Raw genomic sequence first — 1,080,541 nt, 5'->3', positions numbered from 1 at the left:
GGCCACTGCACCAACTATTCTACCATGGAGATGATAGAACTGCACGAATGAATAATGTAGAATTTAGGCATACCTACTTAAGTAGAAACGTATATGACATAAATTTTTTTTTTTTTTCTTTATTTGGAAGCAATTGAGCTCTTCTCTGAATGGAAGGCTATTCTGCTTTACAATGGTTTACAAAAGTATACATACATTTTTTTAACGACAGGCATAAATAGTTACATTATTAATGATAGAGAATTACATTTTTGTTACACTATACACTAGACATTTACGTTACATTTTTGGAGAAATTCATGTACAATTTTCATAACTGAAATATTTGATTTTGCCAGGAATGAATTATTCGTAAAAGGAGGGTATAACCTGCATTTTCCCAACTTATTCAATAACACTCCTCTCTCCTCGTCATAGGCATCACATTGCCAGACAATGTGGTTAAGATCTTGAGTGGGATGTCCACACTGACACTGAGAGCTATCTACCACTTTAGTTTTGTACAATGATTCGTTGAGACTGCAATGCCCTGTCCTGCTTCTAGCTATTGTCACTATTACATCTCGCTTTATTTTACAATGTTTACTAAACCAAGTTTTAGGAGATCTACTATAAAAGTTTTGATAGTAGTGTGTTCCCTTTTCTTTCCCAAGATTTTCTAAATATTTACCGTTATTTTCGCTCATTGTTTGTTTAAACTGGGCTTTAAAATCTGTGTATGGAATTCTTATATTTTCTGATGGGTATTTTACAGATTTTTTTGCCAATTGATCAGCAATTTCATTGCCATTAATTTCTTTATGTGCTGGAATCCAGTATATCTGTATATTTGTACCGTGTTTGTTACTATTGCTAAATTTGGAAATGTTGGTTCTAATATTAAAAATGTAGTCATTAGTTTTGATGCTGAAATTTGGATTTTTGAGCGAGTGAATCAGACTTAAGGAGTCTGTGAAAATGTTGATATTTTTATTTTTGTAATTAAGTGCAATTTTAGTGGCTTCGCATAAGGCTAAGCACTCTGCTGTATAGATGGAAGTGAATCTGTGGACACTTTTGGTAACCGACGTGTTGGATTGTGGGAAGAACACTGCTACACCTACTGAAGGTGAATCGGGAATTTTGCTTCCATCCGTAAAAATTTGGACTACATTTTGATTGCTAAATTTGGACTTGAATAATAAATCGGGAGAGTCGGAGTGCGATAGCTCCATTCCTATTTTTGTATTAGTTAAAACGTTATATATAATATCTTCATAGGTATAATTAAAAAAGTTGTAGAAGTCTCTTTTTAAAATCAGATGATCAATACAATTTACAGCTTGGATACTTTCTTTTAAAATTTGAAATCTCTTCGGAGTACGATCTCGCGAGTTGTTTGTAGAAATCTGTTGACATTGTATCTCGTATTAGAAGTACGGCTTGACATACATTTTACCAAGAAGTTTTTACATGGAAATTTAGATCTTTCTTCTAGTAATGTTATCTTGGCTTCGGCAAGTAGTATGTTAGTAGGGGTACTTTTTCTTAGGCAAAGAGCCAATCTGATAGCTTGGTTCTGTAGTCGTTCTAACTGTAGCTTTGCTCCTTTATTTTTTGGGAAGTAAATATAGCTTCCATAGTCCATTATGGATCTGATGTAGCTTTTATAGAAAGTTATTAGAGTGGAAGGGTGTGATCCCCACCAAGTACCTCTGAGGAACTTTATAATGTTGGTGGCTCTATTGACTTTCTGGGCAATGTAATTGACATGTTTATCAAAAGAAAGCTTGAAGTCAAAATAAATACCTAGAAATTTGGCTGAGTCAGTTGATTTAATCATCATATCATTTAATTTAATTTGAAGTTCTCCCGGCAGTATTTTGTTTTTGTTGAAATGTACAAATACCGTTTTCTCCGGAGATAGATCCAAACCCAGTTTAAATAGATTATTTCTAATTGTTTCCAGTGCACATTCAATTATATTTTTATCCTGATTGGGGTCTTTAGTTTTAAGGAACAAAGATATATCGTCTGCAAATTGGGAGACTGTTATAGCTTTCGGTATATTGCGAACAATGTGGCTAACGTATATAATGTAAAACAGCGGACTTAAAATTCCTCCTTGAGGAACGCCTTTATATAGTGTCCTCGGGAGATCTATGTTTGAATTAGTATAGATTAATCTCTCGTAGACAAGAAAAAAACAGAATTTAACGAGTTTAAAGGGGCACCCTATTTGTGCCAATATTTCAACGAGAATATCTGATTGAACGTTATTGTAGGCTCCAATCACGTCCAAAAAAATACCTAGCGTATGTTTTTTTTCATTAAAAGATTCTTCAATATACATTGCAACATTTGTTAGGTTATCCGCACAGGAAAAACCTTTCCTGAATCCGGTTTGTGTATCTGGGATAATTTTTTCTCTTTCCAGCCACCAGCGAAATCTATTTGCAACCATGATTTCTAAGATTTTGCAGACACATGAGGTCAGTGCAATAGGTATTAAGCTATCCAAATTAGGTTTATTAATAAAATGTATAAATATGCTTTTCCATTCGTCAGGGAATTCCATGCTATGAAACATGTGGTTAAAAATGTCAAGGAATATATGTTTTATTGGAGTGGGAAGCATATCAATGACTTCATACGTTATCCCGTCCGTTCCAGGTGCGGAATTATGTTGACGAGAATTTAATGCTATGTTTAATTCTATGAAACTAAAGTGAGTGTCGAATAGCGTGTTATTTTTGGTAACAGGGGAAATGTTAGGGTTACTTGGAACCCACGGTGGGCATAGTTTTTCAAGAGCAGCTTCAATTTTCTCTTTATTTTGCATATTTTGTTCAATACTATCGGGTCTAATTTTTATCCATTTGTTTTTAAAAATATTTGCTTTTTCCCATGTATACTTAAGGTCTGTGCTAAAATTGATGGTCTCTGCAAATTTTCGAAAGCAGTCACTCTTTTTCTTTTTAAAAGTTTTTTTAGCTATGGTAGCATTCTTTTTGTATTCAATTAAGTCTTTAAAATCTAAGGTAAATTCCCATTTTTTTAAGGCAGTTTTTCTTTTTCTCTTTACCTTATCACACTCTGAATCCGCGAATAGCGAGTGTTTATAAATAATATTCGGTCAAGCGTGCGGACGTAATAATAAATTATTGTTACAACGTTGTTTACATTTAAGTGTCTCTGACTACAGGGGCGCTTATTAAAAATCAAAAAATACAACGTTGCCAGCAATGGATCACCAAAAAGAAACCCAACAAACAATGTCGTATGCATCAGTTGCTCAAAAAATGCAATTTCCGAAGAAGGAGCAAGCCATCGTTCTAGATGCTATCGATGGCATCTCTATACGAGAATACACACTATCGATCGGGAATAAGGTAGGTCCATGTCATATAAGATATGTATCTAGGATTTCCCAGGGAAGAATATGTATATACTTGAGTAGTGAAGAACAAGAAGATAAATTAACAGTAAATCAAGAAACAGTTAAAATTGGAAACCACATACTAGAAATCAGGCCGCTGATCACCAAATCAAAGAGAATAATAATATCAAACGTATGTCCTATAATCCCACACAGCGTTCTGGAATCAAAACTCAATGAATTAAAGATAAAAACTACATCACGTATCACAAGCATCAGAGCTGGTATTAACAAACCGGGTTATGCACATATTTTAAGTTTCCGGAGACAGGTTTATGTAAACCCAGAAGACACAATAAAACTGCCAGAGTCAATGCAAATAAATTTTGATAATACTCTGCACTGGATTTACTTCTCCACCGAAAAATTGACATGCTTTATATGCAAAGAAGAGGGCCATCTGGCCAAATATTGTAAAACAACTGGAAATAATGAACCTCACACTGTACAATTGCCTGACTCTCTCAATGTACCAAAGGTGTTAACCTCTCTTTCGTTAGAGAGAGAAAATACACTCCAGGAGGATAAACTTGCCACAGATATAGAGTCGGACAACTCTATTATCAACAAGGATACGCCAATCGGTTCAAAAAGGCCGTTGACCAGTCCAACTGATATCAGCAGCGCAGAATTTGATTTTGAAGACACAGTAAAAAGGAATGCAATCTCATGCATTTCTGCACTCCAACAGACACCCAAAAAATCGAAAAAAGTATCCACTGAGGATACAAATGAACTGTTGTTACCTGCCAAGGAACATGTTGAAAGTAACCGTCATAGATTTCCCATAGACTATGAAACATTACTCAGTTTCCTTGTAAAAACGCATGGAAATCCCAATACCGAAATGATTGCGAATGAATTTACTACTGATATAGAAGCTCTTAATAACATGCTCACAGAAATTTATAGCTATTTAAAAGAACGCAGCATTAAAAGTCGAATAACAAGAATCAAGAAAAGACTCAGTAATCCACAATTGAAAGTTTCCAGTGAAGATATTAGTTCGTTGGAAGGACAAGAGGAACAATAACATAATGCATAATTCCAGCAACAAAGTGAACCAATTTATTCAATCTGATATACGTATTGTTTTCTGGAATACAAGAAGCATTCTTAATAGACTAGAGGAGCTTAGAATGATGTTAGATGAAATTGATATTTTTATAGGCGTGGAAACATGGTTAAACGACACCATTTCTCACATAGTTATTAGCTTCCCAGGTTTTATGGTGCTTCGGCGAGACAGGACGTACGCCAGAGGAGGAGGTATTATTTTCATTATTAGAAATACTATAGCTTACAAAGTTATTAACAACCTCATCATTCCGAACATATCCACTGAAGTTTTGGGCATTACACTGACTAATCTTAAAGATAAAATTAATATCATTGCAGTTTATAGGCCCCCTAGCAATAGCGGAAATAATACAAATCTGTCGCTTCAGGAATGGGATCAAGTTTTTAGTAATACTCTATTAGATGATAAAACCATATTGGTGGGAGACTTCAATGCCCACAATGTCGCGTGGAATTGCAATAGAAATGATTTAAATGGTTCTAGAATCATCTACATTTTAGCTGATTACGACTTAATTTTAATAAATAATAATACTAAAACCCGTATTGATCTGCGACGAGGTACAAAATCAAATATTGATTTAGTTTTTGCTTCTCCTAATCTTCTACAACAGATTGTATTAAATATAGATGAAGACCCCCGGGGATCGGATCACTATCCAGTGCGTATTAATTTATCTGTACAAAAAGCAATTTATTTCAAAAAGACTTTCAAGTTGCAGACCAAAAAAACCAATTGGGTTAAATTTAAAAATACAATGGCAGAAAATATTAATGAATTCAAATCAGATTCTTTTCTCAGTTTAAGTTCAGTCTCGCAGTATAAATTCCTCATTAAAATAATTAATTTTATAATAATAATTATTTACCAAGACTAGTGAAAAACAAAATCATATTAAAACGTTGTACAAAGAGGTTTATGGCATATATTGATCAATATGTATCGGTCATCGTTTTCAATATGGGTACCTACTATAGTAAAATATTAAACATTAAACACACAGCTATTATAAATTATTAATTTAATTTAATAAAACGAAAATTTTTATCGTATTTATTTCCCTTTTATTATTTATATCTGGACCGGTTTCGTCCACCTCAGAGGGTCATTTTCAGTAGGAATAAGTACGATAAAAATTTGCGTTCTATTAAATTAAATTAATAATACAATGCATTTTCACCACGAAGTGGCAGTTAACAAAATAAAAGAAATTATTTATTTATTAATAATATTTTATTGATACCACATTTAGAATAAAACTATGACCATAGTCTGGCTGCTAGCGTACTCATTACGATTTTTTATATGGAGCAAAATAGAGATACATTGGAATTTTAAATGATTCAAGTTGTTTAAAAATATAAATGACTTGACTGAAGGTAAAGATTAATAACACCTATGACTAGAGAATTTCATTATTGACGTCATCATTCCGAAAGTACGTTCTTCTTGAAAAAAACTGAATTAGTACGGGACGACTAATATAATATTCCCAAGATCATTCCGACGCTGAATAAATGAATGCGCATTTTTGTCCCTTCCCATTTAAAATGTGGCGCATCGTTTGTCGTTCGATGTTTCGCCACATCTACGTGAAAAAGAAGAAACACGGTGGAAATGCAACAGCGCACCTACCCACTCGTTTCATTGAAATTATTTTAAGAAAGATGAGCTTTTAACTCAATACTGTGACTAGGAACTATGAAAAAAAATGTTCTTACACATATTATGATTACATAATTTTGAAATCAATTCTGAGAAAATGTATTGTAACCAATAGAAAAAATCTTTTTGAAAAAAAGTAAGAAACCCCGCAGGATCGAACCTGCATCTCTCGGGTACCCCGCCGTGCATAGATCACTATGCTAAAGCTGCCATACTAATTACGACAAATTTTAACTATTGGCTCTTATAATACTCTCTGACGTACTTTCCAAATTGAGCTACGATTAGCTACCGGTTTTTGTATTTAAGTTTGAGTATGGCAGCTTTAACATAGTGGTCTATGCGCGGCGGGCGCGATATCCGAGCGATGCAGGTTCGATTCCTGCGGGGTTTCTTACTTTTTTCAAAAAGATTTTTTCTATTGGTTATAAATAATGCATTTTCTCAGGAGTGTTTTCAAAATTATGTATATGTTCAATACTTACAATATTACATTCCCAAATCTTGTGAATTAATCGTTGAATAAAAAAAATAGTTAATTATGATTTATATTGATCTTCTTATTTGTATGGTTCATCTGTATATTATGTAACTATTTAGTTCACTCGGATAATGTAACTTACGCATCAAACGGCCAGGTTTTGCGTCACCTTTTTGTAGGTCTTATGCCGAGTCCATACTGGCAACATGTCGCGACATGCGCGACATGGCGCGACAACCACGTTAAATTTTACGATAAGTATGATAATTATCGTAAATTTCTTAAGCAATTATGATAATTATCGTAAAATTTAACGAAGTTGTCGCGCGACATGTTGCCAGTGTGGACCCGGCATTATGTATGTTTATTTGATATTCTCTCATGACCATATTTTTATTATGTTTCAAACTTTTAATCCGATCTTTGACTTTATGATCCAAATTCGTCATCTGACATTATAATACTAGTGACCTCTTTCACGTTGAATTTTATCAGTCTTTTACATTATATTCTTCTGTGCCAAGGATTCATTCACTTTCGAATAGTTCGGCCATTGACATATATTCATCCAAGGATTCAAGTACTCAAGTACTATCATTAATGACATTGTTGTGCTTAGTACTCAATTTTTCTAATGTTTATTTAGCTTTATAATTTTTTTTTTTTATCTAATTGTGTTAAGTACTTATTTATTTTTTCTTAGCATTTTGCGGAGTTTCTCGCAATAAGTCCATAATATGGACAGTGGTAGCTCATGACTACTCATGAGTCTTGAATGTCGGCGTTCACAGTATTTTATGAATGGTTGAAAAAACTGTGTAAATTTTTTAAAAACAAATCGACCCTCTAATAATAATAATTGCTCTAAAATCTCCTGGATAACATACAGTTTCTAAACAAAACAATAGTATGCTTAAATATTGTTTGTAAGTATAGTAATAAAATATAGGTAGGTAACAATGCTTTTTTTATAAATCAGACCTATATTAAATGACGTGCCAAGATTTTACGAAAATAAGAACTGCTATTTACGTAAAAAAATCCATTTTTCAGTAACGCATTTAATTTTATTAAAAACATAGTAATAATAATTTGAATCAATGGAGTTGGGTACATTAAATTTTTTTGGATCACGGTATCTTTTATTATTCCTATACTCCGACTAATGGATGAATGAGGACTGCTTTTTGATTGATCTCACATCCCAAGCTATTTATTTATTCGGTATAAGTACGGTGGCCATCCATCCTTTATGAAGATGTTTGTCGTTTGTTGTTGAGAACGGGGTCCTTTATATTTATTTTATTTTGAAAAACCGAGATTTGTTCTTTATTTTCAACCCGAACCCTAGAAAATATCGGGCACCTTAGCGATTGGTACCTTTGTGGGAAATCCGCCATTATATAAAAACGATAATTTTAAGGAAGTAAAAATAAATAAAAACGTAAATAAATGTCTCAACATTATTGATGTATTTGCGGGAAAAGATGAGAGCAGATGAGTGTATGCAAGGGAAAGTAGAAGTGTCGTGAACTGGATTCTTTTGTTTTATTGATAAATTACAAAAACAGTCCGAAAACTGTACCTATCTACACTGTTTGCAAATAGTTTTTTTTCATTTACATTATTAAAATAAAATAAAATATTATGTAGTAGGTACCTATAATTTTATTCCACGTATTTTAATGATAATCAGGACCGGTGTTATCCGCACGGGACATTGTCATATTGTGTTTTATTTTAATTGATTGTAACATCCAAATTCTAATAGGCGCCATATTCCATTAATTCTCTTATATACACGAAACAATAATTATAATTTATCATATCAGATATTTTATTGTTTTTGCTTATTTTTGATTGATATCCATGATTAGTACCTACAGATATACTGATACCAGAAAATACACGTTTTTTAAATATAAAATCATCGTGTTTCATCAAGGAAAGATTGAAAACTGGATAAACTTAATAAAATTCTTTCATTTGCTATCAGTTGAAATGACTCTGATTAGAAATTAATACTATTTTTTATTATTATTTTCAAATACAGTGAATACCTATTTTTCTCGATTATCATTTGTCTATATTATAATTATAACCTCATATAGTAGTTAAGTTAATGTATTGTTTTAGTTCCTACTCTGAGAGAAAATTGTGAACACATGTAATAATTGAACTATTTAATGAATTTTGAATAAACGCTGATACCGTGGTGTCAAAAACAGTAGAGTTATCAGAGATAATGATACGAGAGACAGTCTTTGGTGATAGGTGTGTTTACAAAGTGGCAATCGAGAGTGTGATTGTATACGCCCTTGTAATACAGCCACACGGATTGTACGAGGGTAACCGAACCTGCTGAATTGAGAAAACGACACGACAAAAATGTATTAGTAAATGAAACCGGAAACGCTGCTAAGAATTGAATCCAGGATTCTCCGCAGTCTAAATTACGGGTTACATGTCAGCGGTGGTGAACCTATGGCACGCGCAGTTATTTTGCTGGCACGTGAAAGAATCTTAGATGAAATCAATTTGCATTTTTTACAAGAGAATATTGACTAGTATTCATCACACTTGTAATATTGCGCTTGAGTCGGCCAGACGGTCGTTATTGTAATAGTTATGAACAATCATTTGGTTTAAATGGCTCTAATTGTAAATTCACGACAGTCGGATTTTACTTGTTAAATTACTTATAAAACAAGTATCTGATGTAAATCGCTTGTGTATTTAGGTGGTTATATTTTCTACTTGTAAATTCATAAATAAACTAAAGTTGTTGCAGTTTTTCTAATGAATACGTGTGTCAAATCTTCTGCAGAACAAAAATGGCATTTAATTGAAGTTTCACCAATATGCGTCATAACATTACATAAGAACAAAATAAATATCGCATTTAAAATATTGTTTTCTTATTATTTTATTTTTCTATGACTTTATGAAAACGGCAGGACGGAAATAAAAAAATATATTTCCATAAATTTTTATAATCAATAATTAATACCACTAACAGGCATATAATGCAGTCCATACTTTATAATTTACCGCCAATATTAGTCATTGGCACGCTACTCATTATGAATATTTTGGCACGTAAGCATAAAAAGGTTCGCCATCGCTGTTATATACTCTAACCAACTAGCTACGGCCACTGGAAACTATCTTGAACGATGTATTATTTATAAATAATATTACCTAGGTGTTATTTCAATGAACGGTTCCAGTGTTTCTTTGTTCCGTTTGTTTGACAGACTGTTCTGGAATGATGGACTACATATGTCTTTTTCGTGTGGGAGAAAGAAAGTTTAGAGCGGTCAAATCCGTATTATTTATACCTATACATACATTATATTCGAATGGCCGCGTTTCGATTTTGATGCTATGTCAAGTTATGCGAATAACTTTTGAGAAAAATCGCAATACTGTGTTATTAAGTCAGAATATTTTTTCGTGACATAGAAACTTACATATTTGCCCTACATTCCGTCATCTGGCAGTCAAATGGGCAGTGGCGAACCCAGGGGGGGGGGGGGGGCAAGGGGCCCTGGCACCCCCCAAAAATGAAAATTATCAGAATTATTTTAAACATTGAAATTAAAAGCCAATAAACTATACCTTTGGGCTCAGACAAATAAAAACACGGCAAAAAAATGATTTGTAATAATTCTCCAGCACCCTTTTTTGCAAAATTTCTTAGATTTTAATTTCTAACACAAAAATTTCGAAACACTAATGTCAGGTTTTTTTAGAAACCCAATCCGTAATGGAACTGTCAAAAAATTCTCGGTGTCCACCTGAATTCCGGAGTGGTGTAGGTCATGGCTGGGGAAGGCAGACAGGGCTCTAGTCTGGGGGCCCGGGCTATGGGGGGCCCGGCGTGTCGGGTTGACCAGATAAGTGAGATAAACACACATCATAAATTAGCTTTAATGATAAAAAGTCGCCTGCGGCGCTATTATACTTTATGACCACGAACATTTTCAATTACTTATATAATTGTGCAATATATTTTTTGATTATTATATGTCAATACTCGACAGCTCCGTTATTAAGTTAGATGTATTAAAAATCGCCAATAATTCACTGTATAAGTACCCTTAATTTGAACTAAAACACAATTTGAAAAACGTTAATGTAGTGTTTCACACTACCTTTAATCTTAGCGGTAGGTAGGTGGGCCCCAAAATATCCTAGTCTGAGGGCCCGCTTCAGGATGTGGGGACCATGGTGTAGGTACACCGAGTGCAATAGACAAAAAACCGATAAACAAGAAATTAGGCTGTGAAGAAGAAAAAGAGCCTATAGGACTTATTTACATTCTCCTCCTTGGGCCCCCACCAATATTAAATCCTGGGTGCGCCACTGCAAATGGGTACATATTATTATCATAGTATGTACTATTGTGCTATATTTTATATGCAACCAAAAGCATGCATGACATGTTTAAGAAATAATAATAAACGCATTTCATAGTATTCTATTTTTCCCTAATATTAATATACATTAGTGGAGTCGAATAATACGAATGTTAGATCCTTATAATTGAAAATACATAATTACTAAGTGAGGGTTAAGTTCCACTTGTACGACCTTTTTTAAAGATTGTTTTAATTTGTATTTTTTGAGATTTTTCAAAAAATATTTTATTTCAATAAAATAAATGTGACCCACTGGATCGACGAACTCACAAAGATGGGTTAATACTTACGTGACAGCGAATAAATATGTACCAAAAAGAGTAAGAGATGGAGCAGGCCTTCATCCAGTAGTGGATTGACCCCGGCTGGTGATGATGATAATGATGATAATGTAACCAACAATATTTAAGGGATTATCAATTTTTATTCATACATTATTTTTTTTGGTTGTAGGTACGAGTATGACGTATTTGTTGGTTGAGAAATCATAAAGAGTTTTTTTTTAATACTATGTTTATTTAAAACGAATGTTCACTATTAGTATTTTCTTCAGTTTTTATATATCTTTTTAATTTACACGAAAATCTATCTTATTTTCTTTTTAACCATAAATTAAATATTTTTATCGACGATAGAATAAAATTGTCAACACTGGTTGAAATGCTCAAAGTTTTGCCCATAGAAAGTCCTTACATTGCATACTTACTTACCCATTAACAAAATCAGATACTTCGTACATATTATTATTATATTTTGACAAAAAGCTGGTATCATGAAACAGGAAATGAGGGTGACTTTTTTACGACTGTTGGATATGTTCTGAGTTTGAACGCCGTGAACAAAATCTAATGCACAAAAAGTGCCGTGAACCGACTAAGTTTGGGAATCCCTGTCCGATTATCCGATAAGATCTACGGAAGACTGAACTGGATAGAGATAAACCGCGAATAATGACAGGGCTCGAAGTGAGTTGTAGCATTGCCGAAGACAAATAATAACTAGTACATATTATGCCAACAGCACGAAATTATTGCTTTGTCGGTGTTTATAAAATGATCATTGTCAGTCCGAGAAAATTATTAGATCGGTAGTGATCCAGTGTACACGTCAATGTGAGAAGATTGTCACCTCTATCTACAATCTACATGCAAAAATACAATAACTCCTTGAGATGACAACATAATATTCGTAAATAATTTTGACACGGTGTAACTTTGAGGCAGAGAATGATTCTACACTATGTATGTAGGTATTGTTTTATTGAAAAATTGTTCAATTGCTTAATATTTGATAACTACTCTATCTAATATGCGAACATAAGGATGCTGGCTATTTTGAAATATATATATTACATACGTACGAACCTACATAGTTATTTATATATAAAATATTGGCAAGAATATAAATCGGAGGACCATTTTTCAATAAATACAGTAAGTATATAATATAATACCATAGAAATTTAGAAATTTAAGTTATGATAGTAATAGTAACATTAATTATAAGAACACTTTATTTAATTATTAATGTATTTGATTAGTTAAAGATTAAAACTCATTCAATTTTATAAGTGCAGATACTTACATTTTTAATATAACTTTCAACCAATTCATACATTGTTATAATATATACGTTTAATGCACAATAAAAAAGGTAAATTACCAAGTTTGCTCCTAAATTTAATAATTCCACAAAATTTGATTCTGAAGAATTCGAGATTGGCATTTTGGTAATATGGGTATATTATAGGTACGTGATATTAGCATGTGTCTAATACATGAAACAAACTTAATTCGCTTTGAAATAAAACGATGAATAATTAATTGCCTGTTTGCTCATTGTCAAAATTCAACATTTTGTCAACGAGGTTAATATTTATCCCTCTAATACTAATCTCACACTACAAAGTAACGAGATAAGCTTTTTAATCCATGTCACGATTGGTGATACTTGAAAAAGAAACTAATTGGCGGCCACGAAATGACTAAACTGCGGCCATGACCCTATGGGGGTTATCAAAGATAATACCTAGAATCAAATTAGGTTAATTTAAATTATAGACTATTCTCGTTGTTTGACATGTGAGCATTTGTACCAAAAATATAGTACGAATCACTACAAAAACAACATTTCAATTGAATTATTTTCTTTGATCATGTCTTTAATACATATCTACATATGATTGTGGTCATAGAGTCTCCGATTTGGTTGGGCTCAGGTAAAATTATCAGTAAAGTAGAAACTATCCACCGAGCTCTATCCTCAAGCCGAGATGCATAGAATGTTGACGTTAGGTTAAATTGAAAAATAGCTTTGAATGGCATGCAAATATAAAAACAGAAAGACTACCTGAAAATTATTATTATTAAACTATTATTTTATTGACGTGCAAATGACATTTATAAATTATTAAGATTATGTCTGTTTAAATCATGTTTAAATGGTAAACAGTATGAATAATATAATAAGACGCATTTAAAACTGCTAGTCTTTCTTATTTGTATATACAATCAAAATACAAAATAATATTCTTTTGTCGGAAATAAGTAAACGATATTAAAAACTACTTAAATTTATGGTTAAAATATGACAGCTGTTAGATTTTCAGGTTATCCATTGTGCGTGCACATTCGTTTTCCACCAATTAGCCTTTATTCGTCTGATTAGTGATATTCTATGCGCCTCGGCGTTATGTTCTTTATCTCATTTCATCATCCCAGTTTTAATTCGGTGTATTCGATTTATTAGTTTTAAGGTGATTGAGTTTGAAAATTAAATCTAAATAATATATGGGATGCATGTGCTGCTATAATAAAATTACAAATAGCGAATTCCTACTTAAACCGATTGAAAAATGAGTGGTACTGCCAACAATTTGTGAGTCCAAAACTCCACAAATTTTCGTATGACAGGTCAGAAATGAAATGTCATAAAATTGTGATCAACTAGTATATTACCATACTATACTTCTGATGCTATCTTACATTACTAAAATTATGCAAAGAAAATTATTAAGAACCGTCATTTCCCGACATTTCCACAGATACAAGTTGTTTACTAAATGTCTCGCTTGTAAATTTAATGGTCTCGTAAAACTTAAAATATCAGTCTAAGTCCCACTCTATCCTGTCGAAGCGTCTTTAAGCCGGAATAAAACAACACATCATTTCAATAGTAATTTCAGTTACTTACTAATAACGTGAACAACTTTGCTAAATTGTCCGCACAAAATAAATTACGTTCATTGGTTTCGTTCGTGGTATTTGAACAATGATGAAGATCTGTAAATGGTTTTTGAGATAATAGGCATATATTACAAGGGAAGTCACACATACTTAACTATGTTAATTTATCTGATGTCTTATCATATACTTATATAATGATTCATACACATTTTAATGTGTTTATATATTATTCTAAATTATCATCAATTAAGGCATCTCCATTACAATTAAATTTAAACGACATCTGACAAACTGGGGAAAGAGGTGTTGCCTTTTTTAACTTCTGCAATGACATCCTGTCACCTTTGAAGACCTAACAGTCCTAACATGACAAGAAAGAAGTTTTTTTTAATTTAAAATTATTGGGCAACACTCATTTTTATCCGTTCCTCGTTATATCGACACTCACGTTCTCGAATTTGACCAACTTATGATGTTGTCAAGATAATATCCTTCTACATACATCTATGCCGCCTTTCATCAAAAAGTTCATCCTAACATAAATATTTACATAAAATGATTCAGTAATTTTATATTTTTATGCGCATGCATGAATCCACAACTGTTCTTAAGAATGTTAGCTGAAATAAATTATAATCTATGGATAATTAGTGTGATACTCAAAGAAAATGAAACTTGGTATCGTAGAATTAACACTTTTTTGTATCATTGTGATATTTAAATTGATAGAATCTGTTGACAGAATTCAGAATCATTTGAAAGTTATTCAAAAGCCTCCAAAAATAAATCGATCCCCGAAGTATTTAAAATAGAATAAAAGTGGAAAAGGTGCATTGCGGATAATTTGATAAATGTCAGCAAGCGAGCCAATATTTTACAATAATTATATCTGCATGATAATTTTTAAAAGATCTTGGTAGGTATTTTTCACTGCAGAAAAATATAGCATCATTAGTTTGCAGCTTTCAGTGAGATTGACGATATAGCTGTCTACATATTATCTTGATTTATTTAGGTTTCACAAATAATCGACCGTCGTGAGCAGTAATTGAACGCAAGCAAAAAACGAAGTTCATTTTCCTACAATTTAATTTTTGGTCATCGTATATATCGGGAATATCTATAGGTATAGATCATTTCTTCTTCTTTTCTTTTTCTTTCACCCTGTCACGACCCAGTGTTGGGGCATAGGGCAAGCACAAGTTCGCGCCACTTCCCTCGATCCATCGCCAACTTTTGCGCCTTCCGCCATTCCAGACCTGCAGCGCGTAGATCGCTTTTGTAGCACCGATGCATGGTGAGAGAAGGCCAGCCACGACAACGGGTTCATTTAATTGACCGTTTGACTATTTGTTAATTGACCGATCGATCATTTAATTGACTGCAAACTCAATTGTTCAAAATTCTAAATGAGACACTGTAATCACTAGGTATCATTATCACTATAATCACTATTATTAAACGATTTAGGAAACACAAAGTAGTAAAGTCAATACGCAATTATCATTATGGAATATAATATTGAATAGTATATTATTTCAATACTACTAAGTAAATTTAATATATAATAGTTTTTTTTAATAAATTTGTAAATATATCCGCCCGTGCAATTATCGGAGTTCGACTGAAAGATATACTTTATATTTTAAAATGTGGTAGTGATATTATTATGTTTTACTGCAGAAAATAATGATGTATTTTTATTTTGTTACGTAAAACTTTCATGGGATTGACCATAACTATCCACTTATCTTAACTTATTTAAGCGTCCAACATACGCAACTTAAAAATTCAAACCAAATTAAGCCATCATACTGACAAATAAAATCCAATTCATTCAAAACATATTATTATTCTCCACTTTGCTCGGTTCGAGGTTCAGCTTTGGTATAAATTAGTCCTTAGGACCTCTATATTTGCAATGTGATCAACGTCCGGAATAGATAGCAATCTGAGTACATCAGTGGCGAAGACTTCGAACTAAGTGATTATATTTCGCAAAGACTCGACAACAAACATTTTTTAAAATATCTAGCGTTACTGAAACTGAATTAAAAACCACTAAAATATGATGGTAGTTGAAATAATATGTACTTATGTGAACATTTAAATCGGGCAGTGACATCTAACTGGGATGATATCTCTGGATTATTCAAGTCTACTAAACGCGTTCAAAAATAAAGACAGTGGTGACGTTATAAAAAATGCGCTGTAGGCTTAAAACAAGGGAATCAGAGAGAAATTTGCTGCATACTAGAAAAACGATAATGTGATAAATTTAAATGAAAATAAAATTTTAATTTGCCAACTTAAAATCATTCCATATTTAAATAAATTTGAATTATTATTAAATGAAAATACTAGGTTATTAAATTATTTAATGCAAATGAAAACCCTGTGGTTACTTAAAAAAACGCATGATGAAGATATAAAAAAATTAACTAATTCAGACCCGCAAGTATGACTGTCCAAGTAAGAAGTTTTTTTGATAACCCATCGCTCATATCCCACAAATAGGCAATCTATACCACTAATACAAATATCTACCTAATTATAATAGTAATTAATTTCATAAACATGTTGTAAATTTTCCTAGACAGAAGGCAGACCCAAATAGCTATTGGGTAGTCTGGCTATTCAATATACCCCGACACAAGAATAATATACTAATTTATTTGAAGGGCTTTACCAACGAACCCGTACAACGTTTTTAATTACGGCTAAGTCAACAGAATCGATTTCGCGGCAGACGCCAAACAATCGACTGGTGCAAAGGTCAAACGGATATTCGGTGACATAACAACACAGCGACAATGTCAAATGAAAGATAGAAGGCATCTGAGAATGTTTTCAACCATAATTGGCAAGCTTTTATCTATTATACTAACTTCCGATAGAAGACGAAATCTGAAGAAAGATACATTGATTATTAGTATTATTACACACATCATTTTACTGGTCAAAATAGGAACCACTTAAGGGGGGACGTGCGCCGCGTAGGTAGAGATGGAGATTTTATGCTATTTTCAAAGCATGATCCTGGACATTCCTTAAAGGTTGTAGATAATCTATTTATATAATTTTAAAGCCTTATTATCCTTTATATTTATTTTAAACATTTGATGACTGCATAAAGTATTTTTATTACATAAAACAGTATTCTTTTAAACCTCTCGCTCTAATGTTTTAGAATATAGTTATATTTAGGTACATCCATGTGCAGTGGTGTCAATATTTTTTATATTTACGAGTATTAATTTTTAAACCCATTTACAAAACCATTAGTAAAACTGAAAATTCATGGTGGAACTGCATTGTATTGTTGTTTAATTTAATAAAACGCATTTTTTTGTAGTACTTATTCCACTTTAATAAATAAATTTGGACCGGTTTCGTCTACCTCAGAGGGACATTTTTAACTGAATACATTTTTAAAACAGTATTTATCAAACAAAATCAAAAACGATTTTCGAGCGAAAAATGTATTCAGTTGAAAATGTCCCTCTGAGGTGGACGAAACCGGTCCAACTTTATTTACTAAAGTGGAATAAGTACTCCAAAAAAATTCTTTTTATTAAATCAAACAACAATAGGTACTTATACATTATTTATTTTCATGTTAAAAAAAAAATATTTTAAAAACAAATGATACTTTCACAAAAATTGCAAATCTCTGGATCTAAAAATTGGATCGCTTACTATTGTTAATGTGGCCATATAAATAAATTTTATTTCGAAAATGGTTAATGTCTATTTATTTTGTACCTACAAGTTGCCGCATTGTTTTGATAAGAACAAAAATTGAAAGTTTGGGATGAGATACATACTAAGATATGATTCTTAAAAAATGTTAGATTATACCTATTCATAATAAAAAAACAAAAAATACAAATACTGCCCCATTAAAAAAAACGGGGACTATTATTAATAACAAAATTATCTGCATGTTTACGTAGTAATATAGACAGTATTTACTTAATCTAATAAGTTTAGAGGCTTCGTCTTTATTCGTATGTGATTAAGTATATTACCGTAAGTATTAATATTACATAAAAAGATATTTAATATAATACTCGGTTAAAACAATAATTGTATCCCACTAAAGTCAGTACCTGAAGGGGAAAGTAGTCCGATACAAAGTTCATACGGGTACGTAATAGAAAGATTTGCTTTTGCAGCCAGCAAAATGACTCGGCAAACATTCAAACACAACTGCTAATGGTGTTATTGTAGCGATTATTAATTTTATTTGACTTAGATAACGAAATTTAAACGATAATCTTTTAATCTTTGTGACAGATTAAAAAGTCAGACTAAAATAATAAAAGTGTATTAATTTTACCATACACGTGAATTAAATTATAATTTAAGCAATAAAACAATGAAGTCAACAGAAAAAAATGAATTAAACATTAAACTATCATAATATAATAATAGAGATGTGATACAACTACGGGAAACGATTTGAATACAGTAAGTAACAGATTAATAAATATTTTTTTGAAAGAATGCTATGTTTTGAAATCTTGTGTAAGTACTGATGCCTTGAATAAAAATATCAGATATATTTGAGATATAGATACTCGTATGATTGAAAAGTGGACGTTTAAAATAATAAAGGTTTCAAATTAATTTTATTGAAATAACTAGGCAATGACTGCTGAAGCTATTAGGCTTCGGCCACATAGGCAGGTGCTTCGCTAGTGCTTCGCTAGTGCTTCGCTAGGTGCTATGCTTGTCTACTAAAAACACTACTGCCACATTGCACGCTACGTGCTTAGGTACAAATTCATCTGACATTTGGGAGCGCTCAAGTCAACAACGATATGTCACTCTCAAAACTAACCAGGAAGCTACTTCTCACAGAGAATTTAAGTTTAAAATTTCGAAAGTCTCAAATTCGAAGATGTTGGGTGCATACTGTCAATTCATCTCATGCGTCATTATTTATAACCTCAAAATATATGGTGTTTAACGTTTGTCATACTGAAGAAACATCCGCCTTCTTTCAAAATCCATAGACAAAAGCAAAATCACTAGGTCACACAATAAAAATAACCAACACGTTTGTTCGCCGGGAGACTCACGAGGTGATCACGTAGCGAGGCACGTAGCGTGTAGTGTGGCCATTACGATATAATAGTGTGCGTTTGCTCGCTAGGATAATGTCACCTAGCACGTAGCCACCAAGCAAGGCACCTGCCTATGTGACCTTACCCTTTTGAAAATATATTAGTATATTAATAAAATGAAAACAGTAATGCTTAACGATAGATTTAAGCGGTAATTCGTATAATTATTAGTTATATACATTAAGTATTGTCCATATTATAATATATAACCTATTATAATTGTTTTTATTAAGACAGCCTAATTTGATACGGTTTGAAGTTGCCAGATAAAGATTATAATATTTATTTAAGAACGAGTAATAACTTGATTGACAAATCTTCCGTCAAAAATACATTAAACACTGAAGATATTATCAAAATCTCGTGATACGGCGAAAAATATTCAAGGACAAATAATTGATAAAACACGAATGAGAAAATTTACGTTAGAAAAGGCCAACCCGAATCAAAGTGACCGTGATGTTTTTCATTAAAATATTAGTATATCAATAATACATGTCCTATTAGGTTGTGTAATATTTAAAATGTACCTATACATACTTAATAAATGAAGATATTATCAGTCATCGTATTGAAAGCAAAAACAGAAAATTCTAGATTAGGTCTTAGATACCTAGATATTGATAAATATAAAAAAAAATCGTTATAATTAAATGTATAAGGACTGATATATTGAAATAAAAACAATTAAATAGGTACATACGTGTGATTATTATCTACATATTAAACATACTTAAACAAAAATCTAAATTTCGGTTTAAAAAATAATATTATAATTTATTCGTTGTAAAGTTGTATGTGTGTGTATTGTAGCAGTTTTTAGTAATGTACAATGCCGGTTATTTTCTTCTGAAGGTTTATAATTTGCTATGTGATTGATATCACGTAATAAGGATCTTCTAGTATTGCTTCATATACTTGTAAACACGTCATGTTTTTTTTTATACCATGTTCGATCCTAAGAAGATCATAATAATATGGCCCACTCTGTGTATGGCCCTTTACAGGGTGGAGGTTGTGTCAACAGTTTTTTTTTAACTGGAAATGGATATTAACCACTTGATCATTCTATTAGGTCCACACTCTGGGTCCAAGTATACATTGAAAAAAATCATGTATTATTTCGTTACTTTCATTTTTCTAATAACAATTATGCAAATCGATACACCCTATAAAATTTTATAGAACACACTACACTGTATAAGGGCCAAGGGGGTAGACCTAATTTATTTTATTTTTATTTTTGTATTTTAAAAGGATGCTCAGGGCCCTTAAATAGTAAAAAATCATTTTATATGCGGCAAAAATCGATTTTATTTATTATCTTCCAAAATATTGATTTTATTGAAAACGTGTCAAATAAAAGTTAAAATCTAACAAATCTAGTTAAAATTAATTTATCGTTTGTACATTCAGATAAGAACACAGATAATGACTTACTGGTCATGATCCAAGTTGGAGATATCACCTTCGATGCTGGAGTATCCTCTTCCTCGCTCGCAGTCGCTCTGCGTCTGGTCCGAGATGGTGCTACTCGAACATATCCTTCTGTAAGGCTCTGCTGCATCAGGGTGCAACGACATCACACCTAGAGATTTAAATTAGATACTGTGGTAGGTAAGTAGGTATATGTCCATACTGTTTGCGAGATCTGTTGAAGTATCGAATATACCTACATTTCCATAAAAATCGTTTAAAATACCTATGCCATATTTTTTGCATTAAGAAAGGACAAGTTGAGGATAGTTAATGACTATTTTGATTATCATTGAATTATTTAATTAAACGTGTTTTTGACTAAAATGATTAATAGAAATCAGCTTAAAATCGTCAAGCTGCTCAAACACAAATCATAAATACTTACATAATAATTGGTTAAAAAAATAACCAGAGGACAATGTTACTATATTAAGTCAGATACTCATTAGCGAGCCGTAACAGTGACCGTTCCAGATACTGTAACCGACCCTAGATGCGAAATAATTATTTATTAGGCTCGCAAACTAATTATTTGGCGTCCATACTGTGAAATGGGACAACTGGACTCCGGACAATTGGACGCCGCATTGTCGTAGACACGTATAAATACAGAACGTAGACGAGGTATTTTAATTAGTTTCTATCTACTACTTAGTAGTTTTAATTCATTTTACTCTTAACATAATGTATTCTTTATTGCGGATTGAGAATTACCATGCCTACAGCTTTATATAAAATAAAAAAAACTCTTTTTTCGTTGGAACTTAAATATATGCACGATTAAATCTTTATTTACGTCTGCATATTTACATTCTCACCTATACGTACCTAACGTCTATTTATTTTCGAATTCCGTGGCGTCCAGTTGTCCCGACGCCAAATCGTCCTAGACCCTCCATACTGGTTACTATACCTGTAACGGCCGCAGTTACGGCTCGCTAATGAGTACCCGGCATTAGAGAACGTAACCAATCGTAATCAATGTCAACTTTGTGCATTAAGCCGATACAACCAGTGCATGTATTTTAAAAATTTTAATGAGCTACTTATTATGTAATTGAATATAAAACTTTTTATCGTTCTTGGGTCTATAAAACCATTTCTAAAAACTAAGTTTTAAAATTGATTGACATAATATTGATTTACTTATAATATCAGCATCATCATCATCATCAGTAAGAGATGACTGCCATTTCGATTTTTTTAGAAATTTTTTGAATAAGCAACTTACCAACGAATTACTAATTGTATTTTAACAGGTAAATGAGACATTGTTTTCAAAATTAAATGATGCGACATTGTTATTAAAGAGGTGCAAAAAATCGGCTTTCTCATACAACTGAATGAAGCAGGCCAGCAATAGCCGACAACTTAAGAGAAATAGCGACGCAATAAAAAAATGCAGGGCATCACGGAGGATTTACTTTGGTCATTGTAACGTACCCATATAATATAATGTTAACGTGGAAATTTTGCGGCAAATTGATTACCAGCCTGCCTCACCATACTTGCCTGCTTCACCATACTTTTATATAACCTGCCGCCCTTAGGTTATACCCAACAATTATCTTCTAGAACATTATAAAAACTGGAGTTGAGCCCTTACGTTTTTCAAACAATAATTATGTTGTCAATATTGTTATCTGATCTTTTTTGTTTGTAGTATTTAAGCGTGAAATATAAATTTAATCAATTGAAAATTTCCATTTTGTAAAGATTTACTATAAACAACGCTCATACTACTATGGTTATTAATTAATTAAATTTAATATTAAGGCTACCGGTATTGTCGATATGAAATAGATTATAATAATAAGCATACTATGGATTAATTAAACAGCCATATATTATTGAGACATCTTAACAGACAGCTTAAAATGCTTTATTATCATAGATTCATAAAAGATATAAGTGTATAGATAAGTTGATCTGTATGCATAGATATAATAAAAAAATATAAATAGTTGTTAACCTGTGTTACAGTACATACCTTGTAACTATATATTTTTAAAATAATCATAATAAAGTGTCCATGGAGTGTATTATACTTTATCTATATTATATATATGTATACATTCATAGATGGCCCCCACAAGGAGGAGGGGGGGGTTGACAGGGCCCTAGCCTGGGGGCCCGGGCTCAGGAGGGGCCCGGCGAGGCGAGTCGACTAGATAAGTGAGATAAACACACATCACAAATTTGCTTCACGAGTAAAAAAAATGTCACCTGCAACGCTATTTTCCTAAAATAATATTCGATCATATAAATATCAATACTCGACAACTCCATAATTCAAATGGATGTATTATACTATAAAAAAAACACTAAATATACACATTAATTTTACCGCATACACCATTTGGAAAACAATAATGTAGAGCGTCACACTGCCTTTATACTTTAGGATAGGTAGGTGGGGGCGCACAAAAATCCTAGCCTGGGGGCCCGCTTCGGGATATGGAGGCCATGAATTCATTCCTAATCAACGTTTGACAGAATTCAGATGATTGGTTTTGTCATTTTTTTATTTATGCAATCGACAAAGCGCAATGACAATTAGGTACTTCAAAAGTATTTACAAGAAATGTGGATATCTGTACTTAAGTATACATAATTTCGAAGCATAGAAGCAGAAGCATAAATATTATAAAGGAATATAAAAGATATTTATATCGAATGGGTATTGAAACCACAGCGATCGCCGCCCGGGTGCGATGCGATGTAATACATAATATTATTTATATGCAACTGGTAAAGCACAGCACAATATTAAAATTAATTGTGACGGTCGTGGGTACCATTCGGTGCAAATAGTTTCTAATAGATATATTATTTCTGTTGAATTCCAAATTTAAAAGATGCTATTAAATTTTGTGTAATTTTAGTTGAATAAAAAATGGGTTTTATAAGTAGGTACTTACGTCAGTTTTTATCATTAAATATTTAATTGATAGGGTTTACTAGAAAATTTTCGTTGGAAGGTGTCGTGTAATAAATACAAATGACATCTAGCGATGTAACTACGAGGCACACAAAGATGACCTTTAATACAACATACATATTATAAGGACTTTGATGAAATAATATACTTACTAATTTTAGCATTTGCATTTAGCATTTTAAGCATTTGAAAACAAATTTTAGATTATAAATAATCAATTTTTATCAGAGTAGTGTCACAGCACAGGTATTAACAATTATTGTTCTAGATGGTTTGAATAAGAATAGAATTAGATATTTTAATTTCAGTTAAGTAGTATCAAAGTAGGTATATGTATTTGGTAAAATTAAAAAAAAAATAGTAAATAATATTGTCGTAAGTATAAATTTATTCAATGCTGTTAACTGTTATAAATTTTATTCATTTGGTAAAAATATCAAAGATTTGGAGTAGATAGGTACTTAAAACGTATTGTTAATTTGAACAAAATAATGGATTTTTTAAAAAATATATTAAACCTTAATTTAATTAATTAGTTAATATAATATTATTACACAAAAAATGTAATAATAATCAAAAGAAAATTCATCGAATGCACATTTTATGATGTTAATATTGTAAGCAAATCTTAGGATTAAAAATATATTTAAAAAATGGGTCTTGTTTCAGTAAATAATTCTTTTCAATTGGACGTCTTGCATTTGTTTCTAGTCGTCTTAATTGGTATGTATAGCGTTTGGTCTATAAATGCATAATGCCGTCCATTTATTGCAAAGTTACAAACATAATATATGCAATAATTATTTAAAACAATCTACATATAGTTATTAATTTATGTAACACAACATACTTACTAATTATTATAAAATATTATATTAATAATTTATTAACAACAATTACTAGTCTAATAAGTGAGAGAAGTATCTTGTGTATCTAGGTAAATTATTTATATGAGTTACATATCATTAGAATCTTAGTTAGTATATTATGTTATTATTTGTAAGTAATATTATTGCAATATTAATTTGTACTAAATACTTACTGATCAAATCCATTGCGTTGGAAAACGTATGTACAGTAAACAGCTTTACAAAGATATAATTCGAAATTTGAATATGCAAAAATGTTTTGAATACAAAGTTAGATGATTTTATTCACAAAAATTCGATGATTTCACGATTATGACCGAGAAATAGAGTGATATCCTTGCACAACGGCCGATATTTATGTAAGAAGAGAAGTTAAAATTACACTGCAACCCGATTTTAACTGTCAGACGATTTTGAAACCGTTGCTTCTATACTTAGATAACTGGTTACTTCGACTCGAACTTTCTTTGTATCCAGGCGGCAACAAATACAATATTCAAAATAACCATATTCTATTACACTTTGAATAGTAAAATTATTATTATTTATAGTTAAAATGGAAGTAGGAACTAATTTTTTATTATGATTATTTAAAACACGACAAAAAAACACCACAATTTACAACTATTTAATGATAATGATATCTGATTAATTATTAATGGCATTATTAAATGTACATAATATTATTAAAGACAAACCGCACTTTATATTAATTATATTTGAGCAAATTTAGCAATTATAAAATTGCAGTTCAAATCTTATAAATATTAGGTATACTTACGTACCTAAGTAAATCTATTTAAATTTAAAAGATCATTAACTTGGTGTATTAACTACTAAACAATAACAATTTAAGCCACGATATGTTAATCTTTCGATGAGGATTCGGACCGCCCCAAGATATATTAACATTTTCAAGGTTCCTTGAAGTGAACTGCGCGCTGGCATATTATCAAAATCTTCGCTGTCTTCGAATGTGTCATGCAGCGAAGAAATTTAGCAAACTAACGCCATCTATTATTTAATATTAAATTAAATTAAACATCGGACCGCCCCGCGCTAAATTATTGTATGTAATTAAATTATAAAAATCTATAACTGACATTAATGGTTGAAATCAATGATAAAAAACTACTGTTTTAATTTTTTGTATAAATAGCTGTAAAATAATATCACTTGTCAACTGTACCTACTAGATAATGTTTTTTTTTTCTGAAAGGACGAAACCGGTCTTTGTCATTATTAAATTAAGTATGTGAGTTAAGAAATGAATAGGTTTAATTAGCTGATATAATATATTTTTTTAAATTTACACCTTGTTCCCTTCCTTTAAATATTGACAGTTACCATAATAATATATAAACTAGGTACATGCCTAGTCTTAGTGTGATTGGCCCGATTGGGTCGAAGGAAACTGACTTCTCGGGAAAAATCATGAGAACATGTTTATGAGAAAGTAATTGAGGACCAATATTAAAAAGAGACGTTCAAAATTAGCTCATGAAATCATGGGAGATGAGATGGCCCAGTTGCGAATGGTGGTGATAGGCTATGGAAATTCGACGCAAGTAGCGCACACAAAACTTTGTCAGTCATACTTATTTGTTTTAATTGGACTAATAAAACAAATTGCTGACGGTATTGGTCGGTTTTTAAAATTCAATTAAACCAAGCCTAAAGCAAACCATAATATAAATAATAAATAATTCCAATTTAGCCTTGCACTTGCTAGAACCGGTCCTGATCGTTTAATTGGTATTGTGAGTTAATATTATAGTATTATCCAAAATACCTGATAGTAAAAACTAGAATTTGTTTGTTAATAAAACGAACAACAGTTAAGTATTATAGTTTAACACTTACCTACAAAATTGATCCAAAATACCACAATAAAAATATATATACGTTATTTTTCACGAGTAATGACACTTTGCTAGTAGATTAAAATCACCACAAATATCATTTCGCTAGTTTTTATTCTTATTTATTCTTGTATAAGATACTGGATGTGTTATTAAACTGTTTCAAACCTTTAGATAACTACACTTCACTTATCATAACGAAATAAAACCGAGCAAAACACTGCAAACTTCAAGACGACTAGTGCAAGAGTAAAACTGGCGCTCGGTCTGATTTCAAATAAGAAAACAGCGGGTTTCTAAAACAAGTTATATGAATCTGCGCAAAATGTATAGAGCTTGCATGGCCGTCCACCATTGTGCTGTCATTATTTTTAGAAACGCAGTAAAACACTAAATAAAGTTGACAAAATAACAAAAGTGCATGTGCAGTATAAAGACACTTCATTAGAACAAAACGCTGTCAAAGAGAAACAAACGAATGTTGGGTCACTGACCAAACGGTGGCAATTTTAAATATAGAATACCTACAAGAAAGAAGCTATATTTTCGCATCGTCGGTTTCTCTCTATCTTGTTTATATTGCGAATATCTATCTCATGTGTGCTATTTTTTAGTCTGGCAATTTTAATACCTTTTAGTCCTAAATGTATGGTTTTAGCGAAAAACAATATACCTCATTGGTTTTGGTTTCTTGACGGTATCTAATTGGTACAAAATACTATCATAATAACGGTACCAATACAATTAATAGTATGTAGTATGTAATATTAAAATACCATTTTCATCCTAACCAGAGCGAACAGGCCTCTACGACCCTTTAATTACATTTTAATTACCACATTTAAATAACACGTTAATTATATCTAATGGCCAATTACTCCAAACGCGCCAGTCGTGGTGTTGGCACTAAATGAGTTTTAACAGAGATTAATATTAAATTTATTCAAATTTCATAATATGAATAGGTATATTATAATATATTTTTTTTATCGCTAAGCTTTCATCAGAGCTTCCATGCCATCCAAAGAATACAAAAACAAGGAAAGTGGGTTACTCTCTGAGTGTGGCTGTAAGGAGGTACAATTTTCGAGTGTGGTGAAATATTGGATAAACTTAAACAAGAGTCAAAATTATGATATTTTATATATTGAGGTCTGTATAATTTGCATTAACCAACTAGCAAATATTAGCAGATGGTAGTACCACCTGTCAACATTCTGAAACGTTTTTTCCTTGTCGTTCTCTCTCATATGTTTACTGTTTCCGTATTTTAGACTTAATTATTTGTCTGTAAGCTGCTGCATCAGCCTAGCGGAGTCTTTGTTGTGTCCAAGCTTTGTCGAGCATGCCATTGCTGAACTCGTCCATTTATCAAGCGGCGACGCATAGCTGATGGGTCTAACTCATCCATAATAATTCCATTGTTTGATTGAACTGCCTACAATTTACAGTAGGTTACAGCATCTTATCACTATTTAATTACCATTAAATATATTGGATAACATTAAATTCTCGATACCCCCCAATTACTCGATAACATGTTGTTGATTTACTGTAAGCATCTGTCAAACTATTATGAGAGAATCTTTTGTTTTATTTCACGATCCGAATAAAGTAAACGATTCCACAGATTTTTCAAATTTAGAAATTTTTGTATACGGGTTTGTGTCGTTTTCTCTTACACATTTTCAAATGTGTTCTCTCATGCATTACATATAATCCAAGACAAACATGTATGTATAAGGTAATGGTTTCTATATTTTTTCCACTAAAGTAAAGCTTTCCCTTTATCTTTACTCTAATCAAATAATATGTTGTTAAATTATTAATCATATAGAATATAGATAGATACATAAATTTAAATATTTAAAAATAAATAATTTCATTAATTTTTAGTATGGTATTAAAAAGTAATTAAAACAAAAATATTATAAGAAAGTCAGATAATGTCGGTCACCGTTTATTTTAAAGAGATATGTGTAGCACTTCCTCTTGGCAGTGAAATGACCTCCTAAAATGTTGGCAGACATTTTCTCCTTGTTCATTCATTTTTCTCGAAAATCTTCAAATAATTATACGCGGAAAACGTATCGTCGTTCCAAATTATTATTATTTTTTTTTAGAATTTACTTTATGGCAAATCATTTTCCCAGAATGATTACTACTGCTAGCATCGGAGCACAGGTCAAGTACAAAGCCGCGCCACTTTCTTCGGTCCATCACCATATTGTGTCACGCTTCCCGTCATATGCGATCTTCAACGCGTAGATCGCTTCTATAGCAACGCTGCAGAGTGAGGGAGAATCGAACATAAAAACGAAAATCGGGACATTTGTGGCATAAGGAACGGAGTATCGCATTGTCTGGTGGTATTCGGTCCAAGAATTATTACAATTTTATAATAATCTAGTGGATTTGTATTAAAAGAAAAAATAGTAAGAGGTTGAGAGGTAGCATTTTGCAGAAAGAGCTCGCTATCTGAATGGGAATGACTGGAGCAACATTCAACTCGATGCGGAATGTCTGGGACTTACGATTGTACTCGGTCAAAACCAAATGCCGCCTATTCGACGCTTGCATTCTGATGGTGCTGCTTTACGGTAGCGAATCATGGCACCTTACAAAGGCTCAGAGCAACCGTATACTGAGCTTCGAAAACAGATGTTTGCGACGAATACTGGGTGGGTGGTATGACTTTAGGAGCAACGAGGAGATAAGAGAACGCACCAAGCAGTCTCTCATCATGCTGAAAGTGAAGAGGCGATGTTGGACCTGGCTCGGCCACGTGCTGCGGATGCCAGAAGAGAACCTCAACCTAGCTTGCCTGTTCTTCAAGCCGACCGGATTCCGGCGTCCTGGAAGGCCGCTAAATACTATCTACAGAGTGTATACGGTGGAGATACGGGATGCTGGTTTGACCTGGAACGAAGATGGAAGACTGGCGATCGACATGGATTCTTGGAGGCACCGCGTGGTGTCCATATGCTCCAATTAAGGGGCGGATATGGCCAAAGAAGAAAGAAGAAGAGGAAAATATTGCTTAGAAGGGGTCTTGGGTAGTATTGATTTTGCAGTTAATCAACCCAGACTGATAAAGACTCAAGTACTTAATTTTATATTACCCTTCTAATTTTGAATTTTCGCCATTTTCCAAGTTGAAAAAATATTTTGAATATAATCGTTAGATGGCAGTGCTTTTCATCGTTACAAAATTTTCTATATTGAAACTTCGGAAATAAACTTTTTCAAAATATATTAATACTTTTATAACTACAGAAATTGTTTTCTGTAGTTTATTTTATTGGAATTTAGTATCGATAACAAATTTTACAAAACAGTTTTCTTGAGAGAAAATGAGATAGGTGGCGGCAGTAAAGGAAGTTTCCGGCGATTTTTATTAGTTTCGAATTTTGCCACTAGGTCAAATCACTAACATGACTAACTAAACCGAGAATATTATTTGAATCAATCACCAATAAAATGTAATAATATTATGTATGTACATGAATATATTATACTACAGTGTATAAGTACTTATATTTATTTAGATCATACAGAATATTATTAATAAATAATATAGATATTGTATTCTTCTATAATCACGTTCATGTAATTAGCTATGGCATAATAAATACAATGAACTTTGACAGATAGTTGCGGTGACCATATTTATTGGAAAATATAAAGAATAAATCTGAGAAAAATATAAAATCGGTATAAATATACTTTTTAATTCTGTTAAAACAATTTATTTAGAAGATATATTTCAAATATATTTAGAAGAATATCTAGAACCACGAAAACTACACATACCTACTGATGAAAACGTGAGTGATTTAACTACTTTAAAAGTTTAAAGTATCTATAAACTTTATATTAAATGTAAAATATCTTTAATTAAAGAATATACATCTTGCTAAAATTAAAAGTAAAAATTATATTTTATTTAGAAGATATTAACTGTCGTAACTTCTAATTTATAAAATATTCAAGGTGTATAATGATATTTTAGTTAACATTCGACCTAGTATGTCGAACAAAATACACTACAACTAGGTATGTTTTGAGTAACGTCAGAAAAATTTACAACGTTGATTTACTATTTTATTTATTGGTTTATACGATTTAAAATATTATTTCATGGAATTAAAAGTGTAACATAGGTGGTGAATAATATTATGAGGATAAATTAACACCAGCTTTAAATTAAAACCCGATTACTAAATTGAATTCATTCAAAGTATTCAAAATATCCCATTGTACCGCGTGACGCGTAGTATATAGTACGTTCTACAACTTACAACTTTCTACGTAGAAATGTATAGATTCCCAAGTAACCATGTAAAAATGAGTAAGATGTACATACGACTATTTGTCTTACAAAAGGTACAGACAAATAGTCGTATTTGCAAGAAACAAAAATTCAAATATTTGAAAATCTATTTCTCCAAACAATATTTTGTAGGCATAACCAAAAAACAACGAATCCAGCTTTTAAAATAACAATGTGGTGTCAATCGCAACATTGAAATAACCATTTTCTCATTCCAATCTTATTATAATTATTCTTCTTGTTCTAACGCAAGCAAGAAACATACATGAAACGAGAAAAACTTATTCAAAATATTATAATAATGTTTATTCGTAACCACGCAGAAATTTCTGCTGAACTCGTTAAAATGTTGATGCATGCTCCACATACGTAAAACATATAAACACACAAAAAAAACATAAAATAAATCAACTTTCGAATTCTAAAACGTTTCTATTATTGTAAATTGCAATGAGTCAAATAAAGAACAAAAGTGGGTCTCAATTAAATAAATCTAAAGTACATCACAATGAAAAATAAATTAAGAGAGGTCACCGTACAATGTACACAATATTACCGAGAATCATATTCATGTGACGATAGCAAACGACTAGTTTTCTTTAGAATTTTTTTAGTTCTGTAAAGATCCGCTAGAAGCAAACACTAACCCGCGAAATAAATGTTTTTATTATGGTGTTTGCGGGAATCAGAACTAAAATGTGTCTAAACCGCGCGGCATAGTATTATCGGCGGGTTTCCATTATACATAACTCATTCTTATTGTGATAACTCGTTAAACCTTGACGTGAATTAAGCCGTACGCTAATGTGTCTTTAATCGATTTGGTAATAACGATGATATTTCGGCATCCATGATTGTGAATATCGAAACGGTTGCAGGTTATACAAGTCGAATCTGTCATCGGAATAATTATTTTTAAAATTCGTTAAAATAATAATTGGCGTTTAGTGGCTAATGTCGCGGTAAATGGGACAGAACTAAATTTAATAAATGGCGCAGTGTTAATATTACATTTCATTTTATACTAAAATTATCAGTGTGGAAGTATGTTTTAAATCTCTGTTGTTTTTATCGATTTTTTAAACATTGTTCTGTTACAAGGTTTTAGTGATATTTTTTGTGTTGCAGATTTTAAAATCGGTGTCATTGATCGGTTTGATTGACAGTTTTATTTATTAGCACCTTTAAGTTAGGTTTACCCTCTAAAAATAACTATAATCCGGAATAAATAAAATCGAGTTTTATTAATAAAACCTTTATATTATAGACGATATAATAACATAGGTAGGTATGTAATGAATTTAATGAAGAATATAAGTCAATCTTACCTTAATCTTATATACATCTTCATTCAACAATCGATTCATAATCAATAACCCAATAAAAAGTATTAAGTACTATATTGTAATAATGAGTACATATGGTTTAAATATCACAATGATTTACAGCTTAAATTACTAATATTTTTCACATATTAATAAGTAGGTAGATACCTACTACCTAAATAAATACAATTACCTATTAATTATTTACATTTTATATTAAACAACTTTTTAGTTTATTTTACACGTACCTAAGTATTACAAAAATGTTAGTTGTAAAATGAAATCATGTACCTATGTATGCATGCACCCACGAAGTATTTAGTAATACCTGTATGAAGTGAGTCTCTCAAGCAACGGGTGCATTTTCGAATCCTGTGCCTGGAAAAAATCATGTGCTTTTTTTCCTATGTGTGATTGATTCATATCAACAATCTAATGATTTGGACGATTGGCTAACAATCATTCATAATAAAAAAAAGTCTGTTATAACTTCCAATCCATCTCTCTATTCTACTTTGGAGAGAAGAGAGATCATTTTTTCATGTAAAAACTTGTTATTAATAGGTATTAACTTTATTTTCTTTTATTTTGTTAACTGTCAATTCATGGTGGAACTGCATTGTATTGTTGTTTTTATTTAAAAAAACGCAATTTTTATGTAGTACTTATTCCACTTTTAATCAAGAGATTAGGACCGGTTTTGTCCGCCTCAGAGGGACATTTCGTATTCAGTTGAAAATGTCCCTCTGAGGCGGACGAAACCGGTCCTAATCTCTTGATTAAAAGTGGAATAAGTACTACATAAAAATTGCGTTTTATTAAATAAAACAACAATATTAACTTTACATTTAAGTGTACAATTAATAGATAGTAAGTACCCATGTGTTTTATGTTATGTTTCTAGGTATTACGAAATTCATTCTTCTTTGGTCATGGTAATTGATAAAATATAACATTAATATAGTTATCTATTAAATAAATGTTCTTCACAGGTGTTGTTATTAAAATCTTTTATTTAATTATAATAGGTATGTGAAGATATAAAATTAATATTATAATATATGTATATGCATCATTAAAACAGTACTTAAAATATATTACCATAATATGTCAGGGGTAGGGAAACTTTTTTAGGCATCACCTACCATCAACAGATTTATTTAACCTCTTGAGTTGTAAGTTAGATTTTTTTCTTAAATTATGCGTACAATATTCTAAAACTTAAAAAGAGTATTTTTATTCAAAATAACTTAAAGAATCCATTTGTGTGGAGAGTACAGTATAATATAGGTACTATAACTTATGTATTATATTATACGATAATATTTCAAACGAAAAACAAACTGCAGGAAATAAAAAATTACACTTTGTAATAATTATACACATTAATTTTACTTCAGGGTTTTGAGAAATGATGTTATTTTATTTTTGATAAAAGAAAATTAAAAAATGGGACTTTTTATGATACAGAAATTTGGGCACTGTCTTCTGGGTTCAACCGTTTCTGTCCCTGCCTTGTTTACAAGCTCATGATAGTGGAAATCCTCGTCCGTGAAGATAGCTTGTTGCAAATACAGCAGCAGCATTTTAATCGCCCGAAATATAGAAACTTTTGCAGCCTTTGACACAGTTATACGCTTTCTTCTGAAATACAATTCAATCTATACTCAATTTAAATAAATTGTCGACACTAAGAAATCTGTCCCTACAACTACCTAATTAAATTCGCTTCGAGTATGTATTAAATTCTATTTTTTTTAGAATATTATTTATATATAAATTATTGAGCCTTCATTAATTCAAGTTCAATATTTACCCCGATCTCTGCTATATGCATTTATATTGTATCATCACCAATCGGAAGTCGACTACCGCCAGGGTGATCTTCATTTTATCGTCTTACAGGAATCATTCTATGGTCTCAACACGAACATGTGTTGGTATGGTATAATTGGTATGGTTTGCTAGACTACATATTTCAATACGAGCAATCAATACCATTTTTTTATGATTTTACCGAGGCTTTGACTGCGACTCGTTGTCATATCGCCTTTTCTCATCTAGAAGAGGATCCGCCAATCAGATCCTCACTCCAATTCTGTTAAAGAACTTTACGATTTTCCCAAGCTCTTCCGTCTTACCCACCACCAGGACACTTTTCAATTCGTTGACATTCTCAAAGATATCCGCAATTCGCAGCTGTACTCTGTGTCGTTCATACTTAGTGCATTGTACTGCTATATGTACAATGTCTTCCAAAACATCACATTCATCGCAGAGCTACAAGTCGCACCTTCCCATGAGGACATCAAATCTTTTACCCATTGTGTGTCCTGTTCTTAGCCTCAGTATCAGCTTAAACTCATGTCTCTTCGAAGGAGACTCTATAAACCAGGGTACCAAACGTGGGGATGGTAGAATCGACACTCCAATTCTTCTTTTCTAGAGATGTCCTGTGGTGAAAATCTATCCACATGCTTTGGCACATTTTTTTATGGCCTTAATGCAGTCCAGGTTTTCTGGTTTGCAATGTGATATGGCACCCCTGATTGGCCAACTTCTTTTGACAGATCATCCACCCTTTCATTGGCCTCAATACCCATGTACGATAGGATCCATTGAAGGCATAGGTCTCCCAATCAATACCAATAACACTGCGAATGGCCGTACCCATGGTGCCACACGGTGGACAAGTGATTACTAACTACAGAGTTTGCGGTGTTTTAAGAAGCTCAATTACATTGAGCTTCTTTACGAGCTGTTTATTGGCGAATTTACAATCTGCCTGTAAAGTCGCCCAGTGTTATCATCGAATAAGCTAATAAGCAGGTTGTAAACACTCTACCGAGAAAAGTTGAAAGCCGGTCAACTTTACACGCTACACGCCAGCGTGTGGGCCTACTGCGTCTGCGCAGTAGAGCGCAGTACCAACCTCCCGGTAAAAAAACGAACTACGTTCTGTAAAAATAGACGCTGGCTTGTGGCTTCTCAGTGAATGGAAAGTTTTGTGTGTAATCATCAAATCGCAGTAGCTGAATCGCCCGCTTTTAAATTCGCCAATAAACAGCTCGTAAAGAAGCTCAATGTAATTGAGGCTTTACACTGCTACGTTTACCATTGATCTTTCTTGATGATAAGATGGATATTGCTGTAATAAAATGTTATTATACGATAATGTCTCCGAATCGAATCGAGATTTGCTCATTTTGATGCCTCGAAGTCTTTTATATTCGTTGAAGGACGTCAATAATTATTAGTCACCCTATAGATTTTTGAGTATACATCTATCTATAAACATCTTGAAGACTTCAATGTTGTATGACGTTGAATGCTTACCGTGTGATCAAAATACGTGTCGTAGAAACATTATTTATATATTGTGATGAATAGTGATGGCCCATTTTATAAATTGCTATGAATTACCACTGAGTAAACATTGAAAATAAATCGATCATGTCCTATGATAAAATAAATACTCAATACCAATATATAATATACGAATATGTGTAGAAGTGTAGATGCATAGGCATTGGCTCTGATACTCAGGCCTTTCCTATTAGCAAACGATTATTTTGATATGCATTTTACCTATATTTTCTTTATTTCTAATTCTAATATTGAATATACTGTAAAAGTAATAATATAATAATTCGCTGTCTTAATATCCAATTACAATACAGTTATGATCATTGGTCGTATATTTAAAATAATTACATTAAATACTTACAATTTTATTTTGAGCAGGAAAAAAACCCTTACACTAAATAAACTTACCATGTATATAGTTATGAAAAAACAAATTCGCAATATTTTTTCAGCGCGCATTAATAATATGCTTGGATGATAATTGTGAACTTTCCATGACAGTGAACAAATGATAGCAAAACCCTTGTTGAGAATTTGGAGGACGTTTATTGCATTGGCAGATAAAATGACGAACTGACGACAACAAAAATTGTGTTGGCGAAGGAACACGAGTTTTCAATTTACCAACAAAATAATAGTTTAAAATTATTCAATTAAATTGCGCTTATTGTTGCAGTTTTGAAGAAAATATAAATATAATATTACTTGAATATACAACGCATAATGCCCTAATAAACTTACCATGATGGGGCCCAATAAAAAAATTGATTTAAAATTGATACATAAATTTTCCACTTGAACGATTTACCGCTGTTAAAATTTCGTGGGATGTTTTTTTTCTACAATCACAGATATTCAACAACAAAATCATTGCCAGAGGATGAATAGTAAATAATTACTATTTTCTAAGATCTTTTCGATGCGACCTGTTGATTGTATATTTTTTAGTTGAAAACGATTTCGGTGTGAAAATAGATTGTTTGCACATTTTGCAGTCGAACTGGCATTGTTTACACAAAACATTTACTTGTGTGCTTTGCACTGAAGCGTTATTTGCCCTTGAACTATCGAATGTAATTACCTATTTACCTGTATTTTGAGATAATATTGGTATTGGTAGGTATCGGTATTTTCATTGTATATATCAAAAATATTATTTCAATAAAATTTTCATAAATGTTTTGTTTCAATTACCACTTAGCAGTAGCGAAGGGTGGAGGTAGGCTGTTAAGATTCGCCATAAATAGTGCACATTGAACTTTGTTAGTCGTCGGTAAAGTTGTTTTTAATAAACTAAGACTACTATTTACAGGTGTTGGCCAGTTTATCAATTAAACCTTGTCTACCAAACCATAATAGTTTTCGTATATTTTAGGCGATACGACAAAATTGTAGACACTTTTTCATTCATATCTTATTTGTTTTCGTTGGATTAAGAATGCATATTACATATTGTTGATTCATTTTTTTAAATTCATTAAGCCCTGCCCAAACCAAACAATAGATAAAAAAATATTTTTCTATCTATAAAATATCCAAAATTATGTATGATTTGATTGCATAATTTTAAATATTTTATGGATAGACGAGTATTTTCTCGACTATTATCTATTATGGGTTGGTTTCGCAGGGTTTAATTGAATTTTAAAAACTAACCAACACCATCTGTAAATTGCAATCTTATTTCTATGAAAACAAAAATACGTATGACTGTCAAAGTTTAGTGTGCACTATTTATGGCGGATCTTAACAGCATACCTCCACCCTTCGCCACTGCCACTGAAAGCAGCGTTTCATTTATAAATTAATAACACACACGTTTTGTGCGGATACTTAGCAAGTAATTAAAATAATTAGTATACGTACTAATTTACAACACGTAGTAAGGCATAGATAGCATTTCGTGTCCGTTCTAACACCGAATTTAACGATTTTCATTGAATTGATGAGTGACCACCAAGTTAGTGTGATCGCGTGCCGTCGACTCTGAGAAGAGCAGCGGGTTCTGTCAGTATTGGGATAATGCATAATATGATTATGATGAATGATATCGAGTTGGCCTTGGGCCAGATTTGCGAAATAACAAACACTTAGTTTTTTTGGAAATTTTATATTTAGTCGGTACCAATTTTACAAAATTGTGGAAATAGGTACTGAAGCTGAAAATATAATAACTATTTATTATTTTTTTTTGTATTTTTTTAATATCATATCTTTCCACCAAGAAATAACAATTATCCCAAATCGTGTTAAACTGGACTAACTATTCACATCACATCATTCATGGACTCTTGATGATCGCTGATCTCATAAAAGAAGATAGTCGATTTATAGAATACATACGTTTTGTGACTTATATTCAAAAATTTCAATCAGAACCTTAAAAATGTAACAGTTCTGAAACACTATATTAAAAGTGTTATACGTAATAAAATTATTTAAGTACCTACCTAATGGTTTTTTTAATACACGTAAATTATGGTACCTACATTACGTTTTTAAACATTGATATTAATGGTCAATAGTTGGGAAAAATTCTTCATTAAAAGTTCCTTTATATAAAACGAATCTAAATGTCAAAAATACAATACTTCTTGCTCTGAATAACACACTTGCTATATCAAATGTCAATTAAAAATGTCACGGCATTTACAAAGAAATTAATACCTACCAAATTTAGTGTAGATTAGAACCCACGTAGCTATTTAGTGTTTAGATGAATAATTATTATATACATTTTACTAGTTACGTTGGTAGTAAGAATTTGTGGTTTTTATTTTATTTTCTGTCGTGGAGGGCCTCAAACTTGGTGACACGGACCTTTACGTCCCTAAACGCGTCAACATTTGCTTGATTTGGGCCATTGTGAAGACTCCAGCATAATAAATGACAGATGCATCTGTTAATACGTTCATTTTCTTCTTATTTTTGAAGTTATACGATGTATCTATAGTCTATGAGTTATACTTATTTTGGGGCGTTTGGTAGAGACTGAAATTGAGAGCTGCGCGCCTACACCGTTACGAAAGTACCCGACAGTATGAAGTTAGCTGCGAATTAGTCAGCTGTATACAAACGCAAGTTTTATAGTAGAATTGTTCCGTTCAAGGCAACGAATTTAATATTGTCGGCTATTTGCAATTCCTTACGCAAACAAACGATTAAACGTAAGAGTGACAGTTGTTACTTTAAAAATAAAAACAACGAGAAATAATTATATAATTTAGTAATATAAGTTTAAGTGTATAGAAATAAACCAACGGCGCTCCAATAAGCGGCCCTTTTTGTTGAGTGTGTAATTTAACAAGATAATTTAGAGGTGGTCGAAGAATTTAGGATATCACAAGTTTTGTTTTTGTTTTGTTACGCCAAAAACTTATAACGCACGTACATAAGTACACTCACCGATTTTTTTTTCTAAGCGCCGGTTTGATTGCCCTTTCTCTGAATATTTTTTGTTTAATGAAGTTTAAACAGTGTTTTAACAGTTGAGTCGATATTGACATTTTAACTATGGAATACATCGCGTGTGTGTGAGATTCGCTAAGCATTTTTTTTTGTTTTTCTGAGTTTAGATTAAGTTGAGACTGTGTTGATGATTTGTGTGTACACCGCGAAAGGTAAATAATAATGGTTACGTTGGTACATGCGCCAGTGCGATGATATACTATGTGCTGACAGGAATACTAATATTATTCCCTTACTCACTATTGGGATAAGGTTGTAGTTCAAATTTAGCCCTGGTATATTGATTCTTTTTACTGTAGCTAATATAGTTCAAAGGAAGGCATTTTTCATGTGAACATTTTAAGTATATCATATCACACTATATCATCGTGGTAATGTATTATGATTCCTTTCATTGCTTCCGTAATGGAAAATTAAAGACATTAGGTATAGGGAATCCAATCCCGAGCCAAAATTCTGATCCCGGGATTTTGGGATTACAATTTGACAATCCCGGGATCCCAAGACTGGTCCCGGGATTGGCATTTTTTTTCCATTGTTTATATAAAATTTTTATATTTACAAATAACACTGATAAAATCGATCAAAAATAAATCTAGTATAATTCATTCTATTTAAGAAATTTATTGTTAATATTGTATACGTTCAATCTTGGAAATACACAAGTTTAATGGAGTAAATAATATTGTAATATAAATAATAATGTGAATTTAATATGAGATTGCTGTTTCTGATAGTAAAGACATAATGAATGGATTAGCGAGATTTAAAATAGTAAAGCAAATAATCATGGCGTACTTATGGCCTTTCCGCTTCATAAATCTAATTAGTCAGCCAAATATGAAATTGCCGTAAAACGTATGATATCATGGTGGAATTACTTTGTTAAAAGTGCGAAGCATTGTTTTTTTCCAATCCTTCTCATTTTTAATAATTTATGTGAAAAAATAAAATGAATCGGCTACCTACACATGGGTATAAATCAAACTTCATTCAAACTCAGTTTATTTCTAATGTAGTTATTTTTTATTAAAAGTATTATTTCCGTTATATTTTCGCTTTTATTTTATTTCCATACAAATTGATAAAAAAAATCAAACCCGAAATCCCGGGATTATGTTTATCAATCCCGGGATTCATAGGTGTCGAAAATAGCTCGGGATCCCGGGATTGGATTCCCTAATTAGGTATGTTTAATTTCATATTAATTTCTTAACGATATCAAACGTGATCTATTAAAGAAAAACAAGTTAAATAATAATTAATGCGGAATTTTATTATCATTTACGTAATATTAAAATAATTATTATGTTATGTAATTTTTTTCAACTTGCACTTTGGGGCCTTTAGGCGATGCTATTCTTGGGAAACAATAGCCGTTTTTAATTGACCATTACAATATCGCACAGCAATTAAGTACCCACATATTACTATGTATCAATTTGTTATTTTCTTCATCCTATCACGTTTTCACCTTAGTTTACAGGGCGAGCACAAGGTCGTGACATTTCCCTGTCTAGGTTTACCTCTTACGCCTGTTGTCATGCTAACCCTATAGTAACTAACGTAGACTGATATTGTAGCATCGTTGTAAAATAATTTAGAATTAGACTTAAAAATGTTTTTACTTGACATGAAGGCTAGATATATTAAATTTTAATATTAATAACGCAAATTAAAATGCACACGTACTAATGTGTTGGAGTTTGCTTCTAGGCGAAAGGCGTTTTACTTTCGTTACAACACGCCCTACAGCACGTAGACTGCTCTTGTAGCATCGTTGAAAGGTAATTTACAGTTAGACTTAAAAATGTTTTTACTTGACATGATGGCTTGATATAGGTATTACATTAAAATACAAACAACGCAAACTAAAATGCACACGTACGAATGTGTTGGAGTTTGCTTCTAGGCGTAAGGCGATTTACTTTCGTTACAACCCGGTATACGCCCGCAAAATAAGTATGGAGATATGAAAGGTTAATTAGAGAAAAGAAAATGTATTCAATCTTTTAGGGAAATTTATTTATAATTTTATTCTTAAATATTTAAAAAAAATAGGACATATAATATAACAAATACACTATAATCTTCAGTTGATAATAATATATATTTTTTATTATAAACATTGTATGCGTTCTAAATTTAATTTTAAACAGTGTATTTAAATTCTCTTATAACCTTAACACTGTATCTATGTATGTAGGTTAGTCATCAGCTGTTTCCAATTATTAGAATTATCTATCTCAGTACTGACTTCCACGAACAAAGTGTCAGTTCATGCTGGATTATGTTAGCCTAGCTCATTTAGTCTAAGTTACGTTATATTATTACGTTATGTTAGATTATGTATGACTAAGTTTTCATAATAACTGCCCTGGCTTTGACTGCATAAACATCGTGTGGCAGCAGATACATGACAGGTGGAGATAGGGTAACTCAAATAATTGCCCTGACATTTAATTAATTAATCTATAAGCCTAGAAACCAAACTTAAAGTTTTTTAGTCATGGTTTTGTAATTTTACAATCAAGCGCACGTAAAAAATACTATACGTAGATATTGTCCTGCCTCTAATTGACCGCAGCGTGACTGGAACATTTGAAAATGTCAACATGAAGCAATTATTTCCATTGTTTAATATGTCATTGGTTAATAAATAGTTCGGATAAATTGTAATTAATATCTAATCAATTGAATACTATTAGTGTCATATAACTGTTTTTACCCCGTTCAGTTATTTGATAAATTGACGCAAACTTATATTATTTTGGTTGACTGACTTAAGGCACCTCAGTTGAGGCATGATCTAAAAAGATCGTGGCTAGGCAATGCGCAGATTGCGGGTCGCGGGTGAAAATGACGCATGCCGAACGAAATAATACCTATAATTTGTCATATAAATCCAACATGCGTCCATTTAATGTTCTGTTTATTATTCTATTAGTAACAATAATAATGTATTCATCGACATGTTTTCTTTTTCAAGTAAATGGGTAACGTTTTTAGTCATATTTACAAGATTTAAGAATTAATACCCTCGTCGCCATCACGAAACAAATTGACATATTGACACCTCGACGTTCGCTCTCTGAATGCCAGCGATTCCAAAATTTCGTCGCGTCTATAGTTGAAAATTATTTGCCGTTTCACTGATGTATCGTCACACGAATAAATTTATAACTAAACGGAAATTCTAAACAACACATTTTCATGTGTCACACTTAGTTTTAATTACTTAGTGTCCGGAAATCTGTACGTATGCAGTTTGCCGTATCACACTTCACCGTGAAATGTTATATCAGAAATATATGGCCGTATATTAAAGACCATCCAACTTCTTTGGGTCGTATAGAACTGACATAAAATTCATGTCTAAATAAAACACGGTTCTTATCGGTTTACACTTTAAAGGAAGGCAGCAGCAAACAAATTTTGAAAATAGACGATATACTGGATTATTATTTGTTTGGTTAGTTTAGGTTACCTTAGGTTTTCATTCTTGAATTCATGAATTTTGCCAAAATCAGCTATGGAAATTGAATTAATGTCCATATTGAATCTAATAACATTTGAGACCGTATAGTATACGGTCATCTCTTTCCGGCAAAAAAGCTCACGGCGAACTGTACCACGGTGAAATGTTTTACGTACAATTTACATGTTACCAAATTACTTACCTTACGTTCAGTATTATATACAATCAATTTCTCGGTCATATTAAATCTAGCGAATATTTCAAGTATTTACATAATCTTTATCTTTAAGTAAACACTATAATTTTAAAATATTTATTCTTACTTACTATACAGTATGCAAATATTGATACTTGAACAAAGCACAGAAAAGACCTAGGTATAAACTCAAGTTGAATGACCTAAATTAACGTATCACTTTAAAATTCAATCGAAATCGATGAAAATCCACCCAAAATAAACGCTGTATTCATTATCATTAGGGCGTCCCTGTGGGCGTTTAGTGCCCGTTGGGTACCAATGTATGACGGCATTTCTCCAGCGGTTGTCCACCCACCGAGCGACATGCCAGGCCATTGCCATTTCAGCTACTTAGCGACCTATATAACATCGAATACTCTTGTCTGCTTCCTTGTCTATTGTTTTTTTGTGATCTTTACGCGTTATGCCCGACGTGCACCTTTCTATGCTACGTTGTGAGACTCGAAATGTTTGGATTTCTTACATCATAAATAATAAGTAGTCCATGTTTCACATGCATACGACGTGAACGTTGTTAAACACATTGCTTGAACACTTTACGCTTAATACACAATGGGAGGTCACTTTTGAAGAATTCAGGGGCCCAAATGCACTTCATGCCAGTTTGGTTTTGTAAGTAATCTCGTCATACAAGATATAAGAATAAAAAACGTGACATCCGTACGAAGTTCATTGAATATAGACATATGCCTATGCGGATGCAGACATTTTATTAGTTACATAATTATTATATTTAAATATTATCTAACTATAATAATAATTGATGACGAGTTATGATAGATTAAATGCGGAATTATGTATGTAGTTTTTTTATTATTATTCATATTAAGTACTTACCTTTTATGGATTAATTCAGAATTAGCATAGACCATAGATCAATGTTCAGCGATCAAGGGTGTATCATAAGATGTTACGTTAAAAGACAACAATAACATAATAATCATCTGCTTTTGATATTATGATAATCTTTCTTATTATAATAAATAAAACACCGTTTTTTACTAACAGCAGAAGAGTTCTCGGTTCTTTGTCATCTGTATAGGGTACAATTTATAAAGTTGGATGTATCTACCTTCTATTATATAATTACAGAGTTAATCTAAAGATATGGTAATCAAACTATAGCCATATAATCGTAAATTATAAAAAAGCCAACCATATCTTCAAATGAATAATAAATTAAGAACACGAATCGGAAATTCCATAGATTATAAAATGATATTTATTAAAAAAACTGTCACTTTGATCAAAATGACGAATGGAGATAACTGCTCTGATTCCGAACCATTACACCAGTCTTCACTGGACATGGTGGCTTCGCTGACAGGCTCTATGCGCTTGGTTTTGTTACCCGTTCATGTGGCGGAGAAATACAGGAAGAAAACCACATCCTCTGGAAATTTCCTAAAAGAGTTGTAAAATTGGTTCAACCACTTTTGTTGTATTTATTGCATTTAGAAAATTTGTGGCGTCATACTGTCTAAGTGAAGTATTTATTTGTTATAATTTTTAATTTGGCTTATATGCACTCCTCTCTCTCATGGGCACTCTTAACTACTTAAAATCATGTAAATTCAGTTAAAGCACACTTTAATGCATGGCGACTTCAGTCTCGGGTAGCTGTTTCAGAGATTTTTCAGTACTTAATAAAAATACTTGTTCTTCACACCAAACGTAGAGTTCCATTTTACGCCTGATTAAGACCGGGTGTGGTGCGGGGCAGTTGTCGTTTGGTGGGGCCATACCCTTAATAAAATTATATTTAGTGCATTAGAATAGACACTGTATTTTTTGCTGAATCAGTATCCCTGGATTGAAAACCTTCCTTAATTAATACTGTGTCGTCCATATATAAAAAAGGACGACTTTAGTTCTATTATAATATGTCCATAGTTACAATATTATATTGACACATTTTCATTTTAATACGAATTAATTGAAACTCCTTGTATTAATAATATGAGGAAAGAAAAACACATTTAAATTATGGATATATTATATAGATACACACATGGCGTATATTTATGTTTCATTTGTTTTTATTACCAATCTATCTGTTTATTGTGATCGAAAAGAATAACTTCATAAGTCGTAAATAACAAAAAAAACCTATTTCAAATAATAAATATTACGTACCTACTTACTTCCACCATAATTTACTGTAGCTTGCTATGAAAAATTTAAATTGTATTTCAAATAACTTACATATAATAATTGTTTTGCAATATTACAGTGTTGCCAAATTTAAAAAAAATATGACAATATGTAAGGATATAAAAACATAACGACTTGTCGTGAATAAACTGAGTTTATGTAAAGATTAGGGTGTTATATATTACTTGTTCTAAAATAGAATAATGACGTCTCTCCACAAGTGACATAAGTGCCAAAACCGGGAGAAGTGTGTGTGATTTTTGCTTCGCTACTCAGTGCTACCAGTTGAAGAAAATAAGGCGGCAAAATGAAGACGAAGCTGACTTCCGTCGACTATTTGGGGTTCACGGCGGTCGATAGGAGATTCTCAACTTCTATGCTGCCGTGGATACTGCTGGAGATACGGCAAAGGGGAACTAGAGATAAGGTTTGTATAATGAATAAACTTTACTAATAACAGTAATAACGATCATAACTAACGCTCTTGTGGTTTAGTGGTACAACATTACAATGACATACTCGTAATTACGTGGAAGCTTCTGGGTTTTATCTCACTTTGATACATTTACGTTTTTAAGTTTTTACTGTACCTACATACTATTTTCTTCTCTGGCATTGAACCTCGAAATCCTACGATTTTTTGTATCCACTTAAGGGGGACATGCTCGTCGTAGGTCAAAATTGAGTTTTTATTGTATTTTAAAACCATGATCCTGGACACTCCTTAAACGTTGTAGATAATCTATTTATATAATTTTGAAGCCTTATTATCCTTTATATTTATTTTAAACATTTAATGACTGCATAAAGTATTTTTGTTACATAAAATAGTATTATTTTAAACCTCTCGCTCTAATGTTTTAGAATATAGTCATATTTCGGTACATGAATGTGCAGTGGTGTTAAGATTTTTTACATTTATTAATTTTTAAACGCATTTAAAAAACCATTAGTATAATTTATGATGAGATAATTTTAGTAAAATATTCACGATAAAAAATTATATTGATAATCTCTGTGATCCCAAATTTGACAAGAATTAGGTATTTTATTATTCAAAAAATAGGCAAGATTAACATATTTGAAGATAATTCTAAAGATACTCATTATAAGCTATGTCTTTGACCATTCAAGTGTGATAAACATCCTACGAATAATGATTGCTTTATAATAATTATTGACCTAAGAATAAGGTAGTGTTTTTTTGAAATACGCCATTTTTTTGGCATTCCTCAGTGGTTAAGCTACAACATACGGCTGTAGCCATAAATTGACAGACTAAATTTGACTGTTCAAAATTTGGTTTAAAGTATAGGTTTGAAATGATCGTGGGAGCATTTTAACCACGCTTTTTTCATATAATCCATCACTTAACGGTTTTTCATTTTTACCAATTAGGTTTGAGGTAAAAAAAAAAAAAACAAGTAGCTGTTATATTTGAGTGACAGAGTGATACATTTCATTAGGTTTATTGATTGAATATTTCTATTAATAAAATCGAGAAAATACGCATTGCTCTGTCGTCATTATGTTTTAATATTTTATACATATTATATAAGTACCTATATCTATTTTGTAGATTTTATGTGTTTTTTTTTTGAAATTGTTACTTAATTAATTTAAAGGTTTTTTTGTCTTCAAAATAAAACTTTCGCGTACCATGGTTTCGCCATCGCTGGATTAGGTCCATTCTCTGTTCTGGTTAATTTTCCAGGCCTCGGATTCAAACCCGGGACCCACGTCATTATAAGACGACGCGGTAACCGCTCGGCCATCATGGGCGTTTGATAGTTATATAATTCATACATATTATAGTTAAATGGTACTGATAATGAATATAAGCGCACTCCTTTCTGGAAAAGGGTTAATGGCTGATTTTACGTAGGTAAAAACCTGAGGAACTGGCGAGTTTGAAGGTCCCCTTATGAAAATTTTGCATTATTTACGGTAAACTGACATTGAGTGTTAAAATATAAAATTTTGCCAGAATGCTTTTAAACTTTTGGACAGATTTGTTTATGACCATTATTTTTTTCACTCATACTGAAAAAAAATTGGTACTTTCTGGCGAACCGACGCCTCGCCTGCTTTGAAAACTGCCACTACTGTTCGATCCTCCGCTCTTCCTTTATCAGCCAATTACATCTAGTACTCGCAAGTCTCTAATCCACCGAAGTCATGGTCTTCCCGTACTCCGTTTTCCTTCTGGATCATTAAATTTGCTTTGCATTAAGTGTTTATTCATCAAGTGAATAAATTAATATATGTACAAAAAATATTTACCCATGTAAGTGGTGTTATTATATATATAGATACTTATATAATATAAATTATATTTATACAAAAACTACATACTTATTTGTTAGTAAAACAAAGAGACATGGTTAATAATAAATATTATGTAATGTGCAAAAGTCACATGTCAGTCAGTTAAGTATTTAAGTAATAATTCATAAATTATGATAATAGAAAATATCAAAAGAACATTGTAACTTGTAACCTAACATCATATTACTTAAAACAACCGCAGTAACTTACATACTAAAAAACATCTGCAAAAAATGGACCGACATGAACTCACATCTATGACAATTTGTCGAGTAAAGGGCAGACTCATGGCACTGTAGTTCGAATGCGTTGACGCAGGTCTTACTTGACTTTTATCCAATTGTAGATTCTAATCGGATGTATTTGGAATCAAGGACCTGCGTCGACGCCCTCGAGCTGCAGTGACGTGTGTTTTAGCTATAAGCTACCGCTTCAAAAGTATTCACGTAGAATTTTCCTAAAAACTTTGCATATGAGGTGTTATTTCGAATTTTGTAAATATTGGGTACTATAGTTTGTAATGTTTAAATCAAGGCTATGTATTAAATGAAGAACGTTACATTATATTAATTGAGTTAGCATTTACTTGGTATAATTCCATTTTATCCTTCCTGAACCGAATATACGTATAGTATTTAAGCAAAGGCAAACGGCCTATCTGAATAGTCTTGATAATGGTGTTACAACCGAAATAGCTATCGACAAACCTTTTAAAAACCTGTAGAATTTAATATTAATTATATTTTCATTTCTTGAACGTTACATTCTTGAATCTTATAATTAAATTGAAAATCATCTATCAAATCAATAAGATCTGAGCTATTAGAAACTAACTGTTCTTCAATAATATTAATTTGCTGCATTTAAAAATGGCTGTCAAAAGCTGTTCATTGCGAGTAATCTCTTCCCCATCTACTGGAAAAGCCTTGTAATGTATTAGTAATTGGTATTGCAAGTGGCTGATTATGTAGTCCACCATTTAATGACGGAACCCATGGACCCACAGCTCGGGACCAATATTTTAATTTACAATGCCAACATCACCAAACATTGCTATTAAATGAAATATTGTTTGCAGTCCACATCGCCAAAATTGTGCGATTTAATCAAAACAACACCCATATTATGTCGCGCTACTTCCGGCGAAAGTTGCATATGTAATGAATATACAAAAAAACTTGTTTATAAAAATATTTGAAATGTTTTTATACAGATGTATGTAAACAGTTTTTATACATTTGTTTACGGGCAAATGCATATAGGTCTTTAATATGCTTAAGAGTTAAATAACAAAATATTGGGTTCATTACAGCATTTTTTTTTGTTGCAGCTATGTTTAGCTGTCGAGGGCGGCGCGTTACTGGCATACGATGTTAACTTCGAGCTACAATTCACTCACAAGCTTCAGCATATCATGCGGTAAGATAGTAGAAATATTAGTATTGGTAAAAATATTGAAACTGTGTCTATGACGATAGTATATGATAGTATGATAGAGTTGGCAACATTGCTCTGCTGGACGTGACATTCTTTCAAATCTTTTACTAGTTTGTTGTTATTGTACGAGTATAACAAATTCACATGTTACGTTTGAGCATAGAATAACATGTACATACAGACCTACAAACTTATCAAACATGGAAGGGTGAACTACCATCGGACGCCATTTTGAAAATGTCATTCGAATGTCAGATTTTGTCGAGTTACGAGTATTGATTGAGTAGTTTTCGACAGTGGCTACCCTATCCCATTCTTCAGATAAGTTTGTAGGTTTGTGTAACCGACGTAGGTAATTAAAAAGTGTAGACAGGAGCAGTTTTGTGTGAAATAAGATTCAAATATTATTTGAAAACATATTAGCATATTCACTACATTGGCATGGTAGTCATCTAAAATTTAATTTCGTTATTTTATAGAAACCATATCTAATTTAAATGTGTTGGCTTGACTTCTCCTACTTCAAAAACTATAGGTACATATTCATTCGTATACATACAATCAATGTTTTTTCATGGAATAAAAGAGAATTTAAGGAACAAATGAGACATAATTAACATAATATTGGAAAAATATTATGTAGAATTATCAATCGCATACATATTCAATATGATCACAGATGCATTTGCATACTTTCAATCCTCAGAATCTTAATTTTAATCTCGTCTAATAAATTAATAGTAGTATAATAGTAATATAATATTATTAGATTATGTTTAGTATATATTCGATAGTTAAATGCTAGGACATTTGAAAATAATAGATTTAAATAGAATACTCTTCTTAAGTGTCCAGTGATAAAAAGCTGGGTTCTAGATTCCAATTTAATATTTTACTATCGCTATACATATTATATTATTTTCTCATTTTCCTTTAATTTAGATTCACCCAAGTCCAGAGTACTCCAACAGAATTCCTGTACCTCGTCAAGGACTCCAAGGACACATTGCTGTACTGCTTCTTATTCCAGGCGCAATCACCAGAAGAGGTAGGATTTGCCAATTTTATTATTATACATACGATCAGATTTATTTTGATCGGAAAATAAAGCTTTTAGAGAAATTGCGGCAATCCTTTAGCGATGAAATAGGTATCCTCTGTTTTAAGGCAATATACTTCAAGTATCAGGGTCTTACGGATATCTTTCCTGGACGCTTGTTTGTGATGCCATAATAAACATACGATGAAAATTAGGGTTTGAGGATTCGACAATATAATATACTTAGTACATGAAATTGAAAATTTGAACTGGAACCGCCAAATTGTCAATAGTAATTTATCCATTTATACATAATGCGTTACTATCCTAAGTTGAATTAAAATTTTATTAACCTGTGTCCACACCGGTTGACCGAATTACAATACGAGCCCTGAACATGGTAAAGTGTTAATCTTTTAAAGTCAGGCTATCTATCACATTTCCTACATTATAACTAGACAGGTACACACATTATTCTTTGTTTAGTTTACTTAACGGCCCACATGCTCAGCGTACGTCAAAATGGAGCTAACCTAACCGATTTTTTTTTAAAACGGTACATGTTCAAACACGCGCGTTAACATGATCTTACTCCCTATTTCATTTATCGTTTGTCAATTTATGGCTACGGTCGTATGTTGTAGCTTAGCCACTGGGAAATGCCAATAGAAATGGCGTATTTCAAAAAAATACTACCTTATTCTTAGGTCAATAATTATTATAAAGCAAACATTATTCGTAAAATGTTTAATACATTTGAATGGTCAAAGACATAGCTTATAATCAATATCTTTGGAATTATCTTAAAATGTGTAAATCTTGCCCATTTTTTGAATAATAAAATGCCTAATTCTTGTCAAAGTTGGGATCACAGAGATTATCAATATATTTTTTTATTGTAAATATTTCACTATAATAATGTCAACATAAATTTTACTAATGGTTTTATAAATGCTTTTAAAAATTAATAAATATAAAAAATATTAACACCACTTCACATGGACGTACTGAAATATGACTATATTCTAAAACATTAGAGCGAGAGGTTTAAAAGAATACACTTACTATTTTATGTAATAAAAATACTTTATGCAGTCATCAAATGTTTAAAATAAATATAAAGGATAATAAAACTTCAAAATTATGTAAATATATTATCTACAACGTTTAAGGAATGTCCAGGATCATGCTTTTAAAATAGCATAAAACTCCATTTTGACGTACGCTGAGCATGTCCTCCCTTAAATAAATTCGTTCTACTTGTTTTGGTATGTGGTTAAAATATCGTGTCAAAGATTATATTATAATTACATTAACTCATTATAATTTAAATGTTACCCCTTTTGAGTAAAGTTTTGTAGCTCTATTTATTAAGTTAAATATATTCAATGAAAGCCATGTCCGGCTTTATAGAGACTGATAATAATAAAATGACGAGATTATTACTTTGTTCATTAGGTATATAGGTACTTGATGTCAACTGGATTATTAACATTGTGATGCTCGTATATAAATTTACCTATTCACAACTAAACGGACATTAAAGTAATGTAAACATTATACTATGATGTGATTTACGACATTTTTATGTGTTACCTACACATATCGTATGCAATAATATGCGATTCTCCTTGGACCGGGTCATTTTGTATGGCGATTGCAGACTGACCCTGAGCTCATTATTTCTTCACTTTTCGCATAACGAGTTTACCATCAGACCTACAATATGCATTTTGTTTATATGCAAGTGCAAATGTTTTAATTATTAATTTATTCAAAGTGTATTGAAGCCTTTAGGGCAGCGTTTCTTCAACGTTTTACTATATTACCATTAAATAGGTCCGGTCTTGGCGATATTGAAACGATTGAGCCTAATCCGGTCTCGCGCCTATAAATGTTGATGTTTTAATAATATACACTCAATCAAATATTTTATACTATAGCATTTAAAGTTATTGAATAATTAATTAAACCAGTCGACGTTGTAAGTCCGTTGGCGTGTTTTATTTATAATGGTGTAAGTAGCACTGCAGTGCTGCAAAATAGCTGACGATGGTGTGTTGACACTTGCGAGTTCTTAATACCTAAAATTATAGAAGCTGCCGTGATTGCTTCACACTGTAAAACTACATTTTTCAAAAGATCTGCTTCATGAAATTTTACTGCAATGACTCGGTATTTTATAACTACAGGCAATACTACTTTTTGGTACTTAGAGCCTTATTTAATACACGTATTCATATGTCATTGTGCAGTAGAATCATACTCCTTCTTAGATTAAATTAAAAATTAGATTAAACATATTCGGAAAAAACATACTTATTCAAAATAGCTCATTGGCAATGCAGTACAAAATAAAAATGCAATAAAAATAATATCATACCTAATAATTAGTAATTCGCTTTTTTATATTTATTTGCAATATTTCCAGTAAATTGCATTTTATTTATCTTTTTTGGAGGGGAATATACAGGGCTCGAAATGAACCGGAGCGCACCGGAGCACCGTTCCGGTTCATAACATATTTATTTTTATAAAATACCCATAAAATTAGATAAATAGGTTCAGGGACGGTGAAGCTCAAGAAAAAAGGTGTGGAAAAGAGTAATGGAGTGAAGAAGTTAGAGAAGTAAAGGTCCCGAGGGCGTTGAATCTTAGACGATCAAAAGATTGCAGCATTTTATAGCTGTCACGATTTTCAGATATGTGAGGTAACGACGAGAATAGAAAATACTCCCAAATATAATAATTGTCTTTATTCCAATGGAAAGTTGTTTTACGTAGCTAGGATTTGCCTCACGTTGCGGCAAGACTGTTTGATTCCGTCGCCCCTTTTCTCAGCGGCGATGGTAGAAGCTTGAACTACGCACCGTCATAGAATGAAAAGTTTAGTTTGAGGTCGGGATGCTTATATTTATATAATTTATATTATATAATATACTTCGTCAGAGCGAAACATATAATTTTATTTATTACGTATTGAGACTGTTATACCATTATTTATTTTATTAACTGAAAATACCTCACCCAGCGAGAGTTTAGGGTTCTTTCACAGCAAATAAAATGAAATAAAAGCAGCATTATTGTGTATTGTTTATTCGTATTTCATACAAATTTACGGCAAGGTTTATCTTACGTACGTAAAGTAAAGTAACAATGTTAATACATTAATGACAAATTCACAGGCGTACCTTGAATAATTACAAGTACGCCACACTGCTTGCAAATTTTATTGTGGGTACAGAAGGAATATCGATATGTAAATGTTTCGAACGCTTGGTTGATGATTACCGTCTAAGCCAGTGATTCCGAACTTATTTTGTTTGGAGTAATTCTTCATTATTTTGTAAAATATCCGGGAAAACTTACCTGTCTGACATAAATATAGCAGTGGCGAGGGGTGGATGTAGGCTATTAATATCCGCCATAAATAGTGCACACTAAACTTTGTCATTCATACGTTTAGGCAGGGCATCATGAATTAAAAAAATGAACCAAAAATAATTAATATGTGTAAATTCTTAATCCAACGAAAACAAATAAGTATGAACGAAAAAGTGTACACAATTTTGTCAAATCGCTCAAAATATACCAAAACTATTATAGTTTGGTTTAGGCAGTGTTTAATTGATTTTTAAAAAACTACCCAATATCATCTGTAAATTGTAGTCTTAGTTTAATAAAAACAAATACGTATGATTAAAAAAGTTTAAGGTGCACTATTTATGGCAGATCCTAACAGCCTACCTCCACCCTTCGCTACTGAAATATAGGTACCTACTATAAAAAAGAGGAATATGATGCTGATGCGAAACAATTGACGGATTTTATCTGAAAATCTTATCTATTTTGCGAGCTTTTCCAAATTATCGCAGCACACCGGACGCTGGTTCACGGAAACTCAGTTTAGAATCACTGATCTAATCCAACGATGACCGACTTTAGGAAAATACAAAAAATGGCGCAGTGTTTTTTTATTTAACATTTTTTTATTGTTTAGCGTGTATCGGCCTTTACGCCTATTATAACAGTAGGTACTATATCGAATTGTCAATAGTTTTTAAATTGGCTTCAATTCATCGAATCAACAAGTATTGTTTGCACATTTTTCAACGCGCCCGAGGCGTCACATCATTGATCAAATTATTGATATTGATTTCAATAGCGTTCGACTGTCACGCTGCGGGTTCCGGGAACGACTCTGGCTGGATTGTTTTGCTTATTTTTCAATTAGATCCATTGTTGTTTTAACTATAGTGTTATTATCTTCGTACTCAAGCTTGAAGAAGTCAGTATCTATTTACCTAGTGTTTATGTTGTTATTTGTTGCTGTCTGGAAAAGCTCCGTTAAGAGGACGTTCTACAGAAATGGCCTTGAGAATTGAAAATATGATTTTTTAACATGTGGTCCATAATATCTGGTCTACTAGTTAATATAAAACGGTCGTGTCAAAGTTGTTTGTGTTAATAAATTTGCTCTGTGACTGATCCGACTCATATTTCACATTTATTTCATCAGGGCTGTCGAAGACATAAATCATAATATATATTTATAATTTTAAATTTTTATTTATAATATATATTATTTAAGTTTTGTGCATCTAATGCCGGGTCCACACTGGCAACAAGTTAATTTGCTGGCAACCTCGTTAGATTTTACGATAATTATTGTAAAATTTCTTAAGCAATTATGGTAAGTATCGTAAAATTTAATGAGGTTGCCAGCAACTTGTTGCCGGTGTGGAAATGGCTTAATATCCACTGTGGTTCACGTAGTGGCATGGACCTGGTGTTAGCTAATTCAGGAAGTCAACACCCATGATAGAATTTTTTCCAGTTTTGGTTGCATTATATTCCAAAACTCTTCTGTAAAAATCGTTTCCGAGTTTATAAATGGAAATTTCTCGGTGTACATAGTAAACAAACCTACGAATAAAAAAAGACATAAAGGAACATACTGATTCATCGCAGTAAAATCTGGTAATCAAATTCGCCATTTTGAAAAGCGACGATTTTGCGTAAACAAATATCACGTGGTCTGTACGTGTGCGGCAAACTTCGAATGTGTTTGTAATTTTGTGCAAAGTGCGAATGTAATGTTTTCAAATAATTGATATGGATTAATTATACCATCGTATTATTTTCTCGAAATCATAAACATACTATAATAGTATTTGAGTATCAACCTATGTTCAATTTGAATTGGGTTATAATAATAATATACCCGTATATATATCAATAGTATGTTTGCTACAAAATCCACCCAAGTTATCAGTACGTACTTGCACAGGTTTGATTAAAAACCATGATGAAATTAACATTTAAAAAATATGAATGCTTAATATTATTTTGACAGCCCTGTTTTCTGATCGGCTTCATCTCGCAGGTGTTCATAAAATAATAATAATTCTCCGCGCGGCAGAAATTATCAGTAATAATAATAATATTTCTTGAAATAAAATCTCCGATGATTAGTGATTTTTGCGAAAAGATCGATTTAAATTGACGTAGTTACAACGCCGAGGTCCTTTTTATACTGAATTATATTTGAACGGCGGGCTCTTCAGCGGGCCCTTAAGCAATATTTTTACATTTGTATTTTTGATGATCATCACGGATGGTGGTCCGTTTAAATGCGGGTAAAACAATAAATCATCCAAAATAATTATTTAGGATGGACAATGAATGAAATCGAGCTATTTAGTAAAATTTTTTTCACTCTAAATAGTCTAAATCCAAGTGGACGAAAAAACCAAAGTGAACCGTGTAAACATAATAATATGTTCACGTCAATGTTATGGATTTTAAATTGAATTTCTGTTCAAAATGAATTAATTTTCTCATAATATATTGTAGTTTTTTTTCTTTGGTCGTAGTCTACGGTACTATTTCATATTGTTTTTTGACATTATCAGATGATTTTGATTCTTGATCTGAAGCCCATTCATTTAGCCAGGCCTACTGATGCTTTCATGACATTCGCGTGGCGAAGGGTGCCTGTTGAAGGTAGGTAGGCTATGGTAGATAGCTGAAAGAAAGTCTTAGGACAGCCATATTTACGAGACTTGAACGTGAATTTTGTTAATCTTCAGTAGGTATTACTGAAGAATAAATTATATATTACCTTTATATAATAGATATTTCACGAAATAAAAGACAACAGGCACTAAAATAAATATAAAAAGTAATGTTTTGGCTAAGAAAATTCCACTGTATCGGTAGTTCAGCGTTTTGTTGAAGTGACATTGGATCTAGCGCGAAAAAAATGAATATAAGTATATACAATACACGTTAAGCTTTTATACATATAGCCTCCTGTTTTGACATTGCGTGTAATATGTGCTGTTTACAATATGTACGTGTAATCGTTTGTATGCGTTGTATCCGTGAAATGTACCAAATAATTTGATGCTTTTGGCTTTATTAGATTATGTTTGTATTGTAACTCATTACGTATTGGTGGAATTGCTACGTGCCGTCTGGTTGACCGAGTCGACAATCAATTGTCGTTGGAAAATTATAATTTTTGTAGAATATAAATAAATGAAGTTATTAATTAAATACTTTAACAGGCAATTAAAAAATAATTATATTAACAAGGTAGGCTTTAAATAATCATCTAGTATGGAGCCTTCACCACTGTAATATTACGTACGTTATCCACTGGACGTCTCATTTTCATATTTCTCATTGTATTAGTGACATTTCCACATAACAAATAATCATAATTCGTTTGAATTCCAAACTGCATTGCAATTTCAGTTGACGCCATTTTGGAATGTTACCATCCCTATACGCCAAGTGACTATGAAATAGTATAACAAATAATTAATTGCTACTACATCTTTCGTAAACAATACCTTGGGTATATGTCGGTTAACGAAGAGAATAATAAATTAATAATATTCCTTGACCTTTCGCTTTGGTAAATCGTCACAAGTCCTGACGATGGTCATCACAGTGACGCCGGGGAACAACAAATTAATTACAGTAGCGTATTTATTTTGGAATATCATTAATAGGTTACCGGACAAAACAGAACAGTGACAAAACAGAACATGACAAAACAGAACATGACAAAACAGAACAGTGACAAAACAGAACAGCCAGGGGAAAAATGAAACATTAATTTTTATGGAATCTATTAAGGGTAGGTTAGGTCATTATTTCGTTGTACCTAGTCACCCAATCATTTTGAATATATTATTATATTGATTAAGATGAGATATCCTAAGCTTGCCGGCAACACCGAGTTAAGTCCCGTTTATTTGAGGCTTTCTAGCGATTAGAAATGCAGAAATTATCAATTAAATTTATATTTTTCCTGAAAGGTCATAGTTATATCGTATTTATCGATGTTCTGTTTTGTCACTGTTCTGTTTTGTCATTTTCTGTTTTGTCATGTTCTGTCTTGTCACTATTATATTTCGTCATGGAACCCATTAATACTATCGACTGTTACTAGCTGTAGAAGAATTAATTTTACTGACTTTATGACAGATTTGTTTATAAATCTTTTTAGCGACCTAGATTAAAAAGGTGTTACTTTCTGTTTACGTATTAAATTAACGGGTTGAATGAACGTACTGGTGGCATTAAGTATATGTAAAGAAGCGTGTGAGCAATTGGTTAAGCGTCAATTACATTGAGCTTCTTTACGAGCTGTTTGTTGGCGAATTTATAATCTGCCTGTAAAGTCGCCCAGTGTAATCATCGAACAAGCTAACACGCAGGTTGTAAACACTCTACCGAGAAAAGTTGAGAGCCGGTCACACGCTGCGCGCCGGCATGTGGGCCTACTGCGTCTGCGCAGTAGATCGCAGTAGCAACCTCCCGGTAAAAAAACGAACTACGTTCTGTCAAAATAGTCGCTGGCTTGTGGCTTCTCAACGAATGGAAATTTTTGTGTGTAATCATCAAATTGCAGTAGCTGAATTGCCCGCTTTTAAATTCGCCAACAAACAGCCTGTAAAGAAGCTCAATGTAATTGACGCTTTAACAATTTTTCTAAAATGTGTGTTAAGATACTTCCATTTTTCATTTGAACAGATAATGGTTAACATACCTTATCTATAAGTATATAAAATAAATAAAACCTGCTATGGGGTGTTATAGATCATAATATTGTTAAATAATATCTAATAATCAGAAAATGTGAATAGTAAAACACGTTACCGACTTTGCAACTAACGTAATAATTCTACCAGCTGGGTTTAGCTAATGGATACAATATTTTACGTTGTGTATTTTCCATTGTTTAAAATACTATTGTTTACTTATTTTAGCATTAATTAAACGGGAAAATGTATCTTGAAAAATATTTATTTTATTTAACTGCCGGTAAAAATATATATTTAGGAAAATATAGAACGAAAAATATTGCAAATTACGAATCAATTGCAAACTAAAATATAAAGTTTACTAAAATATTTTTTTTTTCGACCATGTCCGATCCTAATAGGATCATAATATGGGCCTCCACAGAATAGAGGTTTGCATTAACAGATTTTGTTTTTTTACGAGAAATGGATGTCAGCCACTTACTCAACCTATTAGGTCCATACCCTGATTCACACACATATTGAAAAACAATATGTGTACTTGCCAGGTCCAGGATTCGAACCTGAGACAAGTTGAAAACATAGAGCCAAAATAATAATGCTAAATAGTATGTACTACAGTGTTTCTACAAATTATACAGATTATTTAGGGTTAACTCCCAAATATACCCCGAATTCAAAATTTTTGATCACGATTTATGCAATGTTTTAAAATCCGTTGTACAACCTTCAACAAAACCTTTTTTATTTATTTTTTCATTGTTATCAAAAAAGGTTAAACACAAATTATTGTAGTACATTAAATAAATTTGTCTTCGATGGTATAGAGCGGCCACCATCTTAAATTCAAGACGTAGCCTTGCCCATCTGCCACAACTTCAATTAAACATCCAGTAAACCACGATTGTTGAGTATACAAGGAACGTTTTTCAGGTGGGCATTCATTTTCTTCATTGAAAATAGTACTGAGTATTGTTTTTATTACATATTGCTCGAGGACCAAAAGGTTAAAACGGTGCAATAATTATGTGCACAAATCAGTAATAATATGGCTTATTAATAAAAATTGGATATGTGAAAAATATCCTCGATTCGCGTCTGTTTAATTGCGGAGGCTGAACGAATCGAGAGACAGTAATTGACCTGTTAACCTCTAATACTCCTATTCTACAAGTAAAAAACGCGAATGATTATGATTAATGAATCTAATACAATATTGTTTCTTTATTTCTACGCAGCGCATCATGAACAAATTTTAATCAACTAGGTATTTTATGAAATTAAGATATGTAGGTGAACATTAGAAAGCATTTTATCATATTTTTTTACACTTCTGGAAGATGTCCATTTATTGTCACTTCAGTTATTTGTGCGAAATCTATGTTTTTGTTCGATTTCGATTATTTTGACATGTGCGATAGTTTTTCTTCTATTATATATTATAATAATATGTACTTAAGTGAGTTCTTAACGACTGTGCACGTTGGTTGATCAATATGCTAAGGATTTAATGGCCATCCATACATTAAAACTATGACTTTGAACCGTGTGCCGTACTAAACTTTTGATGAGTATCTGTTCATGGATATATTATATTTTCACTAAGTATACACAAGTGTGACCGTATATGTTTAAATACCGTACACATACGCTATTAAACTCAGTGAAAATATATTTCCATGAATAGATATCATAAGTTTGGTACGGTACACGGTTTCAGAATAATATGGATGGCCACTTAGGCGCGATATGAGGACAGGTACATTAATTTGAAAATACTACTATTCCTCATGCTAGATGGTACGTTCGTTCTGTTTATTACAACGTTTTTTTACAATGTTTTTATTAGCTTGTATTCTTATTTGTCCGGTGGTTGTTTGTGCGGTACAAATCTTGCAATCGATTTTTAACTAACTTTCCGACTAGCTAGACTATTGAAACTTTAAAAATATATCAGAACACGATGCCAATGCATTATTTTAATACTTTTAGTCATCTTTAAGTAGAATTGAATTCATTTTCAGTTAATTTTGTTTTTATGAAAAGTTATTTCGGAAGAAATCCGTAATCCAATCCACTATTATTGGTTGCTAAGTGGGTGGTCCTAGCAACTAAATTATTAATATATATGTGCGTTACTATGAAAATCAAAATGACATTTCAGTATTCTATATTTGTTTGTTTGTTTGTTTTTTATTTACTTCATATCAAGTACAAGTTTGAGCATATTGAGCATAATGATTCAACAGAAAATTTTAAAACATTGTATATAAAAAGTTATTTTTATCTTGTAATTATTTTTACATTTAAATCGAGATTTATTGGAAAATAATGAATCGGTAGTAGGTGCCCACTTGATGTTTATAATTCTAATTAAATGAAAGTAATTTCGCATTGAAAATTCACAGTACTATTGATCGCATATTATATTAAATACCGAAAGCATTTCTACACAATTTAAAATTCATTCAATGACTCAATTCGATAAAGTACCTATTACACTGTCAGTTATTAAAGCCAAGGTAAACCCAATTTATAAAATTTATGTATGTGTAAGAGATTAATAAATAATGCGGCGATAAACACATTTTATTAAGTACAAACTACTACCAAGCACCTAAACGCTGAATTTATTGAGAACATCCAAAAATATACCTATCTAACAAGCCAATTATTCTTCTCATCAAAATATATTATATGTATCGTTCTTGTACCTATATTAGGTACTACGATAAATTTTGCCTAATAATGTATAACACATTTTTAAATCTCACCATTATTTCGCAAGCGCATGCCATCAAAAGTTCATCTCCGACACCTGTATTAGATTAAAATTTTCCCGAAACAACAAATATGGAGTGTATTATTGATTTTAAAGTACAATTAATAATCTAATACTATTATTATATTTACTTATGCTTCATAAATTTTCTTTAGACTAAGTAAAATAAAAAATATACCATTATTTAATAAATAGACTAAATAACCAGTGGTCACTTATGGCTGTGAGACTCGGTGCTTAACTCAAAACGAAGAAAACAAATTAGCTGTCTTCGAGCGCAAAATACTCCGCAAAATCTTTGGACCCACGTTGGAAAATGGGAACTACAGAATAAAAATGAACCACGAGTTGGAAGAGCTGATTGAACAGCAAACAATCATAAGATACTGTAAGTCCCAAAGACTACGATGGGCGGGACATGTGGAGAGAATGCCTGAAGTTAGAGCACCAAGGATCAAGACGAAGTGGCTACCCCAACGGAAGAGACCCAGATGCCGTCCAAGAAGGAGATGGGCTGACGCCGTGGAAGTGGACTGGCTTCATATAGGAAGACCCGGTAATTGGAGAAGTGTGGCGAGAGACCGGAGTGAGTGGAGAGCGGTTGTGGAGGAGGCCGAATCCCACCCCCGGGATGTAGCGCCGTGGAAGAAGAAGAAGATGCTTCATACATTTTATTTAGACTAAGTACAATAAAAAATATACCATTATTTAATAAATAGACTTTCGGCTAAACTGAAAGATGGTTTTGTTATGTAGTGATCTTATAGTGTTATGGATTTGGATACATTATTTTTACTGATGTACCTATGTAATTAATTGAAATGAGAGATTTACTTTAGTATTTATTCATACACAGTGTGCACGATTTTGCTAATGATATCGGACATATTTTCGTTTGTTGAACAAGACGTATAAAACACAAATCGGACTGTTGGTATATGAAATGCATTTTATTTTAGTACGTCGCTTTGAACAGCTGTTTTATCTATGTAAAGAAGTCGGAAATACACTACAGTGCGTTTGCAAATGATACATAATTAAATAATCTATTATTGAATTTCGTTGGCAGTGCATCAATCGACCTTGGTGATCTAAGTAGCTATGATACAATAAATACACCGGTTAGTAAGTTTTCATGACAAATATTTAGTGAACCTACTTACATTAAAATGTATCAAATATTTTTTTTCTACAAATCAGCCACCTGCAGTTGGTAGATACCTACCGACTCTCATTTTAATTTAATGTTTATTGGAGAACTTGTTATTTTTGTCAAATAAATTGAGAAGGCAATGGAAATATTTATTTAATCAAATTACTTGAGAATAATATGATTTAGATGATATATTCCACTTATAAATTGTATCATGATATTATCGTCGGTGTTTTGTAAAAGGGGCGAATTAACCAAAATGCTATTTTACAGGAGGAGGATTTTTAACTTTTGACATTTATTTGTTTATTACCTGTGGATGATTATAAATATCTAACAAGTTTATAATGAAGCCAAGAAAGAATACTGTCATTATAATAGGCATTATTATAAATAATATTTTAAAAGGCCTAATATGTCGCATTCGCTTTTTATTCGTAATTTTAATTAAATTAATTTTAGTCGATTATCGTTTTTAAGTACTTTCCTGTGGATATACAAATTCGCCGTTTTTACACAACAAAGCTATTGGGGTACATATTGTAGTTTCATTAAAATCTCGATTTCGCCAAAATGGTTGATTCGCCCTTTTTGCAAAACACCGACGTTATAATGTATTTTTCATTTTAAAAATATTAAACGTGACGCTTTGGACGTCTTAAATTAATAATCTTGAATCTCAAAAACACGTTAAAAAATGTTTTAATGACAATATTATGTATAGCTTTTATATACATTTTTTTTAAACACCGTGCATCTGCCTGCAATTATTATTACCATATTATGTTGGAACAGAAATAATGAATGTACCTTAAAAATCAATAACTAAGATTTCTTATTTGGCACTTAATTAAGAAATAGTATCTACCTATCTAAACCTACCTATCTAAATACTAACAAGCATAATTATGAAAAAAATGTTCGTATGTATCTATCATCAATATTGTATTCAATCCGTATCAATACTGTTATATACCGGTATATTATTAACTGTGTATTATGGCATAATGCCAAAAAACTGTAATGCTATGGTAATATACGAAATAAATAAATTAAACATCAGATTTTACTTTGTAACCACGCTGTATGGGCATCGGAAGTATTACATATAAAGCACGTGTATAGTGTTCCTTAAATAAAGAATATAATCTGGAGCGTTCCCGGCTATAGGTACATTGAAGAACATTCGTTTTCTATATATTATTGATTCTATGGTTTCTATACCAAGCTTCCAAAGTAGAATGCAGGAACTCGCTGTAAGTAAGTATCTAAGTAGTAATTTACTTTGATTAATTAAAAAGCTGGTCACCTTTCATTTTGATAAATTTGAGGTACCTATCTCAGATAGTGTAGTAACCACAGAACAGATAATAAATAGAATACCGATAGGCTATATTCAATGCGCCGTATCTTGATGCAGGGTTTTGAATGTGTGAATGTCCTACGAAAATGAAGCACGCATTATGCACGTGCAATAGTGTGTGTAATACGTCAACATTAAATGAGCGTAAATGCATAAAGCGAGAGCAGTTTTCAGTATTCGACGTAAAACGTATTCTTGACACGTGTGTAAGTTTAACCCGAATTCTTCCTTACTCGAGTCGATTACCTACTATCGCCTTACCCGTTATGTATTTCAGTTCCCATTAGTTCCCTGGTAGTAACCATTCAATCCAATTAGTAATAATTCACACGAATCGTTAGCGGATCGATAGCTCAAAAGATAAACGCACTCATTCCGAAAGTGACAGTAAGTTCGAGTCTCAATCTTATATAAGTATCTACTAAAACTCATAGAAATATGTATAGTATGTATATTCAATAGATAATTAGACATCTTGCAATCTTTAAGACTATACCTCAGTTGAGGCATGGTCTAAAAAGATCGTGGCTAAGCGATGCGCGGATTGTGCAAATGAAACGTGCCGAACGAAATATAATGTGTCATATAAATCCAACATGCGTCCATTTAATGTTCTGTTTATTGTTTTATTAGTGACAGTAATAATATATTCATTGACATGTTTTCTGTTTCAAGTAAATAGGTAACGTTTTTTAGTCATCTTTACACGATTTAAGAATCAATGCCCCCGTCGCCATCACGAAACAACATGTTCATGTTCATGATTCATGTTCACAGCTCGACGTTCGCTCTCCGCTTGCCAGCAAGTCCAAAATTTCGTCGCACCAATAGTTAAAAATTATTTGCCGTTTCACTGAAGTTCCGTCTTAATCCCCATAAATATGGTCGAACCGATAGCTAACAACCAATCCTCGTAAGATATCTCGCGCATCGTGTGTTATCTATATTTCCGGCGGAAGACTTATGATTGACCCCTCGCGGTTTTGTAAATATTGTTTCGAATTTCCAATACATTTTGAAAGAAGTTTATGGCTTCAGAGTTTCTTTGGGACCTTGACCGGCTTTCACTAGGGCCACTAGGCCAACACATGATGGCGTAGATTAGCCCTTTGAATCGTATGTCCCAATACCGTGGACTCGTCTGCCAACATCTCTGATGAAAGTTCATTATGAGCCAAATAATGTGAATGGAAAGAAACTGATCAATAACAAGCATTATTACCATTCGCGTGATGCTATCGTCGCCGGTCCAATCTCTCTTGATCCTTCGCCAGTGTTTTTAAATCAATACTTGAACAATCTTCGATCTTACATAATAATCAATTTATATATTTATATCGTTTGTAAATATACTCAGTTTTAAAAGTATTTTTTTTAAATAGTTTTATTCGAAAGGAATGTGAATAGTAAGTGATTAATATTTACTGGCAAAGGTGCAAAGAAGAATAATTAATTACCTATTTTAAAAGCAGTGCCGGAAAAACAAATAAACTTAATTTACGTATAGTTAATTTAAAAAAATATTAATTTAATTGTCTATAATAAACACCACGAAAATAAGTAAATAAATGTTCGAAAGTCATTTTGACATAATACATCCGTAAAAGTTATTATAATTTAAAATTCCTTGAAAGGTTTCAAAGCTAAATAAATTAACCAAAAGTTCCTGTGATTTATACAATAGCAATAATATTATTATAAAAAGTGGTCCAAAAGGTGTACCTAAATGTTTTAAATAAAATATATTTGTTATTTCTGAATACGTAATACAGAGTGTTAAAAAATGCGAGAAAATCTTTGGATGAAGGTTTATTACTCCACGGCTGGCTCGTTGTCAGTCTCCCAAGTCTCCAACTTCGAGTTTTGGCTGGGTTCCATATTGATGGTGCTGGCCTGCGAGTTGGACTTAATCTACTTCCATATCCTGCACAATATCTTTGATGTGAGATTCTGAAGGGTTAAGTGGAATCATGTGACTCATTCATTGCGTTTAATTAATTTTCTTAGGTTCTATAGTAGTAATTGAATTTAAAAAAGTATTACTGATTTAGTTTGGATTTACTCATATCATTATTTATAACTTGAGTTAGCACTTACTTGGTAAAATTTGTATTTATAAAATTAATTTATAATATCTTTGAGAGAAAGGAAAATGAAGATGGGTCCTAAAAATTAAAAATGAGACATTAATTTGATGAATACATCTCTTTACCATCAGATAATTCCCCTAAAAGATTGCATGTTATGCATAATGCTAGTAAGTACCCAGTAATAGTATACCAGAATTTACCACTCGTAAATACATGCAGTGTTACGGCCTCCATTTTGGAAGATGGTATGCCATATTATGGCTTCAATGTATTTTTTATAAGTTATAGTTTTAAATGTATTTCTTTGTATTCTTTTGTTTTTTTTTTTAATCAAAATCAATGTTTTTTTATGAAATATGAATTCCTTCAAAGATGAGGCTTTGTGTATGCATTCCAGTAAATGTTATCACTGCCATTGCGGAAAACAGCGGCTGATTAATTTTTTTCAGACATTTAACAAAAAAAAGACTGAATGAGATTTATAGACAATTAAAAAGTGTCTTGACACAATCATTTAATTAAAAACTTGAAAAATTTAATATACCTTTAATACATATAGGTATATTTTAATGTTCATCAACTTTATATGAAATATTTTTTGATATATCCAGCCGTTAATGAGATATAGACGAAAAACTAAAATTCGTCTGCCATTTTTCATGATGGCGGCTGTAGCACAGCCTGTATGAGTATTAATTATTCTTGATGTGTTACTAATGGGCACTAGTACTATGTAAGTACATACGAATTCTCCTCTTTAGGTGAATTATTTACAATCCTAATAATATGACTGGACCATAATGCGTAAATGAGAGAATCAACGCCTTCGAATAAAATTAATCAATTTCGCACTGAAATAATATAAATATAATAGTTGTTCAAAATTGAATCTTCTTTTGGCTCTCACAAAAAGTAGTGATTTTAGACATGCATCCATTTTTCTTCTGTACACAGATAATATAAACTGCAAATTGTATGAGGTGATATTATAACTAAAGAATTTTCACATAACTTTTATTAATTTTATTTTAGTTATATAATTCTAAAATTAAAATGATATTTGATAATGTTCAATAATATTATTGTTACGATGTTAATAAAGATTGTGACAAATAAATACATACTAATATATTACCCATCTAGTTAAATAATTAGGCGAAATATTATTATTGATTTATGAGAAATGACAGTTGATTATAATGTTTATTCCAAATTCGAGTTCATGTCTTTGACATAATATTCATATATCTGTTCACCGTAATATTGCGATTTTATATGGACGCGTATGTTCTGTTAATTCAGCGGTACGAACCACTGTTCAAACTATGCGTAGGTTCCAATGTTGGTCAGTCGCTTTTTCAAGATCTCAAATTGAATTGTGAATAATAATTATTTAAGTAATAAGAAAAATGGCGAGCAAAACGTGTCGGCATAGAAAAATCTGGCATCTTGTGTAACAAGTTGCAACGAGCACACGTGCGTTGGTATTCAGTGATATTGGACGGCTGCCAATCACCTTCAGTTGACAGTATAATATAAATGTTCGATCTTAGTCAATGAAATAATATAATATAATACAATTAAATCTAAGAACTGCTAAAAATATAAATAAAAGACTACAATAAAATTGCTTCAACATTCTTTTTACTTACTCTAAACCCAGGTGTATGATGATTTGAAATCGTTACCCCATGGTCGCCCATTAGATGCGTGTACAGACGACACGACGCGATATTAATAAATGATTTTGATGCCAATCAAATATTATGTTTTTTATTATCATTCTCTTTAATTGCATTAATTTCAAAGACTTAGAATATAATATTTTATACAAAATATTGTTAAAAAATAAATACAATCTTTAAAGAATATGACACCAAAGTGCTGTGATTTTGGTCGATTTATTCATTAGTATGTCGGTAGTTTGTAGACGACAGGACGTAATAATAATAAACGAAACCACAGTCACAGATACAAAATCACATTGTCCAAAAAACAGTTATCATTAGAAAGATACTGGTAGAGTCTCTCTCAATCCATGCCATTAGCTTGGTAGATAACATAAAGTTCTACAAAAGAGACGAAAAATATGCTCAGCGCTTTTGATTTATCCGCACTCACATAAAATAAACGGATTTACTTCCCACATGCGGCTTACGATTAAGATTCCGGTGGTAGATGGAGTCCTGAGAGCTCTATCGATTGTTAGATATTCATTAAAGTACGGCCTCAACAAATCGTCGCCCCGTTTCGTGCTGAAAGGGAGATATTGTTCACTTTATTGAATTGTCATCAGCTGTAACAAATGTGTGTTATTTCGGTTTTTCTTCAGTTGGCATTGCTATATAATATGATTTACTATTTTTGAAAAATAATACGTATCCAAATTAAGATCTGTTCCACCTTTATGACTACAGTATGTAAGTCTAAATCTTTTACGAACAACATAGTATATACTCTGTACTTTTTAGTTTAAATTTTATTTACTTATACTTTACTTATATTAAAAATAATTTTTAATTGCCTATTAATGTATTTAAATAATAACTTCATTTATGTATATTCTACAAAAGTATACCTAATTTTCCAACGACACCAGTCTATAGGTAGGTATGTATTATAAATATTGATTGTCGAATTCGTTAACCAGACGGCACGTAGCAATTCACCTAATACGTAATGAGCAATAACATAATCTAACAAAGCTAAAGGATTCAACTTATTTGGTACATTTCACTGATACAATACAATGTATAAACGTTTTGTATATAATTTAATTTTTTTTTCGCACTGGATCCAATCCGAATAGGTTGCTTTGACAAAATGCTGAAATACGGATACAGTAGAGTATTCGCGATTGAGAATAATTACTTTTTTATATCTATTTTAGTAATAATTGTCGTCTTTTTTTGTGAAATATCTGTCATAAAAAGAAAAAATACAATATTTTTTGTTACCTACTGAAGATGAGCAAAGTTCAAATTCCAGTCCTGTAAATATCGGTGTCTTAGGATTTTCCTTCAGTTAACTACCACAGTACTTACCGTCAACAGGCACGGTTCGCCACTTGTTCCAAGTATAAAATAAATATTATGACACAAAATGGAATAATATAATATTTAAATACTAGACTGCGAATAGATAAATCGTGTGCTGAAATTCTGGCTAAACGTCGAAAATCGTGGAAAATCGTTCTTAGAATTTTCCTTTTATAATTACCTACTGTTTTATAATTATACATCAGGTGAGTTGGCTTGAGACAAAGTCTCATTATCCGACAAAGGTCGAGAAAGCCGATCTTTAATGACGTCGGAGAGTAAATTAAAAAATATTAAAATATGGCAGACGCTCAGAGATGTCGAAAAAAAGTAATTTTTCTTGGAAGTTGCGACCAGGAAGGGCAAAATAGTCGTCAGTCGATCGCGGCGTGCTCTATTTTTCTTGCCAAAATATTAATGGCTAAGGTATCTATCACAATATAGCTATAGAATTACAAAGCGTAAAGCTAAATTTTATTATTGCGTTAGGTTAGGTTAGGTTAGGTTAGGTTAGGTTAGGTTAGGTTAGGTTAGTGGAAAATACCAATATTTAAATTCAATTTAAGGTCATTGACTGTAAAATATGTTGTATCTGTGTTGTATTAATATCAGTTGTAACATCACATGGCTGTCGTATTTTCCGTCTGAAAATATGAATTACTTTACCTATATGAAAAGTCATTGAAAGAATGTGTAAACCTACTTGCGAAAAAATGTTTAAAATATTTGGCTTCCCACAAGTATCTTACCCTTGGCCCCCACAAGGGGGGGTGGGGCTGACAGGGCTCTAGCCTGGGGGCCGCTCGCTCTGGGGAGGCCCGGCGTGACGGGTCGACCTGATAAGTGAGATAAACACACGGCGCTATTTTATTAACATTTTAAAATGTCTAGTTGTGTGATCCAATTTTTCATTACTGTGTATCGATATTATTTGACAACTCTATAATTCAAGTGGATTTATTCAATAATACAAAAAAATCGCTAAAAATACACCTAATACCCTTTACTTTACCTGCAACAACATTTAGTAAACGATTTTGTAAAGCGTCCCACTGCCTTTAAATCTAGCGATGGGTAGGGGGGCCCGCTTCAAGATGTGGGAACCATGATCTTACCTTAATCCGTATACAAAAAATATAATATATTGAAAAACTGCATAGTTGTATTATAGTTCCCCACCGTGAAGGGTATAATATTCAATATTGTAATGCTCGCCTCTTATTCTGTGAGGCGTAGGCTTAAGTTATGAGGCTAGATAAAATGGACGTACTAATAAATTGTTTTCTCAGTAACATGTTTATTTGAATCCAGTGCATCTGGTCACTGAAGAATTAAGAGAATGGAGGATAACTAATTTTCGTAAAAAAAATATTCTTGGAGTAACTCAATGAGGAGCTCCATAAATTATCAGACTTTAAAAGAAACTAGTAATTACCTTTAGTTTTTCACTGTTTTTATATTCAACCTACTTTATTGTTATAATTTTAGTTAGTGTTTCTCAATAGTCTTATCTTGGTCCACATATTATTATGTAAATATTCTTATACTATGGATTATAATAAGGCATAGGTACATATATTTGGACGAGAATAATATGGTCCATGTTTTATTATTGGGCGTTATGGTTACAGAAGGGAACAAGCGTAACATATTAATGTGCCGTCCGCGTGGAAAGGATTTATATATTGTAGTGGATATGGGTACGATACATCGCTTGGAAGACTGATGATCACTGGACAAATCGCATCACCCAGTCGTATCAAATTGACACTACAGATTCTAAAGGGAGGCCGGTGGATCTATATGATATTTAAATTTAGTGGAAGTTCATTGCAATGCAAGTCTAACCTTGCTGCGCCGTCGCAGCAAGGCAATGCGTTCATCCAGGTGTGGATCGAAATCGGCTGAGCATGATATTAATGACACCTCAAGCATCCGAAAAACATGACGAATAATTTGTCGATTACGAATAATTAAATTTATTATGTAACAAACCATGCGGCAAAGTCAAGGCTGATTGAAGCTTTCTCTAAGTTGTATTACTTCAGTATGACGGCCAAGGGCGTTTTATATTAATTAATTGCCTAGTAATTAACTTGTTTACAATAATGCTGGTCGGTTTAACGGAGCAATTGCGCCATGTAAATGTGTTTGAGTAGGTAATACAATACGACACTAAAACAGAAAAAATAGACTGCATGTTAAAAAATGGCATAATCACTACTTATCACTATCAGCAATTATTATCACGTTACATTACATTAAGCACGTGTTTTGTTTAAGTTTTATTATATAGTATTATCTTGTGTCTAAACTTAATTCTATTGACAATTAGATCTGTTACTCGTTTTACAACCTAATATGGATATACGATAATTATTGGTGTTACGAATAATAATAATAACTGAAAATTCTACCCCGCTTCTTGAGAGAATTTACCAATATAAAGGTGCTTTTAAAATCGATCAGTTTTGCTATCCAATTAGTCTCCGTTCCCGTCGAGCTGTCAGTTAAACTAACGTGTAAAGTAAATCGTCTCTGTTCTGGCAGAACACACTAACTGGAGAATACTAGTTTTGAGTAATTTGACTTTGAAGTTGTTAAAATGTTTGAAATTGCCTATCATTTCAGTTTATTAAGTAATCATAAAAAGGATGACTTTAAAATAAAGACTGTTTATTTATTAAGAAGGTTCCCAGACGGTAAAGTTTGAAATAATTAACATTTTGGTATAACTAACTCAATATGTCATTTTTTCGAATTAGTGTTTTCTGCCAGAACAGTGACGAAATGCAAAACTGAAGCGGCCGACTAAAACCAAAACGGAGACGACACAGGTGGATTTTTTTTTATCAGTTATCGTATCCGTTTTAGAGTTTTAAGGTTGTTACCGAAACAACCATATTAAAATGGTTACTTACTAAATTGAATAGAATTTTGTATGTAATAGAAAGAAAAATAATATAATGCCTCTGGGGCATGGCCCAAACTTTTAAAGAATATTCATCTTCAATTCAAACCCGGAAATATTTTTATTATCGTAAAAGCAGTAGGTATTTATTCAAATTCATTGACCATATTCAAGCGATACGGCCTCACTGTCGTTTATAGATTTGTCCTTTTCAGACTTGGACCAGTCATAAAATATTATATTGATGTCGCGCAGACAAATGGACGTACACTGTCGTCGTATATGTATTTGATTTATACATATTGTTAGTATTTATTATTGGATCCCAATTGAAGTGTATGGACATTGCCAGGGTCGAACTAAACGATATTGGCATTATGAGATATTAGATGTATCTTGGTTACAGAGGCGCATGGCGGGGGGGGGGGGCATGAAAATTTTCAGACTGATTTTAAACATTGAAATTGAAAGGCAATAAACTATACCTTGGGCTTAGGAAACGAGTGGTCATGGCTGGGGAGGGCTGACAGGGCTCTAGCCTGGAGGCCCGGGCTGTGGGGGGCCCGGTGGATCAGGTCGACCAGATAAGTGAGATAAACACACATCATACATTAGCTTTAATAGTAAAAAAAAGTCGTCGGCGCTATTCTACTTCATGACCATAAACATTTTAAATTATATAATTGTGCAATATATTTTCTGATTATTATGTGTCGATACATAATAGCTCCATTGTTAAAATGTATTAAAAATCGCCAATAATTCACTGTATAAGTAGATACCTTCATTTGAACTAAAACACAATTTGAAAAACGTTAATGTAGTGCTTCATACTGCCTTTAGTCTTACCGGTAGGTAGGGGGGCCGTCAGATATCCTAGCCTGAGGGTCCGTTTCAGGATGTGGGGGCCATGGTGTAGGTACACCGAGTGCAATAGACAAAAGACCGATAAACGAAAAATTAGGCTGTTACGTTGAGTAGGTTTATGTATAAGTTAAATGCAAAAATACTTTTTTTGTCCATTTTCAATTAATATTTTGGAACCTCAATAAAAAACCAAAAATCGATGGTGGTGTAAATCAAAAAAACATTTTTTTTCAGTGGAATTCGCCATAAATATTGTAGCTCTCTATACCAAGCGGGTAGGTAGCACAGCCGATATTACTTGAGTAATGTTTTAGCATACTAGGCGCACATGTCCAGCATGGTCGCTGTTAGTTACTTCCAATCCGCCAGTCGCTGATGACACGCTCAACGGTTACCGCCGTTATGCTTCCAATTTAATAAAAACTAGGAGAAACTGTAAAAATATACCGCCATGTATTGTGAAAATATGTAAAAATAATTATATGAAGAAGAAAAAGAGCCTATGGGACTGATTTATATTCTCCTCCTTGGCCTCCCCCTTACATGTTAATTATACGTAAAACATTTCACAGTGAAGTGTGATACGGCGAACTGCATACGTACAAATTTCCGGACACGATGTATTTTGCCTCCCAACGTGTTTTACAAACCTTCTCAGTCATATTTTATCGAATACAAAAATATTTTTCATATTATTAATAATAATAATTATTTCAATCAATAATGTATTATATTAAGGCTATACCTCAGCTGAGGCATGATCTAAAAAAATAGTGGCTAGGCGATGCGCAGATTGCAAATGACGCGTGCCGAACGAAATATAATTTGTCATATAAATCCAACATGCGTCCATTTAATGTTCTGTTTATTGTTCTATTAGTAACAATAATAACATATTCATTGACATGTTTTCTTTTTCAAGAAAATGGGTAACGTTTTTTAGTCATCTTTACACGATTTAAGAATTAATACCCCCGTCGCCGTCACGAAACAAATTGACGTGCTCACAGCTCGACGTTCGCTCTCCGATTGCCAGCGATTCCAAAATTGCGTCGTAGCTATAGTTGAAAATTATTTGCCGTTTCACCGAAGTACCGTCTGAATATAATTTCGTGATGAATCGACGTTGAGTAGATTGCTACCTACTTTTATATCGAAGGGTTATTAACCGCTATTTTTGAGTATTATGTGATACTTACGTTGTATATTAGTATAAAGATATTGATTTAAAAATAAATTATTTGTATACGAAAAGTATATTAAGATGTCAAAGTCTTACGTATGTATGTTTAGAAAACGGGGGGTCAAATTGTATTTGTTTTATCAACAAAGGAACGGGATGGGTGAGTGACGCTCTAAATAATCATATGCATGGTTCTTATTACATTTAATTTATTAAAAAAATACTATTTTAAGTTATACCCATTTGTTGAATTTATTGACTTTTCATTTAAGTAAGTGCCTATGTTTGTATTATCAGCTTTTTGTTTATTTATATTTTGAATCTATATTTTGAATGAGAGTACGATGTGGCTACACTTTTCATTCTTATACTTATATCTAATCAATCAATATTTGATAAAAATCCATTTAATTAATTTGACTTTTGTACGCGACAAAGAAAATAAAGCATCAAGTATTTGACGCACTCTGCGGTTGCTTTATTAAGCAATAGCTAAATACGGGCCTGGATATTATCCATCATTGTTCTGACGACACCGCGTATCATCAAAATCATCTGTCGCAATAAATACTTCGTTCTTCGTGCCTTTATTGGTTTTAATAATAACATTATTAATATTGGTCGTACTTTTCGATTGAATGGCGTTGTGCTACCGAGGTTTTTCAGTACGCTCTGTGACGGCTAAACTGTTAAATAATAAATATTAGTTTTTATATTAAAACATATTATAATGAAGTTTTCGCAGAATCAAATAGTCACCAAACTATGGAGGCCCATAATATGATCTTATTAGAATCGGACATGGTCAAAAAAATAAAAAAATATACAGTAATTAAGTGCTATCGACCGAAGTTTGGTTGCGACCGGTAATTCAAATTCAGTAAATAAAACATTTTCTAATGTGCTATTTGTATTCCCTTTTGTCTTTTTTCCGTCGATAATCAATTATTGAAAGTACCTATTATCGCAGCACTGTTGTATAATAATAAATAAGATTAAATTATATCAGTAGGTATGACTTCAGTGATGACTGATGAGCAACTTTACTATTTTAGCGCGTTTGCACTGCATTAGACAGACACTTATTGCATTTTAATTGCAAGGTAAATGCAGTGAAAGGCAAACCAATTATTTGTATAATAAAAATGATATGTTCCATGCGTTTGATATCAAAAATACACGGACATTTGTATCAGAAAATAAGAAATGCACTGGCATTTACGTAATTTATTGTTCAGATAGAAATATTCAGAAATATGTTTGAACTTTCAAAAAGTTTAATATAGAAAAAGCTCATTTTGTTCACTGAACTGATATTATCTTGGTCGGTATAGTTATGCGATCATACTAAGACACCGGTTTAATTTAATCAATTATTATCAATTTAGAAAGATTAAAATACTTATTATAGTACAAAACAAAAAAAAAGTTTGTTAATAGAAATACAACTAAAATTTGCGTGTTATTTTAAAATAAATGTAAAATAATGAACTATAATCGTTATCGTACAATATAAATTACGTTTAATATAATTTAATTTCCATGTAAAATTACATTTAAATCAAGAGTTATGATTGTTTCTGGGTAATTTAACAGTAAAGTTACTGATATTGTCTGTGTGTTATATTTTTAATGTATATGATTATCTGTGATCGATGTAACAGTATTGCTTAATAATATAATAAGAAAGATATTAATTGAAAACAAACGCGGAATTATTGAGATTTTGTGTTCCTTGTTCGCTTTGGCCAAACTTTTAGCCGGGGCCGAAAAAGAGGCCAAAAATCTGAATTAAAGTGTTTCATTATTATTTGTAGATTTGAAATGGACAATCGTGCGAATTAATGTGCCAGAGCTTTTAGTCGACACTAAATGTAAATGATGAAAGAGAAACGTTTTCCTTTATTGAGAAGATTCACGAGGAGCTGACAATTTTTAATCGCAAAATAATACCGAGAGCAACATTGTTTATAAGGATATAGATATCAACCAATCGGGACAATTAATTTATTTGCATTCACTATAATTTATATTTTTTTCCGTCATTGCTTTCGTTTTTTACATGAAAAATAGTTGCTGGTATTAATTAATTGATATATTTCATTATTAATATTCAATTACCTACGTTTATAGTCATGATTTCTGAAAAGGTTTTCGTGATTTATTTATTTAAAAAAGGCACACTGAGTACATAACAAATTACTAAGATTTTAACAACATGGCATTTAGAATAAAAACAAAGTAAAAAAATATTTTATACTTATGGTTGCGACCACGCATGTAATTGACGGATGCATAGAATTCAAATTTTCCAGAATATCAGGATAGGAAACTATATCACGTGAGAGCATGGAAAAATGCTTTAAGGAGCAGAAGTGACATACGAGCTTCAAGAGAATGAAATGCGAGGATGCCTTGAAGAAAGTTAGTCGGAAAATACTAACTAGATAGAATACTAAATAGAAACTGTCAAAAAGAAAATATTTATATACATTAAATAAATATTTAAGATAAAATATGTGGAATACGTACCTAATACATATTGTTTATTATTTAAATGGTGGCGTCTTCCAATGTGTATAAAAAATCTTGGATTTGTTTTAAATCAAAAAAAAAATATAAAACATTAGAACATGTCGATCTTTAGCATGGTAAAACTACCCCCCCCCCTACTGGCATATTTGCAATCCATATCAAGCTATGGTATTATTAGTTGACACTTGAACTTTAATAATAATAAGTATGTACTTTTTTAATGCACAGTAGAAATGATATTCAATTGCCCTCAGTCTTCTCAAGGAGATACAATAAATAAAATTACTATGGCTATTTTTTCCTGTTTGTGTATAATAAAATATATTTAAACCAAAAGGGGTCTACCGGCCGTAGATATTGACAGACACAGGTTCGCCGGTCTATTTTTAAATACTCACAAATACACACATCGTGTTCATATGGCTGAATAATACAAAATAATACAGCCATACGTTAACCCACTCGGGCCCGTAGAAACAAGGGCATCCCGCAGAACGTCAAATCTATTCCTGGTGACATTTCTAAGCGAGCCGTCGCCGGAGCGCTACCCTCCGGACGCACGGAGTCGATTGGAAGCTTCGAAAAAGCTTTGTTTGTGTTTTTTCTCGTTTACCAGATATCAATCAGTCGGTTTCGCTTGAATACACGTGTGATTATTTTGTGCGGTGAATTTGTTTCGCAGTGTAGCCAGTAATGTGAAAATAATTTATTAATTTAACTGTGATTTGTGATATTGTTCGTGAGCTTTTCTTTTTGAAGGTTTATCCGCTTCTGACTTGTTATAAGGGGTACAATAAGTCTGACAGTTATTATCAATTATAAAGTTATGACAAATGCGTGTAGTTTTGTACTCTCTTCGGTAGGCATCGCTATATTTTTTCAATCGGCATAATACTACGAATTCTACTCATGACAACTTCGCATTTATATTATTTGGATTCAAACATCTAACTCAATTAAATCAAAACTAATAAATCACACTTACAAATAAAAATTAGACTTACGACATAGATAATATTATATAAGTATATACGTACTAAAAATTTAGAACATATTTCAATCATCAATTATAAATAAATCATATAAATTAAATTTAATCTTTCAAGTTAGGTACCTACTACTTGTCAAATGTTGTTGTAGTTGTTTATTGTAAAAGCTTTTTTTAAAGTTATGTCGACAAGTAGATATGTATAATGTTCAGTTAGCCAAGTAGTTTATCAGTGTAACCACATATCTAATATCATATTTTTCAGGTCATTGACACACTAGACACATCCTTAAATATAAGTTTAATTTCCGCTATATGTACCAATTTTATTTTTCAGTATATTTGCTATATTTGGTGATGAAAAATAAAATTGGTAAAAGTAGAAATTTAAAATTCATGTTTTAATATTACTTAGGTTAAGACATACCTACATAAAAGTGAAATATTATTATTATTATGTATCTATTAAATTCATCAAAAAGTAAATGACGTTTAGCTTGGCTACTCCATACGCCATTTTATTTGATGATCAATTCATAATTTATTTATCATACATAAATCGTTAGAGAAAATACGATTTTAAAGTTCTGATGGAGAAAGGTTGTTCTGCTGATCCAATCAACACTTACATGCTTGTAAGTAGGTCGGATAGGTTTTATTCGTAGCAATAATAAACAAAATACGTTTTAAAAATGACAGAATAATTTGTCACATAAAAGTAGATTGTATTCCTTCAAGTGACATTGGATGGAATGGTGGTTCTATTGTTTTTTCAAGCTTCCCTAAAATGAGTATTAGACCTAATGAATTTTAAAATTCGAATAACGGAATCGGAAGTGGCTACATAGTACATAAATGATTATTGGAATATAACCCTTAGGTACACGTTTAATATAATAATAATATGATGAACACGAATTTGAAATACATATTATTTTGCATCATTATTGAAATATAATATGGGTAGAATTCATTTTCCAACCAAATAATATAATATACTATGGAACTTGTATGTATTAAAATTTGTTACTATATATGAGTACCTTGGTATCAAAGTGGGACAAACGCCATCTCCCACTAAATTCATGTTTTAATTGTTTATGGTAGTGCAAGTGATGCTCTTTTCAAAAAATTCACCAAAAGTATTACAAACGGTAGTTTTCATAGAGATTTTTGAGTTTAAAGTTGGTATGTTATATGAAAAACAGACACTTTTCACACATGTTTGTGAGTCTCCTGTAAAATTTTGTAAATGGTTTATGTCCCACTTTGATACCAAGGTACTCATATATATATTGCAATATAGGCGGATTCATTCATATGGAGGTACATATCCAATTTTGTAGCCTCAAATAATGAATTAAAAAATAACGATCTTTAGTTAGTAGGTATCTAATTTAGAATACTTTTATAATGATCCGTACAAGTAGAATTGATTATTTAGGGCAAGCGACGAAAATCATACATAATGTTTCATTGAAAATATTATGCAATTTATGCTTGTATAATGTATTAATCTCATTGAGTTTTCAGAAACCATCTCGCAATGCCTAGCCGTCGCGAATCATGCTTATTCATAGACAGTATATTATTTCTATTTGAGTTCTTTAACATTGATTCATTTTTATGTTGTATATTATAAATTATAACAATACAAATTAATGTTAATATTCTATTGTAGCAGTCTATTTTCAATAATAAGCTTGTAATTTGGTTGTAATATTTTTTAGATTATTAATTTGTAGGTATATTTATTTAGGGTTATTTGAATACAATGGCCTAAATGGAAGAGAAATAAGACAAGGCATATTTTAATTAAGTTTTAAATTACTTTGTGCTTACAACGTAATATTTCCGAAATTTATTAGTATGAAACAAGTATCATCTTATTAAATTTAATTATAGTCGGTATTGTTTTCTTTGCAGACGAAGCATATAATGTAGCACGTAAAAATAATATAAAAATAACTTTTTGTATAGGTACCTACCACGTTTTTAAATTTTCTGTTGAATCATAATATAAACTTGACAATTCTATGTATTAATAAAAACTTTTTAATGTACTTGATAGAAATACTGAATAAATATTATAGAATACAGAAATGTCATTTTGACATTTCATATTGATTTCCATAGTAACGCACGTATATATTAATAATTTAGTTGCTAGGACCCACTTAGCAACCAATAATAGTGAGTAGTAAATATTATTTTTAAGGTTTTTTTCCGAAACATATAAAACAGAATTAACTGAAAATGAATTCAATTCTGCTTAAAGATGGCCAAAAGTATTAAAAGAATGCATTGTCGTCGTGTTCTGATATATTCTAAAAGTTTCAAATGTCTAGCTAGCTAGTCGGGAAGTTAGTTAAAAATCATGGACAAACAAGAAAAAATTTGTCCTGCACAAGAAAAAATCTGTACCGGACAAACAAGAATACGAGTTAATAAAAATGTAGTAATAAACGGATTCTAATTTGGAGACATTCTATTTAACTTTAGGTACTGATTAAAAATTATCACGCGGTCAAAACTGAATAGATTGTAAATAATCAGTTTAATAGACTTTTCAAGTTTTCAAGATTCATCGTTTACTTAGTGGTAATTCATAATAATTTTGTCATAATAAAATAAGTTTGTCACCCGGTAATCACCACAATATATGAAATTTCATAAACTATCTTTTTTATTCAACAAATAATTCACAAGATTTAAGAATGTAATATACATACATAATTTGAAAACACATGTGAGAACTATTTAAAATTAACGTGCTTCATGGAGAATCATAAGAACCGGTAGTTAATTTCGTCACAATTATATATAACATAGATAGATTAGCGGTTAGAGCACATGGGTGCGAACGCGCTGGGTATCAAATTTTTAAAAAAAGTTTTTTTCTATTGTATTATATATTTCTCACAGGTATTTTCAAATTATGTATAAGTATATTATAATTATATAGAATTGTTTTACGACGACATGCGTAGCAAAATTAACGTTAGGTATAGTTTATGTTTTGTTACAATTATTGTAAATAGTTTTACATTTTAATATTAGTTACTTATTTTTGGTGGAAATATATTGTATTAGGTAGTTACTTCGTTTAAAAAAACACAATATGATGTAATGAGTTTTCTACATAACGTTATGACTATCACGATACATCCGTATCATATGGATATTGAAGCGGACGAACCCAATCTGTGGGTATATCCACCCTGTTCTATGCACAAGGCGGATATCGGTGGCTATCGACGGTAGTTTATCATAATATTTATATATTGAGTTATTATAATAATTGTAACAATAAGTTAGCCGTCTAAACTGTCAACACTGTCTATCTCATTCTAAAAGGTAACCCAGCCACAGCCAAGAGAGGAGCTGTTAAAACATAGCACTTATTGACAGTTGAGACAGTTAACTTATTGTAACACTTAACCCCCTCAATACATACATATGATAAACTTCCGTCGATAGCCGCTGATAGCGCCTTGTGTATAGAATAAACCCACTGATCGTTATTACGTTACGTCAAATAAGTATTACATATTGTATGTTTTTTTAATAAACAAAAGAATTGGAAATATATTCATTGTTTTGAATTAACATAGATAAAACCCACCTTATATTTATAATTATATGTGTAAATGATAAAAACGATTGTTTTTTCCTTGCAAGGTAGTTTTATAGAATCTGACATTTATTTACATGGCCTGGGTTGTAGAAAGTATCTAGGGTACAAGTCGGTTTAAAGGAGGCCAGGCGGGAACCGCGGCTATTTTCATAGCCGATTTTGCTCAAATTCATGAATTTAAGAATGAAAACCTAACCTAAGGTAACCTAACCTAACTGAGCCTAACCAAACGAAACAATTAATTCAGTATATCGGCTACTTTCAAAATGTATTATGCACATAGTACTTGTTATAAATTGTACATTGTACATTGGCTTTCCACCAAGATTTTTTCAGAGTTTCCAATATTAACTTACTTAGCTATATTATTAATAGCGACCCCGACACTATTTTTATAAGATAAGACTTTTAAGATTATCGTATTATTATCTACATTCTACAGTATAAATTTGTTTTACTGTTTTACTAAGTAGTATGTTATTGAATTCAAATGGTAATTAATTTCATAATTGCCAACAGTAAAATTAGCAAATGTGGATGCGAAATATTATGTGTCTAAGTGAAATAATAATAATATGAATTATGCAACGTAAAAAATACTTTGTATCCACTGTACAGTGCTACCAGAAGTGCATACCATACTATTAACTACATCATTGAATCACGTGTTTAATTTCAATAAAATCTTATTATAAAAACAGAAAAACTAAAATACGCGTATGTAAGTATTAATAATCCCCCTAGCGTAGAGACAGACCAATAATTTTATTTTATATTATTGTCGGCATTATTATAAATAGATGGGTAGGTTGGTACGAGTATAATGGTCAGTTGGATGAAACAAATTAGCGACATGTGTTCTGTGTTTGATTATTATTAACTAAATTGGTTCCTATCAAGGTAAGTAGTAATTACGATAAAAATAGTGTTGTACAACCTTTTATTTATTAGTAGGGCCATTTTATTCAATGTTTAATTGTGCGCAGATCTTTTCATATAGTTTTGTTTTATATTCGATTTGATTTTTGTACTATCTATTTATTATTAGGAATTTTATTATTATGTTAGTTCACCATGCTCCTCTCTCCCATGGGCACTTTTTATTAGAAAGTCTCTATAAACTCGGTCAAAGCACACACTTTAGGAATCTGCTCCTGAGACATTCTCAACCGTAAAAAAAACTGCTGATGATTCACATCAAACGTAGGGCCTCGTAATGCGCTCGATTAAGACTGAGTGCGGTGCGGGGCGAGTTAGTTTAGCGGGGTCTATGTTTGTTTTGTACGCCAGCCTCATAGGGTACAATCGTCGCAGAGAATGATACTATTATAAACTCACAATTTGACCCATATTCATCGTTATATGCGCAACGAACCAAACTATAGCGAGGGCAACATAACTGTACGCTAATACTATTCAAAAGGGTTGCCGTAGCGTGTTCCAGACTAAAAATAATTTCAGTCAACTTTCATTGAATACTGCTTCAGTTGATGACCTGTAATGTTCAAAAAACAATGTTTTTGAATAGCGCCTATGTCAGCTTAGCAACTGGTTTCAAAAATACTTTCAAGAAGCTAATATAGTTTACACGAATTCAAAGTCTGAGAGAAATGAGGGTAGTTCCTGTGACGTCTCGTGTGGTTAAGATAGGTCGTGGATTTTTTGGGGGTGGTTTAATCTAAGGGGTAACAAATTTCGAAAAAAGATGTGAATAATACATCCAGTAGATTCCATGAAATACTCATATTTTTAGGATACTTATATCAGAATTTTAATATTTTCTTTGTATGGATTCGTTAAAGATAGTGAAATATTAAGAGGTGACGTTATGAGTCAGTTTAAAGGCGGTACTATGCACAGATAGCACTGGCGAAGGGTAGAGGTAGGCTGTTAATATCCGCCATAAATAGCGCACATAAAATTTTGTCAGTCATACGTATTTATTTTCATTGAAATAAGACTACAATTTACAGATGGTATCGGATAGTTTTTAAAATCCTATTAAACCGTGCGAAAACAAAGCCATAATTAAATAATAGTCAAAAAATACTAGTATATCTATAAAAATATCTAAAATTATGCAATTAAATCATACATAACTTTAGATATTTTATATTTATCAATTATAGTCTGGTTCAGACAGGGTTTAATGAATTTAAAAAAATGAACCAACAATATTCTGCAATATGTATTCTTAATCCAGCGAAAACAAATAAGTATGAATGAAAAAGTCGGCACAATGTTGTCGTATCGCCCAAAACATACCAAAATTATTATTTTTCGGTTCAGGCAGGGTTTAATTATTGATTTAAAAAAACTAACTAACACCATCTGTAAATTATTGTAGTCTTAGTTCAATAAAAACAAATACGTATGACTAACAAAGTTCAATGTGTGGATCTTATCAGCCTACCTCCACTTTTCGCTACTGCTAGATAACTGATGAGCAAGATGAATCGTGCTTGCTCATTTTATTTATGTTATTTTTTTTTTGCGCCGTGAAAAGAGAAATATTGGAAACCAATGCTCTACGCCACATATTATATCAATCATATCTGATACACTATGATACGCTGTAAAAAATATAATTAACGGATGGACGTATTCTACCATTTGTTATACTGAATACCTATATAATTTTAACTGGGTCGCGAATTAAATTGCATGTGCGAGTGGTGGTTGTGCGCCACGTGTCTAATGTAACTAATTTTCTCGTCACGTGCTTAATGTTATATTAAATAATCATAGGTTTCGTGATGGTCTTAACTATTGTCGCTTTTTAAATAAGCACCTATTAGGAGTATATACATATACGTCGGTACGTACTAAATACAGTATAATTATTATTATTTGACAATTAATATTTGCAGTACAGAATAATAAAAAATTAACTTCGTAGACTTAATTTAAAAATGATTTACTATATTGTCACTTTTATATTCATTGAATTGGTAACACATTGTAACATGTTGAAATTACGAATTTAGAATTAAATATCTTATCCATATTATTTGGATATAAATGTTAAGTTTTTTTCAAATTTTTTTCCGTTGATTTTTATTAATTAACTTTATTAATTGCCTTCTTTTTATACATACAATGGAAGGACTGTAATGGCTTAACTAACTGAAAATATATTATTTAATATATCCGCTTTATTTGGAGTATAATAACAATATCGTTCGACAATATAAGTGATAAGACCTTTTGAAACTGGAAGTAAATCATTTCATCAGACTCTACTGATTCTGGTGTTTCCCATCCTTATTTCTGCCAAGCCCCACTTCAACGCTTCAAAAATCTCTATGCCCCCCCGAATTGCTTCAAATAAAAAAATGCGCATAGGCAATACTATTTTATTACAAAGTTTTTATTAGCTCGTATTCTTATTTGTCCGGTGGTTGTTTATCCAGTACAAATCTTGCAATCGATTTTTAACTAACTTCCCGACTAGCTAGACATTTGAAACTTTTAGAATATATCAGAACACGATGCCAATGCATTATTTTAATACTTTTAGCTATCTTTAAGTAGAATTGAATTCATTTTCAGTTAATTCTGTTTTGTATGAAAAGTTATTTCGGAAGAAATCCGTAATCCAATCCACTATTATTGGTTGCTAAGTAATATATACGTGCGTTACTATGAAAATCAAAATGACATTTCAGTATTCTATATTTGTTTGTTTGTTTTTATTTACTTCATATCAAGTACAAGTGTGAGCATATTGAGCATAATAATTGAACAGAAAATTTAAAAACGTTGTATATAACATGTTCTTTTTATCTTGTAATTATTTGATTTAACTTTCGTAAGTAAATATGTATATTACGCTACATGTACAACTCGGAAGAAAATTAGTGCGATCCTTGTGATATGCTTCGTCTTCAAATGATTTTCATGATGACATTTTTGCCCCCCAAAATATTCAAATTGCCCCCCGGAAAGGACTAAGGGGCCTAAGCCCCACGTTGGGAATCACTGCTCTAGTCGTAGGAATAGGGCTTTAAAAATATACAAAATAATAATATCTTAATAATAGCTTTGTAGGTATATATTTTTCCAGCGAATACACGTCTTAAACTACATATTTTGAAAATCTCCTAAATAGCAGAGGTTATTGTAGTTTGTTCTTTGTTTTCATTTTTGAATTTTGGAATACCTACTTATTAATTACAGTCTCATGAAAAAAACGTTTTGGATTTATGAGATTCACAAGATAGAACGACGCCATATAAAATTTATTCTGATATTACAGGTACAATATTTAATTTTCTTTTGATAATTTATGTAAATTTAATTACCCTACCTATATACCTAGTTCTTAATAAATATATGGTTTTAATATACCTACTTGTATTGATAAAATAGTTTTTAAATCTATTAAATATATAAAGAGACTTCACGATTTTCCTATTAAAAACAATGGCACTCTAATCCCAATAATTGTAACTTGGAAATTTTAATAGCTGTTCTTTTCTCGCATTGAATTAAGTACTCTCTTTATCTGGAAAAATAACTATTACAATCTTATACCTACATCATTTTTTGGTACTTCTTGATAAATCTCAGTATATAAGCGAAACACGTGTAAAATATTCTTTATATGTGGAAAATACAGATTTTAAGCATAGTTGCTACTAGCCAGGTAAATTTTTACTTCTATCGTCAGGGACTCTGTCAGTAAAAATTATCATAGTATACTTAAGAATTTTAAATGTTAGTTATCCAGAAACCATTATTTAGTATGACTTTCTATGGACTACTAGCTTATAATAATTTTCTTTCGTATCCGCCCTTTCCGATATAGATGACAATTTTGTACGAGATGTGATGTTTAAAATGATGCACTATATTTTCGATGTGATGTGATTAAAAAGTACTACCCAAATAGTATTAATTAATATTAAATTGTGTCCGTAATGGTTAATAACATAATTGTGAAAGAAATCGTATAATAAAAGGCAATAGGCCTGATAAATTCCTATCACTGAGGTAGTATAAAGAAAACATCTGAACAGTGTCGAATTAAGCATTGTGTAAAAGTTTTGGAAAAGTGTACAGATAGTGCTTGTTGTGGAAATCTTCGGGAAATTTGTGGAAAATGAAGAAATCGGCAGTGTATAGAACTGACATGTCAAACGAAGGACAGCTGATAAGTTCTGTCTCGGATGCATCAGCTCTAAGACTTGGAAGCAGGGTAAGGAAATCAGCTTATTATGCAAATCACCAAATTATACACGTCTTTATTTATCATAATATACATATTAATATATCATCATTCATTAAAAATAATAATGTATGATTGAACCCCGTGACTGGTTAAGATTTTTTCACTATAAAATGATGATACCAGAGTTAAATAACAAGATAACTATAATTTATATACAGTCGAACTTGGTTATTACGATCGGAAATAGCGAGATCTCCTATATAATTAGGAAACATTCGTTGAAATTTTAGTTTATGATTTTCTTCATACATTTATTCACTTTTATAACGAGCTAATTTTCTCGGGTATACCGAGCAAAATTGTTAATGTGTCGATCGTTTAAAAACAACATTTTCGACCCTAAGGAATAAAATCCGACCGGGAAGTTAACTAGACCGATGCCGCCGGGATCGGATTACGTTTATGACACTAGTTGTGTGTCTAAGTGCCTAATTGGTGTTTTCGCCGACAACATTGAAAAAGTATCCACGCATATGGTTGAAATTGCATGTAAAAAATCCAAGCTTTGTGAAGTCGGTAGGTACTTACTAGCGCCGGCGGCTCACCACTTCATTACAATATACAACTTCTTTTGTAGTTTAAGAATGCTATGCTTGTTTCGGGGATTTTCACGATGGTTTTCAGATTTTTTATGTTCTATGCTTAAATAGAACACGGCGCGAAAAATATTATATAACGAGTAATGCTTATAACGAGCAAATTCAGTCGGTCGCATAAGGTCGTAATAACCAAGTTCGACTGTATTTATAATTTTATATTTATTTTGATAATATACATCTATTTTTATTATTATGTACGAGTATCATACTATTTTTATTCAATTGAATACACAAAATTTACGAACGCAGCATTTCCTATTGATTGTCTCAGAAACATTCTATTTGAAAAAAAATACAAACAAATTTGTAACGAATGAGAAACCACAAATACTAATGTGATTTCTCCCAGTGATTCTCAATCTGTTAAAAAATCGCAATGTTTGAGGGATTCAAAGAGATTTGTTTTCATAATAAATAGTGTAATATGAATAAACTAAAATGTGATTCATTCGAAAGACAGAAGTTATGTTTATATAAATATCTTCAGAGGTTATTCTAGAACCCATTACAAACAAAATATTAAAAATCTGCGTCGACATTTTTATACACATATCATAATAATATTTGACAATTAATTGTTATAAGTACCTACATAATTATTATGTTTTTGATTCACTTCAGTGGGTTATTATATTAGTCATTCTATACACAAGACGTCTATTGACGGTAGTTTATCATATTTATGTGTTGAGACGGTTAATTTTTACAATAAGTTAACTGTCTAACTAACTGTCAAAAGTGTCTATCTCGCCTTAAAGGTAACACAGCCAAGAGAGGGTCTGTTAAAACATAGCACTTTATGACAGTTCAGAGTGTTTAGACGGTTAACATATTGTAACAATTAACGGCCTCAACACATACATATGATAAACTAGCGTCAATAGCCGCCTTGTGTATGAAATAGCTTCACAGAAACTATTTCGATAAAACATCAATCGTTATTCTGGGACAATATTAAAATTGGGTATAGAATCGTGTAAGGCATTCCCATTTTAAACTTTCCGGCTGTGACGCTCGACGTAGCATGTACACGACGCCATTATGCAGAATTTTTTCACGAGTTTTTTTTGGAATATTAATTATTTTTTTTATTTTTTAAATTATTACTTAAAAGGTCCAATAACTCCAATCCAATGAATATTTTAGTTCAAAGTCGAAGATAATAAGAAAGATATCAATACTGAATAGGTACGTTTCAAGAATCCAAGTGGATTTCGTAACTGTGGAGGAATTCAGAGGATTTCGCGACTATTGCATTGCCTTGATCATTTGAATGAAAGAAAGGAAAATACACTAAGCTATTTATAATGAAAAATGTCAATATTTTAATCAATGTATAAAATATTTATTAATTATTGGCATTCACCACGTCGCGTCATCATCACCAGCGATCATCCTGGATCAATCCACTGATGAATGAATACCTCTCTAAGCTGATTCTGTTTCTCTGATCACGTGCGTTTTGTTATCGTATACATATCTCGGCAACATAATTTACTACGTGGTTCGTTCACTTCTATGTTAAGCACATAACGAATGTTTTAATAAAATAAATACTATTTAACATTATTATGTATTATGTTTTATGTGAGATAAACTGATAATACTAAGTGAATGTGTTTTATAAAAACAATATGAATTACCAACAAATCGACTAAATGTTGAATCTCTTGAATAAATTAATCGTATTAGCTATGTACCCACGCGTACTTTACGTAAAATGGACTATAATTATATTTTTTGAAACCACCATACCACCACGATTGAAAGCTACGTTCTTAGTTCAGTATTAAAAATAATGTAATATAGATTGGCAATTGGCACCTATTCTGCAAGATTTTCCTCTTCAAATATGTGCCAATTAATGTGTTGATTGTATTTTTATAGTATTTTTTGCGTACATTGTCCGATTCTTAGCAACCGTGAATAAGAAATACTATATTATGAAAGCCCTCTCTGTCGCACAGTCTGGCCAGCTGGTCTTCTTTTTGGCACCTTTCCAAGAGCTGTTTTGGCACTCGATCTTCAAGACTTGTGTTTACTAACGGAGTCATTCTTTGTCTCTATCTAGGCCTCTTAATAAAACGATCGCTTATGTTGTTTATGACCCCAAATGATCAGCGACTCGTGCCATTTTGCGAGGGCATTATTCTGTATTTATTTCGTAAAGATTTTCGTATTTATGTTTGTCCGTATATTTCTGGGATTAAGAAAATCGTCTGGTTCACACGCACTTGACTTCGCCCCCCTTCAGAGAGACTCGCCCAAAAATGACTACAAAAATATTTAAATGTGTAAGCATTTAAGAGGATGTATTTCTATGCTATTGTATAATTTAGCATGTTAACATTATACAAATTTATGCACCTTTTTATTAGTAACTTATAATTATTATCGAAGCATCTTATTTTTCCTCATAATTGTGACGTTTCTCGCAATTAATAAATTGCGCGAAAAAACCTCTCGATCAAAACAAGAAATTATTGGCGGGAACGAGTATTCAAACATGTATTGTTTGTTAAAAGTCATATACATAGATATACCGGCATTTCGGAATCAAAAAATCGAGTGAGATCCGGATTGCAAATCCTACTTTTGACCAAACCAGAGAATAGATTTTGTCACATTGTATACAAATTTTCACGTGCATATACCAGCAGTCGTGTTTGACTCGACGATCGAGAGGTTGGAGGTGACCGTGAACAGGCTAGCCGCGAACTCGATGCGTGTGGGTCTTCATCTGAATGCCGCTAAGACCAAATCCATGTGCAGTGCTGCTTGCATCGACGCCGACACTCCTCTGCTGGTTTCTGGTCTGCCCGTCGAGCTGGTGTCCAGATTCAGGTACTTGGGTGCCACGGTTGCCGATGATGGTGGTATTTCTAGTGAGCTTGGAATCCGCATGGGTGTGGCGGGCTCTGCGTTCAACCAACTTGGAGTCGCATGGAGGTCAAGGCTGTATTCTGTGAGGACCAAATGTCGTTTGTTTAACGCGTGCGTGCTACCTGTGCTCCTGTATGGCTGTGAGACATGGCATCTTACTAAGCTTCAAGAGTCACGGCTTTTGAGCTTTGAGAATCGATGTCTCCGCAGAATCTTAGGGGTACATTGGTACGACCGCGTTACAAATATCCGAGTTCGTGAGCAGACACAACAGCCTTCGGTGATTGAAGTTATCACGAAGAGACGATTCAAGTGGCTGGGACATGTATTCCGGATGCCGCCAAAGAGTGCGGCACTTCGTACCCTTGTGGCACAGCCTCAAGGGTTCCGTCGCCGTGGCCGGCCCTCCCTCACCCTGCAGCGATGCTACAAAAGCGACCTACGTGCTGCAGGTCTGACATGGCGGGAGGCACAGGAGTTGGCGATGGACCGAGGGAAGTGGCGCCAACTTGTGCTTGCCCTATGCCCCAATGTTGGGACGTGACAGGGTGAAAGAAGAAGAAGAATATGTATTAAACATATACGTTAAAAAAAATCCTCGATCTCTAGAAACAGAACCTAAATATACATATGAAAGTGAACCCAAAAAGGTTACATACTCAGGTTAATGACTAAATTAGCTATACATCGTTTTGCGTTACAGATTCATTTGTAGAAAACTTTTAACTTTTCCGTTATGAAATTTATTTGCCAGGCTCCTCCAATCCTTGTATTTTTTATGACTCATTATTATTGAGAATCGTAGATGAACAATTACAAAAATTGCAAACAGCAGTACGTATGTGGTGCGTACATTATTTATATAACCAAGTGTAAAAACATTGGCATGCTCGCTACATCATTCAATGCGTTAATTATTCTTTGGTTAATTTTATCAATCATATTAAAACGTTTTGAAATCGTCATCAATTAGTGTTCTAATAGAAAGGCTTTAATGAATCCATCTAGGTTTATATATATATTTGGTGTGCGTATTATTATAGTATAACAACTAATTTTATAATCTATTCTATTCACTTATTAGTTCCAAGAAAATTATACACGCATATCCATTTAATTAGTTATTATGTCTACACTCATATTTCTGACATTTCTTAAGGGTTTTTTTCTGACTCAATTCCAAGAAAGCGTACAAACGCATAGTTAGGGTGACGTGGCAATGATCCTGAGTTTAAAGCGACGACCGTGAGAGGTGAAAGAAAATTTCTTCGTAAAATTTTCCAGACAACCAAAAATAAAATGCATAAGTACATTTTGTATGATTACAGAACATTCTAAAGATGGCTTTATTACAATAATTATTATAACTATGCCACCATATCAATATATTAAAATAAATATAATAATGATATCATTGAAGACGTAGGTCTAAACTAAGAAAATTAATATAATGTGGGTGCACACTAGTCGTTTCTCGTACCTAATACTTTATTCTTTAGCGTGTATCTATAAAAGAAACTTCATATTATAGAAACATCACCTTATATTATAATATATTAATTTGTCTTGGATTATCTGTAACGTATAAGAGAAAACATTTGAAAATATGTAAGAAAGAGCGAGACATGTAAACGCAAATTCTAAATTTGAAAAATCAGAGGAATTGTTTATTTTAATCGGGTCGTGTAAGAAAATAGATGATATTCTCATAATAGTTTGACAGATGTTTACAGCGCGGTAACAGCATAATATTATCAAGTGATTGTTTTATCGATAAATTAGTGTGTTATGCAAGAGATTTCAGGGTAATTATAATATGGATAGGGTGCTGTAACATACTGTAACCTAGGCAACATACACAATTAATTAAAACATGGAGACATTATGAATGAGGAAGAACCACCAGCTAAGCGTCGTCGCTTGACAAATGAACAAGTTCAGCGATGACGTGCTCGGCAAAGTCAGGAGACTCTACAAAGACTCTACCATCGATAAATAATTGAGTCTGAAATACCAGAACACAGACAGTAAGACAGAATTTACACTTATATGTCGTTCGTAAAGAGGGAAGAAGCGAGGGTAATATTTGCTAGTTTTTAATGATAGTCGTATTTATTATCTCAAATATTACAACATTATCTCAGCTCTCAGCTATAATTCAATTTACTGCTGGATAAAGGCCTCTTCGCGATTTTTTCGCGAGTTGCCACGTTATTCCGCCAAACATGATTTTTCTACGTCACATTTTAGTAGTTTTAGTAATATTTTTGTTCATCCAAATTGATTTCAAGCAGTTTTTTTTTGCTATCGCCAAAAAAATTTAATCAACTATCAATATAGACTTTTATTATTAATATCTACTTGTATTTATAGTACGATGATGATAATGTTATGATGAGAAAAATATGTCTGAAAATAATTTTCGTAAGGTATATTTTTTACGCGTGTTTCTTATTACAGCATCATATTATTACTAGGTATAGCATTTTTTTCACGTATTTTTTTTATGTAAAATGATATTGGATACATTTTGTTTTTGAATGTTAAAAATACTCAGTTACATGAAACTTTTTAGATATTTTTGCGTTTCATAACTTGTAGTAAATTATTGCTTATGTGCGTGAACAAATAATAATATAATAACAGATTTCTTAAAGTAAAATTGTGAAGATTTTACATTTTATCAACATCTAAAATGGTTAAAAAGATATGTAGGTATCTGACATAAAAACTAAACGGTTTATAGCAGGGATGGCGAACCTTTTTACTTACACGTGCAAAAATTTCCAAAAATATTATTTTTTGACTGTCTAACGTGCCTAGCAATTTTTCGAGTACCTAGTTTGAGCAGGAAAAAAAAGTTATAGAATATATATATTATAAAAATTATAAGAAATTCAGTTCTTGAGTATTATTACTACAATACCTACTTTTTATTCTTTACGCACAAATTGACACCAAAATCCTTATAGTGGTCTCAAGCATTATAAAATGATTGTAAATCGATCAAAATCAGAGGCTCGCGACATGGCTTACTCCGCCACCTGATGAGGTCAATGCTATAATATTATTATGTGTGACGCATAAAATCTAAGGACCCATCAATGTCATTTAAATTAATTATAATGCATTTTTTTAAGAGTATCAGCTGCCTGTTATTTTTTATACAATGCGATCCGTCATTTATGCATGAATTTCGTCGTTTACGTTTGCGTATCGATTGATAAATATTATTGATAAAAAATATTATTAAAAACCGAAGAAGGTACGCATTTTTAATAACATTCGCGTGTCATGCAAAATCATCTCACGTGCCACTAGTGGCACGCGTGCCATATGTTAGCCATCCCTGGTATTTTAGTACTAAAGTTAGCTTACAATTTTATTATTTTACTCTCCGTTATATTCACTGTAATTCTGAAAAGGTATGTCATTTTGTCAAAACATTACCATAGATCGTTCAGTCCAGAACTGTGTCTTCTTTTGTGATTAAAGGACGCAGTGCATATTAAATTTGTCATTTCGCATGAGGTGATTCACAGATTCCAGTTGTCTTTTCTTATTAATAAATAAGACCCCGAGACTTGTTAAAGTTGTCAGTACGTGCTATATCATTATTTAGTATAGTTTTTTTACTATTATATACGTTGTACCTAGAGTTGGGTTTCGGGAATTTCCCGATGGGAATTCTCGAGAAATTTTCGAGATTTTCCATCCCGAATCTCGATAATTGAAATTTTTTCCATTTCGGGAAATCCCGGATCTTTCTTTATTATCAAATATTAATTGAAAAAACGATTTTCTATGTGAAAAAGATGGACAGAAAACACAAAACGTTCAAAGACTTGTCGGGAAATTTAACACAATTAAGCCAACGTCGACTCAAAATGAGCGTAATTTTTGCAACATCAGGGAATTTTGTGTCTCAAAAGCGTACGCGATTGTCAGACGCAGCTTGTTTTTTTAAATTCCATTTTAATAAGTAATTTTTTGAATTATTTTTGTTTTCCTACTTCTATTTTGTTTGTCTTTACAAAATCCGAATCTAGAGATTGAGATTTTCTCGGGAAATACCCAACTCTAGTTGTACCATTTCGTTTATCATTTGAGTTATTTGGTGACCATTTTCATTACTCTTGGAAGTTGTTTTCCGTCAATGTCTGTACTATGATAATAATAAATGTTAATTTATTGCTTATTTAACTTGAAACTAATCAAACAGCCGTGAAGTTCATTATATACATATTTTCACTTTACTATACCACACATAAGTGTCTTTGAATAATATATTATGACATGTACAAGGTCGCGCCATTTCTCTGTCTAACTTCACGTCCTGCACCTGTCAACCTTGCAGATCGCATTTATAGCATCGTTGCTCGATTTAGATCTTAATATAATAATAATATATCGAAATGCATAAATGCAGGAATCTAATAATATTATGATTGCGACGTGGGTACTCTTTTTCAATGCTCAGGTTGTCGACAGGTTTACTGATACTAGGGATTGCAATACTAAATGAAAATACCAATACTGGTATTCGTAAAATAATTAGAAAAAATAGAAGTAAATATCTACCAATAAATATAATATATGTAAATCATTCATGGTCACCAAGGACGATGAAGGGTTACGGAAGTAAACCAGTCATCGCGTAACCTGACAAAAATTACAGTTCTGTTAAGCCTTTTATGTTAAGTAATTAATACATTTTGTTTCCACTGTCAATACCGAATATAACGTTGTTGTCTGATTTTTAAAACCGGTACCTATTTTGGTATCGAAAATACTGGGATACCGGTATTGCAATCCCTAACTGGTACGAATAGTAAGGTCTTGAAACATATAGTATTATAATCGTTCCGGTTCTGGCTGTACCGATAAAGTTTGTATTTTATTCCGGTTAAGTAGTTACAACTGAAATATAGGACAATACGCGCTGACATACATCTAGTAGATGTTTTTATTGACATTTTTTTTATGAAAATACAGTCAGTCACTAATTCCGAAATCCTTGGATAGTTTGAAACGCAGAATATCAGGATTATTTTATATAATAATTTTTCAACACAGCAAGACAAACTTTTATTTGTTAAAGGAATAATATTTCTAAAAAAACTTCTTATTGGTACCTAGGGATTACCTAGATTTAAAATTGTATATATGATTTCATTAAGTAATTATTAACAGAAAACTACCTACTATATTAATTGAAATCTTGGATTGACCCTCATATCTAAGATTCCCGTATGCGCGCATGGAAATCGAATCGATAACCAATCGAATAAAATATGTTTCAAAATTATTCATTATACTATTCCTTTAATTTCAGGTGAGCGAGTTATTCACCCAGATGAAAGAGCTCTCACCACACGGAGGAAGTCTCCAGTCCCTATCCATCCCGCAGACTTCTGTAACACCTCCGTCTCCAGCATCAGGAAATGTCTCTCATACTTCGTCAGCGTTTAGCGGGAGACGAGGTCATACGGTGGCTACCAATCGAGGCTTCCAGACGGCGCGTGCCCAGCAAACGGCTATTGAGAACCAGCTCTTGAAGAGTGGGGTCGCCGGTGGAAACGGAGGCGTGGCGCAGTCCAGGAGTTACAGTGCTGGATTGAACAAGTCAGTATTATGAAACTATAGATTTCATTTTGTTAGTTTGTGATGTCCTCTTCTCCCGCTTTTTCCTTCCTAGAATTGAGTGTATGGCCAATCCCCATAAAAAGATTCCTCTACTATAATTATGAGGGTCATATATTATCAACCTACTGTCTAAGATAGATGTAGTGACAAAATAAAATAGTAACACTCTCTTAAAAATGACGTATTCATCATCATGATGCGCACGACAACCTGGTGTTAATCCTGGCTAATTCCAGTAGCTAATTTTATCTACCTGTTCCTACTCTAAGTAGTACCTTACTTTCGAATTTTGACTGCCATATAGTCATCGTTAATTTCATCTAACCATAGATTTTTTTGACCTGCCTGTTCTCCTGCAACATTTTGGATAACTCAACATCACTCTCTTTGCTGGATCATTATCCTCAGTGACGTCCCTAGGCAAAATGCCGCCCCTAGGCAGTGCCAAAATGCCACCACATTTTTTTTATACAGTACCTACATTTTATCATCCTTTCGTGACTCATATATTTAACAAATGTGTTATATGGGTACATTACTAACAAGATATACTTATACCAATAAATCTAATTTAAATGCCATCTCTGCTTCAATAGACAATATTGCGAGTCTACGGTTTCAGATAGGTAGGTACATATTTGGATAAATTTTAAATTAGGGATGCACGTGACATTGCTGTTCACCAAGAACGTGACGTCCAAGGACAACGGAAGTAAACTAGACATCGCTAACACGACAAAAAAAGTCCTGTTAAAACTTTTATAGTAGGTACCTAATAAATACATTTTGTTTCCAACCAGTGAGGTGATTTTTTTATTGGAAAGATATTTCCGTTATTACTAAGTTTAGTTAGCTATTTCTATATATACCTAATGATTCTCCTCGATTTGCCGCCCTTTGGGTAACTGCCGCCCCCAAGCGACGCTCAATCTGCCTACCCCCACGGGACGTCACTGATTATCCTTCACAGTGCATATTATTTAGCGCAGAAGCCCAATCGTAACTGATTAAACCATACTTGAATATAGACTCTAAAGCAGGGGTAGTCAACCTTTTTGTACATACCGCCAACTTTTTTATCTCTGTTAGTAGTAAAATTGATTTGACTGACAGTAATATAAATTAGGGAAGTAACTTACTTTATAAAAATTATAAAGCAGAGTTACAGCAAGTTAAAGCGTATAATAATAATTACTTACCAAATACCTACTTTAAGTCAGACTTTCACTAAGTTTGGCAGCATAGATTTTTATAAAACAACTTACTGTAGTTAAATCTATCTTTTTATTTATACTTTGGATACATATAAGCATGAAGTCTTATGAAATTACATTTAATTAATTAAATTATTAATGAGATCCCTGAGGCTGATGCTGCGAAACTAAATACTGGATATCTAGCTTAAGTTTTGTGAGGAACAAACGAAAGTCTCCTCTTTCGGAAATATTCAGGCAAGAAATGAAAATGTTTTTAAAGCTCCTACCGCCCACCATAAAAGCTGGAACGCCCACTAGTGGACGGTAGGGACCAGGTTGACTACCCCTGCTTTAGAGTCTGCATTCCTTCAATAATTTGTTGCCGCTCTTGATGCGTTGTGTGTATTAATTATGGTTTTTATCTTCAGGTCTGGTTCAAGCCTATCAAACGAAAATGTGAACGGGGCGCCCCAAGTTGTGCGCAGTATGAGCAATGCGGCCAATCTGACTTCTCTCTGCGCTGATATATCCCCATGCAACTCGCACTTCTTTGAAGTAAGTCTTTGGATGAGATCTCGTGACCGGAGATTGCAGCAATTCCCATTTTGATGTATGTCTCTGATAGCCCTTATTTAGAAATTGGGAAATCTTCCATAGATTCACAGCAATCATGTTATTAGTAAGTGCCAAAAATCTCACGGAGCTCGGAAAAAATGAATTTCTCATTGGGAACAATATCATTCTTATTTACTACGACAAAATTAAGCAAGATTTCAAGCTTATTGATTGAGATAAACCATTGCAACTAGATAATATTATCGTCATTGTACAGGCCAATTGCCGTAACCATAACTTTTCACCAAGGTGACATTTTGATGGTAATGGACTTATTGCATACTCTTACACGAACTGGCCAATTATCATGAATCCCAAAAAATTATTTCATATCAAAATAATTCAAAACTATTTTTTAAGGGTTTGTAACTTGACAAAAAATATTCCAGCCAAATGCTGTAACCCTCCCTAAACGTAAGCCACAGGGTACGTACAGAGTAAGCCACTCAATTTGTAATAAAATAATATATATAAAATAATACAATAATAAGTAAATCCAATGCCCACAGTTTTTTTTACTTCCCGAACAATTTGATATTTGAGGGTTACGCTACTTGGCCTGTACAGTGACGAATCTACTGTATTTTCTCGGATGTACCTAATAAATACATAATCAAATAATTTTACAGGTGCTGTACATTGGCAAAATTAAAGTGTCTCACAAAAAAGTTCCGGAGACTTTGATAGATGATGCGCTGGCTAAGTTCAGGCAGTTTGAGATGGAGAAGATGAAAGCAGCTCAGATGAGAAGAAACAGTTTGCTGTCAACACAATCTGTGAGTTATCATGGTTTCACATTCTTGTCATTTTTTTCTCAATTTATTTAGAATATAAAATGGAGGGAAAAAAGGAATTTTATAGATAACAACCCTAAAACATTGATTTTTGAAACTTTTGAAATAGAGGAGGTGCTTCTGAGGAAGAAGTAATGATAATAATATGGTCTTTATCCTTAGCTTTCTGAATCATTATTCTTTGACTAGACATTTGTCATATTTTATAGCTCTTAGGTTTGTGATAATTTACTCTATTTTCAGGATTCCGTTGCGAGTGAACATGGTTCCCTAGAAAGTTTAGCATCTCAAAATCTCGCAAGACGAGTAGAGTTTGCACCACTTCCATTACCTCATAGTATTAAAAAGAAGCTTGAAGAACAACAGTCATTATCCAAAGATGATAGCTTAGATCATAGAATAAATGATATCTTGATGACTCCATCACTTACACCATTAAGAGGAGACAAACCTTTCTTTCCCGATGAAGAAGATGAGGAGAAAGTTAATGAGAATAATGCTGAATCTAACATAGAAAAGGAATTTGATGAACTGTCAAAGGTGAGAGTACTAAAAGCTGAACCAGAGAAGAATGTTCCCAAAAATACTTTGACTCTGACCAAAAAATCATTCCCTGTAGCGTTAGAACCGAACGTCCTTATTCTCAATTGGAACCAAAATGAATCCATACATAATCTATCCACATTGACTGAAGATGATAACGAGGGAACTAAGGACACAAACAACTCTTTGCCTACTGAAAATTTGATAAACTTAGGTAATGTAAAAAAGACAAACGATGAAAAAAAAGAACTGCCAGTCGATCTCAATATGAATATAAAATCTGCAATTACACCACAAGAACCAAACAAAATTCATTTTCCAATCAAAGAAGACAAACCGATACCTCCAAAAGATTTAGTGTTGAATCAAGATATGAACGGGAATGTCAAAGAAAAAGATACCGGAAGTGAATTTGTTTTGAAGAAAGAGGTTTCGTTCAAGAGTGACGTAGAATTTGGCAGCACAGATAGTAATCTATCTGAGACCAAGGACTATTTCAGTTCTAAAATAAATGTGGGACGTGACAAACCTGGATTGAAAGGATCAATGATGCCAGAAAATAAGCCCTTCGCAAGAGATAGATCGGCTTCAATTGGAACTTTGGAACTCAATAAGACGCCTATTGCCCAATTGATTGGTGACCAGAATAGAACAATGCTGTTCCAGGTAATTATTTTGTTAGAATTATTCAATACCTTCCTTCGATCTTGTGTATCCAATTTATTGATGAATATTTTCTGAATATTTCATTGATGTTTGTGATTAATGCACCATCTGATACTTTTACACCCAATAACTTCCTTTTACATTAAATGAGTATAAATAATAATCTATGAAGGTACTTCACTGGCACATTAGTTAAATTTTTGTCGTATGTTGTCTTCTCTCCAGGTTGGAAGGTCAGAGCTTCGCCTGATTAGTCCTGATAGAAAGCAAGTCCTCCTTCACCGCCGTCTCAGAGATGTCGCCTCATGTGCTCAAGGAGTCAAGAACATTGACCATTTTGGATTTATCTGCCGGGAACCGGGTCTTGAATGCTTTGCAGGATATGTGTTCAAGTGTCAGTCAGAAGGAGTGGCATGTGATATTGTTGGCGGTAATGAAATTTAGCGTTGTTCAATCAATATTCCATTACCAGCTTAATAATTGTATCAATTAGGTTATTAGATTAGTAATTTTGATAAATTTTCTTCATCATTATTGACACTGCAAATTAATATAGGTCTTGGCTGCTTATAGGAAAAATTTCCACTCCCCACTGCTGCAAGTTCGATCCACCGTCTTAGCAATTCTGTGTCATTTTGTCGAATCACTCTTGCTCATTCTCATTTTTTTAGCATTTCGATTCATATGTCAATAATGGACTTGATGAGGATTTTGTGTAGTTTTATTTAAGTTTGCTTTGGAAAGACTCTTAAACTCTCTGTAAATCGTAGTAGGATTTGTTTGCCGGAGTAATTATTCCGCTAACTTTTGAGAAGTAATACCAAATAATCAATAATGACATATATTTTGTTTATTTTCAGCCATAACTCAAGCTTTTGTGGCACACACAGAAATGGTGAAACAAGGAAAGGAAAAATCACCGATCTTTTCATGTGAACACTGCCCCATGGTCTGGTACCACAAGCTCTGTCAAGACCTAGAAGGTAATACATATTACAACTATTTATGGCAAACGATCATTGATGTTGATTTAACCGTATTTAAATCTATTCTCCACAAAATAGAAATGAGAAATATACACCGATACTTACTTGAATAAGTAAATCTTTATTGCTTATCAAATTTCAGGATTAAGTGAGAAGCGAGTCCATGCAGCGATTTTGCGGAGGATTGAACAGTTGCCTGAAGAAGAACAGGAACAAATCGTCACCAAGTACCAAGGAGGAACGGAAGACCTTTATGAGGTTACATTCAACATTTAATTTCTTTTTCTTATCTGATTCCACTCTTATGAGATGTTAGACACCATCATTGCTACTTTGTCACTCGTGGGTATGAAATAGAACTAAACCATTCTCAGATCTGTTCATCCAAGATGTTTTTCTATTGCCGGCACTTCAACATCATATTGTTCTTACGTTCTTGTTTTCTGATTGAAGAATCAAAATTTTCTGTTCTTGTCTAATATAGTTTTAAATACTTCTATCTGTCAATTCTACTTTATTCATGCATTTAAACGTTTAAAGGTTTGTTGATTGGTGATCTTATCTATACTTTCGTGAACTTGTTAACAAATTATTGAATTACGAATATTTAATAACTACTCAAATTTAATTAGTGGTAGAAAAAATAACATTTACTTGTGTGTTTATTTAACATAGACAGTGACAAATTATAGAAACTTCACAATTATCGCAGCCTATTCTGTACAAATAATATTCAAAATAATATAGGTGAACTACGCATTTTTAACAAATTTACAGCACACCAGAAAAATTAAATTGTATGTTTGAAAAAAAAATGGTATGATACGGTACTAACATTTTTATCCTCCAGATATTTGGTCTGTCTACTGTGTTATTTGTTTGAAACTTGGTTAAAATATTTATGGCTTCATAGACGGATGTTGTGCCACTACTGTAAGCGGTCACACAGTCAATATTAATTAATTGTAGCTCAGTATTAACGGTTTCTTTATTATTCATTAGGTTGGAGAACATAATGCTTTTCTGATGATGCTATTGAGGGCTCATTGTGAAGCTAAACAACAAAGACACGTCCACGATACTGCAGAAAATAGGTGAGTTCCTATTTTTCACGGTTAGAACAACACTGTCTTTTTATGCCTAGTGCAGACCAAAATAATATTATGTCTGTCAACAATTTGTCTCAACACAAATGATCATCAAAAATGCACTTACTAAATGTTTTTTTGAAATCTTTGTTGTGCCGCAATACTACAACCATCATTTGGCTATGATTTTATTGTGCTGTATGTAGTGTTAAGGTCTATAATATAGGGTGCCGAGGGCGTAGATTTATACCTGAAAGTGCAGGCGGTTCCGTAGTTCCCCAGATCACCGTTATGACGTCCATAGCCAAAATATAATGGTAAGGCTATACCACTATAGATAATAATATTCTTAAAGCTACCACAATGTCACAACTATGTGTGTTTGTCAGTTTATTTGCATTTGTTTTTCGTCCGCAGCAGAATACAAAAAATATGAAATGTGTTTATACAAACATTCAACAGGACAGTTTGGACTATGTATTGAATCTTGCATAATATAATGCTACCTTTGCTGTGGATTTATTAAGAGGCTCAGTTTTCTTGGTTTCATGTGTACTAAATAAACTTTTAGGTTAGGGACTTACTTATATTAATAGTTAAAATAATACTATACCTATTTATAGATCTGAGTTCCTGAACCAGTATCTTGGTGGCAGTACCATATTTATGAAAGCAAAGAGGTCGCTGTCCAGCTCTTTTGACCACCTTCTCAAGAGGAAGGCTTCCAAAGATGACTTCGGACAAATTCCAAAGGATTTGCGAAAGGTATAAATACTATGATATATTTCCATAATATTCATTTATTCTTATACTGAGTTTTGCTATAACAGAATTGAAAATAATTATTTTAATTTGATATACAGAATACAAGTTCTTTTGTAAACGAAAATTTGGCAGATGAAAAGATAAAGGGAAATCAAATATACATTTATACGGAATTTCGATTTATGGAGACTTTCCAAGAATAAAAATTTCAGTATACGAGAGTTGGATATATTTAATATATAAAATCTTTTATAGCGATACTATGAAATGTTAAATAATTTTTTTTGTTTTTTCAGGAAACATCTCCAATGCCCCATGCACCCACCCCAACAAGAGACTCAAGCTTGGACCTCCATCTAGACTCTAGCCAGTCAGGCAAAACAAACCCTGTAGCGCCTGGAACCACCAGGCAGAGAACTTCTTCGAATTCTGACAAGGATAACGTATCACAAAATGGCGGTCAGGAATCCGATGCAAATGGACACCATCAAAACGGTCATGAGCACCCTTCGCAGTTGAAGTCACCCATGATGGATATGTAAGTATTTTACTAATTCTTGTAGCTGTAAAATTCATAACATGAGTCTTTAAATTGTATCCAATAAAGTGGAATATACTTTACCTATACTTTTTATTGCAACATGCTTTTGATACTTAAATCTTTTGACAGGATTTTAAAACATAATAAACTGAAATGAAGACTTTTATTGTTTGGCATGTGGAATATAGGACCACTTCTTAGTGAACCATTAAGAGTTCCTGAAACTATGTCTTGAGCTTTACAATTTATGATATGTCTGACGTCGTCGGATTTATCATAACCCAATGCCTGCGATGTGCTGGCCACGAGACACAAATATATCAGCATCTGATAGTGTAAGAATGATGCAAGTTATATAATAAAACACGATTTTTAATTCTCATTTTTCAATTGTTCAAATTTAATTTATTTTAGCTTCATGAAGTTGGGCAGTAGTCCATCTCCGAAAGCCCATTCGCCGGATGACCACAACCGGGACTCCCACCACAAATCTGGCAAAGATTTGACCGCAGAAGAGAGAGATGAAGGCAACCAAGGCTCTTGGCGCCAAGCCATATTCAACAGGATCACTCAGAAGGGAATCGTTGAAGAGTTGGAGGCTGGCGACCAGAGCGGTAATTTAGGTATAGACAGATTAAATCAGAGCATAGCATTTAAATTCTGATTAACATTTACTTAATTTTGTTATACATAATATAAACTTCACTTTTCAGTTGCCGGTAGTGGGACTGAATTACTGAGAAGGCCACCGTCCTTTTCTAATCTCAATCAGGCATACCCAAAGAAGAGAGACAGAGCTGAATTGAGAGAGCTGTGGAAGAAAGGAATCAATCAAGCAATTTTGCTCATACGTATGGAAAAGGAGAATGCTAGACTGAGAGGTAAAGTACAATAATTAATAGTTTTGTATATTATTTAAATTAGCTGAAGTCATGTAAATATCATAATAATACAATAATTGATATGCTAATACAAACTTAAGTATAAGTTGGTTTATAAATTCGTAACTTCAATATACCTACTTGAAGGTTTTTATTTTGTGACCCCAGTATTGCAGGATTAATTCTGAAAAGTATAAAAAATTTGATTTATTGATTTATTATATTAACATGGGATATTACATGAATATTGTTTAAGATGTTTGAAAAAAATCTCTGGGCTCCTCATTGGTGAATGTCATAATCTTTCATTATAACGTTCTACGAAATCATGTGATTGTGAAGATAGGATATGGTTTATTATTACTTATAGTTATAATTAACTAAGTATTTCTTTTATTCAATGAATAATTCACAAAATTTAAGAATGTACCATTCTAATTATTGAACATACATAATTTTGAAAAAAACTTCTGAGACAATATATTATAGCGCTGATGAGCAAATATTAAAAGGCCAATAGTTATAATTTGTTGTAATTAGTATGTCACCTCGTAGCGTAGTGGATAATGCGCAGACTGGGGCGTAAACCCAAGAGATGTAGGTTCGATTCCTGCCGGGTGTCTTACTTTTTTCAAAAAGATTTTTTCTATTGGTTATAATATATTTTCTCAGAAGTGTTTTTCAAAATTATGTATGTTCACTTATATTTATTTTTTTCTAGCTCGCCAAGAAGTGTCTGCTGTGAAGAGGATAAAACTGGAATACGAGGATATAGGAGGATGTGCAAATGAGAATTCAAAGTTGTGGGACGTTCTAACGGCTGCTAGAGACACCAGGATCAGCACCAAAGTTGACTCACAAATGCTTCTACAGGCCATTCGAACTGGTAAACTCTTAATTTAATACATATATTTATATTAGAAACCAGTATTATTGAATATTATTAATATCATAGTGAAGTCTGCGGCAGGCGACCACCGACTCCCGGAGCCATTCGTGGTCCCAGTGGAGCAATAGAGTCTAAGATTTGGAAGAATCATTTCTGCGGAGTGCTGAACCGCCCACCCCCTTTGGATCCCTTTGACATATCTGCAGAAGCTTTACTTTTGGACATTCCCTGAGCGACCGACATTTCCGATTGCCCGCCCACGCACTCTGGCTGCTGGATGCTGGAGCAAGAAGACTGGTGAGCGACAGGGATTCTTGGAGGCGCCGCGTGGTGTCCATATGCTCCAGTTAAGTGGCGGATATGGCAAAAGAAGAAGAAGAAAAATGCAATGGATTATTAAATAATTGAATTTGTTTTTTGCTTTCTAGGAGTACCCCGTGCCAAACGTGGTGAAGTATGGTACTTCCTTGCTGAGCAGTTCTGCCTCCGTCAGCCCCCACCAGACACCAAAAACTTCCCCAACTACGGAACTCCTTATGATGCACTCCTCAAGCAATTGACGTCCCATCAGCATGCCATACTTATTGACCTAGGTATTTATGTTATAAACTATTTCAACAGTAACTTCAACACAGCATAATAAACATATAGAATGGCATTTATTGAGTGTAGTTGTGAAGCTTATGGATCTTCACTTATCTTATGTAGTGCTATCAAACATCTATCATTAAAACAGCTGAAAATTTTATAATATGTATATTATGTGAATAGGTAATTCAGCATTGACTCAAAACGATTGGCTTGTTACCAAAATATAATGTTAAAATTCCATCCCATTATGTTTCACCATGTTAAGGCTATACTTCAGCTGAGGCATGGTCTAAAAAGATCGTGACTAGGCGATGCGCGGATTGTGCAAATGACGCGAGACGAACGAAATATAATTTGTCATAAAAATTCAACATGCGTCCTTTTAATGTTATATTTATTATTATATTCGTAATAATAATAGTATTGACATGGTCTAGTCATGGTATAGTCATTGACATGTTTTCTTTTTCAAGTACATGCGGAACGTTTTTTAGTCATCTTTACACGATTTAAGAATATATTCCTCCGACGCCATCACAAAACAAATTGACGTGCGAACAGGTTGACAATCGCTCTCCGACTGGCAATGCGGCCGAAATTACGTCCCACATACTGTTGAAAATTATTTGCTGTTTCACTAATGTACGCTCTTAACCCAATGCTTACGGGCCGCACAAAATTGTGTTTTTGCTAATTGCTTTTCAAATAGCAAATTAACACGTTAATTAAAAAAATAATTAAAAGAGCCCGTAACCATTGGGTTAATAGCAACTGGCGTCAAAAGTGTCATATAGAAAATATTCAATGTCTATCTTTATTGTTCTATTGTATGTATTCTCAAAAGAGATTTGACATATTATATTATAAATCTATTGTAGAGAGCATTATAAAAAAATATATATACATACTACGTACATTTAGTGGGTATAGAAAGGTGCCTGATCCACTTTAAGATTTTATAATTAACTCGCATCCACTCAAGTGGAATATATAAATTATTCTTGAAGCAATTTATTGAATACATAAATTGCCCTCTCTATTTTACATTACTATTACAAAATCAATTCACATGTTACATCAGCAACCCTATTCTAACAGCTGTGTTAACTTTTAACATCAATTTTTAGTGTCTATTCTCATATTTAAAAAGACGTGCACAGTCATGATTTATTACAACGGAAATAATACAGGTACTAAATTTGATGTTAACAGTTATCATGGCTTTTAGAATACGGGTAAAGGAGTTATCAGAGGTCCAATGAACAAAACATCACCGATAGTAAAGTATTTTATTATAGGTATTAATGGTTGATGTTATTCGATTCCAGGAAGGACATTCCCTAGCCACACTTATTTCTCGTCTCCGATGGGTCCTGGTCAGTTGGCCCTTTTCAACTTATTGAAGGCTTATTCGCTGTTGGACCCTGAGGTTGGTTATTGCCAAGGATTGAGTTTCGTCGCAGGGGTTTTGCTACTTCATGTGAGTACTTCTTTTATTAAGATCACATTCAATATTATTAGGTATTCTTTCAATAAGTTAATAATTGAATATTTTTGTTTATCACAGTTGGATGAAACTGAGGCATTTTTAATGCTCCGCCATTTGATGTTCAGAAGAGGACTAAGACGACAATACCTGCCCGATATGGTAGCGCTCCAAATTGAGGTTTGTTTTTGTCTTAAATTTTTTTGAAAATCAATATGTAAGTATTTAAAATAATAAAAAAAATTAGAAATATTTTTAAAATTCACAGTTAAACTATTTGAAAGAAACTGCTATAAAATGAGTTTGATTTACTTATATCGAATCAATCTTTTTGGTACCTATGGTTATAATACCAAACCAGAACCAGGGGCCAACTGCCTACAGGGGTTCCCTAATAAACTTTATGGAGAGCTCTAGATCTATAGCATCTAACGATATGACCGACCCATTTGAGTCTTCGCGCACTCAGATATTGACTATATTGTACTTAAATTGTTCGCACAGCTCAGAATTGGTATAGTTGCGTCATCTTTAATTTTCTTTTACCGGTCCAAGGATTCTTCAGAATTTTTGTTTTCGAACACTAAACTTGAATAGCCTTTAAAAAAATAACCATAAACTATAATGTACCAACAAGAGGGGGATGTTCAGCAAACGCGCATAATTTAATAATAGTTTTTTTAGTTGTGAATAATTCTATGAATTTATAAGGTAGGTATGTATGTAATTCTTTTTCTTTTTAATGCTTTTAAATATAAATTATCAGAAAATTGTGTTGTACTATAACACTGTACTTCGCCTTACTAAGTTTTCAATATAGTAATATTAAAATGTTTATTAAAAATATGTATTTATACTATTTACAGTTGTATCAGCTGTCTCGTCTACTCAAAGATCATTTACCAGAGCTGTATGACAAGTTTGACCAGTATGACGTATCACCGACGTTATATGCCGCACCGTGGATCCTCACCGTATTTACATCGCAGTTCCCTCTTGGGTTCGTCACTAGAGTTTTCGGTAAGATACGTCGACCTTATTTTATAACCTAAAATGTAATTTGTCAAAAATAATCATTCTATTTAGAATTTTGTATTATTCCATTATACAAAATACATAATCACAACACTGCACAATCTATACAGACTGCATGTGTTTATGCTCACCTACCGGCTGTCATTATGCGCGATGGCTTTATAAATCTATTTAACCAGAGCTGCTTCTTGATCACATGCCCTTGAACCACATTTGAAGTCCTTACTATCCTACCCTATCTTAAGTCAATTATTGTAGTATTTTCTTTTGTAAATAAACCCCTGTTCTTTGAAAGATTTCATAAGGATTTTTCCGTACCACATTCTAAATACGGATTAACTCCTTGTTTCTCGGAGGGTTCTATAAGTCCACTTATAATGTTATAGATGTTTAATGTGTGTCTATTTATAATGTATAATATTTCTGTTTAGATCTGTTATTCCTGGAGTCATCAGAGGTGATATTCCGGGTGGCGATTGCTCTTCTGGACATCCACAAGGATGGCTTGATGCTGTGCGACTCTTTCGAGGAGATTATGGAGTACCTCAAGCACAAGATGCCAAATATTGACAAGGCTATGCTGGATAAAGTTATCAAACTAGTAAGAAGATACATTTATTTAATTATGATAGAGAGATTATTATAATGATACTATGTTTAAAATAAGATTCAATCGTTCAGGCGAGTGACAAGACAGAGCGGGAGCGGGTCAAAGTGATACGGCAAGAGCATTGTAAATTATCTGTGTACCTTATTTTTACTACGCTACTTTTTAAACAATCGACACATTAACAGTTTTAAGAAAATTCTTGACGATTTTTAGCTCGGTAGGTATATCCGATAAGTAGCTCGTTATAAAAGTGAATAAATGTATGGAAAAAATCATAAACTAAAATATCAACAAATGTTTCCTCGTTACATCCGAGATCTCGCTATATCCATGATCGTAATAACCGAGTTCGACTGTATTATATATTATTAATATGTTTTATTAATGTTATATTTTAATTCTGTTTTCAGGCATTCACTCTGGACTTTGGCAGGCAGCTAAATGAATACCACGTAGAGTATAATGTCTTGCAAGAGGAGATGGCAGCTATCGCGCCTAAGATGGCCGCCTTAGCTAAGTTGGAAGTCCGTAATAAAGACCTCATGAAGGTTAATAGACATCTCTCCGACCAACTAGAGGTAATATAATTGCTTGGGGTTATATAAACTAAATATAAACTCAAAAATAAATTTATTAAATTAATTATGCTAATAGTTTCAACAGCCTTTGGTGTCCATTTAAAATGTGATTTCATCACTTTTTTCTCGTGTGGCAGGGCAAACAAAATGGTATAGGTACACATATTAATATTATGTATTTAATTAAATTGTTTCACCTTGCAACAATATTCATTGACTTGACAATGCAACAAGCTAATCCAAGCGGGCTTAAAATGTCAGGAGTATTTTTTATCACTAACATAGAGCCAAACAAAATATTTTAAGTATACAAAAATCTAGTCCATCAAGAGAGTAGGTACAATAAATTATTAGTGCCTCATTTCACCTACAAATTCTATCTAATATTTTTATCTTTTAGTATTTTAATTAAAAATTGTGATGCTATGGATAACAATGCAATAATATTAATATCACTATTTCATTACCATTCCAGACGGAAGTCTTCAAAATCTCATCACTCCAAGCTTCTCATTCACATCTTGAAAGTCAAGTGAAGACTTTAGAGCAGACGGTTGCCTCTTTAGCGAGATACATCGGTACTACTCACGATAAGAAATCTGAACTGCCGAGCGACGTTCGAAAATTATGTCACCAAGTCCAGCAGAATGATAGAAAAACATTTGGAACGCTCGGGCAGAAGTTGGGACAGAGCTTTGCCAGTAAATTCACCTCCGCAGACTTTACTGAGGATTCCGGATCGGATCCTGACGATAACAAATCACGGAAACCGGGCATTTTGAAAACTGGATTGAGTACACCAAATCTATTCCACAAGAACGTCGTAATAGATACCACCAAAAAAGAAGACACCAATGTTAAAGCAAAAAATAATGTAGCGTTTAGTGAACCAGATTTGGATAAGAAAAAGCAGTATCTATCGCTGCAGAAGTCATATTCTTGTAACGCCGGATTGATGGCAACTAGCGGTAATGGTAATAAGGGACAAGAGCAGAGAGTCGATAAGGCAAAAGATGTCAAGCAAAATGATGGAAGCGTTAACGCCGTAAGTAAACTTGCTAGCAATCTAAAAGGATGTCCTTTACGTGTTTTAAATGAAGATTTCGAATATTTTGATCATGATAAGTCAAAAGATATTAAGAATAAGCACGACGATGCTCTCAAGAGCAGCAAATATAGTGACACTTCGAGTATAGCAAGTAGTGTTTCGTCGGGTGTGATGACTCCGACATCTGAAGGGACGGGGAAACAGAAATCGTCAGGATTTTTCGCTCACTCTCACGAACAGATTCGTCAAGAAAAACTTCAAGCCGAACAGTTGAAGAAAGATTTCGACGACAATCTGAAACGACTCGACGCCAGATTATCACCGCAAGTCTCCCACAAGAGCGAAGTGAATAATCATAATGCGTTAGATTCATCAAAGGTAACTGAGAAATTAAATAATGAAAATTCGCTGAAAACAAAAGATGTAATTAATACAGGCAATTTATTGGATAGCGGTTTGGGTACGCCGATTTCTCCAAACGAGAAAAATATTCACAACGTTGAAAGATTCCAACTGAGCCCGAACGGATTGTCTAAGTGCGGCGAGATGGATTTGGGGTCTATTGTGAGCAATCATCCGTTAGTCGGTTGCGATTTGGACATCAAATTCGACGTCCACGCCACTAAACTGAAGTCGCTGAAGCCATCCAGGCTAGGGCAAATAGGTAGTAGAAATTTGAGCATTGAAAGTGGAGATTCCAGAAATTAAATAAGTATTTTGTCTGCTTCTAGTTGGAAATATAGTATATTGCTAGATAAGACATGAAACGTGAAACTTCAAAGATGTAATTTGATAACAAAAAATAATGCTTTCTTTTTAATAATACATGAACAAAAATTATATTTCAGTTTTTATAGAAATTGATAATATTATATTTATTAGTATGCAATAATAATATTATATTGTGTGAAAAGTTGCAGCTTTTTTGACTAAGAGTTATAGTGCACTAAATTATCGTTGCTTTGATGAAGCATTGACTCGGGAGTATACTATTGTTTTTCTATACGAAATTCAGAGTCATTGAAAAAGACATTAGAAAAATAGAGATTGAATTTGTGATGATATTATTGAAGAGCATCCATGTGATTGATGAGAGAATAAACACAATGTTCATGACAATTTTATTATTATAATTACCATAGTTTATGACTTCCCTTTAGATAAATTTATATGAGTAATCCTGGATGAGAAACAAAAATTTAAGGTATTTTAACGTTAGTTGATAATAATATTATAATGTTTAGGTTTCTTATAAAATAAACGTTTGGCACATATGCTTCCCTAAAATAAATTGATGTTTTTCATAACTATTTACAAATTGTATTTCAAAATGTAAATAGGTACAATAAGGGATTGTTCATAAATGTTGCCACAAGATTTTTGGTATTTCATTAAGCTCCATCGTCTCACATTGTCATATTATTTTTTTATCCACCTATTCAAATTACATCACATTTTTCAAATATGCCCCCCCCATTTATTAAAAAAAAAAATTGTTGAAAATGATTAATTTCAGTATAATTTCTCACAGAATATTTTATTCTCAGAAAAAACTCCGTTTATATTTGCTGTTTTTATGACATTGCATTTTATACAATCACATTACAACAGACTCCCTCCTTAGGGCATGGCATCATATATGGACAACCCCTGAAGTTATAATAATAATTATTATAGGTACTGCAAAAAAATAAAACAAAATAGTGTAGCGAAGTCTTTCACTGAATAACCTAAGAGTATTATATAGGTAAAAATACATGCTTATTGAGTAGATAAAAATTAATGTATTCAATTTTGAAATGACGGTAAGGGGTCCAAAATGCCCACTCTAGGGCTGAGGATCTGATCTGAGGGTTCATATATGCTCCACCAGTGCATCCATTCTATACACAAGATTATTATCGGCCGCTGTCGGCGGTTAACGAGGGTAGTTTATCATATGTTTGTATTGAAGTATTATAATTGTTACAATAAGGTAGCCGTCTAAAATGTTAAAACTGTTTATCTTGCTCTAAAATTTAGTACAGCCAAGAGAGGTGCTGTTAAAACATAGCACTTATTGTAATAATTACAACTAACTAATTGTGATAATTGTTATAATAAGTGCTAATACTTCGATACAAAAATATGAAAAACTACCCTCGATAGCTGCCGATAGCGGCCGATAGCAGTCTTCTGTATAGAATAGATGCGCTGGTAGTGGTAATGGTGATTTATATTATAATATTATCACGTTACATTACCTACCTTGCAATTATTGTTTTTATTGATGAATATCCAGACTAAGGTTACTTGATGACTTCTCCATTTTGTATGGATGCAAAATTATATTACTAAATAAATAGCAATATTTTTTATTGTATCTAATCAACCAACAAACATAAAAAAATATTATAATCATTTTGCGGTTTGAGTCTAGGCTACTTTATTAATTGGATGTATTTTTCAAATCATACAGAGACATCTGTATGAAATTTGTATAAATATTATACCAAGGTGTTCGAAGACCATTATTAATTTATCATAAAATCTATAATATATCTCTCTTTAATATGTAATTTACAGAATACTAATTATTGTGATAATTATACCATAAACGGTAGTCTACATTTTATTATTTTATGGAAGTTGTTTCTCATAGTTTTTAAGGTAGGTACTTTCTTTTATGCCATGTTCTTTTGTTACTTAGGTATTATCAATTTACTTTATGTGTTAAGCGCCGGCTAGATGCTCATGTTTTTCGACAAGCTTACCTGCGCAAACCGGTTTGTATCGGGAAGCCCGTGTGTATGGACGGCAAAACTGAAGCTCGCGCAAACCGATAAGCGCTGTAAAAGACTATACCGCGAAGGCAAGTCGCTGCCGTCTAGCCGGCGCATTAAATAATATTGTTTTTTTTTGCTTCTCAATTTCAACATAACAACTAGTGAGAAATCTCTAAAATCATATATTTAATATTCATAAATGGACTCACTCATACAAGTCATGCAATCATTAGTGTTTTATTGGAAATCTAATGTTTTCTTTGTTAAAAAAAACATCATTATTCATATAAATTATTATGAAACAAAGTGATGACAAATGACAAAATGATGATAAAAAAATAATTGTCTATAAAATGTGTTCAATCGTTTTGAAATTTCTGCAGTATTTTTAGATAATAATAAAAATATTTCTCACATAAGAAAATAAATAAAATATTTATTTTAAAGAAGTGATTAAAAAAGAGTATTTTCTTGATATAATATACCTAATAATCTAAACAAAAAAGTACATAAAGAAGAAAGGTATTTGTAAAAATAACATTCAATGATTGATAGTGATAATATTATGAAGTGTATCTGATTTTTACAAAAATAATAATAATTATTTAAGACAGTATCTGATATATTATGAAAAAGTATTATAAAATGTATTAAAGAGAGTGTTTTAAAAATAATGCAATCAAATATTATTATATAAAATGGAATCAGGTATTATTACATTGATGATCTTTACCTAAGAATATTAATTATCAGTGCCATCTATTAAGCTTATCCGTAAGGTTCTGTTTTTAAACTAGGCTTCAAAGTGTTACCATTTTTGTGCAATTTATTTGAATGTTACCATATTTTTCTGGCATACGCTTAAAATAAAATTTAGTCGTATACGTTTGTTAAAACAATGGTATTTATTCTTGAATGCGACTGAATAAAATTGTTCACATCTATTATGATAGTATAAACACATAACCATTAAAGAAACACAAATCACTTTTATTAAAAAAATGTTGAAACACGTTTATTATTACGTACTGCTTATGTTGAATAAATAAAAAATGTAATATTAGTTAATAACATATAATTCCGTTAAGTGTTTGAATAGATAATAGGTAAGTCTCTGCTAAATATATATAATTATTAAGCTAATAACAATTATTTTGTTATTGTGCAAATGAAGTTTCAATTGCTTGTTTTATTATTAATTGTCTTTATGGTGTTTAGTTAAAAATAAAAACGCCATTGATTTTTTCAAATTGTTGTTTTCTTTCCGTTCTCCAAACAACTTGGGCATGATAGGTAAGTATGTAGACTGCGACAATTTTAGCAGGTAGATCGATCGGTGGTGGCGCCAGTGTCACAATGTGAGTATTGCAACCATTTTAATGCTGGCGTTCTTGTTGAGGTTGAAGTCTACATCAGTAGCGAATGGTGGAGGTAGGCTGTCAAGATCTGCCATAAATAGTGCACATTAAACTTTGAGATCATACGTATTTGTTTTTATTGAACTAAGACTACAATTTATAGATGATATTGGTTAGTTTTTAAAAATCAATTACACCCTACCTAACCAAACCATAATAGTTTTAGTATATTTTGAATGATACAACAAAATTATGTACACTTTTTCATTCATACTTATTTGTTTTCATTGTATTAAGAATACATATTACACATATTGTTGTTTCATTTGCCCGCCTAAACCAAACTATAATAGATATATAAAAAATATTATTCTACCTATAAAATATTCAAAGTTATGTATGATTTAATTGCATAATTTTAGATATTTTATAGATATATGAGTATTTTTGACTATTTATAATGGCATGGTTTTGCAGGGTTTAATTAAATTTTAAAAACTAACCAACACCATCTGTAAATTGTAGTCTTATTTCAATGAAAACAAATACATATCTACGTATGACTGATAAAATTTAGTTGGTCTACATAATAATATACTGCGGTTAGATGTAAATTGCACATATTACATTTAGCTGTATCACAGTTCACCGTTAGCTGTCTTACTAGAAAGAGATGACCGTATAGCATTTTTTAGATTTATTTACATTACATTTATTAGATTATTATAACATTAATTTGTATCAAATATTTGATAATAACGCAAAACGTCAAATCATGTGTGTTGTAATCGTTAATCATAAAATCCTGATTAAGAAAAACTAGGCTTACCATACGTATTGGCATTTTGTCCCGCCTATTCTGCGTATGAATGATTGTCAATAATAAATTGTCATAATTGACCGTAGTAGGGTATATGTGATGAGATAGCGGGAAAGGGTGCGAAAAGAGTACATTCCAGCGAGAAGTGCGGACTGGTACAATAAATAAATAAAATAATTTAAATTTCTGCTGCAGAAGGTCTGCATTCTTTTTTTGTACCTATTTTAAATCTAATTTTTGGTGGTTAAATTTGTTTCTTTGCCATATTATATCCCGTTCCTGTCCCGGTTTAGAGTTTCATAATTATGGTAAGCCTAGTTATAACCGTCTATTGTTAGATGAAGACTTCTCCATGGCTGCCACGAATTTTTTTAGATTACTTTAATATTTCATCAGCAATCCACTAATCGAATACTATGACCAAACTCAAAGGTTACCCATTACTTACCATACCAATGAAGTAGGTACCTACTGACATGACAGGAGATTTTTTAGAAATATTAGGTTAATAATTATTGTCTGCAATGAAGTAAATAACAGACAAACAGCTTTTACATCCAGTGTATCGGAAATGTCAGATGTTGTCAGAGCAGACGAAGACATTCATTACCGGTTGAGGGCGGAAATGGTTATTTATCAATTTTTTGTAGTTCCTACCAGTGGTGGAAACTTTACTAAGGAATTATTTAGAACCAACCATATTAAAAATAAATTTTATAGATTTTATAGAAATAGATTTATAATCAGTAGCCCATGGTGCTACTGTATGCTGATTTACCTATAGCAGGTTGGCGAACGTTTTTACATACGCGTGCCAAAATTTCCCAAATATTATTTTTCGACTGACGTGCCGAGCAGTTTTTCATGGGTGAAAAATTTTTTTAGGAATTCTACTAAAAAATGATGATGAATCTAAATAGGTACGATATCACTTTTTTCAATTACGCCATAGATTTCGGTCTACCAATTTTGAAACTGTCTGCCAGAATTACAACTACTAGCTCCACCAAGGTTTTTTTTTCTTATTTGTTAGAGCCATTTTTGTGGGCAGAAATGAAATTTTATTAATTAGGTTGGTTCTTTACGCACAAATTGACATCATCATATCTGAGATCAGATGATACATTCTCTCGCTATTTATAGTCGTCTCAAGTTGTAAGTCGGCCAAAATCAAAGGTTCGCGGCGCGGCTTCCCCCATCGCCAGATGAGGTGAGTGCGATAATATTATATATTACGCATAAAGCCTAAGGATCGACCTATAAAATTATAATATATTTACATTAATCGTAATGCTTATTCTTGAAGAGTATTTGCCTGCTTTTTTATACAGTGCGATCTGTCATTTATTACCATGTTTTTATTAGGTCGTATTCTTGTTTGTCCGGTACAGATTTTTTCTTGTGCAGTACAAATTTTTTAACTAACTTCCCGACTAGCTAGACATTTGAAACTTTTAGAATATATCAGAACACAACGACAATGTATTCTTTTAATACTTTTGGCCATCTTTAAGCAGAATTGAATTCGTTTTTCAGTTAATTCTGTTTTGTATGTCTCGGAAAAAAATCGTTAAAAGTAATATTTACTACTCACTATTATTGGTTGCGAAGTGGGTCCTAGCAACTAAATTATTAATATATACGTGCGTTACTATGGAAATCTATATGAAATGTCAAAATGACATTTCTGTACCTATTCTATAATATTTATTCAGTATTTCTATCAAGTACAATAAAAAGTTTTTATTAATACATATAATTATCAAGTTTATATGATTCAACAGAGAATTTAAAAACGTGGTTTATAAAAAGTTCTTTTTATCTTGTGATTATTATTATTATAGGTTTTATTTTTTCTCTTCAATCGCATGCCATGCAAAATCATCTAGCGTGTCTATATCTAGGTACATTAAAATTATGTATGGTTTAATGGCGTAATTTTAGATATTAGAATTAGTTAGGTACCTATAGATAACCAAATATTTTTAAACTATTATCTACACTATGATTTGGATTAGGCATGTTTTAATTGATTTTTTAAAACTAACAAACACTAACTACATACTGTAGTCTTAATTCAATGAAAACAAATACATTTGACTGACACAGTGTGCACTATTTATGTTGGATCTTAACAGCCTACTACCACCCTTCGCCACTGCCTTATAGTATACTTCATCAACGCATTATTTCTGAAAACGGCCTCTGGAACGAGCCCGAAACGTTGAGGAAAGAAAGAGGAAGAAAACACTGTGGAAACCCAAAAATCTATTACGATAAATTAATAGATACTTAGTAGGTGTTCATCCTTTTTTTTAACCGTCACATATGTAAATAGTCGGCCTTGTTTAAATACGCATTGAATTAATGATGATTGTCCCACGAAGATGCGTATGTAGTGTGAAAAACTCGTAGATCGCCTCTTTGTCTCTGCCAGTCCAGCGTGAAGTGTGACAGCATTACTGACACGGCGGCCATTTGCAGGAGCCCACGTCAACACCGGAAATCCGCTTTGCCGCCATTTCGCGCCTCGCTTTTTCGTAACGCTTTCATGTTGGTATACTAGGTTCTAATTTGTTGTAAAACGAATTAGTACTATACACATATATCAGTTTCAGCTGATCTGATGATAAAACAACGGTGAACTATTTGATTACCCGCAAATTAATCATACTACAAACATTTTAATGACAATGAATATTAATTACCTACCTAGTAGTTCTTCTTATTCTTGTGTCATCCTATTTCAGAGGTTATCAGGGCGAACTTTATTTTTGTTATCTGCTACATAATATTATAACGGTTTAGTGGAACTGTTCTCTTACCTACAAATAACGAAGTTTCTCTAATAAATGCAGCATCTTCCTCTGAAACGTATACCGTTGATCTTTCCTTGGATAATGATTTAATTTAATTTCGCTATCTACCTTTCTTATTAAAAATATAAAGCTAAGTACACATTATCCACGTGGTTTTGACACTGTCCCAAAAAGTATCTACGTCAGCGATGTTGCCAATTGGCGATTTTAGTTTAATAATTAATCCAAATAGCTACAGTATACATAATGCGAATGTAGATATAATTACCTGTGACTATGGTTAATGAATCTGCCTGGGCTGACCAGTCCGGAAAGTTTTTGATGCAAAGACATCTAAGCAAAAGATTATTGGGAAACCCAAGCTGCAGTGGTTGGAAAGCATGGCCCAGGATGCACGAAATAGTAACGTCCCGTGGCGGTTGGAAGTTCAAGTGTTTCATAGGGGTAACACATTATAAAGGGCGGGAAATGAAGGAACGAATATAAATATCCATGTTTTTCATGAATCAGATGTTGTTGTCCCTTCATTAGCAATGATCGACATCTTAAATTTAAAAAAGTATTCAAAGCTTTAAAAAAATCTGACGACATAACTATAATATAATATATTATAATAATAGTGGTTTACCGTACAGGCGACATTTTCACAATATTAAGTGTGCTTTTAAATCCTTCATGTACACCACCACTGGTTGAGAGTAGGTTTAGCAGAAACACTCTAATTCTCAGTAGATGGTGTGTATATATGTCAATTTAAAGATTTTTTGTTTGTTTGTCTGTATAAAATAGTCTGAGATAAATTTGAAACTAAAAATTAAAGGAGACGGCATTCTACATCTACTTAAAGGCGGTACTTTCCCTAGGGACGTCACTGGCATGAGTGATTGCATTTTCGGATTGGAAAAGGATTGCGGAGGATAAACCAGACGGGGGAAGATGACATGAACAATCCAGGGTCCTTCACGAATGAATGATGATATTTATCGGGTCTAGAACGATTCGGAGCCAGAACAATTGGGCGCCACGCAATCGAATGAAATTCGAAAATAAATAGACGTTCGTGAATTACGTACCTATAGGTAGTTTTAAAATACAAATTTATTACATGGTGAGAATTTAAATATGCACACGTAAATAATGATTTAATTGTGCATAATATGTTTAAGTTGCAGCGAGAAGAGAGTTTATTTATTTTTATATTAAGCCACGCATTCTCAATTCGCAATAAAAAAACATTATTTATTAAGAGCAAAATGAATTAAAACTACTAAGTAGTAGACAAAAAACTGATTAAATTTCCTCGTCTACTTTCTGGATAAAATAACGTAACGAACGTCTATCTATTTCATTCAAAAGTGCGGCGCCTAATTGTCCTGGCGTCCAGTTGTCCCATTCCCTATTTATCATTGTTAGTGGTGACGTTGGAGCCCAGATAGATAAAGTGGTCGATTTTCTCGAATGAGTTTATTCCCTATGGTTATATATTGTCATGTATGTAGTAAGGTTGAATCATAGCCACTTTATTTCTTTTAATAAATTTGAAAGTCAAATATTAAGTATACGGTACCGTAACTATTCATAAAACCAACCACACACGATCTAAAAACGAGAAATAGCGTTAGAAAAATGAACACGGGGTCATCACTCGCCGCTTTTGTGTGAAACGCGTACAATTTTTATTATATTGTCTCCTTTTGTCTGATAAGCCATTGTCTATATTATTTTAATACGTGGTGTGCTAACAAACATACAATGGACCCGGCCGGCTCAATGACAGACGTAATTTTTTCCGACATTTATTTAGAATAATAATTAACTTTCGCGGTGCCATTATAAAAACTGAGTCACTTTACGTGGATTTTTCCAAATTATTTACGACATTGGGCCCGTTCGTGGGGTTTCACCGTGTTACGGAATAAATAATTAAACATCCAGAATACTTAGAATCTCCATGACGAGAGCTATTTTTAATTTAGATTCAAAAATCATCCACATTTCATCCAGGCATCGGCAAACTACGCGGAACCCGCGAGTTTTAATCGTATTTCTGAAAAAAAATACATTTTAACGCCTTTTTGAAAATATAATTTGAATATACATCAAGCATCACCAATGAACATTCACAAGCAGTTTTAACGGCCCACATGCCCAACGTAGGTCAAAATGGAGTGTTTATGGTATTTTCAAAGCATTACCCTGAACATTCCTTAAACGTTGTAGATAATCTATTTATATAATTTTGAAGCCTCATTATCCTTTATATTTATTTATATTATAAAAAAAACGATTTTTTTTTGTTTCGGTACATGATAAAATACGCGCGTTAACATAATCTTACTCCCTACTTCAGTTATAGTTTCTCAATTTATGGCTACGGCCGTATGTTGTAGCCTAACCACAGAGACATGCCAATAGTAGCCAAAAATACTACAATATTCTTAGGTCAATAATTATTATAAAACAATCATTATTCGTAGGATGTTTTATCACATTTAAATGGTCAAAAATATAGCTTATAATTAGTATCTTTAGAATTATCTTCAAATGTGGAAATCTTGGCACTTTTTGAATAATAAAATGCCTAATTCTTGTCAAATTTGGGATCACAGAGATTATAAATATATTTTTTATCGTAAATATTTCACTGTAATAATGTCAACATAAATTTTACTAATGGTTTTATAAATATGTTTAAAAATAAATAAATCTAACAACAGTGCACATGGATGTACTGAAATATGACTATATTCTTAAACATTAGATCGAGAGGCTTAAAAAAATACGATTTTATGTAATAAAAATACATTATGCAGTCAACAAATGTTTAAAATAAATATAAAGGATAATAAAGCTTCAAAATTATATAAATAGATTATCTACAACGTTTAATGAAAGTTCAGGCTCATGCTTTGAAAATACCATAAAACCTCCATTTTGACGTTAAGAATTAAGAATCCTTAAGAATTTCAACTGTAAAATTAACACCTGCAATAAAAAAAATGTTGAAAATGTAAAATTTCATTCTTCTCATTAAATTGTTGAATTCAGTTGAGAATCATTTATTTTTTAATATTGAAATTCCTTTTTCATGATAATAAATAATGTATGTAACTTGCGGCCTGCCATTTATTTTATATTCCTAATGTGTCCTGTCATCCAAAAAGTTTGTCCTGGCTTGAATTCCATACCATCATAGAGAATGGGATAAAATTCTGAATCCGCTTTCAAAGTGCAGGAAAGATTCACAGTTTTCCACATTGAGTTCAATACCTACTTCTTCTTTACGTATATAATTTGAAACATTTCAGAATCACATATACTAAAAAAAAAAACATGCTTAAAATGATATCATTAATTTCTTGTATCAGTATGATATCAGTAACGGATTGGAGCACAGATCCGGTTCATGAAATCCAGGAGATTATTGGTCTGTTTTATGGATGAATTAATTTGACAGTCTGCGCTAGGTAGGCAATATAAAAAAAGCCATATTTTTTTTATAAAATGTACCTAAATAAAATAATTACATACTTAAATATGATCATATTTTCGGAAAATTATTGTGTGTTCCGGTTCGTAAAATTTTCCATTTGGAACACTGCTTCTAACAGTATTTATTTAGAAAATAGCTATTATAATAGATAACAAAATACTTAATTAACGATAACAACATTAATATCAAACAAGAAAGAAGAAGAGAAAGTAAGTTTACATGTAATATGAAAGTAAAATAATAAAACAATTATACATTTTAATCTATTTAACACGTCAGCAAACATTAAATGGTTCAAAAAATATATAATGTAAGTCTTTATGGTGTCATCAAATTGATAAATCGAACGATTTCACTACAACATCATGAAACATTACATTCGTCCTAAGATGGGGTAGAATGAAGATCACAGAGTTACCAGTGACATTGGCGGTAAATGTACATACTTAAAATTATACATAATAGGTATATCTAATATTTACCTATATTATGGCGTAGTCTATGTAAGATAAATTATTAATTATTGAATGTTTATATTACAACACGTCTTGATAGTGATTGATGTATGCCTTTTGTAAGGACTGAATTATGATGACTGTAGAAAAATGGTATTCGTTGGGTTGATATTATTACAGCAATTCGGGGCGGATCTTAGCTACCTTCAACAACTCTCTCCACATATGACTACTTTTCAGTTCAGTACCCATACATACAGCCATAATCAGTAGCAATATCCAACCAGGAAATCTTTGGCCTACCTTGTTTATTGTGTCGTCATTACTCTCTTTGCTGGTTCATTCTCGATCAAAACATTAAAATTTAATAATATAAAAATGACTGATCAAAATTTCAGTTTCACGTAAGTGCATTTTTGTAGAAGAAAGAAACACGTCCTTTTTATGCCATCACTATCATACATTTGGGCTACATCTATGTACAAAAAGGTTTTCTTAACAATCATTATAGTACCTATGTACTTTTTGCAATATTTACAACTGTGTTTTCCATTTCATTGAAAAATACAGCCGATATAAAAATATCAATAAATTAATAACATCTGTCTAGGGCAGAGGTCGGCAAATCGTGACTCGCAAGTCACGTCTGGCTCTTTCAAATGCACTCACGGTTCGTCAGAAAGATTATTAAATATGAAAATATAACTACCATATTTGGAAAAAGCCGGGAAAACGAAATATTCAGTTTTTGATTATTATAATATGATACAGTTGTTTCATATTATCTTAATGAGTTTTATGGCAAATTAAAATTTTAAATTACTCATCCGATTGGTTTAAACAAAAAATAATGTAATTTGTATTATTAGAGTAGGTACTGCAGCAATTTTTTTTTTGTGATACAGATTGTTGTTTTTATTTGATTTGGAAGCTTGTACAGGAATGCATAACTTTAGTACAACGGCCCACCCTAATTGAAATTGTATAGTTCATTTACATATTTATTGGACATATTTAATCATCAAGACCTCATTATCAACGATAATTTTTTGAGAAGTCTTATAAGTACCTATAAGTCAAGACAAAGGCAATTGGTAGGCAAATAATATTCTTCTTCCTGGCGCTACAACTACAACCATATTATGTAAGTCTTGGCCTCCTCTAGCATCTGTTTATCTGTTTCCACCCAGCGCATCTATTCTATACACAAGACTGCTATCGGCCGTTATCGAGGGTAATTTTTAATTTTTTGTATCGCATTAGTTAGTTGTACCTAATTGTTACAATAAGTGCTATGTTTTAACAGCACCTCTCATGGCTGTGTTAAATTTTAGAGCGAGATAGACAGTTTTGACTGTTTAGACGGCTAACTTATTGTAAATGTTATAATAAGTGCTAATACTTCGCGATAACGGCTGATAGCAGTATTGTGTATAGAATAGATGCGCTGGTCTGTCTAAAGCCGTTAACCATAAACAATAATTATAAAAGTTTATTATTTTATCCTAGCTTTTGTTACATATTTTCCCAATGCAAATACAAATTACTATTGATGCGAGTACTGAAAATCAGAATATGAAAATCTGGAGAACGTATTCTTCGTCTTCTATTTTTACCGTTTACGCTGCTGACCAGTTTCTCCAAATTGTCCTCTTAATATAAATATATTTATGCTATATTTAGCTATTCTGTGTCAAAAGTTTGCTGACGCAGTACCTACACCTCTTTACAAAATCAAATACTGATGTCAAAGGAAGGTGACATAAGCACGTCGTATTACTAGGAAATAGTACTTATAATATCATAATAACAACGCTTTTGATTTGTTTTGTATGCAGATTACAAATTCAATGTGTAGGTAATAAGTGGATATTAGATTGCCTGACACGATTAAAACCAAATTATTAAATAAATCGTATGACATCAATCTTCAATATCCATGTATTGTTTGACGTATGTTATTTAAATGTCGGGGTTTTCCGATCACAGAAAAAAACAATGATATTCTATCTATATAATATAAGATTACTTTTATTCGATATTTTTTCTGTCAAAATTTGATATCCATATGCTATCCATAATAAAATATTGCTTTTAGAGTTAATACAATTCTTTTTAACAACAACATTATTATAATGTATATATAGCTATATATAGATAATATCTACATCATTTCTCGAGACGTTTACGGTTATTTGTTATCTTGATGTTACCTATTTGGGTTTTGACTTGTAAGACTACGTTTTTCTTTTCTATGAATCTCGATGTTTCGAATTTGTTGCAGAGGATATTCGAATAGTCGCTAACAGTAAACCGATCCTGCAAAATCGAGAAAAAAAGAAGAAAATATATACAAAGAACAGTCAATTCTGTGTTCCCTGGTGATAACCTAAATACCAATTATTATCTATATTTATTACTATAACTGTCAATTCATGGTGGAACTGCATTGTATTGTTGTTTTTATTAAAAAAAATACGCATTTTTTTTGTAGTATTTATTCCACTTTTAATCAATAGATTAGGACCGGTTTCGTCCGCCTTAAGGCTTAAATATAAACAACAATATTATCTATATTATTCGTTTTTTTAAAGGACGTGTCCACAATTATCAGAATTGCTGTCAGTTGGTTAAATTCGTTACCGATTGCTATAGTTACCAAGAGTAATTCGAAAGTCATTAACGTTATTTACTTTATTAATGTTAACTGTAAATAATCTTCTTCGTCGTGTCGGGTCTTCAATAGCAACAATGTGCCGCTCCAGAAGTTGGCGAAGGCAAACACCATTTTCCTCGGCTTATCGGATCTCGTCGAAATTGCAGCTTACTGGGCAAGCCTTGCATGAAAAAAGGTGCTCCATGCTTTGCATTTCACCGCACTCGCAGGTTTAGTCATCGGAGAACCCCCACTTCACCATGTTGTCTCGGGTGCGCCCTATCATGGTTCTTAGTCTGTTTAGGGCTTTCCATGTGCGGTACCCGAGACCCAATCTACGAGACCCTCAGAGGCTAGGTTTGCACCCCATGTGGATAGTCTATCTTCTTGGGACGGTCAGAGTTATATTGTGTCAATATTTTTTATTGGTTAAAATAAAATACAATATCTACTAATAAATTTAATCCATCATGTTGATCATTATCAGCTGAATATATTGTACGGTCCTTATCAGGGAACTCAGAAATAATGGGAACTGAAATACATAACGGGTAAGGCGAAGCAGGTAACCGACTCGAGTAAGGAAGAATCCGGGTTAAACTTACACACGTGTTAAGAATACGTTTTACGTCGAATATTAAAAACTGTTCTCGGTTTATGCATTTACGCTCATTTAATGTTGGTGTATTACACACACTATTGCACGTGCATAATGCGTGCTTCATTTTCGTAGGACACTCACACATTCAAAACCCTGCATAAAGATGCGGCGTATTGAATATAGCTTATCGGTATTCTATTTATTATCTGTTCTGTGGTCCTTATAGTTGTTACTCGTGTAGAATCGTATCCGGAAATTTGTACGTAAACAGTTCACTTATTCGTGCGCCGCGGTACGTGAAACATGAGTTCGTGTAACATTTAATCAAATGACGAGTTCTTCGTTGAACATTTCACCGTGGAGTATATTTGTACGTATATTACATGTGGCCAATTTTATGAGATGTCTTTACTAGGTTAGGTTAGGTTAGGGTTAATCTGATTGGAACAGTACTATTTGCAAACTATCGCCGCATTTTGTAAGATACGTACAAATGTATTCCACGGTGAAATGTTCAACGAAGAACTCGTTACTATGCGAACTCATGTTTCACGTACTGCGGCGCACGAATAAGTGTCCCACAATGAACTGCATACGTACAACTTACATGTCCGTGTAGAATAAGTACTATATAATAATATACTAGCTGCCCGGTACTACACCACATATGAGCAAGTGTGGCGTGGTGAAGATCTGCTATTTGATGATGAAAATAAAATTAGTAGGTGCAGTGGACATTTTCAACCTTTTAATTATATTATATAACAATGGAATATGTATTATTATTAGATCTCAGTATTAATAACTAATTTGTAAATACGGTAGATACTATTATTGTGTCACTAGATTTCAAAATCAGCCAAGTCCATAATAGATGGATAGGAGAAAAACAGGTTTTTGGTTTCTCAAGTACTCAGTCACAAGGGTGAAAGTTTATATTATTTCGAGTACAGAATATTTAAAATTAATAAGTTTCACATTCCGATAGTGCAGAAATGTTAGAAAGTAATAGTTCTTCAGCAATTCATAAAAAAAAGTCAAAAATACCTAAAGATGGACTTGGCTGATTTTGAAATTTAGGACACTTTTAGCTTGTCCAATTCATACGCAAGCCTGCTAGAAGCGCAATTCATGAATCTATGCGCGAGTTGAAACTGAATGAAAATTTTATTTAAAAAAACGGTACATACTGTTAATCAGAATATAATTTAGTATCACACAAACGTTTACGTCTCCGTCTGTAATTACTATCAATGACTTTGGCTAGTCGTGATTTCAGTTCCATATTCGGTCAGTAATGTTATATTAATACATCTATTATGGTGCGACGTGTACCAAAGTTTGGGCATTGCTTCTCTATCATATCGTGATTCATAATATAATGCCAGTTAAATATCAAATTACAGATTAAAAGCATCTTATAATGTCAAAAATTGCATCGCTGACCTCGAGATTTCTTAACGAGATCGGACTGTCGTTTTATTTAAATGTCAATCAAGTAGTAAAACTGGTTCTGAAATAACACAAGTTTAAATTTAAAAACCACTTTATATATCTTTTAACTGTTACAAGTTACTTTTTTAAATTTAAATATATATTTTATTCCACGCTTTCCAACATGGCTTCGAACCGTTATTTTTTTCCTGTTTCGGTTTACGTTCCGATTCAAAAAAAAAAAACGGGTTTTCCGGTTTTCGGTTCAGTTACGGTTCGAAGCCCTGCTTTCCAATGCCAATTCAAGATCATTGTCTTACGAAGAGACCGAAAATGTCAGGACAAACGAAGTCAATACCTTTGCTTTCGCATATCGAAACAAATTACAAAAATCAAAAAAATGTCGTTACGATGTGTAAAAACCACACATTTTAACAAAAATATATTTCGAAATTAACAACAAATACCTATCTATATTGTGTCAACAGCATTCAAGTTTCGTTTCATGTTTGAGGACGACAGCTTCTTCCTTGTAGGCTAGACATAGAGAATTAAAGAACATAAGTACCTTGTAGATGAATTATTTGTTAAATCATTATTTTATATAAAATGGAAATTCGGAGTAATATAATACTTGGAAATTCGGAGTAATATATAAAAACATTAAATTTAATAATGAATGAAATTGTTTTATCATGTTTCAGTTCTCACTAAAATAGGTACCGACCTACATGCAAGTATCTGATAGTTAGAAATTTGATGTTCGTTAAAATAAATAAACTAAATATCTAGCGCTTTTCAACACATTTAAAGCTGTTGGAGGCATCAAAAACCGCTAGTAAAATATGCTAGATACAAGAATTAAGCATTGTATTATTCAAAAAATGGGCAAGATTTACACATTTAAAGATAATTTTAAAGATACTGATTATAAGCTATAATATCTTTGACCATTCAAATGTGATAAACATTCTACGAATAATGTTTGCTTTATAATAATTATTGACCTAAGAATAAGGTAGTATTTTTTTGAAATACACCATTTCTATTGGCATTTCCCAGTGGCTAAGCTACAACATACGGCCGTAGCCATAAATTACGGCTACTGAAATATGACTATATATTCTAAAACATTAGAGCGAGAGGTGTAAAAGAATACTATTTTATGTAATAAAAATACTTTACGCAGTCATCAAATGTTTAAAATAAAAATAAAGGATAATAAGGCTTCAAAATTATGTAAATAGATTATCTACAACGTTTAAAGAATGTCCAAGATCATGCTTTTAAAATAGCATAAAAGCTCCATTTTGACGTACGCTGAGCATGTCCCTTCTTAAGTGAAGTGCTTTGGTAAATAGTATGCCCATCGTTTAGAACATTATGAAATTATTCATTTACAAAAATAATCAGAATTTTACATGCAATGTATGTAGGTAGTTATATATTTTATTTATTTCTATAGATAGCAAACTTATACTCACGTGAAAGTGAATGTTAGGAAAAACATAAAATGATAAATTAATGCAGCTACGTAAATAAAATATGGATAAATGAAACTAATCATTCATTAGCTGTTTTTTTTATTATACTTCTCATTCATTAGTTTTATTCATATAATATAATCTATTGGATTTTTTTTTACTGAATTTACTCAATGTTTCAGATAGTGATCAAATTATTTTATTATGCAGCCTGCATTTGGAGAGCCTTGATTTTTTCCACGAATTTTTTAATGGTACAAAGAATACAGGATCGAAATAGGTTGTTATTTTTTAAAGATTGACATTAGGAAAATAATACAATACTAACTATTTAGGAGAAAAAAGAATTTTGATCATAATAATCATACCTAACTGTGACTATACAAGCATATTATAGCCCAAAGATCAATACTAATTATTATTATCTCGTAAAATCAATCATTGCCCCATCAATATTTCTACCTGTATACAAATATTAATAGATACTATCGACCGAGGGTACTTGATGGAATTTGAATTTAAATTCTAATGGATTTAAGTTTTGTACTATTACATCTGAGTCGTTAGCTAAAATGACTTTTTTAAAGTCTGACATTTATCAATTATGGATTATTAATACCCATTGTCATTTATGTTATAGTTAGGTACATATTATCATTGATATAATATCTCATTAGTAAAGTTAACTCCATTAAATTCCACAGTATTGACGATTTCCATTGCCAACTCAAGTAGAAAGCCGATACATTCACAACGACTGGACCTACTTTTTCCGCCCATCCCTTTGTTGTATATGGATGACCTGTCATTGTTCTATAGACAGAGTGCTCATATTGACGCGTCTGTCGTGTTCATACAGGGAATGGTTTCATTTGGATATATGAGTTACATGATAAATAGCATTAACACACCTTCTACAAAAAATGTAATGCATAGATCAATGCTAGAAATTTTTGGAAATCGATATTACCACCGGTTTTTGTGTGAAGGACTAGTCTGACTTTGACAGCTGGTGAATAACAGTAATGTATATTATTTATAAATGACACTGATAGTTAATATATTTGATTTGAGAATTATTTATAATTCATTTTGAAACGAGAAAGGGCGAATCAATATGTTAACCAATCTGGGATCTGATTTTGACAGCTGAACAACTTTTGTTGCTTGTGCACAAAGATACTCTCAAGCTTTATTAATCTAAAGATGGCGCTGCGATTTCACATCTATTGAATGTATTATTATTGATTATTACCTAATGATCTATTATTAAGGTTTTAAAGATTTATACGCATATTGATTGTATTATTAGTGATAAGGTAGGGGTTTTTTTTATAAACACTTTATTAAGAATATTAAAAATGTATTCGTTGTCAGTGTGTATTCGCCATTGGTGAGTGCGCATAGTACCTGAAGATGCCGAAAAGCAAAACCCGGATCAAAAAAACGACTCATATAGAATAGTAAACAAAAAAAATCCATTAGAATCTGGATACAAAATGTTCGTTATCCCTTCTGGCTATATAACGGCGATGTATTATAATATATTATTTATTCTAGCACGGTAATCATTGAGACGCGCCTCCAGCGATACATATCAAATGCATCGATCTAAGATCTTTATTTTTGATTTATGATCCAAGTCTCGACACCATTAAAACAGAAAAATTACTGGAGACTTGACCAAGCGAAACTTTGGTCCATTTTAATACGGTACTGGTTTTCCATACTATTTCGTTCAAGCCTAACATTGCTTCTTTTGCGGTATTTATTATTTGATTGATCTTTATCCCAAAGTTAATCTCTAGTTCAGAAGATTAGTAATGATAAGCTTCTTACAAAAATAATCTGACATTCAGAAACAACTGTGGACAGCCCTGTGCCAAAATTTCAAGGTGCATAAATTACTACTGGAACAACGAACTACATTTTATAATAATAAATATATTCAGAGCACAAAGCACGTACAAACATCGCTAAAGATTGTTGTCAGGAAATGTTTGGTGACTCATTTATTACTGTATGCAGACATTGTTCCTAATCTGACATCTTGGAAATATAATAAAAAAAACTAGTTCTTTGTTGCTGAGAGAGACTAAAATTATTACGAAATCTGAATATATAATAATTGAATAAATAATAAACGTCGTATTGTCGTATTATAAAATAATATAGTATGTAACTAATATTAAATCTGGTATGTTATGTCATCATATTATTTTAATAACCTTATTAGTTTCCTACTATTTTACCACGTTTTCATTAGCTCGTATTATTGTTAGAGTTAGTTTAGTTAGGTAGACATTTGAAACTTTTAGAATATATCAGAGCACAACGACAATGCATTCTTTTAATACTTTTGGCCATCTTTAAGTAGAATTGTATTCATTTTCAGTAATGTTAATTCTGTTTTGTATATTTCGGAAGAAATTCGTTAAAAGTAATAGTTACTACTCACTATTATCGGTTGCTAAGGGGTCTTAGCAACTAAATTATTAATATATACGTGCGTTACTATGGAAGTCAATATGAAATGTCAAAATGACATTTCTGTATTCTATAATATTTATTCAGTATTTCTATCAAGTACAATAAAAAGTTTTATTAAATCATAGAATTGTCAAGTTTATATGATTCAACAGAAAATTTAAAAACGTGGTATATAAAGAGTTCTTTTTATCTTGTAATTATTTATGTTAACTTCACTCGGGATCTATATAGGTACCTAACGACGTGTTCTTATTACAGCAAAATCTCTTATTTACTGTAATATAGGTTTTTGTCTATTGTATAGCAGACATTAAATTTGGTTTAAATACACGTCTTCATCCAGTATCCAGCATCCAGTTGTGGCCGAGATACTTACTTACTTAAGCTGGCGCTACATAACATGCAGGTTCATCGCCCTCGCTCCCCTCTCTCCAGTTGGTCATTCTCAGCCTCTCTGCGTCCCTCTTGACGTTATCCGCACATCTTCTCCGGGGGAAATCCAGGAATCGAGTGCCTACAGAGGTTTCTTAATAAACTTTATATAGAGCGCTCTAGATCCATAGCATACAACATCGTGGCCGGCCCATCTGCGTCTTCGCACCCGCAAGACATTAACTATATTAGGCTTAAATTGTTCGCAGACCTCAGCATTCGTACGGAAGTGTCACCTTTGGTTTTATTTAATCGGTTCAAGTATTCTTCGGTGAATTTTGTTTTAGAATACTTGTATAACCTTATTTTGTTTCTAACTTTGGATCCAGGTTTCCCATCCATTATAGCTTGCATCTGAATAGACTATTTAGTGAAAATAACGCGCTGAAAATATTTTATATACATCAAAATTCTAATCGGATTTAGAATTAACGTTAATTTATTTATTGCAGAGTAATATTTCATATTTACTTATTTATTTTCTTATGATCTGATTTCCTCCAAGTTACAAATACAATCAAAAGTGAGTAGATATCAATTGATTTATTTTTAGGTCAGGTCAATACACGAAAGAGAAAGTGAGTTGTTTATCTTCTTTGGGGTTTACCACTTTCAAAACTGATGAACAAAATGCACTGCGAATCGCGATTAAGTCATCCGATATTCGTGAGGTCACGTTATTATTGAAGTGATCTGACTTTTGAACCATACTAATATCGGATGTCCAGCTTTCGCGGATTTTTAAAACTTAAATTAAGATAGAGATTTTCTTAAAATACGTTATTATAAAATGAACACGAAGAACTAAGTACACATTATGAAATCTTTAAATAAATAATTCACTAAATTTAATATAAGCTTTTATGAATGTGGATAAAGAATAATTAGCACGGATTTATTAATTAGTTTTGGTTGAAACCTTCTAGGCAAGTTAGGTAGCACTAGGTATACAGTGAATTTTAATTATCTATCAACGGTACGACATAAAGAAGTACTTAGTGATATCTAAAAAAAATAGTTTTTTGAAAATCTAAAGCTTTAGATTCTGGCGTCTTAAGAGTCTAATAATTTTTTTGTCCAAAACTTACAAAATAAATCTTTAATATAAACAATCGAAACATACTTCTTATGAACTGCATACGTACTTATATATTGACGTTTTCTTTGTTCAGTATGATACTTACGACATTTACGACTGGTGGAAACTAGCAAGTTTTTTTTAATGTTGATTGTATCAACAACAAATTTTATTCTATTTAAAACCTCTATTCACGACATCAAGACGGTTACAGGATTTTGAGAGTATAATTATGCATAACCCGACTATTTTCCAATCCAGTAAATTCAAATTCAACATGATAACATTTGGGAAATGAAATAAAATATAAATTGACCCTCTCCCTATTGTGGAAATAACCTTTGTTTTATTTGCATTTAACTCAGTCCAGTCTTCTTACTACATTATCTATGTCCAATATTAATTTTGAAAAAATGAGCATTTAGAAAATAACCGTGATTATTTATTTACACATTATTGCATTATAATTTAAATGTATCTAGCTTGAATCACTTTAAAGCTTAATGGGATGTGACTATCTTATAATTAAATTTCAGTATCAATTATTGCATTCAAACCAAACGGATCTATCACCGAATTTTACATTAATTTTATTGTTTATCATTGCCTATTGTTATGAAGTGTTTTCAAATGCTCAATAGATATGAAAAAATGTACTATATTATTCCTAATGTTCGCCTACGATATGATCAGCCCTCATAGTTCAGTGCGTAAGGCATTATTCTCATCCAGGGGCTCCGGGTTCGATCCCCGTGAGGTCACAATATATTTATGTGATCTTATGGGTGTTTGTGATTGTTTCATTTATATTAGGTATTAGACTTTTGTCATTTGGGCCTCATGATCTGTTGTAGTATTAAAAAGTAACGTTATATTAAAAATTACGGATATATTAAAATAATATATACGTAAATATAATGAAGGAAATTGCGTTAACTCAAAATTATCGACAACCAATATTAATTTAAAAACGACTGAGCTTTCTGAGAAAAGCGATAATGGTTTCTTTATAGATTGTGAGAATACAATGTAGGTGTCGTCTGTAGATTTTTGTGTGATATAATATTTTTTTTTTAAATATATATCTCACAAATAATTTTACACTTAGCACCAGCTATCTATTTTACAAATTGTCTGGCATTCACAAATGATACAATACTGCCACAAAACTCAACTAAACGACGAAGAGAATTTTATTATTTCTCTTCGATAACCAGCGATATTATCTTGTATATAATAAATAATAGTAGGCACGAGTTGTCGGAAAAGTCAATCTCGAAGTGAACTTGATTTAATGAATATTAAGATTGTCGTGCAAATGTCATTCCAATCATTTTTAAACCAAATATATACAATCGCAGTGTACTATGATATATATATTTAAATATATAAAATAGTTTTTATTTTATAACAATATCAATCAGTGGCGCACCCAGGATTTATTATTGGGGGGGGGCCGAAGGAGGAGAATGGAAATTAGTCTCATAGGCTGTTTTCTTCTTCATATAAATATGTTTACATAATTTCACAATACACGGCGATATATTTGTACAGTTTCTCCTAGTTTTTATTAAATTGGAGGCATAGTGGCGGTAACCGTTGAGCGTGTCATCAGCGACTGGCGGATTGGAAGTGAACAGCGACCATGCTAGACATGTGTACCTAGTATGCTTACACATTACTTAAATAATATCGGCTGTGTTACCCGCTTGGTCTAGAGCAGTGTTTCCCAAAGTGTGGTACGCATACCCCCTGGGGTACGGGAAGAGTTTGGTGGGGGTACGCGCTGCACCGGGTTATGGCTACGCCTTGTGCAACAATCATTAATACAACATCCATGCTAGAAGGTTTATCGCATGCGGAAGAAGAGCAATTGTTGGAATTATTAGCTTCAGACGGATTCTTGCAAAATAAATATAAGGAGTGTACTTAAACATCATTTAGGTTGCAAATGCAATATGTGTATCCAGTTTTAACAGAGAAATTCCTAAAATACATTGCGTTTTTCAACTTCATGTCTATGTAAAGTTGCTTTTTCAGCATTTGTAGACATTAAGTCAAAAAAAGGAACAGCCTTTGGGTGTGGATCCGCATCTCAGATAAAATTAATAACCAGGGAACCAAATTATGATGATCTGTCGTTTCAACATAAATAATTTCATCCTTCTCATGGTTTATAATGAATGTTATTTTTTATAATATAACTTTTATTTATATTTTATTATGAATGAATTTTATTTTTCGTTTATTATTATTTGGTTTATGTACTACAAAAGGAATATATTTTGATTGTTATTAAAGTACTTATATGCATTTTTCTTTGACGAGGAGTACTCAGTGTTACGAAAATTATAGAAGGGGTACACAGATGTCGAAAGTTTGGGGAACACTGGAAAATGGACAAAAAAAGTATTATTGCTTTTAAATTATACACAACCTACTCAATACAACACAGCCTAATATCTCGTTTATCGGTCTTTTGTCTATTGCACTCGGTGTACCTACACCATGGCCATCCTGAAACAGGCCCTCAGGCTAGGGCAGTGGTCGGCAAACTGCGGCTCTTTGGCCCCTTGAGTGCGGCTCTGCCACACATGCTCTCTGCCATATTTGACATGGCTACAAAGAAGAAGCAAAGAAAATGGAAGAGGATAATCGTAAATGTAATGTTGAATAGACCGAGACTTCGCGTTTATTCAAAACTTAAATGGCTTACCGACCTTTATTTATGTGTCGGGAAAAATTAGCGCATTCAAATTTAGAGAGATACTACAACTAAAAACTCGTAATTTTGCGCTAAATATTCTGTCGATGATGCAAGGAAGAAAGCAGCTGAGAAGAGTCAAGAAAAATAAAGTTCTGTATTTAATTAGGTACTGAATAAAATCTTTCAACAATGTTAATATTGCAAGTTTTGTGGTTAGTAAAAAGATTTCCAAGAGAGGAAATCAAGAGTAAATTGAGAAATCGATTTATTGATGAGAACCTGGAATCGTGCTTAAAATTAAATCAACAACATACGAACCTGACTTACCCAAACTTTACAAGGAGATGCAAGGCCATTATTCACATTGAGTTTGTCAGTCATTGTCATGATTCAATTTTATGGATACCTGACTTACAATTTAATTTTTATTAATAAATAAGATCATTATTACGTATGATATTCAGTTTTATTCAGTGTACCTACCTATAATTTAATTAGGACTTAAAACTTTAACTAAAGTTTATTAAGTAAATTAGCAGTGTACCTACTTATTACCTACGCATATAATTTCTGTTTAAGAAATTTGGCTCTCAAAGGAAATCTCAATCGTTGTACTGTTGATATTTGGCTCTATTGACTAATGAGTTTGCCGACCACTGGGCTAGGGTATTTGACGCCCCCCCCCTATCCACCGCTTAGATTAAAGACAGTGTGCAACACTACATTAACGTTTTTCAAATTGTGTTTTAGTTCAAATTGAGGGTACTTATACAGTGAGTTATTGACGATTTTCAATACATCTACTTTAATAATGGAGCTACATAATAATCTGAAAATATATTGGACAATTATATAATTTAAAATGTTCATAGTCATGAAGTGTAATAGCGCCGCAGGCGACTTTTTTTACTATTAAAGATAATTTATGATGTGTGTTTATCTCACTTATCTGGTCAACCCGACACGCCGGCCCCCACAGCCCGGGCCCCCAGGCTAGAGCCCTGTCAACCCACCCCAGCCATCACCTATACCACTCCAGAATTCGGGTGGACACCGAGAATTTCATTAGGGAACGGGTTTCTAAAAAAACCTGACATCAGTGTTTCAAAATTTTTGTGTTAGAAATTAAAATCTAAGAAATTTTACTAAAAAGGGTGCTTGAGAATTACAAATCATTTTTTGCCGTGTTCTTTGTTTGCCCAAGGTATAGTTTATTGGCTTTCGATTTCAATGTGTAAAATCATTCTGATGATTTTCATATTTTGGGGGGGACCAAGGCCCCCTGCCCCCCCCCCCCCCTGGGTGCGCTACTGATATCAATACCTACTCTGAGGCTACGTTTTTTGGCGCCAGTTATAGGATGGTTTTATTTATAACTTAGAAACACTTTGGGTCCACGTTGGTCGTCGGTTATAGTATGTTGTAGTCTTTATAAAGTAGAAACACTTCCGGTTATGGTAATAGTATTTATTTCGAGTTCACAGAGATTAATCTACAATGATGACAGAGAATACTTCAAACGATACACGAAGATAGATTAACATGGTAAGATGACTCGCTTGACCAAATAACTAGATGAACTTTCCAAAGGATTAGTTCAGGTCAGGTAGGTATCACATTTGAAAACTAGATACCACACTCATTACTAGAAAAAAATCTCGATAGTGTAAGGTTCTTAGTCTCAAAATAGAGGACCTGCGAGAGATCACCTACGAACTTTGAACGATGAACTTGCCAAAGGATTAGTTAAGTTAACGTAGGTATCACATTTGAAAACTAGATACCAAAATCGAGCTTCAATATTGTGACCATACCTAATTAAGATTTTATATATATTTAAAGAATTTCAAGTTATACACATTAATATGTTTTGTAAAAATCGTTGTTTTTTTAAATTAATATAAAAATTATTAAAACTATTAATTGGTCAGATATCATCTTAATAAACTAAATTTTAATAATAATATGACTATAAAATAATAATGTAATAATAACATGGGACCTTTCTCCTCCATTGGGACCTCTAGGATTTTTCTTAAATTGTAGATTTCTCTTTGACTTAAAATAAAAAATATTTATCTTTTTAATGTTTTCAGATACATATTTATTAATGAATACAGAATACAGACAAATGTCTCAAATTGTAAGCTTCGTATTTTTCCGCTAGGTGCCTCTGGTAGAAAGGCTTGGTTTTCAAATAATTTTAATATTCCCTTGGATAAAATATTAGTCATTGCTTATGATATTATCGCCTATTACTTTCTACAAAATTTCTATGTGCGGAGGTTGAAAACATTAAATTTGGGCGGACAAAAAGGGAACGTTTCTTCCCACTTTGTCGTAACTATACTTTCAATAATAATTTAACTCTAAATAAAACGATAAACGGTTTTTTAAACTGTATAAGAAATTGCAATAATAATTCTGTAATAATAAAAATAAAAATATTAATATCTACTATATTATTAGTAACTCGAGGAAAAAACGTAAAACCTCTAAAGCCAATTGACTCTTTTGTGGGATGTATGGTTTCAGCACAAAGTCATCAAATTAATGATAGATATTAATTTGCTTTATTGAGTTCTTTGACCTTTTGAGCGTGGTGCATTATCTGACCTAAATAAATTCACATGCAACGACTGTATATTATTCTCTTCTCATTATTTCGTATGAAAACGCCAAACAATGGATTTGATTCAAATAAAGTTGCGCACTGATGCATTGATAGTTACCTACGTTACCTACTAAGCCAACAATGTTTTGACCTTTCACCAGCACAATCTTTCATGGTATTAAAATAATAATATTGAATTTTAAAATGGCCGTAAAATAATATTGGCTTTGTTCAGGTCATTTAAATTAACCTACAAATCGTTTCAGTAATAGATTTTTTCAAAAGCGTTATTGACGCTAATTCAACGTCGTTCTTAATTCGTAACTATTAAAAAAAATACTCACTGCTTTTTTATCTTATTTTTTTATGGACAGAATCGATGACTAACAATTAAACGCAACGATTCAGATATAAATTCAATCGTCTCGACGCTTATTTTGATCGGTTCATAATAAATTATATTGTAATGCTGGTGTTCAACAGATAGATACATTCAATAAATGTTATATTTATATCGAAATCAGCCAGGATCAATCCCCAGCTCTTATTACTGTCAATAATTGAACTTTATGTGTTCGTCTATCCAGGCGGGTTTTAGGGTATTCTTGTGGTAGTTTATTGCATCTTGCCACCTTTATTTATTTTATTTTTTTTTAAGAAAACAAAACATTGTGGACATAACAAATCAAAATTCAGGACGTTCACAGCATGAGATTTACACTATAAAAAATATTACTCTCACAAAAGAGAAGAATGATACAAAAAACATAAACAATTTTATACAATAAAATAAAGTTTTAAAAACAAAATGAAAAGTGCATCATTGAAAATGTCTGTCTTTAGGGAGCGCATTTATTAGTGTTGCACCTCTCGCTAATGGTGCCTGATAGGCTTGACTCGAGGAAACAGTTTTGACCTAGAATAATAGTCATGACTGCGACCACGTTGGTGACAGATGCATATAAATTTAAATTATTTAGGACACCAGGATAAGAAACCATTCCTCGTGATAGCAGACGAAAATGTTTCAAGAGCAGAAGTGACCTACGAGATTCAGGAGAGTGAAAAGTGAGCATGCCTTGTAGAAAGGCAGTCGGAAAGTAATCGTTTGACGAATTATTAAAAGGAAAATAGTTGTATGTCTTGAAATAAAGACATCGAAGAAATTTCTTCTGGACGCGCTCTAAAATAAGCTTGTAGGAAACTTCATTATATGATGGCATTTGTCCAAAGGTTTTCCGGCTATGCAAAGGTTCGGAATGATATTTCTAGATCGGGCCAGACGATCGTCATGAGTTATTGAATCTGTTAGTGTGTTCGTGTGATTTGAATATTTGAGTATTTGGTTATGCAGGTACGACTCCTTACGGAGGTCGACTTTTTTTTTTAGACGTTTGTATAATAATATGTTTTCAAAAAGTAACTTTCACACATGATAATATGCAACATTTTATCAGGTGATCTAAAGCCAGTCTTAAAAAAAAATCTTAAATTGGATGTATTTTACGAAACATATCGCAATATTTGAAACAATGGTAAGTATTAATGCAAGATTACGGCTGTCCCTGGATTTCCATGATTCACCTAACCATACAATGAGTGAGTAAACACGTTTTACGCTGTCTGAACACCATAATGACCCCACGTTAAGCCGTGTTAAGAAAACTCAGTCCAGTTGTAAAAAGTTGCTACATCCTCTATGAAGTCTGTCTGACAATATATATGCAATTAGACATAGCCGGGTTAAGACATGTTCATTAGAAAATAATAATTTGCAACACACAATGCCTGGATTAGGAAATTTATTTACAACACTTTAAAATAATCAACAACAAAAAATCAGGACTAGTGGTAAACATTACAGTCATCTGTGAATAAAATTTCATAATTATTTCTTTCTTTACGGAAGTAAGTAATGCATTCGTATTATAATACAAAATAATCAGTGCACGGGATGGAAAATTTTACGAACCGGAGCACTCAATAATATTCCGAAAATACTAATATAGCTACTTATCTATTTTTATGTATATTTTATAAAAATAAATGTAAATGCCCTGAAAATAATGTAACATGACAAAGGACATACTGCGTCGACAATTCAACGAAATCATCATTATTTATTTTTCTTCTTCCTGGCGCTATTACCCTATGTGGATCTTGGTCTCTCCCAGCATCAGCCTTCGTACAGGTTTAAAGACAATCAAGGTCTTTAAATCCAACCCTATTCCTCCATCTTGTATGAGGTCGACAAAATCGTTTTTTTACCTCCGGCTTTTCGAATATCAGTATTTTTTCAAGCGTTACTCGTCCATTCTGTCCAATCCATCACCATAGTCGTACTTTCGAATTTTGTCCGCTATATTTTAATGCGCTAACATACGAAATATTTTTATTCTGCGACATCAATTCATTTCAAACGTTTCAAACCTCCAAGCATGTGTTCAAATTGCTAAGTTCGCCAGGCTACCTCTTTCTTCATAACTCTTCGTTGTATAAACGTCCAATTTCATTGGTAAAGAAAGAGTGACCCATTAACAGATTTAATCAAAAGTCAACGTCTTTAAAAGGATGTTCAAGCACCATGTTTAAAATGATCCAAGGAAATCGCACTGCACCTTCAGATGCTTGATGGGTTTCAGAAAAGAGAAATTCACAGCACAAATACAATTGCAAATGTACAGAATGGTGGAGTCGAGGAAACTCTGTTTTAGAGTAAGTACGTTAAAAAGATATAAATCAAACTGTGTAGTAAACGTATGTAAAGCCAGGTTAAACAAGTTCATTAATAATTAGAGATTTTTCAATTGAAATAATGAAAATAAGCAATTACACGACGTGTTAGATTATCATGGATATAAGCCTTTCATAACCACATACATCTGCTTAATAATATTCATTTTTCTTTCTATGTTATTATATATCTTGCGATTTCAATCACATATCAGACAATGTATCTACACATAGCAAACATTTCTCAACGGAGTAATACCATGTCCATTGTATGGCTGTATTTAATTTGAAATAAATTAAAAAGTGTTATCATTTACTCGGTATTAAGTCATCGTGTATTATTTTGATTGATTTTTTTAAATTTATAATTGAATAAAATATAATTTATTCAAATACTCAGGATGCTTGGCAGTTTCTCGCAAGAAAAACAGCTTTGGTCGCAATAGAATGTAGATTAAATAGAATTTTCGACTTGTACCAAGTAAAAAAACTGACTGGTCCGGCCTTGGAGTCCAGTCACTGGAACGAAAGAATCACTCTTGCGTGTAAATTAACTACCTACATCCTTGAAACTCGAATAACTAGAATAATATTAATTTAACTAACAGATTTAGATCTTGGTATAATAGAATTAGTGCTCACTGTTTGGTCACTTTGAATTGATTAAAGAAACTTCCTCGTTTTAAAATTAATATAATTATGTGTCATAATTAGTTATTAACAATATTATTATGAATATAATATTATCACAAATAACACAAAATGTATCTATTTCATTAGGTTTTTTGGGTTGGAATCTATTCCATTCTTCTCATGGCCCCCACTTCCTGAAGCAGGCCCCCAGGCTAGAATCTTTGGCGGGCTTCCCTACATATCGTTAAAGATAAAGGCAGTGTGATGCTCTACAGTAGGTGTACCAAATGGTGTACGCGATAAAATTAATGTGTATATTTAGTGTTTTTTTTTTAATTTTAATACATCCATAATATGAATTATGGAGTTATCGAGTATCGATACACAATTAAAAAATAAATCTTACAACTACATAATTTTAAATAATAACAATATTGAAGAACAATAGCGCGCGACTTTTTTTTTACTATTAGAGAGAATTTGTGATGTGTGTTTATATTATTTATCTGATCGACTCGCACACACTGGGCCCATCCTGACCCCGGGCCCCCGGGCTAGACCCCTGCCAGCCCTCCTTTGTGAGGGCCATGATTCTTCCTGTTTCTTTCCTCGAGTCGAAACCTTACTTATTTACTACCCAAAAAATTCAATTTAATAACAAACAACCATGACAGTCTCAAACCATATACAATAAAATATATACCGAGGTACTGTAACGGTATAACCAGGATTTTTGGGCGACAATTTTTTGATTTTGTTTTAGTAGATGCAAGCACACACTCTGGGATTTAGGTTAGTAGAAAAATATCCTTCAGTTATTTGTTAATTAAGTGCTATGTGCCATACTAAAATCGGCTACATAACACAACGCTAAGCCCACTTATTTAAATATGTAGGTATGTAAATCATAAAGCATAGCTAATTGACAATTATTATGAAAAAAAAAATGATTTAATAAATTCAAAATTGTACCTATGTTAAGAATGGCCGTACGGTACCTTGCCGGCCATGGACTGTGCCATTGTTTCTCAATGCGTGTTTGGACCTAACAGGTTGAGCAAGTGGCTAATATCCATTTCCCATAAAAACAAACACCTGTCCAGACAACCTCTACTCTGTGGAGGTCCATAAAATGATCTTTTTAGGATCGAACGGTAAAAAAATACTGGCATTTTATTTTGATAAATGTAGATTTAGAGCATACCCATTGAGCGCATCGCAGTCTATATTAATATACACCTAATTTTTTTACCATGTCCGATTCTAATAAGATCATAATATGGGCCTTCACAGAGTGAAGGTTTGAATTAACAGATTTTTGATTTTACGAAAAATGGATGTTAACCACTTGCCCAACCTATTAGGTCCATACTCTGACTCAAACACAAATTGAAAAACAATATGTTTTTTTTCAGATCCAGGATTTGAACATAGGACCCACGCCATTATAAGCCAACGCGTAAGACGTTCAGCCACCGTGGTTGTAAAACCTAATAGTTAATATAATTTCGTTTGATAAAAAAGATGTCATTAAATATCATTTATTTGAAAAATACATGATGCAATTTGAATATCCAATGATAAAATGCATGACAATCTTTTAAATTCAATTATAATTTATTAAAAATCGATAAACATATTGTGTTTTACAGTTCAAAGCGCTGCGAATTTTGCTAATTTATTTTTATCGATAATTTACGTTAAAATATCGGAATGGCTGAAATTAATTTTTAATATAATATATTATATTATGATATATAATTGCATTCAGAAATTATACAGCGAAGGTGTAAGTATCATATTACAAATAACTTATCAAGTTTAATTCGATTAATTAGTGAGTATCAAGATATTAATCGACCATTACGAAAAGTACGTCACGTACAAGGAAAAACTTTACACGTCATTGCAATAAAAAAGGTAAGTAATTCAGGTAAGCATGTACGTAGAAAATTAGTACATTATTGTACAGAATGGTTCAAATAGAAGTCCCTGGTTTAAACTGTGTGTAACTAAAAATATTTATCTCTACCTCATCGTCAGTCTCATGATTGAGAAATGTAATCACTGTGAAATAAAATTCTTGATTAGCTTTCTCCAAAATGTTTCTATATTTGCGATAAATTTGAAAGGCAAATGTTGGGAATGATAAAGATGGCACGAGGCGAGGATGGGACAACTACGAACTATACTGATCGTAAACTAATCCCCATATCCTCGTGAAAGTGTGCCATATCTCTAAGATGGAAGTCACCCAACCACTCGAGAGACTCCTAACAGGCAGAACACGCATAAAATGAAGGGTTAATAAATTTAGATTAAAGTGGATGAATTGTGTAGGAAAACATCCATGAGTTTAAGGTACCAGCCCCCAAAATGGACTATTTTTCGAACTGGAGCGCTCGATATTTTTATGAAAATATTAACATGTTTTTCTAATTTTATAATATAACTAGCTGACCCGGCAAACGTTGTTCTGCCATATAAATTATTTATAGTGAATATTTTGGTTGTTAAATAAAAAATAACGAATGTATCGTAAGTCTGTGGGGATGGGATCTATGATAGAAAGAGGAATAGAGCGCTGTAGACGATGACCGCCGATAAAAACAAAAAAACATCAACCATTCATTTTCTCAATTCAAAATGAGTAATGATGTTCATATTGAATGAATTACCTGTGACAGGATCTCGTTGTTTACTGTTTATGCAATATCCGTCTTGTCCCTTCCAGAAAATTAGCGGATATTGGAGAGCGTCGTATGAACGGTGTGTGTCAGCGATGAACTCCAGATTATTGTTTATTCTTCGAATCATGATTTCTCGCGTCGATGTGCGGTCGCCAACCATGATTCCAGCAATGTCGTCAACAACAGTCGCATTGAATCGACGTACGTGCTCTCCAGCTGGTGTTTTATCTGGATTGATGACAATAGCGTGATTGTCACTTTGCAATTCGTGCATGTGTGCTTTGAAGAATTTCAATAATTCATTGTGCTCATTTAACAGGGCGTCCAGTTCGCCGACGATGCGCCTGGCATTAGGCGAATTGAGGCTATTGTAGCCGCAACGTGCATCCACATGATGGATGTCCTCACCGCCGCGCCCATGAAGTAGATTTGTAAAAATGTATGTGGTTCGTTTGGCATTGGCAGCAATGAGCCTACTTTGTGGTATACTTGGCCTTTGATTTTGAACGTAGAATGGAATTGTTGACCATTTGCCACAGTATTGTGAACTATTTCTGTTGCTCCGGACGAAGTCATTTGGAAGCATGAATTGAATGTGCGAATGGACTTCAGGAACAGGTTTGAATCTGGAACCGTGCCGATGAGCAAGCCGTTCAATGGTTCTGGTGGTATCTCAATTTCTAGTAGTTGCACTTTTCCTGATGCGCAACAAATCCCGGCTGACTCATGTTTGAATTTGAGCGCATGACAATGGGGACATTCTTTGTCCATAGCACCAATCAGCACTTTCGGATGAGCGGAATATTCAATATCTGGCTCGTACTCGAATGCGAGACGAAGGAACGAAGCGGATGTAAATGTTCGATGTACTTGTTGGCGTTGTCGGTCATTTGCTCTGCGTGTGTTAACTACGAACCGGCGCGCTTGGCTCCGTTCCAATTGTCGTTGTTGATTTCGTTCAGCCCGTGCCTCTTGTGATTGAGATGCACGCAATTGCGACATACTTACACGCACGTTTTTGTTATCTTGTTGGATTTGTTCGTCTGTTCTTTCTGCTCTACTATTTCGCATGTTTGTTGCTTTATTATTTCGACGGCCCAAATGACCCCCTTTGCGTCTTACTGGCATTGTGCACTGTAATACACGCACATAAAAATAGATAAATTAAAATAAATCGTACAAAATTTTGCACGCACTGCATTGTGATATGCCGAATGAAATGTCAAAATGACGCGACGCTTCTCTTGAATTCTTCTCGGACGTAGCGCCATCTGTCATTCAACAACATAAATAATTTCATTCTGTTTGAAATACGAACGACGGTTAAATTTGTTCATACAAAAATAATAAAATCGCGATTAAAAAATGGGAAGGTGGGGGTAGGAGAGTGAAAATTTGGGGTTATAGGTATTTTATTATGCCAAATAATAAAAAAATACAAAAAAAAAATTGTCAAAAAAATAAAAGAAAATTTTTCTGGATAGAGATACCCTAATCACCTAGCGGTATGAAATATACTTGTTGACCTATTCTCATACCTAAAAAATATATATAAAAAAATTCATAAAAATCGGTCGAGCCATTTCGGAGGAGTTCGACCACAAACATCGTGACACGAGATTTTTATATATATAGAGATATGCTATGATTTATTTTTTGGTAAATGGCCTACCTAGCTCAGCCGGGAAAAATAAATTTTTCCAATAGGTAAAGTGATAATCTAGAGAATTTTATGGACCAGATATGTGGTCCGGTGCCTTCCGGTCCATTTCGAGGCCTGATGGAGCTTGTGGTAGACAGGGGGGAGTGCACACGTTTGTAGGCGGCCAAGATCCATATTGGGTTATAGTGCCGATCATGATTGCTGTATTCTAATATATTGGTGCTTACTTTTGGTCCATCGTATAATAATAAATTTTAATGTAATTCATGTTGCGTATGCATGTGTTTAACTATGTGTTATACCTTCTCATGAATGTGTAGTTATTAGTGGTATTGAATAAAATAAAATTTGTGTAAGTATGCGTTTAAAATGTGCAGTAGTGTTGGTGGTTGTACCACGATTTAATGCACTTCTATATAACTGAATGCACTTGGATGCAGTCTGATCGACTCTCACTTTCGTGACATGAGACGTGGCTTTATGCAACTGTCACGAATCGACATGCACTCAGATAAAACTGGTTATTTAAAAAGAATACCGTCATACAATTTCAATGCAATACCTACGCATTCTCATAAGGTTCCACTTACTTAAAACATCTAAAATTACGCATTTTGATGTCAAAATTAAAAAAAGTTTTGCGTATTTTCATTATGTTTCTGTCTAATATTTATATTTAAGAAAGGGTCCTTAATATTCTTCATCCTGCAGATTTCTACTACTCGGATATATTATGCCTCACACATTTTACTGTAGGTATAACATCCGGTAGGTACTATGACTTTCGCCTCCAACTCAGTCCTGCGTTGAGGTAATGTTTTATTTAATTATTGATTATTTTTCAAAGTAGAATGCTTTTTGCGGAATGCATATAAAACAGTGTAAAGTATTTATAATGCTCGATTAACTTAAGAAAATGTTTTCCCCTGCATTTTATCACTTTTTCACATGACCGGCTGGTGGCTATAAACTACCTATTAAATAACATGCATATGGATCATCTTTATAATATATTTATGTATTCGTAAACACTACATTATAATTTAGTATTCGAATACAATATAATATGTAGTTTTCTATAACACACGTACATTTTTTTTATGAATATAAGAAAAAAATATTAAAATATTTAAAGCAGTAGAGTTGGCGCATTCTGTAATCAAGATTTTTATAGAGATAAAAGCATTTAAAATTATTGTAGAATGTAACAATGAAAACCATCCTTACGCGGATATTTATAATTGAGATTTAGGTTATTTATTGAAATTTGTTACTCGTATTGTGACACAAAAGCCTATACATTTATGTATCGTATGTTTGAATTCTGCATCTGAAAAACTCATCCAGAGCGAATGCCAATTTAACATAATATAATATGTGTATTGTCATATATTCTATTTATAGTGTTATAGCAACGGGTTGACCAGGTTGCTATAATTATTTTAAAATAAGTAACTAACGAATTTATCTTGTTAAATTACTTTATTTTATTCATTCATTTGACAATAATTGTTGTATAAACTTAAACTATTATAGAATTAACAGGTATTTAACATATTATGTATGGTCGGTATGAAATCTGTAACAAAATGTCCCTCCAATGGCAGGACGCACCTTATTATATAGTAAGTTTTACAATTAATAGACATATTTTATTTGTACATTTCACACGGTCGATGCTTAGGGGAGAATCCCCCTCTAATCAATAGATTTTCACATAAGCATCCTAAATATCGACCCCAGGATATAACATCAAAATTCATTATTATTTCCCACAAAAAACCTATTCTGTAAAATCTCACAATAAATCGTAACTAATAATAGGTACTTAATCTAATAGGTATCCCTTATTTATTGATTTAAAAACATCCCTTACAATATTGACAATACAACATATTACTGCGGGAATCTAGTCAATGATTGACTTACATTGTTACATAACATTATATAATTATATTCAGGGCTCGAAATGGACCGGAACGCACCGTAGCGCCGTTCCGGTTCGTGAAATCTGTAAAGTTATCGCTCCGTCTCGTCGACAAAATAATTTGACCGTCTGAGCTAGATATGCCATATAACAAAAAATCTAGCACACTTATGTTTATAAAATACACATAAAATTTGATAACCATGTTAATTTTCCGGTTCGTAATCTTTTCCATTTCGAGCGCTGATTATATTAGTTCACATCTTATACCTAATAATATTCCTTAATAATAGGAACAGATTTACGTAAAAGTTCCTTTCTTTCTTTAAATGTCGTTTAAGACGATAAGTTCACATTTGGCTGCATTGCTACATTACCATCTAGACGTCTCAGTCCATAATAGTTTCTTTCCAGTACGATACATCGATCCTTTATGCATTTTTGGCTAACCACCCGACGTCTCAATCTTGTGTGGGCGGACAAAAAGTCAACAGTAATCCCCCTTGAAACCCCTGCTCTGAAACTGTCACGTCATCTAACAAGTTGACCGTAATCTTCACGCCCATTGAACTTTTAATGTGGACTTTAAAAACGTAAATGTAGAATCGCAGTGTTACGGGTGCAGCAACGTTGTCAATTGTTTTTTTTTTTTTGAATATTTGGATTGTTCTTAATTTCCATAATACACTGTTTCGAAACGGTATTATAATACTATTAGATTTTTTTTATGAATTAAAATAAAACAAAATGTATTGAATATCAGTTGACAGATGCCTAAGCCAGTGGTATTCAAAGTATGCACTGCGATAGCTTAGGCCGCTTAGGAGTCCGTGAAAAAAATCGCCATTTCAATGCGCTGATACAAAATGTAACATTTTTTGTTACCTATCACGATATAAAAATGGTGATGGCATAAAGCACCACTGATACCATTAATTATTGTCATAAGAAAACCCTCAGGATTATCATGACTGGCAAAAATTCCATTTATGTACGTCATGTTATGTATTGTTTTCAGTGATTTTTATATCGTCGGCTCTTTCTGGAAGAAGATTCATATCTTAGCAAACTTCAGCAAAGTAGTTTTTTAATCCATAGCTATTTCGGTTATTACACGACTAGTCTTAACAATAATTGTGTAATATCTGACAGAATAACCAAAAATGTAATTTGTGGAATTTAATATATGGTTTGTAAATAATTGACAATAACCGCCCCATTGACGTCCTTAGGCAAAGTGCAGCCCTTAAGCAGACTTAGAATACTATCCCCTTTTAATTTTATTATCAAATCGTATGCATATTCGTCAGATTCCTACATATATATTTTATTATTTATTTTCGGCTATCTTAAACAGGCACATGTGCACAAAAATCTTGAAAAATGATATACCTACATATCAACTGACGATTAGACGATTAGAGCATTTCCATGAAACATACTCTCAAACATCGGTAGTTTTAAGTATGGGTAGGTCTGAAGCGCTGAAAAGTTTGTAGATCCCCTTGGGACTGACATTGGGTATTACGATACAACCATAAATTAGTTTTCAAGTTTTATTTTCTACGATTTGTACTTTCTAACTAAATTACAGCATTGACAGCTTTATGGAAAACCGCCACTGCTTTCAAACGTTGTAATATTCGTTCCTTTATTTGTCGTCAGGAAACTCAGAAATACTTAAGGGTAAGCTCTACAGAATTGCCCTTGAGAATTGAAAATATGATTTTTTTATATGTGGTCCGGAATTGTTGGTCTACTAGCAATATACAAAGGTCGCCGACAATGCTTGTGTCAAATGTAAATGGTCTCTAAATTAAATTTAAATCATAAACACGGTCGACGTGAAGACAGAATGGGGTGACCAAAAAATCTAATATAGGTAGGTACGTAAATGTTACTAAATTCAATTTGTTAATCAACTGTTTGGGAGAAAGTATTGAAACCAATATGATGGTGACATTTTCAATTATGTGGTTACCACAATATAAACTTAATAATATATTAATAACTTTTTAACCTGAAATTGTCCGAGAATTAAACATACGAAGGATGTTGAAATGCATATCTACCTACATTTTTATTTCATGTGCTATCCAAAAAACATTAATAATGAATAGTATTTATTTTTAATATTTAGGACCAACATATTAAAAATAATAGGTACTTATTGCGCAATTTTACTTTTATACAACTAGTGAAACAATAGGTAGGTAGTACCTACCATTATTTATGTAAAGCCAATGGACGAAATAATTTATATCATGAGTGCCTAAAAATAATTATTAACATACAGTCACCACACACATTTATTTTTTATTCGCCAGTCGGACTGGCAGGCAAAAAATAGCGTCAGGGCTGTCGAAGACATAATTATTTTGTACTTTTAAAGTTTTATTTATAATATTTATATTATTTAAGTTTTGCCCATCTAATATCCACTGCGGTTCACGTAGTGGCATGTACCTGTTTTTCTGGGGTCAACTAATTCAAAAAGTAAACACCCATAATAGAATTTTTCCAGTTTTGGTTGCATTATATTCCAACTCATTTCCGATTTTATTAATGGAAATTTCTCGGTGTAGGTACATAGTAAACAAACCTACGAATAAAAAAAGACGAGAAGGAACACATTGATTCATCGCAGTAAAAACTGGCAACCAAATTCGCCATTTTGGAAAGCGACGATTTTGCGTAAATAAATATCACGTGGTCTGCACGTGTGCGGTAAACTTCGTATGTGTTTGTAATTTTGTGTATTTTATGTTTGTGTATCATGCATTGTCGGCCATATTTTCCGGCCTTTCTGATTGTCGTGATTTTTTATTCGTAGAAACAAACAGCATTTTTTATTAGTTATATAAAGTCAACTTTGAGCTTTGAGCCGTGCTCACTCATGAATGTAATTCTTCATTTAAGTAAGTCTATATAAATTTTGATGTTATCTTGCAGAGAAAACAGTTATCTGACCTTTTCACTATATTATATACATGCAAATATAATGTTTTCAAATAATTGATATGGATTATATAATATATTCCATCGTATTATTTTCTCGAAATCATAAAGATACTATAATAGTATTTGAGTATCAACCTATGTTCAATTTGAATTGGGTTATAATAATAATATACCCGTAGATATATCAATAGTATGTTTGCCACGATATCCACCCAAGTTATCAGTATGTACTTGCACAGGTTTGATTAAAAACTATGATGAAATTAACATTTTACAAATATTATATTATTTTGACAGCCCTGTTTTCTGATCAGCGGACACGTGCAGCTGTTTATCAAATAATAATGTAAGATTGTCCACAATAATAATAATGTAGAAGGTCGACAATAGTAATAATAATATATTTTTTAAATAAAATCTCCGATGATTAGTGATTTTTGCCAAAAGATCGATTTAAATTAACGTGCGTACGACGCCGAGGTCCATTTCATACTAAATTATATTTGAATACCGAGCTCTTCAGCCGCCCCTTAAGGCTATACCTCAGTTGAGGCATGGTCGAAAAAGATTGTGGCTAGGCGATGCGCGGATTGTGTAAATGACGCGTGCTGAACGAAATATAATTTGTCATATAAATCCAACATGCGTCCATTTAATGTTCTATTAGTAACAATATATTCATTGACATGTTTTCTTTTTAAGTAAATGGGTAACATTTTTTAGTCATCTTTACACGATTTAAGAATTAATACCCCCGTCGCCATCACGAAACAAATTGACGTATTCACAGATCGACTTTCGCTCTCCGATTGACATCGAGTCCAAAATTTCGTCGCACCTATAGTTGAAAATTATTTGCCGTTTCACTGAAGTACCGTCTTAATGGGTAAGGAGAAGCAGGTAGCCGATCTCGAGTAAGGAAGAATACGGGATAAATTTAAACACGTTTGAAGAATACGTCATACGTCGAATACTGACAACTGCTCTCGGCTTATGCATTGATGCTCATTTAATATTGGTGTATTACACACGCTATTGCACGTTTATAATGCGTGGATCAATTTCATAGGACACACAGATTCAAAACCCTGCTTCAAAATTTACTGTATTGGAATATAGCCTATCGGGATTATATTTATTATCTGTTCTGTGTTTGCCGCCTTTCATTTATTGTCGACCCTAAGCAACACGTGATCTGCCTACTCTCAAGGGCCAAGGGACTTTACTAGTAACCGTTAAAACATGTTACATAGATCGACGAATACACCAATATACAAATAAATGCAAAATAAAATAATATAATGCAATTAAACACAAAATATCAATTTCATATTCCCAATCAGAGAAAGTGATTGTGTTTTTTTGATTTGCAATGTTGGATTAGATCACTGAAGATAATTATGTAGATATAAAACAACAAAGCTCTTTTCGATCGATCGTTTCTCCATAAGTAAACTAATAAGTATTTGTATTATTATTCATTCTGTTCATTCATATAAACAAACAGTTAACATACGAATGACAAAGTAGACAGAAAGTGATTTCGATGTGTTGGTGCCATTGTGTTTATGTGTGGTGGTGATGTCTCTCAAACTTTCACGGTCACAATTTCTTTTCAGTCAACAGACGCATTGATCGTCAACCATCCATTTCATAGTCACCCATGTAACTATTTAATACTTTTCATTATTTATCCAGATTATGCTGGAGATGCATTGAATTTCGAGTGATGTTAAATCTCAACAACGTCAATATAACTAACATAAACCAAAACACAACGAAAGTTGAGAAATTGTGAAATAAAAAATGAAAAAATGGATTGCCCTTATTTCGATGTTAAAAAAGTTACAATTAAAATATGAAAAGACAGACGTATTATTTATTACTGTCAATGTTTTGTTTTTGCGCATTTAATCGATAGGTACTAAATATATTTTTTTTGTCGGAAACAAGGAAATGGCATTCAAAACTAGTAATTAAAATAAATGTCTGGTTAAAAAGCGACTGAGGAGAATAATGCGCAACAATTAGTGAGAAAATAATTTATTTACATTTTTCACTATTCGTTAAACAGCCGATTCATTTTCCATAATTCTACCTTTCTACAAGGCATACCCCATTTTCACTCTCTTGACTCTCGTAGATCACTTCTGCTCTTAAGACATTTTTGCCTGCTATCACGAGGATGGTGTTCAATTCTGGCATCCTAAAGAATTTGAATTTATAAGCACATATCAATTACTTATGTGGTCGCATCCATGACATATTCTGGGTCAGAACCATTTCCTCGTGTCATTATCAGGTACCATTAACCAGGGGTGCAAGACATATACATTTGAAGTGATGTGTTGTTTTAGAAATTTTATTTTATTCTATAACATTGATTAGGCTTTTTTCTCTCTAATGAGGGTAATATTTGCTATATTATATTAGAAAAGTAGGAATGTATATTTATTGAACTTATTTGATTAAAATCAGCTTGTTTTCAATTTAAATCTCACGTTGTAAACGTTCTGAATTCGAATTTGTTATGTGCACAATGTATTATCATAATAGATTTTTGGGTTTCCACCGTGTAGATACTTCTTCCTTCTTTTCTCGGCGTCTCATGAGATCATCTCTTGATAATGGCCTCTGCAACGAGCCCGAAACGTCGAGGAACGAAGGAAGAAGTACGCACGGTGGAAATCCAAAAATCTATTACAAATAAAAACAACCGTGAAAGTCTCAAACATTATATTATGCACAATGTTTTTTTTAAATATATATATAAATAAACAGCTAAATTCGTGATACTTTATTAATGCTCTAAGATATATGTGCGGTCAACTTTTTCATACGATTCACAATGCTGGATAGTACGAAAATAGAACAGGAAATTAAAAAATATTTGTCTAAAAAAATGTATTAAAAATCTATGAATGTGAGTATCAGACGACATATTTCCACTTTCACTTCGGTGGGTAGGAATAGTGCAGCGCATGGATAACTGAGGGTATTTTGTGAATTTGTGAAAGCCTTATAATTCGAAGAGTTGGACGTGCAAGTTGCTAGATACATCGATGTTCAGTAATATACTACTTTAATAGAAGGAGAAGATGAAGATTATGGATCTTTATTATTAGGTACACAAAAATATATGTAACGTGATATAAATAGGTAATATGTATTATTAGGATCGGGTATTCTCATGCTGTAGTAGTGGCGGGAATGGGCCAACTGGACGCCAGGACAATTGGACGCCGCACTGTGGTAGACACGTATACAGAACGTAGACAAAGAATTTTAATCAGTTTCTATCTACTACTTAGTATTTTTAATTCAATTTACTCTTAACATAATGTTTTTTTATTGCGGATTGAGAATTATTATGCCTAAGGCTTTATGTAAACTAAAAAACTCGCCAACTATTAAATCATAATATAATAATTTAAATATAAATAATAATATTATATATATTTTTTTAAAGTACCTATAAATAGGTACCTAACGTCTATTTAATTTCGAATTGCGTGGCGTCCAGTTGTCCCGGCGCCAAATCGTCCTAGACCCTTGATAATATCGATACAAGTGGACGAGGTCAATTGCTTTGATTTTGAATCAGCCTGCTGATGGCGTAAATTGATTGAATATCGTGAAAATTAGAATTAATTTCTGATTGACACTTGGATTTAAAGCATTATGCATTTAAAGTATCAGACATAAACCATAATACATACTATTTACTTTGACTATTTTGTCTTTGTATTATTAAAATTTATTATGCCACGAAGACTATTAACTGTAAGTGATGAGTAATTTAATATATGTGAACTTTTTTACTAACGTGGATTAAAAATAAAAATTATAAACTTATTATTTTTGCCCAGAATTGTACGTAACATATTATTTTTGTTTTAATTATCCATGTCAAAACAAAAATTTTATCTCATACTTACCGTCAAATTAAATTAATTTATACATTTTTTGTTAATGTATTATTGTTATATCGCCCTAGATAATAATTAGCCATGTAGTTTTACTAAAAATAATTACCTTCAGAAGTAATAGTCTTTTTATATAATTATAAAATCTTAATTTTTGTTGATAATTTTAATTGATTGGGTGCAAAGAAAATTATTTTGGCAATTTATTTCGAGAACCACTGTTTGATTACAGCTTGAATCTATAAATAATGTTATTGTTATTATTGCCAACGTATCGAAAACAGAGGTCAATACCTTAAAAAACATTACATTGCAAAAGAAAGACTTTTATTTTATTTTTATCTCCGTTTTCTAAATTGCAAAACGAATCTCAATCACCCAACGATTCTTCAAATGAATTATCGACAGACCGATTATTACAGTTGAGGGCCGCGGCTAAGACAGTCAGCTTTGTAGCCATTTTATGAAATACATAATGATAATAATTTATTATGATAACAATTTGACAATATTATTTAGAATATATTAATCGTTTTTGTATATTACTAACGTAATTAAAATCTTCTTCTCTCTATTGTGTAATCTATAGTCTCCAAGATACCTCATCACAGAACTAGATAACATTACATCACCATATTCGATCCTGAGAGGATTATAAATGGGCTTCCACAGAGTAGAGGTCGTATTAACAGATTTTTTTAATGAGAAATATAATATGTAAGCCAATTATTGCTATACCCCCCACACGCTGACTCTAAATACATGTTGAAAAACTGTATGTGAATATATCATACGCCAGATTCGAACCCGGGACCCACGACACAAGACAACACGCTACCGCTCAGCTTTAGTGGGTGGTGGTGGGGGGGGGGGGGGGAACAGAGTATGTATGTGATTTTATCATGATGTAACGATTTGATAGCACCATTAAAATTGATATATTGATGAGTTTATAATTTGGTGGTCGCGCGGCTTAAGCGTTGGACTATAACGCCGTGGGTCCCAGGTTCGAATCCTGGGTCTGGCAAGTATACATATTGTTTTTCAATTTGTGTATGAGTCAGAGTATGGACCTAATAGGTTGAGCATGTGGCTGACATCCATTTCTCGTAAAAAACAAAATCTGTTACAAACCTCTACTCTGTGGAGGCCCATATGATTCTATTAGGGTCGGACATGGTCGGAAAAAAATAAAATATTATCTTTCCTGTTCATATCTACTTTTGGTATATATTAATTTTCAAAATTTTTGACTATGTTAATAGTTAACTTGCGTTTTATTTCCTTTTCGCTAATCGAAATTTTTCTATTATTAAATTAATTATTGAAACTAAATTATTTTGAAATTGCTAAAAGAAGATAAAATAGAAAAATTGTCAATTTCAACATCTGACTCGAGACTTTTCACTGTGTTTTTTAATTTGTCTATGATGAACACAGTTTTTATAATAGTTGGGTTACTTTTTTGTAGTTGTTTATTTATCGAACTATTATTCTATAAAGCGTTGTTGGCCGCTGCAGAATCCTCTGGTGGCCGCACATGAGAACCTCTGGTAACTCTATAGAGATGATCTCATGATTTGTTTATAGAGCCAAGTAAAGTATTGCGAGACGGATATTATAGCACCGCATCTCTTCGTTTCATACTTTAAAAATATCAACAAAGCGACTGACTCGTCATGTTGTTTATACTTCGTCAAAACTGAAAGTGTTCGATATTATTAAATTTTTCCTTTCACTCCTTCATTGGTTATGCGCTTTTATTTTATTGCAATTCATTTTCGACTTTGGCAACACTTTCCCATACAGCACTGGATGATAGTATTGTGCATGAAATGGATGGCGAACCTATGGCACGCTAGATGGTTTTGCATGGCACGCGAATGTTTTATTTTGAAGAGAAAAATATCCATAAATGACAGATCGCATTGTATAAAAAATAGTAGGCAGATAAGACACTCTTCAAGAATAAGAATTACGTTTAATGCAACTATATAATTGTATAGGCAGCGCTCGAAATGGAAAATTTTATGAACCAGAGCGCTCAACAGTTTTGTGAAGATATTTACATAGTTATCAAATTTTATGTGTATTTCATAAAAAAATAAGTGTGTTAGATTTTCTATTATATAGCCTATCTAGCTCAGACGGTCAAATTATTTTCTCCACGAGACGGAGCGATAATTTTACCGATCTCACGAACAGGAATGGCGCCCCGGTCTATTTAGAGCCCTGTGTACAGGTCGGTCCTTAGGATTTATGCGTCACATATAATATAACCACACTAACCTCAGGTTCTGAACCTCGACAATTTGAAATGCTTGAGACCATTGTAGCGAGAGAATACCTCATCTGATCGAAACAATTTTGGTGTCAATTTGAGCTTAAAGAACCAAACTAAGTAATACAATAACTACTAAAAATTTCATTTCTATCCACAAAAACGGCTGTACCAACTAAGAAACAAAAACATGGTGGAATAGTAATTATGTCAGTTTCAAAATATTGGTGTACCGAAATGTATGGCGTAATTTAAAAAAGTGATAAAGCTATATGTGTGCTATGTTCTGTGAGTGGTATCTAGAACACCATCATTTTAATAGAATTTAAAAAAAACTACTTTTTTCCCCATGAAAAACTGCTCGGCACGTCAGACAGTCGAAAAATAATATTTGGGAAATTTTGGCACGCGTACGTAAAAAGGTTCGCCAACCCTGGTCTATGATATTATAAATATAAATCAATGATACTGTTATAAATACTGATATAAATGTCTCATACATTTAAAAACTATTAATATGTTCGCAAAACTATATTGGAACATTTCTTTCTGTCGTTCCCTCGTGGCTGTGAATCATGACCATCTCGGTAAGTGGCCATATTCTATGCGGTTAAGTCTTTTAACCCTTCTGCATGGCTGTCCACATAAAGCTCCTTTACATGATCGTTCCAGCACCCCGACTATTTTTCTCTGGTTCGCCTTTGTTGGAGACTGTCCAAAACCATTAGTTTCAACCAGAGAATCCGGGTCCGTGACGGTAAATTTGTAGCGAAGACATTTTTTTATTTTATTTTTAATACGAAAAAGCAGGTGCGTTGATTGTAAAAGTATTACAATCAGTGAAGTTTCCATAATATATAACATTGTAATTGATTATAATTATAATACACCCATTGTAGACTGTGATAGTTGAAGATAATTATATAAAGAATAGTAAAGTCATAACATAAAATGGAAAGAAAATAATATCGATACATACCTTAACTCTACTGATAAAATTAAATTAACGGATAAATTAACATTTTTATAATAACTTTCGGGTGTTGTGGTATTCAGCCAATTTGGAGTCGCATGGAGGTAAAGGCTATATTATGCGAGAACAAAATGTTTTTTTTTTCAACGTGAGCATGTGCTCTTGTATGGCTGTGAGACATTGCATCTTAACTAGCTTCAGAGGTATCGAAATATAAACTTTTGAATGAATTTATGCCCTCGCTGAACCTGAGAGTACATTGGTATGCCCGCGTTACAAACACTCCGTGATTGAAATAATCACGAAGAGACGTTTCACGTGACTTGGGTGAGTGTTCCGAATACCACCAGAGCGTGCGAGTTTTCGTACTTTTATGCCATAACTTCAAAGGTTTCGTCGCTATGGTTGCCTCACTTTGCAGTGGTGCTACAAAAGTGATAATGTGCATTACAGGTCGCACACGGCGGAAGGCACGAGATGAAGGGATGTACGAAAGGAAGTGGTGTAAATTAATTGTACTTGCCCAGGCCCTATACTTTAATACTAGGGCGTGGCAGGGTGAAGTGAGTAAGTGTAATTAAAGCTGACACCTGTTACCAACACCAAAAATATGGGTTACACTTAGACTGGGTTACAAGTATGGAATTAAGAACATTATAAAATCGTGATTATTAATCGAAAATTTAAGTTGACTAGAGGTAATAATCGGGTGACCTCAGTATATTAAATTATGTGGTATTATATAATTTTGTTTGAGAAATATGACCTCATGATTTACGCCAATATGTGAAGAAATGTTAGCTAGAATTATTATCGAGTAAGTAGGTTAGTTCAGTTCTGAAAACAACTTTAGTAAAATTTACGCAGAAATTTGGAATTTAAATGATGTAAATAATGTGTAAAAATTGTTTCTTTGAATAGTTTTTACAAAGAATTTCTTCAAACGTATTACGAAGCTATTTATCGACTATAATATAAAGATATTATCTTCATTTGATTACGTAGATAGGTACTTTATTTTATTTTTTAACCTTGGTCACATTATTGTCATACCATAGTATTTTCACTATTTGTATTAATGTTTATGTAGTTGCTAAAACGTACTGCAGAGATTTTTATTGCTTAGCTGAAGTGAAATTTTGCAGGTATGGAGGCCACTTTGGATCACACTACTTGTACCTTGGTGTCGTGCATTTATAAGGTGGATGCCATTATTGAAATTGCCTACATGAATGAATGTAGTGCAAGACTGTAAGCAATGGAAGATTTTGGTAGTTCTTTTGTTAGGAGATGATATAAGGGAACAGGTAGGGTAGGTTTGTTTGACTCCAATAATAAGAAGAGTGATGCGTGAATGAAATGAACCCTAGTTTTATTATTTCATTCCAAATAAATATTAATTTAATTATTACAGGTACGTTTACAGATTATAATTTAGATGGGTGAAATCACGGTTATGCGTTTTGACGAATTGCGAAGTCGATCGGGCGGAGTGGAACGATAACCTTACGGTTATATCTTTGATAACTGACTGACATATTGTTTTCATGTACTTAGTGTTTTTATAGTGATTCGATACAATAGAAAATGCTGCTATCACTACTTGAATATTTTGATAATCATGCTTTGTTGTGTTTATAAATAATTGATTTTAATTTGAACTATTAAGCAGTTTTAATAATTAGCAAGATTGATTTTCATATAAACAATTTTTGTGCATATCATGATAAATCGTTGAATTATTTTGCTAAATTAGCTTTCTGTTAAAAATTGATTGATTCACGTAAATCGCTTATTTTGCTATTTCAACAATATTATGTTGCAAGATACATTGTAATTATAAATTAATGGTTTCCTGCCAAGTCATGTGGGTGGTAGGGTATTGACCTCCCTCCAGTTCTATTATATGAAATCAGCCAGAGATGATGATTGAAAGATAATGATATCTGTTTTTAACAATATTATCATTAAATAAGACGTATATAATAAATTATGGCGATAGTAATACGAAGAATTGATTAAACACTATATATAAAAAGTTAAGTCACATAGTGATATTTGAAATCATATAATTTGAATACTGGCAAAGCAACAATCTACAAAACACCCTCCGGTTAAGTATGGTGTATGTGTCTGACTGAAACGTCTCCGAGGAAAGTAGATAATTTTGCAGTATGCATTCTACAGCGTGAGAGTTGGGACTAGTTCAAGCAAGCCCTAATAATTCCATGGGGTCTAGGACGATTTGGCACCGGACAACTGGACGCCACGGAATTCGAAAATAAATAGATGTTAGGTACTTATAGGTACTTTAAAAAAATATATTTTATATTTGTATTTATATTTATATTTAAATGATTATATTATGATTTAATAGTTGGTGAGAATGTAAATATGCAGACGTAAATAATGATTTAATCGTGCATAAATGTTTAAGTTCCAACGAAAAAAGAGTTTTTTTATTTTATATAAAGCTTTAGGAATGGCAATTCTCAATTGGCAATAAAGAATACATTATGCTAAGAGTAAAATGAATTAAAACTATTAAGTAGTATATAGAAACTGATTAAAATACCTCGTTTACGTTCCGTATACGTGTCTACGACAGTGCGGCGTCCAATTGTCCGGAGTCCAGTCGTCCCATTCCCAATTCCATGTATGACGTGAATATGTTGATAAGTTTAAAAACATAAATTCTTAGGGCAGCTATTTGTACGATTGGTTTTCTGTGGTAAATCAGATTACTTACGTATTTTTGAATGCTTTAAAATTTTAGTAAAATGTTTGTAAATTCTCAACAAACTAAAATTAAAAAAAAACATTCCTGATTTACCACAGAAAGCCAAACATACAAAATAGCTGCCCTGGGAATTGATGTTTCTAGACTTGTCAACATGTTCACGCCATATTATGTGGAATTGTGCATCACATAATTAAGTACATCAAGGGTGCCCATACCGTATTCCGTTCAGACATAATAATATACTTACTATATTTTCTTGGATCCCTGAAGCCAGATATCTCATGTATAAACAATATCAGGAAGGAGTTTTTCACACCTGGTTCTCGCCGTCTCCTATTAGTAGTCTAACTAAAAAGAAGTCTTCGAGCTCGAGGACCGGTACCTTGATGGTTCATTGATTGATTTGATTTTTTTAAATTGATTTTTTATGTTGACTATTTGGTACAAAAATTGATAACACATTCTATGTATATATCCAGAAGGGTAACTTAGAATATATTATTTTTGTAATTAAATATTGTGTATAAGATTTAAGAATGCTAGATTGATTATTTTTCAATCGAATCTATTGATGTGATTTTGTTGGTATTCACAAAATACATGTAACCTAATGTTGTACCTCCCCCCCCGCACACTGTTCGAATGTGACATTTTAGTTTAAAAATAAAACAGCTGGTGTCTCAAACAACAAATTTTATTCGACATGTTGCGCAGGTATAATTCCAAAATGTCGCACTAGTCATGTGCAGAAGTGGATTTTTCAATCGTTTCGGCTTTTCACGTGACGTCACTGTTCCGGCATCGCCTCGCTTATGCGTACGGAAAACAGATGCAATATTGAGTCCAATTTTGATTTATGACTTTATTACAGATGTGACGATTCATAATATCTCGTGTGAAAATCAAAATACACCTAATATTCAATTGCGCTGAATTCATGGTTTTAATTAAAGTTAAAACGAACCCTCCGATATAAATTATTCCTCTATATCAGTAGTTACGACATTTAAAATATATTTTACTGCAACACTGTCATACTTTGGCTTAAATTTTGTTTGAGTACAATGTAAAAGTTATACATATAAAGAGTGTGGACTTTGACAGATTATTACAATATGTTTTTCGAGAACATAAAAGCCTGAATTGTAGTGGGCGTTGTGTTTTATGAAACAATGGACACTTTCTGAACCAATATGATTCACGAAAAGAAATGCTTGCAAAATATTATATTATTGCATAAATAATAATACAGGACAATAAATTATATATCACTATGTAATGATTTATTTTATAGATATGTATTTGTAATATCGAATATCAGATTTACATTTTCAACGAATCGAATTCAATGTTATTGATTACTATAATAGTAGTGCGACCCACAAGGAAATGACACACTATTTCTATACTATATTATTATATTTTTGAGAATAATACAGTTATCTCTCAACTATATAAAGCCGTGTCCACATTGGCAACAAGTTGCTGGAAACCTCATTAAATTTTATGATAATTATCATAATTTCTTACGACCGAAATACATCTCTTTACTTTGGTCGAAAGTCGAGTTTCATAGAATATATTAAATTTATCTAATTGGAAATATTATCGAGCTAAAGTGGCTATGCCAAAATCAATATTAAAAATGTAGGTAATTCAATTATTTGAAACAGGTTTATTAAAGCACTTAAATAGTAGGTAAGTATGAAAAATATTGATTCTATCCTATTAGTAATAATACGAAAAACCATCTATATTAATACACATGAAATAATATAATCATGAAAAAAACTACAATTGACCAAATTGTGAACTTAATTGATTATTCAATAAAAAAATGAAAACGTCTTTGTATTTTTTGCATGTATATATTTTTTCAATTTGAATGCATTAATTTTCTAAATTAAAAATAAAGCTTATTGATTAAGATTAAAATTAAAATAAAGTTAAATTTTAAATACTATTTATTACTGAGAAACAACTAATTAAATAATTAATATGCTGTGCTAGTTAATCACTTATTTTTTAATAACAATATATAGCACACAATTTAATAATAATCGGGATCAGTTGCATCCGCTTAAATGGGACATTGTCAACTAAATAATTATTAAATTATTTTTCCACCATGAATTGACAGTGAACACAATTAATGAAAAAAAAAATAGTAAATATGTTATCGATTTATAGTTCAACTAGTGGAATTCAACAAGCGTAGAAGAGGTTTGGAGCAGAATGGAAAGGCCTCAGTGACAGGTAAGTATAGGAATATGTAGGCTTGACGCACTGACTTGACACACGAGTGATTTTGAGACCCCCACGATAACAAATAAATTCAAGACCATACAAAGTATTTTGAATTTGTATAAAATTTACAAATATACCACTTGTTCACAGAACATTGGCATATATATATATATTATAATATTTTTGTGTAAATAACATTCTTGAATTGCATAGTAATTAGGTAACGATAAGTAAGGTTAGATTAAGACCTTGCTTGGTGTCATTGCAGTTATTTTGATATGCTTTGAGCAAAATTGAGCTATCAATTTGTGATATAATTTTACTAATTTTATGATGGCTAGGTTCCCTTATACATCTTTTGGCGAATTGATTGCATAATTTACGCTAAAGAAAATCGCCGCTGGAAAGCCATACAATTTGAGACAGTGGAAGACGTTCACGGAACAGACTAATAAATATAAATGTAAAAATCATCGCCGTGGACCAATATTTTGAAGCAGGGAATTTTATGACGGTGAGGCCGTAAAATTCAAATATAATAAAGCGTGCCGACGGCACTCAATATTGGATGCACGTAACAAACTTTGATGTATATTATTATCATACCGACGTAACTATTAAAATAACATATTCTAACACGTGTTTAAGTTTATCCTATATTTTTCCACACTTGAGATCCGTTGCTTGTTCCACACCCAGTAGGGTAAGCCAGTTCCCATTAATTCTGTGTTACCTGAAGGCGCTTGGCGAGGGAAAAGGGAAGGGAAGGCGAGGGAAGCCAAATTCCGCTTGGGAATATAGCGATGATGGACACTATAGCTTTATCTAGCATCATAAATCGTCAGGTGTTCGAATTTTGAACATAGCTTATGACAGTATAAAAAGTATTGAATGATATTATTATGTCAAATGTCAGCATGTGGCGCTCTCACTCAGAAGACAATTTATACTGGTGGATCTAAGAAGAACTGGATATTTCACATTAAATAATATAAAAACTAAATTTTATAGTAAATGATTCAATTTAAATTATATTACAATTATTTAACTATATTAATACGGAAGAAACCTCTACATATTGTTATTAAACCGGTATTTTGAATTAGTTTCATAATTTTATATGTTTTGTAAACCAGAGAGGAAAACATCGATTTTCCCTAAAATCTGAGGAAACATCTTAAGGAAAAATGTATAGATAAATTTTATTATTAACATTAATAAAATTAAAGGAAGGTAATTAATGATTCATGTTTATCTATTATTCAAAAGATTGGTCCCTCAAAGACGTCATTCGATAATCAACATTATTTTTGACATAGTTACTCCTAAAATCTAAGAAACTAATAATTATACAGTAGATATTAACGTGACGCAGTACTAGTCATATTTATAGATTTTATTTCGTTATAATAATATCACTGTTGTAAAGATTTAAGTATGTGTCTATTGTGTTTTTATAGACACCTACACATTATACTATAATAATATATCAATAGTGATAACACAATCTATTTTATTTAACAAAAGGACACATTTATGTAACTATGTCAAGAAAAAATATGTATTATTTGTCAAAATTCAACAATAAAAAGTCAAGGGAGTGACTAACGTTAACATCGGGTATTGTAGACCAACGAACTGTCAATAATTGTTTGCTATGGTTCGAATGAAGTAGACGCATTATTTGAACATCATTACTAGAAATGATATATGAGTATTGAAATGCTTAATACAGTGAAATCACAATACACCAACGAGCATAAGGCTAAGGCCAGATAGGCAGGTTTGTGGCTACGTTTAGTGGCTACGTGCTAGGTGACATATCCTAGTGAACGAACGCACACTATTCTATCGCAATGACCACGCTGCACGCTTCGCGCTGCACTGCTCGCTACGTAATTATGAGTCACCTCGTGAGTCTCCTGGTGAACAAACATGTTGGTTATTTTTTTTGTCACCTGGTATTTTGCCATTGTCTATCGATTTTTCAAGATGGCGGATATTTCTTCAGTATGATAAACGTCATACACCGTTTATTTTGAAGTTATGAATAATGACGCACGGGATGAATCACTGCCATTTTTAGATTAATAAAGCCTGCTCATAACTTTTTGCACAAGCAACGAGTGTTCCACTTCCATACTATTTATTAATAATGACAGGCAATGACATATCATCCATAGAGAACGTGAGGGGCCGAAGGTAGGACCAGTCGTGAAATGTATCGGCTTTGGTTTTCAGTCGGCAATGGATGAATGCATCCAACAATTTCGAATGTGAGACTTTCGAAATTTTAAACATAAATTCTCTGTAAGAAGTAGCTTCCTGGTTAGTTTTGAGAGTGACATCGTTGTTGACTTGAGCGCTCCCAAATGTCAAATGAATTTGTACCTAAGCACGTAGCCTGCAATTTGGCATTAGTGTTTTTAGTAAACAAATATAGCATCTAGCTAAGGACTAGCAAAGCAACTGCCTATTTGGCTAAAGCCGAAGGGTTTTTGATTTCGCTTGACTTCCTTCATTGAAAAATAAAATATGGGCCGAGGCACACATGTTTATCGGCATGATAGGATTCGTTACAACAATGAATGTTTTATAACCTGTAAAAAACGTTCCATTTAAATTTAAAAGCATTGATTAAAAAAAAGTTTTGCTTTATAAAAAAATTATAGTCACACATTATGTATTTCATTTACCACCCTACATATATATAAAATTCTTTAAATGGACACGGAATTACCATTATGTTACCTTTATTTAAATATTTTAGTAGATTAGAAAAGAATCTATAAAATAAAATATTTCGAATCTGTTTAAAAATCTTTAAAATAATAAAGCACCATTTACGTCGTTGTAAAATTATACAATTTTCAGTTACTAAGTCGAGTAAACAATAGATTATTATAGAAAAACAATCTCGATCAATAGTTATCAACACAAAAAAAAAATGCCGATTTATTGGATACTCAAATAAACTATTATTTTATGGTAATACAACTCCATAAATCTATGCGTAGAATATTAAACGAGTTCTGAGAAATAAATAGACTAAATTTGCATGCTAGTTAAATAAAAATAAATTTATAAACGTTATTTACAAAATATCAAAAAGTAGGTTTTTGTGCCTAAAAAGTATGTTTTTTATAATAAAAGCTTTCGGTTTAGAATAATGTGATAGTGTAGTTTTTGCGATGTGTTATAAAATTATACGATATTTTTTGTTATACCTACATAAAAGTATAGAGTGTTCAAAAAAATATGATCGTGTTTGCTCTTACCATAAAACAAATTATTATTTAAAATTAACAGAGCTTTGGAGGGGAGCTCGGAACATGAGCACGGAGCAGTGGAGCACTGGGGTCTTACCCGGAGCAGGAGCGGAGCCGGAGCACCAAAAATTTTTAGTGCTCCACTGCTCCGGATGTTTTGTTTTATTAATAAATTTTACGATTTGCTGTAGGCTTTGTTTAATATAATTTACCAAAGAAAATGACGATTATTTCAAAACTATTTTTTTTATATTTTTAATATTGTATACAACTAATATATATTTAAGCTTTTTACCTGGAGTGGAGCTGGAGCAAGTATTATGTCCCGGAGCGGAGCAACTCAAAACAGTGTCAGCTCAAACCCTTTGAAAATTAATACTATTTAAATATATTTTTTTAACACTACAGGCAATGATGCCGAATGATAGTAGTGGAGTGAAACAATAGTGTATTAAATAAAAGAGGATGAACAATCATAAACACCCATGTTTAAAAAATATCACATAAATACATTGTGACCTCACCGATAATCGAACTCGTGGTTCTCGCCTCCAACGCCTTACGCAATGGACTACGAGGAGAATACGATAGAGCCTGTTGCCATAAGCTGAGGCATTTAAGCAAGAAATCGTGCCGCCGAGTGTCTACAATATTACCAATACTGAATGCGCGTTTCGTTTACGTGGAAAACTTTAATTTATATTATAGCATATTACTTTTTACACGTGTTTGTGGTTATCCCATAATACTCGAGAATTATACGTTCTTACAACCCCATCAAGAAAAAAACCTGCCACATTTATGTTTGTGTTATGAGAAAATTTATAGAATTAAACTATTATGAAATTTGTCATTTACAGTTAGTTGGTGTTCTTTTCATTAGAACAAAATTTATAATAAAAACAAATGGAGTGATTAATTATTAGACACCCTATATTTAGCGTGAATTTAGTCAATTTATCTTTATTAAACGCTATAACAAGGTTAATTTCATTTTGAAGGTTGTGATTTTATTCTAAATTTTTACATTCGTACAGTAAGCAGCGTTGCCACTTTAGCGTTTTTCTTGTCAGATCTCGAAAATATGCATCTAGGTTGCAAAATTTGCATTTGGCGTATGAGATCAAATCTAGCATTCTTTGATAACATGGAAAATAGTTTAAAACTTTTCATAATAACTAACCTTGCTTTTAAGTCAACGATGTAGCCTTTGGTAAATTGTATCTTACTAACAAAATAGCTGATGTTTCATACAATACGTCTTATTTATTAGTTATGAAACAGTTAATACTTATTGAATGTTGTGAAAATGATGTTGATTATTTTATTATGACTTATATTTTTAAATGCCAATTTCTAGACATTTTTTTAATATTGTGAAAATCTAGCAGTTTTCTGTTATTTCCTATTTATTTTATTACTTACCCAGAGCATATTTTTATGAATGACAATTTAATTGCAACGGCGAGTGTAAATAGGTAGGTACTACCTAATACTAATCCGTAACATGGAAGAGCATTAAAGACATTACAGGTCTTGAATAAAAAATAATTAAAACATACTTTGAAAACGTCTCAGATATTAAATTAACTACTAGAGTAATAGAGAACTAAAATTTAAAGCGATCTGGACGTCGATTAGTAAGAAGGTATTAATTGATACCTTTTTTTCCTACCAACGGTATTTTTTAGTATTATATTATTTTAGGTACGAGTATTTTATGTAAAAACTACTAGTTAATTTCGTCGTCCCGTCGGATGTCGTATTTTATTATATAAACAAATTATAGAATTATATAGATTATTTTCTAGTAGGTCAGTGCTGTTTTCAAATTATGTATGTTCAATTTAAAGAATGTTACATTCTCAAATCTTGTGGATTATTCGTTGAATAAATAAAATTAATTGTTTGACTTCATAAATTTCTATGTTTTTAGATACATATTATCTATTTATAACAGTAGTTTGGGAATACACCGTAATTCAAATTAATATACGTATGTAAAACATAAATTTTCAATCTTATCCATGTCAGAGCATAATATTATGGGTTTCTATAATGTGAAAATTATCTTTATATATTATAATATTATTTATAATATATAATACACATATATTTATATTTGTAATTTGATAATCAAATATAATCAATCACTGATGCATTGAAAATTTACCATCACGGAACTCACTATAATTAATAAGATTATTTTGGAGATTAGCGTGAGAAATTATTAATTATTATGTCTTATTAATACAGCTCTATTTTTTGCCGGTTGTATTATAAAATAATACCCAATCATGTTTTTTTAATTGTGTCTGGTTATAGCATGTAATTATTATAACTGTGTACGCAATTAACTACGATTCAATAAAAGTATTAAAAATATAGTTTCCTGGATACACTTTAGTAAGTTCTTACAAAACTATTACATACAATAATAATATTAAATCAATTTATGCAGATGCGGAATAAGTTTTTTTTTATTAATAATTGATTTTTAATAAATTAAACAAGGTCAATGATTTTAATGCTCTAAGTTATAACTTACTTGAGTCATATGTCTTCTTTCTTCCTACTCCGATATTTTCCGTATGCGGGTATATAAGTAATTATAATTATTGTAGAACAACATAATTATATTACATCTTCAATGATATCGATAAAAATATAATTGACATTTGACATTAAAGAAAATAATTGGATGACATAAAATGAAAAATTTATGATATAATAAATAGCTAAATGTCGAGATATCGATAATATATTTATTATAAAACTAACTAATTAGGTATGAGAGTTTAGCAAAAAAAAAACATGGTAACGTCGCTTTGGTAACGGGGTGGGATTTGGCCTCCACAACCGCTCTCCACTCATTCCGATCTCTCGCTACACTTCTCTAGTTCTTCCTATATGCAGCCAGTCCTCTTCTACGGCGTCAGCCCATCTCCTTCTTGGTCAGCCTCTGGGCCTTTTCCGTTGGGGTAGCCACTTCGTCATGATCCTTGGCGCTCTAACTTCAGTCATTATCTCCACATGTCCCGCCCATCGTAGTCTTTGGGACTTACAGTATCTTATGATTGTTTGTTGTTCAATCAACTCTTCCAACTCGTGGTTCATTTTTCTTATGTAGTTCCCATTTTCCAACGTGGGCCCAAAGATTTTTCGGAGTATTTTGCGCTCGAAGACAGCTAATTTATTTTCCTCGTTTTGAGTTAAGCACCAAGTCTCACAGCCATAAGTGACCACTGGCCTTATAATTGTTTTATATATTAGAAGTTTACTTCTTCGGCCTAGAATTTTCGACCCCACCAGTCGCTTGCAGGCATGACAGCATTTATTCCCGGAGATAAGGCGGATTTTTATCTCTTCTGCTGTCTTATTTTGGGTATTTAGGCTGGATCCGAGATACGTGAACTTGTCCACCCCTTCATATGCATGTTGTCCTAAATATTATAAATAATTATCATAATCAAATAAAATATCAAAATATAAAATATATACACCCACGGAGGTCGCGCGGCTTAAGGCAAATCCTCTACCTTCCAGAGGTACCTTGTACTTTGAGACATTTTTTTGAATAGGTACACAAGATTAAAAAAATACATTCATATTTATAAGTAGATTTAGGCCATCCGCTAATGTGAGTATTCAAAAAAAGACGAGATTGGAACTATATAGCTAATGTATTTCAATGGCGGCTCGCTGACGGCAAGACTAGAATCTCTCAGTTTCAAAACATCCGCGACCAAAACCGTCTTCCGGTCTCTCAGTTTCCAGTCACCCATAAAACAGTGCCTACCAATATCAGTAGATTTGATGAACAATCATATTTTCTTACCAAAATTGGTAGCACTGAACTGTACTAAACAAAGCAATAACAACTCAAGAGGTCAAAAGTTAAAGATGGTCGAACCGATATTTAATTTAAAATATGTGGCAGATGTTGAGAAATACTCCTGCCTGTATAATACAATTACAGGCTGGCAGAATATTCCCGTAAAGATATTACAGAAAAAGTTTAGAATGAAGTAGGAAAAACAATGGGTTTGACAGTTTTGAGGTTATATAATGATATAATTAGGTTTCAGTAGTCCCGTGTGCGGAAAATCAGTCACTGGCCAGTTAATGAGTTTCATCAGCAACCAGTTTGTCGGATTTTAGTTTCTGCGTGAGCGGATGGCCTTATGTATTCTGAACTCAATAACAAAAAAGGACGTCAATGTAAAATTTGTTTAAATCATCATTTTTTTTTTTAAATCGATCGTCATCTAAAATTATATACATAGTGAATTAAATACACAACTAGTTACGCCTTCTTTTGCAGAATTTGAAACACCTCGGATAGATAAAATAGCTAGAATTAATAATTCGCATGAATGATTCACGGATCGGCGGCCCACGCGGACAGTGAAAGAAATGAGTTCGCATCCTTGGTTCAACTGTTTTCTAGGATTTTTTCTAATATGTATATCTGAAGTTTTTTAGAATAATATTTAAATGCTAATTTCTAGACATTTTTTTAATATTGTGAAAATCTAGCAGTTTTCTGTTATTTCCTATTTATTTTATTACTTACCCAGAGCATATTTTTATGAATGATAATTTAATTGCAACGCCGAGTGTAAATAGGTAGGTACTACCTTATACTAATCCATAACATGGAAGAGCATTAAAGACATTACAGGTCTTGAATAAAAAATAATTAAAACATACTTTGAAAACGTCCCAGATATTAAATTGACTACTAGAGTGATAGACAACTAAAATTTAAAGCGATCTGGACGTCGATTAGTAATTAGGTATTAATTGATACCTTTTTTCTTAACAACGGTATTTTTTAGTATTATTTATAATTAATAATATATTGTCATTAACTATTTTCTTCGAATTATTATTCAACGAATAATTCACAAGATTTAAGAATATATCATTCGATTATTGAATATATATAATTTAGAAAAACACTTTCTGAGAGAGTATATTATAACCAATAGAAAAAATCTTTTTTGAAAAAAGTAAGCCACCCCGGCCGGGAATCGAACCCTGCATCTCCACGGGTTTACGCCCCATCCGTCGCATTTAACCAATATGCTACGGCGTGACATACTAATTGCGACAAATTTAAAATTTAATTAATTTAAAATTAAGTTATGTTAATGTAATTAAGTTACTTTTTTCAAAAAAGATTTTTTCTATTGGTTATAATATACTCTCTCAGAAAGTGTTTTCTAAATTATATATGTTTAATATATTGTCATATAAATTAAAATATGAGAATTTTTAAACGTATTTATTATAATATACATTCAGTTACGAAGTAATACCAACATAATTTCGATTTCTTCGTTTTTTAGGAGTGTATAATCCCCAGTTTTATATTAACTAACAGTAATAAATTACTAAATTAACTACACACAATAAAAAATCATTCGAAGGATTTCAACATAATTAATATGAATAAAATCTTGCAATTTAGAGTATTACTTTTTAAAAGTTTCGTATTGAGTATTGAGGTTATGTCAGCCGATGCTTTTATAGTGAAAGGAGATTAAGATGAAATTAGGTTTGAGAGCGACTTAAGTGTTCATTATACTATTATTGTAATCTAATATATAAAAATTATTATTTGTGTGTTTGTTTGTTCGTATTTAATGCGCAGCCATACCGTTCATCCGATTGCGATAAAACTTTGTAAACTTATTGCTTGCACTTGCGGGAAGAGTATAGGCTATACTAATATATAAAAATGAATGTCTGTCTGTCTGTATGTCTGTCTGTCTGTGTGTCTGTCCCGTATGCGTTCCTATACCATTCATCCGATTGCAATGAAATTTTGGTAAGTGGTTGTATGCATACCCATAAAGGTTTCTGAATTAGAAAAATCATCATCTTCTTCTTCTTCTTCATTATATTTTCTTTTATTCGTATGGTTCCTATACCATTCATCCGATTGCAATGAAATTTTGGTAAGTGGTTGTATGCACACCCATAAAGGTTTCTGAATTAGAAAAATCATCATCTTCTTCTTCATTCTATCTTCTTTTATTCGTATGGTTCCTATACCATTCATCCGATTGCAATGAAATTTTGGCAAGTGGTTGTATGCACACCCATGAAGGTTTCTAAATTAGAAAAATCATCATCTTCTTCTTCTTCTTCATTCTATCTTCTTTTATTCGTATGGTCCCTATACCATTTATCCGATTGCGATGAAACCTTCATCAGTTGTTGTGGTAACACCCGCAATGGTTTTTGAATTAGTACAACCATCTTCTTCTTCTTCTTCTATTCGTATGCGTTCCTATTCTATTCATCCGATTGCAATAAAATTTTCGTTAGTAATTGTGCCTACACCCGTAAAGGTTTCTGAATTAGTACAACCATCTTCTTCTTCTTCATTCTATCTTCTTTTATTCGTATGGTCCCTATACCATTTATCCGATTGCGATGAAACCTTCGTCAGTTGTTGTGGTAACACCCGCAATGGTTGTTGAATTAGTACAACTATCTTCTTCTTCTTCTTCTTCTATTCTATATTCTTCTATTCGTATGCGTTTCTATTCCATTCATCCGATTGCAACAAATTTTTCGTCAGTAATTGTGCCAACACCCACGAAGGTTTCTGAATTGGTACAACCATCTTCTTCTTCTATTCTATCTTCTATTCGTATGCGTTCCTATACCATTCATCCGATTGCAATGAAATTTTGATCAACTGTTGTGCTCACGCCGCAAAGGTCTCTGAATTGTTACAACTATTTTCTTTTTCTTCTATTCTATCTTCTTCTATTTGTATGCGTTCTTATACCATTCATCCGATTGCGATGAAATTTTGACCAGTTGTTGTGAGCACGCCCGCGAAGAGTTCTGAATTAGTACAACCATCTTCTTCTTCTTCTATTCGTATGCGTTCCTATACCATTCATCCGATTGCAATAAAACTTTGGTGAGTTGTTGTGCCCTTGTCCGCAAAGGTTTCTGAATTACTACAATCATCTTTTTCTTCTTCTATTTGGATGCGTTCTTATGCCATTCATCCGATTGTGATGAAATTTTGACCAGTTGTTGTGCGCAAGCCCGCGAAGGTTTTTGAATTAGTACAACCATCTTCTTCTTCTTCTATTCGTATGCGTTCCTATACCATTAATCCGATTGCTATGAAACTTTGGTGAGTTGTCATGCGCATGCCCACGAAGGTTTCTGAATTATAAAATCATCTTCTTATACTATTCGTATGCGTTCCTATACCATTCATCCGATTGCGATGAAACTTTTTTCAGTTGTGTGCGGTTTCTAAATTATTATTATATAACATACAAAGTTTGTTGTTTGTTTGTTCCATCCAATTTTGATTTTTTTTTTACTACATATTTATAACATTAATAACGTTTTCATATTTTGGATTCGATATTAATTTAGTGTTCTTATGTTTGACCTTTACTCCTATTATAATTATTTTCATATTGCCATATTGTATTACACAGATATTTTAATATTAAAGAAATAATTACCTCTTATTATTTTTCAAATATCTAAGATAAATATAACCACGAAGCGACCCCGTGCGAAGCCGGGTACTTCAGCTAGTATAATATAATATTCACTTCACAATCGATAAGATACTCTCTATACTGTAACATGCCAATATAATAATATGGAGGAAGGTATCGATTTTCTTATATGAATGCTTATTAAAAATATATTTGAATAGGTACCTACTTGATTAAATAAATAAAGATGTGTCCAAAATTTGAAATTGTGATATAGTGAAATTAGTTGAAAAGAAAACATGATTGAATTAATGGCAATATTTCCTTGTCATGTATTATTCTCTTGATGGAAAGACGTAACTTGGTACATAGTAATTTTATTTTTATTTTAACATTATTTCTATAGTATTTTTCCTTCTAATTGAAGAAATCTAAATAGTAAAAAGTAAATTAGGGTATTTTGTTACTTCGATAATGTTCTCGAACATAGAGCTGAAAGATCAGCCATCGTCACATAAAAGTCATACCACAGAACAGATAATAAATAGAATTCCGATATGCCATACTCAATACACTACATTTTGATGCAAGGTTTTGAGTGTGTGAGTGTCCTACGAAAATGAAACACGCAATTATGCACGTGGAATAATTTGTGTAATACACCAATATTAAATGATCGTCAATGCATAAACCAAGAGCAGTTGTCAGTATTCGACGTATGACGTATTCTTGATACGTGTTTAAGTTTATCCCGGGTTATTTCTTACTCAAGATTAGGTACCTGCTACTTCTTACCCGTTAGGTATTTCAGTTCCCATTATTTCTGAGTTCCCTGAGTCAATTAAATCCAGTAAGGTACCTTTGAAATACATTGGACTTACATATTATTATACTTTGACTATTTTTATTTTATATCATAAGCAAAGGGATTTTTGTGGTATAGAAAGGGTTGCTTTTAAAGGGCATTAACAATAGTATACGGGTAATTTCTTTATTTTTTGTAGCGTCATTTGGGATATTTTTGACACTAACTTTGTACCTAATTTATTTATGGTAGATATTAATTTCTTTTATAATTTATTATGTTATATAATATATATATATTGTATGGAAAAGTAGTAAAGAAAAAAAAAACTAAAGAGATATTTATTCTGTGTAGGTTCTTGGTGCATAAAGTCTGGCGAAACTTTGAGATACCCTGGGTAGCGTACCCGAATAGATTCACAGTAAAATAACAATTACCTACTCGTTGAGGTTAAAAATTTGATAATTAATATGATACTAAAACGCGTTACATGTAAATTGTACGTAAAACATTTCACCGCGGCATAGTTCGCCGTGAGTTTTCTATCGGAAAGAGATTACCGTATACTAATTACTATACGGTCTTCAATTGTATTAGATTCAATATGAACATTAATTCAATTTTTATAGCTGATTTTGGCAAAATTCATGAATACAAGAATGAAAACCTAACCTAACCTAAAAAATAATTCAGTATATCGACTATTTTTGAAATTTGTTTGCTGCTGGCTCCTTGTAAAGTGTAAACCGAAAAGAACCTTATTTAATTTAGACATGAATTTTATGTCAGTAGGCACTATACGACCCAAAGAGGTTGGACAGTCTTTAATATACGGCCATATATTTCTGATACAAAATTTTACGGTGATGTGATACGGCGAACTGCATATGTACAAGTTTCCGGACACGACTAAAACAATAATAAATTGTATATTGATTAGTTTTTCTTAACAAAAATAACGTTTAATTAAACGGATTAGAATAAGTATATCCTTTATGGTTTTAATTCTAGCTTACACTCAATTAAATGAAATATGGCAGAGGATTATCCCTTATATTCATTTATGACAATACACAATTTTTCATTACCCCCTGGGAAGATGATATCGGCGAACGTCAGAAATTCTTGGAAATATTGCATGTTTGCATATCCTCTACCTAAAGAGTTAAACATGGACTAATAGTGAGGAAAATACTTAATTTGAGCGTCTAATTCCGAAAAGCGATAAGTCCACATTTGGTCAAAATCGAGAAAAAAATACGCACGGATTCTTTGTATAATTTTACACAATAAGTATTGATCTATAAATTCCAAAACGCGAAGTCTCGATTTATTACAAAAAGCGCCAAGTCCGTGTTTCATATTATTTAAAGCTTGGTTGATTTCGCGCATGTTTAAGTCAACCAATAAGGGATCGTTCAATATGGAAAAGGGCGTCTCCCATGCTAGAGCATCTGGTAAACTCATGACAGTGCCACGGAAATATGTGACTTATGTGGAATAAATTAAAAAGTGAAGTACAATTAGCGCTACGTCCAATTTTATTTTGCCTATATTTATTACATTTAAGAGTTTATCGGCTGAAACAAATTTGGTTCTAATTTCGACATAGAATACAACGGAAAAAAATTCTTACGTTAAAACAAATAATTGAAGCTTGAAACATAAAAACGTTGTTTCCCGAAAATACTGAATAGTGGACTTGTCGCTTTTTGTAATTAGACGCCTCAATTTTATTTAAAACGATAAATATAACGAAATTTATGGCATAATTCATTGAAATGAAACGGTTATTGAATGTAATTAGTAAAAAATATATTTAAAAAAAAAAACAATTTTATATAAATATCAATGTAATAATAATTGTCGTAACATTGTAAGTTCATGGTTATTTTTTTGTTCAAAAACTAAATTCAATATCGATCATGGATCACGAAGTCGATTCAGGTCACACGGCGTGTAGCAAATATACATTTTTTTATATTACCAGCGATTGTTTGGCCATGTTTCTGAATGAGTTTGCGAACAATGAAACGGGAGAGCAATGAAAACGCGTGATTTTCCGAATGCATTTTGTTTCACTATTATTATTTTCGTGTGAAGGAACTTCACGTTTCTGCAGTAATAATTCAATTGATTTATTAGCACGTAGCGTAACAATGCCGATTCTATGAAACGGCAGACTACATAGATAAGTGATTCCCCACCTTTTTTGTTTTGGTGGAACGCTTCAAGCAAAGAAATAGGCAGGCAGTGATATATCTAGGCAAAATACTCCCTTCTACAACCGAAAAATAACTCCCCCAAATATTGTAAATCTTAATCATACGTAAATTTATTACATCCGCGAAAATTTACATACGCGAAAAATGGACTCTTAAAATCACTGCTAACCTTTTAATTATCTGTTAATTACCACATTTTTTTATTATTTTATTTATTAAGGAAACAAACAGTTACATATTAATTACAAAAATTTAAAATATAATAATGAAAAGTTATTGCAACCAGCAAAGTTTCCATTTATACATTATAATATAGTTAGTTCTAACAAGATGGAGAGTAAGAATAACATAAATATAAAGAAATTACATGAGAAAAATGAGGAGGAATAATTAAATTAAATTAAACATTTAAATAACACGTTAATTATATCTAATGATCAACGACTCCAAACGCGCCAGTCGTGGTGTTAGCGCTAAATAAGATAAATCCAAAAATTACGAGTAGCTCAACGTGACATGTTAAGTTATATGTTAGGGCATCCGTTGTTTGTTCTCCCAAGGTGCACTTAACCTGCCATTGGTAATGCCAATTGGGATAGCAATAACTCTGTTCAACCAAATCACTTCGGATATTGACATATTCCACCTGCGTGAGGATGTGTATAAATAGGTGGCGTTGTTTTATAAATTCTTAAAATAGGATCTGCTTAGCTCATTCAGTGTACTTACTTCCTTGTATCTACATTTTATAAAGATCACAAAATTAATGTAAAAAGAAGCAGACAAGAGTATGCTATGTGATTGAAGTCAAAAAGCAAATGAAATGGCAATGTCCTGGACATGTCGTGCGTGCCGTCATACAGTGATACCGTGGCACTAAACGCCCTAAAATCCACTGGATAGACGAATTCACACAGTTCGGTGGATGTACGCGGTAGCAAATAACTAGGGACCGAGAAGAGTGGAGTGAGCTAGGGGAAGCCTTCGTCTAACAGAGGATTGACCCCAGCTGACTATTTAAACCGTAACAATTTAAAATGAGTAAATTTAATGAAAATCTATTATTTACAGAATTTACGTCGTCCATAACATCAAAAAATCTATTAGTGCACAGATTATCATGTCTACGAAAAAAGTACTCTTTTTAATTTGATATTCCGTATATTGTGCCGCCTTACGCAATGTATTATAAATACTAATATAATATAACAATAGACTACTACAATACGGGGCGCATGTTAAACAAGTGCACACAATGTGCACGCTACAGGCGCCGCACTGCAAAAATCTGACACTCAGGCCTTATGCTTATACATTGGATACAATTTTTACAATGTTCTAAGCAATCTAAGCTAAGCTAATGAATAGGTCAATAAAACACATAGCCGCAAACACCTATTATACCCATACTTCAATAATTTGCTGTAACTGCAACGTTAGTAGATGAATGTCATTGACAACTCACTTCCTCTATTTTCATTCCTTCATTATTCAAACTTGGAACACTCCCATGCTAAGTAAAAAACTCACTGGGCAATTCTGTAATATCTATAAGTATGCATACATAACGCATCAATCATATTTATTATTTTTTATTTTATAAAAGTATGATATATTAAACATATTTTTGTTCTATTGCCAGAAAGGTTTATAGCTGTTATAATATTGAATTTTCGATGAATCCCTGATCTCACGGAATCTTAGTTGGGAATCACTGTTGTACCGATAGCTATAACTAGTACACATATTGAATCAATAGAACACAGCAATATCTTGCTTCATTAGTGATATGAAATAAACTCGAACATTCCGTCAATCAAATATGGATGTCTGGATGTAAATACACGAAGTAATGGATACTGAACCAATAAATTTAATATTATGGGTGGTTAAAAGGAAAATTCCTTGGCGACATGGTGAGTAATACCGACATTTTCAAATCAACGGAAAATGATCAAGAAGTTCTGCGTAGGTACATACAACTAAAAAACTATTGGACATCGGTCACATTATGAAAAGAAAAAGGTAAAAAAAGTCACAGTTTTTGTTTAATATATTGTTATGTATCCGTAACTCCTCTCTCTATGATATCTTTCCAATGACAATAAATTGTCTTTTGTCCAATTCATCGACACCATAAGTTACTAATTATGTAACATGGTTAAAAATATTCGATCGGTGTGATTTCGACTATTGCAATGTAGGTACCTAGTCAATATTATATTACTGATTAACCCAATTTATCAACCCTATTTAGCTGTATTACTACACACATATTATAAGCCCTTGTGGATGAACTAAGCGTCATATTACATTATTATACTATTGTAAATGATTCTGATATCATTCAACTTGTTCAAATTTAACTCAGCTCTGCTCACCGAGTTGTGGATCGAACTCTCCTGAGTTATTTCCCTTTTATTTTTACACCATGTAACTGTAAATTGAGAAATGATGAATAAACATCTCTGGAAGATTAACATCCATCGAGTCTTATTACTGACATATCTACCCCTTCATGCACCTACATGCACACGGTAACCATTTGTGGGTACGAGCGATAGGTGAGCACACCTACAGGTCGTTCTATTTGCAAGCAGGTGTTCATCACTAGAATCAAAGAGCGTAATATCTAAGCATGAAGGATGTACGCAGAGAAAATCCGGCGGTCTGCAGTGGAAGCGATAAGGCGTGATAAGGTAGTGGTCGAGGTGTTCAGTAGCGCCGACTAGATGTAGATATTGCGAGCTACTGCAGGGAGTCATATTATTTCGTTCTACATTATAGTATGGCAAATGTAGTCTCCTGCATTTCGGTGGTTGGTGACTGTGGTTAGTGGTTGTTAAATTGTTCCAGGTAGCGGTCAATAAAGTGAAGATCACTTAGATTTATGCGATGATGACTGACCTCTAATTGAAGATGGCAGTAGTAGAATAAGAACACATATACGCGTATATTATATATATAAATATTAGTGGCGAAGGGTGTAGGTAGGCTGTCGAGATACGAAATGAATGGTGCACATTAAAGTTTGTCAGTCATACTTATTTGTTTTCATTTTACTAAGAATACAAATGGCAGATGGCGCTGGTAAGTTTTTAAAATTCAATTAAACCCTGTCTCAAGCAAACCATTATAGTGGAGGCAGGCTGTGGAGATCCAAAAAATAGTGTACAAGTAATCAGTCGTACTTATTTTTTTTCATTGAATTAAGAGTACAATTACATATAAATGAATAAGGTCTGCAAATAGTGAATCTGGCTTGATTGTATCAAGCATTCTCCTTATAGATAATTTCTGCGTCTAACTTAAAAAATGCACTATTAACTTTTTGATTATTGTAAAGAATAATTCCTGGCTTCGATTCGATCCAATTCGATTAATAATGAATACTAGTAGACATTATGATGTGTTCCAAAAATATGGATATGGTGAGTTACAATAGGTAACAATTATTATTATTAAGAGGAGGCGAGAGAGCAAAAGATTAAAGTCTCAAATAGTGACTCACGCTTTCAGTTGTGATCGCAGACAGCATGCTTCTGATAGACGATTTCTCTCGACATTTTCATGTTCACGAATGAACATAAGCGTGACGATGTAACGTGGTCGCGTCAAGAGTGTTCAATAATTTGTCCGTACATTTTATACAACAAAAAATTAAAAAAATATCTATCTTTCACTTAGTATTCACCATATTTATCTACGCATTTATTTTTTTTAACTTTTATTATATTAATATTAACGAAACAAAATAAATAATATTTACTCAATAATAAGATTAGTAGACCTTGTGGCACTCCAATGACATCCGATATGGCTAAAAACATGAACCATCGAATGGTTGAATAAACGGGTCATGGGCCCTACACCTTGAAGCGGGCCCCCAGGCCATGATCTTTGGTTCCCCCCCTACCTATCACTAAAATTAAAGGCAGTATGGCTCTCTACAGTAAAGTTTTCCAAATGATGTTCGAGGTAAAATTAAGAGAATAATTTTTAGCGATCCACTTGAATTATTGAATTGTCGAGTTTCGACACACATCAAAAATTACATCACATAGCTACATGTTTTAAAACCTTAATCAACAATATTAACCGAAGTAAATTAGCGCCGCAGGCGACTTTTTTACTATGAGGGTCAATTTGTGACATGTGTTTATCTCACTTATCTGGTTGACCCACCACGCCGGGCTCCTCCTGAACCCGGGCACCCAAGCTAGAGCCCTGTCACCCCCCCTTTTGGGGGCCATGAAATGGGTTAACTCCGATGAGCATAGTGCAGGTACGTGATTTATTACACAGGGCAGTCCTTTTGATTTATTCCGTGTGTCCTTTATTAGTGTCTTTTGTCGATTTCTCCTGTAGTTGTAATATACGTGTTTTAGATAGTTTAAGTTTTAGCTTGTTTATGACCAAACGTAATATTCGCTAGCATAGTCATTATACGTGTTTCTAGGTGGCTGGTGGATATACGGTATGCTCGCATATTAATACACATCGCATTCAAAAGATTTTTTCATTAGTATATTATTGTCATTTTAATAAATAAATTCAAATAAATAATTGTTGATAGTTATAACACAATAGTTCAGAAAGTAACAGAAGTTCTCAGTGTGAGTATCTATCGCAAACTCTGTTCAGCATAGACAAAAAGAGGATTATTAAATATTTTTATTCAATACTGAATATACAATCAGAAAACATATTATTATTACGTAGTAGAAAAAAGTCCATGAAAAAGGGTAGTCAAAGACGTGAAACTCGAACCTCACATTTTTTCAATTTATCCAGGTGAGTACTCTTGTCTATTGAGCTATTGGTCTGATCATGACTCTGCAAATCAAAAAGGTAGATCAAAGCTGTTGGCTTTGTTATTAAATCGAGCGAGGTAATGACGTCACTAACACGTAAATTTATATATTTTTAGGTTAAGATTAAAAGAGCTAACAAATTCTATTCTTAATAACACACGTTTTCTAAAATAATATAACACTTATTTTACGGCCCAATACATATATTTTAATATTAGTATATTATAATATCGTCATTTTCTATAGAGAATATACCTGCATATCGATACTTATTGAACCAAATATACTGGAATTGCTTTTATAGATAAAGTCTACTATGAATTCTATATCAGAATAATTATTGCTTAAACAGGTTTAGGATAAGTGAGATTCGTATCATAATCATAATATGCTAACTTGAAAAAAAAACAACGTAACTCAACTTGTTACTAAAGTGTTATTTTTCTATGCAACAAACAATAAATGCCTTTTTGATTTTTGCTTAGCCTTCGTATGTTTAGGTTCAAACTCTATAGAAGAAAGTTGCCTTTAACAGATATACATTAAATCAATTAATTGTATTTTATTATCTAGCCACTATTCCCATCATATTATACTATGTGAATATCTGACACATCACCAACAGTAATTAAATTTGTTTTTGAAATTTTAGTTGGTACCTACCTTAATTATGATTGTGTTAAAAATACTAATATTTTTACGGAAAATATTATGTAGAACATTCTGTTTATTATCTCTTGGTTTACAGTACTGAAAACGAAACTGAATTACCATGCAGTAACGAAGAGGAGCGCTTAATATTATTACATACCTACATAAATTATTATATTAAATCAATTACTATTGTAATTACAACATATGAAATCGAGAGTTTTTAAATATATTTTTATAATATTGTGGCAGCAGAGATAGCAACACAGGCGATAGGCGGAAAATACTAGAACAGGAAACCATAGCAACCAAAAACAATTGAATATAATATCTAACACGAAGGAAAAACATTGGCATTTTTCGTCAGATATTTTACCCATTATTAATGTTGTTACTTAATTACACAAACGATAAATAAAATATTTAACTATTATTCTAAAATGTAAATACATTCTTCTACTTTTTATGCCGTCTTCAAAATGAAGGTAGGTAAACATTAGTTTAGTCTTTCCCCTATTAAAATTTTCTCCCTTAACGAAGTAGGTACATATAATATGGTATGGTCTCAACATAGTGAATGTTAATGTTAACAGACTCTTTTTACGGGTGGTTGTTGCTTGCTTTGGATCAAACACCGATGTAAAGAATGTGTGATTTTTTTCCAGGTACGAGGATTGAATCCACACTCATGATTTAAACGATGGTACTGTATGGATTAAAGATTTTGAAAAAATCCTTCTTCTACCAGGTGGAGCCTTTCGTGGATTGAATTCCTTGAATACCTTCCAAACAATTCACGGTTTGTATGAAAATCAATAGACAAGCGGTCGTTATGTTTTTAGGTTTTATTTCTATTACAGGTGATTTTTAACACCATGGGGAGTATGGATTATATGTGATTCTATTTAACACGAATCTGACACTTCTATAGTATAACCACTGACGCAGATTTTTAAACCAAGAACACGTCTTTCTGGTATTATTTTGCTCTTTATCTTTGCATTTATGATTATCAAAAATAGTGTACATTCATTTGTAATTTTGAATGCGGTAGTCAAAAGCACACTTAAATTATAATGAATAAAAATTCTTACTTGAAAACCTTAGAATTTTTCTAAATATAGATGATTGTCCTTTCAAGTTATATATTTATTACGACGACATCAAAAATATGTAGATTTGAGTGGCCTATAACGTCGTGAGTCCCAGGTCCAAATTCTAGATCTGGCAAGTATATATATTGTTTTTCAATTTGTGTGTGAGTCACAGTATGGACCGAATAGGTTGATCAAGTGGCTGACATTCATTTCTCGTAAAAACAAAATATTATATTATATAAAATATTATATATATATATATATATATATATATATATATAAAATATTATATATTAAAATACTAACCTTCACTCTGTGGAAGCCCATATGATCCTATTAGGATCGGACATGGCCGAAAGAAGAAAGAAAAGAATTAAGGATTGAGTACCTGTATTACTAGTTTAGCCATTTCCAACATTTTTTATAATTAAGTCTGATCACAATTAGAATGTCATATGTCAATAATTCTTATTGCTATTCTCTGTTATCTCATACACTTTAGTAATTAGGTACTACCTATTTATACATTTCAATGATAACACAGATTAACCTCTCCGTTAACAATAATCATCTTACATTCTTTTTCTGTTTTTCTTTCCTGATTTCTTTGAATTTTATATAATCGCTATTCTTTATATACCTATACTATAAATGTTAGGCTTTTTATATTATTATGATGTATATATGTAAAACTTACTGAATTTCTGATTTAATAGTTGTTTATGCGTAGGTATTTACAATAAATGCACATAATTGTTTATTTTCTTTAAAAAAATAATGTAAAACATGAACGCTTGAACACATAAAATCATTTCGTAGATAATTCATTTTTGATAAAATTCCATTTTTATTACATTTTGCTTTTGCGCCATGGTGTTTTTGCTGTATCTGAAACACAACCGTAAGATAGTCGTGGAATTAGTTTAGGGTAAAGGTTTTTAAGGGATGTTAGATGTTCGAAGTTCGAACCAAGACAGACGACTGTATTTTTTAAATTAAATAATTATGTATCAGTTTTCAATGTTTTATTAAACACCCCTGCATAACACCGAGGTTACACAGTCATCGGTGTGCGAATAATTCGTTACTGCAAAAAAAACTGGGCACACGTCTTTACTTAATTTGGTCTTACAGCTCCATCACGATTTGCAGTTGCAGAAAAATCGTAACAAAAAACATTTACAAAAAAGAGATGTAGCACTTTCATGGCCTGGGTTCGATGGAGATAGAAAAAGCAAATAATATACTATTATGTAGTTATCTTATATGAAAAATAAAATTACGTATACAAGGAAGTGTTTAGGTGAGGCACTTACATATTTTTATAATATTATTGATATTACCTTTTATTTAAGTGTGTGGTTTGGTACTCTAGGGTATTTATTAATTGTAGTAATTATTGATATAAAAAACTGTACAGATTACTGAATACTTTTGTGAAAAAATAAAGAATTATTAGTACTTAGATAACACAGTTATTTTACATAAATATATCTTAAGAAACTATTTTTGTTATTCAACGGATAAATCACAAGGTTTAAGAATAAAACTTTATTTTATTGAACATACACAATTTAGGTCCAATAAAAAATGCTACATTCGTAAATTTTGTAAATTGTTTTGTTGAATTAAAAAAATAGTTAATTAAAAATGTAGTTAAAATACTAAATTTCACACTCAGTATAATATAGTAATAATTTATTAAAATATAATGTTATCAAAGATGCTTCCAATAATGTATTATATTATATTTTAAACAAAACATGCATTTATTTCATATTATTAAGCATTTAACTGTTAATTAAATGTTTAAATATAAACAAAAAATAGCAACCGCATGCGCACTGGTTTTGTCACTGCCTCATAGATGATATTTATGAACCAAGATATGAAGCTGAAAATTGATGAGTATAATCCAAAGAATTTTGACTATAAATAGAGAGAGGGGGCCCTTATACGTTATTTCCGTTGATACATTTGAGTATAATTTGGAAAATGCATGGAAAATGGTTATTCTGGTAAGCTTGTAGCTATTTGATTTTCTTCTTAATTTTGTGTTCATTGTGACAACTTACTCGAGAGCAGTTATTAACGGTTTTAGACTACAGGAATTTTTAACTAAATAAATAATATTATAAGCAAAATACCTATTATTACGCCCTAAAAACTGGTAAATCAATGTCATAACAGTAGTGTGAAATTCTTTACAAACTACGAACCTGCAATGCAGTCACTTGTAGTTAACTTAATCGATGGACCAGAGGTTCACCTTTGCTTCAATTTCATTCATCTCTATAGAATTAAGAATTTTTTCAATATCTTCCTTTATCATGTAATAATCAGGCAGTTCTACATTTTTATAAAGCAATTCAATAAAAACCATGCTACCTATATCAAAATAAATCATGATTTATACACTGACTATGACACGTGTCAGGTTAAAATTACATACTTATGTATTATTGCCAATTTACCCACTATGTTAGTGAGTCTGGGATTCTTCAATCGAAGGTTTAATCTAATTTGTAAAGCTTCAGTGTCCTCAAATAATGTACTTATATACATCACAAGAACCTGTGATATCTCGTAATATTCCGTGTTATATCTTCTTTTCACTTTTTCACTTTGCATGACTTTTCTTACATTAAGTATTACCAGATAAAAATTCTATAGTAATTGATTACCTTCAAACAGTTTTAACGTGCGTATATGTAGGTATATTCCCGTACGAGTTAATTGAGCAACAAATCTGTCTTTCTTTGTTGAACTGTTTCCACATTACACTCATGCAATGTCTGTCTATTGTGTTTGAGGTGTTAATGAGTAGATTTCAATATGATTCATGAAACTCGCAATCAGCAATATTTATTTGCTTAATTTAAACCTCTTAACACTTAACTGTAAAAAGCCAGAATTATTTTATACAAAGTATTTTACATACTATTGAAGTAAGAGCTAAATATTAGGCAGAAAGTAGTCGAGAGTTGAAATAAAAACTTCAAAAAATTATTTAGTGTCTGTTACTATGTTTCTTTTTATCATAATTCTATGGATGACAAGCTGAAGTGAATCTTGGCTTCTTACAGCAACTATTAATATCGCCCTTTATCCAAGATAAATGTTCACTAATTCAGTACTCCAAGCATACAGCAGTCATCGATTGCTATTTGTAGCAATCCAATTTTTAGTCGGGCTTTCTACTTCATATCCATGATCATTTATATGGTCTACAAGGTCTGACTGATTAAACTGAATAATTGTGAATAATCTTGAAATACTTATTGTCGTTCATATCATTATAGTACAATTTATATTTTCGTACAAATATTAAAGATGGCTGTGGCCAATAATGAGCTTTATTTTAATGTTATTTTAAGAGTTGCTAATATGGTCAGTAATTTGTATGAAAACACAATACAAAACTGAAATTCGTTGTTTTTAAATAAATATATCTCAAATACACTCAGTTAAAAATGAGCACAACTTATTGATTCAATAAAAAACTGATTGGTAATAATGGCAATGTGATTGAATGATTTTATGCTATTTGTTAATAACTCTGATGGCTCTTCGACTATTTTTCCTTCGTAGAAGTGTTCATATCATACTTAACCCATTTTGTAATGTGAATAATATTCAGTTTTCCGAAGTGTATATAAAAATTGGCGTTAACTACACTTAATTAAGAGTTGATTAATAACTGACATTATTATGAATCCGTTGACGTAGATATTGTTAAGAAGTTCAAGGCCATATAATAATTATCATAATGATATTATATAATATGATTGTAAACTTGACTAGATTATCCTAATTTTATTTTAATGCATAATTTTAGCAGAATTCAATAGTAGGTGACTATTATTAAGATTATGTACACATGTTAAATTAAAAACCAAAACAGGTTTGGAACTAAATGGAAACGTAACCATTTAAATATTATATTTTCTAGCAATATTATTTTTTCTTTTGAACTTTACTTGGTAGTCATGATTAAATTTATAAACTTTTAAATATTTGGAATAGTATTATATTAGTTTAGTATTATATATAAACTTGTAATTTTTCTTCTCTGATACTACTTCTAGAATCAAGATGAATCTTGGCTGCCTCAAGCAGATATCTCTACTCGACACGGTCTTCCGCTCTTCATAGCCAGTCGATCACTCCTAGGGCTCACAAGTCTCCCTGTAGGTCACAAAGTCATCGAAACCGTAGTATTCCTGCATTCCGTTTCCTTTTGGTGGTTTATCGGCTATTGTTTATCTATATAGGTCACGTATTTATAGATATCGTAATTATAATGACATCGCTGGGGTCCCAATAAAACCGCCCGGATATTACCGCCCAGACATTGCCGCCAAAACAATTTAGAAATGAGATAATTTTTATTTTTACATAATATTATATTTTAGATACATAAATAAAAAATAACATGGATAGGGACGAATAAAGATGAAAAAATATAAATTATTTAAAATTAAATTTCAATATAGTATGCGAACTTTTTAAATATTCTAAATTATAAATACTACCATACAAAGGCATTAACCAAGAGGCCATCCATGTACTGAAACCGTATGCGGTTTAGATCCGTGTGCCATACTAAACGTATGATTTTTGTTCATGAAAATAATATATTTTCACTAAATTTGTAAGTGGAAGTGTATGGTATAAACGGATACGATCAGATGCTTATAATATACTTTGTGAAAATATATTTCCATGAACCGAAAATATAAGCTAAGTATGGCACACGGTTCGAAACCTCATACGGTTTCAGTCCATGGATGGCCTATAAGTGTTAAAAGCTGATGATTTTTAGTTATTACTCTACTAACAGCTGTAACCGATTAAATCTCAAATTACACAGATTATTGCCACCAAATCAAATCCGCCCGTACCAGTGCTCATCATTACCGCCCGAACAAATTCACTTAGAAAAAACCGCCCGCAAAAAATATAAAAATAAAACAAATGCTTTTCTGGTTTTTTGAATTGTGTATCGATAGAAATTCACATACTTACTAAGAATTAAACGTTTGAAAAACCAAAAAAGCACCTGTTATATATATTTTTGTATTTTTTGCAGGTGGTTTTGTCTAGGCGAATTTGTCCGGGCGGATAAGCACAGGTATGGGCAGATTTGGTTTGACGGCAATGTCTAAATGGTTTTGTCGGGATGCCCACAACACGACATAAAGAAATAGTTATCGAAAATAATATGTTTAGGACGCATTCTGTTTTTTTTTTGTCATAGTGCATCCGATAGAGAAGAGAATCTGGAGAGATGGGGGTTTTGAGTAGTTTTTTGGGAAGGCGAAGCAGAGGAAGAACATCATCGCGCTTGGCTAAACAAGTGAAAGAGCTCCACCATTCAATAACATGTCCTAATGTAACCAGAGAATCGGAAGGTAAGTTTTGGTTGCGTAAAAATGACTGTGTCGAGACGAGTATACCCTATAAGGTGAAAATAAAAAGTTTATGAAATTTATCAACTTTTATGTATTACCAGATATTGAAAGATTTTTTTTATCAATGTGTTTGTATTTGACTTCTTTTATTATGTATACCTACTTAGTTTTGATAGAACCTAATAAAGTTCTTACATTAATTATGAAATACATTGTTAAATATGAAATAAAGTAGGTATTACATGTCTATGTCTAAATATAATACATGTTTAAGTATTAAATACTACCCAAGGACGAGACCATAATGATAAGTGAAGTTATATTGTGAGAAGGCAATGCTCGCGACACGTTTTTTGATATGATAAAAAAATATATCTACACGTTTTTTTTAAATTTCCGTATCTCTCTTCCTTTGACCATGTCAGGTTGTAATTTTAAACGTAATTAAAAGAAAATCATTACTTCCGGTTTAGACAGAGCACACTTTGGATCTACATCATCTGTGAGGTAATTTAACAGTAGTCATTTTCTCAAGCCATATTCTAAAGAAAATAATAAAAGCAATAAGGTATCCAAGATTCAGGTATATAATCATTGAATTTCAATTTTCAATTTATTTATTTTTATCATATTGTGGACATTACAAAGTATAAGTTTAAGACGTTCACAACATGACATGAAACATTATAAAGAAGAAACACAAAATGATAAAAGCGATAAAAATGAAAATATAAAAAGAGAACATAACATAAACATAGAAAAGCAGTGAAAATACAATAAAGCATCTATAGAAGTACACTGAGTTTGCTAAGGAGACCATATTTTAAGAAATTATAAAATAGCGTTCACATAAACTCACCCTCACGAAAGTGAAATATATCAACGCCCGAAGCAATTTGATTGAACATAGTTATCGCCCTCCCAATTGGCAAAACCAGCGGCAGTTGGTTCTGCACTTTGGCAGAATAAACGTAGCTAAATAAAGATCTCTTCTAAATTGCAGACTGCAGTATGTAAGCATACCATAATGCACAAATTATCATGTTTATAGTGAAAATTATGCCCAGAACTTCAAACTATGATAAATATAATACAACATCTCTTTGTTATGGCAAGCTCTTATTGATGTCATACTTAGAAGATAATAATATTGTTTCATCCAATTTTCTTCCAATTTCATCATTTGAAAGTGTTTCCATGTGTCAAAAGTTAAAAAGGAAGAGCCTTTCAAATAAGACATGAATAAACAAGTATTGGACCTCTCAGGCTATACGCTATACAACAATACATGTCACCATAATAATTGAAATAATAATAATACTAATCAAAAAATCTATAGTAAATAAGTAGAAGTCGAATAAAAAATCGGCAACTATCGGGAATTTAGTAATCTTCAGCATTGCCAGGTGAATCGAAAGAGTTTAAGAAAAAATAAGAAACAGGAATGATGCGTATAAAATGTACCTACATCAATATTAAAACAATAAAAAACACGCACTACTTATATGTAGGTAAACCTATTCAAATGTTCTTTATCAAAGAGTTCGATTACATCTAGCGAGCTGTCACTGTCATATCTAGCAGATGGGCTATTTAAATTAATTAAAAAATTTGTCGCCTTTTCGTTTATGACTTTTTCGGTGTTACCTATTATAATTTTTACACATTATTGCATAACTAAATACTTTTACTCTTCAGCTGTAACCATTGGTGTCTTTTCTTACACTATTTTTTTAGCATCCTACGAATATTGTATAAGATTTCTTTATGCATAAAATTAAATATCATTAGTAAATGTAAGGTTTTGAGTTGGTAGCTAATTTTTCATATCGCTTTTACATGATGACTGTGTGGGGTGAGAACCACATTGTGGTAATAATAAATTTGGAATACATTTTTCATAATTTACGAAGATACTTGCATAAAAAACGCAATGATTTGTAAATCAATAACGCTTCTTTGCTAATTTCGGTGAGATATTTCATGGTAGGGTGTACAATGGCGGTCAAATTTGTCATTTCCCCACATCTCAAATTACACCGCTTTTATCGTCGACACCCGAAAGTTAACAAGTTCAGCATATCTACAAACATAATTGAGTCTTTTTACTAAAACAATCCAGCTACACGCCAAACCAAAAGGCATTACGAAGTCGCGGAAACACAACGACAAAAAGCACTTTACGTTAGTTATGCCACTGTATACCGTAAACCCCCTAACTTCGCCTGTTTTTTTTTTTATAACAATAAGTCGTTTTGCTACCAAAATATCCACCAATATGAAGTCTTATAGATCTTATGTAATGCACAATGATAGTGTTTGTTTGAATTCATATTTAAACAATACTCTTTTCATACTAAATAATACAATAAATCACAATTTTTTATATAGACGAAGTTACGGCACGATTCCCTAACTTCGCCTAACGTGTTTTATTAGGTCCACTAAAAAAATTTGTCTATGGATACTCACGAAATCTATTCAAAAATGACCTTAAGCAAATTCAGGTCTTATGCTAGAGATGATTTGACACATTTCAAAGAAATATCTACGTTGGCGAAGATAGGGATCACTTCAATGACTGTTTCATACAACCTACCAAATTACGCTAGGGCTGCCAAAACCCAAAGCATTATAGTATCATTTTCATGTATTGATTTACATAGTAAATTTTTAATAAAGGAAATATGAGAAAAATTGTTAACTGTTGTTTCAAAGTGATGAATAGTTTTTAGTCTAAACACCATAAAAATTAAAAAAAACACATTTATTTCAAGAAAATCGTTTTTTTGGACAACCCTAAAGCCAGGGGAAGTGTAGGAACAAGTAGTTCACAAAACATAGCCTGACATTGCATACTCAAATAATTGATGTTTTATTATAAATATCGGAAATTGCATGTTACATTTGGCAAGCAGACTATATCACTATAGTATATTAAAAATATGAGGAACCTACCTCTACAATATTCGTAGAAATCAGCAAAAGTTCAGAGGTATTCCGAAAAAATCTCTTCAAACCGGACTTGAAAAAATGGTACTAACACAAACACGGCGAAAATAATGGCGGTTTGAAAATGTTGTGGTGACAGGACGAATATTATCTTTAAAATCGCCGTAGTGGCTTAAAGTGGTGCGATAGTAAAAACATGAGTTTTTAGTGTTTAATTGATTTAGGTGAAGTTAGGGACACTTGGCGAAGTTAGGGGGTTTTACGGTACCAAACTTTAGACAAATTTCAAAATGTGTTGTAGAAATCTTCTTTCAAGAAAATGTAGCCGAATTAAATATAAGTTAAACTGAGGTTAGATGATCAAATTGGGTGAAAATTAATTAGCATTATAGATTTATGTGTAAGTAGCATGATTAACAAAATTATGATTTATTTGCCAGAGCTTTACTAGTTTAATGGCCTAAAAAATAAGGTTTTTTAATATAATAAACTATTATTATTAAGAAGAACTATAATCTGAAATAATCTTAAATAATAGCATTCAAATAACCACGAAAATCAAAACATGCTGTCATTTTTATGTATTTACAAACAATGCTGCTAGCATGGAAAGTAATATTTTTACTATTGGTGCCAATTCAATTGTATTAAAAAAGATTTGGTAGAATGGTTTTGCGGGCCTCGTCACAAGGATAGAGAAAACCTTGCCGCCATATATATTGGAATAGCCAATATGACAAGGCTTCACTGCGTGAATCGAACACCATCACATTGGGGCTTCACAAAAAACCAGAGCACAAGACCAGCGTATTCAACTTAGAGTTTATCTTGCCAGATCTAGCATTTTTGAATAAGCATCTAGCTTTCAAAATATGCATATATGGCGTATGGCGTTAAATCTAGCGTATTTGGACACCGCAAACAGCTTAAAGCTTCTCATAATAAAGCTAGAATATTATAACAGATTTGCTTGACAATAAACGTACTGTTATTTTGCACATTATATTTTATAAATAAAATAATAATGCTTTATGCTACATACATACAAAGTAATGACTAAACTTCATACATTCATTCATTTTATGCGTTATTTTATTAGTTGTAAAACACGAAATTATTTTTCGATGTTTGTTTTAGTAAAAACGATGTTAAGAATTATAACATATTTGTTTGAAATAAGTACTACTTTCTAGACACTTTTTGTATTTTGATAAAATCTAACATTTTTTCTGCTATCTGATATATTTTTGTAAATGACAGTTGACAACACTGCGCAGGATATGTAAGTTTTGAGAGATTTCCCGGAAGCAGACAAGATCCACACCGAATTGTAAAACCAATAATGATGGTAATCCAAAAATTGTGTCGGTAACTATACGTATCAAGGAAGAAATGCATAAAATATCAATATGAATCCGCATCAAAAAACAAGTTCCCATTACGATAAATCAATTTGAACATGACATAGTCTGTTTTTTGCATACACAGGTCGTGTTGTGTAAATAAAAAAAACAAACAACAAACTTGTTGCGTTTTTTATTGCGAGTTCCTTGAGCCGAGATGATTGCATCGAGGAAGAAGAAGATTAAAAATAAATAAATGCTTACATTGCGTTATATTCGGTTTCCGGATTTCAACGAGCAAAGAAACGCAGCGTTTAATACAAAAAAACCTCTTTTCGAAAGTCAATCTTTTAAACAATACCATTTTAACTTGAATATCGCAATCACTTTACATTGTTAGCGTATATTCAATATTAATTATTTTCCCATACATTATGGCCTCACAGAAAAATACTAATTAATCGATGAATAAGTAAAGTTTGACTTCAATCATACAAAAAATACGTAACCACGCAATAGTATGCTTTAGGAACGACGAAGGGAATAAATTTGAAACGCTTTTACCTTAAATTTAATGGAATTATTATATTTTACTCTAAATTTAATTAACCATGTCAAATTGGATTTTAAAAATAGAATTCAACAAACGATTTAAATGGGTGATTTCTTTTTAAAGTTTATTATGTCAAAAAGAAATCACAGTTAAATTATTTTTACTGATTGTTCAATTCATTCCAACAAAATAATCACATAATCTATAGAAATTATTATAGTACCTAGTACAAAAAAAAAATCAAACAAAAACGTTTTCATAACAAATAACACAATCGTAAAATATAGAAATACTTTTGTACTCGTACTTACTACGAATATTTAAGCTATCTATATTTTATAGCTTTAAACTTTTGGTATTTAATTAATTACTTTCACCCTGTCAGGTTTTAGCTTTGTGGCATTTTATTGTGTAGTCGGCTATTGACATGTAGCTACCACAGGCCATATATCGGTATTGTGGCATCGCTACACGATGAGGAAGAAGTAGTTACTAAAGTCGGGCTACGAGAGTGTAGATAGAGTATTCCAAACACATGCCGTATCCATTTGTAGTGATGTGAATTCTACTGAACTTTAGTAAAGACATGTGAAATCATTTTGCATTTATGAGATTAACTACTATTTTTGAATTACTAGAAGATATTAATTGAGTGGGTATCTATGTGGTCGGATTCCATGATTTTTAAAACAATACTTTTTGTTAATTCTACGATAATTAAGTTTTTATGTTGATAGTTATTTCAGGTTATAAGACCCATCTTTAGAACTACGATACGATCACTAATTTTCAAGAACTCCAACTGAACGTTTGCAACTTTCAAGTAACGACAGAAAGGGAGAGTATATTATTGTGTTAATCTAACTTCTTTTCTTCGCTCAACAGTGGCATAATTCATTTATTTTTATAATTATTTATTTCACTAAAAAAATATTTCTACGGATTAGAAAGATAAGTTCACATGTATAGCACCTAATTTGGTCATTTCTGGACCTTTTACAATGTATTTATTGATTCCATATAACTTCTTCATGAGGACAAATCGACGAACCTTGTCACATAGATGCATGAGCTGGATCCATAACACTTGGCGAATTTGTGAATTAGTCCTACCTATTTTTAACGAATGCTTGTGTTTTTTTATACCTAGTAATACAACTTCTGCCTGTCTGATCCAGTTGATCTGTGCTGGAGTAGTTCCATACTGTAGCAAATAACAAACTCTAATTACATGAAAAGGATTTACTTATACTGCTAATATTATTTTATTCTCTTTTTCTAGATGTTTCTTAGAAATAATAATAGAAGTGATGTTATGCTTATTTAAATACCATATTATAAAATAGTTTTTTTCCTACATATTATTATCTCAATAGTTTTTCGAAACATATACATTTATGATATGGAGGAAACCATGCCGTAAAATACCGCTTATATACCCAATTAAATGCTAAGTAATAATTAATGATAAACTGTTCCCCGTGAGAACCAGGTCATTATACATGCTAACCCAGATAAAAGTTAAACAGACGTAAGTTGTCATTTTAAACATATTATAAAGGATCTCAATAAAAAGAAACACACCTGATGTAGAGACCTAAACAAGATTTTCGGAAAGCATTTTGAAACGGTGGTGACTGATAGACCTGTTTGATGATCGGCCACCGAACGTAGGTCATAGTGATTATACAAATACCGTACAATTAAAAATGTATATATTGATAATGAATGATAACGAAGAAGTAAACTTCTAATATATAAAACAATTATAAGGCCAGTGGTCACTTACAGCTGTGAGACTTGGTGCTTAACTCAAAACGAGGAAAACAAATTAGCTGTCTTCGAGCGCAAAATACTCCGCAAAATCTTTGGACCCACGTTGGAAAATGGGAACTACAGAATAAAAATGAACCACAAATTGGAAGAGCTGATTGAACAGCAAACAATCATAAGATACTGTAAGTCCCAAAGACTACGATGGGCGGGACATGTGGAGAGAATGACTGAAGTTAGAGCGCCAAGGATCATGACGAAGTGGCTACCCCAACGAAAGAGACCCAGAGGCCGTCCAAGAAGGAGATGGGCTGACGCCGTAGAAGTGGACTGGCTTCATATAGGAAGACCCGGTAACTGGAGAAGTATGGCGAGAGACCGGAGTGAGTGGAGAGCGGTTGTGGAGGAGGCCATATCCTACCTCGGGATGTAGCGCCGTGGAAGAAGAGATATTGATAATGACAAATTAAAAAAATAAAGAAGTAAGTAGGTATATTATTAGAACATGGCCAAAATGGTCAAACCAGTCCACCTACAGTGAGCTTGATAATATTCTATACAGAATCTCTTCTGTTTTGTTTTATCCAGTGATAATTTTGTTATAGCCTGGAGAAACTTATGATATATTTGTCGCTACATTTCAAAATCAGCCAAGTCCACCTTTGGGTGTTTTTTACTTTTTTGTGAATTGCTGAAGAACTACTGCTTTCTAATATTTCTGCATTATCAAAATTTGGAATTTATTAATTTTAAATATTCTATACCTACTCGAAATAATATAAACTTTCACCCTTGTGACTGTGTATTCGAGAAAACAAAAAGCTGTTTTTCTCCTATTCATCTATTATGGACTTGGCTGATTTTGAAATCTAGCGACACATATATTATGGTTAAATCGAAAGTAGAAGAGAATGAAACTCAATCCAGATGGATGAACCAAATCAAATATACCACCGGTGTTCACAGCTCTGTGAAAAATTATTCGTATCACGATCTCTTCATAAGTCTCATCGAAGAATAAAAAGACTTTTATTTATTGGAAATCAAAAAAAAATACTGTGGTAGGTAATCGTAAGTTTATAATATCATTTACGTTTTGTGAATATATTGTAATGCAACAATGTATTATATTATTAAACAGACATATTTTACTCATATTACAAGGTTCACGTCTGGCTTAATCTCAGTTAGTTACTGAGAAGCCAGATTCTTAGAATTGATATACTTTTATACGATTTACAAAGATTTATAAAGTAGGTACCTATTCAAGAGTCATGTGAGTTCAGTCTGTAGTGTATTGAATTACATTTAACATGATATTTTAATCGGATTATGATGATAAAGCTTGATAACTTTGGTACCTACTTAACTAGCGTGAAATATTCTACAGTTCTCAAATATCCTTCGTTTACATTAATTTATTAATAAATACTTTTTTTCATTAATCGAAACTGTAAAGAAATAATGAGAAGTTTTTTATTAGGTCTGTTAATGATTGTTATTAAAAAGTATCATAATATACTGATATTTATATTATGTGCAAACACACAATATATGCAGCAGATTAATTATTCAAAATCAAGTGTATTGTATAACAATAAATAATTACAAGATAAAAAGAACTTTTTATATACAACGTTTTTAAATTTTCTATTGAATTATTATACTCAATATGCTCAAACTTGTACTTGATATGAAGAAAATAAAAAACAAACAAACAAACAAATATAGAATATTGAAATGTCATTTTGACATTTCATTTTGATTTCCATAGTAACGCACGTATATATTAATAATTAAGTTGCTAGGACAACCCTCTCAGCAACCAATATTAGTCTTTTACTTTTTACGGATTTTTCTGAAATAACTTTCCATACAAAACAGAATTAACTGAAAATGAATTCAATTCTGCTTAAAGATGGCTAAAAGTATTAAAAGAATGCATTGGCATCGTGTTCTCATATATTCTAAAAGTTTAAAATGTCTAGCTAGTCGGGAAGTTGGTTTAAAATCGATTGCAAGATTTGTACTAGATAAACAACCACCGGACAAACAAGAATACGAGCTAATAAAAACGTTCTAATAAAATGTATATAATGCATAATATTTTTATTTTAACTGCTTCTTTTAAAACAAAGTAAGTACGCCCTTCTATTATTGTACAGATAAACCGTTGTAATTACTTATAATTGGCATTAATTAGTTATTTTCATCACAATTAAATCCGCTTAATATCTCAAAACTACCTAATATTTCGAATTTATATTTTTTATAAAATACAGCAAAAATGGATCTTGAGGGAGATCTTTATCCAGCAGTGGATCGGTACTAGCTGATGATGATACTAATGATACCATCAACACATTGTAAAGCCGCAGTCATAAACGTGTATTAATGAATTACTATGTATTTCATTGTCGGAGCCAAAATATGTTCATAACGGTTTTTTCAAATCTATGTAGGAATACTAGTGTTACATAGTTTATAGATTTTAAATAAGAAATACATTTTTTTTTAAATTGATAACCAAAATAAGCACTTAATTATTTATTAATTGTACCTACCTGATAATAAATGCATCCATTATTATGACCGTTAGATACTATAATAATATATAGTTGCAATTCAGATAAAATTCACTATCGGCAGAAAGGTTTTGAGACTATACTATTTTGGTAATTCATTGAAGTAAAAAAAAATTTTTTTTTGACTTATTATGTTTGTTCTATATTTGAAAGGGTAAGTATAAGTTAATGTAAAATGTTTGCTTACTAAGATAAGTAAGTTATAAGTTGTCTCAGTGTCGGGAAATGGGGTCATAGCCCGAAACACATATCAACATCATATTAATACTATCAACCGAAGGTACCTACTTGATGGAATTTGTATCTAAATACTAATGGATTCAAGTTTTGTACTATTCCATTTTGGTGGAATAGTAGAAAACCTAAATCAATTAGAATATAAGTAACAAGATTATTGTAGAATTTATAAAAAAACAAAATTTTTAATGTAGATTTCTACTAAATTAAAGTCAATTCAATTAATAATTAATAAACTCAAAACTATCAGTGACTTTTAACATTATCGAATTTTAATCTATAGTTTTTAATTGCTAATATATAGCCAACTCACCAGTTTGAGATAAACTGACCATCACATTTGGACGCCCCCTCTGTTAAAACGCTGCCCCTCCCCGCCACAGTTACACTGCCTGTCTATAAAACACTCTCATTTCTACCTTATTCCTCAGTCGGATTCAGTGATCACTTCTCATAACCAAATTACATTCATCCTCGAAGTCGTGAAAAAGTAAAGTCTTCAGTTCACACTAAAGATATTTCTCGAGTTACCTCCACAAAGCTTCGTTGAGCTTTCGCGTGTTTTGTCATTTTCTTTCACATTTTTGTAAATTAGCAGATTTCGAGGATGAAGTATACCCCGGTGTTTTTCCTTTTATCTCTGGCCCTCTTCGGGTTCGTGAATGCTGAGGACGCCAAAGCGGAGGCGGCAAAGGACGATGTTAAGGATGTTAACAAATTTGAGCCCTACAAGAGATTAATCCCAGCTGATGTCTTGAGAGGTGAGTTTTGTGATTACGATAAATTCATGAAAAGCTTACTTACGAAGTCGCTTAAAAAAATATTAACCGAATTTTTTTGGTGAAATTACATTCAGTTAAAATAAAAAAATATATTTCATAAAGATCGGAACCAGTTTTTATCTAATAGCAGGACATTGTAAATTGAGTATTTCCTACTGTAAAATATCGAGTGAAATTTTAAAATTTATAAATCAGAACCATATATTATTTTAAGACAAAGGACTCGCTTAGTAAAGGTAATGATTAATTAACTTAATAGATTAAAAGTATTTAAAAAATATATATGTTCTGGGTATTTTAATTTTGATAGATTATCGATGAAATGCCATTTTTGTTTTATATTTTTGTGGTGAAATTATAGTGGTGTCCGCTAGAATTAGAATTTCTTATACGATACGAAATATTTAAATTTAAAATAAAAATGTATAATATACTTATATTAATAGAAATCAGTCAAATATTTTTTGAGGAAAATTGTGTATAATTACATTGTATATATTATAGTTATTGGTTACATATTAAAATAATCCAAAAAAATATATAAACTCTTGATTTGACTTTCCCTGTTCTTTATTGTATTAAATAATAATGATTGAATATTCACTCAACCAAAAGCCAATTATTATGCAATTATTATTAATCAATAAAGTTGTATTATGATGTTATTTTTGCCGCATTATTTTTTATATTATGAATTAATAATACAAATTACCATTTTTTTAAATATACCGTTAGATAATTTATACTTTGTAGTTAAATACTCGATAAAAATAATACCGTTATCGTATAGTTTTATTCTTTGTAATACATATTTGTTTTTGGAGTTATTAGAAATTTTTTTGGTGAGAAAACGTGAAAGTTCTTAGTTGTATTGTTATGCTCTCAATACTAAGAAAAACAATTTAAAATTACTTGTATTAAATACGCGGAGATTTATTATATGGACGAAAAAAATGTGAAAACACATTGAAAATAATGACGTTTAAGTGTAAAATAATTTTGTCTATGTTTGTGATGATTTTATAAATAGCATGTATTTATTTAATTGTAAAGACGGAAAAAACTAAAAGTATCATTGACAAAAATATGAAGGTTATAATAGGTATGTCAAAAATAAAAACAATATTAATGTGTTCCGCCTGTAAAATAATGATTCCATTTGTCATTGTGTTTTGATCGACCATAATTATATCAAAAAAAAAATAAACAATAAAAATGATACGTCACAAAAGTGCAATCTGATTCAACCTTCAATGCGATTTAGATTAAAGCCGATCGCTTGTTTTTGATGTCACTTTTTAGGCAGAGAAATCATCGGAATCATTTTACCGTGCAGTTCGGCCGTGATGAAATAAATAAGATTTAATGAATCATATAGGAGCGAGTCGACATGGCTCGTTGTGTCCGCACTTGAAATCGCATGATTTTTCGCTTCGGTTCACGACTCATCACAGCGCTTTTTGTTGGTTTGAATAAACTCAATAAACACTATGAATTTTCCACGCTTGCTCCGTTGAATGCGATTACAATCAAACGTATCCGGTAGACAAATGTTTCCCAATATATGGCGCGGGTGCGTGACAATTAATTTTTATTATTTTATCACCCAGGATACGTTATTGTCATAATAAAGGTCATTTGAAGATCATTCGCAATTTAAATTGCTCTATTGTGTGCACTTTCAATAACTATACTTTTCACTTTCAACAGTCTACATATAGCGTTTTATTGTTTATGCTATCTAATGCGTATGTATTTATGACACACATTTACAAAATGTACAACTATATTCTTAGAACATAAATAAGTTTGTCAAATATACCCAATCGTTATAATTTAAAAAAAAAACACTGCTACATGCAATATAGTTTTATAAAAAGATACTTTAAAATATTCACAATACAAAAGACATCTAAAATAAATTGATTGGCATGAAAAAAAATCAATGATAAATTGACAATATTTGAATGAATACTTTATATATTATATATTTATACTTACATATTTTAATTTTATGATACTTATATGAATTTATATAATAGTAAGATAAGTACATACTGAAATATACCTACTAATTCCTGTTTAAATAGGTTCATAACCATACTCAACGATAATGACAATCATTTTATTATCTTGTGATAAATTTTCAGTTTAAAATATATATTATTCAATTCGATTTTAATATTAGTAATATAGAAAATAATTATTAATCCATAGTAAATGAATTATAGTCATAGATGACGACTGTTTCTTTGTTTTAATATTACAATAAAATTGACTTTTACATGTAATATTTTACGTATCTTCAGGGAAAGTGATACATTCTGTTTTATTTAGGTTTAGACAATAATAGCAGTTGCGATTAATATACTTTATACTTCGGCGGTTTGCTTATAAAAAGCTTGAGAAACAGTGATAATTTGTGTTAACACTATAAGTCGTTGCTAAAAAGGTAAATGCTATATTTGTTATGCATTAGCACTAATTTATTTAAATTTTTGACGTGGGTTTCAATATTAACTTTATGTATTTGAAGTGATGTAGATATTACACTACCATACTAGAAAAAACAACGACTGTGTTTAGGCAAAAGATAGTAGGCGTGAAATTTTATATTTTAATAACTTACTTTTTTTTTTAAATTTTAATAATATTAAAATTTAAAAAAAAAAGTAACTATAAAGTAGTATATAAATATATATATTATATATATTGAAACTAAAATCAGTAGAGCTTAAGACTACTGATACACACCATTCTTGTAACATATTCAGAAGTCGTTTTTTCATTGTGTTTTGACCCATACTACGAAGTATAAGGTTGTATGAATTGCTGAAAACCATTAGTAAAACTATGTTAGTACTAAAATATTTTTGGGTGACTGTCAGGATCTACACCTGATTGTAGAAAATGTAGAGCCAATTAAGGGCGGACATGCTCAGCGTAGGTCAAAATGGAGCTTTTATTGTATTTTCAAAGCATGATCCTGGACATTCCTTAAACGTTGTAGATAATCTATTTATATCATTTTGAAGCCTTATTATCCTTTATATTTATTTTAAACATTTGATGACTGCATAAAGTATTTTTATTATATACAATAGTATTCTTTTAAACCTCTCGCTCTAATGTTTTAGAATATAGTCATATTTCAGTACATAAATGTGCAGTGGTGTTAAGATTATTTACATTTATTAATTTTTAAACGCATTTATGAAACCATCAGTATAATTTATGTTGACATTATTATAGTGAAATATTTACGATAAAAAATTACATTGATAATCTCTGTAATCCCAAATTTGACAACAATTAGGCATTTTATTATTCAAAAAATGGGCAAAATTAACACATTTGAAGATAATTCTAAAGATACTGATTATAAGCTATGTCTTGGCCATTCAAATGTGATAAACGTCCTTCGAATAATGATTGCTTTGTAATAATTATTAACCTAAGAATAAGTTAGTGTTCAACTAAATTGATGTCTATTAAACTAACAGAAAAAACCGATTTGTAAAAAATATAATTGAGAGTATTAAAGTATAATTATTATAATTGAAGCTTCGTCGATGTATTTGTTATTTAGAATAGATAATCAAGATATGTACATGTCGTAGTAAGGGTAAAATCTTGAATTCAAAATCCCAGGAAATATAATAATTCTTAAATATCGGTAAGTATTAGATTTTGTCAATACTTTTAAAATGACACACTTCTCTTTTGTTCCATGTGTAATGAATTAAAGCCCGTTTCACAATTTTTAATCAAATTTTAAGTTTAAAACCTGTTTGTAGACAACACTGGTTAAAAATCAATTATAAGATAGGTTTAGTCGCCTGTTACCTTGATTATTTGAAAATGGTACTGAGGAATCACCGACCATTACAATTTGATGCGTCACATTCAATTTAAGATAAATAAATCATTAAAAAACGTTTTTAGGCTTCTACTGTACCGATTCGGTCTTGTGGTATGCGTTCTTTTTCATAATCTCAGTGAATGTTATCGCACAATCTTTAAACTTTAAATTGTTTAATTTATATTCATTCTTTTTTCATTGTAGATATAATTCAGTTGTAATCGATAATTTTTTGTAATTTGGATTGCAAAATAGTCACAACTGAGTAATGTATTTAAATTCATTCTAAATTATAAACAAGTTTTTCGATATTTTATTGTACTGAACAACGTACACACCCCGTTTCATTATCGATCATTATAATTAATTAGGTCTTTTAAAATTTCCGTCAACAAATCAATCTCTATTTAATTAAAATAAACTTATAACATCGCAGAACCGTAAGTAAAAATACAGTAAATGGTAATTCATTCTTTTCATATGAGGTACACATAAAATATAATTACAATTCGGTAATTTTAAAGTATTAATCTACATTGAATTTACGATCTAAATTATTATAAAATAAACGCTATTGCATGGTTAATCGGAGTGTAAAAAATACTTTCGCGAATATTTAATAATTAGATCTTTATTGCTTTAAAAATCATATAGTAGATACAAAATCTACTATTAATTTATTTTAAATTTCATTGTTTTGAATTCTTTTACAATAATATATTAAGTCCACTTGCAAAGTAAAATGTAAGTAAGCAAATACTATGGGTAAATTTGCAAAATAATGTGTCTGCTTGTTGGCAGGCAATGACTTTCATTTTTATGCTAATTTCGTATATCTATCTACTCATTGATAATTATTGTAAATTGCAAGTGATCACACGATATATAAATACAGATTGTATTAATTTAATTTAAATATTACTAAAATAACTATAAAATTTGTCGGATAATTAATACATAACAATATAATTGCTTAGATTTAGATACCCAATAAAAATGTTTCCTACAATTTATTTACATTTTCATTGCACATTTATACTAAAATTCTTATAATATATAATATGTATTAACAGTGTTTTTAAAACTTACACTGATTGTAATTTTACCCGTCAATAATTTTAGCAATAAATTGTTTAATTTAAATCAGGAATATATTGAAAGCATTTTATAGTAAGTATAATAAAATTTAATTATCTTGTAGAATTATTTACTAGTAAATTAATAATGTTGTAAGATTCAGTACCTATAACAATTTATAAAAAGTAGTTGAAATAAATTGAAGACTATCTTTGATATCCAGATCAACCACAACTTTGTTTGCGTAAAATACAGAGAGAAAAGATAGACAAATATACACAATGAAAAAATTAGGTATCTAATCCGTACGAACTCATTTCTCTACCTCTGCTCATATTGGAGAAAATTATTTTTTAAGATATTATCGAGAATCGAAATGAAGGTTCATTGAAAGTTGGTACCAACAATATATTATAACTACGCGTTGTTTCATAAATTCTTAAAATATGGTCCACTTAGCTCATTCGGTGTGCTTCCATGCTTTATAATTTATAATTTTTGTACCTTTTACTTTACTTTTCATACGTACTGTTTTTGTGATACTGCATAATATTATAATTATTTCTTCTTTACACTGTTTATTTGTTTTTAAATGTCATGCTGTGAAAGTTTAAAATTTATATTTAGTAATTTTCACGTTATGTAAAAATAAATAATTTTGAATTAAATTGAATCGAATTAACTGATATATAAGCTGTATAAGTTTCTTTAATTTTGCTCCAGTAGTTTTTGGGTTATATCCGAACAAACAGATATATTATACAGACAATTCCTAATTATTGATTTAATCATAATTAAGTGAAACAAATCCACGCATACCTGATAGACAAAGCGTCTAAAGTGAATATTTAAAAGTTCTAAATAATTATGATTGCTGACTTTAATGGTTGCATAAATTATGTATCATTTTTTATCATTGAATAATTATTATGTCAGTACGTGAGCAATTTAACATACTATTGCATAATGATAATTATAATTGACAATATTTATTTGAGTGTTGAAATCCACGTTTTGACGTGTTATTTATTCTGACTTACTTATTCCTTATTAGTAGTGAAACATTTTTTTGTAAAATCTTTTGTGAAATACATAAGTGAGCTTAAAAATGCTTTCAACACTACAATTCCTGGAATGAAGTGTGTTAAAACCGGCTGAGGCAGTTAAACCAGTCACGATTTTGAAAGTACATTCTCATGCAAGTTAATGTTAAATGTACATGTAAGAACTATATCTACCTCTTCTATAGTTAAGTAAGTAGGTAGACCAGTATACTTATGTATTATTAAAGGTATATCTACGTATCTACTCGATAATTTCTTGCTCTTTGCACTGTTGAAATAATCATTTTATATACATTTTGCTTACATAAGTATTTAGCATATATAATGAATGACATAAGAATTTTTTCATTTACTTAATACTCAACAATCGTATAAAAACGAAGATAGTAAAAATATACATAATATCCGCTGATAATATAATATACCTGGAATATATAGTAACCGACAGTAGTTATAACTTCTTATTATGTAAGTTCTCTTGGCTCATAGGCTATTCTTAAAACATCCTTATAGGTAATATTGTGATGAGGTCAAGTAATCCTCATTATTTATCGAAATAGTCATACCTCAATCTCATCTACTATAATTGTTTATAATCTCTGGTTCTTTTAATATCCAGTTTTCAACTCCGTAGACTAAAATACAGCTGATATAATGCTACAATGTAATACTTGATTGCCTTCATCGAGTGCCCAGAGTTGTCTCAATTTCAAAAGAGATGTTTCCATAACGTGATTCTTGCCATATTAATTTTGACCTATAAATTATTATCACGCTCTTGGGCTCCAGTCGTCTTGTGGATGGCAACCGATGTTCCTAGGTATTTCCTAAGATTGTCCGCCGTTTTTACATTGTTGACCTTTTATTTATGCATTTTATTATATCTTACGCCAAAATGTGATAATAGTGTTGTTTGCAGAAAAATATAAGTTGAAATTACAATCGCATGTGTGTGAAAAAAACTTTCGCCCAAAGTTTTGAAATAGTGAAAAAAATATTAGTATCGCAGGTGAATCTAAAGCTTGATATTATACTCCCTCTGATATTTTACTCCGGCATGTATGTGTAAACTGAGACAGAATGAGAAGCCGTAGCAATTTGGCAAATATGATAGAAATTAAATAGATCAGATATGTAAACCTAAGCAGTTGAGTCAATACATACCGTAATAATCATAAATTACCAATAATTAACATCGAATACTTCAATAACTCATTTTTTTTATATTCAGACTGACATAATATAAGAGTATTTGATAAATAATGATAAGTATTGTCTTAAGTACAAAATTATGTTTTAAGGCTTTATGTGTTTTTGTACACATTTGTGTAGGATACGAAGATACATGAAATTATTGAGCTTTCAGCCACCCGTGTTCACCACAAATATTTATTACAACCGCGCGTCGGCCCTCAAAATCTCCAACGTTGGATATCTTATTTATTATAAATATTTAATAATATTGGAATTCGAACATGGTTTAGGTACTTGGTATTATATTATGCTCCATATTGACGATGTATGCTCCATTTTTTATTATAACAGAAATCTATTAAAACCGTTCATAAATAATATGTTTTATGAAGTTTTTTTTTCTATTATTAAAATTTATTAATTAATTAAAATAAAGAATTTAACTCAAACGCTTGTGTCCTAAATACGGTAACCGTTAAAAAACAGTAATTAGGTACCCACTTACTGAGGTAATAGGCATTGCACGACGTTGTATAAGTAATATTAAATTTATATTGATAGATAATCCAAACTCTCACGGTTCTAAAAGTGTACACGGCAGTAAATTATTATTCATTATGTAGAAAGTAGGACAGCAGTAATATACATCACGTAAGTAGTAATAAATAATAATACTATAGTTTGAGATGCACTACAAGCGTATTACTTTATTATTTATTGTACATATTTTTAGTTATATCATAATGATATGATATTTTACTGTATGGTTTATTTAGATATTTTAGTTTTTAGGTATATTAGTTTTTTTGATTAGGTAAAATGTAAGTACCTATGTATTCATTTATTTATACTTGGGCAGTGTATAATATATGTCACAGTCTCGATATAAATTTAAATGGGGACGTTAAAACAATATTATGTCAAATACCTACATAAATGCAAATTTGCAATAATATTTGCATTCGTAATGCAATGTAAGTAGAATTATTTTTTTAACTACATTCATTAAACCACAATGATCTGTGCTAAATCTGTACGGATAGGCAATACGGTTTATATTTTATTTTCAGAATAATATGCTCTGTTTAAAAAAAAATAAGATACTTTACACAAAAGTATTTGCAAGATACAAAGAAATCTGTAATTATTAGTAATTATTCCAAATTTAAAAAAAAAATATATATTTGTAAAAATATGACAATTTTCAGTTGCTATACATTTCATTAACTGAATAGTTATATTGAATAAAAAATATAATTAGTACACACACGATAACTAATATATTGTAATAATATGTATTGTTAATAAACTATTGATATTTTGAATATAAATATACGATTATAAGTGTCTTTGTCGTCGAATTTGGTACAATGATTGGAATTTTTATGTACGAGTACTAAAAATATATTTAAAATTGAATTACTACTACTTAGCATAATGATTCATTCAATAAGATACATAAATTTTTGAACGATGAATTAAATTTAAAATTGAATAGAATGCTTAAATATGATAATTAGTAGGTAGGTATAGGATAAAAAAATGTTAGAAATATTTAAATAATAATTTATAGTAAAACCTAAAAAATCGGGCTCAAAACAGTTGCTATAATAGCACCTGTACAAGTGCATGGATTTTCTGGCACCAATAGTGTGAAATTAAACTATTGCGATAATTACTGTTTACACGTACAAAACGCTGACTGTCTCACCAATCTTATTCTTCAACCGTAGGCGAGACGCGTTATTGTTATTGTATCGTGCTATTTGATTCATTGTGAAAATTGGTAAACGTCAAAATGCTCTGCCCGGCGTAGTTCGTATTTTTTCGCCACTATCATTATATTATTGCGCAGTGAAAATTCAGAAGCCGCTGAACTTTTTCAATCAATGCATGGAATCTTGCAACTTGCACGATAATACGTGCTTACACGTACATTTTTTTGTTATGGTTGCGATAATACATACTATCAGTTAGTAAATCCATGCACGTGTAAACGGGCTTTAATAGTAAAATGTCACTTAAACAATAATTTTATTCATTCCGTCGTAAGGTTACTGGGTGTCGGTGACAGTATGTACAAATTCATAGAATTAAAATCAGTTACCAAACCAAAATCATATTGTCAAGAAACACGTCTTGCCACCAAAGAGGCATAATCAATAACTAAGATCCAAAAAAAAGTACTTAAAAAAAGAATTCTAGGTTTTTTTTTTTAAAGATATTTCATTAATATCACTGTTAGTTTTTAATGCTCTGTTACGTTTTTATTTAGCTGATATTTAAAAAATATATTCGACTTTTTACGAATAGCTGTATATATTATAATTATAGATTATCATCTAAATAATATAAAATGTAAATATTTGCTACTACCTTTATAGTATTAATATTAACATGAGATTTCTCCAATTTTAAATCAGATTTATAAATTTTTAGAGTGGCTTTCTCCTAAAGGCTTTTATTTTTAGCAACAGAATTATTGATAATATATCAATATTGGCAAAAAAACGTGCTGATTCTTTATCTCTTTATAAAAGGTAATAATTCAAGAGAACTTTCTACGATCATTTATTAAGTTGTCTTGAGTGAAGATTTATAATGCGATTTCGCGATTTAAAGTTGAGTCAAGAATGCCATTTTAATCTGAATTATTTATGAACCGCAGAGGCGGAAAAAATAATACAAAACTTGTTCTGCCATACAATTACCGTTTTTGGCAAAGGCTACTTTTAAATTAGGTATCTCAAATCAGATAAGTTAGCAATTATTGTTTTTGACATACAAAAAAGGTAAACATCGGATAGGTAAAAAAAAACTTAATAATGTCAACCGTTATGTGTTTATACACCGAGACTTCATACGGTATTCTGTTTAGTATTCATAATATGTCATAATTATGTTTCTCAAATTCGTTTAAAAAGTATTAAAAAATTATATATTATATAGTTTACAAAAAAATAACATACTTATATTGTCAGTGATTAATTGTATAGTAAATCAATGGAAAGATAAAATTTAAAAAAAATATAGAAATACGTTAGTGAATCAATTGAATTATATTATTAGAAAATTCAAATATTACTGTCTACATCAAAACATATTTTGTATATCTTTTCAACTCATGTCATTAAAAGGATTTAATTTTGTTAATAAGTGAGATTTGAGTTTTCACATAATGGAAGTCAAATCGACAGATTTGTTTTACAATGATAATTATATTGGTAGCCGAATGGTCAGAGCCCAGACTATTGGCTCCTAGTTCTGGTTGGAAATTATTATTCTTGTCAGGCGCGGGATATAAATCCGTGCCCATGACACTAGAGCCAGACAATCTGGCATTAATATCGTCATCGACGTACTTTAAACATAAAAAAAAATAAAAAAAATATTTTTCAGTAAATCTACAAAATAAAAAGTTCGCTATTTCAGAAAATATTAACAAGAAAATTAATTATTTTAAGAACTGCATTCAGAACAATAATACAAAATAGAGATAGCCATTGTCCGGCTATATGAAGTCGTTTTCTTTGCGTAGAACCATTGCCGACTCAAGTAGAAAGCCGATACATTCACAACGACTGGTCCTACTTTTTCCGCCCCTCCCGTTGTTGTCTATGTATGAACTGTCATTGCCTGTCATTATTCTATAGAGTGCTCATACTGACGCGTCTCTCGTATTCACACAGGGAATGGTTTGATTTAAAAAGATAAGTTACATGATAAATAATACACTAGTATTAACACACCTTCTACAATAATGTAATGCATAGATCAATGCTACATATTTTTTGAAAATTGATGTCTATTACCACCAGTTTATGTTCAAAGGACTACTCTCACTTTGACAGCTGGTGAATAACAGGAATGTTTATTATTTATTAAGAACACTGATGGTTAATATATTTGATTTGAGATTTTTTTATAATTCAATTTGAAACGAGAAAGAGCGAATCAATATGTCAAGCACTCTCTGATTTTGACAGCTGAAAAGTGGACCACTCGTTGTTTGTGCAAAAAGTTATGCTCAGGCTTTAGTAATCTAAAGATGGCGGTGGTAGAACGCATATTAAAACCGCAATTTTATTATTATTAACTTACAAATGAAACGTTATTGTATTATACTATCATCTTGCTTCTCAGTACGTCTATCAAATGTAAACATAACGCAGCAACACTTATGCCCAGTTTTTCCCTACGTCTTTGCCTAAGTCAAACCAATATAAAATTTACCGGTTTCACGTTTAGCTTCACTAAGTCAATTATATACGTATTTTATCTTATTCTTGCATATTGCGGAAATTATACACGTGATGTTTTAAGTACCTACTAAAGCAGTATATATTTTTTCTAAAATTTGGTAAGTACCGACACTGATTTTCCAGTAAAAATCACTGAAGGTAATTTCAGTTAGACATTTTTAGTGCCAGTTTTGCATACACCAAACATACAACGTAAATAAAATTCACAAGAGTTTGTATGAAAATTAGTGATTCAAGTGATCCATGGCCCCCACATCCTAAAGCGGGCCCCTAGGCTAGGATCTTTGGCGGCCCCCCTACCTATCGCTAAGGATAATGTGATATGTAGGATAATGGGATAATGTGATACTCTACAGTAGCGTTTTCCAAATGGTGTACGCGGTAAAATTAATGTGTATATTTTGTTTTTTTTTTTTATTTTAATACATCCAATTGAATTATGAAGTTTTCAAGTATCGATAAACACATAAAAATTGTAGATATCGCACTACCACATATTTTTAAATAATAACATTATTGACAGAAAATAGCTTAAAGCAATTACTATTAAAGGAATTTTGTGATGTGTGTTTATCTCACTTATCTGGTCGAATTGCCTCACCGGGCCACTCCTGAGCCCGGGCCCTGTCAGCCCCCCCTGTGGGGGCCATGAAGTGATCCGTTTTTGCTGTCACTTTCTTAAATTTAGGCTCCATCACATTACAAGAAGGTATTCTTACATTTTTGAATAAAACCTATTTTTGTAATAGCAGCTTAAATTATTGTAAAATGTAATTTTAGCTAGCACTAAAATAGAATAATACAATTCTATGCATTGGACTAGAATCTATCTAGGTAATACCTATCAATTTTTAATGACAGGTTTATGTTTTAAATACATTTTATTTAATATATACAATGATTCTGTCACTCGATTAGTTTCGTGATGGATATTTATAATTTACATAATATTTACGTAAAGTCTACATCCGTTGTGCGGTCAAAGAAAGTCAATGACCATAAAGATGTCACATTGTGTGCTTAATCCGGGAAAAACGTACAGTAAAAAATATCAATAAAGGATTACATCACTTTGTTTTATTATTTATTATTCGGCTTGAGTCCAGTTATACCGGGTTAATTCTTTTATTTTTCAACACGGCGAACATACTAATAGATATTATAATCATAATTTATTGTGAATGAGCTCTTAGGTCAAGGCTATTTATTCACTATGGGAATATTTCTTTACACTATTTTTCTTTCTTTAACGATACTATTACATTTTACATATTTTATCTATAATTTTACGTTAAGTTAGATAAATTATCAATGTTTATGTCAACTAATTTTAGTTAACTTTGAACACACAATAAATATTTACACCTAGGTAAGGTACCTTATTTTAAACGGAAGATCCTAAATTCTGGATTTGTGTGCACACTTAGAATTGGAAATAAATAATAAGATTTATTTATTAACCGTAAATTAACAATAATAACGAATTAAATTGAGTAAAAAACATAATAATTTATTCAGTCACCAAGTTAATTAAATAAATCGATTTCAAACTTAGTTTTTTTTCGGGTTAGCTTTTATTTGTTAGAACAGATTTTATAATAATAGGTATATTAAACATACATAATTTGAAAACATCTGATGCATATACACATGAGAAAAAACATTTTGTAGAAAAAATACGACACCCGACGGGACTTGAACACGTATCTGCTTGATTCGCACCAGTATGCTTTTCCAATTAGGCAACGGGCATCTTACTAAATTACGACAATTTAAACTAGTATTTGTTACATGAAATGTTTATCAATTTGCGTTATAATATTGGCTATCGGTTTTAGTATATTAAATTGAGGTAGGTATCAATTAATTCCTTAATTAGTAACCGACGTCGTGGATCACTCCATTATTTATTTATTATTTTTTTTCTACAAAATGATTTTTTCTAGTTGGTATATGCATGATATGTTTTAAAATTATGTATGTTCAATATATAGAATGTTACATTCTTAAATATTGTGTCGTATTCTTTGAATAAAATAAAAAGTTTATTATATGTAGGTATATTATGTTTACTTATATTTTTTTAATAAAATAAAGCAGTTACGTAAACGTATCTATCGTTATATATTTCTGTGCCTAATATGATACTATTAATTGAATTTTTGGTTATATATGACTTGTAGCCCTTTTTTCGTCAACCCTTCAATTTTATTTAAGTATACATATTTAGGTATATTAAAAAATTATGTTTAAAGATAAAATAAATTCGGTATCCAAAATTCTTGAAGGAAATGTCAAAGTATCGTCGAATATAAATCGATTCCACCTACTTTTTTTTAATAAAGTTCAATGACAATTTAAAAAACATGTTTTATTCGCAACGCTAAGAAAAAAAAACGACAACCATGGCATGTTAGGGTCATTGAGATGTATCTTTATGGCTAGACAAAATGATGTCAAATAATTTATACCAGAGTCAAACTATAATAGATTGTATAATAATATATAAATAAAGGCATTCTATAAATTGCTTTCAAAATTATTACATAAGATTGACATAATCTACAATAAAACCAAAATAATAATTATTTACTTTTCCGACTGCATTATTAACGTTATAATTGTAATTGGGTACTTATTTTACCTTGTCATCATGGGAAAACTTTTTAATATACTACTTAAAATGCCTTATCATTACTGTTATTACCTCGTGTTTAATTAATAAATATCAAACATTAAAATACCTTTGTCATTTATTTTATTACATTATTTAGTATTAGTATTTCTATATATTTTTTTTACTTCAAGACTAGTTTTATCCTTCGAATATTATCAATTAGCAACAAAAACTATACAAATTTATTGACAAGTAAGCGGAACATTTAATTACCACATTTAAATAACATGCTAATTATATCAAAAGGCCATCTAATGCCGACAAAACATCTGTGTCGTCAGCGCCGTAAGGATTGTAACACGATGTAATGAACTAAATAGAGTGAATAAATAAACAGTCTTTATCGGCCCACGTGCTCGTCGTAGGTCAAAATTGAGTTTTTATTGTATTTTCAAACCATGATCCTGGACACTCCTTAAACGTTGTAGATAATCTATTTATATAATTTTGAAGCTTTATTATTTTTTATAGTTATTTTAAACATTTGATGACTGCATAAAGTATTTTTGTTACATAAAATAGTATTCTTTTAAACCTCTCGCTCTAATGTTTTAGAATATAGTCATATTTCGGTACATAACTATGCAGTGGTGTTACGATTTTTTACATTTATTAATTTTTAAACGCATTTATAAAACCATTAGTGTAATTTATTACGAGATAATTTTTGTAAAATATTCACGATAAAAAATTATATTGATAATCTCTGTGATCCCAAATTTGACTAGAATTAGGCATTTTATTATTCAAAAAATCGGCAAGATTAACACATTTGAAGATGATTCTAAAGATACTTATTATAAGCTATGTTTTTGACCATTCAAGTGTAATAAACATCTTATGAATAATGATTGCTTTATAATAATTATTGACCTAAGAATAAGGTAGTGTTTTTTTGAAATACGCCATTTTTTTTGTCATTCCCCAGTGGTTAAGCTACAACATACGGCCGTAGCCATAAATTGACAAACTATAATTAAAGTAGGGAGTAAAATGATATTGACGCGCGTGTTTGAACATGTACCGTTTAAAAAATATAAAAAAAAATCGGTTAGGTACATGTTCAAACACGCGCGTTAACATAATTTTACTCCCTACTTTAATTATAGTTTGTCAATTTATGGCTACGGCCGTATGTTGTAGCTTAACCACTAGGGAATGACAAAAGAAATGGCGTATTTCAAAAAAATACTACCTTATTCTTAGGTCAATAATTATTATAAAGCATTCATTATTCATAAGATGTTTATCACACTTGAATGGTCAAAAACATAGCTTATAATAAGTATCTTTAGAATCATCTTCAAATGTGTTAATCTTGCCGATTTTTTGAATAATAAAATGCCTAATTCTTGTCAAATTTGGGATCACAGAGATTATCAATATATTTTTTTTTATCGTGAATATTTTACAAAAATTATCTCGTAATAAATTATACTAATGGTTTTATAAATGCGTTTAAAAATTAATAAATGTAAAAAATCTTAACACCACTGCACAGTTATGTACTGAAATATGACTATATTCTAAAACATTAGAGCGAGAGGTTTAAATGAATACTATTTTATGTAACAAAAATCTGTACCCGAGAAGCATACGGATGCAAGTCCAAAATTTGAAGAAATGAGTTAATGATGACAACTTATAGTTAATGATCATGTTTATCAGTGGCAGAGAGATGCAAGTCCTATCTTAAAGAATAAAGGATTTTCAATGATGTATACGGATGCAACAACCATAACACATTAGAAGCAGAAGGGTGTACATGGACTTGCATCCTTATGAATCAGTTAAATCAGTTGCATTCCGACTCAAGTCCAATGTACATCCGTCTGCTTCTATGGTAACTGTCTATGCTTTTGACTTACGCATCATTATTGATCATTATATTATTGTTTCTTCTCAAAGAGGAAACGCAATAGGTACAAAGCATGTCCCAGGGTGAGTACATTTTTCATTTATAAATTTTGGAAAAAAAGCGATGTTGCTATATGTACTTAGATCTTTATACTGTTTTATCCGTAGCACGTACAATTTTCAATCCATACAATACTAAAAATATTCTTATTTATGTACAGAATATTCTGACTGAAATTGAATTGCCTTCAACGTCGAAGAAATCCCCGGATCAAAATTCAGCAAGGCTTACATTAGTTGATCCAATATACGACTCTGACTCTGACAAAGATCCTGAATAGACTATCAATAGCTCTACCAATTCGGACAATAAACACTTTATTATTCTCCCGGTTCATTTAGAAGAAATCCCCACCCCCATTCGTTTAGAAGAGACTGACAATCTAATTTTGGAAGAATCATCAGCTCAAAAGAAATCAGTTGGGAGAAAACGTGTGATTAATCAGGCTAAATAGAAAAGACAGCGGGCAAAAACCAAACACATTACAGGAGTTCAATACAAGTCTACTGTTAGCAGTAAGTGGATACCGGCCAAAGCATTGCATCGGAGTTCTTAATAACCTATAATAAATGCTTTCTAACTTTTCATTAACATAACAGTATTATACACACATTGATCCTGTAGATCATTGCTCCGCAACCGTTATAACGCGGCACACTAGTGTGCCGCGAGATGTTGCTGGCTGTGCCCCGGCACATTTTTCCGGTAGAAGAAAAAATCAAATGTTGTCTATTATATAAAATACTTTGTGCAAACGCAGACGCAGATAAGCAGAAATATTTTTTTTTTGTAGAGTATGTAATCGAAAAAATATTTATTTTTAAGCACCTTTATTTTCTACCTCTAAATGTATTCATCTTTTTGGTATCTGGATCGGCATCCAAGAATTCTTCGCACCAAATAGTCGTAAAATGGTTAAACAACTACTACTAACAGTCATGTACTGCCAGTCAATTCAGTCAAATTTTCAATTTCATTTTCAAGCATAAGGACTCAAGTCCACTGAAGTCAATAACTATATTTTTAAATATTTTTTTTCTATGTCTTCTACATATAAAAAATCAAAAAAAAAACACAATTCTTATTGAAAATTAATTGATTTTCATAAATTATTTTTTTTATAAATCTGTATAAATATTTTTAAAAGTTATAAGAGTTTAACATAAAATAAAATAGTTTTTTGGCTCTCCTGAACATTTCATGTTTTGGACTTGCATCCGTATGCTTCTCGGGTACAGAAATACTGTATGCAGTCATCAAATGCTTAAAATAACTATAAAGGATAATAAGGCTTTAAAATTATATAAATAGATTATCTACAATGTTTAAGGAGTGTCCAGGATCATGGTTTGAAAATACAATAAAAACTCAATTTTGACCTTCGACGAGCATGTCCCCCCTTAATACGAGTACTATCGACCGAAGGTACTTGATGGAATAAGATTTAAAAATTTTATATGACGTGCAATGTAAAATAAAATTCTAACATATAAGTTAAAATCGCACCAATTAATAAATGATAATAATTTGCATTGCATTTATTATTGGTTATCCAATGTACGAGTATGTATTCCTTCTGTTTATCTACAAAATAATCAATGCAACTGACTTGAAAACAAAATACCTACATGATTTATGTTTGTAATTGACATTGTTGTTTATTCTATAAACATGACTGCTTGTAAATATATATATATATATATATATATATATATGGTAATTAAAAGTAGTTAAATAGGTATATATTATATTATTAAAATTTGTTGATAGTTTGTAAGTTCGATATCTTATTTTTTTACACAATTTGTGCAAATATACGAAGAAAAGTATATTTTTTCTTAAGATATTATAAAAATATTTAAGAAATGAATAAAATATTTTGGGTCTAAACCCACACCTGAGTCTTTTAATGATTTGCATAACAGCTCAGATTTGGATAAATTACCATAACAGCTATAATAATATATTATGCAGGTAAACTATAAATGGAAATCGGTTTTTATAGTTGTATTTACATAATGTTAATGTAGTTTATAGCTATTAATTATTTCGGTAAGTATATAGTTTTCTACTGAGTTTTTTTTAGTGAATTCGAGCATTAGTGGAATAACCTGACGTGGACATAAATTATATTATTACCATCTACTCTTTGACCATATTGTCAGATTATGAAATAAAATACTAGTGTTGAATGAGCTTTTTTGGAGTCCTTGAATTATATATTTATGAAATGTATTCAACGTAACTATTGCACAAGTATCACATTAGTGCAGATTTATTAGTTATGCATATTATATGTTTATTTAATCGATCATGATACCAAACGATATATTACAATACGTATAGTTGTCGCTAATCGAGTAAGTTGATTCTGTCGAATATTATATAATACTCGTATTATCAAGTTGTAATTAAGAGTACATTTCGTATTCAAATTTATGAAACCATCTATTAGAGTATTAGACAATAGTCAAAGTGGTTAACGATTAGATAACCCCAGAAGAAATAGTCTTATAACTTTCACAGAAATCCAACGATACTATATCATCATTTCCTTTTTTATCTTTCTAGATTTCCCCGGAATGTGCTTCGCATCCACCCGTTGCGCCACCGTAGAACCTGGAAGCACCTGGGAACTGGCTCCATTCTGTGGACGTTCCACCTGTGTAGTCTCCAAGGACCAGCCCTCAAGACTTTTGGAGCTTGTAGAGGATTGCGGACCTCTGCCATTGGCTAACCCCAAGTGCAAACTTGACACAGGTATTATATAATTCAAAATACTATTATACTTATTATATTTTTAATTAAAAATGTACATTTTAACTACAGAAAAATTTAATAAAAAGTTTTGCAATATAATTGTGGATATTATCTATTTCGCAATTAATAAATTATTGATACTATTGATGTTTCGATCTAAAATATTATTTTCTCATATCATTGGATTCGTGACATGGATCAAAGATTAACCAAAAATAAGCAGCGTGGCAAAATATTAACCTGTAATATTTGAATAATTCTCTACGGATCAAAAACTTGATTGATTGTGGATTTAAAAAGCTTAACTAAGTTGTTATCTGTCGGATATATTTTATGTAAATTTTAATGGATAATCTTAAAATATAAATTATCGTGACTTTATCGCATATCTTATTTTAATAACTTTTCGGAAGCAACAAAAATATGGAGCTTTCGTTGGAAAAAATTAAGTCTATTTTGAAAGATATTTTATAATTATTATTTTTTTTAACGAAAACTTTATTAATTATGTGTTTTTGTTTAGTAGTTAGTGACTTAATTCTCATTATTTAAATTTAACGTAGTTATGCAGAATGTAGCCAGTCCACAATAATGTCGAGCTGAGATAATGGCACTTTAGAAACAACATGATATTAAAAATATATGTAAAATGCAAAATGTAAAATTGTAAATAGTGTTTTATTTCAATAATAATTTTTTTGCGGCTTGGCTATTTTCAATAGAACGTAGAGAAAACCTCCTCGCATCTGATCTATATATCAAATCTCATTTTTTTTTATTTTTTGTGGACTGGCTACTTTCTGCATAACTACACTGCATACTAGATCGATGATATAGAAATTAAGTTTGAATGTTTTATGATTGCCAACTTTTGCAGAGGAGATGGCACTCTTAATAAGTAATAATATTTTGCGATACCCACTGTAGCGCGACATAGTGGTTAATAATGGCTGGCTTCAGTGACGTCCCGTGGTGGTTGACAAATTGAGCGTCGCTTGGGGGCGGCAGTTACTCGAAGGGCGGAAAATCGAGGAGAATCATTTGATATTTATTATATAGACATAGCTACTTAAATTTAGTAATGACGAAAAAATATCTTTCCATTAAAAAAATCACTAGTTGGAAACAAAACGTTTTAATTAACATATAAGTTTGAAAAGGACGGTTTTTTGTCGTATTCGCGATGTCTAGTTTACATCTGTTGCCCTTCGACGTCCTTGGTAACCAGAAACGATTTGATTTATTAACCAGTACGCACAGAAATTGCATTGGCCGTCGAAACTGAAGATGCACCCCCCTCTTACAGAGCGTCCCACCTACCGCTCTTCGTCCACAATTTAATATTGTTTTCAGTGCCATATATTTTGTTAGTAATGTATCCATACAACACATATCTTAGATATTGGAGTCATGAAAGGATGATAAAAATACTGTATAAAAAATGGGCGGTATTTTGGCGCTGCCAAGAAGCGGCATTTTGACTAGGGACGTCATTGGCTGGCTTATATGATGATGGATACAACAAGAAGAGACAATCATCCAGTATTGAATCAAAAGTAGCTTAGATGATGAAGATATTGAAATATTAATGTATATTTTTTTAACATTACAGAAAAGACCAACAAGACCGCTCCCTTCCCCGTATGTTGCCCAATCTTCACATGCGAAGAGGGAGTGAAACTGGAGTATCCTCCAATTCCAACAACTGGAGCCACCCCAACCAAGGATGCCGAGACATCAGAGAAACCCAAAGCCTAAACGTTTGGGCTAGTCAAAAAAATACTATCTGTCTAATTCTTTAGACTCTCATTGGGTAGAGGCACAAACTATCACCCAAAGCTTAACATCCATATTAGAAGAAATCACACATTTAATCATCTTTTGGAAGTAGACAACGGTATGATTTGGTTCAATATTTGACCAATATCTGCATAAAATTTTCCTCAAAATTTTTAGTTATATTTTAAACTGAAAATTTTGTAAATTAAATCCGTGATAATTTTAAAAGTTAAATTAACAGTTTTTTTTATTTATTGTTAATACACAATGATTTTAATATTTGGTTTATGTCGGTTATTTATCAAGATTTATTTAATAAAGTATGTAGTCATTTTAAATTATTAATTATTATTGATTTTCGTATTCAAATGAAATGGTCGCATTTTTGTATTATATTAAAAAGCATTAAGTAAATAATATCAATATTTCATTTACTTAACTATTCACTATTATAATTGGGATTATTAAAAAACCAATAACTTTGAAAGGAAGTAATAATATATAACATTAAATAACGTATTGTATCTACCTTGAATAGTATTAATGCATTAATTTTAATATTAATATGTTAAACTGCGCCATTTTAATTTAGTTAATAGTTTACGATCCATAATCAGACCATTTCATTTTCAAAAGGTTTCTTTTTATTATTTTTTTACCTATTTTTTTTTGTAAAATTTTGTTTATATTTTTACTACAGTGATTAAATAGAAAAAATATATTTATATTTTATAAAATGGTTGTTTTATTTTTTGATCATCATCATCAGGGGCGCGACAACCCGATGTGGGTCCTGGCCTCCTCCAACAGCTCCCTCCACCTGTCCCTATCCAATGTGGCCGCTTTCCAATTTGGTACCCCCAGAATACGGCAGTCACTGGCAGCTCCATCTAACCAGCGAATCTTTGGCCTCCCTCTTCTTCTACGTCCTATTGGATTGCTGGACATCACTCTCTTTGCCGGTTCATTGTCATTCATATGGTGCACATGACCTAGCCATCGCAGTCTCCCAATCTTAATTGATTGAACTGCGCTGCAATCTACGTACAGTCCGTAGAGCTCAGCATTATATCTTCTCCTCCAATTGGTGCCATCCCTGATCGGTCCATATATACGGCGGAGAATTTTTCTTTCAAAGATGTTCAGGGCTCGTTCATTTCGCAGAGTTAATGTCCAAGTTTCCGATGCGTAGGTGAGCACTGGCTTTACAAGTGTCTTGTAAAGAGTGCTTTTAGTTCGACGAGATAGTAAGCGGGACTTAAAATGTCTTAACTTTCTTTTTTACTGTTAATTTTTTGATACTAGGTATAATTGTATTTTCACCACTACTGGGGACCAGTGGCGATGTGCGCCTATTGGAAAGATTTAGGGAGTGGAGATCATAGAAAAAGAGCACACTTGTCAGGTGTCAATGAAATAAGAAGATAATACGATATTCCTTCTGATGAATATATACACACTAACATTTATTTGTACACACGTTACATTAGAGTTACACGGTAGACGGGGGTCAGGTCACGTAACTTAACGTTCATACAAAATAAATCCGAATTCCTAACAAAATAATCGTATAAATACAATAGTTGAAGACAGGCGGCGCTGTCGCATGTTTTTAACCTTCGATATGAATTCTAAATTCAATACTCGAAGAATCTGACGACAGATGGGTCGATTTTTTTTTAAACTTTATAATGTGTAGACTTTAAATCTTTAAATAATCGCCTAGTAAGGAGTCTTCCTCACTGTGACCAAAATGTAATGTCTTCCCGCAAGTAGTCTTGGCGATCAGACTATTATTTTATTATTACAACGTTTTTCTTAGCTCGTATTCTTATTTGTCCGGTACAAATCTTGCAATCGATTTTTAACTAACTTCCCAGCTAGCTAGACATTTGAAACTTTTCAGAACACGATGCCAATGCATTTTTTTTTACTTTTAGCCATCTTTATTTATAATTCATTTTCAGTTAATTCTGTTTTGTATGAAAAGTTATTTCGACACCATTATTGGTTGCTAAGAGGATGGTCCTAGCAAATAAATTATTAATATATACGTGCGTTACTATGAAAATCAAAATTACATTTCAGTATTATTTCTATCACGTACAATTTTTTTTAATCGTTTAAGCTAGCAAGTCAAGTTTATATAATTCTACAGAAAATTTAAAAACGTTTTATATAAAAAGTTCTTTTTATCTTGTAAATATTTATATTAAGTACCTACTGTACTTCCCTTACCTAAACAATATAAAATATAATATGTTTCAAAGTAAGTTATATTAATAAAAGAAAGTTATATACTGAATCATTACATGACATATAATATTGCAAATACTGCGATGAATTGACAATAATATATAGGTACCTAAGTAAAATGCCCGAGGTTATCAAAAAGGTGAGCCATCTACACGCATGGTGGTAATAGAATACATGAACGAGCAAAGTTGGGATAGTTGGGGCACACTATATCGATGGGTAGTGCTGGAATGACTAAGATGAAGAAGGGTGAGACTTTAGGTTAGTAACTATATTGATATAGAGAAGAAAAGATATATAATAAAAAAAAACCTATAAATACTTACTCATCTATTGATCCAGATATAGATAGGTAAGTACCTAGTGGTGAATTAAAAAAAAAGATGAACAGAAATAAATTTTGAGATTCAGTGGCGAAATATTTTCTGAAAAGCCCATTCACTGCGGACCTTTTAATTAATATTTAATTACCACATTTAAATAACATGCTAATTATATCACTAATGGCCACCTGATGGGCAACGGACCAGTTGCGTTGGACACAGCCAATAGGTTTTAAACAATGTTCAAAATTGGACATGGAAATTAACACGACATGTCTATAGACCTAAAAATTCGCTGAAAGATAATCCAATCGTATAGTACCTAAACTAACTAAATATATTTTTAAAAGAAAGAATATTTTGGTGGTTATTTATTTAAACATTAATAAATGTTTAATAAATGTTTACATATCATTCATTTGGTAAATTAAAAATATGCAATATTTAATATTATAATCTTGAATAATGCCTAGTTAGGTCCCTTTCAGTATAAATTTACACTTAAATATAATTTTATTTTCAAAAAATTGATGTTCTTAAGTTAAACCAAACTATGAATATTTAAAAATCTTTCCTATATATTCGAGAGAACTTATCAAATACTCTATTAAATTAACAATGATAAAATTAATATTCATATAAAAACATGATAATAAAAAAATAATACGTAAACTAGGTGATTTAAAATTGTTATGTCAGAAATGGTATGATATAAAGCAGTCATTTCCAATCATTATTTACTATATTATATACATTATATTATAATACTACTAGAGACATCTAATGGCGAAATACGAAATATTTGAGTTCGATTTTCAGTGAGGTTACAATATTTTATTATGTGATTTTGTACCTACAATTGTTATTACAATTTTATTGATAGATAACGAGTGAAATAAATAATGTTATTATAAAAGATTTCAATAAAAAACTAATACTGAATGCATTTTTGATTATTCATCTTAGATATATATTTTTTTTAAATATGTTTGTTGTTGTAATATATTTTATCACATGACTCCAAATGTCGGCATGAATTCAAATTTATTTGTTTTACATACAGTGAACATAATAGCTAAATATCACAAATTGAAGGCATTCAAACTATGTGCCTCTGCCACCGATTAGTCTCACAATCCGTAGAAATAAAAGTGTATGTTACGGTAGTTGCCATCTACAGGTTTTTAAATGAACCATAAGCATCAAAATATTGAGATAGATCTCTTGAGTTCTGCCATCTGTTGGCGAAATATAAATAGAATTTGCTGAACATACACTAGATTGATAGATAACAAAAAATAATATATTATCTGTCCATTATGCGCCGGCTACACGGCAGCGACTTGCCTGTGCGGCTTTGCCTGTGCAACAAAAACGGAACACTCTCGCGTGGCCACACGGCACAAGTAAAACTGCGCAAACTTCATTACGTCAGAAGTCGCCGCCGTGAAAACATTGTTTTTTGGAATCGCAGCAATGTCATCAAGTGACGATTTGTTTTTGTCACAAGCGAGTTTTCTATTGTTTATTGGTTAAAAAAAGAGAAATAAATCCTACAGATCCAAGTAGACCAAACAATGGCTATTGAGAAGAAACATACACTAGCATATAAATGTATCGACGATTTACGAGACAATCCAGCAGACTGGCGGAATTATTTAAGAATGGTGATACCGAAATTACGAAGTAACATAAATTTGCTAAGAAACTTGTCTCCGTAGTTAAAAGCTTATGTAGGCCATGTTTATAAATAAATCAGTATTTTTTTGCTTAACTATAATATATACTAGTGGCGAAGGGTGGAGGTAGGCAGTTAAGATCCGCCATAAATGGTGCACACTATTTCGTCATACGTATTTGTTTTCATTGACATAAGACTACAATAATTTATTAACAGATGGTGTTGGTTAGTTTTTAAAATTCAATTCTTCTTATTCTTCGATGGCGCTACAGCTCAAGTCGAGCCCTGGCCTCCTCCACCGCCATCTTCTAGCCGGAACGGTCCTCTGCACGTCTTTTGGCTGGCATTTTTTGTAATGTTATCACCATCAAAATTCAATTAAACCCTGCGAAAACCAAGCCATAATAGATAATAGTAAAAGAATACTAGTCTATAAAATACCTAACATTATCCCATACATAAATATGAATATTTTATAGATAGAATAATATTTTTTATCTATTATAGTTTTGTTAGGCAGAGCTTAATGAATTTATAAAAATGAACTAGCAATATTATGAGTAATATGTATTCTTAATCCAACGAAAACAAATAAGAATGAATGAAAAAATTTGCACAATTTTATCGTATCGCCCAAAAAAAATAAACATTGAACAGATGTTGCACGACCGTAACCTTCGACGAACTGAGAACAAGCGAGGCTTGTACCCCGTACACCGTCCACACGCACAGGTTAACTGCGAAAACCAAGTTTGCACAGTTAAAATTTCAAGCAAGTTGAATTTTACGCAGGCCGCACTTTTTGGTTTGCGCTATGTACAGTTTTGCCGTCCACACGCAGGGGTTTACCCGCGCAAACCGGTTTGCGCAAGCAACGTCGTGGTGAAGCATGAGCGTGTGGCCGGCCTTTTATAGTTACTATAATGGGGAAAATATAATAGAATAGATGTCTTCCATTTTGAAAAAAGTATAAGTATTGTTACACCCCCGTATGGTCCCCATTTGGGGATTTCTCTGTGTATCTGGAGAGGCCCGAATCGGTATCAAATCCAACAAATAGTAAAGCGCTGATTACGAAAATAAATAATAAAAATAATAGAGCCGGCAATGCCGTAGCTTATGACGGTTGTTCAACGTCGCCTTTTTGACAATGCTTCTGGTTGAAAGCGAAACACAAGATAGCGGGCAGAACGCTGCAACAGCCAAATCGCAAACACGTACATTTCGTCCTCCGTAAAATAAATTATTACAAATGTAACTATTATATAATATTAACTTAAATATACCTTGCCGTTTCCAAAACAATTCCGGTGTGTTATTTGTTCACCTCCAAGTCCTAAAATCCAGACAAAAACTAGACAACAAAATAAAAGTGACAGCTTGCTATTCACTTGCGAAAATGGAGGGAAATGACATGTGGCGCCCCACGTTGGGCGCCATTGACATATCTGGGGGGTGTCGGGTAGCTTAGGTGGTAGTTTTATCACCCCTCGATAGCACAAAAAAAAATTAAATAAATGTATATCTTTTTTTTTCTTTATTTTTTTTTTAGTATATTGTTGCTTATCAACGTCTTTTATTGTTTGTTACATTTTGACACCTCTCACGTATAATATTATAACTAACAAAATGACGTTTTTCACTTTTTTTTCATTTTTTGTATCCATAGTATGTATTACAGATGATGCCATTTACAGAATTTCAAAATTCGTATTATAAGTGCGATTTTCAAGCATTCCATATTATTGTATCTCAAATTTCTTGAAACTTTTTTCGACGTGAAGTATGGTAACGTATTTAGCGACACTATACGCGGGAAATGCACAGAGATTTTGCCGCGCGGGTGTATTGTTACTGCTAATTACGATACTTTACTTCGGACGGGAGGCGACACACCGCTACCACCACAATAAAATTAACTCGCGGCAAGTGTGCAAAATGCTTATGTTTTATTTATCTTTATTTTTCCCGGAGACAACATACGTGGTGTCTCTTCAAACGGTAATTTATAACTGATTTATTTAAATAACGGGGTGGGCTCTTAACATGCAGCGACCATTGCAAAGTTGTGATTGGTCGATTACCGAAAATGGCCGCCACAGAGTACATGTGTTTACAAAATGCTGAGCCGTTTGTCCACTTTATTCGGCGATCAGACAATTTCAAAGACTGTAGTTTTTTTTGTTTGTTTTGTTTGACATTCCGAAAAAAATGAACCTCCTCGGAATCAGCTCGTTGAGATGTCAAAAGATAGGTGATCTTAATCCAGACGGAACTGCCTTTACAGATTTTAAGAAAATTACGAGCTCGCAGAATTACGATCGATTTAAAAATCGTTTCTAGCTGTTTTTTGTACACCGACTTATACGGTACATTCCTAGTCTAATCTTACATAATATTAAATCGCATATTGGTAAATTACAATTCGTGGGTCGGGATGTGTAGTCAAGTAAGTCACAAAACAGCAAAAATGAGATATGAATGCCACTATACTAAAAAAAAAATCTTTCGTTGTGTGTAGTCAGGCAGTAGCGCACCCAGGGGGGGGGCAGGGGGCCTTGGCCCCCCCCCCAAATATGAAAATCACCAGAATGAATTTACACATTGAAATCGAAAGCCAATAAACTATACCTTGGGCAAACAAAGAACACGGCAAAAAATGATTTGTAACTCTCAAGCACGCTTTTTAGTAAAATTTCTTAGATTTTAATTTCTAACACAAAAATTTTGAAACACTGATGTCAGGATTTCTTAGAAACCCATTCCCTAATGAAATTCTCGGTGTCCACCCGAATTCTGGAGTGGTATAGGTGATGGCTGGGGAGGGTTGATAGGGCTCTAGCCTGGGGGCCCGGGCTGTGGGGGGCCGGCGTGTCGGGTTGACCAGATAAGTGAGATTAACACACATCATAAATTATCTTTAATAGTAAAAAAAGTCGCCTTCGGCGCTATTACACTTCATGACTATGAACATTTTAAATTATACAATTGTCCAATATATTTTCAGATTATTATGTGTCGATACTCGACAGCTCCATTATTAAAGTAGATGTATTGAAAATCGTCAATAATTCACTGTATAAGTACCCTCAATTTGAACTAAAACACAATTTGAAAAACGTTAATGTAGTGTTGCACACTGTCTTTAATCTAAGCAGTGGATAGGGGGGGGGGGGCGTCAAATACCCTAGCCCAGTGGTCGGCAAACTCATTAGTCAATAGAGCCAAATATCAACAGTACAACGATTGAAATTTCTTTTGAGAGCCAAATTTCTTAAACAGAAATTATATGCGTAGGTAGTAAGTAGGTACACTGCTAATTTACTTAATAAACTTTAGTTAAAGTTTTAAGTCCTTATTAAATTATAGGTAGGTACACTGAATAAAACTGAATATCATACGTAATAATGATCTTATTTATTAATAAAAATTAAATTGTAAGTCAAGTATCCATAAAATTGAATCATGACAATGACTGACAAACTCAATGTGAATAATGGCCTTGCATCTCCTTGTAAAGTTTGAGTAAGTCAGGTTCGTATGTTGTTGATTTAATTTTAAGCACGATTCCAAGTTCTCATCAATAAATCGAATTCTCAATTTACTCTTGATTTCCTCTCTTGAAAATCTTTTTACTAACCACAAAACTTGCAATATTAACATTGTTGAAAGATTTTATTCAGTACCTAATTAAATGCAGAACTTTATTTTTCTTGACTCTTCTCAGCTGCTTTCTTCCTTGCATCATCGACAGAATATTTAGCGCAAAATTACGAGTTTTTAGTTGTAGTATCTCTCTAAATTTGAATGCGCTAATTTTTCCCGACACATAAATAAAGGTCGGCAAGCCATTTAAGTTTTGAATAAACGCGAAGTCTCGGTCTATTTAACATTACATTTACGGTTATCCTCTTCCATTTTCTTTGCTTCTTCTTTGCAGCCATGTCAAATATGGCAGAGAGCATGTGTGGCAGAGCCGCACTCAAGGGGCCAAAGAGCCGCAGTTTGCCGACCACTGCCATAGCCTGAGGGCCCGTTTCAGGATGTGGGGGCCATGGTGTAGGTACACCGAGTGCAATAGACAAAAGACTGATAAACGAGATATTAGGCTGTGTTGTATTGAGTAGGTTGTGTATAATTTAAAAGCAATAATACTTTTTTTGTCCATTTTCCAGTGTTCCCCAAACTTTCGACATCTGTGTACCCCTTCTATAATTTTCGTAACACTGACCACTCCTCGTCAAAGAAAAATGCATATAAGTACTTTAATAACAATCAAAATATATTCCTTTTGTAGTACATAAACCAAATAATAATAAACGAAAAATAAAATTCATTCATAATAAAATATAAATTAAAGTTATATTATAAAAAATAGCATTCATTATAAACCATGAGAAGGATGAAATTATTTATGTTAAAACGACAGATCATCATAATTTGGTTCCCTGGTTATTAATTTTAATCTGAGATGCGGTTCCACACCCAAAGGCTGTTCCTTTTTTTGACTTAATGTCTACAAATGCTGAAAAAGCAACTTCACATAGATATAAAGTTGAAAAACGCAATGTATTTCAGGAATTTCTCTGTTAAAACTGGATACACATATTGCATTTGCAACATAAATTATGTTTAAGTACACTCTCTATATTTATTTTGCAAGAATCCGTCTGAAGCTAATAATTCCAACAATTGCTCTTCTTCCGCATGCGATAAACCTTCTAGCATGGATGTTGTATTAATGCTTGTTGCACAAGGCGTAGCCATAACCCGGTGCAGCGCGTACCCCCACCAAACTCTTCCCGTACCCCAGGGGGTATGCGTACCACACTTTGGGAAACACTGCTCTAGACCAAGCGGGTAGCACAGCCGATATTATTTAAGTAATGTTTAAGCATACTAGGTACACATGTCTAGCATGGTCGCTGTTCAATTCCAATCCGCCAGTCGCTGATGACACGCTCAACGGTTACCGCCACTATGCCTCCAATTTAATAAAAACTAGGAGAAACTGTACAAATATATCGCCGTGTATTGTGAAATTATGTAAACATATTTATATGAAGAAGAAAAACAGCCTATGAGACTAATTTCCATTCTCCTCCTTCGGCCCCCCCCAATAATAAATCCTGGGTGCGCCACTGTAGTCAGGTAAGCCGTACGTCTCACCGTTGGCGAGATGCAGTTTCAGTCAAAACATATTTTTTATTTTACGGGGTGTGTACACAGTTAAGTCACATGAGTAGTCAGATAAATCAACATTTTGTTTGACTTACCTTACTACTCATAGTTGGCTTACCTTCAAACGTCATACCTACTCAGTGCTGATTTTGCTGAATCTAACGTATTTTTTAAAATATTTTGAGAAATTTTGAAAAAAAAATAACAACAGAATCTAAGTAAAATAGTCATATTATAATAAATTATGACTTATATAAATAAGTATGTGTATTATTTGTAAATAATAAAAAATATACCAAATTTATCGAATTTGATTTATTTAAATCTAAAAACACGTACACAATATCCAAATTAATAATCTTGCTTCTAGGTTCAACCACATACTCCAATAACTTGTATGTTGACGATTCATTGATAGCATAAAAGATCCTGATTTTAATATTCAAAAATTATTACAGTCTAATTTACCAACATTGAAGAACCACGCCCTTCATGCTCAAATAGTGCTTCCACGATTACACATCACAATGATGTTTTAAACTGTTACCCTCGTTCTCGATTGAGAAGTAATAATCACCAAAAATTTAACTTAAGGGATGATACAAAGCCTTCAGAAATGATAAAAAAGTTGCACAAAATACTGAAAAAAGTTACACAACAAGTACCTATAATGAAAGTTATGAATACGAAAAAAAGTCGTATTAGACAAAGCGAACCAGGAAAACAACATTTTCGCCAACAGTTCAATATTACTTGACTGTTGAACTGTTACGGAAACCAATTTGTAAAGGTTGTACACTAAAAATATTAAGTGAAAGTCACAATTTTTTTGAATATGTTTTGGAAAAAAAATGTGCGACTACTTCCGGTATATTTATTCAAGAAGATGCAAGAGGAAAAATATCTCTAAAAACAAAGATGGCGAAGAAGATAGGCAAATAGCTAAGACACATAAACTCTCAATTCCATCATTATGAGAGTCATTACTCTAGAAGGGACTGTCAGAAAATACTTACCGCCACATTTGACAATAACTGTGATATATTCTCAATATTTGAAGAGTATTAGCTCTAATCCCATCAATATTCGTTTATACGTAGAAATATTCTATGGCATGAACTTAACATTCAAACGGCCAAATAAGGATACTTGCCAAAATGCGATAAACTTAACTTAATTAAGAATTCCACCAACGATGAAGAAAGAAATAAAAATCATGAGGAATTGAAAGAGCATCATGACGAAGCTGACTTTGCATATTCAGCTAAAAGTTGTGATAAAGAGTACTTGCAAGATTTCTCTTGCCAAATTGTAACATTTGACATGCAGCAAAGTTCCCTGGCAAACCTCATTTCTTCCATTCATTCCTTTACAAACGACATTATTGCGACAGTGCATGATTGTGATAATAACCAGGGATATTGCTATGTATGCCATGATACTCTTGCTAATGGAGAAGCTAACGATATCGCTTCATGCCTGTTCAAATACTTAACCAAGGGAATACATGATAATATTAAACATGTGATCATGTATTCTGGTAGATGTGCGGGTCAAAACAAAAATAGCCACGTAGCTGTAATGTGCATGATAGCAATAAAACATTCTGAGTTTTTAAACAAAATTGATCACACTTTTTAGTCCCTGGCCACACACATATGGAGTGCGATAGTGACCATCGCATAATTGAGAAGAAGAAAAAAACATTTGGTGGAACTGTTATGTCCTAGTGATGAGTACTTTAAGAAAGCAGGTGATCTGGGTTGGCAGGTCCTGTATGGTTTGATGATATTAACCTTCCTTAAGTTTCTTATCAGAATTGGGACACTCTGTGAGACTCCTTGATGTAATTCTTCACAGTTTTCTTGTACGGTTATAGACTGTACGTTTTGAAGGTAGTTTGTCAGGAGATTTACCTTCTAGGATGCTTGAGCGGTGGACGTGTATAATTGATGGTGAACACGGGGAAATAATAAGGTTTTACGTAAAGTAAAAGATTACTATTTATTTCAGTAATAATTTTAGTACAAAGTGTTTGACAGACAGAGGTTACGTACTGTACAATGGTTGGAGACTAAAGACAACAGGAATGACATTTCCTGAGATTATATACGATTCACTTTATTGGGTTTTTTAACTTGAACAAAGTCCATTTCATCTGCACGTGTTCATTATGATATATGCTTTACATTAACAAGAAATAACATTTATAACATATATAAATGGTGTAATTAATCCGACTTTGTTTTATATAGATAGATAGATTAGATCTTCTGGCTCGCGGCATTGTAAATAACACTGGAAAATTAATCACACAATTCAAAATTACATAATGAAGCAATTATCGATACGCGCACATTCACAAATTTAATAACCTCACAAACTGAACATTTTAGAAGGCAACTTATCGTTTGAAAATCACGATCAAAATCGCTATTTGTCTACAACAAAGTCTTTCGGTATTATCCGAGGCTGAACGAATCAACTGTCAAAAACGCCATGTTCATACTTTCTTTTGTTTGTTTGTTTCTTGTTTATTGTTTCTGTCATTTGTATCAGAGATGGGGTTGTATACGAATTTTAATTGTTCGTGATTTTCTTTCGTTTTCGTATGCGCGAGGTCCATCGTTTAAATAATTCATCGATATCAGTCAAAAGCCGTTCGATACAAACTGTATGAGAAAATGAATTTTCTTCATAATTTATTTTTTCCGTGATTTATGTGATTTTTTAATAGTTATTCTGATATTCGGAGCAAAGACAAATCCAACAAATCAAAGATCATAAAAATCGGTCCAGCCGTTCTTGAGTTATAAATGGTGTAACTAACCCGACTTTGTTTTATAATATATATATGAGAATATGTACAATACGAAACAATAAACATTCAAGAAAATGTTAATAATTGAATAATAAAGAAGTTGTGGGGAAATTAGTACATAACACTACTAACTACACGACGAATAAAATATCTATTTGTATACCTAATTTGTAACAAAATTTTCATTAAAAATATATATATATAAAATATATACGCGTGTTTGAACATGTATCGTTTAAAAAAAATCGGTTAAGTACATGTTCAAACACGCGCGTTAACATAATTTTACTCCCTACTTTAATTATAGTTTGTCAATTTATGGCTACGGCCGTATGTTGTAGCTTAACCACTGGGGAATGCCAAAAGAAATGGCGTATTTCAAAAAAACACTACCTTATTCTTAGGTCAATAATTATTATAAAGCAATCATTATTCGTAGGATATTTTTTATCAAACTTGAATGGTCAAAGACATAACTTATAATGAGTATCTTTAGAATCATCTTCAAATGTGTTAATCTTGCCGATTTTTTGAATAATATAATGCCTAATTCTTGTGAAATTTGGGATCGCAGAGATTATCAATATAATTTTTTATCGTGAATATTTTACTAAAATTATCTCGTCATTAATTATACTAATAGTTTTATAAATGCGTTTAAAAATTAATAAATGTTAAAAATTTTAACACCACTGCACATTCATGTACCGAAATATGACTATATTCTAAAACATTAGAGCGAGAGGTTTAAAAGAATACTATTTTATGTAACAAAAATACTTTATGTAGTCATCAAATGTTTAAAATAAATATAAAGGATAATAAGGCTTCAAAATAATATAAATAGATTATCTACAACGTTTAAGGAGTGTCCAGGATCATGGTTTGAAAATACAATAAAAACTCAATTTTGACCTACGACGAGCATGTGGGCCGTTAAGTCGGTCCCAATGTGCCCCATTCAATTAGTAAGCCTTTCAGAAATTCTCATAATTTCAAAGTGTAATAAAAATGTTTTTTTTCACTTTCTTAAGTCATAAATATTATTCCGTAATTAGTAAGTATTTAATTAAAAGAATAATAAAATAAACTCTCTTGTATTTGCTAGATAGGTAAGTCCTTTCGTTAAAATAATAACATATTTTGAAATTTAAACATGACAATAATACTGCCTAGTTGTTATTATCTATGTGCAAGACTAATTTAATCAAAATGTATTATGCTGTACTGAAAATAAAATAATGTTTTGAAGTTAAAATATATTGTTTTAGGTATAGGCTTAAGCATCGGCCTATAACATCATCGGTCTCGAGTTCGAAGTGTGGGTCTGAAAAATACATACATACTGTTTTTCAATTTGTGCTTGGAGTCAGAGTATGTACCTAATAGGTTGAGCAACTGTCTGACATTCATTTCTCGTAAAAACAACACCTTTTTATATAAGCCTCCAATCTGTGGGGGACCATAATATGATCTCATTAGGATTGGACATGATCAGATATTTTAGGTGGATACGTTTTTAATTGTAAAACAATTTGTTTTCTAGTGATAGGTAGTAATATTTAATTAAAATATGTCGTTTTCTGCTGGTATTTATTTAAATAAATTAAGTTTATTTATAATTACAAACTAGTTTTTACTCATCTAACAAATTGAAACAGTGAATGATTATAATGATATATCCATATCGTTTTCTATTGGATATTTTGTTTTATATCAAATAATACAATGATTTCAAATTTAAACATTACCTACAACATTGTTTTTTGGGTATCTAAGTAGAAGAGTAATTAAACGAACATAGTTGAAGAAAGCTTGTGGAGGTCTTTATTTTGCGTTGGATTGAAATTGGCTGATGAATCAAAATTAATATTTAAACACTATTACTGAGTAGTTTTTTTAAGTACCTACCTATATTAGTACAAAATAATTATTTTCTATTTTGTTTGTTTTATATTCAATAACAATATATGCTTTTCACATTTCAACACCATACTAGTGAGTAGCTTTTAAACTAAAAATGCATTTACCTACTGCAAATTCCAATATTTTCCGAAGATAAACCAATATATTTTTCGAAACTAATGTACAGCACCATTGTATAATATAGAGCACTATATTGTCAAAAAACTAACTGTGTCAATTTTTATGCTAGAGACCTGAAATTTTTACAGGACATGCACAAAAAATATGATATTATAAAAAGCTAATAAAACTTAAAACGCTATTTTCAGACTTATAATGGTTTTTCTAGGTTACGTCGATAATATGTCTTTTGATGTCTTTTTAGGCGTTTTTTTTTAAGAAAATAAATACCTAAAACATACAAAAACAAATGTATTTTAAACGTAAAAAAACATGCATTTTGAGTATCTTTTTAGGCATTTTTTTCATGTTAAAAAACCATAAAAATTTTTACGTGAAAAAACAAAATATGTCTTTTTGGTGTCTTTTAAGGCGTTTTTTTAACATAAAAAAATTATGAAAGGACTTGTTGGATTTGTATGGATGTTGTATGTTGTATGTTTGATGTTGGATGTTGGATGATATATGTTGGATGTTGTATGTTCTATATTGTATGTTGTATGTCGTATGATGTATGTTGTGAGTTGTATGTTGTATGTTGTATGTTGTATGTTGTATGTTGTATGTTGGATGTTGTATGTTGTATGTTGTATGTTGTATATTGTATGTTGTATGTTGTATGCTGTAAGTTGGATGTTGTAGGTTGTATGTTGTATGTTGTATGTTGTTTGTTGTATGTTGTATGTTGTATGTTGTATGTTGTATGTTGTATGTTGTATGTTGTATGTTGTATGTCGGATGTCGGATGTCGGATGTCGGATGTTGTATATTGGATGTTGGATGTTGTATATATGATGTTGGATGTTGTATATTGTATGTCGGATGTCGAATGTCGTATGTCGGATGTCGTATGTCGGATGTCGTATGTTGGATGTTGTATGTTATATGTTGCATGTTGTATGTTCTATGTTGTACGTTGTATGTTGGATTTTGTATGTTGTATGTTGTTTGTTGTATGTTGTATGTCGTATGTCGGATGTCGGATGTCGGATGTCGGATGTTGTATGTTGTATGTTGGATTTTATTTGTTGTATGTCGTATGTTGTATGTTGTTTTTTGTATGTTGTATATTAGATGTTGGATGTTGGATGTTGGATGTTTTTTCACGCTAAAAATACATTTGTTTTTGTTTGACTTTTTAGGTCTTTTTTATGTTAAAAAAACGTCTTAAAAGACACACCTAAAAGACATACTTCACGTTAAAAAATGCCTAAAAAGATACACAAAAACGCATGTTTTTTACGTTAAAAATACATTATACAACATAATAATGTATTTTTAACGTAAAAAACATGCGTTTTTGTGTATCTTTTTAGGCATTTTTTAACGTGAAGTATGTATTTTAGGTGTGTCTTTTAAGCTGTTTTTTTAACATAAAAAATACCTTAAAAGTCAAACAAAAACAAATGTATTTTTAGCGTGAAAAAACATGCGTTGTTTATCTTTTTAGGCATTTTTTTGTTAAAAAAACATGAAAAATTTTGACGTGAAAATGATATTGTTGGGTTTGTATGGATGTTGTAGGTTGTATGTTGTATCGTCTCTGTTCTGGCAGAACACACTAACTGGAGAATACTAGTTTTAAGTAATTTGACTTTAAAGTTTTTAAAATGTTTGAAATGGTCTATCATTTGAGTTTATTAAGTAATCGTAAAAAGGATGACTTTAAAATAAAGACTATTAAAAAGTTTTATGTAAAAAATAAAGTAAAATTTTCTTATTTTATGTTTATTTTCTTATTTGTTTATAAAAAAACGAATTAGTGTTTTTTGCCAGAACACATTTTGTCTTTTTCAACGGTTCTGATTACACTAAGTGTTATTTAGTGTTTTCTGCCAGGATAAAAATGTAGAATATTCTAAAGCCATTGTCATAGTTTAAGGGAAAAATTTTAGTACGTAAAATTATCTAGGTATTTTTATAAAAAAATGAGATAGATACATACTGCATAGTTAATTCTTATAGAGCGTAGAGATTATAAGTTGGTACATGTGTAAATAATGACAAGTAGAAGACATATTAATAAAGGGAATTTCAGAATAACTATCATTGGTGGAAAAGTAGCATCGTTAGAGTCATCGTCATCAGTCTGAATCAATACACTGCTGGATGAAGTCCTCTCCACTCTCCTGATTCCACCTCTCTCGGTCCTGTGCGTTGCGTTGCCACGTAATTCCGCAGTACTTAACCATTTCATCGATCCAGTGGCCTCTAGGTCTATTTTGCGGACGTTTTGTACCTCTTGGGTACCACTGGATGACTATATATTTTGTCCATCGGTTGCCCCTTTTTCGAACTATGTATCCAGCCTATATTCCATTTGTGGTTTTTAGAGAACACTATTACATCGCAAACTCTTGTCTGTTTACTAATGTGCAACTATAAGTTTCTGGTCTCTCTTTTACTTAGGGTCAATGTTTCACACGCACTTGTGATTACGGGAAGCACACACTGGTTTAACATTTTGCGCTTAAGGAACGAGTCATTTTTGAAGACATTTTTCAGACGGTCAAAAGTATTTTAGCCCAGCTTCACTTTGCGAACAATTTCATCAAATATACATCCACATACAGACACTTGTTGTCCCAGAAAATATCAATTGAGTTACTGCATATGGCTCTTGCAGACGAATCATAAAATAAATTGCATCTCTCATAATTATTACGAAAAAGTGTTTCAGCAGTGGCTTAATAGAAAATTAACCATGTGCATGTAGTCAAGTTAGGTAGTGATTCGTGAAAGGCATGACCATTTCTACGACTAAAAACAAGACTTTCCTGGTTTCCTATTGCCTCGGCTAGATATATCACAAATGAAACAACTGCGTCTTTCATGTTAGATGAGTCCCGTGAGCTTTGTTAGTAGAAACACATATTGAATTCGTAGTTAATTCGAACACGAAGTTGGGTATACAGGGGGTGGAGCCCATACTAGTCACGACCTTCAGCCATGAGGTTCCTACTATTAAGAAGAAGAATGATGCTAACACCAAAGTAACCAATACACTGCCTGGCACCATGCCTATTCATCAAGACAATCAATGGCCAGCGTTAAATAATATACAAAGTCATACTGCGTCTCTCATATACATACGAAACTAAGATGCTCACACAGTGTAATTGTAGTTCCAAGCTAAGAAGTGAGGAGTTGGATTCACTACTACTACTGCTACCGTGACTTTTCGTGTATTACTTGCTATCGTTTTAGGTAGACGAATTACAAAATAGACCGTGTAGGTATATCATTATGTGCAGTTGAATCAGAGGCGCGCTCGCGGTGCCCATCGAGGAGTGGCATGGTGCTATATCTTTTTGTGTATACTATCGTCTCAGATAGACGAATTGCAAATCAAACTTTATATGATTCCGACGAATCCGATGTACTCGCGGGATTCTCATCAAGTACCAAGTTACGGAGGTGAGGATTGGGTGTCATGACCACTTACCGACCTGGTACCATAACTTATCGTGTATACTATCATCTTAAGTAGACAAATCACAGAAGAAAGTATGTCTCTCTGATTATGTATACGGGTTGTAAGGTAACGCACCTGGACTACATGTAAATAATCTTTTAAATGTATTTTATACATCAGTGGCTTGTTGTCGGTTTTGATTAAAAAAAAAATGAATAAATAAAAGGACTGTGACGATTAAAAACAATATTTATTATTGCTAATCAGGCTCTGTCAATCTCTCAGATCATATTGTTTTAGAGACTATAGACACTAAGTCGCTTGCCAGTATAAGGTAAAAAGCAAAAATGGTTCTGGCAGAAAACACTATTGTTGTAGCTTGAATGTTGGATGATATAATTATGTTGGATGTTGTATGTTGGATGTTGGATGTTGGATGTTGGATGTTAGATGTTGGATGTTGGATGTTAGATGTTGGATGTTGGACGTTGGATGTTGTATGTTAGCAACGCCATAAAATATTTCGAAGTATGTGTGTGACATTTGTTTATTATAAATTTGTTTATATGGCACCGCCAGAAAATATTTCAAAGTATGTATGTCACGTTTGTTTATTATTAATTTGTTACCATGGCAACGCCTAGAAATTTTTGTTTATTACATAGCAACGCCATAAAATATTTCAAAGTATGTATGTGACGATTGTTTATTATAAATTTGTTACCATGGCAATGCCTAGAAATTTTTGTTTATTACCCATAGCAACGCCATAAAATATTTCTAAGTATGTATGTAACGTTTGGTTATTATAAATTTGTTACCATGGCAACGACTAGAAGTTTAAGTTTATTACCATAGCAACGCCGTAAAATATTTCGAAGTATGTATGTAACGTTTGTTTATTATAAATTTGTTACCATGGCAACGACTAGAACTTTTTGTTTATAACCATAGCAACGCCATAAAATATTTCGAAGTATGTATGTGACGTTTCGTCGCTATAGGATTTGTTTCCCGAATATCCATTTTTGTCGAAATTGACATTTTAATGCAGTTCAATTTCTTTTACCGAACTCTACCGAAATCATTTATAAAAACAATATATTTTTATCTAGGAACAGAGATATTTTTTTAAAAAACCCGAATACGCCATGTTAAGTTACAATTACTCCGTGGTGTTCTCCCGAATGTCCAACTATTCGTACCTGAATATCCAAGTTAATTTCGGTCGAAATAAATCTCTGGCTGCGTTTTTATTTCCCGAATATGACTTTTAGCCAATCAAACCGCGCTGACGCTGTGCATCTCGCTCCCACATTCACGCTGTCTAGCTCTGAAACAATCACGCCCACTTTCATATTTTTCGGCCGTCCGGGGGCCTCTTTCAAATTTCGTCTTATTGATATTGTTTTTAAAGTTACTATTATTTTAATAGTGAATTCATCAAATTTGAAGAGATCATTTATAGCTGATACATCACCAGTTTGCCATGAACTTATAGTAAAGTTATGGAAGTGAGTATTTTAACCTAAATAACTGCATTTTGTTTTGATAAATGACACAAAATCCCAACGGTTATATGAATTCTACAGTATGACCCGGCAACTACTATGACGTAAAAAATAATTATTATTTCAAATTATTATTAATAAAACAATATTGTTTGTCTTTATTTTACTTTTAATCTAGGTATTTCTATGAAAATAAAGGCGATGCTATTATTTATTTTTGAATGCGCTGATAATTAATATTTTAATTTAATATGTATGTTAGTAACTATTTATTTGGTGAATATTATATACTTAGGATATTGGTACCTACCTAATATTAGCAGCCAATGGTAATTAATTTATAGATGCTATTATTTTGTGTTGTCATTCCAATAGTAATTAATATATAATATTTATTTGGTGGTTTGTAATAAGTTTAATTGTTAATTATAAAAATATATAGATATAATAATAATATACAGATATAATATATACATAATTTTTTTTTTTTTGGAACAAGTATAAATATAAAATTGTAAGCAAGTACGAGTAAGTACCACCATAAAATATTGGAGAAATCCGTGACGTCGGTTAGTAATTGAAGTAGTAGATACCTACTTTTATTTAATAAACAAAAACCGATCGCCGATAGTCGCTTGATTTTGAAGAATACTGATGAGCAGGTATTAAAAGGCCAATAGTTAAAGTTTGTCGTCATAAGTATGTCACCTCGTAGCATAGTGGATAATTCGTGGACTAGGTCGTAAACCCAGGAGATGCAGGGACGATTCCTGCCGGGTGTCTTACTTTTTTCAAAAAGATTTTTTCTATTGGTTATAATATATTTTCTCAGAAGTGATTTTAAAAATTATGTGTGTTCAATTATTAGAATGGTACATTCTTAAATCTTGTGAATTATTCGTTCAATAAAAAAATAGTTAATTACTTAAAAACTGTTTTATTAGGTACTTAATCCGAAAAAACCGAAAAAGCGATTGCCGCATGTTATTATTACATACGAACTTCGGTGATTACGAACATTAAGTATTTAAATAGTAGAAGTAATTATTAACAATTATCGTGTAAATAAATATAAAATTTGAGGCGCGTACTTTTTGACCACTCAGTAATCCGTGGGCCGTGCAGCAATACGCTACGGTCTTAAATCCCGAACGTCTTTATTTGGTCCCGAATATCCATTATTCTGAGAGTGCGCTAAAAATTTCCCGAATATCCACAGTGAGTACTTGTAAATAAAACGTATTTTCTGTGCATTTAATGATTTATAACAGTATATTATTCTTGGAATCTATTCTTAGATAATGTTGCAATCATACAGTGTAGAAAGAATGATTGATACATCTACATATATTTAAATATACGACAATGAAATTTGTTTTTCGTCTCCTGTAAAATTGATATTTGGTCTATTCGGGAAACAAATCCTATAGCGACGGTTTGTTTATTATACATTTGTTACCATGGGAATGCCTAGAAATTATTGTTTATTACCATAGCAACGACAGAAAATATTAAGTAGTATGTACGTATCGTTTGTTTATTATACATTTGTTACCATGGGAACGCCTAGAAATTATTGTTTATTACCATAGCAACGACAGAAACTATTTCGAAGTATGAATGTAACGTTAGTTTATTATAAATTTGTTACCATGGCAACGCCTAGAAATTTTTGTTTATTACCATAGCAACGCCATAAAATATTTCGAAGTATGTATTGATACCGGGGGGAAAAGAAGAAGAACTCACATGTCTTCTGGGTAGATGTCCTGATCCGGTATCACTTCGGGTTGCAGGTCATGTGTGGACATCAGGATCCATAATTCAAGATAAAACACGTCTTTAATTTGACAGTCCTACGTGGAACTACATTTATTTAAGCTAGGGCATAGGCAATCATTGATAATATTACATCATTTTTACATCTAAACAGGTTTTAAATTAGTTACCGCACTGTCTTTATATTAGGGGTCGGTTTATCATTATTATCCCGCGCACTAAGCACTGATTCACTTCTTCGCTCACTAGGGAATTGATTAACTTTCGTTGGGTTTTTGCGCGAGTCACCGATTGGTATTACAACGATTACGGGTTATTAACCGGTTAAGTGCCCAGAGCGTCTTTGGACGCCTTAATTACACCGATTCTTATGTTAATTACTATCAATTAACTAATTGCGGCATAGAAAGGATTAACGATCGATTTAAAAATGGGCCGGGAGCGTCATTAATTGCGCGGGAGCACGCCCCTCCGGCGTGAAACTTATTTCATGTTATCGCTTTGGTAGGTAGGTACGGACTGTCCTTATTTCAAAAATCATCTTTTAATTTTTGGCGGGGTCCATCCTACGGAGGGGAAGAGAAAGGGCAGGTCACCGACAAACGGGACAAACATTTCGGACGGGCCGCTACGGGCCGCTTCTACCCTCGAACCGGGTAATAAAAATGCATCTTTGTGAATGACCGTTTACGAAATGTTATTTGTAATATTTTCGTGTAAGTCAGAGGTTCTAAACATTCTACAGGGAAGTCGGATATATTTTTTTGTTAAATTGCTGATCTAGAATTTGAAACTGTCGCGCCGGGGTCTTTTCTTTTTTTGTCTGGTGACAGTATGTGACGTTTGTTCATTATAAAGTTGTTACCATGGCAACGCCTAGAATTTTTTGTTAATTACCATAGCAACGCCATAAAATATTTCGAAGTATATATGTGACGTTTGTTAAATATAAATTTGTTACCATGGCGACGCCTATAAATTTTTGTTTATTACCATAGCTATGCCATAAAATATTTCGAAGTATGTATCTGACGTTTGTTAATTATAAATTTGTTACCATGGCAACACCTATAAATTTTTGTTAATTACCATAGCAACGCCATAAAATAATTCGAAGTATGTATGTGACGTTTGTTCATAATAAATTTGTTACCATGGCGACGCCTATAAATTTTTGTTTATTACCATAGCAACGGCATAAAATATTTTGCAGTATGTATCTGACATTTGTTAATTATAAATTTGTTACCATAGCAACGCCTAGAAATTATTATTTATTACCATAGTAACGGCATAAAAAATTTCGCAGTATGTATGTGACGTTTAATTATTATAAAATTGTTACCATCGCAAACCCTAGAAATTTTTGTTTATTACCATAGCAACGCCATAATATATTTTGAAAAGTGAATATAACGTTTGTTTATTATAAATTTATTACCATGGCAACGCCTATAAATTTTTGTTTATTACCATAGCAACGCCATGACATATTTCGAAGTATGAATGTTACGTTTGTTTATTATAAATTTATAACCATGGCTCCGCCTAGAAATTTTTGTTAATTACCATAGCAACGCTATAAAATATTTTAAAGTATGTATGTAACGTTTGTTTATTATAAATTTGTCACAATATAAATGCCCAGAAATTTTTGTTTATTACCATAGCAACGGCATAAAATATTTCCCAGTATGTATGTGACGTTTGTTTTTTATAAAATTGTTACTATGGCAACGCCTAGAATTTTTTGATTATTACCATAGCAATGCCATAAATTATTTCGTAGTATGTATGTGACGTTTGTTTATTATAAATTTGTGACAATATAAACGCCCAGAAATTTTTGTTTATTACCATAGCAACGGCATAAAATATTTCGCTGTATGTACGTAACGTTTGTTTATTATTAATTTGTTAACATGGCAACGCCTAGAAATTTTCGTTTATTACCATGGCTTTGCCATACAATATTTCGAAGTACGTATATGACGTTTGTTCATTATAAATTTGTAACCATGGCGACGCCTATAAATTTTTGTTAATTACCATAGCAACGCCATAAAATATTTTGAAGTATGTATGTGACGTTTGTTTTTTATAAATTTGTCACAATGTCAACGCTCAGAAATTTTTGTTTAAAACAATAGCAACGGCATAAAAAATTTCGCAGTATGTATGTGACGTTTAATTATTATAAAATTGTTACCATCGCAAACCCTAGAAATTTTTGTTTATTACCATAGCAACGCCATAATATATTTTGAAAAGTGAATATAACGTTTGTTTATTATAAATTTATTACCATGGCAACGCCTATAAATTTTTGTTTATTACCATAGCAACGCCATGACATATTTCGAAGTATGAATGTTACGTTTGTTTATTATAAATTTATAACCATGGCTCCGCCTAGAAATTTTTGTTAATTACCATAGCAACGCTATAAAATATTTTAAAGTATGTATGTAACGTTTGTTTATTATAAATTTGTCACAATATAAATGCCCAGAAATTTTTGTTTATTACCATAGCAACGGCATAAAATATTTCCCAGTATGTATGTGACGTTTGTTTTTTATAAAATTGTTACTATGGCAACGCCTAGAATTTTTTGATTATTACCATAGCAATGCCATAAATTATTTCGTAGTATGTATGTGACGTTTGTTTATTATAAATTTGTGACAATATAAACGCCCAGAAATTTTTGTTTATTACCATAGCAACGGCATAAAATATTTCGCTGTATGTATGTGACGTTTGTTTTTTTTTAAATTGTTACTATGGCAACGCCTAGAATTTTTCGTTTATTACCATAGCAACGCCATAATATATTTCTAAGTATGAATGTAACGTTTGTTTATTATAAATTTATTACCATGGCAACTTCTAGAAATTTTTGTTTATTACCGAAGCAACGCCATGACATATTTCATAGGATGTATGTTACAATTTTTTATTATAAATTTGTTACCATGACAACGCCTAAAACATTTTTTTTATTACTATAGCAACGGCATAAAATATTTCGCAGTATGTATGTGACTTTTGTTTATTATAAAATTAATACTATTGCAAGGCCTAGAAATTTTTGTTTATTACCATAGCAACGCTATTAAATATTTTAAATTATGTATGTAACGTTGGTTTTTTATAAATTTGTTACCATGGCAACGCCTAGAAATTTTGTTTATTACCATAGCAACGGCATAAAATATTTCGCAGTATGTATGTGACGTTTGTTTTTTATAAAATTGTTACTATGGCAACGCCTAAAAAAATTTGTTTATTACCATAGGAACGGCATAATATATTTTGCAGTATGTATGTGAAGTTTGTTAATTATAAAATTGTTACCATCGCATCGCCTAGAATTTTTTGTTTATTACCATAGCAACGCTATAATATATTTCTAAGTATGAATGTAACGTTTGTTTATTATAAATTTATTACCATGGCAACGCAAAGTAATTTTTGTTTATTACCGTAGCAACGCCATGACATATTTCATAGGATGTATGTAACGTTTTTTTATTATAATTTTTTTACGATGGCAACGCCTAGAAATTTTTGTTTATTATCATAGCAACGCCATAAAATATTTCGAAGTATGTATCTGACGATTGTTTTTTATAAATTTGTTACCATTGCAACGCCTAGAAAATTTTGTTTATTACCATAGCAATGCCATAAAATATTTCGAAGTATGTATGTGACGTTTGTTTTTTTAAAATTTTTCACAATGTCAACGCCCAGAAATTTTTGTTTATTACCATAGCAACGGCATAAAATATTTCGCAGTATGTATGTGACGTTTGTTTATTATAAAATTGTTACCCCCGCAACGCCTAGAAATTTTTGTTTATTACCGAAGCAACGCCATGACATATTTCATAGGATGTATGTAACGATTGTTTATTATAAATTTGTTACAATGGCAACCCCTAGAAATTTTTGTTTATTAACATAGCAGCGCCATAAAATATTTCGAAGTATGTATGTGACGTTTGTTTTTTATAAAATTGTTACTATGGCAACGCCTAGAAATTTTTGTTTATTAACATAGCAGCGCCATAAAATATTTCGAAGTATGTATGTGACGTTTGTTTTTTATAAAATTGTTACTATGGCAACGCCTAGAAATTTTTGTTTATTAACATAGCAGCGCCATAAAATATTTTGAAGTATGTATGTGACGTTTGTTTTTTTAAAATTTTTTATTATAAATTTGTAAGAATATAAACGCCCAGAAATTTTTGTTTATTACCATAGTAACGGCAAAAAATATTTCGCAGTTTGTATGTGACGTTTGTTTATTATAAATTTGTTAACATGGCAACGCTTAAAAATTTTTGTTAATTACCATAGCAACGGCATAAAATATTTCACAGTATGTATATGAAGTTTATTTTTTTATAAATTTGTTACTATGGCAACGCCATAAAATATTTCGAAGTATGTATGTGACGTTTGTTCATTATAAATTTGTAACCATGGCAACGCCTTTAAAATTTTCTTTATTACCATAGCAAAGGCATAAAATATTTCGCAGTATGTATATGAAGTTTATTTTTTTATAAAATTGTTACTATAGCAACGCCTAGAAATTTTTGTTTATTACCATAGCAACGCCATAAAATATTTCGAATTATGTATGTGACGTTTGTTCATTATAAATTTGTAACCATGGCAACGCCTTTAAAATTTTCTTTATTACCATAGCAAAGGCATAAAATATTTCGCAGTATGTTTGTGACGTTTGTTCATTTAAAATTTTTTACCATGGCGACGCCTATAAATTTTTGTTTATTACCATAGCAATGCCATAAAATATTTCGAAGTATATATGTGACGTTTGTTCATTATTAATTTGTTACCATGGCGAAGCCTATAAATTTTTGTTTATTACCATAGCTACGCCATAAAATATTTCGAAGTATATATCTGACGTTTGTTTGTTATAAATTTGTCACAATGTCAACGCCCAGAAAATTTTGTTTATTACCATAGCAACGCCATAAAATATTTCGAAATATGAATGTAACGTTTGTTTATTATAAATTTATTACAATGGCAACGCCTAGTAATTTTTGTTTATTACCGTAGCAACGCCATGACAAATTTTGTAGGATGCATGTAACGTTTGTTTATAATAAATTTTTTACGATAGCAACGCCTAGAAGTTTTAGTTTATTATCCAAAGCCATAAAATATTTCGAAGTATGTATCTGACGTTTGTAATTATAAATTTATTACCATGGCAACACCTAGAAATTATTATTTATTACCATAGCAACGACAGAAAATATTTCGAAGTATGTAAGTAACGTTTGTTTATTATTAATTTGTTACCATGGCAACGCCTAAAAATTTTCGTTTGTCACTGTTCTGTTTTGTCGTGTTCTGTTTTGTCACTGTTCTGTTTTGTCGTGTTCTGTTTTGTCACTGTTCTGTTTTGTCACTGTTCTGTTTTGTCACTGTTCTAATTTGTCATATTCTGTTTTGTCACTGTGCTGTTTTGTCGTGTTCTGTTTTGTCACTGTTCTGTTTTGTCGTGTTCTGTTTTGTAAGTGTTCTGTTTTGTCACTGTTCTGTTTTGTCTTGTTCTGTTTTGTCACTCTTCTGTTTTGTCGTGTTCTGTTTTCTCATTTCTGTTTTGTCGTGTTCTATTTTGTCAGTGTTCTGTTTTGTCGAGTTCTGTTTTGTCTCTGTTCTGTTTTGTTGTGTTCTGTTTTGTCACTGTATTGTTTTGTCTTGTTGATGTTGATGTATTCTAATTTGTCACTGTTCTGTTTTTTCGTGTTCTGTTTTGTCACTGTTCTGTTTTGTCGTGTTCTGTTTTGTCATTGTTCTGTTTTGTTCAGTTCTTTTTTGTCACTGTTTTGTTTGGTTACTATTCTGTTTTGTCAGTGTTCTGTTTTGTCACTGTTCTGTTTTGTTACTGTTCTGTTTTGTCAGTGTTCTGTTTTGTCGTATTCTGTTTTGTCGTGTTCTGTTTTGTCACTGTTCTGTTTTGTCGTGTTCTGTTTTGTCAGTGTTCTGTTTTGTCACTCTTCTGTTTTGTCGTGTTCTGTTTTGTCCTGTTCTGTTTTGTCACTCTTCTGTTTTGTCGTGTTCTGTTTTCTCATTTCTGTTTTGTCGTTTTCTGTTTTGTCAGTGTTCTGTTTTGTCACTGTTCTGTTTTGTCGTGTTCTGTTTTGTCACTGTTCTGTTTGGCGTGTTCTGTTTTGTCACTGTTCTGTTTTGTCGTGTTATGTTTTGTCACTGTTTTGTTTTGTCACTGTTTTGTTTTGTTGTGTTCTGTTTTGTCACAGTTCTGTTTTGTCAAGTTCTGTTTTGTCACTGTTCTGTTTCGTCGTCTTCTGTTTTGTCAGTGTTCTGTTGTCACTGGTCTGTTTTGTCGTGTTCTGTTTTGTCAGTGTTCTGTTTTGTGAATGTTCTGTTTTGTCGTGTTCTGTTTTACCAGTTATCTGTTTTGTCGTGTTACGGAACTTTTGTCGTGTTTTATTTTGTCACTGATCTGTTTTATCGTGTTCTGTTTTGTCGTGTTCTGTTTTGTCACTGTTCTGTTTTGTCGTGTTTTGTTTTTTCACTGTTCTGTTTTGTCACTGTTCATTTTTGTCGTGTTTTTTTTTGTCATTGTTCTATTTTGTCGTGTTCTGTTTTGTCACTGTTCTAATTTGTCATGTTCTGTTTTGTCACTGTTCTGTTTTGTCGTGTTACGGAACTTTTGTCGTGTTCTGTTTTGCCACTATTTCGTTTTGTCGTGTTCTGTTTTGTCACTGTTATGTTATTCATGTTCTGTTTTGTAAAGTTCTGTTTTGTCAGTGTTCTGTTTTGTCACTGTTCTGTTTTGTCGTGTTGTTTTGTCGTGTTCTGTTTTGTCGTGTTCTGTTTGTCACTTTTCTGTTTTGTCGTGTTCTTTTTTCTCAGTGTTCTGTTTTGTCGTGTTACGGAACTTTCGTCGTGTTCTATTTTGTCACTGTTCTGTTTTGTCGTGTTCTGTTTTGTTACAGTTCTTTTTTGTCACTGTTCTGTTTTGCCGAGTTGTTTTGTCGTGTTCTGTTTCGTCACTGATCTGTTTTGTCGTGTTCTGTTTTGTCATTGTTCTGTTTTGTCGTGTTATGTTTTGTCATTGTTCTGTTTTGTCTTTGTTCTGTTTCGTCGTCTTCTGTTTTGTCAGTGTTCTGTTGTCACTGGTCTGTTGTGTCGTGTTCTGTTTTGTCATTGTTCTGTTTTGTCGTGTTCTGTTTTGTCAATGTTCTGTTTTGTCATTGTTCTGTTTTGTCGTGTCCTTTTTTGTCACTGTTCTGTTTTGTCGTGTTCAGTTTTGTTACAGTTCTTTTTTGTCACTGTTCTGTTTTGCCGTGTTGTTTTGTCGTGTTCTGTTTAGTCACTGTTCTGTTTTGTCGTGTTCTGCATGTCACTGTTCTGTTTTGTCGTGTTCTGTTTTGTCATTGTTCTGTTTTGTCTTTGTTCTGTTTTGTCGTGTTTTGTTTTGTTGTGTTCTGTTTAGTCACTGTTCTGTTTTGTCGTGTTCTGCATGTCACTGTTCTGTTTTGTCGTGTTCGTAAGTCACTGTTCTGTTTTGTCGTGTTCTTTTTTGTCACTGTTCTGTTTTGTCGTGTTTGTGTGTCACAGTTCTGTTTTGTCGTGTTTTTTTTGTCACTGTTCTGTTTTGTCGTGTTCTGTTTTGTCACTGTTTTGTTTTGTCGTGTTCTTTTTTGTCATTGTTCTATTTTGTCGTGTTCTGTTTTGTCACTGTTCTTATTTGTCATGTTCTGTTTTGTCACTGTTCTGATTTTTCATGTTCTGTTTTGTCACTGTTCTGTTTTGTCGTGTCCTGTTTTGTCACTGTTCTGTTTTGTCGTGTTCTATTTAGTCACTGTTCTGTTTTGGGGTGTTCTATTTTGTCACTGTTCTGTTTTGTCGTGTTCTGTTTTGTTACTGTTCTATTTTGTCGTGTTTTATTTTTTCGTGTTCTTTTTTGTCACTGTTCTGATTTGTCATGTTCTGTTTTGTCACTGTTCTGTTTTATCATGTTCTGTTTTGTCACTGTTCTGTTTTTTCGTGTTACGGAACTTTTGTCGTTTTCTGTTTTATCATGTTTTGTTTTGTCACTGTTCTGTTTTGTCACTTTTCTGTTTTGTTGTGTTCTGTTTTGTCACTGTTCTATTTTGTCGTGTTCTATTTTGTCGTGTTCTGTTTTGTCACTGTTCTGATTTATCATGTTCTGTTTTGTCACTGTTCTGTTTTATTATGTTCTGTTTTGTCACTATTCTGTTTTGTCTTGTTCTGTTTTGTCGTGTTCTGTTTTTTCAATGTCCTGTTTTGTCGTGTTATTTTTTGTCAATGTTCTGTTTTGTCGTGTTTGTATGTCACTGTTCTGTTTTGTCGTGTTCTTTTTTCTCACTGTTTTGTATTGTCGTGTTCTGTTTTGTCACTGTTCTGTTTTGTCACTGGTCTGTTTTGTCATGTTCTGTTTTTTCACTGTTCTGTTTTGTCACTTCTGTTTTGTCACTGTTCTGTTTTGCCGTGTTCTGTTTTGTCGTGTTCTGTTTTGTCAATGTTCTGTTTTGTCGTGTTCTATTTTCTCACTGTTCTGTTTTGTCGTGTTCTGTTTTGTCACTGTTCTGTTTTGTCGTGTTCTTTTTTGTCATTGTTCTATTTTGTCGTGTTCTGTTTTGTCACTGTTCTAATTTGTCATGTTCTGTTTTTTCACTGTTCTGATTTGTCATGTTCTATTTTCTCACTGTTCTGTTTTGTTGTGTTCTATTTTGTCACTGTTCTGTTTTGTCGTGTTCTGTTTTGTTACTTTTCTATTTTGTCGTGTTCTATTTTTTCGTGTTCTGTTTTATCACTGTTCTGTTTTATCATGTTCTGTTTTGTCACTGTTCTGTTTTGTCTTGTTCTGTTTTGTCACTGTTCTGTTTGGCGTGTTCTGTTTTGTCACTGTTCTGTTTTGTCGTGTTTTGTTTTGTCAGTGTTCTGTTTTGTCGTGTTACGGAACTTTTGTCTTGTTCTGTTTTGCCACTGTACTGTTTTGTCGCGTTCTGTTTTGCCAAGGTTCTGTTTTGTCAGTGTTCTGTTTTGTCACTGTTCCTTTATTTCGTGTTCTGTTTTGTCACTGTTCTGTTTGGCATGTTCTGTTTTATCACTGTTCTGTCTTGTCGTGTTCTGTTTTGTCACTGTTCTGTTTTGTTGTGTTCTATTTTGTCACTGTTCTGTTTTGTCGTGTTCTGTTTTGTTACTGTTCTATTTTGTCGGGTTATATTTTGTCGTGTTCTGTTTTGTCACTGTTTTGTTATTTTGTGTTCTGTTTTGTCACTGTTCTGTTTGGCGTGTTCTGTTTTGTCACTGTCCTGTTTTGTCGTGTTCTATTTTGTCGTGTTCTGTTTTGTCACTGTTTTAATTTGTCATGTTCTGTTTTGTCACTGTTCTGATTTGTCATGTTCAGTTTTGTTACTGTTCTGTTTTGTCACTCTTCTGTTTTGTCTTGTTACGGAACTTTTGTCGTGTTCTGTTTTGCCACTATTCTGTTTTGTCGTGTTCTGTTTTGTCACTGTTCTGTTTTGTCGTGTTTTGTTTTGTCAGTGTTCTGTTTTGTCGTGTTACGGAACTTTTGTCGTGTTCTGTTTCGTCACTGATCTGTTTTGTCGCGTTCTGTTTTGCCAAGGTTCTGTTTTGTCAGTGTTCTGTTTTGTCAGTGTTCTGTTTTGTCACTGTTTTGTTATTTCGTGTTCTGTTTTGTCACTGTTCTGTTTGGCATGTTCTGTTTAATCACTGTTCTGTCTTGTGTCGTGTTCTGTTTTGTCACTGTTCTGTTTTGTTATGTTCTATTCTGTCACTGTTCATTTTTGTCGTGTTCAGTTTTGTTACTGTTCTATTTTGTCGCGTTCTGTTTTGCCAAGGTTCTGTTTTGTCAGTGTTCTGTTTTGTCACTGTTTTGTTATTTCGTGTTCTGTTTTGTCACTGTTCTGTTTCGCATGTTCTGTTTAATCACTGTTTTGTTATTTCGTGTTCTGTTTTGTCACTGTTCTGTTTTGTTGTGTTCTATTCTGTCACTGTTCTGTTTTGTCGTGTTCTGTTTTGTTACTGTTCTATTTTGTCGTGTTATATTTTGTCGTGTTCTGTTTTGTCACTGTTCTGTTATTTTGTGTTCTGTTTTGTCACTGTTCTGTTTGGCGTGTTCTGTTTTGTCACTGTTCTGTTTTGTCGTGTTCTATTTTGTCGTGTTCTGTTTTGTCACTGTTTTAATTTGTCGTGTTCTGTTTTGCCACTATTCTGTTTTGTCGTGTTCTGTATTGTCACTTTTCTGTTTTGTCAGTGTTCTGTTTTGTCACTGTTCTTATTTGTCGTGTTGTTTTGTCGTGTTCTGTTTTGTCAGTGTTTTGTTTTGTCGTGTTCTGTTTTTCAGTATTCTGTTTTGTCCTGTTACGGAACTTTTGTCGTGTTCTATTTTGTCACTGTTCTGTTTTGTCGTGTTCTGTTTTGCCACTGTTCTATTTTGTCGTGTTCTGTTTTGCCAAGGTTCTGTTTTGTCGTGTTGTGTTTTTTTTTTACTGTTCTGTTTTGTCGTCTTCTGTCTTGTCACTGTTCTGTTTTGTCACTTATTTATTTTGTCGTGTTCTATTTTGTCACTGTTCTGTTTTGTTGTGTTCTATTTTGTCACTGTTCTGTTTTGTCGTCTTCTGATTTGTCGTGTTCTGTTTTGTCACTGTTCTGTTTTATCGTGTTCTGTTTTGTCACTGTTCTGATTTTTCGTAATCCGTTTTGTCACTGATCTGTTTTGTCGTGTTCTGTTTTGTCATTGTTCTGTTTTGTCGTGTTCTGTTTTGTCATTGTTCTGTTTTGTCTTTGTTCTGTTTCGTCGTCTTCTGTTTTGTCAGTGTTCTGTTGTCACTGGTCTGTTGTGTCGTATTCTGTTTTGTCATTGTTCTGTTTTGTCGTGTTCTGTTTTGTCAATGTTCTGTTTTGTCATTGTTCTGTTTTTTCGTGTCCTTTTTTGTCACTGTTCTGTTTTGTCGTGTTCAGTTTTGTTACAGTTCTTTTTTGTCACTGTTCTGTTTTGCCGTGTTGTTTTGTCGTGTTCTGTTTAGTCACTGTTCTGTTTTGTCGTGTTCTGCATGTCACTGTTCTGTTTTGTCGTGTTCTGTTTTATCATTGTTCTGTTTTGTCGTGTTCTGTTTTGTCATTGTTCTGTTTTGTCTTTGTTCTGTTTTGTCGTGTTTTGTTTTGTCGTGTTCTGTTTTGTCGTGTTTGTATGTCACTGTTCTGTTTTGTCATGTTCTGTTTTTTCACTGTTCTGTTTTGTCACTTCTGTTTTGTCACTGTTCTGTTTTGCCGTGTTCTGTTTTGTCGTGTTCTGTTTTGTCAATGTTCTGTTTTGTCGTGTTCTATTTTCTCACTGTTCTGTTTTGTCGTGTTCTGTTTTGTCACTGTTCTGTTTTGTCGTGTTCTTTTTTGTCATTGTTCTATTTTGTCGTGTTCTGTTTTGTCACTGTTCTAATTTGTCATGTTCTGTTTTTTCACTGTTCTGATTTGTCATGTTCTATTTTCTCACTGTTCTGTTTTGTTGTGTTCTATTTTGTCACTGTTCTGTTTTGTCGTGTTCTGTTTTGTTACTTTTCTATTTTGTCGTGTTCTATTTTTTCGTGTTCTGTTTTATCACTGTTCTGTTTTATCATGTTCTGTTTTGTCACTGTTCTGTTTTGTTTTGTTCTGTTTTGTCACTGTTCTGTTTGGCGTGTTCTGTTTTGTCACTGTTCTGTTTTGTCGTGTTTTGTTTTGTCAGTGTTCTGTTTTGTCGTGTTACGGAACTTTTGTCTTGTTCTGTTTTGCCACTGTACTGTTTTGTCGCGTTCTGTTTTGCCAAGGTTCTGTTTTGTCAGTGTTCTGTTTTGTCACTGTTCCTTTATTTCGTGTTCTGTTTTGTCACTGTTCTGTTTGGCATGTTCTGTTTAATCACTGTTCTGTCTTGTGTCGTGTTCTGTTTTGTCACTGTTCTGTTTTGTTATGTTCTATTCTGTCACTGTTCATTTTTGTCGTGTTCAGTTTTGTTACTGTTCTATTTTGTCGCGTTCTGTTTTGCCAAGGTTCTGTTTTGTCAGTGTTCTGTTTTGTCACTGTTTTGTTATTTCGTGTTCTGTTTTGTCACTGTTCTGTTTCGCATGTTCTGTTTAATCACTGTTCTGTCTTGTCGTGTTCTGTTTTGTCACTGTTCTGTTTTGTTGTGTTCTATTCTGTCACTGTTCTGTTTTGTCGTGTTCTGTTTTGTTACTGTTCTATTTTGTCGTGTTATATTTTGTCGTGTTCTGTTTTGTCACTGTTCTGTTTTGTCACTGTTCTGTTTGGCGTGTTCTGTTTTGTCACTGTTCTGTTTTGTCTTGTTCTATTTTGTCGTGTTCTGTTTTGTCACTGTTTTAATTTGTCGTGTTCTGTTTTGCCACTATTCTGTTTTGTCGTGTTCTGTATTGTCACTTTTTTGTTTTGTCAGTGTTCTGTTTTGTCACTGTTCTTATTTGTCGTGTTGTTTAGTCGTGTTCTGTTTTGTCACTGTTTTGTTTTGTCGTGTTCTGTTTTTCAGTATTCTGTTTTGTCCTGTTACGGAACTTTTGTCGTGTTCTATTTTGTCACTGTTCTGTTTTGTCGTGTTCTGTTTTGCCACTGTTCTATTTTGTCGTGTTCTGTTTTGCCAAGGTTCTGTTTTGTCGTGTTGTGTTTTTTTTTTACTGTTCTGTTTTGTCGTCTTCTGTCTTGTCACTGTTCTGTTTTGTCACTTATTTATTTTGTCGTGTTCTATTTTGTCACTGTTCTGTTTTGTTGTGTTCTATTTTGTCACTGTTCTGTTTTGTCGTCTTCTGATTTGTCGTGTTCTGTTTTGTCACTGTTCTGTTTTGCCGTGTTCTGTTTTGTCGTGTTCTGTTTTGTCAATGTTCTGTTTTGTCGTGTTCTATTTTCTCACTGTTCTGTTTTGTCGTGTTCTTTTTTGTCATTGTTCTATTTTGTCGTGTTCTGTTTTGTCACTGTTCTAATTTGTCATGTTCTGTTTTTTCACTGTTCTGATTTGTCATGTTCTATTTTCTCACTGTTCTGTTTTGTTGTGTTCTATTTTGTCACTGTTCTGTTTTGTCGTGTTCTGTTTTGTTACTTTTCTATTTTGTCGTGTTCTATTTTTTCGTGTTCTGTTTTATCACTGTTCTGATTTGTCGTGTTCTGTTTTGTCACTGTTCTAATTTGTCATTGTTCTGATTTTTCAATTTCTGTTTTGTCACCGTTCTGGTATTTCGTGTCCTGTTTTGTCACTGTTCTGTTTTGTCGTGTTCTGTTTTGTCACTGTTATGTTTTGTCACTGTTCTGATTAGTCATGTTCTGTTTTGTCACTGTTCTGTTTTATCATGTTCTGTTTTGTCACTGTTCTGTTTTGTCTTGTTCTGTTTTGTCACTGTTCTGTTTTGTCACTGTTCTGTTTTGTCGTGTTTTGGTTGCTCAGTGTTCTGTTTTGTCGTGTTACGGAACTTTTGTCTTGTTCTGTTTTGCCACTGTACTGTTTTGTCGCGTTCTGTTTTGCCAAGGTTCTGTTTTGTCAGTGTTCTGTTTTGTCACTGTTCCTTTATTTCGTGTTCTGTTTTGTCACTGTTCTGTTTGGCATGTTCTGTTTTATCACTGTTCTGTCTTGTCGTGTTCTGTTTTGTCACTGTTCTGTTTTGTTGTGTTCTATTTTGTCACTGTTCTGTTTTGTCGTGTTCTGTTTTGTTACTGTTCTATTTTGTCGTGTTATATTTTGTCGTGTTCTGTTTTGTCACTGTTTTGTTATTTCGTGTTCTGTTTTGTCACTGTTCTGTTTCGCATGTTCTGTTTAATCACTGTTCTGTCTTGTCGTGTTCTGTTTTGTCACTGTTCTGTTTTGTTGTGTTCTATTCTGTCACTGTTCTGTTTTGTCGTGTTCTGTTTTGTTATTGTTCTATTTTGTCGTGTTATATTTTGTCGTGTTCTGTTTTGTCACTGTTCTGTTATTTTGTGTTCTGTTTTGTCACTGTTCTGTTTGGCGTGTTCTGTTTTGTCACTGTTCTGTTTTGTCGTGTTCTATTTTGTCGTGTTCTGTTTTGTCACTGTTTTAATTTGTCATGTTCTGTTTTGTCACTGTTCTGATTTGTCATGTTCAGTTTTGGAACTGTTCTGTTTTGTCACTCTTCTGTTTTGTCTTGTTACGGAACTTTTGTCGTGTTCTGTTTTGCCACTATTCTGTTTTGTCGTGTTCTGTATTGTCACTTTTCTGTTTTGTCAGTGTTCTGTTTTGTCACTGTTCTTATTTGTCGTGTTGTTTTGTCGTGTTCTGTTTTGTCACTGTTTTGTTTTGTCGTGTTCTGTTTTTCAGTATTCTGTTTTGTCCTGTTACGGAACTTTTGTCGTGTTCTATTTTGTCACTGTTCTGTTTTGTCGTGTTCTGTTTTGCCACTGTTCTATTTTGTCGTGTTCTGTTTTGCCAAGGTTCTGTTTTGTCGTGTTGTGTTTTTTTTTTACTGTTCTGTTTTGTCGTCTTCTGTCTTGTCACTGTTCTGTTTTGTCACTTATTTATTTTGTCGTGTTCTATTTTGTCACTGTTCTGTTTTGTTGTGTTCTATTTTGTCACTGTTCTGTTTTGTCGTCTTCTGATTTGTCGTGTTCTGTTTTGTCACTGTTCTGTTTTATCGTGTTCTGTTTTGTCACTGTTCTGATTTTTCGTAATCCGTTTTGTCACTGATCTGTTTTGTCGTGTTCTGTTTTGTCATTGTTCTGTTTTGTCGTGTTCTGTTTTGTCATTGTTCTGTTTTGTCTTTGTTCTGTTTCGTCGTCTTCTGTTTTGTCAGTGTTCTGTTGTCACTGGTCTGTTGTGTCGTATTCTGTTTTGTCATTGTTCTGTTTTGTCGTGTTCTGTTTTGTCAATGTTCTGTTTTGTCATTGTTCTGTTTTGTCGTGTCCTTTTTTGTCACTGTTCTGTTTTGTCGTGTTCAGTTTTGTTACAGTTCTTTTTTGTCACTGTTCTGTTTTGCCGTGTTGTTTTGTCGTGTTCTGTTTAGTCACTGTTCTGTTTTGTCGTGTTCTGCATGTCACTGTTCTGTTTTGTCGTGTTCTGTTTTATCATTGTTCTGTTTTGTCGTGTTCTGTTTTGTCATTGTTCTGTTTTGTCTTTGTTCTGTTTTGTCGTGTTTTGTTTTGTCGTGTTCTGTTTTGTCGTGTTTGTATGTCACTGTTCTGTTTTGTCATGTTCTGTTTTTTCACTGTTCTGTTTTGTCACTTCTGTTTTGTCACTGTTCTGTTTTGCCGTGTTCTGTTTTGTCGTGTGCTGTTTTGTCAATGTTCTGTTTTGTCGTGTTCTATTTTCTCACTGTTCTGTTTTGTCGTGTTCTGTTTTGTCACTGTTCTGTTTTGTCGTGTTCTTTTTTGTCATTGTTCTATTTTGTCGTGTTCTGTTTTGTCACTGTTCTAATTTGTCATGTTCTGTTTTTTCATTGTTCTGATTTGTCATGTTCTATTTTCTCACTGTTCTGTTTTGTTGTGTTCTATTTTGTCACTGTTCTGTTTTGTCGTGTTCTGTTTTGTTACTTTTCTATTTTGTCGTGTTCTATTTTTTCGTGTTCTGTTTTATCACTGTTCTGTTTTATCATGTTCTGTTTTGTCACTGTTCTGTTTTGTCTTGTTCTGTTTTGTCACTGTTCTGTTTGGCGTGTTCTGTTTTGTCACTGTTCTGTTTTGTCGTGTTTTGTTTTGTCAGTGTTCTGTTTTGTCGTGTTACGGAACTTTTGTCTTGTTCTGTTTTGCCACTGTACTGTTTTGTCGCGTTCTGTTTTGCCAAGGTTCTGTTTTGTCAGTGTTCTGTTTTGTCACTGTTCCTTTATTTCGTGTTCTGTTTTGTCACTGTTCTGTTTGGCATGTTCTGTTTTATCACTGTTCTGTCTTGTCGTGTTCTGTTTTGTCACTGTTCTGTTTTGTTGTGTTCTATTTTGTCACTGTTCTGTTTTGTCGTGTTCTGTTTTGTTACTGTTCTATTTTGTCGGGTTATATTTTGTCGTGTTCTGTTTTGTCACTGTTTTGTTATTTTGTGTTCTGTTTTGTCACTGTTCTGTTTGGCGTGTTCTGTTTTGTCACTGTCCTGTTTTGTCGTGTTCTATTTTGTCGTGTTCTGTTTTGTCACTGTTTTAATTTGTCATGTTCTGTTTTGTCACTGTTCTGATTTGTCATGTTCAGTTTTGTTACTGTTCTGTTTTGTCACTCTTCTGTTTTGTCTTGTAACGGAACTTTTGTCGTGTTCTGTTTTGCCACTATTCTGTTTTGTCGTGTTCTGTTTTGTCACTGTTCTGTTTTGTCGTGTTTTGTTTTGTCAGTGTTCTGTTTTGTCGTGTTACGGAACTTTTGTCGTGTTCTGTTTCGTCACTGATCTGTTTTGTCGCGTTCTGTTTTGCCAAGGTTCTGTTTTGTCAGTGTTCTGTTTTGTCAGTGTTCTGTTTTGTCACTGTTTTGTTATTTCGTGTTCTGTTTTGTCACTGTTCTGTTTGGCATGTTCTGTTTAATCACTGTTCTGTCTTGTGTCGTGTTCTGTTTTGTCACTGTTCTGTTTTGTTATGTTCTATTCTGTCACTGTTCATTTTTGTCGTGTTCAGTTTTGTTACTGTTCTATTTTGTCGCGTTCTGTTTTGCCAAGGTTCTGTTTTGTCAGTGTTCTGTTTTGTCACTGTTTTGTTATTTCGTGTTCTGTTTTGTCACTGTTCTGTTTCGCATGTTCTGTTTAATCACTGTTCTGTCTTGTCGTGTTCTGTTTTGTCACTGTTCTGTTTTGTTGTGTTCTATTCTGTCACTGTTCTGTTTTGTCGTGTTCTGTTTTGTTACTGTTCTATTTTGTCGTGTTATATTTTGTCGTGTTCTGTTTTGTCACTGTTCTGTTATTTTGTGTTCTGTTTTGTCACTGTTCTGTTTGGCGTGTTCTGTTTTGTCACTGTTCTGTTTTGTCGTGTTCTATTTTGTCATGTTCTGTTTTGTCACTGTTTTAATTTGTCGTGTTCTGTTTTGCCACTATTCTGTTTTGTCGTGTTCTGTATTGTCACTTTTCTGTTTTGTCAGTGTTCTGTTTTGTCACTGTTCTTATTTGTCGTGTTGTTTTGTCGTGTTCTGTTTTGTCACTGTTTTGTTTTGTCGTGTTCTGTTTTTCAGTATTCTGTTTTGTCCTGTTACGGAACTTTTGTCGTGTTCTATTTTGTCACTGTTCTGTTTTGTCGTGTTCTGTTTTGCCACTGTTCTATTTTGTCGTGTTCTGTTTTGCCAAGGTTCTGTTTTGTCGTGTTGTGTTTTTTTTTTACTGTTCTGTTTTGTCGTCTTCTGTCTTGTCACTGTTCTGTTTTGTCACTTATTTATTTTGTCGTGTTCTATTTTGTCACTGTTCTGTTTTGTTGTGTTCTATTTTGTCACTGTTCTGTTTTGTCGTCTTCTGATTTGTCGTGTTCTGTTTTGTCACTGTTCTGTTTTGTCGTGTTCTGTTTTGTCACTGTTCTGATTTTTCGTAATCCGTTTTGTCACTGTTCTGTTTTGTCGTGTTCTCTTTTGTCGTGTTCTGTTTATCCACTGTTCTATTTTGTCGTGTTCTGTTTTGTCACTGTTTTGTCTTGTCACTTTTCTGTTTTGTCACTGTTCTAATTTGTCATATTCTGTTTTGTCACTGTTCTGTTTTATTTTATTCTGTTTTGTCACTGTTCTGTTTTGTCGTATTCTGTTTTGTCACTTTACTGTTTTGTCGTGTTCTGTTTTGTCACTGTTCTGATTTGTCGTGTACTGTTTTGTCACTGTTCTGTTTTGTCATTGTTCTGTTTTGTCGTTTTCTGTTTTGTCATTGTTCTGTTTTGTCTTTGTTCTGTTTTGTCGTGTTCTGTTTTCTTGTGTTCTGTTTAGTCACTGTTCTGTTTTGTAGTGTTCTGCATGCCACTGTTCTGTTTTGTCGTGTTATTTTTTTTCACTGTTCTGTTTTGTCGTGTATTTTTTGTCACTGTTCTGTTTTGTCACTGTTCTGTTTTGTCACTGGTCTGTTTTGTCATGTTCTGTTTTTTCACTGTTCTGTTTTGTCACTTCTGTTTTGCCACTGTTCTGTTTTGTCGTGTTCTGTTTTGCCAAGGTTCTGTTTTGTCAGTGTTCTGTTTTGTCACTGTTCTGTTTTGTCGTGTTCTGTTTGGCGTGTTCTGTTTTGTCACTGTTTTGTTTTGTCGTGTTCTGTTTTGTCACTGTTCTGTTTTGTCATTGTTCTGTTTAGTCACTGTTCTGTTTTGTCGTGTTCTGTTTTTTCAATGTTCTGTTTTGTTGTGTTCTTTTTTGTCACTGTTCTGTTTTGTCGTGTTCTGTTTTGTCACTGTTCTGTTTTGTCACTGGTCTTTTTTGTCATGTTCTGTTGTTTCACTGTTCTGTTTTGTCACTTCTGTTTTGTCACTGTTCTGTTTTGTAGTGTTCTGTTTTGTCGTGTTCTGTTTTGTCACTGTTCTGTTTTGTAATGTTCTGTTTAGTCACTGTTCTGATTTGTCGTGTTCTGTTTTGTCACTGTTCTATTTTGTCGTGTTGTTTTCTCACTTTTCTGTTTTGTCGTGTTCTTTTTTGTCATTGTTCTACTTTGTTGTGTTCTGTTTTGTCACCTTTCTAATTTGTCATGTTCTGTTTTGTCACTGTTCTGTTTGGCGTTTTCTGTTTTGTCACTGTTCTGATTTGTCGTGTTCTGTGTTGTCACTGTTCTGATTTGTCATGTTCTGTTTTGTCACTGTTCTGTTTTGTTGTGTTCTGTTTTGCCAAGGTTCTGTTTTGTCGTGTAAACGGAACTTTTGTCGTGTTCTATTTTGTCACTGTTCTGTTTTCTTACTGTTCTGTTTTGTCGTGTTCTATTTTGTCGTGTTCTGTTTTGTCACTGTTTTAATTTGTCATGTTCTATTTTGTCACTTTTCTGTTTTGTCACTGTTCTGTTTTGTCGAATTTTGTTTTGTCACTGTTCTGTTTCGTCGTCTTCTGTTTTGTCAGTGTTCTGTTGTCACTGGTCTGTTTTGTCGTGTTCTGTTTTGTCATTGTTCTGTTTTGTCGTGTTCTGTTTTGTCAATGTTCTGTTTTGTCGTGTTACGGAACTTTTGTCGTGTTCTATTTTGTCACTGATCTGTTTTGTCGTGTTCTGTTTTGTCATTGTTCTGTTTTGTCGTGTTTTGTTTTGTCATTGTTCTGTTTTGTCTTTGTTCTGTTTTGTCGTGTTCTGTTTTGTTATGTTCTGTTTTGTCACTGTTCTGTTTTATCACTGTTCTAATTTGTCATATTCTGTTTTTTCACTGTTCTGTTTTGTCATGTTCTGTTTTGTCACTGTTCTGTTTTATCGTGTTCTGTTTTGTCACTGTTCTGTTTTGTCCTATTCTGTTTTGTCACTGTTCTATTTTGTCGTGTTTTTTTGTCACTGTTCTGTTATGTCGTGTTCTGTTTTGTCAATGTTCTGTTTTGTCGTGTTCTATTTTGTCACTTTTTTGTTTTGTCGTGTTCTGTTTTGTCATTGGTCTGATTTTTCGTGTTCTGTTTTGTCACTGTTCTGTTTTGTCGTGTTCTGTTTTGTCACTGTTCTGTTTGACGTGTTCTGTTTTGTCACTGTTTTGTTTTGTCGTGTTCTGTTTTGTCACTGTTCTGTTTTGTCATTGTTCTGTTTAGTCACTGTTCTGTTTTGTCGTGTTCTGTTTTTTCAATGTTCTGTTTTGTTGTGTTCTTTTTTGTCACTGTTCTGTTTTGTCGTGTTCTGTTTTGTCACTGTTCTGTTTTGTCACTGGTCTTTTTTGTCATGTTCTGTTGTTTCACTGTTCTGTTTTGTCACTTCTGTTTTGTCACTGTTCTGTTTTGTAGTGTTCTGTTTTGTCGTGTTCTGTTTTGTCACTGTTCTGTTTTGTAATGTTCTGTTTAGTCACTGTTCTGATTTGTCGTGTTCTGTTTTGTCACTGTCCTATTTTGTCGTGTTGTTTTCTCACTTTTCTGTTTTGTCGTGTTCTTTTTTGTCATTGTTCTACTTTGTTGTGTTTTGTTTTGTCACTGTTCTAATTTGTCATGTTCTGTTTTGTCACTGTTCTGTTTGGCGTTTTCTGTTTTGTCACTGTTCTGATTTGTCGTGTTCTGTGTTGTCACTGTTCTGATTTGTCATGTTCTGTTTTGTCACTGTTCTGTTTTGTCGTGTTCTGTTTTGCCAAGGTTCTGTTTTGTCGTGTAAACGGAACTTTTGTCGTGTTCTATTTTGTCACTGTTCTGTTTTCTCACTGTTCTGTTTTGTCGTGTTCTATTTTGTCGTATTCTGTTTTGTCACTGTTTTAATTTGTCATGTTCTGTTTTGTCACTTTTCTGTTTTGTCACTGTTCTGTTTTGTCGAATTTTGTTTTGTTACTGTTCTGTTTCGTCGTCTTCTGTTTTGTCAGTGTTCTGTTGTCACTGGTCTGTTTTGTCGTGTTCTATTTTGTCATTGTTCTGTTTTGTCGTGTTCTGTTTTGTCAATGTTCTGTTTTGTCGTGTTACGGAACTTTTGTCGTGTTCTATTTTGTCACTGATCTGTTTTGTCGTGTTCTGTTTTGTCATTGTTCTGTTTTGTCGTGTTCTGTTTTGTCATTGTTCTGTTTTGTCTTTGTTCTGTTTTGTCGTGTTCTGTTTTGTTATGTTCTGTTTTGTCACTGTTCTGTTTTATCACTGTTCTAATTTGTCATATTCTGTTTTGTCACTGTTCTGTTTTGTCATGTTCTGTTTTGTCACTGTTCTGTTTTATCGTGTTCTGTTTTGTCACTGTTCTGTTTTGTCCTATTCTGTTTTGTCACTGTTCTGTTTTGTCGTGTTTTTTTGTCACTGTTTTCTTTTTTGTCGTGTTCTGTTTTGTCAATGTTCTGTTTTGTCGTGTTCTATTTTGTCACTTTTTTGTTTTGTCGTGTTCTGTTTTGTCATTGGTCTGATTTTTCGTGTTCTGTTTTGTCACTGTTCTGTTTTGTCGTGTTCTGTTTTGTCAGAACCTAACCTAGCTCCAAATATTTAGAAAATCCAAGTCTCAGAACTTTTTTAGAACTTATTTAGAATTTTTATAGAACATTTTTACTCTAAACTTATAGAAACTTACCTGTAGAATGGTTAAAAATAAAACTACGAACTACCATAGGACGCCATTTTGAAAATTTCATCCAAATGTCAGATTTTGTCCAGTTACGAGTCTTGATTGGGTAGTTTACGACAATGGCTCTCCTATCCCATTCTTCAGATAAGTTTGTAGGTCTGTAACCTGCATTTTATCTACTCAAGGTCTTATAACTAATTTAATCACGGTGAGTAGTATAGTGTGTGGCATTGCGGATTGTTTTGGCATATTCTAAAAATATTACCGTAAATTCTTTTATTTTGTTAATTATTGTTAATTTATGTTGAAACTGCATTGTATTGTTGTTTAATTTAATAAAATTCATTTTTTTGTAGTACTTTTTCTACTTTTAATCAATGAATTAGGACCGGTTTCGTCCGCCTCAGAGGAACATTTTCAACTAAATCTTCCCTTGTTCAGTTGAATATGTCCCTCTGATCTGAACGAAACCGGTCCTAATTTATTGATTAAAAGTGGAATAAGTACTACAAAAAAATGCGTTTTATTAAATTAAGCAACAATAAATATTAACGTAATACAATGACTAAGTGAAAATCTGAAGAAATATTATATTGCAAAACCTTTAGAAGAATGCAATTACGGCTTACGCAATACATAATATTATAATAATCGGTATTATAATTATTCAAACGAATATTTCCAGGGATGTCTCGCATCTACAGATGTACGCCACTGGTATTTTGAAGATGAAATTTCTTACGATTGATTTGATGAAATTCTTCAATGTCAATAGTTTATAATCAAATAGACCAGTTTGGGCAGAGCATCCTCAAAATACTTAAATATCTAAAGAAATAAACAAGTAGGTATATGACATTTTTATCGATATGTAGGTACGGTATTGTTGTACTAGGTATCAATATGATACATTAATTAGAACATAAAACGAGTCAGCGGACAAAATCTTTCAATATTTGTATTTATATTAGTGGTAGGTACGCAAAAGCTATTCGATATTTAATTATGAAAAAACATATTCTACACGCATTTTATAAAAATGGTTTACCATTACTTACCTGTAATAAAAACCCCATCAGTTTTGTAATGCGACCTTTATAATTGCGATTTGCGAATTTGAATTTGTTTGAAGTGGCCGAAAGTCGCGTTATAATATTGGCAAGGTGATTATTTTAATTACAATAATTACCATCGCACCTGAGCTGGCAGAAAAAACAACTGACAAATTGTAGAATTCCATACTAAGAATCATTTGGGCAAAATTCTCCTTAGGATATTGGATTCGTCCACCAATTTAATGTGTTTTTTTATGGGTTGACGGTTAAAAACGTGAGCGGGCCGGAGTTTATTTATTACCATCAATCGCCATGAAATATTTCGAAGTATGTATGTAACGTTTGTTTATTTTAAATTTGTTATCATGGCAACGCCTAGAATTTTTTTTATTACCATAGCAACGCCATAAAATATTTCGAAGTATGTATGTAATATATTTTTATTATAAATTTGTAACCATGGCAACGCTTAGAAATTTTTGTTTATTACCGTAGCAATGCCATAAAATATTTCGATGTATGTTACGTTTGTTTATTATAAATTTGTTACCATGGCGACGAATAGAAATTTTTGTTTATTACCATAGCAACGCCATAAAATATTTCGAAGTATGTATGTGACGTTTGTTTATTATAAATTTGTTACCATGGCAACGCTTAGAAATTTTTGTTTAAAACCATCCAACGCCATTAAATATGTTGAAGTATGTATGTGACGTTTGTTTATTATAAATTTGTTACCATGGCAAGTATGGCAAGTATGGCAAGTATGTTGTATATTGTATGTTGTATTTTGTATGTTCTATGTTGTATGTTGTATTTTTTATGTTGTATATTGTATGTTGGATGTTGGACGATATATGTTGGATGTTTGATGTTGTATGTTGTTTCTTGTTTGTTGTATGTTGAATGTTGGGTGTTGTATATTGTATGTTGGATATTAGATGTTGGATATTGTATGTAGTATGTTGGATGATATATGTTGTATGTTAGATGTTGGACGTTGGACGTTAAATGTCGTATGTTGTATGTTGTATTCTGTATGTTGTATGTATTTTTAACCTAGAAAACATATTTTTTTGTGTATCTGTTTAGGCATTATTTTCTTGTTAAAAAAACATGAAAATTTTTAATGTTTTTGTATGTTGTATTTATGTTATGTGTTGTATTTTGTATGTTGGGTGTTGGGTGTTGGATATTGGATGTTGCATGTTGTATGTTGTATGGTGTCTGTTGTATGTTGGATATTGTTTGTTGTATGTTGTAGATTTTACGTTGGATATTAGATGTTGGATTTTGTATGTTTTATTTTGTATGTTGCATGTTGGAAGTTGTATTTTGCGTATTGCATGTTGTATGTTGTTGGTTGTATTTTTTATGTTGCATGTTGGATGTTGTTTTTTGTATGTTGTATGATGTATGTTGTATGTTGTATGTTGTATGTTGTATGTTGTATGCTGTATGTTGTATGGTATATGTTGTATGTTGGATGTTGGATATTGTATGTTGTATTTTGTATATTGGGTGTTGTATGTTGGATGTTGGATGTTGTATGTTGGATGTTGTATGTTGTATGTTGTTTGTTGCATGTTGTATGTTGTATGTTGTATGTTGTATGTTGTATGTTGGATGTTGGATGTTGTATGATGTATGTTTTATTTTGAAGGTTGTATGTTGGATGTTGTATTTTGTGTGTTGCATGTTGTATGTTGTGTGTTGTATTTTGTAGGTTGTATGTTGGATGTTTTATTTTGTGTGTTGCATGTTGTATGTTGAATCTTGTATGTTGCATGTTGGATGTTGTATTTTGCGTGTTGCATGTTGTTGGTTGTATGTTGTATGATGTATTTTTTATATTGCATGTTGGATGTGTTTTTTTGTATGTTGTATGTTGTATGATGTATGTTGTATGTTGTATGTTTATGTTGTATGTTGTATGTTGTATGTTGTATGTTGTATGTTGTATGGTGTATGTTGTATGTTGGATGTTGGATATTGTATGTTGTATGTTATATTTTGTATATTGTATGTTGTATGTTGGACGTTGGATGTTGGATGTTGGATGTTGGATGTTGGATGTTAGATGTTGTATGTTGAATGTTGTATTTTGTAGGTTGTATGTTGGATGTTGGATGTTGGATGTTGTATTTTCTGTGTTGTATGTTGTATCTTTTTTGTTGTATGTTGGATGTAGTATTTTGCATGTTGCATGTTGTATGTTGTTGGTTGTATGTTGTATGATGTATTTTTTATGTTGCATGTTGTTGTTGTTTTTTGTATGTTGTATGATGTATGTTGTATATTGTAAGTTGTATGTTGGATATTGGATGTTGGATCTTGTATGTTGTATGTTGTATGTTGGATATTGGATGTTGGATGTTGGATGTTGGATGTTGGATGTTGTATGTTGTAGGTTGTATGTTAGATGTTGGATGTTGTATTTTGTGTGTTGCATCTTGTATCTTGTATGTTGTATGTTGGATGTTGTATTTTGCGTGTTGCATGTTGTTTGTTGTTTTTTGTATGATGTATTTTTTATGTTGGATGTTGTTTTTTGTATGCTGTATGATGTATGATGTATGATGTATGTTGGATGTTGGATGTTCGATGTTGTATGTTGGATGTTGGATGATATATGTTGTATTTTGGATGTTGGATGTTGGATGTTGGATGTTGGATGTTGGATGTTGGATGTTGTATGTTGTATGTTGGATATTGGATGTTGGATGTTGGATGTTGGATGTTGTATGTTGTAGGTTGTATGTTAGATGTTGGATGTTGTATTTTGTGTGTTGCATCTTGTATCTTGTATGTTGTATGTTGGATGTTGTATTTTGCGTGTTGCATGTTGTTTGTTGTTTTTTGTATGATGTATTTTTTATGTTGGATGTTGTTTTTTGTATGCTGTATGATGTATGATGTATGTTGGATGTTGGATGTTCGATGTTGTATGTTGGATGTTGGATGATATATGTTGTATTTTGGATGTTGGATGTTGGATGTTGGATGTTGGATGTTGGATGTTGTATGTTGTATCTTGTATATTGTATGTTGGGTGTTGTATTTGGTGTGTAGCATTTTGTATGTTGTATGTTGTTTGTTGTATGTTGTATGATGTATTTTGTATGTTGGATGTTGTATGTATGTTGAAACAGTTAATTTTCCACAAAAAGCAAGAATAATTTGGCAGTTAATGAAAATCTTAAACTAACATCAAATCACGACAAAATGTATTTATCATTTATCGCGGAGCATTTAATTACACATTTAAAACATGCTAATTATATCTAATGGCCATCTTATGCCGACATAACAGCTGTGCCGTCGCGCTGTAAGGAGAGTGAAAAAATAAACAGTCTTAATAAATATTTATATTATTGACACATTGACTGCTGACTAGATAATTACTTTTTAATTACCATATTTAAATAGCATGCTTATTATATCGAATGGCCACCTTAATCGTTACGCGCTAAATAAAATTTGTGCGTCTAAAATCTAAATCCACACCTGTGTCTTTTAATGATTTGCATAAAGCTCAGATTTGGATAAATTACCATAACAGCTATAATAATATCTGTACCTCAGAGGCAGGCGGATGCAAATGCCAAATACCCAATTGTTCAGGAGAGCCAAAAAACAATTTTTATTTTAAACGAATATTCATAACTTCTAAGAAAATATGCATTATAATGATCGTTATTTTTTTTATTCTAATTCAATTAAAGTACTTCTGGAATATGTAAGAAAGGAATAAATATAATACAATTTTATATCTAAAAAAAATAAAATAAAAAACGTAGTGTGGATTTGCATCCTTCTGCCTCTAAAGATATTTTGTTAAATGTGGATTTGTATCTTATTTACCTAGCCAAAATAAAACAAATTATAAGTTAAAAAAAATTATAGGTATAAATATAACAAATTAAATTTAAATTTTATTATGTATTCATCATCATCACCAGCCTGAATATATTCACTGCTGGATGATGGCCTCGCTAATCTCCAAGTTGATTCCACTTCTCTCGTCCCTGTGCGTTGCGTTGCCAAGTTTTCCGCAGAACTTTATCATTTCATCGATCCAGCGGCCTCTAGATCTTCCTTGCGGATGTTTTGTACCTCTTGGATACCACTGGATGAATACATTTGTCCAACGATTGTTCTTTCTTCGACCTATGTGTCCAGCCCATTGCCATTTGATGTTTTTAGCAAACTCTATCACATCATTAATCCTTGTCTGTTCCCTTATCCACTCATTCTTCTTTTTGTCCGTTTGCGTTATGCCCATCATGCCTCCTCCTCTCCTCTCTCCACCTCCTCCAAAGCTTGTTCTCCTGGCTGGTTCTCGTCTAGTAAATATTGCAGACGGTTTGAGAGAATTTTATCTTAGTGGATTATTGGATTTGGGTCGAAATCCCGAAGGCCGAAATCCCGAATGCCGAAATCCCGAATGGCCGTAATCCCGAACGGCCGAAATCCCGAATGGCCGAAATCCCGAATGGCCGGAATCCCGAAGGCCGAAATCCCGAAAAATAAAAAAATATAAACAATAATAATTTTCAACCAGCGGTACCCAAATAGGCGGCGCTTTTTCGAGAGTGTGTAATTTTACAAGATAAATAAAATTGTTTTATAAAAACTATTATTAATTATGGAATGAAGCATATAAATAATTTTCAACCAGCATACCCAAATAGGCGGCGCTTTTTATTGAGTGTGTAATTTACCAAGATAATTAAAATAGTTTTATAAAAACTATTATTTATTATGGAATGAAGCATAAAAATAATTATCAACCAGCGGTACCCAAATAAGGCGGCGCTTTTTCTAGAGTGTGTAATTTTACAAGATAATTAAAGTAGTTTTATAAAAACTATTATTAATTATGGAATGAAGCATATAAATAATTTTCAACCAGCGGTACCCAAATGGGCGGCGCTTTTTATTGAGTATGTAATTTACCAAGATAATTAAAATACTTTTATAAAAACTATTATTATTTATGGAATGAAGCAAATAAATAATTTTCAACCAGCGGTACCCAAATAGACGGCGCTTTTTCTAGACTGTGTAATTTACCAAGATAATTAAAAATAGTTTTATAAAAACTATTATTAATTATGGAATGAAGCATAAAAATCATTTTCAACCAGTGGTGCCCAAATAGGCGGCGCTTTTTCTTGAGTGTGTAATTTACCAAGATAATTCAAATAGTTTTATAAAAACTATAGTTAATTATGGAACGAAGCATAAAAATAATTTTCAACAAGCGGTACCCAAATGGGGGCGCTTTTTCTAGTGTGTGTAATTTTACAAGATAATTAAAATAGTTTTATATAAACTATTATTAATTATGGAATGAAGCATAAAAATCATTTTCAACCAGCGGTGCCCAAATAGGCGGCGCTTTTTCTTGAGTGTGTAATTTACCAAGATAATTAAAATAGTTTTATAAAAACTATAGTTAATTATGGAATGAAGCATAAAAATAATTTTCAACAAGCGGTACCCAAATAGGCGGCGCTTTTTCTAGACTGTGTAATTTTACAAGATAATTAAAATAGTTTAATAAAAACTATTATTAATTATGCTTCTAATTTTCAACCAGCATACCCAAATAGGCGGCGCTTTTTATTGAGTGTGTAATTTACCAAGATAATTAAAATAGTTTTATAAAAACTATTATTTATTATGGAATGCATATAAATAATTATCAACCAGCGGTACCCAAATAAGGCGGCGCTTTTTCTAGAGTGTGTAATTTTACAAGATAATTAAAGTGGTTTTATAAAAACTATTATCAATTATGGAATGAAGCATATAAATAATTTTCAACCAGTGGTACCCAAATGGGCGGCGCTTTTTATTGAGTATGTAATTTACCAAGATAATTAAAATACTTTTATAAAAACTATTATTATTTATGGAATGAAGCAAAAATAATTTTCAACCAGCGGTACCCAAATAGGCGGCGCTTTTTCTAGACTGTGTAATTTACCAAGATAATTAAAAATAGTTTTATAAAAACTATTATTAATTATGGAATGAAGCATTAAAATAATTTTCAACCAGCGGTGCCCAAATAGGTGGCGCTTTTTCTAGTGTGTGTAATTTTACAAGATAATAAAATAGTTCTATACAAACTATTATTAATTATGGAATGAAGCATAAAAATCATTTTCAACCAGCGGTACCCAAATAGGCGGCGCTTTTTCTTGAGTGTGTAATTTACCAAGATAATTAAAATAGTTTTTTAAAAACTATAGTTAATTATGGAATGAAGCATAAAAATAATTTTCAACAAGCGGTACCCAAATGAGGGCGCTTTTTCTAGTGTGTGTAATTTTACAAGATAATTAAAATAGTTTTATATAAACTATTATTAATTATGGAATGAAGCATAAAAATATGTTTCAACCAGCGGTACCCAAATAAGCGGCGCTTTTTCTAGAGTGTGTAATTTTAGAAGATAATTAAAATAGTTTGATAAAAACTATTATTAATTATGGAATGAAGCATTAAAATAATTTTTAACCAGCGGTACCCAAATAGGCGGCGCTTTTTCTAGAGTGTGTAAGTTTACAAGATAATTAAAATAGTTTAACAAAAACTATTATTAATTATCGAATGAAGCAAATAAATAATTTTCAACCAGTGGTACCCAAATAGGCGGCGCTTTTTCTAGACTGTGTAATTTACCAAGATAATTAAAATGGTTTTATAAAAACTATTATCAATTATGGAATGAAGCATAAAAATAATTTTCAACCAGCGGTGCCCAAATAGGCGGCGCTTTTTCTAGTGTGTGTAATTTTACAAGATAATTAAAATAGTTTTATAATAAACTATTATTAATTATGGAGCATTAAAATGATTTTCAACCAGCGGTACCCAAATAGGCGGCGCTTTTTTTAGAGTGTGTAATTTTCCAAGATAATTAAAATAGTTTTATAAAAACTATTATTTACTATGGAATGAAGCAAAAAAAAAAAAATTTCAACCAGCGGTACCCAAATAAGACGGCGCTTTTTCTAGAGTGTGTAATTTAACAAGATAATTACAGTAGTTTTATAAAAACTATTATTAATTATAGAATAAAGCATATAAATAATTTTCAACCAGCGGTACCCAAATAGGTGGCGCTTTTTATTGAGTATGTAATTTACCAAGATAATTAAAATAGTTTTATAAAAACTATTATTGATTATGGAATGAAGCATAAAAATAATTTTCAACCAGCGGTAACCAAATAAGCGGCGCTTTTTCTAGAGTGTGTAATTTTACAAGATAATTAAAGTTGTTTTATAAAAACTATTATTTATTATAGAATGAAGCATATAAATAATTTTCAACCAGCTTTACCCAAATAGGCGGCGCTTTTTATTGAGTATGTAATTTACCAAGATAATTAAAATAGTTTTATAAAAACTATTATTTATTATGGAATGAAACATAAAAATAATTTTCAACCAGCGGTACCCAAATAGGCGGCGCTTTTTCTAGTGTGTGTTATTTTACAAGATTATTTAAATAGTTTTATATAAACTAATATTAATTATGGAATGAAGCATAAAAATATTTTTCAACCAGCGGTACCCAAATAGGCGGCGCTTTTTCTAGTGTGTGTAATTTTACAAGATAATTAAAATAGTTTTATAATAAACTATTATTAATTATGGAGCATTAAAATGATTTTCAACCAGCGGTACCCAAATAGGCGGCGCTTTTTTTAGAGTGTGTAATTTTCCAAGATAATTAAAATAGTTTTATAAAAACTATTATTTACTATGGAATGAAGCAAAAAAAAAAAAAAATTCAACCAGCGGTACCCAAATAAGACGGCGCTTTTTCTAGAGTGTGTAATTTAACAAGATAATTACAGTAGTTTTATAAAAACAATTATTAATTATAGAATAAAGCATATAAATAATTTTCAACCAGCGGTACCCAAATAGGTGGCGCTTTTTATTGAGTATGTAATTTACCAAGATAATTAAAATAGTTTTATAAAAACTATTATTGATTATGGAATGAAGCATAAAAATAATTTTCAACCAGCGGTAACCAAATAAGCGGCGCTTTTTCTAGAGTGTGTAATTTTACAAGATAATTAAAGTTGTTTTATAAAAACTATTATTTATTATAGAATGAAGCATATAAATAATTTTCAACCAGCTTTACCCAAATAGGCGGCGCTTTTTATTGAGTATGTAATTTACCAAGATAATTAAAATAGTTTTATAAAAACTATTATTTATTATGGAATGAAACATAAAAATAATTTTCAACCAGCGGTACCCAAATAGGCGGCGCTTTTTCTTGAGTGTGTAATTTACCAAGATAATTAAAATAGTTTTATAAAAACTATAGTTTATTATGGAATGAAGCATAAAATAATTTTCAACAAACGGTACCCAAATAGGCGGCGCTTTTTCTAGAGTGTGTAATTTACCAAGATTATTTAAATAGTTTTATATAAACTATTATTAATTATGGAATGAAGCATAAAAATATTTTTCAACCAGCGGTACCCAAATAGGCGGCGCTTTTTCTAGACTGTGTAATTTTACAAGATAATTAAAATAGTTTTATATAAACTATTATTAATTATGAAATGAAGCATAAAAATAATTTTCAACCAGCGGTACCCAAATAGGCGGCGCTATTTCTAGTGTGTGTAATTTGACAAGATAAATAAAATTGTTTTATAAAAACTATTATTAATTATGGAACGAAGCATAAAAATAATTTTCAACCAGCGGTACCCAAATAAGGCGGCGCTTTTTAGAGTGTGTAATAATTTTACAAGATAATTAAAATAGTTTTATAAAAACTATTATTAATTATGGAATGAAGCATAAAAATAATTTTCAACCAGCGGTACCCAAATAAGGCGGCGCTTTTTAGAGTGTGTAATTTTACAAGATAATTAAAATAGTTTTATAAAAACTATTTTTAATTATAATAAGTCTAGTAATGGTAAGTACCTTAATTCATAATATACTTATCTCCTTTTCACCTATCGACTATGATTTTTTTAAATATAAAAATTGAAAATGATTTATATACTTAATTTTTCATCAAATTTAAATCGGTCTGAATTATAAATTTTGTAAAATGATCAAAATAAATAAAAAAATAGTTATGAATGAACAACTGATATACCTAGTAAACCAAAGACATTGCACAGTGCTAGTAAACTGAATTTTTTCTTTGAGAAAGTTTGTAATAAAACTTTACGCCATCGATTGGATAACAATATAATAATAAATCATAAAACCTCATATTAATTAATGTAACTGAGCTCAATTAAGAAGTATACTGATGTTTCATGATTTATGTTGACAATAGAATATAATCAATCTATATTTACTTTTCATAATTGGCAATGACATTCATATCAACGATAAAGATTAAAAAACAAAAACAATAATTATTATGGACAGAATTTATATGAAAATTTAAAATCTAATAAGTGTCCCTACTTGTTTAATTATTATAGAAAGGTATTATAAAACTAGATGCACAAATAGAGAAACTCTTTAAAAAAAATAGAAGGTAGGTAGTGACAAAGGAATTGCTCTTGTTTACATAAGTATCTGAGATGCTGTATTAATATCATTTTAGATAGGTAATTACCTAATCATAATTATCAAATGCGCTTGTAATACAAGCCTAGTATATTGATTATATATTTTATAGGAATTTGATTTCTGACGATGAACAGTCCAACGTGGTATTATCTGAGAACGAAAGTGATAAAGCTGTCTTTTATTAATAATTATTAGGTATACATAACATTTCCATTAGTTTTATTAATACGTAGTCATGTTCTTAACTCCATCTGTAAGTCTTCTTTTTTTTCAACCATGTCCGATCCAGGTTTATTTTTTTACGAGAAATGGATGTCAGCCACTTACTCAACTCATTAAGTCCATACTCTGGCTCATACACAAATTGAAAAGGCAATATGTGTACTTGCACAGACCCAAGATTCGAACCTGGGACCCTCGAAGCTATAGGCCGACGCTTAAGCCGCGCGGTCATCGTGGGAATAGTCTTAGTTCAATAAAAACAAATACGTGTAACTGACAAAGTTAATGTGCACCATTTATGTCGGATCCTAACAGCCCACTTCCACCCTTCACCACTGTAAAACCTAGCATCCAATAAAATAACATTTTTTTGTATTTTAACTAATCAATATGTAGGTTTCTTAAAACTCACAATTTAAAAAACCGTCGTAAAATGTGCGCTCGTTCAACACCCGTCTTTGATTATTGTAAGTATCAGATTTTATCGGTATTTTTATCACTAAAATGTAGTGTGATAAGTTTTTTGAATTTAATAAAAATATTTTTGAATAAATCATACTTTCAATATTTAATTTTAAAAAAATCGTGAAATCTCTTTTATTTATATCAAATCTAGCCACTGGCGACCTTTTCGAGACCCAAGATCAACTTGGATTAGTAAAGATATGAAATAAAAATATTGAAAATATAATTATGTACAAAAACGTTGAAGAAAATTTAATTTTATCGCAGTGATTCCAAACCTTTTTCATGTCACGGCACACTTTTAAATTGTAATATTTTCGCGGCACATTGAAAAATACTTAACATGTAGGTTGACCTATAACTTCATTCGGACTTTCAAATTATCGTTTTTTATCCATTTCACTTGAATTTAACCACATCAGAGTTTTGACCAACTAGATTACTAGAGGGACATTTTTATATGTAAGTATAATATAATAGCGATTTCACATTGATTTTATTGAATTAGTAGCCATAATAATTATTCTGAATGATAGCAAATATAAACTCTTCCTTATAATCATTATCTTTAGTGACTTATTATGTCACACTGTTAATTGCATTTTTTTTGAAATAATTCAATCAACATAAATAATATTAGGTTATTAGTTTCAAAGTCGGTAACTTTCATTTATACTTTTATTTATATTGTTCTTGACTCAATTTCTGTGAGTACTATTCCATCGTACATATGTATTTTCATAAAATATCAAATCCAGCTCCGATTGTTAGTTAAATATAATTAAACAGGAAATCGAGTGCAAACTTGAATATATTCATCAGGCTCCATTTTTTATATATGTCAACTCTATACATGATTTTTTATTAATTCTAATGACGTTAAGGATATTTTATTTTACTAGTCGCTTTTCCTAATTGATCAATAATATGTTTGCAAAAATAAAATATTCTATTTGTAGTCCTAAATGTGCTTGACAGCTGTTGTTTGCGAGAGTCTCAAAATGGTGTAATATGCAGGTTACCAACTTTAAAATTAACAGCCTCATAATATGCAAAGCCAGTGCAAAATAGTGAACTTTCAACATAAAAGATAATTTACCAGGGAGAAAATGCTAAATAATGATAAACATTCATCGAAAATATAAAATGCTATGGCGTACATATTTTTCAAAGTAAATTTTTTTTAATACCAAATAAAATTGCGCCACAAGCGACTTCTTTTACTTTAACATACTAGTTGTATAAAAAAAATGTGGGAAAAGTGTATTTTTACTTTTTATCAGAATTTCTAAAATTTATGAAGAAAATAGAATGAAATTCTGCAGTATATTTCTTAATGGTTTCCAATACCCGTGGGGAATCACTATTCCATGGCCCTACTAAAGTTTTTGGTTATAAACATAATCTAAAAATGTCCTTCAGAAGGATTTAATTATATGTATCCATGAATTTTTTTGTTCATTCTATAGTAAATATGATAAATTGTATGTAGGGTTGCAAACTTTTACTCAGATGAATGAGAGTTGAGAGCCTTATTAGCTCTTCTGGGAATGTTTTTTTCCAAGACATTTAAAAAAATGATGTATATCGAGATAGAAAATTATTTTCTTGCTTCATTCCATAATTAATAATAGTTTTTATAAAACTATTTTAATTATCTTGTAAAATTACACACACTAGAAAAAGCGCCGCCTATTTGGGTACCGCTGGTTGAAAATTATTTTTATGCTTCATTCCATAATTATTAATAGTTTTTATAAAACTATTTTAATTATCTTGGTAAATTACACACTCAAGAAAAAGCGCCGCCTATTTGGGTACCGCTGGTTGAAAATTATTTTTATGTTTCATTCCATAATAAATAATAGTTTTTATAAAACTATTTTAATTATCTTGGTAAATTACATACTCAATAAAAAGCGCCGCCTATTTGGGTAAAGCTGGTTGAAAATTATTTATATGCTTCATTCTATAATAAATAATAGTTTTTATAAAACAACTTTAATTATCTTGTAAAATTACACACTCTAGAAAAAGCGCCGCTTATTTGGTTACCGCTGGTTGAAAATTATTTTTATGCTTTATTCTATAATTAATAATAGTTTTTAAAAAACTATTTTAATTATCTTGGTAAATTACACACTCAAGAAAAAGCGCCGCCCATTATGGTACCGCTGGTTGAAAATTATTTTTATGCTTCATTCCATAAATAATAATAGTTTTTAAAAAACTATTTTAATTATCTTGGTAAATTACACAGTCTAGAAAAAGCGCCGCCTATTTGGGTACCGCTGGTTGAAAATTATTTTTATGCTTCATTCCATAAATAATAATAGTTTTTAAAAAACTATTTTAATTATCTTGGTAAATTACACACTCTAGAAAAAGCGCCGCCTATTTGGGTACCGCTAGTTGAAAATTATTTTTATGCTTCATTCCATAATTAATAATAGTTTTTAAAAAACTATTTTAATTATCTTGGTAAATTACACACTCAAGAAAAAGCGCCGCCTATTATGGTACCGCTAGTTGAAAATAATTTTTATGCTTCATTCCATAAATAATAATAGTTTTTAAAAAACTATTTTAATTATCTTGGTAAATTACACAGTCTAGAAAAAGCGCCGCCTATTTGGGTACCGCTGGTTGAAAATTATTTTTATGCTTAATTCCATAAATAATAATAGTTTTTAAAAAACTATTTTAATTATCTTGGTAAATTACACACTCTAGAAAAAGCGCCGCCTATTTGGGTACCGCTGGTTGAAAATTATTTTTATGATTCATTCCATAATTAATAATAGTTCTTATAAAACTATTTTAATTATCTTGGTAAATTACACAGTCTAGAAAAAGCGCCGCCTATTTAGGTACCGCTGGTTGAAATTTATTTTTATGCTTCATTCAATAATTAATAATAGTTTTTATAAAACTATTTTAATTATCTTGGTAAATTACACACTCAAGAAAAAGCGCCGCCTTTTATGGTACCGCTGGTTGAAAATTATTTTTATGCTTCATTCCATAATTAATAATAGTTTTTATAAAACTATTTTAATTATCTTGGTAAATTACACACTCTAGAAAAAGCGCTGCCTATTTGGGTACCGCTGGTTGAAAATTATTTTTATGCTTCATTCCATAATTAATAATAGTTTATATAAAACTATTTTAATTATCTTGGTAACTTACTTACTCAAGAAAAAGCGCCGCCTATTTGGGTACCGCTTGTTGAAAATTATTATTGTTAATATTTTTTTATTTTTCGGGCTTTCGGCCTTCGGGATTCCGGCCATTCGGGATTTTGGCCATTCGGGATTTCGGCCGTTCGGGATTTCGGCATTCGGGATTTCGGCCTTCGGGAATTCGGCCTTCGGGATTTCGTCCGGCACCCTTGGATTTGCATCCTTCTGCCTCTAAGGTAGGTATGGCACTTGCATCTTTATTCTATGCATATCTTGGACAAGGACTTTTATCTCTCTCCCTCTAATAAATAAAGCCTTTAGCATGACGATTCTTAAAAAAAATCATTTTCCCTAAAAATGGAGTTGCATCCGTCTGCCTCTGAGGTACAGATATATTATGCAGGTAAACTATAACTGGAAATTGGTTTTTATAGTTGAATTTACTTATTGTTAATGTAGTTTATAGCTATTAATTATTTCAGTAAGTATATAGTTTTCTACTGAGATTTTTTAAAGTAAAATCGAGCATTAGTGGAATAACCAGACGTGGACACATTATATTATTACCACCTTCTCTGTGGCCATATTGTCAGATTATGAAATAAAATACTAGTAGTGAATGCGCTTTTTTAGAGTCTTTGAAATACATATTATTTTATGAAATATATTTGACGAAACTATTGCTCAAGTATCACATTAGTGCATTATGCATATTATGTTTAATTTAATTGATCACGAGACCTATCGATTTATAATACATATAGTTGTCGCTAATAGGTTAATTGATAACACAATCTCGTAGAGAATTATCAAAGTTGTTAACAATTGCATCATAACCCGAGAATAAATGGTCATATAACTTTCACAGAAACCAACGATACAATAGCATAGCTAATTAAAATTCATCATCATTTCCTTTTTTATCTTTCTAGATTTCCCCGGAACGTGCTTCGCCTCCACCCGTTGCGCCACCGTAGAACCTGGAAGCACCTGGGAACTGGCTCCATTCTGTGGACGTTCCACCTGTGTAATCTCCAAGGACCAGCCCTCAAGACTCTTTGAGCTCGTTGAGGATTGCGGACCTCTGCCATTGGCTAACCTCAAGTGCAAACTTGACACAGGTATTATATAATTCACAATAATATTATACTTATTATATTTTTAATTAAAAATGTACATTTTAACTACAGCAAATTTTAATAAAAAGTTATGCGATATAATTGTGAATATTATCAATTTAGCAATTAATAAATTATTGACACTATTGATTGTTCGCTCAAAAATATTATTTTCTCATTTCATTGGATTCATGATCTGGATCAAAGATTAACCAAAAATAAACAGCGTGTCATAATATTAACCTATAATATTTGAATAATCTTCTACGGATCAATAACTTGATTGATTGTGGATCTAAAAAACTTAACTAAGTTGTTATCTATCGGATATATTTTATGTAAATTTTAATGGATAATCTTAAAATATAAATTATCGCGACAGAATCGCATATCTCATTTTATTAACATTTCGGTAGCAACAAAAACATGGAGCTTTCATTGGAAAAATGTAAGTCTATTTTGAAAGACATTTTATATATTTTTTTTTTTTACGAAAACATTAATAATTATGTGTTTTTCCTTAGTAGTTAGTGACTTAATTCTCATTATTTAAATTTACGTTAATAAATAAGAATATAAACAGTGACATCACTCGCTGGAAAAATCTTGTGGTAACTAAAAGACATTAAAAACTGATCTCAAGGGTGAATCACAATCTGCTAGATCGATGATATAAAAATTAAGTTTGAATGGTTTATGATTGCCAACTTTACTTTTGTAGAGTAGACAGCACTTAATAAATAATATTTCGCGACATACCAAGCTACTGTCGGCGAAATACCACTGTATTGCGACAAAGCAGTTAATAATGACTGGCTTAGTTGATAATGGACACAGCGAGGAGAGATAATCATTGATTATTGAATCTTGATTCTCTTGAGTAGCTTAGGCTATGAAAATAGTGAAATATTAATGTATGTTTTTTTAACATTACAGAAAAGACTAACAAGACCGCTTCCTTTCCCTATGTTGCTCAATCTTCACATGCAAAGAGGGAGTGAAACTGGAGTAATCTAAGTGTCTGTCTAATTCTTCTGAGTGTCTGTCTAATTCTTTAGACTCTCATTGGGTAGAGACACAAACTATCGCCCAAGGCTTAAACATCCATCTTAGAAGAAATCACACATTTAATCATCTTTTGGAAGTAGACAGCAAAATTTTCCTCAAAATTTTTAGTTATATTTTAAACTGAAAATTTGGTAAATTAAATCCATGATAATTTTAAAAGTTAAATTAACAGTTTTTTTTAGTTATTGTTAATACACAATGATTTTAATATTGGGTTTATGTCGGTTATTTATCAAGATATATTTAATAAAGTATGTACATAGTCATTTTAAATTATTAATTATTATTGATTTTCGTATTCAAATGAAATGGTCGCATTTTTGTATTATATTAAAAAGCATTAAGTAAATAATATCAATATTTCATTTACTTCTATTCACTATTATAATTGGGATTATTAAAAAACCAATAGCTTTGAAAGAAAGTAATAATATAATATAACATTAAATAACGTATTGTATCTACCTTGAATAGTATCAATGCATTAATTTAAATATTAATATTATGTTAAACTGCGCCATTTTAATTTAGTTAATAGTTTACGATCCATAATCAGACCATTTCATTTTCAAAAGGTTTCTTTTTATTATTTTTTTACCTTTTTTTTTTGTAAAATTTTGTTTATATTTTTGCTACAGTGATTAAAATAGAAAATAATATATTTATATTTTATAAAATGGTTGTTTAATTTTTTTATACTAGGTATAATTGTATTTTCACCACTACTTAGGACCAGTGGCGATGTGCGCCTTTTCGAAAGATTTAGGCTGTGGAGATAATAGAAAAAGAGCATACTTGACTGGTGTCAATGAAATAAGATAATACGATATTCCTACTGATGAATATATACACACTAACATTTACTTGTACACACGTTACAATAAATTGATTGAAAAAACTATTATAAGTTAAAATTGAGTGATGGTACACAATATCAAAAATCATAAGACAAAATATTTTATTATTTAAAAAAAAAACAATCTATATTTATATGTGATTGCCATAGAATTTTTTTTTTAAATTTATTATTTTATTTTGGACATATTATTATTTTGGACAAAGCTACAGTCATAGATAAATGACATCAGTGAATCTTCCATATTACATACATTCCGTTAGACGGGGGTGAGGTTACGTAACCTAACGTTCATACAAAATAAATCCGAGTTCCTAACAAAATAATCGTATAAATACAATAGTTGAAGACAGGAGGCGCTGTCTCATATTTTTAACCTTTGATATGAATTCTAAATTCAAAACTCGAAGATTCTGACGATAGACGGTCATGGACGTGGACAGACGTCTTTAGTCTTAGTCTATTTTCTTAGAATGTAGACTTTAAATCTTTAAATAATCGCCTAGTAAAAATTCTTCCTCACTGTGACCAAAATGTAATGTCTTCCCGCAAGTAGTCTTGGCGATCAGACTATTTTATTATTACAACGTTTTTCTTAGCTCGTATTCTTATTTGTCCGGTACAAATCTTGCAATCGATTTTTAACTAACTTCCCGGCTAGTTAGACATTTGAAACTTTTCAAAACACGATGCCAATGCATTTTTTTACTTTTAGCCATCTTTAAGTAGAATTAAATTAATTTTCAGTTAATTCTGTTTTGTATAAAAAGTTATTTCGACACCATTATTGGCTGCTAAGCGGGTGGTCCTAGCAACTAAATTATTAATATATACGTGCGTTACTATGGAAATCAAAATTACATTTCAGCATTATTTCTATCAAGTACAAATTTTTTGATCATTTAAGCTAGCAAGTCAAGTTGATGTGATTCAGCAGAAAATTTAAAAACGTTATTTATAAAAAGTTCTTTTTATCTTGTAATTATGTATATTAAGTACCTACTGTACTTCCCTTGCCTAAACAATATAAAATATAATATGTTTCAAAGTAAGTTATATTATTAAAAGAAAGTTATATACTGAATCATTACATGACATATAATATTGCAAATACTGTGATGAATTGACAATAATATATAGCTACCTAAGTTAAATGCCCGAGGTTATCAAAAAGATGAGCCATCTATACGCATGGTGGTAATAGAATACATGAACGAGCAAAGCTGAGTTAGTTGGGTTACACTATATTGTTAGCGCTGGAATGAGTAAGATGAAGAAAGGTGAGACTTTAGGTTAGTAACTATATCGATATAGAGAAGAAAAGATAAATAATTAAAAAAAACAATAAATATTTACTCATTCTATTGACCCAGATACTAGGTAAGTAACTAGTGGTGAATTAAAAAAAAAGTTGAACAGAAATAAATTTTGAGATTCGGTGGCGAAATATGTTCTGAAAAGCCCATTCACTGCGGACCTTTTAATTAATGTTTGAAAACCACATTTAAATAACATGCTAATTATATCACTAATGGCCACCTGATGGACAACGGACCAGTTGCGTCGGACGCTGTCAATAGGTTTTAAGCAATGTTCAAAATTGGACATGGAAATTAACACGACATGTCTATAGACCTAAAAATTCGCTGATAGATAATCCAATCGTATAGTACCTAAACAAGCAAAATATATTTAAAAAAGAAAGAATGTTTTAGTGGTTATTTATTTAAACAATAATAAATACATATCATTAATTTGGTAAATTAAAAATATGCATTATTGAATATTATAAACTTGAACAATGCCTAGTTAAGTCCCTTTCAATATAAATTTACACCTAAATACAATTTTATTTTCAAAAAATTTATGTTCTTAAATTAAATCAAACTATTAATATTTAAAAATCTTTCCTATATATTCGAAAGAATTTATCAAATACTCTATTAAATTAACAATGATAAAATTAATATTCATACAAAAACATGATAATATCATAGACTTTGTGGAGACATGGTGGAGACATTTAATTTAAAAACTTAATTTAATGAAAAAATAATACGTAAACTAGGTGATTTAAAATTGTTATGTTAGAAGTGGTATGATATAAAGCAGTCATTTCCAATCATTGAGCTACTTTTATCAACGATGATAACTCATAATTTAAGAAATAAAAAATATGGATCATTATTGCACATGAATATTTTTTGTGGGTAGGTATTATGTTACTCGGAAGTGAAAAAATGTGGATATAGAGTTAAATTCAAGGAAACATAATGACATCGATGATGTAAAGATATAGTAAATAGTAGATTATTAATAAAATTTGTTTGAAAAATGGAGAATCATTAAATTTGGTTTTCGCTGTCATCATCATTTCAACTATTAAAGTAACAAAAAATACATAAAATGTCAAACCGATGTTATAAAGAAAACATAATTAATTCTGGAATTAATCGTCGCTGTTGTGAAAGGTTTAAATTTCAATGGTTTGTGAATAATATTATTCTATGGTAAAATATTAATGTAATGTAATTAATAAATTCTCTTATGGGGGTTTTGGATACAGGTCCGGTTTTGGGTGATTGGACCGATTTAACCCAAACAGGCTCGTGCCTTAGTCACTATGGGTGTCACAAAAAGTAGCTAAAAAAGAAGCTCGTCAAGAAACTAGTTATTAATAAACTAACTACTAGTAAGTAAATATGACCCACAATTAGCTGTAATAGAACACAATTGCAAAAGAAAATAATTTTTGGTTTTTAAATTCAATCAAAAATTTTAATGTAAAATATTTACTACTCTGTAGTTTTGCTATTTAGATATCATCAGAATGTCAACTAAATTATTAAAAGCGTATTTTTTTATCTTGATAACTGATTAGAACACCTCTGCCTATTTAATAACAGCTTTTTTTTAAAATTATAAGTCAATATTTGAATGTTTTTATGAACACAGGTATTTATTTTAAAGGTTTACTTTCAGTAAAGTATAATACTATAATATGTTATAATATTACCTGTTTCATAATTCCATCATAACACCCTTTGCGAAATAAAAAGTATAGACTATTACTGTAATACTACTAGAGACATCTAATGGCGAAATACGAAACATTGGAGTTCGATTTTCAGTGAGGTTACAATATTTTATTATGTGATTTTCTCAAAGCGCAACGATCGTTTATCTTCTATTACTGAATACACTACTGTCAATGGATATCATAGCTTATTCTAGTGTGAAAAAATATAACTAGAAAAATATTTTGTCACTATTTAAAAAACATATTTTATAAAAATTAGGTATCTACCTACAATTTTATTGATAGATAACGAGTGAAATAGATATTGTTATTATAGAAGATTTCAACAAAAAAACTCATACTGAATGCTTTTTTAATTATTCATCTTAGATATATTTTTTTAAATAATATATTTGTTGTTGTAATATATTTTATTACATGACTCCAAATGTCGGCATGAATTCAAATTTATTTATTATACATACAGTGAACATAATAGTTAAATATTACAAATTGAAGGCATTCAAACTATGTGCCTCTGCCACCGATTAGTCTCACAATCCATAGAAATAAAAGTGTATGTAACGGTAGTTGCCATCTACAGGTTTTTAAATGAACCATAAGCATCAAAATATTGAGATAGATCTCTTGAATTCTGCCATCTGTTGGCAAAATATAAATATAATTTGCTGAACATACACTAGATTGATAGATAACAAATAATAATATTTATTATCTGTATCGCCGCCGTGAAAACATGTTTTTTGGAATCGCAGGAATGTCGTCAAGTGACGATTTGTTTTTGTCACAAGCGTTTTTCTATTGTTTATTGGTTAAAAAAAGAGAAATAAGTCCTACAGATCCAAGTAGACCAAACAATGGCTATTGAGAAGAAACATACACTCGCATATAAATTTACCGACGATTTACGAGACAATCAAAGACAACATTTGCTAAGAAACTTGTCTCCGTAGTTAAAAGCTTATGTAGACCATGTTTATAAATAAATCAGTATTTTTTGTTTAACTATAATAATATACTGGTGGCGAAGGGTGGAGGTAGGCAGCTAAGATCCGCCATAAATGGTGCACACTATTTTGTCATACGTCATACGTATTTGTTTTCATTGACATAAGACTACAATTTATTTACAGATGGTGTTGGTTAGTTTTTAAAATTTAATTCTTCTTCTTCTTCTTCGATGGCGCTACAGCTCAAGTCGAGCTCTGGCCTCCTCCACCGCCGTCCTCCAGCCGGAACGGTCCTCCGCACGTCTTTTCCAGTTCCTGATTTTTAGCAGCTGGTTGGCATATTTTGTAATGTTATCACCTTTTAGTTTCCTGGTTATCACCATCAAAATTCAATTAAACCCTGCGAAACCAAGCCATAATAGATAGTAGTAAAACAATACTAGTCTATAAAATATCTAAAATTATCCAATTAACATAAATATGAATATTTTATAGATAGAATAATATTTTTTTTCTATTATAGTTTGGTTAGGTAGAGCTAAATCAATTTATAAAAATGAACCAGCAATATTATGAGTAATATGTATTCTTAATCCAACGAAAACAAATAAGTATGAATGAAAAAATGTGCACAATTTTATCGTATCGCCCAAAATATAGTCTGTTATAATAATATATTTTATAAAATAAACATTAAACAGATGTTGCATGACCGTAACCTTCAACGAACTGAGAACAAGCGCGGCTTGTACCCCGTACACCGTCCACACGCACAAGTTAACTGCGAAAACCGAGTTTTCACAGTTAAAATTTCAAGCAAGTTGAATTTTACGCAGGCCGCACTTTTTGGTTTACGCGGTGTACAGTTTTGTCGTCCACACGCAGGGGTTTACCTGCGCAAACCGGTTTGCGCAGGCAACGCCGTGGTGAAGCATGAGCGTGTGGCCGGCCTTTTATAGTTACTATAATGGGGAAAATATAATACAATAGATGTCATCCATTTTGAAAAAAGTATAGGTATGTACATTCAAACAAGAAAACTTAGGTCAGGCGCGCAATGGTGGCTTTTGTCACGGTGACAGTTTCATCACTGTATCAAAATACATTGCAGTGTAGTACATGGAGGTGCGCGCACGAAGCAACGTGACGTTGGGGTGACTTTTTAGTTCCTCCAGCCGGCGACTTTTGAGTGACGAAAGTGTCACCGTGTCTGTACTTTTATATGGGCGCCCGCGCACGGGTGACAAATAAAATTGTCACTCAGTAACGCGTCCTCCGCTCAGTTCAACACACTACGCTGCGACGGGAGGACATACAAATAGCCTCAGTATCACTGATTAATCAGAGACATATTATGGCATAATATGATCTGATAATATCCCAACTCCTCTTTTGAATTTCCTAGTACCGTAAAATGCTACGACTTCGCCTTTTTAACACAACATTGCCTAAAACAGTCAAATAAACTTAAGAAAATACCATAATTAATAATGGCAGTAGGTACCTACATATTAGCTTATTGAATTTTGTTTTAAAATAATATATTTGTCTGAATCTGAATTCATTTTGAAATACAAATTTATTTGTTGGTTGTGTAACTGGCATTTTATTGAACTAGGTGTTTTTAAGGAGGAGAGGCATGCCAGCAGAGAACCTAGCGTAAAATACGAAGCTTCCAATTTGAGATTTTTTTTGATAATTTACAATTTCAACTATACCTTTTAATTAATAAATATGTATCTGAAAACATTAAAAATGTTTTTTTTTTAATTCAAAAATAAACTTAGTGCTGAGGTTTAACTTAAGTTTTTCCTTGATTTCAAAATTTACAAAGATATCGTGGTCAGACATTTCAGTCTACCAATTTGTCACCATAGTCTGCCAGAATTACTACTACTAGCTCCACCAAGTTTTTGTTTCTTATTTGATACAGCCATTTTTATATGTAGAAATGAAATTGTTTGTTACAGTTATTTATATCAGTTTGTATCAGTTTTACGCACAAATTGATACCAGATTGCTCCAATCAGATGAGACATTTTCTCATTACGGTGGTCTCAAGCATATCGATCAGAATTATAGGTTCGCGGCGCGGCTTTGTCCGCCGCCTGATCAAGTCAGTCCGTTAACACAATTAACACAGTTAACACATAATAACCGACCTATGCAATTATATATTTACATTAAACGTAATTCTTATTCTTGAAGAGTATTTGGCTGCTATTTTTTATACTTACAATGTGATCTATTATTTATGCATACATTTTGTAGTTTCCGTTTGCTAAATATTTTTGATAAAAATAATGTTAAAACCGAATAAAATACACATGACCATGTTTTGTTCTCTTCAAAATAAAACATTCGCGTGCCATGGAAAATCATCTCGCGTGCCACTACTGACACGCGTGTCATAGGTTCGCCATCACTGTTATACAACATGTCACAAACCCAACAAAATACGAACTTTTTAAAAGAATAAAATATTCCGTGACAACATTATACTGAAATAGATCACTTAAAAATGGCTGTTAAATGGGAAATGTTTAAAAGGGGAATAGATACGATTTGAGATAAAGTGAGACGATCTGGGATGGGTTAGTGGGGGAGGGGGATGCTTTAGTAGGACGTTATTGTATAACATACCTACCTACTGATTGATGCAAGTATCTTTTTACGATCACATTAAAAAACCTACTCGATCACCATACGAATTTTATTAAATAAATAAAAATGCTAATAATATGAGGAAAATCTATTAACACATTTCGTTATTATGAAATAACGATATTATTATTTTAATTTGTCCCTCTACTGTTGTAAGAAAAAAACACCTCCCGCCAAAGATTCGTCGCAACTCAAACCAGTCTATAAAACACTTTCGATTTCACTCTTCTTACTTAGTTGGATTATCAGTGACCATTCTTCATAATTAACCTCATCTTAGGTTATAATAATCACAATATACAAATCGTGAAAAATACAATACACACATATTTTTTTATAAAAGCTTAAAAAAAGTCTGCTTAGAACAAACACGTCGTGCAAATTACCTTTTTATTATTAAAAGTACCTAAATTATAAATTAAAGATGAAGGTTTCTCCAATATTTTTCATCTTTTCCTTGGCCTTTTTTGGTTTTGTGAATAGCGAAGGTACGACCGAGGATGTTCCCACAGTTGATGCTGAGAAAAATAAAAACCTTAGGGTTTTACTGATTCCTGCGGATGTATTAAGAGGTAATAAGTTTTGGTTGTTATTATTTTATTCTTATTAATATTGAATTTGACTAATACAAATGTCTACAGATGCAAACTTTTCTGTAATTCGTATACTCACGTAATACTAGTTAAAGGAAGTAAATTTAAACACATCATATATAGTGTTTCATTAAATACAAAAATATGTGTTCTAATTGATATAGATTTTATGCTATTATATTTGAGTCAGTTTTTGCGACCCGAGTTTAGCCTATCGGCATCTACAGGCACTATGCGTACTTTCCAATGGTAATACAAATGTACCTACACATTTAAATTTAAAATCTAACTCTATCAAGTAGGTACTCGATTGTATTAATTTAAAATATAATAATATGAAAATAGCCAATTATTAATACAAGGTGTTCACGATAGTACACTTAGATTACAAAAGTAATGCACGTCAAAATAAAAATATTAATCTTAGAATAAAATAAATAATACAATTAACTTTTAAAAGCGAATTAGTAAAACTGCGCTTTACTAAAAATGTCTACGTATTTTATTTAGTGAGTGTATTGATTAGTTGTGTAACCTTCACTATTATTGGTGATTGATAATCCTGATACAAGGAAACAATGTTAATCTCGAAGAGGTCATGGTTGCAATACTTGCAACTACGCATGCAATTGACAGGTGCTTATAAATTATTTCATTCAAAACATTAGGCTTTTATAAAACATTAGGCCACGTGAGATTATTAAGAAATTTCAATAGTGTGAAAAGCGAGTACGCCTTGAAGAATATACCATAATCCAAAATTATTAGTTGTTTTTATAAAGTCTTCAACAAAAGATTTCGAAAATTTTCGTTTGCACTTGGTCTAAAATAAGTTTTTTTCGAAACTTCGTCAGATTTCAGATAATGGATCCTATATTCAAGAATACTATGCACTCAAAAATATAGTGTACGTAAGATATTTGTATTATTTTATAGCTTAAATTGTCCTATGATGATTCCAATAAACTAATTTGCATGTAGAGCTGTATTTTTATGATGTAATTTAGGTAATCAACACAACAAATAGACTAAAAATAAAATGAAATGAAATAATATATCGCTATAACCGAGGTTGATCCACTAATAGATAACGGCCTCTGATAAGGCATAGTCCCAATATTGAAGCTCGATTTGATATAAATAAAAAGGATTTCAAGTTATACCTACACATTTATATTTTTATAAAAATCGATGTTTTTAAAATAAAAATATAAAAAATATTAAAACGATGGATTAGTCAAAAATCTGTACGAGAAAAAATATTAAACTTAATAAACTAAATTTTAATAATAAATATGACTATAAAATATAATGTAATAATAAGATGTGGTCCTGTGACAAATTCACATTTTATAACACTTTTTTACAACAGTTTTATTGTAAGTTTATCTTTTACTTAAAAAAAAACTTTTTAATGTTTTCAGATACTTACATATTTATTAATTAATACAGTTGAAATTGTATATTATAAAAAAATATCTCAAATTGCAAGCTTCGTATTTTTTCACTAGGTGGCTCTGTAGGTACAACTCCCCCTTAACACTCGAATAAGGGTTGAAAACCAGGAGTGCCTTATTTATCAATTGAATGAATAATTCAAAATTTCGTTCTACATAGTGTAGAAAATTATTTGCCGTTTCACTTTTGTACGCTCTTAAATCTCCCGATCACGACAGGGTTATTGCAAGCAATATTGACATAAAAATGTTATTATGGAATCAAAATAAAATTGAGATTGATAATAGTGCCTGTGCATGTGCATGGATTTACTGGCACCCATGTATATATTTTATCTACAATATCGCCATAATAACTTACTGTCTACACTTAAAAATGCTGACTGTCTCGCCAATCTCATTCTTCATTCTCAAGAGAGATGTGATGTCGTCATCGTATAAGTGCCATTTGACAGATTGTGAAAATTAATAAACGTTAAAAATGTTTTGCGTGGTGTGGTTAATTTTTTTCCGGCAGGTTTTCCATTACCGTCGTACTGCGCAAGGCACAAGTAACTGTCGCGTGAAAATTCAGAAGGTTCTGAACTTTTTTGATCCATGCATACAATTTTGCAACTTGCATGATAATAGTGTTTATACGTGCATTTTATCACGTTTTTATTAGCTCGTATTCTTGTTTGTCCAGTACAAATTTTTTTTTGTTTGTCCAAGATTTGTATTGGACGTTTGAAGATTTTTAACTAACTTCCCGACTAGCTAGACATTTGAAACTTTTAGAATATATCAGAACACGACGACAATGCACTTTTAATACTTTCAGCCATTTTTAAGCAGAATTAAATTCATTTTCAGTTAATTCTGTTTTATATGTTTCGGAAAAAAATCGTAAAAAGTAAAACACTATTATTGGTTGCTAAGGGGATCCAAGCAACTATATTATTAATATATACGTGCGTTACTATGGAAATCAATATGAAATGTCAAAATGACATTTCAGTATTCCATATTTATTCAGTATTTCTATCAAGTACAAAAAAAGTATTTATTAATACATAGAATTGTCAAGATTATTTATGATTCAACAGAAAATTTAAAAACGTGGAAATGAAAAGTTCTTTTTATCTTGTAATTATTCTTTTTATGGCTGCGATAATACGTACCTACTTACTGTCAGAAGTAAATCCATGTACGTGTAAGTTGGGTATTATACTAACAACAGTATCGAGAGACAGTATAAAACTGCAGACGCAAATATATAATGTAATATGTTATATTACATTATAATATGTGTATGATATTGTGTTATATTCTGAATCCTGCTGCCATACGAGAAAATTACTGAATGATAAAATTTTTATCATCTTATTTTATTTTTTATATTTAATATTGAACATTAAGAATGTATTATTAGCATAACGCCTTTTTGGACGTGAATACCTTATTACAGTTACCAAATTTAGCGTTATTTTATTATTTATTACCGTTATTGTTATGTTATTTTTAATTTAACGTTACCGAATGCCACTGTTAATACGACCAAAGATTTTTTATAATCTCAAAGTCAACGTAGAGTGCAATGCACTTATTAAAAAAAAAAAGATTTCTCTAGATGATATTGCATTTTGTTGGTTTGAAATGAAACAGTTGGTAACTGAAACTTTCAAATTTCTCTTGATTAAATATTATGTACTTACATCAAACGAAAAAATATTAATATATTGTACCTAATCGAATGCTATATACTTTATAATAATATATTGATAATCTTCAATTGTTCACTATTGATAATATAAAACAACTTTCTCATACAATCCACTGCCAAGTTAAATAATCGTTTAGATAAGATTTATAATATTCATTTGATTTCGCATTCGACATCGAATGAATAAACTGGTTTTTGACTTTCAACTACTGCTATTGGTAAAAGCTACATCAATAATTTATTATTCAAAGTCTATTAGCTTGTGTAATACTGAAGGTAAAGATCAAATTCATTAGCAGGTACAATAATAATACAATATATTAATATATTTGTATTTTACCATATATGACAAAATCATGTGAACCCGACGATGGCTCTAAATTAAGGGTAAGCAACCGTCAGCCGCTGGCTTAAGCCGCGTTGACACGGTCCAAGTATGATCCAAGTAGACTTGGATAGGAATAATTAGTATGAAGATGTCTCATCCAAGTGACAGCTTCATACTATTTACTGCTGTCACATGCTGGTACGGCGACAAATTTAGTCCATGGTTTTTTACCTTATTGAATATTTTCAATCATCACTATCTCTATAAATCCAATGATGGAGAGTGCTCCCTCTTTTGTGTGAGTATTTTGAATTATTATTCATTAATCATGCTAATTACAATTAATTCGAACAGTTTCAACGTGTGCATACGTTAAAATTACTTGCGATATACATCCATTGACAATATTTTGAACCAAACTCAACCAGTAGACCATATATAATAAACGTAAACACCAGACATAGATAATAATTAAATAGAAAATTCACAGAGAAAACCACTAAAAATAAAGTACACGCGATTTTGACGTGATTCGAAAATGTGTAGGCCTGTAGAAAATAGAAAAAAACGTTCACTGACTATTGTAGTTCATGGTGTAGCACGATACGCGTGAGATGATCACATTGATGTTTTGGCGATTTTGGCAGATTTTGCTAACTGATAATCATGAGCCCCACATCCTGAACCGGGCCCCCAGGCTAAGATCTTTGGCGCCCCCCCCTACCTATCGCTAAGGATAAAGGTAGTGTGACGCTCAATAGTAGCAGTTTCCAAAATGGTGTACACGGTAAAATGAATGTATTTAGTGTTTTTTTTTTTTACATATTTTAATACATCCATTTGAATCATGGAGTTGTCGAGTACCTACCGACACACAATTTAAAATTTTATAATTATTTATCATACAACCACAAAATTTTAAATAGTAGCAATATTGAAGGAAGCAGTCGACTTTTTTTTACTATTAAAGCATATTTGTGATGTGAGTTTATCTTACTTATCTGGTGGACTCACCTCGCCGGGCCCCTCCTGAGCCCGGGCCCCCAGGCTAGAGCCTTGTCAGATCCCCCCTTGTGGGGGCCATGCTGATAATGTTCGTTTAAAGATTCAAAATATGCTATGGGATAGGTAAGAAAAACGACTTTACATATTTTTAACCCGTATCGGTAGCTTACTGTGACAGCACGTGGCAGCACATAACGTGATGCTAATGTATTTGAGGCATAAGGCGTTGAAGACTACCACTTATTAGATGAAGCCTAAATGTAATCCTGACGACATTGACTTAAAATAACCTGTAAGACATTTCACGTCGAGATTTAATTTGTAACCAATTTCACACTATGATCTGCTATCTGCCAAAACTGGCAAGAATTTCAATACAATTTTGGATTCACTCAATCAGTCGATTTCAAAAATAATAAATACATTTAACATGTAGCTATTGCATATTATATACAGCTGGAAACTTGCATGTGTTACGGATGTTATCGTTTCTTAATTTATTAAAATAAATATAATATTAAGATTATGTAAATATATAATTAATTATAAAACTTTCCTCTTCCATGTAAAGAAAGATCTAGTAATGTTTGAGGAATTATTCATAAAAAACTGGTATCATTAAAAATTTACTGACCTATTACTATGTACTGTGAATCTATTTGAATATTTTAATCTTGTTGTTTGAAATATTCTAGTCAAAAAATTTCCCGGTTTATAAGGACATCCACTAGTCGGAAAATATCCGTGCGAATTTAGAATCTACCTGTAAAGTCGCCCAGTGTCATCATTGAACAAGCTAACAAGCAGATTGTAAACAATCTACCGAGAAAAGTTAAAAGCCGGTCAACTTTACACGCTACACGCCGGCGTGTGGGCCTACTGCGTCTGTGCAGTAGAGCGCAGTAGCAACTTCCCGGTAAAAAAAACGAACTACGCTCTGTCAAAACAGTCGCTGGCTTGTGGCTTCTCAGCGAATGGAAAGTTTTGTGTGTCATAATCACAATCGCAGTAGCTGAATCGCCCGCTTTTAAATTCGCCAATAAACAGCTCGTAAAGTAGCTTAATGTAATTGACGCACAACGTATGAATCTAAAAAGAAAAAATGTTTTAAAACAGTGTAAAAATTAATAATGTTTTATTATTTAATTGAAATAAATCGCAGTTTCTTATACTGTTTTTGTGCTAAGAAAAATATTTATCCGAAAAGTTTATTTTCTAGTACATATTTTTGTAACTTTAATAATAATTATTATCTTTATTACTATATTATTATTATTATTATTATTATTATTAATATTAACATAATTCCTTTAGTTTCCTTCCTGCTGCTAAACTGAACACGGTATCATTCGCAAGGTCCCCACGTCCTGAAGCGGCCCCCTCAGCCAGGAACTTTGGCGGGGCCTTTTACCTATTGCTATGTTTAAGGGCAGTGTGATACTGTGCAGTAGCGTTTTCCAAATGTTATTCAAGGTTAAATTAATGATATTAATACTATAAACCGAAGGTACTTGATGGAATTTAAATTTAAATCCATTAGAAGTAAAATGAATAGTATTCAGTATTTTGTGTAGTACATCCACTTGAATTATGGTTAGTTGTCAGTAAAATATAAAATCACTTGTTAAGTATTGATACAAAATAGTCAAAAATCATCATCATCATCATCATCAGCCTGAATCTATCCACTGCTGGATGAAGGCCTCTTCAAGTTGCTTCCACTTCTCTCGGTCCTGTGCATTGCGTTGCCACGTACTTCCGCAGAACTTTATCATTTCATCGATCCAGCGGCCTCTATGTCTACCTTGTGGACGTTTTGTACTTCTTGGATACCACTGGATGACTAGATTTGTCCAACGATTGTCTCTTCTTCGAGCTATGTGTCCAACCCATCTCCATTTAAGGCTTTTAATAAACTCTATTACATCGCAAACCCTTGTCTGCTTCCTTATCCACTCATTCCTCTTTTTGTCCTTTCGCGTTATGCCCAGCATGCACCTCTCCATACCACGTTGTGCTACTCTAAGTTTCTGGATCTCTCTTTTACTTAGGGTCCATGTTTCACACGCATATGTCATCACGGGAAGCACACACTGGTTGAACACTTTGCGCTTTAGGCACAGTGAAAGGTCACTTTTGAAGACATTATTCAGGCGGCCAAAAGCACTCCAGCCTAGCTTTACTCTGCGAACAATTTCATCAAATATACATCCATCTATAGATACTTGTTGTCCCAGATAGATGTAGCTTTTCACCTGTTCGAGCTGAGTGCCATTGATGAGGATCTCTTTTTTACAATCACATATTTTAAAAAGTTAATACTCTTGAAGGAAAATAGCGCCGTAGTCGACTTTTTTTTACTATTAGAGGAAATTTGTAGTGTATCTTTATCTCACTTATCTAGTTAACCTGCTACACCAGCCCCCCTGAGTCTGGGCCCCCATACTAGAGCCCTGTCAGCCCCACCCTTGTGGGGGCCATGGTAATTTGTTACTAAGATATCTGAAAATCTATATGGATAAATAATATTTGTATTGAAAGTCACGGTTAAATTCCGGGTTAATAAAATTGCAACAATCATTGTCAACATTCCCAAAATTGCAATCAAAATTCTGTGACATCTGCGTTTTACTGAGAACGGGTAGGACAATATCATTCTGCCCAAATGCCTTAATATCATGTGTATCTTAGTGTCGTTTTGCGGTAGTGAGTAGGGATTCCAATCCCGGGATCTCGAGCTATTTTCGATACCTATGAATCCCCGGGATTTATAAACATAATCCCGAAACTTTCGGGATTGATTTTTTTATCAATTTTTATGGAAAATAACATAAAACCGAAAATATAACAGAAAAAATACTTTTAATAACAAATAACTACATCAGAATTTTCACATAAAGTAATAAAAATGAGAAAAATAGGAAAAAAACAATGCTTTGCACTATTAACAAAGTAATTCCACCATGATCTCCTACGTTTTAGGTTTTAGGTCAGTTTCATATTTGGACTAATTAGATTTATGAAACGGAAAGGCCATAAGTACACCATGATTTTGCTATAGGTACTATTTTAAATCTCGCTAGCCCATTCATTAAGTCTTTACTATCAGAAACAGCAATCTCATATTAAATTCACATTATTATTTATATTACAATATTATTTACTCCATTAAACTTATGTATTTCAAAGATTGAACGTATATAAATATTAACAATAAGTGTCTTAAATAGTATAAATTATACTAAATTTATTTTTGACCGATTTTATCAATGTTACGTGTAAATATAAAATTTTTATATTAAACAATGAGAAAAAATGCCAATCCCGGGATTGTCAAATTGTAATCCCGAAATCCCGGGATCAGAATTTTGGCTCGGGATTGGATTCCCTAGCAGTGAGTAATGTTACCTTATGAAGATTCCGAGCAAACGTGTGGTGAAGTATGCATATTTAAAATGCTTGCTGTGTATGGTTAGGAATGACTTTAAAAGTAACGAATATGTAGGTAGATAAGAGAACTTTACTAACTGCGTAGACTCGTATCACAGTTAAAGATGCGATGTTAAGCATAGGTCAGAAAGATACTGCGGATAAAAGAGTTTCAACCAGCAGGGCTATTCTAACATATCACATAGCTACAAAATCAATAAAAATAAGTGATATATAGGTATGCTATATCGACAGTGAATTATCTCGGAATATGAACTGCCAGGCGTGACGTTTTTTTAACTCTGATGGACTCGTTACTTGCTTAGAGCTAGATAAAGAACGACAAAATTAATACTAAAATTGCGTAGCACGCCAAGCCAAAATTGGCATATTACACTCCCACTAGCTGTGAAATGTCATTGATTACGTGAAATATTTTCACGTAATAAAGTCAATATACCATTGCAAAATTTAGAATATACGATGTAGATGATATACCTATTATATTTTAAATGCCATATATTATGGCGAAGGGTGGAGGAAGGCTGTTAAAATCCGCCATAAATTTAATGGTGCACACTAAACTTTGTCAGTCATACGTATTTGTTTTCATTGAAATAAGACTGATTTACAGATGGTGTTGGTTAGTTTTTAAAATTCAATTAAACCCTACGAAGCCAAGCCATAATCGATAATAGTCAAAAAATACTCCTCTATTTATAAAATATTCTAAAATTATGCAATTAAATTATACATAACTTTGAATATTTTATAGAAAAAATAATATGTTTTATCTAATATAGTTTGGTTCAGGCAAGACTTTGAATTTGTGTAAACAATATGTGTAATATGTATTCTTAGTCCAACGAAAACAAATACGTATGAATGAAAAAGTGTGCATAATTTTGTTGCATCGCCCAAAATATACCAAAACTATTATGGTTTGATTTAGGTAACCAACACCATTGGTAAAATTGTAGTCTTAGTTCGATAAAAACAAATACCTACGTATGACTAATAAAGTTCAATGTGCACTATTTATGGCGAATCTTAACAGCCTACCTTCACCCTTCGCTACTGCCATATATACTACAACAATAAAACTGACCAACTACAAAATTCCCGTTCTTAATTTACGTTGAACAGGCGTTAAAATGACCTAAAATAAAACTGTCAGTGGCATGTTGTACATATGCGCTGTTAAGTGTTAACTTTCATTTTAGATAACCACCTTGGATAAAGAATTAACTCGAGATATATCCGTGTAATTTCGGACTTTGAAAAATAATGGGAATGTTTTAATTAAAGTTACTTAGTTGAAAATAGTCCCGATGTAATGCTTTTTCTTCAAGTCAACCAGTGGGTCTATTCTATGCTTATCGACCGCTAAAGTGATAAAGTGAAAAATATTATCAAACTTAGGGTAGGTTTGTATCAAAATATTAGCACTTATTGTAACAATTACACGAAGCCGGTTTTTATTGTTGCAATAAGTGCTATATTTTAACAGCACCTATCTTGCTGCTGTTAAAATATCGCACTTATTGCAACAATAAAAACCGGCTTCGTGTAATTGTTACAATAAGTGCTAATATTTTGATACAAACCTACCCTAAGTTTGATACTATTTATCAATTTAGTGTTCGATAAGTATAGAATAGACCCACAGGTCTCAGTGGCGGGGATATTATGGAGGTATGACGTATGTAGACAGGCGAGTGATGAAGATTCTTGGAGGCGTCGAATTGTGTCAATATGCTCCACCTATGGAGCGAATAAATTTTGTGTAAAGATCAGCATTATGCTAGTTAATTAATTTATTTTCAGAACAGAAGATTTAGAATGACTAGTGTCGACATTTTCTAATGGCATAATAATATTCAACATCTGTCCCTAACATCGCGTAACTGATTTCAAAATCAACCTTTACAAAATTTATTCAATAGATTTTTTTATTTTTATAAAATTACTTATGTGACATTTCACCACTTTTTCTTGGAATTTTAATTTTCTTGTTGCCCTTCGAAGAGAAATAAAATATTTTCAATCATTACCTATTAATTATGACGTATTGCCCTTTATATTGCCCTCTCCTACCGAAAGTTCATCGAAATTAGTTTTTTTTGCAATATATATTAATGAGAAGATCATCAAAATTCTAATAAAATTAAATAGAAATATTAATATTAATATTTTTATACTATCATTCGAAGTTTTAACAGTATGAAACAATGGTATATTATATATTTTGATTTTTGTCAGTAATACTTTTATTAAATATAATATATTATAATTATCTATCCACTGCTGAACGAAACCTCTCACCTAGATAATTCTACTCCTCTCGGCCCTCGGCATTGCCACGTATACTCTAATTATTCCAGAGTGGCAGTATGAGTGATTCGCAGTAGTGTTGCCAAAAACATGCCAGACGGGGTATGAAAACAAGCTATTTGGCATAAAAACGCTAGATTTTATGAAAATAAATATGCCAGTAAATTTACTTATTCTACCAAGAAAGTATCTAGTCAATACCTTTGCTTTCGCGTATCGAAAAAAAGTGCAAAAATCGAAAAAATGTCGATACGTGTAAAAACCACGCATTTTAACAGAAGTAGGTACGTATTTCAAAATTAACAACAAATACCTACCTACCTATATTGTGTCAATGGCATTCAAGTTTAGTTTCATGTTTGAAGACGAGAGCTTCTTTCTTGTATGTCCTACATTGTATACACAGAGAATTAAAGAACATAGGTACCTACCTTTTAGATGTATAATTGTAAAATTATTATTTTATATACGCGGAAATTCGGAGTAATATACAAAAACATTAAAATAAATGAAGTATGAAATTGTTTTAAATTTCTCACTAAAATAGGTAGCGACCTACATGCATTACCTCAGTTGGGGGGCATGGTCTAAAAAGATCGTGGCTAGGCGATGCGCGGATTGCGGGTCGCGGGTGCAAATGACGCATGCCGAACGAAATATAATTTGTCATATAAATCCAACATGCGTCCATTTAATGTTCTGTTTATTGTTCTATTAGTAATAATAATAATATATTCATTGACATGTTTCCTTTTTTAAGTAAATGGATAACGTATTTAGTAATCTTTACACGATTTAAGAATTAATACCCCCGACACCATCACAAAACAAATTGACGTATTCACACCTCGACGTTCGCTCTCTGAATGCCAGCGAGTCCAAAATTTCGTCGCGCCTATAGTTGAAAATTATTTGTCATTTCACTGATGTATCGTCGTAGGTAGGTATCTGATAATTAGAAATTCGATGCGCATCAAAATAAATAAACTAAATATCTAGCATTTTATCAACATATTTAAAGCTGTTGGAGGCATTACAAAACGCTAGTAAAAACGCAACAAGCCAGATGCGTTTACAACAAACTAGACCCCTATCGAAAAATTCTCAACGATGATTCGCAGGTGTATTATTGGTGACGATGAATATTTTTCAATGCAAAGCATGTTTTTTTGTGATTTTACCGAGGCTTTGACTGCGATTCGCTATCATATCGCCTCTTCTCTTCTAGAAGGGGATCCGTCGATCAGCTCCTCACTCCTATTCTGTTAAATAACTTTGCAATTTTGCCTAGCTCTTCCGTCTTACCCACCGCCAGGACACCTCTCAATTCGTCGACATTCTCATAGTTATCTGCAATTTGCAACTGTACTCTGTGAAGTTCATATTTAGGGCATTGTAGTGCTATATGTACAATGTCCTCTAAAACATGACATTCATCGCAGAGTTGCGATTCGCTTCTTCCCATGAGGACACCAAATCTTTTACCCATTGTGTGCCCTGTTCTTAGCCTCAGTATTAACTTAAGCTCATTCCTCGTCAAAGGAGACTCTACAAACCAGGGCACCTCTCGTGGTGATGGTAGAATACACTTACTCCATTTCCCCATTTCTAATGATGCCCTATGGTGAAAATCTATCCACATACTTTGGCCCATTTTCTTTATAGCCTCATTCCAGTCCAGGTTTTATGGTATCCACTGATATGGTACCCCTGAATGGTCAGTTTCCTTTGCCAGATCATCCGCCCTTCATTGCCCTCAATACCCATGTGCGATGGGATCCATTGACGGCATAGATCTCCTCTATTTTTCTTGGCGTCTATCTGGTCAAGGATGTGGTATGCTATAGTTTTACTGTTATGTGAGCGAGTTGCTGCGGCAAGATGTTGTAAAGCGCTTTTGGAGTCTGTTAATATGACAGCGGATTGCGCCGAGAAATCAACGCTTAAAGTGTATTTAATTGCTTCGTTTATTGCGATGAGCTCCACCGTCATTATTGCAAAGCATGTTTAATTTATTCTTTCTTCACACCAATTCTTTGTAAAACTGCTATGTATGTAATCATATCACGCCAAATCAGACTACTCATAATATTGTAAAATGCATTTGATGCTATCTTAATTAATAATACACGATGAGTTAACCGTGTTCTTTGTAGAAATATACATCTTTAAGCAAATACCAGATCCATACGTATATTATGCAATGTCAAATAATATTATAACTTTAAATTTAGAATAGTTACTTAAATATAATTACATAAAACTAATGCAATATTGTGAGAAGTGCAAACAGAACGGAACATTTCTGCTTCCTTGCTTGCACTAATAAGAGGTGTGACATAAATTATCTTTACAGCCTGTTATAATACTACTAACATTACTGAAAATGAGAATGGTTTTATAGTACATAAATATTATAATGAGGTTGCAGTAATAATATAACGAGTTTCAAAACGAAGCAAACTTTAGGTATCTACTCAATTAAATTAGTATTGTAATAACAATCCACAATAATATTATTATACTATGTTACAATATCGTCACCTCAATACTACAACTAGATAACTTAATTTTCACTATTTTTGAGATAACTATTGAACAAGAATTTACATTTCCTTCTCTACAAAATGATAAAACTTGGTAGGAACTGCATTAATTTTATGTTTTAAAATATTAGATAACTTTAAAACCATAAATACATTAAATTAATAAAATAATATATCCACAATATTTTTTCATACAATTGAACATTATTATTAATATTTTGTTCCCAATTAGACAAGCACAACTTTCCATTTTTATTTTAAATAATAATTATAGCCTAGCTAGATTATTTATATTAATCAAGTAAAGTTTAAATTTCATTTTCACAACAATGACCATATCAGAGTTATCTAGTTGTAGTATTAAGCTGGTAACAATATAAATATTATTTAATAAAATTAAACATACTTTACTCATTGTGTAAATGATAATAAATTACGAGTCGTGAGAGATATTATTAAGGCGATGTCTTTACCTAAAAGAGGTGCCTAGCGGAAAAATACGAAGCTTGCAATTTGAGACATTTTTTTGATAATTTACAATTCATTTCAACCGCGTTAATGTGAATTGTAAAATGTGAATTTGTTGAATTGGACTCCATTTTATTATTACATATATTTTATGGTCATTTTGTATTATTAAAAATTAGTTTATTAAGTTTTATAACCATCGCTTAAGAGATTTCTGACTAATTCATAGTTTTAATATTTTTTATATCTATTTTAAAAAACGTCGATTTTCAAAAAAAATATAAATGTGTATAACTTGAAATCCTTTTTATTTATATCAAATTTTATTTAGGTATGGTCCCAATATTGAAGCTTTCTATATTGTAATCATTCATAATAGTATATAATATCTACCTTTCGAGTTGTGTATTATTTTATACAGTGTTTTTCTTTTAATTTTCTTCTAGATTTTCCTGGAGTGTGCTTCGCGTCCACCCGTTGCGCGACAGTGAAACCTGGCGATACGTGGGAACTCGGTGCCATATGCGGCCGTTCCACCTGCATCGTCTCCGAAGACGAGCCCCCAAGACTTCTAGAACTGGTGGAGGACTGTGGTGCTACTCCTTTGCCAAACCCCAAGTGCAAACTTGACTTAGGTAGTAATATTGACCAAGGACATCTTACTTTCTTCTGTCCTATTCTCTTCCTTACCTAAATAATTAATTTAATTTAATGAATGGTTAAAGACAGAATAAATGAAAATATCTGCCAAATTTTAAGAATCCATAATATGTCTACAGCAGAAACAATGATTTAGATTTTTATATTCTGTTCTTGATTCTATACCCGGTGATGTCTTACCCGGATGTAAGTCACAGACCCATGCATGCCGGGCTATAAAAAATAAGTGTGTATACACGCTATACTTTACACTCACTACACTAGGTCGGTTGTTTTAAATAAATTAATATATTGTATACAAAATACTGCCATCTCTTGTAATCCTGGTGACGTTCTTAATCGATATACAATAATTAGTCTTCATGACATACTTTTAATAATTTCTAAATAATAATGTTTCGAAGGTTTTATTTTTTCATAGAAATTTGTGGCCCGCTGGGTACCACTATTCTAATGCATCCCAGCATTTAAAGGGTATATTAGATATATTGTGATATTATATGTAAATTTTATATGATTTACTGAAAGCTAGTGTGTTTTTGTGATTGTTTAATTTATACTACTATAATACGGTCATTGGTCGTCATGGCCTGTTTAGAGTGAAAAAGAATATATTATTATATGAATATAAATAATATACATGTCTGCCAAAAGAGCAATACATTTCTGAGCGTTTTCTGTTTCGTACGTTTGATCAAAAAGTTTTATACTTTTTGGCAAGATGTAATATGTACATATTATTAATACTAAAAAACTTAATGCTTGAAATCAAAATATTCGTCGCAGCACAAAAGTGGCAATAAAAATATGTTTAGTTTAAATTTAGTACACAAAAACTGATTATTTGAGACACAGCAACGATTGCCTAAATTCTTACATTTGTGAATTTGTGGAAACATACTAAGGATCATTCCGTGATTAGCTAATTTTTTTTTTTTAATTTCAGAAAAGACTAACAGGACCGCTTCATACCCATTTTGCTGTCCAGTCTTTACTTGCGAAGATGGAGCAAAACTGGAATATCCTGAGCCACTCCCATCAGCTGTAATTGAAACTTTAGATGAAACCAAAGCAGAAGAAACCAAAGCCTAATAGTTTGGGCAAACAGTTAACAACAATTTAGTTGGGATTATAAATTATATACTAATACGACCTGTTTGTCAATAAATAATCATTATTTTTTCTGACTTGTCTCCTAAAGTTGCATCTACAGTTGACACAAATATTTAGGTATTATCATCCTGATATAATTACCACACATCCTAACTTGACAAGTCATCTTGAATAGAATCAATGTTTAAAAATATGTCGCTCACTACTATATATAAATTTAAATGCCAGTTCACACCGATGTTACAGTAAGGGCTCGGCTCACCTGTAAATGCAGCTTAATGTTGGATGACGTCATCAATGATACGTACACACCAGTTTCGAAGGGTGGGGATAGGCTGTTGAGATCCATCCAGTGTTGCCATCTTTTTCTATGTTGATTATAGGACAAAGGCAAAGACAAATATAGTATAGGAACAATTTTCGACTTGAATCCTTTAAAATTATATATTTTGGCATATTTGGCGCAAAATTATAGTATTTTACATTTTTCGCGGAATCAAAATTATAGTATTGTACCTACTATAATTAAAGTACGGTTGGCAACACTGGATCCGTCATAAATAGTGCACTCTATGCTTTGTCAGTAATATTTATTTGTTTTCATTGAACTAAAAATACAAAATGCAGATGGTGCTGGTTAGTTTATAACCACACCGTCATAGTGGAGATCTGACAAAAATAGTGTACACTGTAGTTCTTCATTGAATTAAGAGTACTCATTGTATATTATGGTGTTGGTTAGTTTTTAAAATTCATATTTCCCCTGCCTAAACCAAAAAGAATGATTTTATGGCATAATTTTAGATATTTTATGTGTAGAAGAATATTTTTTGACTATTATCTCCAATGACATTAATATGGACGAAGCATCTAGAAAATAAAATGACACTCACTTTGTGTCGGGTCTGCCGGATGGCGAAATTCATATTTTAATATCGGTGTCCTACGCTCAAATGAACATTCTGCTTGCAAGCGGTCTGGCGACACCGCTGGGTCTGCCCATACAAAATTTCTGACTGTCAGGTTTCGACTCCACCGTTATTATTGTGTTACAAAATGCCAATGTGCCTAGTTAAAAATTGTAAAAAAATCTACTAAACACTCCAAGAAAGATGGGATATCACTTTTCATGTGTTAGTATTATTTATTATTTATAAAATGCCATTTTAAGATAATGTTTATTCAATGCAATTGAATGACAGAAACCATTGGACAGTCGCCTGTGATGCGCTGGCTCACTTGCGTCTAATCTCCGAAAAGTCGTAAGTAACTGAGAATCTGTTTCTAACGCAATGAGTCATGACACTAATACGCCATTACAATAAAGGTTATATTACTATAAATTCTCGAAGCTTGTATCGCATAATGGAAATGGATACGTCATATGGTCACGTGACATCTACCTATACATCTGTGAATGACTTTCATGCACAATTTCTCGTGCGCGCCGGTATGAAGTGAGTTGTCCATTTAATATGTCATTGATTATCTCTTATAGCTTGGTATACGTTGGTATTAATTGAATTTTAAAAACTAACCAATACCATCTACACTATGTACTCTTAGTTCCATATTATAAACAAATAAGTATGACTAACAAAATTTAGTATGCGCTATTTATGTCGGATCTCAACAGCCTACTCCCACATACTTCACTACTTGTACATTATATACATCAATATTTATTTTAATCATATTGATGTACATGTGATTATTATTTTAATCAACTAAAAATAATTTAAACTAATAAATTATTCTGTACATTGCACATTTTTTGAAGTGAAAATAAATATTATATTATTCTTACGGCTTATTCAAATGTTGTTTTATTTCATAATAAATACTCACCGATTTGTCACCCAGTTCCTCTTACCTTCAGTGACAGATAATAAAATGAAATTTAAACGAAAACACATTTTATTATAACATTTGTGTAACTTCGACCAACAGTAAAATCTTTTACGATTAGCAACATCTATAATAGGTCAGATTACATAATATCACAAGATATCAAAACAGGCTCTCACACAGAAAAATTGATTTATGGGATCCATTTTGAAAAAGATATACCAAATATTTTTAATAACTTTAACCGGTTCTATGCCTTCAGCGAGTTTTCTCGCTCTATGAGGCCGTGCAGGCCGCACATACAAATTTTGCAAGTTATCTCGTTCGATTTCCACTGTCGATTGATTTCCATAATTTAAAAAATTAAACACAGAGTGACATCTGTTTGAATAGTTATGAAATACTAAGTCACAAATTGTCGGTATTACAACGATTTTAGTAAGAACTTCGCTATACATTCAATGTGTGTCGTTAAAAATCTGCGACCTATCAGTTACTGTCATAGTAATATTGTGAGGCATAGAATATATAAGCATAGGCGCCGGGAGAAGGTAGGGATAAGAAATTCTAGCAGGTACTACTGACTTCTATATTTATACTGCCTACTAGGTACATATAGCTTCTCATCACTTTAATCGCTGACCCTCGAAATTTTCCAGTTATATTCCCTATACCCAGACACTTCACATGTTGAGTCTGGCTATAAAAATCTGTCCTGTAGGTATAACTAACGGTGTTCATTGACGAATTATTGCGAGCTGTCGCATCCACAAGTGGTTATCGAATGCGCGTAGCTTAACTGTACTTACAGATATCCAAAATATTTTTTATAGATTTAAGAGGTGCCGGGAGGAGGTGGAGTTAAGGAAATCTAGCAGGTGCTACTGACTTCTACATTTATACTGCTTACTAGGTACATAATTATAGCTCCTCATCACTTTAATCGCTGACCCTCGCAATTTTCCAGTTATATTCCCCGTACCCAGACACTTCACATGTTGAGTCTGGCTGTAAAAGTCGGTCCTGTAGGTATAACTAACGGTGTTCATTAACGAATTATTGCGAGCTGTCGCATCCACAAGTGGTTATCGAATGCGCGTAGCTTAACTGTACTTAAAGATATCCAAAATATTTTTTATAGATTTAAGAGGTGCCGGGAGGAGGTGGAGTTAAGGAAATCTAGCAGGTGCTACTGACTTCTACATTTATACTGCTTACTAGGTACATAATTATAGCTCCTCATCACTTTAATCGCTGACCCTTGCAATTTTCCAGGTATATTCCCCATACCCAGATACTTCACACGTTGAGTCTGGCTATAAACACCTGTCCTTTAGGTATAACTAAGGGTGTTCATTGACAAATTATTGTGAGCTGTCGCATCCACAAGTGGTTATCGAATGCGCATAGCTTAACTGTACTTAAAGATATCCAAAATATTTTTTACAGATTTAAGAGGCACCGAGAGGAGGTGGGGTTAAGAAAATCTAGCAGGTGCCACTGACTTTTACATTTATACTGCTTACTATGTACATAATTATAGCTTCTCATCACTTTAATCGCTGACTCTCACAATTTTCCAGGTATATTCCCCATACCCAGACACTTGAGTCTGGCTATAAACATCTGTCCTGTAGGTATAACTAACGGTGTTCATTGACGAATTATTGCGAGCTGTCGCTTCCACAAGTGGTTATTGAATGCATATGGCTTAACGGTCATAATTATTAAGATCGTTAGTGTCCCCTCTGCGCTGTCTTGACTTTTAAACATGCCACACCTGAATATTAAAGCATACATTGGATGCCCTATATAGTTGTCAACTTGTCAGTTTATGAGTGCCACGGGTGTTCCATGGCCACAGGCCTTCCATGTTGTCGAATGCCGAGAGGAGTGGGGCCAACCCATTTGACAGCCAAATCATCCGGATCACGATCCTCGGCCATGAGATGCTGATGAAGAATAAGAAGCAATGTTGTATTTATCTAAATGATTTGTATTTTTTCCGTTTCTGGGGGGCGTCTGGACCCAAAAACCTTTTGTGTGTGCGCCTGGATCAACCTGATTTATAACCGACATAGTAGATTTTTTTCCAGTGACATCTAGCGGCAGAATATGAAAGTAGCAATTTATAATTTAGCAATACGCATTTATACATTTAAAAAGAAAAGTATTTTTTTTTTATTAAGAGACAAAAACACTGTTGTAAAATGTGTATTCATTGAACATGTATGTTTATTAACTACATAAATCTTTTATGATTATAATTATTCAACATTGAAATTTAGTTTGATAAGTTCTCTCAATGATTTCTATGAGATTTTTTAATGATTCATGGTTACCAAAATGTTTACAAACGTCCAACAGGCAGTCTTTGCCGCTACAGTAGAGTATACGCTTTATAACTTTGCACTTTTTACTACACTGATACGGCCCCCTCTTTGCCAGATTATCTCGCATAAAATTAGATCAAATGATATTCACTTGTATTAATATGTAGTAATAAATAAATAGATAACATATTGACTGTAAAAAGAAAAAAGGGCGTAACCCTCAGTTTTTTCAAAATAGGTTTTAAGCATAATAACCTTGTAGATGACTAAATACACGTTGTGTCCAAAGGATTTAAGGTGACGCATCAGTGAAACGCCAAATAATGTTCAACTGTACGCGCGACGAAAATTTGTACTTGCTTCGCATTCATTGAGAAAACGTGGAGTCGGACGCACGTCACTTTGCTGCGTGATGGCGACGGGCCAATTAATTCTAAAATCGTGTAAAGATGACTAAAAACTTTACCCATTTACTTTAAAAAGCAAACATGTCAATGAATATATTATTATTGATACTAATAGAATAATAAACAGAACATAAAATGGACGTATGTTGGATTTATATGAGAAATAATATTTCGTTTGACAGGCGTCATTTTCACCCGCGACCCGCAATCCGCACATCGCCTAGCAACGATCTTTTTGGACCGTGCCTCAACTAATGCATGGCCTTAAGCTGCAAATGCTGATTTATTATCTAAATTGTGAAGTGGGGAAAACGACTTAACCATCATATTTATTGTTATTCTTTAATTAACTCAATAATTAATATAATATTAAAGATATAAAAACCAAATTATTAATAATCATGTACTTCAAGGTTATGTCTTTTTTGCATTTTAACTTTGACCAAAAACCGTTGTGTGGATTACGCCCTTTTTATTTCCAGAGTCGATATGTAAACAAAATATTTTTAGAATACATTACATCACTTTCATCCTAGAGCCGGAGTGCAAAGTTATAAAGTGGCAACTCTACCTACAGATAATAATTATTGTTACTATGTTATTATTGTAGAGAGGGGTAATATTTTTTTACCTACAAGACGTATAAATTCGTGATGAAAAAATACACCAAGGTAACTGAAATACATTTTGTTTTATTAGGAAATAAGTTTCCACAGTAATATTCCATACATATTCATGTTATGTAATAATAATATGTCATAATTCATTATATTACAATATAATAAATATCATAATGCCTGACATACCTAACATATCAAACTAAAGTTTTTAAAGTATAATGTAATAATATTATATATATATTTTGTGTAATGATGTAGGTATTAGTAATAATATAATTATTTTCATTTTTTACTATCTCTCTAATACAATGTTTCATTTTGCCATCTTCAATAAAATCTCTAATGTCTATTTTTTTTACTAATATAACATTTATTTACAATATTTTCTGCCGCTTCATTCTTACACTTTCAAAACATACCACACCAAAAAAATCTCTGCAGGAAAAAGTAAAAAATATTAAAAACTAAGTAAATTAAATTGAACTAAAAATGTATAAAGAACAGTATAATAATTTATTATGAAAATGATTAAATAATTTCCTTAAAACTTGTAAGTATGCTGTTAATTTCTTCAAATAGTTTAAAAATATATCGAAATAAGTATCTACTAACAAATAATATGCAATTGTAAAATCATTTGTAAATATTTTTTGTGCATAAATAAAACGATATCTCATTTTGTTTGGCTAGTAAGTGTCAATAATTCATTTTTAGAGCATTGGCAAAGATTTCAAATTTTATATAGAGATGGTATTACTATACAAATTGAACCACTGAGCAATATTACTTCGGTTGCAATTATAATGAAAAAGTTAAAATTAATATCCTTCTTAGCGTTTCACATTTTTAAAACTTTAAATCCATTTTAATTGTCATATCCTTTTTGCATCAAGCATTACATTAATTTTCTTAGTTGTAATGATCACTATTAGACATCAAATCATGCAGGGTCTTGAATATTTAGAATGCCAAATAATGAAACATGCCCGTAAAGTATTTGGCAAAGCCATCTATAATACATAATAATATAGATATAAATTTAGTCTATATCACATTTTACAAAAATATTATTAATCATTGAAATATTACTGATGAGACATTAAATTTATGATTACCTGCTACCCATGATAATTTTACCATAGAGACAAATTTGATCTTGCAAATTTTCAAATAATTATTAAAATATTAATTTATAGTGTTGCCCATAGATGGCAATATAGTATTTTGTTAATAATTATTAATTATTTATTATTCTATCGAGAAAATGTTTTTATAACAGATATAACCAATAAAATGTGTTATTATAATATTATTATTGTAACACTTCTAATTATTAAAAGTATATTATAATGAAAGAAATGAATAAATATTGATTGCGGAGTAGATACATACACTATTATCAAAGAATGACAACTATTTCTGCTTATAAATTTGTCTCTCGTGATATAATTATAATTATATTTTGAGTAGCGATTTATAAGTCTCATACTATAATGCAAATACATTGCAACCTACAAATTCTGTCCTTTATAAATTGATATCAGAATATTATTATTTTTATTTTGTTGATTTTTCTATACACAATATTTATATAATATAATATTTTTATGTGATAATCTATTACCAGAATTATTTATGATTATTTGTCCATGTATTTAGATTTCTTTTGAGTTTTGAAAGTAGTGAAATAATCAAAAAATCTATTAGTAATAATATTATTTTATAATCTTTGAAAATCAACGAACAATAAAGTACTTACATTAAAATTACATATATTTTGAAATAATGAACATTAATAGAAATATTATCTGTAGTCAAATAAAAGACTCAACGAACTTGCTAAAGATTGCCATTTTTTTTAACATGATGTATTAAAAAGAAAATAATTTACGTATCGGAAACAGCGACATCTATGAATTAAACAAACAGTCTAATAATTATATTAATTTTTAATCAGATTACATTATTATAAAAAGTCCTTAATTTAACACATCCATAAATATTGCCAACCACATAAAAACTTTGCATTATTAAACTTGTAAAACACATAGGTATTATACATGCACACACCGTGTAAGCAAATTTACATTTCTATTAATAAATGGTCGATTTTGAAGCTCTCTACCAAAAACAAATTAATAATAACAAATATTTGCATTTTTTCAATAATTAGAAATGAAATTTAAAATTATATTAATTTGTTAATTATTATTCTGAATGATTTTAATTTTAAATAAACTTTGAACAGACTGAGAGCTTTCAATTTCGATCACTAGAGGTTTTTCGTACATTTAAACTATATTATAATATCTTACATTATATTCTTTAAGGATTAGTAAATAAATAGACTAGACTCGCAGCAGTAGTTAGATTTATTTTTTGTTGTTAATATAAGCTCTTTTTGTTGGCTAAACAGATAGGATGTGAAAACGTTAAGACAAAACTACAGTAAGTACCTATTATTTTTTATACAGATAATTTTTTCTTATACCGTCTATGTCAAATATTTGGCCACATTATTTTATGAACATATTAAAAGGTATTGAAAATGCTTATGAAGTAACTATAAAGCATTCAATATATTATGTTTGAAATAGAAATGACAATGTAATTAATAATTTAATCAATATGTATGCAAAAACATTGACATCTATGAAATCAAAACATAATTAGTTTAAATAAAACAAAACCCAGGGTAACAAAAATTAAATTTCTATGTCTATTGTATCGAATGATAATGATAATGACAATTAATAAAATAACAGCAAAAATAATATTTAAGTATTATTATATACACGTTAAAATACTTTATTACTATTTAATTTACTTATGTAGGTATAAAACAATTATTTTACAACATAAATGAAATCAAGAGAAATTTCATTTTAATGAATTCACAATTTGTTACCAAATGTTGTAAGGGTGATGTGGATAAAGCTTTATTAACTCTTTAAATATTATTAATAATGACAATTAGACAATATAGAACTGAACCAATACAGTTACACAATACAATGAATCCGAATAAAGTATTGACTAGGTAATAATTATAATATAACTTTACTTTCCATACGTGTGAGTCCCATTGTGATTGAAGTTTGTGGTTTTTTCATAGATGGCAAACGACTTGACTAATATACCAAATTTTTATCACAATATCCTACTACTTATATCCTTTTAACAATAGCTGATTATTTGTACAATAGTTTTAACAGTTATATTATAGCAAATTAATAATTAATATTCCAGATCTTATACATAATTATTTTGACTTATCAAAATGTGTAGTTTATAAGAAAGGACAAATGAATTTAAAACCATCTTTATCGATAGAGTATGATATCATAGTAGGTATATGACACATCACTTTTTATTATTACTCAGCATTCATAAAATTCAGAGATTATGAAACATTTCTTTTTCAATCGTTCATTATAAAAATCAAGGACCATCATTCAATATTATTTAAATAAATGTATAGTCATAAACACTGCTTTTTTATGGAATGTATAACTGCCTTTATCCAACATAAAAACTGGAGAATCAGAATAATAACATTATTATTAATGCAATGATTGAATTTTCAGTATAGACAAAATAGTCCAATCTCATGAATTCCTGGTACTACCTAAATTCAGAAATTAATACTGTAACATTATAATAATATAATATTATAACAGATGATATTTTAAACCATTTTTGCATATAATTTTTGTCGATAAAAAATGACTATTTTAACATCTAATAATATTATTGGCGCAGAACTCCATTACGATGTATATGGTTTTTAAAATAAAGTTATCTAATAAAATTGTCAATATGAAAACAGCATTGTTCAGTTTTGTTTAAATAAGAATGCAAAATTTAACAATAAAAATCCGTTTAACCAACAAAGCTTTTCCCCACATAGAATTTAATATTATTTTTTATGGTAAGTTTCTATGCAGGGGATGTATTTAAATATTCTTTTTACTTAATTTAATCTACTTATTATTCCATAAATAATTATCTATTAAGGTGTGATTGCAGTGTTCCTAAATTTTATTGTAAATATAATTTTCTAAATAAACTGAAAATAAATATTTAATTAGCAAGTACAATAATTATTATCAGTAAAAATAAATTGTTTTTTTCAACCACAATAAATAATATATTAAATATTTATAATTATTTAAATAACAATTATTTAAAAAAAATCAATAGTAATGAAAGTCTTGAATAAAAGAGTTTTTTTTAATAAATTCAATACTTTCGTGACTACGTGAAGTTATTGTATGTGATTGTATAAATATAAAAATAGATAACCATTAAAAAGAAATATATTATATAATTAGCAGCTTTACTTTAAAATTTGAGACTGGGTTGAATAAAAATAATTTATTTTTCAACAAATGGAAATAATTTTAAACTTCACTATGATTAAAACTCTTATATGTAAATTGTTAACATTTAAAATAATTAAATAATCATTCGATTTTCCAGATTATCATTTTTACTAAGTATAGTAAAAAATATTCATGATATTATAATATATTATGTAATTATATTATTATATTGTAGGTACTTTTAGAATAACTTTTTTAATACACATAGACACACATTATGTTGTACAACATAGACTTTTCTTTTTTATTATATTAAAATGCAATGTCTAACATCTAAATCAATGACATTATCAAAATGAAGAATGATTATTTTCATCTCTATGTCACATTTATTATATTATAAAAATTTCAACATCGTGGCACATACATAGTAATTGTAGGCACTACAGTAAATACAATAAATACAACACACTCTTGAATTTAGAAAATTCTAATCACGTTCGTCATATTTAGATACTTACTCAATTTCCAAACGGGGAAATTCACATTTTACAATAATAATTTCCTCTCTTCGACTTATAAACGACACGAAAATTTAACGAGCTTTCTTTTAACATTTTCCTAGAAACACCTTATCTATATTTTCATAATAATATATAGCTTTTCCGATGTTTTTAATTTGATGTAATTTCATGGAAAAAGTTCTAATTGACTTATACAATGTTTTAAATAACGTTTTCCTCTCAGTTACCAGCCACATAAAATTTATGATCGTCTATAAGTAAAAGGCTTCCAGTTATTTTAATTAACAATAAAATAATTTAAAATATGTCAAATAATTAATGCATCATTTGATCCTATCGGAATTAATAAGCAAACTAAATCCGAGAAGGGTTTAAAAAATTATTGTATTGGAGAGTAAATTTTCTTGATAGGGATTTTTGACAACGATATGTATTTTTAACATTTTGTATGTCAGTCTACATTTTTGAATACTTAGTTTACAAAAATAAATACACGAGTTTTAAAAAAAGATATTGTTCGTTAATACCTGTATTTCGATATATTATTATGAATGGAGTTTATTGTTAATATTAAAGTATGTTTGCACGGAAGATGAATAAAAAAAATAACAAAATAAAATTGACTTGATAAAAATTATTACCTACTAGTAGTTTTTTTTTTAAATTTGTATATTAAAAAATCTCATAAAAACATATTTAATAGATATTTGAAGCCTGTTTATTAATGTATCGTATGCATATATTATAAATAAGCATAATATATATAAATAAAATTGTTTAATATAAGATTCCACAAGTATTCATTTTAGGTATATATACATTGAAATATATTCATTTTAAAATATGTCGATAGTTTTTCAGGTATTTTGTAAATAATTATTATGTTACCTATACAATTAATCTCTTTATGTATTTTGTTCTCAAATTGGCAACAGAACAAAGATGAAATAATAATGAATAAATTCATGTTTATTTATACAAATTTATTTTAAATTGCTAGATATATTAATATTTTTACTCATTATACGAAAAAAGCCACTTAATTTCCAACTGATAGTATTCTTGATTATTTATTTTTTATATTTTAACGTCACGTTTTTAATAAAAATAGCTTTACTAAATAAAGAAATCAATGATAGGTATTAATAAATTAAAGCAATGATCATTTGCTAGAAAAAATACCAAATAATTGTCAATGATCAATGTAAATTATCTTTTGACAGTGTTGTCAAAATGATAATAAAATATAACAAAATAACTTAAGTGATACGCTTTATTTGACATTTATTTACACGAATTTACTGAAAAAAATTAAATTTGATAATATGTAAATGGTTAAAATGGTCATGAAAGTAACAAAGAATGATACGAAGTTATGAATTTATTATCGCTGTAGAGAAATTAATGTACGTACCGTGTTGTCACTAAAATATATCTAAATAATGAAGGCATAATACTAAAGTTTTTTAATACATATAGCATTAATTATTTCAAATGAAATCTATTCATAGAAAAATGAAAATAATATGTTCTTATATGGTTAAATATTTAAAGGAATTACTAAATTCTTAAGAACATGACTGAAAACGGTAAAGTCAAAAATATTCTTTTTACTTATCATTATAATAATTATATTTTACAGTTATAATTACAACTTTTATTTTGTGAAAGGTTTAAACTAATTATGGTTAAAGGCTGCAAATTAATATTGATAATATATATTATTTTCACGATGTCAATTTGGCACCTTTAATAAAATACAATGCAATAAAACATAAATTTCTGGTATACATTATAAAAATATTGTCAAAAATCAAAGAATGTGTTTTGTATTTCATAAGCAGAACATTTATAAATTAAACATTTACAAGAACAAACAAATGAATTTGAATTAGTAAAAAAAACAACAAAGTATACCTACAGTTACAGGAAAAAGTAATGTATTAATTTATACATATTAATTTATATATATATATAATTTTCTTCTTTTATATTTTGATCAATATACTTGATTATAATTTATTACAGTACAGTAAGAGCTTCAGAACATTTCTATCTTTTTATATAATATATTTTTTTGTAAATAAAAATACAACATAATACATGGATAGCTAGTAAATTTGAAATATAGTTTTTTTTAAATATAAAATTAAGAAATAGAAAAATAATATATTCATAAGTACTTACTTACAAGTTTTTCAGTTATTTTTAACTTCAAACAAAACGTCTTTCTTTATATTTTAAACAGTATGAAAATATTTAGCAATGTGTGATTATCATAATTACTAAGAAACTACTATAGCACACGATATAAAAATTATGTAACATATAGGTAAATAGAAATGAATTAATAATTACAATAAAATTAATAATTTATATTATTGTGCCAACTTAATTTTGATTCTATAAAACAACGTGAAAATAAATACTCACTTAACATTCTAATAAATACAATCATTCACAGCTGATTCAAATCGATATTTTTTGGATACCATAACCCAACTTTCATATTTTTATATAAATATATTATACTCATTAGTCGGTTGATGAGCCACGCCATGACAGGTATCCATTATGAGCTCACAGATGTCTTCTTACAATGGCCGACCGGCAGCCCAAGATGGCGTGCCAGCCAGTGAACAGCTAACTTCTGTCAATTTACTCAGGTTTTAATCGGTGCCATTGGACTATCGTCTGCCTTGGTTTGGTGATCATATCCTGCCAATGTTTGGTTTCAGATGCACCCGAACCATTTTTACCTGAAAAATAACATTGGTGTTATTGAAAACAGCTGATTTTATCGAGGAAACAAACAACAGGAAACAAACGGTCGAAGTCAAACATTATTTCGTATAATTTTATTTGGTGATTTAAAGTACTAGAAATTTATTATTACTGCAACAAAAAGATAATATTAAATTCATTAATCATTTTTATCATAAGGAACGCCATAAATTGAAATAGATCCTGGCTTTCTGCTTTCTCTACTTGTTCATATACATATATAGACACTTTGCAATTCGATACGTCTGTATACGATGTATATATAGTCTAAGATACGTATGGTAGCTCCATCTAACCAGAAATTTTGCATTGCATCGTCTATTGCACGCCATTACATGTCCATAAAGAACATTAAATTTAAGGGGGGACATGCTTAGCGTACGTCAAAATGGCGCTTTTATGCTATTTCAAAGCATGATCCTGAACATTCCTTAAACGTTGTAGATAATCTATTTACATAATTTTGAAGCCTTATGATCCTTTATATTTATTTTAAACATGTTCAAATACGCGCGTAACATGATCTTACTCTCTACTTCATTTATTGTTTGTCAATCTACGGCTACGGCCATATGTTGTAGCTTAGCTACTGGGAAATACCAATAGAAATGGTGTATTTCAAAAAAATGCTACCTTATTCTTAGGTCAATAATTATTATAAAGTAAACATTATTCGTAAAATGTTTATCACATTTAAATGATTAAAAACATAGCTTATAATCATTATCTTTAAATGTGTAAATCTTACCCATTTTTTGAATAATAAAATGCCTTATTCTTGTCAAATTTGGGATCACAGAGATTATCAATATATTTTTTTATTATAAATATTTCACTATAATAATGTCGACATAAATTTTACTAATGGTTTTATAAATGCTTTTAAAAATTAATAAATATAAAAAATCTTAACACCACTTCACATGGACGTACTGATAATATATGACTATATTCTAAAACATTAGAGCGAGAGGTTTAAAATAATACTATTTTATGTAATAAAAATACTTTATGCAGTCATCAAATGTTTAAAATAAATATAAAGGATAATAAGGCTTCAAAATTATATGAATAGATTATCTACAACGTTTAAGGAATGTCCAGGATCATGCTTTGAAAATAGCATAAAAGCTCCATTTTGACGTACGCTGAGCATGTGGGCCGCTAATTCTTTTCAAATGCATGGTCAATACATTCCAATTTTATTTGATTGGACATATGCAGTTCGTTAAGCTCATAATTATTGTAACATTTTGTAACCTCCAATAATTGTTGCCGTATCTGATAGGGTACCAGATACCAGATAGATACCAGATTAACTAAAAGGCTTAATACCAATAGCTCAGAGCCTATGAACTGCCAAAGGCTCTAAAGTACACAAATAACTGAAAAAACCTATACAAATACTTTGAAGCAGCGCAAACAAAAGCCGTACGTGGCAATGTCGACAATAAGTACTAGATGGATAATTTCAGTTTAATGTAACTGAAATCAGTTGCAACACAAATTACGGTACAGAAAGACATATTTACCATGCACAAATCTATTACACACCGCTGCCTCTATTAATACATTCCCCAAATCACAACATTAAACACATAACATTTTGTAGGAAAATCAAATAATATATTGAAGATGTCTCGTATTACATTCTTGTCTTTTTAGAACCTAAGCATGCGCACAGCTTGTGATTTCTCGACGTTCGAGAATTCTCGAATTCAAGAATATTTTCACTCTCGAGAATTCCTGATTGGTTTATTTATTGATTTCTTGACATTTCTCGAGATCAATGGATATCCTTATATTTATTTTTTCGGCCCAAATTTTCGGCCGATCGAATCAATTTCGACACCTTTTGCTAAGCTTTTCTTGGTAATTTTTTTTTAATCGGTGAATTTAAAAAACCTGTTTTTTAGATTTTGACATAAAAGTCACTAGCCGATTTATTTATTCACTGGTTGCTACTAAGGCCAATTATTTTGCATTTAAAAAAAATGCGGCGTCTTACTGCGAGCGTGAAGATCTCTTCACATAATATTAGCTTCGTTTTCTTTGTTATATAAACATTAAATTCATTTTATTTTTCGTAATTTCCATCTGCTTTTCTCTCCCTGGCAACTGTAGTAACCTCAGTCTTGGGTATTTTCTCCCAGGGCATTCCCAGGAAAAATTGAAATAGATGTTTCACATCGCCACTGTAGGATCCCGTGATACGCTCGATTACGACCAAGTGTGGTGCGGGCGGGTTTTGGTTTGGAGGGATTAACTTCAATGGCCAATTTATAAAATTCTGTTCTGGTCGAGCTATGCTTAACATTTTGTAACTATTGAAAACTTTAAATTCCGCTTCCGGTCGGCAACTCTCTTATTCCGTTCCATCTTGCCCTTTATATTTTATTAATAATTTATCGAATTTTCAAGATTACCATTGGTGATTTATCGAACAATGCGAATTTTGAAAATTCAGAAAAATTATTTCCAGAGATTCGAGATTCCACTTTACTAATAATTTCTCGAGATGAGATTTCTCGATCACAGCCTCTAAGCATGCGTATTACGATTACGACAAATTATGATTAAGCAGACGTAAAATAGTTTTCAGTAAGAAAATAACATATGCCAATATGAAAATGGACTCAGTCCAGGGCCTCTTCAAGTGTAAATCTGGCCCTAACAGTGGATGGAGTCTTATCAACTAATCGATCAGTCACAATTTACTAATTCTCAAATTTCTATACATTTAACTGACACTAGACTAACAGTGATTATGTATATTTTTAAAATGTAAAATCGAAAAGTTTAATTACCACACTTACCAGCCAGTAAAATTCTACCAATGAGCTCGTTCCTGCCAATGTTGTCGAAGTCCATAACCATTACGTCCAGAGAGCACTCCCTGATCTTCTCCCAAGGAACATTGAAGCTGAATGTCTCGTTGAAAACTGGGTTTAGGGTACACTTGAATATGGGAGTTTTACGTTTCTCTATCCTCTTGTCGCCGAATTGCAGCCAAACTTTCACGTAAGGATCTGAAAAAAGAAAATGAAGATATTGGCCAACACTGCAAAATGTAAGTTATTAGGGGAATAGTTTTATGCACAGATTAATAATATAAATATTAGGTAGTAATTTTAGAAATAAAATCTTCAACATTTTCAATCTTTAAATATTTTTTTTTTAAATTTTATTTTTACATACGGTGAAAATTACAAATTATAAATTTAAGACGTCCACAACATGATATTTAAAAACAAAGAAATAATATTAAACAGTGTAAAGAGAAATAAATATAATGCAGTATCACAAAAACGGTATGAAAAATAAAGTAAAAGGTACAAAAATTATAAATTATACAGCATGGAAGCACACCGAATGAGCTAAGTGGACCCTATTTTAAGAATTTGTAAAACAACGCCCACCTATACTCATTCTCACGTAGGTGGAATATATCAACATCCGAAGCGATTTGGTTGAACACAGAACACAGTTATTGCCCTCCCAATTGGTATCGCCAATGGCAGGTTAGTTCTGCTCCTTGGGAGAACACACAGCTGATGCTCACGATTTCTAAGATAGTTATCAGGGACACTCAAGTCAATACTACCAAGAATGGCAAAGTTCTCATTTACACCACGACGTTGCCAAATATTTATATCTTTTAGCATTTAAACTACAGTATATAAGCCAGCGGCGAAGGGTGGAGGTAGACTGGTAAGATCCGATATAAATAGTGCACACTAAATTTTGTCAGTCATATGTACCTATTTGTTTTCATTAAACTAAAACAGCAGCTTGCAGATAGTGTTGGTTAGTTTTTAAAAATCAATGATTAAACCTTGCCTAAATCAAACCATAGTATTTTGGACATGATATGAGCCATCCGATAAAAATAGTGCACACTTTTTTTCAGTCATACTTATTTGTTTTCGTTAAATTAAGATTACATATTACACTTGGTACTGGTTAGTTTTTTAAAATTCATTAAGCCCTGCCTAAACTAAACCGTAATAGATATTAAACCGCAACAGATAAAAAATAATCATAAAATATATAAAACTTTGTGTGATTTAATGGTATAACTTTAGATAATTTATAGATAGACAACTATTTTTTGACCATTATCTAACTGTGGCTAGGTACACGTAAGGGTTTAATTCAATACAATCTGCATATTGTAGTATTAGTTCAATAAAAACAAATATTTATTACTGACAAAGTATAATGTGCAATATTTATGTCGGATCTAAACAGCCTACCTCCACCCTTCGCCAGTGATGTAAGCATACCTAAGCATACCTACTATACATGAAAGATCGGTTTCATTCTAAAGCATCAAAATCATTGTTACATAAAGAGTAAATACGCAGTTAAAATAATTAGTATAATAAGTAGGTATCTGTAGGGCATCATTAGAAAAGGGGAAATGGAGTAAGTCTATTCTACCATCACCACGAGAGGTGCCCTGGTTTGTAGAGTCTCCTTTGACGAGGAATGAGATCAAGTTAATACTGAGGCTAAGAACAGGGTACACAATGGGCAAAAGATTTGATGTCCTCATGGGAAGAAGCGAATCGCAACTCTGCGATGAATGTCATGTTTTAGAGGACATTGTACATATAGCGCTACAATGCCCTAAATATGAACTTCACAGAGTACAGTTGCGAATTGCAGATATCTATGAGAATGTCGACAAATTGAAAGGTGTCCTGGCGGTGGGTAAGACGGAAGAGCTAGGCAAAATTGCAAAGTTATTTAACAGAATAGGAGTGAGGACCTGATCGACGGATTCCTTCTAGAAGAGAAAAGGCGATATGACAGCGAGTCGCAGTCGAAGCCTCGGTAAAATCACAAAAAAGTAGGTACCTGCCTAAAATTATGCTATTTTTAGGCAATATTAACAAGTAGCCGCTTGTATATTATGACAATTAAAAAATCAACGCCAAAAGTAATAAATACTCCAAAATCTGGTACTGTATAAATTTGAAACAAACATAAACCGAGTTACAATGACAGCAGCTGAATTTTAAATAATTTTATTTCGGTCAGCTAGTTTTATATGCAAAAATGTATTTAAAAAACAGAGCTAGGTAGGATTTATGTGATTTTTATGTGAACATAGCATAATGTTGACAAGAATAAATTTATAAATAATGATATAGAGTGAAAAAACTCACAACTCAGCAAAATAAACACGTATGTGATTTATGATTTTCGTTAAATTATTAAAAAAATGTAACGTTATTGATAGAATACAATTTTTATAGCATATTACATAAATTTAATATAATATACCTATACTGTTTCATTTTTGATAGAATTTTTAATTACTTCTCTCCTGGTATATTTGAATTTACGCGCCGTGACAACTTCACGTTAATGGACCAAATGCACTTTTCAGTGCAATTTTAATTAGCCTACAAAATTTAAAGCATTAAAATAAAATGCATATTCATTTTATGAATGCAATTGCAAAACGAAATGTAAATATTTTTTTAAATATCAAATTTTCCGATTTTTATGTGTAAAATTTTAACATTTTGAATGAATAATATTATTTTCAAAATATAAGTTGGTGCCTACATAACTACAAATAAGATGATAGTTTCTCATTTCTAGATTATATTAGTCGGGTAATATTGACCTTCATATATATTTCTGTCCACATTTTTACCAACTTACCTGATATATTAATATAGGTGTAAGAACGGAACAAGCCATATAATATGCATTTACCCTACTGTAAAGAGCTGCAAAAGAAATAAGACTCCACGTCAACCAAGAAAATATAATACACATAATGTATACCTGTAAATGAAGCTCCTTCAAGCTTTAAGCTTCAACTAGTCTTTACGGCTTTGCCTTTGCGAATGTCATCAATGAATTCAAATACCATGCATTAACTGTCAAAACGACGTCAGTCAATTTTTTTAGAAGAATTACTCTGGCACGCAAATCATAGTATGGTTCACAGAGACATTTCAAATTAAAACACATCGCAAAAATAAAAATATAGGTGTACAAAATTCTCATTTTCATCGATCGGAATGTTGGATCTTGAAAACTGAATATCCTTGAAAGGATGATATTAAGAAGAATCTTCGGAATCGGATATATCAAGAAAAATACAACCACGAAATATTATATGCGTGGTTCAATAATTTCCCTATCATCGCATATGTGACTCTATTGTGTAGACTATGTAGAGAATGTCTTGAGGATGGAAGACCTCCAACTACCCAAGAGAATTAATTCTCTTTAATAAACCAGGAAGAAAAAGGAAGATTAGGATACCTACACTGCGATAGTTGAAAGGATCACAGCATATTTCAGGCTGCGATTTGTGAAGAAAATTTACGGCTGACAGAGAGTGGAGACATTTCTCGGATGTGACTTAGGCCTACATTGAGTAGTAGTGTCGATGGTGATGATTTATTTACGTATTTCGGGCTAATAGATAAATTTGTCAATATTTTTTATTTTATATTAAAACGTCTTGATATTAAAACTCTCTCGTCAGTGTCATTACGTACCATTTGCAATACATATTGCAACAATACAATACAAGTCATTATCTATAAAAGTAAATGAATGACACCTATTTTTTTTTTAAATAATGATTTATGGAAACCATCCACGAAGAATCTAGTATTGAAGGTTATAGATTGATAAAATCATGAATAAAGAAATAGTTTTTCTTAACTGTATACTGTATACTTATTTAAATAGTATAAAAATAAAACTGTTATTTCTGTGTAAATATATAAGTTTACTTCTGATTATATTTTTATAACGTAATCAATAACTGTATGATAGAATTTATCGCTATAATTTTGTACTTTGCCCGTCATCGATTTTGAAAATAAAATTTCGCCATGGAAATATGATGCTTCGGGAACATGCCCCCGTAATGTATAACATTGTTTACGTTTTTGGCGCGAAAACTTTTCGCGGAAACGTGCCAAATAAATAACAAAATTACCGACGGTGAAAACAAAAAGTTTTGATTGTGCTTTGAAATTTAACACAGGATGGGGGAGAATTAGCGAACAAAAAAAAAACACGAATAAGTCACTCAGCGAAATGTACCAAATCTGTTCTCGGACAACAGGATTACGAACGTAACTGTTATTTAGGGATGTGCGTAAAATAATTTAGTAGCTACAATGGGTATCTTTGTCGAATAAATCATGTTTTAAAATATGTGCAAAAGAAACGTAAAAATAAAACAATTATAATTTAATATTGCACAATTATATATTTGATGAAATAAGAAATAAAACATGTGGATGGTTTTTTTAATTAAATGACTATATATTAATGTGTATTTTTAGGTATTTGAAGTTATTATGTTAAAACAAAGTATTTATTTTATTATATTGCGAATAATATATAATCTTTATTAAGTAAATTGATGTAAAAAAATATTAAAGCACTGTAATGTGCATTTCACTCACTTCACAATTTTTATCACATTTGTATTGTTTTATCACACTTAATTGTACTGAAAAATAATGTTAACTCTTCAAAATATTAATCAGGAAAATAACTTAAGTAATAATATAAAATAATTGTGTTTTTTTTAATTAGGTAGGTACTGATACCCTTTAAATATATCGTAAGCTATTTGTGTTTTCTTTGAACGCAAAAATACTTAAGTAAATTGAAAATAAAAACGTAAAATTTCCTCTTTTAATCAAAAACAGAAAAAAACACAAAAATTGTTGCAATCATCTGATGTAATCTTGTAATGGAAACCAGTAATCAAACATCCGAACATCCAAACAGCGTAAAAGATTCAAAGTTATTACTACAAATGTGAGTTTTGATCTTCTTGGTGCTATAAGCTAGCGTTTACAAATTGGTATGGCTTGCGTGCAACCACGACGATAATCCTGCTTAAAATAGGGGTTGAACGCGCTTCCAGAATTAATGTAATTTTGTTTACGTATATATATTATATTATTGTTGTTTTGTATATAATATATAACACAATTTTACCCGTCATTCCATCTAAATTAGAATAATGCATCATTTCATTATATGTTGTGGGAAGCTTTGGACTTATTTGTGATAATGTTATTATGATATTTAAGCTTCTCAATGTTGAGGTAATTTTATGGTTTCGTATGTGAAGAAAAGTTATATAATATATATTTTAACTAACTATTTTTTTTATTCAAAGAATTATTCACAAGGTTTAAGAATGTAACATTCTAATTATTAAGCACACATAATTTATATGCATGGGCGCGAAACCCGAGAGATGCCTGATGCTGGGTGTCTTACTTTTTTCAAAAAACATTCTTTCTATTGGTTATAATATATTTTATCTGAAGTGTTATGTACCTATGTGTTTTATATATTTTAATTGGCTCTACAATCTTATGTGAATGTGTGGGTCTATTTTATACACAAGACGGCTATCAGCGGTTATCGATGGTAGTTTATCATATGTATGTATTGAGGCGATTAATTATTGTTACAATAAGTTAACCTTCTAAAACTCGAAACTATCAAAAAGTGCTATATTATTTTAACAACCCTTCTCTTGGCTGTGTTATCTTTTACTGTAAGATAGACAGTTTAGAAAGTTATACCTAAAATATACTCAATATGTAAATGTGATAAACTACCGTCGATAGCCGCGAATAGACCAACTGGGCCGCATCATGAAGAAGTTTCTTAACAGATTTTTATTTTATACACATTGACAAAAAACATGTGATGTTTTGGCCAGAATTGGAATTCGAGCCCAGGACCCACGATTTTATAAGCCTGGCGCGTAGCTGAACGGCCATCGTGGGCGTTTATAAATACGGAAATCTAGCCACAATACAATATATTAGTAAAATTAAAAATACATCTATCGTTACGTTTATACATAATAGTAACCAAGCGGTAACGTGTCGGCCTACTATGTCCCAGTTTCGAATCTCGGACTTGGTAAATAATCACAAGGTTGTTATTTAACGTGTGTTTAGACTCAGAGTATTGATCTAATGATCTAATGGGTTATGTAAGTGACTAATATTAATTTCTCGTAAAGAAAACATCTGTTCATGCCGTGGAGGCCCATTTCATTTTCTTACGATCGAACATGGTAAATGAAAATTATAATTTAAAATAAAAATAACATTTTATTTAAGAGGGAATGAAGAGGTCTTAGCGACAAAATACCATGAATGCAATTAAATACAATACTAATAATAACTTTTATTTTATTAAAGGGTTTTAAAAATTCAATCAACGTGAAAGCGTCAAAACAAAAACAAATATTATTTTTAATTCAATCATATACCTATCCTAAAAAACCCGCTACCAACTTATAATAATTATAATGTGGGTTCGTTGAATGGACTTTTATTATTATTACATATTATTTCAGGAACAATTTTATAATTATATAAACAAAAAAAGCCGTTGGTAGCGTAATAAAAGCATATGTTATGTAATATAATAAAGAGCTCAGGTTAAATTAATATAACGTTAGTTACAAATATCTGCTTATCCTCATGACACAAACTCAACTATTCTTTACGTTGATTGTAAACAAAACGACAAAATTACAAAAAAAAAAAATGAATAAAAATAATTAAAAGATAAAAATAACTTTTTAGATACAACATTTTAAAATTTTCTGTTGAATCATATAAACTTGACTTGACTAGCTTAAACGATCAAAAAAATTTGTGCTTGATATAAATACTGAATAATGAAATGTCATTTCATATTGATTTCCATAGTAACGCACGTATATATTATTTATTAATTTAGTTTCTAGGACCCCCTAGCAACCAATAATCAAAATCAAAATAATTTTTCATAAAAACAGAATCAACTAAAAATGAATTCAATTCTACTTAAAGATGGCTAAAAGTATTAAAAAATGCATTGGCATCGTGTTCTAATATATTCTAAAAGTTTCAAATGTCTAGCTAGCTATTTGTACCGGACAAACAACTACCGGACAAATAAGAATACGACATAAGAAAAACGTTGTAATAATAATTTATCCTAGCATAAAAATAACATTTGCATCACCAGGCGAAAACGAATTATTAAAGTCTAGTTGTCAGCATCAGAGCAAATCTTGTATGTGTGGAAATCATAAAGCATTTTACCAACCTGATTTTCCATTAATGTCTTTGGCCTTAAGGTTCCTGGCCTTGAGCAAAGTGAGGGTGAGAATGCTGTTGCTGGGATGGTAGCAGAGTGAAGTCAGTAGTTCTCCGCATTTGTCCTTTGCCGGTGGCTTTAGGGCCTTCCAGAACGAAGGTTTTTCGCTTAGGTCAACCTGAAATAGATGATATATTATATTAAATAATGGCGAGGTGATTAGAGATACATCTTCGAAATGTCACTGTTTTACTTAGGTATTTTGATAAATCTTGCAAATAAGAGAATATAAGCAACAGGAAGAAAGAGAATATATTATTATGAATGTTCACATACTCGTATTATTGGTAGATATTTTTTTTTAATCAGACGTAGTATAATTATTATATTAGTTGGTGCACTCGAGTAGGCTATAAAAGCAACATAGACATTACGAAAAAACATAATAATATTTTGACCCAATACAACATCACAGATAATTATTAAACAAAAGGCATATGTGAGCAAGGTCTCAACTATATTATGACGATGCTGTTTTCTTACCCTCGATGTTATGTTTAAGTTCTGAAGGTTGCTTTAGCATGTATGTGACATAATATATTTTGGCAGTAATAACGAGAATCACATGTTGGTATTTTTGATGTTTTGTATTATGGCAAAGATATTTCGTAGTTATTACATGGCACTATAGAATTACATTATTGATTGATTTAAGTTTATAATTATGATTACAAGAGAAACGAACGTGCTGCGCGTATCGATTACATTTTTAAAAGGCACGGTGACAGCTTTACTGTGTCGGAAGGCTCAATGACAATTATTCCATTTCCGTTAGGCTATTGTCTATGGTCTATCAATGACCATAGACAACAACATGACAGTTGTAGAGTTATCTACAACACCTCTACAGATGTAAACAGAATAAAAGGTTAATCCTCACGTTTGCAGCTTTTTATATGAACCGCAGCGTACGACTTTTGAGTCCTACGATGTATTTGCATATGAGTTGGGCGCATGAAAACCTTCTTTGTGTCCTATTTTTTATTGCGATCTTTACTTTGTCATCTGCTATCCATCATAATAGTTCGATGTAGCCCATGGCCCCCACAAAGGGAAAGCTGACAGTGCTCTAGCCTAGGGGCCGGGCACAGGAAGGGCCCGGCGTGGCGAGTCGACCAGATAAGTGATATAAACACACATCACAAATTCTCTTGTAAAAAGGTCACCTGCAGAGCTATTTTTCTTCATTGCTGTTATTAATTAAAATTATGCGGTTGTGTGATACAAATCTTAATTGTGTATAGATACTCGATAACTCCATAATTCAAATGGATGTATTAACATATACAAAAAAAAAAACACTAAATATACACATTAATTTTACCGCGTACACCATTTGGAAAACGTTACTGTAGAGCGTCACACTTTTTTATCTTTAGCTATAGGTAGGGGGGCCTACCAAAGATCCCAGCCTGGGATAAAGATAAAGATTTTTAAGCCACAAAATCGTCTTCCTTGGCTGTGTATACCGGTGAGTTGATATTTTATTGGATAATTAGCTAACTAAAGAATGCTGTGATGGAGGATCTACCAATGAGTGTCTCTTTCGATTTGAGTTCTTCACGTCCTTCAATCCTTCATTGAGTAATCAAATTTGAAATTAAAAAAAAAATACAATTTATTTGATATTTTATAAATGCTGTCAACAGAAACACTCAAATCTCCCGGTTTCTAGTAGTATCCATTGTTAGTAATGTGATTCAATTAATTTATATTTTTCAGATGTAATATCATAAATCATCATTCAAAGATAAATTTAAGTATTTTCGTTTTACTTTTAAACAAAATCTTCCCAATATATCATGCAGTTACATTAGTAAGTTATGAGATGTGGTAATGGAGGAAGATGCTTTGAACGCATTTATTTTAAAGTGGCTGCACAATTCACATACACAGTGTGCTTTCGATACCTGGTTTCATTAGCCATATTGTCTACAGGAGGACCTACAATATAAAGAAGTAGGTATTCACCGGAAAAGTCAGACGTGAAAAAATCACTGGAGTAAACCAATTTATATTTTAACAAATGACCATCAGACCAGTATTATCGAGGGTAACGAAGCTGTTTTGATCAGTACAGATTAAAAAATTCTGTACAGAATAATAAATACTACTTACGCGAATTCCCACATCCAAATTTTCTCTCATATGTTCCCGGCCATACAACAATAACATTAAAATGCGTAACAAGTAACACCGAACCAATTCAGTATAGTGTAAATTAAGTATTAGCATCTTAGAAGCTTTCAACGATACGAATATTATTTAACCCATGATTGCAAAAGATATAATTACATTATTGATACACTAGAGTGCGAAAATTATAAGTTGAAGTGTTATAGCCACCGTGATGGTGCTGCGATATATTATGAAAGGATTAAGGCTATACCTCAGTTGAGACATGGTCTTAAAAGATCGTGGCTAGGCGATGCGTGGATTGCGGGTCGCGGGAGCAAATGACGCATGCCAACGAAATATAATTTGTCATATAAATCCAACATGCGTCCATTTAATGTTTTGTTTATTGTTCTATTAGTAACAATAATAATATATTCATTGACATGTTTTCTTTTTCAAGTAAATGGGTAACGTTTTTAGTCATCTTTACACGATTAAAGAATTAATACCCCCGTCGCCATCACGAAACAAATTGACGTATTGACACCTCGACGTTCGCTCTCCGAATGCCAGCGATTCCAAAATTTCGTCGCGCCTATAGTTGAAAATTATTTGTCGTTTCACTGATGTATCGTCTTAAGGAAAAAGACACGTTAAACTTGCCGCATTCTATTTGCCTATACGAATAGCATCACGTAATTATAATATAACTAAATTTAGCATTCAAGCCAGTGCACATAATGAAATACTGATTTTCCAAGGTAGTGGTCGTAATCCAACACTTTCACCATCCCTACCCATCCATATATTCCACTCAAATTACAACTAACTACGAAAAAGATCTTATAGAGATTAAACTATTAGGTATATCATACAATATACGTGTTAGCTTAGTGTATTACTAAGTTCTTCTTTTAAAGTCGGAGCAATCAAAAGGGGAAAAAAACATATGGATGTGATGAGTTTGAGAATTTTCGTGATAAGACTGGTAAGTCGATCTACTCACGTCTTTTTCTTTATATTTTTCAGATAAAGTTCTTTTTAAAACAAAGAAGGGTTTCTCTACATTACTTTGTAAATTGATATAGTCTGACAGGCGAAAGAGTACGGTAGGAACGTGGATTAAGTTGCATGGAAATATTCGATTCTTTTATAATGGAAATTGAATTCGATAAAGGGTTTATTTTATTGACGTATTTAGAGAGAATTATTTTAGTATATTTCCTTCACAAAACAAAAATAGAATTATAAAATGTAATTTGTTTGTCAGACTGTAAATTTTATTTATATACATAATTTTAAAAGACCTCACCACATAATATATATACATATATATATAAGAAGAAGTTAAGACATATTTTGGACTAAGCAGGATTTCACATCTCACATCTTTTGTTCTCTGGGTAATACTCATATGTCATCCAAATCGTCCAAAAATAAAAATAATAATATTATATAAAAAAGTAGATATCATGTAAGAATATTATTGAATACCTACCTTAAATATTTAACTAATAACTTTTTAAAGACTGATATCACTGATATATCTCATTAGTTAACTCCATTAAATTCCCAATAAGTTACCATTGTTTCCAGAATGGACGATTTTACAAGTCTTGAGTGTAGTACGAGTATTTTTATTTTTTATAATTAGTACTAATGATCTATTACTAGGTATTGACGATGGATACGCTTATTTAAGATAATGAAATGTCGGTGGGCCGGACATATCGCACGGCAAATGGAAAACCGCTGGACGAATACAATCATTCAGTGGTACCCGAGGGGCACTTAGCGGCCACGGGGGTGCCCCAAAACCCGCTGAATTGACGAATTTCTCAGGTTTGGTGGAAGTACGTGGCAGAGAAAAACAAGGAACCGAGAAGACGGGAGGGAGCTTGGGGAAGCCTTCATCCAGCAGTGGATTGACCCCGGCTGAAAATATATATACGCTTATCGAGTGTATTATTAGTGATAAGTTACGGGTTTTTTACAAACACTTCAACTATTATTAAATATTTTTATTGTGATCCTAGACTAGGTAGGTGTTAAAGTTTTTACCTACTTATTGAATTAATTTGTTATATAAGTTAGAGTTAACTGTATTCGTTGTAAGTGTGTATTTGACTTTTGGTGAGTGCACATAGCGCCTGAAGATGCCGAAAGGCGAAACCCGGGTCGCAAAAAACGACTCAAATGGAATAGTACAAAACTTAAATCCATTATAATTTTAATAAATATTAATTAAATTATATTGTTCTATTCAGATACCTACTAAATGTACACAATATTTATTATTAATGACAATTTAATTAAATAATAATAATTCGCAAGTTTTTATTATTGGTGAAATCAATCCGCATAAGTTATAGACGGATCGGTGTTTTAAGTACTTATTCGACTAGAGAAAGATGTGAATTGAAATCTCACTTGATCAAACTCTTTTTAGGAGTGAAGTTTATCAAAATTAAGCATAAAATTATTTTAATTTAAGATACTAAGAATATTGTAGCAATGTATGATTGCCCATATTATATTATATGAATTGAAATTTAATTAAAAAGGTAAACTAATGCTAGGTGTATTATTACTATTATGATGATACCGCACGTACAATAACGAAATAGAGAATATTAGGTACTTGCGTTTTGATAAGAAATCTCATTAAAAATAACTATGAAACCTTTGCTAATAATTTAACAGCTAAATTTAATTTATTGTGTATCCTAGGTTGGAAGATACAATTTAAAACAAAGGTGGGATTAACAGAATTAACTGGACCTCATTTTACTATTATTTAGCTTAAAATAGTATACTATATTAAAAGTAACCTTTTCTTGCTCGATTTAATCAAATGAAATATTGTTTGCGGTTCCTTTTATTTGCATATTATTTGGTGATTTTAAAGTAATAACTAATTAAAGTTATTGACGATGCTACTAAAATGTTTGAGTTTTGTTATACATGACTTGGATTTGATAGTTGAGGGATACATGGTAAACAACTGCTAAAGAATAACATTTTTAAGGTTATGTCTTTACCTACTGGAAGCATCTAGCGGAAAAATGCGAAGCTTGCAATTCGAGACATTTTTTGATAATTTACAATTTCAACTATATTCAGTAATAAATATGTATCTGAAAACATTAAAAAGAAAAATATTTTATATTTTAAGTCAAAGATAAACTTACAATTATTGTAAAAAAAATGTAATACAATGTGAATTTGTCGCAGGACCCCATCTTATTATTACATAATATATTAAATTTTAATGGTCATATTTATTATTAAAATTTAGTTTCTTAAGTTTTCTAAGCAGTACCTAAGAGATTTTTGACCAGTTCATAGTTATAATATTTTTTATATTTATTTTAAAAAACATCGATTTAAAAAATATATATAAATGTGTATAACTTGAAATTCTTCGAATCGCCCTAAGGTTAATAAGTATAATATTAATAGTATTGAATTCTAGAAATTTTGTTATTTAGTCTATTACTATTCCACTAGTGTCACCATCCGAGATAACTTTACTGTCACTGTAACTATCGTATTTATGTTAATTGCAAAATTTGATGGAATTATAATTATTGCAGGTATATTATAGGTAATAAACAGTAGTAAAAAGTATGTTATATCATTTGCATCGTTTCATTGAAACGACTCTATCATTTTGCTTTTCAGGACGTAAGCACTGAGTATTTTTGTTCCCGATTGTTTTTACTGATAAATGGATCTTATTTCTTTCCTAGTCTGTGTGGAAATTAGATTAGTTTAATTGTCTTTCGGTTCAATTGGACACACCGTATGTGTGGTCGTATAGTTAAAGTTATTGTATATAACTAAATCTGTTGTACCAAGGACAAGTTAGATACTCACATGGGTCAAGAGAAATGTCAAAACAATACGAAATTGAGTAATATTTGCTAAATGACATTTAGTATTGTCTATTGTATGATGCAATCTATTGTGCGGTTTACCTATTTGATAGGAACATTAAAGTTAAAGCAGTTTTCATAATTTAAAAAAAATGTGAATGTGTCTAACATGTAAGTTAAGTTATTTTTTTAATATTTAAAAATTTAGAAATTGGTTTTACTTATTGATTTATTATATTTATTTGTATAACATAATTAAAATTCTGTATATGAGAGTCAATGTGTATGTCTAAAACTCAATTTAAGATTTTTCAGCTGTTTGACGTATTTATAGATTATTGGTATATTAGAAATTTCAGGTTTATATTACTAATAAATACGGAGTCTAATGTAAAATTGTTTTTAAAAACATGTAGATACTGATCAGCTCATTTAGACCTTTCAAACAGAGTATCGTTTTATATTTTCAAGTATTTTTTTATCTATCGCATATTGTGCTCTACTTTACAATTTACAATTATTACAAATATTGTGTTTTTAATTTTACTGCATACTGTAATCTCGTACATTAGTGGAGGGTTATTTTAAATTTATGGTTTTTAATGTACAGTTAAGGAACAAGAAGGTTAGTTAGATATTGAACCGATCATTATTCTGCTTTTTAAAAATACCTCTATTAAAATATATTATATACATTTTCCATGAAATCAAAAATATTTTAAATAAATTATGTTCACATTAATTAATTATAAATACAAATTTTGAGATAATATAATAATCTGGCAGTGAATTAATGTTTAAGTTTAAGATTAATGTAAAAACTACCTTTAAACTAGGATAACATCGGAGCATGTCAAAATTTTAGAATAAACTTGTTTGTTTCGTGTTTTACCGAACGCAAGTACAAACTAAATAATTTATATGTTTTAATCTAATTTTATATGTATAAATTATGGTGTGAGTAGTACACCCCTGGAAGATTTATAACTATCCGTGAACAAAGGTTTTTGTGTTCCTCATTTTGATAAGTCAAGGGCGGCACAATGTAATCGTTACAATACTTTACTTTAGTTAACGCTTTCGCTGCTGAAGAGATAATGAGATTTTAATTGCCCCCTTTAAAATGCACGTTAATTACATCGATCGGCCGCCTGGTCATTACGCACCGTGTGCGTCTTCCGCGTCCAAAGTATTAATATACCAACATAACTTGTCTGCTCTTAGAATTTAGAACTTAACTCAATTACGATAAAAATATTAAATTCTAATATGTAAAATGTTACAATGTAGTGCCGGTAGATTTTATATAAATAAAAGAAAACTTTTCGTTCATTATCAGTACATAATATACTGAAAAATATATTATAAATTAATACTATATTGAAAAAAAATATTTAATGAAAATTGAAATAGAAGATATTTAAAGAACATTATATTAAATTGCATGTGTAAGTATGGTTATGAAATACACAGTCTTAATTTATATATTAGGAAATACGTAAAATAGTACGTACTTATTTAGCGAATGAAGACATTTTAAATAGTCTTATGATAAACGAATCATGTAGTAAAAATGTGTTTATTTACTGAAGTATTTTAATATATGTACCTACCCATACATGTAGAAAATAAATATAAAATGCGAAGTTTTGTTAAAATTTTCCAGTAAACACTGTTTTTTTAAGTAATTGATATTGTGTATCAATTCAATGTGTATCAAATCAATCAAATTTAATATTTTATATGAATACTTTTATATTAATATATATATTAACGTTGGTTTGAAATTCTACTACAAAATTAAATGATAACCATATTATACATTACACATGAAGCGCCTAGTTTCAAAAGCCCCTAAAACGATTTTAGGTAGTTCTGAGAAAAATGATAAAACTATTTTAGGTAGTTTTGAAAAAAATGAGATAAAATCATATCTATTAAATCTGTGAACTATATAGTAAGTAAAAGCTGATTGTGCCACTCTATGTGCTCTTTTCTAGTGGTTAAAAGGTGTATAGCTGATTACTACCTTAACGACAAAACCTTTTCGAAGGGATCGATACCAGCTCTTCAGTTCTTCTCTTCTATATTATGTGGAGTGTTTTTCCAAGCACCGTCCACATTTCTACTGACCGCTTTCTTTTATGCGAGGACACTTATTTTGTCTTTGTATTTGTCTGTGGTGACGATGGGGTGTTTCAACTATTAAATTTACTTTCTCTTATTCTAAAACGAACTAAATTAATGTTTTTAGTAAATTTGACCATATATTATAATATATACACAATTGAAGCGCCTAGTTTCAAAAGCCCCTAAAACGATTTAGGTAGTTCTGAGAAAAATGAGAAAAAGCATTTTAGATAGTTTTGAGAAAACTGAGAAAAAATCATATCTATTAAATCTGTGAACTTTATGTATTTATTTTTTAATTCGTTAAATTCTAAGGAGTATTTTGGCTTTCCATTTTAGGGGTATTTGAAAAGCACACCTAACCATTTTAGCACGTTTTGAAATTTACCCTAATTTTTGATCACACGTATTGACGGTTTTTGACGTTTCTTAAAGTTCAATCTTTAGCCATCATATAGGTAACAAAAATATCCATTTAAATACATATCTAGCTCAAAAATTTTCAAAAACCGTTTTAGGGGCCTTTGAAACTAGGCGCTTCACATGGTTAAAGTGAATGATATTATATTTCATTTTGTCACGTGGTTATAATTTGTTATAAGTGCGATTTAATACTATTTTTTGTTACTACAGATGTCTGCGATGCTATTAATATAATATAATTATTCCGAGTAACAAATACTTATCCAATTGATAAAATATGACAATACCTACAGAAGAGATACTAAAATACACACAGGTTATAAGTTATTTTGACCTTGCAACACAAATTAAAAATATAATAGTGTTTTAAATTGATAAACGCTAACGGAAGACAAAACATCGATTTAGTGTCACCCCAGTTACCTATTTCATTTTCGTTCAAATAAATTATAATATACCTAGATGTGTCAGTACCATCAATAGGTAGCCGTAGCGAAGGGTGGAGGTAAGCTGTTAAGATTCAGCATAAATAGTGCATACTAAAATTTCGATTTTCTTTTCATTGAACTAAGACTACAATGTGAAGATAGCGTTTGTAAATTTTTAAAATTAAATTCAACCCTGTTTAATCCAAACTATAGTAAATAATATTAAAAAAATATTCGTTTATCTATAAAATATTTAAAATTATGCCAGTAAATCATACACCATTTTAGTTATTTTATAGATAGAAGAATATTTTTTATCAGTTATTGTTTGGTTAGGCAGGGATTATTGAATTTAAAAAAACTTACCAACACCATCTGTAATATTATTTACTCTTAATTCAACGTAAACTAATAAGTATGACTAAATAAGTGTGCACTATTTTTGTCGGATAATCCATAGCATATTTTTCCGACCATGTCCGATCCTGATAGGATCATAATATGGGCCTCCACAGAGTGGAGGTTTGTATTGAGAGATTTTGTTTTTTACGAGAAATTGATGTCAGCCACTTGCTCAACCTATTAGGTCTATACCCTGACACATACAAATAGAAAAACAATATGTGTACTTGCCAGACCCAGGATTCGAACCTGGGACCCACGGCTTTTTAGTCCAACGCTTAAGCTACGCGGCCACCGTGGGTGTACCATACCGGATAATCCATAGCATGTTAATAAACTATTATTGTTTGGTTTAGACAGGGACTTAATTAAATTTAACAAATTAACGAGCGCCATCTGTAAATAATTGTATTTTTAGTTCAATGAAAACAAACAGGTATGACTGACAAAGTTTATTGTGCACTATTTACATTAGAATAGCCTACCCCCACACTTCGCTACTGATAGGTAGTCCTAAATGTTAAGTAGGTAAAACTTGAATAAAATATTAGTATGAATGATATTATGATATAATTTAAAGTGTCACTGAATTTGAAATAAATCCAGAATTTTGGAATATAATGATTTTCCTGTTATTCCACTTTACTGAGATCAACACTAAAAATGCCTGGAGTGACCTGCCTACAAATATGCACATAAATCTCCGACACTACATATACGTCCAGAAAGTCATGAAATATCGCCAAAGTTTCCCATTGCGGCCCTTCAGCTCAGCTTGCCGGGCCAAATTAATCCCGATCCGGCCTTTTTTGGATGCTGTCACGTGGGAGGGCCGCAGGAAATTGAGTTACTAACGAAACATTAACTCTGAACTTGTACAGTACCAACTCAAATGGCGCCAATATTTCGACACGGATGGAATCCGCGAATGAAATAACTGTGTATTGATTTCTGTTAATGAAAATACATTTTAAAATTATTAGATCAGTGATGCAACGATTTTTTTTATTCAACGAATAATTCATAATTAATTAATTTTTTTGTTCAAATAATAATCAACAAGATTTGAGAATGTAAAATACAAATTATTGAACATATATTATTTGGAAAACACTTCTGAGAAAATATATTATAACAGATAGAAAAAATCTTTTTGAAAAAAGTAAGACACCCCCGTAGGAATCGAACCTGCATCACTCTGGTTTCGCGCCCACGTACATAGACCACTATGCTAAAGGTACCATACTTAATTACGATAAATTTAAACTAATGGTTCTTATAATACTCCCCGAAGCGCTTTCTAAATTGAGCTACTATTGGCTATCGGCTTTTGCATTTTACATCAAAGCAGGTATTATTTTAATTACTAACCGACGTTACGGAAATATTCATATTTTTTACCATCCATAAAATTCCACCACACTATATCTCAAAGACAACAGTTTCCGTCAGTACTGTATTATGTGGTTGTTAGTTATACGTCTTTAATAAATGTTTTATTCGAAAACTCTAATTATTTATAATTACACAAAACATATTTCAATCAATAATTCTATACCTCAGAAGGTATATAATTATTTTATTAAAAAACATATTTCGGCTCTGTGGGTCTATTCTATACTTATCGACCGCTAAAGTGATAAATATTATCACTTTATCATATTTGCGTATTGAGATATTAATTTGTTACAATAAGTTAGCCGTATAAACAGCCAAAACTGTCTATTTCGCTGTAAAGTTAACACAGCCAAAAGAGGTGCTGTTAAAACATAGCACGTATTGTAACAATTACAACTAATTTATTGTAATTGTTACAATAAGTGCTTATAGCTAGATAGCTGCCGTAGAAGCCAAAAAGTGGTATTGTGTATAGATTAGATGCGCAGGTGCCAAACAACCCCAAAAACCGAACAAAAAATTAGTAGTTAGCTAATTAGTGATATTTTTTTTTAATTTTTTGATATGCCTTCTTGATAATAATTATTGATCGAAAAGAAATTTAAGAAACTAGAAATCTTAGAATTCGCCCTCATTGATTTTGTTCATTACTGAACTCCATTTGCATAACAGAACCAGAATGTAATTATTGGAATGGATAATAATAATAGTCTCCATAAAAAGTTTTGGTATGATAACTTACATGACATAGTAATCGCCCGTATTATATACTCCTTATATAACATTTTATTAGATAATATGTAAGTCTTTTAATAGTTATTTATTTATTGAATATTAAAAATACGAGTATGTGTGCTGAATTTTATACCAAATATATGAATAATACTATTACCTATATCTAATCATGATTCAATTAATTATATTTCATAACATATTGCTGACGTTACAATGAAAAATAATTTTACAATTAACAAATGAAAAGTAGAAACACGGTGATTTAAATTAACAATGCTATTTCAAACATTAAATTATTTAAAACTGAGTGCATTGAAATGAAAATAATAATTGACAATATCGATTTGCAAATAATAGAGTTGTCACCATTATCAATTCTTGATACATTAATTAATCTGTATGATCATAAACACAAATCAAAAGCTTGCATGACAAAATGAGTCGTATAGTATCAAAAGTAGAACTGTCGCAAATATATCGAAATTTAACTAAGTATGCCAAATATTTATCAAAATTTTACAAAAATTTTATAAAAATTATTTATCAAAGCCTTTGAACATCCGATTTCGTGAACAGATACATGAATCTTTGATGTCGGACGAAAGGCTTGAGATGCTTCACGTTTTTAGAACATGTACTGTGCACCCTTGTGGTACAGTAGCTTGGATTCTCACCATGTAACGATGCTACAAGATCAATCTTCGTGATGCAGGTATTACGTGGCAAGACGCAGTAACAGAATAAAATAACATGATATTGTTCTTGCGATTTACCAAGATTCTGTATCGTGACATGGTTAAGTACGTAGTACGTAAGTAAGTAGTAAAATCTTCTTTTAGTTACATTAATAGTCATAATAGGTAAATCAATTATTATTTAATTTTCTCCTTCTTCTCTGCATCTCACCCTTTTTGATTGAATATTAATATACAGTTTACACAGTATATTTTTTTTATTCAAAATTGTGATTCATGATATTAATGTTTTGTCATTTTTATATCATTACATGAGATAGAACAATACTGGTATTAAAGTACAAATATATTTTTTAATTACTTACTTGACAAAGAGGAAGAAAGACTTCTCCAATTGAGTCATCTCTTGAAAAGCGATCATAGTCGAATACGTGAAGATGTAACACCTGGAATAAATATAATAATACATACTTAATAATGCCTTATTTCATATTTATTTTTAGAAAATTATTATTGAAGCCTAGTCAAATCGGTTACATGTAAGTTGTACGTATGCAGTTCATCGTGGGACACATATTCGTGCGCCGCAGTACGTGAAACATGAGTTCGTATAACATTTTATCAAATGACGAGTTCTTCGTTGAACATTTCACCGTGGAATACATTCGTACGTTTCATACAAAATGCGGCGATAGTTTGCAAATAGTACTGTTCCAATTTAGATTAACCCTAACTTAACTAACCTAGTAAGGACATCTCCATATGTTGTAGCATACGTACAAATATACTTCAAGGTGAAATGTTCAACGAAGAACTCGTCATTTGATTAAATGTTACACGAACTCATGTTTCACGTACTGCGGTTCACGAATAAGTGTCCTGCGGTGAACTGTATACGTACAAATTTCCGGATACGAGTCAAATCAATTTAAATTGTTAAGTAAATATCAAGTATTTGATAATAATTATTATGAAGGTAGCTTAGAAATAATTTATGATTGTTTATATACTAGTATTTATTATGGGTTCTTTAATAATTGTGTTTTATTTTAGTCAATATGTATCTCCTTTGATATTCAACTAGGCATACATTTTCATTGGGTATAATAATATATAAAATGGGTAAATATTATGGACGTTATTGATTTTTGTAAATAACAGAATGATTTTTGGAACGTTACACTGTTTTTACCTCCATAATTTACTACACTTTTATTGTAATCGGCTTTAACAGATTAGCGTTTCTGACAGCAGTCAGTCAGAAACGGAATTATTAACGACTCAACGCTCCCATTTTGTTAAAAATCGAAAGAAAAGGAATTATTTTAAAATAATGCTCTTTTTGATAAAATATGTACATTTTAACATTTTTCAGTTACATATTATGTTATGTTATCGTTAATATTTTGAAGTTGACTTTGATAATAGATACAGAACGGAAGAAAATATTGTTATTTATGCCAATTCTTTGAAGGTACCCGGTACATAATCGTTTACGACTTTCAGATTTTTTTAAAAATTAAAATTCATGTTGTTAACGTCCTGAGAATTGTTATGTCAATGTTTTGTTTTTTTAATAAATAAAATGCGGTATTAGTAGTGGGTTCCTATTTTGAAAATTTTATTAATACTATGTACTCTATGAAATTTGAATTTGATTTCTATTTATTATCAGTTTTGCACTTTTCGATTTGAGTAATATTTACGACCTTGGTTACGTCCTTCAGATCTTCAAATATTACTTGATTCACCAATGTGCATTATTTATAACTGATACAGTAAATAGTAAATAATATTATAATACCAAATTAATTCATTAAAATACCAGGAAGACATCATTATTAAGTTAGATACATAATATGAATGAATTAAGTTTACTATACAATAGACGTAGTAACACAAAAACGTACAAACCCACATTATTTTTGGTTTGCCAAAGGTATACCTAATATATTTTACATTATAAAAAAACATACAAGGTAATTAGTTTACTTCAGTAAATATTAAAAAAAAAACATTTTCAGAATTATTAATATCACAATATTATGTATAACAAAAGATACACAGTAAATTGTATACCATTATATCGTTAGTTACAACTTATTGAGTAAAAAAATTACAGTGTTGCAAAAAAATTAAAAATATGTATTTTAAATCACTTAGTTTACTAAATACATAATCAATGTTTCGATGTTCCAAAAACGATTTATATACTATTTACCAAAATCTAAAAAACTCACCATCTCACGTATTGAACTATCTGTGTCATATTTGTTATCTAATTTCAAATCAGCTAATTCAATTTCTTGGGTTTGGTTTGATTTTTCTATTACACTTAAAAATGATAAACAATACAAAAATATGTTTTTATTTATATTACTTATTATATATATGTGATTGTAATGATGCATAACATCAATGAAAAAACTTCGATATAAAAATTGAAATTAAATATTTGATTTTTTTTTTGTATCTAGCGACGTTTTCTCAAAATTAGATTAATGTGGGATAGTACATTTTTGTGCATCAGTTGAGTCTCATTTTTGAAAAATAAATTAGGTACCTAATTAAATATGCGTAAATCACTCATTAAAAATACAGTTGGGAGTATGTATGTACAATATTTTAATAATTGAAAGTAATTACCCTGCTCTGGAGCTTTTGTATTGGGAACCCTTCAAAGTAAAAGGTCTCGTTCCAACGAGGGTTGAGCGTCCGCCTTTTAATCTTGGTCTCCAACCTATGCTTCTTGTCGGGTAGCAGCGTCACGCGTACGTAAGGGTCTGAAGTGCCACTCAAGTCTTTAGCGGGGAGTTCCTTGCCCTGTAAAATTTAAAAAAAATGCACAGTCAGTATTAATTTAATTATCAATTTACAGCTGCCGATGGAACCCTACATAAAAAAAATATTATTTCAGGCTAGAGAGCGAGTCGAATATGTACGCCCTATATGAGTTGAAGTACGGCAGAGTGGTAGAAAGAATTTAGTAGAACTATTTTAGTTCTTCACTTCACACTGTGTGGATATTATTCATTAATATAAATAGTTAAAATGTTTAGAGATATCAATCTATGTAGTTATTTTTTTTGACTAATTCGCCGTATACGTGAGATTCGGTAGCATCATTTATTAATTTTTTCACTAAACCTATCAATGGCGATAGTATTTAGGAGAATAATAACCTGCGTTCGGTCAATTTGTTTCAGATATTGATATATCGTACACTGAGGTCTATAGGGTCATAACTGCAAATAACATGATCTTGAGTAATTTGAGTTTTAATGTTAACTAATTAACTTAAATTTAATTAATTGCAGTAGACTGCTGAAAAATTCGGCGTTCTAGCACAATAAATATTGTACCAAAGATGAAATATTTTTTAGGCAAAAGGGCATCATGTAAGATAATGCCTCTATATAGATCTGAATTAAAATTTTAAATATAAAATAACCATGGACACAATTGTGTCAGAGGCCACTGCTTTCAAAGTAGCAGTTAATGCCATATAGCATTAAAAATAGATTTTTTTTCTACCGAACTGCATTCATAAGACATTTTTGGGTTATTTTGCAGTTATGAACCTATAGATCTCAGTGTGCGATATTATTTTACTCGCGTGAGAGTTACTTAATGCATGTTCTATTATACATTATAAAAAATGTATATTTAGTTTATTCGGTTTACTTATTTATACGTTAATATATATTATCATATTGTCCTTATAAAAATTTATGTGCGAAATTTTGCTATTTTTATTATTTTACTTAGTTTTCTTTATATGTTTCATAATATCATATCGTAAATCAGTACTGTGACGGTTATAGCTGCGGTTTTTTTCATTTTTTAAGTTTTCTTCCATAATATGTTCCAAATTGTACATTCTTTGATGTAGCAAACTATTAGAGCTGCAACTTTAGTGGTCGCAAAGTAACGTTAAAAGATATCTGGATCTGACCAAATGTGAAAAAAAGTTGATATGGCAATAATATATAACATCAGCTTAAAATTTAAAATAAATAAACTTTCAATGTTTTTAAAAGAAATGACTGAAGTATTGTATTGGAATGCTAATCTCGTTTGTTTTGATATAAAATACTTCAAAATATCCTAAAAACTAACTCTTGTCAGACTGATTTCAAAACTTTGTTTATGCTCTCCTGTAAAATTGTATCACAGTACTGAAATATTTTAAAGATGTTATTTGTAAAATACACGCATGTAGACAAATATAATATGTATTAAATTAATCTTATAGATAAATAACACACTACAATAAAGGCATTTGAGACGTGGGTTTATCAATGAATTCTTATGGTACCACGGAAACAAAGAATATAATATTATAACGATGAAGTAAGGCAAAGGATTGATTATAAAGGTTAGAAATTTTATTCATTATGAGAAAATGAAAAGTCTAATCACTTTGGCCACGTCATTCAATTGTATAACACAAGATATAGGCCAAAAGGAAGACAGGAAGAATATGCATTAATTTTTGTTGGCTTATAGCGAATTACTATGAATGCTACTGTTTATTTACTGGATGCTTCTAGCGACAATATTTCAAAGATTAAATTTAATATATTTTACTGACTTACAGGACTTATAGAAAAATATTATATATTTTAATATATTTTTTTAATTCAAAGATAAATTTGTGTGTTCGTTGAATAAATTCATCTCAATTCTAGATCTTATTTCATTGGAAGTTTTAGCATTCAAATTTAGTTAAATAAATTTTCTTGAATGGTATAAGCATTTTTTTTTAATAATTCATATTAATAATATATTTTTTGAAACTGAAAAAATCAATATTTCAATAAAATGAAAATATGTGAATATATATTTATAAATCTTGTGACTTTCCGTTTTAATAAAAATAATAGTTAAATTGAACATGTGTGAAACTAAATCCGTACAATTATTTTGATTTATGTCGAATCGGGTTTTGATATTGTGACCACATTTTACAGCGATGTTAAAAAAATGATCTTCGCTATGACAGTTTTACATAATATCATGTGCGAGACGTAGTGACGGACCGAAAGAAATGACACAATAGAAGTATATCAATATATTAAAATATGTTTGTATTGGAATTTGAAATTGAACAAATGATGGTTACACTTAATTTAAATATGTAACGTTGTGTGAATTTAATCTGTTTTCCAATAATCGACAGTGTCAAAAGACTAGACGACAAACGCGCTGTAAAAAATGTCACGGCTCACTCCTTAATTAACTCGTTCCAGCCACTGGTGCGTGGCAATCCAGTGCTTCATCAGGGCTGGCCTGGCAACCGGACGTTTCGGCGACCACGTGACCGCGCGCGAAGGTCGCGTCGGTCCGGTCGTCCGGCCTAATTGGCAGGCGTTAACCGGACCCTGCTGCGGCGCTGGTTCACTGAGCCACGAAATTATTGATTGAATATCTTCACGGGCCGATTCATAATGGGGAAGTACAGGAGGTTCAAGTAAACAAACGTTTATTGAACCTTAAATGCGCGCAATTCCGTCAACACTAGTGTAATTATCGACCTCAGTGAGAGGGGGTTTATGTTATTATTAATTATCGAATTATTAATATTTAGATTAACTACATATATTTTGAAAGAATCCTTTTTAATAATTTTACTTAATATTATTATATAAATTGTCTATATCAGGGGTAGTCAACCTTTTTGTACCTACCGCCCACTTTTGTATCTCTGTTAGTAGTAAAATTTTCTAACCGGCCACCGGTTCCACAGTAATGATGATTTCTAAAGTATGGAAGTAACTTTACTTTATAGAATTTATAAAGCAGAGTTACAGCATAGTTAAAGCATATAATAAAAATGACTTACCAAATACTTTATTTCAGACTTTCGCAAAGTTTGGCAGAAGAAATCTTTATAAAACAACTTACTATACTTAAATCTATCTTTTATTTATACTTTGCACATATATGCAAGGGCGATACAAATAGTATATTTCTTGCAAATTTAATTTGTCACGGGGAATTTTATGAAAACCTAATGAACATGTTTTTAAAACCACTACCGCCCACCATGAAAGCTGGAACGCCCACTATTGGGCGGTAGGGTTCAGGATGACTACCCTTGGTCTACATCGTGTATCTAATGTGAGTATTCTTAAAAAATTGGCTGTATTTTCTTCATATACCTACTAGTCGTTTTAATTTTGAGATGTATGTATAGTATAGTATGAAAATGTAGACATTATGATATTAAACATACCTACATAATTTTGAAAAATACTTTCTGAGAAAATATATTATTGCCAATAGAAAAAATCTTTTTGAAAAAAGTAAGCCGGCAGGGAATCAAACTCTACATCTCCTGGGTTTACGCCTCGTCCGTCGCATTTACCTCTATGCTACGCAGTGACATACTAATTGCGACAAATTTTAACTATTGGCCTTTTTAATACCTAATCATCAGCGTTCTTCTAAATCAAGCTAGGTACTTTGGCAATCGGTTTTTGTTTTATTAATGTATTGTTTTATGAATTATTCGTTGAATAAAAGAAATAGTTAATTATAAATTATTAGCAAATTTAAGTAAGTTACATCATAAAAAATTTTGGAGAAATCCACGACGTCGGTTAGTAATTGAAGTAATAGGTATCTACTTTGATTTAATAAATGGAAACCCAGGATATGCAGGGTTCGATTCTCTACCGTGGTGGCTTACTTTTTTCAAAAAGATTTTTTCTATTGGTTATAATGTATTTTCTCAGAAAGTGTTTTTCAAAATTATGTATGTTCAATAATCAGAATGGTACATTCTTAAATCTTGTAAATTATTCGTTGAATAAAAGAAATAGTTAATTATAAATTATGATATTACTTTAACGGCCCACGTGCTCGTCGTAGGTTAAAATTGAGTTTTTATTGTATTTTCAAACCATGATCCTGGACACTCCTTAAACGTTGTAGATAATCTATTTATATAATTTTGAAGCCTTATTATCCTTTATAGTTATTTTAAACATTTGATGACTGCATAAAGTATTTTTGTTACATAAAATAGTATTCTTTTAAACCTCTCTCTCTAATGTTTTAGAATATAGTCATATTTCGGTACATAACTGTGCAGTGGTGTTAAGATTTTTTACATTTATTAATTTTTAAACGCATTTATAAAACCATTAGTATAATTTATTATAAGATAATTTTTGTAAAATATTCACGATAAAAAATTATATTGATAATCTCTGTGATCCCAAATTTGACAATAATTAGGCATTTTATTATTCGAAAAATCGGCAAGATTAACACATTTGAAGATGATTCTAAAGATACTTATTATAAACTATGTTTTTGACCATTCAAGTGTGATAAACATCTTATGAATAATGATTGATTTATAATAATTATTGACCTAATAATAAGGTAGTGTTTTTTTGAAATACGCCATTTCTTTTGTCATTCCCCAGTGGTTAAGCTACAACATACGGCCGTCGCCATAAATTGACAAACTATAATTGAAGTAGGGAGTAAAATGATATTGACGCGCGTGTTTGAACATGTACCGTTTAAAAAAAAATAAAAAAAAATTCGGTTAGGTATATGTTCAAACACGCGCGTTAACATAATTTTACTCCCTACTTTAATTATAGTTGGTCAATATATGGCTACGGCCGTATGTTGTAGCTTAACCACTAGGGAATGAAAAAAGAAATGGCGTATTTCAAAAAAACACTACCTTATTCTTAGGTCAATAATTATTATAAAGCAATCATTATTCATAAGATGTTTATCACACTTGAATGGTCAAAGACATAGTTTATAATAAGTATCTTTAGAATCATCTTCAAATGTGTTAATATTGCCGATTTTTTGAATAATAAAATGCCTAATTCTTGTCAAATTTGGGATCACGGAGATTATCAATATATTTTTTTATCGTGAATATTTTACAAAAATTATCTTGTAATAAATTATACTATTAGTTTCATAAATGCGTTTGTAAATTAATAAATGTAAAAAATCTTAACACCACTGCACAGTTATGTACCGAAATATGACTATATTCTAAAACATTAGAGCGAGAGGTTTACAAGAATACTATTTTATGTAACAAAAATACTTTATGCAGTCATCAAATGTTTAAAATAACTATAAATGATAATAAGGCTTCAAAATTATATAAATAGATTATCTACAACGTTTAAAGAGTGTCCAGGATCATGGTTTGAAAATACAATAAAAAGTCAATTTTGACCTTCGACGAGCATGTCCCCCCGTGCTTAGAATGTATAAAAATTAATAAGTAACTATTTTTGCTTCGAAGCAATAAAAGGGTTCCTAATTATTTAGTTGACTGGATAGTCTTTGGTTCAGATCAAACACATATGTATTGAAAAAATGTAAATATTACAAATTTAAAATTTGTGACTGTTAAGAAGCTTTTATATTAAATTTTAAATTAGATTGCTTATTGATCACTATCTTTTTATTTTGTCTACTTTTATATAGGTACTACTGTTTTTTTTTTTTTTGTAAACAATATTTATTGTGTCAAATTAGTTAAACTCTATTAAATACCCAATACGTTACCCATGGCCATTGTTTCTCAGTAATGATGATTTGTACGCTTATACAATGTATTATTAGTGATTAGGTATCTAATGATATATTAAGTAGGGGATTTTTTATAAACATTTCAACTAGGTATTCATAATTTGTTTGATAATTTTTTTTATTGTGATCCTTGACTTAAAAGGTAGGTGATAAAATTTTTACCTGCTTTATTGTATTAATTTATTATAAGTTAGAATTAATTGTATTCGTTGTTAGTGTGTATTTACCATTGGTAAGTGCGTATAGTACCAACAGATGCCTAAAGGCAAAACCCGCTTCGCAAAAACGACTCAAATGGAATAGGATATAATTTTAATCCATTAGAATTTGAAAATAATATATTTAGAAGTACGTGAGTATATTTCGATATGTAAGAAAATGGAAAATAAAAGTTTAAAAAAGATGTTAGATGATATGGGCGACCGTTATGATAGATAAGATACCAAGGACTGTGATGTACCTACACATCTTAAAGGAAGTGACTGAGACACATAAACGGTCACACAGGTGATTTCAAGATGTTCAATGGAAATAATTATAAAGTAGCACTACTGGTTTGCCTTCCATAGAAAAAAAAGTCTGGGTGAGATGAAGACTCCAAGAATAAATTATAGACCCGAGTACGATGATGTTTTTGAATATTTAATAAAATTATTCAAAAATTGTTCAATGTCTCGATATATATATCAGTGGCGAAAGGTGGAGTTAGGCTATTCAGATCCACCATAAATAGTACACACTAAACTTTGTCAGTCATACGTATTTGTTTTCATTGATAGAAGACTACAGTTTACAGACGGTGTTAGTTAGTTTCTAAAATTCAATTAAACTCTGCGAAAATCAAGCCATAATAAATAATAGTCAAAAAATACTGGTGTATCTATAAAATATTTAAAATTATGCAATTAAATAATACATAACTTTGGATATTTTATAGATTAAATAATATTTTTTATCTATTATAGTTTGGTTTAGGCTATAATATATCCTTATTTTATTATATTCTTAAACCAACGAAACCAAATAAGTATGAATGAAAAAGTGTGCTCAATTTTCTCGTATCGCCCAAAGTATACCAAAACTATATTGGTTTGGTTTAGACAAGGTTTATTTGATTTTTAAAAAACTAACCAACATCATCTGTAAATTGTAGTCTTCGTTCAATAAAAATAAGCACGTATGACTAACAAAATTTAATGTGCACTTTTTATGTCGGATCTTAACAGCCTACTTCCACCCTTTGCTACTGACATATGAAGCGCCAAGTTTCAAAGGCCCCTAAAACGGTTTTTGAAAATTTTTGAGTTAGATATGTATTTAGATGGATATTTTTGTTATCTATATAATAGCCCAAGATTGAACTTTAAAAAACGCTTAAAACCATCAATATGTATGATCAATAATTAGGGTAAATTTCAAAACCCGCTAAAATGGTTGGGTGTGCTTTTCAAATACATCTAAAATGGAAAACCAAATTACTCTTTAGAATGTAACGAATTAAAAAATAAATACATAAAGTTCACAGATTTAATAGATATGATTTTTTCTCAGTTTTCTCAAAACTACCTAAAATGCTTTTTCTCATTTTTCTCAGAACTACCTAAATCGTTTTAGGGGCTTTTGAAACTAGGCGCTTCAATTATGTATATATTATAATATATGGTCAAATTTACTAAAAACAATAATTTAGTTCGTTTTAGAATAAGAGAAAGTAAATTTTATAGTTGAAACACCCCATCGTCACCACAGACAAATACAAAGACAAAATAAGTGTCCTCGCATAAAAGAAAGCGGTCAGTAGAAATGTGGACGGTGCTTGGAAAAACACTCCACATAATATAGAAGAGAAGAACTGAAGAGCTGGTATCGATCCCTTCGAAAAGGTTTTGTCGTTAAGGTAGTAATCAGCTATACACCTTTTAACCACTAGAAAAGAGCACATAGAGTGGCACAGTCAGCTTTTACTTACTATATACAAACATTATTGCTTATTGTTACGCTTTTATGCTAGTACTTACTTTGTTTTGCATAATTATTAGTTTTTAACGTGGAAATTTACCTTTATAGACATACTAAACCAAATAACAAACGTACGTGTTATTTAGTCTTTCATGCTTAATAATTATGTTTGCTGTACTCTTTGTTATTATCATTAATATGTTATATTTATTAATATAATATTGTTATTATTATCACCGTTTATGCTATCCTCTTCTAACGAGCCCAAAATATTAATAAAAGAAGAAGAGAAGAGTACTCATGGTGATAACAGAAGAACCAAAAAATAAAACGTACGTATATTAAGTTTTATTGTTTGGAAAAAATATTTGCAATTTGAATCATATGGGTCCGTAACAGGCTTTAAACACTTATATTCATTAGCGTATATTTCAATCTTGAATCCATATTCTATATCCGAATATGGGTGACGGACGATATCCTGAAGGTCAAAATCCGGAATGGCCCAATTTTGAAGGCCGGTATTTTGAAAGCCGAAATATACAATATCATCTCGCTTTAAATATGTAAAATGCATTAAATTAATTAAATGTCATTTCGGTAGATAATTTAAAAATGGTCATCTCCTGTTTATTGAACTGCTTCTTCTATACTTTATCTCATTAATGAGGATGGTGATAATTGAGTTATGTAAAATAATTCACTAAAATTTTGATATAATATGGACCTAACATAATAATATTTTGTACCTAGACACTTCCGTATTTTTACTTTTATTTAATCCGTATTTTCCAAAATGTCTCTCGTCAATGCCTAAATGTAGGTACTGCTCATCTGTATTCCCTCATTTTCAAGGAGTACCTTGGAAGTAACAGTAGGTATTATAATATAGTGAATCGTTAAAGTAAAAACAATAAATGCTTTGTTATTGAATTAAACAAATATATGAAAAATACTGGTAAGATCCTTCTGTTGATAATTAAATCATAAACTAAACCTCTCTTAATAGATAATGAATGAATTGTTTTCTCAGTAATCTACTAATTTTACTAAGTGTTGTCAAATAATGCGGCTCTATCTATATTTGCGTCCAATACCTTTGACATTATAATTTTTGTCTCGCAAGCAGGTATTTTGTGGTTACGTCACAAATCTATAATATTAGATTTAAGGGAACGTGATGAAAAAGAAGGAGGAAAGAAAGTGAATTATTGATAGGTTTATTTGTATGCCTGCGAAAAGATATTCATTGATTTGCCTTTGATAGTTAGTAATAATATTTATTGTATCCAAATATATTGGTTTATTCCACAGTATTTTTTGGAATCTAATAAAATATGATTTTTTTATAAGTCGCTCAGAAAATAATTAAGCAGGTAAGTATATTATTTTCCTCTTAATAAATAATAATACAATAATTATTGAGGAGAATAGTCTTAGAGAAAGTGAGAATTATAGTGAATGTTAATAATCAGCTTCAGATAAAATCTTGTACATTGATAAAATACTAATTATTATGAATATAAAATATTATAATATTTTTTTCTTCTATATAAAACTGGCGACCAAATAGCAATAATAAGTTTATGAAAAAAACTAATTTTTATGCTCACGTATATTAGAAAACACAAGCTTACTTACAACCCTGCTTCCTTCTATATTTATTCATTTCAAATTATCACGTCATATCTACCGGCTATATATTATTATGGAGCTGTAGATAGTAAGATCTTGGGTCAAAGGTTCAAATCCTGGGTCTGGCAAATATACATTTTGTTTTTTAATTTGTGCTTGGAGTCAGAGTATGGACGTAATAGGTTGAGCAAGTGGCATTTCTCGTAAAAACAGAAATCTGTTATTATTCACAAGTGGAGGCCCATATAATTCTACTAGGATCGGGCATGGCCAAAAGAAGATTATACAAATTTATTTATTATGATTGTAGACATTTTTTAAAAGAATTATTAAATAATAAATTTGATTAATAAAAATATTCTCGAAAGCGAATGTCACTTCTTTGTAATTCGATTAAATTATAAAAAATAAATTATATTTATCTTTCATGTGATTGCCCCTAGAGATCGTTAAAGTTTTTAACTAACCTTACACCAAGAAGGCATTCAGCTTTTTGATTGTTTTCTTGACAGTATCCATTATTCGTATTCTATTTAATAATGTGTGTATATTTTGTGTATTTCAATGTCAGGCGTTATACGTACATTAATAAAAATAAATTTTAATTACGAGCGTACATTGGCAAATTCTCGATAGTAAATTAACGGTTATTAAATATTAACATTGAATTGTAAAGACATCATTATTTAGCTATGAGAATTTATTGACCACTAAAACGTAATGACTAATGAGCAGTAGAACAAAAAATATATACGAAAAATTCGGCAGTGCATTATCAATTATCGCAGCCTTTCCACGTTTTTAACAAGGAATAAAAAAAATATTCTATGTCTCAAGAAAATAGACTGATAATATCATAAATAATATCCCATTTGCTTGGGTTAGAGGAAAGCGTTCGCACAAAAGCCCATTTCCTAGTTTGGTTTAGTTTATTATATACATGTATATTTTAGCATATTTTGCGACACTATCAAGAAGCCCAGATTTGATCCAGTTTTTTGTAAAATATTTATTATAAAATAGTAAAATAAAATATTTTTATGTTTACTAAATAATTGTAAGTAGATAGGTACCTAACCTACTTTTGAATCAAAATTGAATTTCAAGTCTCTTAAGAATGTCTGTCTTAACTTTCTCACAACCCATTTCCATCCAATAGAAACTCCTCATCACAATAATATATATTGTATATTATTCATAATTATTATTGTCTATGGAAATGTAAATTATAATTTCTAAAATTTACCAACCCTGCTAACAGTTGCCATGCTTGCATTACAAAAGAGATATAGTATTATGTTTATGTCATCAGATACATAGTTGCAGAGTGAAATCGAAAATGAAACTAAAGGCGCTTCGAAAAATGCCGGACTTCCCCGCGGCGTTCGGATCGGAACCTATTTGGCGGTTTAATGCGCGAATAATCGTACCGGAAGGACGCTTTTAGGACCTCCGTCTGCTTTTCAGAGTCTGCGATGCCGAATGAAAAACACGAACCGTGAAATACTACAGGTAAACTATACATATTTATACCTTTTTAGTCTGTTTAACGATCCTGTGAAAGGACTTTAGTAAAGTCATTCCCCATGGTAGTGATAGAACTTATTTAATGGTTCTTTAAATCTATATTCTTGTTATAAAAGGTTTCTGCCTTTGTTTCAATCAGTATTTTAAACAAAAATACAGTGTTTTCATATCGATCATCATTGAATATCCTTTAAACTACAGTAGCAAGTAGTGTAATACACAATAAATTCATTCATTTGATACAAATTATTTTTTTACCTTCACAAACCGTTCATTAAAATATTTAAGTTTGTATGGCCGCGTGGCTTTAGCGTTAGCCTATAGTGTCGTGGGTCCTATGTTCGAATCATGGGTCTGACAAGTACGCAAATTGTTGTTCAATAATTGTGTGTCAGTCAGAGACCTAATAGGTTGAGCAAGTGGCTGACATCCATTTCTAGTGAAAACAAAAATATGTTAATACAAACAACCACACTGTGGAGGCCCATATGATCTTATTAGGATTGGAAATAGTCTAAAAAAATGTGCCATTATTGGTAATATTAACCTGTATGTCCCTGAAATAGAGAATTTTATCTTGGAAACCAGGAGCATCAGCTGTTTATTCATACAAGGTGCAGAATTAACCAGCCGTTGGTAATGTTAATTGAGAGGCCATTAACTGCATTTAAACAAATCGATTTTATATTTGATATATTCCACTTGTATGTGTGTTTCGGTAGATGGTAATTTATAAACTCTTTAAATGTGGTATAATATTATGGAATTGTGTGCATTCGACGTACTTATTCTTTTTTGTTATGCTATATTTTGTTTAAGTAATGTTCATAACTACTGTTACTTAATTTATTTGTTTTTTTTGTTTCCTATCGCTATCAGTATTCGTGGCGCAAAAGTTCAGGGTCTATCCTCTCCAATAATTCTTCAATCTGGAATTCACTGTGATCGCAATATTTGCAATATATTCAGACTCCTTACTTTGAATTTGGTTTTTTATTGTAAAAAAGTAATGCGACATTAACGAGTTTAAAAATAAATACTTAGGTTCTAATTATTTTACTGTTATTATGTTATTAATCTTAATGACGTACATATATTTTTTTTTATTTCTGTTCAGTATCTTTGTATATCGTCACCTCAATACTACAACTAGGTAACTGGATTTTCACTGTTTTTGAGATAGTTAGCTATTGAATATGATTCTACTTTTATTTCTCTCCAAAATTATAAAACTAGGTAAGTCAAAAGTTGGGAACTGTATTAATTTTGTGTTTGACAATATAAGATAACTTTAAAACCATAAATGTATTAAATACGTGACATAATATATCTAAAATATTTTTTCATACAATTGAACATTATTTAATTATTCCCTATTAGGCAAGCACAATTTTTCATTTTTATTTTAAATAATAATTATACCCTAAATTCATGTTAATCAAGTAAAGTTTAAATTTCATTTTCCCAACAATAACCAAATCAGAGTTATCTAGTTGTCGTATTGAGGTGACGATATAGAAAATGGGGAGCAATGTAATTGCTGTCGTGCAATTATAACTACACATAAAATACAAGTGGATATGGGTGAAGAAGAAAAAAACGTAATATTCGGCTTAAAAATTGAATCCTGACTTATTAAAAACTACTATATTATATACTGGGGGTTGAAGGATATATTCTATTATTAAATATTTGCCAACGTTCTCATAAGTCATTATATATTAAAAAAGAACACTCTATTAAAAGTATTTGGTTAACGTTAATAAAATTCGTTTTAATAAAAGTTTACGAATTATGTTATGCAGAAAATATTATCTCTTTTGTGGAAAATAATATGCTGAATCCTATGCTGCACATAGTACGTCGATTGTACTACGGATTAACCTGAATCGATAAGCTATTTTATATTGCTGATATCTGAAAAACATTTTCCTGTCAGAAAAGCGGGTGAATATATTTTGCTATGCACCACAAAGTAGTAGTTAATTAAATTTTTCAAAATTTTATTGAGAAGATGAAAAGTTTGTGCAATTTCCTTCGACCTTTTAAAACTACTGCTAAAAAGAAAATCTGTTTTAGCGAGTATTAGCATATAAACTAAAGTTATAATTGGTTATAAGAGTCACAGAAATATTACGCAAATATAAAAAATTGTATAATAATAATAATATAACAACCATGCCCTTACTTCTTCGTAGGTACAATGTTGTTGAAAGAGTTAATTACATTAAATTTAGTCATTTTTGGATTTAGGGTGATATTGAAAAATTTGTTTGTCTATATATGTTTTTAGGTGCAGTGTATTATAGTTAATTATATTCCTCAATTTATGGCTTTAATTTTCTTTATGGTCAGGATTAAAATAATATTTTGTGTAGTTGCTCTTGTGTTGTTTTGTTGTTTGGTATTTCGTGAGGTGTTTGGGGGGTAAATTTCATGATTATGTTGTCTACACAGAGTTTTGAGGGTCCATCGCTCATTTCTCTAGAATTGGGCAGTCGCTGATGATCTGCCACACATTTTGAAATATGTAGTCGTCATAGACAGCAGTCAGCGTTCCTCAATTTAAACCATTTTAGATAGGCATTCAATTTCGTGACCTGTTGGCATCTGTATGAGTTGGTGTGATTTTTTTATGTTCCTGGCAAAAGTAATGGCAGAGATTATGTTTGAGGAAAAAATCCGCATTATTGATCCTGTGGCGGATGTCATCATTTAGTTTTTTTCTTTTTACAACTCAAGGGAATATGTGTGTAAGTTGGAGGTTTTTTATCATTTTCCTCGTTTCCGACTATCCCGAATATCATGTTGATAGTGTTAAAATGTCTCTTACTAGAAAGTGTGTTTTAGTGGATTACGGGTTTTGGAGAGCTACCAGACTGGAGTGGCTATCTGAAAATATGTTGATATAGTCGTGTCTATGGGATTTTAGTAATTTGAGTGTCTACTCAAGAGATTCTCTGATAAACAAACGATATCTGCTTGGAAAACAGTGCAGTGGTTTCCGAGCTTAAATGTATTATAAGTAACGCCCACGGTGGCCGAGAGGCTTATAACGTCGTGGAAAAATAAAACACTTAGGACAGCGTTGCTATTAGACTTAATATACAGGGATATTATATAAGATACCCTATACAATTAAAGAACTGACCCATATATTTGAAGCTATGGGTCCGAATCCCAGTTGGTTGAACTTTTTTTTCTAAGAGTTTTTTCAATGGTTTGTTTCTAAAGTGAGAATTTTACATTCTAAAATATAAATTATTACACATGGACATATTATTAAATGAAATAAAAATAGTATTATTCTTGTCAAGGCGGATATTCTACTTGCACCCTTTTGTAATGATTTAAATCCATTAGAATTTAAATTCAAATTCCATTAAGTACTTTGGTTCGATAGTATTCATATTTATTTATTATATAAGCAAATAGTATTGTGACCAATTACCTAAAATAAAATCTATAATAATATCAAAAAGTAAAATAGTGAGTAAGTTGCTTAAACAAAAAATGTTAACTGAAAAAAAAGTGATTCCGGTTAATATTAGGACATTGAAAAACATTTGGCTGTACAATGTCTTCAGCTTCATTACAAACTTTCTCTATTCTGAACAATCCAGTGCCACCAATTTACAATTATTTTGACTGACCATTTTAAAATCTCCTCTGGTGAAATCAAACTATCTGTCTTTTTTTAAATATTTACTCTCAGGGCATGGTCAACTTTAATAATAGCTCTTCCGATCATCACAGTTTTTCCATTTTTATAAGCTACGTGCTTATTTTGCCTCCATAAGGTAAATATATCTGCTTCCTACTAAAATACATACCCCTAAATGTATTATTTCTTAACCTTGACCTCCAAATACGATTTACCCTTAACATCCCCAGAGTGTATCCTTAGGACTCTCTTCTCAAAAATATTCATCTTTTCCCACCCTGTTTATAGAGTGACTAGCATTCTGATTGATATGTTAATAATACTGGACGTACGAGAACTTTATAAAAATGTATTAGCTTTATAAAAAAAATGAGAAAGCGGCGGGGTTATTCTTTAGAAGTGTTTAAACACCAAAAAAATCACTTGTTATTAATGGTTGATTCAGCAATTTATTTCAAGTTGTTTATTATTAATATGAACTCGAAATAAACTATTTTAAAAGCATCACGGCCTACGATAAAGTTGCTATCATAATAATAATATAGAACTGTATATATTTAACATGTATATAATATCGTGTCCAGAAACTTGTACGTATGCAGTTCGCCGTATCACACTTTACCGTGGAATTTTGTATTGGAAATATATATCAATATATTAAAGACCGTCCAACTTCTTTGGGTCGTATAGTGCTGACATAAAATTCATGTCTAAATAAAACACGGTCCTAATCGGCTTATACTTTAAAGGAAGCCAGCAGCAAAAAAAAAATGAAAATAGCCGATATATTGGATTATTTGTTAGGTTAGGTTAGGTTTTCATTCTTGAATTATTCATTAATTTTGCCAAAATCAGCTATAAAAATTGAATTTATGTTCAAATTGAATCTAATAAAATTGGAGATCGTATAGTATACTGTCATCTCTTTCCGATAAGAAAGCTCACGGCAAACTGTGCCACGGTGAAATGTTTTACGTAAAATTTCCATGTAACATTATAATATTATATTGTCTTGGTTTGTTTGAATTCAATTTGTTCAGATTTATATAAACAATATGATAATTTTATAAATTTTAAATGTACTACGTACAGTACATTGTTACGTAATTTCTCTCTACCAGTACTAACTATCAACAACACTAAAATAAATATACTCGACAATTTCAATAATTGCCGAAAATAGTGTATTGTTACGTTTTATTTTCGTAGTAGGTAAATAAGTAAACAGAAAATATTTTGTGAGATATTCTTGGGAAAATACGTGAAAATATTATTATACGAAAGCAGTATGAAAAGAGATGAAAATAACATATATTCAAAAACTGGTAGTAAAAAGTGTCCTACTAGTGTTGTTTCTTATATTTACAACTATGTTCTCGTTCACATGTATTTTACGAAATTAATTTTAAGTAATGAGCACTTATTAGATTTCTTACTTACGTCACAGAAAACTATTACCATTTACATAACAATTAGTTTATTTGCACTGTAATTCAATAACGTCACCCTTACCCTACATCTATCTTTTTGTAAGGAAAAATCGACTTTCTTCTAGTCAAAAATTAAGTGTATAATCTATCTAAAACAGGTACAATTTTAATTTGATAGATCGACTTTCTTTTTAATTATAATATATGACATAGGCATGAATAATATTTTCAATCAAATTGTAATATCGATTCAATATAATAATATGCAGGTGGAATCATTTTTTAAACCACGTACGTTATGTAAATTAAGGTCCACAAACACTTTTAGTTTGGTTTTAGTTTGTTTCTTCTATTTATTGTATTTTAAAATAAGAATACGATGTCCATTTTATTAATAACTTATAAACAGTTTATTGCAATAAATATAACTAAAATAAAATCTGAAAAACTGACTATCGTTATTTTTTTGGTAGACTTTTAGCGGGTTTTAGAGTTGATATAATATAATTTGTAATGTATAGAAAATTAGATTTCGAATAAGTACGCATTTTTGATACATTTTTATTTTATGAGGAATTGTATAAATATAATGTAAAACTATGTATATCTATAACCTCAATCGTACGTAGCGTTAATTAAACGGATACTTGCGGTTTTGTTAGTAAAATTTATAAAGATATGAATTTCAATTTCAATTGTGCAATCTAATGGCAATATTCTTTCTAAAATTATTTTTTAACCACGTAATATATCCGTTTTGAAATTATTAATACTGAAATTTGAATGAGTATATGAAGAAATCTCTGATCGAGACCATAAACTCCTTTTTTTATTTGAATGCTGCGTTTATTCATAAGTCAACGATTGACAGATTAAATATTATAACACATGAAACTGATAATATTTTTTGAATATATAAAAAAATTTTAGACTCACTTGCAGTATCCGGAGGATGAGGGTGGTGTTTTGGAAGTCGTACTCCAGCGAGAAGTGGATCTGGCCAACGTTCTCCGAGGGTTCCGAGTTGTCGATGTACATGTCCACCAGCGAGATGGATCGGTTCTGCAAGAAGGCCATCTGCTGAGGAGAATTATATAAATCAGACTACGGCAAGCAAAAAATAAGTGAGCTAATGAGATAAATGCAAACGTGATATAATAATAAAAGAATGTTTCAATCATGATCTACATGTAAATGGTGGAGACGTCATGATATGAATATTTTAACGTTTACCTTAACTCGTATTTTTTTAAATACAAAATTTCCCTTCGTGTCATTTTCTACTAACAATATTCCATAGTGAAATCATAGAGGCTCAATAATCTTTGAAACTGGTATGAGGTCAGTATATTTTTGTTCAGAGCAGTGTTAGATAGTGCAAAGACGGCCAAAATTCTCATCGACGTCCGATAAACGATATGGCATAATCTGACTAATAATAAAATTACAATGTGAGTAGTAGCACATTTAAATAATATCACATTATTGGATCTGTAATTGCTATTTTAATTCCTATGACTATAATATTATGAGATTAGTGCCACTCTTAAGAGCAAGGTAAGTCTTTATCTAAATATTATTGTTTTAGTTTGTTATACTCGTATACCTGCATCCAACAGAAATCGTAATCTGTTTATTAATGAATCGGATCATGTTATCTTAATTTATATGATGTATTATTTTATTTAAAAATGTAATTTAATGGTAGAACATATCACATAATATCATTTTCTTTAATATATTTATGTATTTTTATACAAGAGCATCATGTAATAATTCAATAGAAGATTGGTTTGTTTTATCTACACATACGTTTTTACTCAGTAAATTTAATTCCTAACCAATCAATAATAACAACTTATCATAATAATATCTACAAAACTAATACTTCATTTTCATGCAATATTTTATCGATTTTCTATTAAGTAATTTTATTTTGTGGGTAAATACTAATTATTTAACACACGTGACATAAAGGTATAAATACAACATCACTGTACACACAACATTGATCACACTTAAATGATAGTAGAGTAGATAGGATTCAAGAAATCAGTGTTTGGGTGTATAATATAATATATTATATTATAAGAAGAGTCTTATAGTACATAATATTTTTTGATGAAACACCGCGTGAATTATTCGTTGTATTACAACACTAGTAGAATTGCTGGCTAAGGCCGGCCTTTTTACTAAATTCTACGTAGATAATTATGTATGTTTACTAACAGTATGAGGGTTGTGAAAGGGTTTGTAGGAAATATAAATAACATATTATTTATTTTTAGGAGTACCTAATTCTGCTATTTATTATAGTACTAGTGGGAGAGTTAATTGGTATTGTAGAACTTTATCTGGAAACAGAATTATGATTAGCTAATAATGGAGATGAAAAAATGTATGGTTGGTAGGTATTGATTATGAAATAATTATTGCGTTGGCTGAAAATATGCAATGTGTTTTTGAAGATACAATGTTTGAGGAAAAAAAATGGAGATACAAAGAAATAGCAGAAAATAGCAACAAGAGAACATAAAACTATATATTATAATATAAACACAGTTAATAGATAGTATTATTATTAATATTTTTAAATAGTCCGGCGGCTTACCTAAAAATATGTGCACTTATTTATGTAATAAACTATTAAAGCATGAAATTTGGCATGATGAATTGGCATAATATCCTAAAGGTAAATTATTAAGATATTAAGCCGCTGCAAACTTTACTCAGAAGTTCTTAAATATTAAAATGGGTTAAAAGAATAAAATTATCTGTAATTACGAGCTAATTTTATTGTTTTATCTATATACATGAGTTTTATAGTAATGAAAACCAATCTAAAATTAAACTTAATATTTTACAATTGGAGACCTATAAAATACCACGATGGTGGTAAAAATTTAAATTTTCTATACTTAACTACAATCGGACCTGATTGATTTTTATAAAAACATATTTTTATGATGCTGAATAATGCTAGTTGTTAGTTAAACTTGATATTTTCTATTGGAAACCTTTAAAATACCAAGATAGTGGACAGAATTTTTTTGCGATCATTTTATTTTATGATTGTTCAGTATTTTGGAAAAATGATAATGAAGCGACTTAAAGAGTATTGAAATATTCACTGACTAATTACAATATTAAAATTATTTAAGAAAATATAATGGTAAATTTATGCCTGTTTCAATAACTTGTCAGACTTTTCAAACTTTATTGTACGATTTTATCGTAAAAAAAAAATTTAAATGTAAGAATTTATTTTTCTCTCGTTTTAAATATTTATAAATTAGTTGAATAACAATTGTTAAGAATCACAATATATAATATTAAAAATATCACAACTTCGCAGGCGACGAAAAAAGTATTTATCGAGACACCAATTTAATATTAATAGTACACTACTAAAGAAGTTTGATCGTAAGAAAATTATTGTGATTTTTATTACCATTTGATCGATATATCTGACAGTACCAAGCTATTTAAAAGTATATAGCTATATTTAATTTAACCGGAAAAATTTGCGACCGTTTATGAGTTGAAATGAAAGTATTATATAATCAAGAAAAGTGGTAATTTATGCGTGATGTACGCCTGTTTTTAAAAACTTATTCACAAAATTACATATTGTAAGTATTATATTTTATACGTTAGTAGTATGCATACAAAAATCCTGCTTCTCGGTTTTTTTTTTTTTTTTAAAGGAACATACATAATAATATATCGTATATTTTATGATTGTGACTGTTCAATATAGATAAGCTGATAATAACTGGATAAATTAAAAACACACAATATAAAGATTTTACTTATTACATGGTACCATGTTATTTGGATTAAATCGATAATATTATTGTGTAGTTTTTTGGTGAGATAAAAATGTCCGTGTAACAGTGAAAGAAATGATCCGAGTATAGGAATTATTTTGAAATAGTTTATAGATACCTACATAATTTATAAAATTAAGTAAGTTCCTACACGATGTAAATTGTAAATACATAAACTGTTACACAAGATTTCAGATGGTGATAATACCTATGTACCTACGTACATGTATTTAACGTCCATTTATATTAAAATACGACTGACTATGTATATACATATTAGTGTACCATGTATGCCGTAACATTAACATAAATACAAACAAAACGTACACATTTTTTCCCGCACAGAGCACGAATTGAAATTTATATTCGGTATCTTGGTTCAAAATACAAATTCACCTACTCATGGGAAATATAAGCCCCGGCGTATATTTGGCAAAAAACATTATTGAACAACACGGAATAGGTTTTTTTCGGGCAGTATTATTTTCATAGACCTACCCTTCTTGGTTTACAGATTTTATTTTCTATTTAAATTTACTTATATTATAAACATATGAGCACCTTCATTTAGTTGAATACGTGACACTATCGTAGGTAAGTTTTAAATAAAACTTATAAAGCTTTCAATCTTACTTACTGCTTAAGATTATAGAACTAAGAATACACATTTTATTTTTTACATTATTTCAATTATGTCGTTCAATAAAATTGTCCTTATACAAAGAATGTAATAATTATGAGTGTTGTACCTATTTCATTTCAATCAGAGGTAAATGGTTATTATTTTTATTTAAAATATCTCAATTAACGATATTTTCGGATAGGTACTGCGCTACAAATAATGTATTTGAGCTGTTTCACAATTCGTCAGCTGAATGCAGCAGAACTACCTATTCTAACTCACATTTAAAATATTTTGCAGTAGCCTTTTGAGACAGCCTACTTCAGTTATTTATTGTTTATGAAGATAAGTGTATGCACAATTTTTTTAAATCAATAATCTTACTAAAATAATATGATGCATATATTTATCTATAAAATAATAAATAACTCCAGTAAGTTGTTTCAAAGAACTCTCTCGTAAAAATATTAAATGTAAGTTGGAATAATAATGGATTAAAGTTTTGTACTGTTCCATTTGAGTCGTTTTTTACTTACAAAACTTAAATCTATTAGAATTTAAATTCAAATTCCATCAAGTACCTCCAGTCCACTTAATATTAAGTTAGTTTAGTTATTAGTTCTGCATGTATGCAATCCAGTAATGTATGAAATTAAGAACTTTTCTGGATTTAGTAGTCAAGCAATATATTAAACAAAATTAGTTATGAATAGAAAATATTACAAACACACCTGCTATGAGAATTAATACTTAGATGAATATTATGCAAAATAAGATAATGAATTAAAGCTAGCTTAATAAAATTTCAATTTATATTATAATAATAAATACTGACACTAATTTTATAGTAACTTCTGATTTCAAATCATTAACAAGACGATAAAAAATATACATTATATAAATAACACAGTCCCGATAATAGCATTAAAGCAACATCAATAACGACGCACAAACAAAGCTTTAGAATTTGTTTGATTTAAATAGGCTTTATGATAAAATAATATAATATAAATTGTATTCACTAAAAATTAATCAAAAATATACTTAACCATGTAAAATGTGTTTTTTTGCAATCTCAAAAGGATTACTCGCTAATAATTAGTAATAAGGCGATAAAATCTGTAAAAGACACTTAAGTTAGCACAAAATAGTTTGTTTTTTAATTAAGTTGTTAATAATGTTTTGAATATTATTGTGTGAAGAAATTTACCTAATACTTTCACAATTATAAGAATATTATTCAGGTTCTTATAATATTATTTTTAGTAAAAATCTTTTAGGAATTTTAAAATATTGACAAATGATACGTAAATTATTTAGAGAGAGGTAAGTAAAGATTTTTTTTTCATCAGGTTGTATTGTAAGCTGAAAAGCTTCTGAAAGACTGAAGCGACTTCTGGGAAAAAAGCTTTTAATGTACTGATAAGAAAGCTTCATTTATGCAAAAGGTTGCTTGATAAAATTAACTCTTTTTGAACTGTTAATTAGACGACCTCCTGGAAAGACAATTTTGTAATTTGTTCCTGCGCAGATGTTGAATTAACGTTCAATCTGAGATATATTAAGGCACTACTTTGAGTACCTATCTACATAAGCTGTTAAGTAACTACATTTAAATAAATCCTAAAGTGATATTTATACCAAGTGAGATTAAATATAAATGATATAATTATATTCAATAGTAGTAATCGCTCACGATCCGCATGAAATAACAAACATAAAGTAGACAGATAGACCCATGATGTTTATTAGATAGTTTCACTTCTACTATACTACTGTCTCATTAAAAAAATATACATACGTATGTATTTATATTTATTAAGAGTAATATAATAAAAAATAAGAATGGTGAAATACTTTGATTAAATTTGATTTTGAATTTATCCACCTATTAATATTATTCAAATGAGATTGATTGGACAGTTACGTATATTTTTTTCGTTTGTTTTACCTACATGCAAGTAGTATTAATTTATAGTATCCAGCCAATGCCTTTGCACGTGTATATTCTTTATCTTCCGTGTTTCTCTACTCGTCATATTGTTGCAAACTGTAACACAGATTCTGTTCGATTTCTTGACACAAACTTTTCAATACGCGCCCCACCCCATACTGTTTCAGTTAAGTGCGATATTTTTGAAAAGTTTCTTTTGTAATATCAAGAATTGAGACGATTTTTTACTGATCTAATAACAATATAAACCAACAATACCCTAAATAATTTAAAATATCAAAAATTCCTACTAATAAATACCATTTTTTGACTTGAGGTAGTAATAATAAATCATTTGAAAATGATACATCATTTACATAATGTTGAAAATCATATAATATTTAAGATCAAAGTCGATATACCTATGGCACTTAAATTCTTTTATTCCTTAGCATCTTATTTGTATTATTTGTGCTATTGTTTATATTATTTAAATATAAAAAAGTTATAAATAAGCCAAAGCTTCCGTATTTAAAAAGCCAGAACTATGTAGGAAAACTTTTTGTGCCAGGGAAAAAGCTTAGTCATGGTTAAGCTAAAAACAAGTACAGCTTTCTTATGGTCCTTAATCGCACGCATTATCCCCTGTATACCGTTTCCAATTACGTGACGCGATTTATGCTGCCTACCTACCCCTTCGAATAAGGCAGTATACGAGCCATGAACTCAGTAGGGTATCTAATATTACGTAAGAATGAAAAGAAATGGGAGTTTTTCCAATGTCGTTATTCCAGTACTTTTCAATACTACTTATACGTTTTATATTTATAATATTATCAATAACAACAATTGTTCTGGGCATTATATCAGGTAAATTGAGTAAATAACCAGAGTAATGTATTCATTAAAAGACGTATAACGTCCATGATAAGATTTTTAGAACATAGGAAACGGTGGAAAAAGTTAATAAAAAATTCTTCAGTACTTATTTCAGAATAATTGTGATTCTTAAAAAAGGGTAATGGTGAAAAAGAAGATCCATAAGAAGGAAATACGTAGTCTAAAAAGAATATTAGTATATAATATTATTTTGAAAATGTATGACGATCAAAATGGCGACAATTAAAATCTCGGGAATTTTCAATTCAGAAAAATGAATTAGGTAAGGTTATTATGGTAAGTATATCAAATGGGCAGTCTAATTATTTCCATACCAAATTGGAAATATTATTTGGAAAGGATAAACGTGTTCTGTGGTATTTTTTAAAGATATATATTTTCATAATTTAACTTTTTAATTTTATATTAATTCTATATTACTAATACGAAAATATATTAGACAAAAAATCTAGAATAAATCTTGGACCGACAAGGATTCGAAACTCGAACGAAGGATCCGTGTGAGTGTGGTTACATTCTTATTTCTTGCTATCAAACCATCTATAAAATACGCAAATAAATATAATAAGTACATTATCCGATGCATTTCAAATTCCTATTAATAACTAATATATATGGTATCTGGTGTTCTTCGAGTACATAATTATAAAATTGGTTGCCTTACCATTGGCAAAATTCTGAAAGGTTTGGTACGTATCTGTAAAAAATAACTAATATGACTCTTGGACAAATTAGTAGCTTTAATTGAAAGGAGTACTCACCCGGACATTGAAATATGTGAAATCGAATCACACACAGTCTATCTTGTTGATTGTAGAAAATTATGTATTTTCAACAAAGGATAAGTACTACATAATTAAATTTTATGTATGGATTTTTTAAATACAAGATAATCAAATTAATAATTAAAAAAATTAAAAAAAATACTTTTCAGTGAATATGATCCATAGTTCATCAGACCAGAATAAAAGATAATATACCATAAAAATTAGGCTTTATCGTTAATTATTACAACCTTATACCGTATTTGATACCTTATATCAATCTGTTACGTCAGGCTCTTCTAGTCTGAATCTAGACCGACACTATGATGATATCACCAGCGCGTAATACTATAGCAGACCGGAGCAGGTAATCTCGCAAATTACCACTTTACGAAACTTTGATTAGTTTGCAATCAATGCAGGGTGGAATTAATTCCCGATCTAGCCCTGATCGATGGGTTTAATAATGTAATAGAGGTATCGCGTGAATAAAAGCAGATTGGGTCCGGTTATATCACGTACTTAGTTAACAACTATTAATTGAATATTAATTACAATAGTTTATATTATTAGTATAATGACACCGAGAGCCATCATATAGATATATAGAAAGTATAGACAGTATAGTCATCATCAAAAGCTGGCTCGACCCACTGTTATTAAAAGGCCTCCCTTAGTTTCTTCAACTCTTCTCGGTCCCTTGTTATTTGCTGCTACGTACATCTACCGAACTTTATGAGTTCCTACATCCAACAGCTTTTAAAGTATTCGTATATAGTCATTTCCTGTCTCTTGGGTACCATTATAAATGACAGTATTCATAACAAATTGTCAAAGATACTCACATTATCTCAATTAAAAATAGTGCCAAAGTTAAAATAATGGTCAAAGATACTCGAGTTGATAGTTAACAAATAATTAAAGTATATTATTAATATAAATACAAGAGTACAATAATGTGATAAATATGTAATTGAATTTCAAAATTTAAGTTTTAAGAATAAGTACGCCATATTCAATAACCCGAAAAAGCTTTTCATTTACTTGTGTTGTGAAAATGAAAAGTTTTCTGAAAGCTTACTATTCTTCTGTGAAAATCCAGCGGTAAATAGAGTGAATGTATTTGAATAATTTCTATTTAAAAATGATAGGTAGTGAATGGTGACAAAAGAAATTTGTTATTTCGTTGACCTTGATAAAAATAAAATATGAAAATGTAACCTTTGAAATATTTTGTGGAATAAATTGGATTAACCTTCTTTTAAATTTAAATATTCTGTTCAATCAAGATGTCCCAAGGGTTAGTTCAAAAATGTATTGACCATTTTAAAAATGCTACGAAAATCGAATAAAATAAATTTTTAGTTTTTAAATTCATAAAAAATAAGACAGCCACATTATGTACGTATGCTAATAAATTCTATTTATAACAACATATTGTAGATAAAAATAAAACTTGTTACGTATTCAAACCAAATGCTGAAATATTTTTCAAGAAGCTAAATGAACAAGGGGAAAACTGGGCGACTGATTGTAAAGAAAGCTCAGAAAAAAGCTTATTCTAAAATTATCATACGGACTCTATTTATCAGTTACGCACTGTTCGGAATTCTGTTGTATTCAGATCCGAAATACAAAAAAAACCCATTTGAAATTTTTGTTGCCAAATTATTTTGAATCAAATAACAGCTTCGCTTGGAGAGAGATAAATTGTTTCAGAAATAGAATTAAAGAGAAAAATACAATTCTCGGATTTGAAGTACTTTTATATAAAAAAGAACTCGAATACATAATAATATATGTCAGTAGGTACATGTTTTTTTAACAATGAAGAGTATAATTACTTCGATGGAAGGTAAATATCTTGAAAAAAATAATTGAGTTGTTCTCTTCAATTTAATTAAAGCACCTGCATAATTTATGATATATAAAAGTATATAATGTATTAAGTATTTATATTAAAAAAGTGACAGGTACACGGTATATTAAAATTTAACGTTGATAGTTTAGTAGTTTAATACAATTAAATAAATTTTGATCACTACTTTCAGTGATATGTCAGCCATGTCCACCACAAGGGGGGGGGGTCTTGGCTACATAACGCATCTACCTTATAAGTGAGATATGCATACATCACATTTTTCCTAATTACGGTATTTTACTTCAACAGTATTACAATTTAAAAAAATGTGATTGTGTGATGGAATTTTTGATTATTGTGTGTTGATATTCGACAACTGTATAACTAAAATAGGTTTATCCAATTATACAAAAATCGTATACCACTGTTAACCCTTAATTTTACCTGGAACATTATTTGGAAAACGCTTCTGAAGAGCGTAACCCTGCCATTAATCTTTTGATAGGTAGGAGGGCCGCCAAAAATCCTGGCCTGGACGCCCGCTTCAGGTTGTGGGGGCCATGATGTCAGATATTATGATATTTCTAATAAAGTAATTTTGTAAAAACCCAGATAGCTATATTACTAGAATGTTGAATTCCTTCAAAAGTTCCGATGAGTTTTGAACCAAACAGGAAGGGAATATATAATACATCTCCATTGAATAATTCAATGCCACATCCATTTTATGTCGAATATACACTACAATAAATACACCGAAAATAGTCCATACCAAACACTCAAGTATAACAACAACATGTGCTAAATGGACTGTTATGTAAGCAAAATCAGTTCATTAAGAGTAACACAATGCAACGCGGAATTGTCAATATTGGGAATAATTCAGAAATACATATAAAAGAGACAGGCAAGATAATAATTATGTGTTATCAAAAACGTTTATATCCTGATAAAATAACAATGGTCCTGACATGTTGTTAAGCGATTAAAATAACTGTTAGATAATAATATTATCAGCATGTGGAGTGCGTTAATTATTATTACTTTAACTTAGTTTAAAAAAAAAGAAAAAACTCGAATAAACAAGTTTTGCGTATTGCAATATATCTTGAGATGAATAACCCATAGCTTACGGGCCGCACGAAATTGTGTTTTTGCTAATTACTTTTCAAATGCAAATTAACACGTTAATTACAAAATTAATTAAAAGGGCCCATAAGCATTGTGTTAATATGCATAGCTTCAGCCCAGCCTTGAAAGATTGTTTTGGCCAATGTTCCTAGTAAAAAGAATAGAGAGCTAATATCGATACGGTGAAGTCCACAATAAGGCTTACATAAAAAAGTTGGAGAAAGCTGATTCAAAATAATCTAGTGCTTATTCCATAATTATCACGAGGAAGAAAACCATATGCTAAATAAATAAAAAAACAGCAGCCTATATGCTATCGATTCAGTATTTCATTCTACATTTTTCTGTACACGATTTTTTTTTATCGAGTTAAACTCCGCAACGAAATAAAACTTTGCATTTTCTCAATTTTGTTGAGATGCTCTTAGTAGCTTTTGCAAATTACAAAGTTTACACGAAGTTGCGATACTTACTTCGTTAGGCTTAGTAATTTATTCTATTCATCCCTTGCGAAAGTTTTCCGTTCAACATTATCCGATAACCGACAAACTAGCAATACTTCGAGGCATTTTATTGGTTTCCACTTTGACAGATTAACTCGATGCGGTAATCTTGAATTAAGCAAACATGTTTATAGATTAGTTAAAAACTTATGCCCTGTGATAATGAAGTTGGTAATACACCCGTTTTTGAAGTCGCTGGTGCGGGTTTGAAAAATACATTATTTGTTTGTCTGTCTATTAGATTCGATAGTCATATTCATTATTCGTAAAAAAAACTCGCATGTTAAGATGTAAATTCTGCGTAGAACCATATTATGCACTATCGAATATATCTCGTTTAAAAAATTAGCTTTTAATTTGTAGTAATTATGGGTCCATATCAGAATGTTTATCATTGTTGAACATACATAATTTTGAAAGTATTTCTGAGAAAATATAATATTATAACGAATAGAAAAAATCTTTTTGAAAAAAGTAAGATACCGCATAGAAATCGAATCTGCATCTCTCGGGTATTGCGCCCACGCAAATATACCACCATGCTAAATAAGTCATACTTCATTGTGACAAATTTTAACTAATGGCTTTTAATACTCACTAAAGCGCTTTCCAATTATGTATGTTCAATAATTAGAATGTTACATTCTTAAATCTTATGAGTTATTCGTTGAATAAAAAAATAGTTTATCATTATGTTTGTCCGTTACGTTTGTTACGTACACTCCGAAATAGTGAGAACTGAAGACTAATAAATTATTAAAGCTTTTTTGGGCAATTTACAGGTCTCCATGTGTATAAGAAGTTACAATTTTTGTTTGGCTGTCCATTATTGAATACGCAAATTTTGGTGAATTTCGTTATAAATATAAAATATATTATACTTAATTATAATTAGAATTTATTAATAATGTTACTTATAAATTCTCAAAAAAATATAACAATAATTTTATAGTGCAACCTGTTACAAAACATAATAATATTGGTTTGAGTCTATAATAATAGTTTTATTTAACTATTTTGACTCTACAAATGGCCGGAATAGCAGAGAAGCGCGTTTGTTAATCGAAATATCTATAGGTCGACCTCGTCCACTGCCCAAGCTTTGTATTTAATTTGTCGTCTTAATTATGATGGGGTCCGTTATAGACTAACGTGATTTACAAAATTATTGGAAGATGTCGTGCTTTTTCGTTTTCTCAATAATATAATTTCATTATAATGTGATAATAACAAAACATAAATTAATACTTGTACTTATTTATAATAGAGTATTTTCCAAAAAAAACATAACCTGTATTTGTATAGTAAAAAACATAATTTATTTATTAATCAGAAAACACCCGAAAGTGTAAAGTTTTTTTATCCCATATGATAGTAGTAAAAGCTCTGATTGAAACACGCTAAGCTTTTGAAGAGTTATACACCTACAGCACAGTAAATTCGAAAAGCTGCTGAGTATTTGGCAGTAAGTGAAAAGAGGAGGCTTCGACGCTAAATGGCGAGCTTTTCGTGAGCGGCGGGGAAAACGATTTACCGGAAAAATAATGCGGGGATGGAAATTGGAAAAAAACTTGAATGAATTTGTAATGAACAGGTAAATTCTTTTTTGGAAGTTTTTTGAATCAAAAAATGATCAGGTAAAAGGGAAATTGGCTTTAAACTTCCACGACGTCGGGGTTTTTCTATAGAAAATATTCAACGTATTGTTTTATAAAATTCGATGTGGAAATTATATTGAATTTAACATATTATATTTCGTTTTTATCTTGGAAAATATTTTTTCCTTTGGATTATTATTAGTAAAGTGAGCAATGAGGACTCAATGAATGAAATAATATAATAACGATTATTTTTATTGATTCATTAAATTGTTATTTAAATAAATAGTTTAGAAGTTTTTAATTATATAACAAATGGAACACTAAAAATAACGTAGGGAAAATCATGAGAAAGACCATTACATGGACTACATTTTGCATGTCAAAATTTTAATGTTATTTTGTCATTGCTAACAAAAAGTGACTACAGATGTATATATAATAAACTTATTCGCATAACAAAACTATTTTGACATGTTTGTGGTTGCAAGGTTTCCAAAAGTGACCTACCATTGTGACAAAAATGTAATGTAGTAATTACATCCTCTGGGGTCCCTCCGTATATCGGATGGACGAAAAAAGTTATTTAATTTTCAGTGTGTTTTATACAAGACTTGTGGCGTAATATAGTGAAAGAGATTGTCTCTCCTTAACTAATATCGATCGAAATAATTATAAAAATTAAATATAAATTTTTCGCGTTCGATAATATGCAATGTATAACCAAGGTTTTGAGCAATCGGATGTTCTTCCTGCGATATCCCATGATAAAAATGCGTTTATTTGTTACACTATGGTATTATACGCTTAAAATAATATGTAGTCATGGGTAGGGAATCCAATCCCGAGCCAAAATTCTGATCCCGGGATTTCGGGATTACAATTTGACAATCCCGGGATTAGCATTTTTTTCCATTGTTAATATATTTTTTTTATATTTACAGATAACATTAAAATCGGTCAAAAATAAATCTAGTAGAATTTATACCATTTAAGACATTTATTGTTAATATTTTATACGTTCAATCTTGGAAATACAAAAGTTTAATGGAGTATATGATATTTTAATATAAATAATAATGTGAATTTAATATGAGATTGCTGTTTCTGATAGTAAAGACATAATGAATGGATTAGCGAGATTTAAAATAGTAAAGCAAATAATCATGGCGTACTTATGGCCTTTCCGCTTCATAAATCTAATTAGTCAGCCAAATATGAAACTGCCGTAAAACGTATGATATCATGGTGGAATTACTTTGTTAAAAGTACGAAGCATTGTTTTTTTCCAATCTTTCTCATTTTTAATAATTTATGTGAAAAAATAAAATGAATCGGCAACCTACACATGGGTATAAATCAAACTTTATTCAAACTCAGTTTATTTCTAATGTAGTTATTTTTTATTAAAAGTATTTTTTCTGTTATATTTTCGCTTTTATTATATTTTCCATAAAAAATGATAAAAAAATCAATCCCGAAATCCCGGGATTATGTTTATCAATCCCGGGATTCACAGGTATTGAAAATAGCTCGGGATCCCTAGTCATGGGTGATAATGAAGGAATTATTTAAAGGAAGGATTATGGAAATATGAAGTTTGTTCGACAAAATTTAAACAATTTTTTTTAAACCATATCGAAACCTCGGTTCTCTAGTCTATGCTGTCCATCTATCGACAAATTTTAAAAATTAGTAAGTCTCGTGGTTTCAAACATGGAATTAAAACCTCGTATTTCACTACCAGTGTTGGTAGATTTATCGATTAGAGAGGTAATTAAAATATTGTTTTAATACGTTTTTTCCTTCCCCTTAACGTTCTTCTCAAACAGACTTACGAGGTTTTAATAGTAAGATGACGATAAGTAAGATTCAGTTATAACTTATTTATATAATGACCATGAACCTTGGAAGGCAACATAACAGATTTTTATGAGAATTAGTTATCTGAAGTATCTGATCATAATAAATTTCGTCCAGTAATAGAGGTAGAATATTATTCACCCCAGTGGCCGGAATGGAATATAGTTCACTCCCCAATCGAATACCATGCGATCGTGATACAATTAATGGTTTCCATCAAAGCGTCGTAAATCTTTTTTTACGACCTCTGTGTACTTTCAAAGTGAGACGCACGGTAAGAGATGTGAATGCTAAAAATCCAAGTGCTTATTATATGGCGGATTCTGTTACAGTAACCTACTTATTTAATTTTCTTATCACAGTAAATAGAAGGGAACGGAAAAATACCCTCTCACTCACCACAAAGTAGTTATTCACTATCTCGACAGATGGCTTATATTTTTAAATTATTTTTTATAAATAAGTATTATATTTAATGTAGATGCACGAAAGTGAGTATAATATTACTATTTTAAAGTTATTGGTAACATAATTGAATGTTTAAAAGTAATGTAATTTGAAATATATTGATGTATTAATTAAAAATTAAAATATGTATACATTCTAACAATGCGACAATATTTCTAGTAATTTAAAATAAATTATTGCGAGGTTCTGTTTGTACATTATTTAATTTTATTTGTGACAGAATTTATTGTTTTAACGATAGATTTATTTTTCGAAATTGTAACCAAAACTGTAGCCAACCCTTGATTATAAGATTTATAGTGCACGATGCTGAGGATTATAATTAATATTAATTATAATATAATGTTTACAGTATTACCTGGATATTATCCACCGCTAAATGAAAGTCTCTATAAGCGGATTAAATTCCTCTCACTACTATTCGTTGCGTTGCCACATAATAGTGGCGAGGGGTGGAGGTAGGCTGTTACTATTAAGATTCGACATAAATAGTGCACATTAAACTTTGTCAGTCATATTTATTTCTTTTCATTGAACTAAGAATACAGTTTGCAGATGGTGCTGGTTAGTTTTTAAAATTCAATTAAACCCTGCCTAACCAAACGATGAAAGTTAAGTAAACTACAAAAATAGTGCACACTTTTTTATACATACGTATTTATTTTCATTGAATTAAGAATACGTCATATTACAGATGGTGTTGGTTAGTGTTTTTAAAATTCATTAAAACCTGCCTAACCAATCCATAATACATACAAATTATTATTCTTCTATCTATGAAAATCGAAAATTATGTATGTTTTAATGGCATACTTTTAGATATTTTATAGATATAAAAATATTTTTTTACTATTATCTACTATGGTTTGGATAGGTAGGGTTTAATTGAACTTTATAAACTAACAAACCCTATCTACACATTATAGTCTTAATACAATGAAAACAAATGAGTATGGCTGTCGAAGTTTAGTGTGCACTATTTATGTCGGATTTAAGCAGCTTACCTCCATCCTTTGCTACTGCCACATAATATGTTCTCAGAAATTTTATATGTCATTGATGCAGCCGCCTCTTACTTTATATTATGTTGGATATTTTTTGACTCCCATGTACCTCAAACTGACTATATTTATTCAGAGATTGTCTCTTTTTTAAGCACAGTATCTAATCCATGTTTTTGGAAAACTTTATTACATCGCAAAGCCTTCTTTTTATCCATTTATTCAGTTTTTGGTCACATTGCACGCGACAATCTGATTACGAGAATTAATTACTGCTTTAACACTTTGGATTTTAAAGATAATTTGAGCACACTATTTAAAATACTTTTCAAGCGTCCGAAGGCCATTAATAAACTAATGGAATAATTATATATTATCTCCTTGAAAGCGACAAAAAGACTATGTAATGTAATAAAACATATCACAAAAAAATAACGATTTGTAGTAGATTGATAATTTCTCAACAATTGCTGTCTTTTGGAAGTACTGTCTCCAAGGAAGGGCAGCAACATAATATAAAGACGTAGAAGAAAAATCAAAAAAGCCTTTATATTCAATGATAGATTAATCCTAGTTTAAAATGATAATATTTGACCTAAATCCGTTAGCTATATAAGAAAAGGATTCATTTAAAAGATACAGATTAAACGTTCAAATTGATTACTAGACCAAATAATAAAGATAAATCTCATTACGTTTCTTAGTCAAAGATAAACGTTGTGGAATAAAAGTAGTTTATTTTAAAAGAGTTACAAATTACAAATTACAAAATACCAGCTATTTTCCGTAGTGTCAAATTGTAGCAAACTCGGTAAGGAGCTGACGGCAATAATCAATTCTGCATATCCGTTTTTCAGTCAGTCATCAATTGACGCAAACGCCAGATAATAAGCTGACTCGATTATTTCAATAAAAAGAATATTATTTTGATTGTATAATAGCGAATAATAATTCATCGGAAATATCACTCGAATATACGTTTCCGGTCTGTTATTATCTCAATTTCTGTATCATCCCGCACAAAATCTCATTAAACCGATATGCGGACCTCAGATCCGTATCATAAGTTTAGTACTGTAACATACTATTGCACCGACCGTTACTATCTATCTACTATCTTCGACTTCTTCATCATCATCCTCAACACAATGACCTACGACACATTGATGACCCCCACATAACCATCTAATACACACACATTTGTAGAATTTTATATAGTTATTAAACTATTGTAACATAGCGGCTAGATATTAAAAACCTTACCTAACGAAATAAGAATCTGTTCTTGCTGTTATCTTTATTTCAGTAGAATAGTAGTGTTCGAAATAATGTGCCACATATTCTATTAATAAACCCATTAAGGACCATTTAAGAGGGGAAAATATAATATAGGCGCATGTCGGTGACAGGTAGGTAGGCGCTTAATTTAAACGACTCTGCCAAAAAATATCGCGGCATATATTTTTATGCGGCTTTTAAGATGATAAACGGCTTTCCGTATATAAACGTATTATTTTTCGCGAAAAGATATTAAAAAGGGGTTATTGATGCTTACACAAATAACGGTTTGTTTTTATTTAAAGTCTATGAGACAGAAATAAACACTTTATATTTTTATAACGTTAAATTGAATTTTGCTTTGACTTCGAGATCAATATACTAGGCCGTAACAAGTGGTAATTTTATTATTAATACTATCGACCGAAGGCAGTTGATGGATTTTGAATTTTTGTTTTTTACTACCTATTCCAATTGAGTCGTTTTTTGCGACCTGGGTTTCACCTTTCGGCATCTTCAGGTACTATGTAGTGTACACTCACCAAAAGGCAAATATACACTGAGCACAAATACAATTAACTCTAACCGAACCAATATAACACATCAATACAATAAAGTAGGTAAAAACTTTATCACCTAAATAATAATATTAATATAATATTGATAAATAATATTAATACCTTATATTATTAAGTCATTAAAAAATATATATAACAAACAATTATGAATATAAGTGTTTGTAAAAAAACCACCCACCTTATCAATGATAATAAACTCGATAAGCATAAATATAAATCGTCAAAACCTAATAGTAATAATAGATCATTGGTAATAATTATAAACAATAAAAATTCTACACTCAAGAGACGTAAAATCGTCCATTCTGGGAACAATGGTAACGTAATTGGAATTAATGGAGTGTTAACTATTGATTTATTATATCTGTGATATCAGTCTTTAAAAGGTATTAGTTAAATTTAATGACGTGCTAAATACGTGTGATAATAATTATATTTTTTTTTCGACCATGTCCGATCCCAATAATCTAATAATATCGTATGGGCCTCCATAGAGTGTAGATTTGTATTAACAGATTTAGTTTTTACGAGAAATGAATATCAGCCACTATTAGGTCCTCACTTTGACTCATACATAAATTGAAAAACAATATGTATGCTTGCCAGATCCAGGATTCAAACCTGGGCCCCATGATGCTTAACGCCGACGCTTAAGCCACGCGGACATAGTGGGTATATTATATAATTTTCTATATACATAATACAATAAATTACATCAGTATTTTTCGTGATAAGTACTATACTACCACGGAATATTATAAAAATGAAGGTGAAGTCTTCACTGAGCCTTTTTTAAAGAGGCACCTAGCGGAAAAATATGAAGCTTGAAATTTGAGACATTTTTTTGATAATTTACAATTTCAACTGTATTGATGAATAAATATGTATCTGAAAACATAAAAAAGAAAAAAATATATTTTAAGTCAAAGATAAACTTACAATTGTAAAAAATGTAATAAAATGTGAATTCGTTGAATCGGACCGCACCCTATTATTACATATATTTTAAGGTCATATTTACTATTAAAATTAAGTTTATTTAGTTTTCTAAGCATCACCTAAGAGATTTTTGACTATTTCATAGTTTTAATATTTTTATATCTATTTTAAAAACATCGATTTTTATAAAAAATATAAATGTGTATATCTTGAAATCCTTTTTATTTATATCAAATTTTATGTATGTATGGTCCTAATATTGAAGCTTGGCGTCCACGCTTGATGTCCACATGCTTGAAGCATGTGGACATCCTGAGGATGCCATTGTTTTAAAACTGTGGACAGACAAAACAGGTGAGTACCACTCAACCAAGTACACGAAAGAGCGGATACGCATACAATCCAAACAAGAAATGCAGTCGCTATTTTGGATACTCTTGATAAATCCAGAGGAGAAGAGAAAATATTATATAGATATAATAATCTATTGTCATTATTGTTATTTTGTCATTTTATTCTTATTATTATATATTATATAATATTATATATGTTAGTACACTATATTATAATCATAATATTATCTATATATTAACAGCTATTATGTCATGTAAAATATTTAAATGCAATACACTCATTCAATTAATTCAACTTTAGATAAGAAATTTACATATAAAAAATAATGAATTAGATTAAATCTGTGACTAATTGATATAATATTATTCCTTTGTTATTAAATTTTTAATATTTTCATTAACAACATTTCTCACGTTATTTATTACACATAAGAATAATTACGATTACGATTACATGCACATACATAATATTACGTATGTAGTTATTTCAGTAAGTATGTAAATCTTGTTAACTATTTTACTACCCAATACAAAAATAAGTACCTACTTACCATAAAATTAATAATTAAAGTCAGGTAGAAATATGACAATTTTATGACACCATTATTCTTATCGAGTGAGCTTTTGATATTTGAATTGAAAACGTCATTACTTTTTATGTCGTTTTATCTTTGATTCATTTGTATATTCAGTTAAAATTGAACTTTTACTGTAAAAAGTATCCATATACTATCTTAAAACAATTTTATTTGGGATAGTAATAAAACTAAATCTCCCCACGACAATAATTATCTTTTTTTAGGCTCTATTATCTGATATGGATCTTAGCCGCCTCATGAAGATGTTCCTTAACAGATTTCTTTTTTAAGATAAATGTATGATAACATTGATAGCAGTGGCTTTCGGTGACTTTTGACCATAGTAAGTAGTGGCGGCTCTTGTATGAGATATTTAAGGGTGCTGCGGTTGATTTTTTTTTTTTTTTTTTAGAATTATTAATAACCATGTCCTTGCTTTTTCGTACAAGGTGGTTTGTTAGTAATTTTGAACAATCACAAACACCCAGGCTTTGAGAAAAACACATAAATGTTTTGTCATGACCGGGAATCGAACCCAGGAACTCTCGGGTGGAAGGCGAGCGCCTTACCCACTGCACCACGAGAGCCGCCAAGTTGATTAAAAATAAAAATAATTGTTTATTTGGATTATATTTTACTATTAACATCAAAATTAAATATAAATAATTAATTATATTATAAATTAAAATAAAGAACTTTGCATAAATTGCTAGCAGAAATAAATTTTGACAATGTGCTCACGCGCGACGCAGAAACGGAGAAAAACTGAAAACGGACTGTCTGACTAGTAGTACGAAGCTGCGAGCACCGCTGCCCCCGCCTCTCCATCGCCCACTCGAGAATATACTATTGGAATCGGTACTGTGCAAAATCAAGTACCTACCGCGCTGTATGATGATATTATTGGACATTGGATGTATCGATGCGCGGGCAAGCTGATTACACGCTTGGTAATATTGATATTTTCATATAATATACATAAATTTATGTATATTATGCTATTACATTTATCTCAATTTCCTTGGGGGTGCTGCAGTACCGCAGTGCATATGGACGAGCCGCTATTGATATAAGTAAATTATCATATTATTTTATTTGTACGTAGTTTAAGAGTATTATTTTAACGTGTCATACTCGATTTCAACATGTCATGTATCATGTGAAAATTTTGCCATTTTTAAAAGTTCATTTTTATACATTAATTTAATAACTCAGTATAATATTATGTTTTATACAAGTACCAGCAAAATTAATATATTTGGTATAATAAATTTAATGTGTTATTGCTTTATATTTTTGTTTTATGTTATTAATTAAGAATGTTCAGTATGAGTGTCCTTTTAATGGGGTATTATGAAATATAAAAATGCAATTTTATTTATTTTAATTACTAACTGTTATTGACATAATATTATTCGATAGGATACTTTCTATGTATTGGTTGATTGTGTTAGTCAGTTTTTGCATTTTTTATTATAAATGCCAGTTGTATTGAATATTTTTTGGTTGCTTAGTGTCCCTCTGAGGCAGACAAAACTGGTCCAGATATGAAATAAAAGTGGAATAAGTACGATAAAAATTTTGCGTTTTGTTAAATTAAATAATTAATAATACAATGAATTTCCACGATGAATTGACAGTTAACATAATAAAAGAGATATTAAACCTATTATAGAAACCGTCTATGTACCATAACTCAAATTAAAACGACCATAATACCTTAATTTATATAGTCATTACATTGGAGCTCTGACTAAAACTCGATAACGATGAGCTCTCACTATGTACTTATTATTTAGGTAAATCATATTATTCAAAATTATAAAAAAAAATTGGTGCTAATAAATTAGTTTATTGATTTTTTTCTGTATTACTTAAATTTTGTCACATCGGAGGTTTTAACAGGTAACAGAGGATGTTTTAGAATCTATAAAGATTTTAGTTTGACATACATAACAGCAACAAAGGGTGCCTGTTGAATGCAGGTAAACTGTAGTAGTAGGTAACTGAAACGCAGTCCTAGTATAGCCATATTTATATATTCTAAGAGATGATTTTGAATCTTGTGCTTCTTCAGTATTTTACTATAGAAAATTTATTATATTTTTTTACCCTTCTACAATAAATATGTTACAAAAAATGGACAACAAATACTAAATTAGATATGAAAAAATCAGTGTGTGTACTAATGTACGCGCGTTAGAAGTTATACTTCTTTGGCGTAACAAAACAAAACTTGTGATTAACTAGATTCTTTGACTAGCTCTTAATTATCTTGTTAAATTACACACTCAAGAAAAGGACCGCTTATTGGAATGCCGTTGGTTTATTTCTATACACTTTAACTTATATTACTAAATTATATAATGGTTTCTCGTTGTTTTTTTATTTTTAATGAACCAACTGTCACTCTGAAGTTTGTTTACGTAAGGAATTGCAAATGGCCGACAATAATAAATTCGCTGCCTAGGCAACGGAACAATTCTAAACTATAATATTAGACTGTATAATAGTCACGATTGCAGTATCATACTGTGGCGTAAAGGTAGTGCGTTCGGCTGATAACCGAACAATCGGTGGTTCGAATCCAATCGAGTGCGTTTTTTTCGTGTGAAAAAATAAATTATGTGTTACATGTCACACGCAAAAAGTACACTCTGATCTGATTGCACAAATGCGGCAAAAGAAGTATAACTTCAAAAAACTATGCAAATCCCAGTTTCAAATTCGGGCTAAAAATCTACTATTTCGGTAGTTCAGCGCTTAGTCGAAGGAATCGTTTAGTATCAGATCCAGTGCGAAAAAAATATGAATATATATTATAGTACAAAACTTGTTAGGTTTAAATACCCAAAGCCATGGGTATAGACATTGCTTACGCGTGTTTTTATATCATATGTACGTAATCGTTTATAAATGTGATACAAGAAATGTACCAAATTACTTGAAGCCTTTGGCTTTGTTGTGTTTATATAGCTCGTTATGTATTAGTGGATTTGCTACGATTCGTCTTGTAAAATTTATAATGGATTCCGACAGATGTTTTGGGAAAATTATATTTTTTTGTAGAATATAAACTAATATAGTTATTATTTAAATTGTATGTAAAATATATATTGCATTTTGCAGCTTTATTCTAAAATATTGTGAAAATTATATGTATTTTAAAGCGAGCATTATTCCTATTTAAAAAAAAAAGTGTGAATAGGTAGGTACATAATGCACATAAATAAAATTGTCCAAAAAAGTACTTTCAGAGCAAAACGGGAACACAACAATAGATTTTCAGTGTTTATTTTTATCTCTAAATGTTCACGTAAATGATAGTATTTTTTTACGATTTTTTGTCTTATATCAAACAAACTGTCGAAGTATTTCCAATTTATCGTGCATTATAAAAGTTATGTTGTATAAGCCGCGTCTTACTTAGTATGTAGGGCATGTTCGCAAATTGTTTGGTCAAGATATTTTTTTGCAAACAGCTCACGTACATATGTTCGCAAAACGTTGGCGTACCTAGTTAATTTCGTGCGAATGTTCATTGTTTGTTTTTTGGCAGGCCGCCGCCACTTCAATTGATTTACGATGGATGAAAGTAGCGAGCCGGCTTGCTTTTTTAGCGGACCGATGACAGATGATATTTGAAGTAGGTAAATCGATTAAAAAAATGTTTCGGACTATCGGAAACAACAGAAAATATTATACTCCGATACACAATCATTAAAGATAAAAAAATGTTGTTGTGGACGACGACTAAATAATATATTAAAGTTAGTAGTTGGGCCAAATGCTAGCTCTCATCTTTTCTTACCACCATACCTCACATCCTTATTTATTATCATCATAAGACCAGACGACGAGCAGTTATGGGTCATAAAACGACCGTGATTTCGAATAACATTTAGTTACTTCAAGACAGACGTTACGCGTGATTTAGCTCAAGACAACGAACGTGTGCTTGTTGCCGCACCACGTTTAACTACCGAGTGACTCAAAACATATCTGTTCAAACTTCGTTACACTAAGTCTGTTACGGTTTGAGTGGACGTCGCGTCCATCATTAATACAACCTATCATCATCATCATTCATCAACCTGATATATCATCCATCGAAGTGTTACGTCCGTTTAGCAGTGTGTGAGTGCGTGAACACGAAACCGGCCTCAACGCACGCCTACCCTCTCAACATAGTCAGTGTCTGGCATCCTGTGTAAACCCCCCCCCTAGATCCGTAATCCACCATCCACCATCTTCTTCAAATAACAGTCCACTGCTAAAATCGCCACCAGTTAGAATGTAAAATGTTTCTATGCAATATTCATGACGTCTTCTTAGGATCGAACATGGTACGAGTATATTATATATCATTTAATAATTAGTATTTATCATTACTTTAAAATAATATTATAAAATTCTCATTATTTTAAGTCCTGTTAGTATAACTGTCCAAGTGTGCTCTATTCTTTTTAGTTACGTTATTCTGACAGAAACTCCTTGTCACTATCACGAAGCATATTATGATATAATATTATAAAATATGCCGGCCCCAACATAATACCTACGTACCATATCTTTCAGATTATTGTAATAACTTTCTAAATAAGCACTTACATTGATATTTTTTCAATCATATTAAATTTAAATAAATGCTTACTTCGGAAAATTACCTTTCTACGCATTTACAGTGAACGGAGGGTCTCAGTGGAAAGCGACCATTTTCAATTAAACTAAATTCAAAAGTTCATAAAATATCACCGAAAATGGTAATTTTGTGTGCTTTGCCCGCCGAAATGGTTAATTCCGTACGCGTTTATTTGTGTTTGAATTATGCCAGCTGAAAGGTTAATGATACGTATGTACTAATATGGATATTTACCGTATTTTATTACGGATGTTTAACTTTTTTTACCACCGTGAACAAAACATAAAAATAGAAATGAAATTCTGAACATCGTAAAATATGAATTTTAGTGTAATTGTTATCATAATAAACTTAACCGTTTTTTATCAGCTAAATTAAAGAATAATATTAATATTTCTCACAAGTTTCAATTATACTAAATTCAAATGTATTTATTTACATATAGTGAACTTTAAAAATTAAAACTTAAAGACGTTAACAACGTGATACGAAAAACAATGAAATATTCCGACCATGTCCGATCCTCATAAGCTCATATGGGCCTCCACAAAGTGGAAGTTTATATTAACAGATTTTGTTTTTACGAGAAATAGATATCAGCCACTTGCTCAACATATTAGGTCCATACTCTGACTCATACACAAATTGAAAAACAATATGTGTACTTGCCAGATCCAGGATTCGAACCTGGGGTCCACGATGCTATAGGCCGACGATGTTAATAAACAATGTTAATAAACAATGTTAATAAAATTAAATGGAATCACACCGAATAAGTTAAGTAGACCTCATTTCAAGAATTTATAAAACAACACCCACCTAAACTCACCTCACGTAGGTGGAATATATCAATATCCGAAGTGATTATGTTGAACACAGTCATTGCCGATGCAATATCAATCGCAGATTAGTCCTGCATTTTGAGAGGACAAACAATATTGCTATTCCCGATTTATTGGAGACATATAGGTCAACAATACCGACATGGTAGAGTTACCATTTATACCGCGTGTCAGTTATGAAACGCGTGTTTCCACAATTTAAACTATTAAAAAAAGAAAACAAGTAACAAAGAAATCAAAAATCCGAAAGATAAAAGTAAGTATGCTCAAGTTCTGCATCGTATCAAAAAATGCTATAAAAATATCACGTATTTTATTATAAAATCGTAATCGTATCTATACGCCTATTCAATGAATTGAATGAATTGAATGAATTGTTTATCGTCTAAAAACTTTCTTTGTCACCATATAAAGTTAGTTATGAAAAACTTAGTTTTATCTATTTGATTTATGAAAACCTTCACCGAAAACGTATCCGTAAATATCGTACTTAAATTGGTAATATTCGTATATTTTCAGGAAATAACTATACATACTTAAAAATATCAACAACTATTCTTAATATTTATTGTACCTACCCCCATACTATGTGATTTTTACTTTGGTTTATATCAGGTTTGACTAACAGGTACAGCAATGTTTAGTCTATGGTTCTTCGTAAATATAACGTATTTTAAGAGAAATATACGTAAATAAAAATGTCAAAAAAATTAATTGAATGTTGATGAATCTCCAAGTAAATATTGATAACCACTTAAAAATCAGTCCAATTTTTATTTTATCTCTAAAAACACGTCATAGAAATTAAATACTTACTTTTATGACATTTAAACTATTGACAATATTTTAATATAATAGCATACTTTGAAATTTTATGGAAGATGTCAATTTGATTTGAAGGTGAAAAACCATATAAATTCGATATAATATGCTCGTTGCTTACAACTCATATGTAAAAAAATACACTCATTGGCGAAAATCCTTAAATGCGATGCATAATCTCTGTAAGCTTGGTGATATCATTATGCAATAAATGACACAATTTATTGATTAAAATATATCAATGCATTTTTTTCACTTAAATGCACGCTTTATAAATAATAATACTTTGAATACTAGCGACTCTATTGAAGTTAGGTACAATGATTTCATATATTATAATATATAATGGCAAAAATGCTACAAATTCATAAACTTAATGCTAATAATTATTTATTGATTAGAAAATAAAAAAAGGAATCAATATTTTGAGTATGATAATATGGTAGGTACAATATTCTAGTATATGGAGCTTCTCAAAATCAAGGTTATGTGACGATATTTTTTTTGATTAATGATTGTTAGCTATTCACTCACTATGTACAATATATTCATGCATTCAAATATAAATTTGATCCAGCTTCAGGATTCGACCTTGCGATCCACTATTATGTCCAGGACTCGAGTTAAAATAGTATCATTAGATTGTATTAAATCTGTGAGGACAATGTATATTGTGAATATTGTTCCATCAAGCATGATACAATGAACCTTCATGAAAATCAATACGGTGTAATGTTATATTATTAATAACTTAATCGATATTCCAGCCCATTTCATTTAATATTCAATTATCGCCTACAAAATATCTACGCGTGACCCTTACTTTTGGGCATATCCTATAATGGGGCACAAAGATTTATTACCCAAAAATGGCGCTCGTTCGGGGAGAGGGCACAGGGAGAATCGGTGGTTGAGATAAGTGGCCTAATAATTTACAATAAATCTAATAATTTATCACGACTATCCGGAACTCTTTGGGATTAAATTATAAATAATGTTTTTATATCGACGGTTCGGGTTATTTGAGATAATTTGTTTAATTTTAGGACTGTCGGTAGAGGTAAATAATATACCATTTAGATAACTATTTATCTCATAATATACCTCATATAACGATTTCAAATAATATTTTCTGTCGAAAAAAATCTTCGGATCGAAACTAAATTAAGTAGAAGTTTAACAAAGTTTTGTATCTGTAATTGACTCATAATATTTTAGAGAGGGTTCAGAAGAAATTCTCGAGACTCCTTAAAGCGTCATTTACATTGAGCTACTTTACGAGCTGTTTGTTGGCGAATTTACAATCACGTTGCCCAGTGTAATCATCGAACAAGCTAACAAGCAGATTGTAAATACTCTACCGAGAAAAGTTGAAAGCCTGTCAATTTTATACGCTACACGCCGGCGTGTGGGCCTACTGCGTCTGCGCAGTAAAGCGCAGTAGCAACCTCCCGGTAAAAAAACGAACTACGTTCAGTCAAAATAGTCGCTGGTTTGTGGCTTCTCAGCGAATGAAAAGTTTTGTGTGTCATCATCATAATCGTAGTAACTGAATCGCCCGCTATTAAATTCGCCAACAAACAGCTCGTAAATTAGCTCAATGTAATTGACGCTTTACTTGAAGTTGTATGGATACTATCCGTTGCTTTATCTAAGTGACTTTCTCTTAGGTATGCTTACATAACAGGAATCTGCAATTTAGAAGAGATCTTTATTTAGCTACGTATTTTTTTCGACATATACGAGGTATAAATAAGAACTCTGCCATTCTGGGCAGTGTTGACATATTGTGTATCCCTGATAACTATCTTAGAAATAGAGAGCATCAGTTGTTTATTCTCCCAAGGTGCAGAACCAACCTGCCACTAGTAATGCCAATTGGGAGGGCGATAACTATGTTCAACGAAATTGCTTCGGGTGTTGCTTAGGGCAATTATTATTTTTATTGTTATTATTAAGTCAGCTAGGTACTCGGTAGCCGTGGTGTTTCCATCCTGGCAACCCATTCTTTAATAAATGAATGGCGGGGCCAATTTTCCGCCTTCAAAACCAACGTGCTTAGCTTAGTAGGGATCCCTACCTTAAATGAAGCGTAATCACTCTTTGACTTCAGTTTAACTATTGTGAAATCAGCAGTACAATTAGTAATTTTTTTAATATGGTCGTTCATGTCTGCAACTGTGGTGTCTCGATGAAAGGGGTAGAAGTGGTAATTTTTAACCACCTCCGCCCCCCTCACCGCCCCACCAAATCTACCACGAATCGCAATAGCTGCCCTCTTCCTCTTCACTACCGTTGACCATTCTTCAACGGTAGTGGAGTTTCTAAGAGATATTTCATTTCCTGATACCGGTGTCCCCTCCGATTTCTGAGACGTCCTCCTTTGCACGAGTTGCGTCTTTTAAATCTCCGGCATTTTTTTGGGATCTTGTTATTATAGTTGTTGCACGGGTCTTCGAGTGTTTTTGAGTTGTTAGTGGGTGTTGATATGTTCCACTTGCGTGAGGGTGAGTTAAGGTGGACGCTATTTTATAAATTCTTAAAATAGGGACTCAAGCCAACTCCGTGTACTTCTTTGAACTTCTACATATGTATAATTGTATTTTCACTGCTTCTGTATGTTTATATTATGTTCTCTTTTTATATTTTCATCTTTATTACTTTTTTTCTTTATAATTATGTTTCATGTCATGTTGAGAACGTCTTAAACTTATAATTTGTAGAGTCAACAATATGCTAAAAAAAATATTTAATTAAAAATAAATTGAATTGAAATTGAAATTACCCGGTGTCAATCTAGCCCGTCTCCTAGTGAGGTTTTTTTATCAAATTTATTTTACAGCCATTTTTTCAACTTATGCTCCATGATCTGTAGACGAATTCACGCTAAAGAAATAATAAACGAATTTCCCACATGCGTAATTTAAAATCGCGACCTCCGGTTTCGAAAAAGTAGATTCTGCTACTCAACCATTTCGAGCAGACAGATGATTCACAATAGAGATCTATGTTTTTTGAAGCAGATATTCTGTCATTCGAAATTGACTTTTACAAATTATTTGCAAGGTCGAATAAATTTATTTCTTATATTATTTTATGATTTAAAGTTTCTGAGAAGTTACTTGTATTCAATCATACTGATAAGTCATAGAGAGGAATATGTTTTATAAATGAAGCGTCGGTTTTCAATTCAATATTATTTGTGGTAAATAACATTTTTGTGTGTCAAACGCAACTGGGTAACTTTTACGTTAGTTTCTTTTTCTATTGTATTATATTTTTACGTTACTTATGACAATATCTTAATAATAAATAAACTATTCATTAAATTACAAAACTAGTTTAAATTATTAGTAATTGCAAATACGCTGAGACTAAAATTTGGAGAAATTTAATACTGACTCTAATTAAGAGAAGTATATTATTAATTTGTAAAAAAAACAAAGCCAGTTGTCTATAATATTAACATAATTTTTCCTATTCGATTTCTGAGAAGTTTTCCAATTATGTTCATAAGTTGATACACTATAATGTTTGAAATAACTAAAAGCAACATTAAATTGGATATAATATCTACATTTTCTTTGTATCATTTTAAATAATCGGCATTTGTCATATTGCTTTGTATATAATATACAAATAAAATGCAACACAATATGTCATGCTCTAGAAAGAACTCATTATGTCATATTGTGTGAAAATATACGTCATAAGAAGAGTACAAATACGTACAAAATGATAATATATTTTTTATTATATTAAATTATATGGTTGTTTTTTTATAGACTATAGCTTAAATAATTAAATTAATATGGTTTCCAAGCTAATAGCTATTATTTTTGAATCCGGAGCGCACAGGAGCGGTGTTCCGGATCGTAAAATTGGCAACATTGTCGCTCCGTCTCGTGGGACAAATAATTTTGCCGTTTGAGCTAGAATGGTCATAATTATAACAAAAAATCTAACACACATATTTAAAAAAAAAATCACATAAGATTACATATTTATGTTAATATTTTCAGAAAATTAAAGAGCGCTTCGGTTCGTAAAATTTACCGTTTCGAGCGCTGAGAAAGTTTAATATTTAGCATAGATAAGTCGTTTATTGTTGTCATTTTGATAATGATGTTCAAACTGAAATAGCCATCGACTATAAAAACAATTTGTAGAATTTAATATAATTTTTATTATTATCAAGTAAGTGCCTGCATACTCAATTAATATGTGCATTTTCTATGATAGGTTTTATTATTTATTAAGTTACCAGTTTTTAAAAATATACGCCTGAGATGTGTCCAAAATTATTAAAATGAATAAAAGTTTTGGATTTCAGACTCTGAGTGTTTTATAATATTATTATGTATTGGTTAAAAATTAAAAACTGATATACAGCATAATGAAAATGTCATTCCATGCATTTAAATTAAATTAGGAAAGCGACAAGCATGCAACATCTATTCTCAGTCTCAATCTCACCGATGGATGCGGCTCCTGGCCACCCTTGGCCGTTCCGGGGGACGGTTGTCCAGGCTGGCCCCTCCTGTTGCCCGCGGGGGTCGATGCGCCCCCCGCGGCTCCCCCTCCAGCGCCGCCACCTCCAGCGCCCCCTGACGCCCCACCCGCTCCAGGGCTTTTAGCTTGAGGTGAACTCCCGGTTGTCCTATTGACAAAAAAGAGAACAGTCAATTGAGCACGCTTACACTGAACTACCCGTATTGGGTTGATTCTGTTCAGTCCAACAATATTGTTGAACAAACCAAATCTAAAATTAATTCAAATTTTAATTTGTAAGTATTTGACAAATAAAATCATACCTACGTATATAGTCAAATTGGATAACTTTGCCCTATCAGTCGAAGATTGGTCCACTACAAAAAATGGTTTCCAATATTACTGTTATAATATAATATGGTCATACCTAATATTGATATTTGTAGAACAAAAATGTTGAGTAATTCTTTGGTGACATAAATATCAATTATAATATTTGTTGGATGGTAGAATTTGTGAAATAAACACAAAACTTATATCAACATTATTTTCAATTTGTTAGCTATACATAAAATTCATAAAAGAAATGATTTTTATTTCCCCCCCCCTTAATTATATACAAATTACATGAAACTATAAATCAACGTTGTAAATACCTTAAAATCTCCGAAAGATTAGTAATTATTATGAATAATTAATTGTATCAAGGGACAAAGTTACATAATGTGGAATACTAACTTTGGTTCACATTATATAATCTATTTTATTTTAATATAGGTAGCAAAAAAAATTCAAACGTATTTTGAAATGAATCATAAGATTCTATATTAAATAATAATATGACACATATTATAAAATACAAAAAAAATCTTGGAACTGCGTCAAAGTTACCCGTAGTGACTTTAACAATATAATACAACTGTTTTATATTACATTATTCTACTACGTTTGGTCATACGAAGATCATAAGATGTGGGGGTGGAGCGGGGCGTATTGAAGATTGTATTAAGGGGGGACATGCTCAGCGTAGGTCAAAATAGAGCTTTTATTGCATTTTCAAAGCATGATCTTGGACATTCCTTAAACGTTGTAGATAATCTATTTATATAATTTTGAAGCCTTATTATCCTCTATATTTATTTTAAACATTTGATGACTGCATAAAGTATTTTTATTGCATAAAATAGTATTCTTTTAAACCTCTCGCTCTAATGTTTTAGAATATTGTCATATTTCACTACATGCATGTGCAGTAGTGTTAAGATTTTTTACATTTATTAATTTTTAAACGCATTAATAAAACCATAAGTATAATTTATGTCGACATTATTATAGTGAAATATTTACGATAAAATTATATTGATAATCTCTGTGATCCCAAATTTGACAAGAATTAGGCATTTTATTATTCAAAAAATGGGCAAGATTAACACGTTTGAAGATAATTCTAAAGATACTGTTTATAAGCTATGTATTTGACCACTCAAGTGTGATAAACATTCTACGAATAATGATTGCTTTATAATAATTATTGACCAAAGAATAAGGTAGTGTTTTTTTTTTAAATACGCCATTTCTTTTGGCATTCCCCAGTGGTTAAGCTACAACATATAGCCGTAGCCATAAAATGACAAACTATAATTTAAGTAGGGTGTGTGCGTGTTTGAACATGTACCTAACCGAATTTTTTTAAACGGTTTGGGATCACAGAGATTATCAATATAATCTTTTATCGTAAATATTTCACTATAATAATGTCGACATAACGTATACTAATGGTTTTATAAATGCGTTTAAAAATTGATAATTGTAAAAAATCTTAACACCACTGCACATTAATGTACTGAAATATGACTATATTCTAAAACATTAGAGCGAGAGGTTTAAAAGAATACTATTTTATGTAATAAAAATATTTTATGCAGTTATCAGATGTTTAAAATAAATATAAAGGATAATAAGGCTTCAAAATTATATGAACAGATTATCTACATCAATTAAGGAATGTCCAGGATCATGCTATGAAAATACAATAAAAGCTCCATTTTGACTTATGCTGAGCACGTCCGCCCTTTACAGAAATTTATTTTTACGAGAAATGGATATAAGCCACTCGCTCAATCTATTAGGCCCATAATATGAGCCTAAAAACACATGCTTACAAACACACGCGTGAAATTGTTAGATCCGGGACTCGAACTGGATACCCATGATATTATAAGCCGAAATGTTACCGCTTGGCCTACGTGAATCGTTAATTTCTTTTTATTGTATTATTCTACTATAAAATAAATAAATTGTCTTCGCGATATAAAAAAATATATCACGTAATATTTTTTTACCGTTTGTATGAATTTACTTATTAAATTTGTTGCAATATTTAGATAATTACTTATACAACGAATTTTTGATCATAAATAATTTAAAAACACCTATGAGGAATATAATATTATAACCACTAGAAAAAACACCCAGCGGGTTTGAACCCGCGGCCCCTGGAATTCACGCCCATGTACGCTTACCGCTACGCTATGTGTGTCCTATCTAATTATAATGAAATTACCTAACGGTTATAACAATAATCTTTGACTATATTTTTAAAAGATTCAATATGTAAAAATATAAACACATTCAATATACAAACAATACTTACTCGAGTTGAGCTCTGTGTGTGTTCAATCGATATTGATTAAAGACGAGCAGTTGATCATTGGTTGCAAGATGGAAGATTCACATGAAAAAAAAGAGAAAAAGTCAATTAGTTTCAAGTTAAATAGTCGTGCCTTGCTGTAAAATAATATAAATATAATACACATAGCATCAATAAATTAATAAACCATAAAATGAAAATATAACCCAATGGTATTAGTTTTTATAATGTATACATCTAAAGTTGTGAGTTTGGTTTAGTTAGGTACGCGAATACGATTATATTACAACATTAACTTAGCTTATATTTTCGATTCAAAGAATAATAATTAATGTTAGATGGCTTAAAAACATATTTTAACTTTCTGAATTCTTAGTTTGTATTGTATGTATATATTTAATAGTTATTTTAGTATACCTGTTTTATCTATATTTAAATAAACATCATCCGTTTTGGATATCATTCGCCTGGTCTGATGAATAGCCGTCAGAAATTGCTTATATTATTCTTTATCGTTTCAGGAAGTCGTTATTCATACTGCACCATGATTAATCAAACTATTGTAGCCATCTATTATGATTTTGATATTAAATTTTCATATAATATTTACCAAATTTCATAGATATCTAAGATCGTGATTTATCGAAACTATGAAGTATAGATTTATTTAAATTTATTCAAAGATATTGCTAAACGAAATAGTTTATAGCACATTACATTTTAGTACCCAACCAGTAACCACGATACTGTCACATTATTATTTATTATAATTATATTCATGGTAGAGTTTTTTTATGATAATAGAATAATGTATCATATCTCGTATTAAGTAAAATATTATGTAATAATTATATTCATTATTACTACCAATTTTTCCTGTGAACTCTATATTATAATAGGTCGTATTATTATGCTAAGATGCTTGTACAAACATTGGTGTTCTGCATATTTTTATACGGTATCGAGTCATGAACCCTGAAGGCAATGGAGCGGAAGGAAATTAATGCCCTCGAGATGTAGTGTTGATGCTGATTGCTTCGTATTTCTTAGATAGAGCACATTATGAACCAGTCAATCAACTAGAGACTGCTTATAAAGGAACGGCTTTCGAAAATATGTCTGAGACGCATTCTGCAGTTTTTGGACATATTGTCCGGCGCGGACCGGACAGTCTGGAGAAACTGGTGGTTTTGGGTATCCTGTGTAGTGTAGGCGATGCAAAAGATGAGCATCGGCATGCTGAAGCGACCAAGTGGAGGAGCTGATTGGGGGGGTACCATGCCCTGAGAGAAGTGGAAGATCGAGAGTCTTGGTCGCTCAAAGGATGACAAAATTCAAAGGTGTATGACCAAGAAGATTGTGCTAAGAAATTTTGAAGTATGTACATATTTCATTCGTAAATACTAGTATTATTGATTGGTCAATGTTCAATTTCTACGTATAACGTGTTATGTACAGATAAGGGGATCAGCTAGGCTCTAACGGTATTAGACTTTTGCGTACAAACATATTTTGTTCATATTACTCCACGCGTACTTTAATTATAGCAGTAAACGATTCATTGTTTGAAAAGTAAGAAATATTCACACACAATAAAATGTCATAAAATTGAAATACTAGAAATGGCCAAAATGGCGGCTATTTTATGCTATTATAACCGTCTAACTAAAGCATTTAAAATTTCATTAATCACTCGCTATACGCTTACAAAAAATGTCGTTTATAAAGCTATAATGAAGCCAAACAGTATTCTCAGGGCTCGCAATGGACCGGAACGCACCGGAGCGCCGTTCCGGGTCGTAAAATCGTTAACATTGTCGTTCCGTCTCATGGAAAAAATATTTTTACCATTTGGCCTAGAATGGCCATAATATAACAAAAAAATCACACTTATTTTTTATAAAACACATAAAATTAGATAACTATGTTAACATTTTTATAAAATTACCAAGCGCTCCGGTTCGTAAAATTCTCCATTTCGAGTGGTGAGTATTCTATAAAAAAAATCTTACGTGTTCATGATGCTAAGATGAACTACTGCAGGAAAGCAATAAAAATTCCAAAAAAAGAAGAAAGACAAAGAAGAGTACCTACACGAAGGCCAAAAAAATGCTTAAGAGAATATTTGTGATTTAGACATAGCTTCAACCACGGCGATTTTTATTGGCATAATCCTGTATTAATAGATGTATCTTGACCAATTCACAAAGAGGTTTTATAATAGATTATTTTTTCCGAGAAATATAATATGTTGGTTGGCATGCTCTGGATCCAAACACATTATGAAAAACAATGTGTTAATTTATCAGACCCGTGATTCGAGATCAAAACCCACAACATCATAAGTAGGACACGTTACTATTTTATTAGATAGAAATTAATGAAATGACATAATATAGTAAATAAGTACTTAAAAAAGAAAATTCGGTACAAATCGGTTATGGGGAATTCAGCGGCAAACACATTTTGAAAATAGCCGATATACTGGATTATTTTTTGTTAGGTTGGGTTAGCTTAGGCTAGGTTAAGTTAGGTTAGGTTAGGTTTTAATTCTTGAATTCCTGAATTTTGCCAACATCGGCTATGACAATTAGTGCGGTTCCCGCCTGGCTTACCTATAACCGACGTGTACTGAAAATACTTAAAAACAAAATGTTGAAAAAAAAAGTGGAGGTACCTAACTCCGACTTTGGAACTTAAACTCTCAATTATTATAACTAACTGCTATTGCGTGAACATTGTTTACTCACTGATAATAACAGGTGTCAGAAAATTTGGCTTTGTCAGTGTGTTGTAAAAAAATAATTGAAAAATATTCATACGAGTCATAAAGTCTAAATGAAATTTTTATTATGTTTTAAATATTTTATGTTTATTTTTCATTTATGGAGAAATAATAAATCTTTTGATAAAATGGCTGCAGCAAGAACATTATTATGACATGGGTCCGGCCTCAGGGAAAACGGCATATAAAAAAATGACAGACGGAGGCTTTCATAAAGTTAAAAATGAAGTACTTTAGGTCTTACGTTACGATATGGAGAGATTTTTGGCAACTAAAAACTTTTTATTTTCATAATAAAAAAGATTACAATATGTCCTTATAAGTTATGACTGAAAGTTTTATCTGACATATTATATACTATAAAAAAATCTGTCGGTGTTGACAGATTATGTTTGTCTTGTCGCATATCAAGTGTTATTAATCTGCCAGTAATATCAATATTTATGATCTGCTTTTATCGTTTAACAAACTTTATTTCATCGTTTTATGTCACATTAATTTAAATTAATATCCCGATATAATTTAATATAAACCATTTTTTATTGGCTCTACAATCTGACGATGATATTAACTGCCTTACAAAGGAGGTTTTGTTACATATTGTTTTGTTGTTTTTATTTAATAAAACGCAATTTTTATATAGTACTTATTCCACTTTTAATCAAAAGATTAGGACCGGTTTTGTCCGCCTCAGAGAATGTCCCTCTGAGACAGACGAAACCGGCCCCAATCTCTTGATTAAAAGTGGAATAAGTACTACATAAAAAATGCGTTTTATTAAATAAAAACAACAATACAATGCAGTTCCACCATGAATTGACAATTAACAAAATAAAAGAAACATATTGTTTTTATGAGAACTTGCTTAACCTACAAGATTGAAATTTATTTATTTTGCATATAATGAACATAACAAATTATAAATTTAAAAAGCGTTCACGACATGAGACAAAATAAGTGGTAACATGTTTTTAAGTAAAAATACAGTGCAATTTGAGTTAATAATACAATAATTAATAACATAAGAAATGAAATAAAATAACAAAAATAAAAGTATAGCACAGAGAATGAACTATGTTGATAGACCCTATCTTAAAAACTTTAAATTTACCCTCACGTAAGTGGAATATATCAATATCCGAAGCGATTTTTGTAAACATAGTTATTGCCCTCTTAATTGGCATTACTAATGGCAGGTTAGTTCTGCACCTTGGGAGAACGGCAGAGTTTCCAGTTACGCCGCGTATAAGTCGGAAAAAATATGTAGCTAAATAAAGATCCCTTCTAAATTTTAAGCTACAGTATGTAAGCATACCTAAAAGAAAGTCAGTCGGATAGAGCCACGGATAATATCAATACAGCTTAAAGTAAAGGAGTCTCAAAATTTTCTACTGGACCCTATCCACCATAAGGCCGTACTTCAACTGATGCGGGGCTCAAACAAAAACCCACTCTAAAGTCTGCTTCTAACTAAGGAGTTATAGAGTAACATCGCAAAAGACCAGGGAAGTACGCAAGACAAAGCCCAACATTTTTTAGCGCCTTTAAGATCTATACTTTGAGTTAAAACACATAAAAAAACAACCTGATATACATTTACCACACCCGGTATTTCGATTTAAATTTCACAACTACATAACCAAACAAATTACTTCTCATTCACCACAAGTGGGTCGTTTCCTTTACTTGATTTCCAAATTCCTCCCTTTCCGGTCTAATTTAAAATCTCCCTTAATTAGTTTCAATATTCATCATTTCTTTACCGCAAATTACTAATTATATAATCGTCGATAGACAATATTATATTCATTATTCAATATAGATAATATTAATTTCATCGTAACTTCAGTTATTACGATATCTACATAGTATTAATAGGATATGTAACATAATATTATATAGTTAATCGTTAGGCATATAAAAATAATAACGACGTTTGAAATTTTGTAGCAGTGACTACGATGTTCTGAGCATATTAACATTATTATGTCAGATAAGCAAGTGAGTAACTACCCTTAAGTAGGTAAGGCAGGGGTAGGCCTAAGAAGAAGCGGACTGACTACATCGAAGAAGGCTGGATTAGAGGTAGGAAGGTCTGAGAAGAACAATATGTTAAATCTTGCCCTGGGAGAAATGTAAATAGGCTCATATTTAGATAAACACTTCTGTTTTTACCAGCTGCTCGTGCGAGATGATATATGTATGTCATAATATATTATAATATATATGTATGCCTTCTTCTGTGTAAAACAAAAGACTTTGTAAATGTTATTTTAAGTATATGTGCCGCTTATAAAGAAATACATAATATATTTAGTAGTGGTGCTTTAGATATTTACACTATTAATAAATAGTTGTTTAAAAGTAAAAATCAATTTGAGGTCGAACGTATTAAATAAATACTATAATCTCGAGAATTTTGAGCAATTTTAATTTAATTTATAATTGCATGTATTAAGTTTCGTACTTTTATGATTCAGATAAAAATAGATCAATTAAAAGTTATTAAATTTAATTGAGAATAACTCATTAAAACGACAAGTAATTCTTACGTCAGTATTTTTTCATTTGAAGTGAAAAAAGAAAAATTTAATTTAATATTCTACATAATTATATGATATTATCTTTAATATTTTATAATAAGGCATATTATAATACACTTTGATGCCATAGCTATATTATAAAATTATAGATATAGTATGGAGTATTTGAAATGTTACAGCTGACAATTTGATACATAAAACTTGAATGTTGTTATCTGCCAATAATAGTGGAGGAAGTACACTTCTTCGCGCTATTTAATAACGACCATCATGAGTTTGTTTCATTTAAAAAAAACACCGTATATAAAATATTGACAATTGGAATTTGTTGAAAATGTACCGCTAAGTCACTGTTAGTATTTCCCATAATAATACAGATACTTTGGAAAGAACACAAAATATTAAAAAAATATTATTCACGTGGAGTCTTCTCATTTAGATCACAAATATATCACTGAACTAATAAATAATATTATCAATTCCGTTTCAGCCAATAATTTTATTTATATATAAATTTACTTTAGAGAAGGGTGTGATCGTACAACTAGTTTAATATGGGGTTAGAATTTTACGTCGCTTAAGGTGACGCATCAGTGAAACGCCATATAATTTCCAACTGTAGGCGCGACGAAATTTTGGACTCGCTGCCATTCACTGAGAGAATCTCGAGCCAGAAGCACGTCACTTTGCTGCGTGATGGCGACGGGTCAATTAATTCTAAAATCGTGTAAAGATGACTAAAAACGTTACCCATTTACTTTAAAAAGAAAACATGTCAATGAATATATTATTATTGTTACTAATAGAACATACGTTAAAGTGCCCACCACCACCCGTCATATATGCACAACCGTGGATATGCACGGCCGCTTTCTATGACGCTTTAAACGTGTCTGAAAGAAGTGATTTTAAGTGCTCATTCCGTCCCGAGACGGAGCCGCACGGGACTGATGCTGCAACCATGCACCGTAGTGCTGAAAGAAGAAAGTTAAGAAAGAAAATGTTTGTTTTTGGACTGGCTCTGCTGTCCGCTGACGTTAAGCGCTTTGTGTACCCGCATACTGAGTGTCACGAATTGAAATGGATGAGTCTACAGAAGAGTCGGGACTATCCCGCTCCCCATACGACGCTGCAAATTTCTCAAATGCCGCAAAGTTGGCCTCGGTTGCTACCAGATCTCCATGACCAATTGGGCCCGTGTGAGGACGGACCCTGGCAAACAGCTCCGCTCGTTCGAATTCCATAAGCGGGCAATCCCAGAGGATGTGTTCAACATCTTGGTGGTCATGCCCGCAGGTACAACCCGGCCCATCTACTATCAAGCCAAACTCGTGGAGTCTGGCGGCGAAGTTGCCATGGCCGGTGAGGAACTGGCTAATCCAGTGCGAAGGTTGGAGTCTTCTAGTTTGGTGCCTGCAGAATACGTCTGGAAAAAAAACGGTAAGTGTGCCGCCCCTTGGGGGAGGCGGTCCACCTCGCCTGCCATGCCGCAAATGCGGTCTTGTACACAATGTCACTTACAGTCTTCCTGTAAGGAGCGTCCTCGGATCTCTGCGGTGGTGTCAGATGGACACCGGCGAGTATTGTGCTGATCCCCCTCAAGAGGAGGGTGATCGATCCTCTGACTTGGACGTGCAGATCGAGGGGTAGCACCCCCGCGAGTACGGCAAGCGCGTCAGTAGAAGTTGTGCGGTAGGCTTTGGTAAGCGAGATCAGCGCAAGTCGCTGCCCGCTTAATAGTGCGCGTCTCACGAGAGTTAAGGAGTTTACTCGAGAATGCCAAATGCTGGAGGCGTAACCGGCAATTCCCATGAAAATTGCGCCGTATGCAACCTTAAGGGCTCTAGGCATAAGTCCCCAATTGCTGCCCGCCATTCGGGCCATTCTCTGATAGGCCGAATTGGCCTTAGAGACGGCCGTCTTGGCGTGGTGAACGAAAGACAGCTTGTCATCAAGAATTACTCCCAGATACGTAACCCTTTCGGAGAAACGCACTGAGGTCTGGCCAAAACGAACCGTGGGCGGCCGTCGAGTTATGTTGACCCGAGAACTACCCCTGAGGAGGACAGCTTCCGTTTTGCTCGGGGCAAAAGTCAGCTTGTTCAGCAACCCCCAATTAAGGATTCTGCCCAAGGCGTCCGTGGCTGCACGCTCAAGTACCGGTCGGCTGGTCGCCCCAACAAGCAGGAGCAAGTCGTCGGCGTACGCAACGAGCGTGCAGCCCGGAGGCAGTGGCAGGGACAGAACGTCGTCAAACAGAATGTTCCACAGAAGGGGTCCCAGGACGGAGCCCTGGGGACACCCCATGGTGGTCCTCCTGTGAATCAGGCTGGGGCCGGAGTCGTAGGTTATCTCCCTATTGCTGAAGTAGCTTTGAACTAAGGCAAAGAGGTCCCCGGGGATCTGTTTCAGCCTAAGCTTTGCCAGAACCAAGGGCCACCACGCTGTATCAAACGCGCCCGCTATGTCGAGAAAAATCCCGGCAACGAGGTCTTTGCCAGAGCTCTCCACAGAATCGATCACAAAGCGAATCGCATCCTCGGTGGACTTTCCGGGTCTAAACCCAAATTGTCTTTGCGAGATTGGACAGTTTTCCGACAGGTGGGACTCAATCCTGCTGTTTATCAATCTTTCCAATATCTTCCCGAAGACGGGAAGGAGCGTAATCGGTCTATACGCTTTCGGGTCACAAGGAGGGCGACTGCCGGCTTTGGGGATCACCGTGAGATGACCCTTTTTCCAGCAGTCGGGGAATATGCCACTACTCATGCATTCTTTGTAGAGTTGCGTGATCTCGTGTGAGGCAAGAGACCACGCCCTTCTCGCTAGCGCGTTATCTATGCAGTCAAGCCCCAGGGCTTTGCCAATCGGGAGGCTGGCAAACAGGATTCCTAGCTCGGACATGGTAGTGGCTGCGGATCGCGGAGTGTTTAAGGGGAGCAGCGCATAGACGCGAAGCTGCTGAAATCGGTCGTTGTCAATGTCGAGCGACTCGTTGTCCTGCGGGATAAGAGCATCCAACAGGACTGTGGCGGACTCTTCAGACTTGTTTATTGGACTGTCCAGTTCACGACGCGTCCGGCAGAACCATTGGATATCAAAGTGACATCAATGTGAGATTCCCCATTGTTGGTAGAGAATGTGGCTGGACCATTAGAGTTATTCAGCACCGTCAGGTCGTGAGTTGCCACGAGTTCCTTGAGGGGCGCCGGATTGTCTTGGCCAGACCGCGGCCCCCGGGGGGCCCACAGCCATGATTGAACGTTGACGTCCGCTCCCACTATAATCTGTTTGCCGCGGCATGCAACCAGAATTTTATCGAGCTGCTCGACGCATTTCAGGATGTTTACGCTGAATTTAAAGTAAGAAGAGACCACCACAATGGAGTTCCCCGATCGGTCGGAGACCTCCGCTACGGCAAAGAGTTCGCTCGACAAGTGGGCAAGGTGTAGCACCACTAGGGTAGGATTCGCAACGAAGATGCAGGCCATGGACCCCAGGCCGTGGTGCATTACCCGACCCCCACTGAAACCCAGGTTGGGGCCGTAGCAGTAAGGCTCCTGCACCAGAACCAAATCGATGTCCATTTCCCGAACCGTCTTGATCAGCTCCGCCGTTATAGCCTTCCCTTTGCCCGCATTTAACTGACCGAACCGAATCATTGAATCGAATAATCCGTTCGGTTCCGCTCCTGTGCCATTGCGTACTTGCGCGCTGGGCAATCAGGGTCGATCGCTGCATGTTGATGCGGCTTCTTGTGCCTGGCGCAGGCCGGGCACTTTCCGGGGGCCTTAATATTAGGGCATTCAGCCCTATCGTGTCTTTCCTCGGTGCAATGGCCGCATGTGGCGCTTCTCGCCGAACAATTCTTTGCCATGTGGCCGTATAAGTGACACCTTGTGCACTTGACGACGCCACAAAAGTCTTTGGTTGGGAAGGATTCCCATCCCATATATATGCGCCCGTCATTGATGAGCGCTTCCCTCACCTTTGCCGGGACCGATATCACCATGTGACATTTTCCGATTCTGGGGCCTGCCCTGTGGCTCAGTTTAACATGGCGGTATGCCTCCGAGGGGAGACCCGTGACCTCTTGGGTGTTGGCCTTAATGGCTTCCTTAAGGTCGTCCTCCGTCGTCTTGACCGGCACGTTGAATACAATTATCCGCGAAACAGAACATAAAATGAACGTATGTTGGATTTATATGAAAAATAATATTTCGTTTGACAGGTGTCATTTGCACTCGCGACCCGCAGTCCGCGCATCGCCTAGCAACGATCTTTTTAGACCGTGCCTCAACTAATGCATGGCCTTAAAATAAAATTCTTGTTTTTTTCGATGAGCTATGAGTTGAGTTGATTAACCATGTATAGCAAAAATTACAAATACTAATAGGTACTATTTTAACTCTGAATACTGAACTCGAATATAATATAAGACTTAGTAATTTATTTTACTTGTGTAATACATTATAACGCACCATCGCAACTAAACTGCCACAATCCAAAAAACGTCAAACAGAGAAAATCAGCTTTCAAGTTTTTACCTTTCGCATTTTTGTACCTACTGTGTTTTTGAAATATGTTTAGATATTGAATGAAGTTTTGACTTGAATTTGATGACTTAGAGATATAAAATTTTCGGTACATATACTATGAACGATAGACAATGAAACGTAGTAATTAACTCAAAACACGTAAATTTGGACTTGTGGCGGTTTAGTTGCGAGGGTGCGATAATTTATTGACAATATTTCCGTAATCCATTACATATCCATAAATACTTTGGTCAATAGTGGAGTATGTCAGTATCTCATGGATTCCCAAATAAGGTTATACTAGACCTTTGTGGGGGCTGGAAGGATTTGGAGGGGTGGAGATGCTAAAAATCTTTGATCGTAAACATGAAAAAAAATCAATAACATGTATCAAAGTACCTACTAAAAGACCTGATAGAAAGCAGATATACCGATACGTAATCATTGATTATAGATAATGGTAAGAAAAATAATATTGCATTTCCGTGATCCTATTTAGGTAAACGTGGATTTAATACAGTTAAAAGTATTTAAAATAAAAAAAACGATTCATGAAAATTTCAGCATACTGTTGACAAATTTATAGCTTAATTTATATATTAAACAAATTTATAGCATACTATAGGAGTCATTCGTTACAATATTTATTAATTGAAAAGGGGACGGTTAGCTAAAAAAAGTTTGAGGAATTATATTCTAAATGGTTATGATCATGTCGTAAGTTTGGAAAATACTGTTGTAAGATATCGAAAACACCCATTATCGTTAAGAAATAATGTTGATTAACTACATAAGTAAACTTAGTATAAGTATTAACCTAAATTAGTACAGCAATAACGATATAATATTTTCTCATATTATATCATACTACAAGATTAATTTAAACAATTTGTTCTATTTGTGATATTCGTTTAAATGATGATTTTCTAAATTAGTAAACGAATGACTTTCAGGGGTTCATACATTAAATACACAATAAGTAAATACATGTGAAAGCCACCTCTAATCATTTGTAATATAATAACCAACTATGTAATGTGATAAGTCGTCTAGATAAATCGTCTAGACTATGTTGGTATTTTGGTGAACAGAGATCATGTAAACACTTAACAGTGACAATAATGGAATATTGTAACCACTAATGGTTATATTCACTATCCAGTTGATCTTGAGAATTTTCAATGTAATTCGTAGGAAATGAGAAAATAAAATTATTGAATTATCAATTAAAATAACAGTGTTATTATGATTAATATATTCCGGAAAATTATGATTAGTAGTCACGCTTGAACAATGCTACCAAATTATCCAAATTTACTTTGAAAATCAATTGTCAATTTTATTCACGTAACCTATAGACCTTGTTTTACGGTAAAATTGCGTTCGGCGATTAGGCTCATTTCTGGTTTAACGGATTTGTTAATAAGCAAAATTGCCGCATATGAAATGAAACTAACGACACTACAGACTTCATTACATCTAAAAAATTCACCGTATGGTGTAATTTACATGCTGGTGGCATCATCAACATCAACAATATTTTAGAAGGGAACATATATATATATATTTTTATGCAACATCCATATTATCAATCATTTAGCAACGATCGAAACCGGCTTCTACAATAGAGTTTTCCAATATGTATGCATTATAATATTTTTGTCTTGTTTTTTTACTAAATTGATTTATCTGTTCTTTGCATTATATTATAAATTTCTTAAATTAAAAATTTGTTATGTATTCAATATGTTTTTTTAATAAATAAAACATCCATAATAAAATTCAAATGTTGCACGCCGAAAATACTATAAGTAGATACTAAATAATTTTGTTGAAAATATTAATTAGAAAATTGGAGAAAGTATGAAAATTAATAAAGATTATTATGGCTTGGAACGATTCGACATCGCCAATCAGACGACGCTAGCTAGATGTCAGGAGATTATACAATTGAACGAATAGCAGGCACCTGGGTGCTGCAGAAAAAAATGAATTATTTTACGATTTGAAACCGAAAATATAGATGTTAGTCCAGTATAATGTATATATGAAAAAGACACATCACTGAGCTGTCATAGTTTTAAATAAGTACATTAAACATTACGATTGGTATATTTTTTATTATCGGGTTAAGCACAAAGATCAAAGAAAATGTTGCAGATAAGGTGACCGCGTTTGTAGTTCAAAATCTTTGGGGTTAATATGAGTGCAGCTACACAACTTACTGTTTCGGGTAGTAGGAGATAAAGCAATGATCGCCTAAAATGCTGGCTGATCTCTGATATGGCATGACACTAGAGGCAAGAGGTAATCAAAATATATGTATATAAACCTCCTTTCATGTTTTGGATAACTACTTCTGGTAGGCCATTACAAATCGGAACAGGGGTACTATAAATCAATCGATTACATTGAAAACTCACTCTTTGTATAGGATTCATCTTTTATATGGAAAGCCGGGAAAATTGTGTATTGAATTTGGTACCATGGCGAATTTCAATATACAAAGCCGCCTGGGAAATTGGATGTTCTATCCCAATATTTGTTATTACCTATTTTGTTGACAAGCCGATATGAAAAAAGCCTTTTTATAAATTTAAGTAGCTTACACAGATGTCTTATCTGCTAACAAAGAGGAAAAAGACTTCATTTCTCTACAATATATAATTTTGTAAATTTTATATACCCTTGATTTATTTTATATATTATATTAGCATATGTACTAAAGATATATTATAATATTAGTAATATCCAAATAGGGTCTTGACGTTACGATGTAAAATATAGTATATATAATTGAAGTTACGATATCATCTAGCACACAACAAAGCATAAAATTTAGTATCCAGTATAATATTTTGATTACTGGATCGAATGTATAGCATACTATAACATTGTTTACTGTCATTTAGTGGTAGAAATACATTATATTAACTCATTTAGCTCCAACCACAGACATTGTTTCGAAAATCAAATAGCCTATCAGAAGGAGCCCCAAAACCGGGTATGCTGAACTTCTTAGTCAACAAAAATACCAACATTATAACACACAACCAAGTCAACAAAGACAAGAACACATAGAAACCACCCCACCCCTCCCACAAAGATCTCATTTATGAACATATTATTATAACAAGAAACAAAAACCGTCTTCCAATACGGCTGGTCACCGAGGAAGATCACGACCAAAACCCTCCAAAGGAAAATACAACCACGCAATACAACAAACTTTGCATCTATCTCAGAGTCCAGTGAGATTTCTTTCTTTGGAGGAGGCCTTCACCCGAAGAGGGGTTCTTACAAACCAAACAACCAAACAAAACAAAACATTATTTAAGTTACAAATACAAAAATATATACTATATAAACATTACATAGCACTGTTTAATATATAAACATTATTTATTAGTACCTATTATCTAAAAAATAAAAATCTTAATATATATATTATGTAGTACACAAAAATATACTTAGATACTATATAAAAAATCATAGATAGATTATAACATATACATCAGATATAAATAGTCAATTCGCTGTCATTTACTTTTTGTCTGTAAGAAATAAAAAGGCTTTTTTATTTTTTATTTTATTTATTTCTCATTTAGTGCTAACACCGCGACTGGTGCATTTAGAGTCGTTGGCCATTAAATAAATATAATTAACGTGTTATTTAAATGTGATAATTAAAAGGTTAGCTGACTATAAAAACAGTTAAATGACTATAAAAGGAAATATTATATAAGTTCAATTCTTTCACAATAATTATTTGAAAAAAATTAACTCCTCGTTCGTCTATTCAAATGTATGTTAATCACTAATTGACATTATTTATTTGAGTGGCCTTCAAAATTACAGTCCACAAAAGCTCAACCAACGCCTTTATAGTTTTCTATAACAATTTAATATAGAAAATAACTAGCGTAGTCATAATAATTTTAACATCACAATTTCAAAAAGTATTGTAAAATAATCTATCAAATCTACGAAAGATATACAAAGTATTATATTACTTTTCTTCATGACTATAGTAAAATTTTAAAGCTTCAAATAAAGCTCATATGGAATATGCTGACAGCGTATTCAATCAATGTTTATCACGGAAAATCCGAAATTGGATACAAAGATGAGATGCATTTAGTGCCTTTGTTAAACCAAAATGCAAATATCAGCACTAAACGCTCGCAAATACGAATTTATGGCGTGCGTTTTACTGACCTGCATACAAAATTACCTTATATTATTATAGTTATACAATATTACTTACGATACAATAACTCGTACACATGTGTGATATAATGGAACTTTATATAATTAGAATAAATAGTAACAGTGTATACTTTTGATAAAGTCTAATGCTGTAGCGTAGGGTGGAATTAGGCTGTAAAGATCCGCCATAAATAGTGCACATTACACTTTGTTAGTCATACGTATTTGTTTTTATTCAACTAAGACTACAAATTAATTACAGATAGTGTTGGTAAGTTCTTACAAATCAACCACCCTAAACTAAACCATAATAGTTTTTGTATACTTTGAGCCATACGACAAAATTTATTATGCACACTTTTTCATTCATACTTATTTGTTTTTGCTGGATTAAGAATACGTATTACACATATTGTGAATTATTTTTTTTAAATTTATTAAGCCCTGCCTAAAGCAAACAATAATATATAAGAAATGTTATTCTATCTATAAAATATATAAAGTTATGTATGATTTAATTGGATAATTTTAGATATTTTATAGATATTATTTTTTGATTATAGCTTCGTTTTTGCAGGGTTTTAATATTGATTTTCAAAGACTTACTAACACCATCTATAATTTATTATATTCCTATTTTAATGAAAACAAATACATATGGCCGACAAAGTTTAGTGTACACTATTTTTAGCGGATTTTAACAGCCTACCTCCACCCTTCACCACTGAGACTCAAATGTCCCATCATCATTATTGGCTGGCGACGATTTCTTACTGGAAGAAGGTGTTATCAGAGCTTCTTTCACTCCTATATTATTATGTTTTGCTAGTATAATGAATATTTTATGTTAAAAGCAAATAGACATCGTGGCATGCCACCTATGATCCCATATGGTTGTGATACGTGGCATTTTACTACAGTCCAATGGTCTTGAAAATATAAGTTTTATGAGATATTGATACAACCGCGATTCAAGCACTCGAGATCATGAGTGACTCACCAATCCTTGATGACGAATAATATAATTTGAACAAACAAACATAGTATTTTTATTATGTAGATATTAGTTAGAAAAGGAAATCAAACAAACATATTTTGACTTTTATGTATAAAGATGTATAAAGAGAAGAAAACATTTTTGTATCCCATAGCTCATATGAATAAAATACACTGTCATCTATGTTTTTATTGTTCAATCCGGAAAAATATGCATTCAAGGTTTTAATATATATTTTTGACCAGAATAAATATTATCACAGTTAACAATATTATACAGTAAAGAAAATTTCTTATTATATACTAGCTGAAGTACCCGGCTTCGCACAGGGTCGCTTCGTGGGTATATTTATCTTAGATATTTAAAAAATAATAAGAGGTAATTATTTTTTTTAAATTAAAATATCTGTGTTATACAATATGGCAATATGAAAATAATTCTAATAGGAGTAAATGTCAAACAAAAGACCACTAAATTAAAATCGAATCCAAAATATGCAAACGTTATTAATATGTAGTAAAAAAATCAAAATTGCATTGAACAAACAAACAATAAACGTTGTATTTTATATAATACTAATTTAGAAACCTTCGCGGGCGTGCGCACAACAACTGGTCAAAATGTCATCACAATCGGATGAATGGCATAAGAACGCATACAAATAGAAGAAGAAAAAGATGATTGTACTAATTCAGAAACCTTTGCGGGCAAGGGCACAACACTTGATCAAAATTTCATTGCAATCGGATGAATGGTATAGGAACGCATACGAATAGAAGGAAAAGATGATTTTCTAATTCAGAAATCTTTGTGGGCATGCGCACGACAACTCACCAAAGTTTCATTGCAATCGGATGAATGGTGTAGGTACGCATTCGAATAGAAGAAGAAGATGATGGTTGTACTAATTCAGAAACCTTCGCAGGCGTGCGCACGACAACTCACCAAAGTTTCATTGCAATCGGATGAATGGTATAGAACGCATACGAATAGAAGAAGAAGAAGATGGTTGTACTAATTCAGAAATCTTTGCGGGCTTGCGCACAACAACTGGTCACAATTTCATCGCAATTGGATGAATGATATAAGAACGCATACGAATAGAAGAAGATAGAAGAGAAGAAAAAGAAGAAGAAAATGGTTGGATCAATTCAGAAACCTTTGCGGGCGTGAACACAACACTTGATCAAATTTTCATTGCAATCGGATGAATGGTATAGGAACGCATACGAACAGAAGGAGAAGAAGATAGTTGTACCAATTTAGAACCCTTTGCGGGTGTGCTCACAACAACTGGTCAAAATTTCATCGCAATCGGATGAATGGTATAAGAACGCATACAAATAGAAGAAGATAGAATAGAAGAAAAAGAAAATAGTTGTGTCAATTCAGAAACCTTTGCGGCGTGAGCACAACACTTGATCAAAATTTCATTGCAATCGGATGAATGCTATAGGAACGCATAGAAATAAAAGAAGATAGAATAGAAGAAGACGATGGTTGTACTAATTCAGAAACCTTCGCGGGTGTTGGCACTATTACTGACGAAAATTTTATTGCAATCGGATGAATGGAATAGGAACGCATACGAATAGAAGAATATAGAATAGAAGAAGAAGAAGAAGAAAAAAATGGTTGTACTAATTCAAAAACCTTTGCGGGTGTTACCACAATAACTAACGAAGGTTTCATCGCAATCGGATGAATGGTATAAGGACCATACGAATAAAAGAAGATAGAATGAAGAAGAAGAAGAAGATGGTTGTACTATTTCAGAAACCTTTGCGGGTGTTAACACAACAACTGACGAAGGTTTCATCGCAATCGGATGACTGGTATAGGAACCATACGAATAAAAGAAGATAGAATGAAGAAGAATAAGAAAATGATGATTTTTCTCATTTAGAAACCTTTATGGGTATGCATACAACCATTTACCAAAATTTCATTGCAATCGGATGAATGGTATAGGAACCATACGAATAACAGAAGATAGAATGGAGAAGAAGAAGATGATGATGATTTTTCTAATTCAGAAACCTTCATGGGTGTACATACAACCACTTACCAAAATTTCATTGCAATCGGATGAATGGTATAGGAGCCATACGAATAAAATAAAATAGAATGAAGAAGATGAAGAAGATGATGATTTTTCTAATTCAGAAACCTTCATGGGTATGCATGCAACCACTTACCAAAATTTCATCGCAATCGGATGAATGGTATAGGAACGCATACGGGACAGACAGACAAACAGACATTCATTTTTATATATTAGTATAGCCTATACTCTTTGTGCAAGTGCAAGCAATAAGTTGACAAAGTTTTATCACAATCGGATGAACGGTATGGCTGCGCATTAAATACGAACAAACAAACACACAAATATTAATTTTTATATATTAGATATAATATTCAAATAATTGGTAAGTGTGTTTACTTAAGGAAACACGCGTGTTTGAACATGTACCGTTTAAAAAAACAAAAAAAATCGGTCAGGTACATCATAATTTTACTCCATTACATCATTTTACTCCCTCCTTCAATTATAGTTTGTCAATTTATGGCTACGGCCGTATGTTGTAGCTTAACCACTGGGAAATGCCAGAAGAAATGGCGTATTTAAAAAAAATACTACCTTATTCTTAGGTCAATAATTATTATAAAGCAATCATTATTCGTAGGATGTTAATCACACTTGAATGGTCAAAATATAGCTTATAATAATTAGTATCTTTAGAATTATCTTCAAATGTGTTAATCTTGCCCATTTTTTGAATAATAAAATGCCTAATTCTTGTAAAATTTGGGATCACAGAGATTATCAATATAATTTTTTATCGTAAATATTTCACTATAATAATGTCGATATAAATTATACTGATGGTTTTATAAATGCGTTTAAAAATTAATAAATGTAAATAATCTTAACACCACTGCACATTTATGTACTGAAATATGACTATATTCTAAAACATTAGAGCGAGAGGTTTAAAAGAATACTATTTTATGTAATAAAAATACTTTATGCAGTCATAAAATATTTAAAATAAATATAACGGATAATAAGGCTTCAAACTTAGATTACAGAAAAATGCTTCAAATTATATAAATAGATTATCTACAACGCTTAAGGATTGTCCAGGATCACGCTTTGAAAATAGAAAAAAGCTCCATTTTGACCCACGCTGAGCACGTCCGCCCTTAAGTTGTATAAAAATCTTAAGTATATTTTTCAAACTAACTAGTCACCTAGATAAATATTTTCACTGTATTTGAGATAGCTGTTGAATATGATTCTACATTTCCTTCTTTAAAAAATGATTAAACTATGTAAGTCAGAAGTTAATGGGAACTATATTAATTTTGTGTTTGACAATAATATTAGTTAACCTTAAAACCACAAATGCATTAAATACATAAAATATTATATCTACAATATTTTTTCACACATATGAACATTATTTAATTGTTCCCAATTAGACAAGCAGAAGTTCTCATTTTTATTTTAAATGATAATAATTATAGCCTAAATGTATGTTAATCAAGGTAAAGTTTAAATTTCATTTCCCCCACAATGAAGAAATCAGAGTTATCTAGTTGTAGTATTGAAGTGATGAACTGATTAGTTATTTTAATCATAATGGTTGGATAAGTACAAAACGTTGTCAATAATATAATATTAAAATGACTCTGTTTTACTGCAATAACAACTTAGAATATTATACTTGATATAGTGTACGTGAATATTATTATCAACACGATCATGTTGTATGTCAAATGGTTCAATCCTTACAAAATATTATCTAAATATACGTTGTTAAACCACTATGCCTTGAGAGAATGAAGACTGTACAGGAAACATTTTGCCTAGTTCTCCCAAAATCGTTAGGGATAATATGAATAGCCAGAACGTGGTTTTCCTTCAGGCATTATATTATTGTTTGCGTCTATGATGTCGTAATATTATACGCTTTGCTAGAACTAACTTTTTGCATACTAACTACTCTTAACTGGATATGCTATATGAATTGTTATTTTGCTTATATTATAAAAAATAAGCACGGATTAACTTAATGATACATGTGGAGATAAAGGGCAAAAGAATAACAAGAAGAAGGCGCACTTATTGGTTAAAAGAATCTGCGTCAGAGGTTTAAATAGCGATTAAAGTAAGCACAGCAAGCTCTAATTCTCTAATTTAGAAGATAAGTCTATGATAAGGGTTAATATTTAAAGTTTTTCATGATATTATCAATAAAATTTTAGTTCATACCTGTCGTTACTTGGATGAAATAAGAGCACGTTTAACAAGATACTTGCAAAACCTGACCCGAAATTGTAGAGGTTTCGTATAACTCTACAATCTGTCATGTTGTTGTCTGTGGTCATTGATATACCACAGATAATAACGGAATTATAATCAAACAGTTATCTTCCGGCCTGCCTAAATGTAGTCGATACGCCCCGCTCGTCCGCGTATCCTTATAAATTCAAAATTCAATCTACTTAAATCAACCAACATAAATGTGACAGTCATTTACTGTAAATTTTAAAACTTTTAAAAATTTTATACTAAATTTATTACTACAATATAAAAATGGTTCTTATGGTTGGATAACATCTCTGTGTGTTATTCATCATGTCCCGAAACACTCCATGTCATGCACACAAGCGCAATCTTCAGAACAGATAAGCATAACATCGGGGACTACCAAGTATCTTCCTATTACCCCCGATAAAAATAGGTTACAAATATTCCTAAAAAGTCACCCTTTGTATCAATATGTAAATCAAGCATAACAATAGTTGAAGAAAACGATATAATGATGTGATTTAGAACCTGAACAAAACTAAAACTTCTCTACTTTAGTTATGCTCACCATTTTAACAGGCAAATAAAAGATGATTTATATAAAGCAATTCTGTAAGGTGTGTGAAAATTAGCTAAATTTTTTTCTAGATGGAAAATATATAGATGACCTCAATATTAGCTTATGCCACTAAATGGAGCATTTTTTAAAAAAAAAGACATAGGTGGTACCTAAGTGTCAAGGAGTTTAAGTCCACTTTAGGTGACAGACCAGAATACGTTCTAGTTCCTTCCAACAATACTCTACGCATACAGAAGTCATCTGTAGCTATGTATAGCTAGCAAACAGTTAAATGAAATTTCTTTTATTTTGTTACTGTCAATTCATGGTGAAACTGTACTGTATTGTTGTGTCCCTCTGAGGCGGACGAAATCGGTCCTAATTTATTGATTAGAAGTGGAATAAGTACTACAAAAAATGCGTTTTATTAAATTAAAACAACAAGTAAATGCAATTATTAGAACAGTTCCAAATTCTATTACAATGTTATTAGAATAATATGATTAATATCTTAAATAATCATTATTTTAGATCCGTTAGATTCGCCATCAGAAAAAATCAAATATTAAAAAGGTTTAAATAATATGTCAATAAATTTTGAAAAAAATATTTTGATTTTGACGGTTCGTGCCGAAGATTAATATTTTTAAATCTGTCAAGTGATACAATGCCACCCTAACGGAATTATTATTATAACCATCTCTTCACTGAAATCTTCCCGGTGAGTGATGATATCCGGAATCGTTTATTTAATATTTTATTCTCGATGAGCTTTTTCTCAGGAAGCTTTTGAGTTATCAATTTTACTGTTTATCAAGTGCGATTCGGGATATTCGTTCAGTCAAGACTAAGGTAATGATAAATGGTAGGTTTTATTATTAGATGGAGACGATTCACGAGTTTTTAGTCTTTATCGATTGTTTTCTTTTAATGAGGTGATAGATAGGCAAAGAATAACTTATTTTATCATGGCACCAGATAAATTTCAGAGGTTAATAATTATGATAATATGGTGATGAGATAAATCAATTGTCAAAATTGTAAGAAGGTTATAATTAATATAAATAAGTAACCACTATTCTTTAACTTTATGTAAATTGATACAAAACTGCGAGAGCATGGCTATTTACAAATTAGGTATATAATATGTTTGCACATTTAAAAAAGTCTATATTGCAACAATGATTATTCGGCTTTTTTGTGTGTGTTATTGGTGGCTCTTTTAGCAGTGGACTCTAATTTGAAGGTGATGCTGGTTAGTGGATTACAGATCTAGAGGGAAGGGGGGTTTACACAGGATGCCAGATACTGACATTTATGTTGAGAGGGTTGGGGCGCTCTGGGGCCGGTATGGTGTTCACGCATTCACGTACGGTAAACTTTTGATATATGATATATGAGGTTGACGAATGATGATGATAAATAGACGTGACGTTCACTCAAACCGCAACAGATTTATTGTAACAAAGGTCAAATAGATACGTTTTGTAGTTAACGCGTCCTCGTTCGTATCGTATCAGATAGAACGCAATAGTTTTAGCAAGCCTACGCACTCGGATGTCTTGGAGTAACTGCCTGTTATTCGCAATCACGGTCATCTCATGACCCGTAATTGCTAGTTGCCTGGTCTTGTGACAGAAATACATAAGGATATAAGGTAGGTCAGGAAATAAGGGATGACGGCCACCATATTTGGCCCAACCAGTTGATATTTTTTATGAGAAATCATTTTAATAAAAAATATGAATAACCTAATTTTTTATATCATGTATGACGTAATGGTGTTTTATCACTAGTTATTATATTGTGTAAAACGAAGAATAATGAATTCGAAGTAATATCAGCAAACACGCACCTTTTTATTTAGGTAGGTAGGCCTCGTATCTTAGAAGTATGCGGCATGTTTACAAATTCATGCACATACTACAAACTTTCAAAGTGTGCCCAGAATATTCTCAAATTGTGACGTAACTTTCTCTGCCTTATATTTTACATATTATTATTTGGTGGGGTTTTGGGTGAGACATGGTTTTGGCGTTGCAAACTATAGTTCGCATTGTCAAAAAAATTTTCAGCCAGTATACAGAATATAGTTTTGTTAATTAACTAATAATAAGAACTAATGTCTTCAAAGACAGTAAATATACTATAAAGGAAGTATCAACAATAATGTGCAAAACAAAGTTAATCAGGAAAGATGATGTAGAATGTACATTACTCTGCGTATTAGTAAAGTTAAGACACTCTCATTCATATATAGTAAAATCTTAATTATTATCGGCTTCAGGTATGTTTTGGGACCTTGTACCATTTGAAGGCCAGATATATCATGTATCATCGTTTGCAAGATCCCGTAGTCTAATACGTAAAGCACTGGATACTTATCCGACATTTTTGGGATCAATTTCTGTCAGGCCATATATAATATGAAAAAAATTTCAAGTCCGAGTCTTTTTGTGATTATTTTAATACTACTACTATTATATTTAACTATAATTATATACTAATATATTAAGACCTCGTGATTTGTTTAGTGACCTAGTTTTAAATAATTAAGAATAGACACGGGTGTTATAGAAACAGTATTGATCCTTAAACTACAGCTGACGTGGCTTTACCAACAAGATCTTGCACCCTGGCATGTATTTAAGTAGAGTAAGTAAAAAATAACATAAATCGTATCAAAACGTACAGTTTAAACATTTTGAAGTCAAGAAGGAAACTTTATTATCATCCATTTCTTAGAGAGTAGGACAGATAATTATTTATATAGGTACTTATAGTAATTTAATTAATTTTATTAGGGTAGTATTGTTTTATAAATACCCTGTGCGTCCTAATTAGTTTGCAGGTTACTGTAGTAGATAATAACTGTATTAAGGCCATGCATTAGTTGAGGCATGGTCTAAAAAGATCGTTGCTAGGCGATGCGCGGACTGCGGGTCGCGGGTGCAAATGACACCTGTCAAACGAAATATTATTTTTCATATAAATCCAACATACGTTCATTTTATGTTCTGTTTATTGTTCTATTAGTAACAATAATAATATATTCATTGACAGGTTTTCTTTTTAAAGTAAATGGGTAACGTTTTTAGTCATCTTTACACGATTTTAGAATTAATTGACCCGTCGCCATCACGCAGCAAAGTGACGTGCTTCTGGCTCGAGATTCTCTCAGTGAATGGCAGCGAGTCCAAAATTTCGTCGCGCCTACAGTTGGAAATTATTTGGCGTTTCACTGATGCGTCACCTTAACGTTAGTAGTATAAATTTTCACTATTTAGGTCTGGATTTGTTTATCACTGAAGGTAGAATTTCCCAGAGGATGCTTGCTATCTGAATGAGAAAATTTCTTCTGCAGAAATATTTAGCTTCATTATGTATGTTCTGGACTGTGCTCGATCAAAACAAAATTATGCCAGTTTAACCATTACATATACATCGCAAAAATTACATAGTATCATTTATATTCAAAAAAAAAAATTGAAAAAAATACGACGCCCAGCGGGATCCAAACTCACGCTCCTGGGATACACCACCATGTGAACTATCAACTAAGCTTTAATTGTCCTTTTTAATTGCGATGAAAATAATTAGTAGTTTTCAAAGTTCTGTCTTCTCTCCCTTCTCCTGAATTGTATCAGGAAAGATCATTAAATATATAATTATTATATATGTATATTTGGCGGATGAAAATCATAAGTTCATTTAATATTTTTTAAATCTCCTATATTAAAACTATGTTAATACTTAAGCAATATTTGAAATACGCATTTTTTTATCCGGATATTACTTCCCTATTTTTGACTTTTAAATATTTATTAAATCACAAAAAGAGGAAACAATTAATAATGAATGTTTCTAAAAATGTAGATAATTATTTCAAATCACTAAAAAATATATTTGAATAATACAACTGACAACGTCAAATTATTATCAAGTTTCAAAGCCGCTTATCATAATACATTCCGTACGTGAATAACATATAATATATCTAGGTGTGTAAACGTCATGTTTCCACAATTTCCTGTGTGACATTGATTTTGAAAAGCTTTTGAGGCGCATTGAAAGCATACGGGCACAAGGCTTTCCAGCATTATTCAGCATATGAACACTACATAATAAATATAAGTAACAGCGAAACTTTTGTCATCAAGCTTAAAGGATTAATAATTTACTATTTTGTAACTTTGCAACATTTTTTTCCATTGGCTTTACAATCCGACATTGATCTTAGCAGCCTCTTGAAGAGATTTCATAACACGTTTAAAACGAAATTATTACTATTTTGTTGCCTATTAAAATTTTTGTCTCACCATGAATCTAAATAAATTAATATTATTAATATAAATATAATAATATGTTAACATGTAATAACCAAATAATTATTATGTGTAATTTTTAAATTATTATTCGTTTAATTAAAGAAAGTGTTGAAAGTGGAAAGTCTATAGTAATTTCTACTCTGTCGACAAACAAATATATTACCATTTTAAATATATCACCTCTTCAAGGAATTCTTGAAAGGTGAAAAATAGTTGTTGTATTATAATACATTCAACCTATCTTAGAAGTGATACATAGAAATACATAATTAAACAAAAGCTCTTTGAACAGCACTGCGCGAAAATTATGGTTGAATAGGTGACCACTGAAGTTATACCACGTCTCGATTGGGCTGAAACCTATGGCAAATGACATTAAATCAACCACTGGAAGACATTACGAAGCAGCTATGAAACGACTGCTTCTGGAAAAATACCACAAATCACATATTATACTCTATTACAGTACAATTTGTATAACATGATACTTGCCTAAACGAATTTTCTATCTCTGGTTCATGATGAGAGCATCTATAATTAATAATAAAATACTATAGGTGCTTTGAAGTAATGTAGAATGTATTTATCGACAATTATGTTTGGTTTTCACAAAATGAGTAGCAAGGTTGCGGGATTATAACTAAATAATTACAAGTTAAAAAAAAAATTATAGACCTCGTTTTTAAATTTTCTGTTGAATCATATAAACTTGACAATCCTATGTATTAATAAATACCTTTTTTTGTACTTAATAGAAATACTGAATAAATATAGAATACTGAAATGTCATTTTGACATTTCATATTGATTTCCATAGTAACGCACTATATAATAATAATTTAGTTGCTAGGACCTACTTAGCAACCAATAATAGTGAGTAGTAAATATTACTTTTAAGGATTTTTTTCCGAAACATACAAAACAGAATTAACTGAAAATGAAATCAATTCTGATTAAAGATGGCCAAAAGTATTAAAAGAATGCATTGTCGTCGTATTCTGATATATTCTAAAAGTTTCAAATGTTTAGCTAGTCGAGAAGTTACTTAAAAATCTTGGACAAACAAGAAAAAAATCTGTACGGGACAAACAAGAATACGAGCTAATAAAAACATGGTAAAATATTATGATCTCAAAATTATAAAGAAAAGTTCAAAAAGAAAATAGAGTGCCAAATCATGTTGATAGACGCCCACTACAGGGTATCCCTAAATAAAAGGGAATAGAATATTTATTATATCTTCTCATTGATACTAAAGCTGAAATCAAGCCACACAATAATAAAACAATTTGCTGTTCTCATAATAATAAGAAATTGGCAGCTCGGCGATGTTAAAAAATACAATGTCATAATTTTATGGTAGGGCTGTGATTTGCAAATGTCTTTGAAAGTGTTGAAAAAATGATTTTTTTCTGACAATCGCGAGGATAGAAGAGATTGGTAAAATTATAAATTTCTCAGAATTAGAATAAGAATCTCAGGGTCTGACCAACAGACGCATATTCAGTGAAGAAGAGGTAATAATATAACAGAGGATCGCAGTCAACGCCTCGGTAAAATTATGTAAAAAAGAGAAAAATATATTATACAAAATATGTTTCTGTAAACATTCATACTTACTTGTAATCTGATTACAAAAAAAAAAAAAAATATAGGGGTAGTCTATTTTACTGTTTGAGATTGGTATTTGATAATCATTATATTACATTAGTTAATCAAGAAGTAGTTATATACGTCATAATTGTAATACCTAAGTAAGTTATTTAGTTAAATAATATAATAAATACTGAAAAAGTTTGAATCAATATTTTGATAGTTCAATTTTCTCTTTTGACAGTTAGTAGCACTCTACCTGTGAAAAGTTTACCTCAAAAGAACGCAAAATATAAGTTTTTGTTTAGTTATAACGAATATTCATTCATCCACACATTTTATTATTGCACGTGTAAAGTAATGTTGTCAGTGTTGTCACCAACAGAGCTTATTGAAACTAACAGCTGTCGCTTATATCAGCATTCAAGACGTACCAGGACAATTCGCCGCCGCGGATAATTAATTGCACGCGTATGTGGATTCACAATCCTTTAAAAAATCATTATTTAGCCACGATATCTGCCATCTTTCAATTATTTGCCAACGTAGAAAATATTAATAATTCAATGTGTCTATTAATTCAACACCACCGAAGATATTGCTGAATCGTCACTAAGGGCTGTAATTTTAAAAGTTTATAAGACTTCATCTTGTTACAATTCCATATTATTATTTTAATACTATCGATTGAAGATACTTGATGGAATTTGAATTATAATTCTAATGAATTTAAGTTTTGTATTATTCCATTTGAGTCGTTGTTTGCGACCCGACTTTCGCCTTTCGGCATCTTCAGGTACCATGTGCATTCAACAATGGCAAATACTTACTGACAAGTCAATTCATTACTAACCACCGAAGATAATGCTGAATCACCATTAAGGGGTGATATACTAAAAGTTTATAAGACTCTATCAATTAAATAATTATTAAAATTCAAACCTTTTGACGCGTTGTTGCGATCGATAACAAAACAAAGAAGAAGATTACATCATCACAAATGAACCTTCCTTATTTTTTATCGATGCTCCAAGAGAGATTTACTTAATGGAGCGTGTTGGTACATAGTATGAGGTACCGGGATATAGCTTTGTTCATTACATTACAGCAGAAACTGAAAATAATTACTGAAAGCTAACATAATGAAATAACATAATTAGCTTTTTTTAATTTTTAACGAGCTTATTGTTTCACAATATGTCGTGTCGCTTAGAATTATTAGTGTAATTAGTCTATCGCGACATAGAAAAATGAAATGATAGATTGAAATATTTACCATAAAGTTGACAAACAAAATATCGCTTTTTAAATTAGATCGGTGGGTACACTTTTTGAGATTAAATATTATTTTTTGCCACACAGCTATGATTTTATTTTCGTCATATTTTTCACACCCATAAAAAACTAACTTGTCAGGTTTTTGTTTCTAGAATAATTTGTCGTTAAACATATAATTTACTACTATTTATAGAATTCTGTAGTTTTTTTTGACATATTGTTCAACGCTGACCAGATAACCTGGAGAGACTGGTGGTTGTGGGTAGCCTCTAAGGAAGGTGAAGCATAGAAAGAGCGTCGACGCGCTGGAGTGATCTGGTGAAGGAGTTTATTAGGGACAGCCTTTACTCTACCCTGAGAGAAACAGGGAACCAAGAAAGGTGGACAGTTTTGGTCGCTCAGAAAATAACGGAAGTTCAAGGCAGTTTTTAGTCACGAGGAAACCAAGAAGAGAATGATACATTATTGGAAAAAGCCGTTTGAGATCAACCCTTGAAAACTGAAATTAAAAACGAACAGTATATTGTAAAATATAATATACTAGAGAGTGGATATCTTAAGCCCAATTTAAATTAAAGTTTAAGAAATTTTACTTATTTATATACGAGGAAAATAGGAGAACAAATCTAACATATTGAAAAATTAGTTAAAAATGTAAAAATTATCAAAATACAACAGTGCTTTTATGAGAAAACGGAGAAGTCGAATAGATACCTTTAACGTAATATTACATAAAAACATTGGAGTTTCCAAAAAGCAATCTTTTTTTATGAAAAGTTGGTTTTTTGTGTCGCTTTTCCAGTAATTTGCATTGATTGCAAGTATATAGTTCATTTTCCGTCATCGAAAATTGGCAAGTGATGAGAATGAGTGTCAAAAAAGCTGTGGGTCACGCGGACAAATGGGGTATGTTAATTAGTGTGCTATTTTTATAATCTGTCCTATCAACGAAGCAAATAATTGATTGGTTGAGTGAACGGTTCACAGTAGTGACTTGCAAAAAAAAATACCTAGTATGCCGAAAATGTCCTTCACTCTTGGGGTAACATATGCATTTTTTATTGTTTACAAAGCGATACGTTTATTAATTTATACGTGAGAGCTTATAACTGTAAACTGTATAAAACACGATACATTATAAATTAGTTAAAAGCATCTATTTCAGAAAAACCAAACGGGCTTTCAATATAATGACCATATTATAGGTATATTTAAAAAGTAACAATTTAACTTATCTACGTAAACTAAAATGATGATCCACCTAGGTTCACAAACATAGTGAACCAAATCCATTCTGGTTTGTTTTGAGTAAGCTAGGTTCAAACATAATATTTGAGTATTTCTTATTCTGTAAAAAGGGTGTGATTTCCATTACATAGTAACTTAAAAGTATTCAGACTAACACTTTAGAATTGTAATTATATCTTTACAGAATTAGAAATACTCAAATATTATGTTTGAACCTAGCTTACTCAAAAAAAACCAGAATGGACTTGGTTCACTATGCTTGTGAACCACTCTTCATAGAAATATATAAAAATATTGCCACCAATAACAAATTAACTTATATAATAATATTTTAAATCCTAATTGGTTCCTACACTCAGTCTTTACGATTTTCTCATTAAATATTACTAAAGCGTCAATTACATTGAGCTTCTTTACAAGCTGTTTGTTGGCGTATTTATAATCTGCCTGTAAAGTCGCCCAGTGTAATCATCGAACAAGCTAACATGTTCGATGATTACACTAGGCGACTTTACAGGCAGATTATAAATTCGCCAATAAACAGCTCGTAAAGAAGCTCAATGTAATTGAAGCTTAACCACTCTACTCTATTACAAAATTTTATCTACTACCCCTTTGGCATATTACTTCTTGTTTATATTATAAACCTACCACATAGTATTTAAAATGATTATAACATCATATAAATTTGAAAGCAAAACACGTCAAATAATTTTTCTATGTGGTGGTTTCAAAGTGATGTTTGAAAAAAAGGATTGCATTTACTACCAATACTTCACTCTGTCACACCCCAGTGTTAATGCATAGGGTAAGCACAAGGTCGCGCAGCTGTCCTCACTCCATTACCATGTCTCGTGCCTCCCGCCATGTGAGACCTACACGCGTAGATTTGTAGCACCGCTGCAGGGTGAGGGAGGGTTGGCCACGACGACGGAATCCTTAAAATTGTGCTAGCTATAACGGTATAAAGTATCACACTCTCTGGTTGTATCCGGAACACATGTCTAAAATATGTGAAGCATCTATTTGAGATTACTTTAATCACCGAGGGCTGCCGTATCCGTTCTAGAACATCTAAGTGTTTGTAATGCGGTTATGCGGCAAATACATCAATTCTTAAAGCTCAAAAGTTGTGACCTTTATAGCTTGATAAGACACCATGTCTTACAGCCATACCCATGTGGATTCCAAGTTTACTAGAAAAACTGCCATCATTGGCAAATGTGGCACTTAAGTATTTGAATCTGATTCCAAGCTGATGGGTAGACCGGAAACCCACATACGAGTGTTGGCGTCAATGTATACAGCTCTGCACTTAAATTTGGTCTTTGCCGAATTCGTTTAAAGACTTACGCGGTTTGTGTATGTTATGAATAGTAATAATGTTCCTCAGGGGGGGCGAAACCGAATTATTTAATAAAAAGTAGAATCCGTACAATACAAATTGTGTTTTTATTAAAATTAATAATAAAATGTATTATTTCTATCATGAATGTACAGTTAACACAATAAAAGACGTGCAAAAGTATTCAAGCAAAAAATATGTTCGTAGATGGTATTAGTATATTTTTGGAAATAAATAGCATATAATATATAAAGTGACCTCCCACTGTGCCTAAAGCGCAGTGTTCAAACCAGTGTGTGCTTCCCGTAATCACATTTGTATGTGAAACATGGACCTTAAGTAAAAGAGAGATCCAGAAACTTAGAGCAGCACAACATGGTATGGAGAGGTGCATGCTGGGCATAACGCGAAAAGACAAAAAGAGGAATGCGTGGATAAGGAAACAGACAAAGGTTTGCAATGTAATAGAGTTTGCTAAAAAACCTCAAATGGAAATGGACTGTATACATAGCTCGAAGAAGGGAAAATCATTGGACAAATTTGGTCATCCAGTGGTATCCAAGAGGCACAAAACGTCCGCAAGGTAGGCCTAGAGGCCGCTGGATCGATTAAATGATACAGTTTTGCGGAAGTATGTGGCAAGGCAAAGCACAGGACCGAAAGAAGTGAAATCAGTTTTGAGAGGCCTTCATCCAGCAGTGGATAGATTCAGGCTGATGATGAAGGTATTCCTCAAATGATATAATATTAATTATGTAAAATATCATGAAATTCTCATTACTACTGTGACCTACATCATTTTTATAAAATACCTATCTGCATTATTTTAATTATAATAATGCAAAGAAACACGTTGGTATAACACGCGGTATTGCCAGGTGAAAAGGTTTTGTGTGGGTTTTGCCTATTGTCTATGAGTATTGAAAAGCTGTCAACACTCGACTGGCTTGAATAGCTAAAAACGTTGGAGGCGCTGAACGCCGCTGTCGGGTTGGTATACTATATGCCAGGTTTCTATTATTATTATTTGCAAAGAAAGTTTCTACGGATAATGTATTGTTATTAGACATAACAGGTTGTTTGAATGGTGCGAGTATTAATATATTTTTGATATTGTTGAATACATACGTAATAAATTTATGTCATCTATACATAAATTCAGTGACGTCTCGCGGGGAGGTCGTGTGTTGCATAAGGGCGGTGAATTAAGGAACGATGCGATCGTATCTTTAGGAAGAATCGACAATTTAGTTCGAAAAAAATCGCATCATAAATCCATTGTAATACATATTATTATAAAATATAAGTTTATTGCAGAAAAAAAAATCACAAGGATGCCTCCATACCTGTCAGTGCCATGGACCTTCACGTACCCAAAACTAGCCACAGCTTTCATGAAAACGCGTGGTGCATAAATCCATTGTAATACATATCTATTATTATAAAATATATGTTTATTGCAGAAAGAAAATTTTCACAAGAGTGCCTCCATACCTGTCAGTGCCATGGACCTTCACGTACCCAAAACTAACCACAGCTTTCATAAAAACGCGTGGTGCATAAATCCACTGTAATACATATCTATTATTATAAAATATAAGTTAATCGTAGAAAGAAAATTTTCACAAGGGTGCCTCCATACCTGTCAGTGCCATGGACCTTCACGTACCCAAAACTAACTACAGGTTTCATGAAAACGCGTGGTGCAATACGTAATGTGCTGGCCTTCCATCCCGGAGTTCTGGGTTTGATTCCCGGTTAGGTCAAAATATATTTACATAATCTAACATGTAAATTCCTCAAGCTTGGGAGTTTTACCACTATTATTGGGCTTCACGGCCTGTTGTGGTGTTTAATAAAGAAACACATATTAAAAAAATAATAAATATATATATATATTATGGTATGTTTGTAAATTTAAAGATTTTTATTGTAGTTATTTGAATGTTTAAAATAGTTGAAAATAAATGATGATATAGATGAGTAGATAGCTTTTCAGACAATTTGAAACTAAAATGAAAGGAGGGCGACATTCTATGTTTGCTTAAGGGTGACACTTTGTCTAAAGACATCACTGCATAATATATTAAACAATACAAGCACAATAAACAAAGTCTTGTCATAAATTAGGAAAATTATCCCGATTCAGTGAATATTTTTTTTACTTACCTAGTATATTATGGCCGAAAATTTACAATATTACATGTAAATAGGTTTTTAATGTATAAGCGTTGACGCACTGTGGCATTGCAATAAATTCTCAAGGGCACCGTAGGATATTAATTGATTTTAATAATTCGTCAAATAACGTCGGGGTTACCACTGTGGGGATCGTGAGGGAGAGGTGATGAGGTGATAAAAGGTAGTGGTAAGTAATAGTAGTAGTAAGAGGTAGTAAAAAAAACAGTAGTAGAGATGGATGTAGCGTTTATTATCTTGATGAAGAGTTACAATGGTAGAAGTAAAGATTAAGGGTGCAGAGTAATCGCAGTGAGCTCGTGATCAGACCAAGCCGTGACCGTAGCGACAACTACCGATATACTGTTAACAATGATACTGAATATTAACAATAGTACTGAGAATACGGTGATCAAGTGAGAAGTGACTGTGAGTAGGTGACAATGTAACCTAGTATGTATAGGTTACTAAATCATACTAGTCATCGTTGAACAAGGTAATGATTATTTATGTTATGCGGTTACGAGGAAGTAATAACCAAGTGCTTCCGCAGTGCTTTGTTTTGAAAAAAAATACATGAATATCGAAATGTATCATATTTGTAATGCCGAGTGATGTGCTTACCATATTATATATAATATTATTGTACAATAAATTTCGTATGAAGTTTAAAAAAAATGCTCACCATCATATCTGCACTGTAATAAAAGTGATTATTGTAAAATTGCGTTCATGTTTTTGGCCTATTTTATTATTATAATATGATAGAAGACAAAAAAAAACGCGTCGTCGGAAGTATTCGCGAATCTGAGATATTTACATATTATGTTTTATGTTATTATAACTATGATATAATAAATGTTATCTTATTTCTTAGTTATAATATTATAATAATTATAAGATACATAACAACGTTGTATTTTAAATACATCAATACTAAAATGTTGATAAGATTTAAATTGCGGTTAATTATATGTTGAGAGATCCTTTACTTAATTAAGATATATAGCAATTCTTTACGAAGTTTTGTATCTGCTACGAAATTTCCTGAAGCTTTTACGAGCTTTCAATAGTCACGCACCCTTCATAATATACAAATTCCTAACAAAGCAGACCGGTAGCATGGTGTACTTGTTCAGAAAAACGTGTTCATTCATATTGTATACGAGTAAGCCGGTTTTTCTTTTTACAATTACTTCCCAAAATAAACGTGCAAGGCCACCATCTGATAATAAATAAACTTTACATTTTCCCCTTTCAATTATATTTCATAAAAAGTTTAAATTTGAAAAATCAATATAAGATTATTGATGAAATTCATGGCATTGACTGTATACTTGAATTTGGAATTGAATTTGTATCATAATATAACGCATAATATCTTGTATTCTAAAATAATCGAATATTCAATAATATAATAACTGCTCAGTTAGTTGCTCAGTTAGTTCGTTGCCGGGTCGCAAAAAACGACTTAAATGGAATAGTACAGAGCTTGAATCCATTAGAATTTAATTTCAAACTCCATCAAGTACCTTCAGTCGATAGTATTAAAATACATATTACTTTATAAACAGTCAATATTTTAATGTAAATGTATATTTTAATGATCTCTTATTATATTGTTACAATATATAAACTACCAATAAATATGCAGTGCCTGAAGATGCCGTAAGGTAAAACTCATTTTGCCTAATACTATTAAAATGTAATAGTAAAAAAAGTAGTTGAATCTGAGATGTAATAATATTATCGTTATGTAATGTAGAAAAAAATATTTATCCTATATAATTTAAAGCAATCAGCAAGGTAGTAACCTCCAGCCAACTAACCAGAAGTCAAATACTGTAAAAAAGTGTCACAAGGGATCGGCGTACGATAATAATAATGAAAAGAAAATACCAATAAAATATCAATAGGTACACATGTTGCGTCCCGCAATGTTTTCAAGATTGTCCACATTCTTGTGTAGGTGTGTCCATTTCCTATTTATCAGGAAACAGTATAATACGAGTATATAAAAATACGTACGTGCTCATTTTTATAACCAACTAGCTGACCCGGCGAACTTCGTACCGCCTCAGAATCAATAATCTTGTGTTAACTTATTAGATGAATTAAAATACTCAAAATGAATTAAGTTCAATAAATGTGCAAAAATCAAATCAAAATGAAATAAATTACATAGTTTTGGTTGGTTCAGATTTCGAAGCATGATAACTAACAAGTCAATCTTCAGTTGTAAATTGTGCAGTGGCAAGCCAGGCAAATCCAATAAGTTTAAAAATTCAGTTGGATAGTTGGTTGCTTCGTCTTCGTTTATTACACAGTCGATAGATTTGAAGGAATGCATTAGACCAACGTTTTGATTTTGAATTGTGAAGTTTAAGTGATCCACATCTTTGTTCTTTGCCGCAAAAATTGCTCGTTCACTCAACCAATTATGATTTTTGTGGTTAGCAATGACGTTCGGGAACAATTTGTTGATGAGGTCGTCCTTCGCTGAGACGAAATTTCAAAAATTCAGCGGAAAGGAAATCAATCCGTTCGATTCGTTGACAGGAATACGGCAGTTACCAATAGTCAGCAATTGCTTAGAAAAATCTTCGGCAGATGGATTATTTAGCAATGCAACTCGCGTGTTCGTCGTCAGCTGAAGTTTCTTCACATAGCGCCACAGAGTCTATGATTTGAGGCAAGCGTTCATTTCATCGGCAGCGGTCGATTTTGGAATGACTGGTAGTGTTTGGCGGAAATTGCCAGATAGTAGAATCATTGCGCCACCAAAACATCTTGAGTAATTGCGCAGATCTTTCATAGTTTGATTGAGTGCTGCCAATGCGCATTTGTGTGCCATTGTGCATTCATCCCAGGTGATGATTTAACTTGCTACCACAACTTTGGCCATTGCTGAGTGTTTCGCAATACTGCTTGTCGGTGTTTCAGTCGTTTGAAGGTTTAATGGCAATTTCAACGCTGAATGAGCCGTTCGGCATCCTTCTAACAACGTGGTCGCAATCCCAGAAGAAGCAACTGCTACAGAGATTTCGGATCTCGCACAAACAGTGGCCAAAATCAATGACATGAGAAATGTCTTCCCAGTTCCAGGAAAAATAAACCACCATTTCCATCATCAATTGCCTTCATTAACGTATAGTACACTTCCTTCTGTTGGGGGTTCAACATTGGTACATTCGATCAAACCGATAGGTTCAATGCATCTCGATCATATTCACGTTCACGTCCCAATTCTCGATTAAAAGCGTCATTCATTCCACTATGTAGCGTTGACATTCCTAACATGACCAATAAACTGCCGCACATGAGATAACACATGTATTTGATCTAAAGTAAAGCCTGGTTATGTATCTCCTCATTCACTCGAGATAGGGATTCTCTGAACTGACACAAATTCGATGTAAAATGTCTTCTGACATGTCATCCTTGTACCTGTTCCACAGTTCAGGTGGATTTGATGGGAAGCATGTCGAAATAATGATAGCAAATAATGTGCGTATCTGACTTGAAGATGCAGAAACAATTGCTACAGCGATTTTCATGTCCCAATGAATATCGTTTTCAAGCAAATTGAGCTGTTGACATGCAGCACGAAATGTTGGACACACTACACCATTGACAGTTCGAAGTGATTCAAATTATGTCGGCCCACGAACATTTACCATCAACAACCGCAAGTAGAAGCATTCGTCACCCTTCGGATGAACTGTGTAAATGCGAGCAAGAGCATCATTAGAATGCACATCCGGATGATCAGGAGCCGCATCGCCTTGCTTCCGACGTTGAAATTTCTTCGATGAAGCGTTTCAAGTGTAATAACGTGGCATTTCAGAGTAGAGCAACGTTTGTGCAAACGGATCGCTTTGACAAATTGAAAAGAAACTGGTCAATGTTGTCGCTGGAGGTGTTACAGCACGTTGAGCAACATTTGATGCATTAAAATAAACTCGTTGACCATTCTTCAGATGCACCGCCAAATGTACAGCAGTGGGATGACGTTCATGAATGGGGAATGAGAAAATATGCCAAATTGCTTCATTGCAGCTCACATATTGACAAACTTGATAGTGCGTGATTTCATCGTTGGTATTGGGAGTTTGAACGCCAAAAACCACAATATCGCTGCCTTTGGTGACATATTTGTAGATGTATTTGATGTACTTTACTGAATTGCAATACTCATGTATCAGAGATGGCGGTGTATACGGATTTTTTTGTGATTTTCTTACTTTTCCAATGCACGAGAAAGCTTTTCGAGGCCGAGACGAACAAAAAAAATCACCGAAATCAGTCAATCAGTTCTATATCATCAATAAACATCATCAAAAAAGCCGTTTCATACGAAATGTATAAGAAAATGAATGTTCTTCATAATTTCTTTTTCTGTTAATTTTTACGATGTTTTAATAGTTATTCTGCTATTCAGGGCGGAGACAAATCCAACAAATTAAAGATCATAAAAATAGGTCCAGCCGTTTTTGAGTTATAAAATAAATGGTGTAATTAACCCGACTTTGTTTTATATAGATAGATATATTAGATTTTCTGGCTCGCGGTATTGTAAATAACACTGGAAAATTAATCACACAATTTAAAATTACATAATGAAGCAGTTATCGATACGCGCACATTCATAAATTTGATAACCTCACAAAGTGAACATTTTAGAAGGCAACTTATCGTTTGAAAATCACGATCAAAATCGCTATTTGTCTACAACAAAGTCTTTCGGTATTATCCGAGGCTGAACTGAATCAACTGTCAAAAACGCCATGTTCATACTTTCTTTTGTTTGTTTGTTTATTGTTTCTGTCATGTATCAGAGATGGCGTTGTATACGGATTTAATTTTTTTGTGATTTTCTTTTGTTTTCGTATGCGCGAGCTCCATCTTTTAAATTCATCGATATCAGTCAAAGGCCGTTCGATACAAAATGTATGTTAAAATGAATTTTCTTCATAATTTATTTGTTCCGTGATTTATCCAATGTTTTAATAGTTATTTTGCTATTCGGGGCGGAGACAAATCCAACAATTCAAAGCTCATAAAAATCGGTCCAGCCGTTCTTGAGTTATAAATGGTGTAACTAACCCGAATTTGTTTTATATACGAGTATATATATAGATATCAGAAAATATCCGACAAACATAATCTGTAGAAATTTTTAAAAGTCCTTGTATGTTCTTTTTTGTGACAGCTGTCTTAAACTTTTGCTTATAGCTCAGTAAAAAATAAATAGCAGTAGATATTTAAATATTTTTTGTTTCTGCAACTTTTGTGAAGAGAGTAGATTTAAAAATTGATTTTACACAGTTAAAGAATTGTTGATTAAACTATTTTTATAATAATAAGATCGATAATTAAGAGCTTATGATATGATTTTGAAGTTGTTGGCCCCATCAAACCATACTCGGTCATATTCGGCGTATCACGAGACCCTATTGTTTGGATGTAAAGAATCATATTTTTTGTGATTGGAAATGTCTTAGGAACATGTATCCAATAGTTGTCATTTACGCAAGTGTGAAATTACGTTACTCTAAGTTAAAAGTGTCTCCTACAGATGAGAGATAAGTATATTGAGGCAAAATTAAAAAAAATGGTGTATAATAAAGTCAATATAAAACTGCCAAAAAATCTAAGTAAAAAGATCTTCACGTCAACAGTATAATACCGCAAATTTAACAAAATTGGCTATGTGGTGACCATATCAGACAGTGTGGGATGGCCTATTATATGGCAGTATGTAAAATTACGAATTAGGGAGTTAATTCCATGCTAATACCCTGCTATCCCAAAAATATTTAATGATCACAATAATATATTAATATTTATTACAAGTACATAGGTACCATAAAAACATCATCATTTTAAAACCGGGAATAAAGCCATATTTATTGAAACATTAGATGACCGTGGTTATAGAAAAAGAAGTCATATAATATTCTTTATTCAATTTGAATGCATATAATGTTTATAAAATTATATTATTTACAATTAGTGTTTATTATGATACAAAAATTTTAGTTAATATTTACTCAGATACTGCTAGGTGAGTTATAAATATATTGAAATTAATTTAGTTAATATTTGTAATGAAGTATTTTTTTATTCTATTTAATTAATTTCGTCGGAAATAGATAGGATACAACATAGCTTAGTTGGTAGAGCAAATGGGCGTGCATCCCAGAGGTGTGAGTTAGAATCCCGTTGGGCATCGTATTTTTTCAAAAAGATTTTTGTTGTGGTAATACGAATGTAACGTAATATTATTTCTGACGTCTTTATAAATTAATTAAGTATGTCATTTTTCTATTGACTTTTCACCAATGAATGTACAACGGTAAATTATACTGATATATTATATTCTATTGAAAACAATTGTGTATTATATAGGAAGGTATTTACAAAAACTTAAAATAATAAAAACAGCTAGGTACACCCCTAAAAATATATTTAAACTGTAAAACATTGTCAAATTTTAAGCCAGCTGAAAAAAATGGCAGATGCTGAATAGAAAAAATACTGAAAAAAAATGTTTTTATTTTTACTTTTGCAATCGTGACTATTTTTATTTATGTACGTACTGGAAGGGATTTTCCTGCTTGCTGAGCAATATGAAATTCAAATTTAAATATAACGTAACAGCATGTGAAAATTTTCAGATTTTTTCTAGAAGTAAGCGCCTGGAACTAGCAACACTTTTTTGCACTCATTCTAATAGCCATTTTCGTAGTTATACGGAATGTAAAAATGTGTTCCTTTGATAAAGTGAATATTAAATGTAGTAGCATAATGCGTTATTATTCAAATTTATTATAGCTGTTTATCATAAACATTTTTTATTGTATCCATTGTAAACACCCTATTGTATAAATTGGTATGGGATAGATTTATGAAGCATGATTATTAATAATGAATATATATATATATATATATTTAAGACAAATTTAAGTATGCTGTAAAATGAAAATTAAATTAATTGAAGGAAAGAATATCATTCCCATAATAATTATTGTGTGTATTATTGATATATAGTAACATTTCCACTTTAAGGGCCGTTTCAGACGGGACACCGGTGTCGCGCTTGTATATAATAAGGAGGCTTTTGTATTCGAATAAAGGGTCCTTTGTATTATATTTATGAACGCCCTAGAGCTAATGAGTCAATGCGTGCCCGGTACACTTTTCCATCGGCCGCTACATTTTCAAGCCGCCGATACACTTGTTTTTATTACCACAGCCAGTTTTATGTTCTAATTTATAACGCGAAATTATGCATTCACTTATTAGATCTGGGGCGTTCATAAACCTAATACAAAAGCCCCTTTATTCGAATACAAAGGCGCGACACCGGTGTCCCGTCTAAAACGGCTCTAACCGACTTCGTCTTACCGTATTATTATGTTCATTATTAATAAAAACCAGTCGTAGTATTAGTACAAGTAAACCGTTCTGACAAAAATATATTACCTACCTATGTACCTAAAATATTATTTTTATAAATAATATGACTTTCCACCAAAAAATAATATTACGTTTTCTGATATCAAGGGTACATAATAATTATTATTAGTACATAAATATTTGTAGAAAATGTACTCTGAAAAGAAAACGATTATCCACTCTATCTCAGGAAAAAGTCAGTATAATAGATGGATGATGATGGAGGATAGATAGTACGATTTTGTATTACAACACTTGATAGTGATACCAGAAGGCTTTATAATATTTGAAATTGGGACATATAAAAACATTATTATTCTCTACGTTGGCAACTTTGAATGTATATAAACTATCAGCTTGTTACTGACTAAGTAATTTGCTTACTTAATTACAATTTTATTCGATAAATAAAATTTATTAATCGAATAAAATCGATAATTATATTATAGTGTGTAGAGGTTTCACCTAACTCCATACAACTGACATGTCTATGCTCTAAAATGAGCATAGACAAAACCCGAACGGAAACGTCAGAAATGTGATCATACCAATATATATGCGACTCTTGCGTTGCTACTAACATCACTGCGTAATTTTCATATACCTACTTACGAGACAGACGTCCATTCTTAAGTGCCAAAGTAAAAAAAAACATATATGAAATCATCCATCTACTACCACGTGATTGTCAATGTGAAGCGTAAAGTAACATTTGTGTTATACAAATAAACTATCTAAATTCCACACGTGTTTTCATTTTCAAAGACCCGTATATATGACATATATACATTCTTATGCAACCTGTCTGAACATAATATTATATACCAGGATAGTTTACATTATACAACAACCTACCCCCTCAATAAGTGTGAATATTATTTTCACAATTTTCACTATTTGCAAAAACAATTATTGTTAAGGCTATACTTCAGCTGAGGCATGGTCTAAAAAGATCGTAACCAGGCGATGCGCGGATTGTGCAAATGACGCTAGCCGAACAAAATATAATTTGTCATAAAAATTCAACATGCGTCCTTTTAATGTTATGTTTATTATTATATTCGTAATAATAATAGTTTATTCATTGACATGTTTTCTTTTTCAAGTACATGCGGTACGTTTTTTAGTCATCTTTACACGATTTAAGAATATATTCCTCTGACGCCATCACAAAATAAATTGACATGCGAACAGGTCGACTATCGCTCTCCGACTGGCGATGACTACGAAATTTTGTTCCACATACTGTTGAAAATTATTTGCCGTTTCACTTATAAAAAGCTTATTTAGAGTTTGTAAAAATAATACTTCTGTCGTTATCTTATCCAAAAAACGTAATAAAATAGATATTAAAACCATATGCAATTGGATAATTTAGTCATATTATACATAAAAAGCTCTTATATTTAACTATTCTTTACCAATTTTCCAATCCAAAGTGAAAAATATTTGGTCAATAATGTTTTAAAATTATTTTTGTCTCACAATGTAGATACTTACAATATAAAATTCTAGACATATACTTTTATAGATACTATTTTTTTCTTGCATTGTTGTGTACGGTCAAATCCATGAAATAATCCTCACTTAAATATTTAGCCACATCACGTCCTTAAGTAATTCCACAACATTGAAAATGTTTCAGATATATTTTAAGTAGGAACAAAGCCGAAATCACAAAATGCTGGAAGTCTAACGTATTGTGGAAATGTGGAAGAATCGACGGCGGTTCGCCTTATTTGGAATGATGGTTGAAGGAACGTGATGGGGTTGCTAATGCTCAGCTTTGTGGAATTTTTCCCATTTTTTTCTCTCTCGTTAATGGTGCAATTTCATCAAACAAGTGGGTATTGTTCAAGTATAATAATGTTCAAATAAAAAGATCAAGATTATGTTTATCGTGTAATATCCTTGGGTATTAATTTAAATAAAACGCAAATTTATCGTACTGATTCCACTATTATTAAACATAACCGAATGGATTTCATTCGCCTCAGAGTGACGTTTTCAACTAGTAACAAATATACAACAGACAGAAATTGTATGCTAATCAATTTAAAAAGAGACAAAAATACTCACAATAAAACAAACACATTTAACTAGCTTATTAAGTAATATTATTTTGTGTCTTCCCGTTATTGTATCCAATATAATGATCAGGGTATTCGCTTAGTGCCCAAACATAAAAAATATATTCTAGATATTATATAAATTGAAAATACCTAGATACACCTACTCACTAGAAAAAAACATATTTGAAAAATAAATACGAAACTCGACGGGATTTGAACCCGTAAAACCATTGGTGTCGCACCAACTGTGCATTAACCAATTATGCTACGAGCCTCCCATCTAATTAAGACAATTTAAACTAGTAGGTCATATACTATGAAATGCTTATCAAATTGCGCTATTATTGACTATCGGTTTTTGTGTATTAAATCAATGAATATTAATTATCTTAATTTCTGACCGATGCCCGGCTCTCCCCAAATATTTTATTATAACGTCCACTTGAACTTGCTAACAATTTTTAATGACCATTTCTTTTATTCAACGAATAATTCACAAGATTTTGAGAATGTAACATTCCATATATTGAACATACATAACTTGAAAACACCTCAGATAATATACCCACTAGAAAAAAATATATTTGAAAAAAAATATCTGAGGTGTTCAAATTATGTATGTTCAATATATTATAGAATGTTACATTCACAAAATCTTGTGAATTATTCGTTGAATAAAAGAAATGGTTTATATTATAGATTGTGTTTTATTTATGCCAAAACAAGTATCAGAAATCCACTCACCTAAGTCCAAAGATAACTGTTAGGTACAGAATATGAACTGTCTATGAAGACTGTGATCTTCAGAAATGATACAATGACTAGGAAGAAGAATGTGAACCTAATATTGTGTATCACCACGTATTTTCAAAATTTGGTCATGGTTTAACCATAATAATGATTAAAATCATACTATATAATGGATATCCAAGTAACTTTCTTCATGTAACAGCTAAACTCAAAAGCGAATTTTATGTGGCCTAGATGAATATTTTTGTGGTTTTAATGCTTTTGTATATACGACCTTTATGAAACGAAATATAAGGCTCGATTTGACTCTGTATAAAAGAATAGGTTTTACTAATTGAGCATTTTATAGTACACACTTTGAAAAGTTTTAAGAATGGTTAAAATATAAATAATTATCAATAGATTGTATTACATTGAAAGATTCGTAAGAGGATAGCTGTGTAGTAGGTAGAGCATTCATAATAAAAAATAAACCAAACAAGAGTATAGCTTATTCTTAAATTATTTGAGTTAAACGAAATAATATGATATTATAACAAATTGCCGTGAATAAACATGCACTATTATATATTGTGTGTATCATATTGAATACGTACATTATGACGTATTATTATGATAATTAATTTACTCCAAGGAGAATTGAATTTTTATATCTAGGTACTTAAATTTAGATGCCCATGCGCGCAAAAATCGTACGAAATACACTTAATTCAACCCCCCTTAATAATAAAACTTTATTGGCGATAAACCGATTCAATAATACCAATTAACCAATTAGATTTAATGAGCCTGACACAATACACTAAAACTACTACCACTAAAAAAACTTAATTTTGAAAAATCATATTTCTGAAACATCGCAAATTAAAGTGACGCATTAGAAAACAATAATATTAGAAAGAACGATGGAATGATGGAAATTCAAACTCACATCGTTCAGTGAGTTCTGTTATAGGTATCGAGTTCACTGTTGAATGATCTTGTCTTTAGGTTTTACGCTCTCTGAGGTACTTGAAGTTACGAAAAACGACGTGCAATCAGCTTTGTGGTTAATTAACTTAACTGATATACGTAGTTAATTATACCAGACGTAAAAATTTAACGAATTATTGACATTTTTGTATATAAAATTATGTACATTATTTATTCAATATGAATATGATCAGGATTTATTAATTTTAAATCCTTTATTATTGAAAATATAATATAAGACCTCAGAAGCATACATATTACATAAAAAATATTGGATCGAGTGGTACTTGAACCCATATCATTCACTAAATCTATCATTCTTAAAAAAAATTATATTGAAGTTATACTTCTTTAAGCGCGTTTGGAAAATCAGATCAGAGTGTATTTTTGGCGTGTGACATGTAACACATAATTTATTTTTTCACACGAAAAAAATCGCACTCGATTGGATTCGAACCATGATTGTTCGGTTATCAGCCGAACGCACTGCCTTTACGCAACAGTATGATAATGCAATCGTAACGATTATACAGTGTAATATTATAGTTTATTCCGTTGCCTAGGCAGCGAATTTAATATTATATGTACGAAGAATTGTTTCGTTGCCTAGGAAACTAATTTATTATTGTTGGCCAAAATAAAATAAAAACAACGTGAAATAATTAAATAATTTATTTAGTGATATAAGTTAAAGTGTCTAGAAATAAACCAGCGCCACTCCAATAAGCGGCCCTTCTTTATTCTAGTTTTTATTGATATGGGGCTATTAAAACGTCAATTCTATCTTATATCATACTTTATTATTTGACAGATTTGAAACATGACGTCTCGCGCAATGATGTGATCATAGCCGACCATAGTGACCATAGAATAAGGAGTATAGATTATTTTGCTTGGTGAAAAATATTCTTTCGCGTTGTGAATTGTACCTACTCATTTTTATATGACGTGATTAGCTGTCAAAACTAAGCTTAATATTTTTAATTGTGATAGGTACATTACTGTTGTTTGGTATTATATATTTAGTTTATGTGAAAACTCTTTTCTAACTGTTTGAATATTTTTGGTTGATGTGAATTTTGACTAACGCGGTGTGCGATTATTTTATTTTGTTACACCAAAGAAGTATAACTTCTAACGCGCGTACATAAGAAAACACACCGATTTATTAAGTAATGAAGTATGGAAGCTATACTAAAAGATGTTACGGAGAGTTAAAACTTTCGAGATGTGGCTATATAGATGTATCCTAAAATATTCTTGAACTGACCGGGTGACAAATGTTGAACTTCTCAATCCGTGGAAACTGGAAAGTGGAAAGGACCAAGAAGTTCTGCGTAGTATCAACAGCAGGAAACTACAGTACCTCGGCCACATTATGAGAGGACAAAAGTACAGCGTTCCCCAACTTGTCATACAAGGAAACATCAACGGTAAGCTTAGCAGATGATGACTCCGAATTTCGTGGCTTAAGAACCTCCGTCAGTGGTACAAGTGTAGCTCCACTGAATCATTCCGGGTAGTAAATGATAAGGCTAAGATCGCCCTGATGATGAATGACCTTTGCTAGGGGATGGCACGATAAGGAGAAGAATTCAATATCAAAATAATAGCCAAAAAGCTTATTTATGTCGGAGAAACTTGATTATAAGACAGTCGGAAAATACTTATTCATGCTATGTTATATTATAAATAGTCACAAAATAACAATATGGAATATATTATTTATTTTAGTTTGTAGGTATCTCGATTCAGCAATATTGAAATAACTGAATGGCAAGATGTGCTGAGCATTCTCTATGAAAATAAAAGCTTTATGTATTACGATTTTCCAAAGACAAATGGCTTATTTGTGTACCAAATCACACCACTCAAGGTAAAATTTCCAATACTTGTATGAGAGGGAAAGTAATAAAAGCTCGGCAAACACTTTGCGCTGGGAACTTGTACAGTGATTGAAACAAATGCCTTACTTTGTTTCAGTTTTTTGAAAAATTCACGACTGAAAGTTTTCCGCCAAACGCAAGTGAACGACTCAAAGTTTTCTAAAGTTTTTCACAGATGGATATTAAATACACGGTGTTACAAAAGTATCGTATAATAAAATATGAAATACTTATAATATCGTTATAAAGTAGCTCATAAATATAATAAAACAGAGTGTTATACGCATTTATGGTTAAAGTTAAATATTTAGGTTTCTCAAAAAGAATTTGAAACATTGTAATATTACAGCTACACTATAAATACAAATAATATGACACGATAAAGAAAAACTGAGCGCTTTTATGTTATAAATTTTTGTCATGTATTTTTATACCGATTGAAAGGTTTTTTTATTGAAAATAGATTCTAATCTGGTGATAATACATTATGTCAAAATTAGTATAACTTTCTTAAAAAAACTAATATTTTTGTTTTATAATTTAAAGACTTCATAGATATATCTCATTAGTTAACTCCAATAATTCCCAATACGTTACCATTGTTCGCAGAACGGACGATTGTACAGCTCTTAAGTGTAGTATTTTTATTGTTTGATGATCTATTATTAGGTTTTAACGATTTATTATACGCTTATCGAGTGTATCATTATTGATTAGGTAGGGGGTTTTTTACAAACACTTCAACTATTCATAATTATTTGTTTGTTATATATATATTTTTATTGTGATCCTTGACTCGATAGGTTGGTGACTGTATTGATTTGTTATATAAGTTAGTTAAAAGTATTCGTTGTCAGTGTGTATTTGCCTTTTTGTGAGTATGCACAGTGTCTGAAGATGCCGAAAGGCGAAGCCTGGGTCGCAAAAAATAGCTCAAATGAAATATTACAAAACTTAAATCCATTAGAATATAAATTATTTAGTTTACAGCACGCTAGCAACTATTTAACTCGTTATTAATAATATAGATTTAGTTGTGATTTAAAAAAACACACAATTTTATTTTCTTGTATGGATATAGTTATTTGGCAAAGAAAACTAAATTTATATTTTGTATCAACTATTTCTGAAAAGTATTATTATTATGTGATAATAAAATGGAACCAAAAAAAGAAAAGCAACAAAAGATTTAGCTAACAACTTTAAAATAAAAGCTTACATTTGACACATTAAACAAGTTATAAAGTGCCATAATTTTGCAGTCACCCAGCGACGTAAGTGGAAAAATAAAAGCGCAGATTTTCGCGTGAAAAACAACGAAATGAAACTTTAGAAACCCGAAACACATTGATAAACATATTTTTGAGAATTTTCACAGAAGCGGACATTACGTATTTCTTGTATCTGGGGCAGATAAAGTAACCTTTTTGGAAGTGGGTTATTTATTCATATTTTATGCTTTCCGGGCTACGAATGCATTTTATTATGTACCATTGTATACAATTTATATTTATTTTCTTTTTTATTGAATACCTATCGAATATATAAAAAATGAACCATGGAATTTATGCACGAGAAAATATTACTTTTAACGTAACTCACGTAGTTAACGATGGAAAAATATTTTTTGAACTGTCTAAATCTATTATGATTTTGTAAATTGGTGACATAATATTACTACCATTGAAATTCAGTATTTCAAAAAGTTATAAAAAATGTATTTTTTAACGGATTTTTCAGGTACAAGTAGGTACAAGGGCGTTGGTTATAATGTTGAAAACTGTACACGATAGATATTCAAAAAATAAAGATTTATTAACTTTTATTAAATACTAAATGATTCAGTCAAATAATTCATATTATATACATACACTGAGTGTAATCAGAATAGTGGAAAAAAATTATCAAAATAATTAATTGATTATTAATAAATTGTTATTTATTATTCATATTTGTAATACGCCGTTTTAAGAATAGAATTTTTGAAAGGAATCAGCACAGTAATCAAGGGTATTCACCTGGTGCCCCCGTAGAGATCTAAGGATAAACCTTACAGGAAAACTGTTAGCGAACTCGTTTTTTAAACTGCAGAATGGCAGTCGAGCCAGGCAGTATCCTTAAAGAGGTGGCAAACTTTTCCAGACGTATTCTGCAGGCATCAATACACACATTTACTAACCCGTTCCTTACCAGCCATAGCAATTTTGCAACGAAACTTCACGGGTTTCGCTTGATAGAGGGTGCCGGATTGCACCGAAGAGTATGTTCACCAAGGCATTGAACACGTTATCTGGGATTGTTTTGCTTATGAATTATGAATGATCAAAACTGTTTTCCAGGATCCATCCACAGACCCAGTAAACTTGATATCAATCTAAGCCCACTTTGAGGCATTTCATAAATTTGAAGTGTTGTACGGAGAGCATGTTATTTGGATTGATCCGGATTCCTCTATAGAATCATCATAGTATTAAAATCTTAATAATAAGAGGATACAGAGTACAATTAACGTCACTGAGACTAACTGAATCAGTCGTTTATCTTTCAACTATTTCTTTAAACACCACGGTCCATAGTTGGTACACTAATCCTGTTTGGCTTCGTATCGGGATAGCAGAGTGGGCACCGAATACCGTTTCATTCAGACACGTTATAAGCAATGTGGAAGGTGGTCTGCATATCCACAGTTATACATTAAACATGACGAGTGGAAATGAGGAACCTAAAATCATTCTTTATCGATATTGTTCAAAATAAATCAATAGTGTCAAATTGGATTTGAAAACCTTGATCGTTCAAAACTGCAAGAAAGCGACGTTGTATACACTGGAATGGAGACATTGGGAAGGGTCATGACCCATTGCATTCTAGAGCAAGAAGAAAGAAGTTTTGATAACTATTGTTCTCTAGGTTTATGGTTTTCTAGTATAGATAATATCGATACATTAGTTTTACTTAAAAGTTTTGAGTTTTATTTATATCATCATAAAATCAAATAACCCATTCTAGGATTATCATTGAATTAATTTCATACAGAAACCTGATTATAACAGTGTTAAATTTTACCGTAAATTGCTAAATTATATTTATTACGTGTCCTTTAACAATCAAAGTGTTAAGATTTAAATGAGAATTTTGTAAAAAAAAATGTCAAAAAAACCAGATTATTTAGGTTATTTCTATATTGATACCGGATATAAAAGTAGGCACATACATAATATATAAAAGTTGCTAGATAAAATAGGTATGCCGCAAAATTTAAATATTCTATGTGAGTACCAGAAAAAATATACGAACTGAAAATTGTCAAAGAACATTAAAAACAGAGTTATAAGGAATGTTCAAAGAAATTCGTTCTTTTGAGGAAAAATATTCATCGGCAAAGTTTAACGACATTTCTGTAGTGGTTAAAACTTCAGACCAATTCGAATTTGAAGGTTTATTACTAGGCTTAACTGGGAATCACGTACGGAGAGTTTTACGGAAACCAAAATTTATTGGGTGGAAATTATTGTTATTTTAATATAAAAGAATAATATTCATATTAAATACTTTCCACAACAAGTAAATTTACGGCGTTTGTAGAAATTGGTTTGTTTTGTAACGTATTCAGGAAGAAAAACAATGTATATGAAATGGCTTTTTCATGCTCAAATCTACAACATCTTTTAAATAAACATCTAAATATTATATAAGTTATATTAAATTTAGTAGATATTACTTATATATTATGATGTTTATTTTATATTATTTTTTTGACTAAATTTAACAATCATTATAATCGACACTACATATAACTCAATATGCTACCTTCAGAAACCATATACACTCCATAGCCTTAGCCTGAGCCTTAAGGCCGATTCGAATTAGTCGGAGGCAAGTAATTTAGTTACAACTAAATCATTTACTAACTGAAAAGTGTCCGAACATAGTACATTAGTGAGTGACGTGTCAAAATGAACAGAGCACAGTGTAACAAAGCAAAATTAATTAATTCATTATTTTTTTTATTCAACAAATAATTCAAAAGATTTAAGAATGTAACATTCTTTTTGTTGAACATACATGATTTGAAAACACTTTTTATAATATATTTCTCAGAAGTGTTTTAAAAATTCAAATGTTACATAAGTTAATAACTTCATTTATAATGGCTATATTAGATGAATTGGAGGAAGAAATTCTTTGAACTAATGAATTTTACTAAAAATAACGTATTCAGACTTATTTCGTGGCTTGTTTGGTATTTAGTGAGAGGTGGTGAGGGCCACTACTCTACGGAAACATAGAACAAAATGGATTGACTAAATTAAAATGATTTTACTAAATTACTCGAATAAATTTGTCTGTTCATACATGTTTAGTTACTAAATTACTCGCCACTCGACTAAATTACTCGACTGATCCATAGCGGCCTTTAGGAATATTGTGTATTTTATACACAGTACAACTGCAGTAGTCTAGGTTTTTACGACCATACTTTTCCCTTTTGCTATATCAAAGAAGAGCTTCTTTGGTGGTTAGGTGTCTTCCATCCTTGAAACAAGGCTTGGCCAACTGTGTCATGTGTATACTTTTACGTTCGTTGATGTACCTTTATCGCCATGTGCCATATTCTTTAAATACGGCTCTGAAAACCCTTTTTGTTTTTTCCTTTTTTATTTGTGTTTGATAATGCCCATAATTCCAAACCATAGAACCATAATAAGCCTGGTGATTTTTTTTTGTATAATTTTATTTTGTTTTTCGAGAGCAGTCTTGATCATAAGTGAAAATTTAAGCTGTAGCATAATTTGAATGCCAGAGTATTTCGTTTACTAACGTATTGGCTGAATTGACATTGTTTAAATGGTAATACGTGATCTCAGATATATAAAATTTTTATAATATTAATTAAAAATCTATATAAAACTACATTTATGATGGTACGACATTAAGAGTAAATACAAAAGTCATAAAGAATGTACGAGTAACAAGCAATTTGCTCAGAAAAGTCAAAAGAGATTCTTGAGCAAAATATTAACTTTTCATAAAGATGACGATTCTCAGTATTGAAACAATGCCTAAGATGAAAACAATATTAATGTTTTATTTAATTTAATAATCTAACACAGAATAATGTCCTGGGGAATATAAAAAATAATTCAAAACAGTTTATATTAATATAGGTATTATTAAGTATATAAATAATATATTTCAAATAGGACCAATACTTGAAGTTATTATTCTAACTTTAAATTTTTATTATAATAAGTTTAGTATAATCAAAAAATAAAACTAATCATTTTTTCAAATTCTCTTGACAAGTTTGTGTAAAAAAATCATGAAAAAAGTCATACTGAAAAGACGTGTTGAATACTTCATCATAATTCACGTCATATTTTCTGAAAAGAGACATAATATGATGTAATTCAACTTATAATGAAGGAAACAATATAGGGCAGCAGATGCGTCGACAGGAAGAGATTCTGTTTTACATTACATTCTCCATAAGTAGTATATTTCTACGGTATTGTTACCCAAATTTTACTTTCTCTAGACCGAGAGACGTACTGCAATTGAAGTGAAGATAGAACACACGTGGCTTTATTGGTAAAGCACATTAGCGCAAGCACAGAAACACGGTGAGTATTCCTTTTTAATTGTTTTCTAATATTTATAATATATATGAGGTATTCTCAAATAATTTATGTTAAATTTAATAATTTTAATGAAAATTGTGCTAAAACATAAATACAAAATATGGCTTCCTAAAAACCAATAATTTATTAGATAGTTATGGATTTCATCTATCACCGTCAGATATGAAAAAATGCAATATTTTACAAAACACTTTCTACGTTTTCTATATAATATAAATATTTGTTTTGTGAAAAATTATAGTACTCAACGTGAGTGACTAGTTTCCGCTATGACCACGATTTTCCGTTTTCATATTGGCGCCCGCCCCTATCGTCCGGTCGACTGGCTCGCGGCGTCACGCGCGTTTCCGGTTCGTGACATGAATGAAAACAATACTTACCATTATGCATTTAATTTTATATTAATTTTACTTCGCCAATTTTAAGTGATTATTAAAAAGTATCCTTGATGGATGTTATATAAAATATCGTCATTAAATAGTGTGCGAATAAAAAATGATGAAAAGAATCTAAAATCACTAGTTTTCGGGATAACATTTTGACAACGTCCCATTGAAGCAGACATTTTCAATATTTGATTTAATAAAATATTACATTATTTCATGGTTTAATATAAGTACATATTAATTTTTTTATGTAAGTATTTCTATTTTATCAAAAATCGCACTATATAACCATATCATATTTAAATTATTTTTCGAATTTATGTTCAGTAAAACTTTATATTGGAATTTAGTATTGAGAGATTATTTTACCACGATACTTATAGGTATTATATGACATGTCATGTACATGAGAGTACATTGTACTATATGATTGATTTATTATTAATTTAAAGGTCCATTAATTATTAATAGTAAGTGAACGGGCTTTCGATCTTTTAAGTTACCTAAGTTATTAAGAGGATGTATATCAATTGAGGAAAGTGCCTGTTGAACATAATTGGACTCTGGTAGGTTACTGAAAGAAAGTCCTAGGACAGCCATATTTACATGATTTAAATTTGAATTATGTTCATCTACAGTATATTACTGAACAAAAATATAATATTTTAGTTTATTATAATAGATTTCACGAAAAAAAGACATCAGGAACTAAAATAGAAACAAAAAATTAACGTCCAACTGAGATCCAAACGCAGGCTAGAAAATTCTACTGTTTTGGTAGTTCAGCATTTTGCTGAAGGGACCATGTCACATCAAACCCAGGCCAAAAAATAAATAATGAATATTCATACAAAAATAAACGCGTATTTTTTTCTTTATGTTTCACATGCATACGTGAGCGTTGGTAACACACATTGGTTGAACACTTTACGCCTATGACTCAATGGGAGGTCACTCTTGAAGATACTATTCAGGCGCTTAAAGGCACTCCATGCTAGTTTGGGTCTGCGAGGAATCTCGTCATACATACCACCCACCGTCAATTGACATTTTGTTGTCCAAGATAGACGTAGTTTCGAGTTTTAATGAGTTTGATGAGTTTAGGTAGATGATATTTTATAAATTCAGAAAATAAGGTCTCCTTAGCAAACTCGATGTATTTATTTGAACTTCTATAGATGTATAATAATTGTATTTCCACTGCTTTTGTTTATTTATATTATGTTCTCTTTTTATATTTTCATTTTTATCCCTTTTATTAAATTTCTTTTTCTTTCTTCTTTATAATAATGTTTTATGTCATATTGTGAAAGTCTTAAACTTAAAATATGTAATGTCTACAATATGTTAAAAGTGAATAAATTGAAATTGAAATAGTTGATTTTGGTTCAATATAGCAGTATATCATTACTTTTGTCTTTGAGACATTTATATTTTAATAAATCCCATTCGCTGCAGACCTTTTAATTAATATTTAATTAATTACCACATTTAAATAACATGTTAATTATACCGAATGGCCACCAGTGGGTCTATTCTATACTTATCGACCGCTAAAGTGATAAATATTATCAAATTTAGGGTAGGTTTGTATCAAAGTATTAGCACGTATTGTAACAATTATAATACATTGGTTATAATTGTTGTAATACGTAGTATATTTTAACAGCAGCAAGAAAGGTGCTGTTAAAATATAGCACTTATTGCAACAATACAACCAAGTTAATGTAATTGTTACAATAAGTGCTAATACTTTGATACAAACCTACCCTAAGTTTTACAATATTTATCAATTTATCAGTTTAGCGGTCGATACGTAATGAATAAACCCACTGATGACCTTTGCGGCTTTAATTTGCATGCTCTATGCAGGTATATTTAATATAAATAATTGCCGAAATATATTTACGTACTATATATGTACTATATGTACCTATATTTTGTATTTGAATTGAAATACGTGTACGTAATAAATTAGCCGAGAAGTCTATAAAAACTGTCAAAATTTAAAAAAAAATAATGAATACATTACTTTTATATTATGAATATGTCTTTACACACAGTTTAAAATATTCACAGAGATATAATGTAAGCTTTCTTTGAAACTAAAAAAACGTCTACTCATACAAAAATGAAGACGAAAACGTGGCAACTGTGAACGAAGCGTGGCGCAGGGGGAAGCTTTTTTTAGTGATGAATAGGCTTTGATGTCGCGTCCAATTTCGGGTTGGCCAAATAAAAAACATGCCAAGGTTGTTTTCTAGGCATATATGTTTGTAACACAAATGTTCGTGTAAGGGGTTATATTACACTGCGGAATTTCTCGTGGGTAAACAAATATATTCTTACAACAATAATTATTTTTCGTTTAGCATACATAATTTTTGAAAACACTTTTGAGAAAATATAATATTATAACAAATAGAAAAAATCTTTTTGAAAAAAGTAAGACACCCCGCAGGAATCAAATCTGCATCTCTGTGGTATCGCGCCCACGCACATTGACCACAGTGCTAAAGTAGTCATACTTAATTAGGACAAATTTTAACTAATGACTAAATTGAGCTACATTGGCAATCGGCTTTTGTATTTTAAATCAAAGTAGGTATTAGCTTAATTATTAACCGACGTCGTATTTTATTTTAAAATAAAAATATTGACGACGTAGATAATAAAATACTGGTATGTGCTATTATACTTATTCAATTATATTAGATGGACCAAAATCTGGAATGGTCAATGTAACAGTAATGAAAAAAAGTTCGTATTTTTTTCTTTTATAGTTTTAACTGTCAATTTCTGGTGAAACTACATTATATTATTTGTAAGTAAATGAAACACAATTTTATAGAATTAAAGAGCATTTAGCCTCTGCCAAGAATGGCAATGAGTCTTCATCTTTTGGTAATCACTTATGTGTAAATAATCATTCATTTAATATTAATAAAAAAAAATCTGCATTTAAATGAGAAATCGGTAAAATTAGATAAACAAGAAATTCTAGAGATTTTTACCTAATTATATTCTTCTAAATGATCAATTGAATTTTGTGTCTTCTCCATTATTATATCCTATTTAATATATATTGTTTTATTTGTTTTTTAAATTTAGATATTTCCTTTTATTTGTTTATCCATGAAGTTTGTCTTGTTTCCGTGGTTATATCTTATTTATATATTTATTGTGTACTATTTTTGTTTAATTTATTAGTTTTTTTAAATTTTAACTTATTTTCCTTTTATTTTATTATCCGTAAATTGTTTAATGTATATTTCGAGTAATAACTAATATTTGAATATGTTATTGAATATTGACTAAACGTAAATACGTATGTCTAATTTATTAAAATATTTTTTGTAAATACTTTTATTTCATTTTATTTAATTATATTTCGTTCATTTTTAGAATAGTTGGTGCAGTTTCCTTAATGTTATACGTATCAAGAATTATTAATATCTAATTGCTGTAATTGTATTTTATTGTTTATTGATTATTATGGAGGTTTTTTGCAATGTATTGATAGGTTCTTTGTCGTTTTTATGATTTGTTTGATAAATGCCTGTTTAAAATTGTATTATTTAGTTGATAATGTCCCCTTGAAGACGACAAAACCGGTACAGAATTTAATTAAAAAGGGGAATAAGTGCTATAAAATTGTGTTTCATTGAATTACAAATAATTAATCAAAATAAAGTTCGTATCGCAAACGGTAATAAATTAGAAATTTTAAGCTTTAAGCTTCTCTGCAATTATGATATTATTATATAGCTTCACGTTATTGTAAAAAAATGTAATAAAACATATGACGTCAACAGAGTTTGAAGGCACCCTACCTTTGTAATATATTATTATTCTGCCGGGTGTTTCATTGGTTTCGTAAGAACTCCAATTTAAAGAGAAAACAGGGCTTATTTTTAGGTAGAAAAATCTGTCTCAGCAGGTTTTTTGACGAGCTTTTTCCTTAGGTAGTTTTAAGGGTAAGTAGTTTTATTTTCCAAGTAATTTTACTACGCTAAGCCCGGGGTAGAATAGATTTGCCAAAAAACTGAACAATTTTGTTAAATAATATAGGCAGTGTAAAATTATTTAAATTACTTAGTAAGCAAGCAAATTTATAGAATTAATTTTAAAATTAAATTATAATTTATTATCTTTTATTTTAGATAAAAGTTTCCATTATAATATTTTTATTTATATTAGTATATTATATTATAAATAATATAGCATGGATAATATGATTACATCTGAAAAATCATGAACATCATAATATAAAAATATCTAGGATTATCCAAGGTTGTAGTGTCATGAAAGAAGGAGAAAAAATAGTACCACTAATTTATATTGGGTGGGTAGTAAATAATAGTATATTTTTAAAACTACCACTGATAGTAACAAAATGAACTATAATACCTTACTGACACAAATATACGAATATACGAACTGGTATCTTGGTACTTGTAAAATATTTATTTATATTCGTGCTTGAAGTAGTATAATATTCATTTGAAAGTGATATTTTTCAAGTGCATGCATATAATTTTTCAGTTATTTCTTTGTAATTTCATTTTTTAAATGTCAAACAAACGCATGAATAATCCATCTTAGAGTTAGAGTTATTTCTATAAACAAGACGTTAATGATTAACGCTTAAAAATGCGTATAAAATACTGAGTATTAAAATAGAAAATTGCAATAATCAAATAAAGAATGAAATGAAAATCAATATACAATCCGTTTAATAGAAATACGAATTGCTGATTAAAAACATGTTATTTGAAATGTATGTTTTAATCACTGGATGGGTTAAGCGAAAGGTAAAATTAACTATTTGTAACAAAGGTATACAATATATTATTCTCTATTCCAAGAATTTACAGGATAGTGATTTGTATAGCGTCAAAATCGTCCTTTTATTATGTAAATTATTCATGGAAATATTATTCAAAATCATATATTTTATTTTTTAACATTGACCTGTGATTACTAATATTTTTCACATCACGGGACACTATTCAAATTATAAAATTTTCTCAGCATATTTAAAAAAACTTACATATTATGCCTAGGTAGAGTTGGGTTTCGGGAATTTCCCGACGGGAATTTTCGAGAAACTTTCGAGATTTTCCATCCCGAATCTCGAGAATTGAAATTTTTAGCATTCCAGGAAATCCTGGATCTCAAGAATCTTTTCTCGGGATTCGGGATTTCTTTATTATCAAATATTAATTGAAAAAAAACGATATTCTATATGAAAAAAGTGGACAGAAAACACAAAACGTTCAAAGACTGATCAGGGCATTTAACACAATTAATCCAACGTTGACTCAAAATGAGCGCAATTTTTGCAACATCAGGGAATTTTGTGTCTCAAAAGCATACGCGATTGTCAGACGCAGCGATTGACAGTCTGTTTTTCTTGAAATTCTATCTTAATAAGTAATTTTTTGAGTTATATTTGTTTTCCTACTTCTATTTTGTTTGTCTTCTTACATAAATAAAAAAAACATATTTTTTTGGAATTTGTCTGTTTTTACACTGATTTTAGGATTTTTACAGCTTTTTTTAAATTTCCCGATATCTCGAAAATTTTCGAGAATTCTTTTCTGGAAATCCCGAATCTCGAGAATTCAAAATTTCATCATTTCGGGAAATACCGAATCTCGAGATTAAGATTTTCTCGGAAAATACCCAACTCTATGCCTAGGTATTAGAATCAATATTATCTCTTTCTTTCATGTTTTTTTTACCGCCCAAACGGTTAAAACCCCTCATACCAAAACAAAAATTCCGTGTAGAATTTGAGTCAATCATCCACTTTCACCAAGTGCTTCGTATCGTCGATGCTCTTTAAAATTCGGGGATGTTTCGCGTGCCGGTTGAGGTTCTACAATAGTGTTGCCCACCCTTACCATAAGTGTCTCTCCATGAAAAGATTAAAGCATAGTTTTAAAATTCAACGAATTACTAGATATCTTGAGTCTTGTTTTAAGCCTATCACTTGAATTTTACTGTTTCCAACAATTATAATACATTGCGGCACAGTATTTGAAAGTCTGTGTTAGACGGTTGCTATGCAAACAAATTATGATTAAATTATTATATATTTCGTATTTCAGTGTTAAGTGTAGATAGTAGAGATGGGAAAACTGGTCTACAGACTAAGTATACTTACTACCAGTATAAAAAAATACATAGTATCGAAACTTGTTCCAAAATACTTACTAGTATTTGGGATATTATATAGAGGGTTTGGCATACTTGACTTTTTAGAAGCCATTTTTACACAAATTGTATATATTATTATTATTCATTTACAGAATTATGCATAAAGTTTGAATTCAGTTTATAAGTTCCAATTATAACACTAAAAATCGAGAAACTCGACGTGACGAAACCAGATAAACGCGTAAATACTTATCAGAACTCAAGCACTAGTACCTATTCCAAGACTTGAGATCGACGTCAACTCGATATAAGTCTCATACTCAAATGGAACAAAAATTAACTCCATATTATTACTATAAAATGAACATGTCACCATTTCTGTCCTTGACTATACCAACTTTACAACTGCGGAGAAAGGGAGGGCAATGACAGTTGAGTATAGCACGGCTAAACATACGTGTATTATGCTATCTCGCTCGCGCGCATTTAATGTCAATAGTATTGAAAGTCTACCAACAGTACCAACTTTGCGAGTCGCGGCGAGAATCTCATCGCATGCGTTCGAACTTCGAACAAGTTTCTTGGAACAAGTTTATTGGGCCACACGTACTGAGTATGGGTAGTACATGCCGAGACTTGAGTACGCAAACTGGTGACAGTATTTATAGCTTACCTCTAGTAGATAGTAATTTATTTTATTTTAAAAATCAAGGTTATGAAATTCTTACTTTTAAAATGTATGTCGCGAATATACAATTATTCATTAATTCGAAGCATTTTTTTCTACTTGCGAATTCTTTTTACCGCGCTAAATTTATTTAAATAATTATAAATTCGAGTAATGCCCGTCAGAATTATTAAAATTTACACCCCTCCGAGAATTTTAATGAGGTAAACATTAATATTATGGAAATATTATGGTAATGATCGAATCCCACAGGAACTATGAACTTTGAAATTTGCTCACTTTCCCTGCATCAGTCGGCGTAATTTTTGTGTGTTTATTTTAATATAACGCTGATGGAAATAATAAAGGTTATTGCTCTTTTTAATGACGTCACTCTGTATTTTACGTCATTCTCGAGCAAGACTGAGTTCTGGTAGAATTTTTTAACATTTTTTTAACGGACTCGTTTGATGAGCTTATTCCTATAACTTTTTAATGTGTGTCGGTAGCTTACTTTAAATAATATATTGTAACTTTTTTTATCTAGTTTTTATTATTTCGTATATTATATTATGATACTAGCTGCAAACTTAGCTATCGCCATACAATTTTCTTCCCAGACATTCACGAAAATTACCTGTCTCTGTATAATATATGTATTATATACATCTAATTATATTGGTTGATGGATGTTTCCAACTTTACAAATAACTAACAGTTTTGGCATAACTATTTTAAAAGAAAAATGAGCTGAATTTTACAGTAAAAAAATTAGGCGTAATATGAAACTAATATCGAATACAAAATGTTACAAAACTTAAAAAAAGCAGAGTAGAATCCCATAATTGACTTTGCAACTAATGCTATCATAATATTATGTTATGATATGTCAATAAATACTTCGGACATATTTATTTGTATTGACATTTATTTTTACAATATATCACGAAATTTCCACCGATAATGTAAAAACATATTATAAAACCATTTAGCGCAGTAAAATAACTTTGTAGTCTTTAATTGTAAGTACAAATAGTGAATAATTACTTAATTTATTTGATAGTGTTAACTGTCAATTTTTGTTGAAAAGGATCTATGTGAATTTAAAAGATAAATAGTATCATATAAAACTTAAGTTGACCGTGTCTGACTGAAATGGCTGACACCTAGTCAATCTAGTTAGTTAGTACTTTAAGGGTTTCGTCGCAGTGTCTGACCTTTCCTCACCCTGAAGCAGTACTACAAGAGCGATCTACGTGATGCAGGTCTCACATTGAGGGGGGGGGGCGAGACGTGGCGATGGACCGAGGTAAATGGTGGTCTAAGGCGTGACAGGTTGTAGTAAGTAGTAATTAAGTACCTACTTAGTATATATTGTGTTTTATTGTTATTGATAAAGGCTGGTTCGGATTAGTCGAGTGGCGAGTAATTTAGTAACTAAACATGTATGAAGAGACAAATTTAGTAGTGTAATTTAGTAAAATCATTTAGTCGATTTGATCCATTTTATTCTACTTTTTCGATCGAGTAGCGGCCCCCACCACCTCACCTCTCCCGAAATATCAAACAAGCCACGAGACAAGTCTGAACACGTTATCTTTAGTCAAGTTCATTAGTAATTGTAGAATTTCTTCCTCCAATTCGTCTAATATAGCCATTATAAATGAAGTAATTAAGATATTTTTTTGAACATATATTAGAATAAAAAAGCATATTACATTCTTAAATCTTGTAAAATATTTATTGAATATAAAAACGAATCACTTAATTATTAATTATTTTTGCTTTGCTATGCTGTGCTCTGTTCATTTTGACTTGTCACTCACTAAAAAATGTACTGTGTTCGGACACTTTTCAGTTACTAAATCATTTAGTGGTAAATAAATCACTCGCCACTCGACTGAATTACTCGACTAATCCGAACCGGCCTGAAGTAATAGGAAAAACATTGTTTTGCAAAATCTCGGAAACATACAAATTGGATCGTTAGTTTGAGTCCGACTACTTTTTCTTGATTTTTTTAATAATACGAGTATATTATGTATGTATCTGAGGTTTTCCAAACTTATGTTTTTTTCTATAATAAATACTCAATACTCAAATTCAGTATATTATAATACTACTTCACTAATATCATAATAATAATATCATCCGTTGTAGTATTCTTGCCAACATGGCTTGAAGAAATTGTTTGAAAATGGTTTGAGCAAAGAATTGAACTTTGCAATCAGCAAAGGACCCGGATGTTTATCCATCATTCATAACACAGCAATATATTATTCAAAATCAAGTCTATATCAAATAAAACATGAAAAAAATTCTGTTCACTGTCGGTTGACACCATTTGACCGCTGGAGCGGTTATTCCCGGTCCTTGTGCCGGGAGGGTCTTTTGAATAATTCAATTGTCTCAAATCCGCCCATAAATTTATCCCTTAGCTTGCCGGTCGACCGAATGAATATCTAATGGAGCGACCCTCGTCGTCCCGGGGGCGCGTCCCACTTTTTGAGATCCGCTCATTGTACTCCTCGTATACCGCGCAAACATTGTTATTTGGATGAGATGGTTTGACTCGTTTACTCCTGGCTGCTCTCGGAATACATTCATAAAAAAATGTTTTACTTGTATTATAGTAAGCTACCGTGTTCCTCTCTACTTACATATTATAAAAAAAATATTTTTTCTAACTCGCGCCCCCTGGGATTCACGCTGACCGGTAAGCTTTATGTGTCCTATTTAACAAATGTGTCCTAATTAACTAACAGTTTTTACAATTCTCACTGAAGCGCTTTCTAAATAATTGCGGTATAGTTTTTGGCAATCGGGTTAATTTGTATTTTAAATCAGAGTACATAATTATTATTATTAACAATTTTCTTAATTTTGGTAACCAATATCAGGATCCCTCCATTTTTTTTATTATGACGTACTTGCACTTGCTGATAATTTAATAAACTATTTTTTTTTATTTAACGAATAATTCCTACTGGATTTTTGTCTAGTGAATATATTTGTATAAATGCATAATTTTGAAAACACTTCTGAGAAAATATATTATAACATTTATAACCAATAGAAAATATCTTTTTGAAAAAAGTATGACACCCCGCAGGCATCGAACCTGCATCTCTCGTGTATCATATCATAGATCACTATGCTAAAGGAGCCATACTTAATTGCGACAAATTTTAACTAAAGGCGTTTAATATTCACTAATTTAATTAAAGTTAATTTAATATATTTGTGTTTCCAAATGATGTATGTTCAATAAAGAATGTTACATAATTAATATACTGTAAATTATTTAGTGAATAAAAACAATTATTTTTATTACATATTATTATCAATGTCATCACATCGGGTCAATATTACATTGATAGATGAGCGCTTCCACTATTTCTTTCAAAAATTTTATCAGTATATTATTTGCCGAACTTATTGAGGATACAGAGGATTTTAGGGTGGCATGTAGCCGTTTATTATCTTTTATGTAGCAATGTAGGTATGACTTTATACATCTTTAAGTAATTTTACAGGCACTAAGCAGCATGTTGAATCCGTTATCATTTAATCAAATTAGTAATCTACTTGTAATCTATTGGTATTTATCTCCAGTAAAAAATGAGCAATTATTTATATTTCAAATTTTATTGCTCATAACTTTAGGAAGTCTATAATCTACCCAGATCTATAATCTGATCCACTTTTAAGCAGAAATTACTCTAGGGAAAAAAAACTAGATCATGAATTAATGCTAAGTAAGGATATTGGCAGAAGATAATCATACTGTATTTTTAAGCGAATTAACAAACTGTTCATTGAACTCAATTGGAAAAGGGATCAATTTTATATATAGGTACGGCAGGAGAAAAAACCGTAGAAAATATTATCCAATCGTTCTTACAACTTTCTGAAATTATTATCTTCATTAAATCTGTTCTAAATAATATTTTAATTAAAGTGGAGACAGACAATTAATACTGTCGACTGGAAATACTTGATGAAAATTTAATATAAAATCTTGGACAACTATAAAAAGTTATATACTTATTTTATTGTTACTTATTAGATACTTGAATTGTTTTCACTATTACTACTTCATGAAAAGTTATTATGATGAAAGTAAAGTATTTTAGTTATTTCCACAATTATATTTCTAACTAACTGAAGTATACAGTTTCATAAGAGATCGTTTCATTGATCGATATACATCTTATATCTTATTACTTAAGGGCGAACGTGCTCAGCGTGGGTCAAAATTGAGCTTTTTTCTATTTTCAAAGCATGATCCTGGACATACCTTAAACGTTGTAGATAATCTATTTAAATAATTTTGAAGCTTTATTATCCGTTATATTTATTTTAAACATTTGATGACTACATAAAGTATTTTTATTACATAAAATAGTATTCTTTTAAGCCCCTCGCTTTAATGTTTTAGAATATAGTCATATTTCAGTACATAAATGTGCAGTGGTGTTAAGATTTTTTACATTTATTAATTTTTAAATGGATTTATAAAACCATCAGTATAATTTATGTTGACATTATTATAGTGAAATATTTACGATAAAAAATTATATTGATAATTTCTGTAATCCCAAATTTGACAAGAATTGGGCATTTTATTATTCAAAGAATGGGCAAGATTAACACATTTGAAGATAATTCTAAAGATACTCATAATAAGCTATGTCTTTTACCATTGTGATAAACATCCAATGAATAATGATTGCTTTATAATAATTATTGACCTAAGAATAAGGTAGTGTTTTTTGAAATACGCCATTTCTTTTGGCATTCCCCAGTGGTTAAGCTACAACATACGGCCGTAGCCATAAATTGACAAACTATAATTGAAGTAGCAAGTAAAATGATGTTAACGCGCGTTTTTGAACATGTGCCATTAAAAAAAAGAAAAATTCGGTTAGGTACATGTAGGTACTACAATAATATTATTACCAATTGAAAAAATCTTTTTTTGAAAAAATTAAGACTCCCCGCAGCAATCGAACCTGCATCTCTTGGGTATCGTGCCCAAGCACATAGACCACTATATACTAAAGGCGTCATACTTAATTGCGACAAATTTTAACTAATGGCTTCTAATACTCTCGGAAGAGTTTTCCAAATTGAGCTACTATTGGCGATCAGCTTTTGTATTTTAAATCAATGTAGGTATTACTTTAATAATTACTAACCGAGAATCTGGATCACTCCAAGATTTTTTGTTGTACTTACTCAAACTTGCTAATAATTTTTAATTAACTATTTTTTTTATTTAATGAATAATTCACAAGATTTAAGAATGTAACATTCTAATTATTGAACATACTTACATCATTTTGAAAACGATTCTAAAAAAGTATAATATCTTAACCAATAGAAAAAGTCTGCCCGAGAGATGCAGGTTTGAATCCTGCGGGGTGGGGTGTCTTACTTTTTAAAAAAAAAAAAATTTCTATCGGTTATTTATAATATTATATTTTCTCAGAAGTGTTTTCAAAGTTTTGTATGTTCATCAATTAGAATGTTACATTCTTGAATCTTGTGAATTATTCGTTGAATAAAAAAATAGTTAATTAACATTTTTTTAAATAGTTAATAATGTGAACGCTCGACATAAAATACTCCCGGATTGTATTCGTTCGTTTCCACGCGCAGTCATTTAGGATATCGTGGTAATTGTCAATTCCATTAAAGGACCCCTGATTCAACATCTTGCAATAATTGCAAGGCCGTGACCCGTGTAACTACATTTGGTCACAAATTTTTGGCCCAATTTGCGAATACACGAAATTCTAATGGATACACGAAACAGAACTCCGTATTAGGTACAATACATGGTTATTGAAAGCATCGGTTGAATGCTAATTTATGTTTTTTTTTTTAAATTTTATTTACGATTACATTCAATTGTTATACTATGACCAATATTACTTAATGATTCAAATTTATTTATTTTACATATAATGAACATAACAAATTATAAATTTAAAGCATTCACGACATGACATAAAATAAGTGTTAACATTTGTTTCAAATAAAAATACAGGGCAGTATTAGTTAATAATACAATAAGAAATAAAATAAGAAATGAAATAAAATCAAATAACTAAGTAAAAGTGATGGAAGCACACAGAGTGAACTTTGATAGACCCAATCTTAAAAACTTATAAAACAACGTCCACCTAAATTCACCGTCACGTAAGTAGAATATATCAATATCTGAAGCGATTTCATTAAACATGGTTATTGCCCTCTCCATTGGTATTACTAATGGCAGGTTAGTTCTGCACATTGGAATAACAAACAACGCATGCGCTCGATTCCTAAGATAATTATCAGAGACATACAAGCCAACACCACCAAGAATGGCAGAGTTTCCATTTACGGCGCGTATAAGTCGGAAGAAATGTGTAGCTAAATAAAAAATATACCTTCTAAATTTTAAGCTACAGTATGTAAGCATACCTAAGAAAAACTCAGTCGGATAGAGTTACGGATAATATCCATACAGCCGAAAGTAAAGTAAAAGTCACAACATTTTTTTCTGGACCCTCTCCACCAAAATAAGTTGACACCATCAGTACGGTGTCAATAAAATTGATGGTTGTTTGTATGACGAGATTTCTCGCAGAACCAAACTGTTATGAAGAACACGTTGATGACTGAATAGTATCTGTAAAAATAACCTACCATTCTGTCTACCAGTGCTCACATAGTCGTGTGCCAAACAGATTTTGAATGTAAGAGAAATCAAAAAAATGCGAGTAATGCAACTTGGTATAGAAATGTGCGTGTTGGGAACAGCGTGGAAAGATTACCAAAGAAACCAATGGATAAGAAAGCAGACAAGAGTACGCAATGTGATATAGGTCGTAAATTTCTCGACATTGGTAGCTAATGGGTAATAAACGATCATAGGATAGCCGTAAAACCCGTTGGATAGACGAACTTATAAAGTTTAGTGGATGTATGATGAAAGGAAGAACTAGGGATCAAGAAGAGTGGAAGGAATTTGAGGAAACCTTAATTCACCAGTGAATCAACCCCGGCAGATGATGAGTTATTAAAATATGTATTAATTTGATGACCTACCTATAAGTACTATTTCATTAGATTTAAAAATGTTGTACATACATAGTCTTTAGTAGTGCCAGTGGATACTTGAAAATCTAAAATGGCCACGGTCTAAGAGCGTAATAAATACATCCTTTTGTAACCGGCATACGACCAAGCAATGCTAATTCTCTGGATATTGTAACGTGTTTGCGAAGAACAACGTAGTGAATAAATTTTTCGCCCCCTTTCTACGGGGGGAATGATAATGAGTCTTGCCTCTCAGACTCCCTCACCCTTTTCTGTACTTAATGATATTATAACTGTGATAGACTGTCCTCTATATGTCTACGTGGTGTATTACAATTCGTTGGTCAAACTGTAGGGTGAATACCCTACCATCCAGCATGACTTGGCAGGAAACCATTAATTTATAACTACAATGTATCTTGCAACATAATATTGTTAAAATTGGAAAACAAGTAATTTATGTGAGTCAATAAAATTTCAACAGAAACCTAATTTAGCAAAATATTAAAATAATTCAATTAATCAATAATATTGCAAATTAAGAAATAATGCTATGTAAGTTTACTATGATATGCACAAAAGGTGTTTGTATGAAAATCAATCTTGCGCAATTATTAAAACTGCATAATTGTTCAAATAAAATCAATTGTTTATAGTTAACGAAACGAATCATGCATTGCACAATCAACCTCATAAGCATGATTTTCAAAAATATTCAAGTAGTTGATAGCAGCATTTTCTATTGTATCGAATCAGTATAAAACACTCAGTAGAAGAAAGCAACATCGTCATTCAGTTATCAAAGGTAACGTAAGGTTATCGTCACGCTTCGCCCGATCGAACTCGTAATCCATCAGAATGCATACTCCTGATTTCACTCAGTTAAATTATAATCTGTAAACTTATCTGTAATAATTAAATTGATATTTATTTGGAAGGAGATAATAAAACCAGGGTTCATTTCATTCACGCACCAAATTCTGAGTTATTCATTTGGGAGTCAAACCAGCCTACCCTCCGGTTCCCTATTCCATCTCATAACAAAAATACTATTAGCCGTAGCACAAAAAGCCTTGCAAGATTAATAATTGTTCTGAGTAATATATCAGATAAGGGTAGAGGATAGGGTACCTTTGTGGCACAACGTCAAGAGTTCTGTTGCAGTGACCGACTCTGCTCCTCCCTATGTAACGGTTCTACAAGAGCAATCTACGCACAGGAGGAGTGAGACGTAGCAATGGACCGTTAAAAGTGGCGCGACCTTGTGCTTGCCCTATGCCCAACACTGGGGCATCACCGGGTGAAATAAGTAGTAATGTATCTGATAAAATGGCTAGAAAGCAAACACCGATTATTCAGAGTGATCAAGTAAAGAAATTCATTAGCAACAATTCACCACAAGGCTTGTAGAGGACATAATATTATATACATCGAGAAGGTTGGCAGAAAATGCTACAGTACTTATTCCAGAATAATCACGATAATCAACCGAGCAGTAGCCTGTCCGATTATAAAATTGTGGTTTTGGGTTCAAATCCTGGGGTTGGCAATTTTTTTTTTGCAGTTTTTCGACGTGTTGAGTAATTGGCTAACATACATTTCTTGTAAAAACAAAAAAAAAATATAATACAGACTCCACCTTTTGGATACCCATATTATGGAACATGTTAATTTACTTACTTAATTATGTCCATATTCTGTATTCAAACTATGCATTAAAAAAACGAAGGCTTTTACATTTTCCAGTTGCAGGGTTCAAATTTGTTACCCACCAGTTTATCAGTATGGAGCTTATATCGTGTACACACTGTTATTTTTCATTTTCAAAAAAATATTTAGGTAAACATGTTAATGTCAAATGTTAGAAGATTAATAGGTTTATAATAAACTCTTTATTCTACATTTATCGTGCTTGTCTTCTTTGTTTTGAGAACAACCTAGATGAAACTGATAGTTTTTTGAGTCCACCAAGCCGTGTAATTACCACTGACACAACATAACTGGAGGAAATAATTTAAATTAGCTTATAAAACAAAGATGTATAATACAATTTTATCAGAGCAACGCTATTAAATAGGGTTTCACTAGTTATTGCAGACAGTTTTAATTTGAATCGTTATATAAATTATTATAAACAACATTAATATTATTTATAAAACTAACGTAAACATACTGAGCAATAGTGACATTATAATATTGTGTTTTATAATTTACCAAACTATACGAATACCTACTAGTTTTGTTGCTTTTACTACAAATTACGGGATAACAGTTCACATAACGAAAAAGACGTAGAAAAATCTTGATTCACTGGACTAATGGACGTATCTCTACTAACGAATTTTAAAGCTGTGAAATACAAGAGATAAAAATTGAGAATATTTGATGTTAATGGAGCTGTTCCAATATGCAGATATTGCGACCTCAAGTAATAAAAATTATGGTAACGAAAAAGAAGAGCTATTATTATACTCTTGCAGGGATGATGACGTGGGTAGAGATAAAGCCATAGTTGCTTGGAAGTTTAAAGGAGAGAGTTTTTTATCGATGTAAGGAAAAATAAATACAATGATAAAGATGACAGAATAATGATATAATCGCATGGGATTGATTTTATTGGTAGATTAATCGGACCGCGAGACTGGACTCGAGTGGAATGATGGTTGACAGTGTCGAGTGACCGGACTCGAGAAGAGTGACGAGTTATGGATCGTACTTGCTATTTATAGCAGTCGATACACTACAAGAAACATTGTTACAGTTAAATAAATCATAATAGAAACTGTTGATCTAGGTTATGATTGAGGAAATTGTTGACAATCACTTCCGCCACTCGGGTTTTGTTTTGACAATAAAAAATAAATATCGAAGTGTGTCAACCTTATAATGCTGAGTGGTATGATTGCTTTACTCTAATGCAGGGGTTCACAAAGTGTGTCCGGAGGGCCAATTATGTCCCGCGTCATTTTTTTATGTGAAACGCGAGGTTTATGTTAAATCTGTATTACGATTTTTTTATTCTTCATATCGAATGCTAAAAATCAGATTTAAAATTAAATATTCACTGGCAAAAATGATGACTATCACTTAGGGTATATCCAAATATAGTTAAACATGGTCATCAAATGGCTTCTTTATTTGGAAGTACCCATATTCGCAAAAATGCATTTTCTACAATGAGCATTAATATATTAAACTTAAGATCAGAATTAACAGACAACCATATCGCATCTGTTTTGCGTATGCACATCACAAAATTTGAGCCTGGATTGGAGGATTTAGTTTGAAACAAACCATTGCATAAATCACATGGTGAAAATATTTTTATATCAATAAGAGTAATAATAATGTATATTTAGTAATAAATGTTTACACAATGAAATATATTCTTTATTTGTTTGCCTTATGTTTTTAAAAACAGAAAATATTTACGCAAGGGCGGGCCCGCCAAATATTTTTGATTTCAAAATTGTCTCTTTGACGAATTGTGAATCCCCCATCTAATGATAGTTAAATACTTCGATAAAATCGAAAAAAAATCATTTCTCCTGTTTCACGCTTAAAACCGTATAGACTTAAGAGCATACATAAGTGAAACGGAAAATAATTTTCAACAGTAGGTGGGACGAAATTTCGCATCGTCTTTTTGTGATGGCGTCGTAAGAATATATTCTTATATTGTGTAAAGATGACTAAAAAACGTTATGCCTGTACTCGAAAAAGCAAATATGCCAATGAATATATTATTATTATTACTAATACAACAATAAACATAACACTAAATGGACGCATGTTAAATTTTTATGGCAAATTATGTTCCGTTCGGCACGCATCATTAGCACAATCCACGCGTCGCATGGTAACGATCTTTTTAGACCATGCCTCAGCTGAGGTATAGCCTTAATTGTTAAAATAATACCACATAACAGTATTTTTTTAGCAAGTAATCATTTATCAAAACTTTTAGAAAGTGAAACATAAACAGTTTTCTTAACAGAAATGTCCGAATATTTTTCACCCAGGGCATTCGAATCTCTGCGATAATATTTATCCGAAACTTTTCTACGGATCGCCTATTCATGAGTTTTTCCAATGTCTACAATGCATTTCAGTAGAGCGGTTTTCTGGTTTGTTTGAATAACAAAGTGAAACATACGAAAGAAAGGGAAACGTAGAAAAGCGGAAACTGGCGGAAAATTATTTTTGCTATTGAATTAAGGGCGACAGTTATTTATTCATATTGTAACAAAGAGAATTCTTAAGGACTTGCGTAGTATGACTGCATGTTGAGCGGATTAAGCCGCATTGTGAGGTTTACAACGCGTTTTCTTGTGAATTTAGCAGTCGTAGTTCAATCCCTTTGTCATATTTTTGCTCCTCAAATTTATGTCGCTCAAAAGTTACTACTGCAAACAGAAACAACTATTAACGTAATAGTGTTACGTATAATTTTAGAACACAAAATAATATTATTATGACGAGGTTGAACTAGTCTTGTACTTAAATGTCGGTCTTGTATATCGTACAAAGATCAGTGTTGCTTTTGTCTATTATGTGACTAATTGTGAATTTTAGAATTTACTTGATAGAGAGAAGCATTAGTTTGTATATATTCACAATAAATACAGAATTAAGAACACCCAAGAGTAAAATGAGCTACAACGAGACTTCAGTGGATTGGCTCTAATTTATGGTGACTAATATAATCGTAACATAATATGTCAATTCATTGTGGTATGTTGTACCTTTGACGAGATTGCTCATAGAATGAAACTGGCATGGAGTACATTTGAGCGCCTGCATAATATCTTCAAAAATAACCTCATAATGTGTGTTTTAAGCGTAACGTGTTTAACTAATGTATCTTCACAACCCTCATGTATAGGTGCGAAACATAATAATACTCTTAAGAGCATACTTCAGTGAAACGGCAAATAATTTTTAACTATAGGTGCGACGAAATTTTGGACTCGCTGGCAATCTCGGAGAGTGAAAGTCGAGCTGTGAACACGTCAATTTGTTTCGTGATGGCAACGGGGGTATTGATTCTTAAATCGTGTAAAGATGACTAAAAAACGCTACCCATTTACTTGAATAAGAAAACATGTCAATGGATATATTATTATTGTTACTAATAGAACAATAAACAGAACATTAAATTGACGCAATTGGATTTTTATGACAAATTATATTTCGTTCGGCACGCGTCATTTACACAATCCGCACATCGCCTAGTCACGATCTTTTTAGATCGTGCCCCAGCTGAAGTATAGCCTTAATGTTAGATAAATCCATAAATTATAAGTAACGCGACGTGGCATGGGAAGGTGTATGTTGGGCAAGGAGGCAAACAAGAGTACACTACGTAGATGAAATGGGGATGGGCTGGATTTGTCACTCAGCGTTAAGTACAATGTTTTATGTAAAGTTTACAATATGTAACTTAACACTTAACGTAACACTTAAAAAAATGAATTTGCCACGACAATCAATATTTTTGTATGTAAGTAAACAGTTATTGCCACAATAGTTTAATTTACACAATATTGCTGGCGGTTAATCCATACACAATATGTACATACATTATTAGTTTAGTTTAAAAATATATACACAATATACAATATATCTTATTTTGGAAGGATTTCAAAAACATTTTCACCTGAAAAAACATACTATTTATGATAACCTCAAGGCAATTTAATGTACGTTTGCCAAGAATCTTCTATAACTGCCGCCATTCTAGATTCCCTCCTGCAGACATTAAAACTTTTCGAATATGCCACATTATTTCGCACGACGATAAACAAGCCTCCAGGAAAGATGGCATTTTACTTTGCCAACAATTTAACTCGAGCTCCACTCAGGTGTAAGTAACTTGTTTGTGACAAGGAACGTGGCGTAACTCAAGAAGTGACGGAATTAAAGTTCGCTAAATCGAAAAACTACTCACTATGTAAAATTACTTTGAGATATTTCGACATATTATCATTTTATTTTACGTACTGTTTATAGCATACTTTAAACAAGATGTTGTCCGAAATTGCAATTAAGCCATGATTTTATATTATAATACTTAAAACAATATTATTTAGAGAACAATAAAATTATTTACCTATGCCATACGTATATAATGATACTTAATATAAAGAATTAAATAAAAGAATCACAATGCTAAGTTTACATCTGACACTTATATCGTGATACCCATGTTATGTATCTGACATAATTTCTCGTATACTTCTCGCTGAATTAAGTCTCCACAATTCATTCAAGAGCAAAATTTCGAATACATAAATATAAGCGGTGTTTACATAATGACACTGTTACTTATTCTAATACGTATGTCGTATACTTCTCTCAAAACGTTATGTCATTTGTCAGTTGCCACTATTGGAAAGCCATAGCGAGTGTAATTATTTTAAGTTATTTGGCAACAAGAACGAGAAAACATTTTCCTTCGCTCTGTTTTTTTATTCTTTTGAATTCACACCACATAGTTCCAGTTTTAATAAATAATATCGATCAATTAATTCGTCAATATCTGCCTTTAACCACTCTATTTTATCACTCATCATGGATACTAATTTATTGTGTACTGTTTCCGAAATAATATCAACTTCACCAGCTGTCAAACTACGAACAATGTGTCAGATATTTGACATAAAAGTAGACGGCAGCTCAACTTCGGTGATGTATATTTGGAAATTCGGACTTGTCGTACTAGAGGTATTTACATGTGTGTATATAAGTGGCTGATATAACTACATATAACTATTGTTTGTAAAAATAGTGTCATACATAAGTTTCACGATATAATTGTCAGATATAAACGTACCATAAGAGATTTAGAGTTAATTCGGTGGTTGTAAAAATTCAAGGTATTCTAATATTGATTTATATTTTAAATTATTCCACTTGAGTGATTTATTATGACCCGGGTGTCGCCTTTTGGCATTCTCATGTACTATACCATCTCACTAATGGCAAATGCACCCTAACATAAATAACGATACGATAAAATAGCATGACACGATTATCGTTAAGTAAAGCAACAAGTAGTATACTAATGTGAAGTGTTATAAAAAACCGTAATAGGTACAATTAATAGATAATTACTTTTAATAAACTCAGTAAGTGCATTAAAACGACGTTGCTTATATAATTGAACTACGTAAGGTATTTGGAATTCAATACAAATCGGTCCTTAACATGAATGTATGAAGAATGAGGTACAAAATATCAGGCTTTAAGAAAGTATATTAGCTTAAGAACAGGTAAAGATTTTAAACCCGGGTCCCAAAAAAATGAGTCAAATAATCCAAATCCATGAAGTACCTTCAATCGATATTAATAATATAATATTTATTGAGATTTGCTTTGAATGCTAGGTTAAATCATGGTTACTGCTGAGATTTCAACTCAGGTTTTTTTATATTTGTTATTCAAAGTACATTAAATTGTTATCCTATATATTATATTAAAGTTAGAAATAAACTTATTAGTTATCTCAAATATATATTTAGATTTTTCTGTAATAGGTATGTTAAGAAGATAATTAAAAATAATTGTTTGTTATTGAAAAATAATAAATATTGCTAAAGTAGTATAGTATCATTAAAAAAACATATGAATAAATTATTAATCCATTATAATGGTTTTATTTATTTTAATACAAGTACAAATATACAATATTTACATTATAGGGTATAAAATATTATATAGTGGGGTAGCAATAAATTTGAAAAACACCTTTCGTTAAAAGTACTAACAAACGAAAAAACGAAAGAAAAACATTACGTATGATTTAGTTTTCCGATAGTAGTGACGCCGGATAACCGGCTGTCCGAAAAACTTAAAAACTCAACGCGTTTGCACCTCTGTCCCAGGGGCTTGTCGCAAATCGATAGACACCGTGAGGCGTTAATGGGACTACCCCTACAAAAGAAAAGGGTGGAAAATGCGAGGAAAACACGGCACGGGTGGAGTTTGTCCTCCCACGTGAGTCAATAGAGGGAAATAAAAGAGGTAGCACCAGATACCTCATAACACCATTGTCGGAGATCGAAAAACGTTTTGCGTGGGGTCCTTGTGTTTAAGTTTCTATACTTGGTGGGATTAGGGGTTGAAAGACTTTAAGGATTTGTGGAACTGTTCAATTGCTAGCCATTTTGCTGTTTAAGAATAAACTTGAAAAGTTTCTTATATAGAATATTGCTTTTTGATCACCGTTATTGGATAAATATATACAGTTTTCAAAAACATTGTTCAGTTTACCCAGCAGTATTCAGTAATATTATCCTTTTAAAACAATCTTTCAAACTTACTATAGGAGGAGAACTTAGGAATCGGCTGTATTAAATGATCATGTAAATATCAAGAGATTGGATGAATAATTTATATTATAATAATTTAAGTAATACGGCAAAACTAATGTGACGAGAATAATGATTCAGTTAAAAAATTTACTACTGAATTCAGAGAAATGGCTATTTATTTATTATTAGTAATATTTAATATGTACATAATATTTAAAATGAATTAAATGAACAGCGATCATCAGAATCATAACAGCAATTTCAGATTTTTTTTCGTATGGTTGACTTGATAATTGTCAGTTTTGGCGGAGACAAGTTTTCATTGAATATTAAGGATACAACCGCATTACAAACGCTCCAGTTTGTAATTTTGGTACGTCAGTCGTTGATAACATCATGATCGACGTTCCACGTGGCTTGGACAACGTACACGTGTTCTCGATGTTGCTATAGAGTGCGAAGTTCTGCACCCTTGTTAGTTAATTCGTTGTAAACAGTTAATCCATTATTTTTAAATATAATTTAAAGATTTTGGCAGCTGTTGACACTTCTGAATAATATGATAACACATCACTATATTCAATAAATGCTGTTTTATTCAAACCTTCTATATTGTTCATCGATTAAATAGTTTGTAAACATCTATTAACCAATAGATCTAAATAATTATAATGTGTGTTAAAATTAATAATATAGACTTATAATAGAATTAAAATTTATTTGACGTTATACCATTTATGTATTATTTGCATTTACAATACCTCAGAAACCTACAATATACATACATTCTAGGTAGTATTGACCTGTGTGTCCCTGACAACTATCTTAGAAATCGGAAGAATTAGTTGTTTGTTCTACCAAGGTGCAGCACAAACCTGCCATTGGTAATGCCAATTGGGAGGGCAATAACTCTGTTCAACCAAATCACTTCCGATATTGACATATTCCACCTGTGTGAAGATGAGTATAGGTGGGCATTGTTTTATAAATTCTTAAAATATGGTCTGCTTAGCTCATTCGGTGTACTTCCTTGTATCTAATTTATATATACCTAAGTATATATTTTTTTATTTACACTTGTCTACTGTTTCATAAATTTTATATAATATTTCATTGTTTCTAAATGTCATGCTGTGAACGTCTTGAATTAATAATTTGTAATGTTCACTATATGTAAAAATAAATAAAATTTGAATTTGAATAAAATAAAAAAGGTTTTATTAAAAGTTTGTCAAAGAAAATATTCTGCAATGTTTTCTAAAATATATGGACTTTTTTAGTCAGCCATATCACAATAATAATAGGTTAAATCGATCTATAAGTATTACATTTTAAGAATAATATTGTACAAAACTGTGTAATATAGTAATTTCAATATATCTATAGGTATTATGCTAGGACAATCGATCCTTTTAATTATTTTCCTTCAAATTAATTGAAAAGAAAAAGGAAGACTGCTCATAATTAAAGCAAAAAATATAAATTGCGGCGTCATATTCTGTCATATGATAAAGTGAGAATTTCAAAAGCTCGTTAGGAAAATTTCCAAGCGCAGAGTCAGCTCCCAGCACAAATTATCTGTAAAACTTCTAAGAGATTCCATTTTCAGTTATGTCATTTGTCACAAAGAGAAAAAGTTGTAACCCTATTAAATTGTGTATTTATTTGCAATGATGAAGTATGTCATTATTACGTAATTGCATTTTAATATTATTATTATAATGGAGAATACATTATTATTACAGTAATTAAAACTCTTGATATTATAATTAAATATCCAAATGAATTATGATTTTTTTAAAAAGTCGAATAAGTGCAACCATTAGAAGCAAATACTATTCCTCTATTCTGTTTTTATAATTAATTAATTAACTAATCTAGGTAGTCTGTTGGTATATTCTATACTTACTGACCGCTAAAGTGATAGATATTATCAAACTAAGGGTAGGTTTGTATCAAAGTATTAGCACTTATTGTAACAATTACAATAAGTTGGTTCTAATTGTTACAATATGTGCTATATTTTAACAGCAGCAAAAGATGTGCTGTTAAAATATAGCACTTATTGCAACAATTAGAACCAAATTATTCAAATTGTTACAATAAGTGCAAATTTTTTGATACAAACATATCCTTAGTTTGATAATATATATCACTTTATCACTTTAGCGGTCGATAATTAGTATAGAATAGACGCAGTGGTAATATTTGTTCTTAATACAGTAAAGTAAAATATACAAATTTTACAGGATATAATCGATTCAGTAATAACATTTATACAATAGTATACTAGAGTATAATAATAATACAACAAAAACAATAATATATTATAATCTGCACACAAACAAATCAAACGGCAATACTAAAAATTAATAAAATACGTACAAATATAAATTACTTTAAACTATAGCATTAAGTCGAGAAACTAAAATATGTACTGGTATTGGTGGAGATAGAAGATCATGGTAAGTTTTTTTGATATAATTGAAGAAGGGGTACAAATAGTTCTCGCTCGGAGAAGAATATACGACATGGCAGCAGGTCACAGTCAATGGATTGGTAAAATTATATAAACAATTTCTACATGCATTTATAAAACTTTGTATTTACTGATTATAATAATGTTAACAGCATTAAAATTAAAATACTATAGTTAATAAATAAGATTGTCTGTATTGTTTCAAACTTATAACATTTATTTGTCGCACTTTTAATTTTCGCACATTTATAACACTTATTGTCGCATATTTTCATATAAAATTTTCGAATTTAAAGTTGAAATTATATTTTTTCCCAATGTTATGAATCTGTCCAATAGAAGAAAACACTATCAGCAACAAAAACAGTCAACCTACATTCGACAGATTTGGATTATATTAGATTCGCTTGTAGAGGGTTCAAGTACAGTAATTTAATTTTTAATATTGAAATCAGTAGTTTGAACTAGAGGTACATAAAGAAATTCATATCTTACACTTTTGTGTTATAAACTTTTGCACTGGTTACATAGAAAAACCAATATTATTTGCCACCGGAACGTTAAAACATACGTAAACAAGATCGTGGAGTAATTAGATATACTGTACGTATAATTTACATTGTAATTATAAGCATTATAAATAATCTTTATTTTATTATTTAAGAAAATATTTTATATTTTTAAAACTGATTAAAAGCAGACTTATTATGCAGCTCTTAACAATAAATCTCGGATCACAGATCAAGTTGTTTGCTACAAATGAAACTGAAATGCAAAAAAAACTTACAACTAGTTTAATCATTTTATATATTACATATTCAGGCTCTTCCTATAAAAGAATAAGATTTTATTTAAAGTCTCTACTTTGATGGAATATTTTAGAAAGTGATTAATGTACCGATATTATTATACTACACCCCGCATGATCTTATTCTAGATATCGAGTTCCGCGTCTAGGTATCTTTTAATAGTAGTTAGTTAATATCTTGATTTACGACAGAGGTTTATACAATGTTCTTTATGTTGCCCTATTCTAAAAATAGGTTAAATTAAAATTATGTAAGTATTTCTTTATAAATATTATTAAGGCTTAATTAAATAGGATGCTAGTTAATCCAGGGTTGAAACTGTAGATGCATTTCATTGTACAAGAAGTCAGATAAATCTGAGTAATATATTAAGAAGGCAGTTACAAACTACCCCGAGTGACTAAAATAAGTGGACATTCTTAAAAAAAATACAAGAAATTGTAGAAGCCACGGAGAAAAAATTAACAGGTCTTTTATTAGATTTTATTATAAGATTCATTCACTTGCATAGTGGCGGCGTATCGAAGATAATACAATATATATACCCACAAAAAGAAAATCATGCATATAAATAAAAAATCAAATTGTCAGAAATATACTGGAGTGTCAATGTATGCCACTGTTTCATTTTATAAGAAACGACTATATATAACGTATGATGCAGGTATCAACGATATTCATAATGGCTCGATACGTAGAGAATAATATACGAAAACATCAGAATTACATAAAGTAATTACAAGATAAAAAGAACTTTTTATATACCACATTTTAAAATTTTCTGTTGAATCATATACACTTGACAATTCTATGTATTAAAAATTTAGGACAAAAATAAGGCAATTGTCAACAAATCATTTTTTTGCTATTTTGCAACAAACAAACAAATATAGAATACTGAAATGTCATTTTGATTTCCATAATAACGCACGAATATATTAATAATTTAGTTGCTAGGACCACCCCCTTAGCTACCAATAATAGTGGATTGGATTACGGATTTCTTTCGAAATAACTTTTCATACAAAACAGAATTAACTGAAAATGAATTCATCTCTACTTAAAGATGGCTAAAAGTCTAGTCTTCAAATGTCTAGCTAGTCGGGAAGTTAGTTAAAAATCGATTGCAAGATTTGTACAGGATAAATAACCACTGGACAAACAAGAATACGACCTAAGAAAATGTGGTAAAATAGTTGGGCCAATTATGGTCACCCTCGTCCCACTATTTCCGTTCTACCTCTAATCCATATTATTGTCACCGTCCAGGCGCTCAACTCAATTACGGAGTCATGAGTGATTGATAACGAGTTAGTTACGTAAAGACAACGAGCGAGTCAAGACTTCATAATGTTTTACCGCCGTGAATGCAGTAATTTAATTCAAGCGTCTCATTACGAACTACATTAATTGAATTGTAAATTAATTGAAAACGCATATAGGGTGATTCATAAGTGACGGTTCAACCGTGTTGCATAAAAACCGTTTTGCGTTACTACAGCAATCATTCAGTCACGAGTTACAGTTTGATAGCTGCACCAATTACCGTAATTCACCCAATCATAAATTCATTACCCACTAAGTATCACCATCAATCAAAAAAAGTTTTGGTTGATTCATGTGAAAGTGAGAGTACTATACATAACAATCAGCAACAGGTGTGTGTGTGCAGGACCTAAAAGTCAGAAGAGCGCCCCAAGAGCCAGCAGTCCGGACCAGCTTCAGTGCCTGGACACACTCTTGCTTCTGTTGTCCCTCTCCAACATCCAAAACCTCAACCCCTCTTCATACAGTTCACAGAATAGCGCAGCCAGACTACTTTAATGCATTTAAGGTATTAAGTGTGTAGCTGAAAATATTCCGCTACTGGTGTAAAACGATTTAAAAATATAATAATTTTCTAACGTGTCCAGAAAATTAAACGTATACACTTGGCCATTTTACAGTTTACCGTGATATGTTGTATTAAAAACCGATGGCCGTTTAGCCTTAAGATTAAATTCATGTCTAAATAAAACACTTACAAATACAATCGCATCGTTTATACTTTTATATACAATTTTGAATGATTTAAAAGAGGATGTACTTGAGGATGAGGAGGGTACTTGTATCTAGAGTTGGGTTTCGGGAATTTCCCGACGGGAATTCTCGAGAAATTTTCGAGATTTTCATTCCTGAATCTCGAGAATCACAATTTTTAACATTTCGGGAAATTCCGGATCTCGAGAATCTTTTCTCGGGATTCGGGATTTCTTTATTATCAAATGTAATTGAAAAAACGATTTTTTATATTGAAAAAATGAACAGAAAACACAAAACGTTCAAAGACTGATCGGGCATTTAACACAATTAAGCCAACATCGACTAAAAATGAGCGCAATTTTTGCAACATCAGGAAATTTTGTGTCTCAAAAACGTATGCGATTTTCAGATGCAGCAATTGACAGTCTGTGTTTTTTGAAATCCTATTTTAATAAGTAATGTTTCGAAGTATTATTGTTTCCCTTCTTCTATTCTGTTTGTCTTCTTACATAAATATAAAAAAATCATATTTTTTTTGAATTTGTCTGTTTTTACACTGACTTTGGGGTTTTTACAGTTTTTTTTTAAATTTCCCGATATCTCGAGAATTTTTTTCTGGAAATCCCAAATCTCGAGAATTCAAAATTTCATCATTTCGGGAAATCCCGAATCCCGAGATTGAGATTTTCTCGGGAAATACCCAACTCTACTTGTATCAAATCATACCTATTAAAATATCTGATAATAATGACAACGTTTTTATCAGATTCTTGATACCAATCAATATCAAATTACTGTTATTATTGAAATTAATTAGAACTTTTCTGTCTGCAATGTCCTACGAAAAATGTGTATTTTTTATCTTAATGCTAAACGGCCATCTCTTTTCAATACATTAACTTGCGGTAAACTGTGATACGGCAAAATTTGATATGAACAATATTCATGTAACCGTTTTCTGGAAATAATACTATAATAATATAATACTATTTTGTAGATTGAATCCAAACTATAAGGAATATTACACAGAATATTATTGTTTTAATTTTTTTTTTCAGAAGGTCCCACTACAGATTTCAGTGAAGCTTTTGAAAATAGATCTCATTACATAACATTACATCTCATAACGGATGGGGCGTAAACCCGGGAGATGCAGGGTTCGATCCCTGCCGGGGTGGCTTACTTTTTTCAAAAAAGATTTTTTCTCTTGGTTATAATATATTTTCTCAGAAAGTGTTTTTCAAAATTATGTACGTAAGTCATTAGTTTTATTATTATTTTATCTGTTAAATGTATAAAGATACCTACTGTAATAGGATATTTATTTTCCAAATGTTATTAATTCATCCAGAGTATACATTTTGTGGAATCGCTATTAAATTGTTCACAAATAATTAGTAAACAATACCAGAAAGTTATAGTGCAAACTATCTGCTTTGATTATAATAAGTCTGTGGTCGCTTGACACCCACTGTGGTCGCACGGCTTGAGCGTTGGACTATCACGCCATGGGTCTCAGGTTCGAATCCTGGGTTTGGCAAGTACACATATTGTTTTTCAATTTGTGTGTGAGTCAGGGTATGGACCTAATAGGTTGAGCAAGTGGCTGACATCCATTTCTCGTAAAAAACAAAATCTGTTAATACAAACCTCTACTCTGTGGAGGCCCATATGATCCTATTAGGATCGGACATGGTCGAAGAAGATAAAAGTGATGGGTATTTTTCAGTGTATCGTGAAAGTTTTATAATTTGAAAATCAGTAATAGCATGATGCCTTAAAAAGTTAGTAAACTCTATTCTGATTATGATATAATTATCGGTATAATTTTGTTGTACAAGTTGATACGAAATGAAAAATCTATGAGAACTACAAAATAATAATAATATGTTTATTCACATTAAAATCATAAAAAGTCTTACATATAAGTGATTCATTCTGTGAGCATCACTGGCATTTATTTTTTTGAATTCTCAAGATATTAAAATACTTGCGAAGACAGTTCTATTTTCCAAATTTCACACCATCTTACAGAAACCAATCATCTCTCTTGACAGTTAAGTTCAAAATAAAAACCCGCTTTGTGTAAGCCCAAAACATTATTCATACTAACCTGTTATTTCACTCAAAGAATATCCTATAAATATGAAATTGAGACGTTATATTTACCTCCAAAGTAGAGTGCCGGAAGAAAAATCATATGTAACAATAAGAGGTAAATATAACCAACTCTACTTTAAAATTAAATTAAAATAACACTTTTCCTATAAATAATATCTACATAGATTCGATAAAATGGTAGAGGTTTTTTTATAAAACGAATTCATAAAAGTTACAAGATTAAGTTTATGTATTTTATGCTTCATTGACTTATATTTGTATGCGAAAATTAAGAGCAGTCTATAGCAAGATTGATATTGAAGACGAACGGCGTACCATTCCCCGTGTATACCAAAGATAATGGTACCAAAACAGGTGATTGCTGGTAACCTAATAAGAAGGAAGCTAGCTGAAAGATCGCAAATACTCAATTTTAAAGCACTGGATAAGGTCAAGGCTCGAATTTAACTATAATAATTATTATACCTACTATTAGAAAATAAACACAGATTTAAATTTAAAACGTCCAAACTAACGTTACCACAAAATTAATAAAAGAAAAATAAGTATTTTTAATTTGTTTTTGAAAATTAAATATAAATCAATTTGCCACCTATTTTAATAATGGTAGAAACACAGTGTAACCGTTAATAAGAAAGAATTTTTTGTACTTGCAAGAGTGATTTAGTAATAAGTTTTAATGAAATTTATTTTCAGACATTGGAAACAAAATAATAAAATTTCAAAGGTTGATTATTTCCCTTTGTATAATATTCATCTGAAACAAGACGTGTAGAAGAAAATATTTATAATACCTATATTTATTTATTTATTTATTTATTTATTTATTTATTTATTTATTTATTTATTTATTTATTTATTTATTTATAAAAAAGAGTATTACGGCATTACAGCTTTTGGCCAATGCGCCATAATACATACAAATATATAAAAATATCTTAATTACAAATAACAACTAATATGACAAGAAAGTGGAAAAGACAGCATGTGTAAATATTAAAGAAATATGATAATATATACAATTATAAATTTATCCTATTTAAAACGTCTAAAAACATTATATAATTAATAAAAAACAAATCAACCTTTATGGTGCCATCAAATAAGCTAATTTCACGATACACAGCATCATGAAACATAACATCTGTCCTGCGACGAGGTATCTTGAAGACCGTGGAGCTGCGAGTGATATTGGTGGGAACATGAAAATTAATATTCGCCAGTATATGCGGATTGTAAATGAACCCACGAAGAAGTAAAAAGAAATGCTTTAAAAGAACAATCACTCTTCGGGTAGACAGGGATTGCATTGATAGCATACCCAGAAGAAAACGAGTCGGGAAATTCATTTTATTGTCATTATCATAAGGAAAGAACCCGTATGTTCTTAAGTAGAGAAATCTAAGAAATCTATTGTGGACTCGATCCAGCTTAATTGTGTGCATGAACCTATTAGGACTCCAAATAATGCTGGCATATTCAAGAATACTCAACACAAATGATACGTATAATGTACGTAGCACTCGGACGTTTTCGAATGATTTTGAAACCCTCATAACAAAACCAAGCATTTTGCTAGATCTAGTACTGATGTTAAGAATATGCTGATTGAAAGTGAACTTTGTATCATACAATACTCCCAAATCTTTTATCTCCGTTACCCTACTCAATATTATACCAGACAATGTGTATGGGAACAATAAGGTGTGCCTTGAACGATTGAATGAAATAATATTACATTTGGAGGTAGCGAATTCAAGTTTATTTAAGATAGACCATTACGAGATAGCATCTAGGTCAGACTGCAACATCGCACAGCATAATGGGGTTTCAATAGTTCGAAAAAGTTTAAGATCATCTGCGAATAGCAAACAAGAAGAATTGGCTATAACTTTGACAATATCATCAAAAAATATTAAAAACAAAATTGGGCCAAGATTTGAACCTTGAGGAACACCAGAGTTTGTTCTAAAAATCCGCGATTCATTCCCATGGTAATCAACAAATTGACGGCGATTTTTCAAATAAGAAGCAAAAAAACATATTATACTATATGACGCGCCAAACGTACAAAGCTTTTGTAATAAAATATCGTGATCAACACGATCAAATGCCTTGGAAATATCTGTGTACACAGAATCAACTTGAATTGACTTATCCATAGAATTTGAAATAAAATTATTATACACTATAAGATTTGTTACTGTGGACCGCCTAAGTCGAAAACCATGCTGCGAATCGGAGAGGCGAGAGTCTATTTAACGGTTGATGTTTATATGTGATATCGATTCAAATAATTTACATGGAGCCGAAAGAACTGCTATTGGCCTATAGTTAGAGATCTCTGATCTAGATCCCTTTTTATGAAGCGGCCTTAGGCGGGTTATTTTCCATGCATCAGGAAAAGTGCTGGATGCTATGATTAAATTAAATATATGTTTAAGCGGAAAGGATATATGTTCGTAACAGCCCTTAACCACATAAGGTGGCAAGCCATCTGGACCAAATGAACTTTTGGGAGACAAATTTGAAAACCCATATTCCATATCTTTCTCGTCAAAAGCTGAGATTTGAATATCTTGCGTTGCAGACGAAGGACCAGCAGAATCGGGGTCAAGTAGCGGTTCTATTGAGCTATAAAGTGATTCAAAATGCTTAGCAAATGCATCAGATATAACATGGTTCTCTATAGGATCATTATTCAACGTCATCATGGCATTGTCTTTTGTAGTACTACTGGAACTAAGCGAATGAATATATTTCCAAAAACAATTAGGATCTGAGACAATATTTCGACCAATCGACGTTAGATATGATTTGTGAGCCGAAGAGATGTCACACTTCAATGAGTTTCTAAGACAGGAAAATTTACTATAATCTGCAGTCCGTCTATGTTTTTTCCACAGTGCATGATAATATGCCTTTGACCTTAGATTATAAATAATTTCTGGCGTAAACCACTTAGGATATGAGTACTTCGGTAGATGAACGAGCCGGCGAGGGAAACAGGAGTCCAGACTTATTGTTTAGATAATAGGAAAAATATTAAAATTTTCATCATTGCAATAATTGACCACAAGCTTGAATATCGAAAAGAAAATCGACTGATTTAAAAATATGAAAATTTGCTTGAGTCATTCACGATTAAAATGTTATTCTATAATATGGTTTTTAAGCTATCTACATGACATTCATATTGTCTCATTTTTGTGGGATTGGTGCAAAGGTCATTAGTATAGTATATTTACTGTAAGATGTATGAATGGGAACACCGTTCAAAATTAGGGATTAACTGATTATCTTTATTCAAAGTTAAAAAAGTTATAGTTACAGTGTTACATGAGATCATAGATGCCAGATTGGACACAAAATTTTGCTGAAAGACACGAAAGTAAAGGTAAAAAGAAGAACGAAAAATGACGGTTATATTTTAAAAATAAAATAGGTAAAACGTGAAAATATTGGTATTTCAAATTTACTAGAATATTTTTTTTCTGAAATAAAAATACATTTAACAATTTTTATAAAATATATTATTTTGTTTACTATTAGAGCGATATTTTAAATTATGCTACCAAACCAGACATATTAAAAGAAATAATAAAAATAGAATGAAATTTTACTTCAAAAGTAAAACTTAGCATGTCGATTGTTAGTAGTTGTATTATTATTTTTAGCTTTCTTAAAAAAAAGTATTGACATTTTTTTCGAGTAAAGCAATATATTTCATTCAGCAATATAAGCACCGCTTTTTGGCCTTAACAAAAAAAGCAATACAACGGTAAGTTGTGATGTAACGAGTCTCATTTTGAATTCTTTATAAAAAATAAAATAAGAGAAAACTTATTGTAGTGTCTGATTCAATAAGTCACAATATATCTCCCATGAAAGTGGAGATGGGGAAGAGAAGAGAGAGAAATTAAATAGAGCGAGATTTATAACCTTCTTGCAAAGTGAGCGAGAAGGCGAAACGGCTAGGGGAGAGAGAGGTGAAAGTGAGCACAATGGAATTTTACGCGAACGATTTCCAACGAAAATAATTGAAAAAAATATAAATTTCACAAAGAGGCTGAAGATTGATGTCCTCGTATCGGTACACATTTTGGAGATTATCGGGAATCGGTCCGCTGGGTGAAAAGTTTCATAAATTCGTTAACGATTTCTACACAAAATTACATTTTGCGCAGAACTTATTACCTATAAAAGTTTTTATGGGCTTAGGGCCTCTTAAACTTGAACGAGTTTCTTCGGATATTTTAATTTGCCATTAACAGGGAAAATCATTTGTGAAGTCTTTTAAAAATAATATTAAGATTGTTACTAATGAACAAATTTACCTTCTTTATAATAATGTATTATACTTTATATTTGATTTCTTTAAAATATTGTTAGATATAAGGCATGTATTAATAAGTAAGTTAATAACTGACAAAATTTCCATAGTAGTATGTAATATTGTTATAATATATTATTGGAAGAAATGTTTTATATAAATAAATAAGAGATGTACCTTTAAAATAAGTACTAAATAAACAAATTTATGAATTATTTTATAAATTTAAGAAGTAGGTAGCTAAATTTCCATAATGCAATATAAATGTTTTTAAATCAATAATTAAGATCTTTTTAGAAATAAATATTGTATAGGCTACGAATTGTAACGTTAACATTATAAAACCCGTATTTTATAATGTAACAAGAGATCCCTGATCAGTGTTCAACCTATATATTCTGCAATAAGTTAATGTAAGGAGACTTTTGTATCAGAATCTAAAGCGCTAAGTTATGTTAAATACCTAATTTACAATTATCAATAATTAATAAATTGAATTCAATAAACTATTTTAATAATAAAAACTCATCAATTACTAATTTTGGACAATTATAGCAGCCTGATTAAATGGTGTTTTAATAAATATAACTATCCGTACTTCAAGAAAACTATAGTATCATTAAAAAATATATATTACAATATATAAACGGCATATGGCGTTTTTCATTGATTGTTGAAATAAATATTATACAATTATTTATATATTTACACTTGATAGGTACTGATTATTCACTTTAAGATGTCATGAATTAAACTACAATACGTGAAAGTTAATAATTCTAACAAGAGATATTGTTTTACTGAGTTTTATGAGAACTTATATTTTTTAGTCAATCCATACTGTGGAAAAAATGATAGCATATTTTATATAATATACTTATTATATTACAATAGCACCACAATTAATTTTTTCGGCACGTTCGATATAATAAAGACTCAATAACATGCTTATGGTTTGGATATAATCCCTCTACATAAATATTATTTCTTTATATTTGCATGCAACGAAGGAAGCTCGACAGTTTTTTTTAACTGAATTATAATCTCTGTATTTTTTATTTCAAACAAAACATATCGTATGAAAGCTTAAAATAAATTATATATAAGGTATAAATTTAATAAGGCAACAGTAAACGAAGTTTAGTTGATTACGTTATAATACCACCAAAATTTTAATATACTCTTAAACAAAACTAGGTACCTAATACATACATTATAATATAATATAGAAAAATATGAATTCGGGTTGGACTTATAATATATACTAGCTATAAAAGTTATGTTATGACGTAGTATCCAAGTAACCTTTTAGTAGTAATACTCGTAAAATAGTATCTTATCTCTGGTGGTATTCGTGTTGTCACCGCCTGTTTCAAAACCGTTGAACAGACAATTCTCAAGAGATTAAATTTATCAAATATATCATCCGAGTTGTCATACTTTTAAAATGGCCTTTGCATCAAAATCATAGTCTTTAGAATTGATGTAGACTATATAGAAGAAAGAGTAAAAGGTGACTCATAAATAAATTTAATATTTAAAAAAATACTCATTAGTATATTAGCGGTTTGAAGCAAGCATGATATAATATATACCTACATCAAATTAAATAATAAAATATCTTGACTTAGATGACAGAGATATTGATAGAATCCGCAATAGAGGTTGTTCGGGTCAATAGTTTAGTAGATAAACTATTCACGCGACATGCTAAAGATAAATGTTTTTGGATCCTACTTCGTCCAAGATTTTTCTAAATTTTCTCAGGCTTTTCAAGTATTCTTTTGAATTTTTAATAAAGAATGTTACATTCAAACATGTTATATTTATTTTGTTTTGAACAAAATTTCTTTATTAATATTATTAAATACATAGTTTAATAGTTTAAACTAGATTATATTGCTCTCCTGTAAAGTTGTAAATTCTTACTTACATACACTTGAATTATCAGTGTCTTATTATTTATATAAATACAATAATTACAAATAAATATATAATACTGTATAATTAATAATAATAAAAATGGTTATTTACCTGGCTGAGTAGTATTCAAAAAAGGCTACTAATATTTCAATGGATCGCGTCATCGCTGCCCACATCTCATCTTTTTTGCATCTTGTAGACATTTAATTTTTTTAATTATTAAAAATATTTATATTTATTATTTACAACGAATCACTTCCCTCCGTGATTATCACTCGCGGTTGAATATTACAAAATTATTGCGTCGTATTAAAATATGTATTTAACTTCACTTAAAACTATTTATTTTTCAAACAACGGACACAATCAAGTCATTTTGACTCTTCTTTACACGGGCAACACTTCACTTTACTGCACATGTTGTTTCCTTGTATTTCAATAAGTAAGTATTATATAACAGTTTGTACAAAAATCAGGGTTTTCTTTTCTTATTCATTTAGTAAAAAATATCTGAAAATATAAATGATACCTGATAAAAAAAGTTTTATTTAATTTCATTTTTTTTTTAAATATAAGTAGGTAATGGTCGTTTTTATTTATATATTTTTTATTTTTTTATCACAATATTTTCTAACTTATTATTAGTTCAAATTATAAGTTTTGTATTTTAATTTTAGTATTATAATTTTATCAAAATATAACCAATATGATAAAACTATATTATCAAACATTTAATGCTGAATTTTTAAAACCAATAACTACATCACTATAATAATATCATTCATCACGTTATGATGTTATTTTCTTGTATTCAATTCAAATGTATTTATTTTTACATACCGTGAAAATTAGAAATTATATATTTTAGACGTTCACAATATGACATTTAAAAACAAAGACACGGTGTAAAGAAGACATAACTATATACAGTATCACAAAAACAGTATGAAAATAAAGTAAAAGGTACAAAGATTATAAAAAAATATAAATTATAACGCATGGAAGCACATCGAATGAGGTAAGTAGACCCTATTATAAGAATTTATAAAACACATATAATAATGTACACCTTAATAAATCTCATTAAACAAAAACCTCAGTGATTTTAATAATAAATCTTAAAATATTAAAGCTATATTCATTAAATAAAACGCACGAAATACAGTGTATTATCTATCTATTAGGATTTGGAACATTTTGCAACATGCTTCATTATATCGCTTCGTTGTAGTTTCTGATATACATTATATTATTATTATGATATGTTTATTATTTAATAATAATTACGTGATTTAAATTAATAATAAATATAATATATTCCTGTTAATATTTTAACGAATCAAAATATTTTCTGCTTCATATAAGCAAAATATACGTTACGTATTTCAAAACTTTTGGTTTTATTCCCAAATCAGAAACAATGTTACCTAGTAAAGAAAACATTTTCCAATTACACTATTTACTTCGAATCGTTCATAACAAAGTTAGTAACTCAAAAAGTATTAGGTACAAAATTATTTGAATAATATTAATCTATTTTACAAATAAGAAACTTTTTACGTTGGTAAACTAATTTATTACCTACTGAAACTTTTCATATTATTATTTGTAATGATATATTGCGAGCAAAAAGTCAAATCTGCATGTTATTTACCCGTGAAAATTTAATTCAACACGAAGTTATATCATTTAATTTTGTTGAATGCTATCTCTCGTTTATAAAATCAAAGTTAAATTGTATTTTTTATATAGAGTTGAGAAATACTTCATATATTCCGATTTCAATCAGTATATAAAATTTTTAAAAAATGTAAATAAGTACATAATAAATGCAAAAAGGCCATGAAAATAGAGACCGCTATAACATAAAATATATACATATTAATTACTAGGGACTATACAAATTGTGTGGTTAAAGTTATGACAAAAGCTCTATATTATTATAACGAAAAAGCTCTATGAAAAAGTGCATCATTGTTAATAATCTATAAAAAGGAATGTCACCAGTTCAAAATTTTATTAAATGGAAAGATTAATATAAATTACATTGTATGACTAGGTATGTCATCTTATTAACCAAAAATAATATCTCAGAACAGAATCTCTCGAATATCAAAAATAGAGTGGTTTTATCCATATGGATAAAAAACCTTTAAATACGTACCTATGTTTTGTTTAATTATAGACTACTGACATATTTACAGTATAAATTTATTGGATCTTATTATATCGTATATCTGAGATATCCATGACGATATCAGAGAGGCCCACGATGACCGAGTGGCATATGATGTCACGGGTCCCAGATTCGAATCCCGGGTCTTGCAAATACACAGTCATTTTGTTTTTCAATTTTTGTTTGGAGTCAGAGTATGTACTCAATAGGTTGAGTAAGTGGCGTAAGTATTCATTTATCGTAAAAATAAAAAAAAACCTGTTAATACAAACCTTCAATCCGTGGAGGCCTACACTATAAGGATCGGAAATGGTAAAAAAAATATGACGTATTACATAACATTAAATAAATCACATTTTTTTAGAAAAGGGAGACAGAAGATCCGACTAGGATTAAGGGAAGACGTGCGCCACGTAGGTCAAATGGAGCTTTTATAGTATTTTCAAAGCATGATCATGGATATTCCTTAAGCGTTATAGATAATCTATTTATATCATTTTAAAGCCTTATTATCCTTTATATTTATTTTAAACATTTGATGGCTGCATAAAGTATTTTTATTACATAAAATATTATTCTTTAAAACCTCTCAATCTAATTGTTTCATAATATAGTCATATTTCAGTACATCCATGTGCAGTGGTGTTAAGATTTTTTACATTTTTAAACGCATTTATAAAACCATTAGTAAAATTTATGTTGACATTATTATAGCGAAATATTTACGATAAAAATTATATTGATAATCACTGTGATCCCAAATTTGACAAGAATTAGGCATTTTATTATTCAAAAAATGTACCATTTTAAAAAAAGTTTTTATTTTCGGTTAGGTACATGTTCAAGCACTACTCAGTATACTACTACAACAGGTACTCCAAAAAATTATATATTATACTAAATCAGTTTTTTCATCAAATTCTCTTAAATTGACACATAAATAATTTGAATTAAGAGGCATATAAATGACTCAGTTTACATTCAAGTCATAAGAGAAATCATAAACTGGTACCTATTAAAAATATATTATTCTATAAATTTTTTAGAAATGCTTGATTCCGTAAAGAAATTATCAAAAATGTTATGTTTTCGGCAACTGAAGAATCTTCAGGTGCTATATAGACACTAGACAGTATGTTTGTATGTATAAGTTATTGCAAAGCTATTACATCAACACAAACCCGAATATAATTAAATTAGATTAAAAAGATTTTAAACCAGTATTGTTTGAGTTAATCCCTTGGTAACGTAAGAAAAGAAGCACACTAGACTGAGTTTAATATCCGATATATTATGATCGATTAAAATAAACATTTCAAAACATAATAGACTAAACATGTTGCCAAAGTAAAGGGTATTTTGCTGTTAGTACACATTATCATCCAAGTGGATAAGGGTTACATGACATTACTTATTGTGTTATTAACACACGTTGTCCTGTATTTTTATTTGAAAAATTGTTAACACTACTTATTGTATGTCATATCGTGAACGCTTTAAATTTATAATTTATGTTTTTATATGAATTTATGTTAATTCATTCCCCAACTTGTCATTCAAAGAAAGATCAATGGGAAGCGTAGCAGAGGACGTCGCCGCATTTTTTGGCTAAAGAACCTCCGTGATTGGTACGAGTGCAGCTCCACTGAACTGTTCCGGGTAGCAGACGACAAAGATAAGATCGCCGTGATGGTGGCCGACCTCCGCTAGGGGGTGACATAATAAGAAGAATGTTCATTATACGTAAAATAAATAAATTTGAATATATATCAGGAAGCCATAAGATCGATGAATTAATTTAATCCGACTGTGATATCAATCGTCGTAATATTATTGTCACATCAAATTGTATTGCACAACTACGTATTTAAAAATGTTAAGAGCATACTTCAGTGAAACGGCAAATAATTTTTAGCAATAGGTGCGACGTAATTTTGCATGCATTGCCAGTCGGAGAGCGATAGTCGACCTGTTCGCACGTCAATTTGTTTTGTGATAGCGTCGGCAGAATTAATTCTTAAATCGTGTAAATATGACTAAAAAATGTTACGTATTTACTCAAAAATTAAAACATGTCAATGAATGTATTATTATTATTTAAATAACAATAAATATAACATTAAATGGACGCATGTTGAATTTTAACGACAAATTATGTTTCGTTCGTCACGCGTCGTTTACACAATTTGTGCGTTGCGTAGTTACGATCGTTTTAAACCGTGCCTCAGCTGAAGAATAAATAGCCTTAATAGTCGTCAAGTAAAATAGTGCTGCAATGCAAGCGACGTTTTTATAATTGAACAAATTTATGATGTGTGTTTATTTTCTTACTGTATATCGAGTAATAAATCAGTACCTAAAAGAATAAATATTTTTTTTATTAATCGGAATTGTATGGCTGTAATAAAATAAATGTCACAGTATAATAAAATGTTTACGCAATTGAGAGTCTGGCAATAAAACAATTTTATTTGCCTTAAATAGGGAAAGAAAAAAGTGAAATCTGTTGATTCTTGGATTGGTTCCAAGAACTTGTTGAATTAAGTGTACAGAATCATGAAAAGATTATTTGCGATCACAAAAGCAAACACTATTTTTTATATTGACTCAATATCGAGCGTAAAAAATAAATATTCCGTTAGAAATAATAATTTTCTCATCTTGAAAGCAAGCTTTTATTTTACTGAGAAAATCAGTCAAAGAAATTAAAAATATATAACATTACTCTTAAGCCAATATGCATAGAATTTCGACCTACGTTAAATAAAAGTTATGTCAAATTAAATACACAGAAATCAATATAATAATTATTATGGTAATAGATTCATGGGTTTCAATCGCGTGTACTTATTCTTTCTTTCCTCGACGTTCCGGGCTCGTCGCAGAAACCATTATCAGGAATGTGTTATGTTGAACTGTAGTTTAGGTGCATGAATACAAACATCGCTCTAAGAGTGCCAAAAGAAATCCGATTAGCTAAGAACAAACGTTGCTCAGAGTAATGTGTCAATCGTTACGACCAGAGATACCAGATCGAATATTTAATTTTGCTGACAGTGCCGGAAGCCATGACGTTTTTAACCGTAACCCATCATCCTTATTAATATTTTCAGGATTTATTTGGATTTCGATGTTGTCCTTTACCAATCGTGAGAAATAGCCATTATTCTAACCGAGTATCTTGGTTTTGGAGTGAAATTTGTGTCCTGTATCCATCGAGTGCTCGGAAATTATTGACATCGTGTAGTGTCTCAATTTCTTTATCGTTCGAAAAGTTTGGCCTATATACTTTTTCAGGCATCCGTGACAGCTTATCTGGTACACACCTGCCAAGTCCAAAGGCTGCGAGTCCTTTACTGGTTTCAATATATTCCGGACCTTCGTCGAAATATCGAGGAAAGAAAGAAGAAGTACACGCGATGAAAACCTCAAACATATAATAATTATTATGGTTGTGAAAGTAGTGAATAAAGTTAGTAAGACAACGTTATGTTCCGCAAATAGAATTATTGCCATTTTATATACTTATTTAAATTGCCATTTAATATGCTACAAAAATTATGTCAAATTTTTGAAAAATTTGCTGAATTAAATTTGAAGATATTTTGGGAGTGTTTAAATTGTTAAAAAAAGTGTTAAATAAAATGTGGCATTTAGAATAATGTGTCATCTAGAACCTATTTAATATTATTAAAGATAGCCGCACGGTTGAAACGTCGGCCTATAGCGTTGTGGGTCCCAGGCTCGAATCCTGGGTCTGGCAAGTAAGTACACATATTATTTTTCAATTTGTGTATGAGTCAGAGTATGGACCTAATAGGTTGAGCAAGTGGCTGATATCCATTTCTCGTAAAAACAGCATCTGTTAACACAAACCTTCACTCTGTGGACGCCCATATGATCTTCTTAGGATCGTACATGGTCAAAAAAAAAGATTATTTCTTCAAAGAAAGTAAAATAACAAGCGAATATTTGAAGCGAAAATAAATAGATTTTTATATAGATAGATATAGATAGATAGACTTTTAGATTTGTTGTATATATTTTTAAATTAATTACGAATTATGTAAAATAAATAAAACATAGTATTTTCAATTTTTATTAAATCAAAAAACTATGCGTTTATTTTATAACGAAGAAGAATAGTTCTCTTAAGTGCTCTGGTGGGAACGGAAAGTTTCATACAAGGCTGTAATGTATTTTAATATGTGAGCACGTGTACGTAATGACGCACTTGCAAAAGTATGAAATGTATTTCCCCCTACAAAAGTGGGACGGCTATAAGATGAATAGTGGGTAATTATGCAAGTAACATTACGCGTGAGTAATATAAAGTTATTTGCGCTATTGAAGGATATGCTTAGAAAGATAATTTTAATGTACTAACTTTTAAAATAATAAAGCACTTAACTTAAGATTTCATTTTGTTACTTGAAATAAAATACAAGAACATTATTATTTATACTAACCATTTAGAGATAGTATTTTTTTTATGAACATCTATTGAAGTTATTTAAGATGCGATATCGAAATAGTGATATAAATTATTTCAATATAATTACGAAATATATGTAACAAATACCTGAGAACAGATAACAGAGTTCAAACAATGTTAAAGGGATTATAATACTAGGTATTGATGTCATCTCAGAAAGTGGCAGGAGGGTCTGAGGTATCGACCAGGGTACTTTTCCGCCGATGAAGTGCATGAATGGTTATCGTCTTTGCTTCTTCTCTCTCGGGGACATTTTGTTGATTGACAACGCGGATTCGCAAGAAGAAACTGGTGAATGTTTTTTTTATTTTCCAGAATACATTTTTGAAGTTGTACAGTGTGATTATAAAATAGCTTATAAGATAGAAATTGCTTCGTCTCGTAATCGGCCCTGCTCATATCTCTATGAATTCGCCCGATAATAGTTCTGGCCTCATGGCATTGGATCATATGGGGATTTAATGTTTTAGGCGGTAATATTGTATACTAAAATCCAGTCATATTTTAATAGAAAATAGCACAAAAAGAAAAATTCAATTAAACGCAAAGAATTTTTTATTACAACCACCACAATCGTACCACAATAAATCCAATTTTTAAACCTAAATTTGTACTTTTCAATAATCTAGTGAACATTAAATTGTAAATATTATCATGTTTAGTTAACAAAGAGCTTTAGCATGTAAATTTTTTACATTTATCTTTATTCTCAATATTACGTCATGGATGGTTAGACGTGCAAAACAAGGGTTAAATCTAAGAGAAATGTGCCTCTGACCACCTTAACAAAAAGGACAAAATATAGTCTCTGAGAATATCTATGATGGGATAAGGGTAACACAGTATCTCTCCGAAACCAATCTCTAGTAGGTATCAAATATGGAAAACTCTCTATAAACTAAGAGCCACGATGGAGTACACTCGAGACAATATTGTGATATAATAGTTCTTTCGCGATAAAGCTCGCAAGTTTGGCAAAACGTAAAGAATTGAACGCCTATTTTGAAGTAAGATATGCCCACTGAAATATAATTTCAAAAAAATACTACAGACTTGGTTAACTGGAAGTACCTTTCTATGGTGTAGTCGTAATTTTCTGTCTAGCTCTCTCTTAATAAATTGGGAAGATACCGCATTATTAAGTAAATTATATTTTAGTTTTGTTTAATATTGCTGTTAATAAACTTAATACTGGTCTATCACTTGTGTTTTGTTTATAGGTGCATAATCAATTTTGAACATACATAATTTTGTATTTTAAACCAAAGTAGGCATTACTTTAATTACAAACTGACATCACGATGACAACGGCCGATCGCCAATTAATAGTAGCTCAATTTGGGAAGCACTTCAGCGAGTATTAAAAACCATTAGTTAAAATTTGTCACAATTAAATGTGACTCTTTTAGCATAGTGGTTCTATGTGCATGGCCGCAATACCCCAGAGATGTAGGGTTGATTCCTGCTGGGTGGGGTGTCTTACTTTTTTCAAAACGATTTTTTCTATTGGTTATAATAATATTTATTCTCAGATGTTTTCTAGAGAAGTTTTTCTGTTTTCTAAATTATGTATATTCAATAATTAGAATATAACATTCTTTAATCTTGTAAATTATTAGTTCAATAAAAAAATAGATAATCCATTTTAATTTAGCCACAATAAAATATATTTCAGGATAGACGAAAAAAGAGGTAAGCGACTACCATAACAGATACTTACGTAAAAAATAAATATAAAAATTGTTAACAACGTAATAGTATGTAATAAATACTAAGTACTACAACAAACCATCATTATAAAGAAAGGGTCACGTGATACAATTAGTATTTATCTAATCCAGTGGTTCTTAAATGGCTAGGTCCTCAAGCGCCTTCGCGAAGCACGATGCATTTCAGTATTTCGAGAGAAAAGGTCAAAAATATATTAAAAATATTATTTTTAAACATTTATTGTAAGTATGTATAATAAATGACATAGGTATAAGTTCCTTCGTTTTTATAAACTAAAAAGGAAAATGGTCGTTTGTTTGTATCCAAATTATTTTCTTCTAATCAGGGACAGTATAATATTGGCACGCTTTCTCTCATAATATGAGAGAAGGCGTATAGCGCAAGAGTATAATATTATACTATTATAGTACCTAATTCTCTCACGATACATCAGTGTAGTGATCCTAGATCATTTGAAATTTAAGGAGTTGAAAGTCGAAAAAGTTGAATGTCATCAAAATCTGAGAAACCCTAACTTTTTTAAGACGTCTTCATCTTTCGTCGCTTCTAAAATTTTTGACTTAATATGATATAAAGTGAGTAAAGGTTAAGTATTTTATGTATGTTAGTATTGTAAGAAACTTGTAGCCTTTTACATTTACGGAACTGTACTATGACACAGTTAAAAAAGCACTGTTCTAATCTAATAAATGTTTTGGGATTGGATTGACGGGGCCTAATGATGACATGATAAATAAATAATACAGTTATTATGTAAATTGATTAAAGATACTCAGTAAAAATATTCTTTTTGTAGACAAAGCTAACTTCTACCATGCTGTATAATCATTTGGCAGCTTGTATTAACGAAGCAGTCGAAATTTGCCGAACCAATATTAATGCTATTCAAATCTTTTGCGGTGTTTTCAACAAAATATTCTATTTCTGCAAATGAACAAAGAGTCCATAAAGAAGCTGCCAAAAGGAAAATAAAATTTGGTTCAATTTAAAGTTTACGTTTTGGAATATTATGGTATTTTAACTTGCGTTATAAATACGTATCATAAACCGAAAACCGCATTTTGTTAGAATAGTAAGTTAAGTGAAATAATATTATACGGTTTTGCTATTTTAACGTTATAAAAAATACAGGCTGATAATAATAATAATCATCGAATGTCAATAATTAAGGAATTATTAGTTGCATAAATATAAGCTTCGAGAAATTTGCGAGAACATATTAATACTATTTTTATTTTATTTAATATATATTTATAATGTAAAATCTCATCATAGAAACAAACCACTGAAAAAAATCCTAGATTTTCATCACATGTATGGGTCAGTACTTTTATTTTATATGGTATCAAACCGTCTATGATTCCGGCATATTGACTCAAATAGTTTCAATTTCCGCCAATAAAAAGTAACCAGCTTTATAATTTAATCTTACTTTGATTATGATATATGTTATAAAAATGATTATTGGTATATGGCATCTGGAATTAAATAAATGCATCAAGTTTATAATGTAGTTTCACTTAAAAATAGTTTTATATCCAGTGCTAAATGCAGGAGGTTTGTAAAATCAAATATTTAATAAAATTTATAGCTTAAAACATAAGCATACAACCGATTTTGATGACTATTGAAAAAAATATTCTGTTTTTGTTAATATCGTATAAAAGACAATACCAAATCTGTAACTAACTTCTAATTTTAAACCAATTTAACTAGGTCGAAGGAGTTAAATTCGATAGTATTAATGCTGAACAGCTAAAAAGAAATCAATATGTATCAAATATAGAACAAACTTGGACACTGAAACTAATTTATTATTTTTTTACGTATATTATAATAAAATAATGTTTATTAAAACAATTATTATTATTATTAATGTTAGTTGAACATAATAATACATGGTGTAAAACTTGCTACACAACAATAAAAATTAACGAATTAACAATAAAAATGTGACTATATTTATTAAGAGAATAATATAGTAATTAGATATACTAATTTTACTCTCTGCTAGTTATACTATCTCTGTCAAGTTTTATTTATATACCAAATGAGTATTTCCGCTCCATAAAACTTCGTAATTTGGAAGCATTCAAACATATTTTTATGGAAGAAAGGGATGGTTTTTGGCTACTCTCTAAATACAATCTCTTTAGAGTCTGGAAATAGAGAAAAATAAATCGAGTACACATCAAACATTCATTCTCAATTAAAATTGTATGCCAAGAAGAATTCAAAAAATTAAGAGAAGCTTTTTTATCTTTGCTAACCTCAGAAATAAATTCTTCATAAAGATACATCGTAAACAAAATTTTAACTTCAAACAAATACTTGACTATAAAGAAATATGACTATATTATAATATGCATGACAATTTGATTACCTTTTTGTGAATAAATAACAAAAAGTTTTTGAAATATTGCAAAAATAAGCCTCAGAAGTATCGCACTCAAGATGGCATTCATAAATAATGTAGAAAATAATTAACTAATAAAACAGAACCTCACAGAAAATTTATAAAGTATCGAAGCATAACCACACGGTATTCTGTAACTTGGTTATACTCTATTTAAAGAAATGCTTAAGTTTTGTGAAATAATTTATAAATTTGCATTTTTTGTGCCGATGGTAATATGAAATTGAACAGAAGTGTTCTTAAGTTGATTCTATGTTAAAACTTCGCTTCACTTAGAAAAGTCGCTATCAGAATCAAAACGGCTGAACCAATATTTAACCCAATACGAAATATCTAGGGCTTTAAAACTGGTTTGTATTCTGATAGATCAAAGTTATAGAAGAGATTAACGGTACATTGAGAAGAATAACTGCAGGATGCTGAGTATGACTTTGAAAGTGATGAAAAGGTAAGATGGCAACGTATACAGCATTTTGTCACATGTAAAGCGATAATGTGATATTTGATCTAACTCTGCCATATACTAAGGTTGCGGTTTTATATAATATATTGAGTTTATATATATTATATAAAATCTGAAAGAAAAAAGATGTGACTATTTTACACTAACTGTATGAATTATTTTCGAAGGTTTAATTAACTTTCATTTTTGTGTGTTTCACTTTACGTATTATAATGTGCTCAACATAGCTTGCATAACAAGGATCAACACATGCAGGAATGCAAGAAATGTGTTTTATAAATTCATTCGTGAAGTTTTTGTGATGTAATTAGGGCAGAATAAGCACCATTTATAAAAAATTTACATGCCATTTCAAGGATTTTCCTTATAAAAACTGAAATATTCAACAGAAAAATTGTTTCCGGAAAATAAAAAAACTCCGCCTAATGACTGTGGTCTTCAAGATAATAATATATTTTAATTAAAGCATAATTAATGTAGTGTTTTATGACACTGTCTACCACGTGGTTAAGCTATTCGACAGTGCTGTTATTTTCTTTTATAGTGTTAACTTTCAATTCATGGTGGAACTGCATTGTATAATTTAATAACAAATAATTAATCAAATAATAAGTGCTGTTATTGTTTCAAATATTTTATGTGAATTAATATTTTTTTTACGACATATTAAATGGGTTACCTTCTCTAATATCTTGTTTCCCGTTTTTAATACTTATGTTGTATACATACTGTATTAATGTTATGGAACTTTGTCAAAAAAGTAAACTGTAATGCCATTTTACGAAAAAATAAATCATTTAGTGACTGGTAGGTACAAAATTATTTGAAAAACCATATAATATTTTGAATAAATCAATCAAATTATGAAAGTAGTCGGCTTATGCGGTCTCCGGTGTATTAAAAAAGTATCGTCGTCACTATTTAGAATAAAGGTTTGTGATTTTGAACTTAAACAGAGAATATTTAAAAAATAGTAGCAAGTGGTAGCAAGTGGTAGCAAGCACTGAAAAGAGTGCATAAAGGTTTGGTATACCTTCATCGAGCAGTAAATCAACTCCGTCTGTTAATTAATGTTTGCAAAGTGAACACATAAAAAGAATCCGTACTGACTCTTAATTAAATATTATTATATCGCAAGAACAAAATACTGTATTAATAATTATGATAGAGTTAATAAAAACCAGTAAATTAATGAATTCTGCACAAACTTTACATAATTTTTAATAAACTAGAATAATTATTTTATATTAGTTGTTTTTACTGTGAGTACTTTGTTTTGAGAAGTTTTTTTAAATACTTACATACTACAAATTTGTATGATATTGTAATAATATAATGCCATAGTGTCCCCGTCATTCTGAGTTTCAAATCGATAGCATTATTAACAAAAAAATAGTTTAAAATATTGGATAGCCTCCAAATTTAAATAATTTAATATAATAAACTATATTTTCATATTAAGAATTATTAATTTATAAGCAAGTGCAAGTAATTTATTACAAAAATTTGGAGGGATCCAGATACTGGTCTATACCTATCATTTGTACATTGATTTAAACCACAAAAGTCATTTGCTAAGCTAATTTTGTCATAATTAAGTTGAACGCTGGTGGGTCAACGGTAAAGCACATCGGCGCGAATCCGATAGATGCAAGTTCATAGGCATATGTCTCTGAAGTGTTTCAAAATTATGTATGTTTAATGATATATATTGTCACCGTATTAGCACTTTGATTTAACCAAATTTTAAAACTATACGGGAAATAAACAATGGGTTTTTTTGAGTGGGACAGAATTTTTTATTAGATTTTGGCTTATTCATTTTGTAGAATAGACTTTTTAAACCCAGTGCAGATTAAAAATTGGTTGCACAAACTTAGTATTTACATTAAACTTATTTTATTTGAATTTACTCTATTTGAATAAATTCGTTGACTTAATAATGATAATATTTCTGAACAAAGAAAGACTGAAAGTTTCAATATTCAGCATGAATATTTTTACTGCGTATTGTCGTTCTATAACAAATATGAATAATGGTTTGAAATTTTATTTTATACTCTGAAACTTTACATCAAACAGAAAGTTAGTAATTTTAATATTTTATGTGATGGAAATTATGATGTTTTTTTAGTTAATTTTCCTCTTCACCTTTATTCGTTCTATAACAGATTGTAGACCTTGAATGGAAACGTTCAAATTCATCTCTTTCGTCACTGTTTTAACCTTTACGATGCTATATATGTATCTCTCCATAGTCCATAAATCCAAACACGCGATTCTCACGTTACTTTTGAATCTATTAATAAAACTCTTGGATTGTTTAGTGTCTCCTCTCCTTGAGTCATGGTTTACCCAAAAAAAATGTCTCACTGTCATATTATGTATAATGATAATGTACAACGCCACGTTCACTATAATGTTATTACACACAATCTAAAAACTTCTTCATTAAAATTTCGGAAAAATTCAGTCAATCGGTAGTACAATGTGTTTCTGATATTTTTTTTAAATTATGGTTAGGTACCATATTAAATTTTTTTATAATTTATACAACAGCCCACATATCGTTCATATTACCAAATTTCGTGTTATTTTAGAAAGCTTGGTCTTGTGTATAGGATAAACGACACACACATGGTTAGTGTCCGCAAAACAAACATTAGGTTGGTTACGCACGTTCTAGTAATACGACGTTAGAACTAGAACAACGACGACGACAAAGACAACGAGAGAAGTATCCAAAAGATCAGGGAACTCAGAAATATTGGGAAATAAAATACCTAACGGGTAAGGAGAAGCAGGCAACCGATCCCGAGTAAGGCAGAATAAGGGATAAATTTAAACACGTGTCAAGAATATGTCATACATCAAATACTGACAGCTACTCTCGGTTTATGCATTGACGCTCATTTAATATTGGTGTATTATACACAATATTGCACGTCTATAATGCTTGGTTAATTTTTGTAGGAGACTTACACATTCAAAATTCTGCGTCAAAATTTACTGTATTGGTATTAATGTAGCCTATTGGAATTATATTTCTTATCTGTTCTGTACAAAAGACAATTCTAAAGATACAGCTATGTTTTTACACATCTATAAATAAGATTCCACACACAAATATATGAAAAAATAGCAGTTATCATTAAAATAATTAATTAGTAATTTTAATTTGAACAAAAAAAACAAAAAACTAACCTGACTGATATGTAGATAGATAAATCAGAAACCTAAAAGTCTCTTTGTATTCAATGCTTGCTTAATAAATTGATGTAAATGATTAAAGTTCAGAATAAGTTAAATCTAGATAAAAAATAATATATTGAAATAATATAAAATATCCGTTTAAGTTAGTTAATAAAAATAATAAAATACAATACATAAGGATATTACTTACAATCTGAGAGGCATTTTAATTATTATTAAGTGCAAAGTTTTACCAAAGATAATATAGTATTATTTGACAAGAAATGAGTAAAGGAACAGCCATCATAATGTCATGACAGGAATAATAAAAATTCAAACGGTCACTTTTTACCCATGGAAAAATATGTCGTATCACATTATGTTTTGTTGGATTTTCACGTTATAAAAAGCTATTAGTCCATTATTTGATGGCCGCGAACAATAATTAGTAATATTATTTTTTTCAATAAACGAACTAGTGTATATTATTAAAAAAGAAATTGATCAGCCACCGTCTAGACCTGGATGGTTAAATTTTATTAATATTATTTTAATCAAGCACTAATAGGGTTGGAAAAAGACAATATTAAGCGTGACAGTGAATATTGGATTCTTTACAATGTACTGTGGCTTTTGTGATATTGATTTAGGATGAGCCTACAATGTGATTATGTAATTTAATTAATTAATATAACGTAGCTTACTGTGAATTCTTAATTAAATAATATTATCATATTAAATAAATTTCAATTATTTATAATGTTTATATAAGATATTCAATATCTACTTGTATCTATTCAATTCAAAACAACCCTAAAAGACAAACCATAAAATGTGCAGGAAAGAGAAATTTTAGTGCTTGCGAACCTATATTTAATTCGATTTTTCCGACCATGTCCGATCCTAATATAATCATATGGGCCTCCACAGGGTAGAGGTTTGTATTAAGAAATTTTGTTTTTTACGAGAAACGGATGTTAGCCACTTGCTCAACCTATTAGGTCCATACCCTGACTCACACACAAATTGAAAAACAATATGTGTACTTGCTGGACCCAGGATTCGGACCTGAGACCCAGGGCGTGACAGTCCAACGCTTAAGCCACGCGGCCACCGTGGGTGTCGAATATCGATGCATAATTAAAAAAATAATCGTACAACTACATTATTTTAGTTCTGTAATATCGAAATATTAAAAAAAAATGTGTTTCAAATTCAATTAATTTCGGGTTTTTTTTTTCAATTTCAAATTTATGAAAAATTCAATACATTGGCAAACAATATCACTTAGGATACTTAAAAACTGGCATGAAAATAATTGTTTCTTGAGTTAAATTTACTCCTATGCATTTAGATTTATACAGAAATGTTGGAAATTTTACAGAGAGTCGATTGATGTAAAAAACGTATTTCGAAAAATTGGCGTTTATAATAGTTTAGAATTTAAGAGACGGTTATTCATACTAATTTATGAAATGTATATATCACTAATAACACGTTATATTTGTATACCAATTATTTAATATAATATGGCGTAAGTTAACTGTTGAAATACATGGATAACTTTTTAGTAGACCAAAAACTTCAATGAATTTTCAGTGTTAAATCAATTAAAAAAAAAACATTTATTATGATGTTTATGATATAGAAAAAAGCGAAGGAAACATTTTTTTGGTATGCTATTGGAAAAATCATCATTTAATAGTAAAATGAAAACTAAAAATCACTTAGAAGGTTTTGATTTTAACTTCTTTCTTTCGATAATGTCCGATCCTGATAGGATCATATGGGGCTCCACAGAGTACAGGTTTGTATTGACAGATTTTGTTTTTTACGAGAAATGGATGTCAGCCACTTGCTCAATTTACTAGGTCCATACCCTGACACATACAAATTGAAAAACAATATGTGTACTTGCCAGACCCAGGATTCGAATCTGCGACCCATGGCATTATAGTCAAACGCTTAAGCCGCGCGGCCACCGTCGAATAATATAAACTAACATTTATGTTTGATTTTATGCTATAATACGATAAGTATAATATTATTGTAAATGCATGTGGTATAGTAGGGATAGCTTAATAGATCTATAAACATCAATAATATCTATATATAAAGAAAGAACTGATTTTCAAATTTAAGTTATTGTTATAAGATATTTTTTAATGTATGTATTAACATACAATGGCTGTAATTGGGCTTATCAGAAAGACTCAAAGAATCTTAAATATTAAGAATCAACAAAAAAATTGTCGGGAGGATGTATCTATAGTCTAAGGTCGGGAGTCAACAAGGCAGTTAATAATAATTATTGATGACAAAAAAATGTAAAAACTCACACAGCTATTGACTAAAAACTGTAGGTAGGGCATAACGCCGAAAAAAAATAGATAGGGATGCTTACAAGAGTACGCTGAGTAATAAAAGTAGCAAGCTGATGAGTAGACAATGTAAATATTTACTAGACTGTTGCAGTTACATGTTAATTAATATATTAAACACGATACTAAATGACCGTATGATTACTTCCACTGTATTGACTGGATCACCAAATTAGGCAGAATTGTATGGAAACGATGAATTATAAATCAAAGGAGCTAGAGAAAACCTTTTGTCGAGCAGTGTATCTACTCCAGTTGATCATTTGAAGTGACTTTCAATTGTGCAAAGTGGTGTGTGATAGAATTTTGAGTATTCATGCATGAGTGAGGAAAACTGACCAAAAATATGTAAATTTATAAAAGAGCTAAACCACTGAATGAAGCATTTATTTTATATATAGCTAAATCAGAGTGTTGTATGAATTACATAAAAATTTTGTATTAAATATTTCAAATGCAGATTGGTAAATTTTACAGAAAATAGTGTTCTGATAAGAAAATTTATGGAACTGTTCGGTTATGACGAATACAGCGGAAAACACAGTTTGAAAATACCCGATATACTGGATTATTTGTTAGTTTGGGTTAGTTTAGGTTAGGTTAGGTTAGGTTAGGTAAAGCTGGGTTAGGTTAGGTTTGGTTAGGTTAACCTAACAAATAATCCAGTATATCGGCTATTTTCAAAATGTGTTTGCCGCTGTATTCCTCATAACCGAACAGTACCAAATTTATTAGTTTTCATAAATAGAACGTGCATTAATTTTATTGTATTCAATACCAACGAGGAATTGAAAAAGTTGTGTGACGTAAAAACATTTTTTGACAGATATGTCGGATAGATCATACTGCTAGAATGCCCACGATATACAATAGCCTTATAATATATATTATGTTCGTGACAAAACGCACCTTTTTACACAAAAAATATAACATAAGCCGTAGCCGTAAACAAATAATAAAAGTCTACGTTTATTCATAATATTGGCGCAGGTAATGCCAGTAATAAATTTTACAACAAAACGATGTTGCCATTTTTCTGCTGTAAAAATATTATAGTGAAAGGAACGGGTGTATTTATTTTTACAAAGGGCTGTGGATTTTTTGCAGGTTGAGTTAGGTACATGTTTAAAGCAGGTAGTGCGCATTAAAATGGCCACGTGTACTTCCCGAGGGGTAATGTAGATACAATGTTTATATTTGGATAGACTTTATTATGATATCACGACGTGATACACACAGATATGAATACACATAAAGGATTTTAAGATTAATTTATAGGGTCGAGAATAGTATAATATGAAGTGGGTAGTAAAAAACGGAGACCTGTGCATAGATGATTTAAGGGCAATTATATAGAAAATAGCGAGTCCGCATATAACACATACATACACTTTTGTGTTAGGTGAAATTATTTAAAGTAATACACCGTTTATACGCTAAACAAAATAATATCTGCTCTGTTAATAATAAATACCGTATAACACATCTATGAATAATTACTTTAAAGTAAATAAATTAATGGAATATTATTTATGTTATTTTAGTGTAATGCTACTTTAAGAAGTTTAATGGTATTTTCGTAGAAGGTGATAATATTATATTTTATGATCGGTGAAATTTTTTGTATCAATTTGTCAAACATTTTTGTATGAAGGTAGGTATATTGTGTGAGTTTTGCAGAATATGGTTACATGTAAATTTAACTTGGTAAAGTGTAAACCGCCAAGAACCGTGTTTTATTTAGACATGAATTTTATATCAGTAATATACGACCCAAAGAGATTAGACGGTCTTTAATAATATGTAGCCATATATTTTCTAAACAACATTTCACGGTGAAGTGTGATGCCGTATCACTGCATACGTATAAGTTTCCAATCATTTTTACTTTAGGTATATATTCTCAACATTGATAATGTCACATCCATTACATGGTATTTACCATACGATATACTAATAGTAGTTATATAGCACTTAATTAAGATGTTCCGAACCTATAAAGAGTTTGACCGTAAAATTTTGCAAAAAATCTTTGGCTTAAAATTCTGGTATCGAGGTTCCTGTGATTATGAGCTCATTGATGAACCACCCGGATTTATCAAATCCAACATCAATAATTGGATGATAATTTGACATATATGGATGAAAAAGTACCAATCAATCAACTCGCGTTAAATGATTCAGTAGGAAAACGGAGTACGGAAAGACTATGGCTGCGGTAGCTTGATAGTTTACAGAGAGATTACAAGTGGTTGACTGGATAAGTAAAGCCTAAGAATAGGCAAAGTGGGAGGGTTCAGTTAAAGATCCCGAAGTTCATTTCAGGCTGTATTATCATAGAAGACAAAAACAGTATTTAATACGATGTTTGTTTCATTCACATTCATCCAAACCACACATTCCTGAGATCCGACGATGGAGATTTGTATTAATTATTGAGTATATTATACTCATCTAATGTGCAGAAAAAACGCAATCTATCAATGATGAATATGCATTTAAGATAGGTTTACAATAAATAAATATAATAATATATAGTAACTTTTATTTAATATATTCAGTAATCATTATTAAGCATATCGATTCAATAACTAATCGTTACTCAAACTTAGTTCAATAATATTCTAATTTTTGACGTTTTTAATTTCAGTTAAGTTTAGTGTTTTGAAAACTTGTTTGTTCCAATTTTCGCTCTACCTAATCATTAGTTTCCTAAAGCAATTCATCATTGCGTTATAATTATAATATTATGTTTATTTTATTAAAAAGTTTTTTCACGTGTGTTAAGATAAAATCCACAAATGTTTAATTTCTATGTTTGGTTTAATTTGACGAAAACCTTTTCGCGTACGTCAAACAATCGTCATACCACATACACACAGCATTATGCCTCTTTTCTTTTTCTATGTTAATAATATAGTAAACTTTATTAAGTTTTTTCTAGAAAAAGTGACGTTCTAAGTAATGCATGTGTGAATCTTTAAATAGTATTACGTCGCATGCTAGGCATAACCGTGTCCAGAAACTTGTACGTATGCAGTTCGTCGTATCACACTTCATCGTGAAATGTTGTATCGGAAATATATGCCGTATACGAAAGACCGTCCAACCTCTTTGGGTCGTATAGTACTGACATAAATGCTCGGCAGTTTTGTATAAGCTTTGATTTGTTACTTACTACAATTTTTAATATTGCCTCTACGTGCTCATCTCTCCCATGGGTACCTTAACTTGAAGTCATGTAAATTCAGTCAAAGCATATTTGAGTGCATGGCGACCTTAATCTTGGGTGACTGCTCCTGAGACATTCCCAGTCATAAAAATAAAAATTATGCTTCACATCCAAAATTAGGGTTCCGTGATATGTCCGATTAAGACCGGGTGTGATGCGGAGCGGGTGTGGTTTGGTGTGGTCATTAACTTCAATGACATAAAATTCATATCTAAATAAAACACGGTTCTTGTTGGCTTACGCTCTACATTAAGCCAGCAGCAAACAACATTTGAAAATAGCCGATATACTGAATTATTTGATAGGTTAGGTTAGGTTTTCAATTATTCATGAATTTTGGCAAAAAAAAATGATTTGAATCTAATAAAATTGGAGATCGTATGGTATACAGTTATCTTTTTCCGATAAGAAAGCTCACGGCGAACTGTGCCACGGTGAAATGTTTTACGTACAATTGACATGTAACCAGGCATAACGAGTAACGACAAAAGATGAAATGACGAATAAACAATGGTGTATGACTTACTAGAGTTTGTAAAAATCCTTGAATGGGAATGGACGGGAATCGGGAGTAGATACATGACAGTAGAAAATGCAATAACAGCGTTATATAATGATTTAGATATTGATGATGCTGTTAGCATATCTTGAAAAAATATTTATTTAAATAGAATATGTGCTATGAGTTGTTTGAGTATTTTTTTAATCTAAGAAAATATTAGAATGTGTGGTCGCCTATTATATTCGGTATTCAAGGATGAGTATGGAAATTTTAAGATTCCGACAATTATTTTGGAGGAGCATACTTCTGTTTCGACGGTACTATGGTATACACATAGAAGCAGGGGTGAATAAATCTGTTTCAAAAATAACTTGGTAGTTATCTACTATACAATATATATAATTATATTATTTAATTTCAAAAAACTATTTTTTTATATCTGCTATATTATTAAGAAGCGAACTTTTTTTTAATAATTAAAACAACAAACAAAACAATATAAGCTTTAAATGTGCTTAACAAGTTAATAGATATTTTATCGAAATAGGCTACATTAAAAGTTATATAAGTTTAACAAAATTGACTTTTTAGTAATTATTAAAGTTAATACAGCCTTATAATGATTTTAATACTAACGATGAGCTGATGAAGAATTGCCTCAAATGCTGGAGAATAAGTAAACTATTTAATTATTAAGTTTTTTTCCATAATTATCGGAACATGAATGTGTGAGAATATTCTGATAAAATATTTTTTTCCCGACCATTTTCGATCCTAATAAGATTATAATATTGACCAAGAAATTGATGTCAGCCACTTGCTCCATAACCAGAAATAATGCATATTCCTCGTTTGAAAAACCTGAAGAATTGTTCGACCAAAGAAGAGGACGATTATTAAAACAATATCAGCCAATGTTTATTTCAATGTGTAAAAGGTATTAAGGCCATGCATTAGTTGAGACACGGTCTAAAAAGATCGTCGCTAGGCGATGCGCGGTTTGCGGGTCGCGGGTGCAAATGAAGCATGTCAAACCAAATATTATTTGTCTTATAAATCCAACATGTGTCCATTTAATGTTCTGTTTATTGTTTTATCAGTGACAATAATAATATATTCATTGACATGTTTTCTTTTTAAAGTAAATGGGTAACGTTTTAAGTCATCCTTACACGATTTAGGAATTATTACGGCCGTCGCCATCACGAAGCAAAATGACGTCCTTCCAGCTCTACATGCTCTCTCAGAATGGTAGCGAGTGCAAAATTTTGTCGCGCCTATGGTAGAAAATTATTTGGCGTTTCACTGATGAATCACCTAAAGCGTCAATTACATTGAGCTTTTTTATGAGCTGATTATTGGCAAATTTAAAAGCGGGCGGTTCAGCTACTGCGATTTCATGATTACACACAAAATTTTCCATTCGCTGATAAGCCACAAGCCAGCGAGCGATTTTGACGGAACGTAGTTCGTTTTTTTGCCGGGAGGTCGCTACGCTCCATAATAATGTTTCCAGTAAACGTCAAAAAGGTAAATTTCAAAATGAGTAGCTCGTTTTTCCACCACCACGCTCTACTGCGCAGACGCGATACGGCCAGAAGCCGGCGTGTAGCTTATAAAGTTGACCGGCTTTCAATTTTTCTCGGTGGAGTGTTTACAATCTGCTTATTAGCTTGTTCGATGATTACACTGGGCAAATTTACAGACAGATTATAAATTTGCCAATAATCAGCTCGTAAAGAAGCTCAATGTAATTGACGCTTTAAACCAAAACCTTCGTTCATATATTCTTACAATTTATTTTAATTGGTTTTAAAACTGATTAGATTTACATTTTTTAAGTAACTAATTTGAGTAAAGGGAAGTAACTAATAATCCTACTTAAATATCATTAAAATCACAGGGACTATATTACTATTCTTTTTACTATTAAGTATTAAGGTAAACGCTTCAATAACATGTCCTCAGGACCTAATTCTTGTGACAAGGTCAACCCCAAGAATAAATTCCCAAACCTCAAAAACCTTTTACTCTCTATATTTAAATGGCCTTGAACTGTGTGGAACAATGACGTCATAAAGACAATAACATTCACACAATGATGTCATAAGCTAAAAGGTTAGTAAGCACGTCTCTGTTTTAGGACTTTCGGTCATTATCTTATGTGAGAGAGTGAAGATGTAAAAGCAACAAGGATATTATTATATTAGAACTTTAATAAAAAAAGTTATAAAACAAAATATGACACATTTACATACTCTTTTATAAAATGAGTTTCTCACTTGATATACTATATATTATCACATATAAAATTGCTTTACGACGCAGAATCAGTACGCATTTTATATTTTAAATAACTTGGGAAAAATACTTTCAACCAAAGATAAACCAATATTCGTATTTTTTTTATGAATTAACATGCATTTACTGTGATTGGGTATATATTAAAAAAACCCCAATGGCCTTCAATATTAAATTAGATAATTCCTAAAATTAATGTTAGCAGTGATATTATAATATTAATTAACAATATTTTAATCCCTAATTACTTCCACTTGTCATGATTTTATCATGATAAATTATCGCTTCTTCACATTATAAGGCTACTTTTTTCTACCATCTACTAAATATTATCAATCATAACATTACATAAACTCAAACGTAAATTTTAGTAATCATACATGATGTCAGTAAAATATGTATTGTAAAACTATTTTTATAATATTTTTATGATATTGAGTGAAACATTCATAATATTATAAATATTTAAGAATTACCACCAAGTAAAAACGAAAACCCGTGAACCAAACACAGGCTTTATTAAATCTTTGGTGGGGGCTTTAAAGTTAAATAACTGATGTACGGTTGTTGTGAGCATGATCATTTTTTTTAACGTATGTTATAAGAGGCGACCCTCTTAGTCCAGTGTGTAAGGTGCTGGCCTTTCATCCAGAGGCTCCGGGTTTGATTCTTGATAAGGTAAAAATGTTTCTATGATTTTTTCAAAGGCTAGTTGTTTGCGATTGTTTCACTACACTCTTTTCATTGGGCCTAGTAGCCTATTGTAGTATATTATATACTATATTATATGTTATACGTATATTAGCATTGAGTTATTTTGAAATTACTTTGTAATTTATATTATAATATACAGTGGACTACGTGGGTGAAAAATTAATTGCCGTGAAATATGACATGATAGAATTCCCCACAAACCAATGAAGAAATTAATTTTTAAGTATAGAGCCCTCAAAACTATAATGATGTAGAAAATAGAAGAATGAGGATAATATATATAATATAGAAATCCTTGCGTGACTGGTTGCTCAATATAAAACACTGAGCTGGAATTAATTCGGTTAAGGAACTGTTCTATGTGTCTTCAAAGAGGAAACGTTCTCGAGAAATTTTCCGTCAGATTCAAGAAACTGACACCTGAATCAACGAGAGAAAATAATATATTCATCGATCTCATTTCAATACCATCCGGCTCAATGAACAATTTTATTTTTAAAGCACTTTTTTTAAATAAATGGACCTACATATTATTATACAATATTTTGTAGTTTGATAACGTTCTGTTAAATATAATATTATCTCCTGCATCTGACTTTTGTAAATTAAGAAGCTTTTTGACATGAGCATAAAAATAAAAATATTTTGTGAATAATAATAGATCATTGATAGAATTCTGCAATGTCTTGATTTTACTTCAACTAAGTATATATATAAAATATATTTATTTATACTGACGTCACGTACAATATTTTGCATTTTTATACCTGCGTAGGACGGAATAATGTCATTCAACATTATGCCGAAAATTTTTCCATTGAAATTATTCAAGATTACTTTGAATATCGATATATGTTTTTTCTATGCTCATGTCAAAATGGTTCGATACGTTTTTGAATCATTGTTAAACTAATCCTAATGTCACATTACATAACTAATTTACATAATAGTAATAGAAAATACAGTGACAGATTTTGCATATTATATCGCTAAAACGAAAATGCCACAAACAAAAATTCATCAAACAGAGAAAATTAATATTAAGATTTTTACGCAACACCATAATGTTACTCTCAAGGAGATACGTAATAAATGGAATGCATACTGAAATTCGATTCGTCACGAATATGGCGATAAATTATAACTTCCCGTAATGTTGCAAATCTCTTCCGCGCACACAACCTGACAGTAATGCGATGCGACCTCTTGTCAAAACGGATAAGCGTCATTGTATATCTGACAAGGAAGAAGTAATTTGTAATATGTGAAATCATTGGGTCATTTATTATCATTTAGACATAATATACTAATGTATCGTATTTTCAATTGTTTCAAAGATATTAATTCATAACCTGAAATGTCATTTCATTGTGATCACCGCTATTAATCGTCATTTTTGTTCTCTCATGACAAGCCCTCCGCAGTCGTGCGGCGAACATTTGTACTACTATATTAGTTAAGAAGGTGACTATGTAAAATAATATGTACTCTATGAGGGGGGAGATATTCATGCTTTGTACTTCAAAATATGTTGCATGCAACATCAGGCGTGTTTTACAAACAAAAAACATTACAATTACGCAGTGTGCGGCAGTACCTGTTCTATTATATTGTGTTTAATGAATGCTAGCAAAATCACATTAAAAAAATTGACGTGCACTTGAGACAAATTTGCAACCCGGTGTAAATTTGTAATTTATGTTGCAATATGCAAGGATAAACCTTATTTTGAACAGCTATATTTCTATTTATATTTTTACAAAATATAAAAACTCATGTCTTGCATTATTGTATGGTATATGATAATTTTGAGATATTAATTTATTATTAATGTTTAATTAATTATAAAACGTAAAAACTTCTCAACACAACGCAAAATTTGAGACGTGTTGAAATTTTAACAATAATTTTATATTATATTACTTATTACGTAAGTTCAAAAATAAATTTGATAAGGTGCGTGTTTCGCCCACACAACAAGCTTTATCAATATACCTATTCAAAGGTCCTGAAGTTTTACGTGTGTTTAATAATAGAAATATGACTTCGCTATAAGTGGGTGGAAATAAAACCTACATAAATTATTATATGAAATGTGCACGTGTTTAATAATATTCGAGAATACAGTAAAAGCCTAGATTTACTACTTATATTAATTCTTATATTCTATTTTATATCGTCGCCTCAATACTACAACTATATTATTTTGATTTGGTCATTGTTTTACTTGATTAATATAAATCTAGGTTATTATTACTTAAGGTGAAAATGGAAAATTGTGCTTCATTACAACAACAAACAATTAAATAATGCTCAATTGTAAGAAGAAAATATTGAATATATATTATTTTATTTATTTAATGCATTTATGCTTTTAAAGTTATCTAATATTTTCAAACACAAAATTAATATAGTTCCCATTAATGTCTGAGTTACTAAGTTTTATCATTTTGTAGAGAAATAAGTGTAAAATCATATTCAAAAGCTATCTCAAAAACAGTGAAAATCAAGTTATCTAGTTGTAGTATTGATGTGACAATATATAAAGTGTGGATATTATATTCAAATAATAATCGAAAGATAAAATTGATTCGGTATATTAAATGTATTTATGTAAGTCCATATTTCATGAAATATGGGCATACAGTGTAATGATTTTTGCATATTGAATTCTTAGATAATACACACAAAAACCATTTCCTATATTGTGAAAAACTGAAAATATAACAATAAATTAACCTTGGCACAATATAATTGTATATAAATTATTAGTAAAATGATTTTTTTAAATTTTAATTTACTCGGTTTAAGATTGTTTTTTAAAGTTTTACAAGATACGTATTAACATGTAAACATAGTAGAATAATGATTTTAAAAAACAGACGTATTTATATATGTAAATATAAAGTCACCTAAAAAATAGAGGTAGACAGCAACTAATATTACCATTTTTGTTTACATGCTTTTACATTTTTTGTTAGCGTTTTATCAAAGTTATCATGATCTGTAATTATTACTAATGCTAAAGAGTAAATGTTTACTTGTGGATATGATATATATATATTAATTTCAGTTTATTATTTATTAAATAATAAATTAGATTTTGAATAAATAAATAATGAAAATATGCATATTATTACAATCTGTGATGTGTTTATTTTGTTCGATGAAAAATAAGAAAACAACGTTAGTCTATGGATATTTTTTTCGGATCGTGACCCATCATATACCTAATTACGTTCACACGAAATCTTACAAAACTTGTAGAACAAAAGTGACCACCAAAATCCTTCACAAAGTTAATTCTATCATAAATCTTAAGGTCATTGTGTTGGTTTTTGTTTGCCAAAAGGGTCGAGGTCGTTTGAGATTTGTGCTAATGCAACAAATCTCGAGTGAGAAAAGAGACATTGATCGAGGAAGGGTTACATTTTAAAACATTCTGGACCGCTCGTTAAATTAAATACTATGAATATAAAATGAAAAACTTGAAATAATATAACAACTAATTATAAGTTTTATCGCTAGTGTCAAACATCCGAATTTAACATGTTGTATGTATTTTTATATAAATAAATACATAAATATTAACAGGGTTACTTGGAAGACAAATAAAGTTTCTGTTTTTACCTTTAACAATGGATTAAGTATCTTAGTATAGTATAGTATATGTATATGATAGCTACAATAAAACTTATTATAGACTTGAAATCCACTCAAAACTATTTACCTAATAACTATATTTTACCGCATTTTCCAATGCGTATGCGATGGTGTGAAGTATTTTTGCTTTTAATGTACACAAATTAATCATAAATAATTTTAAAACATCTTATGCATATACACACTGGAAAAAAATCTTTTTAGAATAAAAAAAATTACATCCAACAGGACTTGAACCTGCAACCACTGGATTCGCAACAGTATGGTATTATAATTAAGCTACGGGCATCCTACTTAATTACGACGTTTTAAACTAACAATTCGTACATGAAATGATTATCAAATTGCGTTAGTGTTGACTATCGGTTTGTGTATACTAAATCAAGGTAAGTAGGTATCATTTTTTTTTAATTACTAACCGACGTCACGAATCATTCCAATACGTTTTTTATATCCTATTTAAATAATTTATTAAAATATTTCTTTTATTCAACAAATAATTGACAAGATTTGAGAATGTAACATTCTAATATATTGAAAATAAATATTTTTTTTGAAATGTTTTAAAATTATGTATGTGCAATACATAAAATGTTACACTCTCAGAATTCGTAAAATATTCGTTAAATAAAAGCAATACATAGTTTATACTCAAATTAAGTTAACATTATAATATAAAACACACTTAAAAATACCGGTCAAATCAAGAGGTACGTATGAGAAAGAAATTGTCCGGAAAAAAGTATTGCCGAAATACGTGACAACGCAACCCACATAATTGGGGGGAAATGATTTAGATTAGAGAGATCTTCATCCAGCAGTGGATTGAAATAGGAAAATAATAATGATAAAAATACACTGTTTTAATATAACATGTTAATATAATAATGATTCTCTTTAGATAAAAATTAAAATATTGAATTTTATTGTGGAATGGAAGATTTTAGAACTGATGGACAAAAATTTGTGATAAGTAATCTCCGAGGAAGCAAAATCCTACCCCAAAATACAGCTTTACAAAAAAAAAGCATGGAACGGGTGAATAGAATCCGTCTTTTATAAAGATAGATTTAAAAAATATAAAAATGGCGCTGAAATGGTTTAAGGCATATACGTTAGTTTTATGAGAAAAAAACTCGGAGCCGTATGCGATGAAGAATGTTGCAAAGAAGGTACAACCGTAATCTATACGAATTATGCATTAACCACCCTGTCGTCTCACATATGAAAGTAAAGTGACTGATATAATATATGAACGAGGCTTTTCTTCAATATACTGCATGGGAAAAGAACATCGGGAGACTCACACTGTGGCGATTTGACTGGAAAGCCAATGTCAAATGTATGATTTTTATCTTTATAGTAATACAGGTGACTATAAAGTAAATTTTATTTTATACTTATTAATATGTTTTGACGATTTATTATAATATGCTATCGAGTGTATTGTTATTAATAAAATAGGGTTTTTACTAATTAGGTTTTTTACTGACACTTCAACTATTCATCATTTGTTTATTGTATTTTTGTGACCTTTGACTTGATAGGTAGGTGTTGGAGTTTTTACCTACTTTATTGTATTGATTTATTATATAAGCTAGAGTAAAGAGAGTTCGTTGTCAGTGTGTGTGTTTACCTTTGGTGAGTGTACACGGCGCCTGAAGATGCCAAAAGGCGAAACCCGGGTCGCAAAAAACGACATAAATGGAAAAGTACAGAGCTTGAATTCATTAGAATGTCAACTGAATGTAATAATAGTGATATTATAGTATCTACTAAGGGTTTTTCCAAAAATGTAAAATTTGCTTTTATATAATATGCTTCTATGGGAAGGTTTTTATGTTTTTTTATTGTATTAGTTTGATATATATAAGAAATAATAAATGTATTCATTGTAAGTATGCATTTATCATTGGTGAATGCCACATAGTGCCTGAAGATGTTGAAAGGCGATACCCGGGCCGCAAGAAATTACTCAAATAATAGTCGCACAACTTTTATCAATTAAGATTTTAATCTAAGTTATTGGTAAAGTATTATTAAATTAAAATGGAGGCGGAGTTTCTATGATAGTGGTTTTTAATAAATTGTAAAATACCCAGCTAATAATAGGTAAGTTAAGAACATCTTATCTACATAATAATATAAATCAAAAGGTTTATGATGTGTTAAATGGGTTGAGATTTTTATCTGTCATTAACCGGATGTGCAGAGGGTTCAAACTAACCCCTGTTAAAACGAATCCATGCAAATATTGTGACCGTCCCCCGGGTAGAATCTGTCAAAATGAGAGGGTTATGTCCTAATCAGAATGAACAAGATTTTATTTGCTTTGTACATGTACATAATTAGATTTATCGGGCCATCTATCATTCAAGAAAGGAAATATAACATGACAGGGAAACCATTAACGCTTAGTATTCCGTAAAACAATATAGACATTGATAGATGCGAAATATTCAGATGTATTAAACAACAATACAGATAATGATATTGTTATTAATGGTCTATTATGGCTTGTTATCTTCTTGATAATGTGATAAAATAATATATTATGTATCATACAGTGTACTAAACGTGTGAGGGGTGTTTTCCGACATAATTTTATGTTTGTTTATAAGATGTACCTAACCATTCCAAATTCAAAAAGGTTTATTATATTATTCACTCATTTTACACAAGATTAACGCTTTCGCTGCTGAAAAGATAATGAGATTTTAATTGCCCCCTTTAAAATGCACGTTAATTACATCGATCGGCTGCCTGGCCATTACGCGCCGTGCGCGTCTTCCGCGTCCAAAGTATTAAAAAAATAAGCAAATGAATGTCCCTTCTTATGTCATGACATTTTTTTAATTTTATGCCAGAAAGTCTCATTTTTAAAACATAATTTTGAAATATATTTTCTCTGTCTAATTATAATACAGTTTTTTTCGAGCTTAGTTAGATCTAAGAATTATTATTTATCAACTAAATTGCACGTGTAGTGGGCAAGGAAAGCTAACTGCTTTAAGGGGGGACATGCTCGTCGAAGGTCAAAATTGAGTTTTTATTGTATTTTCAAACCATGATCCTGCACACTCCTTAAACGTTGTAGATAATCTATGTATATAATTTTGAAGCCTTATTATCCTTTATAGTTGTTTTAAACATTTGATGACTGCATAAAGTATTTTTGTTACATAAAATAGTATTCTTTTAAACCTCTCGCTCTAATGTTTTAGAATATAGTCATATTTCGGTACATAACTGTGCAGTGGTGTTAAGATTTTTTACGTTTATTAATTTTTAATCGCATTTATAAAACCATTAGTATAATTTATTACGAGATATTTTTGTAAAATATTCACGATAAAAAATTATATTGATAATCTCTGTGTCCCAAATTTGACAAGAATTAGGCATTTTATTATTCAAAAAATCGGCAAGATTAACACATTTGAAGATGATTCTAAAGATATTTATTATAAACTATGTTTTTGACTATTCAAGTGTGATAAACATTTTATGAATAATGATTGCTTTATATTAATTATTGACCTAAGAATAAGGTAGTGTTTTTTTGAAATACGCCATTTCTTTTGTCATTCCCTAGTGGTTAAGCTACAACATACGGCTGTAGCTATAAATTGACAAACTATAATTGAAGTAGGGAGTAAAATGATATTAACGCGCGTGTTCGAACATGTACCGTTTAAAAAAAAATAAAAAAAAATTCGGATAGGTACATGTTCAAACACGCGCGGTAACATAATTTTACTCCCTACTTTAATTATAGTTTTTCAATTTATGGCTACGGCCGTATGTTGTAGCTTAACCACTAGGGAATGACAAAAGAAATGGCGTATTTCAAAAAAACACTACCTTATTCTTAGGTCAATAATTAATATAAAGCAATCATTATTCATAAAATGTTTATCACACTTGAATGGTCAAAAACATAACTTATGATAAGTATCTTTAAAATCATCTTCAAATGTGTTAATCTTGCCGATTTTTTGAATAATAAAATGCCTAATTCTTGTCAAATTTGGGATCACAGAGATTATCAATATAATTTTTTATCGTGAATATTTTACAAAAATTATCTCATAATAAATTATACTAATGGTTTTATAAATGCGTTTAAAAATTAATAAATGTAAAAAATCTTAACACCACTGCACAGTTATGTACCGAAATATGACTATATTCTAAAACATTAGAGCGAGAGGTTTAAAAGAATACTATTTTATGTAACAAAAATACTTTATGTAGTCATCAAATGTTTAAAATAAATATGAAGAATAATAAGGCTTCAAAATTATATAAATAGATTATCTACAACGTTTAAGCAGTGTCCAGGATCATGGTTTGAAAATACAATAAAAACTCAATTTTGACCTTCGACGAGCATGTCTCCCCTTAAAGAAATTCAAATGCACTATATCAGCATAATATAGACTTGTATCGAAGTGAGTGGACCTGCCTGCAGGCATAATTGTGATGGTATTATTAGTTCATCAGAATAACTTGGGTGCCGTTAATTTTTATTTAAATATATTTTTCCTGTCGTTTTTAATAATTAAAACATGATACTTTCTCAGTTTTTTGTTCAGCATGAATCTAAGAATTGCGATTTAATAAAATAACACGGACAAGTTAAACGATATTAACTTATTTAAAAAATATTTTTAATTATTCCACTTTTATGTTATGTTTAATAATAATAAATTAATAATAATTATGGGATAATTTACACTATAGAAATTTATTTTTCATTAGTAAATAGAAAATCTCACCCCACATTTGCTCTGGTTTTTGAGTTGTCCCTGGTAGCTAGTATATTATAATAATGGTTAAGAAAATTTATTATGTATCCATTAGTAACTGGATTATCTTGTCACTAAAGCGATTAAACCATCTACTACAATAGGGGAGTAAAACTAACTATTACATTATAAAATTCGAATGAAATAATAGAAGCGACTACAGAATATCTCTAGTATGTTTAAATTGTCAATTACTAAGTAAATAATATTATACTAATTAATAAAATAAGAGTGTCTGCTTGTATGTCTGTTACCGTTTTTGAATGAAACTTTCACAGATTATAGAATATATTATTATTTTTATTGAAATTAAAAAAATTCATTTATTTTGTATTAATTCTAAACCTTCTCGAAAAAAATATTTTTTTGTTAATGAAACTATCAATCTAAAACCTTCACCGATGGATTTTTTATATTCGGTTTTCTCGCAGATATACAAGAAAACATGGGCGTCGTCAATTTAGTTTTTGAAATAATTAGTTATTTCATTAGTCAATATATCGAATTACAAAAAACGGGTACTTTTCATGGAGTAAAGACCATAAATCACTCTTGAGTAAAACAAGCACATAGGTTTATACAAAATAAGATTATTATGGTTTGCTAATAAATTTTCTCAAACCTTTCAGTATCATGGATGCATAGACGCTAAAATAGATAACTATCTAAAAATGAATCTCATTATAATATAATTGTTTGTATATCACAATGACTTGGTTTAATAAGACACAAAAAAAGAGAGAAGCTTGTTACGAATCTGGAATGAAATGTCTCTTGCAGATAATTTAATAATTAGCTTTATTTATCTTTATTTTGTAAATAACATTAAGTATATACAATAGGTATCTATCTGCACAGAGGAGTTACTAAAACCTCTTGTATTTACCTCAAAGATGGTGAAATAAAATTAGGTAGGTTAATCAGAGTCTTGCATTATTCCATAGTCCCGATTTTCATTAATTAGGAAGACAATGAATAAGGTAGAAGCAAATTTAGACCTAGCTTCATATCAAGTTTATTTTTTAGAAAATCTAATTTAGATTGTTCAGAAATGTTTCAAATCGTTTAATTTCCAACATTGCAAAACTTTTGACGTCTCGTTCATTCGCGTATAATTTAAGAACTAATCAAAATCGATTTTCCACATCAACGGGTCGTAGAGATTATTTCCCGAAACTTTCACTTCTTTAATCTCCGTATAGAGGCCGGTATATTATGTTATATTTATACGAGCTTAGCTCATCGAAAGTTTTGTAAATATATCATATTATAAAGCTATGCTAAAAAACCAGGAACTGTGAATAGTGGAATGAGATGAGGGATACCTTTGTTTATCAGTGGATCAACCTCAGTTGACGATGGTGCAATATAATATTAATTTATATGTTAATATTTTGAAAACGTCATACAAAAATATCTAATTATTGTAAAACATGAGCTTTTATAACAAAGACTGAGAAATTTATATCTATAAAATAAAAATTGCAATTCTTCATGAAGCTGAAAAGATCATTATATTTTACTTCGATATTAATAGTGGTTACATGACTCATCGTTGTTTTGTAAAAAGGGCGAATTAACTAAAATGCTATTTTACAGGAGGAGGATTTTTAACTTTTGACATTTATTTGTTAATTACCGGTGGATGATTATAAATATCTAACAAGTTTATAATAATGCTTAGAAAGAATACTATCATTATAATAGGTATAATTATATTATAATATTTTAAAAGGCCTAATATATCACATTCGCTTTTTATTCGTAATACTAAATGGATATTCGCCCTTACGATTATCGTTTTTAAGTACTTTCCTTTGGAGATACAAATTCGCCGTTTTTACACAACAAAGCTAGTGGGGTACATATTGCACATATAGCAGAGTTTATTGTGAGCTATCTTATCGGAAATGATAGCCGTAGAGCATTGAGATAAACTATTCGCCTTGTTCTTGACAATATTGTTGCAATTTTATTAGATTAAAATAAGAACGTTAATTTCGTATTAACTGGTATAAAATATCTGATAATAACGCTGTCATTATTATCAGATATTTGATAGATATTACAATATATTAGAATTTTATAAAAATATGGAAGACAAAGCAGAGAAAGAGCAACATGTTAAGGAGCTGACTGGAGACAGCATTCACTCAAAAGATGACTAAATCCAAAGGCGGTCATAATTCGCATCCATGAGGAAACGATAAAGTTGTGTTTATTATATAACCAGATTAAGTATATCACACTAACACCTTCGGTTATCTCTTTTAATAATGTAATTCTAAATTCTAATTGATAAAAATTTTGTACTATTCAATTTGAGTCCTTTTTTGCGACCAGGTTTTCGCCTTTTGGCATCTGTAAGCATTATGTGCACTCATCTAAAGATAAATACAGTGGAATTCGAATGGAATAGTACATAACTTATATCCATTAGAATTTAAATTCAAATTCTATCAAGTACATTCGGTCGATAGTATTAATATTAATGTAATTCTATTTAAATAATATAATATATTTATGCATTTATATTTCAGTAATACTTTAAATATCATAAAAAAAATATTCATCTTCTATTTAGGTATCAGGATTTGAACCAGGAGTGCAACGTCGCAAAGCTGAACACGTCTAGCGTTAAAACTAGTTTTCGTGTTTTACTAATTTGTTTTAGAAGTTGCGCTATATTAAACAATTTATAAATTAAGAGGAATTACACGACAAAAGAATACTGTATTCCGTAGTTTAAATATTCTAACTAAATATGAATTTCAGCTATGTATTTAAAATTGAAATTAAATACGATGTAAATTTATAAAGGAATTATTTTAAACAAGAAGTTGGCAAATATTCGATGGAATATTTCTCTATTCTCTTTGATAACAATACGGTTTGGCTTATTACTGCTATTAAATGAAACAACAAGACAAGATAATAAGATGCTCTAATTACCAGTACTAAAATATGCTAATTGAAGTAATAAATTTACTTTAATATTCATCTGTAACCATTGTTTCTAAAATGAAAGATATCTTATATCCTATGAACGTATGTTACGCTAAGTAATCCCTAATAGATATTAGAACACTATTTTGTTATATTATATCCAAGTAATTAGAACATATCATAAACTCAGTAAAATAATATTACTTCTGCAACACCCACCTATTTATAATGTCAATTTTACGTCAATCTAGTAGGATTTTTTTATTAATGAAACTTGAGTTTACGTTGTAGAACTATATTAAAATGAACATACATAAATTTAACACTTCTGAGAAAATATATTATAACCAATAGAAAACAATATTTCAGACACCCCGCAAGAATTGAACCTTTATCTCTCACATTGAACACAATGCTAAAGAAGTCATACTTAATTATGAAAAAAATTAACTTATGGCTTTTGATACTCACTGAAACGCTTTCTAAATTATTGAACTACTTATTGGCGATCGGGTTTTGTATTTTAAATCAAAGTAGGTATTACTTTAATTACTAATCAACGTCACGGATCATTCTAAGAGTTTTTCTTGTAACTTACTTGAACTTGCAATTAATTTTTAATTAGTTACTATTTTTTTTTATTCAACAAATAATTCACAAGATTTAAGAATGTAACATTATATAATTTTGAAAACATTCAGTCAACACAAAGTGTTTTCAAAATTATGTATGTTCAATATTTAGAATGTTACATTCTAAAATTTTGTAAATTATTCGTTGAATAAGAAAAACTAGTTAATATATCATAATGGTTTTAATTTTTTTTTAATTATACTTAAATTGAGTAATTTACATTGACTGCTGTTTTGGGCTATAAACCTATCTTCGAAAGTGTCGACTATAATTATTAAAAACTATAAATTTGTTTAAAATCTATTATTAATTTATTCTTTCCCAATTCGATATATTTTGTAGAACGAACGGACACTTTTATTAATTATTTTTATCACTTTCATTTCGATTTATTCACACTAGCAAGATCTTTTGGTTGTTTAGCATATCTTTGTAAAGACATTAATATATTCACGATATCACATGTAAAAAATCAATAGTTTGTATATTTTTATATAATTAAATACTAAAGTATCATACTACATTATAATACGTTTCATTGTCGATATATTCCAAAGACATGTTTGAAACGTTGTACACCACATTATATAAATTTTAACAAAAAATACTAAGAACATAATATTAATAATATGTAGGTAATATTATAATACTACACTAGTTACTATCGTTGATTGGCGAGCGGCAGGGCTTATTGGGAAGGCCGCGTGGTGTACATATTTGATCAAACTGAGAAGCGGATATGATCAAAGATTCGATTGCATATAGTCACATTTATTTATTGTTCATTTAATATTTTTTCCTGACCTCTACGTGAGATGAAATTTAATGGCACTGATGTTTTAAAATGGTTTAATGACTTACAATAATTGAAATACACTGTCTCTAATAAACGTAATGTTATACATTTTTGTTTATAGTTCATTAAAAAATATATTACTTTTAATGAAAATATAGATAATTACTAATATTAATTTATAAATATAAAAAGCGATATACCTACTTGTAAATAAAGATAGATTTTAATTCACTCGTTTAATAAGTATATGCATTGCTATAATATGGGTATACAAACGCGATTTTTTCTGGCAATTACTTATGAATTGAATGTATAATTTAGTGAAACGAATATATTATATTGACATAAAACGTTTGATGATACAATATTTTTTTACGAAACGAGGGCATCAAAATTATTCTAGCTGTGTATCGTTAACATTGTTATTTAAAAAGAGGACTAGTTAAAAAATATTTAAATGGATAAGTATATTTTTATTAACCTCTTGTATAACATTAAAAAAATATGTAATTATTCTTATAATTGCCAAAAAGTGAAAACGTAAACCAATTGTTTTTAGATCGAATTATTCAGGAGCTACTGAGAGTTATTTTTATTAGTGTGCTACATACTTTTAATTTACATTTAGTATAAAATTTAATTTCAAGTTTTAAGGATTAACCCTTATTAAAATCAAGGACTAGGGATTCATAGGCAATTTGTATATATCTTTCACGCTAGCGTCTAAAATATTTTTTGCAGAAAATAGAATGTTTATTATGAAATCATTTTAATAAAAATGGTGATAAATACTGTAGTAAAAATAAATACTCTTAAAATGCATTATAATTAGTTACTTACTACACTTATATTATATTTATAATTATTTATAACTAATAAAATATTATTATTATCAAAAACAATAAAATTGATAACTTGATTTTTATAATATGCCTATTAGGTTTGTTTTAAGAATATTAAAATCAGAATGATGTATCGACGCTATAGACGTATTTTTGATAGCTTGGATCATTATAGTAAAGTTGAATATCACTTCCATTTAAAAATCATGTTATTAAATTTTAATTAAATATCTACTTTTTATTTTTGAACATCATTTATTTTGTAATTATTACAAAAGGTTTTTTCACTCTATATTATGTTACATTTATATTAAAATTAATTTAATTATACTATTTGTTGTAAAAAGTAGACCGTTCACATAGTTGAATTTTATTTTAGTTGAGTATTTTAATGGTCAAAATACATTGTTCAAATGATCACTCAGAAAGAGTAATAAATGAAAAGTAATTTTCTAAGCACGTACTATAATTATTTAGGAAAAAAATGTATCATAAGGGAGTGTCTTTGGTTTATATTTAACGTAAATTTTTATCGCGTATTTTCATAAACCGACAAATTAACTCCAAACACGTAAGAGACGTTTCATTTTCATGTAAAAATGACGCCGTTGAGCACGGAACCTCCACAGGTGGTTTAGGAAAACTCAAACACTCTAGAAACACACCTTGCTTATCGATACGTTATGTAGTGGAAAAAATTCGAAGTTAAACGATTTCCGCCGCTCACCGGATGTAGAGTAACACAATGGAAATTATTGTCAATCTTTTTTATGGGTCCAGGAGTAGGGTGTATAACGTAGCTCGATGAGTTTTTGCAGCGTTGTAAATGCGATATATTTTTACATACGTGCAGAAATCGACAAAATTTGAATTTTCTAATGAAACTAAGTAAAATAAGATATTTAAATATATTATTAGGACAATATAAAGAACATGAACACTTGAAATTTAATTTGCATTTTTATAGACTTATTGTAAAATAACTGAAATAGTACAGTTCGATTTTACGTACAGTCCTTTGTTTGAAAAAAAAAGTAATAAAATCATTGGAATCAACGAATCAATCAAAGAATAAAAACTATATTAATTTTATACTTTATATTTTCCTTCATTAACCTTCCCTGAATTATGATGACAATATTATTCAGCCATAACACTTTATACAATTTATAACATTGTCATAAAGCTTTAATTAAAATATAAATTATAAAACTGTAATTCCAGTGTTGTATAATAATGCTGCCTTATATTTTTGTTAAACTTGAAAATAATATATAACTACAAAAATTTTCCTAAATTTTCAACAAAAGAAAAAATAAATAACACTGTGTTTACTATGATTTCTTACTGATAGAAAGTATGCTAATAATTATTATTAATATTATGTAGTTTATATAAAGATTGTGATTATTTTAAAATAACAATTTTAAACACTGTTTTGTTGTATTTTTCCATAAATACAAATGTATAGAACGCATTACCCAGTAATATTGTTTTATCGAAACAGTTTTTAAACTATGTTAGATTATTTTATATTATACATACTAATATATTTTTTTAATAAATAATAATTTTAGATAGGTGACAAAATTAAAAGATTTTTTTTTTCATTTAACTTTAAGTTGAAAACGAATCGAAACTGACATATTAAATTAACACAGAAAAAATTTACGCTCGTTTATTACTTTAGATTACATTTAAATTTAGAACGGTTATCATAATATAATTTAAAAATTCCCTCGGATAAACAGGTGACGACAGATACACAGGTTGTTTGGGTTTTGAAATAGACGAATATAATTATGAAGGAATTATCACTGATATAATATAAATTTAAATATATTCACTTGTAGATAAGCCGGATTAATTCGTGCGTGGTTATTATACTCAGTCGGTTAATGTGAGTTATTATTTTAGTTTATAGGGTAGTTTATTGTCGTACCGTATGTACGGTTCGGGGATGAAAACCTACCCTTGAACACACGACCAACCCCCGGGAAATCACCCCTAGACTGACTGGAATTCGCTGGGTTTCTCTCGGCGCGCTTGTATTCAGAGAAAAACAACATTTTCGCTGAATAATAATATCAGGTGTTTTGACAGGATGAACGTAATAGTAAACAATGCACAGTAAAATCATTTATTTACTCCTGCTACGCACTCAGTTACATTGTATGGTATCACGTTTCAATGACTATGAAACCACGGGAATGGCTTTTTGTTAATTATTGTTAGTAATAATTAATAAATTGGTAATTAGTGGCGGAAATAAGTTCTATGCGGATATTTTAATAAATACAATTATTACATATTCAGGAATATTATATTTTTAAAACAAATTATAGGTATCTATATTATACAAACCGTAGAAGGAGGCAGTTATAAATGTCGAGGATGAAAAAGATCAAAACATAATGACTTACATAAATCGTCGCTATAGGATTGGTTTGTCGATAATCCATCCGTTTTTGTCAAAATCGACCTTTTAATGCAGAATGATTTTTGTATCAGATCATATTATCATGTATCAGAATGAACCAGAACCATCCTTTTCTTTAAATTGATTTGTAATAAATACAGCATTCATATGCTAAAAAAATAACAATTTAAATACCTCCATGAATTTAAATATAGTATAATGCGATGGCCGCGCTGCTTAAACGTTAACCTATAGCGTCATAGGTTCCAGGTTAGAATCCTGGGTCTGGTAAGTATACATATTGTTTTTCAATTAATGTATGAGTCAGAGTATAAACCTAATAGCTTGAGCAAGTGGCTGACACCCATTTCTCGTAAAAACAAATTCTTTTAATTCAAACCTCTACTCTGTGGAGGCCCATATGATCTTATTAGGATCGGACATGGTCGAACACGCGCGTTAACATCATTTTACTCCCTATTTCAATTATAGTATGTCAATTTACGGCTACGGCCGTATGTTGTAGCTTAACCACTGGGGAATGCCAAAAGAAATGGCGTATTTCAAAATAACACTACCTTATTCTTAGGTCAATAATTATTATAAAGCAATCATTATTCGTAGAATGTTTATCACACATGAATGGTTAATAACATAGCTTATATTGAGTCTCTTTAGAATTATCTTCAAATGTGTTAATCTTGCCCATTTTTTGAATAATAAAATGCCTAATTCTTGTCAAATTTGGGATCACAGAGATTATCAATATAATTTTTTATCGTAAATATTTGACTAAAATTATCTCGTCATATGGTATATTAATGGTTTTATAAATGCGTTCAAAAATTAAAAAATGTAAAAAATCTTAACACCACTGCACATTCATGTACTGAAATATGACCATATTCTAAAACATTAGAGCGAGAGGTTTAAAAGAATACTACTTTATGTAATAAAAATACTTTATGCAGTCATTAAATGTTTAAAATAAATATAAAGGATAATAAGGCTTCAAAATTATATAAATAGATTATCTACAACGTTTAAGGTACGTCCAGGATCATGCTTTCAAAATAGAACTAAAGCTCCATTTTGACCTACGCTGAGCATGTCCCCCCTTAATGAAATTGGTTTTTTGTCTCCTGAACATTTGATATTTGGTCTATTCGACAAACCAATCCTACAGCGATGAAATCATAATTAAAAAACTGGGATACTTTGGCCGTATCATATGGTATTACGAGAGATAGTATCAAGTATCTTCGAGGAAAGATCTTCAGTAAGCTCCAACTTTTGTGCATGGTTTATAACTAAAAATAATTGTAAATGTTTTAATCAGTAAAATGAGAGTAAAAACGTAGGTAAGATAACATTTTCAATTGTGTTTCTATAATATTCTTGGTGAAAACTTTTCCTTTTAATAAAAATCTTGAGAAAATTATATAGATTAAAACGTAGTAGGTAGATGAAAATACTTATTTTAATTACAATAATTATTGCTTCTAATTTGATCTCTTTTATTTAAAAATCTGAAAAATTAAGGGAGTTATTTAATATATGTTCTTTTTTCAACAGCCACTGGTTGATATTTTCTCAAACCAGGTTGCACAATAAACACAAACTTTGTCGCGATGTTTTACGTTTTTTTCAACTAGCTATTTTTTACTGTACCCCACACACACACTTGACTGATAGATTCGGCTTTATTGGTTTATAAACAACGCCGAGCTCGTATAATTTTATTTATCTATTTCTGTTAACCGAGACACAGAAGCAATAAAATATTTACGCTGTTAACAGCCTTTTGTGACCTACAAAAAGCGGGTCGTTAAAGAAAATCGCCCGACGCTTCGGATAAGCGGTAATGCCAAAAAAACCGACGATATTTCAAACCGCGCCATATTGTTTATTCAATGCCTCTCGTATGTATCAACAAGTCAAATATAAGTCAAGATTTTATGATATATTATAAGAAATATTTTCATACCAGATTTGTATAATTTGACAGTAATGATAATCGTATACCGTGGAGCTGGAATCCCGCTAGAAAATCTTTAGTAAAAAATGCTGGTATGGTGGGATTTAGGGTTTGGTTTTTTATGGTAAATTTAATGGTTACATTAAAATTGTACGTATTACATTTCACCGTGGTACGGCTTACCGTGAGATTTCTCATTAAAAAGAGATGACTGTATATTATAAGGTCATCTCTGATTCTGGCAAAAATCATGAATTCAAGAATGAAAACCTAACCTTATCTAACTTTACCCAACCTAACCTAACAAATAATCTAGTGCAACGGCTATTTTTTAAACTGTGCCGCTTTTGTGGTGCAGTACGTAAGGCGCTGGCCTTCCACCCGAGAGTTCTGGGTTCGATTCCTGTGAGGACACAATAAAGCCTGGGTGTTTGCGATTGTTCAAAATTACTAACAACCACCTTGTACGAAAAAGCAAGGACATGGTTATTAATAATTCAAAAAAAAATCAAAATTTGTTTGCCGTGGCTTTCTGTAAACCGACAAGAACCGTGTTTTATTTAGACATGAATTTTATCTCAATTACTATATTATCCAAAGAGGTTATTTTGGATTCAACATTTCAGTGAAGTGTGAAACAGCAAACTGCAAACGTACAAATTTCCGGTCACGAAATTTGATACTACTACGATTGAAAATCTATAATTAAACAAATTAAAACAAAAATGTATTAAAAAAATATATCATTGCATTGCATCGCGGTCACTAATATGGATTTTTGAGTTAAAATACAGCTATACTTTTATAAAGTTTATTCTCCGATAGGCTTATGCTTTTTAGATTTAGTTAAATACTTATCGACTTGTAGTCATCAGGGTCAAACACAAAGAAGGAAGTGATAAGTGAGGCCGTTACATTGCGCTCGCATTAGTCTAGAATTACAAGTACTTTTGGGGATACCCTCGTAGGATCCATTATACCCCAATTTTCCACACACTTATAAATCTTCCTAATTTTGAATTATTTTTAAAAATCGACAAGGCGGTGCTCTAAGTATTGTTAATTTTGTGATATATTTATAATTTTAATAATACAACTTATATTTATCAATCATTATGAATTATAGTGTCTAAATAAGAAAAAAGAAATAAACGTATTCTGGATTTAAATATTTCATACATTTATACACATTTTTAGTGTGTTTTGTTTAATCTAAAATATTTCTCTCAAAATACATGTTTTCAATCTAGGAGTCTTATAGCAAATGCATACAGACATAGAAGTAGGTTTGTATTATTTGACATAAATCAATAATTAACAAAATAATTGACACACTTTTCATCATCCATCATTCACCACGTCTTCAAACCTACTATGGGTGCAAATACCTTGTCGTAATAAACGTTAAGAGGTCTTTAAAAGTATTGCGAGAGTATTCGAGAAGCAACTTCCCAGCAACGTAACTCATATTCTGATCTTCTGATGTAATCTTTCACGGTCAAGCCTAGACGAGAAGAAACCTTAGCCGACTCTCATATCTAAACTCCCCTCGTCTGCCGCAAAGCCATACATCAAACCTTTAAACCTTTAAAACCTAGCGACAGTTGCACGTTTACTTTGAAACGTATAGATATGTGGATGCGGCGATCGGCGAGCTGGTATAAGAATGACCAATTCGTAGGTGTTCATATGTGTCCTGGCGTCTTCGACTCGCAGCCCAAGAAGCATGCAACCTGTCGATTGCAACCCTTGCAGATCTCTTTTTCATACTAAAAAGTCGCATTTGACCAATCTGCGGAGCTCCATTTGGCAAAGTGTGTTTTGTGAACAATGATGACGTCACATCGACGTATTCGACACGTTGCAGGTAAGACAAGTTTTCATGTGAGAGCCGGCTTAATAATAAATACTAAGACGCAATGACCAATGAAGGACATAATAATATTATGTTGTTATATCGTAAACTGTTTTGTAATCAGTTCAACAAATAACGAGGTTGCTTAGGCCTTTTTAATAAGTTGCTATATATAAATACATACGAGGATCAGTTCGTAATCTTAACATTATAAAAAGTAGTAACTTAAAACTTATTAGTTAGACGAAAAATAATAAAATTATGATAGTTTTCTCGTAAAAAAATATTTTTATCATAAAGTAACAAAAAAGTCATTTTGCCAGAGTCTAATTTACTTTTAATAATATTACGTAACAACTTAAAGTAACAAGTAGGGCGTACGAGAAGGACGCACGTATCTACGAACATTGTCATCTCGTTTTCGCGTACCTTTTATCCTGCCACCCTAATGATGATATATCTGTCCCATTTAAACTAACTGTAAACACGACGGGAGTGAAAGAGAGGGGGTGTAAAGGCGATGGAATAAATTTCGTTTTACATTGTTAAGGGCTCGTAAAGCCCACGTGGGATCCGGGGATGAAAAGTTACGGATAGTTTAACATAGCAGGATAAGTCATTTTTAAGTCAAAACTAACATTCAGCACCACTTTTAATCTGTTACAGTTTCATTACTTACTTAAGAAATTCACGTTCAAATAATTCGAACCCTAAAAAGTTTTCTACATATCTTGGTATATCTTTAATTATTTTTCATATACTTAGATGATTAAATATTTTAGATCATTACCACTCCCTTCCTCCAAGTTTACTAGTCGCTACTGTGCAGTAATCAGAAAAACGTCTTGACAATACAAATAATTATGGAAAGTGAGTTGTCTTTTTGGTAAGGTTGCAAAAAGTGTTTAATTCAATTAACCTCTTAAAGAATATATTATTTTCAATAGTTACGTCTGAATCATAATATTACATCAAATCTTGTCAAGAAAACAAAACGCGCATTCAATATTGGTAACATTTAAGGATATTTGGTGCCCTTTGTGTTTCTTGCAATGTATAGCCTGACCATAATAAAATAATAAACTATGTCCGGTTTTAAAACCTTGTCCATGGCAATTGGCTTTTACATTTATATCTTATTAATATGTTCAGTGTGCGCAACAGTACTGTGAAACAAGATCTTCTTGTCCACGTGTTAAAACTGTGAACTAACAAGCCCGTCCTATTTAGTTAATCGCACTTCGACTACAGCGACTTCCGATTATTGCCTAGATATTCTCGCATCTATCTCGCCATCGGATACTCGCATAAAGGTGCCTTTTATGCTGTCGCTTATTTGTGTTATTTTATTGACTGCACACGAGGTTTATGAGGTATTCTACAAAGTCCAAATTTACTCTTGATAATTATTGATAAGAGGGTTTGAGATTAACTGATATTACCTAGATATACATGACACACACGTACACAGATACACTCGTTATGTTTACTCTTAATTATTAAGACTTGAGATAATATGTACCGATTGAATTCAGTATTTTATATTTAGAACCATTTTGAGAATTATTATAGAAAATGACCAATAATTAGATGTCGTCAGAGTAGATTTCTTGTTTAAAATTTTATTTGCACTTACCTTAAGAGAAGAAACTTCTGTCTGACTATTACTTTAGATACCTACTCAACATTTTTATTATTTTATGACGTCATCCAATGGGTGTTGTACTTACCTGTAAATAAAGAGAAAACAATATTAGTTTGAAACTTTTTTTTAAGTGCTATTAATATACATAAATCATTTATAATAATTACGTCATACTTTTTGTTCTTTATTGACCATGACAAATTATTATGTATTTTATTGTGGCTTAATAATATTATTATCATTCAATCATAAAATTGGAAATTAATAGACCTTGCCATAATATGACGTATGTATATTAAATTAACATAAAATATTTTACATGACTAATGGATAGTCCAAAATATTGCAATTTCTCCAAAATTACAAGCCAAGTGAAATTATTACCGAATATATTTTACTATGAACATAATATTAAATAAACAGTAATTTAATATTAGGTATATTGCACGTGTTGGTAAAAGAACAATTTCAAAAAGTCTTATATCATTATATATCTTATGTTGCAAAATATGCTTTAATTCTAAATTTTATAACGATGACGTACTCTTTTATCGTATGAAATGTTTATATTAGAAAAAAGAGGGCACCGTAACTACATTATTTATACATCCTTTCTATAAAATCAACAGATTATTTAGGCTTAGCCCCAAAATATTCTCAAAATTATTTATTTTTAACCATTATACAGCACGTGTTCGCTAAAGTAGGTAAAATATAACATAGTATGTAAATAACAGTTTTTGAAAGTATGCAAAATTTCACATAATATAATAATATATAACCATCAATAAGAATATTCTACTGCTGAATAAAGATCTCTACACACTGAATTATATTTATCTCTGACCTGCGTGGTGTGTTGCCATACATTTTTACAGAATAATTATACCATTTCAGCAGAATCTACGTCTGCATTTTGGGCACTTTTACCTCTTAAAGTGCGGCCACACCGGCAACAAGTCGCGCGACAACTCGTTAAATTTTACGATAATTATCATAATTGCTTAAGGGGGGACATGCTCGTCGAAGGTCAAAATTGAGTTTTTATTGTATTTTCAAACCATGATCCTGGACACTCCTTAAACGTTGTAGATAATTTATTTATATAATTTTGAAGCCTTATTATCCTTTATAGTTATTTTAAACATTTGATGACTGCATAAAGTATTTTTCTTACATAAAATAGTATTCTTTTAAAACTCTCGCTCCAATGTTTTAGAATATAGTCATATTTCGGTACATAACTGTGCAGTGGTGTTAAGATTTTTTACATTTATTAATTTTTAAACGCATTTATAAAACCATTAGCATAATATCAATATCATATCATTTTACTCCCTACTTCAATTTTAGTTTGTCAATTTATGGCTACGGCCGTATGTTGTAGCTTAACCACTGGGGAATGACAAAAGAAATGGCGTATTTCAAAAAAACACTACCTTATTCTTAGGTCAATAATTATTATAAAGCAATCATTATTCGTAAAATATTTATCACACTTGAATGGTCAATAACATAGTTTATAATAATTATTTTTATAATTATCTTCAAATGTGGTAATTTTGCCGATTTTTTGAATAATAAAATGCCTAATTCTTGTCAAATTTGGGACACAGAGATTATCAATATAATTTTTTATCGTGAATATTTTACAAAAATTATCTCGTAATAAATTATACTAATGATTTTATAAATGCGTTTAAAAATTAATAAATGTAAAAAATCTTAACACCACTGCACAGTTATGTACCGAAATATGACTATATTCTAAAACATTAGAGCGAGAGGTTTAAAAGAATACTATTTTATGTAACAAAAATACTTTATTCAGTCATCAAATGTTTAAAATAACTATAAAAGATAATAAGGCTTCAAAATTATATAAATAGATTATCTACAACGTTTAAGGAGTGTCCAGGATCATGGTTTGAAAATACAATAAAAACTCAATTTTGACCTACGACGAGCACGTGGGCCGTTAAGAAATTTTACGATAATTATCATGTTTATCGTAAAATTTAACGAGTTGTCGCGCGACTTGTTTTCGGTGTGGACCCGGCATTAGGTACCACTAGATGATTAGATTTATATAACTTTATCCTTAACATCTGAGCAATTCAAATTTTGAATAGATAATTTGGCAATATTTATATTTATTGAATATATATTATAATGGTCGTGATAATCACAAACCTTTTGCTATAAAAAAAAATGTTGTATAAATAGAATTTAAGCTGATTAAATATAAAAATTAAAATTCTGTTTGAAAAGTCTGTTTCTGTTTTTATTATTTTTTACATGCACCCTCGATGCCAAATATATGATTGCGAGTTGACAGTCTTATGTTTGAATCTCGAATTTGCATGTTGTACTTTAATGAGTGTTTAAAGACAGGGCATTGAGCTAATAAATATTAAAAAAAAATAGCTAAAACCTATTTGTGGTAAAAAACCATCCGTGAAACGGCCAAGATCTGCATAAAATTGTCGAGCCAATAATAATATTGATAATTATTCTAGTCATTATTTTAATATGCATATAAAAACGTATTAAATATTTTTTGTGCAATATCGTTATCATGTTTTTAAAAAAAATTACAAAAAAAATGTGGTTGAATATTGGACAAAGTTACCAGAGCGTAATTATTATTTACAAAGAAGGTAAAAAGTACCTAGCATGAATGGACTTTCCAAGTTTGTAGTATGGGTACTTGTTTTATAAGAGTCAAACTTTGTCTGAATAGGGTAGTGAAAAAAATATTATAATTTTGATTTATTTCTAAAAAGTTTGTAAATGTATGCATTACGCCGGAGTTTTTCACGGTTAAATATTTTTTTCTACAGCAGTCTTTGAAGCATACTACCTACTTTACTTTACTTTGATACTACAAAATTATTAAAATAATGAATGAATGTTGGCATTATGTAAAAAGTTCATAGGTGAAGGAAATTTCAGAAAACATTTCTTTCTTGAATAATTCGATTAAAGCTCTTCCTTTGCCGTTCTTCAACAAGTTCGGATATTTAAAATAACATTTTGCAAATAATTTTTAGAAACTTTTTTAAAAATTAAGTGAATCGAGTGGGATATGAGCACGTCATCTCTTTTATTTTCTAGACTAGTACACTCAACCGATTAAGCTACTCATCTAACTGTCTTTCTTATTAAATTTTGATAATAACAAAGCTCAAATCTAGTTATCTCAGATGTTTCAAATTTTGTCAACAGATACCATATTGTTGTTTTTATTTAATAAAGCACAATTTTTTTGTAGTACTTATTCCACTTTTAATCAATAGATTAGGACCAGTTTCGTCCATCTCAGTGAGACATTTTCAACTTACCATATTAAGATACCATATTAATAATTTCATACAAATTATTGTTATTACTAAAATGATTTTATTTTGATTTTCCTACAATTTTATTGTTATTATATTGTATTTATTGAAAAATGCAATTTGTTTAAATTTTATGAATATTCAGTCTAAAATTATTCTACATGTGAGACGTAATAAACAAAAAATCTTGTCCTTTAATCTGTTTTAGACTTTTTTAGCACTAATAATATCTTGTATAAAATAAACGTTGAAATACTGAGCAAAACTTGAATAAAATGTATGTTAATAAATAAGATATTGACTAATTTAATTGAAACAGATATAACATATTTATTAAATACTTAATAATTCATATTTTATATTCATAATATTAATAAATCATATTCTATATTCATAATTTAATATTTTCGAGGTGTTTAAAATAATGTAGGTATAATGAATAAAGAACGCCACACTCTTAAATATTTGGACTTATATCTTGATTAAAAAAGACCTTTTAAAGAAATTTTAATGATATTATAATCTTACTTGCGATAAATTAATTAATATTCTTTGAGTTAATATTGCTTGCTATTTGAAAGCCCCTATTTAATAATATGAAAAGTACAGCACCGTCTATGATACGGCTTGATATATTTTGCCATATGTCGTGCAATGCCTAACGACCTGGGAAGATGGATATTGCTATTTCCTCGGGAGGAAATAGAGGGGTGCGATATTAATGGAGTCACTATGTGGATAGAGGGTCAATGTCATACTCAGTTAGTGGCGCACTTGACTTATATGAGACATTAAGTGTTATTAGTATTAAGAATATGTACGTATATCACCACATATTAGATAAACGAAGCGGATTTAATACTACCTCTATGAAGGTGAATAGTTATTTATATCTTGTAAACACCGTTCGATAGAAATTTTTATATTTTGAATATTTTATACAATAAATTAATGTAAACATCCTCATTTTCGTATACGGCAAAGACCACGTTACCGTAATTTTTTTTTAATCCAAAATAATACGGATATCACTCGTTGAAATTCTGTATACAAGGCGGTTGGTTAACTACAATAATAATTGTTGGTAGCAATTGACCGGGCACGCGATACTGCGTCTTACTTGACGTATTTAAAAAATGTTGCGACATTTAATGGCTTATCATAAATTTTCAAAATCGCTGCATCTCAATTTTTAATATTAAATTGTCGTACTTACTCTATTTTGCTGTTAAACAGTAAGTTAATACGGTCATGAGCGGCCGTATTAATAAAACATCACGTCGAAGAGATCACATCCCGGGATAATTAACTATCTTCATACAATACAGCATGTTTATCACTTTTATATTGATTTTGGAGTTGAGTGATGTGTTAGAATAGCTCTACTGATTGGTAAGACGTGTACTTAATTCCTGATGTATTAATTAAATTAACATGTTATATTTCAATACTCACATATTTTGATCAACGAGGTTTTCTTACCCTGACACTCATCGAAATGCTATTACAAACAAAATCATACAGTGTGCATTCAGTTTGGACTCACTGGGCTTTAGCGATATTAAATCTCATTATGTCTTTTAAACCTCATAGTCATAATAATCAATTTAAATAAAGATGAGCAAACCAAAATGAACTCGAAGAAGATATGATTGCTAGACAACTAGCATCATCCATTAGTAACCAAAAGATACTATATGTTGGATAAAAAGACTAAAATCCTGCTGGATTGAAAATTAAGTTTAACCCGTTGAATGCTTATCAATGATATATCTACCGTTGTACATAATACCAGCCAGAAATGATAACCACGATCATTATTAATTGACATCACAATGCTTAGAATCGTAAATTATTTTGGGAAGTTTGCACTGCGCTGTTTTTATAAGGTTTGCATTGCACATTTAATTATGTTTTTAATACTTCATTTAAGAGTGAGATGATTTATTCATTGCAAATGAAAGTTATTTATAAAACAACAACTCCATTATTATTTACCTATATAATGTTATAACTTTGAATTAACATTAAAATGATACAAATTAATTACATGTGCCTAATAGGCTATTAGTATTATAGTATATTATATAATATTAGTAACTAATCTAAGGACATTGACAATTATCTAATGAACATTGCGGTCAAAATAATATAATACTCCCGGAAATTTGATTTCAACTTTATTTGGTACCTATGATACCAATTTTAGAATGACATTCGAAAAAACTTTCAAATTCGACCAAAGAAAAATTCGTGTGGATCAAATTATATAAACAGCATATTTATGTGTGAATAGGGAATGTAGATTCATCTACCCTCAATTGACAAGTTTTCAGGCTATCGGGAAATCCTCTATTCAATTTAACCTACAGTGACTTGTTGTTATTAGTCTCCCAGACGCTCCATATTATAATAATAATCCGTTGTCGTATAATTAATAAGAAAGGTAGTGTGCTTAAAATAGCACCATATTTTTTATCAACAATAATTATACACGATAGCATTTCTTGTGAGGATTTTGAAAAATATCATAGCAGTCAAGTTAACGGAAGTACTGGGAAACATAAAGCATAATAGCATATAGACATACCTGTAGGCAGCAATGATAATGTATGCACTTAGTGAATCGAGAATGGTTGAATGAGAGAACTGATAATGAAATAGTTACATAGTCATAGTTATTATTATTTAGCCTTATACTTAGTACACAACTTCTTTTTTGTCAACACGTGTTTCAACAATCCATTGAACTATTATAAAAAAAGTCGTAAGATTTACAGTTATTGTAATCAATTATTCCTGACAAAGTCAAACAAAATTATTGTTAGTCGCAACCAAAGCAACTGAAAACAAAAACTATGTCATCGCTGAAAAAGACAATAAATAATTTTATTAAAAATAATATATAATGTAGCTGTAGTATAGTAAAAATCACATATCTATTGTTTAATGTATCAAATTATTCTGCAATAATATATTCCCAGCGAATCAATTTCCAGTAAACAAATCTTAGCTAGATCAGCAAGTTGATTGGCAATATTAGATACGGTATATTATTACATCATATCACAGCACATTATATCATTACGGTGTATTAGCCGAATAATCATTTTTCATGGTATCATATTTTCTTACGACGGTAATAATAAATAATATTTCACAAGCTACTCGATTTAAAACGCTGACTCTATAATTAGTCCAATATGATTATGTACCAGAATTTAATGTTAATGTATTATTTTTTATTGTATAAATAATGAAGAATAATTTATCTAAATGTCACTCGAATCCAAGTACCTAGCTCGTAACTATCTCAGTAGATTATATGTACTATCATTGTATAATATACTATTGTACCGATACGCTGCTAATAAATCTCACCCAGCTACATCGTAGACTTTGTTATCATCATCCTCAACCCACACATCGAACACCACAGTAGTGACCCAACATATATTATATGGGGTTCATTTATTACCTAGGTACCATAGTATGAAATGTACCATAGTAGTAATAATAAGCGCATTGATACAAGCCTGTGTGTATAGAGACTTGTCTAGAGATAATGCATGCACACTTTTTCAGCTCAGTGCGCTGCGCAGCTCTAATGCCGGGTCCACACTGGCAATAAGTTGCTGGCAACCTCGTTAGATTTTAGGATAATTATGATAAATATCGTAAAATTTAATGAGGTTGCCAGTATGGACACGGCATTACATTTAAAGTAACAACATCGTAAGCGGTTCCATGTTTGACTACATACTAAGAAATTACTCAATCTGTAATCAACATGTTTGATTTTCGAGTAAAATACCATATTAAAAATAAAAATAGATATTTTTAATCTATCTTTGCTTCCATGCTAAACGTTTATAACATAGTGTAAGCTCCTCGTAATGCAGATGTTTCACTTATGTCTGGTTTAAATATTATTAAAAAGATATCTATTGTCCGGCAACTTCATCTTGGCTACGTGGCAAATCTGTGAACTACGTACAGCTAATCGAACTTCCGGTTTCAAATTAGGAACGCCCCCAAATTTTTCATAACATTTTTGACATTTTGTATTGGACGCATCTATCAATTTACGTAATTTGAAGCTTTTTATATTCAAAAGATGTCTAACACAATACGAAATGATGTTCGAATTATTATCAGTAAACTTTTGATTTATTGCGAAGAAGAAAAAGAGTCGTATTTAAAAGGCGAGCCTATGCAATACTTTCAACAAGCCCATTTTACGGGTTCCTGTCATGTCAGATATGTCAAAATTCAGTGTTGTAATACTAGAAATATTTTCCCAAATACTGGAAATTATGTTTGTATATTATAAAGTTATGTGTATCGTAATCTATTTTATTAATATTTTTAGACGTATAATAATTAAGTATAAATGATCATTAGTTAGTTAATGAATTGTCCTATTTTTTCCTAATTTTTAAACCGATAAGTAGGTACATATTGTTTTAAAATTTATGTAAGGTGGATATAATTTAATTTATAGAAAATTAGGTACTGTTCGGTTATACCGGAGGCAGCGGAAAACGCATTTTGAAAATAGCCGATAAACTGAATTATTTGTTAGGTTAACCTAACCAAACCTAACCTTACCTAACCTAACCTAACCTAACCCAACCTAACCGAACCTAAACTAACCCAAACTAACAAATAATCCAGTTTATCGGCTATTTTCAAAATGCGTTTTCCGCTGCCTCCGGTATAACCGAACAGTACCGAAAATTATTTTCACAGTATGTATTTCTACAACAATTTTACTAAAAATACGATATAAAGAAATCATTTGTAAATTATAAAACATGTGATTGGGTCATCAATATAATATTGAATATGTTATATCTTTCACTTCTACTTTTTTACTCATAATTTGTGTTCTAGTTATTTAATTAATAAATACCTGCAGCAATATTATCAGTTAATGTGGGTTCAATGATACATTTCCTTCCAAATTCAATAATTACGCTGTAATAATTAACCTAATTTAATAGTAATAATTAAGAGGTGAAATTATTTGAAAAAAAAATTCTATTGATATTTATTGAACAATAATTAGACTTATAAATTAATATACTTATAAACTTACTGAGAATAGAATTGATATAAACTTAAAACCTAATTTCGCGGGATATGTTTTCTCAAAAAATGACAACACTGTGAAATATTCTATACGCGATAAGAGCGACTTACTGTTGTTGCCTAAATAATGTTGTCGTACAGTAAGTGTACACAGCTTATTTTATAAGTTACAAACTCAAGTTTCATTACATTATCAAAACTCCATCATTCATAACGCAATAGCCAGAAGTAGGCCATAGTCGCCTCTAGATTTCAGTTTATCCTCCACTATCCTTCTGTAATCCAAGACGTAGATAGTTTTTGCATCCTGGGTTACACCATCCAACCACCGTAACTTAGCCTTCAAATACTCCAACCAGACACTTATGAATCACACATTTTTTTGAGCGGCTGCTTTAAGTCCATTCGTTGGACATGCCCAGCAAACGTAGTAGGGAAATTTTGATGCTTTCGATTATTTTTGGTTCACTGAATTTCTCGTATATTTGCTGATTTTGACGGATGAATTTTATTTTATATTATAAAAATGAAATTTTAATTTATCTGAAAAAATATGAAAGAATCAAATAAGAATATCCGTAACAATTTTATACTTTTAATTTAAAATATAAGTAACAGCTGTGATAAGGCAATCAAATATTTTTCCTTCGTTTTGTTCAACTTCACAATGGGTAATATATATATAACCTTAGATATGTAAAATTTTATATACAATACTAATAGATTTGAAGTAAAATGATATTATAAACAATTTTCAGAAATATTCTTTCTACGATTAAATGATTAAAAATGCTTTAAAACTGTCTTAAAAAATACTAGAAAAATGTTGTAAGAATTAATTTATTATTACAACATTTAAATAATATGTCTTGATTTTATTTTCATCTATTCATAATGGAATGAAAGTACCTAGTGTTAAATTTTCTATAGAACCAGGGATTGCAATCCCGAATGGAATTTTTAACTCTCAGATTTTGAACTTATATTTTAGAGCCCGACTTTTGATCGAAATTTAGAAATTTGGGACAACGTGAAAGTTTATCAACCATATTATAGCTTTCTGGATACTAATCGTAATAATTATTTATTTCAACTGTTAATTTTTTATGAATAGACATAACGTTAGAGTTAAGAAAACAAGTCTAATGGATTGAAATAAAAATTCAAATTTCATCAAATACCCTCGGTCGATAGTTCTAATAGTGTAGAAGTAAGTTTATACGTACTTATTCCTCAATATATGAATCTATAAATTCTGATAAGTTTTATTTATGATTAAGTAGCTACCATGGGAAAAACTTTTATACGTACCTATAAAAATGCCAATCATAAAAATGCTGAAAAAATAATGCCTAGGTTTTTAGGAAAATTTAAAACAATCATCAAGCTACACTCAATATTATTATTATGAAAAGTAATAATGATCAAGATATTATTATAGATATGACAAAATTAGTTTGATTAAATTGACAACCTGTCAAGTTTTATATTTAATTGTATTTTAAAATGAAAAAAAAACTATTGTTGTTTTTACAAAACCATCATTCTCTAATTTCACGAAAGTATGCTATGTTTTACATTTAAAAATTTAAATTGAATCAAATAACAAGATTGCATTAGAATTTCATAATAATTATCCCTAAATTTACATTACAATAAAACTTAAATTCACTTGTCTACATATTATGTTTTATGTTATGTTATTGAAATAATAATTTAAAAAACACAATGTTAACTTATTGCTAAAAGCTATCCTCAAAGTTTAAGTTAATAGTATTTTAAATGCCTCTCTTAAAGCTGAAGCATCTGATTGGTTATTGAGCTTAAATCCTTTCGGGTGCTTTTTAAGTCAGGATGTAAAGCCCTGCGCATGAGAGATAAGCCTTAAAATGGTCGAGGACTTATACCAAACGGCACGCCGAGTAATTTAGACGGTTGGTTTTTTTCTTGTACGAAAGAATAAAAAATAAACGTAAGTATTGTATTCATACTAACGGATATTTTTTTGCGTTTACTGGTAGATACGACAGAAAAATGCATATTATGACAATATAAAAATATCCGCATAAACAAAATAATAATCAAAGGCAAAAAGTCGCAAATAGTAACCAAGTGTATGTCAGCACCTTTTCATCGTCTTAATAGGTGGTAGAAAGTATATAGTAAATAACTCTTGTTTTAATGATAATGCTTGGTAGTTTAGATTTATCCGCACATAAAAAGAGCGGTTTAATCTTGACTTATGGCTGTTTCACACACATCTGGTATGTCCATAGAGTATGCAATAAAATTAAGAACGAGGGTGCCTAGAAGCTCTACCATTCAGTATATCAACATATAGGAGTTCTATACCCTAAATACCTGTCGTTCACAGTACCAAAGCTCTTCGGACACATCCTTACTTAAACTAGCTGCTACGTTGGCATCCAGACAGGCTTTCTTGATTTGCGGGTGAAGAGCTTATAATACCACAGTGAAAAGAAATTATAATATATAATATTTAATAGACTCTCCGAAATAATATTAATATAGATTAAAAATGTGATCTTTATAAAAACATACCGAAACGATTAGTAAACCATTTCAATCCTAGCGGTTCTAATTATGCACAAAACTCTTTTATTCGGCGCTCTTGTTTAAATTATAAAATGTATTTCTCCACCTTTAATCCTTTTAATAATTCACCTGTTTCATTTAAACGCGCTATCTCAAAAATTTTGTATAAATAGATATATACTTATATTTATATATTTATTTTTTAATGTTACCTTTTTTCTATATAATTTAATTATTCTTCCTCATTTTTTTCATGTAATTTCTTTATATTTATGTTATTCTTACTGTCTATCTTGTTAGGTTTAACTATATTATAATTTTCATTTCATTTATTTCATTTCATTTATTTTTTTAACATATTGTGGACATTACAAATTATAAGTTTAAGACGTTCACAACATGACATTTAGAAACAACGATATATAAATATAACAGTATTACATAAAAAAAGAGATATATCAGTAGATGAATTAGATAGGTACAAGGAAGTACACCGGATGAGTTAAGCAGACCCTATTTTAAGAATTTATAAAACAACATCCACCTAAACTCATTCTCACGTAGGTGGAATATATCAACACCTGAAGCAATTTCGTTGAACACGACAGACACTGAGACACACAGGTCAACACTATACATGGAAACTTTGCTGGTTGCAATAACTTTTCATTATTATATTTTAAATTTTTGTAATAAATATGTAACTGTTTGTTTCCTTAATAAATAAAAAAAAGTCTAATATTCTTTTCGTCGTCATTTTTGACTGCATGACTGACTATTGCAATTACACTGAAGCAAAGTATAAATTAAAATGAACTTTTTTTATTATATTCTGACGTTCTAAGATTTAAGACGAATTTTAAGAAGTTTTTCATTGATTTTTATCACCTGATTTCTCTACCTAATTACTACATTTTCTCTATTCCCCGGAATATTACTACAAAACTATTAGTCTTTTAATGTTTTTTTCCCTTTAACGAACAGTATGTCAAAATATACTCTACCCATAATACATCGTAAGTACTTTCAGATGTTTAACTCCTGTAGTGTTGAGGTATTAATTTTATAATTAACATTACCAAGTATTTAAGTACTATAATTTTATGAATTTATCAACGATACCATTGATAATTATTTGATACAACATCGACAAAATTTGTTCAATAATTATTATTATTTAAATGGCATTAGCTCGTGTCGCCAATTTCATAATACAATAAATTAATGATTGAATAATAATGATAGATTTAAAGATTTTAGGTCCTATTAAACTGTACCAAATAATATGCATAATCAAACTAGGTAAACATTAAACTGAATCGGTGTGATAATAAAAGGTCTCAATAAATAAATTGAAGTGGTCAATATACTTTAAAGCATCAATTAGGCATACCCTATCTAAGAAGAATTTCAAAAGTATTCGTTCTTATGAAAATACTTAAGACAAGACCAAACTAGGTAGTTTATGTCTAGCGTATGAGATAAATCATGCGGTTACCTAATGTGACCGGTGGTGAAGCTGTCCGAGACAATTCTTTCCAAGAAAAGGTGAAAATTAAGCATAAAAAGTCAAAATTTTTAAAAGGTCAACAGTTAATTTTACCTAAAATAGTATTCTACATCAAAATAATCATTATCAATACAATTTACAATTGGTGCATTGTGTTTAATCAAATTATATTAATCGTTATATATTTTTATGTACATGAAATTTTATGTCACAACTTGCAGATCTCTGCAGTGACTAAATTGTGCTTACAAAATAGTTATAAGTGGTATTTATAAGTGCCAATGTTTATATTATTATAAAACATGAATTTTGATAACAACTAAAACTTTACGAAAAGGTATGCGTAACGTTGTAATGCATTTAAAGATTGGTTATTAAAAAAAATACAAACAATACAAAGATAACAACATGTTAGAAAACAGAAAGGTAATGAAAATAATAGTATAGAAAAAAGAAATGAAAATATAAATAATATTAAATTCTACAGGTTTTTAAAAAGGTTTGTCGATAGCTATTTCGGTTGTAACACCATTATCAAGACTATGTTATATTTTACTAGACTATACTATATTACCTATATACCAAGTAAATGCTAACTCAATTAATAATAGTATCGATTTAATAAGCAATGCTTATTGATGTACATATTTGAAGTTTAGTACATAATGTCTGCTTTTTACATCAATGTCGACTTAATACAAAATCAAGCTGTGAATTTTTATTATTTTAATAAGCCTACTTTTCCAACTTTGCTACATACATTTTTTCATAGAATTGTACATACACGGAATTTTATCAGAGATGATGGCTTTTATAAATATTAACTTGTCTATATTATAAAAAAAACAAACCATACATAGTGTCGAATTTCATTTTTATATACATCAGTCTTTTCCACAACATTAGGTTTTTAAACCAACTAAGCTATACGATAATTTGATACAGGTTATAATATAACACAAAAACCACTTGACCGGTACTTAATCTTAAGAAGGTCAGACGGGTATGTGTTTGGATTGTGTTTGAGCCCCTTGTCACTTTTTAGAACAGCTTCTAGGATATATGTAACTCCACAGTTTCCGAATGATTGATCCAACAGTGTCCAAAATCTTTCGAGGTAAAAATATTATATATCTCTTGTTGCAAAAAAATGTATGATACTCTTTCATCAAGAGGTTTAGCATTAACTTGGTGGTAGTTCATGATAATTTATATAATGTTATTTTTAACTTTGTATTTACAAATTATTAAAACTATGTTCTATGAGTTACGTTACGTATTTCGTTCAATAAAGTATGACTGCCAAAATTTTACGATTATTTTTTATAAAACTAGTGATCGCCCGTAACTTTATCCGCGTGGAACATGAATATAAAAAAGTCGACATATATATTTACGCGATGAAATGATAGACTAATTTGATTTTCAGGTGTTTTTCCATCATTAATTGAACCGACGTTCACGTAATAGAACTACATTATAATGGTTTTGATATAAAGTTATTTTTGATAATAAATTACACTTTAACTGAGTCATTTACGTTGACGGATAAGTTTATAGCCCGAAACAGCTATCAACGTAAATGAATCAGATAAAATGGATCTGCGCGAATCAACATCATAATTCCACTGTTGCTCTCTGACTACCTTTTCTACACTTAATTTATTTATGTATAATTAATATTAGCTTTGAATAAGATCGCGTAAAAACAACAGTTGGACTTATGCACGCGTGCTACTACCCGTACCTCACCATACCACTCCACCACAACTATCTAACCACTTTACCCAGTGCGTTATTTTTGAAAAGTTTTATTTTATAATTTTGGAACCATTTCAGATGTCTCGCGATCAATCCTTGTGGATTAAGATAATTTTTCTCTAATTTTACATTTTTTTGGGAATAAAAAGACATTTCTAAAAATATATTAGTATTTTTAGTGATTCCGATGAACTATATTGTTATTATTTGTAAATTATTATTAATAAGCATAATATCAACATAATAATATTAATATGATATAAATATATTATGTAAGTTAAAAGCGAAAGGGCTTCTGAGCAATTTTGAAATTCACATCAGTCACTCAATATGTTAAAATTTCCCTATACTTATATAAAAATGATTTTTAAATTTAAAAAATAGTTCATTGTATATACTTTGTTAATATAATATTATAAGAGAACGTATAATGTACCTAAGTACCTAAAAACTATACCATTATTTTTATGAGCATATCTCAATGTGTAAGTAAGTGATGCCTTCGTTTTTAATCTACTAATATATTATAATATTTTAACTAGGTAAGTACCTATTCATTTAAATAATGGATTTAACATATTTTAAAACACTACATTTTACGTCTTACTTAGGATTAAGAGTAAGGTGATTACTGATATTTTTTATGCAGCAATAAAGGGATCAATAAACAATCTAATAATAATATTATTTTGTATTATTTTTATAGTATGTAGGTACGTATACACAATTATATTTATTTAAGTATGTATTTATTAATTTAGATAGATAGTTTGGATAATATGATCATAATATATATAGAATTACCATACTATAAAAAGAATAATATAAGACTAAATTTTTTTATTTATTATAGAATATTTTTAAATAATGATTTTTTTCTACTTTCACAAATTAAAATTATAATTTTTATTAATGTAGGTAAATAATTGATCAGATTGTTTTTTTAATTACTTAAATTAAAGAATTTAAAAAATATTTTTTTATTCAACGAATATTTCACAACATTTAAGGGTTACATGCAAATTGTACGTAAAAAAATTCACCCTGGCACAGTTCGCCGTGATCTTTCTCATCGGAAAGAGGTAACCGTATACTATACGGTCTCCAATTTCATTCAAATTTATGAATTCAAGAACGAAAACCTTACCTAACCCAACCTAAAAAATAATCCAGTAGGTATATAGAATATTTTCAAAATTTGTTTGTTACTGGCTTCCTGTAAAGTGTAAGCCAACAAGAACCGTGTTTTATTTAGACATGAATTTTATGTCAGTATTATACGACCTAAAGAAGTTGGATGGTCTTCAATATACGGCCATATATTTCCGATACAACATTTTACGGTAAAGTATGATACGGCAAATTGCATACGTACAAGTTTCAGGACATGAAATTTGAGAACGTAATAATTTATGTTAAAAATTTTCATTAAAAACACAAAAGCCGACTTCCAAAAATTAGCGTAATTTGTGGAGCGCTACAAAATTAATACCAACTAATATTAAGTTATAGATAAGACATACATGGCTTAATTGGTAAAGCACCCTGGTGCGAATTGAGTGGATGCAAGTTTGAGCCCCGTTGGGCATCGTATTTTTTGCATAAAGAGTTTTTTTTAGTTAGTGTACATATTATATCTGAGTAGTTTTAAAATTATACATATTCAATAAAATATGATTTCATTAATATCATTTTAATATTATATAACATATTACAATAATATTTACACTTAGGTATAGATTTTACTACTAAGTGGAGTATCAAGACCTCAATACAGTGGAGTAATATTAACACACGTATTTTTTTAACGGAAATGATTATACACTTACATCAAAAAAACAACGTGCATATTTTTTCAGGCCTTGATTGAATTCATTACCAACAGTTTAAGGCCGCTATACCAACTACTCAATAATGGATGATGTATGCTTAGATAGATCATTAATATATCTTACTTTTACATAATATAGAGGGTTTAGAAGGGAATAAGATGCATTTATTTACCAAAGAACCTGGTTTTGTGATTTGTCTAAATAAAACTTTTCAGTTTTCAGAACCACAACGAATAAAAATAAAATAAAATGATAATAACGAAACTTAAATTATTAAGCAATGGTATTATAACGACGACAAAATGAATTAAATTACGTACAAAAAGAGAACAGATTCTATTTGAACCGCCCCTCCCAAATTGCATCAAAATTTATATTGCAAAGCTTAAAGCTGCATCAAATACTTATCAGAGCGAGCTTTTAAGCACTTGATTCTGCTGCCATCTGCTGTGTATTTTGAAAATGAACTTTCAAAGTCAAAGTACTTGATAGCATCCGATCGTTCATATATCCGGTCAATGCTTTCAGAACAATTTACAATATACAGCTTGGTTAGTAATGAATTACTATTATTGGATATTATTATATACTAGATCGGTTTTACTTTGAAATAATTACTTTGATGCAGGGTGTCACTCTGATTTAGAATTTATTATTATTAGTGGCGTCGCATTTCAGCTGCGTATTATCAAACCCTACTAATCATACAGTCAGGTTTGACGTAGCCTTTGGCGACCTCTTTTCAACGTCTCCCAGATATAGTATGTAACCGAACTCTACTTTTTCAGCATAATTACGTTCCTGTTCCCGTTCTTTTTGACAATGACGTATTTTATTTTCCGATTATATTATAGAATACTAGCTGACCCGGCAAACGTTGTTCTGCCATATAAATTATTTCTAGTGAATATTTTGGTTGTTAAATAAAAAATAACGAATGTATCGTAAGTGTGTGGGGATGGGATCTATGACAGAAAGAGGAATAGAGCGCTGTAGACGATGACCGCCGATAAAAACATCAATCATTCATTTTCTCAATTCAAAATAAGTAATGATGTTCATAATGAATGAATTACCTGTGAAAGGATCTCGTTATTTAATGTTTATGCAATATCCGTCTTGTCCCTACCAGAAAATTAGCGGATATTGGAGACCGTCGTATGAACGGTGTGTGTCATCGATGAACTCCAGATTATTGTTTCTTCTTCGAATCACGATTTCTCGCGTCGATGTGCGGTCGCCAACCATGATTCCAGCAATGTCGTCAACAACAGGCACATTGAATCGATGCACGTGCTCTCCAGCTGGTGTTTTATCAATATTGATGACAATATCGTGATTGTCACTTTGCAATTCTTTGAATTCTTTGCTTTGAAGAATTTCAATAATTCATTATGCTCATTCAACAGGGCGTCCAGTTCGATGCGCCTGGCATTAGGCGAATTGAGGCTATTGTAGCTGCAACGTGCATCTACATGATTGATGTCCTCACCGCCCATGAAGTAGATTTGTAAAAATTTATGTGGTTCGTTTGGCATTGGCAGCAATGAGCCTACTTTGTGGTATACTTGGCCTTTGATTTTGAACGTAGAATGGAATTGTTGACCATTTGCCGCAGTATTGTGAACTATTTCTGTTGCTCCGAACGAAGTCATTTGGAAGCATGAATTGAATGTGCGAATGGACTTCAGGAACAGGTTTGAATCTGGAACCGTGCCGATGAGCAAGCCGTTCAATGGTTCTGGTGGTATCTCAATTTCTGGTAGTTGCACTTTTCCTGATGCGCAACACATCCCGGCTCATGTTTTAATTTGAGCGCATGACAATAGGGACATTCTTTGTCCATAGCACCAATCAACACTTTCGGATGAGCGGAATATTCAATATCTGGCTCGTACTCGAATGCGAGACGAAGGAACGAAGCGGATATAAATGTTCGATGTACTTGTTGGCGTTGTCGGTCATTTGCTCTGCGTGTGTTAACTACAAACCGGCGCGCTTGGCTCCGTTCCAATTGCCGTTGTTGATTTTGTTCAGCTCGTGCCTCTTGTGATTGAGATGCACGCAATTGCGACATGCTTACACGCACCTTTTTGTTATCTTGTTGGATTTGTTCGTCTGTTCTTTCTGCTTTACTATTTCGCATGTTTGTTGCTTTATTCGTTCGACGGCCCAAATGGCCCCCCTTGCGTCTTGCTGGCATTGTGACTTTGATACACGCACATAAAAATAGATAAATTAAAATAAACCGTACAAAATTTTGCACGCACTGCGTTGTGATATTATGCCGAATGAAATGTCAAAATGACGCGACGCTTCTCTTGAATTCTTCTCGGACGCAGCGCCATCTGTCATTCAACAACATAAATAATTTCGTTCTGTTTGAAATACGAACGACGGTTAAGTTTGTTCATACAAAAATAATATAATCGCGATTAAAAAATGGGAGGGTGGGGGTAGGAGGGTGAAAATTTGGAGTTTTAGGTATTTTTTATGCCAAATAATAAAAAAAATACAAAAAAAAAATTGTCAAAAAAATAAAAGAAAATTTTTCTGGATAGAGATACCCTAATCACCTACCGGTATGAAATATACTTGTTGACCTATTCTCATACCTAAAAAATATCCATTAAAAAAATCATAAAAATCAGTCGAGCCATTTCGGAGGAGTTCGACCACAAACATCGTGACACGAGATTTATATATATATAGAGATAACACCAAATAACCGAAAAGAAGCAAAATTAAATACTATCTATTTATAGATTACATTACTATTTTTTTTAAATAACTTATTCCCTCAATATGTTAGGTACTGTACATATGTTTTGTTTAAATTGAGCAATTATTTGTCACCAGGGAACTCTATTATCTGTTCTCTGTTTGTCACTCTCTATTTATCAGTCACTCACATCTTCCTTTCTATCGAATAATTAATAACGAATTAATATTATGATATTAATAGTTTGTTATGAAAGAAATGAAAACTCTCCATAGAAAATTATATAGGTATCCACATATTTATTCTTTGAAAATCAACAGAGACAGTTAGTATTGTATTTAATATTTATGTATTTACTCATCATATAGTGGCTGGCAGTGTAAAAATATATTAAAAATTATAACAATAAAGCCATAGGTAGGAGTGTCAATAAAATAACGATACCTGGTATCGGCACCGTGATGAAAAATCAATACATACGTGGTATGAATCAAGTATTGATATTGAGCACGTTGTTCTCTTTCTGACATTATCAACGTTAAGTGCATTGATGCTAATATATATTATGTATTGATTAATAATAATATATTATGCTTTATATCAGTCCCACCTAGAGTTAGATATTTCCCGAGAAAATCTCAATCTTGAGATTCGGAATTTCCCGAAATGATGAAATTTTGAATTCTCTAGATTCGGGATTTCCAGAAAAGAATTCTCAAGAATTCCCGAGATATCGGGAAATTTAAAAAAAACCTGTAAAAATCCTAAAATCAGTATAAAAACAGACAAATTCCCAAAACAATGATTTTTTTTATATATCTAAGAAGACGAACAAAATAGAAGTAGGAAAACAAAAATAATTCAAAACATTACTTATTAAAATATAATTTCAAAAAACACAGACTGTCAATCTTTGCGTCTGACAATCGCGTACGCTTTTGAGACACAAAATACCCTGATGTTGCAAAAATTGCGCTCATTTTAAGTCGACGTTGGCTTAATTGTGTTAAATGCCCCAATCAGTCTTTGAACGTTTTGTGTTTTCTGTCCACTTTTTTCATATAGAAAATTTGTTTTTCAATTAATATTTAATAATACATAAATTTTAAATCCCGGGAAAAGATTCTCGAGATCCGAGATTTTCCGAAATGTTAAAAATTTAAATTTTTGAGATTCGGGATGGAAAATCTCGAAAATATCTCGAGAATTCCCGTCGGAAAATTCCCGAAACCCAACTCTAGTCCCACCTAGTTTAAACTTTGGATCATTATAATTTTTAAGATATCCATCTGATCGCAAATAATGAACAGTTCGTAATTAAAATGATACTGACAAACTACATTTTCAGAGATTGATTCAAGGATTTCAGTTTCTAATAATTGGTAGACCACATAGGTCATACTTTGGTCTCATATTACAGCATAGTGGGTTTCGCGAGAACTATGTACAGCTGATCTTTTTGATTTAATTTGCTTTAGGAAACCATATCTATTAACGACAGTTACTCTGTATTTGATTAAATCTCCCACATTATTTACCAATACTAGGTACACAAATTCATTTACTTCTCTGACTAATGGGAACCCCGTTTACAAGTGCAAGACAGTACGTATTATCGCGGCCATAACACGAAAATGCACGTATTGTCATGCAATTTTCAAGATTGCATGCATAGATAAAAAAGTTCAGAAGCTTCCAAATTTTCACAGTTTTGACAATTGAAATTTGTGCAATATCTGCGCTGGTACAGTAAAATGATAGTAGCAAACTTACTACTAATATACACCACGCAAAGCATTTTGACGTTTGCAATTTTTCATAACCAGTCAAATGACAACAACGCGTCTCGCTTACGCTTAAAGAATGAGCTTGGCTAGAAAGTCAGCATTTTTAAGTGTAAGTAGTTAGTACAATATTAGTGCCAGTAATTTCATGCACGTGTATAAGCGCCACAAGGAGAAGTTGGTTGTATTTTTATGAACTTTTACGAACTTTTACGAAATTTTACGAATCAAAAATACACCGATGCGTGAATGTTTCCCGAACGATAATACTTATGTTTTGCAATACGCAATCTTCCATTGTTGCTTTAAGCAGCAGGAGGTCTTAAGAATACTTTTCCACGTAATCTCTCTTGGTCTTGGTTTTCCAACAGCTATCTACTATTCTGGGCATCCACCAAGAGTTCTAGTGAATTATTTATTAAATGTTGATAATGTAGACAAAATCAAGGATTGGTATGCAGACCACAGTACGATTTTTCGGAGGGATAATATAATCAATTTTAAAAAACGTGAAAACTTTTCCTTGTAAGAAAAAAAACAAACAAACGTTTTTTTCGAGATAGTCTTCAAAACAATTTTTAGGTCATTCATGCCTCTAATAAAAAAAAACAGATTCAACGATAAGTGATTCAACTTGAGTCTTCATTACTGAAAATTTATTCACTTCAGGTTTTTCTTACACAGAATTTAAAACTTTTTGCATTATCTTTAATTAATGCCGATCATTTAATTAAGAAAGTTTTATTCCCTCCGACAAATTTCAGATTAGAAACATACTGATTAATTCCAGAATCTTTAACCCCGATGAATTGTAAAAGTTTACAGTTTGTTTGTACAAATGATGTAATAAAAGCTCGTTTATCCTTATAAATATAACCGATAGTTTGTTGGTATAGTTAATCTTTTTTGAATATGCATAAAGCGACTTAAAATATTGTTGGATTTTTAATTAAAGAATTTTCTGAAAATCTTAGAGCATTATAATAAATATACTTCAATATTATTTTATGTAATTCTTTATAAAATAAAGCATAAATATGCTTAGTAGCAAATCTACATAATTATTAAGTTTAATAACAAACATAAATGTTATGACACGTAACAAAATCAATACCCTTAAACTTTAAAACCTTTGCACTATAACATGACGTAGCAATATAATTATTAGACTACTTTATTGTATGATTGCAACTGAGTAGTGGAGAGACCCCTATTGCAACAGCCTGAAATTTTAGTACAGTCCCTAACTGTTGCATTCAGTTTACCGATTATGGATTAGTAATATCTACCCATTGTTATTTATTAGAAATATAATTATATAATTAATATTTTTCATTGTTAACTCTATTAAATTTCCAATATATGTTACCCAGTGCTAAATTGTTTTCCAGTAATGACAATTTATACGCCTATTAAATGTATTATTTGTAAGTAGCTATCCAATTATCTATTAGGTAGAAACACTTCAACTATTCATAATTTGTTTGTTTTATTTAAATTTTTTATACTTGATCCTTGACTTAATAGATAGGGAATAAGGTTTTCACCTACTTTATTGTATTAATTTATTATATAAGTTGGAATTAACTATATTCGTTTACAGTGTATATTTACCATTAGTGAGTGCACATAGTGCCTGAACATGCCAAAAGACGAAATCTGGGTCGCAAAAAACGACTCAAATAGAATAGTACAAATCTTAAATTCATTAGAATTTGAATTTACATCTTCTTATATAATGAATATCAATGGGTTAAAGGTCTAAATGGCGAAAAAAAATCTAAACACAGAGGAAAAGCTGAGATTGCGGACCTCCATGTTTTAACAAAACATTAAAATTAATTCATACGTTCCCTTGATAGATAGTTTTAATAATATATATTATCTATATTACATTATCTTTAAGTCAAATGATGACATAACACAGAAACTAAACAAATATAAATATCGTTGCAGTCATTGGTATAACGAACTGAAAAAATAATTGATAATTGAATTATATGTGAATACGTATTATTATACTTTGATTATAGTTTTAAAATAATAGGGAACATTTCGTAAAGCACAAAGTAGATTTATTGGAAAGGTTTAGATATTATTTTATAGTTCATTTTTCGATGAGCTTTCCACCCAATAGGATTATATTATTAGAATAGTATAAAATTAGAAGAGTAACATATTATAACAGTATCAAGGATATATAAATTATATCATTTGGTAAAAGCTTTTAAACTTTAATCATCAAGAGATACAAACTGAAATATAAACCTAGAAGTCAGTTAAAAAATAAGTATATTCAAAAAAAATGTGTAACTCATATGGCTGATAGAAATGAAATCAGCTTGAAGAGGACTTCATTCAATAGGGGATACAAATATTCACAGAAAACCCCAGTATTTGAGAAGATTATATACTTAAATGTATAGTAACTTCACCGGAAAATGAACCTGGAAATCAGGGCCTTACCCATTGGACTATAAGAACTAATAATGATATTGATATTTAATAAATATAAATTAAAAGTTACTGGTAACACAATATAATTGTTATACCATAATGTTGAATGCATAATAAAATAGGTAACTTCTGCAGATATTTGAAAAGTAGTAAGTGCTGTTTGTAAACAAAATGCCATAGACTCTTATCTGCAGTATAAATTAAACGAAATTTAAGAGTGTTCACTTTTTTATAGGAAAAGCTTTGAGTAAAAGTCTTTTGAAAAATGAGTCAAAGTAAGATAATAATACAAAAAAGAGGAATTAAAGAAGCAAAAAGACATGAAAAGCGAGTCAATAGTCCAGTTTCACCCATAGAAGATCGTCTGGCAATAAAAATACCCCTCTGCCGTCTGTTTTTCGTATAATTAATACAGTACAACACTTACAGGGATAAAAAATTAAGTAGGCACAATAAAATGTTAGATTAAAAAAATATATAGAGGAAGATAGGATAGATCGTAATAAGTACTGGTAGCAGCTGTGTCTATCGATAGTTAAATTATTATTTTTAATAATTATCAAAAAGAAAAATAATTATTTTTTATCTATAATTTAAAACAATCTCAACAATAAACCATGACATAAGAATGTGTTGTATAGTTGTTATTTTTATCAATAAAATGTGGTGTACAAACACACATCAAATTTTAATTAACCATTTCTTTTATTCAACGAATAATTCACAAGATTTAAGAATGTACCATTCTAATTATTGAACACACATAATTCTGAAAACACTCATGAGAAAATAATAAAGCCAATAGAAAAAATCTTTTTCGAAAAGAAATAGTTAATTAAAATTATTAGAAAGTTCAAGTTAGTCACAAACTTCAAGTTCACAAACAAAAAATATTGGAGTGATCCGTGACGTCGGTTAGTAATTAAATGTAATACATAATTTAATTTAGTACATACCGTATATTGGGTATTAAAAAGGCCAATAGTTAAAGTTTATCGCAATTAAGCAAGGCAGTCGTAGCATAGTGGAAATAGGGTACAAACGTCGGGTTTCTTACTTTTTTCGAAAAAGATTTTTTCTATTGGCTATATTTTTCTCATGCGTGTTTTCAGAATTATGTACTCGTATGTTCAAATAATATCAAATTAGTTTATAAGTATAATATTATATTATCCTATGTTATGTTAATAATTCAGTCTCTTGTCGGTAGAATATACATTTTTGACAAAACTACTTGTTGTTAACTACTTGTTGTGCCCTTTTAATTGAGTAACTTGTGTTTGTTACCCTTGCATAGATAGTGGGTTATTTTAACATGCTTAGTTGGTCTTTGTTATGTTCTGTGCTGTGGTGTATGAATAATATGTGAATTCCTATAAATTAACATATCACATCAAGACAAAACTTGGATTTATGTTGATAAGTTGTGGAACACTAACAAAATAAAATGTATAACTAAACATTTTATAATATTTGTTATTTTTATTAACATGGCATTGTACTGTTATGTGATGGCGGGATCAACTTCATGTAAACACTTATATATGTATATTTTAACTGGGTTAGAATGTCATATATGATAACTTAGTAGTAATACATAACGGATTATTAGTTGGACAATAACTTTGCTTACGGGCCCTTTTAATTAATTTTGTAATTAACGTGTTAATTTGCATTTGAAAAGTAATTAGCAAAAACACAATTTTGTGCGGCCCGTAAGCTATGGGTTAATAATCTGATTGAATATAGTCGATGCTTCCTTAGTTAGGGCTCAGTTGATACTGAATCAGGAGGCTACAATTATTCTATATAAAACAAACCTTATCAATGTTTAAACATAGCATTCTCAGACGTTTGGTTGGTAATAAAAGTGGATATAATATACCATACAATAAGAAAAAAGGCGTGAAACAATTGGGCAATAAAGTAAACTTTAACAAATGCATTCCCAGACGTTCGTTATGCATTTTCTTTTCAATACTTGATATTGATAATAATAGTGGACAGATTAATACAAAGACAGAGGTGCACAACTACGGGGCTATAATTGTACCATTATTATGGTAAGGTATTTTTTTATAAAAATACGAACTTAATCGGTAAGTACTTAATATATTAATCAACTACTATAAATTTCTATGTGAGAGGTGAGCTACACAGATGTGGTATAGTATGTATACCTTCTAAAAACGGACATTTTGTACCAGATTTTTTGATCAATTCGCTTTACCTACTATGGATTACATTATTATCTTAATATTATTTATTTATTTAACATACATAATTTTAAAAAACACTTTTTGAGAAAATATATTAAAACCAATAGAAAAAATCCTTTTTGAAAAAAGTAAACCACCCCAACAGGTAATCGAACCCTGCATCTCCTGGATTTACGCACCGTCCGTTGCATTTACCTCTATGCTACAAGGCGACGTACTAATTGCGACAAATTTTAACTATTGGCCTTTTTAAAACCCACTCATCAGCGTTCTTCTAAATCAGGGGGGGGGGCAAACTTTTTAGATGGAGGGCCAAATTCAAAAATTCAAAATGAGCGGCAGGCCGCAAGTAAAATACCATTTTTAGATAAGCACTATTTATTATCACGAAAAATAAACACTACAAAAAAATTAATGAGAAGAATGAAACTGTTGTACATTTTTTTTTAAATTAAGGTGTTAATTTTGTAGTTGATATTCTCAAAACTGCTTGAAAATGGGCATTGGAGATATTTGATCGTAAATTTTTTTTATTGAGGTTCATGATCGAAAATGTTTGTTCACATATATAGGTTGATCAAAAAATAACGAACATTTTTCTTGCATAAGTTGGTCCAATTTGTCTGAATTAAGGGCATTGTAAAATTTGGAGATTTCTTCACGACGATGCAATTTTCTTAAATCAGCGTCACACTTCAGATCAATAATCTCAAGTTGTAGCTCTGTCGGTACACTATCAATATCTATTGAAAATGGATCGCGTACTATTGCTAAACAAATTTTAATCTATGTCAATATTTTTTTTTTAAATTATAAAAAAGTTATTCGTAATCAGAAGTACAGTTAATGATGGCGGGCCGCAAAAAAATACCCGGCGGGCCACATGCGGCCCGAGGGCTGCAGTTTGTCCCCCTCTGTTCTAAATCAAGCTACTTTGGCAAAAGGTTTTTGTTTTATTAAATCAAACTAGATACCTATTACTTCAATTACTAACCGACGTCGTGGATTTCTCTAATATGTTTTATGATGTTACTTACTTGAACTTGCTAATAATTTATAATTAACTATTTCTTTTATTCAACGAATAATTCACAAGATTTAAGAATGTACCTACCATTCTGAATATTAAACATACATAATTTTGAAAAACACTTTCTGAGAATATATATTATAACCAATAGAAAAAATTCTTTTTGAAAAAAGGAAATATAGAGAGCTATTTATCATTATAAAATTTTACCTAGTTTCGTTATTTATTCCTCTAGCTGCCTCCACTCTTCTTGGTTACTAGTTATTTGCTGCCACGTAAACTTATGGGTAATAACATTTTAATATACTACTGGCTATTAAAAGTGGGTACTACGGTATTTCCAAATCAGATTTTATATTTGCAAAAAAATAATTAAATTGAATATAAGTAGGTGTATAAAAGTAATACAAAACCTTAATCAATTAAAATTGAATGTATAGTATGTAAAAAATAAATGGTGTGTAACTAAGAATAAAATTAATAAATATATGATTTAAAAAAATAAGTAAGTAATTTAGATTATATGATTTTACGTAATTACTTTTTATTTAAACCTAAACAAACAAAAAAAAAGAAATATAATTAAACAGAAAAGGGTTATTTGACTTACATTCATATTAATAATAATTGTAAATATTAGAATTACACGTCGTATAAAGCGCGTATTATTTAACCCTTTGGCCGCAATGGTTGCCTACACCCGGTCAGTAGGAATATTCATAACTTAGATAATTTTATGCCGTTTTTACTACGAACTCGGACAATTGTTCTCTATCTCGCTCCATTGTATTCCGGTTTCGCGAGAAGAGAGCGAGAGGGGAGGCGTGCGAGAAACGATAAAAGTTTTACGCGTATCTATCTCATCGCTGGGCGGGCGTTTTTCCCACAACGTTGTTCCGATGTAAGCCATCGCTTCGAGGGCGTAATTTAAATGGAAATAGAGAAGGGCCCGTAATAAATTGTATTAGAAAACAAAAATTTACACAGTTGTATTAATAAAAGAGATTTATGTCTACGCATATTTTGGCGTACGATTGCTGGACTAGCCGTAACCTCTGACCCTCGCCCTTTTGCATGTTATCAGAAAAGATAAACGAATCTATAAATATGCTAAAAATGGTAGGAAAATAAGTTTATGTTAAATTTAATATACAGTTTTTAAGGCTGATAGCTATTTCAGCCATCGTACACAGGTTGTATATGGATACTATCCGTGGCTTTATCCAACCGACTTTCTCTTATGTATGCTTACATACTGCAGTCTGCAATTTAGAAGAGATCTTTATTTAGCTACGTATTTTTTTCGACTTATACGAGGTATAAATGAGAACTCTGCCATTCTGGGTAGTGTTGACCTGTAGGGACACACAAGAATAACAATATAACAAGAAATAGAGAGAATCAGTGTTGTATGTCCTCCCAAAGTGTGGAATGAACCTGCCACTGGTATGTCGATTGGGAGGGCGACATCTATGTTAAACCAAATTGCTTCGGGTTTTGATATATTCCACTTGCGTGAGGGTGAGTTTAGGTGGACGCTATTTTATTAATTTTAAAAATAGGGTATCCTTAGTAAACTCCTTGTACTTCTTTGAACTTATATAGATGTATAATTGTATTTTCACTGCTTTTGTATGTACTCTTTTTATATTTTCATTTTTATCGTTTCTATTACTTTATAATGTTTAATAATGTTTCATGTCATGCTGTGAACGTCCTAAACTTATAATTGAAATTGAAAAATGATAGCTTGAAAGCTGAAAATCACTGGGCGTGTTAAACTATTGTGAAAACTTGCCAAAAGGTTTAGTTTAGCAGTTGGTGAAAACACAGAAATATACAAAAAATTAAATTAAAATATAAAACGTACAATAGAAATTCGACGAGCATTGTCAATGCAAAACAACGAAACAGATTTTAGTACAATATTTCGGCAATGATACACAACGGCTCCACGACTCGACCCTAGCAATTTTAAGGCCGTCGAAGAAACAAGTGCGTTTTTATTTTCTTTTTAAAATCAACTAATCTAGTAAGTTCATCTGAATTCCAGCATCAGGAATTAAATATTTATGTGTATTTGATTAACAAATAAAATTTTTCATTAGCAATGTAAACGCTGTGAATTATAATAATATATTAAATTGAATACGAATATAGAATACATAACTAAAATTGACTCTTATTATTTCAACATCATACTCTCAGGCTTCAAAGAAAAGTAATATAGAAATTAGCACAAGGAAAATATTTACCATACATCATGTAGCCAATATTTTAAATTTATGTATCTCTCAGTATTTATTACATGTATGTTTATATAATACATTATAAACAGAACAGATAATAAATAGAATTGCGATAGGCAAAAACCGATACAGTAAATTTTGACGTAGGGTTTTGAATGTGTGAATGTCCTACGAAAATGAACCACGCATTATAGATGTGCAATAGTGTGTGTAATGCACCAATATTAAATAAGCGTCAATGCATACCTAAACCGAGATCAGTATTGGACTTATGGCGTATTTTTGACACATGTTTTAATTTATCCCGTATTCTTCCTTACTCGAGACCGGTTGCCTGCTTCTACTTACCCGTTAGGTATTTCAGTTCCCATTATTTCTGAGTTCCCTGAATATATATTTTTAAATGTGGTGAAAACCACGTTATATAGACGTTTTATAAATATCAAATAAATTATGAATATATAAAAAACACTAAAAAAAGATTCGTTTCGTTAACAATACAATGAAATATTACCATAATAAATTTAAGTTGTCTGTGTAAATAAGTTATGAAATAAGATCAAAATAAGAGGGTTTTAACCATCGTTAATGAAATTTTACGATGGTAAAATAAAGTTCAAAGAATTACTTTTAATAAATTATTACCAATATTTTTGAAATACTTATTAATTTATTTCTATTGTTGACACTGAAAACTATATAATATTTTATTATAAGCATTATTATTAACATAAATACGAGTATGTTATGTAAAGGCGAATTACTTTGGGTGTAGTGCTGGACTAATAAAGCACATAATAATTATTACATTACGCTCCAATCCAAAACAAATAATATGTACTATAATGGTAATGTAGTTCTGTACAAAACCTTCAAATCTCTAGAGGATTATGGCCATTCTCCAGTATTAGTATTAGGTGTGAAAACAACGACTGCTAAGGAAGACAAAAGGCCTTTCTCGCGGGGAAAATGGAGAATATTAAAGAAGGAATCTTCTTTTTGAACGCTAAGGGAAGCTTTTCCGAGAAAATGGAAATGCGAAACGACACGCTACTGCCTTCGTATGCTATTTCATTGCTAGACGAATTTTCTTATATGTGCATACATCTTTTTATGTGTAAATTATAAAATTATAACCGAAAAATGGGCTAAGCCACTAAAGTAATATTAGTAGGCTACTATACTAATATCAGCCACAAACGATCATGTACGACCACCAAACGTTATTATCTTATCGATCCAGCTAGGTCTTGATCGTTGTTTAGGTTTCTTAATATCTCTCGACATGGTTATTAGGCCACAATGTAATAAATATAAGTGAAAAATTGTGGACAATAATTAAGAACCTACATGAACCAATTTCACTTTTTCTATTTAATTAATTTTATTTAATTAAGATTAAATTTAAAAAAAGGCAGTTATATCTAAAAATAATTATTGTTGAATAATACGACAATTGAAAAATAATCAGGATAAAAACCAAAAAACAACCTTTTTATTTATAACAAATTGAGTTTCAATATTGGGACAATACCTAAATATGATTCCATATAAATAAAAAGGAGTTCCAGTTGTACACATTTATATTTTTATAAAATAAATATATAAAATAAATATAAAAAATATTAAAACTATAAATTAGTCAAAAATCTCTTAGGTACAACATAGAAAACTTAATAAACTAAATTTAAATAATAAATTTAACCATAAAATAATATGTCATAATAAGATGGGATCCTTTAACAAATTCACATTTTATAACATTTTTTACAATAATTGTAAGTTTATCTTTGACTTAAAATAAAAAATATTTTTCTTTTTAATGTTTTCAGATACCTTACTATGTATTACTATAGTTTAAATTGTAAATTATTAAAAAAATGTCTCAAATTGCAAGCTTCGAATTTTTTCCGACATCACCTTAACATTTAGGTGTATCATAATAATATATTATAAAACTGTGTTTAAACTGTCGATGGATTTTTCGTATGTATTATTAGTAGGTATTTAATAAGCGTTGAAATGAGATTTACCCAGAAAATTATAATACGGTACACAACAATTGCTAATGCGGTGATAACCCATTTTGTAAAATTTTCGGGGCGGTTTGGCGATCTACCAAAAACTAGTTATGATGCTATATTAATGCTAATTAGTAATGATGCTATCACTCTGAAACCTTCACTAATTCATCAAAATACGTTTATAGATAAGAATATAAAATATTAAGTATGGGTTTGTCGACTTATTTTCTTGAGATAATTGAATTTAAACATTGTTTTAACATTTGATAAAAATTCTGAATGAATTGTAAATGTCACAATGTCTTATATTTTATAATAAAATATTGAGTTATCACCGATGAAATAGTACGCAAAGTGAATCTATAATATAATAATTATAGTATATTATTTATATTTAAAATGAATGTAATTTGTTATGCAACATATTATTATGATCATAAAAAATTGTACATATTGATTCAATGAGTAATTATTACGCTTAGTTCAACATCGTCTTATTTTTGACGTTATAACTGTTAATATTATATTTTTTTTTTAAATTTAATTTTATAAATGATGACAAATAGTTAAATATATTATAATTCTTCTTTCGACCATGTCCGATCCTAATAGGATCATATGGGCCTCCAAGGAGTGGAGGTTTGTATTAACAGATTTTATTTTTACAAGAAATGGATGTCAGCCACTTGCTCAACCTATTAGGTCCATACTCTGACTCATACACAAATTGAAAAACAATATGTGTACTTGCCAGACCCAGGATTTGAACCTGGGACCCTCGACACTATAGACCGGCGCTTAAGCCACGCGGCCATCGCGGGTGTAATTATAATAGGTAACTATATATTATAATATTATGATCAATAATTAAATCAAACGAATCAAGTCCTAAAGATACATAAAGCTCCACAACGGCGAGCTTTTGAAACTTGTATAATATACACAGCGTTATTTTTAATTTTATCCATACCCCTTTCATGTAATATGAAAAGCATCAAAAGGTTTTCATAAAGCTATTAATTTGTAAACAGCAAGCTGAAAATAACATATTGGAAGTTCAGCGCTTGGGACTAGATACCTAGATACTCAAATCCATTTTATGCTGCAAAAAAAAGGACACATCTGGATGATTTGATGACACATATATACGTTTTAGTTATACGTCAGTTAATATAAAATATATTATGCATAATATATTTATTTAAAAAAAATCATTTACAAATATACTAACTAATTAAAAATAAATACAATATAAAAAGATTTTTTTATAAACAACGTTTTTAAATTTTCTGTTGATTTATTATGCTCAGTATGCTCAAACTTGTACTTGCTATGCAGTAAATAAAAAACAAACAAACAAATATAGAATACTGAAATGTCATTTTGATTTCCATAGTAACGTACGTATATATTAATAATTTAGTTGATAGGATCACCCACTTAGCAACCAATAATAGTGGATTGGATTACAGATTTCTTCCGAAATAACTTTTCATACAAAACAGAATTAACTGAAAATGAATTCAATTCTACTCAAAGATGGCTAAAAGTATTAAAAGAATGCATTGGCATCGTGTTCTGATATATTCTAAAAGTTTCAAATATCTAGCTAGTCGGTAAGTTAGTTAAAAATCGATTGCAAGATTTGTACTGGATAAACAACCACCGGACAAATAAGAATACGAGCTAATAAAATGTTGTAAAATATATAATAAAACATTATAGTAGATGTTACTAGTTTTTACTATTTTTATGGTAATTTGGTAATGTGGTAATTCAAAAATCTGACAGGAATTCACAATATTCACTAGTCAAATGTATCACACTCAAATTCAAATTCAAATTTTATTTATTTTTACATATAGGTAGTGAACATTACAAATTATTAATTTAAGACGGTCACAAAATGACATTCAGTAACAAAGAAATATTATTAAAACAGTATTATATAAAAAAGAAATAGATCAGGATAAAGTTATTAAACATTAGAAAAGTGTAAATACAAAAAAATATAAATTAAATACAAGAAATTACACCGAATGGGTTACAGATAAAAATAAATAGATAATATCATTATCATATTTCTGGTTATTTTCTTGTATACATGTCAACTTTAACTATCGTGGGGTTCATAATGCCATTTCTTACGCGATCATAAATGTACGCCCAATATTTACGTGGCATTGTCGGACACCCTTCGAAGCGCCATGCTTACTTTGCAAGCTATTTCGCGTTTTGAAGCAAGTTTTATTCTTTTATGAAACTGTTTATTTAAACAAATAGGCTTCTGCTGGATGAATTTTACGGTATAGTGCTAAGCAAAAGGTACTAAACTATCGGTTCTATGAACTTATAAAAGTTAGATGAATGTACATGACAAGGAAGGGCTGAGAATAGTGGACATATTATATAGGGGAGGTGTTTTTCCAGCAGTGGATACATCCAGTCTGCTAATAGGATAATAATAGACTATAGAATCTGACATAATATCCAGGGCATGTATTCATGAAAACATTGCAGCGTATATTATACGTATCTCTCTTAAACTGAACGTAGTTATGCAGAATGTAGCCAGTCAACAATAATGTCGAGCTGAGATAATGGCATTTTAGCAACAACATGATATTAAAAATGTATGTAAAATTGTAAATAGTATTTTATTTCAAGATTTTTTTTGCGGCTTGGCTATTTTCAACAGAACGTAGAAAAAACCTTTTCGCATCTGATCTATATCATATCACATTTTTTATTTTTTGTGGACTGGCTACTTTCTGCATAACTATGTCCAACTATCACTGCAGCGCATCTATTCTATACACAAGACTGCCATAGACCACTACAGGCGGTTATTGAGTAGGTAGTTTGTCATATGTTTGTATTGAGGTATTATAATTTTTACAATAAGTTAGCCGTCTAAACATTCAAAACTGTTTATCTCGCTCTAAAATTTAGCACAGCCAAGAGAGGTGCTTTTATTGTATCTTGCACTTATTGTATGAATTACAACTAACTTATTGCGAAAATTATAATTTTTCAATACAAAACTATGAAAAACTACCCTCGATAGCCACCGATAGTAGTATTGTGTATAGAATAGATGCGCTGCAGTGATAGTTAAAGAGTGATACGCATTGTACACTCCAAGGTCTTCATAAATAAATGCTTTGGATAATATATCACGGCATTGTAAGATATAACGGAACCTTTACAAATACTTAGCTTGATGTGTCTCGAGGCTAGAGTACAGGTTGTGTTTAACGAATATTGCATATATATATTTTTGAGCCCTTAACTTTATCACACGCTTTATATTATATTGAACTGTACATTTAACAAAATTAAATATATTCTGCACTAATAATAGCTATCATTTAATATAATCTGGTTCTAAATATTGTTGTCTTACTTTTATGTTATCGGTATTAATTATTACCAGAGGGCGGGCGACACGTTTAAGAAAAAATCATCGTGAAGGCACACGTGTCATTATGCGGCTATTTTGAGCATTTTCTCTGAATAACCACGATTTTTCATACACGTGTCACACTCTACAAATACCAAGAATTGCCTTGAGCGATTTACAAAATAATTAGGTATTTCATTACATAACAATTATGAATTCTATTATTAGTTGGTCGCAATTTTGAAGACAGGGAGTCTTGAGCCAGATTGGATTGATGGAAGGATTATTGGAAACCACTATAAGATAATGTGCTACGATCCACAATTAGAAGGGAGTAAGTCACACAATGCTAACCAGTCACGTTGTCAGGCATCTTCCTGGTCGCTTTCAGTCTGAAATAGCTAATTTCCCGAAAGAAACCAGAAAGAATTTTTCTAGCGGGAGTTTTAAGTTGTTTACAATTTTTATATATTCTCGGACGTAGAGAGAATATTATTATAATCATATAGCAAAAACATAACAAAAAATTGGGCACCAAAAACAAAATATCAAAAATATATTCATTTGAAAACTCAGAATGAAACCAGTAAAACATCAATCCACTCAACAGCTTCCAGTTTAGCTTGGTGTATTGCTATCACCCCTCGGGGTAAAGCATAATATAAGTTCTATGTTTTCATGATATTATGATATTGCTTAATTTTTAGAAGACTCTCCAAATGGGAACTTATTAAAGCTCCACGAATGTACCATATAAGCATATTTTGGAACACCTACATCAGTTTGGTGTTAGACATATTGACATATCTATACTACAAGGCTATACTATTTTACAAAATATCAAGGCAAGGGCTGGGTCTGGGCAAGGCAGCAGCTATTTTGTAGAAATTTATTTTACCATAATATTAATTCAGATAAATTTGTTTGACGTTAACACGAATATCAAAGGAGTATAATTGTTTTACTGCAATACTAAACATTATTACATAAATTGATTTAATTTAAATATGCAAGGGAATTTAGGGTAGTTCTTTATAATTTTAGATAAAATGTTATTTTTTAGGATATTTACATAATAATAATATTTAATTACTTTATAAAAAACATCTAATTACTCTCTTATTGGTTTTCAACAACGTTGACAGCCATTTTTTCTCGAAGGTTTTTGTCAAATGGTACTGAGGCAGCGAATTACTATATTATGTACTCTGTAAATTTGCAATAAGTATAATAATTTGTCTCCTAACTTCTTGAATGAATATCGATTCATGATATCGATTAAACACAATCACTGCAGACCTGTTAATTAATATTTATTTACCACATTTAATATATCATGTTAATTATATCTAATGGCCAACGTAAGCAAATGCGCCAGTCGTGGTGTTAGCAATAAATGAGTTAAGGAGGGAGTGATTCGTGATTTCATATAAATAATATATATATAATATGAAGATTTTATCAAAACCCTTTCAAATATTTACCATAACCCGAACAAAAGATTTGACAAAAACACCGTTTATAAAATAACGCGTTTTATCAGTATGTTACGTATACAATATGTGCAAGTAGAGTAAGTATAAGCCATTATGCAATGTGAGTGGTTGCTTATCATAAAACCACACGAAGGTGTTGTTTCTGCCAGTTGAAATAATATGAGAGAGACGAGGCGAGCGAACAAAATCCTGGCCTACAGATGTGTGCCGTGGTTTTACCGGGAAAAAACATAAAAGGCGAATTTTCCGAAAGGCCGCAGGCTAAACGGATTTCATCAACGCCACGCCGTGGATTACGACCCGATGAAAAACCGGTGGAAAATGAACAGTAATGAAGCCTAATAAAACAGAATTTATATTTATATGTTGTTTGCGATTTATTAAAATAATAATTGATTTAATATCGCGTTATTTTCAGATAGGTAGAAAAAACCTACTTTCATTTGACTTGATTTGACCTAATAATCATAGCGGATGAATGAACGTATGAGATTTAAAAATAATTCTGTTATGAATTAATTATTGGCAGTTTCGTTTTGCATAAATAAAATTGACAATGTAGTAAAAAAAAAATTAAGAAACAAAAATGGTAAGTATCCAATTTTACTTATTTTAATATATTATCATAGATAAAGTGAGGATAAAATGTTCTTGTATAGTCATTAATGATTAAATCGATACAACAGTGATCGTTTTGTACTTCCAGTGTGTCTATTTTATACTTATCGACCGCTAAAGTGATAAATATTATAAAACTTAGGCTAGGTTTGTATCGAAGTATTAGCACTCATTGTAACAATTACAATAAGTTGGTTGTAATAAGTGCCGTATTTTAATAGCACCTCTCTTGACTGTGATAAAATTTAGAGTGAAATAGACAGTTTCGACTGTTTACATGGCCAACTTATTGTAACAATAATTATAATACCTCAATATAAATAGTATGTAAAAATACTATTACTTAATCACTTTAGCGGTCTATAGTCGCCTTGTGTATATAATAGACACGCAGGTATCCAATATAAATATTTCAAAGAACTTTTGTAAAAATATTAATGTAATACATTCAATGGAATCATGTCAAAAATAATTGTTGAACTACAAATTGTTGTTAAATAAACACTTTTAGACTATACAATTGGGAAAAAAACAATTTAAGATTTAAATAATAACTCTTGTTGTAAATAAATGTTGCTCTATAATTTTTTTCATACTCTTTTCGATCTTAAAAAGACCATAATATTATGGACCTCCACAGAGTGCATATTGTACGCATAGATTTTTGTGTTCTTTTGCGAGAAACGTATATTAGCCAATTTCTCAATCTTTTATGGTCATACTCTGGATCCAACACACATATTAAAAAAAATACGAATATCGCCAGACTAGGGATTCGAACCCGAGACCTACGACATCGTGTGTGAAATCATAGTAATCATATATTTTGAATTTTATAATAAGATAGTATTTATTAGCCCCGCCATACTCATGTGGATTCCATTCACTGGAAATACCACAGTTGCCAGCAAATGTGGCAACTAAGTATTTAAACCTGGTGACTAGCTCAACGGGTAAACCGGAAACCCGCAGAAAAATGTCGGCGTCAATGCATGCAGCACTGGACATAGATTTGGTTCTCAGTTCTGCATTCAACCAACTTTGAGTCATATGGAGATCAAGGCTAAATATTGTTTTCCAATGCGTGCGTGCTACCTGTGTTCCTGTATGGCTGTGAGACGTGGCATCTTACTAAGCTTCATAGGTCTTGGTTTTTGAGCTTTAAGAATCGATGTCTCCGCCGAATCATACGAGTATATTGGTACGACCGCATTACAAACACTCATGAGTTTGTGAGAGGACACAGTGGCCCTCGGTGATTGAGATAATCATGAAGAGACGCTTTACGTGGCTGGAACATGTGTTCCGGACCCTTGTGACACAGACTCAAGGGTTCTATATCGATTGAATAACTACAAAAGCGATATACGCGCTACAGGTCTGGCATGGTGGGACGCGCAAGAGTTGGCGATGGACCGAAGAAAGTGGCGCGAATTTGTGCTTGACATATGCCCCGAATACTGGAGAGTGAAATAATAAGGAGAAGAATTAGTATTTATTTATATATTGTTTTAATGATGAATAAAAATTCTTGGATTAACTGGAAATTTGAATACACGTTATAATTATGCTCTTTTATGCTGCTTTTTGAAAAAGGATCTAAGCCTATTTAGTATTTTAAATATAGGAAACAACATTATTTTAATATTTATAGTAGTTTTAAACATTACATGGTAGACTAGAGAATAGACTTAATAACAAAAGTTATTATATTATTTTATAATTTTATAACGATTTGGACGAGCTTAGTCTGCTTAGATGGTCATTTATAATTTATATTATGCTTTCTACTATGTACATGTTTAAAAAACTTAAGGAAATTTATCTATGAACAAAATATTTTTTTTATCCAAGTGGGTGACGGCATCTTAATATAATATAAACATTGTCGTTGGTGTTAAGTTTGTTTGCTAACAAGTAAAACGCTATTTTTCGTTAAAATATATTTACACTGACTAACATATAACTGAACAATATTGATGTATACTAATTATTATCAATAAAAAAATCGTTTAAGGGTTTATATTGTATGTTAGTTTTCTGTTAACATCCTCGGTGGCCGCACGGCTTAGGCGTTGGACTATCACGCCGTGGGTCTCAGGTTCGAATCTTGGGTCTAGCAAGTACACATATTGTTTTTCAATTTGTGTGTGACGCTAATAGGTTGAGCAAGTGGCTAACATCCATTTCTCGTAAAAAACAAAACTCTGTAAATACAAACCTCTCCTCTGTGGAGGCCCATATTATCCTATTAGGATCGGACATGGTCGGAAAAAAAAGTTTTCTGTGGTTTATTGAATATTAATAATTTAATAGACTATATTTTGTGCACTTAGATAATAAGTAACTTGAGGTGAATTAAAACAAAAATGTATAGATACTGAGATGAAAATTATTAAAGGAGAAAATGGTTTTCCTTTCATGGAAATAAAAGAAAATATATAACTCTGCACGTGGATATGTTTATGATGACCAGTTCTTTTCGCCGTATCTTAATTGAATATAAGAGAATTATTATTTTGATGAGAATTCAGATATATTTTTGGCCGAGTCTTAGATATATTTCATTTCGTATTTAATTAACGAAGAAAAATGTTATTAAATAACTCATCTTAGTATTAAACACAGTATAAATATTATTTTACCGAGTTTTAATATTGAAACAAAAGAAATTATTACGCGTTATTTTAATATTGAGTGATTTTTATTGTTTCCTTTGTCAGTGAAGTAAAAAAAAACAAAGAACATTTTGGTTATATGTTGCTACAATTATTTTAATTTAACGTTAAATTAAACAAATCTTTCGTTTTAGGTAAATATTGAGTCTATTTTATACAAATAATATAAGGAAGAACAAAAAAACTAAAAAAGTCATACAACTGGCTTTCTTCGGTCATTTTCTTATGTCTGAAGATTTTGACTATTTTAAATGCAATCTTTTTGATGCAATCTGGATTGTTACGAATGTTACGATCCTTTGATTCGTTAAGAGCAGAGTGAAGGCTATCCAAAACTACCAGGATCGGTAAATTCTCAACTCTACTACAAGCAATATGTAATATGTATGGGCAATTATAAAATTCATCTTAATGGCCCACATGCTCAGCGTAGGTCAAAATAGAGCTTTTATGGTATTTTCAGAGCATAACCCTGGACATTCCTTTAACATTGTAGATATTTTATTTATATAATTTTGAAGCCTTATTATCCTAACAAAATATATTTAAAAAAAAAAAAAAACGGTACATGTTCAAATACGCGCGTTACCATGATCTTACTCCCAATTTCATTTATCGTTTGTCGATTTATGGTTACGGCCGTATGTTGTAGCTTAACCACTGGTAAATTCCAATAGAAATGGTAGTATTTCAAAAAAATACTACCTTATTCTTAAATCAAAAATCATTATAAAGAAATCATTATTCGTAGGATGTTTATCACAATATTTAAATGGGTAAAGACATAGCTTATAATCAGTGTCTTTAGAATTATCTTCAAATGTGTTAATCCTGCCCATTTTTTGAATAATAAAATGCCTAATTCTTGTCAAATTTGGGATGACGAAGATTATAAAATATATTTTTTTATCGTAAATATGTCACTATATAATGTTAACATTAATTTTACTAATGGTTTTGTAAATGCGTTTAAAAATTAATAAACCTAAAAAATCTTAACACCACTGCACATGGATGTACTGAAATATGACTATATTTTAAAACATTAGAGCGAGAGGTTTAAAAGAATACTATTTTATGTAATAAAAATACTTTATGCAGTCATCAAATGTTTAAAATAAATATAAAGGATAATAAGGCTTCAAATGTATATAAATAGATTATCTACAACGTTTAAGGAATGTACAGGGTTATGCTCTGAAAATACCATAAAACCTCCATTTTAACCTACGCTAAGCATGTGGGCCCTTAAGGATATATTGTTGACGGCCGTTTCATTATTTCGAGTCTGTATATTATGAAAGTTCGATCTGTAAGCTTTTTAGGGATTTTAAAGCATTCTGTACCAACACCATATTCCAAGGGCATCAATTGCTATACGATACTACCATCTTAGAGAGAAATAGTTCGTATATTTTATTTTTTATTGCCCTACCTGCCTTTTCCATGTGCTACAAATGGCTCAAAAGGAGACCTTATCGCTAAAGGTATCTTGGAAGGACATCAAACGCTATTCATAACGTGTGTTCGACGGGTTTACTACAGGATGGGATTATAAGCGTTTCACAAAAACAAGTTTTACAAGAAACAATATAATTATTTATATTACTTATATAAAACCAACAAGTAAAATTTATCTGGTATGAATCAAAAAATTATGGCGGCGTGTTTTTTGATTCAATTTCAGCTACCAACTTAGTCCATCTACGGTACTGAAAATAATGGCATATACGGTTTTGGAAAAATAATAAATAATGTAACAATATACATAATATGAAAACATTTCATGTACACTAGAAAAAAACATTTTGTAGAAAAAAAAATACGATACCTGACGGGACTTGATCCTATATCTGCTGGATTCATGCCAGTATGCTTTTCCAATTAATCTACGGGAATCTTATTTAATCACGACAAGTTTAACTAGTAGTTGTTACATGAAATGCTGATCAAATTGCGTAATAATGTTGGCTATCGGTTTTAGTATATTAAATAAAAGTATGTATCAATTAATCCCTAATTAATAACCGACGTCGCGGATCACTCCATTATTTAGTTTTTATAACGTACTTGTACTTGCAAATAATTAAATAAAGTATTTCTTTTATTTATTATATATATTTATATATACGTTGAATAAAAGAAATAGTTTATTAAATGTAACAATATGAAAGACATAAGCAATTAAAGTCACGCCAAGCGGCAAACTTTAAGTTAACAAACTCAAAATAAATAAATGCAAAAATACCGAAAATTTAATTAATAAGAATATAATACAAGAATAAACCAGTGCTATGATATTGTTAATCCAGTAACCCCATAGATATTATATATATTTTTTTATTATTCCATATTTTTAAAATTCGAACTTTACAAAAATATCAACTTCATTTAGTATTAATAATGGCACCTAAAAACTAAATTTTGATGCTGGCAATGTATAATATTAATATTGTATTGTCATCACTATCGATATCTATTTATGGCCAGTTCACTAAAAGTGATTGCGGTGGTCTCACTTCCAAGGGCCCGTTTGGCATCTTGATATTATGATTTGCATCGTTCCGAATTGATAGTTTGGTGGCAATATTAGTCCAGTCCATAAATCACTGGCTACTCATCCTTAGGCTCATTGTTCGATTCCCGTGAGGTCACAATACATTTATCTAATTTTCTCAAAGCATGAGTGTTTCTTTTCTACTATTTCAATACTGTTTCACTACTAACACTACTTGCATTGGGCCACATGCCCTGTTGTATTGTTAAAAAGAATAATTTATTGTCGTCTGCACCGCGAAAATTTTAGTGATATCTATTCAGAACTCGTATATGCCAAATTCGATGGAGAGTTTGCGACTAGCTCACTTTGGCGCGGTTATCTGGTATTGGTATATGTATAGTACTACAATCACTCGACTCTAGTCATGGGGAAAATCAGCCTTCGCTTCAGCATACCCGACTGAGCACTCATTATTGCTGGATAGCCACTTAAAAATAAAGAGGTTTTTGTTACATGACCACCATTAACAAATTATATTAAGCTTTTAATAACATATTAGTTACTAGACACAGTTATATGTCAAATTAAAATAGTAGCATTTAATATATTTGCTAAACTATTTCTCATATTAATACTATCGACCAAAGGTATTTGGATGGAATTTGAATTTATATTCTAATGCATTTAAGTTTTCTATTATTCCATTTGAGTCGTTTATTGCGACCCGGGTTTCGACTTTCGGCATCTTGAGACGTTATTATACTCATCAAAAGGCAAACACACACTGACAACGAACACTATGCCCTAACTTAACTAAATCAATACAATAAAGTAGGTAAAAACCTATCATATATTTTTAAAAACCCATACCTTATCATTAAATAATTACAAGATAAAAAGAACTTTTTACATACAACGCTTTTAAATTTTCTGTTGAATCATATAAACTTGACTTGACTAGCATAAACGATCAAAAAAATGTGTACTTGATAGAAATACTGAATAATAAAATGTCATTTCAAACGCACGTATATATTAATAATTTAGTTGCTAGGACCCCCTAGCAATCAATAATGGTATCGAAATAACTTTTCATATAAAACAGAATTAACTGAAAATGAATTTAATTCTACTTGAAGATGGCTAAAAGTATTAAAAGAATGCATTGACATTGTGTTCTGATATACACTAAAAGTTTCAAATGTCTAGCTAGTCGGGAAGTTAGTTAGAAATCGATTGCAAGATTTGTACCGGACAAATTTAAGAATACGAGCTAAAAAAACGTTTTAAAATACATTCGATAAGCGTATAATAAATCGTCAAACCCAATGGATCATTCGTAATTAATTATAAACAATAAAAATACTACACTCAAGAGGTGTAAAATCGCCAATTCTGGGAACAATGGAAATTAATGGGGTTAACTAAAGAGATATATCTATTATATCAGTCTTTAAAAGTTATTAGTTTAGCAATTAATATTCAATAATATTCTTACATGATACCTACCTGATAACCTACTTTAAAAAAATATATAATATTATTTACCCGGGTCGCAATAAACGACTCAAATAGAATAGTAAAAAACTTAAATCCATTATAATTTAAACTATTTCTCGTGTGTTATAATTATTAATGCATCGTCGAGATAGTCTTCGTTGGTCGATAATTCGTTGAACAAATAATATACAATATAATATAATATATAAATAACATATTGTTTTCTTAATGTAGCACATTGATAATATAAAAGTAACTCATATGTTTCCGTTTGTAATGCAAAGGGGTAAGTGGAAACTGACACCGGAACATTTGGTTTCCAAGTTCCTTTGTATGTAAATACAAAATCATTTTCACGTATTTTCCCACACAGCTTTCCGATAAGCCTATCACTGTTCGCGGAGAAAATACGCAAAAGGATAAAATTATTATTTACAAAGCTGCTTGGAAAAAATAATATGATCGATATGAGGCATTTGTCTATCAAAAAGGATAATGTTTTGAAGTGGAAAGACATTTGAAGGGTAAATGTACTCTGTGAACATTTCGTAACAGAACACTTTATTGCTATTAGTGCATAATATATTATATAATTGTCAGCAGATTATTGTTTGGCGAAATTAAATACTGTAGCTCAATTATTATAAATTCTTTACCCATTTCCGTAGTGTTGAATTATAGTAAAATCAGTAAATATTATTTTATTGTTATTTCCGCAATATCTATATTTTATACAACAGTCAGTTATTCGGATATCTATTGACGCAAATGACAGTAAGTAGCTGACTCGATTAATAATGGCTATTTCCTAAATTATGATGTTTAGATATTATTTTGATTGTATTAATTTCGAATAATAATTCATCGAAATGTCACTCGAATATATAAGTTCCCGGGCTGTTAGAATGTCATTATTTGTATAGTCCCGCACAACATCTCATTGTGCCGAGATGCGGACTTCGGACCCGTATCATAAGTAATGTAACATAACTACTATAACATACTATTGTACCGACCATTACGCTGCAAATAAAACTCGCTCTTGCATCCATCTTCGACTTCTTCATCATCATCCACCAACTTCATGGCTCCCAAATCGAACTCTACATATATTATGTACCTATATTATAATATATAATATTATTATATCAGTGGCGAAAGGTGGAGGTTAGCTGTAAAGATCCGCTATAAATAGTGCATACTAAACTTCGTCAGTCATACGTGTTCATCTTAATTGAAATAAGGCTGCAATTTACAGATGGTGTAGGTTAGTTTTTAAAATTCAACCAAACCTTGCGAAAACCAAGCCATAATAAATAATGGTCAAAAAATGCTCGACTATCTTTAAAATATCTAAAATTATGCAAATAAATCATACATAACTTTTGATATTTTATAGGTAGAATAATATTTTTATCGATTATGGATAAATATAACGTAGTTTAACTTAGGCAGGGTTTAATAAATTAAAACAAATTTTCCAACAACGTGTGCAATATGTATTCCTAACTCAACGGAAACAAATAAGTATGAATAAAAAAATGTGCACAATTTTGTCAGATTTCCTAAAGTATACCAAAACAAGTATGGTTTGGTTTGGGCAGGATTTAATTTATTTTTAAAAACTAACTACTATCATCCGTAAATTGCAGTCTTAATTAAATGAAAACAAATACGTATGACTAACAAAGCTTAATGTGCACTATTTATGTCAGATCTTAACAGCCTACCTCCAACCTTCGCCACTGATATAATTATTGTTTATTACTGTAAAGTAGTAGTAGACAAAGGTTTTTCGATTACAGCATTATCTCGAAATTGTTATCGTAAACCGATAATTTCACTTTTAAATTGTTAGGAAACTAATCTCTTTCTTTTTCATTAGTATTGGATGTCACACGGCGCACCCAAGAATCCCTGTTGCTCACTAGTCTTCTTGTGCCATTCCAGATTATTTCAGTATTATGTAGCTTTGTCGTATAGGTACACTTTGTGGACAGTATTTAGCGGCTTTTCAGGATGATGGAATCCAATTGATTTGAAGAACGGCAAGCTAGGTTGAAATTCTTTTCAGGTTTCCACAGTAGGTAGCCGATGCATTGGCTAATTTATTGTTATTATGTCATTAAACTTTTTTTTTTAATATAAATACACACTTATAATCGACCAACTATTATTTTTTATGCAATTAATTTATACGTCAAGTTACTTTAGGGATTCTTAAAATGAATAACAACCCGAAATGATTACAATTTTGTATGATAAGCATAGCAAAAGAGACATTGCTTGTCCTTCTTTGATATCAACTTTCCGCGTCGTCCAAAGGCTACCGACAAAGCGCCGGAAGTAAAGAGACGTGTCGGAAACCGCCATCTTGAATGAAAAGAAGCAACCGAATAACCGATATTTTTTTCTTTCAGGACTTCTATATTACTCGACAGTTTAATGGAAAACATTAAAATAGCCTTACAAATAAATAAAGATATTCTAGAATTACAATGTTGGTAAACACAATCTATATCAAAGTGTATAGGATATTTTTCCATTTTCATTATTTTAACACCATAAACAACTAAAACGGCATTACTATCGTGAAGTAGTGTTTGGACACCACGTAGTGTTATCACAAACACCAGTCATTAGCTAGTTCTGTACACCTTTTCAGGCCATGCCAACATGCCGTAACTTTACTTAATATTACCTGTTGTAGAGCGTATTATATGTGTATATAGGTTGAAAAGTAATAATTTGTTAGGTTTGTCCTATCTTCAGTTGGAGTGAATGGACTTGGTTTCCACTAGGAACTTCTGTATTTAGTTTTTAGTATATTTGCGATGATATTCAGAATTAGGGAAGGTTTCTTATCAATCAACCTTGAATGAAGTAAAAGCAGAAACCAAAATAGGAATCTTACACACTTTAGTGCAACACCTTTTACAAGTTCTTGTGAAGTTCATCTCGCGATGTTTCTGGCACAACTTTGGAAGTCACTTTTTGTGTTTTACACCGTTCACCGATACGCTCAAAAGAGTGGAAACACATGACGGTTGATGGATGGAAAGTATACTGATATTATGTAAATGGTATATAACGATCTAAACTATAATTATAAAATATCGTTAGATGGTTATTAAAATGTGTCTTAACCCGAAAAATATTCTCGTTAGTATTTATAGAAAGTAAAAAATTCACTGCACCCGTTGGCCAAGACGCTCACATCTAAACTCGCTTCGTCTGCCGCAAAGCCATAAATCAAACCTTCCAAGAACGTCGAATCGGTGTCGCATATGAAGACAGCGCACATTTCCCTAGCGACAGTCGCACGTAACCTTCAAAACGTGCAGATATTTGGATGCAGCCATCGGCGAGCCGGTTTAAGTTTAAGCTGTGAAAGCCCATATGCTTCGATGGGGATCGAGCATAGTGATTTAATTTATTTATAGAAAAAAATCGATAAAAAAGCAAAGGAGATGACAAATAGGTATGTTAAAAAAGAAAATCGCTTTTAGAGTAAGTAGGCAAAAATTTCGTTCATATTAATACATATACATACTCTAAGAATTTGTGGGAAATGTCCTTTGATTTCCTTTCCTGTAAAGAAAGAATCCGTACATCAACAATAATTAATAAAATACTCGTATTGGTTCTGTATACCCAATTTAATATGCCAGTTGAAATTTTTCATAAAAAAATAATAACACAGTACCGCGTTCCAGGTAAAAAATAATTACTTTACCAGTATGGGGAAAGTGCTGATTGAACTTCGAAATTTTCATTTCATACAACACGTCATGTTTTTGAAAGTCTTCGATGACCTACTTTAAAATGGAATTCTTCTACTACATCGTTATAATTATTATATTTTTCTCTTTAATATAATACTATTAATAGTACAATACATTTAATTTTTTATGTATTCTTCTTATAAACTTGAAAATGTATTCATTCATACGGCTGCACGGTGAAAAAGAAAATATATTACGTACAAAAATAAAAATACAGTCACAAACATAACATATACGTAGTTATAAATAGACCAGAACAGCCTCAGTTCATTTCAGCGAATTCTCAATTAGACATACGAAATACAGATTTCAGCAATATTCTCAGTGGCTTTGATTTATCTATAGTAAAATCTCCACATGATGTACTATATCAGATTTGTCCACAACATATTATGCGGTTGAGACTCACTATGTATTTCTGGTGAAGTTAAAACTTGGAATACTACCAGATGGGAGTTTATCCCCCAAGATGCCAGAAATAATAATGACACCACACTTCTTCAATAGCATGGTTCCTTTGAAAATTTTCTCTCCTGTAGCCTAGAAAGGATTTATTTTTAAAGAGATCATGTCTAGTTTATATTGTTGCAAAATTTCTAACGCTCTTAGGCACACGTTTTTGCCGATAATATCCGCAGTGAAAACGTAAAGTTTTATATGTCATGATTACATTGTGAATATATTCAGGAGACTCAACGAGACAGAGCAATTAGCATGTGGTAAATTCCGTATATTATATACCGAACATATTATGTGACTTTTTAGTACATCGAATAGGTACTTCCAGCATGATCTTTCATCTAGTTCTAGACAATTAGCAGTTTGCTCTATTATTAAATGAACAAAACTAAAATCAAATTATAAAAGAGAGATAAATACATAAAGCACTGTTGTTGTCAGAGTTTTTATGTTGCCATTTTTCTTCTCTCAATAATATGGGTCTTTACAAAGTAGTAAATAATATAGAGTTAGCCAAAAACCTTAAATGGAAATTGGCTGGACACATAGCTCGAAGAAAAGACAACATGTTGGACAAATGTTGTCATCCAGTGGTATCTAAGAGATACAAAATGTTCGCAAGGTAGATCTAGAGGCCGCTGGATCGATGAAATAATAAAGTTCTGAGGAAGTACACATCACCCAGAGAAGTGGAATTAGCTTGGAGAGGCTTTCATTCAGTAATGGATAGATTCAGGCTGATGATAACAAAGTAGAGATTAATCAAATATGCATTAAAAAAATTAGATCCTATTTTTCAGTCATGGAATCGAACCCCTGCTATCTAGCTTACTTATGACAGGCGTAAAGTGACAACCGCTTAAAATTATTCTAAAACTGTGTTATGTTACACTTCAAAGTAAAATTATAAACTATAGTACATATTCTCTTTTTGATTCTTGAAGTGGAAGATATTTTACTGCATTATTCACAGCAATATTGAAATAAAAATAACCAAGTTATACGAACATGTCAGTATTATTTCATAACTTGCATCCAAGTGCACTCATTTAAGTGACAGTTGTTTTCCCACCTCGATAAAAGGCTCGGCGCCGCGGCGCCCGTGACGGTCGTTGTCAAAGTGCCGGATATCAAAGAGGCACCGGAAGTCGCCATCTTGAGAGAGAAGTGCCACTAACCCAATTAAACGCAACACTCCATTTTATACGTTTAAAAATATACAGGGTGCCACAAGAAATAATAGCAGAATAGGGGATGGGAATATTTACTTCCCACAAATAAAACAATAGGTATCATGTAAGAATAGTATTTAATATTAATTGTTTAACTAATAACTTTTAAAGACTGATATCATAGATATATCTCATTAATTGATTTCATTAATTCCCAATACGTTACCATTGTTCCCAGAATGGACAATTTTACACCTCTACAGTGTGGTATTTTATTATTATTGATAATGAAAAGGTATTTTTTACAAACACTTAAACTATTCATAATTCGTTTGTTATATTTTTTTTTTGACTTAATAGGTAGGTGATAAAGTTTTTACCTACTTTATTGTGTTGATTTGTTATATAAGTTAGAGTTAATTGTATACTTTGTCAGTGTATAGTTGCCTTTTGGTGAGTGTACATAGTACCTGAAGATGCCAAAAAGCGAAACCCGTGTCACAAAAACGACTCAAATGGAATAGTACAACACTTAAATCCATTAGAATTAAAAATAATAATGCATTTTTCTGTCAAATCAATTTTGAAATCTTGGAATACCACCAATTTCAATTCTTGAAGAAATCATGTGGAATTTTGCAAAAGATTAGCAATATATAATTTAATATTTACTGTGTACTAATTTCGATCACATATTATTTCCTCATGACATCTTTTATTTTATTTTATGCTTGCTATAAACCGTTCCGATAATCAATATATTATATGTATAACAAAAAATAATATTGAACAATACCAAATAAAAACTGCAAAAATACAGTTATTGAACATACATAATTTTGAAAATACTTCTGAGAAAATACATTATTACCAATAGAAAAAAATCTTTTTTGAAAAAGTAAGACACCCCCGCAGGTATCGAACCTGCATCTATCGGGTTTCGTGCTCGTGCACATAGACCACTATACTAAAGGCGCCATACTTAATTTGAACAAATTGTAACTAATGGCTCTTAATACTCTCCAAAGTGCATTCGAAATTGAGCTACTATATTGGCCATCGGCTTTTATATTTTAAATCGGAGTAGGTTTAACTTTAATTACTACCTGACGTCACGGATGACTCAAAGATTTTTTGTTGAAACTTACTTGAAATTGCTAATAATTTTTAATTAACTATTTTTTTATTCAACGAATAATTAATTAAATACAGTTATTATCTCACCATTGCAATGCTGTTTTATCACAGAAATGCCACTAACATAAAATCATTTAAAATGACACACATACATATTAATTCATGTGATAGCATGCTGTAAACTAAATGATAAAATTAAAACCCTTTAAAATACTAATAACCTTGCAGTATATAATTATTACTTCGCACACTGTACAACAGAAAGGACGACAAAATGCAAAGTGCTTTTTTCATCTCCCGCCATTTGTAAATTCGAATCGCGAAACCAACGGGGGATTTTATTCAATTTTGGTCGAGGGCGCCAAAAGGTGATTGGTCATATTTTTCCAATTCCAATTCCGAATTGATAGCACGATGTTTGGTGCATATTAGATCAGAACGAGATATAAAAAACTTCGACAGGTGGGTTATTGGTATATCCACAGTACTGAATCACCGATAAAATAGTTTTTCTATACACCAACTTATATATTTTACAAAATTATTTTTGTTTGTGACGTAATATGTCATGGATTATCAATATTGATGTTATCTTACACAATCATTTAAGAATCGAGCATTCTATCTTGAATAAACATAATTTGAAACATTTCAGAAAATAGCTTCGGGCACGATTAACAATTGTATTGAATGACTGATAATTGAATATACTCGTACATAATTTGAAAAAAATCTCATCCGTAATATACAGACTAGAAAAAAAAATTGTAGTAAAAAATACGACACCCGACGGGACTTGAACCTGTATGTGCTGGATTTGCGCCAGTATACTTTTCCAATTAAGCTAGAAGCATCTTATATTAGTGTAGTAGTGGGTTCTAGTAGGTTCTCTTAGGTATGTTTACATAATTTAGTTTAAACACTAAAAGATATCTATATAATAGACATGTATTATTTCCTACTTACACGCGGTGTTAATGAAAATTCTGCCATTCTTAGCATCTACTTTAAAATTCTTGTATTTACTCATTATACTATTTTTCTAATACTGCATGAATTATTTTGTTTTATACAGTTTTAATATTATATCTTTGTGTGTAAATATCACGTTGTGAACTTCTTAAATTTATAATTTGTAAAATATAATATACTACTACTTCACCATGTCTGATCCTAGGAGGATCATATGAGCCTTCTAAATAAATAAATAAATCATAATATATCTCATCTAAATTATAAATATATTGATATTTTTATGTGTAAGTATCTAAATATGCGATAAACCATGGTAAATTATTAAAACTTATATTTTTATGGGGAGTTTTATTAATATACTTAAATTATTATGATGAATATTTATTAGCCATTTACTTAAAATATCAGGTTATACCTCTGATAAAACCCATATTGAAAAGAAAAGAGATTTTGTTGTTTTTATTTAATAAAACGCATTTTTTTTGTAGTACTTATTCCACTTTTAATCAAGAGATTAGGACCGGTTTCGTCCGCCTCAGAGGGACATTTTCAACTGAATACATTTTTTTAAAACAATATTTATCAAACAAAATCCAAAGCGATAGAAATAATATAACAATAGGTACATAAATAATTATCCGTCCAATAATACCTTCCCAATAACAGATTAATTTAAAACTAATGAGGTTGGACATTAATATTTCATACAACGTCAGGGGCATTAAACAAATTATTTTAAATATTAACAAACCACAAGATATGAAACAATCTACACTTACAAAAATAAATAAAAACAACAATACAATGCAGTTCCACCATGAATTGACAGTTAAAAAAATAAAAGAAAATAAAAGAGATTTTATTTTTAGCATATAATGTAAAATTCAAACGTACACTTATATAACAGTGCCATGTGTATAAACAATATGAAATAATCATTAAATATTATGATTAATTTTTCAATTTTCTGCTAATGAAACTTAACAAAAAAACACAGGTAAAAATACTTATATTCAATTTTACACCACTATGAACATTCAAAAAACATTTTTGACGCTCGTAAAAATTATGTAAATTTTATCACCAGTATATTGTATCTTAAGAGGCCCATTCAATTTGGTAAGATAATATTTTATCATATTTAACAATGTCAGAAAGACTTGTTTTTATTTGAAATAAGTGATACGGAGAACTCCGAAGATGTTTTATATTATAAAATCCATAATTTGCTCCAAATAGCCTGTTGGCTTTGCCGGTTCTACCCTTCTATTTTCTACTGCCTCTTTTCTACGTTCTTTCGACACTTGTTGACATTATTCTTCGAAAGAATTTCATTGAAAACATTTCTGCAACGAAAATGAAAAAAATACGAGACTTATTTTATTTCGACATATTAAATAAGTCACGCCAATAAAAGCAATTGTAAATGATTTTACGACCACGATAGCCGAGCAACTTACGCATCGGCTTATTATGTCGTGGGTCCCAGTTTCGAATCCTGGATCTGACAAATGCATATATTATTTTTCAATTTATGTTTGGAGTCAGAGTACGGACCTAATAGGTTGAGCAAGTGGCTAATACCCATTTCTTGTAAAAACGAAAAAAAACTGAATACAAATCTCCACTCTATGGAGGCCCATAGGCCCCATGTTCTGATATATTCTAAAAGTTTCAAATGTCTAGCTAGTCGGGAAGTTAGTTAAAAATCTTCAATGGTCCAATACAAATCGTGGACAAACAAGAAAAAAATTGTACTCGACAAACAAGAATACGAGCTAATAAAAACGTGGTAAAATAGTCCCTATTATGTGCAGTTTTCTCTTATATCAAGATACTCTTGGAAGTTCGCTGAAAGCCCATTTATGATATTTTTAGGATCGGACATGGTCAAAAGGAAAAGAATGATTTTAATCGTGATATACAGAAAATTACACATTCTTTAAAAAAATCTGTTTGAGTAATACGATTTGTAATTTTAACAAAATGTGGCCACTAATATTGTTAATATTTTGACCAGCGTCTTTGAGTTTTATAATTAATAATATTAGGTTATGTTATGAATATTTAAAATTAAACAAAAAATTTAGTCTAACACATTATTATTTAAAAAAATTCTATAAAATTTTCAATTCTATGGCGCAAAAATCATCTCAGTTTGGAACTGAAGTGCTTTTGGTTCATTCAGATAATATTTTCTGTACTAACCCGTTTCCCATTAATATGGTTTTGTAGACTACGGAAGAGATAGTAAGAAAACTGATGGTACTAGATCAGGAAAATGTAGAAAAAATGCTATGGATTGGCTAAAGCAATCAATTTAAAAAAAAAAACTGGCCAACCCTGACTAACAAAAGATTTGTCATTTTTCATCACGATAAAGTCAGACCTCATACGGCATAAAAGACCCTGTAAAAACTAAAAAAATAAACCCAATGGATAAGGAGACAAATAGAAGTACGCAAAGTGATGAAGGTCGCATATGTGATAAAATGGCAATGGACCGCACATATTATTGCATAGCGCGTAGACAATTGTTGGATAAATGCAGTCATACAGTGGTATCTGAGTAGTTCTAAACGACAATATTATGGATTGCCGAACTCAGCACTGAGACGAGTAGAATGAGCTTGAGGAAGCCTTCATCTACCAACAGATTGACCTTGGCTAATGATGATGATGAAGTGTTTTACTATAAATTACTATAATACTAGATAATATAATAAGGTGGAATTGTCACCTGTCAATATTTCGCTTAAAAAAACTATTTTTATATTATCAACCATTATAAATGCTTACAATATTCAGAGTTAAGAACGCGTCGATTTGAATATCAATTTAGATTAGTTGGTATCTATTTCGATAATACCGGTGTATATTACGCAAAATGCTAATATACATAGAAAATCAATTAAGTGTAACGCATATGAGAGGGATGGAACACGAGTGTTCTATTTATACAATCGCGCAACATAGACAAACTCTTTCGCATGTAAATTTAAGAGCATCAGAAAGAGGCAGCTTACTTACGCATATTTGGCACACAAAATTATACTAAATAGAAAAAATGCCTTATTATAAAGAACATCTTTATCAACAGCTGATACCGCAATGTTATTTAACTAATAAAGCAATTAAAGTCAAATTATTTGGGCCAGCATTTTAGTACTACTTGATAATGTTTAGTTTTAACCTGCAATTAAAATTTAATAAAAATATCCACATAGGTAATTAAGACCAATGGCCTTTTATCAATAGGAAACACTATAAATTTGATTTTTAAAAATATATTTTATTTGCATTAGTGATTTTTTTGATTCGGGGTGATAACAACCTGTAGCTAGAAGGATAATTATAGGTACTATATCCATAAACTAGGAGCATCATATTAGGATATCAGTAGGTAACCTAATATTTTATTATGCTTGAAAATAAACTTATTATGTAAAAAATAAGTTTTAGATAATGTCCATAGGTATCGATAGACCCGTTTTGCTTGAAAAAGCAAAATGACCACGGCCAAAAAAGACGGCTAGCGTTATATATCTCACACCTAAACCCAGTGGTGCCCAACCTTTAGTATATGTCGAGTAAATTAAGAATTTAAAAATTTTAGGTGAACCACACAAAGGATGATGACTTTTTTTTGAAAAATCAGCACAATAGGCAAAAACACAATAGTGTTATACTACTACTGTTTATTATTACTTCTAATCTACTACAAATTAAAAACAATACAGGACAAACAAAGTTATTAATAATCAATGTGAAGATTGGCATTTTCGGCCGGTTTATTATACTCTGGTACATGAGGTGTTACAACAAGAGTCATACAATCATTTGTTAATCAAGGTCTGAACTTCGATTTTAGTCGGAAAGCCACTTTCACAAAGGTAAGTTGATCCAAAACAGGAGTTTAACATTTGAAAAGTTTCCTTTGCAAGTGTATATTTTCTCTCATTCACAAGTGTCCAAAAGTGTCTGGCTCATATTCAGATATAATTATTAGCTTCGTCTCGCCCATAGACTAATATACTAACTACTCACGCCTTTTAGCCAGTGGTGATAGCTGACGAGGTATTGTAACAGTGAGTAGCAGTTTTGACGATTTTCGACATACACTGCGCGCTTAATACAATCTGAATACGCGAGCCGCGAGCCACATTAAAACGGTACGCGAGCAACACGTCGCTCGCAAGCTACGGGTTGGGCACCGCTGACTTAACCAATACTAATCCCTAAAATATTGTATTCCGCGATCTTTTCAGACTAGCAGTAACTTTCAGTTTATGTTCGTTATTATGAAAAAATCAATGTCTTTTATTTAAATATAGCTGTCAAATTCATAAGCATATAATTAATGTCGACATAGAAACATTAACATTCTCTGTTAAACAGAAGAATTTATCTGTAAAGTCGAAAAATTACAATATTTACGGAGGAAAACAGTAATGGGTATGTAATAATAAAACTTATTTACTGTTCAATTTAGGGTTAAATTCTGTGTTATTTTCTTCAATCACTATTACAGATCCGCATAAGGTAATATAAACACACGATTTCCTCCTGGGAAAAGCTATAAAAAGCGATTTTATTTGGTTTAGACGCAAATAAGCATTCGAGATTGATACCTTAATGATATTTTGATTCCCAAAATGTCTATTCCGAATCGGTATAGCCATAAAATATACCAAAACTACTCGATGTGGTTACATATATGTAGATAGTAATGGTTGATGAAACGTAGAATGCTTTCTAAAAACTGGTAGAAAATCTCATCCTCGAAATAAATACGAAGAATCAATGCCTTTCGCTTTAAAGTTTTCGTTCTAGTAAATAGCATTACAATAATTTATAACAATATATTATAATGTAATACATAATAGTTAATACTTAAAAATAACGATGACTAATCGTTATGTAAAATATAATATTTCTACAAAAAACTTTTTGGCACCAAATAATTTGTCTAGAGCTGATAGCAAAAAATCAATTATTACGATATTTAAAAAAAAATAAAAAAAAATTATATTATTATTTTATGATGTAAGTGTATATAATTTTAATAATATTAAAATATCACCAAGAATATTCATATTAACTTTACATTAATTTAATTATTATTACAAAATACTTTTTATTATTATGATAATTTATTATATAACTGTACAAACCGTATAACTTATTTGTTTGTAAATAGACAATCTATATGACTTTTCTGCTATCTGAGTGATAAAAGCTTATCTAATTAATATTCTTATACAAATATATGTATAATCATTTCTAAGGTTTCTTAAAAATTACCATACATTTGAGATATTAAAAATTAAACGTAAATAATCATTTTTGCGCAAACTCAGAGGATTTGGACAATCATCATTATCATCATCATCATCATCATCATCAGTCTGAATCTGTCCACTGCTGGATGAAAGCCTCTTAAAGCTGCTTCCACTTCTCTTGGTCCTGTGCATTGGGTTTCCACGTACTTCCGCAGAACTTTATCGTTTCATCGATCCAGCGGCCTCTAGGTCTACCTGTTTTGTACTTCTTGGATACCACTAGATGACTAGATTTGTAAAACGATTGTCTCTTCTTCGAGCTATGTGTCGAGCCCATCTCCATTTAAGGCTTTTAATAAACTCTATTACATCGCAAACCCTTGTTTGCTTCCTTATTCACTCACTCCTCTTTTTATCCTTTCGCGTTATGCCCAGCATGCACCTCTCTTTACCACGTTGTGCTACTCTAAGTTTCTGGATCTCTCTTTTACTTAGGGTCCATGTTTCACACGCATATGTATATTCATAGTAGCTATTTTATGTAAACACAAAATTTTACCACATTTCTCAAAATATTCTTAAAAAATATGATACATATTCATAAGGTCATTATCTTGGATCCAAATACACAAAATATTTAATTAACAAAATGTGAATTTGACTATGCTGCTATATTTGATTCCACAGATTCAACAGATGTAAATTTTAGCCCCTCTTACACGGTGAAATCAAATTCATAATATCAAAGGAAACTCAGTATTTGTAAAATACAAAGACTTAATTATTATATTAAATTAATATAATATATTTAATATACGCATATTTAAAGGAGTATTTTTTCCTGCGAAGAATAATACTATTACGTTGATTCATAAAATTCCTATTTTGATTACATAATTTAATGAGATTTTATATATTTTAAGCGATATTTGAATACAGTATATAAATAGCTTGATGATATAATAATAAATCAAAAAATAATATTTGAAAAATATTCTCGTATATCTTTTAAACGAATGTGTATCTTGTGCATTAAATATTAATGAATGGTAAGGCAATAAAATTAACCAAACGACGTTTAAAAGAACTAATTTAGTTGTTGAACTCTTGTTTTAAAGGTGAATTGAAATGCTATTGTAGTTTTTTTTCTGGCAGTATCTTGTGACATTATACGAAAGCGATAATTTTATACATAAAACAATATATTACATAGTGTTTTTAAGAATATTTATATAACTGAAATTTAACGTTTCAAGAATCTCTCTCGCAGATTGCCATTATTTAATAATTAATGCTGTTTTTTTTTTAAATCTAATTCTTGTTTAATTAAAAAACATATTTTTTTTTGTAAAAAAATGAATATTTAATAATCTAAAAGCATCGTTTTTGTAGATAAATAACGTTTACTTTTGAACAATTCACAATCGATAATTTATAAAATTAAAATTTAGCTTCGTGTTCATCGCACAGTGTGTGGTGAATACTAAGTGGAATTTAAATTTCATAATTCGTTTATCGAACATTTTGCTTCATTTATATAAGGTTCAGTGTACACATACTCGAACATGGATTAATTACCCTACACCACATGACTAAGCCGCAATACCCATATCACGTTATCTAGGGCGCCGAGAGCAAAAAATAATAATCCTGAAATAAATAATTAATTTTGCTTCTTGTGGAAAATTTCAAAAAAATCAGTTTGAATATTATTTATATGCATTTTTTCATATCGATTTATTCTTCTTTCGACCATATCCGATCCTAATAAGGTCATAAGCGCCTCCATAGAGTAGAGGTTTGTATTAACAGATTTTGTTTTTACGAGAAATGGATGTCAGCCACTTGCTCAACATAGTTAGGTTCATGCTCTGATTCATACACAATTATTTGAAAAACAATATGTGTACTTGTCAGACCCATGATTCGAGCCTGGAATCCACGACGCTATAGACCGATGCTTAAGCCGCACGGGCATCTTGGGTGTCAATCATTTTTTTTAATTTGTTATAAAAAGTATTTCTAAGTTATTGAGTTCAAATTTCATTTTACAAATCGATGTCCTAGAACCAAAAAGTAGTATCAAAATCTGTAAAAATACAGTTTTGAGTTAACTTTACAATTTTTATAACAGCTATTCAATTAACTATCATACGGTAAAACTTTTGAATCTAAGTTCAGACCATTCAAAAAAATACGGCCTTATTGCTAATGTACTGGAGCATACTGTAATATTGAAATAATGCAGTGTGTCCTGGGATTAAAACTTTTAACTCTTTATTTTTATTTTACTAAATTTTCTCAGCTTTACCAAAATGCTCTATTTATTGTTTTATGAATTAGTTTAGAGAGACTTTTTGGATTCAATTATCTAAGAAGTATGATTTTTAACTTACTACAGTTTGGTTCCAGGCCAGTAAATTGATATAATAAATTATATTAATTTTTGAAGGAAGTTATTTAAGTCGATATGTATTTACTATTACGATATCAAAGCATTCCTCCATTGTGTGCTTGCAAATTATCACTTACATCATTTTGATTTAATGTTCTCGGTTTATATCAATAATTGATACTGTAACTGAATGTTAATAGTATATAGTTTTATTTTTGCAGCTTAATTAAAAATATTTACTTTAAAAAATTGAAAATATTTGCACAGATAATAATAAAATATCAGGTAGACCTTCATAAAAAAGGATTATTAAAAGGCAATCATTTTTTTATATTGAAAACATCTTTCGGTGAGAGTACACTTAACGTACTTTACTTTGGTTTTCAACCAAAAATAATCAAAACATTCTTCTATAGAAAATATTTAAGGACCAAAAAACTCGTTCACTAAATTGTTGAAAATCGCGTAAAAGGATACAACAAAATACAAATTGCGCAGAAACGAAAAGATGTATTCGCACTTTAATCTCTCGGCAAATTGCCGTTTTTGTTCGTGAAAATTCTGAATAATAAAAGCTTAAAGGGTAGAAATAAAAGCGAATTTTTATATACGGGAGTTGATTGTAGTTTGTCGGTTTTGTTTCGGAATGGTTCACGATATTATCTACTACCATCCCATAGTAGTGAGTGCTTGATTGAAAAGTGAGCGCGTCGTAATACAAGCGGCATGGCCTGTTGGACTGGCAATGCCACCGCTTCTCAACCTTTTGTATGATAAGAGCTGCCGTACTATCACTGTGCAATCCACTATCAAAAGTCGGTGATCTTTTTGTCGTCTGCTATCAAGCAGTTCGATGAACCTACACTAGTATTGACCATGGAGATATTTATGTTATAAAATGCAACAGCTTCTTCTGATTCGTATAATGATATTATTTCCTTAGATTCTAATGGATTCAAGCTCTGTACTATTCCAAGTCATTTTTTGTGACCCGGGTTTCGCCTTTCGGCATCTTTAGGCGTCGATTACACTCACTAAAGGTAAACACACACTGTCAACGAATACTCTTAACTCTAGCTTATATAACAAATCCATACAATAAAGCAGGTAAAAACTCCATTACCTACCTATCAAGTCAAAGGTCACAAAAAATATAATAAACAAATTATGAATAGTTGAAGTGTCAGTAAAAAACCTAATTAGTAAAAACCCTATCTTATTAATAACAATACACTCGACGGAATAGTACGGAGCTTGAATCCATTAGAATTTAAATTCAAATTCCATCCAGTCGTAGTAGTACATTCATAGTATCGATAAGTACATTCAGTCGATAGTATTAATATATCCTTAGATAATGATCTGGAAAATACTGATATTGTATTCATCATATTCGCAGATTGTGCTAGTTATCTAGTTTTGATCGTAATCATTGGTCTTTTTTCACTTATTTAAAGATATTAACATGTTTTGTCACCCAGACATTCCAAATAATTTTAAGGATACGCATTGGTTAGGCCAATTAGAGCGGCCCTAATACTACAAAAAAGTCCTACCCACCTGACATCATTATCCTTGCCAGGCCAATTATTAACAATTATTAGTCATTCATCAACTACGTGCTTGTATACACCTATTAACCTAAAACATTTTTGACCGTCAAGTGCCGCGCACAGGGTGACTCAATAATCAGTAACGCGCGAGAGTGGTAGTGCGACCATGAGTGACAACCAGACCACAGAGCCAGCCACAACATCATACAAGGTCAGTTCCTGGCATCCTTGACATGACCCTCCCCCAGCATCCGAATCAAATTTATGACTGTCTTTCTTTTATATGCTTACACAGTACAATAGTCTAAAGTCAGAATGGTTCTATATTTGGCTAATTATTTTTCGGGCTTTTTTTACTATGTCCAATCCTATCATAATGGGCCTCCATAGAGTGAAGGTTTGTATGAACAGATTTTAGTTTTCTCGAGAAATGTGTATTAACTACTTGCTAAAATTATCAGGTCCATACTCTGACTCAAACACAAAATTAAAAATCAATATGTGTCTGGCAGACCCAGGATTCGAAATTGGGACCCACTATGTAAATGCAAACTCGGCCATGTTTGGTATTATTGACCCGTCTCCATCTGATAACTCTCTGAGAAATCGGGAACATTGGTTGTTTCTTCTCACAAGGTGCAGAACTTATCTGCTATTAGTAATGCCAATTGGGCGGGCAACCAATTTTCTTCGAATATTAATATATTTCATCTACGTGAGGACGAGTTGTTTATAAAATCTTAATGTGGTCTGCTTAGCTCATTGGGCGTACTTCCATGCAATTTATAGTTTTTTGTATTTACTCTTAATACTGTTTTTCTAATACAGCTTCCATTGCTTTTTTTAATACTGTGTAATGTTGTGAACGTATTGAATAAAGTTCGATATATTAAAATAAATATTATGGAATAGGTAATTCTGAAATGATAATAATATATTATAATTTATTATTCTTCGATACTTTACCAAGATAGCGTGAGCAAGTATCTTTAAAGAAGGATTAACACCACTCATAAAAATTTAAAAATAAATTCTTAAGTATCTACAAAACAAGTTCTTTTTTTGATTATTATTCCTTGATATATTTTTTGATAATTAATATAAACGGTTGAAATTATATATTATAATATTTGTCAGTTGTACAGTAAAATAGTCTAGTGTCTGAAGTTACATAATTATTGATATTGATTCAAGATTGTACCAATCTTAAAAGGCTTATTTTTTTGAAAATATAAGCAGATTTATAAGAAACTGTTTAATAAGGTAGGTAGGTACTATTTTAAATTGTCACTATGATTGTTATGCGTTATATTTGTTTATTTACGTTACTAAAGATGCGTCTATTGAGAATAGCTGACTCTAGGCAGGCGAAGGCTGTGGGGCTTGAATCTCGCGGCGGGGCGGTTTAATTCCGCGGGGCGCAGCGGAGGCTGTTCGGGACGACGCGCCGCCGATCGATATCCGGGCGTCGCCATGGCAACGACGCCCGGCGTCTCCTGTCCGGGACAACACACAGCGTGCTGCCTCAGACGACATACATATCATACTACATTATATACTACTTGTTGTTATATACTATACGCACGCTCATAGTAGAGTCGAGTGTAACGATTTCAAGGTGCACTGTTATAGTGGTAATTAAATGCTATCATTATTGCATCGTTTCATACTAAAGTGCAGCGCGTCATTAATACACCATTGTAGTATATTCCTAACTTTATGATACATTTTACGATATAGGCAGAATGAAACAACAATTAGTTATCCAATATAATATATGGAGAGCATTATAATGCAGAGTAATAATTGATGGCCAGAAAATAAACAACTTAAGATTCATCGTTTTTTGGCTTCTCAGCGATACGAATTAACGAAAATACAACGTAGTCCATTAACTGAACACGGCAATCAAAATCACGCTCCTCGAAGCGTCGTCAATAGACGGGCGAGAAGCCATTATTTAATAACAGTGAACCCATTGTTTAGTTTGCTGCGTGTCCAATATTTCGCTGGTAGAATGATGTCATCGTGAATATTAATTACAAGCCCAGAGAAATAATATAATATTTTTATTGCTTTGTTATGAGAGACGCTGATAATAATAATTATTTTGTGCTTCTTGGGCCCCTTATTACATAGGTGAAGGGAAATGCGCGGGTGGGAGGGGTACTCAGTAGTGACCGCACCGAGCGCTTTTTTGGTGGGCTTTATGCCACAGAATTGATATATTAGGTTGAAGAAGAGAGTTGAAAATACAGCCTTATTATTACCATTATACTCAAGCTGCGGAGAAAAATGCACGATAGTAAAATGATCCAACTCACAATCCTCAGTTATAAGATTGAGACAGAAAAAAAGGAGAATAATAATTATATAGTTATAGTATCTTGAAAAATCATACTTTAACTTTGTTTTTGAAAATTGATTAATTTTAAACTGTGTAATATGAATTTTCTGCATAGTTTGTTTATATATTATTTTTTGTCATTGGTAGGTACATAATTTGATGATAATATTGATGATGATGAAAATAGGTTATTATTGATACTATTCTCAATATATTTATCAAAATATATTAAATGATAGTAGGAAAACACCCTTTCCGGTCTAATTTTGAGTCAGATTTGTTTTATTGACAACACAAACATAGACTCTTTCAAATCAACCCACTCTGCACTACACTCGGTCTGAATCGAGCGTATTATAAAACAAAGAGTTTGAATATGAAGCATCAGGAGTTTTTTTTTTGTCTGGATGTACTTCAGAAGCAAGAGACTAAGATTGCCATGCACTCGATTGCGCTTTGACTAGTTTTACTGTGACTGATTCTGACAAAGAGTGTCCATTGGAGTGAAGAATATTGTGACTTGTCAAAAAATAATGAATCTAATTAATACATATAATATAATATTACTTCAAACCAAACAAAGTTTAAAAAATACTGATAAGTAGATAAAACTATGTAAGGAGATCTTCACGACTTGAGCATCTCTCCCCATTTTCGGACGTTCCCAGAGGATATGGTTTGCTGCATGTAGTTCTCTGCCACAGGTTCAAAATCATAGAGCTTGGCAGCAAATCCACAGAGTACAGTAAAAAAAATCATTGTTGGCAAATAGCTTAGAGGCGATTAACTGTACATAAAATATGTTCAACTTAATTGTATACAAAATGAGGGTTGAATTTTTTTTAAATCAAGCTCCTCAGTTACATATTTTTTATGCCAAGTATTCAACAATTACATGAAATCTCTCTTTACGATCGTGTAAGTACACTTTTTGCATGAAAACTTTCGGCTTGGTCATCAGAGTTCCCATATTTTACAAAATTGTCTCAAGTACGTAGTCCATTGAGGGCTATCTATGTTAGATACTCGAGACTGGCTTTCAAATAGTGAATTTTCTCTGCTCATTTTACCCGTACCCATAAAGGTCAATAATTTGCATTATACAATGAAAGTAAATCTGGCGGGAAAAAAGACGCCGAATTTTATGGTTTATGAATCTATGTGATTGATAAACATGCAGATGAATAAAATTGAATTGTAACTTGGTATTAGTAAATAAAGTGAATATTATCCTGATGGTGAATGACGTTCGATATTTAATTATGATAGAAGAATGAATACATATTTTTTGGTGTGATAGTTTTCAATATTATATAATCCAATAAATTTAATATTTTAATATGTACAGAATTTTAATTATTTTAGTCTTGATTTATATTTTTTAAGAAAAAATACGAGGAAGATTCTGTTTTTATTTTCACCGTAGTTAAGAAAGCCAAATTACCTGAAAAGACTCAGGATTTACGAGCCATATTGTATGAACAAACTCCTTTTACGAGAAACGTTACATTGTTTAGTTTTTGTAGTGGCCGCCATACTGTACACAATTTATTATTACAGTAAGTTATCTGTGTAGATAGTATGCATAATAATCTTTATAATATAAAAATAGAATATTTCACGAATGATAACTACACTTGATACGAATCATAGTATTATACAATAAAAATTGTTTTTAAGTTAAGATGTCTACATAAGGCCCGTTTCAGACGGGACCCCGAGCTAATGAGTCAAAGCGTTTCCGGTACACTTTTCCGTCGGCCGCTACATTCTCAAGCCGCCGATACACATGTTTTTATTACCGCAGCCAGTTTTATGTTCTAATTTATAACGCAAAATTATGCGTTGACTCATTAGCTGTGGGCATTCATAAACATAATACAAAGGCCCCTTTATTCGAATACAAAGGTCTCCTTATTATATACGAGCGCGACACCGGTGTCCCGTCTGAAACGGGGGTAAGTTCCAATATAATCTCAATAAAATCCAACATCTCATTATTCAATAAAAATGATTCACTCTCTTTCGAATAGATATTCTATTGATATGTACAATGCCTCCATTCAAGCACTCAAGTACTAACTGCATTAAACGGTCATTTTTTCTGTCTACCGTCTTAATTTGTTTTCAAAATTTGATATGCTTCTGTTATTTGGTTATGATTTTGTTTCCTAATGACCATTTTAAAATATTTAACTTGTCGCTTATAAATAAATAAATAAATGAATAATAATTTGAAAAGACCTAAGATACAGTTTCATAACTGTAGAGCGAACCAAAATGAAATTTTAATGACGCCATATTGAATGCGTTATTCCACTGTCAGATTATGTTCAATTACGAGTCTTGATTATGTATTGATGATTGTGGCTCCCAATAAATTTTACAAAAAAATATCACTGTATAAGAAAGATCAGAATATCAGAAAAATCAGTATTATTATAATATACAAGTATCAAAAAAAAAAAGACTAGAACCTCTAACCACTGGATTCGCGCTAATGTGCTTTAACCAATGAAGCTACGGGAATTCTACCTAATTATGACGAATTTAACTAGTAATTTATTACATGAAATATTTATCAAGTCGCGGTAATGTTGATTATTGGTTTTGTGTTTTGAATTAAGGTATCATTAATTACTAACCGACGCCTTAATTATTTTTTTCAAAAAAGATTTTTTCGAGTAGATATAATATATCTGACGTATTTTCAAATTATGTATATTCGATATATATAATGTAACATTATGAAATCTTGTGAATTATTCTTTTAATAAAATAAATGAAAATGATATGAATAACTGTCGCCACAGTGTAATTAATAATTTAAATTATGTTAAAGTCATGTTCATGTTCATATTAATAATTCAATAGATTCAAGTATCACGGTTGAACTACCCTCACTCTGCAGTAATGCTTTCAAAGTGATCTAAATGCTGCAGAGTTGACATGGTAATTGGCATGAGACGTGGCATTATATTGTGCAAGGCATATGGTTCGTAAGTAACGCCTTGTCCAGATGGCGCGACTTGACTCGCGCGTAAAATTTCGCATGCATTCCAGGTACGTGTGACCTAATTGAGCCGTCCACGCGTATCGCCGCGAGTCACTTCTCACGCACGGCTAAAGTACAAGTAACCTCATTGAGCTGGCCACATGCACTCGCACCGTACCGTGGCGAGACACGCGTCATCTGTAAGAGCTCTAAGTTAAACTTAGATTATAAACTTAAATCAAGACAAAACGCACAATTTTGAACTGTATTTCGAAAAATATGGATAGTAATAAAAAATATAGTGTAATATTTTATACGAGGAAATGTAGAAAGTAAGATTTGATTAATTTGCAAATTATTTTAATTGATTATTATTCCCGGATAAGCAGTTTGGTGTATGGTAAATAATAGCATATGTATACATAAGTGTGGAATACTGTAATCTCTACATTATATTATATGTAATAGTAATACATGTCACTGATTATTCAATGACAAGTGAGCTGCAACCCCTGTCACGTGTGACGTCATCTGTGCAAACACGGTCAAGGCCGGACCGGACTGTATGGCACTTAAACGCTTCAAAATATTATTATACTCGAATACTGCCCCGGGAAATAGACCCAAAAGGATTAATATTAGGGAAATGCAGTGATTTAAAAACTATATTTTATATAAAAATTATTGTATAGATCTCATTCATTAGTGATTAGACAACTAATTAATTATGTGTGAAAAAATCATTATTTTTTTAAATAATATTTTAAGGTATTCTAAACAATCTTTTTTAAAGCGAGCTTTATTCATGAGATGAAAGATTTTGAAATACCAACTTCTATTGAAAATACATAATTTAAAAATACATAATAAAATATTTATATTAGAAAAAAAATCCAAGAAAAAAACTAAAGCCAAGTGGGATTCAAACCTAATACCTATATTTTTACCGCCTGGTCACAGTGAAAGCTATTGCTTCTGATTTGTTTTAAATTTTGAATGTTGATTTATTATTTTTATGAAAATGTATTTATATATGATATGGATGTATTAAATTGTATCAACGAAATTTTAATTAACAACATTTTAAGCCCAAAACGCCCCCCATTCCTTATTTCCCATTTAAAATTCCCCACCCCTCTACTCAATTAAAACATAAAAAATAAACAATTATGTTTTTCACGTCACGTAGGTTCTTTTCAACGCCACAATATTGACAATATTTATAACATTACATGAATTCAAATTTAAATTGAATTCAAAGTAATTTTAATTAATTATCAAGATTGAACAGTGGTCGAATCATTTAATGTAATATGAATTCGGTACTGATACCACCAAGTATAAGGTAAATCCATTGAAAAGATAATATACCTACCAATAATTAATGTTATAATGAAAATAAAATACCCTTTACATTATTATGTAAAGGGTATTTTTTTGCTAAGATATAACTTAAAAAAAGCCTTTTTTATTTCTGACAAGCAAAAGTAAATGACAGTTAATTGACTATATCTAATGAATATATATATAAACTATGATTATATCTATTATGTATATATATCTTTTTATGATTGTATTATCTACTTATTTTATAGTTTATATAATACTAATTATTATTATTTTTTTATATTTTTGTGTAATACATATATATATTAAGATTTTTTATTCTGTATATAATACTATTAGATAATGTTTTTAAATTAATCAGTGATATGTAGGTAATTAGTTTGTTTGGTTTGTAAGAACCCCTCTTCGGGTGAAGGCCTCCTCCAAAGAGTCCCACTGGACTCTGTTTTTGGCTCTTTGTAGCCAATTTGGGCCCGCTGTCTTTATGATGTCGTCTTGCCATCTCGCATGGGGTCTTCCTCTATAGTGTTTCCCTTTTGGGCTGTTCCCTCTCTCGTCTTGTAGTCGCGCTACATGACCCGATCATTTCCATTTTAAGTCTTTGAGCATTAGTTAGAGCAGGGGTTCCCAACCCCGTGCCCGCGGGCGCCATGGTGCCCGCGGAACTATTCGTATGTGCCCGCCACTATTCGACAGAGACAGAATTTTCACGCTAGCCTGACACACGCAGAAAACCCGAAGTGAACGAACGCCACGAACTGAGCCGATGAACGCCAAAGCACGTGACAGTAGTCACGTGCTCGTACCGTCCCGATTGCTTCGGCGATCATCGGCTCAGTTCGGGTTTTTGGCAAGTACAAGGAGTGATGTGCAAATAGCATTCCCCGCCTAGAACCACGTTGTTGTCATTGTGATTGCGATTGCTGCCCCGTTTGGTTCGCGACAGTTAGCTAGGAGACATCTTCGTCTGACGAAACACGAATTGGGAGTTTTGATATTCCTTCTATATAGTTCTAAAATGAGTGGACCGAGTAAAAGACAACGAACCTATAACTTTAACACTGACTGGGAGGAATCATATTGTTTCTTTGATGTGAAAAATAAATGCGTCTGTTTGTTGTGTGGTAGTAGTATTGCAGTGCCGAAAAAACATAATGTTGAACGACACTTTCAGACAATTCATGCCACTTTTGATGTGAATTATCCACTTAAATCTGAAGTAAGAAAGAAAAAAATATGTCAACTAAAATCAAGTCTAACTGCATAACAGACTGTTTTCACTAGACATGTGGAAAATTCTAAAAAGGCCACCATTGCTTCTTTTAAAATTTCTCACATGCTCGCAAAAATGAAGAAACCTTTCATTGATGGTGAGTTGTTTAAAAAACTATTTTTTACTTGTGCCGATTGTTTGTTTGATAGATTTTCTAACAAACTTGAGATTGTCTTAGCAATAGAAGACTTACAGTTGTCAAATAACACCGTCACAAAAAAAATACATGCAATTTAAACAGACATACAAACCCTTTTACTTGCCTAATAAATGTAATGGAAATGGCCGCATGTATTGCAGATTTTGTTCAAGGTAAGATAGAAGAACTAGAGTTAGAAATTTTGGAGCTTAAGAATGATATTTTGCTTAAATTCTTAATATCAGAGGACTTTTGGAATACAGTGGACAGAGAAAAGTTCCCATTTTTGAAAAAAGCGGCATATAAAATTGAATCATTTTTCGGTTCGACATATTTATGCGAATCATTGTTTTCACACATGAACTTAATAAAATCAAGATATAGATCTCGACTCACCGATGAGCATCTTTATGATTGTTTGCTAACAGGATTATCCTCATACTCTCCTAATTATGAGGCACTGGCCAATGATATGCAATGCCAAAGATCACATTGACATACTGATATTCTATTTTTTTATAAAATGTTTTCTTTGTATTTGTGTTTTTTGTTTACTTTGTTTACGTTTTGTAAATACATTTCTCTGTGTGTATGCAATTTGAATAATAGTTTTATTATTTTGAAACATTTTTGTTTATTAGTTATTAATAAATTAGGAATATAAGAAAATAAATTATGGGAAAATGAGAAGTTATGGAAGGAGTTTGTCAATTAAAAAAAGGTGGTGCCCGCCACCCTACCGATATTTTAGAATGTGCTCTAGAGTACAAAAAGGTTGGGAACCCCTGGATTAGAGTGTCTCTGGCTTTTGAAATATTTTTTATTTTTTGTCTTTTGTTGATATTTAGCATACTACGTTCCATGGAACGTAGTAAGATATAACTTAAAGATGGTTAAATTATAAGCCGATCTGTGATACTGCGCACATTTTTTGACATTTATGATAAGTAAAGTCTGGAATATTATCATGAATAGAGACACGCTTGAACAGCACTACCAAAGTATCTAAACTTATCTTGATAATCAGTCGTCGATTCGCGCAACTTATAGACATTGTTTTACCGCAAAATTGCGAACTCTACAAACTTCATTACATCTACAAAAATGCACCATCTGGTGTGGTTTATATGCTGGTGGAATCATCAGATCTAGTTTCTTTAAAAATATGAGGCTGAAGCTTATGTTACGGATAATAGAGATCGTTAACTAAGCACGATCAATGTTTTTTGTTGAAATTAATATAATAGACGACTGCTATTACGGCGACCGTAACTATCTACATTTGGAAATCAAAATTTAGCGATAAGTGGATTTCAATAAACGAACCCGTCAATCGGCCTCTAAGGTCTTGCAATTTGACATGGACAACTATGGACTATTTCCTTTGAACTACATAAAGTCATTTGCTTATACTGATAAACTAGCAATAAATAATTCTTTGGAATATTGTTAGCATATTGTTAGTGATATACGGCCAGCAGTGCTAGAAAAAATGATCAAAATTGAACGTCCAGAATACGTTTTGTCAAAAACAGCAACGCTGGACATATGACAGAAATTATTTTCAAATGATAATACCACGTATTGATCTTTTAAATAAAAAAAATACGAAAAGAAAATTGTGTTCTGTTTTAGAATTTCAAGTTCTTTTTTTATTTACAAAAATTAAATACGATAAATATTAGGATTAGATAAAAAAATGCTTTTGCTTACTTACAACTTTATATTTTGTATATATGGGTTTTCAATGTTACGTTTATCTTTTAATTTATCATTGGATAACACCAAATAAATTCACGAGTAAATTGATTTCTAAAGGTTTTATAATAACAAACAACAGCAACAGACGCATTCAATTAAGTGTCGGGTGTCTGAAACACTATTTACCTTAGTATTATTTCGCCATCTGATAAGTGAACACTTTATTGTCAGAGAACAAAGAAACACTGGCATACCACCCCACCATTATTATATTATGTATGTGCGTGTCGTTTTGCCATACGTCATTATTTGCTCAACACGCAAATACAGTACTGTCATTTGGTGTAATATTTATGTCAATACGGTGATAATTTGTACATACATAAAAAAACAAATTTTATAATCAACGAAATAATTTGACTTTAAAGTCATTTATGTTGACCTTGACCGCTTACGTAAGAGATTTTTTATTATTTTTTGACGAGAAATTATTGATCTTTAATGTTTCATCTATTAAAGATCGTAATACTCTCAAAAACATCAGTGCAGTGTTTTCAGATCGTAAGAAATTTTATTTTAAATTTAATTAAGAAATTCTCCTTCCCATATTAATTTTCATAATTTAAAATAGAAAAAAAGATACTTACCTCTTTAATTTTCAAAAATGGTTAAAATTAATATATAATAATGATTTTTTTTAATTAAATAAAAAAAAATTAACCTTTAAATGGAGTTCATTTATGATTATTGCGAACAACGCATAATTTAACACAGTTTTTTAACATATAAATAACGAAAAATTGCGTTTCATATTTTGTTTAGATTGATTATTTAAAATTCTATGCTTTATATTCATTAGCACAGCAAACCCTTATTGAAAAAGAAAAAGTACATAATTTTAAATAATGTTGTATAAAATTATTAGTTAAAAATAATATTTTATAGTAGTACATATCAACAGATTTTTATAATATTGATATTATATTAAAATATATCAACTGTTTGTTTTATTACAAACACCAGATTAAAAAAAAATGTATAATATATTTTAGATACCTACATAATTAACACGTATGTGAATATTTTTGTATTATTAGCAAAACTTGTATGGCATCCACGTGTATGTAATAAGAAATAGCGCAAGTGTGAATTAAGCAGCCCAGTAGCGCACGGTCCACAGCATATTGAGATTTTTTCATATAGCGATTTTTTTCATATAATTTTCTTATTTTAGATACCTACTTTTAGAAATTTGTCAGAAAAACATTGTAAAATACCTATTTTTATCCGTAAATTTTAAACTTTTTGTTTATGGAGTTGAAACCAAAGAATCCTTTTGCATAGCGATGGAACGTACACACCTGAAAGTGATGACAGATTGTCCTACTAGTACAATTTGAATGTTTTCTCGTAAACTCAAAAAGGATAAAAGACAATAATTTATATATTTTTAGCATATAATGGCACTTACGTCAAACAGAAATTGCTTCAGCATTTTTATATGAAACTCACAGAAGGCCCCACATTCAAAGCATGCATATAATTTTAAAGTATAATAATTTAAGGAAATAACGGAAATCTTGCTCCCCTCTTACAATGCCTGCGTGGATGAAAACACTTATTATAATTTATATATCACTATAATAGTATTCATCAGAAAATCTGGTTGAAAAATATCTGACATTTTAGATGAATTTAACATATTTATTGTTGGCATAGGATAGTCTATTAATGCGGTGTCAGCAATCTTACTACAGCTGACACCGAATTCAGATGATTTTTAATTAAATATAGAAACAAAATTTTTAAATACAATTTAAAAATACCTCCAAATTATTCACATTATTAGAAAAAAATCAAAAATCTTCAAAAGTATACGATTCCAGACAATACTGAAAACTATACCTAATGGATTTAAACCACAAAAGATAGTCGTCAATATATACAATAATATACAATAATTTGTAAAACACTTCAGAGTTATATTATGACTACTTTATTTAGTTCTAATAAGGTAGGATGCAAGTGGCTTAATTGGTAAACCATATTGACCAGAATTCCATGGATATTGGTTTGTATCCTGTTTGGTGTCTTTAATAAGTAATATTAATATATGTTTTTTAATTAGTATGTTTCTGAGAAGTTTCCAAATTATGTTTTGTAAATTATATAAAACACAGAATATAACCTGTTTCATTATAATAATAATACATCAATACCTACTTCCAATCTAATTAGTGACCAGAGTGGAGCTATTATAAAGACTCAATGATGATGAGCATTCTAATATTCATAATTTAGATAAGATATCAGTGTTGTCATATTGGGGGTTTTGAAAGCTCAGCGATGATATTATTATCCAGACACTGGATAAAATATAATATTGTCCTCTGGTATTGGTAAAAATGTTGTGTAGCACTGATCTAACCCAAGGCCCGGGGCTGTGTAAAATTTACGGAACGATACACATTACACTACCAACAGGACGAACACAAAATCCGCTATCGTTATTGCTAACAAAGGGTGTTTTGCCTGGGAAATGGTAATTTTAATTGGTAGTAAATATTTGACCTGAGAAAGAGACTTTTGGTGTTGTAGCCTAATTAAGTCAGCGGATTTTCCGATGTCCTCTGGACGGAAATAGTCACGGCTGAAACCGAAAATTTGCTTTGCATATAAATAAGTTTCTTTTGAACTAACCTGTGACAAGTGAACTTACAGGCAATTATACGAGACGTATAAAGGAAAGATAAATTATTATTTTTGTCTCTGATGTTCTTGACATTTTTTTGTTTATAACATAACATGTCTTTAAAACATATTATAACATTGCTTAAATTAATATATTATTAAGATCATAAGGTGTATTTTCAGATACCTACTAATAACTGATATGTAACCTGGCTCGGCCACGTGCTGCAGATATCTGAAGATCACTTCAACCTGGCTTGCCTGTTCTTCAAGTCAACCGGATTTCGGCGTCTTAAAAGGCCTTTAAATACTGTCGATAGAGTGTATACAGCGAAGCTACGAGATGCTGGTATGACATGGAATGATCCAAGAAGACTGGCTAGCGACAGGGGTGGTGTCCATATGCTCCAACTAATGGCCGGTTTGGACCGGTCCAGTGATTTAATAGAGTAGCAAGTGATTTAGTGAATTAGTAACTGAAAAGTGTCCGAACACAGAGAATTAATGAGTGACGTGTCAAAATGAATAGAGCGACGAAAGCGACGGATATTTCAAAACGGACACCATTCGCACGACACGAGAGTGCTACCGTCTGTCAGATAAACTTGTAATTTCAAAAATAATTCAAATGACACGATACAAAAACGGCGATGACGTAATTGAATCGATTTATGCTCCAAATTTCTATTGATGAATACTAATTTACATAGGATACCTACTACATTTTTGTGGTTTCAGAAATTTTTGTATGCTTACCTATGTATTTTTATGTATTATTATGTTTAGGTAACAAATAGGTACTTTATGCTCCATTGTCCTTACTAACTATACAAAATAAACGCAATGATAAATGAATATAACTTATAATTATTATTATGAACACTAGGATAATGACGTGTACCCACCTCTTTACCTATTCTCAATAACAACAAGTTTTCTGTGAAATATTGCCATTATTTATCAACGTATTAATCAACAAATTATCCACATTACCTATCGACATGACATAATATCCTTCATACTGAGTATACAAAATAAACGGAATAATAAATGAATATAATTTATGAGATAATTTACCTATCCTCAATATCCTAACTTTTCTGTGAAATATTGCCATTTATCTACGGATTTATCAACACTTGTTTGCGACAGTTATCTTAATGTTTGTCGAATTGAATATTAATAATCATAAGTTATATTATTTCGAGTAGTATCTTCTCTCCAACGCTGTGTCATTTCTACGGCAGTTGACGACTAATAAACTCGCCTGTTCAGACTTGTTTCGTGGCTTGTTTAGTATTTAGTGAGAGGTGATGGGGGTCGCCACTCGGCCGAAATAATAGAATAAAATGGATCGACTGGACTGACGATTTTACTAAACTACTCGACTAAATTTGTCTGTTCAGACACATGTATTTACAAAATCACTCGCTTCTCGATTAAATCACTGGAACAGTCCGAACAAGCCTTAAGGGACGGATATGGCCAAAGAATAAGAAGAGTCATTCCAAATTCAAAACGAATTATTCTGATATCCATTCAATTTATACAAGATTTTAATATTAAATAAAAGAACGTCGCATCTTATGTCACCTGCATATTTACTCTCAGTTAATATGACGAGACAATTCGTTCTGACAAATATTCAAACCAAAATGTCAGAAAGTGTCATTTGTGAAATGTATTTCCTCTCTCAATTTATGATTGCTAAGCATAATTTTATGTATGTAAATCATATTTTCATTTAGTTTTTAATGTAACAAGCTCAGCTATATTGAAATAAGTCAAAGCGTGAGTATTTTTTTCATGCGTTTGAAGTGTTATTTTTAAAACAAAATTAAATAACTTATAGTTCAACTCGCCAACATGGATTCACATCCAAAAAAAACAGATATTATTGAATGGTGTTGCTCGCCAACGACAAAGAATAACTACCTTTGTGCCTAGTAGACCAATATAGATCTAACAAAATTACATATTATGAGTGAGAAAGCTGAACGTAAATAAGTTATTTACATATTTTTTTTAAATATATACTTACCTATATATTATTCCATTTTTATGTATATATACCTACTAATTTTATTTTTACTACCAAATAGAAAATCTTACACCACCACAGTACATTTACTCCAAAAGAGGCTTAGCTCCGGGCAGCTAGTATATTATATTATTTTCAAGCAAAGATGAATAATTATATGCGTTGCCTTGCTAGGTAGGATGGTACCTCTGCAAAAATATTTTTTTAGATTTTGGTTGTGTATGTGTATTATAAGTATACATTTTGGATGATTTTTTAAATGTTGGGTTAATACTACCATTAAATTATTAAGATAACAGCAGCGATTGTATTATGAATCCTGCTCATATCCATCATTTTTTTTTACAAATTATTACATCACAACTCTTTGTTAATTCTTTATCCATTTTTTATCTTTTAATCTTGTATAGAAACACATACCGTTTATAAAATAATTACTTTTAAACTGTTGCCGCTACACAATTTTAATGGACATCCAAAAATTATTTGTTTCAATCAGAACGTGTATGTAAACCTGGATATATTGATATTAATTAAAATGTAGTTCGAATAGTCCAAATCTAATTTTTTTTTGCGTTTTTATTTAAACAATAATTCATGAGATAATGTATCGCTAAATTCAAGTAAAGACAAAAACAATCCTACCGGTTTGTTATATATGCACATTTACAAATAAACATTACATAATTACAGGAAACACCTAATAAAGAATAAAATAAAATAAAAAGGATTTTAAGTCATACACATTTATATTTTTTATAAAAATCGATGTTTTTAAAAAAGATATAAAAAATATTAAAACTATAAACTACCGTTTGAAAAAAAAATCGGTTAGGTACATGTTCAAACACGCGCGTTAACATCATTTTACTCCTCACTCCAATTATAGTTTGTCAATTTATGGCTACGGCCGTATGTTTTAGCTTAACCACTGGGGAATGCCAAAAGAAATGGCGTATTTCAAAATAACACTACCTTATTCTTAGGTCAGTAATTATTATAAAGCAATCATTATTCGTAGGATATTTATCACACTTGAATGGTCAAAGACATAGCTTATAATGAGTATCTTTAGAATTATCTTCAAATGTGTTAATTTTGCTCATTTTTTGAATAATAAAATGCCTAATTCTTGTCAAATTTGGGATCACAGAGATTATAAAATATAATTTGTTATCGTAAATATGTCACTATATTATAATGTTAACATTAGTTTTACTAATGGTTTTGTAAATGCGTATAAAAATTAATAAATGTAAAAAATCATAACACCAATGCACATTTATGTACTGAAATATGACTATATTCTAAAACATTAGAGCGAGAGATTTAAAAGAATACTATTTTATGTAATAAAAATACTTTATGCAGTCATCAAATGTTTAAAATAAATATAAAGGATAATAAGGCTTCAAGGTTATATAAATAGATTATCTACAACGTTTAAGGTATGTCCAGGATCATGCTTTGAAAATAGAAAAAAAGCTCCCTTTTGACCCACGCCGAGCACGTCCGCCCTTAAGCTTGCTTCATTAAACAAGTAGCATTAACGAGGATAATAATATGTTTGAGTCAAAACAACAGTTAACCGTTTTTATTACTTTTATTTTGAAGTCACCTTTCTACTTAGTTCAATTATTATATTATTGTAATTGTAATTATATTATAAATGAAAAAAATGAGATACATGGAAACGTTACCATGAATTAATATAACTCAGCATTAACCATATAGACTGAAAATTTAGAGCGTATTAAAAGACATTTTACATTTTAAATGAGGAGGTTTTGTCATATTTTAAATGAAAAAAATTTACTGCATCCTTGCACTAATGAGATACGTTGCCTTAAGAGGAAATCTTTTATCACCTGTCCCGGACTTATATATAATACGGAGGGTTATATGAATATTATGACAAAATAAAATGAGTTTTTATATTTTATTATTAAACCACATATTTTTAACACTATATTAAAACACAATATTATATTGCATTATACAATTAACTGTATAATGACGATACTGAGATTTTAATAACTGACTGTAATAATATCTTCTATCGTTACAAAAGATTACTTTAAATTTGTTCTCGTTGAGAGGTTGAAATAAATATTTTCTCTTATTCTGTCATCTGACATCTGTCATATTTTTTGTGTACTGTTATTAATATCTTACATGGCAACAAGTGGCGCTGTATATAATGATTTTGTTAAATATTTCAAAAAATAATTAGAGAGATATTATATACCACACTAGATACCAATATTTTTTTTACAAAAATTCTACCTCAAGACTGCACGTTATGGATGACCTTGAATTGATAAGAAGCGCAATCTAAAATAATTCCAGAGAGCATAAGAGAATAGTCAGGTTAAAAACGATACAATATAACAACGAATATCTTGGAAAGCGTTTATTTATAATGAAAAAGATCAAACGAGCTATAAGGAACGCCATGATATATTGTGAAATGTCAAGTTTTCGATGATGATGAGAGAAAATATAGATAATAATTAATAGGTTTAGGTAAACGATAAAGTTTAATTACTTGCCATTTCTTGGTTCAAAATATTAATAAAAATCCTTAGCAATACTGTATCTATTGAAAAGTAATCGAATATTACTAAAAAAATTAAAAAGAAAAGATAATTAATAATAAAATTATTTGTACAAAGTTCATAAATAATTTTCAAAATCATGTTTTTTTCAGTAACGCCTACACTAATATGGGTTATATAAGTAACCCTGTAATTTAAACATAGAACATAATAATATCTCAGGAGCAGATATACAAGAATAAGTGACACCATGCACTCAAGTGTACTTTGACTGAGTTTACAGAGATTTTTTAAATGAAAAGTGCTCACGTGAGAGAGGAACACGGTGAGCTAATAAAAAGAAAAACAAATTGATCAGTTGTGGGGCTCATCGAGCCGTTCAACCTGGTTGCCATGAAAGCTGAATATCGTTGCGTTAAAACAAATGCGGTATTTTACTGCGGGCGTGAAGATCTCTTCACATAGTTTTTTTATTGTTTTAGCATTGTTTTTTTGTGCTATATATTTATTAATTAGAATCCACATTGACGGCAAAAAATAATAATATATTATGTATCAATTAATGCGAGCTGTAAATTTCAGGTATATCGTCCAAAAACAGCCAAAGCATTATGGAGTTAAAGTTGATGATAACCAGAAAAATGATAACTAGACTGACCATCAAAATTTTCAGTTCTTAGTTGATTACGGCAGTTTTGCTACCAAACTCTTTCAGTATAGCCTAATAAAATCTAATAATTTGTGCTTATGTAGCAAATCGAAGGATGCTAATTACGTAATTTACGAGTACCTATATATCGGTTGATAATAATTGAAATCTACTCTGGGTTCTAGCCTTCAACTGGGTTATCAGCAATAATACTTGTGAACTGGCTTCGAGATTTTTGACGATATGTGATGATAGAGAAGGTTCCTTATCATTTCAGCTTGTAGCAAAGTACTTATAAAAATATTAGGCAAATTACGAATCCTACACACTATATTGCACGTTATTCACAATCAGTATCTTAGAATTATCTCTTATTAGTTATAAAAGAAAAAAAATGTGTACATTAAATAAAAGATATCTTATTAAAATTATTTAAAACATGATTTGATTTTACTTGCCACGAGATCTTAACAGTTAGTATCTGTAGCTGTAGAATAATAGCATATATCTATTATTTATAAAAATATCAAATTACTTTTCAGTAACATATTCCCAGCGAATCCATTTCCAGTAAACAACTCAGCTAGACCAGCAAGTCGATTGGTGAAATTAGAGACGGTGTATTATTACATCATATCACAGCACATTATACCATTACGGTGTATTAGCTGAATAATCATTTTTCATAGTATTTTCTTACAACTGTAATAACAAATAATATTTCATTTCGCCACTCAATTTAAAACGCTGACTCTATATTTAGTTAAATATGATTATGTAACAGAATTAAATGTTAATGTACTACCTTTTATTTTATAAATAACGAAGAACAATTTATCTCAATGTCACTCGAATCAGAGTACTTAGCTAGTAACTATCATGTATAATATACTATTGTACCGATACGCTGCTAATAAATCTCACCCTGCTACATCGTAGACGTCGTCATTATCATCATCCTCAATCTACACATCGAACACCACACTAGAGTGACCTCAACGATTCAACAAGTTACGTTTTCTGTCATAATAATAATAATATATGGTTGGGTTTTTGATTTTTTTTTTTTAAATTTAACTTTTTATATACTATTATTAAAGTTTGTAATATTGAAACGTTCCGTAAAGTTAACTTCAACTTTAAAATAGTAAAGTTAGAAACAGATGTTATGTAGTGATAATATTATTCATTGTGTCATGTTTCGCACAGAAACGATATTATTCCTTATTCATTTTGATTCATAGAAATATGAATTCAACACACAAAATGATAACTTCCATTAATATTGCTATCTTAGAGAAATATTATTATTCAAGGACAGTCGTCAATAAGGACAAGGTAAGCATTCAATTACGAGTAACCGAATATATAATTGAATTTTCGTAAATGTCTCTCACTTACAATATCTCAATAGAATTAGTTACTAAATTCTCATTTTAATATATTATTAGAGATAGGAGGTTCTGAGTTATATGTTATTTGAAATAAAACGTCACCTAGTCATTTGCATGTTTAGAATTTGTCTTTGTTGAAAATACTCAGTGACTTTTAATAATATAATTAAATTTAATATTCAGTAATGTTATTCTAACGCACGTCTTAAGTAAAATTTGCAATACTGCATACATTAATACCTAAAAAACTTCTCGCCAGATTTTTGATCTTTTATTAATTAGCGTTCACAGTTTCCGGCGCTGCTAGTCTTTTGTGTAGGATAGTGATCCGTAAAGAATGTCGACATAATATTGCATATGTCATCATCATCATCAGCCTGAATCTATCCACTGCTGGATGAAGGCCTCTTCAAGTTGCTTCCACTTCTCTCGGTCCTGTGCATTGCGTTGCCACGTACTTCCGCAGAACTTTATCATTTCATCGATCCAGCGGCCTCTAGGTCTACCTTGTGGACGTTTTGTACTTCTTGGATACCACTGGATGACTAGATTTGTCCAACGATTGTCTCTTCTTCGAGCTATGTGTCCAGCCCATTTCCATTTAAGGCTTTTAATAAACTCTATTACATCGCAAACCCTTGTCTGCTTCCTTATCCACTCATTCCTCTTTTTGTCCTTTCGCGTTATGCCCAGCATGCACCTCTCCATACCACGTTGTGCTACTCTAAGTTTCTGGATTTCTCTTTTACTTAGGGTCCATGTTTCACACGCATATGTCATCACGGGAAGCACACACTGGTTGAACACTTTGCGCTTTAGGCACAGTGGAAGGTCACTTTTGAAGACATTATTCAGGCGGCCAAAAGCACTCCAGCCTAGCTTTACTCTGCGAACAATTTCATCAAATATACATCCATCTATAGATACTTGTTGTCCCAGATAGATGTAGCTTTTCACCTGTTCGAGCTGAGTGCCATTGATGAGGATCTCTTTTTGGCCTGCAAAGCAGTTGAACATGACTTTCGTCTTTGTTACATTTATTTTCAAACCTACTTTGTTGCTTACTTCAGCGAGTTCCTGCATTCTGCTTTGGAGGTCTTCTGAGTCTTGCGAGAAAATTACTATGTCATCGGCAAAGCGCAGATGACTCAGGTATTCTCCATTTATGGGGATCCCTTTGTCATTCCAGTCAAGTTGCCTGAATAAGTCTTCAAGGGTAGCTGTAAATAGTTTAGGTGAGATTGTATCACCTTGTCGGACTCCTTTGCTGATAGGAAATCTGCGCGATGGTTTATGGAGAATTACAGATGCTGTTGCGCTACTGTATATATTATTGAAAATATTTATATAGCGTCCAGGGATTCCTTGTTTTCTGAGTGCGTCGAGTATTGAACATTTCTTTATCGAATCAAACGCCTTCTCATAGTCTATAAAACCCATGCATAGTGGCAGTTTGTATTCCTGGTACCGCTCTATGATTTCTCTGACGACTTGGATATGGTCCATAGTGCTGTATCCTCCTCTAAATCCGGCTTGTTCTCTCGGTTGGTTCTCGTCTAGTACATTTTGCAGACGGTTTGAGAGAATTTTTGTGAACGTCTTGTAGAGAATAGGGAGTAGACTTATTGGACGATAATTTGCTAGGTCTTCTCTGTCACCTTTTTTGTGAAGAATGACAATGCTGGCTTGCATATGTATATTGAGAAAAATTAGTACTCCTTTACGAATTTCCAGTATGTTTATTGAATTAGTGGTAAAACACAAGTCTGCTGGACACTGTAGTCTATCAAGAAGTGAGTCTGTATTCCGCATTATATATAGCAAAATCTGCATTCCGGCTATTCCGATTTTTTACTTAGATAATTTAGATATTGCAATCCGTATATTATAATATTTGGTTTGATTTTGAATATTTTATTACATAGGTCACTTGGGTCTGGGCTACTATTCTTATTAGCAAGTCTTGCGTTGATGGTATCGAGTTAAAAAAAAAAATTATAATAATAATTACAATATAAAAAGAACTTTTTATATACAACGTTTTTAAATTTTCTGTTCAATTATTATGCTCAATATGCTCAAATTTGTACTTGATATGAAGTAAATAAAAAACAAACATAGAATACTGAAATATCATTTTGATTTACATAGTAACGCACGTATATATTAATAATTTAGATGCTAGGACCACCCACTTAGCAACCAATAATAGTGGATTGGATTACGGATTTCTTCCGAAATAACTTTTTATACAAAACAGAATTAACCGAAAATGAATTCAATTATACTTAAAGATGGCTAAAAGTATTAAAAAAATGCATTGGCATCGTGTTCTGATAAATTCTAAAAGTTTCAAATGTCTAGCTAGTCGGAAAGTTAGTAAAAAATCGATTGCAAGATTTATACTAGATAAATAAGAATACGAGCTAATAAAAACGTTGTATTACATTATATTACAATAAAATTTTAATACGCTGATATTATAGTCGTTGTTGATTTTTTATCAATTACACGAGACTCTAGTTAAAAACGCTGAACAACTAATCAATGCACTTTTTAATTTATTTTTGTTGAATAAATATAGGTATAATATATTTTTAAATATTCTACTCTAATATATTTTTATTTCCTTACTAACATTTTCATACGATTATATATTTTATACAATGTATTTGAAAGCATACGTGTTTCTAGTTCTTATTACTTATATACTTATACTCTTAGAGCAGACTGTGATTGAACGAAAGGCGTAATGGTTCATTTGAGTTTTTAAATATATATTTGATTTATGCGGATCACGCGTTAGTAAAGAAGTAACACCTGATTCTCATAGATATAGTTAACATATTTTTAATGAAATAATCAAAATCACTGAAGCCAATGACATCTACGGGTGTTCCCATTAGAATACACAGCATTGGAAGAAAGTAAACCTTAGAATACTGAAAAGTCAGCTTAAAATTTTCACATACCCGTGGAACCAATCCACGGCTTTGTAGATGGCAGCTCCACCAACTTTGCTACCACTAGTGCAATATTTTAAATAAATATTGAAAATGTGTTACATCATATTTTCAGAGTTTCTGTTTGAATATTTAAACCTTATTATAAATGTAAATATCATAATATTATTTAACAGATGGAAACAATGATATTGAAACTGAGGTTCTCTGTCTAGTGCTAAGTAAGCCTAAGGTTGGAGAAACTAAAAGCTTTCATAAACTCTACATAATATTAATACGTTTCTACAGACGAAGGTCATGTTATTAATTGAATATGTAACACGAAATGCAATCAACAAAGTACAACACTAAACCCACACTTGTTGCCTAGTGCAGCCAACCGGCCGTAATGCATTTTAAATTGGAAAGTGCAATCGTTGGTGAATACAGTGGTTTGAAATGGCTTTAATAATTGTAGTTTCCTTCAATGCTTTGTTAATTTTTTTCATCATCATAAATAAATAATAATTATTATTTCTGATTTACGAAAACATTTAAGTTATTATTGATACTGTAAAGTATTGATAAAAAAGCTTGATGAAAATGACAATTCCTAAGTATTTATTTGGTAAATTACGAGTATCAAAATTTATTATGTCCATATTATGTAAGATAATATGAAATATTTTGTAATGCAAATCAATGATTAACCTTGTTACACATTCATAAAAATGGAATACCTATATAAGTATCTCTTATTTGAATAGAAAAGTCAACATATAAGTATGCTCAAAATAATCTCACAAATAATTGTCGACATCTTAAAATTTACATACTTATCCTTATGTAACAAACATGTAATGTTATGTAGGCTGCCATATAATATTATAAGTGAAATATAAGAAAAATATTTGCATATTTCTGTAGACAGTTCAAAACACGTGTTGAATTTAATAAAATTATCATCATCAGTCTGGATAAACCCATTGCTGAATGAAGACTTCTGTAAGCAGATACAATTCATAATATCTGTAAATAACTTTGTCGATGAAATAACTTTAAGGTTTCAGACTGCTTATACCGTTGAGTAGGTACCATTGAATGACGAGATTTTTCCATCGATTGTCTCTACTTCAATATAAATAATATAATATCATACCCATTATTATGTTATGTTTTTAATAAACTCTATTACATCGTAAATATTTGTTTATTCAACAATTTATTATGTGTTTTTTATCCTTACGCATTATGTATGTACACGAACACTAGTTTTTGGATGATTCTTTTAATGTGGGCCCATTTCTTGCATGTATCTCATATTTTTATTTATTTATAATATGACCAATTTTAAATAATTTTTTTTCGGTTAGGTACATGTTTAAACACGCGCGTTACTATGATCTTACTCCCTACTTTATTTATCGTTTGTCAATTTATGGCTACGGACGTATGGTGTAGCTTAGCTACTGGGAACTGCCAATAGAAATGGCGTATTTCAAAAAATACGACCTTTTTCTTAGGTCAATAATTATTATAAATCAAACATTATTCGTATAATATGTATCACTATAGCTTATAATCAATATCTTTAGAATTGCCTTCAAATGTGTTAATCGTGCCTATTTTTGAATAATAAAATGCCTAATTCTTCTCAAATTTGGGATCAAAAAGATTATAAAATATAACTTTTTATCGTAAATATGTCACTATATAATGTTAAGATTAATTTTACTAATGGTTTTGTAAATGCATTTAAAAATTAACAAACCTAAAAAATCTTAACACCACTGCACATAGTAGTACTGAAATATGACTATATTCTAAAACATTTGGGCGAAAGGTTTAAAAGAATACTATTTTATGTAATAAAAATACTTTATGCAGACATCAAATAACATGTTTAAAATAAATATAAAGGATAATAAGGCTTCAAAATTATATAAATAGATTATCTACTTAATCAAGATAATAATAATACATTTATTCACAGTTCAACTATATTAAAAAATAAAATTCAACTATAAAACAAAATGTTCTATTTATTCAAATACACTAAAAACTAAAATAAAAAGTTCAATTCGAATCCTACGAAAATAGTAAATAAAAACTTGATAATATACAATTTAACTTAATTTTTTGCGAGAAGAATTCATACCTTATTCAATACGTGACCATTTATTAAAGTAAATATTATTATATAGTCACTTATCAGTCAATAAAATTATTATAAAATTGACAACAATAAATTATTTCTATATAAAAATAAGTATTCCAACATTTAAATAATTAATATTAACATTTAATTCGGTTTCTATTGTTTAATATTTAAGCTTATAATTTTTATGCAAATCAGTTGGAAATTATACAGAATAAGGACGCAAAGTTTTTTCATACAAGAAGGTCTTAATAACACTTAAGGTAAGTACTGAACCCAATTAGTTTGGTGTTATAATTTCAATAAAAAATAAGTGTACTTATTATTTTATACAAAATTTTCACTTGAAGTATTCTGACCTCTTTGTTTGTGATTTGTGTATAGAATGGTAGATTCCAGAGGTTAAGGTCATACGTAGAGTCAAGTTTAAAAAATAAAAAAAGATGTTTCTTCACAAAGATAATATTATGTAGATAGATACCTACTATGTTTAGAAAAATATTAAACACCAATTTAGAAAATAAATACTTTAGGGCTAGCTGTAAATTTATTTTGAAATCAAAATATAGATAATTTTATTTTAACATTATATTTATAAAATATATTAAAGCTAACGATTCTATATGTACAAGTAATAATATAATAAAATGAATAAGAGCTTTTATGAAGTCAAATGTATAAAAATCTTGTTAGCGCTTTCATATCAAAGTATTTTAGTTGAAAATTTAGGCTTAATACCATTAAAAATTGTAAAAAATAGTAAATATAATGTAACTGTCTGTATTGTATAAAGAGTTGCGCCTGGACTTGAGACAATAATTTAGATTTTAGGTAGGAGGAAAATATTAAGAGGGAGGTATTATTAATAATACCATAATTGGTCTAACCATTACTATATTCTATAATATTTTGAGGCAGTTTATTCCGTTATTTTGATATTATCACAAAAACCGCCAAGGATATTATTTAGGAATACTTTATAATTGCAAACATAGGTATTGTTAGTAAATAATTTAAAAAACGAATAGCAAAATAAAATATTTTAACCTCATTAAAATAAATTAATATAAATTTATATTGAAAGTTAGTCGTAAATTATAAAAAATGGCGGCAAATGAATATCAACGACGTAGCAATCAATATCCGGCTTAATTTTATTTATCTTACAGAGGAAGTTGGATTTCATATTTAATACATACATAATTTGAAAAAACTTACGATAACCAGCAACTTCGAACTTTAACTCCCCAGGATTCGCACCCATGTGCTCTAACAACTAAGCTATACGTATCCTATATAATTGCAACGACGTTAACTAGGTAGAGTAATCTTTTCGTATTTTTTTCCTCAAAAAAATTTGTAGTGGTTATTACATTTCTCATATTATCTATGCCAACAAAAAATGTTTTTTTATAAAATTTGTTTAATAAAAAGAATAGTTTATTGAATACACATACGTTGGAAAAGTATTTACAAAATCAAAATTTAGAAAAATATAAAAAAAAATAGAAATGTAAGTTACGGACATTGAAACAACAGCCGTATATTTTTCTGACTATTTCCTTTGCCATTTTTTACCCATCGATGATTCAGCTTGTGTGTGAGCTAAAATATCAATGGCTGTGTTTTCTTTGTTTATTATTTACTTGAAAAATATTTTAAATATAAACAACAAATAACTTTTTTTACTTGTAAAAGACGCGTTTCTTTGTGCTTCAAAAACATTATAAATAACTTATATAGTTTCCGATAAACTATTGTATATATTTATCTCTTTTCTAAAACATTTTGCGCGATTTTCGTAAAATTTTCTTCTGGGCTGTGGGAAGATAGTAAATTATACCACGTACGAACATGCAAACCTTTTACTTTCCAACCTGAACCCCTAGGTGGGGAATAAACTGCCTGTCCCTGCGGCCAGCGATAAGCGGGTAATATGGGAACGTGGGCTCAAAGTGTTAAACACTACTTGTATTACGAAACGTAGAGTCAAATGATCGGATTGGGAAATTCTACAATACATAATACCTACCTCCGTAATCTATACTTGAGATAACTACATAATAGTTTATTTAAATAATTTCCCAATTATTAAATAAATACATAATAATATTAACAGACTAATTCGAGGATTATTTTAAATGATAAACTAAAATATTTAAGTGTAAATAATATTAACTTACTATTAAAAAAAAAAATCGACAATTAATAAAATACAATACGCGACTTACCAATTCATAGTACGTAATTGATTTTTTGCAGTTGATTTGATTTTATCTATTTGGTCTAGTTGACTTTTAACTTACCTGAAAAAAGAGAAAAAAATATGTTAGTTAAACAGTAAAAAATACATAGATAAAGAAAACAATAAAGATAGCCTATCAACTAAAAATGGTCTTATTCTCAATTTTATAATTATTGCATTTACAATAATACTCTTCGATTGTAATAAATTAAACATGTGTTCAATAATATACAGAATGTTACATTCTCAAAAATTGTAAATTATTCGTTGAATAAAAGAATTGGATTATGTAATAAGTTAGCTTACGTGATCATGCAATATTGATTTCTTCTAAGTTGTAAAATGATATTACGTCTCCTTAATTACATATAGATTTTTCTACAAATTTAGTTTTATTACAAAATATACCATAAATTCTTTATTTTGACCATGAATGTCAGGAACGTTTTAAAATCATTTTGGTTGCGTTTTTCATATTGGACTTGTTTTTTCGATTTTTCTCAAATAACTTTCCATACAAAAGAGAATTAACTGAAAATGAATTCAATTCTGCTTAAAGATGGCTAAAAGTATTAAAAGAATGCATTGGCATCGTGTTCTGATATATATTCTAAAAGCTTAAAATGTCTAGCTAGTCGGGAAGTTAGTTAAAAATCGATTGCAAGAATTGTACTGGACAAACAAGAATACGAGCTAATAAAAACGTTGTAATAAACAGATCACTTACAAAATCAAGGCTTTAGTATTGGAATGAGAATTTGTTCTAAATTCAAACACCATTATCTTAGAACTAGGTATTTTGAGCTGTTTCCCTATATAACTAAGGTATCAAATTATTGTAATCGTAACTTAATGACGTAATCAAAGGACACACAGCTGTCGCACTTCTAGACGTTATTAAGTTAACATTAATTGTGATGCAACTATTAGTTGGGTATCGCAATCAAACATTACCAATTATTATAAATACAATATGCATTATTTAATCAATTAAACAAATAATAAACTATGCTTTTCTAACAATGCTTATCAAAAAAGGACATGAAATTAATTAAAGCATCAAGTGTGATTTGACCATGAGAAAATTGATTTTTATGGAAATGTCTTATCCGACGAAACCCGTATAGATATATTAAAAAAGGGGAATATATTATATTCGCACAATTACTGGACTTGTGAAATTTTTGAATCAGTCTGTATGTTTGGAATTACTCACGCCCGCTGTCTTGAGTTAACTGCCTGTTATTTAATCACGGTCGACTGATGACCCTAGTAGTAGATGTAACTAGTGGTCGCCTAAACTTGCGATAATAACTGGGGATTTAGGTAGGAGGAATGAAAGCGACCATAAAGTGGCCCAACCATATGTACAATTTAGCGTTATTTTTCATACCAGACCACATGTTGCATCAATCACCCAAAGAAAATCAATTGACCTGAACTGAGAAACTTTACACCACCCCCCATATTCCCCAAAATTGGTACTTAGTGATAACCATTTACTCCGAGCTCTGCAAAATTTTCTTAATGAAAAAAAATAGTTCAACAGAACAGATCAAACATCCATTGATGATTTTTTTGCCCTAAAATCCAATATCCTATCAAGAAATATAATTGATAACTCATTCGACGCGGATGACACGGCTGCCGTGGACCGATCGGAAGTGGTCGATCGATCTAATTAGCATGTTATTTAAATACGGTAATTAAAAAGTAATTAAAAGGTCCGCAGCGATTGTACACAAAATTGTCACAATAATAATTACAATACTTATTATATATATATTATTGATTTTGTTTCAATGTCTGGGACGTTCGTCATCTTGGATTGAAGACACAGGGCGTTTGCCACGGCTTTAATCAAAACACACTACAAGCGATGATTATAAAGTATAATAATTAGGAATATAATTATTTCAAGTAGTGATTTAATTTTTTCATTCAGAATCCCATGGGGTAACATAATTTTCCCGATAATTAATAATTTGAACAACCATTGCATCGATGACTATTAATAGCATTTGTAAGCTATTAAGCTTGATAAAATCTAATTGGTATGATCCATGCAGGATTGTGGAACAGAGTAAAAGTATAATACATAAAGAATAATATTCTTATATAATAAATATATTATATTCATTTAAAAGAAAGAAACCTCTGCAACCCAAATTTAAATTTACAATTAATTCTTCTTACTTTCAGTAAATTTAAAAGAAGTGCGTTTCCGTAAATAAAATATATTATTTTATTCGCAATGTCTGCAATTCTTGTTCACAACGTTATAATCTGTACAAGTCTAATATAATTAAAAAGTTAAAACCTATTATGTACAAAATACTAGTGCCTTCATTTTACTCGAGTCCGCCTAATTATCTCACTTCCGATTCTAGCTCGGTAATTATTCCTCGTTTTTATTATGATAAAGTTAGTTGTTCAACTGTTGTCAGATGACATTGCCCCGTTTTATTGAACAATTAAACGCTAAAATGGCAATTACAAAAACATAGTTTAATTAAATTGTCAGTTTATAGATCAATTCGTAAGTTAAATACTTAACGATATACGTATTGCCACTTTAATTTAATGTTTTTTTATAATTAAAATATTTTTGTGAATTATACTGATATGTAACGCAAAACCGTCACGAAAAACAACGACGGAAATTTATGACTTTTAAAACGAGATTCATGATACGCTTATGTGCAAGTAAACTTACATTATTCCAAGTGAAATATTGTTTTTTGTTAACTATTGAGTTTTGTCTACTCAATTATGGTGTGAAATCATCCGCACAACGATCAAAAGAAAATGTGTAAATGCATTTCTTAAGAATAAAAAAGTGGACAGCAGCGTATTCTCAGACCGAAATACATCGGTTAGTTGAACATTGTATAAAAACTATTGAAAGTTGTATCAAAAATTGTTTTTAAACATTTTTTTCCAAACATTCACTATCTGATACAAATAATAATTTATTTTTGTTTTCCAACGCGGACAACGTATCCCGTTGTACATATTACACAAATTTAATGTTCTTGGTATGGACTAAGCTTCAGAATAGGAAACAATAAAAATACTTATATCGCGCGTGCAACGAATAATTTAAAATTGAAATTTTGTAGGTTTGAAGGTTCAAATTTTATTTAATAACTTTAGAATAATTTCAATAGATTCACTGCTTTTTTATCTATTACCTCAAAACGTCACAGTTACCAACCACTCAACAGAAAGACACAATGCAAGATTTTAATATGAGAATCAGTTTCCAGGTGGTTGGTTGAACCGGCACAATAAGATCGTTTATTTAGTGAATATTACACGTTTACTAAGTCGACGTTTGTATTTATCACTGATTATCAGTACCACATAATAGTATGTAATTAATAATTAAAAGGAAACTCATTACTACCCAATGTTCAAAAATATCCAACACTTAGTGGTTGGGCCAATTGTAGTCGCATTCATCTTTTCTTCCCACCTATCTCAAATCCTCAATTATTGTCACAAGACCAGACAAGTCAGCAGTTATGGGTCAACAGTCGTCAATGGCAAGTTAAGTTTAGTAACATCAAGACAGCGGGCGCACCTAGGCTTATTAAACGTAAACCGTCGTTAACCAGAGAGTGACTCTGATAAAACGAATATGTTCGACCTTCGTTGCGCTAAATCTGATATGGTTTGAGCGAACGTCACGTCTATCATCCATCCTAAACTTGTCATCATCATCATTCATCATTCATCACAAAACCAAGTGAAACCGTAAGAGTGACATTCCAAACCATCCGTTAACCAGTGCGTGAACGCGTGAACACCGAAACAGTTCCAGCGCGCGCCAGCCCTCTCAATTCAAATTACAGTCCACTGCTAAAAGCGTAACCATTTAGAAATTTCTAATACCTATGCATCTATTCTATAGACAAGACTGCTGTCGGCCTCTACGGTAGTTAAATAAGGAAGCAAACAAAATCCGAGTCATTCGATTCTCAATAAAATTAAAATTCAATTTCCACTTGTATTATAAGCATGTTTGGCAGAAAGTAATAATTAAAAAAAATACATATTTTCAACCCCTTGAGATTAAAAACGCTTAGAGAATGGAGAACATCTTCATTTAAAACAGTGCCGGAATTTGTCAACTGACTAAGATCAAATCCGGCGAATTGGTATTGAAATTTAAGAGTGCAGCTGCTATCTTAAGTATATTAGATGTTTAAGAGGATTTTTCATTTTTTTAAAACCATGTCCGATCCTAATAAGATAATATTATGAGCTTTCATGGGGTGGAGGTTTATGTAAACAGATTTTTGGCTTTACGAGAAATGGATGTAAGCCACTTGCTCAACTTAAGTCCATAATCTGACTCAAACACAAATTGAAAAATAATATGTATATTTTTTCCAGATACAACATTCAAACCTGCAACCTACAACGTTATATGCGCACGCTTAAGTAACTTAGTCTCGTGAGCGTTAAAGGGTGGTTGGGGTCAAGAGGATTAGGGGACGTATTATATTTATTTAGGCATATTAAGACTGTTTGAGACTCGGGTTCTGTAATACCCCTTCGAAACAATCCGTAGTCATATTATATAATATCTATATTCTCCTGAACACATTTAATTTTAGTGTCAAATCGATTGCCACCAGACTAACATCCATTACAATTATTATTCAACAACTGAAAGAATATACCTAAAGTACAAGGTGACCCGCCGCGCAAGTGTTCCTAAATCAACCACAATAAATATAACAAGTGTGCGAGTAAGTGATCTGGATTCTAGAAGTACTTTAAGTGTTCAGGATCCATCATCAACAGGTTAGTGCCTGGAATCCATACCATTCCAATCCAATCCATTCATCTATCAATTTTACTCCACCCTAACTTAACATATTCACATACAGTCTATTTAAATATTATCACTAGGAGTTTTATTTTCATTCATTACATTAGTGTCGACTAAATTTTCATAGCAACAGGTTGTTGCATAATATATTAATTATTCAATTCTACAAATATCAAAAATGAATTGTATAATATAAATCATTAGTGAAGTTAATTATTTTAGTAAAAAAAATCATACTGTTCATACTAACGGAAAACGTATTTTATAAAATATGAATTTTCCTCACCTGCGTTTGTTCGTAAAGTTTCAAAGTGTAGATATAAAAAAATATCGACCAAAGTAAAAAGTTAAATCAGAAAGCGCTATCTTCATAATAGAAATAATTCAGAAAGGTGGCTTGGCTGTAGTTGTAGTTAAGTAGTGAATCTTCAAGCTTCTTGAGGTTATATGTATTCTGAAAAGGAGGCTGTTGTATTATAATGAGGCTGCTCAAAGCGGTTGGCTGATTTAATTAAGTTCTTGGTAGAAAAATAAAAAAAAAACGAAATTGAGCGGTTGGTGTGTTGTATGTTTTTTCAGCTTGTGGGGAATTTATTTATTCTCTTGGGGGTCTTTGAAAACGTTTCAAATCTGGAATATGGTAGTTTTATTAGGGTTTTTGCTGCTTGGTAATTAATATTTTTATAAATTTGTAAGATAATAATAATTATATTAAGTATTTAAGAGTGATACATTCTCTTTAAGTCACATACATTAAAACGCAAAAAAAGTCTTTCGGAATTTTAAAATATTCTCTCGGAAGTTATGGATTATTATAAAGCACACTACATGGGTTGGTAGCTTAAATAGCTAGAAGATTTTACTTAATTTTACTGGTATACCTAGTCTACACTAAAATACATCGATTCCGTGAATAAATGAACATTGCATACAAATTATTCAAAAGGTATATCAAAGATATATTATTTATACATTTTAACCTACTTCCAAAATTCTTCTTTATAACTCTCTTCGAACGATCTGTTTGTTATATTTTTTATTGTGTTTCTTGACTTAATAAGTAGGTGATAAGGTTTTTACCTATCTACTTTATTGTATTAATTTATTATGGATATTAAGTTAGAATAAAATTAATAGTATTTGTTGTCAGTATGTATTTACCATTGGTGACTGCGCATAGTACCTGTACATGGCAAAATGAAAAACTTTGGTCGCAAAAACGACTCAAATGGAATAGTACACAATCTAAATCTATTAGAATAGTAAAGTTGTTGGTATCATATTATAAAAAAGATAGATATTCATACTGAATGGTCGGTATGTACATTTGTTCTCAGTTAATACTAACCGTTATAAATATTAATGATATTTGTTTCAATATTGATAAGCTTATTATAGGATATACTTACATAGGATATATATAATCTAATATTTAGAATAATACGTTTTTTTGTGATGATAATATTTTCCATACAGCCACAATAAAAAAGTAGATGTACTCAACCATTTGTTCCTTAACCCAAGTTACCCTATGGTTATTTAACTACCCTTAAACGTAAACAAAAAGAGGTCGTCAAACTTTTGCAGTCTCGTTAGGAAAGGGTGAAATGCCTTCAGGCGTAGCATTTAACCTTTTCACACATGGGAAACTCACCTACGCAAAACTTTATCATACAGTGATATCGACATGTCTTTATTATTGCAAATGATCAAACACAAAGTCTTTGCATAATACTTAGAGGGTATATACATATTATATCGATAATCTTATATGACTTATGAATGGAAATATCATCCTTAAATAATCTATCTTAAGGCGAAATCTTCAATGAGCCTTTTTTAAAGAGGCACCTAGCGGGAAAATATGAAGCTTGCAGTTTGAGACATTTTTTTGATAATTTACAATTTCAACTGTATTAATGAATAAATATGTATCAGAAAATATTAAAAAGAAAAATATTTTTTATTTTAAGTCAAAGATAAACTTACGATTGTAAAAAATGTAATAAAATGTGAATTTGTTGAATCGTGCCGCACCCTATTATTACATATATTTTATGATCATATTTATTATTAAAATTTAGTTTATTAAGTTTTCTAAGCATCACCCAAGAGATTTTTGACTAATTCATCGTTTTATTATTTTTTATATCTATTTTAAAAAACATCGATTTTTATAAAAAATATAAATATGTATAACTTGAAATCGTTTTTCACTATAAATGTCTATATCACAAATATAAATGTGTATATCACGAAAAATAATTACAAAAAAATAAATTCATAATATTTTGTGTAACCACGTGTACGGTGCATGTATCTATTACACACTTTGTTTATATTTAAAAATATCATAGTAGATATTCAATACCAAAATTAATTAAGTATTATTTACACAGAATAATACTTTTTTTATATCATGTATCCAATTTTGCTTCGGGCTTAATCTTTCATTTTTTTATCAATGTTTTTGTTTACTCGTTTATATAATCCGAAAATAAATAAAAGTCTAAAACTAAGAAGGTTAGTTTTAACCAAGCATCTAAAATATTTTATGTTGTCAGTAATAATAATTATGCTCTAAACTAGAAGTAGAGATACAAATAAAAAAAATATATGAATACTATGACAAGTTAACCATAATTAATAAATTTATATATGTAGGTATATAGAAAAATGACGAGTCGTGTGAACGTCGCTGAATTTATAAATTTCATACATAAATATTTATCATAAATAAGTGGTTGGGTCAATTATGGTGGCCTTATGTTTATTTGACAGCCTGGCATACCAATTTTTATGAATAAAATTTAAAACTATCTAGAAGCTCGGAATAATAATGTATATGTATATGTATGCATGTTACTCCCTACTTCAATTATAGTTTGTCAATTTATGGCTACGGCCGTATGTTGTAGCTTAACCACTGGGGAATGACAAAAGAAATGGCGTATTTAAAAAAAACACTACCTTATTCTTAGGTCAATAATTATTATAACGCAATCATTATTCATAAGATGTTTATCACACTTGAATGGTCAAAAACATAGCTTATAATAAATATCTTTAGAATCATCTTAAAATGTGTAAATCTTGCCGATTTTTTGAATAATAAAATGCCTAATTCTTGTCAAATTTGGGATCACAAAGATTATCAATATAATTTTTTATCGTGAATATTTTACAAAAATTATCTCGTAATAAATTATACTAATGGTTTTATAAATGCGTTTAAAAATTAATAAATGTAAAAAATCTTAACACCACTGCACAGTTATGTACCGAAATATGACTATATTCTAAAACATTAGAGCGAGAGGTTTGAAAGAATACTATTTTATGTAACAAAAATACTTTATGCAGTCATAAAATGTTTAAAATAACTTTAAAGGATAATAAGGCTTCAAAATTATATACATATATTACCTACAACGTTTAAGGAGTGTCCAGGATCATGGTTTGAAAATACAATAAAAACTCCGAGCACGTGGGCCGTTAAACCAAAAATCAATATACTCTGATTTTTACGGATTATTATGTGACTATATTTTATATGTTCTCTTCTGTACCTATACATAATATTTACGTATTTACATAATATATTATAATTTAATTAGATTAATTTATTTTTTCTTAAGTTTTTCCTTAATTCTTCTATTTTTTTATCATTTAAAATAATGAATGTTCCGATCTGTGATTTCGGAAATCTGGCAACCCTGTTCCCACCTAACGTCAGTATCCTTACCAGACCAACTATTCACATGCGGTCGTTCTGCAACTGTGTGCCTGTAAACACCTATAACCTGTAAAACACTGCACTAGTTATGCCCATAAAGTGCCGCGCACAGGGTGACTCAGTAAACATTAACGAGCAAAAGTGGTAGTGCGAGTAAATGACAACCAGATCACGGAGTCAGCCTCATTAGCATTAAAGGTCAATGCCTGGTATCCTTGAAATTACCTACCCAGAATCCAAATCATTCCGTTATATTACAGTCCACTATAAAGCACTGCTAATAAGTAATGCAAAAACCAATTATTATTTGACTCAATGATCTTTATATTACTTACTTTTTAATTAATTTTGCTATTGAATTGTGTGTGCAAACCATATTAAATAAATTTTAAAATCATATTTAAATATTTGAAAATTAAAAGAAATGTTATTCTGAAAGTTTTCTAGAAATTTGTATATATTTGCAACGAAAACTAAATAATTATTTCACGTTTTCCTCGAAAATATTTCCAATTTATGCAGAACGGAAGCTTTGAATAAAATTTATTTAACACCTGACCTTTTCAAAGCTCAAAGTTTAATAAAATCCCCCCTTATTTTAATGATTTGAACTACTTCATTTCCTGCTACAACGAATACACTCATATTATATCTCTCTTATGTTGTATTCTACTATACTTAGAGTAAGAATAAATTATATCTGTTCAAATCAAGATATAAATGTTATGTACATATCATATGTTCAATAAACATAATACATTTGTACAGTGACGTCCCTAGACAAAATGCCGCCCCTAGGCAGCGTCAAAATGCCGCCCCATTTTTTTATCATCCTTTCATTACTCCAATATCTAAGAAATGTGTTGTATGAAGCATGGCCCCCTCATCCTGAAGCGGGCCCCATGTTAGGATCTTTGCCCCCCCCTACCTATCGCTAAGGCTAAAAGCAGTGTGACGCTCTATAGTAATGTTTTCCAAATGGTGTACGCGTTAAAATTGATGTGTATATTTAGTGTTTTTTTGTATATTTTAATACATACACTTGAATTGTGGAGTTTTTGAGTATCGCTACACAATTATAAATTGTATTGTGTAACCACATAATTTTAAATAATATCATTATTGAAGGAAAATAGCGCCGCAGGCGAATTTTTTGCTATTAGAGCAAATTTGTGATAAGTATTTATCTCACTTATCGAGCCCGAGCCCCAGGTTAGAGCCCTGTCAGCCCCCCCTTGTGGGGGCCATGGTTTGGATACATTACTAATAAAATATACACCTACCACTAAGCTGAAACATACAAAATTAAATTTAGATATCAATAAATAAATAAGCGAATAAATATAATATTAGTTAGACACTTACCCAAATCACCAGAGTCTGAGATGCCATTTGGTTAATATGTCTGACACATTGGTTTGCATCATTTAGTAATACCTACGCAGATGTATTATTTTCACACCATTTTTTCTATGCTATTATTGTACCCTACAACATGTAAACAAAATAATTTTCCTCATTATTTTTTTAATATAAACCTAAATTTAATCATAAATACACTATTAATTAATGGTCTCAACATTCAACCGTTGATGATTGAAATAAACTACAAATCCACACTATTATCAGCAAAAAATATGTTTACAAAAAAAACGACTTAAAAGAAGGTATTGCACAGTATTGTATTCACAGCACGATAAATATGATATAATCTAGGTAGATACCTACTACTTAGTGTACATTTTTATTACAATTAGTTGGTACTTAACGTAAATAACTATTATATGCACGAATACTAATTGATTATGTCAAATGTCAATAAGGATTAATAATCATTATGAATAGGTATCTATTTGCAATAGGTACATCCGGTAACTTTTAAATCTCGCGAATGACTGGCAAAAATATTTGGATAAATTAAAAAATACGGTATGTACCTACCTACCTATAAATCTCTACCATAAATTCTCCTTGTTTCGTTACCAACGTTGATATAATATATAATATTATTTTCTTTTAATAACTATGGCGCGACATCATTATTGGTTTTTGCGCAGTATACCTAGCACTGTTATGAAAGAAACTCTTTAATCTGAGTAAATGACATTATATTATTATGACTGATTTATTATTCGTTTGTGATGTTTTACATTTATAAAAATATTTATAATGTGTATAGGCGCCAAGTTTATTAGCATTTGTATACGAAACCGAGCAGTCAAAAATAAAATAAAAAAATCTCTAGCTGAGCGTGGTGACATCATACTAAAATCGCTGCGAGTACCGACTGGATAATAATAAAAAAAAGCATCCGGAACAAAACATCTCCAAAGCTCTGGTTATAATATAGGTAACTAAGTTTAGGTAGCTATTTCTATATAATACCAAATGATTCTCCTCGATTTGCCGCCCTTCGAGTATCTGCCGCCCCCAAGCGACGCTCAATCTGCCTACCCCCACGGGACGTCACTGCATTTGTATGACATAATACTCTCTAAGGGACTGTAAATTATTAATAATAAGCTTTATTAACTAACTATGTAAGCTCTGAAATGAAGATCTGTTATATTCTCTTTTCTCCAATAAGATTACAGGGAATTACAGATTTAACAAAAATACATGTTAAAAATCAATACCATACATTTTTCATTTTAATAAACTTATATAAAATACGTTAAATATATATATGTATAAATGTGTGTATTATTTATATTTGTGTAAGATTTCAACGCAGTTCAATCAATTAAGATTGGGAGACTGCGATGGCTAGGTCATGTGCACCGTATGAATAACAATGAACCGGAAAAGAGAGTGATGTCCAGCAATCCAATAGGACGTAGAAGAAGAGGGAGGCCAAAGATTCGCTGATTAGGTGGAGCTACCAGTGACTGCCGTATTCTGAGGGTACCAAATTGGAAAGCGACCACACTGGATAGGGACAGGTGGAAGGAGCTGTTGGAGAAGGCCATGACCCACACCGGGTTGTCGCGCCCCGATGATGATTATTATTAAGTTTATATTTTTATCAACCTATTTTTAGTTGAAAACTGTGTAAATATGTTATAATATAATATATACAAAACTTATGGTGTTCGATATTCAAAAAGACGAGGATTACTAGTGGGCATTAAAAATTTAAAGTATTTTATTTTACAAAAATTCCCTATCATTTCTCATCCTAAATGAAGGATATGGGCATCTAAAGTGCAAAGGTTACATGTTTATGTTATTCGTGATATATGGCTGGCCATATTATATAGTGCACGAAAAAGTTAAGCAAAATTGGACGCACAGGACGAGATTCGTCAAGAACAACCGCAGTGGGCAGATGCCCGAAATCATTTTCAAATATTAATGCCATAATTTATTATATCTTTTTAAATAGCTATTTTCTCAATCTATTGGATTTTTCTATTTCTATTGGAACACATTGAAAAAAAACGATAATAATTTTAAGTGCATAATATGAGTAAGAAAAAGGGTGATTGGATAAATCAATCAAAATTCATACTAGTAAATTTACCAACTCACTTTTTAATTACCGACTTAATAAAAGATCGAATATTGTGACGTAACTTAAAACAAAATAATAAAACACCGTTTTGCTAGTGCTTAAATTATCCTAATTTATAAAATAAATATGACACCCTTAGCAGTTTAATTGTACAACACAAAGCAATTAAGAATCTTCTTAGTAATCGAAATATAAGATTTCGTATCGAAGTAATCAAGTTGTTTATAGAAAATCGGCTTACCTATAGGTAGTAGGGAGTCGTTTTGTTCGATTAGAAATGTTAATTTAACGTTACAGTAGATAGTGTTTACCTCTGACCTTTTAAGATAGATTTTCACGAATCCTGGCAAAGATGAAAGTGAAACACTATCATATCTATACTATGAACTTCAATGTATAGTATTATAAAACGTTTGATACTTACTGATAAATGTGTGCTTTTATTTAACCTTCTCTTGATTTTCTACAGTCGTGTCGCTTAAAATTCGTATGACATTTTTCTCACGTTGTTATAAAGAAATATGAACGGAAAGTAGTGTTTATTTAAAAATATGTATAATATTATCGTCTTCTTACTATTAAGACCTCGTAAGTCCGATATTATGAAAAAAATGAAGTTTATTCGACAAAATATAAACAATTTTTTTTTTTTAATCAAATCAAAACCTTGGTTCTCTAGACCAGCGGTCCCCAACCTTTTGAACCTCACGAACCACTAAACTCAAAATCTCGAATCTCGCGGACCACTACCACGTATTTTTTCTACACTTGTAAAAAAATGTCAACATAATGATAAAATAAGTAAAATAAATAAACTTATTAACACAGATATTCATTACGAAATATGCAAAAAAAAAACATTTTTTATTAAAAAGGAATCAATACAATTATTAAATTAATATTAATTCTACGTCGACATAGAGGTGCATAAAAGTATATTTTTACAGGTAACAGAAAGATAATCAGTGTGACCTTTGTTGCTGCTTGTTTGAAACAAGGTGTTGGATTCTTGGTTCCAATGACTTTACTGCAAGATGGAGAGCAGGTTGTATTTCAAGCCGACTGCGTTACTTGGTTTTAATTGCCGTAACTGATGAGAGTGTCTTTTCACACAAATACGTAATAAGGCTAAAATTGCAAACATAAATATTATAAGAATATACTGAAAAATTTTAATAAATACGACAATTGCAAACATATTCAAATTACTCTGCGGACCACCAAAATTCTCTCACGGACTACCGGTTGGGGACCTTTAAACTAGTATGCTATCCATCTATTGACAAAATTTAAAAACTCGTAGGTCTCTTGGTGTCAAACATGGAATTAAAACCTCGTATTTCATAACCAGTGTTGGCAGATTCATCGATAAGAGAGGTGTTTAAAATATTGTTTTCATTACGTTTTTTCCTTCTCCTCAACATTTTTCTCAAACAGACTTACGAGGTTTTATTAGTAAGGTGACGATATAGTATATTTTATATGTATATTTAATCCAAAAAGATAAATCCCCCAACATTTTATTATAGTATGAAACCAATAAGGGTGCAATGAAAAATTAATAACGGTATCTTTATAATTTGTTTAAAATTGTTCAGAATTATTTAGATATTTCATAATCTTGATTATTTAACTTACTCTGTGATCATAATTGTATACATTAAAGATTTGATTGACAACAAAATAATATTTTTCTCGATATCTTTTGATGGTTAGTTTTAAAAAACAGGTTGTTGTTCAATTTATATTTTTTAATGACTTGTACTAAAACAATGAGTTATACAGATATTGCATAATATGATCTAAATATCATATTTGTTAACAAATGAATTTGCACTAATTTTCAATAACAAATGAACAATTATTGAACATTTGAATCGTATCACCAGTGCTAGGTTATGGGTAGAAGCAATTCAATAATTTCGCTGAGATTTTTATGAGAAACGCTTCATGTTATGTCAATAAAATACATAGATATAATTGACATAAATGCAGGGCTCGAAATGGACCGGAACGCACCGGAACGCCGTTCCGGTTCATAAAATCTACAAAATTATCGCTCCGTCTCGTGGAATATTAATTTGACCGTCTGAGCTAGATATTTCATATAATAAAAAAATAACACACTTATTTTTATAAATCACATTTACAATTAATGTATTATAGTACAATATAGTTGATATTTTCGAAAAATTATCGAGCGCTCCGGTTCGTAAAATTTTCCATTTCGAGCGCTGCTTAAATGTACAGGCGGCGAAAGAAGAAAAGCCATACAATATTTTTGATGTCAAAACAGTCGATAGCAACAGTAACAATAATAACATTTGCTTCATTTAATTTATGTGGACTGAAAATCGCATTTCAATATTCAATGTTAAATAAAATTGTTCCACTATAATCAATTTAATTATTCAGTTATTTATATTATGTCTTCTCTAAATTCAATGACTCTCGTAAGTGAGTTACGCCATATTGAAAATAGAATTAATTTGTTTTAGTTTTTGTCAAATTCGAATTTGCCTAACAGATTTTCTTTTGTTTATTATTAAAAATTCTTACATGCAAATCGACACTCTTTTGTTAGACTACTAATTAGAACTACTATATTATAATTTTTTAAATTACATACAGACCTACAAACTTATCTGAAGAATGGGATGGGGGAGCCACTGTCGAAAACTACCCAATCAAGACTCGTAACTGGACAAAATCTGACATTCGAATGAAATTTTCAAAATTGCGTATTATGCCTATGGTAGTTCGTAGTTCCATGTTTGGCCATTCTATAGATAAGTTTGTAGGTCTATACTTATAAATTATTACCAAAACCCATACCATAACATTTATAACTGTGAAGTTTTAAATAATGATTTAAAAAGAATTAAAGAGAAACACAATCAGAATTCGTTTAGCATCTTCAATATATTTTACGAAAAGTGGATAAAAAATGTATTTCACGATTAGTTTTCGTATGTAAACCATTAAAATTTTAGTGTTTTTGACATATTTGATTTGATATATAAATTATACGAGTAGTATCAATGACTTTATTCTAACGAAATTTTAGAGTACAATACAATAATAAATTATGGTATGGTTAGCAACACTGATTAGAATTTAAATTAACTACGTAATAAAAATTCTGTGTCGCCCATTTTAATTGAAATTTACATAGGCTTTGTAATTAGCCATAAATTTGGCCGATAATTAAAACAATGTAATAAATATCACGTTTCATTGTTAAATGTGTCTTGTTTATTAATTCATCAGGCATTAAGCAAAGTATTTTCAGGGTGTTAAGCCAAGTGCCCGTAAGAAATGGTTCGCTGGCGGAACAAAAACGTTTATTCCTCTCTTACCTAAATAAAAAAAATCCTCATCCTCTTTGTGTATTTTTCTCGGCAGACGGAACCTATCTCTCTATTATTCCAGTTTAATTGCAGGGGAGTGCCTAGAATATCTGACAACGGCAATAATTAAACTTCAAAACGTAGGTTATTTGTAATAGTATTAACAATTTTCAGACGTAAGTGGCTATATCTGCGTATCATGAAGACTTATAACAGTATAACATTACTAATAAAGAGGTTTGGAGATCACTCAATAATATAAAAGAACATAAAACTACTATTATGGCGAATACTCCACTTACTAGAAGCAACTAGCGGAAAAATATGAAGCTTGCAATTTGAAACATTTTTTTGTTAATTTATATAATATTAAAACATCATACCTATATAAAAATATTAAAAATACATTTTTTGTAAGATAAATTTACAATTAAAACCTTTTAAAAGAACCCATAGTATAATTACATTTTATGTTTTGGTCATTGTTTATCATTAAAATTTAGTGTACAAAGTTTTCTCTTATTCAGAAATGATTTTTAACCAATTAATAGTTTTAATGTAGTTGTGGTTATTTTAAAAAACATTTATTTTTATAAAACATGTGTAAGGCATAACTAGAAATCCTTTTTATTTATACCATATCTAATAAATTGATTGTCACAATATTTATGCTAAAAAATCTTGAAAAAATATGACGCTATACAGGATTCGAACCAGGTTACATCGGATTCCGGCCAAATAAATGTATATTCGAGAAAAATAACTTTTTGGTTATGATTTCAATATAAACACAAAAGCAAAATTTCTTTTATGGAAATAAAAATTGTCTATTAAAGTAAAAAAAAAATTGCACGCTAAAGTTTTCATAGATACCTAGTAAAAATTATCTTTAGAGGTCAATCAAAATAAATTTTATTATTATTTATGGTGGGAATTCAGAAAAATACTCAGGCCAATCTATGAAAATTGTGTTTGGCTGCGCCCGTTTAATCACGGAGTGTACAATATCTGCGAGGGAAGTTAATATAAAGATGCATAGAAATTTGAAGCTGTGAAGATAACCAATACAACAGTATCAAAAGGCTCAACGTTGATAAATCTGGAAGTTTTGTGACGCTCCGGGAGATCACAACTCCGATGTCTGTACTGGGGATAAAAGCATCTCTTAAGTCTCAGTCTGTCCAGTGACATTAAGGTGAAGCCTTTACTGAGCCATTTTTACAGAGGCACCTAGCGGAAAAATACGAAGCTTGCAATTTGAGTATTTTTTTTGATAATTTACAATTTCAACTGTATTAATTAATAAATATGATTTTTTATTTGAAATCAAAGATAAACTTACAATTGTAAAAAATGTAATAAAATGTGAATTTGTTGAATCGGACCGCATCTTATTATTACATATATTTTATGGTCATATTTATTATTAAAATTTAGTTTATTAAGTTTTTTAAGCATCGTTTAAGAGATTTTAGACTTATTCATAATTTTAAAATTTTTTATATCAATTTTAAAAAATCATCGATTTTTATAAAAAATATAAATGTGTATAACTTGAAATCCTTTTTGAAATCCGAAATTGTAAATTATAAAAAAAAATCTCAAATTCCAAGCTTCGTATTTTTTCGCTAGGTGCTTCTGTAAAAAAGGCTTCACCTTAAGGGAGAAGAGATTTTCATGGGGTTCACACCGTACTGTAGCTTCATTAATAACATTTTTTTATACCGTAAAAAATAATATCTAACTAGACAAGTACGTCTCTGCGTATGTCTGACTCTTTTCCATAATATTTCTTATTCTGTATTCAAAATATATTCATGAATCCTATTGCATCGCCATCTTTTAATTTAGTTTTATTGTTCTGCTCGGTCAATGGTTCATATCTTCGCTAAACGACGACAGATGCCACAACCCGCGCCGGAGAATTTCACTCAAGTAATGTTATATGGAAAGAATATAATAAAGATTAGAGGCATCCACTTATATAGAACCCACATAGCATCTGCCCCGAAGAATATAGAAGAGAGAAAGCAGACGTCTTATGCTTTCATTTATATTATTAGGTATATTATAATATAATATTATATTATTGCGGGAATTCTTTTTTGTTTCAATAAAATGCAATGTTGCCAACTGTAATAAAGAAAAATATAACAGACCCGGTGAAAAGGAAAGTTATTCGGCGCGATAAATTCAAGATTCGCTGAATATAATAAAATATGTTCAAATATAGCAGCAATCGAAGTTAATACTTTTTTTTACGTTCAGAGTATCACCCAGTTGGTGAATGGTGCAAAATGCGATATAGGTATAATTATTTTTAATATAATGCTTTAATGATGACCATGAAAATAAATAACATACCTTCCTCTTGATTTATATACTTACCATAGTTAAAATTTAATAAGATTATTATTTTGTACAGTTTTAAAAACATTAAATAAAATATGAAATTCATCAAGACGTTGCATTAAATTTGTAGCGTTAATTTGAGCAAATCTAAAATCCGTAAAAAACAGTTAATTATCTACATAATTATTATATAATATTACAATTGCTTTTTTCGTTGTTAATTATTAATGGAATTATTTGTTATTAGAAATAACAAATACTTAAAATATTCTAGCTTGTCTTAATGCTGACGTGAAGATCTCTTCACTTAGTTTAGTATTTCTTGATGTTGTTTATCTTCAGTAACTTCAAAACTTTTTCGTATTTTACAACGTTTTTATTAGGTCGTATTCTTATGTGTCCGGTGGTTGTTTATTCAGTACAAATCTTGCAATCGATTTTTAACTAACTTCCCGACTAGATAGACATTTGAAACTTTTAGAATATATCAGAATACGATGCTAATGAATTTTTAATACTTTTAGCCATATTTAAATAGAATTGAATTCATTTTCAATTAATTCTGTTTTGCATGAAAAGTTATTTCGGAAGAAATCCGTTAAAAGAAAAACACTATTATTGGTTGCTAGGGGTCTGGGGTCCTAGCAACTAAATTATTAATACATACGTGCGTTACTATGGAAATCAATATGAAACGTCAAAATGACATTTCAGTATTCTATATTTATTCAGTATTTCTATCAAGTACAATTATTTTTATGGTTTATATGTCAAGTTTATAAGTTAAGTTTATATGATTCAACAGAAAATTTAAAAACGTTGTATAAAAAAAGTTCCTTTTATCTTGAAATTATTTAATTCTAATATAATGATATTGATATTGTATAATATTCATAAGTGTCACCGAGTTTCAGTATCCCATACTATGACAACAAAAACGATAATTACTAAACTATATTAGACTAAAGTAATCGGGTTGCATAAAAAATCCCCTATAAAAAGGTAGCAATTTTTAAGGCTGCCTAAATTGAAGTCAGATTATTTAAAAAAAAGATTCAACGTATTCATGGAAATTTGAAAACCAGTTGTGGTAATACAAAAACGCTAGATTTTACGTTAATACAAGATAAAAATTTCCAAGCTAGATGATTTCTAAATAATACTAGGTCTGGCAAGAAAAAAAATAAAATTGACAATGGTTTTAATGCGAAAAATATTAATATAATACTATCTGCCCAATGTGCTAACGGCTGTCGATCAAATAATGATATTATTATCGAAAACCTCAATATTTCTTCTCAAACAACTTTTTTCATTTATATAACTAATACTATTAACAGATAAGAGTTAGCGGTTTATTTTCTAAAAATAAAATATAGTTTTTTTTGTACCGCGTAAATGTAAAGAAAGTATTATTGCTAATTTTAAAATATTTTTTTATCGGACTTTGAGTTTTAAAATCACATTTAAAAATAATTTATTATAAATTCGTAGACCTCTCTCTATAAACACAATTGATAAATAAAATGATATGACTATTTTCATCATTAATTAAAACTGACGGTAAGTAATCATTGTGTATTGAAACAAAGAGAACATTTTCATGTATCTTGTCATAACTTTTTTAACCATTTTAAATTTAAACCAGAAAATTTGTATCAATTAGAAAATATTACGAATTATTATCTTTCTACGTTTACTACATAAAGAACTGATATAAAAACGCAAGAAGTATGTAATATTATTTAAAATGTCAAAAAAAATATTTAAGAAATACAAGGAATGATCTAATGGATCCTATCTTAAGATAGAAAATAGCGCCTACCTAAAATCACGTAAGTGAAATATATTTACATCAAAAGAAATTTATTTGATCACAGACTATTGCCATCTTAATTGGTTTTACCAATAGCAGATGAATTATGAATTTTGGTAGAAAAAAAATCAATATAGTGTATTGCACTACTTAGGTATTAAGATCAACTCCAGACTTGTTAGTATGATGGGTTTGATCAAACAGTAGTGCTTTATATGGCTGGGAACCGCACTAGTAAAAATATAATTAAATAATCGATTTAAGTTAATGGATATTCTTCAATGTTGAAAAAGCTTTTTTGACGATTGTATTCGGTTAGTTGAGTTTTTACTTCTAATTAAATTAATGAAAATAACAAATAACTATATAACGTATTTAAAATATATATATTTGAATGACTAATAATATAAAATGACTTACCAATTATTTCATGGCTAATATGGATTCAACATTTGCAATTATTTTTTTTCTGTCTATTTGGTGTAGATGACTCTTACTTACCTGAAAAAAGAGAGAAAAAAATGTTAGTAAAACAATTAATTTACCTCGGTGGTAATAATAATGTTATCACGCTGAATAAGCAAGAAAGTTTTCGGTTGCAAAGTCATAGTAGTAATCCTCATAATCCTTAATTTATATTTTGAACCAGAGAAAACGTTAAATCTCATCCCTCATTCCATTATTAATTATATTTTTATTTCAATCTGTAATAAAATATCTTTTAGGCGTTAATCATGATGTATAATATCGGATGAAATCGGATGAGGCAATGTAAAAAAATGTGTTGACAGGTATTTTAATAATGGCGGACATTCAAAATCAAAACCTTGTATTGAAATTCAAAGAGGAGTGAGATTAATTAATGAAAAAATAAATATATTTATTTTATTTGCCATTAATAGATAACAGAACCTGCAAAATAGTAAAATAACTCTTTCCTTTATAAATATACGTTGCCTTTTTTATGGTAATTGGAATCATTGCATTTAATTGAAATGCTAAGTCGAAACGACCAGAGCAGCTTTAATGCGACGAAAAAAAATACTATGTTGCTATGACCTAAGCCTGGGAATTAGTAAAAAAATATTGGATGATGTCTTTGTGTCACTTCTACGGATGTATGAAACTTATACCTACATAGAAACGCTTTCTAAAGTTGGGTGTATAGATGAATGCTAGGTGATGATTCCAAGGTGTATCAATGTCTGCATTTTATCATTGAGAAAATTCTGTTAATTGAGGGCTGGAAGAAAATTAAGATTTGCCCTCAGTGCTACGTACCTATTTAGAGTAGTGACAATACAGAGAATATTCGTCAAATTTATTGCCTACGTATAATAACGGATATGGCACAGAAAGAAGAAGAATAAAAAGACGTTTGAGATATTGGTTTTCAGAGTTTCATTAAAAATATAGCCGTAAAAATAATATACTGAAGGTATATAATGAAAACGACTGATTAAATGTGGAAAAAGTAAAGTTGAATGAATGGATCTACTTCTGTTCTGAGCCAAAAATAAAAAAGACAGAGTGCTCACTCTGAAAGAAAAAAAAACAATAAGTTGTTAAATTCGTAATAAAGAATGTCTTGACCTAATTTAAAAGTGGGATTCCGTGAAGATTTTTCAAAAAGGTAAGACTAAAATAATGAAAAAAAAATACTATGAAGACTCATTTTTAAATACTTGTAAAGTTTGAATTTTCTTTCTTTGGAGTAGGTACCCAAAGAGAAAACAGAGAAAAGTTGATTGCTATTCGGAAGCAATGAATTATATTAATTCGTTTTGTTAAAAAATATACAATATTATAATATGCTATCTCCACTCAAATTTTAACATCATAGGAACACTAGGTTCAGATAACTTCAACGCAGTTAAGTTATTCGTTCTATTTATATTAATTAGGCCGACGCTTAAACCGCGCGGCCATCGTGTAGTAGGTCTATAGCGTCGTAGGCCCCAGGTTCGAATCTTGGGTCTGGCAAGTATGAGTCAGAGTATGGACTTAATAGGTTGAGCAAGTGACTGACATCCATTTCTCATAAAAACAAAATCTGTTAATACAAACCTTCACTCCGTGGAGGCCTATATGATCCTATTAGGATCGGACATGGTCGAAAAAAAAAGAAGAATATTAATTATTGAAGATAAACCAACGTTTGTATTTCAACCAAACATAATTTTACTATTGTAATTGATTAATTATATTAAATTTTAAATAACCATGTTAGATTGTAATAAAAGGTAAATACAACTATTATATATGAATGTATATTATAATATAATAAATTAGATATTTAAATTACAAGATCATCCGCTCGGTTGAAATATACGTAATATTATATTGTTTATTAATAAAACATGAATTTTTACCCAGGTAGTCGGATTTGTAGACAGTAAAATATACTATTTGTTAAACATAAATTCTTATAACAAGGTGAAATACTTCCAATACCAATGTAAGATTGAATGTTTTGTACCACTTGAGAATGTTTTATTGATACGAACCATAACGACCCTGGTCATTATTAAATTAAGTGGAATAGATACAACAAATTGTATGTTATTTTAATTAATTAGTCTAATTGTGGATCCGTTGGACAATTATCCTGGCTTTAGGCTTAAATGCAAATATGTATCCTGAACGGTGTGCGGGTGAACTCAATTCAGTGTTGGCATTACAGGTGTGTTTATATGATACATATGTGAGGTTTGAAAGTGTCCCCACATTGTTAGTGTAGTGAAATTCAGTGAATTCATTCATCCATAGATCACATAGTGGACTCATTTAACATGCATCCTTTCCCCAAAGGAGTTTCACCAATACACCAAGCTAAACCGAAAATTATTTCGTGGATTGCCGCCTTACTGATTCCACTGTATCCTGTTATGTAACTAATACTTTGGTACCAATTTATTTTTGTACTATCTAACTTATATTATATTAATGCGGGTTTATTTGTGGATTTGTTTTATTTCAAAAATAATATTATAAAAAGGGTAGATATCATGTAAGAATATTATTGAATATTAATTGTTTAAATTATAACTTTTAAAGACTGATATCATAGATATTATATCTCATTAGTTAACTCCATTAATTCCCAATACGTAACCATTCCCAGAATGGACGATTTTACACCTCTTGAGTGTAGTATTTTTATTGTTTATAATTACTAATGATCTAATATTAGATTTTGATGATTTATTATACGCTTATCGAGTGTATTATTATTCATAAAATAGCGATTTTTTTACGAACACTTCAACTATTCATAATTTGTTTGTAACCCTTGACCTGATATGTAGGTAATGTAGTTTTTACCTACTTTATTGTATTGAGTTAATAGTATTGTTTGTCAGTGTTTATTTGCCTTTTGGTGAGTGTACACAGTGCCTGAAGATGCCGAAAGGCGAAACCCGGGTCGCAAGAAACAACTGAAATGGAATAGTACAAAAATTAAATCCATTAGAATTTTAATTTAGGTATGTTACTAACTACGACGTCTGTCCATCAAAAATTGTCATTTAATATCAACAAAGTAACTTTAATATCGTTAGATGTATTGTATTTAATATTATGTTAGTGCATTAGTACTTTGGTCATTTTATCTTACTAATGCTATAAAGCTACTCAGGAGAGAAAGTATGTACTAAAAAGTAGGTATCCACTTTACCTTCTCTTCAAATAAAAACGTGACACAAGAATGTTCTCAGCGTAGCTTCTTTTTACGGTAGCCACTTATTTACAAGGAAAGTTAAGTGATGGGTACTTTAATTAACTGTATTTCACTGTAAAAGTATATAAAACTGTCGACCAAGTAATTATAATATAGGTATATACATATAATAATGGGTAGAGCAACAAACCTGCTAAGAAAAATCAATAGTTTGCTATTTTTTAAATAACACTAAAAATGTTTAAACATGATTTCATTTGAATATATCTAGCATACCAACAATAAAACATGGAGTGGGGTACCAATCCAGTTACAAAAAAAACATAACCATTATTTTTGTACAGAATTTTTGACATTGCATTCAATTACACATAATTTCATTTAAGGTAATCAACGAATTGAAGTAGTAAAAACTGTATTTCGGAATGAATTTTGTAGACGTAGTCCAACGTTCAATGGACATTGAGAATCGAAGGAGTACAGAAGAGTATGATAATAAGTTTATTTTCACTACAACACGTATCATTGATTTGTGCATCGGATGCGAATATTTCATATTAATTGCTAAGTGTAGATCCTTTGATAGATTCCATTCAGTTGACCATAACATTATTTTATTTTATGGTGGGCGATCTCCAATAAGAAGTGGCACAAGAAGAATACATAAGAATCAGCTGTTTACTTACTCTTGTATGAAATCTGTTGACATGGAAAAAAAATGCGTGTATATTTATATACTGCAGTGATATCTAACATATACATGTCACGATTATTATAGCCTACTCGAAACCTAAAACCTACTTACCTAAAAATAAACAGATACGCTGATGATGTCATATGAAAAAATGTATAGTTAAATAAGTTAGTATAAACAAATGAGCCCGCCAGAAGATGAATCTCTACGTTGGTAAAATATTAATTATATGGAAACGGCAGTCGGATTGACGGCGGTCTTATCTTTCAGTTAGTTCAACATTTTGATTTCAGACATGGATATTCTATCATAAAAATAATATAATATTACATTGAATGAAACACTTAATAAACATACTTAAAATTATTATTAATATAATTATTACATAAATAAAAAATAAAAATAATCAGTAAATTTTATTAGTAAATTAATGCAATGTAAATCCAGTATGTATGACTGGAAACTGCACTTTTTTATTGCCCATCGGTCATCTCTCTTGAAACGGCATATTTTGTTACTGATATAATATTATGCTTATATAATATATGCTATATAATAATATTTTATTTTAGGTTACTATGATTGTGTTGTGAAAATATTCAGTAACGCAATGCAGAAGAGAACTAACATAACTTTGCTTCTAAGCACCGTAAAAAATAGTGCTATAGCCTGATTAACTAAACAAACTACTGGCATTTGTAAAGGCGGTGAACAACTGTGGTGAAAGACCCTTACTCTATGACAAATGACTAGCCTTGAAAATATGACGTCACAGCTTTACTAGCACATATAACTTGAATGGCGACATATCATGGCGAAAAGTACGGCCGTTATAGCGACTCTTTGACGAGCGTCCACTCTCTCATTAACTGCGCATTGTTCCCAACAACGTTAGCGGGACGTGCCGTGTAATATCACCTCTACGCTAGCTCTCTACGGCGTAGAGTCATTAGTGAAACTAGTCTACTTTTGCTTATAACCTGTTAGAAACGTGTAGGGGTTAAAATGGAATAACACAAATCACTATATTACGACATTCAGTTTACGATCGTTTAAAGTCGACTATAAACTGGAGTATTGATAATAGTATGTACTTAATTTAAATTTTAAAATTAAGTAAATAACATATCGTAGGTGTTTTGTAAAAAGGGCGAATCAACCATTTTGGCAAAATCGATATTTTAATGAAAATACAATATGTACCCCACTAGCTTTGTTGTGTAAAAATGGAGAATTTTTATCTACACAGGAAAGTACTTAAAAACGATAATCGACTAAAATTAAATTAATTAAAATTACAAAATAAAAAGCAAACGTGACATATTAGGCCTTTTAAAATATTATATAATAATACCTATTATAATGACAGTATTTTTTCTAAACTTTATTATAAACTTTTTAGATATTTATAATCATCTACAGGTAAAAAACAAATAAATGTTAAAAGTTATAAATCATCCTCCTGTAAAGTAGCATTTTGGTTAATTTGCCCTTTTTACAAAACACCGACAATATAATATATTATGTTCTATGAACCAACCATACAGCATTTTTACTTGTAGAAATCTCACCTATACTAAGATTTTAAATCTAGTATAATTTATTATTGCAAAAAACTTTAAAGTTTTTATTAAATCGCTAGAATATCCTGTGCTTGTCAGTTCTCCTGAAATATGGACTTGAATTTAAGAAAGATTAAAAAAAAAACACAGAGTAGAGCAGCATTGCATGAACAGGAGCGTGTTGGGCATAACGTGGGAAGAAAATAAACAAACCAATGAATAAAAAGGCAGACAAGAGTACAGCCGATAATTAAACAAGCGTTGGACAAATTTAATCATACAGTGGTAACCAAAGGTCATTACATGACCACAATGATGCCTTAAAACCCGCTGTATAGACAAACTCAGAAAGTTCGGTAGATTTTTGTGGCAGCAAAAAACTAGGGATCGAAAAGAGTTAATAAAGCTAGATGAAGCCTTTGTGCAGTAGTGGATCGACCCCGGTTGAGGATGGTGGCGATGGAAACGAGAAAAAAATGTTGCAAGCACGTGTTCTATTGCACCAGACATTGATCCATTAATGACTTTAGCTCTTTTCTATTAATTTTATTGTTAAAATATATACATTAAAAATAATAAATAGAGTTTACGCTTAATAACTTTGCACTCCGGCTCTAGGATGAAAATGATGTAATATATTCTAAAAATATTATATTTACATATATATATATTATCAATTTATTTATTTATAACTACATATTACATTAATACAAGTGAATATTATTTGATGTAATTCTATGCGAGGTAATCAGGCAAAGAGGCGTATCAGTGTTGTAAAAAGTAAAAAAAAAAGAGAAAGTTATACTCTACACAAATGTACTGTTGTTAATAATATCAATAACAATATATGTGTATACGTCATTATAAAATATTTTATACGCTGTCCAAAATAATTCATATTCACTCAGTATAGTCCAGTGCATCTATTCTATACACAAGATTTCTATCGGCAGCAATCCATGGTAGTTTATCATATTAATGTATTGAGATATTATAATTATTACAATAAGTTAGCTATGTCAACTGTCAAAACTATTTATCTCACTCTAAAAGTTAGAACATAGCAGTTATTGTAAAAATTATAATACCTCAATAGATAAATATAATAAACAACCCCTTGATAGCCGCCGATAGCAGCCGCTAGCAGTCTTGTGTATAGAATAGATGCGCAGGGAGCTAAAAAGTTGAATACACATAGCCTAAATTAATGATCATTTTATTAATAGAACGTAATATCTAAAAACGTCTACATTACAGATTTCCATAATTTAATCATTAATAATGCAGATCCAGTTTCGGCGGGGTTAAGAGCTAGCTCATTTTTGATGCAGTGTTGCTAGTTACAGAAAGTGTCTCGCTTTGCCTACCAAATAATAGATGGCAGTCGCCTGTGTACAGAGTTAAAAATAGCATTGCCATCCACGTGAAATCTCCACAGAGGTCATATTATACGACGTGTGTCGAAAAATCCGTTCCTTTTTGTAGAGAATATGGTCATAAATAAAAAATGCCTTCATTTAAATTTATATTGACTATTATTTTATAATGGATATTCTAACGTTAACGAAAAAAACAATTTATTAATTAGTTTGAAATAATATAACGAGTATTAAAAAATTATTGAGTGATTTAGAGAATAATATAATTATAAAAAATCGAAATTAGACAAATCGTATTTATACCACTAAAACTATGGGCACATTTTTGTGTAAATTATTTATTTATTCATTGATTAAGTAATAATTAGATCATCTAACACCTGCTATTAAAAACTACCATTTACTAACTATTTGGATTTTTAAGATATTATTATATTAGTACTGTAGTGTTTCTCGATTTTCTAGTGTCATTTTTTTTAGAGATTACCAAAAAGGACGAACATACTGCCATCTTCATTCAAAGCGTCAAAGTTATTAATGCATAATAAATTTAAATATAATTAAATTTAAGATAATGTTTTTTATTGTATTTATTTTTATAAATTTCACGGAATTTTATTTATAAATACGAATTTGAAAAATATGAAATAATATTATTGTTTACAGAATATATTTATTATTTTATTATGTGTGACATCTATATATAAAACGACAAAGTTGTCGGAAAATTTATGTTGGTCCTAAAGGAAAATTTTCACAGATGTCAGCTTACAATTTAGTAATACGTGGAATAAAAATAGCCTTATAAATAGATATGAGCACAAAATATTTTAAAATAATATAACAAACGGCATTTATTGTGTAAAAATAATAAAATAAAAATGTTATTTGACTAAAAAAATATTGAACATCTACCTACGTAATTAGGTGGTACCTATATAATGAGATAAATAAAATATTACATTATCTGGTAACTTTTTTCATTTTGAATGCAAATACCAATCCATCAATGACTGTCGCTTGAAAATAAAAGTAATTTCTGTAACAAGATTGATGTTGGAAAGTTAACGATAATATTACGTTGAAATCGGAGATCTGAAATCAGGAAATTAAACGAGATCACAATAGAGAAAAAATTGATTGGCATCAAAAAATCACTACGTATTTATTACAATGGAAAACTTAATGTTTTAACCATATTTTATATTAGTTATATTATTTATTGTGATATTGTAGGAATTTATATTAAAATTATTGTGTTATTTTTTTCCATTTTAATAATTATTGTCAATAAAGATTTAAATAATTGAAAACTATTTTTTAAAATTTACTATTGTATATATTTTTTAATCTTTGTGTTTGGAAATAAAAAAAATAGGAAAACTAACAATAAATATGAGGATACCTTTATAATATGAATACGTGTATTAATTAAGGCTCTAAGTACCAAAAAGTAGAATTGCCTGTAGGTACAAAATACCGAGTCATTGCAGTAAAATTTCATGAAGCAGACCTTTTGAAAAATGTGGTTTTACATTGTGAAGCAATCACGGCAGCTTCTATAATTTTAGGTATTAAGAACTCGTAAGTGTTAACACACCATTGTCAGCCATTTTATATTGAATGCCGTTGACCATTACAGTGCTACTTACACCATTATAAATAAAACACGCCAACGGACTTACAACGTAGACAGGTTTAATTATTTTGCTGTATTTTTTTGACTTGCTTGAGGCACTTAGACTATAGTTGAAGTTATTGGTGTTGGTATGTAGAACATTTTTCTATAAAAATGTCAGTTTTTATTTTTTTGGTACTTAGAGCCTTAATTAATACACGTATTCATATAATACATTATATTATTATGTACAGTACACCTGAAATAATTAAACTTTTGACAAAGGTAGCATCAGTATAAATAAAACAGAACAAGAGACTATGCACAAAAGTATTGCTACTATGGAAGAACCTGACAAAGAAGAGAGAAGATGGATAACATAAAATATTGCTTGAAAATTTAATATAAGAATTTGTAATATATATAACATTAAAATTATTATGATTATGTTATTGCATCTCATTCCTTTCCTTGTAAATTAAATCTTATTTTAAATAATACAGAAAATCCATAAATTATACGGCTGTATAAACGCCTGTCGTGGGTCCCAGGTTCGAATCCTAGGTCTGGCACGTACACATATTGTTTTTCAATTTGTGATGAGTCAGAGAATGGACCTAATAGGTTGAGCAAGTCACTAACATCACTATTTCTCGTAAAAACAAAATCTATTAATACAAACCTCCACCTTGTGGAGGTTCATATGATCTTATTAAGATCGGACATGGTCGAAAAAAAACTCTCGTACAACAAACACTTTCATAATTATGGTGAACTTTTATGCAACAACTACATATAATATGCTAATTATTGTCAGCCCGTTAGAACGACTGAAGACATGGCATTCAAAAAGTCTGTAATTAACTAATGATCGTGAAGCGTATAAGGATCTAAAGAATTTTATAGGAGGCTACGTATAAATAATAAACAATGTATTGCTGATGATGTGTCGAGAAATGATTCCGGTGACTGAAAATATTAAAGCTATACTTCAGCTGGGGCATGGTCTAAAACGATCGTGACTACGCGACCATAATTTGTCATAAAAAGTCAACATGTGTCCATTTAATGTTATGTTTATTGTTCTATTACAAATAATAATAATATATTCATTGATATTATGTTTTATTTTTCAAGTAAATGGGTAACGTTTTTTAGTCACCTTTACACGATTTAAGAATTTATTCCTCTGTTGCCATCACAAAACAAATCGACGTGTTCACAGATCGACTTTCGTTCTCCAATTGCCAGCCAATCCGAAATTTCGTCGCACCTTTAGTTGAAAATTATTTGCCGTTTCACTGAAGTACCGTCTTAATATAAAACTTCCCTGCTAGTTCAATTGGCCATCCAAGAGAAATGTTATGCTGGAGAACAAAATTGGCTGCCTAGTACAACCTCCAGATGCAGTGGCGTTCAAAATATGATTTTCTATGTATAATAAACAATTTTATTTAACCACATAGAAATTCACATTCGTGTAAACGTTCTTTGCGCAATTATAGTTTAAAAACATTGAGTTGTATTAAAAAGCCGATAGTTTTATTTAACATAAAATTATTTTATATTGATAATAACTATCATTTTTGGTGGGATGACATATTATTAGAAACAACGAACAATATTTTTAATTGTTTAGTTTTAAATTTATCTATAATTATTCCACAAAATATTAATATAGACCCAAGAACGGGTTCGTTCTGATATATGTAATCAATTAGTAAAAAATATATTCTGAACAACTTAATTATATTATTATTATACGTTATACAAAACACATATTATACTGAAAAGTTTATATCACACACAAACTTAGACTAACCAATTTATTGCATCAGAAATATATATTAAAAAAATAAATATTATTATCAATCAAAGATATCTTTTTACCTAAAGTGATTTGTTATTTCGGTTAATTTATTTTATCTAAATGTTTTATCGTTCATTTTACTCAGCCTAAAACCCTTAAACAGAATAAAACTGTACAGTTCTCCAAGAATTTCTAGAAAAGTGGGTAGTTAGTGTTTTTTCATTGCCTTTCAAAAATCCTTCTTACCTAAGGGATGTGTAAGCTAGGTAAGGGGTAGAGCTTTAATAGATAAGCGTGTAAAACACCACAGGCAGTATCGTATCGTGGTACGCCTATCACTAGATTAGTAGAAAATGTAGGTTAGTAAATGAAACCTTGCAATTTATACTGATTGAGAGCGCCGTAGCACTTTGTAGCGGTTCGTAGCACCACGTAGACATTCAGCGTAGACCTAATGTATTTTGTTTAATCGTGTACAAATGGATTTTTTTCTTTTTTCAGTATATACTTACAAATACGTATTCAATTTACATTGCTCATTTCTACAAGCCTATTTGGTAAATAACTTGTATAATTAATAATGGTGTTTAACCGAATAATTGTTCTTCCAGTACTGACAAACATGTATGGTTAATTGAGAAATGCGTGTTGATAATAATAAATAGGAATCAAAAAATAAATGGATAGCCAATTTGTATACAGGAGGTAGGACAAATCTGGATAAATTTCATTATCTAGTGGTGCCCGGGAAACACTAAAATACCTAAAAAAATATCCAGTAATCTTCTGTACTTGCAAAAATATCAATTTTAGTAGTAATTTAGAGTAACGAGACAATAAGTACCAAACGGACTTTAAACAGCAAGTAGAAACCTTCATTAAGCAGTGGTCTGACCGTAACTAGAAATGACTAAAGCTAAGGTTCTTTAAAATATCTTTTTACTAATTAGTGTGATCTACGATATTATAATAAAATATTTTCCATACTACTCCTCTTTGTTATGGCTTACAATAATTAAGAAGTTATCAGAAAATTAATAAATACACATCTTTGCCCTACTTTGATAAGATGGAGGCTCTGGAAATAAATACGGCAAGTACCATTCTCGTAAAAAATGTTGACAAATAAATAGAAATCTCTCATCTCTTTCTTGTTGGTGTTCTGAAAAAGGAAATGATTTTTTTTTTATTTATTTGCCTACATTTTATGGGAATGAAAAACTGTCATACTTGTTTCTAAACTCTTTACATACGTGTATCGTACGATATTATCACCTGGGATGTGTAGTTTATTCATTTGAAATTTTAAGTTTTACAAAAAAACATAATTTTAATATTAGCTTTTATTCATCAATGTATTAATAATGCACATTATTAATATATTTGATAGAATTCTTATCATTTAATAAGACTTTTAAATGTGAAAAAGCTTTCTCTAGGTCGACTGATATTCTATGTTGCGTCTACCTAAACAGTCTAATAAAAAGAATGTTAAGCAATATGAAAGGCTGACCGATGTCCATATCATTCTATGCAGAATCGTCAGCTGCAAAGGAAATAAATGAGTTTTTTACTAATAGTTCTATATCTTATAATTATTCGAAGTCATATTATAATGCCAACCTTTTTTATCCAGCATTAGATTGGAAAAGACTAATAAGAAGATATAAAAAATACTATACTGGAAATTTACAAGAAACAGTAAAATCTATAAATTTTACTGTAGGAATATTAAAGAAAACAGATAATAAGACACCTTTTCACGCCGACAACATGATAAATATTAATATTTATATTATAATCAATTCATTGATCCAACAGAAAGATCCATTACAGTTATTTTGAATGATCTATACTCATTTAAAAATTAATATGCCTTTATTTTTTCAGGTCCGTTTATCTCACAATAATTGTAAACCTTCATGCTTTGCATATCATGCAGCTCTAATACTATATTTTATTCTAGTTCTACCAATTATCTAAATCAACCAAGTAAATGCTCAATTAATATTTTATTTCATTATACATTTTTGTAAGATAATCCTATCCTTTGTGCGATTTTATATTATGTACAGAGGAATCCTATCTCTTATTTATTTGTAAATTTGTTATATTTAAAAAAATAATATTATAAAAAAGTAGGTATCATGTAAGAATATTATTGAATATTAATTGTTTAACTTATAACTTTTAAAGACTGATATCATAGATATATCTCATTAGTGAACTCCATTAATTCCCAATATGTTACCATTGTTCCCAGAATGGACGATTTTACACCTCTTGAGTGTGGTATTTTTATTGGTTATGATTACTAATGATCTATTATTAGGTTTTGACGATTTATAATACGCTTATCAAGTATATTATTATTGCTAAGATAAGAGGTTTTTTACGAACACTTATATTATATTTTTTTATTATGACTCTTAACTTGATAGGTAAGTAATGGAGTTTTTACCTACTTTATGGTATCGGTTTGTTATATAAGTTAGAGTTTATAGTATTTGCTGTCAGTATTTATTTGCATTTTGGTGAGTGTACACAGTGCCTGAAGATGCTGAAAGGCGAAACCAGGGTCGCAAAAAACAACTCAAATAGAATAGTACATAACTTAAATCCATTAGTAAAAGAAAAAGTTTAAAAAAAAAAGTAATCAAAGATTTCGATTATTGAAGCAAATCCAATTTAACTTATTAAGTGCCATATTTTTATGGAAGAAGGAAACACCAAGCAGCATAATTCAGATATTTCTTATGGAAGTTAGAGGTCCTAGAGGTTCTTTTTCAGCCTTACTTTCATGCGTTTATGTTCCGTCTCTACGTAAGAAGATTTTATACAACATCTTTGATACATACCAACCTTAATACTCGTAATATTTGCTTGTGATACACAAGTCGACGTAACCGAACCAAACCACATAAATCAGATTAAGTATACAGAAGCGATCAAATTGTATATTTCGTTGGCCACTTGGCTTAAAACCAAATTTAAAATTATTCTCCGGAAATGAGTGGATGGTGGTAACTAAATAGATTATTAATAGGGACTTATTAAATGAGTTATAAACATCCCCTTAAAATATTATTATATTTTATTAATATTATTACGTTGCCTTGATTTTTATTTGATTTTCCCAGTTATCACCATGGGCATAAATGACATTACTAAGTATTTTACCATGTTTTTATTAGCTCGTATTCTTATTTTGTTCAGTACAGATTTTTTCTTGTGTGTCCAGTACACATTTTTTCTTATTTTGTCCAAGATTTGTATTGGATGATTAAAGATTTTTAAATAACTTCACGACTAGCTAGGCATTTGAAACTTTTAGAATATATCAGAACACGACGACAATGCATTCTTTTAATGCTGTTATCCATTTTTAAGCAGAATTGAATTCTTTTTCAGTTAATTCTGTTTTGTATGGAAAGTTATTTCGGAGAAAATTCGTAAGAAGTAAAACGCTATTATTACTTGCTAAGGGGGTCCTAGTAACTAAATTATTAATATATACGTGCGTTACTATGGAAATCAATATGAAATGTCAAAATGACATTTCAGTATTCTATATTTATTCAGTATTTCTATCAAGTACAAAAAAGTATTTATTAATACATAGAATTGTCAAATTTATATGATTCAACAGAAAATTTAAAAACGTGGTATATAAAAAGTTCTTTTTATCATGTAATTATTTATCTTATGTTTCTCAGGAACAAACATATGAACATTTGCGTTATGCATTACGTAGAATGGATATTATTATTGAATGTTATTATTTAGACGATTTGCCACTTTACGTTAACGCGTACTTCTACTTATTTACATGCATTCTAACTATTCGTTGGGTTTTTAATCTCATTAATAATAAGAAGGCTAGTACAAATAATAAATATATTTTATAATTAATTATTATTTACGTAATGTGTTGGTTTTTTGTATTTATATATGACATTACTTTTAAATTAGTTAATTTAGGTATATTATTATTTAATAAAAAACATTTGTATAAAACTTCTTCCATATAGTTAAATATTGTAACAGTGTACATTACTTACACTTATATATTGTTATTTAACTATATTTTTTATTCAACGAATAATACACAAGATTTAAGGTTGTAGCATTCTAATACGCGTGTGCGCGCGATACCCGAGAGAAAAAGATTTTTTCTATTGGTCATAATATATTTTCTCAGAAAAGTTTTCAAAATAATATATTGTTTTTTATTTAAATAACACAATTGATTGTTCCACGAAGAATGTTCCGTTAATATAATTAAAAAAATTGATGATGTAAAAGTATTTCAAGAATAGCATGTGGGTTTTTATTACTTCTAATGCGACAATTGTGCTTATTTACGAAGTCATTTAACCAAAAATGAGCTTCCTGTTTAAGTTATTCTAAAGCTCAATCAACAAAATTTCGACGCACCAAGTGGTCATTTGGATGAGGTAATTGTATTAACTGTATTTTATACACCTTTAAATGCAAATATTTATTAAAAATATTCCATGTAGTGGCATAAGAAAGTTCTTGAAAACGACGTATAATTAATTGTTCAAGATTTTCATCCACACTTTGATTAACAACATCGATATTTTCAGCAGTACATTTACATTTCTAACGAACTGGATTTTTCACATCACAAACATTTCCATTTACCTCGAATTTTGTAATTAGATTACGAATAGTAAGCTCTGTAGTTCGATTATTTGACCATACATTTCATATAATGCCCGCAACGTAGCTCAAATAGATTCAATATTGTTAACAATTGTATTTACATATGAATACGTGTATTAATTAGGGCTCTAAGTACCAAAAAGTAGTATTGCCTGTAGTTACAAAATACTGAGTCATTGCAGTAAAAATTCATGAAGCAGACCATCTGAAAAATATGGTTTTACAGTGTAAAGCAATCACGGCAGCTTCTAAAATTTTAGGTATTAAGAATTCGCAAGTGTCACACACCATTGTCAGCCATTTTATATTGAATGCCGTTAACCACTGCAGTGATACTTACACCATTATAAACAAAACACGCCAACGGACTTACAACGTCGACGTCGTCGACAGGTTTAAATATTTTTCTGTATTTTTTTGACTTGCTTGAGGCACTTAGACCATAGTTGAAGTTATTGGCGTTGGTATGTAGAACATTTTTTTATAAAAATGTCAGTTTTAATTTTTTTGGTACTTAGCGCCTTAATTAATACACGTATTCAATTATGTTGTACAACTGTGTATCTTTCCATGATGATTTTCCAAACAATACTAAATTGTCAATGTTGGTGGGGATCAGAAAAAAAAAATAATATATATAAATATAAAAATTGATAACCCTTTATTATATAGAATTTTGTACCATACAGGTATCGATTGAAACTGTTCAAATTATTATTATTGGCAACTTTAAATTAAATATTATTATTCTGTGACACCTGCTTAATTCCCTTTCGCCAAAATGCGTAATTACGACAATCTAATTTGATAGTTACGCCCTTTCCCCGAAATATGTTATAATACGTAACATCATCCAAAAGCATGACGGACAGCCCATACAGGCGACACAATATTATAGCCCTAATAGATTGCCTCTAGAAACGTCGCAGGTTGTATCTCGTATCTCAGTAGAAATATTATCAATAGAACAAGAGATGTGGGTTTCTAAGACATAAACCTAGCAAATTTATACTGATTGCTGGAATAATGGATAGGTAGCATTAAGATAACTGCTGAGTGATGGTTTTCGCATTGAAACATGATATCTTATAGGTAGGTGGTTAAATCATAATTTATAATATAGAAAGCCCAATTAAGACGAAAGGAATTGCAAATTTTATAAATATTTTAATGAACATACATAACTTGAAAACACCTCCGATATTATATACCCACTAGAAAAAATCATATTTGAAAAAAAATACTATGCTTCACGGGATTTAAACCCGTTTAACCACTGGTATCGCGCCAACTGTGCATTAACCAATTATGCTACGAGCCTTCTATCTAATTACGATAATTTAAACTAATAGGTCATTATTTAGTGTCTTACTTTTTTCAAAAAGATTTTTTTCTATTTGTTATAATATATTTTCTCAGAAGTGTTTTTCAATATTATATATGTTCAATAATTAGAATTGTACATTCTTAAATCTTGTGAATTATTCGTTGAATAAAATAAATAGTTAATTAAAAATATTAGCAAATTCAAGTAGTTACATCATAAAAATATTGGAGAAATCCGTGACGTCGGTTAGTAATTAAAGTAGTAGGTACCTACTTTGATTTAATAAACAAAAACCGATCGCCAGTAGCTTGATTTAGAGTAGCGCTGATGAGCAGGTATTAAAAGGCCAACTTAAAATTTTGCATAATTAGTATGTCACCTCGTAGTATAGCGGATAATGCGCGGACGGGTAAACTCAAGAGATGCAGGCTCGATTCCTGCCGGGTGTCTTACTTTCTTAAAAAAGATTTTTTCAATTGGTTATAATATATAAGTGTTTTTAAAAATAATGTATGTTTGGTTATACATGAAATGCTTATCAAATTACGCTATTATTGACTATCAACTTATGTGTATTAAATCAAGGAATATTAATTACCTTAATTACTAACCGATGCCCGGCTCTCGCTAAATATTTTAGTTAATAACGTCTAATTGAACTTGCTAACAATTTTTAATAGAACATTTCTTTTATTCAAAGAATAATTCACAAGATTTTGAGTGTTTAACATTATGTATGTATGTTATGTATGCTCAGTATATGGAATATTATATTCTTTCATTGAACAATAGAAATGGTTTATTAAATATTTTTAATGTTTATCTTTTGCAAGTTAATAAAAAATATACATAAAATATAATGGCTATTTACAAAGTGTAAACTTGAGTCAAAGTATAGATTTTTTTATTCTTGTAAACAGTATAATATAACCTCAACTCGACGAAAATACCGTCAGAATTTTAGTATCAGAACACCTCTCAGTAGCAATATTATTAATAACTTAGTCTCCCGTAAAATTGAAATTCTGAGACACTGAGAATCTAGAACGTTGCATCAACGTTAATTGCACACCTCTAGAAGCAGTGTTTTAGCTGTATTATTGGGACTCTGTACAGGATTATTATTGATTATTTTATTGCGTCTTCTAGTCAATATAAATGAAACACATTGTTATAGCGGGATGAAGCCATAACACATATTATGACCAAGAAATTTTTTGGTAAATGATTTCAATAAATTTTATTGGGCTCTTATTCACGAACTGATTTTTGTGAAGCTATTTGAAAAAGCTGGTGTGTTTAATTAATTAACCTTAAATAATTCAGTAAATGCTAAAACAGAACATCCATTAGGAAATAAAAAAAACATGGGAAAAATACCTTACAAAAATGGCCGAAAAAACAATTATATGTCAACAAAAGAATGAAAAGCATTTGGGGGATGTAATATTATTGTAATTCGTGGCTTTAAATAAATCAAAATTTTATTTTCTAAAATAATATGTAATAAAGATACATATCGCAAATATTTGTGTTTTATATTCTTCAAACTAAGTTGAGCCACCCTGTTTAAAAACATAATCTACTCGTGTATGTCATAATAAATCAAATTATAATATATTGATACTATTATAATGATTCAATATTTTCCTTCTAGTAATAATGACATTTTACTAGCATTTAACGAATGATTAACAAATAGATATTCTTGATATTATGGAAAGATGTACAACGGATCTTCAACATAATATTATGGATAAGAAATTAAAACACAATTATATTTTAGTATTAACAAATATAGTACCTGAGTAATTTAATATATTCCCGAGTAAATTGAATGTGAAATGTTAAGAAAAATATAGTTTACGCGTGAAACTAAATTAGCAACGACGCTTATATTGATAATTGCAAACCATCTATCAACAGTATGGCAGAACAATTACAAATAATCATTAGACCATATAAAATACTCACTAAAGAAACATTACGAAACATTTTTTCAATTTATTCAATTTAAATATAGACGTTATTATATTATATTTTCTTGTCTACATACTTGCTCGTTAAAATTGTAACTATACCTACTATATTTCCGCACATTTCATTAATCTATGCAGCGCCCAGGTGCATAGTTCAGTTGTCCTGGTGTCGCATTGTTGGCAATTTCTTCCATCTACTGAAACCATCAATATTAACTCAATAATATTATTGATACTAATGAGGTATCGGTGACTAAAATGTTGTCAAACGAAGATACAGTATTTTTTGCAAATAAGAAATAAACGTAAATATTGAACGTATTCGTCAATTTCAAATTATACTTTAATTATATTGTGGAAAAAATATTTCGTAATGTTTCTTTAGTGAGTATTTTATATGGTCTAATGATTATTTGTAATTGTTCTGCCATACTGTTGATAGATGGTTTGCAATTATCAATATAAGCGTCGTTGCTAATTTAGTTTCACTCAAAGACTCATTTTTGATGTGATCAGCAATTTTTGATATTAGAAACGTATCATCTGCTGAATGATTGTAACTTCTATAGAGCAATCATACATTCCTTATTTAAATATCAATACATCATGATATGCAATTAACACATGATTATTTTGTTTATAACTACTAAGTATACTTTTAAAACTGTTAAATATTGATGATACTTTTGAAAGTAAAGCTTATAAACTATATAGTTTACGAAGACACCACATAAGCGTAATGTTTGAAAGTTTTTATAGAAAGTATAACGTAGTTAGAGCGACGCCGAGTAAAATAAATATCAATAATTAAATTGAGATTATATAATTTAAGCGCAGTGGAAGTCATCAGAATCTGCGCAATTTTAAGGTTAAGTTGTTCCATTATTATAGCTGTAATACTCATTAAGTAAAGTTTCAATTTGATATCTCAATATGATCCTAAGTTAAAACTTGTCAAATATAACGTATTTGCAACAATGCAACACCACTAGGTAAAATAGTCATATAATAGCAGTGGAGGAGTAATGTAGCATGCGGGGAGACAGATCCAATAGTTATTGAAAAAAATCAAATTGAATCAGTCTATTTTTTCATTCTGCATGTCAACTTTTAATTTCAATATAACACACGAACAAAGTTACAGGCTTTTGCAAAATATAAATATTATTATAGGCTATGGTAAAATTTAGCAATCATGATTAAAACTCTTGGATATCGGAAAAAAACACAGTCAATAAAAAAACAAAAATACTACTCGCTAATTCGCGCCAATACAAGCAGCAAACTGGGTTAAAAGCTCGTTCGGCGGGGTTTTTTATGAACATGTGCACAACATAAATTCTAATTAAATAGCTCGCAGGTGCTTTTAATGAAATTGTAGCCCAATTTTCACCTGCAAGTTAGCTTGAAATTACCAGTAGCATTTTTCGAGGGTATTTTTTTGTTGAACATAACCGTGTGTTACAAAAAGACTTGATAAAAAATCTTTGAATATCATATTGAAGAGATGCATAAAAATGATAATATGTAGAAGTCATTTGAAGAATAAAAACATTTTATCTTAATTTTGCACCTACAGTTGTACATTTTTGTAAACAAATGTGGTGAACTAATACTAAATATGTATATAAATACTGTATGCGATTCTGTGCGAAATTAGGTTTACGCAATTTTTTCATTGTTAATTACAAACACTTCATGATATTTAGCTAAGTTTAAATTTATTAGTGATTATTCCACAATTTTATTATTATATTGGTTTCAAGATCGTTATATACAAGTAGACATTAATATATATTATAAAGAAACTGGTCTTTGCTGTAATATAATGATTGCGGAATAAGTATACAGCATAAACTAATCATTTTGAAGTGTTTGTTATTTTTAATAAAAAAAAAAACTTTCACCTTGTTCGATCCTAAGATATATTTTGGCACTCCGCAAAATGGAGGTTTATATAAACAGATTTTTATTTTTACGAGAAATAATATGTTAGTCACTTGCCTAACCTATTAAGTACACGCTCTAACTCTAAACACATTTTGAAAAACAATATGTGCATTTTACAAAGCTATGATTTAAACCTGAGATCAACAAAGTTATAAGACGACGCGTTAGACAATTGGCTATTGTGGGCGAAATAAATGAAATACGCACATATTATTTAATAATAATATATAATTTATTATATAAGCGTTGATATTATAGAAATACTGAGCCTTATATACGACAGAAATACTTGTTTTTATAAATACATTATATAAGACGAAGATGTATCTATATGCGATGAAAATGGCACGTGATGTTGAAAATAACCACAAACTGTATGCCTTATATAACCTTATTGTCGTTATATATGTAACAGTAGAACGACTCCGCAAGCAGGCCTTCTTTCACAGATAGAAGACACATAACTTCAAGAAAGACATTTATTCAGGAGACCAACATGAAAAAATAGGTTGGGAGACCTAGGCTGTAGTGGTTGTATCTCGGAAAATATGGCTATGGTGGAAGCTTGCGGTAAGCTGATGATAGTTAAAACATTGATAATAATAAATTATTATCATGGTTAGATATTATGAAAGTCCCACCACAGTAAAAAGACGTTACCCGTATGCTATTGGATTCCTACGATATTGGCAAAATACTTTGCAATAGTAATGATATGTGGCGTGATACTAGCATAGCAATACAGCTCTATGTTAGCATAATATATGAAAAAAATAGTGGCTAATAAAAGCAACAAATAAAATATATAATTGATAAGGTAAAAAAAATAATTTGGATAAAATATGCAGAATATAAGAAAAAAGTGTGTATCTAAGCGCGACGTGCAACAAGCTTCCAGAATTTAAGGCTATACCTCAGCTGAAGCATGTTCTAAAAAGATCGTGACTAGGCGATACACGGATTGTGCAAATGACGCGTGCCGAACGAAATATAATTTGTCATAAAAATCCTACATGCGTCTATTTAATATTATGTTTATTGTTATATTACTAATAATAATAGTATATTCATTGACATGTTTTCTTTTTTAAGTACATACGTAAAGTTTTTTAGTCAACTTTATACGATTTAAGAATATTTTCATCCGACGCCATGACAAAACAAATCGACGTGCAGACACCTCGACTGTCGGTCTCCGAATGGCAACGCGGCCAAAATTTCGATCCACGTACAGTTGAAAATTATTCGCCGTTTCACTTATGTACGCTCATAAGCTTTCACGAAAATATAGCGTGTGTCTGAACCAAATTCAGTATAAACATTTCGTGTGTGCTTATATGATAAATTGGGCTTAAAAAGTCCATATTTTGATAGTGTGGTAAGATTGAGACCACGGAAGACATCGTCAAGTCGTGTAACATAATATATGCCTTACACGGAAGAGTTTCTGTCATACGCCAGACCAAACCGGAAACTATTGTATGGATTGATGCCTTGCCGGTTACTCCGTGATCTTTTATATAACTAGTTCTGAGATTTTTTTTTATCATTTTGTTTTTCTGATTTTGTTTTCTAATGACTTTTACTTTTTGAGCAAATATATATATTTTTTTAAATATTGCCATTTGAATATCGATATCATATTCTGTAAGAAAACAACTCAAAATTATTAAGATTTTTATAGAAATAGATTCGACATAGAAAGGTCTTTTCTTTATTATTCAATAAAAAAATAATTTAAATTTTCTTCAACAGTCGGGTCATAAAATCGAATCACCCTTTCTGGGATTAATGATTAATTTAATTATAAACGAATATGTCTAGGCAAATTGTTTGTTAAACTATAAAATTACATTGTGCATTTACTCATGCTAATTAGAACTAAATGAAAAATAAACAAATTTACTTCAACAATCGATTCTTTAACATTGAAATGATAATTTGTGCAAAATTTTTAAATGCCATTATCGTAGAATAATGGATTTTAAGTTATTTTTCTATAGATGTAAGGCATCAAATATAATTGACCTATACATCCATGCATTATATCTACTAAGTGTATTATCACTTAACTCATTTAGTACTGACACCGCGACTGGCACGTTTGCGTTACCTGGCCATTCGATATAATTAACATGGTATTTAAATATGGTAATTAAAAATTACACCCACAAAGGCCGCGTGGCTTAAGCGTCGGTCTATAGTGTTGTGGGTATCAGGTTCGAATCCTGGGTCTTGCAAGTACACATATTGTTTTTGAATTTGTGTATGAGTCAGAGTATGGACCTAATAGGTTGATCAAGTGGCTGACATCTATTTCTCATAAAAATAAAATCTGTTAATACAAACCGCCACTCTGTGGAGGCCCATATGATCCTACATCGATCGGAAATGGTCAAAAAAAAAAACAATCACTGCTGCACACTGCACTCACACTGCACAATACATTGTATTATTGATTAAAATAAAATTGCCTTTTATTAAAATTAATAATACAATGCATTTGCATCATGAATTTATAGTTAACAACCTAATATGAATGATTTAATTGTCTTGTAAACTTGTATTATAGTATGTATTAAATGCTTATTATAAGGTATACTATACAAAAAGATGCATTCAAGATTATTGAATTCACAACCCTGGGTATCATTTTGATGATTTTAAAAAACGACAGTCGTTAATTGTTTTCTTCAAAAATCAAAATCACTTAACTTCTGTTTACAACACAAAGTAATAAACACAAATACCCTGAAGGTAAATTTCTCTAGATTAACTCATTAAGCGTTGAGTTTGATGTAACTCAATTCTATTACTGAGAAATTTAATTTCTATTGGGAAAACAGTGTCTCCCATGAAACTGCTCTACTTCTTTGAACTGAATACAATTTTCTCTCAATTTCTTTGAACTGTGTCAAAAGACGATCGTCTTTCTGATTAAATTGATGTTTATTTTCTTTCCATTCAACATCATTAAAATTAAATTTATTACAATTTTGTTAGAACAAAAAGATTTATCTACAGCCACTGTGGCAATTATAAATAGATTCTTTACATTCCTTTCAATGTTTACTGATATTTTAAATGTTTAATTATCGTTAATATAAAATAAAAAACAATGATTAAAATATATTTTTAATTAATTTATTTTGAAGAAATTCTTATAAGATAATAAATAATATTGCTTATTTTGTTGGTAGATGGTAATAATATGAACGACAAAGAATTGTCAAATATTTTTTTTTTAATAACTAACACAAATCATACTAACAATATTATATTAATTATACATAATAATACTGTACCTTAGAGCTAAAAGTGCAAAAGTCACATTTTTATCATTTTTGAGTTAAGTATTCAGAGTTAAATGTGTATTCGCATATTTACTCTTAATGCTGAAATTTTTTAGGTTCAATGTCTTATGGTTTTCAAAATACTTACTTCTAAAATGACGGTAGTCCAATAATTATCATTTAGAGCTGAAAAAGTGGATGTCCAATTTAAGTCATTTTTACTTTAATTGATAGCAAAAAGATTAATTGTAAATGTGCGGAAGTTCAACATATGGATTTTTAGTCTGAATGTGAATATTTTAACTATTTTAAAACTGCCCTTCTGCAAAATATTGAATATGTGACTTCCAGACTTTCAACTTTAAGGTACAGAATAATCACTCTTGTATTAAGTGTTACTTGGTAGTTTCACAATATGAAATTTTGTGTAAATATTATTTACACACCATTGTAATATTTACAATTACAGTAGGTTTCGATTGCAACATCAGCTTAAATTAATAAACACAGATGAACAGTTTAGTACCAATCTAAATGTATTATTATTTAACTAGTTTTACAGGTATCTACTACTAGGGTACAAAATATATACTATGGCGAAGAAATATATTGCAATAACCTAAAAATAATTCACAATAAATTAAAAATTTCAATGAAAATTTTACCAATATATTTTACTGCACGTTGTCATAATTATAAACTGATATACTTACCAAATTTGATTTTATTCTCAATTTTAACATGACATCATTTCAAATCGTACTAATCTATGATATGAATATTATTTATATTTATGTGATCATGAAATGTTAATTCAGAAGGTGAGAAAACAAGGAAACAATTATTTATACATAATATTATTTCCAATAAGTTTTAGTACTTATTTAAACCTAATTCGCTAAGACAAGTACATACAATTCTTTATTTTAGACCTTTATACGGTACCTGCGTCTCTTAAAAAGGCTAGGCGTATTTGAAATTCACAGTTTCGTAGACAGTCAAACGGGAGAACGAGACAATCATTTCAATTAACCTTAAATACGAGACAGACTCTTTTCGGTTTGCTTATGCTAGACTCACCAATTTTAGGTCATATAGCCAGCAGGGAGAACCACAGGATAGAATAATCCATGGTATTTGATCAAGCCGAAGGTCAGAGAGGACGATGAAGTGCTTTCTCTAGATGAATATATTGATTCAAGAATACCATGTGATTTTCACTGACATAGGTCTTGCGTAAATGCTGAATGCCAATATATGGAGTAGAGAAGAATGAATAGAAAATAAAAATAGGGTAGAACAGATCGTGAAAAAGACTACCCAATGGCTAAATTATCCGGGTCTTCCAATCTATCAGTTGAAAGTGAAGAACTTATCAAGTTAATCTGGTCCTCAGTTGGACCGATTGACCATTGAAACTTGGTATCTACCACTAGGTATTAGGAACTAGGTATTGTCTTTTAGAGAATTGACCATAATAGATTACATCACCCTTATAAACCAAGGTCTTGTAAAGTTGCTAATAGGCAGCACACTCGTCATAAATATGAAGGGCGCCTAATGTTCGTTATGCTATGGTATATGCCTTCATAACTGTTGTGGAGACGTAGTGGTTGGTGGGAGACAACAAAATATGATTAAAAGAAAAAATTTAAAATACACATTTTAACAAACAAATCGGCAACAAAAGTAGATATTGTTTTTTTGATATTTTATTAACTAGCTTTATAAGTAAGTATAGGATGATTAATAATTAATTTAAATTAACTGTTTTTTTTAATTCAACAAATAATTCGCAAGATTTACGAATGTAATATTCTTTTATTGAACATACATAATTTGAAAACACAACTGTGTCTTTTGGGAATAACATATCTATAGCATAGAGGTCAGTGCATATGTGTGCGATTTTAGAGAGACGCAGGTTTGAATCCTACTGGGTGTCGTATTTTTTCAAAAATAATATTTTTGTTGGATATATATATTTCTCCTTCTAGAAGTGTTTTTAAAGTATGTAAGATTAATATTTCGTCTCTATTCTGGCAGAACACACTAACTGGAGAATAAAAGTTTTGAGTAATTTGACTTTGAACTTGTTAAAATGTTTGAAATAATGGTAAATCACGTGAGTTTATTAAGTAATCGTAAAAAGGATGACTTTAAAATAAAGACTGTTTATTTATTAGGAAGGTTTCTAGACGGTAAAGTTTGAAATAAAGAACATTTTGGTACCAACTCAATATTTCATTTTTTCGAATTAGTGTCTTCTGCCAGAACAGTGACGATTTATATTATTCGGTTATACAATTTGTTTACATATCAGTAATTATTATTTACCTAGTGATCTTCCATAAAAGAAAATATTTGATAATTATTAACTTCACTTGTTTATCATATTTCTATTCCCATAACATCAACATAATAATAATGTGCCTGGAATAACAAAATATTCCCAAATTCCCAACATGTCGAGATATACAAAATATTAACAACATTTTTACTTTGGCGAAAATATCTCAGTTTTGCATCTGACGCGGGGAAAAGCTCACAAGCGGAAAGTGTTGAAGGGTATAAAAAACCTCATTTCCGAGAAATTCGACCGCTCCTTAATGTAAAGCCTCCGTAACGGACTGTAACGAACGGCGTTAACAGAAATAACGAAAATCCGCCGCGGATTTCGTTGAGCGAAAGCTACAAGTTTTGACGCTTCGTTACGGATATATTCAATGGGGAAAAGAATTCAGAAAGTTTTACGTGTTCTCTTATTTCACTAATAAATAATAAGTATTGAATAGGTACTTAGTAATAAATGAAAGCCTTGAGTAAGTGTAACAAAGGTATTTTTTACTATAAATACTTTGTTAAAAGATTTTTTTTATTTATACCTATTATATAACTTGATATCAGTGTCGGCTCGTGAGTTAAAATAGTTTTTTACACTATTGAATTGGTGAATAATCAATTAAATTTACTTTATGTTCATCATCATCATCAGCCTGAATCTATCCACTGCTGGATGAAGGCCTCTTCAAGCTACGTCTACTTCTCTCGGTCCTGTGAATTGCGTTGTGACGTACTTCCGCAGAACTTTATCATTTCATCGATCTAGCGGCCTCTAGGTCTACTTTGCGGACGTTTTGTACTTCTTGGATACCACTGGATGACTAGATTTGTCCAACATGTCCAGCCCATCTCCATTTAAGGCTTTTAATAAACTTTATTACATCAAAAACTCTTGTCTGGTTTCTTATCCACTCATTCCTCCTTTTATCCTTTCGCGTTATACCCAGCATACACCTCTCTATACCACGTTGTGCTACTCTAAGTTTCTGGATCTTTCTTTTACTAAGGGTCCATGTTTCACATGCATATGTGATCACGGTAAGCACACACTGGTTGAACACTTTGCGCTTTAGGTACAGTGGAAGGTCACTTTTGAAGACATTATTAAGGTGGCCAAAAGCACTCCAGCCTAGCTTTAATCTGCAAATAAGCTCTAATGGATTTAAGAATTGTTTAACTTATAACTTTTACAGGCTGATGTCATAGATATATCTCATTACTTAACTCCATTAATTGCCAATACGTTACCATTGTTCCCAGAATGGATGATTTTACACCTTTCGAGTGTAGTATTTTTATTGTTTATAATTACTAATAAACGATCTATTATTAGGGTTTGACGATTTATATACGTTTATCGAGTGTATTATTATTGATAAGATAGGGGTTTTTTTTTTACAAATATTTCAACTATTCATAATTTGTTTGTTGTATATTTTTTATTGTGATCCTTGACTCAATAGGTAGGCGATAATGTGTTTACCCACTTTATTATATTGATTTTTTATATAAGTTAGAGTTAATTGTATTCGTTGTCAGTGTATATTTGCCTGTTGGTGTACATAGTGCTTGAAGATGTCGAAAGGCGAAACCCGGGTCAAAAAAAAAATGACTCAAATGATACAGTACAAAAGTTAAATTCATTAGAATTTAAATTTACTTTAATAATTATTAATACTTAACACGATACAAAAATGTGGAATTAATGTAAAGAGCCACTCATTTTTTTTCGATCATCAGTTGGCTTAATAGACTATTGAGACTTTCAAAGAAGGTTAATACTCAATATTAAACGTTCATTAAATGTACGGTTTTATAATGTAAAACAAACTGATTTTTTACAATTATTAAGCTTGATTCTGTAAGAGCAGAAAATAATGCATTATTTTGCATACTCAAGTGCAATTTGAAGAATGATTATCGTTTATATTTATCCGCGGTAAATGCTCTAAAATGAATGGAAGCTATTTCAAAAATATGCCTACATTCAAGAGTAGGTAAAATATAAAATATTTTTCGTGTGAATTTGTTTATTTATAGCATTTTTTGTACATATTTTTTAAATTTATATAAAACATGTGAAACTAAATAATTATTATGAAGTAAACATGATCATTGGTAACATTGAAGGAAGTATGTCCAGATGGAGTGACATAATTAAGAAAGCGACTGTAGCAAATAAACCAGCACACTATTGCTCTAAATGAAAAAAAATTGGCAACGTATGTAACTTGAGTCTCCAACAATAAGACTGACTAATATAAAAAAACATGAATATTTACTGAAAGAATCGAAGAAATGCGCTACAATGCAATACTACTCGTCGTCACTGTAATACAACTAGTTTGTAGTAAAATATTATATCTAAGAGTATTCACATACAAACTATTGTACTCCTGCTTTTACTGATACGAGCATCACACGCAAATGAAGATACTAAAACTAATTTTTACTAAAATTAGGATGTCATTCCGACAATTACGATACTTTTGTTATGAACTGCATTTTAGTAATAACACGAATTAATTGTTATAGAAAAGTATTGTGTTTATTTTATATTGACTTGGGGTTCCTTTTCTTATGTGCTCAAACGTAGTACCGCTACTGCCTTATGTGCTATAGATTTTTTTTTATCCAGACAACTAAAAAAAACTTTTTTTATTATACGGAGAAAATATAAAATAATAATACTATACTTAAGAAGAGCTTAGTAGAGCTAAGAAAGAACGCCTAAAATCCAATAAATAAAGTTCAGGCTGGTATGTTCAATCTTTATTTTTACACATGGAGGCATGGGCGGCTCTACCTGAAGGGTTCATAGGGACCATCCCCACATCGCTATCATATGAAAAATACATGTCCGATAATTTTATCATTTTCATAATATACCTACTTAATTAAATGAACTATTTAATTTATTTTATCCATATAACCCCTCGCAATTTTATAGAGATATTTATTATTATTATACAAATAAATAAAACATTAATCGTAAATTATGTAATACTAAAATGATGATTACGCGGTATCAAAATAATTAGTTTAATAACATAGGTACGCTCGATTTCACGGTGACACGTATTTACAAATTAAAAAAAGCTATGACGTCTATTTTTTGCTGAACGGGGTGGGGTTACTCAGTCCCATCCCGTCGTCGCAGTACAAAATTCGTTTTGCAAAGGATGTGAATGCATTAGCGTTAGTATATACATACTGGGAAACGAATCAAATAACCCTTAGGTGAGTAAATATGCTCGCTTTATGTCATTGTTCAAAAGTGATAATGGTAAGTCTATAATAATTATAATTATTAATTTAGTTAATATTTTTGAGCACGCTATTAAGATGTTATTAAGTCACGATTCGGATATTAATATTATTTATTCTAAAAAAAACACTCATTTTCTCATTAATAAAATCATATTATTATCAGTAGCTAGGTACATGTGTATGTATATATACTCTAAGTTGGTGTATGGAAACATAACGGTTCTAATATACACAATTTGAAAACTCATGTATATATCCACTAGACACCCGACTCTCGACACTTGAACCTTATCACCACTAGATTTTCGCCAGTGTGCTTTTCAAAATAGGCTTATGGCAACCTACTTAATAACGATGAATTTAACTTGTGGTTCTTACATGAAATGCTTATCAATATGCGTTAATAATGATGGTTATCGGATTTTGTACTTATATTAAATCAAGGTAGGTAAATAAATGCCCTAATTACTAACTGACGTCTGGATCGCTCCAAATTTTTAGTCATAATATACATACGCTTGCTAATAATTCATTCTCTTTAATTCAATGAATAATTCATAATATATGAGAATATAATTATTTATATTTTGAGCATAAATAATTTGAAAACATCTCATGTATAAAATTATACTCACTAGAAAAAAACCTTTTTCAACTAGATAAATTCAGCAGTTTTTGACTTTTCGGAAATGTAAGTATGACAATATGTGATTTTTGTAAATATTCTAAATATCGGTACATATTCTAGATAATGGTATGCAGCGTTGCATATATATTAGTTCAAATGTATCGCAATTAAGTATGACTCCTTTAGCATAATGGTTTATGTGCGTGGGCGCGATACCCGAGAGATGCAGGTTCGATTCCTGCGGAGTGTTTTTTTTCTAGATTTTTTCTATTGGTTATAATATATTATTTTCTCAGAAGTGTTTTCAAACTTATGTTTGTATATTATAATATGTGATGTCATACTTTGACATTGAACGTTACGCTGTTAGATGCTCTCAACTTAGAGCTTACCATAAGAAATAATAAGTAATCCCGGTAAGGAACTAGGCTCTTGGATCTCACCCAGAGGAGAATGTATGGAAAACGTCAAGTTGGAAACAGATGTGTGACAGACAAAAAACAAAGAGATCAGGATAGATATTCCTGCAAGATCATTGTACAGATGGCCATGTGGCCAAATAGTATATAGCACCAATTTTAACTAAGTACGTAAATATCTATATACAGTAGTCAACCTGATGTGTTCTTCTAATAAAATGACAGCTGACCATACCGTGTTGAAAGCACCGGTTCTCATCCAATTACACAAAGTTACACAATACTAACATGGTAGTACTTGGTTGGGTGATCGCTTTAGCTGCATTTTCATTATAATGTGGATGTTTTAGTTTTAGAACAAGTTTTCGATGTATCGTGCTATAAAATATGATTTATGTGTGTAATACAATTATTATTAAATCAATACAATCTATCTAAGAGTCTACTAATTTACCATGTTCGATCCTTAGAAGATCATAATAATATGACCTCAACAGAGTGGAGGTTGTATTAACAGATGTTTTTTTAATGCCACTTACTCAACCTATTAGGTTCATAGTCTTGAATTGTTGTTTTTATTTAATAAAACGCAATTTTTTTTATAGTACTTATTCCACTTTAATTGATATATTAGGACCGGTTTCGTCCGCCTCAGCGAAGCGTAAAAGACATACATATATTAGAATTATTTATTCTTATATTTATAATTGAATAAAAGTACAGTAGTGTCTATTGCTAGTACTTAATAATATATTTCAACCATGTCCGATCATAATAGGATCATATGGGCCTTCAAAAAGTGGAGGTTTGTATTAACGGATTTTGTTTTTTCCAGAAATGGATGTCAGCCACTTGCTCAACCTATTAGGTCCATGATTTAGGTCCATCTCCACCCGCCATGTATATGCAGCCGCGATTTGTGCACAGCCGACTTCCATGACGGTATAAATGTGTCAGAATGAAAAGCTTTTAGTGCCACACTTCCTTATCCTGAAGCGATGCTGCACAGGACTGATGTAGCAACAATGCACCTTAGTGCTTAAAGAAAGAGTTTTAGAAAATAAAAAGAATCTTGACTTGCTCTGTCGTCATTTATCTTTAATGACATGAAGTGTCCTCTGTACCCTTGTAGTGAAACTCTGCCAAAACAGAGGAGTCAAGAGTTGAAAGTGTTGAATCTAAGGAGGGATCGGAATTATTCCGTCCTCCATATGGCGCAGTAAATTTTTCAAATGCCTCAAATCTGGCCTTGGTTGTTATTAAGTCAGCGTGACCAATTGGGCCCGTATGTAGACGTACCCAGGCAAACAGCTTCATTTGGTCGGATCCCATCAACGGGCAGTCCCAGAGGACGTGTTTAGCGTCTTAATTGTCATACCCGCATGTGAATTCTGGCTCATGTCCTATCAAACAAAAACCATGCAGCTTGGCTGTGAAGTCACCATTGTCAGGAACTGGCTTACCCAGTGTGTTGGTCTTAGTTATCTCATCTGAAGCCTGCAGGACACATCTGAAAAAAACAGATACGTTTGTCGTCCCTTGGTGAATGCTGACCACCTCGACTGCCATGTATATATCGTAGGCTAACGTGCTAACAGTATACCTGTAAGGTACGTCTTCAGATGTCGGCACAGGCGTCAGATGGACGCCCTCAATGGTGGTGTTCATCCCTATCAAGAAAAGGGTGATCGATTCTTGTACTTGGATGTACAGGTAAAGGGGTAGCACCCGTACCAGAACAGAAAGCGCGTCTGATGATGTCGTCCTGTAGGCTGTTGTCAATGAGATCAGTGAGAGACGCTGTCCGCTTATAATTAAAGTTCTTCTTACTTTGGATAATGATTTTATTCTAGGGTACCATACGCTGAAGGCGTAACCGGAAATCCTCATAAATATTGATACTCTAACTCATAAACAAATTTAAAAACAATATAATATGTACTTGCCAGACCTAGGTTTCGAACCTGAGACCCACGACACTATTGGCCGACTGTATACATGATACCTGCTACTTTATAATAAATGATATTTTTTTTGCTGCTACAACTACTGTTTTTTGTTTACTGCTATATATTATATGATATAATATATATTATGTACTATTATTTCTCATAAGTCATCCAAAAAGCGTTTGTCAACTTTTGCAATGGCCTGAAAGTGATAGAAAACTTATGATCGCGAACAAAATAGCCTAAAAGCCGTATATTTTTATTACAGTTGTTCCTGAAAAGTAACACAGCTTTTGCATTTTGCGGAACACACTAGAGAATTGGAACCGTATATCAAAGTTGGTAAACCATAAATATATCTGACGAAATATCACACAATATGCCGAGATACGAAACATATACATCCCGGCATATATAGGAAATTGTATTCTATCGATAATAGATTTTCCGATTAATCCAAAACCACAAATAAAAGGACATAACCCTAACGCCATCTATGAATTAAAACAGTAATGTTAATACCTTGTTTTAAAATACGAAGATGTTAATCATAATTTAAATCACCTAAAAATATTATAGTTATTAGAAAATACTCTTTTAGATGTTCTCTTGGAACATTACTGGTTTCGTCCTAATGTATATTATTTTTTATTATATGAAATAAGTACCTACAAAAAGAAAATAGAACTAAACATATTATTGAATCATATCAAATTTTTTCAAGGTATTTTTTTATCGGTAACTAATTGACATTCGATAGACAAGTGTTCGAATGATACTCGTTCCCATTATTTTTTTCTAGAAATTATATAACAAAGATTTATGTACCTAACTTAAAATAAAGAATGTTTTTAAATATTTTATTACATTTGGAGTTGGTCCAGGTATTAGATTCTCAATAAAAATTAAACTTTTTGTTAATGGCTCTATCGATCTGAAACCTTCATTTGTATATTCATTATGGACGATTTTTATAAATGTAAAGGCATGGGAATCGTCAATCTACTTTTCGAGATTATGGAACGTAACTACTGAGTATGGGTTCTGGCGGGTGGTTGGAGCAGTAGGCCGAAGTTCGTCAGGGAGAGGGCTGGAGCTTAACCAGCATGATATAAAGTTGTGGCAATTATTATGTATAATCAAATCGTAGTTTATTAAAACCACAATTTATTATTATAGGTACTATAATATTGAATGATACCATTTTACATGTTACATAGCATCTATTACATAGGATAACTATTATATAATTTTTGTATTGTGATGGAGACGTATTTTTAGTTAGGTCTAATCTTAAAACACAATGCTTACGGGCCCTTTTAATTAATTTTGTAATTAACGTGTTAATTTGCATTTGAAAAGTTATTAGCAAAAACACAATTTTGTGCGGCCCGTAAGCATTGGGTTAATTTGCCCAATGTTTGATTAACGAAAAATAGAGACCTTTAAACTACGAAAAATAATGCATTTTTTTAAACACTATTCTCATTTTTTATCAATGACGTAATCACCGTGTGACTGCACCCCGCCAATAAGCTAAAATACATTGTCAATAATAAAATCGACTATGACGTAACACTTTACGGACTTCACCCCGCGAAAGAGAGCGAAAATAATATTCATCGCCAAACTTTCGACCGAAACGAACAATTTTCAAATAATATGCAATTCGAAATGTGGCGGAAAGTCCCGAAACCTCCCGGAGCCCTCCGAAAGAACCCGAAGGAAAATCAATACGAATGCCGAACGTGGCCACGCCCCCTCATCCGAATGGTAGCCATGGTAACGCTCAGAGTAAGTACTAGAAATTTTCCATGCCATAAGGAAATCGTAACAAGTCGAATGACAGCCAAACAAAAATATTCCCTATTATTAATATGAATAAGAGACATTTTTGGGTACTTTCAAAGGTACGCAATGCGAGAATAAGTACGGAATTTTATTGACTCGATAACAGAACGTTGTAACTGTCAAGTTGTACAAATGAAAATTTGACATTATGTAAAATGCGAATAAAGGATAATTTGTGATTTATAATAAGACTCAAGTCAGGATTGTGACTTAAGAATCTAGTCTTTATAATGTATTACATAACGATCCTTATAGTATGATCTGTTTGCTTCTAACGATTTTTTCTCTTAAAAACATCTGTATAGATCTATGTTTGTATTGTTTTTCATTGACTAAAAATTAAGCCGTTAAATTTAAAATTACAGAAAGAAATTTCATAATTTCAAAATTATGATTAATTATAATTGTTCTTTGAAATTTTTTTATAAACCTGACGTTGAATTTAAATTCTGACACCCGAAAAGATAAATTATTTTCTTCAAAACAATTACTTACATAAATATATTTTCTAAGCAAAAAAAAATTTAAAAAAAAGAAAATTGTATTTTTTAATTAAATGATTTCATTGAAATATTCATCAGTACCCATTTAAGATATAAGTAAGTTAGGTTAGGAATAAATAAAAAATTATCACAGTGGTATTAATCAAGCAATGCATTTTGGGCATAATGCGCAGTTTAAAAAAATAATCAAAAGTAGTAGACAATATAATACAATGCGTAAAGACCTCATCTGGAAACGAGCTGGCTACTTCTAGAATAATAAATATTTGCTGGAAAAATCACATCGTCTATTAATACCCAAAAGTGAAAATATATAAATAGCAACCAATATCGCAAAATTGATGTCATAATCAAGTTAAGAGGAAGCAGGTTGCAATATAAACACTTTGAAGAAGAATAGCTAGGAGAGGTATTCATTCAATATTAGATCAAAAATGGCAGATAATCTACGATTTTTTTCATATCAATTAAATCACAATTATATTGATGATACTATATTATGAAATACATGTTCTTTTTTTTTATACATTTAATAAGTGCATCGATATAACCTAAGAGGCGTGAGAGATATTTTGAGGTTTGATTTAATATAACATACACACATCACATATTATATAATACATTACGTCTAAAATACAACGTCAGCAAGATTTGCTACGTGACAAAGTTACTACTTTTTAAAGCAGGATTTGTGAAAATATGGTTTTTAATTTTGCTCTTAATATCGACTCTGGAAAAGAAAAAGGGCGTAATCCACAGAAATTAAATTTTACAGGAGGCACAAACACTTTTTTTGTTATGGTTTTCAGTCAAGTTAAAATACAAAATAGACAACTTTGAAGTGCATGATAATTATTATTAGTAATTTGGTATTTATATCTCTAACCAGATATTAAAAATTGAGTTAATTTAAAAACAACCAACAAAAATGATGGTTAAGTAATTTTTCCCACGTCACTTCCTTCTTTGTTTTTTAAATTTCTAGCTAAATTTAGATAATAAATCGGCATCTGCAGCTTACATCCTTTGGACACAACATGCATTTATTCGTGTACAACATTATTATGCAATAAAACCTATTTTGACAAAAATGAGGTTTATGCCGATTTTCCTTTCTGCAGTCGATATGTAAAGGAGAAAGTATCAGCCGTTTTGGGTTACAGATCTAGATATTACGTTGTCAAAATTGTAAGTAAAATAAGATTCAAATGATAAAATATGTTTTGTAAACATGTCCATACAAAGTGAGGCAGTTACATTGTTGGATGATATTAAAGGGAGGTGAGAAAATTCGAACTAGTTTTCCACTCCTAAATGATGCCGTGACCTATATTACATGGGAGACGGCACCGTTCCATAATAGCGGATGGAAAATGTGGGGAAAGTTGAGAAAGGCTGGCGGAATTTTCACGGGCGTCCGGGAAATTTGTAGGTAGGCGTCTACTTACACACTGTGGCGCCCGTACAATTTACTATCGTAAAATAAACATTGTTTTATTGTCATAAATAGAAATAACAAACATTATTGTTTTATTGTGTGTTAGTATAATATATTATATGTAATTGAATACAATATATAGTACATTAATGAAGTTAATAATTGTATGTTAATCATTTATTAATAATATATACAATTAACTAAAACACATAAAATCATGAAAAAGCAACATAATTAGATATATTCTTCTAAAATATATAAGAATAAATAATTTTGAAAATTCTCCTTTCAGAAAAAATAAAAAAAAAAAAAAACCGAATGGGGTTTAAACTCAGGTTTTTCATTGTTCTAGCGAGTTGTACTATCATTCAATTAAGTTATCAGTTCATCTCTTACTCATGCGAAATAATTATAATACCAAAGTAGCAAGGTTTTACATATATATTTTTTTCAAAATGACGTATTTTTAATAATAGTTAATAATCAAACATTTGAAAATCGTATATTAATACAGTAAGGTATTAAATATTATGTTTTTGAATTGACTGTAATGCTATTAATTATATATATCTACGCTACAGAAAACAATAAGTTAAAAAATAAATAAACATATTTAACGCATCACTGACTATGTCTACTTTTTGCTACAATGCGTTAATGAGTCGAACAGTGCTTGTAATTGTGTCTTATAATAATAATTTTAATGTTTACACTACATCCAATGCAAACAAATAGTTGGAAATAAAAAAATATGTCTTTTTTTATTTTGAAACATATAAGTTGATATTCCAACAAACAAATGTAGATTATAAACATTATCTCATAAAAATATACACAAAATACGATATACTATAATAATATGTTAATAATTTGTACCTATTATTGATAAAAGCATAGGAATATGGTTAGATTTTTTTTTATAAAATACCATTAATTACAAAATCATTATTATTATGTATGAAATAGATTGGAGTATTTACTATACTTACTAAAAGGGCATTTTTGAAGTATATAAGTTAGTAACGATTCCAAAGTGTTCATAGCGTATATTTTTTATAATTTCAAAATAAATTTATTATACTTCTTTACTCACTATTTCAATCGATTTATGAAATGATTACTAAAATAATATTAATTTAAAAAATCAGATTGCTGATATTTAGTAAAACTTGTTAAGTTTTAAAGCAATACTACAGTTTTTTTTAAATTTTCATCTTGTTAAAAGGTATCTTTTTCTCACAAATAAAGTGACTTAATTAATAATAATACAGAAAAAAATATTTAAAACATCAAAAAAATACTTTCGCTGGTTTTAGACTTAGTTTTAATTATATGTAATAGTTTCATATATAATAAACTATTTTTATTGTTCAACGAATATTCACAGAATTTCAGAATGTCACATGAATGTGAATATATAATTTTGAAAATAGCTCAGAAAAATACACTTTAAAAAAATCTTGAAAACAAATTAGCGAAACAGCGCTTTTGTTACACGTTAGTAGTGTCGACGTAATTGTGTAAGACACGGGTAGCATTAGTGAAACACATTGGCTAGAATTCGATAGATGCAAATTTAAGTTATTTTTTAAATACTTAGTTATATTTTATGAAATATGTCTAAATTTGAATTTTCATTTATATTTAATACGATGAAAGAAAAGTGTTACTGAAACATATTTAAATAAATATATTTTATTCCAAAATCTTTATTTTCTACCTATTTAAAGTAATTCTTCTATTAAAAATTAAATTTGTGAGCAATACTTCTAACTCTTAGAAACAATAATTATCACATTATATAATTTTGATTAATATTAAATAATATATTAAGATAAAAACAAGGTTAACTACTACTTTATGATATTCTAAAAGAATTAGTCAACAAAAAAATCTCTTCATCAAGAGGAAAATTATTTTACATCGGAATGCAGATTTATCGATGATGATGATGTAGATAGTTACATATTTGTTTGTACAGTACAGTAAATAGAATTTTAACATAAAAACAAATATTTCAAATACAAGTTTTTGATAAAGCATTAACTTTCTGATAAATATTGTATTAAAATGCTTTTTATTTTGTTTATAATCCGTTTCAACAAAATGAACTCTAATAAAACTTTTATACTTTACGTTTTTGCCGTTAACTTTACACTCAAAATTAAAATAAAACCGATTTTATTATGAATTTTACGTCTCATATATTTTTCTCAAATAGCACTCAATAAAAACCGAGTCAAGTGTGGGTATACGGTTATATTGTCCCTATCGAATTGAGTAGGTAGGTGAAGATTATTGAGAACGACCAAGGACCCTACAAAATACTCCTCAATACACTCTCCAAATGCCATTATCGTAAATTTCTCATCTAAAAGTTACGATATATTGAAAACTAGCGTTATATTTTGGCAAAATTCAATTCCACTTTGATCAAGTTGTATAAGGTACGTGAAATTATTTTTATTTTTCATAATTTTTCGTTTTCTTCTTTAACTTTCTTCTAGCATAGAGTCGATTTCACAATGCTTTCAAACCTTGATGATTATTGAATGTAGGTACTAGAGATGTTTCAAATGACTAATATTACCTCCATTGAATAGATAATAATTGTGTCGCTAGATTTCAAAATCAGCCAAATCCATAATAGATGAATAGGAGAAAAACAGTTTCTCAAGTACACAGTCACAAGGGTAAAAGTTTCTATTATTTCGAGTATATAATATTTAATTTTAATAAGTTCCACATTCCGATAATGCAGGAATGTTAGAAAGTAGTAGTTCTTCAGCAATTCACAAAAAAGTCAAAAATACTTAAAGATGGACTTGTCTGATTTTGAAATCTGGCTACATAATTATTTTATTTATGAATAATGTCATTTTTGACTCCCAAGATGTCCAAGTGGCTATCGCTTCAGCTTATAATATCGAGGTACGAATTCCGGGTGTGGAAACATTCACATATTTTTTTCCAATTTCTGTTTGAATCCAGAGTATGATTCTACTAGATTGAGAAAGTCGCTAACATTTATTTCTGATAGAAACAAAATCTTTTAATATAACCTCTGTGGAGGCCCATAAATGATCTTTATAGAATCGGAAAAATAATGTGATTTTTACCATCTTTTAATTAGTATATTTTTGGAAAAATATATCGACAATTTGATACTCTTCATTTATAAAATTCCACACGTGTTTCGTTTATAATAATTATTTAGAGTAAGCTTTCGCAAGTATTAGTTTTTACATTTTGGTTTATGTAATAAGTACGTTAATTATATGACTTGTATTAGGGGTAGCCATGTAAAAGAGGATAACTAATAAAAATGAATTAAGTAGAGAGGGTGGGAATTATTAATGAGTTAATCATGATGAAAGCTTTTATAATATGTGTCAGTTATAAACATATTACCATCAGAAGATTTAAGTTAAAATGCTGAAAGGAAAAACTTGGGATACCAAAACAATTCTTATATAATATATTTTGTACAAGTTCTTATTAACGTAAATTTAGTTTTTGAAGTTATACTTCTTTTGGTGTGTTTGGGATATCAGATCAGAGTGTATTTTTGGCATGTGACACATAACACATAATTTATTTTTTCACACGAAAAAAAACGCACTCGATTGGATTCGAGCCACCGATTGTTCGGTTATCAGCCGAACGCACCACCTTTACGCCACGGTATGGTACTGCAATCGTGACGATTATACAGTATAATATTATAGTTTAGAATTTTTCCGTTGCCTAGGCAGCAAATTTATCATTGTCGGCCATTTGCAATTCCTCACTTAAACAAACGATTAAACCTCACAGTGACAGTTGGTATTTTTAAAATAAAAACAACGAGAAATCATCATATAATTTAGTAATATAAGTTAAAGTATATAGAAATAAACCAATGGCGTCCCAATAAGCGGTTATTTTTCTTGAGTGTGAAATTTAACAACATAATTAAGAGCTAGTCAAAGAATCTAGTTTATCACAAGTTTTGTTTTTGTTTTGTTACGCCAAAGAAATATAACTTCTAACGCGCGTACATAAGTACATACACCGATTTATTTTTTTAATGCGCTGATTTTGCTTTGATTTTTATGATGCAGTTTGATAACTTAACGTTGCTACAATGCAATGTAAAAATTTTACCTTATATCGGTACTTATTGGGGATACTACCTTTCTGTAAAGCCTATGGCATGGAGTTTAAATAATGTGATTAAACTTCCTATTCGCTTCCATCCTTTAAATTCTAAATTTTACAGTAATGCATTAGTCACCAGTATGTGCAGTGAAGTTAAAGTAAATTAGAACAGAGTGACATTCAAACAAACACCTGCAAGACTTAAACAGTGAAAATGTTGCACTGTAGAGCTCGTATAATATTAATTGTATAAACAAAGTTCACATATACCACACGGTAGAAAATAAACCTAAATTTTCTACAGTCCACTCTGTCTGACGTAAAAATTACCACAACTGTCATCAATGTTTATATCCACAATAATTTTCTAAGATAAATCTAAAATATTATCTAAATATAATAAATATTAAATGCTTGTTTATTCGGAGGGACAGCATCCTAGCACAGTGGCAAGACAATAGTCAAAGTTTTTTTATATATAGTATAATTTATAATTTAAATTCAAATTTTATTTATTTTTACATATAGTCATCATCATCAGCCGGGGTCAATCCACTGCTGGATGAAGGCCTCCCCAAGTTTTCTCTAACTCTCTCGGTCCTGTGTCATTTTCTGCCACGTATTTTTGCCGAATTTTACCAGTTCGTCAATCCAGCGGCTTTTAAGGCGACCCTGTGGCATTTTCGTACCCCTTGGGTGTTTCCCGGGTGGGTGTTGGCCGTTTCGTACCCCTTACATATAGTGAACATAACAAATTATTAATTTAAGACTTTTACAACATGACATTTAGAAACAAAGAAATATTATTAAAACAGTATTGTATGAAAAATAAATATATCAGTATTAAGTTATTAAACAGTAGAAAAGTGTAAATACAAAAAAATATAAATTAGATACAAGGAAGTAATTTGGTGTACTAAGCAGACACTATTTTAAGAATTTGATAATGACACTACAGTAAAAAAATATTCATAAAATAGGAAATAGGAAATTTTTTTTTTTTTTAATAATATAATATAACGTTTTATTGTACTACCTTGAGGCTTGAATCTTTCGTAAAACTACTAAAACACTTAAGTAAAGTTATAATATTACGATATTTCAAAATGGTATATCTACCAATATTAATCATACTTATTAAATAAAAATGACCACTGGAAAATATTGTAGGTTGTTAAAGTTCACTATAATTATTTTTACATACCTAGGTATCTTCAATAAAGTAAGAATAGGATTCAATAAAGAAAAATAAAATATAGATTTACGAATAAGAGAGCATGATAAAGAAATAATTATTTCTTTTCAAAGAAGAAATATTGAGACATATAAGTGAGCCAAGGAGGCTTCATCAGTAATTATAAGTAATAATACATAAGTATAAAATATATTATTATTCAATGCATATAATATGTCTAAGAAATATGAATATTTTCTTGGAATTATTAATTATAATAATAATGTATTTATAGACCAATAAATAAGATTTAAAAATACTTACAACAAATATAGATATTAATATAAAAATGTTTATTTAATTCGCCTAGAGTCATAACTCACATTTTCAATTTTGTCATTTTTTAAGTGATTTTAAAGGCATTAATCTATAAAAAAATGTTGGCTATCAAAAAACACTTTAAACCATGTGAAAATCGTTGAAAAAGTTGACTGTTGGTATCATAACTTACATTTTTCAATGAAAAATGTGAGTTCTGTCGTCAAGGCCTTTCTAACTAATCAGGGAACTCTATTTCTTCTAATGTGTTGTGTGTATGCAGCCTTAAAAGTTTTATATATATTTAAAAAAAAATCGACTCACTGACTCATTAATATTCAAGCAAGTTCAATATTTCTCTTCTAATTACAAAAAACAGTGCTCTGGTGGTTTTTTTCTATTATCTCAATGCTCGATTTTTAGAATATGTGAGTTCTGACTCTCTCATTTCAAGGCATCTCATTTATTGAGTTAGATTATATAATACTATGTCCTCTTTGTCGTTCTAAAATTGCTTCAGTATGCATAATTTCATAATAATTATTTAGACGATGTTAGAACTACATTTGAGATTGTATATTGTAATAGTAGTGGACTGCATTGGTGGGGGTGGGAGCTAACTGCAACATTATGGGAAAGGCTTTGAGTGAGTGTGAAGTAATTGGATGGATATTTGGCACGCATTGACCTCGGACATGAACTGTCGAATCTATAGACGGCGAAAATATGTCACTTACATTGATATCTGCGCGAAATAGATTTCCGACTCGAGTATACACCTTATCTTAGTTTCATTTTATAATATAGTAATTGGATATTTCTTATCCAACTCCAACATATGCCACTAATTAAAATGGTTTAAAATACAAAAACATTTGCAAACTCTGTAACATTCATCAATTAATTCTGATTACTACTTTTTTATTGGAAAAATAATATTATAGTAGACAGACAGGTAATTAAGGTTCTCAGGATAACACGAGTACATGTTACATATAAATAAAAAAATTAAGACCGGTTTAAAACCCTTTAAAAGTGAAATAAATTTCATACATATACCAAACTACGTCATCATAAGAATAGTATTTTATTTTCAATTGTGAAGTTTCTCCCATGGGCATAGTATATAAAATATATTTTCTCTTTTCAACACTAAAATCATGATTAACGTACAAAAAAAGAATGTTTAAGACAGAAAATATAATATTTAATCTTAAAGTTGACTTTTCTCAGTTTTGTCACCGGTACACTTATCTTAATTTATTATTATAATACGTTTTAAATCATTATATTTAGTGATTTATATATTTTTTATTACTTACACACATATGTACATATTATGAGCCTCCACAAAGTTAACAGATTTTTATTTTTACAAAAAAATATAATATGTTATCCACATGCTCAACCTAACCTCTGAAATCCATATTCTGGGTCTAAATACATAAGAACAATATTGTGAATTCATCAAACTCTAACTTCAAATCCGGGACCCAGGATATTATACACCGACATATTACCGCTCGAGAATTAATTAATAACATATAATATAATAATTATAGTACTTTATTTACAGGACAGTTAGTTGTTTGATCCCAAAATATATGATAATTGATAAAAGTGAGTTTTCAGCCAGTTTTCTCTGTTAATTTATAATAAACACTGGATGCATTATAAATACGACAATATGAACCTACGCAAAATTTTCGATATTCGTTTTTGTTCATAACACTTACATATTTTAATTAATTTATTGAAAACGACATTATACGCAGAAAATTAATTAAAACTACGTTAAAATATGAATCCACTCCGAACTAACCAATATAATATACGCTCTGGAAAGCGTTGGGCCATAAATTTTGCGTCAACCTGTTTTTGACGTTTAGAACCAGCGTTCAATCATCGGCACGAGGACTACAGCCTCTTCACTTGAGGGCTCAACCCTGCATTAATTACTGCACAGTGACATCTTCACTACCTGTCTATACATTGTATTGGAAACAGGGTTGCAACTTAAGTAATTATTTAAACAATTATTTATAAAAAGTTTGCATATTAATTGAGTGGTTCACAAGCATGATGAACCAAGTCCATTCTGGTTATTTTTGAATCAGCTAGGTTCAAACATAATTTTTTAGTATTTCTTATTCTGTAAGGGTATGATTTCCCTTACACAATAACTTAAATGTACTCTAAATAATACTTCAGAATTGCAATCACACCCTTACAGATTTATAAATACTCAAACATTATGTTTGAACCTATCTTACTCAAAAATAACCAGAATGGACTTGGTTTACTATGCTTGTGAAATACTCATTATCACATCTTAATTTTATTATCAAAAGGCTATATTATAGTTTTAATTAAAGTTTAATTTTACTACCATGCAACTAGAATCCGATAGATAAAACACAGTTGTATATTTTATCGTATTTTGAATGTCAAATAAAAAATAATTTATATTATATTGTATACCTCGTTAGATATTTATATTGTATACAGAAAAAAAAATTCAGTATGCCTCATATATTGGATGTAATTTAAACAGCAATATTTAACTGTGGCTGGTATGTCTATATTATGTGGGTAACGATTTGTTTCACGATGCTTAATTGTAAGTCATTTTTTATAAAAAGGGTAAAAATAAAGGTCGACTTATGTTTAAAGTGATAGCGGTTCTGATGTAGGTACATGTCTATACTATTATCAGAGAGAATTTATTGGCAGCCCGCAACTAAAATTAAAAATTATCTTTATCGGTCTTATAGTCTACCTTATTTTTTTTATAAAAATGTTATGCATTTATTTAATATGGATAATCATATCTAATATGTAGTGTCACCATATAATAATATATGAAAACAAAGAACATAAATATAATATATTTAATAAACCACTTCTATTATAACTTGAAAACACCTAAGATATATTTATATAACCTACTAGAAAAAAACACATTTTGAAAAAAAATAACGCAATTTGATAAGCATTTTCCTGTAGGACCTACTAGTTAAAATTATCGTAATTAAGTAGGAGGTCCGTAGCTTTATTTGGTTAAAGTATATTGGCGTGATACCAGTGGATATATGGATTAAAATCCCGTCGGGCATTGTATTTTTTTTAAATGTGATTTTTTTCTTGTAGGTACAATATATCTGAGGTGTTAGGATATATTTGTATTGTTATACTTTATTATTTTTCTAAGTTGCCGGTTATTTTTTATTATGCATTTTTCCTGCCTATTAGGATAATACTCGATACATTAATAAACGATACATTTTAATCAGAATTTTGGCATATGAGTCACCGATTAGAGTTGATATAAGTTTAATAATATGGTCTAATATATATTTTCTTTCTTTCGATCATATCCACTCCTAATAGGATCATATGGGCCTCCACAGAGTAGAGGTTTGCATTAACAACTTTTGTTTTTTACGAGAAATGGATGTCAGCCACTTGCTCAACCTATTAGGTCCATACCCTAACAGACACAAATTGAAAAACAATATATGTACTTGCCAGACCCAGGATTCAAACCTGGGACCCACGGCGTTATAGTCCAACGCTTAAGCTGCGCGGCCGCCGTGAGTGTGAACATACAAGCGTATTACTCAATTTATTGAAACCATTATCAACATTGCTAACTTTGCGTTTTTCTTACCAAATTCGCACAAAGAACAAAACACTGTACCAGACTTGAAAATCAATAGGTCATTAATAACTTATATTTAAATAATAAAACAGAATATTTAGCATAATATAATATTAAAGCATTTACCATTAAAATGCAATGTTTATAACGATGACTTTTTTAATGTTGAGAAAATATAATATTTTTTTTTCCAACTAGCTTAGATACTTTCTTATTTTATCCGGGATATTTTTGTCAACGACAGATGGTAACACTGACTGCCATAGTGCACTAAAGCTACAATGCTGACATTAGTTAGCTTTATATACAAACTAAAATTACGCAAAACTTTTACTTTCTGCTGTACGCATAATAGTGCAATCTGTCAATTCTTGATGAAACACGCTATGCAAAGGTGTATTTTTAAATGGTCTCTATAAAAATATATACATTAAACATAATGTTACTGTCTAAATGTGATAAAGATAATGGAAGATTGCGTTATTAATAACATTTTTTAGAATAGTAAGTTTAGACAGTAAGTTATGTCACTTCCTAATAATTATAAAAAATAATTTATTTTTATTTTAAAATTTTACAACTAATATTATTACCGACTACGTGAATAAATGCTTCTAAAGTTCACTCTTGTTTCCATTTTAAATTTATAATAACTCTTCATAATTGAATATTTTTAACGTTTTATCGCGCGTCTGTCATATTTGATTCATAATCAAAATAATCTATAAACTGAGTTAAAACAATTCGATTTCCTTAGTAGTCAAACATATCTTCTTAATTCGCCAACATATTAATTATAGAAAACATTTTATATCGTGTATTTAACAATTAGAATGTTACGTTCTTAAATTTTGTGAATTATTCGTTGAATAAAAAAAATAGTTATTTAATAGAAAAAAGTTTTTACCATAAAATATAGTACTCTGTGTGGTGTTTTTTTTTATCATGAATCCTGGTGTTGATATTTCTTCATAAGGATTTATTGAAAATATTGAATCGAACATTAATAAAAACCAAAAAAAAAAACGCAAAATATAGGCGGTGCGGTTGTAGGTTGTGAAAGCAATTGAATCGTAATGTCGCTTATTTTTTTTAATGTCTGCCGAATATTCTCAATACTTACACGTAGAGCTCGAGACCTGATAAATGTCAAAAGTTCAACCCTTGTTGTACATATTTTAATCAAAATTTATTTTCCTCACAAATATAATATTATATTTACCCACATACGTATTCTAGGTCGATTTAAGCTTACGTTTTTTTAGAAAATCTACAGAAAAATACATATTATTATACTTCTCATTGGCCTTTTCAATATTATGAAGATTTTGGTTACAACATGAAAAGTCCACATGTGAGCAATAATGAAATAAAAAATGACATCATATTAAAAAAATATACGTATTGTAATAATCTTAATTATAAAAATTGATAAAACAGGTGAGTGCCATTCACCTGGGTCCTTGCGATAGCGAATATGCATATACATCCAAAGAGATAATTTAGTCGCGTTTATGTACTTAAGAGGTATCCATAAGACTGGAGGAGATATTTTATACAACTAAGGAAACGTAGAATATCAATAGTTGTATAAATATTAGTTAATATTATATAATAATAATATGTACTTATAAACATTTAATTTTACACCATTTCTCATTTATTTTGTTTTACTCTTTTATTACAATGTTGTTTACCTATTTATTAAATTTCAATGTAATTCTCCATAAGTAATAATAACAATATGTACTTATCAGTTTGTTTGCAATGAAATCTTATATTCATAACATACGAAAAATAAAAGTTTAATTAATATTGCATGTTATTCTATTCAATTATAAATTTTATCTTCTAATCAAGAAGTCAGTCAATGTGTAGAAATAGATACGATAACAAAAAGTATGAGTTATACGTCTCACCTAATTATAATGAACAATATTAATATAATTAGACTTTTTAGAGTTATACGAGTCATGACTTGGTAAAATGTTTGATATTTTATCAATTAAATAAACTACATAGGTATTATCGAGGCCATGCAAGGGTTGTGATACTTGGACAATTAAAATTCAAATGTATTTATTTAAAAATTGCAGTATATAAAAAGAAGGTTTCCTTGTTGCTGGTCAACTTCCAATTGGGTATGACAGAAGAATAAATAAAATATCACTTATAGTCGATGCCTCTGTAATGAACTTAAGAGAGCTGAAAATTAAACTAAAACCAAACCCTGAAAAATTCTTAATTAATTTAGATCTGGAACCGGGAGCGGAATCTTTGATTCTGAATATTGAGAAACTCAAATCAAGGAAGGTTATATGATATTTTGTATTGTTTATATTTGTATTCTCAATTACTCACACTTAAGTAAAATAAACCAAAAAAATCGATGTGTGTACTTACGTACGCGCGTTAGAAGTTATACTTCTTTTGCGTAACAAAACAAAAACAAAACTTGTGATAAACTAGATTCTTTGACAAGCTCTTAATTTTCTTGTTAAATTACACACTCAAGAAAAAGGACCGCTTATTGGAACGCCGTTGGTTTATTTTTATACACTTTAACTTATATTACTAAATTATATAATGGTTTCTCGTTGTTTTTATTTTTATAGTGCCAACTGTCAGTCTGACGTTTAATCGTTTGTTTACGTAAGGAATTGCAAATGGCCGACAATAATAAATTTGCTACCTAGCAACGGAACAATTCTAAACTAAATCTGTATAATCGTCACGATTGCAGTATCATTCTGTGGCGTAATGGTTGTGCGTTCGGCTGATAACCGAACAATCGTTGGTTCGAATCCAATCGAGTGTGTTCTTTTGTGTGAAAAAATAAATTATGTGTTACATGTCATACACCAAAAATATACTCTGATCTGATTTTCCAAACGCACCTAAAGAAGTATAACTTCAAAAATATTAATTTAAATTCATAAATAATATTAAAATATATGTCACCTAACGTAATACCTCCGACGTAATATTTTGTAAAAGTTTTTTACTGATAAATGTAGCTGAAGATATATAATTTAAACAGTGGTCTGCATAATATGATCAAGCTGCTAGAAATATTTACATGGAAAATTATATACCTATTTTTGAGTTGTAGATTGGGAATAAGATATCCATAATATACCTTTAAAAAGGTCAGTAAGAATAAAAGTTATCTAAAGAATTGAATATGTGTCCTAAAACTGGAGTTTTTATTTGAGAAGAAGAAAAAATAGTTCTACTGGAACTGACGCCGGAACCAAATTTTGAAAAAAAATATAGGTTCTAATCAATAGCTCTAACCTACGAGTTAAATTATTTTAGTATTATTTACATCATGTAGTCATGTAATTCAATGAATGAATGAATAAATGGATCTATTGATGAATGAATTATTCTCATTAAACCTTGTCATAATAACGTTTGTAATATTAGCCAATTTATAATATTATTCAAAAACAAAACCAAACATATTATACCTAATCAATTCCGGTACAACTGACTTTTCAAGAGGGTCTGAGAGGTTCCGGCAGAATTTTATATAAAACCGATATTGCTATGCAAACACTTAAAGGAATGGATGTTTTTATATAAAAACCCCTTGATGTGGTATATAGTATAAGAGAAACGTGTTCAATATATCGGAACATCGTCTTCGCAAAGTGGATACCATTAAATAAGAATTGGAAAATACGGGGAAAGCTTTGCAATTTTATGTTATCAATCATGTAATGGGCTTCGATATGACCACAATATTATCTTAAATGAGATGATTTTTCCAACGAAAACATTTTTTAAAGACTATCTACAAAACATTATTAAGAAAATGGAACAATGCGAAAAAGTAAGTATGCTAACGACCATTTTGCTGAAAAATATGCATTTTATAAATGTAATGTAATATTAATTTGGGAATTCAGAAGAGTTGAAATGTTTCTTTAAATAGTTTGTAACAGAAAGCGGTTCTAAAGTATACTCCATCAGAGTTAAGAAACTAATGAACCAAAAATGCTGCAGTTAGTAGAAGTATTTAGAATTTCCTGCTACTAAAATACTATTGATACTATCGACCAAAGGTAATTGACGGAATTTGAATTTAAGCTCAAATGGAATTGTACAAAACTTAAATCCATTAGAATTTAAAACACTATTGATTAAAAAAATCATGAGTAGGTAACTCTCGCTGTGCTATCATTATTTCTTTTAAAATTATTACAACGTTTTTATTAGGTCGTATTCTTATTTGTCCGGTAGTTGCTTATCCAGTACAAATCTTTCAATCGATTTTCAACTAACTTCCCGACAAACTAGACTTTTGAAACTTTTATAATATATCAGAACACGATGCCAATGCATTCTTTTAATACTCTTAGCCATCTTTAAGTAGAATTTTATTCATTTTTAGTTAATTCTGTTTTGTATGAAAAGTTATTTCGATACCATTATTGGTTGTTAGGGGGTCCTAGCAATTTAAATTATTAAATAATATATACGTGCGTTACTTTGGAAATCAATATGGAATGATATTTATTCAGTATTTCTATCAAGTACAAAGTTCTTTTTAGCTTGTAATTATTATTGTTGTTTTTCAATCAAAATAATAAGAATTAGGTACTAAGCTGTATATAAAATACAGAAGCGAGGATTAAGCGTATATAAATGTACGTGATACAATAAAACGCGGGTTAAGATGTATAATACAGCCATGATTTGATAATATATCATAGATTATTTTGCAGTGTTAGTGATGATTCTTTAAAAATAATATATTTGTCTGGATTAGTTATTGGTTTATTTTAAATATTCAAGGTTAAAGCGTGTTATGTCATGAATTGCTTTAGTTATTATTACAAGAACACGCACTTCTTTTTTGAATAATCAGCATCAGGGTTTCTGACAAAAACACAAAATCACCGTTCAGAGCACAGTGAAAGATACATTACATCAATGATAGTGATTTCATTAAAAAGACGGCGTATTATAGATAAAACAACATATTTTTTGTATCATATGACGAACTGTGAGACATGATACAAAATATTATAAGAAATGAATATCAACATAATAATATTATACATTAATTATTCCAATCACAAATATAATATAAAATAATTAGTCTCAGTGGAAATTACCATTCCAGCAAATATAATTATTACTCAAACAAATGTTTATTTATTGATAATTACTACGTCAAATATGCGGTGAGTGTTAATTATTTACTTTAGTCAATCAAGCAATTTAATATAATTTATGGTTATTTCACAATGTTGATTAATAAAAACCGCTGTGAAAATAAAACAAATACTATTAAAATACATGTCATATTTTCACACAATTTAACTGAATGTGTGTATTCTTTTGTATCTCGGAGGCAGAGAGTAAAATTTTGCTGAAAATGAGTTGGGTTCAGATTTTTTACCTAAATTTTCATATCTGTCAGTATAATATTTTTTAATCTCTTCATAATAAAAACACGATTTTTTTAAGACACTAAAGGAGTAATTATTTTATTCGACGAATAATTCACAAAATTGAAGAATGTTACATTCTTTTTATTGAATATACATAATTTGAAAAGATAGAAAATATACAACCAATAGAAGAAATCTTTTTTTTTTAAAACCTACTTTGATTTAAAATACAAAACCGGATTGCCAATAGTAACTCAATTTAGAAAGATACAGTGAGTATTGTAAGAGCCATTGATTATTTTTTTTGCAATTAGATGAAACGCTTATAGCATTGTTGTCGAGGTGCGTAGGTGCTGGGTTTCGTATTTTTGTAATTTTTTTTTCTATTGGTTTTATATTTTTTAGAATCGTTTTAAAATTATGTATGTTCAGTAATGATTATATTATCATAACATTTGGATAAAAGATGGTCAGATAAATATGGTCTAGGACGATTTGGCACCGGAACAACTGGACGCCACGCCAAATAAATAGACGTTTGGTCCTTATAGGTACTTTAAAAAAATATTCAATATTATTTTTTATGTTTAAATGATTATATTATATTTTAATAGTTCGTGAAAATGTAAATATGCAGACGTAAATAATGATTTAATCGTGCATATGTTTAAGTTCCAAAGAAAAAGGAGTTTTTTTTATTATATATAAAGCCTTAGGCATGGTAATTCTCAATCCGCAATAAAGAATACATTATGTTAAGAGTAAAATGAATTAAAACTACTAAGTAGTAGATAGAAACAGATTTAAGTACCTCGTCTACGTTCTGTATACGTGTCTACGACAGTGCGGCGTCCAATTGTCCGGAGTCCAGTTGTCCCATTCCCGATAAATATATTATTGTTAAATTTTGTTTTATATTGATTATGATTGAATCAAGGAATCTTTGATAATAATTGCTACATGGTTTTTGATGGATTATATCTAACTTCCTACGAATTAGCATAACATTGATGCAAAAGATTAACATTTAGTTTTCTTTTTATGATATCTCAAAATTTAAATAAGTTTCGCATTTATTTGACCCCTCTAAGGGTTTTATTAGATTCGGAAAATTTCAAATCTTCTGAGAGCTATTAAGGTTATTCAAATTTGATTCAACAAACGTTATATAAGTTACATGAACACAATCTGTGGAGCTCCAGGGAAATGCACAGTATTAATCATAGGAAAGATAGAGAAGTCAAAATATTATGTTCTTGCTTCCTCAACTATGAACAGTACCCTATTATTAGCAGCTGTAGCTCATATATTTTGGTTTATTTGTGAATGAACTAAAATATGACATCATACAGAATATAATACTAAATTACATAACATATCGTATAATATTAATTACCTACATAGTATGCTATTTACACACATCAGTTTTTTAGTTAACAACTATTTTGGTTGTAATATGTAATATGATTATCACAACTATGTAATATGATACATAACTATCACTGGTAATAGTGTTAAAATATTAGAATTCATTTACAACAATAATGCATTCACGTCACGTAATACGAAACATGCAGTTTAATGCATTGTACTAAAAATATGCAATATTTTGAAATTGATTAAAAATAATTAATAGGTTTCTGAAAATATTAAAATGATTACTTAAATTTGAATAAAAATTGTCATTTTTATTAAATTTATAAACGTGTGTTCGGTAAACACTTTCATCCTATTAAATAGGTTCAAGATTTTATTTTATAAGTAGTTGATTTAACCATTAAATAAAAATAGTTTAATAATATTATATTCTGTCAAATCTATTGTAAACATTTTTGAATAATTCATATTTGTAATAAATATTTTTCATTTACTTTATTAACATGACTTTTATAGAGAACAGTGTTTAAATTGGTATCCGAATAGGATACACATTTAAAAAAAATAATAATTATAATTTTTCCAAAAGCTCCACAGCTTATCCTAGAAATCTTATTTTTTAATGATAAACATAACCACAAAATAAAATGTCATGTTATAGTAAGACGAAAGTGTTTAACCAACATACATTTTTAAACAGTTTTTCATATATTGTCAGTTTATGGTTGAATTGAAACAGACATTAATATTTTCAGGTAAATACGTAACACTACTACAAATTTTTGAAGAATGTTTTAGATTCTACAATCTACCTAAAGCAGACGAGATATAAAATTTAACAAAACGTTGTAGTACCGTACCGTAATCTCCTTAGTTTAATGTTTTAAGTATTACTTTGAGACAATTATTCAGAAAATAAGTAATAAGGATGATAATAATTAAAGGAGGTTTAATGGGGCACCTACATTTTCTAATTAATTTAGATGTAAATAAGCATTTGTTTTGAATTGTACTGAAAACCAACGTGCCACGGTTTAAATTACACAGTGATCAGTAACTGATAGAACTTTAAAATATCGACTGTTGTAGGCACCTACATAGTAAGATAGTCACAGTTTTAATATAAAACTCTTCATCTGAATAGAAAAGGCTGGAGCAGCATTGAACAAAATATGAAATATCGGGATTCACAGTTATATACTCGATTAAAACTAAATGCCAATATTTTGCTACTAATGCTATTTCGACGGCACTGTTTCGCGGTAGTGAGTTATTACTACATTTATATACGAAGAAACAGAGCAACCATATTCTGAGATTTGGAAACGAATGTTTAATGAAAATAAAGAATGTAGTTAACGGATTTTTGATTATAATGGAATATCAAGCTCAGGTAATTTTTTTTTAGAAACGGTGTGGGTTTTTCTTTGACCATGTCCAAATAAGATCACGAGGGACTCCACAGAGAAGAGATTTGTATTAACAGAATTCTATTTTTTACGAGAGATGGATGTTAGCTTTTTGCTCAATCTATTAGGTCCAAACTCTGACTTTAACACAGATTGAAAAACAATATGCGTATTTGCCAGATCCAGATTTTGAACCAGGAGCCCACGACGCCATAGGTCGACGCTTAAGCCGCCCGGCCATTGGTTTTTGTAGTTACGATAAAACAGATGGTTAATGACATAATAACATTTTATAATCTGAATAAACATTTTTTTAAATATTTAGGTAAGTAGGTACATAATTGTATAAAAACATAAGTACGTTAAAAAAATAATGTATAATTTTAACTAAAGGCATTTTAAAGTTTTAAGTCAATAAATCCATATTTTTATACTTTAATAGTGTCTCCATAAAATTGAATTTAAATATATGTATGGGTCTATCTAGAACATCCATTGGGTCTATTCTATACGTATCGAACACTAAATTGATAAATAGTATCAAACTTAGGGTAGGTTTGTATCAAAATATTAGCACTTATTGTAACAATTACACGAAGCTGGTTTTTATTGTTGCAATAAGTGCGATATTTTAACAGCAGCAAGATAGGTGCTGTTAAAATATAGCACTTATTGCAACAATAAAAACCGGCTTCGTGTAATTGTTACAATAAGTGCTAATATTTTGATACAAACCTACCCTAAGTTTGATAATATTTTTTACTTTATCACTTTAGCGGTCGATAAGCATAGAATAGACCCACATATTTCACACAGTTCTAGCTAGAAGCTAGAACTATGTGAAATATGGAAATAGAAAAAGATAGAAACTATAAAAAATTATTATGTAGATACAAAACTCTACTATATTAACACTAGTAATATTATAATATATGTGATTGTTAGTTTCAATGTCGGTAATTCCCATATTTAGCCATTTTGAAATAATCGCATAAAACCGTGAAGCACAAGAAGAAGTGCAAATAGAATATTTTCTTTTCGCAAACATATAATAATTAAAAAAATCGAATTGTAAATAAAAATTAGTCGTAGAACATAAAAAATGGCGGCTGATGAATACAAATGACTTTGCAATCAACCTCTGGATTAATTTTATTGTATTTAGCTAACGAACAGCTGAATTTAATATTTTTTTATGAATATTCATAGTATCGTGGACAAGTATTAATTTACATAATCATAACCAAGAAAAATATCAAACAAGTAAAAAAGGAGTTTACCGACTTTGAAACTAATCGCCTTATATAAATCGCACAATTTTCAGTAAATAATTAGTCTAATATATTTTTAGCTAAAATCTAACAGACATACAAATGAAATTTAAAAAAAACTAGATTACAGACAGATATTTAATAAATATATATTTTTTTGTCTTATTGATTCATTGGGTTTTGTTTTGGTATGGTAGATTATGCATATGGTTAATCGTTGTTAGTATACAAACAGTATATTACTAATCTGTATTCTGATTAAGGTGTGTTAGTTTGTTGATTGGACTGGGTTTCACGTCATGTCCTGTGTTGATACGTGTCTGATACAGCGTGCTGTTAACAATATTTCCAAGTTTAAAGTGTTGAGTTGACGGAAATTTTTGTCGCTCATAATTAATTTTATTATTTCGTTTAAAGTTGAGACCACACAACTATTTTTTTTTTAAATATTCTGTATATATACATTAAATTTAATATAAACTTATCTACTTATTCTTTAACCATATTATGACCTCTACATAATGGAGTTTTGTATTAAAAGATTTTTATTTTTATGAAAAACGGATGTGAGCCACTTGCTCAATCTATAAGGTCCATAGTATGACTCCAAACACACATTGAAAGACAATATATATGTATTTACCAGACCCAAGATTCAAACATAGGACCCACGACATGGAGCCTAGATATGTGAAATTAAAGCTAAAAAATTACTTTGAAATGTACATAAAATATATTGTGTATTTGTATAAAACAATAGACTATTGTTACTGTAAAATAATGTTAGATTTACTCAGTTAGTTAACTTCATCAATAATAATTTAATTTACAACCATTCAAATGTATTTATTTTACATATGTTTTCAAGACGTTGGCAACGTTAACTGAACTAAATTGCATACATAAATACTGCAACTTTTATGTGTTACAAATAAATACTTTAATTGTATTATTGATAACGTTCATAGATATTTTGATCGTTATAGCGCTTGTACACGTGCATGGATTTACTGGCAGCAATAGTGTGTATTTTCAACAATCGTGACTTTACTGTTTACACTTAAAAGTCCTGACTGTCTCTACAATCTCATTATTCAAGAGTAAGCGAGGCATGATGTTGTCATTGTATGGTACTATTTGACAGCTAGTAAAAATCGGCCGCGGTGTACTTCATTTTTTTGCCGGCAGATTTGTCACTATCGTTCTGCTGCGCAGGCACAGATCGAAAAAATTACAAATTTTTTTGATTCATGCATGCAATCTTGCAACGGCAGGATAATATATGTTTACATGTACATTTTCTTGATATGACTGCGATAATACTTACTGCAAGCAGTAAATTCATGCACGTGTAAACGGGGTGTTAGACTTGGACCTGAGTTATTCAAATTTTGATATAAATGTAATCTGTGAAATGATAGATTGCGTGAATTATAATAACTGCATAAAAGCTTGCCAAGTATATACAATTATTTAGACTATTTAAATAAAGCTTCACAAAATATTCATATTATTATGTAATGCGTGCATTACCGAAATAATATCGACTGCTAAATATAATAATTATGGGAGTTATGAACAATGCTGTCGTGTTTCAATGTACCTACTTCTTACATATATTTTTTTTGTGACTAGTATTTCTATTTCACTAAAAATGATATAGAAATTACAACTCTTTCTCTCTGTAGTTTATTGATATATTTTTTTATAATAAATTGAAACTGTTTTAGAGAGTATAACCAGCCAGCCATAACTTAAGTTGCTATAAATTACCGAAGCAAAAAATTATATATTAAAAAAAACGATTGCCCCAACGTATATTATATCGTAGACACTATGCAGTATAAGATTAAAGTAGACGAATTAAATATATCTATTATAAAAAAATCATTTTGGAGGAGGTATTCAATAGTTTTTTTTATGTAGCAGATGACTACACTGCATTTCGTGGCTAGAGAACCTCCGTGATTGGTACGACTACAACTCTACTTAACTGTTCCGAGTCACTGATGATAAGTCTGTAATCGCCTTTATGATGGACAATCCTTGTTAGAGGATGGCATAATAAGAAAAAATTCAATAGTTACTGAAAACTAATAATAATCTAAAAAATGAGCTGAAATAAAAAAAAATCTACCATGGAAAGACAATTTGAGCAAAATGCTATTTTAAAATAATCTCAAAATATATGTAATCAAATGTATATCCATGTATATTATATTATAATATAGAACAAAATACTTGCAAGCGTCTATAGTAATATCCATTGAAAGAGAAAAACATCTGCCTGGGAAAAAAATTGTCGCGTGTTGTGTATAACTACAGGGCAATTCGAAAATAGATCAATCGGCGTATATTCCTCATTTTTTAAATAGTTTATTTAATCCCTTTATTAATAGTAGATTCCAAAGTACCAATGAGTTTACAAATAATTGACTAGTATTTTTAGTAAACAATCTGTTAATATAACCTCTGCTGTGTGACAGTCTCATTTTTTTAAGTTCATAGAACTGTATAATAACAAAAATACAGTTATTATCTGTATAGCTACTACTCCCATACATAATATAATATACACTGATACTTTTAGATGTATATAAATGTATTACACATCAAAAAGCCTCCCAAAATGAAATTATATTTTTAAAAATGCTGTATAAATTTAAATAAATCAATTTTTTTTGTTCATGATAAATAATATTGCAATGCAAATCAATTAAAACTGCTACATCTGCACAAATTAATTAATGAAAAATAATTATAGTATTGAATTAAACATTTAGGAGATAATTATTGGTCCTCTCTAACGTTCACTCAAAGTTATGCTCAAAATCCTCATTATCTCACCTATCGTTTAGTATAAATTTATTTCATTGATACAAAATATGTTTTCCAAATTCTTTCAATTCTGATACAAATACATCTGAAAATGTCCTCCGTAAATTTGGAGTCAATCTAATTTTGCTTATACTTAGCCATAACTAATATTCCCACAATTTATTTTTAGTACTTCTCGATCTTTTTCTCTCGATTTTTCCTCTCTCTCTCTTTCTCATCTCGATTCTTTTAGATGATGTATTTAAAAATAAAATATTTTATAGAATTGAATTAAGAAAGGGTAGATTTTATAAATTTCTTTAATATATATTTTAAAAAAATCAGAAAACTTTCTATACACTCGGTACTTCCCACGTAGTTACAGATACTTGCCATTTACACGTCAGACATAATGGGGTTAGTCACGTGACGGCTGATGGACGTGTGTGTGTGCATATGTGTAGGTACATACGATGTTATGTAAATGTATACGTTTACATAATATAGCTATAAGTATGTATGTAGTCTTTTATGGCACATTATCTCTCCAGTGTTAATTAAACTTTATGATAAGAACTTTATAAATTGTATGTGAGGAAGTAATTTAGTTGAATTATCCAGTTAAGAGACGCTTTCAGTGCACAGATATATATATTTAGAAGAAGCAGTCTTAATTATTGTTTTTTGACACGTTAATTTTATTGTCAGAGAGTATAATTATTTTTTTTTCTATGGAAAGTATTTTAGAGATAATCAACAATCACTATAATAATTATTAAAATCTAAGTGACAAACTTTAGAGTACCACTTAGAGCAAAAAATATCATAGTGAGCATTTTTTCATGAATATATCCGACTGTAATAATTGACTTGACAGCTCAAGAAATCAAGTATCAGTAAAGTGATCTTATCAGAATATCCATAAGTCTTAACCTTTGGGTCTTAGTAATGCTGGCCATATACGTACAGTTTTCGTAACAGGTTGAACATGCCATTTAATACGTAATGGCGGCCATACAGTTATCTTTGGTAGATAAACTGCTGCGCCCATAGACGGACACTTTTCGACCTGCCAGTTGTGTGCCAGGTTCAAACTGCCAGCGACCCCCTACTCCCGTGTTTTTGTAAAACTGTTGGAATTTCAACTAGCCGAAAGTTCTCGGGTGACGTTAGATGTTGGTAACGTAAAGTAGAATATACCGCGCGATACAACTGCGGCTGGTGTTGCTTGTTATAAAATACAAATTCATTTATTATTAAAAATGTAATAATATGATGTACGCGGAGATCGCAAATATTATATTTAATTTATTTTTACGAGAGTAAAACAAAGTTATAGGTAGTTTTTTATGTAAAAATATTATTTTATACAATATAATATAAATGTTAAAATTTTAGAGAGCATTATAAATATTAAGTTATTGTGAAAATATAGACTAATAACTCAGTTCTCAAATTTTATTTATTGTTTGTAGTGAATATTACAAATTATTAATTTTAGACGTTCACAACATAAATTAATATACCTAATTGTGAATGACAATGTCGCTAAATCTAAATAAAATGTAAGTTTATATTTTAATAATATCATAGTAATTAATTATTATACTGATGATTGATGTAAATATAATTTTGTGGCATGTTTAAATTTATTGTATATAAAATCAATACTTTTATAAATATTACCGTTTTCTTACTTAATTAATACTGTCCATTACAGGGAATAATTTATTCAAAAGAAAAGATTATATTTTATATTTACACGAATGTGCATAATATTGTCTCGGTGAATCGATAAAATACACAATCCACTAGCGAAATCATGATTTATTTTACCAACGTCATAGGTGTGTATTTTATGTCAATTTATTTCTAATAAAAACAATTATAACCATAATAAATTCAAAGTAAAATTATTCGTGTATCAATATCGTTCAAGTATACTCTACCTAAAACTAATTGAAACAATACCCCTGTGTAATATCTCCGCGAACCTAACCTCCATAGTTTTTGACACTTGCTATGCCACAGACAATAACTGTACGTATATGGGCACGTCTGTTGACAGTTCGATAGATTTGAATGGGGTAGTTAAACTGATCTGTGGTGTGGCCTCTAACGTACAGTTATTGAACAGTTATTGTCTGTGCCATGTTCAACCTGCTACGAAAACTGTACGTCTGTGGCCGCCTTAACTAAAATACCATGTCTCACAGCCATCATGATGAAAAAGACAAGTGATTTGTAATCCTCACATACCACAACAGTAACTTTTATGCAAGTGTTGTAAACTTTATAATTTTATTATTAATAATGTCCGTAAAAAACTGATCAATCAAAATTATATATTTAATTTTTTTTCACCTTTTGTGATTTCTCATAATAGTATACCGACTGTTTTTATTAATCCTTACAGCACTGACGGCTCAGCTATTGTGTCGGTATTAGATGCCCATTCGATATAATAAGCATGTTACTTAAATGTGGCCATTAAATAGTAATTAAATGTTCTGCGGTGAATGAGTAAAAGGATTTTCATACAATTCACATGAAATTTTACGGTAGGCAAAAATAATCATCTAATAAAAATATAATTCAATTACCTAGATATAAGAGAACTATAAGAGGCAGAGGATGTGGTAAATAGATAAAATAAAGAAAGAAAAAGAAGATAAAAACACAGAGGAGAAAGCTCCATAAAACTTTTTAATTATGTATTCAAAAGAGACTACAACCATCGGTAATAAGAAACGTATAAAAAATGAAGAATGGAAAATACTGTTCACTTTTGTAAACAAAGAAGTGACTGAAATAGTCAACAATACTGGCCTAGAGAAAAAAAATACATAAAGTTTTTTTAAGTATAGGAGAAAGCTCCACGGCTTGAAAGCTTCTGATAGTTCTGTGTACATATTTGTGTAACGTTGCCTATATAAAACTCTCTCATGGTAACAAGTATAATACAACGGTAGAAGATTTGCATAATTTCAGCTGCCTTATAGTGAAAAAGCTTTAGTAGGTAACCCACATCCCTAATGTATTTCATTATTGTCACCAGTCTCTGAGATTACTGTAGGAACAGCTTTTTCAGATATTAAAGCTTTTAATTATATTTTGAATTGTTTTGTATATATTTTAACGGAATTTTTATTACAAATTACATAAACTTTTGAAGTCAGTTTATTATTAAATAAATACAGTATGTATCGTATGCAATATTATTAAGTATTATCGAAAATTATTTCCATTTACTTAAGTTTATAATAAAGTATACATTTTACTATCATGATTCATCGGGAGTTTTCCAAATTTTTATTAATATGTTATAAATTAAAACAACGTAATACATTGTCAGAAAATAGAGGTGCCAGTAGTACCTGAATAATATTATTTTTATGTTAGCGTTTTTAATCAGTTATGTACACGGCAAAAATTCTCCTAGGAAGGTTATAATAAATATAAAAAGCAAGTCTCGGAAATAAGTTCAGTGATTGGGATTTTTCCGAATTCACGCAAATTATATGGTTTTAACTTATATTTATCTGTAGTATACGCACACCGAGTATTAACCCGATAACTACCAGACCCAAGTGAACTCGTCAAAGCTTGTATGTCGCGTCAGGCCATGGACGAGTTAACTCGTGCGTTCTTGTAAACGTCATAACTTCTGAATAAACTGTTTGTGTATATTTTTATCATTTTAGTGTAAAAATATTCACGATAAAGTCGAGAAACATGTAAAGTGAGTTTTCACAAATATATTTGTTCCTATTCCTATTTTAACGGATTTATTTTATTTCAAAAATAGCTGGCCTACAAGTGTCCATCTAGTAAAGATTGACTGTCAGTGATAACGTTAAGGCTCTCTATATTCAGGCCATGGCACAAAATCACGGATTCATATCGTAGTACTAGTTAATAATAAAGGAATATTCATTTAATTTGTTTTGAATGTTTTATAATATTGTAGTGAAATTCCATTTGTTCATTGTAGTGAAATCATAATTCTTCTCGTATAGTATTATTTATGAAATTTTATTGCTAATTTTGGTCTCATATTACGTTCATTCAAGTGATTTTACACTGCCATGGTTAAAGAAGCTTAGTTTTTCAAAAACACGTTAAATCCATGATGTATCATGCATAGGAATTTGTAGAAGTCGCACACGTTTGGTCCTATTTGAATTGAATATAATACCTGCTCATAGATGATGCTGCTCTGATACATTATTATATTTTATAAATACCTAATTCTGATCCCATATTTATTTTAATTAAGCTATATTATGCTACCATGGATACATGAGTTTCTACAATAATAATGACATGGATAAATGGATAAGCACAAAATTAAACGTGGAATATGTTGAAAATATAGCGTCGTTATAGAAAGCAAAAGTTTATAAAATTAATATTCACGGCATGGGCACAAAACAATGTATCAAAGCATTAATGTCACATACGCCATTCGCAAATCCGGCATTAAACATTCAACTTTTGATATTAGGCTGCTCGTATCGTTCTAGATGGAGAAATGAGTTATAGAACGGTTAAACTGTCGTCAAAGTAACGCACACTGCTTAGGCTAAGCACAGTTTTCACTTGTTCCTTTTGTATTATAAAGCTTAGTGTACACCACGATGACCTCAAATTAGCAACGGAAGCAAACATCAGTATTTATGCAAACACAAGAGCTTACGCAAATTGGCGTGAAGCGGTTTCCGTGTCGCTCTCGCACTATATAATATTTAAAATATGTTTTAAATATAACCGTATCGCCTAAAAGCTTTGCATACTAAAGGTTTTCACAATAATATCCACATATTTATGGATAACCTGTAAAATATTTTTGGGTGAATTGGTTTATTCAACATAAAGTAACCCACTTCAATATAAATGGTAAGCTATAAATACTAGTCCTTTCACAATATTATTAAAAAAATATCCATGCATATAATAAAAACAGTGTTTTTATTATTTCCCACTAGAAATTGTTCATGAATGTGTCCATTAATTCATCATCATCATAAGTGGCCTAATTATATAGTTTTTTTATATATAAATAACCATGCCCTTGCTTTTTCGTACAAAGTAGTTGAGAGGGTTAGTTGCATTGATGTGTAGTTAACTATGTTCCTCATATCTTTAATTTTTTTATGGTCAGAATTAAATATGTTGTGTAGTGTTCTTGTATTGTTTTATTGTTTAGTATTTTGTAAGGTATTTGGATTTCAATTTTATGGTTATGTTTTCTAGATAGAGTCCTGACAGTCCATTGCTCCCTTTCTAGTAAAGTGCAGTCATTGATGACATGACACACAGTTTGGAATGTGTAGCCATCACATGGATAACAGTCATCGTCATTTTTAGATAGGCTTGCACTGCTCCGTGGCTTGTTAATATCTGTATGATAAAGGTTGATTCTAGACTCCTCCAAAAACTTAGCTCAACTCCACTGACTACTCTACCGTCTTTTCGACAGTTTTTTCGTAGCGACACCACCCAATCACCGGAATCTGGGTTTGTAAATCGACCCCTGACTATTCGATTTGGTGTCCAGGACTTCCCTCGGTGGTTGACCACTGTCGATTCTTACTACATAGTCTGCACCAAAGTCTTATAAATGCGAAGGTACATTCTTATTAAAACAGGTTATAGAACTCCAGGTTAATATCCCGAGTACACTATTCTTCTCCTTCTACATTCTAGTATGGGCCAGTTTATCTTTTCTCTCGAATACATCAAACTTTCTTCATGAAATATGGATAATAAATAGGCATAGTAATATATAAAAATTAAATATGAAATAATCTACCTGCACCTTACCTCATATTATTGTAAATTATTAACACAATAATTTATAGTTGCACGTTTATCTCCATCTATGCCTCACTTAACACCGTGTTGTTGCAATTGCTATATTTTCTAAAAAAAAAAATAAGTATAGAGAATCAAGACGAATTCACTTAATTAGTACCAACACGCTTTACAAATTTCATAAATACGTATAATTAATATAGATACAACACTCCAATTTTATTAAAATGACTTGTATATTAAAATATATATTTAGTTATATAACCATAATAATATGGGTCCTTATATTATTATAGAAAGTATTTAATTTAATTATTTTGCGAGTTGTCTATTCCGATGATGATGGCCGACGCTTAAGCTGCACGGCCATCGTGGAAGCACGATTAGATAACTATTATTAATTATCAATATAATTTATTTTTCTAAGCACTCTCTTCGAAATAAGTATTACCGGTATAATACAAGATAAAATTTAATTATATGTACCTACATGATAAAAATCCTTCTAAAGGTCATTAATTTATGTTGATCTAATTGATTGCCTGTCTAGTGGAATTCACAAAGCCAACATCATCACAAAAAAAATCCATCCGATATGTCGATCTTACCTAACATTGTTTATATATATGGCCTTTTAAGTTAACTCCATTGACTATACCGTATCCGGGTCAATTGCAAGCCCGGATAGTGAAGTGGATTTTATTCGGGGAACGAATCGGTCTCTCTATTTAGTCGACCGGTAATGGAGTGAACACAAGTTACCGGAACGGCACCGGAAGCCTGGAATAATGGTATTATGTGAACCCGCGTTTTAATCATGGCAGAAAACATGGGATATTATATTATAATTACCTTAGATATTATGTTACAAATCTGATGGATTAAACATAACATGACATAATATATTACAATCCATGTTTTTAATTAAAATTTATTAAATTTATAAACAAGATAATTCGTAATATGAGTCACATAGAGTCATAACTCACATTTTGCAATTTTGACATTTTTTAGTTAAACCAAGTGATTCTAAAGACATTAATCTAGATAAAGAAAAATAGTTGTGTATCAAAAGCCACTTTAAAGTAAATCATGTGAAAATCGTTGACAATGTTGACTGTTGATGTCATAGATCACATTTTTCAGTGAATAATAACCTAACCTAACCTAATCAAACAAAGATCTATTTCTTATAGTGTGCTGTGTGTCTGCAGCCTTAGGAGTATTATATTGGTATATTTAAAAAAAATGTAAATCGACTCACTCACTCATTAATTTTCAAAGGGGTTCAATACTTTTCTTCTAATTACAAACAAAGTGCCCTGGTGGTTTTTTGCAATTATGTCAAAACTTAATTTTTGGAATTTGTGAGTTATGACTCTAGGAAACTCATATAACCTTAATATCAATATGTTATATTAGGTTTGTTGATTATTTTCAAAACAAACCATATAGCACAATAAATAAATTTAATCAAAAAATACATATTATATTTATAATTAATGTAGATTTTTTTTAAAAATTAGCATAACAATTCTATATGAATCCTTGCCACCACAAAAAGAGGGTTGAATGCAGATTTTTTACAAGAAAGTGATGTTTCCGAGTTGTTTTACTTTTTAACACTGAAAAAATACATTATGTCGAGATTCAAACGCCCAGTCGCACATTAAAGACCATCTGAGATATTAGTCATAAATCAAAACTGAGCACAAAATACAACTTTCTTATGTGCGTATAACAAGGCCGTCACTTGTCAAGCCAAAATGAATGACGAAGTGCGAAAATAGTTACATATTGTGCTTCCAGATATTTTTTAAAACTAAAATGTTTTATTCCAGCGGTGTGCGAAGCTCCATAAGTGTGTTTTGTAAATAACGATGACATCACATTGACGTATTCGACACGATGCAGACGAGACGAGTTGAGATGTGAGAGTCGGCTATCTACAAATAAGAATAAGTTATTACTTGTCCATCGCAGGCACCTACCAGACTAAAAAGAAAATAATATGTGATAAATATTTAATAGAGTTTGTCTACCACGTATACTATAATACCGTACGCTAGATAAAAATTTTGCAATACCACTGAACCGATTTTTATGGTTGATATCTCAAATAAATCACTATTAAGGGCGGACGTGCTCAGCGTTGGTCAAAATGGAAATTTTATTATATTTTCAAAGCATGATCCTGGACATTCCTTAAACGTTATAGATAATCTATTTATATAATTTTGAAGCCTTATTATCCTTTATATTTATTTTAAACATTTGATGACTGCATAAGTATTTTTATTACATAAAATAGTATTCTTTTAAACCTCTTGCTCTAATGTTTTAGATTATTTTCATATTTCAGTACATAAATGTGCAGTGGTGTTAAGATTTTTTTAAACGCATTTATAAAACTATCAGTATAATTTATGTGGACATTATTATAGTGAAATATTTACGATAAAAAATTATATTGATAATCTCTGTGATCCCAAATTTGACAAGAATTAGGCATTTTATTATTCAAAAAATGGGCAAGATTAACACATTTGAAGATAATTCTAAAGATTTTTATTATAAGCTATGTTTTTGACTATTTAAATAAGATAAACATCTTACGAATAATGATTGCTTTATAATAATTATTGACCTAAGAATAAGGTAGTGTTTTTTTTGAAATGCGCCATTTCTTTTGACATTCCCCAGTGGTTAAGCTACAACATACGGCCGTAGCCATAAATTGACAAACTAAAACTGAAGTAAGGAGTAAGATCATGATAACGCGCGTGTTTGAGCATGTACCGTTACTACATGTACCATGTGATATAAAAAAATTGCGTTTTATTAAATAAAAACAACAATGAAAAAATATAAATAGAGCAAATTACATGTTCATAGTAACTAATACAAGTTCAATGAGATATGTTTTAGATGATATAAAGAATAAAATAAACTAATTATTGTCAATATACTTAGTATTATACTTTCGCAGAAAATTACAATATCCGTTTGTTTTAATTCATATCTAATTGCGTTATTGTTTGCTGTCTGCCATATTATGTACAACAAGAGATGCGTTTATTTATCGATAATCGATTCAATATTTATGTAATAGTTTTATTTATCTAATGTATGAATAATATTCCACATTTGAAATTTTGCAAAAAACATTGCAACTCTTTCGGTGGTTAATAACCTGAATAAAATAGCAGGGTTTTAAGATCGATACAAATTTAGATTTTATTAAAAAAAAAAATAGCAAAATTATGAATAGGAAAAGAGTCAATAAGTAAGATGGGAGTACTATCCCATCAAGCCACAAGTAATAGCGTGACTTCGAAAAGAGACCCATAGATGGCGCGGCCCATTGACTGGACGCCGCAAGCACTATGTAGACAGATTAGGATTTAACTCTATGTTGACTCCGTAATTGATATCTCTCACAGTTTTACAGCCAGTCAATTTAGTATGGTCAGCTTTGACCCTTTTGATCATACAGGTCCTCTACTTTGAGACTAAGCACCTTACACGATATTCGTTTCTAGTGATAAGTATGGTATCTAGTTGTCAAATGTGAAACCTACCTGAACTAAACTAATCTTTTGGCAAGTTCATCTGGTCATTTGGTCGAGCGAGTCATTTTAGCTTGTTAAACTGTTTTCGTGTACCATTTGAAGTATTCTCTGTTATTGTTGATTAATCTCTATGTACTCGGAATAAATACCAAAATTGTATGTGTTCTTATTTTATAACTAAAACATACTATAACTGGCGACCAAGGTGGCTGAAGGTGGGCCAAATTTATTACTGCAAAGGATTGAATTTTAAAAAAGTTAAAAAATATAATATTAGAGATTTTTATTTTTAACATAATATATAATATATTTATTTCATTTAAATATCTTAAAAAGTAGTACATATTCCATTTATTATTTTAAGGTTTTTCTATATAATATAAATACCTATCCATAATATTAATATTCAATCCATCATTCCAAGGCTTTTCGATGTACAATATTTGTGGCTATTGTTGTATTCTCTGTTACTGTTGATTAATCTCTGTGAACTCTGAATAAATACTAAACCCGGAAGTGTTTATATTTTATAAATACTATAACATACTAAAACTGGTGACGAACGTGGGCCCAAAGTGTTTATAAATAAAACAATCCTATAATACTTTATTTAATTATAATATAATACACGAGGATTCTTTGTTTTTAAAAAACATGACAACCAACTTACTGTGCTAATTAAATAAAGATACAAAATATTTTCCTCAATATCCATTGCAGATAAATGCAATAAAGCGGAATTGCGATAGAACTTTCTATGTTGAGGAAGTAATTTTCCAAGTTTCAGCTGTATAAAATTTAATGAATGACTTTTAAAACAAAGCTTTTTTTCTAAATGGACAAGCAGTATCTTCATAATCTAAAGAATAGTTACTATCTTTTAAAATACCCCTACTGGGAACAATGCATTTTCAGACAAAGAGTCATTTAAGGATAGGGAAAACAACTGGTAGAAAAAACAACGTAAAAAAAGGTTAATGATAGAAATGAAAGGTAAAAAAATTACAAGTATTACAAAACGTTAGAATGCAAATTCATAATGAAAAGTAGTTTACAGAGGGCTCTTTAAATTTGGATAAGAGATCCTTACAATTTAATATACCTACATATTATTATAAAACAGTTTATAATCTACTGTTAATGTGTGTATGATAAATTAAACTATAATATACATTATATTTGGTGCTATTTAATTCAATTTTATAATAGGTAACTAAATACGTGATTTAACCTATAATTCTACAAGCCAAATTGATATAATAGCTATGTACTTATTTGTATTTGTTTAAAAAATATTTGAAAACTTAGTAGTAAAAATTTATGTATTTATTTGTTTATATGTAATTATTATAATCAATTAATACATAATTCCGTTATTTTTTATATTCAAAAGAAATCATCTATTTGTGTTTTTTCTCCATAATCATTTTGAATAATTATTAGACATTATTTTATTTCACTTTTTATTATCTCTACCTATTGATAGGAAACAAAATTGTTATAGGTAGTTATGACAACTCAAAAATAATTGTACCTACGTATATTGATAAGACTGTCATATCTTTTTGACTATTTTTGTTAATACCAATTTAATATAATAGTTTCATTGCGATATCTTGAAAGGTGCTGAAGTTAATATAACGCAATTACAATAATTCATGACGAATAAAACTAAAGTAATCATATGGTGATATGCGTGTAGATGTGTAGAGGGTGCGCCTATAATCAACTTGTCGATCGCAAACAAAATGCATGCCAAAAAATAAAATTTGAGAAGCCAAAATGTAAGCAATGGGTTAGTTAACCTCACACAAAATAGAGAGATAGTGTCTAGTCATTTTCTTGCACACAGAACTGTAGCGTTTGGAAAAAAATACTTTACTTATACTAATATTACTTGTCAGGTACAATTCCGTAGTATACACACAAAGTATAGTATGAGGAAATATTCTACAAAATGTAAAACATCTAAAAAAGTTGAAAAAACTTTATTTATTAGCCCGCATTTGACTTGGGTTGAAGTTCCACCATAGAAAAAGAGTGAACGATTGTAAAATTTATATTTTAGTTTAAATATAGTTTGTCACTCAACTCTTGTGAAATGCACTCAGCACGCAAATATTACATAATATTGTACATTGTATGCAATTCAGTGGGGTAGTTAGTACCATAATATATTTTTAAAGTGTCAGGGTAACTCTATAGCTTTTTTACTGCAGAAAAAGTGCATTTATACCGTTGGTTTCTAAAAAATAATAGCATACTTTACGTGTCATGATGAATAACTTACTATTTGCCAGGTATCTCGTGAAAATTAATTTTTTTCAAAAATGTTTAGTAAAAATGTATAACCCACCTCATTGAAAATATCAAACGAGAGTAGGTACTTAATGGAATTTTAATAATATTTTCAATTTTTGTTTAAAGTTTCGAACTATTCCAGTCAACCATTATCACCAAATTTCAGATGTTAATATAATCCACCTACGTGAGGATGAGTAGGTATAAGTGGGTATTGTTTTATAAATTTCTAAAATAAGGTCCACTTAGCTCATTTAGCGAGCTTCCATGCTTTATAAATTTTATCATTATTGTACATGTTTACTTTTGATACTGCATAAATATAATATCTTTCTTCTTTAGACTGTTTTAATACTATTTGGTTGCTTTTAAATGGTATGTTGTAAACGTCCTAAATTTATAATTTGTAATGTTTACTATAATATATTTAAAAATGGATCAATTTGAATAATATATAATGTTTCAGACTTTCACGGTTGTTTTTTTTATCGTAATAGATTTTTGGGTTTCCACCGTGTGTAGTTATTCCTCTTTTTCTAAACGTTTCAGGCTGATATGTGTTATGATGAAGTGTAGTGTAGGTGTATGGTCGTAACGATTGACACATTACTCTGAGAAACGCTTTGCTCTTAGCTAATCGGATTACTTTTGGCATTCTTAGAGCGACGTTTGCATTCATATACCTACAGTTCATCATAACACATATTATCATCTTTTCATAATGGCCTCTGCAACGAGCCCAAAATATCGAGGAAAGAAGGAAGAAGTACACACGATGGAAACCTAAAAATCTTTTACGTTAAATTTGAATATTCAAAAAAAAATCAATACTCGACTGTTTGAGTGACAGAGATTCTTGGATGCCCCATGTGGTGCCCATACGCTCCAATTAAAGAGCGGATTTGGCCGAAGAAGAAAAAGATGGTACAATTTGCGGATATTTTCTTTATACTATGTATTCTTTATATGCAGTATTTCCACTCTAAAAAGTAACACATAAAATGTAACAAAAATAAAAAGAAAACAATCCCTGACATTTTAATACATTTAAAGTAAATACTTCGTGAGCAGACACAACAGCCTTCGGTGATTGAAGTTATCACAAAGAGACAAATTACGTGGCTGGGACATGTATTCCGGATGCCGCCAAAGAGTGCGGCACTTCGTACCCTTGTGGCACAGCCTCGAGGGTTTCGTTGCCGTGGCCGGCCCTCCCTCACCCTGCAGCGATGCTACAAAAGTGACCTACGTGCTGCAGGTCTGACATGGCGGGAGGCACAGGAGTTGGCGATGGACCGAGGGAAGTGGCGCCAACTTGTGCTTGCCCTATGCCCCAATGTTGGGACGTGACAGGGTGAAAGAAGAAAGTAAATACTTAAAATACTAGTCTCTATGGGCTATTTAAACAACAAGACTTTGGTTCGATACAATAGCAATAAAATTGAGCGAACGTGTAATTTTAGTACGGATTAGATTTTAGAGCGGTCATTCAGTTGGCGGATAAATCCGATGGCTTATCAGGGGATTCCCTTTAATTCGTTTAATCTCTAGATGTAGTAACTTATTTAACATCGAATAAAATACTCATGCGAATGATAATATTTATGTAAAAATACTGCTCCCATGGGTAATTTATTTTTCAGGTCTGAGATTTGAATATTGTAATGGCATATTAAATTGTAAGTAAGTATAATATTATAGTCAAAAGAGATTTTCATTTATATAAAAATATTGTAATAGTGTGCGTAATATAAAGTCATTTATGAGATCGCCTTTACTAGGATGAATCATACTTTACCTACAACTTTTTACTATTATTAAACAACACGTTAATTGCATTAATATGGGGTGAGTTTCCAGATAACATAATCGTCATTCTGTCATTAATGATATCTCGTATGTGGGAGTTTCGTAAAGGCGCTTAAAATGTTGGGCTTCGTCATGCGTACTTCCCGGGACTTTTCAGATGATACGGTATTAAAACTTTTATTTAATTCTTTAGTTCGAAGCAGACTTGAGAGTGGGTCTATTATTTGGGCACCGCATCAGTTGAAGTATGGCCTTATGGTGGAGAGGGTATAGAAGAAATTCTTGAGACTCATTTACATGAAGTTGTATGGATACTATCCGTGGCTTTATCCAACTGACTTTCTCTTAGGCATGCTTACATACTGCAGTCTGCAATTCAGAAGAAATTTTTATTTAGCTACGTATTTTTTTCGACTTATACGAGGTAAAAATGAGAACTCTGCCATTCTGGGCAGTGTTGACCTGTGTGTCCCTGATAACTATTTTATAAATAGAGACCATCAGCTGTTTATTCTCCCAAGATGCAGAACCAACCTGTCACTGGTAATGCCAATTGGGAGGGCGATAACTGTGTTCAACAAAATTGCTTCGGGTCTTGATATATTCCATCTACGTGAGAATGAGTTTAGGTAGACGTTGTTTTATAAATTCTTAAAATAGGGTCTGCTTAGCTCATCCGGTGTACTTCCTTGTAGCTATCTAATTTATCTACTGATCTATCTCTTTTTTATGTAATACTGTTTTATATATCATTGTTTCTAAATGTCATGTTGTGAACGTCTTTAACTTATAATTTGTAATGTCCACAATATGTTAAAAAAAATAATAATGAAACAAACCTTTTGTAATCATATCTGTCAACAAGATGGCAAGCAGCCTGATGGTATCATAATGATTTTATGGAATGAAGACAATTTACAGTGGTTTAGGATGCCACTGATGGATACACTCACGGCAGCTCACCTGAATAAATCAGTTGGATCGTAAGATTCAGCAGCTATTTTATATGAAAAATGCGACTGGCTGTCACCAAATTATATCAACTGTCTCATATGTTTCAAGAAATTTGGACCCATTGGACCCTCTGCTTTGAAGAATGTAACTGAGGCTGGTCGTTGCATGACTGATGAAAGAGGTGAGTACCAACTGATTACTCAAGACAGCAAATAAGCATATACATCCAAAGAAATGCAGTCTCATTTTTGGGTACTCTTAATATACCAAGGTTATAGGAGGAGAAATTTTATTTACTTGAGGAAACCTATGATAACGAGAGTATTATATATTAGCTTATATAACACATATATTATGTAGCAGTCCTCTGGAAGATCTATTTATGCGACTTGTCTAGAAAAATAATGTTAAACCCATTAACGGCGAAAACATTAGTCACCTGTGCTTTGCAGATAATATTATTATCTTTTCAAACGACCCTGAAAACCTTCAGAACAGGATACAGGAGCTGGCAAATGAAATATGCAAAGCAGGTTTAAAGATAAATATCTCAAAGACAAACCTAATGATAAACTGCTTTGCTGAACCAAAAGCAATCATCATCAATGGTACTCACATCGAGTGGCTTAACAATTATATCCATCTTGGATAATAAATGTCAAGTGACAATGTATGACGAGATTGCTCGCTGAACCAAACTGGCATGGAGTCAAGACCTGAACAAAAACGATGCATAAGTGCGAGTGAGAAAGTATTTGGCACCTTATAATCTCTGCGATATGCGCTAGAGTAACATAATACGTTTACAGATGTGTGAGATAATTTGCTCTAGTGTTGCCGCCAAATCTTAGTTTGTTGTTTAATTAAGCGTTGATAACCTGCGAGCGCGTGTTGCTAAAATTGCTCTTTTTTGTGTTAAACATAAAGTCAGTGGTAAATATTTTTAGTTAATTAAGTAGAAAAGATGGTTTTGTGTGTTGTATTAAAATGTGGTAGCCGTACTGATAAGCAAAAAGATGATATTAAGTTTCATATGTAAGCTGATACATGTTCGTGATAATTTATTTGTACATGTATTTTAATATCAAGTGACCTAGTGTTTCTTCAAAATAACTTAAATTATGGATATTTTTACCTAATGGTTGCATTTTGACCGCTTAAAATACTATATAACGTAAAAGAATAGAAAATTATATTTCAATTCTGAGCATCTAGTGCGAGTACTTAAAACGAGAACTAGCAAAATGGTCTATGGTCTCAAACACATGCAATGGGTGGCGTCTAGATGTATCTATAGTCTAAGCATGGAGTACATTTGGGCACCTGAATAGTATTTTTAAAAGTAACCTCCAGGTGTGTTTAAGCCAATGAGTGCTACCAACGCTCACGTATGAATGTAGAACATTGTCTCTTAATGCAAGAAAAATCCAAAAAATACAAGTTGCGTAACGTGGGATGCTGGAAATAATGCGTAAATCCCAAAAGAAACCAATGGATAAGGAAACAGACAAAATTTTGCGTTATCATAGAAGTCGCTAAGCAGATGAAATGGCAATGGATTTGACTTGTCCCTCGGTGGGTGGACAACAGCTGGACAAATTCCATCTTACAATGGTATCTAAGAGGCACTAAACGGCCACAAGGATGCTGTAAAAACCAGCTGGATAAACGATCTCATAAACTTCGGTGGATGTACGTGGCAGCAAATAGCTAAGGCTCGATAAGAGTGAATGGAACTAAGGGAGGCCTTTACCCAGCAGTGGATCGATTCCGGCTGATAGTGATGATAATATTATAATATACAGGAAGATACGTATAATATCACATTTATATGTATTTGGCATAATTTATTATAATAATATGACTACTTGTTGTTTACGATGCTAACAAAAATATAATATGTCACTGTATTTTCATTGATAGGTACACCTTTATATTAGTCTGTGGTTTGAATATTTTGTAAGGGACAGCGTTCCTTATAAAACGAATGAAATTATTCTACTAATGTAATAGGCACTTAGGCTTACCTGTATCGTGTCTTTTGAATATTCTACAACTTATGTGTTGAAGGATATATTTATTCTTTATGTCTGTCCTGAATAGATAAAAAGGATTGATTTATTATTCAGTGACTTCTCTTATTTATCTCTCAGTTAATTTTAGCATTGGATCTTCATCCTACGTAAACCATTTAGTATTGATTGTAACATACCCTTTTATACTTAGTTTTTTAAGTTAAGCCTACCTTATTATGTGTAGGAGGATGAAGGTTGTTACAACACAATTCAAAGGAATAAATGAATACTTAATGAGAGAAACGCGCGAATTTGTGCCAGTTGGCTGGATTAGCAACTTGATAAATGGCATTACGCATTAGAAAGCTTAGTGATTAGCGAAACAAACTTTTTAATGTGTATCCAAGCTTTGAGTTTAAGATATAAAAAATCCTAAAAAGTTAAATCCAGGACATTACCATAATACTTAAACAACAACTTGTAACAATTAAATTAACATAGCATACATCTGTATAATATTATTAATCCTTTTTGAAATGACATTATATTTAATGAGATAATGATATTTGGTTGAGCTTTTGTAGACTGTAATTTTAAGGTACTTGTGGATTCCGGATTTGGGGGGGGGGTGATTTACACGAGAATACCAGGCACTGATGTTTTATGTCAAGGGGGCTGGCACGCGCCGGTTCGATATTCCCGCACTCACGCACAGGTAAACGGATGGTACACTTTGGATGGATGATATATTTTAAGGTTGAGAAATGATGCTGATAAGTTGTATGAATGATGGACGCGACGTTCACTCAAACCGTAACAGACTTAGTGCAACGAAGGCCGAACAGATATGTATTGAGTTACTCTGTAGTTAACGTGGTGCGGCAACACGCACCTGTTCGTTGTCTCGAGTTAACTGAATGTAAATTGCAATCACGGACTACTCATGACCTGTAACTGCCGGTTGTCCTAGTCTGGCGATAATAATAAATAATTAATTTGGAAGTAGGTAGGAAGAAAGGAATGGATGTAAATATTGGCTCTACCGATAAGAAGATCATAATATTATATATCTCCATGGAGTGCAATTAGTAATACAGATGTTTGTTATCTTTACAAGAAATGGATGTCAACTTATTAGGCCCATACTCTGGGTTCAAATACAAAGTGAAAAACAACATGTAAATTTTGCAACAACGGGGATTCGAACCCGAGACTCTCGACATTATAAACTGACGCTGTAACCGCTCGGCCATCGTGGATATTATTTATAAAATACTTTTAAAAATAATATTCTTTCTCAAGCGATTTATTACATTATTATCTTTTGATTTTTTTTAAACCATGTCCGATCCTAAGAAGAACATAATAGCCAACCACAGAGTAGACGTTTGTATTAACAGATGTTTGTTTTTATGGAAATGAGTATTAGCCACTTTCTCAACCTATTAGATCCATACTCTGACTACAAACAAACATTAATCAACAATATGTGTATTTGCCAGACCTAAGATTGGAACCTGGGACCCACAACATTACCTACACTATTAGTGATATTATAAAGAAAACAACGACAAGTAATCAAAATACCGTATGCCGGTCTACAGTGAACTAAATCTGAACAATCCGTATATTTTTTGGTGCGTACAAGTAATTAATGTCATTTTCATGCCGAATTTCTTCATCATTCGTGATAATAATATTAATATAATTTAATATTATGTTGAAATCATATTATTGAAAACGACTTTGTTTCCTCTTCCATCCTGGATGATCCAGCTTCGAGCAATTATATTTGTTATAAATATAATGTATATATACTGCATATAGCTTCATGTCAGGTTGAGAATATTGATATATATGAAATACATTGGGCGCATAATTAATAATAAAATATGTATGTATACCGTGATAGATGTTGTTAAATGATAAATGAATAGTTCTTGGATAAATGATGATATTCAATGATATATACAAAGCATACTGTAATCATTGTTATTCCAAAATACCACCAGGAATATGCTCTGATTAAATTTAATAGAATATACCGCATCTGATGATGATGACTAAATTGAAATATACTAAGATATTATTTGTTTTTGGTTTGTCACCGTGTATTTTTCTTCTTTCTGTTCTCGACATTTCATGGTCATATTAAAGGGCATTTTCAAAGATAATATTGCATTAAAATGTCGAGAAAATGAGGGAAAAAAATTTGTGGTGACAACCCAAAAAAATAATACCATTACAACCAACCGCGAACTTCTCGAATAATTTATAAAATAATATGTTTATGACAATATTTAAATTACTTTATATCTAAAAATATTTATAAATAAGGATGTACTTACAATGACTGTGACAGGTATCTCGACAGGGCCAATTTGGAAATCTTGCTGTTTTTTATTCCTTCGAACATGTTTGTCACTTTTAATTTTAAACAACGATATAATATAATTTTTATTATTTGGATTTGGCTTTGATAGGTTATTTTTTTTAATAAATAAATAAATAATAAATGTTTCTTTAATATATCACAGGGGTTTTCGTTTCGTTAGTAAGTCTCAAATTTGGTTCTTTTATGTTATATTTCAGTCAATATATGTTTAGTATCACATTATATATTAAATATATTTAACAATTTGTCGGTGAATTTTACTGAAAACAATTGTAAAATAAAATATTAATAATATAAATAAAAATTCAATCAAATTATATTACCTACGTAAATAATATTATTATTCAAAACTTAAATCATCCATTGCGTGAAGTGTTGACTATAATTGTTTATATAGCTGATAAATATCATAAATTTAATTATACACCTATTTATATCGTAGAATTAATAAAAGATTGATTTTACTTACAACGCAACAACATTGAAAGGTTTATAAACATTATGAATAATTGAAGATCTTTAGATTTGTAAATGTGTACAATTAATTTTACTTGGAATATAATGAAAATGCTATCAATCTTCACTTTATTCTATACTTCTATAATAAAAAACCGAATTATAAATTCTATTATTTTACGTAAGATGCACAATCACTCATTGTTAAATGTAATTAAGAGTACGAAGTATATAGTTAGGTAATGATTAATTAATAAAATTTTTAGAAGAAAAATCGTTATTTATTCACAGATAAGTAATAATAATATTATAGCTGACTATTAAGAGGTATAATATACAAATCCTGTGCCATACTGTGGTATTATGGATAATACAAGTATCCTAGAGTCATAAAATCGAGTTTCGAATAAATCGTAAAAAACCACTAGAGCACTATTTATCGTAATCACTAAATAGTATTGAAATATTATCATGAGTAATAAATAAGTGCGTTTGTCGATTTGATTTTATAAATGTATAATAGATGTCATTATGTTACCTTAGTAAAATGTAAAATTCGCCATGAAAGTTTGAGAAAAAACAGAAATTTTTGGTTAGTTAGAAAAAAAATATTCCAGAACACAATTTACGCAAGAGTTGGAAATATACACACATACATAATAATATATACTTTAAATTGATTTTTAATACCCAACTATTTTTTTATAGATTAATGCATTAATAAACTAAAAAATGTGAGTTATGACTCTAGGCAACTCACGTGTCACCTGAAGCATATTTTTGTGATCAAATCTATTACTAAGAACTGACATACTAGATTACAAACTCGAGTGTTTGCAACGTGGTCGTACCGGTCTACCCCAAAAATTTGGTAGATACATCAATTTCCAAAGTACAACAGTTTCGACTCTTTGGGCTTGATAAGGTGCTTTGGTTCACGTCTCACAGTTATGCGTTATAGGAGGTAAGATAAACGCTCTTTGAATTATCAGTATTTGTGATTGAGGATTGAATACATATCCTGCCGTATCCATTAGGGTTTTCCGGTTTGTAGTCGATCCTATTTAATTTTACAACGATTTGATAGAGCGATAAAAATGATTTAGATTTTACATTACAATATTGTAATTTGTCAATATTGTATTAAGTTTTCTTTTTTTAGTAAAAAAACAATGTGTATGAAAACCAAATAAAAAATAGAAATTTAATCTCAAATCAAGGGTTAGAATAATTACAAGATTGCGCGGAACGTAGAGCTGGCCAGAGATATTTTGCTTCAGCAAAGCAATAACATAACAATACATATCTGTATAATATTATTTTAGACAAGAAATACGAATATCACGAAGCGTAGCAGAACTTTTTTAGAAACTTTCAAAATGGTAAAGCTAAGCTTTGACAGTTGCATAAGTAGCGTAGTAAATCTTGCTCAAAGCAAAACATTTCCTTAACTGAAATTGTTTTGTGGGAGAGCTTCAAAACTTTCTCTAATTTAATAGCTGCAGATTATTTGACAAGCTTAATTATATTGACAATGAAGTCATATTAATATCAGTGAGTTTTATAAATAAAAGTTATAGGAAGAGGCCGATAAATAATTTATTTAAATGTTGTACAATCGAATCGTTTTTGGTGACTCAAGTTTTGTCTTTGGAGATATTCGACTAAATGTAATAAATAAATATAAAACTAGCAACCCCGGTGGCTAAAACCAGTTTAAATATAACAGTAAAAAACTTAATTTAGGAAGAATATTAATCACGTACCTTCAGTTAATAGTAATAATTTTTTTTAATTACTTATTATTCATATCAAAATTTTAAAAATACTTCTGATTTTACAATTATTATTCGAATTGCAGATTGTCAAGTATTTATTTAGGCATGGCCATGTCAAGAGTTATTGGGTTGAAAATATTGTATTTATTTTGTTTTATGTATGATGCTGCTATAGTATGAGTCGTGTCGCTAGATTTCAAAATCAGCCAAGTCCATAATAGATGAATAGGAGAAAAACAGCTTTTTGTTTTCTCAAATACACAGTCACAAGGGTGAAAATTTATATTATGTCGAGTATAGAATATGTAAAATTAATAAATTCCACATTTTGATAATGCAAAAATGTTAGAAAGCAGTCGTTCTTCAGCAATTCACAAAAAAGTCAAAAATACCTAAAAGTGGACTTGGCTGATTTTGAAATGTGGCGACACAGTACTGACGTATTATTAAAACAAGTTAAACTGAAATCCACATAGAAAAAATGTTAGGCTAACTAAGAATCACGTGGATATCAATATTGTATACTCTGAAAATCAAATGATGCATGTACAATATTTTACATATTGTATCCTGTATGCATGTGAGATATGCCATCTTACCAATGCGTAAAGCTCTCAATTAGTACGTTTTAAAAATCGTTATCTATCTCTAATACTAGAAATATATTGGTACACCTAAGTTCAAAACACGTGAGATCGTAAGCCAACACGTCAGTCATCCGGTAGTAGAATATGTAGTCACAAAGAGACGCTTTACGTAGCTTGGACATGACATGTTGCGAATGTCACCAGATATTGCTATATCTAAGGCAGAGGTGCCTCAAAAGCGATATATATGCTGCAGGGCCTACTTGGAGGGAGACGCAAGACGCAAACTTGGACCAAGGGGAATGAATTTTATTGTGCGACTGAGTAGAGTAATTTCCCTGTGCTCTAATGCACGTAATTAGTTATTTGATTAGCACTAAAATGATTGAATTATTCAGTATCTAATAGTATTAATAGTTATTTATAATTTCACCTATTTACATCTTTATGTAAAGTTTTAAATTAACTATTTCTTTTATTCAACAAATAATTTACAAGATTTAAGAATGTAATATTCTAATTATTGAACAAACATAATTCTGAAAACACTCGTGAGAAAATATAGCCAATAGAAAAAATATTTTTCTAAAAAATTCTTAAATCTTGTGAATTATTCGTTGAATACAATAAATAATTAATTAAAAATTCTTAGCAAGTTCAAGTTAGTTGCAACAGAAAAATATTGGAGAGATCCGTGACGTCGGTTAGTAAATAAAGTAGTTAGTACATTAATTTAGAATACAATAATCGATTGCCTACCGTAACTCAATTTAGAGATTGCTTATGAGCAGGTATTAATAAGGCCAATAGTTAAAAATTTTCGCAATTGAGCATAGCAGTTGTTGCATAGTGGTAATACACAAGGCGCGAAACCCAAGAGACGCTGGTGTGATTACAGCCGGGTGTCTTACTTTTTTCGAAAAATATTTTTTCTATTGGCTATATTTTCTCATGAGTGTTTTCAGAATTATGTGTGTTTTATGTAAAGTGTTTTCATTAATAAATATAACATTGCTATTAATGTGTGTTATTATGATACTAAATATCTGATCATTAATACAATATAATTTAGAATGCAAAAGTCAATCGCCAATAGTAGCTCAATTTAGAAAGCGTTTCAGTGAATATTAAAAGTCATTAGTTAAAATTTTTCGCAATTAAGTATGACTCCTATTTTTTCTGTTGGTTATAATATATTTTCTCAGAAGTGCTTTCAAATTTATGTATGTTCATTAATACAATAGTTATCTAATATATAAAAATTAATATTTGTGTGTTTGTGTGTTTGTGTGTTTGTTTGTTCGTATTTAATGCGCAGCCATACCGTTCATCCGATTGCGATAAAACTTTGTAAACTTATTGCTTGCACTTGCGGAAAGAGTATAGGCTATACTAATATATAAAAATGAATGTCTGTCTGTCTGTATGTCTGTCTGTCTGTGTATCTGTCCCGCATGCGTTCCTATACCATTCATCCGATTGCAATGAAATTTTGGTAAGTGGTTGCATGCACACCCATGAAGGTTTCTGAATTAGAAAAATCATCATCTTCTTCTTCTTCTTTATTATATTTTCTTTTATTCGTATGGTTCCTATACCATTCATCCGATTGCAATGAAATTTTGGTAAGTGGTTTTATGCACACCCATAAAGGTTTCTGAATTAGAAAAATTATCATCTTCTTCTTCTTCTTCATTCTATCTTCTTTTATTCGTATGGTCCCTATACCATTCATCCGATTGCAATGAAACCTTCGTCAGTTGTTGTGGTAACACCCGCAATGGTTTTTGAATTAGTACAACCACCTTTTTCTTCTTCTATTCTATATTCTTCTATTCGTATGCGTTCCTATTCCATTCATCCGATTGCAATAAAATTTTCGTCAGTAATTGTGCCAACACCCGCGAAGGTTTCTGAATTAGTACAACCATCTTCTTCTTCTTCTTCTTCTTCTTCATTCTATCTTCTTTTATTCGTATGGTCCCTATACCATTCATCCGATTGCGATGAAACCTTCGTGAGTTGTTGTGGTAACACCCGCAATGGTTTTTGAATTAGTACAACTATCTTCTTCTTCTTCTATTCGTATGCGTTTCTATTCCATTCATCCGATTGCAATAAAGTTTTCGTCAGTAATTGTGCCAACACCTGCGAAGGTTTCTGAATTAGTACAACCATCTTCTTCTTCTATTCTATCTTCTATTCGTATGCGTTCCTATACCATTCATCCGATTGCAATGAAATTTTGATCAAGTGTTGTGCTCACGCCGCAAAGGTTTCTGAATTGTTACAACTATTTTCTTTTTCTTCTGTTTGTATGCGTTCTTATACCATTCATCCGATGCGATGAAATTTTGAACAGTTGTTGTGAGCACGCCCGCGAAGAGTTCTGAATTAGTACAACCATCTTCTTCTTCTTCTATTCGTATGCGTTCCTATACCATTCATCCGATTGCAATGAAAATTTGATTATGTGTTGTGTTCACGCCCGCAAAGGTTTCTGAATTGATACAACCATTTTCATCTTCTTTTTCTTCTATTCTATCTTCTTCTATTCGTATGCGTTCTTATACCATTCATCCAATTGCGATGAAATTTTGACCAGTTGTTGTGCGCAAGCCCGCAAAGGTTTCCGAATTAGTACAACCATCTTCTTCTTCTTCTATTCGTATGCGTTCCTATACCATTGATCCGATTGCAATGAAACTTTGGTGAGTTGTCGTGCGCACGCCTGCGAAGGTTTCTGAATTAGTACAACCATCATCTTCTTCTTCTATTCGAATGCCTACCTACACCATTCATCCGATTGCAATGAAACTTTGGTGAGTTGTCCTGCGTATGCCCACGAAGATTTCTGAATTAGAAAATCATCTTCTACTTCTATTCGTATGCGTTCCTATACCATTCATCCGATTGCAATGACATTTTGATCAAGTGTTGTGCCCTTGCCTGCAAAGGTTTCTGAATTAGTACGATCATCTTTTTCTTCTTCTATTTGTATGCATTCTTATGCCATTCATATGATTGTGATGAAATTTTGACCAGGTGTTGTGCACACGCCCGCAAAGGTTTCTGAATTAGTACAACCATCTTTTTCTTCTTCTATTTGTATGCGTTCTTATGCCATTCATCCGATTGTGATGAAATTTTGACCAGTTGTTGTGCGCACGCCCGCGAAGGTTTTTGAATTAGTACAACCATCTTCTTCTTCTTCTATTCGTATGCGTTCCTATACCATTATTCCGATTGCAATGAAACTTTGGTGAGTTGTCATGCGCATGCCCACGAAGATTTCTGAATTAGAAAATCATCTTCTTCTTCTATTCGTATGCGTTTCTATACCATTCATCCGATTGCGATGAAACTTTTGTCGATTTTAATTTAGTGTTCTTATGTTTGACCTTTACTCCTATTAGAATTATTTTCATATTGCCATATTGTATTACACAGATATTTTAATAATAAAAAAAATAATTACCTCTTATTATTTTTCAAATATCTAAGATAAATATAACCACGAAGCGACCCTGTGCGAAGCCGGGTACTTCAGCTAGTAACTAATAAAAACTTTGAAGTTTACAATTATATTATAAAAGTAACAACATTTAGGTTGAAAAGAATATTGTAATACAATGGTGAGTTTTAGAAAATCGTAATTATACTTTTATTATGATAAATTGAAAGTTTTATTAAATATTGAGTAAATAATAAATAACAGCTTTTAATAATGATTCCTAGAAAATTTCTCTTAATATTATTTTAAACGTCTGTTTGTAATAGTCATATTTCATATTAAGCATAATAGTTAAGAGTATTTTTTTTAATTTTAAACGGTTCGCTTGTCAAAACGTTAGCCAGCAAAAAGAGTCAACGGAAGGCCTGTTTGTTAAACCTTGTCTGCCATTAAAGGGAAAGGTCGTATCTCGCATAGCACGCAAGATGGAAATTAGGATTTTTTATCTAGCACAATATATCAGATTCGCCCACCGATAATGACACTTAGAAAGATATACACTGTAGCATCCACTGATTTATGTTATCAAACAACATGCCTAAATTCCAAACCGAAGTAAGTAAAAGTAAATTTTATTCATAATTTGAAGAAAGTCAAAATGTTCATGACTTTGTGGTATTTATAAATAACTATCTGACTAGAAAAATCGATGCAATGTTTGCTGGAAAAGTTTTATAAAATAGCTTTATTTTGAATGACATATTGTTGATGAAATATTAGATTCTATCACCTAGGTTAGCGGTGACGAACATATGGCACGTGCGATAATTTTGCTGGGACGCAAAAAGATCTTAGATAAAATCAATCTGCATTTTTTTATAATAAAATATTGGCTATTCTTCATCACACTTGCATTATTACGCTTGATTTACCTGGATGGACATTATTGTAATATTATGAACAACAATTTGGTTTTAATGGTTTGTCAGAAAGTACATATTTTTGGGCGGTCATAATAATAATATGTTCTAATTGTAAATGCAAAACAGTCTCATTTAACTAGATTTTCAGTGAAAAAATTCTAATAGAACAAATCATCAATTTTCTCACCAGCATGGTATTTGTGTGGTTATACCGTCTACTTGTAAATTCAGAAAACTCGTATTTGTTGCGGTTTTTTCTCGGATTTTCTAATGAATATGTGTGTCAAACATTTTATTTGTATAAGAACAAACTACATATTGGTGATGTTTTGCCAATATGTGTCATATTATTACAAAAGAACAAATATCCCATTTAAAATCACTTTATGGAGACGGCAGGATGGAAATTAAAATTTATTATTTTCGTAAATTTATAATAATCAACAATAATACTACTTCCTAATATGCACATAATGCCGTTTTTAATTTATAATTTACTCCTAATATAAGCCATTGTCACGCCACTCATTATTATGGGTATTTTAGCACGCAAGCAAAAACAAGTTCGCCATATAAATAGGTCCTAGGTGTATATAGATTTTTGTAAATTAGATAACATTGTGATAACAAAAAGACAAAATAATACTCAGATGATTCCATAACCTGTAAATATGGCGCGAAAATAATCGTGGATCTAGTAAAGCCAATGACGTGGTGTTTTTTTAGATTTAATATAATCATTAGTCATATATACCTAAATGAGATTTAACAATTATTGTGTAGTATAATAGCTGAATAAACTTCAGATATGAATTCGTAGCTTCATAATAAAACATGGTTATGTAAAATAATAATAAATCATTACCAATAATTAAGGTCAAACTATATTATATAAGTGTTATTAAATATTATAATGACGCTTTTGTTTGGTCGATAAATATTTCTGCTGTCATAACAAACTAATAAATGTAAATACAGTTTTAGCAAGGAATTAAGGCTATACCTAAGTTGAGGCATGGTCTAAAAACATCGTGACTAGGCGATGCGCGGATTGTGCGAACGAAATATAATTTGTCATAAAAATTCAACATGCGTCCATTTAATGTTCTGTTTATTGTTCTATTATTAACAATAATAATATATTCATTGACATGTTTTCTTTTTCAAGTAAATGCGTAACGTTTTTTAGTCATCTTTACACGATTTAAGAATTAATACCCCCGTCGCCATCACGAAACAAATTGACGTGTTCACAGCTCAACTTTTGCTCTGCGATTGCCAGCGAGTCCAAAATTTTGTCGCACCTATTAGTTGAAAATTATTTGCCGTTTATATAGTTTATATAGTAGGTTAATAATTAATAGTCGTTCTTCAATTTTTATAACTGAGTTTCAGTTTCAGTTATTTAATAAACATACGACATACGCGCAAATTTCGATAGTTTTGGCACAAAGTAATATTACCAAGTTAGAGCGACGCCGAGGGGGAAAAATCATGAAATAGGCTTCCTGTAAGAGCAATCATAAATAATAACGGAAAAAATAATTAATTAAATTTACCCTATGAAAATCGTGCACAATACAAAGAATCGCAATTTTCGCAATTTTAAGGTTAAGTTGTTCCACTATAAGTCGATTGATTGTGTTTCTATTTTTTTCAATTTTAATAACATTAGTAAAAAATAATCTTTTGAGATAAAATCATTTGTAAATAAACCACCCAAATAATGGCAGTGCAAATATTCAAGGACGGTCAAAATTTTATTATTTTTATAATGTTATGTTCGCCTGTACACCGACCGAAAACCTTTGCAATTCTACATTTTAAAAATAAACAGCACTACAAACAAGTGACGGAATTTCGTTGAATTCTGTGCTAAGAAAGCTGTCACGATAGCATCAACAGAGTACGGTCAGTAAATCTAGCTTTCTTGTCATATATTATAATCCTTTAATCCAAGTTCCGTCTGTCCTGTATGGTCGCATATTCTGTACATATTTTGAATATGTCTACTCTCGGTGCAAATTGCAATACCAAACGTTACAAAACAAAACAATCAATACAACCGAAACATAATATTCATTTAAGTGATATACCTAATAGAGGTTAGTAAGTTGACGAAATGTTGAAATGTCACTCAACAGGTGGATCATTGTTACATAAATAGAATCACACGTTAGTACCCAAAAGTGACTAGACAACCACAAAGTGCAATTCAAAAAAATATTTTGAATATATTGCCGAACGTAATTTTCTAGCCATTTTTTTTACTAATTTAGCTACGTGAATCCTACCCAAATATTAAATTAACGAATAGTCAAGCAATTAAATCGGTTACCGGAGTTTTTGGCTTTAAACAATTTTGAAAGTAAATTATGGAATAAAACTATTAGAACTATATTAAAATTTGGTCTAAAAATAATAAAAATGGTGGATGATGAATATAATCGATTTTATAACTAATTTCGAATTTAATACTATTTTAAGTAGGTACTTTAGTAGGTTTATTTTACTAGTAATATGTGCATAATTTTATATATTATAATGGAAATATACACGAATAAATTATGTATTTTAAGAATTTGAATCATATAAAATATTAATTTAAAAAAAATTAAGAAAGCCGACTTTGAAACCAATATGCTCTAATCGCGAAGAACAATAAACTGCGAGGTATGTAAGAAATATTGGGGAGGCCTATATCCAGCAGGAGATTGACTCCGGCTAATGATAAGTACAATCAATACTATACACATTTTTAAAGTAATATATATTTCAGTAAACATATTTAAGTTTTGCATTGTTCAATTTCAGTCATTTTTTGCAAAGTGCTATACATCAGTGCGCCTTTAGCTTTAATGAGAGTGAAAGACAAACCCCGGTCGATAAAAACGATTCAACTGGAATAGTATAAAACGTAAATCAATATTATAACATAAACTTATAAACCATCAAAATTACTTATTATTACAATAAGAATGAATTGTAATTTTCTTCGATAGAATATTACTTAACTATCCTAATAATTTATTATTTGAATAAAAAGAGATTCGTTCGCCAAACATGAAATAACGAGTCTGCGGGTATTTTTAAAACCCATTACTAACATTTAAAGTTTTTCAAAGGCTGACTGATGGTTGAAATAAAATATCTGTTGTTTTTCTTGTTTAATGCCTCCATTAAAGTAAACGCAGACGAGTGTAAGAAAGAGCTTTCAGGTTTTTGGCTTAACACTACATTAACTGCATTGATTTTCTTACGCCTGCTATAAAAAGATGTTCAAAATTATACCAAAATCCATTGTTCTTATCGGGAAACAATGAAATACATTACTTCTGTTAGCTATTGGAACCTACATTTAGGGGGCCTTTTGAAAACAAACTAGAACCGGTAGTTTATGGCCAAATAAACAGATTGCTCAGCAAAATCTTTAATACTTATTTTAATTTTTATATTTAAATATTAGCTTTAATAGTTACTGTAACAAAAATCACCTGTTTACAGCGAGGCTGTTTAATACCGAGAAGGCAGTCCGTATGTGTTATAACACGCTAGTCATATTGACTAATATGGTATTTTTTGCACGATTGTATCTTTTTTATAGTTTAGTTCATTGTAGCCATGGATAATAAATTAAATTGCAATAATATTGTAAAAAAATTATTTCCTGTGTGAGTAAATCACATTTTCATGGAAAATTTGTGTATTATTAATAATGGTCATCACGTATTTTATGTTTTATCAGCCGCTCGTTCCGTACTAAAAACTTAAGGCAAATACCAGATACAGGTTATTCTGTCGGAGTTAGTAAAATATACTCTATAGTATCTGGTCAAAGTAAATTAGGTACGAAGCAAACCATAGGACATGGGCAAAGTCGCGTCCTACTTATAACGCATGTCAGCAAATTGGTCACCGTGATTGATTTTGAGTTAAAGTAAAATAGATAAACTTAGGACGTAGACGAGCAGGTAAGGTAGAATCGCATGAATGGACATCAATTGAAAAGTAGACATTGCATTAACCCAAGAGTTTTAGATATTGGATGATAATATTTCAGTGTTGAAAGAAACTTAAGGGTTAATAAAGCCGGTTTTGCCTTCAGGCATCTTTTTGCTTTATTTATATATTAATATATTATTATAAGTGTGACTACAATTTGTCGAATACGAGATGGTAATATTTCGCGTTCCCAATTGATGATTTTTGTTGTTCAACTTTCTGTTGAAAGTTCAAAAATAAATAATAGGAATGTTCCCAAATATCAGTTGAAAAAAATGAGAGTTGATAGTCATAATCAAAATGGCATCGAGTGAATTAGTTGGTTTGTAAATTATTTTGTCTGACCAAATTTTGAAATTATTGATTATATAATTCACACACTTAAACAATGTCACTCAATGACAAATTTAATATCAGTCAAATTATCGTATTTAAATCAACAATCCACACGTTGCTGCGTTACCAACTCGAATGGTGTTTTACAGATGAATCGACAAAAAATTAAATGGATCTTAACACCATTTAACTACTATATAAAATAATATACATAATTACAACATAAAGAATACAACACTTCTGAGAAAATATATTATACCTAATAGAAAAAATCTTTTTTGAATATAGTAAGACGCCCAGCAGGAATCGAACCCGCATCTCTCGGGTTTCGCTCCTATGCACATAGATCACTATGCTATCGGCGCCATACTTAATTGCGACAAATTTTATTTTATGGCTATCAATACTCTTTGAAGCGCTTTCCAAATTGAGTTACCAATGGCGATCGACTTTTGTATTTTAAATCAGTGTATGTAATACTTTAATTACTAACCGACGTCACGGATCACTCCACGATTTTTTGTTGTAACTTACTTGAACTCGCTAATATTTTTTATACAACTATGAATGTAATATTTGTTGAATAAAAAAAATCGGTGCGTGTACTTATGTACGCGCGTTAAAAGTTATACTTATTTGGCGTAAGAAAACAAAAACAAAACTTGTGATAACCTAGATTCTTCGACTAATTTTGTTAAATTACACACTCGAGAAAAAGGGCCGTTTATTAGAGCGCCGTTGGCTTATTTCTAAACATTTTAACTTATATTACAAAATTATGTAATTATTTTTCGTTGTTTTTATTTTTAAAGTAACAACTGTCACTCTGACGTTTAGTCGTTTGTTTACGTAAGAAATTGCAAATGGCTGACAATAATGATTTGTTGCCTAGTCCTAACAATTCTACTATCAAATTTGCTGTGTACAGCTGACTGATTCGCAGCTAACTTTATATTGTCGCGCACTTTCGTAACGGTATGCGCGCGCAGCTCTAAATTTCACTTTTTACCAAACGCCCTAAAAGAAGTAGGTTTAACTTCAAAAATAGTTAATATAAAATAATATTATAACGAAATGCCTGAAATTTTGGCTAGTAGCGTGATTATGTTTGATGTTACTTGTCAAAATATATTATATAAATAGACATTGTACTAACTTAACAATCAGGGTAAAAACTTTTCCATAATCTAATGATGTAAGAGTATGTTCGGGAGCAAAGTACACGGTCATTAGTCAAACTCGACAAAGCAATTACAAGCAACTGAAGAGTTCAAAACTGACGCCTAATGGGTGAACAATCGCTTTGGAAGCCGGCCAAACAGGAGGTCGAAGAAATTGCGCAGAAACAAGAGGAAAGTGAGAAATATTGCCTTCAATATTATGGATATTAGATAACATAAAATAACTGAAGCGTAAAGAAATTTGTTTCTCATAATTCTGCAAGAAACAACGAACATTGGCAAAGAGATTTAGCATACTGTTTGAATATTTTAGTCGGCAGGCGGTAGTTTCAAAATTTATTTTAGTGTCAAATATTTCATTATTTCGAAAAAAGAGAATAAATAATTTAATTTATTTGTTATAATATATTTTTTCAACGTTACATATTTTCTTTGTCTTTATGAATATTATTGGAGCACGTGTATTTTTAAAAGTTGAAAACTTTTGGTAAAATACTTTTATTTGGTTTATGAACCTTTTCCGTTTTTGTTTTCCCTCTTTTTTATATAGGCTACGAAGATCAATAATTGTGTCGCTAGATTTCAAAATTTGCCAAGTCCATAATAGATGAATAGGAGAAAAACAGCTTTTTGTTTTCTCAAATACACAGTCACAAGGGTGAAAGTTTATAATATTTCGAGTATAGAATATTTAAAATTAATAAATTCCACATTTTGATAATGCAGAAATGTTAGAAAGCAGTCGTTCTTCAGCAATTCACAAAAAAGTCAAAAATACCTAAAGGTAGACTTAGCTGATTTTGAAATGTAGCGACACAATTATTATTGCACGACAGTAAACCCATAAAGCCATAACATTCACTGAAATTACAAAAATTCTAGTGTAAATAGCCATAACTCAGGTGTAAAAAAAATACACAAAAATTTTGCATGCCGAAAAGCATAATATTCTGGAACAATAATTAATAGGGTATGTTGAATTAATAGTGCGTATTATCTATTTATTTTAGCAGTAAGTTGAATTAGGTACATATTTTAAATTACTTTCAAGAAGAAAGACCGTTTACTAGAGTGTGATAAACGGTGATAGAGGTTTTATTGTATTTTTCAATAACATATGGATACTCTCCGTTTACACACATTTATTACAGGATTCAAATTTTAAAATATTTTAATTTAATTTTATGGTATGTTCTTATTAATTCATGGTAGAAATACATTGTTATATTTTAAATATAACACATACAATATACAGTTTTTACATAGTTTAAAAATAAACAGGACCGATTTATCTGTTTTAAATAGACGCCGTCAACTGGCCTATGCCTGCCACCATAACATAATATTATGAATGAATGATTAATATAATAAAATTATAAAAACTAAAAAAATATTATTTAAATATAATATTATGATAGGTATACTAAACTATTTCTTTTATTCAACGAATATGCATGAGATGTTTTCAAATTTATTATATAATGTTAAATATGTTAATTCATTCCCGCCGTTATAATGATAAAGATTTGAAAATCACCAAAGGCTTTAAATAAACATAATAGAGTCGGCTGCCAATCAAAGTAATTATTTTGATATTGTTTTTTTTTTAACTTTTGTACTTACAATGAGTAAAATAGTATTTTCTACTATTTTCACGAATTTAAAATGAAGTTAGGTATTTAACATTATGTTTCTATTTGAGTATTTTTTTTGAGATCCGGGATTCGCCTTTCGACATCTTCATGAGCTATGCACACTTACTAATGTTAAATGCACACTACAACGAATACAGTTCGTCACCTCAATACTACAACTAGATAACTTGATTTTCACTGTTTTTCAAATAGCTATTGAATATGTTTCTACATTTCTTTCTCTACAAAATGATAAAACTAGGTAAGTCAGAAGTTAATGGAAAGTGTATTAATTTTGTGTTTGAAAATATTAGATATCTTTAAAACCATAAATGCATTAAATGAATAAAATAATATTATCTATAATATTTTTTCGTACAATAAAATTATTTTATTATATATAATAATACAATATTAATTATAGCTTAGATTTATGTTAATCAAGTAAAGTTTAAATTTTATTTTCCCAATAATGACCAAATCGGACTAACCTAGTTGTAGTGTTGAGGTGACGAGTTAATTCTGGCTTGTATAATAAATTAATATAATAAATGAACGTCTAAACGTTATTACTTACTAAGTAAAGGATCAAGTATAAAAACAATTTTCTAAATTTTAAGTGTTTGTAAAAAGCCGGCATATACACAATAGATATTTACTATTAACACATTCGGTAAGAGCTTTCAATTGTCATTACTCGTAAATAATGGAAATAGGTATTGAAATTTGCCAATGAGTAATGTCACTAAATATAAACAAATATACAATGATTAAGAATAATCCATCAATCGCGGTATATTAGTTAGATAGACATCCTTACATATATTTATTTAACAAAGGTTTAAAGTAATTGCTCCCTACTTCTCGCATTTTTCCCAATAAAAGAATCGACCAATCTACTCGATTATAACACTGCAAAGCTAATTATGTACCCCCTCCATACAGTATTGACAATAATCAAGTTAACTATTTCTTTTATTCAACGAATAATTCACAAGATTTTAAGAATGTACCATTCTAATAATTATTGAACAAAGATAATTCTAAAAACACTCATGAGAAAATATAGCCAATAGAGTCATTCACCGCGGAACATTTAATTAGAGGAAATCTTGTGAATTATTCATTGAAGTGATCCGTGACGTCAATTAGTAATTAAAGTAATACCTACATTGATTTAAAATACAAAAGCCGATCGCCAATAGTAACTCAATTTGGAGAGCGCTTATGAGCAGGCAATAAAAAGACCAATAGTTAAAATGTGTCGCGTGTTTTCAGAATTATGTATGCTCAATAATTATAGCGTTATTAATATAGACTAAATCATTATTTTATGTATCTACTAATACTTGGCTAAGCTCACTATGTGAGTGAAACACGTGTCGTAAAACAATCTTTATATGTTCAAAGGTCAAGTCAACGCTGAATCTTCTGAAAAGATGAAATAAAATTATTACTATAATGATAATAATTATTTTATCCTTTTTTGTAATGATATTTATTATAAGTGAAACAAATAAATAAATGAATCTACGGAATAGAAGTTTAGCCTCAGATTGATTAGGAAATAATAGTTGCTGATATTTTGTAGAAACAAAATTATTATTCGAATGGCTGGAATGGGTGAAATGATTTCTGTCGGATTTATACGGCGATAAAATTCATTAGATTAGTAGAAATGATTGAGCAGGTGTCAAGTAAGTACTAATTATTAATTTCAGGAGTTTCGAAGAATATTGCGTCATGTTCACTTTAGTTAATTTATAGATATTGATAATATTCTAAGGGTAAAATAAATGTAAATTTGGTACAGGTAATTGAGAAATAAATATAATAAAATGACGAAATATAATTGATGTAGATTCTATATTTAAATATGTTTTGTACGCAAGTATAATGTAATATTTATAAAGAAAATCTCTATATATATAAAAATCTCGTGTCACGATGTTTGTGGTCGAACTCCTCCGAAATGGCTCAACCGATTTTTATGAATTATTTTATGTATATTTCATAGGTATGAGAATAGGTCAACAAGTATATTTCATACCGCTAGGTGATTAGGGTATCTCTATCCAGAAAAAAATTCTTTTATTTTTTTGACAATTTTTTTTTTGTATTTTTTTTATTATTTGGCATAAAAAAATACCTATAACCCCAAATTTTTACTCTCCTACCCCCACCCTCCCATTTTTAATCGCGATTTTATTATTTTTGTATGAACAAATTTAACCGTCGTTCGTATTTCAAACAGAACGAAATTATTTATGTTGTTGAATGACAGATGGCGCTACGTCCGAGAAGAATTCAAGAGAAGCGTCGCGTCATTTTGACATTTCATTCGGCATATCACAACGCAGTGCGTGCAAAATTTTGTACGATTTATTTTAATTTATCTATTTTTATGTGCGTGTATCAAAGTCACAATGCCAGCAAGACGAAAGGGAGGCCATTTGGGCCGTCGAACGAATAAAGCAACAAATATGCGAAATAGTAGAGCAGAAAAAACAGACGAACAAATCCAACAAGATAACAAAAATGTGCGTGTAAGCATGTCGCAATTGCGTGCATCTCAATCACAAGAGGTACGAGCTGAACGAAATCAACAACGACAATTGGAACGGAGCCAAGCGCGCCGGTTCGTAGTTAACACACGCAGAGCAAATGACCGACAACGCCAACAAGTACATCGACCATTTACATCCGTTTCGTTCCTTCGTCTCGCATTCGAGTACGAGCCAGATATTGAATATTCCGCTCATCCGAAAGTGCTGATTGGTGCTATGGACAAAGAATGTCCCCATTGTCATGCGCTCAAATTCAAACATGAGTCAGCCGGGATGTGTTGCGCATCAGGAAAAGTGCAACTACCAGAAATTGAGATACAACCAGAACCATTGAACGGCTTGCTTATCGGCACGGTTCCAGATTCAATCCTGTTCCTGAAGTCCATTCGCACATTCAATTCATGCTTCCAAATGACTTCGTTCGGAGCAACAGAAATAGTTCACAATACTGCGGCAAATGGTCAACAATTCCATTCTACGTTCAAAATCAAAGGCCAGGTATATCACAAAGTAGGCTCATTGCTGCCAATGCCAATCGAACCACATAATTTTTTACAAATCTACTTCATGGGCGCGGCGGTGAGGACATCAATCATGTGGATGCACGTTGCGGCTACAACAGCCTCAATTCGCCTAATGCCAGGCGCATCGTCGGCGAACTGGACGCCCTGTTGAATGAGCACAATGAATTATTGTAATTCTTCAAAGCACACATGCACGAATTGCAAAGTGACAATCACGCTATTGTCATCAGTACTGATAAAACACCAGCTGGAGAGCACGTGCGTCGATTCAATGTGCCTATTGTTGACGACATTGCTGGAATCATGGTTGGCGACCGCACATCGACGCGAGAAATCGTGATTCGAAGAAGAAACAATAATCTGGAGTTCATCGCTGACACACACCGTTCATACGACGCTCTCCAATATCCGCTAATTTTCTGGAAGGGACAAGACGGATATTGCATAAACATTAAACAACGAGATCCTGTCATAGGTAATTCATTCATTATGAACATCATTACTCATTTTGAATTGAGAAAATGAATGGTTGATGTTTTTTTGTTTTTATCGGCGGTCATCGTCTACAGCGCTCTATTCCTCTTTCTGTCATAGATCCAATCCCCACACACTTACGATACATTCGTTATTTTTTATTTAACAACCAAAATATTCACTAGAAATAATTTATATGGCAGAACAACGTTTGTCGGGTCAGCTAGTATTGTTATATAATAATCGTTAATTTCAGATTTTCAATCCCTCTATTGTGCGATTAGTATTTTTTCAAATTTGGAATTACACAAAAAAAGGCAGAGTTTATTCCATATTTTTTAGCTTATTAAAATTTATATAAACAAAAAATATACTTGCTAAAAATCTTATATCTTTTACTACTTAAGCGTTTTTTTAAGATTTATAATGTTATTATTCTTATTTTATAAAATACGTCCGTCACTTAAGATTTACCACCTATAGATACATATTAGAAAAAGACAAAATAATGTTATATAAGTAAATATTATTTACTGTAAAAAAAATATTATGAAATAACCGCTTTCCTTTATTATTATACTACTTTAATTATAATAATTACAAGATAAAAATAACTTTTTACCAGGCTTAGATACCACGTTTTTAAATTTTCTATTGAATCATATAAACTTGACAATTCTATGTATTAATAAAAACTTTTTTTGTATTTGATAGAACTAATACTAAAATGTCATTTTGACATTTCATATTGATTTCCATAGTAACGCACGTATATATTAATAATTTAGTTGCTAGGATGTCTAGCTAGTCGAAAAGTTAGTTAAAAATCTTCAATCGTCCAATAAAAATCTTGGACAAACAAGAAAAAAATTTTACTGTACACACAAGAAAAAATCTGTACCGAACAAACAAGAATACGAGCGAGAATAAAAACGTGGTAAAATCACCTGTTTCATTCTTGTATTGAAATACATAATAATTCTAAAATACCTATAATATACTATATTATTATAAAAAACATCCTAGAAAAAAAAGACTTGACCAAGTGAAACTCAAACCTCGCATCTTTTTAATGGACGGGTGACTATGCTGTCTCTTGAGCTATCCATCTACCTTAACCTCATATTTTTTCTAGATTTTTTTTACTAATATTTTTCTGGCGTATTTCAAAATTATGTATTTTCAAATAAGGTGACGTACTTAGGTATTCTAAAATCCTTACTTTTCTATGCCTCACGATATTACTATGGCAGTATTTGACAGGCCGTAGATTTTTAACGACACACGTTGAATGAGAGCAAAGCTCTTTCTACAATCGCTGTAATATCGATAATTTGTTGCTTAGTATTTCATAATTATTCAAATAGATGTCACTGTGTTTAATTTTTTAGATAATGCAAATCAATAGACAGTGGCTAGTAATTTGAGTTTAAAGTCGGTCAAGATAACTCGAGAAATTTGAATGTGTGGCCTGTCGATCATGGCTTCATAGGGCGAGGTAACTCGCTGAAGGTACATAATATGTACATATTATATTATAAAGTACTTATAAATTTTCACAGGAAATAATGCATCTGACTTACAGGGTCGCGGCGACTACTGCGTTTAAGTAATGAACAAGGAACAAAGAAAAGTAAAGAGAACTTGATGAGGCCTTCATCTATCAGAGAAGTGTAATAAGTTAATGGTAATGATGAAATCAAGATATTATTATATTTTTTTTTGTTAATATGTTCAAGTGATGGTTTTTGTATAAAAAAAGTATTTATTCTTTGTTTTACTTTAACTACAAAAACATCACAACTGATATTTAAATAAATGAAATGTAAAGTAGATAAATAATGAAGAGTGGCATTTTACCATCCAACCCATTACGGCATTCTTTGTTCCTTACAAAGTGTAACCCGAACTCCAATCAAACAGAAATCCATTTTACTTAAATTTCGCGAGATCGACACAAAATAATCGCAAAGCAAAATTCATTCTTCATTCATCATCTTTATAACGGGATCAGGAAGGCGGTATGACAAGCGAGATTATTATTCCGAATCGTTTATCAGGAATATTCCTCTTGGATCTGGCTGATGGCCAAAAACGAATTATCATAGACCATTTAGTGGTACAGACAAACGCCTGTTGATATTTTGCCCGCAAAAAGTAAAGCAGGGATGTACGGAATGTCGAATTAATTTTGAAAGATATCAATTACCATTTTATTTTAATTTATATACCAAAATAGACAGTATGTTTATATTAATTATTTAAATTTCATTATAAAATAATGCTGAAGAGTGCTTCGTACTTAGATCTTGCTTATTATTTGGGCCCTTATTGGTGTCTTTATTTTACAACATTTTTATTAGCTCGTATTCTTGTTTGTCTGGTGGTTGTTTGTCCAGTACAAATATTGCAATCAATTTTTAACTAACTTTCCGACTAGCTAGACACTTGAAACTTTTAGAATATAATACCAGAACACGATGCCAATGCATTCTTTTAATACTTTTAGCCATCTTTAAGCAGAATTGATTTCATTTTCAGTTAATTCTGTTTTGTATGAAAAGTTATTTCGGAAGAAATCCGTAATCCAATCCATTATTATTGGTTGCTAAGGGTCTGGGGTCCAAGCAACTAAATTATTAATAAGTACGTGCTTTACTATGGAAATCAATATGAATGTCAAAATGACATTTCAGTATTATTTCTATCAAATACAATTTTTTTTTTGATCTTTTAAGCTAGTCAAGTCAAGTTTATATTATGATTCAACAACGTTGTATATAAAAAGTTATTTTTATCTTGTAATTATTAATTCTTTGCCCGTATATGTTTGTTATATAGATCAGATTTAATAGGGTCTACGCGGTATCTCACTAATCTTTTTGAATATTCCCAGATAATACTAGCGTAGTTTTTTTATTGTGGTTACCATCAATTCATGGTGGAAATACATTTTATTATTGATTTAATTTAATAAAACGCAATTTTATTAGTACTTTTTCCACTTTCTATATTAATTTAATTAATTATTACATTTGAATGAGAGATCTAAACAATTGGATAAACAAGAAATCCTAGAGATTATTAGGTATACATTTTTGCGTAATTCATTCTTGTTAAATATTGATCAATTGAATTTTGTGTCATCTCCGTTATTGTATCCTTTATAATGTTCGGGTTGTCTTATTTATTTAACATAACTTTATAGATTGCACATTTTTTTTGACTCATTTTTTCGTATTTATAAATTCGTTTGTACATTAAGTGGTAATGTTGTTTATATTTTTTATTGTAAATTTTATAAATGAATTATTCATCAAACGTATGTGTTATTAAAGATAGATTAATCATGAATATTTGTTTGGTGATATATTGAAATGTTATTGTAAGTAGGTACTTATTGCTTCATATTATGTTTTATGTTAATAATTATGAATATTTTGTATAGTGTCGTCCTTAATGATGTAGTATGAAACATTAATATCCAATTTTATTATTTTTAATTTGATTATTATTGACAAAGTATTATTGGACGGATAATTCAATGTTTTGGTAGATTATTTGTGTCGCCTTTTGAATTTGTTTTGATATATATGCCTGTCTTCTAAAATAATTCAGTTAAACATGTTTTAATAAATTAAGTCAATAATACTAGCGTATATCACTACCATATTATTCTTTAGGTAGTATTAAATTTGGTGTCAGTAATAATGTGTAGACAAATTTATGTATTCGGATTGCATATTGGTTAAGGCTGATTTATTTTATCATTTTAAACTAATGTTTACGAAATAGAACTTTTATGTATTGTCTAAGACTTTAAATGACTAGTAAATTCATTATTTTATGTTAATACTAAATTCTATGACATAATATTATGTGTCCTAATCCTTTATAAAATTTACTTTCTACTTCTTATAAAAGTAGCCTAAGAAATTGTGTGAAAAAGGTTTATCGTATATGTAGCTTTTTGCCTCTAAATACTCAGTAAGTAATTTCAATTAATAATTATATTATCTTTTAAATTTAAGTGCATAATGCCTATAAATAATTAATTACACACTTTCAAAATGTGCCTTAATTTTCTAAACCCCTTTTGTATTCTTATAATTAAATTATTCATTAAATTAATGCAAATGGCAGGCCATACACAATACAATATAATATTTATTGTAACAATTACTTTTGATGCTTAAAAGGGAAGGATTAAATTTCGCTACCCTATTCAGAGCGATGGCTCTCGAGCGCTAAGCTAAAGGGCTATTATTGAGTAAGGGGGTGTTGTTTTTCCATTCGGAAAACATAAATTTCCTTTTTGGCAATGTGCCCTACATTTGGTGCGATATCGCGAGTCTCGTACATTCAGATTTACAAACCAATAAATTATTTTGGTAATATAATAATATTATTATTCTGTTGCTGTATTTACATTAAATTTGTGTCGTAAAGTCTTTACATTGTTGTTTAATCTTTATTCAAAACGATTGTTGTGTAAATCACTCGATGAAATTATTATATTTAACTACGTACAAGTTATAATGCTAGATACTTAAATCAACAAAATTTTGAAACTTTATAGCTTTTAAGATGATACTAATATAATATAATGATACTAATCGCTATTGATGACAAAGAACTCACAGAGCTGCCACAGTGGGTAGAAGAAAATAAACGCAAATACGGCCTTTTCATTAATAATGTTTATATGTATTGGATGGACCATTATTTATAGTGAAATGACTTAATATTAAAATTATGCAGATTGAAATTTAATTTATTATTGTTACCGTCATTAATTCCGACTGCTCTACATGACGTCTATCGCATCGTTTTCTCTCGTTCGGTGTTGCTCTAACCACGTCATATTTTTAGTCAAAACTATCTAATTCTAGGTTAATGTTGTAAGTTTATAGTGGAAAAGTCAGATGTGAAGCAGTAATAAGAAGGTTCATACTGTCTTCAATAAATGCGATGACACGTCTTACTACTAGATATAAATAAATTATGCTTGTATAAACATTAGTATTTTTATACGGTATCGAGTTATATATACTGAGACACAGGAAGCAAGAGGAAATTGATGCATTTATTACATGCAACAGAGCATAAGTTAAACCAATAAATCATCCAGATACTACAGGGAAAGAAACGGCTCTCGACAATTTAAGTCAGAGACGCATACTACAGTTTTTTGGACATATTCATTGGCGCGAATTTACTAGGCTGAAGATATTGGTACTTTTGTATAACTTCCAAAGAAGATCATCGGTATTAGTAGAGCTGGAGTGTGAAGGAGTTTACTGAGTGCATTCTTTATTCTGCCCTGAGAGAAACAAAAGAGTTTTCAATGTTCAAAAAATGACTGTATTTGAAGGTGGTCACGATTTTCAGCAATGAGGAAATTATAGAAAAGAATTTAAAATACAGAAAACTCTGATATAATAACATACATATATATTGAACATACATAACTTGAAAACACCCCGCTAGAAAAAATCATATTTAAAAAAAATACGAAACTCGACGGAACTTGAACCCGTATAACCATTGGTGTCGCGCCAATATATATGTCGCTAGATTTCAAAATCATCCAAGTCCATAATAGATGAATAGGAGAAAAACAGCTTTTTGTTTTCTCAAATACACAGTCACAAGGGTGAAAGTTTATATTATTTCGAGTATAGAATAGGTATTTAAAATTAATAAATTCCACATTTTCATAATGCAAAAATGTTAGAAAGCAGTAGTTATTCAGCAATTCACAAAAAGGTCAAAAATACCTAATGGTGGACTTGGCTGATTTTAAAATATAGCGAAACATATGTAGGTACAAACCAATCATGTTACGAGCCTTCTATCTAATTAAGACAATTTAAACTAGTAGGCCATACATGAAATGCTTATCAAATTGTGTTATTATTGTCTATTGGTTTTTGTGTATTAAATCAAGGAATATTAATTGCCTTAACTACTAACCGACGACCGGCTCTCGCCAAATATTTTAGTTATAACGTCTACTTGAACTTGCTAACAATTTTTAATAAACCATTTCTTTTATTCAATGAATAGTTCACAGTATTGAGATTGTATTTATATAAGGTATTTTAAGCTATGTATATTCAATATATATAATGTTACATTCTTAAAATCTTGTGAATTATTCATTTAATAAAAGAAATGGTTTATTAAATACATACATAATATTATAAAGTATAGTATAAGTACTACATGTGAGTCAATAAGGAGATAAGTTGAACACCATTAATATGAATGAAATACATTAATGTTATCTCATATATCACTTGGATTCATTTCAGATAAGTCTTTTTTAAATCCAATCGGATTCCAAATTAAATTGTTTTATACTGTTGAACCGTATTTCAAAGTATCCATGGAATAAATATTTTCCACTTTAATAATATTTAAAGCCGCTTTCACATAAATTCTCTAAAATAATAATCTCAGAGCCAAACAAATGGAAGAATACGAAACTATTTAAAGTTCTTTGTCCTTACGAAATCCCTTCAAATTGAATTCTTCAAAGAAATTTCAAGCCATTAGGCACAAAAGAAATAAAGTGAAACTAAATAAAACAAACAAACGACTTAAAACAAATGAGGCATTCGGCTGCAAGACTTTTCAAAGTATTAACAAAAATCTAATTCCAGAAATAATTTGATCGCCGAAACATACGTTTTGATTATATCTCTTTTCGCTCATTCTCTTATAGATCAGGATCGTGTATACATTTTAAGCCTTTACAGTGGCCACTTAGAAATGCAGCAATGTTCTGCGCGACTAATGCTTTAAATACATTATCATCACGTTATGTACTATCACGTGCTGTCACGGCGAAAAGTTTAGTCTATGGTTTTGTTATTCCGCAAAATATTTTGAATGATCACTATCTCTATACATTCAATTACAGAAAGTGCCAACTCTAATCTATTAGTATTCTGGATAATTATTCATTATCCATGCTAATTTCGATTATTTTAATAGTTTCTACATGTGTGTGCGTTAAAATGACTTGCGATATTGCATCCATAGATAATAGACGTAAACATCAAAAATACGTAATGATTTAATAGAAAATATACAGAGAAAACGACTAAAAACCAAGAAGGAATCGAGTTACAAATATGTAGGCCTGCAGATAATAAAAAAAAGACATTCACTGATGAGTGCGGTTTATGATGTAGCACAATACACGTGAGGTGACCTTATTGTTGTTCTAGAAATTTTGGCAGATTTTGCTAACTGACAATATTTGTTTAAAGATCCAAAATGTTCTACGGGATGGGAAAATTAGTCTGATAACATTTTAAATAGCAAGAAAAACGTCATTACACACTCTTTCCCGTAGCGGCAGCTTACTGCGACAGCACATGATAGCACATTCCGTGATGATAATGTATTTGAAGCATAATACTCACGGTCATTTTCTTCTCTTAAGGAGTGAATTTTTAGAAAAGATAATATATTGTTAAATCTTGTGAATTATTCGTTGAATAAAAAACTAGTTTATTAACTTATACATTTTCACGTAATTAATATTACTTCATGAATGAATATTGTATTGTAGTATAAAAGGACAGCAACAAAAGATTATTTTATTACTTAGCAGTCACTGTCCCTGAAATAATATGTCTACAATGTAGGTATACGTTGTGGAGTAATCTGTAAACGAAATCATAGAAAAAATAAATTATATATATCAATGCAGAATACCAAAGAGAAACTTGGCTATATTATTAGTATTAAGTTAAACATTATTACAAACTAATTTTTATGAATTGTTATAAATAACTAACAAATTTAAAGTTTAGTATTTACAGTAATACTGTTTTGAAATCAGTAGACGCAATAAGAATCTCAGACGGAGTAATGGCTTCCCATTTATACCATTCACTTTCTAAATGGTCAATTATTGCAATCTTTATTCTCTCGATAAGTTTGCTGTTAGGGTATATTTCATTAGCTTCGATAATTATAATAAATGTTCACACTATTATGGTATTTTCTATTCTATTTATCATAAATACTACGTAACTACACTCGTTTGGCATACGATGTATATCATGAAATAATGATCGTTTGGTGTCGTCAAAAGCTATACCAGGAGTATTTCAAAAAAAACTTCATGATCTTAGACTATAGATACATCTAGACGCCACCCGTTGCATTGCTAAATGAAGCCACGTGCCTTGCGTTTGGTTTGTGAGCGAGCAAACGTATTCGTCTACAAATGTTCAAGACCATAGACCATTTCGCTAGTGCTCGCCCAAAATGCTCGCACTAGACGCATAGAATTAAAATATAATTTTCTATTTTTTTACGTTACATAGTATTTTTAAGCGGTCAAAATGCAACCATTAGGTAAAGATATCCATAATTTAAGTTATTTTAAAGAAACACTAGGTCACTGATATTAATAAAATATAAATAAATTATCACGAACATGTATCAACTTACCTATGAAACGTAATACCATCTTCTTGCTTGTCAGTACGGCTACCAAATTTTAAGACAACACACAAAACCGTCTTTTCTACTTAATTAACTAAAAATATTTACCATTGACTTTATGCTTAACACAAAAAATATCATTTTAGCAACTCGAACTCGCAAGTTTTCGATGCTCTGTGAAGCGTTTCGCCCCGATTTGATGACGATACTTTTGGAAACTAGCTCACAGATGTGTAGACCTTTTATATTACTCTAGCGCGTGTTGCAGAGATTGTAAGGGTGGCGAATACTTTCTCACTCGCACTCATGTATCGTTTTTGTTCAGGCTTTGTTCATGATTCATTTTATTCTAATATCATATACAATGGTCAAGCCTTGATGTTAACAGATATTCCCGCTTACCATAAAACATTGCAAACTTTTTGAAAGCCAAGAAAATTAACCTTGTAGAATCTAATTATTTTATCAACAGGTCAGACCCTAAATTGGATCAAATTAAGGGGGAACATGCTCAGCGTAGTTCAAAATGGAGCTTTTATTACATTTTCAAAGCATGATCCTGGACATTCTTTATACGTTGTAGATAATCTATTTATATAATTTTGAAGCCTTATTATCCTTTATATTTATTTTAAACATTTGATGACTGCATAAAGTATTTTTATTACATAAAATAGTATTCTTTTAAACCTCTCGCTCTAATGTTTTAGAATATAGTCATATTTCAGTACATAAATGTGCAGTGGTGTTAAGATTTTTTACATTTATTATTTTTTAAACGCATTTATAAAATCATCAGTATAATTTATATCGACATTATTATAGTGAAATATTTACGATAAAAAATTATATTGATAATCTCTGTGATCCCAAATTTGACAAGAATTAGGCATTTTATTATTCAAAAAATGGGCAAGATTAACACATTTGAAGATAATTCTAAAGATACTCATTACTCACCATTCAAGTGTGATAAACATCCTACGAATATATTTATTGACCTAAGAATAAGGTAGTGTTTTTTTGAAATACGCCATTTCTTTAGGCATTACCCAGTGGTTAAGCTACAACATACGGCCGTAGCCATAAACTGACAAACTCTAATTGAAGTAGGGAGTAAAATGATGTTAACGCGCGTGTTTGAACATGTACCGTTTGAAAAAAGAGTTCGGTTAGGTACATGTTCAAAAATAATGTAGTAAAAAACATATTTTTAATGCTTGGTTTTATTAGGCTGACTAGAACTTTAAATAATATTGCAATATTAAACACCAATAATAATGTAGACAAGTAAGTACTAAAAACTTACAATAACTACAATCAATTATCTATGCCATTAGGCGGCCCTCGTAATCTAGTGAGTATGGCGCTGGCTTTTCATCCGAGGTCTCCGAGTTCGATCTTCGGTGATGTCATAATATATTTATATAATTTCCTCATAGCCTTGTGTTCGTGATATTTTAGATTTATTACTACACTGCCATTAGGCCTTATGACCTGCTGTAGTGTTAAAAAGCATAATATATACGCAGATATAATAATTTTATGAATAATATATATTTATAATATTTCATTAAATGTGCTTTAGCATACACTAGTCGAACCATGTTGTAATGGAAGTTACCGTCACAAGAATAATATAAATTTGAACAAATAGTAACACTAAGATTCCATTGCCGACCGAGTAAACAAAAAGTTACCGGTTGACGCTAAGCGTCAGCTTGAGCCAACCGTAAGTTACTTATAGTTCACAAGTCCGTCCGTCAAGATGTAAATCTATTTAAAATTGAATCTAAGCTTTCACACTGTTTTGGACTATTTAAAATCCGTTATAGTAATATTCTTTTGTGAATAATATACCTCAAAACCAGTACCAAAAAAAAAAGTTTACAGTTCAGTTAAACAGCTTAATGTTTTATTATTGACTACCAAAATTGCGTAATCGCAGACGACATTATACGCAATAGACAAAGAGACTTTCCATCAAAAGCACAACATTCAAAGTCTAACTTATAATATACCTAATGAATTCAAGTGAACCAGAAACAAATTTTTATTCAGAAATTTTGGAATCATAAAATGCATGAATGAAAAATTAGCGAATACTTTTCATTTAAATAAAGCATTATAAAAAGTGTTTTACAAATCAATGGGGCTCTAATTCCCTTTTAGAGCCTCTACCTTTTTTTTGCTGCACGCAGAAAAGGCGGTGTTGTACTTATATTATATCATCTCGAAGAGTATTATATCAACGACACCCATGTAGTTTATTTTCATTTATACACTAAAAGGTTAGTTTTTTAAGAAAGTTGTATGGAAATCCCATGTTTGAGCTACTGGATTGCCCCCAATCGTATACAAAATATTTTATCACCAGATTACCATCTGTGTATCGAATTAAATTTATATGGCTATATGGAAATAGAAAAACGTACCTAATGGATAAACTTATTTCTTTTTTGAGTATGCAGTGCTATCAATATTAAATATTTATTTGACTATTACTGAGTAAGTAATTGAGTTGGCGCTATAAACAAGTACCTATTTCAAGATAAAAATGAATTAATCCATTTTTGTATTTATTTTATTGTTTTTTTTCCACTACAGAAACACTGAACGCTTGAAAAATATCGCAGACGGCAAAATATAGTAAATGAGTTTTAAATTAGAACAGAAGAAAATTTTTATTTGAAGAAAATAATATCGAAGAAAAAAAAAGTAAAGTTAACTCGTGTATAGAAAAAAAAACACGCCTTTAGAGATGAAAAAAAGTTGTTTTCTCCTTCAAGAGGGCGTTTTTCATGCAGCAATTTCCCGGGCGGCACCTACGAGCGGCACCACGACGCTTGAAACAAGGACCTATCTGGAAAATGAAAACTTTTCCGGCGATAAATTTCCGGCGCTACTATTTTCCTCGCGTCCGCGTGGAAAGTTTTTTCATGAAAACCGCAGACGGGATGTATTGAGTGGCGGGTAAAAGTCATCTACGGTAGACCGGAAAAGTTTATATGCCATATTTTGAATCATGCCCGTAGGTATTGAATTAACATGACGTGTTTTCAAAAAGGTTCCCTTACCAAAACTTAACTACCGAATTATTTTAGTCACACAGAAAGGGTAGGTTGCGAACTTAAGTCGTGTATGTCTAGCTTTCTGAATAATTATAATATTATTCCGCGTAGTGGATTGTTAGTTTAAATCACAAGGGTTTAATTATTAACTAAGGTTTTAGTCAATTCGTTATACACTATTTTAATATATTATACATATTGATTATACAATACATATTATACAATTGAATACGTGTATTAATTAAGGCGCTAAGTACCAAAAAGTATTTTTGCTTGTAGCTACAAAATACTGATTTGTCAAATAAAATTGTATGAAGCAGACATTTTGAAAAATGTGGTTTCACAGTATGAAGCAATTTCGGAAGCTTCCATAATTTTAAAACTTAAATTTATTTTGTATTTTAACAGTACATAGCTTTGAAAATGAAATTTCCGGTCACGGTATAAGTACCACGCAAAGAATCTTATTTTAAGGTCTAAGTACTAACTCAGGGACGCTGGTGGATCTAAGTAAATACTGATGACATTTGCAATAGAGATTGGCAAAATATTATAAATTACAAAATAAGGTGTTTCGATACTTTTGTTTTAATAATTCAACTATGTATTTAATTGTGGAGTACTCCTGGCCACTATTATTAGATTTTTTTAACACTTTGGACAATTCATTCACCTATTTGGCGACGTTTTTTAATAGAACTTGTGAGTGTTAACACACCATGGTCAGCCATTTTATATGGAATGCCGTTGACCAATGCAGTGGTATTTACACCATTACAAATAAAACACGCCAATGGACTTCCATCGTCGCCAGATTTAAATATTTTATTGTATTTTTGTGACTTGCTTGAGGCACTTAGACCATAGTTAGCGTTATTGGCGTTGGTACGTAGAAAAGTTTTCTATAGAAATGTCAGTTTTAAAATTTTTGGTACTTAGCGCCTTAACTAATACACGTATTCAATTATTCAGTACTACTCAAGAAAATTTAGAATACCTAAAATTTGTCAGTTAGTCCACTGGGTTCATGATTGAAGATCGTGATAAGGATGATTTTGCTATTAGATATAACCTAACCTTTTCAAGGAGTTGCTTCACCTTTTTAAATATGCAACGATATGCAGGGTCTGTTTAAGTAAAATACCCGTATTATTATTTTACTTGTATCCCTTTATCTGAAGACATCTCTACCTCGTTTTCTATGACCTTCAATCTAACTGAATTTCATGAGTTTGTCAAGTTTGTATAAACCCTGCTCCCTGTACAACATAAAAAAACACGGTGCAGGCAAACTTAGGAGATTCTATTAAAAATTTAGAGCTGATATTTGACTTGCCAACAAGATTTTCCACCGAAAATTCCAGTGATATACTGTCAATATTTAGACAGATATTTAATTACGCCAGCCCACATATTGTACAATCTATAAAATTAGATTTACATAAATAGATGAGAAATTTACAAAATATGGACGATATGCGCACAAGAGAAACGAATCAAGAAGCCGATCTCGTAAATGATGTAAGGATAATATTTAGTCGCATTTAAAGATTTTGAACTCCTTTGAGACCTAGACATATTATACAGTGTTGCGCTTTAAGAAAGAAAAGAAATACTTTATAATTATTATTATACATACATCATTTGAAAACATCTCATGCATACACCCACTAAAAAGATAATTTTCAAGACTGGGACTTGAACCTGTAACCGCTAGATTCTCGCCAGTGTGCTTTATACGCATGAGATTTATTCAAATTTTATATGTTCAATATATATAATGTTAAATTCTCAAATCTTGTGAATTATTCGTTGAATAAAATAAGTACTTTATTAATAAATGCTATGTTATAATAATAAAAAAAAGTATTGAAATGTAAATAATAAAAAAAAATCAACGAAATGTTTAAGCGAATCCTTATTCATGTAATATTTTATGTATTTTTTTGTTTTTTAGGTTTCTATATTTATAGTAGGTATATCTATTCCAAAATGTATGCATCCGATCTTTAAAAGAATGAAATAACTCAGGACTATTAATTAAAATATATAGTTGTTTAAGCGTGCCAGTACCTTCGATTAAAAATATTTGATTAGCGAGAAATAATCTAACGCAATATTATTATAATAGTCGAGTTTCCTTAAAAAATAAGAAAATAAAATATATAACGATAAAAACATTACTTAGTATAACATAATAAAAAATAAATAAAATGTAATGGTATTACGCTCAGGTGTCGAAAAAGATTTAAAAATACTATGTACACAGAAAAAAATATACAAACATGTTCCTTACGAACAAGGGGTTTTCTTTGTCGGTAATCTTTATTTACATAATTCTGCCCTTTTGTAGAAAATAATGGACCCTTTTTATATATACGTACAAGTGATGAATTTGATTACGTTGTAAGAAGCAAAAGTTTACTAAAGGGATCCGAAGAGATGCTCATAGCATTACAATATCATAATGGCCAAGTTTCGAAGACGCGGAGTAATATGAAAAGTTATGGGGTAATAATATTATATTTTAAATTAACTTTACTTATATCTTAAAGCCTCTTTGTCTTGCCCATTAATTTTTTTGTGTAAAACATAATGAACATAAATGGTGAGTGAAGTGTTTTATATTTGACAACTAAATTATTAAACATTTAGATTATAAAATCTCAGATACTGCATTAATTTCAATATATTTTTTTTTATTATTTCCATATAAACTTTTTTTTTATAAAATCAATTCGGATTAAATGATATTTTCACTTCCATATTTAAAAAAATAAAACCCACAATTATTGATGCAGTGATGGATATTTCTTAATATCAGCTGCTAAATTAGTATTTCCATATGGTCACACTGATAATAAAAGAGTGATATTAGCAGTATGGATTTGCACATCGATTATGACGTGATTCTGCTCAATTTACAGAATAGTTTATACATCCATTTTGCTAGAAATAGCATAATGCTGTCATTAAATTGATCATCATAAACTTTCGGTATTAATAATTCTGCCAAAATTAAAATCAAATTTCATGATGTACCTATGCAAATTGTTTCTAAACTCTAGTCTAGACTACCGAATTAGGTAGGTAACTACGAGTATAATAATTATGAAAATAATTGTATTTATTAGAGAAGTAATTTATCGTAAAAATAAATAGAATACGACTATTATAAATCGTGTTGATTAAAATATAAAATATGTATATTGCGTTTTATTTTAAATAAATACTAGCTATCTTGTTCTATTCTCTATGACAATAAAAATGAAGTGTTATGCCAGACTTAGTATAACATTAGTATAAGTAGTTGAAATTTATAAAATTTTACCTTGCTCATTCTAATGCGCAATGAAAATGATTGTAAACGATATTATTCATTTGTTTTTAAAATCTTGTGTAAATTTAAAATAGATTATTTTTGTTAAAATATGGAAATCAAAATAGCAAAAATGTAACATTATAGGTATAATTAATTTTATTATATGAATACTCTGTGAATTAAGTAATAAATAATAATATACTTATTCTCAATTTTATTTTGAATAAATTCACCGTCATTATAATACAAGAGTCTTCAATATAAGTAGGTAAGTTAACAACGATTTTTTTAAAACTTGAACCTTTTAAATATATCGCAAATGTTTTTTAGCCTGTTACATCAACTTCAAACTTTTTTTCTGTTCATATCGCAAAAAAGTTTGCACATTGTTTTTCAGAGAGCAGATAGTAACCAAATTCGAAAATAAATGTGTACAATTGGGAAGTCCCCGGAGTCTACTTAAAAGCTCCTACAGCGACACTGTTTTGAATATTTAATGGTGGCGCTTTTGAAAGTTTTCGGGCATATGGGAGATTGCCACGTGAAAGCGCGGCCAACTGAAGCTTTTGTGGATGAACTGAAAAATAGTACCTACAAGTGAATGGCGATTTAAAGTGAAAGCTTTGAAAACGTTGTAGCTGCTGAGTTACTAATACAAACATATATTGTATTTGCAACATCAACAATAAAATTGATTGTAAGTAATACACTACAATAATATTAATAATCATTACTAAACTTACTTAGCTTTGTTATAACTGCACGACATACAAAACATGCGTGGGTACCTTAAAAATCGACCGTCTTGGATTATTTTGCGCGTGGAAAGACGTACAGGTGTAATACTAATATACCCCGTTTACATGCGCATGGATTAACTGCTGACAGTACGTATTATCGCGGCCATAATAAAAAAGTGTACGTGCAAACATATTATACTCGTAATATTATCCTGCAGTTGCAAGATTGAATTTTCATGCGACAGTTGAGAATTTTTTTTAATCTGCGCCTATGCAGTAGAACGATAGTAGCGGACCTGCCAACAAAATACGAACTACGAACAAATTTTCAGGTTAACCAATTTTCACTACCTGTCAAATAGTACAATACAATGACAACATCGCGTCTCGCTCACTCTTAAATAATGAGATTGGAGAAATATTTAGGACTTTTATGTGTAAATAGTTATTGTCACGATAGTTTAAAATACACACTATTACCGTCAGTGATTCGATGCACGTGTACAGGCGCTGTTGCTTACCTACTTGATACGATATTGAGATGATTATTATTATAATTAGTATGATATTATTATCAGTCAATAATTTAATATAATTATAATTTACTACATATTATAATTATTATTTGAAATAAAAAATGGACATTTGTGCTTGTTTAATTGGGAATAATTGAACAATGTTCAATTATATGATAACATATTGTAGATATATTATTTTATTTATTTAATGCATTTATGGTCTGAAAGACAATCTAATATTTTCAAACACAAAATTAATTCAGTTCTCATTAACTTATCTTGCTTTCCTAGTTTTATCACTTTGTAGAGAAGGAAATGTAGAATCATATTTCAATAGCTATCTTAAAAACAGTGAAAATCAAGTTATCTAGTTGTAGTATTGAGGTAAAGATATTAATGTAAACGAAATAATATATAATATTATATGATTAAAACGTTTTTTTTTTTTCAAAAATTTGATCTAAACTAATACTCATATTCGTTGGTACTGCCATGAAGTCTCGTATATAATGTATATATTAAAATATTATTTTTTGCCCCACTCATTTATGTCAGTGCAAAGAAATCTAAGCCACTGAGCATGTAATTGAGACCTCGATCTTGTATGACGTCTTTCCATTTAATAAGCTACTGAAGACGTTGATTCTAATGTTGTATACTAGTAATAAAAAAAACACTAAGTAATACTGAATCTATTAAAAATAGGTGTCAGAATTTGTATAATTAAACAAACATATTATTATTTCGTTAATTGTTTTCTCTCAATTAATTTATTATCTTCAAGAACCACTTTGTCATAATAACAATTGTCATAAAGAAAATGTGAAATATTTCTAAGCATTGTGTGAATACGTTGAATGTTGCGCAGAATTAGCATACATTGTTATTCCGCGCGTCCTCAGTACTTCATCATACTTGCATGTACCAGTTTAAAATTTAAATTTCAGGACAATTTTAAAATTACCATATAATAGAGGATAAACTATTTCGGTTATTAACAACTTGATAATAATATTAAGTCAAGGGTAAAGACAGCTGTATGTATTTGAATACATTATGGTTTTAAACTGGCATTACATACTGTTTATTTATTTATTACCAATAATAGTGACTATGAGTGATATGTCACATTTCAGTTCGTCACCTCAATACTACAACTAGATAACTTGATTTTAACTGTTTTTGGGATAGTTATTGAATATGATTCTACATTTCTTTCTGTAAAAAATGATAAAACTAGGTAAATCAGAAGTTAATGACGAAATGACGACTGTATTAATTTTTTGTTTGAATATAATATCTACAATATTTTTTCATATAATGGAACTTTACTTAACTGTTTCTAATTATACAAGCTTAATTTTCCATTTTTATTATAAATAATGATTAGTACGTAGATTTATGTTAATCAAGTAAAGTTTAAATTTCATTTTCTCAACAATGACCAAATCAGAGTTATCTAGTTGTAATATTGAGGTGACGAAATTTCTTTTATTTTGTTTTTACGATTTTTTTTAATGTTTATTTCATATATAATTTTTCATTAAATTTAGAGTGTATATGACATGACATAAAAATAAAAAAAAACATGAATAAAATAACTAAAGTACCTATATGGAATCGCACCGAGTGAACCAAGTGGACCCTATCTTAAAAAAAAAAAAACCAATTTCCACCTAAGTTCAACTCACATAAGCGGATTATATCAATATCCAAAGCGATTTGATTCAACACAGTTATACGCCTCTCGATTGGCATTACCAATTCTAGGTTAGTTTTGCAGCTTGGGAGAAAAACAATGGATGCTCATAATATCTTATATAGATACACGAAGAATGGTAGGTTTTTCATTAACACTGCTGTACAAAGTATTTGGCTAAATATAGATCTTTTTTAAACTTTAAACTACGGTATATATGCATATCTAAGAGAAAGTCGGATAACATCAATTCAGCCTATAGTAAAGGCGTCTAAAAATTTTTTCTGAACCGTCTCCATCTTAAGGCCGTACTTCAACTGATGCGAGGTCCAAAGAATAAACCCACTCTCACATCTGCTTCTTAATAGGAATTATAAAGAATTTTTAATACAATAATATCCGAAAAACCCCCGGAAGTACGCAAGACAAAGCCCAACATTTGTAGCGCCTTGTTGCAAAAGTAAACTAATAAACGTCAGTTAGATATCAAACGTGATGCCAAGATATCTAACACTTGTTATCTTATTATTACAATAAATGGACGAAACTAGTATTCAGTTTGTTATCCAAAAAAGATAAACGGTAAACTTTAAAAGCAGAAATTGATACAATATTTCTTAGCTGTATTATATAATGAAGTAAAGACCATCATATTGGTAACCAATCTCTAATAGGGAATGATACAAAAAGAAGAAGCCTTATATAATAATTAAATTCATATGTCATTGGCTATTAAAACATAATATGACAAATTTTAGCTCCTAGAAATAAAATTGAAATGTATTCTTAATAGCGGGATGAAACGCTAAAGTTGAGTTGGTGACTATAAAAAAACATTCTTTGCAAAGTGACCTAAAAATAAAACTTATATTTACTAACCCAAGTATTTTTTAAGCTTCACTGTACTTTGATATACATAGAAATTCTATCCGGCCTTTTATTATCAATAAAACAAATATTATTTTAAAATTCGGTGACATTACTGTCATTGTGTATTGTTTGTGATATTCATCTGTATAAAACGTCTATATTTACATTCAAAGAGATGCCATCAGACTCTATATCAAATAACTTCAATAAATCAATGGTTTTAAAAACCTAGTTCTTTGTTAATTTTACGATATCGTAAAATATAACTAAAAACACTTTATTTTAAAAACCATTATTATATTATTCTACCATTTAAATGCGAATTTAATTTATATATTCAATTTTAATTAAAATTGAAAGATTTATAATAAGCTACATGAGTATTTTTTAATCATTAAAGAAACGAAAACGATTTATTCAGTATAATTTAAAAAAAATATATTAGTATTTAAATTCTAATGGATTTAAGTTTAAAAAAAAGAATATGTCGCAGTATTTACTTTATTTCTCTTTACTTTACTTTAAATTATTACGTAATGTATTCATTTTATATACTTACCATATTTATTATACCTACTCATTATTATATATGAATAAACTGTTACAATATATCTTTATTATGTATGGATGTTTATGTCATAATATTACTTTATATCGACATAATAAATTACTGCATAACTTTGAACATTTATTTGCATTCATTTATAGTTTTTAGTCATAGCAAAAAGCATTAAAAAACATTCTCTTATCTGAACAAGCCACGCTAGTCTGGAGCAATAAAATAGAAGTTTAATAGGAAATGATTCGTTTAATAGCATTTGGTTTGCAGTTTTAATTTTTGAAACATATTTAAACAGAGGAAAAATAATAAAACTTTTCTATTTGAGTACATAAAAAATCACTGACAATGTTCACTTATAAAAAAATATTTTTACTCCTCTAGAGAATGCGAGTTACTGAATAAATCGAAAGGTTTATATTCAGATGACCAAGTATTTAAAAGCATCAAGGAAGAATAAATATATAAAAAAACATATTGTTGGGTAACTCAATATTAGAAAGCACTCTGTTTTTAAGCACTTGGAAACCAATATCTCTCACAAGAATGAGCTGAGCCTACTTGCTAGTAGACAGAAGAATGAAAATTAAGCGTTATTTGCACTGAAGAGTATATTCAAGTTCAAGCAACTGTCTAAAAAGACAACATTTTGGATATACAACGAGACCGTAAGCCCATTCACTCTGTATGTATGTAATACCTGGAGCCTAATGAAGAAACAAGAGAAGGTTATCCAAATATTCGAAATCAAAATTCTCTGAAGTATTTACTTGGACCGGATAAAGAAAACTAAAGATGGCGCATGCATACGAATCGTGACGTCTTCAAACAATTTAAGTCATGGTATTGTGGATGAAGAAGTCGCGATTTTGGCGGTTGCTCCAATGGATGTGTAGCGAGTTTTATTTGCAGCGTAAACAGTCTGTATAAGAGTATATTATAGTAGTTATGTTACAATACTTATGATATTGTTCTGAGGTCAGAATCTCGGTAGAATAAGATGTTGTGCGGAGCGATACAGAGGTTGAGATACTAACAGACCGGGAATTTATATTCGAATGACATGTCTAATGAATTATGATCCGCTATTTATTGACGTACTCACAATAAAAATAATATCTTGTTACTAAATGGAGTTTGTATCATCGGACTATGTGTAAAAATAGATATCGTGAAAATTATCATTGCAGTCAACTATTTACTAAGTTTTCCGTAATTGGACACTACGGAAAATGGACATTTAATATTGCCGATCAATATGCTGACACGGGTTGAGTTGTTTATCTTCGTAAATATAATCAGTGTCTTAAGATCGCAAAAACTCAGATAGGCCGGACAAGTTGTTAGATGCATTGGATTTAAAGCTCTTCAAATATTTTATGAAGAAATCCCTGTAGGCACTCAACCCATAAATTGATGGGTGGATAAAGTAGAGGGACGCAAAGTGACTGTGTGTGACTGACTGGAGAGAGAAAGATCTTGAAATAATGAGGCCTGGGGATGGTTATACAGTCAAAATGAACCTGAACGGTCTGCAGCACCAAATTAACTAACTTCTAAGAAAGATTTGCCAGATTCCAACTCATAACCTATAGTTTCAGATACGAATGTTCATTTTTTAGCCATAAGTACACGGTGGTTACTTTAGGTACAGTATTAAAGGAAGACAATTAATACTTTAAGTAGGACACTAATGTAAGAGAAATTCAAAAATTACTTATTGCAGACAAGAATGCGTGATGTAATATAGGTCGTTAAGCAGATGAAATGGCAATTTACTGGATATATCGCTAAATGCGTGGAAAACCGATGGATAAATGCCGTCATACAGTGGCACTCAAGGATAAGGAACGCACATGGGACCGTCTGAAACCCGTTGGATTGACGAGCTCTTAAAGTACGTCGAGGTAGCTAGGGAGGCCTTCATCCAGTAGTAGATCGACCCCAGCTGGTGATGATTAAAGTTAGATCTCTTTTCATACGTTGGTTGCTTGTGGAAACAGTTTTTGTATGAATTAAATTTAAATCAAAAAGTATTATTTCAATGATAATATCATTAAAATTTAATTGGTTTAGGATTTGTACATAATTGATTTGTGAATAAGAGTTCATAAGTAGGTACTATAATATAAATAGGAACATCACTTATAGTTATTGCGAATATTCCATACATATTCGCGTAACTTGTGATTATAGACAATAAATTTTTAATAAATTGTTTTTGAATATGCCAATACATCTTTTTATGGATGTTAATTTAATTTATTGGCAATGAAAGAATAGAATATATATTAATATATTTAAAAGTATGCCTAAATACGATTTTCCATTATAACGCAAGAAACACAAAAATAGGTCTGAAATGATGTTTGTCATTCAAAAGCTTTTACAAATGCCTGTCTCTTTTCAAGAAAACTGGTAAACATTCATTCGTGAAACATGAAATATCTACATTAATAATACAGCGATAAATTATTTTTGTTCAAAATTTGATACTTTCTTTAACTAGTGACATCTATTTTTGGTTGACATAATTGTTGATAAATATAGATTATTGTTTTTGTAGGAATATAAAAAAAAATAGTTTAGTAAAGTTAAAAGTGCAAATAAATATTGGAATGTTGACAACATCGGATTAAAACGAATGAAAAATTAAGCTATACCCTCTAATCGCAGGCTCTGATAGGGGATAATATTTCAGCGATAAATAACACAAAATTGACTCAATAGTACAAATTATTTTAAACGGCTATATGCCTCCAGCGAGTAATCTTGTTCTATGAGGGCGTGATCGACAGGCCGCACATACAAATTTATCGGTCGATTTATTTTTTTTATGAATATCTACTATCTTTTTGTATAATTATGAAATACTAAGCCACATATTATCGACACTATAGCGATTGCAGCAAGAGCTTCGCTCTACATTCAACGTGTGTCGTTAAAAATCTGCGACCTGTCAGATACTGCCATAGTAATATCGTGAGGCATAGAAACGGTTTCAGTTTCAGAAATTTAAGTTTTCAAAAACTGGATTACAATTTTAGAAATTGACCGCTCAAATATTGTCCAACATCCAGGAGAAACGTATTAAAAAAAACAAGCTTTGATAGTCTTAAAATTATAAACATAATATTATTATTATATTGCTTAAGTATATTAAGTTAATTTATTATAATTATTGAAAACGTAGTTGTAATATTGTTTTATAGCTGATAATAGATATTTAAAGTATATAATTAACTTTCAGTAACTAAGACATATTCTAACAATATAATCATTGGGTTAAAAAAATAAATAATAATTCATCTATCACTTTTCGTGAAATCTCCTATCATTATACTGTGTTTGAATACACCACAGACGACGGAAGACTTTACAAAGTCAAAAGAAGAAGAAGATTATTTGAAAAAAGTAAAAGCCTAAAAGGAATATTACAGCAATAACTGAAACCACAGCTCAAGTACCAAATATCAGTAGCGCGCCTACGGAGAGGATTTACAAATATAAAAGCTCAATTTGAGGATGTACCTATCATTACAATGACATGGTATTTTAACTCGTATAGGCATATATCATTATGTGTTATATTATTTAACTTACTAATATTTATTAAATAAAATCAAACTAAGTATTTCTTTTTTTCAGCGATTAATTCACAAGATTTAAGGATGTAACGTTTTTTATTGAATATAAATAATTCGGAAACACATTAGAAAAAATCTTGAAAAAATATAAGTGCGGGGCGGGACTTGAATCCATATCCACGGAATTCCGGCCAATGTTCTTTACTAATTATTACGCCACCTGCACTATACCCCATTACGACGGAATAAACTATGATTGTCGCACAGCTAGACTAAAGCATTTATCAAATGTCATTAATATTGGCGTGGATTTTTTTCTAATTTGTATATTTCCAAATTATAATATTTTACAACTCTAATCTTGTTCTATAGTAATTTCTAAAGTAAAGTTCTATAGTAATTAAAATACAACAAGATGACGTATACTAAATTAATACTATAAACATAATTACCTGTATATAGACCAGTAAGTATCAATGAAACAAATATTATAAGTATATTATAAAGTAACTGTAACCACCAAGGTATTGTAAAATTACACTGGGTATAATTTTATTCTATGTTTTGACTATGCAATGTGAAAAAAAGAAATCGATCAAACATTGTATTTAAAAAAAAAGATAATTAAAAGTTCACAACCTTTCACAATTTCACAAAATATCATTTTCATTCAAAATATTTAACAAATGACATTTATGATACATCACTGTTGCTTATATATGTGGTATTTGGAGTTTTTGTTTTCATCGAAAGTTTAATTGAAAACGGTTGAAACATTAGTATTAAAAAATATATTACAATTTCAAAAAATAAATTCACCAAAAAATTATCACGATCAACCATTTCCAATATTGATCCTCAACATTATTTTTTACAGTTTTTTTTTAAATGTTGGTGATGAAATTGCAAAACCTTTCTATCTTGAGACAATCATATCAGATTAGTATTTATTTGGATTTTAGCTTATGGCCAATAGAATTTATTTCTATCCTCTACACCTTTCTGAATCTTAAGTTTGAGTAAGTACATCGTATTGTGTAAATACAATCAAAGTATAGAAGTTTTTTTTTATGTTTTATAAATGTAACTGTTTAGATGTAGCTTCTTCTCTTGAGATATGGACTAGTTCTAAAAATTCTTAATTGCCATACCGCATGTCAAAAATCTTTAAGGCGAATGTCAAAAGACCCTTTCTTTTAATGTTTTCTAAATTCATAGACATAGAACAACACTGGATATTATTGTATTTTAAAGCTGCATATTTCATTAATATTTTCTGTAATAATTCACTCAAGCCCATAATACAGGAAAAGATAGAGAATAAGAATATTATATTTAATATATTGTAACTCCTTAAGTCGCTCAGTGTTTATGGTTGCAGTGATCTGATATGGCCGATAATGAATAAGAGAATGTTCTGCAATTTGGTTACCAAATTACTATCAAAGACAATACCAAACAATAAGAATAATACTGTAGTTAGGCTATCACATCCTTTCCCCCACGACATTTCGGACTTGTCTATATTATCAGAAGCAATTTTTAAAAGATAATGAATGAACGATCAAACTGTAAAGTGTGTCAAAAAATGTTGGGTTAGCTAGCAGAAATATACATAATATTGACCTGGAAATAATAAAATAATAATTGTGGAAGTCTTAAGCAATATAGAAGTTATTTTAAAGAAACAATAAAAAAATATATATCAAGTATCAAAACATAGTAGATAACTAACTATACAATATACATTATAAAATAGAAAAAGGATGACATTTCTGTATTTTCAATGAATAATGATAACAAAGGAATACGAAAATGGTTGAATAAATAAATGAACAGTCGTATAAAAATGAAAACTTTTCATGATTTTAAATTCCTTTTACAATAATTAACTGTTAAATGGCGTCCCTTAAAAGGGTACAAGAAAGTTTTATCAGCATACCAAAATGATCGCTTTCTAAATAATTATTATAACTTTTGACTAAGAGAAAGTATATACTCAAATAAATTTGTTACGGATAACTTTTAAGGCATTTGTTAACTTATTTATAGCAATAAACTTTGCAGCGGAAGATAGATAAATACATTGTCTTAAGCGATATTTCTTAGATGCCTCTATTAAACAAAATTCTGAATCATACATTTAATGTGTACCTAATATGATTGTAAATTAAATTAATTGTTGTTCCTAGAATATTAGAAATATTATGTATCTAATGATTATAACCCTTCTGAGGAAAATATATTGAGCCTTAAAAGCTTGTGTTTTTCTTTTCTCGTACCATCTTCTATCGTAAGTCGGCTACCATCATAATTATTATCTTAGCTCTATTATCTGCTATTTGGAACACTTTTCGACCTACTTTTGTACCAATCACAGAGGTTTTTAAGCCACAAAATACGGTGTCGGCAATTACAACTTTTACCGTTGATCTCTCCTTAGATAACGAGTTGCGAATGCTGTACTTTTGTACATAATGTGACCGATATACTGTAGTTTTATAGTTTTAATACTATGAAAAACTTATTATTCCTTTCCTGTTCGATTGAGAAAGTCAATAAAATTGTCGCCCTGTTGTCCAAGTCATTTTGAGAATGCGTCTATATAGCCACAACTTGAAAGATTCAATGCTTTGTGACTTGTCCTGGCTTAGCGTCCCGTCGTAATAGAAAGCATAGCGTTGTAATAGAAAAAGATTGAGAAAAAATAACAGAGAATCATTTAGAGTCATAGATCTAGGTTAATATCTTGATAGGAAGAGTGCGACCCGTTTTGAGAAAAGCACTCCTTGTTATCTCAATTTTGGTTTAACTTTTCTTTATAATAAAGCCAGTTTCTTATATTTTGCAATACCTATAAGGTACAATAATTTAAACTCCAAATGGATAGATGTTAGCACATAATTATTTTTTACAGTATAAATTAAGTCATGAAAATGTAAAAAGCATGTAAAATCAGTTATAATATAATAATATTATGATTTAGTTGAGATTTGAAAGGAAAGTATTAACCATTCCATTTATTATTTCATCAACCAGCTTACGTGAAAGTTATATTTAAATTAGCCATGATACATCTTGCGTGACCTCGCTGTATCACGTCTTGATGTGTATTGTATAATAACTCACGTACTGTCGCAGGAGTGAGAGAAATAGAAGATGTGAATTCCCGCTTTTCAACTAAGGTGTAGTTCCCCTTACCGTTACGCAGTAGGCTCATTGCATACTATAATATATTTATGATAACTACAACGATGAATGTGCTGAATATCAGGTGATATTATATCGTACATTACAATACTGTTTTCCAAAATTATTTTAAATTATCAGTTTTACTGTGTGGGTATTTTATTAGCAAAATTGAAAAGTTAAGCCACGATTTAACTAGAATCAAGAACATAAAAATTAATAAGAAAACAAACCTGAAGAAGATACAATGTAATTAAGTATATCAAAACAAATAAATGCACATGTGTTGTACACAGTATGCCCCGTTAAATGAATGTGATAATTAATCGATACTTGGGTTACCTATACGACTATTTAATGTGCCCCTGATGTGCGCTAGATTGCCGAACGATTTCTTTCTGGCGAGAATAGACATAGCAGCAATGAGCAAAATACTAAGAAGTGTGTAGAGAACTTAAGGAGGCATTCATTTAGAAAAGGATTAAAACAAGCCGATGATGATGATTACGGGCATAATTTTATTTTGAAAAATAGTACCTATCTGCGCATTAGTATGGATAATTTAAAAATGTAACTTTTATAAGACTATAAAAAGAAAACTATAGTAAATATTTTAAATTATTCAAACTTGTTTCGACGTTTGTAATTTATTCGATCGAAAGTTTTTCCGAGCGCCAGGTGAATGGGTTATTTTGTTTTTGCTGTCTAGTAAAATGTATGCAAATTTGTTCGGACGAAGTTCTCATGTATGGCTAATTTAATCAAAATCGGAGAAAGAAATTCAGAGGGCACTATTACCAAACTAAATCAATAGAGAAATAGTATTATAGTTTGAATACAATATGTATGTGGGTTACTAACTTTAGTCGTAAAATTTAATTTCAACTCTATATAAGCAATTTTATATATTATATCTTATAGTAGTGTGGAGGTCAAATTTGTATTTTGTGAGGTAATGTATAAAATATTTAATAAAATACTTTATGATTTTGAAATCAAACTCTTTTTTATATCAACAAAATTTGTTATATTATATTGATAGCTATTTTGTGCTATAAACCCATCTTTATAACGATCATAAGATGGCTATTTTTAAATTCAAACTGAAGTTAATATTATATTACTTCCAAGTCATGCAAGGAAGAGAGTGTGTACTGTATTTTTTCTTCTTTTTTTGTGTCAACTTTCAATTAATTCATGGTGGAAATGCATTGTATTATTGATGTAATCTGATAAAACGCAAATTTTTTTAGTACTTATTCCACTTGTATTAAATAAATCTGGACCAGTTTCGTCCACCTCACAGGGATATTTTCAACTGAATAATATTTATAAAAGAAATATTTATCAAAACAAATTCAAAAGGCGAAACAAATAATCTACCAATACATTAAAAATATATCCGTCCAATAATACTTTGTCAAATGAATGAAATTGGATATTAATATATCGTACTACATCATTAAGGACACTGAACAAAATGTCCCTTCAAGGCGGACAAAACCGGTCCAGATTAATTTATTAAAAGTAGAAGTACTAAAAAAATAATTTGCGTTTTATTAAATTAAATCAATAATAGTGTGTACTGTGTTAATCTATATTTTTTTCTTCACATAATAGTTGCGTAGTTTCATTTACTTTCATAAATTTGTATTGTCATTCATGTCACTAAAAAGATTTACTTCTACAGACTTGAAATATGTTTAGACGTCGTGTTATACACCAAAACATCTGTCAATATAAATAAATCAATTAATTATGTAGAATTATCAAAAAACTTTGTTTTTGAAACCATAATAATTATGGAATTTTACCACATAAACTACCATAAACTATAAATTTCGTAATGTGACTACTTAGATATTTTTAATCCCACTTTTAATCCATTCCAAAATAATAATGTAGGTAGGTAGCGAATTAAATTAAAAAAATACAAGATAAAAAGAACTTTTTATATACAACGTTTTTAAATTTTCTGTTGAATCATATAAACTTGACTTGACTAGCTTAAACGATCAAAAAATTTTGTAGGTGATAGAAATAATACTGAAATGTCATTTTGACATTTCATATTGATTCCCATAGTAACGCACGTATATACGTATATTAGTTGCTAGGACCCCATACCCCTCCCCTAGCAACCAATAATGGAGTCGAAATAACTTTTGATACAAAACAGAATTAACTGAAAATGAATTTAATTATACTTAAAGATGACTAAAAGTATTAAAAAATGCATTGGCATCGTGTTTTGATATATTCTAAAAGTTTCAAATATCTAGCTAGTCGGGAAGTTAGTTAAAAATCGATTGCAAGATTTGTACCGGACAAAGAACTACCGGAAAATAAGAATACGTAAAACAACGTTGTTCTAAGATATACGCAGCTATGCTCACTATTTCAACACCTATATACTTAACAAAATCTTCTATATTATATTGTATATAATGAAGAAAAAATGTGAATATTTTTTTTTACTTTATACTGAACATGAATATTGCTGGATTATTAGAATAACAATATTCTCTTCGCAAAAATATAAATAACGAATAGTACCTACTGCTGAATCTTATTAATGATGGGTAATATATTTTAAATTATTTTACCTTTAGGATTTATTTTGTGATCTTTCTGGATTTATTATATACCGTTTGGGATAAATTACACTTTTTAGAAATTATATGATAAATCCCATTTAAAGCTTATTTTTACCTGAGATATAATAAATCTGATTTAAAAATTATTATATAGTTATTATTTTTTATAAATTTGAATACTTTTATTATATCGTGTCCGCATAAACAATAAATGTTTATGGGCAGCTTTTTTTCAAGACCTCTATGGTTCTTCTTTGTAAAAATTGAGGAGACTAGTTTGTTGTATGATGCTATAATTTTTTTTAAAAAAAATCTCTGCTCAACTAATAAACATGATTATGTAATATATAATATGGTCGTCTGAGTGTTTTTAAAAGCGTTTTCTCAGTATCTCTCCAGTATTAAACCATTGTGTGTTACCAGTGCTTACATATAATGTAATATAAATCTAAAAATAAATTACGAGTAGCTCAATCTGTAGCATGGAAAGCCGCATGTTGAAAATAACGCGAAAATATCACAAAATAAACCAATGGATGTGATAGAATTTGCTAAGCATATTAAATAGTAATAGGCTGAACATGTTGCTCGGTGAGTAGATAACCTCTGGATATATATCATCATGAACTGTTACCAGCAGTTACTAGCAGTGGAATGATGCCTGTTGATGATTATGATGATAATGATGATAGTAAGTGATTTAATTTGCTTAGAAAGACATTGGGAAGTACTAACTATTATCACTAGATGAATACCAGTTTTCCTCTACTAGATAATAATAAATTGCGTGTCCGTTAATTTGTACGCATACAATTAGCCGTAACAGAGTCCATCGTGGGATGTTGTATTGGAAATACATGGCTGTATAATAAATATTGAAATCAATTTCTTGCCTAAATAAACCACTTAAAAATACGTAATAAAAACGACCGAAATACAAGGGAAAGACAGAAGAAATAAATTAGAAATACAATCAAACAGTATAATTTATACCAAATTTTGATAAGGTTCTCGAATGAAGTCGTACATATCAAATATCTGTTTATTTTGATGGCGTTATCAATTATTAAATATTTGATAGCAATGAACATCAACTTATTGTTCCTTAACTATTGAATCTAATAAAATTTCAACAGCATTCACAATTCTCTTCGAAAAATGCGTAGTTTTTATCTTAATGCTATACAAAAATCTCTTTCCGGTCATCCAGCCAACGGTAAACTGTGCTACAACGAAATATAATATATACAATTTACATGTCACCCTCAAATCCAAGCAATGATATCAGTTATTTGTTTGTGTTTGTGACAAAAGGTGTCTTCCGAGAACTCGAAAACGTGACAATTTTCCATTTTTGCCATACGAAACTGTCGTTGTGTCTCCAAAGACCTGGATATTTCATCATGTCTATAATGTTTTCGGTAGTCAGATAAATCTCTTATATCAATTAAGATACTGTCACGTCTAGGCCACTGTACTTAGTAATTGCCATATAAACTTATTATTATTTGGCTTTAATTTATGGAAATCTTGACATATATAAACAATGAATATAGCAAGGTCTGATTTATCGCGATGAACTTGCTATGAACTTCTAAAACGGGTAATATAATTCAAATTAGAAACATAAAGAATAATGCATGTCCCAGGTTTCAAAAAAATATATATTTATATAACAATACTACCTGCGTAGAAATATTCTCAACCTAACTCTAATCTGATTTTCCAAATTGAATTCGAAGCTGCACGGAAGGAGTCAAACCACGAGTATGTTAAATTATTAAAAAAATAACTGAGGCATGTATTTCAGGAAAGAAAATTGCCTTTTTATTCAGCTCGGTAGGTATTCAAAAACCGACATTCGACATTTAGAAAACATTGTTCAAAAATAATATAAAGTAAGTAAACGAAAAAGATTTTTCATTCAGTGTACAGTCCTTGACTGTGTAAACAGGATAAAGAATTTCAGATTCTATTGTATTTTATTACGCGATCACAGTTTAATTTTTTACCATTTCCTGAAAACCGTTTAATTTTTTTCTTATTATATGGACAAACATTTCGAGGGCTTAGTGTCAAACAACACTGTCTACAAAAGTGCTATTTTACAGGAAAGCCAAAAATCGTCATTTTAGATTCTTGTAACTTAACAAGGGAAATGTTTATTTAAAACCTTATGTTAATATTTTATAATTTATTGTGTATTGTACATTTATCTTGCTTATGATGATGTTAACATTTAGAGGGATATTTTAAAAAAAATATGAAAACAAGGGTTACTTATGTAATTAGCGTTAAACTTTACTGACGATTTAATAAGAAATTAGAAAAGATTGACATAACGTTGTTTGACTATCATGTAGCCGTAAATGTAAAATAACGTTATCTCAAAAAAAAAAAAAACACTTTTTTGTAGATAACGTTGTCTGACTTTAAGCACTTGATTTAGTATATTATGTACCTAAACTTACTTATTTTATAAAGCTGAAATTATAATATATATTTTACTCTTTGGATATAATATAATATGGGAGGCCTGATTTTTAGTTATTTTCAGATAAAGTATGCAGTTTTTGAGACGGATGCTAAAAGTCACAATATTTACTTTGATTAGCATTCAGTTAACTCTAATTTTATGATCCGTAGGGTGGATGATGATTTGAAAAAAAAAGGTCTCGGTATCTGGTCTAGTAGAACATTTTCTAAGAAAACGAGGAAAAGCGTCCTCTAGAATACCACCGGTTTTTTACCGACATACTGGTGAATGCCAAGAAAGATGGAACTAAGGGTAGAAAAGATTTTTAGATGACGAGATCATTTGGTTTGATCATGGGCAAAAACCAGATGTTATATTATTTTAAAATATATCTTTTATTCAGTATTAGTCACATAATATGTTCGGCTTAGCACCAAAAAATGTCTCTGGATATTCTGAATGATTTATCCAAATATGATAATATTATTTCTTCGGCTCCTTTTGAAGTTTCTGCATTAACGCATACTCCAAGGACAAGGTCACGCCTGTTCTCTTGGTCGAACACTACATCTTGGGCATTCTGGTATAAATGATACCTGCATGATATAGATGATATAGGTATGATAAATATAAACATTCGCTGAACAAATCCAGTTATCCAATGGTATCTAAAAAAAATCTAAAACGCCTAAAAGTTTCTGGCTTGACAATGTGTGTATTTTTTCAGGAATATAATAAAACGGTACAAACCATAGTGCCGAGATTAGTGATGGAATTAGCTTGGAGAGGCTTTTATAAAGAATTAAATTGATTTCCAAGATGATGCTTCGTATTAATTTTATAAATACTATACATATTTTTTCTGCATTCATGAAAACGGATATTGTTAAAAATAATCCAGTAAAATTTCTATACAATAGTAAAGTTATAAATGTAACTATATCATGTAGTCAAAAAAATAATGTGAATACTACAAATCGTTGTATGAAAATGACTTAAATTTGCTTATTTCTTTACTTATTTCAATTATTGCTATACTTATTTCAATAATGCTATTCATTTATTTTATTCAACGAATAATTTACACGATTTGGTAATGCAACATTTTATATATTATTATTGAGTATACATAATTTGAAAACACCACAAATATGTCGTATTTTTTCAAACAAAAAAATGGTAGGAAACAGGTATTTTCAAAGTATGTATATGCAATAATAGGTAGAATGCAACATTCTCAAATCTTGTGAGTTATTCGTTGTATAAAAGAAAATGATTTATTAAATTATTAGTAAGTGCAAGTACGTTATAACTAAAATCTAGATTGATCCGGGCGTCCATAATTACTTAAGGCACTTAATTAATACATTAATTTCAAACATTAAAACCGATAGCCAAGATTAACCCAATTTCATAAGCATTTCATGTAAAAACTGCTAGTTAAGTTCGTCGTAATTAAGTAGGATGCCCATAGCTTAATTGATAAAGCACATTAGCGCAAATTCAGTGGCTACAGGTCCCGTAGGGCGTCGTATTTTTTTCAAAAAAGATAAGGTATAAATCTGAGGTGTTTTCAAGTTATGTATTTTCAATGCTATTGTAAGATTAATTATAATATTAATACTAATGATCGAAGGTTCTTGATGGAATTTGAATTTAAATTCTAATGCATTTAAGTTTTGTACTATTCTATTTGAGGCGACCTGGGTTTCGCCTTTCGGCATCTTCAGGCACTGTGTATACTCGCCAAAAGGCAAAAAATACACACTGATAGTCGCAAAAAACGACTCAAATGGAATAGTACAAAACTTAAATCCATTAGAAGCTATATTGTAATTGTAATAATTTTCAATTGAAATCAAATAAAACATTTCAAATAAGTACAACGTAGTTTTCTGTTTCAAAAAAATCTACTGAATTATTAGTCTACGAATAAAAAAAAATATTGAATAAATAAAAACCTCCTGATGATGTCATCAAAAAAAAATCTTATCATCTTTGCGAAAGAGCTTTAAAAATATGGCCATACCCATTATAAGACGTTCCGCGATTACTCTTTGAAGTATAATTTAAGCTCCTACCGTCTTGCGTTGTGGTTATGAAAAGTGGCGCTCATTTCACGCCAGCAAGATAGTGGGCTCTTAATCTTTTGTTGTCACAACAACACAATGGCTCAAACGCGACCGGCTAGAGAGCAGACTCTGTTTGAATTTATATCCTAGAAAATTTGAATTTATTAGATCAGGTTAAATCAGGCGATGCTTCGCGGACGAGAGTGGAATAATAGTCATCGTTTGCCATTAGAATATGGTACATAATATAATCTTATAAACAATTCTAAAAAAATATTATGAAAACGTTAAGAAAATTAACTATAAAAAAATGTCGATAATTATTGATACATTGTTCGTAACAAATTATGTAGATAAATGATTAAATCGGTCAAGTTTTTAATGTACAGATATATTTACCGAATATTTTAATAGATGTGCATAACTATAAGATTACTTAGAAACATGGGAATATATAGAATTTTTAATTTATTATTATCTTTCGTTGGGCCATTTATATTCCCATTGCACTCCTTATCTCCTCAACAATCTCCTTATCCCCAGTGTTATTGTTACCAGAAAATTAATAAGCAATTACGGGTCATGAGATACGGTGTTACAAAGAAAATGGGGTTGCATCTCGATAGCGGGCGTGAGCGGGCTTCTAATAGCTTTCTGTCGCTTAAGTGATTGACTCAATAGAACAGACTCATTCAGAATCTATCATCATCATTCATACACCCTCACATATAATCCTAAACTAAAATATAAGTGACCTAAAATAATTAAATAATGAAAAAAAGAAAAAAAATGAAAATAAATAAATGAAATAATGACAACAATAATGAAATATAAGCAACCTAAGTAAAAAAAAACCTAAAAAAAAAGAGTGTACGAACCGGGTGACCCAAAACAACAATATTGCGAGAGCGAAAGTTGAAGCCAGACCACAGAGCCATCATGCATCATCACAAAGGTCAGTGTCTGGCATTCTGTTCTATTGTCCCCATCCCTAGATCCAACCTCCTCATCATTCCTTAAAATAATTACAGTTCACTGAAAAAGCTCAACCAATATTATTATTTTTTTACAAAATTCAGTGTCACATTTGGTATTATAATATTATACTATAATTTGAAGAATGTATTTAGATGTTTGCATGTTCCTACCGTTCTTCCGTATTTCTTTATACATATCTACAAGCGCAGTCAAATTTCGACAAAATTTGGATAGTAGATGGAGGCCGACGAGCCGGAGTGCGTGATCGGAGTCTCGAATTTCAGATGTAACCCGTTGCACCCCAGGGACAGTTTTACGGTTTTTGTGGAAAAAGAGCGTCGCGTACAGGGCCTTGAAACGCAAAAGTAAATGCTGCAACTCCCATTTTTTATTGAAAATATCGCAAGAATGTGTAAATTAAAAAAAATATTGGGGTTTATTTCACCTCGATCGGAGATCAAAAAATGGCAAAGTAAGATGCAAATAATACATTGTGTTATAAGAATCGCTAATCAGCAAGTTGGCGGCGCTGGCGACGCGTTACGCATGCTGCTACATTATGCGTCAATCACATTGAGCTACGAGTACCTTACCAGCTGTTTGTTGGCGAATTTACAATCTGCCTGTAAAGTCACCCAGTGTAATCATTGAACAAGCTAACAAGCAGATGGTAAACAATCTACCGAGAAAAGTTGAAAGCTGGTCAACTTTGCACGCTACACGCCGGCGTGTGGGCCTACTGCGTCTGCGCAGTAGCAACCTCCCGGTAAAAAACCGAACTACGGTCTGTCAAAATAGTCGTTGGCTTGTGGTTTCTCAGCGAATGGAAAGTTTTGTGTGTCATCATCATCATCGCAGTAGCTGAATCACCCGCTATTAAATTCGCCAACAAACAGCTCGTAAAGTAGCTCAATGTAATTGACACATTAGATCGGAATGTTTTACTCACGGACAATTTGTATGTAGCGGCATCAAGAGTGGGGGGTAGTAAAAATCTGTATATGTTGGCACCAAATGGAAAAGCCACAAATATTGTATATCGAAAAGCCCTGGAATGGATATTTATACTATAGAGAAAAACCTTAAAATAATACATGGAATATATACTACTTTTTAAGATATTTAAATGCAATACATATACTATATTATGTTAAAAATAAAAATCTCTAATATTATTATTGAAAATTCAATCCTTTGCACTATTAACTTTGGCCCACCTTGGTCGCCAGTTATAGTATGTTTTGGTTATAAAATAGGAACACTTACAATTTTAGTATTTATTTCGAGTACACAGAGATTAATCAACAATAACAGAGAATAATTCAAACGGTACACGAAAACAGATTAACAAGATAATATGACTCGCTCGACCAAATAACCAGATGAACTTGCCAAAGGCTTAGTTCAGTTCAGGTAGGTATCACATCAGACAATTAGATACCACACTTGTCACAAGAAACGAATCTTGTAAATGTAAGGTACTTAGTCTCAAAATAGAGAACCTGTAAGATCGAAAGGGTCAGAGCTAATCAGACTAAACTGACTAATCCGTCTACATAGTGCTTGCGACGTCCAGTCAATATACAGCGCCATCTATGTATCTCTTTTTGAATTTACGCCGCTGTAGTTAAATCCTAATCTGTCTACACAGCGCTTGCGATGCCTGGTCAATGGGCCGCGCTCTCTTTCGAAGTTATGTCTGCTATAAATCTACATTATTTAATAGTTATATAACAATAATAATAATAATGGTATTTTCCTAATTTCAACGAATGGTGATGAGTAATATTAATAATTAATCTAAGTTTTCTGACATATTTTACAATTAATAAAACAACTTTACGGCGGACATAATATTAAGTCGTTTTTCTTACACATTGTATAAGATTAAAATTTAATTCGACAGTTATAATTATTTTACAGCCCTGACATACGTGTTCCAGTAGGTTTCTTAATTCTAATTTGGCACATATTTCACGGGAATGTTTTTGTCGTTTTGCAATCTACGTGGGTGCCTTATATTCTCGACAACATAAAACTGAAAACTCTATATAGGATTGGAAGTATGAAACCACAAACATACTTCATATTATACGACACATTATTATCGCGTGTAGTATTATAGGACACAAATATTTTATGAAGACAATAAATTCACATTTTATAACGGTATTCTATTGGTATATACTTATAAGTTGGTGGAGCTTTTATTTAGTTGTATTTATTATATTAAACTTTAATAAAAAATTCTTTTTTTTCAAACGAACATAACGTGTTTTACTTTCTTATATCAAGGTTTTCCTTACGGTCATCATTGTTGTTTGCCATGTCTCATAAATAGAAAAAACGAACCAATTTAAAAGTAACATACTTACATAGAAAAGTACCTAGTCTTGACTAAGTAAACTAAATAGCAACATATTTTAAGAAATTATCTGTATTTTTACAACGTTTTTATTAGTTTATTTATTATTATTATTTTTATTATTATTATTTTATTCTTATTTTTGTTCGGTGGTTCTTTGTCCGGTACAAGTCTTGCAATCGATTTTTAACTAACTTCCCGACTATCTAGACATTTGAAACTTTTAGAATATAACATAACACAATGCCAATGTATTTTTTAATACTTTTGGCCATCTTTAAGTAGAATTGAATTGAGTGCATTCAATTTTCTATGAAAAGTTATGTCGGAAGAAATCCGTAATCCAATCCACTATTATTGGTTGCTAGGAGTCTGGGGTCCGACCAACTAAATTATTAATATATTCATGCGTTACTATAAAAGTCGAGATGACATTTCAGTATTATTTCTATCAAGTAAAATTTTTTTTTGATCGTTTAAGCTAGCAAGTCAAGTTTATATGATTCAACAGAAAATTTTAAAACGTTGTATATAAAAATTCTTTTTTTCTTGTAATTATTTTGTGAATAACTTGTATGGCTTTCACCATAATCAAGTTCTTAATGTGATACTTGAGCTTATGGTGCTTTACTAGGAATGACAGGAAACTGAACGTAGTCACAAATCAAGAAAGAGATAATTGACAATTAGTACTTCCTGGTGTTGGTTTCGATCAAAAACGTTTATTTCGATACTAATAACCATACAATCATTATATATAAATGGTAATAATACAGGTTAAGGAATTGATTTTTTTTTAACTTATCGTGACATACTTTATTGGCGCGAAAGAAAACAACCTTCGGGAAGTTACATTTTTGGATCGACTACTTTTTTAACACAGGCGAAGTATGACTGATCTTTTTTCCTCTCTCTACCCAGAATCAAAGTGCTTATTTTATCGCGTTCGCAGATAAAAAGCGCATCTTATGAAAAATGCGCAAATTTCAAATAATGCTTTGGTCAATAGCTTAAAATTAAAATAAGACAATAATGATTCAACGGCAGTTACGAGTATTATCTATATATTATTTCGATGGTAATATTAGTTACATGTAAAAACCTGCGATGTGACAAAATTAAAATTTTACAGGAGAGAAAAAACAACTGCTTTCACAAACATTTTCGTTATTATTTTTATTGTAAGTCTTTAAATAAGTTCGCTAATCTAAACACAATGTATCTAGTAAAATTCTTATCACTATTGAGTATTTGTAATATTTAAGGCTTTACCTCAGCTGAGGCATGGTCTAAAAAGATCATAACTATGCGACGCGCGGATTGTGCTATTGAAGCGTGCCGAACAGAACATAATTTGTCATAAAAATTCAACATGCGTCCATTTAGTGTAATGTTTATTGTTATATTAGTAATATTATATTCATTGACGTTTTTTCTTTTCCGAGTACAGGAATAACGTTTTTTAGTCATCTTTCCACGATATAAGAATATATAATGCTCTCACCTCGAATGCCGCTCGGCTTTTGGTGACGAATGCGAAATTTCATCCCACCTATTGTTGAAAATTATTTGCCGTTTCACTTATAAGTGATTACTATATTAATTTAAGTACTTTTGTATTAGAACGAGACGTAATAAATATGAAGTTTTTTTTAGTTTACAGAACATTGAAGATTGTTTTTATAATTTTTAGAGGCACATGCCTCATGGTCAATTTGGCTACTATCAAATTAATGTAAAACTAACATCATTTATAGAACAATACTATTTAAATCAGTATCTCAAAATCTATGTCATAATTATGTACGAGTTCGCAGGAAATAAATTAAGTACCGATGTTTTACTTGGACTATCGTATCTTTCAAAGCTTTTTAAGTCTAGTAGGTAATAAATATAAAACTGAAATTTCTAAAAGCAAAAGACTGAATGTCATAAGTGCATTTATCAGGCAGCTTAAAAAAATAAGCTTAGAAATTCTCAAAAGTATTATTTTTGAACCTATGATACATCGAATCTTAGATACAGATAGTCATAAACAAACTTAGTACTTCTCAAGTCTTATGAAAATATAACATCATTGTTTCGCTTTTGCTACATAACGATTTGCTGTTATTACCCTTAACCCCTAATGTCCGATAAACATAGCGTGAACGCGAAGATTATAAAGGGACAAAAAAGCCGATTACATGATTAACCCTTTGCGTCCAATGTTTTTGAATCAGCGCGTATCTAATCTCAAATTCTGAGAAGGCTCTATACCTCTTATCTACACCTCGAGTTTTGTTATAACCTGATTACGAATCGGAATTTTCGTTTTTTTCTCTCTTCCTTTCTTTTGTTTATATAAGCCGATTATTTGTAGGGCTTTGTGATCAAAGAATGTCTATATCGATTATTTATTGCAATATGTACTAAAAAATAAAAGCACACTTGGCACCTTACATAATATTATAGCATAGAACATTTTTTTTACTGACCGATTTTATCTAACAAATAATTTTTTTACTGATTGTGTTTTAATAATTGAGTCGCCTAAAGTCACTCATATTTTTCAATTTTTATCATTTTTTAGTTAAATATACATGTGATAAATATTTAATGATTTTAAAGGCATTAATCTATATAAAGAAAAATAGTTGGCTATCAAAAGTCACATTAAACCATGTGAAAATCATTGACAAAGTTGACTGTTGGTGTCATAACTCACATTTTTAAATGAATAATGTGAGTTCTGTCATCAAGACCTTTCTAATATTAATACTTTCGACCGAAGGTACTTGATGGAATTTGAATTTAAATTCTAATGGATTCAAGCTCTGTACTATTCCATTTAAGTCGTTTTTTGCGACCCGGGTTTCGCCTTTCGGCATCTTCAGGCGTCGTGTACACTCACTAAAGGCAAACACACACTGACAACGAACACCCTTAACTCTACCTTATATAGTTAATCAATACAATAAAGTGGGTAAGAACTCCATTATTATTGTATTTTTTGTTAACATCTGACTAAATAGGTAGGTAATGGAGTTTTCACCTACTTTAGGTTTCGTTGTCATGTTTGCCTTTGGTGAGTGTACACGACGCCTGAAGATGCCGAAAGGCGAAACCCGGGTCGCGAAAAACGACTTAAATGGAATAGTACAGAGCTTGAATCCATCAGAATTTAAGACCTTTCTAACCAATCAAGGAGACCTATTTTTCATAGTGTACTAGTCTGCAATCTTAGGAGTGTTATATTATATATATATTTAAAAAAATAATGTAAATCAATTCACACACTCATTAATATTCAAGGGAGTTCAATACTTTTCTTCCAATTACAAAAAACAGTGCTATGGTGGTTTTTTGCGATTATCTCAAAACTCGATTTTTGCATATGTGAGTTATGACTTTAGGTAACTCAATTAATGTAATTCATATTCATGTATTTAAAACAGTGTTGTATTTTGAATGTGTGCGAATGTTTATTAATAATAATGTATGAAGAAGATCATTTTTCTACAAGCTGTATATCCCGTATATACCCTGGGCGTTTAAATAAGTCTTAATTGCAATGAGACCTTCAATGGCGAGTCAAGTCGACTGTTAACTAACCTGACTCTCGGGAGAATCAATGACTACGCAAAGATAACTCCTGGGGCTTAGAGAACTAAATACCCTCTAGATCGGGCAGATGATTGTAGTATCTATAAGTAATATAATAACTCAATTATAGTATTATGTGGCTGTAGTTGTAACGAGGGACAAGAGAATGGGAACTACACCAACTGAAACTCACTGAATTTATTAATATGCGTGGCCACAGCCATGACCTATTTTGAATGAAAGCTGTGTGCTCATGTCAGGCTCACCAGGCACCAATAGCGAGAGGTATACGACTGGTCAATGCACTTTCCTAGAGATGTAGACATTTTTAGCGATGCATTATGTATTTAGTTTTTAAAATTCTATTTTATTGTTTAATTTGTATTTTTATTGAATTATTGTTGTTTTTTCATTTCATTTCTTTTGCTATTAAATTATTTTTTGCTTTGTTTTTTTTCTTTATTAAGTTGGTATACCTGTACTTTTTATTGTAAATGTCATGTTTTGAACGTCTTTTTAAAAGTTAATAATTTGTTATCTTCTCAATGTGTCTTTTTTAAATAAATAAACAAAATTAAAATAATTTCACTGGTCACCATTATCAATAATGAGGCTTTGAAGAGATGTAAATGCGCTATATTAAATGATGTATTTAGAGACAATAGATATTTATGATATAACTATGGACATATTTTGTAATACCAATATATTCTAAAGTATTATTCAAATCATTTTCCCGACTAAGTTGGATTGGTCAAAGCAGCACAAAGCATGATGAATGGATGGCATAATCCAAGCTACAAAGGCAATCAGCATGAAAGTTTACCAGAAGAGAGATGATAACTAGAGTGCAGGTACGTATGGTAATAATATTGCGTAGGTATTATATTACTTATTAAAATCCCAAAAATAAGTGGCAATACATAGTAATATAATCAACCTCGGATAAAATAAAAATGAAATGAAGTGAAAATGAAATTGACATTGTAAACGAAAATGAAAATGAAGGTGAATAATAATTAAAATTCTAATGGATTTAAGTTTAGTACTATTCCGTTTGAGTCGTTTTTTTCGACCCGGATTTCGCCTTTCGGTATCTTCAGGCACTGTATACACTCACCAAAAGGCAAACACACACTGACAAAGAATACTATTATCTCTAAGTTATATAACAAATCAATACAATAAAGTATGTAAAAACTTATCACCTACCTATTAAATTCAAGGATCCAATAAAAAAATATGACAAACAAATTATGAATAGTTGAAGTGTTTGTAAAAAACCCCATACCTTATCAATAATAATACGGTCGATAAGCATATAATAAATTTTCAAATCTAATAGATCATTAGTGATTATAAACAATAAGTAATTATGATAATAATAGTAGATGCCGAAAGGCGAAACTCGGGTCGCGAAAAATGACTCAAATGGAATAGTACAAAACTTAAATCCATTAGAATTCAAATTCCACCAAGTACCTAAAAACTAATCTTAAATTTAATTCAACATAAGCGCGTAAAAAACATTAGTTTTTAAATGTTTGCAGTAGATACGATCTTAATGAATTAGTTTTAGACCATAAAAGAAAACAAGCATCTCGCACAAGTTAAATAAGCTTAAATCAAGGATAACGATGTTTTTGTCTTAGCGTTAGTTAGTTATCAGACAAATAGTAGAACAGAACATAGTGACTTGGGTATTACCATTACAGTCACGTTTTAGCTCTGGAAGCAAATTAGCTAAAGTCTAGACACGCCGTCAATAAAAAGGACATTGTTGGAAGACACAAAAGTCAAGAAATTTTTTCAAAAATAATGCCGATTTAAACAAATTTTGCCTGTATAATATAATTTGCATCCATATTAAATTCATGAAAAAAATTGCCACTACCACAATTTTTTATAAAAAAAATATTCCCATTTTATTCATCCTGTGTTACGTCTTTTCAACTACATTTTTTTTCATGTTTTTTTATTATGAAAAGCGTTGAAAGGTAAGTGAAATTAGCATGAATATTTGAAATGCTCGCAGCATCTTAAATGGCATTAAAATTGCATTATGCTGCAGAATTAATATTAAAAGCTCTTCATCGTCGTATTATTGAGATTGAAAACAGTTCTTGCTAGAAGAAAATTTATGTTATATTAATTGAACGTAGTTATGCAGAATGTAGTCCACAATAATTTCGAACTGAGATAATGGCACTTTAGCAACAACATGATATTAAGAATCTATGTAAAATGTATAATTGTAAATAATATTTTATTTCAAGATTATTTTTTTTGCGGCTTGGCTATTTTCAGCAGAACGTAGAGAAAATCTTTGCGCATCTGATTTATATCACATCTCATTTTTATTTTTTATGGACTGGCTAGTTTCTGTATAACTATGTCCAATTCATCCTTTAGTAATTAAACTCTGTAATAAATGCAGTGTTTATTCGACAATAATTCATCATCTTACTGTTTCATCATCAAAAGTTGGCTATCAAAAGGTTATCGACACTTTCCGAAAACAGTTTATTGGGGCAATAGATGATATATTATTATGTAACCTCCAAATACCAGGGACCTTCCTTTGCTACACGTAGCGTTGATCTTTTTTTGATTATGAAATGGATCATGCCATCTTTTGGCTACTCATATTGCGGTCGAGTTAGGATAGTTTCACTATGACACAAAGTTTCTTGGTCTTTTAATATTTGTTTAAATAAGTATGTCAACTTTTATTTTAGAATAAAAGTTATGACTATAGCCAAAAGAGAATAACAGAAATCTTGTTATCTTTGAAACAATTTTTTTGAAAAATATAATCTTTAAAGCCAAAATAGAAGGACACACGTCGCAAAAAAATATATATCCATACACTTTAATGTAGTATATTGTACAGTGATTGATTTATTATCTATAACATAAAAATATGCAAATTTGATGTGTAGGTTATATCCTAAGAACAGGTGATACCCAAATTCTGAAGGCGCCCTTTTAGAGAATCAAAAGACCCTAGCCGAGGTGTTTCAACTGACGAAATTGTTTGCAGTAGTGTTTTTAATTATTAAAATAAGCCCAAAGCCACCATAAGCTTGATGGCCCACTAAAAAAGGTTTTCTATGAGATTAACTACGATATATCTAAGGAATATAGTAATAGTTACATAATTATGTTGTGAATATGTATATTTTTTAATATTTATACACTCAGGCTATGAAAAAAACTTGTGGATCCAATTAAGATATTTATTATTTCTGATGATGCAGTCATCTTCTTCATTACTATTACTAACAGTGTCCCTAAGGGAATGGAAGTAACTTGCAATTGACAGTGGGAAGTGAAGATTATCCCTAGATAGCCAATACCTAAATTACGTTGTAGTAAGTATCAATGAAATAATTAAAATATAAGTTATTTTTAAAAGGTTCAAATTACATAAAATAAAATGATCAATTGACTTAAACACAATATATCCATTTTTATTCAAAATCTATTTATCAAATTTTGTATAAGTAAATATAATATAATATATTTTTTAATGTATTCAAAAATGAGATAATGATATCATTTTATATTATAAGGAATTAATACTATCGAATGAATTTGATTGTATTTAATTATAAATTCTAACTGATTAAAGTTTTGTTCAAATATATTAAAATCATTTTAGCGACCCGGATTTTGTTTTGGCATTTTAATGAATATTTACAGTAATTAAAGAAGCAGAAAGAGATAAATTATAGATGGTAAGATAAGATTCAAATAGGAAATCACGAAATTTAAATGACAATATTATATATTATCATGAATAGTGTTATAGTAATGGTTTTCTATCATAAAATTGATTATATTTTTCACTAAGCAACATTATTGCAATTAATTAAAATAATAGAGAAATTCTAATAAGCATTTGTTTATAAGTACGTACCTGACTACTTAATGTAACATTTTTGATAGTTCCATTAAAAAAAAAGTAGATGTCTATTCCATTTCTTATTAATTTAAATATTATTAAGATAATTGTCTCGATTGAAAAGGTTTTATAGATAGTATTAAATTAATCAAACTGATGTTTACGTACAACCACGATTTACTTTACTATATTATAATGGTTTTAATACCGAGTATACGATGTTTAAGTTATTTTTAGTCCAAAACAGCTATCAAAATAAACAATAAACACGAAATTTGCTTAAAAACTGTCAGTAATATTTGTATATACAATAACTTGATTGTGTAACTAAATGTATTTTCTTTAGTTTCATTATAAAATTATATTGTGAACAACCACTTTGCGTCGAATAATAAATCAAATTTATTACTCCAGTCGAGATAGTAGATAATTCAATTTGTATGCATAAATGCACAGCGCAGCAGTAGTTTCCAGCCAGTTTGGTATTCATTCACATAAACAGGAAATAATATAGAGCAACTTTATTTATGGTGATTGAATTTCTACGGCGACAACACGACACTTGCAGTATTATTGTAGCGTAGCCAAGAAGTGAGACGTCAGCTTTTATCTTTGCAATAGATCAGAAGATAACTTTTTGGTTATTAAACCATTTCAGAAAACTCATTGAAAAACTTAATAGAGTTGGCCGTCCACGTATGGTCAGTATGAAAGAAAGGTTATCTAATAATATACTCGAACAAAATATACCATAACGGTATGGGATGATTCCTTACTAGATGAATGAATAATGTTATGGGAACTGCCTTTCGAATTGAGTTGGATTCAAAGTTTACAGAACCAGTACCAATGAAGAGACATGAGACAGGCATATTTTTCTAGCAGTGATCATCTGTAGGGTGAGCTATTTATGAATGAATGAATTTTCGTAGATATTTTTAGCACACACGTATTACATAGTATATAACTGCAATTTGACGTAGGTGAACCGATCGATTCGTCAGAAGATTTAAAATGGATTTCAAAACAGTTCAAACCAGTCATACAATCAATTATACACAAAATTTTAAAAATATACGTCATATTTCTCACAAATTGAGTACATTACCAAAAGTATAACCTGAAACGCATATTACAATAACCCATTACATAACCACTCAAATATGTGGTTACATACAAAAATGACCACTTATATTATTGTATCAGCACTGTCATCTTCAATAATAATAATTATTATTTTTAGATAAATACTGTGTTTTTAACAACATACATTGATATTATGTATACTGAGTTATTATGTAAATGCGTTTGTGATTTGTTTTAATGAACGTATTAAGGGTCATAATGATAAAATAGTAGGAATTTATGATTTTCTTTTTTTTTATCGTGCAGGGGCTCAAAATCAGTCAGTGCATTAGGTCTTCAAGTCCCAAAAGTCGCCGTTGATAGCACAAATAAAAGTTATACTAATACTGCTAGAGTAAATTTGAAACCCCTTATCGACAACGATTTGAGCATCAGGTGTTTATTTTCACAAAATTAGCCTGCCATTGTCGATGAAAATTGGAAGGACAGCTTACTTACTTACGTTATCGATATAATTATTCTATTTATACTATGGTTAATTCAGGTGAATATTGTTTTAAATTTAATATTGTTTTTATAAGCTTTTTTTATCTCATTCAAGCTAATTTTTTATACTTATAATATGTAATTTTTAAAACACTATTTTTTATATCTTTCATTAGTTAGGTATAGTTTATGTATTTAATAATATTACCTTTTTTTTATTTGTACTTATTCAGGTTATATTGTGATCATTGAAAACTGACAAATTGTAAAGTAAGATAATGTTAACACAATAATATTATAATATTGCACATATATTATGATGTATAAATTCTTCCCCATCATTGGCATAATAAATGCAAAAAATTAAACTATGAGGTAATTCTTACTAAATAACGTATGTTTACGCGGCAAGACGTAACTTTTTAGTTTAATAAAAAATATGGTTACATGTACATTATACCTACGTAAAACATTTCACCGTGGTACAGTTCGCCGTGATTTTTCTATCGGAAAGAGATGACCGTATAATATACGGTCTCCAATTTTATTAGATTCAATATGAACATTAATTCAATTTTCATAGCTGATTTTGGCAAAATTCATGAATTTAAGAATGAAAACCTAACAAATAATTCAGTATATCGGCTGTTTTCAAAATTTGTTTGCTGTTGGCTTCCTGTAAAGTACAATCTATCAAGAACCGTGTTTTATTTAAACATTAATTTTATGCCAGTTTTCACATTTCACGGCGAAGTGTGATATGGCAAACTGCATACGTACAAGTTTCTGGACACGAAAAAATATACATTATCGAAACGCATATCAGTAATCTCTACTAATAATTAATTATCCGGCTGTCTATCCATGTGTTAGCTTATAACTCAAAACTACTGGATACAACTTACGTGCACAAGACTGCATTGCTAATGCCAACTTATTAGACTTGTAGAAGACTGAATTCAATTCTCGATATCTCAAACATAACGCATTTGCAACAATATAAAGTTAAGCGCGGCTATAAAAGCTCACGCCTTGAAATCGAACAATAAACAATAAAATTCAATATATTTCTTTACTATGTATATCTATGTGTCTTTCTTACTAATGAAGTCGTGGACAATTGCTAGTACTAAATGTGAAATTATCTAGTGAAATGCATGAGTTTATGGTAATGTATGCTGTAATAAAATAATATATAAAAAAACCAAAAAGTAGAGGTCAGTGACTTTGAAACTAATATTCTGATAATATTGATAAATGTGTTCGTAGCTGATATCAAAGAGGATATTTTTTTAAGAGCGAAAGTAAAAAATAATAAAAAATCCATCTTCAAAAACTTCAAAAATTTTAATATAAAAATATTCAACTTAATAAAAACTCATTAGTTTATGGTAATTTTTACGCGATAGCATAGATACGTAGCGCAAAAATTCCAAAGCGTTTGACCCGCTAAACCGCCGAGAGTGAATCGCATAGAAGACGACGCGCGAGAGCTGTTGCCGCCCCTTGACATTTAACGCCCGCGGGTTGCGCTCCTCCCTTAGACTGCCTCTGCTTTCTGCCACCCCGTATGTGACGCGTCACGGGATAATTGGGTCACAATATTGACTCATCCAGGGCCGGTGCAGGTAATTTCTACATGTATACTACTGGTACTTGGGTGAAAATTCATAAAAAATCATAAGTTACCTTACATAAAATTATTATAACATAAAACACCAAATTAAGCCACATAAAACACATACCACATAAAAGCCAAATTTTTGATTAATTGTGTAAATCTTTAAAAAAAAAAAAAAACTACAACACTACTCCGTTGAGTACAAAGGCACAAATTTCGTTGGTATGGCTGAAAATCCCTCATCCATGAGCGATTGTAACCATAAACGTGATCCACATCTAGCAGGTTGCTCATGACATGGAACGTGGGACGTCACAATGAAAATTTTCTAGGCTACGCAACTTTTTAAATTGTTCAAATTCTATGGTGGTTTTGATCTGATACAATTAACCTAGGATAATGAATTGTACTTCAATTAGGTCAATTACTTCACCAAGCTTTTATGGAAAACAGCACCAAGACAAGAACTTAAATTGTAAGACAATGCTGACCACCTTATGGTCATATCTAGTAAAAAAGAATTGTTTTGGATCGCATATTATATTTATTAGATTTATCCAGTGTTATGTTTATATTAAAATGGATGCATGATGCCCTAAGCAAACTAATTGTAAACAAATTGAAGAAGAAATGCATCAGTAGCCTGATGCTAAGTAATTTCGTTACACGGAAGTACATTGAAACATGTATATGTCTAAAGCGACTGTTCCGGGGCGGCCCTCGAAAAAATTCGAACGTTCGCAGTTAATATTTATACCGTAAAATTGTAGCTATTGGCGCGGCAACCATTGGTGTAAAGTCAAGGCATTCAGCTGCTATCCGAAAGGTTGGTGGTTCAAACCCACCCGAGCGCGTTATTTTTTCATGTGAAAAAAATATTTTAAATTATGCTATAAATAAACTATACACAATTTTAGATATTTTATAGATAGAAAAATATTTTTTATCGTCAATTATTGATTAGTTTAAGCAGATATTGATGAATTATATTATTAACATATTAATAATGAAATGTCAAAAAATGTCAAAAAGTTATTTTGCATATTACAAAAGTGGTCACCCATCCTATTACTATCCATGCGCAATGTCGCTTAACTTCGGTGTGATCGGACAAGAACCGTCAGCCGATCGGCTGGTAACATTCTTCGTTACATTTGAATTTTGTGCACAGAGTTTTATCTTAATGCCAATGTCAAGGCGAGCGGTAGAACATAATATACATGTTAAAATAATATATAAATCGGTTAATATTATATAATAATAATTATAAGTAATTAAATGTAAATTTTTTATTATGCAATTATTAGTGGGGTCAGTGGGGTGCGATCTAGAATATTACATTTTCTCCAGAAATTTTTAAGCCTCTACTCTAATTCGTATATCAACATTGAAAGCAAGGCTGTATATTTTTTGCTGTTCATCTAACTATACAGCATCACTATGGTTTTGGGTTGGACATACACTTTTATAGAAACTTACACGTTTGAATATACTATGTTTAAACGAATCGTCCGAAACCGGCATAAGAAATGATGACAGTATAAAAAAATACCCTTATATCAAATCTCTGTTCGAAATATGCCATCATGAATATTGTCCCGGCATGAAAAAAATGAAATATGAACGTGCCACATATTTTTATGCCTGGCGGGTGCTATTTGGTTGAGGGTAGATTTTGCGGGGTTGAAAATTTGCTGATTTGGCTAGAAGGCAGGCGAAAATATCACTTTAAACACTCTGCTCTCAGTGTAACTAAATTGCATTTGAGTGATTTTAACCATCAACAGGTTTTGAGATTCAGTTTAGTTTTTTTTTTTAAATCGTTGCAGTGAATCCAACGTAATGGAAATAACTTGTAGAGCAAACAAAAATATAATCACAAGGCAAATGAATAAATGATTATTGTACTGTAAAATATTTAATCGTTTAATTGATATTATAATTGAAATGATTTAATCGCGAATCAAATTGAGGTGCATGTAGCCTACTGTCACGCTGTCGCGGCGACAAATAATTTAGTCCATGGGTTCGTCATTTTGCAAAATATTTTGAACGATCACCATCTCTGTCAATTCACTGAAGAATAACACTGATGAAGAGTGCCAACTATTTATAATGTATTAGTAATTTGAATTATTAATAATTATAGTGCTAATTTCAATTTATTTCAACAATTTCAGTTTCTACGTGTGAGTATGTTAAAATTACTTGCGACATGATATCCATAGATAATATTTTGAACAGAACTCAACCTGCAGACCAAAGATAATTGACAACCTTCTTATAGAAAATACATAGTGCCAGCCGCTGAAAACAAAAAAACGTGATTTGACATGACAGTCGAAAAGTGTTCCACACATCACTCTCCACATAATCATCCACATTCACCTCCAAAGTACATTAAAATATTTTATATTCTTGAAATCATCTTAATACAATATTACACACAATAATAATAATAATATATTAGGTATATTATGCTTTCTAGAGCAAAACAAGAAATATTAATCTGGACTGTTCAATATATTTCCAATAGAACAATCATTATGAATTCCTAAGTATTTACTTATCGGCTATCCGATATCGGCTATTTGTAAAGTTCAATAAATAATTTTGCTGGAAACGTGGTGATATGAGTTTCATTTAATTATTTCCGGATGAATGAATAAGAGGTATTTCATTGCGAATGTTTTAACTGAATATAAATTGAATGTTACGTCTATATTTCTGTAGCTTATTTCTAAATATAAATTATTAAAGATATATTGAATTGAATTGCGTGCAGGAGAAATTATTTTAAAATAATGATAAAATATTAAGTTTTACCGTGTATTTAAAAAAAATACTAAATGTATAATAATTATTGTTTTATTTATTATGATTTTTTTTAGAATTATTAATAACTATGTCTTTGATTTCTTGTAAAAGGTAGTTGTTAGTAATTTTGGACAATCACATACACCCAGGTTTTGAGAAAAACTTATAAATATTGTGTCTTCACCAGGAATCAAACCCAAAATTCTCGGGTGGAAGTCCAGCGCCTTACCCACTGCACCACAAGAGCCGTCACCAATTATGATTATCAAAATAATGCATAATAAGAGGTATGAATGTATAATCAATCTTTTAGTAGAAATATAAATATTCTCTTTGTGTTAACTATATTAACAAATAAATTATTTATTTTATTCAACGAATAATTTACAAGATTAAAATTCTTTATATTGAATAACATAATATATGAACCGATACCCAAAATTTACGGAATTCACTCAGCATGTTACACAAAAACTACTAATGAAATTCATCGTAATTATGTAAGACGCCTGTAGCTTTATTAATGAAGCACATCTAGTGGTGACGTATTTTTTCAAGTATGTAGAGGTATTTACAAATTATGTATAGTATAAAGTTAAAGCTAACGTATTTTAGTATAAACAATTCTATTGACCGTCACAAATAAGCTTTTTAAATGAAAGTTTTTTGGTTTGTACGCCATTATTAAGATTAAGAAAATAAAATTATAATATGAATCTAACATTTTTAAATCTTGAAAATATTCAAAATCCAATAAAAATTATCAATATTATATAATATTATGAATAATGCTTTATTACATCACTAGAGTCTAGAATATTATAATAATATAAACATTAGCGCATTTTAACAAAACTATAGCCATTTTGACGAACGATTAGTAGCCGTGTTTTGTGAATGTTTAATCAAAAGTCTGGCAAACCATAAATCGGTTTTTAAGATTTAAAAGATGTCATCAATAAATTGAGTTAAACATTAAATGCTTCGTGCTCAAATATCAAGTAGGTATACACTAATACCAAAAATACAAATTAAATATTTGTTACTACCTACGTAAGTTTGTATGATATCAATCTTTAGTTGATAAATTTATTATAGTTCACTTTTGATACATTTCCTAAAATAAGTAAGTAGTGTTTAATATTTTAAAAGATACGGAAAAGCATTTCAGATATTTTTGACATTAGTAATAAATAAAAAATATGTGTTGAATTTTACATTAATTTAAAATAAACTTTCACCCATTAAAATTGATACACGACGGTATATAAGGTAAAAATTTTCATAAAATAATTTTATATAAATTTCACGGTTTGTTAGTTGACTATGAATGTTTATGTGAAAAGTGTAGGCGGTTTAAGGATAATTTATGAATATGTTAAAAGGCATGTTAACCAAACGACGGTCTTAATAGTGTCCCCAGAGATAAAAAGGACTTTGGTTAAATACATTGACCTTCCTTTGGTCCGACGAATTTTGTAAAACTCCCAGAATCCTTTTTGCATACTTAACTAAAATTCTCCAATGGATATTACTGACGGCAATATGAAGATTAGAAATTAACTGACTAAAATAATATTATAAAGTATACATTCAATGGAAAATGGAAAAATATGCTGACTGATCAAACACTCTACTTATATGATTCGATCCCAGAAATCTTTACTTGGAATGAACCCATAAAGAAAACGAGCCACAACATGTGTAAGTAGCAGTGTCGACGGGTTAAGGTAGGCTGTTAAGATTCAACATAAATAGTGCACACTCAACTTTGTCACTCATACATCATATTATTTGTTTACATTGAACTAAGAATACAATTTGCAGATGGTGCTGATTACTTTTTAAAACTCTATTAAATCCTGACTAAACTAAACCATAATAGTTTAAGAACTGTGCTATAGGCAATTCGACTAAAATAATGCACACATTTTCAGTCATTCTTATTTGTTTTCGTTGAAATAAAAATACATATTATAGATGTTGTTGGTTAGTTTTTTAAAATGCATTAAGTCCTACCTAACCAAACTAAAATCTATAAAAAATACTCTTTTATCTATAAAATATCTAAAATTAAGTATGATTTCATGGCATAACTTAAGATACTTTATAGATACATGAATATTTTTTTACTATTTATTATCTACCATGGTTTGGAATAGGCAGGGTTTAATTCAATTTTAAAAACTAACAAACACTAACTACACATTGTAGTCTTAGTTCAATGAAAACAAAAATAATTGACTGACAAAGTTTAATGTTCACTATTTTATGCCGAATCTTAACAGGCTACCTCCACGCTTCGCCACTGGCATATAGATGGTACTACTACATAGTGCATTCATATCTAAAAATAAATGGACGATACAATAATATTGTAATAATAACAATGGCAATACAACATAAATAAAGATCATGCCACACAGTGGATTAAAAAAAATGTTCATAGCGATGAAACTGACGATGTAAGAAATATTGTATTCATAATATTTTATTCCCAAAATGTTGGCAACATAAAATAGAGCAGCGATTATAGATGTCTTTTTGAATGCCTATGGACTGAAATGTGCCCTCGTATCGGAGAGAACAGTAAACCTCCACAGCTTTGCACAGTCCTTCGCAGAATTGAAAAAAGGGTCAGAATAATGGTTATTGAAAACTAGAGAAAAAAGATTAGAATATGTTAGTAAATAACACTCAAATCTTCAATTAAAAAAGTCTAGTAAATAAATAATACTATATAACGTACATAATAAGTACCTACAATATTTCTTTAGCATTTAACCAAAAAATCTGACAAAATTTATTACTCGTATGACAGTAAAATTGTACTGCTATTGTTCTGGAACAAAACAAGAATGTAATTTTTCATATTCATCACAAAAGCTTTGTCATTTTTCATTAATAGTTTGAGATGAAAGTTTTTTGCAATACATTCATTATTTATTGTTGTTTTTTATGGATGGAACGTATAATTAAATAAAAAAAAAAACAAAAAATATACAAAATGTTTTGTAGATCACCTGTTTGCTACAATAATTTATGTATTGGAAAATTCGTATTAGGAGTATTTGGAATATTTGGTGAATATTTTTGTTTTAGAGTTTTACAGTGTCAGATTCTTGTGGCAGTTTTGGCGACTAATTTAAGTGTTGGTACCGTTCTAAAGTGATGTCGAATGGATAACCGCTGGATAAATGCCGTCATAAAGTGGTACCCAAGGGAAGCCACAGAGATGCCCTAAAACCCGCTGGATAGACGAGATCATAAAGTTAGGTGTATGTTCTTGGCAGCAAATAACTGGGGACCGAGAAGAGTGGGGGGAGCTAGGGGAGGCCTTCATTCAGCACAGAATCGACCCCAGCTGATGATGATGATACTAATAATAAATACGATAAATTGCTGATACTGTATCAATCTCTTCAATGTACTTTTCAATATTGCATAATAATATGTCAGGTATTTGCCATTTATTCAACATTGTAGAAATACCTCAAATTATGTCAGCATCATAAAATTTGATATATGTGTATTCAAAAGTTCCAAGTTGAGTACAAGATCTATTAAGAAAAGCTCTATAACGAATTCTATTATAACTGAAAGCTTTCTTACCATTAAAGTCAGTGCAACTTTCTGCACTTAAACTTTAAAGCCTTGCATATAAAGTTCAGCTATTCGGTTCAGTAATGAATGTCTCAGAGAGTCATATTAAAATATTCCGTAGATACATTCTAACAAAGATTTTGTTGTGGCTTATATAAACATGACGTATATCATAAAACTATATGTTAAACTGAATGAAACTGAGTTGACAGAATTTCATAATATACATATTGTATTAACTAATAACTGCCTATAACTAGCTTGCATTTATATTACAAATTCTTGGTTGTTTATCACATAAGATAAACTCAACTAAAATTTACCATCATAATTATTATCTACGTTGTAGTTAAAATATCATTTTTTTTTTACAATTTTTTTTTCAATAGTTATGAAATATTATTTATTATATGTAATAATTAGACTTTAATACTTCATAATATTATTTACACCTGTCGACTCTACCTACTTACGATAAAATTCACTTAAAGTCATATGAATTAAACGTTTATCAATGCGATGGATGGGGATTTAACTCCTGCCCGGCACCAATTTTTTCTCATATTATGTTTCTAGAGTTTTTAAAATAATCAACATCCAACAAACAATTAAATTCTTAAATCTTGTGAATTACCTAATCATTGAATAAAAAAATAGTTTATTACAATTTTAGCTATTGAAGTAGCTATTTAGTTACTTATACATATAATCAACAGACTATTATTAAAATAGTTGTAACAAGTTAACTATTACTTAATAACAATTGATAAAATAATTTGCACATTTCATCGAGTTAGTAAAAGAATACCAATTTTTCGACTTAATTGACTTTTGCTGTTTTAATTTACAACTGAAATAAACGTAAATTAAGTGGTCTAAGAAACAAAACCACCTCCAAATTATATTAAATTGACGTATGGTTTAACCAAATAAGTAATAATTGCAAGATATTTTTTCTTCTAAAAAACAGTTTATTTTTAATATATTAATATTTAAGATGGTTAAGACATAGAACTCACCACTACTGGGTAATCTTTGTATTTTTAATAACATGTTATTATGACTAAAGCATACAGCTGAAACAAAAATATATTTATTGTCCGATATTATTATGAAATTAAGAATATAGTCACCGAAGGAGAAAATAAATAAATTCTCAAATACACGCAATGAAAATAATATACTATACATCTTGCTACATGAAAAATCCTCTGAACATATTCTGCCTGACAGAACTAAAGTTGTTGAGCTAAAGATAAAGTTGTAGTTGAACTAAAGTTAAAAAACTCAGAGTTGAAAATGTCCCTCTGAGGCGGACGAAGCCGGTCCTAATCTCTTGATTAAAAGTGGAATAAGTATTACAAAAAAATTGCGTTTTATTAAATAAAAACAACAATACAATGCAGTTTCACCATGAATTGACAGCTAACAAAAATAAAAGAAAATAAAGAGATAGCTGGAGCTCAACTACTTTTAAAATATTATATTATACAATCCAAATTAAAATTAACCAAACGATCCACAACAAGGGTAATAAAAATGTGTCATTATCTGATTTATTGATTTTGGGAAACAGCAATCAACACTGATAAGAAATAAGATTAAAATAATTACCATCCTAATGCGCAAACGGTATATGAGCACACGGACTCAAATATGCAAACTATTGTTGCCTTCTCGATAACATTATACAGACTTGTAAAGCACATAAACTTCAATCAGAGAGGCATAAGTTTGAATAATACATATCAGTTAATACATCCCACGATGCTATTTCATCAGAGTTCCACTAAAGTGAGTTTGCGCGTTACTCATTAGTTAATCTAATCAAGTCTTCGCTCACGCTGTAATTAACGCTTCCACAAGGCATCGAGTAGGTAGTTATAATTGAAATAACAGTGGAACTGTGGAATCAATAATATCAGATGGAGTGCTAGCCGCAAAACCACTTTTCCATGCAATATATTGTACTGTTACAGATAGATAAGCGTCTATATTATTACAGTAACAGTATACACAAATAATGATATTTAGAGATAGAGCTTATGAGTCGCTTAGAGTCATAATCTCACATTTTGCAATTTTGTCATCTTACAACGTTTTTATTAGCTCGTATTCTTATTATTCTTTGTCCGGTGGTTGTTTGTCCAGTACAAATCTTGCAATCGATTTTTACTATTAACTTCTTGACTAGTTAGACATTTGAAACTTTTAGAATATATCAGAACACGAAGCCAATGCATTCTTTTAATACTTTTAGCCATCTTTAAGCAGAATTGAATTCATTTTCAGTATTTTGTGTGAAAAGTTATTTCGGAAGAAATCCGTAATACAATCCATTATTATTGGTTGCTAGAGGGTGGTCCTAGCAACTAAATTATTAATATATACGTGCGTTACTATGGACATCAAAATGGTATTTCAGTATTCTATATTTGTTTGTTTTTTATTTACTTCATATCAAGTACAATTTTGAGCATAATAATTCAACAGAAAATTTAAAAACGTTGTATATAAAAAGTTCTCTTTATTTTGTATTTATTTGAGTTTAATATACTAAGTGATTCTAAAGGCATTAATCTATATAAAGAAAAATGGTTGGCTATCAAAAGTCACGTTGACAAAGTTGACTGTTGGTGTAATAACTCACATGTTTCAATGAATAATGTCAGTGAGGCGTTTATACCCAAGTATGCTGTATGTCTGCTGCCTTATGAATATTATTATTTATATTTAAAAAAAATAATGAAAATCGACTCACTCATTAATATTCAAGGGAGTTCAATACTTTTCATCGAATTACAAAAAAACAGTGCTCTTGTAGTTTTTTGTGATTATCTCAAAAATCGATTTTTGGAATAATTATGTAAGTTACGACTCTAATAAACTCTTATAATAAATATTTATTTTTAAGAACAGGTCACACAGTGGGTAAAAGATTTGATGTACTCATTGAAAGAAGCGATTTGCAGCTCTGCGATGAATGTGATGTTTTGGAGGATATTGTACATATAGCAAGTACAGTGCCTTAAATTTTAACGACACAGAGTAGAGGTGAGTTGGAAATACTGTCACAAGTTTGTGTACTTAAGTTTCGGATGAAAATACTCATACTAAGTATTTGTTGCCCAATAAACTTGTTTCAAGAAACTTGAAACGTATTAGATGTTCGAATTCGAACGCATTCGCTAATATATGCGCCGTGACTCGCTATTCAGCGCTATTGATATTAAATGCGCGCGAGCGAGATATCATGATACACGTATGTCTAGCCGTGATATTATACTCAACTGTCATTGTTCTCCCTTTCTCCTCTGTTGTAAAGTTGGTATAGTGAAGGACAGAAATGGTCACGTGTTCGTTTTATAGGATACTTTTGAGTTCGCTTTAGGGTTTTAGGTTTAAAAGAGTTTTTGGTTTTTGGTTTTAGTTGAGTATGAAACTTTATCGAGTCCAGGAGTCCGACACATGGTATGAGATCTCGCCGACCGCTAGCTAGTTCGTAGTTTTGCCACGTATGAAATCATCGCTTCGGCGTCGCGACTCGCGTTTGTTTAGTATGCGACGGGTTTTAATTTTAGTTTTAGTTGAGTAAGACATTTACATCGAATTGACGTCAGTCGCAAGCCGGAATAACGGAGTTCTGATAACGTTAACTGACTACGCGTTTATCTGGTTTCGTCACGTCAAGTTTCTCGATTTTTTAGTGTTATAATTGTAATTTGTAAACATAAACTGAATTCAAATTATATGCGTGATTGTATAAATGGATAACTACTGAAACATGAGTGACTAGCGCCACAGTTCTAGCTGTACCTGTCTCGAAAATGGGACATTTCAAAAAGCCGACGTATTTTTAACGATTCTATTAAACCTGATATTTCAAATACTAGTAAGTATTTTGGAACAAGTTTAGATACCAAGTATTTTTTTATACTGGTAGTAAGTATACTTAGTCTTTAAAATCGACCAGTTTTCCCACCTCTAACACAGAGTATTGCTGCAAATTCCGGATATCTTTGAAAATGTAGACGAATTGAAATATGCCCAGGCTGTAAGTAGGACGGAAGAGCTTGGCAAAATTGTAAAGTTCTTCAACAGAATTGGAGTGAAGAATGAGATGAGGCAATATGACAGCGAATCGCAGTCAAAGCCTTGGTAAAATCGTAGAATAAAAATATTTATTTAAAAAATAAATTACTTTTAATAAACTCTAATTACATTTAATTGAATCACTTGATATTGCAGTTGATAAGACACCAATAGTTGCCGGAAAAAAACTCACAGAGTAGTTACTACAATACGTAGAGGAAGAGATTAGCAAGTCGCAGTCTCCTGATTAAGGAATCTAATCCCGGGCCAAAATTCTGATCCCGGGATTACAATTTGACTATCCCGCGATTGGCATTTTTTTCCATTGTTAATATAAAAAAATATATTTACAAATAATATTGATAAAATCGGTCAAAAATATATCTAGCATAATTTGTACTATTTAAGACATTTATTGTTAATATTGTATACGTTTAATCTTGGAAATACATAAGTTTAATGGAGTAAATAATATTGTAATATAAATAAAAATGTGGATTTAATATGAGATCGCTGTTTCTGGTAGTAAAGACTTAATGAATGGGTTAGCGAGATTTAAAATAGTAAAGCAAATCATGGTGTACTTATGGCCTTTCCGCTTCATAAATCTAATTAGTCAGCCAAATATGAAACTGCCGATAAACCTATGAGATCATGGTGGAATTACTTTGTTAATAGTGCGAAGCATTGTTTTTTCCAATCTTTCTCATTTTTATTAATTTATGTGAAAAAATAAAATAAATCGGCAACTTACACATGAGTATAAATCAAACTTCATTCAAACTCAGCTTATTTCTAATGTAGGTATTTGTTATTAAAAGTATTTTTTCTGTTATATTTTCGTTTTTATTTTATTTTCCATAAAAATTGATAAAAAAGTCAATCCCGAAAGTTTCTGGATTATGTTTATCAATCCCGGGATTTATAGGTATCAAAAATAGCTCGTGATCCCGGGATTGGAATCCCTACTCCTGATTAATAGGCATAATAATAAGTTAAAGATTATCGATCAGGTAAATATTCTACCCGCAACAAGTACACTCCGAAATCTATAAACAGTGGACGACTTTGTATATCTGGGATAACAATAATTAATAGAAAAAGCGATTGTGAAGCATAAATCAGAAAACGCAACGACACGTTTTATTAGAATATTGGATGATCTCAATTATCACGAATACTGTGTTTGTGCAAACATTAGTGTTTCCATATTTTTGTTCACTGTCGAGTCAAAGACCATAAGGGCAAGCGCCTTATTATAATTAATGTCTTTGAAATGCAATATTAGCGCCAAATGTTTTGTTTTTCTTAGACAGAGCGCAGGATGCATCAGTCAATCATCTAGAGATTTCACGACATATTGTTCTGCGTATACCAGGTAACTAACCTCTAGAGACGGGAAAGCAGACAAAGAACGTTGATGTACGCTAACTAAGTGAATAAGCTTACTGAGGATAGCCTTCACGCTGCCCTGAGAGAGTCAGAGAAAGGTGAGGTGTGATGAGTCTTGATTGCGGTACTCAGCCATGAGAGAACGATAAAGAACAGAGAGAAAATCGAATCAGTTAAAAAAAACCAATAATTGGTTAAGTTACTTTAATATAATGTTATATAAAAATTCAAGTACGAATAATTTATTTCTCTCTCCGTTTTCCATTTCAGAGTATTTTTATTTCTTGGATGGTGTTAACTGGTAATTTGTGTTGGAAATACATTGTTTAATTATATTTATACACACTATGTAGCTGTTTGACACATTTGAATAATTTCCATTTAAAGTGGACAAAACCGGTCCTGACTAATATTAAATAGGGTGGAACTAGTCCTATATTATTATTTTTTATTTTATTTATTCAGAGTATTTACACTAATCTGTATTTTCTCACATAATAAACCCATCTTCAGAATAATCTTTAAATAATTTAGTTATTATAGAATCGTTCTGAAGATAGATTTATAATCAAACAGCAGTCAACTTAAAAGACTCAAATATCGTAGAATAAATTAATAATAATTAACAAAAAAGAGTTCAATAATTTTATAATCTATATAATTTATAATAATATAATGAAACATTCTAGCTGATAAACATCTTATACTGCATTGGGAACAGATGAGTTATTTAGTGATTATCTTTTCTTCAGACCATATTTTATCCAGCCAGTTTATATTTTAAGTTTTAGCAAACTATAATAATTATTACATCGCATAATTTTTATTTATTTAATTCTAATTTTCAATAAAAATACTTCTTTTTTTGGGCCTCCCTACCTACTTAAAATAAAATGTTTTAAACCACAATTAATTGTTCTATTTCTTCACAACTCTAAATATAATACTTTAATTATTACTTTATGAAAAATAAGTAAAGCACATTAATTGTTACATTACTTAAAAATCTATTTACAAACTTTTGCCATCAAAATTTGATTATTTTCATTATATTATTATAGACACCATTTTGAACATTGCTTTTCCTTCGTGACTACTGAATCTCGCGAATTTTGATTGACTCCCTAATAAAGTCTCAATCATTCTTCTCTCATCACCCTCAGCCACAATAAATGGGAGTTTCCACAATAATTATTTATTCCACAGAAATATTCAATCCATTTCAACAACCGTCTTCAAATTCCTCAGGCGCGAATCCCACATCGATCGACGCCCAGCACAAAGAAACGCTGGAATTTCACTGGAAATATAAAATTTATTGGAATTTACGGTATGATCCGGGCTTAGTAAAATATTATTCGACTTGAAAAAATAAAGTGAAGATTTATTTTATTTCAATGAAAATAAATATAATACCAGCTTTTTTTTAATAAGCGTATTTAATTAAAAATGCTCCTTCATAATTATATGTGTCAAGCTTTAATGTTTCCATATCATTAAAAATGTAATTATGATCAAGAGCTGTATAGGTATGTTATTTTTCATGTGCAATTTTGGTCTCATCTCATTTAAAAACTTATCAAAATACCTATTTTTACAATAATTGTTAATAAATACATAATATTTTTTGGGAAAATTTATATCTCGAATGAAAAAAGAGTATATTATTATGTGTTTGGGCCAATTATGGTGGCCCTCATTCCTTTTTTCCTACCTACCAAAAATCCTAGTTATTGTCGCAAAACCAGGCAACCAGCAGTCAAGATCAGGAGTTGACTGTAATTAAAGTTACGTTCAGTCACTTCAAGACAGTCGACGCGCCTAGGCTTGTTAAATCTAAGACTCTATCGCACTATTTCTGATAAATTTGACCAAGGCCACGTAAACTACAGAATGACTCATCCAAAACTCATCTGTTCACTCTTCGTTGCACCAAATCTGATATGGTTTGAGCGAACGTTGCGTCTATCAGCCATCCTAAGCGTGCCATCATCATTTATCCCAAAACCCAAGTGAAATCGTGAGAGTGACATTCCGACCGTCCGTTTACTAGTACGTGAGTGCGTGAACATTGCACGCCAGCCTTCTCAACATAAAAAGTAAGTGTCTGGCATTTTGTTTAACCCCTTTCCCCTAGATCCGTTATCTACTAGTATCACTTTAAATTACAGTATACCGCAAAAAGCGCAACCATTATGTTAACACATATAACTAGTCTGGGTGCATTTCAAGGAAGACGGCAATTTGAAGAAATACTACCTAAGAGTCTTGCAGCTAATGCCAGAATCAGAACTGCTACAGAAAGATGTAGATGATAATTTATTTTTAAAAATATGCCAAATTTTGTAATTATTTACATACTTGTAAATATAACACGAGTTAAATCATAACAATGTAACATTGACAAAATAAAATAATAAAATAATCGTATACATTACTAAATAAATTGTAAATTATATTTGCTTAAATAAGTGAATGAAATTATATCTTGTTTAAATATCTAAAATTAAGAATCCGTGGATTTTTGTGAGCTATGCCCAACAAACTGTCAATAGGTATCATGATGATGCCTTGTTTTAACTCATTCTGGAAATCATGATTTATTTTCATAATCACTCTAAATATATTAATATAATAAAATTATATTTGTTATTTAAACATCGTCATTCCAAAACAAAAAATAAATTGTCGGTTTTAAAAACATTATTTTTATTTAAAGCAATTTATAAATTATTAATTTGTTATTCGTAATTTTGACGAAATTGCAACATTTTAAGATCTGTATTTTTTATCGTGTATATATTTTATAAAATAATGTTTTATATATAATTGTATCATATCGATTCTATAGCATACATTAAATACACATCTAGAAGATTAAACGTATCCTTACGTTTATACAAAATGTTTTTTGTACAAAAATATTTACGGGAAATACCCAATCCAGTGTTCTCATGTTTTTAGGGTCGATCCCAAAACTCATTGAAACTCTAACCTACAAAATTCTAAAGTCCAATTATAAATTTCTACAAACGATAGTACATTTTCTTTCTGGGGCTTTCTCATCCCACACATATAAGAAAGAACCGCTGGAATAAATAATTGAAACGTGGAAATATGAAAACTTCCAAGTACCAAATTCACTGTCTCAACAGTGGTCCTTTACAAATATTAATTATCATATTTCCGCTTTTATTAGGGAAATAAATGTCTTAGGAATAAAGGACGTAGTAATAATTAAAAAGTTCCAAGGTAATTTTTTTCATTATCGTTAAGTTCAAAGTAATGAAATAATTACCCATAAATAAAGGGTACCTAATTTATAAAATAATTTAATCATTTGGTTTTTTGCATCTATAAAAAATATTTTACTACACATGTTTCGTTAATATGGTGATATTTTACAATTACTTATAAGTACATAAGTTTTGTATCCGGAAACGTGTACGGATGCAGTTCGCCGTATCATGCTTCACCTTGAAATGTTGTATCGGAAATATATGGCCATATAGTAAAAACTGTCCAACCTCTTGGGGTCGTATAGTACTAACATAAAATTCATGTCTAAATAAAACACGGTTCTTGTCAGTTTACACTTTACATTAAGCCAGCAGCAAACAAATTTTGAAAATAGACTATATTTACGAATTCATGAAGTTCAGCTATGAAAATCGAATTAATGTTCCTATTGAATCTAATAAAATTGCAGATCGTATAGTATACAGTCATCTCTTTCCGATAAAAGCTCACGGCGAACTACTACTGTGAAATATTTTACGTACAATTTACATGTAACCTATAAAAAATTTACGTTTGAATTTTTTTGATGGTATTATATTAAGAATTTTCAAACATCGACCCAAAATTAAAAGTTTTATTCTATTAAATAAGCCAAGTAAATAGTATCAGATCTTAATTAATAATCAGGTCAATAAAATTTATATTTTTTGTACTTCTCAAATAAATTAATAATTAACACTAGTATCTATCTACCATAATACTAGTAAAATTGCTACGGAACAACCTCATCAGCGTAAAATTTACAGGCGTTTCTGTTATGTTTACGCTCTTACAAAAATGTTGTGATTAATTTTCAGTGTGTGATATTTTTTAAACAGATTGATTACTTAGTTGGAAAATAGATGACATAATTAACAAACATTGCCCTAGATACCTCAATAAATATTTTCAGCCAATACCTACTTTTGCATTAATAATGGCTGTCTAAAAAACAAACCCGATTTTAATCCTTATTAAAATTGGATGTATATAATTTAAGATGTGGGATTTCAATCAAAATTGGGAATGAACATCATTAAAGTTACTAAAGTTATAGTAATTATTTGAGGAAAATTAAAACAAAGCCTTATTTTATTCTCAAATTTAATTATTAACATTTTTCATTGTTATAATATTAAATTAATTTATTATATTCTTTGGAAATAATATAATTACGAACAGCTTAAGCTTTAATTATTTGTAAATTTTGATTATACTGATAGTGTGTTCATATTACGGGTATTATAATATTTTCTTATAATATTTACGGAGATGATAATATGAATAAATAAGAGTATATACTTCAAACGACTTCGACGAAATTTACAAAATGGAGTATGAGATTTGAAGACATTGTTCTTTTCTAAATGAGAGACAAAATGTAAATTTGACATTTCCGAAACCCTTTACGTATTCAAATAAAGTCAAATTAAAATAAACAGAGACCGTCTTTTGGTTTTCCGAATCATCAATATTAGAAGGTTGCTGGAAACTGAAAATGCTCAACTTGATCTGTATTATTTTGACTCAGATTTTATCAGATAGTCTTGGCTTGCCGGAGTAATAATTCAATAATAAATAATTGGCATTCGCTATGCAAATAGAACAAGAAGGTAATTGTCTATTTGCATTTTCAATTATTAGGTACACATTTACAAAATATTTGCGCGCAAATTTAGTGCAAAATTGTATAATTCTTATTGAAATAAAGTAAGTGGTTTTATTAATCTATTCTCTTGTTCTTATAATATAATAATTTTCTGTGAGTTTAAGCCTAAGGTGAAAGTTTATTAATGTTACTATTTTTGAAAAATGGTTAACTTTTTAATATCCTAAAATGGATACAAATTTCACATAACGTAAAAAACCTTCTTTTTAATTATGGAATAGTTAAGTTAGCATTTATTTTTATAGTTACCTATTTGCTGTAAAAATAACCGTAATAACATGCCGTATGTTTAACATCACCCAATCTGATTCAAACAAAACAAAATAATATAAAAAATAATTTCATTGTGTTATCAAAACTAGTTGTATGTTTTTGAAAAAAATCTACAAGCAATGTAAAAAACACCTTGAATTTTAATGATTGCAATCTAAAATATGGACGTAATTTTAAAAACAATAATTAAGATCCTAGGTATAGTATATGGTGGCCGTCATCCCTTATTTCCCCACCTACCAACCATCATTATTTATTATTGTCACAAGACCACCAGTCACGGGTCACGATTGACCGTAATGAAAGTTAAGTTTAGATACTTCAAGAAAGCCGTCGCGCGTGAGTTAGCTCAAGACAACGAACGGGTGTGTGTTGCCGCATCGCGTTAACTACCGAGTGACTCAAAATATATCTATTCGACCTTCGTTGCACTCTGAAGTCTGTTACGGTTTGAGTAAACGTCGCGTCCATCAATCATACAATCATCATCATTCATCAACCTCATATATCATCTATCAAAGTGTATCGTCCGTTTACCAGTGCGTGAGTGCGTGAACACCGAACCGGCCCCAGCGCATGCCAGCCCTCTCAACATAAAGGTCTGTGTCTGGCATCCTGTGTAAACCCCCTCTAGATCCGTAATCCACCATCACCTTCAAATTACGGTAAAAGCGTCACCAGAATATATTTGGCCGAACACTTGTAGGGATGCCGTTGACTGTGACTCTGAAGTTAAACATTTTACGTCATATATATTATTATGACGTATTGTGTTGAACAAAAATCGAGAGTTAGTATAGAAGAAATTAATGATTTTTGATTTAATTGTTATTTAAGTTAATACTGTGCACATGAGTTATAAAAACATATTATTGTAATGGTTTTGCTAATAAATTTATTTGCATGTTGAAAAATTGACTTGAGAACGGAAAGTAAGTTTTACCAAAAATATTTTAGATCTTAATAATTTAATAAAATTATAATAATATGTGGTATTTAAAAAATAAAATCTAAAAATGTTTTGTAGCTATCAGTTTGATTAAACCATGATTGGATGATATAAGTAATATATATTTTTGTTAGAAGCCAACGAGTATTAAATTGTTATATAACGTAATCAGAATATTCTTGAGAATTACGAAAGCACACTAGAAACTATATTTTACGATGATTAGAGTAAGTAACCTTAATATGACTATACCCATGTAATATCCTTTAACTTTCTCTCCTTAAAGATTTGCATGTGAAAAAGAGCCGTCTAGCTTCTCAGCAACATTATTTATATAGTCAAGAATCTCTCAAAATGTACACTAAGCAACGCTGATAAAGTTATTACATGATCAGACCTCCAAGAAAATCACCCACCAATGCGTAAATAAAATAATTTACGCTTCATTCCTTTTCACCCTTTCATAACAGGTTTATTTATGCTGGAGGTTTAGCAATATGTTATTTTTTGGATTTAGTATTTTTTGCTAAGTTTTCGCGCATTTTCAAAATTTTTAAATAATATAATATATTTCCAATTTCTATGTTGATTATATTATAATATATTTATCTCAAAATATTATTTAAAATATTGACTACTAACTACCCTAAATAAAATAAATTATAAATATTTATAAATTTATTTAAATAGTTAATTAATATTAATACTATTAATAAGAAAATATATAGCAACACGTAAATCAAAATTTTATTGTTTTATTTTATTAATTTTAAACCATTGTTTATCTTACGTTTGTAATGATTTTGTCCAGTCGGCACCAAATGATTTTTTTACAGGCACACTTACCTGAAAATAAAGAAGAAAAAAATTAGTTAACACACATAATTGTCAAGAATGCAATAAACAAACATGATAAAATGATAATAATGATAAATACATATATCAAAATAAAATCCTAACCCTATCATTTGTGAAAATGTAATATAATTAATAATATATACATATGATTATATTCTTAATATTATTGTAACTATTCATCACCATCATAATATATGGCTCCACATTCCAGGATGGGTTACAGCCTCATTGAGTCGTAGATTCCTTACGCTAATCCTAAATACCGTTTCACTTGATATTGATGCCTAGAATGTTCAACTCCTCGTTGCTGTTTAGGACTTTCGAAAACCACATGCATGCATGACTAGCTATTTATATAACTGTAGTCGCATAACAATGGGTATATGCTCAATTTACCATTTTTTGAAAACTAGACGTAACTTCATCTGCTTGAAATGTAGAAATAAAAAGTAGGCAGTTATATAAAATGAATAAATACACTGATTTGATTAGATTTTCTTGAAATCAATTGAATAGATAACAATTTTATCTAGATTTTAAGTTACATAATAATGCAACAAAACATAATAAAAAATATTAGGTGTCATGAAAATAGTCAAAAAGCTAATGAAGAGGCAAATACTTGTAAAAAAAGTACAGCTAGACACTTCAATTATATTATTTATGTAGACGTTTCCAATCAAGTGTAGTATTTTTAAAAAAAATAACAATTTTATTGAACTATATTTTAAACTATTGTGACATTGTATTATTATTATGTAGCTATTATGACCCCACGATGGCCGAGTGGCTGACGCGTCGGTTTATAATGTTGTGGTCCCAATTTTGAATTCTGGGTCTGGTAAATACACATAATTTGTGTTTAGAGTCAGAGTATGTTAAGCAACTGACTCGTATATATCTATTTCAGTAAAAATAAAAATCTGTTAATACAAACCTCCACTCGGTGGAGACCCATGTGATCTTATTAGGATCGGATAATATGGTCAAAAGAAAGAAGTATTATGAACGAACGATGTTAGATGGTTATTAAGATTTCATGAATTGCAAATTATTATCTACTGGCTTAGTATTTTTCTTCAAGCATATCTAGCCTTGCTAAACTAACGTCTATTTATAAAACATGGATAGAAAATAACAGCTACTCCTTATTTAGTGATAGTTAGTTGCACGATGTATCAAAAGATTGACTTAATGATATTATAACATAATATTATAATTATCTGAGAAATTATAATAAATTGCAACGTCAATAAATAACAAAAAATCATAATCTGAATTAAGAAAAAAAGATTTAAATAAAACCGGTACCAATAATGAATTTAATGGTCTAAAATAAAATCGTTTCAATTTTTTTTTAGTATCATGTACTTATGTAATTAAATATATATCACAAATATTTCAAACACTTTAAAAACATTCCGTTTACTCTTAGTATTATACTATGTTATTGTAATAAAGCTTTTAATTTAGTTGCCTGAAGTGTATACCAAACTTATAAATTAATTGACACTAAGAAGAGGTGAAGGTGTACTAAGAAAGACACTGTAATTAAAATCGATACAAGAGAACTAATCCTCGCATAAATAATTAAATTTTCAAGGATATTAAATTCCCTATTTATAATCCTTTGAAATAAGTCAACAACAATGTCTAGATCAGTCATCAATCAACCATGCTTTTAATCCATACCACAAAAGCATAGATTATATTGCATAATGAATATGGTTGCAAAAATTAATCAAAATACAATCAATTTTAGGTACATATAATGTAACTTTTTGTAGTCATTTAAAATAATTTTACTAAACTAAGTAATTTAAATATATTTCTTATTAAAACTGAATGAAAACGTGTAACATAATATATCCAGATAGAATAGTTTAATAAAATGGTTATGTAATTAATTACAAGACTTGTATTTTGTTTTTATTTTAACATATTATATTAATTTGAGCTTAGAACAAAATACTCTATAGAGCTAAAACTAAAAGAAATCTCTACTTAACTCTCACCAGGTTCATATTGGCCTACAGACCGTAGTGCTAGGTAATCAAAAAATGAGAGTAAACTTTGTATCTTTAAAATATATTGAGAAGGGTGTTCGCAGTCGGACGTGACAAAAATGGTACATGGCAAGGAAGATAAGATGAACTATACGTTTATATTATCCGTTTGACAGGCCATTTTTTAGGAATGACAAACACTCATCCACCAAAATAGCTCTTAATAAATAGGCCGGATAGGAGAAGCAGTATCCCTGATTAAAAATAATGGAGGTAGTTTGTAGAATAGAAAGAATAGTGAAGATGTTTTCTGGTGATGGTCAAGACCCACATAGACTCACGTAATACGTTTTACAAATCTCGAAAGTGCATTATTTGACGTGGGAAGTACTGGTTTGATAATCTATCTACCTATTTTATATTACGAGTATTTATAAAACTTGAAATATGTTTATTTGATATCTTTTTCCCTTTCTTTGGTCTCAACTGACATATACATATATTATAAAAATGTTGTTTGTTCAAATTACCTTTCCAGTTAATTCAAAGTTTGCATATTTTGGATTCGATTAGTTGTCAAAACTAATTTGTATATCTAGATAAAGAAATTTAAATTTTGAATAATGTAAATATTAATATTTTGTTAAGTAGGTAAGATACATATATCTTATCGTATATATACGTATATCACTCGAGTTCATACAAAGCCATGTACTTCATCTAGCCAGAGAGTATTTAATAATTAATAAAGTAAAAAAAACCTAGGTCTGAGACTGCGTATGGTACGTTGTTATGTTCTCTCAATTCTTTTCTATGGTACGGAAGTATGTACGCTGAACCAAGAGATGTCACAGAGACTTGAAGCTTTCGAGATGTGGCTGTATAGACCCATCCTCAAAATTCCTTGGACAGAGCGGGTGACAAATATTGAAGTTCTCAATCGAGTGTAAAAGGACAGATAAGTTCTACGTAGTATCAAAACGAGGAAACTACAGTACCTCGGCCATATTATGAGAGGACAAAAATACAGCATTCCCAAACTTGTCATTCAAGGAAAGATCAATGGGACGCGTAGCAAAGGACGGCGCCGCATTTCGTGGCTTAAGAACCTCCGTGATTGGTACGAGTGCAGCTTCACTGAACTATTATGGGTAGCAGACGACAAAGATAAGATTGTCTTGATGGTGGCCGACCTCCGCTAGGGGATGGCAAAATAAGAAGAAAGTAGAAATCATTTTTTAGTGTATTGCAATTAAATTACATCCAATAGATATCTATTAGCCTTTAATTTACTTGTAGGTACATATTACTTGCATTTAAAATGCCTTTTATACTGTGGAGTTTTGTACCGTCTAATTTAGTTAATGCATAACCCATTTTGTTTTATTATAAAAAGAATTTGAAGAGAAAAAAGTATTAAAATCAACTATAAAACATCTATCATACTTCCCATATATGTAAGTATTTCAGAAGAACCCCCGACGTGAACCCATCTATCAAATTTGTCTGGCCGTCGATACGGAAATATTACAAATTTATTATGTAGAGAGAGCCCCTCAACAAATCTTTTACACGTGTAATAAGTTTGAATTAACAAATTTGTATACGCAACAACAGAAGGGGAAAGTGTATTTTCAAACATTGTTTTATAATCGGATCGGAAAGTTTTATAATGGATGATTTACATACCCGTGCAATTATAAATTAATTAGCAAATATAGGCGCCCTCTTAATCCAGTGCGTAAGGTTCTTTCATCATGGGGCTTATAGTTCGATTCCCGACAAGGTTACCTAATATATATATATATGTGATTTTCTCAAATCTCTAGTGATTTTAATTATTTTACATATTAATATATTATTGATTACCCTACTGTCATCCGACCTCATGGTCTGTTATAGTGTCAAAAAATGTTATTCCTATATTGGAAAAAGTAATATATTTCTTTAAGGGCCCATATGCCCCACCTAGGTCAAAATATAGATTTTTTGCTATTTTAGAACATAAGTCTGGACAATCTTTAAACGTTGTAGAAAGTCTATTTATATAATTTTGAAGCCTAATTATCTCTATGTATTTATGTTGAACATTTCATGACTGCATAAAGTATTTTTATTTATTTATTTATATTATAATTGTTACAATAATTTAGCCGTCTAAACACTCAAAACTGTCTATCTCGCTCTAAAATTTATTACAACCAAGAGGCCAGGCCATCCATGGATTAAAACCGTATGCGGCTTAGAATCGTGTGCCATACTAAACTTATGATTTCTGTTCATGGAAATATATTTTCACAAAGTATATTATAAGCATATGATTGTATCCGTTTATACCATACACTTACATAATTAGTGAAAATATATTTTCATGAATAGAAATCTTTAGTTTAGTATGGCACACGGTTCTAAACCGCATGCGCTTTTAGTCCATGGATGGCCCACAAGAGAGGTGCTGTTAAATATAGCACTTATTGCAATAATTACAACCAACTCATTTTAATTTTTACAATAAGTGCTAATATTTTGATACAAACATACCCTAAGTTTGATAATATTTATCACTTTAGCGGTCGATAAGTATAGAATACACCCACTGCTCGGTAAAACGTGACTTTTATTTTTATTTTGTTATGTTAAAAGACTAGAATACTACCGTCTTTAGTGAATTCTTGCAATTTTTATTTTCCTGTTTTATGAATCTAAAATCTGACTCAGACACAGGGAAATATATAAATTTTCTAAGTTTCTATAGTGGGTGATTGAATCAAACGGTTGCGTTATCAGAATAACTATAAGATACATTTTTTAATGTACAAAGGTGATAAACCCAGTTTTGCCATATTAAAAGTATTATTTTTTTATTCATTGCATGTTTATCGCACAGTTAATAAAATTACATAGAGTTGTGACTAGGGATTCCAATCCCGGGATCCCGAGATCCCGAGCTATTTTCAATACATATGAATCCCGGGATTGATAAACATAATCCCGAAACTTTCGGGATTGATTTTGTTAACAATTTTTATGGAAAATATAACAGAAAAAATACTTTTAATAAAAAATAACTACATTAGAAATAAACTGAGTTTAAATGAAGTTTGATTTATACCCATGTGTAGGTTGCCGATTCATTTTATTTTTTCACATAGATTATTAAAAATGAGAAAGATTAGAAAAAAACAATGCTTCGCACTTTTAACAAAGTAATTCCACCATGATATCATACGTTTTACGGCAGTTTCATATTTGGCTGACTAATTAGATTTATGAAGCGGAAAGGCCATAAGTACGCCATGATTATTTGCTTTACTATTTTAAATCTCGCTAATCCATTCATCATGTCTTTACTATCAGAAACAGCAATCTCATATTAAATTCACATTATTATTTATATTACAATATTATTTACTCAATTAAACTTGTGTATTTCCAAGATTGAACGTATATAATATTAACAATAAATGTCTTAAATAGTATAAATTATACTAGATTTATTTTTGACCGATGTTATCAATGTTATTTGTAAATATAAAAAATTTATATTAACAATGGAAAAAAATGTCAATCCCGGGACCAGTCCCGGGATCCCGGGATTGTCAAATTGTAATCCCGAAATCCCGGGATCAGAGTTTTGGCTCGGGATTGGATTCCCTAGTTGTGACATAGTGATTTAATATTGAATGGTTGTGCATTAAAAGAAATACTAAAAAATCCCCCGCTTCTTGAGGGCTTGACGGAGAAAAAAAATCTGGGATTAGTAAAATGATCAATGTCAAAAGTAATTGTTGTTTTGATGAGATATTGCCAGTGACATTATTAATGGACGACGCACTCAATACAGTAGCTAGCAAGTAAATTCACGCATTCGCATGTACAGGTAGGCGTCACGCAATTTCCATTATGCGATATCACGCATCGGGAATTTATAGCAATATGACCTTTATTGTAATGGCGTTAGAGCGGTGTTTCTAATATCAATGTTCATTTGAGCAAACCCGTTCGAACCGAACCATTCGGCAGACCCGACAAAAAGCATCAGAAATTTATAGCAATATTACCTTTATTGTAATGGCGTTAGCACAGATTATGCCATTCGGCAGACCCGACAATAAAGTAAGTGTCATTTTTTTTCCAGATGATTCGTCCATATTAATGTCATTGGATATTGCTTAATAAAAATTGTATAAGACCTTCAAATATATTTTTACTAAGTAGTGTATCAAGCTAAAAAGAGACAGAAAAAATAATTTATTGTTTTTTCGTATAATGCCTTATTCATCAAACCACCCTCATATAACCAATAAATATAATAACAAAAAATGTTTCATTTCGATTACTACATACGAAATGTAATGTACTATTTAAAAAAAAGACTATTGATTCACTATTTACTTTGAAAATGATGCTAGACAATAAAAATTATTATACACGTTCAATATTTTACAAGTAATTAGTATTCAGTCTATTTTAATCAAAATTTCAAACATATATTTCTATAGGTAGCCGTGAATTGTGGCGTATTATGTAACATAAACTGTGATTAAAAATGTGCTCCCTATGTGTCATTTTTTACGTACGCTTTACGCTTTGTAATTTTGGCGCAGAGATAAAATTTAGGGGCTTCTAAATGAAAATCTAAAATTATTGGGATAACTTTATGCTTATGTTTTATATACATATTTTTTTTTTTTTTTTTCGACCATGTCCGATCCTGATAGGATCATATGGGCCTCCACAGAGTGGAGGTTTGTATTGACAGATTTTGTTTTTTACGAGAAATGGATGTCAGCCACTTGCTCAACCTATTAGGTCCATACCCTGACACACACAAATTGAAAAACAATTTTTTGTACTTGCCAGACCCAGGATACGAACCTGGGACCCACGGCTTTGTAGTCCAACGCTTATGCCGCGCGGCCACCGTGGGCGTTAATGGATTATAAAATGGGGTAGTTTTTTGATCGAGCTTTCTATTTGTATGAAGATAGCAACAATCATTAATGAGTTCATATAATATTTATGGATTATCAAATATGAATTTTATCCTTTTTCATTTCATAGAATATCATCATAGTTTATTCCAAGATTTACTAACAGATCAGTAATATTTTGAATAAATTAATGTTTTAATTAATGTGAGCTTAATATTGTTTAATATACCCACGGTGGCCGCGCGGCTTAAGCGTTGGACTATCACGCCGTGGATCCCAGGTTCGAATCTTGGGTCTGGCAAGTACACATATTGTTTTTCAATTTATGTGTGAGTCAGGGTGTGGACCTAATAGGTTGAGCAAGTGGCTGACATCCATTTCTCGTAAAAAACAAAATCTGTTTATATAAACCTCTACTCTGTGGAGGCTCATATGATCCTATTAGGATCGGATATGGTCGAAAGAAAGAATATTGCTAGTAGATGAAAACTGTCCTAGACTACGTTTAGCTGTCTAGCACAGCTTTCACCGTGACCTCTAATTTCACTAAAAAACAAAGTATTTAATTTTTCACTCTACTAATTGCATATGAAGGAGAAAAATGATATTTGGTAACATATTTGTGTTTAGAAACTTTAGGTATGCGCTTGATAAAAAGATGCATGTTTTGCATGAAGCATAGAGATAAAACAACAAAAAATAGTAAAAGAACAAAAAAAGATACTCGATGTAATCGAATTTTCCATAAGAAACCTTATTTGTATGTGACCATGACACAATCATGTAAAGAAGAAACAATATCTGGCAAAAATAGGTTATCAAATAAAACACAAGAATTCTAATGGATTCAAGCTCTGTACTATTCCATTTAAGTCGTTTTTTACGACCCGGGTTTCGCCTTTCGGCATCTTCAGGCGTAATGTACACTCACCAAAGGTAAAAACACACTGACAACGAACACTATTAACTCTACTTTATATAGTAAATCAATACAATAAAGTGGGTAAAAACTCCATTACCTACCTATCTAGTCAGAGGTCACAAAAATACAATAAACAAATTATGAATAGTTGCAGTGTCAGTAAAAAACCTAATTAGTAAAAACTCTACCTTATTAATAACAATACACTCGATAGCATATTATTGTAATAAATCGTCAAAAACTAATAATAGATCATTACAGAGCTTGAATCCATTATAATTTTAATTCAAATTCCATCAAGTACCTTCGGTCGATAGTATTAATATTATAAAACACAAGACGTAAAAATCGTCCGAAGTAAAGACCACCGCATCGATGAAATATTAAAATTTCAATTCTACGAGTTCTAAGTTCTACTAAAGAGTTCTACAATTCTAAGTGGAAACTCAACGTACAAATTTAAATAAAGAATTTAATCAGCTTATACATAAAGATCTTTATCTCGTGACGTGTTAGTTATCATGATTATGTACATAATAATTATAGTTAATCTAATAATATATTTAACTAGTATTTATGGTTAAGTTTGACTATTAACTACTGATAGTATCCCATACGAGAATGAAGAAGCCCCTAAAATATACGTAGGTGGGCGTCATATATATTTCTAAAAATTTCTAGATAAATAAACACTTACCTTTATTCACATTTTAAAACAAATAATTGTATGATATAAAATTGTAATTTTATTATATTATAAGCAGGTAGGTGGTCAGCTTAAAAAGTAAAAAAGTATTGTTTTCTATTTACCAAAATTATTTCCATCATCGTATCTTAATAAAATAAAATATGTTGTTTCCCGGTATACGGTTTATCAAAAATTGGTGATGAATGTAATCATGACCACCCAGATGTTATGATTATATACTACATAAGTATATATATATATATTATGTATCTGCATCATTTCTAAGATTGTGGTTTTCATCGCTTTGGAAGCCAGAATATTGAATATATAGTGCGTATATCACATTATACTTATATTACAACATGGTTGTTGGTGCAGGCGGTTTTTAGAGAAAATTAAAGACTGTTGCTACTGTTGCCAATACATGTCATGTTGAATTTGATAGTATGCATCAATGACATTAATATGGACGAAGCATCTAGAAAATAAAATGACACTCACTTTGTGTCGGGTCTGCCGGATGGCGAAATTCATATTTTAATATCGGTATCCTACGCTCAAATGAACATTCTGCTTACAAGCGGTCTGGCGACACCGCTGGGTCTGCCCATACAAAATTTCTGACTGTCAGGTTTCGACTCCACCGTTATTATTGTGTTACAAAATGCCAATGTGCCTAGTTAAAAATTGTAAAAATATCTACTAAACACTCCAAGAAAGATGGGATATCACTTGTCATGTGTTAGTATTATTTATTATTTATAAAATGCCATTTTAAGATATTGATGAATGTTTATTCAATGCAATTGAATGACAGGAACCATTGGACAGTCAGTCGCCTGTGATTCGCTGGGCTCACTTGCGTCTAATCTCCGAGAAGTCGTAAGTAACCGAGAATCTGTTTCTAACGCAATGAGTCATGACACTAATACGCCATCACAATAAAGGTTATATTACTATAAATTCTCGAAGCTTGTATCGCATAATGGAAACGGATACGTCATATGGTCACGTGACATCTACCTATACATATGTGAATGACTTTCATGCACAATTTCTCGTGCGCGCCGGGTATGAAGTGAGTTGTCCATTTAATATGTCATTGGTATGCATCCACCTTAAATTTTCTATTAACCTAGTTAGGTAGCTACATAATATTATAATAATGTATTTTCTGAGTAATAAAATAATAAAAAATAAGCCATGTAATTTTTTTGTCTGTTTTATTAGTATTAATAAAAAGAATTATTATAAGTATGCGAAAATTGTAAATAGGCATCTACTATTGTTTATCGCTATATAAAAGTACATACTTATATATCAAAAATAAATAAATACATTTTTTCAATACACGAGTACCATCGTATTTATATACATCATACAGAATGAAAGAAAGAAAAATCAAAACCAGAAATACCTTTTCTCCACTGAAGTGAGAAATAAGCGTACCTAGGTAAACCGAGAGATGTTAGTGAATTCCTTAGTTGTTTTTTTTTACTTGGGTTTTTATTTACCAATAAAACTGTATTTTCAAGATAAATAATTCAGGTTATAATAATAAGAAAAGGACGTGTTGTAACTGTAGCTAATAATTTACTTTGTCTAGAAATATATTTCTGTAAAAGATGAAAGAATTTGAAGTTTTAATTTTTTTTCTCTTCATTGTCTAATCTCTTAACTACTAATTGGATCTTAACTGGCATAGTTGATAATATAAATAATAAGAAAAAAATGACAACATCTATGTACTGCTTAAGTATCAATGGCCGAACGGTAGTGTATCCGTTTATAATTGTATAGGTCCCGGGCTTGAATTCCGGGCCTGAAAAATTTACATGTCGATTTTTCAATGTGTGTTTGAATTATGTTTGAGTATGGACCAAAAAAAAACTATTAATGCAACCACGACTACATGAATAGCCGGCCCTCTTTATTTTCTTCTTAGGCATGGTAAAATATATATTATTGTTTAAGCTAGTTGCGGATTATGTTGCTGCTATATTGTTATTATTAGCCAGCCGTAAAGCTATATAGTTAACCAGTTAATTATCACCAACTTAACCTTATTATATTTTTATCTAGGCAGATGGTACAAATTACTATTACAAAACCCATTTTTTAAGCTTTATACTAAAACTAGTTCTTACTTTTCCTAGTTGAAGTTTCTACGTCGATCATTAGTGATTTCTATCTTTCTTGAGTGTGACCGATGAATTTAAAGATGACAAAATGTCATTAGTGTAATAGTCATATTCTTCACTAAACATCAACGCTACGAATGAATTAATATAATATTTTCTCGAATAATTAAATTCTTTAGTTGAGAAATTAAATTTATTCATTTCCATTGTAAAGGTACTACTTAGACGTTTCTGTAAATGAATAAATCGTCTCTGTTCTGGCAGAACACACTAACTGGAGAATACTAGTTTTGAGTAATTTGACTTTGAAGTTGTTAATATGTTTGAAATGGTCTACCATATGAGTTTATTAAGTAATCGTAAAAAGGATGACTCTAAAATAAAGACTGTTTATTTATTAAAAAGGTTCCCAGACGGTATAGTTTGAAATAAGGAAGATTTTGGTATAACTAACTCAATAAGTCATTTTTTTCGAATTAGTGTCTTCTGCCAGAACAGTGACGAAATATTGTATAAAATAATGAAATAAATGTCATTCATTATCGCTATGTTTAATGAAAAAAAGCCCTGATTGAAAAAGCTATCTGTTATAAAAGAAAAGTACTATTCACCAAAATTAATTATTTATATATTACCTTGCTTGCTCCCTCGTAGTCTCGCTTCGTCAAACAGTAAAATATACATCTCATTTACTTGTATTCGGAAATCACGAATTTCTCAAAGCGTCAATAGAACAGAGAGCTGGAAATGGTTAAGTATTGTTCACCGCTCTTCACTACGGGACAACATAATGAATAATGTAGTGTGTTAACAGCCCCACAAAGCCTTATAAATAACAGAACTACTAGGGATTAAAACAATTTATTGACATCCCCGTCGTATATTGGCATTTCAGTCGATTTTTTTTTTTAAATATTTTACCAATGAATTATTTAGAGAACATAATCGACTTTAATAGTAAAAAGATATTATGAAATACAGACTTAAAAAAATTATATTGCATGAGTAAAAAGTAATATTATATTATTTACTATTAAATACGGAATTAATAAAATATTTTAAAATTAAAACAAGGAGTTTTTTACAAACACTTCAACTATTCATAATTTGTTTGTTATATTTTTGAATTGTGACCCTTGACTTCATAGGTAGGTAATGGAGTTTTTACCTACTTTATTGTATTGTCATAGTAGATTTTTGCGTTTCCACCGTGAGTCCTCCTTCCTTTTTTTTTCGACGTTTCGGGCTCGTTGCAGAGGCCATTATCAAGAGATGATAATGGCCTCTGCAACGGGCCCAAAACGTTGGGGAAAAAAGGAAGAAGGACACACAGTGGAAACCCAAAAATCAACTACGATAAAAAACAACCGTGAAAGCCTCAAACATTATTTATTATATTGATTTATTTTATAAGTTAGAGTTGTATATGTTGTCAGTGTTTGTTTGCCTTTTAGTGAGTGTATACAGTGCCTGAAGATTCTGAAAGGCAAAACCCGGGTCGCAAAGAACGACTCAAATAGGTTAGCTTCGGTCGATAGTATTATCGATAGTATTAATATTGTACCAAATTAGTTTAACCCTTTCTAGATTGTGTTATATTTATAGCTTGTTACGTATAAAGTAGTGAACTTGCTTTGTGCCGTCTGTTTGATTAAATTAACAATCAATTTAAAGTAAATACTTCAATACAGAATATGTCGTTGGCGAAATATATTTTTATGTAGAATACAAAATAATGAAGTTATTATTTAGGTATAATGTAAATAGGTAAATGTATTAATACGACAAAATTTAAATAGGTAATCATTTAGAATGAAGTCTACGCTACTGATCAATAATTGTGAATATTGACAGTTAAAAAAAATAAAATGATTTTCAATTTGAAAAAAACGACAGAATCAAATATTTTGAAAAGAAATTGAGACACACTTTCTTTATAAAGTACAATTATGTCGAAGGTATTAATTAGTTGTGTTATTAGACGGAAGTTTTATAAGACTGTGCTATTTTTTATTTAGTATATACTCATTAAATAATATTATATTATTACTTACAGTGTAAAACTAATCTTTTCAGACCAGTGAATAGAAACACGTATTTGGTAATATTTCAGAATAAACTAAACTTTTAAACTAAATCCAAGCTTGAAACTAGCGTAAACTAGAAAATATGTATTCGACAAGCTTTCAACGACATAGTTTTAGTTCGTAAAGTTCGATGATTTGGAGCTTTATTTAATTGGAAAGTAATAAATTAGAAAATACCAAAGTTTTTTTATAAATATAATAATTTTATCTTATATCACAAATATAATTAAATTAGGTAGACAATTAGGTATTTATGACCACCATATTTATATAAACGAGCTTTGAAGAAGGCGGCTCTCGTAGTCTAATGTGTAAGGTAATAGCTTATCATAGCAAAAGTTGTGATTGTGATTCCCGGCAAAGCCGCAGTACATTAATTTTATTAATTAAAAAATAACAGTTTTAGATATAAAAAAAACTTTGAGGGTTTACCAGACATATAATATGTAACTAGATTAATTTGAAATATAGTGCTGGGTACATATGCTAAGAGTCTAGTGGGAAGTCAAACACAAAAACGATTCCATCATCATCAGATAATTCCTGATTTTAAATATGTATTTCTTTGTTTACTTGTGCCGTACTTTCCACGTATTTATAGTTAATACGGAAAATAACAATCTAGAAAATGTGTAGTATTTGGTCAGGCCATAGACTGAAAATACCAACGAAGAAGATTTCTTTTCACTGACATAGACACTACATTATTATGTTTTGCGGAATGCTTATGAATTCAGCCGAATCGTGAAAAAGGCTACCAGGCAGCTAAACCATCCAGGTCACGATCGTCAGTCATAACAACCCGATGAACAAGAAGAAAATTTATAATAGGATTTACAAAAACAACACGATCACTTATTAATCTTATGTATTTATTAAAAACGTTTCTTCCTATATCCACAACAATTTGTATTGCATGAAGGCAGATGAATATTTTGAAAGCTTTTTCATATAATAAAGCTTTTCTGTATCATGCACATATTCAAATAGTATGAAAAGGTTCAAACTAGTGTAAAAGTATACTCATATTTTGAGCATGTATGTACACAAGAATAAACTTTTATAAAAGCTTGTTGAAAGCATTAAAATATAAGCGTATAAAATATAGTTTGTTTTGCATATATTTTCAGGGTGTGTACCTACATAATAAAACATTTAATTGAGCTTATGTAGTTATATAGCTATCTATATAAAAACAAGGAAATTTACGTTGTTAATTGTATTTAATATATTATAATATATTATATCACCATTATCTGCCTGGATAAATCTAATACTTAATGAATCCAATGAATAATAAATTGGCTCTTTGCTTCATCAAGTATATACGTATTCCAATATAATTTTCATATTATTACAAAATTACTCAATTTCACCAATAATTTCCTTTATAAAAACGTCAATTTTAATCTGTATAAAAAGTCTGGAGTAAAATTTAATACGTTATAATCTTGATTTAGTAGATTCAATGATTCAAGTCAAGTCTGGAAAGGTTACTGAAAAATGCTAAAGGTCACGCATTTAGCCCCGCTCACTGTCATGTAAACGTCTGCCTTCATAATTGTCACTCGGACGTTATTCTTGATTATAACAAATAATAAAATATTAAATAAAATCAGCAACTTGTTACTTATTCAACCTAAACCTTCACCAATTTGCGGTGACATTTGAACTAAGAAAATACAAGAGAACACTGTTTAAATTATTAATCTATATTTTTACTTGACTTTGAGACTGTTCTATAAATAATTTAGCTATTGTAATTATCACTATTTGATAACGCGTTAACTAAACAAAAATGTTCAGGAGAGAAGAAAAATACTTACCGAACTAAATACAACAATTTCAATATTTTATATGTATATTTTGAATGATATGCATTTTCTTATTTTAAAAATAATATTTTCAAATAACAAGTGATTGAGCAAACAATAAAAATTTTCAAAATAAAAAAATCAAATTTAAAGTATCAAATTGTACATCGCATGTAGACCCCTCTAATCCACGTTAGGCATGCTTTTCAAACGAAAAAGGTGTGGCAATATTATGAGAATTAAATTCCCCACGTTGTATAATATACTATTATATAGGCCTTTTAAATACAATAAAATTACCTTTGATACCAATGAATTATATAAACCCTTTTTATATGGATGCCTTTCTGTGGATGTATAATACGATGTTACTCAGTGACTTTGATATTGATATTATTAAAAATTGCAAAATCAAAATAATGCACTGAATCGTCCCACAAAAATATGAAAGAAAACAAGTCCATGAAAACATTACAAAAAAATAACATCAATATAATATGATAAGTTTACATAATTCTAAAGATAAAATAAACAAAAAAGAATAAAATATTTAAACATGGATGATATTGAAACATTATATGTAGAGGGCGTATGTAGACACACATAGGGCATATAGACCCCGACCAAATTTCAATGTATTTTGTGTGACAAAAATGGTAGAGTTAAGAACTTAGACCCTCAGGATATCATTAGGCTTGGTATATAAATAATTGTATTGAAGTAAAAACTTGTTATATAATTTTTTGGCACTTAGACCCTATATACTTTCAACTCTTCAAATAACGACGTGCTTGTATATACACAAAAAGCTTACTTGAATTGATGATATTAAAAAAAAGATTACCAAAAGATCAATTTACTGATGGTACTAATAACGACAGGACAAAATCAACGAAAGAATGCTTTAAAATATGTATGGAAATAATTGGAAAATCCTGCAATGTCGACTTAAAGGTAGTTTTATTTAAATCGCTTATAGGTATATTATAATTGGTCAAAACACAATAAAATTTTCATTGTGTAATGTAATTTTGATTTTGTGGTTTTTGGTCATTATCGCAGTGAACAGGTAGAAATTTTGTAAAAAAACTTTTGAATCTGTCAACGCGGTAAATTATTTCTGGACGTAAAAACCAGAATAAAAATAGGATATTAAAGAAATTTTCGTAGCATTTGCTATGTCAAATACATCTGGTCGTGATAAATTAGTCTTAATTAAAAAATAAATTACCTTCTTAAGGCATTCTTTCATTATCAAAACGTGCAAGAATAGGCCTGAACGGCAATCTCACGGGAATTAAATTTCATATCATGTCCTTTGTGCCTTTTTTAGCAAACTTTCGACTTAATATTTGAATATTTTTAATTCGGAGCGCGACTTTCGGGCACCAAATTAAAAAGTTTTCCGGAGATAAATTAGGTGGGCGCAAACGCCGCTTAATTTACTTAAAATTTTGCCTTCGAGATAAGGACAAGACACTTTAACGAAGAAAAATCACATTATTTTGCGGACCGGCAATTTCCCTTTTATGATATTACTCATTAATACCGCTTACCTTCTACTGTTGTCCTTGAAACAAATGAACAAATGTATTCTCCGCTAAATTTCATTGTACTTATAGATATTTTCTTCAGATAGACAGACGCTCACAAAATAAATAGCAAATTTGGTTTGCTTATACCAGAGCAGTTTATAATTTTAACGGACAAACTTCCCCTTTTATCATTCATAATCAGAAAGTATCTTTTTAAAATTTGGGGTCTATTTTTAAAGAGCCGCATATATTATCACATGCAATTACACATACTGGTTTGAAATGTAAAAATTGTCCCGCTAACATTTTCAGGCTTATCAAAAACTATCTATTCGAACAATAAGTCTTCGTCAAATATGCTGTAGCATCTGCTACCAAAGAGACTTCAAAGAGATGCATACAGGGTACGTCTTGCGGCCCTGTCCTGTGGAACATAGTTCTCGACTATCTTCTCTCTATGCCGTTTCCTGAAGGTGTACACGCACAGGTCTTTGCTCATGATGTATTGCTGATTGTGGAATCCAAAGAACTTGGTTCTCTAGAAACCATGACTAACAGCGTGTTGGAGAGCGTCGAGGCCTGGGGAAGGAAGGTCAAACTGTCTTACTTCGCGGAGAAAACAAAGACCTTATTCTTTACTAGGAAGCGCGTCTCTCCGCCTTCGCTGGTGATGAATAGGCAACCTCTGTCTTTTTCTAGGGATTTTAAACTTTTAGGGGTATTAATCAATGACAAACTAAATTGGTCGAAGCACGCGGACAGCATCTGCAAAAGAGCAGCGATGACTTCGCTCAAACTAGCAAGAATGGCCAAACCCACATGGGGTGTATTTTTTGAAGCTCTTCAAATTCTCTACACTTGTGCTATTGAGCCTATGATCACGTATGCGGCCAGCATATGGTATGAAGCTGCCAAATTGAAAAACATAGCAAAAAAAATCAATACGGTTTAGCGAGCACTAGATTTACGTTTAAAATAAATCGCTCTCACTTACAGAGCTAAGAAGGACGAGGAGGGCCTCGCAGGTTTTCTGCCAGACGATAGGTTTTACGAAAAACCAGTGGATTATTGCGAAATAATCCACTGGATATTTATTACGGAAAACCATAGAAGACTGCCACACCCGGCTAAACTATTTTTTGAAGTGGTTTCTTATCCTGCAACTTTGGAAAGCAACGAATGCAATGATATGCCGATTTTCACGGATGGGAGCAAAATTGATGACGGTACTGGGGCAGGGTTTGTGGCATACATTACTGGCGATGAGATAGCGGCTCATACGTACCGCCTTGTCAGCTATTGTATGGTAATGCAGGTCAAAGTACATGCCATCCAACGCACTCCGGAGTGGGCAGGCTCAGATCCAATCCAACAAAAGCTCACCGAAAACTATAGAATTTGTATTTATTCGGAATATTGAATTAGATTATATTACCAAGCAATTGGAGATCCCTTGTCTACTAATCCGATTGTCTTTTCTATTCACAGTGAGTCTGCAATACTGAGACAGCGTCACCCTGAGGTGCACTTCAAGTGGATTAGCAGACACACCTGGATAGAAGAAAATAAAAAAATCAACAAATTGGCTCAGCATGGTGCCTCTGAACCCAAGACCGTGATAGCTTATGACAAATTTTCTCTAAGCTACGAGAAAATAACAATTTCAGATATGGTGGAAAACAAATGGAACTCACGATACCTCAACTCTTTGACAAGGGAGTTGACCCGAAAGTTTTTACCTTCAATTTCAGCAGCACAAGACGTCAGGGTACATAAGGGGCATGTTTTGAGATGACTCAGTTTCTTACAAGTCATGGAGTCATATGAGAATATCTGCACCGGTTTAAAATAACATCTAATGGAAAGTATCTATGCGACGACGGAAGCAACCTGGACGTTCTACATGTACTCCTAGATTGTTAAATCTTTAGCAAGGAACGGCACAACCTGAAATTTTTATTACAGATGGCAGATGGGAACATTCAAGACCTTCCGGGGACCATGGCAAACGAGGCTGGAAGAGATGCACTTTTTAATGTCTATATTAATGTAATAAAAAGAATAAAAATAATAAATGGTGACATGTAATGATGATTCATGCCTTTCAGATCCAGTGACTGCAGTCATATAAGATAGGATAAGTATATGCTCAGAATATCAGTCCTATGCGACATTCCTTTTACCATGGGAAAAACTCGGCTACAAATCGCAGTCCCTAGTTAATGAATACGAGAAATATTCATTAAAATCACCACCGCCTTGCGCCACAAAGAATTTTCAAGGGTTTTTGCAAGGCGGTTTCATAGGCCCTGGCCGAATTCAAATTAGCAATACTCGATGCGGGTAGAAGAATAGTTTTCAATAAGGCATATTCTCTCAGCCTGCACAATTTTCATTTGACTAGCATCAAGTAGAGTAGTTTGCGTGCCAAAGTCCTTAAAGAAACCTCGATAGTAAAAACGAGGTATCCACAAAGGTATCTAGAAAGAAAAAAAATTGAAACCTTTGAAATACTAGCTAAATTTACAATTTGTAAAAATAAATTCAAGCAAAAATGGTTGCTGATGAATTTCAAGGTTTCCGTAAAATAATAATTTTTTTTTTATTTAACAAATAATTCACTTGATTTAAGAATGTAACATTCTTTTATAAGTAGAAAAAATCTTTTTGAAAATGAGTCTTTGGAATTCACGCCCATGTAAGAAAAAAAAATTAACGTAATTTAGAAAATGCTTAAAAATGCTTGTAAAAAATACTAGTTAATTGCATCATGATTAGATAGAACGCACATATCTTAGTGGGGTTTGAATCCCGCTGGTATATTAAAAAAAAATCTAGTATTACATATCTAAGATATTTTCAAATTATACATGTTTATTAAAATAATGTTACATTCTAAAGGTGTTTGTTTTTAATTCATCAGAAAGCATTTTCGCTTGAATTTCTTTTTACAAATAATAAAATTAGATAGTAATATAAAATTACTAGCTGACCCGGCAAACGTTGTTCTGCCATATAAATTATTTCTAGTGGATATTTTGGTTGTTAAATAAAAAATAACGAATGTATCGTAAGTGTGTGGGGATGGGATATATGACAGAAAGAGGGATAGAGTGCTGTAGACGATGACCGCCGATAAAAACAAAAAAACATCAACGATTCATTTTCTCAATTCAAAATGAGTAATGATGTTCAAAATGAATGAATTACCTGTGACAGGATCTCGTTGTTTAATGTTTATGCAATATCCGTCTTGTCCCTTCCAGAAAATTAGCGGATATTGGAGAGCGTCGTATGAACGGTGTGTGTCAGCGATGAACTCCAGATTATTGTTTCTTCTTCGAATCACGATTTCTCGCGTCGATGTGCGGTCGCCAACCATGATTCCAGCAATGTCGTCATCAACAGGCGCATTGAATCGACGCACATGCTCTCCAGCTGGTGTTTTATCAGGATTGATGACAATAGCGTGATTGTCACTTTGCAATTCGTGCATGTGTGCTTTGAAAAATTTCAATAATTCATTGTGCTCATTCAACAGGGCGTCCAGTTCGCCGACGATTCGCTTGGCATTAGGCAAATTGAGGCTATTGTAGCCGCAACGTGCATCCACATGATTGATGTCCTCACCGCCCATGAAGTAGATTTGTAAAAATTTATGTGGTTCGTTTGACATTGGCAGCAATGAGCCTACTTTGTGGTATACTTGGCCTTTGATTTTGAACGTAGAATGGAATTGTTGACCATTTGCCGCAGTATTGTGAACCATTTCTGTTCCTCCGAACGAAGTCATTTGGAAGCATGAATTGAATGTGCGAATGGACTTCAGGAACAGGTTTGAATCTGGAACCGTGCCGATGAAAAAGCTGTTCAATGGTTCTGGTGGTATCTCAATTTCTGCTAGTTGCACTTTTCCTGGTGCGCAACACATCCCGGCTGACTCATGTTTGAATTTGAGCGCATGACAATGGGGACATTCTTTGTCCATAGCGTCAATCAGCACTTTTGGATGAGCGGAATATTCAATATCTGGCTCGTACTCGAATGCGAGACGAAGGAACGAAGCGGATGTAAATGTTCGATGTACTTGTTGGCGTTGTCGGCCATTTGCTCTGCGTGTGTTAACTACGAACCGGCGCGCTTGGCTCCGTTCCAATTGTCGTTGTTGATTTCGTTCAGCTCGTGCCTCTTGTGATTGGGATGCACGCAATTGCGACATGTTTACACGCACGTTTTTGTTATCTTGTTGGATTTGTTCGTCTGTTCTTTCTGCTCTACTATTTTGCATGTTTGTTGCTTTATTCGTTCGACGGCCCAAATGGCCCCCCTTGCGTCTTGCTGGCATTGTGCACTGTAATAGATGCACATAAAATAGATAAATTAAAATAAATCGTACAAAATTTTGCACGCACTGCGTTGTGATATGCCGAATGAAATGTCAAAATGACGCGACGCTTCTCTTGAATTCTTTTCGGACGTAGCGCCATCTGTCATTCAACAACATAAATAATTTCGTTCTGTTTGAAATACGAACGACGGTTAAATTTGTTCATACAAAAATAATAAAATCGCGATTAAAAAATGGGAGGGTGGGAGTAGGAGAGTGAAAATTTGGGGTTATAAGTATTTTTTTATGCCAAATAATAAAAAAAATACAAAAAAAAAATTGTCAAAAAAATAAAAGAAATTTTTTCTGGATAGAGATACCCTAATCATCTAGCGGTATGAAATATACTTGTTGACCTATTCTCATACCTAACAAATATACATAAAAAAAAATAATAAAAATCGGTCGAGCCATTTCGGAGGAGTTCGACCACAAACATCGTGACACGAGATTTTTATATATAAAGAGATATTCTTCCATTAAAGCATAGCGTCATTATTCTTGACAGCGATAATTAGAAATAGTTTTTTTATATTATTTGATCTAAATGTAATATTGCGAACCTCTTTATTGTCTAATTTCCAGAATAATATATTAAAAAATAATGAATTGAAGTTGAAAGTTAAATAAAACTGATGTAGATAAAAATAATATTATCGCTTAAATTATTTTGACCAGTTAGATAAATGTTTAATGTTTTTAATATTAATATAATGTCAAAAATAAATGTTTTCTTACATTCAATATTATAGAAGTCACGCTAAATCATTTCAAATCGCCATTATCGCATTTCGTAAAAGTCTCCACCGACATTTCATTTATTTTCCTTTAGTCTGGCATTTGACGTGCCGAATATTTTTCGTATACGTATAATAAATTTTCTTTGATAAAATAGCTGAATTAGTATCGCATATGTTCACATAATGTTACAAATGTGCGGTATAATACGATTCATTGCTACAAAATATTATATTTTTGTGTATATGTGCAAAATGTTACACTTTGGGCCGACGTTGGTCGCCAGTTATATGATATAGTATTTATAAAATAGAAACACATTCCGTTTTAGTATTTATTCAGATTTCACACAGATGAATCAACAATAATAGATAATATTTAAAACGGTACACGAAAGCAGATTAACAAGATAAGATGATTCGCTCGACCAAATAACCAGATGAACTTGCCAAAGGATTAGATCAGTGTATGTAGGTATCACATTTGACAACTAGATACCACAATTATCACTAGAAATGAATCTAGATAGTGTAAGGTGCTTAGTCTCAAAATAGAGGATATATATGTTCAAAAGAAACAGGGTTCATCAGAGTTCATCAGAAAAAAATGACTGGCCGTAAGACTGGAAATCAATAATTACGGAGTCAGCATATAGTTAAATCCTAATTTGTCTGCATAGCGCTTGCGGCGTCCAGTCAATGGGCCACGCCATCTAAGGGTCTCGTTTTGAAGTCACGTCGCTATATGTGATATATTATTGTATTGTAATAATTAAAAGAAACGCAGGTTCTGTCCTTATAATTGTATGACCATTTAAAGGATCAAGATAATGTTTAGATATTATATAAAAAAGTTGACTATGAATGTACCTTTTTGATTTTTTTTAATAAGCGTACAATATAATATGAAATACTAGCGATTGCCCATAAGTTTTTCCGTATGGCATACAAAAAAAGAAAAATATACACAGTAACAAAATAGACTGAATTCTATTATTAATGATTGTTCAATTTTAAAAGAAACATGTTGATTTGGTAATTTTTCACAAATTATTGTCGTTCTCTTCCTATTTCATTTATTTTAAGGAAATTATTTGATTCCAAAATTGTTTGAAAATGCACTAATTTCTCAACTTACGCTTCATTTCATTTTGTTAAAAGTGCGTTATTGTATAGAAGTTTTTTTTTTGAAATCGTAGTCAAGATGAACGTATATAAGAAGTTAATAATCGGTATAAGCTCTCCAAGTTTCAATAATATTCGTTTAATAGTCTTTGAGTGATAACCAAACAAATAGATAGACAGACATTAGATATACCCGTATAACATACTTTTTACGATGCCTTTTAAAATACGTCTTAAGAAGCTATAATTACGAAATAAGTGAAGAGAAATTTTATTACTAACCCTTTTTCATATCCTTTCATATTCTCATATCCTCTAAGTTACGCAAAACAAAAACTAAACAAAGACACAATAGAGCTATGAAACCACAAATACACAATATACGCCACAGGATCAATAACGCAGAAATTTATTCCAAACATAAACTCTGCCATCACTCTTGCCAGTAACTTAAAAATATCACACGAACTCACACAGATACTAACAGGCCACGGAGCAGTGCGAGCATATCTAAAAAGATTTAAATTGAGGGTTGATGACTGTGTGGCATGTCATCAACGACTGCCCTATACTACAAAGGGAGCGATGGACTTTCAGGACTCGATGTAGACAGCATAATCATGAAATTGACTTCCAAAAGCCTCACGAAGTACTAAGCAATAAAACAGCACAAGAACAGTACACAAAATATTTAATCCTGGCCATAAAGAAAATTAAAGATTTAAATGGAGGAACCTAATTAGCCCCACATCAATGCAACTAACCCACCCAACCACCTTGTACGAAAAAGCAAGGGCATGGTTATTAATATTAAAAAAACCCCTTTTCATAATAATATGCATCTTAATTATACATGAAACAGAATTGAACTTTGTAACTGTATGAAATAGTGATATAAACTTTTCTTAGATAAACTAGTACATAGGCTGACGGAGCAGATCCTACAAGGCACTTTGTGATATGATTTACTGACAAAACGGTTCATAAGACGTTGAAATAAATAATAATGGTATATTATGACCTTAGAAGGTTGTACTGAATTGTTTATTACAAGTTATTGCAATTTCATAGACAAAATTTGAATTTGTAATTTTTTTTAAATGTAGTATTAAGCGTTGGCCTATTGCTTCATGGATCGCAGGTTCGAATCCTGAGTCTGACAAGTACACATATTGTTTTTCAATTTGTGTATGAGTCAGAGTATGGACCTAATAGGTTGAGCAAGTGGCTGACATCCATTTCTCTTAAAAACAAAATCTGTCAATACAAACCTCCACTGTGTGGAGGCCCATATGATCCTATTAGGATCGGACATGGTAGAAAGAAAAGAAGATTATAATTATAATTATAAGTAATTTTGAAATATAGAAGCGCTCAACCAAAAATAATCGACATAAAAATACATTTATCACGAAGCATTAGAGATTATATTTTTATCTGAAGATAAATTGACAGTTGCCGAATTAATTTTATTTCAGATATATTTATCATTTGCTCTTCAGATGATAAAGCAATATTATTTTTATATGAACTTTTCATTATTTTATATGAATAGTATAAAATATTACATTCTCAAGTTTTGTGAATTATTTGTTGAATAATTACAAGATACAAAGAACTTGTTATATACCACGTTTTAAAATTTTCTATTGAATCATATAAACTTGATAATTCTATGTATTAATAAATACTTTTTTTTGTACTTGATAGAAATACTGAACAAACATTATAGAATACTGAAATGTCAATTTGACATTTCATATTGATTTCCATAGTAACGCACGTATATATTAATAATTTAGTTGCTAGGACTCCCTTAGCAACCAACAATAATAACTTTCCATACAAAACATAATTAACTGAAAACGAATTCAATTCCGCTTAAAAAAGTATTAAAAGAATGCGTTGTCGTCGTGTTCTGAAATATTCTAAAAGTTTAAAATATCTAGCTAGTCGGGAAGTTAGTTAAAAGTCTTCAATCGTCCAATAAAAATCTTGGACAAAAATTATACTGGACACACAAGAAAAAATCTGTACCGGACAAACAAGAATACGAGCTAATAAAAGCGTGGAAATAAAATAAATACTTAATTAAATTATTATTGTTTTTAAAATACGATATTCATAGTGCACAGAAGTTATTGTGTATTTTTTGTCTCCTACAAAATTTAAATTCAATATTTATCTTAAAGTAGAATAAATCAATTGTTTTTTTAAACCATGTTTGATCTAAGAAAATCATACGGGTCTCCACGGAGTGGAGTTTATATTAACAGGTTTTTTATTTTGACGAGAAATGGGTGTGAGCCACTTTGCTCAACCTATTAGGTCTATTTTTTATTGTGTTAACTATCAGTTCATGGCGGAACTGCATTGTATTATTTTAAACGCCAATTTTTTTAGTACTTATTTCACTGTTATTGAATAATAAAAATGGATTAAGTGCTAATTTTTTTCCGTTTAATTAAATTAATCAATAATAATATAAGGTCTATACTCTGGGTTCAAACACACATTGAAAAATAACATGTGAATTCTCCAGATACGTGATTTAAAACCGAGACCGATGACATTATAGGCCGGCGGGCAATTGCTCGGACAATTTTTTTATTTATATAATTAATATATTATAATTTTATTATTTAACAGCAACATAATATTTACCATTATTTTAGATACCTAAGAAAATCATTTTTTTTAAACATTAAAAATATTCTTTAATACCTATATTGCTTTAATATTAATGTATAAACCTTATTGTTCTGAATAAAAAATGTATTATTTATGGTTAAATGGGAACTTTTAAATGCCCAAATAATATTTTCTCCATTTCTATGCTTCGGTCTTAAATAACAAAAAAAATAACATCAAAAAATAAGATTGTCCTATACTCTGGTGAGCAAGTAATGTAAAAGTTTGTAAAAAATCTTGATCGCTTTAACGCTGTTGCCAACTTTTTTTAAAAATTATTAAAGCCAAAAAAGTTAGAAAGGTATTAAAAATGTTCTTTTATAATTTTACGACCCGTGTGATACACAATGGCAATTTGAGAACGCTGCGCTATATTTAAAAAAAAAAGTAAATTTTTAATTCAATAAGCACTTCTCAGTAAAAAAAACCTGCCTATTGCCATTACGGTATTTTATCAAACTCAAAATACAGCGAAGTTTGTGTATTACAGAAACATTTAGATGAAATTAGCGGCTCAAAGAAAAGTAGGCGAAAGCTATATTTTTTTTTATTTTTAAAGTATACTTTTCTTATTTATATTCAAATTTAAAATTATCTTCAGAAAAAATTAGCAAAGCCACATTTTTTTTAATTATCAGATAACTTTTGAAATTGAAATAGTCTCACCTACAAATTAATATTACGTGAAAATATTATAAAAATTGAAATTTTAAGCACACAACTTACGTTAATATTATTTGAAATATTTTTTTTTATTATTGAAACAAATAGCAAACACAAATTTTGCTAAATAATTATTTTTATTTATTTTACGTACTATTTTCATCATTTATAAACTGTGACCCCAAAACTAGTTTCCTCTTACAACATTTTATAATCATAAAATAAAAATAATGACATATTTTAATATCATGTATTTGTATCAAAAAACAGCCATAAAAAGAACTTTTTATATACAACGTTTTTAAATTTTCTGTTGAATCATATAAAGTTGACTTTACTAGATTAAACGGTCAAAAAAATTTGTACTTGATAGAAATAATACTGAAATGTCATTTTGACATTTTATATTGATTTCCATAGTAACGCTCGTATATATTAATAATTTTGTTGCTAGGACCCCAGACACCTAGCAACCAATAATGGTGTCGAATTAATTTTTCACACAAAACAGAATTAACTGAAAATGAATTCAATTCTACTTAAAGATGACTGAAAGTATTAAAAATGCATTGACATCGTGTACTGATATATTCTAAAAGTTTCAAATGTCTAGCTAGTCGGGAAGTTAGTTAAAATCGATTGCAAGATTTGTACCGGATAAACAACCACCGGACAAATAAGAATACGACCTAATAAAAACGTTGTAATAATAATTTTCAATTATATTATGTGAATAATAATACATATTTTTTTACATTATATGCATATTCAAAATAGTTGAAGTGCATAATATTGTAATATTTAAATATTAGTCCATATTTTTTGTTACTTCTGGTATTAGATTTCCGTGTACAAAATGGATTCCAATGAAATAGGTGTTCAACTTTTTTGAATTTACATAATTTGGAACTATTTCAAATATATATAACTATATGTTCTCTCTCTCTCTCTCTCTCTCTCTCTCTCACACCTTGACCGTCCTCTAATAGTTAAGGATCGCAACCACATTGAAATTCTGTCATTTTTGCTGGCTCTGCTTTGGTTTCTTTGGAGGCTATACAAAACCACCAGTCTCCTTAAGTTATCATCTCCGCGCCGAAGAATGTGTCTTAAAAACTACAGAATGCGTCTCAGGGATATTTTCAACAGCCGTTCTTTTATCTATAGTAATAACTTACAATTCACAGATAAAATCACGTTAATTACTACTGATAAAAGACAACTCACTGAGCTGCTACACCCGGTAGAGGAAGAGAGTCGGAAATACGGCCCCTTTATTATACTTAGTAAAAAGACCAAGTTAATGGTTATCAATCGAGCTAACCTTCTACCAGCATTAAGTCTACTCTAAAACCTAGAAATAGTAGATGAGTCAGTATATTATCTTTTAATGATTCTTATTTTTTTAAACTGAATTAGGTATTGAACTTCCATCCATTGCATTCTGGACTCTGAATATAGAAAAACTTCGAAAGACTGCAGAATATCCGAATTATAATCTATAAACTATGAACAATTATATAATATGTTTTTAAAAACATAAATTAGAAATCATGACGTATCATCGTACAACATAAAATATCCATGCATAATTATAGTCGTATATAATAATATAATTTTTCTTAGCTAAGGTCCAAACTGTGTTTCACTTGTATATATTATATTATTGAGTTAAATTGTGATCATTATATGCTTTTATTTAATGGATTTCACTACAGTAAATATTATATAAACCCTCATCTTAGCAGTATTGTACGAGTATTATAAAAAACAGTAATAATATGTAACCCTCGTTTATTCATTCATCGCCAAGAAATTTTCTTTCGTCGACGCCATTTTCAGTGCGCTTTATACGAGCAGCGGAGTTTTCCCACGTGAAAAACACTTGTTATTCTCGTCCATTTAACCCGAGCGGGGAGGAAAAGTGATAAGGTGTTCACGGCCGGAAATTTGAAAAATGCCATAGGGGAAATTATTATTTTTATAGTGCGCCTATTCGAGAGTTGAAAGCATTTTAAGACAACTGACTTATTAATTGAGACAGCGTTTATTTAAAATAAGATACTAATTATTATTTTTCATCATCATCATCTCTCTTCTTGGTTGTACATTCATGGCTGAGGATCGTGACCACTTTTAAATTTTGTCATCCTTTGAGCGACCAAGACTTTCCATCATTCTCGATCTTCCGTTTCTCGCAGGGCAGAATGAATGGTGCTTCCAGTCAGCTGTTTCACTTTGTCGCTCCACCCAAAACCACCAGTCTCTCCAGGTTGTCCAGCCCGCGCCGGATAATAATATGTCCAAAAAACTGCAGAAAATACGAAGCATTCGGTGCCAACACCACATCTCCACGGCATAAATTGCCTTCCATTATTATGCCTTCAGGGTCTATGACTCGACTCCGTATAAAAATCATCCTCATCCAAAAACTTTCTCCATCTCCAACTATTCTGGGCCAGTCGTCTACGTGTCTACGCCAACTACTATAGTATCTCAGTTGACACCATTCAACCACCGGAATCTTGGCCTGCTAAATCAACCTGCGACCATGTGGTCTAGTATCCAGGATTCCCCTCGGTGGCTGGATACTGTCCATTCTTGCTAGATGGTTTGCTTATCGGACCTTACCAAGCTTAACGAATGCGTCCAGATTGTGCCTAATACGCCATTTTTTCCGTCTAATATCGGTACTTACCCCACGTTGGCCGCGCTGCTTAAGCGTCGGCTTATAGTGTCGTGGGTTCCAAGTTCAAATCCTGGGTCTGGCAAGTACAAATATTATTTTTCAATTTGTGTGTGAGTCAGAGTATGGACCTAATAGGTTGAGCAAGTGGCTGCCATCCGTTTCTCGTAAAGACAAAATCTGTTAATACAAACCTCTATTCTATGGAGGCCCATACGATCTTATTAGGATTAGACATGGTCGAAAAAAAAAGAATATCGGTACATAATAATATATTCTCCGTGGCACTTTCCTCACCATTTTATAATATTATAAAAATATATATTGTATATATAAAATAAATTCATTCTAAAATTTAAATATTTGTAAATTTTATAATGGTTAGAAAAAATCTTTATAAATGATTATTTCAAAACTACGAGTACGTAATATTTTAACTTACCTTGGTATTATACCAATGCAGGAATATACAGTTAAGAAAAAATAAAAATAATAAAAGCGTAAAAACTCAATAATATTAAATTAAATAAAGATTTATGTGGTATAATTGTCGTTCATTTATAAAAACAAATATCATATTATGTACTTTAGATTCTGTCAGAGACACACATATAATAAAAATAGGGTTGAAAATTATATGCACCTAACAAGTCTTAAACCAGCATTCATTGTATTGTAATATAATAAATCACGTCAAATTACTTCTTAAAACTTTGCGTCAGTTGTTATTTTCTAATTTTGAATCAAAGTATTAACAATAATAAAAATACTGAAGAGTGTGCACAAACAACGATGAATGGCGCACTTTGGGCATAAGTGAGTTATGATAGTGGTATATGGATCATAATGAATGTTTTTTAGTTTTAAAAACATCACTAGATGGCAGATATAGTAAAAAACTGCTTTACCGACGAACAACGATGAAAGTCGAATTTTACCCGCAAATAAAGATGAATTGTACAAACATGGCGGACCTGGGTGGTGTTTTTTTTGTCGTCGGATGATTTAAATAGTTCAAAAAGTAGTAAAAAACGTAAGATAAACATACAATATTGGAAGGATGTTAAAAGAAAAACATTTAAAGATGCTAGAAAATCATATACTTCTAAGAATGCAGTCGTAATTCCAGGGAATCAGCCACCTAAATAAGTGAGTACAATAATGATGAATATCACAAATACATGACTTTTTTCTTAGTTTCGTGTTATGCACAGGAACAATGCTGTACGGCACATATTATGCTGTTCATCTTTGTTCTCGTATAAAAATTTTATTCACAAGAACAACGCTACAAGGCACGTGCTGTTCATCATTATTCTCGTACATGAATTTTTGTTTATTGATTTTTTAATTAATTTTAATATTTTTATATAAAATTGTTGTTTAATTGTATTTCCTGTATGAATATCCCTTAATAATAATTTTATTTAAGCTTTATTTATTGATTCGTGGACACCTTTCAATTTTAAAACTTAAATACTATAAATATCAGTAATTGTCATATTTAAACAGCCCAAAATGGTATCTGACCTACTCAAGTTATCGTCCCCAGTCTGTTATATCTTCCGCAATCCTCTTCTTATCCAGAATTCCGATTGCTCGCCAATCTATGGGCCACATCGTTAGGCTGCCGCAATTTGCGTTTTCCAACACTCCTTCTCCTAGACGGTTTTGCATGAAAAACATTCCAGACTGGTCGACATGATCAGCCTATTTTAGTCGGGAATTTTTGATGGTTTCAATAAAACTATGATAGATTCTGCAAATTCCTTGAAAATTTCACGATTGCGACGTATGCGCTACACTCCAACTTCATTCTTGGCTATTAATATAGATCGCAGGAACTTTCGTTAGAATATCGAAAGATCGTATTTAGACAGATTACTGATCATCTATCATTCTGATTTTTCAAATACGTGATTTAAAAGTATTTTATACCAAAATTGTTGAGAAATTCATAGTACTACATTTTGTATTTCCGATGTTTACTAATTATTCCAAAGTAACACTTTTTGGCAGTCAGTATTCGTCTTCAAATTTATATTTTCAAGATAATTAAAGTGGTTGGCTATCTTGGATGAATCATATTATACAATAGTTATGGTTGGGCCAATTATGGTCGCATTCAACCTTTCTTTCCACCAACCTCAAATCCCCAATTATTTGATCGACCGTGATGAAAGTTAAGTTCAGTTACATCAAGACAATGAGCGTGTGTAAGCTTATTACAGCTAAGCCGCCATTTCAATAATTAATTCGATTATACCTCTTATTATAGAAAATTATTTCAATGTGGATAAATCGGGTTTATTGTTTTAGAAGATTTAAAATTAATATGTTTTATTATTTATTTGTTCAATAAAATATACTTTAAATAACACCAATTGGATAAAATTCTCATTGATTTTCAACTCAAGTTTTATCCCATTATATTTGAGTATTTTTTGCGACTCTGGTTTCGCTTTTCGGGATCTTAAGGTATCATCATCAATGATAAATGCATATTGACAAATAATATGTAGTTGATTTTTGTTTATATAACATATTAATATAATCAACAAGCATGGAAAACTTATTTAAACTTAAATAAAGGAAAAAAAACCTATAAAACCTAATGTTGGAAATGTTGTCTTAAAATCCCGTAAGAATGTTAGGTACTTACGATTAATACATTCAATAAACGCATTAAAATGTCTTTAAACTTAAGTAATGGCACTAGGTTTAATTAATTTAATTTAATAATATGAACCATTGAGAAAAATTTCACATTTTTTTTACCATGATCGTTCCTAATAAGATCATAATATAGTCACCTCACAGAGTAGAGATTCATATTAACAGATTTTTGTTTTACATGAAATTGATGTTAGCCACTTGCTCAACTTATAAAATCCATACTCTGACTCTACACACAAATCGAAAAATATATAATATATGCATTTGCCAGACCCAAGATTCGAACCTAGGACCCACGACTGTACGCTATCGTACAACAAACTGTATTATTCTTTTTATTTTTTGTGTGAATAAAACTTTATTTTAAAAACTTGCAGTGTGCTAATAAAATAGTTATATTTTTTATTCATAGGTGTCACTGTTAAGTTATAATAATATTAAATGTGATCGAAGAAAATTAATAAATGAATATTAAAAAATTTCTATCGTGCATTTAAGGATTAATAATAAACATTTATATACAACGTTAAGGTATATTGCATAATCGGTAAACTTGATTAATTAATTATTGTAACACAAAATATGAAGAATTTAAGAAGTTATATATTAGTAAAACCAAGTTTTTTCTCTCCACATCCTTTTTAAAAACGTCTGAAATGGAATCGTATAAAATTCAAATTCCATTAAGTACCCTCGATCGATGATATTGATTTACTAACTTATTGCTTTTAAATAATGTTGTCATTAGTAAAGAAATGTATAGTACGTAATATAGGCCAAAAAAGAGTCAAAAGAATCTTATGATATTGTAAAAAGTGTGGTCAGAAAATAAAATTTATGTATTCTCTATAACAATAAGAAAATAGTGATCTTCAAAAGTTCTAAGGGAGTTTTTTTACCCTACTCACGCACTACAGTATAGCATGCTAGTATACAAAGTTGACAATACTTTGAAAGAGAGAAAGACACATATTATACTACTTTTATAGATAAAGAGTTTCTTTGTTTCTTTATAGCCACCATACACGCATACAGACATATTATTTACTAATAATACCTACAAATATTTATTTTCCTCTTTTGTATGGATGGTATTTTAATCAAAAGTTTTTTTATCGTTATTATTTTTAATCTCCGTCTTATCAAATGCTTCTTATAAGGGCCCATACGCCATATAAATAATAGTCAATAAACAAAAGTTTTTAGGTATTTTGAAAAGCTAGAGGTCGAGTGCCAGCTGGTGTGCCTTTGTAAATCCTATAGGGAGTTCTAGATCTTTCAGATCGTACAACGTGGCCCGCCCATCTGAGCCTTCTTGACCTCAGAATATTAGTGATTCTCGGTTGGTATCGGTCGAAGAGCTCAGCGTTTGTGCGGATGCGCCACCGGTGGTTCTCATTGACGGGTCCAAGTATTCTCCGGAGGATTCTGTTTTAAAACACTTGGAGCGCCTTTTCTTGTTTTTCCGTTAAGCCCCACGTTTCACATCCATACATGACAATCGATTTGATGACTACGTTATACACCCAGAATTTCGTTTTGATGGACAGCATTTTGGACCTGAACAGACGACTCAGCGCGAAGTACACTGCATTTCGCGAGTCGGTGAGCGCCCTCGACGGAGATGGGCGGACAACATTTAAAGGGATGCGGAATGGCTGGGGATAGTCAACTGGGAAGAGAGAGCGCTGGACAGAGATTCCTGGAAAAACGTTGTGCAGTCGGCCATGGACCTGAACGGGCCCCTAGTGCCAGTCTAATAACTAATAATAATTAAAAGCTAGATTTAAACAATCTGCAGAAATATAAATACATGTTGTAATCGTGTTTTCCTGCCTTTTATACGATATAATGATATTATAAAATAATATATTAATGTAGGATAATCAACTAAGAGCTGATATAATATTCACTGAACTTTTTTCACAATACGTTAATTGTGTCACGAGTTGTATAGAATTTTATACCATCTTGTTGGAACTACATAAATCGTTTCGATCATAATCATCTAATTCATGCCAGACAAAATCAGTTATCATGTATCTGTAGCTCCATTGACAGCAACTGCATTGCCTTTTTCGTTTTTAAAAAATGCGGTCCAATTATAACTTCAGGCCATACATTACAACAAACTATTAATTTTTGTAGATGAAAAAGTATTTTAGGAATAGCATATCATTTTATTACTGCAAATGCGACAATTGTGCTTATTTACGAAGCCATTTAACAAAAATTTGCTTCATCGCTGAAGATGATTTTTTTCATGAACTAATGTTTTAAGTTTCTCCCAATCAGCAAAATTTTGACGCATCAAAATAAATGGTCATTAAGTATAAATTCTTGTATCAACTGTATTTTATATGCTTTTAAATACAAATTTGTATGAATAATATTCCTGCCATAAAAAAGTCCAAGTTCTCGAGAACGACGTGTAATACTTAATTGATTATTCTGAATTTTATCCACACTTTGATTTAAAATATCGATATTTTGAGCAGTACGTTTACGTTTGACAGATTGAATTTTTAACATAACAAAAATTACCGTTTGACTCGAATTTTCCATTTAACTCATTCGCTGATGACTAGATAATATTTTTTAATTACCACCTTTAAAATGCACGTTAATTACATCGATCGGCCGCCTGGTCATTACGCGCTAGGTGCGTCTTCAGCGTTCAAAGTATTAAATTACGAATAGTAAGCTCTGGGTATATAGGTCGATTATTTTGACCGTAAATTTCACGTAATACCCAAAACGTAGCTCGAATAGATTCATTATTGTTGTAATAAATTTTAACAATTTGTATACAACATTATTTACAACTGTGTATTTTATGATACTTTGCCAAACAATACTGAATGTAAATGTCAATTTTATTGGAAATTAGAAAAAAATGGCTGCTATGACGTTTTATAAATCTTTATTACTAATTTGATAGCCCTATATAAAGGAATCATATTAAAATTGTAAATAAGGTCACAGTTTGGCACATAATTATTGTGTACATGGTTATAGAACTTTTCATATTTTTCTTTTATCTGAAAGTACATTTCATTTATTACTGTTTTAAACTTTATGTGTTAAAATATAACAATTTTATTGACTTTTAGTTTTGAATAACTTTTATGTTCCGACTTTGTTTACCATAATAATTGTATATTTTATAGCGTGATAGTTAGATACTATGTAGTTTTATATATTATATTTTTATGTCAAGGACATTACAATATTAAAGTTACATATTTACTATAAGGTATACAGATTGGTAAAGCTTAGTTCTCAAACCTACAGTAAATTCTTCATTTTGATATTTATAGAAGATGCGGGTTTTAAAACTATCCTTATACAAACTATTGACGTAGGTTCTTCATTAAATTAATGCTCTCTCGTTTTGCTATATATTTTTATGATTAACTAAAGTCATACATATTTGTAATGATGTAGCCTAAAATTCATTTTATTTCGTAACAATAAACGAGATTAATGGATTTTTAAAATCCATTCCATGTTAGATTATTTTGTTATATATTCTTATTTAACATTATCATATCATGAGGATTCTACGGTAAACCTATACCCTGAAAACCTTAATCTTATTTTTTCAATAAGAGAATTGTATTATAAGAAAATTATGTTGGAAAAACATTATGAAATTGAATAAAAGATACTAATAATTATTTAAAATAGATAACCACTTTTACTGAGGGTTAATAAATTTTTCATAATATCAATATAGACTTATTATGTATAATACTATTTAAAGTAGGTTTACAACAAAACAGTCAAAATAAAGTTTAAAAAATCATTAAAAACGGTAAGTATAAAACAATATATTCATTTAATAATTAATTGAACAGAAGTTTACGTAGGAAGACTTTATTATAATGGTTACTTTGTTTTAAAGCCATTATGCTCATTGTTGTACGTAAAGTAGGATTTTTCCCATAAAATCAAGTTTTAGAAACATTAGACCTATTAAAAATACTGATTTTCAGATTGTTAAACCTTTATTTAAAATTTTCAACAGATGGCGGTTAAAATTGATAAAAACTACATTATTTGAACAACTCCGCAACATACTTAGAGAAAATATTTTGAAAAAATATTGGACAAGCATTGGTCCGGATTATGTGACCTAGCATTTAAACCAACTATACTATACTAACTAATCAATACAAAATTAACTAATAACAATAATGGCGAACACCCTTTGTCATTTTAAATCAGGGTAGATACTTACCTTAAATTAAATTAAGAATGTTTCGTTCTTAAATCTTATGAATTATTTGATGATTAAAAATATATATAATATATCCAAAATAATTAGAGCAAAGTCTGAGAGCATGAAAAAAATCACTAATTCATGTAAATCAAACAAAATTTGTTAATATCACCTAGTACAGTAAAGTTAACGATGTCAATACGATTTATATTAATTACAAGATAAAAAAAAACTTTTTATATACAACGTTTTTAAATTTTCTGTTGAATTATATAAATTTGACAATTCTATGTAATAATAATTCAGGACAAATAAAGCAATTGTCAACAAATCATTTTTTGCTATTTTGCAACAAACAAACAAATATAGAATACTGAAATGTCATTTTCATTTCCATAGTAACGTACGTATATGTTAATAATTAAGTTTCTAGGACCACCTCATTAGCAACCAATAATAGTGGATTGGATTACGGATTTCTTCTGAAATAACTTTTCATACAAAACAGAATTAACTGAAAATGAATTTAATTCTACTTAAAGATGGCTAAAAGTATTAAAAGAATGCATTGGCATCGAGTTCTGATATATATACAAATGTCTAGCTAGTCGGGAGAAATTAGTTAAAAATCGATTGCAAGATTTGTACAGGATAAACAACCACCGGAAAAATAAGAATACGAGCTAAGAAAAATGTGGTAAAAAATATTATCATTTCATCGCAATAGTTGCTATAGATATAACATCATAAATCGTCCAGTATTCGAATTTGGAACTAATCTTATCACACTATAACAAGTATTAAATGATATAATGTCAAATGTTAGTATATTGTGGCACTCTCACACAGCGGACAATAATTTATACTGGTGGATCTATATCACCTGAATAGTATATTCAAAAGTGATTTCCCATTCTATCTTAAGCGTAAAGTATTGAACCAATGTATGCTTCCGGTGCTCACGTATTCGTGTGATACGTTGACTCTTAATGTAAGACAAAACCAAAAATCATGGGTAGCATAATGTCGCAGAGAGAGATGCATATTGGGGATAACGTAGAAAGATCACAAAATAAACGGTACAGTTCGGTTATGCGGAATACAGCGGAAAACACATTTTTTAAAATACCCGATATACTGGATTATTTGTTAGTTTAGGTTAGTTTAGGTTAGGTTAGGTTGGGTTAGGTTAGCCTAACAAATAATCCAGTATATCGGCTATTTTCAAAATGTGTTTGCCGCTGTATTCCTCATAACCGAACTGTACCAAATAAACTAATGGATAAGGAAGAAAATAAAAGTACGCGATGTGATAGAGGTCGCTAATAAAATCAATCAATCAATTAAATTAAATTTGTTTCACATACTAATATACTTGGTGAACTTTACGAATTAAAAATTTAAGATGTTCACAACATGACATTTAAAATAGTAAATACAGAAATTATAAATTAGATACAAGAAAGTATATACAATACCCATCTTTCGTCACGTATGTTGAAAATATGAGTTTTCGCCCTCCCATTGTTAGCAGGTTAGTTCTGCATATTGGGAGAAATAACAACAGCTGATGATTCCGATTTCTAAGATAGTTATCAGGAACATACAGGTTGATACTGCCAAAATAAAATAGTAATAAATTAAACACGTCGCTTGGCAAATCTCTGGAGAAATGCCGCCGTACAGTAGTACCCATGATGTAACCCACTGAATAGACGAACTGATCAATTTTGGTGAATGTACGATGCAGTTAATAACTTATGGTCGAAAAGAGTAAAAGGAGCTATCAAAGGCCTTCATCCAGCAGTAGATCGACTGGTATTAATGATAAAATAGGGTCTACTTAGCTCATTTGGTGTGCTTCCATGCTTCATAATTTATATTTTTTATAATTTCTGTACCTTTTACTTTACTTTTCATACTGTTTTTGTGATAGGTACTCCATATATATATATATATATATATATCTTTTCTTTGTTTTTAAATGTCATGTTGTAAACGTCTTAAATTTATAATTTGTAATGTTCACGGTATGTAAAAATCAACAAATTTTAATAACGATAAGTTGCTGTAGTGAGTGAGAGAGATGATCCCGTCTTTTGTTGTAACTTACGTGCTTAAGCAGAGGTACGTCGTTTTTCTTTGCATGTCGCTAGAACGATATATTTCTAACAAAACTAAGATAAAAATATTTCAAGAAAAAATAAAATATCTAAAAATAAATTAATATGAATTTTATCCACTTTATGTTTCTTAGAAATACGTCTATGATAATATGATATATCAATTCTAAAGCTATCATAAAATGGTGTACCATCAATCATTTTACATAGACACTAAAAGCGGCATTTATTTTTACGGACGTACTACTATATTATATTTTTTTTATAATGGTATATCAAAAAATATTATAACTCACGTCAATTGAACTTTCATCTCAAGTAAGGCAGGAAAATTAATCGACATTTTTTTTTTGAATTTCTTGCAAGCTTATATGAAAAAATGTATATTATATTCTATAATATTCTATTTATTATTAAAGAATTCAACATCTGGTATAATATGCAACACGTGACGTTTTATTTTTTCAACACAGTGGAATATTTTTATATTTTTTGTACAGTCGTCCTTTGATGGCATACCATTAAAAATGTATTATTTTTAATTGTTCACTTAGAATGAAATTAATTTCAGACTGACGTAAATATAAATGACTTGTTTTGTCAAAAAAGTGTACCTACAGCAAATCCGTATGAAAAGGAAAGTTTAAGTTTATTTGTAAAATTTAATATAATACGTATAAGAAAATAAATTATATTTAATCAACATAATTGATTCAGAACTATGACCTTTTTACTACTTATTAATAATATTATATAAGTTTTATAATTACAAAATATTTTTTTATATCTCTTTTATGTTATTTTATGACTTTTTAGTATCTTTCGATATTTACAGAATTCAAATTTTTGTTTTAATATTAAGGAGATACAATAATATTTGATATTGCTATAGCTGTAATTTATATAGCAATATTATCATTGGTATATGAAATGTATTATTTTTTATGGTAAAAGAATAATAAAAACAGTAACTACATCAGTAATATAAAACATTTTCAATACAGAACGGACACAGATGTTATTGAAATACAATACTAACAATGGTATCTTTTTCCATTCTTTCTTTTTTCTTTGTCCATTTTTGCTTCTTATGTAAAACATATATATACAAATACATACGTAATTAGTTTCTATATGTTATTTAATATTATTATGAGGCTATTTGAGACTTTCCATGTTGTTTATTTTTATGAAAGAATTTCGTAAAACTTTTGACTGAAAATAATATTTAATTTGACAGATCTGATGTTATTTTTATATCAAGAATAGTAGTTTTATTACCTTGAATTAATTTATAATTAATTGGCATTTAAAAAAATGAAAGCATGACACTTGGGTCGGTAAAATAGTGGTCAGAGCCTCCAGTCACAATGAGTGTATTTGAATTCCATTCTGTGAATCTATGAGTAAATTCTGATATCCCGTAAAGCCAAAAAGTACCATTCTCAAGATATATGATAACAAAATTTAACGTAATGATAGTTTTCTATGAAGGATATGAGAAGGTTTCTTTGTTAATAGTTAACGTATGTTTCATAATTTATGTGTAACAAATCAATCAAACCATAAACCATTTTGGAAACATGAATATTGTTGTATTTGTAATAACTCAATGGTGATTAATCGTATAGACAAAATTTTATAAAAGGACCTCCAAACCTTAAACCACTATTTTTGCCCAGCGATAAAAATACTGTTAACTTGTGATTATATTGAGACGCACGTCGCGTACTATCGCATTACGTCGCAGTAAGCTTCCGCTATTGGGAAAAAAGTTCTTGGTGTTAAAAAATTTATCAGACTGGTGCTCCCATCTCGTAGCTCATTTTGAACGTTTAATTGAAAATTGTCAGTTAGCAAAATCTGTCGAAATCACCAGAACAACAATAAGGTCACTTCACGCTGTACCGCACTGCATCGACACCTGCATGACTTAATGAACGTTTTTATCATTTTCTACATGTGTACATATTTTCAATTCATGAAAAATCGCGTATTTTTTTTTGTTTTTAGCGGTTGGCACTATGTATTTTCTATAGTAATGTTGTCTATTATCTATGGTCTGCAGATTGGGTAATGTTCAAAATATTATCTATGGATATAATATCGCGTCATTTTAACGTATGCACACGTAGAAACTATTAAAATTAATTGAAGTTATCATGAATAATGAATAATTATTCAAAATACTAGCACATTATAGTTGTGCACTCTCCATAATTGTAAAATATTCTGCAAAATGACAAAACCATGGACTAAATTCTTCGCCGTGACAGCGTGACAGTAAACGACGTGCATCTCAATATAATCACAACTTTAAATGCATCACGTGGTAGCTATAATTATATTTCACTTAAATAGTGAATAATTGTACGAGTAACAAAAAAAAGTATTATTTTGAATGTGTATAATATCGTCACCTTTTTATTAAACCTTCGTAAATCTGTGAAAAGAATGTTAAGGGGAAGGAAAAAACGTAATAAAAACAATATTTTGAACACCTCCCTAATCGATGAATCTGCTAACAATGGTTGTGAAATACGAGGTTTTATTTCCATGTTTAAAACCACGAGACATACAAGTTTTTTTTAATTTGGCGATATATGGACAGCATACTAATCTAGAGAACCGAGATTTTGATGTGATTTAAGATGTTTATTTGTTTAAATTTTGTTGAACAAACTTAATTTTTCTTTAATAACGGACTTACAAGGTCTTAATAGGAAGATGACGATTAGTGTTTACTATGTATCAATTTAAATAGGCTAATGCATTTTCTCTTTTGTGTCAAAATAAACATGTTTTCATATTATCGTTTCACTTTAACAAAATGATTAATGTGAAGAGCGTTCTTGAGTAAAACATTGCTAAGTCTTCCATAAGTAAGATGACGTGTATTCTTTTGAGACACATTCTGACGTTTCTTTAATCAAACTCTCACGAACGTCACATCTTATCATCGTCCATTAGAATAGACCTGTATTCTCATTGTCAGGAAAGAGGAAAAGAATGATGTGAACATAAAATAGATAATGAAGAAATGTCCCGGCAGTGATGTCACATAAAAGAGGTTTGAATGAATAAATGTACCGATGTGTAGTTATCAAAGACACATAACAATTGAAAGAACTTTATGTCATTCTTTATCGCTGATTTAATGTAAAGTCTTCATAATAGAAAAATATAATATAAAGTGGGTATCGTAGTCTATTATATTTTATTCAATGTGTTTTCATAATATGTATATAGTATGCCTAGGTTAGTCCTGGTATCGTAATATATTCTTAAGTTTCCACCACGTATACTTCTTTCTTTTTTCCTCGACGTTTCAGGCTCGTTGCAGAGTTTAATATTAAGAGATATGTGTTATGATAAAGTATGGTTTAGGTGTATAAATGCAAACGTTGCTCTAAGAACGGTGGAAACCCAAGAATCTATTACGTTAAAAAAACAACCGTGAAAGTCTCGAATATTATTATATTAAGTCCTGGTGTTTGCATTTTTGTAATTTTTCGACAATATTCGGCTTTCATGGATAAATAGTCCATGGAAAATACTCGAATCACCTTTGTTTATATGTATCTTAACACAATATGTTTTTTAATACAATAATTGATGTTATGCATAATATTAGTTTGTTAATAATAATATTACATAATAAAACATGTCTGTGTGTATAATTTTATGGCAATAAAATAATTTTTTTAATGAAAAGCTTTACATATGATTGATTATATTTCTCCCCTACATATGAGTTGTCGCAGAATACTGGCTCTAAACCCGTGGGTTGTAGGTTTGAATTAGTCATCTAGGAAAATTCACATCCATAAATACGACTTAATAGATAAATCGAATTGCTTAAAATATTTTTTAGTAAGAAATATGTTAATACCACATAAAATAAATCGCCTGCGTTAGACATGTAACAGATTTTATGCTTCTGACGTCATTGATTGCTGGTTTAAGCACCGCGTATGGCATTTTTTTTTATTAAGCTCCAAAGTCTCAATTGAGTCTTATTTAGCTTTACTTTTTAACATACATTATTAATACATATTTACACAATCATTACTCATACAGTTATTATAATACAAATTTACAGGAGAGGAAAAAAAAGAAAAAGAACAAAAATTGTTAAAACTTGTAGGCCACACTCACTCAGAAACATTTGGACGTATGGCATATTATGCACGTGTCGTTTGAATGAATTTAGATTTATATATGTGTTAAGTATAAATACAAAGATATATTTTTGTATTTTTTTTGTGTGGTGTAAAAGCAATATTATATAACAAAATAACAATATAAGTAAAATATTTTGTACTATACAATAAGCACTATGTATAGGAAAGGATGAAGTCTTTTAATTTTTGAGTTTAAAGATATAATATTTTTTTTCAAGCATTGTGACGAATGCTATAGACTTTCTAGTAATTTCCGGTCACTTCAACTAATCGGCGTTCGTTATCTGCCTTTTTTACCTGATATGCAAGGTTAAGTGTACATATTATTTTTAAAAAAAATCTTTTATATGACGCAAATTTACACATACGATCTTTACTTAGCGTAGCTTGTTGAATCAAGATATTGATTTTGTGTTCTGTCCGTGATTTATACAGCATAATTTGCTAGAACCATAATTATTTAAATACGTACGTCTATCATAATTTATACATATTACCATTATCATTTTAAAATTCTGTAATAATATAATATGCTTATGTTATGTATATAAAAGGATAAAAATAATTTAGATTTTCAAAATGCTAACGTAAATAAACCAGCAAACAACACAGTAACTTAGCCATCCTAACATACAAGTAACTGTCAGAGCTTTTCCTATCTCAGTTTGGCCGTCGTGTTTGTTTAGTCGATAATAAAGTTTCCTATCTTACCTACCAAACGGTAAGGTGCAGTGATTTAATTACACGTGGCCAGTAAATTTACTTAGCCGGTGCGGAGAATTTATGTTTGCCATATGCGGTACAATATAATATGAAGATGGCATTTACTAAAAACATCCACGTTTAGAATATTTACATTATGTAAATATAATATTAATAAACTATTTCTTTAATTCAATGAATAAGACATAAGATTCTAAAATGTAACATTCTATAATAATATAATGAATATACATAATTTGAAAACATGACATGCATATACACACTAGTGTTCAAAATACGTATATTCTTTAATTAACTATTTCTTTTGTTCAACGAATAATTCACAAGACTTAACACAATGCTTACGGGCCCTTTTAATTAATTTTGTAATTAACGTGTTAATTTGCATTTGAAAAGTGATTAGCAAAAACACAATTTTGTGCGGCCCGTAAGCTATGGGTTGAATAAAGAATAATGTAACATTCTAATTATTGAACATACATAATTACATACAATAGTAGCTTGATTTAGAGGAGCGCTGATCAGCAGCTATTAAAAGGCCAATAGTTAAAATTTGTCGTATTAGTATGTCACCTCGTAGTATAGTGGATAATGCGCGGACGGGGCGCGTAAGCCCAAGAGATTCAGGTTCGATTCCTGCCGGGTGTCTTATTTTTCCAAAATGATTTTTCTATTGGTTAAAGGTAATATATTTTCTAAGAAGTGTTTTTCAAGATTATGTATATTCAATATATAGAATGTTACATTCTCAAATCTTGTGTCTCATTCATTGAATAAAATAAATAGTTTATTAAAATTATTAGCAAGTCTAAGTACGTTAAAACTAAATAATGGAATGATCCGCGACGTCGGTTGGTAATATAATTATTTGATACCTACCTTAATTTAATATACTAAAATCGATACCCAACATTATCATCACGCAATTCGATATGCATTGCATGTAACATCTACTAATTTAAATAGTCGTAATTTAGAAATATGCCTGTAGCTTAATTAGAAAAGCATACTGGCGCAAATCTAGCAGATAAAGATTCAAGTCCCGTTGGGTGTCGTATTTTTTTCTACAAAATGATTTTTGGTGAAAATGAAAATATGTACGTAATATATTGTTTTAAAAGCATTTCTGTTCAGAAGGATTGATCTAATAGTTTAAACGACCTTTAAAACTGACATTGTATTCATCTTTATAAAATGAAAACATAAATAAGTAATTGAAACTCATATTTTTTCAAAACAAAGCTGACAATGTGAAATTATGGTTTGTTATTTAAAATGGTGAAATATTGAAATTTCCACATTCTTTTAAAATCCATATGCTCAATTAAATGTTGTCAAAATTTTCTGCGGATGAAAGCGATCCTGCCCAGTACCTACACATTTTGTGAATTGAATATGAATCGAGTTTTATTTTAACTCTAAATTTGACGATCTCTAGCTAGTTTATGTTGCATTTCTCGACATGTGGATGAACAGAATTTTTTTTTTTACTTTTCTATTTGAAAACCATTTGTGATGAATTATTTGTCATTTCTTTTATAGTGTTAACTGTCAATTCATGGTGGAACTGCTTTGTATTATTTGATTAATTATTTGTTTAATTAAATAAAGCACAATTTTATAGTACTTATTTCACTTTAATAAATAAATTTTGTACCGGTTTCGTCCTCTTCAAAGGGACATTATCAATGAAGACAAAACCGGTATAAAATTTAATTAATAAAGTGGAATAAGTACTATAAAATTGTGTTTTATTTAATTAAACAAATAATTAATCAAATAATGAATCTATCAATTAAGGTTTCAGATTAATAACATCGTTCACAAAAAAAAGTTTTGGGGTGGTTGGAGTATTAAAACGTCCTCAAATTTTAACAAAACGTATTGTCACTAATATAATGTTTACCATATTATGTTGGGCCTATTTTACCACGTTTTTATTAGCTCATATTCTTGTTTGTCCAAGATTTGTATTGGACGATTGAAGATTTTTAATTAACTTCCCGACTAGCTAGATATTTGAAACTTTTAAAATATATCGAAACACGACGACAATGCTTTATGCGCAATTTTAATACTTTTAGCCATCTTTAAGCAGAATTGAATTTATCTTCAGTTAATTATGTTTTGTAAGTTTCCGAAAAAAATCGTTAAAAGTAATATTTTACTACTCACTATTATTGGTTGCTAAGGGGGTCTTAGCAACTAAATTATTAGTATATACGTTCGTTACTATGGAAATCAATATGAAATGTCAAAATGACATTTCAGTATACTATAATATTTATTCAGTATTTCTATCAAGTACAAAAAAAAGTATTTTGTACATTGTAATTATTGTCAAGTTTATTTGATTCAACAGAAAATTTAGAAACGTGGTATTTAAAAAGTTATTTTTATCTTGTAATTATTTATATGAAACTTATGTAAAAATTCATCGTGATAGAAAAACTTAACAAAACGTTGCTGATATCCTTTAAAATTTATTTTCATTTCAAAACTAAACTTAAATTTTACCGTGTATTATTTGTAGAACAATTTATATTTTTAAGTAAAAAAGTTAAGAACCATTTATCTCCTAATTTAATAATAATAGATAAAGGCTATTTACATATTTTGACGTAGCCGAATTTACGTCAACACAAAACCGACAAAAACATTTCAAAAACAAAAAAATACCGAAACGACTGCATTAACGGCGTATGATTTTTGTGAATCAACAAAAAGTATCAATAACTCTTCAATATTCTTACATTAATATTTTTTTATACTCACGTATAAAATAATATTGTTATTAATACATGAAGACGGAGAATACATAAAACCATTTTGAGACTGGCGTAGAATATCTATCAAAAGAGAAGAAGTAATTGATATGGACTATAGAGAGATTTTTTTTTGTTTTTCCTCTATCATCTTTGTGTAGGGAGAGATCGAATCTCCAACGATAATAATAATAATATATCTGCTAGGAAAGTTAAAGAAAAATATTTTTTTTATTCCCGACTAATAGAAAAACAATGAAAATTTTTCAAAGAAAATAATTGAAAACATTTCTTTTGAAATAAAAATGTCAAAAATTAGCTAAATATATTTCCACCTTTTTATTCATTCTTTAAAATTTAAGAAACCGTTATTACTTTTTTTTTAAATCGGTTATTTTAAAACTGTAAAGTGCAAAAAATATCGTAGTTTTAGAAGGTGGATTTATTTTAAACAAGTTTATAGTATGCTGGTATTAAAATTCGTGAGGATAGTTACCTCTTCTGTATAGTTTTGAAAAAAAAATATATATTTGGTTTTGAATGCACAATAATTGTGCATTCTAAATAATCATCTATGATAATTGTATTAATTTCTCATCACAAAACCAGTAGACTAGAAATAATTCGGTATGTCCATCTTTATATTTATAGTAGATGGGAATTCAAGAGAAATTATAATTAACTATTTCTTTTATTCAACGAATAATTCACAAGATTTTAGAATGGATCATTATAATTATTGAACATACATAATTTTGAAAAACATTTTCTGAGAGAATGTATTATTATAACCAATAGAAAAAATCTTTTTTCGAAAAATAAGCCACCCCGGCGGGGAATCGAACCCTGCATCTTCCGAGTTTACGCCCCATCCGCGCATTACCACTATGCTACGCAGTGACATACTAATTGCGACAAATTTTAACTATTGGTCAATTTAATACCTACTCATCAGTGGCGTAAACCCGGGAGATGCAGGGTTCGATTCCCCGCCGGGTGGCTTACCTTTTTCAAAAAAAGATTTTTTCTATTGGTTATAATATATTCTCTCAGAAAGTGTTTTTCAAAATTATGTAAGTTCAAGAGAAATTAGATGAATAGATTATTTAAGTGAAAGTCTTAACTAGGATAACATATTATTATTATGTTATTATCTGTCGGTTTTTTCTGCGAGTTGAATTATTATCCTAATTTATGGAAAAAAATAAAAATAGTATGGAAAAATAAAAAATAGTGAATTTAGTAATATTATATTGCCAATACATAGGTACTATGAAAAGAATAATATTGTAGTACTTAACTGGTTAACTTTGACTATTTATTTAGCAAGTTGCACGTATATCATAATTCATAAAGTATTAATCACCCATGATAATAACTTACCGGCCGCAGACGAATAATAAAGCTTTATTTTAATTTTGCATTTTGTTCATTTCATTGGTTAATTTATGGTCCTGCATTATTCAGAAATGGATGGATACATAGAAAAATCCACTATCGTAAGTAATGTAATTGTAAATAAACTTGGATTATTCAAAATAACAAAGTATATACCCCGTTTACACGTGCATGGATGTACTGTGCACAGAAAGAAAATGTATGGAGAAACATGTATTATCCTGCAGTTGGCAAAATTGCGTGCATAAATCAAACAAGATTGGAAGATTCCAAATTGTGATGATTTATTGCGCGCAAATAAGATTATTTTCGATCTGCGCCTGCGCAATAAAGCGATAGGGGCAAACATGCCGGTAAATAACTAACTACTCATTTTGAGCTCCGATTTTTAATATGACCTGTCAGATAGTATAAAATGACAACATCGCGTCTCGCTTACTCTTGAAGAATGAGGTTGGAGAGACAGTCAGCACTTTTTCATGTAAACAGTTATTATCATGACAGTTTAAAATAAGCCGATAGTAATTCCATGCATGTGTACAGGCGCTAATATATTCCAATCAACATGTGCAATAAAAAACTGAGCCCTTTACACAATTATTATTGTTGTAAATATATATAGTGATTTTTTTACAATATTTCACTATGTAAGTAATATTCTTGTGCATTTTCTGCATTGTCGATTGCCCAGATATTTTTTTGACATCATCTTATGGGATTAAATATATTATAACCTCATCAAGAATTGTACCCAGAGCCCATGGAGCCAGCGCCCTATGCACTGGACTACGAGGGCGATAACACTATTACCAAAGAAAACGTAGTCATAATTTAATGTATTGTACACATAACAAATTAATAATTATTCCCCGCATTGACAATAAAACATTTAAATTGACAATACCAGTTAATGATAAGAATATACAATGAAAATATGAATCTTGGAATGGCATAACTAATATTACACAACACGATGTCATATTAAAGCTCAACAAAGAATATTTTAATACTTGAATAAATGTCTTTTCTTTTATGTACCATGACAAAAACTCTGTATGGTTCTGTAGTGCCAAAAATATGTTCATTCAGTTTTACAATTTATTCTGTCTGAAGAGCGTATCTTCTTATTGTATTGTTTGACAAAACGGGATGACTCCGCACAACCGCTCTAGATTAGGCCTGTCAATTTTGTGTATTGGGAATTTAATCTTGATTGAAAATTTTCACGGTGAATTAGGCCTGTGTACTTACAGTAGGATAACGTTAAGGCAATAAACTTGGTTGCCATCATTAATCAATTTGACCAGTCAAATACATTGCTATCGCACCAGCAATATTGAAATATGCATAAGATTACCATAATATTATTATACTTGAATTTCTATTTTTCATATTTAACATTGGTAAGAGTATAATCAGGGAACTCAAAAATGATGGGAACTGAAATACCTAACGGGTAAGGTGAAGCAGGCAACCGATCTCGAGTAAGGAAGAATACGGGATAAATTTAAACAATACGTCATACGTGTATTATACACAATATTGTACTTCTATAATTATAATGCGTGGTTTATTTTCGTGGGACACTCACACATTCAAAACCATGTGTCAAAATTTACTGTATTGGTATATTAATAGCCTATCGGAAATCTATTTATTATTTGTTCTGTGAATATAATATTAATGTAATAGTATTAATATTCTTAATCGGTGAAGAAACTAATTTAAGAATTATTAATTATCTAATATGTACTAATTAATGAATATTATACAAAATACTAAAAAAATACAAATAGCTTTATATTTGGATTGGATATTGCCCCTAAATGGATGATAGCATCCCTTTACTTTACATATTACTTTACTAATTGATCAAAATAAATAAATAAATAAATAAATCACATTAAATGTGTTGCACCTATTAATATTTTTTTTTACTATGTTGTCAGTATAATTAAAAAACAGTAGAGTACTGCAAGTTTTTAAATAAAATTTCATTTGCACAAAAAATATGAAAAATAATACAGTATGTAATAATATAATATGATTATATGTATCGTTGCAACACCATGCAATAATTTATTGTTTTTAGGTCCGATGACACTTATTTTAGAATAAGTTAAATCGTTAATAAACATAAATCATATATACGTGATCTACAAATTTTCTAAATACAATTTTTAATAAATATTAATATCACGGTGATTAATATGACTTTGAATTACACTAAGTATATTTATGAGATTTTTCAAAATAACATTATTAAATAATTATTATGTAAATTATTCAGTAATGAAAAAATATATTTATTACAATAAGTGTCTTAATTTAATCAGTAGAATTTATTATGATCAAATTCTGAGTAATGGAAGAAGATTTTTAATATTCAAATTGCTTTAAATTCTTTCTAATTATTCAAAGTGGAGTGTATAAGGATCTACAGTATGGAAGTCGAATTAACAGATTTTTCTTACGAGGAATGGCTGTTAAAAAATTGCTAAGCCTATCACGACTTTTCTCGGAATCAAAAAGATACTAATGCATATTTAAATTCTTATACTTAGTATGATGTCATGTTACTTATGATCTGAAGTTTGTCATTTGATATATCCGAAAGTCTCATATTTTCTTTTATTATCTACGTAATATTACTATGTTATGATAAAGGTTTTTACGGAGGTACTTTGCACAAAAACAAAATAAACCCACATATCTAAAAAAAAAACACTTCACCACTACTAAGTGATATACATAAACTATCCAGAATGATACAATTAGTCATTATTCACACAGTTGTTTATTTATTGGCTATAAACTGCGTATGTAGTTAACAGCCTTTAAATGATCTAATGAAATGAATTTCACGAGAATTTACTGCTAAACCGTATGGAAAAAAAACGATTTTCTACAGAAGATGGATGTCTCAATTGAGTTTATTTATAATATAATTATTGTATAAAGTATGTAGACGTATTATTTTTAATACGAGGGTGGGTCAATAAGTCCTTAGAAAAGCCGACAGGTGGCGCGACTAGTACTGTAAGCGGTTTGTTTTCATGCAGCGGCACTACCGATTCAGTATGCTGCGAAGTTTCAATCAGATTGGTCGGGTTGTTGTGTGTTTTTCGTACATTTAAAAAAAAATTGCTTGTGGAAAATGGAAAAATGGAAAATGGAGAAAATTGAGTTTAGAGCTGTTATTAAACATTTTAATATAAAAGGGTTAACAGCAAAGGAAATAAAAAATGAGTTGGATTTAGTTCACGGCATATTTGCTCCTTCACTTGCAACTATTTATAACTGGTTAAATGAATTTAAACGTGGTCGTACATCAACAAAGGATGAACCACGCTCAGGACGTCCTGTAGAGGTGACTACACCAGAAATGATCAATAAAATCCACGATATGGTGTTAAGTGACCGAAGATTAAAGTTGAGTGAGATAATTGAGGTTACAGGGATCTCAAAAGGTAGCGTCATTTCTATTTTACATGACAAATTGGGCATGAAAAATATTTCTGCAAGATGGGTGCCGCGTTTGCTCACAGTCGACAATAAACGCAATAGGGTGGTGGCCTCTAAAGCCCTGTTGTCGCTCATGCAACGCAATCCGGATGAATTTTTTCGTCGCTTTGTGACTGTAGATGAAACATGGAAACACCACTATACTCCCGAGACGAAAGAACAGTCAAAGCAGTGGATTGCGAAGACAAACCATGTCCAAAGAAGGCGAAAACCGTAAAATCAGCTGGTAAGGTTATGGCTACTGTATTTTGGGATGCACGTGAAATTATTTTCGTTGACTATTTGGAAAAAGGAAAAACAATAACAAGGGATTATTATGCATCTTTATTGGACCAGCTAAAAAACGAAATTGAAGAAAAACGGCCTCATTTAAACAGGAAAAAAATCCTCTTTCATCAGGACAATGCCCGTGTTCACACATGTTTACGATCAATGGCTACAATTGAAGAATTGAAGTTCGAATTGGTCGACCACCCACCGTATTCGCCAGATTTAGCCCCCAGTGACTTTTTCCTTTTCCCAAACTTAAAAAAATGGCTAAGTGGACAACGTTTTTTTTCAAATGAAGAAGTCATCGATCGGACAAATGCTTATTTTGAGGACCTTCCGAAAACTTATTTTTCTGACGGTTTAAAAAAAATTGAGAAACGTCTAACCAAGTGTATTGAGCTCCAAGGGGATTATGTTGAGAAATAAAAAAAAAAAAAAACAAAAAAAAAACTGTTTTAATGCTTTTTTCTAAGGAATTATTGACCCAACCTCGTATATTGAGTACACCAATATCAAAACATTTGTTTTTTTTTGGCAAAACTATATAATTATGTATAAAGTTTATTACATAATAATATTATTATCAATCCAAATACTTTTTCATAAATTGTTTAATTTGTTAGCTTTTCAGCAATTATTAAAAAAATATTCTATACTCGTTAATAAGTACAATTTTTTTTAATGCGAAACAATGAATGCTACCAAATATAGTTTGATGATATCTTCAAATACTGCTGATAATTTAAAAAAAATAATTTTATCGACAATGAACAATTAAGTTGATCTTAAATTTTAATTTTAATTAGGAATTTTGTACGATTCTATATGTATCGGTTTTAGCGATCTGGTTTTTGCTTTACATTCCTTTAAAGTTTTATTAATTTATTAATACATTAATATCTAATCTATGGTGTTTATAGAATTTTTAATTTGTATTACTATTTATAAAGCATAGTATATTTAGTAATTAAAAGACAATACACATCATATTGTTTAAATGATAATTTTTAACTAGAGAATGAGCTTTACGTGAACTATATATTATTAAAATATTTTATACGATAAAACTTAACAATAAGATTTTTCAAGTGATAGGTGTGACAACTACATTTTTTATCCGTTGAAAATGCCGTACTTAGCAAATATTATTAATTATGAATATTATTACAGTATGTCGAATAAAAAATAGTATAATGTTTGTTAATTTATTAACTGTACCTTATACAATATTTTCCTTTCAATATGGATGGATGCGCTTAGTAAAAATCTTGTATACGCTAATAATTAAAATATTCAGGAAAAGAAAAAATGTGATTAATAATTATTTGAATAAGAACTTAAGAAATTATTTGTTGACTATAAATTCAATAAGTTTTGTATTATACAAATAATACTTTATATCATAATAATATAATACAATATGGAAATATTTCCGTCTGAAGTACACAGTATTTCACCCCATACCTAACCGGGTTTATAGTCGATACAGGAGTTTAAATTCCTATTTAAATGATATTTTTTTATCTTGACTGTATATTATCTTAAAATCCAGTATCTAAGTAAATATAATTTTTTAAAAACATGTTTATAGAGTGTTTATATTTAGGTTATCTGTAAAATAATGTATTGACAGTAAGTTGTTAGCGCTGATAAAATGAAGTGATAATTTTATTGTAGCCAGTCAATGTATAATATAATAATATGTAACATTTAGTGGTAGCATTTATTAAAAAAAGTAAGATATTTTAATAGAAATGAAAGAAACCTGTGGAACTTCTCAGATATTCAGTCTGAGATAAGCTGTTGTAGAAATAATAAAAATGCGCGTAAGGATACTTACGTAACACTAGTATTTGGCAACGCTCCAACAAAAAAACTGATAACACTTTTAAACAATTTAATAACCACACTAATATATTGCAAATTAAATCAACTATCAATAATTTGCAACAACACTGACTTATTTTAACTAGGAATACTCAATACTTCTTAGATTTTATTATATAAACAACAACAATTATATTATTTAAAACGGTTTTTATTCTCCATAATATTATAACTCAACAGATTTATGTAACTGCAACACTTGACTATTATTTATATTTATAATATTTTCGTTATATAACACTTTGATTTCAACACTATTTTATAGAATAAATGTATTTATTACAGTATTTAAACAACAACAATCTACTTAATTTTATGTTAATACAATATTTTAACAAACTAACAACATTCACATCGAAAATAGATCTTCTAAAACATATTTATACTATAGAATACTAATATGAAATAAAATTATATATTTTTAACACTATTATAGTAAATAACTCTTTTAGGCAAATTTATTACAAAAAAAATATTTTATTTTTAATGCTATTCAAGTATTTTTTTTAAATATTTTGAAATCAATTTTTTTTAAATATGATTTTTTTTTAATATTTGCCGAAAATATAGCTTTTAATAAATAACGATTTAGTATTAGTATTAAAATAAATAACTGTTTCTTGTGATAGTCACAAGTTGATAACATAAAAATATAAAAGTTGTCTTTTTCGATACAATTATTCTGATTGTAAATAATTATTTTGACACGTCGGTTAGTCGGTATTTATTATTTGTTGTGCTGCAACGAATCCGCTGTATTCCGTTACAACGGTTGTAACGGGCGTTTGCACGCGGGACGCAGTCGATCGTTGTTCGTTCGTATCTCTACTGGTTGGTGGGAGAATTCGTTATCCAACCGACCCTCCTGCGAAGCCTCCGCGCCAGATATTGCGAACCGTAGAGCACTGTGCGCGCCAAACGGAGGTGCTACGCCGTACGTAGATGCTACGTCCTGAGATCTGAAACGACAATTTTCTAGCCCTACCACGACCTTGAGATGAATGGGAATGTCACTCAACGAGTCAATTAAATACTTGTAGTTTAGGGAGCGAACAAAACGTTAGCGATTACAAAACTTCACCGATTGCGTAATGCGAAAATATAGTAATGAGCTCATTGCCATAAAAAAGACATAATTAGAGCATTATTGTATATTGATAGGGTATATTAGTGATAAAATGTATATCTTTCCGTAGTATTTCATTCAGTTGTACCTCAAAAATTATTCGACCAATATTCTACCAAGATAGTTAGAGTCTTTCTTCGAAACATATTTTTTCTTTGGTAATAATTGTAAGTATAGAAATTTTCCCGAATTTATTCTTCATATTTAGTATACTAGTATAAACACAAAAATAATATGGGCGACGTCGATTTACTTTGCAAGATAATTAACCATGTCGTATATCAATAAACACAGTTCATATTGACTTCCATAGTAACGCACGTATATATTAATAATTTAGTTGCTAGGACCCCAGACCTCTAGCAACCAATAATAGTGGATTGAATTACGGATTTCTTCCAATATAACTTTTCATACAAAACAGAAGTAACTGAAAATGAATTCAATTCAACTTAAAGATGGCTTAAAGTATTAAAAAATGCACTGGCATCGTGTTTTGATATATTATAAAAGTTTAAAATGTCTAGTTAGTCGGGAAGTTAGTTAAAAATCGATTGCAAGATTTGTACTGGATAAACAACCACCGGACAAATAAGAATACGACGTAATAAAAACGTTGTAAAATGATAAAAATGTGACTTCCGCACTCTTAGCTCTAAGGTACAGACGTATATAATATGCCAATATTACGCCAAATTATGTACATTCTTTTAAATAGTGTATATTATACCAAGTTAAAGAAAAATATTAAGGTAATTCAGAGCGTTATTCGTGTGGTCACAGTTGTAATGTTAAAAAAAATATAAAGCTTACCGATTTCCATCACTACTCGAAAATAAAATATTGGCGTAGAAAATCGTACTATTTGGAACGGGAATCGCAGCCAAAGACCGTAGCGCCATGGACTATACCGGCCACTTATACCTATATTCGTCCCAAGGCTGCTAGCTACCGGTTTTCCGTTTTTGACCACGTGCGCCTTTCTTTTATCCTGCCACAAATTGGAAATTCTTTCCTCCCATCGAGACGCGGATCGCGCATACATCGAGTTTTCGTTATTTTCTGTATAGGCAAGCTAAATCTTTTGAAACGATTTAAATGTAAATGAAATTTAAATACCTACTAACATTACATAAACCTTTTTTTCTTCATAAGTAATTTCACCGGTTTCTTTCGGTATCAATCATGAATACAAATACAACATTGACATTTCTAAAAGGAAAAAATATAAAAATATGAAAAAAATGTTTAACCTTCGTAAATTTTTACTAAGTAAAAAAATTGAAAGAGTCTATAGAGAAATTCAGCTATGTATGCCATATATTCAAACCAACTGAATTATGGTGTTAGAGGAAGCTGATAAACCATTGATAAGGTATATAATAATATTATTATAGAGTTATATAATCTGGAAAAATGTAAAAAGTCTCACAATTACGACGAATATATGGATGTACCGCATGGTGTTTAAAGTATTATGTTTCATGTAACGAGCCGTGGGATTACTGTCAAAAGTTAGTCAGTATCGAAATCACGTTATGGAGTTATTGCAATTTGAAGTTTGATATGCCTTCTAAAATCAGGCATAATGCTAATTTCTTTCTGCTTTATGTGCATGTACTATAATATTTCGGATGACCTTGAATTTTTATTCCAGCATACATATATAGAGACACAATCCGTTCTAAATTCTAAATACCTAAATTATCGATTTATGAACTTTTGGCAGCTACCCCACCACACGTCTAGAAAGAAGCAAAATAATTCAGAATGTTGAAGAAGACCACTTTATTAACATTCATATTTTAAATATACAAAGGTAGGTCTTAATATTATATTTTTATATTAAATACAAAATTGAAAAAAGACCAAATTATGCCACCTAAAAAACTTCATAGTTTAATTTTTAATTATTATAATGAAATACCTTGGAACACTATCAGAAATATAACGATTAAATAAATGTAGAATGAGTTTCAAGCAATACATAGATCACTTTTCAGAGGATGATTTGTAACCATAAAGTTACCGATCCGTCTTTTATTAAATAGAATAATTACGCCATCTGTGGTATAAATATTTTATTTTATTATTGGTACTACTTCCATATTTTTTTAATATCTCTCTTGTAATCTATCGGTGGTGTTTTTAAAAAAGTGTTGAACTGGAAGTACCAGAGATTTATATGAAAGACTCTTTGATTTATTTACTTTATCTCCAATCGTCATGTAATATTATATTATTTAGCTATAATTTGTATACGGCCATCTTCCATTATGCTTTAAATGTGTCTGAATGGAAAAAAATGACTATTACACGTCCTTGTCACGATAGGAAGCCACACGAGACCGATGTAGTAACCACGTATCGCATCATGTTTCTTAAGGCTATACTTCAGTTGAGGCATGGTCTAAAATTTATACAAGAGAGACAAAAGTCCATTTTTTCTGGAAATATAAAAACGAAAAATATAAAAAAACACAAACATCAATAATTGCGCAATATTGAATTACCTTTTTTTGTGGAAAATGGGTTTTGCAGATTGCGCAATTTTTTGCAGGAGAGACAATTTTGTAGAACAATAATGTATTTTGTCTCTCTTTTTTATTTTTTTATTTTTCGGGATTTCAGCCCTCGGGATTCCGGCCATTCGGGATTTCGGCCATTCGGGATTTCAGCGTTCGGGATTTCTGTATTCGGGATTTCGGCTTTCGGGATTTAGGCTTTCGGGATTTCGGCTTTCGGGATTTCAGCATTCGAGATTTCGGCCTTCTGGATTCCGGCCTTCGGGATTTCGTCCGGCACCCATAAAAATATTGTGGCTAGGCGATGCGCGGATTGTGCCGCGTTGTTGACGCATGCCGAACGAAATATAATTTGTCATAAAAATCCAACATGCGTCCATTTAATGTTATGTTTATTATTATATTACTAATAATAATAGTATATTCATTGACATGTTATCTCTTTTAAGTACATGCGTAAAGTTTTTTAGTTATCTTCACAAGATCTAAGAATATTTTCATCCGACACCATAACAAAACGAATCGAAGTGCGGACACCTCGACTGTCAGTCTCCGATTGGCAACTAGTGAGAAATTTCATTGCACCTACTGTTGAAAATTATTTGCCGTTTCACTGAAGTACGCTCTTAAAGAAACAGTTTATAAAATTAAAATAAATATTTCAATTTACTCTGCTGTCATTATTTTTTGAAATTTTACGTATCTTCTGTACCCGTTTACTAATAATACCGAGGCAAAGGAGTCAGGAATTAAAAGTGATGAATCCTTGGAGGTATCTTAATTGTTAGGTTTTCCATACGACACAATAAACTTTGCAAAAGTTATCTTGGTTGACATCAATAATTCGACGTAACCAATTTGGCCTATATGTAGGCTGATTCTAGTTACGCTCGACTAGATCCCGAATCCCATCAGCGGAAAGTCCCAAAGGCTATATTCAGCGTCTTGATGGTCGTGCTTCCATGTATATTTTGGCCCATGTTCAGAACTATCGAACTTAAGTTTTTTTATTGCTTTAATACCATGTATTTCTACCAAAAACCAACAATGGAAAAATACAATACTATATCACGTATTTTAAATTCCATCAAAAAACGGCTACCAATGTTTTTTATTTTAATTAAAATGAAAGAAATGATATCGACGAGTGTGTTATATAATAATATAACTTACAAAATAAATTTGTTTTTCTTTCCAATTATGTATAAAATTTTGTGGATTGTATTTTAATTTAGTGTTCTTTTGTTTGAATTTTATTGTCGTCAAAATTATTATCATTTTGATATACTGTTGTATGTTTAAATACTTTTTTATGTTGAAAATGTGGTTATTATTGTTATTCAATTCAATTTCAATTTATTTATTTATTTTACATATTGTGGACATTACAAATTATAAGTTTACGACGTTCACAACATGACATTTAGAAACAAATATATATAATAAGAGAAATTTATTTCTATCGACTCTCGTGCAAAACCGGGTACTTCAGCTAGTAAGTAACATAACTCATAATTGGTGTCAAATGTCATATTGTTACACCTTTGTACTTGCTAATAATTATTACAACAAATAATTTTTATTCGAAATTATTATTAGAGAGAAAATACAAGATGTACGCGATTATTTAAAGTGAATTTTCATAAAACATTAATTAAGTTAATGTAGATATGTAACGAATCATCGTTTATATTTAAGATTGGGTACATGTTGTGTCACGAAATTTCTATATTATACGTAGTTGGTTGTATCATAGTCCACCGTAAGCTATTGTATCGGAAATATATTGCTAAATAGTATTGAGATCAAATACATGTCTAAATAAAACACAAAAAATACGTAATAAAAACCACCGAATACAAGGGAAAGACATAAAAAAAAGGTAAATATTAGGTAAATTAGAAATACAAATATATCGTTTATTATATTGAATTGTATAATGTAAAATTCTGAATGGTTAGCAAGTATATCCTAACTATCAATAATCGCATTTATCAAAAATTACGTCTATCCCGGTGTAAAAAATACAACTACGTCTATTTCGGACAGCAGGTGTCCATAGACGGAAGCATGCATTATGAAATTGTTCGAAGAACAAAACTGGGATGGAGTGCTTTCGGGCGTGTCTGAATAGTATCTTCAAGAGTGACCTACCATTGTGTCTTAAGCGTAGGATTTTCAACTAATGTGTGCTACCCGTGCTCACGTACGGCTGCAAGACGTGGACCCTCAATACGAGAGATGTCCAAAGGCTAAGAGTCGCATAGCGAGGCATGGAGAGGTGTATGTTGGGCATCACGCGAAAGGACCGTAAGAGAAACGAATGTGTTAGGAAGCAGAAAGGAGTACGCGATGTAATGCCAAACAGCTGAAATGGAGATAGGCGGGGCACATTGCTCGCCAAAAGGACGTCCGCTGGACAAATGCCGTCATCCAGTGGTACCCAAGGGGCACGAAAAGGCCACAGGGGCGCCCTAAAAGCCGCTGGATTGACGAACTGGTAAAGTTCGGCGGAAATACGTGGCAGCGAACGACACAGGACCGAGAGAGTTGGAATAAGCTTGGAGAGGCCTTCATACAGCATTGGATTGACCCTGGTTGATGATGGTGATGATGATGATCTGATAATAATTACAGTTTTAATACCAGAAATTTTTATTATTGCGTCTAATATAATTGGAACATTACTGTCTCCAATGCTCCTCAAGCAACGTATTATTTTTTTATCGCAATGCTATACGGCCTTCAATTTTCGGTAAAACAGCTCGACGATGAACTATGCTACGGCGAAATATAATACGTACAATTTATATTATGTAACCGGTATATGAAATGTAAGAAATATTTTGAAACTTGAATCTATAAAATGTACAAAACTAACTAAGAATACGTGCCACTTAAGGGAGTAAATTCCACTTCTAATCCAGAGCCGAGCATAATATGAGTATCTAGGGAGAAATGCTTATTAACCACCCGTTTAACTTATCGGGTGTATGCTTTGAGTTTAAAAACAAACATTCGTAAAACAATACGTGAATTTAATTAAGATACGTGTTATTTTCCCACCTGCTATAAATGGTTTTTAAACTTTTTTCATTTCACGACGCCTTTTATAAAATATTATCAAATCGTGAGAACTATAGGCTTGTTGATATAACTACCCTGATGCCCCAATTTTATACTGACTAAAACAATATTTGTATTTTGATGACGTTACGTATAATATTTTTTTGAGTTGGTATCACTACATATTATTTGCGATAAGGGAAAAGCAGTATGCCGGTTTTTTTTTATTTTCTTGATTGAAAAAAGCAGTAATCTTAGCATAATAATATTATGAATGAATCATTATGACTTTGTATCAACTTTGAAAAAAAAAGTTTTATTTATTTAAATATACTCATTTTTTATATAATTTATGTTAATAATAATTATACTATGTTTTGTATGCAGTAAGGTAAGCGCTCGGTTAAAATGTCCAAAAAACATGAATACAACTATTTCATTTCAATCACGTATAACTTTTAAATAAATCAGCGCATCTATTCTATACACAGGAGTGCTTTCGGCCACTATCTAGAGTAGGAAAGTATCTAAGTATTAGCACTTATTGTAACCATTACAATAAGTTAATTGTAAGTACTTATTTTTAACAGCACATCTCTTGATTGTGATAAATTTTAGAGTGAGATAGACAGTTCTGACAGTTCAGACAGCGAACTTATTGTAATTGTTACTATAAGTGTTAATATTTCAATATTTTCCTACCCTAATTAGCTGCCGTAAAGGCCGAAAGAAGTCTTGTGTGTAGAAAAGATGCGCAGCATAGCATAATAACGGTAACTGGACAAAATAAAACATGACAAAACAGAATATGACAAAACAGAAAATGACAAAACAGAACAGTGACAAAACAGAACAGCCAGGGGAAAAATGAAACATTAATTTTTGTGGAATGTATTTAGGTTAGGTCATTATTTTGTTGTACCTAGTCACCCAATCATTTTGAACATATTATATTGATTAAGATGTATAGAAGATTATATAGAAAGATAAAGTAATATTATATAATTTGATATATTATGGCATATTGAACATCTGTGCTATTAAAAATCCATCAACATAATATAAATAGGACAATTTCAATATTAAATTTATATTTTTTCTGAAAGGTCATAGTTATATTTATCGTTGTTCTGTTTTGTCACTGTTCTGTCTTGTCATGTTCTGTTTTGTCATTTTCTGTTTCGTCATGTTCTGTTTTGTCATGTTCTGTTTTGTCACTGTTCTGTTTTGTCATGGAACCCGAAATAACAATTATACCACTATATATGGAAATAGGTATTGTACGTTGTAAATCATTCATGCAATCAATAAACAAAATAAATTACAAAAAACATTAAATTTCGTTCGCCAATTTCGCTCAGAACCGCTTTCACTGACAAACTTAGTTATACGATTTTCGATTCACTAGCGAATCATTGAGAGTTTTTTTACTACGGAAAATCAGTTAAACTTGATCGAATTTGAATTTTTCTCGTCAAAATTTGATTGCGGTTCGTACACAGGCGTGTTTGCAATCAATTTTATTTCAAAACCTTTGGACATGCATTGCAGAAAATTTTGTCGAATAGTCATCAGCCTATCAATATTATATCGAATATGGAAAATTTGATTAATCCAATCTAAATGTGAACAAATAATATGTAGCGTATATTTATAAATTACAGTATACGCAATCAGATGAGTGATAATAATATAATTGTTTCAAATAAATTAACTGTTGAAATAGTTTAAATTATTTTAGTATTAACACATTTTTCTTGCATCATAAACTAAGTTCACAAATATTTTTAATGGATTTAGCGTATAATAATATTAAATATTAATATTAAATAATTTTATGTAAAAGAAAACGTTTTGTACATAATTAAAACGAATTGAGAACATAATATATACTGTTATTTCTTAGTGGAAAGGCAGTTGAAAGATATTACATATAATAAATGAGATTATGTTATTATTATGTGGTCTATTTTATTACTTTTCTTTGGTCGGAAAAGTTTTACATCGATAATAAAAAAAACCTATACTCGTTTTGATTATTTGATTCGATAACTACATTACATTAGTATTATTAAATGCATGAATAAATAAGAAGGATGTAAATTATCTCTAAGTATACCGCAGTTTGCACAAAATCAATTTAGTTTTCTGGTTTATAACTAAATCTCTAAGTGGAATTTTTCTTGTGTTTGAGAATTGAATACTTTTTCAATTTTGAAATTGTGCAATACGTGCATTGAAACGATATTGAACACTGAATTCGGTACTTAAGTAGATTGGATCAAATAAACTTGGAAAAGTATAATATGTCAGAGCAAACCAAAGCGATGACGAGATATCGAAGAGGCCTGTATCACTTAGTATATTGACAACTCGTGAAATGAATATACGTAATAGAATAATATATGTAGCGGACAATGATTTGAGTTTCCCCATTTCCACCCGCCATGTATATGCAGCCGCGGTTTGTGCACGGCCGCCTTACATGACGCTATAAACGTCTCAAAATTAAAATATTTTAGTCCCACACTTCCTTGTCACGAAGCGATGCTGCACGGGACTGATGTAGCAACCATACACCTTAGTGCTTAAAGAAAGAGTTTTAGAAAATAAAATGAACCCTGACTTGCTCTGCCATCATTTATCTTTAATAACATGAAGTGTCCTCTGTACTTCTGTACTGAAACTCTGCCGAAACAGAAGAGCCAGGAGTTGAAAGTGATTAATCTAAGGAGGGATCGGAATTATTCCGCCCTCCATATGACGCAGCAAATTTTTCAAATGCTTCAAAGTTGGCCTTGGTTGATATCAAGTCGCCGTAGCCAATCGGACCCATGTGTGAACGGACCCTAGCAAACAGCTCTGCTCGGTCGGATCCCATCAATGGGCAGTCCCAGAATACGTGTTCAGCGTCTTGATGGCCGTGCCCGCATGTGCATTCTGGCCCATGTCCTATCAAACGAAAACCATGCAGCTTGGCTGCAAAGTCACCATGGCCGGTCAGGAACTGGCTTACCTAATATTATAAGAGCCATTAATTTTTTTTTTCATAATTGAGTACGGTACCTTTAGCATAGTGGTCTTTCTGCGATTCCTGCGGGGTGTCTTACTTTTTTCAAAAAGATTTTTTCTATTGATTATAATATAATATTTTGTTTTCAAAATTATGTATGTTCAATTTCTTTTAAATACAGTGACTAATACATGACATTAATAATATTAACCTCCGTTGGGTAATAGTTAAGTTATATAAGTTACCAACATTTTGTCGCATCGATGGCTTTCAAATCGCTTCCAATATAATAGTCGTTCGTGCCCACCCACTATTACGTAATTACAGGACTCATAGATAATCGCACAAACAAAGCATTTTGAGAGAAATCGCTCATCGCATAGTTTCTACAGTGAAATAGTCTCAAGTGGCTCGGCTTAAATTGCCCTGGTACGATCATGAACAATGATGGCGCCCACCCATGTTTGAATGCCCTACATAGGAAACATAGATATACATTGCGTTAGCTTCTATGGACTAGCCTACATTTATTATCATGAACTAAAAGCTTTTTAATTAACACTCACATGTATTATTTTATATTATAAGAAAAGTTTTCAAAATACTCACCTCAAAAGATTTTTTTTCTCATATTATTTTCCACATATCGTGGGCTTGCTGCCCAATAATAATTTAGGTATTTAGATATAACAACGGGTTATATATAAGTACATATATAAATGTGTTTGCTAGAAAAAAAATCAAGGTCATCCATAGAACATGCACATAATGAAAAAATAAATTTGCATTTTGCCATATGGGGATGTCAAACTTTCAATAATTGCATTTACTCCATGACATGATTTCAAGACTTACCAACTTTTGGCAGTAACCCCACAAATTATGTACGAATATCAGAATACGTTACATCAAGATTAAAATACATTTTATCATGGAACATGTTTTACTCATGATCTCCGACACAAAAACGATACGAAAAATAGACGTAGAATAACTATAGATGCGCAGCCCGCCCGCGCCCCGCCCCGATTACTTACGCGCGCCGATTATTTTCATTTTACGTTCAGTAGTCTACATTGTCTGCGACATATTGTTCGTCTGTTATTATTACGTCTTTAGTTTTAATATTGTAATTACATCATTTTCAGAAAAGTAAAATTGTTTCAATCCTTTGGATTCGGTGAATTCGGACAACCAGCATTCAGAGAATCAGTAGGCAAAGCATGTTCTATGTATATTATTTTTTTTAATAATATAAAACGTCGTTTTTATTATATTATTGAAACGTGTGTTTACTAATTTTAATAAGATTGTCTAAATATCGTGAAAGATTGTTGTATTTATATTCAAATTTTAGATCGATGTCTACTTAACACAGCAAAACAAAATCACTGCTGACGTTTTAATTACCACATTTAAATAACACGTTAATTATATCGAATGGCTAACTGCTCTGAACGTGCCAGTTGCAGTGTTAGCACTGAATGCGTTTTAAAGAACCCTAATTTATGTAACCCTAACTATTAGAACAACTTCTTCCAATCCAACGTATAAATTTATAAACAAGCAAATCTGATTAAAATTATGAGGATTATTAAATTGAATAAATAAATATATTGACAGCCGGTTTCTAAATTGGTATGTAAAGGGAAATAAGTTTTTTGGGCATATATCATTTATCATAATTTATGCGTGTAGTTTTGGGCGCTCTACAGTAGGTTGATTATAAGTATAGATTGTCATATTATTTAACCAATCGATTTGTTTTGCGAAAATCTTCCTTCCGTATTAGTAATAAGGTTTAGAATGGGACTGAAAGTTTTGTTCCAGGTGCTGGAACAAGGCGGGTTTCAAAAAATCATAGCGTATAATGGTATTAATTTGAATATCAATTCAATTATATTGTAAAAAAATATATAATAATTAAGCAGTTAGGCAGTCTCACATGTATTTTATAAATAAGGCGGAGCTATATATCCTATCACAACTGTATATATCCCACGATTTTATATTAGTTGAATGTGCTTTACCGAAACTGAACAAGTAGTAGACAGAACAATAAACTTAACATTAGAAATCAACAGATAGATAACTCTGTTTAACATAGGTACATAATTTAAAAATAAAAAGAACTTTTTATATACATCGTTTTTAAATTTTCTGTTGAATCATATAAACTTGACTTGCTAGCTTAAACGATCAAAAAAATTTGTACTTGATGGAAATAATACTGAAATGTCATTTTGATTTCCATAGTAACGCACGTATATATTAATAATTTAGTTGCTAGGAGCATCCGCTTAGCAACCAATAATGGTGTCGAAATAACTTTTCATACAAAACAGAATTAACTGAAAATGAATTCAATTCTACTTAAAGATAGCTAAAAGTAATAAAAAAATGCATTGGCATCGTGTTCTGATATATTCCAAAAGTTTCAAATGTCTAGCTAGTCGGGAATAGTCGGGATAAAGAACCACCGGAAAAATAAGAATACGAATTAATAAAAACGTTGTAACAAGTCAAATTATACCTACTAAAAAAATCGCACGACGGGACACGAATCCATATCCATTTATTTTGCGCCAAAGTGCTTTACCAATTAATACACGTGCGTCCTACCTAATTACAAAAAAAATATATTCAGTATTGATACTCGTACATCGGAAGTACTCAATAAATTGCGTTAATTATTGCGATCGGCTTTAGTGATTTGAATCAACGTACAAATAAAAGGAACCTAATTATCTTGATTGCTAGCTGAAGTCATGATCTCTCCGTAATTTAGTTTGAACGTACTAGGACTTGCTAATAATTTAATTAACTTTTTTTTTAATCAACGAATAATTCACAAGATTCAAGAATCGTATCAGGCATCGTATTTAAATGTTGGTTTTGGTTTATTTTGGGAAGGAACTTAGCATAATAATAATTATTTAAAATTAGTAAATTCTACGTACAAAAATTTTAGGAATAATTTTCTTAGAGTTATCTAATACAACATTATTACATCTAGAGTATATTAGATCAAAATAATATAATTGTCACAGTGCACTGTACAGAACTGTGGTATAATTTGATATATGTGTATCCTAACATTCTAGAAGCAACATTGATTTATGAATCTGTTACATAGAATTGCTCACTGTGCGATATTAACCTTACCCATTCAATACCATACGAACAATGAAAATGGCAATTCGATTTTCATATTATAATAAATGTTTCAAGGCTTGTAGAACAAATCATGTTGCTTATCTGAATCCGATCATGCTATAATAATGTATGGGTGTGCTTGGAAGCTACTAACTTGGGAAACTGATGACGTTTTCTTTTAAAAAGGTTGGAAAAGGTTACACCGCAAAAGTTATACGTACGTAAAAGTACTGTAGGAATAGTTATTAAGATCACGTTTACTCATAGTTATGCTAAAAACTTTTTAAATAAACTTATATAAAAATAAAATAAAAAGACCTTTCGATAAAAAAGCCTATAAGTATATATTTAAGTGAGTTAGTTTGGCTTGTGTGTTAAACTTAAATATAGTTGAAGCGGTTAAAAATCAAAGGTGACACATTCGTGACCTCTTTGAGTAATTTAAGTATAATATAATATTTGCGATTGGTGTGATTAATCTTTTAATTAATGCGATTAATCTAGAGCCCTTTACGAGATTTATAAAGGAACCACCGTACACTTTTGACAAGAGATACGCAGAGAGGCTAAGTGTAACAGAACGGAGAGTAATGATAGAGATACCTGGAGAACGATTATGAAATTGGCCATGAATCTCGGTGGTTTTTAGTATAATATAAAATAAATAACGTATAATATCATCAGACGATATATTTCATCAATTGTGTTATTTGTATTTGTGACATTTGGAGTCAAATTAAAAAAAATTGACTCCACAGTTTCAAAATCATCGCTGCCTAGGATAAGGTTGCAGTTATCATTTCATGATACACTGTGGATAAAATAAATAGTATATTATTATATAATTGTTGTCACCACCTCATAATATAATATTATTTACCTACCACTTATACTTTACTTATTATTAAATTTAGTACCAACTTTATATTAATGTCGATATAGGTAGGTACTTACTTTAGGGCAATGATATTAAAACTGTGCATCGTGACATTATGACATGGTTGGACAGTGACGTCACGTGGCTTGCCTAAATGAATGAAACAGCAGTTCATTTACACGTATCGATGCTACATTTTAGTATTATAAGTGCGCCACATCATGTCAGGTTAAATTTGCTGTTTGCAACACCAGCTGATTTAAAAAAAACTAAAGTGTCGCAATTCAGCTGCGTGCAGATGTACATTAAATTTCATGTACTTTGTGAATACCCACAAAATCATTTTGACATATTCGACGCGATTTAGAGCAGTTTGTTTTTTTTTTTAATTTTAAGGCTGCCATGAAATGAAAACGTTTGAAAGCCACTGCTTTTGAGAAGAGAAATTTCGAGAAATAGATATTTTGAAAAAATCAAATCATTTCATTAAATATTATTATATTTTTTTATACTAGAGTGACCACATAAACTGTGTGTTATCAGTATCGGCTACATTAGTGGCGAAGGGTGGAGGTAGGCTGTTAAGATCTGACATAAATAGTGCGCGTTAAACTTTGTTAGTTATACGTATTTGTTTTTATTGAACTAAGACTACAATTTATATAAGGTGGTAAGTTTTTGAAAATCAATTAAACCTTGCCCATACCAATCCATAATAGTTTTGGCATACTTTGGGCGATACGACAAAACTGTTCATACTTTTTCATTCATACTTATTTATTTTCGTTGAATTAAGATTTATTGTTGGCTCATTTTTTTTAAATTCATTAACCCCTGCCTAAACCAAACTATAATAGATAAAAAAATATTATTCTATCTATAAAATATTCAAAGCTATGTATGATTTAATTCCATAATTTTAGATATTTTATATATAGACGAGTATCTTTTGAATAATTGTATTAAAGCTTGGCTTTCGCAGGGTTTAATTGAATTTTAAAAACTAACCAACACCATCTGTAAATTGTAGTGTTATTTCAATGAAAACAAATACGTATGGCTGACAAAGTTTACTGGGCACTATTTATAGCGGATCTTGACAGCCTACCTTCACCCTTCGCCACTGGGCTACATACATAACCATATTCAAATTTTCCTTTCCACTCATATCCGCTTAAATCCTGTACCTCTGTTTGTTATTGTAGTAAGTTGTATGTATACAAATTTATTATTTGTATCAACGCGAACAATCACATGCTATTTCTAAAGGTACCTCGAAGCATTGTCAATACCCTGTATAGCCGTCCACTATTCCTTGTGCAAATATCACAAACTCTTGGTAAATATTTGCGGATAGTGATTTATTATTCTGGATTACTGAGTTAGAAGAGGATTTTTTCTTCAATAAGAATCGTTTATTTATACAGAATACAATAAGGAAATTTAGTATGTCTAAAAATGGGCATTTTTATTCACTATCAGATTCCGGTAGACCAAAAAGAATTTATATTCTTACTTTTGTACATTTTTTGCAAGCAAGTGTAAAGAAAATATATTCAATATACTTTTTTAAAACCCCATCCTGTTTTATATCAATATACATTAAATTATATTATATTAGTGCTTGATATAATAAAGGAGGCATGTCCAACTTCAAATATTTTTTTTTTTTGAATTATTAACAACCATGTTTTTGCCTTTCATACAACAAACACCCAGGTTTTGATAAAAAAAATACATAAATATTGAATGTGTCCTCACTGAAAATCGAACCCAGAACTCTCGGGTGGAAGGCAAGCGCCTTACGAACTGCACCACGATAGCCGCCGACATCAAGTATCAAAACTGGCAGTGACGTAGTATTTATTTATTAAAAAAAACACATTGAGGAATTAACAAATTATTAATTCAAGACGTTCACAAAACGAAATTTAGAATAAAGAGTACAGGTAAGTCAAATTAGTAAAGAAAAACAACAATAATTCAAGAAAAATACAAATTACTTAAACAATAAAATAAAATTTTAAAAATAAAGATGACAAATCACTAAAATTGTCTACATCTTTAGAAAGTGCGTTGGCCAGTCGTACAGTTCTCGCTATTGGTGCCTGATAAGCTAGTTTTCATCCAAAAGAGGTTTCGAAAATTTCTATTTACTTAATTTATGTTTTATGAAGATCACATTTTTACTCTAACTTCTTAATAATAATTTACTAATGCTAATGAAACGTTCGCGTAAAGAACTAATGGTAAAGATTTTGAATATAATATTCACACAGAGTGAGGGCCTAAATTACATTTTGGGATTATGTGCCTCTGAATGCTTCACTTAATACGTTTTCGGGGACAGGTTCTGGGACCTTTATTTGGGATCCGCAACTAGGGTCCGTGAACGAAATACATGCTTGCAAATGGCGCATATCTACAACCAGTATTGAATTCAGGCATTGGCGATGGCGATTGGCAAGAAGCGATTCACAAATAATCTTTTTTAAAAATAATGATTGCTTTTTAAATTTTTAATTAATTTAATTAAGTTAATTAATTGAAATATTAAACGAGTGTAATAATTGCAATTGAGTAGTGAGTGAACTAAACATTATTGTCTAAATATGCGCGCTATTGATTCGAATTATTCGACTGGATTTAATTTACGTGTTGTTTTTTTGTTTTGCTTCCGAAAATAAAGATTTTTTTGAAAATACCATACTTTCAATTAATATTAATCACGACTTAATACAGTACTCATATAGCAGTGGTAGAATGGCGGGGTGAGGTGCGGGTAGAAAGATCTAACACTTTGTAGTTGTCAATCATGTGTACTAACTTTTTAACTGAACATTGCTATAAATGTAATAGGAACAAAAATGTAAGTCTGGCAGCTAATAGCAGCAAAAAATCAAATCAGTCCATTTATTTATCTTTTTATTTTATAGTTTCATATTCAACATAATAAATTAAACTGAAATTTTGTCATATTTTCAAGAATTAACACAAGTTAAAATATACCTACCTAATATTAAAATAACAATATTTAAAGATACATAGTAAAACTCACCGCTTGTAATAAAATCATAAGTACTCAAAAATCCTGAATACATCTCTGTTCAAATACTACATACTTTTATGGGTTTTCATCCAAATTGGATATGGATTTAATACGACTCTGGTTATATTAGTTTATATACATTCTACGTATTTTCGTATGTACCTATATCGACTCCAATTTGAAAAGCTGGACTGTTTTATCTCTGGTGAGCATACTGTTTTAACTGCTAAAAATGGTGACGCTCAGTACAATAATATTATAAAGGTCAAGCGAATTGTAAAATATAAGAGTAAAAAACAAGAATAACTTATTTTTTAAATATATTTATGCAGCTTTTTCACAACAAACGGAGCACAAATAATTTTATCCTCACATGAATATTTTTAAATATTTGACGTTCTTTTTTTAAATGAATAAAATATATGAACTTATGAAAACAAATGAAAGGTTGTATTCATTACAATCAAGGTAAGGTTACTCAGATGAACATATCAAAATTGTTAGATGCAAAAAGTCTACAGCTCTTCATGAAGGAGCTCTACAGTAAGAGAATAATATCAATACGTAGGTTGAGTATGATCCACTGGAGAAACAGAGTTAAGGATATGGTTATGCAGTCAACAAGAGACTTAAATGTAGTGCATATAGACAACATTATTTTTAATAATAAGTTTAAGATGCGATGAACAAAAATGTTTTTAATTTTATAATATATACCACAGCAGTTAAATTTGATAGAATTATGCAATAAAAATTATTGATAAAAAATATATCAGAAAAATTACTAGGTAACTAATAATTCTAAAGATTCTTTTAAATGATATTTTTGCTCATTGAATCTATAGTTAGATGCGATTTATGTATGGTCCTAATATTGAAGCTTGATTTGATATAAATAAAAAGGATTTCAAGTTATACACATTTATATTTTTTATAAAAATCGATGTTTTTTAAAAAAGATATAATAAATATTAAAACTTTGAATTAGTCAAAAATCTCTTCGGTGATGCATAGAAAACTTGATAAACTAAATTTTAATAATAAATATGATCATAAAATATATGTAATAATAGGGTGCGGTCCGATTCAACAAATTCACATTTTATTACGTTTTTACAATTGTATAATTAAATAAGTTTATCTTTGACTTACAATAAAAAATATTTTTCTTTTTAATGTTTTCAGATACATATTTATTCATTAATACAGTTGAAATTGTAAATTATCAAAAAAATATCTCAAATTATTGCAAGCTTCGTATTTTTCCACTAGGTGCCTCTTTAAAAAAGGCTCAGTGAAGACTTCGCCTTAATTCAACATTTTTATAACTCGTTTGTATATAAAACACAATATATTTTTTTTTTAGTTAAATAATATTAACATATTCTCAATGGTGTCAATATTCCAATTTATATAAAATCCAAGAACACTGTAAATGACACAAACATCTGACTAAGCGAGACCATTTAAGTGAAAAAAAAACTTTGTTTTAATTACAACTGATTACCATTTATTAGATAGGTTTTATGTGCCATAAATCAAAAGTGTGGGAAATTAAGAAAAACATATTGTATTCATTTTTGACAGTAAAATTAAAATGCAGCTCCCACATTACGCTTCAGCCTCATAGGTAACAATACTTAAAAAAGGAATATGATAATAGTCGGTATAAGGTATAAAAAAATAAAGAAAAATGAAAGTATACGTAACATTGTAGTAAGATTCTACCAGGGCGACAAATGAACACCTTTTATAAACATTTAATTATATTTTGTCATGATCATGAACTGTAAAAGACGTGCGGAAGACCGTTCCGGCTGGAGAATGGTGGTGGAGAAGGCCAGGGTACGATTTGAGCTGTAGTGCCATCGAATAAGAAGAATTATATTTTGTAGTAAGTGGACGCTAAACCAAGAGATTTCACGGAGACTTGAAGCTTTCGAGATGTGTCTGTATAGACGCATCCTCAAAATTCCTTGGACTGACCGGGTGACAAATGATGAAGTTCTCAATCGAATGGGGAAGGACCGAGAAGTTCTAAGTAGTATCAAAACCAGGAAACTACAGTACCTCGGCCACATTATGAGAGGACAAAAATACAGCATTCCCCAACTTGTCATTCAAGTAAAGATCAATGGAAAGCGTAGCAGAGGACGGCGCCGCATTTTGTGGCTTAAGAACCTCCGTGATTGGTACAAGTGCAACTCCACTGAATTGTTCCGGGTAGCAGACGACAAAGATAAGATTGCTTTGATGGTGGCCGACCTCCTCTAGGGGATGGCATAATAAGAAGAAGTAGGTGAGAATTTCTTGTGCTTTATTTTAATTATTAATAAAAGCATATAAAAAAAATAATTACATACTATTGTTTTTTTAAACGCTACTAACCTCAAACTGAAATCTCCACTCGTAACTTTCCGCCAAACAGTGGAAGGTAACCGTAAATGGTTGAGGTTATAATATATACAATTATATATTATATACCTATTATAGAGTCCATTACAGCTGTTAGTAATATGAATTATGTCTAATAGGCTCAGAAAATATGTTTCATATAAATTAGAGCGATAAATTGGTCGTTGATAGTAATAAAATTGACATTTTATTAACTTGATATTGATCGCAATAAATTCGTTTCAGGATTTATTTGAGATAGTATTTTTTGTAGTCACAGAATTGTGAAAATGTTTGAATAGGAATGTTTTTATTGTTTAAACAATCTTTTAATATTAAAAATAAAATATTAGAAATGGTATTAAATACATCAAGCTATTTAAAAAGAAATTTTATATTGGTATGTGACTCGTATTAAGCAAATAATATATTTCTTTATTTTATAAATTATATATATATATAATATATTTTTTTCATTTAACGAATAATTTGCAAGATTTAAGAATGTGACATTCTAATAATGATTGAACATATATAATTTTGAAAACACTTCTGAGAAAATATATTATAACCATTATAAACCCACCCGAGAAAGACACCCGAAGGAATCGAACGTGCATCTCTCGGGTATCGTGTTACATTCTTAAATCTTGTGAATAATTATTCGTTGAATAAAAAAAATAGTTTTTTTTTATTGGTAATAATGCATTTTCTCAGAAGTGTTTTCAAAATTATGTATGTTCAAATCAGTATATTATTAAGATTTCGGTACCATAAAAATGAAAATTTTATAAATTTAATATGGAGTTAGAATAGTAATAATTTAACGCAGTGATAAGCAATTTTTCTTTTTACGCGTGTTAAATTAAATATCCAAAACTTTTTGGCGGCCACATTTATATGGGTACAAAAATATTTCCAATGACTAAACAAGCGGATTATTTAAACAAAACAATTTTATTGATTCTTCGATAGTATGTACTTCTATCTTTGCATGTTACACAACAAAACAGGCTCTCATGATCATGCGTTGAGATGTGTATGAACTCGATTTATTTCATCATATTACCCGTAGGAAGATCGACAGTTTGAAAAGCATGGTACCTAGTCACAAGCAAAGTGAAATTGCGAAGAAAATGTGGAATTATTGTGATTGGAAAGATCAGCTGAAAGATGAACTGAGTTTCTGCCTACCAATCACTATCTGAACTTTGGAGAGCGAAACGGAATGACATAGGATCGTCATGGGTAGGTACGGAGATATTTACGTCAGTAGAGATAGTGACCTTTAGCATTGAGGAACAATAGAGGAAGGTAAAAGTAAAACAACATATTTTTGAGATCTGCAAAATTATTGGTACTTTAATAAATGTATGAATATTAAAGATAGATTTTTTTTTCTTTGGCTGTACAATATGGTGTGATTCTTTATCGCTTCACGGACTGGTTTTTTAATAGATTTTTTTTTACAAAAAAATTTAATGTTAACCACTTGATCAACCTATTAGGTCAGTCGAAGGACGAAGGTAGGCTGTTAAAATCTGTCATAAATACTGCACACTAAACTTTCTCAGTCATACGTATTTATTTTCATTGAACTAAGGCTACAAATTTTATTGCAGATTGTATTGGTTAGTTTTTCAAAATTTAATTACGTAACTCCTGCGTTAAGCAAACAATTATAATAGATAATTGTCAAATATATGTGTCGATCTATAAAATATTTGAAACTAAATTATAAATATTTTGATATACTTACTTATATTATGTTTACAAGAACGTTTTTTATCTACTTTGGTTTGGTTTAGGGAAGGGTAACATGAATCTTAAAAAAACTAACTAACACCATCTGCAATTTGTACTCTTAATTCAACAAAAACGATTAAGTATAACTGACAAAATGTACCTTCACTATTTTTGTCGGATTTCCACAACGATAGAATTGTGTAGGCAAGATTTTAATAGAATTTTTAAATTACTTAAATATAGAGATTTAGGAGGATTGATTATAAGCTATCGTTCAATTCAAATAGCGTTTCCCACACGAATAGTATTTTGTGACAGTATTTTTTATGCAGTATTATGTACGTCCAACAAAAAAATATACCTTCCTAAATAATGTGCATTTTTAATAGAATAAAAAGTAGTTTAATAAAATCATTATTATTGACCCGTATAGCATAGCCGCATTTGTTCTATCACTGTGACCGACAGTCAAAGTGGTTTTTTCGAATCACTCTACGCAGTTGCAAGTCTTACGTGGAAGAAGACACGAAATCTGTTAATATAATATCAAAAAAAATGGCGTGACCATGTGCTTGCTCACTTCTGATACCAAAGTGCAAAACAGTGGAGTAATAATATTAACAATACTTTAAATAATAGCGGTTTTTAAGTCAAAACAATCATTTGGGCCTATTAAACTAATGCATTGTAGTTTTAATTCAATACAGTCATGAAATAAATATGTCAGAGTTCATTTGTGAGAATAAAACTACGACATAAAATAATATACAGTATATTTAATCATTTAACCAAGTAATCTTTTTTTCAGATTCACTTTCATTACCTATATGAAAGCTACATCTGCATATAGGAAGGTTTTTCTTCAACATCTTTGGTATCCGCTTATTTCAGCAGCTCTATTTTTATAGACTTAATCTGTAATAAGTATACCTTAGTTCAGCGAAAAAACAAAATATCCACTTGGAAATCTTTCCATAAGTTTTTCCGCCAGAATTTTTACTCTGTTTTTCCACGAGAAAGGCTTCTTGCACGTGATATTATTTTTTCGTGTGTTATAATAATATGTTTGTATGCGCTTGGATCCTAAAGAAATGTGTCCACGTGTAAATTGTATTTTTGTTCATTCTCAAAGCTTACCAGCGCCTGTCACCAAAAGGTGTAACAGAAAACTCTACGCTTGTAAATTATTATGGTAACATAATATCATAAAAAAATATAACTAAAATATCCAGATGTATATTCATTCCTAAGTTATTTCATAAGATTACATATTTTTCTACTTGGTCAATTACCTACGTTCTCAAAACTTACTCATTTCACACTGTTATTTTTCAGAATATATTATAAAAAGCGCAAAGTCGCGCAGTTTCTTAGTTCATTCATAACTTCTATCTTTTCTTTTTTACACTATAACAAGCAGTGATGTACAATGACAGTAATGCAGTTAGTCTTGTAAAATACCCAGGCTATGAGAATATAAATTATTTATAATAAAAAAAAACATAATATTAACTACATAACAAATTATTACTTAACTCAAGACGTTCACAACATGACATTTAGAATGAATAGAATAGGTAAATCAAGTTAGCAGAGAAAAATGAATAATTTTATAACAAAAAATTTAAATGAAAATAACCAACAATTTAATAAAAATGCAAATTAATCAATAAATACAGTTTTAAAAACAAAATATGTAGGTCATCACTAGAAATATCTACGTCTCCCTAAGCGCATTGACCAGCCACACACCCCTTGCTATTGATGACACGATGAATAAGTTTTCACCTAAACTCAGGATTCGAACCCGGGACCTACGATTATAAGCCGACACTTTAAGCCTCTCGGCCATCGTGGCCATTGGCCAATATGTATCAGAGATAAATAGCTTGTTGTTGGCTACGCATTTATTTGACAGACAGAGAGAGGGTGTGTATATTTGTATGTGTGTGTGTCTGTGTTTTTTGTGTTGCGCTGCGTTACAGACAGATAAATTAAGACAAATACAATGTAATTAAAAAAAAAACATTAGAAATCGAGTTTCCTGGATTAATGATACATAATCAAATTGTTTGAATGATTAAATAAGTCCCACGTAAAACTAGGAAATCGAACATAAAATTTAACACGTGGCAAATATTTCTTTAAAATATATCATGGTAAATAAGCTAGCAGTCTATTATTTTCATGTTATGAAATCTCTTAGAAAATATTTTAATTACATTTTAATTAACACGCGCATATTTATTCCAAAAGAAATAATACTAAATATACCAAAAAGTATTACCTGCGAACAGTTATTCCATTCGACGTATTTCAATTAATTATCTGATTATGTTTCTTTTGTTGAGTGAAACCTATAAACCTAATTATTATTCAACAAAGTAAAGTTGTAAAAGTAATTAACACATATTTTTTTGGCTTGCGAACAAAAGTAACATTAAAATATTTGTATGAGTATATTATTCAAAAAATATTTTATTTCAATAATCAAATAATATGCAATCTACATCTAGAGATAAATCCGTAGATTCATAAAAGTCATTTATATGTTTTAAAGTTTTTTATAGTATTTTAATTATACACAGGAGGTTGAAAATGCGAGACTGTTTTAAAGGTTAATGGATCATATAAGTTAATGCTATACGACTATTTAGCCATAGTCGAAAAAAGGTTAAAAGGTTACGTTTTATACAATTATAAAATACAACCTAATAAAATTATTATTAATAAAGGAAGCAGACAAGAGTACACGATGCGATAGAGGTCACTAAGCAATGGGCCGGATATGTCGCTTGACAAGTGGACAACCGCTGGACAAAAAATGCCGTCGTACAGTGGTACCCAAGAGGCAATCAATGCCCACAGGGATGCCCTAAAACCGGATAAATGAGCTCATAAAGTTCGGTGAATATACGTGGCAGTAAAGAAATAGGGACTGAGAAGAGTGGGGAGAGCTATTGGGAGGCCTTCTTCCACCAATGGATTGATCCCAGATCATGATAATTAATAAAGAAGACTCTAAACAATGACATTAAAATTGTCATTAAAAAAACAATGCTATTTAAATAATAGCAGTCCAAAAAATCTTATCATAATATAGATATCTCAAGTTAGATAGCGTTACATAATATAGTAAAATACTATTCTAGATCACATTAAAATGGCTTAAATTGGAATAATAAGAAATTTTGTATGACTATCAAAAACATATTTTTTTATATTTATTAAAGAAGATGTTGGCTCGGCTACTGACTGATCGATGAGTTCAATTCTTTCAGTTATGTCAACTTTAAATAAATCAAAAATATTTAAATAATAGTTATGACCTATCGAAGGTATTAATTACATCACAATTTAAGCAAATAGCTAACATATTATCATACTTGTAAACAATATGTTAATAAAAATAATTTCACAATTACATTTTTCTTTCTAAATGACAACCCTAACTCTGACTTATTTATGATCCTAATAGTGTTTTATATTTTATATACTGCCAAAATACGAGTGAATAAATCAATGAAAATCATATTGTTTATGAAAAATTTCAAATGAAAAGAATAAATAAATGTAGGTAAATAAATTTCACTATACAATATTGTTAAAAAAAAACAATAACTTTTTTTGTAGATGATGCCAACACTACGTGAAAGCTTATAGACTTCTCATGAACGGTTTTGTTATACACGTGTAAAGAATGGGGTTCATCGATCTACTTTTAGAGATAATGGAACTCAAGTATTGCATTATCTTGGTTGATTTAGAACTCAAGCTTTTACTTAAATTACAGATAAAATATAATATATTATTGACGGATACTTCAGGTTGAATATTTAAAAATGACTTAAGGCTGTATCTCAGCTGAGGCATGGTCTAAAAAGTTCGTGACTAGGCGATGCAGGGAATGTGCAAATGACGCAAGCCGAACGAAATATAATTTATCATAAAAATTCAACATGCATCCTTTTAATGTTTTGTTTATTATATTCGTAATAATTCATTGACATGTTTTCTTTTTCAAGTAGGTACATGCGGAACGTTTTTTAGTCATCTTTACACGATTTAAGAATAATATATATTCCTCCGACGACATCACAAAACAAATTGACGTGCTCACACGTCGACTAACGCTCTCCGACTGGCAACGTGGCCGAAATTACGTCCCACATACTGTTGAAAATTATTTGCCGTTTCACTTATGTACGCTCTTAACTAATAAAAATATTATTTTTTTTGCAATGAATTTGAAAATTATTAATTATTACTCCCTTTTACGGCTTAGAAACTTTGATATAATACCTATTATGCCACGTTGAAAAACGTATTTGTGATTTTTTTTCATTATTTAGAAATATTTTTAAAAAAAGTTACGACTTTTGAAGATTTTTTTATATAGCTTAGTATTATCGATAAAAGCGATGATTTTACAATACTGTAGTATATTTTATATCTCGTGGTAAAACGTGTTACCTAGCATATGAGCACATATATTATTTAGTTTACATGCTTTGAAGAAAATAAAGGCGAAGCAAGGTAAAAAAATACGTGAACTGAATTGTGTATCCGGTGATAACTTTTCAGCGGTATATTTAATGTCCTTAATGCAAACATTTTGTCTGATAAAAAACAATACTCTCGACACAACATTTATTATTGGGACTATACACACGGTGAGAATGGTGTATTTTCTATTAAGCTGATTTGACGACAAATATAATTAAAATATGTTGATCTTGCAAGGTAAACATTAATATTATTACGCTAATTTGTAGTCATAATATCAGACATTACTCATCATAGCCCTAGTTTCCTCAATTCCTTGTATCCTCAGTCTGGTATATCTTTTGTAATCCCAATTCCTGTCATTCTTGCAACCAGGCTCACGCCATTCAACCACCGTAATTTGGGTCTCTTATCAAATCTTCACAATTTGCTCAGATATGAACTCTAAAAATAATAACACACAATGAACCGTCTTGAATGATTTAACATTCGCGACTATAAAAGAATGCTTTGGGGTTAGAATCATATATAAAGTATAGGGTTATCAAATAATAGATAATATAAATACTAAACTTTTCTCTGAATAGGTACGTTGATTGTGGCATGAACTGTATGGCATATTGCACCTTGATCTTGATAGAAACACTTATCGTCTAGATCTAAATCATCTAATTCATGCTAGAAAAAATCAATGATCATGTTTCTGTAGCGATCTTAAATGATTATAACTACATTGCCATTTTCGTTTTCAAAAAATACGGTCCAATTATAACCTCCAGACCGTAATTTTTGTAGATATAAAGATGTGTAAAGAATAGCATGTATGTTTTTATTACTTTAAATGTGACAATTGTGCTTATTTAGGGAGCCATATAACCAAAAATGAGTTTCATCGCTGTAGATGATTTTTTCAGGAACATCTAATGAGTCCGTTTCAAGTTGCTCTAAAGTTTAAAGCCTAATCAGTACATCAAATCGTCATTTATGTAATTTAATTTTTTTATTAACCGTATGTTATACGCCTTCAATTGGAAATTTGTTTGAAGAATATTCCTGCCATAAAACGTTCAAGTTATCAAGAACCACGAGTAATTGATTGTTCTGGAGTTTCATTCACACTTTGATTCAGACTATCGATATTTTCAGAAGTACATTTACATTTTTGACGGGATGGATTCTTAACATTACAAAAATTAACATTTGACTCAATTATTTAAATTTAATTAGGAATAATAGGCTGTGTGGGTCGATTATTTTGACCGTAAATTTCACGTAATGCCCGAAACGTAGTTCAAATAGACCCATTATTGTTGTTATAATTTTTTACAATTTGTATACGCTACACAATTGTGTATCTTTACATGATAATTTTCCAATTAATACTGAATACAAATGTCAATTTTTATGGGGGAAAAATGGCTGCTATGTAAATTTTAAAATCTATAGTACCTACTATTATGGCAACCATTTATTTTCATACAAATACGAGATACTACAATTAATAATGTTAGCAGAAGATGTAAAACGTTAATGAAATAGAATTAAGAAAAAAATGTCGTATGTGAAAAATGTCCTGTATATTGAACTGGAATAAGAGATACCGATGAGTTCAAGATGGAAATAACTTCTCATACGTAACCGAACAAAGCACATACAGAACAATAAACATAATTAAGTATTTTTATTTGACTTTAATACACATATTATTTACATATTATTTATTGTGATATTAATGGTACTGCCTACTTACTTAAATATTATTAAACCCATTTTTACATGATTTTTATTTTACATAGATTACGTTATCCATATTTACTCATCTTTTCGATAGGTTGCGTTTAGCTTAGATAGGTCGAAACATTATTACCATTTTACCTAGACACTTAATAAAGCGTAAGGTTAAAAATATTATTGTTACGGTGTGCCATTATGGCAATACTGCCTCACTTAAACTACGCAAAATTCAGCACTAAATGCGGAAACAAAACAATAACTTCCTGCTGGGAAGGGTTTTAGACAAAATAATTCACAATGTCGTCGTAAAAAAGGGCGGGAGTCACCATATTTCATTGGGGTAATGTTTTATACATGTAACGCAGTGACGTCGCAGGAAACGGAAACTGAAAAGTAGGAATCTATTTAAAGAAACGGTTTTTTGTACAACAATTTTTCATTTTACAAAACTGTATTTAGGTAACAGCTACTATAAAGCATTACAAGTCACAGTATTTTTCATTGAAGTGGTATGGGGGAAAAAATTTAATCCTAAACTTATTTAATTTTTACTAACGTAGATATACTGTAAAAAATTTTCTGCCAGATAAAATAAACCAAAATAATAAGAATGCCACAAGAGTTTCACTATCATATGCCATACTTGGCAGATGGCCCGGCTATAAATATGACCAAGACAGTAATAATAATTGTGTGGGTAAAGATCCTCATTCGTAAAATCCTGTTGAATAAAAAGACACTATTATTATAAGGTCGTATATATGGAAGATACAATTCTCTCAAAATAGTTATCAAAATTGTATCAGACTCTATATACCTAATATATAATACATAATGGTACTGTTCGGTTAAAGCGGATACAGCGGAAAACGCATTTTGAAAATAACCGATAAACTGGATTATTTGTAAGGTTAACCTAACCAAACCTAACCTAACTTAACCTAACCTAACCCAACCCAACCTAACCTAAACTAACCCAAACTAACAAATAATCCAGTTTATCGGCTATATTCAAAATGCGTTTTCCGCTGTATCCGCTTTAACCGAACTGTACCTACATAATACTAGTAATAATAATACTAATACATAATAATAATATGATATTGAAAATACATATTAATTTGATAACATCTCGTACATATTATAGCTACCTACTAGACACCTGATGGGACTGTAACTGCTGGATTCGCGCCAATGTGCTTTTCCAATTTGGTTTCGGCCATCCTACTTAATTACGATAATTTTAACTAGTAGTTCTTAGATGAAATGCTTATCAAAATGTGTTACAATGTCAGTTTTTGTATATTAAATTAAGGTAAGTATCAAGTAATTCTTTAATTGCTAATCGACGTCACGAATCACTCTATTATTTAGTATTTATAGCGTACTTAGACTTGCTGATAATAATATATTAGATCAATAGTTTGATTTTGTATTTATAATACTTAATTTTTGTTTATTTATTATCCAAAATTGCAACCAGCTAAGAATATAATATAAATATATTTTTCAATACACGTTTAAGTAAGTATGTGACATTGTGAAAGCATTTTTTAAAGATTATTGAAAGATGAAAGAGAAATCTTATTCTATGGTTGAATACGTGATAGAGTTGGGTAAAAAAGTTTATAAAATCGTTTATTTATAGTAAGTAGTATTTAGTGCGGTATAGTTTTTGGAATAAAATGACATTATTGATTTTGTAAGTCGAAAGCTATTGACTTTTGAATAATAAATAGTATAATAATAATATAAATTAAAAAAAATGGAATGAATGCTTGATTTAAAGACTCTCTATGGGAGTGAAGAGATCACTACTTGGTTACGACCACTTGTATAGAATGCCTGAGGATATACCAGAAAGGATCGATATATTGTACGCAACTCCCGAGGGCAAGAGAAAGCCTGGACGGCCAAAATTGAGATGATTGGATTGCACCACAAGGGATTTAGGACTGCTCGGTTAGATCAACTGGAGATTGTCGCCACTAGATCGTTTAGTTTTTGAAGGAGGTCAAGAGTTGTAGTGCCATAAATGATGATTAATTAGGTATATTAAAAGAAACGATATTTTAAGATACATAGGAATAATAAAATGTTATTATTAATTTATTTAAAAAAGTTGCATAACAAATTATAAATTCAAAAAGTTCACAACATGACATTTAGAATAAAAAGTACAGGTAAATCAACTTAGTAGACAAAAAAACACAGCAAGAAATAATTTTATAGAAAATAAATAAAATAAAAAACCACAATACTTCAAATTAAACAATAAAATTGAATTCTAAAAACAAAATATATAATGAAAAAATGTCTACATCTCTAGGGAGTGTATTGAGCAGCCACATAGCCCTCGCTATTGGTGCCTGGTGAGCCTGATATGAGGAAACAGCTTTCACCCAAAATTGATCATGGCTCCTGTGACCACGCGTGTAATTGACAGGTCCATAAAAATTCAACTTTTCCATAATATTGGGATTGGAAACTATACCACGTGAAACATAATTCATTAATCTTTATTCTGAATAATATTATATGTGTGTATAAAAGAAGAATATAATGCTCTTTTATCGGCACTATAATTTCTCAATCACCCTACAAAGTGAAAGGAGTTTATTCATAGTACCAACTTGACGCAAGCAAATATTTGATCCGGGTGAAATCCCAAAGATAAACGCAAGTGATTCCTTACCCAGGTGTAATTTATGCAAATTTTCTTTTGGGCGTAAAATAAGGGGCTTGCAATACCGTGATACCAAAATCTCAACTTCGCTATCCCGGGATTACTAATATAGTTGTATTATATAAAATTTATTTTGTGTCATCATTTTTTAAAGATTTCTTATTTCAATACAATACCAACTCAATGAAATCTATCCGATGATATGAGCAATTAGAAAAAAACACACGATTGGTTTTCTCTTTTACACCAGCTGCAATGCTGCGGCAGAAGAGAAGGGCTTTAGTTTTCTTGAACTCGGTCACTTTAACCTTGGCTGTACTGATGGACGGATCTCTTTGATAAACAGTTACCTTGACAGTTGCCGCTCGGACGGTTTCCAACCTTAAATTCAGTAATAAAAGTTGCTTCATTTGAATTTTTTTATATAGAACAGGAATACCAAAGAACGTACAGATGAGTAATACGTACATATATAATATAATGTTTTTTTATAATTTCCCTATCTTTTCAAACATTGATCACGAGTCTCCGACGTCCAACTTTTTTACGTACACTCTATGTGTCGTTAGTACTTGAGTATCTGTCCATTATCTGGAGTCTTTATGAGGTTTCCTATATGCTAGTTTTAGAGCGTGTTCAGTAGAAATTTTTTTGACATCTTTAATTCAATGTATATAATTATTTTCCTTTTGACAGTTTCTCAAACGAGTATTTTCCAACTAACTTTCTTCAAGACATGCTCGCTTTTCATTCTCTTGAAGCTCGTAGGTCACTTCTGCTCTTAAAGCATTTTTTCCTGCTCTCACGTGGTATAGTTTTCAATCTCGATATTCTGGAAAATTTGAATATTTATGCGACCGTCAATTACATGCGTCGTCGCAGCCATGACCTATTTTAGGTGAAAACTGTTTCCTCATCTCAGGCTAACCAGGCACAAATAGAGAGGGATGTGCGGCTGGTCAATGCACTCCCTAGAGATGTAGACATTTTTAGTGATGCATTATGTATTCTGTTTTTAAAATTCTATTTTATTGTTCAATTTGAATAATTGTAGTTTTTTTATTTTATTTCTTTTCTATAAAATTATTTTTTGCTTTGTTTTTTTTCTCTACCTTGTGTTTTCTCTAGTTGATTTACTTATATTTTTATTTTAAATCTCATGTTGTGAATGTCTTGAATTATTTATTTGTTACGTACTCCATGTGTGTATTTTTAAATAAATAAATATTTACGTCAAAAAACGGTGAAATTTTTACTCTATAGGTATAATGGAAGATTTTCGGATCCCGGTATTTAATAAAAGTGTACTGTATTATTACTAAACTTAAACAAACTAGTCCCTAGTAAAATATGCGTAGATCGGGTGCTCTCATAGAAGGAGACACTTGATTTCGACTACTTGTCACGGATTTGCGTTAACGTGACTTTAGTCTGAAATCTAACGGCGTTGCGTAAAGCGTTCTTTGGCACTTTGTAAAAATACTCAGGCTAAAGTGGATTCTCGAATTGACACTGCGATACTTCTGGAAATTGAAGATGCGGTGTCTAGATATTTTACATTTTTATGGATTATAAGACTTATGGCGCACAATAAAATTGGCGTGGAACCGTGCTTGGTTCATTTTCTCTTGTTGGAATATATTTCACATTAAATTCACTAGCATTCCTTTACATCACTATATTCAATTCGAAATAAAGTTTATCACTTTCAAACGCGGTAGAAGTAAAACTAAATAATGAAAATTGATGTAAAAAGCAACGTGAAAGGAAATAAATTTACAGGAACTCATTTAGTGCTAACACCGCGACTGGCGCGTTTGCATTACTTGGCCATTAGATATAATTAAAATAATATTTAAATGTGTTAATTAAATATCAATTAACAGATCAGTAGTGATTGTGAAATCTATTAATAAAAAATATCTTATGTTTTTTATGACTAATAAAAATAGTCTGCAAGTAAGAAATATTTACATACTTAGTAAATATGAGCTTTTTTGTTATAATCAATTTAATTCATTGCACTGACAGGTAAATTCATTTTACTTGTTTCGAATATGTTATATTATTTTTAAAAAATCTCTTAGTTGGTTTATACTTTGGTTTTATATATTATATTTCTTGATAATATAATTTTATGCTTACTCTGGTATAGCTGATTCATAGCAATAATTGTATGGTTGATTCACAACAGGAACCAAAAGCTTTGGACTCATAAACTTTCGTCGTAAAAAAATGTCTCTCGCTATAAATTATAATAATAGATTTAAAAATAGCTATTATCAACTGGGGTCAATGCACGGTGGAGGTTTTCCTCATCCTTTTTCTTTCTTTGCAGTATGTTTCTAATTGTATACACATATTTTTGATTACCTTAAGGGGGGAAGTGCGCCGTGTAGGTCAAAATGGAGATATTATGCTATTTTCAAAGCATGATCCTAGACATTCCTTAAACGTTGTAGATAATCTATTTATATAATTTTGAAGCCTTATTATCCTTTATATTTATTTTAAACATTTGATGACTGCATAAAGTATTTTTATTACATAAAATAGTATTCTTTTAAACTTCTCGCTCTAATATTTTAGAATATAGTCATATTTCGGTACATCCATGTGCAGTGGTGTTAATATTTTTAAGATTTATTAATTTTTAAACGCATTTACAAAACCATTAGTAAAATTAAGTCAGTTAATTCAGTCCCCCTAATTTAGGATAATAAGGCTTCAAAACTATATAAATAGCTGATTATCTACAACGTTTAAGGAATACCCAGGATCATGCTTCGAAAATAGTATAAAATCTCCATTTTGAACTACGCTGAGCATGTGGGCCGTTAATCATTTCGCCGATCTATCGGGTTTTTTGCGTAATTAATAGCCCGTTTATTGCATTTTCGATACGATTGTTGACAATTAATTATAATTTATTCTTCTTTACCCTTGATCAAAAAAATTGTTTCTAATATACACCATTCCATGTCACATCGTGCTATCTACCCTTACAATATATAAAACTTTTCATTAAAACTCTGTATCTCACATTAGTTGGGCACACATAATAGTGTGTGAAAAAATTGTAGACAAATTATGTTCAAGTAATAGGTATATTTTATATCTAATAAAATAAAACACCCAATAGATAAGCCCTTAGATTATGTATTTGACCGAATAATTATATACAGTGATAATCTTGCCATTGAGTACATCACCCTTTCATTTTTTTTTAGGAAGCATTACCTTGTCGTACACATTTCACACATTACTTCACTGGGTACACACTAACTTTGAAAGGTCACTTTAGTGAAACCTCGGCGCATACATAAGAGATACGTGACGTATAGTGCTGATCATTGCTAATAGATGTAGGTACGAATAGGCAGCGGAGATTGGACAAAAATAACACACACTATACTTTTATCAGTTATAATTATTTGTTTTAATCGAACTAAGAATACACATTGCCGGTGCTATTAGTCAGTTTTTAAAATTCTATTCAACCTTACCTAGCCCGAACCATAATTCGAGTGCTTAAAGTCAGACAACGTTATCTACAAAAAAGTGTTTTTTTTTTTTTTTGAGATAATGTTATTTTACATTTACGGCTACATGATAGTCAAACAACGTTATGTCAATCTTTTCTAATTTCTTATTAAATCGTCAGTAAAGTTTAACGCTAACTACATAAGCTACCCTTGTTTTCATATTTTTTTTTAAACTATCCCTATAAATTTTAACATCATCATAAGCAAGATAAATGCACAATACACAATAAATTATAAAATATTAACATTAGGTTTTAAATAAACATTTCCCTTGTTGAGTTACAAGAATCTAAAATAACGTTTTTTGGCTCTCCTGTAAAGTTGCACTTTTGTAGATAGTGTTGTTTGACACTAAGCCCTCGAATTAATAGTAGATGTAGGCTGTGAAGATGCGACGAAAATAATGGACACTTTGTGATTCATATTTATTGGATTTCATAGAACAGAGAATACAATTAATTATAGATGGTTTTTAAAATTCCACCCTGCCTAACCAAATCATAAAAAATAGAAGATTTTTTTTATATAATGTCTATTATGACTTGCTTTAGGCAGGGTTTAATTGAATTTTAAAAATTAACCAATATTATCTTAAATTTATATTCTTAGTAATGAAAACAAATAAGTATGATTGTTAGAGTTTATTGTGTACTATTAATGTGAAAGATTCACAGCCTACTTCCACCCTTCGTCATTGATACCTTATTCAAATGAATTTTTAATACACTATTTTATTTATTTCGCCGTATTTTATTATAAAAACTTAATAACCATTTCCCGCAAAAAAATAATGTATCGCATTCGAAACACTACGATTCAAATTGGTAAATTCGCGCCACTGCCTGATTATATATAGGCTTTTTTTAAATTTCATAACATAGTGTATATTTTTAAGGTTTTTAATGATATTTACTTTGAGATATATTATATAGGTACCTAAAGATTGCAAAAAATAATCTGTATTCCAAGTAAATAGCTGTGTAACCGGTGAGTAGAAGGGTCGCTGAAGTATGTCATTAGTAGACACCTAGCAGCTTCAATGGACCCTAAACCCTTAAATTACCAAATAAATGATGATACCTGCGTTAATAGTACCCATTATTTTTAACCCCTGTTATCTGCGCCCTTAAGTCAAAGTACGCACTGAAAAATAACAAAATTACGTAAAAAGTATTGTTAGACTATGCTATGATAATAAGTAACGATTTCTATCAGCCATTTTGACGATGAAAAAATAAGTATTTATTTATTCCGGTTTATTTAAATTTGAAGTATAAGTTTTCTAACGCACGCATTTAAAACATTACACTCTATTGGAAAAACAATCCACCCATTGGTAATATAAAAACATTTTTCGTTCACTATACTGCCCTGCTTAGTAAAAAGAGAGTGTTTTTGGTATTAGTGAAGTAATTGTTGTAGGACAACCCAAGCTATAAGCTACATATCTTTTCTTTTAATAATATATTTTAAATTATACTTAATAACCGAAACCGTTTTGATCCGAAAGTAAAATATTAAAGGTAACAAACTTAACTTATCAGTGACAATAAAAAATCTATTTTATAACGGATTTTACATTAATTTGTAGTCATACATAGTTATATAATATCAACTAATGGAGCACTGTTTCCCTATCCATATTCAGTGATTCAATCGCTCATCATAAAAACTGATGACGCATATTAATTCAATCTGTAAGTTACATTATCTCGACAAGTACATCAATGCCACCTATATTTTATTTACATTTTACTTAAAAACCATTCATGATAAATCTATTAGTGAACGTTTCAGATCGATGGGATCATTAACAAAATATTTTTTTTCGAAAAACGCTGTGTAGAGACCTCATGTTTGAAGTACTGGACCATTACCAAATTTAAAATATATTGCCATCGTATTAGCACTTGCGTACCAAATTTAATGTTTTGGCAAGTTAGTGAAAATTGAGCGTGACAGAAAACTTAATCCAAATTAATCTAATACGATATTAAAAAGCCGTGAATGTCTCAAACGATATACCTATTAAAAAAAACTTAAGATTTTATCTTTCCTTATTTTTCTTCTTGGATAAATTAATTCGAGTACCACTATTCATTACCAAATAAACGAATACCAAATGAAACAAGGATTGATTTGTTGCCACGACTATAAAGTGCTATTTTCATTAACGACACTAACACAATCGGGTTCAGAGTTATTAGCTAAAGTGTTGTGATACACAGGATGTTATTATTAATTAATAAAAGTATTTAAAAAAAAAATATTTGATTATAATATATTATTTAAATACGTTCATTTTATGTACTGTGGACTTACAAGAGTAAAAAATATTTCTTAAAAGACATATATTAATACATTAGATATTTTTAAAACTACCCCACACCTCTCTCAGCAATTTTTCAAGCAATAGTTATATAGTGTATAATTATAATTGTAAGTATCGTGAAATACCATTGTTCATCTATGGATGGACTATTATTGAACTTATTATGTATCATATTACTCAAATGAATTGACAATCTTTAGACAAATTATTCCACTTTTCACGGATTCCTAACCGTTAACCTCAACACAACACTTTCAGTTAATTGGAATTAATTTATCCTGTACAGAATAATTGTTCTTTGGAAAAGTAACGTGATTGTGCTATCATTAAAACTCTCCGTTTTTCCAACAACAAGCCGTAATGTTATTATCATTCTGAATTAATTTAATTAAACCTTGAAAATCAAAAATAAGTTTGTAAGATTGTAAATAAAATTACTTCTAACAACAGTTCTAACCAACCAGTATTAATTAATTGATCATTATACAAAACCATGAGATGACGTGGTACTCAACTAGAACAACACTAGAATATGAATTTTATAAAGCGAATAATAAATTATTGAACATATTATATAACTTCAAAACACCTCAGATATATTATATAATATATACCTACTATAAAAATCAAATTTGACAAAAATACGACGCCTGACAGGATTTAAACCCGTATATCCACTGGTATCGCACCGATATGCTTTAACCAATTAAGCTATAGAACTCCTACCTAATTACGATAATTTAAACTAGTAATTCCTACATGAAACTCTTATCAAATTGCGTTATTATTTGACTATCGGTTTTTGTGTTGTAAATCAAAGAATGTTAATCTTATAATAAATATATAATTATTGTAATTGGGTAAGAGGACTGTAGTTTTATTGGCTAGAGCATATTTGCGCGATACCAGTAGATATACGGGTTCAAATCACGTAAGGCGTCGTATTTTTTTTATTCAAAATTAACTGCTATAATACTTATTAAATAGATACAGCACGAGATAAAAAAATCTGTTTGTGACTTCACAACCTTTTATGTCCATTGTTCTAATTTTAGCTTTTTACTTAAATTATTATCAGTCTTTGTGACTTATGCAGAGAAGCATTTTATTTTTATAATTTTGAAAGTTTTAGAGGGAAAAAATGGTAATTTTCTTACATTGTAAATCTCTAAGAAAAGTGTATTTAGATATTTTACAAAAAAAACATTTTTATTATAATACTATATTCTTAATGAGTAAGACTAACATGCAACACATAGAATGAAGCAGTATTTAGTGGATTTTCTTTTGTCTTCTTTTAAAATAGTTTCTTTAAGATGTTTTAATAAAAAAAACTGATACTTAGCAAAGGCTTAAAGAGAAGATCTACAGTAAGTGAGGTCCTGGTAGAAGAACAATGCCCTGATTCAAGAATCTCAGATACTGGTTTGAGCTCAGCACTCCATCCCTATTTAGAGACAGGGAGAAAATATCCGAACTCATCGCTGACGTCCGATAATGGATATTGCTCATAAAAAAAGAAAGGAGGCAAAAACTTGGTTAATTTGATCATAAATTATGACAAGGAATATTATTTTACCATAATATAAAATATTAGACATAATTATAGCTAGAGAATCTATGCCAAAGCAATTTTCTAACACAGTTAAAAATAAAATAAAACACTTAGTATACGAGTATTATAATATTGACAGAGCATTATTTGGCAGATGATTGGTCACTATCAACGCCGTTCACACCATTATATTACCAAATAAAAACATATTTATAGGCATTGATACTTGACTATTATTAAATTTCAGACATCATCATCATCATCATAAACCTGAATCTATCCACTGCTGGATGAATGCCTTTCCAAGCTGATTCCACTTCTCTCAGTCCTTTGCGTTGAGTTGCCACGTACTTATACAGAACTTTATCATATCATCGATCTAGCGGCCTCTAGGTCTTCCTTGCGGACGTTTTGTACCTTTTGGATACCACTAGATATTTGTCCAACGATTGTCTCTTCTTTCCAGCCCATCTACATTTGAGGCTTTTAATAAACTCTATCACATCGCAAACCATTGTCTGCTTTCTTACCCATTCATGTCCTTTCGCGTTATGCCTACCATATATACCACGTTGTGCTATTCTAAGATTCTGGATCTCTGGAGCCATGTTTCACACGCATATAATATGATTATGGAAAGCACACATTTGTTAAACACTTTGCGCTTTATGTACAGAGGAAGGTTACTTTTGAAGACATTATTCAGGCAGCCAAAAGCATACATTACATTATTATAAAAATTAAAGTAATCAACCGTTTTTGATTCGTACATGTTAGAAATTTTAACTTACGCTCTAAATTAAAAAATATTGATAAAAATTCAGGTTGAATTTTTATTTTTACTTTGAATACGTTTATTATTACTTGAGATAGAATTTTCCTGGGTGGGGGGGAGGGCTGAAAAATATATGTTTGAAAAGGGAACGATGCGTTATAGAAAGTTTTAAAAACTATGTGTTAGATACTCAGGTCAATTAGTGTGAAACGTAATACAACGCAGAAGGTATGTTCTAATGATGAAGCTAAGAATCTTCTTGAACAATCTGCGTAATAATAATGAGCTAAGTTATCTCAATTTTAATAAACTGTCAAGCAAAATTCTGTTGAGATAACTCACAGAGAAAATAATAATATAATATCTATGAAAAATATTCACTGCGGATTCATGAGAAGCAGTAAGTTATCAATCAAAGAAATTGCTGTGACTAAAACATGTGTCGCCAAAGATAAATATCATATTATCCTTTGTCATTTTTAGTAAAACATTAATTTTCTACGAAGTGTGCAAATATCACGTGTTATAACGTATATTAAAATTGACTAAAGAGGTATTACTAATCTTGATGTCAAAAATATGCCGATATTTTTTTGAAGTAGCGTTTTATATAAATTATTTTACCTACATCATTAATAAACCCGCAATACGGTCTGTTGAATTTCGAGAACAGATGCTTGTGGTAAATACTGGGTGTACGGTGGTTTTAAGAGTAACGGGTAGATAAGAAATTATTAAACTATGCAGTCTCTCGTCATACCGACGGTATTAAGCTGACGTTGGACCTGGCTTTCACTTTCACAAGAGACTCTAAAGATGGTGGACCTTTTCGTCAAGTCAACCGAATTTCAGCATTCTAAAAGGCTATTCATATATTATCATCAACAGAGTTTACACTACAAGGATACGAAATCCTGGCATGACCAGGGGAATATGCAAGAATAAAGGCAGGGATTTTTGAAGGTGCCGTGTAGTTTTCATAACATCCTCCGAGTGAGTAGCGTACGTATAACAACATAATATTATTATTATATACAATATGAAAACATCTCAGATGAACGCATGTACTTTACTAATAATTGAGCTACGTGCATCCTATCTAATTACGATAAAATCGACTAGTAGTTTTGCATATTATTCACAAATTGCATTAATTTTGGCATCAGTTTTTGTGTTTTTAAATCATTACATTAATTACTAACCGATGTCAGAATCTCTTAAAATTTTAGTTAAAACGTACTTGCACTTGCTAAAAACTTAATAAACCATTTTTTTATTCAACAAATAAATATTCTTAGATCTTGTGAAATACTTGTTGAGTACAAGAATAGTTTACATTATTATTTGTTTTATGCTATTAATTAAAAATAAATATTTAAGTATCACCTAAGTGATACAATATATGGTAATTATTCTTATATTAACTCAAATGACTATTTTCTATAATCTTTCTCTAAAATTAAAACATGCTCGATCTTTATTATGTTGAAACTCATAGGTAAATACTGTTGTTTTCCTGCTCTGAAGTGGTATTGTTTATAATTATGATCTTCGAAGAAACAATGAGTTTATATTCGAATTTAATAAAAGGCGGGTGAATTCATAAAACCTAGAAAAATTCGCCATCTTTGCCGTATTATGAGATAACAAAAGAACACTATCTTTTTTAGCTTGTTATTTAAAGAAATATCAATTATTGAACAGTTTGCACTATAATTTGCCGTATTTCAGAGTATACGAACCACTTTGATTGGTGGTACAGCTTTACCAAAAGTAATAGAGCTTTTGATATAGGCTGACCTCTGATAGGGAATGATGGTGCGAGAAGAAAAATCAGTTATTTTGGCTTATTAGTTCATCTTAAAGAAGATCTGACACTGAAAATAGTTTCAACTGGGATATGGTCACGAATAAAAACTGGGAATGATGTTGCAATTCTCTTCCATGCGCACAGACAAGGCCATATCGGGACAATGGCGCCACGCGGCTAGCCAAAAACAGTGAAAAAGTAGCTTATGAACTAGAACCGATGTGACATTTTGCTATTATACCTGCACCTCATGTCTAGTGACATTATTATTACACGCGATAAGCAGATTTTTTTCTACCAAAAATACCCCACCAATGCTATGTAACATTAGGTTACATGTGTTTTGTGAATGAAAACAAAATTACATCAACAACTTCGACGTGTTACAACAGTCGAGATGAGTTTTATTTTGTGATAAGGTTAAGACTTTCTCGTTGACGCTGTGATCTCTGATCTTATGATTTTATTACGTCCAGGTTTTGATTTGTTACAATACTTCTTAAAGAATTTTATTAAATTTCATAATCAAATTCAAGTATTGAAATTCCTTTGCATTCTTTAAAACAATAGAATTCTTTACATTTCTTCTTCCTTTAAATCCACAAAGCTAAAACAATTTATACACAGCATAAATACAAACATAACGTAAAATATAACCCCTATTACGCCAGGTTTACATGAATGCCTACACTAAGGAATCTTACATAATATGAAACGCTTCTAATAAAACCAGTTTTAAGGCAAGACGCATGTGCTACTTACAGTAAGAACTATTTCGCATTGCTTTTATACCGGTACTGTACGTCTGTAATAAATATTAGTTTCCATGGCAACGCAATAACGAATAAAATAAACATAGAATTCCCTACAGGAAGGGATCAAGTGTATACCTTACCCCTTTGGGAATTGTATTTATTATATTTTACCGTTTAATATAAATATTTTTTTCTGTTTTTTTGTTGATCAACATTTTTATTTTGAAATGAATTATTTTTATTCAGGATTTTATATAAGTACACAGGATGCCAGAATGTATTACTTTCCATGGAAAATACATAACCTGGAAAGGTTTCTAAAATAAGAATATGAAGTGTATTTGAATAAATTCTCCCGTCTTAATAATTTTATTCTAAAATATATGGTTTTGACATACTATTATTATCATCATCAACCTGAATCGATCCACTGCTGGATGAAGGCCTCTTCAAGCTGCTTCCACATCTCTCGGTTCTATGCATTGTATTGCCACGTACTTCCGCAGAACTTTATCATTTCATCGATCCAGCGGCCTCTAGGTCTACCTTGCGGATGTTTTGTAGTTCTTGGATATCACTGGATGACTAGATTTGTCCAACGACTGTCCCTTCTTCGAGCTATGTGTCCAGCCCATCTCCATTTAAGGCTTTTAATAAACTCTTTTACATCGCAAACCCTTGTCTGTTTCCTTATCTACTCATTCCTCTTTTTGTCCTTTCGCGTTATGCTCAGCATGCACCTCTCTATACCACGTTGTGCTACTCTAAGTTTGTGATCTCTCTTTTACTTAGGGTCCATGTTTCACACGTATATGTGATCACGGGAAGCACACACTGGTTAAACACTTTGCGCTTTAGGCACAGTGGAAGGCACTTTTGAAGACATTATTCAGGCGGCCAAAAGCACTCCAGCCTAGCTTTACTCTGCGAACGATATCATAGAATATACATCCATCTATAGACACTTATTGTCCCAGATATATGTAGTTTTTCACTTGTTCGAGCTAAGTGCTATTGATGAGGATCTCTTTTTGGCCCGCAAAGCAGTTGAACATGACTTATTATGATGAATAAAAAATCCTACATTCTTAAATCTTTTCTCATCAATATTTTTTTACCATTTCCGATCCTTATAAGATTATATTATAAGCCTTCACGGAGTGGAAGTTTGTATTAACAGATTTTTGTTTTTACGAGAAATGGATATTAGCCACTATCTCAACCTATTAGGTCAATACTCTGACTCAAACACAAATTGAAAAACAATATGTGTACTTGTCAGACCCAGGATTCGAACCTGGGACCCACGACGTTATAGGCCAACACTTAAACCATTTGGCCATCGTGTGTGTTCCTGTTGTGTGCTGTGTTCTACAAGGACATCAAAACTTAAATTTGGAAGCAAACCTAACGCCATCCATAAATTAAATGTGGTAAGAAATATTATTTCTCAGATTTTTAAAAGATGGTAGCCATGTGTTGTCATAATTTGAAGCCACCTCGAATAAGTAGCTATTATATAACAAAAAGTTTACAGTACCACCTATTCTTGGATGTGACCTAGTTTTGTATCTGTCAAACTATTATGAGAGTATCGTATCATTTTCTTTATTTCACGGCCCGATTAAAATAATCGTTAGCTTTATTTTGTGTATTATTGCGCTTGTCGTCCACGATGGCCGAGCGGCTTAAGCATTTTGCCAGGTTCGATTTCTGGGTCTGGCAAATACACATATTATTGTTTTTTGATTTATGTTTGAGTCAGAGTATGGACCTTATAGGTTGCGCAATGGCTAACATCCGTTTCTCGTAAAAACAAATCTGTTAATACAAACATCTATTCTTTGGAGACCAATATGAACTTATTAGATCAAAGAAGGTTAAAAAGGTGATTATTTTTCAGAAATAGAATTACCGTTGACGTGTATCTTTTAGTTCACCTTACCACATGTAACACGTCTCTATCTCGCTCTCTCCTATTTATTTATATATGTTTTCTTTCATGCGTTACAGATAAATCAACATAATATACTTAAGGTGATAGCTATCAGGGAAACAATTCATTTGACGAGCAAATATATATTTAAATCCCAATGGGTCTAAAGATTTTGTTCTATTTTTTTCTAAATGGTATGTAGGTATTGCAAGATATAAAATATGTTAATTTTTTTGGCAAAAAATAGCGTTACTTATGTAATTTGAATCGGTTAATGATACAATCTTCCATGTGCTTAGTCAATTTTTCTAAATATTAAACGGTGGTTCTTTCACTTAAACTCATAAGTCAATTTACCTCTCAAAGCTTTCGGGTTCAAATTTATTGATATTTTAAAACAATTACGTTATGCTATGTTGGTAATGTGGGTTCTAGAAAACAATGAGTTGTTATCACAGTTTACCTCTGATAAATGGCATTCTACTATTGGCACTCCATTGAAGTTCAGAGTATTCGCCCCAGCCTGCAATGAATTGTGGTCGCTATATTACTGGCCTGCAGTTAATCGAGTGGGCTAATTTGACAGATGGCGCACTGGACATTGTAAAGAACTAGACATACGGATATATATTTTGTTTTTTGTAATACGACAGATGGATAAAATATTGTTTTTGCCGAAATGACGTGAATTTAAAAATATATTCGAAGTGGCTTTTTTCGGTTGCATTATCGGTAGAGCAAATCCAGCAAATCGAAAAAATCAAACAAATGAATCCAGGTAGGTTTTATCCACCACTATACTTGGTTACATTTTACGTTAAAAACGTTTTTTTGTGTTGTATTATGTATGTGTTGTATAAAAGTATTTTAGTGGTTTTGGTATGATTTTTCCCATTGATTTCTTATGTACGGGTTTCAGATGGAAATTTTTTGCCAATCTAATTTACGAGATATTATAATATTATGTTTGGATATCACAAGATCTTGATAATATTTCAAATGTTAAAATCAAAATAATATCGTGTCATGCGACTGACTCAATCCAGAGTGAATTGTACCGCTGGTGTGAACTCATGTTAGAGGGCTCGCACATCAGAACTCGCCACATGCGTCTTACGACGAATTCGTCGATGTGACGTCATCGTAAACCAAGAAATAAACGTTATCAAATGGAGCTTTGCAGATTGGCCGTTGCAACTGCAACTCGAGACGATCCGCAGATGCAACATGTCGAATTTAATACAGCCTGCATGTCGTATCTAAAAAAAGTCAACTACGCGCAAGCGCACAGCCCGCGGCCATCGGCCATTTCTGTCTCTATCTCTGTCTACACTGTCATTGCTCGCTCATCTGGTCACCGCGTTTGACGTTTGTTCATACAATCAACACAATAAAAATGGCAGACGAGAGACTGTCCGATGCGGCGAATGTCGATATCGCTAGGCAGATGTGCGAGGTTTTCTCAAGGAACACCGCCTGCCCGTTCTCGGAAGCTTTGATTTATGGCGGTTAGGCACACGAGGCGAGTTGTGATGTGTGAGCCGGCTTAGGCTGAAATAAGGTTGCTGTAAATAAGGCCAACCACGCAAAAACTCGGCATCAATTCATGAAAATTGTAACAATAAAAAACAGATTTTATTTTTATAAACATCTTTCTTTATTATTATAATATAATTATTAAAATAAACAGAAACCCTTTTATTCATTTCACCATCTATAATTTAAAAATATCAAATCTACCATGAATTCCCATTTTTGTATTTTTAAATTTAATTTTAACAATAATTTTATGATGGTCATTAAAATAAATAAATTACCATTTCTGGTTTAACACAGGCCAATAGACCTCTGCGATGAGAAGATAATAGACTTATTATAATTTTATTATTTGTTAGTTGTACCCTCGTCGTGCTTTTTTATCCATAGGTAATATGTGAAAATTTAAACCATCCTAATATGAATTTGACCTGGAATTTAAGCCCACAGTTCATAACAAAAGTAGCAAACGTTCTATTCTTCAGACTCAGGTGAATAATATGGATTAAGAATAAATAATATGGTAGTAGTAATTATTGAGAGTGAAGGATATAATATCAGCAAGTTGTTGTTAGAACCTTTGCACGTCTCCTTTCCCTGATTTATTTGCCAAAATAATGATGCATATTTTTAATGATGTAACATTATACAATATAATAATAAATAAGCAATTCTTATTTATATTTATACAGCGGAAACATATTTAACATTGTAAGTTCAAAAAATTCGATGCATTGTTAGAAAAAAATTGTAATATTACATCAATATATTAAAATGTGATATTATAATATACGTAGTGTGGCAATTTTATTTGATTCCCGCAATGCACTTCTTGAGCGTCTATAAATGCTAACAAACGGCATTCCCATAGCTCGAAGCAAGCCTGGAACTCATTTTCCGGAATATCGTTTTACATTTATCTTATATTCTGTTGAATATTAGTTATATTAGTAAACCTCCATCCCTTCAGTGCAGCTACTTATTTTAAATATAGTCAGAAATCAAATAAACATACGTCTCGTGAATAAATAGGATTATCTTATTTTGACCGACAAAGTGAGCTCACTGTTTATTGGTTTTATTGATTCACTATATAAGATAGCTTTAGCTAAATTCACATGACTTTGATACATACACATTTTATGATAGTTCGTAAAGAATTCGAAGCCATTCATTGGTTGGCGTATTGGTATTAAATTATATGTAGACAAAGATGAATCGAATAGCAAAGAATTATGTTCAGCCAATGAAATTTTATATCGCGTTGGCCCACACTAAAGGTGGACATAGTACGAATTTTGTTTGTAAGAACGTCTCTATGAATGCAACAAAACATCAAACCTCATTGATTGGTGTATTGTTTGAATTTTTGCAATCGAATTTTCTGATTTGATGCATATTTTATTATTCAATTAAAATTAGTCTAAATGTTGATTAATCTGAGATTCTGCAAGGAAGGAGGGTCCAAGAGTAAATTGCTCAATATAAAACAATAGATTGAAATTTTTAAAATATAAAACAGTTATACAGAATGAAATAGGCATTATTTCAGTTTAAAAAATAGATGTCATTGGTATCTTTGTTTTTTAAGGCAATAAATTTACATGGATATTGTTAATTTAAATTACAATCACTATCTTTAAAGCATTCATTTTTTTAGATTATTTTGCATTATTACATATTCCTACTAATAGCTGATTTTTGCAGATAATACTAGTATTAAAGTATTATCACTAGCTTGAAATTACCAGATGGCAGTGCCATCTATGAACATTCTTGTCGATGCGCTCAATATTATTTAGCTACTACTGTATAAGGTAAAAATATTCATAGCTAAAGAATGCGTCAATTTGAATCCCAAAAGGTGTGAGCAAAATTCATATAAATATATATAGGTATATACATATATTATAAAAATTAAAAATAAAACTACTACAGGCCATGAGCCCTAATGCCAGTAGTGTAGTGAAACAGTAGTGTATTGATTTATAGAAGCAAAACACTAAGGTGCCAGATTAAAAAAATACTACTATTATAACATACCACGAAACTCAATGAAAGTAGTGCAGTAATAGAAGTGACATAATCACAAACACCCAGGCTTTAAGAAAATTACATAAATCTATTATTGTGACCTCACGAAAATTTGAACTCGGGACCCTCAGATGCAATGCAAGTGCCTTACGAAATGGACTACAAAGATTTAAGTGCAGCGCACGTGATAGGGATGCTATGTAGGTAGTATATTTATGTGATCGCGCAACAGAGACACGTGCATGTGTCAGAGACAGACAAATAATCAAGGTAGGTAAATACACTATGTTTTTAATTTTGGGCTTTCTATCTTAGAAGCAAGGGGAATTACTAAGATGTATTAAAAAACCATATCGACATTATAATAACAATAATAATTGTTTTTCTCTATTTGACAAAGAAAAATATGGCATACATTCTTAAGTCATTTTTTTACGAAGGCTTGTATATGAGTAGGTACACCAAGTAATCCCGTACAACTAAGACCATTAGGAGATAAGGTTGAATCGTCTTCGATTACAAATTTATCGTAAAGCCAAACATGTTTCTTTACGCGTTAAGATAAAATTTATATACGAAAAGGAGTACCGGATCGTATTGAATGATAAATAAAGCTGGTCGTAAACTGCACCGCACTCTTTCAGATAATTCAATACCGCACGCCGTAAAGATGTATCCTGAGGCGGGATATCCGTTTTCGATACGCGGATTTGTAACATATACAGTCCAGTAATAATGCCTCATATTCATATTTATTTACTTTTTATTTTATTTAAAAAAAGAGTAATACGGCATTACAGTGATTGGCCAATGTGCCAGAATATATAATAAATACAATATTATAAAAATATCTTAATTACAAATAACAACTAATATATAATTAACAAGAAAGTAGAAAATACAGCATGTGTATATTATGTAAATAATTAAGAAACATGATAATATATACAATTATAAATTTAACCTATTTAACACGTCCACAAACATTATATAGTTAATAAAAAATAAATCAACTTTTATGGTACCATCAAATAAGTTAATTGCACGATACACAGCATCATGAAACATAACATCTGACCTGTGACGAGGTATCTTGAAGACCGTAAAGATACGAGTGATATTGGTGGGAACATGAAAATTAATATTTGCCAGTATAAATACGGATTTTAAATGAAACCACGAAGAAGTAAAAAGAAATGCTTTAAAAGAACAATCCCTCTTCGGATGGACAGGGATTGCATTGATACCATACCGAGAAAAAAATGAGTTGGGAAATTCATTTTAATATCATTATCATAAGGAAAGATCTCGTATGTTATTAAGTAGAGAAATCTAAGAAATCTATTGAAGACTCGATCCAACTTAATTGTGTAGATTATTTAATATTAAAACTACCGACCGAGGTACTTGATGGGATTTAAATTTAAATTCTAATGGATTTAAGTATTGTATTATTGAGTTTATGTTATGAGTTTGACGATGTATACCCATATCGATTGTACTATAAGTGATACTAATTTGCAAACTCTTTAACTATTTATAATTCATTTTATTATATTGATCCTTGACTAGGTAGTTGATACAGATTTTACCTACTTTATTGTATTAATTTATTATATAAGTTGGAATTGTAGGGTGAATACCCTACCATCCAGTATGACTTGGCAGGAAAATATTAATTTATAACTACAATGTATCTTGCAAAATAATATTGTTAAAATTGCAAAACAAATGATATATGTGAGTCAATCAAATTTCAACAGAAAGCTAATTTAGCAAAATAATAAAATAATTCAATTAATCAATAATATCGCAAATTAATAAATAATGCTATATATGTTTACCATGATATGTACAAAAGTTGTTTGTATGAAAATCAATCTTGCTCAATTATTAAAACTGCATAATTGTTCAAATTAAAATCAATTGTTTATAATTTACGAAACGAATCATGCATTGCACAATAAACCTCATAAGCATGATTATCAAAAATATTCAAGTAGTTGATAGCAGCATTTCCTATTATATCGAATCACTATAAAACACTCAGTAGAATAATGCGACATGATCATTCAGTTATCAAAGGTTTAGCCGTAAGGTTATCGTTTCGCTTCGCCCGATCGATCTCGCAATTCATCAGAACGCATACTCGTGATTTCTCCCATCTAAATTATAATCTGTAAACTTATCTGTAATAATTAAATTGATATTTATTTGGAAGAAGATAATAAAACCAGAGTTCAGTTCATTCACGCACCAAATTCTGAGTTATTCATTTGGGAGTCCAACCAACCAACCCTGCCTGTTCCTTACACCATCTCACTTCCATAGAATTAAAAGTATTTGTTGTCAGTATGTATTTACCTTTTGGTGAGTGCAGATGGTGTCTGAAGATGCCGAAGAGCGAAACCCGGGTTGTAAAAAACGACTCAAATAGAATTGTACAAAACTTAAATTCATTAGAATATTATGTAATAATAAAATTACTGACTTGGATGGAATTCAACTATTTCTCGACATGTAATTTATTATAAAATCAGATGATTCTTTAAGACAGTCTACCGAAAACTATCCCACGCTAAATGTATTACTACTTCAATTATCTCACCCTGCTTAAAAATTAATTTTGATTTCTACGTTGTTGACAAGATTTTGGAAAATCCTTATTTCAACTCCAGTAGAAATAGTGTTTATTTACTACAATGAGGAGCTTGTCTAGCAGTTTATTTGTGTCAGACAAGCAAATTAAAGTTTTATTACTAAATATAAAGAGCACATAATATATTTATAGAGATATCAAAAAAATCACAGGTGACCTAATTAATGTACCTATAATAATATGTGAATATTTTTAATAGTCCTGTTTTGAAATTGTTAAAAGCGAAATATATTTCATGTCAGTAGAAGTAAATCTTTGTAGTGAAATAAGCATTATTAAAAATAAATAAAGTATCTAAATAAAACTACACTACTAAAGATGTAGAGATTATTTTTTCATGGCTTAAAAGTTGGAAACGTTCATCAGTTATGGCTTACGGTTGTCCTGAAAATGGATTAATGGCCATAAGCAGTTGTCAATATAAATTAATGAAATATCATTAAACTGTCATCATATTTATTGAAATCCATTTACGACACACGTATAAACTCATACTTAAACTATTATACTACATTATCATTAATTAATAATCATAATAGTTTGCGAAATAAGTTTTATTACAGTTGGTTGATTTATAGACGAAAACAATTCGGATTCAGGCAAATCTAAGATAGTTTTACTAACACTGACTAACACATCCATTAAAACGTTCTTCAGCATAAAGGAAATTCTCCCGAGGCTATTTGTGATTTATACTGACTAGTGACTAGAACATTGCTAATCATTAATCTGGCTTACTAACAACTTACTCGACCGTTTTACAAGTAAGACTATTCGGGATATATGTATACAGATTTTGAAGGCATATAAAAACGATGAGGCATTGCTAGGTTTATCGACTTTCCTTGGAAAATGTAAACTCGGTTTGTATAATGATAAGGCGTGTACTGTATACTCAATGGAATTTCTTTAAATAAATTGATAAAAATGGTGAAAAATAGAGCCTATCACTAACAGAAAAAATATTTTAAAAACCTAAATTAAAGTCTGGAGTGAGTTTTATACTAAATTTTAATTATTATTATCAATAATGTTTAAAAAATGAAGATAAGAATAATTATTTTTGATAATTTTGAAGGTTGTTTCCAAAGAAAAACTAATTTAAATAATTTTAATATTATAAATTCACAGATATTTTTAAAAGATAATACTTTTTACCGACCAAATTTATATATTTAACTAAGAGCATTATTTAAATGTTTCAAAATTTTAAATGGCTTTTTAGGTAGGTATATTATTAGTAAGAAATTAATTACAAAATGTATTATAATATTTTGAATTAACAGTATTTTAATAGCAAACTAAGAATTTGTACTCATTTTTATATTGAAATTTTTTTATATTATTATAAATTATGAATAATTTTATTTTTATGGATTAAGGTATCAGAATTCAGAGGCACATTATATTATATTTTATAAGTTTATAATGATGTTTAAAATAATACACATTTCTTAGCAAAAAGGTAGTCATTGCACCTATTTATTGCAGTTACTGCTTGTTTATTATTGCTTTGCTTGTATTTTAACATCCTATTAATAAAAAATATCACCGTTTTTTTATTAATTCACAGTTCTAAAATTTGAGAAAAAAGCACATTGTGTCATTTATCTCGAAATTATGTGAGAGTTAGTTACTGCCTTCTTCCTTGGAATGGCAGTATAGTGGATCCCAAGAGATAAAAAATTAAAAATATTGAAGTCACTAATCTATTATGAAAAGTAACAGTCTTTATATTGGACATATATAATTTTAAAATATTTAATATATAACATATAATAATATATACCTACTATAAAAGATCTTCGATAAAGCACATTGGAGAAAACCCAGTGGATACGGGTTAAAGTCTCACTAGGCATCATATTTCGATATTTTTTACCGGTATTTCGATACTTTCTTTCGATATGATACCGATACTAAGTTTTGATAATATAATATGATGACTATACCTATAACTGTAGTGAAAAGTAACGTAGAGATATAAAGACGGATCATGAAATCTCTTGTAATATTAAAGGTGAAGATCCGACGTTGGACTTGTCTTGACCCCGTGTTACTGCTATTTCAAAACAATTACAACTTGGCATGTTTTTTCATCAAACCAACCGGACTTGCTCAAGAGTTGCTTAATAAAGTAGAAAGGTTATTCGTTGTATATAACGCTGTGTTAGTATATAATATAATAACGATATGAAAGCCTACTTATTATTTTTATTGTTCATGCGTATGATTTAATTTACATTCAATAACATAAGATAAAGGGAAATACGCAAAAATTGAAACCTCGAAAGCAGAAAGAATCTTGAATTACGGCTGAGTTTTATTTTGTTTGCAGAGAACCCTATAAACATATTATGTGTAGTAGAATATCTTCACAGTTTAATCGACTATTTTATGGGCCTCTCCGCTTTCACCACCCATGTCTTGTATATATTGTATGCATAATCAGTACAATGTGGGAGATATTTGCCACGTGCGTGCGGCGATAGAGGTATACATTGCATAAGATATCATCTATACTACAGTGAAGACTAATCTTTATCTCCAGAAGCCACTATTCATAATAACATTTATACATTCATATTGTGGCATATTTGTAATATCAAAAAAAGCCAAAATTTACTTCCACACCATTTCATGACTCCGCAGTGAATTAAATAATTTGACGCCGCCGATTAGATGACAGACTATAGATGAGTAAAATGTTAAATAAACGTATGTGACGACCTGAATCATCAAAAACTATCAATTGAGGCTATTAGTTTTAAAGTCGGTATCTGCCATTTTTATTTTTGTGATATTTTTATTAATTTTAATTCTGAAACCACTTTTTTATTGTACATATATTGGTAAAATATTTAATTCACCCCCGTTTGTTTATTAAATAGAATAAAACTAGAGGTTGATTGTAAAGTCATAGCCGCCATTCTTTACATTCTACGACTAACTTAAAAAAATATTTTTAATCACTAAGGATATTTAATTTCACTGTTTGATATTTATAATTATTTATTAATACGTTTTCAAATATAAAATATTTTATTTGCAGACCTTGAAACTAACAGTCTCAAGTCTAATATAATGTATCTACCTGTAAGCGAGATTTATGGTTAATACAAATAATGACTGAACCCCAACAATATAACACATATACAATAAGTATGTTTTCTTGATGCTTTAAGTTAAAATGGACGTAGTTATAATTTTTCTTGCATTTAATTTATCTATACAGCGCTCAGAATAACATATCTATCGTTCAGCTCTCTTGACGGTATATTTCTAAGCCCTACTTATCAGAAAACAAGCTAAAGATAATTTTCGTGCCTACATCGATGTAGCTTTTGGCGTAATTATAAATGTAGTACATTTTTTAAGGTCCCTACTCATATATGTATATGTACCTACCTCAAAATCGAATACTGTCAATTGATAGTACATAATTTATAATATTTAAAACCGGTTACCAAAAACCAATATAAGTAGAAGTTTATACAGGTAAGTTTATTTATAATAATAAGGAAACGATTGCCGATAGTTGACAACTAACATTTTTGGGCTCCTGGGATAAATAGGCCAAATAAAAAGCCTCCGCACTCTTGTGTAAGGCACCTTCGATTTTTATATCTGGTTTCTGTGTATCTCCTATACTTTTTTTAAAAAAAAACGAGAAAGAAAAACATCAGATATAACAAAAAAACGTGGCTTACATTGCCGTCATATGAAAACTACTACACATATATATGAGTAGGTAACCTATATCTGTTATTTTTAGCAGTCATCATCATTGGTTCTACAATTCAGCGTAGATCTTAGCCGTCTCTAAGATATATTTCCATGATGGCTTAGCATGTATTGTGTTTCTCGATTTTTAAATAGAGTGTAATAGCGCTTGTATTTACGTAGTCCAACCATCCTAACATGACCTCCATCTATGTCGTTGCTTTAGCGCTTAGAATTTTCTCTATACTTGCAAAGTAACCCGAATGACGTAAAAAATTATAATATATTCTTCATCGGACAACCACAATAGAGTTATCCGAAAATGAGAGCCATGGACTGGAATGGATCTGATAGATATTTTATTAAAAGCTTATTATTTTTCTGATTATATTACATCAAGACAATATAAAGGATGGTTAGCAACAAAAATGTAAAGGGCAGTTTATAGATCACATAAAAAATACATCAGCAAGAATTATGTAACCAAGATTTGGCAGATAATGTAGTGAAACATATACAATCTTCATTAAACAGTACGACGTAATTCACATATGAGTGAATATATTTCTGTGTTCTTTAACCCTCTTAATTTTTATTTTTACTTAAAAGTTATTTTTACTATCATTTTCCACCGAGCCTGATTGATTATCAATCTACCCCCTATTGCATTTAACGCTGTTGGGTATACCTGTTTAACTGCTAGCAAACATTTAATTGCGAACCAACATTGACAGTTAAGTCGTGGAAGCAAATTGGAATTAAGAGTTATTATAACCATGTGACCGAGTTACTGTTGAATTTTAATTGTGGTGTGACACATCTTCTGTTCTTATCCATTCATTTTAGGATATAACTATAAGTCACCCTACCAGTTCAAGAGATTTTAGGGATACATTATAATTATATCGATTTTTTAATTGATATAAACATAATAAAAACTCCAAGGTAATTACAACAAGTATTACCAGCTGGTATCTTTTTAAAACATTCAGCTTAAAAATTATAAAATATTATAATATTTTTATTGTGTACAAATATTGAATTTTCTCATTTAAAAGTATAAAACCATGACGTATAAAATTACCTGTACAACATATTATATATCTATGCATGTATTATGCAATATATATTTGTGATGGCTGCCAAATCGTATTTCACCGAGATAGTGTCACTATCGGAAAATCCCGCGCAGGAAAATCCTAAAAACATCATGCACGGCCTCTCTGTTTATCCTATGCAGATAAACATGCGTGGGAAAATTGTTTTTTTTTTCATTTTCATTTTCTCGTTAAATTTTATACACCGCTTTGTGTTTTGATAAATAAAAAAAACCCGGCTATTTCATTTACATCATTCGTCATATTTATTATCTTTATTGGCAAAGCTTTGCATCAGAAAAGGGTTAATGTCATATTTGAGTACAGATTATGCTTCGTTTTTGTAATGCTTCTAGCGAAAACTGCAATTTATATATTTTACTGTATTTAGATTTATCAATTCGAATTAAAAAAAAAAAAGATTCTTTTATTTGAACAATGAACTGACATTAAAGAAAACTATGCGTTCGGTCATGATCAATAAAGTGTAATTATTAAGTTTTCTTAAACGCTCTGGGAAATGAGTCCAGCGCATCAGATTTTCTATTCTGTATACAAGACTGATTTCGGCCACTATGGCAGCAATCTACGGTAGGTTTGTATCGAAGTATTAGCACTTATTGTAGTAATAAGTTAGCCATCTAAACAGTCAAAACTATCTATCTCGCTCTAAAATTTATCATAGCCAAGAGAAGTGCTGTTAAAACATAGCAATTATTATAACATTTACAGCTAACTTATTGTAATTTTTACAATTAGTGCTAATACTTCAATACAAAACTTAAGATAGCTGCCGTAGCGGCCGAAAGCAGTCTCGTTTGTAGAATAAATGCGCTGGTTATCATATATTTATTTTTAATTAAAAAATTAAAATTTCATCAATAATAATTCTATTTTTTGTTGCGATGTTCAGTTAAAAAAGTAAATAGAAAATTAAAACATAAAAAACCGTACTTTTTGATAAAGTATCATGGAAAGAGTTAAAACGCTTCTCAAAGGGAAAATATTTTGAAATCACGGACAAAAATTATTTATTGGTACATAAAACAGACGAGTCCAAAGCATCGAGATCGATTTCAGCCAAATGCAACAAAGGATTTGAGTCATACAAATGTAAAAACTGGATACTATATTCCGTCGCAATAAAATATTATTTCATTAAAATTTCAATAACCATTCGCATTTTCATTTTCAAATTACCCATTAGGAAGCCATATAAATTCGCCGTATCAATAATTTTAAATCCATTAGAATTTAAATTCAAATTATATTAAATGTATAACTTACTGACTATCACAGGAGTAAGAGAAAGAGAGTACTTAAATCCTCCTGCTTTAAAATTAGCCGGAGTTGTATCTTAAAATCATGCAGCAGGGCCTTTCCATAATTGGAAAATAGTTTGAATACGAATGAAATGAGTGCCCTAAAGAAAACCAAGTTATCATTCCCAACGAATAAAAAAATTACTATTTCTTTTAAATGGTGATAAACAAGCAATTTTTAAATTTGGAACGCCTCACAGTCAAATATAAAATGTTTGTTTAAGTAGAACAATGACAATTGGAGAATGTAGTAGATAACTTTCAGTGTTGAAGGGTGAAGGTAGGCTGTTAAGATCCAATATAAATAGTACATACTAAACTTTGTCAGTCATACGTATGTGTTTTCATTGAACTAAGACTACAATTTGCAGATAATGTTGGTTCGTTTTTAAAACATAATTTTAATCCTGCCTAAACCAAACCGTAATAGTTTAGGAATAATACTACGAGCAATCCGACAAACATAGTGCACACCTTTTCAATCATATATATTTGTTTCCATTGATTTAAGAATACATACTACTATTATAGATGCTGTTGGTTAGTACATATTTTAAAATCCATTGTGCCCTGCCTAAATCAACCCATAAAAAATAAAAATTATTGCTTTATCTATAAAATATCTAGAACTATGAATGATTTAATGGCATAATTTTAGATATTTTATAGATATATAACCTATTTTTGACTAATATCTATTATGGTTAAGTTTACGCTGGGTTTAATTAATTTTTAAAAACTTACAAACACTATCTGCATATTGGAGTCTTATTTCATTGAAAATAATATACACGAATGACTGACAAATTTTAGTATGCACTATCTATATCGGACCTTAACAGCTTACCTTCACCCTTCGCCAGGGATAGCCGATATGGGTATCACTAAGGCTGACCTCACACGAACCACAAATTTTAGTCACACTCTCCGGATAAATTGTGATTGCCACAAATTTTCTGTTAAAACCCACACGAGTAGTGAACTTTCATCTGGATTCACAAAAAAGAAAAAATAACGCTCTTGCAAATAATATCAAGTGAGCCGTGGGTTGAAAAGCGCGCAATTATAAATTGAAAATTAATAATTCGAAAAATCTATTCCATTATTGTGTACATTTGTGTCTAAATTTTCTTTCAATGTTTTAGGCAGGTAAAAGCGTTAGCGATTACTGGTTATTGTAATGGACTATTAAAATTGTTTACCTTTTATTCACACCGTTTTCAATAAAATAGTTAGATAAATCTTGCTTGTAAAACCACGTAACATTTTGACCATGTTGCAATTTTGACCTGAATATATGAATTTATGATTCGGTTCAAACCGGTTGTAGCAAAGTTCCAAACCTAATCTCGGTGCTGTTGTTGTCTCTCAAAGTCAACCATCTATCGGCGTGTCACCAAAGATAATCCGGGAGCACTGCATCCCTTTCAGTTATTCACGACCCGAACGAACAAGAGGGAGATAATATTACAAACAGCTACGTTTCCGGAATAATGTATGACTGGTATTTGGTGGAAAATGGAAAATCGTGTTATTGTTGGCCACGTATACAGAATGGTCCAAACAATTAATTATTAATCGATTCACAATTCAAATATTAAGATTTATTTGACATCATTCTGTTATTTTAGTTATTTATTAACGTAGTACAATTTATTATAGTAAAAAAATACGATGTAAGATTAATGGATGATTCTATTATCAATGCCTTGTTTACAATAGTCAGTTTAATATTGTCGAAATATTGCTCATGATTTAAAGTTCAGTGTCGTACGATAATTATAATTGTCATGTTGCACAATTCAATAATTTAATATGGAAACTACCCAAAGAAAGTTCAGAGATTCAGCTTTATTTTCTTGTTTAATCGTTTTTTATAACATTTTTTTTACAATTGAGGGCCATTAATGGAAAAAAAATAACATGAATTAGAATCACTGTTCCAACCACCATATACCTACGTATACTTAGGAAAAACTTATACGAGAAAAGACTGATGTAACATGTATCATTTTACCGTAATACTTATATCCGTCATATAGATATATATATAATATAGCCGTAATATCAGTCATCACATTGAAGCCATTACTAACAATCGATAATAAAATCCCACATTACAGGTTTTTTTGTTAAGACAATTTATTTAACAATTGAAAATCTGTTTATGTTTTTGTGCATACAAAGCAGATTTTTTCTCTTCGGCAAAAATCTCAATTTTGTGACATCGCAGGTTTTAACAATTTAACGACGATAATTATTATAATATAAAAAAATCTTAAAAAGGTGTACGGAAAATACATATGTTGATTTACTGGTCAGCACTTATATCTATTCAATGCTCAATTTATAATTTTTATGTACATTATTTTACTAAACTCAGAAAACATTTAAGCACCAATCTAAAATATTTACATAATGATGTAGATAGGTCATTTTATAAAATACACTATTTAAAAGTAAACAGTAATTAAACAGTTTTTTCAGTAATCCGGAAAACATTAAACGTTCAAACTTTTCACTTTTCATGACCAAAAAAATTATATTAAAAATCATGAATATTTAATATTTTTTTATTATCAGTACAATTTTCACCCGGAATAGAACAAACTGATTAGACTAATAATAATATGTCAAAAGGATACAGCCATGTTATAAGTTTGAAAAATATTGCTTTGTTAATATAATTACGTCAAAATAATATCTAGTAAAGACGGTTATTAATTCGTAACTTACATAATATTATTGTATCTATAACTACCCAATCAAGCACACTTAAAAAGCTTCAGGATTACCAGCAAGAGTTTTAATACTACAAGCTGATAAAGACATCTTGTTATGGTCTAAATTCTTTAGTTTGTAATATAAACTTGCATAAAACGACATTATAGATTTCGATCTCGGCACTACTAAAATTTGATTTAAAGTAAAGCTTTGAACATTGTTTAATATTTAGTCATACTATACTTCTCGGTGCAAATCTCTGTAATATTGTAGTAGACGGTATTCCAGCGCATAAAGCCAGGATTACACGTGCTGCTGAAACGGACATAATCTACAGACAATAATAATAGCCGTGGGGTGAATACACGCGGGAGATCGCACCAATAGTATATTTATTGAATTTATGTTAAACTGTTATAACGGTAGACATAAGCTGCTCTGTGCTCAATGGTATTGTTAATAATATTATTTACACTGGCTACTTTAAGTTAATACTTACGATAAAACATTTATTCGAAAATGTAGACACTATATTTATTGTAGAAAATTGAGTGCAATAGACAATACTTAATAAAATTTTATTCGGTTATATTGTGTATTATTCATTCATATTTTATTAAAACATTAACTTAACTTTTGATCCCAAAAATTAACTGCCTTGACATCGTTAATATTATCAATCTAACTTTTATACTAATAACTATTCCACTTCCATAGAAGAATATTTTAATTAAAGATTTTTGATATTATATTTTTTAACACTTTACTAATAATATTGTGTTACGTCTTAATTAAACTTTCATACTGGGATTTTTTTCTATATGAGGATAACTATTGAAATAGATTCAATTATTTTTATATTAATATATTGAAAGCAATGTTTGTATATTTATGTTTAATAATCCGGACCAACTTACTGGTGATTGCCGACTATTCTGTTAAACCTTTTAGACTGTGATTTCAAATCATTTATATTCTGAACCAACTGATTTAATCATAAATAATTATTATAACAAGATAAAAATATTTTTTTAAATACAACGTTTTAAAATTTTCTGTTGAATCATATAAACTTAACTTGACTAGTTTAAACGATCAAAAAAAATTGTATTTGATAGAAATACTGAATAAATATACTGAAATGTCATTTTAACACTTGATTTTTATAGTAACGCACGTATATTAGGTTAATAATTTAGTTGCTAGGACTATCTGCTTAGCAACCAATAATAGTATTTTAATTTTTACGGATTTCTTCCGAAATAACTTTTCATACAAAACAGAATTAACTAAAAATGAAATCAATTCTACTTAAAGATGGCTAAAAGTATTAAAAAAATGCATTGGCATTGTGTTCTGATATATTCTAAAAGTTTCAAATGTCTAGCTAGTCGGGAAAATAGTTAAAAATCGATTGCAAGATTTGTACCGGATATGCAACCACCAAAAAAAAAGAATACGAGCTAATAAAAACGTTGTAATAATGAATTTTAAACGTTAATAACGTAACATTTAATATTTTAAAAGTGGTATAGTAATAACTGCGCATTTTAAATATCTAGCCAATGTCAGTCTAATTATTTTTTTTAATTCTCGACCATGTCAAATTCACGGTCCAATTAATATCACCAAACTCAAGTAGGTATTCTTTGTATTTCAACCCAGTTGAGTAAGCAAAAGAGCTAATTCACGCGTTTTGAAGCGTACTGGACAAACAACCACCGGACAGATAAGAATACGAGCTAAGAAAAACGTTTTAAAATGTCACTGTATTTGACCATTACCGACATACTTCTTAAAATCACTTTTCGATTAGTTATATTTTCCATCGATAATAACGACTTTTTGTTAATAATGAAGCATTCCTATATGTACGAGTATTGTACAAAGGCTTACATAATTTATCTGTAGTATAAAAAAGTAACTGTAACACTTTTGATCTCACGTATCTGCTAATATAATCGATGAATCACTATAAAACAGGTGCTTAGTTGTTTTGTTTTATATTATTAAAATATAAAATATACAGTGTATACGAGGGGGGACATTCATATCAAATAAAATATGTAAATTTATTGTACTCCGTATGATCAAAAGAATAGGTACTTGAAAATAGGTCACATCATGCTATTTGTCTGCTTATAAATAAATATAAAAATAACACATTTATGTTCAAATTATTTAATGGTAAACACGATTCAGTTAGTACTTCCAAACAAATTTAATAATAATAAAATTTTAGTAAAAAATATTATACAAAAATATTGTTCTAACAATTGTTATCGATATGAAAACTATACAAATATAATTGGTTGATAATATTTTCAAATGATCCAGAAGAGTGTTAATAAAACGAGATATTTAAAAAACCCCTTTATCAAATTATTTTAATATTGTTCTTTAAAAGGATAAATTAATTTTAATTTTATATTAATGTCTGTGTGTTAAATATTAATGTCCATATTACTACATCACAATATATTGGAAGATTCAGGATAGATTATTAAATTCACCATACAACGAATCAATTAAACTTATATTAAAGTAACTTAGTATTTGAGTGAAACTATGGAGCTTAAAAAAATACCTAATACCAAGTATTGTGATAGGTTCAAGAGATATATTTTATTGGCAGTAAAAGTATTTTTATGTGAAACGTTATTTCATATTTCGTTTTTACGAGATTAGCACTATATACGGAGGGACATGCTCAGCTTAGGTCAAAATGGAGCTTTTGTTCTATTTTCAAAGCATGATCCTGGACATTCCTTAAACGTTGTAGATGATCTATGTATATAATTTTGAAGCCTTATTATTAGCCTTATAGGCCCACGGTGGCCGCGCGGCATAAGCGTTGGACTACAAAGCCGTAGGTCCCAGGTTCGAATCCTGGGTCTGGCAAGCACAAAAATTGTTTTTCAATTTGTGTGTGTCAGGGTATGGACCTAATAGGTTGAGCAAGTGGCTGACATCCATTTCTCGTAAAAAAAACAAAATCTGTCAATACAAACCTCCACTCTGTGGAGGCCCATATGATCCTATCAGGATCGGACATGGTCGAAAAAAAAAAAAAAAATATATTTTTTATATTTATTTTAAACATTTAATGACTGCATAAAGTATTTTTCTTACATAAAATAGTATTCTTTTAAACCTCTCGCTCTAATGCTTTAGAATATACTCATATTTCAGTACATAAATATGCAGTGGTGTTATGATTTTTTACATTTATTAATTTTTAAACGCATTTATAAAATTATTAGTATAATTTATGTCGACATTATTATAGTGAAATATTTACGATAAAAAATTATATTGATAATCTCTGTGATCCCAAATTTGACAAGAATTAGGCATTTTATTATTCCAAAAATTGGCAAGATTAACACATTTGAAGATAATTCTAAAGATATTAATTATAAGCTATGTCTTTGACCATTCAAGTATGATAAACATTCTATGAATAATGATTGTTTTATAATAATTATTGACCTAAGAATAAGGTAGTGTTTTTTTTGAAATACGCCATTTTTTTTGGCATTCCCCAGTGGTTAAGCTACGACATACGGCTGTAGCCATAAATAGACAAACGATAATTGAAGTAGGGAGTAAAATGATGTTAACGCGCGTGTTTCAACATGTACGGTTTAAAAAAAATCGGTTAGGTATAAAACAATCATTATTCGTAGGATGTTTATCACACTTGAATGGTCAAAGACATAGCTTATAATGAGTATCTTTAGAATTATCTTCAAATGTGTTAATTTTGCCCATTTTTTGAATTATAAAATGCCTAATTCTTGTCAAATTTGGGATCACAGAGATTATCAATATGATTTTTTATCGTAAATATTTCACTATAATAATGTCGACATAAATTATACTGATGATTTTATAAATGCGTTTAAAAATTAATAAATGTAAAAAATCTTAACACCACTACACATTTATGTACAGAAATATGACTATATTCTAAAACATTAGAGCGAGAGGTTTAAAAGAATACTATTTTATGTAATAAAAATACTTAATGCAGTCATCGAATGTTTAAAATAAATATAACGGATAATAAGGCTTCAAAATTATATAAATACATTATCACTAACGTTTAAGGTATGTCCAGGATCATGATTTGAAAATAGAAAAAAGCTCCATTTTGACCCACGCTGAGCACGTCCGCCCTTAAGTGTTTTTTGTTTGTTAGAATTTTTACTTACATAGACAACTTTATAAAATTGCAGACAAAATAAAAAAGTGAGCATTCGGATATGTATAAGATTTCACGGCCTATGGTTAGGAACCCGTGGTTTAAGTAGACATCATTAAAATAATATACAGCTTTTTGTTAAGACTTACATAGTTTAATGCAAGAATTAGTTTATTATAAACACATTACGGCTGATCACCCAGGATATAACAACTTTTTGGGGTGGCCAAGACTCGCCATGTGTTGTACCACCATAAACGATTAAGAATGTTAAATAGGTACCTACATATAACATTTTAGAATCTATTACCATTAAATAAATAAGTAATTCAAGGTAAATATTACATATTGAAATGAGGTATTCAGTATAAGGAAGCTAGCATCTACAAGTGGAATGATCCCAGCTGATGATAAAATAAATAATAATAATATAAATATTTTTCATAATCAATCAATCAAAAAGAAGAACATCAAAAATAATACTAGTTATCTAAAATCTGCAAAGTTTTTCTGTCTCACTCAAATAGCTGTTTCACCTTTTTCCGTATCCTTAAAAACATAATATTTGGTAAGTGCAAATGCAATGGTGACGATGCACTATATTACTGCCAGTTTGATACTCCTATTGAGGGGTGTTATCGTTAATATTTTATATTCAGACGGTAACGTTTGGATGTGTGATGATTATAATATGGGTATCTATTAAGGAAACATGCGTGGGTATTTATATTGTTTTGTATTTTGCATATCGCACAATTGAGTCGCTTAGAATCATAACTCACATATTCCAAAAATCAAGTTTTGAGATAATCGCTAAAAACCAACAGAACACTATTTTTGTAATTAGAAGAAGAGTATTTAACTCCCTAGAATATTAATGAGTGAGAGAGTCGAATAACTTTTTTTTAAAATATATATACCTAATACTCCTAACGTTGCAGACATACAGCATACTATGAGAAATAGAGCTCCCCGATTGGTTAGGAAGGCGTTGGTGACAAAACTCTATTCTTTGAAATATACGACATATTACACCAACAATGAACTTTGTCAACGATTTTCACATGGTTTAAATTGACTTTTAATACTCAACTATTTTTCGGTATATAGATTAATTCATTTAGAATCACTTGGCATATTTAACTAAAAAACGACAAAATTGCAATATGTGAGTTATGATTCTAAGCGACTCAATTACACTGGTGATATTACATGGCATGATAACAGGAAAGTATATTATTAATATGTGATTTACACGTAGAGGGTTATAATGATTCTTTTAACTTGATATTTTGGAAAGGCCGAGGGACTTGCAACCTCTATATATTGAAGGTTTTTAGATAATTGTGTTATTTCCGTCTCGTTATTGTCCATGCTCTAAAAATAATAACTTGTCTGTTGTAGAGTTGGGTAAAACCTCTACAAATATGGAGTCTCTATATAATTGATCCTATTAATAAGAAACCTTCACTTTTATTGATTCTTAGTGGACAGTTTTTGGATAGATATTAAAAAACATGGGTATAATTGATGTACTTTCGAAATAATTTGTTTTCGTAATTATTTTACGAGTAGCTCTGGTGGAAGTTTGGGCTGAGGGACAAAAGAGGACAAAAGGGTGAAACCTTACTTGTTCATATTACATACATCGATTTTAAAGAAACCTCTGTGTATGAATTCATTATAGAAATATATTTACATTAATTATTAATTAATTGCTCAATATTAAAGTGTTTGATCTTATTGACAACCACAAAAGAAATGGAAAACGTTATGTATAGATGTAGTAAGTATTCTTATAATACACTGAAGTGGCGTCGCCAATGACTTTTAGACGAGAAAATGCAATTGATTGGCATCTGCTCGCTCTTAGGAGACAATTTTATTTTTCAATTTAAAAAGACATCTATTTACAAAATAGAGTTTTCATTGAATTTATCGCTCTTGAACTTTTCTTAGATAAATTAGAAAATGTAAATTGCAATCATCCCCTTAGAAAGAACATAGCTTTGTTGAGCTATTAAAGCCTAGCAAAGATATGATAATTTAGCCAAAATGGTTTTATTTATAAATTTTCTATTAATTTTTATATATAGAAGACAATATTATTAATACAATTATTATAGAAATCTATGATTTTAATAAGACATTACATAGAAAGTAAAAAGAATAAACAAAATGATACATAAACTTATATATATATATGATATGAAATGTTATGCTCTTAAAATATAAACCTTACTATTATATTAATCCAACCTAAGTCTTTTAGATACGAAAGACTACGAGTGTATTTTAAAAGTGACTCACGTATTTGTAGAGAACTCTTTTCTTTCCTTTTCTATGACATTGTTTTGAAAAAGTTTAACCAACAGAAAAGGGTTGGTGCCAAAGTGCTAACGTGACGATAGAAACAAGCCACTAGTTTTTACCTGTGTTTGAACTACTACTCTCGACACAAAAGTCGCGAGGGGTGGAAGTAGGCTGTTGAAATCAGACATAAATGATACATACTAAACTTATTTATCTATTTTCGTTTATTTAAAAATACGATTTGCAAAAAATGCTGGTTAGTTTTTAGAATACGTTTAAACCCTGTCTAAACCAACCCATAATAGTTTATGTATACTATGGGTGATCCGGAAAAAATAGTGCACACGTTTTCAGTCATACTTATTTATTTTCGTTGAATTAAGAATATGCATATATTACAGATGGTGTTGGTTAGATTTTTTAAAATTTATTAAACCCTGCCCCAACCAAACCATATTTGGTAAAAAATATTCATTTATATATAAAATATTTAAAATAATTTATGGTTTAATGGCATATATTATAAATAAACGAATATTGTTTTTGATTTTTTTTACTATGGATTGGATTAGGCAGGGTATAATTGAATTTTAAAAACTAATAAACATCATCTACAACTACATATTGTCCCCTTGGTTTAGTGTTTTTAAAGAGGTATATGAAATTTAATATTAATATCCAATATCATTACATAATTTTAATTTAATTATTGAAATAATATTATTGGATGGATAATTCAATGAATTGGTTAAGTATTTGTGTTACCTTTTGAATTAGTTTTGATAAATATTTGTTGTAGTTGAAAATGTCTCTCTGAGGAAGATGAAACAGGTCCAGTTACAATTAATAAAAGTGGAAAGTGTACTTTAAAAAATTGCATTATATCAAATTAAATTAATAATGAAAACAAGTACGTTTGACTGACAAAGTTTAATGTCCACTATTTATATCGGATCCTAACAGCCTACCTCCATGCTTCACTCCCTATTCAATATTACCTAATTTATGAAACTGTGAAGCTTAAAAGTATATTGGTAAAAGGAATAATAAAAATATAATTTCTATTAAGTATACTTTTATGTTACTGATTGAATACATTCTTTATCTCTACTACAACTTAATAATAATATTGAAATTGGGCACCTACAAGAAATGCCTTCAGTCTCTCTCACTGTCTCCCACAAGCTCTTACCAACACCTTGCTTAGTAGATGATATGTTTATTTTTACATAGCTCAACTCCCGATCCTTATTTTTCCTTTTGCTCTATTAAAAAGGGGCTCTTGGGTAGTGGGTGTATTCTAGATATAAGAGTACCCTGCTCAATAGAGTCACCTCACTTTCACGTGTGAGTCGATAAAGGGATCGTTTTACAACAGAGAAAACCATTATTAGTATCTTTACTTCAAACGTATACGAATTGATTGGCAACGTACTAACGGTCATTAATGAATTAAATAGATAATCTTCAGATGTACATTCTCATTATGCCGCAAATAATTTCTTGTGACAATATCTGGGAAATTGAGTTAGATGGGAAAAGCGACCATAATTGGCCCATCCACGTACTATCTATAATGTACATATTATTAGGTATGTATTTATGTAGGTAAGGATGTAAGTTTTTTTAAGTACCGGAACTGAACTGAGGTTTTGATTTTCGACTCAGTTGAACTAATCCGTAAACAAACCTATTTGGAGGCTCTGACAGCTCTAGTTCAGATTAAATAAAATGTGTCCAAGAAAATAGGTCTTCACATTCTTTTTTAAAATATTTGGTGTTTACCTCGTAGTTATTTATGATAATTTATAAACTGTATTTGATATCTTAATAATTATATTCAGTGAAAATTATATTATGTGATTAATTGTTATTTTAAACTTTTATACAGTGAGTTTTATATTGATGTCACTTACAATAGGAAAAATTTATAAACACGTTGATATTAATTTATAATTTACAGGACGTATTTATTATATTACACGTTTCTATGTTTAATTATTCCAAGGAATAAATTTTAAAAAGATACGGTAAAAATAATAATTACTTCTTTTAAATTCATCATATCAATTTTAATTTCATAAAACTTCCTTCAACAATGGCAGAGATTTAACAGCTCACAAACACTGGGCGAGCATAAGTTCAGAAGTGCGGTTTTGTGGTCCAAACACGTCCCCTTTTACTTCAGTGGACTTTCACTGGACCGCACTGCTCCCAACTTGGCTACCCATGGCAGTGGCGGTCGGACACCTTCATTTTTTTTAATAATAATATTGACATTAATTCTATATACTTATAATCCTTTAAATTATATGCATATCAGTGGTAATATTATAATATATTCACTTGGTTAAACAGTAAAAAATAACTGAGAAACTTTAAAATCAGTTTGAATACGTTCAGTAACTATGTAATATGGCTACCATTTAGCAAGACGCTACAAATTTTGGGCATCATGTTGCGTAATTTTCGGGTCTTTTCGGATGTTAGTGTATTACAAGTTCATTATGATTTCTTAGTTAAAAGAGTCGCTCCATTATGAGTGCTTCGTATCAGTCGAAGTACGACGTTATGGTGGAAAGTGTTTGGAAGAATATTTTAAGACTTATTTTAGGCTAAATGGATATTATCCGTTGCTCTATCCAACTGACTTTCTCTTAAATATGCTTACATACTGTAGTTTAATCCTTACAGCGTTGACGGCACAGCTCTTGTGTCCTCATTAGATGGCCATTATACATAATTAGCATGTTATTTAAATGTGGTAATTAAATAGTAATTAAATGCTCTGCCGGTGAAGAAGTTAAAGATTAGAAAATATCTATATTTAGCCATATATGCTCCCATCTTATACGTGACGTAAATGAAAACCCTGTCATTTTTGGTAGTACCTACTGACTTATGTGTCCCTGACAATTATCTTATAAATCGGAAGTATTCATTGTTTTTTCTCCCAAGGTGCAGAACTAACTTGACAGTGGTAATGAAAATTAAAAGAGCAATCAAATCGCTTTGTATATTGATTTATATTCCACTTAAATGAAGGTAGACGTTGTTTCAAAAGTTTTTAAAACAGAGTCTACTTTTTTTATTCAGTGTGCTTCCATGTACTTTATATTTAATTTTTTACTCGTATTATTCTGTATTTTTATTTAAATTTTGTAATATATTATATTACAGAATAATACGAGTAAAAAAATAAATAAAAAGTACATGGAAACACACTGAATAAACAAAGTAGACTCTGTTTTAAAAACTTTTGAAACAACGTCTACCTTCTATAATGTCGTGAACGCTGTAAATTTGTAATTTGTTATGATTATTATTTAATATAAAATAAATTTTAAGCTTTTCAATACCTACTTATTGTATCATACAGATAGATATTTAATTTATAAAATATAAATGTTCCAGTAAAGTATTTCAGGTAATTACTAAAAATGTTACACGATATGAGCTAAGCTACTGAACTAATCATTTTTTTGCGGCAATACCCTAGCTATAAACAGAATGTTATTGGCCGAGTGCTTTTCCATAAGTGGTAAGCCAGTTCTCTAATATCTTTTTTTCTGTGTAATAAAATCCGTATGCCACTGGACATTTTCACATTGTTTCCGACGAAAATTCCAGTAAAGTTCGACGGCGGCCATTGGCTGGAATTTCCATTGTTTGCTTAATGGCATAATACACACACGGCTATGTACAAACGGTCTGTGAAACTTGAGGTGACCAGTCTCTTTGTTCTACCTACGTACCCGATAATTCAGTTGGTTCTTTAAATATTTCTGTTGAACAAATGGACAGGGTAAATGAGGGAAACCTTTTTTTTTACAACAGTTGTCTGTCTATTTTAAGGCGTTGGATTTTCAAACATTATTATTCGTCTTTATCAACAATCATTTTAATCTATTTAAAATTGTCCTCAATTATACTACGTAAAGTATAAAAAACTCTATATTAATCTTTATGTTTCAAGCTGCCAGTTTTTTAAAAATTTAAGCAATTATTGAAATTCATTATAGTAATAATATTATGTAGACCAAAATTCAGAACTACATAATATAAAACTTATAAAACTAAAGCCAGTTACAAACAAAACTACATACTTGAACGGTATAATTAATCGTATACTTGACCAGTGACATTTTACACCAATTGAACTACCTATTTCGTTGAAAAACGCAACTAAAATATTTATACATTGGAGTTAATGGCCCCTCCAAACCACATCCGGTCTTAATTAGGCGTATCACGGGACCCAGAAAGCATCATTTTTTTATGTCTGGGAATGTTTCAGGAGCATTAACCCAAGACTGAGGTCACCATGCACTTAAATGTGCTTTGACTGAATTTACATGACTTTAAGTGAAGCGTACCCACGAACCCACGAGAGAGAGGAACACGTTATTACAAAATTAAAACTTATAGTAAGTAACAAAGTTAATACAAAACTGCCGAACAATCTATGTGTAGAGATTTTTACGTTGGCAATATGATGCCGAAAATTTTCTAAATGCAACAAAATTGGCCTTTTTGGCGACCAGGTCGGACGTCCTGATGGGCCCAACAGTTGATGTACAATTGTGTTAATAAAAACACAAGTGTTTAGCGTACCTACTGATTGAGTTCAGCAGTAACGTGTGTAACAAAAAAATAAATATATAGTTTATCATATCTATTTAACCTAGAAGTTTATTTACATTTTACTCTTTATTACTTTCAGTATCTTATAGTGATAGTTTTTTTTAATATAACTTTGGCTCTTTTGAAGTTTTATATAATCAACAAAAAGCCACAAAGAATGATTAGGTATAAATATTTAATTTTTATTTTACTCCAACCAAACCATAGATTACTGTTATTATGTATTACCCAAAAATATCAATGCACCCTCCTTAGTATTACCACTTTTTAATATAAGCATACAAAATAAAGCACGTACCTATATCTATTATGTTTGTTCTTGAAAACATTTTTTTCTTACTAAAGTACTTACTTATACAATAGACTATAGAGAATATTAATGTGAACTTTTTTATTACAACACTTTAATAAGATTGAATTGATAAAAATAAAAAAATTCACATTCTTCCATAATATGATAACATTGAATATTTAGTATAATGGCGGTTTACTGTTATCATCCTACTCTAATTGCTTACACATGTCCTGTTTTTTTTTTACGCGGGTTACGTTCACTGTATATAAAAACTTATTTTATGCTTTTAACATTAATGCAATACGTTTTTATTTCTGTACACACCTAGAAAATAAATCTCAGAGCACAATACGTGTAAATAGATATACATAAATCTAAAACGGGAAATAAGTAAGTTGTAACTTTACTAATGTATTTTCTGAAATAAGCTTTACTTTTATAATATAACATTATAAAATAAAACTTCATCTGCATTCAAGAAGATTGTTCTGCAACATTTTGTTAGGTACCTAATCCGTCTATAAAATATACGAACATAGCGCCACTTTAATATTAAAACCTCGTAAGTCTGTTTGAGAAGAATTTTGAGGGGAAGGAAAAAACGTAATAAAACCAATATTTTAAACACCTATCTAATCGATGAATTCGCTAACAACAGTTGTGAAATACGAGGTTTTAATTCAATGTTTGAAACCACGAGACCCACGAATTTGTAAAATTTATCGATAGATGGACAGCATACTAGTCTAGAGCAGTGCTTCTCAAACTTTGTTATACAACGGCCTCCGAAGTCAGAAAAAAAATCGAAGGCTCCTATCCCACCCCCTCCCCAAAAATTGTAGTCTTTAGTTACCAACAGTACTTTATTTACCATTAATTATTATTATATGTCTATTTTTATCATGATTTTCTAGATTATCGTGGATCTATTCCTTTTGGTGTCGCCAAAAGTTCCCTACAGAAAAACAAATTTTCATGAATTAAGGAATCACACTAATATCTTACAAAAACCATTAACTGTGCGTAGTTTGTGATATCAGAAGATTCATCGAGTTGTATTGCAAAGAAGTTGCTCTGTTTAATGCGAGATATTAATCACGTTTTTATGATTTTTTTTCTTCAAATACTGAAATATTTCGCGGCTCCCTGGCAAGCGCCTCTCAGTTTGAGAAGCACTGATCTAGAGAACCAAGGTTTTGACATGATTTAAAATGTTAATCAAACTTAATTTTTCATAATATCGGACTTATAAGGTCTTAATAGTAAGTTGACGATAGAAGTTAATATTTAGAATAATTATTCGAACGTTTTTCAATGTATTAACTGTAAAAAATCATATTATTATGTATTTACGATAAAAAAGATAAAACTCTATGAAGCGTTTGAGATCTGATGTGCAGGGAATATCATATTGGCAATTCTGTGGGCGGCCAAGCGCACTAACGCTTTGTCCTAGAAAAGAGTTGCACATCTAAAATGGATTCTCAAGTAACTTAAGCTTGAGAAAAATGAGTTTTTTTGCTTTTACGCTGTTGAAAGTAGCCAATGAAAACGAGGAATAATCCATGAAAGACTAGTCATCTATTCATTTATTATTAGTAATGTCACTTAAATAAAACATCAATAAGATTATTTCTTTTAGTGTAATAAGGACGTTTTGAAATAGAATTAATTACAATCGTATTTATTATGTAGGTATAGCTTCTATATACAAAAACCTATTCAATTATTAATTGCGTTCAGGTAAAAGCAATCAAAAACCTTCCTGCAAAGAAAGGCTTTCGGTAGTCGATTGAATTTGTACCTGTGTGCGTTGTAGTGTTTCTAATAAATCAGTATTTTATTTTAAACACATTTCCTTGTAATTTAGTTATTTTTTTTGTTATTTTTTTCCTTGTAGTTAAACTATTTTTCGATTTAACTGTTTATCAATACCAGGTGGCATATAACATTCTATATTCGGCATAACGTGGAAAGAAAAATATGTAACCGAAGGATAAAAAAGCTGATAAGACTACATATTATGGCATAATACGCCAAACTGATGAAAGGATGAGAAACTGAACAAATTCATTAACACAGTGGTATCCAAATGTAAACGAAACGGCCTTAAAACCTAGTAGATCAACAAACGTGTCATGTTACGTACTTCTGTAAAACAATGCACCGGAAAGAATAGAATGATCTGGTGATGATAATGACGATACAGACACGCGGTGCGTTATCTATATATATATTATATCTATAATGCTCCTCAAAGGCGAGGAGGCGGATCTTACGTCACCTCCACGCCTTGATGGTGTAAAACTATTTATGGGAAAGTAGACTATCCATCTAATGATGCTGGATGCAGCGTTAAAGATCTGGCAGAAAAAAATTGGATCCCTCCACCAAAGGCAGGCATACATGTATGTCTTTTCCTAACATCAATAATGGCGAATGGAGAAAACCGTTTTGATTCCAAACCATTACACCAGTTAATTCTTAACAGAACATGATGGCTTCGATTGTAGTTTCTATGAGCTTGGTGCTGTTACCTGTTTAACGTGTTCATGTGATGGATAAATACAAATTGCATACCACATCATGCATCACATGAAAATGATATAAATTGTATATGAAAAGAGAAGAGTTGCTTAAATCAGTTCAACCAGCTGTTGGTGACGTAAGACTGTCTGACCTTATTGCCACAAATGCAATATTTGTTACATTTAGAAAATTTGCGGCATCATACTGCCAACCCAAAAATCTCTTTACATATATAGGTATACTGGTAGTTTTGTATAACCTTTTGTCATTTATAAAAAAAATGCCTTCACGTGCTCATTTCCTACATGGGTACTCTTAACTTCAGCTGTAAAACTGTAGCTTCAGTCTAAGCACACTTGAGTGCATGGAAGCTAGATTTGCTGAAAACTAATATACCGCACCTTGCGTTTTGTTAAAATAGGGTTATATTGAAAATAAAAACAATTATTCAGTGTTATAATAATCAAGACAATCTGGGTTGCTTTCAACCCATTGAGAAACATCAAAATAAATTAACGTATGTCATATACTTACGTAAATGGTTAGTTTTAAAACTAAAATGTGTATTAAGAGAGCACGTTTGATAGGATCAAAACATCTTAATCCAGATGTCTATCAATCTATATATTGGTATATAATTGAAAATTTGTTATTTTGATTTCCTTTTTCTAGTTAGCTGACATCTACATAAAAAATAAAACATTTGTTTATTCAAATTATTTTTTCTGCCGATTTGAATTTTAAATTTTTATAACAGATTAAATTTGCATATTTTGGATTGTATTTAAATTTCTTTTGTTTCACTTGGCTGTTAGAATTATTTTCATTTTGACATGTTTTTTTCTTAGATGCAGATATTTTAAATTAATTGAAATATGTAATAATTATTGTTTGATTAAGTAAGTTAATTTGTATATCGATCAATGATCGACCCAATGCAAAGCCACAACATACTTCAGGTTATCTTATATAATTATTGTATAGACTCTACCTGGCGAGTAGCAAGTGATGCCATTTGATAGAACGTTAGATCACAAATTTAATCAGAATACATGTGGGCATATTTCTTCCCCTTTTGCCATGTTAAATAATTCCTACACAACAAAGTAAAACATAAGCTATTTTTACTAATTGAATACAAGATCGAGGATATAGCAGGTAGCTCAACGATGGAGCATTTGAATGCAGATCGATAGGTTGATGACTTGAGCTCAATCCAAATTTCTTTAGAGGAGTTGTAGATTTTTGATCAACCGAATTCACACTACCAGCAATTTTAACTATAAGGCATGTAATTTTTTGTCTAATGTCAATACCCTGTATCTGATCTATGTGACGAAAATGATTTTGATGTAGGTACTTATTAAAAACAACAAAAATACTGCCCATCGACTGCGAAATTCCAATATCTGTAGTTATATTAACAAAAACGATACAGCCACTTAATAATAATCCGTATCTTACCTCTAAGCTGTCAAGCGTGTTGCATGACGTGTGTTAAGTTAAGCTTCAAAATATCACTTTCAAATAATTTAAAAGGTAAAACAGTAAGTAATATTACACATTTAGATGTTTATCTTTATTTATAATATATGTCACATTTTATTGGATGTTATCACTAAATTAGGCGTTATATGCTTTGCTTTACCACTTTTTACGTTACGGGTTATTGGCATACTATGTAGTTACAACAGTCAGATACGCGGGATATTAAATATTTAGTTTTTTTTGGCTTCCTGCTCAATTTGTAAAAAGTCACTTATTGGATATTAACATTAAGCCATCCATATGAAGTAACGACTATTTTACATTATTTTATAATATCCTAGTATTCATGAGTTATCCGGAATTCAATACGTGAAACCGCAAACTATTCCAATAAATCGAATATTAAAGCCGTTTGTCATTTTGCAAAATCCGCATAGAGCTGTCTCACGTTTCAAATAAGTGCACTATACAAATATTGAATGTTCAAAACAAACGTCTTGCGATTACCTTTCAAGTTCAACATTTGCATACTGCACCAGACCTGAATATATTTGAAATATTATCACGAATCCAATTGTTCAACTTTACTAAAAATAAGGCCATAGGTAACATTTATTACAAAGGTCGAAATAGGTACTAAATACTAATATTTGCAAAGGTCGAATGAATAGTCTTAAGATATCGGTCATTACGGGCTATTTGAACCGAAAATATTTAAGAAGAAAATAAGGAACAGGAAAAATGTATAAACAAAAGTATCTACATCAATATAAAAAAAAATTGTACACTTTTTCACTTCCAACATAATTCTTAAGACTTTCTCGGGGTCCATATAATCATTTTCACAATAATGTTATTGCAGGACCACATACTGTAAAGCGCTTACAAAATTGAGGTGTATGTCGCGGACTATCAAGTGACATCACAGAAGCTACCGCTACGGGAAAAAAATGTGTAATGTCGTTTTTCTTGGTGTTTAAAATGTTATCAAACTGATGCATCCATCCCGTAGCACATTTTTAACCTTTAAAAGAACATTATCAGTTCAAAATCAGATCAAAAATCTGCCGAAATTACCAAAACAACAATGAGGTCACCTCACGTTGAGCCGCACCGCATCTACACCTGCATGAAGTTTTGAACGTTTTTTATCATTTTACATGCCCATTTACACACATTTATACATGAACATGAATACACATTTTTGACATAATATGTACGTCAAAATCGCGTGTTTTTTATTTCTAGCGGTTGGTACTATGTATTTTCTATAATAATGTTGTCTACTATCTTTGATCTGCAGATTGGGTTCTGTTCTAAATAGTATCTATGAATATAATATCGTAAGTAATTTTAACGTACGCACACGTAAAAACCGTTAAAATTGATTGAAATTAGCATGAATAATGAATAATAATTCAAAATACTAATACATTAGAGTTGGCACTATCCATCATTGAGTTTACAGAGGTGGTAGTCGTTCAAAATACTCTGCAAAATGACGAAACCATAGACTAAATTTGTCGCCCACCATGCGCCATAATGTATTTCGCGCTTTAACTATTCTTTAGCTGTAATCAATGGTGTATTTTATAAACATAAGCATGAAGTTCGATAGTTTTGACAGAAAATATGATGTAGTTAGAGCGACGGCTAGCGAGAGAAAATGATACAATAGGCTTCATGTGAGAGCAGTCAAAATAAGTATTTACTGAATCAAAATCAAGAAGAATGTCAAAAAAGTAACTATAGGTTACCGATTTTGACACTGATAGCCTCATATAACATTGACAGTTTACTTACCTATGTAATGTAATAATGTAAAACAAATTTGAAATATAAAATAACTTATTTTACACAATTTTCACATCGGAGGTTTAACAGTAGATTTAAAATGTATCATACTACTTTTAAAAATAATCAATTTGAGTAGCATTAAAAATAAATCTAGACTTTTCTTCGACCAAATGGAGTTTAAATTCACACAACTATCTCTTATCTCTAGTAAGTGAGAACTACTAAATAAAGCTATCATCCCATATACTTCACATGTTAAGATATCCTATCTAATAGCACCCATATTTTATAACTTTAAATCAAAATCGTAACATTGCCAACTTTGGTATTTTATTGACGTAGACAAATTTTCTTAAAAATTTTGTTTTAGTTTATTTTATAATAAATTCTCAATTAGAAAAAAATGCCGTACGGTGTGTTACTAAAATGGATTTGAAAACGTTTGCTGACGTCCACTAAACAGCAACTCAATGTATTTTATTCCGCCTTGTTATTCGGAATGGAGATGACTTAATATTTCGAAACGTCCGACCAAAGAAAATGATTCTTTTTACGAGGTTGTTACTTTTGCACCATAAAAAGACCCCGTAAAAATTTACTCACCATCCAAGGCTTAAGTAAGGCATAAATGAACCAAGTGACGGAATTTGTTGAACTCAAACACTTGCGTTGAAACACAAAGAAAATATACGACATAGTACCTATATTAACACATTCTATGTAAATATAATTGCAGAAAACCTTGTATGTTTAACTTACATGATTTTGACATTCAATAATAATTAAGCATTGTGACAGATACTTTAATTATTATCAAAAATATCTTTGTTAATTTTCAATATAAAAGCACTCGATTCTGGAATAATTTTAATGCAGTCGATTTATCACCTGAGCATAATTATTATTTTTTTAAATTAGCTAGCTACATAGAATTAGACACTTTTTATTTTCAATCTTGTACCTACCCCTTTGTAATTTAAAGTAATATTTTCAATGAAGTGCTGTACATTTTGATTTTGAAACTTTATTTTACTGTATTTAATTGTTTATAATTAACTGTTTCTTTTATTCAACGAATGTTGGTGAGTAAGTGATGCTGATGAGTAGGTGTTAAAATTGACCAATAGCTAAAATTTGTCGCAATTAGTATGTCACTGCGCAGCATAGTGGTAATGCACGGATGGGACGTAAACCCAGGAAATGCAGGGTTCGATTCCCCGCTGGGGTGGCTTACTTTTTTTAAAAAAAGATTTTTTCCATTGGAAATTATGTATTTTAAATTGTTTATTTTTTTATTTTTTTTTCTTCTCTTTAATGAAGCTAATATTTATTACAATGTCAATCTCATGTTGTGAACGTGCTGAATTTTGATTTGTTATGTCCACAATGTTTTGTTTTCTTAAATAAACAAATTATTTATTTGCATTGTATTTAATGGGTATATTGTATTTATAAAGTATTCGTTACTTTACCTAGGCAGTTTTGCTGCTTACGGATATGACATTTAAAATAGGTTTTCTTACTTTATTAATGTAGTGCGTATATTAACGTAAGTACGATATTTACAAATTTCAGGTAGTTAAACTTAAATTATTAATAACGTTTTTACGATCTTGGTATGTATTAATTTAATATATAGGCAGTAATTTACTATAGTCTTTGTGAGTTGTGTATTAATTTTCCATCGTTGAGTGCATATATAGAGTATGAAGATGTCGAAAAAAAATATGAAAATTAAATCGAAATCGAAAGTTGATAATGATAGTGCGGTGTTTCTAAAAAATAGTACAGCGTAGCGAAGGTGATACAAACAGATACTAATGTCTTAATACTTAGGGTCATTTGGTCACGCGCACACGTGGGTGCAATCTGTCACAGTGACTCATAGATGAGGATCACACCAATTGCCATAAGTAACTCTAGGCCAGGTGTTTATTTCTAGAACCAAAACGCAAAGTGTCTAGATATATAAAATACACCAGAAAAAAACACAGTACAATATTAATGTAGAAATGTACTATATATCAAAATATGAAATAAACTTACTAGGTAATAACATCGTTTTTTATCAGATTATTTAATTGAATTTGTATAATTAAAGTAGGTTTGTATTAATATGCTACTGTTGAAATTAATTATTTTATTAATATATAGGATTCTTAATACTTTAAAGATGTAGGACATTAAATTAGCATCTTTTGATTCAAAATGTTAATTCTGTGATTGTTTCAAATTAAAAGCAAGCAAACTTAACGCCGCGAAAATCTTATTGTATCACAGGATAAAACAGATTTAATTTAAATAAATTAAAAATAAATACAAGAAAAGCATTCAATAAAAGCCTTCTTTGTCGAAACGTATAAAAATAAAATTTCACTGGCAGTAAGAATTTGTATAAAATGTGTGAATATAATTCGTATTTAAAAAATATAAGCATGTGAATCCAATTTAATATGCTTTGGAAGACATGAGAAAAGATTGTGTTATCAACTTTTTTAAATGGGCCTTTAGATATAATTTACCAGTGAAAAAAATATATTTTTAATAAAAACATAGAATACATAAAATTTAAGTGGGAGTTTGAGTTGTTAATCCTCACCGTATTGTCTGTGAAAGTTCATTTTAATAAACCTGTCACAAGAAATTTCCTTATGAAATTAAATGGTAAACCAGCTTAGTTACACGATATAATCCATTTTTTTCACACGTCGTGTTAAACAACAGTGAAAATGTACTATGCTATTAAATAATATCATGATATAATAGGGGCTTTATACGTGCCTTGATTTATTGTCGTAGATATGAAACAACATAGAAATAATACATTAAAATATTCGTGACAGTAACGTAACAGCTAAAAGGTTGCTTACGTCATGCCTGTTAATAATCATGTCACCGTAATAGGTATTTATATAATATGCATTTATGTAGTAGTGTAATGTTTTTCTGCTATAAATCTACGAATATTTAAACCCATATAATATGAATGAAATTGAGTACTGTTAAAAACCGGTACCGACTAAAAAACAATAATTTAGAAACCATAAACATTGTTTTGGAATTTAATTCAGCTTAATTTTATTCATATTTTAATTTAGTAATGTATAAATTCTATGAAATGCACTATGCTTCTCAAATTAAATCTATTTCAATGACGCTTTTCCATAAATTGTTATTGTTTATAAAATCTTCAAGTTGCATGACAATTCGTTAACATTATATAACATTGTTAATATTACTTATTTATAAAATAACGTATGCTATTTAAACCAAGAAAGCCTTGTTTGGTGGTAGAAGATGACTTTGTTAGAAGAATAAGTGATGTGTTAACCCAATAGTGAATTTTCCATAATATTTCTATAATGCCCTTACAAATATAATATCGTAGACCTCAACCACATTTTACTTAGCAATAATGTAAATGTTATATTATCTACATATATAAAAATATAGTTTTCTAAGAAGCTAATTTTATTTTGTTTCAATGCATGTTCTAACTAACCTGAAAACACAACAGAGAATTATTACCATATAACCACTTGAAAAAAATCTTAAGATAAAATCTAAAACACTAAGGTATGTGTGTCCTGTCACTACTATCTAATTGCGATAAAGTTAAATCATAGTTTGCAATTGTTAACAATTATTGTCACTAAAGCACTTTTCAAATTTCGTTATGGTTTGGCACATCTCTATAGAATTTTCGTTTACCGAATAGACCAAATGTCAATTTTACAAAAGACGTAAAACAAATTTCACTGTCATCTATTTAAATATCAGTATATGTATCAATCACTCTTTCTACACTATATGATTGCAACATTATCTAAGAATACATGCCAAGAATAATATACTGGTAGGTATAAATTAATAAATTCACAGAAAATGCGTCTTATTTTCTATTAATTACTGCAGATATTCGGGAAATTATTAGCGCTCTCTCAGAATAGTTGATATTCAGGACAGAAAAAGGACGTTCGGTATTTAAAACCATGGCGTATTGTTTCACGGCCTGTTTTCGTCTACAGCCACTTTTTTGTATTTTAAATCAAAGTATTAATTACTTACCGGTGTCATGATCTCGTACCTTATCAAGAACGATATAAAAAAAAATTGTATGGTTTTATTTAAAATTGTATATTTGGCTGACTTATTTACAAAATTAAATAGCGTAGGTATACTTATCATTCGATCCAAAATACATTATTTAACATTTGTAGCGCGAAATATAATAATATATTATTTTAACCGTCGTATGTTGCAATTTCGGTCAAACGAAATAAAGTCTTGAGAAAATATATAACCAATAGAATTTTTTTTTTTTTTAAATACGATACCCTGCATCTCTCGGGTTTCACACACATGCACATTAACCAATATGCTAACGGTATCATAATTAATTGCAACAAATTTAAACTAATGTCTCTTAGTACTCTCTGAAGCGCTTTCCAAATTGAGTTACTATTGGCGATCGACTTTTGTAATTTTAAATTAAAGTAGGTATTGCTTTAATTAATAACCGACGTCATGGATCACTCCAAGATTTTTTTATAGCATTGTGGTATATGTGCATGGGCGCAAAACCCGAGAGATGCAGGTTCTATCCTGCTAGGTGTAGTATTTTTTCAACAAAGATTTTTTCTTTTGGTTATATATTTTCTCAGAAGCGTATGTATGTTCAATAATTATAATGTTACATTCTTAAATCTTGTGAATTATTCGTTGAATAAAAAAAATAATTAATGAAATAAATACACAAAATTAATATTTGAACGATTCCGTTATACGGTATGAAAAATGAAATTTTCTATACTATTCTACTGTACAAGTAAATTACGTAATCGGTAAACTATATTCATTTGATATATTACTCAAAAATGTAATAACAACATTGTTCTTAGCTAACAAATTAAAAAAATAGCCTTAAGATCTTTAGATATCAGAGAATTTCTGCGTCAACTTATTTTATCCCAAGTGAAGTGTATTACCTATATCTAATAAGTAACTAAACTCTCACAACATCCTAGACATCCAAGATGCGTATAATAATGTGCATGTGAAAGAAGTGTCAAGGGTGTTGAATGAATGGGGAATCGGTGGGAAGATCACTAAATATCTTAAGCAGTATATAAATGAAAGAAAAATCACCATGTGCATTAATAATGAAAAGAAGAGTACGGTATGCTCAAGAGGCCTTCAGCAAGGAGACTCTCTATCCCCATTACTATTCAATATTCTTACAACTGACATATTAAAGTTAATAACAAGGGTCAACATTGTACAAAATGCAGATGATTTCGCACTTTTTGTTCGGGAAAAAGAGTGGATGAATGTCAAAGGTTAATAAAGAAAAGTCTTGATGAAATGAAATTATTATTGGAAACTCAAGGCCTCAAAGTAGCTCTTAACAAAACTAAGGTGGTACTTTTTGCCAGAGGCAAGAGACAAAACCAGTTTAATTTAAAAATCAACGGCACTATAATAGAAAGAGTAGACACTTATCAATTTTTAGGTATGAACCTGGACTATAGACTAACGTAGAAGCATCATATTAGTCATTGCGCGAGTAGCCTGACACAACCTCTGAACATACTCAAAATACTGGCGGGAGGTGGGTGGGGCGTACACCCCATTCATATGAGAAGGTTATACACTGCACTCATTAGAAGCCAATTAGATTACGGGAGCATGTTTTACCACTCTGCTGCCGAAACTAATTCGGTGAGGCTAGACCGCATCCAGTCCAAAGCATTAAGAATATGTGGAGGATTTATCAAGACAACACCCATTCACGTGCTACAAGCGGAACTCAACGTACCTCCACTGAAGGAGATGGGCACTGGCTACCAAGACATGGATGAAGTGGAAATCTATAATAGATAACCCCATATTGGTAAAGGTGAAACTCCTATACGAGCTCATTGAAAGCAATACATACTATGAGAAAAGAAAGCTCCCACTACTGGTAGGAATCCTTAAAGCCACAGAAAGTTGGGAGGTATTAAATACAAAATGCCTAGGTATGTATTCGCTGAGGAGGCCAGTTGGTACCTACGACCTCAGTTCTGTTATCAAACTAGAGGTCAAAGGAATAGACAAACCAAAACGGAGCATAGTATCCGATAAAGCAAGAGAGCGTGTCGAAAAAATGCTGACAAGGAGGTACGCAGGATGAAGCCACCTTTATACAGATGGATCCAAATATTAGAATAGAGCAGGAGCAGCTCTTGTGATACCAGAAGTAGGTATAAACAAGAGCTGGAAGCTAAACCAAGCAATACCAATAATGACGGCGGAACTCATCGCGATAAACGAAGCAATTAAATACACTTTAAGCGATGATTTCTCGGCGCAATCCGCTGTCATTTTAACAGACTCCAAAAGAGCTTTACAACATTTTGCCGCAGCAACTCGCTCACATAACAGTAAAACCATAGCATACCACATCTTTGACCAGATCGACGCCAAGAAAAATAGAGGAGGAGATCTATGCCTTCAATGGATTCCATCGGACATGGGCATTGAGGGAAATGAAAGGGCAGATGATCTGGCAAAGGAAGCCGGCCATTCAGGGGTACCATATCAGTGGATACCAGAAAACCTGGACTGGAATGAGGCTATTAAGAAAATGTGCCATAGTATGTGGATAGATTTTCACCATAGAGCATCATTAGAAAAGGGGAAATGGAGTAAGTCGATTCTACCATCACCACGAGAGGTGCCCTGGTTTGTAGAGTCTTCTTTGACGAGGAATGAGCTTAAGTTAATACTGAAGCTAAGAACAGGGCACACAATGAGTAAAAGATTTGATGTCTGCATAGGAAGAAGCAAATTGCAGCTCTGCGATGAATGTCATGTTTTAGAGGACATTGTACATATAGCACTGCAATGCCCCAAATATGAAATTCACAGAGTACAGCTGCGAATTGCAGATATCTATGAGAATGTCGACGAATTGAAGGGTGTCCTGGCGGAGGGTAAGACGGAAGAGCTAGGCAAAATTGTAAAGTTATTTAACAGAATAGGAGTGAGGACCTGATCGACGGAACCCCTTCTAGAAGAGAAGAGGCGATATGACAGCGAGTCGCAGTCAAAGCCTCGGTAAAATCACAAAAAAAAGTAACTACTTTGTCTTATAAACACAATATATTGTATGTAATATTTATAATACGGTAGATACAATATTGTATCAGACACTAATAGCGACATGTTCCTAAAACATAATATTGCATAGTGCAGACTATAACTTGATCATCTTGTCTGTTTTGATGAGGGGTATAATCAGTATCTAATTAGCACTGCTGTAGATTATATCAAAGGCAATAAGATGGCTCATATAAATTAGTCATATTGGCAGATATACACTAAACGATGCGTATAATATATTATAATATTTACGTATGTACTATAAAATACGATTACTATTCTCATACGTACATAAATCTTTACTAGTAGTAAATTTGTGTGATATCGAAATATTTACCTTTCGATCAAAGTTTTTTTTATTTTCTTGTGTCATGGTGGAACTGCATTGTATTATTGATTAATTTAATAAAACGCATTTTTTAGTACTTATTCCACTTTTATTATTTAATATATTTTGTCCGGTTTCGTCGGCCTGAAATTCAGTTAAAAATGTCCCTTTGAGGCGGACAAAATCGGTCCAAATTTATTACACAACATAAGTGGAATAATAATACAAAAAAATCGGTGTGTATACTTATGTACGCGCGTTAGAAATTATATTTCTTTGCTGTAACAAAACAAAAACAAAACTTGTGATAAACTAGATTCTTTGACTAGCTCTTAATTATCTTGTTAAATTACACACTCAAGAAAAAGGACCGCTTATTGGAACGCCGCTGGTTTATTTATATACGCTTTAACTTATATTACTAAATTATATAATGGTTTCTCGTTGTTTTTATTTTTAAAGTACCAACTGTCACTCTGACGTTTAATCATTTTTTTACGTAAGGAATTGCAAATGGCCGACAATAATAAATTCGCTGCCTAGACAACGGAACAATTATAAACTATAATATTATACTGTATAATCGTCACGATTGTAATACCATACCGTGGTGTAAATGACTGATAATCGAACAATCAGTGGTTCGAATCCAATCGAGTGCGTTTTTTTTCGTGTGTAAAAGTAAATTATGTGTTACATGTCACACGCCAAAAATATATTCAGATCTGATTTTGCAAACGCACCAAAAGAAGTATAGCTACCCATTCACAAGATATAATATATATTTTGTTAATTATTGTTAATTGATCTGTCTGTGTATTTAGATATATCTAAAAAAACTAGTAAACTAATATTTATAAAATGTATCTTAGCTACCTAACAAAGAGGTGAAACAGATTTTTTTTACGAGAAATGGTTAGCCACCTGCTCAACTTATAAGGTACATCCCTCGAGTCTAAACGCACATTGACAACAAAAAACAAGTGGATTTTTACAGACTACTTACCAAGCGAATACGTAACCACTCGGTCATTTTGGGTATTAATTAGTACAGTTTTATCTTAATCTTGTCACACGTCATTATAAATGATCCGATTGCAGAGGTAGAGTGGCAACGCGATTTGCGGGTGAAAAGCCGCACGTCTATATTAAACCCGTGTCTTGCAATAATTCATAACGAGTCGGTATACCAAGTGATTGAATAGCAGAGTTAGATTGATGAGGTGAGGTATGCGTAGAGAAGTGCGTACCTAGATCATATCTACGCCACTATTGTGTACTAGCAATGAAGCAGGTTTTCAATACAAAACACATTCTCATTCAGGATAGAATTGGAATTGTAAGTATTTTTTTACGATACATAGTATAGTAATTAAACAGTTTGAATTACAATATACCCCTACTGGACCTGGTAGAGTCATTCAATGGTACTCAGCGGGACACTAAACGCTCGAAAGATCACCCTTATATACGCCAGTTCATGAAATTCTGCAAAAGTATGTGAATGTAAAAAGGGACAAAAACATTGGAAATAACTATCTTAATCATTTCCGATCGTAATAGGATCATAAATTATGGGCCTCTAAAGAGTGAAGTTTTGTATTAACAGATTTTTTTGTTTTTATGATAAACGGATGTCAGCCACTTGCTCAACCTATTACGTTCATACTCTAACTCATACACAAATTGAAAAACAATATGATGTGTATATGCCAGCCCCAGGATTCGAACCTGGGACCTACGACGCTATAAACTATAGGAGGCCTTTATCCAGTACAGAATTATCCTCACCTTATAATAACTAATAGAATATATTCTCACTCTCTGTTTTTATTATACAAAATATAATTCAGTGAAGAAATCAACATAATATTATCTTCTAAGACTTAAAAACTTTTCTCAGTTCTCATGAATATAAAAAACACAAAAATTTCCCAGTCAACCTCTTGGGCACTGTGATGTAAACAGTTTTTAGCATTTGGTAGTTTTGATGGTACGCAAATAGTACCTACCATAAAAACTGCCGCAGGCCATTTCATATCCACGAACAGTTTTCTTGCGCAAAAACTATCCCCCAAAACGTTAAAAAGTATAAAAGATGTCCTAACCCTTAGATCACAGCAAGTAAAAATAATAATACAATATATTATAAAAATATAACAAAATAACGTAGGTATTTTATTTATCAACTAAGTAATACTATTGTTTTTTTTTAAATAATCATCATCGCCATCATCAACCTGAATCTATCCACTGCTGGATGAAGGCTTCTCCAAGCTAATTCCACTTCTCTCGATCCTGTGAGTTTCGTTGCCACGGACTTCCGGAGAACTTAACAATTTCCTCGTTCCAGTGGCCTCTAGGTCTCTAGGTAATAATAGTTATGACAATACAATAGATATGGTATTGAATCCAACATACCAATCACAAATTAAATTCTTTAGCAAGGCAGTATGGTAGAATTGCTCCTAGTTTATTTACCATCATCGAGAAATTAATTTAATTTAACATTTCTGTTAAATATTGTTCTGTCATATTATACTGAATATAGTATATTTAACAGCTACACTTACTCCTGATGTTTTTGATGAGGATTAAAAATAACCTAAGTATAAAATGCCTCTCACAGAAAAAGGCCTTCAAAGTAATAAAAACTAAAAACAAGGCAAATAACTATATAAAAAAAATCGGAATATGAATCAAAACATAAAATTTTAATACTTTAAAAACGCTGTCTGTACTAGAAAGAACCAATATGAAAGTAAAATTTTTAATTTAATATTTAACATTATTGAAAATATCATAATAGGTAACTATCTATATGTGGCCTTTTTCATGATGTATTTCGTACGTGATGAACTATAAAATGTTTAATTATCGATATTAATAAATACAAAAAATGCAAATACTTAAGAGGCATTTAAATTTTTTATTTAATTTCTCAAATCTAATTTTTTACTAATAATACAGTTAAGTACAACATTCAGAAAATAATATTAAGAGAATTATACAAATACAAAATAAAGTAATTAGTAGACTTGCGAAAAATATAACCATATTCTCATAATTTCTAAAAAAAATCATAGCGATAGTGAATAGAAAGCCCTCATCAATTACAATTAAAATTGAATAACCATCAAGTATGGACCCCAATTTGGTGAAATTGGTAAATAAAAACAAACGTTATTCTTATCTTAACCGAGCCGCTTTCTAGTCAAGAAAAAAATTCGTAAACTAGATCATCGTGAGTTGTTGAAGGGTTAAACTGCGACTGCGCAGTAACGAACCGAGGACATGGCCTGAATTATTAACGAGCTTATTTGGCGTTTAACTAAAGTAACGAAAAGCTCGTTCAATGATGAACATCCTTTTTTATGAAATAACTACGTCTGTTCGACCTTAAATGACAACACACATTACGGAAAACATGTAATTCCGCCAAACAACTCTTTTACGTTACAATAAAAACTGTTTATATTTTTGTACGAATTTTTTTCTTATGGTAATAAACATTAAGGAAAGTTATCATATGTGTTCTTTGAAGCATATTTTCAATCCAATCTTATTCTAACCCGAGAGCAATTATTTTTCTTATAAAATGTGGCATCGCTTTTTAGTGGGCTATAATTTTTGTATGATTGTAATAGTGGATGTGGATGCCGGAAGGGGTGGTTACACAAAAGTTAGCCTAGGTACTAACCTTTTTGATGTTTAGCTGTCTGGCTGAAGCTGGTACTTAGTGCATGCTTTTACGTCCTAGTAGGCACTCGCACGGTACACTTGGGTTTATAGGATAAATGAGAAGACACCCTGTGCTGGTAAGACGGCTTAAAATGTGGTTTGATTTACCGAGGTTGCAGGAAAACTCAAGTAGAATTATTGCTTCTACGACGGTTACACTTTGCACGCTCATGGTCTGCACTTAACTTTTTTAATCACTCTGTATGCGCTTTGAATTACTCGTTAACGACAGTCAAACTGTAAAAAGCTTAGACGCGCTCGTTGTCTTGATGTAACTGAAGTTTATTTATTAATAACGATCAACTTATGACTCATAACTGAGTTGCGCTTGGACTTGCGACAATAATTAGGATTATAGGTAGGAGAGAAATATTGGGATGAGGGCGACCATAATTGGCCCGACCAAAATATGTAATATTTGTTGATCGTTGAGTGACTACTGTCACTTCCAATTTTGTCATCTTCAAGATAATTTATCGGTATGGTGTTTTATGATGCTACTCGTATCTATCGTGATATTGAATCTATATTATTATATTAATACTGATATTGATGAGATTTTGTAAGTTAAGTAGGTATACGTTTTTATTTTACAACTACTTATTTTATCTTTCTTGACATACCTCCTGTAATAGTTGTTGACAAAAATATGAGAAAATAATAAAATTTACTTATTTGACAGAAAAATGCTAGACGTTCTTAAAATTAAAATAACTAATAGCTCTAGCATTAGTATAAAAATTTAGTCATAATTTATTATGACGACTATTTTCATGAAACAAAGATTAACAACAATTAAATTTATTGTGTCACTACTAAGAAAATTTAATAAGTCAGCCGTGCAAATAAAAATGAATTTAAGTACATAATTTTGACACTGCTGAAATATCATTATATGCAATTTATTTTCTTGTTAATAATATACGGTACAAAAAACCAGCATGTTGATTTTCAAACAAATCTGGTGTAATATTCTAGCTTTTTTATGAGCACTAAAAATTCTAGATTATTTAATGCCATACGCCAAATGCGTCTTTTGCAAGATATTCAAATATGAAAAATCTGGCGTTTGCTAAGTTGGAAACCTTGCTTCTATATTTAACTTTTTTATCGCGTTGAACTTATGATAATATCGTCACTGTTCTGGCAGAAGACACTAATTCGAAAAAATTACATATTGAGTTAGTTATACCAAAATGTTCCATATTTCAAACTTTACCGTCTGAAAACCTCCTTAATGAATAAAAAGTCTTTATTTTAAAGTCATCCTTTTTACGATTACTTAATAAACTCACATGATAGACCATTTCAAACATTTTAACAACTTCAAAGTCAAATTACTCAAAACTAGTATTCTCTAGTTAGTGTGTTTTGCCAGAACAGAGACAATATGCCGGATACAAACGCTTCATGTTTGTAAATATGTATAGATAATATTTTCAGTAGGTAATACGCAGTGTTTTTATTATTTTTTTAAGTTTATCTTAACACAATTGTATTGATAACAATAGTATTCTTTTATGTGCCTATTTTAAAACCAGTAATATCATGTAGTTATTAATTTGTGTGTAAACAATTAAATAATGATGAGAAAAACTAGCTAATTTTACGAAATAAATAGCTACATACTTATTTTAATCTTGATTTTACTTATTATATACTCATAATCTGATGTAATATCTATTCAATGAGTAAATATTTCACTTAGTTCTATACAGATACGTCCCGTGGGGGCAGGAAAACTATGCGCCTCACAAGGGCGGCAGTTATCCAAAGGGTGGCATACCCGAGGAGGAATCAATCCGTTTATAGAATTTACACATCTAAAATAATATATCATAATATTATATATGTTTTGACTAAATAATAAATTTAGTTTACTGGTTGAGCATCTCTGACTTTTTTTTAAATAATGATCTGTGTGAAATGGCGAGTCCTAAATAGAATTAAAAAATGAATAACGCATGTTGTATTTTGAAATGAATCAATAATAAAGCCTTTTTGTTTTTAGTGAAATGGATGACTCCGGTTAATGCATTAATAATAATAATAATTTATTATTAATAACCTAAAATAGATTATTTTATCAGATATAAGTTTTGAGGAAAAATTCAGTATTTATAATTTTATGTAAGTGTTATCACAGAAGAGATTATTTTTTATGTTTTCTGATTATTATTACTAAACAGTGTTTACTAAATCTATGGAAAGTATATTTTTTATTGCATTAAACATTATAATTTAAAAAAAATGCAAATAAGAACATCCGGTAATATAATAATTATGTACGTTATTAAAATTGAAAATCGAATGTGATCCCAAGAAGAAATTAATAATAAAAATCAATATTCCCACCAATTTATGAGTATCGGGGGCGGCATTTTCAGTCTATTTATGGGCGGAACTTTGCCTAGAGACGTCACTGGCTCTATAGTCTCTTCGAAGAAGAATATATCTCCATATTTACGAAACTAAGTAGACTGGGCGGATCATGTAGTAAAAATGGAGAGTGTGAAACCCTCGAGAGGTATCCTGGACAGCAGACCGAATATCGCAAGTCAACTGAGAGATATATACTTAGGTGATTGGATAGTAAATTATCAACAAAAACGCTAGTTACAGACATTTGAATTATATTGGCCCAGGATAGAGGAAAAAGTTATTAATCTACCAGTGACGAAAGGTGGAGGTAGGATGTTAAGATCTGACATAAATAGTGCACTATAAACTTTGGCAGTCAAACGCATTTGTTTTCATTGTGTAGATAGTGTTTTTCAGTTTTTAAAATGCAATTATTAAACCCTGCCTGATCGAAGCCATATAGTAGATAATAGTCAAAAAGTATTCATTTATTTAAAAAATATATCTGAAATTATGCCATTAAACCATACATAATTTTAGATATTTTATGGATAAAAGAATATTTTTTATCGATAATGGCTGGGCTAAGGCAGGGGTTTAAGAATTTAAAAAAATCTATCAAACACTACGTGAAATATTATATTGTATTCTAAATTTAAATTAAATAAATAATAACGATGACTGAAAAAGTGTGTACTATTTTTATCGGATCGTCCATAGCATACTTAAACTATTATGGTTTAGTTTAGATAAAGCTTAATTGAATTTTAAAAACTAACCAGCACCATCTGCAATTAATTGTATTCTTAGTTCAATGAAAACAAATTAATAAGTATCACTGACAAAGCTTAATGTGCACTATTTATATTGAATCTTAACAGCCTACCTCTGCCCTTTGTCACTACTAGTTATAGTATTGATTATTTTGAAGTATGCCGAGCCAGCAACTATGTTCTTTGACGCAGACGGTCCAATTGATACGTCAGAAGATACCCTTTGCCACTCGAATCTACCCTAGGTTATTAAGACATTGATGATGACGATTATACTGAAAAATATTTAACCTTCTGAATTCTTTCTCCCTTGTTGACAACTTGTTTTTATTATATGTATTTTACTTCGCAAATACCAGGCGCAAAGAATGCCTTATTGGTAGGCAACTCTTTTGTTAACCATTCATAATGAAAGCGTATTCGGCTTTACAAATTTCGACATGTCAGTACCGTTTTCAATGCAATGGTAGGCGCAACTTTAATTGAAGCATCAGCAACGAAAGAGAAAAGTTTGCCTAGTATACAACATAATGCAAACGAAAAAATAAGCGAGAGGATGCTTTATTTTTCTCAGCACGAGTCTGGGTTTGAAAGGGGTCGTTGGAAAATGTTTATTACGCAGGTGGGGCGCGTATTTTTTTTATTTCCGTACGTGATAGGTTTTAATTCGCGAAGTTGAATATTGGATTAAAAACATATTCACAATTGAATACAGTGCGTAAAAAGTGTATAAGTTTTTGATTTATTGTGATGTATTTTTATTTAGTTATATAATTATGGAGATTTTATTGTTTAATAAATAATTTATTATAGTCTATCGTATTGGCTAGCTGGGACATAATATACAAAGGATGAACGAATCGTGTATGATAAAAAACTACGTACCTGATAAATGTAAATGAATGATATACATATCATTATTATCGATGCCAAATGAATGTCGAAAATTAATTATTTGGAAAACCTTAGCTTACATAATATAATATAATCTGTAGTCTTTATAGAAAAGATTTCCTCCCCCCCCCCAGTATTCAAAATATCATCCCCTTCTAATAGTCATCTAAGAAGCGCTGCCTTATTAATTTGTCAACACATGCATTATAACGTCTTTATTGACATATTCCACCTGCGAGAGTATGAGTATTAGGTGGACATTGTTTTATAAATTCTTGAAATAGAGTCTGCTTACCTAATTCGGCGTACTTCCTCATATCTAATTTATATATATATATATTGTATTTACACTTTTCTACTATTGTATCGTTTTAAGATATGTAATTTTGTCATAATGCTTATTCAAAAAATGAGAAAAGACAAGGTATCATAATATTAACATGGGTATTATACGTTTTTCTTACAATGACTTTTACACATATTATTAAGGGTATATTATATATGTTGAATATTGTATAATAATTGAAGATGTTGGCATAAAAACATCAAATGTCCACTTTTTTCCAATTTCATTTTATTGCATTTCTATATTCCCTGTGTATGATTACATACAACTGTGCAAAGATATATTTAAAAAAAAAATCATAAGTCCCTCAAATCTGCTCTCCAAAATATGCCACTTTTCTAAAAACAGCAATAGTCCAGGCATTTTTGTGTGAAAACAGCAAAGGTCCAGTAGTTCTACACTTTTATCACCAGGTGGCGTTAATAATGTTAGTATACATTCCATACAATTTAGTGTCTGAGCTGTCAAATTATCCTTGATTCTTTTAATTATTGCTTTTTATAACGTTTTCTTATGATTTTTTAAATATTTTATCATGGATATTACTAGCATAGACATCTGAAACGTCTCGAAAGAGAAAAATTAACAACACCAAGCAACGTTTTTACCAAAACGGTGACTTTCATTATTGTTCAGTTGATAGTTCGGATCAGTTCAATAGGGTGGTATTATATGCAATAAGGAAAATTCTAGGCCCTTCATTATAAAATCTAAAAAGACCGGAAAAGAGATTTTTTTAATATCAAATATAGGTTAAAACTTTGGCATTTTTCGGTAAAAATTTGTAAGCTAGTTAAAATGTACGGAATAGACCAGGATAGTAAGGGAGAAGTGCTTTGCGAACATTTCAGTTTCTCTCTGGGCTGTGGGATAGATTTAATGTAGTGAAGAAAAATCAAATGAAAGTCACGATTGCATTTAAAACAACATAATGGTGGATTAATTCCATTGAAAGGAGCTAAAAAAATATATTTTAAAATGAGCTTAATATTTACAAAACTCAATAAATGCATCGTTTAATTTGTTGATAGTGAAGGTGTCAGACGAAGCTAATCGGTTTTCTTTTTTCGTGTTAACTATCAATTCATGGTGGAAATCAATTATTTTAATGATTTAATTTAATAAAACACATTTTTTTTAGTACTTATTCCACTTTTAATAAATAAATCTGGACAGGTTTCGTCCGCCTTAGAGGGACATTTTCAACTGTTGAAAACAGTTGGCAGAAAAACAGAGACGGACGAAACCGGTCCACATTTATTTATTTAAAGTGGAATAAGTAGATAATAAAAAATGTGTTTTATTAAATTAAATCAATAATAATAATATGAAACTAATCATTATTAACTCGCACATAATTAAAACATTTTTTTAAATATTTAATTCTTGATTTTTTACATACATTGAAGTCGTTTGTTAATAGGTAAATAATATGTTCAAACCTTATTAAAAGTTGTATTATGATTAAAAAATAACAGAAATATATATTCTTTATTTTATTTAATAAAATTATAGTTTTAGTCATACTATTTACATTTCGATCTTTTCAATTTTGCAATAAAAACAACAAATGTCCATAAATTGTGTAAAAACAGCAAATGTCACACTCATTCTTTTTTAAATATCTATTTAACCGAAATAAATTTCATATATTTTTTACATTCATATAGTGCATATAATGTTTCTCTATAATTCCTCATTGTTCAATTAATAAAATTTTTCTTGACAACCAAGATATTATGTTTTTACCCTCTCCTGAAAAAAAAGTGTTTTGTGACATTTGCTGTTTTTATGCCAAGATCTTCAATTACTATCAGAAAAAATCTTGTAGGTAGGTATTTGATAATTTTTTGAACACATATCATAAAAAAAACTTTATTGTATGGTAGTTTCAACGCTAATAGTAAATTACATTCAATAGTTATATAATTTTTAAGGCTTTCGCGGTTGTTTTTTATCGTAGTAGATTTTTGGGTTTCCACCGTGTGTTCTTCTTCTTGACTTGACTTGGGGTATTCCTATTTTGGTTATGGGGCGCATCAGCATTCGCATCATCCCCTTCATCTGTAGTTGGTGATCTGGATTGTAGGTTGAGATGATTTGACGTGGTGATTTTATTTTTGTTTTCTTTTTCCCAGTTCTTGATGAGGACCGGGATTGGCTGCTGCCTTGTGTTGTTGTTCCGTTGCATATTGAATTTAAATTTTAAGTTACAAGTTCCGTGCATTCTTCTTCCGCTTTAGCGTCGATTCTTTCGTCTCGGCCTTTTCCTCTTTTGTACTGTAGTTTCCGCATCTATTCGAGCCGGCATCTCTGGTCGTAACGATTGACAGATTACTCTGAGCAACGTTTGTTGTTAGGTAATCGGATTTCTTTTGACATTCTTAGAGCAACGTTTACATTCATATACCTCCACTACATTTTCATCATAAAACATGCCTCTGCAGTCGAGTGAAGAAGGAAGACACACGGTGGAAACCCAAAAACCTACTACAATACATTCAATAGATCTTAATTAAACATACTTACATTATTTAATTATCACATTATTAAGAAAACCCAATGAGTGTAATTTATATATTTAATTACGTGATATTAAAAAAAATGTAAACTGAGAAAATATTAGTTGAAAAAGACGTAGACTAAAAAGTTTCATGATACATATTTTTTTAACATGAAACTATTTTTTAAACTACTTAATGCTTAGTAAAAATCTTCACGTTCTTATTACTAAGACGTCACTACTAACACTTCTTGCGAAGGTTCCTGAACCCGGCCAACAATTGGCACACCGTCCAGCGTATTTAAAACGTTTTGCACCTGTTTTTATTAGTATTCCAGTCACGGCTGTGATAGCCAAGCAGGTACGTAAGTCCAACTCTAATTAAAAGGCAGAAAGGTTATCTGATTTTGATAAGTACTAAAAAATACGACTCAAGATAATTTATTACATTACATTGTTTTCTAAATCATTCTAATCAACGGCCATAGTTCAAAATGGCTACATTCTTATGTATTTCGGAGCAAACGAAATAAGACTTTTAGTTTAAAAAAATCATGACGTTACAGTGATGTTAGGTTACATTGTATTTATTTATTGATGTTAGGTTTCATTGTATACTTTCAATGATAAAATCGATATTGAATAGTAACAACTCAAAAAACATAGTTTTGAGATAATCATGTTTTAATATTTGAATATTTTACAATACTAAAAAAAGGAAACATGTCAGAATATATATATTCGAAATTGAAACGTATGGTCAATCGCCAGTTTTAAATGAAAACAATTCGAAATGGATCTGTACAAAACTGGTTTTGCTTGAATTTTTGTAAAATTTCATATTATGGTTATTTGGCTCTCAAGGTATCTTAATTATTTTTTTTTGATTTTTTTTCTATACAAAACTGGCAATAGCTTATTTTTACAAATATTTTGAAATCAATATCCCAAAATGTCAATTTTTTAATTTGTTAGGTACCATTCAATAGTGGGCCATCGAAATATTCGTATATATTATTTATCCTCGACGCTTCGGACCCATTTCATAAAATGTATTCAATTCAATTATAATTATATAGGTATATTATGAGGCACCAAGGCCAAACGGTCTTTTATCCTCATCATCTGTTGTAGTACTCGCGTTTGTATACCTATTAACAAAGAGCGCATGGCTCTTCCTCGTAGGTCTGAAGGGAAAAAATGAAAAAAAAGCTGGGAAAATAGGGGATATACAGTGGTTTCTCCTTCAAATTGACTGAGTCAGCACTGCGGAATATTTTATTTTTTATATTTATGTTGATGGAGAGTGGGGATGGCTGGATCGTAATTGTTGAGATCTTTGATCGACTGGTCTGGGAAGTCTGCTGTCATGGAACTTTTTAGAAAGTTTCAAGATGCAGTCGTAAATGGTTTCTACGTCCAAGTCTCTATGAAGAGTGGTAATGCGTACAAGCCATGGGGCATCTGTGACTGTTCTAAGAGATTTGTTTTGTCTGTAGCGTTTTAAAATGTTTTGTAGGATTAGCATAGCCACAAACGAAGGCAGCATATATGTCATAATGAGACGGGTGATCGCAGTATATAGAAGAAGTTTGCTTCTAAGGGCGAATTTGCTTTTTTTACCTATCATATGGCGTCTTGAGCTTGGAGCTTTTTGATTTCCAAATGTTTATTAAAAGTTAGATACTATATACAATTTTGAAAAACACTTTCTGAGGAAGTATATTATAACCAGTAGATAAAATCTTTTTTGAAAAAAGTAAGCCACCCCGACGGGGAATCTAACCCTGTATCTCCCGGGTTTACGCCCCATCCGTCGCATTTACCAATATGCTACGCAGTGACATACTAATTGCTACAAATTTTAACTATTGGTCAATTTTAATACCTATTCATCAGCTCTCTTCCAAATCAAGCTACTTTGGCAATCGATTTTTGTTTCTTAAATCAAAGTAGATACCTATTGGGAGATACAAGGTTCGATTCCCTGTCGGCGTGGCTTACTTTTTTCAAAAAAGATTTTATCTATTGGTTATAATATACTCTCTCAGAAAGTGTTTTACAAAATTGTGTATGTTCAATAATTAGAATGATACATTCTTAAATCTTGTGAATTATTCGTTGAATAAAAGAAATAGTTAATAATAAAAGTTAGATGTTCGCCTAAGGTTAAGTTTTAGATAATTGACTGTAGAAGTCCAAGCAATATCGGTGCCGTGCATTCTGATACTTTTGATTTTATGCTTGTGTCTGTCGGATCTTTTTGTAAAAGTAACTGCAGAGCTTTTGTCTGGATTTATTTTTATTCGCCATTTGTCACACCAAGTAGCGTTGATTAGACATGAGTCCCAATAGGTTAAAAAAGTATTCATTTCTTGTAAAATCAAAGTAGATATTAAGAAACCTCTTTGTGAGGCGACCAAGATCTATAATCGGATTGTAGAACCAATGAAAAAAATCTCCATCATTTGAATGAAAAAAAAATCTCAAAAATTATGACTTCTGGTCTAGGCACTGCATCAAAAATAAATTATATTATGTTAGTTTTATTAATCTAGCGGATCATTTATTATTGAATTTGATTCATTCATTTTACGTTATCTTCAGAAAAACAAATCATTGTCCATCTGAACCTAAGTACCGGAATTGCTGAAATCTTAAGTGCTAAGCTGCGATTAAGAGCAGAAAATTTCATATTAAAAATTCCATTACCCTTAAAACTATGATGAAGCTTTCGTCTCTAGCTTTCATTAGAAAAGCTTTTAAAAATCCGTCTTAACGTCGAAAAAATTCTAAAGAATTAATTACGTGAGTATTCCTAGACGGTTTAGAGTAATTACTTTTACGGTCCATTTAAACTTTTAAATATTAGGTACTCAAGAGTATCAAGTGTGTAGTTTTTTTTAGCTATTGAGATTAAAAATATAATCACATTCCGACCATGTCCTATCCTAATAAGATTGTATGGACCTCCACTGAGTGGAGGTTTGTGTTAAATGAATTTGTTTTTACGAAAAATGGATGTCAGCCACTTGCTCAACCTATTAGGTCCTGACTCATCCACAAATATAAAAACAATATGTGTACTTTCCAGGCCGAGGATTCAAACCTGGGACCCTCGACACTACAGGTCGACGCTTAATCCGGGCGGCCATCGAGGGCAAACAAATAAACAATGTAATATTTAATCGTAAATTTAAGTTTTTACAAAGTATTTGCTTGTTTATTATTATTATAATCTTACCATATTATATTATTACCTGAGATCATATTATATAATAAATGACCACATAACTACAATTTTATTAATCTCCCTGGAAAAAAAATATTATAATTCTGTGGGAAAATGGAAAGGGGGGTATTTTTGTATGTCTTAAATAACTACGTTTCAGGAGAGTCATAAAATATTGAGTTTCAGACAATTTTGTTTGTGAATTTATATGTCTCTTTCTGATATTATAATAGTTCAATGATATTTATTCTCTTCTCCTTTAGAAATACAATAGTTTAATTAAGCTATAACAATTAAACGTGTGCCACGTATTTAAGAATGATAAATGAGAAATGATATAAACAATAAAAACAAAAATTTAAATAGCAAGAAGTATCTTTCTCAAAATGAGACATCTCATTAGCATTCACAAATTTAACCTAGATTTCAACCTATGGTTGGTACTGTTATAATATTTCAATATTTTAATTTAGAATAAAGGTAAATTTATTCACACTAAACCAGAAATTGTCGCGCACACACTAATAACGTTGGACACTCCTGAATCAATTAGGAAAATACCGAGAAGTTTTGTGTAATAAAACAATTAGAAAACTACAGGACGTATACAGATTGACTCTAGACCATTGGACTTCTCAGTTCTTAACCGGACACGGTGGTTTTGCCTCCAAGCTCTGTCAGCTTGGCCTAATAGAATCTCCGACTTGCTTATGTGGCGAATTGCAGGATGCCGATCACATCCTCTGGGAGTGTCCCCATATGTCGGTTGAAAGGGAATAGCTTCTCAAGTCGGTCCGACCCTCAGTTGGACCGGTCGGCAATTGCGACTTGGTATCTACGAGGGAAAATTTCTCAGCTTTTAAAAAGTTTGCGGCATTATACGGCGAGCGAGAAGGTCTTTTCTCATCGAGAATTGACCGTAATACAGTATATGGAATTAGGGATCACGCACACTCTAGTGCACGCCAACCAAGGTCTTGGGAAGTTGCTCCTGGGACACTTTCGGCACAAATTTGAACAGCGCCTATCGTTCGTTACGCCACGGTATACGCCTGCATAACGTGGCGGGTGGTGGATGGAAAAGCAAGTACGTAGAATAAATTATGATAGGAACAAAGAAAAGATCAATGGTAAACGTAGCAGCGGGGGATGCGGCATTTAGCGGGTTCCCGATAGATGATTGAGTGGAAAAACTTTACTCGAGACATAAATATAACAATATTGTTTACGATTCCGTATAGATATTTTTATCAAAAATAGCTTTGTTACAGAATAACTAAAAATCTCTCATAAGTAAAAATTCTTTTTCAATAATATATTTTATGATATTTTGTTTGAAGTAGGTATATATTATGCATTATGGTTAATTCAGTTCATTCAATTTATTTGTCAATAACTATTGGCGATTGGTAGTAATGACCAATAGTAACACAATTTGGAAAGCGCTTCAGAGAGCATTAAGAGCCGTTATTTAAAATTTGTTGAAATTAGGTATGCTTCCTATAGCATAGTGGTCTATGTGCATGGGCGCGAAACCGGAGAGATGTAAGTTCGATTCCTGCTGGGTGTCTTAAATTTTTCAAAAAAGATTTTTTCTATTGGAAACAATATATTTTATCAGAAGTGTTTTTAAAATGACGTATGTTCAATAATTAGAATGTTACATGCTTAAATCTTGCCAAGTATTCGTTGAATAAAATATAAATAGTTAATTTAAAAGTTTATAATATAATATTAAACATATTTAAAATAATAGTGTGAAATTCTTAGGTATTTCACACTAATTATTAAGGAATCATTACTTATGTTCTACGAATTACTCCAAAATAATTATATAATAACATTTTAGATATCAAGAAACAAAAGCATTTGAATAAAATAGAATATACATACGTATTAATAATATAATGTATAGTCTAACCAAACATCGCCCAGTCACTGGTTGTGTTTGTCGTTGTTGTATAAATTTATTCAAAGATAAATAACATTACTGTTATTTGAAATATTTCTGGGAAATGTTTTCACTGTTTAGACAATATTTCGGTAATTATTAATATTTCGAGAGTGCTTTCATATTGAATAGAATATAGACATTTTCTACTATATTACAGGTTATGAAATATTAAAACGGCATTGTGGAAAAGACCAAATTGTAATATAACGCCGTGTAAACATTAAAACTATTGTTATTTGGTTAAGTTCAAATTCCCACACAAGTAACTTTGGAATTCAAAGTGATATATTTTTTTAGTAAGTGTGACTTAATCAATGAGTTGTTCAAATAGCTAACAAGGTACTATTTCTGGTTTAAAAACCTGCTAATATAACGTTCACCCTATGTAGGTGAATATGTTCATAATATGACACTTACTTCATCTAGATACACAGTAAACCTTATCAAGTATTTATCTTTTTGTACCGTATCCATTACTGACATTTGGCAATATTTTTTTGTCTAACATCACTCCGAATAGAAATAACGTATTAAGCTTAATTGATCTCTGAAATTTTCGATCCAAAAAGATATTTGTCTTTCAGGGATAAACTGAGCGAAAGTTGATATGTCTTTTCAAGAAGATGTATTATGTGGCCAAGTATTTAAACCTTTTCATTTATTATAATTATTCAAAAAGGTTCCTCAGTATTGTATCTACCTATTTGTATGAGTTAAAATGTTGTTCCCAATATTAATTGAAGGAAGCACCACCAACTTTACTATAATATTTACCTTTAACTTAGGATTTATGAACTAATTAAAACAAGGCTTCTTTTATTTAATTTTATTATTAATTTTCTGTCATAAATTACTCATTAAAAATAATATATTTCAAAACTATAATATCAGGCGTGACTAAAAATGGTACATGTCAATATATCCCTTCCATTTTTTTTTATAAATATAATCTAATATACTTTTTAATGCAGTGAGCGATTTAATGAAAAGTAGTTACGATTTAAAACGTTATATTCTACTTCTACTTAATAAAAACAATGTGAATGGAACTATGTCATTATATTTTATAAGTCATAAATACCAAGTGATATATTTTATTCATAAAACCAGGTAGTGTTTAAAATAATTCAGATATCAGCTGTGACCCAATAATTCACAGCAATGAAATGAGATATCTTGAATTATTAAAATACAAAAAGCACTTCGCATTATGCGAGTCAGAGTAATAGAATAATAATATTGAAGGCAACGTGGTGTGAATTTTCCCGTCAATTTTCCTGATAGCCCACACGCTAAGGAATCCGGGGCGAAGTAATGTCAGCGAAAGCTTCTCGTCCTACAAAGCCTACATAATGAGGTTGGTTGCGGTATACAGTATGCATAATAATATATAGTAATCTTAGCAAAAATTATCTTAATCAAGTCTGGAATACTGTTGCGAATAATTATTTATCCGATATTACTTTTTACTATCACACTTGTGATAATAATATAGGGATTAATTAATTCGAATATTTTCTATTATAATAGTGTTTCTAATGTTACATTACCTTTTTAGATTTGTCAAATTGATAATTATTTTAGAAAAAAATATTTTTTCCTTTGAAAGGTTTCAATATAGTGTAATATACTCGTATTATTATAATAAATAAATAAAAATGGTGCTTTTGTTGTTTCTCATCTATAGGCGCGAGTTTAAAGATTAATTATTTAAAGTATTATATTGTGTAATTCATTGTATTTAAAAAAATATATTCAAAGCTTGTTCTACTATACAACCAAGCATTGTTAGACTCAGTACAAATTTATAAGATGGTATTGTGTAGCTTTTTGAGCTCAAAAATTAAAGTTTAAACTAAATAAACAATAAAATTTAATTAAAATAACTGATAATACTGACTATTTATATCGGCACATGGGTAGCCATATAAAGCAAATTCTATAGGATAGCAAATATTATGTTGGTGTTATTGACCGTCTTAAATATTAAATTCACCTCTACCTGAGTTAAGTTTGCTTAAATTTAACCTGTAATATGAAATAAAATACAGTATATTATTAATTAATCGTTATTTTTTCAGCTTTTATTCCAGGTTTCCATTAATTCACATATAAAACTTCCATCTTCATAGATGAATTTTGTTTTTTAATAACTATATTTTTTCTTTACTATATTGGAAAAAATACATATAAAGGCTATTTATACCTCAGTTGAGGCATGGTCTAAAAAGATCGTGGCTAGGCGATGTGTGGATTTTGCAACATTTGCGCGTGGCGAACGAAATATAATTTGTCATATAAATCCAACATGCGTCCATTTAATGTTCTGTTTATTGTTCAATTAGTAACTATAATAATGTATTCATTGACATGTTTTCTTTTTCAAGTAAATGGATAACGTTTTTAGTCATCTTTACACGATTTAAGAACTAATACCCCCGTCGCCATCACGAAACAAATTGACTTGTTTACAGCTCGACGTTCGCTCTCCGATTGCCAGCGAGTCCAAAATTTTATCGCACCTATAGTCGAAAATTATTTGCCGTTTCACTGAAGTACTGTCTTAAACAAAACGATTGACGAAAGTATCAAAATTTTTCTAAAATTGTACAAAAAAAATCGTGTTTTTGTTTTGTGTTTTGTTTTCAGTATAAGAGGGTATTATTGTGTATCTCCATTTTTTAAATAAATATAATATGTAGTTACATATTTGTGAATATATCAGTGATAATATATACTAATTTTATTATATTCGTTACTGAAACGATAAAATAATATATCAGTTATAAACAAAAAACAGAAGAATATGTTATATAATATGTAAAATAAAAAAATCTTTATCTATCAGTTTGCTTTAAAATTAATGGTATTTTCATTTATGTTAAAAATCCATTTACTGTAAAAATCGACGTCACGTAAATAAATATAACATATATATAGGTCGGCATATTTTTATAAATAAATTATACGAAGGGACAACACGTGCAGGGAGGGCTATAAAACAAAATTCGTAAATTATTGCGGCATCTGTTTTGTGCCACGCTAATGAGGCTTTGCAGGAAACGATTTGCAAAGACTGAGGCACAAACAACCCTGACAAAGGAGAAAAACATCGATAACGGGGTTTGTGACATTCAAATAATTGCCTAGATATAGTTTGAAAATACCATGCGATAGTTACTAAGCGCAACTCAAAGTTACATGTTCAATAATATTTTTACTTTTTTATTGAAATAAATACCTTTACATAATATCATATCCAGAAACAACAAAAAAGCCTTTTGATATTATTGACAGATTTAAGTAAGTTTTTTTTATTTATTACATAAAATAGTCCTAATAGTAAACATCTAACTATTAATTATGTAATATAGCGCAATAAATAATGTATAAAATGTGTAAATTACATGGTATTAATCATATTGTATATATACAAGTATATCTACCGAAATGTTCTTTTAAGGTAATATTATATATTACATAATTCCGACCTTTTCTACTAAAATATGAATTTTATTAACTATCTTTTCTTTAATAACAAAGCTCCTTTTCCACCTTCACCGTTGAGTATTTAATATTATAAAAATATTTCACAACATAATTATCTATTATTAACTATTTAATTATTTACTCTAACTATTGATAAACCTCACCAAGTGAGCAAAACATCTACCGAAAAATAAGGTGTATATTATAGTAATAGCTATATCTACACATTTAGTAAATTGTTAAACCCATTCACTGCGGACCTTTTAATTAATATTTCATTACGGCATTTGAATAGCATGCTAATTATATATAATGGCCACTTGATGGGCAACGCATCAGTTGCGTTGGACGCATTGAATTTACTTATACTAATATTAGTCTACTATAATAATAGTGGACTATAAACCTCTGAAACAGATTAATACATAGTTTTTTTTTGATATAGCATTTTATTTGGCACCATGGTTAGAATATATACCATTTGAGTAAGATTGATTTTCCGTATGGAGTTTTTTATATTTTTATATTAAATAACCTACGATAATTTTTGTGTTATATTGTGAAAAATTTCAATTACTATTTATTTTGTGTCTATCATAATGAATTTGTACAATATATTATTAAAAATATGCTAATATTATATTTGAATAAAATTAAAAGATTATCGTCAATCAGAATTACAGTAGTTTAAAGTTATACTAATTAACGTTAGATCTAAATTATTAAAGTATTTATTTTTAGATTTTAATATAATTATTATGCATGCATAATAAAGCCGCGTTGACACGGTCCAAGCACGATCCAAGTACACTTGGACCGAGTTCCATCCAAGTGACAGTTTCATACTAATTATTCCTATCCAAGCTAACTTGGATGAGTAGGATGCGGTTCAAGTAGCTTGGATAGGAATAATTAATATGAAGATGTCTCATACGAGTGCACATGGATGGCACTCGGTCCAAGTGTACTTGTATCGTACTTGGACCGTGTCAACGCGCTTTAAGCCAAAAAAATGGATTAGTTTCACCTGCTACTATCAGAAATAATCATATTTCTCATATCAGTGATAAAAGCTTTGCCAGCATCGAGTGTTCGGTTATTATTGTTGTAAAAACACGCGAAAAAATAATGTATATTATTTTCTTGGAGCTCTATAAATAGTAGTGTATGTGTCATTCGTTTAACGAGGGCCAAAATAGGTGCCAAAAATATTTTACGGATAGTATATCTGTAATATATTACCCAAAAAACTTATCTTTTATTTGATATATTATTATTGAACAAAAAAATTTGGGCCGCTTAAGTTTTTTTCATTGTATTTTCAATAAAAATACCCATTAGCTCTAAAATGTATTTTTTATTAAATATAAAAATGTAACTTGAAAACGTCCTTCTGGACAAACAAAGCAGGCCCCAACATTTGCTAAATTATATAAAATAAATTTTAAATAGTATATAGTATTTTATACTAGACACATTTTGAATTAATATCACGACATCTATTATCTATTGTCATCTCGTTGGGTTGAATATAATTTAAAATCTGTTTAATTTATTTTGCTCATTTCTTGTGAATCAAAACTGTGATAACATAACTTTGAGCACGCAATGAATGAGTCGACAGTTACCGGAATAATAAACGAAGAATAAATTCTTTGACATTTTAAATATGACAGACTGAGTTCAAAGTTTCATTATGACAGATATTTAAAAGCATTATATTGTTAATTAATATATTCAAATGCTAGATTGAACTTATTGTATTACGACGTTTAATTAGTTTTATCTTGAACTAATGAATTCAGAATAATTGTGCCCATTGTTAAATGTTTAATAACTGTATCGATTATTTAATCAAAATACTCAGTCTTACTAAAGTATCTAGAAGCAAGGTCAAATTTATTGGAAATACACTATGACTTACACCACATGAGATACTTAGAAAATTATTTTAACCAAGTTATAAATACACAATATCTGCTCAATTTCACTCCCAATACAAAGACTAGAGATCAGCTGACTATTTATTTCATTATACTATATCGGAACTTAGTATCATCAGTAATAGTTGGTTGATTAGATGCCCTCATGGATAGATAATCACTTAACAGTTTCTTAACGTTTTATTCTTATTATTATTTTTTACAATACCCACGATGACCGCGCGGCTTAAGCGTCGGACTATAGCGTCGTGGGTCCCAGGTTCGAATCCTGGGTCTGGTAAGTACAATTTTTCAATTTGTGTATGAGTCAGAGTATGGACCTAATAGGTTGAGCAAATGGCTGACATCCATTTCTCGTAAAAAAAAAATCTGTTCCACTCTGTAGAGGCCCATATGAACGTATTAAGATCGGACATGGTCTAAAACGATGTATGTATCTCTGTTTTGAAGCTAGATAAATAAATAAATTAAATTATATTTGAACAGTGGGTTGTCTTAAAATATTTAATTTGTTTTATTATGTTCAATATCTTCAATAAATAATAATTATTTAAAATAGCTGTAAAAACATATTTTGTATTAGTATAAAATATTCTATTAATCATATTATGAAATTAGTGAGAATATTTTTTCTTTTTCTTTTGTCGGAACTTGATTACTGAAGAACATGAGCCTGAAAAAGAAAAATGCTCTAGTTCTATGATAGCCAGATAATTAGCTTGTTTTCACATTCAAATTAAAATTATAATTGAAGTCAAATTCAATGTTTTTCATCAAAGTGTAAAGTTGATCAATTTTAGATAAGTATATAGTTTCACTGAGTTTCCGAGCTCTTTCAATTGTCTAATTCAAACTATTCAAATATTGATATTATTCTGTTACTTTTACATCATTTTATCATTGCAATTTCATCAAAATAACTATTAACAATGAGAAATTGATTTTGAAAACTTTTCAGTTGTAAGTTTCAAGTAAATTTACTTATCATTAATTGAATATACTAATACTCAATTTAACATTATTAAACGAAATTTACGATCTTTACTTTCATTTAGGTTCGAAATTATATTTAAAAATTAGACTGATTGTGTCACATTCAACTAGGTTGTAATCCATATTTTGTATTTAACTCACCCGTGAAATGGGTAGTTATATTCTTTCGCCGATAAAGTAATCGAAAAAAATGAGTGCGCATTTGGAAAATGAGAGAAAAACAATATGACAGCAAAGGAGACTTCTGTTTTCACCGCTCTAGATTTTCCTCTACACAACAGTTTTGCGAATTTGCTACGTGATCTCTGAAAGCATTCTAGTTAGTTATCTACGTAGTCCAATAACGAAATTGCTTTCAACCACTCTTAAAACATCTGGTCTTTAAAGGAATTACCTTTATTAACATATTAGTCCATAAAAATAATCAGAGGTCTTCGTTTTAATTAATGTCCAGATTTCCAGACATAATAATCAATTATATTTATAAAAATATATTATAACCAATTGTCCCAGATGTCAAATAATTTTTAATTAAATTATATTTTTTATTTATTACCTAATGAACACACCTGAGATTTACGTCTTATTCACAATTTTGCAAATCTTATTCCGTCTTCACACTGGCAACCTCATTAAATTTCACGATAATTATCAAAATTTGTTTGACCAAAAATTATTTTAATCGAAATTTAATGTGGTTGCCAGATACTTGTTGCCAATGTGGACACGGCATTAGAAATACATTTACTTGTATAAAGGAAATATTAAAAAAATAATTGGACCGAGCAGGATTTGAACTCATATTTGTCACTGTCCAAGTGAGTGCTAATATTCTATAAGACACCGATAATTGAGGAGTCATGCGAATAATTTATAATAGCTTTATTTAACGAAAATGATGTTTCAAATTCCGCCAATAGAAAGGCAACTAGCTTTTGTAATTATTGATCAAAGTGATTATCATATTACAAGCATTAAGTGTGAATTGATTAGATATTTTGTATTCAATCTGAATGCATAATATGTATAAAAATATTACCTGATGCTTCCAAAACAATTATGTATCTACTAATTGACGTTTGCTTTTATGTGATGAAACTCCATTATAAGTCTGTTAAAAACAACGATTTTTTTTAATATTTTTACGTTATTCCAGTTATTTGCATCGTCATCATTTATAATCTATAGATTATAGCGCGTAAACTATAAATCAAACTGCAACTTGACTTTACGATAATTTAATTAAAACACAAAGTTAATAGGCCTAAGAATCTACGCATTCCTTATGTATTATTTTTAAAAGTTCAAATACTGACTGCTTAGGTTTCAAATAAGTTTTGGAGGGAAAATAGCGTTAATAATAAAGCAACATTAATATCGGCGGAGTGTTGCTATCAAACTATCGCTTGTCTAAAATAAAGTCGGGAAAATAGTAATTCTAAATTCCCGTTACGTACGACCTCAGTTGACATCTGTTGACAGAATCCAAAGTGAAAGGCGAGCTTTTCTCGAGCCTTTTTCGCTTCGTTTACAAAATTTTAGAAAAGGTTTTTTTTATATAATATATTATTTTCTATAACTGCAGAATTTCAAATATACCGGATACACAACATATTGATTGAGAAATAAATACGTGAACCTTTAGTTAGGTGATCTGGTCATAAGCCAGATACACTAAAATATACTCCAAAAAGTTATCGAAATTAACTAGAAAATAAAAAAAAATAGTGATATGTAATCTATTAAAAAAGATAAAAAATTATATAATATATATTAACATAATATGAGTTAGCCCATTACTATATCCTATATCCTATGTCTTATATCATGGTTTACATGCGAGACTATAATGGTCAATCAAATGGTATTGATATAAAATATTTATATATATGCGGATATAGGTATGTATACGGGTTATAGTTAAAAATAATATTATAAAAAATAAAAATAAGTATCATTAAGAATAATAATTGCTGAACTAATAACTTTCAAAGACTGATAGGTACCATAGATATATCTCATTATTTAACTCCATTAATTTCCATTGTTCCCTGAATAGACTATTTTACACCTCTTGAGTGTAGTATTTTTATTGTTTATAATAAGTAATGATCTATTAGATTTGACGATTTATTATACGCTTATCGAGTGTATTATTATTAATAAGGTATGGGGTTTTTTACAAACACTTTCATAACTATTCATAATTTGTTTGTTATATATTAAATATTTTTTATTGGATCCTTGACTTAATAGGTAGGTGATAAGTTTTTACCTACTTTACTGTATTGATTTATTATATAAGTTAGAGTCAATAGTGTTCATTGTCAGTGTGTGTTGCCTTTTGGTTAGTATACACAGTGCCTGAAGATGCCGAATGGCGAACCCGGGTCGCAAAAAAACGACTCAAATGGAGTAGAACAAAACTTAAATACATTAGAATTAAAATTCAAATTCCATCAATGACCTTCGGTCGATAGTATTATTATTATGTATTTAATTATATACCAATAAAATAATAATAATAAAACGATTGATATACCAGTTTCTCCTAGTATATAAAATACTTCGTCCAGGCCCCTAGATACCTCAACAGTACCTAAAACGGTGACTGTATTAGCTATTTGAAATTCTATACTTGTCTGTACTCTCTTAGGTACTCAGTTGAATGGTATTCTTATCAGTCAAGTGACAACCGATCTCAGCCACCGTCTTTAAAGCAGACGGTCCCTAGAGTCCAGATATCTCAAAACCCATGAGACAGACAATATAATTTAGTGATAGACAGTCGTATTTTTTGGCTTTGTTACACTCAGCCATAAGAGCTGCTGAACATGACGATTAAACTGATGTATGCAGGTAACATGCAGTGAGTGTGTCCACCACATTGGAACAACAAACCAAAATTATAAAATATAATCATACAATTATTGTTAAAATTATCTTAGTGAAATAATATGGGACCAACGGTGTAGTTAAGTTAAGTTATCAATTTCTTTTAAATATTTATATTTAGTACTAGCAATTTTTCAGTATAAAACCGCAATTGGTTGTATTTTATGACAGCAATTTACTTACCAATTTAAATAAATCAAAGTAATGAATGAAATCATTCATTGTTTGTGTTATTTTTCTCAAAAAAAAAATATATCCAGACTTATACATTTCATCATAATATTATTATTATCGGTACTATTTATAATCCAATGTCTATCTTGGCCATTATCAAAAAACGTCTCCACTTTCTCTTCTTCGTCTGCCGCAAACTTCCACCATCGTCTTGCCTCATGGAGGCTCTATTTCATTCCACACCGTACAACCACCAGCAGTTTGGGTATTTTATAAATATACTCAAGAAAATAAATTAAATTTTAATATGTTTGATTCAGGGGTATCATTTAAAAAAATATAACAATCAAAATAATCAAAAAAATATTAAATACAGTACGGGGTTTATTCAGATTGCTATATAATATTTTTTTATGTTTGAGTTTATATTATATCATAATTTATTATTGTTAATATTTTGAATAACATAAATAATTAATAATATAGTCATAATTCAATTAATGTACCTATTACATTACCATTATTTAATTTATTTTTTGCAATACTGAATACATAAACACATAAGTTTTGAGTATGTCACATTATTTTTTTTTTAAATACATCATTTTTAAAAACCTCTAGGTACATAAAATAATTCTAGAAAAATTACACTTAATTCGAAGTGAAATCGTTCACTATCTGACTGAATGCTTTTATCTTTTAAACTTACTGTCGATCAGTATTTATTTTGATGCATGCGGTTTACGCTAAGTACGAGTATATGAATTCAAATCAAGGTTTTTTTATATTTCAGAGTGTCTTTCTCAAATATATATACTTATTTATATATTTCTACGCAGTATTTTACATATTTATGTTTTTTTCCATTAATATTTCAAGCTTTTAAAATGAGTGAAATGTAATTTAAAAATTTACCGGCAACCTATTGCAAATAACGTTATTATTTAGAATAATCTAGAAAATAGGCCTGGCTTAGTCGGTTAAAAGTAGTATTAATATCCAATTATGTTAAAGAACCTCATTTATTTTAAGATCTTAACTAGATCAAATAGCTAATCATCACATGCAACATTTAAATTAATATTGTTTTAGTTAAACTGACAAACTACAATGAACTGTATAGGTATTGTAACTGTTCTCAATATTGCATTGATTTGTTTTGTGTACAATTTTTAATGCTCATAAAAGCAATAATACATAGTTTACAGCCGGTTATCTAATGAAAGATTGATGATAAATACAGTAAATAAATATGTACAGCATTTTTTTGATTAAAACTCTGTATAGTATAGTAGAATTTGAGATCTAATAAACTATTCCGGGCAAGATTTAATGGGACTGTTATCGCCCTGATGGTAGCCAATCTACGTAAAGGGATGACACTAAAATAATAAGAATTAGTTCTTTGAACAGAAGACAGAAGCTATCACAATCTACAGCAACAAAGTTTTGAAAATTAATATTAATCTGTTATGTGAAAGTATAAGACAGATTTCTCAAGAACCCCTAAATATAAGAATAAATGAACTCTAGCATTTATTTATCTAAACGATGGTTTCTCAAACTGGGCACTGAAGGTAGTGGTCCCAAAGAAGTAGGCGACGATGAAGACAATTGAGCAATAATAAATATGCAGTCTTTTATTGCAAAAAAATGGTTGTACAAAACAAGGTGTATGATTCTCATTAGTTGGTATACCCACCAATTTAATTATACAGATTTAATTACCAATAATAGATAGTGAAAATTTTTCTGTGTTTATGATCAATTTCATTTTATATTAAGTTGTTTTGTTTTAAAATTAAAAATTTAAATAAATTATTAGTTGAAATAGACGTATAATTTTGGTGAGGTTGGAGAGGGGGCTGAAAATAATTATCTTTTCGAAAAGAGAAAAATGTGTCAAAAATGCACAAACACTAAACATGCCAATAACAAATCTTTGAAACGTAACTTACAATAAAACTTTATATTACTAATATAAAAGCACGCAAAGTTTCCTTTTCTTCGGTGCAGTTTATTTTAAAACATGAAAACTGTCAAAAGCACTTAGTTTTTTTTAACCAAAATAAATATTATTTTCACTATGGGAAACTTTCTGAAAATTTCCAATAGGAAATGGATATCTCAATGAAGTTGAACAATATTCTTTGTTTCAATTCAACCTTGCGCGAAGAAAGAAACTTTATTATATTATCACGTGCTGCCATAAAAATATGAATGAGATATTTATTACACCTATATCTTTTAGTACCTCAGCAAGGACAATTTTTTGGTTTGATTGGAATCTATTTTACTTTCTTTGAACGATTTTTATAAAAGCAACGACGCAAACCAAACCTGGAAAATTACCGGAGATACAAACCGCAATTTCCCTTTTAGCGTTTAGCGTTTTGACTGTTTTTTATAGGTGTCTCTGATAGCACATTATTTTATTGAATAAAACCGTATTTACCTTACGAATGACTAACAATATATTAAAAATGTAGTAAATTCAGTAAAATACATTTACCTTACCTGTTTCAAGTATTACAATAATTGAATGAATTTAATATATTAAAAAATAAGAAACGGCACTGCGGTATAATAAAAAATAGCCTATACACTTGAATAAATTAACAATATCTAAATTACACTCAGGAGCACCTGTTGATGAGTAGAAAAAGTTTATTTTATTATTATCGTGTACGTATTATCCATTGAGATTGTTAACTGCGCTGTACTTACCCCAAGGTTTTTGTTGAGATTAATGGAGTCTTCAAATTGAGAAATCCATTCAATTTAGATTTCTTTTCCACCGTCTGCTCCACTCCAGAGCCGGAACTCTGGTCCATCCTGTAAAAAGAACATATTCTTTAAGACAGTTGAAAAAAAACACATAATATTGATTGTTTGTTACTTTATTATGTAGTAGAAAATATTTCAATGGTAATCTGTTACTATTATTATATGGTACAATAATATATCTGGCACAGACCCAAATAGCAGTTGACAAAAAATATGAATTCAATATAAGTAGGTATTTGTTTTAATGTGAAACTAGATGTTATCACGTAAACAATTACTATTTTAATAATTCTATTCCAACAATTAACAATATAGCTGTACCTGCCTCAAATTCAGTAGTATAAGTACGATTTAGCCTAAAATTGTTTGTTGCAGATTTTGTAAGTATCAAAATAATCTTTCAGAACCAATGAACACTTTTGATTATTTATATTATTAGATACACAACAAAACCTAAATATCTTTACTTGACTATCTTAAATTATGATTTTCAAAATTGATCTTTTTGGACATTGGATATACTGACGTTCAGGTACAGAATAAAATAAACGATAATTATGATTATAATTCTTCGCATCGTTTAAAAGTTATATTATCATAACAATAAAATAGTCTTAAAATGTGTATTGTGGAAAGTAATAAATTTAATTATATTTTGAGCAATAAAGTTGTCGGTTTTCAAAACGTGTCATCCTTGATACAGTTAACTTACTTTGTGAATATAACCAGAATGCTTGCCTTATTCATTAGGGAAATATCACCCAAACCATAGACAACGCAACAAAAAGAAAAAAAAAGAATTTTATCTAAATAAAAACTCCCGGTTGAATTAAGCCACTTTCGAAATTTCCAACCCTTTTCTAACTAAGTGTACGGTCTTTCTGTTATTTCATTTTCCAAAAATAAAACAAAGATGCTTTTTTCCTTTAAGACAAAAGTAGCGGAAAGACAGCAACTAAAAAAAGGGAAACTGATATAACTTATATTGTTATCTGGCCGGCGGGCACAAAAGCCATAAATTATCTTTCGCTACCTCGTAACAGATGGCGGCACAAAAGAAAATACGTTTTTCACCCTTCTAACAACGAGCCGAACATGAAATGTTTTAACTGGGTCCGGAATGAGTCTCGAGACGAAAATGAAGCTTCACGATACTTCGCTGTATGAAAATATGTGTGAAGTTTTAGAAGAAAAAATGTTACTTGAAAAGTCTATTATATCAGTAATTGTCTCTTTTAATGTGACTTATTATACAACACAATATTATTAAGTTGAAGAAACTTACTAAATTGGACCCACTTGGCCATTATTATTTTTTTTGTGAATTCTACACTGAATTTTAAAAAGGCGACGTATAAATTATGAAAATCGCATTATTTTTACTTTTTAATAATTTATTTAATTCAAGCTGTTCTAATCGATTTAACTTGAGTATAACAAAAATGATATAAATATAGGCGGTAATGGATCAACCGTGATGTTGTTAGTTTTTAATCGAATGCTCGGCAAATTGAGGATCGATTATTTGGTTTAGTTAAGGCTATACCTCAGTTGAGGCATGGTCTAAAAAGATCGTGGCTAGGCAATGCGCGCATTGTGCAAATGACGCGTGCCTAACGACACATAATTTCTCATATAAATCCAACATGCGTCCATTTAATGTTCTGTAGTAACAATAATAATATATTTATTGACATGTTTTCTTTTTCAAGTAAATGGGAAAAGTTTTTTAGTCATCTTTACACGATTTAAGAATTAATACCCCCGTCGCCACCATGAAACAAATTGACGTGTTCACAGCTCGACTTTCGCTCTCTAATTTCCAGCGAGTCTAAAATTTTGTCGCACCTATAGTTGAAAATTATTTGCCGTTTCAATGAAGTACCGTCTTTAATATTTTTATTTTATTGTTAATTCCTTAAAATTCATTTATCTACGCTAACCATTAAATATTAATTAATAACATAGTTTTACGTCGAGTTCATTAAATTAATACGGTTTCCAGAAATACTAAGTTTTAACATATTATACATCATTAATTTATTTTAATATAACGCAAATTTTATAGTACATATTCTTCTATATTAATTTTATTTGGACCGGTTTCGTCCACCTCAACCAATATTTTAATTTCATTTATTTCTTTTACAGTTGAAAATGTACCTTTGAGGCGAACAAAACCGGTCCAAATATAATTAATAAAAATGGAATAAGTACTACAAAAAATTGCGTTTTATTAAACTAAACTAACAGTACAATGCACTTCCACGATGAATTATTGACAGTTAACACAACAAAAGATATTATATATTATTTCTAAATAGTTGCTGAAATGAAAGAGATCTAGAATTCCTTTCTATGAATTAAATACTTAATGGGAATCCCCTTTCATGCAAATAATACATTTTAAATTAATCGAAATAAAATACTTGAAAGTCAAAGATACACTTTTATTTACAAATTTTATTTTAAAATAATTATTGTAAAAATATGTATTACATAGCGCTGGCTAGACGGCAGCGACTTGCGTGCGCAGTATAGTTTGTGCAAATTATACGTAATACTTTTACAGTGCTTTTCAGTTTGCGCCAGCCGTCCATTTACACGGGCTTACCGATACAAACCGGTTTGCGCAAGTAAGCTTGTGGTAAAACATGAGCGTTTAGCTGACGTTTAAAGTTATCTTCTTGTTTTATTGTTATATTTATCATTATTAAGTTTTGTTGAACGTATCGTAGATATTTTTAATAATTATTTACAGTTTTAATCTATTTTTAATTAATTTGCTTATTATTAATTGTTATTTTTTTCTATTGTCAATAATCAAATTATAATTGTACTTTTATATGAATTACTGCGAATGTAATTGTAATAAATTAAAAACGTAATTTCGCCGAATTTCTTTTCTCAAAAAATGACAACACAGAAATCTTCTACACGCAAATACAGCGACTTCATGTTATCGCTGAGATCTTGTTGTGGACAGTAGTTTAATAATTATTCATATAAAAAGTACTAACTAAATATTTGCTACGTGTAATATGGGCTGTCCCCTGCTCAGTTGCTCCCGTACTGGTCGAAAACAGCCGAACCCAACCGAACATGAAAAAGTTAACGTTTATGTTGTCGAACTATAGTGCCACATTTTAGTCCGTCATATTTTTTACAACGTTTTTATTAGCTCGTATTCCTAATATTTGTCTGGTGGTTGTTTATCCGGTACAAATCTTGCAATCGATTTTTAACTAACTTCCCGACTAGCTAGACATTTGAAACTTTTAGAATATATCAGAACACGATGCCAATGCATTCTTTTAATACTTTTAGCCATCTTTAAGTAGAATTGAATTCATTTTCAGTTAATTATATTTTCTATAAATAGTTATTTTGGAAGAAATTCGTAATCCAATCCACTATTATTGGTTGCTAAGGGGGTGGTCCTAGCAACTAAATTATTAATATATACGTGCGTTACTATGGAATTCAAAATGACATTTCAGTATTCTATATTTTGTTTGTTATTTATTTACTTCATATTATCAAGTACAAGTTTGAACATATTAAGCATAATAATTGAACAGAAAATTTAAAAACGTTGTATATAAAAAGTTCTTTTTATCTTGTAATTATTTTTATTAAACATTATAAAATAGACTTGATGAATTTATTTTATCTTGTCAATAATTTCGGTGAGCCTTCTTGTTCGGAATTAATCTCATATCAGTGCGTAAAAACAACTTAACTATCTTTAATTTCAAGATGGATGTAAAGTGAGTTTAATTCGATAGTAGAGACTTTAGTAAGTGTTTGCGCCGTGGATACGGATAATAATTCAATAATACTTCTAGGAAAAACAACGTGTTATTTTTTTCAATTTATGTTTTACTATATTCAGTTTATGGAAAACCAATACACGGTTAGTGTTAGAGGTGCCTTTGGAAAATTCATATATTATAATATGTGACATTGGTGGAAAATATATTAATAACTATTTATTCTATAATTTAAAAAAAATACTTCGATTTGGATACATGCGCATATTTTTAAGATATCGGTGTATTCTATAAAGTCATTTTCTTATCTTTTTTATTAAAAACAACTGCTGGTAAAGAGATGGTGCTCTGTTTACAAACAAAAATTGTAACTCACTTCTTATTAAAAGTAAATATTGATACCATACACCAATAATCGTTTTAAAAATATCGCACCATGTGGGCGGCAGATTTTCTTATTAATTGTTTGGCCACATTTACTTAACACAATTCGTTTAAATATCGAATACCAGTTCAAATTTCTCCATAATATAATATAGGTTTTTACTGGTGCCATTTAAGTTCCCAATTTTATTCCCAATAACTATTTAGAATACCTTGGCACTCAATAATCACTGGTCTTTTCAATAACATTATTCCATACAGTTTGATACTAATCAGGACCAGTTGATTATTTTAGTAATGCATATTTGTTTTACGTTTTAATTTGACAAATATTATTATTTTTATATTCGTTGAATAAGATTATTACAAATATTTGTATTTTTTTTAATAATATATTATTATTAAAGCTTGTAAGCAGTACTGTATAAATAATAATGATAATTTAGTTATGTTATCAATTTAAAACATTTCCTTTAAATTATATTATAATTAATTTACCTTCACTCAATTTCAATAAACCTGTTATTTTATTTTTATTTTTATTTTATTAACAATAAATATGTGTTGTAGCAATCATACCACGCAGCATTACAAGGGTGACATAATTTAATTATTATGTTCTGTTGTCAAAACAAAACAAAGTGTTGGGAGTGATCGTCAGCATTTTCTCAATCATAACCTAGATAAATAGCGTATATTATGATTTCTCATGTAATATATATACTGCGTTTGTATAAATAGTAAGGACGATCGATAACTCGTTACTCTACTCGAGTCCATTAGTCAGCTCACTACTCATCTCAAATCCGGTCACTCGACGCAGTCAACCGTCATTCTACTCAAGTCCAGTTTCTCGGTTATATTAACATCTCAGTACATTGTCAGTAAATTCATTAATATAGTCAATCTCATCAGTAGATCCCTACCCATGATTATAACATTACTCTGTCATCTTTATCATTGTATTTATTTATTCTGGTAACGACAAATAAACTCTCTCATCAAAAAATCCAAGCTACCACAAATTTACTTCCATACACTTCATCATCCCCACTGATATCCTCATTCTCATAAGCACTGATAAAGTTCCAGCAAATAAAAGATTTCAAAAGAATTCCACTGGCATAATAAATTTAATAAACGTAAATTATGAAAAATATAATGAACACAATTGGATACGTTGTGTTCCCTTACAATTATATATAAGATTTATTATCACGTACAAAACTGTGATATACCATTTAATTTAACTTGGCATTCCATTTACATACATGTCATTGCTAATATGCTAAATGTGTGGAAGAGATGCCACAGAACAACAAATAATTTCCGTGCCAAATCTTCCATTCCACTAACCCAAGTAAGTGAAATGGTAATATACTGCCTTTTAGCTTTATATAAAATTTACAAAGAGATTTATAGGATATGTTCAAATTTAAGAAACAAGAGAATTCAGCCAAAATGAACACGCCTATAATTATGTCAATTTAATAACTACGAGAAATTCTCATTTAATTTCTCAATTAATATAATTTACATTGGTAATAAGAAGCAAATTTAAAAGCTTACAATTTATGGTAATTCAATGAATGTTAATTTTATCTTCTGTATTCATTTTAAATCAAATCTAAAAATACCTACACAATATTAAAAAATATATTATTAGACACGCTATTCAAATTATGAAAACACTTTACTTTAAAAAGCTCCAAAAGTATAGTTTAAACAAAAATTATTAGCTAGTATCTCTCTATAAAATGTCACAGTTAAAATTTAAAGCAATATATCGAATCAAATTTAGTACCGGATGTCATTACCATGAACCTTTAATACTTTGGACGCGGAAGACGCACACGGCGCGTAATGACCAGGCGGCCGATTGATGTAATTAACGTGCATTTTAAAGGGGGCAATTAAAATCTCATTATCTATTCAACAGCGAATGCGTTAAAGATGAATTTACGTAATTTGGAAATACCATTAGTTCTATATGTACGAATTCGGAATCATTGGCAGAAAAGACGCTTGAATCGTTAGCTTAATAGTTAGAATATTCACTCCACAGCCAAAATATAATTATGTGATTTGCTATTTAAGTTATAAATGGGGGGAAGGATTTGATTGGGTTAAGATAAATGGAATTTATAAATTGTATATGATTATTATACAAAAAAAATATATGGTACCTACTAGCAACTAGCCACTAGTTGACAATGTCACTCCGAGGCGGACAAAATCGGTCCAGTTTATGATTTAATAAAAGTGTATAAAGGTATTATTACTACTATAAAATTGCGTTTCATTTAAATCAATTTAATTAATGCATTCCCACCATGAATAAAATTACTGACTGTTGAAACCATAAAATAAATTCTATTATGATTATTTTTAATGTCTTTTGGCATCATCTAAAAGCTAGGTCGTATATAAGATAATTTATGATCTCTTTTTATGTTTTCATTTTTATCGGTTTTATTACTTTTTTTCTTTTTTCCAATAATGTTTCATTTCATGTTGTGAACGTCTTAACCTTATAATTTGCAATGTACACAATATGTTAAAAAAATGAATTGAAGAATTCGATTTTTTTAGATAGTTATATTATGAAGAATGTAAATTCAATCAGTGATTCACTATTATACGAGTAACTGGAATTTAAATTTTCATATTTATAGATTAAAATTTCACCGTATATAACATTGATAAATTTATTGTATAATAAATACTTATAAATATTAATAACCCTCTGCTAACTTTATTTTAAAAACTGCCTTGTTTTTTTGGGTAACGATTTATAATATAAGCCAACTCGAAAAATTTGGCTAACGGGTATTTATAACGAGATTTACTGTGGTACGGCAGTTTGGGCACACTATGATAATATTCTGCTGAGATTTCATTCTCTATGCTCATTTAAAGAGCTATTTGTTTTACAGTTATTTTTATCTTCTGCTGAGTAGATCAATAAGGACTATCCAATATAAATATTTTCCACTCGCTAAATAAGCAAGATATTTTATTTACTTTTGACCATTAAATATTATCTAAATTTAATATATCTCGGAAAAGCATTGTTGTATGAAATATATATCGAAGTTCGTTTTGTCGGGAATTTGGCCATTTTCATATATTATCTTTATAGTATAAATTAAAATAAAACACAATACATAGTACTTATTTCACATATTCTAACAATGGGCAAAATTTCAGTTGATATTGATTCATTAAAGCGGAAGAAATTATTAAAAGCGAGGAGTGCAAGACTAGTCAATGCACTTCCCAAAGACATAGACATTTTCAGTGATGTGGTGTGTATTTTGATTTTGAAATTTTATTTTATTGTATAATATTGTTTATGTTTTTTTATTTTTTTTATCTCTTGTAAGGGTAGTATTATTTGCTATACAACTAAGTATTTTTATTTACCTTCGTGTGATTAGAACGAGCTATTTTTTTCAATTTAATTCTCATGTCGTGAACGTCTTGAATTTTGATTTTGTTATGTCCACATTGTTTTTTTAATGATAAACTACTGTATTTATAGTACCTATTTTGATAATTGTATTAATACTATCGAGAAAGACTTCTTGATGGATTTTTTATTTATATTTTATATGAGATTTGCACTTTTCGATTTGAATAATATTTGCGACCCTGGTTTCGCATTTCGACATCTTTAAACACTGTTTAATTCACCATTTTGCATTATTCACAACTGACACAGTAAAAATAGTAAATAATATAATACTAAATCTATTCCTTTAAGTACCAGCATGATATTATTATTAAGTATCTAAAAATACTCAGATATTGGAAAATGTTTGATTTTGAAGTGAGAATGTTGTGCATTGGCATACCCACAGTTAACAATATATTACTCCAAATCTTTTTTAAGTAGAAAATTACTAATAAATAATAATTACGAGATGAAAAGGACTTTTTATATACCAAGTTTTTAAATTTTCTGTTGAATCATATAAACTTGACAATTATTGACAAGTCGCACATAAAAGATTGTTGCCTATGGACATATAGTATTTAACGCGCGTATCGAAGATTATAATGATAGATTTTTTTACTCATCATCATCATCATCAGCCTGAATCTATCCACTGCTGGATGAAGGCCTCTTCAAGTTGCTTCCACTTCTCTCGGTCCTGTGCATTGCGTTGCCACGTACTTCCGCAGAAATTTATCATTTCATCGATCCAGCGGCCTCTAGGTCTACCTTGTGGACGTTTTGTACTTCTTGGATACCACTGGATGACTAGATTTGTCCAACGATTGTCTCTTCTTCGAGCTATGTGTCCAGCCCATCTCCATTTAAGGCTTTTAATAAACTCTATTACATCGCAAACCCTTGTCTGCTTCCTTATCCACTCATTCCTCTTTTTGTCCTTTCGCGTTATGCCCAGCATGCACCTCTCCATACCACGTTGTGCTACTCTAAGTTTCTGTATCTCTCTTTTACTTAGGGTCCATGTTTCACACGCATATGTCATCACGGGAAGCACACACTGGTTGAACACTTTGCGCTTTAGGCACAGTGGAAGGTCACTTTTGAAGACATTATTCAGGCGGCCAAAAGCACTCCAGCCTAGCTTTACTCTGCGAACAATTTCATCAAATATACATCCATCTATAGATACTTGTTGTCCCAGATAGATGTAGCTTCTCACCTGTTCGAGCTGAGTGCCATTGATGAGGATCTCTTTTTGGCCTGCAAAGCAGTTGAACATGACTTTCGTCTTTGTTACATTTATTTTCAAACCTACTTTGTTGCTTACTTCAGCGAGTTCCTGCATTCTGCTTTGGAGGTCTTCTGAGTCTTGCGAGAAAATTACTATGTCATCGGCAAAGCGCAGATGATTCAGGTATTCTCCATTTATGGGGATCCCTTTGTCATTCCAGTCAAGTTGCCTGAATAAGTCTTCAAGGGTAGCTGTAAATAGTTTAGGTGAGATTGTATCACCTTGTCGGACTCCTTTGCTGATAGGAAATCTGCGCGATGGTTTATAGAGATTTACAGATGCTGTTGCGCTACTGTATATATTATTGAAAATATTTATATAGCGTCCAGGGATTCCTTGTTTTCTGAGTGCGTCGAGTATTGAACATTTCTTTATCGAATCAAACGCCTTCTCATTTTTTTAATATGATCGATTATTTATAGAAGTCATAATATGGAATTCTACAGAGTATAGACTATAGACTGTGTTAGATTTTTTTTATATTTACAAGAAATATATATTATCGACTTACTCAACATACTAGGTCCATAACAAGTGAATTTGGCAGACTTGGGATTTTATCTCGAAACCCACGACATTATAAACCAACACGTTTCCACATGACCATCGTGGGGCAGGACAAATATCTTTGTTAGAAGAAATAAAATTGAACAACATTTAGAAAGTATATCTCCAGAGAGTTTGTAGTTATTTGCTTATACAGATTAAAAGTAAAACAATAAATTAAAGACAGATCAATCGTCAGCAGAATTACCTATCGATGGTCGATGAGGAACAGGATGATCGCATTCTTGATGACCAGCATTAATGAAGTGTCGATGCTCTTAATACCTTCAGCTATACATAGCAGAATGCTGATCTCATTGAAAAGATATTACGACGTACCTCAACAGTATGACATTAAAATGACAATAAAATTATTGCTAATAAAATTTTTTGCATATTACTATATAAATCAATTTTGGAGTTTCTGACTATCGTTGTTGTGATTTTTTATACAGAATATAAAACTAAAATTATCCACAATTATAAAAGAATTGTTATAAACCCCTCATACTAGTGAATAATCAAATCCAATGTACTTAGGAAACGATTTCTTAAAAGGTATTGAATTGAAAAGTTTTGAAGGGTTTTGGATTTTTTAGCATTACGTAGATAAAAAAATCCGATACCCACCTAAAACTTTTGAATACTTGAAAAAATTCAATAGCTTACGCAAAACTGTACGCTAAGTATTTACGATTTGACAAACTTTAGAAAAATTCGGAATGCATTAAGGCCATGCATTAGTTGAGGCACGGTCTAAAAAGATCGTCGCTAGGCGATGCGCGGATTGCGGGTGGCGGGTGAAAATGACGCCTGTCAAACGAAATATTAATTGTCATATAAATCCAACATACGTCCATTTTATGTTCTGTTTATTGTTCTATTAGTAACAATAATAATATATTCATTGACATGTTTTCTTTTTAAAGTAAATGGGTAACGTTTTTAGTCATCTTTACACGATTTTAGAATTAATTGACCCGTCGCCATCACGCAGCAAAGTGACGTGTTCCCGGGTCAACATTCTCTCAGTGAATGGCAGCGAGTCCAAAATTTCGTCGCGCGTACAGTTGAAAATTATTTGGCGTTTCACTGATGCGTCACCTTAATAAATCAATAATTTAACCACGCCGTAGATCAAGGAACATTTTTTGAAATTTCAGATGTTATCATTTATTTTTTTTCTTTTCCTAAATTCTTATAATTTCATTTTCGCTGATTTACATAATATTAAATAATTTTTTGGCTGTTATATTTTTAAATTATTATATATACATCTTACTTTAATGAAATCAAATTATTATCAAATGAATTACTCCAAAATTTTATTCAATGACTAATACATATGTTTTAAACATATATATATCTTCATTTAGTACCTATTTTCAATTTAAAATAACCTCATAAATATGTGGAAAAAAATATTATGTAACTTTAAAAATCGTCACACTTCTTCTATCACAGTATTATCGATATATGACAATTCAGTTTTCACATACATATTCAGTGATTTCCCGACTCGTATATAGCGTAAATCTCATTATATATTATTAATTGTGACATAATCCGTTCTTGAATCAGTATTGGCATACTTAATATACGTTAATGGTGCACAATTTATTTAACAGATGGCCCTTTTTATCCATTTTCTACTAAATTGTTCGCTTATCGAAGTGTTGAAAAATGATGATATAAATATCATTATGCTAGACTAGAAATGCATTATTATTATTAACTTATTTTTAATTTAATGGTTACATATCTAATACTCCAATCACTTTCTACTCTGCATTATGTGCATATCGTCACTGTTCTGGCAGAAGACACTTATTCGAAAAATGACATATTGAGTTAGTTATACCAAAATGTTCCTTATTTCAAACTTTACCGGCTGAAAACCTTCTTAATAAATAAACAGTCTTTATTTTAAAGTTATTTACGATTACTTAATAAACTCACATGATAGACCATTTCAAACATTTTAACAACTTCAAAGTCAAATTACTCGAAACTAGTATTCTCCATTTAGTGTGTTCTGCCATACGATGGATATTTTCCTGATATTTTCAGGAATAAAAATGAGTATCAACTCTACTGCAGAAGTATTTATCATTTTGGGCCATATCTGATCCACAGATCGCGGGTTGTGCATCACTTATAAATATCATAATATAATAGTATATCACATAAATATAGTGCATATACTTACAAGCCATCTATCTAAATGTTCCACTGATGGATGTAGGCTTTCCCTAGCTGCTTCGACCTTTCTTTTCTTAGTACTTCGTTACTACATATTGTGATTTCATCAATCTCGCGGGTTTTACGGTATCCCTGTAATCGTTTAACGTTCAATCGGCACCGCTATATAAAGCAGTACTTATACAGTGTTTGACTACTTACGTAGGGACATCTCCAAACCCATTTCCATTTTCACCTGCTTGGTAAAGTCTATCACATAACCTACTCCAATTTGCCTCCTTAAATATTTAGTTTTTTTATGATCTTTCGCCTTATGCTTAACATGCAACTTTCCATGCTACATTACACTACTCGTATTTTATGGACTTATGGCGAGGTATGACAATAGAGTGATAGGTCAAAAATACTAAAAATATGGTGTTTTATTAATAATCCTCTACCTTAAAAAATACCAAACTCGTCCATATTTTAGATGCATACATAAATACCGGTAGCACACACTGACTAAGTACACGCTTAAGACAATGTCTTCAAATAGTTTTTTGAAAAGTGACCTCTTATAATGTCATTATAAGAGGTCACTTGTCAAAAAAACTATTGAGGTGGCGATGCTTAAATGAGATCTATGATAGTTTAGTTCTGCGAATATTCTCGTCATAATATAATAATCATCATCATCATCAGCCTGAATCTATCCACTGCTGGATGAAGGCCTATTCAAGCTGCTTCCACTTCTCTCGGTCCTGTGCATTGCGTTGTCACGTACTTCCGCAGAACTTTATCATTTCATCGATCCAGCGGCCTCTAAGTCTACCTTGCGGACGTTTTGTACTTCTTGGATAACACTAGACGACTAGATTTGTCCAACAATTGTATTTTCATCGAGCTATGTATCCAGCCCATCTCCATTTAAGGCTTTTAATAAACTTTATTACATCGCAAACCCTTGTCTGCTTCCTTATCCACTCATTCCTCTTTTTGTCCTTTCACGTTATGCCCAGCATGCACTTATCCATACCACGTTATGCAACTCTAAGTTTCTGGATCTCTCTTTTACCGAATCGATGAAATTGTTCGCAGAGTAAAGCTAGGCTGGAGTGCTTTTGGCCGCCTGAATAATGTCTTCAAAAGTTACCTTCCACTGTTCCTAAAGCGCAAAGTGTTCAACGAGTGTGTGCTTCCCGTGATCACATATGCGTGTGTAACATGGACCCTAAGTAAAATATAATAATATACAATTATAATTAATATTGTCGTAATAATTGATCCAAAAAAATATTTTTAATAAATTACCTTTTACAGCTTTTTTAACCAAATTAATATTATTAAAAATATTGAATTTAAAACGTTAATAACGTAATATGTAATATTTTAAAAGTAGTATAGTAATAACCGCGCATTTAAAAGATCTAGCCAATGTCAGTCTAATTTTTATTTTTTTTAATTCTCGACCATGTCAAATTTTACGGTCCAATTAATATCACCAAACTCAAGTAGGTATTCTTTGTATTTCAACCCAGTTGAGTGGGCAAAGGAGCTAAGTCACGCGTTTTGACGCGTTGGCTCACAGGCGTAATTTCCGCTTTGACAAAGTCACACCACTCTCGAAAGACAACTTCTCGACTTTACTAAGGTTGCAAAAAATGTTAACTGTATGTTCGCTAAGCCGACCTTGCCAACGTTCTGTGCGTAAATAATATAAAAAAATATGAAGCAAGATAGATCTGATTTATACCTTGTAATGAAACATTTTACTATACGAAAACTTGATAAACCAAGATAACTAAAATATCAAACTTTTTTCCAAAATATATTTTCTTTTTGGTTTTCTATAACCTTACATTTGCTTTTTATATTGATATATCGTATTAAATATGTATATTACTTTTTTTTGTGATTTTACCGAGGCTTTCTTTGACTGCGACTCGCTGTCATATCGTCTCTTCTCTTCTATAAGGGGATCCGTCGATCAGCTCCTCACTCCTATTCTGTTAAATAACTTTACAATTTTGCCTAGGTCTTCCATCTTACCCACCGCCAGGACACCCTTCAATTCGTCGACATTCTCATAGATATCCGCAATTTGCAGCTGTACTCTGTAAAGTTCATATTTAGGGCATTGTAGTACTATATGTACAATGTCCTCTAAAACATGACATTCATCGCAGAGCTGCGATTCGCTTCTTCCCATGAGGATATCAAATCTTTTACCCATGGTGTGCCCTGTTTTTAGCCACAGTATTAACTTAAGGTCTGACATGGTATAAAATAATATATTGTTACAGTATAATATAGCAAATAATAATAAAATACGCTATGTACGGTCACCGCAATTAATTAATTAACTTAATATAAGTCACTAAAGTGTAGTTAAATTGTACCAAATTGTAATAATTTATACTAATGCAGTATAAATAAAATAAATTTAATATGTCCTACCTATTTCAAATAATTTATAAAATTGATCAGGACCGATTTCGTTCGCTTCAATGAGAAATTTTCAACTAAAATATAATATTAAATTTTACAGCTATATACTCAATAATTTTAAGAAAAACATATTATATTAAGACACAAACGCTAATTAAATACAGTTTTTTACCTATCGTTGTAGATTTTTGGGTTTCCACCGTATGTCCTTAGCTAATCGGATTCCTTTTGACATTCTTAGAGCAACGTTTACATTCACATACCAACATAACATATCATCTCTTGATAATGGCCTCTGCAACGAGCCCGAAACATCGAGTAAAGAAGGAATAAGGACACACTGTGGAAACCCAAAAATCTACTACGATAAAAAAACAACCGTGAAAGCCTCAAACAGTTTTTTATCTAATTTCTCTGCTCAACAATAAATTTATCATTAAATGATGTTTTTTTGGATTTGGTGCTACATAATAGTATTATGTTTTATTTAAATAAATGCAATGTACCTATTGCTACCGAGAATTGACAATTAATTATTAAAGTAATATGTAACTAATTCAATCACTTATATTCCAATATTACATACATTCAAAAAAAAAATAGCGTATAGATCTTTTGTTCTCCATATATTATTTTAAGCACATAGGGAATGTGTTTTACCTTGAATATAATACTACGCATATGTTTACTGGCCTGCCTATATTAAGAGAAGGTATTATTAAAACGTAAACAAGCTACACCTTTGTACTTTAAAAAAAGGGTTTTTATAACATTATTGAAGTCTTTTACCAAAACACCAAATTCTGATGACCGGGAATTTGTTTGAAACAGACAACAGCATGGTGTAATATCGTTAAATAAAATTATGTTGTACCTTCAAATATTGCATTAACTTTCAAGTATGATTCTAAATTTTATTTAAAAAATCTTACTTAATACAAAAATAATTATAATACATATGTGAGATACACATTTATTATTGGAGAAACTGTCAGAATAAAATACAAGAATTCTACTTTATTATATTATAATAATTGTTATATTAACTAAACTAGTCGAGCTCCATACCTAGATAATTATTGTTTGGTATAATATTATAAAACATTGTACTTTGAAAACATTATAATATCTGCGAATCTATTCTATACACAAGACTGCTATCGGCGGCTATTCTAGGGTAGTTTTTCATATTTTTGTATTGAAGTATTATAATCTTTACATTAAGTTAGTTGTAATTTTTACGTCTCTTGGCTGTGCTAACTTTTAGATCGAGATAGATAGTTTTGGCTATTTAGACAGCTAATTTATTGTAACAATTATAATACCTCAATACAAACATATGATATACTACCCTCGATAACCGTCGATAGCGGTCGATAGCAGTCGTGTATAGAATCGATGCGCTGGATATTAAATAACATTATTGTTACCGTAGGTCACTTCATTTATATAACTAAGAAAACTCATTATTTTTATTTATTTTTTAATTATTTCCTTTCATAAGAAGATTATTATGAGACTCTCTGTTTCAATAACTACGTTTTGAATTTGCCAGGCCCAAAATTTCCATGGTAACCGCTCAGCCATAGTAGGCGTAAATTATTGTAACTTAATTTATGTTCGTGGCTGTAATACCCTCCCTTATAATTAATTATTTTGAAACAATGCCAATTTGAGAATCTTTAAACTTTAAATAGTAATAATATTATCATTGAGGGTATATTATGGAATATTAATTTTAATTGATTAAAGTTTTGTAGTACCTATATACTATAATTATTGTATTATAATTGAATCAATTTAAGTGACTCTACTTACACATTACAACATCTTTAGTCTTCAATCCACATTCACATAATATTATAAATATATATTCTTTTAAATAACTTTATAAATAACTTTATTATAAATAACTATATTCTTTTACAGTTGAAGTATAAATACTGCAAAACTGAATTCAGTTATAATCTATCAATAATTCTACATAAAAAGAATTTTCAGTAGGCTAGTTAGCCAGAATAGTTTGTACCTACATCCATTTATATACTATAGCTAAGGTGTAGACTGTAGAGCGTGGAAATACGCACACAAATAAAACCACAGGCAATAACACAACATCAAAATGTCAGAAATGGTAGTCACTAGAGACGCACAGGTAGAATCTCAATCCATGCCACCACATTTTCATCAGTTTGATAGATGGCAAAAATTCCCCAATGAAGGCATACACGTCACAAGCTTCAACAATATTATACGTGGTTTGGATATATAATTATTATTATTATATTACTAAAAACTCACGGTGGCCGCGTGGCTTAAGCGTTGGACTATCACGCCGTGGGTCCCATGTTTGAATCCTGGGTCTGGGAAATATACATATTGTTTTTCAATTTGTGTCTGTCAGGTTATGGACCTAATAAGTTGAGGAAGTGGCTTACATCCATTTCTCGTAAAAAAACAAAATATGTTAATACAAACCTCTACTCTATGGAGCCCCCTATGATCCTATTAGGATCTGTGGGTCTATTCTATACTTATCGAACACTAAATTGATAAATAGTATCAAACTTAGGGTAGGTTTGTATCAAAATATTAGCACTTATTGTAACAATTACACGAAGCCGGTTTTTATTGTTGCAATAAGTGCGATATTTTAACAGCAGCAAGATAGGTGCTGTTAAAATATAGCACTTATTGCAACAATAAAAACCGGCTTCGTGTAATTGTTACAATAAGTGCTAATATTTTGATACAAACCTACCCTAAGTTTGATAATATTTTTCACTTTATCACTTTAGCGGTCGATAAGCATAGAATAGACCCACTGACATGGTCGGAAAAAAACTCAAAAAATAGTAAATACTAAATTCCTGATTTATTATTCTCTTGGTGTCAACTTCTAACTATAGATAGCGGGAAAATTGCAATACTAATGCAATTCTAATGAGCAATGACTAATTATTATTGTATTCAAATTCAAATGTATTTTTGTAACATCAAGTGATTACACATAAATCATGTAAAAACAAGGAAATGGTATAAAGAATAATAATACAAAAACTATAAAGTACGATAAATGAGCTAAGACTCTATTTTAAAGTATTACAAAACAATATTAATTATCTTAACTCATGCTCACGTAAGTGGAATATATCAACATCCGAAGCGATTTTGTTGAATATAAATTATTGTCAGACCAATTGTTATAACCGATGGCAGATTAATTATGTTACTTCACTAACGCATTGTATATTGCACCATAACGTCAACCAAGGATGTAATCATCGCATCTAATCTCGTATTTATAACTTCGGAGACATACAAAATAGTACCGGGTTGATCTATATCGAATACCAAGACGTGTGTCTCGATTTCAGAAGAAATATTTAATGTTTTTAAAAGGGCTTTGTGATCTAATTTTTATTTGATAAACTTGGGCTTTATCTAGTCTTTCTGCAGATGAACATCGATGTATTTTAATAATACGCCTCAATTTGAATAATATATTGAATTATAAAAAAAACAATGAAGAAATTTATGAAGGGAAATATTTTTTTTCATAAATTGAATTGGTAGATAATCCAATATAATTCATAATAGTATAAATCATTTATTATGATCTAGATTTTAGTTTCGCGAATGGAAAAAAATTGGGATTGCAATGTGTTCGGAAAATGAGTAACAATTTGTTACTGTAAAAGTAGTTAGTATTGTCACCAGATAAAAAAAAAAAACATCTGTTTACACCTACAAGATAATTTCAATTTTAATCAGTGATATCAGTAAAGCGCAAATAGTAACGAAGAGTATCTTTTCGGAGACGCAGAGGGTTTCTTTTTTGCCATTAGATTTTGTTTTTTGTCTCTCAGAAGACTCCGGATTTGTTATCCATTTAGTTTGTAGAAGTTGAACAGGCTCTATTTATTTTTGATAATTTGACAAATCTCTTATAGTGGTCAAGATAGGTCTAGGATAATTCGTCGCTGGGACAGCTGGGCGATACGCTATCAAATAAAAATCATAAATAAATAGACGTCCGTAATTATAGGAAGGTACTTTAAAATATATAATATGTATTAATTATATATCAATATTTCGTGAGAATTTAAATATACACACGTAAAATAATAATTTAATTACGGACATGATTAAGTTTCAATGCAAAGAGAGTTCTTTTATTTTTATATAAAACGTCAGGCATAATAATTCTCAATCCGCAATAAAAATACTATAATAGATAGAGACTTATTAAGCTCCCTCGTCTACTTTCTGTATCAAATCGTAACGAACGTATATTTATTTCATTAATTAATGTTATTTCATTTGATAGTATGGCACCCACTTTTCCTGGCGTCTAGTTATCCCAGTGCCGTCAAAGCTAAGCAAAAAGTTTAGTCTCGAAAAAGGTGCATATTATAATAATAACTGTTTCAATAAACGCGACCTACGAGTCACTTCATAATAATCACTATCACTGTTTTCATTTTTAGAATACAAATGTATTTTTGCTATATCTCTTGTGATATCAGTAAACAAGCGTATTCAGTTGTAAACATAAATTACCTTAACCTGTCAAATAAGTGTTTACATACCATAAATGAAACTAGCAAAAAAACAATCAAGGTGAAAGCATCCAAAATTCGGTTTATTTTTAATAAAAACTTGGTTAGCGAGGAGAAAAGCATCGAGAACGTCGACAGCTTTAAATACCTGGGAGTACACATCACGGGAGATGGTATTTTTCAGGGAGAGCTTGCTATCCGATTGGAAATGGCTGGAGCAATATTCAACTGAATGCGGAATCGCTGGAACTCACGATTTTACTCGGTCAAAACCAAGTGCTGCCTATTCTACGCTTGGATTCGGACAGTGCTGTTTTACGGTGCAAATCTTGGTACCTTACGAAGGCTCAGAGCAAACATATACTGAACTTCAAAAACAGATTTTTGTGATGAATGCTGGGTGTGCAGTTATATGAATTTAGGAGCAACGAGGAGATACGAAAGCACACCAAGCAGCCTCTCATCACGCTGATAGTGTAAAGGCGACGTTGGACCTGGTTCGGTCACGCCCTGCGGATGCTAGAAGAGAATTTCAACTTGCTTGCCTGTTCTTCAAGCCAACCAGATTTCGGCGTCCTGGAAGGCCACTAAATACTATTTATAGAGTGTATACGGCGAAGCTATGGGATGCTGGTTTGACATGAAACGATGCAAGATGACTGGTGAGCGATAAAGATTTTTGGAGGCGTCTCATGGTGTCCATATGCTGCAATTAAGGGGCAGATATGGGCGAAGAAGAAGAAGAAGAACATGTACCTAAGCAAATGAAAAACTATTTCAAACTTAGTGCTGCCAAAAGCATTATACTTATAATATACTTGAAAAGGATTTGCAATCTATAGGTTTATAATGTTTAAAAAGTTTATTCTAAATTAGAGAAGATATTACATTTCATTAAAAACCTTGAACTAAAAACAAACTTGACTTCGTAAGGTAATCTAACTTATTAATACAATAAATCTTAACTACCAGTTTTATGTGATTTTTTTTTAAATATTTTTAAAGGTGATAATCGAATATTTATCTCAAAAGCTGTAGCACACTTCAAATTTTAAATCTTGATTTAATCGAACAAGGTCCTTGGCGGTCCATTAAAAATCGGGTTTAGCGGAACTTTAGAAATCAATGGGACATTCTCAAAGGGAGCCCGCGTTATGGTCGGGAGTTCTTTATTTGAAAAAGTTTCCAAAATAGCGGTGGAGTTTGAATTTGGAAGGAACTGAAAAAATATGCGTACCCAGTTTCTTTGACAAAATATTCCTCATTCGAAATGACTTGGCAGAATATCAAATATGATAAATTATGATAATTTCTATGGGCGAAAAAGTGACGACAGTTTTTTTAAAAGAACTTTTTTAATATTTTTATTCTTAATACTTTGTCAAAAGTAATGCAAACTAGTTAAATGGAGTAGTCAAAATTGTTTTAAATAAATATTGTTATCAAAGTATATTATTTGCCAAAAAACCAAATATTTTATTATAAAATATGTGCCTACATTACTATATGTGAAACGCCTAGTTTCAAAAGCCCCTAAAACGATTTCAGGTAGTTCTGAGAAAAATGAGAAAAACGATTTTAGGTAGTTTAGAGAAAAATGAGAAAAACTCATTTCTATTAAATCTGTGGATTTTTTTTTTTAATTTGTTGCATTCTGAAGAGTATTTTGGCTTGCCATTTTAGGGGTATTTGAAAAGCACACCCAACCATTTTAGCGGGTTTTGAAATATACCCTAAATTTTGACCATACGTATTGACGGTTTTTGGTGTTTCTTAAAGTTCAATCTTTGGCTATCATAATATAGGTAACAAAAATATCCATCTAAATACATATCTAACTCAAAAATTTTCAAAAACCGTTTTAGGGGCTTTTGAAACTAGGCGCTTCATTTGTCCTTTTAAAAACATCCTGAGTGTATGTTCCGTATGAAGGTAAATGATTAAATAAATAAATGTATTATTGGCTTATCTAAATATGCTTAGAGATGAAATACAACGGCAATAAACAAACGAGGTGCAAGTAAATATTTCTATCGTTTAATTTCAGTCACAATACTTTTTTACCATGTTTAATGTATAAAGTGAAGCTGTTTACAGAGTGGAGGTTGTTTTAACAGATTTTTGTTTTTACGATAAATGGGTGTTAGCCATTTTGTCAACCTATTAGATCCTTACATTGGGTTCAAGCAGACATTGTAAAACAACATCTGTTTTTTTGCCAGACCCAGAAATCGACCCTGGCATTATAGGCTGAAACGTTACCGCTCAGCAATCGTGGGTTTGGACCATGGCCCCCACAAAGGGGGGCTGACAGAGCTCTAGCCGACCGAGCTCGAGTCGAGGCGAGTCGACCAGATAAGTGAGATCACAAATTGAATATACTCGTAATAGAATTAAATAGAAAAAAAATTTTCCTTTTAATATTATTTTATTTAAAATTATGTGTTTATATCATACAATTTTTAATTGTCTATCAATATTCGACAACTCCACAATTCAAATGGATGTATTAAAATATACAAAAAAACACTACATATACACATTAATTTTACCACCTACACCATTTGGAAAACGCTTACTTAAAAAACTTAAGAGCGTCACACTGCTTTTATCCTTAGCGGTAGATAGGGGGCGCGCCAATGACCCTAGCCTGGGGGCCCGCTTTAGGATGTGGGGGCCATGGTGTGGACCATACTTGGATATAACAAATTATTGCAATACGTGAATTCGTACAGTCGAATACAGTGATTTCATGTTGCATCTATGACATATACCACATACAGTTCATGAATCGTATTATGTTACAAAATGAGTAAACTTTATTTGTATTACATATTTCGATCAATTATATTTATAAACCACAATAAAAATAAATTCTTTAAATAAATCATCTTATTTTATAAAAAGCGATTAGTAGATAAATGGCTCTTAACTCTTTGACTGTACCTAATATTAATCATGTTTCTATATTTTACAGACATGATCTATTATACATACTAATATAATACAAAAGTACACTATGTCATAGAATTTAATAACATCGTAAATAGAAATTAACTAAAGACCTCATTCTAGCTCAAGAATGGAAAAATTGATAAATCTAGCGATTCAATGAAACCCTAGCCTAGGCATAGAAATTATTCAAAGTATAGGCCTAGATGCCCCTGGATCGAGAAAATAAGCTCTGTGTACAGACGTAGCAACTCAATGCACACAAATGAAAGGAGCCGATTAAGCTTCGAGGCCTCTTCATTTACTAATGGATAGATTCAGTTTGACGCTCATGATTATATTAACAGTATGGATAGATACTTGGTTATTTAAACCAATGGGTTTTTAAAAGTTCGTTGAAATATTATCACAGGTTTCAAAGAATAAATATTTTATTATGTCATATGACTTAGATAAATTAAATCAGAATAACTAATATATAAATCATACATAATTTTGAAAACACTTTTGAGAAAATATATTATAACCAATAGAAATTTTTTTTTTGAAAAAAGTAAGACACCCCACGAGAATCGAACCTGCATCTCTTGGTTATCGCGCCCACGCACATAGTCCACTATGCTAAAGGAGTCATACTTAATAACAACAAATTTTAACTATTGGCCTTTTGTATTTTAAATCAAAGTAGCCATTAATTTAATTACTAACCGACGTCACGGATCACTCCAAGATTTTTTGTTTGTAACTTATTTTAACTTGCTAATAATTTTTTATTCAACGAATAATTCGCAAGATTTAAGAATGTAATAACATTCTAATTAATGTGTATGTTCAATAATTAGAATGTTACATTCATAAATCCTGTGAATTATTCGTTGAGTAATAAAAATAGTAAATTAATAATATAATAATGAATACTTACTAAATTTATTTTATTGTGTTAATAAAAAACTCAAACTTGTATCTTACTTATTTCAGACTTGCTGAAGTTGAAAATATCCCTCTGAGGCGAACGAAGCTGGTCCATATATTAATTATTAATAAAAGTGGAAAAAGTACGACAAAAATTTGGGTTTTATTAAATTAAATTAACAATACTAACTAAAGTCTTCAAAAGTTGCTTTTGGGACACATCTAACGTTTAGTGGCAATTTAAAATGTAGTAGGTATAAAACTAAATTAAAAAACGTATCGAATTTCTATATTTTTTTTTGTAAAACAATATAAATTTGTAGTTGAACAAAAATACTATCAGGCATAAAAATATTGCCCGTATCGATATAAATTCATTGTATTATTGAGCATCGATCAACTTTTCCGATACGCGAAAGTAGATATTATTTTTTTTTGATACGTTTATTTCCCTAAAGTATAAAACTTTTTAGATTCAAACTATTATCACTTGAGCAAAATCTCCCCGGGGTCATAAATAAGTTGAAGTATAGATGAAACTTGGTTAACTCTTTCAGAATGGAAGAGAAAATTTTATTCCTTCAAGCGATATTAAATGTTTGATAATTGTATAATAACTGCCACTTCGCTGGGATATTTTTTAAATTAAAATTATCTTTATAAATAATTAAAAAATAATAATTTAACATTAATAAAGTAATAAAGTTTTACGTTTCCTTACAAGTTATTAATATTACTAAACTTAACTATATAAAATATGCAAATGGCTATTATATATTATAAAACACTATGTTGTTGAGCGCCTGTTTATAAAACTAATGGTATGGATTAGCATCTGGAAAAAATATACGCCATTTATCAATAATATGTATTAGATTTTGATCAATTATCTAAAAACTGCATACGAACAATGGTTATCAAATTATTTCTCATAAAAATACGTTTATAACATAACGTAAATAAATACAGTTAAGTATAATATGTCTATTTAAACCGCTTATGAACAAAATTTGTGATTAATTAAATACTTATATTATGACGTTTTATACATTTGCATTGTCATTAGGTATATAGTAATTTAATATTATATTATAATGAATTTGAAAGATAAACTTTATGAGTAAGTATCTATATAAGATAATTTATAAATTATATTAAATAAAATCTTCAAATGCTTTGTTATGTAGTAAACTTATACTGTTGCCGATGTCATCCAAACTATCTAACTCACTTTTGATTATGAAAATGTTTACATAATGTTAATAATTTTAATAATCAGTGGGTATATTCTATACTTATCGATTGCTAAAGTGATAAATATTATCAAACTTAGGGTAGGTTTGTATCAAAATATTAGCACTTATTGTAACAATTACAATACGTTGGTTGTGTTGCAATAAGTGCTATATTTTAACAGCACCTCTCTTGCTGCTGTTAAAATATAGCACTTATTACAACAATTACAAGCAACGTATTGTAATTGTTACAATAAGTGCTAATACTTGGATACAAATCTACCCTGAGTTTGATAATAATTATCACTTTAGCGGTCGATAAGTATAGAATAGACCCACTGAGGCTTCTATTGTCAATACAATTTTCAATCAAAAAACAAAATTTACCAATCGATCAACTGTATTCCTGCCAGTAATAATATTAACACAATTACTCTGGTATTGCATTTATACATATCTGTAATAATTTGTTACTGTATTAGAATAATTGTATTTATCACACTAAAAATATTGTTAAATTCATAAATATAAGTACTTATATGTTTCACAGACAATTTACTATGTAAAAAATTAGTCGCAGACGGTATTTTTGAAATCCATTTTTTTTACTATTTTTTGTTTAGATAATTTATGTTGGACCACGTATTTAATTACTTCGTTAGTGTCACTATTTTAGATAAGATTTTTAATTTTATTGTATTGAGGTTAATTTTTGGATATATGGTTCAATAAAATATACCATATAACAAGAAATAGATAAAAATTAAAATAGAAAAGAGCGCCTTTTTAAAATGAGATAAGACCCATCCAATCAAAAGCTTGAGACTGTGGGTTTATTGTTATATCTCCCAGTCCTTCTAAGCCTAAGGCATGGATAAATGAACACTACACCACGAGATATCACAGAGAGTCTTTCACCTTCAGAAATCCCTGGTGATAAATATGTATGTCTTCAAACATATAAAAACAAACTGATCATAACTTGAAAATACAGCAGGAATATCATTTTTGAGACTAACATAGTTATTTTTTATTGTTTTAAATTGTTGGGTTTGTCACAGCATGTTCTTTCTTATTTTTCTCTCAACATTTTATACTTCATACAGACACTATTCCCAAGATAAGAAGACGGTAAAAACTCAAAAACATACGACGATACGGGAGGTACTATGACTAAATTATAATAACACAAAAAAATGCTTTTACCAACTTATTATACATGGAGAGATAAACTATGTAAAAACTTTGTATAGAGCAACGTCGTATTTCATGGCAAAAGAACCTCCGTGATAAGTATAAGTACAGCTCCATCAAACCCTGGTGATGAAGAAGAAGATCGCCTTGCTGCTGAATGGGTGAATTTATATTTTAATCAAATAATAAGTTGAACCATATTATTTGAAATTAGGGAAACACTTTAATCCTTATATTTAAACGTTATTTATGATGTTATTATGTAGTGGTCAATATATAAATAGTATTCATTGATCATTATTATTCTTCAATATCACAATGAGTCTATACAATAAGATAGTGAATCTATTTGCGCGTAAAATTATCCGAATACCATTACGCTTTCATATAAAAACGCTTGTAAATAACAGGGTGCTATGTTGATGTTTATTGTATCGGTTTTCTTTCTGCATTCATATACTTACGACACAAATATTTGTACTATTTTCTTATTTACTCTTTCTATCCGTATTTTTCAAAAGAACATACTGCGAAAACCTATTAAAAAGATGTCTGGATAAATCTTTAGAAATACCTCTTTGAAATTTTGTGGATATCTGTAGCCTCCGTGTTGAAACAAATATTTAATTAATACACCTTGATGTTGAACATTAGATGGTGATATACCTCGTTGTTATTATGAAATACCTATTGATAAAAAACATTTAAAATATTTCAACATCTTAAAATTGTATTTATAGTACGTCACTAAAGATAATAATAATATACTTTTCTATCAAATATTTGGCAATAACGCTGTCAGTATTTTAAAATAGGACTTGATACTTACGAGCACTTACCAAAACTTAATATTAATATTATAATATACTTAATGTTTTTCTAATTTACATACTTACTTAACTATTTTCTGCTGTCTTTCTATTTCGTTTATTTATCGTGTTTTATTTAGACATGAATTTGATCTCAATAATATACGGGCATTTATTTCTGATACAACATCTCACAATAAACTGTAATATGGCCAACATCATCCGTAAAAATCCGGACACGAAAAACAGTACACATGGTTCAGAGAAACCATTACGAAGATGATGTTATGCTATAAATTTGATATAATTTATGGACAAAATTAGTTGTTCGTAGTCATATTAATAATTACGTTAACTCAAAGATGATCTAAATAGTGGTTTTGTTAAATTAAACATATCGGGTAATTAGTTTCAATCACATTATGCAAAAGTATTTTATTCACGTTCATATCGCTAAGGGTGGATAAAAATATTATTTTAATATTAAGTAATCTGTTTTAACGCCGATAAAATAAACCAGTGTGCCAGCTGATAAAGTAAAGTTAAAAAAATCAGCAGATTTTACATAAACTAAGTATTAAATTTGAGCTTGCTCGCGTGTCACATAAAAATGGTCATTTAGATACACCCGTATAATAGATTCACCGTCCCAGATATTATAGGTGACAATAGGCGAGTGACAATACTTATTGTATTGTAAATAAATACTAATCGCGTGACCAATAATTAACAATTTTTAATATCATAAATTTGGCCTTGGCTTCATAATACAAATACCGTATTATTTGGCAAACTTATTAATTATTATGTTTGTATTCAGGGTTTCCTTATATGCTGAGTAAATGGCTCACAGCCACAATATATTATCGTTTAACTACATTTGTTAAAAAAAGGGTAGATACTTTAGGAGTGGCTCCAAATACCTGGGGTTACACATAACGGGAGATGGCATGTTGTAGAGAGACCTCGATATCCGAATGAGAATGGCAGGAGCAACATGAAACTCAATGCGGAGTTTATGGGACTCACGATTTTACTTGGTCAAAACCAAATGCCGCCTATTACAAATCATGGTACCTTACAAAGGCTCAGAACAATCGTATACTGAGCTTCGAAAATAGATGTTTGCAATGGATACTGTGCGTGACTTTAGGAGCAACGATGAGATAATAAAACGCACCAAGCAGCCTCCCATTACGCTGTGAGCAAGAGGCGACGTTGGACCTGCTGAACGAACTGCAGATGCCAGAAGAGAATTTCAACCTGGCTTGCCTGTTCTTCAAACCAACCGGATACCAGCGTCCTGAAAAGTTGTTGAATACTATCTATAAAGTGTACACGGCAGAGCTACGGGAGGTGCCTAGCGGTATCCATAATATATTCCAACTAAGGGGCGGGTATGGCCAAAGAAGAAGAAATTATAACTATCTAAATAAAACAAATTTTTAAAACATTTAAAGTCTTTCTTTATAAAATAATTTATAGTTTTAAACAGTTTTTTATTCAATGTAAACATCAAAGTTTAATAAAACATTTCGTGTTTTTTTTATGAAACATTAAAAAACTTTAGATAACTCCTTAAATTTTTTTTGAGTAAAAAAGGTATTTTTTTTAATAATAGATAAATAATTTTGGTACTGAACAAGTTACGTTATCTAGGATACGGTAGAAATTTTTATTCCATTTTTACGACTATTGTCAAAGTTGTCTCTTTCTCTGATATAACTTACCAGTCTTAGTACTAGTCGTGAGTCATAATATATTTACGGCTAAAAACCAAGATTCTCCCAAGGACGGCATTTACTCCCTTAATAATTGAGTAAACATCTATTTTGCCGTTTTTTTATGATAGTTGATCACGGTAGAATGATGGGCCGCATTATTTTCTATTGTTTGTCGAATTCACGATTGCAATAATAATAAAATAACTTCTGAAGACAACAACGCAAACGAAAGATAATATAATAATGCCTGAAAATGAATGGATTTTGTACAGTGTTGGGAACGTTTTTAGTACGTTTTCCGGAAAGAATACTTCGAATAACATCATGAAATCGTGACACAAAGCTTAGAAATCACTCATATTAAATATTTACAATTTTTGAGACAATTGTACGAAATTTATACGTAAAGATTACTTTCCGTGATTGTTTCACTTTTCATTTTGATATATTCACATTCCTGCGGGTCTATTCTATAAACAAGGCAGCTCTCGGTCCACTACAATAGCAAAGTAGGGCAGGGAAGTATCGAATTATTAACACTTATTGTAACAATTACTATAAGTTAACTGTCTGAACTGTCAAAACTGTCTATCTCGGTCTAAAATTTATCACAGAACAATTATTATTGTAATTGATACAATAAGTGTTAATAATTTGTTAGTTTCCTATCCTAATTAACTGCCGTAGCAGACCGAAAGTAGCCTTGTGTATAGAATAGACCCGCTGGGATCTTTTAATATACCAAATATCGCTTTATAATATTGACGATGTACAATAAATATATAACCAAGAATCAAAATCAAATTAAAAGTCAGCTTTTTTATATAGCTAGACACGTTTTTTGTGACAAACCAAATCACATTAAAAACACTTGCGACAGTTTAATACCCACATCATATTTTCAAATATTCGCAGAATTTTCAAAAATATGCACGCGTGACAAGCTTATAGTATTTTTTGTTTGTGAGCGTACCGTTAAAAATAAATGTCTTGAATATTATTCACTACATAAATTATATACGTTATTTTTAGTGATGCTTCACTCGAAAACGTGTCTTCAAATATTGTTTATTTTGTCTATTAGAAAAATTTCAAATTTAGAATACTTATAACTACTTAACTGTCAAATAGAATTATCAGATATGTAATTATAATATCTTTATGTAGTTATTTAAATGCATTATTATTATCTCAATAAAATATATATCTTTGATTACAATCTTTATGTATATAATTATGTCATTCAGTAGATTTTTTTTGGTTTAAAAAAATCGGCACCATTGTTATAGTAAGTACATGCATTTAATATTATATTGTAGAAAACTGCACGTTAGGTATAGTTTGAAAATATATAAATAGTTTGTAATCAAAGATACGATATGGCAAAATATATAATATAAACAAAACCAATATAATAATAGCTGTTAAAACAAGTTGATAAATTTATGGAAAAATAATCAAGGCATATTTTAAAGTTATTAAGTAGTTGATATCGTCACCAATCAGGCAAAAGTCACCAACCCAAAAAACATTATTTCGAGATACCATAATTTGAAAGTTTGGAGATGAATGAAAAATCATATTTTACTGTTTTTAATGTATTATCTACATAACATAATTTTCTCATGTCTTCTTAATAAGTTATTTAGGTTTCTTTTACTTTTTGATGCTAATTAATACATCTGAATAGTTTTGAAAGAGGCAAGATGGTTGAAATGTGGTTTGGTGACTTTTGCTTGTTAATAATCTGGACCAAAGCAATCTTATTATGACAAGTTAAAGGAATTATTCTTGTTTAGTTATTCTTGCCTGTTTCAGACAAGTATTAGAAATTTTCAAATGACAAATCAGTAAGTCACCATACGTAGTTTAGCAACTTTTACTTCTATATTTATAACGAAGGATTTATTTTTTATAGTGTCAATAATGTCTATCTGCTTATAATGACTTATGCTTATTAAGATTTTATCGAAAGTCATTCAGTGACAAACAAATAAATCTGATTTAAGCAACATTTTACTAACTAATGTACAGTGGTGACTTTTGCATCTTAAAGAACATAATTTTACGCTTCGGGTGACATACTCAACTCAAAACTGCCTTTTTGAAGGTTTGTGACTTTTGTCTGAACGGTGACTATATATAAACTACAAAAATGGGTAAAACAAAGAGCACTGACAACTATTAAAAGGACTACAGATTTTTATCAACAAAATGCCTGGACGACATAACATAATGTAATACTAAAATAAATTGATAGATTCAAGTGAGAATCAGCAGGAAATATTTAAAAAAAAGGCAAAATAAATAGATGCATTGAAAAGAAGTCAGATCATCAGTCAATAAAATGAGTGAATGCCATCAAAGAATATAATATGAGATTTACTGACAGTGATAGCCGTTTATATTAAAATGACGTGTTGAGAGATTCTAGTGAGAATAATATGCAAGATAGTTTTCATGAATTCTAGATGAATGTAAGCTGAATGTAAATTAAAAAGAAAATTACGTAAAATTAAAAGATCTAAAAATCGTTTACCAACTAAATACCTTAGTGGTAGACATCAAAGAATTTTCTGGGACACATAAATATCAAAAGCATAGTACTGGAATGAGTGGAAAAGATGTCTATGTCTGGCAATAGGCTGAAATGACGATGATCACGATAAAGAAATTGATTTATACCTTGCGCATTGAGTAGATACATAGGCTGAAAGCAAAACTGTTTTCACGTCTGTTTACGTGTTGTAAGGGTTTTACCATTTCTTGTTGGCTTAAATGAATCGGCCTAAAAGTTTTTGCGGGATCTCTCTAATGAGCGTTGTGTAAATGGATGTAATTTAATATTCAAACTATTTCCTAATGTGGCTTAAAACATTTTGCAAATTAATAGTTTTATCCGTAATTTTAACCATTAATATAATTTATAGATATTAGATGGTAAACATTTCTAAAATAGTATAACGTGTTAAAATAATTTTTAATTTCAATAGTTTGCTTCTTTTGATTAATGTCAGTCATTATTTGTATAACCATGTATATCTGTAGGTAAAATACCAAATATATTTTTAATTAATAATTGTAATAATATGTTGACTGGCTTTAACTATCTACTTAATGGAGAGTTTGATCAATTTATGTATATATTAGGTATATGAGTTTTATTTTAAATATATTTGTATTTTGCACAACTTTTTACCAGTTAATTTTATTAGTATTATACCTACATAAACACCCATTGTGATGAAAATTAAAAAAAAGCAATTATCTCGACATAATTTTATCGCATGTATCATTAAAAACTATTCAAAACGGTGGTAACATGTATTAAAGTTTACAATAATAATTTATTTTTAAAGGAAAATCAAGCAATTTTTGAATTTTTTTGTTTTTGATTATATTTTATTTAAAAATGAATGATTTTCAAACTAAAAATAGCATTTTTATAACGATACAATAATATAAATAAATCAACCATGTTCAAATCTAGGAAACTCATAAAGAAAGTTTTTAAAAACTCAATTGTATTATTGGTAATAAATTCAAAATAAATATGGATTATATTTTTTTTAAATATTAAATATCCTCACAATAAAAATATATTTTTTTTCAAAATTTTTCATGTTTATTATAAAATGCATACATATTCAATGTTTTTATAAAAAAAATCTCTACTATTTTAATATTAATGAATATCAATTTTTGGTGAGATATGTGAAACAATGAATGCTATATTAAATATCCAAATAAATTTATAAAGACTGAAATCGGTTTTTTTTTGGGTTTAAAAAAATATTATTAATGTTAGTATAAACGTTTCTGAGCCTTAAAAATACAATAGGGATATTTCATTGTCATATTGTGTTCAAACATGTATATAATTATTTTATATTAATCCTTGTGACGATGTATTTTTTAAATCGGTTGATAATTTTGTCTAAGGCAGTCGTAACCCTTTTTCATTCTAATTGAATTACGTTATTTTATTAAATTGGTTTATTGTTGTGATAGTACACATTGTTTAGTAAATTCAGAAACCTGAAAAGTAAACTTTAAAATGTTTGTAAATTTTTGTAATGTAAATATAAACAAAGGAAAACTATTAATAATTTATAAACAAATATATGTACGAATTACAAACCTCTCGTTCACTTTCTTTAACATATCAAACATTGCGAATACACTTTTATAATTCACTTGAAACTTTTAAATATTGCGTTAACCGCGAAAAATTGCATCCCTCTATTGCGAGACTCTGACACGACTTTTAATTATTTCATACCGATGGAAAAAATGTAACATTAACACTTAATAATAAAAACCGCGAAATCGCGACGTAAAACTCGCAGAAAATTAAATATTTTGAAGAGGATTACAGGATGAACACGCGCGCCGGGCAAAAATACTGCAGAATGGTGTTACGTCACAAAATTACCTAACAACGTAGATGGGTTAGTAGCGAACTGCCTTACCGACAGTGAGAAGCTATTTTCAAATACCCCCAAATTTTCTCCACCCATCTATACAGCTGACTAGCCGCCATAGAATACAGACAGACCCTTCTAAATAAAGGTGCGATATCGACCAGTTATTTTAAGTATTTAAAAGTCATATAGATTACAACTGTTGTGATATTTCTGAGTGCTTTGGTGTATTATCATTGAACAACGTAGTACTACGTCTTTGTATTTACGTTATAATTTATGTTTCCCACGTTAGGTACGTGATTGTAAACTTTTTGAAACTTAACTTTATCATAAGTAATACATTTATTTTATTCAAGTACACTGTTTTACTTTATTTACCTAATTTAATAAAATACAACAAATATGTTTTATTATAAAAACAATATCTTTTAAAAATACTTAATTAAATTACATACATATTTTTTAATAATAATTTTTATTCTTCAACTTTTTTTAAAATTAAATAATAGTCGAAATTGAGTCATCATCATCATCATCATCAGCCTGAATCTATCCACTGCTGGATGAAGGCCTCTTCAAGTTGCTTCCACTTCTCTCGGTCCTGTGCATTGCGTTGCCACGTACTTCCGCAGAACTTTATCATTTCATCGATCCAGCGGCCTCTAGGTCTACCTTGTGGACGTTTTGTACTTCTTGGATACCACTGGATGACTAGATTAATTGTCCAACGATTGTCTCTTCTTCGAGCTATGTGTCCAGCCCATCTCCATTTAAGGCTTTAGTAATAAGTAATAAATAATATATTATGAAAGAATTAAAATCCATGTTTTCCTATTCATTTAGAAATTTTTATCCATGAATAAAGTCATTATTCTATTCAATTACATGTTTACAGAAAAAATTAAGCGAAACTTATATTTACTCAATAATTATAAAATTATTGTTTTGCAACGTTTACCGAGATTGTGTAACAATAATTATTTTGATAGTTATAGGTAAATTTAAATATTTGAAATAAAGATTTCAATAAATTTGTGTCAAAACCTTCAACAATAATACGAATAGTACTTGTATATAATAATTTAATTACAGCTATTTAGTTGAAGTGGTGATATATATTAGTTTTAGCGGAGTCTGATTGTTAACTCATTTTAGAAAATATTTTTATTATGTTTTATATATTTTTAAAAAAAAAATGTAAATTTTTAAATCGGAGTTAAAGTCAATTCTTACTTGAAATATTGTTTACAATTTTTTTATTGTTACGCCAAAAACAAAAATAATATTAATAATAATTGATAATTACAGACGTACATAATGGTACGCTTACATCTGACACTTATACCGTTATACTTATTTTATGTGTCTGACATAAAAATTCACTTACTGTTTACACCTGCATGGATCTGACATAAAATGCTCGTATACTTCTCGTTGAAATAAAGTCTCGACACTTTATTCAATGGCAACATTTGGAATAATTATATGCGGTGCTTACATATGGTATTGTAACTTATTCGGACACTTATTTCGTATACTTCTCAAAAACGTTATGTCAGTTGTCAATATGGGAATGTTAAAAAAGAAAGCAGCAAGTGTTATTATTTTCTATCTTTCTATAAATCTTTTGGCAACAAAAAGGAGGAAAAAATGGTCTAGATGGATGCGGGAATGGATTCAGCGACGAGAAGAACTAGGTGCCATCCGTTTAATGTCAGAGTTTAAAATCGAAGATCCAACTCAATTTGTGAACTTTAGTTTGCAAGATTGGACCTTTTGCCAAAAAACAAGACACACAATTCAGAAATACGTAGAAGAATGATTAACAGTAACATTGCGATATCTAGCACTTGATCGTCATTGCATATTCAATATAATATTATCGTACCTAATACGAGTGCAGGTGTGGGCCAAAATGAATTAGGTAATACCATTTGAAGCGCATTTTTTCTTCACAGAGTGCATCAGAATTAATCGTATGTGCCGAGAACAAGCGATATTTTATTTTCGAACAAAATCCATAGAACACGGCACATCCGATTTATTTCTCATTGTCTATGATTTTTGACAGATCGCTACAGTACATTTATTAACGTAAACGTTGGGCATACATTCATGGTGTACCTATGATAATTGATTGTCCGTTGTTTTAGAAATATACATATGCAATTCACTAGGTACCTGTCAAACTACGAATAATGTGTCAGGTACTTGACATAAAAGTAGACGGTGGTCCAACTTCGGTGATATATCGCTCCAAGTTCGAACTTGTCGAATACGCGGTGTTTACATTTGCGTATATAAGTAGATTGAATAAGTGGTAGGTGAGAGTCGACACACGCAAAATAAGTGGCAGATACAAATATACGTACTGTTTACACTTAAGTGAATATGGTGTCATACATAAATATGACGATATTAGTGTCAAATGTAAACGTACCATAAAAAACTAATATATAACGAATATTATTTGAAATACAAGGATATTGCTTAATTTCAGCTGCAAAGGTGTAATTGATAAAATGAGTTATGTCTACGACACGCGTTTTTCTCACTATTTTCTCACTAAATGAAATCAAATAAATCACGAATCTCCTACCAACAAGTAAACGCTAAGTACATCACAAAAAAAAAATGAAAAGAAATATGTCAATATATAACATGGTTATATATAAGGTTATGCAACGTGGCACGGAAAGTTGCATTTTGGGTATAACGTGGAAAGATCGCAAAAGAAACCAATGGTTAAGGAAGCAGACAAGAGTACGCGATCTTAAGAGCAGATGACTTATCGCTTGGCGTGTGGAAATTTTCTGGATAAATGCCGTCATACATTGGTATTCAAAAGGCAATAAACGTCTAAAGGATGTCCAAAAATCTGTTAGATAGCCGAATTTATGTAGTTCAGTGGATGTACGTGGCTGTGAAGAATTTTGTACAGAGAAGAGTGGTTGGAGCTGGTAGATGCCTACATACAGCAGTTATGCATATATAAAAATCTAATATGATGTATAATAGATTCCGCTTTTACTATTTAGTTTGTATTTTTTTTTTATTTACTAGTTTCCAGTAATATCAGAGTAAAAAAATAGTGTCAAATATATACTTTAATATTAATATGAAAACGATGTTATATTTTTTTACATAATAGAAACTGCAACTCACCTAATGCCACATCCGTTGGACTCGTCTGTGTCTTCCTGATCATGGAGCACTCCTCGCTTCCTCTTGGCGGCCTTCGCACGCCTAATAAAGAAGAAAGCACCAGCCGCGAGCGCCAGGAGTACGAGGGCGCCCAAAACACAGCCCAGTACCACGTCACGGCGCTGCATGACGCCCTGTGAAAATATGAAGAAAACCAAGGTTAAGTACGACTAGTTCAAGTACAAGTAGAACAATATTATTTGGCTAGAAAAAATGCAACATTAAATAATATTAAATATGTAATATATATTATTTCTTTGTAATAAAGAGTAGTTGACAATCCGTTGAAAATGCAAAAAAGATAGAATGAAATGTGGTCACCTATATAAGAATATATAAATATCGTTGTTTTATATATTGGTCTATGAAAAATAAAAAAACACTAGGTGTATACTGATTGTTTATTGGAGCAGTCTTTATATAATAGAATAACGTCATATCTGAGGAATTTAGGTAAATAATAATATGTTAAAAGTCGGTTATTTTCATATAAGTCCACAATTTTACTAAGTTTTCTCTACAATTTCCCGTATGGTGAATCCAAACATTTAAAATAATGATAGTAATTTAAGGTTACTTTTGGAAAACTTGTCATTGCTGTTTTTTTTAGGTTACAGGAGTAAATTAATGTTTCAAATTTATTTTAATTAAGATGAAGCCTTTACTGAGCCGTTTTTAAAGAGGCACCTAGCGGAAAAATACGAAGCTTGGAATTTGAGATTTTTTTTTGATAATTTACAATTTCAACTAGAAACCCTTTTTATTTATATCAAATCAAGCTTCAATATTAAGAACATACATAAATAAAATGTGATATAAATAAAAAGGATTTCAAGTTATACACATTTATATTGTTTATAAAAATCGATGTTTTTAAAATAGATATAAAAAATATTAAAACTATGAATTAGTCAAAAATCTCTTAGGTGATGCTTAGATAACTTAATGAACTAAATTTTAATAACAAATATGACCATAAAATATATATATAATAATAGGGTGCGGTCCGATTCAACAAATTCACATTTTATTACATTTTTCACAATTGTAATCTTTGACTTAAAATAAAAAATATTTTTTTAATGTTTTAGATACATATTTATTAATTAATATAGTTGAAATTGATAATTATCAAAAAAAAATCTCAAATTGCAAGCTTCGTATTTTTCCGCTAGGTGCCTCTTTAAAAAATGCTCAGTAAAGGCTTCACCTTCAGAATATCAGAATTGATTGTTGAAATGAATCTTTTTGTATAGAGATAGAGTTTATCTATAATTTATGAAAATCGTTGCAAGAATACCATTATAACAACTAATCATTTATAATATAATATTTCTTTAGTGGTATTAACTGTCAATTCCTGGTAGAAATACAATGTATTATAAGTACCTAGTTATTAAATATTAAGTTTTATTTTATTATTAATATTTTTTTTAATTTTTCATACAAACATGACACTTGCGTGAACCTGAAACTGTCCCCAGTATTGTTTATGGTGAATTACAGAACTATCTAACTGAAAGTGGATACAATATCTGCAGTTTTGGTCTTATCATAAAGTCTGATTGTGATAATTTTTAAATTGTATAATTTCACCTAATTTTTAGATCGGTAGAAGGAAAAATATGATACGTACAATAAAATTATAACTTTTATTAAATTATTGAGAAGAAACTTAACGATTATAATATATTACCTTTTGTGACATTTGAGACAATACTGTGAGCTTTTGGTTCTTGATATTATATTGGAGACATTTCAAAGGTATCGGTAATAATCTCTGCAATAAGTCCAAAATGTCGAAAGCGAAAGTGAAAGACAAAACGTTTGGTGTCAATTCAAAAATTCAATTCATAAATATAGCCTTGCGAGAAAATATATAATTATTTACCTACTAACAATGTTTATAATAACGTATTGATACTTTGATTTCCTTTTGGTATTTAATAGACAATTCGATGTTATGAAATTCTTTGCATTATCTACTAACACTGACATCTTTTTGCAATATATTATATAGTAATTAGTTTGTCACTTAATCATTCAATCATCAGTCTGTCCTTTTGATGGTCACATCTGTTATTGCAATCTAGTTTTGACAAGGGACAATTACTTATCACATAGCAAATTTGCAGCGTCATACGGCGAAAGACAAGGCCCTTTTATCAGCTAGACTTGACCAAAGTTACAATATTAATAGTAAAACTAGGAACCTTGCGTTGTATAGCTTTGAAAGTTGTTTCACGTTCATGATATCATATTCATCAGCCCAGATCAATCCAGATGAAGGCATTTCCATTCATCTCGGTTACTTGCGTTGCATTTCTAGGTACTTTTTCAAAACTATCTCATTGATTTACTAACTCGGATGTGTCTCGATGATGTCTTGCATACCGACCTTGATTAAGAATACGTTAAAGTGCCCACCACCACCCGTCATATATGCACAACCGTGGATATGCACGGCCGCTTTCTATGACGCTTTAAATGTGTCTGAAAGAAGTGATTTTAAGAGCTCATTCCGTTCATTTCGAAGAAAGTTAAGAAATAAAATGTTTGTTTTTGGGACTGGCTCTGCTGTCCGCTGACGTTAAGCGCTTTGTGTACCCGCATACTGAGTGTCACAAATTGAAATGGATGAGTCTACAGAAGAGTCGGGACTATCCCGCTCTCCATACGACGCTGCAAATTTATCAAATGCCGCAAAGTTGGCCTCGGTTGCTACCAGATCTCCATGAACAATTGGGCCCGTGTGAGGACGGACCCTGGCAAACAGCTCTGCTTAAGGTATATCGAGCGATTGTCCCTTTTTGAATAGGCGTATGTCGCCTATATACCAATTAATATAATGCGCAAAACACGCATAACACCGCATACCGCTCCCTGTGTATTAATACAATTAATTAGTGTTTTCTTCTTACGCGCTACGCATAGCAAACACAGTTCTATATCACAATGTGCTAGTCTTAGTTTCCTTCTGGAAAGACCTCTCTGTATTACGATATATATATTAAACAAATTTATCTTACAATACAATATAATAATATATTGGAATAGGACTTTCTGATATGTTTATTTATATCTTTGTTCACAATCGAGGGCTTCTTTTGCTAATCACTTAATTTAAATTTATTCATGATAGTTTTTTCAATTCCTCAGAACTTACATTATTGAAATATTAATATTTGTTGTATGCAGCCTTATGTCATAAATACGATATTTATGTTTTTTGAGAGGCTAGGTCAATTTAATTTATTTATTGTTGAACAAGTATTTTTTGTCATTTAATTATTGTCCATATCTTTAATAAATAATATTTGTGTGTATCTATTGTTGTATATTTTGTATCATTCGATGATTTCCCTTTGACACAGACGAAGCTGGTTTCTATTATTATTAAATTATGTAGAACAATAACAACACAATAATTGTGTTCTGTTTTAATTAATACAATCTATTTTACCAAGAAATTACTGTTAAATAAAAAAGATATCTCTGTATTATTAACAGAACATGTTCTTTGTCCATATTAAGTATGATTAAAGTAAAAACGCAATGGTTAGTATTTTACATTTTAGACATAATATTAGTGAGTTTGAAGACATTATTCTGGTAGCTATAAGTGTGTTCTAGTTTAACTTTAATCAGTGAATAATCTCATCAAACTTTCATATACCTATATACAAAAATGTAGTGGTCAATGATCTCGGGCTTTATTAGCATTATTTTGACAGTGTAAGAATTAGCATATGCCACACGCGTGATATCAAAGTGCAATAATGCAGAGGCCAGCATATTTCTCGATAGAAAACATTATCAGCAAAGACTATTCATGCATATAATTAGCAGGCCATAGTGGATTAGTTTCTCAGTCAAAATTTCTATTAATATCAATCATAATTTCCATCCGATCAGTAATTTTTGTGCCAGTCGCGCCGCTTAGCATTCGATTCCATCGAGTTCGGACCTCGAAATATTATTTCAATTTTTCAATTTCAATTTTTTTTTTTAAACATATTGTGGACATTACAAATTATAGGTTTAAGACGTTCACAACATGACATTTAGAAACAAAGATATATAAATATAACAGTATTATATAAAAAAAGAGATATATCAGTAGATGAATTAGATAGGTACAAGGAAGTACACCGGATGAGTTAAGCAGACCCTATTTTAAGAATTTATAAAACAACATCCACCTAAACTCATTCTCACGTAGGTGGAATATATCAACACCCGAAGCAATTTCGTTGAACATAGTTATCATTATCCCAATTGGCATTACCAGTGGCAGGTTGGTTCTGCACCTTGGGAGAATAAACAACTGATGGTCTCTATTTATAAGATAGTTATCAGGGACACACAGGTCAACACATTATCATAAGTATTGTAACATAACGCTCTTGTAACATACTCTTATACCGACTGTTTACGCTGCAAATAAAACTCGCTCCTGCATCCGTGAGCCACCACCACCAAATCTCGACTGATCATCTCTTTTTCTGACGACTCTTCATCAATCTACACCTCCTGGTCATCCCCAAACACAGCGGTCACGTCCAACTACGACGTGACCCACAAAACAAATATTTATTTTCCCAGGTAGACGTATCTTTACACCTATTTGAACAGAGTATTGATAATAAGGTAATTTATTCGGTAATTATATTTTTCATTGATATGTTTATTATTTATGAGCCTAATTGTCTACTAAATTTAGCTAGTTCTCGAATTACGCTTTAAAGGAAATTCCAAGTACTCTACAAAGACAATACATCCTAAAATATAGTAATACATGGCGCGTGGTGAAGAGAAAATCAAGCCAATTATTCACGAATAGAAACAAGATTGTATATTGTACACATTTCTTGTATAAACATACACATTGTTTAGATTAAAAGCGATATCAGAAACCTTTAACCCAAGCCGTGAATTATTATACTAAGACCTTCCCAATCCTTATTTGTCATCCTAGGCTTAAATACAATTTCTATGTACATACATAAACAATAGAGGTTGTTAATATTACGAAAACTGACACGAATGAAATTAACTAATGCAATAAATAAATATTTTTATAGTCATCGTTATAGTTTGCTTTACCCCAGTAATTAACTATTAAAATGTTATAGTTAATAAACACATGCTGGAATAATAATTGCAACCAATAATAATTTTATTTAGCAATTCCTAACTCAAATATTTAACATCATTTTTAGATGACGCTACCTGAGAGCAACAGTAATATAAAGTCAACAATACTAGTATTAAGATAATTAAGCTTCAATGTTTGTTTTAAACTTTGAACAAATAAAATCGATAACCATAATATGTTTATTTTGTTTATTCTGCGATTTATAATTATTAATAGTTGATAATAGTGAGATTTTTTGTATATTAACAGCAGGTTATTTCAGTTTTCCTACTGTTTCTTTGAAGTTACATGACAATATTTAATAAATACTACATTGATATATAGCGTCGTGGGTCCCAGGTTCGAATCCTGGGTCTGGGTGTACTTACACATTATGTTTTTCAATTTGTCTATCAGTCAAAGTAATATGTACCTAATAGGTTGAGCAAGTAACTGACATCCATTTCTCGTAAAAACAAAATCTGTTAATACAAACCTTTACTCTGTGGAGGCCCATATGATCCTATTAGGATCGGACATGGTCGAAAAAAAAAGAAAGAGTTTTTTTTTTTTAATTTGTGATTTATCAGCATGGAAGAATATTATTCAATTTTTTGGTCCCATGCCGAGTTCTAAAAACATATCATTAAATTAATTAAAATTAAGTGTGAATTAAATTACGTTAGTTTGTTTTTGAACCTGCTATATATGCATAATATGAAGTTTTGTTTATTATCAAAAGCAAATACTTTTTTCTTGGCGATTATTTAGTGTTCATGTTAAAAACTGCATTGGTGAAGACAAATTGTTACCTTGACCAATAAATAAATAATTTGATTCGAGAATATGCTTACCACAAAATGTTATATTTAATTGTGTGTTTATTTAAATGATAATATGATAATATAAATGAACAATATACGATATGCCAATGATGCTGTGCTAATTGCTGATAGTTTAAAGAGTTTACATCAACTGGTAGAAAAGGTTAATGAGGTCAGTAATTCTTATGGTTTAAAAATGAACCTCAAGAAGTAGTATCAAAAACAGCGACACCAGACACCAACACAAATTTTGTCAGTAACAGCAAACCAATCTAACGTGTGACCCATTATAAATATTTAGGTACATGGGTCAACGAGAAATGGGACCAGTCTCAGGAAATAAAAACTAGAATTGAAATCGCAAGGAGCGCCTTTCTCAAAATGAGACGCCTCCTTAGCAATCGAGATCTTAACATAGGTCTGAGACTGCGTATAGTACGTTGTTATGTGCTCTCAATTCTTTTCTATAGTATGGAAGTATGGACGCTAAACCAAGAGATGTCACGGAGACTTGAAGCTTTCGAGATGTGGCTGTATAGACGCATCCTCAAAATTCCTTGGACTGACCGTGTGACAAATTTTGAAGTTCTCAATCGAATAGGGAAGGACCGAGAAATTCTACGTAGTATCAAAACCAGGTAACTACAATACCTCGGCCACATTATGAGAGGACAAAAATACAGCATTCCCCAACTTGTGATTCAAGGAAAGATCAATGGGAAGCGTAGCAGAGGACGGCGCCGCATTTCGTGGCTTAATAACCTCCGTGATTGGTAAGAGTGCAACTCCACCAAACTGTTCCGGGAAGCAGACGACAAAGATAAGATCGCCTTGATGGTGGCCGACCTCCGCTAGGGGATGGCACAATAAGAAGAAGATTTAAATGATGGAATGATGCCAGCTAATTTTATGGTTTTATAGTAATATCACGATTATTCAAGCCTACTCCAAGCTTTCAAAATTTAAACAAACACACTGATGGCATTATCAATAATATTAAACAATGTAAGGGTGAGGCAATAATTATAGACGAGCTAATGTCATACCAAAAAATAAAACTGTATGTTTGCAACGTGTTAATTGTGTAGTAATAATAGTCAAATACAGCATCTGATGACGGTCTTATGTTGTATTATTATAATTCAACTTTTCAGTTGATACTTATGTGTTTGATCATGAAAATATTTAATATAGAAATTTTAATTAAATCATAGTCAAATATATATAAATTGATGTGAATAAAATTGACTATTACAGAATAAATAAATGCTACATTATTCAATAATGTTAATCGGTAAAACACTGAAGATAAAATACAATTAAAGTACGTCTTGTAAGTATGACTGTCTAAGTGTGAATTTTTTCGATTATCTATCGCTTGGCTCTGTTCAACAGGTACTCTTCACCACTGCTCGTATCCGCTCTAATTTCATGAAAAAAATCCCCTCAAATTTGTCTAACCAACTTTACTAATCATAAACTTTTACTGAATCTCTATAAAATTGAGTACTTAGCCAATCTTAGAAATAATCTACTTAAATTTGTTAAGGGGGTGTCATTAGTGAAGAAAAATTTGTGTCCGTTATCGTTTCGAATCGATAAATGTTAGGTCTTTTCGCTTGATACTTTAGATAACTAATAGGAAGGAAGAAGACCTTGTCAAGCTTTATTTATAAATGTTCCAAAAATTTTCTTATTCAAATACTTGTTTGTAAATATTTAAAATAAACTTTCAACAATTACAAACCAGCCAAAAGCAAATAGTTAAACAGAAACATTTAAAACAATTGGTATATTATGTAGTTTACTTTTATTTTTATACTATAAAATACTCTTAACAAAGTTTCGTTTGTTTTTGTAATAAAAAGGCCGCCATTAGTCCGCCAGTTATATTATATTTTACTTACACATCAGTGCCTAAAAAGGATTACTTAAGTATTAATTATTAAAATTCTAATTGTTTTAATTTTTATTTATTCCATATAAGTCTAATTTTGAGATTAGTGTTTAGCCTATCTGCGTCATTATTTTCTATATACAATCACCAATGATAAATACACACTGACAAAGAATACAGTTAATTCTCTATTGATATAATAAGTACATTAATACAATACAACTTAATGTAAAAACCTTATTACCTACTTAGTAAAAGATCAAGTAGTATAAAATCAAATTTAGGATATAACTGTAAAATGAAATAGTGTTTCCAAAAACCCGTCGCAGATACAATAAATACTAACAAATAATACATTCAGTAATAGTTTTAAATTCTCACTACTCATAAACAATAGAACTAATGTATTGGAAATTTAATAAAAATAGCTAATGTGACAATTTACTAAACCTACTGAATAAAAACTATTTATTTTGTTTAACAATTATTGAAAAACACAAAATTTGAAAATGTAACATTCTATATTATATTGAACATACATAATTTGAAAAAATCTTATGCATATACCCACTAGAAAAAATAATACGACACGCGATGGGATTTGAACCTGTAACCGCTGTATTTGCGCCAGTATGCTTTTACAATTAAACTACGGGCATTTTACTCAATTACGACGAATTTAACTAGTAGTTCTTACAAGAAATGCTTATCAAATTTCGTATATAATGTTTTGATGAGATGTTTTCAAATTATGTATGTTCAAAAAGGAAATAAACAATGTTAAGGTGTAATCTAATAAACGACGAAGTACAAAATTAATATCAATTAGAATTTTAATTCAAATTTTATCAAGTAGGGTATACGTTTTATAACTGCACTTTTTTGCACTTTTTACTACACCGATACGCCTCTTTGACTGGTTACCTAGTATAAAATTAGATTAAATGATTTTCACTTGTAGTAATATATTATGTAGTAATAAATAAAAAAAATAATATATGTAAAAAATGTATTTTTAGAAATTACATAATTTTCAACCAAGAGCTGGAGTGCAAAGTTATGAAGCGCATACTCTACCTTTGGTTGATAGTATTAATTTTATTAAATGTTAGAATAGCTAAAATAAATAAGGCAATTTATACCAAAATTGAGATAGCGTAGCGTTTCAAATGAAATCATAGTATTTATCGTATTATTATTAAAGCTTACAAAATAATATGTATTATTCTGTCAGGTGTAATATAATATACTACATTTAATATAAAAACACACACTGGAGTTGAATCTCGTTCGTTTTTATTTTATTTTTCAGAGCCACGGGGGCATTTTTGTAACACATTAGACCTTTTAAAGGGTATCGGGTATTGACAATTGTATAATAAAATTTTCTACATATTTGTACTTTGGTTTTTGGCACTTATGTGCTTTATTTATTTCAAGTGTACGTTTTCTTTTACAAATAAAGCCAGGAAATTAAATTTAAAAAAGCTTCGGTTGCTTTACATAATTATGTTTGTTTTTTTAGAATGGATGATCCTCTATAAGTGCTGTATTTTTATATCTAAATTTTTGTAAAAAAAAATTATCACTACTTATATACCTTCAAATATATATATATTTTCAATTCAACATTAAATATTCTTTTATTTGGACTATTATTGAATTTATGGATCAAATTTTTCATTTTTCATACCTAAAAAATAAGTCAAATACAAGAAAATACTATATTATACCAATGCAGTGTATATAGTATTATAAATTATAAAATATAATATTATTAATGCCTAAAATTGACGAACGGTGAAACGTGGATCATGATGTGATGACGTCAAAATTAATGTATATTAATTATCTATTTTATTTAAATGGTTTGTTATCTGTAGTATGTATCTTAAAATACTATAACAATCTAAATCTTCAAAAAAGAGATGGGGTTCTATTTTGCTTGTTGGATCATTTTTACAAATAAAATACGTAGTTTAAGTTAATCACTGTGATCGATTAATTATTTTATGTGGTTTTATCTGCATCTCTTATTTTTACATTTTCATGCCTTTTACTATTGAGGATCTAGTGACCCTTGCATTCTGCATTGAGAGACCTGTATCACTATTCACTTAGTCGTGCCATTATCATATAGGATACCTTTTTTCTTTTATAATAGTATGACTAATCTTTGAGACCTAATGCTAGTAGTGTAGTAGTAGTGCAATCATATTGTAATGGCATCAGTAAAAAATGGTATCAGTGAAAAAATGTTGAAATACTCAGGTTTTAAGAAATGGTGATATTTTTTTTTTTTTTTGTGATTTTACCGAGGCTTTGACTGCGACTCGCTGTCATATCGCCTCTTCTCTTCTAGAAGGGGATCCGTCGATCAGGTCCTCACTCCTATTCTGTTAAATAACTTTACAATTTTGCCTAGCTCTTCCGTCTAACCCACCGCCAGGACACCCTTCAATTCGTCGACATTCTCATAGATATCTGCAATTCGCAGCTGTACTCTGTGAACTTCATATTTGGGGCATTGCAGTGCTATATGTACAATGTCCTTTAAAACATGACATTGATCGCAGAGCTGCGATTCGCTTCTTCCCATGAGGACATCAAATCTTTTGCCCATAGTGTGCCCTGTTCTTAGCCTCAGTATTAACTTAAGCTCATTCCTCGTCAAAGAAGACTCTACCAACCAGGGCACCTCTCGTGGTGTTGGTAGAATCGACTTACTCCATTTCCCCTTTTCTAATGATGCCCTATGGTGAAAATCTATCCACATACTATAGCACATTTTCTTTATAGCCTCATTCCAGTCCAGTTTTTCTGGTATCCACTGATATGGTACCCCTGAATGGCCGGCTACCTTTGCCAGATCATCTGCCCTTTCATTTCCCTCAATGCCCATGTGCGATGGGATCCATTGAAGGCATAGATCTCCTCCTCTATTTTTCTTGGCGTCGATCTGGTCAAGGATGTGGTATGCTATGGTTTTACTGTTATGTGAGCGAGTTGCTGCGGCAAGATGTTGTAAAGCGCTTTTGGAGTCTGTTAAAATGACAGCGGATTGCGCCGAGAAATCATCGCTTAAAGTGTATTTAATTGCTTCGTTTATCGCGATGAGTTCCGCCGTCATTATTGGTATTGCTGGGTTTAGCTTCCAGCTCTTGTTTATACCTACTTCTGGTATCACAAGAGCTGCTCCTGCTCTATTCTGATCTTTGGATCCATCTGTATAAAGGTGGCTCCATCCTGCGTACCTCTCAGTCAGCATTTTTTCGACACGCTCTCTTCCTTTATCGGATACTATGCTCCGTTTTGGTTTGTCTATTCCTTTGACCTCTAGTTGGATAACAGAGCTGAGGTCGTAGGTACCAACTGGCCTCCTCAGCGAATACATACCTAGGCATTTTGTATTTAATACCTCCCAACTTTCTGTGGCTTTTAGGATTCCTACCAGTAGAGGGAGCTTTCTTTTCTCATAGTATGTATTGCTTTCAACAAGCTCGTATAGGAGTTTCACCTTTGCCAATATGGGGTTATCTATTATAGATTTCCACTTCATCCATGTCTTGGTAGCCAGTGCCCATCTCCTGACATTCAGTGGAGGTACGCTGAGTTCCGCTTGGAGCACGTGAATGGGTGTTGTCCTGATAAATCCTCCACATATTCTTAATGCTTTGGACTGGATGCGGTCTAGCCTCACCGAATTAGTTTCGGCAGCGGAGTGGTAAAACATGCTCCCGTAATCTAATCGGCTTCTAATGAGTGCCGTGTATAACCTTCTCATATGAATGGGGTGTACACCCCACCCACCTCCCGCCAGTACTTTGAGTATGTTCAGAGGTTGTGTCAGGCTATTCGCGCAATGACTAATATGATGCTTCCACGTTAGTCTATAGTCCAGATTCATACCTAAAAATTTATAAGTGTCTACTCTTTCTATTATAGTGCCGTCGATTTTTAAGTTAAGCTGGTTTTGTCTCTTGCCTCTGGCAAAAAGAACCACCTTAGTTTTGCTGGGAGCTACTTTGAGGCCTCGCGTTTCCAATAATAATTTCATTTCGTCAAGACTCTTCTGCATTAACTTTGACATTCATCTACTCTTTTTCCCGAACAAAAAAGTGCGAAATCATCTGCATATTGTACAATGTTGACCCTTGTTATTAACTTTAATATGTCAGTTGTAAGAATGTTGAATAGTAATGGGGATAGAAGGTCTCCTTGCGGAAGGCCTCTTGAGCATACCGTACTCTTCTTTTCATTATTAATGCACATGGTGATTTTTCTTTCATTTAAATACTGCTTAAGATATTTAATGATCTTCCCACCGATTCCCCATTCATTCAACACCCTTGACACTTCTTTCACATGCACATTATTATACGCATCCTGGATGTCCAGGAATGTTGTCAGGGTTACTTCGTTTTTGACCTGTGCTGCATTGATGTCTAGTACTAGGTTGCCTATGTTCTCCAGAGTCGACTTTTGCCTTCTGAATCCCGTAGTATTGTGATGAAATAGTTGTTTTTTCTCTGCAAACTATTCGATTCTTCTTGCAATCATCTGGTTGAACGTTTTGCACATGCATGATATGAGTGCAATTGGTCTGACTGACGACACTAGGGTAGGGTCTCGCCCTGGTTTTAAGATTGGGATAATCATCGTTTCCTTCCATTGCCTAGGGACTTTGCCGGTTTCCATGATTAAGTTGAATATCTCCACTAGTTTATTTTTTCCGATCTCTGGCAGCTGCGCGATCATGGAATATGAAACTTCGTCCATGCCGGGGGCAGTGTCTTTATTTTTGGTTACTGATCTTAGTTCCGCCACTGTAAGAATTTCATTCATTGTATCATTAGGATTATATGTTTCCTGTTCTGCGATTTCTTCCTTCGTTTCGTCACTTTTACTTGCTAGTTGTTGAAGGAGGAGTGACGCCATGCTTTCATCCAGTTGATTTTTGAATTTGTTTCCCGATTTGCCCTTCATCCAACTCATTTTTTTCCACATTTCTGAGTAGGAAGTCTCCGAGTTGACGGAGTCACAAAATGCTTTCCAACTTTCTCTTTTGGCTTTTAGGATTACTTTTCGAGTCGTGGCTTGCTTTTTCTTTAGTTCTAGGAAGTTTTCTGTTGAACTGATTTTTTTGAAGCGAGTATAGGCAAGCCTTCTCTCAGCGATTGCCTTTGATACTTCGGAGTTCCACCATGGTTTTGGTCTAAAGTTTGGGTGACTGCATACTTTGAGTCTCGGAATGCTTGAATTTGCCCCATTATTCAATATTGCCTCCAATTTATCATACTCTACTTGTACATCTCTGGTAGGTTCTGTAAGTCTGTCTATGTCATTTGAGATTATTTCTCGATATTGTTCCCAGTTTGCTTTAGGGTAATTTCTTCTTGGGATGATTTCTGTTTGGCATTGATTTTCCACAAACTCGATGATAATGGGTAAGTGGTCACTGCCCATCGTATCGGAGTCTATTTTCCAATCGGTTGCCAGTACCAGCTCATTGGAGATAAATGTTATATCCGGTGCCGCTCCTCTCTGATTTGGAGGGGCGACCCTGGTACTTTTTCCATTGTTAATCGCTACTAAGTCAGAGTCAAGGCATACGTCAGCGACATCCTCTCCTCTTGCGTCTCGAAGTATATGATCTCACATTGGGTGGTGTGCATTGAAATCCCCACCCATAATTGATCCCTCTCCCATTTGATCGAAGAGCCTGCTCCATGCGTTTTTCCGAATAGTAACATTGGGTTTACAGTATATTGCTGTCACTGTTTTTAGTTTTTGTGTTCCTCTGATTTCGACTTGACATGCCTCCAGTTCAGTTGGAAGGCCTTGTAGGGTCTTTTCTTTAGACGCCAGTGTTTTATGCACCAGAATCGCTATTCCTCCGTATCCATCCCCTCTGTCTTTTCTATACATCGTGTAATCATTGAATTTCAGATAGTCTAATTCAGACCTCAGCCAAGTCTCTGAGATTAATGCTATTGAAATTTTTTGTCTTATTAAGTAGAGTTCTATATCATCCTTTTTTTGCTTCATACTTCTGGCATTCCATTGTAAAATCCTAATTTGTTTTTTATTATCCATTTTGCTCCAGAACCTCCCCTAGAATTTCCTTTAAGTGTCCTTCTTTGAATTGTTTGCATACCCAGTCCACTGCTTTAATTATTAGTTGTTTAATGATCTGCTGCCAGTCTCCCCCTTTCAGCAAGACTTTCATAATTTCTCCCATCGCGTTAACCTCTGTCTTCCCCTTTGAATTTTTCTTATTTTTTGTAGGCTTTACGCTACTACCTGTAGCTATTATTGTTGAGCCTGAAGCTTCTACCACCGCTTCTTCTTTGTTTTTGTTTTCCTTAGTTTTTTGAATTGTTTCGCTTTCATCTCTTCCTACGATTTTTTTTTGTTTTAATATGTCAGCATAGCTATTATTTAACATATTTTTTTTTGCTTCCTTGAAAGGTATGTTCATTTTTTTCATTGTTTCTTTGCAATTCTTTTCCTCTTGCCACTTTGGGCATTTTTGGCTGTTTGCCGCGTGGTTACCTTTGCAATTGATGCACGTAATTTCCTCATTTTTTTCGCATGTTTTGTGGTTTTCACCACACTTAGGGCACGTTTCTACTGTACGTCCGCAATTGTTCGCGATATGCCCATATCGCCAGCATTTGTAGCATTGCATTACCCTGAATACATACGGTTCTACAGCAAAAGAGACTCCATATATATAAATTGTTCTCGGCAATATTTTCTCCCCAAATTTAATACTGACTGACGAGGTCTTTGTCAGCTCTCTTGTATCACCTTTTCTTGTCAACCTCTTAAGGTTGATTACTTTTGCATCACTTTTGATTTCCATTTGCAGTTCTTGGAGGTCCATATCAATATCGACTTTTCTTATTACTCCATAAGAGCAGGAGTCATTCTCTTCGGTCACAAAACCGAGATCTTTGAGTTCTCCAGCTTGTTTCACTTTATCTGCTTTTTTTTCGTCTTCTACTTAATAAATTTTTAAAATTTTTATTGTAAATTTTCTGTACTTTTACTCCTGCCTTATGCAGCATCTGCGCTATTTTCAACTTTAATGGAATTTTACTTCCCGTCGCTATCATGACGATGTTTTGGTTTCCCTTTGGAGTGACCCCAGAGTCTCTTCTGGGTTTTTTTCCAGAGGTCACCGTCTGCCATTTTTCTTCTTTTTCTCCAACCACTTCCTCTTCATCATCGTTTCTTTTCTTCTTCGTTTTTTTGGTTTCATTCACTTCCATTGTGGTGTTTTCCATTTTATTGTTTTTGCCGTTCACGCGGTCTTGGAATTCGCGCAACAGTGTGAACAAAAAACAGTGTGGACAACCCCTCGCTTTACAGCGTTTGACGCACTTCCCGCACAAAGTGCACTATCCGTGCAACAATAAATATTTTTCACTTTTTCTCAAACACTGGCACTGATTGTCAAAATCACATGGGACCACACATGTTAAGTTTATTGTCAAATTCATTTACAAACAATATTATTTTTGTTGTATCCCGTATGTATAACCGTTCGCGAGTAACCAGGCGAATAGCGACATGAATACGCAAGCGAAGTTGTACAACCTCACTCCACCGCTGTTGGCTTCCGACTGAAAATGGTGATATTATACTCACCGAATGAGAATCCAGTTCCTTATACTACATGCATTGAGCTACTAACTATGGATGCCTGCATCTTCCGCGTTGACGATAACCATTTCTTTAGAAATATATATTATTATTTCATTCTGGCTATGTGACCAAAATATATTTAATAGCGCCGATCTTTCATGCTTGTTTCTTATAAAACGAATATATTTAACATTTTCAAATGTATATATTATTATATATAATATCAATTTAGCAAAAAAATAAACAATTAATCTTACGTTCTGCTTTCAATTTTGATTATACTTAATACTATGTAATATTTTAGATGCAATTCACAACAATTTAATTTCCCTGATTTTTAACATTGACAAATGTTGATGGGTAGGAAGTAAGGCCACTGAACAGGAAATTGCTTTATCGGCTGGCTTTATGGGCAGGCCTTTGCAAATCATCATCTATTACAAATAGAAGGAACGAAGCTCCTCGTGTTTACCAACAATTTAGTGTTATTTGCGTTTTATTGTATTCAATTCGGCATGTAAATACGTCCATCAATTCTCTGATAATTTAATTAAAACCAACTAAATTTATTTTACACAAAAGCACGGCAATCATATTGTACCATGTTAAACCAATGATAATCATTTAGGCTTTACATGTAGACACGTATAATTATAATTTGGTAGTAGTATTTTTAATATTATAATATGATAAAAAAAATATTTGAAATATTTGCCAAAACGATATTACAATACTGGGTCTGGTTCTGCATCGTACCTACCACAGATAAAGCAAGTGATAATTAACTTCAACTGTTCTTTCTGGTGATGACTTTAACATCTTACCAGTATACTTGAATACAAAGTATATCAGTAGATCAACGAGCCAGTTCAGATTAAAAAACAGTATTAGAAACATTGCATGGTGTATATTAATTATGTTCTACCATATAGGTAAAAATGGATGACATCTTTTGCCATATCCGCCCCTTAATTGGAGCATATGGACACTACGCGGCGCATCCAAGAATCTCTGTCGCTCGCCAGTCTCCTTGCTTCATTCCAGGATGACATATAATTGCGGAAAATGGTTTTAATTTATTTTTCCGGAAACACAAAAGAAAACGAGATTTGATCAAATTCTTGTCTAGCAAAAGAAAAATCTATAGGCTAATTCTGATGAATGAAATATTGGGTATTCTGCACTTCAAAAAAAAGAAGGCGATAACTGACTCGCACACACTTTCGAGATAAATGTCATAATGTGGTTTTTTCAAATGTTAGTACTGTGAATTAATAAAAAAGTGTAATATTTTTATTAGAAGGATGTTAAATACAAACAAAGTAATAATATAATAATAAACAAACAGTAACTGCAATAAATAGGTGCAATGACTGCTTTTTTAGTAAGAAATGTGTATTATTTTAGTTAATGTTCATTTTTTTCACTAAGAAATTTAATGGTATTTTAGTGATAATACTGATTTTAAAGTAAACAGAATATATAGTTTTTAAAATTACCTAACGGATGGCATTCATAACTAAATTTCAAAAATTTTTCCGAGTTACTGTCTTCTTCCTTGGAAGAGCATAATAATTAATTATATATATTGTACAAGAATTATATTCTTAAGAAAATCTGAATTTAAATAGGTTTTTGAGAAGGATATAAAGAATACACAAATGATTTTGAGTTATTTTACAAAATAGCAATGAAGTGAAAATATACTAGATTTTTGAGGCCTTAATGAGATAATAGTGTCAGCACTAACACTAAATATATCGCTATTTTAATTACACAATAGGCCATGCGATCCAACGACTGGAGTGTTATTAGTAATATAGGCCTAAAGAAAATCACAGAAATATTTTGTGACCTCACCGAGAATCGAAACCGGGACCCACAAACACGCACTGGACTATGAGGGCCGCAAAATTAGCACCTGGAAGCGGAGGACTATCAAACGTGGAATCTTATATTTAATGAGACAGAAATATGCCTTGTGATATCCAACCACATAATATAAAGATGATGGTGATTTAAATTTAAGCGTTAAGCTGCATTTAAAGTCATTTTATAGTAATAACTAAGCCAAATTCTGGATGACAAGCACTTTATAAAACTAAAATAGAGTACATATTTTAATCTAATAATAGATGCATTGCTTAGAATTATGAATAACTTAATTTTAATATTTGTATTCAGATAAAAAAAAAAGTACTGAAATGTAAGCACTATATGGAATGTTTACAAAAATACTTTTTGTACTGACCGCGCATATTAAGTTAACAAGATTTAACATAAAATATTAATATCTCATGACCATTAATAATTAAATATAAATCATTCTATTATAAGTGGTTATTGATATTTATAAAAATCAAAAATATCGCATACATCAAACGCAAGCAAGATGCTAGAACACGTAAACAACCTTGATTGCACTTTACAGTAAGACTATATAAAGTTAAAACACGAGATCAAAATGAAAATTTATATTTAATAAAAAACTCTTAAAAAAAAGGAAAATTTCATCGGCAATCGAGACATAAATAGGTCTTAGTAATTTATGGAGTGTCATTCTTTCCTTACTGATGTGTAAACTTTAAAGCTGGACGTTTAAAAACTGAACCATCAGCATCAAAAGATAATACGATGTATCAATAAGCCAAAAGAATTTATAGCTACCATTAAAAACAAAAAGGTGGCTTACGTTGGTCATATTTTTTGTTATGAAAAGTATGATTTATTACAACTTGGGAAAAAATAGTGGACATCATTAGCTCAATATGTGGAAGAAGGTTTTCTTGCCTACAAAACTTGTGGCGCAATATCCAAGACGTTGGTGATTTATTTCAACTGAGCCAGAATAGGAATATGCACTGTATTTTCAGTATTATCCATCAATAGAAGGTGACGTCAAGAGCTGAAGAAAAAATTTAATATAATACAGTAATTTGAATTGAAACATAATACGTTAAATTATGTTTGGCTGCTTTTTTTACCTGAATAAAACCCTTCTCATTTAAAATATTATACAAACTCCTTTCATAAAGTTTTCACAAAAGGTTTAATTAAAGTGCATGGTTTTCAGATTTTCCGTCAGAAAGTTTTTCGTATTTCTATCAAACTCAGCAAATTTTACTAAAACTGGAACACTGAAACCCTTCAGCATTGCAAAATGTTAGCAGGTAAAAAAAATGATCGGACAGTAGTTCAAACTTTCATTTTAATATAATATAAAATAATATACTTATTATATATTTTAAAATATTATGTAATATTAATATTAAATTCTCAAACCTTGTGAAGTCGTTGAATACATATTTAATTCGTTATTAGCAAATGTAAGTACGTTAAAAACTGAAAAAAAGATAAATCTTGACGTGACTCGGTAATAAATCAAAGAAAGTTCGTATTATTAGTTCCTTAATTTAAGCCACAAAAGCCTATTGCCGCAAACTAACGCAATTTGTAAAGCATTTTAGACGTATGAATATTAGCTAATTTTATCGTAATTAGGTAGAACGCACGTGCCTCAATGGTAAAGCAAATTAGCGCGAATCCAATCAAAGATTTTTTTCAAATAGTAATCTTATTATATCTGGAGTATTTTCAAATTATGTATGTTCAATAAAGAACGTTCAATTATCAAATCTGATGAATTATACGTTGAATAAAAAAAATAGTTTATTGAGTTAGGAGCAATTTTGACTTAATCACATACCCAATTAATATATGAAATAGTATTCAAACATATTGTATAAAAATATATAAGAATTTTATTTCCAATATTGAAGTACTTTATTATTATATTATCTCATAGATATGTTGAATGAAATGTTGTTATTTTCATTGTCCTCTTTTAATTAATACCAACAATATTAATAAACATATTTTTTTCATGAAATAGTAAAAAAAATATTAATTAATAATGATACCTGATGAACAATGAACGTTCAATTACATAGTTATTTACGTTTTTAGTCGATTTATTCAACTTGGTTACTAATGCACTTATAATAGTTTTTCTTTTTCAGAATCTGAATTATAATTAATATTGTATTACATTCATGTGTGTTTGACGATCGTTTCACGTCGTTATAAGAATGAAATAGTACTTTAATAAGGATGTGAACGTAGAGATAAATATCGCGAGATAATGATATGATCAAGAGATTAATAATTATAAGAATGCACCAAGAGATTTGATTCGAGTGTAATAACGGATGTACTATGTCGAGTGAATAACCTACGTCTTGTGACAGACTCGATAAGTGGAGTGTGCGTTGATAGATTATTCTACTGTTCTTCTTATTTATATTAATTGCAGTACATATAATTATATTGTCGTAGTTCTCAATCAAAAAAAATACTACTGGCCTGGTAATGATTGAAGAAACGCTGACAATTATCATTGGTAATGTTTAGTTTTAATAACAAAACCTACATAATATTATTAAAGTGTGTCAATGATTTAATGCAGAGTAGCATGATTGCTACATGTGCATGTCAACTAACTGGTTGATTTAAATCATCGATCTACAACTGTAAAGTCGGACATCCTACTACTTATCAAATAAAAATACACAATAAATAATATGTCAACCTTACGCAAGTGTAAAAATTTTCTGTGTAAAAATGAAACGCTTTTAATTCTAGGCCAATTTTTATAGGGTGTTTTTTTCGAAGTTTTTTTTTACAAAAATAAACACAGTGTGAATATTAATTAGCCTATTTATGAATATTTTACTTTAACAACGGTTCAGTTTTATACTATTGTAGTTTCCGGCACTTTGAAAGCAATTTAGATTTTTACCATGGCTGAATCGGTAGGTGTGTATATTATACCAACAAAAGTCTTTTTATAGCCGCATTTTTAAATGTTTCATATTCTTTTATCCCTTAGTCAACGCGAGCGAATATTTTTTTTGTATGATGTTTCGCAAACAGTGCGTAGTATAATGAAATGCGAAAAAATCATATTTCAATGGTTATAAATATGAAACATTTTTTTTGTAAGTGTATTAAAAATTTAAAGATATGGCTATCCCTAAGCGTCAAGTTGTCGTCATAATCTAAAAATCTGAAGAAATATTTTATTAACAAAAACTATTGTCTTTTGCTTGACGCATTTACATAAATCTTTTGTAAAAATCGTATTTAAGATATTTCACAACACTTATATTTTATAATTAACTATTTCTTTTATTCAATGAATAATTCACAAGATTTAAAAATATATTATCATTCTGATTATTGAACATATATAATTTTGAAAAACACTTTCTGAGAGAGTATATTATGACCAAAAGAAAAAATCTTTTTTTGGAAAAAAGTAAGTCACCCCGACAGGGAATCGAACCCCGTATCTCCCGGGTGTTTATGCCCCATCCGTCGCATTTAACCAATATGCTACGGCGTGACATACTAATTGCGACAAATTTTAACTATTGGACAATTTTAATACCTACTCATCAGTGTCGGGGTGACTTACTTTTTTAAAAAAAAGATTTTTTCTATTGGTTATAATATACTCTCTCAGAAAATGTTTTTCAAAATTATATATGTACATTTATATTTATAAAGCATTTAACTTCGTGCTGGCTTGTTTTCATTTTAAAGAATAATAGAAGACAAATAATAGTATCGCTTCTTCTTTTTCGCTTACCGTCCCTTATCAGAAATTAGCTAGCATTATAGTTATCTTTGTTGTTCCTGATAATTACTGTCGGTCAGAATTTCTATTTATGAATAGTCATCATAATTACCATTACCATGTCACATACTAAGGTGGAAGTGGGAGGAAAGTAAAGGGATACTCCAATTTTCTTGCATCTTCTCATACAATGCTAATACCAATAAGATTTTCCATAATATATTATTATAGTTTCCTTTTTTGTTGGCTCACTACTCCCAATTCAACAATAAAATTAGTATCACTGATCTGCAAAGTAAATAAAATCCTACGTGTAACATAATTTTTTTATGACTTCTTTTTGTATGTAGGTATGTTTCTGTGATTTTTCAAAATAACTTGTATTCCATAATTCAAATTCAAATTTAAATTCATATATTTTTTACATACAGTGAACATCACAAATTATAAATTTATGACGTTCACAATATGACATTTAATAAACAAAAAAATAGTAATAAAAAAGTGTAAAGAAGAAAGAAATATATTATGCAGTATCACAAAAACAGCATAAAAAGTAAATAAGTACAAAAATTATAAAGCATGAAACCACACCGAATAGAGCTAAGTGGACCCTATTTTAATAATTTATAAAACAACACCCACCTACACTCATCTTTACGTCGATGGAATATGTTAACATAAGAAGCGATTTGGTTATATAGATTTATTGCCTTCCCAATTGGCATCATCAATGGCAGGTTTGTTTTGCACCTTGGGATAATAAATAACTGATGCTCTCGGTTTCTAAGATAGTTATCAGAGACACACGAGACAATACAACTAAGAATGGCAATATTTTCATTTATACAAACGTATTTGTCGAGAAAAATAGAAAATATCCAAATATTGTTATCTTCTAGCATTTAAACTACAGTATCAAAGTATGCATAAGAAAAATCCAATTGGATAATGCCAAGGATAGTACCTGCCCATATAACCTCAAATAAAGTAGTCTCAAAAAAAATTAGCTCGCTCCAGCATAAGATCGTATTTCAACAGGTGCGGGGTCCTAACAATCGACCCACTCTCAAGCCAGCTTCTAACTAAGGAGTTATAAAGGATTTTTAACACAGTTATATCCGAAACGACTTTACTTTTACGACCGAAACATTTGTAGCGCCTTTTTACAAATGGTAGCCACATGGCCACTAAATGACAGTTTACTGGCAAACGTAATGCCAAGATCCCTTACAGGTGGTATTCACGAAATAACTCTGCTATGCATCGAATATTGAAAAAATAATACTCGATAATAAACGATAAAATATTGCATTTTTAAATATTGAAGTCCAGTTTGTCATGATGTCTATTAACTATTAAAGAAAATAATAAGATTACAAAAATAAAAATGGAAATTAATATTTGTAACCAATTCAGCAACATATTAAAACATGTACTAATTCACTAGTAAGATAACACTATTGCTGTGATTTCAGTTTCATTATTTTAATCTCTATATTTCATAATATGTTTCACTTGGTCGTTTATGCTCCCTACTACCCTTAAGATCAGTAGCACCCCATTTCCACCCAATTCCCTCCAACGCTCACACAAAGCGATAGTGTTTACTTTGGGAAACCATGGACTATACACCCTGTGGATGGTATTTAGTATCAAAGTAGTACCAAGTTCCATTTCAGAACAAACCATGCCAACGTCGCTTCTTCGCCTTACGTAGGTGTAACAAGAGGTTTTATAGTGTCTCCAGGCGCAAAACCAGAAAAATAATTATGAGGGGTGTCTATTTTGAAAAAAAATATCCATAATCAATTATTATTGGTTTAGCGCAACGGGAGGAGGCGGAGTTAATAACGGTTAGATTTACCATAATATTTAATTCTTGCGCAGTAGAAGAAATCGCAATCTGCGCAATTTCAGGGTTAAGTTGTTCCACTCGTATCCGAGCTATATGCATTTTTTAAATTATTAGCTGACTCTATCCGATTTTGCTTAATAATATATGAGTGATTTACGTAATTCAATATAAAGAATAATATGACAAAATTGAGTGTACGTCGGGGTCACCAATTTATATATGTGTTTGTTTTATGGTGGCTCTGGCGCTGAGCCATAGTATGCCTTGTGTTTAATTGACTTGAAGATCGATACAGGTCGATCATAGGATGGAAGATGCGTGAAGGCTTATTTTATATGAAAAATATATTGAGCACCGAGTATATTATATAAAGTTAAATTTACTATAAGTAATATTAATTTGCTTTATATGTATTGATTTTTGATTAGAATTCATTTTAATTACTAAAATTAAGCGATATGAACTTTAAATTAATTACATATATAATGCGGTAGGCTTTAGAGTTGACTTAGATGTGAAAAAAAAAATACTGGATTTTTAATTGTTAAGGTGACGCATCAGTGAAACGCCAAATAATTTTCAACTGTACGCGCGACGAAATTTTGGACTCGCTGCCATTCACTGAGAGAATGTTGACCCGGGAACACGTCACTTTGCTGCGTGATGGCGACGGGTCAATTAATTCTAAAATCGTGTAAAGATGACTAAAAACGTTACCCATTTACTTTAAAAAGAAAACATGTCAATGAATATATTATTATTGTTACTAATAGAACATACGTTAAAGTGCCCACCACCACCCGTCATATATGCACAACCGTGGATATGCACGGCCGCTTTCTATGACGCTTTAAACGTGTCTGAAAGAAGTGATTTTAAGTGCTCATTCCGTCCCGAGACGGAGCCGCACGGGACTGATGCTGCAACCATGCACCGTAGTGCTGAAAGAAGAAAGTTAAGAAAGAAAATGTTTGTTTTTGGACTGGCTCTGCTGTCCGCTGACGTTAAGCGCTTTGTGTACCCGCATACTGAGTGTCACGAATTGAAATGGATGAGTCTACAGAAGAGTCGGGACTATCCCGCTCCCCATACGACGCTGCAAATTTCTCAAATGCCGCAAAGTTGGCCTCGGTTGCTACCAGATCTCCATGACCAATTGGGCCCGTGTGAGGACGGACCCTGGCAAACAGCTCCGCTCGTTCGAATTCCATAAGCGGGCAATCCCAGAGGATGTGTTCAACATCTTGGTGGTCATGCCCGCTGGTACAACCCGGCCCATCTACTATCAAGCCAAACTCGTGGAGTCTGGCGGCGAAGTTGTCATGGCCGGTGAGGAACTGGCTAATCCAGTGCGAAGGTTGGAGTCTTCTAGTTTGGTGCCTGCAGAATACGTCTGGAAAAAAACGGTAAGTGTGCCGCCCCTTGGGGGAGGCGGTTCACCTCGCCTGCCATGCCGCAAATGCGGTCTTGTACACAATGTCACTTACAGTCTTCCTGTAAGGAACGTCCTCGGATCTCTGCGGTGGTGTCAGATGGACACCGGCGAGTATTGTGCTGATCCCCCTCAAGAGGAGGGTGATCGATCCTCTGACTTGGACGTGCAGATCGAGGGGTAGCACCCCCGCGAGTACGGCAAGCGCGTCAGTAGAAGTTGTGCGGTAGGCTTTGGTAAGCGAGATCAGCGCAAGTCGCTGCCCGCTTAATAGTGCGCGTCTCACGAGAGTTAAGGAGTTTACTCGAGAATGCCAAATGCTGGAGGCGTAACCGGCAATTCCCATGAAAATTGCGCCGTATGCAACCTTAAGGGCTCTAGGCTTAAGTCCCCAATTGCTGCCCGCCATTCGGGCCATTCTCTGATAGGCCGAATTGGCCTTAAAGACGGCCGTCTTGGCGTGGTGAACGAAAGACAGCTTGTCATCAAGAATAACTCCCAGATACGTAACCCTTTCGGAGAAACGCACTGAGGTCTGGCCAAAACGAACCGTGGGCGGCCGTCGAGTTATGTTGACCCGAGAACTACCCCTGAGGAGGACAGCTTCCGTTTTGCTCGGGGCAAAGGTCAGCTTGTTCAGCAACCCCCAATTAAGGATTCTGCCCAAGGCGTCCGTGGCTGCACGCTCAAGTACCGGTCGGCTGGTCGCCCCAACAAGCAGGAGCAAGTCGTCGGCGTACGCAACGAGCGTGCAGCCCGGAGGCAGTGGCAGGGACAGAACGTCGTCAAACAGAATGTTCCACAGAAGGGGTCCCAGGACGGAGCCCTGGGGACACCCCATGGTGGTCCTCCTGTGAATCAGGCTGGGGCCGGAGTCGTAGGTTATCTCCCTATTGCTGAAGTAGCTTTGAACTAAGGCAAAGAGGTCCCCGGGGATCTGTTTCAGCCTAAGCTTTGCCAGAACCAAGGGCCACCACGCAGTATCAAACGCGCCCGCTATGTCGAGAAAAATCCCGGCAACGAGGTCCTTGCCAGAGCTCTCCACAGAATCGATCACAAAGCGAATCGCATCCTCGGTGGACTTTCCGGGTCTAAACCCAAATTGTCTTTGCGAGATTGGACAGTTTTCCGACAGGTGGGACTCAATCCTGCTGTTTATCAATCTTTCCAATATCTTCCCGAAGACGGGAAGGAGCGTAATCGGTCTATACGCTTTCGGGTCACAAGGAGGGCAACTGCCGGCTTTGGGGATCACCGTGAGATGACCCTTTTTCCAGCAGTCGGGGAATATGCCACTACTCATGCATTCTTTGTAGAGTTGCGTGATCTCGTGTGAGGCAAGAGACCACGCCCTTCTCGCTAGCGCGTTATCTATGCAGTCAAGCCCCGGGGCTTTGCCAATCGGGAGGCTGGCAAACAGGATTCCTAGCTCGGACATGGTAGTGGCTGCGGATCGCGGAGTGTTTAAGGGGAGCAGCGCATAGACGCGAAGCTGCTGAAATCGGTCGTTGTCAATGTCGAGCGACTCGTTGTCCTGCGGGATAAGAGCATCCAACAGGACTGTGGCGGACTCTTCAGAGCTATTGGTGAACGATCCGTCGGGGCGCCGTACCGCCGACATGACTTTTCCGGGCCGTAAGCCCAGCTTCATCTCGCGGAAGGGGGGGCCCCACGGATCATTGCCACCCATTTCAGTGACGAACTCTCTCCAGTGCACCTTCTTAGCCTTACTGATTGCCTTTTTGAACTTGAGTCTAGTGGTCCTGTAGGTGACCGCAAGCGGATGGTCCGCGTGCAGCGGCCCCTCCAGCGATCTTCGCGCTGCTTGTAAGGCCCTTCTGGCCCTCCTCATCGTGTCTCTCAGTCTTGTCAGTCTTGGCTTCCACCAAGGTGCGAGGTTCGGCGGTGGCGAACAACTTCTACGGCCGCGCTCCCGGTCCTGGCCGGCATTCTCCCACTAGATCTGCACATACAGGTCAGCGGCGCATCAACGATGCTCTTCAAAGGCGAGGAGGCCGTTGTTGGTGACTTTCACCTAGCCCCGCCTCCTCGGCTTGTTGCTGAAAAAGTAACCTCGTTGAAGCGGACAATACGTCTCATGACGCTTGACGCGGCGTGGAAGACCTGGCAGCGACGGTGGGATGAATCAACCAAGGGCCGGCACACATATATGTTTTTTCCAAATATTAAATGGCGATTGGAGATAACCAAATATCTGACTCCTGACCATCACACCAGTCAATTTGTGACTGGACACGGTGGGTTTGCTGGCAAGCTCTTTGAGCTTGGACTTGTAAGCCGTCCGACATGTCCATGCGGAGGGGAGATTCAGGATGCCAACCACATCCTCTGGGAATGTCTTAGAATGTGCTCCGAACGGGAGGAGATGCTCAGGTCGGTCCAACCAGCTGTTGGGCCCATCGGGCCGTCCGACTTGGTTGCTACTAAGGCCAATTATCTTGCATTTAAAAAATTTGCTGCGTCTTACTGCGGGCGTGAAGATCTCTTCACATAATTTTTGCTGTCCGTATGATTAGCTTCATTATTTTGTTTTATATACACTAGAATCATTTTTATTTTGATAATTTCCCTGTGCTCTTCTCTCCCCGGCACTTTGCATTAGAAAGTAACTTTAAACTCAGTCAGAGCTCACTCTGAGCGTAGCAACCTTAGTCCTGGGTATCTCCTCCTAGGGCATTCCTGGTCTAAAACTTAACTAGATGCTTCACATCGCCAATGTAGGGTCACGTGATACGCCCGATTAAGACCGGGTGTGGTGCGTGGCGGGTTTTGGTTTGGAGGGATTAACTTCAATGGTCTCGGGGTCGTCCTTCCGATAGTGTCCTCCGCTTTTTCAATAATGAGATTCGTGAGGTTCTCAGCCGCAGCGTGCATGTCCTTTGGCGGAGGGCGTGAGGCCATCCTGTCCAGACCCTCAGCAAACTCGCGGTCAAAACGTACCCAGTCGGTTCCCTTGGTCCTGAAACGCCTCGGCAGTGACTCGCTCACAAGTGGAGCGAGAGACGTGTCGCCCCTCTCGGTCCTGTAGGCGAACGTGATCAGACGGTGGTCGCTTGCTGACGCTTCCAAATGGACAGTCCAGTTCACGACGCGTCCGGCAGAACCATTGGATATCAAAGTGACATCAATGTGAGATTCCCCATTGTTGGTAGAGAATGTGGCTGGACCATTAGAGTTATTCAGCACCGTCAGGTCGTGAGTTGCCACGAGTTCCTCGAGGGGCGCCGGATTGTCCCGGCCAGACCGCGGCCCCCGGGGGGCCCACAGCCATGATTGAACGTTGACGTCCGCTCCCACTATAATCTGTTTGCCGCGGCATGCAACCAGAATTTTATCGAGCTGCTCGACGCATTTCAGGATGTTTACGCTGAATTTAAAGTAAGAAGAGACCACCACAATGGAGTTCCCCGATCGGTCGGAGACCTCCGCTACGGCAAAGAGTTCGCTCGACAAGTGGGCAAGGTGTAGCACCACTAGGGTAGGATTCGCAACGAAGATGCAGGCCATGGACCCCAGGCCGTGGTGCATTACCCGACCCCCACTGAAACCCAGGTTGGGGCCGTAGGAGTAAGGCTCCTGCACCAGGACCAAATCGATGTCCATTTCCCGAACCGTCTTGATCAGCTCCGCCGTTATAGCCTTCCCTTTGCCCGCATTTAACTGACCGAACCGAATCATTGAATCGAATAATCCGTTCGGTTCCGCTCCTGTGCCATTGCGTACTTGCGCGCTGGGCAATCAGGGTCGATCGTTGCATGTTGATGCGGCTTCTTGTGCCTGGCGCAGGCCGGGCACTTTCCGGGGGCCTTAATATTAGGGCATTCAGCCCTATCGTGTCCTTCCTCGGTGCAATGGCCGCATGTGGCGCTTCTCGCCGAACAATTCTTTGCCATGTGGCCGTATAAGTGACACCTTGTGCACTTGACGACGCCACAAAAGTCTTTGGTTGGGAAGGATTCCCATCCCATATATATGCGCCCGTCATTGATGAGCGCTTCCCTCACCTTTGCCGGGACCGATATCACCATGTGACATTTTCCGATTCTGGGGCCTGCCCTGTGGCTCAGTTTAACATGGCGGTATGCCTCCGAGGGGAGACCCGTGACCTCTTGGGTGTTGGCCTTAATGGCTTCCTTAAGGTCGTCCTCCGTCGTCTTGACCGGCACGTTGAATACAATTATCCGCGGGAGCCTTTTTCCTGCGATTTCAGCCCGGAGACCGGCCTCCTTTAGACCAGGAGCGGTGGCCAGTCGTTTGGCCTCTTCCTCGGTTCTGGGGTGAATGATTACCCCACCTCCACGTACCATTCTCAAGCCCGTTATTTGGACTTTTAGTTCCGCGGGCACGATGGCTTTCTTGACGACTTCTTTAGTGGCCGGAGACTCCATTCCTTCTTGTGTAGGAAAAAAGAACACGCCGGGCCTTGCGGCGGTTGTTGGTGGCACAATTGGCCATTCCGGAGAAGTCTGTCTGACCGGCTTGGCGCCTTTTCGAGTGACGTCGCTCCAAGAATACTTGGTTCCTTCACTGATTGCGTCACCAGTGGCAGCGGCAACCGCGTTTATGTAAGAGGCACGATCTTCCAGTATGGCTTTGCTGGATTCAAGCTTGATTGCGAGAGACCAAGTCTCCGCGACGACTGCCTCCAGTTCCATTGTTATCGCCTTAATTGTCGATGCGGGGATATTTCCGTCGCCGGAGAGTAATTCTTTCACTCTTTGGATTGCTTGAGCAACCTTAGTAGCCCCGTTTTGTGATTCCGTAACATCCGAGTCGGCTATCGTATCCCCGGGAGGGGCAACGCTCTTTGGATTCTTGGCGTTTGGCCTCGGGGTTTCCTCGGAGTCCTGTGGTATTTCCTCAGCCAGGGAACGTCTTTCCTTCCTGACCTTTTTGACCTTCTTGTTGGTTTTGGTGGCTGCCGCCTCTTCCCTCTCTTTTCTTTCTGTGGCCGCTTGGCGTTCGGATGCTTTGGCCTTCACGGCAGTTTCCGCTAGGATTTTTTCCGCTTTCAGATCCGCAGCCTTTCGAGCAAGGATTTTCGCCTTTGTGGCAGCCTCCGCCCTAGTTCTCACCGTTTCCTTTTCGGATTTGGTAGTGTCAAGCACTGCATCTGTGTCAGAGTCCTCGGAGGAGGGGTCGGATTGCGTATTGTACCAGTCCTCGGGAACTATTGGCTTATCCCCTCCCGGGGGCGGATCGACTGCAGGTTTTCCCATGCCGTTGCTTTTCTTGTGGAGTTGTTGTGGAGAAGCTTATTATATAATATATATATATAAGATTAGTGGCATAAGTAAATGACTAAAGTAAAAGAAAAAGTAAAAAAAAAAAAATTTTAAAATTAAAAAAAAATTTATATATTTTTTCAAATTATTGAAAAAAATATTTAAAGAAAAAAAAATGTTATTTAAAAAAAATATTAAAAAACTATTTAAAAAATCCTTTTTTAGAATTATAAAAAAAAAATTAAAAAATATTTCTAAAAAATATATATAAAATATATATTCTTTATTAAAGAAACTAGGTAATATTCAATTCAATAAAATAATCTAAATTAAATTTAAACTTAAAATATATATGCAAGTAATATTATTAATAAAAAAGTCCCTCGAAGTTTTCGATTTCCTCCAGTAGTTTCGAGAAACTTCTAGAAGGATTTGCAGTTAAGTGTAATTGCTATGCGGATTTCGAAATTCGATTCTTCCAGATCATTCGAGAAAGTTCTGGAAATCGTTCAAATCAAAACATGAATAATTTGCACGTGTTCGGGGAATGGTACAATACAAATTATGGTTTTTTGGAGCTAGAATCGGTTGGTCTGAACCGAATTTCTTCGGACAAACACCAAAACGTTGAGGGCACATACGCCTGTATCCCACAAACAATTTATCACTATAGCCCAAAGGGGGCCTTCACAATGTCACAAATAGCACAAAAAAGACAAAAAAAAAATGGTTTTCACTCGATTCACGAAGAACCTTGAAATTTTCCGAAAACTTTCCGACGACTTCGAATGCAAAGGGGCTCCCGTCGACGCCTGGGAGCAAAAACCTTTTTTTCTGAAACACTTTCTCGCGACACTTTATCAAAAAACTAACATTCAAAAAGATTTTCCGGCTTTACGGCTTTCCGGAGGAATCTCTCGGAAAAGTTTTGTATCACCAGGTTGACATTCATGAGCCAAAACAGAGAAACCTTTTTTTTTTCAAAATCGGATGACTTTTCGATTTTTAAAGCACAAAAGACCCGGGAGCTACACGATGTACGTCTTACTCGAGAGTTTGTGGCAAAGCCAGTCCTTACTAATAGAACAATAAACAGAACATATTGTTCTATTAGTAAGGACTGGCTTTGCCACAAACTCTCGAGTAAGACGTACATCGTGTAGCTCCCGGGTCTTTTGTGCTTTAAAAATCGAAAAGTCATCCGATTTTGAAAAAAAAAAGGTTTCTCTGTTTTGGCTCATGAATGTCAACCTGGTGATACAAAACTTTTCCGAGAGATTCCTCCGGAAAGCCGTAAAGCCGGAAAATCTTTTTGAATGTTAGTTTTTTGATAAAGTGTCGCGAGAAAGTGTTTCAGAAAAGTCGGTTTTTGCTCCCAGGCGTCGACGGGAGCCCCCTTGCATTCGAAGTCGTCGGAAAGTTTTCGGAAAATCTCAAATAAACAGAACATAAAATGGACGTATGTTGGATTTATATGACAATTAATATTTCGTTTGACAGGCGTCATTTTCACCCGCCACCCGCAATCCGCGCATCGCCTAGCGACGATCTTTTTAGACCGTGCCTCAACTAATGCATGGCCTTAATAATATAGTGTGTGCTGTCGCCTGGTGTTCAAGTTTATAACTGTATAATTAATTGACATCGATATTATGTTTGTATGTAAATCTTTTTCAGATGTCACCACGTCATATACTTTTGTAAACCCTGCAAAATTACGCAATACTTTCCCGGACTCTTATTTTAGACTTTACCCGAGCTAAATAATTGGGTCGGTATGTTGGCTAATTAGCAAAAACTAATCAATCATTTTGAATTTAAGCCCAACGTACATAATATATAAAAAAAAAACATAGCACAATAAATCTGGTTATTACACAGATGTGACAGTCAATATATTCGCAAGATATTATATTTTCATATATTAAATCGAATATATTTTATCACGCCGATTAGAAATTTTAAAATTCTAAAATACAGTTAACATATAAAAAAATCTTTTTGTGACATAATTATTGTAGCCTTTCAAAGTTTTCTGGTCCTATAGGCAGTACACTCAAATAAATGCAGAATATTATTTTACATGTAGACAAACAACAGTTTTTTTGATAGTCAGCAAACACACGCAAAAACGTAGAAAAAAACCTTATCTATATAGATCTTTAGCTTGGTGCCTGAGTTTTAGTGATTGTTATATGATTATATCCAAAAATCACCTGGTTTATTTAACTGCGCCTTTAGAAATGATAGAAGTGCAAGGATATAGTTAAAACTAAAACATTTAAAATAAATCACGATGGTTAACAAAGAGAAATACGTTAATGAAGAAAAATGTATTATTTTCTTTTCTAGTACTACCATCGTATGTGGATCTTGACCTTCTCCAACACATTTCTATATCCAAAAATGTCCAAAAGTCACCATTTTTGGAAAAAATACGATATATTTTATAGGAATTGTCATAATTAAGTAGAATGCCTGTAGGTTAATTATTGGAAAAGCACGCTAGCGCGAATCCAGTGGTTTCAGATTAAAATCCCATCGGGTATCGTACTTTTTTCTAAAATATTTCTTATAGTGGGTATATGCATGAGATGTTTTCAAATTATGTATGTACAACTGGTAATATAAAAATAATTAATATTTTGTACAAGATGTATTTAAATTGTCGGTTTAGTATCTTAACACATAGCACCTCCGTTAAACCTAAGTAATTTTTTTTTTGTTTTTTAGTAAATTTTTCTCTTCATTTAGATTTGTATACTAACTTAATTATTAATTATTAAGAATCTCAGGTATACAAAATCGTTGACCCTCTCAAAAGCACAGTTATGTACCGTGAAAGTGTCACACGCTCTATCCGGCTTTCTGGATACGAGTATATAATTGTTTTTTACTCATTAATAGTGGGTTCTGTATGCTGGCATTTTCCTCGTGATTCATAAACATGTATTTATCTGACAGGATTTTTATTCAGACCTATATTTTAAAATACCTCAGATATATACTTACCAGAAAACATATTTTTTTTAATTCGGCGCTCGAAGAGACTTGAACGTGTGCCGGTTAGTAACTATTGGGGCCCCTAACACCCAGGGTGGCCGCGCGGATTAAGCGTTGGACTATAACGCCGTGGGTCTCAGGTTTGAATCCTGGGTCTGGCAAGTACACGTATATTTTTTCAATTTGTGTCTGTCAGAGTATGGACCTAATAGGTTGAGCAAGTGGCTGACATCCATTTCTCGTAAAAAACAAAATCTGTTAATATAAACCTCTACTCTGTGGAGGCCCATATGATCCTATTAGGATCGGACATGGTCGAATAATAATAAATGAATAATAATTGATATTTTCATTTTAAACACAAAAACCGATCGTTAAAAATTAGTTAAATTTATAAGCATTTCATGTAAAAACTACTAGTTAATTTCATTTTAATAAGATAGGAACGCCTATCGCTTATTTGGAAAAGCACATTGACGCGAATCTAGTGGTTAAAATTATCAGTGTTCAATATAAAGAATGTTACATCCTCAAATCTCATGAATTATTTGTTAAATACAAGAAATAGTTTATTAAATTATTAGTTAGTACAAATACGTTATAATAACTAAAATTTGGAGTGATCCAGGGATCGGTAACAAATTAAGGCACTCAATTGAAACCTTGAATTAAATTAAAAATCCAGTGGATACGAGTGCAAGCACCTTCGGGTGTTTTTTCAAATATTTTATATAGTAGGTATAATAATATATCTGAGGTGTTTTAAAATTAATGTTTGTTATAGTATACATAATTTTATAATATATTATGGGTGATTAATATTATTAATTTTGGTTGTTCTTACAGTCTTTTCTAACGGTATATTGAAAAACATGTGGATAATGGATCCCCCTATCTGAGGCATGTTAGTATTTTAAATGCTATCAATGTCACATTTTAAATTCTAAACTGATATTTTATTTTGTCTAGTATCAGTCTAGTCAATCTTACTAGTTTTGAGTTAATAAGAAAATAAGGAAAAAAATCGGTGTGTGTACGCGCGTTAGAACTTATACTTCTTTGGCGTAACAAAACAAAAACAAAATTTGTGATAACCTAGATTCTTTGACTACCTCTTAATTATCATTAATAATTCATAAAAATATTGACTTACTATTTTTGAAGTTATATTTCTTTTGGCTTGTTTTGGAAATCAGATCGGAGTGTATTTTTGGCGTGTGACGTGTAACACATAATTTATTTTTTCACACTAAAAAAACGCACTCGATTGGATTCAAACCACCGATTGTTCGGTTATCAGCCGAACGCACTACCTTTACGCCACAATATGATATTGCAATCGTGACGATTACACAGTATAATATTATAGTTTAGAATTGTTGCGTTGCCTAGGCAGCGAATTTATTATTGTCAGCCATTTTCAATTCCTTACGTAAATACACGATTAAACGTCAGTTAGTAATATAAGTTAAAGTGTATAGAAATTAACCAACGGCGTTTCAATAAGCGGTCCCTTTTTCTGAGTGTGTAATTTAAAAAGATAATTAAGAGCTAGTCAAAGGATCTAGTTTATCACAAGTTTTGTTTTTGTTTTGTTATGCCAAAGAAGTATAACTTCTAACGCGCGTACATAAGTACACACACTAAATTTTTAATATAAAAAATAGTGTTATGATTGAATATAAAGCGTACTTATTGTTGCGTATTCTTTTTGACGCTTTTCTTCATTCGTTTGTTTTCATATTGCTTCTCCTTACCAAATACCAAGTATATTAACATTTTCGTTACCGTCAAACGGAACGCTAGGCTCAACTTTATTTATTCGTGACATTGTGCACGTTACAGAGATTTCTTCTCACAGCGACGATTTCTAATAATAAAATCACTTATATTGAAAATCGTTATTCAAGTATAAAAATATACAACGAGACGGAAACTGAAAAATGTGTATGCTTTATTCCATTCAATGCAAAACTAAATCTCCTTCTCACAACTATTTCAAATACTCTTTTTACTGCAAAATATGTTATCCGTAATACGGTATAGGGATTGGAATCAGGGCCGTCCAATCTTGCCACTAAAACCAATTTTGTTATATTATAAAATTTTCAACTCCTTACCACGGATGTGAAGACCTTTTTGAATTAGGTTTGTTTTGTATTACTTTCTTATATTGTTATTTATAATTAATTTCTATTTTCTCCGTGCCTCTTCCTTACATGGGTATATTTTATTAAATAAGTCAATTTAAAATCAGTCAAAGTACATTTGAGTGTATAGCGACTCCAGTCTTGAATAACTGCTCCAGCAGGTCTATTCTATACACAAGCCTGCTTTTGGTCTGCTACAGTAGCTAAATAGGGTAGGAAAGTATCGAAAAATTAACACTTATTTTACCAGTTATAATAAGTTAACCGTCTGAACTGTATAAACTATCTAGCTCGGTCTAAAATATATTACATCTAAGAGAGGTACTGTTAAAGCATAGCACTTATTGTAACAATTATAACTAAATTATTATAATTGTCACAATAACTGTTAATAATTCGATACTTTTCTACCCTATTTAGCTGACGTAGCGGACCGAAAGCAGCTTTGTGTAGTTATAGAATAGACCCGCTGATATATTGTAAGGAAATATTATTAGGTATACGATGTGAACCAATGTAATTATTTAATATGCTACAATGTAAGTCAACAACTTCCCACAGTAATATGTTATATTGTCAATATCTCAAGGGATGTTTTTCAATCAATAAATAAGGGATACCCTTTAGAATAAGTGCCGATTATAGTTAAGATTTATTGTGAGAGTTTATAGTATAGTAGGTAGGCATGTTTATATAAGTTTTGTTGTAAGAAGTAATAATATAATAAATTGTGATGTATATCCTGGCGTCGATATTCAAGATGCTTTCAGTAGCACCCGTTGAAGCATTGACCGTATGAATATATCGCAGGTACAATAAAATATGCCTATTGTGAAACTTACTATAAAAGATGTTGCGCCGTGCCATTAGGCCGGACTTTTGTTATAGATCTCATTCTGTTAATTTATTTATAATTTACATAGGTATGTTATTATCTTAAATACATGTTTATACAATTGTCAAATAAATGAATCAAATAAAATATTTATAAAGATAACATCGCTAACTGTGTACTTATTTTGAACTAATTATAGCATCCTGGTCAAACCATGCTATAACAATATCAGTAGGCGTAAAAAAACTATTGATGCTGCACATACAAACATAGGGCATCGTTATTATACGCTAGATTTAGACCTAATGTGGTGCGGGGCGAGTGAGTTTGGTGGGTTTATGACAATTTCTAGGGATTGTAATACCGGTATTTCAAAACCGGTATCCCGGTATGTTTTGATACCAAAATACCGGTTTTAAAAATCAAACCATACCAATATATTCGGTATTGAAAGTGGAAACAAAATGTATTAATTGACATCAAAGGTTTAACAGTACTGAATTTTTTGTCGAGTTGTGCGATGTCTGGTTTACTTCCATTGCCATAGACATCCGTGAAGATCACCAATAGCATGTGGTATTTTAATATTTTAAAGAGATTTTTATGATATATATTCGTAGGTACTTCTATTTTCCATATATTTCACGAATACCGATATTAGTATTTTCATTCGGTATTGCAATTCCTTAATACGTATGAATGATAGAACATTGACAATATAAACCGATAAAAGGAGTGCAGGAAGGTTCAACTTTGATGACCGTGAAAAATATTTTGAGCACTGAGAAGTGGTCAGCATATTATATAGAAGAAAAACCTCTTACTTGATGGACGCCAAGTTCCATCCCGGGTTGTGACAGAAGAAACAAAGACGTTGATATGTACTATTCGGTAGTATTGTATTAGCTTTTTTTAATTTTGCCTTTACGTGTTCCTCTTTTCCATGGGCACATTGTCTCAGGAAACTGCTCCTCCTGAGAAATTCCCTGTCATTACTAATACTTATCATCTAAACGTGGGGTTCCGTGAGACACTGGGTGTGGTATAAGGCAATGTGATTTATTGGGCCATTAGCTTTAATAACTTAATGATGTAATGTTAAATTGTTATCATGTAATATATAATTCCGTATTGTCAATGAATTTATGCAAAAACCACTAAAAATATTATTACGGTTCGGTTACAAAAAAGTGATTTATTGATTTGCGCTATTGTTCGAACAATTCATTAGGAAGTTATAATAATTATCGAATAGAACTGCCTTCGGGAAATTAATACCCGATATTTAAAAAAATATAATTCATCGTAAAATTTTCTAAATTCTTAACATTGTTTGTTATGAACAGCATTTTTGGCAACATGTTAAGAATTTTGTTGAAACTTTATCCAAAGTTATTATAAAAGTTATTTAATATCCCTTAATTAATACAATTTATTAAACGATATTTTCACACTAAGCAAGAATAATTTTTTTATTTGCATACCGACTGTATTGTTTTTATTAATCAGCTTTTTTTATTTGCAAATTAATGTGAAGTGAAAATCCTTTGCCCCAAGCGAATAGCTAATTCCGCAGTTTTCCACTTCTTTTCAAATTGCTTTTAAAGGATTTTCTGACAAAGGAATGTTTATGGAATTGTCGGTTTATAAAATATTAGAAGTGGACGTAAAGCATCTGTTACTTAGACAGAAAAGGGTTCGCTAAATCATTGAATGTAATTTTATTAAATTATTTTAAAAGGTCACAAACAACAAAAAATAAATAAATTATTATTATACTAATAAAGTAATTACCTATTATTAATTAAATGTAGATTTATGTGTTTTATTCTGTTTTTGTACTCATGTGTTATTCTCAGCGTCAGCCTCATCATACTCAAAGTTTCCGAATATTTATTTTATTGAGTTTTTTTGTTTTAAATCGATATAAGATATGACTATATAGATCTTAAGTTGATTTAAAAAGGCAATATATTGATCTAATAGTAGTAATCCGACACCCGACGGGACTTGCAGTTGTACCCACTGGTTTCACGCCAATGTGCTTTTCCAGTTAAGCTACGAGCATCCTACTTAATTACGACAGATTTAACGAGTAGTTCATAGATGAAATCCTTATCAAATTGCGTTAAAATGTTAGCTATCGGTGGTTACGGGTTCAAATCCCATCGGATATCCAATTTTTATCAAAAAAGATTTTTTCTAATGGGTGAAAATAAATTTATTGATGTTTTCTAATTATGTATATTCAATATATAAAATATTACATTCTCAAATCTTGTGAATAATTATTCGTTTAATAAAACAAATAGTTTACTAAAATATCTCGCAAGCTATGGGTATTTGCCTCGGATTTATCGGTAGCTTATGTGAGAAACACTATTTCAATTATTATATTATTTTACTATTTAACTAAAATTTCAGTATGTAAGACTCTTACTATACCTACAAAGAATGAGCTCGATTAAGGAAGAAATATGAAATACTTATTATTTATTACATTATTAAAGTAAATATTATAGTATTTTATGATGTCTTCTTTCTATAAATCAAATGTTTTACGTTCATATAATTAATTGTGATTAATATATGGACATGTTCTAATATATATCAAACAATACGTTAAACATTAAAGGTAATTAATATTGAGTTAAGTTTTAAAAAAAATATAATGTGTAGTCCACCATATAATTAAAAATCCAAAACTAGCTTATATACATATTGAATTTGTAAACGACTATTCTAATATGATTTTGATAATATACTTGAAAATAAAAAAGATTTATTATCTATTATCTCAATATTGAAAACAAATTATGGTAATACATATTATAATCTAAATATTACGAAATAAATAATAACCTTCCAATGGAAAACAAATTGATATTCATAGAATTAAGTTTCCTGAAATTGTGTTGTCAATAAATTCAATTTATATCATTAGAGAACGGTATGCGCGTAGATGCTTATTTTAATAGATTACTTTTCCTGAAGCCATATTGGCTTTGAATCTAATAAATAAATAATGAAAATGTGTAATTTTGACTATCTAATTTATTACTTACTAAAATATAAACATATATTTTGATAGCTTTCTTTTGTGTTAAATATAATAATATTAACATGATTTCGTAATTTTTTCCGGATGTTTTGATTTTTTTTCAATATTGTCGCTGTATGATTGATTTGTCGCAGCGCTCGAAATGGAAAAATTTACGAACCGGAGCGCTCGACAGTTTTCTGAAAATTTTTACATAGTAAAGTTATCAAAGTTGATGTGTTCTTTTTCATAAAAATAAGTGTGTTAGATTTTCTATTATATGGCCTATCCAGCTCAGACGGTCAAATTATTTATTCCACGAGACGGAGCGATAATTTTACCGATTTCACGAACAGGAACGGCGCTCCGGTGCGTTCCGGTCCATTTCGAGCCCTGGTTTATCGAATAGACCAATTAATGTTCAGGAGACGAAAAACAGAATTCATAATCCTATATTTAAATACATGGAGATATTTAAATTGTTATTTTTACAGCATAAGAATGATGTATTCATTACCATTACAAAGTAATTTAAAGAAAAGGATGGTTCTGGTCCATTTAGATACATAAAAAAACTTTCTGCATTAAAAGGTCGATTTCGACAAAAACGGATATTCAACAAACCAATCCTATAGCCAATGTTATATTAATAATTCCTACTGAAATATCATATTGTATTAATAAAATATCATTTTTAGCAGTGTATTTCATTTACCAATAGGGTGTACATTCCACTGGTAGTATTCAAGTTATGTTACATTACCTTGATGTATAGTAAACCAACGTCTAATAAGACATGTTCAGTAACCATTATATTTATAGTGGTTAATGTTTATTGGTCAACATGTAACAAAATCTTTTCCGGTTTTAAATGATTATAATACTGCACAAATTTTTTTAGTAATATAATGCAATCTGGAGATAATAAGCGCTTGTTCGTGTGATAGATGCGTAGTCCGCAACACTGTACTAAAGAGAAAGCTAACAAGATTGTGCACTACTCATGCAAAGCTTGTAACGTCGTGAAATATTATCGTACATTCATTAATAATTTTGTATTAAATTAAAGCAAAAACACTGAACTAAAATATTATCTAACTAGTATAAGATATTAAGTAGTGTAAACTAAAATGTAATGTGGAAAAATTTCTGCAAAAAAATTACAAGGTAAAATTGTCAGTAGTTACAAAAATATGGTACCTACTAGACTGCGGGGGTTCACAAAGTGTGTCCCGTGGGCCAATTATGTCCCGCAAGATTTATGTTAAATCTGTACTATTTTTTATTCTTCATATCGAATATTAAAAATTAAATATCCTCTGGCAAGAATGAATTGTCAGACACTTTGATATCCCGGACTTTGCAAAAGAACGTGGAAGTAAAAGCATCTTCTCGTGATAAGAATTTAATTGAATTCTACAAAGGACTCTCTCTTGAGGTATATCCAAATAATATAGTTAAACTTGCTCATCAAAAATGGCTTCTTTATTTGGAAGTACCTATATTTGTGAAGAAACATTTTCTACAATGAGCATTAATAAATCAAATTTAAGATCAAAATTAACAGACAACCATATCGCATATGTTTTGCGTATTCATACTACAAAATTGAAGCCTAGAGTGCAGTATTTAGTTTCAAACAAACAATTGCATAAATAAAGGCATCCCCGAAAAGGGGTTTATATGCACAATTAAAATTGTTCGGGAGAAGAAAAAAACGTTTTATTCGATCATGCGGACTTTTGGAGTATATATGTGATAATAATTATGTTCATGAAAGCACTCTTTATCATTTTTTTTTTATTTTGGATAATAAAATAAATCAAATATATACCTTTTTTCTACTGTACGCATTTTAGTATTACTACTATCTCAAAAACTATGGCAGATAAAATAATAAAACTTTCCAATAACGTGAGCAATGGCTATATATATAGACCCGTTTTAGTCAATAAAATCACATTTTGGCATGAATTAGTTATAAGAGTAATTATACTGTATTTTAGTTAAAAATATAAGTTTACACAATGAAATAATATTTTATTATTTTGCCTTATGTTTTTTACAAAAAAAGGGCGGCCCGCCAAATATTTGTGATTTAAAAATTTTCCCTTTGACGAAAAAGTTTGTGAGCCCCTGTTAGACTAGAATGTCAATTATGCGCAAGAAAATCCGGGATAAAAAAATATTTTTATCAATATTGTATTTGGGAGGATAAACTATCTACGATAATATTCTGATCGTTGTCATAGTTAATATTATAATATACACTGCACCAACCGTTAACATATTATAATATGTCAGTAGCATAAAAAAATCTACATGCAGAAAAGTATTATTTTTCAAGCTATACTGAATGAGAATAAGTATTACTCTCACTTCAGTGGGTGCGTTGAATGGAATTCAGGCTTCTTTGGAAATTTTTGTATCGTTAAGGGGGGACATGCTCGTCGAAGGTCAAAATTGAGTTTTTATTGTATTTTCAAACCATGATCCTGGACACTCCTTAAACGTTGTAGATAATCTATTTATATAATTTTGAAGCCTTATTATCCTTTATAGTTATTTTAAACATTTGATGACTGCATGAAGTATTTTTGTTACATAAAATAGTATTCTTTTAAACCTCTCGCTCTAATGTTTTAGAATATAGTCATATTTCGGTACAGAACTGTGCAGTGGTGTTAAGATTTTTTACATTTATTAATTTTTAAACGCATTTATAAAACCATTAGTATAATTTATTACGAGATAATTTTTGTAAAATATTCACGATAAAAAATTATTTTTATGATCTCTGTGATCCCAAATTTGACAAGAATTAGGCATTTTATTATTCAAAAAATCGGCAAGATTAACACATTTGAAGATGATTCTAAAGATACTTATTATAAGCTATGTTTTTGACCATTCAAGTGTGATAAAAATCTTATGAATAATGATTGCTTTATAATAATTATTGACCTAAGAATAAGGTAGTGTTTTTTTGAAATACGCCATTTCTTTTGTCATTCTCTAGTGGTTAAGCTACAACATAAGGCCGTAGCCATAAAATGACAAACTATAATTAAAGTAGGGAGTAAAATTATGTTAACGCGCGTGTTTGAACATGTACCTAACTGATTTTTTTTAAATTTTTTTTTAAACGGTACATGTTCAAACACGCGCGTTAATATCATTTTACTCCCTATTTTAATTATAGTTTGTCAATTTATGGCTACGGCCGTATGTTGTAGCTTAACCACTGGGGAATGACAAAAGAAATGGCGTATTTCAAAAAAACACTACCTTATTCTTAGGTCAATAATTATTATAAAGCAATCATTATTCATAAGATGTTTATCACACTTGAATGGTCAAAGACATAGCTTATAATAAATATCTTTAGAATCATCTTGAAATGTGTTAATCTTGCCGATTTTTTGAATAATAAAATGCCTAATTCTTGTCAAATTTGGGATCACAGAGATTATCAATATAATTTTTTATCGTGAATATTTTACAAAAATTATCTCGTAATAAATTATGCTAATGGTTTTATAAATGCGTTTAAAAATTAATAAATGTAAAAAATCTTAACACCACTGCACAGTTATGTACCGAAATATGACTATATTCTAAAACATTAGAGCGAGAGGTTTTTTTTTTTTTTTTTTTTGTGATTTTACCGAGGCTTTGACTGCGACTCGCTGTCATATCGCCTCTTCTCTTCTAGAAGGGGATCCTTCGATCAAGTCCTCACTCCTATTCTGTTAAATGGCTTTATAATCATTTTGTCTAGCTCTTCCGTCTTTCTTTCTTTCTTCTTTAGACGCCAGTGTTTTATGCACCAGAATCGCTCTCCTCCGTGTCCATCCCTTCTGTATTTTCGATACATCGTGTAATCATTGAATTTCAGATAGTCTAATTCAGACCTCAGCCAAGTCTCTGAGATTAATGCTATTGAAATTTTTTGTCTTATTAAGTAGAGTTCTATATCATCCTTTTTTTGCTTCATACTTCTGGCATTCCATTGTAAAATCCTAATTTGTTTTTTATTATCCATTTTGCTCCAGAACCTCCCCTAGAATTTCCTTTAAGTGTCCTTCTTTGAATTGTTTGCATACCCAGTCCACTGCTTTAATTATTAGTTGTTTAATGATCTGCTGCCAGTCTCCCCCTTTCAGCAAGACTTTCATAATTTCTCCCATCGCGTTAACCTCTGTCTTCCCTTTTGAATTTTTCTTATTTTTTGTAGGCTTTACGCTACTACCTGTAGATATTATTGTTGAGCCTGAAGCTTCTACCACCGCTTCTTCTTTCTTTTTGTTTTCCTTAATTTTTTGAATTGTTTCGCTTTCATCTCTTCCTACGATTTTTTTTTGTTTTAATATGTCAGCATAGCTATTATTTAACATTTTTTTTTTTGCTTCCTTGAAAGGTATGTTCATTTTTTTCATTGCTTCTTTGCAATTCTTTTTCTCTTGCCACTTTGGGCATTTTTGGCTGTTTGCCGCGTGGTTACCTTTGCAATTGATGCACGTAATTTCCTCATTTTTTTCGCAGGTTTTGTGGTTTTCACCACACTTAGGGCACGTTTCTACTGTACGTCCGCAATTGTTCGCGATATGCCCATATCGCCAGCATTTGTAGCATTGCATAACCCTGAATACATACGGTTCTACAGCAAAAGAGACTCCATATATGTAAATTGTTCTCGGCAATATTTTCTCCCCAAATTTAATACTGACTGACGAGGTCTTTGTCAGCTCTCCTGTATCACCTTTTCTTGTCAACCTCTTAAGGTTGATTACTTTTGCATCACTTTTGATTTCCATTTGCAGTTCTTGGAGGTCCATATCAATATCGACTTTTCTTATTACTCCATAAGAGCAGGAGTCATTCTCTTTGGTCACAAAACCGAGATCTTTGAGTTCTCCAGCTTGTTTCACTTTATCTGCTTCTTTTTCGTCTTCTACTTGGATGTACGTCTTTAAATTTTTATTGTAAATTTTCTGTACTTTTACTCCTGCCTTATGCAGCATCTGCGCTATTTTCAATTTTAATGGAATTTTACTTCCCGTCGCTATCATGACGATGTTTTGGTTTCCCTTTGGAGTGACCCCAGAGTCTCTTCTGGGTTTTTTTCCAGAGGTCACCGTCTGCCATTCTTCTTCTTTTTCTCCAACCACTTCCTCTTCATCATCGTTTCTTTTCTTCTTCGTTTTTTTGGTTTCATTCACTTCCATCGTGGTGTTTTCCATTTTATTGCTTTTGCCGTTCACGCGGTCTTGGAATTCGCGCAACAGTGTGAACAAAAAACAGTGTGGACAACCCCTCGCTTCACAACGTTTGACGCACTCCCCGCACAAAGTGCACTATCCGTGCAACAATAAATATTTTTCACTTTTTCTCAAGCACTGGCACTGATTGTCAAAATCACATGGGACCACACATGTTGAGTTTATTGTCAAATTCATTTACAAACAATATTATTTTTGTTGTATCCCGTATTTATAACCGTTCGCGAGTAACCAGGCGAATTGCGTCCCGAATCCGCAAGCGAAGTTGTACAACCTCACTCCACCGCTGTTGGCTTCCGACTGTGGGCGAGAGGTTTAAAAGAATACTATTTTATGTAACAAAAATACTTCATGCAGTCATCAAATGTTTAAAATAACTATAAAGGATAATAAGGCTTCAAAATTATATAAATAGATCATGTACAACGTTTAAGGAGTGTCCAGGATCATGGTTTGAATATACAATAAAAACTCAATTTTGACCTTCGACGAGCATGTCCCCCCTTAAGATGGAGTGGATTTACCTCCGCGCACTGCAAGAAAAAATGGCGTCACAAAAGGGGTTGGTATTTGCGTCCTTCAGAATGAATGACCGAAATCTTTTTGTTACAGCCATGCGCTTTTTCATGTGTGTCCTCGTTGCCATGAGAACAGATGCCCCATAAATATTTTTTAGTACCCTGCGACACTTTTTGCAAAATCGGAATAACGTTTTTTTATGTATTAGATCGTCATTTACTCAGAGGATAACTACCATGTATATATAAATCGACTCTTATCTTACAAAGATGCGTCATTTTTTTTACTTTTGCGATAGAAAAGAAATAAAAAGTTATGCTTACGCAACATTGTATTATTAAAATTTACTTTTACATTATTTTAATACATATATTGATTCAATAATATATTATGACTATTATAATAATATTTAAATAATTAATATTTTAAAAAAACACTATTAACCCATTAAAGATATTTAGCCTTAATTTTAGCGTTGTTGTTACAGGATGTAGGAAATGGTGAAAAAACGATTTTTTCGATCGATTTATAAAATCTATTTATTCAAATAGTGACCAGTTTTTAGTAGGTATGAGGTGTTTGAGAGAGTTATAAACATATCCCAAATACATTTTTTTAATAACCAAGCCCTTGTTTTTTCATAAAAGATGGTTGTAAAGGTCAATTATATTGATGTGCAACTAATTATGTTCCTCCATTTATGTCTTAAATTTTCTAGAACAAGATTTTATTAGTTGATACCATTGCTATAGTGAAACAACTTAATCTTGAAATTGCGTAGATTGCAATTTCTTCTACTGCGCACGAATTACATAAGCCGCGAGTGCATGTAGATGGCTCAATGAGGTCACATGTATCCGGGAATGCGCGCGAGTCAAAACGCGCCATATGGAAAAGGCCATAGGGTAAATTTTAGTATTGTTACGGTTATTATTTCCGACTGCTCTTGCATTAAGTCTTTGGCATCGTTTTCTCTCGCTCGGCGTCGCTCTAACTACGTCATATTTTCCATCAAAACTATTGTATTTCACGCTTATGTGTTATGTTTATAATATTATAATATTTCCCTAAAAAAAATTCGTGACGACTGCATTTTCAAAAATAACTAATATAATTACTTATATAAAAATCGAATACAGATTTTTTCTATCGGATATGACAGGAGAAAAAATATTTATATTTTTATATTGGTAATTATTTTCAATACTGAAATTTGTTTGTGTTGGATACGACAGGAAAAATAATATTGTATCATTATAAAACATTTTTCTGAAAACATGTTTTTCAATTCAATTTTCTCAATAATAATTGAATGTGTATTACAAGCTATATTATTACAGTATGTGGATGTCAGGCAATTTATCTACAATGCGAGGGATGTAACAGAGATGAAACCTTTTAAACCTTTTTTCTTCCATAAAAAAGGGTACAACGACGCTCAATTACCTTCTTGCCAATCTGTTGTGTATGAATACATTTTTCACTAAATATTACAAAATAGTACATATTATTTATTTTGCAATAAAACTGTATAATATAAATACTCTATGAATAAAAAGTAATTCATTTAATATATTATATTAAAAATGATACTCATTCTTATCTAGCATCAAATTTTTAAAATAGTCATTTTTTTTTAACTATCAAACTTTAGTTTGATATGCCGACTGCCTTTAAAATTCAAATTGTTGCAAAATCTTTTCACTAAAATATTAAATGAAACGATTTTAATAAATTTGAAAGAAGATTTATGGTACTTTGATTTATTGAATTGATTATAACTCTCGTTTAGTTATAACGCTTATATTATTAATGTATTCTGCAACTTTGAGGTAAATTATAATAAATTGAATTAGGAATTTTGAACAGAAAATTTTTCTTAGAATATTGTAGTTGGTTAACTTTAATAACTACTTAAATAAATTTCTTTTCTGAAATAGTTCTAGGAATGCTGTGTTAATCGGACGAAAACGGTCTTCAAACGATGTTATGTAGATGTTTTCATTATATATATTTATTTAGATTAATTAAATTTACCATCAATAGAAAATTATAATTCGGACATACGCCGATAGAAGTTTATCAGGTCCAGTTGTAAAAGGGCGAGACCGCTTTAGGAGGTGATCAGAAGTAGAGATGACGAAGTCAGATTGGTGGTTGCTCCGATGAACGGAGGGGTGAGATCTTATTACAGCGTAAACAGTCGACACAAGATTTGTATTACTTGTCCGAGGTCCGAGGCTCGGTAGATGCGATGCTGTGCGGAGCGTTTCGGAGACTGGACACGAAGATTACTAATCGGACTGAGATTAAGATTGATACCACGACCAACTATGACTCGCTAGCTACATACATGAATATTTGGTAAATTGCGAGAATCATTGTTGATTTAGTTTGCAATTGGGAAATTTGCTGGCCTCTGCATTATTGCAACTTCAAGCATTTTGGTAACCTGGCCCGAGGCAGTAGAACCCTATTGAAGAATCTCACTCGTATAGAATATGCTGGCTGTAGATGGGACGATTATTATTATCCAAGGTCATTAACCGCTACAGATTAAATTATTTTTCTAAATATTTTTTTTACGTATTTATATGGGCATAAAACTATAATTTCTACGAAATATTATTTTACAAAAAACATTAGCAGGAACCGTCACTCCAGTATTAACTTCACGTAAGGTTCGATTTAGTAGTTTAAGTTAAATTGAGATTCTTTATTTTTGTTATTTTTTAATAATTAATAATTTATTATCGACTTTAGAAAAGAAAAAGGATTTAACCCTGAATTTTTTCAAAATAGGTTTTATTGGATAATAACATTATACATGTCTAAATATACATAGTGTCCAAAGGATTTAAGCTGCAAATATCAAATTATTATCTAAATTTATCTAGTAATTTAAAAAAAAAGAAGGAGAAAAAGTGAGAAAAAAGAATTAACCATAATTTTTGTTGGGTTTTCTTTAATTAACTCGATAATTAATATCATATTGAGAATATAAAAACTAACTTATTAATTATCATGCACTTGAAGTATGTACCTATTTGTCTGTTTTATATTTTAAATTTCACCGAAAAACACAACAAAAATTTTTTGTGCTTCCTGTAAAATTCGATTTGTGTGGGTTAAGTCATTTTTCCTTTTTTACCAGTCGATATTATGTAAGTACATAATATTATTGTGTAATAAAATTATTATATCAAAATTACTAGCATATTTGAAATGGGTCACGATAGCGAGGAAGATGGAAGCCAATAATTAATATTTATACAGTTTGAGAGGCTTTATTTTTTTAGAAGGTTGATGATCATGTCCGGCTGTAATCGGCTTGGAAAAAATGCTGAAATATCTAATCCAGAATTTATTACTCAAAACCCACAACAACAACAAAAAAAACTTCCTTCGATATCCGGCGAAGGCCAGCCAGATAAATTGTTATTACTTTGACAATTTTTCGCTTAAAGCCTTTAAACCACCGAATTTGTTGTCTTCAAAATGCCACTAAGATACGTGATATAAATTACAAATTGTAAAACTATTATGAATGTTTTTTTACTTATGTACTTTTTTACTAATATACACGATATTAACATAATAACAGCACCTACGCTAGTTGATAGAACGTCTTCAAAGTTATATATTACGGGGTAGAATCGCGGCTGGCAAAAAAACTTTGTAAATAAGTTTTTGATCCATTTCAAGGACCCACAAGGTTGGGCAAAACTTTACCATACCTAATATAACACTAGGTATATAACATAACATAACAGATATATCTCTTTAGCTCCATTAATTCCCAATACGTTACCATTGCGCCTGGAATGGACGATTTTACACTTCTTGTCTATCTTTATTGTTTATAATTACTAATGATCTATTATTAGGTTCTGACGAATTATATACGCTTATCTAGTGTATTATTTAGTATTGATAAAATAGGGATTTTTTTACAAATACTTCAACCATTTATAATTTGTGTGTTATATATATTTTTTATTGTGATCCATGGCTTAATAGGTAAGTGATAAAGTTTTTACAAACTGTATTGTATTGATTTGTTATTTTATAAGAATTAATTGTATTCGTTGTCGGTGTATATTTGCCTTTTGGTGAGTGTACATAGTACCTGAAGATACCAAAAGGCAAAATCCGGGTCGCAAAAAACGACTCAAATTGAATAGAACAAAACTTAAATCCATTAGAATTTTAATATAACGTTATTACAAAATTCTCCGAAAAATACTTCGACCGGTTAAGGATTGTGGCGCATCTGTACGAATGGTGAGCTAACAACATAAGCCTAATATAGTCAATGGTTAGCAGGCGGAAGACTCAGGTGGGTCGGTTACGTTGTCAGATGCGATGGATTCAGAGCTTTCTATAAAGAGAGGGATGCTTGGAAGACTATTATGCAGTCTGCCAAGAACACGTTTAGTCTGTAGCGTCAGCTTAAGTGAGTAAGTTTTAAATATAAACTATTTATTTTAGTTTATGAATAATTCACAAAATTTGAGCATTCCTCGTTTGAGAAGAACATTTTTTATATTGAACATACATAACTTGAAAACACCTAAGATATATTATTATACTTTTTTTTACTAGATTTGTTTAATACAGCGCTCTACGAGACTTTGACTTATATTCACTGTATTTTGTCAATAATTAAGCTACGGGTGTCCTATCTAATGACGACGAAATACTTATATTGGTTTTTGTGATTTAAATCAAAGTATCACTCAAGTGCCCAATATGCCAAACGACGCCCAGTGGGTCTATTCTATACTTATTGATCGCTAAAGTGATAAATATTATCACTTTATCATATTTATGTATTGAAGTATTATAATTGTTACAATAAATTAGCCGTCTAAACAGTTAAAACTGTCTATCTTGCTCTCGAGTTAACACAGCCAAGAGAGGTGCTGTTAAAACATAGCACGTATTGTAACAATATTACAATAAGCTAGTTGTAAGTGCTTATACTTCGATACAAACGTACCCTAGATAGCTGCCGTAGCAGTTTTGTGTATATAATAGATGCGCTAATAACTCCAGATTTTAGTTATAACCTACTTGAACTTGATAATAATTTAATAAATTATTTATTTTATTTAAAGAATTATTCTGAATATTAATTGTTAGTCAAGTCCCGTCGGGCGTCTTTTTTATAGTAGGTAAATATAAGTTATTTCCAAATTTTGTATGTTCAATATAATAATAATAAAACAAAATATAACGATTATCGTATATTTTAGTATAATAATTTATGATCATTATTTTGTAATTAAAATTTTTATGTTACTATTATTATAAACTTCTATCATTATAAAAGAGAACTTTTTCAATATAATTTCCATTTAATATAATACTTTGCCTACTCAAATTCTCATAACTAGCATGCGTAGGTATTTTCTGATGTAAACACCTCCGCAACAAAATTTTCAGAACATTGTGGCTTCACAACCACAGAAATATAATATTATATTGAACTTTGAGCTTTGAGCTTTGAACATAAAATCACAATTTCTAACAATAAAAATTAGAAAGATGTATTTTCACTATTGTATATATTAATTTATTTGTGATTTTAAAACATTTTTGATAGACACAAACAGGTCTTACCCCAGGCTGTAAAAGCTAAGTTAATAATGACAATATTATGACAATGATGTTTTATTGTTTATAAAAATAAAAATATATGTATTCAATATAAAAATATGTAACTAAAATAAACCTGATACTAAACTCTATGTATTACAAAATTTGACAATGATTATATTCCTTTCGTTATAGTCTAATACTCTAATACATAACAGACATGGGCAAATGCGGCTCTTCGTTGGGTTAAGCGCGGCTCCCAATATCTCTTGATAAAAATATAAATACTTATTTTCTTTCCCCATTATACTATTGTATTCCTTTCTAAATGTTATAAGTGACAAGATGCGCGTATATGAATGCAACTGTCAAAGACCCACGTATTGGTGTATGTGTAATGTATAACATATCAAATGATAAAAAACTTTTTATTAACTTTTATTTTCACGCGTTTATAAACTTTGAACTACTTAATTATTTTGTGTTTTCTTTCTCATTTTTTATTTTCTTATATAATTATGTATATTTTACACTTTATATGGCAATTAAGATTTGTGTATAAATGTAATTAAATTTGAGTTTGTGTATTTAATACTACGTGAGAACGTGTCTATGGCGTGGCTCTTTATATACGAATCCAGAATGTGGCTCTCGTTGACGTCATGAATGCCCATACCTGGTCTAATATCTTGTATTGAATGAATTAAAATTAAAATTTTGAAATTTATTTACCCAATTTGACTACTGGTGCTCTAAGTGAATTTTATTCGTTATATTATATCGTATATATATATATATATATGTATATATATTGTTATATTATATATATATTTATGTTATATATTTAATCTTAGTGATTAAATTCTACTAGTATATTATAATATCGTCACCTCAATTAATATACTACAACTAGATAACTTGATTTTTACTGTTTTTTATACATACTGCTATTGAATATTATTTTACATTTATTTTCCTTCTCTACAGAATGATAAAACTAGGTATGTCAGAAGTTAATAGGAACTGTATAAATTTTGTGTTTGAAAATATTAGATAAAATAATATATCTACAATATTTTTCATACAATTGAACATTATTTAATTATTCCCAATTAAATTAGACAAACACAATTCTCCATTTTTATTTTAAACAATAGATTTATGTTAATCAGGTAAAGTTTAAATTTTATTTTCCCAAAAAGGATCAAATCAGAGCTATCTAGTTGTAGTATTGATGTAGCGATATGTATATGTGAGTTGTATTTGTAGATAAAATATAATAATATAGTATATAAAGAAAAACAAACATGCGTAAAAAATTCCCAGTCAGAAAAACAGGATGTTTACTCGAAACATCTGTCTCTTTTCGCTTATTAAATACGTGGCAATTATTTTTTTACACTGTGGTTAGAAATCTGTATATTTAATATGACTTTTTTTCCCACACGGCAAACATGTTATGATTTCTTGCCTCAGTTTTTACTTACAAGCAAAAAAAAACATAATAGAATAGCTGAATATATTTCCACCCATTTAATAGTGGTATATTATATCGTTTTTTAGTATACAATATAATATTATTATGGTTTACAAAAAATATGATAAATGAAAGCTAGGCAATTTGTATACCTTTCTAGTATGTACCAAGTTTTATTTACTCGTTTTACTCCTTATCAGGAAATTATTAACCTCCACAGAGTAGAGGTTAGCATAACAAAGTAACAACTGAAATAGTAAAGAACTAAAATAAAAATAAATACAATTTGAAATCAGATATAAAACTTTTGCGTTCCTTAAGACTAAATTTTAAATTGGTTCAGTGTTATTTGCATTTGAGATTATGTATTAGTGTAGTACTATAATTTTCTTAATCTGTCAAAGATCGTGAGCATTTTAACATAAATATAGATTCACTCAATATGCCAATTCAATTATTGTATTAATAAATGAAAATGTACAAATATTGACACTTGAATTCGTTACGAATAAATGAAGAAATGTTATTATATCAATTAGTATGGAAATAAAAAAAACACTATACAAGTAAAGAAAAATGGAAATAATATGTAATTAGGTAGTAGATTTATTTCTGAAGGCTGCACTGAAATAAAAAAAATCTTGCATCAGTGCTACAAACATAAAACTAGTTTATCATTTTAATTAATAATATTTAAAACACTTTTCACAAATAATACAAACTGTATATATTATATGAATTCAAATATGGATTCTTAAGCCAGGTACTCATTAGCGATTCGTAACTGTAACCGTTCTAGATGTGAATGCGACGTCAATGATTTGCATGTAACCGATGGCGAGCCGCAGTATTCGTTCTGAGCTGAAACATTTCGTACGAATTGATATTTAGTACAGAGACTTTCTACTCAACGTTGGTGGAGTCACATCATGTATGAAAGAAGAAGTTCTTATTAATTACTTTTTTGAAATATCAACACATCAGTGATCATTGCAAGAATATTGTACGAATGAGTCATACAGATTTTGAGAATGTAATTTAATATTTGATTGGACCTAAGATTGAGAAAAAAATCCTTAAATATATCAATCTAAATCAACTATATTCATATTCGAGTACGTACTAAAAGGGAAGTAATCATAAGTTTCCGAAGGTGTAAAGATGTATATCACTATCGAAGTATTTTCACTGTCCGCGGCGAGAAACGGGTGAAACATTCAACGTCTACGAGTGACTGCGAGCCTCTTTTTGATTTGCAGCAAATACCGTCAAACGAAGGATTTCGAACTAATTATTTGGCGTCAATACTTGTTTTGTATCTGCAACGGTAACAGAAGATACTACTTGCTTATGAGTACCCAGTTTTATGTAACGTCAAAATAGGCTGCTGATGGCCAGTTATACACAATTTTTTAACTGCGAAATGTACAGATTTTTTTTATATAGCTACCAATAATTGAATTGGATTTAATTAATAAAAACGCTGTTAAATCGTCAACAAGTATTTCAATATTTAAAAAAAATCGGTGTGTGTACTTAAGTACGCGCGTTAGACGGTATACTTCTTTGGCGTAACAAAATAAAATAATCGCACAACACGTTAGTCAAAATTCACATCATCCAAAAATATTCAAACAGTTAGAAAATAGTTTTCACATAGTTAATACTTTGGACGCGGAAGACGCACACGGCGCTTAATGACCAGGCGGCCGATCGATGTAATTAACGTGTATTTTAAAGGGGGCAATTAAAATCTCATTATATACTCAGCAGCGAATGCGACTTAATTATGTAATACCAAACAAAAGTAACGTACCTACACACTTAAAAATATTAAGCTTAATTTTGACATCATATATAAAAAAGAGTAGGTAGGTACAATTCACAACGCGAAAGAAAAAAATTACCAACCAAAATTCTATGGTCACTATGGTCGGCTTTGATCACATCATTGCGCGAGACGTCATGTTTCAGATCTGTCAAATAATGAAGTATGGTATAATATAGAATTGACGTTTTAATAGCCCCATACCAATAAAAACTAGAATAAAGGAGGGCCGCTTATTGGAATGCCGCTGGTTTATTTCTAGAAACTTTAACTTATATCACTTAATAAATTATTTAATTATTTCTCGTTGTTTTTATTTTATTTTGGCCAACAATAATAAATTTGTTTCCTAGGCAACGGAACAATTCTTCGTATATATTATAATAAATTCGCTGCCTAGGTAACGGAACAATTTTAAACTATTATATTATACTATATAATCGTCACGATTGCATTATCATACTGTAGTGTAAAGGCAGTGCGTTCGGCTGATAACCGAACAATCGTGGTTCGAATCCAATCGAGTACGATTTTTTTCGTGTGAAAAAAAATTTATGTGTTACATGTCACACGCCAAAAATACACTCTGATCTGATTTTCCAAACGCGCCTAAAGAAGTATAACTTCAAAATTTTATGAATATCTCTAGCCACAGTAAAATATTTTAAATCTTTTAATTATTTACTATCAGAACATGATACTTTGCGATAGGTATCCACAGTGAAAAACAAATTATTTATTTTATACCCAATTTACGAGTTTTATTAATATTATGCAAGTTTGATTTTCTTTTACGTATCAGCATAAGGAAAAACTTTTCTCTTTTAAACAAGGTGAATATTAAGTGGAATATTTCTTTAAAAGTAGTTACCTAGTCATAAATAATATTTCATTTTATAATTGAAGTCTCGCAGCAAAATTACGTTCAGGTAAGTACGAAAATAAAAAAAAATATTTCACTCTCTAGATAAAACATCTCTTGACGTGAAAATTTTAAGGTTCTATCGCATATTTCTCTGGTACATAAATAAACGTTTATTATTATTTTGTATTCATTAACAGTAGTACTACACAGTAGCTATTATGATAATAATCATTAGAATATAACTTCTTCTTCTTTGGCCATATCTGCCCCTTAACTGGAGCATATGGACACCACGCGGCGTCTCCAAGAATCCATATCGCTTGCCAATTTTCTTGCTTCATTCCAGTTAATAAAACTAATGTTATTATAATATAACTAATGTTATTATGAATATTTTTTATCGGATTCAGCGATATTTTTTATAATCATAAATTTTCAACACTATTGAGAGATTATTATTGTTTTATATTATATTACTTTAGATCGATATTATACTACTTTATTTAAGTGAAAGACATATTATCTAATAATGTATGCAATATTTTTTAGGATACTTGTATTTCTAATGCTCGTAAATTTTAAATAACTTAGTAAATATAGCTTTCAACTTTAACCACCCGAATATGCAGTTTTTTTTGTGGATTTTCAAGCTTTAAACATACGGTAAGTACATAACTAAGTGGTTTGACTAGTGTGTACCAACTAAAGTAGTTACTCACTAATCAAAAGTAAGTAGGTAACAATCTCTACTCCTAAGTGGAGATAAAAAGCTTTTACAAAGAAAGTATTATATTAACATTTTTTACAGTGATTAGTTATTATTTAATCGCTCAGCCCATTGAAACTTTACATAAAGCCATAAATCTATTTATTTTCCCAATTGCGCAATTTGATACTTTATATTTTCATAAGGACACTCCACTAACTCGAGTATTACTGTTAAATACAAGAAAAGTATACTAATGTGTTTAAGTATATTTGTAAATAAAAGTAAATAATATTATATAACATCACAATTAATTAAGTATTGCATTCACATATTATGGTAAATATTAAGTCAATTAACTAAGCGTGCTGTCAACTGTCAAACAGACGTTTCCTAGTTATTATTATTTTATAATAAATGTACTTATAATGATAAAATTATAATGCTAAAAAAACATGACAAAGCTAATAGTTTTTTTTTTTTATTATGAAGTGCATACATTTTATTATAAGTAATGAAAAATAATATTTATAAATAACGTATAATTCTATATTGGTCTTTTAGGTAGCTAATATTTTATCACTTTTATAAAACTCTACACTGATTCTGTAAATAATATTAAAAATATCAGTTATCACAATGTTATTCTCAAGTCAACTTGTGATGTTTTTAATTCAAAAAACTTCAGTCGTGACTGTTTCTACGCTGCTTCTACGGTGCTACGGTTTCATTTATTAAGGTCTACGACATAAGTCTGCTCGTGTTTCATAACATAAAATTACCATGAGTTATGAATGACTCACTATAATTTTGTTATTTCTTTCAATATGGCGGAATAGGAGAGGCTTGTCTCTATATCATTAGTCATTGTCAAGTTTTTTGGTACAGAAAATTACGCAGTTCAAAGCGTTGATTCATTTTGTTTCGAACATGTTTGTTCGCGTATATCGTTTTAGTAATTGTTGAAAACTCAATAAAAAGTAAAACCTATAATGGGCGCTCATTCAGTTTCAATTACGTTTGTTAATATATTCATCATAATTAATAGAAACGTTAGTAAAACGTTCATTAATTTAAATACAGCTATTGTATTTTATTTTAATTATTACAATGTCTTTTTATTACAATTTGACAACTAACACCATTCAAGTTTAAATGTTTTTTTAACCACCAGTTAGTAAATACCTTTCCAAGCTTCGTTTCTACATTAAACTTTTATTATATCATTCGTATGGTATATCATGTTCAATTTTTGCTTTTGTATTTCTTCTTCTTATTGTGTCATCCCCTAGCAGAGGTCAGCTACCATTAAGGTAACCTTTTCTTATTGTCTGCTACCCATAACAGTTTGTTGGACCACTCGTACCAATCACGGAGGTTCCTAAGACACGAATGCGGTGTCATATTTTCTTGGGTGACAAGTTGTCAAACTGTCATAATATGGCAGAGGTACTGGAGTTTTCTGGTTTTATTAATATGCAAAACTTTTCAGTACTTTCTCATTCATTTGAGAACATCAACATTTGTCACCCGATCAGTCCGAGAAATTTTGAGAATACGTCTATACAGCAAATATCAAAAGTCTAAATTCTCCGTCACATCGCTTCATTAAATTTATATGTCAATAGTTTATTATATAATTCAGAATTAACTGTATTTGTCGTCAGTATGTATTTACCATCGGTAAGTGTGCATGTGCCTGAAGATGCCGAAAGTCGAAACCCGGGTCGCAAAAAACGATTGAAATGGAATAGTACAAAACTTAAATTCATTGGAATTTAAGTATTATTTATTAATAAATATAATAAATATTTTGATATAACTCATAATCATTAGAATCATTTAATTATTTAAAGTAAGAACTTATATTAATGCATTATATTGGAACGAAGTAGATTAAATTAATTTACTTTTAATGACAAAATTGAATTTAATTTGTTTTCATATCTGCATAAGTTAATTTGTTAAAATCAAAATTATTAGATATTTTATTATCTAACAAAACTAAACGAACGAAAACGGTACATTACGTAATTAATATTCTTTTTTTTTTAATCTGTTGGGTCACTAGTGTGGTGTTCGATGTGTAGGTTGAGGATGATGATAATGAAGTCTACGATGTAGCAGGGTGAGATTTATTAGCAACGTATCGGTACAATAGTATATCATACATGATAGTTACGAGCTAAGTACTTGGATTCGAGTGACATCTAGATAAATTAGTCTTCGTTATTTATACAATAAAAAGTAATACATTAACATAAAATTCTGGTACATAATCATATTAGACTAATTATAGAATCAGCGTTTTAAATCGAGTAGCAAAATGAAATATTATTTGTTCTTACAGTTGTAAGAAAATATGATAGGTACTATAAAAAATGATTATTCGGCTAATACACCGTAATGGTATAATGTACTGTGATATGATGTAATAAAACACCGTCTCTAATTTCACCAACTGACTTGCTGATCTAGCTCAGTTGTCTACTGGAAATGGATTCGCTGGGAATATATTACTGCAGAGTAATTTGATATCTTAAACAATAGATATTTGATCGCTATTATTCTGCAGCTACAAACCCATAACATAATATTTGCTCCCACAGTGTAATAGTTGATAAATACATTGATTCAGACACCCCTTTCTTATTACGTCCAATACTTACAATAGATCAATTTGACGCGCAGTCTTCTCAATGTGTGTTTGTATCCAAAATGTGTTTACACTTTACCTAACTAATCTTAAAATGAATTTAATTTTGTAAACTAATTTATTTTAAACTATAGTCGTATAATATTATACCAACCCTGCGTCATGAAGAGGAAATACTAAAAAAAGTCATTTTACTTCCTCTGTCCAAAACAATTACCGTCACTTTTTTTCTCTTCTGTATAATTAATTCTAATGAATTAAAGATTAATCTTTTATGTAAGATTATCCAAGTGAAAATAAATTGAAGTCACCGTTAATTAAAATTTGAAACCTTTCCAAAAATGTTTGAAATTTAATAATATAACCTCAACGATATACGCCGTATTTTTTTTATAATTGTTACACCGTCGGTTACTTTTTGATACCAACTGTAATGATTGTTATATTTAAAATATATTTTTCAATACATTCGATGTAAAAAAATCATAAAAATGTTACTAACATAAATCTCCTGAGAGTACTCGATGGAAATTGAATTAAAAATTTTATAGATATATTTTCTATATGTGAATGTGTATAGTGCCTGGAGATAGTAACATATGGAACACGAATTGCTAAAACGGTTAAAAAATAATATTTCAAAATTGAAAATAGCATAAACAGTTATTATTGTAATAAAGACATTCTTGGTATAGTTTCCAATCCCGATATTCTGGAAAATTTGAATTTTTATGCACCCGTCAATTAAATGCGTGGTCGCAGCCCATGACCTAATATGTTGGGTGAAAGCTGTTTCCTCGTGTTAGGTCCACCAGGCACAAATAGCGAAGGCTGTGCGGATGGTCAATGCACTCCCTAGAGATGTAGACATTTTTAGCGATGCATTATTTTTTTTTTTTTTTTTTTTTCGACCATGTCCGATCCTGATAGGATCATATGGGCCTCCACAGAGTGGAGGTTTGTATTGACAGATTTTGTTTTTTACGAGAAATGGATGTCAGCCACTTGCTCAACCTATTAGGTCCATACCCTGACACACACAAATTGAAAAACAATTTTTGTACTTGCCAGACCCAGGATTCGAACCTGGGACCCACGGCTTTGTAGTCCAACGCTTATGCCGCGCGGCCACCGTGGGCGTATTATTTATACTGTTTTAAAATTCTATTTTATTGTTTTTTTTTATTGCAATTTGTATTTTTATTGTTCTAATTTACTTATTTCTGTTGTTATGAAATTATTTTTTGTTTTGTTTTTTTCTTTACTAAGTTGATTTACCTATATTTTTAATTCTAAATGTCATGTTGTGAACGCCTTGAATTAATAATTTGTTATGTGGTCAATGTGTCTTTTTTAAATAAATAAGAAACAATGATAAAAATTTACATCTAATAAACATAAGTAAAAAAAATTAAACCGACATCCATCACAATCTACATGGTCAGCTTTACCGATTAAGCTACCGATACAGTTACAACCTAACCGCACCTTCCGGTGATATTTTAAATTCCGTTAATATTATGATTGTATGTTTTCATGATGATAATGTAAAAAATGCTGCATTCTTAAATCTCGTGTACCACCCTTCCAAGGAAGAAGGCAGTAGATAACTCGCAAAAATTGTGAAATTGAAATATGAATGCCATCCGTTATGTAATTTTGAAAGCTATAAGTATATTCTGTTCACTTTAAAATCAGTACTATACCTAAAATACCGTTTAAATCCTTAGTGAAAAAATGGACATCTGCTAAAATAATACAGATTTTTTAGCAAAAAGGCAGTAATTGTACCTATTAATTGCAGTTACTGCTTGTGTATTATTTATTACTTTGTTTGTATTTTAACATCCTACTAATAAAATATATCACCGTTTTTAATTAATTCATCGTAGGTATGTACTAAAATTTAAAAACACACATTAATTATGTTATTTTGAGAATTGAGTCAGTTACCGCCTTCTTCCTTGGAAAATCAGTTCATTGAATAAAAAAAGTAATATTACAACATTCATAATTAATTATTTGATGTAAGATAATGATATTAATTAATTACATAGATACAAATGCCACACGAGTTGTTCTATATTCGCGACGAAAGATAACACAAAAGATATAAATTGTGTTGTATAAAAACACGTGTTTACCCTATTGTGCGTAGCGCGGTCCCTCCGTTAAAATAATTACGAAATTAAGAATAACAGTATGTCACCAATTTAGTCTAACATTGCCTAGTTATTTATGGAATGTTTGTAGAAGGTTTTACTATTCAAAACTAACTAGTAAATCGGATCTTTGCAGTCTTCTTTTTCTCCCCATTGTTTTTGATATTCTAACTAAGACTTCTTAGAATTAATAATCTCTCTCATAAATACTTCGAAACATAATAATTATATTTTGAAATTTTGTGAAGAAAATTAGTTTTGTGAGTAATATTTCACTGAGTACTTATTTAGTTTAAGCGGCTTTTATTAATCCCAGGGTACCTAATGATATAACAAAAGCACTAGTCTCGTTGTTATATGGCTTCCCACCCTTATTACAGGTTGTTTACTGCAGCTTATCAAACAATTGTGGGTTATTTAACTGCAGAAAATATATCAAGAGATATTACATAAGTATTTTCTTTAATTTATAAAAAAATAGCAAACATAAGGCACATTTAAAACAAAATTTGAAAAGATGCAACCGTCGTTAAAAAATCTATTGTTTATCTATACATTGATTCAAAATCACAAAATATGGTTACCAATATTAACATAATTTAGTTAGTAATTATCTATATTCATCTTAATGGTTTTTTGTTCATTGAAATTTCGTAAATTTTACAGTTGAGTCTTCTGAAACATCTACGTGTACGGTCAGTAAAACAATTTTGTTTTTTGAGTTTAGATTATATAGGATTCACCACAAATTTCTGAATCCAGGAAGCTTTAATCTTGTTCAATGATGATGTTTCTGTATAACAGGAATTTTCTCAGTACCTTTCGCCTAGCAGCTTTTTAGCTGTCGGCGAATTTTGTAAGGTCTTTGTCGGGTATGTTTTCTTCGTAACCGGTTCGCGTGAGTTGGGTATATTGGTCCGGATATGTTGGTATAATATGTTGCCTTCCTGTAAGATCTAAGTCTTTACAGTTTATATTTTGCCCCAAAGCAACTGAGGCAGGTTGTATTTTTGGCCGCAAAATCTGATTATTACGACATGTTATATATGTAACCGGAAACGATGGAAAAAGCGTATCTCAAAAAATACTGTACTATTATAACTTCGGTAGAAAGAATCGTTACTATAAATAGTATTGGATTTTGAATTAGTAATCACCTCAAACTTAATAAATACATATTTACATATTTACTAGGTAGTGTGAGAGTTAACAGACAAATGCAAAATAATTTAATATATTATGAACACGTCATTTTAATGGTTAATTCTACAACTATTTTTTAAATTAAATAGTTTTTTAGATATGTCAATGTTTACTATATGCATATTAAAACCACATAATGCAATAAATCCCTTAACATTATTCCTGCACCTAATTGACGGAGTTATAAAGAAAGTAACTGGTACATAATAATATTAATTGTAACTTTAAATGAGATGATAGAGGAATGCTAGACCGGGATGCACAAGAAAATAACGAAGTAAAAAGGAATTATCGTTACGTGTCTCTTCGTGGTTGGAAGGATAGAGAGTAGATATTTGATGGTCGGGAACTAGTCCTCGAAAGCGCTTAACCTAACTCACCGCTTTTTTTCACGTGCCAAAGTTTTCTTTCTAATTCAATCAATATATTATATTATTATTATATCTCATGTGAAAAGCGAAATACACTTAATAGTTATTCCCCTTAAATCCATAAACCCTTTCATATCACTATCTACCTAAAACTGGCCTATAACATAAACCTATTTCAACGAACTATTCACTCCATGGTTGACTCAAACACATGTTGAGAAATACACCACGAGAAACGAGGAGATAAGAGAACGCACCAAGCAGCCTGAGAGTGAAGAGGCAACGTTGGACTTGGCTCGGCCACGTGCTGCGAATGCCAGAAGAGAACCTCAACTTTGCTTGCCTGTTCTTCAAGTTTCAAACTTCAAGTTCTTCGACCGGATTCCGGCGTCCTGGAAGGCCGCTAAATACTATCTATAGAGTGTATACGGCGTAGCTACGGGATGCTGGTTTAACCTGGAATAAAACAAGAAGACTGGCGGGCGACAGGGATTCTTTAGGCGTCGCGTGGTGTCCATATGCCATAACTAAGTGGATATGGCCGAAAAAGAAGAAGAAGAAGAGAATTTTTCAGTTTTATAATTCGAACTCGAAACCCTCGCGTAAGAGGCGAACATTTTGCAACTCGTTCGAAAATACAATTATATTTAGTAGATAACATGTAATATTAGTTATGTTCGTATCGTATAGCCTGCGATATTTTCAATCAGTCGAGCGACTTTACAAAATGAATGACCCGTAAATTGATTAGGCAGACAAACACCAACCCACATTCTCGTTTGACTAATGAAGCCTGAATATGCATACGACAAGGTGACCTCACCCTGACCAAAATGTCTCGTTGAATTGACACGGCTAGATATTTTATACAAGTTTGAGAATGTAATAATTAAATTTGTGGTAGCCATAGGTGTCCACTTACCTAAGATTCCTAAATTTGTCAAACATTTAAATTAGGAAGTGCCCAATTAGCTTTTCATAGTTTAACCTACGCAACGTGGAGCAATATTCCTTAACTAATTCGGACGATGGAATGTTCAACCCATTCATTCGTAACTGAATACTTATTAACTAATTGTAAAATTGACACATCTTTTTTACACAACTTTTCATAATATTATCATCATCAGCATGCCACTGTTGTGTGTAATCTTCTCCTACTTCCTTTTACTTTTTTCGGTTCCAAGTTTTTTTATGATTTTAAGAGGAGACGTGCGCCGCGTAGGTCAAAATAGAGATTGTATGCTATTTTCAAAGCATGATCCTGGACACTCCTTAAACGTTGCAGATAATCTATTTATATAATTTTGAAGCCTTATTATCCTTTATATTTATTTTAAACCTAACCGAATTTTTTTTAACGGTACATGTTCAAACACGCGCATTACCAATACAAATTTGGACTAGTTACAGGATCCAAACTCAGTATACTTTGATAAATAAACAGACGTGCTGACCTCTCAGTGTAATCACCAAATGTATGATGGTCGATAACATTTTTCGTGATTTATAAAAATATAATATCAAACATATTAATAACGAGATTTCCCCACTTTCCTCATTTTTGTACCTATACAAATAAGTTGGAAATATAATAAGAAAAAATCTATCCGTTTGAAATAAACTCTTTTTATAGTGAGAGTATAAAAAATCAAGTATCTCCATTTTCCAGACGACTTACGTCTATTTACAAAGGTTAGGTGGAATTCCCATTTCGAGACAGAGTTTTTATTTACTCGGTGAATTTTCATAAAGAACGTCATATTTTCTAGGCATATTATTATAATATATTTTCAGAAAAATGAAAAAAACTAGTACGGATTTAATGATCGTATTTGAAAGTACAAGAACTATGATATTACACAGGAAAAAAAATATTTTTAAACCCTGAATTTTTCAAGTTTTTTTGATCGTTTCTTTGTATTTGTATGAATCACGATTTTTTTATAATAATGTTCTTTCTGTCTCTATTTTTTTTTTTAAATAATTTTACTTAGTAAAAACGTTGTACGAAACTATATAGATGAAGCTTAGGCGTGTTCACATTGGCAACAAGTTGCTTATGTGAAAAGAATTTACCTTATAAGGCTAATGATTAAATTACCAGTAAGTCACTTCGAAATGCATAATCATGTTTTATAATATCTAAAGAAATTTTAAACAAACTGTGCACTAGTATCATTTGCATTAGTTAAAAATCGCAAATAGTTATTAATTTTCAATCATCATAATATGTATCCCAGTAACTCAGGATGGTTCATAGCTTTCTCCAACAACTTTCTCCATCTCCCCCAGCCCCTATCCTGGTCCAATGTCCTACAGGCGCCGGCCGCTCTAACATCTCCTTTGACACCATCCAACCACCTGACTCTGCTGGTTACTATAGTTAAATACTATGACGAGACGCTTATTACAAACGAGTTACATGGATGGAGAAAACGTAAATCCCAAAGAATCCAATGACAACAAACTTCTAGAAGAGAATAAAAATTGTATGACCCAAGCTGAGACTGATTGACTGCATTCACCGCCATCTTTAGATTAATAAATCCTGAGCACAACTTTTTGCACAAGCAACGAGTGGTCCACTGCCATACTATTTATTGATAAAAAAACTTGCAAGTAGAGTTTGGTATTCTACAATGACTGAGACTATACATAAGGTATTAGTTATTGTCGTTTAGAATCGACTGTCACATTGACAAACGTCCTAGTGTATTATGATATTATTATACACAGAAGAAGTTTACTTACGTTGAGCATCACTTCCAATTATTAATAACACAGAACCACTAAATCAGATGAACACCAAGGTCTCCAAGATACGTTAAAATAATCTGAAAGAAATCTGAAACTAAGAATACTCCGACAAGTAAACACGACAAACGCGTCAGTTTGAGCACTCTATAGACAATGACAGGCAATGCCAGGTCATCTATAGAGAACGGGAGGGGTGGAAAGGTAGGACCAGTCGTGAAATGTATCGGCTTTCCTCTTCAGTTGGCAATGTTGCATTACAAGCAGTTATGAAAATATTCAAGCATGCCGGCAAAAAGCTGGCCAATATCTAATTTGATTGACATGATTGCAGAGCCAGTGATCATAATAATGTGTATACGTCTACGATGGCTGAAGGATGTACGCGGTGGCTTATATTGTCTTGAGTCCCAGGTTAAAATTCTGGATCTGGTAAATACATATATTGGTTTTCAATTATTATATACTATCAGAGTATAGACCGATCAGGTTGAATATATATTTTATTATAGTCTTGAATGTCAATTCTTGGTGGAAATGAATTTAATTAAAATCAAACACAATATCTAGTGCTAGTTCCATTTTTTTATGTACGTTAGGACTGGTTTCATCCAGTTTAAATGGACATTATCAACTGGTGGCAATTTCCTTCATCACCAAATCACTAGTTAGTAATGTCTTTTGGAAGCAGACAAAACCATAGTAAAATAATGAATAGTGAAAAATGAATACATAATATTGTGTTTTATTTTAATTACTAAATATATTATTTTTACCTAAAATGTATTTGTCATCCATATTTGACAGTGTACGTATTTTAGTGTATATAAATATGTAATCATGTACACACCGGATTTTTCTGTCAATAATGATGATGTTTATATATTTGCAAAATGTAACGAAACGTTTAAAAAATGACGTAGGTTTTTTTATACGTCAGCAAAATTCATTTTGAGCGTAGGAGTTACTACGGCATATTAATTGAGGAATATTAAATTTTATAAATTCGTAACATGTCCCTACTTGACATATCCTTGTCATGTGCAGAAAACCTGAAATAATTACAATATTTTTCCACTGAAAGCAAAGTATCGCAAAACTCGTGTTTGTAACATATATTATGTCTAGCTATCATTACAGCTTATGTGATTATATAATGTTAAAAAATTAACAACAGTTTATAAACATATCTTGAAACCTAATAGTGTCAAGTTGATTAAACAATTATTTGTTAACAAGTAAAGGGCTTTGTCTAGAGATTCTCAAACCAATTAGCATAATACTATACTTACCCAGTTAAGATTCAAGCATAGTTTAACAAAATAGGTGTTTGAAATATATGAAAGTATATTATAATAAACAACACAAGTGATTTTACGCATAAATTGCATGCTGTTTTCCAAATAATATATAAAATATCATAGTTGATATCAATACTCAGTCGTCGTTTCCTCATTACTAAGTATTGTAATCTTCATAAGCAGTTTGTAACTCTTCTGATCATAATATTATATCATTGATCTCAGTTGGATAGATTGCTGACACGAATGAAGATCTTATATCATATTTAATTTGTCTATCAATATTTCTCGATATTATTTAATTTCAATACACATTTTACAACGTTTTTATTAGCTAGTATTCTTGTTTCTTTGGTGGTTGTTTGTCCAATACAAATCTTGCAATCGATTTTTAACTAACTTTCCGACTAGCTAGACATTTGAAACTTTTAGAATATATCAGAACACGATGCTAATGCATTCTTTTAATACTTTTAGCCATCTTTAAGCAGAATTGAATTCATTTTCAGTTAATTCTGTATTGTATAGAAAGTTATTTAAGAAAACTGCGTAAAAAGTAAAAGACTATTGTTGGTTGCTAAGAAGGTGGTCCGAGCAACTAAATTATTTATATATACGTGCGTTACTATATATATTTGTTTGTTTATTTGTTTTTTATTTAATTCATATCAAGTACAAGTTTGAGCATATTGAGCCTAATACTTCAACAGAGAATTTAAAAACGTTGTATATAAAAAGTTCTTTTTATCTTGTAATTATTTATAAGTTAATAATTAACAAGAAACTAATATTAAATATTTTAAAAAGAAATTTCATCTTTATTTAATGTTTGATATCTCGCAAATTGAAAATCACTGAAGCTCCTGATACCAAAGTATCATATAATAGAGCATCTGGTGAAAGCCTTTGGGATGACCACAAGAGGTTATCAAATTGTCTACCGAATACCCATTATAAAGGTAGTACTAGACCAAACTTTCTCACATAAACCACATTTCACATAAGCCGATATGTAAATAGGCAGAGAATAATTTATCAAGTACCTACCTAACATTATAATACCATGTGTATTGGCATAGAAAGTAATTGAAATACACATAATTTGATGTCAAAGTTATTTAATAATATATTTTTTCGTGAAAATTAAAAGTAAAAAAAATATATAAACTAGCTACTTTCTAGTTTACTAAAATTTCAAAAAAAATCAATATCGAGGAACATGGTGTTGCCTTTAATTATTTCTGGATCAACATGATATATCCATTAAAGACTTGACACAACGAAAAACAATAATTACAACTTATTTTGCATTTCAGATGCATAATATAATAAAATTATTGTAGTTTACTTTGAAAATTATAAAACTGAGATACAAATGGCTTGAATTTGTATTGTGAACAAAATGTTTTTTTCCTTCCAGGTGTGCACAACTGACAAAAGTTTCATCGCAATCGGATTAATGGTATAGGAACGCATACAAATAGAAGAAGAAGATTGTATTCTAATTCAGAAATCTTCGCGGGCGTGCGCACGACAACTCACTAAAGTGTCATTACAATCGGATGAATGGTATAGGAACGCATACAAATAGAAGAGAAGAAGACGGTTGTGCTAATTTAGAAACCTTTACGGGCGTGCGCACAATAACTGATAAAAATTTCATCGCAATCGGATGAATGGTATAAGAATGCATACGAATAGAAGAAGATATAATAGAAGAAAAAGAAGAGGAAAATAGTTGTACCAATTCAGAAACCTTTGCGGGCGTGAGCACAACACTTGATCAAACTTTCATTGCAATCGGATGAATAGTATAGAAACGCATACAAATAGAAGAAGATGGTTGTACTAATTTAGAAACATTTGCGAGTGTGGGCATAACAACTGACGAAAGTTTCATTGCAATCGGATGAATGCTATAGGAACCATACGAATAAAAGAAGATAGAACGAAGAGGAAAAGGAAGAATATAGTTGTACTAATTCAGAATCTTTTGCGAGTGTAGGCATAATAACTGACGAAAGTTTCATTTCAATCGGATGAATGGTATAGAAACTATATAAATAAATGAAGATAGAATGAAAAAGAAGATAGTTGCACTAATTCAAAAACCTTTGCGGGTATTACCACAACAACTGACGAAGGTTTTATCCCAATCGGATGAATGGTATAGGAACCATACGAATAAAAGAAGATATAATGAAGAAGAAGAAGAAGATGGTTTTGAAACCTTTGCGGGCATGCGCACAACAACTGATCAAAATTTCATCACAATCGGATGAATGGTATAATAACGCATACGAATAGAAGAAATAGATGAAGAAAATAGTTATACCAATTCAGAAACCTTTGCGGGTATGAGCACAACACTTGAACAAAATTTCATTGTAATCGGACGAATGGTATAGGAACCATACGAATAAAAGAAGATATAATGAAGAAGAAGAAAAATATGGTTGTACTAATTCAGAAACCTTTGAGGATGTTACCACAACAACTGACGAAGGTTTTATCCCAATCGGATGAATGGTATAGGAACCATACGAATAAAAGAAGATATAATGAAGAAGAAGAAGAAGATGGTTTTTCTAATCCAAAAACCTTTGCGGGTGTGCGTACAACCACTTACCAAAATTTCATTGCAATCGGATAAATGGTATAGGAACGCATACGGGACAGACAGACAGACAGACATTCATTTGTATATATAAAATATAGCCTATACTCTTTGCGCAAGTGCAAGCAGCGCATAAAATACGAATAAACAAACAAACAATCAAACAAACAAATATTGATTTTTATATATTAGATTTCGTATACATAATAATATTTAATGTATTATAAATTTATAAAAAAAGAAAGAAATAATTTAAAAAAATTTCGAGGGGCGAGAATCGAGTATGCTTATTATTTCTAGAGAATTCTCAATCACATCCTCTATTCAAAACTCTGTTAGATATGACATATTGCATCACCTACCTACTTAATAATAATTAAGCCATTACTTGAATGATATAAATTGACAAATTGAGAAAAAATATATTTTTTGTCAATCACATCTTATATTGTCATGTTTACCTTTGACCTTTCATCACAAAATTTTACAAAGCGTTAGCAATGCCATATTATTATTTTACTAATAAAAAATAGTTTATTTCAAAATTTACAAGGTCTTTAACTTTTTTTTTGTTTTCACTACATAACATAATATATTACATATTACGTCACCTGAATATTGAAATATAAACACAATATGCTAAAATACTCGTATCTTAAATCTGTCACTGTCAGATTATCTCAAAATTCGTCAAATCATAATAATATACTCGCTCACGATAAAACAGAGGTGTATTATAATAACAACATTTCTAAGCTAGGAGATATTGGTAATTTCATTTATTAAAAATAAATTAATAAGTAATATACTCGTATATGACGGTTTCAAATAATAATATTTCCATTCAATCATGAAGATATTTCCATTTTTATTAAATGGGAATTAGTATAACAATATTTATTTTTAAAATACAAATAAATTTTTAGCATGTACCCATTATTATTTTTATACTCATGTATAAAAATGTACAATATAATAAATTATATCAACTCAAATTCATTTCTAATATAGCACTAGATAATTAAGTTCTAGCGCTCACCTATTTTTTTTTTAATAAAGATAAACTTCTAAAATCGTAAAACACTGGTGAGACGCTAATCACAGATGAACCTGTGATACTTTAAGATATTTTACAACGTTTTTATTAGCTCGTATTCTTGTTTGTCCGGTGGTTGTTTGTTCAATACAAATCTTGCAATCGATTTTTAACAAACTTCCTGACTAGCTAGACATTTGAAACTCTTAGAATATATCTGAACACGATGCCAATGCATTCTTTTAATTCTTTTAGCCATCTTTAAGCAGAATTGAATTCATTTTCAGTTAATTCTGTTGTATGGAAAGTTATTTCCGAAAAATCCGTAAAAAGTAAAAGACTATTAATGGTTGCTAAGGGGGTGGTCCTAGTAACTAAATTATTAATATATACGTGCATTACTATAAAAATCAAAATGAAATGTCAAAATGACATTTCAATATTCTATATTTTTTTTTAATTTACTTCATATCAAGTACAAGTTTGAGCATATTGAGCATAAAAAATTTAAAAACGTTGTATATAAAAAGTTTTTTTTATCTTGTAATTATTTATCATTAGCCTTGGTAACCTTTTTTTCAGATTCATTGTAGTTAACTCCATTAAATTCCCAATACGTTGCCATTGTTCCCAGTATTAACAATTTTACACCTCTTGAATGTAATATTTTTATTGTATATAAATAATTAATAATAATCTTTTATTAGGTTTTGACGATTTATACGCTTATTGAGTGTATTATTAGGATAAGGTAGGAGTTTTTTTACAAACTCTTCAACTATCCATAATTTTTTTGTTATATTTTTAATTATAATCCTTGACTTAATAGGTAAGTGATAAAGTTTTTACCTACTGTATTGTATTAATTTATTAATTAAGTTTGAATTAACTCTATTCGTTGTCAGTGTGTATTTATATTTTCGCAAGTGCACATAGTGCATAGTGCCTAAAGGCGAAACCCGGGTTGCGAAAAACGACTAAAACAAAATAAAATAGTATAAAACTTAAATACATTTAAATTTAAGTCAATAATATTGTTGTTGGTGTCGTAATACCATATTTTTCACCAACTACCCTACAAAAAGTTATGTTACTATTATTGTCATAAAATAAATCTTGCTGACAACTTACACTTTTAATGACATTCTAAATAATCTACTTTCATAAAACAACCGATTTTTAGTAAAATATCTCTTATGACCTTATGGCTTAGCATAATGATATACATTTACGATCTTCATAGAAGGAAACTATTTTTTATAGGTATGTAGTTGTGTTATTACATTTATAGTCATAACATTATAACACCATGAGCTATATATCGAGTTATGTCAGCAGCTAATCTAGGCAAAGATGGATTTCCTCTAGGTGGTCCTTCCGTAAATGGCTCAATTTACAAGGTCTTGATGATCAGATACGACTAGACCAGGTTAGATAAGATTTTTTTTATTTATTAAGGCTATACCTCAGCTGAGGAATGGTCTAAGAATAACGTGACTAGGCGATGCGCGAATTGCGGGTCGCGGGTGCAAATGACGCGAGACGAATGAAATTTAATTTGTCATGAAAATTCAACATGCGTCCTTTTTATGTTATGTTTATTATTATATTCGTAATAATAATAGTATATTCATTGACATGTTTTCTTTTTCAAGTACATGCGAAACGTTTTTTAGTCATCTTTAGACGATTTATGAATATATTCATCCCAAAAGAAATTGACGTGCGAACAGGTCAACTATCCCTCTCCGAATGGCAACGCGGCCAAAATTTTGTTCCACATAGTATTGAAAATTATTCGCCGTTTCACTTATGTACGCTCTTAAGGAAATAAACAGTTAGTACATTTTGATTACAAAAATATGTATAAAAATAGAATAGTGAAAAGTTATTGCAACCGGCAAAGTTTCCATATATAAATAATTATTATACTTATAGTTAAGCCTAACAAGGTAGAAAGTAAGACGAACATAGATATAAAGAAATTACAATACATAAGAAAAATGAGGAAGAATAATGAATGATTGTGTCGCTAGATTTCAAAATCAGCCAAGTCCATAATAGACGAATAGGAGAAAAACAGCTTTCTGTTTTCTCAAATACACAGTTACAAGGGTGAAAGTTTATATTATTTCGAGTACAGAATATTCCACATTTTGATAATGTAGAAATCTTAGAAAGCAGTATTTCTTCAGTAATTTACAAAAAAGTAAAAAATACCTAAAGGTGGACTTGGCTGATTTTGAAATGTAGCGACACAATTATAGACAAAAAAGTAACATTTTTTTAAAATATATAACTATAAAATATATACTAGCTAGAATTATTGAAATCTAATTATAATAAAGGTGATCTAAGATATATCAGAAAATAAAAATAATAAGAAAGCAAAAAATACATTTAAAATTCGATTAATGTCCATTATACAAAATTTTGGAGATGGCGCGTTTAAAAACAAAACCGTTGAATTATTGAAAGGATCAACGGTGGAGAAATATATTATAATTTAAGCAAGAACGTCGAATAAAAGAGTTTTGTGCATAGGTAATTATAATCACTACGACTCACATGGTACAAAGCTTGGTTTTGCATAAATCTTGATGGACAATGGAAACCCACCTTTTCGAGTAGATTTAGCGAGTCAACAAAACCATTGATTGTTTTGAAAAAAAATATTGATCAGATAGAGAACATCGACTTTCCAAAGATGATACCATAAAAGTTGCAGTAGTCGAAACAGAATTAGCTATGTCGTTTCTGTCATTATATAAAAATCATAACAGTAAGCTTCAAAATTGACGTGCTTACGAAAAAGATGGCATCAAATGAAGAAAATATTATATGTAAAAACAAAAATATCACTTACCAAACGCTTCTCCGTAATATCAATGGAATCCTTGTAGATACCAGGATCATCCTGCTTGTCTTCATGGTGATTGCCTTCTCTTGTAAGGTGGACCATGACTGAACCCGCAACCGATTTCGCGAGATTTAAATTAAATTTCTCTTCTCACTTTTAAATAATTAATTATGTTTTGTTGTATATTATTATCAGTGATCAACACGTCGTGGTTTGAAGCTTCATGTTCATAAATTTAATACTCGTTACAATTAAAATTATTCTATTAGAATTACCTAACTTAATTTCGTTATTCAACCCACACCGAGATATTTAAATTTATTTTATACTGTAATATGGTGGAACTAAATAACGTATGTAGTAGTAGTAGTAATTCATTCCATACAACTGATAAATTCACACCGATCGATGTAAGCAGTGGCTTTCAATTTTTTTCCGTTTCCGATATAAGACGCCCTTATTATACACGCCGTCAAATATATGTATATACTAATGTGTTCTGAACATTCCTCTTTTTTCCTTTTACATTACATTATTACAAAGACGAATAAGATTTTTTTCATTCTATAGGATACAGTACTAAAATAAAAGACTGTCTTCAAAAAAAAGGGATGAATAATTACCACTATAGTGATAATCTAAGATGCGTACATTACATTTCTTATCGCACGAAGAAAACAGTCAATACATAATAATATATACCTATCATTAAATTATGCATTGAATTAAGATTGTTTGGATTACTTTCCAATACGCCACTTCGTCTTTCGTTATTGCTCGCGATGCCCCAGGGTGCTGCGGCACAGATTTTGAATACCAATGGATCAACGGTTACTACTGATATTCATATAAGCATCCACATAATAATACAACGGGATAATTATTTATACTGTGTTACCCTTAGAGACATCCAAAACTACTTACTATCTAGGAAAATAAAAAATTAGACATACAAATTAGAACACCCACACTATTATAATATTGTTGAGTTCTTAACAAAAAGGGTAAAAATACGCTAATTTCGTTGGAAAGGAAACTATTATGACCTGTATTTGACGCAATAAGCTATAAATAAAAGTGGGGTGTGGTACATACGTCACAATTACGAAATGAACCAAGTATTAGTTAAACTTAATATTGTTTAGGTCATCAAAATTTCAATCATAATGTCACAATAAATAATATAGCATAATCCAGGCCAACTACTTAACAGTTCCCTCCAAACTTACGCGCCCCGTACCACATTCGGTCTTAATCAAGCGAAGCATGAAGCCTTACGTTCGGTGTCAAGCATCCACGGTTGTTTATGCCTGGGAATGCCTCAGGATCATATATTTAAGACTGAGGTCGCCACGCGTTTAAGCGTGCTTTGACTGAGTTTACTGATACTCAATTTATTAAGAATTACCTATGGGAGAGAGAAGCACGGAGAACTAATAAAAATAAATGATTTTAATTAATTTACATATAGTATGTTAATACAAAACCAAGACAAAACGGGCATATTAAACTATGTGAAGAGATCTTCACGTATGCAATAAGACGGCAGTTTTTTTTAAAGCGTTATAGTTGGCCTTTCTGAGATATGTGTTCCGAATGCCGCCAAAGAGTGCAACACTTTGTACCCTCATGGCACAGTCTCAAAAGTTGCGTCGCCGTAGCCGGCCCTCCATCACTCTGCAGCAGTGCTACAAAAGCGATCTATGCGTTGCAGGTCTGGAATGGCAGAAGGCGCCAAAATTGGTGATGTGGGATGAGGGAAGTGGCGTGAACTTGTGCATAGGGCACGCCCCAACGCTGGGTCCTGACAAGAAGAAGACGTTAGCCTTTATGTCGATCAGGTCGGATGGCCCGATGGACCAAGAGTAGTGACTTTAGTATATTTCCTGCTTTTGTAGTTTTCCGACACATGGACATGTTAGTCGGGTGATAAGTCAAAACTCAAAGAGCTCGGCAGCAAATCCACCATGCCCAGGAATTGACTGGGGTAATTGTCAGGAGTCAAACTGATTATCTCCAATCGCCATTGAACATTAGGAAAGAACAAAAAATATGTCTGCCTTTGGTGAAGATATCCCACTGACCAACTAATAAAAGTACATTTTGAAAAAAAAAACCCACTGATTCGAGACATATCAAGAGAAGCATGATTCGGTGACCACAATCTAGGCCACCAAAACCAAAATGGATGGATTCATAATATATATATTTTAAATACAACCATTTAATTATTAAAAAAAAAAAACTGTTATCCAATAGAAATATTTGGGAAACATTTATAATAATTTTATTGTTATAATATAATATATTATAACATGCCAAATTAATTAAATTGTTAACTCAATGACCAGAACATATCTGTCAAAACGAAACTCAAAACTGTAAGTAAAACAAAAGTTTTATTTTGTTAAATAATATTATTATTGTTATGACAGTTACAAATGCTTGAATTTAAATTGAATTATAAATACTTGTAACTTTATTTTTTAATAAAGTATTTAAGCCTCCTATCATTAACGAATTTACACAAATTAAATATAATATTTTACTCAATGTAAATTTGGATTTTGGTACTAAAAGTCTGTGTGAAGTAATATTATAATATGATGTATGTGAAACAAATATAAAAAAATAAAAGTGTAACGTGGAATTGAAATTGTTACGTAACCATGTAAGTAACCATGCTTAATGAAATCGCTTCGGATATTGATATATTCCACTTACGTGAGGGTGAATTTAGGTGGACGTTGTTTTATAAGTTTTTAAGATAGGGTTTATCAAAGTTCACTCTGTGTGCTTCCATCTACTTTTATTTTGTTACTTATTTAATTTATTTTCTTATTTTATTACTTTTTCTCTGTATTTTTTTTTTTTTTTTTTTTATTAACACTTATTTTATGTCATGTCGTGAACGCTTTGAATTTATAATTTGTTATGTTCATTATATGTAAAATAAATAAATTTGATTTGATTTGATTTGATTTGAAAATCAGTTAAAAGGTAGCCGAGAATATGTAATATAAATGTAATAGAGGTCGCTAAGATGATGAAATTGTAATAAGAAAAACATATTGCTAGATGGAGGGAGAGCCATAATTGACATTAGTTTAATTATAACTGCGAACTTGGACAATTGAACACGTGGATAAATGCACAAATTTTAAATCATATGCATCACAGTGGACAGCTAAGCAATACAACGTCGCTTATAGCGATTACAATTATTAATGCAGCCAATAATAATATTGTTAAAATTTTGATTTTTTGTGTTTTTTTATTGAAATGCTTTTTAACTAACATAAAATAATTATGAAATGAATAATTTTAGATTATTAGTTAACATAAAGATTAAATTTTTTATGGTTGCTTTGTCAGTGGTTTATTTGAATAAATGCGTAGATACAGCATTTTTAGTCTTTAAAATTAAGATAAAAGATACTATTTGAATAGCATGTACTACAATACTACATGAGTTTTATCCATACAAAAAATATTCTTTTGAATAATATAATAATGCATTTTCATGTTTGGATATATAATAATTGTTACTCAATACGATTTTGCTTTATCCAGAATGATTATATATTTTTTGTTTACAATATATATAAAACAAATTTGTACCACACTTGACACCAGTGGTGAAAGGGGTAGGTAGGTTGTTGGACATGAACAATACACACTAAACTTTGTCAGTCATATTTATTGTCAGTTTCCAATGAACCAAAAATATAATTTTAAATTTAATTTAATTTAATTATTTGCAGATGCTGATTCATGGCCCCCACAAAGGGCTCTAGCCTAGGGTCCCGGGCTCAGAAAGGGCCCCGTGTGGCGAGTCGACCAGATAAGTGATATAAATACACATCACAAATTCTCTCTAATAGTAAAAAAAGTCGCTATTTTCCTTCAATAATATTATTATTTTAAATAATCTGTTTGTACGATACAATTTTTATTTGTGTATCGATAATCGTTAACTCCATAATTCAAATAGATATAAGTATTAAAAATATTAAAAAAAAAAAAAACACTAAAAATAAACACATTAATTAATTTACCGCGTACACCATTTGGAAAACGCTACTATAGAGCGTCACACTGTCTTTATCCTTGGCGATAGGTAGGGGGGGCGCCAAAGTTCCTAGCCTAGGGGCCCGCTTCAGGATGTGGGGGCCATGTGCTGATTAGTTTATAAAATTCAATTAAACTCTCTTTAAACTAAACCATAATAGTTTGGGTATGCTATGAACGATCCGACAAAAATATTGCACACTTTTCAGCCACACATATTTACTTTAGTTGAATTAAGAATACATATTATAGATAGTGTTTGTTAGTTTTTAAAAATCAATTAAACCCAGCATAATTATAATAGTATTATTTCAATGAAAACAAATACATTTCACTGATAAAGTTAATTAGTGTACACTACTTATGTCGGATATTAACCTACCGCCACCCTTTACCACTGCTTGATACCTATAACTATTTATGCATTATGCTCCTAAAATAAGCTATAATATAGCGCAACGCTAACTTATTCATTTAAGTAAGTATAATAAAATTATGCTTAGGGTCATATGACATTAAAAAAACTATTATTGTTCAATGAAGAATGTGTTATCTATCACAAATAATATTTTAATATATTTTTTTTATTATTATTAATTAAGGAAACAAACAGTTACATTTTGATTACAAAAATTTTAAATATATTAATGAAAAGTTATTGCAACCAGCAAAGTTTCCATGTATACATTTTAATATAGTTAAGCTTAAAAAGATAGAGAGTAAAAATAACATAAATATAAAGAAATTACATAAGAAAATTACATGAGAAAAATGAGGAAGAATAATAAATAATTAAATTATATACAAAAAAAAGTAACATAAAAAAATATACATATACATATAAGTACATATATCTATTTATATATATACAAAATTGTAAAGATTGTAAAGCTTTAGACATAATATTAATACTTCGAGGTAACAGCCAATTTAATATGTTAATCATTTTTTAATCTATTTTATTTAATGCAGAAAACGTTTGTTAGGTATATAACAATGTTTGAAATTAATCAAAATAAGACTTAGTTTTCGTCTACGCGTAAATAAGCTATTTCCCGCTACTGCCATACTGAAATAACCTCTACATAATAAATCCTCTCAAACCATTCCATTCTCATTACCTTTTGCATACATTGTTTAGTAGACGGTAAATGAGTAAGAACTTGCCTTTGAGAATAAACCGTTCCATTAAATTTAAACGAAATCTCTGTTTTAGTTTATAATATTGTTAGAGATTAAATGCTAAATATTTAACACCTTTTTAACATTAAAGAATACATACATTCAAAAGGTGACTAATAGTAAGTAGCTATATTATAATATCTTAAATCAATTAAAATATGGTTGTTAAAAATGAGATTTTGAATAAATCTATTAAAACTTACTTGAAAGATAAGATGACAATTAAAATAGATTTGACATTTTTATTGAAGTTATACTTCTTTTGGGACGTAGATTGACTCAACGTTTTCGTAAAATTATATAAGTATACTTTTTACGTCAGTTCGAGGTTACTTATACCTATTTATGAAAAAGCATTTCGTAACTATCACTAAATTCACCTTAAATAAAACACGTTGTTTAAATTAAATTTGTTGAAAGTTAGGTAGGTAATATGATTTATTAAAGTTATACTGGAATATAGTGGAAATGAAGTCAGCCGCCGCGTGATCGAGGTATACCAACATACCAATATAATAGTCATTGTCGGCCATTTGCAATACTTTACATCAACAAAGTATCGTCAGAGTGATAGTTGTTACCTTTTATATAATTTATTTAGTACTTTAGTTTTATAGAATCATATAAACTTGACTTGACTAGCTTAAACGATCAAAAAAATTTGATAGAAATACTGAATAATGAAATGTCATTTCATATTGATTTCCATAGTAACGTACGTATATATTAATAATTTAGTTGCTAAGACCCCCTAGCAGCCAATAATGGTATCGAAATAACTTTTTATACAAAACAGAATTAACTAAAAATGAATTAAATTTCACTTAAAGATGGCTAAAGGTATTAAAAGAATGCATTGGCATCGTGTTCTGATATATTCTAAAAGTTTCAAATGTCCAGCTAGTCGGGAAGTTAGTTAAAAATCGATTGCAAGATTTGTACCGGACAAACAACCATCGGACAAATAAGAATACGAGCTAAGAAAAACGTTATAATAATAAAATATATTTCCGATAGTAATCTATTTTTTTAGAATATTAAAAACAGACTGTATTCGAATAAAAATAGTGTACTAAAAATTCAAACGGTTAATAAATAATTTTACTATGGTAAAAAAACATATTAATACACAAACACGACCTCCTACCTCAATTCGAAAGTATAAAACTGTTTTGTGTTTGTATGCACTTCGACAATGCCATTGATAAAATCCTTATATTATTATTTCAAACACATCGCCACTATCGGCCGTATATGTTCTTATTAAAGTGAGCACGAAATAATAAATAATGCACGCTACGTGATTTTCGTGTTTGAATAATATTGGTATGCCTAGCGCAAACCGGGGAGATTTTATATTATAATATAACAACAATGCAGGTGCTTTTATAAAAGCTCTCAATTGGAAACTATGCATTATAATGAGTATTGTCCGCTTTTAGTATAACATATTCTACCTACCTTTATTAGAGTATATGACACAGCTGTTGCAAAATATATTGACGCAACAGTATGAATTATACTCTATGTATGATAATACAGAGTTGGTGAACCTTTTTACGTGCGCGTACCAAAATTTCCCAAATATTTCTTTACCTACATCTGACGTGACGAGCAGTTTTTTATGGGGAGAAATGAAAAAAAAAATAAGAATTCTATTGAAAATGTTTAAAAATTACAATTAAGTTCTTGAAATTGTATCGTTCACCGAGTTTCTAGCCAAGTGCATATCTTCTATTCTTTGAATACTTTTTAAGTTCTGTAAATTATATTAAGCACCCTCATCAAAGTATTCATTTAGATATTATATTATTGGGCGGCCCCTAGAGAAGATGGATGAATGACGTCAAGCGGGATTCAGAGAGGCTGAATGTGAACGACTGGAAAAAGAAAGCTTTGGAAAGAGATTCCTAGATAATGGTTGCGCTGTCGGCCACGGACTAGAATGGTCTGTAGCGCCAGTTTTAGTTAGTAAGTATGAAAAGCTCAGAAACAGACATACTTACATGAAATAACTACATTTTATCTGATATACTTAAAATTCCGGCAATTGAAAGAATCCAACATTCATAAAAATATTGTGTGTATTCAGTATTAAATTAAAAAAATTGTATATAGATACTTGAATATTATTATATATGATATAATACTGTGCATTAGTAATACGCAAGTACAATTTGTGTATGAGTCAGAGTATGGACCTAATAGGTTGAGCAAGTGGCTGACATCCATTTCTCGTAAAAAAAAATGTTAATACAAACCTCCGCTCTATGGAGGCCCATATGATCTTATTAGGATCAGATATGGTCGAAAAAAAATATTAATAAAAGTTATTAGTCAAATTAAATTAAATAAAAAAGAGGGGGGAAATTAAATAATTACATCTCGTACTGATTAAAAACTTTTAAAACCTGCACACGGAAATATCAGTGTTTACGTAATGTGACATTTTATCAAAATACGTCAAGGCTTTCTCGATTGCATTTCCCGTGAAATTCGTCCTGCGCTAAATGCAGCCTTTAAGGGCAAATCAATACTGCACCGTACGGAAAATTATTAACGGCGAGTGAAATGGGAATTGTAATTTGTGATTGAAAATGTTCTGACCATTTCAATCATTGACTTACTGATGGGTACTGCTTTACATATTATAAACGTAGTTATAATTCATATTATTATAACAACTACAATACACAATATTACAAAATGTCTCAGTTACAGTCAGTGTGCAAAATCTTAATCACCTGTACTTTCCATGCGGCATTGTAATATTTCCAAATGACCCAGATGACCTTCAAAACAGGATGCAGGAGCTTGCAAAGGAAAACCGCAAAGTAGGTTTAAAGATAAATATCTCAAAGTCAAATATAATGATAAACTGCTTTGCTGAACTATAATCGATCAACTCAATAACTAATAATGTCAAGTGACTGGTGTGTATGACTAAATTGCCAAATAAAATGACATCGAACACATTAAATTTGGGTTACAGAATGAAAAATAACCACCCGTTGTGTCTTAGTGTTAAACGAACGTGTGCTAACATGCTACCAGTTCTCATGAATGTGTGTGAATATAGTAAAATAATTCCGGAGGTTATGACTAAGATACTGTGGCATATAAAGGTGGATGCTGGGCATAACGCGGAAAAACCACAATACAAACTAATGGATAAGAAAGAAGACACGATTATGCGATGTGATAGAGATCGCCTATCAGATTAAATTATAATGGGTGAGTAAATAACCGCTAGATAAATGCCGTCATACAGTGGTACCTAAGGGGCACTAAATAACCATAAGGACAAATTAAGAGATCGGTTAAAAACTACATCTTTATTTATGCATTTCAATAATTGATAAAAAAGAAAGCACAAAGTTATTGAAAAAATATATAAATAAAAAATAAGTAATATTCTATATTTTTTAATTTAAAAGTAATTATACGAACATAACAAAAAAGCGTCTGCGTTTTTGATAAGGTTAACTTTTGAAAATAGTTCAATCTATCAAATTTTGTTTGAATATTTTGTTCGATCTTGTTTCATCAACAAAATTTTATATGCAGTTTATTCACCGTAAATAATTTTAAATGCGATACTATAACCACTGTTATCCTAATCTCCTCGGGGAAAATAAGTTAAGGGTTGAACTTTAAAATCTAAAAGCTCTTTAATATGCCTTCTAATAATGTTATTCGAAAGTTTACTCAATGAATGATCGATTAAGTCGATTAAGGCACAATGAATACAGTTTCAAAAAGCCTTTACAGTTACCTAATTAAGAATTAAATTTAGTATCACGAACTTTTTTATTACAAGATTTTTTTAAATAAAACATTATTGCAAACATTATAAAAAATAGACTCACATTTTCACTATCTGTGTGAATTTTTGATCCATTTCTGATACATCCGATTCCATTAATAGCTACTACGCAACTAAATAATGGTGTATTTATAAAGATTTTGAAATTATATATTTTCAATAATATGACAGTAACATTCCTTAATCATGTATTATACATAAATATATTCAGTATAGAATAAATAAAAATAAATTTATATTCGTAAATGAAACAGTCTCTGTAATAAAATTGGTAAATTCCTTACACTATATATAGTATGTTGGTAAATCGTTGATTGATTGAATTACAAAACTTGTGTTGCCAAAGGCTTCGTTAGCAAAACTAAAAATACGTGTAGTAGCTATTTGGACTAATGAAAGTTTCATCGGTTACGTCATGAATAAAACCCTCACATGGAAAGTAACATAATATAATATGGGTTTTAAACAAAATTGTGTAGGTATTAATTCTACGGTTTCTATGATTTTTTATGTGTAAATTACAAATGTAAGTTAGTAAGTTATCAATTATTGACATTATGGAGATGGGTATACAGCCCAATATAACTATAGGTAAGTCATAAATAATATAATAACCGTGAAATGAGCTAAGAATTTTATTATAAAACTATTTTTACAACGTGTTTATTAGCTCGTATTCTTGTGTGTCCAGTGGCTGTTTGTTCAGTACAAATCTTACAAACGATTTTTAACCAACTTCCCGACTAGCTAGACATTTGAAACTTTTAGAATATATCAGAACACGATGCCAATGCATTATTTTAATACTTTTAGCCATCTTTAGGGAGAATCGAATTCATTTTCAGTTAATTCTGTTTTGTATGAAAAATTATTTCAGAAAAATCCGTAAAAAGTAAAAGACTTAGTGGTTACTAAGGGGGTGGTCCTAGCAACTAAATTATTAATATATACGTCCGTTACTATGGAAATCAAAATGAAATCTCAAAATTACATTTCAGTATTCTATATTTGTTTTTTATTTACTTCATATCAAGTACAAGTTTGAGCATATTGAGCATAATAATTCAAGAGAAAATTTAAAAACGTTGTATGTAAAAAGTTCTTTTTATCTTGTAATTATTATGGATATATTCCACGTAAATGCAAATTTAAAAATGGAAGATATATATTATTTTAATCGCATTCTGACAAAAAAAAACATTATTTTTTCAATCAGTTATTTCTGATTCTTTTAATACGTATGGACGTAATGGACGTAATAGTTGGAAAATTTTGGAGATGTTATAAATTTTTGCCAGCTGTTCCAATTCACATTTGAAATATTTTAAAGAAGAGTTTTTTGAAACATCCTACTTAATTATTTAATATTTATATAGACAAGTGTATGAACCATTTTTTTCATCAATAATCCTACTAAAATATGATGCATTCATTTGATCGATAAAGATAATAAGTAATTTCAGTAAGTTGTTTAAAAAAACACTCTCCTCAAACATTTAAAATGTTATTTAGAATTAATAGTTCAGCCAAACTTACGTTTGTTTTGTTAAAACGGTCGATTAAAAGAGAAGTACCTATAATTAAATTTAACACATATATTTTTTTTTAATATTATTAATATAAAATGATCAAACAATATCATTTTTTCATTGAAATTATATGGGTATCTTTTTAAATTTTGTGTTGTTAGCTAATATTGACAAAAATTTACATAAAATATAATATTGTTAATTCAAAGCGATTTTAATTAAAAAATCTCTAAATCGGAGCCGAATTCTCAAAAGAAAAGGTTGAATAATTTTCAATTACGTGATGGGCGACGGGCGTCAGAATTATTCCTCGTTTAATTAGAAAAAAAACCCTTTCGCTTCTCAAATTAATAATCTCCGAGAAATGAGATTGAAGTGAGTAAATAAACAAACTACATTATGTGAAATACAAGCCGTTAGCTTTAAATATTTATTTTACAAATACATATTAATTAAACGCGTTATTTTTATAAAATATATTCTTAAATTATAATGCAATATTATAAAAAAGCCATTACTTCATAGAACATCAAAAAAATAATTTAGTCCACGCTCAGCTAAAGTAAAACTTCTTTTATATTAATACTATCGACCGAATGTACTTGATGGAATTTAAATTTAAATTTGGAATATTGGTTTTTCAACTAATGACTCTGAAAGACTTACATCTCATTAGTTAACTCCATTAAGATCCAATACGTACCTTTGTTCCCATTATTGACGATTTACACATCTTGAGTGTAGTATTTTTATTATTTATAAGTAAGTAGGTAATAATGATCTATTATTAGGCTTTGACGATTTATTATAATATGCTTTTCAAGTGTATTATTATGAATAAGATAGGGGTTTTTACTAATTAGGTTTTTTACTAACACTTCAACTCTTCATAAATTTATTTGTTGTATTTTTTTATTGTTGACACTTGACTTGATAGGTGGGTAATGGGGATTTTACCTACTTTATTGTATTGAGTTATTATATAAGCTAGAGTTAAGAGTATTCATTGTCAGTGCATGTTTGCCTTTGGTGAGTGTACACAGTGTCTGAAAATGCCGAAAGGCGAAACCCGAGTCGCAAAAAACGACTCAAATGGAATGGTACAAAACTTAAATCCATTAGAATTGAAAACTTCTTTGTTATGAGTGCAAGAATGGCATAACGTTCTCGGAAATTTTTCTATAACCACAGAACAGATAATAAATATAATTCCGATAGGCTACATTCAATACACTACATTTTGATGCAGGGATTTGTATGTGTGAGGGTAATACGAAAATAAAACACGCATTATGCACGTGCAATAGTGTGTGTAATACACCAATATTAAATGAGCGTCAAAGCATAAACCAAGAGCAGTTCTCAGTATTCAAAGTATGACGTAGTCTTGACACGTGTTTAAGTTTATCCCGGATTCCTCCTTACTCGATATCGGTTACCAACTACTCCTTACCCGTTATTTATTTCGGTTCCCATTATTTCTGAGTTCCCTAGCTATAACGCATAAAACGTATATGTAAAATACATCAGTATATTGACTTGCTACGAATTAAGTGAATACAAACAACCCAATCCTTTGTTACGATAACATTTAAAAAATACTGATATTTTTTTATATTTGATTTTTCTTTTTTGTATTTAAAGAAAAACAAGTCAAGCCAAAGCATTTACAGTTTCTATAAAAATTCTATATAATGATAGTTATTTTAAAAAAGGTTCACAGTCATACTAATAAATTGTATAGGCGAGTCTACTGGAGAAGTATTTTGGAATTTTTATTGTCTTAAAAATATTTTCCAAAATATCTTATTACAACATACAATATTTTATTAATGGTGTTATCATCAAAATATTGTTTACTACGCCAGAAAAAATAATGAGGAAATAAGCTTTTTTGCTTCAGTTAACGATTCCTTCATCCCAAATACGTTTTTTATGATATCAAACAAGTATATTAGAGGTTTAAAAAATATATGTATTGTAAAAAAAGTATCGTTTACTATTACAATTAAATAAATCTTATAAAAACTACATAACACTTATGTAGATACTGTACATACCTATATAAGGTAAAGATTATTAATTAGCGATAATTTAATACTGGATATAAATAATTAATATTTGACGTTTACTTTGACTTTTTACTTTGATTTTTTCGACCATATCCAATCCTAGAAAGATCATATCGAAACTTCTACAAAGTAGAAGTATGTATTAACAGATTTTGTTTTTACGAGAAATGGATGTTAGCCACTTGCTAAACCTACTATCTCCATACTCTGGCTCATACACAAATTTATTAAAAAGCAATATGTGTATTTGCCAGACCCTGGACTTAAACTTGGAACCTACTACTATAATCTAATGCTATAAATAATGAAAATTTATGTTTTTTATATACTTATGCAAGGTAGAAATTTAAAAAAAAACTAAATTATTTAAGCTTACTTCACGCATTCAAAATATACTAATCCCATCGATTACGTGATAGCTATAAATTTACAATTTATATAGGAATAATAAGCGCCTACCGAACAGCCTCTACCTTAGTAACACAGTCATATTCTTATCCAAAACGACGTTGGTTCTTTGAATATCTGAATAAATTTGAATAAAATTATACTAAACCCATATCATTAGTAATTTTAAAAAAAAACTACTTGCAAATTATTTGTAAAAAGGTGCATAAAGATACATCAATAAAATACTGAAGATAAAACAAAGTTCAACTTTACATCTCGTAAGTATGACTACCTAATCACTTTTTTATCTGTCATCCACCATTTACCTACATTCAACAGGCACTCTTTTTCACTGATTTATAGTATCAATGTAATATTATACAATACTTTTTTTAGTTTAAGTTTAGTATTAATATTTAATAAAAAAAATAATTTAATTATATTCGGTACATACATGAACCCATTTATAGCTTATACGAGTACACAGTTGGGAGGTATTCAACGTTAACTGGTATGGGCAATACAAATCACTGTAATACGTAGAAAAAATAGTTCACCAACAATAACTATTAAAAAAAAATCGTATTGCAAGAACCAACCGGATTATGATTTGAAGAATTATTGTCACTTTTAGTTCTACCTTTTTTCAGCACCAATCTGCAAGGTTGCTACATAAGTCCCGTGCAGCTTCGTTTCGGGACAAGGATGTGTGGTACTAAAATCTTTGCATTCTGACACGTTTATAGCGTCATGGAAGGTAGCCGTGCACATATTGCGTGTAGAGATGGGGTACCTCAAATCATGTTACTAGTCCATTATTAACGATCCAACAATTGGCCAATCGATCTTATCGACCAACTTTTATATGATCAAGAATTCTACGCCACAACGCTGCATATGCTGACACTATTACGCCCCGAGCCCTTTGTGTATTGACTTGTCATAGAATATATTCTATCGCTGGCTATACTAAGAGGAATTAAAAGCTTTTTCTTCTTTTTATCTTCCTGACAATACTCCTCCTTTTGAAATAATGCTCCGTGTCTACTTCCGAAAAGGTTAAGATATTTTTTTTAATAAAACTCCACGCAATATCGAACATACACTAAATTATGGATGTTGAAAATCTAGTAACGTTAAAAATAAATGCAAGGGATGTGTTTTAGTTCCAGAAACAACATTGATGATGTAGAGTGTAGAGAATTCGATATGAAAGTCGCACTTTAAATTGTAATTATGGACAAAAAATTGTCAAATATGGCAAAGCTTTCAGATATTACTATAGGTTTTGCTAAGCAAATAATATTATAAAAATTAATGCGGAGAAGATAAATAAAAATGTGGAGCTTACTAGTGAAATTGAAAAATAAATGTTGCACCTCAGAAAAAATTTTGATACAAAAAAATATTGAGTATTATCTGCCTGACTGGCACATGCACTAAAAACAGCTAGAAGAGTTTAAAAAACATGTTAAGGCACTATTACATCAAAGGCGCATTTACATAGCAACAAAGAAAACACGTTGATATAATAATACGATTCTTATTTCTTTTTAGATTAGTACCTATAATACTTTATTACTGTCTCTAGTGATAATTATTAAAACATAATAATTATACACCTGCTGATTACTGTTTGCAGTAAAAAGTTTGCAGACTTTATGTCTAGTTATATTTTATATTAAAAATTATTTTTTTGAAAATAGTTTCAATATAAATTGTTTCCTCTCGTCTCACGTTTTCTCGAGTAAACATCTTTTGTGAGTAATTTTGTTTATTCGTGCGCTAGTCTACCAAAGTTTTTTTTATGTCAATCCAAAGAATTCAGATTTCTTTTTATAAAAAAATTGAATTCATGAATGTAGAACGTTGTGAAAATTTAAGACAAAATATTTTGGAAATTTCAGTTAAAAAATCTTATTAATGCAAGCTTCATTAAAAAAACTATCAATTTTAATTTAATTAACGCTTGTTAAAATAACCATTATATAAAACTATATACTTTATGTGTGAATTGTAACTATTGTAGTTATAAGTATAATTAAAGAATTTTAATTTTGTAAATCTTTAAAGTAATGAATCATTTATTATTACGATATATAATTAAAATTTACAAATTAACCCTTAAATTTGATAAATAAAAAATATTTACTCGCACAGTATTCATAAAATAATATTGAACTCAAGCTGCAATCAGTATTGCTTAACTGTTGTTGACAAAAACATGCAATACGGGGTATGAAAACAAGCTATTTGGCAGGAAAAAACCCTAGATTTTTGAACATGTCGATACGTGTAAAAACCACACATTTTAACAGAAATATATTTCAAAATTTACAAGAAATACCTATTTTGTGTCAACGGCGTTCAAGTTTTATTTCATGTTTGAAGGCGAGAGTTTCTTTTTTATAGAACAGACATAGAGATTTTAAAAAACACACGTTTTAGATAAATAATTGTTAAATTATTATTTTGTATAAGAGGAGATTTAGAATCATACTTATACAAAAACATTAAATTTAATAATGCATGAAATTTGTTCATATTGTTTAATTTTTCACTAAACTAGGTACTGACCTACCTGCATTAAGTATTCGATAGTGAGAATTTTAATGAAAATTTAAGCCTGTTAGAGGCATCAAAAAATGTTAGTAAAGACGCCACACGCCAGATGCGTTTTTTACAAGCTGGATGCCTATCGAAAAATGCTAGATCTGGTAAGAAAAACGCTAAATTGACAACGCAGGCTGCAATAAGTAAATTATTATTTAACTAATATTAGTTATGGAAGTTATAAAAATAGGAGTTATATATTTTTAACTTTTATCTCATTAAGTTGATTATGTCACGAGCTGTATAGCATGTTGCACCATATTGTTGGAATTACATACCAGCCGGATCAAAATAATCTAATTCTTATCAGAAAAATCACTATTCATATTTCTGTAGCGTTCTCACTAAATAGTAAGTGTATTGCTATTCTCGTTTTCAAAAAAAATATCATCCAATTACACCATACCAAAGTATTAATTATTGTGGATGTAAATGTGTTTCAAGAATATCATGTGGGCTTTCATTACTCGCAAATGCGACAATTGTGCTTATTAACGAAGCCATTTTACCAAAAATCAGTTTCATCACAGAATATGATTTTTTCATGAAATAATGGGTCAGTTTCGAGTTGCTCAAAAGCCTAATCAACAATATTTCAACACACCAAATGGACATTAGGTTTAAGTTCCTCCATTATCTGTATTTTATACACCTTCATATTTACACCTTTATCAATAATACCATATAGTGCCATAAGACAGTCCAAATTTTCTAGAAAGACCTGTAATTGATTGTTCTGGATTTTTATTTACATTTACACTTTGATTCACAACATCGATATTAAATTTGCAGAAGTACGTTTATGTTTTTAACGAGTTGGATTTTTAACATTACAAACATTACCATTTGACTAAAATTTTCTAATTAAATTGAGAAAGGTAAGCTCTGTTGTAGGTCGTTTACCATAAATTTCATGTAATACTCGAACTATAATAACTCAAATAGAATTATTATTGTTGTAATACATTTTAACAGGCTGTATACTGCTGTACAACTAAATGTCAACTGTAAACAAAAGTCAATTTTGGTAGGAATCAGAAAAAAACTCCTGCAACGTTAATCTATAGTACTAATATGATAAATCCCTTTACATCATTTTAATTTACAGATATCGTAAAAATAATATAATATGTAATACTAAACTACGTTACGTTTTCAATCAAACCTTTAAAATTTTGATTTTTTTTTAATTTCATACAACTAAATTCAACTACATACCAAAGTTAATGAATAATTCCGTCCAATCATGTTATAACAATTGATATTATTCCGAACGGATGGATAATCCTTATTTTCAATATAATTATTCCACCGGTGGTTATTTGAACCAGAAATTCCCCTTTGTGCAATCGTCGAGACGCTTCTATGAAACCTGATTTACAAAGACGGAACAATAGTCTCCCATTAATAATTCAATATGGGATAATACAACCTGGCATCTACCTACATATGATTTATCTTCGAATAAACATGATGTTAATCTAAAATAACAATATACCATGTAGTACCAGGTACCACCTACTCAACATTTAATAGGTCTATATTTCGAATATTTTTATATAACAATAAAAAACAACTCACATCTACTCATATAACTCAAACAACGTACTGTATTTGATATAATAAACTAAAATTTTGCATACTGATATAAAATCATCTTAAAAATTCATATAACTAAAACAACAGGTCGACTTCAACGCCTGATTTATTATCCAGTTTAAAATTTAAATTTAATAAACTATTTTTTATTCACGAATAAGACACAAGATTTGAGAATGCAACAAAAATAGTTTGTTAAATTATGAGCAAGTCAAAGTACGTTATAAAAACTAAATAATGGAGTAATCCGCGATGTCGGTTAGTAATTAAGGACTTAATATTGATACCTACCTTAATTTAATATATTAAAACCGATAGAAAACATTATAACGCAATTCGATAAGCATTTCATGTAACACCTATTAGGTAAAATCATCGTAATTAACTAAGATGCCAGTAGCTTAATTGGAAAAGCATACTGGTGTGAATCCAACAGATACAGGTTCAAGTCCCATCGGGTATCATATTTTTTTTTTCTACAAAATGATTTTTTCTAGTGTGTATGCATGAGATGTTTTCAAATTATGTATATTAAAATTAAAATTCTGAAATTAAATGCATTTTATTGATTATAAATTTCCCCCCATGGCACCCTACCAATATTATTAGTAGGTAACAGTGATCAGTTATTTCGAAGAAGATAATTAAATGACCTATCAGAATTTAAATTTTAGGCAGAAAGCCACGTTCGCGAGAGATTTACGAGGCATTGCTCAACACATACAAAAAATACAGACGCTCACGGCACTACCCGTGTCAATATCAAAGTAGTGAAATATTGTCTTGTCATTACCTCAGAAAGCAAATCGAAAACATTTTTTTTTGACATTTCTATCGTTATATCTTAAATTTGTATTTTCATGATAACAGACTTATACGACTTTCATATTAATTTGACAATATATTTTTCGGGATCCATGTGCAAAAAAGGGATAAGCTAACACAAATAATGTTTTGAAGAAAGAGTTTTATGTAATAATGACGTTTAAAATATAATTTCTTTCATATATTAATGTATTTACTAATACTGTAAGATATATTAATATAATGATTTATCCTATAAATATTATCAAATATGTTTGACCGAAATATTCAAAATGGTATTCCTGATAAAAAAGAATGTTAAACATTTTTTAATTTTACATTCAAATACCAAATTTGCATTATATTATAACATTTTTAATGAGCTACCTTCTCATTAATAAACTCATTACTACTCTAGCATATTTTTTAATCTATCAGTTTTATTATTATTGTAGACTAAAACTAAACTGGTATCATGCTGTAAATATTTAAAACAAGTTTTATATCACATTAAGTAAAATGACGAATAAAATTATTACACGAACGAAGCCTACCCTTTGTAAAATAATCATAAAAAAATTATAAATTTATTGTTTACAGTTTCGTTTGTTCATTGTGTGTTTAGGTTAGTCACGTACGCTAGTTTTTTTATTATTATAGCAGCCTGAACGAACTTACTGCAGTGATTCTCAAAAATAGTTTCGCAATAATTCGTAAGTGCTTGCAAAAAACAATAGGAATGACTTAAAACCTTTTTAGTAAAAATTAGTTTAACGTGTCGTATTTTGAAATAATGCAATATTCATTTTGAATATTTATTTGATTCGATATTATGCCCATGGTGGCCGAGCGGTTACGCGTCAGGCTTATAATGTCGTGGTTACCGGATTCGAATGCTGAGTCTGACAAAGACTGTGAGTATGGACCTAATAGATTGAGCAAGTGGTTAACCGTTTCTCGTAAAAAGAAGTCTGTTAATACAGCAATATAGCAAACGACTTTCAAAAGTAAATTTCCTAAAAATGACATTTTAGTATTTGTGGAGGTTAATCTCATAATTCAAAGGATTTTTATTGCTGTTGCATAAATAATTAAATATAATTATTTAAATTAAAATAATAAAACATTTTTTTTAAATGTTTAGGTAAAAATTATTGATTATTGATACTGTCCGCATGGATAAAACCGCTCATTATTATACTTTATTATCTATAGAAGTAGTGCCAATTATTATTCGTATAAGTAAACATGATTTGAAATTAAAATGGTCGGCATGTATGTAAGTATGGTTCAATGCTGTACTTTGCCGAGGTATTTTACTACTTATTGCTTTACGCGTATATTTCGTAATTTATACCTTTGCATCCTTAATACGTATTAGACAGGTAAGGATTTTCCGAGATTTTACAAAATGATTCATGGGTGCCGCCAAGTAAATATGTTGGGAATCATTGGCTTACAGGTACATCACTACTAAATAATACATACTTGTATAATATAACATTGCTTATTTTTTTAACATGAAATTATCAGTAATTTTATCAGTAGGTATATAGTAGAATATACCATTTTACCACGTTTTTCTTAGCTCGTATTCTTGTTTGTCCGGTGGTTGTTTAAACGGTACAAATCTTGCAATCGATTTTTAACTAACTTCCCGACTAGCTACACATTTGAAACTTTTAGAATATAACAGAACACGATACCAACGCATTCTTTTAATACTTTTAGCCATCTTTAAGTAGAATTGAATTCATTTTCAGTTAATTCTGTTTTGTATGAAAAGTTATTTTGGAAGGAATCCGTAATCCAATCGACTATTATTGGTTGCTAAGGGCGTGGTTCTAGCAACTAAATTATTAATATATACGTGCTGTTACTGTGGAAATCAAAATGATATTTCAGTATTCTATATTTGTTTGTTTGTTGCAAAATAGCAAAAAAATGATTTGTTGACAATTGCCTTATTTGTCCTAAATTATTAATACATAGAATTGTCAAGTTTATATGATTCAACAGAAAATTTAAAAACTTGGTAGGCGTATAAAAAGTTCTTTTTATCTTGTAATTATTATATTTGATTTTAGTGGCGACGTAGAATACAATTTCTGGTACACTATATTTAGTAAAGACAAACTTGCGTCCAAGTAAATCCCTAAAGACCAAAACGTTTGTCCTAACCATACTTTGGTGAAAACAGTTTTTTAAACCAACAATGGGTAGAAAAAATGTGTTCACGAAAAATTGTAATTTTTGTTCTCTCAAAATAAAGCTTGTTTTTATGTATTACTTTCAAATTGCAGTGAGCTTTCAATAAATGTACGGATTAAATATTTTTCATAACATACTACTTACTGATAAAATGAAAATATTTGTCTTGAATTTAATATAATATAACGTTCAATAAGAAAATTATGTTGTTATGAAAGAGTTTTTAATTTATTTCAATTACCGTGAAGGCATAGGTTCTAACTTTACAATTATTTAATAAAATACTTTGTTGAAATCAAGGGTAACCTTTAGTTAGCCATTGAATCAACAAGTATGATTGCGGTCACATTTTTATTATTCGTATACATTTTAAATGTAAACCTGTGGCTCAATAATGGGAAACAATTAAAGATTTGAATTCATCCATCTCTTATATTAATCGATGACACCCATATGTAAATATCTAAATACTGACAATAGTAAATCTATCATTAAAGAGTTTAAATTTATAGCACCATTAATAAAAAGTTACTTATTTAGAAAGATGTTTTATGTAAACCCGGTGATTGGTAACCAAATCTATTTTAAATTGAATGTATTATCATTACAACAAAATCTGTATACCAGTGTATTTAAGAACACGCAAAATAGTTATTATGAAATAGTATAAGCTCATAACAATTATTTATTTGATCGTATTTTCGTATTATTAGTCGATATTAGTGTTTATACTATAATATAATATATATATATAGGTATGTTTTTTAGTTGATAAATAAAAATAAAATATAATAGTTTCCAAGCAAATTTTGATGCGCTAAAAACCAATAGATATCGAACAATACTGTATTGCAATTTATTGTATTAACAAATGGTTAAGGCCTTAGCTGAAGTCTGAATTAATGAACCAACAATAGCTATTGTACACGACTAGTAATCAAAATGGCCGCCACATCTTCCATCTCGAAAGTTCAGTTCTGTTTAATTGGTTTTGAAAGTTTTAACGATCTGATGCATTCATTGTTCGCTGATACAAAACAATTAGTTATTTAACAAAGCATTTTATTCACGGTACCTTTATTTAAAGATACATTTTATTGTATTTTATTTATATTATTTCATACAATGCTTGCGTACGGCATCATTAATTAATATTAAGCTCGAAGTGGAATCTCTCATAACAAAATTCAATTACCTCGAATAAAAGAAAACTAGTAGAGTTGAGAAAAAATCTAATAAAACTACGTATGTTGACTAGTAATTTATCAAAATAAGCTCAGTTTTATATATTTTATAACAATATATTAATATAATTGAATACAAAAAATTATAGTTGATTTTATTACACAAGCATTCAATCATAATAAATTATTATAGTAGGTACTTTGAAAAACATGAAAATCATATTGTCAGTATGAAAATATGAAATTATTATACGTCATAACATTATATATATATTTTTTATGTAAATTAAAAACCAATAATATTGATTGTCTTTAACAAACCTATGTGTATTTTTTTTATCTAAAAGGAGACAGAATAAAAAAATAAAGATTTTTTTTGATAATAATTTAAAAATTATAATTAACAGTAAATATTATATTATTCTGATTGATTTCGTTGATAATTTATTAAATTTTATCCTTCAAAAAATCTACATAACATAAGCCATCTAACCTTTTTAAAAAAAATATTAATGTAATGTATTGACTAGGTATATTAAGCCAATTAATTTATTTGATGATTTCAATTTAGTTTTCGATTTGGCGTTACCAATTTATTAATTATTCGTCTTTGATGTTTGTAACAGGTGAAGCTATAAGATTCAACAGGTTCTTTCTTTAACATCTTTGATTGTCATTGGCATATGGCGTTACCCACACAAATCGAATATTAGTGTCAAATTTATGAAGTATTTTCCTTTGATCATCGTTAACAATTCAATCGTATACATTTAGGATTTATTTTGCTAATAAATTACTCACAAATAATAATTAATATAAACATACGTTAATTATTTTAAATAATTATCTACCTTCCAAAAAAGACACTAAATTATGTATTTTTCAATTATTAATTAATCTACTAGAGTAATAAAAAACCAGATAATATCCATTAAAAACAGTTTTTCATGGAAAGATACCAACTACCTACTGATATGATATATTATAAGAATACAACAAAATAAATAACAAAAATGCATTTATTTTACCAATACTTAGTGATATTAACCTAATAGTTTTAATGAACAATTTCGTTTTAAAAACCATTTTAATGGAGTTTTACCACGTGAACACCAATTTAAATAATAACATAACATACTTTCTCTATACTATTCTCTAAAATGTACTTCTCTACTAAAAAAATTGAATCCTTTTTAATCAGACGTTTTTTTACGATTCGCTTAGATCGGTAGCTACTATATTACTATTTAATATTTAAATCCTACTTCTTCTAATATATTTTTTTGTATTTTTCTAGGGGATATATTTTTAAATTACGTATATATATTAAGAATGCTACATTCCAAAATATTATGTAAGTATATTTTAGTCGTAAATATATAATAATTAAATTAAAAATGATGCAGATAATTCTTTCAAAGAAAAATATCGTTTTATTATAATTTACCATTATCTTTTTTAAACGTTTCTATAAGTAATAAAACATATGTTATATTACGAATATAATATTATGTAGTTACATGTACATGTATTTTAATCTGGTTTATCTTATCCTTTTGTAATTAACAAAATATTATATTGTTAACGATAGTATATAAAATAAAATGTCTCATAATTTATTCATTGAAAAATATTAGTTATCTGTACATAATACATAAAGAATATTGTTAAAATTATCAGTGACAAAAAAATAATTCATGATCAAAATATGCACCAACTGTTGCATCTACAGCGGCAAAATTGACCTTGACAGTGCAAAGGAAGAAAATATTCATTAAAGTGCGAAAGAACAATTAAAAAACCTCTCATGTACGAACATGAATATTTCAAACCACGCTGGAGGTGCCAACACCGATAATACGAGAACTTTCCACAGATATCAAATTCAAATTTGGAACGCGCCGGAAGAAAATAATTCCCGACACAATTCGAGCGGGCAAGTATGACAACGACTGTTTAGTATGGTTTTCCCCGGTAGGCTTTACGAGTCGATTCGCCAGCGCTCGTTGAATCTCGGGAGGGCTCGAGCACCCGTCGGTAAGGTAGATTCCTACTCGAACGTCATCCAGGCAGGAGACGGGGCTAAATATAGAAAATCGCCGGTGAATGCGTAGGTAGACATGCACTTTATAGGTTATGTATGTCTGTTTATATTGATGTAGGAACTTTCTGATTGGCATCAAAACAAAGAATGCACATTTATCATAGAGATTTTGCATCATAGACCATAACTCAAAACAAAACAAAATGTTTGCATACCAACTAAATAGTTATTCAATGGTATCATTATAATATTAAAATATTTTTATTAAATAATTAAACTTAAAAAATACCTCTTTGTTCTCAAAGAACAGTTGCTTGCACCGGATACTGGATATACTTTTAGACATCTTTACGAGTGTGATAAAGTAATAAGCAGGAAAATTATGCAGATTTTCATTACATTGAGGGTGAAAAAGCAAGGTGACGTTGGATCTGGCTCTGCATCGTTGTATGGATCTACCTATTTCTTAAGCTAACTGAATTCCGGCTTCGTCAAATATTTTTAAATAGGGTGTAAGTATACAGTAAAGTTTGTAATTTAAACTGTGAAAATAAATATTGATACTATTGATTAAAAGCATTCATTATTTTTTTCAAGTTTATAAAAAAATCCACTACTTCTTGATCTTCTTTTAATATTATTTATAGTAAAAACTTTCAAATAAAATAAATTTAAGTACAACAAAGAAGTTTTCGAAATTAAATAGATAGGTATATCGCCGATAACAGGAAGTCGCTGTAGTCACATGATATAGAAGGGAACGCATTCTAGAGGGTTGTTTAAATAATGTATTAGCTCTACTTTTAGATGCGACTCCTTTTCTTTTTCGCAATAAATCTAAAGGTTACTAATAACAATTCTAACATTACTCTCGATCGTTTTTAGATTCCTTTCTAGATTCGTTATAGAAAGCTTAAAATTACGTAAATTAATATATCTGTACACCACAGGAGCGTAAAATAAAATGATAAATTTGGGTATGTTCTTCATTTTAAAACGGAAGTGCGATTAACTGCACTGGAAGGGATTGTTAGTTCATAGTTTTAATGCGTGGACAAAAAGTTCTTGTTCCACAATAGCAAAACAAGCAATAAGTTTTTTATACAATGTAACATAAGTTAAATATTTATATGAACAATCACAAAAAACACGCTGTTATAATATTAAAATACTCGTACCAACTCATTAAACATTCATTTTTATATGACTAACATTTCAATTACACTAAAAACTCTCTGGAATCACGATTAACATCGCGAGACAAATTTGTTTTATATTTAAAATTATATCCATATATAGTTTG

General features: G+C 30.8%; 4 protein-coding genes and 1 pseudogene across 15 annotated transcripts; 4 read left to right on the top strand and 1 right to left on the bottom strand.

The window, feature by feature from the left end:
• The first annotated feature begins 31,557 nt into the window (after positions 1-31,557).
• plx (PTB_TBC1D1_like and TBC domain-containing protein plx) lies at positions 31,558-110,682 on the top strand. Of its 12 annotated transcripts, none has more exons than XM_085957135.1 (24): positions 31,558-31,598; positions 45,000-45,347; positions 48,579-48,667; positions 49,628-49,733; positions 94,382-94,671; positions 96,317-96,443; positions 97,133-97,279; positions 97,541-98,506; positions 98,732-98,936; positions 99,367-99,489; positions 99,635-99,750; positions 100,495-100,586; positions 101,204-101,345; positions 101,642-101,883; positions 102,301-102,509; positions 102,600-102,767; positions 103,489-103,653; positions 104,085-104,249; positions 105,576-105,727; positions 105,815-105,913; positions 106,600-106,753; positions 107,200-107,369; positions 107,789-107,956; positions 108,432-110,682. In XM_085957135.1, exons 2-24 carry the CDS (start codon positions 45,228-45,230, stop codon positions 109,710-109,712), a joined length of 5,496 nt encoding a protein of 1,831 aa, XP_085813261.1. In that variant the 5' UTR covers positions 31,558-31,598; positions 45,000-45,227; the 3' UTR covers positions 109,713-110,682. The 12 variants fall into 12 exon arrangements, with proteins under 12 accessions (XP_085813261.1, XP_085813260.1, XP_085813257.1 ...); XM_085957134.1 differs by having other exon boundaries at positions 31,558-31,666; XM_085957131.1 differs by having other exon boundaries at positions 31,558-31,694.
• Positions 110,683-196,624: 85,942 nt separating this feature from the next.
• Positions 196,625-217,839, top strand: LOC147065175 (uncharacterized). Its single transcript, XM_085956703.1, has 3 exons — positions 196,625-196,956; positions 215,603-215,791; positions 217,404-217,839. Exons 1-3 carry the CDS (start codon positions 196,803-196,805, stop codon positions 217,547-217,549), a joined length of 489 nt encoding a protein of 162 aa, XP_085812829.1. The 5' UTR covers positions 196,625-196,802; the 3' UTR covers positions 217,550-217,839.
• Positions 217,840-271,040: 53,201 nt separating this feature from the next.
• On the top strand, positions 271,041-276,387 carry LOC147065174 (uncharacterized; annotated as a pseudogene).
• A 7,764-nt stretch (positions 276,388-284,151) lies between these two features.
• Positions 284,152-301,399, top strand: LOC147065173 (uncharacterized). Its single transcript, XM_085956623.1, has 3 exons — positions 284,152-284,525; positions 298,262-298,450; positions 299,422-301,399. Exons 1-3 carry the CDS (start codon positions 284,378-284,380, stop codon positions 299,565-299,567), a joined length of 483 nt encoding a protein of 160 aa, XP_085812749.1. The 5' UTR covers positions 284,152-284,377; the 3' UTR covers positions 299,568-301,399.
• A 10,523-nt stretch (positions 301,400-311,922) lies between these two features.
• Positions 311,923-1,079,135, bottom strand: Syt7 (Synaptotagmin 7). Its single transcript, XM_085956767.1, has 12 exons — positions 1,079,012-1,079,135; positions 1,055,720-1,055,932; positions 983,721-983,893; positions 948,595-948,702; positions 387,264-387,275; positions 384,596-384,779; positions 354,550-354,693; positions 337,459-337,635; positions 335,178-335,258; positions 322,555-322,723; positions 315,246-315,458; positions 311,923-312,404 (listed from the first exon to the last, which is right to left on the bottom strand). The coding sequence occupies exons 2-12, from the start codon at positions 1,055,813-1,055,815 to the stop codon at positions 312,304-312,306; spliced, it is 1,458 nt and encodes a 485-aa protein (XP_085812893.1). The 5' UTR covers positions 1,055,816-1,055,932; positions 1,079,012-1,079,135; the 3' UTR covers positions 311,923-312,303.
• Between the last annotated feature and the right edge of the window lie 1,406 nt (positions 1,079,136-1,080,541).

Source organism: Rhyacophila brunnea, unplaced genomic scaffold, assembly GCF_057557595.1.
Source record: "Rhyacophila brunnea isolate RB1 unplaced genomic scaffold, BYU_Rbru_1.0 scaffold_6, whole genome shotgun sequence".
In the NCBI taxonomy this organism is placed as follows: domain Eukaryota; kingdom Metazoa; phylum Arthropoda; class Insecta; order Trichoptera; family Rhyacophilidae; genus Rhyacophila; species Rhyacophila brunnea.
Note: the sequence above shows the minus strand (reverse complement) of the source record. Positions and strands in the feature narration are given on the sequence as shown.

Excerpts from the sequence above, each read along its gene's own strand:
- LOC147065173 (XM_085956623.1), top strand. The coding sequence starts at position 284,378 with ATGAAGGTTTCTCCAATATTTTTCATCTTTTCCTTGGCCTTTTTTGGT. Across the intron at positions 284,526-298,261 it reads TCCTGCGGATGTATTAAGAG|ATTTTCCTGGAGTGTGCTTC; the intron begins GTAATAAGTTTT and ends ATTTTCTTCTAG. Across the intron at positions 298,451-299,421 it reads CAAGTGCAAACTTGACTTAG|AAAAGACTAACAGGACCGCT; the intron begins GTAGTAATATTG and ends TTTTAATTTCAG.
- Syt7 (XM_085956767.1), bottom strand. The coding sequence starts at position 1,055,815 with ATGGTCCACCTTACAAGAGAAGGCAATCACCATGAAGACAAGCAGGAT. Across the intron at positions 948,703-983,720 it reads TCCAACGGATGTGGCATTAG|GATGGACCAGAGTTCCGGCT; the intron begins GTGAGTTGCAGT and ends TTCTTTTTACAG. Across the intron at positions 315,459-322,554 it reads AGACATTAATGGAAAATCAG|ATCCTTACGTGAAAGTTTGG; the intron begins GTTGGTAAAATG and ends TTCTTTTTTCAG.
- LOC147065175 (XM_085956703.1), top strand. The coding sequence starts at position 196,803 with ATGAAGTATACCCCGGTGTTTTTCCTTTTATCTCTGGCCCTCTTCGGG. Across the intron at positions 196,957-215,602 it reads CCCAGCTGATGTCTTGAGAG|ATTTCCCCGGAATGTGCTTC; the intron begins GTGAGTTTTGTG and ends TTATCTTTCTAG. Across the intron at positions 215,792-217,403 it reads CAAGTGCAAACTTGACACAG|AAAAGACCAACAAGACCGCT; the intron begins GTATTATATAAT and ends TTAACATTACAG.
- plx (XM_085957135.1), top strand. The coding sequence starts at position 45,228 with ATGAAGACGAAGCTGACTTCCGTCGACTATTTGGGGTTCACGGCGGTC. Across the intron at positions 100,587-101,203 it reads CACGATACTGCAGAAAATAG|ATCTGAGTTCCTGAACCAGT; the intron begins GTGAGTTCCTAT and ends ACCTATTTATAG. Across the intron at positions 107,370-107,788 it reads TGGATAAAGTTATCAAACTA|GCATTCACTCTGGACTTTGG; the intron begins GTAAGAAGATAC and ends TTCTGTTTTCAG.